At 42.7% G+C, this 1,100,333-nt stretch overlaps 8 protein-coding genes, 6 long non-coding RNA genes, 5 other non-coding genes and 1 pseudogene across 48 annotated transcripts; 13 read left to right on the top strand and 7 right to left on the bottom strand.

Annotated features, from left to right (window-relative positions):
* Positions 1-69,001: 69,001 nt before the first annotated feature.
* Positions 69,002-70,951, top strand: LOC140687569 (uncharacterized). Its single transcript, XR_012061954.1, has 2 exons — positions 69,002-69,319; positions 69,846-70,951. It is a non-coding gene; the product is annotated as an uncharacterized lncRNA (long non-coding RNA).
* A 69,060-nt stretch (positions 70,952-140,011) lies between these two features.
* LOC140687665 (uncharacterized) lies at positions 140,012-141,841 on the bottom strand. The gene is made up of 2 exons (XR_012062085.1): positions 141,669-141,841; positions 140,012-140,849 (listed from the first exon to the last, which is right to left on the bottom strand). It is a non-coding gene; the product is annotated as an uncharacterized lncRNA (long non-coding RNA).
* An 87-nt stretch (positions 141,842-141,928) lies between these two features.
* Positions 141,929-167,873, top strand: LOC140687666 (uncharacterized). Its single transcript, XR_012062086.1, has 3 exons — positions 141,929-141,993; positions 143,068-143,145; positions 167,360-167,873. It is a non-coding gene; the product is annotated as an uncharacterized lncRNA (long non-coding RNA).
* A 3-nt stretch (positions 167,874-167,876) lies between these two features.
* On the bottom strand, positions 167,877-603,193 carry DST (dystonin). 21 transcript variants are annotated; one of them, XM_072944761.1, is made up of 103 exons: positions 603,013-603,193; positions 602,410-602,444; positions 556,740-556,940; positions 520,399-520,606; positions 421,660-421,721; positions 390,003-390,092; positions 387,575-387,652; positions 385,803-385,895; positions 359,729-359,895; positions 341,768-341,880; positions 341,566-341,672; positions 339,005-339,124; positions 336,553-336,648; positions 336,307-336,434; positions 332,803-332,896; positions 332,367-332,521; positions 330,748-331,162; positions 330,383-330,511; positions 330,043-330,120; positions 329,795-329,956; positions 329,600-329,704; positions 326,742-326,837; positions 325,195-325,320; positions 324,207-324,359; positions 323,860-324,014; positions 323,528-323,654; positions 322,855-323,038; positions 321,314-321,471; positions 320,657-320,835; positions 320,111-320,249; positions 318,931-319,124; positions 318,263-318,425; positions 317,491-317,574; positions 316,577-316,684; positions 315,964-316,062; positions 305,532-305,660; positions 303,213-303,301; positions 302,075-302,207; positions 295,540-300,990; positions 295,263-295,412; positions 294,905-295,120; positions 294,578-294,727; positions 293,158-293,391; positions 291,788-291,940; positions 289,559-289,792; positions 288,609-288,875; positions 286,912-287,442; positions 285,759-285,935; positions 280,086-280,209; positions 276,746-276,954; positions 275,800-276,117; positions 275,160-275,326; positions 273,420-273,576; positions 272,371-272,497; positions 270,187-270,249; positions 269,334-269,575; positions 267,952-268,081; positions 264,607-264,806; positions 262,548-263,043; positions 259,836-261,307; positions 247,868-248,029; positions 246,398-246,568; positions 243,439-243,605; positions 240,962-241,121; positions 240,431-240,757; positions 239,565-239,649; positions 238,000-238,241; positions 236,847-237,053; positions 225,665-225,784; positions 225,374-225,481; positions 223,380-223,598; positions 219,191-219,394; positions 217,489-217,723; positions 216,453-216,679; positions 214,409-214,531; positions 214,169-214,270; positions 211,988-212,089; positions 209,586-209,759; positions 209,085-209,240; positions 205,429-205,626; positions 204,951-205,079; positions 201,398-201,568; positions 200,399-200,554; positions 199,988-200,194; positions 197,784-197,903; positions 194,969-195,138; positions 193,272-193,431; positions 189,686-189,880; positions 189,023-189,151; positions 186,287-186,430; positions 185,231-185,419; positions 183,680-183,809; positions 181,680-181,843; positions 180,743-180,905; positions 179,264-179,418; positions 179,024-179,098; positions 178,130-178,147; positions 175,291-175,408; positions 174,081-174,152; positions 172,938-173,128; positions 172,439-172,549; positions 169,350-169,473; positions 167,877-168,282 (listed from the first exon to the last, which is right to left on the bottom strand). In XM_072944761.1, the coding sequence occupies exons 1-103, from the start codon at positions 603,191-603,193 to the stop codon at positions 168,008-168,010; spliced, it is 23,256 nt and encodes a 7,751-aa protein (XP_072800862.1). In that variant the 3' UTR covers positions 167,877-168,007. The 21 variants fall into 21 exon arrangements, with proteins under 21 accessions (XP_072800862.1, XP_072800864.1, XP_072800867.1 ...); XM_072944763.1 differs by having other exon boundaries at positions 293,212-293,391; XM_072944766.1 differs by lacking the exon at positions 172,439-172,549.
* Positions 187,738-187,809, bottom strand: TRNAA-CGC (transfer RNA alanine (anticodon CGC)). The gene has a single exon. It is a non-coding gene; the product is annotated as a tRNA-Ala (tRNA).
* Positions 441,374-444,388, top strand: LOC140687568 (uncharacterized). The gene is made up of 2 exons (XR_012061953.1): positions 441,374-441,466; positions 442,153-444,388. It is a non-coding gene; the product is annotated as an uncharacterized lncRNA (long non-coding RNA).
* On the top strand, positions 518,602-518,674 carry TRNAA-AGC (transfer RNA alanine (anticodon AGC)). The gene has a single exon. It is a non-coding gene; the product is annotated as a tRNA-Ala (tRNA).
* Positions 573,670-573,743, top strand: TRNAT-AGU (transfer RNA threonine (anticodon AGU)). Its single transcript has one exon. It is a non-coding gene; the product is annotated as a tRNA-Thr (tRNA).
* On the top strand, positions 588,369-590,003 carry LOC116284760 (nucleophosmin pseudogene; annotated as a pseudogene).
* Positions 603,194-603,910: 717 nt separating the features above from the next.
* Positions 603,911-658,420, top strand: BEND6 (BEN domain containing 6). Its single transcript, XM_006211520.4, has 7 exons — positions 603,911-604,042; positions 622,583-622,728; positions 628,517-628,694; positions 643,774-643,994; positions 645,699-645,891; positions 647,279-647,415; positions 657,140-658,420. Exons 2-6 carry the CDS (start codon positions 622,609-622,611, stop codon positions 647,404-647,406), a joined length of 840 nt encoding a protein of 279 aa, XP_006211582.2. The 5' UTR covers positions 603,911-604,042; positions 622,583-622,608; the 3' UTR covers positions 647,407-647,415; positions 657,140-658,420.
* TRNAA-GGC (transfer RNA alanine (anticodon GGC)) lies at positions 616,286-616,358 on the top strand. The gene has a single exon. It is a non-coding gene; the product is annotated as a tRNA-Ala (tRNA).
* Positions 658,421-662,921: 4,501 nt separating the features above from the next.
* On the top strand, positions 662,922-672,095 carry LOC116278357 (uncharacterized). The gene is made up of 2 exons (XM_072944759.1): positions 662,922-664,211; positions 671,887-672,095. Exons 1-2 carry the CDS (start codon positions 663,273-663,275, stop codon positions 672,007-672,009), a joined length of 1,062 nt encoding a protein of 353 aa, XP_072800860.1. The 5' UTR covers positions 662,922-663,272; the 3' UTR covers positions 672,010-672,095.
* Positions 672,096-673,062: 967 nt separating this feature from the next.
* On the top strand, positions 673,063-680,302 carry KIAA1586 (KIAA1586 ortholog). Its single transcript, XM_072944758.1, is given in 9 exon segments — positions 673,063-673,250; positions 675,420-675,953; positions 676,245-676,325; positions 677,222-678,338; positions 678,341-678,659; positions 678,661-678,862; positions 678,864-678,965; positions 678,968-679,103; positions 679,106-680,302. Coding segments are annotated over 6 exon segments (2,127 nt in total). The 5' UTR covers positions 673,063-673,250; positions 675,420-675,953; positions 676,245-676,325; positions 677,222-677,236; the 3' UTR covers positions 679,372-680,302.
* A 14,752-nt stretch (positions 680,303-695,054) lies between these two features.
* LOC140687663 (uncharacterized) lies at positions 695,055-695,458 on the bottom strand. Its single transcript, XR_012062084.1, has 2 exons — positions 695,413-695,458; positions 695,055-695,331 (listed from the first exon to the last, which is right to left on the bottom strand). It is a non-coding gene; the product is annotated as an uncharacterized lncRNA (long non-coding RNA).
* Positions 695,459-695,846: 388 nt separating this feature from the next.
* Positions 695,847-768,447, top strand: ZNF451 (zinc finger protein 451). Of its 4 annotated transcripts, XM_072944754.1 has the most exons (16): positions 695,847-695,921; positions 696,341-696,424; positions 703,612-703,692; positions 723,569-723,694; positions 728,002-728,113; positions 730,231-730,381; positions 731,550-731,676; positions 737,723-737,876; positions 738,371-738,518; positions 741,486-743,092; positions 744,899-745,039; positions 748,431-748,561; positions 749,445-749,631; positions 753,132-753,241; positions 756,500-756,568; positions 766,575-768,447. In XM_072944754.1, the coding sequence occupies exons 1-15, from the start codon at positions 695,901-695,903 to the stop codon at positions 756,527-756,529; spliced, it is 3,210 nt and encodes a 1,069-aa protein (XP_072800855.1). In that variant the 5' UTR covers positions 695,847-695,900; the 3' UTR covers positions 756,530-756,568; positions 766,575-768,447. The 4 variants fall into 4 exon arrangements, with proteins under 4 accessions (XP_072800855.1, XP_072800856.1, XP_072800857.1 ...); XM_072944755.1 differs by lacking the exon at positions 753,132-753,241; XM_072944756.1 differs by lacking the exons at positions 753,132-753,241; positions 756,500-756,568.
* A 1,981-nt stretch (positions 768,448-770,428) lies between these two features.
* On the top strand, positions 770,429-782,091 carry BAG2 (BAG cochaperone 2). Of its 2 annotated transcripts, XM_072944752.1 has the most exons (4): positions 770,429-770,760; positions 779,212-779,321; positions 780,752-781,205; positions 781,389-782,091. In XM_072944752.1, the coding sequence occupies exons 1-3, from the start codon at positions 770,648-770,650 to the stop codon at positions 781,162-781,164; spliced, it is 636 nt and encodes a 211-aa protein (XP_072800853.1). In that variant the 5' UTR covers positions 770,429-770,647; the 3' UTR covers positions 781,165-781,205; positions 781,389-782,091. The 2 variants fall into 2 exon arrangements, with proteins under 2 accessions (XP_072800853.1, XP_072800852.1); XM_072944751.1 differs by having other exon boundaries at positions 780,752-782,091.
* Positions 782,092-784,920: 2,829 nt separating this feature from the next.
* Positions 784,921-809,088, bottom strand: RAB23 (RAB23, member RAS oncogene family). Of its 2 annotated transcripts, none has more exons than XM_072944749.1 (7): positions 808,950-809,088; positions 803,770-803,989; positions 802,317-802,402; positions 790,889-791,045; positions 789,397-789,479; positions 788,466-788,558; positions 784,921-787,008 (listed from the first exon to the last, which is right to left on the bottom strand). In XM_072944749.1, exons 2-7 carry the CDS (start codon positions 803,922-803,924, stop codon positions 786,869-786,871), a joined length of 714 nt encoding a protein of 237 aa, XP_072800850.1. In that variant the 5' UTR covers positions 803,925-803,989; positions 808,950-809,088; the 3' UTR covers positions 784,921-786,868. The 2 variants fall into 2 exon arrangements, with proteins under 2 accessions (XP_072800850.1, XP_072800851.1); XM_072944750.1 differs by lacking the exon at positions 808,950-809,088 and adding an exon at positions 808,335-808,427.
* Positions 809,089-870,753: 61,665 nt separating this feature from the next.
* PRIM2 (DNA primase subunit 2) lies at positions 870,754-1,086,129 on the top strand. Of its 2 annotated transcripts, none has more exons than XM_072944748.1 (14): positions 870,754-870,812; positions 871,577-871,738; positions 873,512-873,615; positions 876,275-876,354; positions 877,937-878,057; positions 905,983-906,087; positions 908,313-908,450; positions 992,151-992,218; positions 1,012,328-1,012,400; positions 1,015,189-1,015,374; positions 1,052,583-1,052,709; positions 1,059,448-1,059,530; positions 1,076,657-1,076,725; positions 1,085,534-1,086,129. In XM_072944748.1, exons 2-14 carry the CDS (start codon positions 871,585-871,587, stop codon positions 1,085,753-1,085,755), a joined length of 1,530 nt encoding a protein of 509 aa, XP_072800849.1. In that variant the 5' UTR covers positions 870,754-870,812; positions 871,577-871,584; the 3' UTR covers positions 1,085,756-1,086,129. The 2 variants fall into 2 exon arrangements, with proteins under 2 accessions (XP_072800849.1, XP_072800848.1); XM_072944747.1 differs by having other exon boundaries at positions 870,779-870,870.
* LOC116284765 (U6 spliceosomal RNA) lies at positions 1,016,984-1,017,087 on the bottom strand. The gene has a single exon (XR_004194429.2). It is a non-coding gene; the product is annotated as a U6 spliceosomal RNA (small nuclear RNA).
* On the bottom strand, positions 1,077,873-1,095,798 carry LOC140687662 (uncharacterized). Of its 4 annotated transcripts, XR_012062081.1 has the most exons (5): positions 1,095,631-1,095,798; positions 1,092,600-1,092,724; positions 1,089,654-1,089,845; positions 1,078,540-1,078,647; positions 1,077,873-1,078,396 (listed from the first exon to the last, which is right to left on the bottom strand). It is a non-coding gene; the product is annotated as an uncharacterized lncRNA (long non-coding RNA). The 4 variants fall into 4 exon arrangements; XR_012062080.1 differs by lacking the exon at positions 1,089,654-1,089,845; XR_012062082.1 differs by lacking the exons at positions 1,077,873-1,078,396; positions 1,078,540-1,078,647 and adding an exon at positions 1,088,303-1,088,479.
* Between the last annotated feature and the right edge of the window lie 4,535 nt (positions 1,095,799-1,100,333).

Raw genomic sequence — 1,100,333 nt, 5'->3', positions numbered from 1 at the left:
TTCTGCTTCCCATCCATTAAAATGGACAAAGGGTACCTCCACTTCCGCTCTGTGTACCACCTCCTTCTGTCTCCTTAGGAACCACCTTATTGATGATTCCATCTCCTCTTGTATCTTCAACCTCTTCCTCTTAAAGAGTTTATTTGAACACACTCCAGGCTCTTCCATCCCAACTGGTTACACGCTTGTGCTCTTACCACTCCCTGAAATGCTCCAGTCAAGTTTGCTAATGATCTCTTATGAAGTCACCCCTGGGTTATCTCCAGGGAATTCGTTCCAGGACCCCAGCAGATACCAAAATCCACGGATGCTCAAGTCCCTTATGTAGAATGATGTAGTATGTGCATATAACACACTCATATCTTCCCATATACTTTGAATCATCTATACATTACCTGTAATACTTAATAATAGGCAAATGCTAAGCAAATAGTTGTAAATGCAATGTAAATGCTATATAGATTTGCCAGCACACAGCAAATTCAAGTTTTGCTTTTTGAAACTTTCTGGAATCTTTTTTTCAAATATTTTATGTCCATGGTTAGCTGAATCCAAAGATGCAGAACCCATGGATGCAGAGGGTTAAATGTATCAATGGACCAGGGGTATTTACCAGATTCTGATTCAGGATGCTGATCCTGATTCAGGATGTTGGTCCCGATTCTGGATGCTGGTCCTGATTGAGGATGCTGATCCTGATTCAGGATGTTGGTCCCGATTCTGGATGCTGGTCCTGATTGAGGATGCTGATCCTGATTCAGGATGCTGGTCCTGATTGAGGATGCTGATCCTGATTCAGGATGCTGGTCCTGATTGAGAATGTTGGTCCTGATTGAGGATGTTGGTCCTGATTCAGGATGCTGGTCCTGATTGAGGATGTTGGTCCTGATTCAGAATGCTGATCCTGATTCAGGATGCTGGTACTGATTCAGGGTGCTGGTACTGATTCAGGATGCTGGTGATGGGGCCTCGGGAGGAGTTTGCAGACACTCTCCTTTAGGTTATCCTAGTACATACGGTTTGTTAAGAACTGTTGCAGACTACATATCAGTTCTTTTTTCCTTAATCTCTCATCAGTTCTTTACCTAGTTAGCCCCTGCCCCATCCCTGACATACGTTCTTCCCCTGCCCTTATTGGCTCTGTGCCTACCTACTCCTCTCTGCTGCAGGTCCTTCTCTTCTGCTCACCTCTAGGTGCCCATCCCTCAGCCTTCTCTTCTCCCAGCGAACTCTCCTTGAACCATGTTATCCTTTTGCATGGCTTCACTCTTAACCTGGAAGACATTTTAGGTTCTCAGAGCACGGCCCTCTGACCCCACAAAAATGTTAAAAGGCCTTCATCCAGTCCCATGTCTACCTCTCTAACCCAGGTCTCTTTCTCCAACTTTTGGCCAGTATCCCAACTGCCCACTGGACATCTTCACTTATGTCAATGACAGGCCGTGGGAATAAAATGTGGTCAAAACTGTGTTTATCATCTTTCTGTCCTTCCAAAACAACCTGTTCCCCTCTCTTTCTCAAAGGCACCACCATATGTCCAATTGCTCAAGATCAGATTTTGCCAAAGTCCTCTCTAAAGTAAATCTGACCCTCTCCCAATTAAAAAGCTGACATGGTTCCTACTGCTCTTAAAATCAGGTCTGAACCTCTGAATGGTCTCCAAGACTCTTACCTCTCCACCCTCTAGACTTGCCACTTCCTCCCCATCTCCCCACCCCCTTATCCTCTGAACACCAGCCATATTGAACTTCTGCTGCCTCAAATCCTCCAAGCCCACATTTCTAACCTACAAAAGCTGTGATCTCCTATGTGTTGTTTTACACTTCTGAGTTTGTGGTAACTTGTTACAGAACGAGCAAAAACTAACAGTACAAATTGGACAACCTAAAAGAAATGGACAAGTTTCTATAAACATATAGTCTTCCAAAGCTGAATCAAGAAGAAATAGATAATTTGTATAAACTGATCACTAGAAGTGAAACAGAATCTGTAATTTAAATTTAAAAAGGAAAAAACCTCCCTGCAAACAAAAGCCCAGGACCAGATGGCTTCGATGGGGAATTCTACCAAATATACAAAGAAGAATTTATATCAACCCTTCTTAAACTCTTCCAAAAGACTGAAAAGGAGGGAACACTCCCAAAGTCATTCTATGAAGCCATCATCATCCTGATACCAAAACCCGACAATGACACTACCAATAAAGAAAATTATAGGCCAATGTCTTTACTAAATATAGATGCAAAATTTTTCAACAAAATATTGGCAAATCAAATCCAACCATACAGAAAAAAGGATCATACACCGCAATCAAGTTGGATTCATCCCAGGGTCACAAGGATAGTTCAACACACACAAACCAATCAACGTGCTCCACCACAGCAGCAAGAGAAAGGACAAAAACTACATGATGATCTCAATTGATGCAGAAGAAGCATCTGATAAAATTCAACATCCATTTATGATAAAAACTCTCGCCAAAGTGGGTATAGAGGGACATATCTCAACATAACGAAAGCTATTTATGACAAGCCCACAGCCAACATAGCGCTCAACAGTGAAAAGCTAAAAGACTTCCTGCTAAAATCTGGAACAAGAAAAGGATGCCCACTCTCACCACTTCCATTCAACATGGTATTGGAAGTCCTAGTCACAGCAATCAGATAAGAAAAAGAAATCAGAGATATCCAAACTGGAAGAGAAGAGATAAAATTGTCACTATATGCAGTTGTCTGTATATGATACTATAGACAGAAAACCCTACAATTTCTGCACAAAAACTGTGAGGAATGATAAACAAATTCAGTGAAGTAGCAGAATATCAGATGAACATGCAGAAATCTGTTGCATTTCTTTACACTAACAATGAAATATCAAAAAAGGAAAGTAAAAAAAAATTCCTTTTTAAATTGCATCAAAAAAATTAGAAATAAATCTAATCTAGGAGGTGAAAGACTTATATGCTGAGAACTATAAAACACTGATAAAAGATTATTTATCAATTCAAAGAAGATTATTCAAAGAAATGGAAAGATATCCCATGCTCTTGGATTGGAAGAATTAATATTGTTAAAATAACCATACTATCCAAAGCAATCTACAGATTTAAAGTGATCACTATCAAATCACTTAACGACATTTTTCACAGAACAAAAACAAATTTATATGGAACCACAAAAGACTCAGAATTGCCAAAGCAATCCCAAGGAAAAAGAACGAAGCTGGAGGCATAACCCTCCCAGAGTTCAGACAATACTACAGACTACAGTCATCAAAACTGTGGTATTGGCACAAAAGCAGACATGTGGACCAATGGAACAGAACAAAGAGCCCAGAAATAAACCCACACACCTACGCTCAATTAATCTTCCACAAAGGAGGCAAGAATACCCAATGGAGAAAAGACAGTCTCTTTGGCAAACGGCATTGGGAAAACTGGACAGCTGCATGTAAATCAATGAAGTTCGAACACGCCCTCACATCATACACAAAAATAAACTCAAGATGGCTTAAAGACTTAAACATAAGACAAGACACCATAAATCTCCTAGAAGAAAATACAGACAAAACATTCTCTGGCATAAATCACAGCAGTGTTTTCCTAGGTCCGTGTACCAAGGCAATAGAAATAAAAGCAAAAATAAACAAATGGATCTAATTAAACTTAACAAGCTTTTGCACAGCAAAGGAAACCATAAACAAAACGAAAAGACAACCTAAGGACTGGGGGAAAATATTTGCAAACAGTATGACCAACAAGGGCTTAATTTCCAAAATATACAAATAGCTTATACAACTCAATAACAACAACAAAAAACCCAATCAAAAAATGGGTAGAAGACTTAAATAGACATTTCTCCAATGAAGACATACAGGTGGCCAAGAGGCATGTGAAAAAATAGTCAGTATCAGTAATTATCAAAGAAATTCAAGTCAAAACTATAAGGAGGTGTCGCCTCACACCAGTCAGAATGGCCATCAGTAAAATGTTCACAAACAATAAATGCTGGAGAGGGTGTGGAGAAAAGGGAATCTTCCTACACTGTTGGAGGGAATGTAAATTGGTGCGGCCACTATGGAAAACAGTATGGAGGTTCCTTAGAAAACTAAAAATAGGCTAACCCTATGATCCAAAAGATCATTCAAAAGATGTTTCATTCTGGTTATCCCAGTGAAGAGGGAAGTCAAGATGTGACTGTCCTCTGTGCTGGAGTCATTTACACATGGGCATCTTCCAAAGCAGAAGGAAGATACATTCTTTGTTGGTTAATTAATGATTGAAATGTATCTGAAGTGAAAACATATTCATTACTGGTTTTCTGTTCAGTTACATTTAAAAATTGGAAATAGAATCCTATCTACAAGAATTCTTAAAGTCCCTGAATTCTTTTGTATTTTGCTTTGGTTGGGGAGGTATTTAGGTTTATTCATTGATTTATTCTTAGAGGAGGTACTGGGGATTGAACCCAGGACCATTTGCATGCTAAGCATGCGCTCTATCACTTGAGCTACACCCTCCCCCCAAAAAGTCCCTGAGTTCTTAATTGGTGTGGTTAGCTGGTATAGGTAATAAAGAGTTCACTTTCCATTAACTTTGAAGTTAATATATCAATATACAACAAAATAATTGTTTCAAGTTCCAATGAATGTGTGTGTGAGAGAGAGAGAAATATTTGAAGTTATTTAATATATTTTTCTAAATTCTAACAATCCCAGTTCCTTAATATTTCTTAAAGGTCATATTTTCATTCCCCCGATCATATTCTGGCACACTTCTGAGATTTCTTCCAGTGCTGCATACATCCCTGAGTAGTAATTCAGACGGGAAATTATCAGTGATGACTTGGAGAAGACATCCCACAGTATTCGACTTGCTTTAAAAAAAATCCTATACTACGTGGCTTCACAGTTCATGCCAATCATCCCTAGATGGTTTTTTTTTCTGTCATAATAAGTCATTTATTATCCAACTTGCATTTTTCCCCAGGTAAATGATTCAGCACTCGGTCTCTTTAATTTTAATTCTGTTTAATTCAAAATGCTTTTTTATAAAGGCCACTTTGATCATATTTAAGAGATATTTCGTTATATGTCATATGAAAAACTAGGCTGATGGATGAAATGATGTCTGTGGTCCCTTTTCCAGATCTAAAGTGCTTGAACCTCTGTTTTCTCTGTGGCAACAGTCAGGTCATAGTTACAATCACATTATAACCTGCATTTTTCTTACTTCCCATGTTCTGTAAATCGTAGCTTATTTTTTCAATATGTTTTATTGAGGTTTACACAGCTTACAATGTGTCCATTTCTGGTAATGCCAGCATAATGCCTCAGTAATCACAGCTTATTTTAATGAACTGTCTTCTAGATTCATCACTTTCTTTTTCAGTTCTGGGTATAAAATCTTTCTTTCCTAACCTTCCAGACTGATCATTGCCCTTAAAAGGGAGAGTGTCTGTGTATTTAGTGTTTGTATAATTTTGTCTCCGTCTAGCTGCACAGAGCCCTGCGAAGCTAAATGTACATGCCTTTTTTATTAGATACTATCTCTAGAACTTGCCATCATAAATTAGACCACCTGCCTGCATGACGTCCTGTTGGAAGGAGCAGGGAGACAAATCTCCCCTCACCCTCTGCCAAGGTTTCTCCCTGACTAAAAGCATCCTTGGGAAGCCTCCTGGGGCAGCAAAAGGTGGGGGTGAAAACTTGGCTGGCTTCATGCGGTTTTCAAAGATGCCAAGTTACTCAAAGGGAGCGGTCCCTCTGCTGGGGCAGTCAGCCATCTGCCAGAATTCATGTGCGGGTGAGACGTGGCATCGGCCTCAGCCCTTCCGAAAGCTCAGACTGGATAACGCCTTCAGGGCGGAATTGGGGGAAAGGGCAATGCACCTGCTAAAAACAAGGTTTAAAAAAGGTCCAGCTCCGTCTCTCACCTCAGCTGGTGCCTGGGATTGGGGGGGGTGCCCAGGGGGATCTCCACCCTCTCCCTCCAAACCTGAACTGTGACGATTCCCGGAGATCTGCTTGGCTCAGCCCAAGGGAAGACCCTCACCCAGGGCTCTCGTCTAGTGATGGATGAACCTGCGCAAGGACGGATGTAGGGCGATACTTCCACAGTCTCCCTATGATGTTTCTCTGATTTTTTTCCAAAGGAAAAGTTAAGGAGCTCAAGAGTATTTTTAGTAGAGACTAACCCATTAAATCGTTGCTGAATAAAGGAATGAGGTCTTCTAGGCGACCACCAGACCAAGTCCAGGCTAAAGTGATTACAGGCAACTCAATGGTCTCATAACACTTTTCAGCCCCAGTCACTCTCTCCCTGCTCTTCTTTACAAATCTGGGAATTTAATCCGGGGATGATCTTATAGGGCTTCAGATCCATGTCTCTTTATTCCTGGTGGATACAGGGATGTGCACAGAGGTGGGAAGTACTCATTTCATGAAGAACAGTGTGTTTTCCCTCCAAATTCTCCTAGAATGCATCTTAATCCCTGCACTTTCTTTCTGGATGAAAATCTGTTTTGTGTCCAAAAAAGTTTCTTACTTAAAAGCATAGATCTCCCCTACGAATAGAAAAAAATGAAGAGTTTTTAATTAGTGTCCAATTCGATCTTTGAAAACCTGTCAAGGAAACAGAAACAGGAGGAAGGCACAACTTTCGTGCAGTGTCGAAAGTAAAGCTTGACCAGGAGGAAACTCCAAACGGTATCCTCCGTGCATAGATTAGTTTCATATTAAGGATGGGTAAACTCTAGACTTAAGGTTTTGAAGCCTACATATCTATTCTCGCACAACCAAGTAACATTAAAATGAGGGTGACTAAGACCTTTGCACGGGCACAGATACATCCCTCTCAGCCCCACGTGGGAGTGGAACTGACAACGCCTCCCTGTTCAGAGGGTGAGAATAGTTATCAGCCCAAGGAGAAATGAGCGTGGGCAGGTGCAGGTGGAATCTGTAATGCTGAGTCTAAAATCAATCATGCAAAATCCAAGTATATTCAAGCAGTCAGGCAAAGGAGACCTAACCTCAGGTCTACAACTCTGATGAAGCATTAATTTCCCCTAATATCGAGAGCTATTTCTCCATTAAACACTCCTGTTCACAATGACTGAGGATGCAGCTTGCATGAGGTCTCACGGCAGGAAGCGTTAAAAGCAGTCAGCGCTGCATTGAAGGGAAGGCTAAAAATTACAAAGCATGAGAAACTTACATCCCAGCAAATCCTCACTACTAGCCAAGCTGGACTTGATTAACACTCTGTTTCATTATTAAACTTAGGGGGAGGAGAGTAAGACTTAGTGGCAGAGCGCATGCTTGAGGTCCTGGGTTCAATCCCCAGTACCACCACTAAAAAAATAATAAATAAATAAACCTAATTACCCTCCCACCAAAAAAAAAAATTGTGTAAGTCAGGGTAGTAAAGAGGAAAATCTTTACAACTCTTGTGTATTTCTGTTGGGAGTAAAATTTCATTTGAGCTTTCTGGAAAGATTTGGTATTACGCATTAGGAACCTTAAAATATTCATACCTATGGACATAGTAATTCTGTTTTTAAGGAAAATACCCGATAGAATAATTAGAAAAGTAGGCAAAGATTTATGTGCCAATGTGTCAGTTAAAACATAATTTATAATGGGCAAAAGAATAGGAAACAAACAAAAGCCCCCAGACTGTGAAATGGTTCAACTCGAGGTCAGCAAACATTTGTTATAAAGACCCAAAGAGTAGATACTGTAGGCCTTGCAGACGAGGCTGTCTCTGTCTGCTCTGTCCTTATTGTAGGAAAGTGACACAGAAGCACTAAAGAAGTGGGCATGGCCAGGTCTCAACAAAACTTTACTAATGGACCCTGAATGGTGAATTCATATAATTTTCAAATATCATGATATAGTGTTCTTTTGACTCTTTCAGCAACTTAAAAATCTAAAAACCATTCTTAGCTCAGATATGGGACAAAAAAAGAGGGGGCATGCCAGATTTGCTGACCACTCAATTAAGTTACAGTATCATCATTAAAATGTTACGTTCATCATTTAATATCAGTCAAAACTACATAGTTGAGAAACAAAGAGAGTCAGAGGTAAAGAGACAGGAGGGGAGGGAAGACAATGATAAAAATGCTAAAAGATTTATGGGAGTTTTCTTCTAGATCAAGAGACTGTGGATGATAAGGATGATTTTTCTTTTATTCTTTATTTTTTATATTTTTGGACTTTTCTACAAGAATTGTATGTGATTTTATGATTAAAATGATATTTTAAGGACAACTTTTTTTTGGCTAAAAACATTCATTTTTTCCCCCTCATTCTTTAGACATTACTCAGAGACTTTGGACATTTGGAAATTCTTGACAAAGCTCACACTGTCTTTTAGGAATAACTTTTAAGCAACACCATTTTTTTAAGCAGAAGCTGACAGTTCATTTACTTTCAGGGGCATATACTTTTTAAGTACTTAGATGTTAGCCCCTAAATCAGTCTGTCTCCCTTACTTTTTTTTAATTGAAGTATAGTCAGTTACAATGTGTCAGTTTCTGGTGCACAGCATCATGTCCCAGTCATACATGTACATACATATATTCATTTTCATATTCTTTTTCTTTAAAGGTTATTATAAGATACTAAATATAGTTCCCTGTGCTATTCAGAAGAATTTTTTTAATCTAGTTTTATAAATAGTGGTTATCATTTGCAAATCTCAAAATCCGAAATTTATCCCTTCCCACTCCCTTTCCCCCAGTAACCATAAGATTGTTTACTATGTCTATGAGTCTGTTTCTGTTTTCTAGATGAGTTTCAGTGGCCTCTTTTCTTTTTCTTTTTTTTGGTTCCACATATGAGTGACATCATACGGTACTTTTCTTTCTCTTTCTGGCTTACTTCTTAGAGTGACAACCTCCAAGTCAATCCATGTTGCTGCATATGGCATTATTTTATTCTTTTTTATGGCTGAGTACTATTCCATTGTATAAATATACCACAGCTTCTTTATCTAGTCATCTGTCGATGGACATTTAGGTTGCCTCCATGTCTTGGCTATTGTATATAGTGCTCCTTTGAACATTGGGGTGCATGTATCTTTCTGAATTTGAGTTCCCTCCAGATCATTTCTCTCGCAGCCAGGCACACCCTCCAACCTCTCACCAAGAGCATGCAGCCCTCCCTCCCCCGACCGCACTGTAACACGTCCAAACATCTCCCCTCGCCTGCATCCAGCTCAGCATCTCAGATGCACCCTTCCAGCCTCAGAAGCTGGCCGTTCAAAGCCCCTCCCCTCCCCTCCAGCTCACTTGTTACTACTGACTTCCCATCAGTTCACAAGCAGCCGGTCGCTTCCTGTATCAGTGCTGTGGTGTACACACCAGACAATGTCTCACTCTGTAGGACCTCCAGAAATATCTTCATATTTATTTTCAAAGGAAGTTTGGAATCTTCATATCTTAACTCAGTTGAATAATTAGCTGACAGGCAAATTTCAGGCATCCAAGCTGGTATTTCCCAAGCCTGTTTCACAAACACTTGTCCTATGAGATATTGCCCGGGAGTAAAATATCTGTGTTTAGATCATTTTGAGAGATGCTGTAGACAATATTCCATTTTAGAGACTCACAATTTGTATATGCTAATATGAATTTATATATATATATTATATATAATATATATAGACACATATATTTAGGGTTTCGCAAAGTCCAAAAGTAAAGATACCCATTTAACGTTCAATTCATTGTATCCTAAACTTATTTTCAGCCTCCCTTCCCCCACTCCCTGCCCTCTGCCCTTTGTTTTGTTTTGTTTTTGTTTTATAAGCTTTACTTATTTATTTTTAATGGAGGTACTGGAGATTGAACCCAGGACCTTGTGCATGCAAAGCACGCACTCTACCACTGAGCTATCCCCTCCCCTCTGCCCTTTGCTTTGCTAGGAGCACATAAACACCCAATACGTCCTGGACAAGCCGTGGTCCCCAAGAATACCCTTGGGGGTACCCTGCCCACCCAATAGAAGAGCTGATTGGAGAAGGGGGGTGGGATAATACGCTCTAGCGTCCCTCAAGTCACTCTGTATGGGACTGTGATGGTCTCAGACTCTGACTCAGCCCCATCCTGGCCTGAGGACCACTGCACCCTCCTTCAGCTGTGTGCCATCTGCATTCCTACTCGGACCACTGAGTGCCATCAGCACCCTCCTTCTCCACTTGCTGCTTTTCCTCCCATCAATCTCTGACTCCACGCCACCCACGCTGTCACTCAGATACATTCCCATTACTGAGGATTTAAATTCAAATTTAAAGTACCATGGCTTCCCTTGGCTACTGCCAAACATTAGCATATGTTCTCAGTATTTATGAGCCATACCCAGCTGATATTTTTTAAGAAAATTACATTCCATCTGCAAAAACATATGTATCCAACTGTGGTGAGATTAGATGTCCCCACATTTATTTTTCTAAGACTTGAGCACATCCAATGGACAGTCTTCTCTGAATGCATCTCATTGTTTCTTTTTTGGCAGTATCTTGCAAATATCCAATCACCAGGGACAATTACACAGGAACTTTTAAGTCAATTAATAACTTCTTAGAAAAATATGTACTCTTCCCAAAAGCAAATTTCTACAAAGGACACAGGAGAGAATATTGCTGCTGCTTTGCATGGCTTTTGCAAAACCAATTATTTCAGAAGACAAATATGTGCCAGTGATAACTTGTGCTTAAAGAAATGCATGGTCAGTTCAGCATTTGTTGGTTTCCAAGTCACAAAATGAAATCCCGGATTCGTTCTGGGCATTTTCAGATAAGCCTCTGTATCAAGGAGCAAAAGCATGACATACTTTCTCACATGAACAACTGGATTCTAACCCAGAGTGTAGGCGTGACCCACGTCACCCCGCCACACACACACAGTGTGTTTCAAATTCAGCAGTGAAAAAAGAATCTTGGAATAACCTATAATGAAAAAGAATATGAAAAAGAATATATGTGTATGTACAACTGAATCACTTTGCTGTACACCAGAAACTAACACAACATTGTCAATCAACTACACTTCAATTAAAAACCAAAACCAAAAAAAAGGAAAAAACAGCAAAAAAGAGAGCTCAAATCAATAAGAAGTCTGGTTTAATAGGAGAATATTAGTCAGGAATCTAGACTTAAGCTAACTTATTTTTCATCCTCCCTCTAGAAGCAACTTTAAACTTGACAGAGTGGTCCTTCTGTAACCATGGACTTAACTCACAAGAAAGTCTTAGGTGGAAATAATGAAAGTTTAAGTGTTGTTATATTATTACAGATACTGTGGACTCTCCAGGGAGGATTTTTAAGAAAGAAGAAGCAGAAGATAATTTTCTTCCCAAAGAAGCCCCTTTTTAGAGCACAGTTTTGCTTTAAATAATGAAAGAAAGCCTTCACTGTCTATCTGAAGTCTTCTGGCTTTTGAAATTTCCTTGCCTTATGTTATGGAAAATAAAGAGGTAACTATAACTCCATCACAAATCCAAAGATCGTTCAATGGTCTTTGAAGATGCACATCTCGGACCTCACCTCCTACCTGCTCACTCTGCCCAGGCCACAATGTCACTCACTTGCACAAACCTGAGAGTAAGTGCCCCCTTCCATCTTGTACCAAGGGCGCCTCTCTTGCCTCATCTCAGGCACAGCCCTGATCCAGAAGCTAATGTGGTGACCAGGGAGATTCATCACTGTATCAGTCAGGGTAAGCTGGGTTACGCTGCACTAACAAACCAAGCCCAAAATTCTGGAGGGCTTCACTCCACAAAGGATGCTCTCCTGCTCACACCCCGTCCCTCTGGAACACAAGCTCTCTGATTCCCCGTAGCAGAGGGCAAGTATGGACTTTGCCCTGCCCCCACCCAGAGGGGACACAGGTCATCACCCCCTCACAGTTCATTATCCAGAACCACAAAAGGACAGCGGGGAACTTGAGGGACGGAGGACCAAGGGAGATGAACCTCGCTGTCCTGCTAAATGCATGTATGTAAGTATCCACAACGGAATACAACAGACACAAATTTTCATTATTATTGTATCCAATTCCTCAAACCTAGGTTCTTTCTTATCCCCAGGCTCTCAAACATAATGCTCCTTTCTGCCTGGTATGTATCCCACCCCCTTAACCCTCAGGTCTTGGCTTAGACAGCATTTCTTCCGAGGACCCTTAAATAACCCTCCTGCCCTCACCCTAGACCCACCTCCCCTCAACCTAGACCCTCCTCTTTTCCCACAATAATAGTATATAATATAATATAATACAATAAGAGTGAATTATATAATAATATATTATATATTATGTTAATATATCAATATTTTGATATCAATATTAAATTAATATCAATAAATTGGTATGATATAATAATATAATATATATTATAGTATGTTGATATATCATATCAATATATTAATATAAATGTTGGCTTAATATTAATATTAATGAATGTGTTGATATGATATATTTATATACCAATATATTAATTAATTGGTATATAATATAATGGTAATAAATAATAATTTATCATCTACTTGATGCCAGGTACTTCTCACTCAAATCCTTATAATCAGCCAACACGAGGAAGTGGCATCCTCGCCCAAGCGTCCCTAGAAAACAGCCAAATCGCACGCGCCAGCCCTGTACTCGGAGGACAGTCCCAGGGAAGCGGGAGGGCAAGGACAAGGCAGTGGGGTGCGGAAGAAGGGGACCATACACGAAGGTCTCAGGTACAGAGCTGGCTGCGGCTTTGCGACAAGCTGGGTGCTCTCAGGCACGCAGGAGACACTCAGAGAGGCAGAAGAACACTCTGTCTGAAAAGTCCATCCCATCTCCAGAAGCAGCCTCTCTGCAGGAGCCCAGTTTCTCCATCATGGCCGCAGCCCGGCTCCCTGCCCAAGAGGAGACGTCGCGCCATCACAGGGACGGCTCCAGCTGGAAAGCAAGGCAAAGACGTGGGTCTGGGGCGGTTCAGGTAGCTGTGACTCACTTCCCGTTTTCAGATAGACTCACGAAATATAAAGCTCTGGACGAGATGACACAGCCAGAGAGTAACATAACAGGATGCAAACCAGGAGCGCGGGCCTCGAAGCACGCAGCCCTCAGTCACGACACCCCCACAAGCATGCAAACTCCCCCAAAGCAAGAACCCTTCGTCCCAGCGCCCGTCACAATGAAGAGCCTGACACCACAGGCATTCAGTGAACATTTAGTGAGTACAGGAATGAGGTTTAAGTTTAAATTTCAAGGAAGCCTGAGGAAATCGATGAGAAGGAGAAACTACATTTTACTGGGGCGCTCTGGAAGGTTCCAGAAAGGACACCCGAGCCAAATATTCGGAGGATTTTGAGAAAATCTGACCAAATGGCGTGAAGAATGCAGTGCTACTGCGACGGAGGACAGAGGGCAGTAGTGGGAAACAAGGCTTAAAAAGGACATTGGAATAAAATTGCGGAAGCTTTGCCGCCTTCAAGGTGGACAAGATGCCTAAAGTCGGAGAGAAGTTCAGAACTGTGTGTATTTCCAAAGAAAGTCCGTGTGTGGCGATGTCCGCAGCCATGGAAACCGAGAGCGTGCCCCAGGAGATCGCCACACCGTGGTTCCACTAAGCCGTGTCTTACTCGGTCTTCCAGGAACCCGCCATCGTTTGCTCTGTTCTAGGCAAATGTCCATTTTCCTTCTTGTTGTTCCCCAAGTTTCTGCGGCTTAAGATGAAGCTGTGTTCTTGCTTTCCATCAGGAGAAATGGAAAACAGCTGCTTAACCATTCTCTGTATTATAAGCTTTACACAATTCAGGCAGTTATTTTAACATGTTCCTGACATTTGATCATTAACCTAGCACACAGCATGAGCGATACTCTAAGAAATCTGAGAACAAATGATAACGTTGGCTTTATAAAGAGAATCACATGCACGCACACACGCACACACACAAAGATTTTTAATAATCTATAAAGGATGAAATTGTTTCCTTTATGGGACTACTCCTCCACTTCTAATGTTTTCCTTGTGATACATAAAGTATTGTCTTTGTGATAAATAAATTCTCTCTGGAACTGATTATCACACACGTGGGAAGCAAACCACAGAAATAAATTTTTACTCAGGAGCATGAACATCCCAGAAAGATCCACAAGTCTCATACTGCTTCCATTTGTATTTGCATTTCCATTTGGTTAACGTCCTCTTGCATCCATAGGAGCAACACCTGTAGAATAACCACAAGTCATCCGTCCACCACTCTCTCCTGACCCCGCTCCTTCGCGCGGACTTCAGCATCTTGACCACCTTGGAAGTCACCTCCTGGTTTTCCTTCTACCCTTCTGACTGCTTCTTCATCTCCTTGGAATGCTATTCCTGTCCACCAACCATTAAGTATCAGAACTCCTTAAAGATCAACTCTGGACACTCTCTTTCCGCTCGATACTGTCTCCCTAGAAGATTTTGTTCCCAAGACTCATAAAGGTACGTCTTCTCCAAGATCCCTGTAGTCCGTGTAACTAGCTGCCTGCCTAACATTTCCATCCAACTGCCTGTAGTAGCACGTGGGGCTCCGTGTATCAAAACAGAATTTGTGATAATGAACTCCCAGCTCCTGTTTCTCCATCTCTCATCCCTGGCCCCTTTACTCACTCCACCTCATCCACCAGAATAGTCTACTTACCATGATCATTACTGTGTTCTGAATACTTCTAATCTATCCACGTCTATCCTACGTGGCCACCATTAACCTCGTCCAAGATACTGAAACAGGATGTTGAGAAGGACTTTCTTGCTGCCCAGAGGTCATCAGTGACTCTTGATGAAGGGGTGCCCTCTACACACGGGGGAAGGAAGGTACTCCTCACAATCCAGGGAGGGAGAGCCTATAAAAGATGCAGAGATGGGAGATGCCTCTGAAGGGGAGGCTGGATGTCGGCTTACACAGGGGCCTTGTGGATTTCCCACTGGGCTTATCTGAGCATGAGGAGAAGACAGTTGGAGTAAGATACGGCTCAGACAGGGCCGGCAGTGAAAGACAGTCTACAAGCTACTTGGAGGAATAAAGAGCTTGCCGTTTGCCACGGGTCAAGTGGACGTCACACAATGTTTGATGGGGACCCCAAGCCCAAGACGCTCTGGAGTGGCCTACACTGGGCAGATGCTAAGTGAGGAGTTGGAAGAGGTCATAGAAGGCACACAAGTTCTTCACGAGGAGCCAGAATGTGGTTGCCTTTCACATGTCGGTCATCAGAGGCTGGTCAGTGTCAGTCCAAGAAGAAGGAGCGGGGGGAGGGTGTAGCTCAGTGGTAGAACGTGCACATCGCATGCACGAGGTCCTGGGTTCAAGCCCCAGTACCTCCATTAAAAATAAATAAACGAATAAATAAGTAAGTCTAATTACCTCCCCCAACCGAAAAAAAAAAAGTGCAAGAAGAAGGACGAACCGGCGACTCAAGAGCTTCAGCGGAAGGACGCTGTCCCCTCCCAACCCACCCCCACCCCACCTGCAGGAGGGTCTGGTCCAAGGACAGGCAGCGAGGCTCCCCGCCCACTGCAAGGTGGGTCTAAGGTCTAGTTCAAAAACATTTGTTATATAAATGAGTGCAGGGGTATCACAATTCCAAGTCCCCTTACTTGATGAAGACAGATAACGCCATCTTCATGCCATGGGCAGGAGGCCTATTTCCACCTGCATCATTTATTCCATCTCTTTATGGACTTCGGGCAGGTGCACAGCGTTCTTCTGAACTTTTTCACTCGACTTGCTGATGGCCACATTTTAAGAAACAGTCCCCTCCTAGACGGTCGGACAACATGAAGTAAAATGACTGATGCTACCTGGAGTCTTACACTGCAAAGCCTTTGAAGGAAGAAAATTAAAGCCCATCTGCCAATGAGAAGGAAAATGAAGCGAACACCTACAACTAAAGCTTCATTAAAGACTGGACTTTACAAGAAAGGCTGAAAGAGTATTTCTCTAGGAGTCACAGAAGCCTTTCTCCCAGAGTTTTTCACGGGGCTGTTTTACCCTGGGTCACCGAGAGTCTTTACACGCCTGAGGTCTGACAAAGCAAGCAACACAATTCTGATTCATAGCTTCACTAATGTGGATAATACAAGACATGGTAAACGTCAGAATGGCCATCATCAAACAGTCCACATATGATAAACGCTGGAGAGGGTGTGGAGAAAAGGGAACCCTCCTGCACTGCTGGTGGGAATGCAGTTTGGTGCAGCCACTGTGGAGAACAGTATGGAGATTCCTTAAAAAACTAAAAATAGACTTAACATATGATCCAGCAATCCCACTCTTGGGCATATATCCAGAGGGAACCTTAATGCAAAAATATGCATGCACCCCAATGCTCATAGCAGCACTATTTACAATATCCAAAACACGGAAACAACCTAAATGTCCACCAACAGATGAGTGGATAAAGAAGTTGTGGTATATTTATACAGTGGAATACTACTCAGCCATAAAAAATAATGCCATTTGCAGCAACATGGATGGACCTGAGATTGTCAAAGTGAAGTCAGCCAGAAAGAGAAAGAAAAATGCCATATGCTATCACTCATATGTGGAATCTAAAAAAAAAAAAAAAGACACAAATGAGCTTATATACAAAACAGAAACAGACTCAGACATGGAAAACAAACTCATGGTTACTAGAGGGGAAAGAAGGTGGGAAGGGATAAACTGGGAGTTTGAGATTTGCAAATGCTAACTACTATATATAGACTAGATAAGCAACACATTTCTACTGCACAGCACAGGGAGCTATATTGAATCTCTTGGAGTAACCTATAATGAAAAAGAATCTGAAAAGGAATATATGTCTGTATAAATGTGACTGAAACTTTATGCTGTGCACCAGAAATCGACCCAACACTGTAAACTGACTATACTTTAATTTTTTTAATTAAAAAAAAAAGACATGGTGTATTAGTCAATGCTATCTTAGGTCATGGTTCTCCTTGCCGCCAAAAATCAAAGTGAAAGTAAAATCCCAAACTCCGTAAGAGAGAAGTCAGCTTCCTAAGTGTCATGAGCATCTAATCCGACATTAGAAAATGTCACCTTCTTAGAAAGTGCTGAACATTCTGGGTAAACCCCAACCCATGGACCAAATCTGGGCTGCTGCCTGTGTTTACAAATAAACCTTTATTGGACACAGCCCCCAAGATGGGGTTTACATAGCATCTACAGACGCTTTCCCACGGAAAGAGCACAGCTGAGCAGTGATAACTGACAGACACTGCGTGGCCTGCGAAGCTTGAAAGATTTAGTACCTGGTGTTTAACAGAAAATGTTACTGACTTCTGCTCCAGTGGCAAAGCAAAATCTCGCTATGCCAGAGCGGCTGCTCTCCTTTGAAAGAAAATATACTTGAACCTTTTCTGTAGGGCTCATGTAGATACACACATACATACATGCACATATACATACACACAGAGATGATACACAGTACATACGTAGATCCATGGATGACAGATACACAATACATACTAGGTGGTAGACACATGCACACATACCTACTGCATATGTGCACACAATACATGTATCTGTACACATACGTGTATACATGCATATACACATACATACATAGGTCATACTTGCATATACACATAGACAGATGATTTACAGATGGATGGATGGATGGATATATAGATATACAGGATGGATGGATGGATGGATAGATAGATACACAGCATGGATGGATGGATGGATGGGTGGGTGGATGGATGAATGGATAAGTAGGTAGGTGGATGAATGGATAGGTGGATAGGTAGGTAGGTAGATGGATGGATGGATGGATGCGTGAATGGATAGATAATAGATAGACAGATAGATATACAGGATGGATGGATGGTTGGGTGGATGGATGGATGATAGATAGGTATATAGACAGACAGACAGACAGATAGATAGATATACAGGATGGATGGATGGATGGATGGATGGATGGATGGATGGATGGATGGATGGAAGGATGGATAGATTGATGGATGGATGGACAGGTAAGTGGATGGATGGATACAAACAGATATAGGGAATTTCTACCCACATGTAACATTTTCATTTACAGTATCTAACAGAAATGAATAAAAGACAGCGCTTTACTAGACTCATTTTAAGTATCATCCTTAAAGAATGTATTTGATGGAGGTTACCTACCTCAAACTATGTCCAAGGAAGGGAAATTATTTCACCACCCTCCTCCTGGGTGAAGTTAACTTTAGTAGTTCCCACTGATTCAGTCGTGTCTATCTATTTTCCATAGCACACAGCTAAGGCCTGAAAGTATCTACTTTATTTTAAAATCCCACTAACTTAAACTTGACTTCAGTCTAAGAAACAGATTATGAGTGTCTTCTTCAACTTCTCTTCCAAACAGGGGTTTAGATCAGCAGTCCTGGTTCTCAACTGGGCACACATTCACACACACACAAATCTTTTATCCTTCACATCACCTGAAGTACAAAGGAGTTATGAAAGCTATGCACTGACATTCAAAATAATAATAATCATAATCATAATAGCCAATGCTGACTGAGCGCTGACAATGGGCCAGTGTGGCAAGAGCAGACTGTCTAGGTCTCCATCAAAGCTGCTCTTCCCTCTTGGTAGGGGTACAGCCTGAGTTCTAGCCAACAGACTCATCCTGGTCCAGAGAAAACCCCTCCCTCTTTCCCTTTTCACTGATTTGCTGGAGACGAGCCCAGCAACCCAGGAAACCACTATCGGAGAGGGGAGAACCCCAAGATGGAAGAAACTTGGATCCCCAGTCACATTTGGGAACACAGCCCCCCTGCCCATCGAACTTCCCTGTTTCGGGCTTCAGGTGAGTGAGGAAATGAGCCTCTGTGAGATGCAGCCCGTCATTCACTTGGAGACTTGTTTGTTACAACTGACCAGCACAGTAAGTTATAAAATATGCTCATGCCTGTAGATACTTTCCAACTGTGTAGCAGACTTTTTTAAATGTCCTGAAACTCCTTGATCTTAGAAACCCACGTACCACTTTGTATCACCTTTGGGGTGAGTCATTTCAGACATTAAATGTCCTCGTTAAAACTAGAGAATGCTATGTGCCAGATAAGCACAGGAACTAAAGCAATGCCAATAGTGGTTTGTGGATTCAGACAGGATGTGAAGCCAATAACCATTTGTGAATTCAGATGATAAGATGTGAAGGTGCTGACAAGGCACAGACGTACTTAAAACCTGACAAGGAAATGGTGTTTGTACTAGTTGTACGAAGGCAACAGGGACCCCACTGAAATTATTCTGTTAATTCTCATGTTTTTAAGTCATTCTGGTTGACAGGAAAGGCCTCTGGAGCATCTCTTAATTTGTAGGCACACGAAATAATAATACTGTTCAAAGTGGCAAATTATGTCCTCCAAATCTGGGCTTTATTTCACAACAATTGGGACACTTTGTGTCGCTTAGATTGCAGTTTTCTCTTGCACATTTTCCATTTGGCCAACACAGTATTAAACAAGCGCCAGCAGCTGTCACCTTCCCTCCCCCGTAAGCGTTCTTACCGACCCCATCCTCCCCACGGAGCGTGAAGTCCGCCTCACAGTGCATGTGAATAGGCTACAATAAATGGGGCGACGGTCGGAAAATCCTGAAATAACCGCTAGGGGTCACCCTTCGTGATCCCAAGAAGCATCCCGGCCGACTTGGGCCCAGGGAGACGCCAAAGGGAGCAGGAGCTTTGATGGGAGGAGGGGTGCAAAGGAAGAGAAAGAAGCCCAGTTGCTTTAATTGCAGTATAGTTGAGTTACAATGCTGTGTTAGTTTCCGCTGTGCAGCACAGTGATTCAGTTATACATACATACATACATATTCTTTTTCAGATTCTTTTTTATTATAGGTTATTACACAATACTGAACACAGTTCCCTGTGCTATACTATAGGTCCTTATTGTTTATCTATTTTATATATAGTAGTTTGTATCTGCTAATCCCAAACTCCTAATTTATCCCTCCCCGCTTTCCCCTTGGTAACCATAAGTTTGTTTTCTATGTCTGTGAGTCTCTTTCTGGTTTGTAAATAAGTTCATTCGTGTCTTTTTTTTAGATTCCACATATGATTGACATCACATGATATTTGTCTTTCTCTGTCTGACTTACTTTACTTAATACGATAATCTCTAGGTCCGTCCATGTAATATGTAAATGGCATTATTTCATTCTTTTTTATGTCTGAGTAGTGTTCCATTGTATAAATATACCACCTCTTCTTTATCCAGTCATCTGTCAGTGGATATTTAGGCTGCTTCCATGTCTTGGCCATTGGAAATAGTGCTGCCATGAACATTGAGGTGCATGTATCTTTTTGAATTAGAGTTTTCTGTGGATATATGCTGAAGAATAGGATTTCTGGACCATATGGTAAGTCTATTTTTAGTTTTTTAAGGAATCTCCATACTGTTTTCCATAACAGCTACACCAATGTACATTTCCACCAACAGTGTAGGAGGGTTCCCTTTTCTCCGCACCCTCTCCAGCGTTTATTATTTGTAGACTTCTTAATGATGGCCATTCTGACCAGTTTGAGTGATACCTTGTAGTTTTGATTTGCATTTCTCTTTAGTAAATATTAGTAATTAGCAATGTTGAGCATCCTTTCATGTGCCTGTTGACCATCTGTATGTCTTTTTAGTGAAATGTCTGTTTGGGTCTTTTGTCTACTTTTTGATTGGAAGCCCAGTCTTCTAAGTTCATCCCTCCTTGTCCTCCTTTCAGGGTTTGCTGCCCACGAGGAGCCTATACATTCTGCACCCCACAATCCCCACAATGGGTCAAATTCCTGATCACGGCAGGAGAGGCTCCCCTCTCGCGGCCCCCTTTCCCCTTCCTCCAGATATGCACAGTGTAAAATATACACACTGTGCACGCACACTGCATTGTACACTTTACAAGAACAGTGAAAAGCAGGGCACATTTTACAACAATCCAGATGAAGAAATGAGGCTGGGGGTTGGTGGCACCACTGCTCCAACCTCCACAGACCTCCCTAAACACGCCAAGAGGGAAATGATATCCTCTGATTTCCCGGTCCTTGGAGAGACAGTGCTCGCGCAGGGAAGCAGAGTTGCTCAGCCCCGAGCCAGGAACGAGTGGCAGCAGGATGAGGCTGGAGTGGATTCCGGGGCTTGTTTGCAGCCCTGCTGGCTGCTGACGCCCCAGCCAGGCCCCTGCGGTTCCTGGAATCGCCGACAGCAGCAGCAGGGGCCAGGAGCATCTCTCTTTTGGCAGGAGGCAGCGGCCACTCCCCTCCCATGCAGCCTCGGGAGACCCATTCATTCCCATTGCCAGGTTTGATAACTCCAGGCTTGTGCAGGAAGAGCACTGGAAATATTCATGGGTGACTCAGAAACCTCAGGTGCAAAATAAAAGCTGCGTTCATTTCCTTGCTTAGAAAATCAGATGGAGTTCTCTCTCCTCTCTCTCAGTTCATGCTGGTAGACGAAGCTGTCTGCGAGCAGGCAAGACAGCAAGGGATATTCACAGGAATGACAAGCCGTCCTCTCTTCCCTGCCCACCAGGGCCCAGAGCATGGCGTTCCGCTGTCTGAGCCAGGTGACAGTTCTCCCGCTGTCTCTGAGGCCTCCAGCCGCTTCCATGGACCGAAATTAACGTTTAGCAGCAGTGAAAGGAAACACAACCTGAAAAATCACCCATCCCCTCAGTGGTTCACCTGGGCGCCCCTTCCCTCCTCCCTCCTCTCCCCACCCCCAGCTCCTGTCCATCTCTCTTTGTTATAGACCAACACACACACATACACTCACACACACACACACAGTCACACACATGCACACACTCACATACACAGACACTCACGTACACACTCATATGCATACACACACTCACAAGCATGCACACTCACATACATACACTCACACACATATACAGACACACACATGCATAGACTCACATACACAAAGATACACACATATACACACACGTAGACATTGACACACATGCATACAGACTCACATACACATAGACACTCATACACACTCATATATACACATTCACATACACACATAGACACTCGCATACACACTCATATATATACACACACAATTACACACTCCTACAAACTCACACGTATATACACACATACACACACTCACACTGTAGGTGACATGCAAATGGTTATCACCTTCCACTACACACATTATCTTCCAAATAATCTGTTTACTAACCAGATTTACTAACTAAGCCGTGAGTTCCTTGTCTGTCTTCTATTTACTTAACCACCTTTTCATGGATCACGGAATATTGATTTATTCCGTGTCCAGTACACGCCAAGCACTCAGCCAAGTCATCTGATCTCAACTGGACACACCTTCGCTGTGGGGCTCACTTACAAATACTCTCATTAACATCACAGGGATTGACTAAGCTCTCCAGAGATAAATCGGAATCAGTGGCGCGGGACCAGGTTTTTAGGCTCCGTTCTTCCGTCCAAGTGTCTCCACACTTCTCCAAATTTCTGATGTGATTGTGGATTCTCCAGCACAGTTTAATGCATTGCACTGTAACTGCTCCTTTCAGAGCCTCCAGTTTCTGCCCAGAACTGAACAGGTCACCGGAGATGAAAAGCGGACTGGAGACCATCCCTGCCCTGGAAGGACTCCGCATTCCAGGAGGTAACTATGATATGCTGAATGAAGCCCAGACAAAGGCCACGGGTATCTCGGGAAGGAGGCTACAAACCCTTGCAGATTGCACACTGCGTGAGCAGGCCAGGACTTAATGCATATGAGAGAGGCGGTATTATCTTCATTCTAGAGGGGCAGCAACTGAGGCTCGGAGGGGTGAAATCACTTCCCCCGTCTGTCTGATTCCAATTAAATTTCACTCCGCCGCCCCATATTTCCTCTCCCAGCATCCCCGTGGCTCAGCATCCCTGCCCGCCCCATACTTTCTCTCCCAGCATCCTCATAGCTCAGCATCCTTGCCCTCTGCGTTCCTGGCAACTTTCAGCTGGGAAGACTTCAGATGCAGGACCACTGCCTGGCATGATGGGTCCAACAGCAAGAAAGCAAATGGGAGCCTTTTTTTGTCTTTGAAGATAGCTTCCTTTTCATGGACAATGACAATGGTAAATAACAGTGATAAAGTTACACTTTACGAGGCCATTTCACATTTAATGCCCACTGTGGCAACGCTGTGGGAGGGCACTCGGGAAGTTTTTTTTTTTTTTAATTAGTTTGGTAATGAGAAAAAGCAAGAGAGAAACTCCACCCCCAACCACCACCATTATCCTCATCAGCCCAAACAAGCACTCACATGATCTGAACTTCAAAAATACTTTCAGAATTTTATAAAAATGAAATGTCCAATTCTGCTGATTTCTTCCTCATCACGGACAGTGAATGTTTTACCATTGTGGCACTAAGTTATCCATGTCCTTTTTTTTATACAGATAATTTATTTTGGAGGCGGTAATTAGGTTTCTTTTTCTTTCTTTCCTTTTTCCTTCCTTCCTTCCTTCCTTCCTTCCTTACTGGGGATGGAACCCAGGACCTCGTGCATGCTAGGCATGCTCTCTACCACTGAGCTAAACCCTCCCCTGCCATGTCCTTCTTTATCTCGCTAACTTCCTGCTGCTAACCTGAGGCATCGCCTCCAGGACCTGTGAGTTGAGTGTTGCCTCCAGGTCTCAAGGTGAAAAATTAAGAAATAATAGATTTGTATGATTAAGGAAGAACCCAACTCTTACACTGATTAAACACAGATTCTGTGGGAGGCTAAGTAGAGGTGTGAATCAGATAGTGCCTAGACTTGGGAGATAAAGTCTGTGGGTGAATAACTCCAAGTCCCCAAGGAAAGGTTCAGTGTCATAAAAAAGATGTGGTAAAAATCATCTGGGAATTCCACAAAGAGGAGAAATAGTGAATTCTAAAAACTCTTCAAAAAATCTTCTTCAGTATACTGAATAACTTTGCTGTTGTTTTGAGAGACGACGTGTCCAGAGTGGGTTTTTACAATTGCTATTTCCTAAGTGCTAAGTTTCCATCCTAAATATTTGGGAGGAATTCTAAATACTCTGGTGCTTTCCAATTACACTTCCAGGCACGTCAGATGAGGAGCTGTTGATTGAAGTCATACTTAAAACTCTGGTTTCCCAGATTACAGAAGCACCTCAGAAATGTTGGTTCCATCACAGTGTTGGTTGGTGTTAGAGATAGCAGTGAGGATTTTGTTGGAACTTTGAAGGAAAAAATGGAACATTTTCAGCCGGAAAGGATGCACCAGCTCCTGGTGGGGGATGGTGGTAAATTTTATTTTAAAATAAAATTTCGTTTCCCATAATAAGAGAAAATAATTTTAGAGCAAATAGTCCCAGAAAAAAAAAAAGACTGCAAACAAAAGTACAAAGACTAGAGACATATTTCTATTGTACTGTTATCACGAAATATGTGCAGCTGGACGGAACCCTGAATGCCAGATATATGGTATAAATGGTTCAAAGTGTGTCCGGTACAAGCTTATGATGGGAAAACTCCTCTGTGGTCAGACCAGCAAGCACAGCATGAAGACGTCTTCCAGATGCATGGTGTGTGTGTGTGTGTGTGTGTGTTGGATTAAATAAATCAGCTCCAGACACTTGCTAGCCTCACACAATTCTCAGTATAGAAAGGCTTCATAATAAGTGGTGCTGGGAAAACTGGACAATGACCTGTAAAGGCTGAAATTAGAGCCTTCTCTAACCCCATATACAAAAATAAACTCAAAATGGATTAAAGACTTAAATGTAAGACCAGAGACTATAAAACTCTTAGAGGAAAACACAGTCAGAAAAATCTTGGACATAAATCACAGCAATGTATTTTTTTGAACCAGCTCCTAGAGTAATGGAAATAAAAGCAAAAATAAACAAATGGGATCTAATTAAACTTAAAAGCTTTTGCACAGCTAAGCATACAATCAATAAAACAAAAAGACAACCTACAGAATGGGAGAAAATATTTGCGAATGATGCAACCAGCAAGAGACTCATTTCCAAAATAAACAAACAGCTCATACAGCTTAATATCAAAGAAACAAGCAAACCAATCAAAAAACGGGCAGAAGACCTAAACAGACATCTCTCCAAAGAAGACACCCAGATGGCCAACAAGCACATAAAAAGATTCTCATCACTAGTTGTTAGAGAAATGCAAATCAAAACTATAATGAGATATCATCTCACACCAGTCAGAACAGCCATCATTAAAAAGTCTACAAATGATAAATGTTGGAGAGGCTGTGGAGAAAAAGGAACCCTCCTACACTGTTGGTGGGAATGTAGTTTGGTGCAGCCACTGTGGAAAACAGTATGGAGATTTCTTTAAAAACTATAAATACAGTTACCATATGATCCAGCAATCCCACTCTTGGGCATATATCCAGAGGGAACCTTAATGCAAAAAGACACCTGCACCCCGATGTTCATAGCAGCACTATTTCCAATAGCCAAGACATGGAAGCAACCTAAATGTCCATCAACAGAGGCCTGGACAAAGAAGCTGTGGTATATTTATACAATGGAATACTACTCAGCCATAAAAACTAACACCATTTGCAGCAACATGGATGGACCTGGAGATGGTCATTCTAAGTGAAGTGAGCCAGAAAGAGAAAGAAAAAGCCCATATGATATCACTTATATGTGGAATCTATAAAAAAGGACACAAATGAACTTATCTACAAAACAGAAACAGACTCACAGACATAGAGAACACACTTATGGTTACCAGGGGTTAAAGGGGGTGGGAAGGGATAAATTGGAAATTTTAAAATTGCACCTCTTGGGGAGTGATGGAAATGTGAGCTGTCTTGACTGTGGCAGTGGTTGCACAGGTGTAGACATCTATCAAAATTCATCCAATTGTACATCTGAGATATGTGTAGTTTATTGTACAGGAACCAGACCACAATAAAGGTGTTAAGAAATTATTTTTAAAAAGAGAGAGAGGAAAAAAAAAAAGGCTTCCCGAGAAATATATAGGTTGATTGTTCTCTTTCAGAGAAGGCTGTTGTCTGGACACTAGTAACCTGGATGATAGATTATGTTCCTCCCACAAAAGTGACCATTCCTTCCTCAGTAAGAAGATTTCCTTATCGATTGCAGACCTATTGCAGGGCCACTGAGTTAATGAACTGCAGTTCTTAAAAAAACATTTGTCAATAATCCCCTTCATTACCAAAAAAAAATAAGAATATGCTGTATCCACTTACCAGGCTATTCATATTTTTCCCCCATGCCTATTTTTCCCCACAGCTTTCTCAACAGAATTATCCTTTTTTGCATTACTCTCATTTCAAAAATTTTCACTAGAAATTCACTCATTATGGACATAAGCAAAGTATATTCTAACGTTCTGGAGATATGCTCAAAATTATTGCAAAGTAACTGAGCAATCTGGATGAAAGATTTTCAAAGATAAATATACTTTAACCTAGTCATTTCCCCGTTTACTCATCTATCTTAAGGGAATCGGAGCTTGCATAAAGATTTACGTGCAAGTTTCTCAGGGTGGCATGATTTATTATACAAGTGAAAAAAGTAAAGGAGCATTATTCAACAAAATATTATTTACCCATCTATTGGAATAATAGGTCACTCACAAATATTGAATTCGTTTTTTTAACAAAGATTGAATCACGTGGAGAAATTCTCCTAGTGCAAAGTTAAGAGAGAAAAATAGGGAGAATAAAAAATCCACTGAGAAGCCATCTCGTAAGTTTATTAATAAATATAGGCGTGAACTAGAGCCATGCTTGAAACTGAGACGCTAACCAGACGAGAGAGCTCTGTTACGAATACTTCTCCTTCAGCTCGTCTACATTTCATAGCTATTTATGATGAATGTGTACTATTCGTTCAAAGGAAGACGTGGACCAAAAGCCAGTCATTCATGTCAGTTGGTACCCAGGGACAGAAAGATAGGCATCCTGGTGGGCGATGTGTGAGAACCGCAGAGAAGGAAATAAAGTGCTCTCCAAGAGACATATGAATGAAAACCCTACACAAAGGTGAGTAGCCATCTGCAGGGAGAATCGCATTTGAAACAAACCCAGCGGAAGAGCTTGCTAGAACTCAGCGATGCCAATAAAAGAGATCCAGCCTCAGGAAGCTCAGGAAGGCAGGTCACACACACACACACACACACACCACTCCCCAGCTGGAGCCAGCTTGCCAAATATTTTGATTTTCTCAATCAACAGATACTAAAACTCTAATTCCTAGGATGTGGACCGTTGAAGTTTCTTGGTTGATGTTAAAAAATGACCTTTAGACTTGAAAGCATAGTCTGGAAAATGTGTTATCTTGGGATCTTCTTTTTCCTTCATTGACCTCAGCGGGCTGGATAACAAGACCATGGGAGCCTGTCCCAGAGTGTCCACCGAGGGTGCCGTTCTGCCTCCATCCCCAGTGCAAGGCTTTTTCTCATCTGGACTAGCGCAGCAGCCTCCTGGCGATGGTGTCGGTCCCTCGCCAACCATGAGCCGCACCCACTCCAGCACTGCCACTCCAAGGTACAAATCACATGGTGTCCCTTCCTTACAGCCTCGGCTCCCAGACGGCTGCAGGAGAAAATCCATCTCATTACAATGGCAAGCCAGTGCTTTCGGGAGCTGAATTCCACCCACCTGTCCATCTTCTGCCCAGAAGTTCACCCTCTGGCTAAGATGGGCTCACCTGCACTTTTTCTACTCCAAAACACTCCTCCTTCTCCAAAACAGCAGGTGTGGTTCCCCCCACCTCTTTTCTTTGCCTTCAAACCAAATCAGACTCACTGAGGGTGGTGTCTGGACATCAGTGTTTTGTGTGTTTTTTGTTTTTTGTTTTTGTTTTTTTGATACCCCGATGATTCCAATGTGCAGGCAAATGTTGAGAACCACTGATCTGGTCTCCACCCACTCCATTTATCTCTGTGTCCATCTCCCCAGCCCCTCCCCTCCCAGACAAACAGTCAATCAACAGCAGGGTCTCGGCTATTCATTCATTCATCCAGTGACTATTTATTATGTGTCTTTAATGTGCCAAGCATTTGCATCTTTATATCAGACTTCCCCCTCCTCCTCTTTCCCGCCCACCCAGCACTTAACAGAAAGCCTGGCGGGGAATAAGAACTCAATTAAAACCGTGTTCTGTGTCGCTGAAATCTCCGCGAGGACCCTCCAGCTGTGAATCATGTTCTCAAATAGCTTCTTCTTAAAGAGTTATCAGTAAAATCGCAGACCCTTACCTCTCTTTAACTTTATCCTAAATTTTAATATTTTAGATCCGGAAAGGATCTTACAATCCAGGGTCCTTAGGGTTAGAACTCTGAGTTTGTTCCAAAGACAACACAAGGAATACACAGTTTTGAAAACTTTCATTTCCAAATGGGTTTATTCTTGGTCAGTTTGAGTCTGAACAACCGTTCCTTCAGGGAAGAATATGTATTTTTTTAAACAGGAAGTCGAATCTGCTCATTTCTTTTTGGTGAGGACAGCAAGAAGAAAAAACATAGGCCAAAAAGGGGACTCTGGGAAATGAGTGTGAAGCCTTCTCCGGTACCCACGTGATGCAGAATTTATTTGGGTTTACTGGGGGGGGCCGGGCTAAGTGGCTGTAGAGGGGCAGCCGGATCACAAAGGATCGAAGCGTTGGCATCGGGGCCCTTCTTCGTCCCGGGTGGTCACACCACTGACCACGCAGGCTTGACCTGCCCTGACCTCCGGGCCCAGCTGCTTTTCTTTTTCTCCCGTTTGGCCGCCTTGAGGGTCTGGTCTCTTCCTTGTGCTGTACCGTGCCCTCCTAGCCTGCGGCCGGGAACCTCCCGGTGGTCAGAACCACCACCCCATCCCGGCCACACAGCCTCATCCTCTGGGGGCCTGTCTGCCTCGAGCACAGCTCCATCTTCTGGAGCGATGCCCTCCAGCGAGGCCACCTGAGCCTTGATGCGGGTGACCAGCCATCTCCAGGCCGGTCCCCTGGAGGGTGTGTAGCTTCTGGGCGCGGATAACCAGCCGCACGTCTGCGAAGGAACCGCGACCACTGCGAAGATGGAGGAGAAAGAGCTCACGGGATGTCATATTTAAATAGAAAGGTTCCCCAGCCTCTCCCCTCTGGCAGCCCCCTGGTTTCCATCGTCGAGCAAATCCAAGTGCTCGTCCCACCCCCAACCCTCCTCCAGGACAGCGCTCCCCCGCGCCCTCCTCCCTGCGCCGCCCACCTTCTCAGCATCCAGCAGGCAATCAAGTCCGCAAATCTCCCACACGCGGTGTGCTTACTCTTTCCTTCCTACAACACACACCATTCCCTTTTTGACTCTTCCATGAAAAGGTAACAGGAATGCTGATTCATCATCATCATCATCATCATTATTCTGCCTTTCCCTAATTAAATGTGCATTTCACCAGCTCAGTCTGTTTCAGAAAACAGGAAAATTCAAAAAGCGCCGCAGACTTCAAGTCTCCCTTGATGAATCTTCGTTAACGGGCCAAACAGAAATTGTGCTAGTGTTTATTAGGATTCTAATGAGACTGTGGTATGATTTTACGCAAAGTTTAAACAGGGCAAGTTGCAAACAAGTTAGAGAAGAGGAAGTTCATAAAAGAGGAAGTGAGGGGACGTCAGCTTGATGCCAAGCAGCATGTACGTCCCTGAATACCTGGCACCACTGATGTTCAGTCACTGGTACACGAACATCAAAACATGCACACACTGACACACGCACATGTGCAGACATGTACACACGTGCACACACTCAGCCACACACACACCTGCTCATGCCCTCGTACACACACGCATGTGCACACTGGCACAAGTCCACACACTCACTTCTTACTGCCCATGAGGTTCCATGAGGCTGGTACCATGCCATCTACTCATCTATTCCCATAGCAATCGGCCAGGCTGAGCCCACAGTGAATACTCAGTATATACAAGGTCGCTCAAAATGTTCACACAGTTTTCAACACCGGTATGTCTACCTTATCCAAACCACTGAATGTCTTGTTTTTCCCCAACTGAAATCTGTGGAGAATAACCCCTGCTGATCTCACTGGGTCACAGGGATGCTCAAAGCTGGTGATGTCTGAGGGCATGACGTAAAGGCGTGGGCAAGTGTGAGAAGAGTCCATAACTTCACACGGTTTTAGCCACGACAAGGTGTGAGATGACAAGAACGTTCACAGAGAGACAGAAGGGTCACAAGTTCAGATTCTCTTTTCTAAAAAGAGTAGCCTTTTGCTTCCTTCTTGGCTTTTACTTTGTTGAAAGACAATGATGACTTGACCCCAGGGTTCCATGTTACAGTTTCATACTAATTGTTCTCAGGAAAAGAATAGGCAGAAAGTTGAGAATTACTGCCGACATTCAGGCCTGGGAGTGGATGGACTGGCCACAGGCAGGTTAGTAGAAACCAAAAACCGTGCTCAGCTCGAGACCCAAAGCCATGGGACACATGAAGTTGAACCTGATCTCCAACTACAGGGAAGCCCTTCAAAGCTACTTGCTATGTTTGAAGCAGAATAATTTATCATCAGGCTGTGTTTTTCAAACTCTGACATTGTAACTCTGTCGAGGGTTGAATAATAACCCCCCCAAAATGTCTACATCCTAATATTTAGGACTGTGAATATGTTAGGTTAAAGGTCAAAGAGGAATAAGACTCTGATCAACTGGCTTTGAGACAAGGAGCCCAGTGTGATCACACGGTCCCTAAAAGCAGTGGATGGAGGAGACAGACGGTCAGAGTGACGGGCTGTGAGAGGCACTCAACCCAGCTTTGCAGCTCTGAAGGCGATAGGGGAGCGGCGGAGATGAGCTGAGGAAGGCAGGCAGCCTTCTGAGCTGGAGAAGGCCAGGATGTGGGCTCTCCTTAGAGCCTCCAGGGGGCATGCAGCCAGCAGACACCTTGATTTCAGCCCCATGAGAGTTCTAGCCCACAGAACTAAAAGACAATAAATCTGCATTGTTTTATGCCATGAAAAAGTTTGGCAATTTGTTCCAGGAGAGGCAAGAACCTAATCCAGGCCCCATATACAAATATATTCATGGAGCAAAAGTTCCATGAAATAGCGCTGCATGAATGCTCTCTGATATTTTTCATTCTATTCCAGTTTACTTCATTTTTTATTGACACTTAGTCAGTTACAGTGTATCAATTTCTGGTGTACAGCACAGTGTCCCAGTCATACATACATACATTCATTTGCATATTCTTTTTCATTAAAGGTTATTAGAAGATATTGACTATAGTTCCCTGTGCTGTACAGAAATTTGTTTTTTATGTATTTTTATATACAGTGGCTAACATCTGTAAATCTCAAACTCCCAGATTTATCCTTTCCCACCCCCTTTCCCATACTTCATTAAAAAAGAAAGAAAGAAAGAAAAAGAAAAAAAGAAAGAAGGAAGGAAGGAAGGGAGAAAGGCTGGCCATTTGACTGCATGGCCCACCACGGGTTTCACAGCACTTCTGATTTGGAAAACACCGCCATAAGGGCGTAAGTAAGGACTGCTCTGCGAGGGTGTAAATAGGAAAGGAGAGAAGGTGTTACAGTTTTGGTGACATCATCAAAATGGTTGCTGCAGCCATGCTCATGAGATGGATGAACTTGAAAATGACTTAGTGTTCGCTGCCTTTGAAGACAGGCTGCCTGTTTGCACACATGTTCACTTGCCAGGGGCCAGCAGAGGATAAGGGTCAGTGGGACAGCCGAGAGGACAGCTGAGGGAGCGGACGCCCACCATAGCCACTGGTCTCGGGTGCGGGTTCGGTGTACCCTGCAAGTCAAGCGCTGAGGAGGCCCGGGTCAGCTGTCTGAGAGCCCGTTAGCACTTTCCTGTTGGCCACCTCCCAACAGAAGCCCGTGCTCACAACGATGGGGGCAGTGATGCAGGGCAGTGATATAGGGCAGTGATATAGGGCAGTGATGCAGGACCACGGTGAAGGGCATTATGGGTACTCATTAGCAACCGTGGTCCACCTCCGACACTGGTATCCCAGTGCCTGTGCCCCTGTAAACGATGCAAAATCACTGCTGGGATGGAAATCCTTAGTATTCTTAATGGAATATATCCAGAGATATCATTTTCTAACAGGACAAAAACTCTGACTCTTATTAGCTATGGAAAATTGGCTTGTGATTTATCTTCTGTGACTCTTGGTCCCACTAACTTTACAACAGAGCTAATAGACTTTCCCTCAAAGGATTAGAAATGACCTGTGCAAACTGCCCAGCAAAGCTCCCCCGACATAGTATAGGCCCAGCCAAAGGAAACCATTACTCTTTGGTGTGGACGCACTCATTCTCACTCAAGTGAACCAGTTCCTCAGCCCTTAAGGATATGCGTTGGGCACCAGGCTAGCCGCTACATGTAGGCTCAGCGAAGCCTCAGCTTTCTCTCCACTTTGACCTGTCTTTGTTCTTTTTTTAATTAAAGTATATTTGCTGTACAATATTATATGCTACAGGTGTACAACATGGTGATTCACAATTTTTGAAAATCATACTTCCAAGAGAGTTGGGAACACTGAAAACTGGAATTTGGTGCAAGGAAGGAGTTGCCAGCCGGCAGACGGGTCCCTTCCCCCGCCTCTGGCTTCGCAGGCTCCCTCGAGCGCCTCCTACTGGAAAAGCCGAGTATAGCGCCAGCGAGCAAAGCGCAAAGGCTGTTTGCAGAGTCCAGTCCAGCCTCGCACAGTCAGGCGTGGAGGGACGGGTTTGGAGTTGAGAGCCGACAGCTTAATAACCCGCACATGGTGGTGATTCAGACGCTCATTTCTGCAAGATCCGCAGGGGATTCCCATGCACATCGTAGCAGGAGAGGTCCTGCTTCACAGACCCGCTTCTTGCCTCCGTCCTGACTTCTAGACAAGTTGCCTCAAGTCAGTCCGCAGCTTGGCAGCAAACCCTACTTTAAAACAATCGCAATTCGCTCCCCAACGCCCAAAGAAACAAACCACTGCTTCACGGTGGTTTATCGTCTTGCAGATAAAGAGTGTTTTCAGGGGGAGAAAGAGATGAATGCAGGCTCTGTGTTCTCTTAAAAGCCAAGAATTTCCTTGTCTGTTTCTCCCCGTCCATTTCAAAGTATTACAAACAAAAGCAAATTGCCATCCCTTTGTTTCCTCATCCTTCTCTGAATAACTGAGTAAAATGCTAAAGCTTCGGTTGGGCAGCTCATAGCAGCAAAACAGGGACGGTCAAGGAGACGCTGGGGTCCTCTGACTCGCCAGCGGGGGGCACTGGTGAGTCCGGGAACTCAAATCGCTCTCGCAGGCACCTGGCGAACGTGCCCGTTCGTCCCAAGGGAGAGCAGGTGGGCGAGCACGGGGCTCCGCGTCCACACGGGGCACAGCTGGGGACAGTACCCGGCCAGCAGATGTCCTGCCTGCGAGTGGCCGGACGTCTTGCCGGTGGCATCGCCCTGCGTCCCCAGGGCCGGGGCGGCTTGAGGACGTTCCTGGTGCGCTTCTGCCACCCAGTGGATGTCCTAACTCTCATTGTGAAGTCTAGCGTTCTGAATTCACTGAAGGCTTACGTATAATTGTTCCTGAAAACTGCCAATCCTTCCCATCAGTGTATTAAAACTTCATTTAAAATGGAGTATCAACCCACATCTGGGCTAGCGTAACTCTACATTTATATAAAACATACAATTTTATATGAATGGAAATTTATAGTATACTTTTATGATGAGAACTCATGAAAATATGAAGGAAAACAAAATGACCTTTTTCAAATGCAGGAAGATTCATCTTTAAATTTATAGCTTAAAGATACACTAAGAGAACCCCATTCCATATACATATACCTACGTGTTCAGTTTTTAGTTCCAAACATTAAAAATTCTCTTTCAATTTGAAGTAAAAAAAAAATTAAGTAAGACTTAAAGGTGTCAATGATTTTGATTCAAAGGTTGGCATTTCTGCTATAGGCTTGGGAGAACACATCGATTTTATCAGATTGCCTTTGCTTGTGGATGGGGTGATTTTCCACAAAAATTTTATCAGCCCTAGATTCTGAGAGTCTCAAGTTCTTTAAAACTATACATGACATATGACATTTAGGAATTCTTTTATTTAAGTAAGTTGATGGGTAAATACACTGACAAAAACATATGACATTCTTCAGAGAACAATTTTTAAAAGTGTAACTCACAATAACCACACATTTACTATGAAGGATCTAAAAAACCAGATAGCCTATATTAAAAGGAAAAAAATCCCAGTGTTAAACCATCTTATAAATGTGTTATTAATTTTTGATAGTTAATAAAATATGAGATCATAGATAAAAAGCCTTCTGAAATTCTCATTTCCTTAGGCAATGTTACTAACAACCGTAGAAATCCTGCCCCTACTTAAAAAGGAAAATTATCCGAGAAATCTAAGAATAATTAAGAAAAATTTAAGATTGAGAAGCCACATGAAAGTGGATTATTTGAAGTTTTACGTTTCATTACAATAAGTGAAAGGTACAAGACAATTTCCAAACAGTTGGCTAGTTACACCAAGTGCATTCAGGCATGAGAAACTTTTATGAAAGGGAAAAGGTTTCTACTGTTTTAAGTTTCAACTGAACTTGAACTATAACAGCTGAAAGGCGCTGGCTCCTTTCCGAATTTCTCCTGGGTCACTGCAAAATGCGTGTGGTGAAAACTGCATGTGGTAAATCAAACTCAATTAAAATAAAACCAGAAAATTGATTTGAAATGGCAATTTAGTTGAACCAGAACTGGACCCTGAATTATTTTGTTTCTCTACCAATCATAATCATTTGAAGCACCTACCTTCACTTGACTAAGCTACATAAAGCTATCATTACAATTCTATTTTGACAGTGAATCATTAAAGAGGGCAAGAAGGAATTAAGCAGTGAATCTCTGCTATCTTTGGGAGTTTACAACAATATGTGAGGGCTGAAATTTTGTGCCCTTTCAGTCAAAATTTCACATCAATCAATCAATTCCATGGAACCAGAACTTTAAAGGGTCTAGGGGAAAAATGCATATCAGATATATAGTTTGCAAACATTTTCTCCCATTCCATAAGAAAATAAGAAATATCTTATATATTTTGGATATTAAATGGGGACTTGTTCGATGGGTATAAAGTTTCAGTTCTGCTAGAGGAGTAAGTCCCGGGGATCTGCCATACAACCTAGTGCCTATAATTGTTAAAATCCAGTATAGTTCACTTCAAAATTTAAGAGGGTAGATAGATCTCATGTTACGTGTTCAAGGGGAAAAAAAAAATGGGACACAAGAAAACTGGGAAGTGTTGGACGTGTCTGTTACCTTGACTGTGGTGATGGCATCACAGGTGTTTGCAGTTGTCCAGACTCTGCAACCCGTACACACTAGATATGTGCTGTTGTTTATACATCAATTAGACCTCAGAAAATTTGTTTTAAAACAGAAACAATGCCTAAGATTCAAAAATCCATAATGCACCCCCAGAAGAAAAGTAAGTTTACAATCTTCCTTTTTCAATTTACAGAAAATTGAGTAGAAAGTAGAGAGAGTTTCCATCCACCCCCTCCTCCTCCTACACACACACACACACACACACACACACACACACACACAGTGTCCTCTATTATTAACGTCCTATTTAGTGGGCTACATTTCTTACAACTGATGTATTTCATCCCTCCCCACTTCCCCTCGAATCCCTAGAAACCACTGGTCCTTCTGTCTCCATGGTTTTTCCTTCTCCAGAATGCCATGTACTTGTAATCATAAGGCATTTTTAGACTGGCTTCTTTTACATCACAATATGCATTTCAGGTCCCACTGTGTCTTTGTGGCTTGATAGCTCATTTTATCACTGAGTAATCGTCTACTGTCTAGATGTACCATAGTTTATTTATATACTGACCTACTGAAACTAAAATAATAACAAAAGAATAAAAGAAATAATAAAAGAGTAAAAGAATGCCATTTGCAGCAACATGGATGGACCTAGAGATCGAAATTCTAAGTGAAGTGAGCCAGAAAGAGAAAGAAAAATACCATATGATATCGCTTATATGTGGAATCTAAAAAAGTAAGGGGGGGGCACTATGAACTCATCTACAAAACAGAAACAGACTCACAGACATAGTCAACAATCTTATGGTTACCAGGGAAAGGGGGTGGGAAGGGATAAATTTGGGAGTTTCAGATTTACAAATGTTAGCCACTATATATAAAAATAGTTTTTTTTAAGTTTCTTCTGTATAGCACAGGGAACTATGTTCAATATCTTGTAATGACCTTTAATGGAAAAAATATGAAAATGAATATATGTATGTATCTGCATGACTGGGACACTGCACTGTGCACCAGAAACTGACACATTGTAATTGGCTGTACTTCAATTAAAAACAAAGTTGACAGCCTCTTAACCTTTCATCCTGTGATGAGGTCTACTGTTTATCCCTCAGGGCTGCACACCTCTCCAGACCTGCAGAAGGGCCCCCTGGAAGTCAGTGGAACCCTCGTTAGGAGTCAGACAATCTTGCTCTCACTCTCAAGAGCTGTGTCAGGGTGAGCAAATGTTTTGGTTGTCGTGGTGTTCAGTTTCTATTATGAAAGCAGTATGGATGCTAAAAGAAAAAGATACCTTGCCTGTGGTTGGTTGTCACCACCAAGCAGATAAAGAGATTGGAAGAGGCAGAGTCTAACGGCAAGGGAGTCTACGGCCACAGTTCATGAAAGAGATGGTGGTGACTGGACATCATGTGAGTCCCAGGTTTGAAGAGCTACAAGCAGATTGGAGATAGAGTTATCAGGCAGTATTAGCAGAATGTGAATTTGCCTGAACGAGGTGAGGTCGGGAGGGGCCCAGGGTCTCGAGGCTTTGTCTTGGGCAGTTGCAAACTTGGAGCATCGTCCTCTGAAACAGTGAACATGGGTCAAGGGTAGATTTGACAGTGGGGTGATGGGGGATGGGAGTTGGGAGCAGATCATTTTGTAGGAAACCTACATGTGTGATTAGAAGTTGGATGTATGGTCTGAGGATGTAGGAGAAATGATCTGAACATAGTGATGGGGGAGTGAGGAGGCCCTCCCTGCCCTGGACCCACAGCCCTGAGTCTAGAGCTGGATTCAAGGTAGAACCAAGTTTGAATTAAAGGCTAAGAGGTGGAGGAAGGTCTTCCGGGCAAAGTTGAAGGTGCGGGGAGATTGCTGTCATCAGCTCAGCACAACTATAAACGTACCACCACCTTCTCCAATACCAAAAATAGAGACCAGAAGCAGACTCCTGATCCCCTCTTCTTTCCTCTATTTATATTTGATCTTTTGAAAATATTTGGCAAAGTTTTATTATATGAGTTTATGCAAAATACGGTATTCAGTGGGGAGGGGATAGCTCAGTGGTAGAATGCACACTTAGCATGTATGAGGTCCTGGGTTCAATCCCCAGTACCTCCATTAATAATTTTAAAAATACGATGTTCAACTTTTAAAAAATGCAAACTGAGACCTCTTCTTATAAATTCATCATCTTACAGCTTGAAAGGACCTTAAAACTCACATCACTCCTTGAAACAAACAACTTGCATTCAAAGTCATTTTATTAAAGCCGAGATTTCTATACTATCATGGTTAACAGAATCTCATTATTTTCTTCATTTGTCACTGGGGATACAAGCCCACCTTTTGTAATATTTGGGAGAGTGTCCCCAACCTCAAAGGCAAGAAAGTTAATGTCTTGTCTCTGAACTGGCAGTTTTCAACTGCGTGACCTTTAGAAATTCATGTAATCCGGAAACCTCCGGGTCCAAACATGAAGCTGAATTAGCTCACTTCCTATACTCCATTCAGCTAAAACACATTACCAGTCTGGGAATGGAACAGGTACATGGAAACTTTCTGCTTTGAAACAGTAAAGCAACAGGGAGTTTCAGCTTGATGCATTTCAGAACGCTAGATCTGGGTCTGAAAATCAGAAATTGATTTTCCTTGTTACTCCACATGTTTAATTTGTATTCTTATGAATAAAGTACTACAACTTATCCATCAAATGGATAAATTAGCTCTGGTTGGTAGTTATAGACAAATAGAAAGCCAGCAGAAAGGCAGAGGCAAGTGGAGATGGTATTGACCTCCTCCTCTAGCCCAGCCAGTCCTGATGGTGTGCACTTTGATATATTTCATGTGTTGAGGAAGGTTATTTACAACCATCGTGTACAGATATATAAGAAAAGATAGTATGTTAGTCTCCAAAAGAAACATTTTATATTTTCAAATTTTATCAAACCACATTTGATATAGCTTTATATTTTCTGACCTAACGATCACCTTCAACAATATCTTATTTCTCACTTCTAGTTTTGACTTCACCTAATTATTCCTAAGAGAAATTTTCCCTCAGAATTTTCCCCAATTCTGGGAGCTATGTATCTTCTCAAACTGGATTATATATGTCTTACCTTAACATTATTTAATACGTTCCTAAAATGAAAGTAAGCTTGGTTACTTGGAAAGGAAAGAGCTTGGTTATTCCCTCAGATATTCCCTGGGGTTAAGCGCTCTCCTTTCTTCCCCTAAATAAAAATGCAAATGCATTCTCATATCTTCCCACTTTGTAAGCTACTTTCTAAAATGTGAATTAAAATAATAGGAAACTTAAACAAGGCTGGCCAGCTTAGCCTTTTCCGTATTTAGTTGCTATGTTTCGCCCTTCAGCACAAAAGTCCACAAAAGGTAAAGAAAAGAGAGCAAGTGTCAGCAAGATGATGGAGCAGCCAAAACACGCAGGAAACCAGCATGAATAAGAGGAAATTCGTTAACAAATTTGCCCAAATGTGCTTATCTGTGATTAAATTTATGGATAAAAATGATACAGTTCTGGGATTTGCTTGAAAATAATCAGGGTTGGGGTGGAGGAGGGGACAAGAAGCACAGATTAAAATGACATGGGCTGTGGGACGACCCTGTCTAAAAGGGGTTGCTGGGTATATGAGGTGTGTTATACGATCTTTTCTACTTTTGTCTATGTTTAAATTTTGTGGGTATAATAATTAAGCTGTATAGTAGTTAGAATCTGCATCCCAAACTCCCACTTTATCCCTCCATCCCCCGCTTTTGCAGATCCACACTACTGTACATGAACGAGATAAACAACAAGGTCCCACTGTACAGCACAGGGAGCTATACTCAACACTTGAATGCTTGTAATAGCCTATAATGAAAAAATATATATACACACATATATAAAACTGAATCACTATGCTGTACACCAGAAATCAACACAACAGTGTAAACCAACTATACATCAATTTTAAAAAGGGAAAAGAAACTAAACTGGACATTTTTTATGGATTGTCTTTAAAAAAAAATCTAAGTTGTTCACTCAGATGTAAATGCTTACTAACATAACCATACAGATTTTCATACACCAATTTCCTTTGTCAAATAAGGTATTAGCTTTAAAATGTTCTGGTGATACTGTGGAATGCATTGGGAGACAGAAGCCATTAACTGGCCTTCACCCTCCTTGTTCTTGACTTAATTCCTAGAGAATCAGGCAAACAGCCTGTGGCTTCCATTTCCTCATTAGCCCAAGACTCATATCTAGCCCAAACGAACAGACCAGGGCACAATTATTCAGTCTACATTTGATTGGTGATTGATGAATTCTGTTCTAAAGTCTAGTCTCTGGGCTGGTGGATCAATTGATTGGTGACTATTTCATGAAGTTCTCAAAATTCATTTGCTGCATCAGGACCCCCCCCCCCACCTTGTAATAGAAAAGAACAAATCTGAGATCTGTTCCTTTAGCTCTCACCCTGGGCTCTGTTTCCTGGGCTCAGCCATGCTGGTTCTGCACCTTTTGTAAAAGACTGTTCCTAGAGCCTGAAACAGACAGGAGAGCCCATTCTCAAGGCTCTGATTTTTAAGAGTATTAATACTTTTCCATTCACATGAAGATAAAAAGTTGCAGAATAGAAAATAACATTTGTTTTGCTGGAGGTTTACAGGGACACCATGATCTGACCCACGTAGACAGCTGCAAGAACAAAGGACTTTGACACTAGGAAGTCTGCAACCACCAACGGAACTCCCTCCCCTCTCTGGAAGGTGTGATTGAATTAAGAGGTTTGAGATGAGGCGATTATCTGGATGAGCCAAGTGGGTCCAGTGGATTTAAGTGAAAGAGAGAGGTAGAAACGTCAGAGTCAGAGATTTGAAGACCCTACATTGCTGATTCTGAAGACCGTCGACTGAAAAAAATAATCTACAATGTGAGAATTGCGAGTCAAGTTTTATTTGGGGCAAACTGAGGACTACAGCCAAGGAGACAGCATCTCAGAAAGCTCTGAGGAGCTGCTCAGAAGAGGCAGCGAGGAGGTCCGTATAGATGTGATTTCAGTGAAGGGGGACACATGCAGTCAAGCACGCGTTTTGGCAGAAGTTTGCTGCTAGTCAGGAAGAGCAGGTGTCTCTGTAAATGATTTTAGTGCTTTTCTAGATAAAAGAAGATGCAAGAATTGGGGCTCATAAAATCTCCCGAAAATATCTGACTATCTAAAGGTCTCCTCGGCCAGTTCTCCCAGAGCACCGAGCGCCTCACTCCTGATCTCTGCCCTGAACTCCTTTCAGGGTGTGTCAAAGGTCAGCGACCCCAGTGGCTTCTGACTTCGTCCTTGTAAAGGCAGATGGCAAGTGACAATTTGAAGTTGGCAAGATGGACAAAGTGGCCACAAGCCAAGGAACACAGGTGACCTCCAGAAGACGGAAAAGGCAAGGAAATAGATTCACTCCTGGAGTCCCCGGAAGGCACACAGCCCCTGCCAACACCTTGCTTTTAGCCTCCTGAGACCCATTTTGGATTCCTGATCTCCAGAAGCTCCAGACCTAAGAACCTACGGTCCTAAATGTGTGTTCTTATAAGCCACTGTGTTGGTAGCAACTTGTTTAGCAGCAGTAGGACACATGCAGATAGGAAGGAACAAGATTACTCTGCCAGGAAACATTTCCTGCAGACTAAATGAAAATATGACAGAGTCCCCACTCTGCATCCTTTGGGTCTGTACTGTCCAGGACAGCAGCTGCTGAAGACACGTGGCTGTTCAAATTTAAACTTTAAAAATGAAATTTTTAATTCACTTTCTCAACTACGCTGGCCAAGTGTTCAATGGTCACAAGGGGCTAATGGTGCCCTATTGGACAGGATAGGCAGAGAACATTCCTGTCACTACAGAAAACTCTATTGGGCCACCTGGCTTTAGATTTTTACAAGTGACACGATTTCTGTCATTCTCCTGAGCTGTGACGTGCTTTTGATTTACTCTCTTGGCCGGGGTGGAGGGCAGAGGGATGGGGCAAATACAGAGGTTTCCACTTGACCTTCAGTTGCTTGTTAATCACACTCAGCCTTTCATTACCTTCCTGTCTGCCCATCGGAAGTCACCGGGGAGCCTTTTATAATACGAATGCCCATCCAAATCAACGGAGCTAGAATCTCTAGAAAGGTGTTTGAGTATCAGTATTTTTAATGCTCCCCAGATAACGCCAATACCCACCCGAGACTGAGAATCTCTGTCTTAAAGGCATGTTAATATCTGACAAGGAGGGAGGTTCCCAGAGGAGAAGGAAATTCACCACGTGGGAGCTGGGTCCCAGAGCTATTTAATAGCACTGTTACTGGAGAGTAATGTTATTTAGATGTATGTCTTCTGGTACTGAACAGTCTTTCTTTTTAGTCTTATAAAAGTTACTTGAGGGCCACTTAAAGGTACATAATTGCAGCCAGAATAGGTTATCTGAGTTGGGGAGGGTCTAGCTCAGAGGCAGAGCGCATGCTTAGCATGCACGTGGTCCTGGGTTCAATCCCCCGGGACCTCCATTGAAAAAATAAACAAGAATAGCTTATCTGACTAGTTTAGTAGTCTCATGGCAAAAACCTCACCATATTGTTTTAGAACATTTAAAATCCACCATACAAACATATACTAACATATTAGTATACAGATCAATTTTTTTTTCCCCTTTCACCAGAAATCTGTGTGACCGTTTGGCCCACGGGCACACTTCGGGACTAGACGCTGAAACATGGGTTTTGAACTCGGCACAGATGTGGCAAATGAACAGAGGCTTTACTCCCAAAAGCCAGGACCAATAAACAGCTATGAGTTTCTAAAAGGGATGATGTGGGCTTAGCAATGAAATGCCAATGTCTTTCAAAAGCATCGTTTCCTTGAAAAGAAAACTTCCCAAACTCCTCATGCGAGCCCATCACACCAGTTCCACGGAACACAGTGACCCTTTTCCTGGCCAAGATGAAAGCACGAAGACTGGGAGCGAAAAAGAACAAACCAGAGAACACAACTCTTGGATTCGTGAGTAGGAACGAGTTCCCGGATCTGACTTGTCCCACGAGGACATTTATTTGAAACCATGGGTTCTGGATGTGATGCCAGGAGTGGTCCAGATCCCAGCCCCTTGGCAAGGAGTCCCGTGAGCCCCTGCAGCGCTACCCTGCTAATGTTTATGCCTTCTCTGGTTCCTTGTCAGATAAACACCAAACAGGACGGAGAACACTGAGGATGCTCTGGAGCCCCTTGTAATGGGGGGCAGGGGAAAACTACCATCCATATTTTCATGAGAGTATTGGACCTTGACAAAGTCATTTTCAAATGGACCTGTAGTACAGATGATTACAACAAAGCTTTGTTGTGCTTTACTTAATGTGCTTACAGCTGTATAAATATATACATTGTACAAAGGTGAATATAGACTGTATATATCTCCATCTGTACATCTATGGATATTAATATAATCATACTATATAATTAATAATTATAATCAATATACACAGATCTGTCTGTGTCCATACAGATATGTACATATCTGCGTGTATACACAAGTTTCCCCCTTACCCAAAAGTAGAGCATTTCTAAAACCCTTCGGTAAGTGAAAATGGTATAAAGCGAAGAAGCAACTACCGTTGGAGACATAGAAGGTACAGACATTTCTACCAATTTCTACAGAAAAATTTTTGAGCCTTTCCAAACCCCTCAAATAACCCACCAAGTCATACAAGTCATCCAAAAATAACACACAAGATGTAACATAACACTAACATACAGTAAAAGCAGGAGTGATGGGGTAAATATCCAGGCTGTACGAAGCAGAAATAATGTGTGTGCAGTGTCGTGTCACTCACCAGGATCGGGAAGACAGCCAGCACACTGGGAGGCTGAGCGGTGCTGCTGATGGCGTGTTAGGCTCACTCACTGGAGGGTGGGGTAGCGGGAGGTACAGGAGACCGAAGTGTAGGAGAGAGGGGAAGAGGGCCATCTATTAACATCTCATCGTCGTCTGAACCCATCAGGGCAGGTAGCTCACTAATGTCTACACCGTCTAGGTCGAAGGTGGTTCACTGTCTGCCGTGGCTGGTGTGGCTGGTGTGGACAGCTTGAAACAGGACAGGTCGCTTGACTGCTTACTCCCATGCATTTTTCAATCATACAATTCTTTGTATGCACTGAAAACATCCTCAAACCTCCCTAAACAACATGTCTTTTCAAAATTAAAGTCATACTTTCTGGCCATCCTTAGAGCACTGGCAATCCTAGTGATAATCACACGTGGTGCTTCTTGTCCCGTTCCCTGGACGACTCCACTTGCCGGTTGCTCGCTGTTGCTTCTGGTTTCAGTTTGTATCCTTTCTTTTCGCTTCCGCATCCACTCTTTATTTGTCAGTTCTGGCTCACGGGATGCCAAAACCTCTTCCATCTCATCTCCAACGACTTCTACAAACCCAGCATCCTTAGCCAAAAATCACTGTGGCCATATTTATTGTTGATAGTTCAAAACTCCTTGGGAAAGTTTCCTCCAAAAGGCATTTCTTAAGACCACTAGCCTACCAAGAACACCCTCACCAAGGCTGGTGGTGGCCGATTTTACATGGCAGTCTCTGCAGATCTCTCATAACGATGCTTCAGAGTTGCCCTCTCTCTCGATGGCACTTACAATAAAACTGCATCACAGTTTGCACATAGTAAGACTTCATTGTGGCTGGTAGGTCTTAGCTGCAGCACCAACCTCATGTTCTGCAGTAAGAACACAACAGGAATGTTATCGCCATATCCAGGAATGACAGGCAGATGACCAGCACAGTGTCAACAATCAGAAGACACCTATGATCCAGGTATTTTTCTCGATGGTACTTTTCAGCAATTGGAGTAAGATATCCACTCATGCACAGTTGACCCTTGAGCAACCACAGGGATGGGGCACCCATCCTGCCCAGTGTCAGTGTCAAAAGTAGGAAAATCCAAGTATAACTTTACAGCGCCCTCTCCGTACAGTTCTGCATCCATGGATTCAACCCAATGGATTATGTAGGACTGCAGGACTATTTACTGAAAAAAAAAAAAAACCTCCTTGAAAGTGGGCCCCCACAGTTCAAACCCCTGTTGTTCAAGGGTTACCTGTACTCAGAAACAATCACTTGGATATTCCAACTGCTTGGATGTGAATGAAACACAACAGGAAGCATATTCTTTTTTTTATTGAAGTTGAGTTGATTTACAATGTTGTGTTAGTTTCAGGTATACAGCAAAGTGATTCAATTGTACTTACACATGTTCTTTTTCAGATTCTTTTCCATTATAGGTTATTACAAGATACTGAATACAAAGTTTCCTGTGCTGTACAGTAGGTCCTTGTTGTTTATTTATTTTTATATAGTCATATGTATATGTTAATCCCAAACTCCTAATTTATCCCTCCCTCCCACTCCTTTCCCCTTTGGTAGTCATAGTTTGTTTTCTATGTCTGTTGAGTCTATTTCGAGTTTGTAAATAAGTTCATTTGTATCACTTTTCTTTAATTCCACATATAAGACATTTTATATGATATTTGTCTTTGTCTGACTTTCTTCACTTTATATGATAATCTCTAGGTCCATCCATGTTGCTGCAAATGGCATTATTTCATTATTTTTATTGCTGAGTAATATTCCATTGTGTGTGTGTATGTGTGTGTGTGTGTGTGTGTGTGTGTGCGTGTATACCACAAAAACTTCTTTAGACTGTCATCTGTCAATGGGCACTTAGGTTGCAGGAAGTGCATTACCAAAATCCTTCCCAAAGCCCTCCCGTGCCCTGGGATCTCCTGAACCACACGCCAGTGGAGGTGTGGACAGCCTCACCAGTAGCGCTGATAACAGGGATTAGGGTAAACCTGTCCTTGGATGCCTGTGTCCGGAGCCTGCTTTTCCTCTATCGAAATAAATCCCTTCCTTGGCAATTTTTTCCAATACACTGCAGTTCCATCATCATGATTAAATGCTTATTTATAGGAATAACTATTTTCTGTAATTATTTTCTTCAGTTCTTCCGAGGACTCTGAGCAGCTTCAGTATCAGCTGAAGCACTCTCTCCAGGAACGTTCAAGCCACGAAGCCTCCCTCTCCTCAAACACCGGTCAAATCGCCGTCACTAGCTTTGCCATGCGCATGACACTTCCACCACCACCGTCCAGGGCTTTCCGTTGCAGCTTATTTAAAAGGCTGACTGATTTCTCCTTGAGTATCAGGTAACTTCACAGGACAGCACGCTTTGTATACCCATCAATCCACTCAAGCACAGACTTTCCACTTTCTCCATGACTGGTGTAAGCAGTGTGAATGGCGGACACCGGCAATGTCTTTATTTTGTTTACCATTATCCCAACTCTTAATTATGTCTAGTTTTACACTAAGTGGCACACCTTTAGGAGCTTTCTTAGGTGTTTCTCATGCCTTAGGACATATCTTACTAACAGGTGCACAGAATAAATCGAGATGAAGCGCAGAGGCTCACAGGCAGTTCAAAGCTACAGTGGCAGGATGCTGGGATGCTGAGTGTGGCTCTCCCGGGAAGGAGCTGGGTGGCATTCCTCTCACTGTCCCAGGAGCACACTGCCCCTTTAACGGCTGCTGAAAAGCAAACACTGGACCCTATTTTCGATTTTCACCTTCTTTTCTAAAGCAAAAATCCTCCTCAGATTTCCTCCAGCTGGCAAAAACAGGTACTGATGTAAGACAACGTAAGAGCGAAGTGGTGTAATGAAGGCTTTAAAAAAGTGGGGGAACACCAGAGAGGACAGACAAGCATCCACAAAGTGGTAGGTCCGAGGGCAGAGGAATGTTCAGGATCCTGTGAGCACAGAGGGAGAACACCCAGCCTCATGCAATCTCGGGAAGGCTTCCTGGAGGGGGTGACACCTCAACTGAGTCTTGAAAAAAATGAGTAATTACAGGTATTATTCTTGCTGAGCGAGGGTCATGGCTCAGGGTTTGGAGGAAGAGTGCGTTATGGACAGAGAAAAGCGCATAAAGAACCAACAACAGAAGTTATGTAAACAAGAAACTATAAAAAAAATTTAGCAGCCCTGGAAAATAGCCCTTGCTGTCCAGGTGACTGGAGATGAGGCTGCAAATGAAGGCAGTGACTAAATGATAAGGACCCTATGCCCCCTGTTTTAGAAACTCAGTTTTCTTCTTCGCAACTGGTCGTATTTGCATTATGGAATATTCAGGCCAGCTGTCATAGGAGAGATTTAAGTGGGTCAGTAATGGAAGCAGGGAGATGATGAGAAGGTTCATAAAAGCAAGCGATGAAGAGACTGTGAGCTACAGCAAAGGCGGTAGGAAAGGAGAGAAGGGGCGGAGTCTGCGGTTACTGAGGTGAAACTGATGAATTAGTCAGAAACTGATGATTGATCAGGTAAGGGAGAAAGAGTGGAAGGAAACACTGGAAACTGCTCCCAGCTTTCCTGCTGGGGTAACTGGGAAGTCCTTGCTATTTCTGCGCTGGGGAAGGATGAGTTTGAGGCAGAACACTGGATGAATCAAAATGCCTGAAGTTCAGATGTGTGATTTGTATTGAAGTATCTGTCGGTGATCCAGATAGAACTAGCCAGCACTCAACACACAGATCTGAAGCTCAGGAAGGACTTCAAGACAGACAAGAAAGAAAGAGAAAGAATGTGGGTGGTAGTAAAAACCAAATAACACCAAGTACATGAGATTGCTCCCCCCACAAAAAATAAAAGACAGATACCATGAGGGCACATCAGTGCTACTCAAGGACACGTGGAGGACGCCCTTGAAGGGACGAGGAATGAAGAGTGAGTTAGACAGGAAGAAAGACAGCCACCAGAAACTGGTACCATGGAAACCCAGGGAAGAGGGCTTTTCAAGGACGGATGGTCTACACTGGCAAAAGCATCACAGAAGTCAGTAAAGGAGTGGCCTCCACAGCCATCCACACTAGGAAGACTGGCCGCATGGCACATGTCTTTCATTCTGGTGACTACTAAACCATGCTTAGTGAATCTCATTGCTTCCTTGGGCTCACTCAAGGTGGGGCAGGGGTGGAGGGTGTGGCTTGGAGGCAGTGGGTAAAGAAATTACATAGCCAAAGTCCAGTGCAGGGGGATGAATGACCTCGGGCTTCAGAGTCGCGCAAACCGTGGTTGGGTTAGTCATTCCACCACTTACAAGGATGGTAAGTTACCCTCTAAGCCTTCGTTTCCAAAATTTGTAAAATTAAAATGAAATCATGGTGGCAGGATGTCAACGTGGTTGAGTTCCAGTGAGATCTCTTCCAGGATGGCATATGGTGCCTTCTAGCTGCGTCCTCAGGTGACAGAGATAGGTCAGAAGGTGACAGTCCTACCACAGTAGGACCCCACCCCCATGAACTTAACCTTAATTATCTCCTTTTAGACCTATCTCTAAACACAGTCACACTAGGGGTTCGAGCTTCGACATACACTAGGGGACACAATTCAGCGCATAGCACAGACTCTCAGACTCCTGATGGAAGGGGCAGGCTCCCAGCCAAACCACGCTCGCTCATAATCTACTCACTGATTAAGAAAGATTGTCTTGGGTCAGAAGCGTGGAGACAGGAGTTCTTGTAGACCCTTCCCTTCTTGCCTCTACCCAACTCAGCCTACCTTCTCCTCTCTCCTGCTCTGCCCAGAAAATGCTCTGGAATCAATAAAGAAGATGACGTTTTTAAGCTGTACTATTTTCCTGAAAGAGAAAGAGCATAGAGCCCCCTCTTCCTTAGAACAACTGATGGACACATTTCCCTTTTTGAGATACCACATAGTATCTCCCTGTGTTTTTCTCGGTAACAACAGCCAGCGTCTGGGGCTCTCTTCCCACTGAGTAAATCTGATCGTCTTATGGGGGTTCTGAGAAAGAATGATTCGCTGCCTCGGAGGCAGGGAACTCAAATTCTACACTAAGTTCGACTGTAAATTATCTGTTGCACTTCAACCGAGATATTTAAATCTTGGAGCTTGTTTTTCTCAACTGTAAAATGACTGGGTTGGATCCAGTGGTCTTAAACTTTGCTCCATTCCTTACTCAGATAATTCTAACAACACCAAAAAGCACCGAAGGTTCAAAACACTCAGCTTGCATGGTATCCAATGCAAGACCTTCTGTGCGAGTTTGATGGGCCTCGTTTGTGATTTTCCCAGGGTAAGAAATTGGTAGGTATTGGTATAATGATATGATGGCTCTTGGTGCATTCTCTAAATGAAACAAAAGCAGAGTTTGCTACATAAACTTGGCATTAGGGCAGAAGGCTGCATTTGTGTAGAACGCGACGGCAGTGCCGTTAACTGTGAACTCTAGACTGCACCACTAGAGGGCAGCAGGGTGATACAGATTTTTGGTACTTGGCCTTTTCACCTATCACGGATCACCTGGAGACATGATGGAGCCACTGGGATCTCTGAGCACTAGCCGTATTATGGGGTGTCACTACAGACAAAGACCATTTAACCGAAAAAAAAATCAATGCAGCTGGGACTTATTTAAAGCCAGTATCATAACTGTTGTAGACACACTGACTGCCTATAAACAAGGCAAATGCCTGAATGTACATTAAAAAAAAACCTGACTTTTTCTTTTCCCCAAGATGTCTGATTATTCAATACAGAACAGCCACATTCTGTTCCTTAAGGGCTACTGCTTCACAAAGGGCCCCGAGCTACTCCCTGTTTGTGGAGCCTATGTCCTCCATCTCTGACAGTCCTTCCCACCTCAGGCCACCTTCCTGCCTCTTCTTGGGTCCCACGGGGGCAGATAACTCAGAGACCCGCCAGCCAGCCTGGAGGTAGCTTGATACAGAAGCTCTACACAAACGTAGCCAAGGGTGACTAGTTGCAATAATGAGATGCTCTCATTCTGAAATTTAAACGTAGCATTATGGAGAGAATCAGTCTGTTGATGGCACGAATAGATATGAGAAGGAAATGCAGAGACCTCTGGTTCCTTCTCCTGAGGGGCCACTAGAAAGGCCTATCTTTAGATCTGGGTTGAGTCTTGAATTTTTCCCACCGAGGGGCCATTAGGAAGGCCCAACTTTTTGCACAATATCTCTAACTATCAGAGAAATGCAAATCAAAACTCCAGTGAATTATCACCTCACACTGGTCAGAGTGACCATCATTAAAAAGTCTACAAATGATAAATGCTGGAGAGGGTGTGGAGAAAAGGGAACCCTCTTACACTGTTGGTGGGAATGCAGTTTGGTGCAACCATTATGGAAAACAGTATGGAGATTCCTTAAAAAACTAAAAATAAACTTGCCATATGATCCAGCAATTTCACTCTGGGGCTTATATCCAGAGGAAATTATAATTTGAAAAGATACATGCACCTCAGTGTTCATAGCAGCACTATTTACAATAGCCAAGATGTGGAAGCAACCCAAATGTGCATCGACAGATGACTGGAGAAAGAAGCTGCGGAGTATACATACAATGAAATACCACTCAGAGTTCTTGACAAGCACTGCTGTTCCCAGGTGCGCCAAGTGAATCCCAGCAGTTTCTGTCCCTGATTCTTAGAAACCCCAAATTTACCGTTGTTACCCCTTGTTGGATTCTTTGTGCAATCATGTAGTTGGCTATGCATAAAAGGTTTGACCCTTTGCCTCTGTGTGTATTTAAGCCCAGGTGCCAGGCAGACCCTCATTGTGTTAAAGACAGAGGTGAGTGTCCTTCCAGCTGGACAATCCAGGTGATTCGCTGGCTGCTCACTGGACTGCAGGGGAAGGGCGACTGGGCACTGACTTGGGGCTTGTGTCCCAGTGGCTGAGGACCTCTTGTCCTCATCCTGTTCCCCATCCCTCTCAGCCCATGATCCCTCCTGTCCAGCCCAGGAGCAGGAAAGCTGGCTGCGCAAGTCGGCTTCTGAGAACCTTCATTACGTGATGCTGAGAACTCGGGAAGTTGCCATCTTTGTTTTCTGCCTGGCACTTTTCTCAAAGCACTGGGCCTGAATACTGACTGTTTGGGTTAAAGGAGGAAGTCCTTAAATGGTCATAAACTTAGGGCTCTCTCCTTTAACTTAACCAGTCAGCATCTGGTCGGTAGACTGGGGCAGAGCACCGCTCTAAGAGGGCAGTCTCTCCACCCACTGGCCCTGAGCAGGAGGTGTGACAGGGTCCAGACACCTGGACAGGAAAGCAGCATGGAACAGAAGCCCACCCCGACCCCTGGAGACGGAAGACAAGACAGAACCAGATGTCCCACCATCCGGACGGCGTGGGCTGCACCCCACCCACTTCCAGCACGTTACTACAATACCTCAGACACTCTCCACGACTGAGACATTCTTCCAGCATCACATCTAATGAACATCGGGGGACAAATGACTAAGAACCTTAACACAAAGCAAGAGCTTTGTGTGGGGAAACACACGGTTCTACTTGAATATCAGGTTTGATTAGATACGTTGTCTTTCATTATCAAAGTTCTTCACACATTTTAATTAAGTGCATACATAACAAAAGAAAAGAAAATTAAGCTTTGAAATCCTTTCAATCTTTCTGAAAATAACCAGTGGCAGTCGGTTTGAATAATTGGATTCTTCCATTCATTTCAACTTCTTATATTAAAAATATAATTTATAATTTGCATAGATTAATTCAAACACCTGGGAAATGATTAAAAAATGTACTGCGCTAGAAGCAGCCAGATGTGATTACAAGTCTCCAAGCCAGAGCGCAGGGACAACGGCAGCAACCTGGCCCCAGCGCACCCACTCCCTCCCCCCGCAGAAAACCGCCTTCTTCCTCATCTCATTAGGCGCTCAAATCTCGCCAGAGGAGAGATGCCAAAAGCTAATCTAACTGTAATCGAGCGATCCTGCGTCACAATCGGCACAACACAGCGTCGCATATCAAAATGACAGCCCTGTTTGCCTGGCTGGTTGACCATCTTACCTGGTGATCAGTTGAAACAATTCTTAGAAGTCTTCAAAACAGGTATGAATAGCAAAGAAACTACTTTCAGTTAGAGAGGAAATTCTGAAAAGCCCTTAATAAAACCGCTACTGATTCAGCTCATCAGTTAACAGCACATCTTCACGTCTGCTTGGCTAGATCAGGAGGACGGTCCACTGTGAGACCAGACAGGCACACCTAAGTCTATCCCCCAGATTCCTTCCGCGGGACACCTGGACTCAATAAGAAGGGAATCTGAACACAAAGGAGGAAATCCTTACATCCCAGTTACACGTGTAGGAGGTGGTATGGGGAAACACAGGGTCTTCATTCAGGATGGGTTCTTTCCGAATGATCTTTCCAGTGCGATCAAGTTAACATTCTATCTTGGAGCAGGTTATAGAAAACTCTATTACTCTCATTTAATCCATTTTTGTGAACCTCTCTTAATCTTATGTATTATCTTCAAGGGTTCTCAGAGTCTAAATATATTTTAAAAATCCAACAACTTGGTTTTAAAAAAGCTCTGGGTTTCATAAACATGGGCATACAAGTGAACAGAAATAAACAACCATTATCTCATTTCATTGAAGCAAAGCAGAGTAAACTGTAAGCCTCCTGCCACGTGGTGTAGAATGAATTTCAGCAATAGAACAAAACAGCTCAGCCTAAGGAAAGGAAGAGACCAATGTACTGGATTCGGAAACAAGGAAATGGGCTTTTTCCCCCCAGAAGCCTACACATGATACAGAGGAAGATACAAAACAAGAAAACATATCGGGGGGAGAGGGTATTGCACAGTGGTAGAGCATGTGCTTAGCATGCCTGCGGTCCTGGGTTCAATCCCCAGTACCTCCATTAAAAAAAATTAAAATAAATAAATAAACCTAATTGCCCCACCCCCACTCCAAAAAAAAGAAAAAATATCAGGTAACAGTTCAGCTAGAAACCCAAGGTAGAGGAGGAGACCAAAGCTGGGCAGGGGTTCGGACATCAGTGAGGCACTTAGAAAACTTTGGAGAATGGTACCCACCTTGGAATCGTGGGGGAGAACGTGTGTGAACTCAACAAATCTAACAGACCTGAGCTCAAGCCCTGGCTCCACCAGTTAATAACCAGATGCCCTTGGGGCCGGCTCCTGTCTTAAGACAGTTTCTTCAAAATGTAAATGGAGATGATCAAAGCTCTCACCTCCCGGGACTGGACAGATACCCGCGTGATGTACTTCGCGCAAGGCTGGGGTGCGAAACCGCCTCGGGTTGGGACTCACCCAGCAGCTGCGGCTGAGAAGAGTCATGTGGAAAGGAGGTCAGCTGGTCTGCAGGAGCCAGCTTGCTATCTTCTGGAATAGAAGTAAGACAGAGTCCAAACCCACGACTGTGGGGTCAGGCTGTCCACTGTGGGGTTAGAACCTGGGTCATCTGCTTCCTGTATGAAAAAAAAAAAGGTACATGTGCCCATTTTACAAGAGGCAAAAGAGAGCAGAAGTGACCCAGAAACTCAACCCAGGGCTTGTTAACAGCATAGAAATTTGTCCAACCCACTCTCTGGTTATATTCACATCATGACTCTAATAATTCGTTTTCTGTGACTCATAGTCACATGGTTTCTAAAAAGTGGCTTAAGAATTAGGATGAGTCACCTTTTTGAAGAGCCCTAACTTGATATGGTGTCTTTCGATCCTATTTTGTCTGAATTCAGCAGACGCAATGCTTTCCAGACGTCAGGGCTCCTTCCTCCACCAAAGTCCTGGATATTTTCTCATTAGAGCCTCCATTCTCTGCTCGCTGCTCGGCACAGGCCGCGGGGTTTAATGACTTCTCATCCAGAAAGACAGCCCCCCTGCCTTTCTTAGCACAGACTGGGCTCAAACTTTGCAAAACGTTCCTCTTTATCTTTACAGGTAAAAATTCCTTTTTCTCTCTTACCCCACTCCCCCAATCTCAACATCAAATATGGAAAATAATTCATTGAACAGCTGCAGACACTTGGCATTCTGATTAAAAACGTAGCTCATATTTTGCCTTTGGGAGCAAACATTTTAATATTTGTATTTTAAGGGGTTCACAATTTACCCCCTACCCCCACCAAATTCTTGCATTATTTCTAGATCTTTAATTGCACAAGTCAAAATAAATTGATGATTATGTAAGCCAAGCACAGAAACTTGTCTTCACAGTAACAGCTGCAAATGCTTTTTAAGGTCAACTATTTTTTAAAATATGTGTTCTTTTCAGTTAAAAAGTTTTAAAGTATTTTTAAATCTATCCCAATTCAAATTTGATATGACAGTATGCATACTGAACTGCAGGTTCAATACAGAAGAGATTTTGTATGACCAAAGCCAGTTGATAACTGTGTCTTCATTTGCCATTAGTTTAAAGACATTCCCCTTCACAAGAGTGGACCAGCAGAGTATCGCACTTTTACCCGCTCTAAACAACTGGCAGGTGGCATAATTCATCAACTCTTGCTAATTGTAGAGCTGATTTCTGCACCAGGAAAAAAAAAATCACGTAGAGACTCCACTTGTCACGTTTTCCACAAAATTCTCAGCCCAGGAAATATTGTTGAATGAATGACAAGTCATACTGACGCATTAACATGAGTCACAGAACAACAAAACATCTTTCAATTTGATGACAGCCCTACATTGGCAAACATGTCAAAGGTAGGAACACTTTAGATCCTGTCTAAAAATCATCTTGCAGAATGGATGACAGCTATAAAAAGCTTAGCATTGCTTCCTAAAAAATCTTTTCAAATTCTTGCGAGAAGGGAGTTACTTGGTAAATCTCAGTTCTCTATTACAGTAGGTTTTCCCACCTACTGTTTTCAAAACTACAACTGAAAAGCACGCTCTCAAATGGTAAGGAGGGAGGAAGAGACTAACCTCTGCTAACTGAGCTCACAGCCTGTCTTTGCGGGGACGGAGCTGTTAGACCCTGATCACGTGGCCAGCAGAGTCCACGTCCTCTGCAGAAGCAAAAGTCCTGCCTCGTGGAGACAGTTCTGAAAAAGAAGGGCCAAATAGCCCAGAGCCCAGGTGTTGAGCCAGAGCAAACCTGGATTCAGGTCCCAGCTTGGTCACCTATGAGCCGGGTGACCCAGAGCAAGTGATGGAACCTCCCTCATCTCAGCTTTCCCACCTTTCAAACGACAAAAGCAAGATCTGTTTACAGATTGCTCATAACAGCATCAGTCCAGGCTCAACAATGGTTATGAAGTCACCACCATTATTAAATGACATATATCTCCAGCCGTCTCAATTTTAAGTTTCTTTAACTTTAAGGACTATCTTATTAAGTATTTTGTGTGTGCATCACACACACACACACACACACACACACACACACACACACGGTGACTGTGAGCCCACCTTCGCCGCTTCCCTGGGTCTGTGAGCTTCGCCCCATTTGCGGGGCAGAGGGAGGTGGAGGAAGTCAGGGAATGCCATTCCCGTTAGCAAGTAGCCAAAAGCCAAATCGGTAGAACCACGCTGGACCGTTTGCTATCTCGATTTTTATTTTACTGCCTGAATACTATAGGGCGGCTGATTTTTTTTTCTCTCTTTGCCTCTTTACAGCAGTTTAGTTCAAAGGTGAAAGGAAATGAAAAGGGCTGTTTGTCAGGAAATAATGTCTCTTTGTTCAGCTGAGAACATGCACCCCAGGGCAGCTGCTGATGGAGCCATCTGTCTAACTAGTTTCACGAACTCAAGTCGCGGTGGAGACAACACTGCCACAAACTCAGAGCAGACACAGTCCTCCTCTCTGTGGGTGTGGCACCTGGTCCCCGACTCCTGAGCCTGTGATTCTTAGGACAGCCTGGATCACCGTAATCTCAGCCTGGAGAAGACATGACAGAGACCCACAGAGAACGAATGTAGCCTTCGGCACAAATTTAATTTTCTCCGAGGACAGGACCTTTTTAGAATCTTATTAATGAAGCTTCTCTGTAGATCATTTGACGCTCAAATACAGAAAAATAATTTCATGAAAATAAAAATTACTATCTGCCTTTCAAAAAGTTTTCCATTCAATACAACCTTCTATTATGTCTTAAAATCACTGGGAATCTAGAAGGGTATTTGGTTCACTATATGGTAGCAAACAAGTCAGTTTCCCTTGAATCCATGCCTGTTTTGATCTAAAAATATACCACTGAGGTTTAAAAATACATAATTCATTGATTTAAAACTTAAATATCAAATTTTTAATTATTTGGAAATTATCTGGAATTATTTAGAATTATTCCAAATAAATTTGGAGGTTATTAAGCTGTATTTTTCAGTGTAAGTCAAATTAACTGTGCATTCGGGGGAGGGGGAACGTGGAAAGAAAACCATTTGCAAATGGACACAGAATCCACTGATAGTATTTCTGAAACACTAAGAAAGCATTCGTTAGGAGTAAACATATATTTTATCCAGCTGTGTAAATCATCAAGAAAAGTGAGATTTGATGGCAGTGACCCCGAGAGGTTTAGAACACAAGCCCTGAGCTGGGAAGGGCTGCTTAGAGAATCACCAGTGGGCTGGAGGATTCAGATGGACGATCAAAGATCAGTCAGTTATGGTTGAACTTAGCTGCAAATTGAGTAAGACGTCTTTTCCTCTGTTGGGATTATTTTCTTGGGCTATACTACTGGTGCGGAATTTCTAGCTCAAAGGATTAGGGCTTTTAATACAGGCCACCAAACTGCCCTCCAAAAAAAGTTGCACATTCACTCTCCCTTTAGCTGCACAGTGTAGGAGGATTCCAGTTCCTCTACCACAATGTTCATCATGGGGTTATGTCAGTTTTTTAAAGTTGTGTGTTAATTTACTAGGTAGAGAGTGACATCTCTCAGCTCAATTTTAATCTACGTTGATGTGATTAGTGAAAAAGTTCTAGATGTTTCTTAACCATTTATAGTTTTCCTTTTATAAATCGCCTATGCGTGTCCTTTGCGCATCAATCAACTGGTACATTCTCAGTTCTCTAATTACTTGGTAAAACTCTTTATACCTTAAATATGTTAAGAGCATATGTCTGGACATTCTGGCCAGGATTTTACCAGTTTATCCTGTGCTCTTTAGTTTTCTTTGTGTTGTTTTTTTTTCCTTAATAGGTTTTCTGTATTTTTATTTATTATTGTATTATTTAATTGTCTTATTTTGGCAGTGGGGAGGTAATTAGGTTTATTAATTTTTACAGGAGGTACTAGGTGGGGACTGAACCCAGGACCTACTGCACACTAAGCATGTGCTCTACCACTTGAGCTATACCCTCCCCCCTCAATAGGTTTTAAATTTTCACGTAGTTAAATCTTTTGACATTTTCTTTCTTTTATGGTATTTTTTTGCACTTATGCTTAAGAAGGTCTTCCCACTCTGAAATCAGAAATTGCCATATTTTCCCCAAATTATTTTATGCTTTATTTTTTAATTTTTTGGAACAGTTTTATTGAGGTATAACTGACATACAATAAAATACATGTGTTTAAAGTGAAATTTGATAGGTCTTGACAAATACCTACACCTGTGAAACCATCGCCACATCAAGATAATGACCATACCCACTGCCCCAGCAAAGTTCCCTTGTGCCCCTTCTAACCCTTTATGTTCAGTTACCTTCATCCCCTTGCCTCCCCCGCCCCAGGCATCCTCTGACCTGCTTTCTGTCAACACAGCCTATTCTTCATTTGGTAAGAACTCTATGCAAGTGAACTCATACAAGACGCACACTTTCCTTATCTGGCTTCTTTTCGTTCAGCATGATCATATTGAGATTCATCCATATTGCAGTGCATATCAATAGTTCCTTCATCTATCCAGAGGGAACTCTAATTTGAAAAGATACATATACCCCAGTGTTCACAGCAGCACTATTCACAATAGTCAAGACATGGAAGCAACCCAAATGTCCACCAACAGAGGACTGGATAAAGAAGCTGTGGTATAAACAATGGAATACTACTCAGTGATTAAAAAAAAGAATAAAATCGTGCCATCTGCAGCAACATGGATGGACCTGGAGATCATCATTCTAAGTGAAGTCAGCCAGAAAGAGAAAGAAAAATGCCATATGATATCACTCACGTGTGGAATCTAAAAAAAAAAAAAAAAAGGAAAGAAAGAAAAAGAAAAAAGAGGACATTAATGAACTCATCTACAAAACAGAAACAGACTCACAGACATAGTCAACAATCTTATAGTTACCAGGGGAAAGGGGGTGGGAAGAGATAAATTTGGGAGTTTGAGATTTGCAAATGATAACCACCAGGTACAAAAATAGATAAAAAACCAAATATCTTCTGTATAGCCAAAGCAGATATGCTGTGCGTGTCCAAAAGCCATAAACTAGGTTGCTTCAATCAGTAAAGTTTAAGTGAAATTATGTATAATTTCAGAATGACTTCCCCTTATCTCAGTATGTGTATAGATTTTTCCATCATCTCCCCCTTTTGACTGCAAATCTTTCAACAGAAAGCACTGATGATCAAAATATCCACCCCTCAGTGCTGGGGTGATGCTCCTGCCCCAGGTTCAGATCGTGTTCCTCGTGCTGGGGGGGCTCCTTTATATTTGCCTAGTTAGGTTCGGGGAAAACTCATCAGCTATCATGAACCGGCTCAGAGGTATGTTAATGGGGAAACACATTTTGGGCCATACATTTTATCACTTACACCCAGTTGTTACACAGGCACTGTACATGTGCCTTTAGCAATATACATATAGACAAAGCATTGTTGTACATCCTGAGTAGTTATCCTCTGGGACAACGCCATAAGAGAATTCTCTTTCTATCCTAAACGTTGGGGGCAACAGTGCGGTTGGAAGTAAAACAATAACTTTCAATATTGATAGGGAGACAAACATCTGATGGACAATTCAGTTAGAAATTGTAGATTCAAAGCCAGTAATATTTCAGACAAAACCAAAAAATTATAACCATATTCATCACTTTACTCAGTCCTATGTAATTAATCCTTTTTACTAACAGTTTTACAAAATCAGAGTTTTCATTCAATCTTTTTAGGTATCTCGCCCAGTTCAGCAGTACGATTTAAAAGAAACCTGTACTTGTCGAAAAGTCCTTTTTAAGAATCTTACTGAAGATGAAGCAGTTTTGCAAAGCACTAGCTTCACTGTCCATGAATAACAGAAGACTTACAAAAGGGGAGGGTAAAGATCTGGTTATAATTTTTTTGACAAAGAAGCTTTATCAAGTTGCTGTGACGTACAGCATTTTAAGATAACAACCAGACTAGAACCAGAATTATGACTAGAACAACCAGAATTATGACTGATCGCATCAGACCAGGACATAACTAAATTTCAGAAAACTTACATAATTTCCAGAATGTCTATATTAACATTTATCCGTACCATATAATCTGAGGAGATTTATCACTCATTTGAGAATGCCGTGTAATTTAAACATACCAACCCATCCTAGTGTGAACGAAAAATACTGCAAACCATATCAGTAAACAAAGAAGGCTGAAGCCATCAAGTCATCAGCGGCTGCCTCCACCCCCCAGTGAAGACAAGCCTGCAGCCCGGCCTCTGCAGCCACTCACAGTGGTGCACTCTGAGGGGACTCAGAATAAGAAAGGACGGGACACTGGCCCTAGACAGCTAGGTGCTTGTCAAAGGAATGAATTCAATGGGCCCAAATGTTTGCTCCCTGCCATACATAGAAAAGCACTAAATTCTTTAACTTGAGATGCCTGGTTTTCTTTAGGTAACAAGTAATCTTTAAGTGTTCCAACTACCTGGTCCTTGCTGTAAAGCTCCTGTATATCCTGGCTCCTCCCCCGCCTCTTCAGAGCAGCCCCTCAGAGCAACCTGAGAGGCTGTCATCCCAGCTCAAGTCCTCAGAATTGTCCACTGAATAAAACATAACCCTCAACTTTTAGGCTGCACATTCATTTCAGTCGACACTAGTTAGCTTAATATTGTTCTCTGAGATGTCTCAGGGGTCCTCTGAAGCATCCCAAAATTAGCTGAAGTCAAAAGAGCTTTGATCAGAATTTTGATAGGAAGTTTGTCAACATTGAAAAGTTTTCCACTATCTGTTATCAGAAGCATCTATTATCACAAGCAAGTGAACTTGCTCTCCTAACAGAGAGGAACCAAACCTAGTCCTGCACCAGGATTTTAATAACAAAATCCATTCACCTGCTTTTTGTGTAATCTCATCTTAGTCTGACCGTGCACAAAGCTCCTTTTTAGGCTTCCCTTCCTACAAACTTTTCCCTTAACAAAATGCAATTGCATTCCCCATACTTTTTAAACAAAAACTTATACCCTACTTTTCTGATGTATACTGAAATGTTCCTTTATTATTTTTAGTAACTTTAAGACATTTAAATTAGAACTCTCAACTTTAAAAACCTTAATTTCTAGTGAAAACCAAGAAGTAAGCCATTAGGAATCGTCTTTTACATTAGCATTCTATAGACTGGCAAGCATAAATACCAACAATAATTTCTAAAAACGTGTGCTTTTTATGGAAAATATCTCAATGTGGCACCAGACATATTTCATGTCCTAAACATCTTTAGTTTCTCTGTAAAGGGAAGCCAAATGTTCAGTAAATACTGTTTCAGTATCTTATTTTGTTTGGGGCTGACCCAGCTAGTCAATAAATTTCCATCATTTAACTTAATTTAGCACAACTCTAAAATCTCAAGGTATCAAATATCTGGAAAGGTCATTTTTAAGTAGACATTCCTAAAACAGAATTATTTCCAAAGAATTCACCCAAAAGCTCTTATGTTATTTGCATTTAACTTACTTATAAGAATTTTATCAGATCAAGTTAACTGATTTCTTTTTTCTGTTAAACTCTGCAATGGAAGCATGAACCTACTGCCCTTCACGAAGCCTGGGTACAATGGAAGACATGTCTGTGTTGATTACACCAGCAGCTTAAGCTAGCTTTAATATCAGATGTTAATGCTGAACATTTCCTAGATGACGCAAGCCCAAATTTTGCCACCGAGTTTCTTTCATACTTAGAAGTATTTAATTTGTAAGTGCTTACTTTTAAGTCAATTAAATAGAACTCTTTTCCATGTTAATTTTTATTTCAAGACAGACAGAACCAGAGACCTCAGTTTTTCTGCCTGAGTTCAAGCCTTTTCCCTTGAGAGCCCAGATGGATCATTTATACCTCAAAGGCACGGGAAGAGAACTGCAAATTCCTCTTCAAACGGTTTATACAAAACCCCATCATCTCAGCTATTTTCAGGGATTTATTTTTCCAGTTCCCAAATACCCACTGCAACTTACAGAAATTAACAATAACAGACAATATATGTATCATTCACTCACATTCAGATGCCTCACTTTCAGCAAAACTAGGAAAAGAGAATAGCATTTGGACTCAGGTACCAAGACGCACACACGCACACGCACACGCACACGCACACGCCCAAGATAAACACCAAGCTGCAAAAGCCCCACTTTGATGTGACAGCAGAGCTGTCAGGGCCACTGTTCTCCTGATCTCAGGGAGTCCTGAGGTCACAGCTGTTATAGCAAAAATTTCATTCTCTTTCATTTAAGGGAGCATGGCTGAAGATGCCCCCAGCTTTGCAAAGTACACTCTGGTAGGATTATATATAAGCTGGAACGGAGCTCTGATCATCCAACACTTAATTATTCATGGCCAATGGTATCAAATATCAAGCAAACTACAATTCAAAACGGTCTCAGGGTCACAGTTCCCTGGCCCCAAAAGAGAGACTCCTACCCATTGCCCCGGCAACCCAAAAGGGGGGAGCCCCACCCAGCGCCCCATCAGAGGTGAAGCCGAATCAAAGACCAAAGCTAGAAAGGGAAAATCTCGGCCAAGGCTCTGCCACAGGTGAGGCCAGCACAATAGGGAAGGACACACTGGCGGTGTCACACGCGAGCCTCGTTGCTCAAAGACATCTCAACTGGCAATGCAAGTGCTGATACACACACACACACACCCAAATATGGCCCCACAGACAAAAGATCACACAAGATGTAGCCCCAAAATTCCTCTTCCACTTCCAGACAGAGGCTTCCAGAGTGGCCTGGCTCCCAAAAGAGAACGGACCCAGAGTGGCTCACTTCCCGGAAGGGAAGGAGCCCTGGTGAGCGGGTAGAATTTTCCCATCCTGCACAAGCTCGAGGGCTTAACCCAAAACCAAACACATAAAAACACAAACAATAAATAAGCTACGGTCGCACAGACAATCAGAGGTGATGTCATCTAAGGATTTCACTTCCACTCCCAAATGGGGGCCCCCAAACAGACAGGCCTGCCTCCCGAAAGACAGCAGACCCAGAGTGGCTCACAATGAGCCCAGAGCTGCTCCCTTCCCGGTGGAAATGAGCCGGGATGGAGTGCAGAGAGTTCCTAGCCTGTGTGAGCTGGAGCGACTCACCCCCAGGCGACACCGAGTGTGGACGCAGCTCCGGACGTTTCTGGGCTCCAAAGAGTCTCATGCATAGGGTGGCCAGCGCCTGCCGGGGAGACTCCCTCCCGGTTCCCCGGTGCCAAGTGAGCTCTGGCAGCCGCTGGGACCCAGGGGAGGGGCTGCCCCCGGTCACAGTCCACCCGCCAGGGGCACAGACTCCGGCTCTGGCTCACCAAAATTGTTGCCAAAGGCAGATTCATGTGCCTGAGGCACTGTGAGGCCAAACTGAAACAGGAGTTTGGGGCAGAGAAATGTTTATTGCAGGGCCAAGCAAGGAGGATGGGGTGGCCCGTGCCCAAGAAAACCCCAAACTCCCCGAAGGGTCTCAACAAAGCATATCTAAAGGCCAGGTAAGGGGGGTGGGGAAGGGAGTCCACAGGACACACGATCCGCTGTGCACAGTTCTCTGATTAGTTCACGTGGAGGTTACAGGGCGGTCAACACGATCAACCCCCAGGCACCAGGTCTGGGGGCCACGTGCTCTCCATCACCAAGTAGTTGATTTCTTCCTTGGGTGGTGGTTCTAAGCATCTGAAAAACTCAGGACGTATACATAAGATACTATCCTGTGGGTCCTTCAGAGGGGAGCAGCAGCAGAGGACATGGGGGAGGGGGTCTGTCCTGGGAAGGCCCCCCAGGGTCCTGCTCGGATATATTATTACTTCTAGACCCTGGTGTGGTGGCTTAAAGGAGCCGTACAGAGCGAGACCACCTTCAATTAAATGTAAATTACAATGACGTTAGGTTGTTGCCCATGAAAGGATGGCTGGTTGTGTGGCACTCGCTTATCATTTAGTGAATTACAGAGTCTGTCCCTTTGGTTTTGGTCGGCTCAGTCTTGATTGGCTGGTGTGCCAAGAGTGGGTCACTTCCTTGGCTCCACTAACACTTCACTAGGCTCACCAGTAACTGACTCAGAAGTGAGCCCGTCTGCGGGCCGTAAGAAGGATCATGAGCACGCCACGGGTCGGGTCACTGCCCAGCGCAGTCAGGACTTCCTCTCCCTGCAGGATGTCTCTGCGCTGTGGGAGCCTGGAGATAAACCAGGCCATAACCAGTCTGCGTGTAAAACTGGAGACTGACCCACAACCTGCGGCAGTCTGCCCAGGAAGCCAAGCCCCTTTTCCATAGTAAACAGCCCAGGAAGCCAGCCGGCTCTGGGTCAGAGCTGCAGGGAAAGCCAGACTGCTTTCTCTACGGACAATCCAGGAAGCTAAACAATAATTTCTATAACAACCAGCCACTTGTTTGATAAACGACAGCTTCCAACCTAGGACCAACCAGTGAAAGAAAAAGCTCCGCCCTAAACAATCACGTAGGATGTTCTGCTTCTGGTGAGCCCGCCAGCAGCTTCCCTCGACCCCAGCCTCCAATCAGGGCACACTTGACACTCTTCTTTTCTTCCACCAGGAAGCTTTCCCACTCCTCTGTCTGCCCTTGAGTCTCTGCCAAAACGCAGGTGATGGGGGCTGACTCCCTGCTCTGTCAAGATCAGAATAAATCGCCCTGGCTCTTCCCGTTTGGTTGGTCTTGGTTCATTTCCACAGCCGCATGGGTAAGCCAGGCGAGCTGCCCGCGGGGAGGCATGGATACCTGTTCTGGTTTGTCCCCCAGTCATTGCTCAGGATGCCTCCATTCTGGTTATTAGCGTTATTGTTTTAACTGTGAGAGTTTGGGGGCTGCCTGGCTGTGGATTCCTTTCATTACCTCTCTGATGAGGAGGAGGACAAAGGGGGTGGCACTAACATCTCTGGGACGCTTGCAGTGTGTCTGGTCCTCTGATGACCACTTCAGTCTGGGTTTCCAGTTAAGACTCATTCCCTGCCCTGTAACCTGGGGCCTCTCTCTGTGACTCAGTTTTGCCGTCTGTGAAATGGACATGAGGATAAAGTCTGTGAGGGTAGTATGAGATGACATACGTGTAACCAGGTCACTGCTGTGTCGAATGAAACTCAGTGCAACACAAACAAAATGTTCTTCTACCACATGCTGCGTTTATAGCGTGCCGTATCACCTTCTAACTTCATTTTGGAAAGACCCCACTCATTTGGGATCATGTATACGAACTGAAATTACGAAATCCCATCTAATCCAGACCAATTTAAAATTACAGTCTCTCATTCACTCTAATGCTAATTTCTTCCCCTGAAGTGTCATTAACAGTCACCGGTTCTTTTTTAAATGGTCATTCTTCCTCCCCTGTTCCAAACAGCATATGACTTGAGTTCCACTGTTTGCACCATATGCTAAATAAAGTTATGTGGGACTCTGGTTTGGGAGCTTTGCCTATGCATCCTCACTTGAATGCAGAATTCAGTCTAATTCTAGTTTTTTCAAACAAAAACTTAGAAAAATAAAAACCTTGGCTTCTGCCATATCTTGGGGAAGGAGAGGGGAAGTCAGAAGTAGGCAAACATCAGGAAAATTACAAGTTTGATTCCAGACATGTATGCACGTGATTTGTACTAGAAAAGCTGCTCTAAACATCCTGGATTACTTTTAGTGCATCACTGGGCTCCATCCAGATCGTCTCAGCATTGATTATATTCCTTCACCTCCTCCTGATGTCTATATCATTAATTCCATTCATCGGGAGATGAGACTGAGTCCTGCACCTGGCAGTCCACTGCTCATGGGAGCAAGCAAAGGAATCCTGGGGGAAGCGGGCGGCTGACTCGCCCGTGTGCCCACTGCCTGGACCCTATACTGACAAGACTGCATCACCCTCTAAAACACCCTCATAGGCACTGGAATTTTACCATCCGGCATAGGTATCACCCACTTCCGCTTTCCAGATGGGAATGTGGCTTGGCCAGTGAACACTGTAGCTGGAAAACAGAAATCTAAAATTAACATTGTCATCTCCTTTTCTGCTAAAAGGAGATCGAGACACAGAGACCTTATAAGGGGTGCCTGCAAGTTAATGAGACCAGCCAAACGGGGGTCTGAACCTCTTTTCTTCCATGGACACAGTTTTGCCAACACACCACGCTGAGAGGTCTGCACCCCTGGGGTTACTGTTCTCAGTTCTCAGCACGTGTGGGCCAGGAATCCTGGAGAATGTGTCCAGTGAGACGCCTCCTGGGACCGCAGTCCATTTCTCAGCAGGAAAGAAGCTCTCTGGAAGCTCAGGACTGTGGGACCCACTGCTGACAATTCAGTGAAGTTTTCAATGACTTCAATCCCAGAGCTGGCAATTCAATTGAAGCTTTAAGGTGGAAACTGCTAAAGGAAGGACTCCCTTGCCTGGAGAGGGACAGAGCCTGCAACTGTCTCTCAAGGCAGCCCCAGGAAAGTGGTGCTTGCACTCCTGCAGGCCCACCTGTGAAACATCCCCAAGACTGAGAGCAAGGATTTCCTTTAAAAGGAATCATAATTGGTTGGATAAAGAAGATGTGATACACACACACGCACACACACACACATGCACACACACAGTGGAATGCTACTCAGCCATTAAAAAAGAATGAAATAATACCATTTGCAGCAACATGGATGGACCTAGAGATGATCAGATGAAGTAAAGTAAATCAGACAGAGGAAGACAAATATCAAATAATATTGCTTATATGTGGAATCTTAAAAATGACACAAATGAACTTATTTACAAAACAGAAACAGACTCACAGACAGAAAAAACAAACTTACGGTTACCAAAGGGGAAAGACGGGGGAGGAATAAATTGGGAGTTTGGGATTAGCAGATACAAACTACTATATATAAAATAGATAAACCACAAGGTCCTACTGTACAGCACAGGGAACTATATTCAATATCTTGTGCAAATATACAATGAAAAAGAATATGCAAAAAATATATGTATACGTATAACTGAATCACTCTACTGTACAGCAGAAACTAACACAACATTGTAAATCAACTCTACTTCAGTCAAATAAAATTTTAAAGTCTAAGATCTGATTAAGGCTAAAAATAAAATAAGCATCACGGGGTGGGGGGCGGTGTGCAGGCAGACAGGGCAGGCAGTTTGGTAAGTGGCTAAATTGTCTGTATCTGGTCTACGAGAAGACCCACAATTGTGTGAGCCCTACTCCGCCTGCTGCCTCCAGGAAGGGGTGGTTCACCAGCACCAGCGGTTACCCCCTGCCTTCCTAGTGGTCCTCAACATAACCTCCAGGATCTCAATAAAAATCAATGGCAAGCTTTAAAAAACTGCATTTTTCTTGTCTGTGGGAGCAATAACTGTCAACTTCCTTTGCAATTTAAATGCTGAAACTTAATTCTATCCTCGACCACCACGTGTGGTTCTTGTCCGGGGGAGTGGTGTTTATCCGCTACTGCCCCAGCTCGTACACATTTGCTGGGATGGGGTGGGGGCTGCTGTGGCCTGTCTCGGATGCCTCGCTCTGATGCAGAGCAAAGTCACCTTCACAATGAGAACGGATGGTAAACCAACGGGAAGTTGAGAGACCATCACACCTGACTGTTGATTTCAGCCAGTTTTCATTGTGAAGAGCGACTCCAATTTCAGAGTTCAAATTTGCCTTCAAAGGTCTTTTACATTTCAATTTCATAGCTCAAGTTAGACAAACTCAGTACATTACTCAATATTATAGAGATCAAAAAAAGTATGTTTCCTATAGTCGTTGACATGGAGCAAGTGAACTTGTGATCTTTCTTATGTGCTTCACCAACGACACTTTCCCACAGTGTGCCCGCTCTCATGTAATAGTAATAGTTTCCTACAACTTGTTAGTAAAATGAAAATACAAAACTATTTCCAGAACTAACGTTTCCAACAGAATTACATTTTTTCTGTTTCCTTTCATGACTCTGCTATACAAAGAAGAAAAAGAAATGTTTCATGAGAAACTACACACAAAAAAAATTCTCAAAAGTAAGTTCTTCAGATATTTAAGTACAAAATTAAGTTAATACTCATCTAACTACAAAACAAGCTTTTCTGAACATTAATGATTAACCATGTGTCATCCTGTGTATATTTACATAACAGACTAAGATCCCTATAGTTTGTTTATAATAAGTTGTATATAAGAGATCAATTATTGTGCAAATTCCAAACTTATTCATTAATCTCTCATTTATTTTTTTAAACATCAACCACATGCCAGGTACTGTTCTGACTCTGTGGATACAGCCATGAACAAAAAAAAAAACTTCCCTCAGGAAACTGACTCTACAGGAGGGTATTTTCTACTGTTGTCCTTTGCTTTTTAAATTTCTAGCCCCTTTATTCCAGCCCTAAAGCCCTCTAAAGCTGGCCTTTCGAGGGTCCTCCAGTGGGCTGCTTTGTTACACGGCTCAAGAGGACACGCACACTCAGATGCCAACCATGCCTCTGTCGTTGTACCACCCAGCGGTCCCACAGGTGGAGTCAAACTCAGAATGTCCAACTGTCCTGAAGGAAGTGCATGGAATAGGTTCTATCTAATCCCTGGTCCCAGAGCATGGTGTCTACCTCCGAGCTGGCCCCAGTGATCCTCACTGCATGGTATCCAGGCCCCTGGGTAGTCAGCATTCACACCAAATCAGAGCAGATTTGTGTGACCAACAGAATATGGCAGATGAGATACTGAATGACTTCCAAGGCTGGATCAGAGAAGCACTGCATTTTCTGCCTAGTTTCTTGAACTGCTCACTCTCGTAACCAGGGGCCATGATGTGAGGACACTTAAACAGCCCTGTTGGAGAGGCCCACATGCAGAGGAGCTGAGGCCAGGGCTAATTCTGACAGTGAACACCTTGTAAGTGGAAACTTCAGCCCCAGTCCAGCTTTTGGATGACTGCAGCCCCGCCTGACAGCTAACAAGTCAGAATCGTGCAGCTACGCTGCTCCCAAATTCCCCACTCTCACTGTCTGTGAGAGACAATAAATGATTTATTGCTATGTTAAACCACTCAGTTTCGGGGAGGTTTTCACAGAGGAATGGGTTAACTAAGACACGGAGTTAATATCAGCCAATCTTGCCAGTCTGAGACACTACCATCTCCTCCCATAGAGCCTCTGTTGGAGCATCTTCTTCCCAACATCAGGAAACACTCTATGGTGTTAATAACAAGTTGATAATGATAAACTAATAAATACAAAGTAATGTGTAAAACACTTCTAAGATATTAATAGCATGTGTTTTTTCTGCTACAACATTAGCATTATTAAAGAATCTTTTCAAGTTAACAAACATTAGTTGTTTACCTGTATAAATCACTGGGCTGGACCTTCTATGAGGTGGACAGGGGAACAGAAAAGGGAGCCTCCCTTTAAATATCTTATAAAGTAACAAGGGAGACAAAATGTCATCTGCCTCTGAGTTGGAAGTAGGAAGAGGAAGAAAATTGCAAAGGAACGCAACTGCCCACGACTGATGATGCTGTTGGGTGCGCGGTCTTTTGAAATCCTCGAATAACGGTAATAATACAGACTCGTTTGTCGAGAGCCTGTCACATGCCAAACATTTACATATGATCTAATTCAACTTCAGAGCACCATCAAAGGTTCTGAAAGACCAAGCAGTTTTCCTAAGATCACCGGAAAGGGCTGAACTCCTGTCTCTGTGATGTCAAAGCCAACATTCTTCCCTCCACGGCCCACATTGAAAAGAAACAACTTCCCCGGGACTCAGAACGTCCACGTGCATGATCCCTGCGTCCTCCAGGGCCCTTATGTCACCAATCTTCCCTCGAAAACAGGCCATTAGGATGTGTTGACAGCTTAGTTTTGATTTTAAAGGAGCCAGTGTGCCTTTAGACAAATCAGTTCCAGGAGGAGCGTTCTGGAAGAATGCTGTGGTAACATAATGACATCTAAAAATTTCCGAGGGAGACAGACGTCAGAGGAGGCCCAGGGGCTCTTGGTGAAAACATATTTTCCTGATGGTTCATATCTCAGCCCCCTGTCTTCTATCTGACTGACTGAGTCAACCGCAGGCAGACTCGAGCAACACCTACATTTTTATCTGGCACCATTCACTTTTCAACACTTGGCTTTTTATTTCAACAATTTAGCCCATGTCTTTGGGTGAAAAATGAGTAGGACTGTTTTCCTTATCTACCCCTTACTTCTTTTAGTACTTTTTGAATTACAGTTTATATAGAATAAGACACACAGCTCTTAAGTGGACAGCTCAGTGGTATTTACATGTGATACATCTGTATGTCCACCACGGTGATCAAGACATGGACGAGACAAGATCAAGACATCAACCCAGAAAGCCCCTTGTGCCCTTCCGGTCAGTAACACCACCCCCACCTCAGGGGGCGCTGCTGTTCTGATTGTGTCTCCACCCATTGTTTTGACTGTTCCGCAGATTCATATTCAGGAATTCCGCAATAGCATGAGAAAAGCCATCTAAACCATTATACATTTAAGCCGTTCCAAACACCGTATAGCCACGGATGACACTGGGAAGTTATTAAGATCTTCTTTGCCTGTATCTGACTTCATCATGTTATTTGTATCACCTTAAAAGTTTACACACCACAGCTCAGACAAAAAAGAAACATCCCTTCTTTATTATCTGTAACTGTGCTCAGCTTGCCCTCTGGCCCCAGCTCTCACGGATAGCAGAAGAAAAACACTGAGAAGACAATTAAAACAAACTCAATATATTCTGGCTTAAAATAGCATATGTGGGTCTAAATGGATTTGGGGTGAGTATTAATGCCACTCAAAATTCCAGCACCCAGTGAGGGCTTCTCAGAGTCCTGGCTGGATGGCAGGGAGGTGTTCCCATCCTCAGGGTTGCAAGAGGTTTCAGACAAGAACCATGCTCCAGGTTTTGCTGGTCAGCTGCCGCCTCAGTCTCTGAAGGATGACGGGCTGTGAGGGGTTTCTTTCTGGCCCACTTACTTAGTCACCACCCTGGATATTCCTAAAATACCCCCTGGGCAGCCCCAGGCTCAGCACCATGTTCCCTACGTGGCCCGGAACCGTCCTGTGACTCCCAGAGAAGCTGCGACTATGCCCCGCACCAGGCACCCCCAGCCTTTCTGGGCGGTCCCACTGCCCGCTGCCCACCCCTGCACCAGGGCTCAGCCCTCAGGAGGGAGTCAGAACCCCCTGTCTGACCTCTTGGCCCTGCTACCCTGTGTTTCCCCCTCCTGTGTGAGGGGGCCCCTCCCTAAGTCCCCCAGTCCAGCCTTCAAACCCCGCAGTTTACAGAAGTGTTCTCAACAGGGGCTGCACAGAGCATCACCCGGGAAACATTTCAGGCATCTGACACGATTCCAGCCCAGATTTCTGGTAAAATGAGGATGGAGAGATCCCTCCGTGGCCCGGGAAGGCGAGCTGGGTGGAATTCCAGGGCGGTGAGAGAGGCCAGTGAGCAAGGAGCACTCGCTGGGAGAGAGAAAGTGTTGATTACTGACGGCAGTCAGGAAGGCGGGGAAGACAGTGTGGTCTCCCTCACAGTTCAGCCCGGGCCAGCCGCCCTCCAAACACCCTGGGATTACATAGCAGGAGAATTTCCCTGCTTTGGGAAGACGGGGGGTGGTCTTTGACAACCCTGTCACTTCGCCTCTTGTGGACTTTTCTTGTTTGAACCAGAATTTGCCACCAGTTTTATCCCATCATGGATCTATGAACTTCAGAAAGGCAAAAAGGGACTGGTGTTTTCATTTAATCCACAGAAGATGGAGTCAGGTAGGGGATAAAAATGCAACGTAGACGTCTAGATGGGTTAGGTCAGAAGATCACGATGCTACCAGGAGAGGAAGGGGAAAGAGACTTCCCATTTACAGAGTTCCTTCTGGAGAAAAATGCCCTGCAGCCGAGACAGATCAAAGAATAATTTCCGGAGAAGAGAAATTCAAAAGACGTTCTTTCTAACCCTTGGCTAGGGCACTAAAAAAAAAAAATGAACCTTGAAAAGAATTCACCACATCGATAATTATCAGTTTAGTAAGACAGGAAACTTCCTGTTGACACCTTTATATTAAACAGAATGAAATGAATTGAGGTAAGAGAAGGCAATATAGTTGCTGCAATTTCATGCTTTTTGAAGACCGAGTTTGGTAATCCATGAAGACCCCAGCCCCCCAACACACAGAAAAACTTTAACCACACAGATTGAGGAGTCAAGTCGTCATAAATCAAAGTAACCTCCAGAAAACAAACTCAGCACACAAAGCCATAATTATCTGACATCGCATTCCCACCAAAAAGTGGTTTTTGACCAAAGAAATTGGAGACGCTAAGGACTATCACCAAAGTGGCGAAAGATATTCCTACATGATTAAACTTCTTAAAATCATCAATCGGAAATAAAATAATTGAAAAATGCAGGACACAACTTTTTAACTTTCACCTTTAGGAATGTGGGGCGGGAGAACACAGCGATAATTTAGAGAAGGTGTAAACACACCTGTCTTCTGACTGAACCGTCACAGCTATCTGCTGGGTTTTCTTTTATATCACTGTTCATACTTCTGTTTAGCTTGTGTTTCATGTTGGTGGTTTGTTTTGCTTTGTTTTCATTTTAATCAAGAAACTTTTCGTTGTTAAAAGAAAACAAACCACCCAGAAATCCACTCAGGCTGACACGGACAGTTTTATCACAAGGAAATGGGTGGAACGGAATCCAGGGACAGAAGCGGAGCTGGCCCTGTACGGGGCCGGGGCGCCCCCAGGAACCCGGCGGGATTCTCTCTGCATCTCTCGGAGGCTGACTTGGCCTCTTTCTTCAGATCCCCCTCCACTCTCTTCTCCCTTTCCTTCTGCAGTGTAGATAACACATTGCCCTTGCTAACCAGGATGATGGGGGAAGATGCCCACCTCTTGGACCACCTGTACCATCATCAAGGCTGAGCTGTTCTGACCTCCAGGAGGACGTTAGCTGGCCGCCCAGCAGTCCCCATAGCTTTTTAACACATACTTTTATCCCTCAAAGGGTGTTGCTGCCTCTCACAAAATAGGCATGAAGCAATGTGTACTGAAGGAATAAACAAAAGGCAAGCTGAAATACATTTCAGGGAAATATTACTCAAAGAGAACATTGCTGATTTTTCAGTTTAGTTTGCTTTCTGGCCCTTCCTCAAAGGGCTTTAAGATCTAATAGCTCTCTTGCAGATGACCCAACTAGTAATCTAGAAGCAGAGTGGTACAAACATTGCTGGGCACGTCCCACAATTGTATTCCAAGCTTCCCGGCCAGCTGGGTTTACTTTCTACCAGTTAGTAACCTGGGGCTTGGGACTAGAGGCCAGCACAGGGCCAGGCTGGGGCATGACTGCTGAACCTTCACGCCAAGGACGCCCAGCCAGCCAGCCAGCCAGCCAGGCGAGTTCCCAGTTTCTGTCTTTGACAACAGAGACACTTGCAGAATATAATACTGGCTCACGAATAAATTTTAAACCTTTGGAAATATAATTTTCTGCAGTCAAACTTTCAGTGGTTGTGGTGCTGAAGCCTGTCACCAGAACATTCGAAAGATACTCATTTACTCCCCACCCTGCACCCAGCCTGGTGCCACATGTCAGCCTGGACCGCAGGGGCGTGAAACTTACATTCTAGCCGGGACCACAGATTCTGCAGATGACCAGCTGCCAGATTCCCCGTGGACAGCCTCCTGGGCACTCTTGTGACTTCCGCAGCTCTGCTAAGTCCCCCGTGGGCTCTTACCATATTCCCTGAGGGCCACCGCCAAAGAAAATGGTACAGTTCACACATCTCTTTGTCGTGGGGTGACTGATGCGGAGGGATACAGGGAAAGACACTGTGGAAGGAGAATGGGGGGACACTCACGGTATTTTTTCTCCCCTTTCTCGTGTCTGTTGCAGCCTCTCCTGCGAGCCGGCCCAGTCCCGTGTAAAGGTACATCCACAAGCAGGCGAAACTCTGAGAGAAGCTCACCTTGCTGGACAGTTTAAGTGGGAGCTGGGAGCTGCAATCTGAGGGTGGGATCCCCGCACTCTGAGTACCAGGCGGCACGCCTCCTGGGGTCTGCACGAGCATTTAACACACGCAAAGCAGCAGAGCGGAGAGAGGCCTGGAGAACTGAGCTAGGACGCAAACAGCTCCCTGCCCCAGATAAGCCGGGGGCCGGGGGCGGACCTCAAAGCAAGGCCAAGCCTCCCCAGTCCGCACGGACGGCGGAACCGCCACCAGAAGACGGGGGACCCACTCGCGGTCTGAACCTCCCCGGGCAGATCACCTGCTAAAACCACGCACACGAAATCCACAGTCTGCAGGTGATTTCAGCAGGAGGCAGAGTGCTGTCACCTGATATTTAAAGCATCGGTGCTGGGACTAGGGTGAGGTCAATGAGGCACTTGCTTTGGGTGGAAATTTTAAAGAACGGGGGACCCCAAAACTCATTGAGATAACGAATGGGAAAGCAATTCTTAAACAGTCAACATCGATGTGGGGTAGGGCGGAGGGTATAGCGCGTGCTTAGCATGCACAAGGTCCTGGGTTCAATCCCCAGTACCTCCTCCAAAAAAACCAATAAATAAACCTAATTACCTCCTTCCAACCCTTCCCCCAGTTTTTTTTAATTTAAAAAAAATGCCAAAAATTTCATGAACTTTTAAATAATATTACATATATTTTAAATTTAATATTAAATTAATTTTACTTAAATAAAATTTAAATCAATTTAATTATTAATATTTAAATGAATTTTAAATAAAGCCAAGATCAGGATTTTTTTTTCTTTTGCGTCAGACTCTAAGATGGCTCTGCATCATTTCTGATACTGCGAGGAGACGGTGAGGGAGCCCCAGGGGTAATCTGGATAGCCCATCTCCCAGGGCCCCAAGCAGGGCAGAGCGGAGACCAAAGTAAACCCTGAGAAGCAAGCAGAAGGTGCCCAGTACACATCAGACTCGCAGGCACCAAGCGTCACAAAGACAGGCAGATGCCCGTCTGAAAACGGGGACGTGTAGAGAAGGTTTCTGTGGAGCAGGTAGACGCCCTGGCTCCGTCCCGCAGGAGACCAGAGCTCCCAGGGAATTTGAATTAAGAGGATGGCGCTGAGGAAAGCTAAATGTAGTTGAGGAAGGAAGGATTAAATGAAAATCTGTATCCTGACCGATGGGACACTCTGCCAAGCAAACTGGTGTCGACTGAGGTAAAACGCATAAAAGCTTAAAGTTACGGTTTATTCGTCAGACTTTCTGAGGACTCAGCGCAGCACACAGCCTCTCAGGTCACTCGAAGAGATTGTTCCAAAGTGGCAAGGGAGGGGCCAGGATATGTAAGGTTTTGTAACGAAGACCAGGTAGTGGGAACATCAAAAGATTACTGTTAATTAAAGAAAACCAAATTTATCTCAAGTTAAGGAATTTAGCACTTTTCTATGTAAGGAAGGTGCACAAGCCTGGGCTCACTGAAAGCATCCCTTTGACGTGCACCTGGCTGTCTAGGGCCAGTGTCCTGTTCTTTCCCATCCTGAGTTCCCTCAGGGGGCACCAGTGGGGGTGGCAGCAGAGGCCAGGCTGCCTGCTTGTCTGCATCCTGAGATCCCCCCGCTGACCGTCAGGGGTGGTGACAGCGGCTGATGACTTGCTGGCCGCAGCATCCTTTGTTTACTGATATGGCTGGTAATACTTTTCATTCACACTGGCATCACCTTTCTCTCTGCTCCCTGGCCTAAGAGAGCGAGCGGGCAGGCAGAGCCAACACCAACTCACCCGCATCCTCGCCAGCGACTGGAGGGTTCATCCTTGGAAGGACCAGGAGTCCTAAAGGGAAGACCTGCCGATACTGCCTGTGGTGGTTTCAAATCTGACTATTTGGCGTCATTTCTGGAATTTTTGCCATCAGCTTCTTTGCTGTAAATATCTTTGCTGCAAACACTTTCACTGCATAACTAATTGGCTGTTAAAGCAATTTTGCCATGAAGGATAAAGTAACTGGTTTGACTGGTTTGGTTTCAAGTGGTTGCAATGCGTGAGCCTGTCTCCCAGGTTGTGAGGATGGTGACGGTTTTATTGAGCTGACAGATGATGACAACCTGCCCCAAGATTTGGTTTCTTATTTTGAAACACACTCTCCTGGGAGAGAAAGAGACCCAGGGCCTCGAAGGCTCAGCGTGAATCCACGTTCCCCACAGAACTCCGGAACAGCTGTCGGTGGATCATGTGACAACGTGCCGAGAACACCCAGCAGTGCAGAGGCCTTCACAATGTAATGAAAAGTTTGGTTACAAAGCCGCATCCTAGAGCTTAGAAACTGATGCCTCTCTTAGTGACAGAAGAAATGTAAGCAAAAGAAAGTGTGATGGCAAACAGGGAGACAAATCACAAGCAAAAAAAAAAAAAAATATATATATATATATATATATATACACACACAAATATAACAAATATAACAAAGAATACAGATAAAAATATGTAACAAATATAACAAAGAAAGAATATAAATATAAATATATATAACAAATATAACAAATATAAAATATATGTATATATATATATATATATATACACACACACACATAAAAATACTATGAACAAAAGACTTGGGAGACAATTGCCTAAGCACAGCCCACAAAATAAAATCAGTCATTCGTGCCACGAATCTGCACACATTTCAAATGTACTCAGATATTTTGTATTTCACAATAAAGTCTCTTAGTTTTGTTATTCACTTTTCATGTTTTGTTATATCTTTTCAATAGTCCTTCTTTTTTGTTATTTTTTCTTTTATGGCAAAACTGCCTTACAATCAATTAGGTCTGCAGTGAAAATGCTTCCAAATGGCCGTTCAGTCCTTACATTTAAATACGGATAACCGGAGACACAAATCATCTCGGGAGGCCTGTAACATAAAAGACAAAGACCGAAACAATGAGAAAAAAAAGGAACCTTGAACAGAGACAATGCAGGGAAAGGAAGAAAACCTAAACACAAAGTTGACAGAATCTACCCAAAGGGAGAAGCAAAAATGTTAAACCCCAGAAATGCAAGAGAAGTGAATAAAAATGTAGACATGGGTCCAAGAGACCGAACATCTGATAACAGAATAAAGTATTATTTTGCACAAGAACATGGATGAATTTCACAAACAAAAAGCTGACGAAGAGAAAGCAGGCATAGAAGGGAACTTTTGGTATGATTTCATGTGTACAAAGTCAAAGCAGGTAAGATGAGTCCCCAGGGCTAGAGGTCAGGCGGCGGTCACCTCTGAAGGCATGATGACCCGTGACCAGGGAGGGCCAAGGCCTGCTGGGCGCTGTCTCCTTCTTGACATGAGCCCTGGGCACACAGGCGTGTTCGTCAATTAAAATCTAAGCTGTAGCTTCATCAATTGTGCATTTTTCTGTATATATGTTGTACTTCAATAAAAAATATATTTGGCATTTTTCATAGAACTAGAACAAACAGTTTTTTAATTTGTATGGAAACACAAGACCCCAAATAGCCAAAACAATCTTGAGAAAGACAAATGGAGCTGGAGGAATCACAGTCCCCTGACTTCAGACTAGACAACAGAGCTACAGTAATCAAAACAGAATGGTACTGGCACAAAAGCAGACACATAAATCAGTGGAACAGGACAGAAAACTCAGAAATAAGCCCATGCACTTATGGTCCATTAATCTACCACAAAGGAGGTAAGAATGTACAATGGAGAAAAGACAGTCTCTTCAAGAAGTGGTGGTGGGAAAACTGGACAGTTACATGTAAAAGAATGAAATTAGAACATCTCTAGCACCATATACAAAAATAAACTCAAAATGGATTAAAGACCCAAGGTAAGACTGGATACTCTAAAACTCCTAAAGGAAAACACAAGCAGAATACTCTAATACAAAATTGCAGCAATGTTTTCTTGGATCCGTCTCCTAGAGTAATGGAAACAAAAGCAAAAATAAGCAAATGGGACCTGATTAAACTGAAAAGCTTTTGCTTTTAAGCAAAGGAATCCATAAACAAAATGAAAAGACAACCTTACGGAATGAGAAAATAACTGCAAATGATGCAACTGACAAGGGATTAATTTCCAAAATATACAAACAGCTCATACAGCTTAGTATCAGAGAAGCAAACAACCCAATCAAAAAATGGGCAGAAAACCCACATAAACATGGCTCCAAAGAAGACATACAGATGGCCAACAGGCACGTGAAAAGATGCTCAATGTCGCTAATTATTAGAAAAATGCAAATCAAAACTATAAGGAGGTATCATGTCACACCAGTCAGAATGGGCATCATTAAAAAATTTTACAAATAATAAATGCTGGAGAAGGTATGGAGAAAAAGGAACCCTCCTATACCATTGGTGGGAATGTAGTTTGCTGCAGCTATTAGGGATATAGTATACAGATTCCTTAAAAAGCTGAAAATAGACTTACCATATGATCCAGCAATCCCAATCCTGGGCATATATCTAGAGGTCTAATTAGAAAAGATATATGCACCCCAATGCTCATAGCAGCACTGTTTACAATGGCCAAGACATGGAAGCAAACTAAATGTCCATTAACACATGAATGGATAAGGAAGATGTGGTATATTTATACAAAGGAATACTACTCAGCCATAAAAAAGAATAAAATAATGCCATCTGCAGCAACATGGATGGACCTGGAGATTGTCAAACTAAGTGAAGGAAGTCAGACAGAGAAAGACAAATATCATATGATGTACTTTTATGCAGAATCTAAAAAATTATACAAATGAACTTATTTACAAAACAGAAACAGACTCACTGACATAGAAAACAATCTTATGGTTACCAAAGGGGAAAGATGGGGGGGAATAAATTTGGAGCGTGGGATTACCGTATACACACTCCTATTTATAAAATAGATAAACAAGGACCTACTGTATAGCACAGGGAAATATAGTCAGTATCTTCTAATAACCTGTAATGGAAAAGAATCTGGAAAAGAAAAAATTTAAAAAATATATATATGTGTAACTGAATTACTTTGTTGTACACCTGAAACTAACACAACATTGTAAATCAACTATACTTCAATATTTTTTAAGTATCTAAAAAATCAAGTGAGAAAATCAATCCATGCATTTACATTACGATGTACCACCAATGACAATGGTGTCCATTTTAGAAATCACACAGCTGTCTCTTCTTTTTTTAAAGACTCGGGAACTGACTTGAATAGATTCCCCCTGGCCACAAATGGGACATCTTAATTTGAATATTAAGGATAATAAGAATAATAAATAAAATGGAATAAAACAAACCTAATGGGTTTAAGTCCATGAGAATAAAAAGCAATTCTTATTTCACCACAGGACAGCGATGGGAAAACCAATCCATTCTTTTAAATAAAGGGAACAAATCAGGTCTTTCTTCTGCCGTTTCTTTACAGACTAAAACTCAGCAGGACTTCAGTGTTGATGAAGGGCTTTCTCTTTGTATCCCTCCAGCTAACCAGTTAAGGGGGAAGACAGACCTCTCATACCATCACTTTGCAATCCCTGCTAAATTAGTGGAATGAAACAGAGCAAACGGGCATCACTCACCGCCTCCTGTGGAATGGTCCTGCTGAGCGTCAGACCTGAATCCGGCCAAACCTCTACACCCAGCGGCCAATTTCCAGAAACAGACTGCACAGAGAAGCTCATTAAACAGCACCATGGAGATGCAACCAGCAGAATCCAGACCATGGGAAACTCCAAAGGACAAGTAACCAGTGTTCAGTGAAAAGTTACAAGGGGAAAAAAGAAAGAGAAAGATGGAGGGGAACCTACAGATGTCAAGAGAATTAAGAGACACACCAATCAATTGTAACGGATGAAGCTTATTTGAGTTCTGACGCCAAGAACATTGTAAAAGACAGACGGATGGATGGATAGATGATAGACAGATAGACAGGCAGACAGATAAGCAAATAAATAAGGCAATCAGAAATATGAGCCCTGCCTGGCGATTTGATGATATTAAGGAAATATTGCTTATTTCTGAGTCCTGGTAATGGCACTGTGATTTTTCTAAGCATCTTCCTCCTTCGGAGACACACCAAGTTCCGACACAATTTGCTTGGGTGATCGGTAAAGACGGCGGAGTGGACTGGACGGAGGTACAGGGGTGCAGAAGAAACCACGACCTGATGGTTGTTACCCGGCTGATTGGCCCAGAGGGCAGTCACTCTAATCTTGGTTGTAACTTTCTGTAATCATACAGACCCTTGCTTATCTCACATGTTACAGTCTTGAAGGAAAAGGCCCTGTGGAAGCCCCTACACCTGCAAGCCCTCAAATCTGAGCCCCCCAAATTGTGGAGGAGCAGAGAGGAAGACGCTGCGGGGAAGTGGGGTGGGGGCGCTGCGTGAGCACCCCTCCCCTCCCGGCCCGTAGCCCCAGGCATCACTACCTCAAAAAGCTGTGTCAGAGCCAAAGCTCTGTGAAAATTAACTGCGTAAGGCCAAGTGTAATTAAAATGTCTACAATGTTACTGTTATTTTTTACATTTAGTAAGTGGTTTGTATTTTTTATTTTAATAAGTAGTGCCTTGGCGTTATTAAGTTTCTTTCTCCAAAGTCACATGGATAATTAAACAACAGAGCGATGCAGCTGCACTTTTATTTCTTGATAACGATTTTTCATTTCCCTGCTTCTCACTCCTTCAAGAAACTCGCCCTTTGACGCCGTGTGGCTTCTGGGGAGCAATTATTCACATCATAAGAGCGGTCATGAGATGCAGGTGCGCCAGTCAGAAGTTCCCATGCTCCAAACCACAGGAATCGGTCAATGTTGGGTCCAAGATCCAAGAAAAAAGTCAATCAGAGCTTTTTCAGATACTGACACATGGGACTGGTCTCCTTCACGGCTGAACCGGGAAGACGCACGTCCAGGGCTCCCTGCGGCTGCCTGTCTCAGTACGTGGGGAGTCTCCCAGCGGAAGCTACGCCATGTCTTCATGGTAACATCAGAGGGTGAGCGGCGGGGAGGGTGGTCCGTGTCAAACAATGACTGCCTTATGGAGTAAGAGCGATTTCCTCATAAAAGGTATCCTTTGAGGCCAGATGTTGACAGCTTGCTAACAGCCGACATTCCTCACGCAGCGCCTTGGAGCAGCCTTGGGAAATTTGTTGACACATTCTTGTTTCAAGAGGCTTCCTTAGCCACCGAGTCCTGCCGGGAACCACTTCCTTCTGAAGAGGCTTTTGTGTCTTTGCTGGAGATGATTCAATTTTCTCCATGGAGGAGCCTTGCTGCCTGTTTACAAAAATAATGCCCACAGCCCAGCCTCCAAGATCCTGAAGCGATCATGGCAGCTTCGCTGATTTTCTTTCCAGATACGGTGCAAAAATGTTCTGGAACGCCTCTCTGTTGGCTTTTTGGAAATCACAACCACAACCCAAGGCCACTAATGTTTTATCAGAGCTTTTGCAAATTCTGCAGAATCCTGTGAAACCTTTTTTCTGGGTCCTCTGAATATGTCATTCATAAGAAACACGTTTCTTTGGAAATGGGCACCTGACTGCGGGGAATATGAATTGGCACTATGCCACTTTGCATGTCTTCTGGTCACTTCAAGGCAACCAACCCTCTTATAAAGTCTATTTTCTATACTCTTGAATTTTCCTTCAGGGCTAAAGTTTCATAGAATGATATATATCAGAGAAAACCTACTGACCTCAGAGGGTTATAATAAACAGGAAAGGGTACCACGGTACCAAGGGTACCACAGTGACGTCTGGAAAGGCATGCTTCCCCCACCTCTGAGCGTCCCCAGAGAGGGAAGGCATCTTACAGTCCACAGCATCTTCTGTCACCATCAGGAAGAAGCAGTCACAATCCAGCTGTCATCGCCTGTCCATGCACAAACTTTGCTGTTAACCCTGGTGGCAGGGCTAGCAACTCAGCTTCCAGGCAAAGGGCCACTTCAGAATCATCTGAGGAAGGGGTGTGGGTCCCGGTTACTGTCTGAAAACCTTCTGCTGAGACTTAAGAAAGCACCACACCAATCCTTGCAGAACAGGTATCTGCATCTCGGAGGGAAATCCCAGAAGTCATCAGGAAATGCTGGGTAGAGAAGCGAGAACCTCGACAACTCTGTAAAAAGTGATTCGGCGATGATAAACTGAATGCAAAAAACAAGCAAAACTCTTAGGAACTCCTTAACCAATTGAATTTGCTTGTGTTTTCTTTCTTCTCTACGCACAACGCAGACACACGATAAAATAAACCAACATTTAGCTAAGTCCAAAACAACTCTTTCCACATTTATACAATAAAAACGCTACATGATGAGGCATTTAGTAATACTTTGATTGCACATTTTTTTCTTCCTTGGTGACACAGAAAATGACGGTGTATCTCACATTTGTTTCAGATTTGAGGGGATACAAGTCAGAAGAGGTCACTACCGTGGCTCACACCTTACTGGTTTTCAACAAACTGCGGAAGTTGTTGTCAGGGCTTAACAGTTGTCAAACCTGGCTGAATCAAGAGGCAACATTTGAGGATCATCTGCAAATTCATTGTGTACAAAATCCCCCGAGTCAAGTGTGGGACAGATGATACTGATTTATAACCTCCACATCCTCCATATCAAAGTGTAATTTGACCCACATTCTCCCTTGGCCTCTCTCCCTGGTTACCTTGTCTGTGTGATGGGGAGCGCATCAGCCTCAGGAGGCAGACGGAGCAAGAGAACTAGAAACCAGAACCGCTCAAACCCTCTGGCTTCGCACCCATTACTCAGTCTGGTATGTCGATGAGCTTCTAGTATCTGTGATTTCATCTCACTGGAACTGCAAGGAATTTGGAAGAAAGGACCAACATCTGAGTATGGAAAATTGCCCCCAACACAGCCCCGTGTCAGGAAAGCTACTCAAAGAATACAACATAAAGAGGAAAAGAAAGTATCTAAAATCTCCACATAGTCTGGGAAAACAAGTCACATTTATTAACACTATTTTAAATTGCATAAAAATACCTGTTATGATCAAGTGGATAAACAGAAGGATCGAAATGTATGTCGAACCTTTATTTTATACAAACAGTGAAATGTGGGGTATTTTCCCTTCTGGATGGCAAAAGGCTTCTATTCAGCAGACGTTTACCTAAAGCAAAGCACATTTTATATTCTCAATAGTAAATTTCTACCTACCCTATATTGACTAATTTTTATTAAACCTTTCATAGAATTTAATAAGAACTGACATTGATTATCAATTCCAAAATAGAGCTTTCTGTCAAAAGTTATAGAACATATCAGCTCATTCCACATCAAAATTACTCTGCAGAATTTTCCTGGTATTTTCTGAAAACTGAGCCACATACATGTTGTGGAGATGACTGACCACCAGAGGGCGGCAAAGCACCTCAATACTTGCCCTCCGCTGTCAGTCCGCCAAGTGAGGTCATGGAATCAGGGTGTGTTCCTCTGTTTATTTCTTGTAAGTCTTTCATTATATAACTAATAAAGTTACATTTTTTTTTAAAACCTGAAAGTATGAGGCATTAGAACATTTGTCATGGGTTTTTCTGAACACGCCCTCAAATTTCTCTTGGTGAATAATGTTCTGTTTCTCCTTGGATTGACATGTGAATGGAGGATGGAGGAGAAAGGCAAGCAGCCCTAACCACGCAGCCTGTTAAAAGCAAGGATCCTGTGCAAGACTGAGGCTGCAGTATGTGAGTCTGAGAAGCAAGAGAAAGAAGAATTCCCGGCGCCTCTGGCGTCCCATCCAAGTCCCATGTCAGAGGAAACGAAACTGTTCCTTAAGCTAATTCGTGATCCTCTCCGAGTGTAAAGTCCCTGCAAAGTGACCAACACTAAACCAGCGAGATGTGACGTGCTCGGAACACCCCTGAATAATCATTTTATTTTTATTGCGAATAAACAATTGCATAAATTTAAAAAAAAATGTCTATTGATCATCTTAAAAAGATGAGAGCTGGGGTATCGCAGCCCTGATTTTTTCATAGGATTCCAAGTCATCCCCCTGGAATCAGAGGTACACACACACACACACACACACACACACACACACACACACGGGATGAGAGCGCAGAGGGCAGGGAGGGGAGGGCGCGCCACGCATCCTGCCCGCATCCTCCGGGGTCACGTGGGGAGGCGGCTGGACCACTCTGAGGGTCACAAAGGCTGGATTCAAAACCACAGCGTCAGGGAGAACAGACTCAGAGATGGGCCTGGGATCACTGCAAACCCAGTGAAGGTCGAGAAAAGGCCCTTTTATTAAATTCAAGAAGAAATCCCTGCCACGCAAGTGTTGTGACCCTGGGCACTAACTGAGGTGACCAGGGCAGCAGAGTTCCCCCAAAATAGCAGGAAATGGAACAGGCAATGGGCAGGTGAAAGGGTCTTGGCAAAAAGTCGGCAGCACAGATATAAAAGGCACTGAAAAGATTTAAAATTAAAATGATGTGGGTTGAAGAGAGAAAACACTCCATGGTACCTTTCGGGGGCACCATCCCTCAGAAATGAATGGAAATGTATTTAAATAACAAAAACATATTTTGATAAGCCTCTGGTAGAGAGAATGCTGAAACTGTTCTTGGCAACTTCCACCTTCTTCTTTTCTTGTTGATTTAATTTTTACATCTGAGGATATTGAATTTAAAGGCTAACCAGATGATGGTTACAAGACAGGAAGTCGGGAACCAGTAGTTTTTATTACCTGCTTGTCCTGTGATTGTGTTAGGCGGTTGGATAGAAATGAGCAGGGGGCAGGGGAAGGGGAACAATCCAGCAGATAACAGTAGCCAGGGCTCAGGATAAGGGGCTTCAAAGAGTTTTACTTTCTCTACATGAGGGCCAACAAAGAAGCTGGTTAGAATCGGACGCTGCAGCAGCTCAGCAGAGAGAAGGACCCGACTTAACGGAACCCAGTGCTCATTATAATGAGATTAGCATCGCGGTGTGGCCCTTCCGCAGGTTTTCCCGTGTGCATCCTGGGTGAGAGCACGGGCAAAGGAGACCAGCACGCTCAAACACTCAAGGGACGTGGGCTGTCCCTCAATCACCACAGCGTCCTGCGCCAGGACACAGGACAGGACAATCAAAGGAGCTGCTCCACTTCCTTTCCTCTCTCGGGCTGGCCTGCCTTCAGTTCTCAAAGATGGACTCTACTAACTTTTGCTCTATTAGTCAAATTTTCTGTTTACATCATGCTTTCAGTCTCCCATTTGAATTCCTTCTCTCCGGTAAGACAAAGAACCGAGGCCTTTTTCCCCTCCTCGTGGTGACAGTTGGGACAGGTGGCTTAGCTTCACTGACTCGCTCAGTTTCCTACAGCATGAAAAATAGGGTTAGACTAAACACAGCCTCCCAAAGCAGAGCCCGGGGGCATGTCCGCCTCCTGAGGCTCTAGCGCGGGCTGTGTCTCACACATGAATAACCAGGGCGTTCATTCATCGTGATCTTGTTTGCAGGTTACACAATTATTTGCTTAACTTTACTTTTAATACGGAAAACATGCCTCAATAAGTTCATACTGTACAGCACAGGGAGCTATGTTCAATATCTTGTAGTAACTCCTGGTGAAAAAGAATATGAAAATGAATATATGTATGTTCATGTATGACTGAAGCACTGTGCTGTACGCCAGAAACTGACACAACATTGTAAACTGACTATATATATATATATATATATATATATACACATACCCAAAAACGCCTAAAGTTGGAAATGAGCTAAATGCTCAACGACAGGAAATTCTTTTCCCTTATTACAATACAGTAAGAGACTACCAGGCATTCACTTGAAATGACGCAGCTCATCCAGTGCTCGGGGAACATGCTCAGGTGGGGTTGTTACAGGGAGAAAAGGAAGCTGCCAGACAGGCTGATCACACTTCTGTTTCAAACAAATGGCGACTCTTCGCTGTTGATAATGTTCATCGCTTCTTGACAGGGTTGCTTTCAATGAAGAACTAACCTAAAGCACAAAAATCCAATATTTAACAGCAGTTTCTGACTTCTGGGAGTGATTTTTCTGCCTTGTGTCTGGCTGAGTGTGCTTTGCCACAACATGAACAAAGACCCCTGATACGTTTTTGCAGCCTCTGAGTGTCCCAGCCCTACTGAAGCCGGTGCCAGGAAGCAAAGCTGGGGCCCCAGGTTCATCCACGAGGGCCCTGGGCGCCGTTTCCAAGCAGACGGAACCGTGTCCTTTGGCTCCCTGGCCTTTTGGCCTCCCATGCAGAACAGCCCCCTCCCTGGGCTGCGGGCGGATATGAGTCAGGTCTCCAGGTCACCGCGACACAAAGAGCACTTTCCCCTGGAAACACTGGCCCGCCCCGCCCCCTGACCCGTCCACCACCTCACTCCACATGGAGGCCCCCCTCCCCAGCCCGCCAGGTGGCCAAACACAGAGCAGTGGCAAATTCAGCCAAACTAGAAAGATACAGTCTTGCAAGTGAAAAAAGAAAAAAAGCATCAAATGATGTTAGGGTTTTTTTTTTTTAATTTAATAGATCAGTAATAACACAGGAAGGAAATTCACCTGGACATGAATCATGGTTCTCTCTCTGAAGTGGAACACTTAAGTTCCTTAAATGTTCTTATTTTTGCTTCTCTCTAGTTTCTACACAAAAGATACATGATTTTTTAATTTTAAATAAAATGAGTAAGTTACTTTGCCAAGGTAATGAAACCAATAACTTGGAATTCCACACAAGTAAGACCAAGAGAAGTAACAGATCTCTGAATGGTTTAAAATATTAGGATTTGATCAGAAGCTTCTTGGTGAATTCTTGCATGAGATGTGAACGGTGACACCTGGTAACGTGCAGCCCTGAGCGGAGAGACAAATTGTTTCCCGTAAACTGATGAAAGAATGGGAGACCCTTGATCTTCGGGGACCAGAAGCCTCTTTTTTCTAAGTCAGTGTCTCAGACAGCAGAGGTGTCAGTAACGGGTATCATGTGCTCGCACACTCGGCACCTGCTCTGTGCTCACAGCCGTGCCAGGTAGGTTTCAATACCTTCCTTTTCCTGACCTAGAAACCAAGGCTGCCAGGGGTTAAGGCATCCTGCCGAAGTCACACCGCTGGCAAATGTCAGAGGCGTCAGTACACGTCGTTTGGCTTCAGACTAGGTGGCTTCTGTTGTGTCACAGTCACTGCGGGGGCTCTTCTGAGGTTGCTCACCTGTGACCTTACCAGTTGGTTCTGTTTCGGAAGATTTGCTTCTGGTGGTCAGAAGTGGATCCTAGGAAGACCCAACCCAGGTCTGAGAGGTAGGTACTGGGCAGTACATCTCAGCTTCTACTCACCTGGGACATTTAGGGTGAGATGGTCCTTCCTTGGATTTCAGGATGGTGAGCGTCCCTGATCCCTCTCTCCTAAAATCTGACTGGGACAATCCAAAATGCCCCCAGACGTTTCCAAATGCCCCTGGGGAGAGGGAGTACGCCGCCCCCAGATGAGAACTCCTGCAGGAATCTGAGAACTTCTGATTTAAAGCAATGCCCACATTGCTAATAGGTGACAACTCAGAACAATAATCAGATCCAAGGAAGATAATTACTGGAGCAGGGCAGATAATTTGAACTGGACTGACCTGGACTGACTTGGGGCTTGCAGCACAGAGCATCAGAGCTGATGGCTGATGAAATCAGTACGCGTTCACGGGGTTGGCTGCCAAGATAAATGCATTATGAGCATAATGAGGTGGTATGATTTCATGAGAACGGAGAAAATAAACATCTGAATCTTTGACAAAGAGTGAGTCCCTCTGAGTTGTCCCTCGAGTTGGCAGTGATGCTCTCTTTACTGGCTCAGACCCTTTTTTGGGGTTAAATTCTCTCTAACTGGCCGAGAGAACCATCAAGGCAGTACTAAGGGATCCCGGCAGAAGTAGCAGCATGAGGTGCTGTAAATGAGAAAATCCAGGCAGTGGCCTGTGAGAGAGGAGGCACACGAGAACGAGAGGCCTCGGCAATTCGCCCACCTGCACGGAAACAAGCCATTCCTCTTACCAGCTCGCAATGTCTTTGCCCAGATACCGTCATTACCCAGGGCCATTTTCTCCTGGGTGTTGTTAACAGATGAATGACTTTCCTGGTTGACTAGGAGAGGGGATTGTGGGCCAGACCCTCTGGGGAGAGCCTCCCCCCCTCTATAAATCCACCTTATCTCCGTCTGTAGCCAACCATCTGAATCCCACAGGCAGCTGGTGAAAGGGCTTTGTGCTGCTCGGTCCTCCCATCTCAAGGTCTGCCCGGTTCCCAGACAGCTGAGCTGGGTGCCTCCTGTTTTTCTCTTGGATGGATTTGGGGCTACAATTTGCTTTGCCCTGAGTAAAGATTACATGGCAAAAGCAGCTCTTATCTGATTCTACCCAATTTGCTAGATGTTATCTCTCCTTCAAGAGCACAGGGAAATATATTCAATATTTGCAATAACCTTTAATGAAAAAGAATATGAAAATGAATATCCGTATATGTATATATGCATGATTGGGACATGATGCTGTGCACCAGAAATTGACACATTGTAACTGACTATACTTCAATTTTAAAAAATGCCCAGAAACAAACAAAAAGATTCAGAAATTCAAGCCGTCTGCTCTTTCCTGCCCAAGGCACCGCTGTTCACTATGGTTACTTGGGGGCAGCTTTTCAGGCTTATACAAGAGGGACTATACACGTTTAAAGAAAGTATTTGATTCCATTTTTACCCCTAAGTCACTGCAAACTGAATAGTCTAACAGCCCTGTGGGGTTGTATAAAATCTTTCCCCAAGAGAGGATGCCAGAGTGCTCAGGTCATCTCTCCAGAACCTGGCTCCTAGGTAACATTCCCGGAAATATTTTTCTGAGGCTCTTAAAATAGGTTCAGTTACCTCCTTTAATCTCAGGAATCCTAAACAGTCAAGAGTCATATTTATCAGGAAAAACCAATGACAGCTCACCATCAACCTCTCTGTCCCCCAACGTCTCAAGTCTCTAATAATTTCAAATAGCTATCCACATTTGACCAAAATGACTCTCCAGGAATAAATCATCTTCTCTTCAGTGTTGTTCAGTGTTCTCTATATACAATCCTACGTGACAGATTCCTTCCTGAGTTGAGAGCTAGGACTTTCTTTTTCTCTCCTGATGGATGATCAGGAAGATAATGAAGACTGTGCACCCTCAACTGACTCTTGATTCTCAGGTCAGCACTAAGCTTCATGCTCCAAAGAATGGTTTCATATGAGTCATTTTCTGGTATAAAAGTACTCTGACCCTTTAACTTCCTGGTTCTTGAATCTTTTTGTTTTCTCTTATTTTAGTGGTTTTGCTCTTTTATTGCCTTTATTGGTTGAGATTTCTTTTCCTTTTTCTTTCTTTTTTTGATTGTAGTCAGGTTACAATGTTGTATGATTTCTTGTGTATAGCATAATGTTTCAGTCATACATGTACATACATTTCTTTTCATACTCTTTTTCATTATAGGTTGCAACAAGATATTGAATATAGTTCCCTGTGGTCTACAGTATGAACTTGTTGTTTATCTATTTAATATATAGTAGTTAGTATCTGCAAATCTCAAACTCCTAATTTATCCCTTCCCACCCGCCTTTCCCCTCTGGTAACCGTAAGTTTGTTTTCTATGTCTGTGAGTCTGCTTCTGTTTTGTAAATAAGTTCATTTGTGTCTCTTTTTTAGATTCCACATATAAGTGATATCATATGGTATTTTTCTTTCTCTTTATGGCTTACTTCACTTAGAATGACAATTTCCAAATCCATCCATATTGCTGCAAATGACATTACTTTATTCTTTTTGTGGCTGAATAGTATTCCATTGTATAAATATACCACAACTTCTTTATCCAGTCATCTGTTGATGGACATTTAGGTTGTGTCCATGTCTTGGCTATTGTAAATAGCTGCTATGAACACTGGGGTACATGTATCTTTTCAAATTAGAATTCCTTCCATATATATGTCCAGGAGTGGGATTGCTGGATCATATAGTAACTATATTTTTAATTTTTTAAGAAGTCTCCATACTGTTTTCCATGATGGCTGCATCAATTTACATTCCCACCAACAGCGTAAGAGGGTTCCCTTTTCATCACTCCCTGCTTGAGATGTTTTAACATAAGCTGTCTCCCCTCTGCTATGTCTGTAGGGAGGACATAAATATATATAAATATGGTGTTTAGGATTTTCTAAGATATTCCTAATCTAAAATGTATTCCTGATAGTTGAGTTCACTAATAAGCCAGAAGACCACCCAGGGTCATACGCCCATGAGTCCTAACATGGCAGTGAAAAGCTCTCCCAGTCCTCATTGGTCAAACCACACAGGCGGGAAGAGGGGAGCTGGGTTGCCACTGAGTAGTTCCATTCATCTGAGGATTTGACTCTGAACCTTTACATCATCTGTAACAATCATTTCTTTCCCAGTCTGTTTTCATTTTGCCATAGCCCCCCGTCTCGGGGTAGGAAGACACCTCAGTATATGGGACGGTTTCAAGGTCTCCAGGAAAAATTCCAACCTCTGAAAAAGCAAAAAAAGAAGAAAGAAAGAAAAGAAAATGGGAAGAAGAAATAAAACCTTTCTTACTGGCTTTCATGGAAGTCTAAAATGTCACAATGAGAAATGTATCCCTTGACTTAGGGATCTGTCTCGCTTGAAAATTCCTCAGAAGGATGAATGCAAACATGACTCTAGCCTTGTAGCATTTACTCTTGTGTATTGTTGAGTTTATTGGATCCTTCTTCTGAAATCACAGTTTGATAGAAGAAAAGGGATTTTTTTAAAGGATGAAAGATATGAAAGCTGCAATGGGAGGGAACAAGTAGATGCCAAAGGGCTAAAAGGTGAGACGATCCGACTCAACAGACAAACCACGAGTGCAGCCCCGTCTTCCAAGGCTGAGCCTGTGCAGGCTCGTTCCTCCCGTGACACTTCTCTCTGCAGATCGGGAGGCCCACGGGGCCCGGGCAGGGCAGGCTTTTAGCTTCGAAGGCCAAGTCTTACAACAGGAAACTCTGACGAGTGTCTGGTTGAGATCACGTCGATTCTCAGAGGCCGAGTATCAGGAGTGAGCGCGGACTGCTCTCCTTTGAAAAGAAATATGTTTTGTAAAGTGCAGCAACATCCAAACGTATAACCGAGCAGTGCCAAAAACGCAACTGAACCAGGAGGAGGGCGTCACGTCCAGTTGTATTTCTCTCCTCTTTTGCAGGCAATACATCTTGGGGAGCCCTGCCCCTCAGTCGGGTTGCAAACAAAGGGAGAATTCTTCACTCCTGAGGCCATGTGGCAGGAGCAATTAGGCTGATGGGAGTTGGTCTGAACCCTAGGCCAGCACCTCTCAAGCAGACAAGTGCAGGTTTCTTCCAGATGAGTGTTTCCACAGCACCACGAGTCGAAAATTGTTTCACGGCAAGAAAAAGAGCACAGTGAGTTTAGCAACTGATGGAGCAATGGCTGGTAAGGGGTTCCCTTCCCACTGGGCCAATTTGTGTTTGGCAGGAGAACTGGTCAACCACAGTAGACTAATAGCACTTCCAAGGTTTGGGGTGTTCTTTGTATTACTAAAAATGCACCTGTATACACTCTACTTTAATTTACTTAACAAAAAAATTAAATCTTCTCAAAGACACACCTAGATTAGAAGCTTAGGGGGCAGGGTGTATCTCAGTGGTAGAGTGCATGCTTAGCATGCACGAGGTCCTGGGTTCAATCCCCAGTACCTCCATTAAATAAATGAATAAATACACAAATAAATAAATCTAATTACCTCCCCTCCCTCCAAAAAAAACATGAACAAGAAGAAGTAATAAAATGAAAAACTGAATTCAAAAAAAAGAATAGAAAAGCTTAAAACTTCAAGAATATGTAAGATCTCTGTGATCTTACAAATAAATACAAAATTTAATGGCATATCAGAAACACGTAGTTCAGTAGCTTGCCCTTTTTACTTAAGTCAACATCAAAATATTGAGAACTGATTTAAAATGCCACTATTCTTTGCTTATTCCAACTGTGTGATACATGAAAAACTGCTCTCCAATGCTGATTCTTCAGTCAAAAGCCACCTCCTTCCTTCTTGCTGCAATGACCCCAATTTCGTTTGCTGGTTCATCACCCATGTGACTCAGAGTGTAAACCCTGGTTAGTCTGGACCCACAGTGATCATCTTATTTCCCTTGTTGGTGACTGGTTTAGGAGTGGTCACATGGCCCGGATCTGGCCGTGAGACATGAGGGCAAGTCTTCTGGGGACTCCTGGAAAAAAATCTCCTCCCTCTCAAAAAGCAGAAATAAGAGAAAACAGTCACATTCTTCCACAGGACAATTTTGTGTCTGGAAATGACGCTTTGAGACAGTGATGGGAGATGGCCAACCCCTCCCTGCCCACCGAGACCAGAGCGGAGAGGAAGATTCCGGAGGCGGAAGCCAGTGAACTCGCCTTCTCTGGAACGTCTTCCTCTGAACTTCCTGTTGTAGGAGATAATAAACGTCCTCACTGTGTAAGCCCATTCATCCTGGTCTCTACTACTGGGGAGTGAAATTATTCTTAAAGGTGCATTATAAATCACCATGAACATTCGAGTCCAATTGCTTTAGTTGAAAGACGGCTCAAGGAGACCGAGCATTTTCAGTCTGTGCTCATCTCAACACTCTGATCAGGATCTGCTCAGCAATCTCTGCTTGGACTCAGCAAGGTGGGGGCGGGGCTGGTATTTGCAGAGCATTTATATTTTTGTATTTGAGAAAAGAGGTAACTCTAAAAGTGAAGATAAGTAAGTTATTCTAGAACAACCTCACCCTTTACAGTTATTCCTCATTTCTTGATCTATAACTTAACGATTCCTGGACTAGACACAAATAAAATGTCTCTGCTTCTACCGACTTTAAAGGTATATCCTGCAGGTACACAGATTAATCAAAAAGCGATAAAATGACATTTTTAATAGTGATTTTTAGATGGATGATGAAAGACACATTGATATTACTAGACTCATTTCAGTGGGAAAAACTAAACACTGAATGGTCTGATGTTTCTGTGGTTTGATTTGAAAGGGCTCTCGGTTAAGATGCAGAAGTGGACACGCAGGGCAGTGACCGCTTTGTTTCCTGATTAAAATTCCGGGTGGTCATACTTGGAACCGGGTCCTCACTCCACACTTCCCACTCCCTTGAAAGTTCATTCACACCTCCCTTTGTTTCAGAAGGATCTGCCTTCAGCTGCCAGGGAAAGTTTGTTTATAGTCCTTGGGAACATGAAGTTTTAAGGTCATTTCCTACCATTAATTCCCTGTCAGCAAGTGTCACCTGGGGCAGTTCCTGTCCCTGTTCTCAGCAGTGCTGGGGAAGATGTTCTCAATGGTCTCCAATTTTCAGTCCTCTACTACGGTCTTCATGTAAGTGCTGGTTTACCATTCATTTCACTTAACCGGGACTATTTGGGTAGGAAAATGTCAGCGTGATTCCTCTAGGATAAGTCTTGTACGTTCCTTGCTAAGACCATCACAACACAGTATTTTCTTCCATCTTTCGAAACAAACCAGGTTGACTACAAATTGCTTAGAAGTCAATGCAAATGAGCACTAATTATAAATTCAGAATATATCCTATTAGCTGAACATCAAGAAACAATTGCTTTGGTCATCTTATTAGCTAGGCCCTTTGATTCAATTGAAAGCAGTCAATTAAGTTTAAAAAATTATCTTAATCATTGATGGCTTTGTAAAGAAGGGATAACCAATTAACAGAACGGTTGCCTTCACTTTGATTGGATATTCAAGATCGTAAGGTCAAAGCTTATTGAAATTTTCCAGTAAATACATATTAAATCATAGACAGCCTTAAATATCTGAGCTTGTTTGACATATTTGGTAGAAAAGAAAAAGCTTTTAAAACTCCTGAGTTGATATATTCAGCTATCAGAAGTCATTCTGCTCAGAATATCTCAATAGGGCATAACTGGCCTGTGGAATAGCAAATTGTCAGCTATTGTGTGTTATTTCCACCCCAAGCTGATTTTTTAAAACACGAAAACAGCAGGGAAGACTAGGAGGACTATTTCAGTGAGCGGAGAGACACATTATGTTCCTGAAGAGGAAAATTTTCCAAAGGAAATTTGACAGAATGATTATAAAATGTATCAAGAGAAACTAAACTGGCCTGAAGAGCCAAGCAAGTTTCAAAACCGATAGTTAAAAAGGAGGAAGGACCCTCAGCGATGAAGGCACATTCGTAAGTTATAAGAATTAAATCACTGTGGCCATGGTATCAGAAGAACACAAATCAATTCAAAGCAGGAAAGAACACTTCACAAATGCAAGAACAATTAAAAACCACCCTGCACATCACACAGCAGAAGGATTTCCAGATGTGAGAGGGATTTGAATGTAAAGTGTCTGAAGAAAAGCTGGAAGAAGGTGGGTGAAAAGTACACACTCTTGGGGTCCAGAGGATTTTTGAGGCATAAAAGCAGAAGAAGAGGTAAAGAAAAAAAAAAGGTATGTGATTGCATACCATTGTAAATCTTCCTACCTTAAGAATAAAAACCTTGAACAAAATAAAATGGCAAAAACTGTAAAATACATGCTCGTATGTGTAACAGAGGGAGATCTTTCCAATCAACCAGGATGAAGTCAAGCTCCCCCAACAGACATATTGTCAAAGACATGACTCAATTGTTCACCAAAGAAGAATTACATAAATGGCCATAAATATACAAAAAACAAAAATTGCTCAACCTCAGTGATTTTCAAAGAAACACAAAATAAAACCACCACAGTGGGGAGGGTATAGCTCAAGTGGTAGAGCCCATGTTTAGCATGCACGAGGTTCTGGGTTCAATCCCCAGTACCTTCTTTAAGAATAAATAAGTAAACCTAATTACCTCCTCCCACCAAAAAAATTAAAAAAATTAAACCAACACCACATATATGTACACAAAACCTAATATTCCAAGTGCTTGCATAGCTGATAAGTGTAATCATCTCCAATCATTAAAAGCTGTTTTCTTTGAATTAATAGCCAGGGAAACGTTTATGATACATTCTAGTTGAAAAAGTCTATTACAAAACAGTTTAGCTGAATCACTGTAATTATTCAAGATATGCGCAGAAAAGACTGTAAGGTACACAAATGTTCTCTCCGGGCACTGGAGCGAGGTATACAAGGCACTTTGAAACGTCTTTTCATGTTTTTCTGTATTTGTCTTTTAATTTACTAATCAAAAAAGATGGTCTGGCCTCAGACTCTCTCGCCTGCATCCCTGCTCTCACGCGAGGTCACTTGATGCTTCTGTTCCAGGGTTGCCTGATTCAGACCTGGGTCTGGAATAAAAGCCTTTGCCCCCCAGCTCCTTCCTCGCAGGGCTTAGCTTCCACACCCCTCCCCGAGCCCACACTGTGAGAACTCATCAGAGCCTTCCTGCAAAATGTACGATGCGTCAAATATACGAAAATCAAGCAGTCAGATGCTGAAACACCCGGTTGAAAATAACCTCAGTCCCTCGGAGGAGGGCACCGCACATCACCAACACAGAACTTCCCCCGATGGCCGATGTGATTTCTGCATTTTTCAAATGCTTCTACTTGGACCTTTTCAAAATAAACCGGAGAATCGGCCTTTATGAGCTTATATGGCAAGGTTGCTCCCTGAGATCCCGTCCCAAGGCTAAAGCATAAAATCTAGTTACGAGTTCTTGCCAAAACATGAATCAGTGACAGCATAATATTCTGAACTCTGGTCTTCTTCTTCTTTTTTTTTTTTCCATTCTCTAATATGTCTTCACATCACAGCCCAAACAATCAATCGCTCGTAATTAAACTGAGGGAAGGAGCGGGCCTGGCAGGAAGCTATTTGGCCGGGATCCGGGAGTCCTCATCTTCCACAGAACAATTACATCAGTTCCTCCCATTTCCAGGGAAGGGCCAGTTCTGCAGAGCCAGGGATGGAAATAAGAGGCAGGAGGCAGCTTATTTACATATTTCTAATCAGGTTAATATACAGTGCTTTTATGGGAAGAGGAAATGCCCTAAAGACTTGAAAGGTCCTTTTAAAAACCAGCTTTCTCTTCCTCCAGGATCCATATCCCATGCTGACCACCACCTCTGCTCACCAGTTACATCAGCTGTAAAAAAAAAAAAACAAAAACCACCAAGTTCAAAGGCAAATGTGGGGAACAAGTGTGATATAGCCCAGAGTCTGGACGTTTCCACAGAAGTAAAATGCCCCATGTTTGAAAAGATGAAAAAACACATCATCACGCACTTCTTCAACCTCTGCTATTTACAAAGTAGAGTCACTGCAGATCCGAATGCAGAAAGAGGATTTAGAGTCTAAATGTGTGCACCGAGGTGGGGAAGAAATGAGGGATGTCTTCAGAGCTGTCTGGCTACGGTTCAGCCTCAGGACACAGCATCGCAGCCGTCCTGCTGTTTCCTGAGGACAAACACCCCATCGGCTCACAGGTGCGCTAGGACTCGGGTGCCTGGGGGTCCAGCAAGTGAGGCATGGTCTGTGCCTCTTAGGTTTACCCCATCCTTTCCTCTTCTGCCCGGTCACCACCTCTCAGCAGCCCGAAATTTACCACGGTTCCCCAGGAAAGGACAGTTTGGGTTCAGGGGCTGGTTCACAACCCCCACATATGCTGGAGACGTGCAGAATCTGCTGTCTAGCCTCCCAGGGAGACCCGATGAGGGAGCCCCACCCTCCACAGTGTCTCAGCCATCAGGAGGAGGGGGAGGCCAAGGAGACATGAGGCTTCCCTCCTTTTGGCCCCTAAATTCCTTTACCTCTCACTTGCTTCTCCTGGGCCAAAGTCCCAGGGCCATCAGAGAAGCGAAGACTCCGGCAGGCAAACAGGAAGGGTCTCCCTCATCCCCCATCGCTGTTCCACCAAGCTGGCGTGAGGCCCCTGGTCACCAGGGCATCCCGGTGAAGTAAGGGGGCCCGAGGATGAAAAGGGGACCAGCAACGAGAGACTGGCCCTGGGGACGGGTGCACACCTCCAAGGCACGCATCCCTCCACAGGATAAATCTCTGGGTGCGCCCTACGCCAGAAAACCAGCTCCATGGGGCCCAGCTACGCCCATTCCTGGAAGGATACGACTTGCAGTTGTGTGCTTACAAACAGATCCCTGCACAAATCCACACGTTTCGGAGATGTGTGAACCTCTTGCCCCTGTAACTGGACACAGAGCATAGGGTACTGGAGGGAGCATGTCCCAGCCAACCTAGGAGACTGGCTGAAGGCAGGGCGGGCCCCCTCCTCACCCAGGCCTGTCCACTCGCCAACACATCAGTGTATTCAGAAGGCACTGGCAGAGGGAGCTCAGAGGAAACGTCCCGGTAAAGCAGCGAGAATATGATTGCAACACTAGTAGTGAAAGCAGGACCATATAAGGCAGGAGGCTCTCGTTTACGAGTGACAGATGCTCAACTCAAAAGGGAGTTTGTAACATAGGCCAAAAGAGGAATTTATCAGCTAACAGAAATAGGCCAGCGTTTAAAACAAAAAAAAAAAAAAAGAGCTGAGGCACATCTAGATTCAGAGGCTTCAAAAACATCATCTGGGTTTTGTCTGTCTCTCATATCTTGGCTTTTCTCCCTTCCCTACCTAGGCTTCGTCCTGCAGGCCGCTTGTCCCAGCGAGGAAAGGCGGCTGTTGCCACGGTACCGGGCACTCTGGTTCTGCAGCGTCTGAACTCCTCTGGGTTTGGGGAACATTTCACCTCCTGAGTCTCGGCGGGGCATCTCCCCACTGCAGATGCTAAAGATGTCAGATGCTGCATTTCCCAAAGTCCTTTGCAGTGCAGGCTCAGGCGTGTATCCCGGAGACACCAACCAAACACAGCTGTCCTAAATTTGGAACTAGATGCAGGGGAAAAAAAAAAAGCAAAGAAAGAGCAGGGAACATGGAGGGGCCTTTGGCCCTAGGAGCTCAGGTTCTGGGTGGCGGCAGCAGCCCGGAGGTGGTGTCAGGGGTCCTGTGCTCAGGGCCAGCTCTGCAGGTCCCAGGCCTTCGTGCTCAGCCACGGTGGCAGCGGTGTCCTCACTGGGCGTCTTCAGGAGTTAAGTGGGGGCCATAGTCCCAGCTGTTAAACATAATAACTGATTCTCCTGCCATCTCAGGGACTCCTCTGATACCCAGGAACCTTTATGTAAATTTCTTTTCTGCCTAAATCATCCCGGGTGGCTTTCTCTTGTTTGCAAATAAGAACCTGACTGCAAACAGCTGTCCCAGGGTCACACCGACCCAGCTTAACAACCTCGGATGAAAAGGAACTTCTCTCTTTTAAGTGTGTGTATCAGTCCAGGCAAGGATCTTTGTTGGTCTTTCGAGATCAATATGCTGACCCTCCCCCAATCGTGTCGCTAGAGTAATGACTTTCTGATTGTCCCGGCCTGTGGGAGATGCTCATTTCTATGGCCAAGGTCAGTGCGCCTGTGACAGATGGCCTCACAAGCACCTTGTGGATGGAGGAGGTGACATTTCCCAAGGAAAACAGCTGTCTGTGGCAAATGCTTTCGTTTTACATAGAACTTGCCCTGATTATTCACCAGTCTTTTAAAACTCACAGATAGCAAACGGCAAAGAATTGAGAAAGCAGGTCTTGTCCGCCAGTTCCACCTCTTCAGAAGAACAAAATAGGATGCCTTAAAGTGAAGAAATCAAGAACTGTGGTAAGCAGAAGGGACCTTGTGTGTGGAATTTCTCAAAATAGGCTATGTTATGTTTTCTTGTCTCTGAAGCTCTGGAAGTTTGCGGGAAAGACGTTCGGTCACATCAAGACATTATTAGGAAATCACTGCTTCTGAACGAAGACCCCACTGCCCCCCCACCCACCCATTTCAGGTCACCCTTGAATCTCGTGACGTTCATGGGAAGGTACTCTATGGGAAGATGACTCTACCGGTGGAAGTTGGTCAGGAAACCCATCTTTGCTGCGGGAAATGTGCATCTTCAATCACCACGTGGCGGCATGTGCCCCAGAGAGCAGGGAGCCCACCATGTACCGGGGACAGCTTTGCAGGATGCTAAACTCTTGGGAAGTCCAGGCTAGCCAGAGGCAGAAAGCCAGTTTAGAAGAAAAGTGGGAGAAAGTCCAAAGGGAATAGGACAGAAAGACTATTAAGGAGCGAGAAAAGGAACACGCACTAATGGTATCAACGCTGGCAAAAACCCTAACATAAACAGTGCTGACGGGATGCTGCGTCCCTGAGGAAGGAGTCAGCACTCTCCAGATCCGCTCTCTGTGCTTCTCCACTTCGCTCACGGCCGAGAAGGCTGAGCTACAAGGCTGCACTGATCGGCTTCTGTCCACTTGCTCCCAGTAGGTTCAGCCCATGGGAGGCACCAGAGTTAGAGGGAAACGTAGGAGGAAAGTGAGGTCTGAGATTTTGCTTCTCGCATCCCTCCCCACGAGGTCACAGCTTCCCTCGGGCCGTCTCCTCAGGACTCCCACTCTCTCCAGATCCCACTCACAGCCCCTTCCCCAGGCCCTTCAGGACCAGGGAGGAAGGCACTCTCTGCTGTGCCCTGCTCCATCCCTTGTTGGTTTCCCCAAGCCACTCCGACACTTTGTAAACACCTCCTTCACACAGTGGCTTTTACACCCTTGTTCGTTACAGCGTGTGAACATGATCTTGGGTTCCTTCTGGGACCATGACTGATGCAGTCAGAACATTCTTTGAAAGACTTAGTGACTGATCACTAAGGCTTGGGGTGGGTAGCGGAGCAAATGCATAAATCCAAAGGCAAGAAGAGAACAAGCAGAATGGGAATGAGGATATTAGATGTGTGGTATTAGGTGCAGATGTGTTCCCATATGGCATCTGAGTGGAGATGTCAAAGACCGCACGGGTGGAGGAGTCACCACTGGAGATGAAGTTTAGGAATTGTTCCCATGTAGGTAGTTAATAAACCTTGGAAAGAAGACAGCGTTGTTTAGGAAAACAGAGTGAGAAGAAATGATTATCACTTAAAAAAACTAATGAAAGTCTCAAAGAGCTTAAATCTCAAGTGGACAACTTAGAGAAACCTGTATTTCATTTATCAACGTTTACAGCTGAAATCCCTGTAAATGCTAGGTACCGTTTCTTTGGATCAAGGAAGTGCTTTGTCGGACGCATCTGGTTTACTTATAGGTCAGTGTGCATTTCTATAGGAATCTTCATCACTGCTGCCATCACAGTGACGAAATGTTCCGTAGATAAGCATGACCTCCAGAGGAAAGGATTACACATTCTTAATTAGAAGCAATTTCCTTAGGGAAATGCAGGCATACCTTGGCTTGGAGATATCATGGGTTCAGGTCCAGACCACCTCAACGAAGCAATTATCACTATAAAGCAGGTCACAGGAATTTTTCGCTTTCCCAGTACATATAAAAGTTACGTTTACACTGTAGTCTGTTAAATGTGCAATAGCATTATATCTAAAAATGACATTCAGACATTAACTTAAAAATATTTTATTGCTTAAAAAATGCTAACCATCACCTGAGCCTTCAGTGAGTCATGGTAGTAATACCAAAGGTCACTGATCACAGATCACGGTAACAAATAATAATGACACAGTCTGAAATACTGTGCGAATCACCAAAATGTGACCTAGAGACACAAAGGGAGCACACGCTGTTGGAAATATATCGGTGAGTGACTTGCCTGACAAAGGGTTGCCGTGAACCTTCAATTTATAAAAACAAAAACCAGTTGTCTGTGCACGAGAATAAAGCAAAGCACAATGAAATGCACTATTCCTGAAATCATTAAAAACTAAAAATTGTTTAAAGTCCTAAGTAAATCCAGTTAAATATATACGTCCTTTATGTATTTTTGGTTTTGTTTTGTTTTTGATATATTTTTATGGAAGTATAGTAGGTTTACAATGCTGTGTCAATTTCTGGTATACAGCACAACGCTTCAGTCATCTAGGAACACACATATATTTGTTTTCATATTCTTTTTCACTGTAAGTTACTACAAGATATTGAATATGTTTCCCTGTGCTCTACAGTATGAACTTGTTGTTTATCTATTTTATGTATATTAGTATCTGCAAATCTCAAACTCCCAATTTCCTTTAATCATATTTTTGTTTTCTTGTAGCACGTAGAAAAACTACCTATCCAAGCACCATAGTAAAAGACAAAAGATGAATGAGACAATTAGTAAGCGGCCCTCAGAACAAGATTTGGGGGGAAAAACAGCATAACTAGCAATGTAAATATCCATCAAGAAACGACCAGATGAAGAAACTGTGACATATTCATACGTCATTCTCACAATAAAAAGAAATCAACTGTTGATAGACTCAAAACCAGTGTAAGTCAAACATTCTGCTCAGTGAAAGTGGCCAGAAACAAAAAAGTGTATGATTCTACTTATACAAAATTCTAGAAGCGGCAAACTCATCTGTAGTGAACTAACGGGGGTTTCACTGGTTGCTGGGGTCATGGATCAGACAGAGAAACAAGCAGCAATGACAGCTGGTGAGTTTCCCAAAACATCTGTTTAATGGGCAGAAGGAAGAATGCGGCTGACACGGAGCAGTAGCGGGGGAGGGACCTGGAGGGATGTGGCCCGCGTGGCAGGGGTAGGGGGTTGTAAGAGGAAAGAATTGACTGGTTGATAGTGTGAATCTAAGATCGTGGTTGAAACGCATCCACTGGCTGCAACATTTGAGGGGACGTCGACTACCTCGTCAGAGCAGTTTCTGAAGAGCAGGACCATGGACACCAGTAGCCTGAAACTCCCTCAGTGAGGAAGGGATGGGGGAGGGAGGGGGGATGCAGACATGGGTTTCGGTGTCTTGCATGAGAAAAGAAGATAAAGACACGACAGTAACCAGAAGGGGAGAAGAGGAAGGGGAGAGAATTTTCCTTTATGAGAGAAGCATGAGCATCTTTACACACATAAGGGAATAAACAAGCAGAGAGGGAACAGTTCGACACAGGAGGCCAAGGAGAGGCAGGCTCCAGGAAGGCTGAGTGGGTGGGTAGACAGATTTTTTGGAGAGGGACAACAAGGAGGGACATGGTGTATCTTATGGCCTCAATTTTATCAATAAATTAGGACGTGATGAAATTTGACGTGAGCTGTTGCAACAGGATAGGGGTCTTGGGAGGTTACAGATAAGACAAAACAAGGAGGGGTCACTGGAAACACTCTGGGCTAGTCTCAAAGGGAGATGACGCATGACCTAGGATTTTCATCATCGAAGACCCAGGGGGAGGAGAGTGCGGGTCCACTTCAGGAAGAGAGAATTAAATATAGATAAGATATAGATGAAAATAGGTAATAAATAGATAAGTAGGCTTCAGCAAAATAACATGTACTCATTGTTGCTCCCCACCCTACTCTCCTGCCCAGAAATTTATATTCATACAAGTTAAATCTTTAAGATTAAAGGACGAGGGGATAGGGAGAAGAGGGCTCCAGGACCCCAAGGACCCACAGGGGATCATGTTGTGTATGACCTTGATGAAAATAAACCAGAAGTTAGAAGACTGCTAAGCCTTGTGTGCCATTTAGACTGCAAACACACACACACACACACACACACACACACACACACACACACACATACACATGTGCACACACAGTGATCACAGACTGCACACCTTTTTTTTGGAGGGAGGAGGAGGTAATTAAGTTTGTTTGTTTGTTTGTTTATAGAGGAGGTGCTGGGGATTGAACCCAGGACTTTGCGCACGCTAAGCATGCGCTCTACCACTTGAGCTATACCCTCCCCCTGCACACGTTTTTAATTCAATACAGCTCAGTGAGCTTTCTCATTCTTTTATAAAGCTGAATAATACATCCTGCTTTTAATGTATTATCGTTCCTTGAACCAGAGTTGTTTTTTAAAGAGGATTTGTCTTTTGTCCACTTTTGAGTCATTTTTTTTTATTTTATGAGAGTTGTTGATGGACATTTACATTGTTGTCAGGGCTTTTTCCCTTTATAGACAATGCTGCACTGAATAAGTTTGTACTTATGGCCTTTTGCCTGGATACAAATATATCTGGGAAATGAATTCCTGGAAATGGAATTGGCAGGCGATGGAGCAGGCGATCTCACATTTGATACCATATCATTTTACACTCCCAGGCAAAACATGAGGGTACCTCTCTCCTCACAACCTCCCCAACACGACATTTTAACAAAATTTTCTATCTTCACTAATCAGACAGGTTTAAAAATGGCATCTCAATGTAATTTCAGTTTAATCTGCATTCCTCTTTATGCAAGGATATTGAGCGCCTTTTCATATATTTGGGAGTCACTTTGTGTTTCCTGTTCTGAGATCCGTCTATTCATTTCCTTTGCCCACGTTCCTTTGGGCAGTCGGTCCTTTTCTTACTGGTTTTTATAAACTCTTTATATATACCATAGATGCTTATTATTCAAGAATTCTTTACCTGTGAATTTACCCCCTTGCTAAAATTTATTTGTAATCCTCAAATCAATGCTCCAAGTGCTTTTGTGCTCATTCACAGAGACGCACAGAGGGGTGAAAAATCCAACTCACCCAGTGTGCGTGTTCCTGGCTGAGGTCAAACAAGGCCATATCCTGCCTTCTTGTTTCAGCTCCCATGCTACAAAAAAGTGTCCCTTTCATGGTCGACTTAGTGCCATACTTTTCACATTTTTGGGTGTTTTTTTTTAATTGAAGTATAGTCAGTTAACAAAGTTGTGCCAATTTCTGGTGTCCAGCACAATGTTTCAGTCATGCATGAACACACATATATTCATTTTCATAATCTTTTTCACTGTAAGCTACTACAAGATATCGAATATAGTTCCCTGTGCTACACAGTATAAACCTGTTTATCAGATTTGTGGCGAATTTTGTCTTTTGAAGAAGGCGATGTTCTGTCAAAGTTCAGCAGGTGTTCTGAGTGGATGGGTGGGTCTGTGGGTGTCCCTCTTGGTGTATTCGTGGGAGAGGGTGAGCTAACAGCGTCCTTCTACTCCGCCATCTTGGCCGCTCCCCTCCATTGTTGTGTTTTTATTAATTGATGATTTGGCTATTGAAAATATTCCTTCTATGTGCAGTGCTAAAGTCTGTCTACAGTTCCTAAGAGCAAGAAGGCTGTGAAGTGCCCTGGGGACAAAATCTGTGTGTTTGATATGCTTCATTCAGTCATGAGCTATAGTGCTGGTGGCTATGGATATACTGCATCAGGTGTCCTTAAACAGAAACACACCTAAAACATGTAAGGTTATTTACTGACTGGCTGACAAAAATACCACGACCAAAAGCTCGCAGGAAAAGACCGCTGTATCTCCCCAGGAGCAATGGCTCAGTATTTGATAGCATAGTGTGGCTGTGACTTCACAGAGCACAACTATCTAGAATAATGCAACCATTTGAGAAATTAGCTCTTTATGGCATAAGTTGCAGTAATTGTGTCTAGCTTGTCATTTGTCTTTTCATTTTGCTTATTTTTTGGCAGGGATGTTTTTATGTGGTCAAATTGATGAAGTTATATTTACTACACACTTCCGGCTATTGTGATTTAGTTAGAAGGGGGAAAATGAGTAAACAGAAGAAACATCTGAATCCAGGTATTACCCATTGACTGGTCTGCAGACCTCTGCCCAAGCGGAAATGCGCAGTCTCTCCAAACATTCAAATAAAGCCCACCCGATAGAGAGGTAAAGAGAGATTATATGACTGCTACTTCAAAGAGAAGCAACTGGACTCCCAGGGGTACTATTTCACTTTGTCCTTGAAATATTTATCTGGGAACGGCATGAACTCATGGCCTCAGTTACACACATGAAACAAAGGAAAGCTTTCACTTCCGTTTCTACATCATTTGCAGTAGGAATATTGTTATATTTTTGGTGTTACCTTTACCTTCACCCAACATAAGCTACAAAAGTTGCTTTGGGTAATCATCATCCCACAAAAGAACGAAGAGCTACCTTCTGGCAAAGAGAGAGGTATTTTGTCAATTAACAGCTAAGAGAGTCCATAAGTTGTATTTTAATCAAGTTGCAAGTGGCAAGCTGACTCCAAATTGGGAGTCACGCTTCCAGCACCTCAGCTCCTCAAATCTCAGGTGGTGGCCGCTTTTCAGGCTCCAGTAGCAAGTCCCTTACACAATAGCACCATGCTAACCTTCTCCTGGTCCACAGTCCCCTTTGCCAGTAACTTGACCTCAGCAACAGATATGTATCTGTGACCTACGTGCAAATTATTCCTGATGACAAGGATACAGAACGGTAAAAAGGAGACCAACGAAAAGCATCTGATCTGACCAGCAGTCAAGTTTACCACCACTAGGGCAATAAGCAGACCACACCTGTCAGAGCTGGTGAGCTTTATTATGTATACATGTTGGATTTCCCACATTTGTGCATTTTAATGCCCAGACACTGCATGTGGAATGCCCAAGTCCTCCCTTCTAATTCACCATTGGTTATTCCAAAATACTTGTGTTTCATATGAAACAAAAGCACGGTATTGTCCCCACATTCCCATAATTTTATAGACAAATCTAGTGGATGTACTGCTGTTCTTTAAGAAGACGGGCTTATGAAGAGGCAGGTATCACTGGAGGTAAGGTGGGAGAGTAGGGTCTCAGGTCCCCCCAGCCTCCTTCCCTTTCTGCCAGCAACAGACTGAACTGCGTCCTCCCCGAATTCAGATGTTGAAGCCCTAACACCCAATGTGACTGCATTTGGTGATAGGCTTTTAGGAGGAAATTAAGGCTGAGGTCATAAGGGTGGGGCCCTAATCCGATACAGTTGGTGGCTTCACCCATAAGACGAGGAAGAGCTAGCCTGCTCTCACTCTCTGGCTCTCTCCACTTGTGCAGGGAGGAAAAGCATGTGATTACACATCACAATGGGCCATCTGCAAGCTGGGAGGGAGTGCTCACCAGAACATGACGTGCGGGAGGACATAAATGTCTGCTGTCCAAGCCCCCAGTCTGTGGTGTTTGCTGTGGCAGCGCGAGCTGACTGGGGCACTGCATCTGCTTGACTCAAGGGGCTGGTGCTCCCATGCTGGTTCTGAACACTTTTCCCCACGTGGCCCCCAGCCCCACCTCAATACACCCATGGTCCTAACCATTTAAGCAACTTCCTCCTCCTCTTCTCACTGTTCTTGGAGCCCTGTTCTCTGAGGTAATGGATGATCTGATCAACTACTGCCTGCTACATTGTCACATTTATTTAATGCCCTCCTAACCCAAGTAACTAGAGTCAGAGCAGATCTCTTGATACCTGTCCAAGTTCCTTGCACAGATTTGATAAGGGCCCAACAATCCTGACAACCCTGAGCTTCTCTGGAATCTGGCAAAAGAAGAGGACAAAGAAGCAATGAGCTGGAAGGGTCACCATCCAAGGCAAACTACCGCCTTCATCATCTGGTCCCTACTCCTGGGAACAGCCCAGTTCTCTGGCTTCCTATTTGACAGCGCTTCCACACACACCATTGCCTTCCTCAGTAACTTGAAGATACTAATAATCTTTTAAAAGCTAAAATGTGATCACTTCAGATGCTGAAGCAGATCTTCTCATTTGAGAGTAAAGGGGCCTTTCAGACCATCTCCCCATAGCTTGATGCTTTTATTCCAGTTACCCACATGTAAGTGAGTATGCATCTTGGTCCACAAATTCAAAGATGCAAGAAGTACCCATTTTAAAACTTTTTTTCCCCTGAGATTAAGCAAAATACAATTCCTAGCCCTTTTCCTGTTAATCTGTGGGGGCATTCGTCCCTCCAAAACCCTGCTCAGTTTGCAGTCACACCAGGATCCAAAAGGTCATGGAAGACTTGTGACAGTTTGTCGCGATGCCCTGACGTCCTCACTGGTGAATCCCCTGCCTTAAACAGGCATCTCTTAGATGCTTCTGCACCACGAGTGGGTAGCGCACCTAAGTTACAGCTCACGTGCACCCTGCTTCTCTCCTTTCATCTAAGGAAAAAAAATCTCTCCTCCTCAGACTGTCCTGAAAAGAGCTTAGCAGATTTGTCAAAGCCGAGGCTTTACAAAAACAAAAGCCAGGAAGAGAAATATCTCACTGACAACTTCTGCTTCCGGCCCAATTACAGAAACTTTCTCCAAGCTGAAAGAACATCAAAGGGCTTGGTTACCCTTGAGGAACAACAGAGAAAAGGGAAAATACAGAGAGAAAAAGTAATATTTTCCCATAGTATCCTAATCCACAAAAAAACAGGTCCTGACAAGAAATATCTGACACGATTACCGGCAAGTTCTTTTTCTTTTTATTATTTTTTTAAATTGAAGTATAGTCAATGTGTCAGTTTCTGGAGTACAGCATAATGTCCCAGACATGCATATATATACACATATTCATTTTCATATTCTTTTTCTTCAAAGGTTATCACAAATTATTGAATATAGTTCCTCATAACAGCATCAGCCCAAGAGGAAAACTCACTCCCAGCTCTTAGTAATTCCCTAGAAGCCACTTCATCTCTCTGCACTACATTTTGTCTATTTGTGCCTTCAACACACTTTCATAAGCACTCCTCTCCACAAGAACCTGGGGAGAGTGTGGTGTAGGTCTTGGGGTTTAAAGACATGCCTTGACCTCAAGCTACACAGAATCAGCACAGAGCCGGTTGCCAGGACAGCCACGTGTCCAGGATGCTACAGGAGTGCCAAGGAAGGGAGTACGATGTGACCTGGTGCGAGCAGTGTGCACTGAGTCTCGCACAGTAGATGGCACCCAGGCCAGGATGCTGGAAGGACAGCTCTAAGGGAGCAGCACCAGCAAGAAAAGTGATACATGAGGAGTCATCAGGGACCCAGTCCCAGTGCTGCTCACCTCCACAGTGATGTCTCCTCATGGCAGTAAGGTAACTTGGAATAGCTTAAGGGAACGAAGTTATATGCTAAGATCTGCCTAGCAGCTTAAACATGTTAACAACATGTTAAACAACATTTTATTATCTTGCACGTCTGCAGGTTACAAGTCTGACTCAGATCTCATGGGGCTAAAGTCAAGGTGTTGGCAGAGCTGAGTTCCTTCTGAAATTTCTAGAGGAAAATTCATTTCCTTGCCTTTTCTGGCTTTCTTAGCACATGAGCTCCTTCTTCCTTCTTCAAAGCCAGCAAAGGCAGGTCAAGTCTTTCTCATACTGCATCACCATGACCTTTTCTGTCTCCTTCCCTGGATACAGGAAAATGGGGCATGGGAGGATGGCCATGTCCCAGGTCTTTGGCGAGTCCCTGGGATGCACCACATCAAGTGAGGGTCCTTGGCTTCATGCAGGAAAGAATTCAAGAGCGAATCACAGTAGAGTGAAGGCAGATTTATTCAAGACAGATGCATACTTCATAGACAGAGTGAGGGCCGCCTCAGAAGGCGAGAAAAAGGCCACAAGGTGTGGAGTTGTTGGTTTTTATGGGCTTGGTAATTTCATACACTGACAAGTAGCAGGATTATTCCAACTACTTTGGGGAAGGGGCTGGGATTCCTGGGAACTGGGCCACTACCCACTTTTTGACCCTTTATGGTCAGCCTCGAAACTGTCATGGCATCTGGGAGGTCATTCACCACGCTAATAAATTATAATGAGTGTATAATGAAGCACAAGGGGTAACGGGAGTCAAATCTCCTGCCATCTTGATCCTCAAGGTCTACCGGGAGTGGAAACTCTCACCATCTTGATGCTAATGCCCATGTTCTTCTTTTAATGGTTGTGCCTTGTTCCCTTCCCTCCTATCTCACATCTGCGTAACAAATTTTTAATGAAGTGAAATCCACGTAACATAAAATTACCATTTGAAAGCGTACAACTCACTGACATTTAACAGATTCACAGTGTTGTACAACCACCATTTATATCAAGTTCCAAAATATTTTAATTACCTAAAAAGAAAACTCATTAAGCAGTCACTTCCCCCCTGCCCCAGTTCCTGACAACCACTCATCTTATTTCTGTCTCTACAGATTTACCTGTTCTGAGTACCTCATATAAATGGAATCCTACAATAGGTGACCTTTGGGGTCTGGCTTCTTTCACTGAGCGTGTTTTCCAGGTTCCATGTTGTAGCACCTATCAGTATTGCTTCATGCTTTTTATGGCCGAGCGGTATCCCAGTGTATGGCTAGGCCACACTTTGTCTACGTGTTCACCCTTGGATGAGCATTTAGGTGGTTTCCACTTTTAGCTCATGTGAATTGTGATGCTATGAGCATTTGTCTTCAAGTGTTTGAGTGCCTGTTTTTAGTTCTTCCAAGTAGATTCTCAGGACTGGAATTGCTGGATTATATCAGAACTCTTTTGAAGAAACCACCAACCTATTTTCTCCAGCAACTTCATCATTTTACATTCCTTCCATTAATGCGTGAGGGTTCCAATCTCTCCAAGTCCTTGTCAACACTTCCTGGTTTGGGGGGGGGGGTTGTATTACAGCTAGTCTGCTGCGTGTGAGGTGGTATCTTCTTGTGTTTTTGATTTGTGTTTCCTTAATGATTAATGATGCTTAGCATCTTTTCAAGATTTGCTTTTAAATAACTGAATTTGGAGGTGGTGAAAGATTTTAAAGGAAGTGAAAAGGAAGGTAGGAAAATCAGTTTTACAGATTGACTCTGATGAAGCCATGAACAAACCACGGGAGTGGGGAAAGAGAAGAGGAAACAAACTGGAGAAAAATTTAAAAAGTAAAATTGTCGGAATTTAGGGAACAGTTGATCTGCGTGTTAAAGGGAAGGGAGACGTCAAAGGGCTCCACCCTCCTCATCCATCCCTAACAGGGAAGGGCGGGGCCAGGTGGCCCAGACTCGCCCAGCACTGATGGTCTATCTCAGAGGAACTTGACCTCACAAATATCAAGAAGGCTTATGAGGTGAAATTTACCCAGAGCTCCATAAAATTGACGTTGCACTTACATATTACCTCCTTCTAAGAAAAAACCCTTCTCAGGACAGAGACAGCTGAGACAGGACAACATTTAAGTGGAAACAACTGAACTTAATTATTTAAAAATTGTTAATTTAAGTAATTAATTTAAAGCAATGTAGCCCCTAAATATCAGTCATTGTGTTTTACATAACTTTCCACTAGTCAAGCGCCAGGGATTGGTCACCCGGATTAAGCCTACTGCCCTGTCAAAATGGGAATACGGATTCTAATAGGAATTTTTAAACTCTGCACAATGACAATAAGCCAATGCTCCAATTCCCAATTAAAGACCTAAGAGTTTTATTTTAAAGTGGCATAATTCCCTGATAAGAAAGGCCAAGGTTACATTAGGATTAACCAATTACATAATGTGCAATTTCTTTAATTTGGGTTCTGGTTCTCTCCATTCTTACAGAAAAATGCCAACGTTGTCACTCTTCAAAACTTAATTTAGACTTGCCTTGACTAGAGCCCAAAAAGTTTCAGTAAGAATGATTCTTCCAAGCTCTATGTGAATCACCAGGAAATTGTTCATTCTACAATTCTTCTCTTCACAATTTAGGGATGAATTTGATCCATAAATAAATTTAAGTGATGTAATCTCAACAAAGAAGAGCACCTACTTTGAAAAAAAACAGAAGTGATCATTGTATCATCATCTGCCTTAAAGCTAAATAAAAACCATTTGATGGCGCCACGGTGAACACAGGGTATTAGGCGCTACAACCCACCTGGTCACTATAGAACTGTCTTTTTTGAAAGATTGATGTCTCCTTTGGCTTTACCATCCTGTCACTAACATAGCAAAAGAATGAAAGGATTTTGCCCTCCATAAGCTGTATTAAAACATCTTCCATTTTCTCCAGTGCTTTTCTTCCATTCGTTCGCAACTGCTTGTCATTTCTCTCTTGGCTTAGTCATCTTCAAGGCACACAATTCCATTCAACCATTAAATTGAATTACCATCCAACCAAGCAATTTATATTCCCTCAATCTTATTCCTAATAAGATATAAAATGCACATTTTTCTAGGATTCAATGTGATCAGGAAATCATTTCCACTGAGGGTTCATAGGGAGGCCAGGATAAAAGTTACAGGTTGAACTGCACAGTCTGTAAAGAAAGGAATCAGAGGAAACATCTTCCTGATCTCGCCTCCCCGGCTCATATACCCAAACTACGTTTACCCTAACGGACCCTGCTCTTACTGAGGACTGCCGAGTTCCTGAACCAGTCCTGTAGGGTAGGCAAGCATCGCAACTTCTGACTCTCCCATTATTTCCAATTCTACTTTGCAGGATATTAGGGAATTAGAAAATGTCCTTCTTTGCCCTAGCCACATTTCGTCTTCAAGTCTATTTTGTCTCATTATAGTACAGATACTCTAGCTCTCTTACGGTTGCCGTCTGCATGCAATATCTTTTTCTATCTGTGGTGGAAAATAATAATATAAATGTTTGGTCTTTGTTCCTGGTATCTGGCATAGAGATCCCAAAACCCTTGGCACTCACTGTTTTTTGTGTGCTAATGAAAGGACTCAGGTTGAGGGAGAGTGGTACCTAAATAGCTTCAGGATGGGAGCTGGTTGTTAAAAAACCAACTGTATGATTAGAGGGCTTGAAATTTCAGCCCTAACCCCCAACCTCTGGAACTGGAGATGAAGTTCAGTCACCCATGCCAAGTGATTTAATCAATCGTGCCCACACAAGTGAAATGGGTAAACCCCGTGGGTGATGGGGTCTGGAGAGCTTCTGATTTGGTGAACACATGCATGTGCCAGGAGGGTGGCATACCCTGCCTCCATGAGGACAGAGGCTCTTGTGCTTGGGACACTTCCAGACCCCACTCTATGTACCTCTTCATCTGGCCATTCATTTATATCTTTTATAATAAACTATAATTGTAAGTAGAGCACTTTCTTGAGTTCTAGATTGGTCTACAAATTATTGAAACGAGATGGTGGGGGTGCTGGTCAGTGGAAACTCCAAATTTGCTGTCAGTTGAGCACAAGTGTGGGTTGCCCGGGAACCCCACTTGCAGCTAGGTTTGAAGTGGAAGCAGCTTTTGGGATTAAACCCTTTAACTTGTGGGGAAAAATGCTAACTTCATATAGGTTGTGTCAGAATAGGATTGGATTGTCGGACACCCAGTTGATGTGAGAGGACTGGAGAATTGATGTGAGGGATAGCATGCATTTGGCGTCCAAAAATACACACAGCATCCTTTTATTTCAACCTAGTTGTTGTGTGAGTCTAAAGCATGTCTGTTTTAGATATCAAATAGTTGGACCTTGTTTTCTTATCAGTCTGACAATGACTACCTTCTGACTGGGTTGTTCTATTCCTTCATATTTAACATTATTATTGATATACAGGCATACTTCAGAGATATCACGGGTTCAGTTCTAGACCACCACAATAAAGTGAATGTCACAATTAAGTGAGTCATGAGAATTTTTTGCTTCTCCAGGGCATATTAAAATGTTTATGTTTACACTCTAATGTAGTCTTTTAAGACATAGCATTATGTTAAAAAAATGGACATAATTCAGAAATACCTTACTGCTAAAAACTGCTAACCATCATCCGAGCCTTCATCAAGCCATAATTTTTTTGCTGGTGGAGAGTTTTTCCTTGATGTTGGTGGCTGCTAACTGATCAGGGTTGTGGCTGCCAAGGGTTGGGGTGGCTGTGGCAATTTCGTAAAACAAGACAACAATGAAATTTGCCACATCAGCTGACTCCCTTTCACGATTTCTTTGCAGCATGCAATGCTGTGTGATAGCATTTTACCCACAACAGAAATTCTTTCAATACTGGGAGTCAATCCTCTCAAAGTCTGCTGCTGCTTTATCAGTTACATTTATGTAATACTCTGATCCTGTGCTGTCATTTCAACAATGTTCACAGTATCCCCACTAGGAGCAGTTTCCATCGTAAGAAACCACGTTCTCTGCTCGTCCAGAAGAAGTACCTCCTCGTCGTTCAGGTTGTACCCTGAGATTTCAGCAATTCATTCACATCTTCAGACTCCACTTCTACTGCTGGCTCTCTTGCGATTTCCACCACATCTGCAGTTACTTTGTCCACTAGAGTCTTGAACCCCTCGGTCATCCATGAAGATGGGAGTCGATTTCTTCTAAACTCCTGCTAATGTCTGTTGATATTCTGGCCTCTTCTCATGAATCAAAAATGTTCTTAATGCATCTAAAAGGGTGAATCCTTTCCAGAAGGTTTTCAATTGACTTTGCCCAGATCCATTAGAGGAATCACTGTCTGTGGCAGCTGTATCCTTATGAAATTTCTTTCTTAAACAATGAGACTTGAAAGTCAAAATTACTCTTCAATTCATGGGGCTGCAGAATGAATGTTGCATTAACAGGCATGAAAACAACATGAATCTTATTGTCCATGTCCATCAGAGCTCTTGGGTGACCAGGTACATTGTCAATGAGCAGTAATATTTTGAAAAGAAATTTTTTCTAAGCAGTACACCTGAATAATAGGCTTAAAATAATCAGTAAACCATGTTGTAAACAGATATGCTGTCATCCAGGCTTTGCTGTCCCATGTATAGAGCACAGGCAGAGTGGATAGCCTAATTCTTAAGGGCCGTGGGATTTTCAGATTGGTAAATGAGCACTGGCTTCAATTTCAAGTTGCCAGCTGAGGAGGGGGCCAAGATGGCAGAGTAGTGCATTAACCCCTAACAAGAGAGTCCATCTGTGTTTTGAAGCCAGGGATTGACTTCTCCTCTCTGGCTATGATGGCATCTTCTTCCCATAGAAGGCTGACGCTCTGTTTTTTAGTGGAGCCACCTTCATGAGTGATCTGAGCTACATCTTCTGGACAACTTGCTGCGGCTCCTACATCAGCTCCTGCTGCTCCGCCTTGCACTGTACGTGATGGAGGCAGCTTCTTTCCTTAAACCTCATGAACCAGCCTCTCCTGGCTTCAGACTTTCCTTCTGCAGCTTCCTCACCTCTCTCAGCCTTCACCGAATTGAAGGGAGTTAGGGCCTAGCTCTGGATGGGGCTTTGGCTTAAGAGAATGTTGTGGTTGGTTTGATCCTCTCTCCAGACACTAAATCTTTCTCCATATCAGCAACATGGCTGCTTCACTTTATGATTTATGTGTTCGCTGGAGTAGCACTTTGAATTTCCTTCAAAAACTTTTCCTCTGCCTTCACAACTTGCCTAACTATTTGGCACAAGAGGAGTAGCTTTCTGCCTATCGTGGCTTTTGACGTGCCTTCCTCACTAAGCTTAATCATTGCTTTTAAATCATAGCTTTTCACTTAAAGTGAGAGGTATGCAGCTCTTCCTTCCACTTGCACACTTAGAGGCCGCTGAAGGATTATTAATTGGCCTGGTTTCAATATATTTGTGTCTTGGGGAATATGGAGGCCCAAGGAAAGAGAGAGAGACAGGAAAATGGACTGTCCACGGAGCAGTCAGAACCCACACATTTACTAACTAAGTTCATGGTGTGGTTCTTGGTCCTCAAAACAACTACAACAGTAACATCAAAGATCGCTGATCACAGATCCCATAACAAATAGAATAATAATGAAAAAGCTTGAAATATTGTGAGAATCACCAAAATGTGACAGAGACACAAAGTAAGCAAGTGCTGTTAGAAAAATGGCACCAGTCGACTTGCTCGATGCCAGGTTGCCACAAACCTTCAACTTGTAAAAACCACGTTGAGTGCAATAAACACAGCACAACAAGAGAGGTCATGCCTGTCTCTGGACTTATGTCTCATTTTGCTTTATAGTTTCTGTAAGTCTCTTGTCATTTTTGTTCCTCTGTTTTTCCTTTACTGTTTTTTTGCATTAAGTGGACATTTTCTTGCATATGATTTAAATTACTTTAATGATTTTTAAAAAGATTTTTGTTACTTTGTTAGTGCTTGCTCTAAGATAAATAATATTTTAACTTATTAGAATCCACTTCAGAATTATATTATATTTAAATCTATCTACCTATCTAATCTAGAATCTATATACACTTTCTATAATAAATAGAAGCTTTTCTCCAGTAGAGCTCCACTCTTATTCCCTAACTTTTTGTGTTATTATTATCAGATACATTAAAGCTACATATGTTACAAACCCAAATCATGCAGTGCTATAGTTATTATTTTATATAATATGCCTAACAGATAAAAAGGGGAAAATGTATTCATAGAGTTTTCTATATTCACTGTCTGATTTACCAGTTCTGGTTCTCTTCATTTCTTTCTGTGGGTGGAGGTACCATCTGATTTCATTTTCTTACTCTAAGACAGTTTCCTTTCCTCTTCCCCTACTCCTCTGTGCTGTTATTGCCAAATATATTATACTTCCATATGTTACAGGTCCAGTAATACAATTTCATAGTTACTGTTCTAAGCAATTTTTAAATTAGTTAATAAACAAAACATGTAATTATGCTTTCTTTTATAGCTACCTACATATGCTACAGGTCCAATAATATAATTTCATAGATACTGCTCTATGCAATTTTTAAATTAGTTAATAAACAAAACATATAATTATACTTTCTTTTACAGTTACCTACATAATTACCTTTACCACATACTTCATTTTCCTATGTGAAATCAAATGACTCTCTGGCTTAATTTCATTTCAGCATGAAGAACATCTTTTAGTATTGCTTCTAAGCCAAGCATGCTAGCAGTGAATTATCTCAGTTTTTCTTCACCTGGAAATTCTCTATTTTGCCTCCATTTTTGAAAGATAGTTTCGCTGGACAGAGGATTCTTGGATGACAATCTTTTTTTTTCTTTCATCACATTGAATATATTATCCCACTTTCTACTGGACTCCTCTGTTTCTGGAAAAAAGCCAACTGTTAATTTTATTGGGATTCACTTCCATGTGTTGAGTCATTTTTCTTGCTGCTTTCAAGATTTTCTCTTTCTCTTTGATTATGAGGTGCCTGAGTGTGAGTATTTTTGTGTTTAACCTTTTTGAGGTTCATTGAGCTTTTTAAAGAGTAGGTTAATGTTTTGTTTTTATAGAATCTGGGAAATTTTCACTCATTACTTCTTTGAATATTTTTCTGCCTCTTCTCTGTCCTCTCCTTTTGACACTCCCATTACACATCTTTCGTGCAATTAATGCTGTCCCTCCAACACTTCTCTGAGAATCTGTCCATTTATTTTTTCTTCTGACTCCATAATCTCTGTTAATCTAGATTCAAGTCTGCTGATTTTTTCTCCTGCCAACAAAAATACACTGTTGGATCCCTCTAGTTCCTATCAGAATAGTTCATTTGTTCCTGCCAATTCCTTTTCCTAAGCCCAGCAGTCCCATTCTGCCTTCCAGAGGTGACCTAAGCCTGACCCCCAGGTACATCCCTCCTGGGAGATTTCAGGACCTTGTCTCTACCAGCTTTCTTGGAAGTGTGGTCAGCATCTTTGGATTCAAACTACAACCATCTACTGTCTGTGAGGCAAATGCCATTATTCCCATCTTAAATAAATCAGAAAATTTAAACAAAGAATAGAACAGTAATTTGTCCAGAAAATAAAGGACTGGATCCCAGTTCTTCAGAGTTTTAACCAAGCCAGTTATTAAGTGTGTATAAGAATCAATTAGGAATTTGTTTAAAATCTGCGAACACTACTACAATAGGCAACTAGTTAAGGTTCAAAAGCACTGAGGAGAGAAAAACAGCCTAGCCAGGCAGATCCAGATGCGGAAAATAAAAAGAAGAGAAAACACCCTCATTTTCCAATAGAGAGATTTTCACTACACGAGTGAAAAGAAAGGACTCCAAGCTGGGACTTCGTGACCAGAGAGTTTTTACCCAGTAAGAACCAAGGAAGAACATCATCCTAGTAAGAACACTATCCTGAATATGATGACTTTCCCAACTCCAAGCAACTTTAAAGAAAAGCCTGACAATTAGAACACTTACCCATCATGAGCAGAAATGAGAATTTCACAGCAACCACTTTAGAACACATCTGGAGTCGGACGATTCCCCTAATAATAATAATAATAATAATAATAATAATAATTATTATTATTATTATTATTATTATTATTATTATTATTTTAATGTTACACCCTATCTTATTCCAACAAGGCTTAAGATTATTTCTGGAATTTATTTTGGTACAAACATTTACCAAGTGTCTGTGATGGCAGGTTTTTTAAAATATAAACGAACAGAACAAGGCCCTGCCCCCAGTGACTTAGAAACAGGGAGTTGAACGCATTGGTTCAAACCTGGCCTGTGGAATCAGGCAGCCCTAGGTCCTTTCCATATCAAGGTGAAAACTTGGACTGGTTATTTGACCTCTTCAATCCTCACCTTATCTGTAAAACAGAGAAAACCATATCTTCTACTTTACTGGACTTAAGTTGTGGGAATTAAGTTGTATAATTCTCAAAATGTTAAAGATGTGACTGCCCTCCAAAACTCCACTGAACGTGACCCAAAGAGTTATTTACCTCACAAAGGGTCACAAAACTGATTCAGAGGAGTATGGGAGAGACTGGTACACAGAATAAATGAAAGAAAGTGCTAGAATAAGATTGCTAAATTATTTTCTTAACTGGCTGTATCCTACAGAGTAATATAACTTAATATTATGGGTTATCTTTTCTATGGAAATTATTTGCATCTCTGCCATCCAAAAAAATTATTTGAAACGTATCGATCAGTTACAAGTTGGCATCTAATTCCATCTGGGCCTGAATCAACAGTAAATAGGAAGCAGTTAACCACTGTATGTAAAAATAGATAAAAATCACATTTCTTCTGTAAGCACAGGGAACTATGCTCAATATCTTGTAATAACTTTTAATGAAAAAGAATAGGAAAACGAATATATGTATGTATGTGCATGGCTGGGACATGATGCTGTACACCAGAAACTGACACATTGCAACTGACTATTCTCTAATTTAAAAAAAGAAAGTAAATAGGAAGTCAAACAAGGATGTATTCCTAGAGAATTAGATAATCCTTGGGTGGTCCTGTTACACAATATTCCAGCATGAAAGGACACACAGTCATCATTTTGCCTAATTGCCAAGTCGGGGGTAATTTTTCTTAATACACCTAAAGTGTTTAGCACAGTCTGCTACATACAAAGTCCTGAAAATATGACAGCGTATTTATTATTTCTGTCTTTATAATCCTAGCTCTGCTGCATCCCGGCTGGGTGTACTTCTGCAGTGTTCGCTCTCTGCCTTAGTTTTTTCATCTATAAAACAGGGATAATGGTGTTTTCTCCATCCCGGGGCTGGCATGAGGAGTAAGGAAGCATGAGGTATGCACAGAAACACTGAGTGTCTGGCACATAGTAATCACTAAATACCTAAAAGTGAGTGCTGTCATTCTCCAGGACACTTGATGTCACTCTCCAGCCAACATGTTCACAATATAAGGAAGTGAAAAGGGGGGGATATTGCTGTGATGTGGGGTCGATGGGCACAGCTGGTCAGAGGATGCCCAACGACCTTTTGCAGCTTGAACTTGGACTAAAGAACAGGCTATTTTTAGCTGCGCTGGGAAACCAGCTCACCCTTGCCTTAAACATTATTAAAATGGACCCGTTCCAGAGTCCTGAAGGCAAAGATAAATTTCATACTCTTGTTTGTCTACTTTTTGCCCTCATCCTGACACAGTAATAATATGCAGCACATATTCACAGGTTACTTTGGGATCTGCCCGATGCTTCTAGACCAAACCTACGTCTCTTGTGACCATGGTATCTTTCCTGGGGATGAAAATATGAATTACTTTTACTAAGAGCAGCTTCCTCTACGTTTCACTGCCTTATTTGATGTAGACCGGAAAGCAAATGTCATCACCCACCACATACTCTACACAATCATAGCCCAAACAGCCAGGAAGCTACACTATTTTCAGATTTTCCCTTCTATGTGAGGAGCCTCTGAAATATGCACAGAGAAGACGAATTATCCTCTTCCCAGCAATCTTTTCCCGGGACTGGCACTCTGGGGAACACACTGTAGACCAACGATCAACTTATGCTGGTGTAAATAAGACACTCATCTGAGTGTTGTGGGTTTCTCTTTTCCATGAGTCATTACATGAAGGATTATAAATACCCAGAACCCAGCGTCAGTCCAGCTATTTTCTCAAAGCACACAAATATTGATAAAAGCAAGTTTAGTGGCAGTTCTAGTGGGTACAAGTTACTAGGTGCCCTCCTGGAGTCATGTCTCTCCCTTCCCAGGTGGTGGTTCCTACATTGGATGCAGTTCTATGAAGCCAGAGAGCTCAGCGCACCATGACCATCCGGGAAGATGTGCATTCTAACAAGCACTTTTCAAGAGCACAATGGGCTATAATGCATCACCCTGTCAACAGGTGATTTATGTTAAAAGGTTATCACCACCTTTTCAGTGATTCATCCTTCCCTATTTGTTTATTCATTTGTTGACTGTCTCTGACAATAGAAGCAATATTACCAATTTCAGTATATCATGGAAAAGCACAAGGGAATAGCCAAAAATTCTGCACAACTCCACCACCCAAATATAATCCTGGCAACATGTTTTTGTTCTGTGTGCTTCGAGAGTCTTTCGTGAGAGAAAGAGAAAGAGACAGATCAGACCTCCATACATTTATTTGTTCATATGTTTGCAACCTGCCTGGCAGGTAAGGGTTCATTGCAATTAACTAAGTCTGCATATAAGCCACTTCCAAATTTAGTGGCTTTAAAAACACAGATATTTATTTTGCTCACAAATCTGCAACGTGGGCAGGTCTTGATGGGGACAGTTTGTCTGTGCTTGACTCAGTGGCTGAGGGTGGGGTGGGGGTGGGGCTCTAGCACGGTAGCTTCAGGTGGGTTGGACTTCTTACATGTCAACTTAGGGTTCCCGAAGCTTGTGTACTGCCTGGGGTGGGGGGACACTGTGTCACCTTTGATGACTTAGCTTTGGAAGTACACAGCATCACTTCCACCTCATTCTACTCCTCAAAAACAGGTCACTAGAGCCAGCCCATAATCACGGCCTGAAATCCATCTTTTTAGAGGGAGCGTCAAAGAGTGTCTGACCATGTTTTAAGACCTCAAGGAACTTAGCAACAAAATGAATAGTTGAATAAATAAATAGGGAAGCATGAACCACTTCTGAGAAAGGCTATGAAAATCTTTTAACACTAGTCAATTGTTACTACTGTGTGACATTATAACCCATCTGATTCTTGAAATATATCTATTAAAGAAATGCATACCATGTGTGGCAGTAAACACCTGCTGGCTGAATGAACTCAGCCAGTCATGAGCATTTTCCTATATCAATGAATATTTTTATAGCATAATTTTAAGGGTTGCATTGTAAGTTTATCATAATTTATTTAACTGATTTCCAGTCACGCAATGTTAGATATCTGGACCATTTGCTTTATTGTATAGATTACTCTAGGATTATATTTTTCTGTTTTCTTTCGATAATTACATAAGCATAGAATTTCTGGATGAAAGGGATATATATTTTTAAGGTACTGCAAAAAACGGCCTAGGTTTTTTAACGCTAGACTCCAGTTTTTTACAAAATTTTACAAAATTGAGCAGAAGATAGAGATTTCCCACATGGTCCTACATTATCAACAGTTGGTACATTTGTTGTAATTGATGTACCTACACTGACACATCATAATCACTCAGAGTCTACAGTTTACACCAGGGTTCATCCTTGGGGTTGTACATTCTGTGGGTTTGCACAACTGTGTAATGATACATATATCCATCATTGTAAAATCATACAGAGTATTTTCAGAGTATAGTGACATGTATCCACCATTATAGTAACAGACAGAATAATTTCACTGCCTTAAAATTTCTCTATTCTCTGCCTTTTCTCCATCCCTCCCACCAAACCCTGGCAACCACTGATCTTTCTACTGTCTCCATGGGTCTGTGTTTTCCAGAACGTCATAAAGTTGGAATCAAAAAGTATATAGACTTCTCAGAATGGCTTCTTTCACTTAGCAATATTTATTAACGTTTCCTTCATGTTGTTTCATGGCCTGATAGCTCATTTCTTTCCAGCACTAATTAATATTCCATCAATACCATATGCCTTGTCTGAATGTACCAGTTTATTTATCCATTTACCTAACTGAAGAACATTTTGGTTGCTTTCAGGTTTTGACAATTATGAGTAAAGATGCTTTAACATCTATGTGCAGGTTTTTGTGTGAATATAATTTCTCAGCTCCTTTGGCTGTCTACCAGAGAGCATGATTGCTGGGTCACACGATAAGCCAATGTTTCGTTCTCTGAGAAACTGTCTTCCAAAGTAACTGTATCACTTTGCATTCCCAGCAGTAATGAATAAGAGTTCCCGTTGCTCCATATCCTACCCAGCATTTGGTGCTGTCAGTATTCTGGATTTTGGTCATTCTAGTAGATGTGCTGTTGTCTCTTCTTGTTGTTGCAATATACATTTCTCTAATGATGTAGGATAGGGAGCATTTTTTGATATGCTTATTTTCCATTTGTATATCTTCTTTGGTGAGATCTTTGGCCCATTTTTTAATCAGGTTGTTTTGTTTTTTTAATTGTTGACCTTTAAGAGTTCTTTGTATATTTTGGATAACAGTCCTCTTTCAGATGTGTCTTTTGAAAATATTTTCCCCCAGTCTGTGGCTTGCATTTTCATTCTCTTGACAGTGTCTTTTACAAAACAGAAGTTTTACTTTTAATGAAATCCAGCTTATTGATAATTTATTTTCATGGACCACACCTTTGGTATTGTTTCTAAATAGTTTGTGCCAAATCCAAAGTCATCCAGATTGTCATTGTTATCTTCTACAAGTTTTATAGTTTTGCATCATACATTTAGGTCTGTGGTCCATTTCAAGTTAACTTCGGTGAACGGTGTATCATCTGTGTCTAGATTCATGTGCTGTCCAGTTGTTTCAGCTCCGTTTGCTGAAGAAACTATTTTTCCTCCACTGTATTATTTTTGTTCCTTTGCCAAAAATAATCTGACTATATTTATGTGGGTCTACTTCTGGGCTTTCTGTTCTGTTCCGTTAATCTGTCTGTCTATTCTTTTGCCAATACAATACTGTCTTCATTACTGTAGCTTTACAATACGTTTTGAAGTCAGATAGTGTCAGCCCTCCAACTTTGTTCTTGCCCCTCAATATTGTTTTGGTTATTCTGAGTCTTTTGCCTGTCCATGTAAACTTTAGAGTCAATTTACTGATCTCCACATAACTCGCTGGTATCTTGATTGGGAGTGCACTGAATCTATAAGCCACGCTGGAAAGAACTGACACCTTGACAACATTGAGTTTTCCTACCTGTTAATATGGTATATACCCACTTACTTAGTTCTTCTGATTTCTTTCATCAGAATTTTGTAGCCTTACTCATATAGAGCTTGTACATATTTTGTTAGATTTGTATCTAAGTATTTTATACTTTGGAGTGCTAATGTAAATGGTATTATATTTTAAAATTTCAAATTCCACTTGTTCATTGCTGGTATACAGGGAATCAACTGACTTTTGTGTATTAATTTTGTATCCCACAAACTTGTTATAATCACTTATGAGTTTCAAAAGGTTTTTTGTTAGTTCTTTCAGATTTTCTCCACAATCATGTCATTTGAAAACACACAGTTTTATTTATTTCTTTCTAACCTGAATACATTGTCTCTCCTCCTCTTGTCTTACTGCATTAGCTAGCACTTCCAGTGTGATGCTGAAAGGCAGCAGTAGGAGGAGACATCCTTGCCTTATTCTTGCTCTTAGCGAGAAAGCTTCGAATGTCTCAACTTTATGTACAACATTAGTTGCAGACTTTTTGTCAATATTCTTTATCAAGTTGAGGAAGTTCAAGTTCCTAGTTTACTGAGAGCTTTTTTTTTTAATCATAAACAGGCGTTACATTTTATCATATGCTTTTTCTAAATCTATTGATAAGAGCATGTGATTTTTCCTTCTTTAGTCTGTGAATGTGTTGGATTACATTAATTGATTTTAAACTGTTGAACTAGCCTTGCATACTTGGGATAAATCCCACTTGGGATGTTCATGAAAGATATTGGTCTATAGTTTTCTTGTAATGCCTTTGTCTGCTTTTGATAGAAGGGTGATGCTGCATTAAGAAGCATGCCCTCTGCTTCTATCTTCTGAAAGAAATTGTAGATAATTGGTATAATTTCTTCTTTAGATGTTTGGTGGAATTTACTCCAACTGAGACTGGTTATTTCTGTTTTGGAAGGTTATTAATTATTGATTCAATTTCTTTAATACATATAGGCCTGTTCAGATGGTATATTTCTTTTTTTAAACATTTTTTATTGATTTATAATCATTTTACAACGTTGTGTCAAATTCCAGTGTTCAGCACAATTTTTCAGTCATTCATGGACATATACACACTCATTGTCACATTTTTTTCTCTGTGAGTTATCATAACATTTTGTGTATATTTCCCTGTGCTATACAGTATAATCTTGTTTATCTATTCTACAATTTTGAAATCCCAGTCAGATGGTATATTTCTTCTGTGAGTTTTGGCAGATTGTGTAGTTCAAGGTATTGATCCATTTAGGTTATCAAAATCGTGGGCATAGAGTTGTTCGTGGTTATTTCTTTATTATCCTTTTAACATCCATAGGATCCATAGTAATGTGCAATCTTTCATTACTGATATTGGCAATTTTTGTTGTCTCTTTTTTGGAGGCTTATCAATTTTATTGATCTTTTCAGAGCACCAGCCTTTGGCTTCATTGCTATTATTTGGGGAAAATACTGTTAAGTGTTAGATCATTTACAAACAAGAAAAATAAATTTTATAGTTTATTTTCATTTATTCCTTCTTCGACATTCTTTTTTGTATAGACCTGAGCTGCTAACCTACATCATTTTCTTTCTCTCTAAAGAACTTAACATTTCTTGCAAGGCAAGTCTACTGGCAATAAATTCCCTCAATTTTTGTTTGTCTGAAAAAGTCTTCATTTCTGCTTCACTTTTGAAGGATGACTTCACAGGGTACTGAATTCTAGGTTGGGGAAGGGTATCTCTCAACAATTTAAATATTTCACTCCAGTCTCTTCTTGCTTGCATGGTTTCTGAGGAGATGTCAGATGTCATTCTTATCTCCGCCACTCCATAGGTAAAGTGTTTTTCCCCTCTGGCTTCTTTCAGGATTTTCCCTTAATCTTCACTTTTCTGTAGTTTGAAAATAATATGCCTTATTGTAGGTTTGGGAGGTTTTGGCGGGGTTTGCAGGTTGGTTGGTTTGTTTCTGCATTTACCCTGCTTGGTATTCACTAACCTTCCTGGATCTGTGGTTTAGTGTCTGAGATTAATTTGGGGAAATTCTCAGTCATTACTGTTTCAAATATTATTTCTGCTCCTTTCCCTCTTTTTCTGGCATTTCCATTATGCATATACTATACTTTTTGTTGTTGTTCCACAATTCTTGGATATTCTGCTCTGTTTTATTTTCCAGTCTTTATTCTCTTTGTTGTTTGGTTTGGGCATCCTATCACTATAACCTCAAGCTCTGAGATTCTTTCCTCAACTATGTCCAGTCTATTAAAAGCCCATTAAAGGTACTCTTCATTCTTGTTACAGTGTTATTTAATCTCTATCATTCCTTTATTTTTTCTTATAATTTTCATCTCTCAGCTTACATTGCCCTTTGTTCCTACACACTGTCTACTTTATCCATTAGAGCTCTTAGTATGTTAATCATAGTTCTTTTAAATTCCTAGTGTGATCATCCCAACATCTCTGCCTTATCTGAGGCTGGTTCTGATGCTTCTTCTGTCTCTTTAAATTAATGTCTTTTCATGTGTCTTGTCATTTTTTTCTTGATAGCCTAGCATGATGTACTGGGCGAAAGAAACTGTTGTAAATAGACCTTCAGTGATGTAGTAGTGAGGTATAGCAGAAAGGGACGCATTCTATAATCCTTTAATTAAGTTTCAGTGTTGTGTTTACTTGGATCACGATTCCTGCTGATATCTAATGCATAAGCTGCAGAAAATGTAATTAAAAAATAACAGGATCCATGTCAAAATAATGTCTGTTCTGACATCACTTTTCAAACCAGTCATGCTTCTCAATCTAGCATTATTTTTATTCTTTTCCCTATTAACTTCTTTGCTGTGGACAATTTTTTAAAGTGTGCATAACAATTTCTCTTACTTACCTATGAATGATACTAAATATATAAGATTTTACCCTATGTCTCTCAATTTGCTTCCATTCTTTGGAATGAATTCCTTCCTATTGATCTATTTCTAATTTTGTTTAAAAGTATGGCCTGGTCTTGATATGTACTATAAATGGCTTTTGTTGGAACTGAAAATTTTATTTTCCACCCCGGCTTTCCTCTAGCTCTGCTTTCAATTAAAGTTCAATTTCACTCCACTGTTGGCCATATTATGAGATGTACTATATAAAAATCTAATTTGCATATACCGAAACATTAGAAGCACACCAGAGGCACTTTTTATTTATTTGAATCTAAAATGACTCCCTTAGCCCACATCTGGTAGAATCATGTAATGTTCTTTTTTTTTTTCTTATCCTCTGAAATTCTCCTGTGAGCTGTTAGCATTAGATTAAATCATCCTCAAAGGCTCTGAAAAGAACCTTATCAAAGAGTCAAACCTTTAGCATCATGCTTTGTTTTATTCACACATAAGAAGTCAATATTCACATGAACAATTTAGCTTTACTTATTTCTACAAGCACAATGGCCTATTTATACTTACAAAAGTGAGAAGGACCAGTGATTTCTTGGAATTCTCTCTCGCACACACACACACCCCCCCAAGGTCCTATATATATCCTTCTTTGGTTATGACCCCTATGGTTGCACAGAGCAAACTAATTTAACCAAGTGAAAATTCATGTAACCACAGAGTCCAAGGGCAGATTTTCAGGCGCTGATGGACCAAGGGGTCTGGCAACATTGTTAACATTATCAGGCCTCAGTCTCAATCTTAATCTCTCTCTAGTTCACTCTTGCACAAGCATTTCCCTGCATGGGGTCAGGGTGGCCACCAGGACCTTTGGCCTTACAGCCTGCCAGCCTTGTGACCATAGTGGGAAAGACCGTTTCTCCCTGAAAAGTTCCAACAAAAGTTCTGGATGGTGCTAATCAGGTGCTCATCCTTGAACCAACCCCTGTGGTGAAGGGGTGAACCTTGTCCATGGAACAAGTCAGGCCATGCATGTCTCCTGGCTCCAGGCTCACCCAAACACTTGGATTAAGAGGGGAGGAGGGGTGTTTCCATGGGAAAAAATCAAACTGATTGCCAGAAAATGGCACTGTACTGTGGGAAGTACACAAAATAAATATCTGCTAGAATCCCTAGATAGTTTGGAGAATCAAGCATCCCTCCAAACCAGATCTGACTCTCAGCCCTCTTACTCAACTTCTGTGCTTAAATAGACCACATGATTCAGTCCACTAATCAGGTCAGCGAAAAACCTTTGAAGACTTGCACTGTGTTGAAATATGGTGCCTCCAAGTATCTCTCTTTTCAAAGGGTAGGCTGTCATCACACATACCAACACGGTAGTCTACCATAGTCATCACAGTGATAAGCGGGTCAGCACCAATGAAAAAGAAGGGTTAATCATTCCAGTTCAAGTTAAAGCAACGTATTTATCTCATCCATCTTCCAGTAAGAAAAAAAAATTGTGAAGCCTAAACTCAATAGTACAAAGAGAATCGTAAGCAAGATGACAGCAAAAAGATCTTGGAAGCTGGAAAGCAGATGGACAAGACTTGTGAAAGGTGAAAATGAGGCCAGCAGTGAGTGTAGGATCTAGGAGCAAGTCAAATCAAAGCAGAATGGATGCAAGCTCAGGGCTTGGAGTGGAGTGGCGTGGACGTGGGGATGAGGACAGAAGAATCTGATCAAAGTTAGGTGGAGAAATAGATAGACATCCAGACCTTCTTTCCAATCCAGAGTAGCCTAGGGGCTGGCTTATAGCACACAGATGGAAGACTGGAGGTGTCCTTTCTGGAGGGGTCCCCGAATACAGGGACACTAGGCGGGGCTGAAAAATGTGGTCCTTAGGAGAGGTCTTTACTGAAAGGAGAGTCTCCAGCACCTTTTCTCTCAAGACTTCTAAATTTTATATATATATATATATTTATATATATATATACATACACACACACATAACTTGTTGTCAGAGTCAGTTTACAATGTATCAATTTCTGGTGTACAGCATAATGCTTCAGTCATTTCTTTCACAAATGATAGATGCTGGAGAGGGTGTAGAGAAAAGGGAACCCTCTTACACTGTTAGTGGGAATGTAGTTTGGTGCAGCTTTTATGGAAAACAGTATGTAGATTCCTCAAAGAACTAAAGATAAGACTTATCATTTGATCCAACAATCCCACTCCTGGGCATATATTCAAAATGATACACACACACCCCAATGTTCACAGCAGCACTATTTACAAAAGCCAAGATACCAGAGAAGCAGTCTAAATGTCCATTGACAGATGAATGGATAAAGATGTGGTGTATATATATATACACACAACAGAATATTACTCAGCCACAAAAAAGAATGAAATAATGCCATTTGCAGCAACATGGATAGATCTAGATATGATCATAAAACGTGAAGTTAAGTCAGAGAAAGACAAATACCATATGATATTACTTATATGTGAAATCTAAAAAAAAAATGACACAAATGAACTTATTTACAAAACAGAAAGATGCTCACAGACATAGAAAACAAACTTATGGTTACCAAAGGGGAAGGTGGGGAGGGATATATTAGGAGTTTGGGATAAACAGGTACAAACTACTGTATGTAAAATAGATAAACAACAAGGTCCTGCTGTAGAGCACAGGGAACTACATTCAGTATTTTGTAATAACTATAATGAAAAAGAGTATGAAAAAGAAAATATACATGTATAACTGAACCACTGTGCTGCACACCAGAAACTAACACACTGTAGACTGACTATACTTCAACCACAAAAAAAGTTTTAAAAAGAATTTCTCTACCAAGCAAAACTTGAAATTCCAGAGTTCCACAGACTTCCTGAGGCCCATTTATGGAACCACTGGACACCCACATATCACAAGTTAAGAACTCTTACTTTGGAGGAAATAATAAATACACAGACACATGGAAGAGCTTCTCTGCTCACCCGAGGGGCATTCAAGGAACAGGCTGGGACTGCGGGCACCGGGGGCGCCATGACAGGTCACTCTCCCAACCAGATCTCAAGGAGAGCAAGACTCTGAACCTCTGAAATTATTTCCTGCCCTCACTGGTTCTGAGACCAGAGAGCAGTGCTCCTCTCCTGCACTCAGTAGTTCTCTTCGTTTCCAGGGTGAAGGAGAGCGAACCTCGGAGATCTCACTGCACCCACCCCATGTCCACAGGTTTCCTCCCCACTATCAATGCTGCGTGTAGTCGGAAAGTGTGTGTTTGTGGTTTCATCTTCTGGACCCAATGGCCAGAAAAGGTGAAAGAAACCCAAAAGAGATTTTTTTTTCCCCATTAAAAATGATGACGGCCCCATGGAATTTGGTACATGAATGTTTGCACTTAGCATAGAAAGTCTTCGAAATGCTACGAAGGCAAACCAGAATTGGCCAGGAAAGCATTTTTTCCAGATTTTTCAAGGGGGTCATTTTCAGGGGTCCATTTTAGATTTGCGAGGCATGCTAGAAAAGACACACACAGGAAAAAAAAAACCCACTATATTAAGAAGCATTAGGTTAAGTACTGGTTTAGAGTGGCTTTGAAACAACAAGTTTTCACATTGACTGGCTGTTGAATTAAGAGTTTACACCAATCACTCCTTTTACTGAGCTGTAATCCACAAACAGCCTGACGCCAAATTAAAAAGATGCCAAGTCACATTAGTTATCAAATACAGAAGATTTAAAGTGCTCTTTTTTGCATGCTGACAGGCATCCCTACCTGAGAGCAAGAAATTAAGGAAGATTTTGCCAGATGCTCACACAACAGAAAAGAAACTCCATTTACTTTTCAGCCTTTCTAGAACCGATCAATTGCAAAGCTACCCTGTCTGTCCCAATTTTTTTTTTTTGAAAAACATAAAAAGCTACTTCAGAAAGTACTGATTTTTACCATATTTGGGCCTGTATTCCATTGAATTTCACTAAAGCCTTCTCAGTTTCTTTGCTCTTTCCAACAAAAGCCCTTGTAAACAGGAATATTCCGTGAAATTATTTTCACTATCAAGAAATGGCCCTTCCATGTTTTCCCACATTAAACAGAAACAAAGAATCCCAGAAGAATTAAAAACTAAGAAGAGTAAAATCCGAAAAAGAATATATTGATCGCATGCAATGAATCATAGAGATGTGATAACAGACACCTCAAATCGTTTAGCACAGAAGTGGAGACCCCTCCAACGGCAGTTTAAGGAGCCGCACACCTGTAATCAGCATGACCTCCAGAATGACAGCTCAGAACCCAGCCATGCCGCCTTGTCAGCCCGCCTCGCCAGCCCACGTGCCCTCAGTCAGAGGCAAAGCGGAAGCACACGTTTAATTCTATCAGTCATCTTTTAACTGACCTCCCTCAGTACTCAGAACCTGGTAATTGGCAAGTGGCTGTTTAACAGTATTTTTTTTAAAGTGGGCAATGGCAATTGGAAACATAAATGAAACCTTCCACTAATTCAGAAGAGTCCATTTGCACGATGTCATTAGCATTTTACCACCAAGGCTTCTTCTCTACTTGTTTACTGGTTTGCTAACTGGAAGATGGATCAAGGCTGTCAAACCTTTCAGAGTTAGAACTCACTCCTGGATGGCCTCATCAGGACAGAAACTTACTTCAGCTCTGTAATCCCAGTCTTTTCGTGTCTTGCCTAGAGCCCCCATCCTTCAAATGTTTCAGGCTTCTTGTGGCTTCTGGACCCACACTCATCCACCTAGAAAAAAGTTAAGAACTCTATTTACCTTTCTTCTCTTCCAACAGCCTCCCCTTGATGGTCCTCTAAGGGCATAGCTGAAGTTCTTAGTTGCCCACACCAAACCCCAGTTTTATCTGGATCACCTGCTTCCTCCAAAGAGCCGAAGGCTTCACCAACCTTCCACGGCAGTCCCACCTCCTTGTTACTGATTGGTGTAGAAGTAGTTCTCTGATGCCCTTTTGACCTCTCACTTGCCAAGAGGTCTCCTGGGGGTTACCTGGGAAAGATACACTCTTCCAATACATACAGGAAAAAAGGACCCACAACCCTCTGGGTCATCCTGGAGCTGATACCTCGAATTGTCGTAGCCTCTCATTACCCTCCACAAAGGTAAGGCCAAGAGGGTCACTGAGAAGCAAATCAGAGCTTAACAAACAGCACCTGCAATCTGCCCGCCCTCAGGGCATCTTGTGATGGGAATGGATGAATCCCCGGTTGTTCAAGCCAGCTGGGTCGTGGTGCTCAGCTCCCTTCAGCAGACAGCAGCCGAACATAATCTGAGGGTAAATCTGGGGGACCTTTACCCAGAGGATATTCCTTCTTTGGTCTTTGTTCTTCATTAATATACTCAAAAATTCCACCCCCAGGGTATCATAAGCAGTTAAATAAACCACAGAGGAAAACATCTCTAGGTCAGAACACTCATAAAATTTCCCTTCGTATCATCTGAAATAGACCAGATTTTCAAAAGGAAAAAAAAAATCTCAATATGTATCACTGGGAAAAGCTGGGAAAGTAAGCTGTACTAATTACTAATGATGTAAAGTAGCCCCTCTATGGGGTGAGCTTGCGGGTAATAATATTTCATCTACACTTACATTCAAGTTGGGACTTAAAGGAAAAAAGTGAAAGTGCAATGGGGAGAGCTTAGTGGCAGAGTGTATGCTTAGCATGCACGAGGTCCTGGGTTCGATCCCCAGTCCCTCCATTAAATAAACCTAATTACCTCCCCCCTCAAAAAATAAAAAATACATTAAAAAAAATTTAAAGGAAAAAAGGTGACAACTTAAAAACATAAATAAAAGAGAACTATCCAGAAGTCACAGAATTAAGGATAAAGTAAGGAGGCATACATTTAAAAAGAAAAAACAGCAAATATAACAAAAGGATACAGTCCTCCCCAACCAAGAGCGCTTCATACCGTTCGCTGGGGAGGCTTCATTTCTAAATAAGTCGTATTGGAAAGTCACCAATGGAAAAGGGCAAACAACTGCTTAATGACCAGTTGTAGATCATTAGCATTAAAATCCACAACTCATACTTCTTCAAGTGGGCTCCTGAACATAGTGGGGGACTCTGCAGAGAGCTAGATCCCCCCAGCTTACACGGGCAACAGGCTCTTAAAAGGACGTAAACGTGGAGTCAGAGTGATGCCCAGGTGCCGTGGGCTTCAGCTCGTTGCTGGGATGACACAACCCATCCAGTGAGGAACAGAGGCCCAGCCAGCTCCCTGCCCTCCCCTGGAACATCTGGGTGAGTCCCACGCTGCTTTCTTTCGAACAGACGGAACTGATTCTTTAAATGGAACTGACAGAGTCAAAGAAGGAGTCTAATGTGGTAAGAAGCTGTTCAGAGATTAGCGTTGGCTTTTGGTGGAAAAACAATGATGCCAAATTACAGACACATCTGCCACACACTCAGCAAACCATCAGAGGAAGCCAGACTTTCCTCCCATTTGGCTTCTTGGACCCTTTTCAATTTTCAAATAGAATATACTGTCCTAGTTATTCCCTACGTGCATTTTCTTTCAATAAACCCGGAACAAACTTAGAAGGCCTGACAGTGATTCCTAGAGGAACTCTCTTTATTTTTTTCCAACTACTTACCCAGCAGGGAGTCAGAGTCACACCCTCTATTTCTGTAGTGCTTTACGGCTTTCAAAATTCTTCAAAGGGCGTTCATCTGATAAACAACAAGCTTCAGCTCTTTAACGTCTCTGCGCAGAGCAACGCTGCGAAGCCAGGGCGTACATTCTTGTCTGCTGTCCCGTTCATTCATTCATTCAGTAAACATTGCCTACGATGCTCCAGACACGGTTCTAAACCCTGGGAACACAGCAGTGGGAAAAGAAATAGACAAAACCCCTGACCCCCTGTCACTGACATCTTCATCAACACAACATGACTGTTTTACATATTTCTGGTCAGTTACGGGCCCACGGATAGCAAAGGGCTTAGTTTTCCTCTGTGCTGCATTAAGTATGAAAGGGGGTTTAAATAATTTTTTGAAGGCACAAGACCCCAAAACTGATATATCGAGAAGGATGAGCTCTCAACAGTTTGAGGAAAGTTTATTAATTCATGAAGGAAAAAAAAAATCCAGCTCCTTTGAAGTATTTCTCAAGTAGGAGAGCAGATTTCCCGTTCATCATCAATCTGGCAGAGAACAAGGAACATCCCAGGACTTCTTACAGCCATTCATCACACATAGATTTGCAGCCCAGATTGCATTTGTCTTCACTTGAATACGTACATCAACTCTTAGACATTAGTAAAATCATCTAAATTTTCTAGACTAAACCCACACACCACGCACACGTGCTCACATCTCGGAGAAGCAAAGTGAAGTTTGCTGTCAGCGTTCTGTAAGTTAATAATACGATATGCTTAAAACAGCACCTGGCAAAGAACAAGCATTCAAGAAATGTTACCTAGTATTATTATTTCACTACATTTAAAGATGAGAAAACGGAAGTCCGGAGAGGGAACTTGCCCAAGGTGCAAAGCTGGCAGGTGACTGAAGAGGGACCTGGTCCTTCTGGGGCTACTCCTGTCCAGTCTGTCCTGCACACTGTGGAATCAGGTGGCCATATCATCTTAAGGAACAAGAATGGAGCAGGTAATCCAGCATCCATTAGTCATAAGCCTAACCCCTTGCTCCTTTAGAAAGAGGACAATAGGGTTCTGGAAATATCAGACATAAGATCCTCCTTTTAGGGGAGAAGGGCCAAGGTCACGGTGACCAATGGGTCTGGGGAGGGTGACATTCTCCCCTGGGGAGCCAGGACAAGTCTAAGGGAAACGTTGGAGACAGACCTGCCAGCTTTGTGACTTGCCTGGGGATTTCACTTTTTCTGAACCTCACCAGACAAATGTCCTGGGAATGAGACAAAAACAAGCAGACAAGGAGGAAACATCACAGCTATGAAACTCCTGATGTTTGGGAACCTCTTCACGCCCGGGTACTGGAAACCTGTCTCTGGAAGGTCTGTGGGAATGGGCACAGCTGGTGAGGGGGGAAGAGAAATAAGACGAAGCTTCAGGGGAAAATCTGTCCTTCAGTTCCAATTGGTCATCTAAACATTTGATCTACGTTAGCCCTCTTCTCACCCTTCATATGGCTCCGTACTGCTAAACTTTTGTCAACACTGCTGACCTTGCTCAAGCACCATTCTCCCAGATTCGCTTTAATTACTGAAACACTTACCCAGTGGAATAGAGGCATGGCTAGTTAGCATTTCTAATTTTTTAGACCTACCCTGCTGGAGAATAGAAGGGACCTTGAGGGGGATGCATTTTTTGTTTAAAGGCATCCATCCCTTCCGAGGCTCAGCGATAGGGAGTTCATAGGATCTCCAAGGACACAGACACTGTGCTACAACTGCCCACCATAAAGCCTACTGGGAGAGTGTCTTCCCTGTCTGCAGCTGGCTCTGGGGGTATTAGGAAGAAAGTACTCTAACTCCAGTCTGCTGCTTTTTTGGGGCTATCGGAACCTCTTCACCCTGGAGGGGCTGTCAGAGCCTGGAACCACCTCCTGGAATGGTCCCTGCAGAGTGAGAATCAAAGTTTCATCTGCATGTGTGGTCTGACCATTGTCGCCCTGTACGTTCAGTCTCTCATCTTCACCCTTGGTGGGGGGCTGCTACAGCCCTCCAAACACTGAAGGCTCACCCCTCTCATGCTGCTGCTTGTAAGTGGTTTCGATTTGTCTGAAAGCTGGATACTAGATAAGTTCTGGCTTTAGTTACAAAACCCAAAGGACGCTGGAGAGCCAGGCACGTGTGCCAAGCCACTCTGACCGTGATCATTGAGGACCTGGTTTGCAACTATAATCCTTACAGTTTTAGAAAGGAATGTCACTAAGAGGCCAGAAAGAATCATCTGGTGTCACATGTGGTAGATATATTGGTTAAAAAAAAAGTCTAATGATAAGAGAATTATGAACTCTTTGTGACTTAAAAGATGCAAAATCATCAAGCATCCTTCAGATGACAAAAAGCATATACAAAAGTTTAAGAGATTCTGTTGCCCTCTGTCTGTAAGTACCCCCATGAGCCCAGGGAAGACTTTGGACCCTTGAGAGAACTGTGTCGAAGTGATAATCCTCCGGGGACAGGAGGTGACAGATGTACTGAACCCTCCTTGAGAACTGCTTTTCCTCCAGCAGCACCAAGTCACGGAAAAACGGAGCCGTGTGCCTTGGCAAAACCCCTTGACTCACGCTAGTCCTCAAGTTCAAAACAAGGTTAAGAGTCGCATAGTGCGCACCACCCATTACAGGCTATTTGTGGAAAAGCCTAATGTGTATTTTCCTTAAAGGACGAACATATGTTGAGGAGATGAAGTTGGCCATCTGCTGTTTAAAGGATCCACATCATAAACAAAGCGAGGAAGGGCAAAAGGACAGTTTCACAAACAAGTATTTGACTCAAGGGGAGACGTGCTGAGAGGACAGATGAAAATGATCTACGTGGAGCACTGAGTGAGGTCACGGCGCCCAAGGTGAAAGGAAAGTCCCGCCTGCTCCAGTGATGCGTTCACTTCCCTGCCGACCACAAACCTACCCAGTAAGCCATGAAATTGCATCTGGAGGCAAACTGTGGCCAATTCCAGGAAGATCATTTATCATTTTCAGGACTGGCTTTTAAAAATTAAAAATAGGAGAGACTCCCTGAAAAACTAGATACTTCATGGTGGGACGAGTTTCACTGGAAGAAGAAAGAAGCTGCATTTAACTTGCTAGTTACAGAACTAGAGCTGACGTGAGGATCATCTAAAAGGACCTCCAAATATGTTAGCTGACCCCCTCCCCCGATGTTTGCAGACCCTGGCCTTCTGCACCCAGGGGCTACCCGGTGAGTGCCGTGAGGTGTTTCCGTGCCTTCCAGAAAGAATGACACCCAGTCAGATTACCTCTGCTTCCTGATGGCATCTTCCTTGAACCCGCACCAAAATCCCCCCACCAGCCCAAATCCCATCATAAGTGATTTCTAAACCCCCTTACTGAGATATCCCATCATGCCCCGTGGAGTGAAGCCGCCCTCGCTGGAAAGAACTGGTAAGTGCAAACTTTCTCCCACTGCAGGTGGATTTCTGGCCATCTCTGACCCGAGGGCACTAGCAATGTAGTAACAGAGCAAAGTGCTGGTACCATCTTACAGTTCAAACGGAGGCAGGCCGCTCGCTCGCACTGTGTCCATTCGTATCACCCAAAAACCTAGCTAATATGGGAAGCCCAGCCAAAGTTCTGTTAAGATTTATCCTGAATCATTCTTTAAAACGGTATCAAAAATCTCTACTCAATGTATATTTGTAGCTTGTTTCCCTGTCTCTATATCTAAGGAGGATTCTAGGTCATCCTTCCTCTCCCTGCACACGTTTCAGAGTAGGAGAGATGCTGACGGGTTTGTGGCTCAGCTCTGGGCCTTGGATGGTTCAATCCAGGCAGTGGTGAGAACCACAAAGCAAATGAGACTCATGGGAGGTGAAATCAACCCACGTGATCAAGAGCTGGGCTGGAAAATGGAGGCGGGAAGAGAGTCTGCATCAGTGGGGTTTAGAAGGGCCAATTTTGGAGGTGACTTTGGAGTCAGGAAAGAGAAGACTTTGAAGCAGCTGCAGTTGTGGAGAACTCAGATGTGGATATGACGAGGGAAATACAAGTTTAAAGAAACGTTCCTGTGTTTTTATAAAATACCCCCCCACCCTCTCTCCCGTTTGCTTTCTTAAAACAAAAATCAAAACAACCTGGTCTTTCGGCGATATAGAGAACAAACTAGTGGTTACCAGTGGAGAGAAGGAAGGGGGAGGGGCAAAGAAGGGGGAGAGAGTTAACAGATGCAAACTATTATGTATAAAATAAGCTACAAGGATGTATTACACAACACTGGGAAGCTAGGCAATATTTTATGATAACTATAAACGGAGTACAAAAGTTTGAATCACTAGATTGCACACTTGTAACATACAATACTGCTCAGCACTTCAAGAAAAAAGAAATTACATTGCGTGAAGCGCCCATGGGCGGCTGGACGCGGCGCTCGGGCTCAAGCTCCTGCCTCCCCAGACCACCACGGCTGTCATCCCTCTGTCCTTGTCCAGTCACCTCAGGGGCCCTCCGGACCCCCACCAGTTGTACCGTGGCGATGACTCGAGCGCAGGTAAGAAAGCGACGGAGTTGGGAAGAGGCGTCTTCTCCTGGTACCTTCCCGTGCAGCACGCCGTGATGACGTAGCGAGGGCGGGCTGGGGGCGGGGCGTAGCGCTCCGTGATGACGTATCGCCAGCGTGCTGGGTGGGGCGTAGCGCTCCATGATGACGTGATGCGGGCAGGCTGGAGGCAGGGCGCAGAGCCAGGGGGAAACCGGATGAGGCTAGGGGCGGCCAAAATGGGAGTGGTGAGCATGATAAATGTGTGAAGCCTTTCAGCCATTGCTGACCCACCGAGGGCGCCCAGGGAAAGGTGCTGCTTGCTGTTAGGAGTCGCTAAGCTACGGAGCCGGGCTAGTCCCGGGCCGCTGTGTGGCCACTTAAGCTCTCTGTCTTAGGATGGCCCCCTGACTTGGCGCAGGCACGGTACCCTGAAAGGCTTTGTTAAAAAGAGGAACAGATTCCGCTTTGGGAGGAGCAATTCACCCAGGGCTGCAGGCTGAGCTTGGCAGAGAGAGAGAAGAGATGAGTGAAAGGAAGGCCCACGGACAACCTCATGGTCCCACACTGGCCTTCTGACCTTCTTGATGGCCACCATTCCCGCCCCACCCCTTCCTCCCCTTCCTGTCCTAAACATGTCTTTTGTCCCTTGGAAGAGCATCCCCAATTTACATCAACTGAAACAGAAGGAAAGAAGGAAAGAAAAGAAAGAAAGAAAGAACAAGAGAAAGAAAGGAAGGAAGGAAGGAAAGAAGGGGAAAGGAAAGGAAGGAAAAAGAGAGAGGGAGGGAGGAAGAAAGAAAGACATTACTAAAAATTTTAAAAATAAAAAGCAACTTTCTCTTTTCGGACAGATGGTGGGAAAGATTTCATGTTCTTTTAATTGTTTGCTGTTGGTGGTGTTTTTTTTTTTTAATCCTCCCCTCCCCACCAGTGACTGTGCCACAGGACAGCTCAGCCTTACACAAATTATATTTAAAAGTGGGCTCAATCATAAAAAAAGAATAAAATAATGTCATTTGCAGCAACATGGATGTACCCAGAGATGACTGTACTGAGTGAAGTAAGTCAGACAGAGAAAGACAAATACCGTATTTCTACGTGGAATCTTATAAAAAAAAATGACACAAATGAACTTATCTACAAAAGAGAAACAGACTCACAGACATAGAAAACAAATGTGGTTACCTGCTGGGGAAGGGGGTAGGGGAGGGATAAGTAAGGAGTTCTAAATTTTTCTTTTTCTTTCTGGCTTACTTCACTTAGAAATATGATCTCCAGGCCCACCCATGTTGCTGCAACTGGCATTATTTTATTCTTTTTTATGGCATAGTAGTATTCCATTGTGTATATATACCACATTCTTCTTTATCCAGTCACCTGTCGATGGACATTTAGGTTGTTTCCATGTCTTGGCTGTTGTAAATAGTGCTGCTGTGAACACTGGCATGCATGTAGTTTTTCAAATTAGAGTTCCCTCTGGATATATGCCCATGAGTGGGATTGCTGGATCATAGCGTAAGTCTATTAATAGTTTTTTGAGGAATCTCCATACTGTTTTCTATAGTGGCTGCACAAAACTACATTCCCACCAACAGTGTAGGAGAGTTCCCTTTTCTCCACACCCTCTGCATCATTTGTTTCTGGATATTTTAATGATGGCCATTCTGACTGGTGTGAGGAGATATCTCACTGTGCTTTTGATTTGCATCTCTCTGATAATTAGCGATATTGAGCCACATGAGAGCGGTTTTCCTGCACAACTGGTACTTCACCCTCTTTACTTCCCCGAAGAGGCAGAGTAACAGCAAACACTTAGCACTTACTGGGCATCTGGGAAACGGCTAAGTGCTGTTCATGTATTGAGTTGCTGACTCCTTATACAAACTCCACAAGGTCTGTGTCACAGCATCGAGGGGTCAGGAAACCTGCCTGGGATCACAAAACCCACATGTGGCAGCAGCAGGGTCTGACCTTTGACCCACGCCATCCAGTGCCAGTGCCCCGGCCAGGAGCCCTTGGGCCAGGCTGCCTGCATGTGGCAAGACCTCAGGAAGTGTTTTCCCAGTCAAAGAATGAATGAACACTCAACAAAACGAATGCAAGGCAACCTATTTGGTGTGCAGTTAGCCAACCCAGCCACAGTGGTTGGCTTATCTGACATTCAGTTGCCTCAAATTCACCGCATTGGGAAGAATTTTCAGGCAGTCATCGCTCACTTTTTTCATTCATCCAACATTTTCTGCAGACTGTGCTAGGCTCAGGGCTGGAAACACATGAGTTTGTGCCCTTGAGAGTCCACATCCTTCTGTGAGAGGAGCTTGCAGGTGCTCACCATTTGCATTGGGGGTGGGGAGTGTAGAAATACAAAACTAGCTGAAGTGTTGGCTTTGTCCCTGCTGAGCCATGACTGAGGAGTGGTTCAGTCCAGGGTGAGTCTCCCCTCCCCAGCTGGCACTTCCTGGAGACATTTTTGGTGTCACAACTTGGTGGTGCTGCATCAGGGTGGGTGGGACCAGGAATGCTACCAAACATCCCACGGTGTCCAGGACAGGACAGGCTCCATGGCAACGAGTTATACTGCCCCAAATGTCCACAGTGCCAAGATCAAGAAACCCGGTACCAAGTCCTGGAAACCAGTGATTACAGACAACAAAATGGCATTATAAACATTCAACTTTGGTGGGCAGGGTATAGCTTAGTGGTAGAGCACATGCTCAGCATGCATGAGGTCCTGGGTTCAATCCCTAATACGTCCATTAAAATAAATAAGTAAATAAACCTAATTATTACCTCCCCCCCAAAACAAACATTCAAAAAAACAAGCAAACAATAAATAAAATTTTTAAAAATTCAACTTGCTAAGAGACTAGACCTTAGTTGTTTCCAACACTAGAAGAAATGAGAACCGTATGACGTTATAAAGGTGTTAAGTGATGCTGCAATTGTCATATAAACACATCAGATCAATATGTTGTACACCTTAAACTTTCACAAGGTCGTGTATCAAATATAACTCAATTTTTAAAAACCAAAGATCAACAACAACAACAAAAACTCTCATTTAAGAGGGGGCTTCTCAGACTCCTCAGGGAAAAGGCCTGAGTAACACTGAGGAAAATAAACCGCAGCACAGATAAGGAAATAAACAAAGCAGCCACAGCAAAATAAAATCCAGTTTAACATACACCTTGAATCTGCAGTCTTGGCAAGTTAATCTTATCACTGGGAATTGGGCAAGTGCTGTCCATCGGGCTCTCAGGCTGGAAGGAGGGAGATTCAGTTTCCAGCCACCCCCAGAAGTGCCCTCGGGAAGCTCTGTTAGCTCGCCTGCATGCCACAGGGTGGAGGTTTTAAAAGGAGAAACTGCTTCGTGTGAGGTGGAACAGACTTCTAAACCTGAGGTGGACAGGACACCTGGCTCAGAACACCCATCCTATTTCAGAGGTTAAAGATGGACCCAGAGACCAACCTGCAGACCAGGCCTCTGGAAAAGGGAGACATGGTGACTGACCCTTTCCTGACTGCACAGGACGCCCCCAGCATGGGCTGCTCTTGGGGCTCAAGGTGGAGGTCCTTACCCCCTAAATACTCCCACCCAACCCTCCAGGAGAGGATGCAGTCACTCACACAGGACAAAAGGGGGTAACAGACAGAACAGCATTAGCATCCGTGCATCCAGATCCCAGCTCTATTCAGTATCTTGTAGTGACTCACGGTGGAAAAGTGTATGACAATGAATATATGTGTGTTCATGTATGACTGAAGCACTGTGCTGTGCACCAGAAACAGACACAACACTGTAAACTGACTATACTTCAATAAAAAAAATATATATACAAAGAGATTAATAAACATCTCCCTTCACACCTTTTGCTCTGTTTAGACCTGTCTACATCCCCCTCACAGCTTAAAAACATGAAACCGTTGTCTTTCTTGAGTATTTTCATCTCTGATTGCCCCTACTTGGACCTCTGTTCCTTACAATAATTCTATCCACAACCTCATCACTGCATCTGTCCCTCCCGACGCTAATCGTACAGATACACAGCATTTTCCAAAATGTGAACTTCGGGGGAAACACAGGATTAAACAATTTTCAACAGAAGTGAGATGTTTCATTTTAGCAGGATGCCTCAAAACTTTGGTTATGCATCACATTATGAGTCTCCAAGAGGGAACTCTAAACTTGCAGTATATTTTTCAAAGCTGTTGGAACTTTGGAACTCCCCTTTTCCTGGAGTATCTCCGGGTCCCAGTGGTCTGCAGATCACACGTTTGGAAATGCTACTGAAAGGACTTGATGGAAATGAAATGGCTTCACTGCTAGAGAGGGAGCATCTTGGAGACTGCATCTCCAATAATCTCACGTTGTCCGTTGATGTTGATCTGGAGTTTCAGTATGATACGACACTTAAACTTGAGCATGAAATTATCAGAGTTAAATGTGCCTATTGTACCCGCTTAATTATATTATGATAAAAACATTTTGGCGACATCACAGCTAAAATAACTTCATAGACAGCAAAATCTGAATAGCCTAAATTTCCCAGCGTACCAAGTACCTGACTATATTGAGTCTTCCAGTTAATTTTGGCATAAAAATATTTATACTTTAGGCATAAAAATATTTATACTATGTATAAAATCTTAAAGGTCTACTTAAAACAAGTTTTTATGATTTGAATTATTTATTTATGCAGGATGTTTGTTTTATTCAGTGATAATTATACAGTCCTACAAAAGTGGAGGGTTCTGAGGGTTTGGCTTGACTCTTTTCTGATCCCCAACATATCCTAGAAGCTTTTTTTTTTTTTTAAATCAACAAAAGCTAGTTTTCTGGACATTTGTGTTGCATCTCAGCATTTCTGGCAGGCTAATAATTCCCAGAACACCCGTATCCTATTGCTAATGAACCTGCAACATTGACTGTCTTTAAATAAAGCGACTCTCTGTATCACATAGACCTCCTTTTCTGCCACTCCCCCACCAAAACCCCAGCAGCAGACAATTGGACCAGGCTGGGTAGCTCACCAGAGCTTGGCCAATCAGATTCCTTTTCATCGAAATTTGAAAATGGAAACTCAAAGTTGGAGTTGGTTGGACAATGGTGAGCACCTGCACTAAAGTAATATTTATTTTGGATCAAGGGATGCTGAAGTCACAGGCCAAATGATTCATCTATCAGGACACAGATTCAACCACTACAATAAAGACAAAAATAAGATTGACTTAAACAAGATAAGAGATCATGCTTTTCTCTCCAGGTAATTTATTTTCTCTCTCAGGTAACAATCTGAACAGAAACTGTCCAAACTTGATATCGCAACTCCTCTTTGCCAGGGACCCAGGCTCTTCTGAACTTGTGGCCATCCATCCTCAGGTTCACATCACTGCCATATCCGTGATCAAGGCAGGATGGAGAAAGGAACATGCCCCTTTTCTCTAATCACAAAGTTGCAGACAGGGCTTCCACATCAAACCAGAACTCGGTCATGTGACCACACATGGATATTGGAGAACAAGTAGCGATCTCTGTTTCAGGCTGGGAGAAAGGTGAGAAGGGAGGTGCTCAAAGAGAATCAGGAGCCAGGAATCCACATGCAGTAAGAAGCAGAAATGACACACACAGAGAGACAGATGGAATCAGAGGACCAGGGAGTGGCTGTCTGTGACTTCCCAAGTCCTAGACATCCGTCTGTCCTTACTGAGATGGAAACCAGGTTCTGTGAAATTCTTCTGTAGCCTTTCGACCAGCCCCGTTGTTTCTAGAGCTAGATTGGGTCAGTTTATGTTTGTTGCAACTGAGACCTGCAGATAACATTCGTTGCACTTACTGAGCACTTTGGGTTGAGTCACTAAAGTGAGGCAGGATCTGTGTGACCTGGGAGGAAGCTCAGCTGGAGGCAGGGATTCCATGCCTGGGGACACAGAGAGAAGTGGGTGGGTTGGCCTCACCGGAGTGGTTCAGTGTCTATCACGCACAGGGATGGTAGATTCCGGAGGAGGCAGGAAGGCTGGCAGGTGGAAGGCAGTGAGTAACATCAGTAGAGATCCTGAACACTGATGAGGTCAAGGCACAGAGAAGGGCTGTAAAAGACTGCATGTTCTGTACTCCCCAAATTCACCTGCCGAAACCCTAATCCCAATGTGATGGGAGTAGGAGAGGGAGGCCTTTGGGGTGATTAGGTCTGGAGAGTGGGACCCTCATGAAGGTATTAGTGCCCTTATAAGACACCCAAGAAAGCTTGCTTCTCTGCTTTCCATCAGGGGAAGATACAAGGAGAAGGCAACCATCTATGGATCAGAAGGTGGGCTCTCAGCGAGAACTAAATCTGCTGGCACCTTGATCTTGGACTCCTCAGCCTTCAGAACAATGAGAAATAAAGATCTGTTGTTTAAGCCACTTAGTCTGCTAGTTTGTTTCAGCTGCCTGAGCTGACTAACCTCCCAAAGACATGCAGAGTCTAAACAATCCTTTTCTCCTTTCAGGGAAAGGGAGTTGAAGGGCTCCAGCGAGCACGTAAATTACATCTTGACGAATTACATTTTTTGCTGAGTCATGTTGACCTCCGATTACTGGAAGAGCTCTGGCCGGTTGACTTGTTCGCTAGAGACGTAGCTATCACCACACCTTCTGACCTCATATGGCCCAAGCAGCCCGAATCAGGGCTGCTGTTGGGACTTAAAGCAAAGATGACGTCCACAAAGCAGCCCCTGTGACTGCAGAAGGGAAACCATTGGCAGAAACCAGTAAGTAATCCACACACGCGCTAATTCATATGAAGTAGAAAGCACTGAATGTGCTGAAGTCACAGATTCCAGAGGTGGTACACCTGAAAGCAATCGTGGGCACTGACCTCAGAGCCAGGAATTCTGAAGTCCCCAAGGAGAGGTAAACCGACTTACTTTCAAAGCGCTCCGATTGTCAGTCTTCCTCGGTAGGGTCCGGCCATCCAAGAAGGCTGCGGTCTTGCTCCCATTACATCCGCTGCTTAGCGAGTCCCTGCTTCTCTCACACGACTATCCAATCCTCTTAATTAGAGGACTTAATTAGTAACTGCCTCGTCCCGCCCCCCAGCCGCTGGTTTCCCTGGTAACTGATGAGCCAACCGGACGTCAGTTCCGCCTATAGGTGGACGCCTCCTCCCCAGGTGGTGAAGGCTGCTACCGTGTCCTGCCCTGCGGCTGCCGCACGCGATGGGGTGCCGCTCCAGGATCCTCCTTCAGACACGTAAGATATCCCCATTTATTAAACCACTGACGTCTCTGATGCTCCCTCCTGGCTCTTCCTTCCGCCTCAAGACCGGGCAACTACAACACTTGCGAGCCTGCAGGGTGCAGACCAACATCCCCCCCCCCCCGTGTTATTTCTACCCATTTTCCTGCTAGACTCAAAGTTTCTTGCCTTTGCAGCTATGTGTGTGTCTTTACCGAAGCAAATGCCAGTTGGATGTATTTAGAAATAGGTAATTTTTAGTTGAATTCTAGAATCATAGGCTTCAGGTTCCACAGTTTTTTCCAATAGGCCTTGGACCTAATATTTGACAATGTGTATTCCTGCCTGTAAGAGGGGTTCAAGGCGGGGTAGGAAAGATACTTACTTCTACTCTGTTCCTGAAGTCTCAAGAGATATGAAGGATCAAAAGCGGTGCACTCCTTTTACGCCTGCAATTGGGAGGGGGAGTTGTGATTAGGTCATAGGAGAAGCCTGGGGGCCAAAGATAATTAGCAGAGGATCAGACCTTGGAGAGGCAACTGGGGTAACCCCCAGAGAGAGCCCACGCTAGGATGCTTTCGAGGGATGAGTTAAGGTTTATTAATGCCAGTCATTAATTGATTTATTAATGCCACTCAATAATTAATCATCCCCCAAATTTAGGTGAGTAGTTCTCAACCTGGATCCCACATTGGAATCCTGACGCCTAGGCTACAGTTGGGCCAATTGAGTAAAAGCCTCTGGGGGTGGAACCCAGGTGTTAGTCTTTAAAACTGTCTCCAGCTGATTCCAAAGTGCAGCCGATAATTGAGAACCACTGATGTAGGCAGTTTGGAGAAAGATTGAGAAGATCAGGACATGTTTTTTCAAGCGTTATTAGGTGAATTTCAGAACTCAAGAGTCGGAAGGTGGAAGTATTGATCATCTTCAAGGGATAGTGTCCAGGTCCAGGTGAGACCTAGCAAGCCCCTTGGAGCGGCAGGTAACAAAACATCAAGCAGGGGGCAGGAATGTCTCGGCCGTTTAGGTTGTTTAAACGAAGGAGGTGTTCAGCAGACCCAGAATTTATTGGCTTCCTCTCTCCCTCAGGATGTGCCTATCACATAATTCAGAATATGGAGGATGGAGGGGAATCTGGAGGAATCCTACAGAATGGGAAAAGTTAAGGTAATGAAGACGCCGTGATTCAGAAGGGTCTTTTTTTTTTTTTTAACTGAAGTACAGTTGATTTACAATGTTCTGTTTGTTTCTGGTGCACAGCAAAGTGATTCAGTTACACATAACTTTATATATTCTTTTTCATATTCTGTTTCATTATAGTTTATTATAGGATATGAATCTGTTTTATATATAATAATGTGTATCTGTTAATCCCAAACTCATAATTTATCCCTCCTCCCCTTTCCCCTTTGGTAACCATATGTTTGTTTTCTATGTCTGTGTCTGTTTCTGTTTTGTAGAGAAGTTCACTTGTGTCTTTTTTTTTGTTGATTCCACATGTAAGTGATATCATGTGATATTTGTCTTTCTCGCTCTGATTTGCTTAGTATGATAATTCCGAGGTCCATGCACGTTGCTGCCAATGGCATTGTTTCTTTTTATGGCTGAATAGTAGTCCACTGTACATATATATCAAATTTTCTGTATCCCGTCACCTGGAAATGGACATTTAGGTTGTTTTCGTGTCTTGACTATTATAAATAGTGTTGCTTGGAGCATTGGGGTGCATGTTATCTTTTCAAATTGGAGTTTCCTCTGAATATATGCCCAGGAGAGGAATCCCTGGATTATAAAGTATCTCTATTTTTAGTTTTTTAAGGAATCTCCATACTGTTTTCCATAGTAGCTGCACCAAAGTACATTGCCACCAACAGTGTAGGAGGGTTCCCTTTTCTCCACACTCTCTCCAGCATTTATCATTTGTAGACATTTTAATGAAGGCCATTCTGACTAGTATGAGGTGATACCTCATTGTAGTTTTGATTTGCATTTCTCTAATAATTAGCGATATTGAGCATTTTTTTCATGAGCCTGTAGGCTATCTGTATGTCTTCTTTGGAGAACTGTCAATTTAGGTCTCCTGCACATTTTTTGATTGCGTGGTTTGCTTTTTTTGCTATTGAGACGTATGAGCTGTTTGTATATTTTGGAAATTAAGCTCTTGTCAGTTGCATTGTTTGCAAATATTTTCTCCCATTCTGTAGGTCTTTTCGTTTTGTTTGTGGTTTCCTTTGGTATGCAAAAGCTTAAAAGTTTAATTAGGGCTCATTTTGTTTATTTTTGCGTTTTTTTCTGTTGACTTGGTAGACTTCCCTAAGAAACACTGGTATAGTTTAAGAGTATTTTGTCTATGTTCTCTTCTAGAAAGTTTATGACGTCCTATCCTACATTTAAGTCTTTAAGCCATTATGAGTTGATTTTTGTGTATGGTGTAAGGGAGTGTTCTAGCTCCATTGATTTGCATGTGCTGTCCAGTTTTCCCAACACCACTTGCTAAAGAGACTGTCTTTTCTCTATTATATATTCTTGCCTCCTTTGTTGGTGATTAATTGACCATAAGTCTCTGGGTTCATTTCTGGGCTCTCTGTTCCATTCCATTGGTCCATACGCCTGCTTTTGGGCCAATACCACGCTGTTTTGGTTACTGTAGCTCTGTGGTATTGAAGAGTTTTGCTCTCTGGAATCTGGGAGGGTTATTCCTCCAGCTTCATTTGTTCTTACTGCTTTGGCAATTGTGGGTCTTTTGTGCTTCCATATAAATTTTAGGATTATTTATTCTGGTTCTGTGAAAAATGTCCTGGGTAATTTTATAGGGATTGCATTAAATCTGTGAATTGTTTTGGGTAGTATGGCCATTTTAGCTATCAATTCTTCCAATCCAAGAGCATGGATCTCTTTCCACTTCTTTAAATCATACTCAGTTTCCTTAAGCAATGTTTTATGATTCTCTGTGTGAAAGTCTTTCATCTTCTTGGTCAGGTTTATTCCTGAAGTATCTTATTTTTTATATGATTTTAAAAGGGATTTTTTTTTACTTTCCTTTTCTGATATTTCATTATTAGTGTAAAGAAATGCAACAGATTTCTGTATGTTAATCTTGTATTCTGCTACCTTGCCAAATTCTTTTATCACTTTTAGTAGTTTTTGTGGGGTCTTTAGGGTTTTCTATATATAGTATTATGTCATCTGCATATAATGACCATTTAAACTCTTCCTTTCCAATTTGGATCTCTTGTTCCCTGTCTGAGTGCTGTGGCTAGGACTTCCAATACTATGTTGAATGGAAGTGGTGAAATTGGGCATCCTTGTCTTGTCCCAGATTTGAGGGAGAAGGCTTCCAACTCTTCATCGTTTGAGTGTTATGTTGGCTGTGAGTTTGTCTTAAGTAGCTTTTATTCTGTTGAGATATGCCCCTGTGTACCCACTTTGGTAAGGGTTTTTATCATGAATGGATGTTGAATTTTGTTAAATGCGTTTTCTATATCTACTGGGATGATCATGTGATTTTTGTCATTTGTTGTTGTTGTTGATATGGTATATCATGTTGATTTGCATATAGAGCCATCCTTGTGTCCCTGGGATGACTGCAACTTGATTGTGGTGTATAGTATGATTTTTTTTTATGTGTTATTGGATTCAGTTTGCCAATATTTTGTTGAGAATGTTTGCATCTATGTTCATCAAAGATATTAGCTTGTAATTTTCTTTTTTAGTATTGTCTTTGTCTGGTTTTGGTATCTGGGTGATGGTGGCTTCACAGAATAAGTTTGGAGGTTTTCTCTCCTCTTCAGTCTTTTGAAAGAGTTTGAGAAGGATCCGCATAAGTTCTTTTTTGTGTGTTTGGTAAAATTACCCAGTGAAGTCACCTGGTCCTGGACTTTAGTTTTCAGGGAGGTTTTGTTTTTGTTTTAATTACAGATTCATTTTACTTCTAGTGATCAGTCTGTTGAAATTATCTATTTCTTCTTCAGTTTTGGTGGGCGGTATATTTCTAGAAATGTGCCCATTTCTTCCAGATTGTCGCATTTGTTGGCACGTAATTGTCCACGGTACTCTTTAGGCTTTTCGTATTTCTTCGATATCGGTTGTTATTTCTTTAATTTTATTTCTTATTTCGTCTTTTGGGTCCTCTCTCTTTTCTGCTTGGTGAGCCTGGACAGAGGTTTGTCAATTTTGTTTACTCTCAGGGAACCAGCTCTTGGGTGTTCTTTGAATCTTTTTCTGTTGCTTTTTTAATCTGTATCTTTTAATTTCCTCTCTGATATTTTTTTCCCAACCTACTCCTGACTTTAGGATTTGTTTTTATTTTTCTAATTCTTTTAGGTGGTAGGTTAGGTTGTCTATTTGAGGTTTTTGGGGGGGGTGGTTTGGGGTTTTTTTTGAGGAAGTCTTGTATCACTATGAACTTCCCTCTCAGAACTGTTTTTGCTGCATCCCATAGATTTTGTATGGTTTTGTTTTCATTGTAGTTTGTCTCAAGGTGTTTTTTAAGTTCCCTAGATTTCATTGTGATGCATTGGTTTTTGAGTAGCATGTTGTTTAGTCTCCATGTAATCGGTTTTTTCTCCTTTCACATTCTGTGGTTGATTTCTAGTTTCATGCTGTTGTGGTCAAAAATGTGCTTGAAATAATTTCTGTCCTCTTAAATTTGTTGAGGATTGTTTTGTGTCCTATGTTATATATCCTAGAGAATGTTCCATGTGCACTTGAACAAAAATGTATATTCTGGGTTTTTTTTTTAATGCAATGTCCTGAAAATATCAATTAAGTCTAATTATTCTATTGTGTCATTTAGTATCTCTGTTGCCATATTGATTTTCCATCTGTCCATTGATGAAGAGCAATGTTAAAGTCTTTTATTGTTATTGTATTCCCACCCAGTTCTCCCTTTATGTCTGTTAGTATTTCTTTTATGTATTTAAGTGCTCCTCTATTGGATGCATGTATGTCAACGAGTGTAATATCCTCATTTTGCTCCTTTGATCATTGTATAGTGTCCTCCTTTATCTTTCTTTACAGCCTTTGTTTTACAGTCTGTTTTGTCTAATATGAGTATTGCTACCCCGGCTTTCTTGTCATTTCCATTTGCATGAAAGATCTTTTTCTGTCCTCTAATCTATGTGTGTCCTTCGCCTTAAAGTGGATCTTTTGGAGGCAGCATATTGTAGGCTCTTGTTTTTGTATCTAATCTGCCACTGTTTTTTTTATTGAAGCCTTTAGTCCATTGATATTTATGGTAATTATTAATAGATGTGTATTTATTGCCATTTTAAAGCTTATTTTCCAGTTGACTTTATATTTCTTTGTTGTTACTTTCTTTTTCTTTTGTTTTTCTGTTTGTGATTTGATGATTTTCTTTTGTATTATGCTTGAGTTATCTTCTTTTTGGCTTACTTCAATCTATTATATGTTTTTGACTTGTGGTTAACCTGTTTTTCAAGTAACTTTGCCCCATACTATATCTACTTGCTTTAGACCGGTAGTCACATAGGTTCAAATATATTCTTTAAAAAGATCTACGTTCTTACCCTCTCCTCCACACTTTATGATTTTGATGTCCTTTTTTACATCTTCATGTTTATCCCCTTGCTGTTCATTGTAGTTACTGCTTTCACAAAATTTTTGTGATTTTTTAAAAAAAATTCTATATTGTCTTATTTAAGTGCTTTACTTTCCAGTTGTGATTTTCTCTTCCCTGTAGATTCTTGCTTCTTTTCTATTTAGGGAAGACTATCCAATATTTTTTAGAATCAGTTTTTAGGATGGGATAGACTTTGAGGATAGGTTTTATAGGACAGGATTTTTTATGATAGTTTTAGACCTTTCAGCATTTTTTAGGATAGGTTTGCTGTATTATTTTAGTTTTTGCTTGCCTAAGAAATGGTTTATCTCTTCTATTCTAAATGATACTCTTGCTGGGCAGAGAATCTTAGGTTGCATGTTTTCTCTTTTAGGACTTTGTAGATCCTGCCACTCCCCTCTGACCTGCAACATTTCTGTAGAGAAATTAGCTGATAGCCTTATGGGGGTTCTCTTGTAACTAACTCTTTTTCTCTTGTTTCCTGTAGAATCCTCTCCTTAACTTTTACCATTTTAATTATAATGTCTTGGTATAGACATTGTTTGGGACCCTCTGTGTTTCCTGTGCCTCGATATCTGTTTCCTTTGTTAGGTTTGGGAAGATTTTGGTCATAATTTCTCCAAAAACGTTTTCAGTCCTCTTTTCTCCTTCTCCTTCTAGGATTCCTATTATGTGTCGATTGACTCACTTTATATTGTCCCATAAATCTTGTATATGCCTTTTGTTGTTTGCATTTTTCTTTCTGTCTGCTCTTTTGATTGTGTGATTTCCATCACTCTCTCTTCCAGATCACTTATGCATTCTTCTGCATTATTTACTTTGTTGTTCATTGCCTTTAGTTAGGCTTTTGTCTCAGCAAATGAGTTTTCTAATTTTGTCTCCTCCTTATAGTTTCTACTTCCTTAGTACAGTCATCTGCATTTCTATTGATAACTTTAAACATTTTTTTCTTCAGTATTTTCATTACCTCCTTTTGAACTTGGGGTCTGGTAGACTGCACAGATCTGTTTCATTGTTTGTTCTTTCCTGGGATTTCTCTGTTCTTTTAATTGGAAGTGGTTGCTCTGCTTCCTTATATTTCTCTGACTCCATAAATTTAAGAGAAACAGTTTCTACTGTCTTCTTGGTGACCTGTTTTTATGTGGGAGCATCTGTGTGTAGCCTGCGTGAGTCTAGTATTTTTGTTGTGAGGGCTGTTTTTAGTATGGACGGCTGCCACGTCTTTCCCCTGTGTGTGCTGGGTGTTATCCCCGTGATGGGGGCGTGATTGGTGTTGTGGTGACCAGAGCATGCACTGGATGTTGAGTGGGGCCTCCCCTTTGCTCTGCGATTCTCTCAGCCCTGGCAGGGGCAGGGTCTGCTCCCCAGTTGTTGGAGCAGAAGCCCCCAGATCTGTTTCTGAGGTGCAGTGTGAGGTGTGCAGGGCAGGAGTGCTCCCACTGGGAGAGGAGCCACTGAGCATCCCTCAGTAGAAACTGTCCACTGGGAAGGGCTCTGTGGGTTGCCCATCACCCGCTGTGTGTGCTCTCAAAGTGCACTGCTGTTGACATTGCCCTTGACCCCGCCTCAGCTGTGGGGCTGCAGGCAATCAGACCGGATGTCCCTTGGGCACTGTTCCCACAGACCTGCCGGTGCAGATCTGCTGTAGCTGGGCACCCGGACACACCATGGGGGCTACTGAGTCTGCCGAGACCCCAGCCCCACCCCCATGTGCATGTAGCTGCTAATGTCAGGGCCACCCTAGCCCCGGGAGTGCTAGTCACCTGCTCGGATGTCCCACAGGCACTGAGCTTACAAATCCACTGGTGGTTTAAATCCGCCAATGCTGCCAGGATGCAGTTCAGACTTCAGCCCTGCTTCTGAAGCCATGTGGGCCCTGGGGATGGGCTCTGATTTCAGCCCATCTCTGCATGGGGGCCACCCATGGGGTCTGTGGGCTCCCAGAGCTCTCAGAGGCAGGGCCACACCTGCTGTGAGCACACCAAGAATGAGGCTGTTATGATGTGGGCTGCCTCTCCCTTTGTGCATGCATGAGCAATGGGGCTTCTCTGGTGGACCCGGGCTCCATCCTGCATACTCCTCCAGTTGTGGCTCAGACCACACCCCAGCCCCTTTGTGCTGTCTCTGCACAGCCAGCTCCAATATTATCCTTAAGCATGTTTGCTGAAGCCCAGGTTTCAGCACCCAGCCATGATGCACACCAGCAGGTACACGTCTCTGGCTAGGGATCTTCTGTGCCGGTCTCGCTCTGTTCTGCCTGGCGCAGACTGGCTGCTCTGAGCCTTCTCTGAGCCTCTGAAGCTCCCTGGCTGATCTGCCCGCTGGTGAAGGGGGTTGCCAGGGTAAGGGAAACTTTCCTCTTTCATAGCTTCCTCCTCGGGGCAAAGATCCCATCCTGATTCCTTTTTTTTTTTTCTTCCTTCCATTCTATCTGGATACATGGTAGTCTTTCTTGCAGCTCTAGTTGTATGAGATCTGCCTGCATTCTGTAGAATCAGTTAGAATTCTGTGACAATTATTCCACATGTAGATGTATTTATGATGTATTTGTGGGAGGAGCTAAGCTCTGCATCCTTCTTTTCTGCCATCTTTATCTGTCCCTCCTCAGCAGTGTCTTTACAGCCAGTAAAGTGGGGCAAGAACTAACCTTAGAAGTAGAAGAAGATTGTAAACATTCAGCTGAAAGGAGTAGGGAAATAAAATATTATGGAATATCGCAAAGAAGGGGGCCAAAGTATTTCTGTTGCCACTAAGCTGGTAAGTTATTCAAGGCCTGGAATAGTCAGAAGCTGGGACAAAATGGCCAACAGGTGCATGAAAAGATGCTCAAGATCACTAACCATGAGGGAAATGCAAGTCAAAACTGCAGTGAGATATCACCACACATCCATTAGGATGGCTACTATCAAAAGCAAAACACAAAACAGAAAATAACAAATGTTGGCAGGAACGTGGAGAAATTGTAATCCGAGGGCACTGCAGATGGGAATGAAAAGGTACAGTCACTACAGAAAGGAGTATGGAGTTTTCTTCAAAAACTTAAAAAGAGAACTACCATATGACCCAGCAGTTCTGTGCATTGACTCAAAAGGAACTGAGGATATTTTGGAGAGATGCATACATCTCTGTTTATAGTGGCATAATTCACAGTAGTCAAAAAATGGAAGCAGCCCAAATGCTCATTGATGGATGAATTGATATACAAAACATGGTCTATACATACAGTGGAATATTATTCAGCCCCGAAAAAGAAGGAATTTCTGACACAAGCTACAGTAATGAATAAGCCTGAAGGATGTTATGCTAAGTGAAGCAAGCTAGTCCCCAAAAGTCAAATACTGTGTGATTCCACTTATATGAGGAATCTAGAGTAGGCATACTCATAAAAGCACAGGAGAATGGAGATTGCAAGGGCTTGCGGGAAGGGAGAAATAGGGAATTGTTGGTTAATGAGTACAGAATTTGAGTTTTGCAATATGAAGAGACTTCTGGAGATTGGTTGCCCAACAATGTGATTATAATTAACACTACTGAGCTATATACATAACAGAATTTACCATTTTAACCATTTTTATGTGTATTTTGTCACATTAAATATGTGTGTGTATACATATGTATAAAACCAGATATTTTTATGTAAAAAAGGAAAAGTATAGTACAGTTAATATAAAATTAAATTTTGGAGTTAAGGGGAGTAAAAGTTAGCATAATCTCCTTCATGCATTGGTTTATTTGTGTGTGTGTATATATTTATACATATATACACACACACAAGCAAGCTCAGGTCAAGAACCTTTGGAAGAAGAAATAGGAAACTAGTAAAATGGGATGGAATGCTGCGGAACTGAGACTTCTTGTGTGCATCTTTTTATAGTGTTAACTTTTGAATCATGTAAATACATTTCCCACTAAAAATAAGATGTTAACAAAACTAAGAAACAGCAAAGCTGAGGACAGAGGAGAGCTGGTGGAGCAAAGGCTGGTCCTCCCAGACCCCTTGGGAACCAGGATTGAATGGGCTCTTCAACAGTGGCTCCTCACTAAGTGTCAGCTGAGACAGATGTGAGATTAGAGGGAAACTCTCCTAGGAGATGAGGTGTGAAGGTCTGAGAATTCCAGAGCAGGAGGCAGTGGCTCCTGCAGGGGACCACAGAGGCCCAGCGTCCTGCTGAGGATGGAGGAATTCAGAGGATGGGGGACTGGAAATGTTGCAGATTTGCAAGATGTAAACGTGGAAACAGTAGTCCCAGGAGGGAGTGAAGCTCCTGTCAGCTGGTGGAGCAGGGAACGTGGGACTCAAAGGGGAAAGAGCAAAGAAGTTGCAAATATTGGGCTAGATTCAAAGCAGAAGAATCCTGGAGTGTCTCCGATCCCCCCTGCAAGAGGGATGAGTGTGTGTAGGGGCCCTCTCCCCGCAACATGGAAGTGCGTGTCCCCGCCTGACATCTCCATGGACCAGCTCTCTCCGTGGCCATTCAGGCTGTGAGCTCACCCTGGCTTCCAGCTCAGCTGAACTGCATCCCGATGGGTGTGACGCCCGGAACACCTGCTCTCCCGTGTCGCCCTCCCCTCCGCCCGCAGGCAGTGCCGAGTCACCACCTGGGTCTTTGGCTGGCAGAGCAACAGGGTCCAATGAGGGGAATATTCTTTATCCTGGAAAACTGCTCCAGGGTAGCCCACTTTCTTGTTGGAGACGTTTCCAGAAGCTGCGTTGCTAAGGCACCTGCCCTTAAGGCGCTGACACAGCCCGCTGGGCGGCAGGGTACCAGGTGGGCGGCCGCCGCGTCCGGCCCGCGCTGTGCGCGGTCGGACTCTCGCACGCCTGCCGGACAGCTAAGGAGGAATGAAATGCGCTCTCATAACTCTTACCTTTGAGTAAGTTACCCATTCATACTCCTCTGATGTGAATTGTATTCTCACGTATGTTTAGAACGTGTTATCCTTTATATTACGTTATCCTTATGTAATATGCTGTTATATTTCCCCCAGTCTGTCTTTGACTTGGGGACAATTTTTGATGGACACTTATCCTTTTTCCCTTCATGGCGTTAGGTGTCTTGCTTAGGAAAGCCTTCCCCACTCTAAAAGTCTATTTTTTAATTCTCTCCTGTATTGTCAGACTTCTTCAGTTTCCCTCTGCATAGGGAACATTAGTCTCATTGTAAGGGAAAGTAGGTCTCTACCAGTTAAAATAAGGAAAACATTTCACAAAGTTGGGTATTTTCTTGTTTATTGGGTCCCCAAAGCCACCGTGGCTGTGGCCTCAGGTTCTCCCGGGGGCGCTGTCATTTTCCTCATCGCTGTAACCTCAGAATACATCTCTAGCAACATCCCTTCCACCAAGTATGTGCACAGCTGGATTTTCATGCCCTGGGCAGCCTGCGCTCTGTCCCGACACCCAGCCGGAGGCTGTTTTTGCAGCCTTAACAACAGTCTCCAGTCAACAGATCACACCGCCTGGGAGAACCGAACCCAAAAGGGACCTCAGCTGAACTCTGGTTGTTTGTCAGCTATCAACAGGGAGTGACTTCAGGATTTCACGTGACAAGTCGTTAAAACCATGCGCTGTACGACCTCCTTTAAGGAAGACGCCTCCTTAAGTGCTTTATTCGGAAACATTAAGAAATGTTTCCAAAGCAGTGGATTCATCGACTTCAAAACAGGGCCAACTTTTAACTTCTCTTCTTATGTGATTTAGAGGCCCTGCCAGAATTTACTTCCCCTGATCCCCATCTGTGGGAAGGGTTCTTCCTATGCCGTATTCTTTTAGGAGCAAAACAGAAAAATACAGGGGACAGGCTGCATCTTGGTGGTGAAAATTCCAGAACTGCTGGTAGGAACACCATCCTGTCAATAAACAGGTTCCCAAGCATCTCCCACCAGTTCAAGAAACATTCGTAAGGAGCAAACTGCTGTTCTCTTTTGCACTCTCCACTGTCCCCTGTACCTCCTACGGGCTGGAGAGCTGTTGGGTTGATCCTTCTAAAGGAGCAAGAAACAAAGAAAATGGAAAGAGCATGAAAAGCCACTGTGCCTTTAAGTTATAAACTGTAGTCAGTTGTTTCCCACCCACGCCCCCCCCACCTCCCACTGCCCGCCCACGTGTAGCAGAGCTCTGACTCGGAGGAGGCACCCACGAAGATGATGAAACCCAGACCCTGCGCTCCTCCGTACAATCCCAGCTCTCCTCCCTGACTCTCGGACCCTCAATACCACACCTCCGTGTGATCTTTGTGTTTTTTTTCATCACCAGCACCTGGTGATAAAAACAACCGTTTCCGAATAGGTAGCCAGATTTAGCAGGTAAGATGACAGGATTAAGTTTGAATTCTAGATACACAGTGAATAATATTTAGTATAAGAAATGTCTTATGGAATGTTTGGGACTGACTGATACTAAAATTTTTCACCACTTACTCAGATTTTGCTGGTGTCCTGTATTTTATCTGGTAATTCTACTTCCAAGGCAGCCCCCTTAGGAAAGCTGTGATGGATAAAAAGTCCTTTCTCATGATGAAATAAAGATCTGTCGCCTACTCACTGGTGGTCCTTTAGAATGTTATTGGCCCAGTTAAATAATTTGGCGCAGTTAGAGGGCCATAATTCCACAGCTCTTTTTTTTTTTTTATTGAAGTATAGTTGATTTACAGTATTGTGTTAGTTTCTGGTATACAGCATAGTGATTCAGTTATACATATATATTCCTTTTTTTATTCTTTTTCATTATAGGTTATTACAAGATATTGAAAATAGTTCCCTGTGCTGTACCGTAGGACCTTGTTATGTATCTGTTTTATGTATAGTAGTTTGTATCTGCTATTCCCAAACTCCTAATTTATCCCTCCCACTTCCTTTCCACTTTGGTAACCATCAGTTTGTTTTCTATGTCTGTGAGTCTGTTTCTGTTTGGTAAATAAATTCACTTGTGCCATTTTTTAGATTCCACATTTAAGTGATCTCATATGATACTTGTCTTTCTCTGTCTGAGTTAACTTCACTTAGTGTGATCATCTCCAGGTCCATCCATGTTGCTGCAAATGGCATTATTTCATTCCTTCTTGTGGCTGAGTAGTATTTCATTGTATACATACACCACATCTTCATTATCCATTTATCTGTCAGTGGACAGTTAGGTTGCTTCCATGTCTTGGCTATTGTAAATAATGCTACTATAAACATTGGGGTGCATATGTCTTTTCAGATTAGTTTTCTCTAGCTATATGCCCAGAAGTGGGATTGCTGGATCATAGGGTAAGTCTGTTTTTAATTTTTTTTTAAGGAATCTCCATACTGTTTTTCATAGTGGCTGCACTAAATTACATTCCTACCAGCAGTGTAGGTGGGTTCCCTTTTCTCCAGCATTTATCATTTGTGTACTTTTTAATGATGGTCATTCTGACTGGTGTGAGGTGATACCCCATTGTAGTTTTGTGTTTCTCTGATAATTAGTGATACCAAGCATAACTTTTCATGTGCCTCTTGGCCATCTGTGTGTCTTCACTGGAGAAATGTCTCTTTAGGTCTTCTGCCCATTTTCAGATTGGGTTATTTTTTGTTGTTGCTACTAAGTTGTACAAACTGTTTATATATTCTGGAAATCAAACCCTTGTCAGTCACATCATTTGCAAATATTTTTTCCCATTCCGTACGCTGTCATTTTGTTTTGCTTATGGTTTCCTTTCCTCTTTCAAAAGCTTATAAGTTTAATTGGGTCCCATTTGTTTATTTGTGCTTTTATTTCTGTTGCCTGGGTAGACGCCGTAGGAGAACATTGCTATAATTTATGTCAGAGAATATTTTCCCGATGTTGTCTTCTAGGAGATTTATGATGTTCTATCTTGCATTTAAGTCTTTAAGCCATTTTGAGTTTATTTTTGTGTATGGTGTGAGGGAGTGTTCTAACTTCATTGATTCACACGTGGCTGTCCAGCTTTCCCAACACCACTTTCTAAAGAAACTTGTCTTTACTCCATTGTACATTCTTGCCTCCTTCGTCAAAGAGTAATTGACCATAGGTGTGTGGGTTTATTTCTGGGCTCTCTGTTCTGTTTCATGGATCCATATGTTTGTTTTTGTGCCAATATCGTGCTTTTTGATTACTGTAGCTCTGTAGTATTGCCTGAAGTCTAGGAGGGTTGTGCCTTCATCTTTGCTCTTTTTTTTTCCATATTGCTCTGGCAATTCTGAGTCTTTTGTAATTCCATATAAATTTGGGGATTATTTGTTCTAGTTCTGTGAAAAGTATCCTGGGTAATTTGATGGGGATCACATTAAATCTGTAGATTGCTTTGGGTAATTTGGCCGTTTAAACAATATTAATTCTTCAAATCTAAGAGCATCTTTCTATTTCTGTAAACTGTCTCCAGTTTCCTTTATCAATGTTTGATAGTCGCAATTCCATATTCTGAATAATGTTAACAGAAACCTAGAAAAGACTGTCTTCACAAGGATAAACTACTCAGATTGCTGCTCCCCCTTTCTTGGGGGATGGGGAGGGATATCAGAGAAATGGTTAGAGGATCTTTACCCACTGATTACTCTTAGATACATTCTGTGTCTAGGCATCATGAAGTCAGATTCCTAAATCTGTCGTTTTGAAGTATAAAGAGCCTTCCTGTGATATTCAGAGGTTTTAATAGTTATTTCTCAAATACAGTGAGTGTAACCTTGAGAGTATACGTGAGAGAATTAATGTTAGTTGTTGGAAAATGATTTGTCAGTCCACTTAAAAGCTTAAGAGAATTTTTTCATCAGATTTGTCATAAGTAACCTGTTAACTGTGGTTAACTTGTTATAATTAAAGCTAACTTGTTATCCTTAAAGTAAGCAGTATCCAAGCTGTATCATTTCTTTTGCAAAAAATGAATTTCCTTGGAATAATTAACTTGCAGGCACTTACGTTAAAACATAAGATAAAGTCTTACTCTTCTGTATTCTTGCGTCCATTCCCGATATGGTTCTGAGCTGTACCCTGCCGGAAGTGCCCGGGTGCCCACACCTTACAATGGTGAGGTACCGCAGTGAAGCAGGACTTTCTCCAACTCCTCCATGCTGGGCACTACATTTCTATTAAGGCAGTTCAAGGTCATTTACACGTCTACCATTGAGCAGTCAGTCAACTTACTTTTTTTTCTTATATGCTGTAGATAAAGTTTATCTTATATCCTATCATTGGCTTTCTCATTCCCATTTATAAAACCCAATCTTTGCTTTTACCTGTAGGTTGTCAATCTTGCATGCGCAGATTGCTTTTGCACTCCTCTAAAGCTTCACCTGCCTTTTATTTGTTTTTAAATACTCCATGATATAGACACTCAAAAGCTTTGAGATAGATGATTGAGGATTCTTGGGTTGGATTAAAAACAAAGAGACCCCCCCAAGTGCATGGCGTGTATATATGGGAGTGTGTGGGGAGGGTTCTTACCAGAAATTGTTTGGTCACCACCACTCAGGTCAGTTACCAGACAACGTGGGTGACCAGCTGATCAATCACTCCAGTGCATCTATTTCGCAGGGAGGCCATGACTGGAGGGTAACTGACAAAGATAACGGGTCTTTGCAGTATTCTAGCTCCGTAGAAAAGTAGATAAGATTTACTTTGCATTGTCAAATCTGTGTTCTAGAATGTGTACTAGAATCAGGTGGTGGTTCTTCTTTAGCATTTTTTCACAAACCTGTTGGTAGGTGCACGTGAGAAATGTTGTAGTTCTGGCATTTGCAGCCGTATATCCAGCTTGGGAGCAGTTTTCTCTCTGGCAGTAGGCAGGAAGAAGATGCTTTGCTCCAAAAGCCGTCCTTGATCTTAAGAGACCCAAGCACCACACGTCAAAGAGATAAGAGGCAACCATAAACCAAGATCACTGATTCTTGGCACAGAAAGTGGACTCCTCTGCTCACTTGGAACTATAATTCAGCCTAATCCTAAACAGCGTTTACACATGATCCTCTGAAGCCAAGGATTTCCCTGCAAAGCTGAGCATAGATCAGCTGCGTCGTTTGAATTGACTTCACGATGTTCAAGACCCACATTTCTTGTTGCTTCCCCATTGGCATCTTAAATCCTTCTGCTTTTGTCTTTCTAATATCTCCCCAGGGGTAACTCTTAAGGAAGTAATGTTTGCATAAACTAGGTGAATTCTGTTTTTTAAAATATGCACTTTATGCTACTTTTTTTTGTTGGTGGTGGTGGGGTAAGCAGAATGGGGAATATATTTTCAGGTTTTTTGTAAGTTGCTTAAGCACCCAATACCGATGAATAGGGGTGTGGCCAGGACACAAAAAATAAATCTGAAAAATAATGGCTCACACAGGTAGTGAGGTATCTACCGTGGAACAACCGTAGGCTTTGGTTCTGCCAGAACGGGACTGGTAAACAGGTTCCTCTATGTATTAACTGGTGGCTTTGGACATGTAGTTCTTAGAGCCTGGGCTTCATCAGATTCCTAAGCAGCAGTGTCAGATAACTCTGTTCTCAAAGGGTTGGATGGGAATTGAGAAAACGTGGTTCCTAGTGCAGAGACCTTCAGGAACAGCTGGCTCCAGTCATCCTTTCACTGCAATCAACAGTGTGTCAGGGAAGGGGTGGGAGGGAGTCAAGCTCTCCAAAATGGCTCCAGTACCTTTTGACTTTTCTCTAAAAAGTAATGAAAATTGGAAAACAGCTCTGCCCCTGAAAGCCAATGTATGTATATAGTATGAAAAGTGAGATCTCAATTGTTTTTTTTTCCATGGTGGATGAAGGCACTAAAGTTTATTTTTGTTAAATATAAGTTTTTCAAGGAAATACTATCTTCTTTGTACAATACACTTTGAAAGCCATTATTATTAGTAACAAAAGTCATATAAGCTAACTGAATGACATTTGCATGGTATAACACAGAAAAATACAAGAGTAAAAATTATCTATAATCAAAGAATATCCTATTCTGCTTTTTTATAGGTACATATAGACATGCAGGCACAGGCATTTATTTAAAAAAGAATTACATTGTATTTAGTATTTCATGAACTTCTTTAAAAGTCTTATATCTTTAGTGGGGAGGGTATAGCTCAAGTGGTAGAGCACATGCTTAGCGTGCACGAGGTCCTGGGTTATAAATTAACACGAATTTATAGGCAAGCTGGCTCATGGCTGCTGCAGAAATCCCCAAGTAGTATCATTTCATGATGCATACAATTTCTTGGATGAAATTTGGTTCCAAGTCCATAAAACAGTGCCTGTCAATGAGGTGTTTTCTAGGAAACGTGTTTCTCTGAAGCACTTCCTCTGAATCGGAAAGCGATCTCACCGGCACAAATCCAATGTCAAACTGCGCTGGGACACAGTACGAGGAGGGGGCCCTAGGGGTGTATTTAATCTTAGACCAAATTTACTTCCCCTACTTCACCAGGGTATGAGCCTTTAGAATGCGGGTGCTGCATATGTCGGATCCCTTGGAAGAAAATTTGAATGAGATTAACTCCAACCAGTTAGCTAACTCCTGGGAGTGCCTAGGTCAGCAGAGGAGCATTTAGGTGCCAGTGACCACAGGCACGGGTGCCCAGCCATGAGAACTAGGTGTCCCCAGTGGAGAGAATCGAATGTGTCCATGTGACAGCAGCATGGCGCCTCCAGGGTTACAGGGGGGTGGGGGGGACCTAGAGGAGGAGAACGAGGCAAGACAGCATTTAACCGAGACAGGGTGAGGTGGTTCTCCTTCGTTCCCCATCCATCCTCTCACCGTATTTGGGGAATGCTGCTCATTCGCTGCCCGGGGCCTCTCTGTTGACCCTTTTAAGGAGTCACCCATGCCCATGTGTAGTCCGATCTGTCTTTGTCCTTTCCGTGTTAGACAACGCTCCCGTGACTTGGGGTAGACAATCTTTGCTGGGATGTTTGTGTTGCTTCTTCCCAGTATTTTTTTAAATTGAAGCACAGTTGATTTACAATGTTGTGTTAGTTTCCGCTGTACAGCAAAGTGATTCAGAGATATACACACTTTTGCATTATAGGATATTATAAGATATTGAATATAGTTCCCTGTGCTCTGCAGTAGGACCTTATGTTTATTCTGTATATAGTAGTGTGTATCTGCAAATCCTAGACTCCTAATTTATCCCCCCCTCTCCTTTCCCCCGCTGGTAACTACAGTTTGGTTTCTATGTCTTTGAGTATGTTTCTGTTTTCTAAGTAAGTTTACTTGTGTCATTTTTTAAAAAAGTTCCACATATAAGTGATATCATGTCATATTTGTCTTTTTCTGACAGTATGAGAATCTTTAAGTCCATCCATGTTGTTGCAAATGGCATTGTTTTATTCTTTTTATGGCTGTGTAGTATTCCATTGTGTAAATATACCACAGCTTCTTTATCCAGTCATCTTTTGATGGGCATTTAGGCTGCTTCCATGTCTTGGCTGTTGTAAATAGCGCTGCTGTGAACATTAGGGTGCATGTATATTTTCCAATTAGAGTTTTCTCTGGATATGTGCCCAGGAGGGGGATTGCTACATCATATGATAGTCTTTTTTTTAGTTTTTTAAGGAATCTCCTTACTGTTTTCCATAGTGGCTGCACCAAATTACATTCCTACCATCAGTGTATGTGGATTCCCTTTTCTCCACACAGTCTCTGGCATTTATCATTTGTGGACTTTTTAATGATGGCCGTTCTGAATGGTATGAGGTGGTATCTCATTGTAGTTTTGATTTGTTTCTCTGAAAATTAGCAATGTTGACCCTTTCATGTGCCTGTTGGCCATCTGTATGTCGTCTTTGGAGAAATGTCTATTTAGTTCTGTGTATTTTTTTTATTGGGTTGTTTTTTTTTTGTTATTAGTTATATGAGCTGTTTATATATTATGGAAATTAAGCCCTTGTCACATTGTTTGCAAATATTTCCTCCCATTCTGTAGATTGTCTTTAGGTTGTCTTTTTGTTTTGTTCATGGTTTCCTTTACTGTGCAAAAACTTGCAAGTTTAATTAGGTTCCATTTGTTTATTTTTGCTGTTATTTCTATTGCCTTGGTAGACTGCCCTAGGGGAACATTGCTATGGTTTATGTCAGAGAATGTTTTGTCCATGTTCTCTTCTAGGGGATTTATGATGTCACTCTTTAGTAGAGTTTTGAAGAAACATTCCTCTTCCAATCTAGGTGGTGTTGAACTAGTAATTGAATTTTTGGTGTGTCATATCTCAAACCATAGGATGATGAAAGGGACTTTGAAATGTTTAAAATCAGTATCTTCATTACATAAAGAAGTTAGTGGATTAGAATACAGTTTTTCTGAGTACTATGGTAGGCGGCTGTCAAAGATGGCTCTCGCCAACCCTTCCTCCTGGTAGTCATGGCCTGTGCAACCCCCTGCCCTTAGGTGGGAGCTGGACCTGGTAATTTGCTTCTAAGGGAGAAGATGGCTGCAGTGGTAGGACATCATTTTTGTGCTGAGGTGATGACACACTGTGACTGTCACGTCAGACTCCATCACCCTCTTGGCTTTCCTAGTGTGATGAAGCAAGCCACCATATTGGAGGGGCCCATGTGGCAAGAACAGCTAGCAAGGACTGAGGCCCTTAGTCCCACAACCCATGAGGGCTGGAATCTTGACAACCAACCAACCAACCAACTAGTGAATCTGAAAGTAGACCCTGCCTCAAATGAAGTGTGATGCAGATGACTGTGGCCCCAGCTGGAACTTTGATTGCAGCCTTGCAGTAAGAGATCCTGAAGCTTGGCCTGAATTCCTGTCCACAGAAAATGTGACATTAGTTGTTTGAAATCACCCACGTTGTAGGGCAGTTGTTGTCCAGCAATGGAAGGCAATGTAAGTACCACCCCATTTCCAGTTTTAAAGAGTGAAATAACTACGGATCAATAATTTACAATGTTTTTGGCCTTTTTTAGCTTAAGTGCATACTTGGGGACACTAAAATGAAAGTACAGTATGACATCAAAAATTTAAAACAAAATAATAGTCACCTCAAAATTGATCAGATTTATTCTTAGTGAGTTGATGGGTGATTTAGCTTCCTTTTTGTACTTTTACGTATTTACTGCATTTTCTGCAATTAACAAGTATAGAGTTGTAATAATCAGAAATTGATAACACAGTGTATCAGTGAATGTATAAAATACCCCACTCCCAAAGTGAAGTCAGCGTAAATAAAAGTTCTTCACCGAATTAACTACTTTTCAAACATGGTTTGGCAAAAACCAAAGGATTCTGACATTGGTATATTAAACTGATACTTAAAAGATACAGAATATGAAAACGAACCTATGTATGTATATGCATGACTGGGAAGTTGTGCTATATACCAGGAATTGACACATTGTAACTGACTATACTTCAATTAAAAAAAAATTAAAAGATACAAATTCAGAGGTAGGTAAGAGTGAGTGAAAGAACACATGTATGAAAGTATGAACATGACTTGGACTATATTTGAGTGACAGAATCAGGACGCATGCCTAGGACCACCTTGTAAAGCCCTATAGTGAAACTGACCAAAAATGAAGCAGGAAAACTTGAAAGTACATCATTCCTTATGTGTCTTTATTACACCTTTTTTGGTTAGGTCACATCATATGTCTCCACAGCTGAAATAAATTTTTGGAAACACTGCACCGTCACATACTGAAGAGTTCAAACATTTATCTGCATACATTACTAGTGACCTTAAGCAAAATATAATATATTCCAAAGTCTAATTTGAGGAAGCCGTTCAGGATACCTATGTGGCAGCAGGAGGAATTGGGACCCTTTGGTAGCTAAGTGATGAAGCAACTTTACAGGGGAACTCATTACACATCTTGCAATGGTTGGAAGGAAAAGGGTGTTTAAATATTAGCTGCCTCGAATCAGACCATCTTACTCAGCAAACCAATTTTAGAAGGTCACTGCATTTTTGGAAGCAGATAATTTGATGAGACAATGGAAAACGAATGTAGTTTTGGAAGCCAAGTCATTTCCAGCACTCCAAAGGAAGAGTCTAAAGCTATCTCGAGATGAAGTTTGAGGCTCTGGAAAATGCAGATGTGGTGTGGTTCCTCAGAGGTCATGACCACACTGTCCTCATGAAGTCACCTTCTCAGACAGGAGCACAGAGTTCCTGGGGTAATGGTGAGGTGTACTGGGATGATTACTGGTCTCAGCATGAAAATATTTATTTACTCGGTCATTTTTAGCTATGTGAGCCTGGGCAAATAACAACCTCTCTAGCTTTGTTTAAATTTTTCATAAAATTCACATACTACTTATCTACTGTTTCAATAACTGGTTAGGAACCTCATATAAGACATATATTTGTGTGAAGAGCTTTGTAAACCAAAACTGACTTCAAAAAATCAATCTGGGCATAGTCAAGGGTACCTAAAAAAAAAAAAAAAAAGCAAAAGCTTTCCCAGGAGAAACAATTCCAAATTAATCCATGATCATTGTAACGTTTATGCTTTATATCTGAAGACATTGCTTCAAACTGAGTCTGTTCCCCTGAATTCACTGGTCAACTGTCAAGTAGGTATTTTGTGACTCACTTGTCAACCAGAACATACATCACTGACTGGTGGTTGTTGAAACAAACTTCTCGACACTAGCCATTAAAAATATAAACCATGTATGTTTTTCTACCAAGTTGGCCATTCTTTCAGAAATGTAGTCCTGATGGTAATCCATTTTCAACTCATGCCCACGGTCAGATCTGATAGGTATTTATCAACATACCACATTCCTAAGACTTAAGCCTTCATGAAAAGCCAGATTCCTGCTCTACACACACACACATCCCTCAATCTACTTAAATCTTCGATGCACAACCAATCCCAGCTGAAAGGCAGGCTCTTCACCCTGTCCCCCTCCCTAGTAGGTGACTATGACTGATTTCTCCATGGAGACTACCATAAGCACCATGAAAATTAATACAGACTCGGACCAGCCGAGACTCATTTTTAACGAAATGCTGAGGGCTCCCAAAGTTCACATTCTTGCAACCCTGAGACAATGCCCCGAGTCTGAGTCCTTCTCGGTCATACACCTGCTCCTGTGTGCTCATTATTGGAGCAGAGGAAGTAGGATTCTTGATAGCATCCTTCCATCCTGTGGGAAGATGATGGCCAAGAAGAGGTAGAAGAAAAGTGCAGAACAGTGATCACCAAAACAGGATGACATGGGAAGAAAACAAGCTGTCTGCTTATATTTTTATTTTCACTTCATCTAAGAGGAGGAGGGGGAATCAACCTCCAAGGACGTCCTGCAGACCACAGTGGTGCGCCCTGTGGTGGTACCCACAGCATCCTCTCACGGGCTGCATCCCAGGTCACAGGAGAACAGGGTGGGAAAATCAACAGCTCCCAGCTCCTCACTTGGCTCTGGGCATGTACAGTTGACTGCGCTTTGTCTACGTCATGCTCAACAAATGTATAGATTTTATCTCTTTTTAACAATCTTTATAAAATGTAGCTTCCATGGATCCCTGCAAATAAACTACAGACTTAAGGCAGCACTTAAAATGCAAGGACCAAACAAGAAAACGGAAGAATGACACTTCTAGAACAAGCCCTTCACCAGCCACGTTGTGAGTTAAACCAGGGAGGGTCTCATCAGCTTTGACCAGACTGGTGCCAAAAACTTGTCAAGACTGTTTGAAGTAAGTATATAACCCTTCAGCAATGTTGTTACAGACAAATCTCACTCTAAGATTATATTGAGCCTTGAGAAATTAGTGAAAAACATCCAATAGACACCCATTGGCAGGGTTTGCTCAGAAAACTCTTACTGATGGAAATAGGCCATCAAAGAAGTGTGGAGCCCACTGGCAGAGACGTTAGGGTCTCAGGCTGTGGGAACTAAACTTCCTGGCCCTGGGGCAAAAACAGCTCTACCTTAAGATGAATAATATTCTCAAAGAACGTTTTGTTTTGACCCGAGGATAACTTTTGGAAACTTCTGAATCTCTTTTTATTCTCATCTCCTTTGCACCCTTTCATTTCAAATGATGAGGTACCATAAAAGCGTGGGTAAACAAGTAAAAATTTCTTTGAACACATTTTGCTGTGCACAGGTTCCTCATTCAGCACATTGGCGGTAGAAGCAAGGAAGAAAGACCCTGTATTTTTGTTGTCCTTCATGCTAGCTAGTTAGTCAGCATTTCCGCAGACACCAGAATTATATAAAATCAACCAAAGCTGAACAATTTGGCAGAGTAGGTCAGATATTTTCAATAGTCATACGAACTGTGACTTGCATACACAACTCATCCACGACTCTGTTGACTTCCAAGTGGGTTTTGGTAGCCATCAAGTCAACCCCAAGGGACTCAAGGGAACTTAGTTACTAAAGGAATGAAAGATAAAGTTAGTATCCTTGCCTCCTTTGTGGGCCCCCAGAGGTAAGTTCACAGCCAGCTGGCCGCATCATCGGACACACCCTGCAGCTTGGGCACGTGTGTGTGTATGGTTGGTGACGTCAGAGCACTTTTTGACCAAAACAAGCACATGCATTTCAGAGCTTTTTGTCAAAGTAGTAAGTAACTGGACCTCATTATAATTTCCTTTGTTGCAAATATGTAAAGCAGGTTTTAAAATGATTAAAAAGCATTGTTTACTGTGGTTATCAGGGAAAGCGGGTGGGAAGGGCTAAATTTGGGAGTTTGAGAGATTTACAAATGTTAGTCACTATATAAAAAAATAGATAAAAAACCAGATTTCTTCTGTAGAGCACAGGGAACTATATTCAATATCTTGTTAACAACCTTTAATGAAAAAGAATATATGTATGTATGTGCATGACTGGGACGTGATGCTGTACACCAGAGATTGACACAGTGTAACTGACTATACTTCAGTTTAAAAAAAATTGGAAAGGAAATGACCTTTCCTCAGCCTCCCTTCCTTTCCAGTCTTATAGATCAATCCCCCACGGCCAGCAGGGCACTTCCCAAGCGCCTCCACCCTGATGTGCTGTGAAAGGAACCAGATCTGAGGTTGAGCTGGGCCCCTCTACTTTGCACTCTATTTTTTTCAAAAGAAGGTAACCCATATGTGAGAATGAGTAGTTTTAAATTTTAAGACAAAAAAGTCCATTGCAGGATTCGGCTTCCTTAATGCTGAAGAACCGTTTACTTCATTAGACAAGGAGCCTTTAGACCCAAGTGGCTCTAATGGCTTGGGGGCCTGGGAAAGCAAACCAAAATCAAATTCTGTAAATGCCTCCAGGTGACCAAATGACAGTCACAAGATATTGAATATAGTTCCCTGTGCTATACAGGATGAAATTGCTGTTTATCTATTTTATATATATTAGTATCTGCAAATATCGAACTCCCAATTTATCCCTAACCACCCTCTTCCCCACTAGTCACCATAAGTTTGTTTTCTATGTCTGTCTGTTTCTGTTTTGTAAATAAGTTCATTTGTCTTTTTTTTTTTTTTTTTAGATTCCACATATGAGTGATATCACACGGTATTTTTCTTTCTCTTTCTGGCTTACTTCACTTAGAATGACGATCTCTAGGTCCATCCATGTTGCTGCAAATGGCATTGTTCTATTATTTTTTATGGCTGAGTAGTATTCCATTGTATAAATGCACTACAGCTTCTTTATCCAGTCATCTGTCGATGGACATTTATGTGTTTCCATGTCTTGGCTATTGTAAATAGTTCTGCTGTGAACATTGGGGGTTCATGTATCTTTTTGGATTAAGATTCCTCTGGATATATGCCCAGGAGTGGGGTTGCTGGATCATGTGGTAAGTCTATTTTTAGTCTTTTGAGGAACCTCCATACTGTTTTCCATAATGGCTGCACCAAAATGCGATCCCTAGCTCTTTAATGCGGTGGGGGAGGAGGGTTCAAGCAGGCTGAGCTGAAGTCATTCCCTTCCTTCTAATTATATTTGAGGCCATTTTTATTTTTAAGAAAATTCTATCATTTGATTTTTAAATGTACGCAGGCCAGAATAACATAACTACATTAACAAAACCAGGCACTTGTCACACATCCCCTGGTTTCACCTCATGTTTCTTTAGTGATTTATTAACTTTTCCCCCTGAATATAAGAGGGCCAGGACCCTGTATAGACTTAAGATCACTAATAGTAGCTTGGCCCAAAATATGGGGGGGGCGGATAGAGCTCAGTGGTAGAGCATGCACTTAGCATGCACGAGGTCCTGGGTTCAATCCCCAGTACTGCCTTAAAAAAAAACAAAAAAACAAAAAACTAATAAATAGACCTAATGACCTTCCCCCCAAAATAAAATGTAGAATGACTGATTGATTAATGTTATTTTTATGTTATATATTATATCCCTGTTTCATGTCCCCCAAACTTAGCCTGTCAGTTACTTAAAAGATACTGTACATATAACCTTTACTTAGAACCAACAAACAGAAAGTTCACTTTAAATAATCAGGTATTGCACATGTTCCAGTGAATATGTTTTATTAAATGCATACTAGTATCTTTCTATAGTATGTGAGTATACATAATAAATTAAAATGTATATATTTATTAAATATAGATATAATACCAGAACATGATTATTTCAGATGAGAAATCAAAATAAACCCATTTTTAAGTCTCTTTTGGTCACTCCAAATTGATATTGCTCATAAAAAAATACACTGATTTTTCCCTGGGGCAGGGATGGGGTTGGGGGGGATTAATTCGATCGCAATGTAGTTAGGGGACATGTTTTATTTCATAGCTTTCTGCAAGCAAAATTGCTCCGATACAAAAATGAGTTCAATGATACGGGTGCTACTGTCCACTCAAGCAAAAGAAAACCTCACATTTATATGAGTGCACTTTATCACGATATTCTTACAGGGTAACAGGTCTAATGTCCGGGACGTCTCTGGCCTCGTGTCAAGCAACGGCACAGAAACGTGGCAAAAGTCTTGGAATCGCCTGGCGTTCGCAGGTGCTTAAAGGAACTTCTGTGAGTTCTGTGTCTGTCTGTCAGGACGGTAAGAACTGTGGTGGGTGTGTTTGTCTTTTTGCCCCCCACCTCCCATCTTTCAGTTTACACTTAAGTAAGTCATCTCGGAATATATATACATATACATGTATCCCTGTGGGTGTCTTTGGGCTTTTCAGTTTCCAGAAAAGCAAGAACGTGTCATGAGGTATCCTTAACGTCAGGCACTCGGCTGGAGTGCTGTCGGAGAGGAGGTGGACTTACCTGCAGGTGCGGTGACTGATCCTAGCATGTGCGCCACACGTTCCAGTGCAGAAATGACAGTGCGTGTCGTGAACGTGCTCCCCCCTCGCCCGGGATGCGGCTTTCTCCCCAGAACATCGGACCAAAAATTATACAGATAAAATAAAAAGACCAATACACAAATAAGGCCATCCGCAGAATTTTAAACTCACCTCTTGGCAATATTTCACAATAATTTCTACAGCATATTGTACATCTTTCACACTTTTAAATATTAAACGCTCAAGGAAGGGGCCGCGGTGGAAGCAACTGCACTATCTCTTGGAGGACTTGTCCAGTTTGCCGGCAGCTGGCTTCCTCTGGGGCGTGGGGATTCTGGAAGGCTTGCCCGTGGACGGCCGGGCGCTTGCCCGGGGTGTGGGCCTGTGTGTCGGCGGGGTGGCCTCCACGTCCGAGCACACGGACTGGATTTCCGAAATGTCAAAGTCTGATGCGTCACTGCCTCGGCGGCTGCTGGTCCGGCTGCCGGCCCGACTGCCAGCCCGGCTGCCGGCTTTGCTTCCTGGGCGGCTGGGGGTCCTCTTGGGATCTGAGGAGAGGGCAGAAAAGGGGGTCACCCTTGAGACCGGGATCCACCTGCAGTGGACTCTGGAAGCCCGGTGCCACGCTGAATCTCAACAATTCTGCAGGACTCACAGGAGGCACTCAGGACATCCTCATGGGTTCAAGGAGGCAGTAAGGAGCCTCTACTTAAGTAGACAAAATACACCAACAGCCAGATTTGCAAACAGGGACGCGCGTCTGGGGCTACCCCACTTAGAACGGAACTTTGCTGGCCACACGGACGGATCGTGTAGACTGCTTTCCAGGCTGCCCCTCTGGCCTTCTGAGACCGTCTACACTCTGTCTACGGAGTGTGTACCTCCGTGTATAAGTATACTTTTACAGTTTTTTGAAAACGATTTCCAAAGCTGAGCATGTGTCACTCAGGGAAGTGTGCAGAGCCTGAGGATAAGCAATTCAAAACACAACGGGATTTCAGAGCGAGGACCTGGAACTCTGAAGAAGCTTCTTGCCTGCTGCCCTCAGAACCCTGGGGGGGACGGTTCCCCTCTCTGTGAAGAACTCTCAGAAGCACTGGGGTCCGGGCCAGTGTGGCCGGGTCTTCCAGCCACCTGAGATAGAGCTCAGTGCAATTTCCAAGCAGACAGAAGAGGTCAGACCTTCCAGCCTGAAGGGCTGGGTCCTGCTGGAGTCTTCCTTCTGTTCTGGGGTCACTCTGTCATCATTCTTGTCATCTTTCTTTGGGACTTTCCAAAAGGGATTTCGAGGGGAGGGTGTGGCTCAGTGGTAGAGTGCGTACTTAGCATGCATGAGGGCCTGGGTTCAATCCCCAGTACTTTCATTAAAAATAAACAAAGCAAATAAATAAACTTAATCCCTCCTCCTCCAAAAAAAAAAACCCCCCAAAAAACCCAAAAGGGATTTTTCGAGTCACTGATGCCAATGACTCATGCGGATGGAGGGCCGGGACTACTGATCATTTCAGAGGAACACAGTGGCCTCGATCGGCGACAGCTCCCCCAAGGAGGAAATGGGACCGGAATTTTCAGACCGCACCACACAGCCACTAAGGAAGGAAGACCCCACACTCACCAGCAAACTGGGTCCGCACTCGGGCGGCTGCCGTGGTGATCAGGCCGCTGTCCTCCCCGGAGTGGAAACCCTTCCCTGATAAATATCCCGGAAGTCGAAGCTTGCTTCCTTGGATGGGTGTTCCCTGCATTGAATCAGAGAAACGGCACCTCAGGGTACTGTTCCCGGCCCATGATTCTCCACCAACAGCCCTGCACAGACGGGCGGAGGCCTCCGGCAGACACGCGGGAGGTGGAGGGGAGAAGCCTTGCAGGCAGACGAGACATGGGGTTCCCACTTGCTTTTTTCTCTCCACTAAGTGCTCGCTCTCTCCCTGAATTCAAAGGGGACCTTCTAAAGGGAATGAATTCAGGCTGAAGAGAAAACACAAAAATGGAGATCCTCCCCAGGAAAACAAAACAGACAAACTGTGAGTACATTAGTATCTTTCAGATTGCCGGTGGATATTACACAGAGTTAAGAGCGTACAGCCAGAAAGATGGTGGTGACCGCATGGTACAGAGAGAAAAACTGTGCTGGGCTACCCTGCTGCCTGCAGCGCTTTTAGAGCTAGACAGACATGAACAAAGAAACAGGGGTGTCATCGTTTAAACAAACATAACTGCCCCGCCCCCAAAAGTGGCATTTTATAACTTGGTAGGATGTCCCTTCGTCTCTTGAATCTGTCACCTTCCGGGGTCCTTATACACTAGATACCTAGGCAACATTTAGGGGTGAGTCTTTAAAAAATTCTTACGGGAGTTTGTAGAGAAATGTCTAAAATCCCATCCGTGAAGTTTCATTATGAGGCTAAAATCACTGTACTTTTTCTGGATCACTATTAACATATGGAAAATTCTCCCAAAGTTAAAAAAAATAAACAGATCCCCTGAGAAGTAAAAGGATGTCACATTCTTCGAACTCGCAGTCAGAATTTAGAGGAAATAAATCTATACAAATTATATATGCATTTAAAAAAATAATTTCCTTATTAAATAGTTTTAAATGTTTAATAAAACATATGTAAGACCTTTCGTACACATCGGAGTTGCAATTAATAACATTAACGATGTTCATAATTTGTTTATGTATTTTACACATACATTTAAGTATGGAATTTATATAGAACTTGTATCCGTCTAAGTTTTCAAGATACTCTCACACATCTAACCACAAGTAGTCCTCACACTTACCTAGTCACTTTTTCACAAATGTGAAAAGTGAGGGCCCGTGATGGTGAGTAATTTGCCCGAGATCTGAACGCTCTGACCCAATGGGATCCTTAACTCAGAATCTCAACCATGCAGGAGGGAGTGAGGACCCTCAGTATGAAATACATCACAGGAGGGGGCAGAGTCCATAATCCGAAAGGACCAAAATCATTCTCTTCAGCTGCCTTGATTGCCCTGATTTTTATTGTCACAATAAAATTATACTCTTGTTTTGTCTTACGAGGCTATTTGAAATGAAACCTAGTAGCCAAAATAATACACTTAGCCTTTCATTTGGGGGAGTTTCCACTTGTTAAAAATGTGAACTAACAGGGCAGTGGAGTAGATATTTGAAACAAACATGTCACCCAAGGTTCCGTCAGCCGTTCTCAGTTTTGGCTACAACAGGTCCACAATAAGTGACGGACACCTCAGAGGTAACGTGATGCTAACACCGCCCACTTGAAGGGGTGGGGAGGGGGTGGGGGAGAGTTGAAGAATGGGCTTCTGCCCCCAATTCTACCACCATCAGCAACAGTTCCATCACCCCAGTCTGAGAGATGAGGGCCACGGCATTTTTCTCTGCTGACCTCATGACCGTGTGAGGATTCAGGATGTAAGAGTTCTGAAAAGCATAAAAGGCTTTCTAAAGGTCCTATGTTACTTTGGTAAAGGGGCCTTGGCTTTAATATAAAACACCTCCTCGGTTTAAAATGATGAACTCATCTACAAAATAGAAATAGACCCAAAGACATAGTAAATAATCGTATGGTTACCGGGAAGGGGGTGGGAAGGGGTAAATTTGGGAGTTTGAGATTTACAAATGTTAGCCACTAGATACAAAAGTAGATTTTTTAAAAAAGTTCCTTCTGTATAGCACAGGGAACTATGTTCAAAATCTTGTAATAACCTTTAATAAAAAAATGAATACATATGTATATGCATGACTGGGACACTGTGCTGTACACCAGAAATCGACACATTATATATAATTGACTATACTTAAATGAAAAAAAATCATATTTAGGGATCCCCTCCCAGCCCCAGTCACAGTGATTCTAATCAAATATGTGATTATTTGGTGCCTTTGGCTGTCATTTGACAGACATTTCTTTAAAAGAATGTATGGTTGACTTTCAACTGAATGTAAATAATCTGATACATGACTTAATCCTGGCAAATCTTATATCACCTAAGTATCTCATCCCCACAGATAAGCCATTAAAAAAAACCGAGCACACTGAATGATAATCAGGACCGAATGATAAAGATACACGTACCTTTTGAAAATGACAGATAACTTTCTGTGTCCCTCAGCATCCCCGACCCCTGCACTGATAACTTAAAGATTATGTCTCATTTCTGGGGCAGAAATAAATGAACCAGACATTCAGAAGGACCTTGGCCTTAGTGAACACTCAATACACATTCTTTTCATTTAAGCGATTGTCTTGCAAATGACACGGCCTCCCTCTCTCCCCTCAAGGGGGTTATGTAACATTTCTTGCCCAAATTGTATCTAGAAGCCAAAGCACACCATCACCTTTCAAAGAAACATTGCTTAGGTCTGGGTATAATCTCCTGTACTGCACTCTCCCAGGGCAGAGAAGCAAAATTAAATATGAGGAAGAGGAAAAACAGAAAGGAGGTAAAAAAACAAAGGAGGTACAGGGCCTGCAGGTGTGTCTACGTTAAGCTGACACCAAAGAGCCATAACCTGTTTTCTCTGTTCACCCCTGCCTCTAGTGTCTTCCTGGAAACGCTGGGTCAAGACTAATTTTGGAGAGTCTGTAAGAAGCCCCAGTACCATCAGAAGTACATTTATTAAGAAGCAGTGTTAGTAGGTGATTGCTTCGATTAAAGGAGGCGGTTAGACTGCAAACTGGAGCCTTACGATACCTCTGCAGATGACACGGTAAAGTCTGAGCACTCGGCTGGCTTACAGGGAGGTGACCCTTTGCTGTTGGTCAACCACGGTTTACCGTAATTGCGTGTTAAAGGATGGAGAATCTGTATGGAACAACGGCAAATCAAACAAACGTGAAGGAGAGCAGGTGACAACCAAGGCAGCAGAGAGAGACATTCATGGCCAAGAGTCACATTTCATGGGAAGACTAATAATGCAAAAAAAAAAAAATCAATGGAAAGGTTTGAGGGCAAATTGTATATATGCCAAAATACAAAAATAAAAAATAAATTGAAAAAAATGAAGCTTTAAAAAGAAAAACCAATCTGAAAAGTAACCAAAGCCCCTAAGGAGACAATCCCCAGGTGGGTCTCTCTCTAGACTGTAAATCCTTCCTTTGCCACATTGTGAGGAGGAGCGCATTTGGAGAAAGCGGGTCCCCCAGCTCGAGGATGCTGGGGCCTTCGGGGGCGGCGGGGAGGGCACGCCTACCTTGGGTGTGCTGGTGGCAGGGACCTGCGGGGAGGCCGCCTGGCCGGACACCGACGTCGACCGGCTGGGCGAGGCTCCCCGCGACGAGGGCCGCGATCTCCGGCCGCGGGGTCGGAAGGCCGCCATGCCCTGAGTGGTTCCATCCGCCAGGATGAACTTCTCTCGCAGCTCCACGTTGGTCCTGCCTTTGGCTGCATGGCGTCACCCACAACAAGGCACCCGGACGAGAGAAAAAGAGAAGGGGGAGAGACAGGCGCTCAGCCGCGGGCGGGGGGACCCCCCCACCACCCGGCCGCACAGACCACGGGGCGGGTTCCAAGGACACCCTCTCTGCCATGCCAACTCCCTCAGCGGAACAAAAAAAATCAAATGCATTCCTGGACAATGCATTCCTTTTGGCGACAAGTCAGTCCGGGAGGGAAAAAAAAATAAAGTTGTGTTTATTCTAACACTAGACGCCAGCAAGGATAACCACTATTAAAGAGTCAGCGAGCGTGACGATGAGAAAGAAGCTCATGCTCAGATACTGTTAATGCACCCGCCGCGGATGCCTGCTCGGTTTCGCCACCCTGTCCCCACCCCGAGGGGACAAGCCAGTAAGGCTGGGGCTGTGTCTTTTGCATGTCCTACTGAGGTGCGGGGAAGGCCAGTATTTTACCGATGGGGTTAATTACCATACAATTGCACAGAACGAGAGATGGTTTGTTAATCAGAAGGACCACACGAAAACGTTCAGCTTTGTCACTTATATGGGCGCAGCTATAATTTTTTTTTTTGGATGCCTTAAAAATTCTGGTCTTACAACATGCAATCACAAACACCAGACCCAAGGATCCGTGAGGGGATCGGTGATGCAACGCGCGGACCGACACACGTGCACGCGGAGGACTTGCCCCCGGGACGCGGCGAGCAGCGTGCGAGCGCGGGTTCGTCACCGCACCACCCCTGCACTGGCCACGCTCACTGCAGGGCTGTCAAATTTCCGGACACTGAAATTTGGAAGCACCAGCTCAGTTGGATGTGAGTTAAGCCATACGCGATGGATGAAGCGTGTTATTGTGAAACAAACGATTAAAAGCGAGGATGTAAACGGAGGGGAAGAGAAGAGGTCAGAGGGGAGAGGCCAAGAGAGGGGTCGCCAACCTAGAGTAGGCTGAGTGGTAGTAATTGAAGAGTTTGATTCCGAACGTAACATTTTACTCCCATGATGATGAACTAGAAAAAATGACAGGATACCAGTCACATTCAAGAATACTGTTAGCAAGAGCAGAAACAAAGTGAGCAGCTGACTACGCGAAGGTCGCTTGGCCCGGGCCTTAGCACACAACTCAGAAGAAGAGCCGCATGAGGGGAAGGCAGCACCCAAAGGTCCGGCTCGCGGAGAGAAAGGGACTTGGGAGACTTGGCCACGGTCACGCTAATGTCCCTGAGCAGCCCCGGGGGACACGGCGCCTGCTCACTTGCTTGTTTCACAAATCGGACTGCACTATCTTAGCTGCATCGTTTTCAAAATGTAAAACAAAAGGGAGCCTTTTTCTTTTTGCTCCTTTTGTGGGTGTATCCGTGACTTGGCAGAGAGCAGGGGTGTGTAACCACCCAGGGTGGGTGGCCCTGCCAAGGAGGCTGGCTGGCGGGCTGCCTGGAACTCACTCCAGTATACCTGAGAGCTGTGGTGGTACACATGCATTTAAAATAATTTTTTGTTTTATTTTTATTTTTGGGGGGGAGGTAATTAGGTTTATTTATTTTTTAATGGAGGCACTGGGGATTGAACCTAGGACGTGTGCATGCTAAGCACATGCTTTACCACTGAGCTACACCCTCCCACCTTATACGTGCGTATTTTTAATGCTCTAACTTGTGACTTCAAAATAAGAGTCAAGTTATCACTTTGTTACTACTTTTTAAAAAATTTTAAACACCGCTCTCCTCACCTCCCCCTAATTTCATAAAAACGTTCACTTTTACACTTTTCATTATACGGTCTCTTCAATCCCTGTCACTCAACTGTCTTTCCTTTTAACTTTGCTATTTAATGACACATGAACTTTCCCTGGCTGGTACAACTGCCCCTTTTGAAAACTGCAAGGGCGGGGGCCATCTCATCAAGAAAAAAAATCTGTTCTAGTGTTTCCTGCCTACCAGTCTATTTTTCCAGGATTTTACCAACGAGAGGAACGTGGTTTACATGACTGCCACAAGTTCTCTGGGAACTTCAGGCTGACAGACCCACGTGAAATGACCCTCATTGTAAGGACCAAAACTAGACTCAGTATGTTTTTGACGCTGGGAAAATAATACAAAACGGATCCATTTTCACGGAGGTATTATCTTGACACAAGTATCTCCTTACCCCTGCAAGGATCGTTTTTCACTAAGAACTCATCCAGGGCCATCCATCCACCTCCGACCCGAACCATCACGGTACTTCGCAGGATTCGGACAAGTCGCAGTTGCTGGGAGTCTCCGAACTGTGAAGATGAAGACAGAAGAGCCTCTAATTGTCAAGGGTAATTCTCAACTCAAGCGGGAGGTGCGATCTGCGTAGGCACCCCACTTCTAACTTCTTGCTTAGTTCACAGCGATTAGTAAAATCTCAGGAGAGAGGGGTTTGTGATGATCTGCGTTAGATTGGCTGCATGCTGATTTAGCCCAGAGTTTGAAAAAAGGACGAGGGTTACCACGTGTAATCCTGAAGCTCTCCTCTAAAAATGACCTCCTTTCTCCTGACAGAAATGACATTCGTAAGGCAGTAACCAAAAAAAACGTTTCTAGAAATGACACAGCCTTGAAAAGCAGCACTGGCCCCCTTGCCCAGGGCGTCTAAGGAATGAGATGATGCTACAGGAAATGCAACAAAGTCTGATTCTTCTTCATTAGAACTTCCTCTTACACCTAAAACTGCCACTGAAATCCATGGGAGAGATCTTCAGAAACTCATTCTGGTTTCTCTGAGCACTTCTGACTTAAAGTAGTAAATGAACATGACTAACAGAGATTTCACAGTTAAATAAAACTCCTGCATCACTAATGATCTGGGGGACTAATTTGTTAAAGGCTGGATTAGTGTGCTGTTTTAGTTACTGTAAGATTAGAACGGTCACTGACACATAATTATAACATCTAGAGCTTTCAAATCTAAAAGGCTTTCTCCTAAGCTGTGCGTCCCAAAACTGCCGACACTGAGAAGCACGCCTTTTTCTTATCCTCTCAGTGGATCATCCATCACTCAGACCTGCTACAGGTTCTGCAAGTCTTGAATGAATGTCTTGCCTGCATGTGGTTTCTGATCGTAAGGGTTATTTATTATGAAAGCCCATGAGAAATGATTTTTATACTTTCAAATCATTTCTAATAAGCTTGAGTCCCACTTATAAAAACCACCATGCTGAATTTCCTGGTTGCCAACCCAGTGGATACCAGAGCAGAGAGAGAGTCAATCAGACATAAATAACTTCTTTTTAAGGCAGGTAAGATACAGTGGTGACTATCTGTCTGGTGTCACGATGGAGAAACAGAAAACTAAGTAAAACCAATCTGCTACTTTTCCATAAAGTTAAACGCTGAGTTTCAGGAAGAAGCAAAGAACAAAGCCAACCATCCCAGACCTTGAAACTCAGAAGGACCTGGAAAGCATGTAAAATGCACAGTGGGTCTGCATGTGTTTACGTCAAACCCTTTCATACCGCTACCTCTGAGACAGTCTTTTAAGCCTTCAGACTTAAAGCTTTCCTGCATCTGAATCTGCTCTTGAAATGTACATTGAAATTTAAGAATCAAAATACAGATTTATTTTGTTAGAAAAAAAAATCTGGTGCTGCTAATAAGCAAAGGGAAAGGAGGGGGGTTAAAGAAAATTACCCTTAAGGAACCAGATAATTAGATGATACACTTTGGGTCCAAGATTATGTTCAAAAAAGTTTAGGGAAATAAGTTATCTTCTACACATGATATTTCAAATATCATAAAAGCGAATGATGTTCAGTTTTATTTTGAGGAGGCATTCTCTAGACAATGAACACTGTCTTCAGAATCTTCCTAATTTTCTCAACAGCTAAATCCTGAGACAAAAAACAACAACAACAAAACCCTATGGCTCTTCTTTGTGCTTTCAGTGAATTAAACCTTTTGAGGTATTTCACCCTTTCCATAAACGAAAGATGCTGTTCCAACTACTAACTCAGAAAATAACACGGCTGGAAAAGTAACTTAATGGAAACTAATAGAAGTTTTTCAAAACGTCTACTCAAAATAACTGAAAAATTTTATTTGAAAAACCCAAGTTGTTTGCAGTCAATGAGGATAAGAGATGATTTGAAACTTGAGATGGAAGATGGCCTTAAAAACTGAGTGGGGGGCGTAACATCCAACATGATATGGTCGGGTGCTATGAATAGCATGGTTCTTTCGAAAAGCGTGGTGTTAAAAAAACCAAAAAACAAAAACTCTTCTTGTTTAAACATGGTGGTTTCTCTTGTCTTCAGTTCTAGAATTCTGATCGTGAGGCAGTGCTCCTGCGCAGTTGGTACTGGCTCAAATGGCAGGTCAAAATGGCAGGAAGTTGTGACTGAAATTGCACAGATGTTACAAGAGGTGATGTGGAGCTGGAGCTGACATCACTGAAAACCTCCAGTGTTGAACTTTCTGCTCAGGATGCTAAGCCCTACATCCCCAGTGGGCAGCAGCTGCTTTGGGGAGAACGTATTACTAAAGCCGAGTGTCGTGGAGACGTCCCATGGCTGTGTCCTCCCACGTCACTCTGCCAGATGCTCCCTGTCTCTCCCTGCCTGACCCCACACTGTACATCCTCGATGGTTAAACACCAGCGAGGCTGCCAAGAGACGTGTGGACAATCAAATCTGCATTGCAAGGAGTACTCGCCTGAGATCTACATGAATCGTATTATTAAAAATAGGAACTGAAAATGGCATTTGTCATACTGTTCATTTGTAGCCAAGCTACAATTCATTATCTGGTTTGCTTAAAGGTAATCTCCTCATTTGAGACACAAGGCAGAAAGGAATCCAGGATCAAGGACCCTTAGAGCGTTTACAGAAACACCACGCCAACCAACAAGGTAGTAGCTGGGGGAACAGCACGGGGAAAATTGGCCAGGGCAAGCTTTGATGACCATGAATTAAAGTTAAAAAAAAATCATTGGGAACTTGAGAATACATTCCACTGGTTTATACCTGATTTCCCAGGAAGAACTGATAAAAAAAAAATGAAAAATGGAAGAAAGACACAATTAGTTCAACAGGAAACTTTCTATATGACTCCAGAACACACACACACTCACACTTTGGGCTTCTGGATAAGAATATCCAGTTTAGAGATGTGCAGAGTACCCACTTTTCCCAACTTCAAACCAAATAATCAGAAAACTTGCTACCCAGATTTTTTGGAAATTCTTTGCGTTTCAAATTTAAGTTAAAAATTCAACTAGGCAGATGAACATTGTCTCATGGGGAAATATAAAAGGAAAATGAATAATGTTTCATTTGTAAGTAACATACTGTATGAAGGAAACTCAGCACATTTCCTATCCACCTACTACAAACGAGATGTTCCAAAAAAGAAAAAAGAGAAAGAGGGACAAAGCCACAAGGGTCTTCAAGTAATTGTTTTGAAGGTGACACTGGGCTATGGAGATTTAACTTTTTAAATATTTCTGCAAAAGTGGAAAACACTGCCTCTTTTCACATTTATAGAAATGAGTCAACATTTTAACTTCATTTTCTGGCTTGGAAGAGCTTTGTTATTGAAAATATAAGAACTTACCTCTAATCGCAGTAAAATATATTAAAGTAATAGGAAGGACCCTGAATATACAAGATGTGTCTTCCTGTGAATATTTTCTCCTTAAAAGTAACGTATGTGTCAGAGAGATGTTCTGATGTGCAAAACACAAGCTATCTTTGTATCACTTAAAATGACAAAAGTTGGAATTTCATAGATCATTAAATTCTGATAGAAGGTAAAAATAAAGAATTAGCGTTCCTGGGAAACAATGCAGCTCGAACTGCTGCATACAAATCTCAATTTTTATCCTGTGAAGGAACTGCACGGCTGTTTTGAAAACTTACCCTGTATTTGTTGTCTCCGATCTGTTCCACCTGGAATCGTTTCGCACACTTGCACTTAGCCACCTGCCTCGTCACCTGCCAGACACAAACGGTGGTGTTCCCTTTAACATGACTTTGTGGGAGCCTGAAAACCTCGACATAGCAACTCAACGGGGACACCAAACAACTGCACGAATGGTGCGCGATGTTTGGGCAGGACACGCTGTCACCGTTGAAACGTGGTAGAAAGGGAATCGGTACCTCGTCTTCAATTTTGTCAGCATCCGTGATGGGTTTGTAGGCATCCTTATTCGGGTGAAGGGCGGCTACAAACTCATAGTAGTCGATGTACCCATCGCCGTCGCGGTCAAAGATGTCTGCGACCGCGCTCATCTCCAGACGGCTGGTCGGGAACTCTGACATTTTCCAAACGACAGGAAGCAGTGTCACTGAAGTGTCACTGACACGTACAATTGTAAGATATTCAAAGAATGACGGTAATAATTTGCTATAGGCACCCATCATCGGGGGATCCCCCACATCTATTTAATGAAGACGTCCATCACCTTGTACAGTTCCCTTTCACTCTCTTTTGTGAGTGCTGGTATTTAAATTCTAATCTCTCAGCAAAGTTCAGTTATACAAGACAGTGCTGTCAACCACAGTCGCCATGTTATATGTTAGATCCTCAGACCTTACTCATCTTAGAGCTAAAAGTCTGCACCTTTTTACCAGACTCTCCCTCATTTCCCCACCTCCCAGCCCCTGGCAACCTCTTTTCTTCTTTCTGTGAGTTTGACTTCTTGTTGAGATTCCACATACAAGTGATAACTAACATATTCTCTCAGCAAAGGTCATCCCAGAGCCCCAGTGAAAGGTAAGATACTTACCATAAAATCTGAAAATAGATTTTAAGTTTAGAAAAAGAGAAAGTAGCATTAACTTGTTACTTCTAACCCAAGACATTCTTGATTGTACATTTCAATCCTAGTGTGGTCAGTTACGTTACTAGGATGATCAAATAAATTAAAGTCCTTAAAAACTAAAACCCTGATTTACATCATACAAATACAACCACTATCTATATATATGTGGCCTCAATTTATCTTGAATTACTATGAATTAGGGTGAATCTTACGAAACTGCTCTTTTTCTAGGTAAAGAACTATTTAATGTTAGCAAATTTCATGCGGGTCAACTACCACTTCACTCAGGGACTAGCTATATGAAACTGACTTTAAGAATGGCTTCCAGTAACATCTGCCAGAGAAATCACAGACACACGGCGAAACTGTTACACAAGATGACGACGCAACCTTAAGTATTTTTCTAGCATTCTCATTTCCTACTGGTGACAACACTAGATCAGAATGTGAACTAGAATGAAGACAAAAGAGTCTGACTTGCATTTATTGAGTCTCCATTTTATGTCAGGCAACACCACCTAAGAGTTAAGCGTTATTAGCCTCATGACACCACAGGAGGACACAGCTCCAGAGAAGAGGAGTTTATCTGTGGTTACACAATTAGTAAGCGTGCCTGACTCCAAAGCCGTAAATTTTAACCAAGGTCCACCCCCACCCCGGCCCCTGCTTTTTTTTTTTGGAGGGTGGCGACTTCATCGCCAAGTTTAAAGAGGATGCTGCATTGGTAACACAAGTTTACTGGCTCCACAGTTTTAAACTGGACTCGTTTTCCTAACAGATTACATCAGTCACGGCCACCTCTCTCGGGACTTACTTGAGGAAAGAATTCCGTCAATAAATTCTTGTCGAGTTATTTTCCCATCCTGATCTTTGTCGATCCTCCTGAAAAAGTCCATCACTCGGGACTTCTTGTGATTCATCCATCGCATGTACTTTTTGCGCCAGATATCAAAGTCAAAGTTTGCAAATTCCCTCAGCTGCAAAGGAAAAAAGGCATTTTGGCCGAGTTAGCGTGATGCGCAGATTACATCTCGTACGACACGAGTAAAGTTAGGTTTAATGATCCTCCAGATAACATATGCACCATTCCTTCATTGAGACGTATGATCTTGCAGAGGGGACCTGAAGGTTTTTTTCCTGTAAAGTATTACTTTGTTACTCTCTCTGTTTTTTCTTTACAAAGAGGGAAAACCAAGAAATCTCCTTAAACAGTTAAACTGAAATTTGACGATGCGGAGGTCACGAATGTGTGGCCCAAGGTGACACCAGCACTGGGTCCCTGGGGGGCCGGCCCGGCTCAACATCACCATTTAAGGCCTGGCTCTCTCTGCCCCCAGCCACCCTCAACTCCCCTACTTCTAACAACCTACCAATTCCAGAATCAGAGACCCTACACCTTGGGTCACAAAATATTCACAATGAAAAGATCTGCATCATAAATGATCACAGTTGCCAGGTGATGCTGCCAGCAGACGTACGTCAAGCCAGACTCTCTCCTACGGAGTTAATTTCTGATTATGTTAAAACATATTTGTGTTTCACTTTGATTCCCTCAATCCAGGTCCCACAGATCAGTTTTGTTCCCCCCTACAAAAACATACACCCTTGTTGCATTAACTTCAGAAGCCAGATATGCACAGCAAAGAGTTCGCTCAGATTATCAGAAACGCTGAAACATCAAGAGGTGGGCAGTGCGTTATGGCGGGCGAGGGCAAATGACAACCCGGGGGCAGATATCTGAGTTTCCGAACCTCCTCCAGTCTGTCCAGGGCATCATTAAGCTTCCTCCGCCTCTCCAGGGCCAGCAGCCAGACTTGCTGCCACTTGCTCACCAGGAGGTTGACCCGGGGGTTCTTGGTTTCGATCTGCGTCTGGGACCCAGAGGGATACAGGCTGGAAGCTGGGAAGCGTTTTCCTGTGAAAACAGAGCTTTAGTTATTAGCACGGAAAAGTGTCCATGGTTCCGACACACATGAAGGCGTGACTTTCACTGTTCCTAGTTAAGGCTGCACAGCTTCATTCCTGGGTGTGACAAGCAGAAAGCCCCTAATTTAGATGACGCACGATGTCAGGGTCCAAACGTATTTTTACTTAGCAAGGTTCGCACGCGGCTCAGAGACAGTAGAGAAGAAATGTATTTTGACAGGAGCCTGGAAAGCCTGGAATGCTCTCTCAATAAATTTAGGCTTAAAACGTTTTCTAGCCTAAAATGTGTGCTGTTTTAATGACAAAGATGTACCCCAGGATATTCCTCTCCGCCACCGCCAGGGCGATGCAAGGTCGGTGAGAATCAGTCCCAGCAAATCCAGCTGTGCTTCTTGGAGAACGAGGCTGGGAGGAGGGCAGGTGGGGGCAGGGGGCACCGGGCGTTCGCTGGAGTCGGAGCAAGAAACACTACAAATTCCCCATCAACCATGGAAGTGCACGTTTCAGATTCCAGCCCTCTTCCAAGTCCATTTTCCACCAAAATTGTGTGTTTCTTGTGCACGTTCCCACACCCTAATTAACCGCCTTACTAAAGTTTCCTCCGTCTTTCTGGCTGTTATTCACAAATGTGCGTAACTTCACAGAGCAGTTACCTCAGTGCATTTTCCTCGTCTGACTAAATGATGAGATGTGACCTAGAAAAATAAACTAACTGGCTTGAGGTTATGTAGGAAGTTAGGGTCCACGTGGAGATTTACCCAGAACTCCTAACTCCCAGGGGGCTATGTAAAAATATTAATAGCTAATATTTATTGAGTGTTTAACCATATTCCAGGAAGTATACTAAGGACTTGAGATACATTAGCTCATTTAGTCTTCGCCACAGTCCAATGAGGGTTTATAGTTCTCCTTTATAGATGAGGAAATTAAGGCTCAGGGAGGATTTAGGTGACGTGTCCACGGTTGTGTTTCCCAACGGGTGAGTGGTGGGAACAGCCAAGAGGTCTGTCTCCAGAGTTCGTAACCATGGTTACCTCGCCTCCTGGTGCAATCACGACTATGACAGATCCAGGATGGTTTTTTCACTGAGGCACCATTCAGAAATACACAAAGCGGTGTAAATTGTGCTTGTTTTAAATCTTGTCCAGGCTAGCTAGGATCGCACGGAATGTCATTTCGTGGGGTCGAGGTAGCCCGAGAAGTAAGTAAACAGAGCCTGATTTCATGGGAACACGAGCAGAATCTATTCAGATTTCTTCATCGCTATATATTTATTTATCACTCATGAGCAGTTAGGTCATGACCTTTATCCAGGTCACGGTCATCTCTGTTCCACTCCACTTTAAGGTTATTTCTATCACAGAAGCAAAAGGGGACAGTTTAGAGCGGTTGGTGAGTCCCGATCTTATTACCTGTCTAATTCCTTCCGGCTAATCTGAAAGAGACACCTCGAGCAAACCAAGTTACATATAGAGATCTAGATTTATCTTTTTATTTTTAAATAAGTGGCTATCAAAGTTGAGCCCAGGGATTCTTTCAAGAAAACCTCATAGGGAACTCCTGGAGAATCACCGATTGCTCCAAAATTTAAAACACTAACTCAAAAGAAAAGGAAACTAACTTCCTTCCTTAACCATCTTCATTTTATTTTTATTTATTTATTTATTGGTGGGGGGGCGTTAACTCGGTTTATTTGTGTATTTATTTTTGAATGGAAGTACTGGAGATTGAACCCAGGACCTCGTGCGTGCTAAGCACGCGCTCTACCATGGAGCTCTCCCCTCCCCGTTAACCACCTTCATTTTGGAAACTGGCCATTGCTTACTTCCTGCTCGCCCCTTGTCCAGGACGGGGATGTGGGACTGCAAGGCAGAAGGGTCTGCCGCCCGCCTCTTGTAGGTCTTGGTGACTTTATCCACGTCAGGCTGTTTCCTGGTCATTTCCTCCATGAAGGCCTGAAAGGAAAGACACGGGGTCAGTCAGATGCCGCTACACCAGAGGAAAGCATCTCTAGAAATGCACTAAAAACAAAAGGATAAAAGGACTGCACTGTCATTTCTGAATAAAAGAATAAAACAGCATGTTTCATCTAGAGGGGAAAAAACCTAACCACCATCATACAGCCTGTACTCATTTCTGAAGACTGCAGAAGGTGTCAGGTGGCCAGGAGCATTAACAGAGCGATTTGCTCTAGTCTGAAGACCACTCACAGGGTGCAGCAGTGGGCATACCGCCACCTGTCTGTGCACCAGCCAGGACCGAGCTTCCAGGCTCTCCCCGAAGCACCTCGGAGTGAGCATCTGTCTGCAAAGGGGCGAGTCAGCGGGGGTGTCCCTAGGAGTTTCCCGTGGCACAGCTCACCCACGTGTCTGAAATGTTCATCAAGGCGTTGACAGATGGGGACATCCAGCATCCACTTAAATGTGGATGCACCTCCAGTGTTCCTGTCCATACAGATGCTCTGCCCAGGAGCGTCAATGCCATTCAGGTTAATTAACTTATCTTGCCCTGGATCTCACCTCCCGAGGCTTACTATCACAGTTCACTGGGTACCGGTGTGTCTAGAACACATGGCCGAGGCGGTGGCTTAGGTGACAAGTGATGGGGAAAGGAGGAGGGGGACACAAGTGAGAAGTGAAGTAACACATGGCTGGAACGCCCGTTCCCCTGGAGCATGCTGATCACTCTCACGTATCGGGTGACAGAGAACACAGCCCAGACCCTCCGGGGCCGTCACGGGCACCCATAACTTACGCTTCTATTACAACGCGACAGCAGTGCCGACTGCTGTGCCAACCAAGCTGACGCTTAATGGTTCTCCCTGTAAATGCACAGTAAACAAACTAACAAGCAGACAGGTGAGTCAGGGTGACGCCCATCATTTCAGAGTTGAAAACAGGTAGGACACATAAGAGAAGTCTTTTTTTTTTGGAGCAAGACAATGTGTCCCCTTGGACATGGGATGTGATGTATCTGAACTGCTGACGGTCCTCTCGGGAGATGTTAGCAGCAGAGCACAGAAGATGCAAACAAGGGACAGCAAGCGAGGGAGGGCGAGGTCACCGAGAGAGCAGAAATGAAAGGCGTGGAACCGAGGGGGAAGAGGCAGCGAAAAGCAGGAGGTGGGCTGGGAGCCCCTGAGACCCGGGCCCGACTCCACAGGGGCCAGAAGGGAGGAGCGAGGGCCAGTCACACAGGGACAGGAGACACTGTCGAGACCAGGAGACAGACGAGAGGTTGTTCGGGGCGGTGATGGGACCAGAAACGCAGAGGAAGGAGTGGAGGAGCAGGTCTGCGGCCGGGAAGGGAAGATGCGCAGAGCCGTCTTCTGAGAAGACGGGGTCCGGGGAGCTGGGGGCGGACGATGGCTGCCCACCTGGTGCTCGGCGATGAGGGCCTTCACCTCCTCCATCTCCTGCGGGATGGGCTCCTTGTCCTTCTCACTCAGGGTCGTCTCCGCCCACTGCAGCCAGGCCAGCAGGGCTTCCAGCAGCTCCTGTTTGGCGATGAGCCCGGCCAGCGCGCTGGCCAACCTCTGCTGGTGCTGCTTCGCCCAGGCCAGCACCTGGTGGGGAGACAGAAACTTCTCTGCGTGTCTTCCATCTTAACCGATGTAAAGGACACACAATTGAAATGTCAACTGGGGTCGTCCCTGGCTAGACGCACAATTCCAGTCTTTCTATTTTTTTTTCCCCAAATTGAAGTATAGTTGGTTTACAATGTCGTTAATTCCTGGTGTACATACAGCATAGCGATTCAATTAGACAACACGTATGTAAATATTCCTTTTCAGATTCCTTTTCATTACAAGCCATTACAAGGTACTGAATGCAGTTCCCTGTGCTCTACAGTAGGACCTTGTTGTTTAATTCCCATCAGTGGCACCAAGGACCAGCCTGTGGAGGATACAGGAGCCCCCTGTGATGCTAGGAGGTGGGAGGGGGTCACCCTTGGGAGCTTAGAGATGCCCTTTGCCTTCTAATTTAAGTTCAGATAACACATCCCCTGAAGGATCAAGGATGGTCACTCCATGTAGCAAGGAATGGAAATAAAAATAGCTAAGATCTGAGATACAGGATGAATTCACCTATATGTGCAATTCATTCCATGAGCCTATGCTGCTCTGAGAAACCTACTCAACGGACACGACAGGGAAGTGGGACAGACATTTTGAAAGGGAGCCAAATGCTGGCCTTTTCTTGTTTCAGGGACATAGCTGCAAAACGCCTTTAACTTTTTAAAGCAAAGGGGATTGCAGAGACAGGGGATGCAAACTGGAACAGTCTCGTGAGGAACATTTCCCTCTCCAGGGGCCTCCTGTTACTCCAAGGCCATAAATGCATCGTTAACTGCTCAAGATTCCATGCCCCTCCACCGTGCCCATGACTCTCAAAGCCAGCGCCGCTGGAAAGAGGCCCCAGGACACACTGACCTCCTCGAACCTGGCCCGGATGATGGTCATCCAGTGCTTGATGGTGGTGATGGAGTCCGGGTGGCAGAGGGCCAGGAGAGCGTCCCCCATGCTGGTGGCTTTATTGAGGGCAGCTCGCTTCTCCTCCAGCCTCTTCATGAATTCCTAGAGCAGAAACAAAGGCATGACTCAGCTGTGGGCACGGGCTGCAAACCGAAAGCCGGTGACATCCAACTGGACTGCCAGAGTTCAACCAACACACAAGAGCTTCGATCGGTTTATTCCCAGCTGGAAAGCATCCTCTAAGTGAGGAATTCAGGGAGGAAAAGGGACAAAAATTGCATAAAGTGCCTTCTCACAGGATTTCAAAACACAAAGTGTGGGATAATCTCTCTGTCACGTACCTCCTAGTCTGGCTTTTTGCACAGATGAAACGATTTGTTTACACACACAGCTGCTAGGTGCTCTAGTCCTCAAGATCCCAAGACTGTGTCTTATTCAATTTTGCATAATAAATGCTTTTTAACCGTCTCCTTCTGCATCTTTGCTGTTGCAGGGTCCAGGTTCAGTGCCTCCGCTTACATGACCTACTTTAAAAAATCTTTCCATTCTTCCCAATAGAGGCCCCCGTTAAGTGAAAGGAAAAAAAAACAACTAACAGGGAGATTGGAAACCAGAGGTTGATACCAGCTGTGCTTCGCCAAAGGCCAGCTGACCCCATCGTGCACTGATCACTCCCACACCAGGAGCCTGCATCCCTGCCGGAGCTCTAGGGACTGGGTACCAACTTCCCCCTGCATCCCGGCCTCTTCCAGGATGAGTGCCGCCTCCGTGGTTTGTGCTCGCGTGGGAAAGCGCGCCATTGCTGCAAACTGGATTATTCTGAGACATCTCTAGTCTTGTGACTAAGAAATTAAATATTCTGTTTTCCTTCTACTGGTGAATATGTGAAGGGAGGCAGAGGACATGAAGAAGCACACATGATACTACTGCAAAATGTGATGATTACAAAGAAGCCCTTCCTATAACTGCAGGTAATTTCTACACTATTTAAAAACATTTAGAGATAAGTGGTTGTTAAAACTCCTACCCCCGCTCTGGATACCTGCCCCCTGCTATTTCTGGGGGGTTCCTGGCCCTGCTGGGAGGGTGCTGATACCACAGGTGGGCTCCGTTCTGTAGGGCACACGTGCAACCCTGGGCTTCGAGGGGCCCTTGGAGACCCAAACCCAAATACATTCATGGAACTCAGTGCTGGTGATGGTCAGCCTATGGTAACATAATACAAACCAGATTTTCAAAATACTGAACTGAGTCAAACATTTACATAAATTTGATGCAATTCTCCTACTCTTACAGTCTACCTTCAACTTTTTAAAACCTGTTTCCTCTTAAGTTACTTACTTATTTATTTTCCATTAAAACTAGTGGTCATCTATCATTCATTTTTAGAATCTCTCTTTTTTTTAAATTGGCAGCACTGCGGATTGAACCCAGGACCTCATGCATGCGAGGCATGTGCCCTACCACTGGGCTCTACCCCCACCGCCTAGCTTCAGCTTTAAAAGGAGTACGGATCATTTGGCCCCTCCAGATAACGTTATACAAACTTGCATCCCTTTTATTAATACTCCATTTTATGAATGCTCCATTGCTACAAGTTAGGTAACCCATCGTGGAGAGAGCATGGTGACTTAAAATAAGAAGTCTTGGCAGACGATGTCATCCGTGCCACCCTGGAATTAATGATGCACGTCCAACTTGACCCTGAAAGACGAGGTTATTCAGTGGTGTTAAACAGATCCTTTCAAGCTAGCAGGAAAAGCTGACATCAATACTACACTGAGGATTAGCATTGCAAATTCCTGACTTTGACTCTTTGACTCCCGACTCTTTCCTCTGACTCTTCAAAGGTTTAAAAAAAAATCTGTTAAGAGCTATCTGAGAGGAGGAATACAGCTCAAGTGGTAGAGAGCATGCTTAGCATGCACAAGGTCACAAGGTCCTGGATTCAATTCCCAGCACCTCCTCTAAATAAATAAACCTAATTACCACCCCCCCACCAAAAAAAAAAAAACTGAAAAGAGCTATCTGGACCACTCTCTTTAGGGTTTTGCTAGTTCTGTCTCGTCAGGAAAAATCTTGACCTGAAAACTCAGTGGCCAGATTTTCACTTGGTTAATTGTATCAACTTACATAACGCAACCCCCCCCTTTTTTTTTTACATAACCCATTTTTAATTTATACTTTATACTATGGGTTACATCTCAAAAGAATTTAAAGTGGCTCGACTGAAAACACAATTGAAAGAGGCTTAGAAATAAAATTTGAAGACCAGTTATCAAACTACTTGCTTGTCTTGCTTACAAAGGTAACAATGATTAATTTACAATTTTAATGGTATAATTTTTATAAATGACACACTGCTTTGAAATGCACATACAAGTGCAACAAAATTGACCAGTTTTGGTCAGGAGCCAAATAACCCCCTAGAAAAATCCTAGAGATAGGAAACAGTGACTAATTTTAGAATAACTACCTTCTATAAAGAAAACATAAAAAGACAGCTATACATACTTGTGCACAGGGGCACTGGGACACATCTACGTAAGCAAAGAAGTCCTCAAATGTACAAGATCTTCCACTACTTCTCAGGAAGGAAAATGTCCACTCAGTTGATGTTTGCAATCACAAGCCCACTTTCTCTACTCTGTTTGGATTTCCCAGTTAGTTCTCCCGAGCACTTATGTGACTCACTTTATGCTGATCGATGAGCGTGCGCAGAGCATCCTCATCATCGGGGAGCGCGCCGTGGAAACGAAGGGTCTGCTCTGCTTCCGCCAGCCACTCCAGCAGGGCGTGTACCACTGAGTGAAATTCCTCTGCCTAACGGTTCACACACACCCGCCAAAAGAGATTCCCGAATATGGTTGTTAGTACGGTAGATTCTTCCTCTCAATGAAAAAAAAAAAGGTCTGAAATCCAAATTGGTTAATTATATGCGTCGTTCCCATTAAAGAGACAAGAGATACATGGTGCTGCATTTTACAAATGTCAGAAGACATCCAATATGTCAAAAAGAAAGAAAGCCTACATAGTTACAATGAAGAATAATTCAGCATTTTAAGAATCTGATTTTAGGTGAATGGCTGTGCATCATATATTCAAGCTGAAAAAAAATACTCAAACAGCACTTTCATGAGAAGATTAGAAAACTTCCCTCAGTGAGTTATTTAAATTCATCGTCAGGGAGGCGGGGGAGGCAGCCAGGCAATGATGCTCTAAGAACTTCCTCCTCCATGACCCATGCTGGTTGAGACGGAGGTGGGGGGAGCCCCGTGGTCCTTCAGGAGAGTGGCTCCTGTTGGGATGCAGGCCCCTCCTGAGCACCACCCAGCGGCCGGAACCCCAGGACTTCACCTGGCGCAGAGCTGCTTCTAGCCGAGTCTGCTTGGATACGGAGAGAGCACACACACTCTCCCAGCGCGTGCTCAGCTCCTGCATCTGGACCCGGACCCAGGAGGAGTCGTCCCGGCTGCCCTCCATGAGCTCCCGAGCCGAGCGCTTCAGCGCCTGCACGCTGCTCGTCCGCTTCCCCAGCTCCTTCTGGAAGGCCTAGGAAGACGGTGTTTTACAAAATTAATCTGAAATCAGCCTGAAGAGCAAAACATACCCTTTGAAATACACCTGTGCACATCACATTGCGTACCACTAAGATCTACAGTTGAATGACCCGTTTTCCACAGAACCGTCAGAAAATGAGACAAAGCATGCTTACTCCTGTTAAGAGCACCATCAAGACCAGTCTCGCATCAATCTGCTCGATCTTGTAGCAGTCTCCCGAATGAACTATGTTATGTTTCAGAATGACACGCTGGATTTAAATAATGGTGGTCACCTTTCTTTTGTTTGTTGTGTCTTTTGGTTTAATTTTTAAAAATTTTAAAAACTTAAGTATAATTGATTTAGTGTTGTGTTATTTTCAGGGGTACAGCAGAGTGATTCAGTTATACACACACACATATATATATTCCTTTTCATAGTCTTTTTCATTATAGGCTATTACAAGATATTGAATATAGCTCCCTGTGCTGTACAGTAGGACCTTGCTGTTTATCTATTATTGTATATAGTAGTGTGCATCTGCAAACCCTGAACTCCCAATTTATTCCTCCCTTCCCTTCCCCCCTGGTAATCATAAGTTTGTTTTCTATGTCTGTGAGTCTATTTCTGGTTTGCAGATGAGTTCGTGTCATTTTTTTAGATGCCACATATAAGTGATTTCATATGGTATTTTTCTTTCTCTGTTTGACTTACTTCACTTAGAATGAGCATCTCCAGGTCCACCCATATTGCAGCAAATGGTATCATTTTATTCTTTTTTATGGCTGAGTAGTATTCCTTTTATAAATATACCACAACTTCTTTATCCAGTCATCTGCTAATGGACACTTAGTTTTCTTCCACATCTTGGCTATTGTAAATAGTGCTGCTATGAACATTGGGGTGCATGTATCTTTTCAAATTAGACTTCCCTCTGGATATAAGCCCAGGAGTGGGACTGCTGGATCATATGGTAACTCTATTTTTAGTGTTTTAAGTAATCGCCATACTGTTTTCCCTAATGGCTGCATGGTCGCCCTTCTTTATTTCAGTTCCACACAAAGCTGCATCATTCTTTCTATGATTCTTTATTATGGTGTCTCAATTCTTCCTGAATCACTAGTGTGCCTGCCCTGGGTGTGTGGGCCACCGTGCTGCTTTCTAGCTGTAAACACACCTAAGAGACTGACCAATAACTACGCAGCCCTTAGAGACCCCGGCACCAGGAAAAGAGCAACATTTTCTTCTATAACATGCCTTCATCTTGTCTTTCACAGCACCTTGAGCACTAACCCACGATGTCAAATGTTAGAAGCTTGAATCCTTGTCTGTCACCTCGGAAGGAAAAGCTTTTTATTCTTCTCTCCCACTCAATTTTGATGAGCTTTGGTGTGCCAGGAGTTTAAAAATAGCTTCTTCTGGCCATTTCTGACCCAAGAGTCTATCTAGGCAACCAGATCTTTCACATAACCCAACTTTATAGATAAAATAAAATTAACATATTTTTCTAAGAAATCATCATAAATGAATATGACCAGGCACATTTCGTAGTTCTGGTTATATCTGGGGGTTTCTATTGTGATACTCGGATCATTCACAAAAGTAAGCCTGTCAAAAATAATGAAGTATAAAAAAATAATAATCCAAGAACGGTGTGAGGAATTCTTTGCTGATTTCATTCTGATAGTATTAGGTGTGCCTGCAGACAGATACACAGATACACACACACACACGGACAGAAAGTACAGTGTCTAACTGCTCCATCTGCGACAGGACTAGCCCACCGTTCTGAGCAGACCTGCCAATGTGCTCTGCATACTCTAACTTCTTACTGGGCCATCCAATTGTATTACTAATGCCGAATGATTAATCCGTTTCTGTTGACCTCTCAAGACAAAAAAAAGAAAAACCTGGCACAAGTGCCTAGGGGAGTAAATATTTAGACAGTGAGCTTATAAAAACAGCATTTATGTAAAAAGTAACATTACATTTTCATTACTTATTGAATGAATGCCAGTGGGGGACTAAGTCTGTATTAATCATGCATAAAACATTTGTTCCAATATAGACAAAGCCACATAACTGAAAGTTTTTAAAATTTTTCTAGGCCTGATCAATGCTCTTCATTTATTATTTTTATTTTCTGTTAACGTTCCGACGTCACAAACTGTCTTCTCCTATGGACATGAGATAATGGACCCAGAAAAGGGGAGATAAATGTACAAAAAGACCAACTATTTTAAAAAGAACAGGTAAGATCGAAATAACAGACCCAAGGAAGTATAAAGAGACATCGTAAAACAGATTCTGTGAACTCAGAAATTATAGGGAAGCCATACATGAATTCATGCATTCAGTGCTATCAAGTGTCTGCACAGAAAGCCAACTCTGAAACCCCCTTTCCAGTCAGTACCAGGCCTCAGTTTTCAAGGTTCTTTAAATTGAAACACAGTGTTTGATCATAATTTAGGACCCTACACTCAGCATCAGTGGGACGTCTCAGTATCGCCTTTGATTTGCACACGAGTAGAACACACGTAGCAGGAGATGGCAGGGAAACCAGTTTTCTCGAGGTAATTAATAATCCAATAATGGCACGAACTGCTATCTCATACACGGCTACAGTTCAAGGGGCAAGGTTAACACTGGTTTTGGAAAAAATGAAGCAGCTAATCATGGCCCCCGTGGAGCATGTCACAAATCGGATGTTTAAGTGATGACCTGGTTCCAGGTCATGGGATGAATGATTTTAAATTATATTAATAATTATTTATATGAATAACAAGCGATAATAAAAATTATTTAAATGAATAAAAGATAGTAAAAATTATCTAAACGAGTAAGAAAAGGTAGTAAAACAGACAATGAAATCACTTTCCCAGCTCGGGAAAGGTGTTAGCCAGGGAAATTTAAAACCAAAGCATTTCAGTGATACCAAAGTGATCTCCCTGCCTCACTTTTATTTTTAAATTTTTTATATGTTGAAATTTTAATAACAGAGCGAACATGTTTTTTAACTGAAGTATAATCAGTTACAAGGTGTCAATTTCTGGTGTACAGCACAGTGTCCCAGTCATGCATATACATACATATATTCATTTTCGTATTCTTTTTCATTAAAGGTTATTACAAGATATTGAACAGATATTTACAGTTCCCTGTGCTATACAGAAGAAATTTGTTTTTTATCTTTTTTTAATATAAAGTGGTTAACATTCCTTCCTCACTTTTAAAGCTGGCTCCCAGGTTCTGCTCAAACATACACATATTTCCATATTAAAGACTGTTACATAGTATGGCTTATAGTCTCCACATTTTATAAGGCTAAATTAAGTGGTTACAGCCCCCCTACCCAGTTCAGAACAATCAAACGAGATAAAATTAAATGTCTGGATAACAATACCTTGTGATTGTCGATGAGGTTCATGACTAAGTCGATGTCCCCGTGGACAGGCTGGTCCTCGGCCAGCTGGGGTTCAACCCTGTACAGCCAGTCAATGAGGGCCTGCAGGGCGTCTGTGAATTGTCCAGAAAATAAGAGGGCCTCCTCCAGTTTGTTTTGTCTAGGGGGAAAAAAAAGAGGAAAAAGAAATCAATGTGAGCAATAAAAATGCCACCCTGTACATCAGAACACTTGAAATTCGTCTATGAAGGCTGAGCAGACCTCAAGCAGAAAAGCAGTATTTTCACTGCTGTTTCTCTGCTTTCCTTGGAAAACAACAAAACTTTCCTCAAGTTCCCTTTTCTCTTCCTTAAATACCCAGCATCTGCTCCAGGACAATTCCCTCATCATCACCTCTGGAAATCACGGGCCTTTCGGTTTCTTCATAAAAATTTGCCTGTTCAATTGAAAAATCTATAATTTATGTTTTAAATTATTATAAGGGTGTATATATAGTCCCACAGATTTTCACACATGTATGTATTCGTGTGACATCATCAAGATCGGGATACAGAACAGTCTGTCGCCCCCTGACGCCCCTCAGGCTGGCTCTGATGGTCACAGTCCGCTCCCACCTCTAACACCTGCCACTCGGGGACTTGTTCCTCATCACTGTGATTTTCAGTCTTTCCAAGACTGTCATACAAATTCTCATGAAATCACTTACGGGACATGGTAAAAAAGTACTGGAGAAGATTTTAAAGATTTTAAAAAATGAACACTATTAAAAAAAACAAACAAAAACTGCTTATAAAGCTCCCAAAACAGAGTCTCATATTCTGCTTAATCTTGATACTGATCAAAGTAATCAGAGTAAGGGTCAAGGACAAGTTTGAAAACATTTAAGACAGTTGAACTTTTCTACTACTATTTTACGTTCTTAGTTGCTTAAAAAATTTTTTTTAAAGCTTCAGCTCTTCATAGTTGAAGTGTACTGAGGACAAGGGAGACTGGGGAAAGGTGGGAGGGGTCAGACTGGTGGGACCCTGGCGTATCCCAGTCCACACCCAAGAGTAGGTCCCTAAAGGGTACAGAGCAGGGGCGGGGGTTGGGTGGGGTGGACAACAAGATTCCAGGTATATTTTAAGACGACGGGCCTGGTGGTGATGTGGAAACAGGACTGAGGAGGGCGACAGCAGACCAGGACCCTGGTACCAGTCCAAAGGCAGGCGCTGGACTCGGGTCAGGGATGTCGGAGGCTGGGAGGAGGATGTCCTCTTCGAGTGAGCCAAGCACTTAAAAATGGATTAACAGACACACACTACTGTATATAAAATAGACAAACAACAAGAACCTACTGTAGAGCACGGGGACCTGTATTCAATTTCTTGTAATAACCTACAATGAAAAAGATCTGAAAAGAATATATATATATGTATGCGCATGTGTATGTATCACTGAATCACTCTGCTGCACACCTGAAACTAACACTGTAAATCAACAACACGTTGATAAGAAATAATAACGAACAGCAAAGACTTCTCGGTGTGGCCACCATGTGCATGGGGCATCGAGGATGAGCGGAAGTCCTCCAGCAAAGAAAGGAGAGAGTCTTCAAGGCCCCCACGCCTCCCCGCAAAGCACGGTGACCGTGGTGCTTGACGGGGTCTAGCAACGTGGGCGAGCGAGCAGCCCGCCGGCAGCGATGAGCGCCTCACCTTTCCACCGACTTCCCGCAGACCGTGTCCCACTTGTCCCTGAGCTCACTCAGCATGTCGTCCAGCTTCAGGTTGTCGTCGGCTAGGGAGGTCTTCTCCTTCAGAGAACGCCCGGTCCTGTTGGTGGTGTCGTAGACGGAGTGCTTGGCTCCCAGGGCTTTCTGGAACTCCTGCACATTCAACAAGAGGACAGCGTGCATTGCTACTCGGGACCGACACACAGAGAGCTCAGGGTCAGCGAAGGAGGCGTCCCTGGACACAGAAACGGAGTCCAAAGACGGGGGACATCGGCAGTAATCAAGTCGGGTGGTGCAGTGAGTCCTCTCCCCGGAAACACACCCGGGGAGAGAGGAGCCCCTGAACCTTCCATTGGAAGGATTAACTTTTTCCCGAAGCCCAGTGTCTGTAAGAACACCTCCTATTATTAAAAAAAAGAAAGAGAGAATTTCAAAGCAAAACGTATGCTGAAACTCTTGCAGATATAAACCGCAAACAGTATAAATAGTTAGATAAAATGGAAAATCATTGAAAAACCCAAGAGTTTGGAGAGGAAGCTGAAGCTAATTAATACTCTGAGTCAGGACGGGTCCAGTGTGGCCACAGGATGACCCAATAGTGTATAAATTTACTACACTTATTTTGTATTATCAAACAGATTTGTTGCCACACAATTTGGATTTTCACAAAGATGCTACATGTACTTTATCTGTGAGCCAGGATGGGAGGCAAAGAAAAGCCACATCTCTGGGCTCCTGTGTTTGGACCCGCTCATTCCACGCCCGCCTTGGGAAGGCCACGCCCCTCCTCCCCACACCCACCATGTCCTACCCGGGTCTCCCAAAGTCTCCAGACGACTTGCCACCATCCGACGGCTGCCTGGCTAATATGATATCTATACTCCGCAGTTTCTCCCAGGTTAGGGCACCTTTCACGTGTGGGAGGGGTGAATTACAACCTTTCTGTATAACTCAGTTATATGCTTTTATAAAGCAGGGGTATTAGCTTTGCTGTAGGACCCTTATAACCATCTTATGTTTTGTGGGTCTTTGTAAGGATTTAATAGAAAAAATAAGACAACTGCCATTAAATATATAACCTCAGTGATGAGATGAAAAGAGGCCAACTTAATGGGCAGCTTAAAAACTCATAAAATGACAAGGAAACACTCATACAGTGACTTTCAATCCTGGTATCACGTCAGAATCACCCCAGGCAGTAAAATGCTATGCAAATGTGTAATTTTCCATAATAACCTCGAGGTTACAATCACCTACTACATTTTATTTCCTTAAAAAAAGCTACACACTTAATAATGCATCTTAATAATACTACACAATTTATTTTTCTTGTAGTAGGAGGCAATTATATCTGGGAATTTGGGGGCAATAAACACCATTACAGTATCTCACTATTTCTGTAGTTTGTTTTCTGTAATGATTATTTTTTCACATTACCCTAAACAGAACACTAGCTTTAGAATCACAGTTTTGACCGAGATTTTATTCAGAGTAAATGTTATAGCTGAATACAGGATGGATGAAAACTTTTTCAAGACAAAAAAAGCACCCAAAGGATGAACTGAAAAGACCTCTTTTAAAAACCTGGCTTAATGGACCTTTTATCTTTATCTCAGAGAAATGGTGACTGGCAACAGGTCACACTAGGAAAAAAGATTTCATCAAATAGAGTTCCTCACACGTTTTTATTTCCAGGATTCTCTAACTGAAATAGGCAATAAGCTTCCCTAAGACCACATGACACATCATCTAAGTTCAAGTTCAAATAAGGTGCTCTATTTTGAGAAGGGGGCGGTGCTGATCTCAGCCCTCTGCTCTTGGCGCTGGACGCGGCAGCTCCCGGGCCGAGGAGCCAGCAGACAGGCCACTTGTCAGCCCTCATCCACCCGAGAAAGGCCCTCCCCGTGTCCCCCCTTCCACCTAGGATCACGACCCCCGAGGTCAGTCCTGCCCACCGGCGGAAGCAACCAACCTGTGTGAAGACTGACAGCTAGAATTTTCTGACGGTGATAAACTCACATCACCCAATTTTCCCCCCGCCTTTTAAACATCATCATGTTTCAAGCAGTGATTTCTATGCAGGTGCCAAAAATCGTAAAACGGTCTACAGGAACCCCACATCCTTACCTACTGAGCACTTCACAAATAGAAAGAAAGACAGAAAGACCAAATTCAAAAGAGTTGGGAGAATGGGGGGGATGCTCTTTGAAAGGCAGGTGGTAGGAATTATATAAGGTAGAAAATACGGAAAACAATGTTTCTCTACCTTCTTGTCTACACGGGGAAGGCAGCGTCTTTGAGGGCAGGGATGGAATTTCATACACATACACGATGCCACTAATTTAGGAAGGGGCAAACCAACTTCCCCCACAGAACCGATGAAAGGAATCTCAATAGCAAAATATATACGACTTTTAGTGCAGAATTCTCTTTTGCGTGGCATTTCGTCTGTGAAAGAAATTATAAGACAAGACAGCGGTAAAGAACTGAAACGCCACCGTCTGGCCTCTGCAAATCCTTTGTGCATCTTAGATCGCAGAAGACTTCCGGTTTTAATTTTGTATGTTTCCTTTTAACCATTAACCCAGGAATCAGAATGGAATGATCACCGGAGAGTAAAGATGCCTCTGCCACTTGACCACAGGGCAGGGTAACTGGTTTTAAGTGTCGTATAGGTCCACGCTGGACAGCCTTTCTTCTCTAGCGACGAATGAACACACAATCAGGTCAGAATGTTAATTAGAAGTGACCTTGAGACCCACAATGACACAACGTCCTTTTCTTAATTGCAGACCCACCTTATGCTGTGCGAGTTGGGTTTTGATTTTGTCCGGGTCGTTGGCGATTTCCAGTTCAGAATCCAAAGACTTTTCCGACTCCTCCAGCCACTCCATCAGCTTACTCCACGCTTCGTGGAACTGTAAGAGAAATTCCCATCTTTGTCCAGAAGATGTGCAGGTACCCCCTGAAATGGCGTTCGAAATCTAGTACTTTTTTAAAACAGAAACCATATTAATAGAATTCTTAAAAATGATGAATTCAAAATTTTCCCCCAAGAAAAAGAAGGAGTATTTTCATCAGCAGATCACAACATGTCATGTTCACGCGTGGCCCCTGTGGTCATGCCCACCATGGTCATTTTGTTGTTAACTCATTCAAAAATAGAAATGAACGTAAAAGACATTTAGGGAGCATCAGGCAGAATGACCTGCCCTTTCTTTTGCTTAATAAATAATAAAAACACTCCAAGAATTTTTTTTACTCCACTATTGTCTCCTGACAGATGTGGGTTTTACCTCAACAGTGTTTAATGCCTATGTTAAAAAAGAGTTATGGAAAAAGAAGGGGTAAGGATAAAGTTGTAAATTCATTTTAACAGAAAGAGGCCATCACATCCCTATTTAATGCAAAGCTCATTCAACCTCTTCCCTGCTGCCATCAAATCTTCAAATTAACGTCTGTGCCTTTAACACCATCAGTTTTATATGTTAAGAGCACCCACAATACTTGAGTTCTCACAAAACAGAATTATTCTCTTTTGCATCTATGACCCTGAAATATTCCGGTGCCATACAGATTTGATTTCAGCCGTGGTCGTTTCTCTATTAATCATAAATAGTACGGACTATTCTGGGACACCAAATTGGTTCTAAATTACTTCTTAAAGGGAATGGAAGTGAACAGATACACAACACAAACTTGAGTCATCCAACTGAAGTCTGTTTTATATCAAAGAACATTATTAATGAAATAAGAAGAAAGGCATTTAACAGTCAGCACAGTGGGAGCACAGGAGCACAGGGCTGGAAAGGTCCACGGGAGACCACGTCCCTACAGACTGGCGTCCCCCACGCATCCCCCCCACAACTCTGGTCCGCTCACACGTGACAGCAGGGAGGCCAGAGCAGGCACATAAACTGCCCGAGTCAGAGAACTACGGCCAACGTCTGAGCCAAACGCTGAGATACCAGCATACACAAAGGAAGAAAAGAAACAGCTAGTCATGGTGCCAGGTCGTCCTAGGACACTTAAAAAACCATCAGAGACCGATTCTACTCCAGAGACTCACTGACAACACTGAACACACCATGCCTCCCCCTCAAAGAGGGACATGGGACATGGGACATGTAACCCCATCACAGTGCGAGTGGTCATTTCTCAAGCCCTTAAACTTCTCACGCTGATAGCTTCCAACACTGAAACGCTGGACTCCCACGCCACCCTCCGCGTGGCCCACAGGAGCCTCACTCCCCAGACAATGGAGTCCAACACCAGTGACACACAAATGCAGCTGATCGGCGCAGGAAGAGTCATTATAAAATTCAGCCTCGAAATTATTACACAAAGCTCCTAATGAAAAAAAATCAAAGCTATATGCCAAGCAAGGTGGGTGCACACCCCTCCTCCCTGGAGTACAGAGATGCGAAATTTTACTTTTCCGTGTTTAGAGCAGGCCAGATACAGGAAGGAAGAAAAGCTCCTTATGCGATTCCCTAGGTTAAGGGAAAACAAAGCAGCCCCCAGAGATTCAAACAATTAATTTAAAGGTGGGATGGAGCCGTATCCAAATCATAGAGAAGACATGAAGGTTTGCCCTCGAGTGTGCACATTTGAAGAGGGAAAGAGAACCACCCACTCAGACACAGCAGGCACCTCCTCCAGAAAGCTGTCGGGGGGGGGCGGGTGTGAACGTGAGAAAGGCTGGTTTAGGAACTGCGCCTCTTTCTGGGCCTGAATGGTAACCGTGCATCTGTGAGATCGAGCTATGATCAGTCATTGCAAGACGGGTCCCCAGGGCCTGACGTCACTGCCAGGTCAGAAGGTGATGTCACCATCCAAACTAAGGCCACAGCCCTTTTAGGAAATAAACACCTTGGCCCCATGCCGTGATACTGTCACACGAAGTACAGCCTGCGGTCAAAGTCCTTTAATACCGTGACATGCATTTCAAAAGCTAGAACTGATTTGCTTCCAAGTTCAGGGAACGCTTAGGAAGGTTTACCTGCTTCGCCCTCTTCCGTGCCTCGTCCAGAGACCTTCCTCTCTCCACTAAGCGCTGGACCACTTTCTCCCATCGACTCTGGACGCTGATGAGTAGGTTCTTAATGAGGACGACATCTTGTTTCTGACTGAAGTATTTCAGGTGGGTTCCAGTTTTGTCCAGCTCTATTATCTGCTCACGGTGAGAGTTTACTTCATTGGCAAAGACCTTTTCCAAACAGAAAAAAAAAGGAGGGTGGGGAAGGGTTGTGATCAGAAACAAACAAAAAACGCATCTATCTTGAAAACGCTTCTGGTATCAGAAGCTGAAACTGCTTCAAAGGACGAAAGAAAAGTGTTCAAACCACCACGTTCAGGCTTTTGCCTTAAAGGGTGTGAGATGGGAGCGCGACCCACCTGAGACGGAGCCTACCTTGTGTTCGTCGATCTGAAACAAGACTGTGTCCAAGATAAGACTTGGCCGAGAAGCCACATTGAGGGTCTGCTCCGCCTGGGTGAGCCAGTTGATAAAGTCCTGGAGAGAATTGTGGAACTCCATGGCCAAGGTCAGGGCCTCTTCCAGTTTAATCTGCAAAGACAGACTATTAAGTATTTCATGGTATTTAAGTTTTGTTTTTCTTTTCCTTTTTCCATTTTAAGCGCTCTCTGGCAGGTTTTCTTCCTGTCCCTGCTTTATTCGTGCAGTCCATCTCCCAAACAGTTGTGCAAATACTGGCAAATCAAGTCCCTAGAAGTGGAGTGAGAAGCATCTCACTGCAGCAAAAAAAAAAAAAATTGATAGGCACTCAAGTCGTGGTTTGGGAACAATTAAACCACAGAACAGAATTGCTAAACAGAATCTATAAAAAGAAAACTTGGATTGTGTATGATTCATTCTGTGGGTCAAAACACTATGAACACTATACACCGTAAGCTCAGTGTCAGTGAGGGCCTACAATCTGGTATTTCCAGCTTCTCATTTTTCTTACAGCATTAAACAGTAATATTTTTAACCCCCTCTCACGGATTTTTATAAATGTAAGTGCTTATTAAATATACAATCATTTCACTCTCTCAGTTTCCCTTTCTCCCTCGCTGTTACAGACCATCTGCCTTTTGCCTAGTAAGCTTGATTAGAATTATTTAACCACCAAGTATTCGAGTGGTTCACGGATTTTAAAACACACCTGGTAACACTTGATCTATGCTACACCTTCATCTATGTTTGGATGGATGCCTTCAACTCTGCTCTCCTGGGGTAAGAGAGAATACTCTTCTTCAGCTGACCCCATGAGACGTCCAAACGTACACAAAGACAATATAAACACGAATCATTCAGCGCTCCACGGACAAGTCTACTCAGAGAAAAGGCAGAGCCCACGCAATGAAACAACAAACACGTTCCCTCTACGATATTCATCCAGGCACGTACTTTCCTTTCGTTGAGTTTGGCTTCTACCGATTCCCATTTTTCTCTCAGGTTATTGATGTCCTGGTCAATATTTGTCTCGGCAGATTTGGGGCATCTTGCAAGCATCTGCTGGCCTTTCTGCATCAGGTTCTTGTATGTTTCTTCCTTCACGTGAAAGGCAGCACAGATTTCCTAAACAGAGATATCCCCCCAAAGTTAGACCATTTTTAAGACAGCACAGTCTCCGAGGTCTTTTTCCAGGTCATCAGCCCCAGGCCCTCATCATACACTCATCTCTGTCCAGCACACAGAATAATCCTGACACCCCCGAGCTTTCCACTGCACGGAAGGAACACCTAAACCCGCGGCTGCACCCTGCCTACTGAGAAACCTCAGAGATGGCGCTGTTGGGAGTCCATTCCATGTGCTGAGACTTACAAGTATTTTTAAATGTTATCAAGAAAGGTTTCACTGTGCGGCAAACAATCAGCTCTGTGACCTTGGGCGAGTAACTTTAACTTCCCTGAGCCTCCATTGCCACCTCTGTTAAGATGGGTTCTCAAGTTGCTCCTTGGAATGCAATATGATGACTGCAATTTTTTTTTGGTATAATTTAATTCTGAGCTCAGAAGACATACAGTAGATAGATGATAAAGACCCAGTATAGTGAGACATTTAGGTTGATTGATGACTCACACTGTGGACTCACAGAAGCCAAATTGGTGGTACTATGAATATTAGTCTCATTTTCAATATTTTTAAAGCTTTCAACTAGAATGCAGTGAGTATCTTTCATAGAGAATACAAAAAAAAAAGAAAAAACCTGCTTAAACAAATTCAGAATTTAAGATAAATGAAACCAGTTATAGTCATGTAGAAAAACTGAGAAAAGTTCTATTCCATTGATTGAGTCAAATCGCAGCTCCCACTGAAAAATTATATATGAACATTTTCAATTTTATATTTTTAATATTGAGATGTAACCCATAAAATTCACCATTTTACAGTGTAGCATTCAGTGTTTTTTCAGTATATTCATAAAGATTTGAACCATCACTACTAATTCATTTCTGTTACCTCAAAACTTTGTAATTTCTTAAGCCTTAAAAAAAAACACCCTTTCTAAACATATTTACAATATTCTCTGCCAAAAAGCTTTTAATCAAATCAAAGCCAAGCCTCTAAATATAGCTAAATCTCAGGAAAGTGTAATATTCCATGTTTTCCACTTTCCTTCATTCCTAACACAACCAAATCGAAAACACATTACTAAAACGGTATTGCAAATATCACTATTCTTTAGAGTTCTTTAAATCATGGAATTTCTAAAATCGGGCAAATGACATCATCAAATTCATTTTAAACGTCCCACCCAAACCAAATATGCTCATAACGTACTATTTTTCTAAAATAAAATGTTCTAAAGATAAGCTGTGTGTTCCAACTTTTTACTAACACTCTTCTCAATTAAAGTTTAAAGAAGTATTTGTTATTATTAGAGAATCACCCCAAGCATGTTTGTTCAAGAACTACTCATTAAACCTGTACCTCGTGGACACTGACAGCTAAGAAGTGCTTCCAGGAGACTAAGGAGGCACCTGGAAGACAGCCAGCTTCGATGGAAAAGAAAGACACGTGCTCCCAAGTTTAGTCAATTACTTTTCCAGTGAAACAGATGGGTCCCTCATGGCATCAAAAAAACAATGACAATGAGAAAACCACCTACACAATAATTTTCTAAAACAATGACTAAAGGATCCTAGAAAATTCTACCCTGAATTAATAGGATTTATTTTTTCTAAAACAATGACTAAAGGATTCTATAAAATTCTACCCTGGATTAATAGGATTTATTTTTTCTAAAACAATGACTAAAGGATTCTAGAAAATTCTACCCTGGATTAATAGGATTTTTTTTTCCCCTAAAACAATGACTAAAGGATTCTAGAAAATTCTACCTTGGATTAACAGGATTTATTTTAAGTGCTCATGGCAACTGTGACGTGAGTAAGATGTTAGCTCTGTTGTATTTCTTCACAACACCTACAAGGTGGTCACTTCCTCTCCAAATCACCAAATGCAAAATTATTCCCAGATAAGTGCAGTTTTATTTATTTGGGTTTTTTTAGGGGGGGCAGTGTTGGGACGACAGAAATTAGATTTTTTTAAAAAATTATGTATTTATTTGTAACAGAGGTCCTAGGGATCGAACCCAGGCCCTTGTGCATGCTAAGCACATGCTCTACCACTGAGCTAAACCCTCCCCTCAAGTGCAGTTTTCTTGGTAAGATCTTACAGTAACACCAGACATTACTAAAGGGTACAGACGCTCACGGGCAATGGCCCATTTCTTGCACCAAATCCCTCAGTACTTTTATTTCCTACAATGCTAATCCAGAGCATTTGACTATTAAAAAAAAGTCATCTGATGTGGCGGCAGGATGTAGCTCAGTGGTAGAATGCATGCCTAGCATGAAGAAGGTCCTGGGTTCAGTCCCTAGTACCTCCATTAAAAATAAATCAATCAATAAAGCTAATTACCCCCCACAACAAAAGAGTCATCTGATGCAAATTCACCAGTATAAAAATTAGAATATTTTGCAAAATCTGAAACACGACTGTCTTCTCTTAGAACTCTGCGAGCTGACTGAGAACGGGACATGAACAGGAAATGGATCACAGGTAGTCTGAATGTCACCTGTCAGTCCCTACTGCTCCGAAAGAAAGCCAGTCTCAAGTTTCGCTGCTTTTCTTTCTTATCCTTAAGAGCCGACAGGACACAGAACACAGGTGGGAACAGCCTGCAGGCAGAACACTCCAGATTGGACAGGTAGGCAGAAGCCGCCTCCTGTCCAAACCTGCTGGGCGTGAGACTGACGACGCAGCCCCACCACCACGGAAAGGGGCAGACACATAACTTTAACACAACAAGAACACGTTTTCCAGCCTTCCCGGAAACTAGGGACTATCCGCTTACGGCAATAACCTCTGAAGTCACTTCTGACTCCTTGAGGGGTTTTTCTTCTCACTCAGGTTGTAACAGTTTAGGATTCACCCCAGTGCTCTATTACTATCCGTACAATGTTTTTATGGGGGAAGGTTTGCTTCTGAAACCTGCCTAAACTTCTAAAACCCCTTTTCATTTGCTGACGCACTAAGCTTTAAAATAAAGAATAGGTTCTAAAAACCAAATTTCTTCTGTGTAGCATAGGGAACGATATTCAGTATCTTGTCATAACCTTTAATGAAAAAGAACATGAAAACGAATATATGTATGTATATGCATGACTGGGACATGATGCTGAACACCAGAAATTGACACGTTGTAACTGACTATACTTCAATTAATTTTTTAAAATAAATAAATAAAAACAAAAAAATAAAAATAAAGGATAGGTTCTGACTTTAAGAACGTCATCAATCAACAGCGTGTCTGGCACTGACACACGGAGACGTCTGCCATAAAACTGTGTATCCTTTCAACCTTCTCCCACGATTTATTTCTCACCAGGGCCGACACCAAACGGTCAGTTACTTAATCTGAGGCTAGAGCTGGAGGAAATACTGTACTCACCATGTGGGCATTAAGCTGCTCCCTGGCTGTTTCCGGTAAACCTCCCAGAGGCTTGGAGGCTAAGAGATGCCTCTCCGTGTCCGTCAGCCACTGCTGCAAGTCCTCGATCTCGCCGTGGAACCCTTTGGCCTGGAGTGAGAGAGAGAGGGAGCTTCAAGTGTGGGCCCCAAACACTGTCATTTTCAAGCAGAAAAGGCGGCCAACCCAATCCCCGCCTGCTAAGCCCCTCGGCGCGTTCTCAGCGACGGCAGGGGCTGCTGGACGCCTGCCTTTCAGCCTCAGGAGAGCCAGCGATAAGGCTCTCGGGCTAAGAACAGGCGGGCTCATTGTCATCGGCTCTGTTCTCTACCCCCCTCATTTTCACTCCCCGCTCTGGGGCGTACACAATTAACCAGGGGTCTGTCAGCCTGAACAGGGATGCCATGCCGTCCTGGCCTTGAAGGCTAAGGCAGTTTCCAACTTGATGGCTTTTTTTCACCTGGCGCAAGGCACCATCCAGCTGCTGCTTCCTCTGTTCTGTCTTTTCCAAAACATTTTGCCAGCGCTGATTTAGAACCTCCAGCTTGTTCTGAAGGTTGCTCGCTTCTTCCCCTGCACTTGATTCAATTAAGTCATTTCCTGCTTTATTAACGGCTTCCACTGTGGACTGATGGGCCAATACGTCATTTTGGAGCACCTGAAGATATTAAGATAACACAATGTTTTACCAACGTTTACCAATGTTTACAAACTGTTCACCAATGTCGGTTGGTAACACATTAACATCCCTTCTAACACAATTGTCTTGTTTCCTGGTTATGAAACATTCTGAAACAGAAATATCCTATACATAGAATCTTAATACTAATAAACTTTTTAAATGAGGGGCTTCTTTTCCTTAACTTTACAGCTTTATTGGATATACCTTCAGTCTACCCACATCCCCTCAAATGATTATGTTGAGAACATTGCCAGTTCTTCCCATCAGGAAAGCTTTACAATGGATGACATTAAGGATCTAGAGATTATAATTAAAAGGTTCTAAAAGTATTCACTGGGTTCAAGCTCACTGAATTTTCACGTCATGAGTAAACAATTTGAAAGATACTTATGTCTATATATTCAAATGTAAAATGGATACATTGCCGTGCTTTGTAATCAGCAACTCTAAAAAGGAAACGGATTATCACAGTGTTCTTTTATCATCTCTGGATTTAAGGGTGTCAGAATCAACTGCTAAGTCGGCAGACATCCCAGGCAGCCCTAACACTAGAGGGAAAGGCATTTCACCACACAGCAGGGATGTCCAGGTCCAGCGCCCGGGACTTAGCTGTTGTCTTACTAGAAAGTACGCACATGAAACACCTATGACAGATCCCAGTAAACGACGCCTTCCTATTCTATTACCCAGTGGAAACAGAAGAAGAGATGAATAATGATCCAGCAATCCCATTCCTGAGCATACATCCAGAGGGAACTCTAATTCAAAAAGATACATGCACCCCAATGTTCATAGCAGCAGTATTTACAATAGCCAAGACATGGAAGCAATCTAAGTGTCCACTGACAGATGACTGGATAAAGAAGTTGTGATATATTTATACAGTGGAATACTACTCAGCCATTAAAAAGAATAAAGTAATGCCATTTGCGGCAACATGGATGGACCTGCAGATCGTCAGCCTAAGTGAAGTAAGCCAGAAAGAGAAAGAAAAATACCGTATGATATCAGTCATATGTGGAATCTAAAAAGAGAAAAAAAGAGGAAACTAATGAACTCATCTGCGAAACAGAAACAGACTTGCAGACATAGCCAACAATCTTTTGGTTACCGGGGGAAAGGGAGTGGGAAGGGATAAATTTGGGAGTTTGAGATTTGCAAATGTTAACCACTATATATAAACATAGGTTTAAAAAAAATCAAATTTCTTCTGCATAACACAGGAAACTATATTCAATATCTTATAATAATCTTTAATGAAAAAGAATAGGAAAATGAATACATGTATGTATATGCATGACTGAGACGTGATGCTGTGCACCAGAGACTGACACACTGTAACTGATTATACTTCAATAAAAAAGAAGAAGAGATGAATAACACTTAAATGCAGCAGCACGGGGCTGGAGTGGAAAGTGCGGAGAGCAACCTCAAGGCTGAAATCAGTTTCCTGTACCAAGAAGAACGACACTTCAAAGAACAAACAGAGCTTAGTAATCGCTTCCTTTCAAGAAGACTGTGTTATGCTTTTGCACACCAGAAGAAACCCTCCTCTGACGTGAATAGAAGTCAATGCTGACCCTGCTCTGCACTCCCAGACTTGGGCTGGCAACGGGAAAGAAGAGAAGCATCGCCTGCCGCCCTGTGAAGGATGACATCCCACGTCGGGGACACCCAGACCAGGAGGACTTCAGCCAGGAGTCCGGACCAGCTGCGATCGCTGGTTCTCGGCTACACTCACTCACGTTCCGGGGCACCTGGTGAGGCAGTTTTTCAAAGGCTCTAACATCAACCTGAGTAAGGAGCCATCCTTCTAAAAAGCATGCACTTTGATATGTTAACGGTAGGAACCGCTTTCAAAAGGTAAGAGTTAAAATCCTCGTGGTCAAAACATGAAAGGGTCATTCTGCAACATTCATGCCTCTAAATGGTCGGAGCCCCGCTGCACAAGCCACGGCCTGGGAGCCAGAGAAGAAGGCAGGACAGGGGTGAGAAGGCCCATCCCTTCCTCCGCAGCTGTGCCGGCAGCTCTGGGGCCTTTAATGTTGACTTTGGAAATGGAAGGAGGGGAGGGGGCATTCCTAACTGCTCAAAGACAGACACACAGAAACTAAAGGCCCCTAACTCAACCCCACCAAGATACCCGGACCACCTGCTCATTTCCCACCTCTACCGTATCCTGCACAGCTCCTGTCCCCGATGTATGTGACTTTAAGGACAACTAAGGACAGCTAAGTCGATGAAAATGTAAATGCCGTAAACTCAACAGTGTGAGAATGAAGGTTCTGTTCATGTGCAGAGTCAGTCTGACTGGTCATTACTGCTCTGAGCAAAGGTGTGATACAGACATTGAAGAAAGATAAATGTTAGTGATCCGAAACAAGCCCTAATAGTTAAGCAGACAAGGTTGGGCAAGGACTAGACAGAATGAGGTTAAAAAAAAAGGAAGAAGAATTTAAATTAGGGACCAATTACTGTCGGAAAAGTACGAAAGAAAGAGAACTAAAGAATAGTCAAAAACTGTAGGTCATGCTCTTAAAGTGCAAAAAACCCTTTGTTTTAAAACAAAGAAACAGTAAACAGTAAAATAATCAAATTTTTCTATTTGATAATCGAGGAAAATTTATTTAAGATTAGAATTAGGGACTTAACTTTAAATAAGATTCCCCTATAATGTGAATGTTGAAAATTCTATGAAAGACTGTTGAATGTCAGGATAAACTCTACTGGGCATAACCTTTATTCCTCAAGCCTGGTGACTTCACAGAGGGGGAGTTTTCCACCAAGAATTGTCAACCAAGTGCCCCGAAGATGGCAACAATATATAACTGTTTTGCATGTGTCTCAAGATAAAAATTTTCAACTTATAAGCCTTAAGTCAAGCACAGGACATGTGAAAATTCTTCTAAACCTAGTATTTTTTGAAACTAATTCAGAAAGGAAAGGACTAAGATACAAAAAGCCAATGAAAAGTAAAAGAAAGGAGGAAACAGGATAAACTCCAACACAATAAGAGATGTACAGACAGACAGAAATATGTAAGAGAAGCCAAAAAGCAGGCAGTGATGGAGGGGAGGGTGACCCGAGGAAACACACATCCTGCAGTGGAACTGTGACCTGGTCACCCCACAGCTTTTAAAACTACGCCACCTCAATCCAAGGACAGGTAGAACCAGGGATTTAAACCTCCAGCGTTGGGCATGCAATCCTCATAGAAACTGAGCCAGAAATTTGCCATTCTTGCCTTGACCAAAAAGATAAACACTGATTATAACCTTTTTAAGGAGGCGTGTTTTAGATAGCTCAACCTTCAGTTAGTTGCCAATGTCCAAAGTGAACTAGTGTTAAAATCATAAACGCACACAAAAGGGAGACGGACCAAACACACCCGGTGATGCTGTGAATGCAGGGAGTTTGCAGTAACAGCTACGTACATGATGCTTGGCGAGCTCAATCTCGATGGCCTTGGGGTCTCCCCCGACGGGCTTCTGTTCGCTGAGCAGGCCCTCGGTGTGCGTCAGCCAGGCCAGCAGCTCGTCCAGAGCGTGCTGGAATTGCCCCAGTGCTAGCAGAGCGCCCTCCAGCTTGTGCTGCAGGAAGAGCGACAGGAAGGGAATCAATCGCCACGTTCGAGATCATGGATGACACACGTTTATAAAACAAGAGCAAAAAGTCAATGGCGTCACGCTGCATCAGCCTGTAAGCAAATCCAAGGAAGCTCAATCATCATATCCTTCTACATTTTAAGTCTTAAATGCTTTCGGGTTAAAAAAAAAATGGCAGGAAAAACAGGAAAAGGTCTAATGAAATAAGAGAATCTAGGGGCTTCGGAAGTTGATCTACAGGATCACCCAGTCTTACTTTTTAATAGTTATTTGACATTCATCAATGAAGCTGAAGCATGATGATGCCCTCACAAAGGCCTTGGCAGTTACCTGTCTGTTGATGATCCTCTCGCCCAGACTGTCCCATATCAACTTCAGCTCCATCAGTGGGTCCTGAACAGTGTGCTTGTCACTCTCCTCCGTTACTTTCTTCAGCAGAAGCTCGGCCTGATGGTTCAGCCTCTCCATCTCTATCTGTTGTTGGTAAGCCTCTGACTTAAATTGCTATTTTTTAGAAAAGAGATACACAAGGAAAACTTGTCATACGTCAGGAACTTGTAAACAAACAAAAATTCTAGGGGCTAGGTCTTGATTCTAATTCACACTTCTTAGTGGGGTGGGGTGAAGGGGAATAAAAATCTAACAGAGTTTAGTGATGAAAACATTATAGATGAAAAATGATCAAAGAAATCTTTTATTTTTATGCAACATTTTCACATGGAAAGATGTTTTTCTTTATAATTCTGATATCTCACTTTTGTTCTCTACAATAAAAAAATTAATACATTTTGGGGATTAGCACTATATATAACACTGCTATATATAAAATAGATAAACAACAAGGTCCTACTGGGTAGCATAGGGAGCTACATTCAATAGCTTGTAATAATCTATAATAAAAAAGAATATACATATATATACATATATATATAAATAAAACTGACTCCCTAAGCTGTACACCAGAAACTAACACAACATTGTAAATCAACTACACTCCAATAAAAAATAACAAATTTCAGGGCTTAAGTTATTCTAATGTCTAATTATATACAGCCAGTGAGTTTTTAAATTATAGGAAAGAAGAAAACAAAATATATCTTGACATATATGAAACTCAGAAAAAATAAATCTCAAAGAAACTCAGTATCTCCTGCTCAAAACACACACACATCTTGCACCCATTGAACTTTATGTGTTTTCTGCAGCTATACTGTTGTTTATTAATATCTATTTATCCCTTGCTTCACCCACTGCTGGCTCGGAATAACAATACTCTCTCTCCTGGTGCTCACTGACATATATTTAATCATCTTGGCTTTGCCAACAAACACAGGTTAGCCAATGGTTGCTTGTAATGGGAAACTGTCCTTTCATAAAGTATTCATTTTATTCTGGAATACTAAATTATTAAATAGTGAATAATTAATGGCTAAGCAGTCCCTTAATTTATTCAAGCAAATTAAAATAATTCAAAACTAATAATAAAGATATAGTGAACACTTGCTGTATTCAAGCTGTTCTTAACAAACTTGTAAAGAAAATAATCTTACTCCCAAACAATCTAAGGACACAGAGGTGAGAACGGTTAGGTAACTGCTCCGGATGAAGGAGGATGCCATCTGAGACACCTGGTTTCAGGGCAAGGACCCCAACCAGTCTGCGATATGCAAACCACTGAGATATTTGCAAACCCTTACATAATCTCTCCCCCCAACCTGTAACTCCCCCGCACCTGTAACCATACATAAGGGATATCAAGTGTTTACTTCATAAGCAGCCAGAGTTAAAAAAAAAAACAACAACAACAAAATACAGTCTAATAATTGTAACAGTAAAGTTCTCAAAAAGAAACATCTTTTCCTAACGAGATATTCTACAAGTACACTTAGAGATGAAAATGCTACAATTTTAAAGCCAGAGAGTAATTTTAAGTAGAAATCTAGCAGAGTTCCTTGAAAGGGGTGTGATGTCTCTGAGACTTAAAATCAGGGAGGAAGTAGCTGATCCCACTTTGATAAGCGATTATCAGCACAGAGGAACTCAAAGGAAAAAGTCCAGCCTTTTTCACAGCTGGACATCAGGAACCACAAAAGAAAGAAAAATGACAGAGGAAAGCAGACGGCAAACAAACATTTACAAAACAAACGCTCTGGGAAACACTATTACCCCATCCACCCACGGGACCCTTCTTTTAGCCTGTTAAACGAACTGAATTACTCTGAACATAAGGAAGAAAATGCAAATATCGCTGTATACGCATCAACAACATAATACACTACTGAATAATAAAGTTATAAAAATCCTCACAGTATGATCTACTTAAGTAAAACACACACACACACACACACACACACACACAACCATGCCTCACCCTACCCGCAACCTGAGGGTATCTGAAAGGCTATAAATCACATCTCAAGAGTGGTTGCCTCTGGGTACACAACATTTTGGGTGGCTTTTAAAAAGTCACCTTTTTGCTTCTTTGCATTTTCTGATTTTTCCATAACGAACAGGCGCTAATTTAGTAAGAAAATCTACTAGCATTTTACACCCTTTATTCAATGAGCACTTACACACTGCTCACTACGTGCAGGCACTGCGTGAAACCAGTTTCATAATCAAAATGCGAAACTTCAAGTATGGAGAGTAAATTAAGTTTGCGGAAAGCAGCCGGTGAATCAAGAACTTAAAAACGCAAAGTCTCTGATGAAGTTCTCGGCGCCTCCCCCTACCTTGAGCTCTTCGATCTGCTGCTTGACAGTTTCAAGGTCCGTCCCGATGGGAGACATGGAAGCCAGTTTACCACCTGCAATATCTACCCAGTCGAATATTGCCTGAAACACACAGTAGTTCATGTCAGTATCACAGCACATCCGAAAGGACTGCACCATCTCAAGTGTGATGGAAAATAGAATCATTAAGTCTATAAAGATGCTATCCCACGAGCCTGTTGTACAAATAAAGGCAGCAATATATGGAAAGTTATCTCAAACGTGAGACACGTGAAGCCTCCAATTTTGCACCCAAATTTGCGAAAGAAATTCTATCTTAAATGGAATCTTAGAATATTGAGAACTTTTCAGTCCATTTGAGAAAAACTTTAATCAAGTCATGCCATGAAATAAAATTCTCTACACTCTCTTATGTCTGTCTGAAAGGCAGATTGTGTCAATACAGTGAAAGAAAAAGCCTCAAATCCATGTGTTTATTCAAATAATCAAGAAGTTTATTGTTTGGCACTTGAGGAAACCATTTGTCTCACATAAACCTTTACGCATTATTTAGATTAGCATTAAAATCCTGCACATAGAAAGATTAGGACCATAAGTCTGAATTGCAACAAAATCTCCTATTTTCCTAGTTCTTTTTCAGTGATATAAACATTCTAAAAAAGACTCCACTCACATTCTTTTCCAGGTTGAAGACACAAAATTATTTTGTAATTTAATGAAGTTGCCGGCCCATATAGGAAAGAAAAAAAAAAAAACCTTGGCAAATATCTGGTATTTTCAAGTTATCAGTAATGAACCTCAGTACTTAAGCAACAACTTGGAAAATAAAATGTATTTGACTTTACAATCAAACCTGGAAGACTCTGGAGGGTTTGCAAGCTTTCAACATCCAGCTGCAGCCCTTCAAATGATCACGGTCCTTTGTCCCCACAGGTGATGTAGCTAACCCACCGACCAGCAGGACCTGCGGGAGACCTTGTTTTCTAGTAGTGGGGATGAGACAAACCACAGTGTCCGGCTGTGACCTCCTGAGGGCTAGTGGCCCCTGAGATTTCGGAGGCTGCAGGAGGTGGCAGTGCCATCTTCAACCATGCGACAGACACAGCCCCAGTGACTCGCCAAACATATGTGAAAATCACCATCTGGCCCCACAGACATAGCTGGAACCTGGCTGATTACAGGCCATTGATAACATAACCAATAAATAATCACTTTGCTTAAAAGCAGGAGGGAGGGCAAGGTTATAACAAGGTGTTACCTGTAGTGAATTTTTTTTTAATGTATTTCCAGAGTTCAAAACACTTTGCAGCTGGGCATGAAGCCGGACCCATGATATTTATTTTTACAAATATAGAAATGAAGTAGCCTCATAAAAAGGAAAAGATGTTCTCATCTGAGCTTTAAAAATAATATTCTCTTGGTGTTATGGAAATACTTAGGACTTTTTCCATATGGTGGTTGGATCAACGATTAAACTCCTGCCAGCCGGTTAGGAAATGGGACAACGTTAAGGAAGGTGGGGAAGAAATATCACTGAGTTGGCCTCGCCTGACAGGAGAATTTTTAATATAAAAAGAAAAAAAGAAACTTCAAGACTGGTTAATGAACTGACCGAGAACCCTTAAGGGATGTGGAAAACAACTATTAAAAGGAATTATATATATGGGGAAGAAGAGTACACTTTTTTACACAACACAACGTGACATAATAAAATAGATGTCTATTTGAATTCATGGGGACTGCTGGCTTCAAATCCAATTTCTTTACTTCTGACTTGAGCCCAGCTTGGTGGTATTTTTAGACAGTGTTTACACCTTTCATCTTAATCCACTCAACTTCAGAGCAGAACTCAGACTCAGCTCCACTCCACTGTCTGGTGTCAAGCCGTTTAGGAAAAATACCGGGTGGGTATATTGACTTTCACTTTGAAAAAAAAAAATTAGAATATTGCTTCTCAAAGTAAATCTCACAGAATGTGTGTGTGAAAATGTTCCAAGGTGTGTGTATAAATCTGTACTCATCACAAGGGTCAGAAACAGCTTCTAAAAGGCAAGAGAGGGAATGAAGCAGGTGAGGCAACAGCATCACACCTACAGCTCTGGGGCGACCCCAGCACACGACTCTGTGAGCATCACTTAACGTGACCCCTGCCCCACTCCCGGCGGACACTGCGACCCGTACCTGCAGTCCATCCTGGTACTGAACGGCAGCCTGCATCGCCTCCTCCAGTCTGTCCACCCGGTCTTTCCAAGCTTTATTTAGAGAATCCCACGCTGAATTTAACTACGATATAAATATTACAACTCTTTCAGTGTGCTGTGTTAAGTGTTCAACCACTTCTATTAAATATGCTTTAGAGAACAAAATGCTTAAAAAAAAAAAAAGCCATTCTGACAAGAGTAGAAAGTACGGGAGCTGTACCTCATCTATGCTCTTCTTGACGATGGGTTTGTCGGGCTCCCCACACGCGGCGATGAGTTCAGAACCCAGGTTAACGACCATGTCCAGCTCTTCCTGCAGTCCATCAATCTCCTCTCTTATGACCTGGAATAAGAAATGGCAGCCTTAAAAAGGGAAACCCTCCTACACTTGTTGGTGGGAATGCAAATTGGTGCAGCCACTGTGGAGGACAGTATGGAGGTTCCTTAAAAAACTAAAAATAGACTTATCCTATGGTCCAGCAATCCCACTCCTGGGCATATATCCAGAGAAAATGTAATTCAAAGAGACACATGCACCCTAGTGTTCACAGCAGCACTATTTACAATGGCCAAGACAGGGAAGCACCCCAAATGTCTATCAAGAGATGACTGGATAAAGAAGATGTGGCATGCGCGCGTGCGCACACGCAAATGGAATACTACTCAGCCATAAAAAAGAACAAAGTAATGCCATTTGCAGCAACATCGATGGACCTGGAGATTGTCATTCTAAGTGAAGTCAGCCAGAAAGAGGAAGAAAAATACTATATGAGATCGCTCATATGTGGAATCTAAAAAGAAAGGACACAAATGAACTTATCTACAAAACAGAAACAGACTCACAGACATAGAGAACAAATCCATGGTTACCAGGGGTTAAAGGGGGTGGGAAGGGATAAATTGAGAATTCGAAAATTGCACCTCTTGGGGAGTGATAGAAATGTGAGCTATTTTGATTGTGGTGGTGGTTTCACGGGTGTAGACATCTATCAAAATTCATCAAAGTGTACATCTGAAATGCGTAGTTTACTGTACAGGAACCAGATCACAACAAAGGTGTTAAAAGAAAGAAATGGTAGCCTTAGTTTTGAGCAAAACCACAGTGAAACTAAAAAGATGCCCACAGATATTAATGGTAGTTACTTCTAGGAGGTGCGATTGTAATCAATTTTTATTTTCTTCTTTCTGTTCCTTAACTTTCTGCACTAAATTTTTCACCAAGAAAAAGAGAAGAACTACTTTAAAGAAAAAACTGTCCTTTGAGTAACAAATGTCAACTGTTTACTATAAAGACAATATTTAGGAAATAATTCCACATAACAAATACCAGAGTAAGTTTCTTAAAAAATACTGAAAAGCACGGAGACATTTTGTGTTTGTTTCTCAAACCAATGAGTTTGGCAATTCACTCTTACAACAGATGTAATTATCACATGAGTTCAAAGACTTCATGCAAATTACTGTATCTTCTTAGTAGATTTAGGATAGCCTACCTCTGTATTTTCACTTTTAACCTGGCACAGGTAAACTACCAAAAACAAAACAAAAAAACTACGACAGAAATGCAGTCTTCTCCCTTTGCTTTCATCTTCTTTGTTAAATACATTTATTCGAGATGCACTTATTTACCAAGTATGAACCACGCCCTCGAGCAGGGATTGGAGATGCAGAGAAAATGAGATCTGACTGTCCCACTCAAGGGGCCCTGACAGAGCATGGTGGATCGACCACAAGTCCTACTCTGTATACAGTCCTTCATGTGATGAGAATGTTATGGGGACAAACTCGGCTGAGTACGCAAGAAATAGGGAAAACAATGGCTTTGGAAACACAGGCATCGGCTCGGCTGGGATGTAACAGGCTGGCACCCTGTCTAGGTAGCGTGGACTTTCAGCAGGAGGCAGTGCACACTCCGGAGGGGTGTAAATCAGCAGCAGAGTAAGGGCAGATCTAGAGGTCCGACCGGCACCAAGGTTAGAGGCTGGCGGGGAAAGAGCCTCTGCAGACGGGGGACCACTCGGATTACTGAAGCCATGAAAAGAGATAAGGAGGCCCCGACATGAGGCAGAAGCACCGGGGATGGAGCACATTCTCCCAGTGAAATTCTCCCAGTGGATGTCCTCTGTCTCCACCCACATTGCTATGCATTCCTCTTTCAGAATCAAATACAAATTTTTAATAGATTCAAAATATTTACCAAAGGAACCCAGGGATTCACGATACCACAACCGACTCTTTACCCCTAAATGGGATTTTCTGCATACCTCTGCTGCTTCCTGCTGCTGCTTCACTACTGAGGGATCGATTCCAGGGTCTTCCAGGTCCCGGATGAAATCCTGGGTATCTTTGGTGGTAACCACCAGGGACATGTGATCACACCAGAACTTCTCTGCTAATTCCATCACATCCAAGAGTTTGGCTTCTCTTTCTTCCACCAGTGTGTGTATGTTCTCCCAGATGAGAACCATTTGGTCAAGCTTGTCCTGAACAGCTATGGAGCAAAACAGAATCCAAAAGACACCCCGTAAGCAACAAAGCAGAGCATTTTTGTCTACACAGGAACGGTGGTTCAACTCACCAGGTTTCTAAACCTGGACCAAATCTGAGTTGAGCCCAGTCTACTGGGTATCGCTGGGCACAACGGCCTTTCCAGACAAACGCAGGGTGTCCTGCTCCCCCTGAACCAAGGTTTCCTGACAAAAGATGGTGCTCGGAGAGGCACGTGAGCTCAGAGCAGGGGCACCTGAGTTTACCAAGGCAGGCCTTACTGCTAAGGAGGAGAAACAACCACGCAAGTATGCGCCCTCCCAGTCGAGACTTGAGATGCTGGCTCAGTCCCGGGACACGACAACGTCGGGTACGTATCTTGGGCTTGCTCCCAGCGCACCCTCACCACGAATTTCCACTGACCTCTGCACAGGCTCTCCCTTTGACCCCAGCTCATACCTTTAAGGTCCTGGTTGCCATTTCTGTGGCTATGGAATAGAGCGCCAGTTAGGTCAGTAGGCAGTGATGAGGAAAAAACACCCCTAGGTTTGGCCTTCGGAGCATTACGCTTTAACCAACTGATTTGAAGGGCCCGGAGAACACATGGCTTTTGTATTATGGGACATGATGTATTTAACCAACTGATGTCACCAACACAGGAAGACAGAACAAGGGGCTGGTGCACAGACAGCCCCTCCACCCAAGACACATTGGATCTGCGAAACCCTTTCTAAAACCGGGCGTGTTGATGGTGAACACTGAGAACGGTCGTACGAGTCGAGACCGATGGTTGGCCCATCCTGACCGGCTTACCTTTGGCAGATGTGTCCTTGTCCGTGCCCTGGGACCGCGCGATCATCTCCTCTCCCCTCTGCCTGAGCGTCTCGTACAGGGGCTGCAGCTTCTCCATGTCCACCACCAACACGTTCTTGTTCTCACTGATCTGCTCCCGGATCTTCTCCACCTCCGCCGAGATGGACGGGGGCTGCCTCAGGCGCTCCGCGATGCGCTCCAGACTCTCCAGGGTCTGGTCGATCTTGTCGTGGAACTGGTGGTGACACAGAGCAATCGATCGATCATGGGGCAAAGGACCCGGGGTGCCAAGTGTGGCATTTAAGTGGAAAACATCTATTTTGTGCCACAGTCAAGAACTAAATAAATCTTGGTCCTTTTGTTAACACAGCCCTCCGAAGAGCTACATCCAGCTGGCACGGGAAGACGTTTCTTAAAATCACGACTTACACACACTCGTCTGTGTCACACGGCTCATGGAGGCTGGACTGCTTCTTGCAGATAACTGAGTGTATTCATTAAGAAATGGAATGTGCTAATACATAACTGGGCCACCTGAGAGCAGCATCCTACTTACTGCTTCACCTGATCACAATTCAAATTAAGTTTAAAAATTAGCGTCAGAGATTTGCAGATACTAACTACGATCTATTAAACAGAACAAGTCTCTACTGCATAGCACAGCAAACTCTATTCAATCTCTTGTAGTGACCTATAATGAAAAAGAGTATGAAAACGAACATACATATGCATATGCGTGACTGGCACGTTGTGCTGCACACCAGAAATTGGCATGTTGTGACTGACCACACTTCACCAAAATAAATAAAATAAATAAAAATTAGGTTAAATAATCTCAGTCTCAGTCTATCAAAACTGACTGTTTATTCACATTCACTGATTATTCTGGCCTCCAAAAAAAGTAATGTTATTAAATGTGAAACTCATGGGCAGTTTTGATCAGATTAAAGGGATTTCTTAAGTCACGAGTTTCCTGAACTAACAAATATGTTAAAAAAAAATTAAACAAAACAAAAACCACCCTGATATTGCAATGGAAGTTTGTATTTAACTCATAATCGGATTCATGAAGGAATTTTCAACTCCTGTTTGCAAAGGTACCGCAGACAACAGAGCAAAGTTATAAAACCTCGTTCATTTATCGAGGCCACGCCATCTTCCACACCGAAGGACTCGCCACTCAGGATTACAGACAGTGGACCACTCTAATGCCAGCAACTCCAATGATGAGAATCAAACCTTAACAACAACTGTGTAGATAACTGCAAATCAACTTCTTGAAAGAATTTATTTTCAACCAAGGGAAAAAAAAGTCCAACTTTCTATTTTTTCCCTTCTGACTCAGCCTGCCATTCACAGTATTTCTTCTCATTGCCGTCTTGGGAGTGCTTTATCAGTAATGATAGTGACACTTTCTTTTATCTGTCCCAGTGGCAAACACTGACTTCCACCCCAGATGGACACTTACTTAGATATCTGGACAATGATGACAACTGTATGTTTCTTCAGTCACTGGAAATTATGTTTTATTTATATAGAAGGAGGCTGGGAGATACAAGGACTGGACGCAGGCAAGCATCGCCCCTGGGACAGACACCAGTGCTCAGACTCACCGCAGTGGGACCGTTTTAGCTGACACTGACCCAGGAGAGGCAGGACCCGGCGCCCCACGCTGCACCCCACCCCCAGCGTCGAGCATTACCTGTGTGGATTGGGCCATGGCTTCATCCAGCGCCACTGCCCGCTTCTTGACGTCCTCCTTGATCTGACTGTAGAGGCTGTCAGCCGCCACGTACTTCTCTCGGATGGAAAAGCCCTCCCTCGGGCTCAGTTCCAGCAACTGAGGCCCGGTCTTGTTCATCTTGTCGATGTGAGGCTTGTGTTCTGCGATCAGCTCTCGCAGTTGCTGTAACGAAGCAGACAGCATCTCAGTATCTTCGGGGCGCCCGTCCCCAGGTCAACACCCCGCCCCGGGGCACCCAGCTGGCAAGAAACTCCAAACACACACCCCACCCACCCCGTCCCCAGGCATGTAATGGACAGCTCTTCACCCAGAAGAGTCGCCCTCGACACAAAGATCACACAACAGTCTGGTCGTGTCCAAGTCCTTTCCAGGGCACACGTGAAGATGCTGGGGAGCTGAAATCATGGATCCCAGTCCACTGAGCACTTCCTCCCCAAAGCAGGACGTTTTGATCAGGGTAGGAGCCAAGGGCCACATTACGTAGAAGGATTATGAGCTCCCTGGGTCCCAACCAAAAGACACCAAGCCACAACTCCCGGGGTTCCTTTCCGCACTTTCACGGTAGGCACCGAAAATTATTTAAAAGGATGGAAAGAAGGGATAGGCAGGGAGGGGAAGGAAGGAAAAGGAAAGCAGCTCAGGAGAAGGCAGACACAATGCTGAGAGAAAAAACCACAGATAAAGCTAAGTCAGGCGGATGTAAGTCCATGAGGCACTGTGATTACACGTAAACCAGTTTAAAATGTGCATGTACGTATTACATTACATACGTATGAATCTATTCTATGTACGTATATGATACAGATGATACACATCCATAAACACATAAATAAATCTACTCATATTTATTTTTAAATGTTAATGGCCACAAGAGTAATCAGTCTTTCACACACACAGCTGCACACTGAGCATTACCTGTAAGGTATATTTATGGAAAAATATGTGACGTGAATATTTTGCATAATGTCATCTAATCAAGAAATATACTGATGTTGACAGTAATGAGTGAGTGTGGACTCACCCAAGTGGGGCCCCATTCCTTCCAGGCAGCTGGATCAATCTGGAACCTCCGCATTGCATGGAACCTGGGGCCCCCCACTGCCTGCCTGCCGGGTCCTCTGAGGCCGGCCTCCTTGTGGCAATAGGGTGCCCTCTCTTACCCCACTATTCATGAGGGTCCCTAATCAGCACCTCCTTGTCCTCACAAGAGGGTGTACCTCCAAACTGTTTGCTACCCAGCCCCCAATAAAAGCTTCTCTGAGGGAAATTACATTCGGGGAAGATAGTCTAGAGAAAAGCTATCTTTTCCTGTAAAAATTTCACCTTCTATCAATTATCAAAGAGAACCACCGGGAAGGCCACATACCCGGATTTTTATTAAAAGTGTTCACTCAAATCAGTCCTACGAATTATTCCCAAAGTGGTTAAGAAAATCGGTCCATGACATCATTAACGATCCCCAATGTAACACACTATTTTTGAAGTTTTTCTGAAGGTGGTCTCAAAACTCTTTTGGAAAAGAGCTAAAAATACACAAATTCAACTTTACCAAAAAAAAAAAAAAAACAGGAGGAGGAAGGTGTTATCGACCTACTGTGCTGTGTGTAGCCCCTGGTGGTCCAGCCCGAGTTCCCGTTTCTGTTTTACATCATTAGGTGACACCTTCATGCTGTTCTACAGAACAGAGGTGGCGACGGTAACATCCGCTAATATGCAATCTCGCGGAAAAGAAACATGTCGCCCAAGTTCTGGTTTCCATGTTCTCTAAGGTATGCTTGTAAAAATAAGCTCACACTTTGATCATCAAGGGACTCTCAGTCAAATGAGGGATCTCGGCCAAGCTTCTTGAGCGGCCCAGCGTCTGAGGGGTGTCATCTCTGCAGCACCACCGCGAGCACCTGTGCCGGGAAGCGGTTGGATGCACCTTCCTAAGACCCTTCCACGACAGACAAGAAGAGAGCCAAGGGCCGCCTACTTGGCCACGGGTGTGCATGAAAGGGCCCGAGAGGAGGTGCCTTTGGCCTCACGTGTAACAAAATGATTCCTGGCAAGCATCCCAGAGCCCACTTGTGCCGGAGACGCTCAGGGTGACGTCGAGACATCTCCCATCTGTACCCCAGCTCGTGGGGCCCTTTCATTCCTGGCTAGAACGGCCTCGAAGATGCTCCCCAGCACAGCTGGACAGCAATGTGGTGAAGCTGCAGAAGAAACGCCGTTCTAGAAGGTGGCGAATACTCTGAACAATTTAGTTGGAACAATTTGAAGACTCATCTAACAAAGTTACTCAGGTTCCCTTTGTAAGTAAAATCATACCCTTGTTTTGAGAGTTGAAAGATGAGGCAAAAAAAGATAATTTCTCAATTCTGAAATTTTCCATTCAATAATGGTCCTTCCCGTACTATTTGATGTTAGGCTAGAAAAGAGCTGTTCAAATCCCACCCTGAAGTAGAAGAAACCCATGAAACATTTTATATTAAAAAAATCACTCAGTGGGGCGACATTGGGATTTCTGCCAAAAATAATCTTATACTAAAATTAAATTTAATTCTACATAGTTTATATGCCTTCCTCCCACCGAACAATGCAGACAGAAGGCCGTAAAATTTCCATTTTGCATTCAAGGGTTCTCTAAAGCTCTTCTAAACAAAACAAATACTGAGGGATCATCTCCAACGCCAATACATTAAAAAAGTAAACAAGTTAAGATTAATAAGTATGTAAGATACTTCAAACAATGATGTAATACAGCCCAATTAAGCGTTGCACACACATGCACACAATGATTAGTCTCAGAGTACATCTTGTACAGATCTGGGAGAGCAATGAGGTTCACAAGAGCATAAATAACAGGAATTCCAGATTGTTTTGTTCCCCGACAGTCTCAAATCCTCTCACTCAAGCCCTTGCAAAATTTTAAGCTACATTAACATCTAAGTGACTGCTGGAAGGAGGGCTTCATAATGCCGTCTTGAAAGTTTCAAACATGGTGTATTTGTAGATGTAAGTTACTCGCCAGTTTACTCATGTAAACTTACAGGAGCAGAGAACTTCGAAAGATTTCCATGTACATAAGGTCAAAGAAAAAAAAAAAAGAAGAGGACGGGGAAATAACCTGTCTTTAAACTTCAGCATGTTTTCCTTATACAGAGTTAGATTTCTCAACAACGCTACTCCAGCTACGCTATACTTAAATACCATAGTATACCTAACATTTACTTATGTACTTACTATGGAATACTTACATATTTAATACTATGGTATAGAAATAGACTGTACTTGCTACATCGTACATTTTCTCCAAGCTCAATGGTCTTGTCTGTGTGACGTCCCTTCCGTGTACTTCTACCCCTTGTTCACATTCTAGGCGGCTCCAACCACCGTGTATATAAAATATAAAACTTTATCAACGTGGAAGTTGAAAGCAATTCAACATGATCAATTGGAAAGGACTTTAAATGCATATCTCTCTAACATTTTTCTTGGAGAGGGGAGGTTATTAGGTTTATTTATCTGGTTAGTTATTTCAATGGAGGGACTGGGGATTGAACCCAGGACCTTGTGCATGCTAAGCATGTGCTCTAATCATTGAGCTATCCCCCACCCCCTCCTCTCTAACATTTTAAAATGAGGATTTGGGGCAGGGAAGGTATAGCTCAGTGGTTGAGTGTGTGTGCTTAGCATTCACAAGGTCCTGGGTTCAATTCCCAGTACCTCTATTAAAATAAAGAAATAAGCCTCATTACACCCCCCCCAAAACAAAAATTTTTTTTAAATAAAAAGAGGATTTGTGGTGGAGGATATAGCTCAGTGGGAGAGTGTGTGTTTATTAGCACGCGTGAGGTCCTGGGTTCAACCCCCCGTAACTCCATTAAAAATAAACAAATAAATAAATAAACAAACCTAATTACCTCCCAAAAAATAAAATAAAATGAAGATTTTGTTTTCACACTCAGTTTATACTGAGTCTGCCCACAGGAGTCTTCCCACAGTAAAGCTGGACAGCAGGGAGGCAGGGCGAACGGCGCAGACCCGAAGGCAGCACCGCCCCGCCGTCCCCATCACACGAGGCGTCTGCATTCGGCACACCCCGAGCGTTGTGACTCCCTTTCTGTGGGGTCCCCCGCGCGCCCCGCGGCGCCGAGCTTACCCGGTGTTCCTCCTGCTGCTGCCGCAGGGTTTCGTACTCGAGGGCGGGGGCGGGAAGCTGGGCGATGATGCTCTGCGTGTCCATCAGCCACGGCCAAAGCTCTTCATATGTTTCCCAGAACTGACTCACCAGGGACTGTGCCCGTTCTAACTGCAGGTACCTCTCCGAGTTTACCTGGCAGATGGCATCGTAGTTCTTCAATATCTTGTCCAGTTTTTTCTAGAAGATGAGATGATAAGACGTGGTTAACTGGTCAGGCAGGCCAAGGAAGCGGCTCACGTCCCCGGGGATGCTCTGTCCAGGGCCGCCCACCAGGCAGGTGCGGAGTGAGCACTCGACTGTGCACGTTACATGAAGCAACCAACAGAGGCCATTCAGATTGTAACTGCTGCTATGCATACAAGTTCAAATTAAAGAAAGGCCCTCCATGTTGTTGCATATGGCAGGAATTCCCTCCTTTTTAAGGCTGAAAGCTAAATACTAGTCCACTGTATGCTAATGGGGTGCTCTTACTACAAAGAAAAAAAATTCAGATAAACAACAACAACCTACTGTACAGCACAGGGAACTACATTCAGTATCTCATAATAACACATAATGGAAAAGGATCTGAAAAGAAAAAAATATACATGCACGTACACGTAAAACTGAATCACTTTGCCGTACACCTGAAACTAACACTGTAAGTCAATTACACTTCAGTAAAAAACAAAATTTTAAAAATTTTCATATACACATGGAGAAACTAGGGAAAAGGCAGAAAGTATCTTAATGTTACAACAGGAGGAGCTCAGGCTTGGAGAACAGATGTCAAGTGTTTATGCATAAGACAGGGGGCTCTCCAAACACAGTACGCAAAATTCTCCAGCCGTTCTTCTAGGTGAGAAAGTAAGTCCCATATGAGCCTAGCAACCTTTACGTTACTTTCTGTTAAAACGTGAGGACTGTTTTCCACAACTGAAATTCTAAGAGGAACTGCTGGTCAGCGAAATTAATCACAGATTAGAAGCATTATGCTATAATATGGATTCTAAGTAGGGAATTATGCTATATATGGCTTCCATGGGGTGGTCACAGTAATCTTGGTTGTGGTATGAATTCATTTCGTAACTTAATAGCAGAAGACAAACACCAAAAGTAATCCAACCGACCACACAGAGTAACACCGAAATTACTTCATGATCGCCTGTATTTCTCATGTCAGAATCTTTGCAAAAATAATAAGGAAAGATTAAATTATATACAAGTAAACTGCCATTGTAGAGTATTTGATTTAAAAGAAGTATCCACATACAGTGTACATTCTATCATTTTGCTTATGGTATACCTTAAAAGCAATGCACACGCTTTTAAATATGACCTGAGGCACAGACATCTGTATATGTATTTCTGCCATGAGATATTTTCCTACCAGAAGCATTAATATACATTAATTTCTTTAGGCTGTTCAGATGTCTGAAGATGAAGTGAACTAAACATTTTCATTTGTGGCTGGTTTCCCATCAACCAAAAGGATTATTAAAACTGCATACACTGAAAGCTTCCTTAATAATTCTGCTCATTTTTTTTCCTATATGGATTACTATAACTTTACACAGGATGGATTTCAGCCAGAGAGGACCACATATTTGGGGTTTTGTTTCAGCTCAAGAGGCCCAAGTGTTCCTGAAGCGGAGAAACCACAGTTGACACATATCATAACAATTTACACATGATAATCGTGATAATACAGCTAACATCAATTGAACGCTTAACGGGGGCCAGTTACTCAAGGACTCAACCCTTAAGAGCTTTGCCGTCTATTAAAAAAGATTATCCCCTGGGTGTTTCCCTTAAGGCGTATTCCTTTCACTGTTATCCTATAAGCCTGAAAAACGCTTTATTTAAAACTAATGATTTAGCTGTGGAAACCGCAGCTGTGGATAAAGGAAAAGTGCTTTTCTAGGGGAGTGTGTGCACTGGTCTCACACCCGCCACGGAGACAGGGGTGTTACCTTCATCGACTGTTTTTCCTCTTCGCTGCACGTGCTCATAATTTGGTGTCCAGACTCGACAAGCTCATCGATAACGTCCTTGTGCCGCAAAATCTCCATGGTGAATGCCTGTGTTTACCAAGACAAAGAGTTTTACAGCTAAGATAAAAACAACCAGGCAAAGCGGTTAGAATGACTTAGCAGGTCACACCAGACGTCTCGCAGACGCCATCACGGGAGCAAGCGCGTTGCCAGGACGCGGGGCACACGGACCAATCACGGATGCAACTGGGAGTAAACGTGTGCCTTCACCTTCTGAACCTGCAGCTGAGCAGAGGTCTGGTCTTGCTCAAGCCTGATGTCGCCCAGGGAAGTCAGTTTCTTCTCCGTTTCAGTAATCCAGGATAACTCCGCATCGGCCGCCTGGTCAAACTAAACGAAAAGATAAATAATCCGGTCAGCAAGCTCCTGCAACTGGGGCCAGGAAAACGCCTAGCTACACTTCTTTCAGCTGTCCCTACTGCCCGGGTGGAAACTCCGAGCTCGCCTCTTCGTGACAATCTGAAATAATCCATGATAAGGACTGTAGTTATTTTTTTAAAAAAGGAGAACTTTCTGCAGAGAAATTAAACACAACCTCTTGAAATGGACTGAGACCCTAACAAGGCATTGATGATTTGAGGAGAGCTAACCCTGCTACCTTCTCTTTGGTAGAAGTAATAAGGCTTTCTCCCTAAAGACACAATCCAAATTGAACGGCTGTGAAAATCAATAGCTGGATAACATCTGCCAGTCACTTCACCCTTCACTTTAACCCGTATGATAGCCAGACAGCATTCTGCTAGCAAAGTACACGACTCCCAGCAAAAAGAATGAAATATTCCATTTATTATACTATGTGTGTATATGGAAAATATGTTCCCCTATATGTAGCATATACCCCCAAAGTCTCATGTACAATTTTCTCTACATCTCATTTAATAACAACAGAAGGCATTTTCAAGACCATTCTTAAATATTTTAAGAGATTTTCTTTTCCTGATCATAACAGTAAGGCACAGGGAGAAATTCATAAACTACAGAAAAATACACAGAAGAAAATTAAAACGCGGGAGTTAATACTGTTGGTATTTTAGTGAATCTTCTTCCAGCAGTTGAGACTTATAAAAGTCTGGGATAATACTGGATAAACAGTTTCATATCCTGCTTTTTCATTTATCATGAACACTTCCCATGTCACAGAAATGTGATTTTTTAAAAATAACATCACTGTATTCCAGCATACCTGAATATTTTCATTTAGGCTCCCTGCATTTTTTGCCATTACATAAACAACTCTGGAATGACTATCCTTGTATGTAAATCTCCGTTGGCATCTCTAATTAGTTCCTGAGGGTGGATTCCTAAAGCTGACTTCCAAGTCAAAGAGCACGGAGGTTTTCAGTACCTGCATCAGATAAACCCCAGCGCCTTCCAGTTTTCATAAGTGAGTAAAGTGGGTAAGGGACACCCCAGCACCAACCGTAAACAGTGACTAGAACGCCTCAGTGGGAGGAGTTAAGGGGGAATGGACATTGTGATTGTCAAGTCTGGCACAGCCAGAACCCCTCATTTTTCAAGAGCATCTGAAAATCCAGGCTGGGATGGGCGATAACCAGGTTAGGGGAGTGAAGGGTGAAGGTAAGAAACTAAACTGGAAAATAATTCATAAACAACTTAAATGTCCATCTACAGATGACTGGATAAAGAAGTTGTGGTGTATATATATATATATATATATATATACATACATACATACATACATATATATATATATACACATACACACACACACAATGGAATACTACTCAGCCATAAAAAATAATAAAATAATGTCCTTTGCAGCAGCATGGATGAAACTGGAGATCATCATTCTGAGTGAAGTCAGCCAGAAACAGAAAGAAAAATACCTATGATATCACTTATATGTGGAATCTTTAAAAAGAAATGACACAAATGAAGTTATTTACAAAACAGAAACAGACTCACAGACACAAAAAACAAACTTATGGTTACCAGGGGGGAAGAGGGTGGTGGAGAGAGAGAAATTGGGAGTTGGAGATTTACATATACTAACTAGTATATTTAAAATAGATACACAACAAGTTTCTACTGTACAGCACAGGGAACTATATTCACTATCACATAGTAACCTGCAATGAAAAAGAACGTGTATGCATATGGATGACTGAAACGTGATGCTGCATATCAGAAGTTGACACAACACTGTAAACTGATTATAATTCATACTTTAAAGACATGATGCGACACTCCAGATTCACAGGAAGACAGGGCAGACATACTTCTCCCTGTTCCACACAAGTACACCTCAGAGCCCTGAGCACTATCAGAGCCCTAAGCACTAGACACGCACACACACACACAAGGAGCCTCTAGACAGAGGGAGAAGAGAACGGAGCTGCTACAGATCGAGGAACAGCCCAGGGGCAAATTCCCAGTTCCCTGGGTTTTCTTTTCACCTCCCATGACCTAGACTGGATGCTGGGGAAACTGGCCACCCAGAAGCACCAGGAGGCATGGGCCATGCCCCAGGAAAGCCTAGTCTCTCTGGTCAAAGGAGCAGGAAAGGGCAGCCTGGCAGGACAGAAAACTTTCAGACAATATCCACTCTACTCCAACCACACACCACGGAACGAAGCCCTGCCTCCCCAAGCTCATGCCAACAAAGGCTGATGGGAGCCCTGACACCCACCCTGCCAGGTGAGGTCAGCCAAGGCCAAAGAGGCAACCAGGGGGCCCTGGCTCCCAGGGTGTGTGGAGACCACGTGGGGAGCCTGGACCTCCACTCACCCAGCGTCCAGGGGCAGACCCTGCTCCTCTCCTTGGGAGTGGTAGCATCAGGGAAGGCCAGGCAGTCAGGATTCTCACATCACTCAGTGGTACTGTGGCCCTGCACCACGGTGTCCAGGAGCTAAACCTCCCACTCCCACCAGCAGAAGTGAGGACCCGTTAGGGGTCGTGCGAGGTTGCCCAGGGGACCCGGGCTTCTGCCTCCCCAACACCGGGCAGCATCCCCGTAGCTTCTGCCAGAGCTGGGTCACAGAAAGCCAACTGCAACAGGGAGCTTCATCAAGACCCAAAACTCACAACACCAAGAACCAAGAAGAATGTGAACTGAACAAAGGAGGGATACTAGCAGATGCTTATACCCAGCAGGTGCTCATCCCCAGAAGATGGTCATCCCCGGCAGGTGCTCATCCCCGGCAGGTGCTCATCCCCAGATGCCCGGGATGTGAGGGCTGTCTGACAGCTCTTTAAGCAGCCAGGATGAAACTGCTTCAATGAGCAATGTCCAACACAGCTGAAATGACTGAAAACTTAGAAGTCCACAGGGACAAAACCTGAAGTCTCAGCAAAGACTGAATGGAAACATTGGAACTTGGAAGTCGAACAACTGAAATAAAAGCCCAAGGGACGAGGTCAAAGAAGACAGAGTCAGTGAAGAAAGAGACAGATCAACAGAAGTCGTCCAACCTGGATAACGGAAAACAGACCAACAACAGTAACGGAGCTCAGGGCCTGAGAAATTACAATAAAAGAGCTAACATTCAAGTCACTGCCATCCCAGCAGGAGAAAGTGGCTGTGGCGGAAAAGTACTCAAACCTTCTTGAAATCATAAAATGATAGAAACAGAGACCACATTTGTGGTGGCCAGGAGCTGAGGCGGAGGGAGAGGTGGGGGGGAATGGATGTGGCTACGAAAGGGCAGCCTGAGGCTCCTTGTGATGGAAACGTTCCGTATCCTGGCGGCGGCGGGATCAGCGTCCTGCTTGTGATACGGTACCAGAATCCTGCACGATGCTGCCATTGGGGAAACTGGGACAACGGTCCAACAGGACCTCTGCGTTATTTCTTACAACTGCATGTGAGTCTACGGTTATCATAAAAAACTTAAAAAAAAAAAAAACTCTGTGTGGGTAATTTCTCATCCATAAGTCCTGCTTGCATTTTCTCTTTGAGATACACGCTACCCAGCTGCCCTTCAGACGGGATGTATTGATTCACACTCCCCTAAGCGGTCCTCTCATCAACATGGGGCATAAGTTGTTTTTTAAGTATGTTTGTCGAGCCTATCAGTGGACTTTCCTTAATTATAAGGACATAACCTGCCCCCCAAAGCCTGGCATAAACAATGACAGCACGGATCAAGAGCATGGTTAATAGCTTCAACCTCACGAAATAAAAAAATAACAAATTATAGAAGTGAAAAAGTTCTTAATACTACTACTGAATTATTGTGAAGATTTTTTCCCCTATACATCATGAACCCACCTGTTTTCACCTTTACCAAGTAATGGAGTAAATAAATACTGAAGCTGTTTTCAGGTCAATTTCTTTGGGGCAATAGTTTAGATAGAAAAAAATTCCAGTAATCATCGAAATACGGGCCCAAACCAGAACTATAACAGGGGTTAAAGACATATTTTGGCATTTATCTTTAAAAACAAATCACCTAAGGGCATGAAAGGGAAGACATGGTTCAAGGGACCTTTCCTTCAGCATCTCTGAAAGTGTTACCTGGATAAAATCTGAATATAAACCAACTTCTAACTAAAAGAGAGGCCAAATCAGGCTGCTTTGAGACTCCTCCAAGTGCCACACTGTCACGTCTGCTGCGTGGACACGTGTCCCTTCAAATGCCACGCATCTAAGAGGGTCACAGAAAATCAGAGCTTTAGAGTCATCAGAGTGGGCAACTCTCACGTGAGGACAGTGCTTCGAAAATGACTCTGCACATTTGTGCACTCAAATAGAAAGGTTTATTTTTCCTGTGTTTCCCGTAACCTCCTACACTGGTTTTTGAAGCTGCCTCACGGTTTGCACGTAGTGTAAAACACACGTTTTGCTCGTGAATTCATTACTTTTATTGCTGCAGATGCAAGTCGGAACCATGTGGACTCCAGAAGGAATCCTGTTAAGCCATTTGAAAAATTCTATCTTAATCTGGTTCAACAGTTGTTATGACATGACTTAAGTTTCAAATGGAACTACTCATGAGCAATTTTTGATCACTGGGAATAAGAAAAAAAAATTCATCAACCAGTTCAGCAGCATCAGCTGTGCAAAAAAGAAATCATCCCAGCAGACAAATGTTAAATGTCTTCTCTGCACAGGTCGTGAGCTTTCGGGCTGCACAGGATGAAACTCCAAGGCAAAATTCTATGTGATGCCCTCAAAGAGTACAAAACTGAGAAAAAAAAAACAGTCCAGGCTTCTCCACCTGAGCACAAATGCTGCAAGAAGTTGGAATAAAATTTAACAGCACTGACTTGTTTTTTTCCTTCTACTGGTCCCTGAAAAAAACTCAAAGTGATGCCCCACCCCTCTAATTTGTGTCCAGGCTATTTTTAGTATTTATATGACAGTCCTAGTAAAGAAAGTCAGGCTCTTACTGTTAATATTAGTTTAATACTAAGTCGCCTTTTCTTTAAAAAAAAAAAAAGCCTCCAACAACAACAAAAAAAAAACAAACAGTACAAGGATACCATCCAAGTTGCCAAAACAGAAAGCTGAAACTCAAACATGGTTTCTTTAACCAAGGCAAATATTTGCCTGCTGAAAGAAAACAAGACTTCAAGCGGAAGCTTCCCTTCTGCCTTTGAAATTTTTTTTCATTAAATGAGAAAATATTTATTGCTGAGAAACAAAAGGAACACCCCCCAGGGTCTCCACGAAGCGATTACAGCCGAGCGAGGCATGTTATTCCTGTCTGAGACTCTTCCAAATGGCTTGCTGTGTGTATTTCTAACAGACAATCAAAATGGCTTATTGCACACGCGAGTGACGTGGACAGGAAGCTCACTACACCAAATTTTCCATCTTTTTTGGGGAAGAAGGGGGTAATTAGGTTTATTTATTTATTTGTTTGTTTTTAGAGGAGGTAGTGGGGTTTGAACCCAGAACCTCATGCATGCTAGGCATGCGCTTTACCACGTGAGCTATATCCCCCCCCCCACCCTACACCAAATTTTAATAAGTTTGCTTGCTGCTCATAGAAGTAGCAAAAACCGACTTCCAATGAATGGCAGACAATGTTAGCATCCCTAACTGCATTCAGGGGACGTATTTTAACGGGGGTGGTCAGTGGCATGTTGACTATCAACCCGAGCTACTGAAGTTCCTATTAGAGGTGAACTAGCGTCCCAGAGATTTCCTACAAGCTGGTGAGAGACACTTTAACTGGCTAATCTCTGAATGTTCCTGGAAAATGCTCTGAAACAGTAACAGGCAACATTCAACTGAACATGCTGTTCTAAGTGCTTAAGATGCAGTAACATCTCCTTTGATCCTGACAACAGCTGTATGATGTGGGTATTAGCACTAATTCCATTTACAGCCCAGGAAGCCAAGGCAGAGAGAAGCGAACTGACCCACCAGAGGTTGTCCGAGTTGAAGGAGAATTAATAACACGGCCGCACTTAGGCTAACAGATTGCTTATTCTTACGCTTGCTCTCAAACTGGCCAACTAACCTGAAGGACCAGTTGCTACTCTCAGCTCCAGGACCATTGTTAAAATGAAGCTATTAATTTTACTGTCGCTGCTTTATTCCAGTAATCAAAAGCAGAAATCATCCTTGGTTTCTGAGTCGTTCTCCGAGGAAAAGGTCACAGAATTGCAATCTTACAAAACAGCCTGAATTACCAAGAAGACCATGCCTTGGGTACTTATAAGATAGAGACAGAAAGAGTGGCAACTACTAGCCTCTGGAGACACCACGACACCACTCTGAACCTTATGAGAAGAAAATAATTCTGTTGGTGCTTATCGATGCTTTATTGTTTGAGCTGTGGCTGTATAACCACCCTGCCCCATTCCCAAGGTGGGGTCACAATTTTGAAGGCACTACCCGGCTGTGCGTCCCCTTTGCCCGGCAAAGTAATAAAGCTGTCTCTTTTCTTCTATGCTCTTAAGACCCTGTCTCTGAGTTTCAGTTCAGCTTGTCAGGGATGGGGGCCGACCTTTCAGCAACAAGGGCGTAAACGCTGGGGCTGAGATTCGAACCACGGTGGTCTGAGCCCTGCACTCGTGGTTACCCTGTCACATTGCTTGGGCTTGTCTAGGGTTTGGGCTCAAGAACTCAAAAAGAATCATGTGAGTTCACCAAAACTGGCTCAAATGCCACCACCGTCAAAAAAAAAAAAAAAAAGTGGTAGGTTTTAATTTACTGTTTAAACTTTTCTCCAAATCTCCGACACATCGCTTTTGTACTTCTCTAGAAAGTTTCCCTTGAGTGGAAGCAGAGGTTTAAGTCAGACAGAGTGATAAGCAAACCTTTACCTCAAGGACATCCTTTTACTCCCTTCCCCTGGCGAGGACCTTATCACTTTCTTTTGATTAGCATTTCCTTCCATTTTGTTCCTCACATTATTCATAATGCAGCCTGCATTCTCCCACGCCAACACCTGGACAGGCTGAACAAATCTCCCTTCCTTCTCATTCTTTAAAAGAAATAAACAGGTGCTATTTTTCTCCAAGGCTGATTTGTAATGACCCAATGAGCTGTTTATTTTAATGGCATCATGTGCCTCTATATTGGGGGATGATTATGGTGCAATAAAATAACCCAGGCGACTGGAACAGCCAAAGAGTGCCTGGGATTCCCAGACCCAGTGAGATACAAGCTTGTAGCATCTTCTGATAACTCCACATTTGTTAACTGAACATGAATAACTGCACATTGATAACTGCACGACAAGCTGCTCTGGGTTTAAACAATCCAGTGACCTGAATTCCAGCTGTACGTCTGTACAACATCTTCAAGTAAACACGCCTTTCCCCGTTTCCACGTGGCTCGTTTGGCTCAGTGTGCAATTCGAGAAAAGAAAACCAGCAGAGATGTAAGAGCCTGCGTAGGCATGACACACAAAACTACATCCAGTTTCCAACTCAGATAACGGCATGTCCTGTCAGAGGAGGCAGCTGTTTTGTTTCTTTGTAAAGCACACCATCACTATTTACCAAGCTGCCTCTGTCCACTTTGATCTTTCCCAAAAGTTATGAATGGGCCCGATTTAAAAAAAAAAAAGCAAAACCAGTATCTTTTTCAGGATATCGGTGCCTGCAAATCAGAAGAGCCAGATTTGGGGGCTTTTAACGGGAAGCACTGAATGCACACAGTTCCCACGCACTTGCTCGGGACTGAGGCTGTCCCATTATTTCCCAAATAACAATAAATGTCATTTGGATTTGCATAAGGCTGTTGGCCTTGTGAAATCAAACTTCAGTGACACAGCTTCTCACCACTGTTATTAGAATTACCATGAGAAATGTAAGCATGTCCAATCAGAACTTCCTGGAAAACTGAATTTGCAGGATGGTTATGAAGTACATGTTAATCAGAAGGTTATCTGTATGTTTCCTTTCCTAATCTCTTCCAACCTTAACCTTTTTCCTTGTCTGACATCTTTCATGTCAAGGTTGGGAAGCCAATACCCTCTGGGATGGCGGCCTGACCGTTACCCTGAAGTCCCTCCACACCTGAATTCCAAAACGCAGGTTATCACCTTATAAAGGAGGTAGGTCTGTTCGTAAACAAGCTTAATGTCAAAAGATTCGAACATCTTAAGAGAAATCTGCTTGGAAAGCAGCACATTCGGGGATTTTAAATCTAGTTTCATTTCATCAGGTTATTCAGGGACAAATGATTAAATCTATACATTGGAAAATTCCCCAGTCATGTTCCAGGCACCCATCCTCACCCCATCACTTGTGGCTGGGTAGGTGGGGGGAGGGATCTGGGAGGAGAAGCTGTCAATAAAACAAATAGATGGGCTGTGGTCAGATCACGTCCACGTTTCGGACGGAGAAGAAAAGAACAGCAGGTGATGCGTTTATATAACTTAAAACAAACAGCACAAAGTATGTGGCTGACATCCAAGTCTGAAGTTTTTTTTTTGCATCATTCTTTTTTTTAATATTCTTTTTTTAAAAAATTTTTTGGGGGGAGGTAATTAGGTTTACTTACTTACTTTTTTTGGAGAAGGTACTGGGGATTAAACCCAGGATCTTGGCTATGCTAAGCCATGTGCTCTACGACTTGAGCTACACCCTCCCCCTTCTGCATCATTCTTTTTGTATTTCATGGATGTATGATCATTGGGTAAACAGAAAACAAATGTTGCAGTATCAAACCGTTCTCTGGTCCCACCTAATTCCAAACATCTCTATGGGGCAAGGTTATAAAATAGTTTCAGTGACATATCAGCTCCTTAATAAACTTGAAAATTAGGGGTTTGGAAACTACTCTTTTGAGTGCAAAACTGAATTTCTGCCAAACCAGAAAGACAGGTACCAGTTTGTTCTTAAATTTGCCTAGAGAGTAAGAGATGTTTCATGACCCTTTCAGTGCACAAGCCATGTCTCAAAGTCCTTATGGTTGGAAATACCTTTGTTACATACCTCCATCTTGCTGAAACAATGGCACCTTCCTTAAGATTATTGAGGGAGATTATAAAAAAAAAAAATCACCCCATAGGACTTTCCCTCTCTATCTGATATACAAAGAGGCACTCCAGTGAGGTAGAATGAGATCCAGATTAAGTTCTGGTTGAAATGCCTACGGGGACTGCAGGCAAGTCACCTCATCCCACACCGTCCACGCCCCTCCCAGCCCTAAATGGTGCAGCTCAGCCTTACTGGGAAGGTGTATCTCTTTTTCTTTCCTTCTGGTTTTTTTTTTTTTTTTGTAATTGGTTTAAGTGCTTTTTGTTGGTTTTCTTTATTACTGGGAGGTTACTTCCCTGGGAAGACTTGCAGGCATGTCAAAGGAACGCACATGTAAGTGCAGAATAAATACATACGAACAACCAGAAGATGGTGAGACAGGGATGCCCCTAATGTTAGCTGCATGACCTTCTGGCAGAGAGATGCTTTCCCTAAACCCTCTCCATTCTCTCTCACAAGGACGGCTTGGAGGATACAGACCACAGTGTTCACACTGTCTTTCTTCCATGAGTTTTTCTGTATTCGTTGAGAAAATCCTGAAACTTTCAATAAGGGATGATTTTATTAGGGGAAAAAAACCCCAATTATTGTTATTTTCCTAAAGATGTTTTGGGTTCTAGGAAAACACATACCGACCCAGTGACTTTCATGTTGAAAATATGTGCAAAACCTTGAATAGAACTGGGTGACAGCTTAATGACCTTGGCACAGGGCAGAGCTTTGAGCCTGTCACCTGCCTTCCTTCAAGGGACGAGCCAACCACATTCTGCTTCTCAAGAAAAATCATACTCCCACGAGGATAGGCTCTCTGTCTGGCTATTTAGAGAAGTCTTCAGTGCCAACCTTGCAAGGATGAAATACATTCTGGTGAAAAACATTCAACTATTTTCCAATAGTTGAATGAACTTCATGAATCAACAGGCTTACTTCCCTGTGCTAACGAGGCACTCAAATTCCTCCAGACTTTGAAAACGGAGCCGGGCACACGCAGCCCTCGGGCATCAAGGCCTCCCTGGCAGAGCTGTCTCAGGCAGGCCTTTTGCTGGCGTTATTTCATCTGCTTTTGCGATAAGAGCACACTTTTTTTTTTCCCCGAGAGCACACCACTGAAACGAGGAGCGAGGCATCAAGGCTTCGGAACTAGATAAATCACACTTCTACGGTCAGCTGCGAAAATGAATTTTGGACGCTCCCGCACCATCTGATTTGTGTTCCTTGCTTTTGGCTTGGACGAGTAAGAGCTTAGTCACCTACCTTCCCCAGCCCTGGCCTACAGTTCACGGCAAAACCACACCGACCCCGGCAGAGAAAGCCCGCAATGACAGTCTTATGACTTAACGAATACTCAGAGATTTCCATAAAAGTTAATCAAAACCTGTGTTACAAGCTTGGGTTTCCAGGACCCCACGCATTGCCCACAGTGTCCTGAGAGGGCTGTGGTTCACGGCGGGGGCCTAGGAAACTCTGGAACTCTAAACCCTGTACGAGCTGCAGACGGGTCAGAAAGGATCATTTTTTCCCCCTTCAGTCATCTTCAGAGAAAGTCTCCATTACCAACACCACTGCTTCCTTTTTAGAAAGGACGCAGCCTCTCCTGGCCACATAGGAAGATGCAGAGTTAGTAACTCAAAATACTGATTCACACACAGAGGAGACTTAACCAGGGCGTAAAGTTACCATGAGCTACGTGCACCCGTGCAGATGAAAGGCATTCTGTCTGGAGAGCAGGGGGCGGGGCTGGTCCTCCAGGTGGATGACCTGGTGAGGACGAGGTTCAGGGACCCGGAGGCATCCAGCCATTAGCTCACTACAGATCAGCTTTGCCTGGCACTCGGATGTCCCCGGAACCCCGCTGGATCCCTTTCCAATCCCTCCTCTTTTGTGAAGCGTGACCAACAAGTGGTGACACTACCGATGGCCACCTCTGCCCGGGGGGCGGCTCTGGGAACACGGGGAGAGGCCCTGCCTAGAGGCCCGCCCGCCATACCTGCTGGGATCTCAGGATGGCCGCGTCCATCTCCTCCACCTTCTGCGTGATGGTGTCGCTCACCAGGCGGTAGCGCTCGTTGTCCTCGGCCACCATCTTCTCCAGCCCCTCCCGCGCCCTCCAGGGCACCAGCTCCAGCAGGGCGCTGCTCACTTCGTTAAGCGAGTCCAGCAGGGCTTTGCTGTTCTTGGCTTCCTTCTTCAGCTCCTGGAAACGGGAGGAAGGAAACGTCCACACCCGTGGGCAACGCTGAGGAGTCTGGACAGGCCCTTCCCCTAACTGTGCTCGGGGCTGAAGCCCTTCGCAGGCTGATGCGATGCGCTGGCGTGGTCCCCTACGTCTCAGTCAGCTCTATAAACCTCAGCTGCTTAAAGCTATTTTGCAGAAAAGAAAGTGTTTCCTGAGGTGTTCAAAAGAACCAATCATTTGTCAACACCACAGGAGTTTTATCTTTGAAACGTATGATGAATGTTTAAAAGTTGGGAACCCGAATCAAGCAAGTTCCACATGTACTCATTCTTTGCTCGCTGATAACCTCTCAGTAATCAGATAGCAGAAAAGTAAGACAAAAAGGAAAGTCCAAGCCCAGAGTCAAGTCACCCTCAAGACGAGGACCCACGTCAGCTTTAAATCTCGCCCGCGGAGTCGTTACAGGCTGGGTGAGCCGGACCCCAGCAACTTCCTCCTCCCCCGTGCTCCTCCTTCAGGGATGATGAAAACAGAGGCCGAGACCCCTGAGAAGGATGATCAGCAGGGGGGAAAAGACACTATTGCAGCGTAATTAGAGAAGCCACCTCGTGTTTTCCATCTGTCCTGTAGAGATACTGTTATTCTAACGAAGGTATGCATTCTCTCTGAAACAATGATCATTTTCCTTTTTTTTCCCTCTGTTTTCATCATTCTGTTCCTAGGGTAATAAATTTGACTCCCACCCTAAGAGTCGAGAAACAAATGCAAACATGCCATTTTCATCTTTCGGGGCTCCTTGAAATCCCGAGAGCTGATATGGTGTCCATTTCGGATGGGTCCCCGCCCACCAAGGCATCCCTCAGCACACGAGAAATGACGTGCGATAAATACGGTCTCGTTCCTGTGCAAGGAACGCTCCCTGGAAGGTAGCGAGAGGACCCCCCGTGCACAAAGCAGAGCGTACTTTCTGCCTGGCGTGTGCCTGGCTGGCAGCGTCTCCCGTCAGATCCTGCGTCTCGTAGGACAGCAACTCCACCTCCACCTTGTCCAGCCAGGCGCACACCTCCTCGTGTGTGGTGTGCAGCCGCCGCGCCAGCTGCAGGGCCTGCTCCAGGGTCCCGGCCACCTCCGTGCTCAGTCGGGTGATGTCTCTGTACCTGGCTTTAATGGCCTCCAACTTGTCTTGAATGATTAAAACTTCATCACCTAAAATTTCAAAGGCATGTTACATCTCAGGAAAGGGGCTGGTGGCGTGTATAGCTCAGGCGGAGAGTGCGTGCTCAGCATGCACGAGGTCCTGGGTTCGATCCCCAGCACCTCCATTAAATAAATAAATCTAATTACCCCACCCCAAAAAAAGAACGAAAGGGGAAGAGGGAGTCCTTTAGATGCTGTGATATGCTGATGAGATTTTCGGGGCTGGGGGTGAGGAGACCTTTCTCTAAAGAGGTGCTGACCCCAGAAAAGCCCCTCCCTCAATTTGAATCTTTCCCAGGATTTTGCGGCGAAGGTAAACTGCTCTGAAAATGTAAATATAAAACCAGTAAAGGGCTGCGGTGCCTTCCGTGACATGGGAAGGACCGCCGTGGCATGATGCTTTCCGTGTTCAAGCACAGGGGTTAACCACAGCCTGGGGTCCAAACGCCAACTTTGTGGCTTATTATCTTGCCTGAGACACAGAACCTCTGTGTCCCTGGTGACACATCATTGCGTGAGGAGAAGGAGAGAACCTATTTCATAAGGTTGGGATAAAAATGCAATGAGTTTCTATCTGCAAAGTGTTTAGAACAGTGCCTGGCACATGTGTGCTCATGTGTATAATCTATGTACGTGCGTGTGTGTTCAACATAATAAAGTCATCTGTGCTATTCCATTACGTCTTCTTGTGCCTCCATTTAATTTCAGACACACAGAGGAACTGTGTCCCGGGCTTCAGACTTCAGGGCAAGGCTCTAAATACTAAACCAAACCCTTCCAGTTCATAATGAACTGGTACTCACCCCTTCCAAGTACATACACTGAATTCAATATAGGTCCAGTGAGACTCTCCTATGCCCAGTGGAATGACTTAAACAAGCTAGGGTCTGTTTCCTTAGTGAGTTCAAGCATGGAGAAGGAAGCCTCGGACAGTTACACTGTGCGCCACGGAATGCCGTCTATCTTAAAATTAAAAAACAAAAAACCATCCACAACCTACGTGCTCATTTGAACAATTGCCTCCCGTAAGTGGAAAACTAACTTAACTCCACCGAGGGAGCCTCTGACCACCTCCTGGGCCCCAGTGCTTGGCATTATGAGTAATTCACAAAACTTCTGTTAAGAACTCAGTGAGATCATGAGAAGAAAAAAAAAAAGTGAAATCATATTCCAAAAACCTCCTTGATCGGCCTTCAAAGCATTCTCCAGGATGAAGTCTTGGAGTGGCCCCCGAATTATAAAGTGTTTTTTTTTTTAAACCCCGTCTCTAAAATATTTTGAAAGCAAGGCAAAATGCTCACTGCTCGATGATTTGTCTTAGAGACGTCTCACCTGTTGTCTGTTTAAGTAGTTCTAGACCATTCAGTAACGCCTGATCTACGTTTTGTTTTCTGAGTAGGATGTCCTCTTGCAGAACCTAAAACACAGGTACCATTTTACATGGGAAAAAGAAATTTAAAGACACATTGGCATTACCTGTTAACCCCAGAGAATTTTAATTAGGTTTCATTTGGACCAGACACCTCACATTTTCAAATATCCCTCACTGTTCTCGCATTTACCCCGCCTTTCTCCACCACTGCGCCTCCGTCCTGTGTTCATAATTCACTCCCCTCTTCAGAAAACGTGGCCAGGTGGGAACCTCGGAGGATGGGTTTATTACGTACAGGTCTGTGTATACAATGATGACATGACAAAATGAAAGGTGAAAAATCCACCTACTGGATCAATTCAGTCTCTTCTTAAACGTGGCTTCACTGGGAGTTCGGGGTTTGCAGATACTAACTACTTGTATGTATAAAACAGATAAACAGCAAGGCCCTACTGTAGAGCGCGGGGAACTAAAACCAATACTTTGGAATGGCCTATAATGAAAAAAAGTATGAAAATGTATAGACGTATAACTGAAGCACTATGCTGTACACCAGAAATTAATACAGCATTGTAAATCGACTATACTTCAATAAAAAATTGTTTTAACTCAAAAAATTTAATTAAAAAAAAGCAAAAAGAAATGATGGCTAACATAACCAAAAAATAAAAAAAATAAAAGTAATTGTAAACCCAGGCCAAGTCTTCTTTGGAGTGTGTAGCGAGTCATCTAAGTCATAACGAGGAACATAAAATAATACAGAAATCAGGAGAACTGAGAAAACAAAGATAACTGAAATGAACAAAAACGAAATAAATCAAAATACCCGAAGCTCGGCCTGTTGCGTGCCCAGCCCCACGGGGCCGTAGTCCTGGACCGAGAGCCTGCTCAGCTTGTCGTGTGCTTCGTGCAGCCAATTCATCAGCTCCACTTCATCTTCCCCAAAAATCTTAGCATTGCACAGGGCCTGCTGGAGCAGCTCAGACCTGCAGCGGCTCTTCTCCTGCATCTCAATGTACCACACTTGACACGAGTCTAATTTCTGCTGCACCGAATCTTTATCCTCCCTGGAGCTCAAAACCTTTAAGGACTGGCCGATGCTAACGGCCTGGTGTAAATGTTTACTGTGACTGAGGATGTCATCTTCTAAGGCCTAAATGGAGATGAGAAGAAGAGAAACGAAAAAGAAAAAAAAAAAAGAATGGACAAATAAAAATGGAAACATAAAGCAGAACGAAAGGATGGCTCATGAAGCGGGTCTACGTCTGCAGTGATGCAGACGGGATGCAAACGTATGTCATAAAACCGCAAAGGAAATGGAAAACAGGGTCTGGCTGACACGGGGCGGGAGGCTCACTTTGTGCTGCGTGATCTGTTCCTCCAGCTTGGATGCCTGGGTTCCGATGGGCTCGCAATTTGCCAGCTTCTTCTCCACGGTCGTCAGCCACTCGTTGAGCGGTTCTAAGGTTTCATGAAATTGCTGGGCTACCACTGAGATACCTTCCAACTGACGATTCCTGTAAATGGGCCAAGATGCAGGGCGTTCAGGAATGAGGAACGTGGGAGAGCAGTCAACAGAAACCCCCACTCGGGCCCTTGCAACCCACGCTGAGCAGTTTGTGCACAAAACATCTTGGGTTAGAATGAAAACCTCTCACATCTAAAAGGCACTTTAAAGGGGGAGAGGGTATAGCTCAAATGGTAGAGCACGTGCTTAGCATGCACGAGGCCCTGGGCTCAATCCCCAGGACCTCCACTGAAAAACCAAGTAAATAAATAAACCTACCTACCCCCTGCAAAAAAAAAAAAATCTGTAAAAGATATTTTAAAATAGTTCCACTATTAAATAAAATTAGTTCTCTTATTAACTAAAATTATAGTTGAACAGACCAACCTCCAGTGCCTGAATCTTACGAACATTTTAAGTAACCTGGTTATAATTCTTACAGTGAAACAGTTATAATAATAGTAAAGTTGTAATACCAAGAGCAGTAATGATGATGGTTAAGAATAGGTAATATTTACTGAACAGACGTCCTGTGCTTTATCATGAACTAACTTCAGTCAGAGCCCCAGTCACTGAGTTGGCTGTAATCAAATGGTCAAAATTGGATGCAAACAGCATTCACAGTGGATTATGGGTGGTTCCTCCTTTAAAAAGCACACTGGCAGGTATATTTCCCCAAAGCAATAGTTAATGATCCTTGGGCTAAGACATCATGAAAGAGGAGAAATATGCCCTCAGACTCTTGCTTGTCATGTAGTTTGAAATGCTTTTCGAAAACTCACCGTTCCCTCTGTTAAAAAGGTACCTCGGAAATTGAAACCTACCTCCACTGTCCTCAGTGTTTATCGAGGGCAAGTGATTGTGCCAGCCTGTGTACAGAGGACCTGATTCAGTGCCCAGTCCTAAGACTCACTTCAGCGGGGACCCAGAGTGGCTGTCTTGTCAGCACATTTAATTCTTGGGGAATTACATGATTTGAGAAATGAGCTTTCCATGGGGATGAAGGGAATTATGGAAAAGTGGTACATGCCACTGACAACAATTTCTCTATCATTACATCGCCAACTACATGTGCATATGTTTTAAAATATGCATAAATATGCACATATGTAAAAATATTCAGTTGAAATACACTTGATCTTTCAAAAATGAAAAAAATCACCATACTATTTTTGACTTCTGCATTATCATTTCCTATGATTCTTTTTGCTAAATTCTAATATCCAATCATCTAGAATCAGTGGAAATTACTTTGTGATTAGGTTTAACTTACTATGATTTAAATTGTGAGGGAATCTATTGATCTGTGTGTGAATCATAATATGACCACCATCTTTCCCCAGTTCAATACCGCTGTGAGGAAGGGTTAGGAAAAGGCCAGAGATCGAGACACTCACTCATCTATTTACAAAAAGGACTGAGAGTCCCTCTCACGGCAGCCAGGGCACAAGGCCCTGGGGCTTCACACAGAAGGAATAATCTACTGACACACAAGCAACTTCCATGATAACATGGAACTTCCACCTCCTTAAGAACACCTGAGTCGGTCCTAGAATGGTAAATCCTTCTACTTCGTACTTCAGGATTAGACAAACCCTTCCCTGCACCATTTTAGTTCCAGAGGAGGTAGGAACATCTGGAGAATCTCTTTCTGTTTCACGGCTCTTCTATTTCCAACCCAACCAGCCTACGGAGTGACATTTCGATGCCGCTATGACTTGACACTGGTCAACAAGGTGCCAGGGAAGAAAACGAAGGGATGTAATCAAAGAGCGTGGAGCGCAGATGCCCGGGGAGGGCCATGCTCCCGGCTTCCACCCTTGTAACATCACAGCGCCCTCCACCTGCCTTGTTGCCGAACCGACTCCTGCTCCTCCTGCAAAACAGAGCTCAGCTGTCACCTTCCCGCCCCAGGCTGGCTCTTCTTATGAAAACTTCCACGGTACCCTGGGTGCAGGTTTTGCTTTGAACTACCACATCTGTATCACCCGTCAATGGCTATGCAGCCCTGCCAGCTGTGCCCTGTCTGCGGGCAGAGAGGATCCAGCCAGCTCACCCCATGAGACGCGTGGTAGGCAGGCAGTGACTACCTAATACACAGATGAACGAATGACCCCCCAGGGGAAACACTTAAAGCATTGGCATCTGTCTGGGGACCACAAGACATTTTACCACCAGAGGGATGAGGAGGGAGACACCACAGCCCTAGGTTCACATACATGATAAACACAGGAGAAGAGCAATTCAGAGGGAAGCACTACCCAAAGACAAGAAATCTGGATTAAAGCCACCGCTGCTCTTCCAGAAGACGGGAGGCACTGGGTTACCTTGTTTCGGCCTTACTGAGCAGCGCCTCCCATCTGCTGTCCAGCAGATTCAGTTGTTTCAGGATCTTCACTTTATCCGCGGGTTCTGCTGTGTCGGCAATTTTTTCTCCCTCCCGTTTGATCATCTCCACGGTGGATTTGCGGTCATCCAGCAACCTCTGGAGAAGCTGAGGGCAGAGCATTGAGTTTAAAAAAGAATTAACAAACAGAAAGGAAGCTGAGGAATAACTGTATCAACATGTGGAAGACATATGCTAAGTACTTTGGGTGTGCGACAAAAAGAATTCTGTGTGGGTTCACACACAAAAAGGGTCTGAGAAGTAGGACTGGAAAAAAAAAACTCATTTTGTTTAATGATTCATTACTACTACTGTGTCAGACACTGTGGTGGGGGCTTTTCGTAGTAAATGAAACTAATATCGGGGGAGGGGACAGGTCAGTGGGAGAGCGCGTGCTTAACACGCACAAGGTCCTGGGTTCAATCCGTAGTATCGCCATTAAAAATAATAATAATAATTAAATAAATAAATAAAGCTAATTATGTCTCGTCCCAAAAAATAATTTAAAAAATAAATAAGATTAAAAAAAAATGTAAAAACAGCTTTAAAAATAAAAAATAAAATTAATATCAATAAGGCCACTAAACCATTCATTACTTGTTTTTTAATATACAATAATGGCGTAGAAGGTGCCACGGGGGAGACTCCGCTGCACTGAAAAGTGCAAAATCCCCATTACCGCAATGAAACGGGGATGCCCTAGGCTCCCAACCACTGTCTGTCCAACAGAGACAGAAAAAGCCACCACAAATCTTTGCTGCTTTCAGAACCTCTTCCCACGTTAGCCAATCCATCATAACAGACAGGGAAGCTGAGACTGGGACCAAGTTCACGAGCTACTGAGGCTAAAATGAGAGGCTCCTGGCTCCTTTTACAAGGTTGGACTGGCTCCTAAAGTCCTTTATGAGGGTGGAAACTAACAAGAGCCTTGAAATACCATCTCCAGAATGAAAACAGGGTGAAACGTGGCAGAAATCGCCAAAGCTGGCTAAATAAGATGAATATTTCAGGATTTAGCAGCAGCAGCAAAAAAAAAAAAAAAAAAGAATTCAATTTAATTCTTCACTGCAAGAAGGCTGGAATGGAATGCTTGACACAGGGAGCCAGAAATCGGATTACCTTCCTCCAAAGGAATCAGAACAAGTATTTCAGGGCAAGTGTGCAGGGCACAGGCGCTGTGCTGAGAGTGGCGGGGAAGGCACAGGTGTACAGACCCCTGGGGACCCCGCTGCTTCCCGGACCCTGTCCTGACTGATGCTTACGGACGGACGGGCACGGACAGTCACCGGAAGTGACAAGCTGGAAGGGTGTCCTCTCCTGGTCACTCTGAGACCAAGACCACCCAGCAGTGGGGAGAGGAAAGCGTTCAAAGAGAAGGGGGGATACGCCCTCTCCTGACACAGGTTGGAGTCATTATACAAAGCACGACAGGTGGCTCAGCCAGTAAAAAGAACAATTAAGGAGACTAGTTGGGGTAAACGTTACATCAGAGGCCCTAGCAATGAAGAAGGCAGAGTCAACAAACAGGTTCTGTCGGTTAGTCACAGGTTATCAACTCTGGGAGAATAATGAAAGTTTAAATTAAATCGTGAATGGTCACAGTTATATTACACCACATCATAAAATATTATATCTGTTTATTCTATTCATTAAGTATATTATAAAAATTATAAAATACATCATTATACTTTGTTATAAATTACATAAACTATAAATTATTTTATTACATATCATATACTAGTTTTTTCCAAAAATTACACAAATGCAGTGTGTTTTCTGTTATGTTTCTTTAATCCTCATCGCTAAATCTATTTCCAATAGGTTAATTTTCCCACATTATAAAGACTTGAGAGAATTTTTAGACAGAGTAGCACTGAATGTTAAAACTCAGTTAAGCCTTTTAATCCTTTCCCTTCTTTCCAAAGAGAAACCTTGTCAATGTGCTGTGTGACAGGTGTCCCCCCCGCTTTCTGTCACTTCAAGTCACGGCTGATAAATTAATACCGCAAAGGTCACTAAATGCTTCCTAACTGACCATGAAAGTTGTACGTGTGGCTCCAAGTAGTCACCATCCCTCTGAGGAGTGTCCTTCCAACCTGGTCCTGTGTTTGCGGTGTCAAAAGACACCAGAACCTACTGTCTAGCACAGGGAACTATATTCAGTTTCTTGTAATAATATATAATGGAAAAGACTCTGAAAAGAAAAAATATATGTATGTACGTATGTGTATAACTGAATCACTTTGCTGTACACCTGAAACTAACATTGTAAATCAATTACACTTCAATTTAAAAAAAATTTTTTTTTAAAGACAGCAGAGCACGACTCTCAGCATGTGTGAATTAGCTTTCTGCCTCATTAGTACAAGGCTGAAGCGTAAGAAACTGCCCATACTGAATCCAGAAAAAAGGCAACTTCACATGCAGCAACCAACTGTATGGGGGAACAAGGGTATTTCTGCTCCAAGTCACCTGTTCGGTGAGTGAGGTCTCCCGGGAGTTCTCTAGATTTTAAAACTGCACACACTCCCACTCCACTCAGCACTTCCTGTCGGCCACCCTTACCTGTCACTTCCTAACCCTTATCTCCCTCCTGCTTTGTTTATCACTTGCTAATGTATCTCCACTGACTTGTTTACTCCACTTATTGTCTCTCCCTGTTCCTCCCTTCCCACTAAACCTGAAACTCAATGAGGAACTCTGATCGTTTTTATTCACCCTGTATCTCCAGCCCCTGGAACCATGGCTGACCTGCGGCAGATGGTCAATAAATGTTTGTTGAATGACTAACAGAATAATGCCTAGAGCATTGATAAGCAGTTACCTAGGATATCCTAGTCACATGGTAAATTTTTACTCTCATCAATACTTAACATGGAACCAAACAAAAGCTCCCTTACCTTTTGCTCTTGTATCTGGGCCTTCACCACCTTGAACTCGGCGGACGGGGGCTTCTGATTGGCCACCAGCTCCTCGGTGTCCACCATCCAGCTGAGCAGGGACTCCAGTGCATCCTGGAACCTCCCGCAGTGCAGGAGGGCCTCCTGTAACTGGGCTGCTCGCTGGGCGACCTGCACAGTCATGGGGAGGGGGGTTCAAATGATCTGCTTTGTTCACAAAAATAAGATCCCCCCACCGTCCAGCAATGTCCACACCCATCTTCCCATTTGGTCCCAAATTTTCTTTCCTTTTCCACTTCAAATGTACCCAAAGCACTGACAGTGGGCAGGACAGGGATGGGAAAGAGACAACTTAGCAAGTAAACCGAGGAGATACAGTTACCACCCCAACCACTCAACGCAAAAGGGAGACCTTTGAGGTCTCGGAAATGTCCTTTATGATTAGCAATCAATGTTCAAATATTTTAAGGTTACTGAAACAAACAATGCCTTCTTCATTTTTCTCATTATCCCTGGGATTCATCTGTTACTTCCTACTGACGAGTATCAAGGACAATGACTTTTCAAAAGAGACTTATATTTTTAAAAAACCATTATCGTACAGAGAATCAGAATTACATTTTGCTAGGCCAACTAACTACCAAGTAACCAATTAAATTCTGCAAGCTTCTAGCTCTCGAGTCCCCTCCTGACAATCCAGGGCCTTTGTCTTCCAGTAAACGGAGTCTCTGTCTCCTGCACAGAGATATCCCATACCCCCTCTCAAAAGTCTCTTCTGCTTGGTCTGCAAAAGCCGCCGGCAAGGTATTTTAAGCGGCGTGGACTATATTGCCACCTCACACTGCCGCCCAGTTGTGTCTGGGGACCACTGAGATATGAATCGGACTTTAAAGAAGGATCCCTAAGACATGGGAGCATATTTTCCAGTGTTTTCCGTCATGGTTTAGAAAAAGATGGGAGCCACATCTTACAAGTAAAATGATATTTGGGGTTCACGATCTCTAGGGAGGAGGCAAATCTTTCATCCAGGGCAGACAGGCTCACAGGGGCTGTGACCTGCACCACATGACCTATGATACAGTGCGGAGTGGGTGGCTGACTCTTGAAAATTAGGTTTCACGTTAGAATTGAGATTTCCGAGTTCTTCTGCAAGTCAGCTGACGATGTGGTGACAGGGGGCCCAGGCCTCTGCGTGGCACTGATCTGTGCCCTTCGAGGTGCACGTGCTCCCCCAGCCCAGGGCCGTCACAGCTGCATGGCCGGGTCCCTGCTCTGAGGGGGACCCTGTCCCACCCAGCTCGCTTCCTGCGTTTATGCTGCCTATCGAGTCCCTTGGGCATCAAATGTGGGCCAGCCAGGTCCCAGTGATGTCAAAGAGGGGGTGGTTTTCGGGGAGCTTGGCTACTCTAAGTACAGTCACAACAAACTCGAGAGCCACCAACAGGCAACGAAGGGGGACGCAGGCATCACCTTCTTATTCAGGGTCTTCCACCGCGTACTGGCATCGTCCAGGTCCCGCTCCAGAGCCTGGGTGCTCGCGCCCTTGGCCGCACTCTGAATGAGGCCTTGACCCAGCCAGTTCACATCCTGCTGCTTGACCTGCAAGGGTTCAATCTCTTCTTTCTGGAAGACCTGCAGTCGGAAGAGCAACAGTTACATGAATTGTAGGCCTAACAAGCAGCCCACAGAACAGCTGCTCATCAGGAGATCAAGGCAAGCTCTGCTGCCTACTCACATGTTGCTGCTGCCCTGCGAAGAACTGTAAGAGAGTGAGCTAAATACAAATTCACAGTGTTATCAAAACCACTCAGGAATAGTAAAGGAAGACACTCCAAGTGCATTTAATCAGATTACCTATGAAACCAAGAGAAGAGTACATAAGACTTCTCTCCATCGCTTCATTATCATAGCACTAGGAATTTCCCATCATTCCAGTTTAACTCTAGTAAAAAACGTACAGAAAACGCTAAGGAGCAAAATGATACGATGGGCCCTAACAGGCTCTCGAAGGACGCCTGCTGCTTGCTGGCAAATGACACTCAAATTGGAAGTGGGATCCACTCACAAGATGATGAGGCGAACTGGAGGGGCCAAATATCGGGACAGGAACAGAAAAATGGTGCAGGCGGGCACTGGAATAGTGTGAATCCCTGCACATCCACCCTTCAGGGTCTGTCAAGACGCCAATGGGCGTGGCTTGCAAGCAACACAGAGACCTCCCCTCCTGGACCTGATCACACATCACCAGCACAGCAACTCTGGTCGCTCTCCGGTCACTGCCTGCACGGTCAGTGGTTTTCCAGCAGCCTCCCTAACGACTCTCCATCCCATCCAATTTGCAGGCCCCATTGCCCGTAACTGGCGAAAGACCTAATTAACGTGTTAGAGTAAAACGCAAGTTTCATGAAAGCACAGATTCCTTTTTCCCTTATAGCAAGCCCATGCCCAAGACCCACCACAGTACCAAGCTTGTAATTATTTGCCAAATGATTACCAGTATCGAAAATTTTATTTATACCTTGAGGTGAATGAGGATAAGTCCTCCACAGATAGTACAGGGGAGGCACATCGACTCTTTCACAGATAATACAAACGTTCTTAGCATGGGGCTTGAAGGAGGCCATGAGGGGAATCAGTTAGCTTAACTGAGGAAGGCAAGTTTCAGCTGGATGACAAGGCAAGACAAGGTGTGGGGCACTGAGTCATTACACTCCAGGCCACGATGTAAATACACTGACAGTCCAGGTGAATGAACAGTTAACACAGAATATATGTAAACACGATAAAAGCAGGTATCAAAATGGTACTTGAAGAAAAAAGTTATAGGCACAGTACGGAAACTAATTTTAAAAGACGCAGAGGCAGCAAGAGGTAAACTCCCCAGACTCTGGTCCAAGCCTAGCACACTGGATACGTCCGTGCTACGGAGTGAATGAGGAAAGCAAGGAACAGCAAGCAAATAAGCAATCATCTCTTCTTAAAGTCCTCTCTCAGCAAAAAGCCCCAAAGTCTTCGTCCACAGAAAATCCGTACCATTTCCACACTGGTGAACTGTTTCTATATAACAATCCTAAATATACAAAGTCAATGACAGCTAAACAGGTAAGAATTCCCCAAATCACTGGGGAAAAAAAACATACGTTTTCATTTTTTTTTTAAAAAGGCATTAATTTCCCTATTAAGTCAATAGAAACTTACAGCGAGGTAGCAAACACAGAGTTTGGCACTATGACTGATTCTACAATTTTTCTTTACCACTTTTTAAGTTACTACTTCTCGAACTAACAGCTGTAGACAGGTTTTACTACTTACAGAAAAAGAGGGGAAGGAAGAAAACTGCTACATTTTTAATTCCAGGGACTTGTCTGGTATCTAAGAATTCAGGGGAACGTTTTATTCTCCCTCGCAGCTCATTTTCAGGGCAAAAAGAAAAAAAAAACTAATAAAAATGATCCAGTAAATTGCCTTAACCTCTAGTCTTGGTTTTACAGAAATGAACAGAGGAGTTCTAGATGAGTTAGTGGTCATTTTCTAAACAGCTCCCCGCCCCCCCAATACACTAAGGGTTTAAAAAAAAAAGACATCCACTAATTTATATACTCCTAAGAGTTTAATTACTTTCTACAAATCAACTGCAAAACCCTTCACAGGAAAAAAGGACTTTGCTGAGTTTTGAAACTAGCGTGCCATTTCACGCACACTCACAGAAAAGGGCATCGCTGATAAGAGCGATGATTTCACAGACTGAGAACGGGAGCTTTTCTGGTATTGTCCAAATTCCTTATCTCTCAGTAACAAAATACCTAGGGAGAGAGCCACTCCCCCAAATGGAACCCACAAGCACACAAACACAAGAGAAGCTTAAAATAAAACGCAATTACCTCTGAGGCAAAGTTTACCAGAAGAGCCTAGGAGAAAAGGACCAAATATAGCTGAACTTCAATCTAAGTGGGAAGAAAAAAATTACAGGCTGGACAGACAACCTCTCCTTATGACAAGGCTGCACCCTTTACTTTCTTACCTCACTCACCACTCACAGAAAGTCCGAATCTGTCACGACTGCAGAATAGGGTAAGGGAACGTCTCCCCTCCCACACGCCCAGCCCCCGGGGGAACATTCTCAGCACATTTCCAAAGTCCTCACTCTGCGGGGAGCACTTCTCAGACCACAACAATATAACACTGTGCTTGTACTCTCATGACTAAGCCTGTTCGAGCTTAATAAATCCAATATAACTGCCCTTAAATGGCAGGGTCTTAGACCACAATTTGTGTAAAAGCCCAAGGTTGACAAAGATCCACAGTGGAGGCATTCTAAGTGACGGGGGACAGCCACCATTTCCACCATCAGTAGCGGGACTCTATGAACAGCTGGGAATGATCCTTCTCAAAGACGGTCCCCTAGTTAATCTGTTGTCTTGGTCAACTGAGCAACAGCTACCATCTTGGAGGGTACCAGTCAAGCCCCGCCCCCAATAAAAGACCGGACTGATCATTATTAGAAACACCAGTGACCCCTTTACAACAGAACCACAGACTTTCGGCATCATAGTACCCCATTCTCATTAATTACCTGACCGGAGGGAAAGCCGTTACAGACGGTATCCAATATTCCCACCTGCGCCCTTGTTTTTCTGGGAGCCGCTTTCCTTTTTACCGCTCTGAATTTCGGGGAGCACTCCATATAGATCACCTCCATCTCCTGGTCAGAAAGGGACACCTCCATTTCCTCTTTAGATGCGACGCTGGATTCTTCTGAATCACACTGTGTCAAGAGTGTCAGGTTTTCCACTAAACTTGCACTACCATGATCTCCATCATTTCCCCCCAGATCAGGGTGAGACAGAGCCAAGTCCTCGGGAGACCCTCCCATCAGCTCCCTCCTGTGTGCTGCGATGTGGAATTCCCCCGATCTGTATGTCTTCCCTTCTTCTCCAGGGTTAGAAATACACTTGCTTTCCCCATCTCTTGTGCCAAGAGATGGGTCACACTGAATGGTGCTCTCTCTGAAATCGTGCCTCAGGCAGCAATTTTCAGCCCAGATCCCCCTTGGACCGTGTGCATGTTTTGTTTCCTCTAGTGGGAAAGCCTCCTGTAAGATCAGTTTGAAGTTCTCGTCGGGGTGGGCGCTTCCACACGAAAGCAGGGGCATCTGGTGTTCGCTGACGGAACTGGCAGAAAAAAAGGGTGCCTGTTGCTCCGCTGTGTGAATGTCTTCAGCCGAAGACAGGCTTCTCGTGTGTGACTGGTCTCCGGTTAAAATGCCCTGTTTTTCTTCCCTCTCTGCCGGAGGGCTGCACAACCCGGAGTCCTCCTCCTCCGACGTGAGGGAGTTAGTCCCCCACCTGCACCTGCCCACCTTGGTTACAGCATCTGACACATCAGTAGGTTCCACAAAAGAGCTTTCACTTTTGTTCGCGTAATCCATCAGATTGGCTGGAACAAACATTCGCCAGGACCGTCTGTGCTCTCTCTTTTCCGCGTGGGGTTTGGCTTTGGGTAACCCTGCCGTTCGGACGATATCGCTATTGAGCTTGAGGGCATCAAAGATCATCTTTTCATCTAGCTTGTGGGCTTCACGGCCTCTGAGCTCAAACACGCTGGAGGGAGCCAGGGCACCGTTGGAGCACAGAGAGCTCACGTCCAGTGTTCGGTGACTGTAGGGCAGAGTCCTGTCTGTAAAATGCCTGGAGGACAGGCTCCCTTTGGAACCAGAGTCGATCTGCTCGTTCAGCCTGACCGTGTCATAGATGGAGCGCTGCGGGACGTAACAGTCCTCGATGTTCAGGTCCTCCTCTTCCTCACCCTTCCCCATACATGGGGGATTCTGACGTAAACAGTCCGGCCTGCTCAGTGGCTTCCCCATGACGAAGACAGTCAAAACAAATATTGCAGCTCTCGACACAGACAGCAGGAAATAAGGCAGAGCATCTTGCAGCAAAGCTCGCTTCTGAACAGAACTATCGAGTGTCTTCAGCACCAAGACACATCTCAAATAGCACAGGTTGGAAGCGACGAGCGGCTGAAGGCCAGCATCAGTGCACCAGTCTAAGTGCAACTATCCCTTTACCTGGTTGTTTCAGAGTAAGTCTAAAAAACAAAGTGCCTCAACAACAGAGAACAGAACGCTCCTTCCTCCCCTCCCCCCAGCCTCCCACGTTCCCTTTCACACACTCCGAAACACAGAAAAAAAAAAAAAAAGAAAACAAATAAACACTTAACAGTGGCTCAAACACTCAGGACATTCCATTGTCAGTCTATTTCCCTTTTTATTCTAATTCTGCAGCTGAGATTTCCAGACTAAAATTTCCAAGCAAGCATCCCAGCAGGCTGAACGCGACTTTCAGCAGCGCTCTGGTTAACTGTAATCCACTTAAAGATGGCTTGCAAAACTCCATCTCTTTCTTTTATAAATAAACCAAGGTTCCGAAACTTAAAAGGCAAACGCAGGGACCACGTATTGTTCAGAGGAAGGCACAGAACAAGTCTTCAGAGAAAAAAATAAGTTAAGTCTAACGCTGTAAGAAAGTTAAACTTTTCTTCTCCTTGTTTTGGGAGTAGCTATAAATAATCCTGATTCAAAGGCAGTTTCTCTTCCCATATTAAGCTTCTTCGAGGCTATTCAGAACCACCCGAAGGGGGAAAAAATAGACTTTTTGGACGGCCAAGCCAGTACAATCCAGCAACCGTTTAAAGTAAACAGAAAGCCTGGTGAACTATAAATTCCCCTTTTTAAAAAAAAGCCATTTTCAGGGTCTTATCTGAGCCTCCTTAAGACGACTCATTCCACCTGAGGCAACTGCAGCACAGAAGAGCTCCGGGCTCCCTCTAAGGCACGGGCAGAGCTGGGGAAGCGCGCCGACTCCCGCGTCTGAAGGGGACCGGCTGCGGCCGCAGCGCCGCTCGCATTGCAGCCGGAGCCGGAGGGAGGAGGCGGCGGCGGCGGCGCCGGCGGCCGCAGAGGAGGGCGGCCCGGCGGCCCCGAGCCCCGGCGCTCCGCGCTCCGCGCCGCATCCGCTCCGCGCGCCCCCCGCTCCCGCTCGGCCGCTACGCGCTCCCGCGCCTGGGCTCCGCAGGCATCTCCCCGGACTCCCGGCGCGGCCCGGCCCCCGCCAGCCCCTCAGGGGGAGGGACCCCGGGGCCGCGCCGCTGCGATGCAAACGCCTGCTGGTGACATCAGCGCGAAGCAGCCCCGGTGCTGGAACTGGGGAGAGGGCGGCGCGGGTTCACCGCTCGCCCGGCGCCACCGCCGGCTTCTAACCCGGGAGGGGAGGGGAGGGGAGGGAGGGCTTGGGAGAGATTGGGAGAGGAGGGGAGGGGAGGGGTTGGAGAGGATAGGGGTGGGGTCGGGAGGGGAGGGACGGGCGAGCAGAGGCGGAACCTGACACCCGGAGCCCCGCCGGGGGCCGCGCCCACGTGGATCCTGAACGGGGAGAGGAGCTAACCGGTCCCCATCCTTCTGCGGAAGCCACACTCCCGTGCGCTGAGGTCGCGGGCTCCCAGACGTTTAGTATCTGCGATGCAGAGCGCACAACACTTTGAAGCCGAAAATGTGTCATTTTTGTAAAAGCCCAAGTTCAAGTTCAACTGTTCGCCAAGGTAAACAACCCCTGAGGGCACGGAGCCCTGCGCACCGCGGACACGAATGTTAGTAGTTAGTACTAACCATGCCGTCCTCCTGAGTTTGGTGCAGGACACGGGCGAAGATCAAGGGCAGTTAAGTGACTGCATATTTAATAAACAAAATCACATCCACAGATTTCTATCTACTAAACAAACACTCTTTAAAAGCACCGTTTAAAATAAACTCAGCAAGACAAACTTTAACCTTGTGTGTGGGGGGGAGGAGATTAATAGTTTTATTTAAATAAAATAAAATCTATCCATCCTTTACGAAATAAGCAACACTGTCAGAATAGCAGATAGAGGACAGATTTTTTTTTTCTCAATCTCACAAGATAATCATTTGAACATAAGTAAAACTGTGCTGATCCCAAGTGAAGACAGTTCTAGTAAAAACAACCATTTCCTTTCTCTGGTGATTTTACAGAAAAGATGTGGAAGGGAACTTTTGTACCTTTCATAAGAAAATATTATTCCAAAATGATTTTTATAACCCTAAGAACTGAATCTTTTAAAAATAAAATCCATCTGTAACCAGAACTCTAGAGGTAACACACCCATTCAACAGTTATTAGATGCAACTCAGTACGTGGCCATCATTACGCTGGAAAAATATATACACAGCCATCTGTAAGGAAAAATATAATCAACTACCCGGCAACGTCACAATAGCGATGCCCACTTCTCACAGTCAAGAAGTGAAATATTTCAACAAGCATGTGACCCTGTGGTGTTTGAGCACACAGGCTGTTCCGACGTGTTGATTACAAGACAGAAAAAGGTGCCCACAGTTACCACGTTTGAACAGTGGGTTGGACACGAGGCAAACACTAAAGGTTTGATGACTGACTGTCACTACCTTGCTATGTAAACCTGAAAAGCTACTTATTCCTGGCTCTGTGAATAGTAACATTTCCACAGAATGTGGACAGCTGCCTTTCTCCAAACATTCTGAGAGCCTCACTGAACTTTTCCTAAGAAAGAATGTCTCTGATTCAGCCCACCTTAGACTCCTAACTCTGAATCATGAACATGATTCTGTTCCAGTCTTCCAGCCTTATGTAGAGCTAAGAAGACCGACCTCATGTTGGCGGCGGGCAGCACATTTTTAAAACTGCACAGATAATTCGTGCATAAATTCAACCACTCCTCAGACAGTGCCTACTCTCTGCCAAACAGCCCGGTGAGCACTGGCCAAGTGCAGGTGCACCACCGTCCCTGCACAACTGACAGTGCAGTGGAGGAAAGGGATGGGACAATGGGCGCAGTACGGCCAGGGAGCAGGGAAGGCTGCGGGAGAATGTCCTCCAGTAGATGATGTTTAAGCACACGCCATTTATTTAATAACTGAGTTCCTATTTCATTAAACTGATTTCAACTAACCCTACCAACGATGATCCCAATAATTCTGATTCAAGTTGAAATGTGTCCTGTTAATATTATATTGGTATTTATGACAGCCGCCTCAATATTTCTCTTTGTGACTTGGTATCAGATCCCAAAGATCTATCTGAATAACATAAAAGAACTCATAGTTAGGGCAGAACTGGAGTGGTTTCTCTTTTCTTCCTAAATTTGATTTATAACTGCTCTAATGTTAATAAAAGTAAGATGTATTAAACTGTTTTCAATATTAATCACGATGCCTAGATCTCTCATATTTTCGTGAAAGAAATACACAATGAATATAATGAGCAACGTTTTTCGGACGAGTCGTCAGTAAGCACTATTTCACACATACGGAAATCACAGTGTTAAACTGTTCTCAGAACGTAACTTGACCTACTCGACACAGCCTACGAGCAGCTGGATGTTATCCAGCTACGGTATCTTCTATAGGCAGGTGATTTTGGAAAAGCATACAAATACTAACTGAATTATAAGCAGAATGGTACCCCTTTCTCATTTTAAAGCTCTAAAATGAAATTAAATCTTTCAAAATGAAAAGTTCCTGAAAAATCTTCCCACTAAGTACAATGACCCACTTGACAGAAAAGTTAAAAGGCCAAATTTATCCACTGAAACATGAAGTTTTTGGAGCTGAAAGGCTGGAGATATTAGGAAACTCAAGTGCAGTTAAGTGGGAAATATATGTAGGAGTAAATTATTATCCGTAAAACCTGACAAAAATATCTTCCTAGCCTACCAGATGCTGAAATCCGGCTTAGAAGCCAAGCAAGAGACGTGTGGGGTCTTTGCTGTGAGCACAAAAACCAGGCCTTTGGAGCAACAATTTCTATTACTCCTTCTAAAATAGATATGCCATTAGCAAAGGAAAGCGGAAAGCATCCTATGTTTTTAGTTTTCAAACTGATAAACTTCTTCACAGAAGTGGGTCAAGCGTTTTCAAGGCTATTCAGCAGATAAATATGCAATCGCTATTTATTTCAGGGGAAAATAATTCCTATTTGAACGAAAGCGGGATATTCAGACCCCACAACAAAAGCAAACAAATTCAGACACTTAACAGGTTCACCGTGTGATCTTGCTGGGAATTTGTCTTGATAAACTCCTTTTCTTTCTGTGTTACCATCACAGCCTTTCCCTATCCGAGCTATTATTAAATGAATGATTAGAGACCTAGATAAACGTTTAAAAAAGTCAGATTTGCTTACCAAGAAACCAACGTATAATTGCAAAAACAAAGCGAATCCCTCCCTCTCCGTTCCTGTCTCTCTCACACACAGACAACCGCATCTTGAAGCAACTTTGCAAATACGATCCCAGTGACGGTAAGGCAGCCTAGCTGTTCTGTCTCAGAACTACTCTGAAGGCAGCTTATTCTACATTACAAAAAACCGTTACAAGATTTTATCCACGACATCAGGTTAAACTCAAGCTACCACAGAGAGTCACGTCAAACGCGATTATATTTCAAAGTCTACCATGAAAATAGACCCAGTTCTTCAGCTCTTCTCTGCTTCGTTTTTAGAAATTATTAAATAGCAAAACACGAGTCTTTCACTCGATACAAATTATGCCATTTAGAAAAATGTTTACACCTCCCTAAAATAGGATGTCAAAACTAACGGTCAACAAAAGCTTATAGCCCGACAGAAACGAAATTAAGATGGAACTGAGTTGATCTACGGCTTCGATCAAGAAAGCCACAATCGCTGAGACGAGGAAACGTCCGGTGCTGTGGTGGTGGTCACCGACCTCAGCCCAGCATCCACACGTCTGTTCCCAGGGCGGTTTCACACACAGTCACCTCGTGGTCCCACAGCAGCCAGCTCTCCAGGACACGTTCCTCGGGTGAGCGTTCCTGCTGTTCCGGATTTAAATAAACAACGGCTGGTTGCTCAAAGCCACCCTAATCAGTTGATGGCAAAGACGATCTGAAAATTTCCCAGAGAAAATAGAAGAAGTGCCACAGGAGGAATAAAGTTTGGCCAAGACACTGCCTTACATCCGCCAAAACAGCCAGGCTCTGACGCTCACCTGCTGTGGGACTCTGGGCAAGCCACTTACCCTCCCCAGGGGTCTGCTTCCTCACCGTAAAGTGGGGGTGACATTAACAGGATTACAGGCAGTCTAGGGTCACACTTGACACACAGTCAGCCCACAATTAATGTTAACTGTCGTGACTGTGATTTTTAGACCCTACGCACGCAAGCATACACACACAAAATAAAATTAATGACTGTGCAAGCTGCTATCTTTATTTATCATAATATGCTTGGTTTTTGTTTGTTTGTTTTTACCTATGGCACTGGGATATGCCAAATGCAGGTGACTGTCCACTTGGCAAATCTTTATTTTAGTCACTGGGTCTCCAGATCCCGAAGGTATATCATGATATTCTTTGTTCCTGAATTTCATTAAAATCAATCAACTCCTTCCAAAATAATCAGAAAACAGACAGTCACAGTCTAAAGTGGCTGAAGAGGACACGATCACCTTATTTTTCTTCACAATCAAAGAAAACAGTCACCATAACCATTAACGGTAAGGATGCGTATTTATTAGTATGTTTCAGTTTGCAAAATGCTTCCAAAGCAATGGTGAGGGAACCCTTCCTCCTTCCTAATTTTTTTTAATGGAAGTGCTGGGGATTGAACCCAGGACCCTGTATGTGCTTATCACGGGCTCTACCACTGAGTTACTCCCTCTTGCTTTTGCTTACTTTCCAAAGAATTCCCCACAAGTAGAGCCACATTTTCCACCAGACTCAGACCTGGGGACCCAAAGAGCAGGACCAAAATGATCGCTTTTGCCCATTTCCTTACAAGTAGTGAAGCAGCGGAGAGATACGAAAATCTTTTTTTATCCTACACAAATGCACAGAAAAGCCAGAGAAACGATAGCGTTTCACAAAGGCGCTGAGCGCGCTTAACTTTCATTAGTACAAAGACTGCTTGGTTGCTGTCATTTAAGCCCTCAAGCTTTAGGGCTGCACAGAAAATTCCAGAGACTCACTCCTCAAATCCTTCCCCGTCTTTGAAGCAGCAATTGCCACAGAACTTGACTTTTCTCATAGAGAATTCTCTGATATGAAATCTTTCTTTTGCAAACCAGAAGTGTGAAAGTTTGATAGAGAAATGCAGGAAGTCAGGCCAACGGTGAGGCAGTGTCCCTCTCCGTCAGGAATCAAGACCTACATTCAGAATCCCGGCTTTTGCAGTCCCGAAGGACCTGAGCATCAAAGGCACTTGACAAACAGCAAACAACTGTAATAGGAACCAAGGAGGAGAAGCAGCAGCAGCTACTTTGAAGTTCTTTTGCAAAATTCAGTCACCTAAAAATAAAGTTAATCAGGAGGAACAAAGGAAAACGCTTTGTCAAATACATCAGCACAAAATCTGGAAGTCTGTTTGATTTCTAGTCACCTCTCCTGGGAAACAGTATGGTTTTGCCAATTCTGTTTCTTCCTGATCCTGTTTCATCCTTCAGGTGCTAGTGGGGGGGCTTTTAATGTCACACCAGCCTTTACTGGAGAGTAAAATGTACCTTGTGGCTAGAACAGGACCCCCGGCAACCCCAGGGGTACAGCAAAGGCTTGGCAGGACCGCCCCCCGCCCCGTGCTGGGATGACCCTCTCTCTGCCCCTTAGAGATGTTGAGTTCTGCAGTTTGCACCTGCTACCCTAAGTGAGTCCACACTGCTGAGCCTGGCCCTGGCCCGCCGTCTCCTCCCTCTGCCCCATCACCAGGCATCACTGGGGGCCACCGGGTGTAGACGTCTCTTGGCACCAAGGCGCTCACAGTCCCATCAGAAACATTTTACTCCCAGCCCTCTGGGATGTGAGCCCATGATTTTGGTTTTTGAAAACCTGGATAACAGCAGGGAACTCTGCCCTGCCTTTGAAAATAGGAACTTTGGGAAGAAATTAAATTAATAAGGCTAAGACGACGATTAAAAAAAGAAAAAAAGGGAAAGAGCAGGAAAGGACTAGAATTCACCATTAAAGAAAATGCTGGGAGGCAAACACAAAGAGGACAAGATTTTTATGGGATGAACAAGCCCCCTCCGCAGTCAAGTTCAAAGCACGGCCGTGGTCACTCAGGAGGTCAGCCGCAAGCAACACCAGAAACAGACGCCGGCTTTCTAACCATCCTTCGACCTCCTAACTCATCTCAGGCTTCATTCCACGAGGCCCAGATCCCCGGGAAGCTTGGAGCCACCCCCGTGCCTGGATACCGCCCCCTCCACATACCCTCATCCAAGCTCCAGCACCACTGGAAGGTGCTACCTAACAGGCCACCTCCTTCTGAATCCATCAGTACTTTCCTTTTTTTTTTTTTATTTAACTTAATTTTTTTTTTTTGAAGTATAGTCAGTTACCACCACTCAGGAAAAAAGCAGCACGCCCTACCTTGAACACATCAAGCTGTTGGTTAATCGTCTCCGTTTCCATCCCGACGGGGCCTTGAGACTCCTCATGCTCTTCCGCCTTCTGGAGCAGAGAGGAGAACTCGCCCAGCTTGCTGTAGAATTCCTCCAGACGCACGATGGTCCCTTCCACCTGCTCTCGTCTGGCTTGAGCGCGGTCCAGCAGTTTGTTGCACTGTTTGCTCAGCGCCTCCAGGTCCCGTTTGATTCCCACGAGGTCGGGAGAGGCCTCCTCCGTGGCCAGCAGCATCTTGCAGGCTTTGTTGGCGTTGGCGTTGCTCGCCATGAGCGCTTCCAGCTTCTGCAGGAAGGCCTGGATGGCCTCCTTCTGCCTCTGCAGTGTTTCCGCATCTCTCCCCACCGGGGCCATGCTGTCGAGGTCGTCGTCGAACTCGGCAAACTGAGAGAACATCTCCCGGATGGTGTTCTGGAAATGCCCGATGCCCTGCAGCTTGGTTTCTAAGAACGAGCACCTGTCACCCACCTGCTGGCTGAGCGCACTGTGCTCCTGGGCCAAGGTCTCCACCTGGAGTAACATGTCGGAGGTGCCCTTCGAGTCCGACGCCCCTGCCACGAGGTCCTGGGCGAGCCCTCTAGCCAGATCGACCTGCGGTTTCAAGGTCTGAAGCGCCTTCTGCTGGGTCTGCAATACGGTCAGGGACTTGCTGCTGTAAGCCTGAGGCCCCAGGGCGTCGTGGGCCGCGAGCTGCTCCTTTGCACCCTGAAGCTGCCTTCCAGCCTCTTTGGAAACTTCTTGAAACTCTTTAAACTTCTGGGCCAGGTTCTCCAGGGAGGACTTTTTACTGTGCAGTTGCTCAGTGACCACGTCCACCTTCTGGAGCAGTGACCGTTCCTCCTCTGCAATCAACTCCTGGTCCACGTCGCAGACGCGGAGCAGGCTGCCGGCCGCGCCGTGTAACTGCTCCACCATCCCAAAGTGCTGGTCCATCTCCTTCTGCAGAGACGCCACCTGGGCAAGAGCCTTCTCCATCTCTGCGGGATCCAAGCCAAACTGTATCTCCTCCAGGCAGCTCTGGCATCGGTCTATCCACGGCCGGAGCGTCTGCACATGCTCTTTGTACTTGATGGCTTTTTCCAATGACTCTTTAACCCTGTCTTCTCTCTCTTTCACCTGCTTATTAAATCCATCCCAGTTGGTTTTCATCGTGTTAAGTTGTGACTGTAGGGCGACCTTCTCCGACCCTTGCGTTTTCAGCAACAGATTTTCACCCTCCGCCATGGCTTTCTCGTAAATATGGGACTGGGCGGTCAAAGTTCTCCGGAAGTCTTCCTGATCTTTGACTAATGACTCCAAGACCTCGAGTCGGGCGGAGATGGGGGGAGACTGGCTCTGCTCTTCCTTCTTGGTATCCAGCCACGCCTGGAAATCCTGAGACGTCTGCTGAAACTGATGGGAGCTGGCACAGGCCGACTGAAGGTGCTGGACGTGGTTCTCTAAAAATGAAATCACAGACAGGTTTGTTTCACATCACGTCGTCGAGCTAAGAAGCCCAGAGAAAAGCCACCAGATAAATGCACAGAACAGTCCAAAGGCAGAGGCTGTTCGCACTGACTATGAAGACTACAGGGGAGCCTAAGTTATTGACAAAGGGGGGAAAAGTCACAACGGGAAGGAAGGAAGGAGACCACCCATGCCAGGGCTGGGGCCGCCTCCTCTCCGGGGCAGGGGAGCGACCACTGCTCGAAGCTCAAGGTGAGTGAACAGTCCACCCCTTAGCAAATGGGACTTTTCCACTTGTGAGATTTCTACCCATCACAGAGGCCAATGCAAGGCAGCGCGTGGGAAGGACATGGGTCTGGATCCCAGGGACCTAACCTCCCCAGAGCCGGAGGACCCAGGATGAATGATGAAACATCCAAGCCTCCTCTCCCCTAACGGGAGTTGTCAGCGTTGATCGAAGCTGTCGTGGGAATGAAATGACAGCACATGCCCATAGTTCCGAGCTCAATGCCCTTCACGTAAGTGTTGATCATGATCATCGTCATCGTAAGGGCTTGTGTTTCTTACCCACATGTTGTCAACATGAAAGAGGTAGTCTGAAACGGCTGCTGTGATTCGTAAGCAAACCCAATCAATTAACACAAACAGCGCCTAGTGATACTTTTCAAATACCAAACACAGCAGCCAGTGGGCTCTCCCCTGGCTGGCCCGTCTTGAGCCCAGTAATTCACTGCTGCTTCCGCAGACAAGCTTGGACACAGCGGCCATGGATTGATGGCCACGGGGTGACGGCCATGGGGCAGTGGCCACGAAGTGATGGCCACAGTAAGCGAGAGAAGAAAACGTGCTTGATGCTTCTCTGTCACACGTGTCTCTGGAAAAGCTTCTATGACAGAGCCAGACAAGCTAACCACTGGCAAGAAAACGATGCCCGGCCTTTTTAATAACCGTGCTCATTTCCGCTTCCCATGAAACAAGACTGTCATATAGCATAACCGTTTCCACCTTTAAAAACCAACTTAGGAGATCTGGCATCTTAACAGGCCTCTATTACGTGGACTTTGCCGGCGTTCGGTCCCCCCGCATCCGTGTGGACGCCCCCCCGACGCCATGTGTGCCCGTCTCTGTGGGCAGGTCCCCTGCAGGGGCCCGGATCAGCCCGCAGCTCGGAAACCGGCAGCTCACTGATCCCTACTTCCAGGAAGCACGTGCATTAAGAGCAGACACACAAACCTGCTTTTTGCTCGATATCCTTAAATGACTTTAAGATGCCTTCCAGCTGCCGACTGAGTTCTGCTTTCAAGTACTCCTCTTTAACCAGGGCCGACAGGTCATCGCACAGGGCCTGGGCCACCTGGATCTGCTTCGTTTGCTGCTCTATCTCCTGCTTCAGCTCGCGGGCGGCTTCCAGCTGCTGGTTCATCGCGTCGGGGAGGGGGCCGCCAGCCATGCTGCTGCTCAGTCTGCGATCCAAGTCGCCCAGTCTGTCGGACAGGCTTCTCAGGAGGCCCTGGTACTGCGTGCTTTTAACAATGGCCTGGTCAATCCGGTCACATCTGTCACTCAGTTGTCCTGTGAGGCTGTCCCACTTTTGGGTCACGGCTGCCAGTTGCTCCTTCACGATCCCGTGGAAAGAAGGGTGCTCCCCGGGCCTGCACAGGATGCCCTGACCAGCCGCTGTCAGCTGCTCGTACTGAGGTTTCCTGGTATCAAATTCTTGCAGCAGAATCTAAGGGAAAGAGGTAACGAGGGTGAGTGCACACATGAATGATGGGATAATTAATTACAGAAAACACAGCTGTAAGCTTCCAAACAGACAGGAATGGTAGATATTTATCTAGATTTTGTTTGTTTGTTTGTTTTCCGTTACTGTTTTCCTAGAGTGTATTTCAAAGGCACCGCAATTATCCTAACCTAATCCAAAGAGCAGTGGTGCTTCTAGAGATGACATTCTGCCTAAAATAATATTTAAAAAAAGAGAATAAATATTTTTGCTGCTCTGGGAAACATGAACTCTTACTCATTTTGTTCATTTATGTACGACTTTTCACATACGAATGCTGCTTTGAGACAGGTTCACATCACATGAACACCAAATTTGATTTTTCCAACTTGTATTTTCCTTTTTGTAGGATTTTTTAAAATACTCTATAGCAATTCACACCAAAGGAAATACACAGTACTAACAGCGATTGTTAGGATATAGTAACTCACGTGCATTGATTTACAAAGGTTCTTCTTAAACATAAGATTGATGTTTACAGTCTTTATTGAAAAGATCTAGCTAATGGGAGTGGGGAGGTGTAGCTCAAGTGGTAGAGCACATGTTTAGCATGCATGAGGTCCTGGGTTCCGTCCCCAGTACCCCCCTCTAGAAATAAATGAATAAGACTACTTACCTCCCCCCCAAGTTTTTTTTTTAATTAAAAAAAAAGATTTAGCCAATAAATCACATTGCTCCAAGGGTGCGGGCTCACACTGGCTCTCCTTATGAAACAAACGATCTCCAAGTGCCCTTCTTTTAGTAGAATGTTTTCTCTCTCCCTGGGAGACTACGGACAGTTCTCTCTCCTCAAATGTTTGTTTGTATCTTTTGTTTCCATTCTATTCAGACTTAGAACATACAAGACCAGGACAGCACATGACTCTCAGTTACGAAGACTGATCTGTGTTTTCAGGGAGTACAGACCAGCCTCCTGCTCCAACAGCAACCACTCAGACGTCAAGAAAACTAACTAACCACGCGGGGCTTCTGCGATCACATCTGACTTACGGTTTCTGGATTTTTCTCCCCTTGCGAATTTATCAATTTATAATGAGACAAGTCTAACTAACCGTCCGGGTTTCAAGGTTCCTTTCCTGCCCCCCTAATTCTGTCTCCTCTTCTTAGTCTTCCCGACTCGGGGCTGCAATGCACGAGCTTTGTAAATTTCATTATCTACTACCACAATCAACGTGAATAAAACCTCAAAGGAATAATCTCTAAACAATAAGAAGCATATTAATAGTGTCTCATAAAAATGTCATTACTTACGCAATCACATTAATACTTCAAAGGTCCCCCTTTAACAGGGGCCGCACAAACCACCACATGACGCTAACGATCAGGGCACCCGACCACGGGTGGGCTCAGTGGGCCACTCAGGGACGCTCAGAGCGTTAGTCCTCACGACGAAACCTTATGGGCACGTGAAATATGACAAACACACTCCAAGGCAGGAAGAGAACATCTGGTCCAAGCAAATGCGGCTGTAATGGAAACAGCCATCCTGCGAAGTCAGGCAACACTCACCTGCACCTGCTGCCTTTGTGTGCTCAGCATATTGGGGTCGATGGACAAGGGCCCAAGGACACTGACCATCAGTTCTTTTTCGACGAGCCACTGTTTAAGCTGAGCCTCTACCGTCTGGAATTGGGTTAGATTATTTGAGGATTCTTGCAGTTTCTGTTGTCTGTCAACTGTTAACTGATTGAGCTCTTGCCACTTGGAATCTAAAAGCCAAAGATAAAGGATGAGACGGGTTTGGTTTTTCATGCACCCAACGCAACTACATCTATAAAGACCGTAGGAAAGACAAAAATGAAACATGGTGGTGTCATTCCCTCTTCATAATGCTTCTTTGATCGTGGATTAAGACCTAACTGCATTTATGGATACAGATTTTTTTGGATCTGATGGATGTGTGTCAACTGAGGTGTAAGAAAAAAAAATCTGAATCTGATTTTGGAAGATAGTGCAGATTATGGAATATTCCTGAGAACCTCCTTCCTTCCAGAAGTCCGGCCGAGTCTGTTTACTCCACTGTAACAGACCTGCTAGAAACAACAGCAGATCTTCGATGACGCTCAACCATTCTTTTTGATGCAAACCACACCCTAGCAACCAGCTGCTCCAGTGTTACACCAGGAAATCTCACCAACCCTTTAAACTCAACACTAGGGGGGAAAAAAAGCTCATGATCTTCCTATCAAAGCGGGTGAGTTTTTCCATCTTAGATTTCTTTCTAAGGTTATTCTCAGGCACATTGTGGGACGCAATAATTCAGGACGCTCCTTCGTGCGTCTCCGAACCATCCTCTATCTCCATCACAAAACCTTAAACCCACCCGCCTTCCATCCCCAATACCAGAGTAATTCCGTGTTGGTCCTCACTGCGTTCTGCCCAGACCTGTGGTTCTCAAACTTCAGCTGCGTCAGAGTCACCTGGAGGGAAGACCGCTGACACGCTGGCCCACCCCTAGCGTGACCCACGCAGCAGGTCCGAGGTGAGGCCTGCTGGCTGCATTTCGAACACGTCCCCAGGTGATGCTCTGCTCTTGCTCCCAGGAACACACTTCGGAGAACTGCAGACCCAGACTGCCAGCCTCGCATCCAGTTGCCCTGTGATTAGTGTTCCTCAACTGCAATTTATTTGGTTCTACTATCATTTCCCTAAGAAATCGCTTAAAGATGTCACTTCTGCGCTCAGACCCTTCAGTAATCCATTCCTCTCCACCTGGATGGGGAAATCTGAATTCTTCTGCTTGACGTCCAAAGTCTCCCCATAACTGGCCCTCATCTGCTGGTCCGAGAGGGTCTGTCCAATGGAAGCCTCTAGTCTAGCCCTGCCAATTTCCCCATCCTTGTCCAAACCTGTTCACACAGGCCCTAGCCCCACCAGCTCCAGCCCCCACCCGTCCACCCCCACCTTCTTCACGAGTCCACTGTCCACTGGTTCTCACCCTCTGACAGGACACCCTTCCTGCCCTTCTCCCTGAAGCCAGAGTGACTGATCACTGTCTGAACACACTGGTCACTCAATTAGTCACTCAACAAACAAGTCGCTTGTGGTATGTGATTAGCTCCTTTGACAGAATTTTTTTCACCTAGCATAATATGTGGAAGAGCTGCTTTTAACAGAACCCAATCCCTGAAACCTTACCTAATGGCATCATTCTATATGGCATGTCTTAGTCAAACACAATCTGACAACAAAATAATGCAATTAAAGCCACAGAGCGAGAAGGAGAAATTTCCAAATCTCATCAGGAAGCTTTTTTGAAATATACATTCTTCACTCCCAGCCCTCTTCTAAAACACCTTGAGAGCGTGCTAAGTAATTCTCATATTCCCGGTGAAAGCCCCTGAATTAGAGACCAATTAATTATAATGCAACAGGAGACTCTATCGTTGGATTAAATATGCATCATAACATTAAGATCCCTTAGGAGGGTCCTTATCAAACTGAAACATACTTAGAGATGTCTAAATTTATCATAGCCTAGCTGATTCGAAAGGAAGGACAATATTTAGCTGAATACAATGGAACAATTGAAAGTCAAGTAATTCTTATTACAGTCACTGTAAACACACAGCACTTATGACGTGTCAGGTAACGTTTGAGCTGCACACATATTAACTCACTCAATTCTCCAAATGACACTGTGAAGTTGGGTGGGGGGATGAGCATCACTGTCTGACACTCATTTCCGTATCATTAAAATAATGAAAAGAGGTGACAAGATCATAGGGCTCATGAAGGAAATTCTGCATCTACAAGGAAGAATTTACACCAAGAAGGAATGGAGATGGGAGGAGAACTCTGGATACAGAGTCCAAACCCCAGACGTCCCACGCCAGCTGGAGAAGAGACGGACCACAAGAAGTTGGGGCTGGAGGGGGCCCAGCAGAAACTTCACACAGGAGAAGGGACCCACCTTTTCCAGATGAACAAAAAGAAATATCTACACTAAACTATAATACAGTAGAAAAAATTAGAAGCACAACTCTAGTTTAAAAAAATGCACCCCAATGTTCATAGCAGCACTATTTACAATAGCCAAGACATGGAAGCAACCTAAATGTCCGTCAACAGATGACTGGACAAAGAAGTTGTGATATATTTATACAATGGAATACTACTCGGCCATAAAAAAGAATAAAATAATGCCATTTGCAGCAACACGGAAGGACTTGGAGATGGTCATTCCAAGTGAAGTAAGTCAGACAAAGAAAAATACCATCATTTATATGTAGAATCTTCGGGAAAAAAAGACAAATGAACTTATATATGAAACAGAAACAGACTCATAGACATTGAAAACAAACTTATGGTTATGGCGGGGGAGGGGGTGGGAAGGGATAAATTGGGACTTTGAGATTTGCAGATACTAACATGTAAAACAGATGAACAAGTTCATACTGAATAGCACAGGGAACTATATTCAATATTTTGTAGAAACTTATGGTGAAAAGAATATGAAAATGAATATATATATGTTCATGCATGTCTGAAGCATTGTGCTGTACACCAGAAACTGACACAGCATTGTAAACTGACTAGACGTCAATAAAATATATATATACAAAAATCTAGTTTAAAAGAAACCAACTTTAAGGAAAACATGGTGCTCAAGGCAGAATACCTACCTTCTTCACAAAAATCAATACTGTGCTGAGCAAGAAGAACACACGACAGGCCGAGCCCCAGCACCAGGCAATCTGAAGTGACATTGTGGAACATGCAAAAATAGGTTCTGAGACCTGAAAGCCAATCCCAAAGTAAGGGAGGCAGGTGGACAGATGTTTTCTGATAAGCATGATGACAAAAGAACATTGGAGCCTCTGTGCATGGCTGTGGGTGTCGGTAATAACGTACCTATTTCTGTCAACATCCGCTTCCACTTGGGGGCCTCCGGGGTCTCGGGGTTCTCCTCCAAGAGCTCAGTCAGTTTGTCCTTCAGCTCCTGCACTTTGTTTACATTTTGCTTCAGTTCTGCCTCGAATGACTAACAGAGGAAAAAACAAAAGAAGTAACCACATTAAAGCATGTCAACCTCCAGAGACAAAATCAGTTACAGCAGAGCATCTTTTCTCTCACATGACCCAAAGGGGGAAATAAAACCACTGTTAAAGGCTGAAGTGCACGCAGGACTTGGAGTCAGCAGCTAATTTCTGCGTGCCTTTCTTCTTCTTAACTTGTCTTCAAATATCTGATAAAAGAATCCTGGGGAGCGGGGAAGGGTCTAGCTCAGTGGTAGAGCACGTGCTTAGCATGTGCAAGGTCCTGGGTTCAATCTCTAGTCCCTCCATTAAATAAATAAATAAACCTAATTACCTACCCCCCTTTTAAAAAAGGCTAATTTAGTAATCTGTAGACACTTTTGTGAGTATTGCCACAGTCTAAAACCATTTTCCCAATCCTGACAGTTGTAGAAAGAACGGAATACTACTGAGCCATAAAAAAGAATAAAATAATGCCATTTGCAGCAACATGGATGGACCTGGAGATCGTCATTCTAAGTGAAGTGAGCCAGAAAGAGAAAGAAAAACACCATATGATATCAATTATATGTGGAATCTAAATAAAAAAGACGCAAATGAACCTATTTACAAAACAGAAACAGACTCACAGACACAGAAAACAAACTGATGGTTACCAGTGGGCGAAGTGGGTGGGAAGGGATAAAATGGGAGTTCAAGATTTGCAGATACTAACTACTATATATCAAATAGACAAACAGCAAGTTTCTACTGCATAGCACAGGGAACTATATTCAGTATCTCGCAGTAACCTATAACGAAAAAGAATATGAAAAGGAATCTATGTATGTACGTGTATGACTGAAACATGATGCTGTGCACCAGAAATTGACACCACATTGTAAACTGACTATACTTCAATTAAAAAAAAAAGAAAGGAATACCGTCTATTAAAGAAAGGAAATACACAGACTCCTCTACCTTCCACCGGACAGAAAAGCTGACACCCTCAGCTCTTAAATCAATCTTTTCCAATAGTGCGCTGGTTAAAATCCCGCACTGAAACTGACTTAAAGGTGGCAGAGTCACTCACACCCAACAGTTCACTCATCTTTATAACGTCTGTGAGCAGACACCGGTGACGGTCATCCCCCGTCTCTACAGAAAGGCGCGTTAAACATGGCTGGCCAACTAGCCGCTGAAGGTTATGGAGCCAGAAATCCGAACCAGGTCCCAGGGCTCGGCTCTGCAGGCTAGAAAGGTACCCGCGGGCTCTACCTTGTTCTGCTCCACCTGACTCTTCACGGCTTCGGCATCCGTGGGTGCGGGTGCCTGGTGCCACTTTGCTGCGGTTCTGTTCATCTCGTGCAGCCACTGCATCATCGCGCTCGAGTCTTCCTGCGCCTTCTGCAGTCTGGAGAGCTTGGTACTCAGCTCGGCTATTTTGTCCTTAAGTAAGAGGCCAAGATCTTCGTAGCCATGGCTTATGTCTGTCATGTCCTTTTTAATGGATGTTAATCCTAAACGTAAGAAAAAAAAATCACACGGACACATTTTCAGGGCATTGGGAGGAGAGCTCTAGAAATAGAAATTTGCTTTCTATGATGTTGCCTTCTGTTTTGTCCATATTAAGCCTACTAGGAGAAAGTCAGAGACTTTTTGGAATGAAAATGTGACATCATCTTCCAGTGCTATGTAACGGCAAATCATTTAGGGACACTGCATCATACAGGTGAAGGGAGACAGATACTTCAAATGGAACAAAACACTCAAACAGTGAAATGTTACTTATTAATTCCTCAGGCATCAAATTCAAGAAAAAATAGCCCAAATCATGTTATCCCAAGGGACAAAATATCTCAAGTTAACCAAAAAGAGGAAAACATAACCAAATGCCAAACTGAATGACTAGATCTCACTAATTTCAGATGAACAAAATAGCATGGAATAAATACATTACTGATGGACCACAAGATCATACCAGTATCATTTTAACTCAAGCCTGAAATTTCGATATAACTACTGTTCATCCCACAAAGGATTTCCTCTTGGAAGAAACCAAACCACATTATTTTAATCAATAGGCATTTAATTTAATTTAATTTAATTCAATCAGTAAGTTGCTCTTTACCTTTATTTGCCAAAATTTCCTGAGTATCTGTGGCTGTTGCTTCACCATTTACTATCACTCCACCTGCAAAAATATTAACACTGAAGTCATATAGGTTCCTGCATGTCTACACAATAGCAGGCGGTGTTAAATCAAACCCCATACACAATCCTTTACAACTGTCATTACTAGTTGAAAATGCAAAGTATTGATTCAATTTCAAAATCACAGGAAGGTCTAAAATGTAAAGACCAAGCTATATCCTCTCTTCTATATAAAATTTATTCTTTAATTGATTACCTGATCAACATCAACACGAGTGTTTCGGTAAATTTAGATGATTACTTTGATCATTAAATATTAATTTAGAAGACAATTTTATGATAAAGTTATTTCAACGCTCAAGTAATTTTAGGGGTAAGTTCCTGGTCGCTACATGTGTTGCATGAAACACGAATGCCAGACGCATACACGAACGTTTGTCTTGGAAGGAACTAAAGATTGTTTGCTGCAGTTACACTGTGTGATCATGGGTTTACCAGAGGTGGAGTGATGTGAAAAAACATGAAAGAGAAGTTGAAAGTGAAAAAAAAACAAAAGCCTACAGTGTGTACACACAGGGAGAGGAGGTACAGTGGCTGGGGGCCCCGGGCTCTGGTGCACGACTCGCCTGAACTTAAATCCCAGCCCCACTCATCACTCCCCCGGCGCCGGGACAGGCTCATCACCGCCCCACCAAACTGATCAAGATATTAATACCCATCTCGGGAGACCACGGTGGGAATTAGAGACAGTTACCCTCTTGCCTAACAAACAGGACTGCTCAGTGAGCAGCAGTCATTATTATTTCTCTTTAATTATATACACAGCTGTACACCAGAAACTGATGCACTGCAACTGACTATACTTCAATAAAAAAAATTATATACACATCCAGTACTGGTACCCTTTTCATAATCAGAATATTAAAGAATCAATTAGCCCTTCTCCTGTTGGTACACATTAGTTCCCTACCAAGACTCAAAGACATTTCTGTAAACTGACCACAGAAAAATAGGTCTAAACAAACAAAAACACTGAAATATCTGAATCTTAACCTAAGTTTGGTCCCTTCCAAAAAAAAAAAAAATCGCACACAATGGCATTTTGGATGGAAGTGAAAATATCCTTGTAGAGGCTCAGGATTGGTTCCTACCATGCTTGGGAGTTGTCAGGAGCTGGAAAAAACACGTTTTACTTATTATAAATATAAAGTGGGCACAAAGAATGAATATGAAACATGCTAGAATTCCTTCCCTTTTCTTAAAAAAAGACTTGACATTTCAGGAAATCTGATTAGGAACGAAAGAAGAGACCATCTTCCACATATGCTATGAGGGTGCCCTGAAAAGGGATTAACAGAGCGGAATAAATGGTGGCTTGCGAGGGGTCCACCTGGACCGTCGGTCTCACAATAGGGCCAGCTGGGGGCTGGGCAGAGTAGATCAGCCACAGACGGACGAGCCTCAGAAACTCTCAGAGCAAAGACATGGGATCTGCCTCCTGCCAATTCTTGGGATTATTTTAAACCTAATATAATAATATAAACATGCTTGAAACTTAAAACTCTATCCACAACTTCAATTAATTTTAGAACCATTATCTATACGTGACTCCCCTTCTGGTGAGACGTGTGGTTCAGAGATAAGACTGTGATTCAGACGTGTTGGGGAACACGCGTTAAAACTACTTTCTCTGGGAACCGTGCAAGGAATAAAGAAGATGCAAACAAATTAAGAAAGGTCCACCTGACAGAAAGGAACCTGCTTCCTTCCCTCAATGCCTTCCTCCCCAGGAGCCAAGCCTCATTTCTTTAGCAAATATTTGACACAGAATTTCTGTATCTCCATCAATCAAGGTAAAAAGAGACAAACAGGAATCTGACCTTTCCCCTTCCCCAGTATAATGCTCCTGATTCTTACCCACTAATCTGGCTAACACTTTAAATTGTAGTCTTTAAGAAGACGAAACATAAATGACCTGAAATCTGACCAGCACACATACTTCTCCTGGGCAGCTTTTAGAGTGTTTGTAGATGTCACTTTCCCTTGGGCTCTCTGAGGTCACGTATGCATTCATTTAAAAAAAATAACACACACAACTAAAATCAACGTGGGCGGGCCCAATTCTTACAGGTTTTGCCGTGAATGTCAACAAAGCACATACCTGATTTAACTGCGGCCAGGGCCTTTGCAGGGGTAGTCACAGCACTTATTAGGTTACATAGTGAGGTCCCACTGTGGCTGACTTTCTGGATCTCTGGTGTTTTTAAGCTCCACTTTTCTTGTAATTTCTTGAGATATAAAAACACATTATCTTTCAGTCTTTGTAACAGTTTCCAAGTTACACATTAGAATTCAGTTTCTTAAACATATCTTAAAACAGCGCTGATTGTGGGTCCTGACTGATGCGGGAGTGGATGGAAGAAAAGGGTACCATGCCCATTTGTTCCAACAGCCCAGGTGACTGTTAGCACTGTTGGCAGTGAGGAGCGGGGTGGGGGGGTCCATCCTGCATTCTGCTCCAGCCACAGTGGAAGCCAGGCTCGTCCCAGCAGCCATGAGTTCCAAAGTAACTGTCAACTGAAAGTCTGCAAGACCGTCCCAGGTGACAGCCAAGCTATTAAAAGAAACGGACTAGAAATAATTTTTAAAAAAAGAAAATTCAGAATTCCACTTAATAATGAATTTTAACCATCAAAATTACAACAAATTTTAAAAAACACACAACTCCATCAATTCAGAGTGGAAAGGCTGCCGTAACTGGTGTTAAGTCTTTGTGACTTGAGTCAGATGACAAAAGATTCGTCCGCAATTTTACTAGAGATTCAAATAACTCTCATCTTCAAATCCTGGGTACAGTGTGATACATCCAAGCTGGAATAAAAGGCTCCACTGAAGAGAAGGATCTTTTTTAATACTATGAGAAACAGTATTAAAAAATAACTGAAACTAAGTAGAGATGTGGTAGGGGAAGAAACTTGGATGCCAGAACAATCAGCAATATAACTCTTTAAAAAAAAAAAAAAAGCAAATTAACTGAAACTGTGTGTCCCTCCTCAAAAGGGTCAGTTAAGCCCGTGTCATGATTTCCATCTCCCACCAGAATACACTGATACATACATGAGGATTGAACATATGCAATATCAGATAAAAGGAAATCTCTCATTACTAACACAGGCAAACGAGGAACTGGCATGAGATACAGACACTCACCTTCGTTTCCTCCAAAGATTTCTCTAAATCCTCTGCCCCAAAAGATGGCTGCACCATGGGAACGCTTTCTGTGGTTTCCTTTATCCAGGACTTCAATGATTTAACGAGGACTTGAAAGGTGTTCATCTGCTCTTGACAAGAAGACACAGCTTCTTTTCTAGATCACAAAAATCATTGACGAAGTTAAGCCCCGAAAGGAGATACTGCAAAGGACTGACTACTAGTAAATAAACTATTATTATTCCCCTATTAGCCTTAATAGTACAAAAAAAAATCTCCCCCATGCACACTGCCACCCTCGGATACAGGAGGAAAGCTTTCAACAGGTGGCAGGTGGAGTCAGCTCAGCAGCTCCCTGTCTACTCCTCAGGTAACGTCTGCAGGTAAAACTGCACGTGGGAAATCTATAACCCGTACGTAAAGGCACTCTGTAACACTACAGAAACCCTAAGGCCGCCGTATTAACAGTTTTAACATTATTTAGATTCAGTGAGCTTTGATCTGTCCAATTTACAGGATGCTTAATGCTTCACAGCAGGCACAGAACCAGGAGGGAAACACAGCGCCACCTAGTGGTGTCTACACAACACTACAGGCACTTTAGCGGATGGGTCAACAGGGTGCCTTGGAGAAGACAGGTGTTAAGTCTCCAAGAAGGAGGTGAGAGCTAGCGATGTGGGATCTGAATGGATGCCTCCCCCATGGATACTCAGAAAGCTAGCTCCACGGTGAACTATGCGGATCTCTCTGTACGCTCAGCACCATGGAGGAAGGGCACACGCCCAGCACACGAACCGCTCTGAGGACAGTCAGGCGTGGTACCTGGCGGACACAGGTGGATGACCTGTGGATGGGGCACGACACGTGGATGGCACGTGCGAGTGTGTGGGATGTTGGCACCTGAGAGTCACTGAACTAAGCACTGATGGTGACTCTTCCCCAGGAAAACCAAGGACATCTCTTCCACACAATGTGAGCTAAGCACAATGGAAGCTCTGGCTCTGAGGGTGCAGACAACACCCAGAGATCCAGGCAGAGAATTCTGAAGAAACGAAGAATAGCAGAAAGACAAAGCACAAGTTTCTATCTCTTGGGGCCTTCTTATAAACTTCAGCAAAACCAGATATACATTCTAAAAGCACATGAGGTCAGAAATGTAACAGCTCAGTCACCAGGCTCACGTCCCTGGATAGCTGTTTAGCTCAACTGAGGTTCATTCTCTTGTTTCTTATCTTGTTTGTTCATGGCATCATGTCTTACCTACAACTCTTTCAAAAGTAAACTTTTTTTTTAAATGTTAAAAAAAAAAGAAAACTGTTTTACAAAAAAAAAAAAGCCATCCAGAACTATACTGGAATCTTGCATTGTTTCTCAACTGAGCCCAGAAAACAACGAACCGCAGGCTATATTTCTGCCTTCGCAAATAAAAATGTAATTGCCAAAGGCTTCAGACCACAGTGAGTTTAGATTAGTTTCAGGAAAACAATACGACAGCCACTGTTTTACATAATGTTTTCCATTTTCATGTAAGAAGTATTGAATTCCCTTCCTAAATGTTTTAACAAAAATATACTTCATTTTAACAGCAAACAAATTATCAATATAAAAGCACTTATTAAGTAGCCCTAAGCTTATTCTCAAGTTTCAGAATTGCTTCCAGTATCTACAGAAGTAAACCCCAGTCACTCATGCTCATTAGCGTCAAGCAGAACACAATCCAGTTCCTTCAATGGTGCTTACTTTTCTCTGACAGCGTCCTCCATTTCCTTGAATTTCTTTGACAGATTATTTGTTTTTTCAAAAACCAGAGCCTTATCGCCTGGCAAACCATGCCTGGAGATCTCCTTCAAGAGATTCTGCAAAACTTCTAGATCTTTCTTACGTTCCAGCAACTCAGAAGTTGATTCCTACAAAGCATGTAGATATTTCATTAATGCAGTATGTTGTGAGATCTTTAAATGGCATCACGTGGAGATGTATGTCTGGGACCAGAGCAGTTCTACTCAGAGTTTCACAGAACGATCCTACCTGGGGTCCGTCCTTGAAATATAAACAGGCAGGCTCTTTGAAAAAGAACACTGTAAACTTTACTAAATTTAAAAAAGCTCTCTTAACAATTCTGTCCCTTTGGGGGTTCTGGCACGTGAGGGACGCACATTATCTATGATTTGCAGAAAATGGGAGACGCTCATTTCTAACCAAGCTTTCAAGGAGAAGGTGGGCTTCGAAGTTTTTAAAGGAGGAAAGCAGAGATCTTTATTATTTCATCAGCAATTAAAAAGATGCTTATTAATTATAATTCTGCCAATAAAAGCAAATATGAGCTTGTCTTAGCTGCTAATGTATCCGATCAGCCTTGCGAATCCCACGGAAGACATACCTGCATATACTGGGACAATTCAGTTACGTCCTTCCCCGGCACGTCCGCCTCTGTGAGAGCCTGGGGTTTTGTTTCTAAGAACGTTTGGAGCTTTTCGGAGAGGTTCTCAAACAGCTCTACTTTGGTTTTCAGTTCCTCCATTTTGGCAAGCTTTTCTTTGTGTTTGTGACTTGCTTCTGAGAACCGACGGGACAAGTCCTTCATCCTGGCTTGGAGCGAGGATGCAGTGGACGGGTCTGCGGTCTCCGTGAACGTCTTCACTTTCTCATTCATGGCATTTATGCTGCTCTGCCGACCCGCTATGTCCTGCTCCAGCATCTGCAATGAACCAGACACCCAGCGCGTTTTATACCATAAAGAGGGTTTCAGATACCATCACACCCAGAGTGTTAAAAATTACTCTTTGTAACCACAAAAGCTTGAAGCATCTGAGACTGAGGAAGCTAAGGGTTGGGACTGACCGACAAGGCTGACCTGTCCCCAGAGGAATCCCATCCCCGGTCCCCGCAGGAGAGCGGGGACCAGCTGGCCCGCTGCCTGGGCGAGGCAGAAGGTGGCCGCCACGCAGCGACCCTGGGGATCTCCTGGGGCCCAGGGATTAGCCACGGTCCTGATTTTTAAAAGGCTGGACAACAAGAAGACTGATCTGATTAACGTCTGTGCAGCTGGCAGAAGCCACGTCGAACAAGACAGGAGGCAGTGAGCGGTGACACTGTCTGCGATGAGTGAATGATATTCATGAAAAGTACACGCAGGCCCTCCGGGTGCCTTCATAGAAAATTGCTCCACACGCTCGGCCCTGGCCAAGCACCCCTTTCCATGCTGTTATATTCAGGAAACATCTCTTTACATCTTAAATTTAGCCTAAATTTACCCAAAATTGGAGCTTATTAAGCTGGGGTTTTTTTCCCATCTGAAAGTTTTTTTTTTTTTTTAAGTCACTTACGATGTTTTTACTGATGATGTCCTGCAGAGCGGTGGAGTTCAGAGGCACCTGGCCCTGCTCCCCCAGGGAGCGCTCCACACCCCCCATCCAGTCCAGCATCTCGTCCAGGCCGTCCTGCACACTCAGGGAGCGCGTCAGGGTCATCTGCAGTTTTTCATTTCGTTCACCAACAGACTTGGCCAGGTCATCGTATCTGCCAACAATGTCACCTGGTCCAAAAGGATGGGGGATGTTAACATCGAGTCCTCCCTGCCCTGTTCCTTTCAAAACACGCTAACGGGAATCACAAAATTCCCAGGCTAAAAGTGGAAAAGAAAGAGCGTTTAAATGATATGTGCATCATGCACCATCAGAGCACCACCAACACCTGAAAAAAGAAAGAAAGAAAAGGGGAAGAGGGTATAGCTCAGTGGTAGAGCGTGTGCTTAGCATGCGTGAGGTCCTGGGTTCAACCCCCAGCACCTCCATTAAAGATAAATAAATAAACAAACATAATTATCTCCCCCCCCAAAAAACAAACAGAAAGAATTAAATGAAAATGTGCAAAATCATTAATAAGACAGCTCAAAAAAGTTTAACAGAAAGAAAAGATCCCAGTGGCAAATAAAAAACTACAAATTTTCAACTAATCAATACATATACATGTATCATCTGCATTTGAAAAAAAGATTTTTGGGTGCATGAATATTTGAATTGTCCCACAGAAATGAAAAGTGATCCAAACAGCCCACCTCTAGAATAAATACTGGTTCTAATCTGATATTTCAAATTAGCCACACTTGATAACTATATGGGAAAAAAAAAAGGTGACTATTTCACACACAGCTATTCTCAAGGAACAATACACAGTTATAAAGATTTCTCAAGAATTAACCTTCACATATAAAAATTATCACACACACACACATTTAAGTGTTTGTCATCCTTCACATCCTAAAGCAAAGTACTCAAATGCACAGAGGTTGGCAGAGGCAAATGCAGCACGGATGACAAGGAAAATTCATGTAAAATAAATAAAGTTGTGATTATGCTTCTAAAACAACACAAATAGAATTTATCTGATAAGTTTAAGAGCAAACAAAAGGAAAAAATAAAGTTGACAGGTTAACCTAGCTCTGATGAGATTGAATTTACTTTCAATTCTAAAGACTGAAGATGCTAGAAACAAACAAACAAAAAAATCCCAAAACAAACCAAACCAAACCAAAACAAAAACCTCTTTCTGGCTAGTTTGCATTTATACATCAAACTCTGTATTTTAACATCCTACATTCTACACTGAAAACCAATGAGAAGTTCAAAGAACAATGGTTTTTAATGCATTCACCTCTCTCCCTCTCTCTCTCTAGAAATCAATCTGTTTTTAATCAATTTATCACTTCTTGTCCAAGAATCTGAAAAGGATTTTCATTATTTCTGAATGTTTTTGTCTGCTACACTGTATCATGTTTCAATGGAAGAAAACTTTGACCTGAAAGATCTCTCTAAAAAGGAAAAAGCTTACCTGCTTGTGTTTGGCCCACAGAACACAATCCATATAAACAAATCATACTTCTTTTTGGCGGTTCTAACATTATATCATGAGAAAACAGTTTGACAACTTTTCACTGAAATGGGATTGTTAAGTGTGGGTGACTTAAAGGGACAATCACACTCCTATTGTGAAAACAATGAAGCCCCCCAGAATGCAGATGAGGGAAGAGACAGCGTTTAACAGGCACCAAGATGTGGAGGGCAGACAAGTTGGGGGTCCAAGCAGGAGCCCTGACCCAAAAGCCGCAGAGCAGACAATCTGAACTGCAGGTGCTGATTGGCAGGTGAGCTGTTTCTCAAATGTGTGTCCACAGAGCAAGGCTGGTTATCCCTTGAGCCCTGGTGGGTGAGTTCCCAAGCAAAGTCAGCTATTTCAATAACATTAACGCACATGACACTGCCAGTCAACTATAATGTAATCGAAAAAAATTTTTAATTAACACACTGTGAGTGTTGGCTTATTTTTGGACTTCTTAGTGTTAAAATACTGTCCCAGAGGTAAATTCATAATTTCAGTCATCAAACATTCTTTTAGAAGAAGGTACAAACACAATTGACTATAAGAATGTTATTTTTATCGCTTCTCGGCCTTTTGGCTAAGATCAAGTGAAGAATGTTATTTTTTTCAGTGGTTGCTTTTCTTAGACATCAAATAACCTCTTCTATATCCTAAACATACCTTCTCATCTTCCTAGAAAACTATGCCAGAGAGCATTTTAGTCTTCCAGTAATGCAACATATGGATTTTAAACAAATAAAAGTGACCCTGTGTACAATTAACAATGGGAACAAATGTCAAAACGCCTGTTCAGGTAACAGCATTCCACGTAATATAGTCTTTTTTCCTCCCCCAAGTCCTTGTGTAGCAATGGCTGCCAACACAAGATGTCAAGACTGAGATACAGGGACAAAATGAGATCTTCCACTCATATTTTTATTTCATACGTTTGTTTTTATATTTTTGTGTCTTATAATTATAATGCATATAACATAAGATAATAATATGTATATATAATTTATAAATACATGTGCATCCATGAATATCTCTACACACATGGGTGCATGACCAAAAGACTCTGAATGTAAGAATGGAAAAAAGGTTCCCCTTGTGTGGAAGGGTTTATTTATTTTGGGGGGGAGATAATTGGGTTTATTCACTGAATTATGTTTTTAATAGAGGTACAGGGGATTGAACCCAGGACCTCGTGCATGCTGAGCACACGCCCTACCCCTGAGCTACAACCTTCCCCATGGTGGGGTCTCAGAGGAGCAAAGTTTCACTCTTCTCTTCATCTGAAATTTCCACTCAGATTTTTATGCAAGTTCTCTTGGGGTGAAACATGTTACTTATCTGCTGTGTTAAGTTTTTCATTTCACGCGTAAACATGTGTAATAACCACAAACCACACATTTATATATATAGAAAGCAGCAAAGTCAAAACAAAAAAATATAATAATGAGCAACGTTAACTGGTACCCACCGTGCGCTTAGTTTAAACTAGATACTGTGAATAGATAAAAAAAATACATAAGGATAATATACAACGGCTGTTCTCTCAAGAAATGTACTCCACAGGGAAATAAAGAGTTTTTGCCTCATTTCCTAAATATAAAATTAGCACGTAAGAACCCTGCCCCCCAGACCCTCGTACACCTGCCCCAGAAGACGTGCGTGGCTTCTCCCAGGCCATCCTGCAGTGAAAGGACACGGCAACCCAGACTCCACTAGCGGTGTCTCCGTATCCCTTAAAGACCCCTCCACCCGGAACGTGCCTGTGAGGCCAGAAACGAGGAAGCGGACACTCACCCAGCGTCTTCTGGATGTCGCTCTTGGCCGGCAGAAGAGAGCCCCTGGCGTCTAAGAGCACTTCAGCTGTTTTTTTCAGTTTCTCGACAGCAACCTGCTGACTTGATATCTGTCCCTGCAGAGCCTGGAGGGTGGAAGGCCTCAGTCAGACTCAGGAGGACTGAGAACCAGATTCCCGACATGGAAAACAAGATTCACGGTGAGACAGTGAAACCGGACAGAGCCAACTTGTCCTCGGTGGAAACTTACGCCGGAAGTTGTGGAACAAGGTCAGTGGTACAGTGGCAGCGGGGGGCACTCAAATGCAGCCCTGAAACCCACCCTCCGCGTACGGCCATAGTACTGAGCCTGATTCCCGCTCCTGCGACCTCTCCCCTCGGCCTGGGAGCCCGTCAGGCTTTGTGCAAGAGCCCCCCTCCCACCAGAACACAGGGACAGACACAAAACCAACAAGCAACCGAAGCCCTTCGGGGCCATTTCTGACTCAGGGTAAGGAGGTCATTCAGGGCTTTCATGTCGGTAGGTCCTGACTCAGTGCGGAGTCGTATTTATTTCTGCCAATTCAACAGAAGGTGTAACAAATTCAGAAATGCAGGCAACGTTTTGTGAAAATACAAAAGTCCAAACAGACACCAACAGGCCTCCCTGGGGGTGGCCCTGGCGAGGGGCCAGGAGAAAGCGTGGATTTGGGCAGAAGGGGAAAGAAAGGAAATGTCCCTGCAGGACGCACAGAAGGAAGAAAAACGGACACAGAACACAGAGGAGGCGGGAGGGTCTCCTGCAGGCTGTGTGTGTGTGTGATGAGGAAACAGTTACAGGACTGGAAAGGCCTCAGCGTCGGGCTGAGGGGTTCACGTCTCATCTGTCCACCACGGGGACGTGTTCAAGGCCCTGGGGGAGGGCTGGGCGTGCTCACTGTCCTGGGGGAAGGCGAAATCGGTCACGCTGTGAGGGGCGTAGTAAGTGGGGAAGAAATGAAGCAGAGACACCTGTTCAGGACAATTTCAGCAGCAAAAAAGTGTGGAGGGCCTGCTGAGCCAGGAAAGCAGACCTGGTCTGGGGCTGGGGAAGAGACCCCAGGACTTGATGACTGACTACCTAGCACTGTGGTCGCCTCTAACAACAGGTGGCCTTCAAGTTTAAATGAACTGAAATCAAGTAAACCTAGACCCTCCGTTCCTCGGCTGGACGGGCCACGGCTCCAGTGCTAAGCAGCCAGGTGTGACCCGTGGGTACCACGCTGGATGGAGCAGACTGTAGAACGTGTCCATCACTGCAGAACGTCCTGCCAGGCACCCCCGCTTGAGAAGACAGCAACCAAGGGCGAGAGGCGACCAGAGGGAAGGAGGACCAAAGTTTTTGAGCCTTGGTAATTAGCCCAGTTTGTTTTGTTTTTGTTTGTTTTTTTTAAAAGTAGGAGCGAGTGGAGGAGCGAAGGAGAGTGTATTTAGGGACGATGACTTGAATGTGCTTTCAGGACCCTCACATGGAAAGAGCCAAGCTGGAAGGGGAGGTGACCCAGGACACGGGCGGGAACAGACAGAAAGCACTGAGGTCAAGACCCACGAAGATGCAGGGAGTACACAGACTCACAGAGGATGCTCATGTGTGAGTGACGTGGGGACGAGGGAGAGACGGAACCAATGAGGTTGAGGGGGATGGAAATGGGCCCGGGACGGGTCTGTCCCCGAAGCTTAAAGGAAGAGGGAAGGTGAAAAGGGTTGGCAGAGTCAGCCGCTTCAGAGGGGATCGCGGAACCCTGACCTGCTTAGCGGAGGCCCCTGTGGCTCCATGAAGGTGCAGAGGCCCGGCCAGGATGCCGAGTCTAGCCCTGCATCCCCAACACCTCGGTCCACCCGGGCTGCCTGGCACTTCACCGGGGGTGCGTGAGCCCTCTCTAGCCTCACGTGCTATTTCAGGTTCAAAGTCCCACCTTTCCAACAGCAGATGGGCTCAGCCCTGGTGTGGGACCCCGTTTCCCAGGGCCCTTGAATGTTTCCACGTGGGAGTAAAGCTGACTCCAGCATCTCTTTCCCTTCATCACCACCCAGGTGGAACCTGGGGCTCTTCCCTCCTTCCCACACGCAAAGCAACCAGCGAGCCTGACCATCTCACCCACTTAATATCATCTCCTGTTCCATCAGGCTTGCGTTCTGTGTTTCCGGGTCACTGCAGGATAATCTCCCGCATGAATGGGAACGCACCCTAACCACGCTCTCTGCGCCCGGTCTCTCCCCTGCTGCGGCCCCCAGTGGGTTTTATGGAAGACGCACACCTGACCGTATCGCTTTCACACCTTCCCACTGCTTCCTAACACAGGGGATCCTGCAGCCTGCCATCAGTGGTCCAACAAAATCCATCCCTAATTCTATCTTCAGTCTCCTCTTTCTGCACCTGCCACTCCAGAAACGTGTGTGTGTCCGGAGGCCCAACAAACCATGACAGGACAGGATCCGCGACCTGAATCCCAGAGCCGACAGCTGTGCCAAGAGGCCCGGGACTCCGCCTCAGACTGATCAGTCTGGGGAATTCTCCCACAGGTTGAATTACTGTTAAGTATCAGAAATTCTTCAAGACAACAACGTTCCCCATAACCCACTGCAGTCTGAGCCACACGGACAGCTTACTCGCCTCGCACGGCTATTTAGGAAATGAAATAAACTTAGAGGCCCCTCCCCCAAAATATTTGTTTTTAGAACGCGAGTTCTCCGAGAGCAGAGAGAGGGTTTTAACATCTTCGCGTCTTCACAAAACCTAACAGTGGGCCTAGCATGTAAATGTCTCTGAACAAATAAATTTATGTTAATAAAAACATCCAGTTCCAGAGATGGCCCTACCATCCTAAAACTTAGAAATGGATTACAAAAATGTATCTTCTTCACTTCTTCTCTTCCTAATTATGTTCAAGAGAGCCAAGAGTTTTGAGTTCCTGAACTAATGGTACCAGGTTTTAATTCGGCTACAGTGGTGGTTTATAACATCACTTTGGGGGTGGAGGGTGTAGCTCAGTGGCAGAGTACACATGTTACACGCACAAGGTCCTGGGTTCAATCCCCAGTGCCTCCGCTGAGGAAAAAAAACTGTTCTTTGGAAAACATTAATACCACTTTGGAACAAAACTGCAAATTAAAGTGCTCATCTATTGTTTCGAATGTATTTCAATGAATTAAAACAGGAGAGAAGCATCTGAGGCAGGGAACACTGTAAGGCTGTGACCTGGTCTCCAGCCTGGGCCAGAAAAGGGTCAAGTCTCTAAAGCTGCGGGCACTCGTCCGTCCCCTCCCGGAGGTCGGAGCAAGCCTGGAGCTGTCAGTCAGGGTGACCTGGCCAGTGCCCGGCTCTGAACCCAGGCTTCCAGACGGGGCCCAGGATTCTGCCTTTCTGTGCTTCGCGTGGAATGAAGGCTTCATTTTGTCCACTGGGTTCCCTGGAAGCAGATCTAGCGACTGTCATTACAGCCCAGTGGCATCAGACTGCTGACCACACCACCAACAGTTATTTGAATCATAATGCTGGTGTCCATATGTCATTGGACAAAAATATTTCAAATGAAGCAACTGGGTGCCCCAACTCACATGCATCATACAGCAGGATCTAAGGAGAAGTGAGTGTCATAAATGTAGAAAAGACGGATTGTTCTGTAGTGGTCTTAAGTGTTTATATTATTGTTAAAGGAAAAATGGGACGGTAGAGCTCAGCGGTAGAGAGTGTGCTCAGGATGCACGAGGCCCTGGGTTCAATCCCCAGGACCTCCATTAAAAAATAAATAAAAAATAAAAATAAGCCTAGAATTAATCCATGCCTTTTTTTTTTTCATTAAAAAGCCATAGCATTCATTTTGTTGGGTTTTGGGGTTTTTTTTTTTTTTTGCTTTAGTTACATTAAAATTACTTTTATACAGAGGGCAATCAGTTTTCTAATACAGATCTAACTGAAAATGCATTCTCTCTACTTAATCTACTTTCCTATACTAACAATACCTAACTTCCTAATTCAGTGTAACCTGGACCATCTTAATTATTTCCAGCTCCCTGCTTTTCCTGTTAAAATCGTGGCCTCGATGTCACAACATCTCCTCTGCCCGACAAGCACTGTCCTTGGACAAGTCATCCAGGTGGGGCTGAAAACTTAATCAAGACAAGTCTGTTTCTGAGCTTGTGGGAAAGAGAGAAACAAACAAACAAAAACCCCTCAGGACTGAAAATGCACCCCTGAAGGGAGGAGGCAATCCCGCAGGGGCTACATCACCACCTATGCGGGATGCTGACCCGGCCCCCTAGGACATCGCCCGGGCACCTCGTGTGGGGTCGGGTAAACCAGCCCAGGAAAACGACAGTGCCCTCCAACCCTCACCCAGCCCCCCTCCCTCCTCTCACCCAGTGATCCTCGCCCTTCCTCTGCTTGGCCTCAACCCGCCACATTTCACCCCAGAGTACAACTTAGCTTTCTTCCAGCCGGAACCCACTGGTCTCAGGCAATACCTAATATTAAGCTGAGTCAGTAGGGTACCTGTTTCCCTTGTAAATAGCACAGGAATGATTTTTGACTCTGTAACCAACAGGTGCAACCAAATTCTGAGAAGCAGTAGTTTAACTGGCAATACAGTGTTTACTTTCTCTCTAGGGCAGCAACCAGCTACTGCTACCCACCTGATCAAAGGAAGCTTCCAAAGCCAAAATTATTGGCCAGGTGTAATAAGAATGAAATATGTCAAAATCTTCTCCCCTTACGTTAGGATTTTAAAATAAGCTTGAAATGCAAAGAACATGGCCTCTCTCCAAGGAATTTATTATCTCTGGGGAGATGTTCTTTTTTTTTTTAAGTGTGGGATAGTTGACATATAACGTTATGTTAGTTTCAGGTGTACAACATAATGATTTCACATTAATAGATTTTGCAAAATGATCACCAACAATGTCTTGTTAATATCTGTCACTATACATAGTTGCAAACTTTTTTCTAGAACTTCCAAATGTAAAGATTAAATGTTGGAAAATAAAAGTGAGTTTACTGTAAATTAATTGAAAAAACTACTGAAATTCTAATTTTAAAAAATAAAAATAAGATAAGCTTGACATGTACAAAATGGACTAGACTCTCTCTCGGTGTGGGTGTGGCTGAGATCTGTACAGTTACAACATTCCCACATCGAGTCTGCACTCTCAAAAGGGCAGGTAGAGTCCTGGAGAAGTGGGTTAGGTGATCACTCAAGTCTGTACGTCTGTGAATCGGGGCAGGCAGGGAATTCAACAGGAACTCACGCTGAGTGTGACAGGGGCACCCCCTCCGTCCCCTGTCCATTCGTGAACAGACGTTCATCGAGGACCTAAGAGGCCCAGGTACTGTTCTAGGCCCTGAGGAGACAGCAGTGAACAAGCGATGAACAACATGAATCAGTCTAAAGACCATCAGTGGCCCAGACAGCGCTGGTCTCCGGGAAGGAGGAAGTGGTGGATACAAACCACAACAGCCACGTCCCACAAGCCAAACCACAGAGAAGAACTGATCTCATCGGAAAGAGAAGTGAACCGACGGTGGAGAACCAAGCAGTGTCCGCCCCGCACTCCAGGGAGACGGACACTCTTCCCTTCCCTTGGGGGAATAATCACAGAAGTGGGGAGACAGAAGGTTTCCAGTAGGACGACGGTGGGGTGGGGTGTCTCCTTTGCTTACCTTGGTCTCTTCCAGTTGCCTCTGCAGGTTTTTAGGGTCCACAGCGATGGGCTCAGATAAGTGTTTGCTCGCTGCAGCCTCGCAGGCCTGGAGCCCGGAAAGAAGGCCACACGAAGCGTCTTCATAGTGTTGGTATTTGTCCACCAGATCTTTGAGGTTATTCCCAAGGACGTTGCACTAAACAAGCAAGAGAGATCCGGGTGGGGATTAAAATCCACTGCTTGATGTCGAATACCTGGGAGCCTACGCATTATATGACCTGCAACACACCAGGCTTCAACCAAAGCTAGTGAAAACAGTAGGGCTCAGTATGAAGACACAGCCTCTAACAAATCAAAAAGTCCCCGTAAAAACGAGGAGAGAGCTTAGGTTTATACCAATTCAAACACACACACGTGCACAAGGGCCGAGTCTTCCCCCAAATGTAAGGATTCAGGTACCAATCACCAGAGGCAGCTCATCTTCCAGGGTTCAACCCCACGGGGGCCACACGCCAGGTGTACAGATACGTATCCAGTGCCTCACGGATCACGCCTGCATGCCGCACAAGACTGACTGACCCGAGGAGGGAGAATAAACTAGACCAGAGCGACGCCAAGGCCGAGAGACAACGACGCTCGTCACGCCAGCGGTGCGTACGGGGCGCTCTGTTCAGCTCCCATTGTAAACAGGGAAATGTTTCCTTAGTTTTGGGTTGTTTTAAACAAAACTCCTACTAGCCCACAAGGATAACAGAGGCTGAAAGAGTCTGTTAGCAATTAAGTATTAAAATAATACACCGATCAAATGTATCTGTAAAGCAAAGACGTGGGAACGGGAATTACCGGAGAGGAAGCTTGGGTTCAAACCGCAGCCCAGTCGGCTTAGAGCCAGAGTGCGAACGCCCCCTGGTGGTCACCTTGGGGAAATACAGCGTCTTATACGTAGGGAAGCCTGGAAACCACCCAAAACCAAATACAGAACTGTACGTTGCTACTTTTTAGGCACATCTTTCCGAAGTAGCAGACGCGTAAGACTGAGAGAAGTGGGATGAAAATATCTTATTTTCCCTGCTTCAGCTTTCAAGCTTCTGACTCCAAAACGGAAGGTCAGGGGACAGTGGAAACTGCTGGCACAGACTCGCCATCCCTTTAGCAGCAGAAAATCAAACTACCTTGGTGTAGAGAGCCCGGAAGCGCTCGGTGGCGCGGTCCAGCCTGCCCTGGACCTCTCTTTGGGCGGCAGAGGCGTCCAGGTGGCCCCGCTCGGCCCCGCCGCACGAGCTGGCGGCTTCCAGCACTCTGTTCCCGGAGATGGTGATGTACCGCAGGTCCCCTTTGTGAGAGATGACGTCCTCCGAGAAACTCCGCTGCCTCTGCAGCTTGGCCACCAGGCCCCCGAGGTCGTCGGCGCCCGCCTCCAGGTTCTCCAGCTCCTGCTCCGCCTGCTGCAGCCAGAGCTCGAACTCGCCCGCGTCGCCGGCGAACTTGTCCAGCTCCTCCCACAGCGAGCGGCTCAGGCGCACCCGCGTCTCGGCCGCCGCCAGGGCGGCGTCGTACTGCGTCTGCAGCTCCCGCGCGGTGCTCTGCAGCTTCTCCCGGTCCTCCGGGGGCAGGTGGTGGCCCTGCTTCTCCAGCAAGGCCTGGGCCGCCTGGGTGGCCACGAGGACGGCCTGCTGCTGGGCGGCGATCTCCTCGTGCCGGGCCTGCGGGGGACAGCAGACGGCCGGGTGGTCAGACGGGGCGCAGGGGCGGGGACGGGGGAACCTGCCGCCTCGGGGACCCTCACCCTGAGCCGGTCTGCAAAGCCGACTGAGCCCAGTTTTAAATCCAAACTCCATCCCTTACTGGATGTGCACCCTCCAGCAAGATACCTCACTTCTGGAAGTTATGGTTTCCTCGGGTGTAAAATGATAATAATAATAATCACCACCACCACCATTTCCGCATCAGGACAATGACAGCCTCACTCTACAGAGCGCTGGGGAGGGCGGCGTGAGTCCAGCTGGGAGGAGCTCAGAAGATGCCTGGCCCCCTGTGACTGCTCCATAAACCTTCGCTATTACTATTATTTCTGTGAATTCCTTACAACCGTGCTTCAGGTAGAACACCACATAAGTCAGACCGAGAAAGACGATCATATGGTATCACCTCTATGTGGAATTAAAAAATAAAATTAAAAAAGATACAAATTCTATTTTCACGGGCACAGAAAACAAACTATGGTTACCAAAGGGGACAGGGCAGGGGAGGGATAAATTAGGGGTTGGGGCTTAACGGACTCGCACTTCTAGATACAAAATTAGACAACTTAGGGCCGCGACTGAGTCTATGAGCCCCTCCAGGAGCCGAAACTGGCATATCCCCTCTACTTTAAGTTCTCTTTGCAAACAATAAAGGCTGTTTGCACCATAAAAAATAAAATAAAACAAAACAGATAAGCAACCAGGACCTACTGTCTAGCACAGGGAACTATATTCAATTTCTTGTAATAACCTATAATGGAAAAGAACCTGAAAAGAAAATTTATATGCATGTATATGTATCATTGAATCACTTTGCTGTACACCTGAAACTAACAATGTAAATTAACTACACTTCAATAAAAAAATTAAATACTCAAAAATTAATAAAAAATAAAATAAATTTAAAAAATAGAAGAACGCCACAGCCATGAGTTTATTTCCCATTGTTATTGACTTGCTTAGAACTCTCACAGTAACTTACATCGACATAATGACAGACCTAGAAAAAGGACCTCCCCCTCAATGGTCACTGAGGTCTGAAACGGTAACTCACGGGCTAAGTCCTTCCTGTCTTTACAGACCTGAGAAGAGACTCTAACTCAGGTCATCTGTTTCAAACAACGCACCTTCATCTTCTGGTACTGCTGGTTCAGATTCTCCTCGGTGGTTCCAACTCGCCCGTCAACCTCCATCTCCAACAGGTTACCATTAACTTCATCCTCTTCTCCAATCGCTGACGTGCCATCCTCTTCTCGAAAATGCATCCCGTTCTGTTCCATCACCTGTTTCTGTTCCATGCCTGCCCTTTCAGAGTCTCTGTCAACACTGGACAACCAGTCCAAAAGGTTCTCTATTCTGCTTCTGTTCTCTTCCAGCTGTTTCACAGCTGCAACCTGGGCAGGGAAAGTTCACAGCAGGGACTCCTCAGTGTGGGCCAAGGCTTTCGTTTCAAGACATCCCCAATGCAAGTACTAAGATCTTTTAACATTAAAGTGGGGAACCTGAACACACACATGCTGAAAACTGAACACACTGAAATTAAGCCTTTCAGCCACTGACAGTCACTTTTAAGTTTTCATCATTCTTCAAAACACATTCCAAAACTTTTCATTGCCATCGATGAGACCACATACATTTCACACGGAGAAAGCCTCACAATGCCACGTCAACTTTTTTAAAAAGTTCAACCCCGCCTACAAACTACTATGTACAAAATAAATAAGCTACAAGGATGTATTGTACAGCACAGGGAGGAGGGCCAATATGTTGTAACAGCCATACAGAGTACAACCTTTAAAAATTGTGAATCACTATGCTGTACACCTGAAACATGTAATACTGTACATCGACCCTACCTCAATTTAAGAAAAACATTTTTTTTAAGTTCAACAAAGCCAACTCTTCAAACTCTGTAGTTTGGTCAGTTACATCCATGAAAACCCAGAATTCTAGTCCCTGGTGCTAACAATACCCTTCATAAATCGAGGTGCTATTACATCTATCATTTTTTTCTTTTTAAACACCTGTCATTTTCAATAAAGCCCCAGAACAGGGCATCACATATCTGAATAAGGACCTTTTCTGTTTCTTCCTTGATCGCTGTCTTCACCACTTTCTCCAGCTCTTTTTTCGACTGTTCTGCCTTCAAATTAAGCTGTTCACACTTCATCTTTGCTTCTTTCAGTTTCTGCTCAATCAGAGCCTTGTCTTCTCCTGACAGCCTTTCCCCGCTCTCTTTTAAGAAGTTCTCTGTGTTTTTCACTATTTCCGCCAACGCCTGGGCACTTCCTTGCATGTCTTTCTGTAATTCCTGATAACACGAAAGAAAAAACACACCTTAGTAAAATTACTGCCCATTTCATTCTTCCAGAACTGCACTTTGAAAAGAGGGGGCAAGCAGAGGGGGACCCAGCACATACAGGTTAGAAAAGCATACTGAACACTATGTTAATTTGAGTTGGTTTTTAAAAATCACAATATTTAATATCATTTGAAATCTTTAACAGCATGAAAGAAAGGTGGGAGATTTTCACATCATCAAGTGGATGTGGTCTGTAAAACACTGAAAACAAGAATGTACTGAGTATATAATCCAGGCAAATTCGTACACACCAGATTTTTTTTTTTTACATTACGTGAGTCCATTTATAAAAGCTTTTAAATATAAGGTAATATTATTTATTCTGTTTCTAAACATTTATTTTTAATATATACCTATTGCTCAGGGTAAAAACAAATAGTTTTCTAAGTTATGAACAAAGCTGTTCCTAAGATAGTTTCTATACCAAGATGGTTTCGCCGTCTACACGCCAGAGCTCTATAACATGTAATGTCTGCTGCTCTGCCCTGGCAGGTAAGAAGCTCAAGGTTAAAATCCCTCAACAGTCAGGGCTCCTCTCCGTCTAGATTTCTCAGTCATTTTTTCTTTCCTTGTCCTTTACTTTACACTTTCAGTCCGTATATTGTACTATGTTTGAGCCTTTGTATTATTTTTTCTCCATACTTTTTTAAGCCTCCTCAAGTTTTTCTGGGACGTATCTGAATTGAAAGAGATACTGTCCAGTTTTCCCAGCAGCACACATTGAAGAGACTATCTTTTCCCCACTGTGTATTTTCGCCTCCTTTGTCATAGGTTAATTGGCCTTATTAAGTGTGGGTTTATTTCTGGGCTCTCTATTCTGTTCCATTGTTCTCGGTGTCTGTGTTTTGTGGCAGCACCATACTGTTTTGATTCCTACAGCTTTGTAGGATAGTTTGAAATCCAGGCGCATGATAACTCTAGCTTTGCCGTTCCTAAAGGCTGCATTGGGTACCTGGGTCTTTTGTGGTTCCATACACATTTGAGAATGATTTGCCCTAGTGCTGTGAAAAATGTCATGGGCATTTTGATAGGGATTGCATTGTATCTGTAGATTGCTTTGGGTAGGATGGCCATTTTAACAATATTGATTCTTCCAATCCATTAAAACAACATATAAAATAAATAAGACACAAGGATATATTGTACAGCACAGGGAATACAGCCAACACTTCATAATAACTTTAAATGGAGTATAATCTACACAAATGTTGAATCACTGTGTTGTACACCTGAAATGAATATAATATTGTAAATCAACTATACTTTCACATAAACAAAATGTTTTTAAAGAAAGAGATACTCTTCACTGAGCGACGACTATGTGACAGCGACTGCTGGTCACTTCACACACAATATTTACTTGACTCTGACAATAACAAAGCAATGGGAGTGTAAGTAATGAAGACACTGAGGCTCAGAGAGATGAAGTCGTAAACCCGACAGCCTGCAGAGTCTGGGAGTTGAACCAAGAGCTATCTCATTACAAGGAGATTGTTCTTCCTCCTGACACCAAAAGAAAGATTTCTTTCTCTGTCATGATTGTTTGCTCATGAGATGAGCAAGATGACAAGAATGAGAAGGAGCTGGGAAAGAGGAAGACCCCAAACTCGAGGCTATTTCTCCCGACTTCAGGTGGATGAGTTGGCCTCCAATGGATCCTGATTTTACCTCATCACACAAGGTATTTCCACGATCAAACCTCCTTTATGTCTCCTCTACTCAATATCTCACCCAGAACAGTCCAGAAAACTACCTGGCTGGCTGCAGATGGAAATGTAAGTCTTGGGATGAAGTTTCAAGCTCCGGCCTGGGGGAGGTCTTAGCTGTGGCTTGCCTCAGGAAAGCTAAAATGATGGCTCCCTCCCAATAACCCCCACTGCTCTCCAAATACCCGTCATCGAACTTCCCATCGGCCAGACCCGCTGACGCGAGACTCCGTCCCACCTCTTGCTTGGACTGGTATTTCTTCAACTCGGCCGTGCCGTCTCCGATCACGAAGGCCTCCTGGTGGCCGATCAGGCGGTTCTCGGTTTGGGTGAGGAGATCACATATCCCCTGGAGCTTCTCCTTGTACTCCTGCTGGCGTTCTGCCACCATCTGAAATGGGTGAAACCAAAGCATCGGAAATGTGGCCACCGACTCAACTTCACGCGAACACATCCTGCAAGCTTCCCCTACACGAGCCTCCCTACGTATGCTGTAAACATGATAGCAGTGGGGTGCAGAGCACGCAGGCGACGCGGAAAGTGAGCGTGTGTCTCAGACACGAGGAGGGTGACCGTGTTTGGACGACACTGCTCAACAGAATACCGGCCATGCATAGGTGTCAGAGATGGAGCTTCTGACCGACAGACAGGAAGAGACGTTCCATTTTCTCAAGCTCTGGAAACCTGCGACACACACAATTAATTCTGCAAAAGGATATCAAAACAGAAGTTAGTCGTGATTTGTCTGTTAACCTATTCGATACGTGTAGATAGGTTATCATGCTGGAGACAGAGCCTGTGCTTCTGAAAGTTAAAATAAAATAAAACAGAACAAAACAGGAGCACTGCATGCGAGATCACTATGTAATCACTCTGACTAATTCCATCCCCACCTCTTTGCTCAGCAGTGCCATTAGTCATGGCACTGTAATAAAATTCGTTCAGTCTTTCTAAGAGATTAATTTAGTGATGACCTGCATCTTTCATTTTCCTATTATATATACACTCTTTACGCATTCTCTAGTCACATGTGACGTTTACCAGGAGCTGGGCAAGGTCTCGAGGGTTCTGAATTCTTGCTTTTATCAATGCCCCCAGCACCACGGGGTAAGCACTGTTGCTCCTTCCAAGTGCCCAAAGAGAAAACTGGTTAAGGGACTTGCCCTGGGTCACACAGCGAGGGAGTGGTGAAACTGGGGCGTAACTCAGGCAGCCTGGCCCAGGGCCTAGCCCTAAACCTGCTATGACATCCCACCTCCCAGAGGTAAAAGATATCCTTAAACTTCTCCATCCGTACGTTCATCAATTTATCCCTGGAAGTTTCTCACTGCCTCCAGACTTCCTCCTCCTAGGAAAAAAATCCAAACTCTCCCCTGAAAACAGTAGTTTTAGGGAGTCATGAAAATTAAAATGGACAAATTAAAGCATTACTGTGGGAAATAATACTTGCATACGTGGCAGCATCTCTACCTTATACCCTGTCCATCAATCTCCGTGCCAGAAAACCTTTCCTGTCTTCTCCTACCCGTGAGCCTTGGTGTCTACACCACAGGTTTCACACCGAAGAACTAAAAACAGAGCATTCCAACTCCACAAAGAAAGGCAGACCTTCTGGTCATCGAGAGCTTGTTCGAGCTGTAACTGAGTCTCTAAATGTTCCACCTGGGTAGTTACTGATTCCCGGACGTCAAGAAAGCACTTCTGAGTTGTGTTTAAGAGCCTGAGCAGTTGTTTGCTTTGGGTGGGAGACAGGTCTTGTGCGTGTTCAGAGATGAAAAACTGCACATCAAAGGCAGTGGTCTCCAGCTGCGTTTTGCTGTGTCCAAGGTCTTTCAACACATTCTGCAAACAAAACAGTACGCGTCACCAACGGGGAGCTAAGCCATAATAGAAAGTTTATATTAACTGTAACATTTCTTATAAAGTATGCTTCTTTTATCAGGAACTCAAGCTTCTGCCAACATTTTCTCCATGATTCAATCAACCTATTCATTAGTAATAACTGATAGTGATGAAATTACTTAAATACCGAGACAACTAATACTCTATAAAAATAATCTCTTTCTGAATATTTTAACACTGTCTGGCAGACAGTTCCTTAAAATGTAACTCCGACAAAAGGGAAAGATCTCACTTGTGTACATTTAGCACACTGAAGGGAAATCGCAACATTAAAATACTATTTGCTGACGTTTACAGTATCTGTGTAACTGTGGTGGCACATAAACTAGACTATGGGGAATTGGCAACATAAATTTAACAGGGCAGAATTTTTGACTCGCAGGCCAGGTGTGTAACTGACCTCCACTCATGAATGTGCTGTTCAAATTAAGAACTTGGGAGGGAAGAAAAAAGCATGACAAAAGTGACCACTACTATGATGTGTCTATGTGGCTGACTTGAATTACTATGTCTTTATGCGACTGATACACAAATAAGTACATAAATACAAATCTCAACATTCAGTGGTAGTATGAGTTGCATTAAGGCAGCAGGGACAGCGTCATAAAGCTGTGATGATTTCACGCTGTGTCGCTATGAACAAATATCTCTTAGAAAGAAAGGAAAAGCTGGAAGCCTTTCTGCTAAAATCTGGAACAAGACAAGAATGCCCACTCTCACCACTTCCATTCAACACAGTATTGGAAGTCCTAGCCAAAGCAATCAGACAAGAAAAAAAAAAACAATAAAACAGGATCCAAATTGGAAGAGAAGAGGTAAAATGGCCACTATATGCAGATGACATGATACTATATGGAAATATGAATACGAATTTATGTTTGTATGTGCATGACTGGGACATGGTGCTGTACACCAGAAACTGACACACTGTAATTGACTATACTTCAATAAAAAATAAATAAATAAAATAAGATACTATACAGAGAGAAAGAAAGGAAATCATCCTTTATAGCTTTAGCAAAGTCACAAACATCTTTTCTAAACGTGAACATTTCTAAACATGTTATATTAAATCCACAGGCTTTTTTTTTTTTAACTTACTTGTCTTACTTATTTTGACACTTGCCTTGAGAAACTCCAAACTTTTCTTTATATGTTCAGTGTCCCGAATGCTCACGGTCTCAATACCCTCTACAGACCGGCTCTTCTCTGATATCCAGCTGGAGAATGACTTCAGTTTGTGGAGAAACTCCCCGTGAGAAACTGCTAGTTTAGACTAGAAAATAAAACTGCATGTTCATTTCGGTCTGTCCCCAAACTTCGAATTCCTACAAAACCTGATTATGTCTTAAGGGCTTAACAATTTAAAAATAAAATGCTTCATCCTGTGGCTAAATTTCCAACTTATCGATTTTCTTTCCAAACCCAAGTTGTGACCCCACGGGAGACCTACCGTTTCAGAGTCGATGGCGAGCATGATGTGGTTCATTCTTTCTGAGGACGTGGCCCTGAGGGAGGAGAAGGCTGTCTCTAAACTCTGGAGGCTCATACTCAGTTCCTTCAGAGGTCCCCTGGGGAAGTCACCAGGCAGAGACTTTAAAAAGTCCTCTGCCAACTTCATGTCTTTTCTTAAAATCACAGCCATTGGAGCCAACCCCAATTCAAAGGTCTGCAAAACACACATATCCCAGGATCCATTCAGTGAGCAACACTAAACGTAGCCAACATTCCAAACATAAAAGTGCTCTGCTTAATTTTCCAAATTAACACCAGCCCACTACCCTCCATAACTGGCAGCAGACAATTCTTACCTCTAACTGTTTCAGTTGGTTCTTCAAAGCTTCCAGGCTGCTGTCCGGAGACTCCTGGTTGTCCAAGGGGGGCTTCATATCTTGAAGCAAAGCCAAATACTGGGACATTTTTGACGTGTGCTGTAGACACTGCTGCAGCTCGCTGGCAAACTAAACACAAATTCAGACACTCTAATTCAACAGCCTTTACGTGGAGTTTGAAAGCAAAGAAGACGGATGGGGTTATTCCCAAATATTCCATGCAGCTATTTCATTATAAAAGGTAAAGTCAACTTACTTGTTCCATCGAACTGTCTCCAGAAGCCATTTCTTTTGACCCTGAAACACATTCCAGATGGTCTGGAGATTCAGGGCACGGATCCCCCAGCCTCTTATCTCCCGGCTGTGCTGGTGCACCAACGGGAGGGTTTCCTGGCCCACTTCCTCTCACATTTTGTAAATGAAGGGGGCACTGGTTTCCTCCCTTGCTTGGAAGACCATCAGGTATGTGTGGCTTCTCATCCACCATCTCGGAACCAGTGGGTGATTTTTGATTCACGTCTCCAAACTGTTCTACTCTCTCTGAATATCCATCCACAAGCAGCGTGGAGAAAATACTTTCAAGGTGCAGTGGCAGCCCTGTAGATGTAACACCTCTTTCCTCTGGTTCGCACTCCATCGGAGTCAATTCTTTCATCAGTTCAAACGCTCCTGGCGTTTTCTGGCCACACTGATTTTGCTTAAGCACGCCAAGCAGCAGCTCCGACTTCAGATCTGCGGTCCAGCTGGGATCATCTCTGCTCCCTGTTTTTAGTTCTGGCGAGTTATTCATGGGGGACACGACAGAACAGTCCCTGGTTTCAGAGTCGCCAGGAACATCAGATGCTTCGTTTATCAACTGTGCTCTGCTAACCCTTTTCATTAAGTTATTTATTAAAATTTTAGTATCTGCATGGGCTGAAGGGTCTCCAGCCTCTTGAGGATTCCCATGACCATCTCTCAGTCGATCTTGTAAGATATCCTTCATGTCCTCAACAAACACTGGAGACAGCTCAGGACTCGGAACCTCGTTTTCCTGGGGTCCTAGAGACGAGGCTCGTTCCGTTCTTGGTTGCTGGGCAATTATTTCTTCCTCACTGTTAATTTCTAAAGATGAGCAGCCGGTGCTTAAGGTGTCCCTGGAGTTGCTATTTATTATTCCATTTGCGCGAAGTCCTGATGGCACGGAATCAGCATGCTTCCTGAAGCCTTCCACACTTCCAAGAGGTAAGACTGAAGGCGTGCTTTCATCAATTTCTGGTGTGAACTCGGGAATTCCTGTTCCTCCTTCTGAGACGTTTTCTTTAGTACAAAGATCCTTCCATTGGACCATCTCATTCAGGGGAGAGGCTTCTTGGGCGAGAGCTGCCTTCTCTTTGGCATCCTTAACTCCTAACTGTAAGTGATCCTTTGTGGGAGGGGAAGCTATTGGAAAACAGCCTGGGGCATCTTCATTTGGTTTCCATCCAGCTTCTGCTTTTACATTTCGAGCACAGTGTTTTAAAAAAGCAAACAGATCCAGCTCTTCCTCAGGTCCATCAGTGAATGAATCTTTCTCAATACCTGGAGACCCTTCAGACACCGTGACGTCTGGAGCAATCTCATCGCTGATCCCATGGGAAGCTGCTGACTCAAATATTTCTTCAAGATTCTCAAACTGAACAGGACTTTGACTGACTACTGTTGGCAGATTCTTTGGTTCATCTTCAAGGGCCACTGTCGCTTTTTTGAGGCTTCCTTTCTGATGTTCGCTCTCTGTGAGCTGCGGGTATAGAAACTGACTGCTGACTAAATCAAGGCTCTCTCTTGTGCTTTCCCTGGGCAAAGGTTGGAGATATTTATCATCTTCTACAGGACCTTCTAAAAGCACTTCTCCTTTATCCGTGCCCATTTTACGAATCGAGGCTTCCTCTTCCATCAGGGTACCGGTCTTGTCATCGCTCTCTCTAATCGGATCTCCTCCATTTTCGTGATGACCTCTGCCAGTTACAGAGACTGTGGGTGACAAATGGCCTTCCTCAGCATGGTTTCCTAGGAAACCGGGCTCAGGACAAACGATTTCATCAGAAGATGGGTCAGTCACAAGTGGCACCTTCTCAAAATCTGGACTGCTGCCTTTTACAGACTCCGCAGAGCCTGGCGCTCGAGTCAACTTAACCCCCGTGTTCTTCCGATCACCATCCAGCCCCGAAGCTAAACGTCGGACACCGACGGGGCCAGAGGTGTTTTCCGACTCAGCAGCCTTCACAACAGGCAGCAGTGTATCCTTAAGGACCATCTCATGATTCCACAGATTTTCTTTGCTTTTCCAAACAGCCTCCGTCGTATATTCTGGGACGCTGCTTCTCTCTGTAACTGAGCTACTCTGACGACTCGATTCGAGCCATAAAACATTTACACTTGGCTGTTTTTCCAAAGAACTCTGATTGTGCTTTTTATCCGGGAGAATCATTTCACTGCGACGCTGACTTCCGTGACCGCCTTCCTCCTCGAGTGCCGCGATGACACGCGCCTGGACATCCGTGTGGTCAGCCTGGTCCTGGCACGCGGGCTGTCCATCCTCACCTCCCGCTCCTTCGTCTTCAGTGTCACCACCATCATCGTCATAATCGTCACTGTTTTCCAGATCGTTACTGTCACACAGAGGGTCCCCGTAACCTTCTTCACTCTGCACAGATTCTAAATGATCGGTATCAGATCCAAATTCTTGTCCAGTTACACTCTCCTCTTCTCTCCAGCAGCCAGCGTCCGCAGGTTTTAGTGCCGCTCGGAATCTCCCTTCTCTTCCTACAACGCTGTGGTCGGTCCACGAGTCCAGCTCCGCACCCTCCAGGCTATCTGTGCTGTCCCTTTCTGAGATGGTTTCCATCGCTGGTCCATTCATCTCGGACAGGCCAACTGAATGGAAGTGTCTTCTTTCACCAGAATCTGGTTCTGCTTTCTTGGCACCTATGAGAAAATCCTGCAGGGATCCTAGTGCCCCCTGGGCCCCCATGGAATGTTCACTCCCTTTAGAGACATCGTAAAAAACCTCTCCAGGAGGGGCCGGCCCATCGTCTTCCTCTCCCAGGATGTCACAGTCCTCGGGCTGCAGACCATCCCTGTCATCGCCCTCAAGAAGCAGAGAATCATGGTCATCGTCCTCAAACAAAGGAGTGTCATAGAAGTCATCCTCGCTGTCACTGTCTGTCTCTGTGTCGCTCTGCCGACTGACCAGCAGGGATGTTTCGTAGTCGCCAGCACTGGTGCTGGCCAATTCTCCCAACACCGATGGACCTGTGAGAGCCAGGCTGACGTGATCACCGCCACCCCCCGGGGTCATGGCACAGGGGTCCTCCTCCACCGTGGACTCAGGCCACTTGTCCTGGGAAGCAGCGAGAACTTTTTCACCTTTACCGTAAGTATCCGAACCATACTGATCATCCTGATGCTGCCCGTGAGGATGACTGGAAGCAAGATTTAAAGATTTCTGTACAGCGTGTTCCCCCTGTAAACTGATGTTAATTGCTGCAATGCCCAGAAACTCGTCTTGAAATTTGTCTCCCATTCCTGGATCCAGTAATGTGGTTTGGTCCTTGAACGGCAGTGAAGAGACTTCACACTTATTTCCACTGCTCCCTGTGGCGTGTATATCGTGTAAACTTCTCTGCTCGGTCCTCAGTTTATCGTGACTTAACAGGGCACTTAGGCGGGGGGAGTAGTCAAAGATGGCTGGACCCCTGCTAATGTTATCTTCAGTCTCCGTTTCATTCAAATCACAGATCCTACTAGTTTTTGCCTCCACCATAGGGCTTGTTATCAAATCACCTGCAAAGTTTTGAACGTTTTTAGAATGACCACATTCATATGCATGTTCCTGTGTTTCCATGGGACTTTGATTTTCACCATTTTTAAGTATATTTTCAGAGCCTGGTCTCAGGACACTAACTCCAGCCAGTCGGGGCTGTGTGGGGGCTGATCCTGATCTGGGAACACACACGCTGGAGGAGTTCTGAACTTTAGGATCGGCTGCTATCATACCTGCCGGATTTTCTGACTGGCCAAATTCACTCCTGATAGCGTTGCTTCCCATTTCATGAAATTCTTCATCTATGACATGTTTTCTGTTTTCAGGGATTTCTTGATGCTGGGGTTCTCTGCGAGGACATTTCTCCAAACTACTTGGTGAAGCTGTACCTTCATCCATTTCTTGACCTGAAGCATTATTCAGAAACACACCAGGGTGTCTTAAGACATCAGGACGTTCTTTTCCGGGCATGTCCTCATCAAATTCTGCAGCACAGCCTTCCAGGAGCATCCCGACTGCTTCGTCCAGGTCTCCATCGTACAGCAAGAGCCTCTGCCCGGTGTTGGCGTCCATGTAACTGTTGATCATCAAATAAGACAGGAATAATTTTTTAGTCTGTTCTGAGCTCTGAGTCTCCACTGGCTCCTCTTCCTCAAAGACATCCTCCTCCTGCCTGTAGTCCTGGACCATGGATGGCTGGAATTTACAAAAAGAGAGCCACCGTCTAGCGTTTCTGCAAGCTTCCATGTCTCCCAAGTCTGGCATCTGATCAGGCAATATTATACTTTTCAAAATCGCTGCTGTGCCGTGATCTATAATTCCCAGTTCCGTAGCAACATCCAAATCGAGGACTTGAGAAGTTTCGGGAATATACAGAGCAGCTATCTTCTGCCTGCCGTCCAGGATCTTGTACGCCAGTTCGTTGGTAATCAGCTCCTGCTGCAAGGAAGATGACGTGGGGAAGATTTCTCCAGAGTGAGGCCAGATGAGGCCCACGTAGCCTCGCTGAGCCTCCAGGACCAGGAGAGCGCTGCTGGGCGTTATTAAATCACACTGGACCGCCTCGTCCACCGTCAAACGCTTGGCGGGGCTGGAGCGGATAATCCCACCGGTTTCGACCTGGTAGGTGAGGATGCTGTTGGCCATGTCCCTGTCCATCAGCCCCTCCGCCACTGCCTCTTCCACTGTCAGCCGCTGGCCAGACGTGCTGCCGATCAGACCCCCCGAGAGCAGCTGCGCGCCCAGTAACCTAAACACGGTCTCGCGGTCGATGAGGCCTTCGTGAGCCGCCCTTAAAATGCTCACGCTTCTTCCACCTTTTAACGTGACCCTGCCTCCTTCTTGCGGCCTCACGGGCAGCAGCCGCACCCCGGTGTTTTCCTGCAAAATACTCCTTTGCATCATGGCTCCCAGAGACAGCTTCTCAGCGGTCGAGGGGTCGATGAGATCTTGCCTTGTGTTCTGCCTCTCCAGGACTTTGGAAAACAACGCCGAGGAAACCAAGCGCTGCTGGAAAGCCTTCTGCAGGGTCAGCTGTTCTCCCGTGGCTGGGCTGACCAGGCAGCCCGTGGACAGGAGCATGTCGAGAACTCTGACAGCCGTGGGCTCTGATATCACGCCTTCAGCCAGAGCCTCGAGCACCGGCAGCGTGGAGGACGATGGCACAGCGGAAATGATCTCCTTGGTCTCATTCAGCTCCCGGAGGCGGCTCAGAATTTGCTCATCAATAAGGCCGTGACTTTCAGCATCTTCGAGGCCAAAGCACTTCCTTGATTCTGGTGAGATGAGACCAGAAATCATCAGCTGCGTCTCCAGCAACTGGATTCCTGTGTCATAATCAAGGAGGCCTCTTAAAACTGCCTGGAAGACGGAGAGGACCTCTCCCGTGGTCTGGTCAACGGTGCCCGCGATCACTTTCTCCAGCTGCAAGGAAAACACGAAACTCTCAGTCGGTGACACGAGGGTGGACGGAGCGTCGTGAAACTTCATTTTTTTTTTTAATAAATAACACACATCAACAGAAAATCCTCTACTTACCAGGGCGCAGGCAGTGCTGTGAGTGTTAGGCAGCTCAAATGCACAAGTGATCTATGTCAGTGATCTATTCAACAGCACAGGATGTGATAAAAGCTTTGAAAACGACATGCATCTGTGAATTGAAAACTTAACATCGTGTACATTAACAAGGTTAGTGAGCACACAACGGAGGAGATGGTGAGGGTGAGGGAACAGGACGCACACCTAGAAGGCAAACCATGCTTTCTGCAACTGGATGAGATTAGTCTACCGACGTGAAAGAGAGTTTCAAACCCCATGCTATCGATGTTTACAGCATACCAACTTCTGCACGGATAACTCAAAACTAACGAACCCGAAATATTGGTACATACCCCCAAAATGCGACACATAGTGCGTAAAATATTCCAGGGAGTAGGGAATCGAATATAAAGATAACTTTTTGAATATGGGCTATTGCATTGAATATTGTGACTATGCAATGTCAAGTTTTAAAAGTTTAAGGATAGGCCACATTTTCAGTGATTTCTGTTACAGTTTAAGAAACTGCTGGAGCATCCTTCACTGTCCAGTATGGTCCAGAATGACAAATAAATCTCCTGGTTATCTCTGAAAGTCAGACACATCCCTGACCCTCCAACGTCACCTCTCAAGCTCTCAGACTATTTCATACATCATATTTATACAGTAAAATACCTACAACAGCAGTAGAAGGATGGCTTTTAAAGAGAAGTTAGAAAAATGAATGATTCTTTCTTTTTACCATGCAAGGCAGAGATTAAGATGTCACAGAAACTGATGAGAGCAAGTGTAAGACTGCATTTAACCAACAACACTGAAATCTCCAGATACTTCCTCCCCTCCCCCACCTGCGTTTTTCCCACAAACCCCATTCAAGGTCATTTCTTGGTCACTGACATGTTATTTCTACAATCATGCGATTAAACTAAGAATCTTGAAACAGCTTCACGTTCTAAACAAATAACATTACCTTCTCCTCTACCTTTATGTCTTGTAAGGTTTGTGATTGCTGTAGTTGTTTGAGAGATTCACTAAATACATTAGAACTTTCTTGGAGAGTTTTCACTTGTTTTTCCAGTTCATTTCTTTCTTCATCTGTCATTCTAAAATAATCAGAAAGTATGAAAACAGGAATGCAAGTCTGCAAGTGATAAAAGAAGACATACTGGGCTCAATGATTTTGGTAAAGAATACTTTTCTAAATAAGCACATGGTCATAAAATAAAATCTAGTGTAACCTCACACACAGATGGCTCAGGACACAGAGTGCACACGAAATTGCTGTGTATGAAAACTAAGCCTGGCCCGTACGGCCCTGAAAACATCCTGCCTGAAAAAGGGACTGAAGGAAAGAGTGTGAACTAGTGTCCCAGCGCCTCTCTGGCATATCCAAAGTTCTAAAATGATAATTGACGTTGTCTGACAGGGGGAAGGAACTACTGTCAGTCCCAACGTGGAAACGGGACGGTAAGGGACCACGACTCAAGACGGATCTTGTTAAAGCAGCAGGAGGAACAGAAAGGAAATGTGTGAGGAAATTAACCCGACTTGCTAAGATGTGCTGCAAAATCATTCTAGAGTAAGTCTCAAGACGACAGCCAAAAAAGGATTTCAGAAAAGGGTAGATCCCTTGCCTGCCTGTGGCAGTAGCTGAAATATATGAAATGCCTTGTTGCAAAAAGTAGGACCAAACCAGGAGACATCAAGTTGCCAAAGGTCTCAGCTAAGGACGCGTAGAACATGTCTACATATATTTTCCAAAAGCTAAGTCCCAGAGGAACTTGGCTTGGTGTGTTTACAACTCACTAACCACTGATCCTTAACTCTCTGAGTTAAGCAATCTCTTACCAGCAATCTCTGTTTTCTTATCAGCACTAGATGCGGATAAGAAGTACATTTACAGGGTTTTGGTAAAGACGAGGGGTAACTAAAAGTGACATTAACTAAATTGCTAAATTTATCACCTTAGGTTATTACATTTCGAAGTAAATGTGTGACCAAGTTCCATTTTCAAACTGCCAGTTGAAATTTACCACCTTCTACCTTGCTGAGCGTTTGTAAGACCAGTTCCCTCCTTCGACTAAAAGAGCTAAGGAAAACCAACGTACTTGTCTCCGTGTTTAGCCAGAAATAGCTGCATGGTTTGAAGGGTTTCAGATAATTGTTCCTTCTTGATCGAGATTTCCTCACTGGAAATCTGCAAGGTAAAGACAACACACTCAAACTCTTCCTTCGTAAAGACCTGACAACGGAAATCTTCAAAAATTAATCCAGGGGGAGGAACTATCTCAGTGGTAGAGCGCGTGCTTAGCAGGCACAAGGTCCTGGGTTCAATCCCCAGTCCCTCCATTAAATTAAATTAAATTAAATTAAATTAAATTAAATTAAATTAAATTAAAGAAACAGATAAACAAATCTAATTCCAGGTTTGCATCAAGACCCACATAATGGGTCTATTTTCAAGCCAGTAATGCATCCGTTACTAGTCTGCAGGGCTGGATAAGGAGGACGCTTTATGCAGAATGGATGATTGAGGAAGCTCCTCCCTCTGACCCTAATGCCATCATTTCCACGAGGAAATAATAATACATTATATCTTGCATCTGTCCCAGCCCAGCCACCAGTAAAGACTGTCACAGTCTTCCTAAAGACGTGTGAATAAAAAAAACGGCATCTTCCTCCCCTCCCCTGCCAAGCTCCTGGATGCAATGCTCCTTCTGAAAAAATTACAGTAGACATTATGTATTCATGTCTAGATCTGCAGATCAAGACTAAAATAATTTCTATTACCAAGACGTTCACTTGCCAAAGTCGCCTGTGACAGTCAGAGAAATAAAAAATTGACTTGAAAATTGACTTGTTTGAGGGAAAGCAAACTGTTGTAATAGTCTCCCTTAATTCCTTTCTCAAGATCTAATATCGAAAGTCACTGCCACTCTCTGAAGTGAGCAGAAAGTACGATGGGACAGTGAAAAGGTCCATTTCCCCGGAAGTCTATTTCTCATGGTTACAGATAGTTATGAGGCCATACTGACTTTTTTAAGGCCACATTTATTATTCACATCAAATTACCTGAAATTCCCTTTAACAGAGGGACCACGAAGTGTTATTCAAGATCCGTCATTTATTCCATGATCTGCATGGGAAAGGTACCTGTCTACTTTCATGTCTGCTAAGTCTAAAACTAAAACTGATCTGTGAACTTGTGGAGAATTTAAAACTACAGAATGAGAAATCACGAAGGCTTTATAAACTATGTTCCCCAAAAGAAACTTGTTCTCCCCAGAAATCCTGGTGAAGATTTATGTCCCTGATTTAGCTCTTTTCCTATCTGGCAGAGGGGAAACCAAAAAAAAAAGGTATTTTTAACTAAATATTTGCATAAAATTACTTTGAGGGTTTTGGGTTTAAAAGACCACCGGTAACTACTTGCCAACTTATTTCTTCCACACTATATAAAAAACAGTCCGCTAGACTATGAGCTAAGCTGGCTTTATTTCAACTGAGTCAGAATTCAAGTAAATCCTCGGGTCTATAAGCCTCTCCAAGGGGGAGACCCAGGTAAGGCACAGCCGCCTCACACCACAGGCAAAATGAGACAAGACACGAAGTCTTCTGCTGTTTACTGATGTCCACAGCACCCGCTTCCACTGATGCCCAGTGAGGGATCCTGCAGAACCAGGAGGGGAAGATAATGATCGCATCTGTCATGGCCACGGGTCAGGCAGGAGCAGCCGGGCAAGACAGGAAAAATACAAACACCACTGCACTTGGCAGAAATGGATTTTTTAAAATACAGCGGCAGTTCAGTGTTAGCACTGGTGGCATCAGCACTGCTTAACTTAACCCAGTGCCCTAAGAGCTTCAAGGGGGACGGTCCAAGGGACATTTAGGTCACGGAAAGAACCTAGAATTTCCAGGCGGGGACGGGGGGATGATTGGAGAACAATTCTTATGGAATAGAAAAGATCAGAAGGGCATTGGATCCTCAGAAATGTTAATATCTTGGTTTGTATTTTGTGGTTCTTGAAACATTCTGTTTATATCTGTAAGAATGAAACTGTGTTATCTTTGTGATACAGAAGTGCATGGACATCCTCTGGGCACAAAACAGGACTCTGGTCTTCGGCAAATCTCACCAAGATAACCCAGAAGGAGATCTAACTGTTAGGAAAAGCAGCCCTGCACACTGGTTTACTAAGAGCGAGACTAATATTTACACAGTTCAGGTTTTGGAATCAGAGGCACCGTCTTCTGCCGCATACTGTGACTCCTTGGGCAAGTTCCCTAACCTCTCTGATCCTCATTATAATTGCCTATAAAAATAGGGACAACTAAAGAATTAAAGGGGTTTTTAGGTGGACTGTCGCAACTCAGTAAATTCTCCCCCCCCCATTGTGATTATTAAACCAGGACTTTGGGAATACCTTTTGCTTAAAGAGGGAAGCCTTTCCAGCCTTCTCCCCATCTCTCAATGTCTTGCTGATATTTGATACCCATTTCTGTAATTCTTTGGCTTTTTCAACATGCTCTTTCTTTTCTTCTTCCAGTGACTTCTGTCAGATGTAAGTGATAAAAAAAAAAGATATATCCCAATAAATGACTAAGCTACTGAAGTGACCTCTCCATAGAAATCAAGAATGTAAAAATAGTTTTGCATCACACACAGGTTACCAAGATGCTTTATTCATTCACTTAACCATGTGTATCACATCACACACCAGATGTACTTCCAAAATGTTTATGTAGCAAAGGAAACTGTGACAGTCAGTCTTGAATGATCAGTGGAACCTCCCAGCTGGTCTACCAATATGACACGTTTAAAAACTCAACTTTATTCATGAAGCACTGGGCGATCTCTGAATTGCTGCCTTTGCATTAGCATCACAAGCACAATTGTCTGGACAGAAGAGTATCAGACAATGGCAACCTGAAACAGTGGAGAAAGTCTGCACACGTAGGAAAATTACACAGAACGAAGAAAAATCATCTGCCTTCCTCCAACACAGAACCCAGTCATGATGCTGCTTCCAGTGACAAAGTCGTGACTAGAAATGGGAGACGGTGGGGAACAGGTAATAGGCAAAGAACGTTACATACACACACACACACAGAAACCCCAAACTTTCATTTTTCAAGGCAATCTAAAACAATATAGCCTCACGGATGCTGGAACAAATGGGCACTTTTCCCTTGGATTCCATGGCGCTTTCTGCAGTGCTCTGTCAGCGAGTGCAATGGATCGTTTAATAAATGGGAAGGAACCCTGACATCAGGCAGGATCCGGTCATGAATGGAGGGCTCGGAAGAGCGGATGCTGGAAACCTGCCGGAGTTCCTCAAGCTTATCCCATACTCTAGGTAAAATATTTCTATCTGAGTGTAGGTAAGAGTCAAAAAACAAATCTCAAAGGTAAATGGAATTGGGGCAGTAAGTCTTTGGATATTTTCAGTTTAAAAAGTATTTTCTCTCCTCAGCAGTTAGCTCTTTCCAGCCCTCAAGAAAGCAACTGGTGCTTTGAGTATGTGATACAATTTCTGGACTGTGTGTTCCATCGTGGGAACTGGACCTGTTCCAGGTAATCTACACACGTCCTATCACGAAGCATAGTAGAGGCTGGAGATTCCTGTCATCAGGGGTTCAGACACTTCTAAGAGTTTCAGTCCCGTGTGGAAATCAAAATCGGCTTTTTCTAACGCTTCTTTGTATGTCAACTTTCTTTTCGTCTGCGGACAAAGGATGTTTCTGACGTAGGACTTCTGATCTTTGAGTTTTGTCGCGATGGAGACATCTATCATACCCACTTGGAGAGCCTCCTCTATGGACAAGCGGGTCTGAGCCTGGGGCTCCATCAGCCCCCCTGTCAAGTACTGAAATTCCAAACACCGGACCCCCATGTCCTTACTTATGATGTTTGCATTCACAGCTTCCAACACTGACATCACTTTGTTAGTGACAGGATGACTGATCCCCGCCACCACCAACTCACACTGTCGTAGCTGCTGGGCAAAACCCTCGTCCAGCAGGCCTCTGTGCAGAGCCTCAGCCACGCGGTACCTCTTGCCGGTCAGAGGATCAAGGATGCCCCCGGTGCTGACCTGGGCTTCGAGGCATCGCAGGGCGGTGATCCGATCCACCAGATTCCTGCGGGAGGCCTTCAGGACTGAGATCCTCTCCCCGCTGGACGTCAGCCAATACCCCGCGACGGGACTGTGCACATCTTTCTTGGGAACGAGCCGGCTGAGCAGGAAATCCGCAAGTTCTGTGAGCGTGATGAGGCCCTCCTGGTACTTTCTGACCGAGGCTTTGTCGACAGTTCCCTGCTCTACCGCCTCATCGATGTTGAGCTGCAACCCGGTCTTAGCATCCCTCAGCACGCGAGAAGGATGCCCGTAGGATTCAAAAAAGGTGGCCTCCTTCCACTGATACTGCAGCCCTGACAGCTCAAGATAGGTGCTTTTGTCGACCAGGCTTCTCTGGAAAGCCTCGTACGCGGTCAGTTCTGCTCCCGTCTTGGTGTCTACGACCGAGACCCTGTGCGTTTTCGCCACATTGAGGTTGGAAATGTTCCTCTCCCCAAACGGAAGCAGCAAGCACTGGCAGTCGACGTCGAACACACACATGCGCAGTAATTCCGCGTAATACAGCGCTTGCTTGTTATTGGGATTAGGAAAGACCCTTGTGTGGCTGGACGGCTCGTGTAAAAACTGCAGTATGGCGTTATTCAACAAGCCCTGCTGCAGAGCGACTTCCGGAGGAACGCGAATGCCCCGCGCGGGGTCGACGACGCCCCCGCTGGCGATCTGGGCCTCCAACATATGTTTGCCCCTTTGCCTGTCAAGCATCCTATTTTCCATAGCTTGAAACACTGACAGCATCTTGGAGGAACACGGATACCCCAGGGCTGCCTTCTCTGCCTCAAGGAGCCGAATTCTGAATTCGGGGTCAATCACTCCCTGAAGAATTGCACCTTCAACCGAATAGGTCTGACCTGAAAGGGGATCGATTATGAAACCCGTGGCAGCCTGAGCTTCCAAAAAGGCTAACGCCATCGTCTTGTCTATTACGATTTTCTTGGCTGCTGAAGAAAATGACATCTTTTCTTTTGTGGCTTCGAGGTAAAGCCCTGCAATGGCGGTGGCTTTGGTTAAAAACTTGCTGAGAGTCTTCTGAACCTCTTCGACCGTCTTAAGACCGCGTCGCAGCTGCTCGACTGTCTTCATGTCCAGAAGCTTAGCTTCGACCAACTGCCTGGCAGTCACAGGGTGCCGGAGCCCCTGGAATTGAAACTCATCGTCCCTGACCGAACACGCAAGATCTCCATCTACGTGCTGGAAGGTCTCTGGTTCTGAGCCCTTCTGAAGCTCTCCTCTCTTGAATCCACCCCCTTCAAGCATCCATCCCTCAGCACTGGAGCCGGGGTTCTTCCCTTGCTTTAAGGCTGTGACTTCTGTGTGCAAATCATACTGCTTGCTCTTAGCTATCTGTAACAGGAATTGATAAGGCGTTAAGAGTCATCTGAAGAACGCTACGTCACTTCAACCACTCTTAATCCAAACACGATTCCCAGAGCATCAAAGATGAGACAAGAGGAGAAAATGTTCAAGCTAAAGAGGGTTCAGGAGCAAGTAAATACCTTGGAGAGTCTCAACTTTAAACTTTAGATGACAATGAAGGTATGAAAGTGGTATGTCTTAAGAAGAGATGAAATTTTGCTGACAGACAGAACTTGTTAGAAATTAAACTTAATGTCTTGGTTTTTCTAGCTTTTTTGTGGTCAAATTTTTCAGAATCTCATCCGTAGATACACAACAGTATAGTCCTCCCATCTGGGTTTTTAATCTCAAAGATTTAAGAGTGAAAGAATATAGTTTGGAGTAAAGATTCAAGTAAGTCACTAGAAAATGATAGTATTATTTTTTGTCAGAACTACGAAGAGCCGATCACATGCAACACTGTTAGGAAAAAGAAAATAAAACTTGAATCTAGCAGAGAAAGGAGACAAGAGCGGAAACCTGATGGAGGGGAGCAGACAAGATCTCAGAATCCAGAGTATACCTCCAAGGGCGCCAAAAGCGCCACCAGGTCCACTTCACACTTGTCATCTTGATACCTGGCAGGTGGTCTGGAACCGTACAGAGCCTGATCTCTTAGCTTCTCTATTTCTGACAGTCTTGTAAGAGGGTTCGTCTCATCAAAAGTTATCTGCAATTCGGTGCTTGTTTGAGAAAAGTACTCAGAGTAACACTGCTGGCTTTTCTCTTTCTCAGCTGGAACCCCCGGCAGCCTGACCTGGACCTCCTTCTGCATCTGTTCAGCAACCCTACGCTGCCACCCCTCCTCGGATGGCTGCGGTTCCGGAGCCCAGCTCTGCAGAGGGGCCCTGGCCCCGGGGGGCCCGGCGGGCAGCGCTCCCGAGCCCCGGGAGGAGAGGTCCCCAGGGCGCTGGCACCCCTTCGCGGCCGTCTCGGGATCTGGGGCCTTGAGGGCGCCGTCTTCCGCTGGGCTCTGTTTTTGGATCTCACACTGGAGCAGCACCAGCTGATGCTCGTGCTCCTTCATCTGCTGGTCCATCTTGCGCTTCAGGTTCTCCACCTCCCGCTTCTGGGCGACCAGCTCGCCTTCGAGCTCGCGGCACTTGCGGTCGTGCGGCGCCTGCGCGCGGTACTGCCGGAGCTGCCGCTCAAGCTCGCGGAGGCTCGTTTCGCAGAGCCTGGCGTTCTCCTGCGCCCGGCAGTTTTCCCGCTGAAGGGACACAAAGTCGAGCTTGATGCCCGAGATGTCGTTCTCGGTGATGACTTCGGACTCCATCAGCTTCTCCATCTTCTTCCGAAACTCCTCCGCCGAGCGTTTGAATTTCTCGGATTCCTCCTGAAACAGAACCATCTTCCTGTGGGTCACCTGCTCCTCTATGGTCTTCAGGTGCAGCTCGTCTTGGACCTTCCTCAACCTGTCGTTCAGCTCCTGCACCTGCGCCTGCTGCTGCTGCACCTTCTGCTCCCCGAGGCGCTTCTCCTCCTGGGAGGCACTCAGCTCCGCGTTCAGGTTCCTCACCTCCTTCTCCGTCTTCTGGATAATGATGTTCTGCTGGTCACACTTCTGCTTAAATTCGCTCACCAAATTCTGGCTTTTGGCCAGGTCTTCTTCCAGGGACTTGATTCTCCTCTGGAAATCCTGTTCCGTTCTCGTCTGTTTGTGCAGATGCTCGTTTGTGTGGCGCAGCTGGTCTTTAAAACCGTCCGCCTGAATTTTCAGGGCTTCGCATCTTTGCTGGATGGCCTGTTTCTCTGAAACCACGTTGGCCGATTCGGCCTGAATCCGCTGCATCATTAACCTGGTTTCGTTGTTCTGCCTGGTGAGCTCGTCCACCTTCTGTTTCAGCACGTCTGCGCACTCGTTACTCTTCTCCAGCTCCTCCTGAAGCTTCCGGATTTTCTCGTGATTTTCTTTTTCGGCCTTAATATTTTGAAGCAACTGCGCGTGGCTTTTCTCAAACTGTGCTTTCAGGTGATCTGATTTTCTCCGGCAGGATCCCTCGTCACCCTGAAGAGGAGAGACCTGGGAATTTAATTGCTGGATGCTGCTCTCGGTGACAGCCTGGGTCCGAGTGATCCTGTCCGCCTCTCTCTGCAACTTCCCTTTCTCCTGCTGAAGAGATGCCAACTCTTGCTCATAGTTGTGCTTGAGCCTCCGGAGGTCATCGGCCTCCTGCATGGCCTCCTCGGCCCTCCCCGCGGTCCGGCTCAGCTGCCGGCCCAGCTCTCGGAGCTGCCGCGAGTACCCCTCCTCCGCCTGGTCCTTGGTTTCCAGCTCCCGCTGCAGGCGTCTCAGGGTTTGATTTGTTTCCTCCAGTTTCTCTTGGAGCAGGCGGGCCTTTTCCTCCGAGGACGCTTTCTCCAGCTGCAGGGAGCCGAGTTCATACTGCAGGTCCCGCACGTCCTTCTCCGCCTTCCTGTTGGCGGCCGTCAGCTCCTCCACCTGCTGCTGCAGGTCCCCCGCCTGCGCGGGCGCACAAGCCAGCGAGGAGGCGCTGTCTGCGCACGAATACTGCATCTCGGCTATTCGCCTCCGGGCTTCCGATTCGATCTTCTGCTTTTCTTTCAGCTGTTCCTCCGCCACGTGTCTCTGAAACGTGAGGTCCCGCTCCATCTGCTGGATCAGCTTCAGGAGCTCCTCCTCCTTGTCTCTCTTCCTCCTCAGCTCCTCCGTCAGCTTCTTTTGCTGATGCTCCAGGTCGTGGAGGCTGGAGTCTTTTCTCTTCAGGTGATCTTCCAGGGTCCTCCTGGTGAGGCTGTGCTCCTCCAGCTGGCTCCGGAAGCGCTGCAGGTTCTCCTCCACGGCCGCCCGCCGGGCCTCGGCCTCGGCCGTGAGCCGCCGCACGCGCTCCAGCTCGCGCCGCGCCGCCTCCCTCTCCTCCACGCTGGCCTCCAGCTCGCGCCGGTACCGCTGGGCCTCGCTCTCCGCGCGCATCTTCTGCAGAGTGATGTCCGCCGCGTTCCGCTGCTGCTTCCTCAGCTCGTGCTCCGCCGCCTCCCGGACCCTGGGCAGCTCCTCCTCCACGCGGGACTTCTGCTTCTCCAGGTCGGCCACCATGCTCTCCAGCTCGCGGATCTTGCCCGTGAGCCTGCAGTTCTCCTGCACCGTCGCCTTCTGGCGCTCGAGCAGATCTGAGTACGCCCCGTGCTCAGAAGTCTCCTGACCCCTTTTCATCTACAAGAGACGTTCAGAAGCGTCAAAGCCCTTCGGTTCCAATCCAGCATCTTCAGACAGCCAACGCAAGGCTCCTAAAAGCGCTGCTAAAAACCAGCGAAACCCAAGGCAGAGCAGGCACCACCACCATCACCACCACCACCGTCTTCAGAGAAGCAGCTTCAGAAAGCCAGCTATGGGAGAAGACAAAAAAAAAAAAAAAAAAAAAAAAACAACCTTCCTGGCAGGTTTTTCTAAACCGAGGAGTCTTTTTTTTTTCTTCTTCTTTTTCTGTCTCTTAAGAATAATTTTGTTTTAAAAATTAGCTAGCTCAGGACTTCACAGCAAGAAAGAACCTTATAGCATGAGGAAACTGAGGTCCAAGGAGTTAGATAATTTTGACAAAGGAGGAACCAAAACTCTCACAACCGTATATACATGCTGCATCTTCTTTATCCATTCATCTAGTGATGTGCACTTAGGATGCGTCCATATCTTGACAATTACAAATAATGATGCTGTTAAGAGCAAGGTGTATGTATCTTTTGGAATTAACTCTTACTTTGTAGTTGGCTTTATTCCTTTGTAACTATGCAAGTTTAAAAAGCTAAAGCTCTAAATGTTCTTAGAAAGAATAAACAGTACATATATGTAAATTTTTAAAATATGTACAGTATGTTGTGTATATGTATTTACATGCAACATATTGTATACGTGCAGTCAAACTGTAACAATTCAACCTAATAAAACTGAAAAAACAGAAACCAAAAACCTCTCACAACAGTGCTCTTTCTGCCCTCACACACAGCTTAGTCCTACAAGCTAAGAAGAACATTCAACGTATAGGAACTGAATGACATTAAGACAATTTAGTTTTCAGGGTCTACCCCAATGGAAATTAAAAATGATGTTTTCAACCTTCGGTCTTAGGATTGAAGAAACAAAATACAGAACTTTGGAACAGAGAGCCGAATCAGGAAATGATACTTAACACGAGGAAGGAGGAAAATTATATAAAAATTGGTAGTTTCAACACATTCCTTACTATTTGCCATATTATGACAACTATACTCATCAGAATTGCTAATGCAAAGGCAGCTTTAGTCGCTGGTGGGTTTAGAAAAGATGTGCTTCATATACTCACAGATTTCGTTGTTGCTGTTAATGACATGCCTCCTATGAATCCACCTTAATAAGTACCTTTAGATACTCCATAAACTAAGATATTTGTTAAATACAGATGCTCAGCGATTTAGTGCCAGCTAAGAAAATGTGATCACTCTATCTATTGATTACAGAATCAGACTCAGCTGGGAGGGATCCACTGCAGGGACTACAGAACAATGTACTCAGGGCTACTTTATAATCACTGGTAGTAGTAATTCCTCTTTATTAATACTGTAAGGTTATTAGTGTCATATCATCAACTCACAATCATCATAATTAGAATAATTTAAATCGAAATAGAGAAGTTATTCTAAACAGATTTTTTTTTCATTGCAAAGCGTTGGCAAATCTCAAGAATTTAATTTGTATGATACTCCATTGCATCTTATTTTGCTTCCTCTAATTTCTTGACCCCCAAGAATCTGGATAAGAATTTCAGCTGTTTCCTCTGTTAATATGACTTTGAATGGGAATTTCGTGTAAAAAGAAATCTCATCACAGTCTGCAGTATTCAATGCTCCGTTTTCTTTGTTTTCTTATCAGGGTCACTCTAGAGTGACACCGAAGCATTTTGTCTGCTTGGACATTAAATGTTCAGTGTATTTTGAGTGGATGACTTCTAAAAAGGTTTTCCTCAATTCTTCATCAAATTTCTTTTAAAACTTAGCTGCTGCTAAGACGTTTGAGCCTCTTCATTTTTTTCTTAGTCATGATCTGAGGTTTAAAAGAATGAAAATTCTCTCAGGAAAAAAATGTTTGTTGTTGAAATCTCAGTGTCTGAGTTATTTTACAGACTGTTCATAATCTCACGTTGCCTAGATAACTCTGAAATTTTTTAACAAATACTACAAAAGTTACTAGAAATAATTTAGTCCTGTTGCTGATTTGCTTTATTGTAGATCTCAAACTTATTCACATAAAAGTGGCTTCAGGTTTTATCTAAATGTTCTCCAAGGAGACATGTTCATCTCTAAACTCAGCAATTAACATTTAATAAATTTTGCTGTCCACACAGACTAGAAAAATCTTTTTATCCATCTAATATCCATTACAGATACCCTATTAACATGTCTGTGACTAATTGAGTATTATCTTTGAAATTAACTTGACTAACTTGACTCCCTAATGTTTATTATGGAAAATTCTACTCTCTGGCCAAGATTTCTCACATGAGTCTCCATGGACCCATTTCAAAAACACTACTGTTTGGAGTCTGAAAACTGAGCTATGACTCTTTTATAAGATATTCCATATTAAGATCCTTAAGTAGTGAATTTTTAATAAAGAATTTTTTAAATTTTAAGTGGTAACCGCCTCGGTGTGGTCTTCCATAAACTATGTTCTTTTCACTTTCAAGGCAATATAATTGTTCACATTTCAAAGGATGACAAGCATAATTTGGATGTATTTTAGGCTTTGTGACTATCTCTTTTGGGTCTATCAACTTCTAGTATTCTACCACATCAGATAAACTGAGAAAGTGCCCATATATGTGCAATCAGATATACATTATAAGAAAGCAGAGGTCTTAAATCATTTTATTTTATGTTTAAGTACTAAATAGACAATTTAAAAGATCTGCATACCACTTAAAATGGAGTCACAGCTCTTAAACACTAAAAAATGTAAAAAAGAATTATGGACTTTTTTCCATAGATGAGAGTGTAGGCTAATTATTCGGACACTCAAAATATTCTGGTTCTCCCTTCTAAGCCCAAAGGAAGCTAGTTATAAAGACTTGGCAAGTAGCTATGTTAGTGTTTTAGTGGCAGAAAACTGTTAACTCTGAACAGACAAAAATAGTTTACAAAAGCAGTCACACTTTTAGAAACTGAGAAGTAATATCTATCAGATATTCACTACCATTCTGGTTTTCTCATTATATGAAAGGAGTTACACTAAGTGCAATTGTCTTCAGGATTCCAACCACAGTCTAATCGAAATGGCAAATGCCCCACAGTTTACTGACTGGAGCACTCAGTTTACCATTTTTGTCTGCTCTGAGGTTAGGAATAGAAAGCATATCAAGACATGCATGGACAGCATAATAGCTTCAAAATTAGATAAAATGGACTTTTATGAAAATATATTTCTTAAAGGACTCCTTCTATTTCTGAATATATATATCTATTTTTTTAAATGCATAATCAAAGGTACTGAAGTCCTCCAAATTAAAATGGCATTTAAACAGTCTTTTTTAACATACACCATAATACCTTTTTGGCAAAAATTAAAACAAAAACAAAACAAAAAACCTCATAGTTCTTAAAGAGTATTAACTGTTTTGTATAAACACCTGCTTTTAACTTCATGGCTTTTATGTTTTAAATACTTGAAGATGTAAATTTTAAATGCACAAAACAGGGAGGGAGGGTAGAGCTCTGGTGGTAGAGAACATGCTTGGCATGCACAGGGTCCTGGGTTCAATCCGCCGTACCTCCATTGAATAAATAAATAAATCTAATTACCTCCTCCCAGGAAAAATTTTTTAACATTAAGAAAAGCACATAAGAATATGAATATGAATGTATGAATGTATATGGATGACTGGGACATTGTGCTGTACGCCAGAAACTGACACGTTGTAACTGACTGTACTTCAGTTAAAAAAAATTTTTTTAAAGCACAAAACAAATGTGTTTATGTAGCATTTCTGCAGACATCATAACAGCACTAACTAGACTTCAAAAAAGTATACTTCTCAATTGTGCGATATCTGCAAATTCTGCCAAACTACCAGCATTTCATAATGTACACAGAGCCATTTAAGACATCAGCCCTATTATCTCAGAGTCCTGGAGTGAAAATATATGTTTTTCAATTTGAAAACATCTTAATAACAAACAAAAAATCCTAGGCCTCTATTCTTTTTCACTGTAATTGTATCATTAAATAATCCCTTATATGTCAGCTATCAACCATGTGATGTTATCATGAAATTTTCTTGTTTTCCCAGCCCATTTCGTGGTGCCCGTTCAGGGAGCTGTCCTAGTTAATGGTTACCTCCTCCTCTTCCAGCCTCTTCAACGAGTCACCAGCAAATTTAATATATTGTGTCATAAGGGTGACCAGAGCGGTATACCGGGTCCTCAGGTCCATGAACTGCATGGAAGAAAAAAAATAAAAACATCATCTCCAGTTGCCCTAAACGAGTTGAATGAGCGTTGAGTAATAATTAAAATGCCAGCTAGGCTTTGAGACAGGGAGGGACACAGCCTCCCAGCAGCGACAGCTGGGTAGGAATGAGATGAGTGTTGTGCAGACCACACTGACTGACAATCTTCTCCTAAATTTAATCATGACCTACACTTACTATTCTCTGCCACGAATTAATCTTGAATGCAGATTCTCAAAGCGTTCTTTAGAACCCTTAATAAAATATATTGTTACAGGTAGCGAGCTTTTAAATGGGAAGATGAAATTGGGAAGGAGAGAGGTCAAGGTTGCTTAATATTATGAATGCACTGAACGTCACTGAATTGCATACTTAAGGATGATTAAAATGGTAAATTTCCTGTTACGCATTTTTTATCACAATGCAAATGTACAAATACAAAATTGCTAGAGTGTTGCTGCTCTGTTTTGTGGCCTCCTCCGTCTCCCGTCCTCCCCTCACCTCTTGAATGACGAGATCCGCCGAGCTCTGCATCCTTCGCCGTTTCACGGGAGACTTCTGTTGTGAATCCACCATGGCCCGGTAGGTCATTGTTTGTAATTCGTAGTCCTGTATAAAGGAGTCAGGAAGGTTAGAGGAATTAAAGCGAAGCACTAACACTTCATCTTACCGTGATCAGACGCGGAGAAATGGAGTCTTGTTTCACTGAATAACTTGACATAAAGTTGCAAGACTACATTTTCAAGAATCAGTACAACCTGAGATGCTTCCAAAGTGGTAATAAAAATCAAACATTTAGGGGAGAGGGTATATAGCTCAGCGGTAAGAGTGCGTGCTTAGCACACACAGGGTCCTGGGTTCAATCCATAGTACCTCCACTAAAAAATTAAATTAATTTAAAAATACATGAAAGAAACCTAATCACCACCCCAGAAAACAACAAAAACAAACAAACAAAATCAAACATTTAGGGTGGTCAGGAGAGCTCTGAAATCTCTTTAGAAGCTCATGGAAAAATCCAGGGACAATGAGCTCATTCTGTTTCGCCTCTGAAAGGACCAGGGGTCATCGGGTGACTCACATTTCACAAAGAATTATTAGACAAGTGAAAAGAGGTTCAAGTGAAGATTCTCTGTTTTACTCTTAACCCAGACCAAACGATTTGCAAAGGCTTTAAAAGTGCACTGGAGAAACACATCCCTGAACATTAAATTTGACACAAGGTCGAGGAGGGTATAGTTAAGTGGTAGAGCACGCGCTCTGCATGTAGGAGGTCCTGGGTTCAATCTGGAGTACCTCCACTACATAAATACGTACATAAATAAACAAAACTATTACCCCCCCAAAAAAAACTTTTAAAAAGGTTACTTAAAAAAAATTGAAAAAAACCTGACGCAAGGAACTGGCCTTCTCACCTTGACCGCAGTGGAGTATTGTTCTGCGTATTTCTGGCACTCGTCCATTTTGCTCTGTTTCATTTCTATTTCTGACACCAGCATCTATAAAGGCACAGTTTAGATGAGAAATGACCAGGAATTCTATGCTATCCCACAACTTAACATCTCGGGCACTAAGAAATATCTACATTACATTAAATCACAGCCCTTTGTGCTGAAATGTCATTTGTCTTACGGATAAAGCACAAACTTGCAAGATTAAGCCACTAAGGGACACACCCTCTGGGGCTTCCAAAGCAGAAGTTACTGAACTCCAGGAATTATCCAAAAGTAGACTTGAAACCCTTGACTCTCACCTCTTCCTAATCAAAAGAGAGCTAGGAAGAACCAGCCCCTAGAGATGGAGCAAACACCTCAACGCGTTTAACTCTTTGTCAAAGGTGGCCGTTTAATTTTCGACAGCTATTTTTACTTACTGAGGAGCCCGTAAAACTACTGCGGCCAGGAAAGTACCAGAGAGATGGCCACGCCTACGGTTACATGATTATCAGAGATTTGAGAACTGCCTCAACAGGCTACGTTCTCTTCCTTATGCTTCAAAAATGACTGCCAAGAAATCAAAGTAGGTAATGCCTGTCAGTTTCAGTGCAGGATTTTAATATTAATGGCTTACTTCCTGCCTTCCTCGAAATCGTGGCTGACTTCTCTTTTCATCAAGAGAAAGGAAGGCAAGGGTCACGAGTGACCAGACGCAGACACAACCTCAGGACACGGAACTGTTTTTACGCACCTTCTGTTGATTCAACTGTGTGGCAAGGGTTTTACTATTCTCAGGCTGATTTTCCTGAATCTTTCTCTGAGTCGTTTCCACCTGCTGGATCCAATCATCCAACGGGTGATAGGTGTCTCTGTAGTACTTCAGCGACTTGCCAATGCCTTCTAAGTCCCGTAACCTGAGAGATGAACAGGACGACAGTCACGCTTTCCAACAGGCACCATTAAGGAGGGTGGACGGGGGTGAGACAAAGTCACTGTACCAGGATGCAGTGAGCTATCGGCAGGGCTGGGTGTCAAGAATTCAAGGTCAACAGACTCGCAGACAGTCAACAATCTTGTGGTAACTGGGGAAAGGGGGTGGGAAGGGATAAATCTGGGAGTTTGAGATTTACAAATGTTCGCCACTATACATAAAAGATTAAAAAAAAAGTTTCTTCTGTATAGCACAGGGAACTATGTTCAATGTCTCATAATTTGGGAGTTAAATGTCTTGCTAACATATAAAAAAAGAAATATAATTAGGCAGAGCTCTTACACAATTAACTATATATCTTTATACGGGAATTAACTCTCTGGAATTAATTACAGATGGCAGTAAAGAGCCTACTACGTGCAGACTGTACCTAGAATGCACAGAGAGAGATGAAGTCGGGGCTAAAACTGAACGGAAAGCGTACTAACCGGTTGTCAATCTGAACCTGGACATTCTGCCACCTCTCAACCAGCTGATCCGCTTTCTCCTTGTGCCAGTCAAAGTCAAGGTCACGCTCTTTGTAGGTTTTGAACATCTCATCGCTGATGGTCTTGGCTCTCTGCAGCTCGTCCTCCAGCGCGTGGAAGACCTCTCTCTTTTCATCAACCTCAGATCGCCATTGCTAAGATTGGTGAAAGTCAAAAATGTATCAACCACTCATCGGGTAAACACATTGTTCACCTGAATTTTACAGTCCATATACAGATGGCTGATACAAAATCAGACAATGGAAAGAATGTATTTCACATACACAAATATTACATTAGGTTAAATGTTATAAAATTGCCAATGTTTGACTCTACTTTTTAAAAAGATTTTTTTTTTTTTGGTTTGCTTTACTTTCCAGGGGGAGGTAATTTGGCTTATTTATTTATTTTTAATGGAGGTGCTGGGGGTTGAACCCAGGACCTCATGCGTGCTAAGCATGCGCTCTACCACTGAGCTATACCCTCCCCCTTATTTGACTGTATTTTGATGTAGAAAGAAAAAAATCAATTTTATAAAGTTCGGCTTCATGGAATGTGCAGATCAATCAAATATAATATATTCCATAAGTCAGCTACCTCAGTAAGTCTTTTTCATTGTTTATTTCTTAAATATCTGCTAATCTTGTTTAAAAATGAATGCATGTCTTAAAAATCACTGAGACAACTTTTCATGATTATTTTGCAAGAGCTTTACTCAGTGCTTTACAAACAGAAGAACAGAAACAGACAAGCAGGACTGCCAGTCTTTTCCCCGCTTAGATCCAGTCCTCTGTGTACCTCCTCAATTTCTTAAAACACCTGCCTCTTTCAGCAAGAGAACCTCTTACAAATAATTTACTTTTCAGCATCAACTCCTCTTGCTGCCAACACGAACTGACGGTAAAAACCTACTATGGAAAAGAGTCACACCTGAAATGAGAAGAACTCCCCTAAAGCTAAAAATGACGGCACATTCTGATTCACAGGAAGCCAAGGTATTTATAGGGATACGAGATGGAAAGACCAGCAGTGCACTCAAGTTGAGATGTTTCATGCCTGATGTCAAAGACCCAACTTGAGTGCCAGAGAAATACTTTTTCAGAGGATAATCTGGAAAAACAGCCAGCCATAAGACTCCTACCTTTAAAGTACTTATTAGATTCTCAATATTGTTCTTGTCCGCTATAACTGCTTCCTCTTCACACAGCTTTGTTTCATACAGTTTTACAAGGGCTTCTGCAGCCTGACTGTTTTTTAACACCAGATTCACAGTTTTCAACCTGAAAAAGAGAATGAGACGATTGTCCCTGATGCCCTAGAAGGCAGTCTCGAGGTGCCACTGGGGTGCAGGATCAAGGATGCTCTTTCTCTCATTTGTTACAAGACTAACATCTCGCTCACTGTCTTCTAACGGGCACAGCATGTGCCTCAGCCCATTATTATAGGCAAAATGTGGGAAGATCCCACCTTATGCCCTAACCTCTGAATCTCTTCCCTTCCAACATGAGGAAGCATCATAAAGCCACAGAACTACTTAGTACGTTTGTTATGAAGACAAAAAGTCCTATTCTTAAAAATGAGTATTTTTAGATAAAACAGCATATATATATACACACACACACACATAAAACATGGCAACTGTAGGAAGCCAATTTATACTCTGTATATTGAGACCAGGGGCGCCTACTTCTCTATGTAGGTGGAGGACATGGAGTAAACTTGGGTCATGTTCTGAACGACCACGCTGAGCTCGGACCGCAAGGTGGGAACTGAGGAAGAGGCCGCCGCCTGGCTGAAAAATTCTTCGCACTTATTTGTGATCGTGGCCAGATCGTCCTTCAGTCGCTCTAGTTCTTTCTTCAGTTTCTATAAAACAGGGAACAAACTCAGGTGCTTTGCTGTCACTCCAGACGGAGCCTCTTTCTTCAAACACTTTGAAAATCCACATTTCACGTGATGATCATTGACTTAAAGAGGCACGTATTCTCTACTTTATCAAAGAAAGAAAGCCATGGGATTGGAGTTCGATAGGCAGTCATTTCCCTTATGGCCCCTCCCCCAAATCTAATGGGCGCTTTTGCGTTGATAAATGCACAGGTGATAAACACATAGCGACTTTGTGCAAAGCCTTCACGGCCTCCACGGGTAAGAAAGGACCTGTCCCTGGGCTTCCCGAACGGAATCACAGGCTCCTCCTCCTCAGTCAGCAGCACACACATCGTCAGGGCTCACACAGTGACCCCTGAGCAGAGGGGAGCGCGTGAGAAGTCACAGGCGCTGACAACACAGGGCGTCAGGACGGTGACGTGTGCTGGCTCCGTCCCAGCACGCATCCCAGCCTCACCTCCTGCTCCGCGATTCTGAACACGCTCTCGTGCACGTCGTCCCTCTCCAGGGGGGTGCGGATCTGTCTGATGAGACGGTCCTCACAGGTCTCCAGGCGGAGTCTGATGTTTCGCACTTCCGAGATGTATAGATTGTACACTGATTCCTCTTGCTCCTCTGTGCAAGTAAACGTAATATTTAAAAATCAGCTTGGTCTCTATCTTTTGGATGCTCCTGTTCATGTGTTAATACGGCACTTTGATTACTATGGGGACACAGGAAGTCCAACTAACATTACCAGGTTATCAACAACCCACCCCACAGATGCACACCTTGAAACCAGCAGACATCACAATTTACAAAGAGTTAATAAAATTTCCCTAATGCCGCTTACAGTACCAATGTCTGATTAGTGATGGCTAAGGAAAGTAACGTACTGTTCTGTTTTATGTTCACAAAAACGTGAATTACATTAATAGCAGACTAGTTGTAAAAATTAAATTAAAATCCGTTAAAAGGAAAGGAAAGGATTGCGTTAATGAATAATTTTTAAATAGAGTATTACTAACATAGGGTTTTTTTTTTTTTTTTGGTCTGTAAGCAATATCAGGCATTTGGAATAAAAATTTTTATTTAACAAAAGTTAACCAGACACAATCTCTTCCTTTAACCCCTGTATAAAATCCAGGTTTGATTCTGGGAAATCTCTGCACCTTGCTCTCAATTTTGCTGTGAATCTAAAACTGCTCTAAAAAGAAGTTTTTAAAAAAAGTCCAACTTTGGTATATGGGAAAAATCACTGAACCTTTTCTGAAACTAAAAGGTCACCATTCTAAAATAATGCCATCTACAGCAACATGGGTGGACCTGAGATGGTCATTCTAAGTGAAGGCAGCTGGAAAGGGAAAGAAGAATGCCATATGATATCACTCATTTGTGGAATCTAAAAAAAATGACACAAACGAACTTATCTACAAAACAGAAACAGACTCACAGACATAGACAACAAACTTATGGTTTCCAGGGGATAAAGCAGGTGGGAAGGGATAAATTGGGAATTCAAAAATTGCACCTCTTGGGGAGTGATGGAAATATGAGCTATATCTTGACTGTGGTGGTGGTTTCATGGCTGTATACATCTATCAAAATTCATCAAGTTGTACATCTGAAATACGTGTAGTTTACTGTATAGGAACCATACCACAATAAAGGCGTTAAAAAATAAAACAAATAAAATTAAAATAAAGGTTAAAAAAAAGATCATCATTCTGAACACGACATTTCAAAATAGTGAAAATGTTCAAAAGCAGATTCATCAAGACTTCATAGTTTGTCACACTACCTGAGTGGAATCTTTTGATTAATTCATCATTCGGAAATAAATGAATCCGTTCCTGAATCTCCCTACCTCAGACACGCATTTAACGTCCAAGCAGCGGTGCCTACCTCTCCCAGGCTGAGTGACAAAATATACCTAAGACTGAGTGTCCCACTGAGAGCAGAAAATAGCTTGGACCAAACACCCATGGGGGGAAAAGGGCAGGAACTCCCACGCTTTACCTCTTTCTGCAGATTTCAGAAGTTCCTGATAATACTGCTTACACACAGTGACCTCCTTTTCCAGCTGTGTTATATCTGAGCCAGAAAATATCTGGGACTCCTGGCTGTCTTCCAGGAAGTCTTCAAAGCGCGACTGCAGGTTACTCAGGACTTGCTGGTGTTCACCAGGTAACATTGTCTTTATCTAAAGCAGACCAGTGATCCAAGTAAGTAAGTGATTACGGTACTAAGAGCTAAATTTAAATAGGACAGATCTCCAGTCGGCCTCACGGTAGATGCCAGTTTATAGTAACAGGCATCAACAGAAAACCACTGGAAATTCATTTTTTCCTTTCATTAGCGATTTCAGGTTTCAAAGACAAGGAGAAACAAGGCTATAAAATTTAATCAGTGAAATCAAAGGCTACCCATCTCTCTGTGCCCAAGCACTACCCTGTCTCCCTGGGAAGATGAAAGCCCTGAATGAAAGACATGATCTACAGATCCCTCCGTTCTTAGAAAAGGCCTCGCACACCGCAGGCAGGTAACGGATGTCCGCGGAACGAGGGACTGTCCGTCAGCAGGGATCTGCTGGGCTCCTCCCACTGACGAGCAAACACAAAACCCACTCCTCAGAGCGACCCGGGCCCCACACTGTCGGACAGGTCGGGCTGCTGGGGAGATTCATCCTTACTGAGGCCACGTTGCTGGCTCGGACGCGGTCGATTTCACTGACGAGATAGCGCCAGGACACCACGCTCTTCATGTTGGTGTGAGACTCATGCCACAGGGTCAGGACGTTCTGATACTGTTGCTCAATCCTGAAATACACGGAGGAACGCGCAGATGAAGCCTTTTCCCTCCCTCTGAGAACATGCTGCAGTGCTGTCTTTCTGTTTGTGAAACATCCCAGGTTTACTAGCCCTGGGCCCTTCAGACCCTCTGGGCATGAAAAGGTACGGACTGTCTCTTTCATGCTGACAGCCTCCAGCACGGGGCTGCGCTGGACCCAGTGCACACACACACCTGTTTGCAAAGTCGATCGCGTCCTTGTTGGGCGGAGGGATGGTAAAGCACACGGAGGGGACCATGGCCTCGTTGCCAGTGGGGCTGATCACCTTCCACTTCGCGCGATGGGAGTTGTTCGCCAAGACACACTCATCGTCTTTGAAAATGGTGATCTGGTTTTCAAGAACAGAATAACCCAGTGAAGTCCCTGTTGACCACTTTTCCATACTCAGTCTTGGGGTTGCTTTTATTGTGTGTGTGTTTTTTTTTAATTGGAAATCTTTACCACTGGTGAGCAACATGACCTCATTTTTCAAATATATGAATAATGCCAGCAACTGGTCTGTTTCTTGGAGCTGGAGTACCTCAATCTGTCTGTAGTCACAGATGGCTCTGATGGGAATAGAAGTTTTGAGTGGACAGTCAGGACTCCTTGGCTTTAGTTGGATTATCGCTTTGGCTCTTCCCATCAGGCTGGCTATGGTGCTTTTATACTGCAAAAGCTCTTCTTTCTCCTCCTGGGTGAGAAAAAAAGACGGATTTTAAAAAGTTGAACGTGTGCTCTGTGTTGTCTCAGGAACACACAAACGAGAAAGCACCAAACGAAAAAGCACATAGGCAACTTCATCAGGAAAGTCTTCCCTGACCATCTTGGTCTCAACGATTTCAACCCCTCTCCTCCCCCTCCAAGACCTCTCTCCCCCTGTTATTTATAAGTTTGTTTTCTTTTTTTTCATTTTATTCTTTTTGGGGGCAGGGGGGAATTAGGTTTATTTATTTATGTATTTTTCTTACTTCTTTTGTTTTTTTTTTTTACCTTTTTTTTGTTCTTGTTTTGAGGGAGGAGGTAATTAGGGGTTTTTGTTTCTGTTTTTGTTTTTTTAAAGGTGATACTGGGGACTGAACCCAGAACCTCGTGCATGCTAGGCATGTGCCCTACCTCTGAGCTATGCCCTCCCGCTTCAGGACAGAAACTCTTGTCTGTTTTGTTCCTGTCTCTAGCACCTGAAACAGTGCCTGGGACACAGAAAGTGCTTAACAAGTATTTACAGAATGAATGACTTCACACACACACACACACACACACACACACACGCATGCACGTGCACACACACACACACACAAAATGCTGTTAAAGTATTTTACAATATCCAGGCAATCACATAAAAAGCACTTCTGTTGTACTTGTCACCAGAAAACACTAAAACCGAGTATTTAAATGCTTGGTGGAATGAGGCGGAAATTTCAAGAGGACCCATGAAATGTGAGGCTCTGCACGTGGAAAACATACTAAGACACGAATCTAGTCCCCACTGGACATGACTGTTGAAACACAGGTTTTCGAGTCAGTACCATGGACTCCTGAACGAGGTCCTCCAGCTTGTGGACGCTGCTCGACCTGTCACAGCTGTACTTCCGCTGGATGGCATCTTTTAGGTTCCGCAAGTAGTCAGTCACTTCTTTGGCATCGTTGAAAAACTGCGGAAAGAGGAAAACGGGCCGTTCAAGTGTCTGAAAGGTCAGCAAAGCGCAGAGCTGGCGGGCGGGGCACCAGGTCCCTGTGTGCACCCCTCACGTGCGGGGACAGAATCCACTTACGAGACCACGTGACCAACATATTTCTTTTAACCACATAACTCTTGGACTTGGCTGATGACAAACAACTGCTGACTGCCCGAAGCATGCATCTCTACTACTGTTTTCGCCCTGTATTATTTTTATTCAGAGTTTATACTGCTTTAGTGTCCAGTTGTTAAGTAGGGGTGAAATTTCAAGAATATTTTAAAACTTTTGAAGAATAGGGGAAAAAAGCTCTCTATAGTAAAATAGTTCCTTAACAAGAGAAGCATGTAGAAAAATTAAGATTTTTTTCTAGATTAAATGGCAACAAACTCTCAAAAAAAAAAGTTAAGATTTTCAGACATTTTAAGCAGTTTTTTTCTATAGTACTTCTTTTTATTTTTATTTTTAGAACTGAAGTATAGTCAGTTACAACGTGTCAATTTCTGGTGCCCAGCACAGTGTCCCAGTCATACATATACATACATGTATTCATTTTCTTATTCTTTTTCATTAAAGGTTATTATAAGATATTGAATATAGCCTCTTGTGCTGTACAGAACAAATTTGTTTTGTTAATCTATTTAAGCATTTTTTTAAAGTACTTCCTCCTTAAGTCAGAAAGCAAAAGAAAAATGCCATATGATATCGCTCATATGTGGAATCTAAAAAATAAAGGGGCACAAATGAACTACTTATTATTTGTAACTTAGATAACTGATTTCTTGAATATGTGTGAGCACATCTGACTGCCCTTTATGGTTGGATTACTGCATTCTGTTGATTCTAATTTGGTGGTTGGCTTTGTTCCTTCGATAACTACGTAAGTTTAAAAAGCTAAAGCTCTAAACTGTTCTTTGAAACAATGATCATATGTAAACTAAAAAAACACATGTGCAATATATTGAATATATATATTTACATGCAATATAATGTATATGTGCAAACTGTAATAATTCTACCTAATAAAACTGAAAAAGGGGGAAAAAGAGAAAATACTGCATCTGGTTGAATTTGTTCTGAATCCTGAATTAATCATTATGTGCTGTATGCCAGAAACTGACACAACACTGTAAACTGACTATACTTCAATTTGAAAAAATGAATTTAAAAAAACCTGAAAAAAAAAATAAAATAAAGTAAAATAAAATATTTCCTCCTTCCTAGAATGCATCCATTTATCCTAAAGGACAAATAGCCCTTACATCCTACGAAGAAAAGATTTCGGTTTATTTCCCCTGAACACGGCACGTATGTGTCTTAACAATACGTGACGGCAGTGTGCTGTGACTCAGCCGAAGCTGTGACAGCACCTCCTGACGCGGGGACCGTCTCCGTACCTCGAAGTAGGCGCCGTTGTCCTTTAAGTGCTGCTCCACGCACTGGCAGAGCTGCAGGATCCAGCTCCACTGCGTCTGCATTGCCGCGCGGTAAGCCTTGCAGAGAAAACACAGCCGTGTGACTGTCCAGGGAGGAAGGACGCACAGCCTGCTTCTCCAGAACTAGAGCCTCCTATCTACGGAGACCACGGGGGTCCTTTAACTGAGGAAGACCTGAAAATCAGGGCAGTGCGACATCCCAGTTTCTCAGAGCCAGCCCTCAGCCTGTCAACATCGATGTTTTAACTCAGTCCCGTCAATTTCTTTCCAACCTTAAATGTCTTGGTGATTTTTCTTAAAATAGACGGACGAAGCTAACCTTGACTTTTTCACTGGAAAAAATCTACCTAATACTGGAAACGGAGACAAGCTACCTGGCTTTTCAGAAAACAACCTTCCACTCCTCCCCGCTGCAACAACACTTCACTGTGTGGAATCCTCACACGTGCCTCCTTCCGGCCACTTTCCTTCATCTTTCTTGTCTCCAAATGTTTATATTACTAGGTCACAAAACAGGCCTTCTGACGCAAAAACGCAGTCTGGAGTTTTCTGTCTTTGCTTCCAAAACTAGACTGGAAGCTCTTGGTGGATGTGGGGGTCATTTCATTGTCTGTTTCTACCCAGGGCTGTCTGGGGGCGGGTGGAGAAGGGCATATGCAATCCCACATCAGTGTAATTCTGGAATCCCAATAATTATAATACTCGGGATTTTTGTTTAAAATGTTTGTTACTGTAATTTTTTATTTATTATCAGGTGCACTGTTTCACACGAGCAAAGATACTGTAGAAAAGACGCCTACTTGTTAGGGAAACATGAAACACCCTTTAAGACTTTAAGGTGCAATCCACTGGCTTCCAGAAGAGGGCGCCCTAGATGCGCTCACAACTGTCTTATGTCGGCCTGTCAGTCCTGGAAAAACTCACTCCCACGGAGCTAAGTCCAGGCAGGCTTCCTGGGTGGAATGCACAACGCAGCCCTGGAAACCTGGCCGCGCAGCTTAATCGTATTAACCCGCTCCCTCCAATGAAGCTGCTTTGAGTAAACTGGCTATAAAAGGCGTATCGTGCGCGGTTAGACTATTAGCTGCTTTTTCACATGAAGTATGAGATGGTGTTGACAATTAACTCTGCCCCATTACCCGCAAGACACTGGATGGGCTGAAGGAATCATAACGATGACTAATAAGACTTCATTTTATTCTTCAAGGAACTTTCAGTTAATTAGACTAACACCTCCGCGTACAAGCAATGAGGTTCACTCCACATTTTCCATTCCCACCAGAACCCTCAACCTGCAACACTTCCCAGCAGCTTTCCTCTCTCTAGGGAACATCCCACTTTCAATCTGTCCTCTTACAAATGCACGTCCACACCCCGCATGACTCTGATTTCCTTTCCCTCGTGGCCCTCCTGAGCTTCCACGGCTTCAACATTCCTACACGGCACCTCCTGAGACGCAAAACCACGTATTTATCCAAGAGAAGGTCACCTGTAACATTCCCCAAACTCCCCAGTGAGGCCTAGAAGTTTCCTAATCTGTGTCACAGTGACGTAGTTCAGAGAACAGAGGCCATCAGATTCCTTTCCTCAGCGGCAGGCCACGTTCTAAGCACAGCTTTGCTTTCTTCCCCCCTGACAATAAACCACATGTGTCCATGCTGGGTGCTCCTCACCCCCTTCCACAACCCCCTTTGCATTAAGAAAGTCACTAAACTGAACCAGTGTTGACCTCAGGCCTGACAATTAGCCCCTGACTCCCAGCCACCACCACATGGGCAGCCTCCACCTCTGGGCCTGAAATGTGTGCCTGGTGTTGTTCCCACACGCCTCACAAAATCGGATCATGAACACAATTCCTCAATCAAATCACAGTTAACTGTGGAGCTGGCTCTCTGAAGTCCATAAAACCCCACTCCTGGGCTCTCCGAGTGCCTGGAGCCTACTGACACCCTGAACTCCGACTCCCCACTGCAGGACCCTCCATGTGCCTGCACTTCTGCAAGATGAAAACATCTTCCCCGGATGTGTGTTCACCCTAACAACACTAACCGCCCCAGGAAATGGCTAATCTCACACTACCCTGGGCGGACAGGCCTCACTGCACTGCTGCCCTCATCAGAGTCCTGAATCCCATCACTCAGAGGAGCCCCTGACAAGTCTTGCCTCACTTATGACCCATCAGGTACCTGTGCACGAAGTGACCACGTGGCCCCTACCCCTGTGTTCACAGCCCCTTCCCCCAGTAACAGACCCTCCACGTTCACCTCTTGTCCGTGTGGCCCGCTGTTGCCTGTAGCAGCGTCCCCATTAAACTGCTCCTTGTCCCTTAAACTTCCCCTTGTCTTTGGTAAATTCTTTTACCACCCACAACACTGGTCCACCGCGTCACCCAGCAGTAACGAGCACTTCCTGAGAACACACTGCGGACCAAACCCTGGTCTAAGTCGTGAGAGGACATTATCCTCCCTCCCACTTTAGGTCAGTGGATGGGGCTGAGCCAGGTGACGGCATGGCTGCGACATCACCCAGTCGGGAAGAAGCCAGCGTCAAGTCAAGGCTGCCGAGTCAGCCCTCCGTAGTTACTGCAACACATCCCTCTGGCCACGGGGGCTCACAGAGTGCCTCCAGTGTAAGTGGTGAGTGAGTGACACACTCAGAGCAGGATGACTAAAGGCAAATCAGTACGACTTGTCAGAAACGGTCTTGTTGAGCTGGGTGGTGATAAAGCTGCACGGTTTGCACTTTTCGATTTATCAGCCAATCAAAGGATCTGGAGGGTCATAATCAGATGTCCATGTTTGACCGACTTTCTGACCTACCTCAATGGTCAGTCGGGCGGGGTGATTTTCCACAAGCAGCTGCTCTGCTATCTCCTGGACGGATTTGATGTTTTCTTCTTTTTGATCAAGTTCTCTCATTAATTCCTAATAGAAAGAAAGAAGTAAGAAATGTGTTAAGAAAAAAAAAAGACAAAACCTGTGTCTTTACAGCACAGTGACAGAAGTCACACTTACAGCGTGGTACTCTCTCTTCCTGGCTATGTTGGTGTTTCTCTCGCTCCAGTCGTAAGCAACCTCCTCCTCTTCTTTTTCATTCAACCAAATCAGTTCCTTAGTGGCACGAGTTACAAAATTATAGAGGGTATCCAGGTGCCGTTCCTGATTCCTGGATGTATTCTTTGTAAGGAGAATCATGGTAAGAATCGTGTCTTTGCCACCCAGGGACAGATGATAAGGGAAAAGGAAGGTTGAAAAGAACTCACCAAGAGCTTTGCATACTGACTTTCCAGTCTGTGCAACTTCTCTGCGTAAGTTAGCTTAAGAGGTGCGGTCATCTGGATCTATGTCGTGGGATGAAAAGAGGTTAGGAATTCTGACCTGTAGTCAGTGTATCTATTATCCTGTTACACAGTCTTTATAGGAAGGGCAAAACAAAAATGGAGATGAAGTATATACAGATTTGGAGGGGTGATAATTAGGTCTATTTATTTATTTATTTTAATGGAGGTGCTGGGGATTGAACCCATGACCTCGTGCACGCTAAGTACATGCTCTACCCCTGAGCTATACCCTCCCCCTCATACAAATTTTAAATTCACATACCTCACTGATCTTCGCTTCTTTAAGGCTAGATTCAAATTCTTCAATAGCTCGGTGAACATTTTTATGATTCTCCAAATGGCTTTCAACACTTGGCAAATCTGATCCCCATTCAGTGTGGTCCAGTTGCACCTTTCAACAGAAAGATATCAGGTTAAAAAAAAAAAACTGGTATCAAGACTGAGACTCTCAGGGGGAGGGTATAGCTCAGGGGTAGAGCGCATGCTTAGCATGCACAAGGTTCTGGGTTCAATCCCCAGTACCTCCACTAAAAGTAAATAAATAAACTTAATTACCTCTCCCCCCAAAAAAATTTAAAAAAATAAATAGAAGACTGAGATTCTCAGGCAAAGTAAATATTTTTTTACCTGCATCTCATCGACCCAATTCAAAAGATCCTGAACAAATTTCATGTTTATCTCCTCTTCGGTTAAATTCTGATCCAGCAAAGATGACTTGAGAAGGGGCTTCCTGATCTGCATCAGCTTCAGAGTCTGCAGGGAATTCGCCTCGACTCCTGAACTGAAGCTGGGAACTAGTCCTGGTGGGACGCTGGGTGTGAAGGCGGGAGTGACAGCCGGGGTCAGGCGAGACGTCAGCCCCGAGGACAGGCCCGAGGTCACGCTGGACGGGGTCAGGGAGGGTGTCAGCCCCTGTGTCAAGCTCTGAGTGATGCCTGATATCATGAGCTTCGTCTGCTCGGTGGTCAGCACGCGGCCTTTGCTGTACACTGAGGAACATTCATTCCTTAGGGCCAGAATTTCATCACGCAGTTTTGCAACCCTGAAGAGAAACACACACGGGATGAGCTAGAATACAAGAAGCGTTCTTCACAAAGGTGAACCCTACGGGCAGCCAAGGACTCTAATGAACAGCAGCGTGTCAGTGCTGCTCCACAGCCGGAACAAAGGCCTCGCATTAACGCAGGATCTTGTAACAGGGAGAGGGGCCGGGGAGGAGACCTGGGACCTCTGCACCTTCCACTCAGCTTTTCTGCAAAGCTAAACTGCTCAAATACACAAAGCCTATTTTTTCCTTAATTTGGGGTGGGGGGTAATTAGATCTATCCATTTATTTTGATGGAGGTCCTGGGGATTGAACCCAGGACCTCGTGCATGCTAAGCACACGCTCTACCTCTGAGCTATACCTTCCCCCTACAAAGTCTATTTTAAAATGGCATTTAATCACATTGCTAAAACTTTATATCACGAATTTTCTCACTAAACGTTGTTATTATAAGCACTGTCCATATTATCACATAATCTTCAGAAGTGTAACTGATAATGAACGTGATTACTCCACTATAGTATTATTTTCCTGTTATTTGGCATGTAGGGGTCCAAATTTTTGTTACGATAAAGTAGTTTTGACTTAAAAGCTTTTTTCCCTATATTTTTAGATATCTTCTCTTTTTTCTGCTTTTTAAAGATATTTTCTACATTAAGAATTAATACAGATTTCTAAAAGTGGAATTACTGGGTCAAAGCATCATTTATAATTTTTGCTTTATATAGCTCATATATCTGTAAATTTACATATATTTTATATACATATATATATATGTATATAAAACAACTAGAAAGGTTCCATTCCTACCCTGAAACCTACTTCTCAGAGACACAGATTTTTATACACATACATTTTTTCCAAGATGTTGTTACGAATATTTTCATAAGATAAACAGACAACTGAAAGACTGACTTAAAGGATACTTTCCTTGGATTTTCCCTTCTTCAAAAACCACACATGAATATTTCAACTGTATGTTAGTTACTACAGCAGTAAATAATGCATGTATCATAGAATTTTCCCCAGCACTTATCTTTGAAGAACAAAACCTACTTAACACACCAGCACATAACAGAATTAACGTGACACGCATTTTCAACAAAAAAGAGCCCGAGAAATGTATTTCATGGAAGGGTCACCCTCAGCGTTCTCCTCCCAGGTGCCAGGAAACGGTCACACAGAGGGTGCCGCTCTCACCTCTGCACCAGCTGGTCTGCCTGGTAGTATTTCCCATCGATAAGAATCTGTACATCGATGACATGCTGGCGCAACAGGTTCTCACACTCAAGGACGTAGCCGGCAATTTCTGCTTCGTTCTGAAACTGCACCCCTGATTCTAATCTTTTCGAATCCTGTGTTTTAGAAGAACTCAGTATTAATTCTGTGAAACAAAGTTTCAAAACTAGCCTCAAATATAAAACTCGAAATACTGGGGCAGAAAGCTACCTGGGTGTTCTCTGTTTTCCCTTTTGGTTCAAAAATCCGTTTTCCCTCAAGAGCGCAAAGGGAACATAGTCTTTAACACACTTTAGGTTTCAGGAGACAGACTGACCCAATGTTAGGCAAAGTTTTAGCTCATCTGAAGGCACAGCCACCTCCACCACAACCCCAGCGGCTCCTGAAACTGACTTACAGACTGGAGAGCGTTGCGGGCAAGTATCAGTTTGTCTTCACAGATGATGCTGTCCCTCTGAACTCGGCTGGCAATTTGCTGCAACATTTCCAACCTAAGAGAAGGGGCAGACAGAATAACATAAAGCCTCTCCTTTGAAGTCGCAGTCTTCGCCACCCCTGGAAAAAGCAGCCCACCGGAAGCAAAACACGATCCCACACCAGCGACTCCGTACCTGTGACCATCGACAGATTCATTGCCAAAGCTGATGCAGGAGTTGATCAGCGTCGGACCACAATGAACCGAGAGGAGATTTTCATTTGAATCGAGACTGGTTCGGGTGCTAGTCGTGTTACTGAACACAGAATCGCTGCTATGGTAGCTGTAACTACTGCTGTGCATTTTTACCCCTGAAATGATGCTCCTTCTTTGACCGTGAAAAGTAAACTAGAAAGCAGACGGTCTGCAAAAACTTCTACTTCTAACACTGAAAAGGGGCGGCTGAATGTTACAGCGTTAACGGCTCCTTAAATAGGCTCCAAGATGCATATTCCACACACAGCAAATAAATACGCTGATAGCTATTCAAAAGAGTCTCGCCTCCAGCCCTGTGTTTGCTGGCAGAGGGCTGCCTTTTGTAGCCTGCACGGAAGCCTGGCATGTACGAACAAGGCAGGTTGTTCGGGGCGTCACTGGAAAAGACTTGCCAAATATTTTCACCCAGAGTCATCCGCCTGCAACCGCCTCAAAAACAACTCAGATGTCTCACCGAAGCCCAGCGACCATTAGCAAAGGGGAGTCTGGCAATACCAATTGTCAGCCAGAAGAATCCATCAGAGCCTGACCACAGCCTTCTGGAAAGGACCAGGTCGGTACTGAGCAACAGGGCTAAAGCCTGGGACGGGAAAGCGCCTGCCAACAGATGAGTGTGACAGTAAACCAAGTACAGACACTTCCAGGGTAACCACCAGGTCATTCGTTTATGAGGTTCAATGTCCTGAAAAAGTATCCATTTACCATTTACGTGCTCCCAAGGACGTTATGCGTTACTAAAGTTCCTTCGCATTTTTAAAAGCCAAGCACTAAGCAGAATATCAGTGTGATGCTTGCAAGTTCCATCTGTCTGTGCTTGTTCTGTCTTTCTAGAGGTGATTGCCTGGCGTAAGAACGTTGGCTCTTTCTCTTTTGTCTTTCATGTGGTCCCATGCCACACAGTTATTATTTTGCAATACAGACTTCCTGCCAAAAAACTTGTTGCATCAAGAAAAACGAAGGCTTTATCTAGCCCAGCTCCGAAATATTTTCCTACGCCCAATGCTACAAAGCCAAACTGCTGCTTCTCCACCTGGACGGAGATAACTGTGCTTTTCAGAAAGCAAAGGGGAATCCGAGAGCGCCCTGTCACGTATAGTCAGCGCACAGAAAAGCACAAATTACTAAGAGCAGCGCCTAACGTTTCTTCGGCAGCTGTGACGTGTCAGGAAATTGATGATTTTAGAGACACACTCATAACCCGCAAATGCGGTAGGTAGTATTATGTCCTGTTTACAAGCGACGAGACTGAAGCTTTGAGAGCTTAGTGAACCTGAGATTCCCTGGCTTGCAAACCGAGCTAATAATTCATCCAGGACTGACTGGCTCCTGGACCCTGAACTCAACCACATGATCTTTTATTAACATATATTCAAACCCAGCTGCTACTCTGATGACGGACATCTGCCATGTACCCCCTCTGGCGTATTTGCCCTTATTTCAGAGGATAAGCTGAGTATTCTAACCACCCAGAATCATCTCCATGAAAGGTCCCTCCTGGGTAGTCCAGGCGTGTTCTGGTTCTAGTGATCCAGTTGTGCAGATATAATAATGTACTTTAAGAAGTGCATTAGATTCATCAGTAATTTAATGAAGGCCTCACTACACAGACTTGCTCCTGCATCTTCAATGCATCAGTGCATACTTCTTTCATGTGGAAGTGATGAGGGACCCTCAGGACCCTGAGGGCCCCTGTGTAGCAGGCCCGGTGTTAAGTCTGCCAACACAAGGGATGGCAAAAAAAAGGGGGGGGGTTGTCTTCACGTAATGAAAGCTCACAGCTGTGGAACAGGCAGCCCTTATCCCAGCAATCACAGAAATGAACACAAAATTACAACCGAGATAAGGAACAGCAGCTAGGAAGGAACAACACGTGAACTAGGAAGCTTACAACCAAGACGCCTGGACCAGCCTGGGAGGCCGCGGGAAGTCTCTGGAGGAAACGACGTGGGAGCTGAGATCTGAGAAAGATGAGGAGTCAAGAGAGATGGGGAGGGTGAAACTGACTTCCCTGCCGAAGGAACGCATGGTGCAAAGACCCCTTAATGGGGCAGGGTGGGCCTTGGCACATCAGGGCTACTGAGAGGCAGGCAGCGTGGCTGCCCCGCAGACATGGGAGGTGTGACACCACGGGCCTGAGGGCTACACCTGTCCTGGCCTCCAGGCTGTAAGACCAGGCCCATGGACTCAGGCCACAAGCCCCATTCACCACAAGTCAGGCTGCGACGCACAGACTACGATGGAGACAGATCCGTCCCCCAGACGTCTCCTGAGGGCTACATGGTACCTTCCTGGGCATGTGGGTATAGTGGGAGAGACAGGTTGAGGTCAGTGATGACTTTCTGGAGTAAGTGCATTCGTGGACATGGGATGAGGCGAACGTGAGCCGGCATTTACTAAGTGTTCTCCAGATGCCACCTCACTGCCCTTCAAACAGAGGTCTTGCGGGGAAGGTATAGCTCAGCGGTACAGCACATGCTTAACATGCGTGAGGTCCCGGGTTCAATCCCCAGTGCCTCCGTTAAAGAATAAATACATAAATAAACCTAACCACCCACCCCCAAAAATAAAACAAACAAAAAAACAAATAGAGGTCTCATTGCCCCATGGGAAGAGGGCCACAGCCAAAAATGTATCAAGAAATAAACTAAGTTAACTGCTGGTCTATGTATGAGTGTCCAGACCCAGGCCTTGGAGACTTAAATCAGTTTGAGAACTCCTCACTGGTAATCCTGATTGACTTTAAAACTGTAACCACCCGTTATACACAGATGTGTGAATAGCTGTTGTATGTAACAGTTATACGTGTATATACTATTTATGTAACAGTCACAGATGTATCACTGAATCACTTTGCTGAACACCTGAAACTAACACTGTACATCAACTACACTTCAATAAAAAATAAACAAATAAACAAAACAACCAATCAAAAAAAAGCGGTAGCCACCATACTGAATGAGACTTCATGCGCCAACCGAGCCTAGCAGGCCCTCTCTGACATTCCTCCACTGAGTCAAGTCCTCAAACCCCAAGGAAGAGCTTCTCGATGAGAAAATGAAGCAGCAGAAAGACCAAGGTCACACAGCCAAGCAAGTGGAAAAGGAGATCAATGCTGGTCCCAGGCCAGCCAGTCTCCAGAGCTTAAGTTCTTCCCACGTGAGAAGAGCCCCCTCCCATCGCGACAGCCAGGGCACAAAACACCCCCATCACCTTTCCACCTCGGGACGCAGAGCCTTCTCCCTCTCCAGCATGGCGATGATGAGCTTCCCCCATTCTTTTTCTATGTCGTTTGGGTGATAACCTTGAAGGAGTTTGATGCGTCCAAACTCTATCCAAATCTAGAGAAAAGAAAAAAAAGTTAACATGAAGCAAAGATGTCAGAACTTATGTTTTTTTAAATAAAGAGAGATTATTAATAAAGATGATGTCGACAACACAAAGGAAGCTTCCACTCACCTCCAATAATTTATATAGGCGTTTAATTTTTGATTTTTCTGTCTCCTTTGGTGGAATTTCTGTTTCTTTAAACTGTAAGTACTGATTATAAAGTGCCTGAAATGAAAGGAAAAATAAACAGAGAGACAAACTTCAAAGACTGGTTTTCATCATCACATCATGTGGACACTTCAGATGCTGTCTCCTCTGTCACCTGCATTCGGTGGACACTTGGGACACCGACAATTCCCAGCCAGCTGGTAACCAGATTGTGTGAGGTCTGAGAAGGGTGTGATTATTGCTGTGAGCCCAGATTCAACACGTGACACACAAGGATCTGGATAGTAAAAACCACAGCAGTGTCTCCTGCAGCTCCACTATCAAACTCTTTTCGTCCAAACAAGAAGACTTATCCTTTAAAAGATGCATTTTCGGGGTGAGGGAAGCTGGTAGGAAAGGTATATAGCTCAGGGGTAGAGCACGTGCTTAGCATGCACAAGGTCCTGGGTTCAATCCCCAGTACCTTCATTAAAAAAGAAAATTTTTTTTTGAAGATGCACTTTCCAAATGCTGCACTTCTTTAGCTTTTAGGTTTTAGAAAAATAATCTGATGCAATTCCCATAATAGGGGGTGGGGGACATTCTCCTCTATTTCATGGTCTATCCTTGAAAACAGAATTCTTATCAGATAAATAGGAGTAAAATTTGGTTTTAATGTCCCATTGGCCAAATTAAGCAGCTCCTGTAGTGAATGAAGACACATGCTCTTGGTTGTTGCTACTATCATGTAAGCTGAAACCATATAATTAAATTACTATCTAATTTATAGATATTAACTTGGGAATCTCTTAAATATGTTTATTATATTTATTTAAAAGGACCTTACTGAACTACATTCAATATCTTCTTATAACCTTTAATGGTAAAGAGTATGAAAACAAATATATGTATTATATACATATACATGACTGGGAAATTGTGTTGCACACCAGAGATTGACACATTGTAACTGACTGTGCTTCAATTTTAAAAGAGTACCTTATAAAAATTATGTTGATACAGTGTCACCACATTTAATAATTAGAATGTAGACTAATTATTGCAAACCAATTCATGCTGCTTTAAAACAAGTCCCTGCAAATCTTCAGGCAGATTTCCCCGAAGGATTCCATTCAAAGTTTTGCTGGCTAACAAAATTACTTGGTCTTTCCCCTCGATATATTTTTTTTTCCTGCGTCACGTTCTATTCTAGGCACCAGCAAGGAATCTGTGTGGTCACTCCAACTTCTTTAATTACTTAGAACTCTGCATTAATCAGAAGCCAGCATGAATTTGCCCAAGTGTCTGGACAACAGGAATCCATCTGGAAGTGAGTGGAGCTTGAAATCTGAAAAACTGTTTCAAACTCGGCAACGTTTCAGGATGTCCAGCGGTGGGTAAGCGTGGAATGCCCCTATGTCTAAACACTGTTCTCAGTCTATGCGGTGACAGAGGAGGGAGGAAAGCGCTCCTGCCCAGGGAGCTCCCATCCGCACAGGGAGACGCCACACAAGCAATGCAGAGAACTCAGAGAGCAGCACATCAACACACGCCAAGGAACTGCGTGCCAAGGACACACTCCCCGCGGCAACGGGAACAAAAGCTGTTCCGCAGACGTTCTGAACGGACACATGGACGCAATTAATGACTTTAACAGGGCCCATCCTGGGTGAGGTCTGTTTCTGTCATTCTAGTCCGATCAGGAAAACCAAGTCTACATTCAAGGAATGTAGACCCAATAATTCACATTATCCACGTCTCGAAAGAAAGCACAGTACTTCGCTACGACGAACTACATACAAAACGGGACAACTTATTTTCAGGAAGTTTATATATCTGTACTGTCTTTTAATGTTTCTCTAATGTCTTGGCCTCAGAGAGGTGGACTGAGGTTCTCGGGCAGGAGTACATGTTTACCAAACCATGAGCTCATTGACACTGCGAGTCAGGTCTGTACTTTCGAATTCATGGTGAAATATCATATGCACCTCCTGCCACACAACAGAAGCCTCTGGGGCAGTTTTTTTAACAGGATGCGACCACAGGCACACGCCCAGCCATGGCCGTACTGGGACAGGCTTCCGACCCCCTCCTGCCTGGGCCATCTGCCGGCTCCAGGCAGCTCCCGTGCACCAAAAACAACTTGGCAATGTCACTTCCAGAGACCCTCTCAAATTAAACCTTTAACTCTCAACAACTCAAACTTCAGGGACTATACACATTTCTTTCAGATCTAAGGTAAATAAACAGAATCAGGTTTACTTCTACTTTCTCTGTATAATAGGAATTGAATAAGTTTTTTTAAACGTATCTACTGATCAGTAGCTTGTCAAGGGCAATGCTTGTTGAACTTTGGAAATGAGAGGACCCGTTTGGCATTATTTGCAAGTTTCACCATAAGCCCCTCCCTCTCAACGTCTACAGGGACACAGACCTTGAGTTCTACAGGATTATTAGGAAATGTCCTCTCGGACATCACGGTCACGTGGTGTCGGATCCACTGGACGAGGTAGTTCACCATATTCTGGTACTCAATCCATTTGACTTCCACATCCTGGAACAAGAAAACGGCAGAGAAGATGTGTTATCGTCCGCATCTGCAGACACTAACATTCACAGCACACATGACTGGGTCACAGGTCATTCTGCGGATGGACACGCTTTAAGCCTGACAGGACCAGCTGGATGTTTTCTTACTTTCCACCCAGTTTCAACCCTTTGCACATAAACAGCTTTAAAAGCAGGCTATCCACATCTGACCACGAAGACTGGCTTAATGAGTGCCAGTTCTTATCCAGGCCTCGTGGTGCCCAGAAGCACCGGGCTGAGAAGTCTTCTGAGGCTGCACTGAAATGTAGCAGGAAAAACACTGTGATCAATTTTGGTTTTTTTCCCCCAGGCATTCAATACACGGTGTAAGCCAGGGTAGTTTCCATCTCTGCCAGCCTTTCCCAAGTCCACCTTAAATCTGAGACTCAAAGAGTTATGCAATATGTAGGAAATGAGATGGCGATGAAAGCTACAGGAGATGTGTATGGCGGGGTTATTCAAGTCCTCATTAAGAAAACTTTCTTTTTTAAATGGAGGACTGAAAGATTGTCACTTGTGATATTCAATTAAGTATCTGATGAGTGCATATCCTGTTCAAAGCACTGTGCGAAGTGTTATAATAAGAACACAATACTTGAAGATAATACCTTTGAGCAGAGTTACTGTCTAGATGACGAGGCAAGAGACAGTCATAATATAGACAGTTAAGCAAAAAGAAAAGCAGCATTTAACAAGCGTTGAGGTAACTGAAGCAGTTTGTATATGTGTGGCATTGAAATAAGCACCAAGCAAGCAAAACTGTGCCTCAGAAGGGTCCCTCGAGGCTTCCTGGGAAAGGGGGACCCTGAGCAGTTCTAACATGACCAGTAACTGCTGGTGGGTGCAGGAAGCAGCAGATAAAAGACGGGGGAGGTCCTAAGGGGAGTCAGGACTCTGAAACAGAAACGCCCTGGACACCACAAACGGTTTGTGCTGGGACGTCACCAGTAAGACACAGGTAACTAACACGTGCCGAGCTGTGGATGTCAGGACGGCCCGGCAGATTCCATCCAGCCAGCCGTGTGCAGCCCGGAACGTGTCCAGGCTAACCTGGTGACAATGTGCAGAATTGACGGGAAGAGGAAAACAAATGGAGACAGAACCCTGAATGACAGCTCGCACCCTTGTTCTACGTGAAAGGCTGAGAGTGAGGAACTGGGCGGACGCTGCGAGATCAAGCAAGGATTGGCCGCTAGAACCTTCTGGAGCAACGCTCAGCCCTGAATGACTGGCAGGCACTGGAGGGGAGGAGGAGCGAGGGAGCAAGTCACTCGGGGATCAGCCTTCGGGACAAAGAACAAGAGGAGAGAAGAGAAATATGCCTACGACGACAGCACACAGAGGCAAAACAGGAGACCAGAGAGGGGAGCTCCTAGGTCCTCTAAGTGAAACAGGTTGGAGGAGGGGAGGGTATAGCTCAGTGGTAGAGCGCCTGCTTAGCATGCACAAGGACCTCCTCTAAAAATAAATGAACAAACCTAATTATCCCGCCTGCCCCCCTCCCAAAAGTGGCAATTCAGAATAAAGGAGGTATCTGCAGGAGGCGTGGGGCAGCCAGGGTGAGGGGGGCTCCCCGCCAGACACACGACCCACGACAGCGTGTCCTGTTTTCCTCCAGAAACGCACAGGCACAAAACACATGGCTGCAATGAACTGCACAAACCCTGGGGACCAATAAAGAGCCCAAAGCTACATGTCAGAGACTTTGCCCTGCCACGAAGTAGCTCTGTTCCTTTGTTCAAATCAAATCACCTTCCTCCAAGCCTCACCTTTTAATCAGAAAACAATTATCTCCTGGGATCACCTAAGGTAATAAACCTGAAAGTGACTTCAGAAGTGAGATATTCTACACGTACAGAAGGACACCAAACAGAGCAGCTGCAAAACAGCAGCAAGTGAAACCCTCTTACTGGAGCGGTTATAGCTTTTACTTCTCAAGTGAGGGGGGAGGGTACAGCTCAAGTGGTAGAGCGCATGCTTAGCGCAACACGGTCCTGGGTTGCATCCCCAACACCTCCTCTAAAAATAAAAGATGTAAGTAAACCTAATTCCCAGTACCTCATCTAAAAATAAATAAGTAAACCTAATTACCTCCCCCTAAAAAAATAAATAAAACATATTTTTTAAATAAATAAAATTAGATTTTAAAAAGGAGATAAAATGACATGCAATTCTGAACAGCCTACTATACTGATAACACAAAGACTTTTTTTGCGTTCTACTTCAATTGCAATAGTGGAATGGCGCCCTTCAAATGCACATGGTATCCATTTATTGAAGAGTGTAATAACCCAAATCCTTTAAAAAATACGCGATATTTTAAACCTGTACCAAGCACTATCAGAGAATTCAGTCAACCGGTCTTTTCTGAGTGAACAGCTTCTGGGCGGAAAAATCAGTACTCACATTTGCACCGATGCCTTCTCCGCCCTCAGGGACTTTGGGGAATGCATCATAGAGAGATGACACGTAAGTTATTACTGACTTTTCATCAGGTGAGGAGACGTCAACATCTGAAAGCAGCAACATGAATTATTTCAAAATGCTGACAAATTTCTGCAGATCAGACTTTCAAGCCAGGCTCCCTCTAATCGAGACGGTCACTCACCTTCAGGATCCAGAAGTCTTATGACACCGATTTTTTCGGCCACGTAAAAAGCGTGCTCTAAATTTGCAAGGTTGCTTTGAACAGCAACAGTATTCATGTCTATCAGGTCCGGCCTAGGAAAAAATTCACCGTGTTAATTACATCCCTAGCTTGCTGATTCAATGTGAAATTCATGTGTGTCTATTTACAGAACAACTCCTGCACTGAACACTAACACTACACCTGTGCTGAAATACAGAGATTTTCATCAAACCTCTAACATTGCTCACTTCTCTCAGAAACTTCTGTGGAAGCAACCTGAGTGTCCATGGACAGATGACTGGATAAAGAAGATGTGGTATATTTCTACCATGGAATACTACTCGGCCATAAAAAATAATGAAATCATGCCATTTGCAGGAACATGGATGGACCTGGAGGTTATGATACTAAGTCAGTCAGAGAAAGACAAAATATCATATGATATCATTTATATGTGGAATCTAAAAAAATGACACAAATGAACTTATTTATAAACCAGCAGCAGACTCACAGGTATGGAAAACAAACTTATGGTTACCAAAGGGGAAAAGGGTGGGGGAATAAATTGGGAGTTTGGGATTTGTAGATAAAGACTACTACATACGATAAAAGAGACAAACAACAAGGTCCTACTGTACAGCACAGGGCATCGATACAATATATCAACATATCCCCTGTGCTATATAGGGTGTCTATTACAAGATAGTGAATATATCAGTATTCAGTGAATATATCAACATCTTGGAATAGCCCCATAATGAAATATGTGTGTAATGAATCGCTATGCTGCATACCGGAAACTAACAGAGCATTGTAAATCAACTAAACTTCAGTTTTTAAAAAAAGAGAGACACCCTTTTTGGCCAAAGCAAACGGAACAAGGAAAATAAAACATAATGTATAAACTTTCAGCAAATTCGACAACTTCCTCGTAATCAGAATACATAGGAGTATCTGCCCCATTTAACTGATTTAAGCTCCACTCCTTCAATGGGATTCTTCTAACCCAACTAGCATCTCCTCGGCATTTCTCCCCGGACACAAAGAGCTCACGCCCGCTTCCCGGTCACTCCCACGGCACAGCCCCCACCGCCCTGCAGGCGCCCTTTCCAGACACTGCTGTATTCCACAACCTAACTCATCCTGTGGGCAGAGATCAGGTCCCACCTCCTCTATGGGGCCCTCCCTAACCTCCCCAGCCCTCATTTTTCTCTCTGTTCTCTGAACTCCTTATACTCCTGGGCCTGGGCCCGGGCCCATTAATCTGGCATTTGGAATAATCACATCCTTCTTTGCCCTATAGATTCACTGTGTAATGTGCAGGTACATCTTGTTTCTCCCAACTGGTCAACTTCCAGGACTGCAAGAACCACATGGTATTAGTAAACTTTTGCACCTTACCCCTCTGCTGACATAGAGGGGCATCGACATTGCAGACGCTCAGTAGTACCTACAGATGAGTCGGTAAGCAGGTTGGTTAGTTAGTAAATTGAATCCTACATGAAAGACCAAAGTAAGCACTAGCTTATAGCTTCACAAGCATTGTGTTACACACACACACACACACACACACACACACACATGCACGCAGACACACTGTCATATAGCAGAGACTGCACCTCTTTCTAATTAGTGAGACTTGTATGATCCTCTAAGCCACAGGGCTCACTGGAAGCGGGCTGTGTCTACATAATAGACAAGAAAAGACTTCCCAAATACTCCTTGAACAAACAGGGTCCTTGGAAACTTAACGCAAGGCCAGAAGCCAGTCAGGAAACCGTCCTTTCAAAAAACAAAGCACTGCAAGAATGCAGACGTCCATGTGGAAACAGGAAAGCCTTCAACAAGAGCACTCCAAAAATCTCTGAGTTAAGAACCCGCTTCTCCACTTCCAAAGAAAGGCTCTCTCTACCCTCCCCAGGCATTCTGGCTTTCTCAAAATGGCCATTTGGGGATCTGGAGACAGAGTGGGAGGGCTCAGAGGCAGGGTGGGAGGGAGACATGCAGTTACTCTGAGCACTATTAGCAGGCGCTTTACATGAGAAACTCTTTGGAAATGTATCATTAATCTTAGGAAGGTAAACAGCAATTTGCACTCTGATGTTTATCTGCTGAGAAAGCAGACCTCCAAAGAAATCCACTTCCAGCTTTTAAAGGACTCTGAAGTGCTCAAAATCTTGAAATTTGACCACTATCTACCTACCTACTTCCTAGGAAATTATTAGGAAGTTCCTTAGTGCTTTTCACCTTGCCACCACCTAGATCCCTGAGAAGGAACCCTACGTTGATTAGGGGAACAAGAAACCCACTGACAACAATAGAGGTAAATGACATACCTCTCAAAGAACACTTTTTACTCCGACGGAAGCATCAGAAAGACGCTGCCAACGTCAAGATTACTAAACAGGTGTGTAAAACAGACTCGACCAAAACAGACACCTGAAGTTCAAAAAACTGGTCTCCATAAAGCTCAGACACTCTGAAGGCACAGAAAGCAGCATTTCTGCGTTTGCCAAATCTCCCAACAAGAAGGGGCATGCTGTCCTGCAAGCCTGCCATCAGCGAGAAAAGCAAACACTGAGTCATCCCCGAGAGAATGAATACAGTCATTGAAGAACCCAGTTCCCAACTCGGAGAATGAAACAGAAAAGCTGCCTTCAGGATGACACAGTCGCTTCAGCACAAAGGCGGCTGTGTAATGCCCTGATTTGGGGTAAGTCACCTCTCCTAGCGTCATATTTAACACTTTAAAGGAACTAAGACTTCAGTGGTTTCCCTCCATTCACATGATGCAGTGGACAAAAATGAACAAATAAGCAAGAAGTTTTTTAAGACCACTCTGAAAAAGCCGCAGGCGGAACGTGCTCAGAATCCCACCCCTCCCCCAGGGCCTCCTTTCAGCCCCCACCCTGCCTCTCTGTTTGTCTGAAGGTTCCAGAAGGTGCACGTGCTGTGACCTACCTGCCTTCTAGAAGCTTCCAGAAGCTGCCTTCCTGGGACCACACAACCCTTACGAACAAACTTCAGCTTTCTCCCACCTCCGGGAGATTTTCATTTTCATTCCAAAGTTTTCATTACCCTGTAATTTCTCCTTTTTGTGGAACTTTAACTGGAAATTTGATTCCATCTTGGGTTTGACAAAGCAAAGACCGCTAAGCTGTGGGTAGCCACGTTCCTGAATTACAGACTAGACGGTCGAGCATTCACTCTTCTGATTTCCCTGTTTTCTGAAAACCCTTCAAAATGATATAATGTAACCCTCCGCCACCTAAAATCATATATACTAGTCTTGCATGGGGGAAAAAAAAGCCATTCCAACTCTTACTTGTATAAGGTAATCTTGTCTGAATGACCCAATCTTCTTGGATGGCACGTTCTAAAAACATTTATTTTTGTTTATATCCCACCTCTTCTTCATTAAATGATTAAAAATGGCTTACAAAGAAATAAAAACATGAAGTGATAAGGCAGTTTTTAAATTAGACATATAAAACCAAGATAAGGCCATACGATGAAGCTGAAAGTAAGGCCAAAAAGTGTAAACCACTCATTTACATGCTTGAGCGCCTTTAATTTGTTCCCAAAATGTAGGACAAAAAGGTATCAAATAAAGCAGCTATTGCCACAGTAAAAAATAATTTTGGCTAAAAGTAGTTCTTATGTCTCTTACAATATTCATCTTAAAAGACCATTCTCCCTGGAGTAAGCAGATATAATACACCCCCACAAGCATATACATATATGTTTATATGCATATACATATACACACGGGCGTTTATATACAGGTGTGTATGTGGATATATACACACATATACATACACAGTATGCACACTATATAGATGAATATACATGCTATTCATATGTATCTATATTGATATATGTATATTTTTTCATGTATCTGTAATACAAAGATATCACCACCCACCAACAGCCAAACTAGCAGAATATTAAAACTGTGTAAGAGATTTTTTGCTATCAACACCCCAAAGTAACTCTGCAGTCCTCAGACACTTTGCGAATATATTAGCTCACGTAAGAACTAGACAGGATTCCAAGAGAGAATGTGATTTACACAGAGTCATAAATGGCTGAAGACCAGCACAAGAGACACCCTAAAGCTTCCACATTACATCAAGTCAAACACCAAAGAGCCCAACTGCGAGGGACGTGACACAAAGTCAAAACACCTGGAAAGAAAGCCCTTGGAAATGGACATCGGCACTCACTGGAAGGGACACTGATAAAAGCCAGCTGGGAGAATCCATTAGTGCAGGCAGAAGATTACCAAATCCTAGTCAACAATCTTATGGTTACCAGGGGAAGGGGTGGGAAGGGATAAATTTGGGAGTTTGAAACTTGCAAATGTTAACCACTATATATAAAAATAGATTTAAAAAAAAACAAACTTCTTCTGTAGAGCACAGGGAACTATATTCCATATCTTGTCATAACCTTTAATGAAAAAGAATATGAAAAGGAATATATGTATGTATATGCGTGACTGGGACACTGTGCTGTACACCAGAAACTGACACATTGTAACTGATTATATACTTCAATTAAAAAAAAATTTTTTTAAAGCGCACACGGAACAAGACACGTCACAGCTCCTCCATCACCTAAACACACACACACACGGTTCTGAGGTTTCCTGAGGGCTTTTCTGTGCTGAAAACAATCTGGAAAATAGGCATAGAGTGAAAACAACATACAAACCATAAATGACAGCTTTTCAAATAGCATAAATTACTGCTCCTCCGTTCTGAACCCTCCCTTCTTCAGCTTGTGGTAAAGTTACCAGCTGGATGTCTTATAAAATAATAACAGTAACAAAAACCACAGCGGGGATTACTCTATGTTGATACCTACTGTTGCAGCAGGCAATGCACTGAGGGCTTTAAAAGCATTATCTCACTGAATCCTCTCAACAGCCCTCAGCAGTAGGGTGTGTGATCATCCTGAACTTACAGAGGGAAAAAAATGAAGCTTAAGGCGCTTACATAACTTGAACACAAAGCAGAATCTGACAAGAGGCAGTCCGTACTTGAACCCAGGTCTGTCTCCGTGCAAAGCCCAGGCAATATGCTGCATTATAAACTGAGAACTAATCAAACAGGAACATCCAAGGTGAAGCTGAGAAATCAAGATAAAGCACAGAGGCATTCTGGGGAAAATGATGGTGACAGTTAACGCCCATGAAGAAACACAGGAAAGCGTACGTGTGAACGTGTGTGCGCCCCAGCACGCTCAGAAAAATAAACCCTAAGAAATAAGACGTAGTTCCAGCTTCTCACCAAAACAGTGCTCATCGGCATATACTACACAGACGGCTCCCACACTTGGAATGGGTTTATCCAGACTGAGGAAGGCTCGGTCATCTGATTTTTAACAAGGTTCGCCCCCTCCAGCAGGTGATTCTTATCAGGGAAGTTGGCAACTAAGCCAACTTAGAAATCCTCTTGTCTCTAATAAATCTTTCATTTTCTTTCAAAATTATTAACATTTTGTATTGGAAAAAAACCCCTCAGTAACATAATTCTATATAACAAGACAAACACATATCACAGAAACAAATATGCCTTATGCCCCCAACCAGGAGACAGGGGACCTTTTCACTCTTTTCCAGTGTTGGTTTTTATTGTTTAAATCTAGCGGTAAAGAACATATTTAGGATTGGGGGTGGCGGCAATTCATGCTGGTCTAACTCTAGAATACACTATGAAATGATGGTGTCTGGAAAAGACACTATTTCGGTAACAGATTTTTTTTTAATTAAAATCCAAACCACTTATATAAACTTTGTGATTTGAGATATCTGATCACCTGAAAGGACACTGAGCAACAATTTGTTTCTCAATTGGAAAAAGAAAAAGAAAAAGAAAGTAGAATGGTGGGTGCCAGGGTCTGGGGGGAGGAGGACTGAGGAGTTACTGTTTAATGAGCGCAGAGTTTCAGTTTTGCAAGAGGAAGAGTTCTGGAGACGCATGGTGGTGACAGCTGACAGCACCGTGAATGTACTTAATATTGTGAACTGTCCTCTTAAAAAATGGTTAAGATGGTAAACTTTATGCTCTGCACCATGGTCCCTCAGATTCTGAGGCAGGCTGGCTCCAGGAACCCCCTAGATCCCTGAGTCCGCGGATGCTCAAGTCCCTAACTGTCCTCACGGTACTGGCGTTTCCGTATCAGTGGATTCAACCAGCCCCAGATGGACTGTGTAGTATTTTTGATCGGCTGAATCGCAGATCTGGGACCTACCGATCCCAGAGGGCCGACCGTGTATTTCATGTATATTTTAAAACTTGGACAGACCTGTTAAAGACAATTTTTACATATTTGAGGGGAAAGGTGATACTGTGGTGGAAAAAAAATGAACAGGGCTGTGATTCAGGTGTCCTATGATTCAGTCCAAACTTGCTGTGACTTTGAACACACATCCAGAAACCTGGGTCTCAGTTCCCGTCCACAAAAAATGAAAATCTGAAATTACCAAGAATCATCTAGAATTCCAGTCATCCGGAGGAAGCATCCGGAAATGGGGGGAGGGGAGAGTGGGCAGTTGGGGGGTTGCTGCTGCCATGAGATCTGAAGAACCCACTGACTTGTCCAAGGTCTCAATAGAGGATTCTTGTGAAAGGACGTGTGAAACTTTGTATAAAGAGCCATGTACACAGGGTAATGGTGTGCTATTAAGAAAGACACTAATAGGTACTAATAGTATCCAATAGCTGCTATACTATTGAGAAGTACCCACTGGATACTTCAACTAACATTTTTTTAAATTTTTAATTAAATTTTTGAATTTAAATAAGTTTTTGATTAAATTCAAAAATTTAATTAAAATTTTTCATTAAAATTTAAAATTGAATTAAATTTAAATTTAACTAAAATTTAAAATTAATTTCATTAATTTTAAAACTTATTTAAATTATTTTTAATTAAAAACTTAAGAATTTTTAATTCTTAATGAGAATTTTTTTAAAATTTTTAAAGTACCTATTATGTAAACAATGTAACAAAATGTAATCAGAGAAAGCATAACTTGGTGCTTTAGTATGCTAATTACAGATAATTCTCCCATCAACCAAGGAGCAGTGCATCCATTCGCTCAGTATTTAACAAGCGTCTACCACGTGCAGGGCATTGAGGCGCTAAGCGCAGGCGGCTGCGCAGACAGGGAGCAGGGAACTCAAGGCTCCAAGGGGAGCTGGGAGGAAACCAGGAGAGCACGTGGTGGAAGAGCCCCACGGGGACAGATGAGGCTGGATGGATGGCAGGGAGCCCAGTGATGCTGAATCTCAAGAACTTCTTCCAAGATTTTGAATGTTTTGCCAAGAACTATGGAAAACCACTGAAATGCATGAAGGAGGATTCAGAGGTTAAAGGGTCAGATCCGAGGACAGAAGGAGAAGAAACTTAAAGTGGTGAAAAGTGCCCCGCCAGAGTCCAGGCAGAGCCCAGGATGCCTTGCAGAAAAACAGGGCAGCGGTGGGGAGAGGGGACGGATGGGAGATACCCAGAAGGTCAAATGCACGGAGCTTAGTTTTACAGCACTGGTTCCAGGAACCAGGGCGGAGGAATGGACGAGAGTCCACACAGAGAGGAGAGAAAGGCAAACTGGGGACCTCGAAGAACCACCCCCTGCCCCTATCCACTGTCCTGCAGAAGGGGCCGAGTCTGGAAAGGGCGCTGAGCCACAACCGCCCCAGTACCAGGAGGAAAAGTAGGGCAAAAAAAGAAAAAGAGCATTTCGCCAAGAAAAGACGGTCAGCAGGGCCAAATGCTGAGCAGCAGGATGAAGCCTGGAAAACATGCACTGGATTCATACACATTTACCCTGAAATCACTCGTGACCCTGGCAGAAGTGGTGTGAGCGGATTACGGCAGATGGGAGTGGAGGGAAGAAATGAACACCGAGGGTGTGGACAACTCTTGAGACATTCAGCCTCTGAAGAAAGAAATGATATAAGGCAGGAGATGGGAAAAAGCGTGGTTTTTTTTTTTAATTGTGTGCTGTTTTCAAATGAACTTACTCACAAAACAGAAACAGACTCACAGACATAGAGAACAAACATATGATTACCAGTGGGGAAGGGGGTGGGAAAGGATAAACTGGGAGTTCGAGATTTGCAGATACAAACTACTATATATAAAATAGATAAACACCAAGTTTCTACTGTATAGCCCAGGGAACTACATTCAATAACTTGTAGTAACCTATAAAGAGAAAGAATGTGAAAAAAGTATATGTATGCATATGCATAACTGAAACATGATGCTGTACACCAGAAATTGACACACTGTAACTAACTATAAAAATAAATAAATGGTGTGTTGTTTTATTAATAAAGAGGCTTCAGGGTGCTTACAATCCAATGAGGAAGATCTGCGGAGAGAGAAAAGTTTACTCTAATGAGAAGGGAAGTTTCTGAGGTAGGAGTTGAGATGAGATCTAGGACAGGAGAGGAGGGGGGCCGGCCTCAGACAGGTGGACAGAGGATTCCCGCCGAGCCGGCTACGTGGATGCAGAGGAAGGTGGGTTTGCATCTTTGGTAGCAAAAAGAAAGTCTTCCCACCTGCTGGCTTCAAAACCCTTTGGAAGCAGGAGTTGAGGTCATCAGGGAGGAGGTGAAGGTGGTGTGAGGGAGAGAAGGGGTGGATTAACACGTGGGGAAAGAGGCCGCTGCTCAGAGCCACGTGAGCCGGGAGCCCGCCCTGAAGTCTGACTGTCTCCGCCGTGCGTCACTGCCTAGGGACAGGCACAGACTGAGCAGACACCTGGGCTCATGCTGTTCGGGCTCCGCTGGAAAACTGGTATGTACTCAGCAGCAGGCAGGAAACCGAAAGGGATTTTGTGGGAGTTTAAAAAAAAAGAGAGAGAGAAAAGAAAAAGAAAAAAACCCATTTACTTGGAGATTAGTCTAAGCATAACCTCTGCCCTCCAGAACACAGCTTACCGACTCTGCCACTGACATCTGTGCTCAGAGAGGTCACACAGTAAGAAAATACATTCAATGTGTCTGTGTACTCATCGCTGGGACACTGTGCTGTACACCAGAAATTGACACATTGTAACTGACTATACTTCAATTAAAAAAAAAATACATTCAGATGCCTCGCTTGTCCTTTGAGGTTAAGACAGCTAGCATAACAAATTCCTGAAGATGACTGTTTGGACTAAATCATGTTCAGGCTTAGCATATTCTTACTGTTCTTATTGGTGGAAAAATCATCTCCCCTCGGACCCGCCCCTCAGAGAAAAAAAAAAGATCTGGAATATGATCCTCCCTTTCCCCCTAATAAACCTGAACGTGAAGGAGACCCACCCACGGCTGTGTAACTGGGTGTAGCTATTGCTTTATGCTCATATTTGGGTACATTTTGTTGGAGAAACAAAGCCAAGAGCCCCAAGGTAGCAACAAGCTATGAAGGTAACTTTCCCTTCTCTCCAAACTAGATGCCCGAACTTACTTCAAACATTCTTCTGATTTTTTTTTCTACAAAGGGACTCTCAACCAGCAACAAGGCAGAACGCAAAGGCTGAGAAACACTGTAATTCACAGCAAGCTTTGTTAGCGCTTCAAGATTAGAATCTAATACTGGACATTTTTAAAAACTACCTAAATGAATTGAGACTTTTGCTTCACAAAGAGCAATTAACCCCATAATAGTCTCATGGACTTTAATTAAAGCACAGAGAATGGGACTGATTTTGGTAGAGGAGTAACTTTTTCAGGGCCTACATTTAAGTGAACTTACGAGAGTAAACTGTAAGTAAATCTAGGAGTTAAATACCACCCTCTCCCGCTAAAAAAAAAAAAAGGCGGGGGGGGGGTGTATCAGCTTATTTACTCTGGTAGAAACTATTAAACTACTGCTGTCAGAGAGTAACATGAGACTCTGAGTCTACAAATGAGCCCAAAGAAGAGATGCTGCAAGAAAACAGAGGGACCTATCAAAGAGCAGCAGATGCTGGATTCAGAGTTCAGAGTGCTCACCATCACACCATGGAGCCATATGATCCAGCCATCCCACTCCTGGGCACATATCTGGAGGGAACTGCACCCCAGTGTTCACAGCAGCACTATTTACAATAGCCAAGACATGGAAGCAACCTAAGTGTCCATCGACAGATGACTGGATAAAGAAGTTGTAGTGTATTTATACAACAGAATACTACTCAGCCATAAAAAGGAATAAAATAATGCCGTTTGCAGCAACATGGATGGACCTGGAGATGGTTATTCTAAGTGAAGTTAGCCAGAAAGAGAAAGAAAAATACCACAAGATATCACTTGTATGTGAAATCTAAAAAAAAAGATAAATAAACTTATTTACAAAACAGAAACAGACTTGCAGACATAGAAAACAAATCTATGGTTACTGGGGAGGACGCGGGGGAGGGACACATTGGGAGTTCAAGATTTGCAGATTCTAACTACTATATATAAAACAGATAAACAACAAGTTTCTACTGTAGAGCACAGGGAACTATATTCAATATCTTGTAGTAACCTGTAACGAAAAAGAATATGAAAATGAATCTATGTATATGCATGTCTGGGACATGATGCTGTACACCAGAAATTGACACAACACTGTAAACTGACTATAATTCAATTAAAAAATAAAAGATTAAAAAAATAAAATAAGCAGATATTTCCTCTCAATACTTACATGCTAAACTGCATTCCCCAGTTGCAAGGAAAAATACACAGAAAAATACTAAAAGGAGTCAGCAGATGTGGGCACTAACTCACTCGCTTGGCTACAGATGGATTAAAAGCAGCCATGTGAGTTCTTCAAGATTTTAAAGTGTGAGAATGCTTAGAAGCCACCCATTCATGCTCTCAGAGTTCAACGTTTTAAGTTTATTTACTAAGGGAAATAAGGAGTTTGATTCTGCCTCGCAAATTGAAAAGTTTATGATTTTAAAAACAATTAAGAACCGTCAGGGCCCTGCCTGCGGCCACACACACCTTACCTGGTGTGCACGCCCACACCCTCACATGCGTATACACCCTCATACCTCTGGTTCTGCAGCCTGAGGGCAGACCAGGTTCTGGCAGAAAAGAATCACCAAAGTCTACAGTAATCTTACTTCCTGTGGGAATATTTCAAACCCTACAGGGCCTCCTCCCAGTATTAAACTAGTCCAACCCAGTTTAGCCTGTAAGGTGTGACTGAATCCAAAGTAGGAGGCTGAATCACCACCTCCAGGTCCTATGAAACGAGCTGACTCAGACCACAGCCCTCACTCTCACCTGCCCAATGACAGCATCTTTGAACACTTCCTATAACAAAACATGACGGTCTCAGTAAGTTCTAATTCAGAATGCAAATAATGAACCAAATAGTCACCACTCAGCTCCACACTTGGACAAGTGAAGAACTCCTGAAGTAAGAGAATATTTACATTCCTGCTCCTGAACACAACCTATTCCAAAAATTGTTGAGTCTTGCTTGGGGGATATATTTAAAACATGCTTGTGCAAAGAAATGCCAGGGGCCTTAAAAGGAGATTTAATAAATGAATGAAGGGCAAGCAGAAACTAGTGAGCAGAAAGAATCTCTCTTCAAAATAGCCTCGGCATTTCAGGCCTGACATACTTGATGTCTTGTCGTGTGGCCACCCCAGGCTCGCCCGGCCCCAGGGCACCGCTGCGTGGTTCTCCCTGGCCTGTGGGCATCCATTCGTGTCCCTGCCTGTCAGACGGGCCAGTTTTCCACGCTGAGCGACACTGGGTGCTGCTGTGTTGGAGCTTGGCTTCCATCAGTGTTCCAGGGCAGACAGCTACTTGGAGAGGCTGATAAAGTCAGACCAGCTGGGGACTGAGCTTCAGGCTGGAGATAACTTATTTCCCGCAGAAGAAAAAGGTCCATCTTACTGTAACTCTGAGCACATGTCAGTGACAGCACAGAGCTCTCGGCTGAACCTCGGCTCTAACACCTGCCCCTGAAGCACGTGGACCACCTACCGCCAGGAATTTCTCTCCTTCTATACCTGTCTTACGCTTGGCAGTTTATTAGCCGACTGGTGTCTAGAGGATACTTCTAGAATCCCTTGGCTACTGGGTCTCCGTTAATTCTGCTTGATCCTCTCTTGCTTTTAAGCTCCTTACTCATCAAATGCTCGTGACATCCTTTTGATCTAAGTCCGGCAAATCCAAGTCTTTGTTATTCTTTGGAATGAAAAGCAAGGTGACGGGCAACAGAGGCTTATTTACGAAGATTTCTTAACCGGTGTGGTTTTCAGTGAAAAGGTTTCAATAGGCTTGAAAGAAAATTTAAACACTATAAACCAAACAAGCAGAAATGAGTGCAGATACACGCACTAGTATTTCTCTTATTTGAATCCTTTGCACTGAAAACTGAACATAGCAAATGGACGTTCCTAGGAGGAACTGGGAACAGAATTTTCTAAGTCGGAATTCATATAAAAACAATGCCTTTCTCAGTGACCTATTTAAACAGAACCTACAGAAAGCATCCCCTGTAATCTCTTCCACTAAATCCTATTACTTAATCCTTCTGCCTACCCATTGCCCAACCCAGGCTCTCCATCCTCTGGAGGAAAACATGACGCACTAAAACTACAGAAAAGCTCATTTGTCAATTTCCTCTTACTGCTACTGAGTGTTTGAATGTTCTCTTATCATCCACAATTTCCCTCACTACGTGAAGTTGTTGGCGACGCTGTTTTCAGAAACAGTGGATTCTAAGTCAAACAATTAATGTGGTCCCTTGATAATTTCTTACAAGGGACCAAGATCTTAGTTGGCCGTTATATATGGTACTATTTATTGGATAGGGCAGGGGTCCCTGGAGAAACAGAACCAGGCATGGCTTTCTTGACATAAGAGAAGCCATCTTGGTCCAAGCCATTTGGGGAGCTAAGCCTGGCCACCAAGCTTGCCCTTAAACAGGTCTCACTAATAACGATCTTAAGGGAACAGAAGAATGCAGAAACAGGGACTGTTATCAGGCAAGAGAAGTAACAGCAAAGATAATCCACTATAAAGATCTCCCGTTCTGTTTCAGTGGTAAAGACTGGCCTGAAGCCTCAACCACCAGATCAACTGGAACCTAAGGGAGAATGACGCCGACCTAGAATTTCTGACTTCAATCAACTAACTAAAGCTTGGACCCTGTCGACCGCCCAAGCCCCTTCATGAATATGCACATGCCCTTAGCTTAAAATTTCCCTACTTTTGTTGTTCAGGAGATCTCTGGCCAAGATCCCCAGTGTTCTCCATACTTGCTGCCAGTAATAAATCCTGCGTTCTCCACTCTTTGGCTTGGCTGTGTCTTTTGGCTCGACGCCCACCCAGAGGCGAGCCCAGTTTTCGGGTAACAATTTCTTAAATTCATCAAGCATTTTCATATGTCTTGGCTGAATGCCATTGGTCTCCAAGGACGCACTACCACAACTGCTCTGGGCAACAGTTCCATTATCTGGATATCCACGCTGTCTACGGGGAATTATGCATTTACACAGAAGTTTATGAGGACTTGAGAATCCAGAGTAATCATTTCCATTATGTGAAAAGTATGTGATCTCTACTAGCTACCCTTTTGAGCCTCAGTTTAACAATTTAACAATTTGACAACTTAATAAATTGATAAAATGGAAACAGAGCCATCTATTTTGCAGGACTGTGATATTTAAAAAAAAACAAAAACTGACGCATGGTCAACATCCTGCAACTATTTCTTGGGCACCTGCTACGTGATGGTTTCTTTTTACCTGCACGGAACATTTTTATTGCATAACATCTACAAATTAGTCTCATTATGTAAAATTCTCTTCGTTTTCATTTCCCATGATAGTTCTTTCAAGAAACAGAATTTTAGAAAATTAAGTTTCTGTGGAACTTTTAGAACAACTGCATTGTTAGTAAAGGGCTGCTCACTGGGGTTAGCAAACACTGGCTCTGATTCCAAAAGTCGTATCTGTGTGGGACACTAATAGAAATAGGCTAGACAGTCCAAATTAATGTGCTTGACCAACAGCTTTTGACAGCATTTACATTAACATGGAATCCAAAGGATGTTAGTGTTCTGCCCATTTCAGGCCAATATTCCTAAATCTTTGGATAACATCATGTACATTAGGTACAGACATTATCATGCACCTCTGTATCTGTGGTTTCTGCATCCTCGGATTCAACGAACCATGGATCAGAAATATTTGAAAAAATTCCAGAAAGTTCCAAAAAGCAAAACTAGAACTTGCTGTGTGCTGGCAGCTATTTACACAGCATTTACATTGCATTCGTTGTCAAAAGTAACCTAGAGATGACTTAAAGTACGCAGAGGATGCGTACTGGTTACATGTGGACACTGCGCCATTTCACATAGGGGACTGGAGCATCCTGGCACCTTGTTACCTGCAGGGGTCCAAGGACCAAACCCCATGGATACCAAGGGACAACTACACACAAAAATCTTACTAAATCACTTAGCACAAATTATACTGGCTTATTCTTAAATGACAAATACTATTTTCCTTCTCATCTCCAGAGAAATCTCCCACATTCTATCCAGGGCAGATGAACTGGCCAGACAGAGGCACCACACCCCTCTTTCCATCCACTGCCCCGATCATGAGGTTATTTCTTACGAAGCCCTCATTCCTTAGCATCCTTCTCAAAAAAGTCTCCCATCTGCTCAGACTTGGCGTTTGAGTAGAAACCAACCCCGTGTACCACCTCAGATAATTTTTTAATTTTAATTTCAGAGGTCAAATAAAATTCATACAACTAATAAAACTTTTTATCTAAAAAAAAAAAATACCCCCAAAGCCTAGTTAAGTGGGTATCTTTCCCCAGCAAATCCAAAGACATCGCAAAATTTACGAGAGTCATTATCAAGTAAAAACAACTGTTCAATGAAACACTGCTCTCTAACATGTGACTATTGCTGTCCAATGGCCAGAAATCTGCTTACAAGGATTTCTCAGTCGTTCACAACTTTGCCTCTTTCGTCTTTCGAGTAAACCAAGGCATTCAACCACGAAAACTATGCGGAGTTGAGTGCCATCTGTTTAATTATTGCACACACTAGGAAAAAAGTAGTCAATTGTTTTTTTAAGTAAAAAGGAAGGTCCAAGGACTTTAAAAGAAAACAAAATACAGTTCTACAGATGAAAGGTTTCTTCTAATAAAAGAAACCATAGTAAAAGAAAGAAAGAAAGCAAGAAAAGAAACCACAGTAATATTTTAGGCACAAGACAATTTTACAAAACTTCAGCAAGGAAAAAATCTTTTAAGTATTTAAACCTGCTATTCAGTGTTTTTACACGAATTCTAACAGAGGAAAAGCAAATCACTAGGAAATCAAAGTTCCAAGTTAACGCTAACAACTTCCTAAAATGATCTCTGCCCAAAGAAAAGTTCAAGACAAATAACATTCGCAAGATCCAAATCCTCCCCTAAAGTGACGTGAGCTCTGTGACTAAATTAAACAGGAAATTTTAGGATCTTTGACACAGCAGTGACCCATTTAAGTACTTCGGGGAAAACACACAGCAGGAATATACCAATTTGTACTCTTAATCCTTCCTGAGTATTGAAGAGACAATGCCTAGAGAGCATGGTTTTTAAGAGACAGTGATTTTAGAAGGACAGCCGGCTTCTAAATGTTTTGCTTCTACCTAGAAAACTTCAAAAGAAGAGATAAGGGAACACCTTCAAAATGCATCACGGCACCAGCCCTTCGGTTTAACCATCCAAACACTGTCATTCAAAGGCTAAGAAGGTTTCATCATTCTGGGTATCAAATGTGTCCAGCCTTCCAAGGGCTTGGGTTTTAAAAAGTCACGTGGGGAGAGCAGTGTGACCATCACGATGTCTGTACCAGGAAACCCTCCCAGCAGTGAGTCACTCAAGGGGAGCTGGCACCTTATTCTGGACAAGTGGAGGCGAGTCGGTCCTGGTTTTCCTAATTTTTGTCTTTTTTTTTTTTTGGAAGTATAATCAGTTACAATGTGTCAGTTTCTGGTGTACAGCAGCATGTCCCAGTCATGCATGTACATACATGTATTCATTTTCATATTCTTTTTCATTGAAGGTTATTACAGGATATTGAATATAGTTCCCTGTGTCCTGATTTTTCTTTTTAACTCAGCAGCCTACACCTACTTCTACGGAATGCTGTTCTGTAAAGGAGGCAGATTATTACAGTGTTTACAGGGGGCATGGGTGTGGACACATGGGAGACTCATTATAGGTTTATAGGTGTCAAAGTCTCCAAAATAAAAAAAGAGGGAGAGAAGGGGAGGAGGCAGGGGAGAGAAACAAAAGGAAGAAAGGGAGAGAATAGGGGAGACGGGGTTTCCAGGCAAACAGACTGAATGAGACCTTAGCTCTGCACCTTGGCAAACTTGAGGTTCCCCACTTGCAAAGTGGGTAACAGCAGCTCCTGCTCTAAGGGTCTCTGGGAGACGTGAAGGAGGTAACGCAACAGAAAGCCCTTAACAGAATGCCTCAAATGCAGAAAGTTGTCAAAATATTAACTATTCCAGTTACTATCATTTTTATCATAATCGAATACGTCTCTCGGTACGAGGCCTCTATTTAGGAAGAGATCCAGTTCTTCAACAACATGATACAATTTTTGCAAAACTAAAATAAATCACTGAGATCAAGAAATACATTGTTTCAGCCACTATATATAAAAATAGATTAAAAAACACAAATTTCTTCTGTATAGCATAGAGAACTATATTCAGTATTTTGTAATAACCTTTAATGAAAAGGAATATGAAAACAAATACGTGCATGCATATGCATGACTGGGATACTGTGCTGTACACCAGAAAACTGACACATTGTAACTGACTTACTTGAATGAAAAAAAATTTTTTAAAAAGAAATACATTGTTTCCAGCCAAGGTTTTCTGAGGATTTAGCTTCCTCTAAGGCAACAGGAGCGTGTATTCAGCAGCCAAGTGCTGGGGTTTGAATCCCAAGTCTGCCACTTGCTGGCTGGGTGACTTTAAGCAAGTGTTTACTCTGGTTTCACTTCTGTCTGTAACCAGCCGAGGACAAGATTCCCTTATGGATGCTGTGAGGGTTAAATGAATTAATACATGTAAACTGCTTAGGACAGTAAGTGCTGTGTGAGCGTTAACTGGAGAGCTCATGGTTATCAGTTCTTACTGGGAAACTGTTTGCCACCCCAAACTTGGCCACTGCTAAACCCAGCTACTCACTAGAGTAACTAGGCGAGGGGGCTATGATTTGGAAGCTTGTGAGCTCTGAGTCTGAACTAAATCCTGACCTCACTAACCATCAAAGCTCCCTAGATATAATCTTGGTCCCCTCCTGGTAGAGTATATATGAGTTTACTGTCGGCAAAATCCAAAGACGTACCATAGCTCTGTGTGTCTGATTTTCTAAAACATTTTTGTTTGTTTGTTTTGTTTTGGGGGGGGCGTGTAATTATGTTTATTTATTTATTTTAATGGAGGGACTGGGGATTGAACCCAGGACCTCATGCACGCTACACACGCACTCTATCACCGACCTATACTCTCCCCTTGCAGTGATTTTTTTTAATTGAACGTTTTATTGTGAAATCACTGTAGATTTATAGACAGTTGTAAGGAATAATACAGAGCAATCCTGTGTAGCCCTACCCAGTTCCCCCGAGACAGGAGGGAAGCAGGCAGGGCACAACCATGGAAGGAATGACACAGCCACTGAAGACAGGACACAAACTGGTTAGAGCCAAGTTAGCGGAAGGTCCAACTTCCGCCCAGGGTGGCGGAAGGCTCGACTTCCAGTTGATTTTCTTTTTACTTGTCTGTATTTGTTAATGTTCTGCCTTCCACATGCATTGCTTTTATAATAATAATAGCTTATTTTTAAATTTAGAAATGAAAGAAACACTTCTCATATTTGTCTAAGGAAAAAAAACATAACACCAAGTCCATACCTGTATTTATGAATGATGGCATTAAATAGTTTTCCATCTCTCCAGCAGGTAGTGAAATTCTCACACCGAATGCCCGCATAACCCTCTGTTGCCTGCTGGGTCCACAGTAACAGTCTCTCTTTCGCAGACATGTCCTCCGACTCTCCAGTAACATGGATATCAGATATCTGAACGTAACAGAAAAGGTTAAACCATTAGGAAGGAAGGACGCTAAGGCAGATTAAGAACCTACTACATGCCAAGCACTTTACAAGCACTATTGTACTCCGTCCTTGTTGTAAGCCGAGTATATGTTCCCCGTTTCTCATACAGGGGAAGTGAGTTTCAAAGAGGTTAACAGATTGAAAAGTCAGGTTTAACCCAAGCATCTCAGTTTTTTTTATATCGAAACGTCCCAACGTTGAAGGTTCCACATTCCTCTTTACTAATCAGATCTGTCAAAACAACTTAAGGGAATGTTTTACCACGTTCAAATGGATCAAAGTAGAGCCTACAAAGTGATCCTACGTTACCGCCCGCAGAGCAGAATTGGACCCAACAGGTGTTCTGTGTAAAGGACAAAGAAGGAAAACACATCTCTCCAGTGAACCACATTGCAGAGCTGTTTGGCCTAAAGTCTAATTTTCTCATGAGTCCTCGCTGATCTTATGCAACATGAACCCTCCAGAAAATGACTTCCCTCTATACTTTGTATTCACTAATTTTTTGAAAAGTCTCTTCCATCAAATGATAATAAAACAGGTCACCAGCTCACACGACTTGTGTTTTCTCAAGTAGCCCTTTGACAAGGGTCCTACTTAACCTGGATAATGACATGAAGACCCAGTGACCCTGGCAGGCCCCCACAGCGATTCCCAAACTGGGATTCACACCGACAAACAGCCGTTCCCTCAATCAGCATAGGCTACAAAGCCCTGTCAAGGGCCCGGGGGGCCAGCCAGGGTCAGGAGGAGCAAACAGAGCCAGGAAGCCAGGCGCAGGGAGGGGCCCGTCAACCTGTAGCAGGAAAAAAAAATACCTGAAGTCACGACACTGGTCTCATAGCTTTGAACACGTCACTTCATGTCTGTGAGTCAGCATCCTTATCTACCAATGGAGGAGGTAGGAGGCAGAAGCAGATAACATTTAAGACTCTTTTCAGAGAATATGAAAATGAATCTATGTATGTATATGCATGACTGGGACACTGTGCTGTACACCAGAAACTGACACATTGTAACTGACTATAACTTCAATTTTTTAAAATTGGGGGGAAAAAAGACTCTTTTCAGTCTGAAGTCTGAGAGACTGAGAGACTATAAATATAACATGGAAGGCAGAGGTCCAAACAGGCAGTCAAGCAACTGAAAGTAGAAAACTTCAAAACCCAGACTAAAGAAAGCCTTTACACTGGGCGATGCTGGGCTCAAGCAGGAAGCCCTTTACTCCTACTGCGGCCACAGGAGCCAGAGGCCAGCCAACCCAGGGACCTGTGGCAGAGACGCACAGCAGTTAAGTCCACACCAGACCCACCAGCCCTGACAGCGCCCCCTGCGGGGCGGGGACTCAGGCCCACCAGCCTCTTTCCATCCAGTACTGGGTGGGGCAGCCCTGCCATGGGAGCTCCCCTCCCAGCCACAGCCATAGATGGCCAGGATTTGAAAGTGGAACAGTGTTTCATGCACCTCAATTTTCACAGCAGCACTATTTACAACAGCCAAGACACGGAAACAACCTAAATGTCCATCGACAGATGACTGCATAAATAAGTTGTGGTATTATACACACACACACACACACACACACACACACACACACACACACACACACAATGGACTACTACTCAGCCATAAAAAATAATGAAATGATGCCATTTGCAGCAACATGGATGTCCCTAGAGATTGTCATTCTAAGTCAAGCAGGCCAGAAAGAGAAAGAAAAATTTCATATGGTATCACTTATATGTAGAATCTTAAAAAAGGACACAAATGAACTTATTTACGAAACAGAAATAGAGTCACAGACATAGAGAACACACTTACAGTTACCAGCAGGGAAAGGGGGTGGGAAGGGATAAACTGGGGGTCTGAAATTCGCACCTCTTGGGGAGTGAAGGAAATGTGAGCTATCTTGACTGTGGTGGGGGTCTCGTGGCTGTATACATCTATCAAAGTTCATCCAATTGTACATTTCAAGTATGTATAGTTCACTGTACAGGAACCATACAACAATAAAGATGCTGAAGAAAGAAAAGGAAAGGAAAGGGAAGGGAAGAAAGGAGAAAGAAAAGGAAGGAAGGAAGGAAGGAAGGAAGGAAGGAAGGAAGGAAGGAAGGAAAGAAGGAAGGAAGGAAGGAAGGAAGAAAGAAAAAAGAAAGAAAGAAAGAAAGAAAGAAAGAAAGAAAGAAAGAAAGAAAGAAAGAAAGAAAGAAAGAAAGAAGGAAGGAAGGAAGGAAGGAAGGAAGGAAGGAAGGAAGGAAGGAAGAAAGAAAGAGGAGCGGTGTCTCAAAGCAGTGTCTCTCCTAGGAATCTGTCCTAATCTCCACGGCACAGGAAAGAACTGTGTGTATGAACATGTTATATACAATATACGTGTAAAGGATCTCTCTCTCTCTGTCTCTTTTTTTAACATGGGGGAAGAAAAGAGCTGAAAACCACCCAACTTCCAGCTGATAGTCTAGCCGAGAATCACACTGCCAAGCCTCTCTGGCACATCCCGGGAGTCCAAACCCCCATCTCTCCCACCTCCACGCTCGAGTTAGTCACCTGCCCCAGGACTACACTCTCGCCTGTAAAACTGGGTTGACAACAGTTACCACTGTGTTGTGAAAATTCAACAACACGGACCCAGAGTAATGCCTGGCACATGGTAAGTACACGCTCAATTTGTTGGCCATTTTATTGCTGTGGTGGTCAGTATTCTTTTTGACAAAAGGAGAAGCAAAAACTTGGCTTTATTAGTCTTCTGATTCTCTTAGGAAAAGGAGTGAAAGATAAGGGTTTTAAATTTGCTGCCTCCAGCGAACTGAAATCTTGGCAAGCCAGGTTTCGAGAAACCAGTCAAGGAAACTGCAAATGAAAAGCTGAACCTCTAGGTAAAATTTCACAACAGCTTTGACAGATTATAAAAATCAGTTGCCTCCGGAAACTCTGAGGACGCTGGATGGAGCTATGTGGGTGGTATTTACAGCTAAATAAAGAGGATGATAGCTGGGCAGGGGTGGGGACTGGTTTCTGCAGGGTCAAGAACATTCTACGCTAGTCCAGTCACAAAGGTGGCTCCTATTGACAAAGGAAGCCGGCTCATTTTGACCAAAGGCAAGTTTAATAGGATGCAGTACAGCCCAGCACACCAGGGGAAGGATATTAAGGAAGAAGAGTTTAGAGGTCTGAAGATGGCTACATACCAACCAGGAGAAAATAATATTTTTTTTAGGGGGTGGGTAATTAGGTTTATTTATTTAGTCACTTTTTAATAGATGTAATGGGGATTGAACCCAGGACCTCGTGCACACTAAGCACGCATTCTACCACTGAGCTATACCCTCCCCCTAGAAAAAAATACATTCTTACTAAGTAAGTCCCCAGTAGAGGAATTTCAGAACGTTACTCTCACACACACTACAGGAGACCACTAGGCATGGACACACTATTTTCAAGGCTATCATTTTAAAGTGAGTATTCAAATCTGTTAGGAACCAAACTTCAACATCTCAAAGATGGCTAACACGTTAACTCCTTCAGCTTCTCCTGTGATTTCCAATTACTTATTACCCCCACGTGGAAATCAAGGCATTTTTAGATATACTGTTACCATCAGCCACTATCTATATGAATATGTCAAACTTTTTGTGATACGGTGACACTAAAAATAAATCAAACGCTAAGCACTGTGAGTCTGCAGCTGTCACTCAGGACTCCTACGGTAAAATGTGAGCATTCAGCAAAGTAGCATGAAGCCTCCACCCGTGGCAGGCCAGGTCGGATTCTGGGAGGTAGGCAAGCCTCCTCCCTTCAAATCCTGGAGGCGCACAGAGATCAGAGAAGGTGTCAATTCTGCTGCCCGGGTTTAAATCCCAGCTCCAACAGTTAACGGGATTATGACCCGAGAGCGACTCACACAGTCTCTCCAAAATCCACTTTGCTCATCTGTAAAACTTAAATGATGACGTCATAATGTCTACGTCCACATCTGTAATGGAGTATTACTCAGCCATAAAAAGAGGGAACTACTGACACAGGCAACAACTTGGATAAATCTCCAGGAACTTTTGTTGAGTGAGGAAAGTCAATCTTAGAGGTTATATATGCTTCTATGTATATATCATTCCTGAAATGACAGAATTACAGAAATGGGTAACAGATGGTTGCCAGGGGTTATGGAGAGAATGGGGGTGGGAGGGAGGTCGATCTGGCTACAAAAGGGCACCCTTAGATGACTCTTGGTCATCTTGTGGTGACGGAAGTGGCTTTTATCTTTACTGTATCAATGTCAATACTGTATCCATGTTGTGACATTGTTCCGTGATCTGGAAGGTGTTAGTTACCATTGAGGGGAAATTGGGTAAAGTATAGACAGGTATCTCTGCTTTATTTCTTGGGGTTTTTTTCTTGTTTTTTTTTTCTTTTTTCTTTTTTTTTTTTTTTATGGCGGTACTGGGGATTGAACCTAGGACCTCATGCATGCTAAACATGCACTCTACCACTGAGCTATCCCCTCTCCCCACCGTTTTATTTCTTATAACTGTGTGTAAATCTACAACTATCTCCAAATAATAAACATCTAAATTAAATAAATAAATAATGTCTGCCTGCCCGAGCGGTTCTAAAGACTAGATAAAATAATTCCCAGCAAGGGCGTAGCACAGTGCACAGCAGGCAGAAAATCCCTACAAATATTAGCTTCTTCCACTGCAGTTTCATTAGCAGGATCTGCAGCTTTCAGCCTCCTCCTGACAATCCGTCAGCAAGCATCAAACACAAACAAAATGCTTTCAACCCGAGTTCCTTTCGGAAACTCAAAGCCCTCGTTCCTCTCATCCAGGTCACTGCTGGCTGCCACCCAAGGGCAAGTTCTTCCTGCCACTGAGCCTCTCTGGCCGCATTTCATCCCTGCTTCAGCTCTCCTGACCCAGCTGACCTCCACTCCCAACTTTCCAGAAGGATCTATTCCATGGGAAACAAAGTCTCCTCCCCCTTCAAGACCGTGCGTGCACTGCGTCTACCTTTATAACGAAGCAGGTCTCCCCACTGCATTAACCCAAGCCCCAGACACCACCAGGCCCACAGGCAGGGCAAGAGTTTTCTAACTCCCCCAATAATGCAAAACCAGTCGTTTTCACACCTTTACCCCAGGGGACAAAGACGCGTTTCCACCTGGTAGGCCATCTTGGGGGCCACCTTCTTCACCTTCTCAAAATGATGCCCACATTCCCCAAAGGTCAGACACCAGGCAGAGTGCATGCACCCGGCTCCATCCAGCACCCCATCCTCACCCCACCCTTTGTCTTCTCTCCACTTGGACCGTTGGCGCATCCTGCATCTCATCGCCTGGAACCAGATCAAGCCCAACTCGGGGATTTAACCTCCGACAGCAGGGTCCTGTTCTTCTAGTACGTGCTTTCCCTGCCTCCGCCTAAACCAACGGGCAGGCCCGTCGACAGCTCACGTTCCTCGAGTGGCCCAGCTGTGCCCCAGTCTTTGAGCCTGGCTGTATCTCCACCTCCTCCTCTATCCACTCGGTTCCGCGTAACCCATCACTTGAATACCCTCAGCTCCCTCACACCCTGTCCTGACGCTGCCACCACTCAGCCAAACCGCAACCTGATCACGGCAGCAGTACGCCATCTCCACCCTTGTCCGTGGTAAAAACTGGTGTAGAGAAAGCCGCACCAGCCACGGACCACTGCCTCCGTGAGTCCCAGGTCTGATCCAGCCTGGCGCTCCAACGGCCCCGGCCATCCTTCTCTGTGTCCTGGACGGCTGGGTGTCTGTCCCTCCCAGTCTGTCCGTCAGTGCTTCGGCATTTGCTGAAACTCCTCCCCCACCACCTCTTCTTCCATGTTCAGCATCACTTTCGCGTCTTCTTCTTTACAGAGAGAACATCGCCGGCTTCCCTGCCCTGTTAGCTGTGAACCAGGCTTCCGCTCCTGTGACCCCACCCCCCGCCTCCTGGGGGTCTCGCTATCAGTTCACCCCCTCATCTGGGTCTTTGCTCTCAGTATGTAAAAATGTCCGAGTCTCTTCCACCCTAAAACAAATTAAAATAAATTACTTTCATCAACTCCCTTCCTTCCACACTTCTCACCATCTCTCTCTCTCCTCTGTGAAGCAACTGGAAAAACACAGTCCATAATTTTTCATCTTTATGATCTTTACGCCTCACCCTGTTGAGACTTTGCTCCAATGCCAGACCCTCCACGAAAACGAAGGAGGTGACCAGACAAAAGGGAAGGAGCTCTTGCTCAATGCTCCACTTTCCCAATAAGGAAGGAAATCAGATCGTTTGTGGAACGTAACAGAGGAACAGGTTCAGGAGGAGACCGGGCACTGAACCATGTCGTGGGGGTCAGCTGTCACCTCCCCGTTACAGTCTCACTAACTCAAGGACACTCACAAGTGTCTGCCTGCACCACTGCTAGGCTGGGCCACAGCCATCCTCACGGAGCTTCCAGTCCAGTGACAGAAAGACAACGTGGACAAGGAGTCCAGCGCCTCCAGTTTGAACCTGATCTCGCTGAGGCATGCGTCCCTAGGGGTCACTCCTCCCTGACTCTCCTGCCTTCCTGGCCAGCCCCCCGCTGCCCACCCTTTAATGCTGCTCCTGAGGCTCCGCCCCCAGCCCTCCTTTCTCGCTTTCCCAGGGATAATCGCAGCTCCTGCACTGGCTCTGACCACCCCCCTCACACTGCAGACTCCCAGATCCTGACCTCCCACCCACACCTTCCCCAAAACTCAAGATCTGTAACTTCCAACTCCCTAGCAAATATCTCTGTTGAAATTGTAAAACTAACCACTGACAAAGCACTCAGACGTTGTGCAGAGCACTTCATGGATATGACCTCTTACCATCCTCACAACACGAATCTCATTTTATAAATGTGAGAGAGGCACAGAGTGGCCACACGCTGCGCTTAAGTTCACACCACTACTGACAGGTAAAGGAGAACTTGAACTTGAACCTACAGGCTTCAGGGCGGCTACCCTTAACCACCTTGCAGCATCTCACCATCTCTTCAAGCTGAGTTTCTCTGGCCCCAGCCCATGCTTCCTTCCGTATTCCTAGCCCAGAGAAAGGCCCCACCTTCACCCAGCTGCCCCCAAATCAAAGGTCTGATCTGAAGTCACCCTTGATGCCTCTCCCCTGCCTGCACCTGCATCCAGTGGGTCCCACCACCCCAGGCAGCCACATCTCTCCTCCCTCCCCTTCCACACCCCCTCTAAAAACTCCTCAGGCCCGGCCACACGGCTTCTACCTCCTGTCCCTGCAGAACACCCTCCCCGCTCCCTCTGCCCCTTCACTCCCCCTTCTCCTGGAGGCACCCTCGCTGACTCCACCTCCAGGGTCTGCGTGAGATGTTCCATCATCCCCAGTGCTTGCGGCGCACATACGTCCTGTTACGACAACAGCACAGCCACACATCACTATTACCTGTCGGTGTGTCCCATTCTCCCTCTAAGAGGCGCAAATATATTCAAAAGAACAGGGTCTTAAAGACACCTGCACCCCCATGTTCATAGCAGCACTATTTACAATAGCCAAGACACGGAAACAACTTACATGTCCATCAACAGATGACCGGATAAAGAAGCTGTGATATATATATATATATAAATGGAATGCTACTCAGCCATAAAAATAAACAAATAATGTCATTTGCAGCAACATGGATGGACCTGGAGATGGTCATTCTAAGTGAAGTCAGCCAGAAAAAGAAAGAACAATACCATATGATACCATTTATATATGGAATCTTAAAAAAAAAAAAAAAGCCAAAAGGACTTACTTACAGAAACAGACTCACAGACACAGAAAACAAACTTATGGTTACGGGGGGGGGGGGGGCAGCGGGAAGGGATAAATTGGGAGTTCAAGATTTTCAGATACTAATGTATATAAAACAGATGAACACGTTTGTACTGTACAGCACAGGGAACCATACTCAGTAACCTGTAGTAACTTATGGCAAAAGGGAATATGAAAACGAATGTACGTCTGCTCCTGTACGACTGAAACATTGCGCTGCGCACCAGAAATTGACATACCATTGTAAACTGACTATACTTCAATAGAAATATATTTAAATTTTTTAAAAATTAAAAATTAAAACCTAAACACACAAAAATAAAAGGGTCTTGGTCCTCTTAGTACTAACTGTGCCCACCTCAGCTGGCGCCTGGCACATACTAGATGCTCAGTAAATGCCCAGTGAACCCAGGACTCCATGACTGAGCTGGGCACTCTGGGAACCTGCATTAACTCGCCAGACCATCAGGACATCCCCGTTCCTCCCGCTCTACCATACACGCCAGGGTCCCACACGGGAAGGAGAGGCTTATTACCTGTGCTGGACATGCAGCCCCGGACCAGCAAAACTGCCCCACTCCTAAAGCAGGTGTGTGTCTGCTTCCTATTTACACAATAGAAATGACATAGCTGACCACACTTCTCAAAAATTTATTTTGGCAATGTGTTAAAAGAACAAATATCTAGCATGCCCCCCAAGTCCAAGGAGAGGGTGATGGGAGGAGGTCGACACGCTTGAATTAAGACGCCTCCGTGTCCTAAGTCCAGTGCACACCCATGTCAGTCTCGACAGTATCTTTTAAGACACCATCGCGATGGGTCTAAAGTGACACCTCACCTCAGGAAAGCTTCCTCCCTCCTCCAGAACTGAGTCTCGCTGTCAGAAACCTGAGGTTCGTATGAACTGTCACGTCTTGGTCTGCAACTCAAGAGCTTCCTAGTCTACTGATATTCAAAAAGATTCTTGTGGCTTATTTTAACTTTTCAATTGAACAGGCGACTTCACTGACCTTTTTTCAGTCTTAGCTGCTTTAAATGTGAAATACCAGTTAGCAGTGCATCACAGGCGCTGCTTCAAGTTTACTTTTTTTTTTTTTTGCTTTCAATTTACTTTTATTATCAGATACAACTCATTCCACTCCCATAAGAAGATGGTAATTGGGTTAAAGGAAATTAGCAAACGCCCACACTTGGCATACTCTTTGCTACAGACACAGACAATGCACAGCCCAAATCTTCATTCTGCTTGAGTTGCCAGGGTCTAATGTCCTTTCCTCCCCAAAGAGTAAAACCTAGAACCTAGGGGCCCCGAGAATAAAGAGGCCACCCTTTCTGTTTGTCTTTTCACTCCATGTACGCAAGAACAAAAATTGGAATTCAAAAAAAAGGAGGGGGGAGGGTAGAGCTTGGTGGCAGAGTGTGCGCTGACCAGGCACGAGGTCCTGGGTTCAATCCCCAGCACCTCCATTATAAACAAACAAACAGACCTAATTACACCCCCAAATACACACATAAATAAATAAAAACGGTAATAAATGTACTTTAAAAAACTGGAATAAAAAAAAACCTGAAAACAAAACATTGCTACCAACAGCAAAAGCCCTCACAGCCTCTCCTCCATTCGCCTCTCTGCCCACGGCCCCTCCAGCCTCACGCACAACTCTGCTGCCCCCGCTCCTCGCTCTCGGCCGAGCTGGGACAGCATCCTCTGATGGAAACCCTGAGAACTGGACCTGGAAACTGGAAGAAGAGGGTGCAGGGGCTGCGGGACAGGCTGGCGGTGGGGGCGCGGGGACTGGCTATCGGATTCCAACACAGGAAACTTCAATTCCTGACCCCCGTGCACATCGCCAGACCCAGGCCTGCTCTCGGTGAGTCAAAGACGAGCTAGTTTCACTGGGCAGCCCTGACCGCATGCCTCAGAGAGCCCCCAGGGCCACAGGCTCAACACACCGCTGAAGAACACAGTAAATTCCCGCAAACAAGCAGATCACTGGGCTTCTGCAACCTGGGAGCCAAAGACGCCGGCGCTGGAACTCGAAGCCCAAAAGGATGAGTTGCTCCAAGTCTTCTTAAACGGCCTCATGAGTGCCGAGTTGTCCTGCCAAATACATGCTCACCTGCAAGTGTCCCACAAACCCGGGGGGAAAGTTCCCAACACCAGGGGTGCGTTAGCTGCCCCGAGCCTGTCCCAAAGGGAGAAGAGGCTCTTCTAAGAGCCCCGTTTCCTCCCTTTCCCCACTACCAACCACTGAGCTGAAGAAACCATTATCTTTACTCTGGACCACATCCTCTAGTCTCCAATGTCAACACCAACATCTTTTAAGACACAGTTACATGGGGGAAGGGGGTGGGGGATACAGCTCAAGTGGTAGAGCCCATGCTTAGTATGCACGAGGTCCTGGGTTCAATCCCCGGTGCCTCCAAATATAAATAAATAAGTAAAAATAATTACCTCTGCCTCATAAAACAAACAAAAAAGTAAAAAGAAAAAGTCTTAAAAATCATTTAAAAAAAAAAGACACAGGACAGACCTAGAATAACACGGGGCTCGGGAGAGCTCCCCCCTTCTTCTGGAACGAAGCCTTGATGTCTGGACTAGTGACAGACTCCTGGCTAGTCTCGCCGCACCAAGGCGTGCCCTCCGCTCCCCTCCCGACTCAGCTGCTCCTTACTCCGCAGACACACAACTCCAGTTCAGTCTCAGCTGATGGGTCCAGACTCGAGCCATTCTCTTTCTAGTCCACGATCAAACCACATGGACTTCAAACCACGTGGACAAACCACGCGGACCACACACGCCCTCTCTCCAAGCTCCTTCTCCCCTTGAAACATTCTCTCTCTACTCTGTCCAGCGGGCACAGGCTAGATGCTCAGTAATTATCTGCTGAATCAGGAGCAGGAGGGAGGGAGGGAGAGAGGACGGAAGGAAAGGAAGAAGGAAGGGAGGGAGAGAGGATGGATGGAAGGAAGGAAGGGAAGGAAAGAAGGAAGGGTGGGAGGGAGAGAGGAAGGATGGAAGGGAAGGAGGGATGGAGGGAGAGAGAGAGGACCAGAATCACGTGTCATGTTTTCACTGGTATGAATGAGTTCTAACCTCTCATGTAAACCTTGTCATCTTAGAAAGTCAATCATTTCCAAGAACCTTGCCATCTGATAATCATAGGACACCTGGACCACTGCACAGAAGCGCCCAGCAGAGACTCCTCAGCGAGAGCCCAACATTACCTAAGCTTCGTCGGAATAATTTTTGTAAAACAATTTCATAAACCTGACACAGTACATGAGCCTTGAAATGTCCTTCCAGCGAAAGGAGACAAGCCCACGTGAATCCATCTCAGAGTGCACACTGATTTCATTCACGGCCGACCGCGGGGTGACCCGCTCACTGCTCAGTGAATTACAAATGCCTCACTGCGCCGGGGGGAGCTGAGGCTGCAAACCGGAAAGTCCTCTGAGCAAAGCCAATGCCACCGGACCACTGGGTGACAGCGACACTCTGTTTTTACAGATGTGGTCACAGTTCTGGCATGCAGGGAGTCCACAACGACTGCCAGCTTCCACCGATGAGTCACACGCTCCCTAAGAGGTGACTCACATTTGCATTTTATTTCCTCCTATGCCAGGCAAGCAACGCAACTTTTAAAAAATTTCTAAATAACAGTAACTTATGGAAAAGATTAAAACGTCTCATTAAATTGACTATTTGAATAATCTGTGTGTACGACTGGAAAAAGCAACATCTCTGAAGTGAAGAAAACAAAAGAAATTCAGCTTGGAGAGGCTACAATTCATCAAATTGTAGGGAAAAAAATTTAAGCCTCTCAACTCAGGAGTTCCTATTCCTGAGTCCTCTTTTTTCTGCTACATCTACAGCAACTCCCTACGATAATTTCGGAAGAAATTTTTTTAAACACTTTTATTGTGGTATGATTCCTGTACAATAAACTACACATATTTCAGATGTACAATCTGATGAATCTGGATAGATGTATATACACCCAGGAAAGCACCGCCACAGTCAAGACAGCTAACATTTCCATCACGCCCCAAGTGGTGCAAATTTCGAACTCCCCATTTATCCCTTTCCACTTCTGGGCATATATCTGGAGAAAATTATAATTCAAAAAGACACATGCACCCCAATGTTCACAGCAGCACTATTTACAACAGCCAAGACACGGAAACAACCTAGTGTCCATCAACAGATGACTGGATAAAGAAGTTATGATATATTTATACAATGGAATACTACTTGGCCATTAAAAAGAATAAAATAATGCAATTTGCAGCAACATGGATGGACCTGGAGATCATCATTCTAAGTGAATTAAGCCAGAAAGAGAAAAATACCCTATAATATCACTTTCATGTGGAATCTTAAAAAAAAAAGGACACAAATGAACTTAACTACAAAACAGAAACAGACTCAGAGACATAGAAAACAAACTTATGGTTACCAGAGGGGGAAGGGGGTGGGAAGGGATAAATCAGGAGTTAGAAGAGTTTTATCTCTCAGTGAATCAGCTCATTCTACAGATGCAAATACTGATTTAAGGGACACACAGGATATGGAAGTAGCAGACTATCCAAGATGCTTCCTTGCAGAACACAAAATCCCTACTGTCCCAAGGGTTAGTGTTATCAAAGGAATTTCAATTCCTTCATATATTTTTGTCAAAATAAACAGAAGAGTTTATACTCTAGTTCTGGAGGGTTTTTTTGAGGGGGGTGGAGGTAATTAGGTTTATTTACTGATTTATTTTTAACACCTTTATTGTAGTATAATTTCTATACAGTAAACTACATACATTTCAGATGTACAATTTGGTGAATTTTGATAGCTGTATGTACCTATGCAACCACTACCACAATCAAGATACCTGACATTTCCATCATTATTTTATTTTACAACTTTTATTTATTTTTAATGGAGGGACTGGGGATTGAACCCAGGACCTGGAGGGTAGTGACCTGACCCCACCACCAACCACGCCTCTGTTTCCTCTCATCGAGATGCTGCAAACCAAAGTGGATGTGCGCACAGGGCTCAGGACGGCACCTGCCCCACGGGGAGCGGAGGTACCTGCACTGGGGCGAGGATTCGTGCTTAAACTCTTTGACTCACTCTTCTTGACACTGCAGTCAGGCAAAAAGCAAATCCCATACTGAATCTGTCAAAACAGACAACTATTTCCAAGCCAGGATGTTTGCATCCAAAGACAATCTCGTCAAGGATGTTTTAACTATTTTGGCAGAAACAAATGTAATCAACAGATTTTTAGTGGCTGCTTCCAAGTTTCAAAAACGTGTGAAAATGCTCCACACAATATTTCTTAACTGCAAAGATGGCATGCGGATTTTGAAAATTCTATGCTGTTAAAAAAAATCGCTCCCCTAAAAGCAAAGTTCAATAGAGTTTTAAAAGCAAAAAGTTGATGAAGTTGAAGTGCTAATTTCTAACTTGATGGCTATCTTTGGCAAATGCTCACTTACTTATTCAGATACCAGGGGAAGCTAACATAGGTACAATTATTTCCCTTGTACAGCAAAGGATTTTAAATTTCTGCACATTCTTCCTTTACCTGAAAAGATAGAGTCGTCCGAACGCTGATAGCCAAATTCTACACAACGATTTTACAACTAAAGTTTCACAAACTGTTTACGACATCCAAATGATGACTAAAATTTTTTTAAAAATCAGTAAATGCATTTTCACTAAAAAAAAGATGAAATAGTTCGGAAAGAATGAGTTAATGAGTCAACAGTAAACCAAATGACCTTTGCTCTCAAGATCTGCAGAGCCAAGCTACCCCAGAAAACTAGAAACATTTAATTTTATCCTAGTCCTTGAATTCCAAGTAAGATTCTGTAGCCTGAGTCATAGAAGACTTGATTAAAGAAAAAAATATTGAATAAACATTACAATTCAGTGAGGTTGAATGTTATCATATTATTCTAACATTGTGAGATGGTTCTCAATTATTTTAAGTTTTTATAACATGAAACCCAGTTAATAAAAATATCCAGCCCTTCAACACTCAGGTACTGACAATGGAATTTGTACAATATTTACATTCCTCCCCCACCCTTCCCTCCTTGGCTTCTCTCCTTTACATCCCTGCCCCCTTCACTGCAATTCACCAAAGGATGAAAAGGAACATAAAAGTGGTCAGTTTCAGGAGTTAGCATGGCAACATGACACGGCGGGAAGTTAAAATTACAGCAGACAGTCCCCCTTTATCCACAGTTTGGCTTTCCACAGTTTCGATGACCCACAGTCAACCACAGTCTGAAAACACTGCCATGAAAAATCCCAGAAATAAAGGCTTCTTAAATTTTAAGTTGTGTGCAGCTCTGAGCAGCGTGATGACATCTCACACTGTCCAGCTCCCTCCCCGCCTGGGATGTGAACCGTCCCTCAGTCCAGTGTCTCCGCCCACTAGTCACTCAGTAGCCACCTCGGTTGTGAGACTGTCACAGTACCACAGTGCTTGTGTTCACGGAACCCTTATTTTACTTAATCATGGCCCCGAAGTGCAGGAGTAGTGGCACTGGCTATTCAGATATTCTCCTGCTGTGCCTAATTTATAAATTATCATGGTATGTATGTATGCATAGGAAAAAATATAGTATGTACATATGGGGTTCTGTACTATCTACAGTTTCAGGCGTCCACTGGGGGTCTTGGAACGTATCCCTTACAGATAAGGGGAGACTACAGTATCCATGATCATCATCCCCAAAGCCTAACTTTCAGGCGACTAAGGTTACAGCCATGGTCCCTGTCATTTGTCATGAAAGCACAATGGGATATAAGTGCTGAGTGTTGGTTCAATATGTAACTGGTACAATAATAATGTTTTGTAGAGAAATAAAAGAAGGGAGAGAGGGAGGAAGGGGTGAGAACACTAAACAAAAAGGTGTGCAGTGACACATGCGGCCTTGTAGAAATTTAAAACTGAAAGGGACGTATGTGGGGTGGGGCGGGGGACCACGTCGGTTCAGAGTTCAGCTCTGTGGATAATCCCGGCTGAGACCCAAGCTCTCCCAGGTACGGGCTGGGTGACCTGAGCGGGTCATTTACATCTCCTGAGGCTCTGTTTCCTCCTCTGTCCATGGAGCTAACAACAGAACCGTTTCTGGACAGTTAAGTAACACAACGGCGGGGCATCTGGCACGTGGTAGGACTCCACAAGGACCATTACTATTACTCGTGGTACCATCGTCAGGTCCAGCATCCTCCTTTTCTGGAAAATGAAGCTGAGACCCGGAGAGGTGAAGATGACACCCCAGGCACACAGCTCTCCAGCGGCAAAGCTTGGCAAGAACTCACTTCTCCTGCCCAGGGCCCGTGATCCACACTGCGTGCCAGAAAACCAACGTGGAGAAGAGAATGAGGTGGGAAATGCTAAGCAAGGGCGAAGCTGGTTCTCAGAATTCAGTGTGTTTTCAAGAAACACGTGAGAGGGTGCCTAAAACACATGCAGTGTTCATGCACGTGCCACCAGGAGACATTCTGGTCCAGTTAAACCTGGAGGAGGGTGGTCTCAAAAGGCATCATCTGGAGACAACTCCACTGCAGGGACCCGGGGGTCCGCTCGGAGAAGCACTGTGCCGAGCTGCAGTCTAGACCATCAGAGCCACCTATGCAGCCCCACCCTGATTTGGGATCGTGGGTTGATCCCAACATGCAGGCACCTGTACCTTTTAAATGCTCCTTAGGTGACACTCACATGTGGTCACGTAGGCAACCAACATCCGATAAACAGAGAAGACGACCACCTTTGCTGAGATCAACATAACAAGACTGGGAAGAGGTGGTGTTTGTGCAACTAATGGAAGAAGACAGCTTTGTGGGGAGGGCTTGAGGGCAGAGGCAGGAGACCCTGTCACAAGTCAGATAAAGTGGGGTCCCTGAAGGAGGTGCAGACAATGAGCTCACTGCTCCCCATCCCCAAACGTGGCCACCTCTCCACCTCTGTTGATAACACGCATTCTCCACAGGTGAACACCAGCTCCTAGAAACGTCACCCCTGCTCCAAGGTCGCAGCAACCTCCTTCCGAACTTTGACGGTGGATGAAAGTAGGATGCTGGGCCGTGGTTAAACTCAGCGACTCCCACTGGCTGTGTTGCCTTAAGGTTGCTATTTAACCTGAGCTTCCACTTCTTCATTCCCTAAAAGAGGAGCTATCTATTTGGCATATTTAATACGGTTGTTAGGATGACCGAAAGACACAATGTGTCTGAAAGCGTTTTTTCAGTTCCAAAACAACGGGCATGTCCGAGATATTTCTGTTTTCACTTACACCTCCTTACCCTACTGAAGAGACAACATGCTATGAAACTTATAGTCAGTACATTCAGCCCCAAGGGAGGGACGGATGAGCCACCTCCACAGAATCCCTGAGCCTGGAGGGCTGCTCGAGGTCAGCTTACCATGGCAATGATTAAAGAGGAGATGGCTGTGGTATACATATACAATGGAATACTACTCAGTCATGAAAAAGAACAAACCAATGCCATTTACAGCAACGGGGATGGACCTAGAGATTGTCATTCTAAGTGAAGTCAGCCAGAAAGAGAGTGAAAAATACCATATGATATCACTTACATGTGGAATCTAAAAAAATGACACAAACGAACATATTTACAAAACAGAAACAGACTCACAGACATAGAAAAGAAACTTATGATTACCAGAGGGGGAAAGCGGTGGGAAGGGATAAATTGGGAGTTCAAGATTTGCAGATACTAACTACTATATATAAAACAGATAAACAACAAGGTTCTACTGCATAGCACAGGGAACTAATTTCAATATCTTGTAGTAACCTATAATGAAAAAGAATATGAAAAGGAATATATGTATGTATATGTGTGACTGAAATATGATGCTGTACACCAAAGACTGACACAACATTGTAACGGGCTATACCTCAATTTAAAATAAATAAATAAATTAGCATGGTCTTTCTTGAAGAAAAAAGGCTAAAAACTAAAAATAAAATATTGAATATTGATCTAAACATAACCAACAAATAAATAAATGAGGAGGAGGTGGTCTGGTCACCTAGACTGAGAAGGACAAATACCACAGGAGCAGGGGGGTTCAAGTCAGAAACCCGACCTAAGTCAAAGGTGAAGATACGTTCCAAAAATCGTACACTAATCCACTTGGAGATTAACTCAAAAAACACTGAGCCCCACCCTGCACACAACTGGATGTGATTAAAATGGCTCAGATAGAGAAGATACCGTAAGACACTGAAGGGACAAGATCCTGCAAAGGAATGCTGGCTAACAGGCCATTTGTGGGCTATAACACTGGGGAGGGAACTGCATGCTAGGAATACTAAGGAACTGTATCTAATTCTGCAGTGAAAAACGCAGACTCTCATGCAAGATAAAAAGCGCCGTGCACCGTCCAATGAAAGATAATTAAGCAGAGTCAAGCACCCAAGCCCCTCCAAGGATGGGGAAAAGTCACTAGGAAGAACAACTCAGCTGTTGGTCCCACTCTATTTGCCATAGAATGGTCTGTATCTGGACCACAGGGAAGTGAGACGTTCAGCTCCTCAGATAAAATAAGGACTATCCCGTTCAGCGTCTCCCTGGGCGACGTGAGGCTCCACTAAGTGCCTCTGCATCACGATCCTTGAGCAAATCTGCCGTTGACGACTTACTTTCACGTGCATTTTCCATTGACGTTTCAAAAATCATTAGACACACAAATAAGAAGGGGTAAAATCCTCGGCATGAGGAGAATACAGAGGTGGGGGGCGGAGGGGGGAGGCTTACACGCCACTTAGGAAACAGATTTTAAGAGTTTCCACTAATGAAAACAATTAAGGCTTCCTCGAAGCCAAATTCTGCAGGAAAACAGATGGAAAACCCGTGAGCAAGGCTCGTGGTTACAGATAAACACAGAGCAGCCAAGCGGCTGCCTTTGGCTCTGACCTTCATGCCAGACCTACAGAGGTCCTGGCAGAGAGCAGATGCTTTCTTTTTTAAATGGAACCACTGTATAATGTAAATAGAATGATGACATAACTGTGGCCAGGCGTGGCGGTGTATACAAACGGGAGCCGGCCTCCGGGGACCAGCAACCGTGGCCAAGGGTGATCCCGCAACCTGACTCTAATTGAACCTCATCTGAGCACTGGGCAAAGGAGCCCTGCCAGCGATGACCTTGTCATGAATGCTTCACATCACATCACCCACTTCGGGTGACAGGTAGAGTCAGGATCAGCTTAAAGAAAATGCCACCAACTGCCAACTAGTTAACACGTTGGGGAGGCTGCCTGAGTCACGCACTTCTCCAGCAAGTAAAGAAACATTCACTGACAAGGAAAACCTCAGCGAAGGAATTTGTCTAAAGCTAAATGTCCGTGTTAGGAAGAAAGATCGCCACTTCCTGGCAGTCTGCGTCTGAGTCATACTCAAATAATATGACCCGCTCGCTGCCCAAGGGACTTCTGATTTTAGACAGGGGCCGGGGGAATAACTCACATAGCAAAGGGACAGAGTAGATCTGGGCAGTTTTCATCTGTGTCTGCCGCCCCCAACACGCGCACACACACGCACAGAACTGAGAGCAATTATGTGAGTGTCCCTCTGCATGGAAACTGGTTGAGACCCAGACTCGGGCTGTTCAAGCTTACAGATCAGCAAGTCAGTACTGCCTGATAACGTACTGTCTCCCACTACCTGCGTCATGAAGCTATTGTCTTGGGATTTTTTTCGGGGGGGGGGGTAATAATTAGGTTTGTTTGTTTATTTGTTTATTTAAATGGAGATTCTGGAGATTGAATCCAGGCCCTCATGCCTGCTAAGCATGCGCTCTACCATTAAGTTACATCCTCACCCCAGCTATTATCTTGTCATATTGCTTTTTTTTTATTGAATTATAGTCAGTTTACAATGTTGCGTTAGTTTCTGGTGTACGGCATAGGGATTCAGTTATACATATACATATATATTCCTTTTCTATTCTGCTCCATTATAGGCAATCACAGGGTATTGAATATAGTTCCCTGTGCTGTACAGGAGGTCCTTGCTGTTTACATAACTGCTTTGGGATTAAACTTCTGTCCCCAAAGGCTATTTCCTAGGAAAAGTAAAAAAACATGAACAACGGAAATTCAAAAGATGTGCATTCTCTTAGAGCAGGGTTTTACTAAGTGCTTTGGGATTAAACTTCTGTCCCCAAAGGCTATTTCCTAGGAAAAGTAAAAAAACATGAACAACGGAAATTCAAAAGATGTGCATTCTCTTAGAGCAGGGTTTTACTAAGTCTTCCAACCCTAACAAAAATGTATAGCGTTTGAAATACAGATGCGATTAAAGAATGTGGGTATCACCAAAAAATAAAATCATAACAATCAAACCTGAGGCTACAAAATACACTGCACCCAGAACTCCACAGCTTTCACAGAAAAACAACTTTCACAGAAAAGTAACTTTTACAAAGGACAGACTGCAGAACCTTAGTCAGCCGGGGGCGTCTGGAGGCCTGATTTACACGTTAAACACAGGGTCCCGTTACACTTACCTCATTTCCATCTGTGTCTCTGGAAGCAAAGGACACATCAGTACCGAGGGAGTGACATCTCTTTTGTTCAAACCAGAAACAGTGTGTGGCATGTGGGCAATATCTCCCCGCATTTTGCTTTCCTTGAACCCTGCTATGGTGTTTGGCTGGGGCTTCAGAAAACCCACTTTGTTGGAGGGCTGTCTCTGCACCATGGGGAATGGAACTTAAGCTGGCTGCCTTTCGGGAAGAAAAAACATCAGCTCTTCTCTGGAATGTTATTTCCCTCGTGTTGACATCAGCCAAATGTTTTTTCCTCTCCGCCCGGGACGCAGCGCTGTCTTCTGAGAGCCTCTCCTGGAGGTCACTCACTTTTACTTGTGTTTCACCGTGTGGGGCAGGAGACGTGTTCACAGGGTGGGACCCCCCGCTCGCAGCCCCGGGCAGGAGTAGGACTTCTGTCTTCTCGTGCGGAAGCCCCTCTTCCAGGGGGAGGCGGGGGCTGGCAGACCCCTCCCGCCCCAGCCCCCTGGACGAGGACCGAGGCGCCGCCTGCTCTCTGGATGGCGGGATGCTGACTCCTTTGCCTTCATGTTCCTGGTTGGGATCCACTGACGCCGAGTCCCCTGCAGTTTTCTTGGTCGTGTCTCTTCTGAAGTATCTTCTTCCTCCAGCAGGGTATCTTTCAGGGCTCAAAGGAGTTTTGGCAGGATCTAAAAACTGTTCTTCTTTCTCAGCTCTGACACATCCACAGACATTCCCCATCTGACTTGCAGGAAATCACAGCTCCAGACTCTCACTCATTTCAAAATCCAGGGCATTCTCAGATCTTCTCCATGCAGTCCGAAAAGTCCACTCGGACCTCTGATTCCTCAGACTTCAAGACCATCCTCTTCAGCATGAGGCCATTTTGCTTATGAGAAAGGCACACGCAAGAAACGCCGTGGCATCCTGCCCGGCCGGTCCCTGGGTCTCATTAGACACCGTGGCTTATTTCTGGCCACCAATCCTCTTAGACAAACACGGCTGCTCACTGTCAAATTACACGCTGGGGAGCTTTCAAGGCAGACCCTGAACTTCACTGCATGAAAAAATTCTGACCCTCACTTTAACTTTCAGTTTTCTGAAATGAGGTTACCCTAATGAAGTCTGCACTAACCTTTGGAACTGCTCGTGATTCAACAGATCTGAGCGCAAAGAGAAAGCAAATGCCAGCCAGGAGACGTTTAGCAAAGCGCCTTTCAAACTCAGTCTCAAAGTGCCTTTCCAACTTAGTTTCAAAAAGTCCCTACAATATACTTCTTTTTCTTAAGAAACACAAACTCATTTTGGTACTCGCCTCCCCCTAAAAGGCTCAAAAAACCTCTATAAATTGTATTAAGACTCATTCAAAATCAGCAGTTGGAAAAAAATAACAGGATGATTCAACGGCTGAAGGAAAGATAATGCTAAATGCCTAAAATACTCTATTCAAACTGTTTCTAAAATCAATCTTTTCAAATACTTTGTGATATTTTTCATATGATGTATTTCCAAGCCATTTCTTTTTTATGATCATTAGGATTTTCATATAAACACCTTGATAAATTTTATGACTTAAAGCATGGAACACTTAGCCAAAAGAAACACCTGTGTGTTCTTATGCATGAATTAAGGCAGCTCAACTTTATGTGTAACTTTTATAATTGAACCCTAGTTAAATATTACACAATTTTACTAGGGCCTTGCTGTATAAATAATAAGTCAGTTTGCAAGCTGATTATCGAAGGTGTGCATATTTCTGACACTGAGCCACAGATACAGTAAAAAGGAAATTAGTAGGGCCTGACTGGACTTACACGTAAGCTGAAACCATGTGACTAATAAAAAAATTGATAATTTCTCTAGGTTGTCTTCAGACTGATCAAAGGTGGAACTCATTGTATTTGTTCCAGTAAAAATATTCAATTGAACAGTCAAGTTAGCAATGTTGCTGGTATTTGTCAGTAATAGATCTGTCTGGTAAGGTTTTCCCCTCATCACTTTCAGAGGAAATTAAACAATCTTCATCAGCAAAAACTGAATATCCTAGAAGACAAACTGGCAAAAATAAAGCTTCCAGTTGATTTGATTTTCAATGTCTTCACTGGCAATAGAACATCATTCAAGAGAACTTCACAATAAGGCTGGTATTTGTACAGACACGACAGAGACTCCACCAGGGGTCTGCACGCCCTCCTGGCCCTGCCAGACCCAGGAGCTGTCTGTTCTCAGGCCACTGCACACGGCTGTCTCTCCCAGAAATGGCCCAATTTTTAGCCTCTGTCTGTTAGCCAGCAATCATCTTGCAAAGCCTACTGTAATATCAGTGACAATCTCCTTTATTCTCTAAGAACTTTCTTTTTTTTTTTAATTCAAGTATAGTCAGTTACAATGTGTCCATTTCTGGTGTACAACATCATGTTTCAGTCATATAGATATATTCCTTTTCATATTCTTTTTCATTATATGTTACTACAAGATACTGAATATAGTTCCCTGTGCTACACAGTAGAAACTGGTTGTTTATCTATTTTATATATAGCAGTTAGTATCTGCAAATCTCGAACTCCCAATTTATCCCTTCCCACCCCCTCTCTCCCTTGGTGACCATAAGTTTGTTTTCTGTATCTGTGAGTCTGTTTCTGTTTTGTAATTGAGTTCATTTGTGTCTTTCTTCTCATATCATATGGTATTTTTCGCTCTCTTTCTGGCTGACTTCACTTGGAATGACAATCTCCAGGTCCACTTCTATTGCTGCAAATGGCATGATTTTATTCTTATAGCTGAGTAGTATTCCATCATACACATATACCACAGATTCTTCATCTGGCCACCTGCTCTAAGGCCTTCCTGATCCTACTCAATACCCCTCCTCTACATCCCAATAGATTCATCACCCTAGATTACAGTCAGTTTTACCAACATTTTCCCAAAAGACAGAACAGCATATTTTATTATCTTAGTATCTCTGGACCTAGGATATAGTAGTTAACACATGATTACTAGATTGATAATGCTTACTTCAGACAGCCCAACTAGAAAAGAGATGCAATTTGTGATGCTCATGACAAATATTTTAAAACAAATAAATATACTGGTCTTCTGAAATTACTTCCCTTATTTATGTAAAGCACAGAGGGAAAAAAAAGGCCCAGTCACTTGGAGTGGGGAAGATTACCACTGCTATAAATAACCTTCTATGTCAGCACAACCAGTAAAATTGTTCTAGTCTTCAGTTATCATAGTACTAAAAAAAAGTTATTTCTTTAAATAAAAAGGAGTATTTCTATTTTACCAACACTTGATAGGTTCCACTTTTTAAATATGTATTTTTTTGATGTACAGTCAGTTTACAATATTGTGTCAATTTCTGGTGTACAGCATAATGCTTCAGTCATATGGGAACATACATATATATTCGTTTTCACATTTTTTTTCACCGTAACTTACTACAAGACATTGAATGTGGTTCCCTGCAGTATAAACATGTTGTTGATAGGTTCCATTTTAAATAAGTCTTGGTCTAATTTGTAAATATTGGTGACCATTTCACAGTCATAGTATCTTGTAATTCAGGTCCTAAAATACACTGGCTTCTGTAACACAGGCTACAGGATCACAGAAGAAGCAAAACTCCTCTTGGTCCTCCCAGGGCTGGTCCTCTTTGCTCCTCCAAAGATGCCCGAACCCCAGAGAGCTTTCTTAACATGGAATCTTCTTCTGAATGACCTTTCGCTTTCAACGTCCTCAAACCTAAGGTCTACACAGACCGCCTCTCATGTCCAACCATCTCCTCACGTCGGATCTGCTACTTCCTGGTTTCTGCTCCCAGGAGGTTGGGAGCACCTTCCCCAAGGTCCCCCGTGTTTTCCTTCCAGACAAACCGGCACTCAGCCTTAACTTCCCCGCACTCTCCAGTGGCCCTTCCCACTGCTCACCGTTCTTTCCTACTGGAAATTCTCGCCCCTTGGATTCACCAACACTACGTCTTCTTGTTGCTACAACAAGAACTGAAGTATGGGGGGAGAGGGAGGGGGACATAGCTCAGTGGTAGAGCGCATGCCTAGCACGCTCAAGGTCCCGGGTCCGATCCCTAGTACTTCCATTAAAAATATAAACAAATAAGTAAACAAATAAACAAACCCAGTTACCTCCTTCCCCCGCTTAAAAACAAAACAATTTAGAAGCAAGCATGTTGCTCCGTCTATTGGGCCAAAGTGCATGAAACTGACTAACCTCTAGGCTGATGAATCCATTGCAAGAGAAATAAAACTAGGGGAGAGGAGGGCTGTGGTGGGACCGATCAGGGTCTTAGAGAGAAAGGGAGACCGGCGCTGATACTAGGGGCTTTCTTTGCGAGGTGAATGTTGGCTACTAGGCAGAGGTCCGCCCATGTGCCTTTTCTGTTTCCCCAGATGACTCTCTCTCCTCCTGCACCCCCAATCATGGGCCATCCCCAAACTGCTGTCCTTTGTCCTCTGCTCTTCTCCACATACGCTCCTCCCTGGGGTCCTCTGAAGATACCTTCTCTCTGAGGGATTCAGCCATCACTTGTATTCTGGTAACTTTCAGGTTTATCATCTGCATCCTCGACTTCCCAGCTCTGCTCAAGCAGCATCTCCAACTGCTCAGCAGACAGAAGCCCTGGGTACCAACCCTTCTCCCCAAGCCAACAAACCCACGGAGAAGGTCATCAGTTTCCCCTTCACCATCACCGCTGTCTCCCTCAGGCGTCTGCGGGGCTCGTATCTCCAGGCTAACAGTTCAGACTCTTGTTAATCCCCCCCCTTCATCCTCCATGCCCTGCCCCAAAGCCCTTCCTTTCCTCCTTCAAAACACCACCCCTGGATTCAACTTTTCATCCCACCTGAGTGCTGGACTTCACCCCTCATTTAGAGGGCACCACCCCAGCCTCTCAGCTTCTCCCCCTGACTATGGACTGTTCACTTCGGTGGATTTCACTAGAGTCCACAGCCTGAGTTTCCTAAAACATGATGTTGCAGGCTCGGAGAGCTTCAGTGACCTGCTCCGCACTGTCACGGCCACAGGTGAACAAGCGATCCAACAGTGACGCGCAGCTCCGTCTCCCCACAGTGGTTCTCCCTCTGACGTTCAAAACCCAGATCCCGCCTGTATCCTCGGCTGTCAGCTCCATTCCAACAGGCCTATCGCCTCCCCAAGCAGGGCTCTTACAGTTTCAACCCTCCTAAAAGTTCTGGATGCCTGAGAAAGCGGCTGAGAAACTCCACGTGAAGTCTGCCCTGGGAACCGGTTCTACTTAGTCTGCAGCCAGTTCTGGTGACAAGGTCTGGGGTCTGGCTTGATGCCCAAATCCCTGCCCTGGTCAGTGCTCAGGGCCCCAGGGCCCTTCAGGATGGGGGTCCTCCAGGAATGAGGACCCACCGGCCTTCGGGGTCCTCCTCCAGTTCCTGGTACCGGATCTCCAGACGTCAGAAGCCCGGCTGAGCTGACACTCACCTGTATTGGCTGCCCTGTCGCCTGGCCAGCTGACCCCTGGTTACCTGGTCTCCTGCTACCTCTGACTTCCAGGTCTGGGAACCTGCCAAGACGCTGCTTCCTGCAACTCTCCACACCTGTCAGATTTATCCTGTTCCCTAATGAGCCCCAGGTATATTATTTTCCACCATTCTCCTATAAACCCAGTATCCCAGTCAGATTCTTAAAAAATAAGAAGTAAGTCTTACTCCTTCCAAGAGCTGATTCAAAACACCAGCTCCTTTTGGAAGCTGGCAAGTTCTCTCTTCCTCCTTGCAGGCCCTCCTGCACAGCAGTCAATGAGTCAGACACACTGGGTACGTCCTACGGGCCAGGCCCCATGCGCTGCACACACAATGTCCTGTGGTCAGGCAGGCGGTCAAGGAACTACAGCAAGTTCTAAAATTAGGACTCATCTTGAATCAAATGAAGATGATTTTTTAATGCATCATTTTATAAAAACCAGAAATCAAAACTGGCCCTGGTTTATTAGATAATAATTCATTGCTAATAAATTTCCTTTTTCTCTCCTTAAATCTAGCTTGAGAAAGTGCGCCTCTACACGAAACATGCATAGTTCTAAGTCAGGAAAGTGCTTTACGAGAACTCTACTGCCATCTAGTGTCTGTCAAAACTAGCAGAAAATGGTTGACATAGTTGAGAAACTACAATGAAAACCATTCTAAATAAAAATTGAAATTTTTACGTACCTAAGTCAGGCGATACTGTCCAGTAAGCAAAAGAAAGGTGTCTTCGTGCAATAAAAAAAAAACCTTTTGTCTTTCAACTTTGAGATAACAGGGACTGTCCTAAAAACATTTTAAGCTTTTGGGGTGCCAAGCTCACAAGCAGCGAGTCATTCATTGAAAGGAACAATACAAATACGTTGTTTAAGAAACAAAGCCTGAAATGTATTTTCTTCTGCTGGATGCAAAGTCATAATTCACCCTTCATACAAACCACTTTTCAACAAGCAACGAGAGGCTAAAAGAAATGACAATTCAGAAAAGTGGGCTTACCTGAAAGTGCAAAATTATTGTCCATATTAATCCCAAAGTCAATTTGGGATTTCCGTCTGTTATGTCATCATTTCTAATATTCACTAATTTCACCTGTTTTGTATGTGAAGAAGAGATAAAACAGACTGTTTTTAAAACCAGTACATGACCTATCTTCATCTACATAAAAATGATTCTAAATGGCATAGTAAAAACCCAAATAATTTAAATTCCGGTAATCCTTAAAATACTGTTTCACTCCCTTATCTTCACTCATTTTAGATTGTAAATTACAGAGTAACCACAAAGGAAAAATTGGTATTATTTTGGTCTGTCTTCTACAGCAAGTATTAAATGTACACTCACTTGTCAAAACAAAAATACCACTCAAGTGCGAAGTCCTAAATATTTAAGATTTTAAAATTACAAATAATTGTCTTTTGAAAATAATTTTTATTTTACAATTAAGTAGGAAACTATTCTGAATCATCAAATAATTTTAACTATTTTCTCACACTTCTGTCACAAAAAGTGTAAAAAAAAAATCCTAGTATTATTATTCATTTTGCCTACCATCAATTGTTACCAAGATAAGCCCCTGGATTTTTGGAAGACTGTTCAAAGCTTTAAAAATAATATAACAATTGCACTTAAAGCTCATCAAATGTTAAATTATGCATTCAGGTACATAAATGTAATGATGATATTCACCATTTACTTTCTGGGAAATGAATTAAATCCCATGAATTAAAGACAATGATACCCAACATTTTACTGCCTGGGCAAATCACTGCCAAAAATATTTCAACAAGGAGACATAATTAACCATTAATCCTTCTGGAAACTTGCACGAGAATCAACAAGAGTAAGGCAAATACCAGTAACATTTAAAATATAAGCGCTGTGTATTTGCTACAACGTAATAACTAAAAACACTTTGCTGTTCACAAACAAGCACTAGTAACATTCTGTCTCGTCCTCCTCCTCACCCTCCCTTCTTTCCTTCCTACTCCATTAAAAAGCAGAACTGTTACCACCTCTGGTTTCTGTTTTCAGTAACTCTGAATTCTCCTGAACTTCTCTCCTTTTTTCTACTAACTGAAAATTACCAATCATTTGGCTTGTACCACTATGAGCCACAGTGCTACCAAATCAAGGTCAGGCCTAATACCTTTCATTCAAGGTACAGTTCATCGTACATTGCAATGTATTCATTCTTCTCCGTGATTTCTTCTGAAACCTCAAGCCAGCTGGAGGCTGTTGTCAGAATGGCTCCAATTTTAACCACTTCTAAATTACAGTGGTAGCTACTTATACAAAATAAGTGAGTGCCTCCTCACTACTAAGTATTGAAAATACACACACAAAGTCTCCTTAAAAGCATGAAACTCTCTTTTATAAAAATAAGGTAATTCAATGAACTGCGTATAAAAAATACTGCCTCCCCACCACTAAGAACTGTTCATAGACATTCCTAACATTCCGGTGCTACTAAAATGCCATGAACGTCCTAGGCAAACAGCATTCCAATTCCACAGACAGAAAATCAGCAGCCCTTATTCAGACGGAAATGGGGCCACTTATAATTCCTCTGGGTTGACACTTGCTATTAACTTCCTCTTCTTTGGAACAAATGTTTAAAAAACATTTAAAAATCTCTGTCTCACAAAAGCACAGGCTTAAGGATTATAATTCACAATCTGGTTTAACCTTTTCATTCCCTGGCACAGTTCTGTGCAGACTTATTCAGTCACGTGTGTTTATTTGATTATAATCTTTGAAAAACGTCATACCTGGCGTCGTTTCAAATAGTCAAGTGCAATTTGTACATTCTGTAGTCTGTGAAAGCGCATCCGACCTTTCTCTCTGGGCTAAGAATAGAAAAATGCAGAGTATAAAACACACCATAGTTTCTGATGCCACTGACCATGCTACATGCTATGCATACTTATGCTGTGTATACGTTATATATTATATATAACACAGTATATCACTATATAGATAGACTGTTTGCCCATCTTAATATGCCAAAAGAGCATTTACTCTGTTTAGATAAATCCACTAAATTTTTTAGAGATATTTAAAAATTTTTTTGTATTATCAGAAATTGAACCTAAACTGGGGACGTTTCTGAATAGGTTATATTTAAACAGATGCTAATTTATTCCAAATGTTTTATTTAAATACAGGGAGAAGAGAAAATACCATATTACATACAGACTTTCTATATTCACTATACTATGTTTCTAGCCTACAGTTATTTAGCTATGGAGACACAAAAAGGATTAAACACCATCCCCCATTCTGCCTTCTCAACAAACCAACTATTATCGAGACGGTGTTTTGTAATTATATATGTATGGCATGTTAATGAAAATGAAATAAAGTAGCATGCAGTTAGTATAAAAATCACCAAGAAGGAGAAAGACAGTGGAGTTTTATACTTAGCCATGACAGAGGAAGAGAGAAAAGCAATTAAAGCCATATAATATATTTCCTCTTTATTTCATTTTAGCTTTTTCTACAAAATCAGGGGGACTCTACTGGTTTGACCCTGCTTGGGGATGGGCATGGTTATCTGTGGTCTCAGGAAAACTGACAAACCATCATTCTTTCCCTCGGTGCTGTTTCCCTTAAGAAATGTTACACATTAGTGAAAGGAAAACAGAAGGAAACAGAGCTGAGAAGATGTTTAACAAAAATACAAAGAATGGAGCTGAAATTTACCACATAAGATCTTCCAAAGGGGGGTGGGGGGAGAAAAAAGAAAACTGACAGCTTAGCTACTCAAACATGAATCGTCTGCTGAAGCCAAAGGCAGCCCTCATAAAACAGACGGCAGGAAAAGAATGGGAAAACAAGTTCCACATAACAGAGGAAACAATGGCGATGAATTTCCCCACTGCGTCCATAAAAGCTCAAATTCCAGTGGAATCCGGGCACTGGGGACATAATGACAAAAGCAGTACACCTGTCTCGCGAAGATTGGTTGTGTCAGCCGAATGTCACGTGGATTAAACAGCTCTGGGAGTTCTGGGGAGGGGGCGCTAGCATTTAAAATCTCTCCCCCACCCCCAGCAAAAAAATAAAACGATGCATACTAGATAGGTAAAGGATGTCCATCCACTACCTGCTGCCAATAGGTAGGATTTAAAACATAATCTTAAATGTTAAATAAATGCCCATAAGTTCCTTCCAATAAAGCAAGAGATATGTTTGATGTCTCAATTCCAGCAGTGGAACAGACCGGCGTAAAAATCAGCCGGCTGATTGTAACAGTTCCATCCTCTAGAAAATGTTCGTAAAATTGCTTAGCTAAAAACTATATATAATTCAAGCACATATGTTCAAATATCATGCAGTGCCCAGGTAATCTATAAAAATCAACTTTAAAGAGAAAATATTTCCTTGGTCCAATTTCTTGGCACACACACAAACACATCCACATCACTGTGGGTTTGGGTCCTTTCTATAGTTTTTCACAAAGGAGCCGGAACCCGTGGGTTAATCTCCATCGCGTTAGCGCTCACCGCACAGTAACCGCTAGGTTAGTCGAGTTACGGGGGCGACACCTACCCCCTTATCCTCATCCTCCACATCCTCATGCTGCTCATATTCGCATGCTTCTGTGGCACTCACCAATCGTAAGGTCTTCAAAAAATCTCGCTCCCTTGGCTAATGAATATAACAGACAGAAGATAGGACAGCAGAGACACAAGACAGACCACAAATGAAAAGGAGAGCATGAACAGAACGTAATGAAGGGCAGGTAACCGAGAAGGGGGGGTCATGTTCACAGCAGAACGAGATGGCACCTGTGGAGGGGGTTAGACCGTGTTCTCAGAAAGCCGTGTTTGTTTCCATTTGTGAGTCTTTTAACAGGTGGTTATAGTATGCATCCAACTTCTGCTAAGCCAAAACCAAAACAAACCAAACCAAAAATCCAAAGTTAAAAAATGAAATCAGAACAAAAGGAGTATTTCAATTACAGAACTGATTATATAAGCCAGGTAAGCAAAGTGTCTCAATCTCCCAAATTCACGTCATCTGACGTCTGGAGCAGCTTACGGATCTAAACCAGAACTCTTTTCACAGGCAGAACTCACAGCTCAAAAGACAAATGCTGCAAAAATCTGAACAGTCTGTGCTGAAAACCCACTAGTCGGAGGGCAAAGAGGATGACACATTCTTCAAGATAAACTAAGAACTTTTAAAACTTACCAAGGTGTCTCCTGAAAGAACCTCTAAAAGAGAGATCAAATTGTGTCCGTCCCTTAAGTCTTCGTAGAGGTCGTTCACGTGTTTTCGAACCTACAGAGAGAAAAGCAATTTAAAACGTTTGGTACTAGAACCCAGGATCATTCTTAACACTCAAACAAGAAAGAGGACGAGGAGAAAACATTCTTTGTGGGATCATTCACCCAGTGATTTTAAAAACACTTTCAGGATAAACTGGGAGTTCGAGATTTGCAAATATTTACTTTACATAAAATAGAGAAAAAAGCAAAATTCTTCTGTACAGCACAGAGAACTATATTCAATATCTTATAGTAACCTAGAATGAAAAAGAATATGAAAAGGAATCTATATATATACATGCATGACTGAGACATGATGCTGTACACCAGAAATTGACACATTGTAACTGACTATATACTTCAGTTTTTCTAAAACGTCCAAAAAAAAAACAAAAAACAAAAAAGCTTGTACAGGATTTACATACAGAAACCTACACAACACAGATGAAAAAAAGAGAAAAGATTTAAAGAAAAAAAAATATTTTATTCTCCTACTACTTAAAAAATAAAAATTAAAAACTAAATAAAGTCAATATCAGAGGAGTCATACATAAAGACAAGTAGAATTATTACTTTTTTTTAACACATCAGAATAAATAAAAGCCTGGACAATGACCTGGAGTTACGATTTTTAAAACATAAGCAATGCCTTGGCCTTAATCATGATTCCTTAGACAGTAACCAGCGCCACTGAGCAAGAGGGGTGAGTTTTTACCCCCACGCCCTGCTGGTCTTCCTTCTCTCTGGGCCCCAAGATCCAGGATGCCACAGGTACACACTCCACACCTTAAAAATCCACAGATGCAAGCTGGGCAAATGGTACATGACTTCATACACTATTTTTTAAAAATTCTGTTGCATCTATGATTATTTCAAAATTAAGATTTTTTTTTTACATTCATGTATGTGAGGTTGTAAGAACTCTGTCTAAAGTTCCTCTGCACAACATAAATGTTCTGTGTTGGAGGGTTTTCACAACCACGTTGACAACAGCACAAAGTTAACACTCAACCTGTAATAACAGCCCCTCCCTCCGTTCCACAGGCCTGGTTTAACCTTGCGAGTTTAGAGCTCCAATCACCAAAGATTTCCCCAAAGCTCCGCTCCGCCTGCCACACGGGGACACCTCCTGCGAACACTCAGCCCACCGTGAGGGTTCTGCCAGACAGACAGCTGTCCGAGCAGCCTGGCAGGACGGCCTTCCCCCCATGGGCTGGCCCGTTTCCACCTTCTCCCCTTGGAGTGATTCTGGGCTGCATTACTCTGTGCTGCTCTCAGAAGTGGTCTAGAAAGAGCAGAGACCAGAATCCCACCTGCATCACACGGGCACAGCCCCGAAAGGAAACAGGACCCTGTCGGCGTCCCCCTCCACCCAACCTCTGCCTCTTGGTTATAGAAAAGCTGACGTCTCCAGGCCGCCTTGAGTCACAGAAGAGCAGGCTCAAGCCGTTGACGAGGACAAGCCTGCAGGCCCTGGGGGATGGCGACAACTCTGACCTCCTACTCAACGATGAGCTGAGACCACTCCTCCGTTTCTCTTTAGAACCTTCACGGCTGAACAGAATCTTTGGAGATTTATTTTTTCTTTGTTTTGAGGGGGATGCTGGGTCCACCAGATTGTAGGCATTCTGATTAAAAATAACTTTTTTTTTTATTACCAAGGCTGTTGCCCCCAGGATCATCCCCCAGCCCCTCCCTCGACTAGAAACCAATTACTCTTATCTAAGTCTCAGGAGACAGCTGCTGAGAAGAAGCCAGAGCTGGTTAGAACGGAGGCCAAGATGGCAGAGGATCTGCCGTCCAGGGGACCTTCAGCCTCATTATACGCTCCCTGTAACGTATCAGCTGCTGAACGACGCGCCCACCAGCACCATGACAGGTGACGGTTGCCGTGACAACAGCCGGAAAAGCCCACGCAAGGAGTGACTGGCTCCGTCACACACCAGGAGCAGGAACCTGAAGGTGCAAGCCTCCCATAGAAGCCCACGCGGCCCGACCTGGGCCGGAGCCGTCCCTGCTGCGCATCTGGGCGGACGGCTCCCCGCTGGAGCGCCCCTTCCTCCCTCCAGCGCTTTCCGTCCATTTCCGCGTCTGAGCAACACGCAGCTGTTCACTTCGCCCCTCTGCCTCTGCTGCGTGAAGTCTTTCACGGCAGGCAGCAAGGACCCACACTTCGGTGGGCTTCCTAATTTAGGGGTCCCTCCCTCCGCTAACAGCCCTAGCTGCTTCCTGTCTGCACGGCACACTCGGAAGGTTTGAGTCAAACTTCTCTGCCCTTGCAAAATGTCAAGTAAATAGACAGCACGAAGTCAGTGTCCAAAATATGATCAAAACGCTCTGACTACAAAAGAACCAGCAGGAAAGGGCCTAATAAAAACTGAAAGCAAGTCTTTGATGGTTAAGTCTTCCAATTCTAAAAATACCACTAAACTTTATCATTTTAACTGACTATATTTTCTGCTATCTTTTATGGTCAGGAAATACTTTTTGATTAGTGAAGAAAAAATTCCCTTAAGTGTTTCATATCAAATTCACCAGCTCTTATTACCCTGTGTTTTGGAATAAGTCACAGAACTTTTTAATATTCAATGAATTTAATGTTTAATTATCCATCTACACATCATTAACTATAAATAACACAAGTATTAAACTCAGGCTCAAGACCTCTAAGTAACAGCTAGTGTCAACAGTACCTATAAAATGGCCAGCAAAACAAACTGAGTCAAATTACTTTTAACCAAGTGTCCCCATCTTCACAAATGACATTTTTATTTTGATTTCCTAATTCCCAAGGAAGATCAGCTGATTCTTCAGTGTCATAAGATAAATATGTAAGTAAGTAGAAAGCTTAAAAAATACTTCATTTTTCTAAAAAAAAACCATATCATAACACATTTTAAATAATACTGATTTTGAAAATCCATAAATATCCAAATAAGTTACAAAGAGATTATTCCTCCCATTAAATATTTACTTTCTACTCAGTAAATACCATTAAATGATAACCCCCTCAAGTATTCAATTATATTTCAGAGATGAATCAATTTCCAAGGATGTTTTCAGAAACATGTCTATGATATATATTCATGAGACACATGCATGCAGATAATCAACTTAATGAAATGACTGCTAATACTTAATTTTCTATGTACATATAGACACTGTAAGAATTCACTTAGTCTCATCCCAAGCCATGAGCTTGAATTTATAAGGCCAAGGGCTACTTAAAAACAAGGCAGAAGAGTGTCCACCCATGGACGAATGGATAAAGATGTGGTGTGCACATATATAATGGAATATTACTTGGCCGTTAAAAATGAAATCTTGCCATTTGCAACAACATGGACCTTGAGGGAATTATTCTAAGTGAAAAGAGTCAGAGAAGAATAAATACCATAGGATTTCACTCATCAGTGGAATCTAAAAAACAACAAATGAGCAAACAAAACAACATAGATACTGAGAACAGAATGGTGGTTGCCAGAGGGGAAGGGAGGTGGGGAGTGGGTGGAACAGGTGAAAGGGATCAAAAGGTATAAACTTTCAGTTATAAAATATAAATCATGGGAATATAATGTATAGCATGGTGACTATAGTCAGTAACACTGTAGCACATACTCAGGAACGTAATGTACAGCATGGTCAATGTTGCAGTCAACAACATTGTAGCATGTACTCGAAAGATGCCAAGATAATAAATCCTGAAAGTTAGCTCTGTCTGGTGATGGGTGGTAACTAGACTTTTTGTGCTGATCATCTTGAATGTATGCAAATACCAAATCATCATGTTCGACAACAGAAACCAATATAACATTATCTGTCAATTATACCTTGACTAAAAAAACAAGGCTAGAGAGCTGAGCTCGTGAACTTCACACACATCAGTGCATCTAAATCTCTGTCCTCCTCTGTGTCTCCAGTGTGCCCAGAAAGCAGACTCACTCTAAGAGCCTAAACATGGCCACGAGAGATCACACTGGTAGAAACGTATTATGCAGCTCCCAACCCTCAGCCAGCGGCTTCATCTCTCAAAACAGACGACTTCATTGTACAGATCGGACATCCTCCGCATGCAAGGAGGGACAGTGGAACATGGCACACGATCGGGACTCCTGCCAGAGTCACATTTCAATCCAGATCCACTTCCTTTGTCTTTCTCACTCCAGGATGGTTCATGATGATGGGGTGTGAATCTGAACACTTATTTCACAGGAAAGCAATTTCACGACTCGCTTTGCCAGACTGAACCAAACCATCTGAATCAGGGAAACTTTTCGCAACAAAGTGTCCTCCTCCACCATCATATGTACGCAACAATAAAGATCAAATTTGGCATGTTTACAGAAGAAGATGATTATGCTAAGCAAAACCAAGTTATAAGGAAAAGAGAAAACATGTTTTGGGGGGAAAAGAATTAGGAGTTTAGCCTTGCTTCTGTTCCAGTCCCATGAACTGACACGAGCTGCCCAAACTCTCTGAGCCTCAACTGTCTGCAAAATAAATTTTGAAAATCTGCAAAATAGAAGTTTGAGAACTGAAGGTCTCTAGTTCAAACTACAGAACAAAACGTCTAGGATCTAAAAATAAAATTGTCATTGTTTAAAAAAATCAATGTGTCAACTTTCAAGAAAATATGTAAAAAGGAAAAGCTGCTCTTAAGCTTTGTGGCTTGATTTCTTAAGAATTTTAGGGGAAAAAAGTACAGAAATAGACTAATTTAACTTCTGTAATGCTTAAAAAAGCTGGAGTCATTGGTTATCATGTAATGTGGATTATTTTTTCCTGTCTTAAGTGACTATTCCAAGGGTCCAGAGAAATACCATATACAAAAAAATGCTACACAAATGTAAGATATCATTATTACCATCTCTACCATCCTACATAAAACAAACATCCCCATTACTAACAATAATAAACAGAAATACATCCAAAAGGGATTATTTCTAGGTACCTGACCCCTATCAGTGTTTTATCAATACTGACTTATCTTCCTCACCAAAAAAGAATGGGCTAAAAGAGAATGTTAATTAAAAATTTAAAAAATCAACATTATGGGGAAGGAGTGGTAATGAATGGGTGAGCCGGGTGCAAACAACTGGGGTTCATGAGAAATAGCTGATCATGTGATCAATCTGGGGTGCAAAAAGGGAGGAATTAAACAGTTAAGCTGACACAGAAAAGCCTTTTATTTGGTCCAAAGTCTGAGTCATAGACACTTGGCCTCCACAGATGACTACATGAACTACAGCCAACAGTCTGACTCTTCCGTATTCACTTTTTAATAAAACATTCTTTCTTCTCATTTTGGGTATGCGCTCTCCCTGTGGGGCAAAAAAGCTGTCTGAATAAATAGTGCCAGAGGGCGTGAGAAGCCAAGTGGAAGCACTCTGAGAGACTCTGGGATTAAATTATATAACTTGAATTACATAACAAGGACGAAGCATCATTTTCTGTACCTCATACAATGCTCCCAGAATTTTCCAGGGCTTTTTAGAAGTGTGGACTGCGCTGTACCGGCAGTTCACCCCTAGAGGGCACCGATCTTTTGCTGAAGAAGGGTCTCCTAAGGAAAGGAAAGGAAGTACATGGGGGCGGGCGCTGGGGAGGCAGATTCTAAAGAAGCCCCTGGTGATGATGACACAGGCGATTTTTCCAGTTTTATTTGTGACAGAGAATAGAGCAGATTATGCCAAGTCTGTACTCTCTAAATGGCTTAACTGTTCAAAATACTACCCTAAAATTTTTATTCTGTGTTAACTTGTAACTGTTTGATCTTACATGGGTTAAATCAAATCCAACTTGGAAGATAAGGTCAACTAAATGACACAACAGAACAGTTGGACTTAATTGATATTTTTAGGATATTAGATCCCAAAGAAGCAGAATGCACATTCAAGTGCACGTGGAACATTCTCTAAGGGCAAGACCACGTACTCGGACACAAAAGAAGCCTCCACAAATTTAAGAGGATAGAAAGGATTTCAAGCATCTTTCCTGGCCACAATGGCATGAAACTAGAAATCAACCAACACGGGGGGGGGGGGGGACGTGAAGATGAGGTCATCAATGAGCTGCATATTTAATGTTTAAGGATGCATTTTTCCCTAAAGTCTGCCTCTAGCGGTTGATGTGAATCTAGACAAATTCCACAAAAATGTTACTTCCCATATTTCAACTTACTGCTACAACGTAGCTGAAGTTTAGGTCACTAGATATTTGCCGAGCATCACATGTCAGGGCATCGATGGCTTCAAAGGGTGCAAAGGTGAAGAAGAAGGGTGAGCCACCACTAGAAGCCTGCAGTCTGGGATGACACAAATTGGACGGGAGTCTGAGGTCTAAGAAGTCCTCCCACGAGGGTGGGAGTATTCTGGGTGCAGGGAGGAGGGAGGTGGGGGGAAAGAGCCAGAATCAAGAGACAAGGCGAGGGTGCCTGCACCTGTAGAGCGAGTTCTCAGGAAGGAATGCAGCCATGAAACCAGGAACAAGGATGGGGAGGAAGGAGGGGGGAAGGGGGGCTGGGCGTGGAGGGCGGCTTTTCTTTAAGGAGCCCCGACTTCCCCTGAGCAAAGCGAAGACAGCCACTGAAGGCATCCAAGCACAGTGCGGATGTATATCTCTGACCAATATAAAAGCTTCTGGATTATCATTTTTCTTAATTGAAGTGTAGTTGATTTACAATGTTGGTTTCAGGTGTACAGTAAAGTGATTCAGTTACATGTACATATACACTTTTTTTAGGTTCTTTTCCATTACATATTATTACAAGATATTGAATGTAGCTCCCTCTGCTAGACAGTAGGTCCTTGTTGTTTATCTGTTCTATATACAGTAATGTGTACCTGTCAATCCCAGACTCCTAATTTATCCCTTCCTCCCTCTTCCCCTTTGGTCACCAAAGAAAAATACAGAATGCTTCATGAATCTGTCATCCTTGCACAGAGGCCATGCTAACCTTCTTGAGCAAAACACAGAGACAGCCACCTAAGGTCCAATCTGTCAGCAACGAGGGAGGAAAGGTCCCTTGGCCGGGGGCGGGGCCGGGGAGTCGGGGAAGCAAACAGAGGCCACTGAATCAGTGAACCTGGGGTAAAATGCACGCCCTCCTGCACAGCAGCACAAAGCAAAACCATCAGGCACAGCAAGGACCCACAGCCCTACACCTGAAGGACACAGTCTTCTGGAAACAACCACTATCTTTAGAAAGGCACATAAATAATCAAAGAAGGCTCGTCCCCAGTGAGAGCACCTCAGCACCTTATACGATGGGGTAAAGAGAAGGGAAAAAGCTTCAGGGAAAATGACGAGTTACAGTGCTTTTCAAGGCAATTTTTTTCTTTTTTACTTCAAACAAATACACTCAGGAAAAACAGGGAACCACATTCTCCTGCAAGAGCTCCTCACAAGTCCTACTTCAAAAAATAAATAGAAATAATCTATGAATATGTTACCCTATCAATTATTGATAAGTAAATTGATGCTTTAAGAATGCACAGAAACGCTGAAAAACCATGTATTTGCTTAGGTAGCTGACTTTTCTGAACAGTTGTTTACTACAAACTTATTTCAGTACCATTTCTTCAAGAGCTCTGACAGAATAAAACCACAGCTTAGACTCTTCTAAATTACCATAAATTCATGATCAGAACAGGTAAATATAATGGAGAAATATCCTTATCTGATGTAATAAAAAAAGGTGGTCATGCTTTTTTCCAGGCAATATGTTAGGTCAGCATTAAGGCCACACATAATTCATCTCCTTCACTGGTTTTTAATTATAAAATAAAAATATACATCATACATCTTAAGGTATTAATGAATAAAATAATGAGCAGGCATATATCTGGAGAAAATTCCCAATTCAAAATGATGGGGGGGGGTTGGAATGGAATACTACTCAGCCTTAAAAAGGAATGAAATAATGCCATTTGCAGCAACATGAATGGAGATAGAGATTATCACACTAAATGAAGCAAGTCAGACAGAGAAAGACAAATATCACATAATATCATTGTATGTGGAATCTTAGAAAATGATACAAATGAACTTATTTACAAAACAGAAACAGACCCACAGACAGAAAACAAACTACGGTTACCAAAGGGGAAAGTGGGGAGATATTGGGAGTTTGGGATTAGCAGATACAAACTACTATATACAGAACAGATAAACAACAAGGCCCTACTGTACAGCACAGGGAACCACATTCAACAGCTTGTAATAACATACAGTGGAAAAGCATATGAAAAAGAATACTTGTATGTGTAACTGAATCACTTTGCTGTACACCTGAAACTAACACAGCATCGTAAATAAACTATACTTAATTTTTTTAATTTAATTAAAATTTAATACAAAACAGAAATAGACTTACAGACATAGAATATAAACTTGTGGTTGTCAAGGGGGCAGGGGTGGGAAGAGATAGACTGCGATTTCAAAATGTAGAACAGATAAACAAGATTATACTGTACAGCACAGGGAAATGTATACAAGATCTTATGGTAGCTCACAGAGAAAAAAATGTGACAATGAATATATATATGTTCATGTATAGCTGAAAAATTGTGCTCTACACTGGAATTTGACACAACACTGTAAAATGATTATAAATCAAGAAAAAAATGTTTAAAAACTTTAAAAATAATGAAGAATTTTAAACAACTCGCTGTTGGCCCTAAACATTTCAAATAATCTGTCTACTCATTGGACCTGACTAGTTCTTTGACATAGAAGATCTCTCTTTTAAGCTTTCAGGGTAATGATCTACCATCAATTAAAAAAATGGGGGGAGGGTATAGCTCAAGTGGTAAAGCGCACACTTAACATACACAAGGTCCCGGGTTCAATCCCTAGCACCTCCTCTAAAAATAAATAAATAAACCTAATCACCTCCCGCCACCTAAAAAAAGAAAGAAAGAAAGAAACAAACAAACAAAAAGCTTTCTCTAGCCTTTCAATACAAGGCAGAACTATAGGTCATTAAATAAAATTAAAACATCTGTATCATTGATAAACATTTTAAGATTTGGGGGTATCTGTGTTAAGTTTCACCCAGGCAATTTTTATTATCCTCTTCTATACAGTTTCACCACTGTCATATGAATCATTATAAACAAAGTTTATTTCAATTTTTAGACATTTAAAAGCATGAAGCCCTTTTCTATAACAATTTGCTCAGGATTTGGGTGACTGGTTCTAGTTCACTTTGGTTTGATTTGGGTCTACCTTTTCTGCCATTTCTTCCCTTCTGTCCACAGGAAGACACAAAAATCAATTTCTGCATGTGTCTTGCAGGTTTTTTGGTCACCTGCAGAGCTGTATAGGTCTTGGTGTTGAGCAATTATGAATAATGTAATTGAAAGAGAAAAATAAACTCGGAAGTATGATTGTGCATATTAATGATTTCATATCTGCCCACTGTTTTTTTGAGCTAATTTTCATTAAAGATGTGGTCTAAACAACCCCCACACTACAATGTCAAACAAACTGGTTAACAAAGGCATCAGCATTATGCACTCCACGTAGTCTTTAAAAAGCAACGGCATGTTTTTTTAGTGGAGGTACTGGGGATTGAACCCAGGACCTCATGCATGCTTAGCATGCCTCAAGGAGGGGGTGTTTTGTTTTGCAGTTTTTATTTTTTTTTAATAGAAGTACAGTCAGTTTACCATGTTGTGTCAATTTCCAGTGTACAGAACCATGTTTCAGCCATACATATACATACATATTTCATATTCTTTTTCACTGTAGGTTACAACAAGATATTGAATATAGTTCCCTAAGCTGTACAGTAGAAACTGGCTGTTTAATCTATTTTATATATAGCAGTTAGTATCTGCAAATCCTGAACTCCCAATTTATCCCTTCCCACCCCCTTTCACCAAGAGGGGTAGTATTTTTACGTGCAACTAAATAATGTTTCTGCCTAGGACGGAAACCCATCACTGAGGGGCAAACCCTCCTTTTAAAAGTTTTCCCAGTAACTCCCTTGTTCATTATCCACATAAACCTTTCTCTGAACCACTTACCACTTCAAGAAATCACTGTAAGTGCTACCTACTCTATCAAGAGCAGTTTTCAGTCATCACATAAGAAAAAGAGAAGGAGCCAATCCCTGGCATTTTTATGCTTACCTCTTTCCCATTCACCTTCTCACAATTTGGGCAAAAGGAAGAAAAAAGCTAGGGAACGTGGGGGTACCAATCACTTAACATCTCTAATAAATAAATTTGGGAGTCTGAGATTTGCAAATGCTAACCACTATACATAAAAATAGATTTAAAACATTTCTGCATAGCACAGGGAACTCTATTCAATATCTTGTAATAACCTTTAATGAAAATGAATATGAAAACGAATATATGTATGTACATGCATGACTGGGACATGATACTGTGCACCAGAAGTGACACACTAACTGATTATACGTCAATAAAAAATTTTTAGTTTTTTTAATTTTAAATAATAATAAGCTAGTCAGTGAAACAAAATTTTGATGTGAATAGGTGAATCCAGTGATGTCACAAGACAAATCAGGGCAACTACTCTGAACTATTATAACAGCTACACCATACATGAGTTCTTATGTGCTGAGTCCTAAAATCAGAACTAGACATAAAATGAGCCTGTTTGGGGGGAGGGTATAGCTCAAGTGGTAGAGCGCATGCTTAGCACGTGCAAGGTCCTGGGTTCAATCCCCAGCGCCTCCTCTATAAGTAAATAAATAGATTTAATTACCTCCCCCCACAAAAATAAACAAATGAATACGTTTTCCTTAAAAAAATGAGCCTGTTTGACACAGGGAGCCTGTAACTATAGGATCAAGGTCCTATTCCTTTATTCCCCAACGTTTTAAACAGGTTCCACTGTGCTTTAAAATTCTAGCTTTTACTGGAAAAGCTTTGAAACAGAATTGTGTCTATGTTTCAACAAAAATCACGTGAAATTATGTTTTTCAACTTTACATTAGTTCTATTTAAATTATAGACACGACCAAAGTTCACAACCAGTTCCGAAAAGTACAGCTCCTCAATCAACCCCCACTTAACCACGCCAACAACTCAGTGAGGTTTTCAGATACATTATTAGAACCTGGAGACGCGCTCACGTAAATACATTCGGTTCCTACATAAAAATAAAGGTGGCACCTGGGACACAGCAACCGATCCGTCGTTTGCCCCTTCATGCCAAGTCACCTCATCAGACTGATCTTCCTCTTAACACCTGTCATCAATTTCACAGCAGCTCTAACCACGGCTGCAGATAAGATGCAATCACTGTGGGGGCTGGGGGCAGGGCAGAATTCCAGACTAAGACCTCTGACCACTGAGAAGGCAGCTGGAGGACCCTGAGCAGCTGCTGGGTGGGGAGAGAAGAGACCAGGAGAGGGGGGTGTGAAGGGGCGTGACAAAATTTCCCCACTCAGCAATTCTAATTAAAATGCCAGTATGACACCTGCACACTGAATACCTCTGAGCTGAGTCATCTCCTTGGGGGCTATTGTCAAACACCCTATGGGCTGTCAATTACACAGTTAATTCAACAACCACGTGGACCCCTGTCCCAACTAAGAACTGTCCTCTCTCCTTTCGGCACCATTTAAAGTATCTTTTATGAACATAGCTGTTTATAGCAAAATCTCAGAGCACCCAAAAGAGCACGAAACCAACTGAGTCCTCGAGGAGTAACTTGATCTGCCTCGTGGACGATGACCAGCAGGGACCTGCCGTGTGCTGGACTGGCCACAACACGAGCCAGCTCCGGGGGCAGGGAGGCCAAGCAAGGCGATCATCTGGTCACCCCGACGCTGCCGCTTCCTGGCGTCCCTTTCAGAACGCCGGGCGAGACCTTTCCAAGGCAGAGGAATGACCCAAGTGTTTGCTCCATCTCCCTGTCAGTCTCAAGGACGGGAAAAATGTATGAGGTCTCTCAGGAGCACATTTTGTAGTTCTGAGGGCTTTCGAATACTGGGATATTCTCTGATACTTTATTTGCAAACGAATTCACCCTTCTTTAAACATAAGCCCATCTCCCCGAATCCTTACAAGTAAACAACGGACAACAACTGGTTGCATCCTTTTCATTTAAACCTTTGAAATAACCCAGGATTACGATCAAGACAACTGTCACAGGGAGATGAACCCTGGGACTATTTTTAAAGACACCCCCAGATGCCGCAGTTCCGCTGCCTCTGTTCCATCCCTGCTAATGCTTAAAATCTCTTCCCTGTTGAGACATTTCCTTAAACCCAGATGAAACTCCAAGGCCCCCAAGTACTATGATTTATATTTTCCAAAACAAAACCACTGCAAAACGTATCGAGGAAACGGACATGTTTGGATGAAATCACTAGATACCAGTTGATTCCATTAATTACTTAATGAAAAAAAATTGACAGATGTTACATCATGCTGTTGTTAAACTTAATCTCTGCAACAGAACTGCATCTTCTGTGGGAGGAGTAAAACTTTCAAAGATGCCATCGATTCCTTCAGAGCGATCAGCTCCTACATGACATTCAAGTTTGACAAATTTCCAGATTCCAATCTGCTCAGCAGAGACCGAGCCCTCCCAGGTATTCATGACCAGAATCAGAAGCGATGCCCACGTAGACAACAGCCCAAAACCTAAGTGATTTTCCCTCCAGCCCCTGTTCTGAGCGCCCTCTCTTCTAAACGAGAGCAGGCTCGAGCCAGGTACCACCTAGCAAGTCAGGGGCCGCATTTCCAAAGATGAACCCGGGACACAGCTGTGGGTTTCCCGCAAGACATGTAGGGCCTAAGAGGATTTGAAAAGAGCGTCGGCTGAATGGCTGAGGTCACAACTCTCAAGTCCCCCTTGTCGTATTTCTCTGCGTGCACTCATGGTACTTCTTCTGCCTGAAATGCTGTTCTGTCTCCTCTCCTCTGGCCGCTGAACTTCACTTTTTCTTCAAGGTCAAGCTCTGAGGTCATCCACCCCGCAAAGGCTCCCCTCTTACGCACTCCCATTTCCTTGGTTTATACCAGGACACCAATCATCATTTTCCTTAAAGAATGGTTTTATGTGTGTGACATACATAAACAAAAGCCCCTTAAAAAGAGAGCCATGTCTGAGGTCCTCACTGAAAATGCCTCCTGTTTTGCACAGGACCTCTCATCCAGTAGACATTCAAAGAACTTTTGTTCCATAAATAAAAGATCAGTCATCTGCACTTTGCCTGGGACCTTAGCCATGCCCTCAGTTGTGGGCCCAGTGATGAGGGGAAAAAAGAGACTCAGGAAATAGATTCATGAACTCCTCCATCAAGCCACTTTGCAGCAGGGACGCCGTTTTTGCCCCCAGGGCTCATGAAGCATCTATGAGACTTAATACCTGGCACCATGTCTTATCACACAGTTGAAGCTAAATAAATGCTGCTGCATGACTACGGCACGGGGGAGAAACGTCCCCTTCCACGTGCCAAATCTTCTAAGTATCCCCCTGGCCCACCTTAATTGGTTTGAAATAAATGACTGACAGGATGGTGTTCCGATAAATCAAATTTCAAGACTTAATAAAGAATATTTTTGAAAAGTTTTTGATAAAAATAGGCATATGGATCAATGGAACAGAACAGAGGGTCCAGACGTAGATGCACACATTTATAGATAATTGGTTTAGACCAAAGAACAGAAGCAAGTCAGTGTTGAATCTTTTTAACCCATGACACTGGGAAACTAATTACTACGTGCAAAATGATTCTTTTGAACTTTTTCCTCAAAATGGATCAGAGACCCAAATATAAGAGCTGGAACTATAAAACTGGTAGCTGAAAACATAGGAGTACATCTGTGTGACCGTGGGTTAGGTGAAGATATCTTATACATGACACCAACAGCATCCCTAAGTGATTTTAAAGAAAACCCAATAATAAGGCATAGAACCCAAATAAAAAACAGGCAAAATCTGAAATAGACACCTCACCAAAGAAGATACACAAAACAGACAACAAGCACATGAAGAGACTCAATGTCATTAGTTGTTACAGAAACACAAAGCAAAATCACAAGATAGCCTTTCATACCCACTAGGATAGCTAAAATCAAAAGGACAGACAGTAACAAGTATTAGCAAGGATTCAGAGAAACTGGAACCTCACACATCACACAGCGTGGCAGCATGAAAACAGTGCAACCACTTTGGAAAATAGTTTGGCAGTTTCTTAAACTGGTAACCTAGGTTTGTCAGGTGACCCAACAATTTCATTCCTAGGTGAACATTCAAAATAAATGAAAATGTGCCCATACAAAGACCTGGATGTTCATGTTTACAGCAGCATAGCTCATAGCAGCCAAAAAGTGGAAACAACCCAAATGCCAATCAACCCCTAAATGGGTAAACAAACTGTGATATATGCGTGGAATGGAATACTACTTGGCAGTAAAAAAGGAATAAAGAGACAGGCTACCGCAGAGATGAATCTCAAAAAATCTATGCTAAGTGGGAGAAGCCAGAACCAAAAACACCATATATTATATGATGCTGTTTATGTGAAATCTCCAGATAGGGAAATCTATTGAGAGAGAAAATATATCAGTGGTTTCCTAGGGCTGAGGGGAGTGGGGAGAACACAGCAATTGGACACAGGGTTTCTTTTTATGGAGATGGAAGTGCTTTAAAATTAGACTAGTGATAACTGTATAGTTCTGTGAATTTGCTAAAAATTGTTCAACTTTATACACTTAACACAAGTGAATTTTATGGTCTGTAAAACAGACCTCCAAAAAGCTGCCCTTAAAAATATTTAACTCAAAAATAAAAAAATGTAACTCAAACACTCCCTTTGGGTTACTGAGTGGTAGCGATGTTTACACATGGGGAATGTTTACACTTGTCACAGCAAGAATTAATAATAGCAGAGGGCAGGGTATAGCTCAAGTGGCAGAGTGCATGCTTGGCATGCATGCGGTCCAGGCTTCAATCCCCACTACCTCCTCTAAAAATAAATAAATAAACCGAATTACCTCCCCTCACAAAAAAAAAATTAATAATAATGCCCAGAATACAGGACAGGATGTTCTTCTAACCTGGGAGTACACACAGCTGAAATATGTTTAAAAGGGTAATCTGTATCTATTGAAAAAAGTTCCAAACATAGTCAATTAATACTTAATTAAACAAAAGGACTGATCAGAATACTCATAAAGCAAAAGCCGGCAATGCCAACCACGACTAAACCTTTCAAGTACCCCAAAGAGGAGATGTATGTTAAAAGAGCAAAAAGCAAATGGAACAGTAGGCTTCCGAGACAGCCCGCACTGTCTATGGAGTGTGCATCTCCCTGAATAAATTTGCCTTCGCTCTACTATGACTCCCTCTTAAATTCTTCCCTGTATGAAGACAAGGACCTTCACTTGATGGGATGCATCCCGGGGACTCGCCTGAGACCCGGGACAGGGCCACCCTCTCGCCCCATTTTTCCTGTATCAAGGCCACTCCTGTGAAGGACACGAATTACCCAACTGCCTTACCTTCCAACAGCCAGTTAAGAGTGAGAAAGGCTAAGATTTTACACAATGACATTATCTTGTTCTTTTCTGATAATAAAAGTAATACATGTTCTTTGTAGAAAAACTGGAAAATCGTTTAGACTAATGGAGTTAACCTACAATGCAGGGAAGGAAACAAAAAACCAAAACAAAAAAATCCCAAACAGCTCAGTAACTAGCTTAACAGCTGAACGTGACTAAGGCAGCAGGGAGGTGAAGGGCTGGAGATAATTTAAAGGGAGCTGAGCCACAGAGTAGGGAACTTTTGCCCATGTTCTTGTTGTCCAGCTATGATTACCCGGTAGATTTTCCTTCAACTCATGGTCTAACTCAACAGTCTTAACAATCTCAGATGTAAAAACTCAAAGAGAACATGCTAGAAAAAAAAATATATATATATACTACATAAAAACTGCATAATATAAAAATGAAATAAAGGAAATGGAAGACCTTGATTGACAAGAGAAGTTTGCAGAAAGGGACAAAATAGCTTCTCCACATCTTTAAGAGCTGACATAGATGTTTTACACCATTCTTGGGGGCTGATCCCGAGATAAGCGGGCGTGAGTTACAGTAAGCAAATTCTGGACAATGAAAGAAATAGCTCACTTACAGCTCAAGCAGACCAAAGGTCTAAGTTGGCCATAAATTGGAAAATCAATGACCCGTAAGAAAGGCTGTGAGAAAACATCTCTGTGCTGACAACCAAATTAACTAGCTCCTGTCCAAATACGGGATTCAAATTAACACAAAATTAATTAAATCTGCTTAAAAGCAGTCACTTTTAAAACCCTCCTGCAGGATTTCCCAAAGGGATGTTAATAGATACTCTTTGATAAAAAGAATCCATGACCAAGTGAATTTGTGAAACACTGGATTAAACAGGGTCCTTTACCACAGTGGTTCCGTCTCTCATATGCTAATATGCACCATAAATCTCTTCAATCTGGGTAGGCTGCCTTGCAAACGCTTTTGGCAATGGAAACTTTTCTTCCCCGCCCCCCCCCAAGCATCTCAAAACACTGGTGCTCCTGGGAACCTGAATTGAAAAATGCTGCTCTTCAGCCCCCTGACCCCACAAAAAAAAGTTTTTAGTTGATCTGGTTAAGTCTGGAAAATTTAATTTTAAAACCCAGCAGGAAAAGTCTTCGTCAGAAATTAAATTTACAAGACAAAAGTTTGGAGTTTAACAACTGGGAAGAAACATTACAATTGCTCTGTTCTAGACTCGCAAATATAGAAAACAAACCAGTGGCTGGTGGGGGGAAGGGCAAGACAGGGGTAGGGGATGAAGAGGTACGAACTATTATATACAAAATAAATCAGCTACAAAGATATATTGTACCACATAGGGAATATAGCCAATATTTTACAATAACTACTAGTGGAGTATAAGCTTTAAAAATACCTGAAACTTTCATATTGTACATCAACTATATTTCAATTTTTAAAAATTGCTCTGGTGTATACAATGCTCAGTAAAATCAAAGTGTCTATAAATATAGTTTCTTATGGGATTTTTTGTTTGTTTTGTTTGTTTGTTTTTTTTTTTGGTAGGGGAGGTAATTAGGTTTATTTATTTAATTACTTTTTTAATGGAGCTACTGGCAATTAAACCTGGAACTACTTGAGCTGTATACCCTCCCCTCCTTATGTTTTTTTAAGTTTACGTAAAAATAAAAAATGTTTAAAACCTTTGGGAACAATAACAAATTGTGAAATGTGAAAACAAAAAAAAACATAACACAAACTCATTAACTTGGACAGCATTTCTACCTTTCGAACTTGTCAAGGCCCCTGTGTTCTGTCTTTCTGGTAGAACTGCAACAAATCTAAGAGATGACATTTTTACACTATTCTTCAAGAAGTCAGTAAGGAGCACTGTTTTTTGGAGATTTTAAAGTATCAGGGTTTTGTTTTGTTCTTAAATACTGGAAGGCCGCTAATGCTCTTATAGGAAACCTGAGGGTCAGGTTCTCTGCTCAGGCGGGAGGCGGACATGCTACGTTGTGTCTGTGGCTCTGCCGGGTCCTTGCTCTGTGGTTACTTCATCTAGGCTACACCCGACCAGGGAAGTGATGGTTCACTAATAATCCAGGGGACTGCCAAGCACACACAGCAGCTCACCTCCCACTGTGACACCCACTGGAGAGAAAACAGTGTTAGCCTGGACCTGGGGCAGACTGAAAACACACCCCTTTACTTAGACGTCACTGTTTAACAGGCATCCAACACCGCAATGCAAAACCACCACCACTGCACAGACGGGACATCTCCTCTTGTCAACCTGTAGCCGGTTCTATGACTCACACCCATAAAAATGCAGACAGCAGGCCCACAGCCGCCACTGTTAGGGACGAGAGGAGGAAAACCTGATGATCTTCAAAGTTTCTAAAGAGGGCACCATTCTCTGTTTCACAGATGGGAAAACAAAGGCTTAGAAAGGGTCCAGGTCACAGCTCTGGCGTGTGAGCCACAGTGCTCAGTCCAGGGGCCCCGAGCTCTCAATCATCACACGGTACCACTTCCTGGACCACGAGGAAAGATGCTGAGAAAAGTAGGAACAGCTTAGAAGAACCACCCAGCAGGACAGAGTCCAGGCATGACTTGCTTACGCCCACACTGCCCTCCTACCCCCAACCAATGTTTCTTCTTGAGTCTCTCTGAGATTCCACCAGAGATTTCTTTTCCAGCAGGATAGCGGACTGCTCTGTTACTTATGGACCGTGGTGAATCAGTGCCCATCAGTCTCTGCCATCAGGGCGTCCCCTGACCCGTGCGGAGGCCAGCTGCCCCCCAAGTCCAGGATGGAGCATGGAGAGGCTGGAAATGTGAATGTGAGCAGGACACATGCAGGCGCTGGGCCCCTGGGGACAGAGGGGGGCCTAAGAAATGGATGGAGAAAAGAGTGAGGTTTGAAACCTTAACCTGCGTGGGGACGGGAAGGGCCCGCTCTTTCTCCTCTAAAGCATTATGGTCCACGATCTCCAGACTTCAGTTCCTCACATTGATACAAGAGGATGTGCAGAGACAGCGTCAGGGGGGCCAGCCAGCAAGAGGAGCACAGTTCCCTATTTCAGCCACACAGGGAAATGCAGTTCTCCAAAATGACCGACAGATGTCCCCACTCATATGTGAAGGACTCTACATGTGTGGTATCAAAAAATGATACGGGGAGGGTATAGCTCAGTGGGAGAGCGCATGCGTAGCATGCACAAGGTCCTGGGTTCAATGCCCAGTATCCCCAGTAAAGAAAAAAAAAATCTGATCATGAATCCCATGGGCTCCTTAAACTGTATTTGAAAGCTAACTGTATATTTCCATGATTTTTTTTAAACTCACACACAATAGTACTTGAACACTTTTACTAAGAAATTCTTTAAAACAATATATTTAGAAGTTTCTAATATAAGGCATGTAGGTTGCCAATAAATATGATTTCCCACACCCCCATAATGGACATTCAATTTAAAGGTTGGCACATTCCTGGGCCAATTTTGTTTTCATGACAATGGAATCCAAAAATGTTGGCAGGGAATGAATAAAGTGCATTGTAAGGAAGTAATTAAAATACAACATATTCTTGCCCATGTTATGTTTGTAGATATTTTGATATTTATTTCAGTTATTGATTCTCCCTCACAAATGCATCTCAACACCAAGCATAAATATTAAGCAATGGCACTGCAGAAATGTGCTGTATTTCCTCTACAGCATATGATACACCTCTTGTAGGAAAATCCCAAAGCAAGGTAGAGTTTTTCCTACTTCCACTGATGAAATGTATCTCTCTTTTAATTTAAAATAAACTAGGTAACTAAAAGGGTTGTTCAAAGTGGATATTTTACATGAATGCATCATAAGTGAAAAGATTAACATTAAGCTAGAGTTGTCTGATGTAAATTGAACCTATAAATTTGGAAAGATACATGCACCCCAGTGTTCATAGCAGCATACAGATACAACAGCCAAGACGTGGAAACAGCCTAAATGTCCATCGGCAGAGGACTGGATAAAGAAGCTGTGGTATATTTATACAATGGAATACTACTCAGCCATAAAATAATAAAATAATGCCATTTGCAGCAACATGAATGGACCTATAGGCTATCATACTAAGTGAAGTAAGTCAGAAAGAGAAACGAAAAAAACCCACATGATATCACTTATATGTGGAATCTAAAAAAATGACACGTGAACTTATTGATAAAATAGAAACAGAGTCACAGAGAAAACAAACTTGTGGTTACCAAAGGGGAAGGAGGGTAGGGATAAACTAGGAGTTAGAGATTAGTAGATACTAACTACTATGTATAAAACAGATAAACAACAAGGTCCTACTGTAGAGCACAGGAAATTATATTCAGTATCTTATAATAACCTATAATGGAAAAGAATATGAAGAATTAAACACATATATAACTGAATCACTATGCTGTGTGCCTGAAACTAACACAACCTTGTAAATCAACTATACTTCAACAAAACAACTAAATAAAAAAGGACCTATGATTTAAAAGTTCCTCAGAACATGTCACTCCATAGCAACTATTCCAGTGAAGTGACAAGACTCAGAGAAAGCACCAATAAAAGAGAGACTTGTCTGTACAGCTGTCCTTTCAAGATGACGAGGTGACTGAGCTGACCTGTCCGGTAAATGTAAATAACTACTTCACAGCTAAGAACACACAGCCTCAAAAGTGCCGCATCACTTAAGGGCACAAATGAACCGCTTGTCATCCGTAACTCAGATGGCTGATGTCCTGGACGTGCGTGAGCACATCTGACCGCCCCTTATGGTGGGACCGCCGCATCCTGTGGATTTTCGTCTTGCGGTTGGCTCTTCTCCTTTGACGACTATGTAAGTTTCAAAAGCTAAAGCTCTGATCTGTTCTTAGAAACAATGATCAGCACACGTATGTAAACTAAAAAAAATGTGCAGTACATTGTACATATGTATTTACATGTAATATAATGTGTATGTGCAACTGTAATAACTCTGTCTAATAAAACTGGGGGGGGGGGAATGAATGAAGTGAGACTATCACTTTGAAGAAAACAACTGAAAAAAAAAAAAAAGCCCTATCACTTGACCAAATTTGCGCATCTTTAAACTCAGGCTTAGACTCCACAGTTGTTACCAGTTTTCTACCCTTTGTGATTAGTGAGGGTGGTGTAGCTTTAACATACACATGGACCCTTGCAGATGAAAGAACAGTTAAAATCCTGCGTGAAATTGACCTTATAACCCTGTCAACCACCTCAGTTAAACAAAACTCTTAAATACTTACTAGGAATGTGATATACAACATGACTGATACAATTAACACTGCTACGTGTTATAGGAAACTATAAGTTTCCTATAGGAAACTCATTAAGAGAGTAAATCCTAAGATCCGATCATCAGAAAATTGTTTTCTTTTTATTTAGTATCTCTACGAGATGACGGATGTCCACTAAACCTACTGTGGTCATCATTTCCTGACGTGTGGGAGTCAGATCAATCTGCTGTACACGCCACACTTGTACAGGGCTGTACGCCAGTTACACCTCAGGAAAGCTGGAAGAGGAAAAAAACGGAAATTCTTTCAGCCAATGTCAGCGTCAGAACATGTCAGCTCTGTGAGTCAACGGCCCAGGCCGTCAGGCACTCAGTTCAGCATCTTTAGAAGTCAAGTCTTGCCTTTTTTCACAGCACAGACATTTCTTCTCCCTTCCATTAAGAATCAAATGACTCTATTATGTAGGCAACAGTTTCCAAACTCCTAGGCAAGTCCAGTGTGACCCATCACGGCCTCTGACACCCCGACCACCTTCAGTGTCAAATTCTGCCCCCGCAGGGCACGGCCCCCTCACCCCTCTCTCATTACTGGCTTCTGCCTCCTTTGCTCCTTGGCTCCCTCTAACAGCCCCTTTTAAAGCCAGTTTCTGGGGGCAGGGGGCAGCTCAGTGGTAGAGTGTGTACTTAGCATGCACAAGGTCCTGGGTTCAATCCCCAGTACCTCCATTAAAATGGAAATAAACAAACAAATAAACCTAATAACCTCTCCACCAAAACCAAAATAAAAAGAAAAAGAAGTCTCCAGATTTTTCCTCAGGTTTGCAGCACAGCCAACCCTGACCAGGGCCTGGAAACAGGTTTTTCTATTAGATTCTCTGAAAAGAAATTTCTTAGATAACCTTCAAAGAAACCTAACTCCCCCTACAAGACAGGGCCCGGGGAGGGGAGGGTACAGCTCAAGTGGTAGAGCGCATGCTTAGCAAGCATGAGGTCCTGGGTTCAATCCCCAGCGCCTCCTCTAAAAATAAACAAATAAACCTAATTACCTCCCTCCGTCAAAAACATAAATACAAATAAATTTTTAAAAAAGTAACTTTACCAGAAATAAAAGAACTTTTTTAAAAAGACAGGGCTCGGGGGACACCACCCCAAACTCAGCGCCTTGGCACACTGGATGTTTTCAGCCCAAGGAGCAGGGAACCAGCTTGTGCTGGACATCCAGCCGCCTCCCCCTCCCCTGGAGCAGGTCATGAGACCTTCATGGGACAGATGCCCTCGCTGGACCCGGAGGAAGCAAGCATCGTTATCTCAGAAGGCAGAGGGACAGTGAGAGGAGTCTGAACACACAGGCCTGCCTAAGCTCCCCATTGATTACCCTTGGCTTTTGTCCAGTCACATTTCCCCATGACTCTCCACTCTTCAGCAAATCTAGTGCCAAAAACACTTAGACGCAACCATCTCTTCTGGTCCTCACCTCTTCCTGGATCACATAAAACTTTAATGAAATACGTTTGTAGGCTTTTCTCTCGTTCATCTGTCTTCCGTGATAGAGCCCCGCCAAGAACCCGGACGAATAGCAGGGGAAGGCCTCCTTCCTTCCCTACATGCAGTAAGGCTGCAGAGAACCCCCTTAATGTTGTCCACCTGTTACGAAAGAATTTCCAAGCAAGAAAAATCTAGCTTGAGCCAACACCCTTCTAAATTCTGAACAGATGAAAGGAACAGTAAATAAGCGTGCAGAGCTAATTAGCAACCGTAGACACAGAAATGAATCTCCTTTATTAATTAGTATGAGCGAACTTCATACGACCTACAAGAACTGGGAAAACATGAGAGGGACCGGAAGGATGATGGGAACGTGGTCCTTGCTGAGCCCCCTGTCGACTTGGGGCCTCGGCTTCTATACCTAGAGTGAAACAGGGCTCCTCGGCTTTAAGAGAAGGATGTCATCACAAAGTTCTCTCTCTTCCAGACTGACTTTTAGCTCGCTCCTCACAAAGCAACACTTCCACTTCCCTCTCTAGGGTAGTCAGGAGGTCTATGTGACACCAAAACTGAAACAAAACAAAACAAGCAAACAAAAAATCTGCCCCCCACCACACACACAAAACCCAGAGAAAAATCCTCACCAAAAAAACAAAAACAAAAACAACCTTAAAAAAAAAACCCCACCAAAAAAAAAACAATGAAAACAAAAACAAAACGAAACCAAACAACAAAAAAAATCCCCCCCCCCAAAAAACCTAAAAAAAAATAAGAGTTCTATATTATAACCTAGGAAGAAAAGTTGCATTTGCTTTCAGAATCACTCATCCAGCACCAAATCCCTCAGTGGTCTGAGGGGAACAGTGTATCAGACACTGACATGCACTGTTGAGTGAAACAGACACAGCCCTGTCCTCACGCACGGCGGGACGCGGACACATTTTCTGATGTGAAGCCCTATGTACCATGATTTAGGCTATGTTTACACCACTGATCAAAGTGTTTGGTTTTTCTTCTTTGAAAATGCCTTAGTCAGTGCCCTTCTCCGGCTAAAAGGGCGACCTTCAGGAACGCTGCTAGGCTTTTTCACATATACTTTTATCTATATCTCTAAATTCCTACAAAGTCTATTGATTAGAGAAGAATGCAAATAAAAATTTATGGCCATTTAAAGAGGCCAAACCGTAACGGCAAAGACTTGAAGTAATGCTGGGGGAAATTAGAGCTGGGGAAGCAGCAATGTACCTGTCTTCCCCTGACTTCTCTGTCTTCAACTTCTTGATCTTTCTTTAACCATTTGACTGTCTAGGGTGGCAAGCTGTGCAGTATGATGTAGTTTTCCTGCGGACCCAGAAGGACCGAGGACTGACTCAGCTCTGCCACATCTTCGCCCCTTCAGGCTGGGCAGGTACCTGTCTTCCCTGAGCCTCCTGAACATCACTGGTTATGCAAGGATTCAACCAGACGACCTGCATACTGCATCCACCCAGGATCCGGCCCAGAGCAGGCACTCAAAAAATGGTAGTAATGGTAGCAGAAGGAATGACGAGAATAAGGAAATCAAGAGGAAGAAGAAAGTGTTAATGGAGGTGCTGGGGATTGAACCCAGGACCTCATGCATGCTAAGCACACACTCTACCACTGACCTATACCCACTCCTCAAGAGGAAGAAAAAGTATATTTGACCACAAGAAGGAACTAAAGTTATCTGATGGAATCACTGAGTAAAATTTGGGTGTCCTTAATTCGAAAAGGCGGTTCATCATTTTTATCAATAAACACTAAAATCACTTGTAATTGCTCCAACGACTCTCACAAGGAGAAAGGAAATGGTTTGTCTTCTTGCCATAAATTAACTTGAAGTTCAAAATGTAGTTTACTATTTTAAAAAATATTTTTAAATTGAAGTATAGTCAGTTTACAATGTTGTATCAATTTCCGGTGCACAGCATCATGTCCCAGTCATGCATGTACATACAGATTCCTTCTCATGTTCTTTTCATCATAGGTCACTACAAGATACTGAATATAGCTCCCTGTGCGGTACAGTAGAAACTTGTTTATCTATTTATATATAGTAGTTAGTATCTGCAAATCCCAAACCCTAATTTATCTCTTCCTACCCCATTCTCCCCCTGGTAACCATAAGTTTGTTTTCTATTGGACTTTTTTTTTAATTGATTAGGAATTTATCACAAAGAAATCATTAATTTTCACAATGAGAAGATACTCAGAATTTCTCAGTCCCAAGCTACCGTTCATCTACCTGGAACCACTTCAGACTCTTCTACGTTCTCTCTTACTGTCTTGAAATTGTCAAAATTACCAAATCAACTATTCTTCACATTTAGAAAAACCTGATTTGCTTCTAAGTCCTACACTTTGGGCCTTTACCCGGACATTCCCCAAAACAGCTTTCAACCTTTCCCACACTGGATACACTACCTCTTATACCACAACAGAAATAACTCACACGTCACGTCGTATTTGTAAAGATATTAGACCAAAGTCCAAAGCCAAGCTCAGCCTCCCCCTCTAGCTTTAATCGTTCAATTCCAAATTCACTCTTACGGCTTTAATGCAAGATCTGGAGTCGGGCAGAAGGGGGTGTAATCCTCACTTCCTCCTCAGACAGTTGTCCAACCTACATAATCTCTCTTAGCCTTATCTTCCACACGCATCCTGGGAATTATTACCCACATGACCTGGGGAAATTATAGACCCTCTCTGGGCGTCAGTTTTATCATCTGTAATGCAGGGAATTAAGAATAGTCAGGACCTGCCTATAAGAACTGTTGTGAGAGTTAAATACATTAAGACATGAAAGTGACAGGTCCTGACAGGTGGTTTGCGCTCATATAGTGTCAGCGGTCAACGTTATGATCACGATCAGTGTCAGTACTAACACTGTGAAGTGCCTACCATGCAGCAGAGGGGCAACAGCTACTGCTATTTTCTAAACCTTATCAGCACATTTGTTGGTTAGATCAAATGAGACTGATGGTTCATTATAGTATTTATCACTTCATCTACACCTGGTGCTCTCCTAGTCTGGCCCCAGCTCGGCAGTATCAGCATTTTGGGAGAAACCCAATTTCTGGGAAGTTATTAGAAACGGAACTTTTCAGGCCCGCCCCCAGATCCAGTGAACCAGAAGCCCTTGGGAGGGGCCGGATAATCTTTTTAACCAGCCCTCCATGTGAATCTGATGCAGCTGAAGTTTAAGAACTACTTGTGTAAGTCGAAGGTCTTGAAAAACTATCTGATTTGCAGAACTTCAGAACCAAAACCTGCATTATCCTTGCAGGAAAGGTATCTCTCATTGGCCCTTTGCAAAGTCAATGCTTCAAAAATTCTATCTCACCTGTGTCCAGAGCTGATAAAGGGACTCAAAAAACATGCGATGGGCAAGAGCACAGAGCAAACAGCTTTTTTTCTGGTCCCTAAAAGTCATCACATTGTGTTCTCAGCTTGGGAACTTACATTTCTTTCCAGCCACCAAATCACAAAACAAAGAATAGTGTGAAGGATTCAATGCAGCCAGGAAGTTGCTGGCTTCACAATGTGCATAGGCTATCTATTCCATGAGTAAGTCAAGCCTTCCAAAGACCAGATGGGACAGAGATTAAAATGTAATAGTCAGTTAGGTGTCTCCCGCACAGTAACCAAGCAGGTTAGTAACAGGGTATGGTTCAACACTGGAATCCAGGCCTCTTGGTCTCCAAATGCATTTGCATATCAATAAAATGAAATTTAGACAACATCCTATTACACAGCATGAAGGAATAAATTGACAGTACAGATAACCAGTGCTGAAGAACACATTTCCACTATAAATGGCAGTTACATGGATCCAATGCAAGGAAGACACACTATATGAACTTCTCCAGACTCCAACCTGGTAAAAATTGTTTCTCCCCTTAAATGATTTCTCCTGAATGTGGCTTCTCAGTCATGGCTCAAGTTCTAACTCTGGGTCCATGCAAACAATGAATTAAAAAGAATCTTCTAATCTGTAAAGGGTTCAGGAGAACACTGAGAAGGTACTTAGACCTTGGGCACCATCGGTTACATGATCACCTTACAAAGTTCTAGACAGCAAGACAGAACTGCGCGTGATCAGTCATAACAAAACTAAATAAAAGTAAAACACAAGTTTATACTGTATAGCACAGGGAACTGTATTGTATTATAATATCTTGCAGTAACTTACAATTAAAAAGACCATGAAAACAAATATATGTATGCTCCTATATGACTGAAGTATTCTGCTGTACACCAGAAATTGACACATTGAAACCTGACTATACTTCAATAAAAATATATTTAAAAAAAATTTTTTAAATAGACCATGCTAAGAATTTGTAATTTAATCTTAAGACCAGTAGACAACCATTAAAGGGTTTTTTTTAAATAACATTTTTCATTGATTTATAATCATTTTACAATGTTGTGTCAAATTCCAGTGTTCAGCACAATTTTTCAGTCATACATGGACATATACACACTCAGAGAGCCCAGAAATGAACCCACAAACTTTTGGTCAATTCATCTTCGACAAAGGAGGCAAGAATATACAATGGAATAAAGAGTCTCTTCAGCAAATGGTGTTGGGAAAACTGGACAGCAGCATGTAAAACAATGAAGCTAGAACACTCCCTTACACCTTATACAAAAATCAACTCAAAGTGGATCAAAGACTTAAACATAAGACAAGATACAATAAACCTCCTAGAGGAAAACACAGGCAAAACATTATCTGACATACATTTCAAAAATTTTCTCCTAGAAGAAATAAAAGCAAGAATAAACAAATGGGACCTAATGAAACTTACAAGCTTCTGCATTAAAGGGTTTTAAGTAAAGGAAAATAAAATAAATAAAATAAAAACAAAAATTCAAAATCAAAATAAATAAAACTAAAGAGTGACATAAGATCTTCTAGTCTATAAAGTACCACAGGTAGTACGGACATAAATAAATACTGTAAAATATGGAAGAAGGCCGTAAACTATATTTTAGAACGATTCTCGGGGTAAGGTTTAGCTAACTGAAGTCTGTCACGGGTATTTCCAATAACAACCAGCTCACGTTTTAGTACTATTATTTAAATTACGCTAAAGACTAATCCGTAAGTGTTGCTGACAATAACAGTTCACCTTGAGAACATGACATTCAAGGTAAATAATCCAGTGTATTCAGTGTGTGAGGAGACTTGTCGAGGCAGCAGATGTGGGTGTGTTAACTAGATTTTATTCTTAAATCTATTCTGAAGAGTGATGAATCAAAAGGGAAACGTTCTCTGCCAGAACAATCAGTTTAAGGACAGGCTGAGTCACACAACTGAATAAGCAGACCGCTAAAATTCAAATACGTTTGGAAAAAAGCCACAGATGTCTCCTCACTAACAAAATATACATTTTAATTAAGTAATCTGTTTACTTTCAACTAATGTAATTTTAGCTGATAAATAAAATAAGGCTATATTAATTTTTTTCTGGAGAAAAAGCTCTATTAAAAAATCCAAACCAAGTATTTTAAGGAACAACGTTTACACATATGGGCGTAAGAGTAACTCAAGCAATTATCTAAAAGCGCCACAATGTTTCCTTTTCTCAGTCACACAAACTTTTAAAAATCAACCACACCATATGGAATGGCAGAAAATATTTGCAAACGATGCCAATGACAAGGGCTTAATTTCCAGAATATACAAACAGCTCATACAAGTCAAAGACAAGAAAACAAACAACCCAATCCAAAAATGGGCAGAAGATCTAAGCAAGCAATTCTCCAATGAAGACTTGTAATGGCCAATAGGCATGTGAAAAAAAATGCTCAGTATCATTAGTTATTAGAGAAATGCAAATCAAAACTACAATGAGGTATCACCTCACACCAGTCAGAATAGCCATCATTCAAAAGTCCACAAATGATAAATGCTGGAGAGGGTGTGTAGCAAAGGGAACCCTCCTACACTGCTGCTGGGAATGCAGTTTGCTGCAGCCACTATGGAAAACAGTACGGAGATTCCTCAAAAAACTAAAAATAGACTTACCATATGATCCAGAAATCCTACTCCTGGACATATATCCACAGTGAACTCTAATTCAAAAAGATACATGCACCCCAATGTTCAGAGCAGCACTATTTACAACAGCCAAGACATGGAAGCAACCTAAATGTTCCCTGACAGATGACTGGATAAAGAAGTTGTGGGTATATTTATACAAGGGAATACTACTCAGCTGGAAGGGGGAGCTGCGGCAAGTTTCTCCTTCCGTGAAGTGAAGGAAGCACACCCTCACCTCAGTCAGCCCTCCCAGGGAGCTAAGCCAAGGGCAGAGTCTCCAGAATTTGGTCCCAACACACAGAACTCCAGGGCTGTGGGGGGTGGCCCAGGACACGGGGCAGACATCCCTCGCCCTTTCCTGCTTTGAGCTCCCCCTTTCTTCTCTCTTTCCTCCTCCAGCCCCTCTTCCCTATGGTTTAAGGGGAAGGACTACAGTTAAACTGACAAAACAGACCAAATATGCACAGAATGACCCAAATGTTATCTCAGTGATTTCAGTCCCACTTTTTTCCTCTCCTTCCGCAGCCATCACTCTTTCATTCTGTTGACTCACTTCTCACGGTCACCCTTTCCCTGAACATTCATACAACACGATCTCATTTTATTAAAGGCTCTTCAAATAACAGACTTTTCATTCACGGAAAAGGGACACGGTCAGGCAAGAAAGATATGGGACCTGCTTCCTTCCTGTCCCTGTTTATCCCTGAATATGTTCCCTATTTCAGGTGAAAGATGAGAAAATCAATACAGAGTATCTCTTTCTAATATGAAGATTTTAATCTAAAACGCATATACTTATTTTATAGTTCCTACTGATCGGATGATGACCAAATGGCCACCTACAGCGAAAGTGTCCAGAATTTCTCTTATCATCACTTGGGTGGAACGCAGAGAGGCTCACACGAAGGCCGAACTGCCTCTGATTAATTCACAACACGAGTCTAAACAGCCTGGTGTCCCAGAACGCTTTGGGATGTGTAATTATTTTTCTTCACTTGAGGTTAACGCGGTAACTTCTAGCCATAAAAGTATAGAAGGTTTAAAAACCATGTTCTCCCATGTTTGAGTTTTGTGTCAGAAATTTGAGAGCACAGCTCTAAGGATTACAAGGCAAGGCTGCTTTGAGCTGATTCCACAGCAAAACGGAACAAGAGGTTCCGGAGCGACAGTGAGGCAGCCAAGATGGTCCGTCCGGCTGTCCCCCTCTCTAAAGCAGCTCCTCGTTTAGTGGGAGTAAATTTTAACTTCTGACCTACTTCAAGAAACAAATAAGTTAATTTGATTAAAACCCTAACCAAGTGGACTGGCATCTAACTAATGACCTGTGCATAACGTACTTACTTTCCTAATTCATACTATGTTGCAGCGAAAGGAAGCCTTAAATCTTTGAGATTTGTCTTCTGATCAAAGAAAGAGGTCACATATTCCAGGTAAATCGAGATTTGAAGCCTTGCCGTCTGACTCTGTGGGCTGTGTGTGTGTAACCACTGAGCTCTACCACCTCGGAGGGCTGTCGGAAGTGAGTTCACATGCGTAATGCCGGTTACACACGGTGAGAACACCCCTGCCAGGCACCAGGATGCACCCTAGGGGTGAACAAGGCAGCCTCTGTCCTCAAACAGCTCAACCAGTGTTTTGAATTTTTAGCTAAACGCAGCCTCCTAATGCTCATTCACCCCAATGACAGGCCACTCCTAGGACGAGCGGTCCAGCCCGGCACGCCTGGGTCACAGCAGGTCCTCAGGAAACACCTGTCTTGTGCCAGCTCCCAGGGGAGTCAGCGCCAGCGCCCCGCACCCCCACCCTCACATCAGCGCGTCTCTGCTCCAGCCCGTGGAAGAGTCCCTCTCCCATGATATACGTGGAACACGCAGAGTAAGACCAAAGCCTGGGGGAGAGGGGGACACTGCTGGTCTTCTGCCTTCATTAGAATTCACCATATGCTTCCTCCTAAGAGCCTCGTAAGGCAGACAGTCTCCATCTTTCATCTCCTGCCAACACCCCAGGAGATTCAACCCCCAGAAGTAACAGAAGCTCCTTACGGAAGTGAGTCTCAGATGGCGTGGGGATGGCATGAGCTCCCTGAAGGACATATCAGAATCTGGGAAAAGGATTTTGTCAGACAGTGATGAGAGAGAGGACTAAAACTTCTCTCAGGCAATTCTGATATGCCTTCTGAAAGAAGCATCACTTTTAGAGAAGGTCGTTAGGTGCTATTACATTATTAGCACCATCCCTCTATGCTCCATGCTGGTTTAAAGACGATCTGGAGGACCGCTTAAGAATATAACATTAAAATAATGTTTCTGCGGGAGAAAATGCTTTCCAAGTCCCAAACAACAGACTTAACACAGTACCTTCTCTCCAACTTTAGGACTGTCCACAAAAGGGGGAAAAAAGTGACTAAGAGTTCATTGTAATACACAAAAATAGATTTTTTTAAAAGTTTCTGCTGTATAGCATAGAGAACTATGCTCAATATCTTGTAATAACCTTTGATGAAAAAAAAAGAAAATGAATATTTGGAAAAAAAGCTAATTGTGAAATTCCATGCGCTCTTTAGTTGAGATTTAAAGAACACCTTCGGTTGGATCCAGTAATTCCATGAAATTGTATGCAAATTTTGTACACGTGTGGTTTTTTTTGGAGAGCTTACATCAGCTTCTCAGTGACTGGTGGCACACAAGACTCTTAATTTAAGAACCATTAATTAATTGCTTCACAGAGAAACAAAGACTGAAGCATCACTTTTTGGGTTGTACTAAGTACAGGAAATAAACGGAGTCCAGGCTTCTGTCTCTATAATCCAACCTTATTCCTACCTAACTCTGCTACCCACATAAATCTGATGCCAAAACTTGGTTGGACTCTTCAGAGGAAAAAAAAAACTCTTACTGAGAATTGCAGCTTTTCTGTGACCAAACAAATCAATATTTATATATTCCTTAAACTGCTGAGATTTTTTTTTTTTGAGTCCAATAATGAGAGGTTTTACTAACATCGCAGAATGCCCTGCAATCACCGCGTACCCATCCTCCGGCCCCGCACCATTACCCACAGGCCACACACCAGATAACTACGGATGCCTGAAATGCACGTGAAATACGCTAGGAGTTAACCTCTCCAGTTGATACTGAGAAGCTGCGCTTCAGGGCTATCCAATCAGGAACAGCACGATCCTCTACAGGAGGCAAACCCATCCCCAGATGCGAAAGAAATAGGCACTGACCTTCATGAGATGCTGATTGATCCATTTTGTAAACGTTTTCTTTTGAACTTTGTCCCGTTCATCTGCAAAAAAATTTTAAAAAGATGTAAAATAAGGAAGTGTGAGGAGACTTTCACCGTGACTACGCACACAAACAAAAATACCGTGTTTCAAAGTCCCGCTTAGCGCACGTGAATTCTCTTGTTGAATTCTGTGCCTTAAGGCCACGCATAAGGAAGATCGGACTCTTCCCAGGGTGGCATTGGGCCGCGTCGCTCCACTGAGGGACCGCCGTCTGCACGGTCGGCTGCAGAGCGTCCCTCTCCCACTGCCACCACCACCGGAAGTGTCCTTGAACTTAGCGTCAGTGAACTTCCTGAAGCACCTGACTACATGCCATCCCATCTTCACAACCACAAGAGAGAGAGGGAGGCAGGGTCACTGCCATCCCACAGGAGAGGAACCCAAGACACCTCGAAAGGTGGAAAGACTTAGCCACGATCATCCAGCAAGACACTTAAAGTTGCAATAAGAGGCAGGGCTGAATCCAGGTCCCCTGGCTGGAAGGGGACACTGGGCTAATTACTGACCATGCTGCTTCTCCCCGAGAGTCCCCGTGTTGAACTGTCCGGTAAAAACGAAACGCCCCCAACTAGACCCTTGCCCACAGAGAGTGACACCGTCCTGGTTACTAGGCGGTGCAGAGAGAGGGTGAGAGGAGGCTGATGATTTAAGGAGAAACAGTCCCAGAATTGATCACGTTACTATTTCAAAGTCTGCAACATCTAGAGATGCGTTCGAAGTCACACCCCCTCGGCCCTCCTGCTCCCAGGCGGTGGCTTCCTGTGGTCCTGTGTCCTCCCTGGCTCTCTCTGCATCTGGGAACGGTCCCTCTCCCTCCTCAGTGGTCCTCCTTCCTTCCCCACCACAGTCCCCCATCTCCAGCCCTTCCCTGGGGCCAAACAGCTCTCTCTCTTCATCTCTTTCACCCTCATTCTTCATCCCGGAGCCCCCAGAAACTACTTTAAATGGAACAAAAGTTTCTTTGAAAATGCCTATTTTAATTATTAAAAGTATTTACAATAATTTCAGTATAAACCAAAACACTTAACTATGTCAACTGGGAAAAATACTGGTAAAATGAGACAAAGGTTACTAATATTAATACCAAAAAAACAAATAAAAAAGGAAAAGATGAACATCTTAAAGTATAACTGGGCAACAGCGGCAATGAAAACGTTTAAAAATTTATGAAATGAAATTAGTGAAATTAGTTTTAAAAATGAAAAAAAAATCAAACGCCCTCAGGTATTCAACCTCACTAGCAAATAATATGATAAAATAATACAAATAAGCTTTTCAGCCAAATTGTCAAGATTTTAATGAAAAAAAGGTTCACATAGACAAAGGCATAGGGAACAGATACTCATATTTTGCTAGTGGAAGTGTAATTTGGTTTCAGTCTTCTAGATCTGCACTGTCAATCGTAGCCACTAGTCACATACATGGTTACTTAACTTTAAACCAAAATTAACTAAAACAAAATAACATTGAACAACTCAGTTCCTTGGTTACACTGGTCACAATTCAAGTACGCACGAGCTAACAGTCCAGATACAGAACATCCCCACCATCGCAAAAGTCTCTATTGGACAGCCCTGCTCTAGGACAATTTGCCAATAAATATCAAAAGCCTACAAAATATATATGCCCGTTTCCCAGCAACTCCACTTCTAACATTTATCCTAAAACTATAATTAGGGCTGTGCACAAAACATATCTATGAGGACATAAATCAGAATGTTATTATTTCAAAATGAAAGTTTTGAAGGAAACCATAAAGGTTCCATGATAAGGAAGTGGATACATCAATTTGAGGAAAGCAACCCCATGGTTCGTTCAAATTCGATTCTCTGCAAGGCTACCCAGAGATGGCGTGTTACCAGAGCTGTCTCCCCTTAAAGGACAACATGAAAGGGCAGGGGAGGGACCACGTCACATCGTTTGCATTTCACAAGTATTTCTTCTTCAAAGTCCCCACTGGAAACCCTTTCCACTTCTTATCCTCAGGAAGAACCAAAAGGCACCTAAACAGAGCCGATCATTTGGTACCTACTGCCTGTAACAAATTCCTCAGTGCCCCAAACGTCTCATCTCATTCTTGACTTAACACTGGGTATTAAAAATTGGAGAAGTTGACCCAGAAGATAGAAGCTTGCTACATTGGAATATAAATACTCAGAACTTTGTTCAAACTGTTCAATCTGCCTGAGCCCCAATGTAAAATCTGCAGGCACTTTGCATATAGCTACTCTGCCAAGAACAATTATATCAATCATTGTTAACCAACGTTATTATCCACAAAATATTCATTAATTCCCTCGTTGGCCCTATCGGGGCATGAGTTACACCTCAGTCATCTAGTCTACCCCGTAGTAGGTGCCATGATGCTTTGATGCACTCAACAAACACATGCCCATGATGCGAATTAATTATACTTTCCAAAGGACAATCCAAGTCAGGATAACAAGGCATAATTACTTATATAGATACAATACGTTACTCCATCTCTTAAAGCAATGATGATGTAGTGAATGTCTTTCAGCCTTGCTCTTCCTAAAGAGTTTAGAACGAACCTCAATAACTAATTAGTATGTGAGGCAAGAGCAAAGAAAGAGAAGCAGTCTATTAGTGCCAGCATCCCTTCCTCCCACCCTCATCCCAGCATCTACCCGGTCCTTTGATGAGCCCAGCACCATGGGATGCTGGGACCATCAGGCTGGACAGAAAGAGCAGCTGGTCCTTGCTCCCTGGAGCTCGTCCGTTGGAGAGGGCACCTGACACAAGGCAGTGTGACGGGTAGACAGCCGGGCAGAGGGTGTGCACTCACCAGGCAAGCGACACAAGTGAGAGAAAGACCGCCCCTGCCAGGGGCAGGCGGATGGGGCTCCAGACGATTAGCAAGGCGGAAGCCAGCCCTGTGCAGGCGGTTCCATCACAAAGATGCCCTGAGCTAATAACTTCAGAATGAAAGAGAGCCCTCGCTTGAACCCACGTGTTATGACTCCCCCCAGAGTCGCTTTCATACTCCCAAGAATTACCCCCCCCAACTCCATCTTTCAAATGGAAGTGCCCGAGCACACGCCAAACACAGGCAGATGCTGGGGAACCTGGCCCTCCTGCTGGCTGTGGACTTTGGACCAGTGAGTGCAAACAAGGGGACCTCCGCAGCAAAGTCTAGCACTCCTGCCACATTTTGGCAGCGTTTTTCTAACCAACAGCAAAGAAAACAGGGTGGGGGTGGGGTGGGGGGAGTACTTCCTAGGTAATGTCCGTATTAGTACCATCCAATTAATAACCTGGGACCCTAACATTAAATCATCAAGGAAAACACATCCAAGTGTATTACTAATTAAAAATCCTTATAGTTCAAGAAGAGACAGCTTCCATATCAACTTACAAAACATGAGACGAAGGCATCCCTGTGGCTATCTTCTCAAACTTTATGAATTCATTGAATCACCATGTAATAATATGAGCTCTAACAAGTTTACTCTGTCCCGTTACATTTAACATATCGTGTGTATTACAGAAACTCCTCTTGGTATATAACGGTTAATATATTTGTCTTCTTTTTTTTAAATTGAAGCATAGTCAGTTACAATGCATCAATTTCTGGTGTACAGCATACTGTTTCAGTCAAACATATACATACATGTATTCATTTTCTTTTTTTTTCCATTATAGGTACTGTAAGATATTGAATATAGTTCCCTGTGCTGTTTTCCAAATTAATTTTTTTAAAAAAACTGGTACTGTATTGTAAGGAGCACGAAGAATAGAGCATACATTCTTTAAAACTAATCACTTATTAATTTCTTAGCCACGTAGTAGTATATCGAGAGAGCTGATCTAATCAAATAATGAGATTCACTGAAATAATACAACCATAAAAAGGCTTTTCTGAACCCTGAGGTTTTGCTGTGGTGGTTGTTGCTGGAGGCTCAAAAGCATGCTGAGACTGTTACACGGGTGCTAACTATTTGGCAGGGAAATACTGAGGTAATATCTGGGGCTTACAGATATTAAGCCCCAGATATTATCACAACTAAACCACTGAGTAAGGTACAAACACTAATGCTAACTATGTAACACATGATTCAGAACTTCTAACACTGGTTTCTGGCCGTAACACCTAATCTCCTCTTTTAAACATGATAAACCCAGAAGAGTGCCCTTCAGTTACACCAAGGGAAGTTCTGGAACACTCAGGCTCCCACGACCTACAATAAAGAGAGGAGGTCACATGGACTTTAAGGGCTCAACTTGCTTCCGAAAAGCAACTTACCATCAGGGAATCACTGAAGTCTAGGAGGCTGTGATTCACCACTTTCCATACATATTATTTCAAAGGGGAGTATTCCAGGTGACACTACCAAATTTTCCAATTACAAGTCTCAGAATGGGTCTCTGGTTCATTTCAGTGAGGGATGTCTAACACAGAAATGTATATTTAGGGCAACGTTGCTAAGACAACAGAAAGGAAAAAATCACTCCTGAGATTGTAACCAATTCCATTGGTTTTACAGATGATCCAATTATTTTTCTCAATGAAGTTTTATTACGTTCCTCTACTGGAAAATTATTTCACTTACAGAGTATGTTTTAAATGGAATATACATTTATGATCACCTTATAAAGTATAATGTGGCTGACAGATAAATAAGAAGGTCCTGCTGTAAAGCACAGGGAACTATATTCAACAGCTTGCAATCACCTATAATGAAAAGAAATATGAAAATATATATATGTATGTATAATTGAATCACTACACTGTACACCAGAAACTAACGTTATGTTGTAAATCACCTATATTTCAATAAATTTTTTTTAATTTTTAAAAAAAATTTTAAAAGGAACTTCCTATCAGGGTAGCTATGAAAATAAAAAAAGAAAATACATGAAAAAAAGTATAACGTGGCTAAAAATCCTGTAATGACAGAACACAAAGGATAACAGAATTTGAAAAAAAAATTAAAAAGTACCCAAAAAAAAGCACTGATTATTACAATGGACACTAGTTTTCAATAAAATCCATTCAATGTTAAATCCATTTAGTATCACCCACAAAATGAATATTATTTCAACGCATATCTGATGCCCAAGAAAAGGAGGAATGTTCTGTCCGGGGAGCCTCAGGCGTTGTTCCGGCAGCCTGTCTAGATTTCTGAAAGGTGCCAAACTCCCTCTGTGCAAACCAGCTCAGGGACGGCGACTTCCCTCTCCCGGTTCTGAAACACGAAAGTCAGGGGACAGGTGGCACTACTAACCCATGCAGCACATCAGCCCCACCAGCCTCGCATTCCAGTCGCGGTCGTCTCTCCAGACCTGCCCCATCCTCCGGGGCAAATCTGTCCCGCAGCTCCCTGAACTTTCCATGCAAACTCCGAGGTGTCGGAGTCCCGTTCACTTTCAGTGCAGAAAGGAAAACACAGACTAGACACGCCCACTGACAGGCTGAAAACCAGTCAACTCTCCCTTTTAGACAAACATTAGAGAAGCCAGCCTCCTCCACCTTCCGCTACTGCTAAGAAGAAACTAAGTGATCTGTTTATTTCTCCTTTTAATCTGAAAGCGGTTCAAAGAAGCCCCTTAAAAAGAGGGCTCTGATTTCCTAATTTTTCATTTTTCCAACAAGGCAAACCAACCGGAGGTCAGATTTCAGGGCTGCACTCTCATCACATTCCCCCTCTAGCACCCCAGGCGGGATTCCTGGGGAATAAAAACCACCAACCAGCTCAGCCCGTTTAACTCATCCCTGAAATGTGCGCTATGAGGGTGGCTTTAGGAAGCCCGACTTTACAGGCTTGACACGTCTCCTTCGGGGAGAACGCTGCTATCAAGATGTGTGCCTTCACGTGTATCTCCCTGTGAAGCTCACGACAGCTCTCTGAGCTGGGAGGCACCTCTTTTCTCATTTTGAAGATGCAAAAAACAAAGTTTGGGGAGATGAAGAAACTAGCCTGAGATGCCACTGCCTACGTAGAATCTTAAAATTCGATTCCAAACCTCGCTTTTTTCCCTACACCATCGAATAATAGACAGGAAAAACAAGAAGGCCTCCATTTATGAGAACCTTGCTTCCGAGCATGAAGGAAACAAAACACGTCACGAAAGGAGAATCCTTGTTCTAAGGCAGCACCAGCCCAGCAGCCTCATCACTCCTATGTTTGTCTGAGGCATTAGACAAACAGACTTGCCCGCACAGAAACTGTACAAACAGTAACTCCACAGACATCAAACAAAAAGTGATCACTACTTATATTTGGCAACGTGGCAGCAGCAAACTGGATCAGGTCAAGGGAAAAGACACTGCTCAGTTAGCAGTGGCTTTGGAAAGTGCTTTTTAACATCTAGGTATGACTTCAAACTCAACGCTAGATAGACTGTAAATGACAAAATGATACCAACTTCTGCAGAAGTATAAAGTGTCCTGCACATTCTCTCCGTTTCCAGCTGCCTGTCTGAGAGCCCCCACATCTACTACAGAAGAGACAGAACCTACCTATTTCACTGAAAGAGGATGATTATAATAGCAAACATCTGAGAAGTACGTGCTCTGTGACAGGGCCTCTACTCACCTACATGCAGGTAACGCACAGAGACTGCACGTCATCCTCACACATCCCATAATGAGATGATGCTCACTCACAGGACCAGATGCACAGAGATGTTAAACATTTGCCTAAGGTCACACAGCAGGGGGTGGAGCGAAGGTGCAGTTTGCAAAAGCATACCCAATATTATAATTTCATATCTAGAAAACAAAATGCTAACTTAAAAAAATAAGTTAAACAACAAAAAGGAAAAAGTGAGGCTTGGTGAAATCTTGAGAGGTGAGGATACACAAGAGATGAAATTCACTTTTTGCAGGTCAGTGATTCTCAGGAGTGGAGGAAGGGTCATCAGAGGAGGTTTCCTAGATTTACTAGGAGGTCACATCAGAATTTAGGACCAGGATGAGATTTCTGCAATTATTAAAAAAGGTCAGGTGTGAATTTTAGAGAAGACTGGGAAACACTTGGCAAAAGGCCCTATCTACAAAAAGAAAGAGAGGGAGACTAGAAATCTCTTTCATTACAGGAGCAAAACTGGCTGGAATAAGTCACTGGGATCAGTGAGAAGACCAGCTCCTGAACCTGATGGACAATGTCCAGCTGTGACCCAGGAGCTGGGTGACAGGGGTTCAGACCTGCGGCCATGGCCACCTCTCGCCCCCCTCAGCCCTCCAGGTCCCCTGTTAGCTGCAGCCTCCCCCCATCACTGGGGACCCCACACCTCACCCCCGTACAACAGTCTTGTCCACTTGACAGGATTTTCACCCACAGTGGCCTCGGCTAACATAACCCAGGACTAGAGGTTACAGACACGATGGGTAAGAGATGGGGGTCTCCACTCCCACTCAGGTTGAAAACTTGTACCAAAAACTCCCACAGAAACATCACCACGTTCCCATGAGTACAAAGCTACAACTGACATGCATTTTCTGGTTCATCCGTTGATCTGTGTGTCCTATGTCTGTGGGACCATCGATGTAGAAGAAACTTAACATCTCCAAGCCAAGATACAACCGCCACCACCATACTTTGTTAAAAGCAAGATTCTTTTCAGGAACAGTCCACCAAAATTATGCCATTAATTTATTCATCATAAAAAAAAGTTTGCAAAAGATTCCAGGACCACAGATGAAAGTATACCAACGTTATTTCCCAGTGATTTCTAAGCTTAGTCTCAACTGCCAAGCCCCATATACATTAAGCCTAGAGCTGGTCGCCCAGTGAGTCCTGCTCTGCCTGGCTCTGCCATCACTACTTTTCCCAACAGCAAATCTCTTGCATGGTGCAGAGACACAGTTTCACACTCTGCTGGAGACAGGCTCTCTCATTTCACTCCCAAGGACCAGTTCTTGGCTTAAACAGCATTCTTCCTCTTCTAAGAGAAAGAATAGCAGAAAACGTTCAAGGGCTGTCCTTTTCTTATCACTGGTTTTACCAATTTAAAATTCCCAATGTTAAATAAAGAAGTAAATAAATAAGCTTAATTACCCCCCCAAAAAATGCTTAAAATTTTTTTGGAAAATTATATAAAATTCCCGATGTTGATGATTTGCTTAGGTTTCATTTTCGTTTTTTTATAACTATTATTTGTTAAGATCTGACTCTAAATAAAATGGACTTTATTTTCTGTTGATCAGAGCATAATTAATCTACTGCTTCTGTGCTAAATCCAAGTATGGTTGAAAACCACATTTAAAAGGAAATTACTGGATAAACAGTAAGTTTATACTGTATAGAACAAGGAACTATATTCACTATCTTGTAGTAACTTATAGTTAAAAAGAATATTAAAATGAATATATGTATGTTCCTATATGACTGAAGGATGGTGCTGTACACCAGAAACTGACACAACATTGTAAATTGACTAGACTTCAACAAAAATACATTTAAAAATTTGCAAAGGGAATTCTTGGCATTTCTAAATTCTAATCTTGATAAAGAAGCTCTTCACATGTTCAGAAATCGTTCAACCTTCTGCCAAGGAAATGAAGACCGCTTAAACAGGAGACGGAACAGACAATGCATCTCTGACACATAGTATTATAAACCCTTCCGATTTCTGCTCCCTGGCAGGACATGAGGAAATTATACAATATTAGAAATGAGAATGAGAAGAATTTAAGACAAAGAAACCATTTAGAAGAAAATACAGGAAATTATGTTTTAAAAATAGTCAGGTAGGAAGAAAAGTGTATCAAAACTCGTTACAAAACCCAAAAGAAACTGAACATACAATGGCTGACAGATTTGAGGAAGCTATAAATGAAGTTAAAAACCAATGATGGGCAGGGGAGGGTACAGTGGTAGAGCACGTGCTTAGCATGCACAAGGTCTTGGGTTTGATCCCCAGTGCCTCCATTAAATAAATAAATAAACCTGATTGCTCCCCCCAAAAAACAATGATGGACAAAGAAAATATATGCTACATATATAATACACACCAAGACCATCCAAAATGGAAGGATAAATCCTGTCAGTAAGAAAACAAGACAGCCCCTCCCCAAATGATGCAAGCACACAATTCAAAGAAGGAACGCAAATGACCAATAGAGATTTGGGGGGCTGCTCCCCCAGCTTCCAATCCGGAAAGGCACTGAAAGCAAGGGACTTCCCACTAGCATAAATGTCTAAGAATGACAACAATTAATGCAGAGACAGAATGTCCCAAACAACACTGGTGGATGTGTACAATGGCAAAAAAAAAAATTCTGAGGGCATTCTGGCAGTATTCATTACACATTAAAATGCATACCATTTTCAAGGGACGGTATAGCTCAGTGGTAGAGTGCATGCTTAGCGTGCATGAGGTCCTGGGTTCAATTCCCCAGTATCTCCATTAAAAATAAAAAACACACAAACTTAATTAACTTCCCCCCCAAAAATGCATACCATTTTATGAACCAACAATTCCACTTGGAGGAACTCTAAAGAAATGCTTGCATATATGTGATTCACATAGGAGGACATGTACTATAGCAAAATATCTCAAACCATTTAAATGTCAGTCAACAGGAGTCTGGATGATGAATTATACTTCACTCATCTTACAGAACACTAATAAGGGGAAACTTGCCCAGAGCAACATAAAAAGATTCCAAGATACACAGTTACGGAGATAAAAATGCGAAATGATCAATAGATACAAAAGATGTCCATCAAATGGAGAAAGAGCACTTCTGTCAGAAGAGTAGCTAGAAGGGAGGGGCGGGTGTGGTAACTTCCGATTTCATCCTCTTTCCAGATGGAAGGGTGCAACCTTTCACAGGGAAGATACGTTTGTGCATTACTATTAACAAGGGCTGTGAGGGAAAAAGTGTTTCCAGGGTTTGTATTCATTTCTGTGTTTCACTCTCTGGTAGACTCTGGAGAAGACAGAGACAAAAGACAAAGGCCAGAGCACGGAGCACCCCCATTCAGATGGGAAGACAGAAACACCTCAGGTGGGGGCGACCTGCTCTGAGGCTGGGGTGGCAGAAGGGGGGGGAGGGGAGGGGACAGGAGGGAGAAGGAGAAAGGGGAGGGAGGAGGGGAGAAAGAAGTGGGGGAAGGGGGAGGGAAAGGGGAGGAGCGAGAGGCTGGGGGAGGAGGTGGTCCCAGATAGCTCTCGAAGGATGGCTGCTCAGGCTGGGATCCAAAGTGATGAGGCTTTAGTGAGTCTCTGGGAGGAGAATCAGTAACTGAGAACATACTCCAAAACTGCCCTGCTCGGAGGGTATCCTTTCACTGCCAGGGAACGAAACACAGCGTGGTGTTGCCCTGGTTGTCAGGAATCCAGAAACAAGACAAGCGTGGAGCGTGCTAAATAAGTAGAGGTACAGCTGGTACAGAACAGCAGATCCCGCAAATCCTCCCCGCAGATGCGGTTTTGCGTCTCTCCCGCCCCGCCCCCACCCGGGATCCGGGATCCGGGATCTGGTCACGCGCCCCACGGTCAGTGTGGCGGCTGCGGATCCACACACCGCGCGAGCCCAGCATCCGATCGCCAGTATCCGCGGCCGGAACAACGAGGTCCTATCGGGCTCTGCTCTGCAGAGGAATTTACTGGTACCTGTGCTCACGACTGGCCAAGAATTGAATGTAAAACTTCCCGAATCTTGCTTCTAATCTGCTTTCTCCTCGCTGAGCACCCTAAGGACACGTGAGCATGAAGGTGCCGGTTAGGCTGGGGGACCGTGCGCATCTGTGAGCGGGCCGCGGACGCCGGGCACCGTCGGGACGGAAAGTTTCTGCGATTCCGTCTGCTACACTGACTTCTCTCTCGTCCACGGAAATGACAGGGTGACTCATACGCACAGCATCTGCACTCCTCTGACACGGCCAGGCCAGACAGCGAGTCAGCGGCGGGGATAAAGAGGTGGGAACACCGAAGCCGACGACCCTGACCCACTGGAAAAAAATGTTAGCCTAGGCTCCTTTCCTAAGAAGATTGCCTCCTACCCAGTTTTTATTTAAATGTGGGGGTTTACAGCTCCACTACAGAAGCACCAAGCAGGCCCCCGGGGGGGCTTCAGAAGCCCCACGTCAGGTGACCACTCCAGGTGACCCATCCCATCCCGGAGGGGCTTCACAGCAGCTGCCTCTGTGGCTTCCACCCCCCCACCCCTCACCCCCCACCATTGCACTCCCACCACTGCACCCCCCCACCCCTCACCCCCACCACTGCACTCCCCGCCCCCATCACCACCACCACTGCACCCCCCCACCCGTCACCTCCACCCCCGACACCCTTCCCACGGGTGCTCCCAGGAGCACTGATGAACAAAAGGAGAGGCACACAGATGACTAAGTGTCTGGGGTGCCAGAAGAGGGCTCCCCGAGGCTTACTTCCTCGTGCACACAGATCTTCAAACCTGTCTTAGCCATCTTCCCAACCTGCACTCACCCAGAACAACATAGTAACACAGAGATCAAATGGCTCCGACTGAAGTCAGAGTAGCAAAGAGTTCTCCCCGCTACCCACTACACTAGAGAGTAGCTCCTTGGGCTGGTCATTCCCACCCTCCACTTTCTACAGAACCCTTGCCTTGTCCACTTGCTTTTCTTCCTTGAAAACCAAAGGCCAGTCCTGAAGAAGTGGATCCTCTTCACAGAGATTCTTCCCCCCATTTTTACTCCTTGTACCTTTATCATCTACAATGAGACTAGTGGTCTTCCACTTTGCAATTCCATGACCCCTCCCACCCATATTTATGAGAAAGCAAAATGTCCATCCTAGCCCCTAAAAAAAAGAAAACACACACATATATATATAAGAAAATAGTCAATGCACACTTTCATTAATGATAAATTACATAATGAAAAATAAGGCTCATAAAGACGAGAGATTGGACAAGCGTGTGCCAGTAAAAGCACATGGTCACAAGGAAACTCTAGCTGACTGTGTGAAAAACAGGCACCCCGGGGTGTGCTGATGGGAGACCCCACCAGTATTATCTTTGGAAATTTGACAATAGTGATAAAGCAGCTTTTATTTTTGAATTTTCTCCTATTGAAGTATAGTTAGTTGACAATGTGGTGTCAATTTCTGGTGTACAGCACCATGTTTCAGTCATACATGTACCTACATAGATTCCTTTTTATATTCTATTTCCATTAGTCACAAGATATTGAATATAGGTCCCTGTGCTATACAGTAGAAATTTGTTGTTTATCTATTTTATATATAGTAGTTAGTATCTGCAAATCTCGAACTCCCAGTTTATCCCTTCCCACTCCCTTCTCTGCCCCGTTCCCCGTCACCATAAGTCATATGCATGATATCATATGGTATTTTTCTTTCTCTTTTTGGCTGACTTCACTTAGTATGAGGATCTCCAGGTCCAAGAAACTTTTTAAATGTTCATAACATACATGTGTTCTGACACAGTAACTACAATCCTTGGCATTTATACAGCACTTTCTGTGCCAAGAAGTGTAAAGCTAACCTTACACTTCAAGCATTTTATATACTAGCTTTGCTCCACCTGCACAGTGGAGGACACTGAGGCACTGAAAAGTCATTTGGTTAAGGCCAGAAAGGAATACAGAAAGCAAGAAAAATAAGGTATCTGCTTGCCTCTTGTCCCTGTTTCTCCCTGAATATGTTCAATATTTTGAATGAAGAATATAAGAAAACCCACACAGAAGAAATACTCCTTTCTAATGTTAAGATTTTCTGTCTAAAGTTCATATACTTATTTTATATTTTCTAGTAACTGGACGAGTAGAGAATCTGAGACAAACCAGAGCAGTCGAACTCTTGACCACGGAGCCACGCCACCTCTGGAATAGAGTCCGCGGAAAGTCTAAAGTCCGGACTGTGATGTATGTCAGAAAATACTCATCTCAACGTTAAATAAAATTCTTGCCGGATAATAAATACTAAAAATTTATAAAGGTATTATTCCTGATTACCTAGTAACAGAAAAATGTGACATAGTCTCAAAATCTGAGGATTGAAAAGCGATCAACTCAGTCACGGCATGGCCATAAGAGGACCACACTTTCATGCAGTAGGCACCGCAGCATCTCCATGACAACATCAGTATTTTCTACCTGTTTTCCTTCAAGCATCCTTGTGAGAGTTTTGTTTTGAGAACCCTTCCATCAGCACAATACTTCTTTTTTAAAATGTCCTCAACCTTCTCTTCCTTGCTGCTACTGGCGTCATCTTTTTTTTTAACTTTATTTATGTATTTATTTTACAATATCATATTTTTTAAACTGTAGTACAGTTGATGTACTATATATGTTGCAGGTATACAATATAGTAATGCACAATTTTTAAAGGTTGCACTCCTTTTATAGTTATTATAAAATATTGGCTATATTCCCTATGGTGTACAATACATCCGTGGAGCTGATTTTATACCTAATGGTTTGTAGCGTTTCTCCTCCACCTCCATCTTGCCCCTCCCCCTCCCCTCTCCCCACCAGTTCCTTCTCTACATCTGTGAGTCTGTCTCTTTTCTATTATATTCACTAGTTTGTTATTTTTTTTTTAGATTCCACGTGTCAGTGATATCTTCCAGTATTTGTCTTTCTCTGACTTATTTCATTTAGCATAATGCCCTCCAAATCCATCCATGCTGTGCACCAGAAACTAATACAACATTTTAAATCAAGCAAACAAACAACCCATTTAAAATATGGGCAGAAAAACTGAACAGACATTTTTTCAAAAGAGGAAATGCAGATGGTCCACAACAACACGCAAAGGCGCTCAACATCACTAATATCAGGGAAACGCAGATAAAAATCACCATGAAACCATCTCACACCCATCTGCTGCTGGTGTCATCTTAACCATGTGTGACTGACACTGAAATTCCAGACTCAGACAGACTTTTCCAGAGCTGAGGAGTCTTTCCCAGAAGACAAGCTACTGGGTTCCCCTGCCCCCAGAGACCAGGGCACCAGCATGTGGCTCCCTAGCCAAAAATCAACGGAGCATTCAGCCCCTCTTGCCGGGATGCTGGAAGGAAATGTGTAAACTAAGATTCATTTCATTTATGAAGTACTTTCAAGGTCCCTAAGGCCAGAGGTGTTGGCTCAGGGATCTGCATCAGCTCTAATCTCGTCCTTAAAAAAATGGGGGTGGGGTGGTGACATAGAGAAACGAGGTTAGTTTAAACTACAGACGTCACCTGACACCTAGAGACTAAAACACTCAGAGCAAACCACTAAAAATACACACACTCGGGCTCCACTTTTTTGGTAGGCAAATCTCTGTAATGAACTCAATTCATAAAGGCTTGAACTGCATCTCCTATGAAGCTTAGATTTACATGCACCTAAAGATGGTATGAAACATCCCACTATTTCCAAACCTACTTTTTTTTTTTTTAAATAGGCTAGACTTTTTCAGAAGGTAGCATTCCAAGCATTCAACCGAGCACCTCTTGAGAATCCACAGCAGGGGAGCAGAATTTGCCAACCCCCAAATGTCTCTTTGGCATGTGGATTATTTCCAGATGAAAACAATCAAGGCCCAAAAGACTCAGGAAGAAACTCTGACCTTCCTCCTAAGTGAAGGGTTTAGATAGAGGGCCTGTTCCCAGAACAGCGCTATCTGCACCAGAGCTATCTGCAGAGAATATGGGCTACGTGTGGTCGGACCTGGAGATCAGAGTCCACGCTGTGTTCCACTGTCTCTGCCTGGCCCAGCAAACACTTATCTACTGAACATTCGCTTTTCCATCTTCATGTGAATTGCCTTCCTCCCGTCTGAAGTCCCAAACCACTTCCCGCAACATCCTCTTCTGGTATTTAAGGTGAGGTTTTCAGCAAACTGAAGGCAATTTAGTGTTCCTAGTCTCTCTCCCATCTATTCCTGCTATTAAACTGTTGTCTGTTTCTTCCTGTTAATCTGTCTCGTGTCAATTGAATTCTTTGACCAGCCAGAACCCAGCGTGGTAGAGGAATATTTCTTCCTCCCCAGAACCACACAGGGCCAAGCAAGGGCTAGGCACTGGCCTGAGTCCCACAGCCCACCTCCACCAGCGGGAAAGCTACAATTGTCCACATTGTGTAAGGAATGCTACAACAGAATGATGCAAAAGGCCCTTAGCCTGATTGGATTTTTTTAAACTGAGGTTTAACTAACAAAATAAAATAAACGTGAAATGTTCAATTCAGAGAGTTTTGCGGGGTTTTTTGTTGTTGTTTTTTAGTTTTCCTGCTTGACTTTTGTGGGGTTTTTTTAACTGAAGTATAGTCAGTTACAGTATCTTGTAATAACCTTTAATGAAAAAGAATATGGAAATAAATCTATGTATGTATATCCGTGACTGGGACACTGTGCTGTACACCAGAAACAGACACATTGTAATTCAGTCTTGACAACTGTTTGTATCCTATACCCAGAACCCCAAGCAAGATGTCAAACATCTCCACCCCCCTGTACTCTCTGCAACCCAGTCCCACATCCCTCCCGGGGGCACGTGACTTTTATCACTAGAGTTCCACTTGTTCTAAAATTTCACATAAACAGAATCTATTTGAGTCTAGCTTCTTTCACTCAGCATAACATTTTTTAGATTCATCCATGTCACTCCACGTATCAGCCATTATTCGTTCTGTGTGATTATGGAGAGGTGTTTCACTGTATGGACAGACCAGTTTGCTTATTCATCCACCTACTGGTGGATGTTAGGCACTTTCCAACAGTATAGTAGCAATTTGTGCTACTACGAATAAGGTTGAGATTAATTTGTTGTGATTCATCTCTTTGATTTATATTCATATGTGTTTTTTTTAATTAAAGTATAGGCAATTTACAATGTTGTGTCAATTTCTGGTGTACAGCATCATGTTTCAGTCATACGTAGGTTCCTTTCCATATTCTTTTTTCATTACAGGCTATTACAAGGTATTGAATATAGGTCCCTGTGCTACACAGTAGGACCATGTTGTTTATGCTATATGTAATAGTACCTGCAAATCCCAAACTCCCAATTTATCCCTCCCTGCTCCTTTTCCCCTCTGGTGACCATGTTTGTTTTCTATGCCTGTGAGTCTGTTTCTGTTTTGTAAGTAAGTTCATTTGTATCTTTTTCTTTTTTTTTTTTTTGATTCCACATATAAATAATACCATACAGTATTTTTCTTTCTCTTTCTGGCTTACTTCACTTAGAATGACATTCTCCAGATCCATCTATGTAGCTGCAAATGGCATTATTTTATTGTTTTTATGGCTGAGTAGTATTCCATTGTATAAATATACCACAGCTTCTTTATCCAGTCATCTGTCGATGCACATTTAGGTTGTTTCCTTGTCTTGGCTATTGTATATAGCATTGCCATGAACACTGGGGTGCATGTGTCTTTCTGAATTAGAGATTTTTTTAAATTTTTACCTTACAAAACATATGTGTTTTCAGTGTAGAGGGCAGGAAGGTGAAGAGTGTAAGTTTAGAACAAATAGGTGACCAAAGAAGATATAGATCAGGGAGGAGGCACAATCCTGAAAGAATCAAAGGTCTAACACCAGGCATGGCTAAAGCATGCAGAGAACACAGAAGGACCCCAACGGCTGGGCCAGGACAGACGGCCTGTAAAGACGAGCCCCGTTAAGGAGCTGGGCCTCCGTGAGGAAGGAAGGCATCAAGACAGTGACCAGAACTTCACTTTTCCTTCCAACCTCAGGCAGGTGGTTTGAAAGCACACCTGCTCTGAAGGCAGAAGGACCTGGCCTCATGTCCCCTCTCCTGCTACTAATGCTGTGGGCTGGAGCCAGTTGGTAAAGCTCCCTTAGAGTTTTTTTTCTTCATCTGTGAAATGAAGAAAATAACCACTCATTTCAAAAATTTGTGGAGAGGCTGAATGGAAGCAATGAAAGCCACAGCACTAAGGGAACTCTTAGCATAAAATGGGAGCCCCCTCAGTGCTGCGGGGTGGATTTAACGCACTCACCGCCAACAGGCCCTGGAAGCTAAGTCACAGCATCCTCAGAAGGGCCCTGGCTGGCCCCTGCTCACCCTACACTGCCGCAGAAACTGCGGAGTTACCCCGGGGAACCAGTTTTTGAAGCTATTTTTAAATTGAGTTAACCCATTTTCTCTGGAGAAGATTTTTAGGGAGATGTGAAAAAGGTGAGTGCAAGTGAACAAAATGAGGTCGCAAGAAGACATGAATCGGGGCTACACATTCAACTAGACCTTGTTCCCAGGTCACTGCTACTGTGAAAAACAGAAAGCCTGCTTATCCAGAACAGGACGAGAACATAGCCACTTAAACGCCCGCAAGCTCAAAAACCCAGCCTGCAGCAGAGAACACAGCAATGCTTCTTAAAACAGAACTTTTTCATTATATAAACCAATTCAGAAATCCACTTCTGCTGATAATGAAATCTTCAATTGCAAAAGAAATAAAACTTTTGGTGCCTTTCAGCAATACAGATGGACAATCAAAGTATCAGACAGTGATCTATGCCCTCCAAGTGACCTCTGGTCAAAGTCCTGTCACATTTATGAAGTGAAACTTTTTAAAGGATATTAATTCAACGGAAGAAATATAAAGCTTAGGTTCAGATGCTGACTTTTTAAAAAGTATAAGCAAAATATACCTGCTTTCACAGCAAAAGCAGATTTTTGTCTCATGTCATACAATGTGTTTTCTATTTTTCATTGAGCTTTTTTTGAGGTACAGCTGATGTACGGTATTATGTAAGTTACAGGTGTAATTTATACATAGTGCATAACAGTGATTCACAACTTTTAAAGGCTGTGTTCCATTTATAGTTATTGTAAAATGTTGGCTGTGTTCCCTGCCCTGTAGCATATTTATACATATATATTAATCCGTCACCCCTGTCTTGCCCCGCCCCACTTCCTTCTCCCCTCACTAGTTTGTTCTCTACATCCGCACAACTTTTAAATTCTATTTCCGCAGATGGGGTCTGCGTGACTCATTCTCTTGAGAGTCTGTACTCTTCACTGAGAGATCCAGACTTAATTTAATTTACTTTAGCAGGTCATTCACCACAGGGACTGAAGAGTAAACGTGTTCACCTGACTCTGAACACAGACCATCTTCTTGATCATTTCCTGTGCCTCATGAATATTAATCAGCTAAATATATATGAAATCTGAGATGGCTTAATTACAGTAACTGAGGATATAGCCCTGGAGAAAATCTAAGTGCTCTGTCAACACGGCCACCAAAATCCAAATGTCACATATATTAGATCTGGATTCACACAAACCAATGGTAAAAAAAAAAAGTTTGAGCCATGAATATTTCAGTGTGAAAAGAGAAATGACTTCATGGTGCTAAGATAAATTTCTTAAACCTAAAAATACTTCTCAGTCAAAACTGCATACAGAAAAAAGTATTTCAATTAAGACATGCTTTTTCTTATAAGTCCTGAATGATTTCATCTAGGAACAAGTTATTCAGAGGCTGGAGACTTCAGAATCAGGAAGGAATCAAGAAACAGGATTATAAAGGAAATACGGTCAGATTATCCTTTCAATTTCACAAGTTTATGGTAATCCCAACCAATGCGTATTTTTTTTCAGCTGCAAAGTGTGCCCCTGAACTACAGAAAATACCCAGACATACTGAGTAGAGGGGACATGAGCAGAAGCAGCCCCCAGGTGACCAGACATGAGTGGGGTACCAGCATCAGTGAGGTCACACTGCACCCCAGACTTCGCCAAATGCTTTCAACGGTCATCCCACTTCACATCCACATCTGTTTTATGCTGTAGGTAGTAATTCACATGTAAAGATGAAAAAACTGACACAGCAGCAGATGAGAGTGGTTTATCCAGCATCACCTAGCTGGGAAGCAGGACCTGAACCTGGGTCTCTGTATAACCAAACCTCATCTTCTTGCTAAAACTACCAGCAAATAGACTGACTTAGACAACGCAAAGTTTAAGAACTCTGAAATGTTCGCACCTCTGAAAATCAACTGTAATAAGGTAATATTTTGGAAAGTATTCCTATGTTCTCCTTTGCCTTTGGACATAAAATGTTCATCAGCCTAAAAAAAAAAAAAGAAAGAAAAGAAAAATCATAGAAATGCTACAAAAGGATGGTTTTCAGCTTGCAAACTAGGATCACTTAGCAAGACTACCTAACTTTGCTAGCCATGCTAGTCTCTAGAGAGAGTTTTACAAATTACAAATTTATTCGTTTCCCCTTCCCTGCCTCCTTTTTATCAGGAGTTCAAAGAATTTTCCTCCAGGGTAGAAAAGGTAGCCCTTCCAGGTGATACCAACTAGGTGAAAACGAGTAACAGGTTCCCTGTGGAGGTGGGTGGGCTGGTCCATTAAATGGGGTCGGTGGGTGGGCGTTAGGGGGTCTGCCCACGCCCTTGCTGGGCCGTGAGCAGGGGTCACTGCTTCAGCTTCCAACACCTGACAAGTGGCACTTGGTTTGTGGCCCTTTTGTATCTTACAGTTTCTAAGTGCCCCAACCCCTTCCTCCAAAAACAAGAACAATCTTGAATAAACAATCTAGCTTACCAACTAAAAGAATAAGAAAACGAAGAACAAACAAAATTTAAAGCTAGCAGAAGGAAAGAAATAATGAAGATCAGAGGAAAGAACTATGACTCCCCAACTGCGCACGCGTGCAGGTAGGTTTCGCCCCGAGAGCTTCCTCCGTTTGAGGAGACGTTGGTCCGGGTGCCAGTGCGAGCGCCGGGGAAGGGGCCCCGAGTCCCGGCCCGTCTCCAGCTCTGACAGCACAGCCTCCGGGGGATGAAACAAGCAGGACTGGTGGGGACACGGGAGAGGAAGTCGGGGTGGGGCTTGGACCGACCTCCCCCGTCCAGGCTGCAGGGTGGGAGGAGCAGCTGGAGTGTAGCGGCGACCCCCGCTTCCTCCCTGTCTGGGGCCCCGGGAAGGCGGCCGCCCCCCGCTCTGCGAGGTACAGACCGAGGGGGCGCGGCAGCGAGGGCCGCGTGGGCCGGGGCGCCCGGAGCATCCCAGCCAGCCCTCCCGGGCGCGGGCAGCGCCAGCAGGACCCCGGGCCAAGGCACGGAAACAAAGCGCGCGGCCTGAGCCACGAGATCGGGCCCCACGTTCACTGGTTTCCGGCTTGGGAATCAGTGGTCAACAGACTGCCAGGCGTCAGGCCGGAAGGGGCATCGCCTGGGAGGCAGAGGTACTAAAAAAGCCAGGATCAAGACTGCGGGTGCGAGCACGTAGCCTCCCCAGGGAGGCGAGGTCGCAGAAGCCACCTCTCTCCCCAGACGCGCCCAGGGGAGAGGCAGGAGGGCGGCCACCGGTCAGAACAACACCTTTAACCAGGAGAGACAGCTCAGCAGAGGCTGTCATGTCACCACAGGAGACGCACTTTTTCTCTGCTCATCAGAGGGAGGAACTTATGCAGACAACTCTAAGATGAAAGAAAAAAATTTTTTTTGCATTTCCGGGTTTAATTGTGAATTCCATCTTTCCAGCCAACTCCACAGGCAGAAGAGAGTCCTGGTATTCTCTCAAGAGAGGGACGCAAACCAAAGTTCTGTAGCAACTGCATGTGGTACCGGGAAGAATCTGTCTCACAACCAGGTCCGTCTTGAGCCAGAAATGGCTAAAATATTCATTCAGACTATTTCAATTCTAAAACAAAGCAGGGAAAAAAATCCTTCCAGGGAGGAAAGAAAAAAAAAAAGAAGAAGAAAGTACACTTGCAGAATCTGAAACAATGCAACTTTGGACTAGTGTGACATGGTGACAGGCAGGCCCATTATGAACACACTGGAAACAGGATTGTTCTTTCTCAGGAAAGGCTTTGAGGGGTGAGACTGAAACAGTGACTGTCTGTACCCAGCCATGTGCAGTCGGCCAGTAAACAGCAGATGTCCCTCCAAACCCGAGCGCCTGGAACAATGCCGGAGGAACGGCTGGAGGTCCCGTGTGAACACACATGTACATACACACAGTCTCACTCTGCATTTTCTAACCATTTTCTGTCTGTGTTGCAACGTATCACGCGGACTAGTTCACTGTTCTCAAATTCACTGTTCTCAAATTGACAGTGTGTGGCAGATCCCGCCGGTGACTCTCACCATGTCCCTTAGCGACAGAAACGTGATTTTTGATGGGTCCCCCGGTGGCCTGGAATACAAGCCACACTTCCCCAGCCGCACCTTTAGCAAGCATGGCCCAAAGGCCAAGGGCCAGTCGGTGAAATGAAAGCAGAAGTGTCAACTGCACCTTTTAGGGATTTTCTGTGAAAGACACCTGGTTCCTCTTTAGCCCTTCTTCCTTACTTTCTACCGGTTGGGAAGCTGACCCGATGGATAAGGTGCAAGCAGCCATCCTGGACCTGGACCTCAAGGCAGCTCTGCAAGGCGGCCGCAGGAGGCTGGGCTGGTGATGCTGGTGGAGTCAACCAGTATTTGTACTGTCAGCACTCGGCCACCCGGACTGCCTCCAGCTGGACTTCTACACGGGAGACAAGGGAACCGCATTTCCTTTAAGTCACTGCTACTTTGTTTTAATCTGCAGAATAGGGTGATTATAAGCGGATTCTAATCCTAACCAAATAGTGTTTTCCAGCAAATCTACAGAGAGCAATCTAAAATGGAAAATTTCCTAGAAGATTAACAGACACTGTTTTCCAAAGTGCAAAGTAAAGAATTCAGTATCATCGAGCCAACACAACTCTGTGCCAAAGAAACAGCTCCCCCAATTTTGAGCTGGGTTCCTGATCACTAGGAACAAATACACACTCCCCAGGCTGCGCTGAGTTGGATGTAGCCGTGCTCCGGCTAAGCTCCGGCCCGTGAGATGTGAGCAGAAGTGCCCGTGCTACGTCGGGGGCGTGTCCTTAAAGGGAAAGGCAGTGCCTTCTTCAGTACATCCTCGGTCCAGATGCCTAGTGGCCGAACAGCTAAGAACCATGCGAGGCCAACAGCCAGGAAGGCAAAGTCCAGTGACAGAAGGACCCCGGGCCCTGCTCCAGGCACGGCGGCTAGGTAACAAACCACTCCAAAACTGAGCTCTGAAAAACCACCATCTCATTAGGCTCACGAATCCCGTAGGTCAGAAATTCACACCAGGCGCAGGGGCCATCTTGTCTCTGTTCCATGATGTCTGAGTCTCAGCTCGTCAAACCCAACAGCCGGAATGGCTTGCCGGCTGGAGGCTGGAATCACACAGAGGCGTCTTCACGCTTCTGTCTGGTGGTGGATGCTCGCTATTAGCTGGGACCTCCTCCTGGGCAGAGCTGGGACCTCTCTGGGGCCACCAGCCGGACCACTGACAGGCGGCCTCAACACGTGGCCTGACAGAATGGTGACCTCAGGGTTCTGGAAGCAAGTGTCCCAGGGAACAGGGCAGAAGCTGCACCACTTTCCTGACCTGACTTGGCAAGTCCCCTAGCACCACTGACCCCACAGTCTGCTGGTGACAAGTGTGCCAGGTGCCCCACAGACTGAACAGGGAGACAAAGGCCTATTTCCTTCAATGGGAAAAGCAGCAAAGAAACTGCACACGTGTTATAAAACCACAACCGTCTGTGCCCCTAAGCATCACACCTGCCTGGACGCCCACCTCCGCACTGCCACCTGAGTGGAAATAAAAGCGATCATTTTTAAGCCACTGGTCTTGTGGGACTCTGGAGCAAATTTTTAAGACATTCTTATGCACCCCAACATTTAAAAATAAAGCCTCAAACACAAATAGCAACAATGATTCTCTCTAGAAACTAATTTTATAAATACTAGAATGACTTTGTAGCTGTAATTTATTTCGCATTATCAGCTGTTGGCGTATTTTCTCCATCCAAAAGTATTACGGACTATCAGAAACCCCGAATACAGCGCAATCCTGCTGCTGCTGGGAGGCTGCCAATTCCCTTCCTGGTTTGGTGCACGGAGGGGTTTCTGAGCCCAGACAATAAAGATGCTGACGTAGCCAAGAACCTGCGGCCTGAAACCGAAGAGTTCTGGATGCGAACGTGACTGAATGGTCCTGAAGCCTCTCCTATCAGAGCCGCTCCCTCAAAGACCCTACTCTGGGCCAAGTGGAAGGCTTATTTCCCCCCGCCCCTTGTCATCCACGTAGAACTAAGCAAAGCAAACCCTTAAATCAGTTCACAGTCTGATCACTTAGTACACATCGGATACATCGTTATCCCTTTTTTTTTAAATGAATGGACAATAGGATTTCTACCTCCTCAGGCCCACTCAAAGCAAAGCATGTAAAGTGTTAGAGCAGGCAGAGAGCTAGATACGAGCAGAGAAAGGAGGACTCAGGCCAAATGGCAGGAATTGGACAGAAAGGAGGGGCACCGGCCAAATGCAGGAAACCCTACATCATGTGAGCACCAGGGGCCCCTGGGCAGAGAAGGAAAAGCAGGAACCTCTGGGCTGACGAGCGGTCACACAGTTTGGGGTGACAAGTGGTCTGGAGGTCGACAAAGAAAGGTGGGAAAAGACAGGAATCTCCAGTGTCTGAAAGTAACCTCTTGCTCATTATGCTCTCATTTCAATAAAATTAGCCTTGCAGATCAGAAGTGCCCATCATGCACTGACACTGTGACACTTCCAATCCAGACTAAATTAGGAGAAAACTCCTCCTCCCCTCAGGAAGGTGGAGCTGGGATGAAAATCAGGGAATCTGACCCCAAACCCTTCCCTCCCCAATGAATATTCCGCCCATTCATTTTTACACCCGATGTAACCAACTTGCCAAAGACACTCAGGGCAGCCGCTCACCTGAGCCTGCCCACCTCCCCTTGAGAGTGTGCTCTCCATCCCTTAATAAATCCTCACTTTACTTTCTTACCCTCCCTGTCTCACCTCTGAATTGTTTCTGGGACGGGACAAGAACCTAGTCACTACATGTAACAAAAGGGTCACTGGTTCCTTTACGTCCCCACAAAACAAAAAAGAAAGGAAACTCTGAGAGCATGCTAGGAACCTGGGAGAGTCTGATCATCTCAAACTACATTCAAGACCGCACAAGACTTTGAAATATGTACCGAGAGAATGCTTTAATATCAAAATCTCTGAATGCAGAATTCAGAAAAATACAGGCTTCAGAAACAGTTAAAATCAAGTTCTTCCACTTAACCAGCTACGTGAGCTGAGGGACTCGACTTAACCCTCCCTGAGCCCCAGGTGACACAGGTCTATTCGATGGAGCCAAGTGCTAGGAGATGCCACAGGAAGACAGCCCGACCACTAACTCATAAGATGACAGTGCACCCCCAACCCCTCCACTGTCTCCTTCCCAAATCACAAAAAGTCCATCTCGCATCCCAAACGTTGTATACAACCGTGTTGGGGTTTTAGCAGAGAACAGAGGCAGTATTCACTTAAACAGAAAAGCATGTATCTCCTTGACACAATGGCACAGTAATCAGATCATTTCATGAGATGCTGCAGCTGGATGACAAAAACTATGTCCCTAAGAAAAGGCCAGTAGATCTGCCTCTTCTCTGCTGTCTTTATTCGTCAATCCGAGCCTGGACCAAAAGACCACTGTTGCATCTGCAGACAGACATGGTCCTCAAGGGTTCCGCACGGTGCTTCCTACTGGAGTGGACCAGAGACGGCACGGTGGTCACAGTGGACAAGGTGTCCAGCACTGCTTCTTCCACACGGCTTTGGGTTTCGTCTCCCTCACAGGTTTCTACCTGTGTTTAACAACTAAGATTAAGAGCTGTGTTTGTCTAAAACCAGACTTACCCCATGATCCAGCAATCGCACTCCTGGGCATATATCCAGAGGGAACTTTAATTTGAAAAGATACATGCACCCCAGTGTTCACAGCAGCACTATTTACAATAGCCAAGACATGGACACAACCTAAATGTCCAACGACAGATGACTAGATAAAGAAGATGTGCTATGTTTATATAATAGAATAACTACTTGGCCATAAAGAAGAATGAAATAATGTCATTTGCATTCTATATGGATGGAACCAGAGATTATCATATTAAGTGAAGTAAATCAGAAAGAGAACGAAAAATCCCATATGATATCACTTATGTGTGGAATCTAAAATAAAAGGACATAAATGAACTTATTTATGAAACAGAAACAGACTCACAGACATAGAAAACAAACTTATGGTTACCGAGGGTAAAGGGGGGGAGGATAACTGGGAGTTTGGGATTTGCAGATACTAACTACTATATATAAAACAGATAAACAACAAAGTCCTACTGTACAGCACAGGGAACTATATTCAATACCTTGTAATAGCCTATAATGAAAAGAATATGAAAGGAATATATATATGTATAACTGAATCACTATGCTGTACACCAGAAATTAACACAGCACTGTAACTCAAGTATACTTCAGTTTAAAAAATTTATGTATGTGTGTGTGTGTGTGTGTGTGTGTGTGTGTGTGTGTGTGTATGTTTGCCTTGAGGTTTAGGAACAGTTCATACAAGTAAATGCTTGGTTCTTTCCCTTTATTTCAAGTTTTCAAAATAGTAAGTTGGTTCCCTAGACTCTTCCAGGACTAGATGGCTAAAAGACAGATTGGGGGGGGGGAGTAAGGGGGAAGCTGTATATTCCTAAATTTCTAGGTTTTGATGAGCTATATTTTGAGTTAGAGAAAACACAAGAAAAGTGTAACAAGGAAACAGATGCTCTGTTTTGATCACAGAAAGTTAAGCAGGTGGATACAGTGGTCTGAATGTCTCTTATATTTTAGATTTTTGGTTCTGATATATGTTCTGTAGTTTATAGTTAGTAAATCTCTCTGGTAAATCAGATGCTAATTGCTAAAGGGAAATATGATGAAACCTGAAAAAAAGTTAAAAAAATGTTTTTGCCTTTTAGAAAATAATGTGCTGGCTTTTCCATTCTCCTTTAAGTAATAAGTTTTTAAAAATACTCTGCAAAAAAAAAAATGACCTTGTTTTTCAATCTCATGCATTTTGTGAGAAAATATGGGAAGAATGTAAATAAAGCATTCACACTAGTCATCACGGGAAAAGGAGGACTGCGCAAGAGAGAAACAACTTTAATTGGTCCACCTGTTGCAACAACTGTGTGTTACTTTCATTAATTGAAAGATGATTGACAGCAACAATTTACAAGCGAGACAATTTTCAGAGTCCAAGAATGATGGGCGATTCCTTTGCTCTCAGATGTTGAAAGACTATCTACGCCTTGATAAGCCAGCAATGATGAGACAAAGGAGAATTTGCAGTGCCCCTGGGGGCCCTGCTGATGGACTGATTACTGAAAAGTGAGGGAAGACCACAAAAACACTTCATAAGCCTGGGGAGGGTAAGTGATAAGCTAATAGCTTTTATTTTGCACAAGAGGAGACCCTCAAGGGAAGAACTGACCTTTTCTATCAAAAAGGTTTGCACCAAAATTTAGATCTGCAAAGTTAACCACTATATACAAAAATAAATAAAAAACAAATTTCTTCTGTAGAGCACAAGGAACTATATTCAATACCTTATAACAACCTTTAATGAAAAAGAACATGAAAACGAATATATGTATATATATGCATGACTGGGACATGATCTGTAGACCAGAAATTGACACATTATAACTGACTATAGTTCAGTTAAAAAAAAAAAAGTTTTGCACTGGAGCTTTGAAATGTTTCTGTTGGCTTTCTTAAATGGTATTCCAATGACTTAAATTACTAAATTGTTTGGTATTTAAATATGGGTTTTTTTTTAACACTTTTATTAAGAAATAAAGGAAATTAAGTCTGTTTATCTAAATGGCCCAACCAGAAGGCTATCACCACTGGCTTTGAGTCACTGAAGGAGTCAGGGGAGGAAAAGATGACAATAAGGTGCAGACAGGTTACACTGGCCCACCCCCACCCCCACCCCCACCCACCACGGGCTCGCATCTAGACCCGCCTGAAGATTTTCCTCTCTGTTGTGATAGGGTGAATTCAAAAGGAACCTCACTCTAACAGAAAAATATCAAGAGAATATTAATTCTAAACCTCTAAACATGAACATTTTCAATGAAAATGCACCACATAAATACTCAAATGCAAACATAACCTGCAGAAACAGAATCTAGAGATTCATCCGAAATCGATCTGCTAAGTAAATAAACACCAGTGTAGGAGAAACGATAACTCCCTTTAAAAACAGAAAGAATCAAATAACTGTAATGACTCCAGGATGATTAACGGAATCAAAGGATGGTTCCATACACAGCGAGCATCACTGCAGGTGGCATCTGTCAGTCACGCCCTTCCTGGATGCCTCATCTTCCCATCACAGCAACAGTCTTGTTTTGGTTTTGGGGGTTTTTTTTTGAGGTGGGTGATTAGGTTTATTTATTTATTTATTTATTTATTTATTTTAATGGCAGCACTGGGGATTGAATCCAGGACCTCCTCATGCTAAGCACAGACTCTACCCACGGAGCTATACCCTTCCCCTCTCTGCAACAGTCTTTCTTTGAAAGATCAACCCTTCCAGGGTGCAGGGTTTCTTTGGAAGGATGATAAAAGTATTCTAAAATTGATTACAGTGGTGGTTGCACAATCCAAGCAAGACGGCAGAAAAAGGACTTAATTGATGAGCTTAGTACTAGAGAAACGGCAACTCTGTCTTAATTTCTTACACAGGAAAAATGACACTCTCATTTCCTAACATTCCCTAAATTCAAGTAAAATCCACCCTGATCCATGAAGACGTGCAATCGCTGTATATTACAAATCTACTTACAGATACATTTGCAATTTTTACTTAACTTTTAATTTCGAAATAATTTCAGACTTACAAAAATCGTACAAAGAATTCCCATATACCCCTTCATCCACACGCTCCAAATGTTAAGACCTTCATCCATCATCACATGAGCAAACCACTGAAGTGACTTAAAATGCCTACAGGGATAGATCAGAAGAAGCAAAAAACAGTTATTAAAGAGAAATACTCCATTTCCATAAGTTATAAGCTTTCTTGGAGGCAAGGGGAGATTAAGAAGCCGACGTGAGCCTTCATCGGAAAACACACTCCTTTAATGGCTTCTCCCTGGCTAATCACTAAATGGAAACGCCAACTGCACATGCAGATGGAACGCCGCTGTCAGATGCTGATCAGGAGATGCCCGGGGAGAGGGGACTGCGGTCTAGGGAATTAAAACTCACTGCTGCCCTACAGGCAAGAGGTGGGGGCAAATACAATGCCTGCTCGTGCTCATAATCATCCTGGCACCAGACGTCAGTGTGTCAAATGAACACATGGTACGCTTTAAATTTCCACGATGTTTCATGTCAGTTATGTCTCAAAAAAGCTTAAAAACCATTCCTGCAACTTTTTAAAAAGAGAGATCCTTAAGCTTCACCTTCAAAGATGCATACCGACCTGGGGTGGGGTCCTGGCGTCTCAACCCCAGGTTACAAGGCTGTGACGAAAACAAGCTTGAACTCTCACAGAGGCTTAAACCTCCTTCTGACAACTCGGAAAAAGATGAATCAGGCTTCCACTCACTGAGCCCTCAAATCAAGAAATAAGATCTTAACATCACAATCACTTTTCACCAAATAATCATACACAGAAGCTTGACTTATGAACTGAATAGAGGGGGTGGGAACGTGGCTCGGTTGCTGGAGCACGTGCTGAACATGCGCAAGGTAAATGATTCGTCCCCAGTACCTCTATTTTTAAAAAAGAAAAAAAAAGTGGGGGAGGGTACAGCATGCAGGAGGTCCTAGGTTCAATCCCCAGTACCTCTACTTAAACAAACAAACAAACCTAATTTCCCTGCCCCCCACACACACAAAAAAATTTTTTAAAGCAGGCAGGAAAAAAAAAAAGAAAAAGAAACGAAAATTAACTAAATAGAGCTTTTGCTTTCAGTACTCATTAATGTATTAATGCACCTTACAGCTGAGCATCTAAAACCTCAAAAGGAATTTGTACTAGGTACCCATTCTTCTGCCTGCTCACGGCACAGATGTCAACCTTAAGCATTAGTGAGAATATTTTAAAACACTCACATAACTTGAAAGTTAAAAGCAGCTTTAGAAACCATCCTACGTGGCTTGCTGCCTTCTCCTGACCCCAGCAGAGACTCACACAACAGAAATGGGCTTCAAAAGCAGCTCCTCCAGGGTCCAGCACCAGAGCTGCCATTGCAAACCTTGAATACGGAGACCCCCCCATTCACGTCTAGTACTACACCCCTGAATGCAGTCTGTGCACGTCTGTCTCCATCATGAGCATACTTCTCTGGAGACGGGCATCCTGCCTTAACTCCTTTGTACTCCCCTTTCAGGGTCACCCCCTCAATAAATGTCTGCCTAACAAGACACCATGAAAACAAGAAAGTGATTTTTCTTGATTATTTCATCACATTCATTCAACAAGCACTTATTTTAACACCTAGTCTGTCCTGCACCACGGATAAAACAAATTTATGAGAATAACTAACACCTTGGCAGAAATCACTTCCTCCTTGTCTTTCCTTAGGAGTTTGGCATCTGTGGCCATATGTTGTACCTTCTTTTAATGTATGTATTTTATTGACGTATAGTCAGTTTACACTGTTGTGTCAATTTCTGGTGTGCAGCACAGTGCCTCAGTCATATAGGAACATATATATATTCGTTTTCATATTCTCTTTCGCCATAAGTTACTACAAGATATTGAATATAGTTCCCATGTGTTGTAACTTTCTCCTTACATAGTCCAGACATACTCACATATGCATTAATTCATGCCTCATGGCTCTGATTATTTACCTAATCACGTCAAAGTGCTTCCTCTCTCTGCCTGGATCAAGTCAACAGGTCCTAGGTTTTCCCTATGATCCATGTAAGAGAGAGAGAGAGAGAAAGAGAGAGCAGGCTAAAGGGGTCACCTTGTAAACTACCATTTACTCCAAGAGACACTGGTCTGATCTCACAAGGACCTCTCCTGGTGTATCACTACGTGTGCTGACGATTCGAGAATGTACTCACATTAAATACACAGTTCCCTAAGGTTTGGAAACATTTTGGTTACTCTAATGTGATTGAGCAGAATAAATACACAGATTCACAACAATCCAACCTAACTAGCAGTGGGTACAGTTCAATAAGAAGAAGTCACCCGCTAATCTAACCGTCTGTGCCTGAGTACCCTTCCTGACAGCCAAGGCCTCTCCCACCACACGCACACGCACACGCACACGCAGTCCCAGATGCCTCGGGAAGAGACACAGACACCGCCGTGGCCTGACCCCTCCCACCTGGACAGCAGCCGCTCTCAAAGTCACTGCCCAATGGCCCTGCGCCGCCTAGCGGCCAACCTGAAAAGTGCAAGTAGCCCACCTACAAAGGAGCAAGCATATTTTCCAAGATTATTGTTTCGGTCAAACCACTTTAACAGCAAATAACGTTTGCTCTTCTGCTTGGCCACCTCCTTCGGTCACCGTCACTCTTCTCTAACTTCAGATGCCATCCCGGACTTTGCCTTTCAGGCTCCCTCGGCACCGGAGGCCTGGGGTCCCCGGCTGCAGGATCAGGTCTCTGTGGACAAGCCCAGCTGCCCCACCGCTCACTCACAGCAAGACTTGGGACCGACGGCCCTGTATCCTCTGTCTCTGTAGTCCAGCAGAAAGCATACTGCCTAGTATAGAGAAGTATTCAACTATTTGTGTAAAAAGAAAGAAGACAATTAGGACAGGAGCGAGCAAGGAAGGAGATCAGGAAGGAAGGATGTCAGAAGCAGCAGGCAAAGGAAGATGTAAAAGACACTACATTCAGACTCAGCAAACCTGTGTGTGATCACCGGCCACCGGCTCGCTGCGTGGGCAGGGACAGCTCCCTCCCTGGGCCGGGGCTCCTCATCTGTAGGAATGACAGGGCTGTGGTCCAGGATCCCGGAGACCCCACGACCTGAAGGTCCCAATACCTTATTGTCTCAAATAAATGCGCATCTGCTTTTGCGGGCCACACGGGAAACACCTATTTTCAATGAGATTTTCCAAAGCCCAGCCTCTACCGCCTTTACCACTTAACCTCTCTACTGATGTCATTCCCCACCCAACCCCCAATTCTGTGTTTCAAACATAGTTTTCGTTTCATCACAGATGTGGCCATGGAGGTGCAATAACTCAGGACTTGTGAGTGTTCTCTTCAACGGACCATCCTAGAATTACGGTAAGACGTCAATGCAGGAAGAAGTCAGGCAAGAGCTAGAACCTCCAGCAAAGAGAACGAACCCCACCCCACCACCCGGTAGAAATATCACAGGACACAGAGGCGAGCCAGGCACCATAAAGGGGGTGGGGAGAGAATAGAGGTATGTGCACAAGTCAGATGGGAAACTGGCGGTTTCTGGGTCTCAAGGCAGAGATTAGATAAGCGGCAGCAGAAACCCCCCCTGCTTCGGGAGTGGACGTCCAGCGACGGTGCAGAATGGATTGTGAGACCTGACGGAGATTCTGCGGCGCACCAGACAGACCCGAGTCAAAGAAAGGACTAGTGTCTGGAAGATGCCTCCAAGGGTCTGAGTGAGACTTCAATTTTTGGTCCCTGACAACCAGCAGGAGGAGACTTTCTAGCCGTGGGGCGCCAGCAGCCTCGCGTCCACCTGCCCAAGCAGGAACAAAGGCATCCCTCCCTTCAAAATAACACCAAAACCGAACCTTCTCAAAACACCTCAATAGCATTTCCTCTCCCGACTTACTGGGACAGTTTGGCTTGGGATTCACTCTGTTTTCAGGAACCACGTGCGGGCGGAGAAACTCTGGTCTGGGTCTGGCTCAGCTGAGCATGTGCACCACACATACCACGACCTCACAGCCCCAAAACCCACCGTCTGGGCTCACAGTGGAAGCTGGACCTTGTTTTCAAAGACCACTAACCGAAGCGTGGCCGCACACTGGGCGAACACGGACTGGCCTGAGACTTTAAGTCAAAGGCCACTTACTTAGTATGACTTCTGTGGTAAAGGATGAAAAGCGTTTCCTTGTAACACAAAAGCACGTGGGTATAATGGCCCCCACGTTTCATCACCTGCCTGGATCCTCAGTATCACAGGCATTCGTGGACAATGCACTGTCTCTGATAATATGCATTCTTTCAACACTTAATGAGCACCTACTACATGCCAAGTACCAAGCAGGCTGGACACCGGGATACAAAGGTGGGTAAATCAGATCTGGCTTTGAAATCCTGGCTATCATGTTGTTCAGGAAGACAGCAGATACACAGGCCTTCCTCTGCCATTTCTGCAGTGTCTTTAACGGTCCTGGTCACTCAGAGAAATTCCAGTTCTCTTAACTGAGAAACACAAGTGGAAAACTTGTTTTAAAAATCTAATGGGTCAGTGGTTTTTCTTCTATTTTGACATGACTGGGGCTGTGAAGCTTCTCATGAACAACACAGTCACGAAGACTTATTATTATCACCACAAGCAGCTGCACCTTGTCAGAAATCAATACACTCCCTCAAACATTAGCTTAGTTTGGTTTCGATTTCAACTTCCTCACATGAGGCCCTGAGTTGAAGGGTCAGGTAAGATCAGACACATTGGCACCAGGCATTCCCTATGGGACTCCAGCTCATTCATGCATTCATTTTGACTTTTGAAAATGAATATTTATTGAAAATCTGCTGTTTTATCTGCTGAAGACACAAGAGCCAATGGGACAAAGAGCCCTGCCATTTGGAAGTAAATTCTAGCAGAGAGAGATGATAACGCAACAGCAATAAACCTAGAAATAAGTATGTAGGGTTTTAAAAGTGGTAATGGGGGAGGGTATAGCTCAGTGGTAGAGCACGTGCTTAGCATGTGCAAGGTCCTGGGTTCAATCCCCAGTACTGCCATTAAAGATTTTTAAAAACAAGGAATTACCTCCCCCCTAAATAAAATTTAAAAATAAGTTAGAATTTTAAAAATAAAATATAATTTTTTTAAAGTGATGACAGCTATGAAGAAAATGAGCTGGTTAGGAGAGACTGAGGGTATCTAATTTGAAAAGACACATGCACCCCAGTGTTCACAGAGCACTATTTACAATAGCCAAGACATGGACGCAACCTAAATGTCCATCAAAAGATGACTAGACAAAGAAGTTGTGGTTTATTTATACAATGGAACGCTACTTAGCTGTGAAAAAGAAAAAATAATGCCATTTGCAGCAACATGTATGAACCTGAGATGGTCATTCTAAGTGAAGTCAGCCATATCACTCATACATGGAATCTTAAAAAAAAAAAAAGACACAAATGAACTTATTTACAAAACAGAAACAGACTCACATACTTACGGTGACCAGGGGGGAAAGAAGGTGAGAAGAGATAAACTGGGAGTTCAAGATTTGCAGATACTAACTACCATAGATAAAACAGATCTAAAAAAACAAATTTCTTCTCTATAGCACAGGGAACTATATTCAATATCTTGCAGTAACCTATAATGAAAAAGACTATGAAAAGACTATGTATGTATATGTATGACTGAAACATGATGTTGTACACCAGAAATTGACACAACATTGTAAACTGACTATACTTCAATAAAAATGTTTTAAAAAGAGAGAGAGATTGAGAGTGTAGAGGTTGAAGGGGAGAAGGGGACAAGCTGGAATTTCAAATAAGATGACCAGAAAGTCCTTCCTGGAAGTTGGTGTGGGACTAAGACCTGAAAGAGATGGAGGCGGTAGCCATGCAGGCATCCGGGAGAAAGACATTCCAGGCAGAAGCAACAGCTACTGCTGAGGCCCCAAGACAGGGCATGCTGGTATGTTCCAGCAAGACCAAGGAGGCTGCTGTGTGTAGAAGGAAAAGGCTGACAGGCAGAGTATTCAGCGATGAGGTCCGAGAGGTAACAGGAGAGCTGGAGGACCACGTAAGTCATTTCAGGGAGCTTCCGTTTGCCTCTCCCTGAAATGGGAAGCCACTGGAGGGATTCTGGCAGAGTCACAGATCTGACTTATGTTTTAAAAGACCCCCATTGCTGCTATAATGGAAAAAAATTCTCAACAAAGAATATTTACCAAGTGCTTATTCTTGAGTTATGAAAAAAAATGATTCCAACCCAGAATGGCCAACACAATACTGAAGAATAACAAAGTTGGAAGACTGACACTACTCAACGTCAAGACTGAGGTTAGAAAGCTGCAGTGATGAAGACAGTAAGTACTGGAGAGAAAGCAGACCTGCAGATCAGCAGGACAGAACAGAACCCCCAGAAACAGAACAGCACACATGCAGCTAACTGATCTTCGACAAAGAAGCAAAGGCAGCTCAACAGAGAAAGGACAATCTGTTCAACAAATAACGCTGGAACCGGACACTCACACGCAAAATATGCGAGTCCAGGCACAGATCTGTCACAGAAATTGACTGGAAATGGGTGACAGACCTACACGTAAAACCAGAAAACGGCTGGAAGAAAACATAGAAGAAAATCTAAGTGACCTTGGATTTGGTGATGACTCTTTTTTTAACATGTTTTATTGAGTTAACAACCCAAGAAAGAGAAAACCAGTAAGGTGGCCCTCAGTAAGGTTCAAAACTTCTATTCAGCAGAAGTCACTCTTAAGAGAACAAAAAGACAAAGCCACAGACTGAGAAAATATTCGCAAAACACATTTCTGAACAAGGACCCTTATTCAAAATATACAAAGAACTCTTAAAACTCAACAGTAAGAAAGCAAACAACCCAACTGCAAAGCAGGCGAAAGATCTGAACAGACATCTCCCCAAAGGAGAGACAAATGGAAAAGAAGCACATGCAGAGATGCTCCAAATCGTATGGCATCAGGGAACATGAACCAAAACAACGACGAGATGCCACTACGTACCTGTTAGGGTGGCCAAACTAGAAAACACTGGACAACACCAGATGCTGACAAGTACACGGAGCAACAGAAACGCTCATTCATTTTTTTAAAACATTTTTTTATTGAGTTATAGTCATTTCACAATGTTGTGTCAAATTCATTGTTGACAGAAATGCAAACAGTGCAGCCAATGTGGAAGACAAGTTAGCAGTTTCTTCGAAAGTTAAACAGTCTTACCACACAATCCATTAACCACGCTCACAGCTATTTACTCAGGTGAACTGAAAACAGGTGCACACAACAGTATGGGCACGAATGTTTATAGGAACTTTACTCGTAATTGACAAAAAAATCGAAAGCAATCAAGAAATCCTTCAACAGGTCAATGGTATAAACATCCAGATAATGGAATATTATTCACGAGTGAGGACACACATTTTTTAAATTTTTAAATGCTAAAAAACAAAGAAAAGAAAAATGACCTATCAAGCCACAAGAAGATACAGAGGAACCTTAATAATATATTGCTAAGTGAACAAAGCCAATCTGTAAAGGCTACCTACTGTATGAGGCCAACTACAGAACATTCTAGAAAAGGCAAACCTAAAGAGAAAGAGAAAAAGTGAGTGAGGGGAGGGAGGAAGAGAGGGATAAACAGGGGGACCCCAGAGAAATTTTAGGGCCATCTGGACGATACTGTCACGGTAGGTAAGAGACGTTTCCCATTTGTCAGAACCCACAGGGCTTCACAACACCCTTATGGGAACCACTCATTTTGGTGAACAATAATACATCACTGCTGGTTTATCAGTTACAATCACTGCACCACACAAATACAGAATGTTAACTGAACAACAAGGGACACTGTGGGAGAATGCAGTCTATGGGGACTCTGTATTTTACACTCAACTTTTCTGCCAACGTAAAACTGCTCTAAAAGTCTATTAATTGAAAAAATGATTCCTGCCCTCCAAACACTTAGCCTCACAGCACTTTATTATCCACATCCTGCCCACTTCCAAAACGGGGTTAAGACAACACACAGAAAAAGGGAACGAAAGGTAGAAATAAAACACCAAGCACCATGAGGAAGGAAAGCGATCGCAACTCTTTCAGAGGTTTTAGCTGAAGAGTTACTTTGCCATATCCCTTGGCTGACTTCCCTCCATCAGATGCCACCCGTCCGCCCACCGCCCCACGCATCCACCCTTCACAGCGCCCGCCCCGAGCTTAACTTCACAGGTGTGTGAGGATTCCATCAACGGCTGCCCCACGTGGACCCCTCAAAAGCAGATACAGGAGTTCAGGGATCCGACAGGAGCCAGGAAGCCGGAAATCTAGTAAACTGTGGAACAGAGAAGTTAAATAACAGAACATCCCAGCTGAAAAAGGCACAACCAGGACTTCCACAGCTGGACTGCGACTCCAAGGCCCTGTGGTCTTGCTGCTGTAAAGGATGACATAATATTTGATCTGAATGTTACCTTCAAGCTGTCCAAGGCAGTGAGCGATGCCACCAACATGGCTTAGTGGTCAAGCTGGAAACCAGCCTGATTTAACCAAAAAGGAGATAATGGCTCCTAATTTCAAACCCTGTGAATCAATGAAAACCCAGAGTGTGAGGGGCCCTATTTTATTGCGTACATCTTCCTGGGGCTGGGGCTCCGGTCCACTAGCGATACATCACTCCACCATGCAGGATGTACTCTGCCCTGCAAAGTCATAAGGGCTTAAAAAGATGAGCTAGAATCTTCCCCAGATGAATTTTTGCTGGACCTTTAAAACATGACTTAGAAAAAAAAATCAATTTAATTAAATATTTTAAAAATGTGATTTGGTAAAACCTGCTGCCTTTAACATGTAAACAAGGAAATGACCAGCCAGGAAACTCAGTTATCGAGAAGTAAGGCAGAAGCTGGAGACGCGAGAGCTCTATTGGGAGAGGGAGGGAGGGAGGAATAGATGGAGCACAAGGGATTTTTAGGGCAATGAAGTTATTCTGTGTGATGCTACAGTGGTGGCTACACGTCATTATGCGCTTGTCAAAACCCACAGAATGTACAACGTAAGAGTGAACCCTAATGTAAACTATGGAATTTGGTTGATAATAATGTGTGCATGTTGGTTCATCGATTGATCGATTGTACCAAATAAGCCACACTGATGAGGGATGTCGAGGGTGGGGGAGTATATATGTGTGGGTGGGGAGGGCTTTGTGTAAACTCTGTATTTTCTGCTCAATTCTGCTGCAAACCTGAAACTGCTCTAAAAAAATAAAGTCTATTAAAAACAACAACAAAAAGCATCTCTTCTGGACAACACATACACAGCCTCAGACCTACCGCATCCCAGAATAACTTATCTTTTAAAATGATTCTGACCATGCAATTACCAGGCAATGTCTCAACCACATTCCTGATAGATAAAAGATTCTCTTCAAAAGGGAATAGAATGATAAACATTACTTAAGAAAACCGGGTATCACTTTAGAAGTTCATAACTTCTCTTCCATGGGGCCCCCCAATCGAGACCAATGCTAATCCTCACACTGGCATGTGACTAAAATTGTCTGCAAAGAGCAGATGTTCAAGTGACATTGTGGCCCTGTCTGAAATATAATAGTTAGAGAATGTGGTGTCATTTAAGGAGACACTATAATTTCCTGAATCGAACGTAAAGCGTTAAAACATGTGTGGGACATTCAATTGAAAAAATTCTTATTTCTAACAACACTAAATGTACAAATGAGCATCCAAGAAGTATAAAAGCCCTGGGTCAAAAAAAAAAATGTGACAATGAATATATGTATGTTCATGTATAACTGAAAAATTGTGCTCTACACAAGAATTTGACACAACATTGTAAAATGACTATAACTCAATAAAAAAAAAAAGTTTTTTTAAAAAAAAGCCCCGGGTCAAAAGCACATGTTTTGGTTGTGAGTTATTTATGGGCAAAACTCGGAGACTCCATTTTCCTATCCAGAAATTAGACATATCTGCACACTGTGTGCCAGAAACACATTTACTCTCAACTCTGGGACAAAACCGCATCAAACACTGAAAGTCATTCCCAGTTTCTGGATCACAGGTGCCTTCAGGAATCTGATAGTCTGTGGGCTTCCTTCTAAATGCACACAGCACATGCAAACGAAAACAAAATTTTACCTACAGATGGAGGGAACACGTGACCTTTTAACGTCAGCTTAAAAATTTCTAACCTGGAGGGGAGGGTCTAGCTCAGTGGTAGAGTGTGCGCTTAGCACGCACGAGGTCCTGGGTTCCATTCCCGGCACCCCCATTAAAAACAACAAGTAGTAAATAAATAAACTTAAATTACCTCTCCCACCTCACAAAAGAAAGCAAAAACAGAACACTTCAGCAAAAACCTGGAAGAAAACCCCACTGCAAGATTACATCAGAGTCACAGACAAGTGCCCTGGCCTGTAAGGTAACAGGAAGGAGACTTACACACAAAGGGCTAATAGTCCAATGAGAAAATACCAGCGTTACCAACAAAATGCCTCCGAAAGGCAAAGTATAGTTGGTTTACAACGGCGTGTCAATTTCTGGTGCACAGCAGAGTGATTCAGCTGCACACATATTAATGCCTTTTCGTATTCTTTTTCCTTACAGGCTATTACAAGGCATTGAATACAGTTCCCTGTGCTGTACAGTAGGACCTTGTTGTTTCTCTATTTTATATATGGTAGGTAGAATCTGCAAATTTACGCCTCTACCACCCCCTTTTTAAAACTCCTAATTAGTTTTATTTTAGATTTTTAAGTCTATCAAAAGCAAGCAATGAGAGCCAGGGTCAGTTAGTGGCAAGAACAATTAGAATCACAAGGAATTTTGTTACAGGGTGATCTGAAGCAGCATCACTCCCACGTCCCTCAGGAAAGCGGCTGCCCCAGGGATGTGGTCTGTCAGTCACCATGGTGGCCAGCCCCCCAGGGCCACCCCCCCCAGGAGAAGCCCCGGGACTCCCCATCTTCTGTTGGTCACACCCTTATGCAGTCTCTTCTCACATGTGACCAACTGCATGTGGCCAAGTGGACATGTCACTTGGCAGTTAGGCTGCACAGGACGGAGCCTTTCTCTCGGTACCCACGCCCTACCCTTCTCCTGGGTCTCTGACCCCCTAGAAAGTCAGCTGCCGGGCTCTGGGCATATGAGGCTTCTGGGGACAGCGAGTGGGGTCCGGGAGCCTGGAGGCCGATTCTCTGAGGCCCCTGACGAGCCTGGAGATGTCACCTGATGAGAAACCAGGGGGCCACAAACTCCCAGCTAAGCCCCTCCTAGATTCCCGGTGAAATAGTGAAACTTTACTGCCCAAAGCTTCTAGATTGTTGAGTAATTCATTACACAGAGCGGATAACTGGTGTCATTATCTTTGTCTTTTCTTTTCTTTTCTGAGCCTTCTTGGCCCTTAAAAGTAATTGGTCACCTAGAATTTGACACAACAGTGTAAAATGACTATAACTCAATAAAAAATGTTAAAATAGAAAATAAAAAAGTATCAAGAAATTTTAAAAATTTTTAATTAAAAAAAAATTGGTCACCAGTGAGCTCTTCTTCCACTGTGTGTCCTACATAACCACCCTCCAACACCCACACCTTCTTCACTTCCTCCATCCAGACGTGGGTCCCTTGTATCTTACCATTACAAATGCCACAAAAGCCTACACACCCGTACACAAAGGGGAAAGCCTACACACCTCTGAACCACCGGCCCCCACCCAAATGCACACAGGAGACACGCAGGTGACGTCAATGACCAGGTAAGCTGGGCGGAGTTTAAGGTAACAGGGATGTGGGGGGCCAGGTGATGATCATGATGATCTCAAGGGCGTGTGTTCTGCTTTTGAGTTGCCTTTTGTTGCCTTTTGAGTACGTGGACCCAGCGTTACCAGATGACCTTTTTTTCCCAAGAAGCGCCTACACTCTGTTCAAATAAAACGTCCCAATTTTTTAAATATTGGTTTATAATTTTGCCACAGTACATGGGATAAAAAAATACCTGCAGTCCAGATTTAGCCTGTGAGCCACCAACTTCCACCTGCTACTCTAGATTTTTTTCCCCTTTTCCCCACCTTTCTCCCTTTTTCCCTTTTTAAATATATATTTTTTTTTATTGCAGTCTAGTCAGTTTACAATGTTGCGTCAGTTTCTGGTGTACAGCACAATGCTTCAGCCAGGCACGAACATCCATACATTCATTTTCATATACTCTAGATTAATCTCTCTAGAATTCCTCTGCTCAACAATCTTCAATGGTTGCCCGTGACCCCTTCACCCGGCTTTGACACACCTCTTCAGTATGACCTCAACTTACTTTTCCAGGCTTCCGATCTCATTCTGGAATGTTCTATCACACAGACCTTCTGCCCGACACCCTCCGGAAGAGCCTGTGTTGCCCACTCACGGCGTTCCCGTCCACTGCCGCGTCCACACCCTACACACAGTTCCTGGCTTCAGGGAGCGCGCGGGTTCTGGGGAAAGCGGGGCGCACACAAGCCCCGCGGGGTCCGCGGAAACGGAGCCCCTCCCCGGAGGGCAGGGAGGGCCGCCGGGCAGAGCGGCCGCCAGCGAGCGGGGTGAGAACGAGCCGAGCCGCGGCTGAGCGCAGCGCGCGGCGCCCCCGCCCAGGCCCCGGCCCCCCTCCCCCCCCGCCCCCTCCCCCCCCCGCCCCCTCCCCCCCCCCCCCGCCCCGGGCCGGGCCCCCGGGCGCAGCCCGCTCGGCACCGCCGGCGTCTCAGCGCTCGCGGACCTCCACGCTGCTTTGTTACCTGACCTTCAAGGTCTCCTTCCTGCCTCTAATTGAAACTGCGGTCACCATAATTACGCATAGAACAGATGTCAGTAGATACTTCGCTTATTAACTGAAAACCAGTCCATGACGCTTTATAAGATACGGTTCCAAAATACGAGCACCACTCTTGAAAACAGACGACAAAACACGTCCAGGTCCTGGTTTCTAAAACCAGCCTCCGAAAAAACGGAACCAAGGCTCCTGGGAGAAATGGCTGAGTCCAGGGCTGGGGTAGGAAATACACAAAATGAGCCTAGAACGTTCTGTAACGTCAGAAAAGTAAGGAAGTGGGACGTGTCAAAGGCAGGGAGGACCCTCCTGGTGTCCCACACTGGGGTAATTTTGACAACAAAATAAGTAACATCATGTTGGATTGTAACTCAAAGTATAAAATAAATATTGCTAAGTCCATAGTGATCCAAATAAACGACCAAGTGGATACAAAGATAAAGGGGGGAGAAGACACACATTTCCTTCCCAGAAGAATCCCAAACGATGTACGCAGACCCTCTCCACTCGAGGGCGCGAGGCTCAACTCCCCACCCCTCGAGGATGGGCTGCGCATCCCATCCCAAGGTACCAAGAATAACCTGCGTCCTAAGAACATAAGAACAGAGGATGCAGGGCTGGGGAGGGGAGGGGCCCGGCAAACACAGCCCCAGCCACGCCATCAAGGTGACCGACGCGGGGGGTCATCTTGGGAGTGGGTGCCCTAGCTATGATGTGCTGAGAATGACACTTTATGAACCCTGTCGTCTTTCCTGTAGAAACTCATGAGAAAAACATCAGATAAACCCCAACGGAAAGACGCTACTCCACACCCAACCAGAACTCCTCCAAATGGTCAAGGTCATGAGGAATTAGGAAAATCTCAGAAAATGTCAGAGACTAGACAAGACTAAAGGGACAGGATAACTAAGCGTAATGTGGTCTCCTCCAAAGGATCCTGGAGGAGAAACAGGGTTATTACGGAAAAAGTCATGAAATTCAAATCAAGGATGGAAGCTAGTTGAAGGTGATGGACCTGCATTGGTCCATTAGCTGTGATAAACGTACACACTAACATAAGACGTTAACAACAGAGGAAACTCTCTGTACTCTCTTTGCAGCGTTTCTGTAAACTAAAAACTATTCTAAAATTAAAAGTTCATTTCAAGGGACGCACAGCAATTCCAGGTCAGAGGTTGCCACCAGGTGAGATTGGATACCAGTTCAATGAACTTTTTTTAGCATTATCAGTAACTTTTTTCTTTTACTGAAAAACAAAATCTAGGCAAGAATTTAAAACAAAATGTTAATATTCACTTAAAGTTAGCAATGAGATGCCACTGCATTTTGTTCTAATATCTTTTGGTAATTTAAATTTCTTTTTTCAATTAAGAAATTTCAAAAAGGGAGAAGGAAGTTCATGTTAAATTTTTTAAAAAATTTCAGAGGACTGACGTTATCTGAAATCTTTTTCTGAGCAAAAAAGAGGACTCTGGACTTAAGCTTTATGCTAAAAGTATTTTTTAAAGGCTAAAACACTAATGTAAAATTTTTTTTGGCGCAATGGAACTATTCTTTATTCTGAATGTTGTGGTGATTACACAAACCTATATATGTGGGGAAATTCATAGAAGTGTACACCAAAAAATAAAATTTAATTTATGGATGGAAACTTTCAAGTTTAATTTTTCTTTAATCGAAGTATATAGTCAGTTTACAATGTGTCAATTTCTGGTGTACACTAACCTAAATTTTTTATTTTTTAAATCTTTAAAAATTTTTCTTGCTCACCCACTCTTTATCACATGTAGAGATTTTATTTTGAATAAAACCACAAAAACAAGTTGTCTATTCAAAGATCACAGTCAAATCAAGACCTGGAGGAAGGTTAAATTCCGAGCATACAGGCACCGTGACAGCTAACTCTGAAATGTTGACAATTACAGAAGTGGAAGACCCAAACAAATAGGAGCACGCTCTCAAGGGGCCCTTTACGCTCTACAGATTAATGTACTAGAAACTGAGAACATCGCTCATCTTTGTGCAGAGGTGAACGTGCTACCTTCACTGCTAAGTCTCCTCTCCTCGGCTCTGGCTCCTAACACTTTACTTGAATTAACCCCGGTTTCTCTATGTAAATAATAAACGGCATGTAATTAGAACCAGAAACACAAGGTGTAGGAAAAACAAGGCATCTGTGTCTTAAGGGGATCCAGCAACTAGGGAACGATGCTTCCCATCCAGACTCTGAGCCAGTTCAGAAACGAGATAAAACAGATGAGAAGTGAAGAGAACAAATGTAGACAGATGGACGAGAGGGGAGAAATAAGAAGGCAAACCAAGGACCAAAGTGTCACCTTTACTCCTCATAAGTCCTAAACTGGAGAACATGGCTCACCACAGACAAGGAGATAGTCTCCAAACACTGAGCTCCCCACCCACAGAACAGACTCAGGTCCCAACAGGTGCCCTGGGGGTGGGACAGCCGGTCTCCAGAGCATCGGCAGCAGAGCCGAGCAGACTGAGGACGGAGGGATGGTGAGCACCACGCCTGCCTTCTCACCCCAAACCCACCCGTCAGGCTGAGCCCCCTCGACTCCCCCGAGAGGGGACGGGAGGCAGCAGTGCTAGACTGTGGAACGTCCACACATGAAGCAAAACACTGGGAACTGAGAGGAAGTCTTTCTCTCCAAAGGAATCACAATCACAAGGGAAACAATCACCATTTATGTTGCTGCAGCTTGTCAGGTGTTACAAACAATATTTTAAAATGCAAATGAAAAGTCTAACATTTTAAATATGCACACTCCTTGGCTCGTTATGGTAAGGATGGCCAACTGAGTCCCTGGATGTCAAAGCATGAAGGCTGAGTAGATCTAAGAAGAACTTGGATTCCAAGGGAGTCCTTCCTTCATCCTTGTCTCCTCTAAGCAATATCATGAATTTGGACACAAATAAAAATAAACTGTTTCAGCGGGAATGCAAGGAGGATGACAGACCTGGCGGCCCCCAGGTGCCCAGTCTTCCTCGTTTGTCATTTTGCTCTTAACCTCATTTCCTTACACGTGAAGGACTGTGAGCGGCTCAGGCCTCGTGGGCCCACGTTATCATCCTCTGTCTCGTCGCCATGTTACATTAACCTCTTCCGGGAATTGTCTGCTCGTCCTCCCCAACCACCAGGGCGCCTGCCACACAGGAGTCAAAGCACGTTCCTGTGTGTCTTCAATTTTGGAAAAACAAAACTTGCTCCTGAGCCGTGATCCATTCCCCCTCCAAGACGCAGAGTATGACAAGATGGAATCCTTACAGCTTGCAGGCTCTTTCCATTTCTGTGATCCCTTGCATTCCATACATGTGTGTCTGCTCTCCTAGTGGGTGGGAGATCCGAATTCTCCTGAATTTAACTCTAATCTTGTCTGAGCCTGTTCCAGTGTCTGAGTTTCTGATCAGTTCATAACGAGAGCCGAAGACCTGCTGGTTGACCTCTGTGTTTATCACCAAGCCCCTTGGTTCCGGATTATTCCTTCCCTTAATGTCACGCTCCGAGCATTCCCGTCCTAGGACATTTTTCACCCAAGATGCACCTAAGAATAGCAGAGTGTCCTACTGTCCCAAGCACTGACATCAAAGGTCCATCAGTGACAGGGCAGAAACCACCCGGAATGTGGGCCACGTGCTGCCCTTTTTTGAATTCGTGCGCTAGAGGATCGGAGGGCATGGCTGAGAAAATGGGTTCAGGAGGACTTTATGGACCGATTTTTAGGAATCTTCTGCTTCTTCTGACCTTAGTCCACCGCAGCAGGACATCAGTTCCCTGGAAAAGCAGGCTTGAAGTTATCACTAGGCAGAGAGCCATTTCCCTGAAACTGTGATTTCTTGCGTAGTGAAAACTATACCAGTTTGTAAGCTCTTCTTCATGGAAACATTCAAAGTTTCAAATGAGAAAGTACCACCACAAGTAAGCCAGAAAGAAAAAGAAAAATACCATATGGTATCACTCATATGTAAAATCTAAAAAATTCTTAAACAACACAAATGAACTTATTTACAAAGTAGAAACAGACTCACAGACGTAGAAAACAAACATGGTTACCAGGAGTTCGGAAGGGGGTGGGAAGGGATAAATTGTGAGTTTGAGGTTTGCAGATACTACCAATTATATATAAAATAGATAAACAAGTTCATACTGTAGAGCACAGGGAACTATATTCAGTATCCTGTAGTAACCTTTAATGAAAAAGAATATGAAAAGGAATTTATGTATGTAAATGTATGACTAACATATTATGCTGCACACCAGAAACTTACATAATGTTGTAAACTGACTGTACTTCAATAAAAAAAAAATTTTCTTAAAGATTTAGATAAACATTTAAAAGAATAAAGTACCATCACAGACTTTGACCTAATAACAGTAACATTCACTGCATCACTGAGCTACCATGAGGCACTCTTCCAAGAAATCTACACGCACTCACTCATTCCCCTCACAACAGCTCTGTGAAGTGGTACGATTCCTCCTCCCATTTTGTAAGCGATGGCCCTGAGGCACAAAGATATTCAAACTGTTGGCACATGGATGGTGCAGTGGACCCTGTGTCTGGGCTCACAGAGGGAACCTGCCTAAGGTAAATGTGCCTGGAATGAATAATATTCTATTCACAAAAATTGCATATGTAATTATTATTATCCTCTCTGCTTTCATTTCTGATAGTAACCTGATGCTCAGAGAGACAAAGTAATTTAATCAAGGTCACTTAAATCAAGACTCGACTTGGAAGGTCAGGATCTCTAAAACAAACTAGACTAAATGCTTCACATTCCTAGACACTGCACAAAATGATACAAAATAGCTTAGGTACTTTATGGGCTTAAGCACTTCATTATTTAATACAGGCTGCAATTCTCACCAGAGTCAGCACAGAAAAATATGAAAGACTGTAATAGACACCACAAAAGATAAAATTAGACTTCCATCTCTTCAGAAGGAAACCCAAAGCTTATAGAGAAGCATACTAATTAAACATGGGTATTTTTTGTCTTACTTCGAGATTATTAATGACCAAATAAATGCCAGGCTTCAAAAAAAAAAAAAGAAAGAAAAAGAAGTATGGCTATTAAGAGAGTCTAACATGTAACTGTTTAGTAATTTTCTCTGTACAAGTGAGTAATGTTAATGTGATAAAATGATTATTAGAAAAGGAGAAAAGACAACTTTCATGAAATATACATGCTTAAAAATCAGACTCTGAACAACACTTAAATTTAATTATGATCACAAAGAAAAATGCTATTAAGTTCTTAGTCATCAAATATTTTCAGAAGCAAACGCTTATGAAAAATTAAACTGTATAAGATATACTTCTATTAGTTGGTCCCAACTTTTGAAAAAGGGGCTAGAATAATTTGTATAATCAAGAGAATTCCGGTTATAGTGGCTACAGCACAATGCACAGAGGTTAAGAAACTTGAGTTCTGTCATTTATACATGGAACCTACATTTTTTTTAAGTATAAACAGAATCAAGGTATGTTTCAACATCAAGATATACCTCTACAACAGTATAGTCCAATGAAATAATGGATGGACTGTGTTCTAACCAATTCTCCAATACTGAGCAATTAGAATCACTTCCAACTTTTCACTACTATTATAAACAGAGCTGTAACCAGTACCCTTTTTAAACTTTCATGTATACTGATGTTCCCTTCTAATAAATTCTTAAAAGTGAAATTTCCGTCAACATGAATATGTATGTTGTCCTGCAGAAAGAATCTATCATTTTTAGTCTTAGAAATACTGTCTAAAGTTGTGGTATATTTATACAATGGAATACTACTCAGCCATAAGAAAGAATAGACTAATGCCATTTGCAGCAACATGGATGGACCTGGAGATCGTCATTCTAAGTGAAGTAAGCCAGAAAGAGAAAGAAAAATACCATACGATATCACTCACATGTGGAATCTAAAAAGGAAAAAAGAAAAAAGAGGACACTAATGAACTCACTACAAAAGAAACAGACAGTAAACAGTCTTATGGTTACCAGGGAAAAGGGGTTGAAAGGGATAAATTTGGGAATTTGAGATTTGCAAATGTTAACCACTATATATAAAAATAGATTAAAAAAACAAATTTCTTCTGTATAGCACAGGGAACTATATTCATTATCTTATAATCACCTTTAATGAAAAAGAATATGAAAACAAATATATGTGTATATATATGCATGACCAGGACATGATACTGTACACCAGAAATTGACACACTGTAACTGACTATGCTTCAATTTAAAAAAAAAAGTATCCAGAAATACTGTCTGAAATAGCACAATATAAGTCTGGACTAATTTTTAAATATTTGTACATTATAACCATAAATATATAGATATGTATGTTTGTACGTGACATATGTGTATACATATACACAAATCTCTATTATACAAACAGTATCTTTTAAAATACTGTGCTTTTTTATTGTGGTAAAAAAATGTATAGCATAAAATTTACCATCTTAATCACTTTTAAGTGTACACAGTTCATTAGTGTTAAATATATTCACGTTGCTGTGCAGCGCATCCTCAGAACTTCTTCGTATCACAGAACTGAAATCCTGTAGCCGTCAGACAGCAACTCCCCATTCCCGCCCCAAGCCCCACCCCGCCCACCGTCCCTGGTCACCACCCTTGCGCTCTCTGTTTCTATGCAATTTGACTACGCTCGATACCACAAACAAGAGGGGTCACGTGGGGTCCGTCTTTTTGTGACTGGATTATTTCACCAGCATTGTGTCCCCAAGGTCCCACCATGTTGTAGACGTGCCAGAATTTCCTTCCTTATTAAGACTGAGTATCATTCCAGTGTCTGTACAGCCACCTTCTGTTTATTCAGCCATCGATGGGCACGTGGGTTGCTCCCACCTCTTGGCTACTGTGAACAGTGCTGCTGTATAAAATATCATGCTTATTTACAAAGATCGATGAACACAGTAAAATTTTATGGTAGAAGTCCTTGGCACCAAGAATGCCAATTACGTCATTAAAGAGATAGGAGAATTCCACTTGACGTGGTCTACAACGTCAGCTTACTGTCTAGACCAGAACACGTGCCACTGGTGAGCGCATTCAACACATTTTAGAAAGAAATCACACACGAGGCAGGAAAAATTAACAAGCATCATGTCCCCTGGGTGGGGGCGGAGGGATAAGGAAGCCCAGCCCTTCCACCACTCGGCCCCTGGAGCTCCCACACGGAGCAGGGACTCACTCAGTCACTCGTGGGAACAGGACGTCCTCACCTGCCCTCACGAGGGGTCAGAGCCCTGCCCCTCCCATCCAGTCCCACCCGCTGTCCCCCCTGCACCGGCTGCTCCTGGGGGTTCAGATCACACTCTTAGAGAAGGTCCTCCGGTTACTTTTCCTGCCACACTTTCACTCGCTGACATTGGGCACAGCCATTATTTCTCCAGAGCTGGGCTTTCTGCCTTACCAGGAGGTAAGGTTAAAAAAATGGTTTTAATGGAAAAGAATCTGAAAATATGTGTGTATGTGTGTGTGTGTGTGTGTGTAATATAAATACCCGAATCGCTTTGCAGTCCACCTGAAACTAACATTGTAAATCAACTACACATCATTTAAAAAAATTAAAAATAAACAGAATGAATGAATAAAATAGGTAAAACTTTTTTTAAAAAAAGGGTTCATCTAATCCTCTATGATTTCTCGTTTATAGTTACTATCACTTACAGTCACCATGGTAAGTTAACAGTTATGATGCCCATTTTACGAAAGAGGAAAACTGAGGCTCAGAATGTGTGAGTCATTTACCTGTGTGACAGAGTTTGAATAAACCAAGCCAAGTCTGGAACTTACATCTGTTAAGTTTCAAGCTCATGTTCTCTGCACTACCTTATGCTGCAGTAAACAAAATGTCTTGTTACTTCTAAGTCACTAACACCTATGATAGATAAAAGCCATTATTCTTCTCAAAACATCAAGTTTACACACTTTGGACTTCTCATTTACTTTCCCTCCTCATTCAGAAATCCAGGGAGAACACACGCATTCTTCCTCCTCTGGAGCTCCGTCTGAGAATGCGTCATCGGTAACTAAATACATCTGCTGTGTATTGACTTTCATTTGCTCGGAAAGAGACTCACGTCTGCTGGTTAGCAAGCTGGAAAGCAAACACGTTTACTGCATTATTTTCTAAATTACTCAGGAGCTTAAAACATACCACTAACCACACTTCTGGGTGAAGGCTTCTACAGCTATCGTAAGAAAAATAAAAACCAGTTTGTACCAGTCCACAAAACATGAAAGTGTCCAATGATCACACTGCCCCAACCAAAGAAATCAGCTGGGTGCTTCCGACAGAAGAAATCCCCACTGCCCAGCCCTGGGCCAACACCACCAAAGGTCCTGCCCAACGAAAATGCTACAGATGAGGTGGTACATCGTCAGCCTGATCCATTCCTCCAAGCCTGGGAAGGCTGAAGGTGGGAGGTGAGAAGCCGAGAGACTAGGGATAAAAATGAAACGCCCATCAAGGTCAAGAGAGCAGGAGGCCAGAAGGAGCTGCTCACAAGCTGCCTTAGATCCGGCCACTGTGCACCTCTACACTAAGTCCTGTATCCCTTCTTCCTTTCCAGGAAGGAGCCTGAGGGAGGCTCTGCACCTCGAAACCAGACCAGACCAGTAAGGATACAATGCAGTAATGCAGACACTATTTCGTGTGTACTGCAGTAGAGAGCAGTCAGGTAAACATATGAATGTTCAGGAACCAGGAGGATACAAAGTAAGAAGGTGAAGAAGCCCGTGGTGTCAGGTGCAAATCGTGAGCATCACTATTAAACTTATGTCAGAAAATAGGTATCTGCCTCCTAGCTATTGCCATTAAAGGGACCTAGACGCAGGGGTAACCGGGTAGCAATACGCACACCTAGCAGCCAGATGTGATGTCTGAAAAGCAAATCCCCACTGAAATAAACTAGGACTCCCTGGAGAAGTAACTGACGGCAGATCTGGGGCAGGGAACGCACAAGGCAGAGCCCGAAACACCCTGTGCCAGAAAGCAAAGGAGTGCTTAAAGATTAATAAGAACATGGTGAAAAGACACTGAAGGCAGCCTCGAAGGGCTTCTGCTAGCCCAGCGTGGGATGATTGAAGCATCATACAGAAGAGAAATGGTGATGGATTCTAACACACTGAATAAAAAAGGAACCCATGAGTCACCAGTGATGTTTAAAAAAGAAAAGGGAGGAAGAGAGGAAAGTCTTTCTTTACAGAAGAACGCCAGCTGATCAGTGAGAAAGAAGCAAGCACCATTTCACAGTAACTGGATCAGGCAGGGTTCAGGGCATACTCACCACTGGGTGAAAGGTTCCTGGGGAGCAGCACAGACACAGATCACTCACAGATGACGCATGCATACAAGAGAGGAAAAGTACCCAAAAGGGACTTTTACAGCAGACAGATCTAGCAGACAGCACCTTAACTAGGAGATTGAATTTCACACCACCATCAGTGGGACGTGCGGCATGTGCCTGACATGGTGCAATAAGAAATACACATCATCACCTCTAACGTTTTTCGTTTGGTTGGGTTTTGGTTTTTGTTTTTTGGGGGCGAGGGTAGCGGGGCATGGGGATTAGGTTTATTCATTTATTTATTTCAATGAACGTACTGGGGATTGAACCCAGGACCTCGTGCACGCTCAGTATGTGTTCTGTCCCTGAGCTGTACTCTCCCCACCCCCAACCATTACCTCTAACATTTTTGCCAAAAAATGTTTAACCTAAATCCAATCATGAGGAAATAATAAAAATCCAGACTATGGGACATTCTGTTGGACAACTGGGGAAGAGGGGGGCTTTTTCTAGAATAAATGAGACTAAAGACTTATACCAATCAGATGCAGCATACGATCCTATTTGGATCTTGGAGTCCTGGGAGTCAGGGGAGAGCGGTGGGGGCTGAAGGCTGGGGGAAATCAGGGAGGGATGTGTGTTATGTATGAGATGCTACTATAGACATTTTCTTAGGGATGAAGGCAGTGTGCCGGTTATGTTAGAGAACACCCGTATTCTGCGTACTCAATTATTTAGGGACAAAGTGTCATGATGTGTAAACAATTTTTAATGGTTCAGTAAAAACTAAAGATACAGAGACAGAGCACAAAGGCATCAAAATGTTAATAAATCAGCAAACCTAGGTGAAGGGTGTACACAGTGTTCCTTTAAGTCTTCTTTCAACTTTCCTCTAGATTTTAAGTTTTTCAAAATAAAAGGGGTGGGGAAGATTTGCAGTCAAGATAGCAGGGTAGTAGGACCACGAGCTCGCCTCCTCTCCCAGTTACAGCAAAACCACGACTGACGGCAACATAGCCATCAACAGAAGACTGGAGCCTAGCAAAAAAGATCCTCTTCAACTGGAAACATAAAGAGGGAACCACAGCAGGATGGTAAACAACAAGTTTCTTCTGTACAGCACAGGGAACTATATTCAGTATCTTGTAGTAACTTGTGGTGAAGAAGAATACAAAAACGAATATATGTGTGTTCCTATATGACTGAAGTACCGTGCTGTGCACCAGAAATTGACATAACATGGTAAACTGACTATACTTCAATTAAAAGATAGATGATAGATAGATAGATAGATAGATAGATAGATAGATAGATAGATAGGGTCCAAGAATGAATAAAGAAAATGTGATGTATCCTTATACAGTGGAAGATTATTCTGCCATAGAAAAGAAGGAAATCCTGCCATTTGCAACAACACAGATGAACACTGAGGGCATTATGCTAAGTAAAATAAGTCAGGCAGAGAAAGACACATATTTATGCTACTCCTTTTATGTGTAATCTAGAAAAACCAATCTCACAGAAACAGGGTAGGCTGACGGCTGCCAGAGGTGTGGGAAATGGTGGGGGATCCTGGTCGAAAGGCACACACTTTCAGTCGTAAGATGAGTGAGTTCTGGGGGTCTAATGTGCAGCGTGGCGGCTGTGGTCAACAACACTGTGTCATGTATCTCAAAAGTGCTGAGATACGTAATGGCATCACACAGAGAATGGTGCCTATGTGAGCTGATGGATGTGTTAACTCACCTTAACATGGTCATTATTCTCAATATATACATATATCACATCCTCACCTTGTTCACCTTAAACTTACACAGCGGTACACGTCAATTACCACACCTCTCAGTAAAGATGGGGGAAGCACAGGAGGCCACGATCAGGGCACAAAAAATTAACTCTTGGAAAACAAAAATATAATAAAGAAGAAAACGTCAGTGGCAGGGTTGGAAGATCAAACTGAGGAAATCACTTAGAAACTCAAACAAAAAGGAAAAAGTTGTAGAAAACAAAGGAGAGGAACAGAGGGCCTACAAACAATAGGACAGGAGAACATGAAGGAAGAAAGTCAAAAGCTTCCCAAACTTAAAAAACATAAATTTCCAGATGAATGGGACGATCAAGCACCGAGCACAGTGGGTAGAGAGAGTGTCATGAAATGCCACAGTATTGGAGACCCGGACCCTGAAGGACCCTGAAATGGGTTCTTAACCCCGACGGCATAGCGGAATTACCAGGGAACTTCCCAGAAAAATACCAGTGTTTGGGCTCCACACAAGAGCCATTATTTTGAAATCTCTCATCCTAAGATTTGGTCAAAGTCCCCAGACAATTCTAAAGTGGAGCTAGGGTTGAGAATCTGTCCTAAAATTGTCCAGGAAGAAAAGAAAAGAAAAGAAAAAAAGAAGAAGAAAGAGAGAAAGAAATAGAAGGAAGGAGAATGACTGGGATTTCTTTTTTTTTAATTGAAGTATAGTTGGTTTACAATATTATGTTAGTTTCTGGAGTACAGCATAGTGATTCAGTTACACATACATATATACACACCTTCCTTTCCATCCTCTTTTTCAGAAAAAGAAAGATAAAAACCATATGGTATTACTTATATGTGGAATCTAAAAAAAAAAAAAACCAGACATAAATGAACTGATTTCTGCAACAGAAATAAATTCTGAGATTTCTTAACAGCAATCGTGAAAACCCAAAGACAAGAAACCAGCACTTCCAAAATTCAGAAGAGAAATGTATTTTCAACCTAGAGATCAGCTATCAAGTACAAGCACGTCCGAAAACTTCCAGACCCCTGAGGTCTCAGAGAATTTACCCTCCCTGCACCTTTCCTCTCCCTGCTACCTGAGAATGCAATTCACCAAAGTCCGGCTGCAAAGCAAGAAAGAGGAAGGTGTGGGACTCTGCAAACAGGGATCTAGCCCCGGGGCCAGGAACGGTCCCCCAGGGACGGTGGAGTCCCCCAGGGATAGAACCCAACTGATGAACAGAGAACAGTGTCCAAAAGGATAAAACATCTGATGTATCTGAATGTATTGGAGAGAAAATTTTAACAACTGGAGAATAATCTGGGGATGGACGTGTGATAAGCACACAGAAAACTAAGCAGAGCAGCAAGGCAATGATTAACCGGAGAGAACACAAAAGGTTTTCCGAGGAAGGGAAAGTCACATTCATTCCGTGCCTCAGCTGTGAATAGCACTTACTAAATCATAACACTGTGAACACAGAATACTGACCTGGACGAATGAATGACAGAACCACACTGGGAGGGTGGAGTGTGATGTGTCTGATGGGGCGGGGGTGTGTGTGTAAGATAAATGCTCACCTTCCAGGGAAAGGTTCCAATAGATAACACACAAAACAGAAACTCAAGAAGTCCGCCTGAAAACACATTATGTCATAATGTGATTTAAATGCCAAAGGAAACAGCCAGAAGTCCAAAGTCCTTGTCTCCAGGTGCAAACAGTGGAAGGGCGCTGGGGTGCGGGGTTAAAGAAGGAACTGCCGGTTTCTGTAAACACGCAGTGCAGACCATTCCCTCGTAAACTGTGCGCATGAATGATGTAGGTAGCATTGGGAGTTGGAGACTTGCAGATACCAATATATAAAAAACAGAAAAACAAGTTTCTACTGTGTAGCACAGGGAACTGTATTCAATATCTTGCAGTAACCTCTGGTGAAAAAATATGAAAACAAATACATGTACTTTCATGTACGACTGAAGCATTGTGCTTTGTACGCCAGAAACTGACACGACATTGTAGACTGACTAGACTTCAATAAAAATACATATATTATATATACATTAAAAAAACCTAAATTACAAAAAGAACTCTTTGTGCAGGTAGTTCTTTACTTACCATAACAGGAATTAATAGAAAATATCTGCATTAGTACGGTTTTAAAAATAGCAATATAAACATTTTCTTCAGAGATTTGGAAGCAATCACCAGGAAACCCAAAACACTATTCCAGATGGCTTTCAGGACAGGTAAGGACAAGGTGGTGCTGAAACACTTCATTTTCATTATAAATCCTCTGTACTGCTGGGCTTTCTAATATAGTGCATATAGTATAATGCTTAAATAAAGCAAGTGTTTTAAAAATAACCAAAAAGAAGGGTTGTAATCTGCTTTATTTGCTGACACTGGCTTTAGAGTTGACACAATTCTAGTTCACTTTTCTAGCCAACGTGTAGCTCTCACTGCCCCAGTTGTGGAAAAATGTATGATCATCTCTTTTTCCATCATAACACTGACAGGCATTTAGGTTATTTCCAAAGTTTCTCTATTAAAAGCAACAGCACGGTTTTAAAAAAACTCCTCTCTCTACTTGCACACATGGTATTTTCACCTGCTCAGTTGCCTTCACACTTTCTGTCTTCTGTTGCCCAAAGAATTTTTAACTCCTTACGCTTAAAAAAAAGAAAGGGAGGGAGGGAGGGAGGAAGGAAGGAAGGAAGGAAGAAAGAAAGGGAAGGAAAGAAAGGAAGGAAAGGAAGGAAAGGAAGAAAGGAAGAAAAGAAAGAAAGAAAGAAAAAGAAAGAAAGAAAGAAAGAAAGAAAGAAAGAAAGAAAGAAAGAAAGAAAGAAAGAAAGAAAGAAGAGAGAGGAAGAAAAGAAAGAGGGAAAGAGAAAGAAAGAGAGAAAGAGAGAAAGAGAGAAAGACAGAAAGAAAGACAGAAAGAAAGAAAGAAAGAAAGAAAGAAAGAAAGAAAGAAAGAAAGAAAGAAAAGAAATGAAACTCCAGTCTTTATTTGGATTTCACTAGTTTTTCCATTAATGTCCTCTTTTTGTTCCAGGATCGCATCCAGAGTACAACAGAGCACTCATCCAGCAGCCACATCTTCCCAGGCTCAAGAGTTGTTTTTCACTTATACTGAGAAGAATTTTGTTTAAGCAGTGTCAGCTATTAAACCCAAACAAATCATTTCAACCTCTCTGAGCCCTGGGTCCCTTTGCTGTTAAATAAGCAAATACCATTACTTGAGAATATCTAATAAGATAACGCTATGAAAGGTCCCCATAAACTATATTTTCCCCTCTGGGAGTATGTATTTGGTTAATACGTATTATTCACAAGCTAGACAAGGAATAGAAATACCTTCTTTTGTAAAACTAGAAGAGAATTCAGTATAAAGCCTACTCTTTCTCTGGAACATGCAACTTCATCTTTATAATACCATGCAGAAACCAAAGACTCTTGACATGCTCATAAAGGACTTGTATATAGTGACATTTTTGAGAAACTCTAGGGGAAAAACTTACAAGTCCAAAGAAACAATAATGTGAAACTTACTAAATGTTCTAATCTTAATGATGTATGTCACATAGTAAGTCTTAAGGGAGAAACTAAAGCTGATTTCTAATTTCTTTTGGGGGGGGTGTAATTCAGTTTGTTTGTTTATTCATTTATTTATTTTAATGGATTTTCTGGGGACTGAACCCAGGACCTCAGGCATGTTAAGCACGTGCTCTACCACTGAGCTACACCCTTCTCCCCGCCCTGATTTCTAATTTCTTAGTATCTACTCCTGTTTCTACTTCTTGATTATTTGTTTGTCAATACTTAACTTTTATATTTAAGAAATGGTCAGGAAATGGGTTTGAAAACTGAACATTGTAAGTAGAATGAATTATCACATGAATTAAATGACGTAAGGAGAAATACATTTAAACGTTAGAACAGAAATCTATAAAATATTAGAATGGCATTTTATGGTCACCATGGACAATGAGGGAAATTTTTCTTAACTTTCTGGATTCAAGTAAACTTATCTTAAAACTCTTGGGGAAAATGATTTACATCAATCTTTTAACTTTGGTAACAAGAATAAACACCTGAGTTGCAGAGAACTAAGTACTACATTTAAAATAGATACACAGTAAGTTTCTTCTCTGTAACACAGGAAACTATATTCAGTATCCTGTAGTAACCTATAATGAAAAAGAATATGAAAAGAAATACATGTATGTATACATATGACTGGGACATGATGCTGTGCACCAAAAATTGACACATTGTAACTGACTACACTTCAACTTAAAAAAAAATTTTTTATAAAGAATAAACTCCTTAGCAAACATCACTTTAACAAAGTGTAACATGTAAGATATTAATAACCATTTCTGTTTAGGTTTTTAATATCACTAGTGTTCTGACAAACTCAGAACATCCCAGTAACACTTAATCACTGAGAATTATACCAAATATTGATTCTTTACTGCTAGCGAGACTCTGAGGGCCTCGAGACAAAGATACCTTTGAGGACAAACATGAGTCCATGGGAACACACAAATTTATCTCACACAGCACAGGGCCCTACGTGTAGCACCAAGACCTTTCCCTGCTCCACACACACAACACCCATTGATACCCAGGGGGCCCTGATGCCAGCAAGGGGCACCATGTGGCCTCTCGCAAAGGGAAAAATTGATGTCTGCATTTGAATGGTGTTTGCCCCCTGGCTCCCAGCCAATCCAATACAAACATCACCATTCATGACGTGTGGGATAACTCTTTGTCTTCAGTGAATTCCAGACTTTTGAAAAGGTCAAAATTCAATCTGAAAAGAAGAAAATCATTACATTTAAGAAAGCCTGGAACATAGAGAGACTATCGCACAGTATTGTACAATAATGACAAATGACCCCCAAATCCTCCACTGAGGTTGCCATGGAAACCTACTCAGTAGTGGCTGCCTTTGGGGGTGTCTGTGATCTGATAAGCATTGCACTAAATGCTTTACCTGTATCATCCCACGAAAAATCTTGTGAGTGGATAGGAATCATATTTTGCCAGTGAAGAAACTGAAATTTATAGAGACAGAAACTGGCAGAACCAAGATTATAAAACTCTTGTCATCTTTAAATACTATGGTGTATCTGGGGAGGCTATAGCTCCGTGGTAGAGCGTGTGCTTAGCATGCATAGGGTCCTGGGTTCAATCCCCTGTACCTCCATTAAATAAATAACCCTAATTACCTCTCCCCCCAAAAATAAAATGCAAATACTATGGCATTTCTGCCATTAATTCTAGAACAGGAGCAATGACATTAACTATTCAGAAATATCCTTCCTTGGAAAATACTTTTAAAACTTATGCTACAGTCTTATTCGATACTTTATTTTCCAGAGGCAGTGGCTTTCTTTTTCTTCCCTTCCTTAATCTCTATAACAGTGACACTACCGCTTACATACACCTTCAGTCTCTTAAGTGTTCAGGAGACTGCAAAACATAATAGGGAAGAATTTATAGGATCGTCTTGGATTAAATAATCTGAGGAGAAGCATCATCTATTGAAGTTCACCACGGCTATTTTCTTTTGCATAAAATTATCAAACATCTATCAAACATCTCCCTGTCAGAGGCAGGACTCCCGTCAGTGAGAAAGCTGGGAGGAAATGCTGATACATATCATACCAGGAGACCAAATCGGCCAGCAAGTGGACACCCATCCTAAGCGGGCCAGAGCTCAAGCCCCGATGCGGTGGGGAGACCCAGACCTGCAGACTGCTCCAAGATGCCACCCCCCCCGTTACAGATTTAAGGCAATTCTCTAGAACACAGTGCACAGAAGTTTCTGTGGTTCATGGGTAATCTGGACAGCAAGGGTGCGATTTCTTTGCAGCCCACTTTCCTAAAGTCGGAATCATGGCGCCAGAAACAGAGGTGGTTTTCCCATCAAATACACACAAAGAACAGAGGTCAAGGGCTGTGATCCCATCTCGGTGACTCTCCAAACACCTGACCACACCCAGGCTTCCAAAGTACTACAACTGAGCTGCTTTCTTTACCGCACGAATCTCAACATTTCATTTACATCACAGGCTTCATTCATGAAACCAAACTATCAAGACACAGGCCACACTCGTGTGTGAATGATTAAGTAGCAAAACAGGCCCAGGGCTCTAACTACAATTAGCTTTTACTCTGAGGATTGAACAGTTGATAATCGGACAGACCATCTGTGACTCAGCAATCTGTAGGATTTAGACAATTTCCAATCTGAACAGGTTACTGCAATGATTTTGGAATCCAGTTTTGGGGTAAGGTGTCATTAAATAAGATTTAAAAAATGTAAAAAAAAAATAAGGTAGCTTTAAGGAAGTTATGGCCCTAGATACATTTTGGCACTATGGAAGTTTCTCACTGATACACTAATTTAAAGAGAAGAAAGAAACATGGAATATGTCAATGCTTGCCACAAAAACTTATCAATCTCCCAGAGCTTTTAACTATATCTCAGTCTCTTTTGACAATTAGTTTGCAAAGATAAAATACAGATTTACCTGAAATTCCACTGCAGTCCTTCATTTCTCAAGGACCGTATCACAGAAGAGGCAGTGCCTTAAAGGCCACACAGAAGGAGCTCCATTCAGTACATTTTTGCAGAGGACACGTGCATCACTGTATTAAACCAAATCTGATCCTCCACAGATCTGCTCAGAGCAAGTCTTTTAATTTGGTTATAGTAATAATCTATAGTAATTGGTAATCTCTTACAGATAACATTTTTCCCCCATGACAAATTCATAAACAGCAGGATCAGCAACTTCTGCTACTGTACTTTTGCGTGTGAAAATTGAAATCTGGTTTCTACTCAATGCCCTGTTTTCCCTTTTAAATTTTTCTTTGTGGAACATTTTTCCCAGCAGTATTTTACGTTGTTAACTTTCTTTTAAGGGCCATGGTCTTGAATGAACACCTCTTTTTTGTTATCATGTCTAAGTGACACGGTCTGGATGGTTGGCTTTAAGTCAGCCTTATCTGTCATTTCAAGATGAAGCTGATTTTAACTGATTTTGAATTCACTTAGCAAAAGCATGAAAGTGATATCGATCCCTTTGAATTCTGAATTATTTTCCATCCAATTTCCTTCTGGAGTATAAAATGTGGAGGGTTTTGATTAATAAAGATCATTTCTATATTTTTAACTTAACATTTTAGTTTTAAATCTGTAAATAAATGTATACTTCTTCATAAGTAAGTACTTATTCATTAAAATTGCTCAGATTATTTTCTAAGTCTTTAAAAGCAGTTCCAAATCAAAACTATAAGGTATATCACCTCACACCAATCATAACAGCCATCATGCAAAAGTCCACAAACAATAAATGCTGGAAAGGGTGTGGAGAAAAGGGAGCTCCCATGCTGTTGCTGGGAATAGAGTTTGATGCAGCCATTATGGCAAACAGTATGGAGATTCCTTAAAAAACTAAAAATAAACTTACCCTATGATTCAGCAATCCTACTCCTGGGCATATATTTGGATAAAGCTCTAATTTGAAAAGATACTTGCATCCCAAAGTACACAGCAGCACCATTTACAACAGCCAAGACATTGAATCAACCAACCCATATGTCTGTTGACAGATGACTGGATAAAGATGTGGTAATATATATACACATACACACACACACAGTGGAATACTACTCAGCCATAAAAGAGAATAAAATGCCATTTGCAGCAACATGGATGGACCTGGAGATTATCATTCTAAGTGAAGTCAGCCAGAAAGAGAAAGGCAAATATCATATGATAACACTCTTATGTGGAATCTAAAAAAAAAAAAGACACAAATGAACTTATTTACAAAACAGAAACAGACTCACAAGACACAGAAAACAAACTCATGGTTACCAGACGGGAAAGAGGATGGATAGAAAGGGATAAATTGGGAATTCGGGATTTGCAGATACTAAATACTATATATAAAATAGATAAACAAGTTTATACTGTATAGCACAGGGAATTATATTCAATATCTTGTAGTAAACTTTAATGAAAAAGAACATGAAAAGGAATATATGTATGTATATGCATGACTGAAACATTATGCTGTACACCAAAAACTGACACATTATAAACTTATCATACTTCAATTAAAAGAAACAAATAAATAAATAGTAAAATAAAACCAGTTCCAAATAACTGAGAGAGTTCTTAAGCTAACCTGATCCACAATTCAAAAACCATCGGGCAGTTCCTAAGGACACTGAATTGTCTGAGACTGGAGAAACCAAGGAGCCAAGAGTTCCAATTTCCAACGTGGCTGAATGAATAAATCAAATTAGCTTCCTCATGACTCAGTCAGTTTATGTAGAAACAAGGTAAAACACAGCACCTTTGGAAAATCAGATTCAATACTGGAATATAAAATTTCCATGTTATTTCTAAAAAATGAAACTTAACTTGACATGATCTATTATTTGAAAATACTATCACCATGGAGTCAAAAGACGGTCTCTGAGCCACTACAGGAGTTTTTCCAGCTCCTAAGTAAAAACAAGGACATCCTCATTCTGAGTATGTGTACACCAGGTAGACACAGGACAGGGGTCCCAAATCTGCCCATGAGAGACTCCTTCCACTGCCCTGTGACCCTGGCAGGGAGAGTGCCACCTCTCCCTCACAAGGACGGGGGCAGGTCCTACTTCCCAGACAGCAGGCTTTCTGAACCCATACGACTCAGAGGAACAGCACAACCACAAGCTGATTTAGACATTAACAATTTATTTTCTACAACAGCACTCACATCTTTAAAACACTTTAGAAGAAACATAACTAAAAAATCTCATCCTGTTTTTCCCCACTTTCCCATAAGTGAGGCAAAATTTACAAATGCATATCTTATGTAAACATTTAAAATAGGCTATCCTAAGAAACTGAAATTAATGCACAACTTACAAAACATTCCAATAGAGACCGAAGGAATGGTGAGTGAGGCTGCCCCCAAACTCCACAACTGAACCCCATGAAACAAACTCACAACAGGAGAATTCATCGCAAACACCCAAGACAGAAGAACTCAGGACAAAATCTTCCAAGCAAAAGCTGAGAACAAGATTGGAAAATCGAGAAAAGATTGAAGAAAAGCTGGGGTCTAATCAATGGTATGAGCACAGCCCAAAGATGCCGCGACAGCACCCGCTGGAGAAGTCCAGGGACACAGAGAAGAGCAGGCATCCACAGTGGTCCCCAGCCACGCCAGTGAGCAAGGCAGCCTGAGCAAGTGGGTGCGTAAGGACGGCTGGGGCAGAGCCGGCTGTATCAGGCTGTCCCTCCTGGTGGTAAGGACCAGGATGCTGACGATGACAACAGCTCACTTTTACTGCACACTTAACTCTGCCAGGCACAATGTGAGGCCCTCTACACACATTATTTCCTTTAACCCTTATGTGGGACCAGTGAGGCACTCCCCCCCCATTTTACAGATGGGGAAACCGAGGCTCACAGAAGCTCAAGTCACTTGCCCGAGGTCCCTCACAGAATCACTGCAGAGCCATAATCTGGACCCAGATCAGAGCTCACAAGGTGCGTTCTACGAAGCATTAAAATAATACACCTGTAAAGACTGCTGAGAGAAATTAAAGGAGATCTAAATAAATACTGTGTTCACAGATCAGAGGGCTCAATATTGGTCACATTCAATTTTCCCCAACTGATGTAGAGATTCAATACAATCACAAAGTCGCAGCAAACATTTTTATGGAAATGAATAAGCCAATCAAAAAAAATTATATGGAAATAGAAAGGGAAAGAAACGCCAAAACAATTTTGTAAAAGCACAAAACTGCAGGACTGGCGCTGCCTATTTGCAACACTTAAACCTATAATGGTGCGGTCAAGGAATAAAATTAGACCCATGGTTCAATGGAAAAGAACTGAGCCCAGAAAGACCCAACCATACGGGGTCAATACATCCTTAACAAAGGTGCCAATGTCACTCAGTGGGGAAAAGTAGTCTTTTCAACAAATGGCACTAGAAACACCAGCATACAGCGCCATATACGAAAATGAATTCAAAATGGGCCACATTCCTCAATTTAATAGACAAAATTTTAAAAACTTCTTGAAGAAAATATGGGTGAAAATCTTAATGATCTTGGGTTGGACTTCTTAACTATGGCATCAAAAGACGAACCAGAAAAGCAAACACTGATGAACTGGACCTCATCAAAAGACAAAATTTTGCTCTTCAAAAGGATGTAGGTAGTTGTCACTTCCGTGTACGGCATGCCTCTCCTATAGCTTTTCTGATGGGGGACACACACCGGGGTTCCACTCAGTCCACCTGACAGATGCATCCTTTCACTGTATGCGAGTCAACTGACATCTGCTTTACACATCAGTGTCCTGAGACATCAGTGTCCTGAGGGCTCGTCTCCCTAGAACAAGCCAGTTCCCCTCCACAGGGAGCATTAACAAGACTCGGTGCGTACACCCACAAAACTAAAACCAGACCCCCCAGGCTATGACGACTTCAGCCAGGTAACAGCCCACTGACTCCTCCCACCCCCCCCCCACATCCTAGTAAAATCTCTCTCCTTCCACCTATTTTTTAACTATAACAAACAGTACTTTTGAAAACCTCTACTCTGTTTAAGAAATCAATTGAAATTTCTCACACTGGTTTTTTGTTGTTCAAAGATACAAAAGTCTCCTTTGGTCTGCTGCAATAGTTAACACCTGCTGCCAAATGCTCCAGCAAGCCTGGGAACAGACAGGGCAAGAAAAAAAAAAGAATAGTTTGAAATGAAAACAAAGAAAGCCAAGTCGTGAATCCACAAAATCTGATACCGTGGAGAAAAAAAAAACCTTAAAATACGTTTTCCATACTCATAAAGGAAAAAAGAATGGATAAGAAGGGGGGAAAATGGTCAACCATTTCCCTAATATTTTGTGCTCTTTTCCTAAATTAAAATGAAATATATGCAACTGAGTTCAATCAACATTTTTTAAACAAAGAAAACTAAAGCTACGGCTACTCAGAAGCAGCATGAAATGGCATTTTATTTACTAATTGCTATTCAGGTCAAATATTTAAATGATTTCCCGTAACCAGTAAGAAATATTCTACCGTATTTTCCCTTAGTAAGCTTTAATTGAGAGGTTAAAAAAAAATGAAGCACTGGTATTTTTATAATTAGCAGATGAAGCACAATCTAATAATAGAAGCCGGACAACATTTTCTACCACCTGCTAGTGGTCTGTGTGTATCAGTCAGTGATGAAGATTTCAGTGATTTCTGAATAATGGCTAGTTGGCAAAGGTGTTTCGTGCAGCCCTAATATGATGGCAGACGCTGGACCCTGTGCTGTGGGTACCTTGGTGCTGCTCTGCCCTCCCAATCACCCACCGCCCTCCGAGCTGTCAGTCACTCAGCATCTGGGGGCATCTGGGAGGCGGGACAATGTGAAGACTACCTCTACCCACTGTTGGCTATTCCTCCCAAATCTCCCACCCTCTCTTAGAAGACAGGACTCGCTCTTTTGCCCCCATGATTTGCCGCTTTATGTCTCTCCTTCCATCTCCAGGATACCACCCCACCCCAAATTCCTTCAGTCTCTCCCCTCCAAGTCAGCCGCCCCCATCACAAGCATGCCAGGAATGGGGCTGGCCCCAGGGATCAACCCTGCACCGCCCCTCCCTGAGGGACGCTAGCTTCTGGAGCATTCTAGTCTCTTGGGGTGGAGGGCAGGGTGCTGTCTAAAAAGGGGTGTACAAACCTTTCAGTACTGTAGCACACAACCTTGTTTCCCCATCCAGCCATTTGGGTGGGAGCATAAATGAAATTTTTAAACACTGCCACCTTGTAATTAATTTATGATGCAGTGAAACATGAGAAACCCAACAAATCAGAGCCTCATATACCATGCCTCAGAAAAGAAAAAATGCCAATGATTAAACTACAGATTGACTGTTGGTTGGTATCAGCAAACATTAGCTTAACCTCCCACCTTCCACATGGACAGCTGGTGAAGCCACAGTAAATGCTCCCCTGATGACTTGCCTGTGACAATATAAACCTTCAGTGACGTCTGCCACCTCGAATTACATAAGACCCAGAAAAGAGAGCAATATATTTTAGATAGATTTTCAGTCACAAGAGGATAACTTTTAAAAAAATCTTTCTCCTGGTTCACTCTCACGTAATCAATTCCACGGGCCATTCCGATTTGGCAAACCTTTAGAGATTTTAAATATGACATTTTTATTTATCAATACTACTTCACTCCCTGTAGCACTTAATAGGTGAGATTACAGAAAATGACAGAATGACCACCTGTACTTCCAGTAAACAGCTAGCGAGCACATTTTAGGCATTATTATTAATGTCATATTATTGTACAGCATGGTATCAGCCCCTCCAGACACCATGGTGTGTCACTGGTAATGCGCTGAAATGATAATGTCAGTTACTCAACTGCAATGTTAGTTGACTGTGTCAATTACAGTTGAGTAACTGACATCCTAATTGAAAGGCATATCTTGTTCAACCGTGGGTAAGTTTGTGTATTTTACATTAAAATAATAATAATAATAATAATAATAATAATAATAATTAGTAATACTGTTTTCCTATCTTTTAAGCACCTAATCCTTTGTAAACCCCCTTCTGAACTATGTGATCATTGCAATTAAAGCAGGAAGGGACATCAGGGGCAACCCAGTGCAACCAAGTCACCAGATACACTAAGTACCATCACCACCCCCCAAAAAGTTAAATGATGTGCCCAAGGTCTCGCAGCATTACGCTAACTCCAGATAATTCGTCTTATTTCTCCTGACACACGCCTTCAGTAAACAGAACAAGCGGCAGCCCCCCTCGGGCTGGAAAGCCTCAGGTTTACAAGGGACCCTCCGCAGCCAAGCAGCCCCGCCTCCCCCTGCAGCTGCCAGGGCCGCCGCGGGGGAAGGCGGGGTGGGAGGCCGGTTCCCAGCCCCAAGGAGGCAGGAAACACTGGACCCCTGGGGGTGGGGGCGGAAATCAACAGTCTGGGCGGGCAGGCAGGGGAGGGGTCAGGGAAGAGCCAGCTCTTCTGCTCCTGCTCCAGAAGGAACGGGGCCGGCTGGGCTGAGGAGGAGGGAGGACCTAACGCTGACTTCGCGCCCAGATGCTGACTTCGCCAGGGGGCCCACGGGTGTGCTCTTCCCGGAGAAGCACAGGAGAAGCCAGGGCTTCCCAGCACCGCTGAGGTCCAGAAAGCGCACTGACAACGAAACCTGGAAACAAACCCGTTTGTACACTAGATACCGACTGGTCCTCCTTGAAAATGGAGGGGAGCGGCGAATGCGGTGCAGGAGCTGGTGATGAAACTGTCAATTTCATCCTCCCGTTTGCCAGGTAAACGCAGCGACCTGTCACAGGGCGTCCTCGCCGTCAGCGGGAGCCAGAATCTGACACATCAGTGGCAAGATAAGGAACTCCTTGGTGGGAAAACAACAAATTCTGCCCTTCTTAATGATTATGGTAACGGATACAAGTCAAACAACATATATATTGTGTACATTTTATCTACGTAACAAAATACACGTCTAACAAGATATATAATATATATCTCAGCAGATAATATGGGAGGCCTGTGTTTTAAAGTTACTTAATTTTAAATTAAGCTTTTCTTTCTAATTGTTTATTTGAAACTAAAATTACTCTGAAAATTAAACCCTAATATAATACTAATAATATAAATCAATCATACTTCAACTAAATATAAAATAAAATAATTTTAAAATAAGTAAAATAAACTCAAATATTTTACCTGTTTTAAGTTATTCTAACTAGGATGAGAATTTACTAATAAATCTAAGATAAATTTTTTCATAAATAAGTCCAAAAAAAGAAAATATAAACCAAAATCATAAACTATATTCCACAAAAGGAGAAAATACCCTGTAATAAGGCTGATAAAAAAGGTAAAATTTTTCAAAGGGCAGGACTACACTGCTATCTCTTTGCCAAAACTCACTTTTAATCTTGTAAAACACACTAAATAAAGCTAATGTTTGAAATGTGAGACAGTATCAAAAACTTTAAATTCTTCTGTAAAACACTTAATTGAAACAATTACAATATTTTGAGTATCTTCAAACTTCAGAGTATATTTAAACAAGCCTTGATGCAACCATACTCATTTCATGTGAGCTGTTCACTTACAAAGATATTTTAAATCCTGTTTTAATATAGTTCATCCTTACACAACTTAATACATATTTGCCTGAACGAAGCACAAATACTAAACACATTCCAGCTTTTATCTCCCAACAGCCAACCTTTCTCAAATAATATAAATGAAATCGTCATCTTTCGTTACTCATTTTTAAAAATTACTGAGCCTAAACATGCCTTCTGTATCACTAACTCAAAACAAGCTGATTCCCATAGAGAAAATAAATAAGAACATGAATGTAATCACTGTGAGGGTATCAACAGCCAAACTAAATTATTCATTATTATTTACTATTACATATATCTACAAATATAAGTTTATATAAGGAGAGTGTGCTTTCTATGACTTCATTTTTAAAGTACAAAATTCATGTCTGTGAAAAACTAGCAAAGAAAATGAGCTCTTTTACTTTAAACCTTATTTTTACCATCTCATGAGGCATTTCTATATGAAATCTGAAGCTGTCTCACTAAGTAAACAAGAAGTAGAAAGCTGTCTTTGATCAAAATCCTCCCACAAGTGGAAGGAGAGAGAGAATGACAGAATGCTTCTATTTGGGGATGTCACTGCATTAAGAATTAGCAGAGATGGACCATCCTGGTGACAGAAACAGCACCTGCCACTAACCGTCCTTCGGAGCAGGATTTGACCCCTGAAGTCTGACAGACCGGGGAAGACACATCACTGCAGCAGTCTCCTCCAACCCCCCTACCCGGCAGAGTGCCTCCAACAGCGTTCGTCAAGTGACAGTTCCAACTGTGCTCTCAGAGGAAGCCAGCTTACTGACCACACAGCACAACCATCAAAAGCAAATCCTTCACCTCACACCAGTCACAGTGGCCATCATTAAAATGTCCACAAACGATAAATGCTGGAGAGGGAGCCCTCCTACACTGTTGGTGGGAATGTAGTTTAGTGCAGCCATTATGGAAAACAGTATGGAGATTCCTCAAAAAACTAAAATAGACTTACTTTATGGTCCAGCCATCCCACTCCTGGGAATATATAAGGAGGGAACCCTAATTTTAAAAGTATATGCACCCCAATTTCACAGCAGCACTATTTACAATAGCCAAGACACAGAAACAACTTAAATGTCCATCAACAGATGACTGGATAAAGAAGATGTGGTATATAATATATAAATGGAATACTACTCAGCCATAAAAAATAAAATAATGCCACTTGCAGCAACATGGATGGACCTGGAGATCATCATTCTAAGTGAAGTCAGCCAGTAAGAGAAAGAAAAATACTATAAGATATCACTTGTATGTGGAATCTTTAAAAAAAACGACATAAATGAACTTATGTACGAAACAAAAACAGACTCACAGACATAGACAACAGACTTACTGTTACCAGGGGTGGGGAGGATAGGATAAATTGTGAGTTTGAGATTTACAGACACTAACTATTACGTATAAAACAGATTAACAACAAGGGAACTATATTCAACCTATAACCTGTAATGAAAAAGAACATGAAAACAAATATGTATGTATGTGTATGATAGAAACATTATGCTGTACACCAGAAACTGACACATTGTAAGCTGACCATAATTCAATTTAAAAAAAAAGAAAAGAAAGAAAACCCTGAACAGTGGGAAACAAATTTTTCAGTCCCCAGACATCCGCCAGAACGTAAGAGGACTCCAAAGCTGATTCTTGAGGTGTATTTTGGTCGAGGTAGCTCAGGCTATCTTAAGAAGATTCATTGCTCAATTGGAGTATTACCAAACAAAAATAGTCAGAGGCAAAATACATGCTGAAGTTTCATACAGTTTCATCTGTTTACTGGGACTCTCACCATGTTCCAAAAATGATATGAAGTGACTTACTAAATTACAGCCACATGTTATACATTAGAAGTGGGACCGTGGTAGACACAGTGTTGGCGGGAGACCCAGGAGCTGGAATCACAGCTCTGCCCGTCACTACATCCCCATGTGACCTTGGGTGACGCTGGGCTGGTCCCTCCCCCTCTCCATGTGCCCACTTCCTCATCTGTAAAATGGGGGTGCTGGCAGTTACCTGGTGGGGCTGTCATGCATAATAACTTAACACTTGTAAAGCATCTAGAACAGCACGTGGCAAGTCATAAATTTTACAGAACTGAAGGAAAGGTGGGGAGGGGAGACCCTAGGAACAGAAATTGGGCCGATGCACACAGCCCTCTATAACATGCTATGTATATACGTCTTGTTTTTATTTTATCCACACGGGCCCATCACACCCAGGTGTATAAATTCAAATTTAAAACTGTGGGCACTGATCTCCATTCTATTTTTACAGGACAAGACAGCTGTAGTGTATGATGTCTTTATTGGCCACATTAATTAGGCACTGGCTTCAGAGGACATGAAATTGGCCACAACATTCCAAACAGGAGTATGACTGATTCGGGCAGTTTTTACGGCGGAAGTGCTCTGCTTTTAGAACTGGGTGAAAGGTCTGCTCGTGTGTCCTTTAAAGACGATCCCCACAAAGGGGATGAAAGATCCCGGGAAGCCCGATGCCCAGCATCCCACCTCCCCTAACCCGAGGGCGTGGGGCCACCGCAGAGGCCGAGAGGAGGGCAAATGAGGTCAAGATGGAACAGCCAACCCTGAAAGTAACTTATAAAGTACTGTGAACTCCCAAGGGGGTAGGGTATAGCTCCGCGGGAGGGCGCGTGCTTAGCAGGCACGAGGTCCTGGGTTCAATCTCCAGTACAGCAACGTAAATAAATAAAAATAAACCTAATTGCCCCTTCAAAAAATACTGTAAACTTCCGATTTCCCACTCTTTCTACTTCAAATATTTTAGCCGATGATAACTCAAATAACAGTCTCAATTATATTAAAATAAAAAGCACTGCGAAATCGTTATAGAAAATGTATTCTCATCTGTTAAATATTTGCTAGCATCTAAATAAATACAGACATCCAGGACACACTGGTCATTCCATCTGATTTAGGTATTGGGTAATAAAGTGATGGAGGTTTAAGGCCTCACGCTCCAACTCTGAACAAAACGAGGATTGAGTCATTTATTTCACTTTTCTTTCTTTCTCTGCTTTCCATGAGAACCTATGGTTCTAACAATAGAATGTCTGTACTGGGCATCCCTGAGTTTTGATCACAGAGGTAACTTCAGGGTAGAAAAGGAACCAGTGCCATTCATGTCACCATTCCTCTTTCTCCCTATAACTGCCTGCTGGCTCAGCTCCGGCTTGTAACACTGTTAAATGAATTCAGTTCCGTAACCGGAGGTAAACCCAAAGTCACAGGCCGGAGGGTGTTAACGAACGGATAAAAATTTATGAACCTCAGAAAACTGCTTATCTGACACTTTTTAACTTTCCATAAAGCCAAACCAACTCAAAAAGCAGTGCAGTCCTCCTCCCGGAAACCGTGAGACCCACGTGCCTGCAGCCCCTGGGGCCGCCCCGCTTTACGGGGAGAGGAGGCTGCGTCCACTTTACAGACTCAGGAAAGGGGTCGGGTCGGGAGGGGGTGGTCAGCAGAGCAGCCACGGGCTGTGGCACGTGTGACACCCCTCATCTCTGTCCCTCAAGTATCAACACAGGCCTGCAGGTCAACTGCCTAGCGACAGCCTGCACTGTAATCGCTCCGGTCACTCATTCACAAGCATCCTGACAGTTTATCACAGAGCCTCACCCACAAAATAAACAAGAGCCGAGGAATCCCCCACCTGTGAGGGCTCAGGCAGGTCAGTTAGCAGGAGGCGCTCGACAAGCCTCGAAGTTCCCAGTCTGGTTGGTCTACATCTCCCTTAATCTCACTTTGTTGCGGTGGTGGGTTTTGGCGGGGAGGTGGGGAGGGGTCAGGTTTACTTATTTATTTGCTTATTTTAATGGAGGCACTGGGGATTGAACCCAGGGCCTCCTGCATGCTAAGTGCACCCTCTGCCACTGAGCTCTACCCACTCTCCTCCCTTAGTTCAAACTCCTATTTCCAGAAATACATTCGAAGTAGAAGAAACTGCAATAGACCACTTTTCTGCCTTTTATCTACTCTGCATGGTGTTCTCACCATGTAGAAAGTAGGGCTTGTTAGCAAAGACATTCGTATTTAGTGTTCAAATTCTCTCCTACCGAAGATCTTGTGATTCCAAGGTCACATGGTTCTAAAAACTAAGGAGAAATGCAGTCTGTGAGATGCTGGGCAGAGAACTTAGCCTGCCACCCAATGTCCAGACTCCTGACCCAAGGACACTGGGAGTAGTTTTAAGCCCCTTAAAAAAAAAAATACAGGGAATTAAAGAGATATTGGGGAAAATGAGGGGAAAAAAAGAGAGAGAGGCCTGCAGTGAGGACTCTCACTCTTCACTCTTGCATCTCCCCTTCTAAAGAGAGCGTCCCTTCACCTCACCTGGCCAGTTGGTCACTTTCTTGCGTGAATATGAATTTAAATAGCCCTGAAGGCAACTTCAACCAACTGAGAAAACAATACAGCCTTTCCAAGAGAATCTAGGGGCCATTTGATTTTATTTTCCTTTCCAGATGAAGATGAAAGATGTTCTTTATACCCACAGACTGGACACTTGAAAAGCAATTTGTGAAAATAAGAATTCTGAGGGGACGTGGCGGGAGAGGCTTCATGTTTCTTTTTCAGGAGCCTTACTATTCTAGCACTAAACTCTATGGCAAAATAGCAAATCCTATTTCCTTTGGGATGTTTTCCCCCATTTTAACTCAAAACAGCCAATACTAATTAGCCAAACTAGTCATTCTGTTATTTTTTAATTAAATCATGTTTATGTGTTAAGGAAATCATGATGACTTTTCTAAAGGTTAGTGGACACCATCTCTGGTCTCCATTATGATCAACTAATAAAGGAAAGGCTGTGCTCTCTGGTATTTTACCAGGAAGTTCTAAAGGAAGTCTGTGGCAGGCAGAATACTGGTTCCCCCAAAGATACCCACACCCTATTCTGCAGAACCTGCAAATACGTTACCGTACGTGGAAAAGAGACACCACCAGTGCAATCAAGCTAAGGGCCGTGAGATGGGAGAGGAGCCTGGGTCACCTGGCTGGTCCAGTGTCATCCCAGGGAGGGGCCCCCACGAGAACAAAGCAGGAGGTCAGCGTGAGGGAAGATGCAAAGAACAGCAGTGGTAGGAGTGGCTTGTCAAGGAGCCAAGGGACGAGGGCTGTTTCTAGGGCCCAGAAAAGGCAAGGAAGCGGATTCTCCCCAACGACACCCCGAAGGAACAGTTCTGCTGACACCCAGAGCTCAGCCCCTGAGACCCGCCGTGGATTCCTGACCGCCAAAGCGGCATGGTAACAAATTGCTGGTATTTAAGCCATTGGGTTGGTGGTCCTCTGGTGCAGAGCAGTTCACACTCCTTTTGAAAGCTGAGTCCCAAAAGGACCACACACCCTTGTCTATAACTGCGCCAGACAGAGGCCTTGCCTTTTCTGCACAGTTAGAGCCCGGCAGATTCAGTATTCTTTAAAAATAACAGGGCTAATTTGCCCTGTTCAAGATGGAGGCCATCCCAAGGAGGTAAAAGCGAAGTGCCAAACTGTCATCAGATACAGTCCGTGCGTGTCTTAAAACTGTCGTGACCTTCTGACATGACTCGGCAACTCAAGTCAGTATCAGAAAGGCCCACAGTCGCTCCAGCTGAAACGCAAATACTAACTTTCAAAATAACGGTCCAACACATGACTGTATGTAAAATAGATAAACAACAAGGGCCTGCTGTACAGCACAGGGAACTATATTCAATTTCTTGTAATAACATATAACGGAAAAGAATCTGAAAAGATAATATATACACGTATGTATAATGTATCACTCAATCACTTTGCTGGGCACCTGAAACTAACATTGTAAATCAACAACGCGTCAATATAAAATTTTTAAAAATAATAATGGTCAAGCAACTCAACTGCCTTCCAACTGCTCACTGGACCTAATGCAACACACACGTGAATAACGTGCTCAGGGGAACGACTAAATGCTCCGATTCCTGCCGGAAGGGCAGCAGTGTTTACACAGCACAAAACGAAACCTGCTGGAACTCAGGCTGCTGGGCCGTGCAGACTTCACCGAGCACGGTCACAGTCGGGACCAGGAGGAGGAGGAAGTTCAGTGCATGCATCTGGGTGCTTGGAAGTACAAAGACAACATGGTTGAGTGGAAAAAGCAATAAAGCAGAAATTCAGAGCTCCTGGGCTCTAGTTCTAAGCCCGGTTCTAACTAGTTCTGTGACCTTAGTACCTCTGAGCCTCGTTCTTCTCCGACATAAAAAATTCAGGAGCTAAATTATACAACCTCAGCTCTCTGATTCTGCTCTATTTCGCAGAATAAACGTGCTGTCACTACAAAAAAGAATCTTTCCTCTCTTCCTGCCCGACTATGATAACTTAGTTCTATCAAACTGATTCCAATTTAAATATCACATGAATAGAAATATCACGTTGATATGACAATACAGAGATCGTCTGTGTCACGTCTTCTCCCTCTGGCTGTGCAGCGATGCTCACAGCTCAGGGTCGTACTAACGCGAAGGCAGCACACGAACAAGGATCATGCTTTTCCCTCCCGTACTTTGACTAGCTGAGTCTGGAGCACCCATCAAACAGAACGTAATGAACGTGTGGATGAACTGTGTAGGAAGGACTTTGAGGGTTTTAAGTCTATGCTTCCAAAATCCATCTAATGATGATAAAAGAAAATTTAAGCACAATTGATACGCACATAAGCCTTCTTAAAAGAGAAAAGGAAAATCTCCCACCTCTGGACATGGTGGAGGAACAGGAACTGGTTTTACCCTTCCACTGGACACAACTACTTTTGTCTCAAAAAAGAGAGACAAAATTTATGGAACCATCATTTTCGGACATGTGACAATAGACAGAGCAGACACAGTGATTTCTGAAAAATGGGAGACAATTAAGGTGAGCCCTACCACCCCTAGCTTACTGTCTGGAGCGAGTTTCCAGGCTATGGTGCAGGCATGCGGTGAGGGACTAGGGTGAGCGATGGAGGGCGGTCTCCCCCAGAGGAGGAGAGAGTTAGCGCAATGAGGTCAAGACCATCCATCGGCAATTGCAGCGCAGAGAGCAGGAAAGAGCTGCACGAAGGCCAGCTCTGGAGATCCCCGAAGGGTGGCACTTACCACCAGGAAGGAGCAGGCACAACGCAAAAGGTGCTGCCCCAGCCGTGCAGAAAGCGAGCCATGGGCTCAAGCCCATCTGGTCCTGCCGAACAGAGCTCCAGAAGCAACCCTCACATGCATCAGTGTAGTCTAAGTACCTAACTGTATCACAAACAAGACTCAGAAACCCTAAAAAACACACTGCAAAAATTCAGCACCCAACAAAGTCAAATCAACCACATATGGCATCTATGTAAAAAATTACCAGGCACGCAGTGAAACTGGAAAATGTGACCCATAATGTGGAGAAACAGTAATCAAAGAAACAGACCCAAAAAATGACACAGAAGACAGAAGGGACAGATCAGAATACTAGAACAGCTATTATTAATATACTCCACGTGTCCCAAAAGACAGAAGAAACCAAGAGTATGTTAAGGAGAGACACAGAAGAAGACAGAAAAAACCAAAACTGAACATCTAGACATGAAAAATACACTCGATGGAGTTAACAACAGATTACACGAAAGAAAATATTCTTGAAATTTAAGACAGTAAGTCTACTTGGGTACATTAAGAAACCAAATTCAGAAAGTCTGACAGCCCAAATTCCTCAGTAGAAGTTCACTCATTCAATCATTAAAAAAAAAACAAAATAATTACTAGGCATCTACAATGTGCCAAGTCCCATGATAAGCATTGGAAACATTTAAAAGACTTAAAAAAGATTTTCTGTAGTTTCCCACCTTATCACAAGTATTCAATATTCCCTTCTTTGATGCTTCTATAAACAAACACGCAATCTCTTTTCCTCGGTCTTCCTACTGTATTTCCATATATCGGTTAGCATTAGGGACGGAATTCCTTATAATCCTGGGGTTACGTTCCATTCCAATCCACGGGGGAAAAGTTGTACATTTGGGCTGTCCTATAATTTCTTTACTCCTACTTGTCAGAGAAATGAAACATCATGAAACAAGCTAAGGGACACAGGACGTGCTGGCCTCACCAGGTAAGGATGTTAAGAAAGTCACGCATAGGACAGTTTATTCGTACTGAACGACAGCATCTTAACTGTTCCATAATTCATCGTGCTGCTTCTCCTTTAAAAAAAAAAAAACGCAACACCACTTTTTCACCTTTGTGTATGTCATGGGCACGCAATACATTTTTAGTTAATCTGTTAAATAAATGAGTAAAAAAAAAAAAATGAAGCCAGAGAAAACAAAGACAGCACACTCCTTGGAGACCACAGTTCCATCTGCCTGACCTATTCGAGTCACTGCCTTCTTGCCCCACTGGACTCTGGTTGCAAGTGTCTGCTCAAATCAGCTGCTAAGAATGACAGCTGAGGTCACAATGAACCACCGCGGCCATACAAGACCACACAAACCGTAAGTCTGTAAATTGTTTATGAAAGTGCCAGATGGTCTGTTAAGTCAATGTTACTTAATACTCACAATGTTGCTTACAAATGATACCCATGTCAGAGTCACACAAAGGGAGCTTTTCTCAAACACCAGCACCATTTCATCACATACATGCAAATATTTAATTATCTTCCTCTTTTAAACTTTCTGCTTTATTCGTGGTGGTATTTATATTTATTACAGAAGTAATAGATACTTTTTTTTAAATGTCACATAAAATATACCGAGATTGAAAAAAAATCTTACCTCCTGGAGTTCACCACTATTAACAGTTCAGTTTCTAACCTTCATCTCTCTCCTTATGTTTCAATATAGAATTCTCTTTTTTCCTTGTTTTATAAAAATGCCATCCACATTAGTCCTCTGCCTTTTAATTTTTCTTAAGAACATATCAGGGAAATGTTTCAGGTCAAAAGCTAGACATCTAATTCTTTTTTTTTATTAGTTCCTTTATATTCTGAGGTATCGAAGTATCAAAATTTGTTCAACCACCCCCTCCTGAGAGTAATTCAGGTTGCTTCCAGCATTTTATATTATAAACAATGTCACAGTATGTATCACGAATTCGAGCAGCCACCTCTCTTCCCCAAAGATGGTTAACAAATCACATGTCAGAAGCACAAGTACTATTTCCCATCCCTGCCAGTACCTTTAGAAGACGGTAAAAATTAAAAAAAAGTGTTGCTAACTTTTAAAAATACATGTATTTCTAACTTTTTTCTAAAATCCTTTAAATTTCTCCATAGACTTGCCTCCAGTCAAAAATTTGCCTATGAAAATTTTATTATAGAAATGTGTTTGTAAATTCCAAACAACCAACTTAGAACACATATTCACTTAAAAGTTCTGTTTCAATAAAGATTAGATATTCCAGGCTAATGCAAAGCTGTATTTTTAATTAAAAAAATGGTAAAACAACATGATGGCTATACAATATACGCTGACCTTTTCTAGTCAATATAGAATAATTAAAATATATTATATTGGATCCATAAAAAAAAGTTTAATAAATACATACCACAGGCTTGTTGCTATTGGAAACACAATTTCCAAATCACAACCTTCCAACCACATAGTTACCTGCTGTCACAGGGCAGCTGAGGAGCCTGGACCAGCAAGGAAAGCACACTTGGGGCAGGGAGGATGCGGGGGAGGTAAATGTATGCCCGGAGAAGGACAGATCAGCAACGGAGTCAGGCCCCCATTAGCCTAAAACCTCCATCTCTGTCTTCCCAGAAACAGCAAGAGACAGGCTCCCTCTCCTCCTTCCTGACCCCTCCTTCTGCACAACCCCCTCCCCTCAATGCATCACCACACACACACACCACATGCCCATCTGAGATGTGAGCAAACCCAGACTTTCCATCCCTTCCACTGCTGCCCCCACTCTCTATATGGACCCGAACTGAGGTCATAAAGCATCATCACCAAAAGCAGAAGGGACGTCCTAGATCCCAGCAGATACTCATTAGACAGGCCAGGGGCAAGGGTGAAAGTTGGGAGTGCTCAGTGGTCCAGATCCACCTGCCTAGAGCCTGAATCTTGGAATTACCAAGGAAACAGCCAGGTATCCTCATGATGACGCAAGGCTGCAGCCAAACTGTCACTGAATCTTTCAAGATGGAGGATTTTTTTTTTAATGACTTTATTGCAGTCTGGTTCCTATACAGTAAACTACATGTATTTCAGATATACACTTTGATGAATTTTGATAGATGTATATACCCATGAAACCACCACCACAATCAAGACAGCTCACATTTCCATCACTCCCCAAGAGATGCAATTCTCAAATTCCCAGTTTATCCCTTCCCACCCCCTTTCCCCTCTGGTAACCGTAAGTGTGTTCTCTATGTCTGTGAGTCTGTTTCTGTTTTGTAGATAAGTTCATTTGTGTCCTTATTTTTTTTAGATTCCACATATAAGCGATATCATATGGCCTTTTTCTTTCTCTTTCTGGCTTACTTCACTTAGAATGACCATCTCCAGGTCCATCCATGTTGCTGCAAATGACATTACTGTATTATTTTTAAGGCTGAGTAGTATTCCATTGTATAAATACACTATATCCTCTTTATCCAGTCATCTGCTGATGGACATTTAGGTTACTTCCATGTCTTGGCTATTGTATATAGTGCTGCTGTGAACACTGGGGTGCATGTGTCTTTCTGAATTGTATTTTTCTAGGATGGAGGAATATTTTAACTGCTTATTATAAACCCAATTTATATTATGCCTGATCTATTTCTTAGACCCCAGAACAAGGATGAGCCTGTTGCATGCAATTTATCATCACCAACCTCCTGCCAAAGTCCATCAGCAAACACGACACTGAAAACCAAGCACCCCTCTCATCCTGTGTCTAGAACGACACTGTCACACTACTTCCAGCTCTGCTGCTCCTTCCTTATTTCACTCATTCCTTCTGCGTTCATTCCCTTACTAATTCTCCTGTAAGCCATGGCTTTTTCATTAAGTGACTGAGAGCCAATGAGAACACGACTTCTGCCTACCAGGATAGAAAAGGAGACAGAGCCGGTGGACTCGGAGATCAGGCCACAGTGTAGATCTTGCTTTTTGCTCCACTGACCCCTTCCGTCTCTGGACTTGTTTTCTCAAGCAGAAAAGGAAAGGAGGGGAAATCAACACACTCACCACCATTTCTGTCTTTTCTCTGTATCAACCACCAGCCGTGGTAATACTTGAAAACAAGACAGGCAGGTGGGTGGAGGGGGAACCACGGCTCTGTTAACTGGCAGGGGTGGGGGAGTAAATAATAAAGGAACAGAAAAACAAATGAAACAGCTTACACAACCCCCCAAACTGAAGTCACTTCAAATCCAAAGGCCACAGTCCCTAGTTCCAGGGGGATAGCTTCGCCCAAAGAATGGGCCACTGGGAATTTTCTGTTCACTTTCATTTCTAAAGTGAAGAATTCAAAGTACCACAAAAGCAAGCTTCCATTTAACCAGAGACAGAAGGAGGAAGCTTGGAGGGGATGACATGTGGCTTTCCCTCCAGTGGTACATGGTCTTCATTTAACTAAACACAAAAGAAACACAGCCCCTGATATACAAGAACACACAGTGACTAAGACAGATGACAATTTAAAATCCTCCCGCAAAAGGCCATTTGCACACACTCAAAGGCACCAAGTTCATATATCGCTAATGCACTGGATGAGACTAGAAAAGGTTTTAAATTACCCGGTTTCTTCCAAAGTTCTACTTCAGTCAATGTTACAAAAAAATGTGACAATGAATATATATATGTTCACATATGGCTGAAAAATTGTGCTCTACACTGGAATTTGACACAACATTGTAAAATGATTATAAATCAATAAAAAAAAATTTAAATAGATAGCATACCCTTAATGGCCAAAAAAAAAAAAAGTTACAGATAAGCCTAATTCCCCAAACTGCTGCTTAATTCAGTCCTATTAGCAAATAGCATGGTCTTGAAGACCAGCGCAAGTCATGAAACACAAACGCAATTAGTGATTACAATCTGTATCAAAAGCCCCAAAGGCATTTTAAATCAGGTTTTCAAAAGAAATCAATAATAGTTTCAGAAAAAAATTAAAACGATGAATATGGTGATCATTTCAAATAATACGAGGTGGATGCCAAAAACAAGCAATGGAAAGTGATCAGAATGACGTCAAGGATGACCAGAGAGATCACATCCACAACTCAACAAGAAAAACAAAATACCACTAACGTTCTCATATCCATCACCCTAAGGCCCTGATATACTTGCTGGCACACAAGAAATACTCAGTAAGTCTTTTCCAAATGAATAAACGATGAATTAATTCATTAAGGCAAATACTATAGGGTGATTGGGCAACATCTGCTTTGTATATGAGCCCATCCAATACTAGCGAGTTAGTATCGAGAGCCAGGAGCGGAAACCAGACCTCTAAATTCTTAGCCATTGCTTTCTTTATTGTGGAATTTCTAGAATTCAGAGTGACTAGAATTTTTTAGTTGGAGATACAACTCAAGAATCTACTCAATCATGAATTAGGCAGTAACTGATACAATAGTTAATTGTTAACTGGTTTATCTAATTCATATGATTTTTTTCTTACCTTGAAAACTGAAGTTTGTAATTAGATCAAAAGATACCAATGTAATAATATTAACCAAATCCATAAGGATAGAAAATTATTTAAATGTTGTTATGACTTAATCACCCACTATGTAATAGAATCATTAAAAATATCTTGAAATAATACTTAACAGCATTAGAAAATGCCATGACATATTAAGTGGAAAAAGCAGGATACAGAACTTTACACACATGATCCAAATTTTTAAATGTTATATATTAAGGAGAAAAGAGAAATGGAAAAGGAGCGGAAATATGTCAGAATATTTAGTGTATTTGGACAATGAACAGATTATTTTTTATACATATTTTGTACACTTCTTTATTTTCCAAAAATGTTAGCTAGTTTGGGTCATAGATTTTTCTTTTCATACTCCCTCAAATACTTACATAGTTCCTCCTTTTCCACTGAGTAAAACAGTAATTACATCGTTAATCAATGCGATAGTTTTTCTGTCTGAATGTAAAACCCTACAATTGTTAAAAGCTGCTTCAATTAACAATAGAAATAAAAGACAATGGAGTTTTTCCCTCAAGTCACTAAATCCCCAGTAGCCAGGAAGAGGATTTTTCACTGATGTTTATAGATTAAGGACAGCCCGAAACAATGCTGAACATATTTATCTCCTTCCTAAATACAGACTTCCACGAATAATTCCAGGACATATTACATAGCTGTTTGCTTAAACTGAGGCTATTCAGCTCTCATCACATACATGACTTATAATACCATTAATAATATCTCTGAATTCATATAAAAATGGTCCACGATTGCCTATATAGAGGGCACTGCAGACTGGATGTCAGAACTCCAGTCCGCCACCTGCTCAATGCAATTTTGGGAACCTGGTTATAAAACCAGAGAATTGGTGCTTATGTTACCTGTCTCAGAGAGGAGGCAGGAATGAAATTATATCACGTATGAAAAAATATGACAAATATGTAAGGTGTTATAAACATTATGACCATTGATCTAACTCAGCATTGCCCACACCATGTTAAGGTCATCTCCTTCAGTGGGGAGGGCATAGCTCAGCGGTACAGCACATGCTTAGCATGCACGAGGTCCTGGGTTCAATCCCCAGTGCCTCCATTAAATAAATGAATAAATAAACAAATAAATAAGCCTAATTACCTCCCTCCAAAAGAAAATAAATACTTGAAAAAATAGATTAAAAAAAAAAAAAGATTGTCTCCTTTGATCTTGACCTTTGCTGAGACACACCTAAAAATTTTTTCTCACTACTGAAGCCTCAGATTTGATAATATACTCATGGTATTAGCAGAGTTCTTAAAAATAGAGGATTAAAATGTACCACTTAACACTGCCTACGAACACAATCTGCCTGGTTTATATTAAAGTATTGATTGAAACATTATGATAGTATCCTGCCCGCCATGCAAAGAGTGAAATGCAAGGTCAGACGGCCCAGATGAAACGGTTAGATGCAGAAAACCCTCCACTGACACCACCCACCCTCGCCAACACCACAGAGCCTCCCCTGCCTGGTATCCTGCCTCCCTTCAGATGCCAGCCCCACCTGTGAGACTCCTGGATGCCCAGATTTCTCGTCTTGTGTGGCTCCTGCTTACACTGAGGAGTGCTGGCCCACTGTCCCTGCCCTCACCCATCTCTACTCTCCTAGGGGCTCCAAGTGATCGATTAGCATTTAGAATTCAACCACAGATTTCAAAATAGTGAAGCTCAATTTCTCCGGTTCCAAGTGTTTCATCTCTCCCCAGCCTTTGTACTGAGTAGAAATCATAATGGAGACACAGGGAGGGTGTAAATCACATGGTAATTTGTTCTCCTGAATCATTAGTCAATTTCTGATTCGGAACTATGAGGTTGCGAACAATGTGGCTTGGGTGTTTTCAATGAAATGCTAATTACCAAAGTATTTTATGATGTTTATTTTTATCATTTTAATTCTACTGAAGCACAAATTTAAATTTCCATTTAAAAAAATTTCTATAGAGATTCTTAAATGGGAAAGCATGGAGATTAAGTACATCTGTTTTTCCACAAGAAACATAAAGAACCCTCGCATTCTGCCTTCTGTAATTTAGCATTCTTCAAGCCTTCTTTAGTTTTTCAAAGAAAAGGATAAAGACTAAGTTATCTGTAGGAGCTAAACTGTTATAGCTTCTGAGATTGCTTGAAAGACATATTCAAATACCACCACAAGCACCTTGGTAAACATAAGCCCCTCCCTTAAAAAGATTGTAACATTCACACTATGTGCAAAATCAAGCTCTGAATTTCACCCACTCGGCTTTTTATCTACCAAGTATTTTCGATATTCTCTAGTTTCTGTTATGCAGATAAAGTTACCACAAAGATCACAAAACGAACAGTAGTGTTCCAGCATTCATAAACATTTATGGGCCGTGGCTCTCCTAAAACACGGTAACAGAAAAATCACGTAATCTTGCTCTCCTTCATAAGTCATGGTTTTAAAACTCAAACATGATCACCTACACGGTGCTTAACTCTAAGTGATAAAACTTTGTGTTCTTAGACAATATATATATATATTCAGCATTACACCCCAGCTATAATCAAATCACCATAACAAAAATTTTCAAAAAAATTATATAAACTACTTTCACTGTGGCCCTACTTGTGATTAACATTTGAAAAGAAGTAATTCAATACCCTAAGAGTTTAACTTTCACATGTTTTGCAAGACATGGATTGCTAATTTCAGCCTATCCTTAAAATAGAACAGTTCAACTAATTTTAGACTCAAGTGCTATAAAGCATCTCAGCTGCCAGTTAACTGGACACCTGACCTGCAGCAACAGAACATGCAGATACACCAAAGCAAACTGTCAGATTGCTGAACTCTGAGCGACCATACGCCAACTCTATGAAAGCCACATAATGTATGTATCCAAAACAAAATGATATTGATGAACAATATGCCCACATGAAAGGAAATCATAAGGGCCTTGTTTATTTACGTAACATCTGTAATATGCAATGGTTCAAAAGTGTCAAAAGGCATATATCCAGAAGGAACTCTAATTCGAAAAGATACATGCACCCCAGTGTTCAAAGCAGCACTACTTACCATAGCTAAGACATGGAAGCAACCTAAACATCCATTGACAGATGACTGGATAAAGAAGTTGTGGTATGTTTATACAATGGAATACTACTCAATCATAAAAAAGAAAATAATGCCATTTGCACCAACATGGATGGACCTGGAGATCGTCATGCTAAGTGAAGTAAACCAGAAATAGAATGAGAAATACCATATGATATCACTTATATGTGGAATCTAAAAAAAAAAAAAAAAAAAGAGGACACTAATGAACTCATCTACAAAAGAAGGAGACTTGAAGACATAATAAACAAGCTTATGATTACCCAGGGGAGGAAAGGGAGTGGGAAGGGATAAAGCTGGGAGTCTGAGATTTGCAAATGTTAACCACTATATATAAAAATAGATTAAAAAACAAATTTCTTCTGTATAGCGTAGGGAACTATAGTCAATATCTTGTAATAACCTTTAATGAAAAAGAAAATGAAAACAAATATATGTATATATATGCTTGACTGGGACATGATGCTGTACACCAGAAACTGACACATTGTAACTGACTATACCTCAATATAAAATAAATAAATAAATAAATAAATAAATAAATAAATAAATAAATAAAAGATACAGAAGACTTAAAACTAAACAATAAAAAAAAAAGTGGGCAAAATATGTGAACAGACAACTCACCAAAGGAGACAGAGACGCAAATAAACATATGAAAAGATGCTCCACATCATATGTCACAGGGAAATGCAAATTAAAACTATATACCTATCAGAATGGCTAAAATCCAAAACACTGACAACACCAAATGCTGGTGAGGATGTGGTCAACAGGAACCCTCATTCACTGCCAGTGGAAATGAAAACCAGTACAGCCACTTTGGAAGACAGGGCGTTTAGCGGCTTCTCAAAAGGTAAACACAGTCTTACCTACAATCCAGCAGTCACACTCCCCGGTATTTATTCAAATGAATTGGAAACTTATGTCCACACTAAAAGCTGCACACAAATGTTTAGGGCAGCTTTATTCAAAACTGACAAAAGTTGAAAGCAACCAAGATGTCCTTCCAAAGATGAATGAATAGTGGTACATCCATACAATGGAATATCATTCAGCAATAAAAAGAAACGAGCTAAATAAAAAGCCATTAAGAGACACAGAGGAACCTTCAATGCATATTTCTAAGTGAAAGAAACCAGTCTGAAGAGGCTACATACTGTATGAGTCCAACCACAGGAAGTTCTGGAAAAGATAAAACTATACAGAGACAATAAAAAGATCAGTGGTTGCCAGAGGTGTGGGCATGGGGAAGATGAACAAGTAGAGCACAGGATTTTGGGGCTCTGAAACTATTCTACATGATACTGCAGTGGTGCACACATGACATGCATTTGTCAGCTCCCATTGAACTGCACATATTCAACATAGTATTGGAAGTTGTAGCCACAGCAATCAAACAAGAAAAAGAAATCAAAGGAATCCAAATTGCAAAGGAAGAAGTAAAACTGTCACTGTTTTCAGACAACATGATACTATACACAGAAAATCTTATTAAAGATTCACCAAAAATAACTAGAGCTCATCAATGAATTTAGTCAAGTTGCAGGATACAAAATTAATGTACAGAAATCTATTGCATTTCTTTGTACTAACAATGAACTATCAGAAAGAGAAATTAAGGGGGAAAAAATTCCACTTATGACATCAAAAAGATAAAATACCTAGGAATAAACTTACCTAAAGAGGTCAAAGACTTATACTCAGACACTGTAAGTTGTTGATGAAAGAAACTGAAGATGGCACAAACAGACGGAAAGATACACTGTGTTTATGGAGTGGAAGAATTCATATTGTTAAATGACCACACTACCCAAGGCAATCTACAGATTCAGTGCAATCCCTTATCAAGATACCAATGGCATTTTTCAGAGAACTAGAACAAATAATTTTAAAATTTGTATGGAAACCCAAAAGGCCCTGAATAGCCAAACCAATCCTGAGAAAAAAGAACAGAACTGGAGGAATCAAGCTTCCCACCTTCAGACTCTACTACAAGCTACAGCCATCAAAACACTGTGGTGTTGGCACAAAAACACACACACAGATCAACGGGACAGGAGAGAGAGCCCAGAAAGAAACGCACGATGTTACTAACATAAACTGGATCTTAGTTAATAATACCATGTTGATACTGGTTCATCAATTAAAACAAAGGTACCACATGAATGTTAGATGTCAAAAGGGGAAACTGGGCGGGGGGGTGGGGAGAAGTATACAGGAACTCTGTACTGTCTGCTCAATTTTTCTGTAAAAATAGAACTACTCTAAAAATAGTCTTTAAAAAAAAAAAGGCTACTATCCTAGGAGGAGTTGGAGGACTTGAGTTCCTAGGTCTACCTCACTTGTTGACTGACTATGTAATCTCTACTCTTCAAAATACTTCATATGCCCTATTTCATCCCACTTTTATCAACCCAGAAAGGGAGAGAGTGAGGAAGACCCTCACTGCCGGAAGAATAAAATAAGCCACCAAACATTATTATTTTATGCCCAAAATCAAGGATACAAATTGTCGGGGGAGGGGACAGCTCAGTGGTAGAGTGCGTGCCTACTATGCGTGAGGTCCCGGGTTCAATTCCCAGTACTTCCATCAAAAAAATAAATAAGTAAGTAAACCTAATTACCTCCTCTGGCAAAAAAAGAAAAGAAAGAAAAAAAATATTTAAAAAAAGAAAGAAAGAAAAGAAAAGAATACAAATGGTCACACTAGCACGGCCAGCGTGGAGAACCGTAATACTGAACACTGGGGCGTGTTTTTAATTCACTGGGACAATAGTATCTTTGTATAATGTCTTTAATGCCAGGATTCACTGGGGAACATTTTCACCCACTAGAGAAAAATCAGGACTTTGTCAGTTCCCTTTGACGATTCTTTCCAGGAAATATCTCAGGCATCTATCAAAGGAGCCACATTCACTGGTGACATTTACAAACTTAATTCTTTTCAATATGAAAAAGAATATATATATGTATATGTGTATATAATACATATATATATATATGTAAAACTGAATCACTATGCTGTACAACAGAAACTAACACAACATTGTAAATGGATTAAACTTCAAAAAAAGCTTTATCCTTTTCAAAATTTCCTCAACCTCAATACACACTGGAAACGCTCACATTAAAATTTTATATTCTTTTCATGCATACCCACTCATTAGAATTTACAATCCAGCTGAGATATAACAGTTCAACCTCCAAAGTCTATTTAATATTTGAATTGAAATACACCTCTGTGAATGTTTAAGCTATTAATTTTTATTTCATGTATCCATTTAACACACCTCAGAAAGTTCCAGTATTACTCAAAACATAATAAAAATATGCTCATAAAAACTATTTCTGCAACATTTCCTGGTCAAGGTAACAAAATTCAAAATACACAGTTAATGTCAAATATACACCTGATGTTCAAATGTCACTGCTGCTACTTTTAGCTATATGATTTTAGGAAAGTTAGCTTCTTTATGTCTCTATTTCCATATTGGTAAAACAGCAGTAGATCTGGTTAAGATAAAGAGCTAGGAGATTTAGAAATCAGAGGGGAGGGTATAGCTCAAGTGGTAGAGTGCATGCGTGGCATGCATAAGGTCCTGGGTTCAGTCCCCAGCCCCTCCACCAGAAATAAATAAATGAACCTCATTACCTCCCCCCACCAAAAAAAAATTTTTTTTTCAAAGAAATGATAGGTAACTCATTTGCATCACCAAGGACTGTGCCTGTCACACAAGTAGGTCGGCGTATAAATAGCTATTATTAGTATATAAATAGTATAAATAGCTATTATTTTTACTGTTTTAACTTAAAAACTAAAAGCTTAACACATAAATGCAAGAATGGCTTAGAACTTACAGTCAATGATCCTAACCATGGGCCTTCTCATGTACCGAACAAAACTGCCTCTAGAAATTTGCTGAAGTTTATGTATAAAGAAATAGCAAATAAAAGGGGTTTTTTTAAAGTAAAACCAAGCCAAAAAAATTGCTGAAATATATTAAAAGATTGGTTTTTAATTATTAATACTTACTTTTAAAAAGGATCTGAAACCAGTAATTTTATTTGCTTTCAGAAAACAGATTTACTGCTCTAAGATACCACATTTAAATCATGCTCAGAGGTTTCCCAACAAGAAGACCAGTAAGGTATTTCTTCAGGAGCCTACATTAAATAGAACGTCCCAGTTTTCTAGGTCACACTATCGCTGCATTTCCGAGGTGAAGCAAAACAGCAATGAGTCCATTTCTTTAACAAGAAAGGTCTAACAATGACCAATATTAAGAATTTGTTTCTAATGTTATGTCAAGTATACATCAATTTTAAAAAAGAGAAATTGTTTCAAAAACATATTTTCTACTAAAAATAGAGTTACCATATGATCCAGCCATCCCAATCCTGGGCATATACCCAGAGAAAACTCTAATTCGAAAAGATACATGCACCCCAATGTTCACAGCAGCGCTATTTGCAATAGCCAAGGCTTGGAAGCAACCTAAATGTCCAGGGACAAATGACTGGATAAAGAAGTAACATACAATGGAAGTGAAAGTCAGCCAAAAAAAGAAAGACAAACACCATACGGTATCACTTACATGTGGAATCTAAAAAAAATGACACAAATGAACTTATTTACAAAACAGACACAGATTCACAGACATAGAAAACAAACTTACGGTTACTGCAGGGGAAGGGGGGGCGGATAATTAGGAGTTTCGGATTAGCAGATACAGACTACTGTATGTAAAATAGATAAATAACAAGGTATCATTGTAGAGCACAGGGAACTATTTCAATATCTTGTAATAACCTGTAATAAAAAGGAGCATGAAAAAGGATGTATATGTGTACAACTGAATCACTATGCTGTACACCAGAAACTAACACAACATTGTAAATCAAATATACCTCAATTAAAAATATACGTATTTTCTCATGAACACATAACCACAATTTTTTTTACAAACTAAAAAGAGAACGCTCCACGTTTCCTCGACTACGACTTCAACAGCGAAGTCGCTGCAGCCCCTCCTGTCCCCACACTCAGAGCCAACGGGTCAGCGGTGTCCGTTTGAGGTTTCGCTCGCATCAGCTTCCATTCCAAGCATCCTAACTTTCCAGTGGCCTCCCACCCTGTCTCCCTGCTTCCTGAGTCTCACCGCCCGCTCAGTCCTCCAGCCTGCTACCAGAGTCACCTTCCTAAAGCCTGTATCACGGGCAACATCCTGCTGATGCTCATGAGAGTTCTGGAGAATAAACCCCAGCCCTGGTGCTGGCTGTACCATCACCCGAGGCTCTTTTCGATCTGGTCCAACATCACCCTCTGTATTCACCCATGTCCATCCTCGCATAACCCCCTCCACCCCATTCCACCCCTAAAACCTACTAAAGCCTACTTGCACTTTAGCCAAACTTCCAAAATGGATTCCGTGGTTGTGCTAACGAAGTGGAATAGCCCTTCTCCTGAGGGTTCCCTCCCTGGTACTTCCGCCCTCTCACGGGGTAAAATCTTACTCAACTCTGAGGACAACGCTTTCCCCAACACCCACCCCAGGCAGAACTACTGGCTTCCTCTTCTGTGAGAGAAGAAAGTAAGGTGGGAAACTATAGCAAAGGAAATTGCAGTAAAAGCATACACCAAAAATAAATATATAAATTTTTAAAAAGCCTTATCACTTAAAGAAATGATACGCTATAGCAGACAGTTAGCTGGAATTCCTCTTTGGTAGTAGACAGGTGATCTCTAAGTTAACTAAGAGCTGAGAAATGGACACTGACGACTTTCTTCAAGAGCTACTGTAGAGAGAAGAGTCCCAGATAACAGAACCAACTTGAGTTTCTTTTCAATTAACATGAAATACTAAATACTGTACCAGAAACTAGCATGACGATTGTGAACCAACTATACTTCAATTAAAAAGTAAACAGAAACATTCTAAACTACAAATCTTCTCACTCAATTCACAGGGTTATAGAGTCAGGTAATCTGAATGCATTTTATACATTCTTCTACTCAGTTGCGGTGCTAAAACAGAAAGGAACACATGACAGCCGAGATACTCCATCTTCGTGTCACCTCCCCAGCTTCCCATGTTTCATAATCTCAGTCTCAAGAAGATGCTTTGTGGACCCGCCAGCTCCCCACAGAGCCAGACTCCTGGGCACGCATGACCCCAAGGCAGAAACACAAACACTTTTTTGCCTCCTACAGAATATCATTAAGACAACACATTGTTCTCATCACCTCTCCTTACATGTTGTTGTTAATTACCTGAAATCATCAACAGACCAGAAAAATTAGCATCTCCAAATCGCTCAAATGGAAAGTTTTTAAAAAGCATAAAGCTTTTGCGGAAAGACTCTGACTAAATAAATTTGGAGACATCTGTACAAGGCTAAGTTAGAACAAAAACAAAACAAAAAACTAAAGGAGCATGGGTGTGATGTTTCGTCTTCCAAGTTAAATTCACTAACAGTATCTAATAACTGGTTACATTCGATATGTGTTCCTTATGGTGTAAGGCAATGAACAAACTCTTTGGCCAATTTAAATCTAATTATTTGGCAGAAATAACTTTTCAAATCCACACTGTAACATGAAACACCCAACTATGTCATTTGGAAAATCCCCGTCCATGGAGGGCTCAGACATTTTCTCCAGCTAAAACAAAGTCAAATACATTGTGTCATGGCTGTTACTGAGTCCAGACTTCAGCTTTCCAATCTCAGAACAGACATTGCTGGTTGCAAACGCAATACATATTCTTTCCTTATTCTTTACCAACAGAACTTCAGTTTTGTTCAGGGCACTAAATGAGGCCGGCTAAAATGTCTGTATTTTCCTAGTTTGCTCAGCAGATCGCAGTGGCCCCTTAACAGGTCTGGCTAGTGAAATTCAAGCGAAAAGTGCTAAGTGGGCTTCTGAAAAAGCTCTTTAAAAGGAGGCTGAACCAACTAGTCTGCATCTTTGGTCCTTTGTCCTTGCACCTCTTCTTCTTCCCATCTGGAACTGAGACGCAAAGGCTGGAACAGCAGCAGCCATGCTGAAATGACAGAAAGACCACACGATGCACTACAAGTGGCAGAGAAGAATAGGATAAGACTGGGTCCTGCTGGCAAACAGAAGTATCCGACAGCCCTGCCATCCTACCTGGGGTATCTCAGTCCCCAAGAAAAAGAAAGCATCAACATCTGTTTTCTGCTACAACAGCCAGACACAATCTTGACTAACACGCATTACCAGACTAAGCCTATTTCATTTTCTAAAAGAAAAGAAGAAGCCCAGATTAATACTGTTATAACCAGCTACCATGTAACACTATCATGGCATAGCCCAGTTAAAGGTCACTTATTACACAACTGACTATAAAGCCACACAAGCAGATGAAATCTGAAAGAAAGTTTTTGCAGAATCCTGAAGCCAGCTGAAAACCACCAAGGTCACACTGTGCAAAGGGGAGAAAATTTCTGGAAAACTTTATACACCAGCTTTCAAGTCAACTGGCACCAGAGTTAGTTTACACGATAAAAAGACCGGATTTTTACTATTCACATATCTACACAGGCTGTAAAACTGAACTGAAAATGCAAACTATGGCTGGAATAGCTCTCAGTTCCTTTTGACACCAGGCACAAAAGCAGAATTACATAGCCCTAATGAGAGAAGGGCCTAAAGCAATTATTCAACGTTTGCATGAAAAACAGAAAATGTTCCATTTTTTCTTAATCGAAGAGGGTTTTTTTGGTGAGATATGTGTGTATAATCATAAATAAGTAAGAAATCTGCCAGTCAATTTCCATGGAGAATAATAACCAAACACTTTTTATAGTCATCCGGGGGTAACTGATTAATTTCAGGGTGAATGGAAAAATATTCATTCAGTTAGACCAAAATAATCTTCCTTCTTTTTTAGCGAAGTCTAAAATGTACAGAAGAAAATTTATTGAGTTCACACTAATGATCTCATTTTCACACTTAACATCAATTTTAAAAAGTACCAAAGTGTTGAGGAAATAAAATCGTCTAATGATAAGACTCAAACAGTGGACTTTCATAGATTAAAGTGAAAGCTACTTAATATTAATAATTTAATAATATATAATAATTAATTAGTTTCCTCATCCTGACAGGTGAGACAAGAAGGATGTTCTATATCTTCCATGTTAAGCAACTGAAAATATTTTGTAACTCATGGTAAATACACTGGATAATTCACTATAGATATAAAAGAAAAGCCATTGACATGGGCAATTTCTAGCATAAACAATCATAAAGAAATGTTTTATTTGTAAATAAACGTGTTTATTCACCCTGATTGTGGTATCAGCTGAAATAATGTGACTTTTTTTTTTAATCAGATGCCCTGAACAGCCTGCCTGTGAATATACTTTATAAGAGGACTGGAATATGAATTAGAACACTGCATCCTTCTGTCGCAAATAGCTCTTTCTGTGTTATTCTCATTCAACAAACAGTTGCCTATTTTCACTTAGAAGTAAAGGACGAAAGCACGACACAAGAATAGACCACACCATAAATAATTAGGGTTCACTGGCTCGCCAGAGTTCTTGCCTTTCTACGGAAGGCTAGGTCCAAAGCCCAAGAAAGCTCTCAACTTCTAAACCTCACGTTCATAATCGCCAACATTACAGATTATCGTAATTCCGACATTTCTGACAGACGGGTTCTGAATGTGTTCCAGCTGACTCCACCACTTACACATTCAACAGCTGGGGCATAAGGGTAACTTGGCAACCTGATAATACTCCAGCCAAATGCAAAGTCATTCTGTAACCAAGGAACTCTGTCAGGGATAAAAAGCAAAATAACCTCTCCTCAGTCCAAATAGGAATGTAAAATATTTTGAACAATGCAGGATTTCAGAAAAGGGAACCACCGTACTTTGGGAGGTTCGTGAACTGACACTCCCTATTCAAAGCTTACCATTCTTTTCTGATTACATCAGCCCCACAGCGAGTCACCAGGATAACAGGCACTGCAGTGAAGTCATCGGACTGGACACTGATGGGAAATCATAACCGGCTTCAAAACACATCGGGAAACAATGATTTTTCCAGGTCTCCAGCTTTTCAAGTAATACACTGGCCACTACTCTTACCTTCCTGCCCAAGACCAAATGAAACATACCACAGCTAAAAAGCCAAGCACAAATCCATGACCTCAGCATTTTAAAACCGCAGAGAAAATGAAGGAAACAACCCTAACTTTTTCAGTGAAACCTGGGACTGTATGTTTGGAAAAGCGTACGTTTCAGTGCGATACTGATCATTCAGTTACAATTAAAAAGAGGTGTAGTCAAAATGGCCATGGCCTTCAGATCTTTAGTTTCCTTTTATTTCCAAAGGCAAATAACAAGCTTTTACAAAACGTCCGCTTCCTCAAGACCAGTCAAATCAGCACTTCAGTTATCTCTGTTTGCAAAGTCACCTGAAATCACCCACCTGTCACTGAGCTAAAACTTCACGGGACAAAAATCCATACAGCTAGGATTGTCTTCAAAAGTAAAACACGTATATACTTTAGAACTCTCAGGACTTTCTTCTTTCTGACCTTAAAGAGCACAGTACACGTCTTCCCTAAAGCTTATTAGTATATTAGTATATTGCAATGTTGCTCATTTTTAAAGTTCTGGGACAACTGATTGAGAACTTTATTTTAAAATCGACAGACAGATGTGAATATGAGTGCACTGCATGTGAACACACACACACAGATGCTACAAATGTGCGTTCGCCTAAAATATCATAGCACTTGTTCAGTGGCGATATTACACACCAGAGTCTTAGCACAAAGGAATTCTGATTGTGCTGTTTACAGAATTGTACATGGATTAAAAGAATATCAATAATAAAGCATGTTCTGGAAGAAGATGAACTATATTTGTGGGCAGATGTTGCACTTCTGGAGGATCTGGAATTTAATTATTCAGTACAGAATTCTGTGTTTCTACTTTCTACTAGCAGAAAACATGCATTTTTAACCATATAATCTCCATTCAATTTACAGAAATTGAGTTTCTTAAAACCATAGCAAATATTCAAAAGATGCAAAATCACTGGAATCCAACCTATGAAATAAGTCACTATTCACCATGAACATGTTAAGGCCCCTGGGTGTGGACCCTTCCCAAGCCACAGTAAGGAGACCGTCTGCACACACTGAAAAATAATTTCCAGAGACAAAAAGACTTCAAGATGAGAAGGTGCACTTTGTCTAAGGTTTTATTTAACTATGAAGTCAAAATAAACATAATACTAAGATATCAATATTTATCAGGTTGGCACAGAATTTCCCCAACATAAAGGATAGGTGGAAAAATATCTCAAAACATCCTCCTTCACGTTGAAATTTCCAAGAGACTCACTGACTAAAGTCTTTCATCCATCACACCATCAAATAATATTTATGATGTATAAGAATAGATACACAGTCACAAGTCATAAAGTTTTTTCAAATAATGCCATTTTAAGAAAAATGATTCGATGATGCTCTCAGTGGTGAAACAGTCATTTATTTAAGACCCCAAGAACCCTTCTGAGAGGGTTAACCAATACTCCATACCAAGCAAGGGCAGCAATGCCTTAGTAATCCCACGGAGAATTAACCGTACCCACCCTCCCAGGAAGAATTATGATTATGCGTAGCGCTTAAAAGCTTTTGCAAGGGAGAGAAAATGCAACGTGCTTCTTGGAAATCGAACCCCTCCCCCGCGCTGTATTGCCCATCCTAGGGCGTCTCCGGACCGACGCCCACCCTACCACCCTCCCTGCCTTGGTGCACTGAATCTCATCCAAAAAAGACCTGGTCCATTCTCAAGACTGGCCCAGACACCTGTTTACTTGTGCGCAAGCAGTGGTGGCTCAGGTTAAGCAGAGGCAACGGTCACCCGCTCGCAGGTGCCAAGCCACACCGCCCGAGCACGGGGGAGCACATACCTTTGTACCTTTCCAGGACATCCTCGTAGGCCTGGAGGTACTCCTGCTCCTCCACGTACAGGTAAGCGGCTGGGGAGAGGTACCCCGCCATGCCCAAGTTTATCTAAGCGATGACTGGCCGATTCCCCTCTCCCACTCGTAACCCTGGACAGTATCACAGTCAGCAAGACGCAGCCTTGGGAATGGAAAAGCGGAAGGCAGGCGGGCTGATGGGGCGCGGAGCCAGGGACGCAGAGCCGGGGTCGCGGGGGGCCGCGCACGCCGGAACCGGCCACGGAGACGCCCAGGCCCCCTGGCTGGCCGCGGGTGCCGGGCCGCCCGGCCGCTGGGAGCCACCGTCCCTCTCGGGTTTCAGCAGCGGCCAATCTCGGCGAGCCCAGGGGCGGCGACCAGCAGCGCCACGCCGTGCGGAGGAGCCTGGAGGCCGGCGGGGGCGGGCGGGGGACAGCGGGAGCCGGGATCCTCGGAGGCCAAAGCGGCCGCCAGCCTGGCCCTGCGCTGGGAGCCTGCTCGGGGCCGGGAGGACGCGCGCTCTGCCTCCGCCCGGGATGCTGCGCGGCGCATCTGCGGCATTTCCTGGCCGCCGCGCCGCAGACACTCGTCCGCGCCCCGAAGGGAGGGAGGGAGGGAGGAGAGTGGGCGGAAGGGAGGGGGCGAAGCGGCGGTCAGCGCCCCGGCTGGCTCGGCTCCGACCCGCGTCGCCCGGCCCCTCCCGCAGGCAGCACCGCGGCGCCGGGCCCCCTCCCCGGCCCGCCCACCGGGTCCACCGCGCGGCCAAGCCCGCCCACCCCGGACACTGGCCGGCCGGCCCGGATCCCAGGGACGAGGTTTCTATTTGGGACCCACAACAGGTGTCTGGGAAACAAAGCCGCGGGTCGCCGCCACTGGCGTGCGCAGCCCCCGCTGGGGCTCCACGGAGGAGAGGGAGAAACACTCTTTCAACCCAGCCAGTAGCACGGAAGGACCGGGTCACTGCGGCAGCGCGGAGCGAGGAGGGCCGGGGGTCCGCGCCCTGGGCGCATCTAGGGGCGGGCGGGCAGTGGGGCGGGGGGGCCTCTGCAGGTGGCCCCGCACGGCAGGCCTGACAGCCTGGGGGCGCCTGCGCCTGCGCGCCCCGCAGCCCCGAGACCCGGGGACCAGACGCGGTCCCTCCCTTCCGCCCCCCAGAGCCGGGCGGCGCATCTGCCGCGCGCTCCGGGAAGGCAGCCACAGCCCGGGTCGATTCCCAACACCAGGGCTTACTCTGTCACCTCCCCCTTTATCCCTACCATTACTCACTCCACACTGCCCTGGTATCCACTGAATGTGAGTAAAATGGGTACAGTTCCCTTCACTTTGGCACATCACATACTGAAGTGGTGAGTTTAAGGGTCCCCTGGAGAAACAGACTGGTACTCAGACAAGTTAGCTGTTTATTATTAGAAGAACCATTGTTGGCCTCTGACTTCTGACAACTTCACCTCCGCCCACAGCTTCCTCTCTACTTCTTCCCTTCATAAGTCCTGACCTTTTGTCCTTGGTGATTCTTTTTTCTTTGTCAATGTTGTGAATCAACCACCTTTCATTAACTCTTCGATGGGAATGAGTCCTCTTGAAAATAAAAACTGTATACATGTGAATAAAACTGAAGTTAGAATCAAGAGCTTTACTTCTCTTCAGCAATTGGCCCATTTTGGTTACTCCAGAGGAAGCAAGACCACACCTCTCTTTTCTGTCCTGGCCACTGGTTCATGATCTGAGTCTGACCCCACGTCCCATGCAGCCTTTAGGATCACTGGAGTTTTCATGCAACTTGGCACACATTTCTGTACGCATTAGTTCACGAAGCAACAAACACGCTTCATCCGGGACACTTTCTTGAAATTAAAGGGTTAGCAATCAGGCCCCTAAGGGTCACTCCATACACAGCCCACACGTGTATAAGCACGGATCTCAAAACTGTCTCCCTCACAATGGGTACGGTCACTGAGGGCCAGTCTGAGCCTTCATCAGAAACTGACACCCAGTAGCGCCCAGTTTTATGAGTATAATCACAGCACACTTCAGTGATGTTAACTGTCCATTCAAGGAACCAGTCAAAATGAACAGAAGCAGCACATGGGGCTGTCAGTGCAAACAGCCTTTACTCCATGCGTTTTGGAGTGATGATACTGGATCAGTCTGCTAATAATAACAGTGCATTTTCAGGGAAGCAGCGAAGGCAGGGCACTTAAGAGGTTGGCCTCTGGAGCCAAGACTGCCTGAATTCGCATCCTAGCTCTGCCACTTCCTACGACCTTGGGGAGAGTCCTCCCTCTCAGCAGACCCCGGGGCTGAAAAATGGAGAAGATAACAGTACCTACTTCCTGGGGTTGTTGGGAGCCTAAACAAGGTAACATATTAGGTGCTTCTGAGAACATTTGCCATCACAGTCAACTCTCAGCAACAGAGCATCTTTCATGAGCCAAAGAATCTGCAAAATATTTTGCATGAACTACTTTGTTTAATCACCACAACCACGACCCTTTGATAGAGAAGATGAAGCTGAGAAGTGTTCAGTAAGTTGTCCAAGAAAACAAAACAATTAAAGTCCAAAATCTGACTCAGGCTAAGACCCCTCAATTCTAATTTCAAAGGATTCACATGGGACAAAGACCCAAGTTTTAAAACAGCACTGTCACGATCAAACCATGTACCTTTACAGGCACTTCCAGACTGAAAAACCCAACTTACAATATCCTGTAGATAAAAATAGCAGATCTGTTATATTGTTATGTTAAAGGCATTTATACAATGGGTACCACAAAGCCCTATCCTTACATTTTATCACATCATTCTCACCTTGACCCCGAGAGGCCGGGAGGGCATTTATGAGAGACTCTAATTTTTAAATAAAGACACGAAAATAAATGCAAAAGCGCTTTTAAAACTATAAAGTATCCAATGTGTGAACCCATCATCAGTAAGACTTTCCGAAATGTAAATCTGATGATGTCATTGCACTGCTTAAAAACTGTTCGGTGATTTCCCACCACTGACAGCATAAAGCGTCCAGTCTCCTCAGAATGGCCCGAAAGCATCCTCGCCGTTCCCGCTATCTCCTACATGTCCCCCACTGATGACTTGCAGTTTCCATCTGAGCCCATCTTCCTACTGTGTCCTGGAGCGCCATCCCTCTGAAGTGACCCTCCCTTTCACCCTAACTTCATCAACCGCACCTCAAGTGACGGTCCCCTCAGAGCCTTTCTGGAGCCTCCCTCGCCTCCCCACTCCAGCAAGTTAATCAGACCCTCCTCTGAGTTCTTTTAATACAGGTCCTCACAGCCATCACATCACAAATGATCTCTTTGTAACTGGCTCCCAGCACATCCCTTGTCAGGTTAGACTAGGACTTATTTAAAGGCAGAATTCTGTGCTTGTCTTCATTTTATTCCAGGGGCTCAATAAATATGTATTAAACGTGAGTGACTGACGGAATCCCACAGACCACATGGTCTTTCTGACTCTAGACACTTGCACCTTCAATTCTATTTTTACAACCTCAGCGACAAATAAGAATCTCAAACTTTCAATTGCTTTCTTACTAAGTAACAAACACTACGGACATCCTCACATCGTTTTGGACCCTCACCCCGTCTCTTACTAGGGATGAACTTCACAGGCGGGCTGAGTTTCAGGCAAAGTGTGAACATATCTAATAAAATTAGAAGTTGAAGTCTTCATGGTATGTTTTCCAACTTTCCACAGCATGAAATTCCCTCAGATGCCCTGTTCCCTCACGCTGGGTGACCTGTGGCAAATTTAACACCTAACATATCTGAATTTCATATTTTAGCCATATTATGATTAAACAGATATTTGTAGCCTGGCCCCTGAGTGTACATTCCATGTGTAATTACTGTGTATGGTTTATGCGGCCAATTTGCCAATATTTATTTTAAACAAGGTGAGTAGTACCCTTCCGTACCAGGGCTGCTCGTTCTGTTTGTGGGGTTTTGTTCAGTTCTATTTTTTGAAGAATAAATATGATCTCCAAACTACGAAACTCTTGAGGTCACAAGTGCACCGCTGATTTCATGGCAAACGTTTTACAATAAGGAAGATGTGGCCCCTGCCCTCACGTAGCCTACAGTCAGCCAACACCAGCCCGTTTGTCCACTGCACCCCATCAGAACCCCCCCGTTCCTGCACTCCCTCTCCACCGACAGGGGATTCTGACCCTAGTGCCAGCAGCTTCTCATGAGTCTGTCTAGTAGTTTATATGATCTCATTCCCCCAACAAACACCTCCCCTTCCTTCTCTCAGAGCCCTTCCTTCAGGGGGAGGGTATGGCTCAGTGGTAGAGCGCATGCCTAGCATGCATGAGGTCCTGGGTTCAATCCCCAGTCCCTCCATTCAAATAAACAAATAAATAAATGAACCTAATTACCTGCCCCCCCAAACAATAATTTTAAAAACTAAAAAAAATTTTTAAAAAGAGCCCCTCCTTCACTACCAGAAGCAAAAGCAAAGTCTCCATCCCTCCCACCTCCATCTAAACACTCAGGCCAGGAGAACCTTCTTCTTTCCATTAAAAATGCCAGGAACAGGCATCCTGTCTTGATGGCCCAGGCTTTTTACGAAGCCCAACAACTTCCCATCACCCTGCTTTCACCATCTTCCCTTTCCGCTGAGGCAGATACCTGGTACCTGCACTGTTTCCTCCTCTCCCCTGCAAGGGTATCCTGACAGGGCCAGGAGTAAGGCCTGAGTGACTAAACATTTTCTGGTACTCACCCAGCTCTCGCCTCTCTCCCAGGCCACCCCCTCACTCTCACTTGGCTCCCAGACTGTCTCCATCCCCCCCATCCGGTGCCACCCACCTCTTCAAAGGCCTGGGGTGAGACCAGCCAGCATCTCACAACAGAAGCCAGAAGAAACTCAAGGCTGTTGCCCCAGAAACCCAGACTAGAGACTGGCTGGCTGGGCGCTGTTTGTTTTTCCCGGAATCAGAAAATCCCACGGTGGGGACGCTAGGGGGACTCTCAGCCGCCATGGTGGCTGGGATCTGAGCTAGTCCCCTCCAGCCCCTCAGAAGGAAGACAGGTACCAAGTGTGCATCATGGTGGGAGGCAGAAACTGGGTGGGAAGGGCCCCAGAGTCGAGACTGGGAGAGGGCGGTGGGCGGGGAGTGTGGGGGGGGCCAGATCTGCTGCAAAAACCAACTCCGATAAACACCAGGCCTTTGGCCTTTGGTCTTTGCAAGAGAGTCCCAAAAAACACACCCCAACGTATCCATTACCATGCCTGGGGGAAAACAATCATTGAGGGAGGGAGAGCCACCCCAGAACGCTAGTCGCACGCGCAGATCACAGACACACAAAGCACCCAGGCACCGCAGGCTGGAGGATTGATTTCCACAGGGGCTCAGCTTTCAGCTGGGTAGAACAAGCCATCACTTCTGGGACTTACAGCCAGTGCAAGGGAACACCGGGTAACAACAGAAACACTGGCGCCTTCCATACATTAATTAATCAGGAACGCAGGATGGCTAAACTCTCAAAAGCACCAGAACAGAAGCTGCTACGAACAGGATGCTGACAGAGATATTACATTAAAAAAAAAAAAAACAACCCACCCAGAAACAGCATCTAGGTTGCTAGAACACCCTCTGCAGTCCTGGGTACCAGAACCTGGGGATCTACCCCTACTCTGAATCTGGTCACTCAGTGTTCCTGGGCAAGCGTGGAAACGAAGCTTCCAGCAAACACACTGGGAATCACTGAGTGAATACTTTCAGATTGTCACGATGGCTACATATAGAGGAAACTTCAATGCAGATGCCTGTCAATATCCCCTTACATTTCCAACGTATCCATTCATCCAACCAGAAGACAGGGCCAAACAGCTTAGTCACCAGCAGGCAGCGCAAATCGCTCTTTCGATAAATCGGGACATAGAGTAAACATGGTCCTCCTCCCCTCCACCCACCTTGAGCACAGATCTCTGCCCGGCGCCTCAGCTCTCAGCCAGATACGGCCCCCCTCCCCGGCCCCCCTCCCCCGGGAGCAGATGGGTGAATTTCCGCAAATCTCCCCCTCCCCCGCGCTCCATCCCCTCCCCACCCCAAGGCTCTTACCTGCTATCCTGAGCACTGCCCTCTCCGCGGGGTCCAGCACCGAGCCCCCGTGGATCTTTCTCTTCGATCTCTCATGTTTAGGCAAATTCCAGGGTAAGGTGTCTCCGGGAGCTGGAGATGCAGAGCCGGATTTCTGACTGAAATCATCCTCGTCGGAAAAATCCGCAGAGGAAGACATGGAACAGCGATAGGACGCGTTGCCGGAACTCTACAGAGGACGACACGGAAAGCAGAATCAGCAGCCAGACACTCGCGTCCGCCCGTGCGTTTCAGCAGCCCCGTCCCGGCCCCCACGCCGAGCCCGGCGTCCCGCAGCATCCCCTGCGCGGAGGGGGTCCCCACCCCGGGGCGGACGCCCAGGGCTCACCATCTCCCCTCCGCCGCCGCGCCGACACCAGCCACGACACCGGGGCGGTTCCGATTCATGGACGACTCACACACGAGTGTGTGGCCTGCGGGTCCGGCCACCGGCTCACAAATGACTGGCCCAACAATGAAGCCAGAATCAACAGCCTTCCTGTTCCGAATCTATAGTATCTGGCTCCCCCACCCGGCCGGGACACACATTTTCCATCACTAGACTGCTGGTTAATTCATTAGCGCAACTCACTCCAAGTCTCAAAAACAAAGCACAAATGCAGGATGTCGGGTCCCAATTCCTTTCCGTTCCAATCGCCTCCCCCACCCCGGAGTCTCCCCTCTGACCAGGTCTGAGCCTCTACGTCCTCTTTATTGAATTTTCTTCATGAGAGAAAGCTGGTTCCCCGAGGGGCGCGAGGAGGGAGGAAGGACCGATTGCCAGAAGAGCCTTTTCTTAAGACCCGGAGGACACAAAAGGCAGAATCCGAAGGCAGCGCCAATAAACAAACATCTGAACTCAGTTTGGAGTTCTTGGGATAATTTAAACTTCTAGCAAAGGAACAGCTGCCAGTGATGTAAATGAGAATGATGCAGTGCAGTGACAGGAAACAGCTCCTCTCCGCCCCGGGTCCTTGCACGGTGAACCGAGAAACACGGTGCTCTGACCCTCGTGCTGTGCCCGCGCCCGGTCCTCCCTCCACGGAGCAGCAGGAGCAGCTCTGCAGGGCGTTACCTCACATCAAAGGGCTGTGTCCCCGCAGGGGAAAAGGCACCCAGACGTCGTTCCCTCCTCCTCGGTGGGGTTAAGTTTGTGATGATTTAGGGGGCCGCCGGCTTACCATGGAAACAAGGATGCTGACGGTCTGTGCTGTGGACGGGTTTCTCAGTAGGATCAAGCACCCAAGGGAAGTCGCCACTTTCCCATGGAGAGCTCCGCTGAGGCTCACGCTCAGGATGCAAACTGGAATTCCTGAAACGTACGGGCGGCCTCAGGTCCCTAAGAAGCGAGTGGCAGGCAGGAGCCAGTGCGGGCTGCTCCGATTGGAGCAGAAACCCTGGGCTGTTCACCAGACCAGTGACAACGGCAGCAAAAAACAGGCCGTGTGACAACATCCCAAAAGGCAGGTGGAACAGAGCATAAGTGAACTGGGACCTCATCTCGGTCTATTCAGCCATGTCCCTATGCACTGTCAACACCACCATTTTTTTAACTTCTGATTTTTTATTGAAGTCTAGTCGGTTTATAATGTTGTGTTAATTTCAGGTGTACAGCATAGTGATTCAGTTTTGTATATATATTATACACACACACACACACACACACACACACACACATTCCCTTTCAGATTCTTTTTCATTATAGGCTATTACGAGGCATTGAATATAGCTAGCTCCCTGTGCTATACCGTAGGACCTTGTCATTTATCTATTTTATATAACACCGTCATTTTAAAAGTACACATAACATTTCCTGGAAAATAAAGCATCCAAAATTTCTCTTTAGGTTGATTCCTTCCTCCAAAAGCAGTCTTCCATTTTCTTTTACATGACATGTCATCACTTTGGCTACTCTAATTAATTTATTTAGCTTTTGTGTGTTTTCCTCGTGGCAATAATGTATTCAGCAAATAAATAAGTAAAATTGATTTTCTGTATTCGCTGGAGTCCCCAGAGAGTGGTGAGTGGCAGCAAGTCAGGCTCGGCAGGCTACTTTCAACCTACTTTATTTTCCAGGCTTTGCTGAAAATTCACCTTGAGCTCTCTGGGGTTGTGTTGGCTGGATCAGTGGAAAGGGGGGACATTCTTAAAGACTTTCTCAAGAAGTGATTGGGTTCCCTTGGTTGCCTTCTGTCTTCCTGAAAGTGGCTTCCTACCTACCTGTCCTTACGTAAGGTTATCCTTTATCCGTGAGGTTCAATTTCTTGTAGTTGCCTGCACCCTTTCAGTGAGTATAGTAATTTGATTGTTTACCTCTACAGACAGATGTGGGGAGTAACTGTGAAAGGACTGCTCCTTTCCCAAAACACTGGGGGCTGATTTTTGTAGAGAGAGTAAATGTTTTTAATGGGAGAGTCTCAGCTGATTGAACAGCAAAATGTGATTGATACTATGACATAAGACCCATTTATCACATGTAGCCAGATGGGAACAGGGACTTTCCTGGACCCAAGGGTGTTGGCTGGTGCCGCCTTCTCATCTGGAGGTGTCCTTGGTAAATGGATAAAAGAGAAATGAAACAAGACAACCAGCAACACCTCTTTCAGCAACACAGAGGGAAATACAGACAGACACACAGACAGAGGGAAATCATGCTGATGCACATGTGGTAAAGTCCCTCCCAAGCTACATGACTCAAGTGTTTTCGCACTATTCAGTTTTAATAGCATCATTCAGTTCTTCCCCACAATAACTGTCATCAACATTTCTTACATATAAGGTAAACAATCCACCATTAGGCCCACTGGAACCTTGAAAATTGAGAATGGATTTAAATGACGCTGTTTTGAAGTCCACTGATCCTCTAAAACTATTCTTTATTGATTTGAAATGACTTGCCGATTCACGTCACTACTTTAAAGGTTGTAAGTATGGGTGTGAGAGGACTCAGACATAGAAAACAAACTATGGTTACCAAAGGGGAAAGGGCAGGGAGGGATAAATTAGGGGTTGGGGAGTAACAGATCCACACTACTGTATATAAAAGAGATAAACAACAAAGGCCTACTGTACAGCACAGGGAACTCTATTCAATTTCTTGTAATAACATATAATGGAAAAGAATCTGAAAAGAAAATACATATTAAAAAAGTCAATAAAAAAGTTTTTTAAAGCGTATAAGAGGATAGTTCTCCTTTCTTTTGGAAAGCAACCAGGTTCTCTAACCCGAAGTCCAGAGCCTAAACTTTGATCTGGGGCTTGGAAAGTAAGACAAAGCAGGACAGCCCTTGGGACGAGCAAAAGCTCCAAGTCCCTGTTAAAATAAGTATGTGTCCATCGACAGGAGATTGGTTAAATAAAGGACAATGTATCCATACCAGGGACTACTCTGCAGTAATTAAACAAGAATGTTATTGAGCTACATTTAGCAAAGTTAAGAGTTCACATAGAATGATTCCTTTATGCGGAGGGTACAGCTCGGGGGTAGAGTGTGTGCCTAGCATGCACAAGGTCCTGGGTTCAATCCCCAGTACCTCCATATAAGTCAATAAATAAATAAAAAGCCTAACTACCTCCCAAACAAAAAAAAAAATTTTAAGAGTTTTTAAAAATGTTAATGTGAATTTTTTTTAAAGAATGATTCCTTTAATGTGTGAGGGGGAGGGATAGACAGATAGATGATTTACAGATAAATAGGTAGACAGGTGATCGGTAGTTAACTATTTACCAGCGTGTAAACAGCAGTGATCTCTGGGTGATGACTAATATTATTAATGAATTTAATTTTATTCCTTACAATGTTTTAATCCAAGACAAACAGGACACAAAAAGATGGCTGAAAAGAAAAAGACACTATATCAAGGATCAAAGAAAAAAATCTCAAAGGCTGTGGGAGGAAGTTACTATTTAAGATGGTGTTTTTAACTGTTCGGGGGCTCACAAACACCTCTGAAAAGTTGATGAAATCTGGGGAAACCTCTCTTTGGCACAAAGAACATAAGCAAATACACATAAACTCTGCATATGATTTTATGGGGTTCACTGACCCACTGACCCCAGGTTAAGCTCCTAATTTTCACCATCAACTATCATCACCATGTGGCCTGTGTGTTGAGACCAAGAGAAATAGTTAAGAGTGCAGAGTATTCAGAAGAAAGGTAATTACGCTAGAAAGACAAAGCTGAGCTAGGTCATCATGTTTCTAACATACAGCTTTTTTTTTTAACTATGTAAAGCCCTATTAAGTCTTTTTTTTTTAATTGAAGTATAGTTGGTTACAATGTGTCAATTTCTGCTGTACAGCATCATGTCCCTGTCATGCATATACATACATATATTTGTTTTCACATTCTTTTTCATTAAAGGTTATTTTAAGATATTGAGTATAGTTCCCTGTGCTCTACACTTTATTTATATACATATATATATATATAATATATTATATATATGACTGAGACACCTCTGGACTGACATTAGATCTCTACAACCAAAAAAAAAAACCCACCAGGTTGTGAGAAACCAAAAATCCATGTATTGTGTCTCATTACAACCTAGCCATTAAGGCAGTTTTAACAATTGAATTAGATCACCAAAAGCTTTAACATGATTTTCCGAAACGCCGACCCATTCACATGGTATAAAAACAACTCAAATCTCCTAAAGCCAGGATAATTACATAATGTGATATTTTTAGAAGAGGAACTAAACAATAACTTCGCTAACTGAAACCCCGGTAGGGGAGCTGAGGTAGATACAATGGACCTGCCTCCCCTGGAAACCGGCCAGGCTTAGCACCCTGGTCTGCAGGAAATTACCTCTGCACCCAGCATCCTCTAAGGGCGACAAGAAACAAGTGCAGGGATTAGGGCTTTCAAGTAGCCAGACTTCTAGAATCCCAGAGGCTGGACAGTGGACTTTCACAAACCCACGTGCTTGAGATTCATGAATATTTCTGTAAACATATTTCCAAAAATTTAACCAAAAGAATAAAAAGCATCTGAGGAATCAGTAAGACAAATTCAGGCTGCGAGGCATTCTACAAGATAATTATCCTGGACTTCTCAAAAAAAATAGGAAAAAGGTCAATGTCAGGAAACAGACACACCCCAGAAGCAGGGACTGTTTAAATGGAAAGAGACAAAAGTATAACAACCTTGATGGGAGTCTGTATTTCTTTTTGAGCTCAAAAGTCACGTTAGAGACAACTGCGAGACTCTGAAAGTGGACCACGGATTGCCTTCAAATTTTCTGTACACCTGAATGTTTTCAAAATGAAGAGTTGCGAAGAAACACAAAGTAAGGGCTTTTTTTTTTTTTTAAAGTATTGCTCAGTCCAGGCCTGTTCTCACCAGATCACATCCACCCAACCCACCCCATTCCAAGCACACGGTGACATCACCCATCTAAGTGACCTCTCATCACATTTCCTCATAGACACTTGGAGAAGCATGGAAGCTGGACCGACAACAAGACCTCAGAGCAAGGTGGTCTGCCTGTCTCAGTCCTGAGCACAGTGGATGGAAGCCGAGAAAATTGCCCCTGGGTTAGGCATTCAACACACAATCCAGTGAACACAAAGCTGGTTTCATATCGCATCATTGATTGTATTTTATATAAACTGAAAAATAGACATCAAAATTTCAAATAAGTGTACTACTGTATATAGCACAGGAAACTATATTTAATTTCTTGTAATAACATCTAATGGAAAAGAATCTGAAAAGAATATAAATGTATGTACCTATGTGTATAACTGAATCACTTTGCTGGAAGCCTGAAACTAACATTGTAAATCAACTACACTTTAATAAAAAAATGTTTTAAAAATTCAGAATAAGTGAAGATCCAATTTTATTTAAAATTCCACTGCTTAGGTAAGTACAAAAACTCACTTCTTGCATAGGGTATAAAAATACATGATATGGCCCAAGACTATTCTTCCATACTCATTTTTTATTTTGAAATAAGTGAAAAAGCAAGGGCATGTTATCCGATTTTAGGGATTCCCAGGAAAACCATCCCTCTCACAAATCAAGAGATAACAGAAGAAAACAGTTAAGGAAAATGGGGGGGGGGGTTTAACACCTTGAAGACAAAATGACTTAAGGAAAACTTTGGGGATCATGTGCTTGTTTCTCTTTAAAATTTTTTCAAAGCGAGCTGAATCATTCAATTCAAGCACTCTTTCATCAGATAAGTAATTCTTTTTAAAATTATTTTATTTCTTTTTTAAAATTGAAGTATATAGTCAGTTACAATGTGTCAGTTTCTGGTATATAGCACAATGTCAAATAAATAACTCTTAACCAGCCTCTCAACTGCAAACCACCTTTAAACAGTAAAGGCGGGAGGGGGCCTTTTTGGTGGGGTCTAGACTGGTTCTCAGTCTCTCCTTTGAGGGGAGACTTGCGGGAGCCTTAACTCAAAGAGGATGGGGAATCTGGTGGAGCTGGAGAAGAGAGGTCAGAGGGAGGGGAGGCTGGAAGGTTCCTGGATCTGATCAGGGAGAAGGTTTTGGGCAGAGAGTTGGGGAAGTCAAAGGTTTCTTTCTGGGTGGAAGGCCCAGTTCATCAGCCCCTGAAATGAGAGCACTGTGGTTTAGGACACAAATTCTGCAGGGTAGAAAGATTGTGCACTGGTTAGGGTGTTCCTTGGTGTTCTGTTTCTGGGCCGACAGGGCTCACCAATGGGACACAGGGAGGAGGACCTCACCATCTTTCCCCTCCTGCTGGGTGAGACGCTCTGCAAGGTAAGTATCAAAGGCTCACTTCCCCAGCAGCCTGGCTTCGGATTCTAGGCAGTCTTGGCTCAGCTCCAAGACATTCTGCAAGACTTCCTTCCTTTCAGTTTAACCAGCAAGTTAAATTCACTTACTGAGTGACTGCAGTCAGCGGCCATACGATGCATTTTCACTCATTATCTTATTTAATACTCTGGAACCCAATAAGGAAACATGTTTAGGGAGGGTAAGTCTCTTATACACAGTCGTGCTGTGAGTAGAAGGCAGAGCCTGGATCTCCATCTTGATCCTTTGGGCCCCAAAGCCTGTGTCGTCAAGGGCCCTGGAACGTGGTCCCAGGCACTTGGAGGAACATCCCTCAACGATCTTACCAGGTATTTGGAGTCCCCAAAAGGGTCAGACTAGTTCTGTGTTCAGTTCAGCCCAAAGCATGGAAGGTGACCCGGAGACAGGTATCTTCACAGTAAGGAAAAACCATCCAAAAAGATGCAACTGCTCATAAGAGGAAAGGTCAGCTTTGGGTGGCAGTGGGCTCCTTCCAACTGGGGGGACCAGGCCTTCCCTGAGGGGAACAGTTCTCTCTCAACAACCAAGATTCTCTGGTGCTGTGGGCTCTCACACCTCCATACATCCTCTCCCCCAGTAAATTACAAATGAAAGAAAAACTGTGTTCAGTATCAAAACACCAAAGTTTTTGAAAACTGTAAAAAATCTTTCAAATTTTTTTGCAAGTTCGCCTTAACAAAATCATCTTAAAATTAGAGAAACAGAGGCATCAAGAACCGGTTTGTATTTGGGCATCAGCAAATAGACTTTCCAAACTGAGGAAGGACACTGTAAAGAATGTGCTTAAAAGAAAAGCAAAACAGAGCTCTGAAAGTAGCCCCACAAAACAGAAACATGTTAGGAAGACAATGAAAAACATCTTTACCTAGAGAATGCTTAATCTTCTGTTTCAAATGGATGTTTGTTTATGTCAATCAATTCAAAATATGTCTTCATAACCCACAAGCTTCTGCCTTGGAGGAGCTTAACAGCTAACTGGGAGAGTGAAGGTGGTAAGTCAGCCAACATATAATTAAATATTTTCATCTTGTCTTTACACATTACGCTGAAAAACACGGCTTCTAGTGGAATAATATAAATATATACATAAAAATATGGCTTATCGCACAAAGTCAATTAGGAGAGAGGGCTGGTTCAGGAATAGATTGGAGAATCTGTGGTCCCTTTGGAAGCCAGGATGGAGATGCAGGTGTTCCCTCAACACCTTCCTTCCTCCATCAGCAACATACCCAAACCTGTCCACACTGATAGAGCCACCCTGCGGGTGCGTGACGCTGGCCTGCCCACTTTAAAAACAAATTAATAGCAAACATTTTTTTAAACTTTATTTATTTTATCTCTAGGGGAGAGGGAGGTAATTAGGTTTATTTATTTATTTATTTTTGGAGGAGGGACTGGGGACTGAACCCAGAACCTCCTGCATGCTAAGCATGTGCTCTACCACTTGAACTATACCCTCCCCTCAATGGCAAACATTTCTTAAAAACTGGGCATTTGACATGAAAATGCAGGTGTGCAATGTCGATTCTAGCAGTAGTTTCCCCTTTTTTAGAAAGAACGTAACACTATCCAGGCTGACACAGTCCCTACCTGGCCGCGTTATCCATTTATGACACTTGCCCCTGCAGGCATCTGATTCTGCAACCCTGGCACAAATTAAGGCACGGGTGATGTTGTGCATTCAGAGATGAAGAAATGACAAGAGCAGGGGAATGCAGGGATACTGGTGATAAATAAAAAAAAAGTGGATGGCGGTTTAAACCTAAAGAAGAAGAGAACTGGAGAGGAGGAGACAAAACAAAACAAAAAGAAGAGGGCTCCCTAAAGATCTCAGTTAAATTAGTGTCAAGATGAAATGGGTAGCACCCTGTTCCTACTGACGTCCCAGTGCTGATCAATTCTGCTCCATCCCCCACCAAGAACCGGAAACGGACCCGCTAGAGGGCTCAGGCAGCACTGGCTCATAATCTCTGTGAATCGCGCTGGACCACCTCCCTCACCACTGCTGCTGAGTTGGCAGCTTTTGGTCCTGCCCCTACCCACTGTCAAGCCTGCTCCCCCCAGGTTTCTCCTGTCCTTGTCTAGGTCACAGGGAAGCTGGGATGCCAAGGACTCTAGACAGCCAGGACCTGCTCTGACTTCTGCTGGGGAGAAGACGTGGGCTCTGATCCCTCACGCAGATCTCTCAGGTGTTAGCCCAGGATGTTCTCAGAGACCGAGCCCCAGTCAGCATCTTCGCTGTCTGGTTGTAAGGTTAAAGATTTGCCTGACACAGCAGAGACTGGACGTCAGGTAAACGCTTTATGACCCTGGGAAACTGCTGGGCCTTGCCAGGCTTTGTTTTCTCATCTGAGAAATGGGGAACAGTACATAAGACACAGTGGCAGAATCGGCAGTAAGAATAAGTCGACCTGCTAAGTGCTAAGAGCAACATCCAATGAGTAGAAACTTCAGCATCATGTGATGTGACCTACTCATGCTTGTGTGATCCGGGCGCAGAGGACTAAGTCTATCTGAGCCAATGTGACTGTCACTCCAGGAAATTCAAAACAATAAACAGAGACGCAGACACTGGAAGTTACTGGCACGAGGTCACATGAATAGCCGCTCTCAGGAGGCGAGGTCCATGTCGTCCCCTCATGCTCCCTTCCCAACCTCGGTTTCTGAACCTTCAGTTCTTTGGGATACCCTTGTATCTTTCCAATACATTCCTCTCTTTCTATTCTTTTAAATTCAATTGGGGGTCAGCAGGAGAGTATAGCTCAGTGGTAGGGTACATGCCTAGCATGCAAGAGGTCTTGGGTTCAATCCCCAGTACCTCCATTTAAAGATAAATAAGTAAATAAATCTAATTCTGCCCCCCCCAAAAAAAGAAAAAAAAATGCAATTTTTTTTCCTTTAAATTCATTGTCTCTGTTGTTGGAGATGACAACAACAAAGCACTTAGACAAACACATTATATAAAACAAGCAATTATACTCAATTCTTCCCTGTTGAAACATAAGCAAGGCTATGTCTCTGTACCTTCATTTTCATTGCCTGCCTTCATTAATGAGACTGAGGATGACAGCTTTTACACAGCTATTCTCTCCCTGCACTTACTGCTGCAATTAAGTGGCACAATTACTTTTTCATTTAAAAAAGGTGGTTCTTAGTGCACTGAAGCCAAGTCCCTGTAACGTTAAGTGCCTGAGGGCACTTCCATTGCCATCTCCTGAGGACAACGAAGTTTGTTCCATGTATGTTCAGTGAAAAATAACCCGGTGCCGTAAGCCACAGCTGACTGGGACATGAGGAGGTCCACTGCCTCAGGGCTGGCTTGCTGGAAAACGCTGCCCTCATAATGAGGATGCTTCAGGCTGGAGGGTGGACCCCGTCCAATCACAGCCTTCCCTCTGGGGAATAAGGGCTACGTGCATCCCAAATGCCCTTAACGAAGAGTTGAGTGTCCCTAAGATCTGCTGCCCATCCTGGCCTCCCAACACTTGAGATGCATCCACGTGGTCCAAAGCCCCTGCATCTCCACTGAGGGCCACCCCAGGTTTCCTTTGCTCTTTGAAACAGATCTCTCTTTCAGAAGGTCATGTGGGTCTGTCCCTTTCTCGCTCTATGCCTGGGGGAGGCTAGGCATCCGGGAAGGAAACAAAAACAGCCTGCACGCATCATACCTGACTTTTATCCTCCACGAACCTAAACTTGCCGAGGCTAAGGTTATAGTAAAAGGCAGAGGGCTCTGGGGAAGAAGACTTTCCCCAGCCTGAAAAAGAGGCCCTCGGGCTAGACAGAGCATCTGTGGATCATGGAGGATGCTTCTTGAGAAGACGATCAGAGACAGTGGTGCCTGGTGTCCAGGGGGACAGGCCACATGGTTAACCTCTCAAAAGACCCCTGTTCTGAGAGTGACCCACAGCATCCTCAGGGCCCGTGGAGCAGCCACGGGGGGTGGGGGGGACAGCACAACCTGCAGGCACACATGTTCCCTCCTATCCCGGCACCCTGACCTCGAATAGGACCGCGGAACCTTAACACAACTCTAAGAGCTCCAAGGTGGAGGAAGTGAGCTGCCAGGTGGGCAACCGGGAGTCAGATCCTAAGCTGAGAGGAAAAAAGAGAAAGTGATTTATCTCACAGCAGAGCTTACAGCCTAAGAGTCAAACTTGCTGTGTGCATGCATCCTGACTTTGGATCGGAGGCATGGGAGTGGCCCCCACGACCATCTGCTGAATGCACCCAGGGGCCCAGCAGCGGATCCTGGGGGCGGAGAGACCCAGAGAGGACGTCCTGCCAAGCAGGGTGAGAAGTGCCCTGAGTGTCTGTCTGTCTGTCTCTCACACACACTCACACAACAAGACCACCTCCTCCCACCTCTCCTCCTTGCTCCAGCAGCGTTTTTCATTTTAGGGCTCCTTTGGATGATTCTAGAACCAGAGAAGAGGGAGCGTGCTTGCTGACTGCCACCTCATTCCAAAACGGGCATCAGGTAACTAACAGGGTGGCAGTGAGGGGAGGGGAGAAGGCTGTGGGGACTGACAAGTTCTCTGGTCGGTGCCCCAGACCCGGGGAGAGCGTGGGGTGCTTAGACAGGTAAGGTGGGAGCAGCAGCAGGTGAGGCTGGGGAAGCAGGTGGCGGGTGGAGGTCACGCAGCGCTGGAGCCTGACTTGACAGTGTAGGAGTCGGACTGCCGAGGAAGGGGGGTGGTAAGTGTGCGTCCTGATAGACTGGTGACTGTGACAGCCATGGAGGGACTGGACTGCGGAGTTTAACTCAGACAAGATTAGGTGGCAGTTACTGTGACTGTCCAGCAAATGATGACATTTGAACTGAACCACAGCCATGAAGGATGGAGGGATATTGCAGAAATACTGAGAGACTGGAAAAAGGGCAGGTGAGAGGTAGGCTGAACTGTGGCTGCTGCAGCAGAGGTCAAGGCAGTGACCTGGAAGGAGCAAGAAGGTTGGGAATCAGGCCTTGGTGTTCCCAGTGGGGAGCCAAAGAGGGGCCAGGGAGAAATGAGGGGGTCCCAGACCCATCATACAAGGAGGCACGAGGCAGCCAGCCCTCCAGTGAGCCCCGGAGTGAGTGCATGGTGATTCAGACTGGCTTAAGGAGAAGGCTGGCCACCCTCCAGGAGACCCTCATTTCCCTCCAACTTGGACCCTGGCCCTTGGCACCGCAGGGAGTGACCCAGGAGCTGCCCTGAGGGAAGCTGTGAGGCTCTGTGGACCAAAGCATCCTGCATCTGTCCCTGCCTCCCACGTGGACCAAAGCATCCTACATCTGTCCCCACCTCCCACATGGACCAAAGCATCCTGCATCTGTCCCCGCCTCCCACATGGACCAAAGCATCCTGCCTCTGTCCCCGCCTCCCACATGGACCAAAGCATCCTGCATCCATCCCCGTCTCCCACATGGACTAAAGAATCCTGCATCTGTCCCTGCCTCCTACATGGACCAAAGCATCCGGCATCTGTCCTCCCTCCCTCCTGCACACAAGAACAGGCATGTGCTACCAATCATGCTCACTGCCCTTTCACACAGAGATTGTACCGAAGAAGCTCACAGACAGACATGCCATTTACATATATTTTTTGTGACGTTGTATGAGCCGTGATATTACATGACTTAAAAACCCCTTAAAAACACAATACTCGTATTTTTCTGACTTCCATTGTCTCTAACAAGTAAACATGTCAACTCTCCCCCCATGCTTTAAAAACAAATTCATTCCTTCTTCCACAGAGCCTTCTGCACAGTTCTTATCACTTATAATCCTGTGTCCCTCCACCCCATCACCCTTAGTCATATTGAACACTTAGGATTTGTGTGAATTCCAGTGTCCACTTTCCTCCCCTTCCCAGCTGCACTCCTGACCCCGAAATACTGCTTGAGGGTTTTTTCCTCCTCTCTTCCTCAACTGGTGCTTCCCCAGCCAGTCTGAGAGCTTCTTCCAACAATAACAACACCAAGAATTTTTTTAAATTCCAGAAAAACACATGACAAATCCTATCAGAAACACAAACACAACATGGAATAAATGGGGAGCCCGTGTGGCCCACTATATTTCTTCCTGAACTAGTCCTGTGTCTGTATCCACAGTACAGCTGGACACAGCTGGAAAGTTAGCAGGTGAAGAATCCTGCTATCTTAAAAAATCTATTCAGTGGAAATCATTATTTATTAATATGATGGTTAATTTTATACATCAACTTGGTAAGGTCATGGCACACAGTTTTTGGCAAAACATCAGTCTAGATGTTGCCGTGAAGGTACTTTTTTAAATATGGTTTCAAGTACAGCAACTCCATACTGTGGGTGGGCCTTGTCCAAGCAGTTGAAGGCCTTCAGAGCAAAGACTAAGGTTTTCTGACAAAGAAGAAATAATTCTCAAGAATGCAACACAGAAACCCACCCTGAGGTTCCAGCCTGACGTCCTGCAGAATTCGGACTCAAGACTGCAACATCAGCTCCTATGTGAATTTCCACCTGCTGATCTGTCCTGCAGGTTATGGCTTTGCCAGACCCATGAACACGTGAGATAATTCTTCCAAATAAATCCATATGCGTGTGTCCCACAGGTTCTGTTTCTCTTTACTCACATCCCCCACAATCCAGGGAAGGAGAAAAACCTAGTATAATTCACATTTCATGGGAAGGGAGACCAGGCAGGACTCTCACCAGACTGAGTGAGGGGCCATGGCGTTTCCTCCAGTCCCTTTGTTCAGCACCTCTTCTACCACAAGAACATGATTTATCCTCACTTACCTCATATTCTAAATGCAGTTGATCACACCTAATTCCTTGGCTGTTAGACAGTCTTAAAATCAGACACTGTGTGTAAAACATCTAACACAACACCTGCCCAGCACATGATACACAGTACATTTTTACAGCATTTCATTCTAAGAGAAAATGATAAACTGAAAACCAGGTTAAAAGTATTTACAACAGCAGTGATTATAGGTGGTTATATTACAAAAAGTGTATCATTCTGAGGACTCAAAAAAATGTTTTCACCTCCCTTCACATCTCCTGTACACTGACGCCTAAAATCTCAGCAAAAACAAAATATATTCTTTCAGTTTAAAGCCTTTTATGTCTAAGCCACCTTCTTGCAGACAGAAAATAGTAAGTGCTATCAGTCATTCACACTTTAGTGTGAATAAGGTCATGAGCATAACTGCTGAGGGATATTTTGATAAAAGGAAGAGGTATCACAGAGGCTCCTACAGGTAAAGCAAAATTAACTCTTATTTCCCCTAGGGCCAGTCCTGAGTCTCAGAGACAGAGATTCAAGTAGCCAAATGAGTCTCTGTACTAAAAGAACGACAGCCTGGCCCTAATTGAGAGTACAGCTCAGGAGAATACTGCCTGGGTGGGGCAGAGGCTGTTCATTTAAATGTGATGATCGTCTCCTCAGCTTCCCTAGTGCAGACTTCAGGCTCTCACTCCCACTTCGCAGAGCCACAGAGACAGACAGCCTCATCCTCTCACCTGCCTTCCCAGTTCTCCAGGGAGAACACAGTCTTTCTTGGGATCTAATGGAGTCAGATCTGCTACCAAACCCGGTGCCACAATGTCTGAACTTCTATTAGAGACTCACTCTGCAGGGTTCCTCGCCCTGTGACAGGCTTGTTAACTGCACAGACTTACTGAAGGGTTAATAAAATACATAAAGGCACCCTAAGCTATTAGTAAATTGGACAGTTTCCCCCCAGGTAAGAATGGTGTGGGTCACCTGAAAGCAATCAAAGCCAAGGGGAAAAGGCAGAAGACTGAAAAGGAGCAAGACCGTTCACAACCTTCTAAGTTCTCTGCCGAACTGCCGCGAAGCAGGCGACCCACAGGTCAGGACTTCGGTTCCCAGTTGGGCCACTTACTGATTTCGCGGCCCTGTGGCAAGTCCTAAGTCACAACTTCTTTGAACCCTGGATTTCTCGTCTAAGAATGGGAGTAACACCTACCTCTCAGACTTGTTCTATAAAGGTAATATATCCAAGGGATTGAGGACCAAATCTAGCAAACAGAGGGACACTTTAAATGACAGCTATCATTTTAAAGAGCTGCCCCAAATCTGTCGACTGGGCAGAGAGTTCCTACAATCAGAGCTGCGCAGCCCTGGGCAAACTTCTAAGCCACTGGGAGCTTTTTAGTCCTTTTTTTAATTATTAAAGTATAGTTGATTTACAATGTTGTGTTAGTTTCTAGTGCACAGCATATACTTTCATTTATACACATATATATTCTTCTTCATATTCTTTCTCATTATAGGTTATTACAAAATATTGAATATAGTTCTCTGCGTTATACAGTAGGACCTTGTTGTTTACGTATAGCAGTGTGTACCTGTTAATCCCCAGTTCCTAATTTATCCCTTCGTCTCTTCCCCTTTGGTAACCATAAGTTGGTTTTCTGTCTGTGAGTCTGTTTCTGTTTTGTAGATAAATTCATTTGTGTCCTTTTTTTAGATTCCACATATAAATGATATCACATAATATTTATCTTTCTCTGTCTGACTTATTTCACTTAATATGATAATCTCTAAGTCCACGCATGTTGCTGCAAGGGGCATTATTTAATTCTTGTTTATGGCTAAGTAATATTCTATTGTATGTATACCACATCTTCTTTATCCAATCATCTTGGATAGTGCCACTATGAACACTGGGGTGCATGTATCTTTTTGAATTAGAGTTTTCTCCAAATATATGCCCAGGAGTGAGATTGCTGGATCATATGGTAACTCTATTTTTTAGTTTTTTAAAGAATCTCAATGCTGTTTTCTATAATGGCTGCACCAAATTACATTCTCACCAACAGTGTAGGAGGGTTCCCTTTTCTCTACATCCTCTCCAGCATTTATTGTTTGTGAACTATTTAATAATAATGTCCATTCTGACCGGAGTGAGGTAATACCTCACGGTAGTTTTGATTTGCATGTCTCTGATAATAGCAATGTTGAGCGTCTTTTCATGTGCCTGTTGGCCATCTGGATGTCTTCTTTGGAGATATCTCTATTTAGGTCTTCTGCCCATTTTTGGATTGGGTTGTTTGCTTTTTTATTTTTGAGTTGTGTGAGCTGTTTATATATTCTGGAACTTAAGCCCTTGTCAGTCACATCATTTGCAAATATTTTCTCCTATTCTGTAGGCTGTCTTTTCGTTTTGTTTATGGTTTCTTTTCCTGTGCAAAAGCTTATAAATCTGATTAGGTCCCATTTGCCAATCCTATCTTAATTCATAACTTAATTCAACTGGATTACTAAAAGCATTAGAAGTGATGGACAGAAAGCACGTAGTAGGTATTGAAAGAACGAAAGCCATGCCGTTCTTACTCCAAGTCCATTCTCTCCCTGTCCCTCAGCGGTCTCTCCCCTACAGAGGCTTGGACTGAGTCTTTAAAAGCATCTCGGAGAATGTCATGCCCGCCCCCAAACCCTGCAGTGGCATCCTACTGCACCCCAAACCTGTGCCCTCACGATCTGTCTTTAGACTTTTGCTCAAATGTCACCTTTTTAAAGAAAGTTCTTCCCTGACAACTTTATACTGTAACATCACCCTCCCCCATCACTCCACACCTCCCAACCAGCCGTGAACTTCCCCATAGCTCTGATCACCACCTGACACACTGTATCCATATACGTTCATCTGTGTGTTGTTTGTCTCCCCTGCTGGAAAATACGCTCCGGGAGTCCAGGGGCTTTGTTTTATTCCTGGTTTAGTCACCAGTTCCTAGCCCAGGGACCAACCCAGAGCGTGCGCTCAGTAAATATTTGTGCAATGAAAAAATGAACTGAATGGAATCTGCAAAAGCATTTGTACCGCCTACCACACAGTAAGTGCTCAGTAAACACCGACTGCCTTCAAAAAGTCCCGTCCCTTCTGACTTCTCCTCCTGCTCCCACCAATCAGTGCCTGTTTACTTGCCCTGAAGCTTGTCTTGGTTCAAAGCACAACAGAGTCTCACGACCCACAGCAGACGTTCCTGATCACACAGTGGAAGCGAAACCGTTCTCAGCAAGCTCAGTGGGAGAACTAGAGACTCCGAGGTCAGACGCAGCCCAGAGGGCCGGCAGGGCACCGTGCGCCCCGCCCAGCCTCCCTACTCACCAGCCAGGTGACTGTGGACAGGCCACCGAACCACTCTGAACTCTGGTTTCCTAATCTAGAAAGAGGATCTGCTTGCTAGGGCTGCTGTCAAGACTACGTGAGCTAATTAACACCCCCTGCCCAGCACAGAGCCCGGCTTACACAGGAAGCGCTTCAGAAAAGCCAGCCAAGTGTTATTAGCATGACTCAGCACCAGTAAAGATGCTGTTGACGTGGAAGGTCTGTGTGTCTTTACAACTTTTCTTGTAGGAAAAGAGAACCACTTATTTATGGTTATCTCTGGAGCTACAGAGAGGTAATGATGTTCCAACACAGTTTTTCATTGGATCTTAAGACAGGAAATAACGATAGTCCTTTGCTTATAAAAAGCAGCATTCTCATTTCCAAAGGCATTTCTCACTTCCCTGGTATCCTGAAACGTCCACACCTCAGACCTTCTGGTCCTTCTTGCTCTAATAACAAGATGAATTTGCCTGGAGTCATGGAGATTGCACGTATTCTAGAAACAAACGTAAGACATCTGTGTTGCCTGCTTAACACTCCCATAAATTCCAGAGTCTATTATACAGGTTTTTTTCATGTAAAATGTCTGGGTTTTCTAAACTAATTTAAAACATGGGGGAGTCAGTTCATTTGATAAAACATATAAGTACACATTTTTTAATGTATATAAACTAGAAACTGACATATTATAACTGACTATACTTTAATTTCTTTAAAAAATATAGATATAAAAAATTTGAAATGTTTTAGCTATACTTGGCATATAAACAGAGAAGCAACACAGGACAGAAGAGAGAACGTTCAACCAGGAGGCCCTGTTTCCAGTTGTGAGTCTGAAAGTCACCGGGTACCTGATGTTTGGCCTCTCAGGTCACTTTCTGGGCCTCATTTCCTCCAAGTGACAATTCAGGCTGAATGATTTTTGAGGTCCATCAATTGTCCACAACTTCATTATTTCTAAAGTTTTTTCGTGCACAAGTTCCAGTATCTTTAATATCTTGTCCTCAAACTTACAAAGACCCTATTTATGTAACGTATTTATCCTGAATTAAGTTTAAAAGCTAATGAATTATGAAAAGATACATGCACCCCAGTGTTCACAGCAGCACTATATACAATAGCCAAGACGTGGAAACAACCTAAATGTCCATTAGCAGATGACTGGATAAAGAAGTTGTGGTATATTTATACAATGGAATATTACTCAGTCATAAAGAAGAATAAAATCATGCCATTTGCAGCAACATGGATGGACATGGAGATTGTCGTTCTAAGTGAGGTAAGCCAGAAAGAGAAATATATAATATAATACCACTCACATGTGGAATCTAGAAAAAGAAGAAAGAAGACACCAATGAACTCATCTACAAAACAGAAACAGACCCACAGACATAATAAACTATCTCATGGCTACTTGGGGAAAAGGAGTGGGAAGGGATAAATCTGGGAGTTTGAGATTTGCAGATATTAACTACTATATATAAAAACAGATAAACAAATTTTTTCTGTAAAGCACAGGAAACTATATTCAATATCTTGCAATAACCATTAATGAAAAAGAATATGAAAATGAATATATGTATGTATACACACTACTGGGACATGATGCTGTACACTAGAAATTGACACATTGTAACTGACTGTACATAAGCTAAAAAAAAAACAGAACACTGCAAAAAAAAAAAAAAAGCTAAAATGGAAAATATCCTCTCCTAATCCCATAACTCATCCTCCCCTTTGGAAGTAAGTGCCTTTTGCAATATAACATTTTCAGCAAGTCTTTAATTCTCAAGAACAATAAATAAATAATAAATAAAACAGCTCAGCAACCACAACTGCTGTTTCATAACTTATCTTGATTTTTTTGGTATAAAAATATTACATCAATATTTTCTCCACTTGGGGTTTTATGTTCAGCTCCAAAGTGTAACAAATATTGTGAAATTAGGAAGTGGATTTGGCTCAGCTTGAAATGACAAATCTGTACTGAAATCTGAGATTTGAAAATAAGTGAGTCACGAAAGAACTTCTCAGTAGCCTATGTAAGCATGAGTTCAGCTGCGGGAAATGAAGGTCCTGTGTCATCTGCTGTAAGACTAAGAGATAAGCAGCAATGCCCACCCCCACCCACGTACTGCACAGCCCTAAGGAGAAATGAACCAGAAACGTACTAGATATGTAATACAAAGGGGATAAAAGTCATGTCCGGGCCCCCTGTCTGGGGGCGGGGGTCTACTTGGGCCCAGAAGCACAGCGGGAGCCAGGCTTTCCATGGCTATAGGGATGGAGGCTAGAGCTTTGGGGGACACACAGCTGTGATCTGAGAGACCTATTCTGGGAACCTCCTGAGTCCTACAAAAACAAGACAAGGGCTTCTCAGATATACTGCAGCCTTGACATCCTAATATGCCTTCTCACTACACAATGCCTAAAATTACAGATAAAATAAACATAATGTAGTGTTTACTGCATCAGTGAAGTGGCAGGAAGGTGAGGTAACGCCCCAGAAGCCAGAGAGACAGGAAGTTAAAGCACAAACACAGAGGTGAACCCGCTCATCCCTGTGACCTAAAGCTTCACCTTGATGGTCAAGCACCTGGGCGTGGAAGAGGGGAGAACAAATCTGACTCCACATTAGATCCGTTCCTTTGGTTCTAACCCTGGGCTCTGTTTCCTGTGCTGAGTCAGGCTGGTTCCGCACCTTTTGTAAAAGGATGTTGCCTAGAGCCTGAAAAAGACAGGAGAGCCCACGCTCAAGACTCTGATCTGTAAGGGTGTAACACTTTTCCATCCATATAGAGGTAAAAAGCAGCAGAACAGAAAATAACACTTGTCTTGTTGGAGGTTTACAGCCATAACCTGACCATCTTCCCCAAGTCACAATTCACATATGGCTAGTGAACATATGAAAAGATGTTTTTGGCATCACTAGTGACCAGAGTAAACCAAATCCAACCCACAATAACATATTACATATGTCCAATTGGCAAAAACTTTTACAGTGTAACACAACTCTATTACTAACGGCAAGTTCGTGTGCCCGCCGCACCAGGAGGCCAAACAAACTGGAACATGTAAGTTTGAAGCAGAGCGAGGTTTATTGCAGGGCCAAGTAAGGACAGGGTGGCTCATGCCTAAGAAAACTCTGAACTCCCCAAAGGATTTCAGCAAAGCACATTTAAAGGCCAGGTAAGGGAGGTGGGTCACAGGGTACGTGATCAGCTCGTGCACAATCCTCTGATTGACTGATGTGGAAATAACAGGGCGGTCAACATCATCAACCCCCAGGCGCCAAAAGATTTCGATCATTAAGTAGTTAATTACTTCCCTTTGGTGGTGGTTTTAAGGTCTGAAAAACTCAGGAAATATACATGAGATACTATTATCTGGGTCCTTCAGAGAGGAGCTGCAGCAGAGGATGGGGAGGGTCCTGATCCTGGAAGGCCCCCCAGGGTCCTGCTTGGTTATAACTCTGGGCTGAAAAAAACATGGCTCCTGGTGATTGCTTCTCTGTGGCGGATGCAAGTACTCTGAAGAAAGGTTTGGTGTTACTCCCTAACATTTAACTTCCATGTATAGGCTACGACCTAGCCATTCCGCCAAGAACATACCCAAGAAAAACTCATGCACGTGCAGAATCAGAGACCTGTCCATGAAAACCTGGAGCAGCCCTCAAACGAGTCCAGGTCTGGAAAGCAACACCCATTCACAAGCGAGTCTGAACAAACTATGGGACCTTCACACATGAACACCCTACAGTCACACGCAGTAGTATGGGTGAGTACCAGCAACGTACTCTTTGGTGCAAAAAAGGAAGTTCCAAATAATCAGATAAAGGAGGACCATCTTTTTTTATTAAGCTCAAATGACTAAAACTTTTCACTATAAACTTTTGAGGATGACATAGAGATGCAACAAAATCTGTGAGAAAGGGAAAAGAAGAATGATAAAGGTGTTTGGGAATGATGGTTACCTTGAGTGGGGAGTCAGGCAGCTGGGAGAGGGGGCCCACAGGGTCAGACATAGATAGGTCACTGCCAGGACCCGAGCCTTTGCTGTGATGGCGGGGGGGGGGGAGCTGTGAGTGCTTACTGGGCTAATTCAACAATTAATTAAACCAGGCAGAGCACAAGCCAACGAGCATGGGTCAGATGGGTCAGCCGTCTTACTTTCCTTTTATCCCAGTATCCCAGCTAAACCTCCAGTCAATCATTACTCCTTCGGTGTGGTATTTTACAGCTCAGAAAATCTTGTCAAAATAACCTCTCATTTAAGCCCTGTGACAATCCCATATGGCACACATTGCCACGGTTCTCATTCTGTATCAAAGAAAACTCAGAGCGATGAAGTTACGGTTCCAGTTGAAGTCTAAATATTAAACCTCCAAATTCTCTACTCTTTCCTATGTGAGCCTAAAGAACGCCTGTCCTTATTTTTTTTAATTTTTTGAGGGGGAGGTAATCAGGTTTTTATTTGTATTTATTTATCTTTAATGGAGTGACTGGGGATAGAACCCGGGACCTTGTGCATGCTAGGCACGCACACTTCCGCTGAGCTATACCCTCCCCCAATGCCTGTCCTTTATAGTCCTTCCCACCACCCGCTTCAAATCATGTGATATTTAAGAGATAGGCAAGAAAAAATAAAATGAGTTCTCCAAATCACCAAAGGCAGATGTCCAAACTAAAACCCTAGAGAGAGAAGGTTCTTCGGAAGACCGGATCTGCTTCCTAACCACCCGAAGGAGCTCATCGTCACTGACACCATTTTCAGCTGCACATCAATACCTCTGAACAAACTCTCACAGAGGTTCTAAGTGGACCCCAAGCCAGAGAGGCTGTCAGAGGTTCACAGGGTCCAGTCGCCCTTTCACAGGCTTTCTCCAGGCCACAGCAGACACATGTAATACATTTTTCCACTTAGTGTTTGAAAGGGCTTTATTATTTAAATAAATGTGGTTAAAATAATTTCTTGTAATTTTACACTTCATTTATATACAATTATATAAAAGTTGAATTGCAGCTGCCCAGAAATGATACACTTTGTATCATTTAATTAAAAGATCACTTAAAAAAAAAAGTTGGGGGGTAGGAAGTAATTAGGTTTACTTGTTTATTTATTTATTTTTTAAGGGAGGCACTGGGGATTGAACCCAGGACCTTGTGCATGCTAAGTACGTGCTCTATACCCTGCCCCTGCAAAGGATCACTTTTAAAGTTTAAGTTCCAAACTTCTTATTTTGGAATCAGTAATACACTTAGATCGGCCTTTGAGGAGCTCACACTCCGAGCACTGACTGACTAGCATGTCTAGGGGATACACCCCGACCAGAAGCAAAGACTGCAGAGTATTCGTTTGGGTGGCAGAGGGCTGCCCACCCCCACCACCCAGGACCAGCCCCAGAGGTGCTGGATTCTCACCCTTCACACCCTACCGCCCTTGGCTACTGCCCCAAGTCCAAACCAAGGCACCTGTCCTGTCAAAGATGATCGTCCTCCTGCTACCTGAGCCTCCCCCACCAATGCCCTCCAGGCCAACTTCTTGCAGGTGTCTTGCAGAACCTTCACGTCACTGTCAACAAGCTCCACCCTCCTCAGAGATGGCCTGTCTTACCTTAATCACGTGCTCTATCACAGGTTATTACAAAATACCGGGCAGAATGCCTGTATTGCCAGAAAGCTTAAGTCTTAGCTGAAGCAGAACTTAACTGGGCTGAGCCCGCAGGTAAACCGGATAGTCCTGTTGTATACGGCATACAGTGTTTATTTACATTTCTGTCCCCATGATAAGTAGATTTTCAAAAGCATACCAAGAAAGGTACTTTTAGGTATATAAAATACTATCTACCTTGGCAACTTGCCATGATAGCTCAGCCTGATTTTCCTTTACTTTCTTTTTTGCAATTGAAGTATAGTCATTTTACAATGTTGTGTCAATTTCTGGTGTACAGCATAATATACAGTCATATCATATACATACATATATTCGTTTTCATACTCTTTTTGATTACAGGTTACTACAAGATATTGACAATTCCCTGTGCTACACAGTAAAAACTTGTTGGTTACCTATTTTATATATAGGGCTTTCCTTTTCTCCTTTCCTCCTCACCCTGATTTCTCACCTTACAACTTTCTTACTCCATGATGACTAAGCTGTGTCTATTCAGATAAAAAAAGAGATCAGAGATTTGTTATTTAAGATGTATTGTAATCCCACAATTCCCCAGGGCTGAGGTTTAGAACACAAAGCTCAGTCTCCTTCTAAGGGGGCATCATTCTTCTCATTAAAGTCAGAGTAGGGACAGGACTGCAATGAAGCGATGACTTTGCAAAGACAGTTTGAGTGTGTTTCTAAGGAAGCAGGTCTGTTCTGTTTTTCAACCTACCTGGCTCCACAATTAGTGAAAAAGACATTTTAAAATATCAGCTGATGAAATACTTATACAATGTCTAGTAACACAAAATACTCTCTTACTCAAAGTTATATACACCTAGGGAGATACAAAGAATCAGTGAAAATAACTAAGAACAAAAGGCAAACACTAAGCCACTCCCAGAAGAATCAGACGATGCCTGACACCCTGCTGATTCATCTTCCACTCCGCCTCCATCTTCAGACCCAAAAGCTTATCTTTATTATATTAAAAAAAGAAGCATCCAGGTTTTTAGGAGCAGACCATGGGCCAGACAATTCTAAGACTCTCCAACCACACTCAGTCTTTTTCTCCTGAGGATAGACCATAACCACTCAAAAGGCAGATCAACAATTCGATATTTAATCCAAATGATATTTTTTATTGGTGAAAATCAAAAATGTCTATGATTTCTCAACAGTAGAAGAAATCAAGTCTTGTTCATACTTCAGTAAATGAGAAGCTAATCTTCTGTTTCACAGAGACCAGGGCCAAGGGTGGGGGTGGGGGGACCACCCAACAAAAGGATGGAGAAGTTACCAAGAACGAATCCTAGCTAATGACTTTTCTGATTTCTCTTCTTTAAAACTCCAAAGAGCTGAAGAGCACGTGGAATTCCACTTTAAAATATATGTTCAAGTTAAATGTATAATTTTTGCCCTTCTGAACTCTTGAGACAAAGGTTTATGCTCAATAATGTTTAACCTTCTTGGAACGCAGGAGGAGAAAAGGCTGACAGTGCTATGTCACAGGTGCTTAGAGTCACAGTTCAAGGGACACAGTCACCCTGACAGCTAAGGAACAGGAGCGCATTTACAACACTTACGCTGCCTATTTAAAAAGCAGCTTTTTTTTTTTTTGGCCACAGCAGCAAGTTATACAGATTAATAGCATGAAAGCACACGTCCTGTAAGGACACCATTGCTTCTTAAAGATCCACACTTAGCTATCCAGTTTTAGTGAAGATTAACAGAGTTGGTTTTTGGTTTTTCAGCTTTTTTACATTTGGCAAAGCAGCTGAAAATTATAATCGATTCTCAATTATCCACGCCTACCTCTAACAGGGCTTAGATAGAAATAAAACTCAGGAAGGAAAGAAGGAAGGAAGGAAGGAAGGAAGGAAGGAAGGAAGGAAGGAAGGAAATTCACAGCTAATGATGGTTTCGAGCTGTCTTAAGCTTGTAACGAGCTAGAAATGTATCAGTTATCAGCTTACAGCCTTGTTTCGCAGCAGAGAAGTACCAGTGTGAGCAGCAGAATGAAAGCAATACTCTAGCTCTGGGAAACCACCTCCTGAGCAGAGTCCCATAATGGAATGTGATGTCAATATTAAAGATGAACTCAAATCGATCGGGCACCTCAGCAGCCTGCATTTCAGCCATCATCAAAATTTCATGAGCCCTGTGAGAAGGGACAAAGTGCCATTTGCTGGAATAAAGTAACCCTGGGATGGAAGAACTCCACTTACTAAGGAAAACTGTCAGCCTAGGCATCCTCTGCATTTCAGCAAGACAAAGTCACACTATGTGATGACATGTTGCCTCTGGGTCAGTTTCATTTCAGAAACGCTTCTATTTTCATATCAATAAGTCTACACAGAACAAAGATAGCCATCTCGGGAGAAATCAGCTTTTAGATATTAAAGTGTAAGAATATGCCTATATAACTGCCTCGTCTGTCTTGCAGTATTTGTTTAAATTTTAAAAAAGCACACTTTTAAACTATTCACCAGGACGGTGTTATAAAATGTTTCAAGTAAAAAGCTGACAGATAAGCAAACAGTCCTTTGTTAAGAGGAAAAAAGAAATACACAGCATCAAAAGACAGCGATGAGAATGTTGCCCCCTTCCGTCTTTCTAAAAACCTTCTGATGCTAAATATCTGAAATCGGGCAAAGTTATTAACAGAAATTTAAGCTCACTCTATGGAAAACAAAAGCCAGAAGAGGGATTTGAAGCCGAGTGATGATGATGTAAACTGTAAATAAAGATGCGTTTCTTTTTTTTTTTAAGATGTGTTGTTTTTTATCGTTATGGGAAAACTTGAAGCTTATGCAATAATTCAAAATTGTAAAGGATGACCGTTTACACACACCCATCTTCAGCAGCTACCACCTCCAGGTCGGTGCTGTTTGGACGAGACCCCACCCCCGTTTCCTCGTCCCTCCCTCCCTCACCCCCCACCACACTGGATTATTTTTGAAGCAACCCCTAAGAATCTTATTATCTCATTACTAAATATTGTAGTCCATATCTCTTAAAGATAAGAATGTTCTTAACAAAATCACAAAACCATTACCAATCAAAACATTAATATAAATTTCTTAATACCATCAAATACCCAATCGGTCCCCAGTTTTCTCAAGAATTCTTTTTTACATTTGTTTTATTCATCCAAACAAGCCTGACCCATGATGTTGGTTGGGGGGGGGGGTCTCTTCAATCTTTTTTGACCTACAGATCACCCGCCTGCTTTTTAGTTCTTACAATTTATGTGTTGAAGAAATAGGAGTGTTTGCCCCAAACTTCCCCCAGAGTCTGGATTTTGCTAACTGTATCTTCAGCATCATTTCAAACGTCGCTCCGCCCTCCGTGTCTCCGTGTGCACCTGTCCTTAGCACTTAGATCATGTGTTACTCCCTCTGGTCAGCAGGAGGCACGTGATGTGTGGCTGTCTCTCCTGCGGGTGTCAGCAGTCGCTGCCCATCACTGTCCAGGTCACGGTTCCTTAGGGTTCGCAACATGTGACATCTCATTCCATCATTCCTTCCTCCCTCCGCAACTATCTGCTGACCGTGTAGAGTAAGTCTTCCAGCAAACACACGATGATGCTTGATTCTTTCCCTTTACCATTTTCCAGAACGTGAGTTAGTTCATTTAGCATTCGCCACAGGGCAGTGATGAGGGTGTGCTTGGTTTTTCAATAGCATAAGTCATGGATTTTACACACTGATGTGAGCCAGTCGCTGCGGTAGTTATGCTTCCTGGTGGGGCAGCAGGAGCCTCTCCAAGTTTACTCCTGGTTCTTCCGAGGAGACCATGGTAATCTCTGACGCTTCCTTGTCTTCTCGTGTGACTAGATGTGCCGGGTTTCTTCTACCCTTCTCCTTCCAGACCTGAAATCAGCCATTTCTCCAGGGAGCCTGTGACAGCTGCTGAGTGCCCGGCGCCCCGCCCTCCATCCACCCGTGCACCCCCGAGCTGCTGGAGCGCTGGCCACTTATGCTCACAGCTGCCCCCTGTGCAGAGCACTCCCCTGGGCCACACCGAGCCTCCCCACACTCCCTGCTCGGGAGCCCACAGCCAGTGACTAACGCCGGTGGCAACAAACAGCAGGTTTCCAGTCAAGACGAACTCTGTCCTGCAATTCATGCCCCGGAGCCAACGTGGGACCGGGGAGGGCCAGCCCCCACCCCAAGCCCGCACCCTCGCTCGCTGGCTCTGCCCCCACCCATCCTGCTCATCTTACTCCCCTCCTGACACTCTCCCTCCACAAATCACTTTCACAGCAGCGCCGCTGACCCAGGACCCAAGGCTTAGTTTGTTTCCGTAAGAAATGACAAAGGGAATTATAGCCATTGTCTTGTAATAACCTACAGTGGAGTATAATCTGCAAAAATGCTGAATCACCATGCTGCACACCTGAAACTAACATAATACTGTAAGTCCACATATAAAATAGGGAAACAACAAGGTCCTACTGTACAGCACAGGGAACTATATTCAATTCCTTTGTAATAGCCTATAATGAAAAAGAATATGAAAAGGAATATATATATGTATAACTGAATCACTAAGCTGTATGCTGGAAATTAACACATTGTAAATCAACTATACTTCGATGATAAAAAACACTGTAAGTCAACTATACGTCAATTTAAAAAGCTAATTTTTCTTAAAGAAATGATGTTTGGATACATAACATAGGCATCTCTACTAGACTGGTCACTGTTTCCAGTCCTGTTCAGTGGGCAGAGACAGGAAACACATTTTTTTAAAGAAAAAATTCATTATGAGCTTAAACTGACATTTCCAGTTCAATTTAGGGTTACAGGGATTTAGTTACCTAACTTCTCTGATCTCACACCTCATCTCCTCTCTCTCCCAACTGAAGATCCTGGCTCTGAACAACATCAGTGTATCTATTTGCTAAATAAAGTTAATAAATGGATTATGAAATAATACAATCTTTCGAATTGAAATACAGGTTTAAAGTGTTAAAACGATGATCAATCTTGCTTATTCCAGAATATGTTTTAACTCACATTCCAACGCATTCTACAATAGCCTTTTTTTTTTAAGTACAGTCAGTTATGTGTCAACTGCTGGTGTACAGCACAGTGTCCCAGTTATGCATGTACATACATACGTTCATTTTTATATTTTTTCATTAAAGGTTATTACAAGATATTGAATATAGTTCCCTGTGCTCTACAGAAGAAATCTGTTTTTCCACAATAGCCCCTAAAACTTCAACTAAGACTTCACATTAAGTAGTTTCTCATTTTTAAGGATAATGATACTAACCGTCATTTCACTCGTATGACACAACGTCTTCCCACGTGACATTCAATCACAGTCACGCCCACACTGGCTGTATAATGACATGTCTTCCAATTACTAAATCCGTCTTTTTCTTTGCATTTGCTGCTTGTTATTATCTCTTATTTACCTTGTGCCGTTTTATGTAAAATAAAGTAAATGCGTCTCCTCTGATGTTCTTATCGTTTGAGCCCTTATTCTATGAACGTTTACTGTTGTTCTTCTGCCTGTTTCTCTGCAGTTAATGTTTAAACCCAATTTCTTTTCCATTGCAGTCAAATGCATAAAACATAAAATCTACCGTCTTAACTTTTTTAAAGTATAGTTCAGTAATATACAGCACATTCACCTTGTGGGGCAACCCATCTCCAAACTCTTAATCTCTCAAGACTGAAATGTCAGATTTACCCAGCAACTCCCCGTTCCCTCCTCCCATCAGCCCCTGGTAAGACAGGAGGTGGGGGCAGGGCACCACCTTTAAAAGAACGACATGGCCTTCAAGGATACAACATGCACTGGTTAGAACCAACTAGCCCCAAGATGGCGGGGGATTCAACTTCCAGGAGACTCTGAGCCTCATTAGACGCTCGCTGCAATACACCAGCTGCTAAATGACACACCCACAGGCCCCATGACAGTTCCTAGGCTGACCATGAAAGGCCCAAAAGTGGGTGGTGGCCCAAAAGTGGGTGGTGGCCCAATTCATGGAAATCGTCACCTCTTCCCCCAAAGAGTTGGAATAATCCTCCCACTCATTAGCATATGAAAATATCCAGCCCATAAAAGCTAACCACGCCCACACCCCGAGGCCTCCTGGCCTCCTGAGACAGCCCACACTCTGTCTGTGGAGTGTGTATCTCTCTGAATAAATCTTCCTTCACTCTTGAATTCCTGCCTGCCTGAAACCAAGGACCCTCATTTGGCATGGCGCATCCCAGGGACTCACCCAAGGCCTGGGACACAGCCATCCTCTCACACCTGCATTCTCCTGCAACACTGGTACCCACCATTCTACTTCCTGTCTCTACGATTTTGCTATTCTAGGGACCTCATACACTATCGGTCCTTTTGCGACTGGCTCGTTTCACTTAGCATAATGTCCGCAAGGTCCATCCGTGTAACAGGTGAGTCAGAATTTCCTCCCATTTTAAGGCTGAATGGTATTCCACTGCACGTACACACCACATTGTTTATTTATTTTTCACTGATGCACACTTGGGTTGCTGCTACCTTTTGGCGAGCACAGATAATGCCGCTGTGAACATGGGTGCCCAAATGTCTCTTCAAGACCCTGCTTCCACTCCTCTGGGGTGTATATCCAGAAGTGAGATTGCTAGGCCTTACAGTTTCTGCTTTTGATTTTTTCTTTCTTTTTTTTTTTTTTTTGAGAAACTGCCACACCGTCCTTCCATAGCAGCCACACCATTTTACCTTCCCAGTAACAGTGCACAGAGTATTTAAACCTCCCTTGACCACCCGATTGACTTAGGGATCTGACCGTCGTCCACCACAGTGATGCTCAGCGACACGTGGCAGGGTCAATGCTGACAGGTCAGTGACATTCCCCAGCGTCAGAGCTGCTTCGCTACTTGGCCATTTGATAACGGAGCAGGATGTGCGGAGGCTGCGGCAGGGGCTTGGTAGGAACAGACCAAAGCGGACTTGCCGATACACGGCTCCCAAGGGCGGCCAGTTCAGATCGTGCGGGCTGTGAGCACGCTCAACGATAAACCGCCACTCCTTGGGAATGAGTCAGGATAGAACATGTGGGATCCCTCCAGTCTGCTGGACTCTGCAGCCTTGTTCCTGAAATCTCTCCCCCAGCTCCCCCAACAGACTGCAGGGCCAAGGATGCCCGCCTCCATCCAGACTTACGACCTGGGTCCGCCCCTCACCGAGACTCGGCTTTGTCAGAACGGGTTAACGATATATGCTCCACCCAACGTACAAACTGGCCGTGCAGATTAAATGAGATAATGAGCGTGAACACACTTTTTAAAATATGACACGTTCCTGCCAAGCAGCGGTCTTCCTGAAACATCCCTGTCATCTCCAGGACTGACCTCTCCTCTCCCAAGGCGCAAACTAAATTCTGTTTGGATATGCTCAACAGTTCCATTTCCCTAGTTTGATTTTCTCGAGCCACACTCATCACCTCACAATGAAAAAAAAAAAAAAAGAGAGAGAGAGAAGGGAAAAAACCCCACAACACTGTAAACCGACCATACATCAATCATAATATAAAATATAACTTTATATATATAGATATATAATATGGGGCATTACACTATTAAGAGAATCACATGGATTTTTACAACTCACCAGGATGTGGGGCCAAGTGGTGTCCTTGCAAGTCCAGTGACCCCTATTCCTGGGCTCTCAGAGGTCTGCCTGTGACCTCAACAGATAAAGTACATTCTTTACTGGGCGTGTTTCCCCTAACAAACGAATAGCCCTAGGGAATGCCTAATCTCACAATAGCTCGGCTGCCTTGTGTCTGCCCACCTGATCAGAGTCATAAACCCCACCACCCCTTCCTGGACGACCTTATAAAACACCCCAGTAGCCCGCCCTCGGTGCGCACACAGGCACCTCTCGCCTGCGTGGCCTGCTGTGGTCTATGTCAGGGTAACCTAATAAAGCCCTTTTCTGTTTTCATTCTTTGTCTTTGGTAAGTTCTTTTCCCACCCACGACACCGGCCGACCTCGTCTTGTCCCTGACACAGGAGGGGTCCAGCAGCGACATCTGGGAGAACTGAGAGTTAGATGGAGGAGAAAAGGTCCAGAGAGATGGAATCAGCCCAGAAAAGAAACAGCTCTTTGATTCTCACGTACAATTAACTTGCTACCAATTCAAGCCAGCAAACAAAGGGAGCTCTCATCCCTGAAAGTGCTGGAGGGAAGGGGAACCAGACAAGCTCGAGGTCTCTTAACAGCTCGATTTCTCAAGACTGAGAGGAACACAGAGCAGTGGGGCTGCTTCACCCTCTTCCAAGATGATGCAACAGGAAATCGTCTTCAGTTATAACCCACGAGATCTGGGGCCAAGATCAAGGAGTCATTCCAGGCCAAGACGGCTGTCAAAGAGATTTCCCAGGGAAACTTTGAGTGTGTCCTTTAAAATAAAGACGTTTAGAATACATGTGTGTGTGTGTGTATATATATATATATATATGTGCATGATTGGGACACTGTGCTGTACACCAGAAATTGACACATTGTAACTGATGGTACTTCAATTAATAAATAATTAAATATAAAATAAAATAAAGAGGCTTATCCCCATCTTCCCGGAGCAATCTGAAGATCATTCAGGTGAGAGGCAACGTAATAAACTAGACCATCTTTGAAGGCGCTTTCTTTTTAGCACTTTGATCCACAGTTGTCCATGAAAACTGGGAAAGCATGCGTGGCGATCTAGAAGTTTTCTTTAAGTTTCCTTCTTTCAGAGATTAGAGAATTTAAGGTTTTTAAGACAACGAGTGAGGTTGTGTAGAAGACAAAGATTGGCAACAGGCCCTGCTGCGTCAAAATGCTGACTGGGAAGAGAATCGTCAGCGGGGAGATGTGCCTAATGTCCTCCGAGGATAACGCGTGAATCCCCTCCCTGAGTTCATCTGGTCTCATGAACCGTGTGAGAAACTAAACTCTACCCGCGTGAGCAGTGTTCATTTAACACAGTCCACCCTCCCTGCATGCTCCTGTGCACCAATTATTGTACACCTACTGAGAGCAGATTCATAATAAACGAAACCTTCTGCGAGGTTCTAGAAGGGAGACTTAGCAACGTGTAGCAAAGACCAGTAAGTTGAATGGACATAATTTCATAATAATCCTTTTGAGGCAGCTAGCAAAAGAAATCTGACTCTACTGATTCAACTAACTCTCTAGAAGTCCGAAGAGGAAGAGGAAACAAACATTTCCCCTAGAAGTGTCGTTGTCTTTGCCAATTAATTAAGCCTAAGTAGGGTATGGGCTATAGGTTCAGCCTTCCAGAGGAAGTGACAGGTCCGGAGGTTATGCAAATAAAGCCGCCTGGGGCGAAGCGCTGCAGAAGGAAGGGGAAAGGGAGACCGCTTCACAACCGGAGCAGGAGAGGAACCGAGCAACACCCTACCCCTCGGTCAGCGCCAGCGAGGGCATGTTGGTCAGTCTCCTCGATGCTGCCGCAAGCTCCCAACAGCAAAGCCTGTTAACACTGATTTAAAAATATAAAAACTATGCAATGTTCCAAAATGCCTGCAGCCTCTCCATGACCTCAGCTGCAATCAGAGAAGCAGAAAATTGTCCCAAGACTCAAACACCAAACCCAACAACTGAAGGAAATGGGAGGGTGAGGTCAAGGAAGTGGCTTAGCTGGAGAAAGAGCAAGGCTGGGAAGGGGTCATCAGTGTCCCTTCCTGCAACTCTCTCCCGTTTCTACCTGAGATGCCTTAGATGAATATCCTTAACTGAAAGTCAAGAGCCCTGGACTCTGCCCAAGGCATCAGTGTTTCTTTTTTTTTTTTTCTTTTTTCTTTCTTTCTTTTTTTTTTTTTGGTGTACTCAAGGGTATGTTTTCTGTCACTGAAAACAACAGATGTATTCAGAGTGTGTACTTTATTAAACTGTATTTCCCCCACCCCACCCCCTACCTCTGGCAACCAGCCATCAGCTGTCAGCATCTGTACTTCTGAGGGAGGAGCAGGAAGTTAAAAGGGAACCTCGGTCCCCTTCCCGACCACTCAGCTCTGAAGGACCCCAACCCAGCCCCCAACCCCCTTCTCCGTCAGTATTCACTTCCTGGGTCACCGGACCAGGCTCATGGATTTGATAACATCCACGTACGAACAGCTCCATGATATCCAGAGCCTAGGGAATCTAGCAGATACTTCAGACTTCACATATCCAAACTGGAAGTGTGATTTCCATCTCTCAACCCAAACCCACTTCTGCATTCAGACACCATATGTGGGAGATGCTCTAGACCAGGTGACATGGTCCCCGGAGAAGTCAAGGTCTAGGGGAAGAACGGGAGGAAGGAAGGAATTACTGTCACTGCATGTTCATTCCATGTGTCAGCTCATCCTCACCCCCCAGTGAGGCCGCCACTGTCATCACCACTTCACAGCAGGAAGGCTGAGTCTCAAGGAGCTGAACAGCTGGGCAGAGATGACCACATAAGTTTTGTACTCTCCACGGTCCCCATCTGTCCCCTCTGAACCTGCCCACTCCTGCCCTGCTCTGTCCCCGGGATCCTGATGTCTGTCATGCACATCACCCAGCACCCCACCCCCACAACGGAAAGGACCAGCAGGAGCTGGGAGGGCAGCACAGTGACTCCTACCTCCCAGCCCCCGGGCTCCTTGCCTGACTCCCTGGGTTCTGACCAGGTTGCACTTCTCAGCCCAGCCCCGCTCCTTACCAGGACCCAGTAGGACCACGGCCTTCTGCTGCCCCTGCAGGCCAGCAGTGGTAAGAGGGAGGGACTACTTGAAGGCTGGGGATCAACCTCAGCCCCACCCATACTTCTGGAGATAGTCCTTCTGATAGGAGCAGGACTATTTCTTTATTTTTTAATAGAGGTACTGGGGATTGAACCCAGGACCTTGTGCATGTTAAGCATGCCCTCTGCCACTGGGCTAAACCTTCTCCGCTCTGTCTCTCCAGTTCTTGTTTGTAGGAAATAGGCTTCATTCAGCCTCCTTGAGTCCCCTGAGTTCCAAAGGGCAGATTCAAACAGTTAGTCAGGGAAGGGAGGAACAGCCAAGAAACAATAGCACAGCCTTGGCGCAGGGTCCTGGTTCCTCCTCAAGGAACAGATAGAACAATATCTTTAAGTTCTTCTGCAGGAACTAAGGTCCCCAGCTCCCTCCTGCCTCTCGTTTACAGCTGGGCAGACTCTTCAGAGATGGTTTTTTGAGCGGACATTAGGTCCACCAGCTTGCCAGGATTCTGGTTAAAAGCAACTTTCCTTTTTGTTACTAAGTCTGGTGCCCCCAGGATCATATCCCAGCCCCTCCCTTGACTAGAAACCAATGACCCTTACCCGTCTCAGGAGAAGAAGCCAGAACTGGTCAGAACCAATGGACCCCAAGATGGCGGAGGATCTGCCGTCCAGTGGACCTTGAGCCTCATTATATGCTCACTGTAATGTATTAGGTGCTAAACGACATGCCCACCAGCACCATGACAGGTGATGGTTGCCATGACAACAGCCAGAAAAGCCCAAACAAGGACAGAAAAGAAGGTGATTGGCTCCATCACACCAGCAGGAGGACATGATGGCGGAAGCCTCCCATCAAAGTCCACATGGCCGAGCCAGAGGTGGAGCTGTCCTGGCTGACGGCTCCACCCTCAAGAGCCTTTCTTTCCCTTTCCCCTTCCAAGCAATAAACTGGCTGTTCACTTTGTCTCTCTGCCTCTGCTGCACGAGTTCTTTCACAGCCAGCAGCAAGGGCCCACCCTCTGGTGAGCTTCCTAATAATTTAGCGGTCCCTCCGTCTGCTAACACCTCCATCAGACTCTCAGCGTGCCAACTGCTTCCTGCCAGACACACAAAGCAGCAGTCGCACCCCGGTCCCCCTTACAACCGAGCCTGCTTTCTTCACTGGAGTAACTGGTACCTGTGTTGGAGACGTGTACAAAGCGCGGAGGACCACAGCAAAACGCACCTCACTCTGATAAGAAGGATCGGAAAAGGCTTTTCTGAACCAGTCGCCTGATCATGAGTCAGTCAGTCCCAAGAGGTGAAACAGGCAAACAGGGAGTGAGGAGAGGCGTGAGGACTGTGTCTCATTACCCAGAGCAGTTACGGAGCCCGCTCACGAGACAGTGACGGGGCTTGAGAAGGTTTCTGTGATGATCACTTACTTCTCCATCCTGACCCACTCGGGGAGATGCGAAGAGAGAATCAGCTCAATTCTGAGCAAGAGAACAAATGGCCTGTTCCCTCCCTTCAACAGATCCCCTGTCACTGAAGATAAACCCAACTCATTAGCATAATATACAACCCCTTGAGGATGTGCCCTGCCTGACCCTTGGGTCTCATCTACCAGCTCCCCCTCCTGTTGTCCCTCGAGCCTGCTGCTCCTCCCAAACCCATCATGCCTCTGTGTTTGTGTTCACGATCTCCTCGTCAGAGCTGCCTCCCTCCACGCCCCACCCGATAAACTTCTCTTCCAGACTCATCTCAGGCATCTGCTTCTCTGCGAGTACTCCTGGCCCTGAGACGTTTCCCTAGTGCCTCATGCAGAGCCCAGACAGCACGTCCGCAGCACAGACCGGCACTGTACTCACTCATGGCCAGGTCTGTCCACCCACCCAGCTGTGACGTCCTGGGAGCAGGTTGCCCAGTAAGTGCTTGGGCTCTGGAGGCCGGCTGCCTAGATCCACACCCTAGACTCTGCCCCAACAACTAGGTCTACTTACACAAGTAACATACCCAAGCCTCAGTTTCGTCATCCAGAAAATGGGGATAATTAACAGCATCTATCTCCTAGGGCTGTTAAGGGACTCGTGTAGAATAATCCCTGTTTCATAGTAAGCCCTCTATAATGGTTAGTTATTAATATGTATCTGCACATAACTTTTTTCCTATATAAAAAAGCTGATGTCTGTTGAATGAATAAATGTTCTATTACATTTTGTGCCACATAGATACCACATTCTCCTTGGCCCTTGTTTTATTAAATCATGAAGGGAAGACTCTTGTCTCTAAACAGGTGCTTAGTCCACAACTGGTGAAACAGGACCTTTTCTGTACAGGAATTCAAGCTTCCTGCCATTCCGCTGGCCTGGTCACTGAGACAGACAGTCTCCTGGGCTCCCAGCAATCTCCACACGCACCTGCCACACATCTACCCACAGAAGGGCAGGCTGGCTTTAATAGTTTACAGAGGCGTATTATCACAGCACAGGAGGGACTCACAGGGAAACTTTTTTTCATGCTGAAGCAGCGCAAAATTACTGCAGTCATGAGAGACTGTATAAGATCTAAAATGTGAGTTTCTAAGCCCTACGTCCTTAACTGTCACAGCCCTGGCACAAAGGCCCGGTGGGAGAGCCCCAGCCAAGACAAAAGATCAGGAGGTGAGCAGGGTTGGGGACCAGCTCCCGAGTGAGCCCGGAACGGCCCAGGTAACTTCCTAGGTAAGGCAGCACCTCGGGGCACCAGGCTAAGGACAGTGTGGCCACCTGGGAGCAACATCGAGGCCACACCCTCCCCGCAAGGATTCGTCAGTTTCCAGTCCCCCCCAACCCCGCAGCACCCGCCTCTCCAACGACTGCCCCCGGGGCTTCCTATGAAACCACCGACCTCGCCGGAACTCTCCGGAGGTCACGGCCACTTGTTAGGGACAGTAAGAGGCTAACCTGATTATTTACAGTTAACCTGACGGTGTGTTAAGACGCAGAGAACGACCGCACCGTCTGACAAGCATCTCCCACTCATAAAAGGCAGCGCTCCACTTACGGGCCTCCTGGCGGGGGCGCCTTGAACCGAGTGGTAGAAGTCGGGCTGCACGCGGCTGCTCTTCTTGAGTCTCCGCTTCCGGGCGGCGATCTCCTGCTCGCTCTGGTGGTGCAGCTCCACCGCCGGCTTCGCCTCTTCCAGCCGGGCGGCCGCGGCCGCCGCAGCGCGTCTCCGAAAGTGCCGCGGGCTGGCTCGGAAGCCCTGCGCGGGAAACACAAGCACAGAAGCGCAGGTTGGTCCCGAGCTCCGGAGGTTCCCTGGGACTAGTGTTAGCGCTGCAGGGCGCTCCAAAGGCACCAGCTCGGTGAGCTCATTTATGACTCCAAAGTGAGCTCAACGTGAGCAAGGCTTGTGCGTTCCGTAAAGGGTCCAGAATCATTTTCCATTCAGAGATGCTTTTAATCCAAAATGCCAGTTAAAAAAAAATTTTGGCAGAGAGGGGCAGGTATAGCTCAGTGGTACAGTGCATGTTTAGCATGCATGAGGTCCTGGGTTTAATCCCCAGTACCTCCATTAAATAAATAAATAAATAGATCTAATCCCCCCCCCAAAAAATAAATAAATGAATAATATTTTTTAATTAAAAAAGAAAACACTGGTGGGCACATTGCTTTCCTTATGTGTGTACAAGGCAGACTAAGTGTGAAGAGGGGGGTCTCCAGGTGGGCGTGAAGAGGGTCTGGGGACAGGACTGAGTATTACCCCAGGGAAAGGGCCACTCTGTCTCCCTGGGAGAGGACTCCGCAGGAAGCAAGGCAGAGGAGCAAGGCGTTGTCATAAAACACCTTCAAGTGAAGATCTACAACTGAACAGAGGGAGTGCATGGAGGGGAGGGTGTGGGTGTTGGGGTCAGGCGGGCCTGCGTCCAAATGCTGCCCTGTTCATTACAGCGCCACATTTATTAAACGTTTCTGGACACAGAAAACAAATTTATAGTTACGAGGCGGGCAAGGGAGTGGGAAGGGATAAATTAGGAGTTTAAGACATGCAGATCCTAACTACTATATATAAAATAGATATACAACAAGGTTCTTCTGTACAGCACGGGGAACTATATTCAATATCTTATAGTAACCTATAATGAAAAGGAATCTGAAAAAAATCTATGTATGTGTATGTATGACTGAAGCATTGTGCTGTACACCAGAAACTGACACCACACTGTAAACTGACTATACTTCAATAAAAGAAGCACATAATACATTTAAAATTTTTTTAATTCATGATCTAATTTTTCTAATAGAAATGGATAACACTCCACTCACAGGGTTTTTAGGTTTTAAATAAGGCAACAGACGTAAAATTCTAAAGTACAGTATCTGGCAAATAGCAGGTGCTCAATAAAACGTTGTTTTTCCTTCTCTTTTAAAGTAAGGTGAGTCTAAGTACATACTGGCTAGACAAGAAACAAGTTCAGCTGAGACATACTGTGCACCTGGGTGTATGCAAATAGTTCTGGAAAATGATGTCTGTCCTCGTGTGGCTGACGATTTACTGCAGAACAGACTGGAATGTGCAGTGAAGGAAGCGGGGAAGGGGCGGTGGAGGGCACTCCTTGGGGCAGGAGGAATCAATCCATGAAGCTGAGCTTAGCGGAGCCAGTGGCATTTGAAGTGAGTAGAATTTATGGTCCAGGCAAGGGAAACAACATAAGGCAAGAATGAATAAGTAAATGATGTATGGATGGACAGACGGATGGATGGATGGATGGAATGTTTATGCAGCAATAAGCAATATTATTTGACGATGTGCCACGACTAGAACACAAGCCACACACGAAATCTGGTGAGAATCAGAGGAGACGAGATGTCAAGACTACAAGGAGGGCTTCTCTGAGGTTGTAGGTCTTCTTCTGAATTATAAAAGATGTATAAAGACTAAAGACTGCAGTAAAGGCATAAAGAACAGAGAGCATGAATTTCAGAGGGAGCAACAGGAGGAGGCGAGGCCATGTGGGGACTGAAGATCCACGTGCACAGGAAGGGTCTCGCGGAGGGACTCCGGGGAGGGCCTGCCGTCTGACCAGGGCGCCCTAGACACCAGACTGAGGACATGATGGAGAAAAAGATAGAAGTACGGGGTGACCTTCCAGTCGGAGGAACGCGGGTCTCAACAGAAATCAACAAGGAAGAAATGCAAAACTGAGGTCACACTTTGGGCACTTTCTTCTCTTCCCAAACCCCTCCTCTGTGTGCAGGCTCCGCGGGGGCCTCCCCTGCCCCAAACAGGCCCAGGACACGTCTGGCTCCCACGGAATCCAAGGGCTGCTGCAGCAGCCGTGGTGAAGAGGATGGAGGAGAGGGAGCCCGGCGAGCCCCACACCGGGTTCCAGAGCAGAGTCACGCCGCACAGCTGCTTTTTACACAGCAAGCATTGTTGGTTCATTTTATTTTTTATTTTTATTTAATGGAGGTAATGGGGATCGAACCCAGGACCTCATGCATACTAAGCACGTGCTCTACCATTGGGCCATTCCCTGCCCCCAACTGCTTTTTAAATTTGCAGGTTCCTGGACGCCCCAACACACATACACCTTCCTTAGGAATTAGACTCACTTGGGGCGGGGCCCAGAATCTGCTCTTCCGTCCAGCCCGCCTGGTCACTGTCGCCGCTCCTGAACTGTAGAGGCGCTTAGTCACCACTAGGTGGCACTGATTCCCACAGCCCCCGCTCTCCTAGCTCAGAAGCCGGTGCGCTGGCAGAATTAAGTGTATTAGATCCCATCCTAGCTTCCGTCCTAGTGGAGTGAGCTGAGCATGTTTCTTTGGTAAGAATGCAGATTCTCCTTTGCTTATACTCTTAGGAGTAATATGCAACCGGATTTTGCTTAACTTCTATTATTATCAATAGTCCTTCGTGGCCCACAAATTCTAGAAACACAAAAACTACATAAAACTCAAAGTGATGAAAAAATTAAAACATGTTGGTACATTATGGAGAGCATAACCCAATAAATCAACATCCCTTTATCTACTCGAGGAGAAAGTTTGCCAAGTACGCCCAAGAAGATACTCAAGCATCACTTAATGAAAATCAGAAACCGTTTTAAGCAGTCTTTCCTAAATTTCAGTCATTTTCATTCCACCTTCACATTTTTTTAAGATCTGAGCACATCATCCAGGTCTCTTTGATTTATCTTATATCCAAATACACCTGTACTATTTTAAAATAACTTCTTATAAGCACTATAGTGTAGGACACAGACTGCCATCAGAAAAAATGTGGGTTCATATCCTGCCTCTGTCACCTCCTAGCTGTGTGATCTTAAATAGTTTCTTAACCATTTCGTCAGCTGTAAAACGGAGATTAAAAATTGTACTTAATTGGGGAGAGGGGGTATAGCTCAGTTGGTAAAGCACATACTTTAGCATGCACGAGGTCCTGGATTCAATCTCCAGTACTTCCACTAACAAAAAAAAAAAGCACATAATTTCATAGGGATGTTGAGAAGAATAAATCAATGAATGTATGTAAAGTACTTAGAAGTGTGCCTAGCAGGCAGTGATATGTTAAGAGTTTACTTGTTGAATAAAAGATGTTCTTTTTAAAAATATATATTTTTACTATATTTTTTAATTTTGGGAGGAGGAGTAAATATGTTTTTATTTATTAGTATGGAGGTAGTGGGGATTGAACCCAAGACTTCATGCATGCTAGGCACATGCTATATACCACTGAGCTATACCCTCCCCACCAAAAGGTGTTCTTAAAGACAAAAGTGAGCTATTAATCAGATGTAAAAGGAAAAAGCATCCCACTGCAGGGGTGCCTTGCTGACAGATACCCGAGGTACCAGCCACCCTGATTATCAGGAGAGTTCTTTCCCCTGAAGAGTCCCAGGCACTTGCTGTCCTGTGAGTCAAACTGTCTGGGCTCAGACCCAGCTCTCCCACTCACTAGGTGTGTGATCTTGGCCAAGTTACTCCTCCGGGCCTCACTTTCTTCATCTGCCAAATATAGATAATAACACCTCTCTCACAGAGTCCTGTGGTGTTTAAATGAGACCATCACACTAGCCTGTTAGAACAGTACACAGACGACAGTAGTAGTCAACACACCATCCCCGTTACGATTACGGTTTCACTTCCACGAAGCTGAAGCAGCAATTCACGGGCCGCAGCGCAGAGCCAGGATTACAAACACGGTAAACAGCAAGGAGTCATCACTGAGCTGTCACCTCGCTTTATTTCCCTAAACCACGGCATAGAATTATAGGTTTGTGGTTTATTACACTTGCTTTGTCCTAAGTCCTATAAAAAGTTAAGCCCTGACTTTTAATACAGAAGGCAATTTTCTTTTAAAACAGTAGATGGCGCTCTTACAGGCGTTACTTAAGATTTGATGGTGTCAGTATAAAGTCCGTTTCTCTCTACCCATTTGATCTTGCCAGCAATGCCCTTCAACCTGTGGGTGATGGGCACTTGAGAGTTTCTTGGTAGTGGACTTCTGCCACTTTCAAGCCACCCCGTTTTATCAGCACCTCTAGGTAATAGGTAATAACTTCTCAGCTGCGGGGTGTTGATAACAGGCCAAGTCAGGGTGCTCCACGGCCCCTCTAGACCTCGCCCCTTAATAACCAGGTCCGGTCCCCAGGACGCAACCAACTGCAACCAACCGCTCTGCTTGGATGCTTGGACAATGAATGCCAACCGGGGGCTTTCAAGGACCGAAAACTGCAGCAGGAGTTCATCAGCTGCTGCGCCCAAGACTTTCTGAAGCTTCCAACCACACGTCATCTTTTTTTTATCTTACTACATTTTTTGTGTGTAGGTGGTAGGTAATTAGGTTTACCTATGTATTTTATTTTTAGAGGCAGTACTGGAGGTTGAACCCAGGACCTTGTGTATACTAAGAATGCACCGTACCACTGAGCTATACCCTCCCCCTCAGACATTCAGTCTTGATTGTGATCTTTACCATTTATCTGCACTAAACTCTCTTTTGGTTTAAGTTCAAGTCCAATTCCACTGCCTGTAAACAAAACCCCTGCTGGATACTCTTTCTGTTAGATTTCAAGTGGCTATTTTCCTTGCACATTCAATATTCAGACTTAATCGGGCTGTTTGTGGAGACTGGGGATAAAAAAAAGGGGGGGGATAAGATATTAACAGCAGTGAGTTACTAAGCACTATTTAGGGGCAAAGCCTATGTGTCTACTTCACAGACAGGCAAACTGAGGTTTATCAGGATTACGTAATCTACCTAAGGCGAAAACTGGCCATTAGAAAAACTCAGGTCTCCAAACCAGTGTCCTTTCCACTTAGCTCTTAGGTAAAGAGATTACAAAGTAACGGTGCATTTCAGAGCAAATCTTCTACATATATTCAAAGGCCTGGGCCCCAGGGAAGTGCCCAGGAAAGTATGTTGACTGATTAAAACAATAAATGTTGGGGAAGGTGTAGCTCAGTGGTAGAGTGCTTGCTTAGCATGCACAAGGTCCTGGGTTCAATCCCCAGTACCTCCATTAAAGATAAATTAAATGAATAAAAACCTAATTACCTCCCTCCCAAAAAAATGTAAAAAAAAAAAAAAGAAATGTCTACATTTTCGATAAGTCAGGCAGAAATTGAGAAAGTTAACATTTTCTGGTAAAAATTTTTATTATGTAAGATCAAACTACCACCAAGTTTACTGACAAAGTATCTGAACAAATGGAAACAACGCATGAATCACTGAGCTTTTACATATTTGTGGGTTACGTCTGCCTGAGGAGCTAAGCTTTACAGGGAGACAAGGTACAGACTTCCCATATTCAAGTATTATGAAGCTCAAGAAACTGACGTTTATAAAGCATATAATATCCCGTCTCTGGGATGCACCTTGCCAAGTAACGGTCCTTGGCCTCACGTTGTAAAGAATTCAAGTGCGAGCTATCCTCGAGTAAAAGTAGATTAATTTAGAGAGATACATACTCCAGACAGTGCAGGCTGTCTCAGAAGGCGAGAGAGAGACAGAGAGACAGAGAGAGAGACACAGAGACAGAGAGAGACAGAGAGACAGAGACAGAGAGAGCGAGAGAGCTTGTGTGACCATGAGGTGTGGTGTTGCTAGTTTTTACAGGCTTGGAAGCTTCATATGCTAACATGCAGGAGGATTATTCCAACTACTCTGGGGAAGGGGTGGGGATCCCCAGGACCTGGGCCACCGCCCTCACTCTGACCTTTCACAGGCAGCTTCAGAACTGTCCTGGCGCCTGTGGGTGTGTCGTTCACCAGGATCGGAGTTTATAGTGCGTCTAATGATGCTCAGGGTCCGCTGGAGGGCAAACATCCTGCCACCCTGGGCCTCCAGGTCCACTGGGGGTTGACTCCTCCCCCATCTTGGTGCTGGTGGCTGTGTCATTCCTTCAATAGTTGTGCCCTGCCCGCTTCCCTCCTGCCTTATGATGACAGCAAAAAAAACTACTGTTAATCTTTGCAAAGTCTAAGGAATTCACTTCTGTCAGACAAGGTTTCACAGGTTAGTAATGTAACTGTGTTTCTTTCATATTGTATGATATGGTTACTAGTTCCTGGATCAGAAGCTCTGAGGAGCAGAGAAGACTTGATGTTTCGTCAACTGCAGATGAATTACAACTCAAATGCGGTTCTGTAAATCTCTTCCTGATGCCAATCATCCCCCTCGGGATATATGCCCCTCCCAGGGTCCCTGCTGCCTGGCGGAGTGTGTTTTGCACCACGCATGCTCCCACCGCCTCCTCCCGTCCTGGCTACCGGGTCTTGATACATGGGCAACGTCCCTCCCTTTAGAGTTTGATGGAGAAACAGTAAGAGCTGGGGCCACTTAGCACGGAATTTGAAATCAACAAAACAAAACCAAAAAAAACAAAAACAAAAACCATCCTGTAGACCAGTGCGTCTCAAATTTTACTGTGTACACGCGTAGCCTAGGATGCTTACTAAGATGCAGATGGTGGGGCCTGAGACTCTAAATTCCTTTAACAAGCGTCCAGGGAACCCCAATGTTGCTGGTCTGCAGACCAAACTTTGGGGAACCAGGATGCAGAACCTGGTACAGGCAGAGGGAGAAAACTAACGAAACCACGCACTGAGGAGAGACGATCAGCTGACGGCGAGAGGAGTGGCAGACGCTGGTGGCGGAAATCTGAGTCGAAATTTCACCACTTCCCTGCGCCGAGGAGGCCATACATCCACAACCAACCACAGCTCTAATCTCTGAGGAGCCTGACCCTGTGATGAGTCTTTTTCTTAAATTCTGTCAAATGACACACAGACCCTTACAACACGCCCTAAAATACAGCAGGCCTCTGACTCTGCACCCAGGTGAGCCTGAGACACAAAACACACCCTCCCTGGTGGGGGGGAGGGAGCACACAGGAGATTCTGAGGTTGGAGCTAGCTGCTCCACTTCCTGCAAGGAGATTAAAGAGCTTTTTCATTACAAATGTTAGATTAACCTAAGCAGGTTCATGGGGTCCACTCAGAAAATTAACCAAATTCTCTCTCCCAGCCATCCTTCAAATCCACCAGAAGGAGTTTGTTTTCTCCCAACCCTACAGAAAATTTTGCATAGAACCTGTCGTTTGTTGGTCGTTTTCAGATCATTAAAAAGTCCTCTCGCCACTGACAGTGACAAAAAACAGGGCCATTCTGATGAGGTCATGTCACACCGCCCCCCCCCAAGGCTTCCTCTCCGGCAGGGTTTAAAGTGATTCCAGGCTCTTCCTCCCAAGAGATACACAAGAAATAACGCATCCATCCTTCACCCAAACACACTCTGGGAGGGCAGGCTGTTCCCCATGCAGCCACGGCCACTCGCTCCCCAACCAGAGCAGCCAGTCAGCCACGGTCTCTGGTTCTTTGCAATGATCACATCAACCCGGGCACCTTGAGGACCCCAGTCAAGCTTTCCTAGGAGTCTCCTTAAACTTGTTTCTCTAAGCTTCAGAGGGCTTGGGAGGAGACTCGGTGCACTGCTGAGACATTTCTCAGTCTCAAACACTGAACGAAAAATATGGCCAGCCATATCAGTACACAAAGGATGCTGTGTCCATCAAGTCATCAGCCACTGCTGCCACCCCCCAACAGTGAGTGGGGGGATCTCAGGATGCAGACAAATAGGCTGCCCGGCCTCTGCTGCCACCTTCAGCGGTGCCCCCCGCGGGAACTCAGGATGGGAAAGAACAGGACAGTGGCCCTAGACAGCCAGGTGCACATTAAAGGGATGATCTCAATGAGCCCAGACCTTTGCACCTTCCCATACACAGAAAAATGCCAAATTCCTTAACTTGAACTACCTGGTCTTCTTTAATTAATAGTAACCTTTTGATGTTCCGACTACCTGATCTTTGTTGTAAAAACTCCTATATATCCTGGCCCCTCCCCCACCCCTTCAGAGCAGTTCCTCAGAGCGATCTGAGAAGCTGTCATCCTGGGCTTACATCCTCCGAAATGTCCACCGGATAAAAATAACTCTCAACTTTTAGGTTGTACATTTTATTTCAGTTGACAGCTACCTAATGGGGTAGCCACTCAGCACATGTCACTATTTGCATTTAGATTTTAATTCATTAAAGTTCAACTAAAAATTCAGTTCCTCGGACGTGTGAGCCACAGTCCAAGTGCTCAGTGCCACATGTGGCCGGTGGTTTCTGTATTGGATGATGCCGGTAAAACATTTCCATTAACACAGAAAGTTCTACTGAACAGCACTGCTCTAAGCTTCCAGCGCTGGATTCCCAGCCTTTACCCACAGAGCCTAAAGTGGGTGACGGGTGACTATGAATGTCAGTGCAGGTGAACTGCTGTAGACAGCCACACCACAGTCTCCTATCTCAACACAACAGAAGTCAAGGTCCCGCTTGTGGCACTGTCACCCACGATCACCAAGGGGGACGGCCACTCTGCTCTACGCGGTCATTACGGCAGCCGGCACTTTCCACCTTGTGGCTCGTTAGGTGCCCAGTGTCCCCTCCCCTCTGCGAGTTTGTGGGGAAAGAGCGGGGATCGTGTGTGGATGGTTTCAACGGGCACACAGCACACACTACTTCTCACAGCTCATCCATTCAAACCCGGGTCCATGGCCATCACTGAAGGTCAAGGGAAACAAAAACGCAGTAAGGCCACATGCCCTGGAGAAGAGAAGACAGATACTGGGGGGGCACAGTGGACACTGCTACGGAGCTGGTCCCAAACCAAGTCCACAGCCACCCACCTCCTTTGCGAGCCCTCCTCCGCTCTCTGGCAATGTGATTCTTACCAAGTCCAACTCCAACAAAGACCCAAAGTGTGCACACGTCTTGTTACAGAGCCAAATATAATTTTGGGAAGGGGTCGGTAATTAGGTTTACTGTACTTAGTTGTTTCATTTTAAAGGAGGGACTGGGGCTTGAACCCAGGACCTCGTGCATGCTAATCACACACTCTACCACTGAGCTGTACCCTGCCCCCACTCCCTGAGCCAAGCATAACTTGAGCCCCATCAATATAACACTTTTCCCACATTGTCCAGCTGGTGAGCCACATCCAACGCAAACTCTTTACAGGAGCACCAATAATAGTCATTTCTAGCTATGGAGCATTTCCCAAGTGCCAAATACAGTGCATGCTTTATTTCATGATTTCTGGTAGTATTCCTAGGAAGTAAATATTTTAATGCCATTTTACAGATTTAAAAAAAAAAAAAGACATTTAGAAGTTTGCCTAAGCCTTAGCAGGTATCGGCTCTCGGACTGAAACTCTGGCAACCAGACCTGTCCTCTCCAGCCGGGTCAGCAAACTACAGCCCTCAGGCCAAGTCTGCCCCGCTAACTGTTTTTGCAACGTTTAACTGGAACAAAGCCAGGTCCATTCAAGTTCCTTGCCTGTGGCTACTTCTGTCCTAGAAAGGAGCACAGTTGAGCGGCTGCCTCAGAGCTCACAAGCCCTTTCATCGGTGGCCCATTACAGTAAGATCTTTGTCACCCCCTGCTCTACAAGTATCATGCCGGATACTTGAACATCCCACTTCCATCACAGACTGAAAAGTCATCCTGACTCGGGGTTTGGGTCCGCTGTCTGCGCGGATCATCACATCCGCAGGCAGGGCTGTGAGATACACAGGTCAGTAAGTCTGATTTCCTCCGGTAGCCACCGCCACCCCATCTGTTTGTGGTTTCAAAGGCAGATTAAACAACATGTGTTACACTGTTTCGCCAGACACAGAGACGACACTCTCACAGAGGCACGTGCATTACTGTCTAATAATCACCCTGCCTTTTCCCTGATGATTTTTTAAAAAATATTTGCACTGGAACTGCCGAGCGAAAGATGCGCACAAAATTTATCAACCCGCAGGTTGATACAACAGGTTTCACCCCTCCTCTTCTCTCCCCACCTCCTGCTTTGATTTTTAGAGACAAAGCCACCAGTACCAAGTGACAGTGGATTTTATGGGCAGTGGCCGCCCAGCGTGGTAATAAGGCTTATTAGTCTGTTGCAAATGGCCTGTGCTGTTTTTCCTTAGATGGAATTCATCAGCCTCGTGGTTTTTGTTTTGGGGGGGGGGTGTTTGTATTTTTGATTTGGTTTTGTTTTGTTTGAACCAAAATGAACCATAAAAAAAATATAAACGTGCTTGGCTTTTAAGAGACTTTTAAGTATGGAAAACACATTGCATTGATACTAAAATCAAGATAAAAGTAGGACAGAACCTGGGCGGGGCAGAGCTCAGTGGTAGAGTGCAGGCTTAGCGTACACAGTATCCTGGGTTCTATCCCCAGTACCTCCGGTAAAAAGGTAAAAAAAAAAAAAAAGTAGGGTAGAAATTGCATCTACTTACATAAAACTATGACAAAGACATATTAGTGGATGCTGGAAGGCACGACCCAAAACCCCTACCTTCCTGAGCCAGCTACCAGGACTGCTGGCAGCCCCAGGCTTTTAGCTCATCCCCTTGCCTGAGAGCTCCCTGTGGGCAGAGCATCACGCTGCCTCCCCCAGGGCCCATGCTGGTCAGCAGAAATGCAGGTGGGGGTGGGGGAGTGTGCTTGCCTCTATTAGAAATGACTTATGCATCACAATTCAACTCCTCCTGCTGCCGGATCCTGCATCCCTTGCTCCCTTTACATGCTCCCTCCCCAGAGCACCCTCCCTCTGCACAGAATCTCCATCTCACAGTCTCTTCCCCCCCCCCCCACCCCGCAGCGGACCTGCCACAAACAAGAAGTCTGATTTGTCAAACAGTGCCCTCTACAACCGATGCGCCACAAACAGCCCATGACAGCAAAGAATCAGCCATCAAGAGCTTCCAGGGGATGGCAAATCCACTGGGACAAAAAATGACAGTCACAGCCAAACACTGGGCGGTGCCCACATCAAACACAGAAGCAGCAGGCGTCTGGGAAGAGAGGGGGGCACAGACAGAGTCCTAGAGGGAAGGTGCGGACGGGGACGCCGGGAAGGCTGCCTGTGAAACAGGACAGCATCAGCGTAATCAGAGCTCAGCCAGAGGGCTGGGCACAGACATGCGCAATGACAGGCTCTATAAATAGCAAAGCCGCCAGCAAATCTCAGCCCAGCCTTCATAATTGCAGACCCGGGGGTCTCAGATGATGCTGTGCATGTGAGTGCCGTCTGGCTGCAGACTGAGCCGCCCACTCACACAGTAGCCAGGACCCTGTCTGCAAAATAAAAGAGGCACAGTTTAAAACACCAATACACCAGGGATAACATCCTTTTCAAGATAAGAAGCCAGATAATATAAAATAAGGAAGCATGTTTCATAGAGTGCTTACAACCTCCCAGCTGCTCAGACGCCAAACAGCACGATTACTGCCGTGTTGGCCAGTCACACAGACCAGTCGCAGGAAGGCAGGCAGCACAAAGGGATGTGACTTGAAAAAGGGCTCAGGGAGGGAAAGAGGGGGAGATGGGTGAGGCGGTGCAGCCCCGAGTGTGCAGGAGAAAACGGAGGTGGGGAAGGAAAGATGGAAAACAGGAAAGGGGGGGTGGAATCCAGCATGTGCTAATTTGCAGCAAGTCACAGCAAAGTCCTAACAAGTGGACAAGTGGTCATTGTGTCTTTGCAAGGGGCCTCCTTAGTCTCTTCCAAATCGGTTACAAAATCAGCATCTTTAAGAGACTAACGTCAGTCTATCAGACAGTGCATCAGAGACAGCTCAGGACACAGGAGAGGGCGGTGGGCTACGACCAAGAGGACAAAAGAGAAGACCCAGACCAGACGGAGAAGCAAACTGAACAGCAAACACCTGTGCACAGGAAGAGAGCTGGCTAAATTCATCCTATCAACAGCATCCCCAGCAAGCTAGTCTCGAGGAAGAGCTCAGTCTTAAGGTCCAACTTCATCACAGTAAGATAGTGTCTCTATGAGACATTCTGGAATTGAGGCTGATGGCTATCATGACTCAGGACAACTCGGGCACGAGACAGAGGGGGCCACACCAGTTCCGGCGGCAGGCAGGTGATGGGGAGGCCGGCCAGGCCTGCCGAGGGTCAGGAGCCTGTTCAGCAAGAGCCCATGGGAGACTGCCAAAGCCGTGGGAGACCGCAGCCGGCGTGCAGGGGTGCAGGGCACCGGGTGATTAGTGCAGGCAGAGCGGGACCTGGGTGGCCGTGAGGGGTAAAGGATCCACGGTCCCCGGGGTGTCCTCACCATTGCCCACTTCCCTCCCAGTCTGAGCTCTGGAACTTCCCAGGGTCTAGCAGCTCCTGACGCATCAGTGCCCACCTTCTACTGGTTCTTAAATCTTCTGACCATCATCCCTGCCAACGTATAAAGTTAACAAAAGCTGGTCAGGCTTTGGGGCTGGGGTTCAGGGCAGGATTTCAAGTCCCAAAGGTGAGCCCCAGCACGCACACAGGCACATGGGGTCGTCATTTACCAAGCCCCAGGCCAGGGGTCAGGGTGCAAGCTTGTCAAAGTTCACCATCAAGCCCCAAGCACTTCCCTGGGAAACAAACCTAAGAATTCGAGGGGCAGAAGCTTCCAGCACACGGGGTTATGACTGGAAATGTCTCAGAAGCACGGACAGCCCTACTGGGGACCCACGGAGCAGGAAGGACTGACCATTCCCGCCCACCATCTGAAGGCTGAATCTTTGCCCCCAAGAAACTCACTGAATGTGTACTTGGTCCAAGTTCAAGTCTTGAATGCTTTTCTGGCACTACAGTCCCTTCTCCAAGTCTTACTCTAAAGACATGTTTATCAGCAAGAAGGAAAAAAAAATGTTTTCACAACCTAATACCTTCTGATCATTTCTATTCAGTAAAGAGAGAGAAAAACAAAACCAGCCAGAGACTGAGATGTGAGGCTGGTCCAGGCAGGGGGGCAGCTACAGCCTTACTTCCTATTCATTTCTGCTGCCTTTGACGTATTTATCACAGGCACATCAGCAAAATCTCTGCATGAGAAGTCACCTTGGACCGGTTCTTTTTCCTGAGATGATGACACTGAACAGCATCTACGAGCTTTAAACAGATTTGGTTACCCTCCCCTGCAGGTATCTGGGCAAGCGCTTTGAACTTTTTAACCCAGATCATATGATCCTGTTGACCCTCTCAGCAGACTGATTTAAGTGCTGTTTATTTTGGCGTGGCTTTTTTTTTTTTAACAGCATTTATCACAGTTTGACTCTTTTAAAATGTATCCGTGGCTATGAGGGCAGCAACGAGGTTCTTTTTCCTGGGTACCCTTCATTATTCCCACTTGCACACCTGTTCACAGTTCCCATTCAGTTTGGGGTTTGATTTTTTTTCTTTTTTAAAGACTATTTGTCTAGACATTTCAGGGGAAAAAAATTAGAAACTTAACCCTCCAAAAAGAATACACCATGCTCTTTTTAAAGCATATAAATAAATGTCCCTTGAAACACATTCTTCTAAGAGTAATACCTGGAAAATGAGTCAACAGCACCCTGATTTTTTTTTCTGATGCTTATACAGGTATTTACAGATCAGTAATTTTTAACAAAAATGGATCTTGTTACACATATTGCGCTGCACTTTGCTCTTTTTAACAATAATGTAGATAGCATTTCAGATGCACATTCTTTTTTTTTCATTGAAGTGTAGTCAGTTACAATGTGTCCATTTCTGCTGTACAGCACAATGTCCCAGTCATGCATATACACACGTATTCATTTTCATATTTTTTTCATTAAAGGTTATTACAAGATATTGAACACAGTTCCCTGTGCTGTACAGTAGAAACTTTCTTTTTTTCAATGTGGTTGTTTATTTTAAAACAGAAACATAAAAATTTTTATAAAAACAAGAGGAATATACTCTATACTACATTACAATGAGATGACAGGCATAGTAAAATGCACGCCAATCACTGTAACAAATAAATCCAAAAACACAGTAATTTGAACAAGACAGAAATTCATCTTCCTCGTGACTAGTTTTTGTGGTTGACAGGCGGCTCTGACCCGTGAGGTCATCAAGGACCACAATCCAACTCCATCACTGCTCTGCCTTCCCTGCAGGTACTCCTGGTCCACAGGGTTGAACCTGGCTAACCACCGCCACAATTCCTCTCCAGAGTGGAGGAAAGAAAGGGACTACAGGATCAAGCAGCTCCCTCCTACGGACTTGACCTGGAACGAGCCTACGTCACTTCCGCTTACCTCCAACTGGCCAGGACTTAACAATTCACTGCAGGAGAGGCTGAGAAATGGAGGCTCTAGCTGCTTCACCATATGCCCAGTTACAACAAGGGCATTTATACTACAAAACTAAGGGAAGAATGAATTGTGGGGAAATTTCATCATCATTACTATAAAAATGGGTAAAAGTTTTGCGCCAGAGTTTTATTGATTATCTTTAAAGGCACGTAAAAGTTACCAAGTTATACAGTAAATTCTGCTATTTCATATTATAGAAAGACAAGAATTCCAAAACTGCCTTCAGTGATGATAAGAGGCCACGAGTAGCAGATATTTTCAGGCAAATCAAACAAATAAAGGTGATGTTTCAATATTAAATAAAAAAGTAACTGCTCTTTTAAATTTGTGGTACAGAAAGAGCATTTTGAAAACGGATTTTTGGATATATTTTTATTAACACATGACTTTGTTCCCCTAAAAAAAGTAAGTTTATTATCTAGAAAATTTGTAATTTTACATATTTTAAAACCTGAAAACACAGTTCTTCAACTGTAGAACCACCCGAATGCTTTTCAATGAGTTTTGGCATCTTTTGTTAAAAATATAAAAACCAACTGACCTTGGGAAAAAAATGAAAATTTACTACTAATTTTATTTTTAAATAATTTTGCATAATCAATGGAGGAAACTGAAAAATAAATGTCATAATTAGCCAGGACAGTTACCAGCACATGTTCTCCATTCAAATCTATTTTTTGTTATCTTTTTCAACTACAACAATGGCTAAAACCAAACATTAACATAAATGGAGCTTAAAATAACTGACATTTGAATTACTAAATCACATAGTGTTAAGCAAAGATTTTTTTGTTTGTTTTTGTTTGTTTTTGTGGAGGAGGTAATTAAGTTTATTCATTTTCAGAGAAGGTACCAGGGATTGAGCCCAGGTCCTTGTGCATGCTAAGTATGTGCTCTACCAGTCGAGCCACACCCTCCGCCTCTAAATAACTTCTCATTACAGTAAAAACAAATCAAGGTGGGTTCAATGAGAGGCTCTGTCCTTTCACGATGGGAAGAGGCTGGCCCCACTCACCCCTTTGTGGTGAGAGCACCTCCCACAGAAAAGGGGACATCACACTTCCATGAGCATCGTGGGAGAGTTCTCTGTGTGGCCATTTGAGTTTAAAGAAAAATCCAAAGTACAAATACTTGCTTTAAAAAAAGTTATTTTCCTTAATCCTATGAGGTCAGAGAAGGAGGACCCCGACATTCCGTCTCCTGCCAAACTTTGAATTGGCTGACATATTTGGGTCTGCTTTTTTTTTTTCCAACCAGGATTGAGGATAATTCACTTGGGCACCCTAATGGCTGGCTAATCTAAAAAGCTTTCTTAGCCTAGGAATGTGGGGCCACCGGGTCATAAAAATATCCAGTCCAAATAGCACTGAGTAAGAAGGGTGTGACTTTCTCATCCAGACCCTGCAGAGACCGCAGAGCCAGCAGTCATGAGTCAGAGCTCACCCTGCGCTTCACAGAGGAGGCAGAAAATGAGAAAAGGGGACAAGCACCACCTTCCCAGGATGCCTGATGGGGGGGGGGGGTGCAAAGTCTAGGACAGAGAAATGAGAATAGAGGATGCTTAGGATGTAGACAGACCAAGAAACCACAGAAGAGTTGAGGAATAAAGGCGATCTGAAGGCCTGAGCATGGCCCGGGTGAGCCCTTGAAGGAGCCTTGGTCCACCCCCCTCCGACCCCAAGGCAGTTTGGAGCATCAGCGAAAGCCTAGCCTAGCATTCCAGCACTGCTAGAACTCTCACCGGGGTCCCGTGCACACTGCCTTCAAGGAAAGCAGGCAGCAGCAGTGACGTCCACGCTGCGCGCCCTTGGAGATGCGGAGGGCACCTGGGCTGGAGAAACCACCTGATGGACTCCCTCGGGCTCTGTCCTGCCCCCCCCCCGGCTCCCACTCCCCACCAGAAGACAGCAGCGAGCTCTGGGGGGGGTTGTGGGGGAGGAGAAGGCAGACATTCTGATTTACAGGTAAGAATTAGCCGTCTTGTATCACAGCTGATACAGTGAAAAGGAAAAACACTTCTGAATTAAGGTTGTAACATCAGCAAATACATCCTGTCACCATCGAACAATATTCCTTCCCTTTGGAGTGATGCTGAACTCTTTAACAAGACTACTTTTTATGGTTAATGCAATTCAAGAAGAAGCCGAGGTTAAGCATGCAAGGCTTCTCCAAAACTGTCCCTGCACGATTCAGCCTGACTAAACAGAATTTAATACATCGACAAGGAAGAGAAAACTGGCACGTGAAATTTCTACCCAGAAAGCAGAGAACAAAGAACACACAAGAGGGAGGATGTAGCTCAGTGGTAGAGTGTGTGCTTAGTATGCACGAGGTCCTGGGTTCAATCCCCAGTCTCTCCATTAAAATAAATAAATTCAAAAAAAAAAGCACACACAAATCCCCTGGGATGCACTGTGGGCGGTACCATCAGTGGAGCAGTGAGAGAAGGACAGCGATGCTTACATGGCCCTGAATCCTTTCCGTGGCTACGGTGGGTCCCCAAAATTCTAAGTTCCTCCCTCTGTCATCCAAAGACAGACTGCCAGTTAAAAATTTTCCAGCCACTCAAGACGGGAACACATTCAAGCAAAACATAATCCCGTGTTCTATTTATATTTCTATCTGCAGGTGGAGGCACCGTGGAAAGAGCTTCGATTTCCCGCAAACCCCTCAGCATAATCCTCCGCTTTCAGGTCAACCCATCTCCCATCAGACCTCGTCTCAGCCTCCCTGAGACTCCCTTCCATCCTGCATCTCTCTATCATTTCCGGACGCGGGAAGGCAAAACACAAATTTGCTGATACAAAAGGTGAATGATTGATTATAAAGCTGCCAGAGGATTTTAGATTTTCATGCCCCTGAAAACTGTCTTTCTGACTTATCCTGATATACATCTTCCAAGTAAGCAGATTGAAAACGTGTGTTGCTGGAAAAGCAACTGGTATGTAAACGTATCAAATACAAATTAAATTCCCTCTGAAGGGAAACAGGACGTTTACTCTCGGTTGCAAATGCATTATTTCACACTCCCTCTCGCATCTTAGCATCTGGCATGTGGTATGAAAGCCCCATTCAGGGTCCATTCATCCATTTGCCATTCATCTTTCTTTCAGTCTGCTTTTGCTTGGGTTTCATTTATTCAATAATTCAAACTAAGATTTTCTGAGGCCAGCTATGTGCAGAAGTGTACTAAGCCCTGGCAACAAAAGAGAAGCGGGGCAGGGTACAGCTCAGTGGTAGAGCAAGTGTTTAGCGTGCACAAGGTCCCAGGTTCGATCCCCAGTACCTCCGTTAAAAAATAATAATAAATAAATAAATAGTGGTAAGCAGAACTATTTACAATAGCCAAGACACGAAAACAACCTAAATGTCCCATCGACAGATGTCTAGATAAATAAGTTGTGGTATATTTATACAATGGAATACTACTCAGTCATAAAAAAGAATAAAATCATGCCATTTGCATCAACATGGATGGACCCAGAGATCATCATTCTAAGTGAAGTAAGCAAGAAAGAGAAAGAAAAATACCATATGACCTCATTTATATGTGGAATCTAAAAAAAGAAAGAAGATATAATGAACTCATCTACAAATAGAGACTCACAGACATGGTAAACAATCTTACATTTACGCCGGGGGGAGGGAATGGGAAGGGATTAATTTGAGTTCAAGATTTGCAGATACTAACATTACTTATATAAACTAGATAAACAGCAAGTTCATACTGTATAGCACAGGGAACTATATTCAATGTCTTGCAGTAACCTATAATGAAAAAGATTTTGAGAACAAATATACATGTATGTATATGTATGACTGGGACATGATGCTGTGCACCAGAAATTGATGCACTGTAACTGACTATAATTTTTTTTAAAAGAGAGAAAGAAACATGAGAATCCTACCATTTTTTAAAAGGAGAAATAAATAAATAAACCTGATTACCTCCCTCCTCACAAATAAAGCTTTAAAAAAAAAAAAAAAGGACACAGAACACGGCCTGGGGGCATCCAGTCCAGAGGGAACTCAGGCGTGAAGCAAGGGCTGCCATGAAGGTAACAGGAAGTGTGTTCGGGAGACAGTGCAGGGCAACTGGGGAGGTGGTCAGTTCACGGGGGAGGGAACCACTGCCTGAGAGGCCAGGGTCACGGCTTCAAAAATGAGTCAAGGGCAAGGAGAGGCCTGTTGGTCAGAGAGAGGATGAAAATAAATGATGAGCTAAGAGGTGAGAGCTGAGATGAGAACTCGGCAAGGTGTTATTCCACCTTTTCCTTCACTGACTCTGAGGTAGCGAGGTGATGACCCTGATGGTTTTTTTAAAGAAGACTGGAGACCATCCCCCTCAAGGTTCCCAAGTGGAAATCTTATTAACTGAGTTCACGGGAGGATGCACTCTCCCCAGCCTGGTGCATTCATGCCTCAGCTCAGACAGAGTGTATCTGGAGAATTTAAAGAAGACAGAGGGGACACATCACATAAAATACTAGGACCCAAGACTCAGTCATGACCGCATCCATGATTCCGCTATTAAAATGCAAGCTCATCCATGCAAAGTCACATCTCAAAAACTGTATCAGTTTAGAAGTAAACCTAAGCAGACACTGGCTTCAGGATAGGATGGACAAGAGGAGCAAGTGAGAGAGAGAATTAGAGACATGAGTATAGCAATGATGGGGTTAAAAGGGTACCCGAGACACACTGCCGATTTCATAGCCTGGTTTGGACCAGCCCTGGTACCCACAAAAGCTTTTCTCAACTGGCCCAGCTAATGCAGCATCAAACATCATTTTTTTTTTTTTGCTTAGGTCATTGGACTGATTCATATAATCAAATAGATCTCCCAATATATGATACCAAACGAACACCAATCCCAGAGAGTCTCATAAAGGTATAGCACCAAACTGTAGGAAACAAAATAAAATAAGACAACAGACACTGGGAAAGGTTAATGTTAAGTGCTATTTGAACCATTCTGGAGCTGAGAAAAACATGGGAAAATTCAAATTTGTATAAAGCAAGTAACAGCACTGAAATAAAAACCTGACACAGATTAACCCAAAAAAGAAAACTTCAGACCAATCTCATATGGAACTATTAGTGCAAAATTCCTAGTGAAAATGCCAACAAGTAGAATCAGCAGCCTATCAGAAGAACACACCATGATGAAGTGGAATTTATTCCAGTAATTCAAGAAGAGTCCAGTGTTAGAAAATCCATTATGATATTTCATGGGTCTAAAGAAGGAAAAAACGCACAGTCATACCCACTGGCACAGAACAAGCATTGGGGGAAAAATTTCAAAAGCAATTGATAAAGAACAGTAGGTAAAATAGAAACAGAGGAGTCATCAGGCTGGGAACTGTCAGGAAAGCAGGAAGTGTTCCAACAGAGGGGATTTAATACAGGGAATTGGTGGAACAGATGCTGGAGGCCTGGAACAGAAAAAGAAGGTCACCTAGCGATAATAAATGCAGGAACCCGTTCCCACCCGTAGAGTTAGGGGAGAGGAAGAGATTAGGTCACAAGAACGTGGGAGCTCAGAGGAGAGGCCCCACAAAGCTGGGGCTCAGGGCCGAGACAAGCGCACACTGCTCAGGTGCTGTCAGTCCCCAGGAGAGCAGAGTGGGGATCACACCTCTGGGGAGGGAGGGGGTACCTCGGAGGGGGAGTGGTGAGCAAAAAAGCTACAGTCTGTGGTGAGAGCCTCTCCTGGGGCCCCTCTGACAAGAACGGAAGGGACAGGACATGCTCCTGCCCCCTCCGGCCCGCCAGGCTCCCTGGAGCGCCCCCTAGTGACAGATCCCAGCAGGAGCAGCTGTCAAGCATCTGGGAAATGCAGTCTGCAGAGTCCGGGCTCCACACCCCAGCACAGTATTCCAGGGCAACCAAGGGTAAACGACCAGTCCAGAGGGATGCTTCTGAAGCGTAATAAAATGCATTTATCTCATCCCAAAACCAGCTTACGCTTCACAGAGAAACATCAAAAACATTCTCGGGAAGTCGGAAACAGGAAAAGGATACCTTCTCATCGCTGCTATTTACCACTCGGCTGGAGGTCCTCGTCAATACAAGCGCATGAGTGAAATGAACAAGAAATCTAAACGCTGGAGAGGAGGACGTACAATAATCTCTACTCTCAGATGATATGTGTTGTACACCTGGCAAATCCAAAGAGGCTCCCCTGAGAAGTACCACAAACAATAAAATAATCAAGTAGGTGAGAAGACTACGAGAGTAAGATAATGCAACCAATGGTTTTCATGCACAGAACAGAAGACATCATGGAAAAGAGAGAAATGTAAATCACTTTTAATCACGACCAAAAAGATAAAATGCTAGAAATCATCTGAACCCCAAAATGTGGAAGAACTGCATGCAAAACACTCTTCCACCAAAGGAGAGTTGAACTAATAGACAGACACATCGATTTTTTAGACAGGAAAACTCAAAATGAGAAAGATTCAATTCTCCTTTAACAAAATTCACATTTAACACCGTCTCAAGTAAAAATACTAATTTTTTTCTTAGCATTAGACAATCTGAAAGAAATTTTAAATAATAGCAAAGCAAAGGTGTATTTCAGTAAGAAGAAAACAACACGTTATGAAGCCTCAATAATGAAAACAAACCATTATGGAGGGCCATAGGATAAAACTTATCAAAATGAAAACATACAGACTTTTGACCCATAATTGTTCTGAGTTCACCCCACAGATAACATTTGCACACATGAGAAATGGCTAGGTTTTACATTTAAGCACTGTTTACAATAACAAAAGATCAGACTATTCCCAAACGTCATTAATAGAATGGTTAATTAAATTATAGGTACGAGTTTGTTTTCTATGTCTGCTAGTGAGAACGGGTAAATTGGGAGTTCAAGATTTGCAGATACTTCTGCAGAGCAAAGGAAACCAGAAATAAAACAAGAAGAAAACCTACGGAATGGGAGAAAATTTTTGCAAGTGAAACCGACAAAGGCTTGATCTCCAAAATATATAAGCAGCTTATACAACTCAATAAGAAAAAAATAAACAACCCAATCCAAAAATGGGCAGAAGACCTAAACAAGCAACTCTCCAAGGAAGACATACAAATGATCAAAAAGCACATGAAAAAATGTTCAATATCACTAATTATCAGAGAAATGCAAATCAAAACTACAATGAGGTATCACCTCACACCAGTCAGAATGGCCGTCATTCAAAAATCCAAAAATGACAAATGCTGGAGAGGCTGTGGAGAAAGGGGAACCCTCCTACACTGCTGGTGGGAATGCAGTTTGGTGCAGCCACTATGGAAAACAGTGTGGAGATTCCTCAAAAGACTAGGAATAGACTTACCATATGACCCAGGAATCCCACTCCTGGGCTTGTACCCAGAAGGAAATCTACTTCAGGATGACACCTGCACCCCAATGTTCATAGCAGCACTATTTACAATAGCCAAAACATGGAAACAACCTAAATGCCCATCAACAGGTAACTGGATAAAGAAGATGTGGTATATTTATACAATGGAATACTACTCAGCCATAAAAACCGACAACATAATGCCATTTGCAGCAACATGGATGATCCTAGAGAATGTGATCCTAAGTGAAGTAAGCCAGAAAGAGAAAGAAAAATACCATATGAGATCGCTCATATGTGGAATCTAAAAAACAAAAACAAACAAAAACAAAGCATAAATACAGGACAGAAATAGACTCATGGACAGAGAATACAGACTTGTGGTTACGGGGGGGTAGAGGGTGGGAAGGGATAGACTGGGATTTCAAAATTGTAGAATAGATAAACAAGATTACACTGTATAACACAGGGAAATATACACAAAATGTTATGATAACTCACAGAGAAAAAAAATGTGACAATGAGGGTGTATATGTCCATGAATGACTGAAAAATTGTGCTGAACATGCTGAACACTGGAATTTGACACAACACTGTAAAATGATTATGAATCAATAAAAAATGTAAAAAAAAAGATTTGCAGATACTAGCTACTATATACAACATAGATAAACAAGTTTATACTGTAGCATACAGGGAACTATATTCAATATCTTGTTACAATGAACAAGAATCTGAAAAGGAATCTATATATGTACATGTATGACTGAAACATGATGCTGTACACCAGAGACTGACACATTGTAAACTGACTATACTTCAATTTTAAAAAATAAATTTAAAAAAGAGGAAAAAATAAATTATATAATGCATCTAATGGACTATTATGTAGCTATAAAAAGAAGTAAAATGCTCTCTATACAGAAAGCTCTCCAGGGTGATTAAGTGAATAAAACAAGATGCAAAACAGGGTATACAGTTACTATCCATATAAAAAAAGAGGAAAATAAAATTTAAAATTTTACTTTTGTTTCCTTCTATATAGAAAAATAAATAATGAAAAGATTGACAAGAAGCTGATTATCTAGAAGATTTCCTAAAAAATGAAGAACAAGAAGGGGAGAAAGAATTCTCACTGACACATTTTTATATATTTAAATTTTGAATCATGTGAACATGTTACCCATGCAAAAATGAAAATATAAAAATTACAATAAATGAGCAATAACAGCAAATGCTGCCAAACTAAATCTTTAATCCCTACAGGGAAGAGATACCAGCACACAGAAAGTTCCTCCTGTTACCTTTCCCCACGTCCCCATTACTCAAATCTTATGCGTAGTGTCAGAAAACACACACACACACATGCACAGAGCCAAATAATCCCAAGGGACCCTCTGACTCTACACTCAGGATACAGAAACTCGGGAAAATGCAGGCACCGCCAAAAAAGAGATCAAAGGAAGACAACACTAATTTCAATGAATGACAAATTTCTCGTCGGATCACACACCACTGCAAGATCAAAAAAAATGAGAGTTCCTCAAAGGAAGGGTCAGGTCTTAATTCAACTTGATTTTACTTCAAAGCTTCTGACCAAGGGTCCCCCTCAGTCAGTTGGGTTCCCTTCCCTGATGAGACCCAGCCCTTCAGAGCTAATGGCCCAGAGTAAGCTGCCCTCTGGGCTCTGGTGGTCCCGGGATGTGCAAGGACAACAGCTAAGGAAAGCGGTGATGGTTTGCAGAGCCTCTGGCCTCATCATGTGGGTCCCAGTACCTACCCCAGGGCCAATGCCACCCTGGCCTTGGGATCTAGTTAAGCAGTTGCAGCCAAGGAATTAGTAGATTCCAGCTGCCAGACAGGCTGAAAGCAAGAGTCAGTAACACCTGAGAGCGGCAGCTTGAAGGAGACCCAGGCACCTCTTCCTTACCTTTTACAGGAAGTCCCTTGTCTGTACAGAATACTTCTCTGCACAAAAGAACCATGTGCAGAAGTCGCATAAGAGATTTAGATTTCAGGCCCAGAAACTAAAACATAAGATTAAAAAATCCTTAGTAATAGCTCCCATTCCGCATAAAACCTTCGAGGACAGAATCCCAGAATTCCAGGCAGGTCCCTTGCTTTGTTTTCTTTCTTTTTTTTTTTTCCTTCCGTAATAAAAGACTGCAAGTGGACTTCCACTCTGTGAGCATCCATTTGAGGCTAAGAATGGACGCTTTTGCCTCACAGGCTGATTTTTTATATCTTTGTCCAAAGGACATTCGCTGTATGAGACTTAATCGCCTACCACCAGTATTAGGAGTCATTTTCCCAATGTTCAGTCATTCATTTAAAAAAAAAGATACCAAAAAGCAATAAAATATTCAAATAATTGCACAAATGTGGCTGAACAAAGACAGTAATTTTGCTGAAACCAGTTCCCAGTCAGACAGCTCTCAAAATATTCCTTTGTCAGGACTGAATGACATAATCCGAAATCCTGGCATAAAAACCTGCGTAGAGACAGCATTCATATCCTGTATGAAAGGGAAGGTAATATACTCAGTCAGAGATCTGAACAGACAAGGAACCCCGTATACTGTGGAATGCAAATCTCAGACACTTCCTGCGGCCTCCCTGTCAGTCTTTTATAACCTGAAATGAATTAAGCTGACGTGATTAGCCTCTAACTCCATCCAGCTGCACTCTGCCGTATGGAAAAGGCATTCTGACTGGAGCTGTGGGTAGAAGTTTGGGGAGGAAAGGTAAGGGGGATTGTGGGACCTCAAGGGCACCTAGGGATGGGGCAGGCCTTGGTCAGCCCCCAAGGAAGTGTTCTGGGAGGCCAAAAACCAGCCTGACAGCAGTGGTACCCAGAGGTACCACTAGACACGTGGTATCCTAGCACATGGATGCTACCCATCCCTACAGCAGAGGATGAAGAAGAGGAGGGAAAAACAGCAGAACCGAACTTCAACAACTCTGGGTTTTCCAAATAAGCCCTGGTGACTCCAGTTATTTTCCCCACTTAATCCCATTCATTCATCCATCACATATTTACCAAACATCACAGTGAGTACCCGTCCCAGGCCAAATGCCACCCACGGCTACAGAGACTAGATGAAAATGACACGGTACCTGCCTTGGGAAGACTGGTGAGTAAGTCCCCACCCCTGGTGCCCTCACCCAGTCCCAGAGGGGAGAAGGTCTGGAAGCATGAAGGGAGGATTCTGAGATAAATGGAGGAAAGACGCGACGTTTAATCCTCATTTGGGAGTATGAGGAGGAATTACCATACACACACAAAGGAGTGGCACATTCCAGCACTGGCCACGGTATGGAAACACAGAAGGGGACAGTGACACGGAGCAGCCAGGCCTCGTCTGAGTTTAGGGTACCATGCATTCGGGATGGGTTGGAACTGAGGGTGAGGAAAGGTGCGCTCATCCCGCAGGAAAACAAAGTGGAGGGTCCGATCTGACTCTACCAACACACAGCAAGAGGCAGACAGGAAGCCAGAGGCAAGGAGACCAGAAAACAGACTATTCTGAGAACTGGTTCCTTCCCTGTTCCCAGTTCAGAGATTTTCATCTGTCACTATTACATTGTGGTTTTTCAGGGATTTTTTTTTTTTTTGGAGGAGGGAGGTAATTAGGTTTTTTTTTTTTTTTAATGGAGGTGCTAGGTACACACTCTACCGCTAAGCTATATCCTCCCCCAATGTTACCCTGTATTCCATTAGATGCCACTCCTCTCTCCAGCCATTGCCCTTACCAGGTGACTATACAGTTCATCCCCCAGACAGAGTGAACGGGCACACCAATCAGACAGATGTTAAAAAACGCGCCCAGAAACTCAAATTCTTTCTGGCCAATTCTTTCTGATCAAATCTGTCCATCCCTGGGGGTGGTTAGCACAATGCATATTTTTGATCCAAGAGAAAAATGGCAACTCTTGCTTTTCCGTTCAGTTTCTGGGGTTTCTTTAAGTTACTTTTTGACAGGCTCTGAGTTTATAAATCCCAATATGTTGGCTGTGAATGGCTCAGCTCAGGATGGGGACAGTTTACTAATTTGTTACTCACCAGCCTACCAGTGCATGTTACTGGGGCACCTCAAATGTCTCCATCATCCATATTGCAAATATCACCCATTCTGTGACCAATCTCAGGTTGGCTGCCCCCGGGGCTGGCCTTCCACACTGTCAGTTAACGCGTACTCAAGAAATATACATTCATTTGAATATCAATCTTAAAAACATAATTAGGGAAACTATACCCTCTTAAAACATATATATAACACATTTCAAAGTCAAACATCAGTATCCACTAAAAGCGTTTCCTACCATTTCTTTGAACAATAGAGATAACAAAGAGTTACTGAATGTATCTAGAATGGAATTTTTTTTAGTTGCCTGGATTATGCTCACACAGTCTCCCGATCAGCTGGCGGTATCTCTCCGTTTTCCTAAGCGACACACGCTGCTTCAGCTTTAATTAAAGGGCCCGTTGCCATAGTTTCTCAGAGAACAGCCCGCGGCATGCTTGAGTCCGTTATTTTCTGGAGGTTTCTAGAGAAATTGTAAACCAGCAGTAGCCAGCCCAAATTTCCCAGTTGTACCTCCCACCCAGCACAGCAGATGACTCAGCCAGATAGCTAGGTATTCTGAATCTTTCCAGGGAGTCTAAACAACGAGGAATGTTATTTAAAATTCAGCCTTTGGTTTCTTCTGTTCTGCCACGTCGGTCATGGAACCAGCAGACTGCAACTGAGTCAAAGACAGCAGAGCCACACCAAGGGGGGAATTCAGCGGAACGCACACCCTGCCTGCATCTGTGCAAACACCAGCACATTTTCCTTTCTAATAATAATGGAGAAAATGCACCATATTTGCATGTTATTATCATCATATTGCTTCCTTTTTTCTAAGAACTCAGAAATGCACATTCCAGTATGTTTGCAAAAACAAAAAAAAGCCTCTCCCAGAAAATAGATTAAATCATGGAAATTCCTCCCTTATGGATTTCAAAAATTAAAAAGTGGAGCTCAGAAAACCTTATTTCTTAAAGGGAAAACTTGATTCCAAGCTGGCCTCATAAACTGAGACTTGGATAAGAATTTTGTGGGCCCTAAAAAAACCCAAAAAGACAAAAAAAAAGAAAGAAAGAAACCAACACCTTGATTCCATCAGTATCTCCACCCTGCTTTTTTTTTAAGTTAATTTTAATTTTAATTTTCTTTTGCAGGGGGAGGTAATTGGGTTTATTTATTTTGATGGAGGTACTGGGGATCAAACCCAGGACCTCATGCAGGCTAAGCAGGCACTCTACCACTGAGCTATATACCCTCCCCTCTCCATCCTGCTTTTTGATGGCAATCACCACACTCTCTCTGAGTCCTGAAAAGCCAGCTGAAAGGCTACTCTGAGCTTTCAAGATCAAAGAATGTGAATTAACACTGACCCCTATAAAGCTTAGAAAGGCAAATGCCAGTTCAGCTCCTTTTAAGTGGCCCCACTCTCCTGCGTCTGAGGCTCTGAGCACCAGCTCTGTAGGTCAGAGAACCAGGGCTGGGATTTCAGCCCTGGGAGCCGCTGGACCTCAGGTGGATGGTGATTAAATGAGACAGGACGTCTGTAAGGACAGGAAAGCACTCAGAAAATGGCGGCTATCATCACGCCCCATAACTAGGTCATCTCCAGGACAGGAAGTGGGGCAGGACGAGCTCCCACTATTTTCAGGAGAGCCTCACACCACCCCCTTTACCTGTCACTTTAGGAGTGAATATAACGACTCCATCTCTGATCTTTCCAACGTAAATGTTGCACAAGCCATTTGACTTCCTAATTGCCTGTCACCAAACTTCCTTTCATTCTCTCTTTTCTACATACAATGAAGAGATTCTAGAATGTATCTGAGAGACAGATGGGCCATGCTCCCAACCAGGAACACAGGGAATTTAAAGTCGCCTGGTGGGTGTTCAATCATAGGTATTTACTAAAGATTAAATGCATGGTGAATGACCGGAGGCTCCTTCTGTCGTAGCTACTATGCTTTGTGTCCCTTTATTTTTCAATCTGATAAGCCTATGTGGGTTTTTTTTTAATGTTTTTAAATTTTTTTTTAACTGGAGGCCCTTGGGTTTGAACCCAGGACCCTGTGCAGCTAAGCATGCATGCTACCACTGAGCTATACCCCACCTCCAGGCTTATGTGTTTTAAAAAACACATATTTTTTAAATTTTGTTTTTATTGAAGTGTAGTTGATTTACAATGTTAGTTTCAGGTGTACGGCAAAGCGGTTCAGTTATACATGGACACACGTATTTTTCTTCCAGATTCTGTTCCACTATAGAAAAACCACATTATTTTGTCACGGATTCTAACAACATCCTGTAAAAAGATAGACCGGGTATTGCTATTTCTAGTTTACCAAGAGAGTGAATCTCAGAAATATGAAGTGGCTTACCCAAGGTCAGTGAAGGAACAGGCTTGATCTCAGGTCTCCGATGCCTAAGTCAGGCGCCTCTACACGACCCACCGCTCCGCGTGGTCAGGGAACGGGGCTCCTCCCCCCAGTGCACCTGTCCCGTGGCCCTATCACCGCAGCAGCCAGAAGGGAGGCTGAGAATCATCTCCCTGGGGAGTTTGTGTGTTTCCCCCCTCCATGTATTCCTGAATCCACACTTCTTCAACTGCCAAAACAAGCAAACAAACTCAGAACAGACACAGCAGCCTGAAGGGTTCCTCCGATCTCTGGGCTGCAGGAGAAAGATCTGAGAGGGAGTTTCAAGCTGTAGACTGTGGACTGGGGATGGCTGTGAATTATTATTCCTCCAAGTAGCAAGGGTAATTTACAGAAGGTTCTCTATAACCTCCCACACCTGAGCCACAGTGGGAATTAAAGCTCAACCTCCTCTGCCAGGGCGCTGCCCAGGGCGACCCTAACCAGACAAGGATATCACATCACCTGCCTGCAGGAGTTCCTAACCAGGGTCCACCTCTGCCCTGGGAATTCACAGACGAGCATGCAGAAGGCCCTTGCAGGCACTCGGAAGTCTACACAAAAGTACCTATCTCTGTATCTCCAATTTTTCTAAAGCTGTGACCCACGGCTTTCATCAGAGTCTCAGAACGCCCCTCAGAGCTTAAGATCCCAAGAAAGGACTTCAGAACAGTAGAAATTACTTAGACTTCATTATTATTACTTAATTTTTAAAAATTATAAGTTTCTATGTTTGTACCACTCAAAAAAAAAAAAGCTGGACAGTTTCACTAAATCTTCCCAAATATATTTGGGATTCCTTCGGGATGCTCTACAGCAGCTTTCAAAACAAATTAGTTGGAAATGCTCCCAGGTGCCGGCTGCCTCCTCTCTGCCGCAACGTGGGTCAGGGCAGGAATGTACACACTGGACACCTGTTAATGATCTCCAGAATTGGTCAGTTAGTTACGTGAAACTTGTTAACAGTCTGTTGCTTAATAACTTTTTTTTTTGAAGTACAGTTGATTTACAATGTTGTATTAGTTTCTGGTGTACAGCATAATGATTTAGTCATATATATATATTCTTTTTCATATTCTTTTTCATTATAGGTTATCACAAATTATTGAATAGAGCTCCCTGGGCTGTAAAGGGGAGGGATAAATTGGAAGTTGGGGATTAGTAGCCACAAACTACTATATACAGAATAAACAACAAGCTGTTTAATTACTTCTTGATGCAAGAGTTCTATTCTCTTTGTAAATGACATCAGTAAACATGATGAAATGTTTTGTTTTCTCTAAAATCTACTGGTAGCTCTCAGTCTCAATCTATCTGGTTTTCAAGATAGAGGGAAAGCCAGAAAAATCTGGAGAATGATGAGACTGAACAAAACGAAGAGAAATTGTTTTCAAATGACAAAATATTGAAGTTAGATTCCTAAAAATTCTGTATAATGATCAAAGAGATGAAATCTTCAGTATCGTGTGAGTTATATGTAACCGTACACAACCCTACCAGAATCATCTCACTAGATGGCAAAATGTTATGAGATTTTCCCAAAAGGAAATAAAAGGAGAAAAGCAATGGACTTCAGGTGGAGGGGGACAGACTGATTAAAAACACACTGCGGTTCTGGTTACAGTAAATTAGGACAAGCACATGCCTCCCACTGAGCGCACCTACATACCTGCACAGAGTGCACTGAGCAGATTCCGAGGATTCTGAAAAGAGTCACAAGGGGCTTGAAGTTAAAAAGCTAGAACTCTAAGGACCATCAAACCAGTGATGAATCCCTATGTTTGACCTCCAGTGTCCTCCAGACTGAAGCCCAGAGCTGGGCACGGAGGCTGAAGCAGAGGGAGCCCCAGGAGCACCTCCTTATTCTGTCTTGACGAGTGAGGAAAGGAAATCTTCAGACTCAGAATGCAGGAATCCCTGCTCTTTCTCCTCTGAGTTCTCTTAAGCCCCAGCTCTCAATCAGTCCCACGGGCAGTGACATCAGAAGTCCACAGGAAGTAAAACCCTTAGGAAGGAGATCTTCCTCTCTGGCCCTAAGAAAGTGAACAAACTCCCACTGCTTTATATTCTTGCTCCCTCTTCCTGCCACATGGCCCTGGACGCAAACATATCCCTGAAGTGTGCAACAGAACAGAAGAAACCCCAGCTTTCTGGCTGGATGAACACAAAAGGAACCTGAAAGCACTACCAACCTTACAGAAATTAAAAGGAGTAAAAGAGAATCCTGTTAAGCCAACAAATTAAACAATTTAGAGAAAATGAACAAATTTCTAAAAGGCACGAATTACCAAACTGACTCAAGGAAAAACAGAAAATCTTAATAGGCATATATAAAGTAAAGAATTTGAATACCTTTCTTTTAAATTTTTTAAAAGTTTTTTTGGGGTTGTGGGGAGATAATTAGGTTTATTTATTTATTTATTCATTCATTCATTTACTTATTTTTAATGGAGGTACTGGGGATTGAACCCAGGACCTCATGCATGCTAAGTGTGCACTCTACCACTGAGCTATACCTTCCCTGCTGAATACCTGAATTTTATTTTTATTTATTTATTTATTTATTTTGAATACCTAAATTTTAAATTTAAAACATTCCCAAACACCAGTTTTGAATAGCTTCACTGATGAATGGTATCAAATATTCAAAGAATTAATACCAATAATTCACAAACTCAGAAAATACAGAAAAACTCAAAGTGGACTGTAGTCTACATGTAAGAATCAGAACTGTAAAATCTCTAGAAAAAAAACAACAGAAAATTTTCATGACTTTGGGTGATACAATGTTCTCAGATATGACACCAAAAGAATGATAATAAAGGAAAACAACTGATAAATGTGACTTATTAAAAGTTTAAAATTCTTGCACTTAAAAACATACCATTAAGTAAATGAAAAGACAAACCACACACTGTAAGAAAGCATTTGCAAATCATGTATCTCTTAAAGGACTTGTATTCAGAACATATAAAGAACACTTACAACTCAATGGGAAGACACAGAACCAATCTGAAAATGGGCAAAGACTAGCCCTGGTGTGATTCATCCTGTACCACTGTTCCCTGGAACAGTAATCAAGTACCTCTCTGCCTGCTCTTCCGCCTAAGTGTGTGCCACCATCCATGGAATGCTACCACCACTCAATGGACATGGACATGAGGCCCCCTGGGGCCCCAGAACTAGCTATTTTGTTGTGAACTAAAGGCCAACAAAGATTATCACTTTAAGGTGGATAAAGATGAAAATGAGCAACTATCTTTAAAAATGGTCAGTTTAACCCTCCTACACTGTTGATGGGAATGTAGTCTGATGCAGCCATTATGGAAAACAGTATGGAGATTCCTCAAAAGACTAAAAATAGACTTATTGTATGATCCAGCAATTGCACGCCTGGGCATATATGCGGAGGAAACTTTAATTCGAAAAGATACATGCATCCCAATGTTCATAGTAGCGCTATTTACAATAGCTAAGACATGGAAGCAACCTAAATGTCTATCGACAGATGACTGGATAAAGAAAATGTGGTATATTTATACAAAGGAATACTACTCAGCCATAAAAAAGAATAAAATAATGCCATTTGCAGCAACATGGATGGACTTGGAGATCATCATTCGAACTGAAATCAGCCAGAAAGAAGAAGAAAAATACCATATGACATCACTCATATGTGGAATCTTAGAAAAAAAAGACATTTTTTTAAATTTACAAAAAAGAAACAGACTCACAGACATAGAAAACAAACTTAGGTCACTGGGGGAACAGGGTGGGAAGGGATAAATTGGGAGTTCAAGATTTGCAGATACTAACTAATATATATAAAACAGATAAACAACAAGTTCATACTGTATAGCACAGGGAACTATATTCAGTATCCAATAATAACCTATAATGAAGAAGAATATGAAAACAAATATATGTATGTATATGTATGATTAAACTATTATGCTGTAATAATACCAGAAATTGACACAACATTGTAAACGGACTATACTTCAATTAAGAAAAAAAATGGTCAGTTTAGGGGCTGGTGCAAACAACGAATTGCACACTGTTGAAGCAGAGGCAATGAATTATGAAGGCATCTAAAGTAATACTGGCAACTTTGAAAATATCTTTACAGCTAATGGTTTCCCCTGGAGACTTTGAAAGAACACCACCTACAGCCTTAAAAGTGAATTGTGGTTCAAGGTCTGTGCATATTAGTGGGCAGCACGTAGTAGCTGTGGAGGAAGATATAGAGTAAAAAGATGAAGAGGAGGAGGAGGTGAAACTTCTAAGTGTATCTGGAAAGCAATCTGCCCCTGGAAATGGTAACAAGTTTCCCAGAAAAAAGCAAAACTTGCCGCTGATGAAACAATGATGATGATTTTGATGATAAAGAAGCTAAACAGCTCCAGTAAAGAAATCTATACAAGATACTCAAGCCAAAAATGCACAAAAACCAAACTAGAATGGAAAAGACTCAAAATCATCAGCACCAAAATCAAAAGGTCAAGAATACTAAAAAAAAAATGGGGGGGGGTAAAAACGCTCCTAAAACACAGAAAGGACCTAGTTCTATAGAAGACATTAAAGCAAAAATGCAAGCAAGTATAGAAAAAGATGGTTATCTCCAAGAAGTGGAAACCAAACTCATCAGTTATGTGAAGAATGGCTCCAGATGACTGGCCAGGAGGCTATTCAAGATTTCCTGCAGTGGAGGAAATGTCTTTTAAGAAAATAATTTTAATAGTCTGTTAAAACCTTCCATCTTATTTCATTTCAATAACAGCTGATATCTGGCTGTACTTTTTTTAATTGAAGTACAGTCAATTTCCAGAGGAAACTCTAATTCAAAAAGATACATGCACCCCAATGTTCACAGCAGCACTATACACTGCACAATAATCTCTACTCTCAGATGATATGTGTTGTACACCCGGAAAATCCAAAGGGACTCCACTAAGAAGTACCACAAACTGTAAAATAATTAAGTAGGTGAGACGATTACAAGATTAAGATAATGCAACCAACAGTTTTCATGTACAGAAACTGTGAAATAGAAGATATGATGGAAAAGAAACACCCACTTTAATCACAACCAAAAAGAAAATACTAGAAATTATCTAAACCAAAAAAGAGGACGACAACCCATTACGAAGCCTCAATAATTCAAACAGACCGTTTGGAGGGCCGTAGGATAAAACTTATCAGAATGGAAATATATAGACTTCTGCCAACAGGACTCTATTTCCCCCACTCCCTGTGACTTGCTTTGGCCAAAATAACATGTGAACAGAGGCAGAAGTACCAGCTGAGAGCCTAGACCTCAAGAGGCCTCATGCACTTCCACCCTTGCTGCTTTTGGAACCCGAATCTACCCACATATGAGCCAATCCGGGTTGGCTTCCTGGAATAGGACAGACCATGTCGAGACAAACTTCACTGGTTGAAGCTGACCAGCGATGCACAACTGAGGGCCGGCTGTGATAAGCCAAGACTGACTCAGGTCAGTACAACTGCCCAGCTGAGCACAGCCCGAACTGCCCACCCCCAGAGCTGTGAGCTAAACAGTTCATGCCTGAACTGCTGTTCGTTGTCACAAAGCAGGAGCTAGCTGATACCCCAAAGGGGCAGACATGACTGCTGGATGAATATAATGAACCAAGTGGCGGGGTTCTGTGAAGCTGTCCAGTAAGGACAAACCTCCCTTTAGGCACAAGAATAGAAAAACAGTCAATGAGATTGACTCAGATCTGGTAATTGTCAAAAGTCCCTGCAGCAGAGGAGTTAACTGCACGAGGATAATAGTGGAAGCTTCTCTGTAGAGTTGACTAAGGGGTTTACCAAGCAGAAAGGCACGTGAAATGAAGTCAGAAAGTGCTGCCAGGCTGACACCTAGGAAAGGTTTAGGACAAGAGGTCAAGGTCAAGGGAAGCAAGAAACTCATTAAGAGCTCATGATGAGATGCAGAGACAGGCAGGTGTGTGGTCAAAGAGAGGTCTGTCAGAACTCAAGATCTGGGAGTTAGAGCAGTTAAAAGACATGATGAAATATGCACAGGTCAGATGAGTGGATAATTAGAGAGCTACAGGTAGATATTTGTCCATTTCATCTAAGTTGTCACATTTCTTGGCATAAAGTTATACAGAATATTCTCTTTCCTTTTAATGTCTGTGCGTTCTACAGTTATAACCTCTCTTCCAAGTGTCATGCCAGTGGTGTGTGCTTTTCTTGATCGATCTAGCTTGATGTTCATAAACTTCGTTGGTCTTTTCCAAAAGCAAACTTTGGCTTGGTTAATCTTCTCTATTGTATGTCTTTTCTCTATTTCATCAGTGTCTACTCTTATTTTTATTATTTCCTTCTTTCTACTAATTTTGCATTTACTTTTCCTTTCTTATCCTATAGCTTCGTGGAGTTGAAAATTTGTTAGATTTTAGGCCTTTCTTCTTTTCAATATAAGCACGTAAAGCAATACATTCTCCTCTGAGCACTGTTTTGGCTGCATCTCGTAATTCTGAGATGTTTTCACTTCCATTCAGTTCCAAATATTTTCTACTTTCTCTTATGGCTTCTTTTTTGATGAATTTTTTGGAGTATGTTATTTAATTTCCAAATATTTGAGGTTTTCCTAATGCTATTATTGTTACTGATTCCTAGTTTGACTGTGTTATGATCAGAGAATATACTCTATATGATTTCAGTTCTTTAAAATGTATTGTGAACTGATTTACAGCCTAGAATGTAGTCTGTCACTGTGAATGAGTCATGTGTGTGTGCTGTTCTAGAAATATCAATTAGGTCAAGATAGTTGATAGGGTTATTAAGATCACTTACATCTTTACTGATTTTCTGTATGGATGTTCTATCTGTTGCTGAGAGAAAGACATTAAAACCATCAACTATGATTACAAAATTGTCCATATTTCACTTTAATTATGACAATGTTTACTCCATGCATTTTAAGCCTCTGTATTAGGTACATACACGTTTATGATGACATCTTCCTGAACAGTTAGTCTTTTTACTATTATGGAAAACCCCTCTTTCTCTCTGGTAACACTATCTGCCTTGACATCTATTTTACTTGAGATTAATATAGACACTTCAGTCTTCTGCTTATTGTTTACATCCTTTATGTTTTTCCATCCCTTCTCTATCAATCTATGTCTTTAAGTGCATCTCTTGTAAATAGCATACTATTTACACACTCTGATAATCTCCGTCTCTTAATTGGAGTGTTTAGCCCATTAATGTTTAGTATAATCATCAATATGATTGGATTTAGGTCCACCATCTTATTATCATTTTCAGTCTATCCCCTCTGTTTTTTCCTCTTTTGTTCCTTTGTCCTTTTCTTTGGATCATTAGGGTATTTTTTAGAATTCAATTTGGGTTCATCTATTGTCTTTGCATTGTTTTTGTTCATTTCTCTGAGGATTAAAATATGCATCCTTAACTTTTCATTCTACTTAGAGTTAATATTACCACTTCATATAAAATGTGGAAACCTTGCAATCATATGGGAAGTCCATTTACTCCCCTGTACTTTTCTACACTATAGTTGCCAAACCTTGGTCATACATTACAAAACCCACAACACAACATTATAATTTGTGCTTTAAGCAATTATATATGTTTTAAAGAAATTAAGAGGAATAAAATTGTATTTTATATTTACTTTGGTATTTAGCATTCTGATGCTCTCAATTCAAATTTATCACCACATTTCTTATAACTAAGTGAAAGAAAGACAACCAAAGCACACACATTTAGCCTGCACCTGGCATGAATGCATAAAAATACACACTGAAATTGTCCCGGTCTTTTCTCTTAAGATCATGACAATTAATGCAATACCACTTGGCACCAATTTGATTGTGAACAAAACATAAAATCAGGCACATAATACTGGTGACAAAGTCAATTTGTTACAAGATAATTCAGAATATACTTATGTTAATTTTTCAGATTACATATTGAAATAAAAACATTAAATATTAAAACTTTTGTTCAAAGTTCTCACATCAAAGTATAAAAATCTTTCCAATAATAAATTCAAATGTCGTGAAATATTTTCAGCTCATTTTAAAAAAGTGCCTGAATCTGTGTATTTTTGAAGTAAACACAGGATGCTAACTAAGGCACAACTGTGAGTATGTCTGAAATAAAAAATGAAAAGCATCTGTCTCTTTCCCTTTAAAAGTAAAAGAGGGATACTGGAATATTTGAAAGTCAGAATCCATGAGAACTGAGAGTTAAACTGACTTTAGAAAATGACAAGTATATTCACTTATTCCACAAACATGCACTGAGCATTATTCTGTACCAGACACTGAGCCAAAAACAAGGATTCAGATACTCATAGTCTTGTAGGAGGGACAAACAGAAAACCCAATTATTATGAGGAGGAGAGAGCTAAGAAAGTTTCCTGGAGACGACCTACGAACTGGGTTTGGAAGGAAGAGCAGGAGTCCGCCTTTTATGCCTGAATAATATTTGCTTTAGTTAGGGTTGGGTGGGCAAAGAGAGAAAAGGGAGACGGAGAAGGGAGTTCTTGGTTGGAAGTATCATAGACAACAACAATAATCCTAAAAGGTCTGTTTGGAGAATTACAAGAAGTGAAGACAAATGGCTAGACTAGAATCATCACCAAGGTGTCAGAACAAGGATCTCCCTCATGTCATATTAAGAAGGTGGAACTTCATTACCTGGAAAGAAGAGGAAGTCCACTGGGGGGTTTTAAGTGGATCTAAGGGAAAGCATTTAAGAATTTGAGGGGGTAAATATGGCTTCCCCAACCCTCTCTCCCTGCCCACCTCTATCACAGAAGCCCAGGAAAATAAAAGCTCATAGCCCAGGCTTCCCCTGCAGGGAGGGACGGCCTTGTGACAGTTCCGACCAGGGATGCGTAAGAAGAAATCTAACTGGAAAGGCTTCGGCCAAGATTTTGATTTCCTGATGAACATCCTTCCTTGGCTGGCTCTGCCCTTTCCCTCTCCTTCCTCCCTTGACTTTGGGCACACGGTCTGGAACAGTGCCAGCCATCCTGCAACCATGGGGGAAAGGCCGGGATTATCCCAATTACCCCAGCACTGACACACAAAAGCCTGCAGCATCTCTAGACTTCCTGCCGCCAGGGAATATTAATCCTGGTTATTAATAACCCATTTGGGGGGAAAGGTATAGATCAGTGGTAGACTGCGTGCTCGGCATGCAGGAGGTCCTGAGTTTAATCTGTAACACGTCCACTTAAACAAACAAACAATCCAAATTGCCTCCCTCATCCCCCCTTAAAAAAAAAGCTAAAAAAAAAAGATAACAACCCATCTTTTGTTGGGATCACTTAAATCTGAATGCCTCTCTAATAGAAGTTTTAAGAATTAATTTGTATTTTAGAATGATCCTTATTAAACCAGCATGTATGGATTGGGGGTGGGGAGGCCGAGAGGTGTGCAGGTTGGAGGTGGGAGGCAGACGCGGAGAGACTGAAACAAGTATGGGGTTTCTTTGGGGGATAATGGAAATGTATTAAATTCTGTGATGAGATGTAGAGAAGGAACTAGTGGTTGCCAGTGGAGAGAGGGAAGAGGGAGGGGCAAGATGGAGGTGGAGGATTAAGAGGTACAAACTCTCAGGTATAAAATAAGCTACAAGAATGTATTGTACATACGGGAACACAGCCAATATTTTATAATAACTATAAGTGGAGCATAACCTTTAAAAACTGTGAATTACTATATTGCATACCTGTAACAGGTAATAATGTACATCAACTCTACTTCAATTAAAAAATATGATATTGTAAAATAAATATATAAATTTTTAAAAAATGGTAAAGATGGTAAAAAAACTGGGATCACAGAATTTGACATTTTAACAGATATCTACGATGATAAACATGGAAGATTCAGTTTAAGTTCCAGATTAACTATGAATTAAGCAATTTTTGTTTTACTTGGTTAAAATCCTTCATTTCTTGGTATAGCTTCATACATAGTAACGATCTGAAAATGATCTCCTTTTTTCCAATAAATACTTTAATAAAAATAAATAAATAAATTCTGGGATGGCTGCACGACCTTGCAAACGCACTAAAAATCACCGATTTGTGCACTGTAAATGGGGGAATGTATAGTGTGGCAATCCCACCTCAGTACAGCTGTTTTAATAATTAGGCACAAGGGAATACACTGGGACCATCAATATCTAAGTAGGAAGAGGGTCCGATGCAGGAAAAATGGGAGCTGTGGCCAGAAAACAAGGTGGGGGGTTGCTTCAAGAGGGGATTGGTGGCCAAGAAAGTCCAACACAAGCATAGGTCCATGAAGTTAAAGATGAAAAGGTCTGACGTAGCAATTTGGGACTCACTGCTAAGCCAAAGGTGAGTGGCAGCAGCAGCAGCAGAAGCCAGATGATACTAAATTGAGGAATAAATGAGAAGCGAGGAATAGGAGGTAACAGATAAAGAACCTCTCTGGAAACTTTTCTTGCCAAGAGACGAGCTGGCGGTATGGGGAGGTGTGTGTTGTTTTCAGAAGGGCATGTGATGTTTACGTGTAAGGAAGAGGAGTCAGGAGAGAAGGAACAACAGACGGTAACGGAACAGCCCCCAAGAAACAGGAATGACAAGGAATTCACGGCATAAGCATAAAATATGAGTAGGGAGGACACAGCAGTTTTTCACTGGGCTGGGAGGGAAGTTGAGGACGCCACTTAGCTTGCAGAGGCAAGAAGTTTAAGGTGCTACTACTTGATGGCACTGATGTCCTCTGTGAGTTGGGGAGAGAAGTCACCGGCTGTGGGCAGGGTGGGAGGCCTGAGCGTTTGAGAAGTACATAAACATTTAGAATAATTATTGTGGGCGGGGGATGCTCAAGGAAGAAGTTCAAGAGCAGGGACACATTTCAAACACTTTAAAAAACTGTAATATACGTCGTAGCTGATAAAAAATGACCTTGTACATAATGAATTGCCTGCAAATGTATTATGCTTTGCATTGGGATTTCTCATGACCACAAGGAACACACGAGCAGGTTGTCACAAATCCCTGGACATATGGTGCCTGCAGTCAAATATAACCCAGTGATGCTTGAGCACTGGACCTGAAACACACAACACCCTGAAATCATGCGACTTCCAGCTGACCAGTAAGCCCAAAGCCGGTCGCTGTCCCAGCCTCTGCAGCCAAGGCCACAAATTTTCACTCTTCCTGACAGAGAAAAAAGAGTGATCAGGCTGTTTGGCCGTAGTTGTTAGAAAAGAAATTGAAAGGCAGTTCTTTGCTTCTCTTGAGAAGGCTCACAGCAGGTGCCCTCCTAAGGCATTCAAACAAAATAATATGTCAAAGCCTCTGTCAACTGTCAAGTGGTACATGAAAGTTATTTCTATTACAGCTGGCACCTCCTTATATTTCCAGTTCGATATTCCTTCGTGTGATCTCAAGAACCCTTTCTTCTAATCATACGGGTGTGTTCTGAGCTCTGAAAACAGGAGTGTATGTTCCTAAATTGATATCTATTCTCAAGAGGTTCTGTTGGCCTGGAGGTTTGCTCTCAGCCCCTTTGTGTCTAGCCAGGTACTACTCAACCTGCATGCTACAGCATAAATATCACCTCCTCTTGGAAGGCTTCCCTGATCACAGCAGCTAGGAGCAATCGCATCATCAGAATTATTCCAACCCTTCTGTACATGTGTTACTTGGTATTTATGCTAATTACATCTTTACCTTTACCTGCCTTAAGTTCCTAGAAGGCAGAAACCAAGTTTTCCAAGATGCCTTTTGAGCATGAAACCTGGCCTGCTACTCGAAGGGGCTTCAGAGATCATCTTCACGTTACCAGTGAGAACAGCCAGGCTGAGTCTCAGAGGCTGGGCCAAGGTCACGCACTGAGTTAGTGGCGGAGCTGGAAGCCCAAGCCAGGATTTTGAACTCTTCTTCCTGTATTCATTTCATTAAGCCAGTACTTGCTATTAGCCTGGTTCTATTTTGTAATAGAAATCTTAGAAAGAGTCCTTCTTAAGTCCTAAGGTTAGACAAAGATTCAGACTTCTCTGAAAAAGCTTTTGTTTCAACTTTCATCTAGATTGGACTGAAAAGGCTTAGATGCATGGAAAAAAAAGAAAGTGAGTTTTTCCCTTTCTTCCTTTTCTTTTCTTTTGCTTTCAGCATTCTGTTTTGTTGCCATGTAGCTGGAGTCAGGGTAAATGATCTGGCGGTGGTGACTCTGGTGAACAGGGTGAATTTGTCTTTTTCACAAACATACTGCCTGTACTTGCACAGCACGGCCTCAGAGGCACCCATCACATCTGTGATTCATAGTTGGAAACCGCACAGCAGTTCAGTTACCGGAACAGAAGAAACTAGCAACTATTAAATTTCAGCCCTGACACTGGGAGTGACCTAGAAGCAATTGCCAAGGGCAGGGGCTAGTCCTCAGACCTTCTGTTACACCTACTCTCTAATATCACACCTCGCAAAGAATGAAAAACATAAATGTTTATTTTTAAAATAACTGAGGGAAGGGGGAGGGTATGGCTAAACGGTAGAGTGTATGCTTGGCATGCACAAGGTCCTGGGTTCAATCCCCACTACCTCCATTAAAAAATAATAATAAAAATAAGTAAATAAATCTAATTACCCCCCCAAAAAAAGAACACAAAAAAAATTTTTTTAAATAAAAAAGCTAAAATAACTGAGGGGAACAAAATGAACACTATATCATGTGTAGAGTTCCACTTAAGACTGATTTAGTTAGTATAAACTAATTTAGACTTACAATGTAACTAACTCTAGGCAAAGAATTTATTTACAAAGGTAACCTAATTGTAAAAGACGGCAAAATAATAAACAATTATTTTCTCTAATCCACTAAATTGGGTAATCCTTAATGAAAGATGCAATTTCTGTGAGAAGCTGTAAACTGTGGTTACTTTGCTGAGCATCCCTGGTTTGGTGCAGGGACTCTGGAAGTGTAGTGAGGCCGGGGTAGGGCAGGGCGGCATGGGGGTCTGTGTGGACCACCCTTTCACCCAGGATAACGTGGGTAACACTAGAAAAACCTAAAGGACTTGCCTATTCAGTTTTGTAAGGAATGTCCACTAAAAATTCATTCAACTTCGCTTCTCTCCTTCATGGAGAATTTTGGGCATATGAGTCTCTGGGCTGTGAGGGACACAGTTAACCACCACCAGGCAAACAAACATAGCCAGGGAGCTCCTGTCTCACCGAGTCCTTATCTGGCTATGTGACTCTCTGGGAACTGCTTAACTTAACTCCTTTGGTCCCTTTACCTGAAACAGGAAGTGAAGATATTCACTCAATCCTCACGGACACAAAACACACTCCTCCCTCCCCTCCTGTCCAACAAGGCTTCCCTTATCCCACTGGGCTGGTGAACAGGGATCAAGTACCACTGGTCCCTCCAGGCGTCCTCCAAGGGCAGTCTGTGTAATTGTCTTCAGCCTCCCGCAGCACTCCTGAGGCTCTCTCTTGTAATCTAATGGTACCTCAATTACCCATATTGCTTTCTGAAATTTTCTTAAAACCAGGACTGCCACTGCCTGACTTTACCCCAGGAATCCAGGGTAACAGTTAAGCCTTGTGTAAAGTCACAGCGCCAAACATTATAAAAGGAAAAGCACATTTGTTAGAGACCCACAGACGTGGTTTCTAGACTGTGTCCCACATCAATGTGAAATAACTTCTCTTCATCAGCTGTGTACAAGGGGGTGTGTGTGTGTGTGACACAAGTACTTTATATTCAGACACAAAGCACCTACTTCTCCCTCTCTGGACCTTTTTCTCTGTCTGTGGATTGGGGTTACACTGTTGAGCCTTTGCTGGGTGGATTAATTAATAATTTCACATTCTCATGTGCTATTATTAAAATGCAGAGAACTATTAAGTCCATCAAGATGAGTTTGCCAGTATGTGAAAATTAAAAGGGCTGTTGGTGGTTACGCCTCCCAAACATCACATAAATATTGCTATCATTTATTTCTAGCTCCAGGAGGAAGAAACTTAGATGAAGAAAGGTGTTTATGAAACACTTAGTGAGGAGTAAAAAGCTAGAACCCCTCACACGAGAGACGTGGCTTTTTTTTTCCTGCTGCAGAACTTCCCCAAAGCACCCGGGGTCCTGATGCCACGGATCCGCTCCCCCCACCACCCCCAGCCAGGGAAGTATCTCTTTCACTACCTGGGAAGAAACATCCTGAAATTTCCTGTCCAACTGGACTCCCCCCAGACATCTGGATAGCAGAAGCAATACATTCCACCAAAAAAAAAAAAAAGAACCCAGCCAAGTGCTAACTGAACTTCTTCATGTGTTCCAGGACTTTCCCCAAGCTCCTTCACATTTCAAAATGAGTCAGCAGATCCCAAACCCATTCTCCTCACTTGACCACTAGAAAACTGCTGAAAGTGAATCATCTACTTACTGAGACTGGGATGGAGAATAGAATATTCAATATGACTAGAAGTTGGGAGGAAAATCAAAACATTTTCTTTCATCCTAATTTTTGCAGCAGCTACTGCTAAAAAGCAACAAAAAGACTATCCATTATGCTGCACAAGTACTCATTTTTAATATGCTACAATCCAAAACATTCAGAGGTATTTCTCAAGGAGAAAATTCTGCAGGAAAGGGCATTTTGATGGAAACGAAGAAGAAAAAAAAAATCCGTTTTCCCTAGGGGGAAATGTTTTATTTGCAGTGAACACAAAACAGTGATGATATAGGACATTCTCAGGATTTTCTCTTATGAAATAACATTCTTTGAGCAGCTTAACAAAGGAACTTGGGATAAAGGGGAACATGGGTGGCCTATCAACAAATTAAGCTAATACTGCATTTAATTTTCTGAGAAAAAAAGAATTCTAACCAAATCCATTTTGTTATAATCAGTGATTTACATTTTTTAAGTTTTTAAAAATATTTTATACATAGTTTTTTTTTTAACTCTCTGTTTTAAAGGAGGGACTGGGGATTGAACTCAGGACCTACGTGCATGCTAAGCATGCGCTCAACCACTGAGCTACAACCTTTCCCACCCAGTGATTTCTGTTTCTGATGCAAAGTCTACGGCAATTTTTTTTAAAGTCTAGAAAGGTAAAATAAGAATTGGGATTCAGCAAATGTTGAGTTCTGAGCAATGTCCTGAGAATGTGCATTTTTCTTTTCTACCCAATACTGAGTTGTACTCACCCTGGTATGGGAACTGGCATTCCTCGAGGAATTTATGACAAATATTATTACGAGCCAATGATTCAGCAGGCAGTGGGGATACAGCCCTAAACAAGAGAGATGTGGTCCATGCCCTCAAGGCGCTCACAGCAGAGCAGATGAGGTGAATACAAAGCACACACTGGATGTCAACCTGTCCCAGGAATCTGTGAAATGAGTTTCGACATTAAATAACCACTCCCAGCCTTTCTAACCAAATGCCAGTTCACGACAAGTGCTCAACTCAGAGATAACTAAACAAGGCGTAGTTCTATCTCAGTCCTCTGTTTGGACTTCAGCTGACATGTTTGATGGCTCATCTAAGAACCCATAACAGGATTTTTACTCTGGTTCTGTCATTTACATGTACTGGACTGGTAACCTCTTTTTAAAATCAAAATCCTGAATTGTGATGTTCGCACCCAGACCATTGTTTATTTTTGTCACCTCTAAATGGGTTATTCTATTAAATGAATAGATATTCAAAAAACATTGCTTCATAATAGACTTTATATTGTTTCCCATAAATTTGATTTTCTTTTTTGGGGGGGGGGAGAGTAATTAGGTTTATTTGGGGTTTATTTATTTTTTTTGGAGGTACTGGGGATTGAACCCAGGACTCTGTGCATGCTAAGCATGCGCTCTACCACTGACCTACACCCTCCCCTCTTCCCATAAATTTGAATTAATTAATCTAATAAAGACTTTAAAAGTTGCAAAGAGACCTTCTATTTTACACATTTTTAATTCTATTTTACAATATGTAATTATAGCTATCAAGTACTGAATACCTACTATGAACTAAGTGAAGTTTTTTTTAACATAACTACTTGTCAACCCTGCCCTCCCCTACAGCCCTACTCGGTACTACTGGTCCCATTTTCCAGATGAGAAACTGAGATGCTGAGGAGTTGAGTTTCCCAGCACCACACAGCTAGTTAGTGTAAAGCCAGGATGGAACCTCGGATTGTCTGACTGGTTACGTTACTATCTTCAGGGCCCTACGCTGAGCAGAGTTCTCATCCCCTGGGCCACATACAGAATTATTCGTTGTGCAGCATTATAATGCTGTTAAAATAATGCAGGGAGAGCTTTCAAGCAACCAGGGTCCAAAAATACATCTCGGGTGCAATAACACATCGGATTCACTAGTGAAATGAAATGTGAAATAACTTCTCAGGTAAATGGCGAGTAAATGGAGGGTGTCTCATCTGTGAAGTCTTTGCTAAGATGAGTAAACCACACCAGCCTGGCTACCAGTAACCTCCTGGCTGTGTGAATCTCTCCCGAAAAGAGAGAAAGTCATCTCCCATCAAGTGGGGGCTGTCTTGGAAACTCAGAAACGCTGGGTCAGGGAGAGCTTGTGTTTCTCGTTTTGTTCTATTCTCCAGCCCAAACAGCCCTACAGCAGTTCCGCCCAATCGCGGCAGCCAGGTCACCTGTTCATGGAGGGATGGTCTGCGTTTGGAGAGTAAAGCCAGAAAAGATCACCACCACCGCCACTTGGCAAAAATCATCAGCTGTCCCCAGTAAAACATGGAGGGCTCTCTGGGTGAACAGGAGCCTAAAGTGAAATAAATGCATACGGATCAAATTGCTCTGCACTAACTCTCTAAAAGCTCCTGAGCCTCGTTGGATACGCAACCACAGCCAGCTGACGGCACCCAGAAACCTTCTATCGGTGCCTTACAGATGCCAAAGGACCCTGAGATCCACCCCCGAGGCTAATTTCCTAAGACCTGACCACTTTCAGGGGCTGTCTTTCCCACCTTCTGGTACTGCACAAGAAACCTGCTAAAACCGTTCGCTGGGCACTCATGTTGGGGAGTCGCTTAAAAAGAAACGCGGCCCTTTCGGCTTGAGGGCATCGCCATTCAACGCCCTACTGGTTTCCTAACACGCATATGATTAATATTGTTACTCAGGAAAGAGAACTTCTTCTGACCTTGAGCGTGCGCGCTAAGTAAATTACCTCAGAACGATAGTGGTGAGATCTCAGAACAGCATCTGGGGAGAAAAAAGAAGAACGAGACTTCATTTAACTCCTTGTTCATCACCTGCCGAGTCACCGATGACTCACCTAGGGGACAAGGGTCAGGAAGGGGCGTTCTAGACGCCTCGAAGGCAGTGGGGACACCCTGCCGGGCGGGGTGGTTACTAGGCCAGCGGTCTCTAGGTAATTCCTCCACGAGAAGTTTCAGGGAAAGTTCTAGGGGAGTTGGGGAGCCCCGGATCTCTATGCTTCACTTTCGGACCCCACGCTCCAGCCCTGGGTGGGTGGAGGGAGACTGCCGCAGCCCGGACTCGGCTCCGATCCCCAGCAGGGCTTAAGCAAACTGACTCTAAGCATCTGCGTCCGTTTCTCCCCACCCGGCGCCCTACTCGTCGCGGCTACCCCAACCCCGGAGACGGAGGAGGGGGAGAGGGACGTCAGACACACAAACGCACTCGGCTGGGGGAGCGCGCGGGGATGGGGTCTGGGCGGCAGCGCGGAAAGGAGCCAGCCGCGCTTCCCTCTCCAAATCGGCTTAAAGCTTCCTCCCGGCCCGAGGAAGCCCGTCGCGGCGTGTCTTACCTCGGCTTCTTGAACGACCCGAAAAGACCGATTTCATCGGATGCCTCCCCTTCTGGAGCCTGCGGTGCCAGCAGCAGAAAAAGATGATGGTGGCGATGGTGCCCACCAGAAGCAACAAGAGGAAGAGGGCACATTGTATACTGTAGGGTCTCAGCAAGACGAGGAAAGCGGCGGCGATCATGGTGCGGGCGAGGCGGGGGCGGCTGGCGGCGGGGCTGGAGGGCGGCGGCACAGGCACCCGCGCGGGGCGCACGCGGAGCGGCGGGCACGGGCGAGCGCGGCTCAGCGCGTCATGCCCGGCGCTCGCGGCCCCGCGCCCGGCCCAATAGCTGCGCACCCGCGCCCGCCGCGCTACAGGAGTGATCCCAGGCTGCGGGCAGCGCTGGCCATGACTCAGCAGACGGCGACCCGGCAGGCACTTGGCGGCGGGGAGCCCTCCCCGCCCTCCGCAGGCGCCCCCGCCCCCGTCTGTACGCAGCCCCTGGGCGCAGCCCCGCCAGAGACGCGGCGGGCGGGGAGGGGCAGCGCTGCCGCCGCGGCGGCCACCTGGGCTCCACGCATCGTCCTGCGGCCACCGCCGGCCTCGGCATCCCCGAAGCCGGGAGCACGTGGGGCGGGGCGGGGCCGCGGCGGCCCGCGGCGGGCGGGAGTTGGGCGCCGCGGCGGGGGCTCGGCGGATGACATCACGGCCGGGCTGCGGCAGCGCGGGCGCGCGGACATGGCTGCGGCGGCTCCGGTGGCGGCCGCGGGCTGCGCCCGGGCCTGAGAGCCCAGCGCCCTCCCGCGGGGCAGCCCGCGGGGCCGCGCCGTCCCGGGGGTCACGGGCCGGGCGCCCCTCCGCTCCCGGAAACCCGGGTTGCCGCCTTTCCAGCCTCCCGTGGCCGATTGCTGGGGAGCCCGGCGACAGGGGGCGCCGCGGAGCCGGGGGGAAACTGTGAGGCGCTGGCGGGAGCCTGCAGGCGGTGCTGCCCCCCACCTCCCACCTCCCCGCGCCCCGCCCCGAGGCTGGGGCTCTGGAGGATGCAGCCGGGTGAGCTATTGTTTGCGGGGGGTTCCTCGCACGCCGAAGCCTGAGCCCCGGGCAGGGCCTTTCCTGGGCATCGGGGTCCCCCGGAACGGGAGGCCCGCCCCCTCCAGCCCCTCTGGACCCGGTGCGCTCCCCATTAGAGCACTCGGGTCTGCAGACATGAACTCTCCCACCCCTAACTTGGCGCTGTGTCGCAGCCGAGAAATGGGCACTTTGGATCCTCGTGCATCCCTGCGTTGACCATAAAGCCTTGACTCCTTTCGTGCACTTGAAGGGAGAGGCAATTTCAGATTTAGGGAACTGGCAGATGGAAGAAGTTGGAGGTTGGTCTGTGTGTATTTTGAGGAGCAGTTTTTTAAGAGTGTTAGGAGATAATGATCTATCACATTCAAGACGCACACACTCCCTCTCTTCCCTCCTGCCTCCTCCCCTTTCTTCATAAGCAGCCAAAGGTATCCTGTAGTTGGCGTCCGGGAGGCTTTCCCGGGGTCGCTGGCGCAGTGCGGACGCGGGAGGCGCGGCGGCGGCGCTGCAGTCGCCTCCCTGCGGCCACCAGGACACCTGGCCCGGGCTTGCTGCGGCAGCGGCCTCGGCCGGCCAGTGCTGTGCCCATCCTGTGGCTCCCAAGCCAGTGCTGCCTTTTCCTGTGTGGGGTTGGTTTTTGCTTGTTTTGTTTTCTTTACTCGCATAATGAAACTGCAGTTAGAGCGGCAAGGTGCAAGTGGCATGACTGAATTTGTGGAGTTTCAAATAACCACTAAGGTGGACTCTTACTTTGGAAGACTTAGGAGATTGGAGAAATTGGGTCATAAAAAAGTAATTTGTAAAATTCAGGAGAACAGTTCAAGAATCTGACAATACTTACATTTTGTTACTTGCTTGTAGGATCTCAAAATCAGTGTGGTTTGCTAACAATACAAAATCAAGCGTACAGCTCTGCATAGAGGCTCAACCACTGATGTTCTTAGGGCCTACAACGTATTACCATGTGTAAGCATTAAAGGAAACTCCAAAAGGCGTTGCCTAATGCATTTCTTAAATGCCAGCATCATTAAGATGGGAAACAAGAGATCGAGTTTTCTTACGTGCAACTTGTTTCCTAAAACGAAATAAGCATTCTCTCATTCGGCTGTTCTGATTTGAAGCTGGAAGGGCCTTGCTTGCAGACTCTGTGTACAGTGAGGATGCTGGATCGGGGTGCTGGCTGCACTACAAGTCAGGTGGACTTCGTCAGTCCCTGGCACTCGGGCTGACAGGTAGCACCTCGTCGCGTGTAGGTAGCTCACAGGTTTCATGATACCGCAGCCCACTGCAGTGAGAGCCCACATTCCCATCCGCTGTGGGGTGGTCTTTGAGGAGAGTTCCGGAGTCTGCCTTGCAGGGCACATCAGGACAGGAATTGTATACCGAATTGCCTCACAGTGGTCTGGTGGAGTAATTTAAAGCAACAGCAAAACTGAATTAACCTCCTGCAAACAGTGGGAGAAATAATTAACAGAAAAGTAGGAAGGTCGTCTTTACTTTCTATTTCTCATTGACTAAGATTTGTGAGTGAGCTGAAATGGACTGCAGATCCTTGAAACACTCCATAGGCACAGCATAGTAACTAATTTGCCCCAAACTCTGCATTTATAACAACAAAAAGAAACTAAATAGCAGTGATGGTTTTCTGAGCTATTACTTCAGTACAGTTGTTACCATCCTGAGTCTTGCTGCAGCCATTTGTTAAGTTTCAAGTACACACAAGAACATCATTTATCTCTTTTGGCAGCCAAATGCCGGACTGCCCTGCAGTCGGATTACAGATATTTCTTTTTAGATGCGTTCATTTCTGTTCTTTGCATCAGTTTTCTCAAGGATACTAGTAATAAGCAGACTGAGCCATTGAGAGAATGTGGTATTTAGGTTCCATTGTTATTTTCTGATTTGTTTGTTGCTAATTGATCATTTCCTTCTCCAAGTAATGGCATGTTATTAATTGTTTCTTACCTGTAAGTTTATGTGACGCTAATGCATTGCAGAATTCAATAAATATTAAATCAGCCAATCAGTCCTTTTCAGAAGTTAATTTAACAGAATTCATACCTTTTTCCTTATGGTAGGTTTTCATTAAAAAAGAGTAATTGACATCATCTCCAAGTTATACATTTAAAGTTTGGGGGTCAGGATGGAGGAGGATTGTCCACAGCCAAATCTTTTAGTCCAAGAAGTGAAAATCAAGATGGAAAGGTATATATATTGTTTTGACTTTTTATGATAGTTAGCAGTGTCACCCAAGAGAAGACAAAAGCGTCGGGGAAAACAGTTAAGAGAGTTTGCTATCAGGTATGTAGAAGATGATCCACCAAGCCCTTTTTCCCTTTAGATTCTCAACCAGATTGAGAACACACAGGAGAAACCAGAAGGAAATTAACACACTAACTTTATTCAGGGTAAAGTCAGGCTGAAGAGCATGGCTTGGGCTCAAGTCCAAAATGGCACATCTTGGTCCTTTTCCCTAACTCTGCACACCCTCCCAGTCACCCCTGAAGGACTACAGCCCTTCCCAACACAAGGGCAGGAAGGGCACAAATTCCTAATTGATGGGTTGGGAAGACACATCAGGAAGAAGAGAAATCTCCACCCTAAGCTGTGTTGCGACCAATTCAGGGAGAAGGAGGAATTACAGATGACTCATATTTTGAGCCCCAGTGCAGGAAGTTTTGGAGGAAAAGGTGACCAAGCCACACTGAGTTGCACACCCATTGCAGCAGAGGTGTCAGAGGGCATCCGTGTGAAACTGGACATCCGTGGAAACATGGGTGGAGAGGTCAGAACCAGAGACAGATAGGAGTCACCAGCATAAATTCTAGTTGAAGTCATGGACGTGGACGAAATGACTAAGGAAGAGAAAGCGTGGAAAGAATGGAATCGTAGCTTTGGAGACGACGTCCACTTGTAGACTGAAGAAAGGGGAGCAGTAGCTCGGTGGGAAGTGCCCTGGTTGAGGGTCTTCCTAGAACAGAGGCACAGCCGGGGAAAGGAGGCTGTGGACGGAGGAGACCTCTGGACACCTTCCAGAGAACTGGCTCATCATAGTGGGAGAGGCTGAACCCAGACAGGAATGGGTTGTTGGAGAGAGACCAGGGGGAAAAAAAGAGGCAAGAGGACTGTCTACAGTCTTTGGAGAAATTTGATTCTAGAAGGCATGGGTAGAAATGCAACTGAGTAAAAGCCAACAAATGTCCTTTTGTCAGGATAGGGGTGCACTTGTCCTCACGCACCCGAATCTGGTTCCTTCTGCTCTCAAGCTGCTTTTGACTCTGCAGAGTTAAAACTGACCCTGACTAGTGGTGATGGCTCCCTGCACCTGGGCTCCCTCCACCAACCCTGGCTAGTAGTGCTCAGAATAGAAAAATTTTTAAAGAAAACTAAGGAATATCTTGGAATGTAGCCTAAGTTGTCTGTGAGTGTCTATTACAAACCTGCATGGGTAGGAAATGAGTAGATTACAGACTGATAATCCCACAAAGACAGTACATTGGAATGTTACCCCCTTGAAAACAAAAAGGTTAGCTAAGAATGGCTCTTGCAATGAATTTTTTAATTGAAGTATAGTTGCTTTACAATGTTGTGTTAGTGTCAGGTGTAGAGCAAAGTGATTCAGTTATACACATACATATATATTCTTTTTCAGATTCTTTTCCATTATAGGTTATTACAAGATATTGAATACAGTTCCCTGTGCTGTACAGTAGGTCTTTGTTGGTTATCTATTTTATGTATAGTAGCATGTATATGTTAATCCCAAACTCCTGGTTTATCCATCCCCATCACCCCTTTCCCCTTTGATAACCATGTCTGAGTCTATTTCCAGTTTGTAAATAAGTTCATTTGTATCATTTATTTAAGATACCACATAAAAGTGTTATCACATGATATTTCTCTTTCTCCATCTGACTTACTTCACTTATATGATAATCTCTAGGTCCATCCATGTTGCTGCAAATGGCATTATTTTTATTCTTTTTTATGGCTGAGTAGTATTCCATTGTATAAATATACCACATTTTCTTTATCCAGTCATTTCTCGGTGGACACTTAGGTTGCTTCCAAGCCTTGGCTATTGTTCATAGTGCTGCTGTGAACATTGGGGTGCATGTATCTTTTTCGAGTTAGAGCTTTCTCTGGATATATGTTCAGGAGTGGGATTTCTAGTGACAAATTATTAGAAATAAATCATAGTGATTTTGAAATGGTAAACGACTTGACCCTAGATGAAGCTTTTGACTCTCAAAAATCAATGGCATGTGAAGGAATTGGGAGGAATCGAGGAAACGTGTTGTATGCCTGTTTATTCCCAAATGGTTTTCATGACTGAGACCAGGGCCTGTGCCAACAATGTCTGTGTTCTGGTATTGAAAGGTCAAGGAGCTATGTGGTTTGGGAGAAAGTACCGCATCTGCTGTAATCTTGGGGGCGATTTCCAGAGTCCAGAATCTTGGAGGGCAGGGGCCACCGCATGGATGGATCATTATTATCTTTTTAAATTTTGAGTTTTTGAAGGAAAAACAATTGTTATTTGCAATAGTATCAAATATTATTTTCAGCCACTATATCCCAGGAAAGGATTTATAATTATTTTACCATAATAAAATACTTTTAAAATAACTTAAAGGTATCATTGTAAGAAAAAATATTGCCAACAGGATCATCCCAAATTGTCCTTTTAACATTTTGGAAATTTTAGGGCCTAATTAGGATTTCTTGTCCTACGAGTTGCAAAATCCTTGATAAAGCTGGTGGGGGGGGGGCGATGTTCTTTTTTGTGAGCATTACAGACTTTTTTCAAAAGTCTGCTGAGTTTGAGAGTTTGAAAAACATCAATAGAATTGAATTCATCTACTCTCTAATGCTTTGCAGACAGTTTTTAGAAAGTAGTCATTTATTATCCACAAGCAAATCGAATTCATTTATATAGTTTCCACATTGAGTGTGGGATTAGTCATGCAGCAAAATTCTGAGTCATTTGACCAGAAAATTTACTCATGGTTGTATGAACCGCCAGTGGAAAAGTGGAGAGCTCTTCATAAGTCAAATTACAAAGCTCTCAGAGTTATAAATCACGGGGCCGCCTTGTTCATTATGATTCAGAGAGTGTAAAGTATTTCCATTTCTAAAACGGGCAACTTACGAAGCAAGTTTGAAAGCTGAAGTCATTGCTAAGTTCTTAATTAACTAATGTTTATGAATTAAATCCCAGATTGTCTTAATACAATGACAGTAATATTTAGTAGCTAAATTATCTCCATTTCTTACAATAATGTTTTGTAGGACTTTTGCATTAAATGTTGGGTGGTAATAGATCTGTATGCTAATACATCGCGGTGCGGAGAACCTGAAGGAATGTCCCTAAAAGAGCAGAGGTAGCAAGTGCACCAAGGAGAATGAGAACAGCGATGAGGAAAAGATGTTTCAATGACACACAGTTCCAGAGGGTATTGAAATTATCCCAGTGTCATAATATCCCACGGATCTAGCAACAGAAAGAAAAGCCAGTCTTAAAATGTCTTCGTGGCTCCAAAATACTTTTTAGAGTAAAACAGGGGAATGAGTAGCAAACAGACTAAATGAGAATAAAGTTTCTGTTTCAAAGAAGAAAGCCAAAAACCTAAAGTCTGCTTTTGCTGGCCCTGTCTCTGCTGTGGGAGTTTGTAACCAATTGATGAACAGGATTCTTGGGACCTGAAATTATGCATAAAACTGTGGGTCTCTTTAGGGGGACATGACCCATAGTTTTCACCAGGTTCTTAAGGACAGAAACAGAGAATCATCAGAACCTTACACATGCGCACAGATAACAAGGCTCCTGCAGCATCAAATCATTCTCCCGCTGCATCAGCACCACATCACCTGAGTACCTCCCCTGAGACTGGGAGAAGGGGCTGGAGCACCATCAGTCTAGGATGAGCAGAGGAAGCCCTCAGCTCTAACCCACAGAGGTTCAGGGACATGTCCCCAATACAAGCAGATGCCGCCCACCCTCTGACTAAGTGGAGACAGTGCGCTGTGAGTTTCCTTCCTCTTGCAAGATTGGGAGAGGGACAAATGAGTTCCCTCATTACCTTTCATTGGGATGTCGGTTCTAACTCTGAGAAGGGAGACCGTGTTAACTACCTAGGACCACTCCACAGGCTTCTGTCACGGGAAGAAGGGCTGACTTGATTCCTGGGCTGCCTTCAGGCCAATTAAGTGTCCCAACTTCAATCTAGATGTTTGACTGGATAAGCCCATTTTTGAGCGAAAAACACTGGTCCTAAAATTTAGTCTTGAGCTCACAGTCTGCAAGGATCTCCATAGTCTTAAGGCTTAAAAGAGCGGCAGAAGGACTCCCAGAAACTATTCCTACACATCCTGTGCATGTAGCAGCTTTCCTCCTAAATCTGCTCCAAGCCACAGCTTGTAAGGCTTTTCAACATTCAGCCTTCCCCAGAGATCTGGGAACTGGATCCCGCCAGGATAACTGGGTTCCTGCCTGCGGTATGGAAGACCGCCCATCCATCCCATTATCTCTGATCTTCCACACTTGCCATGCCTTCCTCCAACTCCCCCCGCCACCACTACATTCTCAGGACGCTAGGTCCTAATGTCCCATCACTGCGATCATACTGTCACACCACAAGGCTCATTGTTTTCATCCTGTGACTTCCTCACTCCAAGTCCAGTTTCCAGGGTGTCCTGATCTCTCCATCTGGCTGGTTCTATTTCCTCCAAGTTCCCTTCTGACCCTATATGCTGGGAAGGGTTTAGTGTAAAACATCCACGCAGTCCACACAGAGACTTGCAACCAATGCCATTCCCTGAGGGTCCCAGATCCATCTGGTCTAGCAGGCACTGTTCTTTGCACAATTTTGTTCTGTGGCCGTCTGTAGTGAGGTGGGAACCCACCATGAGAAGATACTGCAGGGCCACAATTAGTGTCCCCCACCTCATGGTCATCTGCTGCATGGTGAGCTGTTGGGAGTCTGGGTCTTGGTGCCTGGATTCAGGGCATTAGCAGCACCCTGTGAGTTGGCTGGTATGACCACTGTTCACCTCTGCCCAACACTCAAGGGCACAGGACAACACGCTCTGGACTTCCTCATTGAGGAATGTAGTGTTGCTTCAACACAGTACCAAGGAATGTTAGAGCAAGAAAATTATTGATAAGGGGGACAGGGGCAAACCAGTTAAGATGATTTATTGAATAAATTATCTGAAATATGACTCAACAGTTAATTATGTTTAGACCTAAACTTTTTTCTTTTTTTAATTTATTTTTGGGAGGGGAGGTCATTAGGTCTATTTATTTATTTATCATTAGTTTATTTTTTATTTTCTAATGGAGGTACTGAGGATTGAACTCAGGACCTCGTGCATGCTAAGCACATGCTCTACCACTTGAGCTATACCTCCCCTCCAAACCTAAACTTTCAAGACTATTAAAGTACAAAATTAATAGAGATATTGGTAAATGGTAAACACCTACTTCATTAGGGTATGATATTAATATAGAGTGCAATGGGGCAGAGAGTTCAAAGAGAAATTAGCTTGTCCTTCCACATTATAATTGGTAAGATAACTCATATTTGAAAGTTGAATCACTCCTGATTTTTATGCAGAGACATTGATTCTTCGCTCAGAATTATTACATTCTGTGAGTTTTTAAAATCGGTCTAAAACTTAATCACGTTCTAGAATACGGTTACTTGGAGCCAAAAGAATAATGATCTCATCTGGCACTCAACTTTCAAGATGAATAGAATGTTCTCCATTAATTAAAAAAATGTTAAGTGGAAGATGATCTTACATGCCTTAACAGTTATCCTAAAACAGAACTTTTAATTGGCTCTGACTCTCCTTTCCGCTTAACTCTGCATCTGTGTTTCTGATAGATGGGGAAAAGGCACATAACTATGGGGAGTTGAGGGGAGGACATGTAATAATAGAAGAAGAGGCGAGGGGAAGACATTCACAAAACCCGGTATTCATTAGAAAAGACTCTGGAGGCCTTAGAAGCGTAGGGCAACTTTCCCAGGGCTCCTCTGAGCTTTGCTGCACTTTGCTGTGCAGACTCTCAGGCGGTTCCAAACGCGGCGGCAGGCTTTCCGTAGACTTGATGGGGACAGGCGACACCGTGGAGACCGTCTTCCTCGGCTCCCAGCCTGTGACGTTCGTGCCCTCCTCTGTCGATGCCCCTCCCTGAACGCATCGAGATGACAGTGAGCCCGTCTCAGCGTCGTACTGCAGATCAGACGGAGCCTGGGTCGCTTAGCACCTGCCTGTCTTGCCGGGTCAGGAGCAGCAGAGAGAGACTCTGGCTCCAGATGAGGAAGCCGGTGTCTTTGTCTGTTCAGGCTGCCTTCACAAAATACCAGAGACGGCGTGGCTGATAAACAACGGGAATCTATTTCACAAGCTCTTGGAGGCCGGGGGTCAGAGATCGGAGTGCCTGCCTGGTCGGGTTCCGGTAAAGGTCGTCTTCCAGGCTGCAGACTGCCGACTTTGCACTGTGTCCTCACGTGGCAGAAGGGGCTAGGGATCTCTCGGAGCCTCTTTTATGGGAGCACTCATCCCGTTCATGAGGGCCTGCCCCACATCATGACCTAATCACCTCCCAAAGGGCCCACGGCCTGACACCATCACCTGCAAGCGTTAGGATTTCAATGTATGGATTTGGGGAGGGACCCATTCGGACCACAACAGCAGGGATTACGGAAACCAGGAGGATCAGTGCTGTAGCTCAGAGCAGTCAGAATGGAAACTTACCAGCTGTCTGCCCAAAGGGAGAGGGGGCCAGGGTCCACTGGGAGCCTCAGTTCCCCCGGTTCCCTCATCTGTAAAGTGTGAATAAGCCTTGTACCCACCCTGGAGAGCGACTGTGAGGATTAAATGAAGCGGCACAGGTTAAATGCGTAGAAATATACCTTACACGTAGTAAGCACTCAGTAATTGTTAGCTGTCTTTTTCTTGTTATTAAGAGAAGGAGATAGGATAGGGAAGATCTGAGGATGTCCAATAGGGCAGGATAGGGAGCTAAACGAATTCCTTTCCCACATCACAGTGACATGCATGACAACGTGTGACATCACAGCTTATTGGTAACACTGGCTTTAGTAAAAGTACATCCACAAACTCTGGCCGGATGAGACTGCTTCCCTTTCCTTTCCCATCATGGGACGTTGAAAGTGGTTCAGGTCTAAAGTCCCTCAGACACAGTTAGGGTTTCTTAGGTTCCTGCGCTGTCTCCAGTCCAGTCCAAGTCACACACAATGGAGTTGGCAGCACGGCTCAGTCCTCCTAACGTGTACTGATCATCTTTTTAATCAGGGTATTTCTGGATACAACTTGGACATTGAAACCATGTTAAATGTCTTTTGGAAATAGAGAGAGAGAGACAAGAGTGAGTTGAAATGCTCGCCAGAGTTATTAGTAAAACCCAGGAATTTCTATCTAGAAGTCAAGAACACTGGGATGAGATCGCTCTGCTCAGTAGAGCGCTGTGGGTACTTACAGGAGAAGGCACCCAGCCATTCAGAGTCACTCAGATCTTGATCTGCCTTCCTCTAGTAAATACATAATTTAATAAAAATAAATAAATATGGACATCTCCCTCCACCAGGTCCCACCTGGCCAGAGGCTGAGCTGAAACTAGTAGCCCATTTCACAGAGAACGTTAAGCCAGCCACTGAATATTTAGAATTACTTTGACAGTATTTTCCTGGGATTTTGGAGCGCAGAGAGGAGGCTTCAGCTTATAATCTGACTTGAGTACTGCAAAGGGACCTATTATGTCTATACATTCCAAAACTGATACATATTAGAAAACAATCGAAAACTTTTAGCTATTATGAAAGTTTATGAAATTATAGGGGGTTTTTTTGTAGTCCTGTACTTGCCTTTCAGGGTTTTTATTTAATTCATAACAGAGAATTTATATTTAAATACAAAAGTGGATGAGATACCTGAATTATATTTTGATTTTCATTTAGTTTCCTTAAATTTGATCATTTTTGTTTTTTAGAATTTCAGAGGTGGCTTTTGCATTTTTGAATCCTGCATTAATTGTATCACTGACATATTAAAAGTAAACTTAAATGCATTTTTTAATTAAAGTCATTTGCTTTCGTTGGCTGCAAGGTTCCCCTTTCTCTATACCTTATTTCTCAGCTATGTTTTTCACAATTTGGATGTTCCTTAGAACATTGTTTTTCAACTATGAGTTATAACATATTAGTGAGTTGTGAAATCAATGTAATGTGCTGTGATCGGCATTGGTTAAAATGAAATAAAATATAGTAGACAGAATAGAAACTCAGAGAATGCATCACATGTGGTAGGGTATGCTCCGTGAAATTTTGTTTTAGGGGTGTGTGTGTGTGTGTGTGTGGGTGTGTGTGTGTGTTTTCTGTATCAAAACATAGTATGTAAAAAAAAAACATAGTATGTATATTTTCCTGTGAGCTACAATCAAAAAAGATTGAAAGCCATTGGCTTATATTATTCATCCAACCACATATCTTGGAGAAAAGGTCTTATTTAATCTCATCCCCTATAACTACTTGGAGAATTATTTACGTAGTTTCTGTTAGCAAAAAAATAAAAATAAAAAATAAAGAGGAGAAGATAACTACATGGTGAATTTTTTTTTTACTAACTATAGAAACTAGCAGTGTTTACTGTATAGCCATATTCACAATATACCTTCTGAATTTGCTAATTGGCAGGTAATATGAACATTGAATCACCTGTTTGTGGAGGTTACAATAGTGGCCTGAAATCTCCTGAAAAGTAGTCATTTTAAAAGAGGTCTGATATGTCCATTCTGGTTGGTCTTGAACGAATTATGTGTTTGTGAAGAAACTGGAGAATTTGCTCTTTAACTAAACCATATCAGCAGGAGAAGATTTTAGTATAGTTAAGGATATTATGCAAACTATGTTTCTGTAAGCAAATTTTTCCCATTTTTTTTTACTGTGGTAAAAACACATAGCATCAAATTTACACCTTAACTCATTTTTAAGTGTATATAGTGCAGGAGCATAAGGCACGGTCACATTGTTGTGCAACCATCACCACCATCTGTCTCCAGAACTCTTCATCTTGCAAAAATGAAACTCTATACCCATTAATCAGTAATTTCCCAGTCCCCTTTCCCCCTCAGCCCTGGGCTTATTTAGTAATATTGTGCATTTAAGTAAGGCACTGGGGAGGAAGATGTTAAAGCAGATGGCCTGCTCTCCGGGAAAAGGAATGAAGAGGAAAGAAAATAAAGCAGGTGATATAGCTTAACTCCTTTTAAATATGGTAACTGAGCCCCTAGGTCAGGGTTGAGCAAGCTGCTCCTTGTCTGCCTGCCTCCTGTTTTTGTACAGCCTGTAAATTAATAGGTTTTACAGTTTTAAACAGTTGAAATAAATCAGTATAAGAATAGCATGTTGACACATTGTGACTGACTATATTTCAATTTTTAAAAAATAGCATATCTTGATATGTGAAAATGACATACAATGCAAGTTTCAGTGTCCACAAATAAAGTTTTATTGGAACACATCCACACTTCTGTGTTTGCAGATTGCCTGTGGCTGCTTTCCTGCTCTAGGGGCAGAGCTGAGTAGTTGTGACGGAGACCACGTGCGGCGGCCTCATCACTCCGCACTGCTGCTCAGTGCGGCACAGATCACAGGCAACTGTAATAAGGCAACACTGTGTTAGCGCCCTGCATATTGTCATACGGTTGTATGAGATTTTATTTTTTATTACCAGTGCCTGCCAAAGCAAGGAAAGAAAGAAAAAGCTAGACCCAGTGCTTTTAAAGCAGAGTGGAGTATGGGTTATTTTGTTATCAAATTAGAAGGCAGCGCATTTTGTGTATTATAGAGTGACACTGTAGCTGTACTAAAAGAACAGGCTATATGTCAACATTACTGAACTCAGCACTCATCACAGTATTTCCAGCTCACAGGACAGCCAGTCCGAAACGCTAGATAATTTAAAATGAAGTATCACAGCAGAATTTTATCACAGAAATTAAAAATGAAAATGATTCTATAACCAAAATGTTTCTGAGTGGTTCATTTGTTAGCCAAACAAGGAAGGACATTTACCTATAGTGAGTTAATTAAATTGTGCTTTATTGCAGTAGCAATATTCACAGGGCTGGGCAACAAGCACCAATTTTTTAAAAACATTTTTGTCCCTATTAAAAGAAACCCTAATTGAGGGTGAGGAGGATATAGCTCAGTGGTAGAGCATGTGCTTGGCATGCACGAGGTCCTGGGTTCAATCCCCAGTACCGCCATTAAAAATAAATAAATAAGTCAATAAATAAATACCTAATCGCCTGCACCACAAAAAATAAGACAAAAAAATTTAATAAAAAAGAAATCCTAGTGGGAATGCAATTTGGTATAGCCACTATGAAAAACAGTATGGAGATTCCTTTAAAAACTAAAAATAGAGTTACCATATGATCCCACAATCCCACCCCTGGGCATATATTTGGAGAAAACTGTCATTTGAAAAGATATATGTGCCCCAATGTTCACAGCAGTACTATTTACAATAGCCAAGACATGGAAACAGCCTAAATGTCCTTCGACAGATGATTGGATAAAGAAGTTGTGAGATATATATATATATCTATATATCTGTATATATATATATCTGTATATATAGATATATATATATATCTCAGCCAGAAAAGAATGAAATAATGCTATCTGCAACAACATGGATGGACCTAGAGATTATCATACTAAGTGAAGTAAGTCAGACAGAGAAAGATGAATATCACATGATATCACTTATATGTGGAATCTGAAAAAATGAGACAAATGAATTTATTTACAGAACAGACTCGCAGACAGAAAACAAACTTATGGTTACCAAAGGGGAAAGGTGTGGAGGATCAATTAGGAGTTTGGGGTTAGTAGATACAGATTACTATATATAAAACACATAAACAACAAGGTCCTTACTGTATAGCACAGGGAACTATATTCAATATCTTGTAATAACCTATAATGAAAAAGAATATGTATGTACAACTCAATTACTATACTGTACACCTGAAACTAACACAACATTGTAAATCAACTATACTCAATTAAAATTTAAAAAACCTATACCCATTAGCAGGCATTCCTTCCTCTGCTCCCAAATTTCTCACCCCTAAGAAACCACTAATCTATTTTCTGTCTCTATAAATTTGACAGTTCTTGACATTTCGTATAAAGGGGACTCACACAACGTGTGGTCTTTTGTGACTGATGTCTTCTACTCAGTGTAACGTTTCCAAGGCTCACTCATGTCATAGCTTGCCTTGGAACCTCATTTCTTATTGCTGCTGAGCCATATTTCACTGTACGGATTTATTACATTCTATTTACCTCTTCGTGAGTTGATAGACATTGGGGTTTTTCCACTTTTTAGGGGTTATGAATAACACTGCTATGAACATTTGTGTACAAGCTTCGTGTGGATGTATGTTTTCATTTCTGTTGGGTATATACTTAAAAGTGGAACTGATATGTCATATGGTGACTCAATATTTAACTTTTGGGGGAACTCCCATATTGTTTTCCAAAATGCCTGCACTATTTTACAATCCTACCAACAAAATGTAAGGGCTTCGATTTCCCCCTTTACCATCACTTTTTGTTTTCTGTCTTTTTTGAGTATAGCCGTCTCAGTGGCCATGAGGAGGCGTCTCGTAGTGTTTGTGAGCATTTCTGTAGCGATTAATGATACTGAGCATCTTTTCATGTGCTTATTGGCTATTCGTATATCGTCTTTGAAGAAGTGTCTGTTTAAATCCTTTGTCCATTTAAAACATTGGGTTGTCTTTTTACCATTGCAAGAGTTCTTTATATATCTTATATACATGTCCCTTATGAGATCTGTTTTCAAATATTTTTTCAGATTGTGTAGGTTGTCTTTTTACTTTCTTGATGGTATTAATGTAATAACAAATTACAAGGCAAAGCAAGTAATTATATGGAAAACTTACACTGAGGAGGTAAAGTCATTTCAGGAACAACCAAGGTGTGACTCATAAGTATGATTTGTGAAAATGTTTTTGTTGTCATATCTGTGAAATCATCGCCTAACCCAAGATCACAGAATTTACCCCGATGTTTTCTTCTAAGAGTTTATGGTTTTAGTTCGTACGTTTAGGTCTATGATCTAAAATTACATTTTGAGTTAATTTGTGTGTCTGTTGTGAGGTGGGATTCCTTTTGCATATGAATATTCACTTGTTCCAGCACCATCTGTTGCAAAGATTCTTCTTTTCCTCATTTAATTGTCTCGGCATTCTTGTCAAAAACTAACTGACCATATATATAAGGATTTAGTTCTGGACTCTTAATTCTGTTCCAGTGATTTACATGTCAATCCTTTTACAGTACCACACTGTCTTAACTTCTGTAGCTTTGTGGTAAGGTTTCAAATAGGGAAGTGTAAGTCTTCCAAGTTTCTTCTTTTTTAAGACTGTGTTGGCCATTTTGAATCTCTTGCATTTCCACATAAGTTTTGAGGCCATCTTGGCAATTTCTGAAAATACCATGTATTATTGAACCAATAACGTCAATGGTGAGCTTCATTCTTGTGGACTTGACCGTTGTCAGTTCCATGAATTTTTTTCAGATGTAGAAGTTGAATATTCTAACTTGCCCTGTCATACAGCATTTCAGTAGCTTAGCAGTGGTAAATCTTGAGGCGAACATTTGAGTTCAGGGGCAAAACTGAAATTTCTGTGAATGAGAACTGCCCTCAGCTACTTCTATGGAACAGTGAATGGCTTTGGAAATTAGCTTTTGCTGCAGACTTGATAATGCTGACAATTAGCTCATTAACAAATTACAAGGCAAAGCAAGTAATTACATGGAAAACTTACAATGAGGAGGTAAAGTCATTTCAATAACAACTAAGGTGTGACTCATAATTAATGTCAAGTGCTTATACACTTCCCCTGCTGTCAGAAGTTAAACAAGAAATGAGATGTTCATCCCCACTCATATCTGCACTGGATATATTTTTCAAGTCCAAATTACATTGCCAGCATTGTCTTTCAGACATCAATGCAAATGCAAAGGAAATTTCCATATTTTGAAATACATTTTTACTATGCGATTGAAGAGTTTCCACTTAACCTTTAATCAGAAGTAATTAATCCACAAGGTAATGGCACACTGAAAGGCAAATATAAAAGAATTTAACAGAAGTCTATAAAAGTCTACTAAGAGATGAATATACTCAGTTAAAGTTATAAACTCATATTGAGAGTTACGGACTTTCTTGATAATGGTTGTATAACATTGTGATTTTGAGAAAGAAAGGAAGGGGGCAGGGCATAACCATTAAAAGAATGAAACAACAATTAACACTAAGATAGCAGAAGATTCAACTCCTGGTAGACCTTGAGGCCCAAGATGGCGGGAGATTTGACTTCCAGTAGACCTTGAGTTTCATTATATGTTCATTGTAATATTAACATGGTGAATGACACACCCACAGGCACCATGACAGTTCTGAGGCTGACCATAAAAGGTCAAAAAGTGGATGATAGCCCAATTCCTGGGAATCCCAGCCCCTTCCCCCAAAGTAGCTGGAATCATCCTCCCAGTTGTTAGCATGTGAAATCACCCAGCCCATAAAAACTAACAACTCCCACACCTCTTGGTCACTCTCTGGCCTTCTGAGATGGCCTACACTCTGTCTATGGAGTGTGCGTCTCTCTGAATAAATCTGTCTTCATTCAACTATGGCTCACTCTTGAATTCTTTCCTGTGCAAAGACAAGTATCCTCACTTGATGAGGCATGTCCCAGGGACTCACCTGGGACATGGCCATCCTCTCGTGCCCCATTTTCCTGTATCAAATATACTAAAAACCACTGGACATACTCTTAAAATGGTTAAAAGGGTAAAGATTTATGTTACGTGAATTTTATCTCAATAAAGAACATAGTAAGTTCGTGGATTAATATCAGTACATGGTAGTCCAGTGTGACTTAATTACAAATACTAAACTTTATCAGTGTGAAAGACATTTTCAAGGATAAAATACGTAAAATCTCATTACAAGTCAGCATTAGCAAGTGAGCATTTGCAATTAATTTTGATGGTAGGGAACTTTTGAACTCCAATTAAACAAGACGTTATTTTTAAAATTCCATTTTCATTAGCAGAGCTGTCTTAGAAAAGGTTGTACTCCATTATTACTAGTACACATTCAGTTTTATGAATAAAATTTCATGAAGATTTATTTTCTCTCTTGCTGATAAGTACCTACATGATACCCTTGATTTGGCCTCTCGGCCTGCAAAGCCTAAAACATTTACTATCTGACCCTTCACAGAAAATGTCTTTGACCTTGCTCTGAGTAAACAGATTCAGATATTCGCTAGGAGGGGAGTTTTTGTCTACGGAAGGTTCATACTTGTATATAGCCCTGATTTAAGACTGCTTATGGCAAACACATCCAGAACCTATGGATTTATAACTCCCTGGAGAAGGTCATGTGAGCTATACAACTCAGAGGTATACAATGGAGATGTGGCGTAACTTAAACACACCCACTGTGCGAGGTGACCCCAAACTTCAGGGAGGCCCTACCTACCATTCTAGACCACAGAGCACCTATGTCATATGAGAAGGAAGAACCTACAAAGCCAGCAGGATGTCCTCGACGTCTCCCCATTCTGCCTGTGCCCTCCCATTGCTGGTATCTTTGAAATTATTAACAGAGCTTAATACTGGGTAAGAGCTCTGATATTTGTGAGTGAGGTGTGACAGTCCAGCACGTGTTAGCTGAAGTACTCTTCAGGTATTTGAAAACCTAAAGTAAGTCTACAAAGAGTCACAACAAACAATTTTGGCAAGGCCATCCCAAATGTTATTTTATGCTTGGAGTAGAGAATAATGAATATCTTTTAAAATAGGTAAAAGAACCATGTATTCTAAAAGAATTACTTGGTGTAATTTGGTAAGGGGCATAGTTACTTTCTGTTCAACAGTTCCTTTAAGCACAGTCTCCTCTGTAGTTTAAGTTAATGATTTGTAATTAAGTATCTTTTTGAGACAGGAGAGAAGGGGGCAAGGCACACTCATTAAAAGAATGACACAGCAATTGGGGAAAACAGGATGAGGCATAAACTGGTTTGAACCAACTTGGCCCAGGATGGCAGAAGGTTCAACTTCCAGTAGACCTTGAGCTTCATTATACACTCATTGTAATACATCAGCTGCTAAATGACACACCGACAGGTGCCATGACAGTTCCAAGGCTGACTGTAAAAGGCTACAAAGCAGGCGCGGGCCCAATTTCTGGAAACCCCCTTCCTTTCCCCAGAACAGTTGGAACAATCCCCCCACTTGTTAGCATATGAAACTACCCAGCCCATTAAAAACTAACCACTACCACCACCACCCTTCTCCGGGACTGCTCTCCCTTCTGAGATGGCCGCGCTCTGTCTATGGAGTGTGCATCTCCCTGACTAAATCCGCTTTCACTCTATTATGGCTCGCTCTTGAATTCTTTCCTGTGCAAGATGAGAACTTACACTCTCCAGTAATACCTTCATGAAAACCAATCAACGTATGCAAGTAATTAGGATGCTAGGACCAAATGTGCTACATCATGCATACACAGCAAGAGCTAGATTTGCTCCTTTTAACCATATTCTACCTAACAACTATCATCTGCTTTACCAGATTTTGAAAAAAATGATTCTGCCTTAAAATTTTTATGAAATGTATTGTTGCCTTTGAGGTTTTGTTTCCTTTTTTTTTTTTTTTGCTTTGTTTTGTGGGGGTAAGTAATCAGGTTTTTCTTTTATTTAATAGAGGTACCAGGGATTGAACCCAGGACCTCATGCATGCTAAGCACGCACTTTACCACTGACCTATACCCTCCCTGCCATTTCCCCTTCTTTATGGCACTATTCTTAAAATTACACCAAAGAAAAATCTTCTATCTCAAAACTTTAGAATTTTCAGAAAAAAAACAAAACAAATGTCTAGGCATTTCTTATTGCTCTCCCTTGGAATGTTTTGATCCTGATGAGATCTGCTATTATTAATGTCTTTTTCCTAAAGATACATAACTTCAGTTCTCAGATAATTTGCATAATTTTGTAATATTCCTACTTTGTTTTTCAGACTCCTCATAACTGATACACAAGAAAAAAACTTAGGAAGATGGAAAAAAATTATACTATTTGATTTTTTAAGTGATAACTGCCTGTATTTCACATCCTGGAAACATCCTTGGGATGGGGATGAGTCCAAAGACTTCTGAATCAAGTGCAAATGTGTCTTAAATTGGTCCATGGGAGAAAGAACAATCAGAATTACAGAGTGAAATAGGTTACCTGAGTGACCGTTGCTATTGTGAAACATAAAGCTGGAAATACATCATATTTCCTTTTGTTTGTTTTTCATTGTAAGGAAAAACATTAACATTTGGACTATGTCCAGAGTAGCACCATCTCATGAGCATTCCCTTTTCCTACAATTTCAGGAAACCTTTGGTAACTAACTGAGAAAATGCAGAAGATCTTGCAAACTGAGGAAATTACCAATACTCAAGCTCTCAGAAAAGGGAAGAGGAAACGGACGGAGACAATGGACTCAGAAAACGCGAACAGTGACGTGGATAAGGGGCAGGTTGGTGTTCTGTGACCATGGCGTCACTTTATCACCTCTCTCCACCACAATTCCACAATTCCTCGTAATTGATTAGTGTTTTCCCCCTCTTCTATTTACTCTTCCCTTTAATTCTTTATTCAACTGGAGGAATAAAGTTCCATATCCTCTTTTTAATGTGGAACAAGTTGAATTAGGAACATACTCAAAAGACATTTTACCTGCTTCTAGTTGAGTGTGGTCAGTTATGCATTGCTCGAACTTTCCTTGATATTCTGGGAAATTAAGATCAGCAGACTGTCAGGAAATATTTTTTCCTCTTGCAAACCACTGGAGACATTGGAACACCTCCTCCAAAAATGTACTGTCTGCTTTTCCTTTTTGATGCCAATTTGTAACCCATTCTCATCACAGGCTTGGCCAGGATCCCTTTCTTATTGGTGTTTTATTCATTTATTCCTTTTTCACCTGAATCCACCACTCCCATTCTCCTCCTACACTTAGGACAAACTATCGATGTGTTTATTCTTTTTTTTTTTTATTGCAGTATAATCAGCTACAATTTGTTGATTTCTGTTGTACAGTATCATGTCCCAGTCATGCATAAACATACATATATTCGTTTTCATATACTTTTTCATTATAGGCTATTACAGGATATTAAATATAGTTCCCCGTGCTATACAGAAGAAATTTTTTGTATCTATTTTTATATACAGTGGTTAACATTTGCAAATCTCAAATTCCCAAAGTTATCCCTGCCCATCCCCTCTCCCCCGAATGTGTTTATTCTTTTATCAATGTGTTTATATCTTTTTCTTTGTGCATCTTTGTACTACATGTAGTGTTTGTGTGCATGTATTTTTGTTTAATTTTTAAAATACATACTCATGGTTTAAAATAATTTTTTAGTCTTTGAGTATGGTTCTATGGACATTCAGAATGGTCCAGCATCTGGCATCCTGTCTGTCACAGGCTGTCCCACAATACAGCCTCCAAGAAAACTAGGCTGTCCCAACCCCCTGGTAATAGATTTGTTTACCTTTATACCAAGAAGCTTAGGAAAGCACCAAAACCCTCATGTGAAATGTGCCCAAGCCAAATTTAAGAAGTTGGTTTGGTGAGACCCAAAGTTTCTAGAGGTTTTCTGAAATGAAACATGTCAGCAGGGCCTGTGGTGGCTCTGTGTCTGCTAAGTGTGTCCGTGACCAGATCACACACGCTTTCCTCACCGAGGAGCTGAAAATCCTCGTGAAAGTGTTGAAGGCACAAGCAGAGTCAGAAAGGTAAATTGAAAATGAAGCTTTTGAGGGTAATAAAAAAACCGAAAGGCTAAAAAATATATATCCATTTATCTGGAGAGAGAGAGTGTGTGTGTGTGTGTGTGTCAGTCTCCCTTAGATCCTGTCCCCAGCCACCCTGTTCCCACCTCCCGCAGGTAAATACATTTACTGCTTTCTTGTTTGTCCTCCCAGCGTTTCTTTGTTCAAATAAAGCAAACATGAATGTAGATACTCTTCTGTCTTTTGCACAAGAAGTAAATTACTAGATATGCTGCTTTGAACTTTGCTTTTTTACTTAATATATTTTGACGATCTTTCCCTTAGCATGTAAAGAACTCTCTCTTTTTTACAAAACCCTGTTATTTCTCTGGGTATATGTATGCTTTTTAAAAAATTTTTAAACGTTTATTTTGTGGGGGGAGGTAATTAGGCTTATTTATTTATGTTATAATGGAGGTACTAGGGATTGAACCCAGGACCTCATGCATGCTAAGCACACGCTCTACCCCTGGGCTGTCCCCTCCCCTCTGCACTGCTCTTTATTTAACCAGTCCCCTAGGACTGATCCGGCTTGTTTCCAATCTTTTTCTTTTTACACGCTGCCCTGTGGCTACAACCATGTGGCTACATCATTTCGTACATCGTTTAGTACATTGGTATTGTAATGTGCAAGTCAGTCTGTTTCTGATTTTTCAGTCAGCACTGCTTTTAACATCTGTCTGTATCACTATCATACATGATCCGTTGTGTCTAACACAGCGTAGCGTATTGGACTTATCCTTTCTTCCAATGAGGAAAACCTAGATTACCTCCAGTATCTCGGTGCTACAAACAATAACAAAATAAATCCCCCCTTACATGTCTTTTTAAGAAAACAGTGTGAGCACGTGTCTGGAATAATCACATAGGAGGGTGAGTACCGGCTTGCATGACAATGAAATTTTTTTCCAGAATGTCTGCATCAGTCTACATGCCCAGCAGCAGGGCATGAGGGTTTCCTCTGTTTGTACTTCCCTGCCAACACTTAGTATTTACATCCATATTTCATATTTTTGGCCATTGATGGAAGAAAATGATTTTTTGTTTATTTTTCCTGGTGCAGGTTTTGCAGGTCCAGTGGTTCCTCCAGGGTAATATAGCCACCTGCCCTTGCAGGCCGGTACTGTGATTTCTTCTGCAATTTGTTTTTCTCGAAAACTGAATAGCGTTCCAAACTATTTATTTCGATTTGGTTTCAGGGCAAGTAACTGCAGCCAGAGATCTCATTTGATCATAAATAAGCCTGAAAACTCTCCTCTCTTATTAGAGCGGCTCAGCCTCTTTCTCTCCAGCTGAGGGTGGTTACTTAATTGCCGGATCAAACAAAAAGCTTGAAGGTAACGCACTGAATGTGATGCTTACCGATGGGGGTGGATTTCAGCGTCTGGTAGAGAGCACTTGAAGAGAAGCTCTTGAAAAAGCCTTGAGGTCACAGTCTCACCTCTCACTATTTAGATGTAGGAGTAATTGGCTTTTTCAAACCTTGAACACTGAACATTCTTGGACTCAGTTTAGACTGCATGCTGCATTCTAAATGCAGGCGGAAGGAGAAAGCCTTCCATTTCTGCGAACCAGCTAGCCCTGACAAGACGTCGCTGACACACACCAACATTCTTTCTTTTTCCAAGCTCGGTAAGCACATGGTCTGCCTTCCAAGGTATTGCAGGTGACAGTGTTAGCAAATATGTCATCACCAGGGTCTAACAAGAGTCTGGGACCTTCCAGCATGTTACACCTTTGCCCACAGCCTGACCTCTTAGTAATTCAAACATATGTCAAGTCTTGAGTATCCTGCTTCTGGGTACCAAAACCTGCATTCGTTAGGATGCGTGTTACAAAGATTGTAACAAAGACCCAAATGTAACAGTGGCTTATAAAGATGGAAGGAAGTTAATTTCCCTTTCACACAACAGCAGGAGCCGTCCTGGGTTGCTATAGCAGCGCCACAATGTTGAGGATCCCTCTTATCTTGTTCATCCATCTTCCCTAACTCCCAGCCTCTATCTCTGGGCCAAGGTGATCCTCCAGCTCCCACCCCCATGCCTTCCTCTCTGCCCATGGGAAAAAGAGACTTCAGGCAGGAGAAGGCAGGCCCATTCCTTCAAAGGTCATGATCCAGCAGTGGTACACACGGTTTCCACTCATATTTGATGGGTGGAAACTTAGTCACACAGCCACGCTGCACTGCCTGGGAGTCTGGGGAATGTAATGTAGCTGGCAGCTACCTGCTCAGATAAAATCCTCGTTACATACTGTAACAAATGGAAGGTCAGATACCTGGAGACAGCTAGCAGTCTCTGCCACTGTCCATTTTCCTACTGAGTTTTTATATACTCTGCGGGATTTCTTGGTCTATCTGGTGGTTTTCCTGTTTTACTCTTACTGATTTGCACGAATACCTCATCTATTGTAGAACTCAGTCTCTTATGGTTTTAGATTTTGTAGGTATCTTCTCCTGATCTATTTTGTCTATTAACTTTGTCTTCCATTGATGCTTACAAGTGGATTCACCTTTGCTTGATTTCATTTCTCTCTTGTAGGAACTTGCTACAAGAACTAGACCATACATTCTCATTTTTTCCCAATTATTCTGCATAGAACTATGATCTCAGTAGGTATCCTTCAGTTTTTTTAAAGAATATTTCTTTTCTTTTTCTTTTTTAAGAATATTTCATTTCTATTTAACCAAATCCATCATTTTTTTCTTTAGGATTTGTGTATCTAGGGCAATTACATTAGCTAGTTGCCCACACAGGACAACAGTAATTTTCATTACCATTATATATATCTGTCACACACATATATGGAATAATGAAATATATACACATACATAGATTTGTGTATGTGTAAAATAAGGATTTAGGTTGAATGTGTTCATTACCAATCATACAAAAATGTATTGTATTTTCTACAACTGATCTCATCTGGTTTTTAATTCTCCACCCCTGCTTGACAAGAAAGAGGGGGGAAAGGCTTAAACTTGTCCACTGACAGTGAATTACAGTTAGTGTTCTGGCATTTAAAAGTCCCTTTGAGCTGTTGGTGTAGTTTCGGTCAAGTCAGGATTTAAGTCTCAGTGGAGACTAGGTTCTCAGCCTCCCCTGCTTCCTGTTTGTTTTTTTTTTCCCCTGGGAAGTGATTCAGCTTTTCAGGAGTGTTACATATCATCCCAGCATCTGGGGAGGGGTGGCTGGTCTTCTGCCCGGGCTGACTTCTCTGCCTGGTTCCTAGGTGTCCAGCGCTGTCAGTCCCTCCAGCATCTCGGGGTTCTGGTGGCACCAGCGGCTGAAGTTCGCCATGCGGGTACCCACCGCCATTGTCTGCAAAGCTCCAGCACTCCGTGGCCTCTCTGTCTACATCCTAAATGACTCCTGTTTCACCAGTTCCCTCAGTACCTACCTATCTCCTGACCGGGACACAGGGAACATTCGGATTCTCTGGCTGCTTTGCACAAGCTCTGGGGAGTCTCCATTTGCCTAGACACTAATTTTGGCCATTTCTGATCTAAAGCCCAGAGAGATGTTGCCCTGATGTTGCGGGACACGGGGCCTCATCAGGGAGTTTATGATGCACTGAGAAGCACGGAGGTGGCCTCTCATTTCTCTGGATGTTTCCATCATCGACCCCGACCCCTGAGATCCACCTCCCTTCCTCCTCAAAGGAGGAGCAAAGACACTGGAACCTGACTTCCTGCCTCTCCAGTTCCATATTCCTCCTAACGCTCAAACCCAGTACTGGCTGTCTCTACCCTTCCTTCAGCAGGAACCTTCTGGATGCCATGCCTTTATCTCTTCCACTCTAAAGTTTATTTTTATACACTTGATAGCCCAGGCTTCTAGGTTTGGATCTTTATAAATTCCATTCTGTGCGCCAATTTTCCAGATTTGGATTTATAGAAATATAAATGCCAGCTTCGTTACTGGAGAAAATTCTTTTCTATTCTTAACACAGCTGGGGTTTTACAACACAAACACACACGTTTGCAGGCTATTGTCCTGATGTCCTTAAAAATATTTTTTAAAGTAAAAGGGGAACCTCAGTGCTTGTTCTGGGTGAATCCTCTCCCTCCTTTGTCTGAGGCAGTGAACCCCAAAGTTGGCCTCATGGCAGAGTCTGGACAGAAAGGCTGTGAATGAAGGTCGGGGGGAGATGGAGGATGGGGGTGGGCTACAGGATCTGAGTGGCGGTCTGGTTGATTTTCCTCGGTTATACTAATTTTTTACTTTGTATTTTTCACTGAAGTTACGTGGAAAGTCAGGATTCTGGTTGCTGTCCCACAGGGGATGTGTGCGTGAACCCTTGACGTCCTCACTTGTTCTGAGCTCCCCTGGGTGTGGGAGCTGAGGCTAGGGCACTCGTGGGCCCAGCTCGGCTCCTGGGAGAGCAGGAACCCGAGGTCTAACGACGTCCCGTCAGCGTACAGAAGGCAGGATAACCACTTTGCGCCGCCTTGATGCTCCCTTTGTCGTGTCTGCCTTGTGTTTCAGAGAGACCCATATTCCGGAAATGCCTTTCTGCCCGGCGAGAGCTCCAGTGAGGATGAACAGCCTCTAGCCGAACTGTCCAAGGAGGAACTGTGCACGAAAGTAAAGAGCCTGAAACAAAAACTAACGAACACCCGGAAAGAAAACAGCCGCCTTCGACAATCTTTGGTCATGCTTCAAGGTAAACTTAGAGAAAACCGACTTTTTTTGAAACTGAATTACCTCCCCTCTGCCAAAATAAAATAATTAAGTAATACAATAATAAGTAAATAAAATATTAAAAAAATCATTAAATTTAAAAAATTGTACAAGACAGGGAGGGTATGGCTCAGTGGTAGAGCATGTGCTTAGCATGCACGAGGTCCAGGGTTCAAGCCCCAGTGCCCCTCCAAAAATAAATAAGCTTAATTACCTACCCCCTGCCAAAATAAAATAATTAAATAATACAATAATAAATAAACAATATATTAAAAAATCATTAGAGAAAATCGACATTTTTGGATGAAAGGAAAAATACATGATGAATGGAAAGTACTGCAAATCAGCCGTCAAGAATTTAAAACTCAGGGTCTTAGATCCCATTTGCTTATATTTGCTTTTATTTTTACTGTACAGCACAGGGAACTATATTCAATATCTTGTAGCAATTTATGGTTAAAAAGAATATGAAAATTAAGATATGTATGTTCCTATATGACTGAAGCATTTTACTGTACACCAGAAATTGACACAATATTGTAAACTGACTATACTTCAATAAAAATTTATTTTAAAAAATCAGTACCTTAGAGAAAGAAAATCAAAAACCACATTTTAAGAAAAGCTGTGATTACATAATTTAATACGGAAGCACTCTATTGAAGCCTCTAGTTTATTGCCTAAAAAATTTTAGGTTATTCCTACAAAATACCAAATGTCATATTCACTTAATAATGTCCAACAAATATTTATTGAGCATTTAATAAAGGCCTGGAGAGAAAAGATCTGTAAGACAGACTATGTCAAGATGTTCACGATGTACTTATCTCGCTCCCGTCTGCTAAGGGAAGCACTAGACAACGGGGCCTGCTGTCATCCCTCATAGAACCACTGGCATTGAAGATTTTATAGATGACATTCTAGGTTTGGGGGTGGGAGGAGTGGTCTGGAAAATAGTCACATTGCACTGAAGACTTATCAAGGAGCAAGAGAGGCCTAAGCAAATTCAAAACCACTTGGCATACTGCCCTTTTTGTTGAATCTTATACTGTGTTTAAGTGTTTACTTTTTGAAAATGACGTTTTCCATTTGTAGTTAAGCATCACGCACTGTTCTGTATAGCTGAATACACGGCAGTTATATCCTCTGTTGGGTAGCATTCTGTGACTAAACAGCAAACGTACAGAGGATTTTGAAAATACATCCCTCTGGCAACTGTGTAAGGAAGTACACAGCGCCTGCCTGCAGGGAAGGACCACTTTTGAAAGGTATCACGGTCATCAGACAACCTGGGTAGCAGCCCAGCCCAGAGCGAGGGCTATGGAAATAAAGAAGACTGTTCCACAAACAGTCTGGGAGGGAGAAATGAGAGGAGACAGGACATTGCGGTGGGCTAGGTTGACAGTAAAGGCCCGTAAGCTTGTCTACGAGTATGTATTAAATCAAAGGCATCACAGGCAGAGGAACAGCTCAAAGGCAGAGCGCATGCTCAGCATGCACAAGGGCCTGGGTTCAATCCCCAGTGCCTCTAATTAACCTAATTACCCGCCCCCACAAAATGAAGGCTTCATAGTTTTAAGTAGAAACAGCCACATGTGAATGGAAATAAGATGTTTATTCCATCAACAAGTCATCCTCTCTTTATTTTTTGAACTTTAAACATTGCCTTTTTATAACTGATGGTTTTTCCTGCCGAGGTTTTTGCAACTTTCAAAGAACAGATCATTCTTATTTTTACATAATCTGTTTCAGAACTCACAGTAAGATGAAGAGCTAGCTGATAAAGTTAGCAGAAATTGCTGGTTAAAGTCTGGATCTTGGAGTCACACACCTTGGGTTGAATCCCAACTCTGCTGACCTGCTTTACAACTGTGCCCTCAGCCTCAACTTCACTTTCCCTGTCTACAAAATGGGTGCAATTTTTCATGTCCTTCTTGCCAAGATGATTAAAGTAGCTAATTGGAAGATATGCTTTACCAGGACCTGGTCAATGACAGGTGGTCAGCAATCATAGTTAATGTTATGGTCTCTGTTTTTATTGGCACCAGAACTTGACCCACAGACCCCCAAAGAGAAAATTAGACCAATTTTTCTCATAAATGTAGAAGAGAAAATTCCAAATGAGAGTGTAGAAAATCAGTTTCAATAGTCTGTGAACTGACACAGCATTGTAAACTGACTATACTTCAACAATAAAAAAAAGAAAAACTGAGGCTGTGGAAAGAATCACTACTACGGCCGGTTTCTCTCTCCCCACACACCGGAATTTCCTTTTCTCCTGTCTCCGCCAGCCTCCCACGCCTCCTTCCAGAGCCTGACTCCCAGCCGATGGCTTGGCCTCACTGAGCAGTTGGAGGATGCGGAGAGACTGTCAGCTCTCCGCAGCCGTGCTTGTATTAATCTCCACTTTCTCCCCTGTCCTCTTGTCCAGACAGAGGCAGTACCTCCATCTGTGCATCAGGTCCCCACCCTCTTTGGCCAAACAGGAGACAGAGCTCTGGGGATTCTCCCCCTTCTCTGCAAGATCACGGTTGCCTTCTCTAATGAGTCATTCCCAGTAGCATCAGGCATAACATTGTTTCTCCCATTAAAAACAACAACAACAAAAAACAAAGAAACATTGCAGGGAGGGTATGGCTGGCATACATGAGGTCTGGGTTCAATCCCCGGTACCTCCATTAATAAATAAATAAATAAACGTAACTATTTCCCCCCACCCCCAAAAACCCCCAACCCTCTTTCAGGTCATTGCTTCTCTGCCTGCTACCCTATTTCTCTCCTTCCCTTTATAGGAAAACTCCTTCAGTGTTGCCTCTACACATTCAATTTTCCCTCTTTTATTGTCTCTGGATCCTACTTCCATTGGTCCTAATCATTCTGCTATGACTTCTCCAACTGCAGCAACAGAAATGTCTGGTCTCCCGGTTCTGGAAGCTAGAATCTCAAAACCAAGGTGTCAGTAGGGCCAGGTGTCCTCTGAAGGCACTGGGGAAGGTCCCCACCTTAGCTTCTGGCTCTTCCCGTCTTCACAGGATGGTCTCTCTATGTGCTTGTCTATATCTGTGTCCAAACTACACCCGTTTTTAATTTAAATTTTTACTTAAATTTTTAAACTTAAATTAATTTTATTTAAATTTTATTTAAAATTTTTTATTGAAGTGTAGTTGCTTTACAATGTTAGTCTCAGGTGTACAGCAAAGCAATTTGGTTACACGTATACATACATATATGTTTTTTCTTTTCAGATTCTTTTCCATTGTATGTAACTAAAGAAATTGAATAGAGTTCCCTGTGCTCTACATAGGTCCTTGTTGTTTATCTATTTTATGTGTAGTAGTGTGCATCTGTTAATCCCAAACTCCTAATTTATCCCTCCCCTGCCCTTTCCCCTTTGGTAACCATAGTCTGTTTTCTATGTCCAGGAGTCTGTTTTTGGTTTATAAACAGAATTTGTATCTTATTTTTTAGATCCCACATATAACTGATGTCATATGATATTTGTGTTTCTCTGTCTGACTCACTTCACTTACTATCATAGTCTCTAGGTAGGTCCATCCATGTTGCTGCAAATGGCATCATTTCATTCTTTCTTATGGCTGAGTAGTATTCCACTATCTATATAGACCATATCTTCTTTATCCATCATCTGTCGATGGACTTTTACAAACTTCCCCCATTTATGAGGACATCAGTCATACTGGATTAGGGCCCACAGTAATGACCTCAGTTTAACTTGATTACATCTGTAAAGACCTATTTCAAATAAGTCACATTCTGAGATACTAGGGGTGGGACTTCAACCTATCTTTTTGAGGGGGACGTAGTTCAACCCATAATATTCCATATTGCTAACCCCAAAGGCCATTTCTCAAGGATTATCTTAAGTGCCCATATCCAGCGCCTGACACGTGTGGCTATCTCTCTTCCCTTGAAAGACTTCTTCGTTTGGCTTCCAGGACACCACATTCACCTGTTTTCTCCTCCACTGCTGCGCTTTCCATCTGGGTCTATTTGTCTGTTTCATTTCATCATCTTACCCTCTAAGTACCTGAGGATGCCCCAGGTGCAGCCCTGGGACTTCTCTCCTTTTTATCTACATTCACTCCATGGGGGATCATATACAATTCTATGGTGCGAAAATCCATCAGTAATTCTGCTTCTCAGATTTATCTCTGGCCTGGACTGCTCCCTGTAACTCCAGGCCCACTGTGCAAGACATGATGGACAGGCATCTCAGACTAACACGCCCCAAACCACGTTTCCGACCTTCTCCTGCACCCACTCCTCTCTGTCTCCCTCGTCTTGGTTAATGCTGACTGCCTTGTTCCAGTTTCCCAAGCCAAAACCCACAGTGTGATCTTCTATTTCTATTCTTTCTTTTACGATCTACATTCACTCCATTGGCAAATCTTACTGGCTTTATCTTCAAAATATTTCTGCAACACAATCCTTTTTACTACTCCCACTGCGGCCACTCTGGTCCCTCACCCAGTTATCATGGCGGCCCCCCAGGTGGGGTCACCCCTCCTGCTGCTGCTCCTGGGCAGCCTGTTCCCCACACAGCAGCAAGAATGATCGGCTCGCCGTAATCAGACCCCTCCAGTGCACGTCTACCGCATGCAGGGAAAATCCAAAGTCCTTTTTACGATCTTTGAGTCCTTAGTGGTCTGGCCACTTCCCTTCCACCTCCCTCTCTCCCCTCGTCCTCCTCTGTGATCCAGCCCCACTGGACCACACGCTTTCCCTTTGAAGACATCAGATGTGATCTTACTTCACTGTCTTTGAACTGGCCAGTCCCTCAGCCTTGGCTCTTCTTCCCCAGACAACCACGTGGTTTGCACCCTAGGTAATATAAGTCTTCGTTCTAAATGCATCTTTCCCCTGACCTCTCCCTCCATCTAAACTTTAAACCTCTCTCCCCTACAGCATTTTTTATCCCCCTTCCCTGCTTCATTTCCTCTCTGGCACTTAAAACTTCATATCCTCCACTCTCTATTTAATATTGTCTGCCCCCCACATGCACATGCACACGAGAATGTACCCTTGGAAACCGAGTAGTAAACTTGGCTATTGGCTGGACTTCGGGGAACGAGAAAGGTGAGGAACCACCAACTCCCACTGCAGGATTCATGCAGGCATTTATTTATTCAGTAAATATAAAGTCCTGCTGTCTGTTGGGCACTGCTCTAAATACCTGGGAAAACCCAGTGAACAAAACAGGCCAAGATCCTGACCCTCACGGGGCTCACATTCCAGTGAGGCAAGACAGTCAAAATCATGAAAAAGGACAACTGAGTAAATCATTTAATATGTTAGCTAGTGGTAAAGGCTATGGAGAAAACAGGAGAGGTAAAGGAGGGTTGGGATTTCAGGGAGGGGGGTGTTTTGCAGTTTTAAACAACATGGTCCCAGCAGGCCTCCTTGTGAAGCTGCAGCTGGGAACGAGGAAGCGGTGAGGAAATTGAAATTTCACGTGTAATCCAAATAAGAAAGGGGTCCGAGAGAAGGGGGCAGGGTGCTTGGTGTTCTTTTGCTCAGTGGTGTTCCTAGTGGCTCTCTGAACGAAGCATCAGGACTGTGTATCTGTTTATAAAGCCTGCTAACTAAGAAAAATGGCAGAATTTACAGGCCATTCTAGACGTTCGGAATGGCAAACCTGTGTGTGCTATACGTGTGTGTGTCAGAAACATCTGACCCATATCTTGTGGACCACAACTGACCAGCCCAGTAAGATGTAAAAGGAGAAAATTGTTGTATCTATTGTACAGGAGGCTATGAAACTGTCATTATTTACAGAGATTGAAGGTATGCCTGGGAAAAGCAATGATCAGCTGGAAACTCAACTCTATTAAGCTAATGAGATTTCAGGAAAGAATGAAAAATCAATTAAGTTTTGCCCAGTTTCATTTAAATGGAGCAGAAAACTGTCAAAGGTTCAGAAATAGCCAAAGTAAAACCAATGAATCACCAAAGTAGTAATCAGTAAAAGTTTATTGTGAATGTATCAAAAAGACAGCTTGCAAACCAGGAGCACTCAAATCAAAACACAGGTTGAGGCTCAGGGGTATATTGTTATAAAGCAGGTTTTTTAAATTTTATTTTATTTTGCTTTCCTTTATTTATTTGATGCAGTGCTGGGGAGTGCACCCAGAGCCTCGTGCATGCTAAGCACACACTCTGCCACCGAGCTATACCCTCCCCAACTACAGCAGCTTTTATATATAGCGAGAAAGCAGTGACTGTTTATCCTTTACAGTGATTGGTTATAACGTTAGAATTTTCTTAAATGATAGGGAGTTGGTCAGCGGTTGCCTCATAGTCAACCCTGGGAAACAGGTAAAGGTTTGCTTCTGATTTCCAGGGGCATAAGCAAGAAATGGCCCAGGTCAGGTTAGTCTCAGAAAACAAGCTAAATTAAGCCTTGTTTATGTGACTAAATTGGTTTTGTCTGCGCGGGGAGTTGTCAAGGCTGGTCTCCCTTTGTTTCTGATTCTAACAAAGCTTAAATTAAATTTGTGTGAATCTCCCTCCTTTGTTGAAATCCCACCAAAAACCAACTTAAAATGCATAAAAGCACAAGAACCAAGAAATCTCAAGAGGAGACCACAGCAGATAAAAGATGCCAATACCGTTTTAGAAGCAGAAAGCAGAGGGATGAGTGGGGACTGGGGAGAAATCTGGAGAGGCCCACTGTCTGTGACTGATGGGGGTGGGGGTGGGCAGAGGTAGAGAAATTAAAAAGAAACAAGCCAAATCACACCACGGGACTACAGGAGGTTTGGAATAAACCCGGAAGAGACTGTGGTAGCGCCAGGCATGGGAAACTGGAGGACTCTATGGGAAACCTACATGGAGACCCTTTTGGACCACAAAGTCACACTCTTCCCCAGAGCACAAGACGGGGGTTTGCTCTCAGGAGAGACTGAACAAGAGCCATGAACTCAGGGACACTGGGCGCAGCTGAGGGAAGTGGTGTGATCATTTGAGGACCTCCTCCAACATGGAACACGGAGATCAAAACAAAGAAAGAGAAAAATAAGGTCTAAGGAAACGGGAACCATGCAGGCAGCAGCAGGGGGCTCCAAGAAGCAAGAAGAGGGTAGTTTAAGAAAGATATATTCCAAGAGAAAGTGGTGGGGACCTAGAAATTCAGTAAAACGAGTGGAAGTTAAAGTTAAGAAAATCTTGTAGATGTTGGAGCAAGGAGACAAAGAAAAGGAAGATAAAAGAGATGAGGAAAAATAGAGAATTAGTCCAGGAGGTCAGACATCCAAAGACATCCTAAAAGAGAGGAGGAAAAAAAGAGGGGGAAGTTATTTTTTAAAAATTAATACAATAAACTTCTAGAACTGAAGGCACAAATTTCTGGATTACAAGATACCACCAAAAGCAAAAAGGCTTGTCCAAGGCATAACCTTGTGAAATTTCAGAACACCATGAAGGGAGCATCCAAGAGCTTTCGGACAGACCGGGCATGTGATGCACGAAGGACGGGGAGCCAGATGGCTCAGGAGTTTTACCAGTGATACTGGGAGCTCCAAGATAACTATGCAATTGATGCCTTTGAAATTTCTCATGAAAGTGATTTGGGGGGGGTTGATAATTAGTGATTGATGCCTTACAATTTTGCACAGAAGTGATTTGGGGGGTAATTAGCTTTATTTATTTGTTTTTAATGGAGGTACTGGGGACTGAAGCCAGGACCTCATGCACGCCAAGCACACACTCTACCACTGAGCTATACCCTCCCCCTGCACAGAAATGATTTAAACCTAGACTTCTCTACCCAGTGAAATGACCAACCAAGTGTGAAGGTAGAATAATAATATTTTCACAGTAACAGATCTCTCAATAATATACTTCCTGCGCTTTCCTCCAAAATGAGAGTGACTCTAGAAGGTAAGTCAGAAAACAGGTGGTGCAGCTCAGGACAGGGACGGGGTGGGGTGCGCCACAGAATGATAGTGAGGAGGCCCCAGGATGGCAGGTCCACAGTGGCCTGGAAGCCGCTGGTCCAGAGGTATGGGGGGCTCCAGCACAGAGATCGCCAAGAACAGCAGGAAACATGATGTCACCTACCAAACATCCTGAAAGGAGATTTTGCACCTCTGGGAGGATATTTAGAGATGTGTAAGTGAGAGAAACAGTTAAAATGATGATAATAAGCCAACTTTTAAAAAATGAGCTAATTTTGACTCTAGGGGGAAAAGTCACGTTTTAAAGGGAATGCACTGGAAATGACATCACTCTAATAATGTAAGCACAATATTGACTGAACGAACAATGGTGTCACCCACCATGTGTTCGCACATGTGGGCACCACATGTGTGTTTCTGTGGGGCTGGGGGAGGGTGCTGAAAGAGGGCTGCCCTGCCATGTTCCATAGTGGAAAGTCAAGAAATAATTATATGAACCTGAAAAAGAAAAGAAGAGTTGTATACGCTTATTATGACTTAAGACTGTGCACATAACTACAGGTAAATGGATTAGAAGTGCTCCCCCTAGGGGTGGGGGGTAGTCCAGGGAGGTGAGCGGTGGGGCAGAGGAGTACGTTTCATTATAAGCCCTATTGAGTGTAAAAAATAATAAATGCCTGTACATAATAGGTGCCCCCAATCTAGTAGCTACCACTTTTTTAAATCAATAATTTCCTTATAGCTCAGAAACTGCCAGTTAAAAAATAAAAGAAATAAAAAAGAATCTACTCATATTCATTACAAACAACTATAAAGTATCTACTAACCACCCTAACAAGAAATGGGTAGGATCTATGAAGAAAAATTAAAACCTCAACGGAGAGATAAACAAACCTGAATAGAGTGACGTCTCATTCACAGATGAGAAGGTGCCAGTTCATCTCCCAACAACTAACAGTCTGAAAGGAATCCCAGTCAGAATGCCGATAATTGTTTGGTTTGGGTTTTGATTTTTGCGGTCATTTGACAATTACTCTTCTAAAGTTAACCGGAAAGAACATTCTGAAAAAGAATTTGAGGACATAGCTGTCAACATGAAATCATACAAGGTTCCAGTAACTAAAAGGGACTTGCTAGCACAAGAGCCAACGGGTCGAGGGAACAGAGCACGTGTCCCCAGACAGAACCCCACATCGGGGGAGAAACTGTCCCAGAGGCTCTGTGGCATGGAGACCAAGAGCATGGCCGGAGAGGGGCCAAACCACCAGGGTGCAAACCCTGGCTCTGCCCCCGCTAGCTGTGTGTCGGAGTGCGAGTTGTTGAACCACTCTGTGCCTCAGTTTTCCCATTTCAAATATGGAAATAATAAAAAGTCCCTCTCCGGGCGACATGTAAGGATTCAGAGCAGAGCCTTGCTTATCATTGTGGTGTTTACCATCACAAGCCCGCAGGGCCAGCTTCATGGCGGTGTGACCGGTGCAGTCACACAGGGCCTGCTCTTACAAAGGCCCTGCTGTCACCATATTAAAACTCTTAAGAAGCTTTGATCAAGGAGTCTTGTGTTTTCATTTTGCAGTGGGCCTGGCAATTTATATAGTGAGTCCAGCAAGTCGTTCAGGACAAGGATGAATTATTCAACCAACGGTGCTGAGGAAATTGAGATCCCCTCACGAGGGAGAGGGGGCAGGTTTAAGTTAGGTCCTCATTTTACACTATGTGGTGCACTAGGAACGTTAACTGCACAGCTTACATCAAAACTCCATGTTCTGAATTTTAATGAGCACTGGTTTAAACCCATGATGAATTTTACATTTAAAAATCAATGATGTATATTTTCTAATACTGTTCACGGAATAGGCCTAGAAACAAGAACCCAATAGCAAGGAACACTCCTACTCCCTGCATGTGGTCTTGTAACACCTCTTCCCAATAAAGGGAGCTCGGTGCCCTGAGAAGTGGCTGATTCCAGAACTTGCACAGGAAATGTGCAAGATGAGCCTCCGTGGAGCCGGGAACAGGAACTGCAGATGGAAATCCTGTCATCCCAGAAAGGAAGTCAGCAAAGACCATGTGGACGTGTCAGTTAGAAGAGGTTCCCACTGGCCAAAGATGGGATGATCTGAGCAGCAGTGAGAATGACCACCGCAGTGGGTGATCATGTGTGTTTAGATGCATGAGTGCATATGGTTGTTCAAAAGAGAAAACCTTCATATCATCTGAAAGAACCAACTCATTATTTTGCAAACTGACAAATACAGACTGAAAAAAATCAAGCATTTATCCTGCCGTTATTAGATGAAATGAACCTCAGGGTAACCAAACAATTCATAAGAGGAAGTTTCTCTTTGTAGAGGAATTCTAGCTAAATGATGAAGAATTGGAGTATCACCATTTTGCAACCCCTTATGACAGTGAATCTAGGCAGTGATCATCAGTGACCACCAATATCACAAAAAAACTAACTGTGCATTAAATGCCCCTGATGGAAGTTAAAACACTGATCAAGCCTTTAGATCTATTACAGCAAACACAGGGGACAGAAGGACATGTTAAATGCCACCTTTAGAATGCAATCAGCAAAATCTAGACTATGGGAAACCTTGCAGGATGAATGACCCTGCTTCTTCAACTAATAAATTGGAAGGAAAAAACTCAGAGAGGGAAAGGAAACCTCTAGGTGATAAAAGAGACAGGAACTCATTGGAATGTATGGACCTTATCTGTACTGATTCAAACTATAAACAACAACAAAAACAACAAGGAGACAGAAAAATCTGAACATTTGCTAGCTTTTAAAACATGATATTCAAGAACAATTGATAAGTATTTCTGGCTGTGACAGTGGTGTTATGGTTATATTTTTTTTTCAATTTCTTACCTTTGGAGATATACATGAACATATTTACAGATAAAATCAAATGATACCTGTGATTTGTTTAAAGTAATATTGAGGGTGGGGAGAAAGTAGAAGGGTATAGGTAAAACAAGACTGGCCATGAGTTGAAACTGGGGCATGGGATATATGGGAGTTTACTATTTTGTGTATATGTTTACATTTTTCCATTAAAAGTTAGAAAACATATGTCCAGGCAGGAAAAAACGTTTACTTGTGAAAAGATGTTTACACTGTATGAAATATATAAGTAAATATTTCACTGATTTGAGTGACTTTCTAAGCATAAAATAAATGAATAACATACTAAGGAAAAGACTGCTACTTTACACAACATTGTAAAATGACTATAACTCAATAAAAAAAGTTAAAAAAAAAGAATAGTTACTAAAGCCACAAAAAAAAGACTGCTACTTTAAAATAAAAACTAAAAATGTGTGCATGCTTTTAAAACATCATAAAATTAAAATAAACACTAAGAAAAAAATACTTGCAACATAGGACAAATAAAAGGCTAAAGTGTTTAAAATATAAGGGAATTAATAATAATAGCTAATACAGTGTGCTTATAATGCACTAGGCACTTGTATAAGCACTTTATAAAACCCATCAGCTATTATAAAATGGAAAAAGTACAAATATTCCTTGGTCTAATAGGTATCTCCTAGAAGAAGTTCAAATAATCAATAAACAAATAAGTATATATTTAACTTCATAATAGTCAAATAGTTGCAATTTAAATTGTACTAAGATTTTAACCCATCAACATAGTGAAGACTGGTATTAATGATTAACACCTCTTGTTGATGGTTCAGGGAAGTGGCTGACTTCTTACCTTGCTAGTGGGCATGTAAGTCGGAAGAATCTTTTTTGGAGAGCCATTGAGCAATATTAACTGAGTCTGGAAAACATTTTTACCTTTGAGCACATTATTATGCTCTCAGGAATTCACAGCATTGACATGATCAGAGATGCATATACAGGCGTGAGTGTTAGGCAGTTCATAAGAGTTTTCTCTGCAATCAAGAAAAATTGGGTGGGGGGTATAGTTCAATGGTAGAGTGCATGCTTAGCATGCAAAAGGTCCTGGGTTCAATCCCCAGTACCTCTATTAAATAAATAAATAAACCTAATTACCTTACCCCCCAAAGACAAATTAAAAATGATTTTTTCAATTATGAAAAAAAGAAAAATTGGAAGCAACCCAAATTCCAAAAAGGAAAAAGGAACATTTAAATAAATTGTAAAACATCAATACCTTAGAATACTAGGGAATTATTCAAGTCATGTTGTCAAGTGGAAAATAACCCATCAACAAGTGAATGGGTACTTTAATTGTGGAGTATCTATGTAATGAAACATTACTCAGCAACAAAAAAGAATAAATAACTGACATACACAGCAGCATGAATGAATCTCAAAACATTATACAGAGCAAAAAAAAGAGTCAGACAAAAAAGGGAGAATATACTGTTTGAATCCATTCATATGGAATTCTAGAACAGGTAAAACATATCTCTAACTAAAAGAAGTCACATTCGTGGTTGCCTCTCAGGTGAGTCCAGGGGTTGATCTGGAAGGAACACGAGGCACCTTTCTGGAAGGATGGAAATGTTCTATTTCTTGATGGGTGTGTGTTAATTGGGTATATCCTTTTGTCAGACTCACTCCCCTTTACCTACTTAACTTCTGCTCAGACTTCATGTAAGCTCTTGCTTTTGATTCTAAATAAATTCGACCTCAAAAGTTATTTTCCAAGATTTAATAAAATAGGTAAGATTTTCAAATTACAGTCTTAATAGAAAAAAAATGCTATGCATATAACACAATCCTAATTATATTTAAAAAATAAATGAAAATGGATAAAGATACAGAGATAGAAATGGCAGGAAGGATGTATTCCACTCAACATGTACACCTTTCATCATTAGAGAAAACAGTGAGTATTCTCCAAACCATGCTTTATGCAGAATTCCCCCCTTTACCTTTATATTCCAGCTTTGGCCTCCTTGCAGTTCCTCAAATACAGAACTTGTTTCCTGTGCCCCTGACAACCTCCTCCTCCTCCACCCTCCAGCTACTTAATTCCCATTGCATCTGGAGTCAGCCAAGCCACAAGGTCAAGGGTGCGTCCTCTAGCCTGCCAAGTCGGCTGAGACTTCTGATACTGACTGCAAGCTTAGCGGTTTCCCAGAACCACCCTCAGAGTCAGTCATCTGCCACAGAGGCTCAATTCCCAGAAACCTATTATACTCGTGGCTCCATTTAGTACAGAGAAAGAATACAAATAAGAAACAGCCAAAGTTGGGAGAGACGCACAGGGCAGTCTGGTCAGTTTCCAAACGTGGCGCTTCTGTCGTCCTTGGGCACGTTACCCTCCTAGTATTTATATGTTACAATATGCATGGAGCATTGTCCATCCAGGAAGCTTACCGAGCTCGGGTGTCCTAAGTTTTTACTGAGGGTTCATTCCATAAGCATGATTGATTGATTGATCAATTGCCGACATGGTTGAATTCAGTCTCAAAGTATTTCTGGCTTCCTGGCTGTGGTCAGCTTCCACTCTAAGACTATTGGGTGTGTTCGTCCCCACCCTGAGAAACTCCTTAGCATGAACATGAATCAGTTGTGTTCTGAGGGGCTCACCATGAATAACAAAGACATTTTTGCTGTCGCCCGGGAAACTCCAGGGTTTACAGGTTACTTCCCAGGAACTGGGTGGGGCAGGGCTAGGGCAGGAGGCCAGACTTCACATTCTTATACACAGCACGGGCATGTAAATAATGCTCCCCACCCCCTCCCAGTTCCAAAACTCTAGGATCATATCTGAATTTGCTCCCAGTCTCATCCCTGGCGCCTAACTGGTAGCAGACGTTGAGAGTCTGTATAACATAGAAGTTGATAGCATGGAATTGGCGGAGTCTGAATTTGAATGCTGGCTCTTCTTTTCACGAACTGAGTTAACCCTGACGGGTTACTTAACCTCTCGTTGCCTAACTGTCCTCATCTGTAAATCGGGGGTAAGGGCAGTAACTATTTTGGAGAGTTGCAATGAGTATTAAATGAACATCAGACATCGGTTAAGTTCACAGAATAGCACCTGGCACAGAGTAAAAGCTAGATAAATGTCTGATATTATTAAGTGCTCAATAAATGATCACTGATTGAACAGCTGTCTGGCATATGAGAGAGGCTTAGCAAATATTAATGGAAAGAATAAAAAATAAGATTTTCTTCTCTAGCAGATTTTCTATTTCTCTATTAACAATGTATTAATTTGAACATGTCCTCAATAGGCCTGATTTTCAGCTCTCAAATCAACTATCATTCTAAAGATTATACAGCTCAATAAAATGTGTAGAAAAGTACAGAAAAGTTTCAGAGTCTTTTTGCCTCTCCAGCAGGCTGTACCCTCAACTGTACAGTGAGGGGCTGAATTACATAGGGTTCAAAGTGTCTCCCAATGCCAACAAAACGTTATTTGTCCTTAGGAAACAAACTAGATATAACAACAGAGAAGATCATTTTACAAGGAGGCATGAAACCTTTGAATGTGTAAGTTTACATTAAAAAAAAAAAAGGAACAAAGAGAACATTCAGTTGATTACCAAAACCCATCTTTAACACGTGGAAACATAGGCCTGAACTGTGGCAATGAATTTTTATTAATTTGATGGCATTTGACTCCCTGGCAAATCATACACTAAGGCCATAGAAATGGTTTATTTTATCTTCTCACTTGACTGGCCTACTCTGCGTATCTGTAAGGTGACATAATAGAATCAGTAATGTCTCCAGCGGGGGAGGGTGTAGCTCAGTGGTAGAGCGCACGAGTAGCATGCACGAGGTCCTGGGTTCAATCCCCAGTCCCTCCATTAAATAAGTAAGTGAATAAACCTAATTACCACCCCCCCAAAAAAGCAAACAAAAACAGTAATGTCACCAAACAAGTGGTGAAACACCGTCAGATAATACCATTCACAACTAGAAAAAGTTCATTTTGGTTACAAAGTCATGCACGTACATTTGAATACAATAACCAAATGTCTGTAAGTTACGATTCAGCAATTACTAACTTATTTAATAATGAAAAGTAAAGATGTCCCAACCACTCCTCTTACCATGCTCATTTCCCCAAGGTAGCGAGTGTTACCAATGGGTTCTCCCTGCTTCTCTGCGTGTACACACAATAAAAATAGATGCCCCTGTTGTGCAAGGTACTTGTAAAATGTTACTTTTTCTTGCCATTGTAGTGTTGCCACAGGCGGTCACCCAGTTTGAAGAGTTGGTGGGGATGGCCGAGGCCCTGCTCAAGGGTGGAGGAACCCTGACCACGGCGGCGTCCACCCTCTGGAGAGCAACAAATAACTCCTCACCAGACTCATTTGCCTCCACGTGCAGCAATTCTAATTCTAATTCCAGTTCACCAATTTCCCTGAAAGCTGAAGAGGAGCATCATGTGGACGAGAAACAGGTCAGCTGGACAACCTGCCCTACCTCCCCCTGGGACACGGTTACACACAAAATTCAGGGGAAAGCCCAAATGATCATGGGTGACTTCAAGTCGATCGCCATGTTCTGACTACATAAAGCCACCTTTGACAATAAATCTAACATCTGTGAAAGAAATTTCCAACTTGGAAAATTAAAGCCAAATTGTGGACAATGATGAAGTTAAGCCAGAAAATTCTTAGGGGGGAGGCTATAGCTCAGTGGTAGAGCACATGCTTAGCATACATGCTTAACATATTGGTTCAGTCCCCAGTACCTCCATTAAAGTAAATAAATAAACCTAATCACCTCCCCACCCTCCAAACGACAAAAAACTAGAAAATTCCTAAACCAGTGGCAGAGGGACAATTACACACAAAGGGTCCTAAAACTACACCAGGGAGACGAGGTGAGTCTCATCCCGTGCCTGCCTGCTGAACACAGTTCTATTCTCCCAGCTTCTCTTAGTCGAGAAACCGAGGCTAAGAAAGAGAAAGAAAAATACCATATGATATCATATGTGGAATCTAAAAAGAAAAAAGAAAAAAGAGGACACTAATGAACTCAGCTACAAAACAGAAACAGGCTCACAGACGTAGTCAATAATCTTATGGTTACCGGGGGAAAGGGGGTGGAAGGGATAAATTTGGGTGTTTGAGATTTGCAAATGTTAACCACTATGTATAAAAACAGATAAAAACAAAAAAATTAATCAAATGATACCAAATGAAAACAGGAAAAAAAGAAACAGTGGCTAGAGGTATAAGTTCTGTTAGAATCAGGTATCAGCCTGGGAAAATATGTCATCATGAGACAGCAGTTAAATCCTCACAATCTAACGTTCAGAATATTTGAATCTTAGTGCAGTGGTTTCCTTCTGCTATGTAACAGATCACTGCACACTCGGTGATTTGCAAGAATGCAAATGTATTACCCCAGCGTTCTGCAGGTCCGAGGTGTGGTGCTGGCAGGCGCACTCCTTTCTGGAGGCTCTGGAGGGAGTCTGTTTCCTGCCCACGGGGGCTGCTGAAGAATTCAGTTTCTCGCGGTAGTAGAGCTGTTTTACGGCCGACTGTAACCTGAACGCCGTTCCCTGGTTCATGGCCCACTTCCAACCGTCTTCCAAGTCAGCCCTGCACGCCGAGTCCCCCTCACTCTTCAGATTTCTCCTCCTTCCTCCGTGTCTTTTTTCTGACCTACTCTTCTGTCTCCCTCTTCTGTATTAAAGGGCTCTTGTGATGCGATTGGGCCCACGTGGATAATCCAGGAATCCAGCATCTCAAAGTTCTTTAATGATATTTACAAAGTTGATTCCCCCCATAAGGTAACATATTCTCACGTCCCAGGGATTACAATGTGGATATTGCCAGCTGGCCATTACTCTGCTGACCACACTTAACAGGAAGTGCTGGGGATGGACCAGGCCTTAAGGCACCAATCCAGGTTACATGACAAGAATTTGTATACATTCTGGAACAAATACGTCATAAATATGGGGCATTCTCTCAAAGATAACATTACCCTCTAATCCTTGAAATGTAAAATATATATTAAAAGCATAACAGATCACCTTAAGGAATGTTGATTTTGTTTCCTGGTATGTATTCCTTCAATTAGTAACTGATTTCTTCAGATATTTTTCCTTTTCTTTCTCAGTTGTTTCAATTATTGCTTTTAATTATTTTAGTTCAAGATTGAGAAATGGCAGATTGCCCGCTGTAACAAGAGCAAGCCTCAGAAGTTCATCAATGATTTAATGCAAGTGCTTTACACAAATGAATACATGGCCACACACAGCCTCACAGGGGCCAAATCCTCTACTTCGAGGGACAAGGCGGTAAAACCAGCTATGAATCAGAATGAAGTTCAAGAGATCATAGGTGATGATACGATTGCACTGCACTGTCAAATGAATTTGAAATTATTTTGCCATTCAGGTTTAAGTTGTTCTTTGATCATCTTTTTTTCCTTCAACTTTCTTTTTCTTTTTTTCTCCCTTTTTTTTTAATTGAAGTATAGTCAGTTTACAATATTGTGTCAATTTCTGGTGTACAGAATAAGATTCCAGTCATACATATGCATACATAGATTCGTTTTCATTCTTTTTCATTATAGGTTATTATAAGATATTGAATATAGTTCCCTGTGCTCTACAGAAAAAACTTGTTGTATATCCGAATTTGTCTTTGAGAGAAAAATCTTAGGATAGCCTAAAACCTCTTATTATATTTGGGGAATTTTGTGGAAAAAACTTTACATTAAAAGTTGTCAGTCAAATAAAAATAAATTTTATACCAGTGAAGAGTTTGGATTCATATAATTAATAGCTTTAGAAAAGTGAATTTTATCAAATCTTCTTGAACAAAATTTTAGTAACAGCTTGTATCTTATTTTCTCTTCCTTATCTTGACTATATATATATTCTTTATTTCTAATTCAGAAGAATAGGTTATGGTTTTCATCCTATTTGTGGTTTTTAAGTTAATCTCCTTAAATAAAATAATCTATATGACCAAGTAATTTTTTTTGCAAATATCCAACAAATTTAGAGAATCACTGAATCCAGACTCTCTATATGTTAATCATATGTCATTTATCAGTTAGAAAAGAGTCAATCACAATCTACCTGTTTCAACTGATGTTGGGAACAGATAAAAATAAATTCCTCGCATTTTGGATCAAGGGCGCTTAGCATTCAGAGCAGTACCAAGGTCAAAGCTGAGTGAAAGACCAGCATGTATGCGCTGAGTTTATGATACAGACCTTTGCTATGCCTTGCTTTGCTTTGAAAAATCTGCCTGTAGATTCTTCTATTTAAATACCTCATGGGTGTTTGGGCTGCTTTTTCAAGATGGAGACAAGTTATAATGTGAATTGCTTGATGCTTTATCTCAGCTCATACCTTAAGATGCAAAGGCCTGATAAAGTGGGGTTTTTTAAATTAATTAATTAATTTTATCAAAGTATAGTTGATGTATATTATATAAATTATAGGTGTACAATACAGTGATTCACAAGTTTGCATGTTTATGCCCCATTTATAGCTATTATAAAATACTTGCTATATAGTCCCCGTGTTGCACAGTAGATCCTCGTGGCCTATTTCATACCTGAGAGTTTGTACCTCTTCTCCTTCCCCCATCTGCTCCCCCCTTCCGACTGGTAACCACCGGTTTGTTCTCTGTATCTGTGAGTCTGCTTCTTCCTTCTGATAAGGTGTTTTTGTGTGTTTGGTTGTTGTTTTTCTTTTGTTTTTTTTTTTTACAGGAGTCACAAAACAGTTATTTCCCAACACAGACGATGTTTCAATTAGGAGAATGATAGGGCAAAAGCTAAACAACTGCACCAAGAAGCCAAATTTAAGCAAAAATCTGAACTCTCAGGATGTTAAGTAGAGCCTTTCGGTAAGTCTTGCAAATCTTCACAATCCTTTCTGTGGGGCAAGAAGATGTAATACCTGTGCTCACGGAACAGCACGGATCTGCACACACACCCCTAGAGAAGACCAGAGGCCTGGGAGGTGCTCACAGGTGTTCCTGGGGGCAGAGGCAGGGGCAGGGAAGGGGGCTGCATGTGGGAAGTGCTGCGTCAGTTACCCAGATTTCCTTTCCCCGAGCCTCTCACGTCTTTTGACACCCTCTAAACATGCCCAAGTGCACCAGAGTCTTAAGAAGGGGAGAGGGTAGGTGGTGTTTTCCAGGTGTGTTTTGCTGAGGAACTTGTCTTCTTCACAGAGCATTTGTTACCTTGTGGGTGTGTTGCCAGTGGTGAGGGTCTTGTCTCGCTGCAGAAAGAATTCAGAGATGGGACGCAGAGGTTAAGGAAGTAAAGTGAGGATTTATTAAGGGATGGAGAGCACCCTCTCAAAGGGAGGTGGGCAGGCTCAGGTGAGCGGCTGCCCTGAGTGTCTTTGGCAAGTGGGTTACAGAGGGTGTGAAATGAATGGGCGGAATATTCACTGGGGAGGGAAGCGTTTGGGGTCATATTCCCGACTTTTATTCCAGCTCCACCTTCCCAAGGGGAGGAGGGGTTTTTGTCGTTATTTAGTCTGGGTCCGAAGTGTCATGGCATCGGTGCATGATGGGCACTTCTAATCTGCAAGGCTAATTTTATTGAAATCAGAGCATAATGAGCAAAAGGTTACATTCGTACACTGGAGATTCCTGCCTTTTCCCACCTTTCCTTGTTGGCCTCCAGGGCCCTTGTCACCCCAAACTGTGTGACCGCTCATCAGCCCATAGGTTCCTGCTTGCCTTTCTCTGCCCAGGGGCCCCTGGTGCTTACGATGTAGGGTTTCCTGCATTTGGCCGGGGCCCTTCCTTTGTGCCCAATTCCTGCCATTTGGCCTGCATCCCCTTTCTCTGCTCATATGTAGCTATCTGCCTGCTCTCACTAGTGAGGGTAGAAAGGAACCTGAAGAGGGACTCACAACAGTTCAGGAGGTGTTTCTCTAGAACAAGGGCGATACAGACCCTGGGGAATCTCTGAAGCACATGACCAGGACTGACTGACAACACTAACAGTGGTTCGACCTGTGTACAAACCATGGGCTGGAAGTCCTCAGGGGTCTCCTCTCCCTCCCCACTCTGCTTCTCCGTGCTTGAAATCCTTAAGTCAGTGGTTACAGTCTATATTGGTTTGAGAGGGATTCTACCAATATGTTTGCATTACACGAAAAGGAAGAATGATTTGTTTTTAGCGAGTTCTGAAGGAAATACACGTTACGGTCAGGGCCTGCCAAGGTGAGACTGGGACGTGGAATTTTGTGTTTGCTTTGGCCACTCAGAGTCCTGGCCCTTTCACTTGTTCTCACCCTCCCTCTCCATCATGTTGATAGAAACTATGTGATAAATATGCACTGTTGTGCTATTAATATTTTATTTGATAAACAGGTATATGATAAACAAGAGGGCAGGTTTTCCTTTCCTTTTCTTTTTTTTTTTAATTGAAGTATATAGTCAGTTACAATGCATCAGTTTCTGGTGCACAGCATCATGTCCCAGTCATGCGTATATATACTTGAATTCGTTTTCATATTCTTTTTCATTAAAAGTTATTACAAGATATTGAATATAGTTCTCTGTGCTGGACAGAAGAAATTTGTTTATCTGTTTTTCTTCCTCCCCTTTTCTTTACTTCCACCTTTGATTTCCATTTTCCTGCTTTCACCTGGCCACTCTGAGGCCATGCCACGTGTCCTTTTCTTCTGACTGGGATGTGGAACTGCGTGTAATGCAGTGACTCCCCACCTCCACCACCCACCCACTGCGACTCCCACCCCCTCCTCCTCGAGGGTCCTTTACCATCTTGCTCTACAATTAAGGCTACCACTGATGAGATGCAACAATACTCTCTCTTCCTTAAAAAAACAGAACACAATAACCTCCCCAAACAAAAAAAATCTACTTATAACAGCTGCAGGGGAATTCTTTCCCTTGGCTCATACATATTCACAGACCAACTTGAAGATCTACAGAAGATAAGGAAATTTGTAGCCTTTTTCTCCCCCAAGGGAATAAAAATTTTGGTTGATTGTGAGTTTCACAGCCTCCCAGTTAGGAGATCATTGCTTAATTGAGACCTTAGAATTTCTGATTTTGACATGAGGACCCAGTTATCCTGGTGTGTAACAGCCAAGCTCCCTGTCTAAAAGCCATGTAACCACACCTTCAGGTCACAGGGCTGTCCTCTGGAGCACATTATGGTATTTCGGAGCTCTGCAAAGCAATTTGATATCCTAACTTCTGCCTTTTTCATCTCTCAGGCTGCCAAGGGTACGCACAAAACTCATCTCTGACAATGGTCAGCAGAGTATTGAAGAAATTATAGCTAAAAGGTTTTTATATCAGTTTTGCTTGTACTTGCCAGTAGTGGTGTTATTAAATCACCTGGCTATGACATTAATTAAAATAGAAAAAAGGAAGAAATCTTTTTTTATCCACATAGTATGTTCTGGCACCTTCCGGGCCTGGCTCGTGCTTGGTTGCCATAATGCTTGGAATAGAAATGCTTAAAATTTGAGTCAGAAGTAGAGATTAACACTAAAATGGAATTTCTTTAAATTAGCAGGTATCTTTCATGTGAAGAATAGTTAAATCCAAATTATTTCAAAAGGACTGAGAAAATACCCTAGGAAAGGCAGGGTCGCATAAAACCAACCTCATTCAGCCATGCCTGCTGCATGGGTCAGATATAGCACCACCTGGTGGAACGCTGCTGTAATTTCTCTTGTTGCTCCTGTTACTAACAGGAGCCTAAAGTGACTGCATTTATTCAGGCGAACCACACTCCCTCCTCACCCCGACCCCAAAAGTATTCCTTGGAAAAATAATTTTCCTTCCACTCCTATAAGCAAGGCAGTAGGTACTGCAGAACACTTCTGCGAATTACAGTACACCCGAGAAAAACCGAGCAACCCCGCCGTGCGTCCTGGTAGGCTATGCCCTCCACCCAGTGCAGAGCTCAAAGCTGCCGCTGGCTTGGATTTGAAACGACAACCGTTTCCCAGCTGAGACTTCTGTCTGTGAGGAGGAGAGCTATATTCCACGCAGCCCCTTTCTTCGCCCGTTCATTCGCACGCCTCCAGCTGCTCTCAAGTGACCTGCAGCTCACGCCTGGCCTTGAGCTTGAGGCTGTCAGTCTCCCTGGCCTCGCTCCATTATTTTGCTTCTTTCTTACAAGAGCTGAAGGAGATTTTATTTCTAAGAATTACAGAATATTAGAATATCACCTCTGTAACACCCCATGAAGGGGTCAAACAGCCTTCTCTTGAAATTTCCGTAACAGCCCCAGTTTACATAATGTCTACCACAGTGTTGCATATGCATGTAACTGAAAGATGATCGAATACAATGGCACTGAAACTAAGTGGGAGGCATTGTGTCCCTGCCCCTGAAATAGGGGATATTTGAAAATGTCTGGAGGTACTCTGGGTTGTCATAACTGGGTGATACTACTGGCCTCTAGTGGACAGGAGCCAGGGATACTGTGACACATCTTACAAGGCATAGGACAGCCCCCACAACAAAGAACTACCCAGTCCAAAAGGTCAGTTCTGGTCGAAAATGACTTTTTGGCCACCAAGATGGCGGGGTAGGAAGACCCAGAGCTCAGAGGGCCCGCCCAGACTACACCTGTTTACAGACCATCCATCAATGCAAGCGACCCGAAGACTAGCAGAAAAGATCTTCTGCAACTAAGGATATACAGAAGGAACCCAAACAAGAAGGGTGGAGATGCGGTACAGTCAAGACCCACATCCCCAGGTGGGTGACTCACAAATGGGAGGATAATCACACTTGTAGAGGTTCTCCCCAAGAAGTGAGGGGTCCAAGACTCATATCGAGCTTCCCAGGCCTGGGGTCCTCCATCAGGAAGACGAGCCCCTATAACGTCTTGCCTTGAAGGCCAGTGGGGCTTGCATTCAGGAGACGCAAGGGGCTGTAGGAAATGGAGACTCCACTTTTGAAGGGCTCGTGCAGAACTGCACACACTCCAGGTCCCAGCTCAGAGGCAATAATCCGAAAGGAGCCTGGGTCAGAACCAGCTGCTGACTTTAAGAGTCTCCAGGAGAGACAGGAGGCAACTTGGACTCCCCCTGTGGACACAGATACTGGAAGCAGACATTTTGAGGAGCTGCTTCTACCACGAGGACACTGGTGCTGGCAAGTCCTCCCTCTTGCCTGTTAGTGTGGAGGCTTACCCGCCTGCCAGCTGGTCACCATCAGTCCTGGGACCCCCTCAGGCTGAGCAGAGACCTGGCCCTGCCCACTAGCAGGCCTGAACCAGCCCTGGGAGCCCCTGGCCCCATAGCTAGCATGCCAGGACCCAGCACTGCACACCAGTGGGCTGCCCCATAGCCAGCTGCCCTAGGACACCCCGGGACACCCCAGGGCTGCAGCCAGCCTCCCCAGGACCCTGCCTCACTCACCAGTGGGCCAGCACCAGCCCAGGGACGCCACGGGCCTGGCAGCCAAGTGGACCAGGGGCCAGCCCCGTGTTGCAGCGTACCCACAGTAGTCAGCCCAGCCACAACAGAAGGGGCCACCCAGCCCACATGGGGCACGCCTACCACATGTAGCCCTGGTGACCAGACGGGAGTGCACTGCTGGGCCCACAGGAGGACTCCTACAAGGAGAAGACTCTCCAAGATTGGGAGATACAACCAACCTAATACATACAAATAACAAAGGGAATTGGGCAAAATGAGGAGACAAAGGAAGGAGCAAGATAAAACCCCAAAAGAACGAAGTGAAGTGCAGATAAGCAATCGACCCCGTAAAGAGTTCATGGTAATCATCATAAAGATGCCAACAAACTGGGAGAAGAGCGGATGAACACATTGACACGTTTAATGAAGGGTTGGAAAATACAAAGAAGAACCAGAGCTGAAGCATACAATAACTGAAATGAAAAATGAAAAGTACACTAGAAGGAATTAACAAGAGATTAGATAATACAGAGGAACAGATAAGTGAACTGGAAGACAGAGAGGTGGAAATTACCCAACCTGAACAGGAAAAAGCAAAAGAATTTTTAAAAATAGGGACAGTTTTAAAGACTTCTAAGACAACATCAAATGTACTAATGTTCACATTTTTGAGGTCCCAGAAGAAGAAGAGAGAGAGAAAGGGGAGAGAACTTACTTGAAGTGATAACAACTGAACATTTTCCTAACCTAGGAAAGGAAACAGACATCCATGTCCCAGTAGCATAGAGAGTCCCAAACAAGATGACCAGGGCACACTATAATTGAAACAATAAAAATTAAAGATAAAGAGAGAATCTTAAAAGCAGCAAGGAAATAAAACCTTGGAAAAAACAGTTGTATACAAGGGAACTTCCGTAAGACTGTCAGCTGACTTTTTAGCAGAAACTTTGCAAGCCAGAAAGGTGTGGCATGATATATTTAGAGTGATGAAAGGAAAAAAACCTAAATCAAACCTAAATACTCCACTTAGCAGGGCTATCATTGAGATCTGAAGTAGAGATGAATTTCCCAAATGAGCAAAATCTAATAGAGTTTAGCGCCACCAAACCATCTTTACAAGCCATATTAAAGGGACTTCTCTAAGTGGAAAAGAAAGACCACAGCTAGAAATATAAAATTACAAAAGGAGAAAATCTCATTGGTAAGGGCAAACATACAGTGAAGGTACCCACTACTTATAAAGTAGGAAGGTTAAAAGACAGAATCATCTGTATCCACAATAAGTAGTTAAGGGATACACAAACACAAAGGATGTCAAAAACATTGGTGGGGAAGAGTAAAAATGCAGTGTTGTTAGAATGCATTTGAACTTAGGAGATTATCAACTTAAAATAATCATGTATGTGTAGGTTGCTATATATAAACCTCATGGTAACTACAAAGCAAAAATTGATAATAGATACACATACAAAAAAAGAGAAAGCAATCCAAACATAGCTCTAAACATAGTCATCAAATCACAAGGGAAGAGGGGGAAGGGTATAGCTCAAGTGGTAGAGCACACGCTCAGCACCCAAGAGGTCAGGGGTTTGATCCCCAGTACCTCATCCAAGCAGAAATCAATGAAGAAACCTAATTACCTCCCCCACATAAATCACAAGGAAAGAGCACAAAAGAAGAGCAAAGAACAGGGGGTAAAAAAAGAACAGTGAAGGAAACTATCAACAAAATGAAAAGGCAGCCTACTGAATGGGAGAGTATACTTGCAAATGACATACACAATAAGAAGTTAATATCCAAAATATACAAAGAACTCTTGCAACTCAACACTAAAAAAAAAAGCAATTAAAAAACAGGTAGAGGAACTGAGTAGACATTTTTCTAAAGAAGACATAAAGATGGCCAACAGGCACATGAAAAGTTGCTCAGCATCACTAGTCATCAGAAATGCAAATCAGAACCACAACGAGATACCACCTCACACTTGTCAGAATGGCTATCACCAAAAGACAGCAAATAACAAGTGTTGGCGAGGATGTAGAGAAAAGGGAACTGTCGTACACGGTTGGTGGGAATGTAAATTGATGCAGCCACTATGCAAAACAATACGAAGATTCCTCAAGTAATTAAAAATAGAACTGCCATACAATCCAGCAATTCAACTTCTGGATATTTTTCAAAAGAAAATAAAAACACTAATTGGAAAGGATATATGCACCCCTATGTTCATTGCACCATTATTCACAACAGCCAGTGTATGGAAGCAACCTAGGTGCCCACTGACAGATGAATAGATAAAGATGTTTAGATAGATAGATAGATAGATATGTAGTTAGATATCCATTAAAAAGAATGAAATCCTGCCATTTGTGACAACATGGATGGACCTAGAGGGTATTGTACTAAGTTAAAGTCAGACAGAAAAAGACAAATATATGTTTTCACATATATGTAGAATCTAAAAAAACAAAACAAACAAATAAACATAAACTAGCAGAGTCATAGATACAGAACAAATATTTGCCAGAAAGGAGGGCTGGTGGGATGAGTGAAATTGATGAGGGAGACTGAGGTATGGCTTTCCACTTACAAAATAAATAAATGATGGGGACGGAACGTACATCGTGGAGAATATAGTCAATAATAATGTAATGTCTTTGTGTGGTGACAGATGGTAATGAGACTTATTGTGGTGATCACTTTGAAGAGTATAGAAGTATTGAATCACTATGTTGTACACCAGGAACTAACATAGTGTGGTAGATCAACTATACTTTAAAAAAAAAACACCCAAACCAAATAAACTCATAGAAAAAGACATGAGATCTGTGCCTGGTGTTACCAGAGGAAGTGGATAGAGGGAAAGAGAACTGGATGAAGGATATTCTAACAGTACAAACTTTCAGCTATAAGATAAATAAGTACTAGGGATCTGATGGACAACATGATAAATAAAATTAACACTGCTGAGTGTTACATATGAAAATTGTTAAAAGAGTAAATCCTAAGAGTTCTCATCACAAGGGAAAAAATTCCTTTTTCTTTTATTTTGTGTTATATGAGATGATGAATGTTCACTAAACTTGTGGCAATCATTTCATGATGTTGTAAGTCAAATTATTATGCTGTACACCTGACAAATGTATATCAATTATATCTCAATAATACTGGAAGAAAAAAATGAATTCCTTCTTTTGGAGATAATGAAACTCAAACTAAAAAGGTTAAGCGAACTGTCAAAGTTACACGATTAGTAACTATTAGAGAGCCAACGCTAGCATGTAGTTCTTTGCATTTCTTATTGCATTAGTCTTGGTTCTCCAGAATTAGTCATGGTTCTCCAGAGAAACAGAACCAATAGGATGTTTATTTAGATTTATTTTAAGGAGTTGGCATAGACTATTTGCAGGGCAGGCTAGCAGGCTGGAGACCCAGGGAAGAGTGGATGTTGCAGTCTGATTCCAAAGACTATCTGGACTTTTAAGGATTCCTCTTCCTTGGAGGACCTCAGTCTTTTTGTTTAAGGCTTTCAACTGATTGGATGAGACCCACCCACATTATGGAGGGTAATCTGCTTTACTGAAAATCTACTGATTTACATGTTAATCTTATCTAAAAATTACCTTCCCAGCAACATCTAGCCTGGCATTCAACCGAACAACTGGGTACCTTAGCCTAGCCAAGTTGAAAAATTAAATGTTCTAGGATCAGAAAGTCTGGTGTTTTATTTTTAGAAAGTCTGATTTTGAAGCCTGCTCCACCTCTTAATAAATGTGTGGCTTCTGAGGAATTCTTGACATCTCTGAACTTTGAGTCAAACAGGGATAATAATACTATCTACCTCAGTGATGGAGCCAGAATTTGTGGGACCTGAAGCGTAATAGAATTGGGAGAACTCTCTTTAAGAAAGAAACACAAAATTATGAAGGCGCCATCAGTAACAACTCTGTAAATTAATTCAGAATAAATAAATCATGAAAACTACATGATATTTAAAAGTTAGCAAATTTCTCAAATATCACATAATATGGGGGAAATTACATATGTTTATTAGTAACTGTAGTACTTTTATCTTTTTTTGAGTTTGCATAACTGTTGACTGCTTCTTCATTTGACAATTTTATAATAGCTTTTTCTATAGAAAGAATAGAAAAATAACTTAGATCATTCTCTAGCATAGTTGGTGGAAAATTGCTTTTTTTTTCTTTTTGACAATTTACAGAGTTTTTTTTCAAATTCTCAACTCTTTACAATGTAATTTTTAGGATTGTTGTCAAATTTGGGGAAAACACTATTGAGTTTCTTTGATATCTGCGTTGTAAGATTTCAGGGCATTTCAGGTTTTCTATGGAGTGCATGCTCTTAAATATTCTTTGAATTGACCACATTCATAGTATTCCTACAAGACACTGCATACTGGAGTGGCCAGCACTAATGTAACTATACACGGAAGAGATTATAAAGCACAAAAATATGTTCCAGTTAATCCAAATCTCAGAAGTGCCCACTGCCACTTCCTGGTTATAATCGGAGGAGAAAATATGACTGGGGAGCAGTTAAAATGGAAAGAGACAGAGGTCTTAACTGAGGATGGCTGAAATATCTAATTTTGGCAAATTTAACAAAAATATATAAACATGTGAAGATAATGCTAAAGCCCTGTTTTTTTGGAAGTTACCTATATTAGTAAGCTTTATTAGCTTCCCAGTAATTCCACCTCTGACCTAACTCATTGGTATGACTTTGGGTTTTGGGGGATTTTGGGGGGAGGTTTTTTGGGTTTTTATTTTTTTGAGTTGTGAAAGAGGTAAGGCAGATTTAGGAAATTGCCTGATATTGGAACAATCAATAAGCGTAACTGAAGAATGACAGTTGACAATTTTTAAGATGATTGATGGATATGTGGGGATTGTTCATTTTGCTTTGTGTGTTTGAGTTTTTAAAAAGTCATTTGAGATAAAAATATACATATATATTAAAGGTTTTAGCTGCTATCTACGCTGGAATTCCTCTGAACAGAGCATAAAAATAATTCCTAAGTCACCTCAATAGGAATAGTTCTTATTAACAATTTGTATTTTTAAGCAAAAGCTTGTTGTTGACACAAAAATAAACAACTCACACTCATGAATAACTCAAATTATAAGTCAACCGTTAAAAATACTCTAAGAGTGCTAACATAAATTTGTTTCTTATAGGTAGTACAAGTACCTGAAACAAAAGCACCTTCAGTTGTCACTCTGACCTTGGACCTTGTGGGTGGCCCTGCAGCCTCCCTGGCAGTGATCACAGAGACAGGTGTGGGGACGGCTGGGGACCCTGGGACATCGCAGGGCTGTCCTGGTGGAGCGCGAGCTCGCTGAAGAAGCTGCATGTGGATTCCTCCCTCAACACCAGTGATGCATCAGACCAGAGAATTTCTAGCAGTCTTATAAGCATGCATTATGGTTTCTTGGAAATAAGCATTTTCCCCTCCCAAAGTGCTTCCCTTTAGTACAGCTAACTTAACAGGATAATCAGAGCTCTGGTCATAGCAACAAAAACTCCAGCCCCTAAGATTCCTCGTTGTCCTAATTCATTACTGTATATTTACTATTACCAATGACTTCCCCTTTTAGTTTTTGGACCTTGAGCATAAGCACATATTTTAGAAAAGTACACAGTGTGATAATCAATGTTCACAAACATGAAAGCGTCAAAATCAGCCTAAAATCTGATAATCATACCTAACCAAGTAATAGTGTTTTAGCAATAAAGTTATAGGATTATTCTCTTATGTAAAAATGTATAAAGTAGCAATCTGGAAAAAAAATGAGAGCTGCAAGACCTTTTTTATTTTAATATGCAACTATTCCACTGCACTCCTGAAAAAGAAATAAGCCCAAGCTTTGTGATTGTGAAAGTAATGCATCAACTTTTTAAGAAGTCTTTTTTTACATTTGTTTACACGCTTCTAACTTTTTATTGCCCGAAGAATATTAAATACACCTGTGTAATTTAAGACATCAGTACCATCTACAAAATCCTATATGAGATACAACGTCCTATTGTTTTTGGTGGGTTATATTGCTACACTGCTTAGTTTTTACTGATTTGTTTTCACAGTATCAGAAGAGAAAATAACTGAAAACAAAATCATATGGGTTTAACAATCTCTCTCTCACGCACACAAATATCATTTTGTAAATGAATGGAAGATAGAACCTTCTTCATCAACAGGCTTCTCCTTCGATGTCAGGTTGTCACGTGTTGACAACTCGGCAACACCAAGCCGAGTTCCTTCAGTGCACAAAGTCATGTACAAACTTAGAAAGGAGGATGCATGTGATGGAGAGTCCGGTACTGTGGACCCAGGAACATTCCATACGTGTTGCTTGATTATAATGTGGTTGAACAAAATAAATATTCTTCAGGAAATAACTTGTGTTAACATTTGCTACTTTTACTTAAATATAAATAAATCCCACTGAAAACATAAAGGCATTTGCTTGTTTCTTATTAATGTACAAAATCCAGGGAGAAAGTCGTCTTCTAGGCTGATGACTTCTTCACTCAAACATTGAGACATTACCATTATCACCAGACTGTCTTTTTTTTGTTTGTTTTTTTCTTAATTGAAGTATAGTTGATTTACAACGTTGCGCTAATTTCTGGTGTACAGCATAGTGATTCTGTTATATATATATATATTCGTTTTCCTATTCTTTTTCATTACAAGCTATTACAAGATATGGAATATGGTTCCCTGTGCTGTACAGTAGGACCTTGTTCCCACATTTTTTCTTATAAAATCACTGATGTTGTACTACAGCCTTTCTTGAATGCCTGTGTTTTAATGACAAGGTTTTTCCGGGTTCAGCTGTCTGCAGCTGGGTCCTGGGTGGTGGGCAGGCCCTCTGTGGGCACAAACACCACTACTGGCTGCAGTGGCTCATCTGAGACAGTGTTTTGTAGCCCTGCTCCCTCGGGTCGCCTGACCGCGCCGAGTCTGGAGGGACTTCTGGCCCTGGCCCTGCATCCCAGGTCCCCCAGCAGCGGCGTCCAGAGGACACAGCCCTGCACCCCCAGGCGCGCCTGCACCTCAGGGAGTGTGTTTTTGCGGGATCTCTCTGAGATCCGCTGCTGGGAGCCCTCCAGGTGCCCCCGTGCCTTTTCTCTCTGCACCCTGACCTCGTGACGAGTGCTGAGGCCGGCTAACCTCACCCTCAGCGCTTAGAGCAACAGCTTCTAGCCTCTGCATTTCTGGAGGAGTTTCTCCTTCTCAGGAAGTGCACTTCGCTGGTACTTTCTGAGACTGGCCACTCAGGAGGCCCCCTTGATGTTCTTCTTGCATTTTTTGCCCAATTTAACGCCTTTTAGCAATTTTTAAAAGTTTTTGGATTCTGCAGATTTCATCTACTGCCTATTTTGCTAAAAATAGCAGGGGACAGGAGGTTTTGTTGTTTCCATTTCTCCTTGCTGCTTTATTTGATTTCTTATACTACGGGAAAGGAAGTAAGACTACTCGCATGTTCTTCCTGGAGACTTAAACCCAGTGCTGCTGGATGGGTCACTGGCTGAAATACAAGACTCCCAGGTAAATCTGAATCAGATGAACAGCAACCAAATTCTGTTTTAGTGTTAAGTATACCCCTTGAAATATTTGGGATATACTTATACTAAATAAATACCCATGCATCTTAAATCTTAATTTACCTGGATGTCCTATATTTTTATGTGTTGAATCTGGCACCCCTCTGCCATCAAGAGTCTAATGTAATTCTGATTCTCATTCTTTTATTCAGAATATGTTTCCCCATCCTCCCCAAGGCTCTTTTGATCTTTTCTTTCCGTGATATCTAGAATTTGATGAAAATATGTTGTATATCCTTTTTCATCCATCATGCTAGGTATGTGATGGATCCTTTCAACTTGGATACTTGTAGCCTTTAATTCTGGGAAACATATATGGTGTATATTTTATATGTATATAGTACTTATTTTATGAAAAATATGTTTATATAATTTTAATTCTGGGAAATACGTTTGGGATATATTATATATACAGTATATATTTACATATAATATATGAAGTACATATAAGTATATGTAATAATTACAAGATACATAATACTATTATATAATACTTGTATTATATTAAATAGCATTATTACATAAACCATCAGTGTCCCAGTTGGTCCTGGTTACAATCATTCCACTGATGATAGTGGAAATGACACATGCCTCTCTGACCCTCCACCCAAATTCTTCCTTGCATTGTTGCCCTTGGGATTTATTAATTTCTCTATATTCCTTTTAGCAGGGAGTCAGGAGAAAAATGAACTATCACTCAGCCTTCTTTTTTGTAAATTTCCTGACTATTTTCATAACAGCCACAAATTTATTCTTCTAGATGAATTTCTAAATCCTTTTGTCAACTTTCCACTCTCAAAAAAAAATCCTGCTCAAATTTTTGTTGTGATTATACTTAAGTAATTTTCTAATTTGTAGAGAATCTGTGTATACAAAATTGATTCTTCATATCTAAAAACAAAGTCAGCATTAAATTATAGTTTTTCCAGTCCTCAGTAATCATTCACATTTTCTCATGTAGATCCCACAGAATTCTTGTCATTGTAATGCCTAGGTGTTGCGTTTTGTTGTTGCTATGTAATTGATCACTGCTATACAGAAAAACTGACGTTTGTGTGTCTTTCTTTTTTAAGCATCTACTTTACTACATCTGTCTTTCTCTATTCTTTCTTTCCTCTTGGTTTTTCCCGGCCAAAAAAATTTATTCAAATAATGATAGTTTTGCATCCACTTTTTAAAATGTTTTTGCTATTTTCTCACCCTTTTTCATTGCATTGCTTACAATTCCCAAAACAATTTTTTTTGGGGGGGGTAGTTTATTTGGTTGATTGGTTTGATTTGCATACATTGTGAAATGATTACTCAGATAGGCTCAGCTGTCATCCGTCTTCTCCTGTAGATACAATAAAAAAAAAAAGAAAGAAAAAAGGAAAAAATTTCTCCTTATGATGAGAACTCTCAGGATTAATACTCTTAACAACTTTCCTATACATCACACAACAGTGTTACCATGTTGTGCATCACATCCTGAGCACTTATTTATCTTATAACTGAAAGCTTGTAGCTTTTGACCACCTTCTTCCAATTCCCTTCCCCAAACCTTGTGCCTCTGGTAGCCACAAATCTAATCTCTTTTTCTATGAGTTTGGTATTTGTTTGTTTTAGTTTCTACATGTAAATAAGATCATACATACATGGGGTATATTTTATATGTATATAAAATATATGTTGTCTTTCTCTGTCTGACTTATATCACTTCACATAATGCTTCCAGTTCCATCCATGTTGTTGCAAACAGTAGGATTTCCTCATTTTTTATGGCTGAATAACATGCCATTGTGTATATCTATCACAGCTCCTTTATCCATTCGTCCACTGATGGACACTTAGGTTGCTTCCACGTCTTGGCTATCATGAATATTCTGCTATAAGCATGGGATGCAGGTATCTTGTCGAGTTAGTGGTTTTGTTTCTTTTGGATATATCTGTTTTCTTTGGATATATTCTTAGCAGTGGAATTGCTGGACCATATGGTAGTTCTATTTTTACTTTTTTGAGGAACTTCCATATTGTTTTACACAGAGGCTGTACCAACTTACATTCCCACCAACAACGTACAAGGGTTCCCTTTTCTCCACATCCATATAGCATTCATCTTTTTTTAATCTAAAAAAATTTTTTTAATTGTAGTCAGTTACAATTTGTCAACTTCTGGTGCACAGCATCATGTCCCAGTCACAGCTTTCATCTTTTTGATGATGGCCATTCTAACAAGGGTGAGGGAATATCTCACTGTGGTTTTGATTTTCATTTCCCTAATGACTTGTGTATTGGGCATCTTTTCATGTATCTGTTGGCTTTTCATACATCTTCTTTGGAGAAATGACTATTCAGGTCCTTTGCCTATTTCAGGTTTTTTTTTTTTTTGAGTTCTTATGAGTTTTATGAGTTCTTTATGTACTCTGTATCTTAACCCTTTAGTAGATACACGGTTTGCAAATATTTTTTCCTATTCTGTTGCCCATCTTTTCACTCTGTTGATGGTAACAATGTTACATAATAGTGGTGGTAGTGGGCATTTCCATTTTATCCCTCACTTGGTTCTGTCAACAGGATAGAGAATGAATGGTATTTATCTCATTTCCCTCAATGGTATTTATCTCATCATAGTTTAGTTTACATTTCTCTATTTATGGATATTTAAGGGAGAATTTGCAAACAGTCTGTTCATCTGATTGCTTGGGAACTTACTTAAAACCTCAAGTTTTTAAAAGCTAGAAAGGATCCCAGCGTCTATTTCCTCCTTTTATAGATGTGGGTTTATCCACGTGGAGTTTATCCACGAGAAGTTAAGGGTCCAGGTATTGTTGTGTTTCAGAATCATAAGGTTACCAGATTCAGGACTTCTAGATAAGTATGGTTGGCCTGTCCAGGAAAACGCAAAGTGAGGGAAGAGAGAATGAGAAATGAGTTCATGGACTCCTTTTAATATCTTAACTCATAAATCACCAACTCAGAGCACAAGTAAAGACTCAGGAAACATTTCCCTGTAGTCACATAAGAAACATTACCGCAAAAGTTAAAAAATAAAAATCTTGCTTTGAACCCTAAGCCAATAAACAACCAACCTCCTCTTTTTCCAACCTTTCTATTCTGGCCAGTTCCTTACTTCACAAAACATCTGCTAAGAGCACAGAATCCAAATACTAATACTCACTTTAAAGTTCTCCCTGACCTTCCCAGACCGGACGCTCCTCCCCAGAACGGGACGCTCCTCCCCAGACTGGGATGCTCCTTCCCAGAAGGGGACGCTCCTTCACAGACCGGGGCGCTCCTTCGCACCCGGGCGCTCATTCCCAGACCGGGACGCTCTTTCTCAGAACGGGACTCTCCTTACCAGACGGGGACGCTCCTTCCCAGTCCGAGTCGCTCCTTCGCAGACCGGACGCTCCTTCCCAGACCGAGTCGCTCCTCCGCAGACGGGGAAGCTCCTTCCCAGACAGGACGCTCCTTCCAAGAACGGGACGCTCCTTCCAAGAACGGGTCGCGCCTTCCCAGACCATACGCTCCTTCTCAGACCGGACGCTCCTTCCCAGTCCAAGTCGCTACTTCCAAGTCCGAGTCGCTCCTTCGAAGACCGGACGCTCCTTCCCAGACCGGGACGCTCCTTCCAAGACCGGACGTCCCTTCCCAGACGGGGACGCTCCTTTCCAGAACGGGTCGCTCCTTCCCAGACCGGACGCTACTTCTCAGAAAGGGATGCTCCTTCTCAGACGGGGACGCTCCTCCCCAGAGCGGGACGCTCCTTCCCAGACGGGGACGCTCCTTCCCAGACCCGACGCTCCTTCACAGACAGGGACGCTCTTTCCGACAACGGGTCGCTCCTTCCCACAAAGGGACGCTCCTTCCCACACCGGGACGCTCCTTTCCAGTACGAGTCGCTCCTTCCCAGAACGGGGCGCTCCTTCCCAGACCGGGACGCACCTTCTCAGAACGGATGCCCCTTCTCAGAAGGGGACGCTCCTTCCCAGACCGGGTCGCTCCTTCACAGAACGGGTCGCGCCTTCCCAGAACGGGACGCTCCTTCCCAGAACGGACGCTCCTTCCCAGAACGGACGCTCTTTCCCAGACATGGTCGCTCTTTCCCAGACGGGACGCTCCTTCCCAGACCGGACGCTCCTCCCCAGAACCGGACCCTCCTTCCCAGACGGGGACGCTCCTTCCCTGACCGGGACGCTCCTACCCAGACCGGGGCGCTCCTTCGCAGACCGGGGCGCTCCTTCCCAGACCGGACGCTCTTTCCCAGACCGGACGGTCTTTCCCAGAACGGGACGCTCCTACCCAGACCGGACGCTCCTCCCCAGACCGGGTCGCTCCTTCTCAGTCCGGGATGCTCCTTCTCAGACGGGGACGCTCCTTCCCAGACCGGACGCTCCTTCCCAGATAGGGACTCTCCTTGGCAGACCGGGACGTTCCTTCCCAGACCCGGACGCTCCCTTGCTTAAGCAGGCTAAGTGCACTGGGTTTGCTGCAGCAGAGACAGCTCTTCGATGGTCTTTTTGGTTAGTTTCAACAATTTGGAGGTCCTGCCTAGACTCTGTTGAGATCCCCTTCTCCACACACAATGTGGTGATAAGGAGCACATCTGAGAATCCTTGGGTCTGCACTCCTTTAAAGCCACTTGCCAAAAATGATGAGGTAAGTTTCACAATGAATCTGAGCTCTGAACTTTGCTGAGCTCTTTGACACAGAGTTTATTTTTCATTCCTGATTTTAAGAATAACATTTTGGATTCTCATTATAGCTACTACCCTTTGCTCTTTGGTTTAAAATGCCCTGTATCTTTGTCTCCTGTTCAGTTTTTCCGTTTGTTTTGTTTTAATTTGTTTTTCTCTAAGAAGTCTACTGGGAGAGGACAGGCATAGATCTGGTGAGCCCACTATTCAAGTTGGCTCTGAAGAACAAGGATAGGAATCCTTTGGATAAACTTGCTCTAGGCCACCTTTCAAAAGCCTGTAAGAATACTCTTTGGTCTTATCTTATGTGTTTCTTGAGAACTGTCTTGATTATTTTCAAATGCCTGCACTGGGACTGTAGGTTTCCATGCCTAGTGTTGACGACAGGTAGCCACCGGTCAGGACGTGGGGACACAGAGGCCATACACAACACTTCATCTTTTTTATTTCTCATCTTTTTCGTTTCTCACAGGCATCTGCACCTATACCAGGTCAATACAGTCCTTATTCATCAGACTATCTTCTCAAATAGCACAATTTCACCAAGAGTAATTGAGAATTATAGTGGTATCTTGGGAGAACGTTGAATTATGACTAAGATTATTCTTTCCAGAGGGGACTTAATGACAAAAAAGTGATAAAATATCTAACCAAGGAAGGTCAACTTTCTTCTGTTGGCATAAGAAAGGTTCAGAGCTTAGTTCTGACTACAAAATTGTTTCCCAAAAGAGTCTGTGGCTAAAGCTAATGAAAAACGTGATAAACAGTATTGCTTCACTCTTGGAAATTCCTGTTCATCTTCTGTGCCTTCCTCTAGCCTATGAAACAGCCTTCCTTCTTTTTACGTCCCACCAACATTCTAATATGCAAAGGTCGTCTCCTTTCCCACCTATACTTGTATTGGTGACTACAAAGTTGCAATTTCCACTTAAAATTATGGAGGGTAGATTTTTAAGCAGGACAAAAGCAGTTCTGAGAGCCATATTTTAAAAATTCCTGATTCTTTAGGAGGAATTAGGTATATTTAAAAGGAATTTTGAATATTCCTAAGTACTCAAAATCTCAGTGTCCCTGATTTAAACCAATCAGTGCATTTATCACATGCCCCTCAGGAAAGAAATGCTTAGTTGCCATAGATGAACTGGAGAAGATCAGAAAATGATCTAAGTATTCTGGAAAACTAATATTCTGGAAGAATATTTTTAAAAAATGCTCAAATAATTAGATTAACGCTTCTTAAGGCTATATTTCAAATCTTCCCATCCAAAAGTGACCAGAAATTGATCCAGTCTTATAACAAAGGCAAGGGGAATCCAGTGGGGACTTAAAGGATCACCTAGTCATAATTCTCAGGTAATATTCTGGAATGGATCCAACTATAGATGTCCCCATATCATGTCCACCTTCTTTATAAATGGATCAAAACGTAAATTTTTAAATTAACCATATAAACAAGAGATTGTATGGTAGATAAGCCCTTGATTAGAGATATAACAAATTTCAGAGTCTTTTGTAAATGTTTTACAGAGGAAAGGAGCTAGATTCAGAATAAAGCACTGGCTTTGCAATAGCTCAATGACAATGAATACACCTAACACCCAGATCTTGATTTCTAAATACCATTTCCCACCTAAAGGAAAAGGGTCCCTTGTCACAATGCCTGCTTCCAGGGCAGGGGCAGAGAAGGTACAAGATGCGCTTGAAACACTTTATGTTAATGCCAGGAAATAAGGAACTGCTCAAAAAACGATGGCCACATGAGCCAGCAAAAGGGACTCCCACTGGCCAGAGCGGGGACAAACTGAGCATCAAAATAAATGATGACTCTGGCAATGTAATAGAATGTCAAGTGAAAATACGGAACGATTGACAGAGTTAGAAAATTCCTAATTGAAACCATCACAGTAAAGATTGATCAGGCAACAATTATCAGAGGGTACTAAGTCAGGAAGCGTAAGTGTCACGAGGAGAGAATATTCACATGTTCTCAACGTATTTCCCCACAGATCGGATCTTGTTCTGGAGGGAAAATACTATAAAGGACATGATTGGGACAACTGACAAAATGAGATATGGACTGTAGATTATAAATTAAAATTCATTATTTTGATAATTGTACTTGGTTATATAAGAGAATAGCCTGTTTCTCAGGAAATACACACTGAAGTATTAAGGAGTAAAAAGGCAGGGTATGTACAACTTACTCTTTTCTTTTTAGGTAAAAGATTATTTTAGTATAATACAAAGAATGTAAATAGAGAAAACACTCCCTAATTGTCCATGAGGCTATGTATGTGCCATAATGGTCAGCAAAGCTGATGTATTACTGGTATGCAACCTATCCTTAAATGGATCAAAAATATGTGTGTGTATATACACATAAATACATATATACACATGTATATACACAGAGAGAGAGACTGGGGTGTGCAGGGAAGGATAATATAGCAAATGTTGCAAAATATTAAAAACATGAAACTCTGAACAGTTTATGGAGTTCTCTGTCTTAGTCTTGTGGTTATTTATTAGCAGGAAATCACAGATCCTTCTGACTTCCCTTTAGGATGTAGAAAGCTGAGAGTACCCGTCTCACCCTTGCAACTACAACAAAGCCACACGATGTCCAAGTGTACACCTACTTACACCACATGAGGTTTTTTCAGGGCCATTAGCGAACTCGAAACCTAAAGACAGGCATCCAAGGACCAATAAGATGTGAGCACTTGCTTACCTGGAGCAGAGGCTGCTGGACAGTCGGAAGGCATCAGCTGGAAGTCTCCACAGATCACTGCAGGTTGAGCAGGGGCTAGAAAGCAAATGTAATACTCCTGAGGTGACAGACACAGGGGCGTTTGTGTCCACGTGCAGACTGTTCTGCACGGACTTCATAAAAGAGACAGGAGGCAGAGTCCTGAGAAGACATCCTTTGCGGGGTGGACAGTGGGGTGGGGCTATTGGGAGGCAAGCGGAAAACAGAGGCAAGAAGCCCCTTCCATGGATCCGGTCCCCATATCCCCTACGGACTAAAGGTCTTCAGCTGCTGGGAAAGGGCAGCAAACTCAGTTACCCTTGGGGCCTTGGTGAAGCCCCACCACAGGTAGAAGGGACAAGGAAAAACCCACGTCCCCTGTAAGGGGAAGAACACAAGTTGGGTCCACACTCACAGCTGGGGACAGGGCAGGATGGCCGAGAAGCCCCCACCTAGAAACGCTAGGACACCATGCCTGATTGAGCTAGAGTCATTTTTTTTCCCTATTTTTCCAGCTTTACTGAGATAGTACTGACATATAACCTATATATGTTAAAGGTGTACAATGTGATGATTTGACAGACGAAATGTTATAGAAACCTGAATCCTGTCAAGAGACCAAGCGACACTCAGATGGTTAGAGAACTCAGGTTTACTGTACCAACAGGCCCAAAGGAGTTAACACTCCAAGCTCTGGAGCCCGTCTGTAGGTTTACACAAGCTTTTATAAGGTTTTAGGTTTCAATTAAGTTCATGTCATATGCAAATGAGGTGTTAGAAATGGACCAATCAGGAGTGAGCTTTTGGGAACCAATGGAATTTTAGGGGTAAGTTTTGTTTTCCTAGAAGCAAGCTGTTTTACAGAAGCGCAAAAGCCAGAAGGCAATGGCCCTATCTGGGAGGTCTTGCTGGTCCCTTTGTGGGTTTTCCTCCTTCAGTACGTACTGCAAAGTGATTACCACAATAAGGTTCATCATTAACGCCTCCATCCCCTCACATCCCCTTTCCTTGTGTGTTGATAACATTTAAGATCTACTCTGTTAACAGCTTCTAAATGTAGAATACGGTACTGTACATTGTAGTCACCACGCTGTCCCAGAGCATGTTCATCCCACACTAGGAGTCGGTGCCTTTGACCAGCATCCCCCTACTTCCCCCACCCTCCTCCAGCCCCTAGCAACCACCATCCACTCTCTGCTTCTATGAGTTTGGCTATTGCAGATCCTGCATGTAAGTGAGAACATACAGTATTTCTCTTTCCCTGTCTGACTTACTTCACTGAGCATAGTGCCCTCAAGGTCCACCCATGCTGTCACAGAAAGGCAGAATTCCCTTCTTTTTTATGGTTGAATAATAATCCATTGAATAAATACACACCACATTTTCTTGGTCGTTTCCATGTCTTGGCTATTGTGAATAACGCAGCAATGAACATAGGGATGTGGGTTTCTGTCTGAGACAGCATTTTCATTTCCTTCGGATATGTACCCAGAAGTGGGATTACTGGATCACTTGGTAGTTCTATTTTTTATTTTTTTGAGGAATTTCCATACTCTTTTTCATAGTGATTGCACCAATCTGCACCCCTAGAAACAGTGCACAGGGGTTCCCTTTTCTGAGACAGGGCCTTAATCAGAACAGAGAAGGCCACCTGTCTTTATCCCATAACCAGGATAACAAGCATCAAATAACAGGCAACGGCAGTCTGCTCCTGGACCGCTGGGCGAGGGGCAGGAACGTGGGGGAGAGACCCTCTCTGAGGCACACCAAAGAGAGAAGACCTAACGGTGAGGTTGGAGCAGACATTCAGATAAATGCTCTAGAAAACGAGCCCCCCCGAAGCACAAGGTAATAGGTAATGCTGGAGGGATTTGAAGACTGTGGTGCTCCAGGGGCAACAGTGACAACAGCAAATCCCACACGTTGCCCACCGCCTGATTAAAGTGACTCAACTCCACACACCAAAGGCCTCCCAGAAGGAAGGAAGTACGCATTTCCAGGCATGAGAACTATTTCCCTGAGATTTCTGCTTTGGGTGAAGATTCACTGTCCCACCTACAACTGAAACACTGTATAAACTGTATCAAACAGCAGCTCTCAAGATACTGCAGGTCAAGCAATGGAGGACAGTGGCCCTTGCAAGGCAGAAAAACCTACAACTGGCCCTGCTTTCTGCTTGGAGAAAGTTTCCAGACCAAGGAGCAGAAAAGGAAACCCAGGAAGAACCTAAAGTGGGGACATGGACCGGGGTCCAGGGAAGCCAAGGTGTCTAGATCACCCAGGGAAGGCCACCAGCAAGGAGAGAGGCACAGAGAAGGGACTCCGGAGACCCTGGAGGACCCTGAGTATTCCGCTGAATCTGATCCGCACATGCCCCGTGAAGAAACAACTCAAGCAAGAACCTACACTGCCCAGATTTCACAGGAGGAGCGTCTGCTGCCTGTGAGGAAGGGCACGTCCTTGGCATCCACCCTGTCCTTCCCTCCTGCCCCATCCTTAGTGTCCGGATAACAGAGGACTCTCAGACCTGCCTCCCTTGGAGACATGTCATTGCTGCTGACCTTTCGTGTCCGGCTTTCTGGACAATTCGTGCCTATTATCACAGAAGTTATCGACACCGAGCTGACAGTGTGACTCTACTGCCACCACCCTCTCCTGTTACACCCTCCTTAGTAAGTCAGTTTAATTATTAAATGCAGCCATCCCCACAACGAGATGATCCTTCACCAGGCAGCCACTGGGTGTGATCGGAATGAAACAAGGGGGAGTTTGTGGGGATCAGTCTTGAAATTTCTGAAAATTCAGGATTTCGTCCTGATCTAGCATTTTTCTCTTCATACGCCTGGCTGAAGAGAGCCTAGGAGATTCAGACTTAATTCTAGTTATGTTCTATGAAAATTTTTTCTATGAAATGGTTTTCTACCTCTTATACCCAACCTTTCTGGACAAAAGTTCTGGATGACAGTAGTTCTGGGATGGTTGGGAAAAAAAGTAAATATATATACATATTTATAGTTAGTGATTTTATATATACGTGTGTGTGTGTGTACACACACACATATATATATACATATATGTATATATATACATATATATATACTAACTGTATATATATACATATATATATATACTAACTGTATATATATACATCTATATATACAGTTAGTGAAATGGGACACACAGATTGGGTGAAAACGGAGGGAGAGCAACCCTGGCATCTAAAGAGATAAACTTTAGATCCTGGAAAGCAAAAGTGGGGGAGGGGAAGGCAATAATGATTTATTTTTATTTTTAAGAACTGCTCTTGGAAGCCTTCTCCTCCTGAAAAACAAAACAGCATAACTCCTTTGCTACTTTCCCCAAACTTACTGCAAAACCCATAAATTAAACTGGCTGACTAAGCCTGCCATTCCTGCCTGCCTATGAGACCAGAGGAGGTGGCCCCAACTCCCCCCTTTTTCAGCCAGAATACCCCATGTGAAATGCAGTGCACACCTCCTGCGGAGTATGACTCACTACTCTGGACAAGCATTCCCTCTGAAACCAAGGACCAAATGAAGTTATTTAGACTGAATTAGGGGGCCCTAGGGCTTATGAGATTTCAAGTAGATTTCAGAGCAAAGAACATTTCCAGGGGTACAGAAAGCTAATTCATAATGATAAAAGAGTCAATTCATCAAGAAGACATTTCTAGATATTTAAGTGCCAAATAACAGAGCTTGAAGACACATGAAGCAAAAGCTGATAAATAGACAAATCCACAAACATAACTGGAGATTTCAAGACACTCTTCTGAGTAATTCCTCAGCATTCCTCTACAAGTCTCAAATTTAGTTGGTACAAATGCACCTGTAGTTTTAGTGCACTTTGTGGAAATGCAAAAAAAAAAATTTTTTTTGCATCTAATACTAGCTATAAATATAAGAAATCACATGTCATGTTCTCATTTAGATGGGCAAAAACAGGCCTCCGACTGAGAAATGAAATATCCGCTGGGCTAAAGTAACACACATTGATGAAGTCAGCTGAAAAATTAACAAGGGACAATATTTCTCCCAAAGAAACACTGCACAAAGTCAAAGCGACTTTGATAACTATTGAATTCTCACTTACTCAACGAGAAACTTTGTTCTCTAAAACCAGAGTAGGAGACTCTTGGTTCTTCGAAAATGTATCAGTAAGAATGAAATATCCCTCTCTTTGCTGATCTCTTTGACATAGAGAACCAGTCTCATATCTCAAACCTGGCGCAGGGGTTTCTGGACACAGCATTTAGTATCTATCTTAACTTTGTAGTTCCCAAAGTTCCCTGAAAATTTCCCACTTGTACAGACGTCATGTTGAGCTCTTTACACACAGCCCTCATTGCCTTTGAACCTGTCAGAACACGATTTCACTTAAATTTCACCTACTCCCACCCTTCCTTAAAATCTCATAACTCTACTCCCTTGTCCTGTGAGGTGTTCCACTGTTCACTGAAGGCCAGGGTCAAATCCTCAAGGTGATTCTGGAAGAGTGGGAAACTAGCTCACAAAATGCCTTCCCTGAGGCTAGAGCTGTTTGCTGATTCTTCCTGCTTTAAAATTCTTGCAACTTACTTTTCTCTTTTCTCTGACAAACACCCATCTTTGCATTACACCCTCCACTTGTAATAGAAAAGAACAAATCTGACTGCATAGTACGTCTGTTCCTTTGGCTTTAACCCCGTGCTCTGTTTCCTAGGCTCAGTCTTGCTAACTCTGCACCTTTTATAAAAGAATGTTGCCTAGAGCCTGAAATAGACAGGACAGCCCAGCCTCAAAGCTCTGACCTTTAAGGGTATAACACTTTCTCATTCATATAAAGATAACAAGTTGCAGAGTAGAAAATAACATTTGTTTTGTTGGAGGTTTTACAGGGGCACCATGACCTGACCCACGTAGAGGGCTGCAAAAACAAAGGATTCAGACACAAAGAAGTCTGCAACAACCAATCAGATCTGCTCCCCCTTTTTAGCAGACAAGGAGCCTGAATTCTGGCTTTGGGAAGATGGTTCTCCAGGACATCAGTCTGCCATCTTCTTGGCCTGCTGACTTTATGAATAAAGTCGCTATTCCTTGCCCCAACACACCCCGTCTCCTGATTTATTCTCTTGCGGTGTCTATCAGCCTGGACTCAGTAACACCCTCCCTGTACATTCTTTACCCAGAATAGCTTATCCTTTAACCCAGAAGCTGTGCCCCAGGAAGGCGGTCAGGGGCGGGTAGCCTCAGAAGAAGGAACAGACCCTACGGAGTTTCTCTGTGAGGCCAGGCAGATGCATCAAGACTGCGAAGAATACAGCACCCCGAAACCCCGTTCGTGGTCCCTTTTTGTTCCGCCCTGCTTGTCTCTCAATCCTCAGGACACCAACCCCAAGACAGACTCACAGCCCCTAAGGCATGAGCCTGCTGTGACTCCCTTTGCCTGGTAGAGCGATAAAGCGGCTCTTTTCTGATTCCCCCCACCAACCCAGTCTCTGGGTCTGAATTCGTGTCTCTGGGTCCAGAGGCCGCGGTGTTTGGGCAACAATTCTGCGGGACGACGGCCCCGTCAGGCCATAGGCGACCCTAGGCTGACAGGGCTGGGAGAAAACGCTTTACAAGGATGTTCTCAATTAACACTTGTTTTCATACATTTCATCTATTCACGATCATCTGTGTGGAAATATTTAGAAGAAAAGCGTCGCAGAAAGGGGTTTTTCCGAAAGGAACCGACAATGCGAGCTCTGGAGGCAGTATCAGAGCAAACCACTAGAAAGCACGTTAACACCATTCACTTATTATCTGGATCACTATTTGACCATAAAAAAGAAAAGAGGGAGAGAGACTGAGGAAGGTCACCCACATTCTACCTCAGAATACGAACCTTCATGAGGGGCGCACACTCCGGAGCTCAATCCTCCCGCGCTCCTCAGCCGGCGGGGCGCTCTCGTGCGGCCCGAACTACAATTCCCAGCGGCCCGCGCGGCAGAGGCGGGAGGTCTGAACTACAGTCCCCAGCGGCCCGCGCGGCGGGAGGCCGGGACTGTGTGAGGGAGGCCGGAGTTCTGTGGGCTGGGTCGCTCCTCCTTGGGAAGCGGTTTGCAGCCCTTTCCGCCAGGGGCGTCTGCAGCTCGGCGCGCACGCCGGGGCGGGTCACTGCAGCACGCCGCGAGCTGGGCGGGCAGGTGGCGGCGGTGGCGCCTGTGCTGTCAGGCAGGCTGTCGGGGAGATGGGCGACCCGGGGCCAGAGGTGAGTGGCGGGCGTTGTGCGGAGCCCGAGGGCGGTACAACCACAGTGGCCGCGACAAAGACTGCGGCCTGCAGTATGAGTGGTACTCTGAGCCACGCTTCCCCGCCTCGCTTAGAGCCATCTGATGCTTGATGTACGCACAGTTCTGGTCTTCTAAGACCGTGTTTTGAAGGGGGGCAAGAGCGTCTTGTATACGATGGCACCCAGGTTAGGGAGAAGGGACGGCTGGTGGTGAGGAAGGAGGCGAAAACCAGAAGGGCTGCAGGAAGTCCAGATCTGAGCACAGGTGTCAACATAACATGAAGGCAGGTAGCCTGAGGACCTACTTCCCTCACCTTTGAGGTCATGGCTCCAAGCACAGTACAGCAGTGATGCTAACAGTGGAGGCCCCGCATCACCGGGAGCGTGGTGTGTCCTTGTGCGGTTATTTCACTCTGGGACAGTGGTTGTCAGGCAATACTAAGTGGAAGCTTGCGGATTCCTGATCCCACTCCAGACCTGTGGAATCAGCATTCGGAGGTGGAGCCTAGGGATCTTCATTTGGGCACAGATGCAGGAGTATATGAATCTCTGGACACATTTTGTAAAGCATTGACTCCAGAAACCCAAGGGGGTGCTCTGATAGGTTTAGGGATAATTTCCACCCAGAACTGTTAAAGTTTTACAAAGGCTCTGCTTAGAGTAGTATCTTAGTAACTCAGCTAGAGATTATTTTTTACTGCAAACTACTCTTCAAGTACTGTAGGTAGTTGAGGTTTGCTCTTAAAGGGGTTTACTCTTTCTTTAGATGGGTGCCTGCTTAATGTTTGTGTGTTTTGTAGTTGCTGTAGGTTTATGGCAACCATGTAAATCACTTGTTTTTAAATCAAAATTCCCTTCATAAACATTGTGGTAACATTGTTTTTGCAGCTGTGGTAGGGTTATATAGAAATTCTTTACAAGATAATTTCCTTGGCATTCCTCCCTATTAATAGTACATATACGGTGCTCTTTTCTTGACACTGGGAACTGTTGCAAGTTTAGAGGTACCAAGAAGGGCTGTGTGCCGACTTTACCCCCCATGTGGTGAGGGCTAAGTGAGTAGTTGTGGAAATTGAAGAACCATGGTATCTATTTTTGTACTGAAAACATTTGGAAAGAGGATTCTGTGGGGCATTAGGAAAAATAATTTCCTAATTATTCTTCCTGACCGTGGTATAAAGACACAATGAATAGGATACAGTGACCTTGATGCAGTTTTGAGCAGCTACAAATGTTTGTGATCTGTGTGCCTCGCTTTGAGAAACAGCAGGAATCTACAAAATTAAGCTTGGAAAAATAAATAGATATAACATTGTGTCATACTCTGAGGATTAAATGCATAATTATATTGTAAATTCTGACTGAGTTAAAATATCAGCTGGTGTCCAGCTGAGGTTTAGAAGTCTTGATTCAAATTTTATTTTAAATATAGAGAATCTTTTGTGTCTTTGCATCCTGAGTGGTGTACATCCAGCTTGACAGAACCTTTTATTTTTAGCCTTGTTTCCAAATAGAGGATTGAAGATTTGACAGCTCCATAAGAAGTGAATTACATGCTCTAAGGGAAATTGCAGTACCAGAAGAATCTAGTCAGGGTATTCCTAGTGCATTTAAATGGTGCCACATACAAAACAATGATAATTTAATTGTTTTTTATATTTTAATATTTTATCTTTTTCTCAATTATTTTTTGGGAAGGGGGAGGTAATTAGGTTTGTTTACTTATTATTTTGTTTGGTTTTTGATTGGGGAGGGTAATTAGGTTTATTTACTCATTTACCCTTGGAGAAAATACTGGGGATTGAACCCAGGACCTTGTGCATGCTAAGCATGCACTCTACCAGTTCAGCTGTACCCTTAACCCTTCTCCCCATTGAACTTTAAACTACATTCACAGACAGAGTTTACTTTCCTCTGCTGGGTTCCTATTACTGGGTTCCACCAGGATATGTTTATTACTACTTTTTTATAGTACCATCCAGAAAAGGTGAAATGCTACTGGGTATATAGTTCTTTCTTTGCTTGAGGCTTCTCAGATTCAAAAAAAATGTTTGTGTTGTTTGTATATGTTTCATCAAGAAGCGTGTGACTATTTGATGTGCTCTGGTTTGGATTTCCTGGTCTTTTCACATAAATCGTATTTTCCAGCCTTCAGTCTGCATTGTGGCCCAGCATCCTCTTCATATGCAGCCATGTTATGCACAAGCCCCAAGCTAAACAGAATGTGCTGAAAGAAAGGAATGATGAAAAGCGGGGCACAGAAGAGCCTTGTCCTTGGTGTAGGTCTTGTTGAAGAGCAGCACGCCAGCGGAGGAGGGCACCTGCTCCCTGCTCTCCCGGACCAGCTCTCTTTAGTGTCACGTGGCCACTTCTCTGGATGAATGTCTTACTAGTCATCCCACGTTTCGCACTCTCCTCATCTTCTTTCAACACAGTTCCAGTGTGGCTCCCATCTCAACGCTACTTGTTGATTCCTTTGCCTTTAGAATAAAATCTAAGTTTTTGACGGGGATATTTAAGACCCGGTCTCTGTTGAAGGCAGTATGTGTAAAAAAATGATTGAGAAGATTCAGGGTTTGATGTAGGTATAAGGATACAGAGGATGAAGCAGAGCTGGCAAAGAACGCCATGATTCTGAGCTTAGATGTCTAAAACATTACTAATAACCATCTCAGTGAAGAGGTACTGTACTTTTTTTTTTTTTTAACATTATCCTGGGCTGTTAACCATTTCCAGAGGCTTTTTTTCCTCTGTGTAGATTTAAACTCCTTTTGGGTTTTGTTGTCATTACATAATCATTTTCTCTGACTCTTTTCTTCTGCTGTTTTGTTTTTGATTTTTCTGTGCCACCTGTAAGGCCTCCTCTTCATAGGAATTCTTGTTAATTCTAACCAAAAAACGCAACTGATTGTAAATGCACATTTAGTTTGCATGATTATTCATGACTTGTAAATTTGCTGTCTTCCTTTTCAGGAAGGACCATCATGACCTGTTCTTGAATACAGTGATCTGGTCTGTGGTGACAGCAAGGAGCCTAATGCCTGTCGTAGTGACGTAAGTATATTATTTTTGCGTCTTCAGTTCTGTCACTAAGTGCAGTGATGTGCTGCAGGTGGCTTGATCTGGCTCGCAAGGATAGACTGTTAAATTTGAACTGATTGTTACACATAGCCACTATTAAAAATTCAAGTATATAAATTTAAAACTAAATAGATGATCATCACACTTAAGGTGGTAAGTGCTCAAAACTCTTCATATCCTAATGTTTACACACTTGAGATTATTTACATCTGTTGTACTGTATGGTAGAAATACTATGTAACAGTGTGGTCCTGAAGGATGATGGAAGTATTTACACCAAGGTAACTGGCAAACTACAAAGCAGGACTTGATTTATTATTTGTTGATTGTCTAAACTGAAGAAAGTGATAGATAAAATGTCAGTGAGGATTAAGCCCAAAAAGGTGATATGTTTCTACTGCTAGACTGTATGCTATATGAAAAATTGAGGAAGTCTTCCTGTAATATTTGAAAACTCATTGATTGAATAAAGATGTTAATGTCATGGATGAATGAGTGGAGTTCTGATGTACATCTTTTTTTGCTTTCCTCTTATTCATTAATGTAAATGAAAAGATCAACCACTCTTAACATTAGAACTGTATTTACTTGTGAATCATAAGAGCAACTTCTTTGTTTAATCAGGTGATAATCAAAAATTCAGCCAGATTGTGACGTTATTATTGGCTATTGATGTTAAAAACTGACAGTGGGTCTTGTAAGAAATAGCAGGTCGAATTGAAGTCATAGGTATAAACTGAAAATCAAGGTAAGTGTTCTAGCTTAAAATTTATTTCTACAATCATATAAAGAACTCTAACAAACATTTTACATTAATTCTAGAAGTAGTATCATAAATTTTACTTACATGTGCGCAATTTTTTTTTCAGATTTTGTTCCCGAAAATGCCAAAACAATAGAGTGATTTTTTGCATTTATCAAATGTGAAGAAGATGAAAACAGACACAGAAAGTAACAATAAGAACAAAAACCATTGTCGATTGTCTGCGTCGGTGGAATCAAATTACAAACATGTTGAACAACCAATCATTGAACAAAAACCTTCGTGTTCATCAAAAGAAGAAATAGATACTCTTGTGCTTCCAGATTGTTGGAATGAAAAACAAGCATCTATGTTCGCAGAGCAGTACAAATGGCTCGGAATAAAAGAAGGTAAATTAGGATGTAGGGATTGTTCCACAGTTCGGCATTTGGGATCAAGGGCAGAAAAGCATGTTCACGTGTCCAAGGAGTGGGCTGCATATTTAGTAACCCCAAATGGCAGTAGTTAGACTACCAGACAAGCTTCTCGGAAAAAAATGAGGGAGCACAATGTTTCTAAAGTCCATGGTTAAATTCAGGATTTGTTAAAGGAATCAGTTAATGACTCAATTTCTAATTTAGTACATAAACAAAGTAATAGAAGTATTGATGCTATTGTAAAGGTTTTCAGTACTGTTTATAGTTTAGTAAATCGTAACAGACCTTTATCTGATATTGAGGGAGCAATAGAATTACAAGAGAAAAATGAAGACGTCAGTTGTTTAAATACACGATACAGTGCAACAAGAATAGCAGAGCATATTGCAAAAGAAATGAAGATAAAGATATTTAAGAATATTATGGAAGAGAATGCCAAAATCTGTATTATAATTGATGAAGTATCTACAGTTCCAAAGAAAATCACCTTAGTGATTTATCCCCAGTGCACAGTCCAGTCAACTCCTGCACTAGTTATATTATTTGTTGCTTTAAAAGAATTGGTGTCAACCACAGCAGAGTGTATTTTCAATACGTTACTGAGTACTTTAAATGATTGTGGCTTCACCAATGAATATCTGAAAGCAAACTTAATTGCATTTTGTTCTGATGGTGCTAATACAACGTTGGGGAGAAAGTCTGGAATAGCTTCAAAGTTGTTAGAAAATTTTCCTGAAGTCGTTGTTTGGAACTGTTTAAACCATCAATTGCATTTGTCATTTGATGATTCAATATCTGAAATAAAACAGTTAATCATTTAAAAATATTTCTTGATAAAATTTATTCCAGTTATCATCAATCTAATAAAAAGCAAAACAAGCTTCTAGAAAATGTAGCTAAAGATCTTGAAACTGAAATTGTTAAAATTGGCCGGGTAATGGGACCAAAATGGGCGGCATGTAGTTTACAAGCTGCAACCGCTGTATGGTGAGCTTATCTTGTGTTATATATGCATTTTTCTCATTCTTATTCTGGTTTGGCAGAGAGATTAGCTAACATTAATTTCTTGCAAGAGCTTGCTTTAATGATTGACATTCTTGAAGAATTTTCAGTCCTTTCAACAGCATTACATTCAGAAAGCACAAAAACTGATCAAATGCACCATGAGAGCCTTGGAAAATTTAAAAATTGGTACTGGAAAGCATGAATCTCAAATTGAAGGTTTGATTAAGTCAGATAAGTTTAAAGATACTCCATTTAATAAAAATAATAAATTTAATGCCCTTGCTAGGAATCCATTACTAGAAAATGTAACTCAACACATGAACTTAACGTCTTTTATCCGACAGAAACCATGATATTTTTAATTATTTTGATTTGCTAGAACCTTCTACGTGGCCTTATGAAGAAATAACCTCACCATGGGTAACTGGTGGAAAAAAAGATTATTTCATCTGTGTGAAATTTTAAAATTTGAAATTGATTTGAATGATTTTTGGGAATTTGTAAATAATAATATAAAGTCAGACAATGTTTCAATTCCTGCAACTGTACAGAAAGCTAAAAAGATAGCATCATTGCAGTCAACACTGCTGAAGCTGAAAGAGGTTTCCATTTAATGAACATAATTTGTACAAGGGTGAGAAATAGTTTAACAATAGATCATGTATCAGATTTAATGACAGTAAATTTGTTGGGAAAAGAGTTAGCCGATTGGGATGCAATTCCCTTTGTAAAATCCTGGTCAAATTGCAACCATAGGGTGGTTACGGATACAAGAGTTCTGCAAAAGTCAGCAAAAGCCTCTGAGAATCAGTTTGCTATATGGAACTTACAATAAAGAGTGTTGCATATGCTTTTATCTTTGGAAATTGTGTGCTACACATCATATATATATATATATTTTTTGAAAGCCAGTTAATTAAACTTTTATTATCAGCATGTTACTGTTGAAAAAGCATTCTCCAGGGCAGGGAGGGTATAGCTCAATTGTAGAGAACGTGCTTGCACGAGGTCCTGGGTGCAAACCCCAGTACCTCCTCTGAAAATAAATAAATAAACTTGATTACCTTCCCCCACCTCCAAAAAAAAAAAAAAAAAGGCATTCGCCAAAGAGATAAAGTTGATTGTTTTTAGGAGCTGTAGTTTTTTAGAAGTTGGCCCTTGTCTGCTAGAGTGGGCCATCATAATACATATTTCAAGGAATCCTGTATAGAACATCCAACAATTTCCACTTTTGCTTTGTTGTACTTTTTGTGAGGCTACTAAAGAGTAACATAACCCAGGTAACTTCTAAGCCCTGGGGGTTATATCAAATAAAAGAGAAATGGAAGAAAAACCGCAAGCATTTTGGCTTTTGTTTCTCACTTCCCTGTCTGTGCTACCTAATACGGTAACAACTAGCAACGTGTGGCTATTTGAAATAAATGCCTTAGAACTAAGAAAGTAGACTTTATTCAATTAATTGCGATTAAATGTAAAAACTAAAGCTGTGTAACATTTTTGTTTAACTCAACTTGAGTTTTTTTAGAAATACATTTAGCTTTATTATCTTGTGTAAGAGATGCTCGTTGTGCAGTGTGCCTGTGTGATGTCTAGTGTTACGCATAAACACTGATTGAGTTGGTGTCAACAGGTAGATTAAGCGTAAATTAATTTTTTCCATGACTCAGTGTAACGTAGTGTGTTTAACGTGAATATTTTATACTGACAACAGGAATTAGTGATTACTTATGTAAATCATAACTGGTAATTAAATTGAAATACTTGTTTTAATTATTTTTTTTTAGTGTAGACATGGATATGGACACATGTTAAAATTTAAATGAAGGCAAACTGAAAAAGTCAAGTAGAGCTGCAGAAGCTAATACTCCAACTGGAACAGTAAACAAAAAGGCCGGAAGAAGATATGTTGCAGATGAATGACAATTGCAGTTTGCTTTGGCAGAGGAAAACAAGCTATTATTTAACAAAAAATAAGAGTGAAGTGGACAAAATTGAGACAGTTCCAGCAAATGTGTAATGAATGAAGTTATCTCTCAAAGGTCAAAAAAGAATTGAAATTTAGTCACTTGAAATCACAATGAAATGTTTTTAAGCAATGTTTCAAAGGATTGACTTAGTTAAGTTTGATCAGATATGAAACAGCTTGGATTCCTACACGAAAAAGAACTCATTTTAGATGGGCAGGTAGCAAAATAAATTATTTCAGTTAGAGAAATTGTCAGAGAAATAGGAGTTAAAGCCTAAAAATGTTTTCTAATTAAAGTACAAAGTCTTTATTTGTCACCAAATTTTGCTTGTAATATACAGGGATTTCTAACAAAATTAAAATTGATTGATTCAAAATCTGAAAAATTACAGGTACTTTAGCTTTAGGTAAGTAATGTAATAGAAGAGATCCTGTCCAAGTAGTATTTGGAGTACATTTTGTCTCATAAGATGTAAAAATTTATGAGTCAATTTCAATTCGTGGCCTGAGAGGTCAAACTTGTATAGCTATATTTTAATCTTTTAAATGTATCGGAAGAGTTTCAGCTAGATAAGAAAAAAATTATTTTCTATCACAATAAATAGCATTCCAGTTCGGTTAGGTCAAAAGTCAGAGATTTCATTGGATTTTTTTTAATAAGCCTGGTATTTTCTCTTATTTCTTCATCCCTCTGTGTGATTGGTGCAGTTTTCTGAAATGGTCCCTGTGACAGGTGTCCTGGGTACAGCCGTTAAGTGCTAAGTGCTGTGAGTCCACATCAGTTTATAGGGTTGCTGAAGAACTAAAGGGCAGTGAGTTTAGTGATCTTGTGTACTCTGCCAGTTGGTTGAATTGTGGAAGAGTCTACAAAACTTACTGTACTGTTGCTAACACCAGTTCAAGATTTTCTTGCAACAACAGAAATGCTAGCCAGATATTAACAGTCAAAGGGAAATGGCAGTTTGCTTAGTCCCCAGTACCACATGGCGTGTGAATGAATGGTGTAAATTTGAAGCTCCAAGGAAGGGAAAATGCCTGCTTGCGCTACCTAGACAAGTACTAGGATTTACTTTGAAACTGAAACTTTAAAAAATAAAAATCAGAATAATTTTACATTTTTCTAATACGAATCAGTGTGCATAGGATTTTAACTGTTTTGACATTGTTATATAAATTTACTATAAAAACCACAAGAAAATTTTGGAAAATGTTTCATTTATTGATAAATTTAGAGTTGCTTTTCAGTTTACTCAGTAACTCTAAATTCAGTCTTAACAAGACTGAGCGTCGACACAAGATTTATTGGATTTACTTAACTTGGACAAAGGTATTTCCAAACTGATGTGCTTTTGCTCTGAAGGCAAATCAATTTAAAAAATGAGTAGGGTTTTTTTTTGGTGTGGATTTAAACAATAAAGGAAATTATTTTCTTTCAGTTGTTGGCAAACTTAACTGTGTTTGGAACAATTTGGATATATGAATCTACTTTTTTCAAATGTAAATTTTATGAAATTTATGTACACATCAAGTACTTGTGATGAAAAAGGCACTGAGATGAATCCAGATAAGCTTTAAGTATAAAACACATGTAGCATGTAAATTGTTCACATTTACAACTATATTGATAACGTGAAGAAATATTATGGGTTAATTGAGTTAAATAAAATATTAAAGTTAATGTCATCTATTTATTTTAACTTTAGAATTACATATAAGGCTTATATCATAGTTCTGATGCCCAGTACTGCTCTGTATGATGTTACTGTCAAATCTGGGTTTCTCTAATCCAGACCTCACTCTTGACTTCAGGATCCATAGTCACCTGCCTTGTCATTTTCACAGGTTGTCCCATAGGTGTCCCAGCCTGCCTATGTCCAAAGCTGAACTTAGTCCCTCACCATGTCTGTTTTGGAGAATGGCACAACTGTCCATCTTGTTTCTCAAACTAGAACCTCAGAAGATATTTGAAACCTTTTCGTCATCTTCTTGCCTTCTCTCTTTCACCTTTTAAGTATCTCTGAATCTATATTTTCCTCATTGTCACCACTGCAGTTATCTTAGTCCAAGCCCTTGTTTTTCTTGCATAGGGTAACATAACATAATAACTTCCCAACAAGTCTCCCTACCGTCACCCTTGCCCCTTCCTAATCCGTACTTCACAGTAACTCAGGACTGGCCATTCCGAAAACCACATTTATTCTTACAACTTTTATTGGTCAAGAAGACATTCAGACTCGTCTCCAGCCATACCACCCTGAACGCACCCCATCTCGTCTGATCTCAGAAGAAGACATTCAAACTCAGATAACAGAAAACCCTGGTTAAATCAGTTAGATGGACTTATCTTGAATGACAGGAAACCTGGAGAAGGCTGCAGGCTTTCCTCGAGTAGCTCGATGGCGTCATTGCTGAGTTATCCGGGATGCTTTGGGCCTTTCCCGGAGGGTTGCAGGATGGCTGGTTTTACACATGCTGGGTTTCAGGCTAGAAGGCAAGGGGAGGAGCAAGCCCTGAATATCAGGTAATCAAAAGCTTCGCGGAAGACTTTTCAAGTAGATTTGCATTTACTGGCCAGAGCTATATCAGCCCGGCCATCCCTCATTGCAACAGAGGCTCAGAGGCTGATCCTTCACCTCTCCTAGCGTCTATAGTAAAGCTAGGCAAGGGAGAGAGGGGACAGGATGGTGGGTTAGCCAGTCTGCGAGGCGTGCCCTGTTTCTCCCCTCCTGAAAGTCCTTCGCTACTTCCCCACTTTCTTCAGGATAGTAAAGTTCAACCTTTCTGGTCCTCTTAATAATAGTTCAGTTTGTTTTGTCTTTCCCCCCTACTAGGTAGTGAGTTTCCTGAAAAGAATCTGTACCTGGTTATTAGCAGTGTCTAGCACATGGTAGAGGCTCAGTAAACGCTTGCTTAGTATTTAAAGTTTACTATATCAGTTCATTTTTATGACTTGTTTACATCTCTAAATATTCCTGTTTTTCAGTGAACTAACGGAAAGAAGATAACTTTTCAGTTTTTAATTTCAGATATGTAGTTGTGCCTTAATTAACATTTCCTGTTTGCTCTGAAGATATATTGAGATACTCTTAAAATGAGTTGGAAATATTTCCTGTTTAAAATTGAAGAGATGTCCATGGTTTGGACAGAATTTTCAAGATTTTTATATTTAGCATTAAAACAATTGCAGTTGATAACGTGGAAAATAACACATTTTATACCCAATTTACTTTATAATTGATACTGGTCTCTGATTCTATTGCTTAAATTTGTATTTCAGTTTACAAACACATTGATGCCGAGTGATATTTATTTGTCATGAGTTAATGAGGAGGGTCAGCAACAGTCTTAATATGTAATTTATGTGTTTATCCACATTAGGGGAAAATGGTGCACTTTGGTAATCTTAAAATTTTAAGAAGTGGTGCAGTTTTGATGGAAAAGCATGAGAAATTATAAATAGGCCAGTATAAAAGACCATTTTTCTTGTTAATTTATTTAAAATAAAGCAAAAGTTATAACTGTTGACTGAAATAAATGTGCAGCGTAAAAGTTGAGAGTTACGGTTTATTTGGCAGGACTCCAGCCAGGATGACAGCCTCTCAGATTGCTCTGAGGGGCTGCTCCGAAGAGCTAGGGGAGGAGCAGGATATACAGGAGCTTTACAACAAAGACCAGGTAGTTGGAACAAAAAAGATTACTTGTTATCTAAAGAAAACCTCAGTTAAAGAATTTAGTGCTTTTCTATGTATGGGAGGAAGCAAACATTTGGGCCCATTGAATTCATCCCTTTGACAAGCACCTAGCTACCTAGGGCCAGTATCCTGTCCTTTCTTATTCTGAGTCCCCTCAGGGGGCACCACTGCGAGTGGCTGCAGAGGCTGGGCTGCAGGCTTGTCTTCACTGGGGGGTGGCGGCAGCCGCTGATGACTTGATGGCTTCAGCCTTCTTTGTTTACTGATATGGTTTGCAGTATTTTTCGTTCACGGAACATTGTTTTGTCATATGTGCTAGACACATGACCACTAGAGCATAAAACAGTGGGGGCCGTGGTATAGGGAAATATATGGTGGCAATGTTTCTATGTGTTCTACATGATGTGGTACAATGTTAACTAAGTAGAAAGATAAGTATGCTGTAATGCTTAGAGCAATTTTTAAAAGAATGCAGAGAGGTATAACTAAAAAATAAAAATAAAATGGACTTTTAAAATATTTTTTAAACAGGAAAAGGTACAGAAGAAGCAAAACAAGACAAACAAAACTATTACAATTATTGATTTAAATATAGCCATAGCAATAATTGCATTAATTACTAATGGTCTAAACACACCAATTAATATGGCAGAGATTACCAAAATGAAAAAATAGCAGGACTCAACAATATCTGTCCACAAGAAACAGAGTTTAGATATAAAATCACAGGTTGAAGGTAAATGGATGGGGAAATGTACTTTGCTCTATTCCTCCTGCTGTGTACAACTAAAACCCCTGAACATTATGTATAAACATAAGAAAATGGAAAGATGGAGAGAAGGCAGACCAGCTAGGGACCTTAGAACTCATAGAATGACAGAGTGGTGAGTTCCCTGAATTTTCTGTTTGCCTCATATATCTCAGGCTTGGAACTGAAGAAGCTGGCAACCTGTAAATGCTAATGGATGCAGACAGAAAAAGCCTGCCCTCTGTGATCAAAGGATCAGGAAAGGGCAGGCTAGCAAGACAGAAAACATTATTTTATACACTAACCTCGCTACTTCAGCCCGATACAACAGAAGACACCGTAGCTTCACCCAAACCACCAGAGGCCAAGTGAGGAGCCTGGACTTCCATCTCTGCCGGCTTCTAATGAGGTACCACTGACCTGCAGCCCACCCCACGGGGGTGGTGTCCGAGGAGGCCTACTGGAGAGTCATGACTTTGACCTTTGCTCAGCATTAAGGAGCCCCATCCCCTTCACGTGCTAACAGAAGCTAACTAGGCAGCCTGGGCTTCCTCACTCCCTGGGAGTAACGAGGCAACAAACAGCATCCCCCTTTTTGCTCCTGAAGTGTGACTGAGGAAACCAAATGAGCAGGAAGTTTATGATCTAGAGTCTCCTAGTATGATAACCAATATGTCTATGTCGGTTTCAATAAACAGTCAGTGTCATTGCTAGAACCAGGAATATCTTGAATAAAAAAAGACAACCAATAGATACCAACCTTGAGTTGACATAGATGTCTGACAGAGATTTCAAAGCAGCTGTCAAGTGCTTCAATAAGCAATTAAGAACATGCTTGAAACAGATGAAAACACAGAATTTTTCAGCACAGAAATAGAAGTCTCAGCAGAGAGCGAGGAACCAAATGGAAATTTTAGTAATGAAAAACACAATAACTCAAATAAAAATCTCAGCGGATTGACTCAACAGAAGAGGAAGGAATCAGTGAACTTGAAGATAAAAACAATCGAAATCGCGCAATCTGAACAACAGAGGAAATAGACTGGGGGGAAAAGAAAGAACCCAGCCAGCCTCAGGGGCCTGGGAGGCTGTAACAGATGATCTAATCTTCATGTGGTGAGAGGGCCAGGAGGGGAGGGCAGAGGGCAGGGCTGAAAAAGTATATGAAGAAACATGGTCTGAAAACTTCCCCCATTGAGCAAAGACAAACCTCAATTCAGGAAGCTGGGTGAATTTTCAACAGGATAAATCCACAGAAATCCAGACCAACATATGTCAGAGTCAAACTTTGGAAAGCTAAAGACAAAAATCTTGAAAGACCTTATATATAGAGGAAAATAATTTGAATGGCAGAAGCGGCCACAAGGAAGTGGCACAAGGTTTTTCAAATACTGAAAGAACTATCAACACAGAGTACTGAATCTGGTGAAAATTTCCTTCAGGGATGAAGGAGAAATCAAAACATTCTCACGTGAAGGAAAACAGAAAATTTGTCGTCAACAGACCAATGCTGAATGAATAGTTAAAGGAAGTTCTGTAAACAAATGATTAAGGGAGGAATCTTGGAACATCATGCAGGAAGAAAACATATTATATATTATATATGTTCATGTATAACTGAAAAATTGTGCTGAACACTGGAATTTGACACAACATTGTAAAATTATTATAAATCAATAAAAAATTTTTAAAAAATGAAGGAAGAAAATACAGTAAATAAAAAATAAGGGTAAGCGTGAAGCAGTATTGTGTTATTTGGAAGTGGACTCAGATTTGTTGTAAATGTATGTTGCAAACACTAGAGAAACCACGTAAATTTTTTAAAAGTGTAGTTGATATATTAAGAGAGGAGATAAAATAGAATATATAAAATGCTCAGTTAAAACCGGAAAAAGCAGGAAAAGCATGAAAAACAAAACACACACACACAAAAGAAAAGAACAAGGTAACACAGAAGTTACAAATCTAGTAAATATACTAATTAAAAGAGACTATTGAGTAGATTTTTTAATTTTTTAATTAAGTTTTTAAACAAGATCCAACTATGTGTTGTCTACAAGAAGTACATAGGTATAAATCTTACAAAATGTGTAAGATGTATATGAGGAAAACTAAAATTCTAATAAAAAAATCAAAGAAGATCTAAGTAAATGGAGGGATATTCTAGGTTCATGGATAGCAAGCCTCAATTAAGGTATCTGTTATTCCAATTTAATTTATAAATTCAATACAATCCTGATCAAAATTCCAGCAAGTTATTTTTTGGGTATCAGCAGACTGAGTCTCAAGTTTATATGGAGAGGCAGAGACTCAGAATAGCCAACACAGTTTTAAAGAAAAAGAACAAAGTTGGAGGCGTGACTCTATCCAACTTCATGACTTATTTTAAAGCAACAGTTTTGTATTGGCAATAGAGTAGACAAATAGATCAACAGAACAGAATGCAGAACCCAGAAACAGACCCACAAACATGTAATTTACTGACCTTTGACACAGGAGCAGAAGCAATTCAATGGGAGAAGGGTAGTCTTTTCAGCAGGTGGTGCTGAAACAAACAAACGTCTACATGCACAAAAAGCCTGTGGTACATTTACAGCATCAAATACTCAGCAATAAAAGGGAACAAACTATTGCTCCTTAAAACAACTTAGATGAATCTCTAGAAAATCATTCTGAGTGAAAAAAGTCAATCTCAGATGATTACATATTGTATGATTCCATTTGCATAACATTCTTGAAGTGACAAAATCCTTAAAATGGAGAGCAGATTAGTGGTTGCCAGGGGTTAAGGAGGTGGTGTGAATGGGAGGGAAGTGAGTGTGACTATAACAGGGCAACGTTAGGGGTCTTGTGGTGGAAATATTGTACATCTTGACTGTATCTCTCAGTATCCTGGTAGTGAAACTGTACTGTAGTTTTGCAGGATTCACCAAGGTGGGTCTGAGAAGATGCATGATTATCCCTGGGTAGTGAACTCCTTACAACCACATGTGATTCTACAATTATCTCAAAAGAAAAATTTATATTAAAAAAAATCCTAACCTAGACATGCTTAATGAGTTAATCAAATACAGCACCGCCCAGTAGTACACTGTTTTGTTTTGTTTTTTTCTTCTCTTAAGTTGGCTAACTCAACAGAAACCTTGGTGTAATTATACTTCTCTACCTCTATGTATTCTTTTTGGTGAGGAGGCAGGCTATTTTCCTAGAGTCCTTATAAGCAAAGCAATGTATACTAAAAGTCATCAGAATTTTACAAATTTTAATGTGTCCAAAAGTCTAGCAACCCTTGTCCCTTGCTCTGTGATAGACTGCACCCTCCACCCAACACTGAGTCCAAAGTAGCTGGCAGTGGTCCAGTGCTGAAGGGGTAACTTAGAGGCGATCTGTTTTTGCACACAGTGACACCGAGGTTTCCAGAGGTTAAGTGAATTGCCAGGCATAACTTTGTAATGTGCTTTTCTATAACACAGCAGTAACAGGAAGTGATTTAGAGTGTCTTCTAACATGGTTGATGGCAATTTGCTTTTTATTTTTGACAGCTTACAGAGGTTTCTTTCAAATTATTAACCGTTTGCTAATAATACAGATTAATTTTTCAACTATTGTCAAATTTGAGGAACCCTCTATTGAGTTTCTTTGAAATCTGAGCTGTAAGACTTCAGTGCATTTTGAATTTTCTACGGAGGGAATGCTCTTAAATATTCTTTAAACTGACCACATTCAGCATACTTCTAGAAGACATCCCAAACCCAGATGGCCAGCCACCACGTAATAATTATACATGGAAGAGGTTGCAGAACACAAAAATAAGTCCCAGTCAGTTCTTAACAAAATCTTAGAAACACCCACCGCCACTTCGTGGTTAGAGCAGAAGGAGAAAGAGCAAACGAGGTGCAGCTGAAGTGGAAAGAGACAGCGCTTTTAACAGATGATGGTTGAAATGTCTCATTTTTCCCAATTTTATAAAAACGTATAAACGTGAAGATATTTCTAGGGCCCCTTATTTGGAAGGTATCCATGCAAGTCAACTATTAACTTCACACTAATTCTACCACTGACCTAGTTCATTGGGTTTACCTGAGTTTTAAATGGGGTAAGGCAGGCTTGGAGATTTTCCAGAAACTTAACAAGCAATCAATCAATGTTACTGGAAGAAAGATGGGATTGTTGAAAATTTTTTAAAGATGGTGGTTATGAATGAGCGTACTGGGGGATTTATTTCACCTCGTGCTTTAAAATTTCTGTAATAAAATTTTTAAAGTCACTTGTGACAAAAATACATTTAAAATATTTTACAGTTTTCTCTGCTGAAATTTCTCTGAATAAATTATACAGTTCTCAATTCACCTCATAAATAATGGTTATTAACAATTTGTATATTTAAGCAAAAAAAATTGTAGTAGATAGAAAAATAACATTCCAGCTATTGAAAGTATTATAAAACAATGCCACAAATTTGCCCTGTTTTTAAAAATTTGGTTTCTTTATGGGTAGTACAGGTACCCGAAACAAAAGCACCTTCAGTTGTCACTCTGACCTTGGACCTTGTGGGTGGCCCTGCAGCCTCCCTGGCAGTGATCACAGAGACAGGTGCGGGGATGGCTGGGGACCCTGGGACATCGCAGGGCTGTTCTGGTGGAGCGCGAGCTCGCTGAAGAAGCTGCGTGTGGATTCCTCCCTCAACACCAGTGATGCATCATACCAGAGAATTTCTAGCAGACGGATAAGCATCAAGTGTGTTTCCATTGGAAATACGCATTTCCCCGTCCCCAAATAAAACAGGTGTCTTTTTTTAAGTTACATTCCTGCCTCAAACCAAATTCCAGAAAAAAGTTAAAAATGGAAAAGATAGTAAAGATAGTTAAAGATAGTAAAGAACTAAAATTGAAGCTGTAAAAGAAAAGTAAACAATGAATATTTTTATGTTCTCTGAAGGGAAAGGACTTTCTAAGTCTACAGTTAGTTCAGCAAAAGTGTCAAAGAAAAATTTACTGACGTCCGAGCTCCTGCCTGTGTGTTCTGTGGCCGTCCTAGGTAGCACTGAGAGGTTCACCCTGTGTGCTCAGCGTTTATTTGTTCCCTGACAGCGTTTTTCTGTGACGGTCTTTCATGCATCTGTCAGTTTGCAGCTCTTTTCTGCACTTTTTTAATGTTATCCTTTTGTTTATTTTTTTAATTGACGTATCATCGATTTACACTGTGTGTTAGTTTCTGGTGTACAGCATAGTGATTCAGTTATACGTGTATATTCTTTTTCGGATTCTTTTTCATTACAGGTTATCACAAGCTGTTGAAGATAAGTCCCTGTGCTCTACAGTAGGACCTTGTTGTTTATCTATTCCATATATTGTAGTTTGTATCTGCAAATCCCAAACTCCTAGCTTATCCCTCCTCCCCCATTCCTCTCTGGTCACTGTAAGTTTGCTTTCCTGATTGCCTGTTTTTTAAAAAGAAGGTTTTTCTGGGTCCAGCTCTCTGTAGCTGGGTCCCGAGTGGTGGGCAGGCCCTCTGCGGGCACAGACACCACTGACTGGCTGCTGTGGCTCGTCTGGGACAGTGTTGTGTAGCCCTGTTCCCTCAGGCCATCTGACCACGCCGAGTCTGGAGGGACTTCTGGCCCTGACCCTGCATCCCAGGTGCAGCAGCAGCGGCGGCGGCGGCGGCGGCGGCGGCAGCAGCGTCCAGAGGACACAGCCCTGCACCCCCAGGCGCGCCTGCTCCTCAGGGAGTGTGTTTTTGCAGGATCTCTCTGAGATCCGCTGCTGGGAGCCCTCCAGGTGCCCCCGTGCCTTTTCTCTCTGCACCCCGACCTCGTGACGAGTGCTGAGGCCGGCTAACCTCACTCTCAGTGCTTAGAGCCACAGCTTCTGGCCTTTGCATTTCTGGAGGAGTTTCTCCTTCTCAGGAGGTGCACTTCGCTGGTACTTTCTGAGACGGGCCACTCAGGAAGCCCCCTGGACATTCTCTTTGCATTTGCTGTTTAATTTTAATTGTGTTTCTTTGGGGTTTGGCAGAGGTTTTTTGGTTTCCTATTGGCTGAGAAAGTGGGGCACTTAAAAAAAATCTGTATTTGTTTAGTTGTTTCTAACTTTTTCTTGTTGTTTTGTCTGCTTTCTTAGGAAGGGAGAAAGATGGCGAGGTCATCAGTGTTTATAGCAGAGTTATGTCCAGTGTTGCTATTGGAAAGCCCAGTGCAACTCCGATTCTCCTTTTATCTAGAACCTGTCTCCTCGCACTCCTTGGGGCTCTTTTAATCTTCTTTTTCTCTGATGTACTAGTGTTGGATGAAAATATGCCTGTTGTTTATCTTTTAAAATTTATTTCAATCAAAATCCCAGCAAGCTTTGTAGATTTAGACAAGATTATTCTAAAATTTATATGGAAAGGCAAAGGAACCAGAGTAGCTAAAACTGTTCTGAAAAAGAAGAATAAAGTGAGGATAGTCAGTCTATTTGATTTAAAGACTTGTTACATAGCTGTAGTAATCAAGATTGTGTGGTATTGGTGGACAGACAGACATAGATTCGTGGAACAGAACAGAAACTGCAGAAATTAGACTCATAAATACTTCCAGCTGTTTTTTGACAGAAGAGTAAATTAAAAAAAAAAAGAGGGAAACTAGGTTTTTCAACAAATACTGCTGGAGCAAGTGGGCATCAATGGTCCAGAAAAATGAACCTCAATCTAAACCTCACACCGTATAGAGAATTAACTCAAAATGAATCATGAACTGAAAGGTAAAACGTGAAACTTAAATCTTTTAGAAAAAAACATAGGATAAATTCTCTGGGCTCTTAAGCTGGCGACAAGGGTTCTTAGCGTTGACACCAAAAGCATGATCCATAAAAGGAAAAACTGATAAACTGGACTTCCTCAAAATTAAAAATTTTGCTCTGTGAAATCCATTGTTGGGAGAACGAAAGACAAGCTACAGACTGAGAAAATATTTACAGACCACATATGTGATGAGGGACTAAATATCTACAATATATAAAGAGCTCTCAAACTCAATAATAAAAAAATTTCAGTTAGAAAATTGGCAAAAGACACGAAGAGACATTTCTCGACACACAGAATATACAGGCGGCAAGCTCATAAAAAGGTGGTCAATATCGTCACTGGCAGGAAAATAAAAGTTAAACCTACAATGTAACATCACTACAGTCTTATCAGAACGGTTAAAATAAAAATAATGGCAAATGTTGGTAAGATTGTGGAGAAAACTTTATCACTCATACATCAATGGTGGGAACGTAAAATGGTACAGCCATAGTCTGGGAAATGGGAGGAAGAGGAGGAATTGGGTGAAGGTGGTCCAAAGGTACAAACTTCCAGTTATAAATAAGTATTAAGGATGTAATTATGTACCACATGGTAAATATAATTCACACTACCATATGTTATATATGAAAGTTGAGAGAGTTAATCCTAAGAGTTCTCATCACAAGGAAATTTTTTCTCTATTTAATTTTGTATCTATATGAGATGATAGATGTTCACTAAGCTCGCTGTGATCATCATCTCATGATGTACGGAAGTCAGATCTTGATGCTCTACACCTTAAACACATACAGGGCTGTACGTCAATTATGTCTCAATGTAACTGGAAAAGTTAACACGCTAAACAGTAAGATCCAAGAATTGACCTCTTGGGCATTCAAGAAATGAAAACTTACGTTCACATTTATTTTAATGGAGTGGGGGATTGAAGCCAGGACCTTGTGCATGCTAAGCATGCGCTCTACCGCTGAGCTATACCCTCCCCTACCCCACAGAACATTTCTTGAAATGATAAAATTAAAGAAATGGAGATCAGATTAGTGGTTGCCAGGGGTTCAGGAGGAGGAGGCGCTGGGAGGTATGACTATAACAGGGCAACAGTGAGAAATCCTTATGAGGACAGAATGTTCAGTGACTGCATCTCTCTCAGCATCCTGGTTGTGGTACTGCACTATAGTTTTTCCAGGTGTTACCACTGGGGGAAACTGGGAAAGGGTATATACAGTGTCTCGTTCTTTCTTGTTTGAAACAGCTTTATTGTGAAATAATTCACACACCAAACAAGCCATTTAAAGTGTAGAATTAAATGTTTTTTAGTATATTCACAGATACGCACAACTATCACCACAGTTAATTTTAGATGATAACATTTTATCCATACACCCCTCTTCCCAGATATAAGCAATCACTAAGCTACATTAATTTCTCTGTAGATGTTTCTATTGTAGATGTTTAATATGAATGGAATCATATAATTCACGGTATTTTTGTGACTACCTTCTTTCACTTAGCGTAATGTTTGAAGGCTCATCTGTCTTGTATCAGCACTTCATTCATTTTATGGATGAGTGATATTCAATTGCACATAAATATATTACATTTTATTTATCCATTCATCAAGTGGTGAATATTTGGTTTGCTTTCACCTATTGGCTACTATGAATAATGCTGCTATAAAACTTCTTGGACATGTTTTTTGTATGAACATATGTTTTCACTTCTCATGGGTGTATATCCAGGAGTGGAATTGCTGGGTCATGTGGTAACTCATGTTTAGTGATTTGAGGAATTGCCACACAACGTTCCAAAGTGGCTGCAAAATTTTACATTCCCCCAGCAGTGTATGAGGGTTACTGTTTCTCCACATCCTTGTCAAGTCTTGTTACCTGACTTTTTGATCTTAGCCATCCTAGTGGGTGTGATGTGGTATCTCATCCTGGTTTTGATTCACACTTACCTAATGACTAATGATGTCAAGTATATTTTTTGTAATAGAGAAGAACAAATCTGACTGCATATTAGATCTGTTCCTTTGGCTTTAACCCCGTGCCCTGTTTTCTAGGCTTAGTTTTGCTAGCTCTGCACTCATGTAAAGATAGTTAAGTTCCAGAATAGAGAATAACATTTGTTTTGTTGGAGGTTTTGCAGAAGCACTGTGACCTGGCCCCACATGGACAGCTGCTGGAACAAAAAATTCCTACACCAACAAGTTTGCAACAATCAACCACACCCCCTCTCCTTTTTTTTGTATTCAAGGAGGCTGTATTCTGATTGGGGGAGGATGGTTCTCCAAGACAGTCTGCCATCCTCTTAGTCTGCCAGCTTTCCGAATAAACTCACTATTCCTGGTCCCAACACCTCATCTCTGGATTTATTGGCCTGTCAGGTGGTGAGCAGAACGAGTCTGGACTCGGTAATAGTACTGCTACCCAGAGAAAGTTACTATTAGTGCTCAGGTAGGTTTCCTATTTCAGGCATGGTTTGCTTGGTGGTTTGATGTGGTTCTGGTCATATCTATATCTATGTGTATATCTTGCATTTAAAAAAATATGCTTTTAGAAATTTTAGCTAAACATTAAATGGAGATAAAAACACTCTATAGTCTTATGTTGATAGAGCATGTGCCAAATTTTAACCATTCCATTCCCAGTCATTAGACTTTTAGATGTTTTACAATTTCTGCTATTACAAATAAATCTGTGGTAAGTTACATTTTGCATGATGCTTTTCCTACAGATTAAATTATGTCCTCAGGATAAATCCTTGCAATGACAAGGTTTGAAGGGTATGAGTTTATTTAGGCTCTTGTTTTCCAAGAGTTTTACCCATTAACTTCTTACCTGCAAAAGATTAAATGTTCCACTGAACTTTCACCAGCACATTAGGAGAATCTTAGATATTGCCTAGATATTTTAAAGTTTCAGAAATACTTACTTTACATATAGCTTTTGAGGAAGACAACAGGCAGGTCTCTCATTCTTAACTTGCCTCTACAGTTCTCAAAATTACCAAGTAGAAAACAGCTGAAGTCATAAGCACTGGTGGAAATACAGGAAATATCCAATATTAAGCAATAATTACTACCAGTATAGATAATAGGTTATTGGATGTTGGGCATGTATGCAGACAAGCAAAAACAGGCAGTTAAGATTTAAAAGAATTTCCCGACTTCTTTCTGAAACCTTTACTGACCATTGATGTGTAAAAAAAAAAGTGGGGTTTTTTGGTAAGGCAGTTAAATAAAAAAAAAATATTTCATAGACTTTCTGAGTATGAACACTGAAAAAGTCAACTATCCTATTTTTACTAAGGTAATAGCTGAGAATATCTGTAAAAAGTACGTTGTATTATCAGGATCAAGGGCTCACCGGTTAAGTTGGCGAGGCCTCGGCATCCTGTCCCACTGGGTCCAGGACTCTCCAGCCTCTCCAGCTTTCTTCGGGTCAACCTGGAGACGAGCGCTGGGCCTCAATTTCCTTCCTCAGGCCTATTAACACATGCTCTGAGCGGAGACCGAAGACGCAGGACAGGTGAGTAATGGAAGGACACCTCGGATATCTGTCCTGATCCTAGAATTCTTTCAGCTAAACATCCACATTTCCAGCCCTAGGAGGAAAATGGAAACTGATGAATTAGTCTCCATCATCTGCCTTAGGGCTAAATGAGAAATTACTGCGCTTCGCTTACACAACGAAACTCAACTCCAAGCTCCCCACCCCATCCTCGTCTCCGCCCTTCACTATGAAAGAGGACCCAACACGCCCACCACGGGCGAGCGGCAGTGACGTCAGCCTCAAGAGGCGCATGCGCTGTGCTTTGGGTCCCTTTCTGCGCTTTTCCACCTACGGGCCGGACGGTCTCGGTGCGGCCGGAACTACAGTTCCCAGCGGCCCGTGCGGGGCGGTCTCGGTGCAGCTGGAACTACAGTTCCCAGGGCCCGCGCGGCGGGGGCGGGAGGCCGGACTGTGTGAGGGAGGCCAGGGCACAGCGGGCCGAGCGGCCCGCTCCTCCTCGGGAAGCGGTTTGCAGCTCTTTCCGCCCGCGGCGTCGGCGGCGTCGGCGGCTCGGCGCGCACGCGGGGGCGGGTCAAGGCGGCGTGCGGCGGGCTGGGCGGGTGGGCAGGTGGCGGCGGCGGCAGCAGCGGCACTGGTGCTGTCAGGCAGGCTGTCGGGGAGATGGGCGACCCGGGGCCGGAGGTGAGTAGCGGGCGTCGTGCGGGGTCCGAGGGCGGTGCTGGGCCGCGCGTCCCAGGCCGGGGGCCTTGGGGCCGGGGGCCTCCGGGCCAGGGCCCCGCAGCAACAATGGCCGCGCCGGCCCGGCCCGGCCCGGCTCTTGGGGGCGGCCGCTCGGCCCTGGCGGGGCGTTCCGAGGCCGGGGTGCCCTTCGGAGGGGCGTGCGCTCCTGGTCGAGGCGCGGGGCTCGAAGGGGTCACTGCAGCCCACGTAGGCGGAGGCGCAGCCCGACTCCATCCAGGTCTGTTCGTTCGCAGGCGGGCCCGAGGGGACCTGTGCTCGTCAGGTCTCCTCGAGAGCTCTCCTTGTCGGTTCCTTTTTGAAAAACCTCTTCCTGCGAGGCGGGGCTCTACAGATAAGCGTGTTTTGGCTTCCTTTTGTAGGTGATAGAGTCTGTCCCTCCTGCTGGGCCTGAGGCATCCGAGTCCACGGCGGATGAAAATGAAGATGACATTCAGTTTGTGAGTGTAAGTAGTGGCGATATTCGGGTTTTCCCGAGTCCCAGACTGTGTGTGGTAAGCCGTTCTGTGATTATACCTCACCTGTTCATTGAATGTCCAGAAGACACGTGTGAACGTCTGATAGGGACTAGATCTCTTGGAGCGTGGCGAAGGATTAGGGAATTTGCCAGAGGGGTCCCTGAGCAACCACAGTGGCCGTGACAAAGACTGTGGCCTGCAGTATGAGTGGTACTCTGAGCCACGCTTCCCCGCTTCACTTAGAGCCATCTGATGCTTGATGCACGCACAGTTCTGGTCTCCTAAGACCGTGTTTTGAAGTGGGGCAAGAGCGTCTTGTATACGATGGCATCCAGGTTAGGGAGAAGGCACGGCTGGTGATGAGGAAGGAGGTCGAAAACCAGAAGGGCTGCAGGAAGCCCAGATCTGAGCACAGGTGTCAACATAACATGAAGGCAGGTAGCCTGAGGACCTACTTCCCTCACCTTTGAGGTCATGGCTCCACAGTACAGCAGTGATGTTCACAGTGGAGGGCCTGCATCACCAGAAGCATGGTGTGTCCTTGAGCGGTTATTTCCTTTGGGACAGTGATTCTCAGGCATTACTAAGTGGAAGCTTGCGGATTCCTGATCCCACTCCAGACCTGTGGAATCAGCATTCGGAGGTGGAGCCTAGGGATCTTCATTTGGGCACAGATGCAGGAGTATATGAATCTCTGGACGCACTTTGTAAAGCATTGGCTCCAGAAACCCTAGTGGATGCTCTGATCGGTTTCGGTACAATTTCCACCTAGACTTGTTGAAGTTTTACAAAGGCCCTGCTTAAAGTGGTATCTTAGTATCTTAGTTAGCTAGAGAATATTCCTACTGTAAACTACTCTGAGTCCTGTAGTTAGCTGAGGTTTGCTGTTCAAGGTGTATAATCTTTAATAGACGGATGTGTATTTGTGTTTGTTGGTTTTTGGACAGTTTTAAAAGACTGGTTATTAAGCAGTGTCCTCTCTGCACCACAGCATGAGCCATTGTGGTGACCCAGTGTTGTGTTGTGTGTTAGTGGGTTTGTTTTGGTGTCTTCACAAGATAATTTCTTGACTTTCTTCACCTTTGCCCATGCTTATGGTACTCTGTCCTTTTCATTTTTAATTTTTAAGATTTTTGGTGGTAGAAAAATTGTATCCTGCTCCCTCCATTACTGTGAATTCAAGTACGTTTGGCTCTTCAGGACAAATATTTCAGATTCTCTCTGAATATTGGTATATTTGTGAATGGAGAATATTTACCTTAATATTTTGTGGGTATCGACGTAAGAGTGACACACTTTATGAACTATGGGCCTTACTTTGAGAATCACAGATGGAATCTACGAAAATAAGATTCAAAAAATTTATGTATTTTTGGTACTCTGGAATGAAGAGTTATAGGGTCACTTGTGAGTAGTAAGCTTGTGTTAGACTGAAGTTTAAGAATATCGTTTTAATTTAAATATTATTTTTAACGTAGAGAATCTTTTTTTCATCAGACATAAAAAATACAGTGTATCCATCTTTGTGTCTTATATTTATCTCTGTTTCCGAATACAGATTCAAAGGTTTGGTAGTTCCAAATGGAGACATGAATTATATGTATTAGATGCAGTTACAATACTACAAGAAAGCTATTGAAAACATTTCTTCTGCCTTTTCAGTGATAACACTTCAGTGACAATAATAGCTTAGTTCTATTTAAAATTCATTAGAGACAGAATCTTCTACTTTTCTCTGTAACCCAATCTTAATCCTTGATTCCTCTGGTTAATGTTTGTTCAGTAAAGTAGTAGATAGTTCTCTGCTTCAGATTTCTTCAGATGCAAAAAGAATATTGTGATATTACTTCTTGAATACTCTGGTGTGGATTTCCTGGTTCGCTTTTAGTCAGATTTTCCCATCTTTAATCCACATGGTGGCTCAGCAGTCTTTCTGTGGTTTGGAAAATGTCACGTTCGAAACTAAACATAGCATGCTGAGGGGAAGGAAGTTCATAGATGTGGAGGTGCAAAAATGAGCCGCTTCATTTAAATTTTATTGAAATATACATACAGAGAACTGCACAGTTCATCAGGGTACTTACTGTTTTATTTTTGCAAAATGATACACATGTGTAAATAGCACTTCAATAAAGAGACAGTGTTACTGGAAAGACTTCATTTGTATGTTTTGCTCTAGTTTTCTGTTTAATTTAGTAATGTGGTCCCTTATTCAGCCCCCATCCTTATTCTCTGCAGTCTTTGCAGCTACAGATATGTTAATTTACCCTCAGAAAATTGTTTTAGCTAAGAGATAATGACATTCTTCCCAGTGCTACTCTAGATAAAAAAGTATAAAAACTGCTGACGCAGCCTGTCATAATCTCACTGTAACAGCACACGAGATTGAGGCTTCAGTCAAGATTGTTGGTACAATGTGGAATCATTGAACATGTGAAAATAGTGAAGGAAATCAAGGTATAGTTTCATAAATTACATGAGATGCACACAGTCAAGTGATAATACTTTTAACTGCATAAGTGGGTCATGGACAAATGAGGGTGTGTATCTTTTGGCTCAGTATCTTGGGGCCAGTTAGCTCAGTAAATAAAAATAATGTTGGCGCTCATAATATGTGTAGTCGTGAGTTAAGTACCTTAGAGCCACAGAGATGAATTGGAAATACATCCTACCCATAAGTGTCAGTATTTCAGTGTGAGAGATGAGATAGCGTGAGAACTCTGTAAATAGTTCTAGCAGATAGTAGAATGTTCTTTTATCAAAAGTACATGGTGCTCTTAAGAAAAAAAATGTGTAGTTTACAGTTGTATGTTACTTTTGCATAGGTAGCATTTAGTGTTTGTGTGCATTTAAAAGGGTATTTTGAGAAGAAATGAGGAAAGTCATCAAAACAGAAAAGCAGAGAGGATTATGTTGAGTTCTGGAGGATACTTTTTTTTTAAGTGGGAGAGGGAAGGATGGGCCAGATAGTATAGACTTTGAATTGTGACTCAATTTGAACTTAAAGCAGGCATTTGGGAATTTTTTGACATTTTTAAATTGGGCAGGACAGCATAAACTCTGTCCTAACTTTGTGAGAAAAAAAACCCCCCATGAATTAGAGTTTTAGATTAGATTTTTGTCTGTGCTCAAATTCATTTTCTTTGTTTTAGACTAGGGTAAACTACTTTTTCTGTAGACCATATTTTAGTGTATTGACATCACTTCCCAATTAGTAGGTAATTGGTGTTTTGGCTTTGACTATCAGAATCAGTTTTCTAATAATGAGAATGAAAGTTTTTTATTTCATTGAAAATATTTTGAAAAACTTAGGATATCAATTCAAGTGTGTTCTAAACTGTTTTGCGGGGGCCTACACTCCTGGCCCTAACTTGTGTGTCCTTGGAGTAGAATCTTTTGATTTTGTTACTGGTGCAGAGCAGTTGAGAATGATCATTGGGTGACGGATGCAGCAGATTTAAATAAGATACTTTGTAATTGGAGGACCACATGCATTTATACTTTTTAAGGATATAAGCAGTCATAAACGTAGTAAGAGATTACGTTTTCTTGATATTTGTATATTACTTTTTGGTGAGAATTAATAACTTACTTTTTGGTCAGTGTTATGAGTTATTCAGAGTTGGGGATAGTAGCAGATAGTCTTTTTTCTCATACTGAAGGAAGAGAAAGTATCTTATCTCAGAAATTAGGAAATAAACATTGGCTTAAAAATAGTACGTATGCTTTGAACTGCCTCAGAATTACAGTGACCATACGACCAATTATGCCATTAGTGAACCAGGAGCACCTCACTTAGTTTTCTCGATTGTTAAATGGTGTAATAGAAAGGTAATTGTGAGGATTAAATGAGATGACATACTGAAAAGTTTAGCACCATGCCTTACGGGACTCAATGACAAGTGTTACTGATGAGGGTAAAATAAATGGAGTACCAGAGTGTTTTGATTCCTTAAGTTCATTATGGTGGAAGTTTGTCCATTATCCACTGTGAAAATTAGCTCAACTGTAGAGTGTTTGTTTATAAGTAATATTTTCCTTTGGGTTATTTAATCTTTTGTTATTTTTCCATTCAGCCTCTCTGCCTTTTTAGGTCTCAAACACATGCTGTCTTCTACCATTCTATACTTATAACTCCATAATTGTTTGTTGAGTGAATGAATAAATACTCTAAGTGACCCCTGCTTTTTCTAATTTATGGATTTCCTATCCTGATCCTTTTTATTCTTCTCTCTTAATTAACGTGAACCGTAAGTTGTCATCGTTCCGCAGTTCAGAAGGGCTACGTGTTGGTGTAATGGTTGCCCCCAGCAGGAAGTTTCTAGTAGTTGTCTCTCGCTTGTTCCCACTCCTGCTTTTTCTGTTTCTGCAGCTACTTGTTAATCTTACCCGTGACCGTTCCTTATGGTGTTTTTTCCTGCCCATTCTACTTTTTGCTTTGTGCTCTCTTATCTTCTTTCATCTCCCTTTCCTCTACCTACTCTCTGTTCATGGGAGCTCTGCTTCAGCCTGTGTATTCCTGGTAACTTGGGGACTTTGTTCGTGTGCTATTTCAGTGGGTATGTAACAAAAGTTCCTAATATATGTTTCTTGGAAAGAGCAAGCTATTATATTTTTATCTCCTCTGCTACCTTCCTGGATTGAATGTATGATCTTGACAATCTTAATACAAGTGGTAGGTTTTAGTCTTAAAGTAGGTGATTCATCTCTGTTGACCATGCATTGGAGAATATCTGTCCCTCTATCCTCTATTTTTCCAGTCTTAAAATTTTTCATTTTTAAGCTCAGGCATTAGTCCTAATTACTTTATTACATGATCCCTGCACAGAAGTTTTGCTCTCTGGTTTTATCTTGGTGGCTAAATCACTGCCTGCAGAGAAGGCACTTTGCTGGTCTGAGAGCGGCTGTGGCCCAGGGGAGAAACAAGCTGTCTTTGAGACTGGACACTCCTTCTCCGGAAGGGGATCTTTAGCTAGAGCTCAGCTTCTGTCCCCTGACCCCAGGGTCTTTTTCTGTTAGTATTTCCACTAAATGTATATCACTATGGCTTGGCAACAGCCATCTTTCCCCATCCTAGGAAATCTTTCCCTCAGCCGTATTCTCCCGCTATGTTCCTTTCTCTTGTTCTCAACGTATTAGAATTTTTTAAAGAATAATTTTTACTTTTGGCTCTTACTGCCTCATTTTCTACTTAATTTTTTAGAGCCTGACTGCTGTGCTCACTACTTTCCTGAAGATTGCCTTCTCAGAGACATTTTAAAATCTCCTTGTTGCTAAATTCAGTGGCAGCTTTTCAATGCTCAGTGCTTTTGGCCACATTTAGCATTGACAGCTTTTCATTAAGGTTTTCTTTTTCTTCAGCTTCTTTGAATTTATGCATTCCTGATTCTTCTTAGATTTCTGATTACCTGTTTAGCCCTTCTTCCTGAATCCTGAAATTCTGTCTTTTCAAGAGCCTCCTTGAATCTCTTCTTTCCCCTCTTTGCTGTCTTCCTTGGCAAGATCACAGTTTGAGTGTAGTTCTGGAGTTAATAGTGTTCTCTGAGGAGAGTTGTCCTCAGCGATGGCTGTGTTTAGGTCTCTTGTGCCTTAGAGAATGGGCCTTAGGAGGTGGTCCAGGGAGCAGCTTTCAAATCTCCATTTCCAGTTGTGTCTGTGGATCCAGATTACAGGCCTGCACGTCCAGCTGGCTGCAGGTTTCTCTGTGTGCCACTGGCACGTCAACCCGTCACGTCCAGAAGAACGTCAGCTTTCTGTTTCTGTGTTCCAAATTTACAGTGATGGCATCAGTATTCCTCAGTCACCCAAGCTTGAAATTTTAGGGACCACTCAGACTCCTTGTTACTGATGGGTATTTTTTACAGCCAGTCATGGTGGGCTTTGTTTCCGTTTTACCTGTGTGCTCTCTTGTACGAGCACCACGCCGACGCTCTTCTCTTTGCCATGACTGCTGCTTCAGTTCTGCGTCCCTGTGTCCCTGGACTGATTAATCACCCTGCTTTCCCTGCTCTCCGCACTTCTCTGTGTGATTCATCGCCTTAAAGGAAGCTCTCATGATATTATTCCCATCTTACTGGTTATTGGTCCCTTTTGCCTATAGAATAAAATCTAGGCTTTCAAGCTTAGCATCCAAGGCCTGGCCTATGGTGGAGTCAGTGTGGACGGAGGGAAAGTTTGGAGAAGAACCAGGTTTGATGTTTGACTCTGTAGGGGTGGGAGATGCAGCCCAGCTGCAATTCAGAGAACTGCACGTGTTTGAGCTTGGATGTCTGAGAGACACCACTGATACCCGTCCCATTTGAAAAGCATTGGCTCGTGGTATCTGTGTCTTTGTATGTAGCGCTATTCCTGTATTAAACATCCTCTTCCCAGGGTGTTGACACAGTCCTAACACCTCACTGGGGCTTAGGCTCTTCCAGGTCCTGTCATGTTGAGTGTTTTCCTCTGCATTTGTTCCCACCTGTAAGGCTGAAGGAGGAATAATAAAATGGCCACATTTAGGCTAATAGATGGCTTATTCTTATGCTTGCCCTGAAAATGTTCAACTGACCTGCCTGATCGGTTGCTACTCACAGTTCCAGGCCCATCGTTAAAACTAAAGCTATTAATCTTACTGTTTCTACTTCAGTCCAGTATCAGAAGCTATAATCATGCTTGGTCTCTGAGTTGATCTCCAGGGAGAAGGTCACAGAACAGTAACCTTACAAAGTAGCCTAAATACCAAGAAGACCGCTCCTTGAGTGCTTATGAGATAAAGAGATCGAAAAGGCGACAACTGGCTTCCTTAGAGCTGGTCGCCTGGAGGCATCATGATGCCTCTCTAAGTCTTTTGATGAGAAAATGATTCTGTTGACTGTTACCGATGCTTTATTGTTTGAGCTATGGCTCTGTAACCACCCACCCCATCCCCAAGGTGGTCTCCAGTTGTGAAGGCACCAGCCTGCTGTGAGTCCCCTTTGCCCGGCACAGTAGTAAAGCTGCCTCTTTCCTTCTAAGCTCCAAGACCTGATCTCTGAGTTACTTGGCTTGTCAGGGACGGGGGTGATCTTTTGGCAGCAAGGCTTCCTCTTCAGAGGAATTCTTGCCAGTCACAACATCAACAGGAAGGATTGTTTTAAGTGCTGGGTTAGTTGAATAACTCTTCGTGATTTGTTAATTCGTCCGTTCTTTCATAGGAAGGACCTTTAAGGCCTGTCCTTGAATACATCGATCTGGTCAGCAGTGATGATGAAGAGCCGAGCACCTCTCGCAGTGATGTAAGTACATTACGTGTGATTTGCATTTCCTCACTTCTGGCATTTAAGCAGCACTCTCGGAAGAGAGTTATCAAGTCAACAATGGCTGTGTTTACACCTGTTGTGCTTTAAAGAATGGCCCATTGCTGTTAGGATGGGCCGGAAGATGTGGTCTCAGGGTCCTTTGCCCTGGAGCTCTCCTACTCCCAGTTTTGTTACTCTACCTTGAGTGAGGATGTGAAAGGGCTAGTGACACAGGAAAGTTCTAAGCCTTGGAGGTATCATCTTGATAAAAGGGAAATAGGATAAAAACTGCAGGCTTTTTGGCTCCTTTCTCCTTTCCTGTCTCTCCTCAGGTGCCCTGCAGAACTGGGTCCTTTTCTCCCAGAACCATGGGGCCACAGAAAATTGGTTTTATCTTGGAAGAAAGCTAATGCGAAGATCTTGTAGGAAATGGAATGCGGGGAAGGGTTATGGGTCATTCGGGCGTCCTTCCTTTTCACCCTCTCCATCCCCACATATTTGGAGTCTTCTTTCTTACCTGTGATTTGTTGGCTGTGGGTTGGACTCTTAAACTAATACTTCCCTCACTCTGAGGTCCAGGGTAGCCGAACCCTTTGTAGCAATCTTGTTTTTCATTTGTCTTGGGCCAGGTTTCTATTAATGGTGGCTCTGCGTACCAGGTGGCCAGAAAACTTCCTGCCCTATGATACAACGATTTGAGACTTGGACTTGAAATAAAAATGCCTAGGTTTTCGTCTCTACTTTACTCCTTATGCATTCTGTGAATTTGGGTAAATTAAGTAGCCTTTTAGCCTCAGTTTCTTTATCACATAAGAATGACACCTACCTCACAGGGTTGTTGTGAGGCTGGAATGAGGTAGCAGGTATATACGTGAGCTCCTTGAAAACTACAAACCATAAAGCAGAACCATGCAACTGAAACGTTTTGTTCTTCAAAAACGAATTTGAAAAGCGAATCAGAGAATTTTTAAAGGGTCTTAAAACTGCAGTGGGGGACTTTTAGAAACTTTTTTCCTCTCGATGGAACTTTTTCCATGTTCTCTGCCCTTATTAAGGTCTCCTTGTTGACTTACACATGCTGAATGAGATTTTTAAAAATACTGTTGTCACCAGTAGTCGCGCTCCCTCTTACCCTAGCAGTGGGGACAAGCCGTAGGCTGGGATGGCACCGCTCAAACTGGGCTCGTTTTGACTCCTTTTTCACAGAGAGCGCCAGTTTAATGCCAGTAGTCGTATCGGGCCTTCGGGGTAGTAAAAACGTGTGGGTTTGACTTCGGCGGTCCCCTTGCTGACTTGTAGTGGATTGCAACTTTTGTTGTTAATTATAATAGTTTAAAAAATTGAGTTCTACTTACTGGACATGCATCTCTGTACTTGAAAGTTAACATATTAAAAGCGTATTTTTTTTCTTCCTTGGTTTTCTTGTTCATGTGGATAACCCAGAGAATGCCTGAGTCTAAGGTGCCATCCTCTGAGAGTCATCGCCCAGAAATGTGCTCTAGCTGCAGTGTTCCTCTTTCCATTGGAGACAGCAGCTCCTCCTCTGGGAGTTGCACCAGCAGTCCACAAAGGATAGTTTCTCAGCCTTCCTCTATTGAGAACCCATTGGAGAACCAGAAAAATGATCCAAATAATTCCGATATTAAGATCTCTGAGACAGAGACACTTAAACCATCACACAATTATCAGACTTTGCCTTCATCTCCACTTCTGGTCCCCCAAGAATCTTTGGCCTCTTCAGAGGTCAAGGAGGATTTACCTGTAGAGTCTTCAGCTTCACAGCACGGACAGGATGCCATCCTCTACCTCCAGACACAGGTGGCTGAGATGTCCCGAGTGATACGGGACCTGCAGTCCAGGAGCTGTTTTAGATTTCATCATTCTAGGCCAAGTGAGAACTCCTCGGTTCCTTGGGATATCTCCACCTCCAAGGAAGAACATTTATCCACAGTGGAAGAAGAAGCTGACTGCAAGTCCCCCTCTGCCGATGACAAAGGGCAGCCAGCTGACCCCAGTCAGTCGAGTTTCACAGGTCTCTTAAAGAGAATGGAGCAGCGAGGAGTTATAAAGAGAGTCACATTGCAGTCTGAAGCGGAACCATGTGAAGGGAAGCCTGATTGTGTGACCTCTAAGAAACGTTTGGTTCCTCCCCTGCATCCTCTTCTGAGAATTGCCACCACTGAGGTTTTCAAAGACCCTGCTGATTGCCATCCTTCTTCTTTCATGGGACACAGGGTATATCCTGTGGCCAAGGATACCTCTCCCTTCCAACCGAATCCACCCGCCGGGGGCCCCATCGTAGAAGCGCTGGCGCACAGCCGAAGAGGGAGCACAGCGTCTCTGCTCGATTCTGCCTCAAAAGAAATGGAGGTCATGGGTTGTAGGTTCTACCACGCCGCTTCCATCGCGGCCCGGGCTGCTAGCTACATGGCCTACATGACGCAGTACCAGCGTAAACTCTGGGAAGACATGGAGGATCTGGTCCACGACCCAGAGTTTGATCGTGGAAAAGCGAGGTGTATAATATCAGACGGTATGGATGCAGGCCTCTGGCAGCTTTGTACTACCAGGGACATCATGGACTCTGTGGTCAGAGTGATGGCGATGGCGATAGACTACAGAAGGCAAGCTTGGCTCCGACTCACGTCGCTCACCAAGAAGACCCAGGAGAAGATCTCACACTTGCCCTTTGATGGTACTTCCCTCTTTGGGCAAGATGTCAATGCTGTTGTTGCTGAAGAAAACAGTATAAAAGAAAATGACTATAAAGACCACAACAAGTACTATAACCAACATCGATACTTTTATAGTCATGACCAGAAAGCACATTATCACAGTAAAGGATACTCGAGAGGGGATTGGTACAAACCCCGAAACCACCCCTATAGATACAGGAAGAAGGGAGACTCTCCAGAACGCCACGGGTACAAGAATTAGTAACCCGCTCCCATTCAGCTGCGTGCCATCCGAGATGCTGCTTGTTTTACTTGCTCCTCCCCACTCACGTGGGTCTGCAGGTGGGGGGCCACCTCGCAGACTGAACATTTGTCTGGAGTTGTCACAGCTGACAGTTGACTTCTGGACTTTTGGAATGAAGTAAATAATAGAGACTCATGCTTTATTGGCCAACTGAGCAGTAGAGACTTTAAGCAGGGTCGGACAAGGGTTTACCTGTGATTTCTAGTCCAGAATAAGTCGAGGGAGGGGACTCAGGAATCTGAGTCCTCTTGTGATTAAGGGAAAATACGACGACTTCTTCCTCAGGAAAATCTTGCTGATAAACTGAGGACTAGCAGATTTGGGACTTGGAAATAACCTGCTACTCGATTTAACACCAGAGGCAAATCCTTCATTTTTAGGTCGTCAGTCCTTCCTTGTTTAGGCTTTGGTTTGTCAGATCTTCACAGAGTGACAAATCTCTTATAATCTCTTTATGTCAGGATAATTAGCTCACTGGGAGTCCATCCTACTCTCAGGCTCTGTGAGACTTCAGAATCTGCCTTGAAGCTATGTGTCAAGAAGTGGAATTCAAGTCAAAAGTTGCCAAATCCAGTTTGCTTCCAGTGGGATGGCTAGATGGTACAAGTCTGCTGTGGACACCGGCTGGAAGAAGACTTTCCTACCTGTGACATCTCTGTAGAAACTTTTACAGAAATTGTCTCAGCAAGACTGAGGCCTGCTATACCAGTCATCCGCCACTCAGAGCTGCGCGTAAGAGAATTCTCTAGTCGTCACTCCTGGACTGTGACCTGGCAAGCTCCGTGTATCAGCAGGCTGTGAGACCCAGTCATGGTGTTCTCTCAGGATAATCCGGGCCTTGAACCAAAATGACCTTGACTGCCTTCTACACTTTTTTGAACTGGACAACTCATCACACTCTAAATACAAAAACGATATGCACATTAGTGCTGTGGAAATTAAGGATGTTACACCATCCAGGCATGCAAATCTGAACTCTTTAAAGAGCAAGAATTCCAAACATGCCTGACAGTCTGGCCTTCTTATTGTAATAAAGAGGGATGCTGTCAATCTCGATGTTACTGAGACATGCTTAAGATTTAGAGGATAACTGTGGGTGTAGGAAAGAGATTGTCTCACACAGTTCTCTTTCTGGATCTCCTTGAACGATTTCTTGAAAGTCTGAAGTCAAGACTTCAGTGACATACTCTGGGTTTATTGGTCCCTTAATCTAGTCAGACTCTTAACCGTGAGAGACGGCTTATCTTTTTGTGTCCAATTCTTTGCATTAATACTTCTCTATCATACTGGAACTGGCAGCAGATACCTCACTTACATGTCCGACAGTATCTTTAATCTCAAGGCAGTGGCTTTATGTATACCAGCCCTTAGATCCTGGTCTTTGCAACGTGACTTCAGAAATGGAGAAAATGTCTGATTTGAGGGGTCTGAGCACATCATCTACTATTATTTGCTTAGCCAAATAGAAAAAAGAATTTATTGACAGAATTTTGTAATTTCTTGGTTTGTCAGACGTCTGCGTTGTTTTCCCATCTGCTTGATCTTGGTATTCTTGAGTTTGCTGTTAGTGGAACAGAACACTGTTTGAGGGTTTGTGTAGTTTTTGTTTCTCGCCACGGGTCTTGCGCAGTGGTGACTGACATTCTCCCGGGTGCCCCATTTGTTTCATAGTTATTGGAAGCTCATTCCCCCTCCTAACCATACTCAGCACCCTTTTTGTCTGCTTGTCTTTCTCACTCTGTTTGTGCTATAGAGGTTGAAGATGCAAATATCCCTACTTGGAAGAAGTTATTTTGTCAGGTAGTTTCAGGGTACTGTATTGATTCTTTTGTCCCATTTGTAGATTAAATTTAAGCTGCAGTCTTGGTAGAGTCTCCTCTTGGCAGATTTGGTCAAGTCATGTCTAGAGTTAACAATTCCCTTTAATTTCTCTATATTTTTCACAGTTTTACTTCTACTTTTTTAGGTCTGTGCTAGTGCTCTGGAAACTGTCTTTCAAATTGAGCTCTCGAAGAGCATTGATGACTATCTGAAAACAAACCAGGGCCTGAAGAATCATAGCAAGGTCTTTGTAGTTCATGATACGTGCGGCACCAGTTCCCGCGGTCTGGTGCGCCCTGGACGTGGCGCTGTAGTTTCTTCTGTGAAAGGACTAGCCGCTGCAGAACTCGCTTGGCACGTTTCTGTAGGGCTGCACACAGGTGTTCCTGGATTACAAGCTTGATGACTTTTGAGGTACCTTTATTTTTAAAAAATCAAGCCAGAATAAATGATGCTTAAAGCCCTGATTCTCTGAAACTGCTTTGGCATTTCCACTTAATGTGCTCCTCCTTTTAAGTTTTTTAGTTTTAATTGTGGTCAAAAAAAGACATAGCATCAAATTTACCATGGTAACCATTAAAGTGTAGAGTTGAGTAGGGTTGGCTACGCTCACATTGTTGGTGGACACCTCCTCCTGTCCTGCATGCTTATAAAGTGGGATTGCCATTTTCTCCTTTGGCGTTACGTTGCTCAGTGATAAAGATAAGTAGCGTTGCTCTCCTGTTCTGATGTGCCCAGGCATCTCCAGAGATTTTTCCTGAAAAAGGGTATTGAGCAATCACTGAACTGGTGGTCAGGTGGCTGGCTTCTCGCTTCTGAACAGGATTTGGTAGTTGCTTGGGGGTGGGTCTAGCGATAGACTGGTCTCCTGACTGTAGGAGAAACAAGACTGGTCTCTTCCCGTTTGTTTTGTATTTTAGAGTCTTTAGCGTACTTGGATGATGATGGTGTTACAAAACTAAGAATGGGGGCTTGGTCTAGAGAAGCAGCCCCAGTAGACACCCGCAGTAGTGTGTGGAACTCAGAATTAGTCAGCTAACACGTTTTCATAACGTGCCTGCCCTGTGCAGGGCCTTTGACAGATTCTCCATCAGGCCAACCTCTGTCAGCTGGGGTACCTCTAGGTTTTCTAGGAGGCCGTGGAATCACCACGAGTTGAACAATTTGGTGTTCTCAAAAGGGATGCATCTAATGATCCTTTTTCTTCAAAGTGTTATTGTTTGACTAGATGTAAAATGTATGTGGAGACAAGATGATTTCTTGTAGTTACCGTGTGTACACGGAAATGCTGTTTCCATTCATTGTTCTATGAAGTGCCTTTTTAAATTTCACACTATTGTTTAAAACTTAACATTGGAATATCTTGCGTACGTTGCTAGTGATATTTATGTGAATTCTGTACCGTGATTTTAAATTTTGTAGTAGTTTATGCATCGTCTGTACAATTGCACTATCTAAATGTACATTCCTTCTGAATGCTAACTTGTTTTCTTTACAGCACTATTGATCCATTTCAGAAGGTTGTAGAGTATGTCCCTCCCCCTTTATTTAAATAACTTCACAGTAGTTCTTTTAGTTGTTAGTGATTGGCTCAGTTTTCTGGGCATTAAGGCAGCTTTGTTTTCTATCTGTAGGTTCTAAGTTTCTGATTGAATCGATTTTCTCACACCTGACCTTGTTCTTAGCCATGGTAACACAACTTATATTTGATAAGTGGGTGTGTTTACTTGGTAAGAAGAGACAAGGACATTAGGAAAAAGCAGTAAATTTGCTGACACTTTATCTTTTTTTTTTTTTTAAGTTTGTATGACAGCTTCCTTATCAGTGTCATGGCATTTGAACTTTTTACTGTGTGGCAGCTTCTTTAGCAGTGTAATTCCATTTACTTAGCCCTCAAAATGGCATTTTGAGGGGAGCATAAGCTCAGGCTGCTTGGGTGCTATGTAGTGTGATGCATCAGTACTACACTGATAGCGTACTGAGTGATACCTGAGCAACATGACTGATACTGTCCTCAAGGGCCTGCTCCATCCAGGATAGCCTCTCAGGTACTGTGAATGAGGAGGTTGGAATAGATGCAATCCAGAATCCCTTCTAGCTGTGAAGTTGGCTACAGAGTTAAATGACATGGAGGAACAGAGTTAAAATGCCAAATTCAGTATTCTTGAGGACATGATTTGTTGACTGGGATTCTGGTGAAGGTGAGAAGTTACGGATTAGATCTTTGTAGAAACAGTTTAAAGATTGCAATAACTGAAAACTTTTTTTTTTTTAATGTGAGGCATATTTTGCCCAGACTTGCACTGTTTAGGTTCCCTTGTCTCCTGAAACTTACCATTCCTTACTTAGTGTTAGCGGCTAGCCCAGTGATTGGTCGTCATAGCTGTGTGCATCTCATGCATGTCCTTCAGTTGGCTGGACCTGTTCTCTGTAGTTTTTTATTAGCGGATACACCAAACAGGTCTTCGTTTTTCACTTTAGAAAATATACAGTTGGAAGTTATCAGTAAACTGATGATGATCATTGTATTGAATGCAAATCTTTTAGTTATTTTCCTGGATATAATGAGTTTTATAAGCCATTAAAATATTCCTTTATGTAATTTCCCTTCCTGAATGAGTGATGAGAATATTGTTTTATTGAACCTTTTTTTCTTGTATTGATTAGTGGGATGATATTTTGGTACTACTTTGTCTTTTCATTTGCTTGATTTTATAGGAATGAAAAACTTCTTTATAGCTGTGTTTGGTACCAGTGAGATATCTTACTACTGAAAGTGATAGTTGCTTCCAGTGGGATGTGTCTGGAAGTGACCACAGTCTAACCGTGTCCTTTTGATGTTACCATATCAGTTACTTCATTCTTTGTGTTGATTGTTTCTTTCCCTTTGTGTGGCACCTCTTTCTCACAGGATGTCTGATCTTCCTAGTCTCTTTGATGTAGACTGTATTTCTTATTCTACCAGTACATACTAGCCAGGATTTTCATGTGGCTTTGTGTGTTTAAATACAATGCCTTCAGCATTATTGTAAGAAATTTTTCTAGTTCTTTCTTAAGAATGTCCTTTTTTTTTTTTTTAAAGTAACCAGTCCAGTCTTTCACACTATTCTTTGGTTATTGAACTTTCATCAGTTAATGCCTTCTTGTTTAATGGTAGTATTATTTTCTCATTTCTGCATAGTCTTTATACAAATGTATTATTACATGTAGTTTCTGGTCAGTTGCATCTTTTCTCTCATAAAAATTTTAAGCCCATCACCATGAATAGTTCAGCTCTGACATATACTAATCAGTTTATCTAGGTCATAAGGGCTTTACTGGTTTTGTTAACGATTTCAAATGGTCTATTGAATTTGCTTATCCCTTGTCAAGAATTCCGTAGGCGTTCTCAGGTGGTCTGTAGTTTCCTTTAGGACTTTGGAGATCTCTCAAGTTGTATTGCGTTTTCTCATGTTCTGAGTAGTATATTCCTTGGTAGAAGTGGAAGTAAATACTTTATATCTGGTAATATTAAAAAAAAAATCTTTGACTTTGAATGCTTCAGGTATTAGGAGTTCTGTTAGTAGTCCCTTTGTAAGACTGCCTTTCAAACGCTGCTTTTTTCCCCATGAGCTGTCCTGGGCTTTCCGTTTTCTTTCATTCCCCGTAAGAGTGGCTCTGTCACAGCATATGGTTCTAAGGGCTGCGGTTAGACGACCTGTCAGGTCCCGCTTTCACCTGTGATGGCTGTGTTTCGCACTGCCTTGATTTCCAGTGTAGTAATGTGCTGGAGTAACGGTCATGTTTGTGGCCCCTTTACTGTACCGCTTTTAATTAGGCGACAGTGACGGGGATGATGGGGGAAAAGCATGTTCCAGGTCACTAAATACAGTGTTAAACTTTCAGTTCCATTTTAAAAACATTCAGTTAGACTAAGCTTCCTGCCATAGGGTGTGCAGCCCACTCCCTTCTGCCGTGGGTAGAATATAGTTAATTTGTAATTAGTCTCGTTTAGATTCTTAGCACAGAGTTGGATGCATGTTGGTCTTTGTTTAATGGCTTATAATTGCTCCTGTTTTATTTCACTTTTGGCAAAAATATACTTTGACAGACTTTGAAAGCTCCACGCTAGTATTGGGTTCAGTAATTGTCATCTTCCTAGCTGGGAAGGGGTAGAGGGGAGAACCTCCCTGGTGGAGCTTCTGGATGCTTGGCCCTGTGCTGGTAGCACGGTGCTCGTGAGGCAGAGATCACCCTAGGTTTGCAGATGAGGAAATGGAACCTGCATGAAGCATCTTGCTCAGGTGGTGGAACCGAGCTTTGAATATACACTCTTCCCCCAAGTCTCAGTTCAGCATTGTACTTGGCTGCCTTCATTTGGCTTTCAAGGCTCCACTCAAGTCTTCACCTCTCTGAGAAGCTAATTTGACAAATTCTGCCTTTTTTTCTTCCCTGGATTTTGTGTTTATGGCTATACTCTCATCCCTTATCACTTGATGTCTCGTATTAACTAATTCCTGGTTATTTCACCTGTCAGGTCAGAGACTCTAACCTTAATTCTTGCATCGAGGTTCTCTGTGCTGGAGTAAGAGGACTCGGATGCGTTGTTCTTGGCTTCTGTTTCAGGTATCCTGACGTGCAGCCTGTTCATTTCCAGCACTGATCATTTCAGTCATGGTTCTCGATGCTTGTTTTTGTTGTTGTACTTTTTTTGTTTGTTATACCCATTTCATTTCACATGTACACTTAAATTTTTTTTAAGCTGGTGTCTTGAGGATATTGGCTTAGTGAAAGGAAGGTGGAATGATGCAAAGCACATGATCAAGATCAGAGACCTTGACCTGATTATTAGCAAGTCAGTTACTCTCCGAGACTCAGTTTCTCTCTAATGAGGTGATGCCTGGAAGTGCTTTGAAAACTTCAAAGCCCAATACAGATTTCCTTTCTTGAGTAGTTAGGCTGTTTCTGCCCACATTTGTAGATTTCTTATTACTATGGAATGGTATTGATATAAATACAGACACTTTAAGATGTATTTAATAGCATGTAATAGTTCATTTCATGTCATCACGTCATGTTCCCCTTGTTTACAATTTTTTAAGGCTGAACTATTCAGCTTCACGTAGTACAAGCCCAACAGTGGATTAAGTCATTGAAAGATGTATTTAAAGTAGTCTCTTAAGTGCAAGCTAGGAAATGCTCATAAGAAATGATAAGAAACAGAAGAATATAGAATGAAGAGCTGAAGTGTGTAGGTATGTGTACACAGTTTTTGATGGATGGTACTTTGTCATTTTGTGTCTCTGTTGGAAACAATCTGTTTATTTGTAAAACATCTTTTTCAGTACCTGCTATGTGCAGGCAGGCACTGAGGAGGGTCTGGGGATACTGGGAGTTAATAAGAGATGGTATATTCTCTTAAGAAGAGAAAGAAATACCAGTAGAATGTAGTTGTCCTGTTTAGAGGAATGCCTGTAATGAGGTTAGAACAAAAGAGGGGCCCATCTAGAGGGTCAGGGAAGCCTTTCTTACCAAGTGCTCGAGCTTGGTTTGGAACATGATTAGAGAAGGGTTAGTTGGACTAGTGGAGAAACAGGAGCCAGGCATCAGGTGAAGGAAGCAATGTGTGCAGAAGCGTGGGGAACGTCGTGTTTGTGGTTTCAGAATCGTAGGGAACGGCCTTTGTGGGCACAGTTGGAGGAGATTAGGTTGAAGAAAGGATAAATTCCCCATGAGAACGTATTGGGTCCTACCTATTCAAAGCGTGCCCAGTTTGCACAGCCATTTCTTGTAAGGTTATAGAAGTAGTCTGTCTAGAAGTTGGCTTGTGCACGATGCACGTCTAGAGCAATTCCTTTTCTTCCTTGAACCGAGCCAGTGGAGGCTCTCAGTCACCGCACCTGTAGCCGCAGGGACAGCTCTGGCAATGGAGAAGAACTGGGGCCCCCGTGGAGAGCAGCTTGGACGACGAGGGTGCTGCTCCTGAAGTGGGAGGGACACCCCGTCATGCGTGGGCAGGTGCACACTGCAGGACCACCTGTGGGCAGTGTGCTCTCAGTGCGGCTGAACATGGCTCATCTCCCTGTGTGCCGGCTGGAAGATAATGTGAGGGTGGACTTGGGGAAGATGAGGGTGTTTCTTTAAAACATTGCTTCATTGGAATTTGGAGGTGTATCGAAGACGGGCCTGTGAACCTTGTGCCAGTGGCATCTCCAGCAGCACCCAGAACGCATTTTGTCAGCTTCCTTTTCGTTCCTTCTCTGCTTTGAGTTTCCTTGCTCTGGTTGCCAGTTTCACCTTCATAATTCATCCTTTTTCTTACTGTACCAGAGGTCGAGCATTGGCACTCAGGGTTAGAAAACTGTTAACACCCCTTTGCTTTGTCACAGCTTCATATTAGGAGATACTTCCGAATTCTCCTAAGTTCCAAGGTTGTTTTTTTGGAGGTGGGGTGGGGTGTGTGTCCTGTATCAAAGGAGAATCAAAGTCATTCTTCCTGGGAGGGAATTTTTACAAATACAGATATTGGCAATTTGCCCAAAAGGCAGTGTAGGAAGAATCTTAACAGTTTTGGTGGTCCTGGCCTCCTTAACTGAGTCATACTTCACAGAATGGGGTGTATTTATATGTCCTTTTTAAATTTGTTCCTGCAAAGCATATGTTCTGTGTACTTTGCATTTGTAAACAATAACCAGTTTGGGGGTGGGAAGGAGATTGCTTTGTACAAAAAGGTTGTTTCCTGGTTCCAAAGCTTTGCTGCTGGAGATGGTAAATAAATATTGTCCTGCTTTGCTGTGTGTATCTCTTCTACTCTGTATTTGATTAGAAAATTCTTGGGGGGAAAATGCTGCTTTTTAAAATATTATTTCGGGTGTGGTTTCAGCTCTGAGTTGGGCCAGGGGGATTCTGGTAAAACAGAACTTACTCTGGGGGCATAAGCCTCACAAGACCAAACAGACCAAGGCCTTGGGGTGGGCGGCCGTAAGCAGGCTCTGAAACTGGAGCTTGTATGAGGTGAGGCAGTTGTTTGAGGAATCCTCATCAGACGAGGTGCATTTGTCAGATGCTGTGCTGACTGGCAGAGTCACTTCATTCCGCTTTCACAGTTGGTTGCCCCACTGAGCTTTCTTTGGACTTGGGATGCCTTACGTAGCCGGTGAAGATGATGGAGGAACCGATCCCCCTCCAGTGGGTGCCCCTCTGACCCGTCAGTGCCAGCTGACCTTCAGGAGAGGGAGGAACAACAAGCCCCTGCCGGGGGTGGCTCTGTCTGATCCCTCGTCCTGGTCTCCTGTTCTCCCCCACCCCGCCCGCCTACAGACTTCATCTTTTATTACTGGCTTTTTCAGTAGCCAAAAAAATGCCTTTGGTTAAAAAAAAAAGCCTTTGGTGAGTCAGATAGGGAACTTGGTTTTGATCGCCTCTGGGTAGTAACTATTCTCACAGGTGCTTCCTCGTAGCTTCTGTCGCCCTGTGTGGTAGATGGAGCAGAGTGATTCCCCTTCACAGGGAAGTTCAGTGACTACAGCCGTATTTCTAATAAAGTAATTCTGTGGAAAAAGCCAAAGTTGATCATTTTGTTCTTTAAGGACTAGAGTGCTTTTTTTGAGATTAATAATTTAAAAATTTAAATCATTTGCTCATCATAAAAAAGCCACAGAGCGGTACAGTGCCACGGCTATTGTAATATATACTAGTATTGTGTTTCTGGAAATTGCTTTATAAAAGCAGATAGACTCTTAATTCTGCATTTCCTTTCATATGATCATGGCAAATATTTCTAGGAAACTATTTAGCCAGTTATGGCAATAAGAAGTAACTTAGAAGCTCAACTTGTGGGCGAGGAGATGAGAGAAGGGTCCCGTGAAGTGAAAGACCTGCTTGTATTTAATATTTGAGAAAATTTATTCATGAGACTTTCATGTTTTACAAAACAGTTCATAGCTAGTTTTCTCAGCATTCAGTACCAAGCCAGTCCTTAACTACAAAGTGGGATTGGCAAGCGTACGGTACTTGGCTTCCTAAACCATAATACATTTCAGAGTTGAGAGTGAATGGTTCAAGAAATAGGCATTTGTAGATGAACTTTAAAAGGAAGTCCACCTGTGAAGTCGGTTCTAAGTATGCATTCATCTGAGACTAGTCAGGTGAACAGAAATTCAGGGTCTGAATTTCTTTTGGAACATAATTAACTTTTGAGTAAATCTGTTAATATTGAGGAATTACCATTGTGATTGGAAAAGCTAAGAATCTTGCTTTATTTATATTGCAAACAGGAAAAGAGGAAGGTCAGGTCAAAGCTGAATAAACTAATATTTTTAAGTCTCAACTTTTAATTTGACTAAATGTACTTTGAATACTTGAAATACATTTTAAAATACGAGTCATACACATGGTTTGGGTTTTTTTTAAAAGCATATATTAGAGAAAAATTAAAGAAAAATACTTATTTATATGTATTAGCTAAGTGCTTCAAAGTTGAAGTGGTGTTTGACATCAGAACTGTAAAAATACTTTTCCAGGAGCCATTAAGCTTCTTGAACTGAAAATGGCTTGCCTTAGTTCTTGATTGATACCTGTTTCTGTTAGATTTGGGAAATAATGCAATCTAATCAATGCATTTCTAGAGAAAAAACCTGGAAGGAAAAAGTTAATATAATTTACTAATAGATTATGTTTCTTTTAGATACAAAATTTACATCTGCTTTTATGAAGGATAGACATTAAACTTATATTTTTATAAGGCATGAAGTAGTGATTTCAACCAAGTCCATTATGTTCTCAGAGGACGGAGGTCAACACTTTATACAGTTTTGTTATTAGTAAGTGAATTTTTATTAACAATTTTATTACATATTTTGATTGTAGATGTTAGAAAATAGAGATTAAAACAGGAAAAAACTCGAGACAAATAACTAGTGTTAACATGTTGATTTATAGCCTTCTAAATTTTACTTAAATATTTTAATTAAAAACGGGATCATTTTCACTTAAAAACAAATATAAATGTTAGGGAAAAAAGACATTGAAATAGATACAGATTATAGCTTCATTGATGAGTGGGATTTTGTGCCATGTCATTAATTCCCGTTTAATGATTTTGCATGCATTTATTTTATAGTTCATGTAACAGATCATAGTTTAATAGCAAAATTAGAAATTTTAGTAGTTTCCAGGAAATCTTGGTTAGCTCATCAGCTTGATTAGTATATGAAAGTATTAATTACTGTGGGAGGTTTTGCCCGAATAGTGGAATTCTCTTTGGCTGTGCTTCCTGCTGACCTTTATGATCAGGATTGGGAGTTCACGGTCAGAACTTGTTTCAAGTTCAGCTGAACTGATTTCAAGTTTGAAGTGGTTATTGGTCTGTAGCAAAAAAAAGAAAAAAAGAAAAATCAGAACAGTGCAACTAGTGTTATGAGACCCCTAAGGGAAATTTTGAAGTATAGCTTAAGTTTGTGTGTTCGTTCATGTGAAATGAAAAGACACAATGCTGACCATTGATATTAGTTCCTTTTAAAAAATGCCCTTACTTGATAAAACAAGGGAATCCTGTATCAGACTTTCCTTCCCCCTACACACACCCCCAATTGTAGAGACCCACTGAATCCCACTATTTTTGATTAGATAGTATAAGAAAGCGCTCTTCCTTTCCTGCCCAAGTTGCGTATTTCTAGACTTGGGATTTTTGCTATAACTGTATGAAGCTCCATTAAAAGATATATATTGTCCTCTAGAATAAAACAGTTCTTTCTTCCTTTCTCTGTATGAGCTTACTTTCTGTGGATATGTGCACTCAGATTTAACCAGTGTCTATAATCTGACTGCCATTTCTAGGACACAACCCAAATTTGCTTTGTACGTGTTTTACCTCAAGATTTAAATAAAAATGTGGAGTATACTTGAAAATACAAGAGTTGCCTATTGTCCAGGGGTGAGCACGGACAGGACTGCAGGAAGAGAGACCTGGCTCCTGAGGTTCTGGAACAGTTTTCCTTCCTGGACCCAGTGTGACCCTCATTCTGTAACCTTCTAACTCCTGCTTACCCATGGGATTTGTATGTTGGACTGTGTCATTGGAATCACATCTCTGGTTCCCATTTAAAGAAACCATCATTTTAGTTAAAACTTTTTTTTTCATAAGGACTGAAACTCGAATCTACTTTTTAACCTTTTCTGGCTTTACAACTTTCTCCTTAATTCTGTTATGACCCCACACAAGTTCCTCAATGGGAGTGGCTGGGCGTGGAAGAAAAACTGATGCAGAGAGTGATCTAAAATACTGGCAAATAGAGACCTCTGTCTCCCTAGAAGTTAATCCAGGGTGATGACAGCAAGTGCTTCAAGAAGGATGACTGAAGATCCCACAGCTGCTAACATTCTAAATGAAACTGAAAGCCCATTGTCCTTGCGTTGAGAGCCAGTCCATTTCTAGCTTGAGAAGTTACACACCTGAAAGGCTGACCTTTCTTAGAAAAGCTCAAGGGCCTGAATCCTTATTCAGACTAGAGGCTTTGGGAGAGATTGGCAAATCCACCCTAGGAAGAGCCCTGGAATTTTGTGATTTCACATTAAATCGCAGTTCAGCACTGTGGCACTAACAGGATGGTGGAAATGCCCAAACCTAAGACTGCCATGGCTCCTTTTCATCTTAGTTCTATGGGAAGCATTTAAGAGATTTTCATCCAGCCTGAAATCAGTTCATTTTCTGACTGTGTTCCTGACAATACCATATAGCTTTTGGCTCTGCAGTAAGTATTTCCCCACTTGTGTTCTGATAAGTTAAAATTTGTTTCTGAACACATTGATTCTTTGAATTACTTGTTAAACTTCCATGCAAAATAAGGCCTCTGACCCAGTGGGTAAAATCCCTAACATGGTGTTTTAATATCAATGATCCCTCTGCCTTTCCAGTGCCAGTGTGTTCTCCCAGAACCACAGAGGAATGTGTCAGTAAGATCTAGAGGCCAAGTCATTTTGGATCACTAACGATAGAAGTCCAGGGGACTTGGCTTTCTGGAGAGAGTGAGTGTTCACAGATAACCTCTTACTCATGCCGGCTTTACCCAGCAACTTTGATCCCCAGACCCAAGGTTGTGATGGGAAAATATTAAATGAATATCACTCTGCCACCGCACTTGCTTTTTCCCCCCTCTTTAAGAAAAAACATTCTTATTGAAAATACTTCAATTTTGTCATTTTTAAATGGCAAAGTTTTCAAAGTCAAAGTTCTTCCTTTCTCTAGTTACCATTTCTTTTCATCTGCTCCCAACAGATTGTCTCCCAGATCTAAGTAATCTACTTTCAATATCAGTAACCAGAGTTCTTTTTTTCTGTTTTTCCTTAGAAGTAAATGGAAACTAACGTCCCCTAGAGGAGGAGGAGAAGGAGCCCAAACACAATTCTAGTTTCTGTTTGTTTTCAGCATCAGGGCTTTTAGGTTTTTTGAGCCCTTCAAAATCTTGAAAGTTAATAAACACATCAGTGGAATTAGTTGGAAATAACATAAATGTGTTGTTGATGTGACTATATAGTTAAATAAAAGATAACAGGCTACTGATAGCTAAATATAAGAAAAAGAATTTTAACAGACAGTAATACAAATGACTTATACTTACTTGACCTTAAAAAGGTAAAATTTTAGGTCTGGAGAATAATTTTAGAATGAAGTTGAAGAGATCCAAACAAAAGTTTAAATGTTAGTTAAAGGGCTGAATAATTTATCTCCCTAGCTATGTGTATAGTTTGAAGGGAGTAAAGTTTTAGGAACATAATTATATGTTGTGGCTAGTGGATTAATAAAAAATTTTCCCTTTGGGTGCATAATCGCTGTATTTCTGACATTTTCATTTAATTTTGTGTCCAGAGTTTATTTATAATTTACACTATAAATTAGAGAATCACTACTTGTACTTTAATGTAAACTTTAAGAGGAATAAATATCCTGTAAAGTCTTCCTATATGAGCACAACTTCGGGAGGCACTCAGAATGGCAGTTTTATTGTGGCCTAGGAAAAGGGAAAATGATGGTGGAACCATCGATTCAAGGTTCCTTCCTGGATTAGGATTACTTTAGTTAATCCAGAACGCCGCCTTCCCCCTGTCTCCAGAATATTCACGTTGTAGTGACAAAACAACGTACTTTATAGGTAAGCCCTGGTCTGTACCTTGTCTATCTCATGTGTCAATATGACCTTGGTTTACCTGGCCTTCCAAGCATGACTTTTGCTAGCATTTAAACTTTAAAAAAAGTCACCTCTGTCAGGAAAACTAACACACTCTAGGCCTGTGTTTAAATGTTATTAATTCGTTAAATAAAAAAAGTTTTTTGAATCTACTCTGAACTTCCTTCTCAGGGTAGTAACTACATTTTAAATAGAGAGATATGGGGAGAAGGAGATAGCTCAGTGGTAGAGTACACGCTTAGCATGCACAAGGTCCTGGGTTCATTCCTCAGCACCTCCATTAAAAAAATAGTAATAATAAATAAATGAACCTAGCTACCCCCACCAAAAAAACCCCCAAAAGAAATAGATATTGATTTTTTATCTTCCCAAAGAGTAAAGAATAAATTTAATTTGCTTTTAAAACAGATGAACTTGCCTATTCTAAAGGATCAGAGCTCAGATAGCTTTTTATGAGTGTCATTTTTAATAAGCTGCATTGCCCTATGACTTGTGAAAGGGCATTTTGAAGTTAGTAGAATGCTACCTCCTACCTGGTGCAGTGGTATAGGCTGGCCAAGTGGTCAGAAAGTTAGTTTGGGACTGCTTGCACCCACAGTGATCCTGCGAGCATCCGTTACTGCAAGGACTTAGCCTTGTGCTAAAAATACCAGTTGGGCCTTGTTACATGTGCTCACTTCAGTGGACCTTCTGTGTACTTGCAAAATCACACCTGCTGCTTGATTTGCAACTCTACCCACTTTAGATGAAATTTGAGTTGTACATATATGACTGATTTGCCCAAAGAGTCATATTTTAGCTACTAACCCAGTCTTCCTAGTTGAAAAACAAATTCAGTAAGGCTTACTTTTTAGAAAAGTTGTAGGTTCTAGACAAAATGGAGAGGAAGAGATTTCCCATATATCTCCTCCCCCTACACTTGTAGAGCTTCCCCCGTTATCAGCTTCCCCCAGCACAGTGATACATGTGTTATAATCAATGAACCTATGGTGACACATTATCACCCAAAGTCCGTAGTTTACATTAGGATTCACTCTTGGTGGTGTACATTCTGTGGGTTTGGACAAATGTGTAATGACATGTAGCCACTTTATAGTATCATACAGAATAGCTTTCCTGCCCTAAAAATGCTCTGTGCTCTGCCAGTTCATCCCTCCCACTTCCCTCACTGCTGGCAACCACTGATCTTTTTTTTTACTGTCACCATAGTTTTGTCTTTTCCAAGATGTCATATAATTAGAATCATACAGAATGTAGCCTTTTCAGATTGACTGACTTCATTTAGTAATAATGTATTTAGGTTTTCCTCCATGTCTTTTCATGGCTTGGTAGCTCATTTCTTTCTTTTTTTTTTTAATGAAGGTACTAGGGATTGAACCCAGGACTTTGTGCATGCTAAGCACATGCTCTACCACTGAGCTGTATACCCCTCTCATTTCTTTTTAGCACTGAGTAATACTCCATCATCTGGATGTACACAGTTTATTTTTCCATTCGCCTGCTAAAGGATATTTTGATTGCTTCCAAGTTTTGGCGATGATGAATAAAGCTGCTGTAAATATCTCCTTACACAGGTTACTTCACCTGTGACTGCTGTTTGCTTTATTTGCATGTTGTTTTTGTTAGGAAGATGATTGTCATCTGCAAAGAAAGAAGGTTTTATTTCTTCTTTGATTGATTTGTGGTTTGATGTCTGACACTGATTTGGGGAAACAGGTATTCTGTTGCTTTGACTCTGTCATCTCTTGGTGTTCCCATTATGTATGTGCTACATCTTTTGTAACTGTTCTTGGATATTCTGTTTTTTTCAGCGTTTTTTCTTTTTTCTTTTTGGTTTTGCAAGTTTTCTGTGGACACATCCTCAGGCACAGTGACTCTTTCCTCAGTGGTGCGCAGTCCGCTAGTGAGCCTTCAAAGGCACCGTTCATTTCTGTTGTAGTGTTTTTGATCTCTGATTACCTCCTGGTTCTTCTTAGGATTTCTGTCTCGTTACACATCTATTCTTGCCTGAGGTCAGCTTTTTCCCTTAGAGGCCTTAGCGTATTAATCATGGTAGTTTTTAATTCCTGGTCTGATGAGTCCTGCATCCCTGCCAGGCTTGCCATTCTGTGCTCGCCCTGACACTTCAGACTGTGTTTTTTCCCATTGGTATCCCTGTGATTTTTTTTCGTTGACAGGTGGACATGATATACCATGTAGAAGGAACTGTGCTTAATGAGCCTTTAGTAATGTCGTGGTCAGGTCTGGAAAAGTGGTAGTGTTCTGTGTGATGTGGTCTCAGTCGTGGAGAGCCTGCACCCTGGACTGGGAGCTTCACCAGCGCGTCTCAGTCCTTCCTCTCAGGGGGGACGGGATGGCTGGAGTGGCCTGAAATTGCCTGTTTGTCTTGAGCCAGTTCGGTTAGGTTCTTGTGAAGTAGTTTCTCGTGAGGACAGGCATTGTTAAGAACAGAATGCTCTGGTGTATTTCAAAATGGTTACGTTTCTTCTCCTCCTGTTCCTTTTAATCAAGAATTTCTCTTATGTAAATACTGTCCAGGCATTGCCGAAAAGCCAGAGCCCAGGGTGTGGGTGCCATGAGACCTTTTGGGGGCTGGACTAATAGCTTGGCAGTACCATATAGGCTCAAGGCAAAGCAGTGCCAGACTTTTCAATATCCAAATGACTATACAGTAAATAATGGTGGTAAATAGTTTATCTAGATTTGAAAACCAGAAATGATGATGGCTGATTGGCTGACCTACAAAATACCACACAGAATATAAAACACGTAAGACAGGTTCTTAGAAATTTGATAATGATAAAAGTAAGTGATTCTTTAGCACCGTAGCTCTTTGGTAAGTGGATATATGCTATCCCAAAGCTAATTTGTTAGCTAAAAGGAGTGAAAATTGTTTTTTCCAATTGTAGGGTAATGTTGCGCATAAAGACCACATCGACCATCAGAAGGACAAAGTTGCTTTAACCCTGGCTCGTCTAGCCCGCCATGTCGAAGTGGAGAAGCAGCAGAAAGAAGAGAAGAACAGAGCATTCAGGGTACTTGGCTGTTTTTAATTGGTCTTTTACCAAATTACAGAATTGTTTATACTAAAGTTAAGGAGAAACTTGTGTAATCAAAAAATGTATAATTGAATCCAAGTTCACCATGAACTCTAGGTCACCGATTTAGTAGCAATTCATGGTAGCTTTTTACATCTGTTCTTAGTTTGTTGGATTCTGGTTATATACGAATAGAGACAAAGGAAAAATAGAATTGAGTGGACTCTATTTTTGGGAATTTAAAGTCATGGGATTTCTTAAGCTGATGAGCAGTTAAGGGTGTCTGGTACTTTATCACAAGTTTACCAGGGCTTTTGTAGGCACAGCCGGTGAAAGACGGTTTTCTGCCGAATGAAGCCGGACCACTTTCGCTCCCACCTGTCTCTTCAGATTATTGAGTCAGGGCTGTAGAAGAGCTGCGGTGTGGACAAGGAAGCCTGATTTAGAATCTTGCCTGATACAAATCTTTTAAAAGCTTGACTTGCTTTACAAGACACCAAATAAAATTATCTTAAAGAACTCCCCTAATACCGGCAAGTGTCCATTAGGAGTAGAATGTCCGCAAGCTAGGTAAAGAAAGCTTCCTCGGGGGGAGCTTAAAAATGGAAATAGAAGTCATGGCACAATTTTACCATGTGTGTTTTTGATTCCTTGTTCCATTGGCTATTATGAAGGAATTTATGTGTTTCTGTAGCCTCTGTTTTAGTGTCTCTAATCTGATATGGAATACATTAATCTTTAAATTCAGAAGTAGGTTTGTTTGGGGACTTTTAACTTTATGTAATACCAATTAAATTAGAGCATAGTATTCTAATCATATGTTTAAAATGCATAATACATTAGTGATTTTTTTTAAAGGGGTTATTTTTTTCCTGGCAGAAGCACTATTCAGTTTTTAAGGAAGATTCTTTTCCAAAACTGTGTGAAGTGTGCTGTTTATGGGTCGTGGGGAAAATCTCTTTGAGAGGGAAGTGCTTTGCAAGCTGTCTTTTTCTGCAGATTTCCTCAGCGATGCTGCTGACTTCTTTTCCCAGGCAGCGTTAACGGCCACATAGGTAATGAAGCTTTAGCAATGAGTTCAGAATCTTACAGTCACTCTGACAGCTAGGGTTTTTTTCAGGGGTGGTCTCGACTGAAAAAGACGCACAGCCTAAAAGTTGAGAGTTATGTTTTATTCGGTGGACTTGAGGACTGCACGCCCAGGAGGCAGCCTCTCGGATAACCCTGAGGGACTGTTCTGCAGAGGTGAGGGAGGAGCCAGGGTATATAGGAGTTTTGCAACAAAAACCAAGTAGTCAGGACAGCAAAAGATTATAGTTATTAAAGAAAGCCAGACATCTCAAGGCTACGTATGGGAAGATGTAAGAGTCTGGGCTCACTGAAGTCACTACTGTGACGTGTGGTACCCTGTTCTTTCTCCTCCTGAGTCCCCTCTGGGTGCAGTGTTGGGGGTGGCTGCAGAGGCCACGGGCTTGGCAGCGCACAGCCTATCTGTCTCCATCCTGCGAGCCCTCTGCGCTCACTGAGGGGGTGGCTGTAGTGGCTGATGGCCTGATGGCCGCAGCATCTTCTGCTTGCTGATGTGACAGGTTAACATTTTTTCACCTGCAGTAGTTCAGATTTTACCCATGTAAGTGTTCATTCATTGTATTAAAGACTTTACCTTAGCACTGAAGAAAGTTTTTTGAAATTAGGAAGTTCTTGTTTAACCTGTCGTAAACAATAAATTCACTATATTTTGTTCTTTTCTAAGGGAGAAACTGACTCACACAGATGCTTTAGCTCATTGCTTGCTGTATTCATGATTTTTTTTTCTTATTTGGTTCTCTTTCTAAACTTGTTTTTTAAAACTAGATGACAGATACCACAATAAAGTTGTTAAAAGATAAAAAAATTACCCCCCCCAAAAAAACTAGATGACAGAAAACAAAAACAAAGCAAACTAGCTAGAAAGGAAGACAGTGAAACTGAAATAAAACTAATTCTTGAAGAATTCTAGTAGGTGTTGACTGTGACTAAAATAGATACAGTGCAAAATGTCTTCCAACTCTCCTAGGCCTTTGTGAATTGTTGGTTTCTCACTATTAAAGTGGATTGTCCACCTTTTCTGATGGAAAGGATTTAAAGAAAAAACAGTCATTAAAGCCTTCATCGGATAAATCACTTTCAGAGGAAGTATGTTGTGCTTGACTGTTTGAGCAGTGACCAGCTTGGCTTACTGGTATTCCAGGAGTTAAGATGACTTGTAAGAAGGGGAGTCACCTCAAAGTCTGTGGAAATAACTGTGTGTAGAGGGGAGTAGTGGCTACTTTGGGGGTAATTTCAGCCAGCAAATGTTTTTCGAGCATTGACTACGTGTAGCCACAGAGTTCCAATTCTAAGAAATGCCAGAGACTTCTTTTAAAAAATTGTATATTTTTAATTACTGGCAGTAGTTTAAAATTAAATAAGCTATTGGCTGGCATGCAGTAATATTTAATCTCAATTATATTTTTCTAATTTAAGGGTTTTTATTGTGATAGATTTTTGTAAAGAACTTTGATAGAGGGTTTAATTTTGTAGATAAGAAAAATGTCTTTATAGTCTACCAGAGGCTTGCTATATTGCTTTCTTTAGAGAAACTCATTTTGTTTCCCATAGCATGTTATTCAGAACACTGATCCTGTAGGATGCACTTTGAGAGAAAAGAAGTATTTGATGACTTATCAAGTTGAGATACTGTGTACTCAAACTGCATGGAAAATCACATGTACATTAGCTTTAAGGCTTTGGAAGTCCTGTGCTGAAGGAACTCTTTAAACTCTGTATTGAAACCAGTGTTTCTGTATTTACTTAACTTTATTACAGAGAATTTTAAAAAATGTATATAATGCATACTACCAGCTTTGAGAATTACTATTCTATGGCCATACTTAGAACAATGTTGTGTAGAAGATTTTTTTCAGGTTCAAGTCTTGACTTTTGCTGTCTCTCTTCTTTCCCCTTCCTGATAGAAGATCCTGTTGTATTGCTGACGAGGCCGTTCAGTATTCTGGCCTCTATCTTGCAAATCCAGCGTTTGTGGCTTTGTGATTTCTTTTTACAAATGTAACAACCTTTCTGAGATACACTATGGTGTACTGCTTAAGTGCATGGATTCTAGAATCAGATTGGAGAACGAACATTTAAATCCTGGCATTATTATTTATCCTGGTGTACTTTATTTGACTGTCCTGTGCCTCAGTTTTACCGTCATAAAATGGGAACAATACTAGGTACCTGTCTCATAGAGTTATTGTGAGAATTAAATCTGAAATGCTTTTAGAGTAGTGCCTGGCACATGGTAAGTGGTTCATAAGTGTCAGTTATTATATACAACATGGTTAGAGAGTATGCAGGTAGATTTATAGATAACATAGCTGGATGGATTTAGAGACTGAAACAGTCTAGAGCATCTGGCTTAGTGCTTGGCACTGGCCCACTGCCTGTTTCTCTAAATAAAGCTTTATTGGAACATAGCCGTGCCCATTTGTTGACATCTTATCTGTGGCTGCTTTCGTGCTGCAGCAGCAGAGTTGAGTAGTTGTGAAAGAGACTATATGGGGTGCAAAGCCTGAGATATTTACTGTCTGGCCCTTTATGGGAAAAGTTTGCCACCCCTTGGTATAGATGGCAGTGGATGCTTTATACTGGCACATGTTGAATGCTAATGCGTGTCTGCTCTTTTTAGTACTATTCACTGAACAAATATTTAATAGGTTCTTGTGTACTTTACACTATAATATGGAAACTTTGAAAAAATGCATGAAAGTTTAAAATTGAAAATAATCATTCATATTTGCGTTCCGTAGGTAGCCGTTGACATTTATCATATTTATTTTCTGCCTTTTTCCTTCACTGCAGATAGGGTTTCATCTTGAAATAATCTTTGTTTATATTTGGCCCCATTTGTTTAATATTGATAACCTGCTTGATATCAAAAGTATATTCCTCCTTCACTGAAAACATTGGTTAGTGTTTCTAATGACTTTCATGAAATGCACATACCAACTGCACCCTGTATGTGCACACAGTACCCTGTTCTTGAAGATTAAGCTGTTTTGAACTTCGTGCAAACATTAGCTGTCACTGGAATCAACCTCTTAGAGCATGAACCTTAGTTTTGACCTACCTCTTTAGATACGATAGGATAGATTTCTAGCAGTGGAGTTACAGGAATAAAGAATTGTCAGTATTTTCTGACTGTTGATGTGACAAAATCATTTTCTTAAGGAAACCAGGTTAGTAATCATAGGTTAATTGATTTTTTTTCTTAATATCTTTAGGAAAAAGTCGATTTTCAGCATGCCCATGGGTTACAAGAATTGGAATTTATTCGAGGACATTCTGATACTGAAGCAGCAAGACTGTGTGTGGACCAGTGGTTAAAAATGCCAGGTATTCTTTAGAGATCAGAGTGGGACACTGAGGTTACCGAGCTTGTCTGAAGCCTTAAGGCATTTTGTCTGTTCTTTTCAGTGGCTAATAAGTATATAAAGTGTTGAAATTTAGTTTCAGTGATACTTAATAGGGAGCCTACTTTACCAATTGTCTTCCTGCTTTGGCAAAAGTGTATTTTGAGTATAAGTAATCCTTGAGCTGATTAGATATTGTTTATTTATTCATTCCTAGGTTTCGTACATGTTATTACATGAAGTAGTTCAAATAGACATAGGAGAGGGTGTGTAACAGGTTATCTGAGGTCAGGAAAGGCTTCTCTAAGGAAATGGAATTTAAGCTAAGATGAAAAGAATTAGCGTTTACTTATTTGTCAGTGCAATCTGTGACAAGCTAGCAAAGCCTTGATTTTGTTGAAGTGTCCACACGGGAGGCCCTTCTGAAGCCCTGGGTAGCTTCTTCATCACTAACTCTTTGCAGACCTGAGATTCCTGGAGGAGTCACTGTGGAGCATTTTCTTCTCACCAGATAATTGGGTAGAATGTTTAAGAATCAGTAGTTCAGTCCCACCGTGGCAGCTCTTCTTGCCTGTCTTGTAGAACACCCCGAGCCCTTAAAGGCTTGGCATAGCCACAGCAACCTCTAGCTGTGGGTTTAGTCCAGCAGGAAGTTTAATTGTTAAAAGTTCTAGAAATATCAATGCATGCAATGCTCAGCTTTGAACCTCAATGTCTTCTTGTTCTGTAGTTTTCTGAGGCTTTGAATAGAATCAAATTGCCACTTTTAAAATAATTCAGTAACTTGTAGAAGTTTTGACACCTGGGTACTTCCTGAAGCTATATTTCCTTCTTACTCTCCCAAGTGTGTTTGTGCCTGGCAGACTCCCACCTTGCCCCATCCTTCCTTTTAAGTACTTTTTCCTCGTTTCTTGTCTGTCTTGCCTGTAGGGTGAGCCACAATACTAGAGGTTGCTCGGTTTATTGATTCTGCCTGAGTTTGGTTGCTCAGCCGTCTTTGATCCCACAGCCCCATAAATCCCACTGTTAGGTTTGATTGATATGTTTACATGTCTGTGTCTTCTACTAGATTGACATGCTCTGTGGGGGCAGAAACCAAAGCTTATTAATCCTTTTTAGTGTCAGTGCCTAAAAAGAAGGCCTAGCACAGAGATGCTCTTGAAGTGTTGGTTGATTATGATACCAGAATGGGCCATAAACATTTGCACACGAACACAGAAGAGAGGCCTAGAACTTGTTTCCAAGTGTAATTGTCATTCAGCTAAACAAAAGAATCATTTGGCATTCCAGGCCTATATTAGAAAAGATACTTCGAAATTCTGATTCTTAGCTGCATCAGAATTCACCTGGAGTTTTAAATACATTCCCTGAGCCTCACCTCCAGAGATAATTCTGGGACATCTGTAGATTTGGGAAGATTCCCAAGAGGGAAAATGGGCTAGAACTGTAATGCTTTATCTGCAAGATCTCTGCTAAGAATTGTTCATCTCACTTTCAAGTCTTGTCTAGAATGGTTGTTGGGCCAGTAATATGTCCCTTCAGGCCTAGTCTCTAGCCTCCAGACTGATTCAGAGTATTTTAATTCATTGTGAATTGAATTCACGAGCATTTGTTTCCATATTTCTCCACTCCTTCCCCCTCCCGGCTACATCGTTTGACAGTGTTTGACATTGAGATCCCAGATCCTCTGTAATATAACTGAGCCTTATAATGTGTTTAAGATAGTTAAAAGAGAAAATAAGAATGAGAAGGAGAGATCTTTGCCAGCTCATAGAAGTGAAAAGAAGGCAGGCCGGGATAGGGGTTCTGCAGAGCAACTGATTTTCTAATATATTTCACCTTTGATGTTTCTTGGCTGTTGAACTTAAGGAAACAGTTGTTTTCCTAAAGATAATGTTCTTGGAGGTGTTAATGGCTTTCCTCGTCCTAAATAGCTATTTACTTGTAAGTACTGTATCTTGTGTAAGGATATAATTACAGTTAGGATTACCTAGTTGATGCTGCACCCTATTTTTCATTGATTTTTCATACTTTTGATTATCAGTCCAAAGGACAAGTATCTGAAATAGAAACTTAAGAATTTGTATTCCAATGATGCAGGACTCAAAGCAGGCACAATTAATTCTGGAACAAAAAGTTCATTCCGAAGAGGAGGCCAAATACGAGTGTCTGGGAAACCAATTTCATGTCCCATAATGCACTGTAACAAGGAATTTGATAATGGGCACCTTCTCTTAGGACATTTGAAAAGGTAAGTGTGGTATTCAGAATAGTGATGCTGAAGGTGAAATGAGTTACGAAATGATTTCGGTGAAATGAAAGCGTGATGCACCCCTGCCGTTGTGATTATAGCTTTATGTCCCAAACTCATCATTTTGTGCTATTATAATTTTTTCTAGTTTACATTTCTTAGGTTTTCTGTAAAGCTTGAAGTCGGATTATTCTAGTGATACTCTGTCCTAATATGTCTCATAAAATTCTGACCAGACTTTTGCCTTAATGTGCATTTGGATCAGTTGTAGAGAAATCTAGCATTTAGCAAATTCCAGGAGACACAAAGTACTTACGGGTATTTGGTCTAGTCTAAGGAAAGCTAACACAGCATTACAAAACAAATGCTAGAGGCAAACCAGATGTAGCAAAATTAATAATAAATATCCTCTTTATGAAATCCTTCATATTAATTTACTGAATTTTTGAGAGGTAGAGCTTGAGAAGGTAAATATCAAGGAAAGGCAGTGTTAAAGGCATTAAACAGACTTCCCTTCAGCCTCCTCTCTGCTAGTTCAGAGGTGGGACCTGAGAGTTTGGGGCTCTAAGCCTTCTCTTTTACAGCTGTCTCAGCCTCTTTATGCCTAACCCTACCCACAGAACCTTCTAGAAGGGCTTCAGCGTTCTGCACATAAATGGGTGGCACACTGTGCTCAAAGTATTTTTTACAAGTCTTTGAGGCAGTTTTAAATGACAGAGATTTGTTAAATGGTTAAAATGACATTAAAAGGATCAATGCCATCTTTGGAGATAGACGTGTACCAGCAGTCTTGATGTGAGATTATTATTCCAGTGGTTCATTTAAAGTTATCTGTGAGTTTTATGGGCGATAAGGCAAGAAGGAAAAGATGACGGCTCTACCATTTTCAAGCTGGGAGTTACCATCTTGGCAAGACTGCGTAAACCCGTTTTATTGGATCTTGAGCACTTTTATGAAAGCTGAAGCTGTTGGTCACTGTTTAAAGACATTACATGGCATATGGGAGCTGCTTTACATTTCTTGAATATAAAGAACATTATTTAATTTTTCAGTAGAAAGTGTGAAGTTCGGAGTGTGTGTGTGTGTGTGTGTGGCTTAACAAGTGAAGCATCGTAGTCCTGCCCCTGGACTGTCAGGTGTTCTGATGTTGCCTCTCTTTGCGGAGCAGGTTTGATCACTCTCCGTGTGATCCAACAATTACGCTACATGGACCCTTCATCAGCTCTTTTGCCTGTGTAGTGTGTTATAAAAGTTTCGTTACTCAGCAGCAATACAGGGAGCACCTTTTTGCTAAGGTAAGCGCATGTCCTTAGGTAAGAGTAGGTGTTCTTTGTCTGGAGAACCCGAGAGTGGGATATAGTTGTTTTCTTACTGCTCTTAAGCTTGCAATCAACAGTGATACACGTAAGGATCAACATTGTGATTGTCTATGGAGAGTAGAAGGATTGGGATCATGCACTTACATGCCCTTACTGTGGGCAGGCAAACTTGATAGCTGAAAGCCAGCCGTCCTAAAATGATCATAAAGACCCTTCCTTTTATGGAGTTGCTCTGTGAAATTAACTGTGAGTTAGTCACATGATGAGAACTGGTACCTTATTCTTACATGCACTGCCGGTCACTGCTAGTGGAAATGTTGGAGTCATGTGGTAAATAACAGTTCCTTTATTAATGCTAGTGTTAAGAAATAGACCTGGTATTTATTTAAAAGGCTGTGTTATGTGACTCTCATTAAGTGTTAAATCTCAAGGACGTGAGACTGATTAATGTTATTAGCAAATTCATGTAATAAATAATTCTGTAATAAGCGTTTGCTATATTTGGTATTAGATACCTTTAGTGACTTATTACAAAAATGTTAATTGTGCAGTATGTTCACTGTGGAAAATTTTAAAATACTAACAAAAAGAAAATAAATCACTCTTAATCTCACTTATAGAGATAACCATTGTTGACATTTTTATGTGTTTCTGCTGTTTCTCCATATATAAATATTTTTTAGGTAGGATAAAGTATCTAAATTGTTTTGTAATTAAGCAGTGTGTTGTAAACATAAGTTTAAATAATTTGTTGGATCATTTTAAATCAGTGAATGGCATTCTACTGTGTGACTATATTATAATTCATTTAATTTTCTATTAGATGTATCATTTAAATTTTTGTATTATTAAAAACAATAACACATTAAACATCCTTGTAGCTAAAAATCTATGAGAAGATCCATGTTTGATGTATTTGCTAGGTAAATGTAAGATTTTGAAATAGTAAAATGCTAACATTCAGGGAGTAATAGGGTTTTTCTTTAAATCATGTTTTCAGAATTTGCTAATACCTAGGCCTAAACTTGAAATGTAACATGGGTGATAACGTGGATCCTGTATAGGTGCCCACAGGAAGTGAAGACTTGTGCTCTCAGGGGTCCCTGACGGAGCTCTGCTCTGGTGCTGGATAGTGTGCTCGGTCGTTAGTGTGGGGAGCCTGTGTCCTGTACGGGGAAATCAGCCATAGTTCTTACACGCAGGGAGCTTGTGCTCGAGAATGAACAAACCTTAATGGTACATCACCAGGTGATACAGAAATTAGAGGATGGGGAGAGGAGCCCTGTGGAGGAGAAGAGGTCCTCAGGGACTGGATCTGGATAGACAGAAACAACAAGTGGTAATTCCAGGAAAGTGTGAGCGAAAGCCCAGGCAGGATAGTGAACGTGGGAGCGGGTAGCATGCAGAGAACACTTAACCCAGCAGGCCTGAGACTTCTGTCCTTAGGCTTGCTTGCAAGGTTGGTGCTTAGCTGGTGTCTGGGAACTTAGATCTTGGCGGGTTCCTGCCATTCTTGATGTGAGTGCCTTGTTGTGCCTGAACTGTTGGAGCAAACAGCATGGTGTACGCTGACCACCTGCTTGCCGGGTGGGAGTCTGGAGCTCTGTACTCATAGGCAGAGGTGACCCAGCCCAGCATGACTGCTGTTCACATGCCTCGTCGCAGTTCATTGCTGGAGGAATTGTGTCCTGTGTGACTCCACGGGGAGAAGACCCTTGGAATCTCACACCTGGTTTCCTGGACTCTGCCCTGTGTGCCTTTTCCTCTTGCTGATTTCGCTTTGTAGCCTCTCCTGTGACAAATCACGGCATTAGTACAGCTGTATGCCAAGTCCCGTGAGTCCTCGCCAGCCCTGGAACCCGGGATGGCCTTGGGGACTCCCAGCACAAGTAGTAACTTGACTATAAAGGCACAAGATTTTACACTTGATATCGGGAAGGTATTGGCACTATCATAGGACAGTGGCATGATGAAAATAATGCTTATATCTTCAGAGCTACAAGGGCTTTAAATTCTAGAACCTAATTTCTGCTCCTTTTTCAGGGACACCAAAGAGATTGGGTGGACTTAGAATGGCACCAGTGTTCAGGGTGGATTCAAAGATGTGGACAAGGAGACCAGTTTAGGCGACTCTGGCAGTAATTTAGCTTTGAGATGAGAAAAGGATTTACTTAGGTAATGACATTTAGAACAAAGACCTTAAAGTGGAGCCAAAAGACATAGAGAAGAAATACATGATAGGGCACTCCATGGCCCTGACGGAGGTTTGGGGGGAGAAGTGGAAAGGGCACAACTACATTCCGCAGTTTTCAGTGTTTGCAGTGGGCCACTCATTTCTGCCTTTTTCAGAACTAGATTCCTCTCAGGGCATGTTTCCCTACTCCATGCCGTAAGCATATTTATCTTTTTTCTTCAATAAATCTGAATAGGTATTTCAAACTTGATTGAATACTCTCATTTGTGTTTTCCCAGATTTCATTAATTTGTGTCCTTTTTTCTGGGAATCACTCACTCTATCCTGTTTTGCCCTCCCTCTTGCCATCTCCCCAGGAAGTAAATGTATGACACTCGGCCTCTGGGAGGCAGCGTGGTAAAGCAGAGCAAAGGCTTTGGCGTCAGACAGACCTGGATTCCACTGTCACTTGTATTAGCTGTGTGTTCTCCCCAAGTTCCTGAACATCTGTGAGCTCAGTTCTCATCCCTGAAGCGGAATTGTTACTCTTCCACACAGATTGTTGAGAGAAAGTGTAATAGGATGTAAAGCACTTAGGGCCTGACATATAGTGATGAAGAAAGGCTCCTTATTGCTTATTCTTTGGAGTGTCTGTCACAGGACTGGCGGGAAGCAGTGCGCTTAGGTTGTAATTCCATATATTAAATCAGCCAGAAGAGGTCGCTAGAAGATCATATACCTAAGAATTCTGTCCCGTGAAGGTGACATTCTTCAAAGAGAGTGAAACTAGGCACAGTCTGCATTGTTTGCCTTGGTGCTCTCCCTTTTTATCTCCAGTTTCTGCGGTCTAGACTAGTGCCACTCAAACTTTAATGTGAGTCACTTGGAATCTTGTTAAAATGCAGGTTCGGACTCGGGATCTGATACGGGGCCTTAGATTCAAGATTTCTAACAAGCTTCTAGGTGATGGCAATGCTTGCTGGTCTTTGGGTCAGACTTTGAGTAGCAAGTGTCAAGTGTTTTCTGACAGTAAAGCTATCCAGCAGGCATGTCACCAGCTCGCTGCCCGCTCTTCCCCGTGTGGGTGCAGATGAGGACTGTGGAGGGCGTGCTGTGAGCCCCGGTGCGCCTCAGCGTCTCACTCTGCTCCGAGGGCCACTCTGCCCTCCAAGGTGACTTTCCCCCTGTCATCCCATCCTCCCCAGCCCTAGGCAATCAGGAAAGTACTTTCTGTCTCTCTGGTTTTCCCTTTTCTGGACATTTCATTTAAATGACTTCTGTGACGAGGTTCTTTGACTTGGCACTGTGTCTTCCGGGCTTCTGTGTGCGCGGCCTGTGTTGGCGCTCACCCCATCACTGCGGTGACACTCCAGCCTGCGGGCGGAGGCCACTTTCTGTGTACCAGTGCATCAGTCGTGCCCACTTTGTGACTATTGTGAATAATGCTGATGTAAACAAAGGTCCAAGTCTTTGTGTAATCATATATTTCCACGTCCCTAACGAGTTAACGTTGGCTCATATGGTTATTGAGTTTAAGTTTTTGAAGAACTGCCAAGTTGTTGTTCAACACAGTGCCCCATTTTACCTTCCCACCAGCAGTGTGTGTGGGTTCCAGTTTCTTCACGTCCTTGCCACTTATTATCTGTCTTTTAAAATAGCCGTCCCAGTGGGTGTCTGTGAAGTGGCATCTTACTGTGGCTCTACTTTTTTATGTATGTGCACAGATTTGTATGGTGTGTGTGTGTGTGTGTGTGTTTTTAATGTAACTGGAAATAAAACAGTAAAAGGGAACTGAGTATGTTAACTTGCCAGACATCCTATATCCCGTTCCTTCCCCCAGTTTGTAGAAGGTATTTACAAATATACTATACTTCTGCAATAGGTATAGCCCAATAAAATTGTATGTAGAATCATACAATTCTCATGTTTTGTTCTCTTGAGCAAACAATTTAAACAAACTTATTTTGAATCCATTTATACAACTCATAACTGAACTAAAGCTTCTTAGAGTTCTTCAAGTAGGGGACACTTGTGGTTAGTAAACTGGTGGTTAGTCCTGCTTTTAGTGCTCTCATTTGAAACCTTCTAATTGGAATGCAAGACGTACTGGGTGTTATTTCTGCATGGCACTCACCACAGTAAGATGGGGTGAGGAGGAGTGGAAGGAGCATACGATTTACCACCAAAGACAGAAAGCGGGGTGTGATGGTAGCTTTGTCTCTCCTGAGCGTGCAGCTTGGAGGGGCGTGGTGATTTTGTTGACTTACCTAAATTTCAGTTTCCTCACTTGTAAGTAGTGAAGATAGTACTTTTTGGGGTTACTGTAAGGATTAAGTGGGCAAGCACATTTGAACCCCAGTGTGGTGTGTGACATGTGCTCGGTATACATGTGAATTTCCTGTCCCCCCTCCTGCTACATCTCATAAGCAGCTACACAAACTATTCTAATATCCCTAATGTCAGTGGTAGTAAAGTTAAGAAGACACAATACAGCTTTTAAGACTATTACTCTAAGTACCATTAACAGGAGGTTAAATTTTTGTTGTACACAAGCGCATGTACATATATGTACCCACATAAATATACACTGAAAACTATTCTAATTTTGGGATGGAGGAGGCTCTTATCCAAGTTTGGAAACCTAGACGCTAGGAAAGGTCTACCTGTTTGTATCAAAATTTTAAAGTGACCATATACAAAATTAATAGACAGATGTTTGATGAAAAATGTTTGAAAAATAGAGGATGAGACAGAGTTAGTTTTGATAACAAAGAATGGGTACAGGTTGACCAGAGGGAAAAAAACAAAAACAGTTGAAACATGAGCCTAAAGGACATGGAGTAAACAATCCACAGAATACGGAATATCTGTAGAACTGCACGGATAAGTGCTCAGACTCACTAGCAGATGAGAAGTGCCCACTAAAGTAGTAGGGAGTTCACAGCACCTGTGAGACTGCAGATGTGAGAGTAAGGTCTGTGACAGCTGTTGTGCCAGGCTCATCCGGTGCCCGGGGATACGTCCACTGGTGGAGCCTTTGTGGAAAGCAATTACACAATGTCTTTTAATATTCAAATAATAATCCTTTTAACCCAATAGGACCACTCCTGATAATGAGAGAAAAGCACCTTTAAATAAGGATATATATTCAACAATATTTACAAAATTTTTGTTTATAGTGGCCAAAACAAAAGAGAGAGAGAGCCTGGAAATGAATAGTTGACTACATCTTAGTAGATCCACACCAGGAAGTAGTTTGTAACCATTAAGAAGAGTAAGCTAGAGCTGTAAGAGTTGATTTTTAGGGATTTCCATTAAGTATTGTGGAATAAAAAAAACTAAGAAGCAGAGGAATCTGTAAGATGACAGTATTTGATAAAACATTGCCAACTCCCCTTGTATGTTTATTTCTGTGTATTTTTGTAAATGGTTAAACATGGAGAAGTTTATGGAAGAATACATATTTGTAAACATAGGTTATATTGTTGAGTACAGTGAACAAAGTAAAACATAAGGGGAAGTGTATGTGATGTGAAAACAATTATGCATTTATATAATATTGCATATGGATGTGTATGTATGAAGAAAAATGTATAGAGAGCAAACGTATGTTTATTGTCACAGAAAGATGGTCATAATTTGTTTTTAAGGAAAAAAATGAAAAATTTCATATATGGGACCTCATTGATGATAAAAATTGTAGTCCACACTCAGGGAAAAAAAGTTTTCATGTTAAAAATTGATACAGAATATTCCAAGTAAATAATAAGTTGGACATTTTGAAAGTTGATGTAAGAAACTGAATATTGACTTTAGTTGTCTATAATACAGCTTTGCCTTATGTTTTAGGAAGCTGCAGATGATGGACATAAAAACAGCCTTCTTCCTCAGATTATTCAGTGTTTTGCGTGTCCAAATTGCTTCCTTCTGTTTAGCAGCAAGGATGAGTGTTTGAAGCATATGTCTGGGAAGAATCATTTCCATCAGAGTTTTAAACTGGGTGGTATGTCAATACTCTCTTCTGAAAACCGTTAAACTGTTTTAATCTTTGCTGGTTTACTGTACTTCGCAGATGATTCTTAAGGTGTTATGCTCACGTTAGTTTGAGAACTGTGAAAGGGAAACATTTTTATCTCAGTTTTTCTTTCTTGAGCAAGAGTCTCAGTCTCTGATCTGTACCTAAGAGTAAGGTCTACTTTGAGGGATGGAGAGAAACTTGGGAAGAAAACATTTGTTCAGGGCAATGGTTTTGTGTATCTGTGGTGTCTGGGAAGTTGGGGTGTTTTTCTGCATCTAAGACTCAGATTCTAGTTTGAGCATGAGTTCCGCATCCACTGCAGTTAACTGAGAGTAGAAAATGACTTCTCTTAGGATTTTTGGCACGTAAATAACTATCTTGTTTTACTTACTACAACTGATGTGGAGAAAGCCAAGGCGGGGGAAGGCTGGGTCACTCTACTCAAACCTTTGCAAGTTATAGTTTATTTTGTCTTTCAGATGACAAGGGGCTGGCACACCCAATATCATTTCCATCTTTTGCAAAGAAACTCTTGATCTCTCTGTGCAAAGACGTCCCATTTCAAGTCAGGTGTGTGGCCTGCCACCAGACGCTGCGTTCCCACATGGAGCTCACGGCCCATTTCAGGTTTGTACTGGTCTAGTCTTGGGCTGTAAGGGAATCCTCCCACCCCATAAGCTCTTCACCAGCAGGCAGAGTCAACAAATCCTTTTCTAGTCCATGTGTCTCTCCTTCTAAAATGAGAATGTATATTTGCCCTGAAAACTAACCAAATTTAGCAAAATGAGAGAAGTGAGAGGTGTGGGAAAGGTGGATATGTTGATATTGCCGTGAACCTTAAGCAGGCTAACAGTTCTCAGTTCTGCACGTTTTCTGAGTGTCGTACCTCGGGGAGGAGAGGGTTAACACACACCCTTGCCTTTCAGTCAGCCAGAGTGGAAAATATCGCAGACATGTTGAAATATTATATATCAGTGAAAGGCCACCTTTGTCAAATAATCAAGTATGGTTTTTTGTCTTTATAATGGAAATTACCAGGAAATACGCAGAAGTAAGGAGAGCGGTATAATGAACCCCCTTGTACCTTTCACTAGGCTTCAGCAGTTACCAACACATGACAGGTGTGTTTCATTTACACTCTCATAAAGTTTCATTTTACTTTGATTTATACTCTCACCTCTCAACAAAATAGAACAGCTATTTTCACAAACACTCAAGTGAAATATGTTCACAAAAAAATGGAGGCAGTGGAGTATAATTCCTCTGTGTATACTCAGTATAATTACTGATGTTACCAGTCCTGGTTCTGACTTACATATCATTAGTTCAAATCCTTGTTCTGCACTGTGTGAAAGTCAACAGGATAATAAGACAAACCTCCATTTACCCATCACCAGCTTCAATAACAATCAGCACTGCGATTCTTGTTTTATTTATATATCTTTATGAGCCTTACCCCCTTAATTATTTTTAAAGTTATTTGTTTTTGAGATACAGTGGTGATTTATTGAAGTGTGCCAATCTTAACCTTGATGATTTTGAAGACTGGAGACATCGGTTAACCCACACTTTTGTCATCCTGTGTTACCTCTCCATGGAAAGTCCCACTGTGTCCCTTCTCAGTCACCTCCCAGTCTCTCACCACGGACGGTCTGTATTCTGACACTTCTTCCCCCTTACCTTGGTGTTACCTCCTCTAGAACTTGATGTAAATGGAATCATGTACAGTGTGCGCTCTCGTGTTTGTCATGGTGTCTGTAGGATTCATCCATATTGTTTAATACATTGTTCCCTTTTATTTGTGAGTAGTATTCCATTGTATGAATATAGCACAATTTGTTTGTTCATGCTCATGTTGCTGGGCATTTGGATTATTTAGTTTTTAGCTACTGTGCAGAAAGCTGCGGTGTGCATTTTGTACAAGTCTTTTTATAGACATGTCTTTCCACTTCTCTTGGATGAATATCTAAGAATGAAATTGCTGAATCAAAGAGTAGGTGTGTATGTAATCTTACAACTAGAAACTACTTTTCCCAGAGTGTCTGTGCCAGCGTATGTTCCCCTCAGCAAGGTGTGAGAGTTCCACTTCCTCCTCATCCTTGCCCAGGTTTGCTGTTGCTAGTCTTTTTCATTTTAGTTATTCTCTTGAGTGTCCCATTGTGGCTTTAATCTGGATTTCCATGATGAACAGTGACGTCAGACACTTCTTCATGTGCTTGTAGGACATTCACTGATCTTTATGAAATGTCTGTTTAAGTCTTTTGCTGATTTTAAGAATTGGATTATTTGTCTTTTTAATAGTGAGATGGGGTTCTTGATATATTCTAGATATAAATCTTTTGTCAAATGTTTGAATATATTCTCTCCCAGTCTCGACTTGCGTATTTATATTGTTAATTATGTTAGAAGCGTTTAATCTCATTAAGTGTAATTGATTGATTGTTCTTTTAGTTTTATAGTTATGCTTTCTCTATGCAGTATGAGAAACCTTTGATTATTCTTACTTCAGGAATATATTTTGTTTCTTCATTTTTAAAAAATTCAGGCTTAAAAAAACTTTTTTAGCTTCTTTATTTATTTCTATAATTGATCTCAAAAATTTTTAATAGATTTTGAAAACAGCCAGCATTTGATTTTACTGGTGCTTCTATGTTGTTTGCCCATTTTTTAGTTTGTTGAGTTCTACTCTTTAAACTTTGAGTTTAATTTGCTTATATTTTTCTAGCTTCTTAGATAAACATGTAAAGTTACAGGTTTCTCTCTAAGCATTGCTTTACCTGCATCCCTCAGATTTTGATAAGTTGTTTTCTTTTTTACTCAGTGAAAATATTTTACCTTTTACCTTTTGGCTTCTTTTTTGACCCATAGATTTATTAGAAATGTGTTGTTTAACTTCTAAAAATTTAGGGATTTAATTTCCTAATATTTAGGGGGGGTTATTATTATTTCTTATTTCCAATTTAATTCCACTATAATTAGAAAGCATACTTTGTATAATTTCCCACTTTTGGTAGCAGATCTGTTCTCTCTGAGGTTTGGTAGCAAAGGGAAGACAGTTGAAGCACAGTTGTTCCATTTTCTTTTCTTCTAGAGAAGTTGACTTATTTTGAGTAAAATTTTGGAATAGTGTGTGGTCTTAATTGAGCCTGGTTCATTAGTATGAAAGCAACCACGGGCATGGCATTTCCTAACATAAAATTAATCTGTTCTTGAAGAATAAGCACCAGGCTGTTGAGACTCTTCCTGTAGTGGTCCTCGGTACTGCTTAATTACCACAGAGAAGTTAATTATTTGCTTGTCTCATAAGGTCCATTTCAGTGCCTTTGGTATTGTTTTTAGTTCTCTAAAGTTTCTCTATTTTTTTTCTTTTTTACTCTTTTAGGTCTAGTTTTATCCTTTGATATGTGGATTGGAAACATACAAACTGTAGGTTATGTTCGGGTATTTGAGTTGATGGAATATTATATAATCTGCATCTTTATTGAAAAACATTTTTAGTGCTTATATATATACATAGTTTATAACTCCTGTAATACAAAGCAGAGATACAGTATTCAGAAAACGCTTACGAGTGTGTTTTTTTGCCCCATTTAGAGTTCGTTGTCGAAATGCTGGTCCTGTAGCTGTGGCTGAGAAGAGCATTGCTCAGGTGGCAGAGAAATTCATACTACGAGGCTATTGTCCACATTGCAACCATGCCTTTGTGGACGAAACCAGCACCCGGAATCACAAGCAGAATTCAGGACACACAGTCCGAGTCATCACCTCGATGGAAGAGTCAGTCCTGCTTTACTGCCACAGCAGCGAAGGGAGCAGACCTCAGTCAGACTTAAACCTGTTGCAAGATCCATCCAAGTTTTCATCACTTAAAAGAACAATGTCAGTTCAAAACTCTAGCTCACAAGATTGCAGCACCATTCCAAAAAAGAAGATGAATTTAGGAGGTAAAAGCCATGAAGGTGTGGTTTCTGTTCAGCGGGCAAAGCCAGCTGTTAAGGCCTGGTTTTGTGAATGCCATCAACGGTTCCCAAGTGAGGATGCAGTAGAAAAGCACGTGTTCTCAGCAAACACCATGTGTTACAAGTGTGTGGTCTGTGGGAAGGTGTGTGAAGATTCAGGAGTTATCCGTTTACATATGAGCCGCATCCATGGAGGGGCACATTTAAATAATTTTCTTTTCTGGTGTCGGACATGCAAAAAGGAGTTAAGGAGAAAAGAGGCGATAATGGCACATGTGACCGAGTTTCATAACGGACACAGGTACTTCTATGAGACTGATGAGGAGGAAGGGGAGACTCTGCCACCGTCCTCCGCAGCGGCGGTGAGCGGTTTGACTGCAGAGAGTCCTTCATCTGTCACCATTGCGGATCACTCCCGGGCAAGCAGCCCCCCAAGGGGTAAGTGGCAGTGCCGGATCTGTGAAGATATGTTCGAGTCCCAGGACGCTGCGAGGCAGCACTGCATGTCTTTGGCAAGTCACCAGTTTCACAGGTACAGCTGTGCCCACTGCAAGAAGACGTTCCACAAGAGGGAGACGCTGTACCGGCACTGCCAGGACGAGCACGACAGCGAGGTGCAGAGCCGCTCTTTCTGCGGGCTCTGCGACCTGACCTTTGACGCGGAGGAAGCTTTTCTGAGTCATTACAAGGAGCGGCACAGCACAGATTATGTGTTTGTGTCGGAGAAAACGGCCGTGTCGATTAAAACCGAGAGCGACTTCCCGGTGGCGGAGACCAGCAGCCTGCTGACCTGCGGCTGCCGGGAGAGCTACATCTGCAAAGTGAACAGGAAGGAGGACTACGGCCGGTGCCTCCAGGCCATGCTGGACAAAGGCCGGCTGTGGTTTCGCTGCGGCCTGTGTTCGGCGACGGCGCAGAACGTGGCCGACCTGAACGTGCACGTGCAGCAGGCGCACGGCGGGGAGCGGGGCGCCGAGGCGGGGGGCCCGTGGTTCACGATCAAGTGCGGCACGTGCACCAAGGCCTTCCAGGACCCGGAGAGCGCGCAGCAGCACTTCCACAGGAAGCACTGCTTCCTCCAGAAGCCCAGCCTGGCGCACTTCGGCTCGGAGAAGGCAAGCCCGTACACGTTTGCCGCCGGTGCCTCCCGTCCAGAGAGAAAACCCAAGCCGGCGGTGAGCCACCCAAAGAATTCAGACCCGGAGCCGGGAGCCGAGAGTGAGCGAGGCGGCCAGAGTGTAGGTACGGCCTCACAGCCCTGCCGCCGTCTGCGCGGGTCCCCCTCCCTTCCCGGGAGGCAGCCGTTGCGCTGTGAAAGCTGACTGGGAGACCCCGCAGGGTGACAGCCAGCCAGTTACTGCCGCGTGGCCTCCCGAGGGGGCTGTGTTCCTGCCGCTTCGTTCAGCCGCTCTCAACTTCAGGGGACAAAATTTATGTTGGCTTCAAATAATAGGGGTTTCAGACAACATTTTCTTTTCTTTTCCAAACGGCACGGGGATTTTGCAAGAGAAGGGAAGCAGACGTCTTTCTCAAAGTCAGACTTGAAAGTTATTCTGCACATCACTGCCATTTAGATTCAGGTCCACTGAAAAGATAAGTCAGGTGAATTCTCTTAGTTTCTGTTTTGGCCTTATTCTGTAAGTATGAGAAAGAGCATTTGGGAACTTGTACCTCTTTGTCAGGGGTTTTTTGGAAGCAAAGCTTTTACTTACAGTTGAAATAACAATTAGAGAAATAGAGCCGTAAGTGGCAGTGGGAAACCAGGGAGAAAGCTGAGATCCGGGTGCCCTTGTGTGTGCCACTCTAGACGCTCCTTCCTCCATATGAGCAGATTAAGGAAGTCCAGAGGAACACTGTTTTTATTTTGCTCATAAGTGTAATTGTTTTCCCTAGAGTATAATTTTAAGTACAACTTTTAGATAGTTATTAACTCATCGTACGTTACATGGTGTAGAGTGGGACATGAGGACATATGAAAGTTTTGGCTAATAAAGCATTTTTATGAACGACTGAATTTTTATAGACCTGCTCTTTAGCATACGCAGAGCTCAGCATTAACTTGAGTCGCAGCATGTTTTATGTAAGAAATTAAATGATATGCTGTGGACCCATTCAGCTCTACTTGAGACAGTGAAGCTGTGTTCACACTGTTTTATGTTCTGTGTTTTTCTTTTGCTCATTAGACGACTTTTGGGAATTTGTGTTGGTCTCTGGTGGGTTGAAGGTCATTTAGTATCTAAAGCTACAACTGCTGAGTATTTTAAGAAGAGGTATAAGGAGGTGGCTGGTTGGAAATGGGAGGAGAGTATGGCAGTGGTATATTTGAGAAGGTCTCTATTAGATGGACAAGGAACTATTTATTTTTAAAACAATTAAAAATTTTAAGATTTGCATTGCTACCTCTAAAAACTGTAAGACCTCGTCCAGGTGGAGAGATGTGAAAGACAGGACAGGAAGGAGAAAGAGAGCTGGAGGACAGCGGCAGGTGAAGGACTGGAGAGCCAAGAAAGATATGTCCGTGTTGGGTGGTGTCCACGTGCCCCCCGGTTACCTGTTATGCATTGCTTGATGGTAGCAGGCTGGCGGGTTGTCTCATTTCTGCTCTTCAGGTGTCTGATCACAGAGCCGGAGGGCCACTAATGAAATCAGTCTAGGTTAGGAAAAACGCACAAGCCTGGTGCAGAGAAAAGTTCTTAGCAAGTAACCTTGAAATTCTATTTTGATGGATGGTGCAAGTTTTTTACGTAGCCTTAAAACTTGGTCTTCTGTATCGTCCAGTACACTAATTTAAAAAAAAAATTCCTTTCAAAAGTGACTTTTAAAGAAAGTCTGAGGATCAATGGCACATATCTGTAGAAAGGATAATCATTTCTGAAATAGTCAAAATATTTTTTATCCTATGTAAATATACTGTGTTATGTACAGGTTTGGGTTTCATGAAATGGTTTAGATAGAAATAAATAACGTGCAAGATTAATACTCAGTTGACAAAGTAAAATGTTTTAGCCAGTTCTTATCACATACATATTCATGTTTGTTTCTACCCAGACGAAGACATTGAGCTTCCAGATTTGGATTACCTGCGGACCATGACGCACATAGTCTTTGTAGACTTCGATAACTGGTCAAACTTTTTTGGTCATCTACCAGGGCATCTGAACCAAGGAACATTTATCTGGGGCTTTCAAGGTATGGTTAACAATGAAAACATTTGAGACAACCTCCCCCTTTATTCCCTCTCCCCTTAGAATATGGTTTGTTTTAAAAGGACTCCTCTTGAACCTTCCTGAACAGAGCATGGGAATATAATTGGAATTTTGTCACGTTGCATTATAGTTACTCTGCTACAGTGTCTTCTCTTTACAGTTCTCTGCAGTAAATGTTGGCTCTATTTGGTGACCCACAGTTTGTGGATTGTTAGATACTGATTGAAAGAGCATTTATTCAGTACCTACAATACACCAGCTGCTGTGCTTGGTCCTAACGCAAGCTTACTAATTATTATAATTTCCCCCCTTTTAAAATAAAAGGAAGTAGGCTGAGAAGTTTATTTTTTCCCAAGTACAAAAATAATAAATAGTAGAGTTAGCTTTTGAACTTGGGCCTTGTGACTACAGGACTAGTGTTATTTTTAACGTAACTGCCTCTTCAGTTCATTCTTACTGTTCGTAAATGTGCATCTTCATATAAATGTCTTTGCAAACCATTGACCAAACCTGGGAGAAAGACAACTTCTTGATTAACAGAAGTTTAGTATAATGAGCATCTGACATGGAGGCATACCTCGGCGATATGCGGGTCCAGACCACTGCAGTAAAGCAAGTCACGTGAAATTTTTGTGTTCCCACTGCATATAAAAATTATGTTTATACTCTATTGTAGTCTGTTGAGTGGGCAACAGTATTATCTCTAAAAAAACAACATCTTAATGAAAAAACACCTTATTGCTAAAAAGTGCTAGCCATCACCCAAGGTTTCAGCTGGTTGTAATCTTTTTGCTGGTGAGGGGTCCTGCCTCCATGTTGTTGGTGGCTGCTGACTGGTCAGGGCGGTGGTTGCTGAGGTTGGGGTGGCTGTGGCAATTTCTTAAAATAAGACAACAATGAAGCTTGCTGAATCAGTTGTTCCTTTCACAAATGAGCTCTCTGTAGCATGCAATGCTGTTTGATAGCATTTTACCCACAGGAGAGCTGCTTCCAAAACTGAGCGTCAATCTACTTAAACTCTGCCACTGCTTTACCAACTACGTATATGTGATTTTCTAAATCTTTTGTTGACATTCAACAGTCTAAACAGCATCTTCACCAGGAGTAGATTCCGTCTCAAGAAGCAACTTTCTTTTCTCATCCATAAGAAGCAGCTCCTCATCCGTTACAGTTTTATCACGAGATTTCAGCATCTCAGTCACATCTTCAGGTTCTATTTCTAATTCTGATCCTCTCAGTTTCCACTACTTTCTCCACTGAAGTCTTAAACTCCTTCAAGTCATTTATGAAGGTTGGAATCAACTTCTTCCAAATTCCTGTTGATGTTGTTTTGACCTCATCCCATCTTCTCAGTCATGAATATCCTTAATGGCATCCAGAATGGTGAAGCCTTTCCAAAGGTTTTCAATCAGAGGAATCACTGTCTATGGCAGCTGTAGCCTTATGAAACGTATTTCTTAACTAAAAAGACTTCAAAGTCAAAAGTACTCCTTGATCTATCAGCTGCAGAATGAATGTTGCATTAGCAGGCATGACAACATGAACCTCACTGCCCATCCGCATCAGAGCTTTTAGGTGATCAGTACATTGTCAATGAGCCATAATATCTTGAAAGGATTCTTTTATTCTGAGCAGTAGATCTCAAAAGTGGGCTTAAAATATTCAATAAACCATGTTATAAACATGTGCTGTCATCCAGGCTTTATTGTTCCATGTATAGAGAACAGAGTCAATTTAGCTTAATTCTTGAGGGCCCTAGGATTTTCAGAATGGTAAATAAACATTGGCTTCAAATTAAAGTCACCAGCTGCATTAGCCCCTAATAACAGAGTCAGCCTGTGCTTTGAAGCTTTGAAGCCAGGAATTACTTCTCCTCTCTAGCTATGAAAGTCCTAGATGGCATCTTCTTTCCATAGAAGGCTGACACTGTTGTTTAGTGGAGCTACCTTCATGAGTGATCTGAGCTAGATCTTCTGGACAACTTGCTGCGGCTCCTCCATCAGCACCTGCTGCTCCGCCTTGCACTGTATGTGGTGGAGGCGGCTTCTTTCCTTAAACCTCATGAACCAGCCTCTGCTGGCTTCAGACTTTCCTTCTGCAGCTTCCTCACCTCTCTCAGCCTTCACCGAATTGAAGGGAGTTAGGGCCTTGCTGTGGGTGGGGCCTTGGTGTAAGGGAATGTGCGGCTGGCTTGATGTATCCAGATGCTAAAACTTTCTCTAATCAGCGGTAAGGTTGTTTCGCTTTCTTATCGTTCATGTGTTCACTGGAGCAGCGCCTGCATTTCCCACACAAGCTTTTCCTTTGTATTTACAACTTGGCTGACTGTTCGGTGCAGGAGGCCTAGCTTTCTGCCTGTCTTCCTCACTAAGCTTAATCATTGCTAGCTTTTGATTTAAAGTGAGAAGAGTCTGACTCTTTCTTTCACTTGAACACTGAGAAGCCATTGTAGGGTTATTAGTTGGCCTAATTTCAATATTTTTGTGTTCCTGGGAATAGGGAGGCCAGAGGGGAGAGACAGAGAGACGGGAGAGGCCAGTCAGCGGAGCAGTCAGAACACACATTTATCGATCAAGTTTGCCATCTTGTGTGGGCACGATTCATGGTGCCCCAAACAATTACAGTTAGTAACATCAAAGATCACTGACCACAGAGCACCATAACACATACAATAATGATGAAAAAGCTTGAAATATTGTGACTGTTACCAAAATATGACACACAGTGAGCAAATGCTGTTGGGAAAATGATGCTAGTAAACTTGCTTGATGCAAGGTTGCCATAAACGTTGAATCTGTAAGAAACACAATGTCTGCAAAGCACAGTAAGGCAAAGCGCAGTGAAACATGGTGTGCCTGTCACGTTTGATAGGAAACAGCGTATAAAGAGGAGGATTAGTTCCTGAGGTGCTCAGTGTAAAAAATATGATAAAAAATAAACATGTTAAAATACAGAGGAGGGTTAGGACTTAAGGTGGAAACGTGCTGACCTGGATGAGGAGGCCAGTACAGCCCTTCGGTAAGTCCTGCTTTCCTGACTGCCCATCGTCGTACCCCCTGAGCAGCCTTGACATGCTTGACTTGAAAACCGCTGAGCCAGCATTCATGCAGAATGATACCGTTCCGGGCATTTTCACGCGCAGCACTTCTGATTCCGTGAGATTTCAGGTTAATGGGCAGACTGGGGAAGTTGGGCGACAGGATGGTGACACCTGGCCTGGAACTGCCTTGTTCTGCTCGAGTCTGGGACTTTTGCCTCTAGAAGCATTTTTTTCTAGTGTTTGTTTTTCCTTAGAGAATTTTCGGTTGTATCTAGTGTTCTGTTCTTTTTCTCCCCTGTTTGACTCTCACTTATGCCTTTTCTAAAAATAATAGGAGGAAACACCAACTGGAAGCCTCCAGTCAACTGTAAGATCTATAATTACCTGAATAGGATCGGCTGCTTCTTCCTCCATCCTCGCTGTAGTAAGAGGAAAGACGCTGCGGACTTTGCCATATGTATGCACGTGAGTCATTGCTTTATTCAGAGGCTAACGTGGCTTTGGGACCGACCCACTGGGATTTTCTCCTGCTTGAATCATAGCACTGTAGGTTCCTTTTCTGTGCTGTATTTTTGTACAAAACCTTTTGTGTCAGGTTCTACTTACGACTCTTGAGGGGGCAGGATCCCAGATCATGTATGCACTGCTTCACCCCAGTTCCCAGCAGACTCCCTGCTGCACGTAGTAGGCCCTCAGCTGCGTGTGGAATAAATGACCCAGAGACTGCGCTGTGCTGCTGCGTGCTAAGGCGTTCGCATTTTAACACCTCTGAGACCTGGGGGCACCCTCACAGTTGGCCCAGGTGGGATTTGCATTTGCTTTTGTCTCTGCCAGCCACCTGAGACCTGGTTTAAGTGAAAGTCTCTGCATAGGGGTCTGTGTGTGACACAGTTAATATGAGTTTACTCTGCAGACCTATTGGCTACTGCTTATGTTTTAAACCACAAGGTGATTCCTTTTTCCGCCCAGCCAGTGCTGAGCCTGAGTCACGCAGATCCCTTTGCTTACTTTTCTCTGCGGCAGGTCTGTTTCTCATTTACCCTTAGATTGCGTGTGTAGCCCTTTCAGTATTCCACCTTTATAGGGGCCTCCTATTAGATTCTGCCTTTTTTTTCTTTCTTTCTTAGTGGCACATAAAATAGCTTATTTTATAATTGGCGGCATTTTATATTTGATTAAATGTGGTATGTTTCGTTTATGCATGAGGTTTCTATATTGTACTTTAGTGGGAGCTAGGGAGCAAACTAAATACACCTTTCTAGCTGTGTGTTCATTCTGACGTAGATGTAACGTGACTGGAAACTCAAATGCTGATTTTGATCAACATGTGCCATTTGTTCCAACTTAGGCTGGCCGTCTAGATGAGCAGCTACCCAAGCAGATTCCTTTCACCATCCTCTCAGGAGATCAAGGCTTTCTGGAGCTAGAGAATCAATTTAAGAAGACTCAGAGGCCAGCACATATACTCAACCCTCACCACTTAGAGGGAGATATGATGTGCGCCTTGTTAAATAGCATATCTGACACCACCAAAGGTACGCAGCCGCAGCCACAGTGCAAGCCGCCCAAGAGGAGGAGGCTCCACTGCTGAGCAAAGCCAATAAACTGCTGTCCCCCCGCCCTGCTGCCTGCTCACTGAACCGCCGCGCGCGCACTGCTGCCGTCTTCTCGTCTTCCCTCACTTCCATTTTCAGTCTGTTAGGAGAAGAATGAATTCATGATTTTCTGGAGCCTTTTTTTAATCTAATGGATAAAATTCATATTCTTGTATATAAAACACACATTTATGGTTTGAAATATGTTAGTACAGTTTTGCAGAGCTCAGAATCCAGATCTTCATTTTGTTCTAAAATTCCAAATTTATCTTCAGTTTTTCAGAAAGCAAAGTGCTTCTACGAGAAACCAGAAAGCAGTAAGCGATAACGTGGCAATACCAAAAAAAAAAAACCCCCAAAAACCCCAAAAAACAAACCCAGTTAAGAGGTTGACAGTGACAAAATGAAGCCCCGAGAGGTCTTTATTCCCTTGAAGAGTTGGGCACCCCCTGGCCTGTTCCTGGGACTTCCGCTCTCTTCTCGGCCTTGCTGAGATGGTTCAGTGAAAGGATGCGCTGATGTCCATTCTCACTAACCAATATTTAAGAAAGGATGTGACTCCAGGCATTCAGATGGGGTTTTCCTTTTTCTTTTTTTTCATAATTTCTGAAATAAATATGGATAGAAGAGAATAAAAGTAATTTTTAAATATCCTAATATTTAAAGCTGTGAATAGGATTTGAAGGTATTGGTGAAGGACCTCAATGGGAAAACTGACTGCTCTTTGGAATTCTTACTATATGCCTTTAAGTTTTTCAGGTCTGCTCTCCTAGCTGTTTTTTTTTTCCCCCACTGTATTCAGAGCCACATTGTGATTGAAGATCCATTCCGAAGAATGTTGCTCTGATCACTCATAATGATGGGTCGGTTCACTTCTGCAGAGTTAGGACTCACTAAGCTACCAGCACTGCTGTGCTCTTTACAGGAAGCATTTTTTTTTTGCATATTTGTTATGCTTTAGTACTGAATTTTACCTTCGTATTCTGTAATTTTTGTTTTCATTCAGTTGCTTTTTCTATCCTTGGCTTTTTCAACCTCTTTTTCTTCCTCACTTTTATATCAAATTAATATCTTGTAAAATATTTAAAATTTTTACCTTTGCCACCAAGGCCAACCCCCTTTTCTTTCTCCTGTGACACTGCTTTGGGGAGCGTGACTTAGGTCATTTAGAACATGAAGCCTGTTACGGGTAATGCCTTTTTCTCAACTTTATTTGGAATGAGAGCTGCCTATGAGTAGGTCTGTGGGTACATTAGGGTTGGAGGTAGGACACAGGTTATTGTTGTAAACTGATCTTTTCTGAATGGCACCTATGTTCTAGGCTTTTTTTTTTTTATTTTAATTCATTCATTTGTAGTCAGTGCTTATTTGAACTTAATGCTTTTTAGGGGCACCTGTGCACTTTATTCTGAGTTTTTGTGAAATGCAGAGATCACGCGGTGCAGAAGGAAGGGCGTGGGCTTTGGTTCGCATGCTAACTCTGCTTCCTAGCTGTGTGGTTTCAGGTGAGTTGCTCAACTGTTTCTGAGCCTCACTTTTCCTGTCTGTAAGGTCAGAAGAGTTAGGTGTTACGTGTAGTGTCTGGCAGGGCGTGGGAAAGCCCTGCAGGTGCTCAGTAAGCAGCTGCTGTTCATCATTATTGTCGTGAAAAGGAAGTATGGTTCCCAGCCACTGTATCTGCCTCTTTAGGTTTTCTTTGCAATTTTTTTTGTTGTGGTAAAATATACATAAGATGTACCATCACAAGCATTCTGAAGTGTACGGTTGTGTGGGTTTAACTACACTTACAGCTGTCACTGCCCTTCATCTTGCAGAAGGGAAACTCCATGCCCGTAAGCAGTAGCTCCCCAATCCCGTCTCCCTCAGCCCCTGGTAACCACCCCTCTGTCTCCTGTCTGTGAATCTGACTACTTACTGTAAGTACTTTGTGTAAGTGAAATCATACAGCCTTTGTCTTTCTATGACTGGCTTATTTCACTGAGCATTATGTCCTCAGATTTCATCCAAGTTTCCTTCCTTCCTCTTTAAGGCTGAATAGTGTTCCATTGGGTGTATAATGCCCCATTTTGCTTATCCATTTACAACTGATGGACACTTGGGCTGTGTCCACACTTTAGCTATTGTGAATAATGCTGCTATGAACAAGGGTATAGAAATATCTCTTTGAGACATTGGGACCCTCATTTCAGTTCTTATGAGTATATACCCAGAAGTAGCATTGCTGGATCATAGGGCAGTTCTATTTTTAATATTTTGAGAAACCTCCATGCTGTTTTCCACTTGGACTGCACCATTTTACATTCCTACCAATAATGCACAAGGGTTCCCGTTTCTCTCCGTCCTTGCCAACGCTTGTTATTTTCTGGTTTTTGTTTTGATAGTAGCCCTCCTAAAGGGTGTGAAGGGGTATCTCATTGTGGTTTTGATTTCCATTTCCTTAATGGTTAGTGATGTTGAGAATCTTTTCATGTGCTGTAGCCACTACATTTTAAAAGTAATGAAAATTAATAAAATTAAGTAGCCAGAGAAGTGTAGTCTTTAAGTCACATATTTTGTTCAGACCTAGATTTAAAGATGATTTTGTAACTCTGTTGTTACGCTGAATCATAATACGTTCAGTTTCATTTTAAGACAAAATTGTTTTCTCTATTGAAGACTGAAAGGCATCAAATTGCCTGGTAATAAACTTTATAATAAAATCAAGGGACAGCAACGCTCTCGGATAACTTTATTCTTTCACCTTTCCTAACAAATGACTTTGTGAATAGTACAATAATGGTTTTTGTTAAATGATATTTAATATGCACTGAGACTGAGGAAAATCAGTGTCCACAAGTGCCGCAGTTCTCGTTGGGCCTGGAGGGTAATTGCGGCTGCCACAAGCACGCCCGGACGACTGCTTCCACCTGGCTTCGCGCAGTGTCCCTGTCTCCAGGTCTGACAACAGTGTGGTTTTAGGGTAGGAGTCGGTGGACCTTTCTGAGAATCTGACAGAAGCTTTCTGTGCCTCTTTCCCCCAGAATGGACATGCATTTACAACATCACATACAATTTCAGGGGGTTTGTAGTTTCAAGGCTCCTAGTTACCAACCACCCAACCCACAAAACTCTCCTCTTTAGGGTGTGACCGAACTTCATACTACAAGTAACATACAGTGAAAAGGTCTCTAATATTTAATCACGATTTTATATAAGCAGTGTGGTGATTTTTCAGGTTTTTAAAATATCCACCAAGCACAGACAAACTATGTAAGTTTGAACCTCTTATTTCTTTCTAACTTTTCAGAAATTGTGCATTGTCCAGGACGTGGTTTATTTATTACTCCTGCGTGAGCAGGAACAATCTGCCGAATAGTGTCATGAGAATCAGTGATCATATGGTATCTTGTATCATATGGTTTCTTTGCCAACTTCTCAGTTAATTGAAGGTTTTTTTTCAGGAGGTAATACCTCAGTAGACAGGGATATTCGGAGGTTGCTGGTTCCGTACATGAATGTCCAGTCCCTTGGCCATAAGGTCTCACATCTCTGCTTGGTAGGGAGGGGACAGGTAAGTCGCTTTACTGCTGGCACTTTTTTTTAGATCTCTGACGTGGTTAGGGCAAATCAGTTACTCTGTAGCAAGCTGAGCCTTTGGACCAAGTTTGGGACTTGAATGTGTCATGGTTTTTGCCCTTGATAAACTCTCTCTCCTGTGCATCAGGGTTCCAGTACCAGTATTTTGATTACAGCTATGATATATGTATAAATCCCTGTAGAGATACATAAAATATTAACCTGTGCTCAACTGACACCCTTGGTCCCCTTACCCTTCGTCTCAATTCTATTTTACACTGTACTCATTTTCCCTTTTTAAAACTTTGTCAAGATACATGGATCTTTTTTGGTGATCTTAATCAGAGGAACCAGGTAGACTTTTTCTTCTTTTAAACCTTTTACATTTTATTCACAAATATATGTTTATTCTAACTCAAGCCTCCTGTTTCAGAGATGCAGCTATCCCTTGTCACTTAAGTGTTATTTTAAAGAAGGAAAAGGGAGCTAACCTTTATTGAAGGCCTACTACGTGCCGGCCACCATTCTAGCTGCGTTTTATACTTGTAGTGCTTGAGGATGTTTAAACACATGTTTAATCCTCTTTGCAGCACTGTGAGGTAGGGTGTGTCAGATGGCTCCTGTCCACAGATGAGGGAGCAGAGGTCCGGAAAGGTTAAAGCAGGCCACCTGTGGCCACACAGCAAGTGGTTCCCCGTCAGTGCTGCCGCGAAGGCTGAGGCTTTCACTGACTCAGATTCCTGACGTTACGATGTAGAGAATCCAGCGTGAGTTATTGGCTCTTACCGTGTCCTTGAAGAATGAAGGTCGTGAGAGGCATTCTGCTACAGACTAACGCCATTGCAGCGTATGAAGTGCCAAATACGAGAGTTTTTTTTTTTTTAAATAACATTTAGGAAGATGGTTTTATATTTTGTTTTTTGTTTGTTTGTGTTCTGTGTTTTTTATCTTCTGTAGAAGATAAAAAGACTTGTCGGTTCTGGTACTTCAAAAAGTAAGCTGGTTATGTGTCAGACATAGCCCAGGAAAGATTATCATTGTAAGTTCCCTGGGATCTTTTGTCTTGTAAGTAAACCGAGAAGCCCGTGTTCTGTTAGAAGTGCAGGCTCAGAGCGCACCTGAGTTAAAGGCGCCACGCCAACCCCATTTTTCATTTACCCCGTGGCCCCGCTCCCCGGCTTACGGTGTGTTGTCCGAAGGAACAGGTGAACTATGCTGCTTGTTTTCACTTCCCTGGCTTACATTTTAGGTTGGTTGGTTTGCTTTTACTCTACAGAGTGCTGGATTATTGCCCCTGCTTAAGCCACGCTGTGATGACTGAACTGCTGGGTTTTTACCGTTCTCCGAGATTTCATTAGTGACCACCGTTGGTTATATGAAATACTCTGTAGGCTCTTAAAGATCTGTTTATATAATAACTCGACCATATCTTGTAGCTTTGTTCAAGAACGTTGATTTATGTAAGATTTTCTTTTTAAAAACACAGTTTTGTGAATTCAGTTGTTGATAGTCCTTCAGAAATGAAACATCTTCCTTCCAATGCTGTGTAAAGTACGACCTTTCCTAGAATAGTAGTTCTTGGGTAATGCAAGGGCGAACTTGAGCATAGGCTGTCGTAAACTAGTGAATTCAAATTGAAAACAGACTGTCCTATGCTTCAGGATAATTTTTGTTGCCTCTGAATGCTCTCTTGGACTGTCTGATTCATGGCCCAGGAACTCTGTTGTATCTGTTTCGTTTGAGTCTTCATTGTGGAATGAATGGTGTGGAGGCGTTAAGGATGGTTGGTATCTGTCAAGTCATACCAATTACACAGGTTTGTAAGGCCATCTTGGAAGTTGAACATTGATGTTCATTCACCCACGCTGTGGAAGTGAGGACGGTTGAAGCAGTGTCATGCTCTGTTGAATAGGCACTATATAAAGTAATTGTTGAACCTAATTCTCAGCGCCTATCTGGCTATTGTTAGCTCAGCCTGTTAATGAGACTACATAGGTTGTTGCTTTGGGTGCCATCCTAAAAATCTATATGATGCAACTAAGTCTGTGCAAGGTGTTGAAAATAGGAAAGAATATTCATGATTTTCTCTGTTCTACAGGTGGGGCCAATTGAGGCAAAGGAAACCTTTAAAATATTTTGCAACCTAGTATCAAGCTAATCTTTTTGCTTCAGACCTGCAGTTGTGCCCTAGGCCTTGTCTGCAGCGATGAGTTGTTCAGGCCGGTTACAACATGCTGCTCTCCCCTGGCCTGGACTTTGAGTGTAATTACAGAACCCCTGGGTATTTTCTCTTTGTTCCTAATGTTTTAAGACTTAATTTGTTGTTCTTCAAACTGTAAACATAATGTTTCTTATTTCCCTAAAACACAACTTGAAAGATTCAAAGTTGTAGGTGTATATAACAGATTGTAGAAAAGCAGTTGTTTTTGTAATAAATTTTTGTGGCAGAAGGAATATAAGGGAAATTCAGCTATTTTTATTTACAATGATAAATCTTTAATTTTTAAACGTATATTTAGTTTTTACATATTTTCACAGAAGCAGATATGTCCATGTGATTGGTGTACAGTTATTTAAACCCTGATTTGGTCACTCTGGTGTATAGCGATTTCAGTGTAGTTAAAGTGATAAGCCCAGTACTAGGTCCCTGATGGTGCCACAAGCATATGTTAAGTGACTTTCGTAATCCGTGTCAGTGATGTCATTAATTTAAAGCCTTTGGTTTCTCATTAGGAAGCATGTAAAGACCTGAGATGTGTCTGTGCCTGGCAGGGACACTGGGAACATAAATCTGTGGTTTCAATAGAGATGAAGGTGTATGATTTTCAAAATATAGGAAAATTTTATCTGTCACCATTTAAAAATTTTTAAGATGATTTCATGCAAATGAAACTTTGGGATTTATTTGCTAGATCCAAATAAACATACTCGCTTTTTAAAATGTATACTTAAAAAAAATACTAGAATGTTATATTTTCTCAACATGCTAAGAACACTTTTTCAAATTTTTTTTGAATGCAGAGCTAAAATTGAATTGCCTATTTCGTTTTTTTTTTCTTGATTAAAGTAATATTTGGTAAGCATCAAAGAAAAAACACAAAACAAACCTATAGGGAACGTGGTGTAATACACATTGTAATTAGTCAGCTTGGGCACAGGAGCAGTCATTGAAAATAATACTGTTTTAGGATACGTAAATTGTGGCATGATAACTTTCAGAAATACATTTGCATTTATTGATTCTGCCTTGCAGAGTGTGACAGTGATGATAACCTGGGTGTAGAAAGCGCTTCAGTGGGAGAAGAATTCAGATCTGCAGAAGGTAACCTAATGGAGCCAGTCCTGTTCCCCTTTGACTGTGATTTCCCCCTCTCACCCTACACCCCCCGTCGCTCCCTCCCACCCCTGAGTTTGAAAAATAGTTGTTCTCTCAACTGAAGGGTAGTTTGCATTTTCTCATGGAAGATGAGCTAGGGGCTAGGACAGGAATCTGCGAGTCCACTGCCTGGGTTGGTAAATAAGGTTTTATCGGAGCCCAGCTGCACACTCTTGCTGTGCTTTTGCTCCAGGGTGAGGGGTTGTGACACGAACAGTATAGATCCCCCCCATCCCACAAGCCAGCCTAAAATAATTATTTTCTGACCCGGGGTAGGAAAAGGTTGCTATCCCCTGGGAGAAGATTTGGGTTTTCCAATTTTTATTTCTTTTGAGTAGTATTAAATTAAAAATATTCAAAGTTATGCAGTGGAACTATGAAAACAAGCACTTATATCTGAATTGTGCATTTTTTATTTTTTAAAAAACTCTGGGGTTTTGTTGTTTTGGGGAAGAGAGGTAATTAAATTTAGTTATTTATGTATTTTTTTAGAGAAGGTACTGGGGATTGAACCCAGGACCTTGTGCATGCTAAGCATGCACTCTATATACCCTTATATCTGAATTTATTAATGAGCTTTTTCTATAAACTAAATTTTTTCCCTCTTCTTAAAGGAGAAGATATTCCCTTCTGTAGGTTAAAGAGAACTTTCTGTATTAACTTCACATCAAGTCATTTACTGGCTGACCACTATTTGGTTGTGTCATGTGTCCTTTTTTTACTTTGGTTTTTTCATAACAGACCGTGCTTTTTAATAACCATGGGGGAAAATGAAACAACAGGTTTTAGAAAGTACTTCAGCTTCACCGAAGAAGTTGAAGCTCTTCTGTCGGCATCTTTAACATTACAGGGTGACACAGGAGTGTTAATACACATTCCAGCGTGGTCTTTGCTGGTGGGGACTTGAGAGGTGTGTCTGCAGGAGCGCGGAGGGAGCTGCCCGCCAGTTGGTTCCAGCGCCGTTCTCTGCGCTGCCCTGTACCGCCGAGCAGCCTGCCTCAGAGTGCACCAGAGCCCGTGCTGTTAGGAGATAGGGGCTTGAGTCTGGCACTGGAACTGATCCATCTATTCAATCAAGTAGAAAACTCTGATCTCTCTCTCATAGTCAGATTCACTGGCTGAGCAAAGTTGGCAGTACATTTACTGCCTAATTGGAAGCAAGTTTTCTGACCAACTTGTTTTCCCAACATGGTCTGGTACAGTGCTTATCATCCACATAATGGTGAGCTAAACAAATGAAAGCACTTTGGTGAGTTTTAAACAAAAACTGCCAGCTAAGTTGTTTATCGAGGCCACTAAAAGGTAAACACCATTGAGCATCTAAGTAGTTCAGATTTTGCAACCTTCATTTGCTACCTATGACTAATGCCTTGGAAAATGCCAGACAAAATTACAGCTTTTAAATAACCACCCTTGGGAATCCTTCACAGTTTTGTGGCTCCTAGCTAACCCAGGAAATCTGAGATGTGTTAACTCAATATATGCCAGAATTTCTAGCATTTTATTATCTGTGTGATATATTTTATGGTTGGGAGATTCTGAGAGTTTCCACATTTTCATCATTCTTTAGTTTGGAAAAAGGATGACCATGAAAGAATTGGAGAAAAGATACTTTAAACTTTTAACTAGTTGCCATATGAAGTAGGGATATAATGCTCTAATTTCAAGAAAAGTCAAAGTGGTGAGATGTGCATGTTTTCTTTCATTTCCTGATGATTTTTGTCCAATGAGTGTGAGAAGCACATAGTGTTCCATTTGTAAGTTAAGGAGTATGGTCTTCTCTGTACTTCTCCTGATACCTTCCTTTCCCCTCCTTTCACCCAACAGGAAGTAGCTCGAATATCATCTCTTACGTTGAACCATACAGAACTGCCACTTCTGCAGACAGTTTTGTATGATCACTGCCTCTTAGATTTTCCATCGTTAGAAAGAGCTAACCACCTCTAGACTCACTCCGTATCATACCGAGCGGATTTAAACATTTTCTGTCCGCATCTCTCATCCCCACTAGATTATGAGTGCCACAAGGGGTGGGATCATGTTTTATTTCTCTTTATTTCAACAACACCTAGCACAATGTTTGGCACTAAATGATTGTTGAGTAAATAAACTTAACAACAAACTTAGAACAGGTTAGAGATATCAGGGCCCATCTCCCTATAACTGAATAAGGGAAATTAAGACAGGTGCCATTTGGCTGGGAGAACATTGGGTGATTTTGTTGACCCTGCACTATGGAAGCAAAATGATGTTCTAAGTCCTGACCTGAGTTTTGAGCAAAACTTCTCAAATCTCTTCTCATCCCTTCCCTTCCCAACACAACACTTTAAAAGTCTGACAAATGGGTGGCAAAAGGCAAGAGGAATTTGCTTGTGGCTTTTTGCCTCGGGGACAGGCAGTTCCTCCCGTCGCCTCCCACCCCAAACCCCCCACCCCCACTCATTCTTTGTTCTCTGTAGACCAGTATCAGATTCTAACTACCCAGGACCGTCATAAAGACCCTGTGTAATCTCAGCTCTGCTGCTTACAGGCTACGGAACGTTGGGCACGTCATTTCACTGTGTGTTAGTTTCTTCATTTTAAAATCAGGAATACTTGTCTACCTACCTTGCTAGAGAAGCCTGGCCCGTGGCAAGCAGTGTATGTATTGGTTGCTGCTGCTGTTACTGTGACTCTAATCATTACCGTTATTCCCTGTTAGCTGCATGTAAAGTCTGCTCTGGAAGTTTACATCCTCATAACAGGTATTCTGACTCCAATCACTGGGAGAGAAAGAAGACAGCATTATGTGTGTCCATCTTTCTGTAAATGTCAGCAATTTGCCTTAGAGCGCCTTCAGTTAATAGCAGTCATCAGTATTAACATCATAACATAAGCAGTAAAACTTCATACTGTAGCCAGTTTAAAAAATAAGAGAGACTAATGTGTTTATTTTTTACTTCAGTTAATGTTATGAAAAATGTAATACTTTCAAAGCGGCTCTTAACGACTTATGAGAGTCAGAATATTCCCATTATTTCACATAAAAACTTAGTTTTTCAAACATGAAGTAATTTGCCTTCAGATTCACAGCCTCAGTATTATCGGAGCATGATTTGTATATAGGTTTTCTAACGCCTGTTACTGGGTTCTTATTTTGTTACATGACCTCTCTTCAAAGAATGAAATTAAGGCAGAGAGAAGGGAGAGTAAGAGAAACACAGACTTAGCCATAAAAAAGGAAACAAGGGTATGTTTGCCGTAAGTGTTCTTTATTCCTTCATACAGCTTTGAGTCACTGTCTGATGTTCTTTCATTTCAACCTGAGGGATTCCCTTTAGCATTTCTTGTACAGCAGGTCTGCTAGTGGCAACCCCTCTTAACTTTTGTTTTTCTGGAAATGTCTTGATTTCTTCTCCATTCTTGCTAGATACAGATTTCTTGCTTTTTTTTTTCTTTCACCACTTTAAATATGTCATCTCACTGCCTTGTGGCCTTCATGATTTTTGATGAAAAATAAGCTATTAATCTCATTGAGAATCTCTTATATTAATGAGTTGCTTCTTTCTTGCTGCTTTTATTGATTTTGACTTTTCACACTTTAACTATAGTGTGTCTCAGTGTGAATCTCTTTGAATTTCCCCTGCTTGGAATTTGTTGAGCTTCTTGAATGTGTGGATTCATATCTTTCATCAAATTTGGGACATTTTTCAGCCATTATTTCTTCAAATATTCTTTCTGCCCTTTTCTTCTCTTTTTGGGACCCCATAGCATGGATCTTAGTCCATTTAATGATATCCCGCAGGTCCCTTAGGCTCTGCTTACTTTTCTTCAGTTTTCTTTCTATTCTTCAAACTGTATAAGTTGTCCTGTCTTCAAGTATGCTGATTCTTTTTTCTTTCCACTTAAATTTGTTAAGCTCCTGTAATGAATTTTTAATTTATTCTGTCTCTTTATTGCTGTTCTCATTTTGTTCATACATTGTTTTTCTGGTTTCCTTTAGTTCTTTGTCCATGGTTTACTCAAGCTCTTAGAACATATTCAAGATAATTGGTTTAAAGTCTTTGTGTAGTAAGTTCAATGTCTAGGTGTCCTCTGGGACAATTTAACTCAATTTTTTTTCCCCTCAGATGGGTCATACTTTCCTGTTTCTTTGTATTATTTGTGCTTTTGTTGTTGTTGAAGATTTGATATGTAAACATTATAATGTAGTACCTCTGGAAATTAGATTCTGTCTCTTGCCCGGAGTTCACTATTCTTGTCCATTTGTTTAGTTACTTTTCCAAACTGTTTTTACAAAAACTGTATTCCTTTTTGTGTCTAGTCATTGGAGTTTTTGTTCTTTGAGCTTGTGTTCAGCTAGTATTTTGACAGAGATTTCCTTGAATACAAGGAGCTAAAAAAACCAAAAAAACAGTCCCTCCCAGGCTTTGCAGATTTGCTCTGTGCTGGGGCCCTTCAGCATTTAGCCAGGCTTGCACTGAGCTTTCAGATCAGCCAGTGGCGAAAGCTTAGTGTTTTCGCAGGTATTTTCTGAGCACGTATCCTGTCCTCATTATGTACCTGGCTGTTGTCCAGTACACATGAGTGCTTTTGAATGCCCTGATTTCCCTTATCAATTACTATAGTAGGAACAGTGAACTTCTGCATCAGTGATTTTAGGTGTATTTTTTTCTCTTTAGTTCTGTCACTTTATATTTTTATATTTTGAAGTTCTGATTTTAGTTGCATATATGTTTCTGATGCATCTTTCTAATGAACTGATCTGTTTATCATTATGATATTATGAAATGTTCTTTATCTCTGCAATACCTTTTATCATGAAATCTTTTTTATCTGATATTAATGTAGCCACTCAAGCTTTCTTATGCTTAAAGTTTACACAGTATATATTTTTCTGTCCTTTTACTTTCAGTCTATTTTTGTCTTTATTTTGAAACTGTGTCTTATACAGACACCATAAAATTCATTCTTACTTTATGATTTACTCTAACAATCTCTACTGTTTAATAATGGATTGTTTAGCCCATTAACATTTAATGTAATTTCTTACGTGGTTGGATTCCTGTCTGCCATTTTGTTTTCTCTTTGTCTCTTCTTTTGCCTCTTAGCTGTCCCTTTCTTGCCTTCTTTTGGATTATTATAATATTTATATTTTCTCCATTATATTTACTATTTATATTTATATTTAATATTATAGTATGTACTGTTTTATCTATTGGCTTTTTTTTAGCCCTTTAATTTTTATGGTTGATCTAAAGGTTACAATATATATTTTTTGCTTTTGTTATAAACTCTAAAAGAAAATGTTATTTTGTGAGTTTTAAAGAAAGAAAAGGAGGAATATATAGTCGTTTATATTTATCCATGTAGTTACCCATTTCCAGTGACTTTCATTCTCTCCAGTAGATTACAGTTTCCATCTGGTATCATTTTCCTTCAGCCTAAAGAACTTCCTTTCTTTTTTATGTAATACAGTTTTGCCAGTGTTGAATATTCTGTTTTCGTTTACGTGAAAATATCTTTACTTTCTCTTTAATTTTGAAGGATATTTTCTCTGGCTTTGGAATTCTGGCTGACTAGTATCTTTTCTCTTCAGCACTGTAAAGATGTTACGCTGTTGTCTTGTGGCCTCCACTGTTTGTCACAAGTAACCGTGAGTTGTGTTGTATTTATCCTGCTTGGAGTTGTCTTGGCTCCTTGCATCTGTAAGTTTATTGATTCCCTCCAGTTATTTTGGCCCACTTTCTGTCTCTCTCCTTTTCTTTTGGAACTCCAATTAAACATTTGTTAGGCAGCTTAAACTTATCCACAGATTTTTTCATTTTCTTCTGGTATCTTTTTTCTCTGTTCTTTATTTTGGGGAATTTCTATTGTTCAATCTTCAAGTTTATTATTGTTCAGCCTTTTACTGCCTCCAATGTTAAGCTGACCTAGTAAAGTTTCCATTTTAAATACTGTATTTCTCAGTTCTAGAATTTCCATTTAGTTTTTAAAAATAGTTTTCATTTCTCTGTTGAGATTTCCCATCCACCAACCTTAAGTCCTTGAAAATATTTATAACTTTTCTAAAATCCTTTTTCTGCTAATTCCAACAGCTTGATTATCTTGGGGGGTTAGTTTCCTTTGACTACTCTTCTTGAATGTGGGTCACATTTCTTGTTTCTTTGCAAGTCAAGTGATTGTTTTTTTTAATGTATACTGGATATTGTGGATGTCTACTACAGATTCTCCGAATTCTGTTAACTTCATATGAGGAACATTGGTCGTTTTTTCCCTTATAGGCAGTTAATTTGCCAGACTCAAACTCCAAACTCTGCCTCCTCCACAGCAGGCATCAGCTAAAATTATTTTCTTCTTTTAGCTTTCCAACTGTTGTTTTTCATTGAGAATCTTGGCTCCTCTCTTGTGTCTGCACAGTTTAGGAGTCAACCAAGGATCTGTAGATTTGGAGGACCCCCTTCTGATACTCTCTCATTTCTGCTGGAATCTCTTCCTTCTCCAGTCCTCTGCCCCTGTGCCGCCCCCCCCCTCCCCCGCCCCCCACGGCTTCTCTTCCCAGCTTCTCTGTAAGACCCAGATTCTGTTTTTAACTCCTTGAGCCACAAAGATCTTGGCTTCCCTGGTGAAGGTCTGCCATCTTGTTTCACAAGGATTTAGGAATGCCCTAAGGCAAAACCCAAAACAAAACCGTAAAACTACAAAATCAACCCTGTGCGATTCACTTCTTTCAGTGATCAACTCCTGTCCTGTTTCTGCTTGATTTTTGTTGCTCTTCAGTGCCTTAGAATAGTTTATAATTGTTATCTGTGGGGGAGTTAATCCGATATAAGCTACTCCACTGTTACTGGAAGTGGAACCATTTAGTTGGTTTTGTTTTTTATCTAGTCTTTTAACTGGCAAGTTTAATTTGTATAAGTTCACTGCAGATATTAATATTTTTGTATTTGTTTCTACTATTTTATTCTTAGCTTCCTCTTTTTGTTTTTTAAGCATGTTGTCCATCTCTATGCGACAATAAGAGGACTCTAGAACACTTCACCTCCGATCCTTTCCCCTACCTTACATGCTGGTATTCTCCAGTATTTTGATTCTCCATGTGTGTGTATGTGTATAGTATAATGACACAAAAATTGTACAGAACACCTTACAAAGCAGGTGACCATCTTTCAGGTTAAAAAAAATAGAGCATTACCAACATACTGATTTCCTAGGGCCACTGTAACTAAGTACTACAAACCAGGTGGCTTAAAACAAGAGAAATTGTCTCACAGTTCTGGAGGTCAGACATCCAAGGTCAAGCTGTTGGTGGGGCCATGGTCCCTCTTCTCGCTTCCTTCTGATTAATGGCAACGTAGACATTCGTCGGCTTCTAGGTGCATCACTCTAATCTCTGCCTCATTCATCATGAGGCCATCTTCTGCCTGTGTGTCTGTGTTTGCATGGCATTTTCTTCCAGTGAGGACACCAGTCATAACTGAATTAGGGCTCATGCTCGCTGCCTCATCTTACTTTGATTACACCTGCAAAGACCCTATTTCCAAATTAGGTCATGTTCTCAGGTACCAGGGGTAAGAAGATATCTTTTAGGGGGACACAGTTCACCCTATAACAACCAGTGCCCTGGAAGCATCCCCCTCGTTCCATTTTCCAGTTACTTCCCTTGCATTCCTTCCCACATCTGGAAACACTAGGTCAGTAGTGCTTGACTTTGAACTTTATCTAGAAGGGCTCATATAGGCCATTCTGTCCAATAGAATTTCCTGTGATGATGAAGATGTGCTATGTCTGCACCAGTATGGTTGCTAATAGTTACACATGGCAATTAAGCACTTGAAATGTGGTTTAACTGAGGAACTGAATCTTAAATTTTATTGAATTTTAATTAATCAAAATATAAATAGCCACATATAGTCAGTGTATCATATTGGACAGCACAGGTATGGTCTGTATTTTGGGTCTGTATGCCTTCAGTCAGCATCATTTTACGATTCATCTGATTCTTAGCACGTGGCTTCGGTTTGTTCATTTCCAGTACCTGTATAATAATTTTACATACGAATCATAATTCATGTATTATTTATGGACACTTGGTTGGCTGTTACAAGTAGTGCTCCTGTGACCATTCTCACACATGTCTGTTGGTGCACAGATGTCCACATTTCGGGGAATGTAAACCGAGGCATGGACTTATTAATGTTGACTTTAGTGGGTAATGCCAAGGCTTGTTTCCAAAGTGGTGGTTCCACTTTCTTTCATTCCAGTGGTGACTGTGTGTACCAGTTGGTCTACATCTTCAGACTAATCATGGAATCATTGGTCTTTTAAATTTTAGCTAGTGATGGGGTATTTCCTTGTAGTTTGAATTCACATGTTTACATGTTTCTGAGGAGTAATGTTTATTGACCATTTTGACATCTTTTGCCAGTGCCTTTCCAGATTTCTTGACAGTTTTCTTTTAGACTGTCTTTTTATTGATTTTTCTGGGTTGAAAATCTTTCAGTTCTTCCTGGGTTCAAGATCCCTGTATTGCAGATACTTCTCTCACTGTGTGTCTTGTCTTTTTTACTCATTTAATGGTGCTTTTGATGGATAAAAGTAATTTTAATCCATTCTAAATCACCATTCTTTTCTATAATGTTTTTTGAGTCCTACTGAATAAGTGTTTATTCCCTTGTATTATCTTCTAGAAGCTTTGTTGCTTATCTTTCACAGTTACATATACAGTAAGTCTGAAATTTATTTTTGTATATTCCACAAAGTAGTGGTAAATTTTTATTGTTTTTCCCATATGACCTTCCAATTGACCCACCACCATTTATTAAAAATACCATCTTTTTCCACCATTCTGCAGTGCCACCTTTGTCATCAGTCAAGTTTTCCTATGTGCATGGGTCTGCTTCTGAGCTGTCTATGCTGTTCTTTTGGTCTATTCGTCTGTTCTTGCACTGGTACCACACTTAATTACTGTATCTTATTATAGTGAGTTTTCATATCTTTCACAAGTCTTGTCACCCTTTTCTTCTTTGCTTAGAGCATCTTGGCTTTTCTTTGCATGTCTTCATCCCTTGGCATTCATCTTAGTGCAACTCACTGACCTACAGTCTAGCTTTAACTTAACACAGTATGTAGTAGTTTGTAATATTTTTAATTGGAGACAACATAACACCAGTGCCCCAGCTCAGAGGAAGGTGCAGCTGCATCTTAGAGGAATTATTGGTACCTGTGAACTAAGTAGGTTCTGGGAGACTGTGGACTGGATGAGATGAGATAAACCTGGGGTGAGAATCTAGTGAAGACCAAGAAAGTGACACCTAACTCCACCCTCTTGGACTTGAGTGTCATTCTCAGGAAATAGAGAAAGACCTGTGAACCGAAGAATGTCTGTCTTGTTCACTCTCGCATTCCTGTGCCTGGTGTACAGTGGACGTTGAACAGATGGCTGCTAAATGTGTGCCTGTGCGTGTATAATGTATGCCCCTCGGAGAACAGTGCAAAGCCATGAGCTCCACTTCTTGCCTTAGATACTAGAAAGCTTAAAACTAAATTTTTAATAGCCTTTGAGGTTTTTGCCATTTCATGGTTTTTTCTTTCTATTTCTAAGTCATATATGCATTACCTCAAGTCTTTTTGGAAATACACAGATTTTTTTTTTCATGTTGAATCTAGTGGTTACCTGTCAGTGATTCCAGAAGTTTGTTGACTTTCTGCGTCCCTCAGTGGAAATAACTTACAAGTTCTTTGGCATATTAAGCTCATATATATCATAATTCAGTTTGAGATTATATCCAGATTCTTATATTTCAAAATACTCAAATTTTATGATGAAGAAACTACCAGGTTACCCTCAGTTTCTCCAACTTGTATTTCCTTTTCTTCCTGAATAGAGAGAGGTAGTTGATGAGACTTGCATAAAGCACATCTTTATTGATTTTCTGCCCTAAATATTAAAATTCTCTGTTTCTTAATGCAGATGTGGAATTAGAAGAAGCGATTAGAAGAAGTCTTGAGGAAATGTAATTAAAGATATTACCACACAGCATCAAGTGGCCTTGAAGAGACTCAGGATAATGAAGTCTTGAGTTTGTTTTCTAAAGGAGACCAGAAATCTGCTGGTGCACATGTATTTGAAAACATGCTTTTTTTGCTTTCATATGTTCAAAATCTGATACTGCTCTGTATTTTTGTGCTATTTTGCAAAAATGTATAGAGGAATAGAATACATGTTAATGCAGATACAGACCATGTGTTCCAATACTGGTATCACTGTTTCCCAGTTAATTTTGAATTCATATATTTAGGTTTAAAGAATTAAAAAAAAAAAAGAAGGAGCAGCAGCTCTTGACTATTGTTTATATGTTTCCCAAATAAAATTGGTTCTTTAATTTTATTTATACTGTACAGATGATTCTAGTTTATTTTCTTAGGAGTGAAAATGAATATAAATAAAGCTGTCATAGTTCACTTTTTCTGTAAATTCAACTTCTGATGTGGCACTAATGTATCATACCTTTGAGAATTTTGTTTATGGTTATTGAAAGGGAGCAATGGAAACTGATCATGGAAACAGATTAAAAATTTTATCAGCTGTGTTCTTTGTGGGTTTCACTCAGATGTATATCCCTGCTTTAATTAGAGCAGCACATGGCTGGAATTAAAAAAAAAAACCCTAATTTCTTTGAAAGTATTAAAAAGAAACTTTTTCCATTCCTTTTCCCTGCTTAGACTTTTATGTGACTTCTATTATCTGCTGTTTAAAGGGAAGGATGTCAAAATATTTGCATAGAATTAAACTTATTTTTAATAATATTAGCCCTTTATATATATATATTTGTGTAAACATAGTATTCTTCAGAAAATAATATTGAAGGTCTACTCAGGAGTAATCTCCCTTAACCCTTTAAATTTTTAATTTCATATGGAAGTATCTTCATTATACTTATTCATTAAGTTGTCAGTTTCCTACAGATGATATTACATATTTAATTTTTAAATGTTGAGACCACATTGTGAATAATAAAAAATATTATATAATTAGAAGACTGAGAAGGGGCTTGTCATACTATCTTTGTGTAGATGCTTCATGTTATTTGACCAGAAATTTTGTGTAGTAATTACTTACCAAACTTAAAATTTTCTGTAAATACAAATTTTTCTTTAAGACAAAAAAAAAATGATAGAACTTTGGTCTTTCTCTGCAACTAGGTAATTTAGTGTGTAAATAGTATTACTCTTTTTTTTATTATATAGTCTTTTCAATCCACATTGGAAACCAATTTGTGTTTTTTATTTCTTAAGATGTTACTTCCTTCCCACCTGCTTGCCTCTATTTTAAAGCAGACATCGTAGTTTGAGATTGTACTCGTCATTTTTCCGACAGGACCATATTGTACTTCTGTTTGTTAAAGTAGTCAAGCAAGGTTTCAGGAGTCACGGAGCAGGACCTTAAGGACACCCGCAGGTGCTTGATCATTAGTGAGGAGTGGAAAGGATCTTCCAGAAGGAGGAGCAGTCAAACAGATGTGGGGAGGAGGAGACAGTGCCACACCAGGCTGCGATGCTTCGGGATGTCCTGTGAAGAAGCTTTTGTGGTGTGTGGTCGAGGGTAGCTTTCCATGGGGCAGGAAAGGGGTATTTCATCATGACCCTTAAAGTAAGGTAATTGGGTTGTTTAATGTTTTAATTAATCATTGTCACTGATTGTATTTTTACTCATTAAGCAATTAAAAATCACTTTAAATTACTTCATAATTTGAACTTAATTTAGACACAAGGAGGAGAGGTGGATAGTACATGGATAAAGTTATGTGGATTATTATCAAGAGTAAATGTTTCTAACATTGACAGTGATGCTTATCTTTTCATTTTTATTCGTTTTTCATTTTACTGTGATCCCTTGTTGGTTTTTTTTTTTTTAAAGTTGTTATTGTGATCCCTTATTTTTATACCTGAATAACAGCTTTCCCCAAAGGGATGATGGCTAGCATAACGTATATTCTAAAAAGGATATATAGATAATGTATTGATAGCATCTGGTCAGTGGTATCACTGATTGTCATAAATAAAAGTTCCTCAATAAAATAAAATTCCTCCTTTTTCTTTTTTTTTGTTTTTGTTTTGTTTTCTTTTGTTTTGATACTTGGCCTCACACCTGCCCAGCCAGCCCTTTGTTCCTGCTGCTTTCTCTCCCAAGACCTGGCTCCGAACCCTGACCTCTCTCGAGTGCAAGACGCAGGGACTTGTCCTGCCCTTGGACAAGAGCACTGGAATCCTCAACAGGTTGGGCCTCAACTTAAACAGCTTGTTTCTCATAATTTTTTCTTTTAAATCACTCATTTATTCATTCACAAAGTATTTATTGAATCCTTACCACATGCCAGCACTTGAGATACACCAGTGAGCAAAACAAAGCCCGCACCCTCTGTGGCGCCCACCCTGGGGGAGGTGGGGTTGGACGAAGCAACGAGGTGGTGCATGAAGACCGACGGGAAAGATGGAGTGGGGCGGGGTGCTGGCTAGCTGTAGTGGGAAGGCTCCTGACAAGGTGAACTTGAGCAGAGACTTGAAGGTAAGGAGTGAGCCAGGCAGGTCTGTATGGGGAGGACTTGTAGGCAGAGGGTGAACAGGTCTGGAAGTGAGCTTGGTGACCCGTGGGGAAGCCAGCCGGCTAGTGCCCGATGAGCTGGAAGAGAATAGGAGGTGCAGTTCTTTTGAGAACTTTTCTAAGGTTGGCTCTCACTCTGAAATGAGCCACCGAGGGTTTCTGAGAATACGTGGTGTGACCTGCCTTTAGAAGGACTGCTGTAGGGTTAGAGCAGAGCCCGGAGGACCAGGTAGGAGGCACTGCAGTAACCGGGGGAGAACGGATGGTGGAGTGAGATTGACGACCGTGCAGGCCGGAGACAAGATGGGTGTGTTCTGAAGGTGGAGCTGATGATATTTACATGTGGGTTCTGGGATACCAGAGGAATAGAGTCCAGGTTAATTCTAAAGTCGCCATAGATTTTCAAAACGCTCGCAAAATGTCTAAGGATCCCAAGTTTGTGTAACATGACAGAACATTTAATGAGGCCAAATCCCCTACGCCAATAGTTTATTAGTGTTTAGACTGAGTTCAGAGGAATTCGGCTCCAGCCTTAAGGGCCTCCTCTCTGCTCAAGTACTTAAATGGCTTTGATCTCAGATGAAAGGCTGTGCTCCAGCTCTGAACTGCTGTTACGCCGGCTTTGGTGCCCTTGCAGCACGAGGCGCGAGGCGACGGCAAGCCGGGCGCCGCGCGCGGGTGTTTGGCGGCCGAGGCTCGGCTCCGGCCCCGCCCCGGGGCGGGCTCCTCGTGTCCGCCTGGCGCCCGCTGCGTCCCGGCACTCCTACCGGGAGACTTAGGGAGACTGGGTGTCAAACGGCCCTAAATAAGAACGATTATTTCACTCAAATTCCAACAAATAATTTATAACAGAAAAAGTCATTAAAAACCCCTTTATTAGAGTAGGTGTAAATAAAGGAAGTCCTGCATCCACTGGACAGGGAACGAGGGGCCGCTTTCTCCTTCCTGCGCTGTTAGCTTCAGTGTGGCGTCCGGCTTTCCTGATTCTCCCGCCGGAAAGAGCCAGTTCCGGCGCCGGTCAGGCGGGTGCGGCCCGCCCGGGAGCCGCCGCACCCCAGAGGGCCCTTTCCGCCCGCGTCGCAGGGCCCGAGCGCTGTCCTCGCGCAGAGCCCTGTGCCCGGAGAGCGGGGCGGCAGCGACAGCCCAGCCGCTGTTAGCGCCCGGGAGGGCGGGGCCCCAGGGGGCCGGGGGCGGGGCCGAGCGGGCCGCGGGGCGGGGGCGGGGGCGGGGGCGGCCTTCCCGGGCTTACCGAGGCCCCGCGCCACGTGAGGCCTCCCCTCCGCGCCAGCCCGGCGCCCGTCCGAGCCGCGGACAGCGAGCGCCGAGCGCTCCCGAGCCCGGTTCGGCCCCGGCGGCGGCGCGTCACAGGGTGGCGCGCGGTGACGGCGACGCCTGCGGCCGCGGGACCGACGGTGACCTCGGGCCGCCCGCGCGGGGCTCAGATGGCTCAGGCGAAGATCAGCGCCAAGGCCAACGAGGGCCGCTTCTGCCGCTCCTCGTCCATGGCCGACCGCTCCAGCCGCCTGCTGGAGAGCCTGGACCAGCTGGAGCTCAGGTGCGCGGGGCGGCCGGGGCGGCCGGGAGCGGAGAGCGGGGAACCGGGAGCGGGGCGCGCGCGGCGGGCGGGGGGCCCGAGGGCCGGGAACCGGGAGCGGAGAGCGCGCGGCGGCGGGCGAGGCGCGGTGAGGCGGCTTCGGCGGAGCAGGTGCGGCGCGTTCGCTCTGGCGGGTCCCCGAGTCCCGGAGCGGCGCGTGAGGTGCAGCGGACCCGCGCTCGGGCGGCCGCGTCCTCTCGGAACCAGACCCCCGCGGTGGGAGCACGAGAATCAGAGAAGGGAAAGTTACGGGGACGGGACTTGAGATTAGCGCTGTGACACTGCGGGTCCACCGAGCTTCTCGAATCTTCTGTGAGCCAGCTGTTTTCAACCCACTCTGTTCCTCTTATGCATTCTTACGACAGGCGGCAGTTTAGTGGTCGCCGCTGTGAATGATCGAGATCTTTACTCCCAAACACTTAAGAGCAAAATAGAAAATAGAGTCCAGGAATCCATGTGATCCCAGGACCAGAGAGGAGTAGGGTCGGTGAGGGCCCCCAACCCCCTGCCGCAACCAGCCCGGTGTCCGGGCGCAGAGGGCTCCTTCCCCACGACTCTGCTCACACCTGCTCTCCAGGGTCCGGTCACTGGCCCGAAAACAGAGAGTCAGAGTTTTCCCTTCTTACCTGATTTTAAGGTTTCATTGAGGGATCAATGTGTGGATTGAAATGAAAACGCACAGGGTGAGAGCAGGGCGTTGGTTATGGGGGTCCGTGCGGATCCGAGTCAGCACAGAGCACAGCCTGGGGGGAAGAGGGGGGCCGGCCGGGCGCGCGTTTGGTAGCAGGTTACCGCTGGTCGGAGGGCAGATGTCTTGGCTAATGGTTTTCGCGCTTAGCTTTGGGAAGATGCAAGAATGTGGCTTCGTTAACAATTTCCTGAAAATCTCTCGGAAGGCCTGTTCTGCCAGTTTTGCCGGAGCACAGGGTGCCTCATTCCCATCCTTCTCCTAAATTCTTTCCAGGACATGTGGTCAATTCCTGTAGAACTGGGTGGCCAGGGACACTCTAGCCGCACGTGTAGTGGTAGGCTTGTATGGAATTACGAAATAATTTGTAAGAAATTTTGGAAAAACTTTTTCCCTTAGTGTAGGGAAACTTTGAGGTACTTCCTGGAAGCGTTTATGCCACTAAAGTTTCTGTGTAAATTGCAGTGCAGGTGTAGTTAAATGACAGTCTCACTGAGGCACCCACAACTCCCTGAAACCGCACAGAATTTTTTCCCATAGTTTTCACCAGGTTCTGGATGAACAAAGGCGTAACACAGAAATTTGAAGAAGCGCTGCATGTATCTCCCTTGATTGATCTATCAAAACAAGAAGAGGTCTTGTTTGCCAAGAAAGTTCATTAATAACCAAATGAGACATTTATTATCATTTGTTAACATTTATTTTTAAATTGTTATTTACTATTACATACTCATTTTTAATTATTAGTATTATGGCAAGAAACAGTGTCTAATCAGAAAATGAGAAATTCTGTGGCACAGTGATTTCATGGGCAGCAACGGGCAGAGAAATGTGAGGCCAAAGCCGGTTTTGGGGTTCAGCTTGGAATGAGACAGATTCAGGAGTGGGATGGATGTGGGAGTGGACAGATGCAAGAAGAGAAATGCAGGGCGTCCTTCCCGTGGTTGGACCTGACGCTTTCAGTCCCCAGAGAAGGGGGAGCAAACCTGGGGCTACTTTCTTTCCTTTCAGATAGCTAACAAGTGACTCAGCATGGTGCCTGGTCTCTAGCAGACACCCTCGACCATTTCAGGGGCCTCTCTGCCTGAGTCAGAAAGAAAGGACTTTTTTCTTAGAGGAACGAGGAGACGTTGCCCCACCTCTCCTCAAGCTGAGTCACTGTCCTCACACTTGAATTAATGCCCCACCCTGGGAGGTATGAACGCAGTCAGGTCCTCAGCTTGAAAAGAAAGCCTCTGGTTTGGAACATGATTATGTTCTGAAGTTTGATGACTGTAAAGTGAATTCTGATTCCTGGGTACAAGTGATAATAACCTGTGCTGACGGGGGAAGACTGACTAATAGGTGTCTAATTGTTCATTTTAAGAACTTTTCTAGTCATTTTAGATTTTTGTGAGCTTTGCTTTTTCCTTAAAAAAAAAAAAAAAGAATGCTGACCGAAGGCTAAGGCAGTGTTTCAGAAGGTAAGAGAACAGAGAAGTTGATGAAACCGCACGGTGGGGGATGCGCGAGAGCACTGTGTCATCAAAGACCGGAATTGTGCCTCGAAGATCAAGTTTAAAAAGGAAACATGAGGTTCATGCCTCACTTTATCGAGTAGATGTGAAACTGTGAACAGAATTATGCTAAATGCTTTATGACTTGGAGTGTGACCTGGAGACATGATGTTTAAACTGCCTTCAGCTGTTGGGCAGGATTCTGTAGCTCGTTGGGGAAACAACACCAGCCTTTCTTTTGTGGCCCCGATTCACCTCCTTTTTCGCTTCCACCTAAAAAGGTGATGCTTTCTGTCCCGGTTTTCCTGACTAGTTCACGTGGTGTCTGAGCTTTCCATTCGTTGGTGGCTCAGAACCCTTCGCTCATGATTGTCGCTGTCTACTTGAGCAGTACTCATAATTTATAACTAACACCCGCTGACAGTTATCCGGGCGATGAGCAGACAAGCAGGTCCCACGCCTTTGTGGAAACTACTATTACCCCCATTCTCCAGCTGGGAAGTTGAGGCTCGAGAAGTTAGATGTGTCCGAGGCCGCACAGCGGGAACCCGGGAAGACTGGCAGTAGAGCCTACTGCTTCATGCCCGAGTTTTGTTAGAGTTAAATATGGCATGTTTCCAAATGCAGGAGTAGAACACGGGTGGATACATGATTCTGCAGAAGGTCAACACGGAACACCCACTCTGTGCCAGGCTGAGTGGCTCCCAGAGGCTCCGGATGGTGATGGAGATGACTGGGATGTGGGGCGTGGAGAAGGCAGAAGGGAAACCATGGGACTGGGAGAGCAGCTGTTCACAGATTTCCCCAAACTGGTCGTGCTGTGGCCCCTTCCCCACCTCGCAGCCAGTGGCAGTGGCTTCTGTGGGGCTGGGGAGTGGAGGATGGGGCAGGGGTGATGTGGATCTTTGAGCTGCAAGTTTCCCGTGTCGTAAAGCTTCTCGGGGTGTGCCGACATCCCAGGAGTCACGAGGCAAGGTGGCATCATAGTTAATATTACATTAGAGCCTATAACTGAAAAGGTCACCTCTCACAGTCGTCATCATCTGAAACTTCCAAAACGCTGTGAGGCAAGGGGAGGACCCGGAGTATCTCCTGCAGAAGTGAGGGCCTTGCAGTCCAGAGGGATGGGGTGGCCGGCCTGAGGCTGGACTGCTAACAAGTAGCTCCTAACACTCAACACTGTCCCGTTTTTACACTGAAGTGCCTCAGGAGTGAATGTAATTTATTTTGGTGATGAGTTAGGATGCCTGTCAGAATCGTAACTTTGCCTAAAATTTAAGTGATCACTCTAGTATTTTGATACAAGAGTATTGAATGAGAGACAAGACTATGACTTTAAGAACCTGTTTTAGAAATTATTTCTTTGAAAGAAGTCCATTTGCCACTTCCCCTCCTTTTTATGAAAGCACAGATTCTTGTTTTTTAGAAGCCTGAGTTTGTGACAGTAAGCATGTGATAAAGAACAGGAAGCCAGTGTTTTCCGGCCCGTCGGCACAGAGCATGGTCCCCCAGTATCCTCGCAGGTTGGTTCAGGGCCCCCTAGGTTACCAGAATCCATGGATGCGCCAATCTTTTATAGAAAACGGCGTAGGAGCAGGCCCTCCGCACCCATGGGTTCTGCACCCGTATTAACGCATAACTTTTTTTCGTTGATGCTGTCAGTCACTGTGTTGAAATCTTTCCTTCACTGAGTGACAAGCACTGTCTCATGATCCCTATTTCATAAATGAGGACATTGAGGTGAAGAGAACTGAAGTCTGTGGTGGCAGTGCTGGTTTGAGCAGCAGGACTGAGGTCCTGGCAGTCCCCACACCCCTACATCGTGTAAGAGGACATGTCGGGTGGCCAGACACTGATGTCACCTCCCAGCACCTTGTCCCTGTGGTCCCCAGACTGCGGGAGGCCAGCCGAAGCAGGGTGCACTTCAGTCCCGTCCTCACGGCAACGCTCTGACCACAGCTTCTCTTGGTTTCAGCCTGCCTAGCCGTGACTTCATGCAGAGAGTTTTCCGGGAGCACAGCCCGGGCCAGCCTGGATGTGAGGAGTTTTCCCGATTTGGGCATGTAGCTCTTCCAGGCTCTGCTGTAAAAACAGAACTGCCCTCTCCGCCAAGAGCAGCATAGTCAAGTGATGTGTTCCAAACGTGAAGGATGCGGTCATGCGACCTGGCGCTCGTCCGCGCAGAGTTCCAGAAGGAACAACAGAACGGCGGGTGGGGGATATTTGAAGGTATAATGGCTAACAGTTTTCTAGAACTAATAGAAGGGGTGTAGACAGAAAGATGCATGTGTGAGTTGAAGTTAAGGATCCCAACAGCAGATAAACAGTACACATACTAGGTAAACGATGTAGAGACGTGGGTTCAGCTCTTTTAAGGAAAAAAAAGAGCCGATGACGTAGTCTGTACCCTAGACGGCCGCAAGCTGACTGTGTGGAGGGGAAGGAGGAGGTTGCTAAGGAAACAGTTCCTGCCAGAAGGATTGGGTTTTGGAAAAGGATCAGCCTGTAGGCAGGGGTCAGGGAAAAAGAATGTTGCAGATGAAAGGACCGTGATGCCAGCCCCCCACCCCCGGAATATTTTCTGAAGAATGACATTTTACTGCTGCTATGAAATGAGACAGGTTTACATAAAATCATATATAAGAAGTTCTATGAAAGATGAAATCTGTTTTTCACAGGGGATATGCCCTGGCGATTTCTAGCCTTGTGGGGAAAAAAATGAGCAGAACTTTGAAGTTCCATCTGATTTCCTGTGTATTTGCTCTCATTTAATGACAGAATATCTTCTGTATAGGACAGATTTATATTTTTTTTCCAGAGTGTCTCCTTTCAAACCACTTTCTTGTTAACAACTCCATGAACATTCTCCTGTGACTAATTATAGTAAATGAAGCCGCCTTCTTTAGAGTAACACTCAATTCTCTTGATCGCCCTACACTAGAATACAAACTCAGGAAAACCGGGAAGTTAACCCCTTCTTTGTCTTCTCATTTCCCAAGCAGATGGTTCTTGTGTGCCATTTCAATGCCAGAGTCGTGGGTAGTGTTTTCAGCACAAACGTGTCGCACTCGGGCCAGCCCGGCCCCTCCTCTGTGTGCCGAGTCTCTCGTGTGAAGCGTGGAGCGCGCCGTGAGCCCGGGGAAGGGCAGCCTGATGTCGAACTGTTACTATTTATACAGTGCGGGTGCTGGCCGTGCGGGCCACCCAAATTGGTTGCGTAAGATTCTCGCTCCTGCCGGCTCTCATAAACACAAAGCCCGGCATATATTTAGTATCTTGATGCACAGAGACCCTGTGACTGTACAGTGGGTCGGTGCTATTTTGGGGGCTAACAGGTGGGTGCCCGCTGGGGAAAAGGCAGATGTGTGGCTGGGGTGAGGGGGGGACATCCTTATATGGAAGGAACACGTGTCAGTTACACGCTGCTGAAGTTGTTCCTCCCGCGGGCTCCGGCCCTCTGTGATCTTGTGCTTCTCAGACCGTCTGAATGCTGGACAGAAGTCTGGCACTATTTATTTTGCAAAAATCAGCAACTTACTTACTTGTGTTGTGATGGGTAATGAGAGAGGGACCTGGAGACAGAGCACTTAAGACCTACAGGATTTTGTTTTCTTTTGCTCTCATGATTCCACAGCCTAATTTGTTTTGTTTGTTTGTTTTCCAAGTGTAGTTCCCTGTGCTATACTGTTGGACCCTGTTGTTTATCTGTTTTCTATACAGTAGTTTGTATCTGCTAATCCCAAACTCCTAATTTATCCCTCCCCACCCTCCTTTCCCCTTTGGTAACCGTAAGTTTGTTTTTTGTCTGTGTGTCTGTTTCTGTTTTGTAAATAGGTTCATTTGCATCTTTTTTTTAAAGATTCCACATATAAGTGGTATCATATGGTATTTGACCTCAGTTAGTCTAATCATCTTTAGGTCCATCCATGTTGCTGCAGATGGCATTATTTCGTTCTTTTTTATGGCTGAATAGTATTCCATTGTGTGTGTGTGTGTGTGTGTGTGTGTGTGTGTGTGTGTGTGTGTGTCAACTTCTTTATCCAGTCATGTGTTGATGGACTTTTAGGTTATTTCCATGTCTTAGCTGTTGTAAATAGTGCTGGTGTGGACACTGGGGAGCGTGTATATAGAACTTCCACGCCTCGTTTTTTAGTGGCTGGGTGTGCTCAGTGTAAGGGCATGTGTGTATAGTTGGGGAGCTGGAGAAAGTGGTGCTATGAAGTTTGATCAGGGCTTTATACCAAAAACTTGCAGAGAGGCATTTCCTTTAAATTCAGGAAAAGACAAAGATGCCCGCTGTCACCATCACTGTCTAATATAGTACAGGACGACTTCAGTCAGCCCTATAGAGAAAGAAAAACAGGAGCTCATAGGGTTGAAGAGGAAGAGGTAAGAACTAATCATTTTTTGCTGATGATATGATCATCAATCTAGAAGAAACAGTAGAGTAAAAAACCATTAAAATTAATAGGTGTACATTAAGGTTGCCAGCTACAACACGAAGCCACAGAAACAGCATTTCTGTAACCATCAATAGCCAACTAGAAAATGTGGTTAAAATGTTATTCACAGTAGAAACAATATCCAAAGTATGGGAAGAGCCTTAAGAGTGCCATTCACACTTCAGAGCTCTAACCAAGAACAGAGCAGGCTCTGAATAAAGGGGGAATGACAGTGCTCTACAGGTGTCAGACGTCCTCCAGTTTTGTGAGAAACCCAAGAAACTGACGCTAGGGTTTAGGGAGGGATGAAAGTCTAAATATTAGCTCAGTTACCTTTAAAGATTAGGCGACTAGTTCTACCAAATATTACAAAGCAGGTGCTATTTTTTTAAAAAGTGGGTGTTGGTGTAAGAACAGTCAAAACACTAACGGGTGGGATAGAGATTTCGGAGGTGGATAACCCACAGACCACTGAGGGAAAGATGGATTGTTGATGGATAATGTTGGGGAAATGGTTCACTGGAGAAAAATGAAGCCCTTACCTAACCACACACAAAGGTGGATTCTAGATGAATGAAGACGTAAGTATGAGAAAGATCAAGTTAGTAGAAGGGGCTGTAGGAAAATCTCCTATGACCTCGGGATGGGAGGACCCGGAAACAGAACTTCCACAGCAGGAGCCATGAGGCAAAACAAAGCCAAGAAAAGATGGACTGGGTCACTTCAGAGTAGGGCTGTCTGCCCAGGGAAGGGCATCTCAGACACAGCCGTCCAGCAGAGGATGGGAGGAGATGGTCGCAGTGTCACCAACAAGGGAGCAATACTTTGAGTGTGCAAATCAGCAAGAGGACAGAAACCCCAGTTTAAAAAAGAAACCAACAGGCAAAGGCTGTAACAGGCTCACAGGACAGAGACGCCCAAAACGAGTAGTGATGAAAGAAATGCAGATTATAGCACTTACGGGACTGGCGGCAAACGGTGAGAAGGTAGGGAAGTGCTGAGTGTCGCAGGGCTATGGGGGCACAGGGTCTCGTGCTGTCCTGGAGGAGCCAGGAGGGAGTCAGCTGGGTGGTCTACAGAGGCATGGCAGGCCCTCCCCAGGATGGATGCTGATGGGGGCCGTGCAGGGGCAGGGACTCGCTGAGCCGGCGTACAGGATGGCAGGGTGTGGGGGGGGGGTGTCTGTCTGCGGGTCCCATGCACCTGCAAGAAGCTGCTACTCACACGTACGCACAGCGAGCCGGGTGGCTCTTCGTAAAGTACGCTGAGCGAGAAAACAAACAGTGAGACAGAAACACGCTGAAAATAGACAAGTACACGGAATTTTTCTCTAAGAACAAATACAGGCAGATAAGCACTGAATAGACTGCTGGGCCTGGGAGCGGGGAGGGAACCGAAGCAAAGGGCACCCAGACTGGAAAGAATAGAAAAAAACAAGGGATAAAGAATTTTTGAGTATCATCGTAATCATCTTTTTTTAAAAGCTGAAGTCTAGTTGACTTAGTGTCAGTTTCTGGCGTATAGCACAGTGACTCTGTTCCACAGACATACACTCCTTTTCATTATAGGCCACACAAGGTAATGAATATAGTTACAGTTCCCCGTGCTCTACAGTAGGCCCCTGTTGTTAGCTATTTTATGTACAGCGGTGTGTATCTGCAAGCCCTGAACTCCTGATTGACCCGCACCAGCCGCCCCCCCGGCCACGAGTTGGACAGGGTGGTGGATGGAGAGGTGAGGACCGCTAATCTCCGTCCAGTCACTGTCTCGTGTCCCCGTGACACAGGGTGGAGGCTCTGCGGGAGGCGGCCACCGCTGTGGAGCAGGAGAAGGAGGTCCTCCTGGAGATGATCCACAGCATCCAGAACAGCCAGGACATGCGGCAGATCAGCGAGGGTGAGCACGGCAGGGGCGGGGCGGGGGGCCGGGGGCGGCCGGCGGCCTCAGGTTTCCACGCCTCACTCCTTCATTCTGGGCTTTAGAAGTGCCTGGACTGGACAAGACATGAAGGCAGAGGACAGGGTGAGAGGCTGGAAGCAGAGAGGACAGAGGAGATGCGCTGAGGTGTCACAGGGAGGGGAGAAATGCAGAGAACAGATTAGGACCCAGCACAGCCATTTCCATGTGGAGAGCGAGCCGGCCTGTGCTGGCCGTGGTCCCCGCTGTGCTCCAGCCCCAGACCGCTCCATCCATGGCGGGTCTGTCTCTTCACCATCCCCACGAAGGAATGGACTGGGAAGGGAGGGACAGGTTGCTGATGTCCCTATGAACAAACAGTGAGATGCTGGCACAGCACCTTTCCCCACCCAGTCCTCCTCCCCCTGGCCAGGACTCAGACCACTGCCTGCCTGAGTCTGTCCGCAGAGGGTAAAGTCAGCGCCTCATTCTGAGATCAGCTTTTCCTCCAGTATCAGGGCTGTTTTCTCAGCCAAAATTGAGGCACTGTACTCTGATACACATGCAGAACGTGCAGATATGCCTCTTTGACGTAAGGATTATCTTGAGCTGATTTTGAGAGACTGCAGACACAGGAGAAGCTCTGAAAACAGAACAGAAGTTACTCCTTTGTCAGGGAAGTTTACATTTATAAAGGAAATTTCCATCTGGAAGGGCATCTCCCTCTTTGTACCAGGGAGAGGATGACGTAAATTACAGGAAACTCATCAGTGGAGAAGCACCCACTACAGCTACATAAAAACCTGACCTCTGTTTACTGTGCCTTCCTGTTGCCTCTTCCCTCCCCAGCATCTCGGGCTGAGGATGGTACTTAAGGTGGAGGTTTGGCCATATCGGGAGTCACTCAGTTTCCCTGGGGATCTCCCTGTATAAGACATGTATACATGTTGCTAAACTTAAGGGTTTTTCCCTGTTAATCTGTCTTTTACTACAGGGGGACTCAGTCAAAAGCTCAGAAAGGTGGAGGGACGGTAATTTTTCCTCGCCTACATGCACAACCTCACGGAGACCCAGGACACCTGCTCTCCTTGTCTGACCAGCACAAAACCACAGTTACACTCACTGTTCACTCTGTTAAGACCCGTCTCCTTCCCAGTTACAAATGCACATCCGCCCAAGTTCTGCAGACTTGACAGCCTGAGAAGTCACCTGGTGTCCTTCACGGAAACACCTTCAGGGAGACAGTCTGCAGCCTGTCAGGCGTCTGATGCCCCGTTAGCCAGTCGCATTGCTGTGGTTTTACTTCTCACCTGTAAGAAATTCACAGGTGCTTCCAGAATAGATTTAACCACAAACGAACGCCTTAGTGTTCTCGACATAGATGAGTTTCTGTCTCACACTGATTGATATTTCACACTCTTCATGTTTAGGAGAAAGAGAGGAATTAAATCTGACTGCAAACCGCTTGATGGGGCGAACCCTGACAGTTGAAGTTTCGGTGGAAACAATACGGAACCCCCAGCAGCAGGAGTCCCTCAAGCACGCCACCAGGATCATCGACGAGGTGGTCAGCAAGTTCCTGGACGACCTGGGGAACGCCAAGAGCCACCTCATGTCGCTGTACAGCGCGTGCTCGTCTGAAGTGCCGCCTGGGCCGGTGGACCAGAAGTTTCAGTCCATAGTCATTGGCTGTGCTCTTGAAGATCAGAAGAAAATTAAGAGACGCCTGGAGACTCTGCTTAGAAACATTGAGAACTCTGACAAGGCCATCAAGCTGCTGGAGCACTCGAAAGGCGCGGGGTCCAAAGCGCTGCAGCAGAACGCTGAGGGCAGGTTCAACTAGTTTCAAGCCTAAGAGCCCTTCTAAACGATGACCTAAAGATGGTAAGATACTGTTTTATGTGATAACTAGTTCTTTCTGTTAGGCGTAACAACGGATTTGGTATTGATAGCTGTTTCTGGCGAGGAAAATATTCCAGTGTTGTTAGTTTTATGAATAACAAAGCTAGAAATATTTTGATTATACCTTTCTAGAAGTTTTTAGATGGGATCCTTGTCTTATACTAGGCTCGAGCACTCATACATGTGCACTTTTACTCTTCTGTGGACGAACACTCCGCTCGCGAGGGGCCAAAGCACCACGGTCCTCTTGGGGGCTTTGTGCGGCGCGAAGGCACGCGCCGGACCAGACACGCTGCGCCGAGGGGAGGCGCTCCCGCACCGCCGCCGGTCGCCAGGCATCTGCGTCACAGCGTTTTGAACCTTCTCAAGATTTATGCATCTCATGATATGAATGTATTTCTTGATATACAGGAAAACGTGATATGAGAGAATTCACCTCTGTACCACTGTCAACAACCGTATCTCCATGTTTCCAAATGCATCATTTCTTCCAATGTTTAATCATTACAGAAAGACAATGTTGTAACTTGCTTTTAGAAAGAAAAATTAAATGCTTTTTATAAAGTCTGCTTTTAATTCTCAGCTGACAGACCTCTGCTCTGCGTAGCTGCATGCTTTGCTGACCCACTACCCTAACCGGTCACTTAGGTTGTTTCCAGTTTGTTGCTTGTTTCTGCCACGTACTTGAGTGCGTGGAGCTTTCCCCTTCTCTCTTGTGTTTTTGATTTTCTTTGTATCAATTCCCAGCAATGGGATTTAATGGGTCAAAGGATACATACATTTTAATGGTATGTTTCCAGTTTTTTGTATAAAAGTTAAATCAATTTATACTTTCCTCAGTAATTAAAGAGTAGCTATTTCACTGAAAGCTTTTCAGCACTGAGCATTTTTTCCTAATACTAGGTTTAAAACACCTTTAGATTGCACTTTGTTCTCTAACAAGGTTGCCAGTGTATTGACTGTTCTTTTATCTGTGACAAATGAAGCAACCAGAACACTTTCATTTGTTCAAAGAAACTAGTGCTGTTGATACACAAAAACTTCCAACTTCCCCAAACACTGCTTCAAAATGAACACATCAAATTCAGTTTTCATTAAAAGGGAGGTATTCTTTCAGTTTTCTTCTTCTTTTGAGTAAAGGTAGATTTACTTAGAGACGCATACGGCACAGAGCGTGGTCTCCTTCAGAAGGCACTTTTCACTCTGGTTTTCACACAGTGGTTTTATGCGTTTACGTCTCTCTTCATAAAAGGCAGTTACAGTCTGAGGACAGTCCTGGTTTTCACCGCCAGCCCGAGGCAGCCTCATCTGAGTCTTTGCGCGTCGCGGGAACAGCCACTGTCGCTCATACCGTGGCCGCCGCCGCCTCTTGACTTGTCAGACTAGTCTGCTCCCATCAGGGTCGCTGTTACAGGTTTTCCTTTGGTGCCATCTTTTTCTTTATAAGCTTTCTGAAAATTCAGCAGGCAATCCAGTTTTCCTCAAGTTCTCAAAGGCTGTCGGCATCCTTTACTTGCCCCCTCCCCTTCCTGGCCCTTCCTCTCTGGGGAGCACCCCCTTCCCGCTCACCCACGTCAGCCCAGGCCTTTCTCTGCCTCCTCTGTACTCACCCCGCTTGGCAGACCCAAGAGCTGCCCCAGGCCCTGGTCTGCAGGGCCCCACCGCCAGCTCATGGGGCCTCACTGTGTCCATTCATTATTTATTTACAAGAATGGAAGTGTAATTTAATTTCAGAGAATGAAACTCCCTAGAGTCACACAAACCTTCATTTCACCTCACCCCACGGAGCATGGGACAGACAGGCTCGCCCCGCACGGGAGCAGGGGGGCGTCAGGCACTCTGGGCGGACAAGGGTCCGGTCCGGCTTAGCGTGCCCTGCCCCGGGGTGAGCAGAACAGGGCACGTGGGGCACAGTTTGCGCAGGCACTGGACAGAGGGTGTCGGAAAAGACTGAACTGTCCTGGCGCTTGGATCCAGGGTGCACCATGAGCACATCTCCAAATGCAGTCCAGACCTCAGGTCTGAAGACAACACCGGCCAGGGCAGGGGGGGGGGCAACACGCAGGCACAGGGTGAGCCAGGGACTGACGGGCGCCGTGCCCGCGGCCGACACAGAAAGCCCCCGTGCAGTCAGCCTGAGCTGCGGCCGCTGTGCCACAGCACGAGGTAAACGCGTCTATTATGGGGGGCGGGGGCGGGAAACAAAGCCTCAAAACGAGACAAGACAGCTCTTCTCTAAAACGATGGTGCTGATAATCAGAAGGGAAACAGCTTCCAAAGCAAAATGGTCTAAATCACAGTGCTACTAAGTTGCATTCAGTATCAATAAAATAAATATGCTAAATATTGGCAGAGTACCTGAAAGATGACATATTTATAAAGAAGTCACTTTATGCCTTTTGCTGTCTGGTCCCACACTGGTGACACAGGTCACAAAATTCTCGTGTTGAGACGCATTCACTTGCTGCTTGCCCGCATTCATCTTTCATGACATTGTTATTGAGGCGTATGTGCTAAACTAAGCTTGAGGGCACACGTGCAACCAACAGCCGCACACACAGCGGCTTCCCACTCAGATGTGCACAAGCAGTACTGAGTGGTAATGAAAATACAGACGGGGCTTCAGTTTTCCTCTAAACCCGAAGTTTCTGTTTTTAGGAGACCCTTTACCAACACCCTACAGATCTTCCGAGAGAGAAGAAAAGGAAACACTGCCTGGTTAAGGTTCTTACAGTCAGTCACCCAGGGGCCTGGGCGCGTCAGGCCCCACTGCGGCTTCAGGCTTTTCCTGTCAGCAAATAGGCTCACTTGTGTGACAGGCTCCCACGATGGGGTGAGAACCTAAGCGAGTACTCGTGCGATTCATGACTGATACTAGGACTGAGTAAATCTGCCTGACCGCGGTGCGGGACAAAGTTTCAGTTCATTTTGTTTTCAGAGAAGCAGACACCCTAATGATGTGGTAATGGGGACACTTCAGCAAGTTACCAGTAGCTACTTCAAAGGTTTTAAAAAGGATGCTGACAGTTAACGACTTCTGACGTTGAAGCAGTTCACCTGAAGTTGCGAGTCAGGTCCTGAGGCCAATGCCCAACTCCACGGTCTTCAGAGAAGGCCCAGCCCCCGGGAGCCGGGGCCCAGGGGCCCAGGCTCCTGCGACAACTGGACAAGCGCGCGACTCAGTCCCTGGTGAGGGGACGGCGCCTCCTTCGGGCTGTCAGTTTTACTTTATTTTGAAGAAGTACAAGAGAGCCAGCAACTTGGGGCAGGTAAGAAGGGAACCGTTCAGCCAGGTTTTATTTAGTTACGTCGCCTGTCTCACATGCTATCACCTCGGTGGGCACACGGAGCGGAGGAGGGACCCGAGGGGGACACGGCCACCGCTCCCCGCCCTCCATCTGTGCGCTGGAGATGAGCCCGGCCCACCGGTGCACAGCGTGCTGGGGTCTCGGACAAGCTTCCTCTCGCGTCTGTGGTTCAGTAGGGACTGACAGTTACAACTTAACGTCAGTTTTGAAGGTTTTAGAAGGAATTAAATGGAGAAGGTATTTGACAGGTCACTTGTGATTGATTTTTCAGGCCTACTTAATTATTTAAAATGACTATGGTTGGGTTTAAAATACAGAGGTGCAAATAAAAAATTCAAATGTGGAACAAAGATCTCTCTTTAGTTGTTAAAAAAAAAAAAGGACAAAACTAAGCACATAAAATTATATTACGAGTATCGGGGGAACTGCAACCATCATCAGAGATTACATTTTTTATATAGAAAAATAACGAACTTCTATATACACACATTGAATTAACGTGAAACAGAACTACAACCTTTTACATAACGGGATTTTTCTGCTACTAAAGACCATCTATCTGCTGCAAAATATATTTTGTGCGAAGATTAAAGACACTGTATTTCCAGAGAGTAGGAAAGGGAAGACGGCCATAAAGGCCCCACCATGAGGAGCCGAGGTTCTCCCCATACCCAGCCCACTGCCAGCAACGGGGGTGGTAACCACTGAGGACAGAAAAACAGACCTTTTTATCACTCTGAAATAGATGGTGCCAGCATGTCACTATTAAGAGGAGCACACATCTCACTCCTGACCCCTCAACGACACGCCCCAGAAAATCCTATTCTGTTCTCAACATGAACTTGGGCAGGGATGAGGGCGGTGCGGACGGAAGACTTAACAAAACAGAGAGAAACATACAAAAGGAATATATAAAACATGCATTCAGCCCAAATGAGGAGTGACTTCACGACACATTTTCTGAGAAGTTATGTTTACATATTTTAAAATCCTGTAAAAACCAGGTATATTGCAAGGGTTTAAAAACAAAGTCAGTGATGAAATGACGGTCAATTTTAACAGAGTTCATGCAATTATCTTAGTGGGAAAGCCACTGTCCCAAGTAACAAAATTTATGCCCCGTCACATGATTACATATTAGAATCATTTCTTAAAAGAAGTTACTTTGCACTTGGTGCTGACAGAGCTCTTGAGAAAGTGCTGTACAAATGGAAGGCTATAGAAATTTTTAAATGATAATTTTAAAATACCGTACAAAAAACGTGTAAACAAAAAGATGCTTTAGTGTTGCAGGGCGTTATAAAATCCGTCATAAGGATTAAGACAACAGATCATTTCTTGTGCATTTTATAAAATTGTTAGCATAATCCTATAAGTTCAAAGTTGCATTGTCAGCAGCAAAAGGTGCTGGGGGCGCGGCCGAACGCACAGGATGGGGAGTCCCCGCGGCCACTGCGTCTCTCCTGAAGGACCCGCCAGGCGTGCGGAAGGCCAGTCCCACCTGGGAGCTGCTCCAGCACTAAGACATTTATCCTCCTGTCATCCACCCTGGCAGAGAGGAAAACTGCTCTTAAAAGACTTTATAAACAGTACAAATTCAGGTAAAGCACTGAAAGTTAGGTATGATTTTTTTGGCACAAAGCACTTTTAAAATCTGAGCTCACTTTGCAAAATATATGTCTGGAATTTCTTATTAAAAATAAAGACAGAATGGTCAATGGTTCTATGAATGAATGAATGAGAGTCTACGTGTCCTTAAACACTACACTCCCCTCCAGCTCACTTCAGTACCAGGCGTCGGCGTGCGCACCCCACATTCTAGCGTCTACGGATATTGCACAAGGGACATCGCCAGAGTACACACGGACGCACTCTGGCAAGATCAGAGGGTTACCTTTCGGTAGCATTTTCTGTAAGTGTTCAGGTCCAATACCATTTCCCGAAAAGCGAGATGACCAATCTCAGAGAAAGAAGGCTCGCTGTCTTTCCTTGGCCCATAATATTAAAATCTGTACCAATGTATTTAGGCATTTCCTTTATGTTTTCCAGCATTTAAAATTCAGCAAAACCTGTTTCTGCTATTTCTTATAGCATTCCTTCAAAAACAGGAGAAGCTTCGTCTAATGTAAAAAAAAATTAAAATGAGTCCACAGGGCAGTAAGTTTTCCACCAAAGATCTTGCTCCATCCTGAAAAGCACTGCGGAACAATTAAGCCCGTCAACTTCCAGAGAGCCACTGAGTGCAAAGTCTGCTGCGAAATCGTGTCACATACCACGACAGCCGGATGTCCGTCTTGCCGCACAATGTAATTCAATCCTCTTTCTCCCTAAGATGTTTTAGGGTATGCTACAGCTGCTAAAAGGATTTCTGTTTTTCTTGGTCCTCTGTTTGTTGGGTCTAAGATTGATGACATCTCCACCATTAAGGGTGCTTGAATTCTGACCCAAGTGACTTCCACCAGATGCGCTAAAGACACCTGCGTAAATGGAGGGAAACACAGAGATCGACACTGATCCACCTCAGGGTACCTACTGTGCCCTGTGCGCCCAGCTTCTTAGTAACTCAGTAGTATTTGCAAGCATTCACACTTTAAGCTTTTGTTTTCATTTCACTTATTCTTAATGGCCAGCACACGTGGTTGGAAGTTCGCAGGGCACAGAAGGCGCGACAGTGAAGTCTCCCTTCCAGCCCACCACTGCCCCGCCGCTGTGTCAGTGCTCCTATGCATCCTCTCAAGAGAGCTGGCGCATCTGAGGGCAGATGTGCTTATGTATTCTCTCTTCCTCCCTTTGCTACCCAACCGGGGACATACTCCACGCGCTGTTCTGCAACTGTTCACTAACAACCTATTTTTGAAATTTGGATCTGAAAATACGATCATTTTAGTAACTTCACTTATTTAACTCCACATCATATAACTTCAAGGACCTGGCAATGCCCTGTAGTGAGGTCTGTTTTAGAGAAGTGAAGGCCGTAGTTTCAGCTGACAGACAGCTGAGAGCCTTCTGGAGAGTCCTCGAGGAACGCGCAGTTCTCTGACAGATGGGAAGGGAGCTCACTGTTGATGGAAGAGCCGCAGAAGCAAAGTGAGGAAGGTGGCCCCGAGGGGCCCAGGAGACGTGGGCCTACTGGGGGAACAGTAAATGGGGTGCACTGTGGGACAGTGGGGCCTGAGGCCACACAGCGAGGTGGACCAAACTGTTTTTACAAGCTAGGAGGAGAGACCCGCATGTGACGGGTTCCCCGGCGAGAATCTACCGCAGGGAGGGCCTTGCTCTGCGTCCTGGAAGGAGATGGGTGGGCCCAGGAGCCCAGATCAGAGAGCAGCTGGTCACGACTGCCCGTCGTTTCTCAGGGCGCTTGAGAACCATGTCTGCCAGGAGGAGCACATGCATTAAGAAGGGGAGAGTAAAGAAAAGGTAAAATAGGTCCAGAAAATGCTATGGGTGTATGTGTGTGTAGTGAGGGATGGGTTGCAGACAGGGGTCCTCAGGAGACCTCGCACAGGACCCTCAGGGCAGAGAGCAGGTGCGCACCTTCCCAGGAGCCGCGGCCACAGTGAGAGGCGGAGAGCTGAGTGATCCTCAGGGAACGCGGAACTCCACCCACACTGGTTAAACACCAGGGGTGGGTGATCAGCAAGGCGGCAGGAGAGGGGAAAGGTGTGGAAACAAGGGTTCAGAAGGACAGGCCTCTACAGAAAGTCCTCCCTGCTGTCAATGCATCGGATGGGCTTCGAAAATTCATCAAGTATCTTTTAACTCAATATACCTTTTAATAAGAGACTTGATACTCCTAAGTTCAATAATCACTGTTCTAACACTTTCCAGTCGAGCACACCGCACTAAAAACAAAAAACGGCAAGCATGACACTAACGAACAGAAAGGAAGTCTCCCAGGTGGACGCGGGGCTAAGACTCCCCAGGTACTTACCAATCTTGTTCCTACTTGAATGCACCGACTCTGGACCCTCAGCTATCTGTTGTTTAAGTTTTTGAAGGTATTTTTCTGCCAAATATTTAAAAACTAGAATGAAAGCAAAAACAAAAACCTTACCAAGTCAGTACAATTTATGCACGTAAAATCTGTTATTTCACATCACTTACTACAATATTTACACTTACTAAACAAATTTAAAATTAAATTACAAGTATATAATCTAGCTGAAAAAATTCAACTTCTGAAACTTACCTGAGTGATACTGAAGTACAGTGATGGTACTAGTAAGTGCCCAGCGGCACTTCATCAGCAAAGAAAGAAAATGCTACTCATTGTCACAGGCTCTTTAGTTCTCAGAACTCGAAAAGTGATTAGTACTCAGCAAAACTAAATGACTCAGCCTTAAAAAGATGTCACCTTCTCTAGGTGAAAAGTACTACTCAGAGGGCACGGGAGCAACCGTCGGGCTGCAGCCTAATAAAATGAGCAGCCATCCTGGAACGAGAAAACGAGCCACCATCTTCCCCTAACCCCACTGTCTTAACCTAGGAAGTGTCACTAACAAGTTAAGGTCACTGGAACTGCCTAGCAGGGCGCCCACTCCTGTGGGTCCCAGGACAATGCAGCGATCTTAGGAGGCACGCATCAGGAGCACGCACGCACGAGCACTCACATATGTCCAGCTGTAATTTTAAAGACAAAAAACAAAACGAGTCTGCCAGGGTTTTGCTGCAGAGTAACAACTATTCAAAGACATCAGTGCATAATTAAGGACTAACCCAAAGCAGCATCCAGCCTTTAAATTTTACTTAATGATCCATGACAAGAAAATTCTATTCTCGTTACCAGTATGATTTCCAAATTAAAAAAAGGCACAAGAAGAGCAGAGCGACTTCCTGTGTCGAGGCTTAAGCAGGCGCTTTACCCTCGCTCACGTGCAGGTCCTCCTTCACCGACGTCCTGTAGAACCTCAGCTTCAGCTTCTTCGCCAGGGCCTCAGCCTCCTCACTGCGCAGCAATTTTAAAAATGCATATAAAGCTACTTTCTAATACATTTATTTTAAAAAGTCACTTTTATTACATCTACTGAATACAGCTTGGGGCGGGGGTCAGACCTGCCAGACCAGTCGAAAGCTACGTTCTTGGGGCTTGAACGGGATTTCCGGTTTTCACTACTCTGGGGGACAAACACCAGCCACCACACTGTAACTGTAAAGACACTTTTCTATAAACTCACTAAACTCCAGCCTTAAAACGGTTAAGTATCATTTTTCTTTATTTAATACTTTAATTTTCTCTCTTCTGCTTTTAGAAACACTTGAATTTAACCCTGCTCTGGAAGTCTTACTGCATTTACTTACTTTACTCTTACTGGCTGTGAAACTACTTTGTTGCTGAAGTCAGTACACTGGTGTGTCTACAAGCGTGGACTCCTAATTTTACTTTCATCGTGACTCCTGCTTCCCTGAAATGGTCCCCCAAATCCTACCACACCCCCCCCAACCACCCTGGAACCACACTGGTCTGTGTGATGAGCACACTCGGAAGTGGTGGGTGTGACTTCCGAGACTCCGTCATAAGAGACAGAGTGGTTTCTGCCTTGGCCTTGGCCGTGGCCTCTCCTGGATCACATGCTGTGATGGGGAGGCCCGCGAGGCTGGGAGCTGAGGCCTCCTGCCCACCGCCACGTGAGGGAGACCTCCCCGCACGTACCCTCCAGCCCCAGCAACGTCTTGACAGCAACCTCGGGAAAAACTCAACCAGAACCATCAGCCAAGCCCTCCCCAATTCCTGACCCACAAAAACTGGGAAATAATAAATGTGCTATTTTAACCCACTAGGTTTTGGGCTGATTTGTTATGCAGCAATAGATGGCTAATACAAGAACATGTTAAAAAAAAAATAAGGTAAAAACCAAGCCAAGATCTTCAAAGCCAGCAAAATGTTAATAATGCAATAAGCAAATACTTATAGACAAATTATCTGGACGCTAAACTCTGTTCACAAATTTGAGCATAATTGTTCTGAACATACAAAACAATATGAATCCAAGCTGCTTACCAGTTTAAACTCATCAACATACTTATCCTAGATATCAGAAGATCTAAGGACGTTTTTCTTAACATTCACCCTGTCTAGATTTGACCTCACGTGAAGACCTGATTTGTGCTGCAGGGACCTAAGGCTGGAATTCTCACAGGGCCTTCAAAATGATTCCTTTAATTCTCCTTACTTATGGTTCAGTATGAACTTTTTTTAACCCAAATCAATCACAGAGACTAGCTCACAGAACTTTTAAGTATAAGGCAGTCTTTTCAGAAACGTTCCTAAATTTTGTTAAGTCTATGCAAAAATTAAAACAGGTTTTAACTATGCAGAACTACCACTGCCCCCTCAAGAGCAGACCCCTTACTTACTTCTTTATACAAGAGTCATCCAGGAGGTCAATCTTGTTTTGCACAAGGACGGTTGGGATGTCTCCAACTTCAGCCACCACCTTCTCTCTCCAGCTGGAGATTGCTTCGAAAGAGTCCCTGTCTGTGGTGGAAAAGACAAGCACGCAAGCCTGGGCTCCTGTGAGGTCACAGAATAGAAATGTTACTTGTGTTAACAAGACAGTCCTCCGTAGGGTGAGGGGAACTTTCATGTATTCAAAACAATCTTTATGTAAATAAATATTGAACTTATCTTTGTAGCCCTGCTTATTTTTTAACATATAAACTCCATTTTCTAATTCAAAGAACCAATTTTTACCAAGAACAGTGACTTTCAAATTTGTACAAGCGTCACAGCTATACTGATTCTTTGTGGAACCACAAAATGCTGATGTTTCATGACATTACAAGGGCCAGAGAGAAGAGAAAGGAGGCATGAATGACCGGCTGCTACCTGCTTCTTCCCGGTAACAGCTGTCTTTGCTTTTTTTTTTTTTTTGGTGGGGGGAGGTAATTAGGTTTATTTATTTATTCTTGGAGGAGGTACTGGGGATTGAACCCAGGACCTCATGCATGCCAAGCATGCATTCTACCACTTGAGCTATACCCTCCCCATTGTCATTTGCTTCTTAGTTTCTTCTAACACTGATTAAAGAAAAATCTATGAGAAAAAAATAATTTTCTCATTCTATTTACTTTTTTAAAAAAATCTGTACTATTTTATTCTCGTAGAGTACCAGTGATGCTAAGGAAGGTACTTTCAGAACCAGTGCCGGGGGCAGGATATAGCTCAGGTGGCAGAGGTGTGCTTGGCATGCTTGAAGTCCTGGGTTCAATCCCCAGTACCTCCTCTAAAGATAATGATAATAATTAAATAAATAAACATAATCACCACGCCCCACCCTGCTCCCTGAAAAAGAACTAGTGCCAACTTGCAGACACAGTAAATAATCTTATAGTCACCCGGGGGAAGAGATAAATTTGGCAGTTTGATGTGCAAATGAAAACCACTACATATAAAAAGATAAAAAGCAAATTTCTTCTGTACAGCACAGGGAACTACATTCAATATCTTGTAATACCTTTAATGAAAAAGAATATGAAAATGAACCTATGTATGGATATGCACGACTGCGACATGCTGCTGTATGCCAGAAACTGACTCTACTTCAGTTAAATAAAAAAGCACCAGTGACAAGAGAAAAATATTTACATTTAACCAAGAGAAAAGAAGTTCAGGTTTTCACCCTGTTCGACTGCATAATACCCATGCTACACTGACTGACGATATTTTAACCATCAACTATCACATTAAGCTGATAATATCTAAGATTAAAAATAAGCAGCAACCTTCTGGGAGAGGGTTTCATAAATGATCAGCAGTTGAATCAGGCAGCGTGGACAGAAGCAGGTGACAAGAGAAACCCGTCCTGGAGGCAAGAGGATTTCTCACTGTTACTCCTGACTTTCAGACCCCTCAGGTCCAAGAGTTTCCTACTAAGAATCCAGACACACACACCAGGGCCACCTAAGACACTCTAGGGCCAGGAAAGCTCCGTTCACCACATGAGGGAATAGGGGAGAAAGCCAAAGAACAACTAATGAAGGAGAAGACCAGCAGTTCCCAATTACTGTAAAAGCAGAGGATTCTGGAAAAGTCCTTCCTGCTTTAGAACAGGATTTAAACCAACACAATAAATTAATTACCCACAGCTCAGCTCAGGGGTGGGGCCCAGGCAGATTAAGAGGCACACTCTGAGACTTTCTCAGAATTTAAGGAGAAATAAAACTGGAGCCATCACACTACAATACTGAAAAGTAAATCCATATTTACTTGAACTCTAATATTGCTTAAACTATAAGCAAAACATTATTTAATCATGCTTTAAGAAACTCTTCTTTACTATAAAACTCTGTCAACCTCAAACCTAGCATTTTATATCCAGTCAACTGCCATTTAAATTTGAGGGTCTAATAGGGTATTTCCAGGTATACAAGGTCTCAGACACAAACCAAAAAACTCTTAGAGAAGCACATTAAAACAACAACAAAAACGAAGCAAGTGGTACCAGAGATACACGTACCAAGAATGATTAACTAAGAAAAGCACACTGCTGTTTAAAAAATCAAGACAGAAAGGATAAAAGAAAAAGTACGTTCATAAAACCCAAAATCATTTAGTGGGGTACTTCGTGGAGAGAGACCAAAGGAACGGGGAAGTGCCCGGGGAAGAGGAGGACTGACCAGGGTCCAGTTAAGCCCTCAAGGGACGGGAACAAGGTGCGCTCGGCCTGCATGGTCCCAGCAGCCCTGGAGGACAGGCCTGTTTCCAGGACCCCACCCTCCGGCAGCTGCTGCAGGGGGTCTACTTTCCTGCCTGGGCTGCCTCTGGTGCTTCAGGAGGGCCCTGATTTAGTGCATCCCTAAGGAGATGCGACGCCTGGTTGGGAGGGGGATGAAAACCTCGGCCTCACTGCGGTCACCGGGAGGCGGTCTCTGGGCTTCCTCACGGAGATGGACCCCAACTGCCCATATTAATAACTGGCTCATGAACACAGCCTATGGGTCCTGGTCTGGGATCACCTCCCAAATAAACCCCGCCCCCGACCATCTGTTGAGGGGAGGGGACACCCAGACAGTGTGTTACATCAAAGGCAATCACTCAAAGAACAAAAAGAATGCGTGACTATTAAACCGCTGGAGAAAAGGAGATTTATAAAACCTGCCCTAAAATGACAGAAGAAAGTCATACAAGAGAATCAGTGGTACACACATCTCTGAGGAAGGGCGGTTCACCTGCTACTCAGTCTTTACGCTGCATACTGCAACCACCTCGTCTTACCAAACCCAAATATACTGCCAAAATGAAAAACAAGCAACAAAACAAACAACTTGGATTACTTTCACAGTCATGATAATTCTGACAAATGCTGGACAACTACTTGTTTTAAATTCCTCTAACTGAATGCTATCCATCCATCCAGATAAAACTGTGATGCATTATAGTTCTTTTATGTTTAGGAAAACCCTAAAAAAAAAACCCCAATGCTTTTCTATTATATTCTAAAATAAGTTAAAAAAAAGACCCTTTTTACAAAACTTTGACTGAGGTATCAATAAAACAGACGACAAATACCAGATTCCAAAATGTGTGCGAATTAAATTTGCGGAATTTATAAAGAAAATGCCTAGAAACCCATTACACAACTCTGAAACTCCCTCAAGCTTTTCATGAATTTTTTCTAAGAACTGAGAAAAAGGAGTAGGACCACGAGCTTGCCTCCCCTCACTACAGCAAAACCACAACTGACTGCTAGACAAGCATTTGGAAAAAAGACTGGGGCCTAGCAAAAAATATCTTTAACTGGACACATAAAGAGGGGACCACAGCAGGACAGCAGGAGAGGCGTGCTCTCTATATAATCGGGCCTCATACCCCCGGGGTGGATGATCTACAAGCTGAAGAATAAAGCCACAGAGGCCCTCCCACAGGAGTGAGAGTTCTGAGCCCCACGTCAGGCTCCCCAGCCTGAGGTTCAGGCAGTGGGGGAAGGAGACCTCAGGACGTCTGGTTTTGAAGGCCAGCGGGACTTAACTCCAGGAGCCCCAAGGGACTGGGGAAACAAAGACACTTGTTCAAGTTAGGAAGAGCACACAGAATCATGTGTGCTGGGTTCAAGGGCAGAGGCAGTGATTTCACAGAACCTGGGTCAGACCTGCCTGCTGATTTTGGAAGGTATTCTGGGGACATAGCAGGTGGCTGCGGCTCACCCAGGGGACATAAAAGCTGGTGGTGGACATTCCAAGAGTGTTCATCTACAAGACCTTTCCTGGAGGCTGACTTCTTACTTGGGTCCTCAGCACCAAGACCCAGCCCCAACCAACAGCCTGTAGGGAAGCCTCAGGCCAAACAGCACACTGGGTGAGAACACAGCCCTACCCACCACTGGTCCAGGACCAAACTCCACCCAGCAGTGGGCAGGCATCACTCCTCCAGCCAGGAAATCTGCATAAGCCTCCAGTTCAGCCTCACCCATCAGGGGGCAGATACCAGCGGTAAGGAAACAACAATCCCATAGCCTATGGAAGGAATCCACAAACACAGGCCAGACTCTACCAGGGACCAGCTGCACCCTGGCCCTTGGGTGACAAGAGAGGAGTGTACTTCTGGGACACACAGGACATCACTCACTGAGGGCCACCTCTCCAGGGTCAAGAAATATAACTGACCTACCTAAAAATACAAATAGAAAGATCAACAATATAAGCATCAGAGGAGTATCTCCCAGGCCAAGGCACAAGATAAAATCCCAGAAAAAGTAAGTGATGAGGAGACAGGCAATCTCTGAGAAAGAGTTTAAAGTTATGATGGTGAATCACGATGTTCAGAGAACAGGGGAGGAGTATAGTTGCAGAGGGTGAGGTTTTTAGCAAAGAGTTAGAAAATATAAAGAACACCCAAACAGCATTGAAGAATACAATCACTGAAATGAAAAGTACACTAGAAGGAACCAAAAATAGAATAAATGAGGCAGAAGAACAGATCAGTGAGCTAGAAGCCAGATTAATGGAAATCAGTACCACAGAAGAGAAAAAAGAAGAAGAAATGAGGACAGTTTAAGAGAACTCTGGGACAACATGAAGTGCACTAGGAAATTAAAGAGGACTTAAAAAAAATGGAAAGATCCCATACTACTGGAACAATCAGTATCGTTAAGATGGCCATACTGCCCAAGGCACTCTACAGATTTAATGCAATCCATATCAAATTACCCAGGACATTTTTCACAGAACTAGAACAAACAATCCTAAAAGTTACATAGAATCACAAAAGACCCAGAACTGCCAAAGCAATATTGAAGAAAAAAGAGCGAAGCTGGAGGAATAACCCTCCCAGACTTCAGAAAATACTATAGAGCTACAATAATCAAAACAGCATGGTACTGGCATAAAAACAGACATGGATCAATGGAACAGAACAGAGAGCCCAGAAATAAACCCATAGACCTATGGTCAATTAACCTTTGACAAAGGATGCAAGAATATACAATGGAGAAAAGACAGTCTCTTCAGCAAGTGGTGTTGGGAAAATGGGATAACAGCATGTAAATCAATGAAGTTGGAACACTCCCTCACTCCATACACAAAAATAAACTCAAAATGGCTTAAAGACTTAAATATAAGACAAGGTATGATGAATCTTAGGAAAAAAACAGGCAAAACATTCTCCGACATAAATCTTAGCAATGTTCTCCTTGGGCAGTCTACCGAAAAAAATAAACAAATGGGACCTAATTAAACTTATAAGCTTTTGCACAGCAAAGGAAACTATAAGCAAAACAAAAAGACAACCTACAGAATGGGAGAAAATATTTGCAAATGATGCAACTGACAAAGGCCTAATTTCCAGAATATATAAACAGCTCATAGAATTTAACAACAACAAAAAACAAACAACCCTATCAAAAAATGGGCAGAAGACCTAAACAAGCAATTCTCCAATGAAGACATACAAATGGCCAATAGGCACATGAAAAAATGCTCAATGTCACTAATTATCAGAGAAATGCAAATCAAAACTACAATGAGGTATCACCTCACAACAGTCAGAATGGTCATCATTTAAAAGTCCATGAACAATAAATGCTGGAAAGGGTGTGTAGAAAAGGGAACCCTCCTACACTGTTGGTGGGAACACAGTTTGGTGCAGCCATTATAGAAAACAGTATGGAGATTCCTCAAAAAACTAAAAACAGACCTACCATATGATCCGGCAATCTCACTTCTGGGTAGACATCTGAAGGGAACTCTAATTCGAAAAGACACATGCACCCCAATGTTCACAGCAGCACTATTTCCAATAGCCAAGACATGGAAACAACCTAAATGTCCATCGACAGATGACTGGATAAAGAAGCTTTGATATATTTATACAATGGAATACTACTCAGCCACAAAAAAGAATAATATAATGCCATTGGCAGCAACATGGATGGATCTAAAGATCATCATTCTAAGTGAAGTCAGCCAGAAAGAGAAAGAAAAATACCATTATGATATCACTTATATGTGGAATCTAAAAGACAAATGAACTTATTTACAAAACAGAAACAGTCTCACAGACATTGAAAATGGACTTATGGTTACCAGAGGGGGAAGGAGGTGGAAAGGGATAAATTGGGAGTTTGAGATTTGCAGATAATAACTACCATATATAAAATAGATGAACACAAATTATACCGTATAGCACAGGGAACTATATTCAATATCTTATAGTAACCTATGATGAAAAATATGAAAACAAAAATAAATAAATAAACCTAATTACCCCCTCCAAAAGAAAACTGCAAACACATGAAGGCTAAACAATATGCCACTAAACCACCAATGGATCACTGAAGATATCAAAGACGAAATAAAAAGATACTTTGAGACAAATGAAAACATAAACACAATGACCCAAAATCTCTGGGATGCAGCCAAAGCTAAGAGGGAAGTTTATAGCAATACAAGTTTACCTCAGGAAACAAGAAAAATCTCAAACAACTTAACCTTACACCTAAAGCAACTAGAGAAAGAAGAACAAACAAAACCCAAAGTTAGCAGAAGGAAAGAAATCATAAAGATTAGAGCAGAAATAAAAGAAATAGAGACTAAAACAATAGAAAAAATCAATGAAACTAAAAGCTGGTTCTCTGAAAAGAGAAACAAAATTGATAAACTTTTAGTCAGATTCATCAAGAAAAAAAGGGAGAATCCCCAAATTAATAAGATCAGAAGTGAAAAAGGAGAAGTCACAACATCCAACACACAGAAATACAAGGGATCATAAGAGGCTACTATGAGCAACTATATGCCAACAAAAAGAACAACACAGAAGAAACAGACAGTTTCTTAGAATAGTACAATTTGCCAAGACTGAATCAGGAAGAAACAGAAAATACGAAGAGACCAATTACCAGTACTGATATTGAATCAGTAATTTAAAAACTCCCAAAAAACCAAAGTCCAGGACCAGATGGTCTCACAGGTGAATTCTACCAAACACATTTAAAGAAGAGTTAACACCTATCCTTCTGAAACTATTCAAAAAGTTGCAGAGGAAGGAACACTTATGAACTCATTATATGAGGCCACCGTCACCCTGATACCAAAACCAGGCAAAGATATCACAAAAAAAAGAAAATTACAGGCCAATATCACTTATGAATACAGATGCAAAAATCCTCAAAATCCTAGCAAATTGACTCCAACAATACATTAAAAGGATCATACACCACGATCAAGTGGGATTTATCCCAGCGATGCAAGGGTTTTTCAAGATCCTCAAATTAATCAGTGATACACCATATTAACAAATTGAAGAATAAAAACCATGTGATCATCTGAATAGATGCAGAAAAAGCTTTTGATAAAATTCAACATCCATTTGATAAAAACTCTCCAGAAGGTGGGCACAGAGGGAACATATCTCAACATAATAAAGGCCATATATGACAAACCCACAGCTAACATCATACTTAATGGTGAAAAGCTGAAAGCATTTCCTCTAAAATCAGGAACAAGACAAGGATACCCACTCTCACCACTTTTATTCAACAGGTTTGGAAGTCCTAGCCACAGCAATCAGAGAACAAAAACAAACAATGGGAATCCACTCCCCTCACAGACCACAAGGACTGACCTGCACAAACCCCGGGCAGGAGAGGTTTAATGCCAAATTACATTTGGAGTGTTGACTGCCGCCCCAGGACTGGCTGTTCGAATGCCAAATTGAGATTATGTTCGTGACTGGAAATCACTGAGCTGGTTGAGGAAAATTGCTTCAGAGTGACCAGAACAGACGGGAGCTGAAGGTACCATCAAGAAAGGACCTCCCCTCCTTCTACTGCCTAATAAAACATAAAGGGGTGGGGAGGCCCACACACAGAAGCTGCACTTTGGGACCTTCATGAGCTGTGCCTGTTCGACGCACCAACCACCTCTTCATTCGACATGGGCCCTACACTGCTCCCAGTCGCTTCGTCCCTGGACCTCCAGCTCTGCGTCGGTACCAGCCATCTTCAGGAGAGTTAATGCTTTCATTTCTCTGCTATTGATATTCTGCTGACATTCAAAGGCAGTTGTGTTTCCTGTTCATATAATTCACAAAGACCTTTATTTTCCTACTGTTCTATCTTCTTTCAGCGCTACCTACCCTGAGAATCGCACCACGGAAAGTTCCCCATCATCACAGACAGCGGTACGCCACCCACAAATGGGTCCTTGCTAATAGTTAACAGACTACCACTTACCCACACGTCAGAAATACAGAGATCTGAATAAATTTGTTGTCAGCGATAGGATCACCAACAGCAAGTATTTATTCCCAATTAATAACATCATTCCCAAAAGGTGACTATATTTTAATGCAATTCAGAAACTACCCACCACAACACATAAGGTGCAGAGGGTGACTGTCCTCCATCACTGGAACAGCTTACAAGACAGTCTGGTCTCTAGGCTGGTTCTGAGAACCAGCAGCACCCAGGTCACCCGGGAGGTCAGAGAAATGCAGAATTTCAGAGCCATGCACAGATCTACTAAATTAAGTCTGCATTTTTAACAAGCTCCCAGAGGATTCATGTGCACATTAAAGTTTAAGAAACACTGCTCTGGAGAATACCAGCAAAGGCCAATCAGAAATGCAAGGCTTTAAAAATACTATTGTAGATATTACTGTGGATTTAAATGCTATCCCTTTCCCTTTTTGACACTCTATATAATCTAAAGCACACAAATTATTCAATGAACCAATCTATCCCAGATTCCAAGCTCAGATAATTTCAAAACAAACCTGAGACCTGCATAGTCTAATTCGGTTGTTCCCTAATTCTTGCATTTTATAATTATAATTATTACTGAAGTATAGATATAATTATAATTTATAAATAGCTTATTTTCCAGAGCTATTTTATTTCTAAAAATTTTGTTTTGTGAAAGTTATTTTGTTAAAAAAAGTCTTCTTCCGCTTATGCGCATAATCTCACATAACAGGCCTCAAGGCTATAAGCTCGCTTCCATACACCACTGGTCAGGAGCATGTTTTCCCACATAACCAAGTCACAGTAAAAAAAAACTATAACAAAAGTCCATTTTATGCTGTATATAACTTTCTGTGCTAAGTGTGGTTCCTACTGCCTAGGGTGGGCTTTCTCAAGAGTTTAAGAGTCATCTGGGATCCGAAAGGCCTCCTAATATGATCTGCGCTCTGTTCTACCCTATTTACAAGGACGTCACCTTTCAACATGTCTCACTATACAATTAAGCCAGCACTCTAAGAATACAATGATAACTTTAAGCAATGGTCTTTATATAATAGGTCTTTTAAATGAACTATAATAACTTTTATAATTTTTATGCATCTTGAGTAATACATTTCTAGGACATAAATCAGTATGTCATAATTTTATAAGAGACACACTAAATCCTTATCTTAATTCATTCTTCCCACCCTTATCTTTTCCTCCTAGCCTTTATTTACATTTAACTACATCATCATCTGATCTGTATCTGCAGATATTACCTGGTTGTCTAGCTGCCATCCAGTTCTCCCCTCTCCCTGAGAACACCTCTCCCCCATTGTACCCTATGGTTTAGGCCAATAACCCTACCCTCCACTCGGGGGAGGCCCCAGTGCACCAAGCCAATTAGGGTAATCACACTCCTCTAACTACTTACTGTAATCTGGTCAAGGGTGGTCTAATCAGATAAAAGCTCAGGACTTTAGATCCACCTTTGTGGGAAGTAACTCTGTGTCCCCAAGGAAGTGAACAAAGCACATGGCTTCCACTGTTGGTGGTGGCGATCTTGCAACCAAGAGGAAGATCAGCAGGAGGAGGAACCCCACGTGGGGAGGATGGCAAGCCCACAGGATCAGGGAGGTTACAGTCAGAACAAACCACGCCTGAAAGCCACTCTGCTCGCACTAGCAAGTCAACAAACAGTGAGTCAGTTTGAAACTGCTTTTCTGCTGTCAGCAACCAAGAGCATCAAGATAGAACCCAAAGGAAAGCACAGAAGCGTGTTCAATGTGCCGCTTCTCAATTCACGTAACATCACACCGTCTGTCCCCTAATTGGTAAGCAAGGGAGAAGAGCTGGCACCTAAGACTCATCTCAGCACCCCATTCTCTGTGCCCCTTTGACACAGTTGGCTAAAAAGGTTACATTTTAAGAAAAGCTTTTAACAGATCTATTTATACATATACGATTGTTTTGAGTTAGAACATTAAGTACAGGAGCATCAAAGCTCTTTGAAGTCTTTTAGTCCAAATGAAACAAAGTGGAAAGAAATTTAAACATCACCCACAGCAAATTAAGACGTAAATACTAATAATTATGGGCTCTCTTTTTAGTTTCTGGCAAAACAAACATATGAAAGAGAAACAGTATGATCTGTGCATGCCTAACAAGTCAAACAAGAAGTATGCAACCGACTGGATGAGCCAAGTTAAAAAAAATTAAGATAGTAATGTTGAACAGTCTTATGGCAAAGATTGGAGAAAGCACTCATACCTCAACTACAGCGGAAAATAAAATATTTTTAGCTACCTGGTCTTCTTTAAATTAGGGACCCAAATAATTTACTGAATTGTACAGTTCTCATGCTTTCTCCATTTTATTTATATTCAAATCAAATCATTTTTCACATTTGACCAGTTTTCTTTTTCTTTAAGTCAAACTTTATTTTGATTTGCCTTTTTTTAAGTCAAACTTTGAGATAACTGTAGACTCAGTTTTGCCTTTTTAAGTTACAGACACAGAAAAACTTAAAAATAACCATATTAGTTGAAAAGGAATACTGCCATATCAAATTGTTAAAAGCTTAAAAAGAAATAAGCCAACTCACTTTTTCCCTCCCCCACACAACCCCCATATATTTCATGCTGAGAATTTAGAGGCAAAGCCAGGTACATAAAAAGAGGAATTTCACCCCAGTTTAGGGTCTCCAGTCCTATCATCGTGGTCTTCCTGATTCTCTCAACTCCCAGAGCCCTGAAAAGGCTCGGTCCCCGCACTTGAACTTGACATAGCCAAATTCTACCCTGTCTGCAGGGGCTTCACTTCTCCTTATGTTAATTTCCGCTCACTTCCCTGGAATCCGAGAAGGCACTCCCCTGGGTCTGCCGTACTAGGTCCGGGAGGGCCCACGTGAGTCCCCTGATGCTAACACAGACAAACGGGCTACAATACAAAGTATATGTTTACCACTCGGCAAGATCTTTAGAAGAATAATGGCATGGGGGATCTAAAAAATGGTTTGGAATTAAACATTCTTTAAGGGCAACCCTTGTGCAGAAGCCAAAAAAGCAAAGGTCTTTGTTCAGCCAAAAGAACATGTTGGAACAGACTACAAATGCCCACGATACCTCGGTAGTAGGCCTTCGTTATGGCATCAAATTCCTCCTGACCCGCCGTATCCCACAGCATCAGCCTGATGTCTTCATCGTTAACTCTGAAATGAGATGAATTAACTTCACATGACAAGGAAGGGTCTTTATTTGTCAAATCTTGAGGCATTAAAACTACATTGTTGGTTTCACCCTGAAAAAAATCTGAGTGCTTTTCAACGCTGATACCTTGACCGACAGTGAGAGTTACAGGTGAGACACTCCCTAAAGCTATAGTTTTACATGATTGGGATTTTCCTGCCGTGTTTCTTCCTTCCATAGCCACAGACAGTGGTGGCTGAGACCAGGATCCCAGGGCTCCACACCTGCGGATTCAACCAACGGCAGACAGAGAATATTTGGGAAAAAAAATTCTAGAAGTTTCCAAAAAGCAAAACTTGAATTTGCCCCATGCCCCATGACTATTCACATAGTATGTATGTATGTATGTACGTATGTATGTATATATATATATATAAAACTGAATTGCTTTGTTGTACACCTGAAACTAACATTGTAAACTGACTACACTTCAATAAAAAATAAGAATTTTTTTAAAATGGGGAAATCACGAACAATGAGGGTCAACTGTATACTTAAAATATTAATTTGGTTCACATAACAAGTACAAAAAATAAACATCATCATGACCTAAAATGAATCCTCTTAAAATATCTAAGAAAGGAAACAATAAAAAAAATTTTTAAAAAGAGAGTAGTAAAATACAGATTGGAAATTCAACAATCTTGAAAGCAATGAACGCAATCTTTGATGCTAATGCCTGGGATAGTTATGTCAGATTTATTTAATGTTATTCATTTCTCTGTAATACATTTTAGTTTGCCTCCTACAATTTAAAATATCCTTAGAAGTTCTCAGGACCAGACGACAAAAAGTATTACTTTGATGTGTTTTAGAATTCAATTGATTTCCTTTTCATAGGAGTACATAATCCTCTCAGATTTGTTTTCTCTTATTTCTTTAAAGTAAAAACAAATTATTAATTCTCTAAGTTCTATATAGTCTTGCCTGGTTTTAAAAGAGAAGAGCCATTCTAAACAAACAGATCCCATAACATAAGAGATGAAAACTATTCTGAGGTAGGTAACTTTCCTTCCAAATAAAATAGTGGACAGAAATCACAGTACAATCAAGCATCAGTGTTTAAGAAGCGCCCAAGGTGCCACCAATAAATATAAAACAGATACAAGACAGAAAAAGAGAAGGGGGAGAGGAGTAGGAAAAAAAGAAGAAAAGATGAGACAGGAAGGGAAGAGATGGGGGAGGAGGGAGGAAGAAGGGTGAAGGTACACAAAGGGATGTGAAAACTACTGCCGCTGGAAAATCAGGTGCAATTATACACGATTCTGATGACACTTTTGGTCACCGCTCACAAATCAAAACTGAGAGGATAAAATGGCCAAGTACATACTGGATTTGTCGCTCCAAAAAATCAACTCCAATGGTTTTCTTGTAGTCTTTTGTAAAAATGCCTTTGCAATACCGCTGAATCATACTTGATTTTCCAACCGCTCCATTCCCTACGACCACCACCTTGATGGCCACTTCCATATCTTCCTCCAACATGCTTGGAATGGAAGAGGTTTCTGTACCAACTTTAATTCCAGATGATCAGATCTTCTCTCTTAAATCTGTGGTTTAAAATGAAATGATTTTTCATGACATAAAAATTATTAAAAAATCAAATAAGCTATGATTGTTTTATCAAGAAGTAATTATATTGCATTGCAAGAATTTATTTCCATGAGGGAGACCCATTCCTCACCCTGTTCAGATAATGTAAAGTCTTTGGAAAGAGGGACAATTTACTTTTGAATCCTTATCAACAGCATAGTGAACCGAGATTACATAGTTCTACCTTTCACAGAGACTACGGGCATCAGAGTCAAGGCCTGATTTGAAGTTGTCATTTACCAGTTCTGTGCTCTTCGTGAAGTTACTGTTTAACCTTTAAGCTTCAGTCTCCTGAGGATACTTACCTCAAAGGACTGCTGATCAATGATACAGATAAAGCACTTAGCACAGTGAAAGTTGAACATTCAAAAAATGGTAGTTTTATATACCATGATAAATCCTCCACAGGTAGTTACCACCAAAATGGCAGCAAATACAAAATCTAAGGAAATGGCTTTTCATCCTCACAGATAATAATTAACATCCCTAGAAAAGCAGCCTCAAGAAGGGTTTTGTATAACACCACACAACCACGTGACACCACTGGGCTCTTGGTTACAGTGCCTTAGTGTCAGGTTGCAAAGAATCCTCTACAATCTTATACCACCCACTTTTTCTTCAGTTTCAGACTAGTTATAGTTACTCATAGAATGAAAGTAATAGAATGTGTACTGTTTGCAACTTAGACTGAAAAGAACAGAAAGCCAATATCTTCATACTTCTTAAAATTACTAGTTCAGTTCCTGCCTACTTAGCTATTATATTCCAACAACCATAACTGAAAATCCATTTATACAACCACTACACAAAACATGCTGAAATGTGAAGAATGTTCCTTTCTTTGTCCCTAATGGAGTCTTAGTAATTGTCCCTAGTACTTCACAAACTTGCATGATTATAAGAATCACCTAGGAGCACTTGTTAAAGAATAGTTTCTAGGTCTCCACTTCAGAAAGAATTAAATGATTACACAGAGAGACACTCAAAAATACTGCAATAAAACAAAATGAAATTCTAAAAATATTAAACTATTAGAATCTAATCAATGTTTATAGAACTGTCCACACAACAGCAGAAGATACTTCAAGCACCCACTGAACATATACCAAGACAGAACACTTTATGCCATTAAAGAAACCTCAAAAAGCTTAAAATAATGGGGCCACCATGAAATCAAACTAGAAATCAGTAACAGAGAGATAACAGGAAAATCTCCAAACATTTGGAAATTAAACACACAGAAGTCTCATCAACCCACGGGCCAAAGAAGAAGCTCAAGAGAAATTTTAAAAATAATTGAATTGAATGAAAATAAAAATACAATATGTCAAAATGTGTGGGACATACCTAATGTACAGCTGAGAGGGAAAATTTACACACTAAATGCTTACCTTAGAACAGAAGAAAAGTCTCAGATCAATAATCTAAGCTCCCACCTCAAGAAGCTAGAAAAAGAGCAAAGGAAACCCAAAGCAAGCAAAAGGATGGAAATAATAAAAAAGCAGAAATCAATGAGATTGAAACAATAGTTTAAAAAAATTGAATTCATAATATAAAAACTCAAAAGGAAACCTACAGGCTCAGGTGATTTCACTGGAGAATTCTACCAAACTTTTCAAGAATGATACACAATCTCTCCCAGAATACAGAAGAGGAAACATTCCTTAACTTTGGAAAACCAGCGTTATCTTGATACAGGCACCATACAAAGACAGTACAGAAAAGAAAACTAGACATACATCTCCTCAGGAACACAGATGCAAAAATCCTCCACAAAATATTAATAAACTGAACCCAGCAATACATAAAAAAATCACATCGCCATATCTACTGATGCAGAGGGACTATTTAACACAATTCAACATCCATTTGTGAGAAAAATTCTCAGCAAACTAGAAACTAAAGAAGGTTTTTTCAACCTGATAAAGGGCATCTATTAAAAAAAAAAAACCTACAGCTAACACCATACTTTTGCTTTTTACCGCTTAGATTGAGACCAAAGTAGGATGTCCACTCTCACTACTCCTACGTATCATACACTAAATCCTAGGCAGGCAACAGGCAACAAAAATACATAAAATACTTACAAATTAGAGAAAAGACTGTCTCTATTCACAGATGACATGACTGTGTAGAAAACTCCAAGGAGTCAAACAATCCTGTGACTAAAAAGTGAATTTAGCAAGGGCACAGGATACAAGAACAACACAGAACACTCCACTGTATTTCTAATATGCCAATAATGTACAATTTGAAACAAAAAAAACTTTAAATGACAATTATAATAACAGTTCCAAAAAAAAAATACTTTCTTGGTATAAATCTAACACAACATGTATAGGATCTGTATGCTGAAAACTACAAAACACTAATGAAACAAAGACCGAAATATATGGAAAGATTCATCATGCACATAGATTGGAAGATTCAGTAAGGTAAAAACAGCAATTATCCTCAAATTGATCTATGGTTTAACAGAACTTCAAAGTACCAGCAGGACATTTTGCAGTTAGAGACAACCCGTTTCTAAACTTCATATGGAAAGGCAAAAGAACTAGCACAGCTAAAACAATTTTGAAAAAGAACAAAATTGGAGGAAATCATACTACCCAATTCTAAGACACTATAAAGTTACATTAATCAAGAATGTGTGATACTGGCATAGAGAAAGATACATAAATCAATGGAACAGAACACAGGGCCTGAAAATAGACCCACACAAATAAAGCCAATTGATTTTTGACAAAGGTGCATAAACTATTAAATGGAGAAAAGACAGGTTTTGTTTGGTGATAGAACAACTGGATATTCATATGCAAAAAAGTTATCTTTCACTTAAACCTCACACCTTGTACAAATAACTCAAAATGGATCTTGGATCTAAATGTAAAACTATTATTTTTTGTAGATGAAAATCTTCTTGATCTGGGATTAGGCAAAGTTCTTAGACATGATCCCAAAATATGTACAAAAGGAAAAATGGATAAATTACATTTCATCAAAATTAAAAACATTTGCTTTGTGAAAGACAGTTAAAACAATGACAGCTATAGACTGCAAGAAAAATATTTGCAAAACATGTCGAACAAATAACTTGTATCGAGAACACACACAGAATCATCAAAACTCAACATAAGAAAGCAAACAATCTAACTTAAAAATAGGCAAAACTCTCGGCCAGATAACCCACCCAAGATTATACATACTAAGTAAGCAGATGAAAAGATACTCAACATCTTCAGCCATTAGTTAAAGACACATTCAGACTGTGAGACATCACTACATGCTTATTAGAACAGCTAAATTTAAAAACAGGACAATACCAAGTGCTAGAGAGAAGGTGGAGCAACCGGAACTCCGACGTTGCTAGTGAGAATGAAAAATGATACAGCCACTCCGGAAATCAGTGTGACAATTTCTTATAACGTTAAAGGTACTTTATATGACCCTATAATCCTACTCTAAGCAACACCCTAGAGAAAGGAAAACTTTTTTAAACACAAAAAAACCTGTATACGAAATGCTCATAGCAGCTATAGTCATAATCACCAAAAGCTGGAAACAATCCCAATGTCCTTCAGTGTGTGGATGTGTAAACAAACTGTGGCATATCCACCCAACGGACTACTACTCAGCATTAAAAAAGAATAAACTGTTGATCCAACAACTGGGAGGAATCTCAAAGGCATTATACTGAGTGAAAGAACGTTAACATGTTGTATGATCCCATTTGTATGACCTTCTGGAAAAGAGCAGTAATTGCCAGCGGTAAGGGGAAGGATATAAAAGCACAGAACAAGTTTTTTGGAGATAGAACGGTTCTGTATTCTGATTGTTATGGTGGTTACATGAATCTAAAATTCACTGAACTGCACACCGCCTAACAAGTCAATTCTACCATATAATGTTAAAAATAAACTTTAGAGAAAAAATAAATGCAATCAGATTTTTAACACAGGCAGCCTGACTCCTGTGATTATCAGCCACGGCTCGAGACCTAAAGAACTATACCAAAATAATTCAGTTCTTAGAAAATAGGCATAATTCCGAGGTCAACCATTTAAAATCCTGACACTAATACATAAGCGCTCTTTTCCCCAAATTTTAATTTTAAAAGATTTTGCCAACCAACAGCAGTCCAATAACTTAGGAAACTATGAGCTAACTCCCCCAGCAAAAGGGTGGGTTTTTCATCACAGACTGTACTTCAATGCAGGTGTGGCGATATTTATGAAAATACTGAAAAACTTCTTAGGTTCAATGAAGTTATCTAGAAGAAGTCAGGCATTCTAGAAAACCTACAGAAGCAAACAGCCCTTTTCAGACTCTACTGCCACTCCACGAGACCGTGAGAGTGAAGTTACTGCTCTCAGGTTCCAGCGCCTGGGAGCTGCCGGCGGCTCCGGGATCCCGGAGTAAAGTGATGCTGCGGCCGCCGGTGTCAAGGAGACCGCGCACTCAGGCTCATTCATATTCCGGCAGAATCCGAGCAAAACTCCGGGAAGGGTGGGGCCGCGGGCGGGGAGGGGGCCCACGGCCGAGGAGGGGTCGGGGAGCCGGGGTGGAGCTTGGGCCCTTTCCCCGCCAACCCTAACCCGGCACCTAACTCCCGGTCCCCGCCGCCCCGCGCTCCTTCCCGCCCAGAGCCCACGCCCCGGGAGCCGGGGGCCCGGGGAGGGGAGGGGGCGCCGGGCAGGCTGCCGCCCACCGCCCGCCGCCCGCCGCCGGAACCCGGCCCCGCGCTGGAGGCGGGCGCGCCGCAGCCGGGCCGGGGGATGGGAGCCCGGCCTGGTGGCCCCCGCTGAGCCCTGCCTAGCCGCCGGGCGGGCGCCTCCCGGGCCGCGGGGACCGGCGGGCCCGCCCCCGGGGCGAGGGCGCCGAGTGCGGCCGGCCGCCCCGCTGCGAGCCGCTACTCACCGGCCGCGCCGCCCGGCGCGACGGCTCCTCCTGGTCGCGGCGCAACCGCTCCTCCTGGTCGCGGCGCAACCGCCGCCGCCGCCCGGCGCGCCAGCTCCCCAGCTCCCCGGCGGGGCCTCCGACCGCCTCGCGCCCTCTTTTCTCGCTCTTTTCCGAACGACTCGGATTTTTTCATCAACTTTGCCGGCAGCCAGGGGTCGGGACGAGCGGCTCGGCAGCAGCCCCGCCGGGGAGGGTCGGGCGCGGGAGACTCGACTCCCCTCAGCGGCAGCCGCGCCGCGCTCGGAGCATGCGCCGGGCTTGCTGTGCGCACGCGCCGCGCCGACCGGCCCCGCCCCGCCCGCTCCGCCCGCTCTGGCTGGGCGGGCGGGGGGCGCGCCGCGTTCCTGGTGGGGCACCTGGGGACCCCTGGTGCGTCCGGAGCCGGCGGGAGAGGACGTGACCGGAGAAGGTCTGCTAAGTTTCGCCTGCACGGTGACCAGAATTCCAGATGCTCAGAGGACGTGCCGGCCTTGGGCGCACACCTAATGTTCCTGACCGCAGGACATCCGAGTGGCGGAGTGAGCAAAACTGTGGAGCAAAGTCGAAAACGCCCTCAGTCCGCACCCGGGGGCTGGACAAAGCGGATGTGTGGGATGGTTAATAATTCAGAGAACCAAACTGAAAACGAAAAGCTCGTCCCCAAAGCAACCTAAACTTTACTGCAGTTGTTTTAATTTTTAAAATAGAATAGAAGGGTAGGGGGTGGGGAGAAAAATACCAAGTGTTGGGAGGATGTGGAGTAACTGAATTCTCCTCTCCTGCTGCAGGAATGAAAACTGCAGCAACTCTTTTAAAAGGCTATTTGGCACTGTATTAAAGAGGCATACCGTATGATCCAGCAGCTCCACATCTTAGTGTACAGCCCAGGGAAATGCGTTACTAGGATATTCACAGCTGCATTTGTTTTAATAACCCCAAAGACCACCAACAATAGAATAAGTTCATAAATTCACAGTGTTCGTATAATGGAGTACTACTCAGCAGTGGGAAGAGTGGTCTGAAACTACAGGGATGGGTGAACAAAGCTCAGCATAAAACGTCAAGACACGAAAGTGCATATAAATAGTCCACTTCTATAAAGGGCAAAAGCAGGAAAAATCTGCTAAAAGTTAGGATAATGGTTCCCTTGGTGGGGTAGTGAATGAGAGGGGGCTTCCAAGGTGCTGGTGAGGCTGTGTCTGTTGATCTTGGTGCTAGTTATACACGTATCCATTCGTGAAAATTCACCAAACAGTACTCTGATGCACATTTTTCTGTATGTGAATTATACTTTATATGCAGTATTTTTTTAATTTTTAAATTTAGAAAAACATTTACTTATATGTTCAATGTAGTTTTGTAAATATAAACATAGTGATTATTTGTAAGAAATTTAATGTCACATAGCCAACTTATCACTAAGATTTGGCTGGTATTGTCTCTCAAACTTGAGTAATGTCCTGACCCCCTTTAAAAGGAAAAGACCCCGGTTAAGAAATAGACAAATGATTTGAATAGACATTTCTCCGAAGAAAATATACAATAATTAACATGAAAAGAGGCTTAATATCACTAATCATTAGGGAAATGCAAATCAAAACCACAATGAGATGCCACTCCACACCCATTAGGATGGCTATTGTAAAACAAACAAACAAAAAGCAGAAAATAAGAAGTGTTGGCAAGGATATTGAGAGATTATAACCCTTATGTGCTGCTTGCTGGTAGGAATGTAAAATGGAGCAGCCACTATGGAAAACAGTCTGGCAGTTCCTAAAAAAAAAAAAAAATTAAAAATAGAATTTGCCATATGATCTAGCAATTCCACTTCTGGGTGGAACTCAAAGAAATTGAAAGCCAGGACTCAAACAGGTATTTGTACAATCATGTCCATTGCAACATTATTCACATTAGCCAAAAATTAGGAGCAACCAAAGTGTCCATCAACAAAATGTCAAACAGACTCACAGACATAGAAAACAAACTCGTGGTTAGCAGGGGGGAAGGAAGTGGGAAGGGTTGAACTGGGAGTTTAAGATTTGCAGATACTAATATATAAAAAATAGATGAACAAGTTTATACTGTATAGCACAGGGAACTATATTCAATATCTTGTAGTAACTTACAGTGAAAGAGAATATGAAAACAAATATATGTATGTTCCTACATGACTGCAGTATTGTGCTGTACACCAGAAATTGGCACATTGTAAACTGACTATACTTCAATAAAAATGTCATGTATACACACAATGGAATATTATTCAGTCTTTAAAAAGGAGGAAATTCTAACACATGCTATACCGTGGATAAACCTTGAAGACATTTTGCCAAGTAAAATAAACCAGTCGTAACAGGACAAATTCTGTATGATTCCATTTATATAAGTTACTAAATTCAGAGACACAGAATAGAATGGTAGATGCCAGAGGCAGAGAGGATGTGAGAACTGGATGTTAGTGTTTAATGGGTACAGTTTCAGTTTTGCAAGATGAAAAAAGTTCCAGGGATGGATCGTAATAGTGGTTGGGCAACAGTGTAAATGGACTTAATGCCCCTGACCTGTCCACAGGAGAATGCTCAAAATGGTAAATTTTATGTTAAGTATATTTTACCACAATTTTTTTAAAGGATAAAGAGAAAACCCTTGTGGGTCTCAGAGAATAAATCTGATTCAAATTTGAGAGTAACTTCTTTTGAGAAAAACTTTTTGAAGGGGACCCTCCCCAAATCATTCTTTTTCTCCCCCACCCACCCTCCACCCCACTTTCTACTTCCAGTGGGATTGTTGGACATTCTCAGTGCAATTAAGTCACCTTTTGTTTGACTCAAGGCTGTAGTCAAGGACACAGCAGAGATTCTTCGGCTCCCTTCAGTGAGATAATGTAAGCCCATGTGAAAAACTGGCCTTGTGCTTAGCAAAAACGGCAATAGAATTAATTTGAAGGGCTCTGAAAGACATATTACCTGCCGTGACCAGAGGCACACAAAATGAGAGTGGCAAAAAATTATTTTAGGGAAAATCTTCTGAAGAGTTGTATTTTTAAGTCATTTTAATGATTGTTTGAATGTAGTACCTTCACCACCCAGCAGAAAAAAAAGCCCATTGTCCTTTGCTAATTGTTTCTCTGTGTCTGACTCAATGAGCAAAATACTTTTCAGGAATCAGAAATTGTAAAGGGGGAGGGTGTAGCTTAGCGGTAGAGTGCATCCCTAGCATGCACAAGGTCCTGGGTTCAGACCCCAGTGCCTCCATTAAGAATAAATAAATAGAAACCAAATTACCTCCTCCTCAAAAGAAGAATTTTTAAAAATTAAGGGAAAAAAAAGAAATTGTAGGTGAGTGAAATGAAAAACATTAAGGAAAGATTAGAACATATTCTTAAGGAAGAAATCCTGGAAAATTTTACTACTTGGACTAGAAGTCTGCAAATACACATGAATACATTCATGGGCTTCATGAGAAGCCTGGTAGAAATGACAGTATTAGCCTAAACAGGAATAATCTAAGTGTACAGAATCAAACATATGATGCTGGAAAAGAAAAAATTTTAATACTTGCTAGTTAGCCATGAGGGGGCTGTTCCATTTCTGGGTCACTCTGGGTCATAGTGTCCTCACCTGAAATAATGGAATAATCTACCTTACAGGGTCATTCATTCACAAAAATATTTGTTTGGCCAGGTACTGTGCTGGGCATCAGGTAGTCAGTGATGGACAAAAGGGGCATGACTTGTGCCCGCTTGGAGCCTATAGTCTGGTAAGGAAGACCACTATTATGTATATATGTAATTGTGCTTGTAATTATATGAGTGGAAGTACCCTGTGGAATGAAAGTGGCTGAAAATGTAAATTGGAGCCAGAGAGGCCTTGCTGACAAAATGGCATTTAATTCTTATCTGAAGTATAAATGAGTCAGCTGGGTAAGGAATAGGCAGACAACGATTTTAAGAAGAGGGATGGGGGAGGGTACAGCTCAGTTGTAAAACGTGTGCATAGCACGCATGAGGTCCTGGGTTCAATCCCCAGTACCTCCATTAAAAAATAAAATAAATAAATAAAAAACCCCAATTACCTCCCACCCCCACCCCCACCCCCAAAATAAAATAGAAGTCTCAACAAGCATGACGGCCCAAGGCAGGAAATAATTAGGTGGGTTTGAGGAATTGAAAGGGAGCACACGTGCAGGAGTGAGGTGCAAAGTGGTATAAAATGAACACCTGAGGGAGGCAGGGGCCACATCATGAAGGCCTGTGTGTCACATAAGCAAGACAGATTATATCTCAAGTCTGCTGGGAACCCTTTGAAAGACTTTTAATGAGAGGATAAGGAGATCCACTTTGGAAGATTCCTCTGGCTGCTAACGAAAGCAGAGAGTGGAGGAAAATGGGAGACCGGTGGAAGGCTGGTCCAGGTGAGAGACGATGGAGGCTTAACGGAGGTGGTAAGAGAGGTGGTACAGAAAAGTGGATGTATTTGTTTTTAACTTTGGATGTAAAATCCCTGGATGTGGCTCTGGATCAGGAACCAGAAGAAATGTCAACAGTGACTCATGAGTTTCTTGAATGGCCCCTGAGATTCCGTTTTTTTCCCCACAATTCTCAGACACCAGCTAGGGGTCAACAGTTCAACACAGTTCTGATACTACCTATCTAAGATGATGTCGGGTTCTGTAGGTCAGGGGATCAGTCCTCTAGAACTTCCCCATCCTTTCCCACGTCAGATGCCAATCCCAAATCAGGCTTATACCTGTGTTTCTAACAGACTGTCTATGGATGGGAGAGTTGCATGACCCTCTCCTTGGGGGCAATTAATTTGCTAAAGTGGCTCACAGAACTCAGAGAAACATTTTACTTACTAGATACTGATTATATTCATTATAAAAGGATGTAACTCAGAACAGCCAGATGGAAAAGACGCACAGGACAAGATCTGGGGAAAGAGGGGAGAGCTCACTGTTCTCTCAGCATCTCCACGTGTTCACCAACCAGAAGCTCTCCAGACTGGTCATTTTTAGGTTTAATGGAGGCGTCATTACATACGGATAATTGACTAAATCCTTGACCATTGGTGACTGAACTCCATCTGCAGCCCCTCTCCCCTCCTGGGAGGTCAGGGCGCAGAACTGAAAGTTCCAACCCTCTGATCCCTGGATTGGTTCCCCTGGCAACCAGCCTCCATCTTTATGTGATTTAGGGATTTTCCAGAAGCCAACTCAGGAACATAACAAAAGCTCTCAACATATAGGAAATTCCAACGGTTTCAGGAGCTCCATTCCAGGAGCTAATGGGAACAAAGACCAAATATATTTTTCTGATTGTAAATCACAATATCACACCACCTTGCTAATAGTGGTCACTACAAACACTAGTTACAACCCTGAACCAGTGTGAGTCAGGAAATAGTCAGTTCATTCTAGATTCCTTTTTGGTTTTGCACAGATTGTTCTAGTCTCACATGGACTAGTCTGGATTTAGGGTGCTTATCAATAAAGGAACTGTTAGAACATAAGAATCTTATTTTCCTTCACTGTCCAGGTCTTTCTCATTTAAACATTTGTTTTGCTGAAATCGTCTTAATGTGATGAGAGATCTGCTCTCTGAAAGGGCTGGATTGTTTGGACAACACTGATTTTTTTTTTAATTGAAGTATAGTCAGTTACAATGTGTCAATTTCTGGTGTACAGCATCTTGTCCTAGTCATGCATATACATATGTTCATTTTCATACTCTTTTTCATTAATGGTTACAAGATATTGAATATAGTTCCTTGTGCTATGCAGAAGAAATTTTTTTTAAATCTATTTTATATATACTAGTTAATATTTGCAAATCTCGAACTCCCAATTTATCCCTTCCCACCCCCTTTTCCCCTGGGTAACCACAAGATTGTTTACTATGTCTGTGAGTCTGTTTCTGTTTTGTAGATGAGTTCATTAGTGTCTTCTTTTTTGAGATTACACATATGAGTGATATCATATAGTATTTTTCTTTCTCTTTCTGGCTGACTTCACTTAGAATTACGATCTCTAGGTCCATCCATGTTGCCACAAATGGCATTATTTTATTCCTTTTTATGGCTGAGTAGTATTCCACTGTATATATACACCACATCTTCCTTATCCAGTCATCTGTTGATGGACATTTAGGTTGCTTCCATGTCTTCGCTATTGGAAATAGTGCTGCTATGAACATTGGGGTGCAGGTGTCTTTTTGACTCAGAGTTCCCTCTGGATATATGTCAGGATTGGGATTGCTGGATAATATGGTAAGTCTATTTTTAGTTTTTTAAGGATCCTCCATACTGTTTTCCATAGTGGGTGCACCAAAGTACATTCCCACCAACAGTATAGGAAGCCTCCCTTTTCTTCACATCCTCTCCAGCATCTATCATTTGGAGTATGTGACATGTTTGAAAAGCATGTTGAGAGACGACGTATTTCTAGAAGAGAGTTCAGGGTAAATGAGTATCAGATACACCAGAAACGAAGCAAATGAGAAAACAAATACCAGGAAAACAAAAATTTAAATATAATCAAACTACGTGGCTCAGCAGTGAGAAACATTTCATCATCACAGCAACATAAATACTATTGATCTAATCAAAAGATGAGCCATAGGAGGAGGGGATCTATAAATGAATATATATGAGGGGGGAGGGGATAGCTCAAGTGAGAGAGCGCCTGCTTAGCATGTGCAAGGTCCTGGGTTCAATCCCCAGTACCTCCTCTAGAAATAAAAGAGCAAATGAATAAACCTAATTACCTTACCCCCACCCCAAAAAATGAATATATGTGGGTGTAGCGGGCAGTTAGTGTGTAAGAGAACCCAATTCTCACCTTCCATAACAGGAAGCTGATAGGTATGCAAAAGTGGGGGAAAAAACACGCAGTTCACCAAGTATAGAAATATAGCTACAGCTATAAATATGGCTATAAATACTTAAAGAAACAGTGAAGAAGATGAAACCACTCCTTTGGAAACAAGGATTGGGAAGGAAGACATGAAACTTGCATTACTGATTTTCACAATAAACTTGGTGGAACGATTTGATTTTTAAAACTATGACTATACAAACTCATAAAGATAAAATCACATTAAAATTTCTTTGTAAACTGTAAAGTGACAAAGACCATCATTATTATTAATAAGGTTATCAATAAACTGTTTCTTCAGTTGGTTTGACACAATATTTATGCCAATTAAGTGAGATCATATACATTAATGTCTAGAACACTGCTTCGCACATAATACATGCTCAATAAGTAAAGATTTCTTTCTTCCAGAATTGTGGATAAAAGTACCTAAAAACTTTTCTCATATCAAAATATATTAAAAGCCTCTATTAAAGCATTAATCACTTCCTGGCAATAAAATGTAATACCCTATTGGGTTGACAAGGATAATGTTTTAAAAAGAAATAATAGAAAAAAGTGAGATGTTTTGATCTTTTTGATCTACCAACAAATATTCCTTGAGAGAATTATTATAATATAAATCAGGTTATTTTTATAAACAATAATTTAATACTGGAAAAAATATTGTTCTGTAGCTACAACATGGAAATCAAATAGCTTACAATTGACTTAAATTGTTTCATGTTTTCCCAAACCAATGACAGTTACCAAATCAAAAGGAAAACATGCTAGTTAATCATAGCATAAGCTCTTTTCCTAATACGGTATGAACAATTTTAAAGTTCTTACTGTATGACATCTTAGGGTGTGTATTTTCTTAACTCTCAGAGGAAGATTAGTAACATATCATGTGCCTATTTTGTTTTTTTTAAACCAAGCTGCTACCCAGACTGTTCAGAGCTTTGAAAAGTCCAGTCTCCTTCCCTTATAATTAAGTGATGATGTAGGCTGACCTGGATTTGTTTGTGAAGTAATCACAGGCGATCTCATAGTCGGTTTGAGTTTTGTGTTTTAGGGATGAATTCTCATGGGAAAGAAGACCTTTCTAGAAATTCTGTTGTAAATGGCTTTTGGGAATTTCAGATACATTCTCAAACAATAGGGTACTAATTATTCCAACACCCATGCTCCCTAATTTGGTATCAACTATCAATCCCTCTCACCAAGGCCAGCCACCTGTAAAATATACATGAGATTCTTAGAAGGTTCCCAATATTGCCGCACTCTCGTCTGCAATCCACAACTCATCATTTCACATTTTCACATTTTCTGAATGTCAAGGTTACATAGCCTCTTAAAATGCAAATGGTGATGGCAGAATGAGGCCTTGACTCAGACTTTAGGCTCATGATCTATTTCTTTCTATGTCTAGCTAATATAACGTGGAACCACAGATACCCAATTGCCTAAGAAGGCCTTTCTCAACCTCCTCCACCCTCCCAACCATATTCTTTTCTTCCACTTGTTTACTGAAGTTGAATTTTACAAATATTTATGTGATTCTTTATTATTCACACCCACTAGACTATAAGTTTCCCAAGAAGAAGCACCTTATCATTTTTGGCTCAGAATTGTAACCCAGTGTAACCAAGGACTATGCCTGGCACATGATAGATGCTCTGAAATGGTTACTGAATGAATCGACAAGAATATATTTTACAGCCAAGACATGGAAACAACCTAAATGTCTGTTGACAGATGACTGGATAAAGAAGCTATGGTACACACACACACACACACACACACATATATATATATAATGGAATACTACTCAGCCATAAAGAAGAATAAAATAATGCCATTTGCAGCAACATGGAAGAAACTGGAGATCGTCATTCTAAGCGAAGTCAGCCAGAAAGAGAAAGAAAAATACCATTTGACATCACTTACATGTGGAATCTAAAAAAGAACACAAAGGAACTTATTTATAAAACAGAAAGAGACTCAGACATAGAGAACAAACTTATGGTTACTGGGAGAGAAACAGGGTGGGAAGGGATAAATTGGGAGTTGAAGATCTGCACATACTAACTACTATATATAAAATAGATAAACAAGTTTCTAGTGTATAGCACAGGGAACTATATTCAATATCTTGTGGTAACTTTTAATGAAACAGAGTGAGAAGAAATCTATGTATGTATGTGTATGACTGAAACATGATGCTGTACACCAGAAATTGACCCAACATTGTAAACTGACTATACTTCTGTAAAAAAAAAATTTTTTTTAATTATGCATATCAAGAGAGTGAGCTCACCTCCTCCCATGGGCACACCCAAATCCCAACTTTTTTTATGACAAAAATAGCAACTCTTAATGATAAAGACCTGAAAACTAGCAGAAAAGACCTTCTACAACGACAGATGTAAACAAGGAGCCCTCAAGGAGATAGGTGGGAGGGGCAGATACACGGAGCAGTCAAGTCCCGCACCCCATGGTGGGCGACCCACAAGCAGGAGGATGATCACAATTGCAGAAGCAAGGTCCTGTGTTCAACCCCCAGTACCTCCATTAAAAAATAAAATAAAATAACAATTAATTTAAAAATACATAAAGAAATCTAGTTACCTCCCCTCTCAAAAAGAAAGAAAGAAAGAAAGAAAAACCTAATTACCCCACCAAGAAAAAAACATAATTACAATTTTCAAATTATTGAGAAAGACTAGGAGTGTTAAGCTAGAAAGAGAAAACATACAAATCTAGTCCTGGTTTTGTGTCAGAAGAGCCTTGTTATTGTAGTGGTGTCTCACTTCCTGTGTCACATCTGTCTCTATTAATCCTTATGTCATGGAACTGAACAGTCTAAAAGTTTTAAATTTCCTTATAAACTTTAATTTTCGCCTTTTCCTATTCTAAAATTTTCCCCAGTAACTCATTTAAATGTTAAGTTGTGTTGCGGAAACCTGTGTTATATGTTCGATAGGCCGTTTATACATGAAAGAGGGAGAAAAGCATGAAAAAAATGATCAAAGCAGACAATCAGGTGATGCAAAGAAACTTTAACCCTTCATGAAGTGGACCATCTCCACCATTCAGAAAACTGCAGAATGCGGAGAGTGGCAGGCGGAAGGATGGAAACTGACAGGAGAAAGAATAAAGAACAAGGAAGAGAAGAAAAGAAAATATCTGATTGTCTGGGTCCCCACGGCCAACTTTGTTTAGAGTGAGAAAACCTAGAGTTGTTTGGCCTTTGGGGACTGGCTGGCTGGATACTCTGGTCACACAGAGTATTTACGGGGATGCAGGAAAGTTACTGAAGTTTGGATCTGCTGACCTGGACCCCCCATAGGAGTGGCTCCATCTTGGGCTTAGAAGTGTATTTCAAATCCAACTGTTCCCAGTCTGTGTTTCAAAGGCATCAGTTCTTTTTGTTCCTGTGTAACTTCTTACCTCTTCAAGTGACAAACAATAGGAAATCACATGATTTCCTTTCTCCCAGAGGCCGACAGAAAATGGCTTGGAAACTAGAGAGAATGCTCACCAACCCTCGCTGGTTTCTGGGTTTCCTAGGATATTAAAAAGATACAGCTGGAGAGAGGCTTCACCTGGGAAGAAAAGGGAACGTTCATTTCCTCTTCTGGTCTAACTCTCACAAACAACTTGCTTTCTCCAATCTCCTCCCATCTGCGTGCTCCTTCCTGTGGGGCTGACATCTCTGGACACGATTTCTAGATCTCCTGCAGCTGGGGTACCCACCGTCTCTTCCACTTTGCTGGAAGACTTAGCTCTTTACCATCACATCCAGGGGTGACGTCAATTGAGCGTGTAAGGTTATTCATCACGTCTCTGTCCTGGATAGACTGTATAATGAATTTTAGGGCTTGTCAGATTTCAAGGCTCGGTTTCATAGCACACAGATTGTTAGGAATTTGAAAAGTGCTTAATAATTATCCATCACCGAGTCAGCTTTGATGGAAGATCAGAAGTGTTATGAAATAAATGCAAAGTGATAATTGCAGCTGATTCAGGGCAAAATTATTTTTGGTATATTTTGAGCACCAGATAAATGTCAAGGAACTCAATGAGAAACAGCAAAAACTGCTGAATAACATAAATTCACGTGCGTAGCTGCTGCAGACAAAACAGAGATCCTCTCTACAATGTCTGTGTGAGAAGAGTTTCACTGGACTATTGTGTCTTAAAATGTAATTTAGGATCCTAAAATTTTCAAGTAGCAATTTGAAGAATCTTGGGGTTTTCTTTGGACATGACCTAGAAACCTCTGGCAGGTAATTTCTGTATGACTCAAAGAATTTCCCCTAGCAAGGGAAGCCACTATTTGAGCTTTTAGAAAAATGAACCATTACTCTGGACGAACTTGTAACCCTAGCTAGTGAGTGAGCATGAGATTATTCCTGAAATCCTTAGAAAACAGTGAGTTGCCGGAAAAATCAAGACACTGAGTCAGTAACACTAGTTAACCTAGCATGTAATTCAATCTATGCTTGGGAATTTTGAATTTAACCAAAAAAAAAAAAAAGAATTGGGTCTATTACAGGTGCCAATCATCAGACTGAGACCAAGTGGGGAATTAAAAATGCACATAAAATCTTGGGTTATGGTATATGTTGCACGGCATAACCAAATGGATCCAAGTGTTGATACACGTGGCTTTGAATTGTAACAGCAGAGTCACTCAGGAAGGAGTGGTACCCGGGCACTTGGCAAATTAACGCTGGAAATGGATGGTGGGAGCAGTAAGAAATTGAGCCAAGCCCTTTGGGTTACCGTCTCCCCAGGGTCAGAAAGACTCCGGATGCCAAGGCATCAGAAACACAGGCTATAAACAGGCATGATTAATAACAATTAGTGATCATGCTTTATCTTTTTTAATCTTCCTCTCAGCTAGATCTCATTTTCTGTTTCTTCCCAATCCCCCAATTCATGCCCTATTACATGGATTCTAGATGTCGGTGTTAGATTTAAATCTGATCTCTCTGTCCATTTTCTCTTTCCCCTTGACTCATCTTTCAGGTCATCTTTAGATTAGATTTCTAAAAAATCTGACTTCCATCAAGAAATCGAAGAGTGCAAAGGAATGTTTAGAGATGATCGAGTCTGACTTACTGTGTTGGTCAAGCTAGGTGAACCACGGCTACAGACAACCCTCAGATTTTGACACAGTGAAGGCTATTTCCTGCAGGGTCACAGTCTAATCAGTTTGGTGGGGGATGCTCGGCTCCACGCAGTCATTTGGTGGCTCAGGTCACTTCCATTTACTGGATCACTCACCTCTAGGTTTTTGACTCCTCTGCTGGACCCATCTCAGATGGCCAGAGAGAATCTGAATGCCTAGCTTAGATTAGATGCTTTCTTTGGTCCAATCAGCTGAGGCCATGGACGGGGCGAGGGGGTTAAGCATTGCAAACATGAGTGCAGGGGCTATTTTTGTGGATTTACACAGAAAGGGGAATGAGGTGAGCAGACACCATCAAACTAGGTGTTACTCAGGCAACCACTTTCCCTTTGTATGATAGATCTCCATAGAGTTGAAGAAAATCACTCAAGCCTCTGCTTCCCTGACAGCTTCCTTCTCTTCTTATCGGAGTAAACACTGTCTGCTTCCTCGAGCCTGCACCATCTGCGTTATTTACACCAGCTCATCCTTCCCCAGATTCCAATTGTAAATTTCCTTCAGACTTCACCTCCTCTAGGGAGAGGTCCTTAATGAACTCCCCTTCTCACTAATTATTCCCTGGTTCTCAATTCTTACATGGCTCGATCCACCCGATCAAGCAGCCCTTCACTTTGCTTGTACAATTGCATAGCATTTATCTTTAGCTTTTGAAATTCCATGACTTACTTTCCACCCTTCACAAAAATTAATTCAAAATGGACCATAAAGCTAAATATAAAATGCAAAAATATCAAACTCCTAGAAGATAACATAGGAGGAAGTCTAGATGACTGCAGATATGGTGGTGCCTTTTTAAATACAACACCAAAGGCACAATCCATGAAAGAAAAAATTGAGGAATTGGACTTCATTGAAATAGAAAATTTCTGCTCTGTGAATGTCAAGACAATTAGTTCAGCCACAGACTGGGAGAAAATGTTGGCAAAAGACATATCTGATATGACTGTAATCCAAAATAGACAACTCAAAACTCAACAATAAGAAAACAAACAACCCAATTTAAAAAATGGGCCAGTAATCTTAACAGACACCTCATCAAAGAAGATATACAGATGGCAAATAAGCCTATAAAAAGATGTTCCACGTCACATGTCATCAGGGAAATACAAATTGAAACAACAATGTGGGAGAGAGTATAGTTAAGTGGTAGAGTGTGTGCTTAGGATGCACAAGGTCCTGGATTCAATCCCCAGTACCTCCGTTAAAATAAATAAATAAACAAACCTAATCGCCCCCCCAAAAAAGATAAAAAATAAAATTAAAACAAAAAACAATAATGAGATACCACTACACAACTATTAGAAGGACCAAAATCTAAGACACTGTCAACACCAAATGCTGGTGAGGATGCAAAGCAGGAAGAACTCTCATATACTGCTGATGGGAGTGCAAAATGGAACAACCAGTTTGGAAGACGATTTGGCAGTTGCTTCCAAAACTAAGCAGCACACTCTTACTGTACGATCCAGGAATTGAATTCCTTGATGTTTGCCCAAAGGAGTTGAAAAATTTGTCCACACAAAAACCCACACACAGATGTTTATAGACACTTTATTCATAATTGCCAAACTTGGAAGCAACCGAGATGTTCTCCAGTAGGTGTCTGGATAAACTGCGGTTCATGCAGACAGTGGAAATACTATCCAGCACTAAAAAGATACGAGCTATCAAGCCATGAAAGGACGTGGAAGAAACTTACATGCACGTTACTAAATACAAGACGCCGATCAGAAAAGGCTGCAGGTTGTATAGTTCCAACTATGGGAAATTCTGGAAAAGGCAAAACTACGGAGACAATAAAAAGACCAGTCAGTTGCAAGGATGGGAGTGGGGAGAAAGGAATAGGCAGTGAAGAAAGAGTTTCCAGGACACTGAAAACATTTTGTATGATATTTTAATGATGGACATATGCCATTTTGCCCAACTTCATAGAGTGTACAATACCAAAAGTTAACCATAAAGCAAACTATGAACTTTGGGTAACTATTTTGTATCAATGTGGATTCATCTTTTGTAAAAAGCACATATCATTCTGGTGAGTGATGTTGATATTGGGGGGAGGCTATGCAGGTAGGGTGAGGTAGGGCATATTAGGAAATTTCTATACCTCTCAATTTTGTTGTAAACCTGAAACTCCTCTAAAAAACAAAGTCTTAAAAAATTCCATGTCTTGCCCCATTGAGGGTGAAGACCGTGTCGTCTTCTCCCTTTGGATACATCACAACCTAGTGCTGACTGTGTTTCTTCCTGAATCAAATTCAAAACCTTAATGGTATCTCCCTCCTCGTGAATATTTCATGTTTATAGAAAGCGATAACTACTCACTTATCACTTGATTCTGTATTGTGCACTGTCTTTTAATTGGCCTAAGGGATGGTGTAGTTTGCTCATGAGAAATGCAAACTCACATTACCATTTATTCAGGTGGATCCTGCCATGTATTTTTAAATGCATTATCATTTAACCATCATAACAAGCCTATGAGCCCACTATTATTATTTCCAGGATCACACAGCTAATAATTATCTAATTCTGGAACCTGAGTCTAAGTCTCTGAGCTCTTGCCTTCACCGCGATGCTCACTAATAAATTGGTAAAGTGACATTTTCACCAGCTGTGTCCTTTCTTGGTCCCGACACTCCTCATGATGGATTCCTCATCCCACCTTCTTGCCTTGTCCACTGTGGGTTGTATTGCTCAGAAAGCAGACTTGTTTTATTTTATTTTTACTTTCAGTTTTTAAATCTCATTTATTTTTTGGAAGGTGCTGGAAAATTTTTTTAAATTTTATTTTGTATTGAAGTGTAGTTGATTTACAATATTAGTTTCAGGTGTGCAACAAAGCAATTCAGTTATACACATAGATACATATGTACTTTTTCTTTTCAGATTCTTTTCCACTATGTATTACTACAAGAGATTTAATATCATTCCCTGTGCTGTACAGTAGGTTCTTGCTATTCATCTATTTTATGTATAGTAATGTGTATATGTTAATCCTCAACTCCTAATTTATCCCTCCCCACCCTTTCCTCTTTGGTAACCACAATTTGTTTTCTATGTCTGTGGATCATTTTTGGTTTGTAAATAAAATTTGTGTCATTTTTTTAGGTTACACATATAAATGATATCAAATGATATTTCTCTTTCTCTGTCTGACTTAGTATGATAATCTCTAAGTCCATCCATATTGCTACAAATGGCAGTTTCTCATTCTTTCTTATGGCCGAGTAGTATTCCATTATATATATATATAAACATATATATATACACACACACACCCTCCAAATCTTCTTTTCCAGTCATCTGTCAATGGACATTTAGGTTGTTTCCTTGTCTTGACTATTGTAAATAGTGCTGCTATGAACATTGGGGTGTATGTGTCTTTTTGAATTAGAGTTTTCTCTGTATATATGCCCAGGAGTGGGATTGCTGGATCATATTTAAGTCTAATTTTAGTATTTTAAGGAAACTCCATACTGTTCTCTATAGTGGCTGCACCAATCTACACCCCCAGCAGCAGTGTAGGAAGGTTCCCTTTTCTCCATACCCTCTCTAGCATTTATCATTCATGGACTTTTGAATGATGGCCATTCTGACTGGTGTGAGGTGCTATACATCCCTGTAGTTTTGATTTGCTTGTCTCTGATAACTAGCGATGTTGAGCATCTTTTCATGTGCCTGCTGGCCATCTGGATGTCTTCTTTGGAGAAATGTCTACTTAGAGATCTATTTCATTGAAGGAAGGAAGTGTACTTGGGGGGACATTGGAAGTAACAGCCAAGATCATCTGGTGGGCTCCCCCAGTGTTTACACCCCTGGGACTCAGGAGTGCAGACAGCACAGCTGCCGCGGAGCCAGGAGGAGGAGGAGACGGTCCGGCTGTGATGGACTTCGCAGGCACTGCTGGCTCTCTAGGTTTCAGGAACCCCTTCTCAGTTTCCTAAGAAAAACAACACGCAAATGATGTGAACAGCTGTTAGGAGTGAAGGAACCCATGTACTTAGAGCCGAAGCCACCTGTGGTTGGGTAGGTTCCACGGGGGAGTCATCTTGGTGGTGGTTTGAGAGGGGTTTGTGTCACAGCCAAGGAGAAGGCTGCGAGGACAAGACACGGTATATAAATTGAAAGTTGACCTGGATTCCGTGAACTGAAGTGCTTCCTAGGTACCACTGGCTTGCTGATACGCTACGGGACTGATTCGGCTCATCTGAGGCTGAGCTGAAAGCTCACTGGTCTGTGTGGCTGTATCTGCTCCACCTGACATCATAGCTGCACAAACCAGCACTGCCCCCTTCAGCACTAGGAGACCAGGAGCCTGTCCTCCTGCTGGTTTCTATGATTGGACTTGGTTAATAGTTACTGGTTATCTGTAGTTATTAACAGCATGATGACGGCTGTTATAACACATTGATATTTGGTTATTCATCCAGATCATCCCTAGTTTCTACCATGAGGGCTGAGCCTGCACAAGGGCTGGGACAGGAAGGAGGAGGGTCAACATTCAGGCTCTTCTTGGAATTCTTGTTGCTCTGCTACCTCCCTCCAGTTCTTGGCTGCAATTGAAATCCCGCTTTCACAGGTGACTACAGAGATGGCCACGATGGTCAAAAGGCGGTGCTGACTCGCCCTTCGGTTCCCTCCATGGCAACTTCTCGACAGTGTCTGTTGAATGCTGGTAAGCATTGCATCACCTGGAGGGCTTGTTCAAACACCAATTTCTGAGCCCTGCCCGGAGTTTCTGACTTTGTAAATCTGGGGAGGAGCTGAGAATGTGCATTTTTAACAAATTTCCAGGTGACACTGATGCTGTGGCTCTGAGAACCATGCTTTGAGAACCACTGTGAGGAATCATGACTCTTTCCCCTGGTGAAAGTGTTCGTCTTCCTTTTCTGCCTCTGACATTATACTATGCATTCTCCAACTTGCGGCTGTTGTCCACCAACATCCTGGTCACCCCACACACACGTTCTGGTGTGGCATTAAGCTTACCATTTTCTCTGCTACTCCAACCCCTGAATTTGTCCTAGGCACTTCGATATCCATGGGACCTTCCAGCATCCTGGGTTTTAGAATGTGTTTACTGGAGGTGGGTGGGTATGTTGCCTCTGTACCCTGCTTACCGAACTGAAATTCGAAGACAGAGTTTTGGATGAAGTAGAAAATGCAGCTTTATTTCTTTGCCACAGTGGGCTAATGTCTCCAAGACTGTCAGCCTGCAGGGGAGGGAAGGCAGGGGGCTTTATAGTAAAAGTTCAAGGGGTAGAGCTAGTTTCTATAGAGATGGCATACAGGATAACAAATTGTTGCAAAGTTGTTCTTGTTTTTGCAGATGCAGTGGTCCCCTTCCGGGTGTGCTGGGTGTGAAGTTCACCTCCAGTTTTGGGACTCTTCCAATATTCTTGTGCCTGGAACAAAGTGTGTTTAGGAAGAGGGTTTGTGGAAGAATGCTGTAGGGAAAAACACGTGCAGTTTAAAGTCAGGTTGATAAATGCTCCTAGCTTTTTAGGCAGCCTGAGGGCTGAGACCTCTAGCTGCAGGCTGAGACCTGCACCTCGAACAATAGGATACAAAGAAACCAAAAGTGGCTAAAAATAGCTGCAGACTTGTACAATTGGGGTTAGTTATATGCAATAAGATGCACAAAACACCCAACTGCTCTTTCTGAGGTGTCAGGGTCAAAATCAGGGCATTGAGCATGATCACTGCACACAGCATCAGGAGGGGGTTGGGAGGACCACCCACGCCTCCCCCCTCTCCAGTCTAACCCTAGTCAGCAAGAGCATGGGAAAAACCCTTTAAGTCATTATACAGTTAAGCAGTTACAAACACCATTACAAATACCAGATGGTCACTGATGACAGTAGGGTCCTGCCCAGTTACAGGTATAGCTCAGTGGAAAAGTGCATGCTTTAGCATGTGTGAGGTCCTGAGTTCAACCCCCAGTACCTCAATTAAAAAATTAATCAAGATAGAATGTATTTACCTCTTCAGTTCAACAGATTTTCACCTCAACTCTTAGATCTCATTTCCATCTCCCACTTGGAGAGTCATATCATGACTCTTGTCATCACTCTGGATTTTTCTACGTGTTACAATATGAATTTGACTTTTCTTCTATGTAACCCTAAGTCCCATATCCACTGCAGTGACACCTTCTCCTGCGCACAAGGAAAGCTTGATCACCTTGATCCCCTTTATTTAATTCATCCATCCCTCGGCTTCTAGCCCTTCTCTATACAGCCTGGAGCCAACGGCTGATCCTTACACTCACTCTGTTAATTTGCAGTCTTATCTTTCCACCACTGTTTCCGGTGACCAGTGCTGGGTCATGCCACAGCCTATTGTCTGTTTCTCAATGTGCTGGAAGAGGTGATTAGATATAAACAAATAACCACCGTATGCAGCAGCGTCCCATGAAAATGAGAGGCTAATACAGAAATTCATGACCTTGAATAGTGGGAAAGACTAGCTCTAACTGGGATGATCAGAGAAAGCTTCAAGACACAAATACAAAACAGACGCTACTAGTCTGTAAGGATTTTTAAGTCTAAGAATGGTTTAATGTATATTCATTTCACCAACAGTACCTAACTCTTTTAAAAAGAGAATTAATGAGTTGTGTCTCCTCTAAATGTGATTCTTTATCTGTTGTGAAGTACAGTGTGAAATAACTTAGGGCTGTTCCAATGAATAAATTTTAAAAGGCAATTTATCACTGTGTGTGTGTGTGTAGATACTCACACACATATATTTATTCTATAAGCATAGAAAAATCTGGGGAGGAAGATAAATATTGTCTTGCTTTATCCATCAGCATGTTGTTTTCATATATAATGAGGTGAATGCCCCCTTTTGCAACTTACAGTCTTGCAGTGAAAATTAAGATATTATTTTGAAGAAGAAGGAAGTCAACTTGTTTTTGGCAAAAGGAGTAGAAATAATAATACTTTTGATGTTTCCTGAGGACCTACCATGTTCGTGGTCCCTTAACTCGTTTGGACCCCGCCATCATCCTGAATTATGCATTATCTCCATTTTGCAAATAGGATTCAGAGAAATTTATTGTGTTTAATCAATTCCAAGATGAAATCTAAAAATATTTTAGATCCTTGAAATCTGAATGAATCTTATAATTGATGGTGTCTTGGATTTGATAAAATATGATGAGATGAACTGAACTCTTAATAAGTTTTACATGTAATTTCTCATTCATGGTTGAATGTGCTTAAATCGTGTAGTTTTCCCCATTCAAATGCATTATCTTTTATAACAAAAGACTTTTTGCTCTTCCAAATTTTTTTTCTCTCTCCCTCTTACACACACACACACACACACACACACACTCACACACACACACTTTCTTCCTTTCTCTCTCTTCTCTCTCACATGTCCTTATATCTCAGGCCAAACTAAAAATATCCCACTCATAAGATGCTCTGCCTTATGTCAAGCCTTCTGTTTATTTCAAGTTTAGCCATGGGGAACTTCATCCAACTCTTACCTTAGTCTCCTTTCTCCTGCGAAATTACTGTTAATCTACTTCTTTCAACTCCATTTTACCCACAACCCTTTAGAATTAGTTGCCTTGACTTTGGGGAAAAAAACTAATCTTTCTTAACTATTTGGATAATTGGACAAATTAATTATGATTGATACAACAAAAGTATTTTGATTTTTTGCAGGGGCAAGTTAGCTGCCCTGGGCCAGAGTTTCTCAAACTGAGCACACCAGCACAATCTTCTTGGAGCATTAGTTTTACTTGGAAGGGAAATAGGACATTGGAAAATGTAGATAAAAATCTTTAAATAAGAAGTATTTTTTTATCTTAAAGCAAATGTGTAAATATCACGGACTGTTAGAGCAGACAGATAGCTAGATACGAGCAGAGAAAGGGGACACAGACCAAATGGCAGGATTTGGGCAGAAAGGAGGGGCACAGGCCAAATGCAGGAAACATACAGAAGCACCAGGGGCCCCTGGGCAGAGAAAGAAAAGCAGGAGTCTTTGGGCTGATAAGGGGCCACACCTTTTGGCCTAGAGACCAAGAAATTAAGGTCAGAAAAGGCAGGAATTTCCAGTGTCTGAATGTAACCTTTTGCTCATTATGCCTTCATTTCAATAAAATTAGCTTTGTAGATCAGAAGTACCCATCATGCACTGACTCCATGACACTTCTGATCCAGACTAAATAAGGACAAAAATCCCTCCTCCCTTTGGGAAGGTGGAGTTGGGATGATAATCAGGAAACATGACCCTAAGCCCTTCCCTCCCCAGTGAATATTCCGCCCATTCATTTTTACATCCTATGTAACTAACTTGCCTAAGAAACTCAGGGCAGCCGCTCCCCTGAGCCTGCCTGCTCTCCCCTTGAAAGTGTGCTATCCATCCTTTAATATTGTCTCTGAATTCTTTCTGGGACGGAACAAGAACCTGGAACATCGGTTGGATCCACCGGCAAGAGGACTAGAACGAAATATCCACATGCATCTTTAAGCTGGCGGTAGACCACTCATGGCAACTCATGGTTGAAACACAGGATTTGGAGCAAGACTTCGCATCTCAGCTCCACCTTTTCTAGCTGTGTGCCTTGGTAAGTTGCTTAACCTCTTTGGGTCTCCGTTTCTCAATCTTCTCATCTATTTGCTAGTATTTTGTTGAGGATTTTTGCATCCATATTCATAAGTGATATTGGCCTGTAATTTTCTTTTTTGGTGATATCTTTGTCTGTGTTTTGGTATTAGGGTGATGGTGGCCTTGTAGAATGAGTTTGGAATGCTTCTTCCTCTGCATTTTTTTGGAATAGTTTCAGGACAGGTGTTAACTTCAATCTTCTCATCTATAAGATAGGAGTCATAGTGTCCTCAGCCTCATTGGGTAGTCAGGAGAATAAATGACAAGGACACATGAAATGGGAGAAGAGTGAGTGCTCACTAGTGTTGGGAATCTTCATTTTTATTTATCCTTCCAGATGCCCCAGGGGCCACCCTTTGGTTTTCCTCTTTTGTTAAGCCGTCTCGGCATAAAAGACCGAGGCTTCTGCAGGATGCTCTCCAGTATGCTGTCCTGGCTTGTCTTCTGTTTGTCTTTCATAATGTTTCAGGAATGCACTGTTTTCTTTTCTTCTCTTGTTTTCGTTCTTTCTTTTTTTCCCCCAAGCACCATTAAAAACAACGAGTAGCTGTTTTAGGAATTTGGGAGGTGAAGGGGAGTGACTCACAGTTTCACTCAGGTTTCAAATGAAATCGTCTCATAATTGGGAAGCGCGTGCTGTGGTGAAAATGCTGGAGGCAGAGTCGTGAAGGATTTCAAACTCTCAACTCCCTTTGGAACCTAAACTTGGACCCACTGGTCATCACATATGAAGTCTGTGATTAGAACTTTCTCTTATAAGACTCAGGCTACGTGTAGTCCCAGCTGGTTACGGCTCATTTGGGAATGGATTTTCTGACGCAAAAGAGGTTTGAAAAAAAGCAGGGTGTTTCTTTATTTGGTGAGCATGATTTCTGCCCTTTGCTTCTCTTTGTCAGCTTTAAAAGGAAGAGAAAAAAAGCAAAGCACGCTGCCAAAAGTTGGCAGTAGAATTTCAGGGAGCAGAATTCCTCCACCAACAGCAGCGTTTGAAGTGGTTGCTCAGAGAGGCCCCCGTGGGCTGATGTGCTGCGAAGTGAAGAAAGCCCCAAAGCCTGGAAGTCCCAGGAAAAGACCTATGTGGGACTAGAGGCACCTGCCCCCGGGGTCATTCTTGCTTCTTTCAGCTGATATTGTCTTTGGCTCAATGGTCCAGGAATCTGAGGGCAGACACTCCAAGTTACTATTGGCATTACCGCACCCAACTTGATCACCTCCTCTACTGGCGGAACTCAAGTAGGTGGAGGGCAGTGGGCAGGATGCGGCAGCCTAAGGGTCTGGAAGGCAGTGGGAACTGGCCCATTCTTTGCCACCCCCCATCACCCACAATATCTTCCAGGCTCCTTATCTTTGCACCTAGAAATAAAAGCAAATGAACATTGACCATAACTTACAGGTGTGAACTAAAAATACTGCAAACCATATCAGTAAAGAAAGAATGCTGAAGCCATCAAGTTGTCAGCAGCTGCTGCCACTCCCCAGTGAAGACAATCCTGCAGCCCGGCCTCTGCCGCCACTCACAATGGTGCACTCTGAGGGGACTCAGAATGAGAAAGGACAGGATGCTGGCCCTAGACAGCTAGGTGCTTGTCAAAGGAATCAATTCAATGAGCCAATATATTTGCTCACTCCCATACATAGAAAAGCGCCAAGTTCTGTAACGTGAGATGTTTGGTTTTCTTCAGTTAACAAGTGATCTTTTAATGTCCCAACTACCTGGTCTTTGTTGTAAAACCCCTGTATATCCTGGCTCCTCCCCTGCCTTTTCGGAGCAGCCCCTCAGAGCGATCTGGGAGGTGTCACCCTGAGCTCAAAGGGGTTCGAGTCCTCAGAAATGTCTGCCAAATAAAACGTAACCCTCAACTTTCAGGCTGAGCATTTACTTCGGTCGACATGGGGTGGAGTGCATTTAAGTTGCCACAGGGAGATGTGTTATGAGGAATCGTCTTACACAACTGTGGAGGCTGAGAAGTCCCATGAGAGGATGGGATCTGCCATCTGCAGGCTGGAGTCCCAGGAAAGCCAGTGGTATGGTTCAGTCCAAGTTCAAAGGCCTGAGAACCAGGGATGCTGATGCTGTAAACCCTGTCTGAGAGCCCGAGGAGACGAGATGTCCCAGCTCATGGAGTGAGGCAGGGAAAAGAAAAGGATGAATTCCTCCTTCCTCTCCCTTTTGTTCTATTCAGGGCCTTAACGGATTGGATGATGTCCACTCCACCTGGGGGTGCAGTTCACTCTACTGAGTCTGCTGATTCAAATGCTAATCTCATCTGGAAACAGCCTCAAAGACACACTGGAAACCCATGTTAATCTGCGCACCCACAGCCAGTCAAGTTAACACAAAGTTTAACCATCGTGAGTACTGGATGTTGGGGCCGATGGGTCAAGTCAGAACCTATGGAACGGACGTGCCATCAAATCGTAACAAACCCCATCACACACGAGCAAGAGCTTTTTTCTGTAGGGACCCTCGGTCATCTTGAGGCTCGCTGGTCTAAGCTGGGCTCGCTGGCTGGCTGGCTCCTCCCCCTCCCCTCCCCTCCCCCTCCCCCTTCTTCCCCTGGGGCTCTATTCCGACTGCCTCTCACCTTCTGTGTGAGACCAGCAGGTTAGCCTGGTCAAGTGTAAGAATGAAGTTGTCCAAAGGCCTACGCTCAGAACCGGCACACTCGCTTCTTCCTTGAGCCGCTGGTCCAGGCAAGTCACGAGGCCAAACTCCACGTCAAGGAGCAGAGAGACATCCTCACCCTCACCGGGTGTCGTGGGAACTATGCTGCCCCTCCTGATCCCCTTCCAGAACCGAGGCTCTGGTTCCCTCAGTTGCTGGGACTATGGCTTGAGATGACGGCTCACAGACAGCCCACTTCCGTCTTCACCACCTACCGGGCACTGCCCTCAGCTGAAGGACACGGCTTTGCTCAAGGGTGTCCCCAAGGCAGCCCACAGGTGCCGACTGGTCAGACATAAGAAGGCAAGGCCCCTTGCGTCAATTCAAAACATCTCCGAACGGCCTTCTCAGCCCCAGAGCCCTCCATGGGATTAGCTGAAGCCTCAGTTGGAACTCAGCCCCTCTTTTCTCTCTGCCTGGTCTCGCTTCCTCACTCTGTTAAAAGTACTGTTCCTAAGAGACTCCTCAACCACCACCACACGCAAACCTCATGGGCACTGTGGGAGAAATTCCAGAGACAGTGGCAAAGGGCACGGGCGGAGCGTGGGAAAGAATCACACCAAGACATGCATCTAACCACGAATCGCAGCTCTGTATTCAGCAGCTAGACTAGACCGCATCCCAGCTTAGAACAGAAGTGATGCCCTGGAGAGAACACTGAACCTCTGTCTGAACGTCCTAACATGGGTTTGAAGTGTGCATTTGAGATGGAACTCGGTTTACAAAGGCAGGTGGTCCTGCCTGAAGAGTCGGGAGCAAATGAAAACTCTGTAAATTCAATTAAATGCCAAATGCATGGTGGGAGTTGGATATTCTAATGTGCAAAGTACAGTGATTTGCTTTGTGGATAATCATTTTAATAACTTACTGATTTTTCCATGTCAGGTTTTCTCTAGCACCATTTATTTAACTTTTCTCAACCCATTCTAGCTTTTTATAATTCCATGGGTGAAATTATAGTGTCTTAGGGGCTTGGTTTCTCAGTGGGTTTCCTTTGCACCAATTTTATGTATGTACATATTTATACTTTTATTGTGGTATGATTCTAGTACAGTAAGCTACACATATTTCAGATGTACAGTTTGATGAATTTTGATACATACATACCTATGAAACCACTACAACAATCAAGACAGTTAATATTAATTCAAAAAGACACATGTACCCCAATGTTCACAACAGCACTATTTACAATAGCCAAGACACAGAAACAACACAAATGCCCATCTACAGATGACTGGATAAAGAAGCTGTGTTATATATCTATACACAATGGAATACTACTCAGCCATAAAAAGAATAAAATAATTCTATTTGCAGCAACATGGATGGACCTGGAGATAGTCATTCTAAGTGAAGTCAGCCAGAAAAAGAGAAAAATACCATATGATATCACTTAGATGTGGAATCATAAAAAAAAGAGAAGAACACAAATGAACTTATCCACAAAACAGAAACAGACTCACAGACATAGAGAACAAACTTATGGTTATCAGGGGGTAAAGGGGGTGGGAAGGGATAAATTGGGAATTTGAAAATTGCACCTCTTGGGGAGTGATGGAAATGTGAGCTATCTTGATTGTGATGTGTAACATGTGTGTATACATTTATTGAAATTCATCAAATTGTACATCTGAAATATGTGTAGTTTACAAGAATCATACCATAATAAAGGTGTTAAAAAAAAAGCTAGCTAACATTTCCATCACTCCCCAAGAGGTCCTTTGCACCAATTTTAATTGCATAGAAACCTTAGTGGATTCAAGGGACTGTGGGGAGAGATATGGGGGCAGGACCGTTGGAAATGGGAGTTATGGATATAATGAATGGAGGAGATGGACATCCCAGGAGAAGAAACTTTTGGCCATGTAGTGTTTCCCCAGTAAACAAGCAGGAACAGAGAAAGGAGATGATTTGCTCTACTCAGGGATGGTATTGATAACACAGCTATAGCAGAAGGACAAGTCAGCAAGAAAACTGAGTTCTAACAGTTTTTTTTTAACTTTTTTTTTTTGACATAGGTACTGGGAATTGAACCCAGGACCTCATGCATGCTAAGCATGTGCTCTACCATTGAGCTATAACCACCCCTAAAAGGTATGTCTTCCTTTTCTTCCTTCTGCCTCCCCTCCCAGACTCCCCTGACAGCTGGTGTCCAGCTGGGCAAGGCTGGTAGGTGGCACCTGCAGACTGGGAGTCAGAGGAGGGAGCAGAGTCTTCTCCACTCTCTCCCTGCTTTGCTGTGGCATCCCTGGCAGGGCAGGGTCCCTCCAGGACCACACATCTGGCTGGCAGCCTCTCCTCCGTGGCTCCGGTTCCCGTGAGGGCTCACTAGGACTGTAAAGACTTCCGCCTGCTCCTGGCCGCTGTATGGTGGTGTCTTTCTTTCTTTTTTTAATTGAAGTATAGTCAGTTACAATGTGTCCATTTCTGGCATCCAGCATCATGTCCCAGTCATGCATACACATTTTCATATTCTTTTCCATTAAAGATTACTACAAGACATTGAATATAGTTCCCTATGCTATACAGAAGAAATTTGTTTTTAAATCTACTTTTATTTACAGTAGTTAATATTTGCAAATCTCAAACTCCCAATTTATCCCCTCCCACCCCCTGTCCCCGGTAACCGTAAGGTTGTTTACCATGTCTGTGAGTCTGTTTCTGTTCTGCGGATGAGTTCATAGCGCCCTGGGTGTCTTCATGTCCCCTGCCGGTTCGCTTCATCCCGCCCACAGCTGTGTCAGAGCATCTTTATTCGTCTCTTCATTTGAACAACCTGGGTTGCCTTCTGTTTCTTGCCAGGACCCCAGCTGGTATCCTGCCCACCTGCGCTCTTTCCCAAATTCCTTGCAAGTGTCATGCTTTCCCCCCTTTAGATCAACAAGTGTGTAACAGCAGACAGAGCAGAGCCTGAGTGACACACAGACATGGTTTGATTTCTGGTTCAGTCACTGAGTGACTGGGGAACAGGATGGGAAAGACATTTATTTAAGCTTCGGAGCCTCAGTTTTCTTGCCTCTAGAGTGGGAATAACGATGGGTTTCAGCTGCTTTAAATGGGAAAATCTGTGCCTCACCAGTGTGTTCCAGGCCTCATCAGCCGATTATCACAAAACAAGATCTCACATTTTTTTCATATTCCAATTTTTAGGGCATGAATCTCCAGCATACTTGACTGCAGGCAATGAACTCCCTTCAGAGTCTTCCCAGCTAGAAGTTTCCTTGTGCGAGGGGAGGGTCTAGCTCAGTTGGAAGAGTGCATGAGGTCCTGGGTTGAGTCCCCAGTACCTCCATTAAAATAATAAACAAGTAAATAAGTAAAAGCTAATTACCTCCCCCTAAACCAAAAAATCATAATTAATTAAAACTGCTGACCTGCCTCTGTGGGCGTGGCGGTGGCCCCTGCCCACTTTTTTGGCCCCAGGTGCCACATGCCCACCTTCGGCTTGCAGGGCAACTGGCTATGGCTTTGCCACAGCTGGAGCTTCTCCAGGGTCACTGGGTCACAGTCTGTGGTGAGGGCGCAGCCCACGCCAAGGGTGCTGGCGCCTGCTGCTCCCGGGACGCCCAGTCCTTAGGTGCCTCCCTGTGGGCCGGGTTCTGCGGGAGGAGGGGAGGGGCCTCCTGGGGCTCTAAGCCATCTCAGCCCCAGAGGCAGAGCCTCTCAGACCTCTAACTGGTTCCTCACCTGTTTCATGGGAAAACAAAACAACTCACTCTGGAGCTCGCTTCCTTCCACCCTCTCTTCCACATGGGCGTCAGGGCCAGGGAACAGATAATGTGCCATCTGCTCCATTTTTCTCCCCTCCCACCCCAGTCCTCTTCTGTCTGTCAAACTGAAGCTTCTATACATATCAGCCATGCTGGGGTGGAGGGGAGGGTCAGCTGGGGAGGTGAGGTCTGGATGCCCTCTGCATAGGAGCTGGAATCCACTCCGGTTACACATGAAGGATTCCTGGTACTATACTTGGCGCATGGTGGGACCTCAAGAAATGGTAGATGCTATGATCATATAAAGAGGAAGTTCCATTTCCTACCATTTAGAAGCTACAAGTTCTTCAAGGTGCAGTTTAGATGTACTTCGAAAACAGTATGGAAATTCCTCAAAAGAATAAAAAGAGACTTACTGTATGATCCAGCAATCCCACTCCTGGGCATATAGCCAGAGGGAACCCTAATTTGAAAACATACATGCACCCCAATGTTCCCAGCAGACTATTTCCAATAGCCAAGACATGGAAGCAACCTAAATGTCCATCGACAGATGACTGGATAAAGAAGCTGTGGTATTTTTATACAATGGGATACTACTCAGCCATAAAAAATAATAAAATAATGCTATTTGCAGCAACTTGGATGGGCCTGGAGATGGTCATACTAAGTGAAGTCAGCCAGAAAGAGAAAAATACCGTATGATATCACTTATATGTGGAATCAAAAAAAAAAAAAGACAAATGAACTTATTTACAAAACAGAAACAGACTCACAGACATAGAAAACAAGCTTATGATTACCAGGTGGAAGGGGGTGGGAAGGGATAAATTGGGAGTTTGAGATTTGCAAATACTAACCTATATTTATATAATAGATAAATAACATGTTTCTACTGTATAGCACAGGGGACTATATTCAACATCTTGTAGTAACTTATAATGAAAAATAGTATGAAAACGAGTATGTGTATATACATGTATGACTGAACTATTGTGCTGTACACCAGAAATTGAAACAACATTGTAAACTGACTATACATCAATTAAAAAAAATCTGTTTGTAGGGGATGGTATAGCTCAGTGGTAGAGTGCCTGCTTAGCATGCACAAGGTCCTGGGTTCAATCCCCAGTACCTCCACTAAGAAATACATAAATGCATATGCTTAATTCCACAGCCACCAAAAAGAATCTACTTAGTACGACAAAGTATTCTCTCCCTGTGTATTAGCTTCCTGGGGCTGTGTTTACAAAGTATCCAAAACTGGGTGACTTAAAACAACAGAAATTTATCTTCACAGTTCTGAGATTTAATTTTTTTTCCTAATTTCTTTTTGTGGGGGAGGTAATTAAGTTTGTTTGTTTTTTTGTTTGTTTATTTAATGGAGGCACTGGGGGATTGAACCCAGGACCTCGTGCAGGCTAAGCACGTGCTCTGCCACTGAGCTACACACCTCCCCCCACCCTATTTTAACTTGATTGTGTTTTCAAAGGCCCTATTTCCAAACCAAGTCATATTCTGGGGTACTAGGGTTTAGGATTTTAACATATATTTTTGGGGGGAACACAATTCAACCCATAAGACCCTTTAATGATCTAAAATCTAGTAGCAAAAGTCTGATTTTTCTTTTGACATCTATCATATTCTAGTTGGTTTTCAAAGAAATTTACCTTTTATTTCTCCCTGCCACACTGAACACTCCCAGGACAGAATCTATGTCTGATTCATGCCTGTGTCTGGCCGTAAGTGATTCATTTCACAGTTACTAAGTGATTTGTCTCCTTTCTTGCCTCGTAACCAATCCATTAGTCTAGAGCTGCCACGTTCCCTGGTACTTGCATTCCTGAGTTCCTTGTGTTTTCAACTCTTTGGTTGATTTCTTTTCTTAAAAGAATACAGATGAGGAGGATGGGTTTGGCCAGCTGAAATAGCTGGGTACAGCCTGCCTCAGGTGGGTAAATATTTCTGTTTCCTGGGAGCAAACAGTGGGCTTCACTCCACCAGGAAACAATCCTGTTTGTCCCCAGTTTATGGTTCTTTCTCCTTCCTGAGCATTTTTAACATCCTGATGATGTCTTTAGTTACCGTTGCTATGGAAATATTTTGCTGTTTCCTGCAGAGCAGGGTGGAGTGGCGCCTGGAGCCTCTTTCTTTTTCGTTTTCATTTTCTTTTCCATTATAGGTTATTACCGGATATTGAATATAGTTCCTTGTGCTAAACAGAAGAAACTTGTTGTTCATCTATTTTATACATAGTAGTTAGTATCTGCAAATCTTAAACTCCCAATTTATCCCTTTCCACCCCCTTTCCCCCTTGGTAACCATAAGTTTGTTCTCTATGTTTGTGAGTCTGTTTCTGTTTTGTAAATAATTCATTTGTCTTTTTTTTTTTTAGATTCCATATGTAAGTGATATCATATGGTGTTTTTCTTTCTCTTTCTGGCTCATTTCACTTAGAATGACTTCTCCAGGTCCATCCATGTTGCTGCAAATGGCGTTATTTTGCTCTTCTTTATGGCTGAGTAGTACTTTGTTGTATAAATATACCACAGCTTCTTTATCCAGTCATCTGTCAGTGGACATTTAGGTTGTTTCCATGTCTTGGCCATTGTAAGTAGTGCTGCTGTGAACATTGGGGTGCATGTATCTTTTCGAATTAGAGTTCCCTCTGGCTATATGGCCAGGAGTGGGGTTACTGGATCATATAGTAAGTCTAGTTTTAGTTTTTTGAGGAACCTCCATACTGTTTTCCACAATGGCTGCACCAGACTGCACTCCCGCCGAAAGTGGTGGAGGCTCCCTGTTCTCCACAGCCTCTCCTGGAGAGTCTTCATTGCAGGTTCATGATGACATCCAAGCCCAGGGCTTCACTGGCTAGTTTTTCTTTTAATTGAAGTATAATCGATTTGCCATGTTGTGTTAGTCTCTGGTGTACAGTATAGTGCTTCAGTTACGCATTTATACATATATTCTTTTTCATTATAGGTCACTACAAGCCATTCATTTGCTAGTTTTCTGGCCTCGTATCTGGTGGTCATGAGAGGAGAGATGTGTCTTTAGTTTAGTCCTCTGATTTTATCACACTTTTTTTTTCATTGGTTCTGAAGTGATCTTCATCTTCTTAAATAATCCACCCATTATTTCGTCGAATGACGGAGCCAGCCTCGTCTTCTTGGCATTGAATACATCGGTAAACAGGTGCGGTGCCCCTGACAGCAGTGCGGTGTGGGACAATCTAAGCTTCTGAAAGCGCTTGAAGTCTTTTCGGGACCTACAGTTTAAGGACTGAGACTGAGTAGTGGCTGGAGGAGAGAAAACTGGGCTCTCTGGAGACCTGGGCTCCGGTCTCTTCTGTGGAATGGCGACAGTAATTGTAACACACGTCCCAGCGGCTTCATAGGGTTGTTATGGTGAAGGTGAGTGCAAACCCTCCAGGGCTGTAAATGCTCACAACTGTCCTTGTGAATAGCAGCTGCTAGAATCACAAGCGTCCTGGCTCTCCCTTTGACCTGGGTGGCCTTGGGGAGCAACTCAGTCTCCCGTGAGGACCCGAGTTGGCCTCTTTACTAAACTGTCTGGGCAAACAGGCCATTTTGCAGCCTTTTGTGTGTTCACTTCATTTCGTCGTCTTCTTTTTTTTTTTACTTTTAAAGAAAAAATATTTAATTATTTAATTTATTTATTGAAGTACAGTCAGTTACAATGTGTCAATTTCTGATGTACGGCACAATGTCCCAGTCATGCATGTACATACATATATTCATTTTCATATTCTTTTTCATTAAAGGTTATTACAAGATATTGAATATAGTTCCCTGTACTATGCAGAAGAAACTTGTTTTTTTAAATATACTTTTATATGTATTGGCTAACATTTGCAAATCTCAGATTCTCCAATTTATCCCTTCCCAACCCCTTTCCCTTCGTAACTATAAGATTGTTGACTATGTGTGCGAGTCTGTTTCTGTTTTGTAGATGAGTCCGTTAGTGTCTTCTTTTTTTCTTTTTTTAGATTCCACATATGAGTGGTATCATATGGTATTTTTCTTTCTCTTTCTGGCTGACTTCAGCTAGGATGATCATCTCTAGGTCTATCATTTCATCTATTCTTTCCTCATCTTTTATATTGGGGAGGGAAGGGATAATGTGACTTTTATTATTAGGTTGAAGAGGAGAAAAATATCTTGACATTTTGGATATCTTTGTCAAAGTTAGCTGTTTAATATAAAGTCTCTGTGATGCATTTGTTGCTCATTTCACATGTTGGAATGTGCCATTATAATTTTGCTCCTCCAAAAAGGGTTTTTTTTTAACGTCTTCTTTGTTTTGGGTGGACACTCAGTGGGTTACCAGAACACATTTAGGCGTTCAGCCTCTGACAATTCTAGGTAAAAGTTCTGAATGCATTTGGTGAGTTGATTTATGGAATGTAGGTTTTTTTTTTTAAATCCACCAATGTATACCAGAGATGCTCCAGAAACTGATGTCATTGCAATTAACTGGAATTCTTTATAAAGAATTTCCTGCCTGACAACTCTAGATATATTTATCATGCTGCTTCTCTTGAAGCACTTTCAATTTGCTCACTTGGAGCAAATTTTGTGTGTTGAATGTGGTCGGTTTCTAGGCACTGACTCATTTTCCAAAGATGCGTTCACTTTTTTTTTTTTCCAATTGACTTTCTCCTGTCAGTATGTCGTCCAGCTCTTCTTTAAAGGACTGTCAACCCATTATTAGCAGGAAACAGGATTTTTGGCTCATTTCTACAAAAGTAGAATGAAGTGAGATAATTTGATTTTTTTTGTATATACATATTTTTATTGAAGTATAGTCAGTTTACAATGTTGTGTCAATTTCTGGTGTACAGCACAATGCTTCAGTCATACATGGACACACATATATTTGTTTTCATATTCTTTTTCTCCATAAGTTACTACAAGATATTGAAAATAGTTCCCTATGATTTTTAAATGATAAGGAAATTAAAAAAAAAGGGAACCTCCTGAAACCTAACTAATTTCCAGGCTTGGAATTATTATTATAAGAAGCTTAAATAAACGGGACACCCGGAAACAAAAAGAAAATCTGCAACTTGCATGGGTTGGAGCAGAATACAGTAAAATTTCCATTTTACTTTAAATATCAAGTAGCTGTAGTGTGAGTCAGTATAAATAAACCACAGAGCCAAGGCTTCATGGAGGATGACAGCTATTTCGTGTGGGCAGACAAGTGTTGCAGCATCTCAACACAAAAACTTGGCTGTATGCCCAGGACTCTTTCTCTGTATTTAGAATTTTGGGGGAGGAGGGTGTAGCTCAGCGGTAGAGCGCATGCTTATCATGCACAGGGTCCTGGGTTCAGTCCCCAGTACCTCCATCAAAAGTAAATAAGTAAACCTAATTACTCCCCCCCCAACAAAAAGATCAAAAGAAGGAGAAGGAGAATAATAATAATAATAATAATAATAATAATAATAATAATAATAATAATAATAATTTTGGTGCAAATTCCATCCATGTATCTAGAAAACAAACCCAGAAGCCTACAAAGTCAAGAATAAACAGCTCATTTTACTATAGTTCCAATGACGTCAGCTCTAAATTTTCAGTTTTACCTAATCAGACAATCACCTTAACAACTTTTGTAGCCTCAGTTGCTTAGGTGACACACCAAAGTGGCCATTTGTTTAAGATAAAGTCCAAAGTTAGCTAAATGTACAATAGATAGTGAAAGTTTGACTCAACTACATGGATAATTCACCCCAAAAATGTTCTTCATGATCTAAGCAGATTTCTCCAATGAAGACATACAGATGGCCAACAGGCACATGAAAAGATGCTCAATATCGCAAATGATCAGAGAAATGCAAATCAAAACTACGATAAGGTATCACCTCACACCAGTCAGAATGTCCAACATTCAAAAGTCCACAAGTGACAAATGCTGGAGAGGCTGTGGAGAAAAGGGAACCCCCCTACACTGCTGGTGGGAATGCAGTTTGGTGCAATAAACTGTGGAAAACAGTATGGACATTCCCCAAAAGACTAGGAATAGACTTACCATATGACCCAGGAATCCCACTCCTGGACATATATCCAGAAGGAACCCTACTTCAAAAAGACACCTGCACCCCAATGCTCACAGCAGCACTATTTACAATAGCCAAGCCATGGAAGGAAACTAAATGTCCATTGACAGATTATTGGATAAAGAGGATCTGTATGTGTACACACACACACACACACACACGCACACACACACACGCACAGACAATGGAATACTATTCAACCACAAAATAAGAAAATAATGCTATTTGCAGCAGCATAGATGGACCTAGAGATATATACTAAGTGAGGTAAGTAAGACAGAGAAAGACAAATATCATGTGATATCACTTATAATGTGGAATCTTAAAAAAGGACACAAATGAACTTATCCACAAAACAGAAACAGACTCAGACATAGAGAACAAACTTATGGTTACCAGAGGGGAAGAAGGGGAGGGATAAATTGGGAGTTCAAGACTTCCAGATACACACTACTATGTATGAAATAGATACATAACAAGGTCCCACTGTACAGCACAGGAAACATATTCAATATCTTGTAATAACCAATAAACAGAATATGAAAAAGAATATGTATCTATATACGTATATATATAAGACTGAATCACTATGCTATACACCACTAACACAACATTGTAAATCAACCATACTGCAATAAAAAATGTTCTTCGTAAACTGTGGAGGAAAGGGGTAATTTGTTGTTGTTTTATTATGGGGTTACCTGCCCCCGTCTTCCTCTTCACTGCAGGTGTATATGTAACCACTATTAGAATAAATAACACTTTGTAGGGTAAAAACAATTTATCCTGCCAAAGCTTCTCCGTTTGCCAGTTCAAAACTTCTCTCTTTGATTTTTGTTTGATGCAGAATTGAAGCCAATCTCTTTAAGTGTCAATGTTTGCATTTGTGGAGCGGGTATAATAACACCTCGAACATAATATAAAACTGTTGCTACAATTAGTGGAGTGACGCCAATCACTTAACACAGGGCCTGGCATATAGTAAATGCTCGATAAATATTAACTATTTGTACTTCTACCATTAAAGATGTGATCTTGGAAGTCATTAAATCTTTTACAGCCTAGTTCTTTAGCTATGAAAAAAGATGTTTTCAGTCTGGAAATGCTTTTAAAATACACTACGTCCACATGCAAAGTGAAGTATAGAATTTGAGCCATTACCCTCATTAATTAATCAAGACAATTTTTTTAAAAGTTTTTTAAAAAAACTTAAGTATGGTCAGTTACAATATGTCAATCTCTGGTGTACAGCATCATATTTCAATCACACATATACATACATAGATTCCTTTTCATATTCTTTTTCATTATAGGTTACTACAAGGTACTGAATACAGTTCCCTGTGCTATACAGAAGAAATCTGATTTCTTATCTATTTTATATATAGTAGTTAACATTTGCGAATCTCGAACTCCCAATTTATCCCTTCCCACCCCCTTAGACCCCTGGTAACCACAGGATTGTTTACTAGAGTCTGCTTCTGTTTTGTAGATAAGTACATCAGTGCAAGACACTTTTTTAGGGAGGGAGGTAATCAGGTTTGTTTGTTTGTTTGTTTGTTTATTATTTTTTAGTGAAGGTACTGGGGATGGAACCCAGGACCTCGTGCGTGCTAGGCACGTGCTCTACCATTGAGCTCTACCCATCCCTCCAAGACACTTCTTTGACCTTAGTGATCGATATATGCTTTGGAGAACAGCTTGATGAATAAAGGTTTACTTTGCTTGCATACTATTTTTATTACCGTATTGCCAGTTTTTTTTTTTTTTGGTACTCAATATTTACTAGGATGTGATAGGAATTTGGGTGCAAATGGCTTTTCTGGGGAGGTGGTCCCCGCACGCATGATCAGGGAGGGATGCCGCCAGGGCAGCCTGGTGAGTAGGTCACTGCAGCAGGCGGGTGGGCTCAGCCCCACAGGGTTCCTCTGAGAGACGGTGTGAAACCTGTGGGTTCTGAGCAGCCTCATCCATCCAGCCCAGCACTGGGCACATCTCATCATGTCCCTGGAGGGTACCACATACAGAAGTTTGGGAAGCACTGCCGTGAAGTATAGTTGAGGGAAATGAAGAGCCCTATCCGGGAGGGTGGAAGATGTGAGTTAAGTGCGGGGGTGGGTGAGAAGGTGTCAGGTCGGAAGTTGGAGGCTTATGGTCTTTGGATACTTGGAAACCTATCTGGGAAAGAGAAATTGAGGTAAAAACAGTGTCAATGGGTGGAAAACGCAGCGAGGTAAATTATAAGTTCCTATCAGAGCCGTCTCCAAGTGAAATGGATCACTCTTGAAGAACGGTGTGTGAGCTCATTTAATTCTATAGCAATCTTGGCCTTTGGCATCTTTACTTTCTCCCTCAACCCCCAATCAAACCATCTTATAGATGAGAAAAGGGACCTTCCAGAGGCTTGTTATTCACCCAAAGTCACCAAGCCAGTAACGCAAGGGCACAGATTAGGACTTGGGTTTGTTTGATGTAGGAGCCCATTCACTTTCCTTCCTTTCAATGAAGCTTGTCCTCTCTCCCACGAGGCGTTCAGGCAGAGACCGGTCGACGACCTGGACATTCGGAGGGGCTCCTCCACCGTGGAAAGGAACCAGATGACTTTCAAGCTTTCTGCCATGAATGAGGCCATGATACGTGAAACAGCTGTCACAAGCCGAGCCCTCAATATTCCTTCCTTTAATTTAGGAATTATTTCTTAAATTGAGAATTTAAGTTCATTAATTTTCATAGACATTGAATATTTTTTAATTACCTTTGATATTTTTGAATTACCTTTGATTTGATCCTAATAAAACTTGTTTGCTGAGTTGTTGAAAGCATTCTTTATTAGCATCTCTTTTTAATTAGACTGAAATATGCTGTGTGAATCAGCTTAGGGAAGCAGAGGGGATTCCAAAGAATCAAGCAAAAAAAGGTTGTAAATTAGTAAAGGCTGCAGGGGTAAGTCCAGATGTAGAAAACACAGAAGGACAGATGACACCGAACCGTGTCCCAGGAAGGAAGTGACAGACACACAGCCTGTTGGGAAGAGAAACGCTGAGCTGCAGGATTTAGGGGCAGAAGCACCATCCTGTTAGTCTACTGGGTGTTGTTTGGCGTTAGAAGGATGACGGCTCTTGTTTCTGGCTTTGCAGTTTAAGTGGGATGGATTTAGAAGAGCCCCACGAACGTTGTTAAAGTGTTGAGGTGGGTGGAAGGCTCTATGAATCACGTAGGTTGTCACTCAGTCCCCAGAAGCAGGGAGAGGAGGCGTCTACAGTCAACTCTGCCTCGGTCTCAAGAAACTGCTTTATTACTGTTTCCTTCCAGGCCCGCTAGGTGGTGCTCAAATTACTGCACAGAATTCCATGACCTCTAGCAGGATACAAAGATGTTAACCCTTAGAACCCAAGGCAGACGGTATTCTTCGATTTGAGCTCATATGAAGATCTCGTATATCGAGAGGACCACCAAGACTTTTAAAATATTGTGTGATATAAAAATATCTATGTACAGAAGTTGAAAAAAATGCTACCTCAGAGTCAAGGTTAGCATTGTTGGCGGAAGTGGATTTCGTTCAATATTTTTTCTATTAAGCTTCTGTTACACTAGGTTCTGGGGCATTTATGAGGATTTCAATTTATGTTTTTTTATCTTTTGGCTACGAACACTGTTAAGAAGTTGTTCTTCCTCATTTGTACATAGTTTTTCAATGTCACCTCCAAAATGGATAAACTACGGATCAATAATTCTACCATATGCAATGATTTGGAGGAAAAAGAGAAAAAGGCAAGCAGAATGAAATACCAATTGTGGAATCAAGAAAATAAGACTAGAGGTAAAAGCAGATAGTGTTACTGTTACCGAGTCCAAAGTTCATGCTGCTTGCCCCTCGGCTGACCGATACATTGAGAGACGAGGTGTTGAGGCAAGGAATAGCGACTTTGTTCAGAAAGTCAGCAGACTGAGAAGATGGTGGACTAGTGTCCAAAGAACCATCTTGCCTGAGTTAGAATTCAGGCTTCTTTTATACGAAAAGGGGACAGAGTGTGGCTTGTTGTTGCAAACTTCTTGGTGCTGGCCAGCCCCCGGAGGGGATGTGGTAATCCTTTATTCTTGCAGCTTTCCACATTGATACGATCATGATGTTCCTGGAATCCTCCAGCAAGACAAATGTTACTCCCTGTTCTGCAACTTTTTATCTCTATGTGAATGAAAACTCTCACACTTTAAAAGGTCAAGCTTGGGTGGCAGAGCCTTGAAAATGGGCTCTCCTGTCTATTTCAGGCTGTAGGCAACATTCCTTTACAAAGGTGCAGAACCAGCATGGCTGAGCACAAAGATTAGCATTAATGGAACAGATCCAATATGGAGTCAGGTTTGTTCTTCTCTGTTACATCACTGCTGGATGGTTTCAGACTACCTGAAGCACAATTGTACAATAATTTTTTTCCCTCTCAAACCCAGCCCTGAATCAATCCAGATACTTGCTTTCTCTAGTCCTACACTTGAACTGCCAGTTTGGTGCCATGAAGATGTCAGAGTTTTGTACAGAGGGCTGGAGTTCTGGAAAGATGGCAGCTTGAATGCGTTCCTCCTCACTGTTGCTGCCAGCCCAGCACAGCGCCCTCTCTGAGCCACTATATATATACACACATACATACATACATATATGTATTTTAAAAAAGGGATAGTGGCAACTGTCAGGAAGAGAAAAGCATGCTGTGAGGTCAGAGCGTGAGCTGGGAAAGTCAGATGAACCAGAAAAGATGAGAAGGCACCCTTTCAAATGGAGCAGATTCACACTCGACATACATTTGTTAACTTATGTGCTCTGCACTGTTCCAGGACACAGCAGAGGACAAAACAGCCAAAAATGTACCCTCATGGGGCCAAGGTGTCGCAGGTCAATTTGTTCTGTGTCCAACCTGCTTGAGTGTGAACGTCCCAGCGAGGCACCCAAAAGGGGAGGGAGATTTGTTCATTTTGCAAATATGTACTGACCATTTCAGAGACTGCCCAGAATTTTGCTGGGTGCTGGGGGTGGGGTAGGGTGGAGCGCATCCTGGCTTTGTAGAGCCCATGATCCATGGGGCAGAGCCACGTATGCACTCACACATTTGCAGCTCAGTGTGTGGGTAGAACACGCAAGGGGCCCTGGGGACCCAGAGGCTGTGGGGCTGTCGGGAGTCAGCTGCTGCCTGGAAATAGAGTTGGTGATCTTGCAGAATCGTGATGGGAACTGAGTCAGCATCAGGTAGTTCATTAGCGTGGGTTTAAGATTCTGCCTGTGGAGCAGATACCTAAGGTTAGCTGACCCTGTGTCTGCTCTCCCAGCACCATTGCCTCAGGACATTTTAATTTTTCTCTCTCTCTCTCTTCCAGTTTATTGGCATGCAGGACTGTATCAATTTAAGATGTATGGCATAATGATCTGACTTACATACATCACGAAATGAGGACCATAATAGGTTCAGTGAACATCCATCACCTCATATAAATATAATATTGAATGAGATGCAGTGAGAATCCGAGATCTGCTCTCCTGACAACTTTCGTATATAACATGCAGCAGTGTTGGTTATATTTATCATGTTGTACTTGACACTTACTTATCTTATAACTGGGAGTTTGTGTCTTTGATTGCCTTCCTCCAATTCCCACTCCCCCTACCCTTTGCCTCTGGTAACCACAAATCTCATCTCTTTTCCTATGAGTTTGTTTGTTTTTGAAGTGCAATTGACTCACAACACCATGTTAGTTCCTGTTACACAACAGTGATTCGGTACTTCCGTACATTACAAAATGATCACTATGATAAGTTACCATCTGTCAACATACAAAATTATGCGTCTTACATAATTATGGACTATATTTCCCACACTGTACATTTCATCCTTTTTGGAAAGGATGACTCATTTATTTTGCAACTGGAAGGTTGAACCTCGTAATCTCCCTCAACGATTTCTCTCCTTTCCTCTGCTCCCTGCTTTCTGGCAACCACCTGTTTGTTCTCTGTATCTATGATTCTGTTTCTATTTAGTTACGTTTGTTCATTTGTTTGGTTTTTAGATTCCACGTATAGGTGAAATCATATGGCATTTGTCTTTCTCTGCTTGGCTTATTTCACTTAGCATAGTACCTGTAGGTCCACCCATCTTGTTGCAAATTGGCAAGATTTCATTATTTTTTATGGCTGAGTAATATCCCATTGTATATATGTGCCACATCTTTATCCATTCATCTATTAATGGGCACTTGGTTGCTTCCATATCTTGGCTGTTGTAAATAATGCTGCAGTGGACATAGGGGTGCATATATATTTTCAAATTAGTGTTTCTGTTTTCTCAAGATAGATAGACTGAAGTGGCATTGCTGGATCATATGGTGGCTCTATTTTTAATTTTTGGAGGAGTCTCCATACTGTTTTCCATAGTGGTGGCACCAATTTACATTCCCACCAACAGTGTACAAGGTGCCTTTTCTCCACATCCTCATCAACACTTGTTATTTCTTGTCTTTTTGATAATAGCCATTGTGACAGGTGTGAGGTGGTATCTCACTGAGATTTAGATTTGCATTTCCCTAATGATTAGTGATGTTGAGCATCTTTTCATGTCTGTTGGCCATCTATATGTCTTCTGTGGGAAAATGTCTATTCAGGTCCTCTGCCCATTTTTTTTTGATGTTGAGTTATGTGTTATCTTTGTATATGCTGGATATTAACTTCTTAAAAGTTAATAAACCAGATATATGGTTTGCAACTATCTTCTCTCATTCAGTAGGCTGCTTTTTTGTTTGTTGATATATTCCTCTACTGTGTAGAAACTTTTTGGTTTGATGTAGTTCGTTTGTTTATTTCTGTTTTTGTTTCCCATGATAGAGGAGACATATCCAAAAAAAATCACTAAGACCAACATCAAAGAACATACTGCCTATGTCTTCTTCTAAGAATTTTATGGTTTCAGGTCTTACATTTAAGTCTTTAATCCATTTTGAGTTTATTTTTGTATATGGTGTAAGAGAGTAGTCTAGTTTGAATCTTTTGCATGTAGCTGTTCAGTTTTTACAACATCATTTATTGAAAAGATTGTTTTTGCCCATTGTATATTCTTGCCTGCTTTGTCATAGATTAATTAACCACAGAAGTGTGGGTTCATTTCTGCGCTCTCTAGTCTGTTCCATTGAGCTGTGTGTCTGTTTTTGTGCCAGTACCATACTGTTTTGATGACTGTAGCTTTGTAGTATGGTTTGAAATCAGGGAACACGATACCTCCACTTTTGTTCTTCTTTCTTATGATTGTATTGGCTATTTGAGGACTTCTGTGTTTCAATACAAATTTTAGAATTATTTGTTCTAGTTCTGTGAAAAATTCCATTTGTATTTTGATAGGGATTGCATTGAATCTGTAGATTGCCTTGGATTGTATGGTCATTTTTATTATTCTCTCAATATTTATTCTCCCAATCAATGAGCACAGTATATCTTTCCATCTGTTTGTGTCATTTTCAATTTCTTTAATCAGTGTCAGTTTTCTGAGTACAGGTCTTTTACCTCCTTAGTTAGATTTATTCCCAGGTATTTTATTCTAATGGATGCAACTGTAAATGGGATTGTTTCCTTTATTTCTCCCTTATAATTCATTGTTAGCATATAGAAATGCAACAGATGTCTGTATATTAATTTTGTATCATGCAACTTTATTGAATTCATTGATGAGTTTTTAGGTAACAAATTTAGGATTTTCTATGTATATATCATACCATCTGCAAACTGTGACAGTTTTTCCACACATTTGTATTATTTTGAATGCAAGCTATTAGTATTGACAGATATTTTATAAAGTCAACTCTTTATATTCTAATTTGTAACTTTAATGTTTTGACAGGAGCCATGTCCTAAAATGTCTCATTAACAAAATCACATAAGTATCCATGACATCCTGAGGGATACAATATAATATTAAATAGGACACAATGTACCTATGTTATTTTTTTCTTTATGTTCTCCAAGGTTTGAAGGGTACTGCAGGGAGAAGCGGAGCTGTAGATAAGGGAGTGTCTTCAGCCAGGAAAGGATCCATGAAGTGGGTGGGAAAGGGTATCAGAATTTAGGGTAGGAAGAGGAGGCCCTCATTGTGAACCAAGAGTCAGACCTGAAGGCCCCTTTTATTGCCAGGTGCGTGCGGGGGACTGTGCTGGGTCCCCAGGCAGGGCCTGATACATGCATTACAGACGGTAACAGACGGTTACAGATGGTAACAGACGGTACAGACGGTTGTGACTGCCTGTCGCGTTTGTTCTGCTGCCCAGAAGGGTTAAATTATCATCTGTGAAACCTAACGCCAACTCACTGAAGCCACAGTACTAGACTTTTAGCTTCCAGAATGGTTTAAAATCTTTCAAGTCCCGTCTCAAGAAGAACTTGACTAGGGAGGTATATCTCAGTGGCAGAGGGCATGCTTAGCATGTACAAGGTCCTGGGTTCAATCCCCAGTACCTCCATCGAGTAAATAAACCTAATTACTTCCCTCTTCCAAAACAGAAAAAAAAAAAAGAAAAGAGGAAGGACTGGAACTTGTAAAGATTTTTATATGGGGGAAACCACATGTTAGGGCTGGAAAATCTTACTGCTTCCTTGACTGGTTTTTTCTCTCTCTGTCTCTCTAACTTCTGGAAACTGCATTCCCTAGGTCTGGGAGGAAAAGTTAATCTCCGCTTCTCTCCTCTGCAATTTCCAGAGAGAGTAGTTGGCTTTTAAGCTGTAGGGAAACAGTTTAGGGAAATACTGGAGAACTTTCTGTCAGCATTTTGAACACGGAAACCTTTTGTGGGTGAGTAACTGCAGTGCCCTTAGGAGAATTTCCAGGAATTTGTGACTGTTGGATTCACCTACCCCAGGCAAGATGCAGTCATCCCCTTTCTGGAGAACTATATGACTAGACAGAGGTAAATTTCTCTTCGCACATAGGGACTTAGGGGAAGATGGGGTGGGCTCAAGGGGAAGTAATGAATATGATGAATGAAATTAGCATCATTCAAAAAAATGTTTGAGGCTGGACTCAGTGCCAGGCCTGTGCTGAGCTCCAAAGTGGACAGTGACACAGAGCTGTGTCCTCAGGGAGCTGGCCGACAAGTGGGTGAGACATTTCCATGTGCAGCTGGAGCTGACTGGGTGTCAGGGAAGGTCTGAGCTGAATCCCGAGGGAGGGGTCCTTGATCAAGGGAAGGCATGGGGAAAGGGCGTTCACACTGCAGACCGTGCTATACACACGAGGTGGGCTGGGGCCTGCGGGTGGCTCAGGATGACCAGCAAGGAAGCAGAAGATGAGCTGAAGAGGGAGGCAGAGCCCAGCTGTCATGAGGTCCCTCATCCTCTGCCCTGAGACAGCCCTCATCTCCTCCAGGGAGATGGCGGGGTGAGGGTGGGGGTGGGGGGAGGTCCTGGGTGAGACGGTGAGCTTTCGCAAGGCTTCATTTCTTTCATATTTATATTTTCTCTTACGAAATTAAAAAATTCTCATTGGAGAAAAGTTGAAAGTGAGCAATGTGGAAAGAGAAATGCAAAATCTTGAATCCGACCACACAGATAACAGTCGCTGTCTGTTTTGGTGTATTTGGTACGTAACTTTGGACATGTCTGTGATCATTTTTTAGATAAAGTGATGTTTTCCCGTTTTCCTTAATATGAATTCCAGGACACATCCTTGCTTTCTATTCTTTTTAGTAATACAATTAAAAATGTGAAATTGTGTTAGAGTCACAGATGATTTCTGAGGGCCGCGCAAGGGTTCTGGCGCGTCCTTCACCCAGCTCTTCCCAACATTAGCATTTTTATTTCAATCCCTCACTCATCTCTCCATCAACATGTATTTACCTCCCTCATATTTCCACTAAGTTTTCTAAAATGACTGATAACTAAACTGGAACACTGGCCTGTAGAACTGTGGATGTTCCCAGCCTGAAACATCATTGTCCTGGGAGTCTCCTGGAGTCACCACACACCCACCTGGAGGAGCGGGAATCGTGGGGAAAGCAGTGAGGGGTGGGGCCGGGCTCCTGGCGGATATGGGACTCCGGACGTGCTGCCTGGCCTGGTAGGAGAGCCATGAACATTGCTTCCAGATGAATTCTCACAAAGATGGTGATGAGTGATCTGCAGCTGTTTCTCCTTAGAGTTGAGAAAAGTAATAAAGCAGAGTGTCTGCATGGTCTCGGGCAGTTTAAGCCCTGAATCTGATCCAGCCTTCACTGGCATTGCTCAAAGCCAATATGAAATGATTTAGGATCTATTCTGAAGTCCTGGGTTAAATCACTTGGTCCTCACACATCATCCAAGGAAAACATCAAGTCCTGGAGGAAATCATCACTCATGATGGAAACAGACTGTCGCTAAGCCTCAGTCCTGGACCTTCTGGTCCTTCCTTTTCACCATCCAGTGTGACGTCTTCCTTTAAAACACCCTGAGCCCTTATTTGTTCTCTTGGGGTCGTTTTCATGTTATGCTATGTGTGTGTCTGTGTATTTATTATATTGTACATTTTTTGAGAGGAAGCTGGAACATTTTTATTTAATTTTTGCATATTGCACAGTGCTCAGCACAGCACCTCGGTATTACGTGCTAAATAAAACTTTCATCATTTAAATTTATTGTCTCTATACCCTCTCTCTTGGAGAAGTCATGGAGTCTCACAGCTTCAATGAAAATGTTTTAGTACGTACATTTAATACATCAATTCTGGGATCTCCAACTGCTTCCTGACTAGTTTTACTTTAATCATCTAATTTCACTGCCAATTGCAAAAGGCTAATATTGAAATAATCCCCTCTTTCAGTTTCTTCCTGGGATGGGCTGAATTGTGTCTCCTTCAGATTCCAATGTTGGAGGCCCAACCCCTAGTACCTCGGAATGTGGCTATATTTGGAGACAGGGTCCTTGAAGGGGTGAATAAAGCAAAATGAGATTCCATAGGTAGGACCTCATCTCCTATGACTGGTGTCCCTGTGAGAAGAGGAGATTAGGACACAGACAAGCACAGACAGAGGAGACGGCGGTTTACAGGCAAGGAGAGAGGCCTCAGAAGAACCAACCCTGCCGACACCTCAGTTTTGGACTTTTTGCCTGCAGAACGGTGAGGGAATACATTTCTTCCTGAGTCCAGCCAGTCTGCGGTATGCTTTGGCGGCTCAAGCAAATGAACGCACATCCTCCAGCTGGTTTCCCAGTGCACCTCCAGTCCTGCGCCCGCCAGCGCACCCTCAGGCACGCACGGCTGGAGGTCTCTTTCCCAGTTCCTCTTATCATCACTAAGCATCGTTTTGCACTTTCTTCCCCTGCACTGGCACTGCTGCTGTCGATCCTCAGTGTTGATTTGATCCTGATTTAATAGCCGTAACACGTTTCTCTTTCTACACGGACCTTGGTCTCCGATTTCTCTCTTATGATATGTGCCTATATGTACTCTGAGTGCAACTCACACTGGATGGCTGATGTTGGACCACATCTGTCGCTGCCTCTCCTGGGAGCGCCCTTTCTTCTCTTCTCCATGGGCTAGTAATTCGTGGATCCGGACATGTAAGGACATGCCTTCTTGCTAACCACGCATCTGACCTCTACTTTTGATGTTGGTGTATGTCCTTGACGCCCTAATCTCAGCCTCCTCGTTTGCCTTTTGTTCTTTTTCACACTAGCTATAATCTAAAGTGTTAAATTACTATTGCATACCCCCGTAACCAAACAGGTGCTTCTCCATGATTAACATAGGGGCATATTAAGAGTTTTGGGTTTCATCTCAGTCTTTGAGAGAGTCCTATAACTCTTTTTTTCAACTTCAACTCTAAAGTGAGGATAACAGTTTAATTTCACTAGAGTATCATGAAGAAAAATACATGAAATATGTTAAAGACGTGTAAGGCCCTAAGACAGCAAGGTTCTGTGTCATCTGTTGCTGTTGGTTCTCTTGAAATTTCCCACACAGCCTTTTATTGCCACTGATGGTGTCTTCCCCAGCGCCTGGGAACCTCTTTGCGAGCCCAGATCGTGCGTCATGAGTGACTCTGCTTAAGGAGATTTGTGGTAGTTTATTTCACAAAGATATAGGGGCGCGGGGCAAACTCCCTCTGCAGGAAGAAACGCTTGAAGATAAAGACAGTTGAAGCCAAAAGTAAAATTCTATTCAGGAGACGATTTCAACTAATGGACATTATACACCCTGTGGGTAAGTGTGTTTTCCTAACACATCCGAATGTCGGATAAGATGAGTCAGCTGCACTTTGCTGCCGAGTTTAGTGTCTGTGGTAACTCCTGGCAGGCACACTTGAAGGCTGTACAGCTCAAAAGCTATTCATCACGGGTTAGGGGTGGAAAGGGACAGACTGGGAGTTCAAAATTTGTAGATACTGACAGGCATATGTAGACTAGATAAAGAAGATTATACTGTATAGCACAGGAAAATATATACAAGATCTTGTGATTGCTCACAGCAGAAAAAAATGTGACAATGAATATATGTATGTTCATGTATAACTGAAAAATTGTGCTGTACATTGGAATTTGACATGACATTGTAAAATGACTATAACTGAATAAAAAATGTAAAAAAAAATGGGTAACAATAAAGGGTATGTCTTATAGTGAAAAAAAAGGCAATTAAAAAAAGCTATTCATCACACTGCTAACATGTGTGTCATTAAAAGTTAAAGATGTCATCTGTATTCTGATTTTAAGTACCTTTTGTGTGTTGTTAATTACCCAAGTAATACTTGTACACATTTTTGTTGTGTCTAGTTTAAACGATTATCAAAATACACAGTGAAATATTAAAGTTTCCCTCCATTACATCTCATTCATCCAATCTCACTTTTCCACCTGTAGGCCAATTTTAACCAAAAACAACCCCAAAATAAAGATTGAGTACAAGTAAGCTATCAATATTAAAATATCCTATAAAGATGACAGATAAGTAATTTTTAACAAATGGTCCAACTTTCAAGAAGGTAATTTGGCAAAAACATCAAAATGCCAACATGCATATTCTTTGACTCAGCAATTTCAGTTCAAAGAAATAGGCCATTATACAAAGATGACTACAGAATGAAAAGAAGAATATTCATTGCAATGTAGTTAGTACTAGTGAAAATCTAGACGTGATTTAATGTAAGGAAATTGGTTAAATATATTATGGTATAGTCATTCAACAAGTAACATAGAGTCATTAAAGATGACGTAGTGCTACATTTATTGATAGGAAGAGAGGTCCACAATATGTAACTAAATGAGCAAAGGCAGACGCAAAGGGCTTTATAAAGTATGATCACATTTATAAATATTTATATGTAAATATACATGTATAAGCCCACATTATACATATATAAATAAACTTTAAGCATTTATGTAAATCCATTAAAAATACATGGAGGCACAGGCGGCCAAGATGGTGGAGTAGGAAGACCCTGAACTCACTTCCTCCCATGGGCACACCAAAATTACAACTACTTACAGAGCAACTATCTATGAAATGACTGAAGACCAGCAGAAAAGACTCTCCACAGTTAAAGACATAAAGAAGGAACCACAATGAGATAGGTAGGAGGGCTGGAGACGTGGTCTAGTTGAGACTGACACCTTCGGGGAGGTGATGTACAAATGGGAGGGCTATCATAGTTGCAGAGTTTCTCCCCAGGGAGCAAGGGGTCTGAGCCCCACGCTGAGCTCCTTAGCCCAGGGGTTCTAATTGGAGGATGAGCTCACAGAACACTTGCTTTGAAAACCAGCGGGGCTTATGTTTGGAGAGCTGGAGGCATGTAAGAAACAGAGACCCTGCTCTCAAAGGGCATGTTCAAAATCTGACACACTTTCCAGTTCCAAAAACTGAAGAGTAAGGAATGCTTTCGAGCTCATTCTAGGACAGCATTACCCTGATACCCAAATCAAAGACACCACAGAAAAATAAAATTACAGGCCAATATCATTGATGAACAAAGATGCAAAAACCCTCAACAAAATGTTACCAAGTGAATTCAACAATATATTAAAAGGATTATACACCATGATCAAGTGGAATTCATCCCAGGGATGCAAGGATGGTTGAACATCTGCAATTCAAACAACACAAAGCACCATATTAAGAAATTGAAGAATAAAAATCACATGATCATCTCAATATATGCAGAAAAATCTTTTTACAAAATTCAACATCCATTTATGATAAAAACTCTCAAAAAAGTAGGTATAGAGGAAACACACCTCAACATAATAAAGGCTATATATGACAGACATACAGCCAGCATGATACTCAATGGTGAAAAGCCAAAAGCATTTCTTCTAAGACCAGGAGCAAGACAAAGATGTAGACTCTTGCCACTTTTATTCAACATGGTACTGGACGTTGTAGCTACAGCAATCAGACAAGAAAGTGAAATAAAAGGAATTCAAATTGGAAAGGAAGAAGTAAAACTGTGACTGTTGGCAGATGACATCATACTGCCCATAGAAAATCTTAAAGATACTCTCAAAAAATGATTAGAACTAATAATTAAATTGAGAAAAGTGGCAGGATACACAATTAATATTCAGAAAATTGTTGCATTTCTATTCACTAACAATGAATTATCAGAAAAAGAAATTAAGAAAACAACCTCCAATATCTTGTAGTAATGTATAATGGAAAAGAATATGAAAAGGAATATATATATATATATTCCTTTTATATATATATATATATATTTGACTGAAACATTATGCTGTACACCAGAAACTGACACATTGTAAACTAATATACTTCAATTAAAAAAAAGAAAACAATCTCAGTTATAATTGTATCAATAAGAATAAAATACCTAGGAATGACTCTAACTAAGAAGATAAAAGACCTGTACTCAGAAAACTATAAGACCCTGATGAAAGAAATTGAAAATGACATAGATATATGGAAAGATACACTGTGTTCATGGATTGGGAGAATTAATAGTGTTAAAGTCACTATACTACTCAAGGCAATCTACAGTTCAGTTCAAGCCCTATCAAAATAACAATGGCACCAATGGCATTTTTCACAGAACTAGAACAAATAATTCTAAAATTTGTATTGAAACACAGAAGACCCTGAGTAGCCAAAGTAATCTTGAGAAAGAAGGACAAAGCCCTGATTTCAAACTACACTACAAAGCTACAGTAATCAAAACAGCATGGTACTGGCACAAAAACAGACACACAGATCAATGGAACAGAATAGAGAGCCCAGAAATGAACCCACACTTACATGGTTAAGTTAACATATGACAAAGGAGGCAAGAATATTACAATGGGGGAAAAGACAGCCTCTTCAATAAATGGTGTTGGGAAAACTGGACAGCTACCTACAAAAGAATCAAACTGGACTACTTTCTCACACCATGTACAACAACAAAAAAAAACCTTAAAATGGATAAAAGACTTAAATGTAAGACCTGAAATCATTAAACTCCTAGAAGAAAACATAGGCAGTTTTCTCTTTCATGTTGGTCTTAGGATTATTTTTTTGGATATGTCACCTCCCTCAAGGGAAACAAAAGCAAAAATAAACAAATGGGACTACCTCAAGCCAAAAAGTTTTTACACAGTGAAGGAATCTATCAACAAAACAAAAAGTGGCCTACTGAATGGGAGAAGATATTTGCAAAGAATATCTGATAAGGAGTTAATATTCAAAACATACTAAGAACCCATCCAACTCAACATCAAAAAAACAAATAACCAGATTTAAAAATGAACAGAGACCTACATAGGCATTTTTCCTAAGAAGACATACAGATGGCCAGAAGGTATGTGAAAGGTTGCTCTTCATCACTAATCATCAGGGAAATGCAAGTCAAAACCACAATGAGATGTCACCTCACACCCATCAGAATGTCTATTATGAAAAAGACAACAAATAACAAATAAAGGATGTGGAGAAAAGAGAACCCTTGTGCACCACTATGGGACTGTAAATTGATGCAGGCACTATGTAAGACAGTATGGAGTTTCTTAAAAAATTTAAACTAGAATTGCCATGTCATCCAGCAATGTCACTTCTGGGTATTTACCCGAAGGAAAAATCTCCACTAATTTGAAAAAATAAATGCACCCCAATATTCATTGCAGCATTATTAACAATAGCTAAGGTATGGAAGGAATCTACGTGTCCATTATAGATGAATGGATAAGGAAGATGTGACACACATATATATATAACGAATATTACTCAGCCATAGCAAATTATATCCTCCCATTTGTGACAACATGGATAGCTCTAAAGGGTATTACGTTAAGTTAGTCAGACAGAGAAAGGCAAATACCATGTGACCTCACTTATGTGTGGAATCTAAGAAACAAAACAGAGTTATATACACAGAGGATAAATAGGTGGTTGCCCGGGGTCGGGGAGGCGAGTGAAATAAGGGAAGCGATTAAGGGGTACAAACCTCTTGTTATATAGCAGATAGTCTCAGGGGTGTAATATACAGCATAAGGAATATGGTCAATAATATTGCAGTAGCTTTGTATAGGGACAGATGGTTACTAGAATTAAGTAGTGATCACTTCATAATGTATGCAAATATCAAATCACTATGTAATATACCTGAAACTAACACAATATTGTGTGTCAACTATAATTCAATCAGAAAATGCATGGGAGTGAAATACAATAATTTAATAGTAGTTATTTCCAGGTGGTAGACTGTTAGGATTTTTTAATTTTGTCATTTTTATAGCAACTTAATTTTTATAATAAAGACATATCACCTTTATAATCAAAAACAGAAGAAACTCTTACTTTTTTTGTTTTAAAAAATTAGTAGAATTCTAGTTTAAACAATTTCCCTTAAGTCGTCTATTCAAGAGTTGTTTGTTTCTTCCCCCAGCTGGTGTGTGGAAATGCTGCCAACATTTCCGGTGCCAATAATTCCCTCTACACATCAAATACATCTCCATTCTGAAGCAAGACTATCTTTTATCAACAAGAAGTGGATTTTGTAAAAATAACAGTTCGGATGGGGAACATCTGATCCAGGGCGTAGAGATTTAGCCAGCAGCATACTGCCATTTTATTTTGGAGTGAATTAGTCTACATTAATTCTAAAGAAAAAGAGCTCTAAATTTCTTTTCTGCCAAAAGAAATACTTGGCATGAGAAAAGGCCAGTTATATATTTGGTTGATAGCATGTCGTGGTTAGAATGATAAATCCTTAGCTTTGTTCTTAATGAACTGACTGATTTTAGGGAAATGAGAAGAAAGTGCTTGGGGTGGGGGATAAAAGAAAACACACATTTTGCAGACACTGACAGAAGGACTATTTCTCTCCTTGCTTTTCTTCTCTTCTGGGTGGCAATTCTTATTTGCCAAAATCCTGGGCTCATCACATGAACAGATCCACAGGCACCTTGACTCCTTATGGTTACCGGGGGAAAGGGGTGGGAAGGGATAAACTGGGGAGTTCCAGATTTGCAAATGTTAACCACTATATATAAAAATAGATTAAAAAACACATTTCTTCTGTATAGCACAGGGAACTATATTCAATATCTTGTAATAACTTTTACAATGAAAAAGAATATGGCTAAGACATAGATACATACATATAAAATGTGTTAGTGATCAAAGTATTATCTTGATCTCTCAAAGTCATAACTACTAAACACATTTTCTTAATATTTTGTAAATCCATTAGGGTTAATGGATGTTCTAAACAACCTTGAGCCATTTAGAAGCCTGCTTTTAAGTAACAACCTTGTTTCCTTGTTTATCTCCCACAAAATAAATATTCCAAAGGCCTGGTACTTCCATCCCTAAGCCAATACGTTCTGGAAATAACTCAGTCATAAAAGCCCATTATCTCTAATTCAAACAAAATAATTACTGGGGCAGAAAGTAACAGTCGATTTTAAAATGTTAAATTGATTTAAAATTTCTAACTTGTTAGAAGTGTTTTAAATGACTGTGGGAAGCATTTATCCTGAGTAGCATTGTAAATCAAAAGGTTTATGGGTAACCTTAATTCTGATTAGATTTCCTCAAACTTGAGTAATGGAAAGAAGCCCTTAAAAGGAAGAAATTATTGGGGCTACCCAGAGTTGATGTACACCATTTTGACATTGTTGTCTTGTTGTGATAGTGTGTAGAGCTTAGATGTGCAGAGCTAAGATGCCCACAAAAACCTCAGTCCCTTTACATGTTAAACACCAACAAAATTGTAAAGTTGATACAATTCTGGTGAACAATATTAACTTAATTTGCTAGATGATATTTTGTTGAAATTAAAGAGCATATGTTGAGGTTAATTCTAGAAAGATCTAGTCACTTGTTTACTTAATGTTTTTCACTTTGAGCACAGTGGACCATCATCTGAATCACTTTCATTACCACAGTTGGTTTTTCATTTCCTTATGTTTTAAGATTGAGTTTGTTTTAACCACCACAGTTGATTGGCGGACCACGTAAGTTAATTGTTCACTGCAATACCGGAGAGAAAAATTTAGGAATGACACCAACTGAAAAATCCTTCATTCTAGGATGACTTCTATATATATGGTGTGTGGACATGATTACTTTTTAAAAAATCCTTTTAAGCTTATCATTAAAAAAATGGAAGGAAAAATGGAACGGGGAAAAAAAAATAGAAATTATAGTTGAATGGAAGAACCCCAGTGATTCAACTGCTTTGAGAAATCCTGGGTTAGATCACATAAAGGGAATTACCATGAAAACTATAATGTGCTCCATAAATGCTTGTACTTTTATTACTAGGAAACAAATAAAGTTGGAAAAGTCTGGAGCTAATATAATATAAAAAAATTGGATTAACTCTACATAGTAGACAGAAAATTCCCACAGTGAAGTTCATTAAATTGAGTTTCCAGGAAAACAGCTGCTCCTTATCCTTCCCTGGAAAGGGGGCAAAACAACCTAATTCTTTCATAAATCTACTCTGGGGAAGCCTGATCTTGGGTCTGGGAGTGGCCTGTGTGGCCTGAGTGTGTGGGCTAGGTGAGGAGGAGGTGGGGTTGCACGTCCCCATGAAAGAGGCTGGAGCATTTGGTTTGGGGTGACCGCATGTGCCTTAGGAAGGCCCCTTTCCTGTCCTTACAATGACCCCGGACATTGCTCCTGGGACACTGAGATCAGTCAGGGTGAGGCAGATTTCTTTTTATTTTTAAATTTCCACTTTCTGAAATGTTAAAACCATTTTCTAGCTGAGAACGCTAAGCTTTCGGACGTGATGAGCTGTTGGCTTGTCAAGTTGGAATTAAATCTTGGCCTCACACCTGGATCGTATTGACACCTACTTCAGTTTCCTAAAACCAAGCCAGCTGAGAGAAAATATTTTGATGGGGAATTTCAATGGGAAAGCCAAAGTCTAGAGTGAAAACACATCTCCTGCGAAGGATTACGTCATAAAGCATTTGAGACCCATCTGGAATCGGGGATAAATTCAGAAGAGTTCAGTTCAGTTCAGCAGACAGCTCTGGAGTCTCTGTTCTGTGCTGGGGACAGGGGCAGGAATGCAGGTGGCTTGGTGTCCAGGAGCTCAAGGGCTACTAACCGGTGTCATATTAAAAATCTAAATATTCAGAGGAGTTTGGGCCCAAAGAACAATGCTGCCAAGATCTAGGTGAATTCATGCAAAATAACCAATTCATTTTAGAAGTTCCCATTAGCAGGCTGCACGGACAGTACATGGACAATGCCATCAGTGACAGAGCATGTAACAAATTGTGTCTGAGGGTCATTCCTTGATTATTTACATTCTTTTCTTATGCCCCCTTCCTTTTAATACCGAAAGATGATTCTAAATTGATGGGTCTAGCTCAGTGACTCCAGTCAGCTTAAATTTAAATAGAGAGGAATAAGGGACATTCTACTGAAATGTTAGGCCCCAAATTGGGTTGTGTGCTGATCTAAAATAGATATTTCTTACAATCTTTGGATGCTCTGAATGATTAGTACTGTAATAAAACACAGTACTAATGAAGAATGTGCTGGCATCAATAATTAGTACTGTCAGTGAAATAAATTCTGCCCAAAATTAATCTGGCATGGAGCAATAGAATGCCTAAAGTTATGGTACATAGGAAGTTATCCATAACTGGTAAGTGGTGCTCGTAAATACCAGTGTTGAAAATACTTTCACACGGCTAATCCGAGGTCAGATTTTTTTTCCGTGCTCTTGACTAGTCTCCTGTTTGTATAAACAGCACCAGGAGTAAACGGCTTTACTAGATACTATGTTCATTGTGAATTCAATCCACACCCATTTCCCCTCCACCCCCAGACTCAGTTACCACACAGATAAACTCAAAGCAGAAGTACTGGGGTAAGCCCCGTATAGTACCTATCCCACGTCTGCTCCTTCCACCCTGGGCTGATTCAGGATTCTGTGCTCTGGTCCAGACTCTGTAGCTCGAGTGAGAGGGTCAGGCTAGTACTCTACCTCCTCACTGCTCCCTGCAGGTGTCTCCAGGTGCTCAGTGCGGGGAGCTCAGGCCATCACCCTCCAGGTCATTGTAGCAAGGGGTGGATTACAGTGCCACGTGGGGGTGAGGATCTGGGCAAGGGTGGTGAGTGTCAGTACAAAGCACCTGTGGATGTGGGCAACTGAGTAGTTCAGAGACAAGGGAGACAGGTGGACAGGAGGAGGGCTTGGGGTGCCAGGCGACTGGTTCCAGGACCTCGGGCAGAAGGCAGGGGACCTCAGATGTGAACATTTGACTGCAGGAAATCCCCACACCTTCTGCTGACTGTCCATGCTCTGAAACCTCAGTCCCTCCTATGGCGTCAGACCTGTCTTGGGTACAACAGGAGAGAAGGAAGAGGACATAAGGGTTTGGAGGGCGGGAAGTGGGGATGAGGTGTGGGGTGGAGGGAGTAGGAAATGGGAGTGAAAACTACACCAAAAATTTCCCAAAGGGATTCTGAGAGGAGGATGACTGATCATGCTCTCCTGTTCCATGTCCCTGCTGGTTATTCCTTTCCTTTTTAAATTTCCACTACACACACACATACTGCTTAAAGAAGAATGTTAAAAGGAAAGTTCATGTACTCGCTGTTGAGCATAAGCACCGGAATACCAGAACCTCCATTCGAAGCGCCACGTGTCCCCAACAGCGTGCCCTCTCCCCTCCCCGCAGAGTTAACCACTGTCTTGAACTTGTGTAAATTTCTCTCTTGCTTTTCTGATCATTTCCCTCTGCAGTATGTATCCCTGAACAATATATTATTTCACTTTTTTTTTAAAGCTTTCATATAAATGCTGACTTGTATCCGTAAGGGTCCAACAAGAGACAGATGGTTCTTTGCAGCAACGTGGATGGATCTGGAGATGATCATACTGAGTGAGGTAATTCAGACAAAGACAAATATCATATGATAGCACTTGTAGGTTATAGGAATCTAAAAAAATGACACAAATAAACTTACTTACAAAATGGAAACAGACTCACAGACACAGAAAACAAACTTGTGGTTACCAAAGCGGGGAGATGGGGAGGGAGGGACAGATTAGGAATTTGGGATTAGCGGATACAAACTACTATATATAAAATACCTAAACAACAAAGACCTACTGTATAGCACAGGGAACTATACTCAATATCTTATAATAACCTATAATGAAAAAGAACATGAAAAAGAATATATATATAACTGAATCACTATGCTGTACACCAGAAACCAATACAACATTGTGAATCAATGATATTTCAATTAAAAAAAAAAAAGAAAGAGGCTGATGGCACACTCAAAACAGGCTAATTCAACAGTGGTTTTTTGCAGACTATTTACAAAGGTGTGGGAGCAGGGAACCATATGGATGGACAGTGCGATCAAGAAGGGCTTCAGTGAAGTCAGCATGTGACTGTGTGGAGAACTGAAAGGAAAAGGGAAGGGAGTCCTTTTGAATTGGGCACCTTGAGGTGAGCAGTGACAGGATGAGGGACACAGGCAGCCCTGAGGGGAGGCAGCTGGGGGTCCTCATTGTCTCACCTTCTTCTCTCCTTCCCACCTCCTGCTGGGGCTCTAGAATTGCCTTTAGAAGTTCTGGAAGTAGACAGCATAGAAGGGCGATTCACATAGGCCAGGAGCAGGGTCAAGAGTGAGTGTGTGTGGTGAGGGGTGGAACTGAAGATATCTGGCACGTAGATGCAGTCTCCTGGGATGTGCTTCTTCAGTTAACACTATGTTTTTGAGACTCATCAGTGTTGATGTGTTTCACTGTAGTTCACTCAGTCTTACTGTTGTTTTGTATATTCCACTGTGTGAATCTGAGACAGGCTGCAGTACTTGCACCTGGACAAATGTCTCCTGGAGCAACAGAACACAAAGAAACTATGAGGGATTAAAATTAACCATGTGCACGCACAATTGGGGCAAATAATGAACATCAAGATACAAAAAGACCAAAAACCCAACTGCCATTTCTGAGGTGCCAGGAGCAAAAGCAGGGGACTGGGCATGATCCCTGCACACAGCCCCACCGAGGGGGTCGGCCGGCGTCCTAAGCCACCCCTCTGGCTCCACCCCTCCCTCACCCCATCTAAGGGACCAGCTCACCCCAAATCGGGGAGCAAGCCTGTTACTTGTTTTTGCTCCCTCTTACCGCAGCATGAGTCCCAGTGAAGCCTCGCCTGAACTTCTCATCTGGCCTCTCATCAATTTCTATTGATTAAGGAGTCCAAGAACCCTGGCCGGTAACAAATGGACTGTAATTTATTTACCATTTTCCTGATGTTGGGTAGTTTCCAGTGTTTTACTGTTTTAATGTTGCTATGAGCATTCTTGTCAGTGGTTTTTGATGTCTATGTACTAAACTGTCTCTAGAGAATGTACTCAGAGTAAAACTACTCTAACTGGGACAAAGAATCCAATTTATTGGATGAGGCCAAATTGTTTCCAAAGTAGTTTCATCAACTCATACTTCTACTGGCAGTATACGAGTTCCTAGTCAACACGGTATTTTTAGATTAAAAAATCTTTGTTCATCTGGTGGGTGTACAATATTCATCTCATTCTGAGTTTAATTTGCATTCCCCCAATTACTAATGTGGTTGAATGCATTTTCATACTTTGATTGGTCATTCATTTCCCATGTTGTGAAACATTCGTTTAGGGTTTTTTTTTTTTTTTGCCCTCTTTTCTATTGTGTGTTTACCTTTCTCTTATTGCTTATATTCTGATAACAACCCCATGTTAATTCTTTCTGACAATTTTTCTCAACTTTCAGATCATTTAAAATATGCATGTTTATGCGCTTTTGAAAGTTAAGTTTTTAATTTTAATGTACTTAACGTTATCAAAACTTTTTTTAATTTGTGCTTTTAAAAAAGAAAGTGTGTTAAAATATATATAGCACAAAATTTACCATTTTAAAGCGCACAATTAAGTATATTCACATTGTCGTGCAGCCATCTTCACTATCCGTCTTCCTGTTTGTGCTTTTAAAAAATGGTTTCTTTAAGAAATTCTTTGCTACATCAAGACTATCTATATATGTGTTCTAAATTCTTAGTTTTGCCATTCACATTTAAGTCATTAAATCATCTGGAATTGATTTTTGATTATAGGGGGAGGTAGGAAATACTTTCCCCCCACAGCCAATGGTTCCAGCACCATTTAGAACTGCCATCTTTTCTCTGTTGATTTGTAGGTGGACCTGTCATATACTAGGCTGCTTCACAGCTGTGGGTCCATTTCTGGGTTCCTTGTACTGTTCCAGGGGTTGGTTTGTCTATTCCTAGACCAATATCCTATTGTCTTAAATACTGTGGAGTTATGATAAGCCTTCCATCTGCCTGAAATGCTCGTCTCCTAAAGATGCACATGACTAAATCCTTTATTTTCTGCTGGTCTCTGCTTCAGGGTTGTGTTCTTAACCAGCCTTTCCTGGCTACCCTTTCTAATATATCAGTACCTCCTCTAAAATCTTAATATCCTCTTCCCCTGTTTATTTCCCAGTCTAGCATTTCTTATTCAATACAGTAATGCATACAGTTCTCTTGTTTATTCTTTCTCTTTCCCACTAGATTATAAGGTTTATGAGGGCAGAGATTTTGGCTGTTTCATCACTCTTGTACCCCAGGCACAGAAGACCTTGTCTGGCACTTAGCAGGCATTTGATTACTATTCCTGGAACAAGTTACGTGATGTTGATATATAGAAGGGCACCCCTCCCTCTTTGTACTTCCCTTTAAGATACGCTTTATCTCTAGTTCTCTTGCTTCTTGATGTTAGACTAATAAAAGCAATTTGAAAGAAAGGGAAAAAGAACAAAGTTTCAGGTTTCCCAGAGGTGGGTAGTGAAATAGAAAAGGGTGGGAGGATCAGGGTGGACAGAGTTGGACTGACACACAGTTTAGCCCTGGCAGCCAAGACGCGTATAAATCGCAGGCTCCAAGCCCACAACCAGAGTCTGGGTAAGAGTGCTTTAGCTTTTATGGGCTGGCTATTCTGCTGAAGATGCCTCCTGTTCCCGTTTTTCACAGAGGGCGGGCAGAGCTGGCAGGACCTACAGTTTATAGTGTCCTCACTGGGTGAGGAAACTTACCAGGCCTTTGGGTTTTAAGGGGACACACCCTGCAAGCGTGGCAATGACCATCTCGGCTGTGCGTGTGACCCACGACCGGCCAGGACTCCTGGAGCTGGAGTCGTCTAAGGGTGAAAGCTCGGTGGGGCAGTCTGCCGGCGGCTGGGTAGCACGGGGGCAGGCCTGGAATTGAGCAGTGATGATTCACGGAAATTCCCTCAGAGAAGGTACTCTGGGCTTTATTCCAGGCCAAACTGGGGAGCCAAGTCATTCTGGAAGGAATGTGTACAACGTTTTCAGATGAGGACTTGAAGTTTTATAGGCTGGAATCATATTTGATTCAAACCATCTGTTGACCATCAAGCTGAACCCATCACTTTTTTCCCTCCATCTCTTACATCAGCTCAGGATAATAAATATTTACTGAGGGCCCATGGAGTGCCACCAGGCACCAGGGTTATAAAGGTGAATGACACAGTGGTCCTTGTTTTTGAGACGGTTATGGTCTTGTGGAAGTAAAAGCTATATGTTTATATGTGTTTCCTCTCCCTGATTGTAAGGTTGGGGGTCTGTAATTTATATATAATTTATATCACAGTTGCCCAGAGCTGGTCAGTCCATTTTTGTTGATGAAATAAACATATGGAGGGCTTCCAGTGATTTATCAAGTATGGCTCTCCAGTTGTACAGCATTGTTGTTCATTCTTGGTATTGTGGTATGTAGATTTCGTATTGCAGTCACCTCTAGATACAGAGAGCCTTCTTCGCTGAGAGGCAGTGGCTAAAGCTGTGACATGAGAAAACAATAAAGATGCTAAAATAGCTGAAACAGAAAAAGGCTATTTTGTACCCCAAGAATTAAAGTAGATGATGAAAAGGCAGTTCTTAATGTGACATGCTCAGTAAGCTCTCGGTAATGTCAAACATGAGCATATTTTTCCAATTCTCTCTGAGATGGTCATAAAATTACATTCACAGCCTCATCTTTTAATTTGGAAGATACCATGGCAGGCACTTCAGGGATCAGAAAAACAGAAAAAAGAGCTTAGAATTTGGTAGTGTTTCTTAACCAGCCATACATGTATTCACAAGCCTTTTGAAAGAGTGAACAAAGTTGGTGGGTGGGTGCATTTTTCTGAGGAGTGCATTCATCAGATCATCCTGTGGCTCTTGTCCCCCAAAGATGAAGACCCTCTGTCATACGTGGGGTGTAGCTAGAGAAAGAATTATGGAGTATGGAAGTATTGAGGGTTTAAACCAGGAGCAACTCGGGTGGTATAAGCAAAGGCCCAATAGGATGGAAGAAGGTAGCAATGACGACTGACCGACCGACCGACCGACCTCGGTATTGAAGGACAGGCAGGATTCCAACAGGAGGGAGGTGGCAGGGCTCCGGAAGTGGGGAGGTCACCAGAAAGACAGACATAGTGTGGGGAGTGCAAGGCCTTCTTTGGGGAAGAGCTGGTAGTTCAATGCATAAGCTAGGGGGTGGGGAATCCATAGGCAATAAAGTCATCACATCTTGGGGCCATGCTGTGGGAAGCTTTCAAGTGTTTGCTGAATGATTAAAATAGAACTTTAAAAATACCGCCAGATGGTTCACTGTCAGTGTCTTAGCTGCCACGAATGTAAACATTTTAATGTTTCCAACAGACTGTTTTAAATTATCCAAAGAAGTGTTTAATATCAATAATTACATAGGGGCATTGACATTTATGTTTAAAGAGGACCAGTTTAAGTTGGGGAGGGTATAGGTCAAGAGGTAGAGTGCATGCTTAGCACGCAGGAGGTCCTAGGTTCAATCCCTAGTACCTCCTCTAAATAAATAAATAAATAAATAAATAAATAATAAACCTAATTACCTCTCCCTAAAAGTTGAAAAAAAAATAAAAAGGTAAAAAGAGGACCAGTGTAAGACCAGACTGAAGATACAGCCAAGAAAAGTAGAAACAAGAATAGTGCAGACATTTTAGGTGTATCTTGCACCTAAAATTTGATCAGGATGAGTAACACATGCGTAGGTTGTATAAAGGGGGTAGGAAAGGGATTGGTGCACATCTGGAGGGGAGGAGTTGCAGGGAGCAGCCTACTTGCAGAGTCAGAGGCACTGCAGAAAACTGTGTGCTCTTTTTACAAATTGGGATCATATGGCATACATAGTTTTATGTATTCTGCTGTTAGCTTTGCAGCATCCTGAATATTTTCCCAGGTCAATATTCTTCAAAAACATGTATTTTGAAAGTCTGTGTAATGTCCCATGATATGAATATATCATCATTTATTGACACCTTTTCCTTGGTTTTCACTCTTATAATAGTGTAGTGATGTTCCTTGAAATCAACAAGATTTTGGACAAATAAACATTTTTGCGTCTACTTCTGGACAGATTCACGTAAGTGAAATTATCTGGTCAAACTGTATAAATTCTTTTAGGGTTCATAATACATGTCTATAGTGCACTCCAGAATTGTAGCACGGCAATCAATTCCTACGTCAGCCCATCATCCTGTGCTTTGCTCAATACTGAGTGTTTTCATTATAAAATCTTTGCCAATTTTGTAGGGGAAATCTTCTTTGCTGCCAATATTTTTTCACACTTTATCATCAGTATTTTGTCTATGAGTTATCTGTTGTTCCTTTTCCATTTGTGTCTTATGATTTTTTTTCCGATTTAGTTTATGTAAGTTCTTGATGGTATTAGCCTTTTGAGATAATATTACGGTCAACCTTTCCCCCATTTTGATGACTGCACATTTTTTTCGTTTTTTTAGATGCACAACTTTATATTTTATAGTCAAATCTTTAGATACTTTCTTTGTAATTTATTATATTTAGATTACTTCCCTAGCCAGAGATCAGATATTCATATAACTGTTCTTATGGTCTGTGCTCCAGGATTTTTCAGGCAGTTCTCATGCTTTCTGGTGTCTTCTGCCCAGGTGATGTTAATTATCTGTCTGATACAAAGAAGGAATTAAGGTGAGGCACTGACGTCATATTAGTGGCATTGGTATAGTGTAGTGGTTAGTAGTGTGGTGTTTGGAGTCAGTCTGGCCCCACCACTTAATATGGGATCTTTGAAGTCAGTTACTTTCCCTGCTGTACAGTTTCCTTATCTGTAAAATAGGTTAATAACAGAACTTTTCTCAACTGGTTTCGGGAATAAAATGATGTGTAAATCACTTAGAACAAGTCCTGGTACAAGGTCAGCGCCAGCCAGTTTGGTCCATGCTGGGTAGGTGCTCTGAATCTTGGTTCTGTTTCAGTACAGTCTGCATGTCTAAAATCTGGAACACTGCAAAGCACTCTTCACCGTCAGTCTTCACTAGAGCGGCCCATGGCCACTTTCGTAAGCCAGACGCGCCTCCTGGAGGCCACAAGAGAAGTTTACCCCTAGTTCTGGAAAACCCTCCAGACCATAGTCGGAGAGCTGGTGTGGCTCCAGTCCGCAGCCCCAGATGCACTTTCCCCCAGCGCTTTCCACCTGCAGGACTGTACTGCCCAGAGCCTGATCTACTTTCTGCAGACTGGGAGCGATTTCTGTATGCACGTATGCGTGCATTCACTCATTCATTTTAGTTCCCTGCAGATACTCTGCGGGGAGTCCACCGCGCACGGGGCGTTGCTGGACATAGACTCTGTCCTCGTCCAAGAGAAGCAGACCACGCATCGTACGCAGATGGGCAGAATAGCCAAGACCTAGCTCCGGGTTGCTCATCTGTAAGATGAGGGCAATACGACCCACCCTACAGGCAGAGCCCCTGGCATAGAGCCGGGCGCAGTAACAGGGCCGGGGGACGCCCGCTCTCCGCCCACCACCCAGACCCGGCGACCCGATGGGTCTCTGTCAGCGCCCGACCACTTCCCGTCGGGCCGCTCCGGCGCGCGCGGACGCTCGCCGCCAGCTTTCCAGTACCCAACTGTCAACCGTCCAAAGTAGGCGACTGCACGCACGGAAGCGCAGCTAGAAACGCACACTCTAGGAGACTCCCTAAACCTGGCGCAGTGATGAAACCCCTTGCGGCGACCAGAGGCGCCCTCCCTTTTTACCGGACTCGCATGAGACCGGAAGCGGAAGCAGCTGGAGCACAAAGCCCGCCCTCCGAGGCCTCGCCCACAGCGGGCGCTGCTTCCGCTTCCGGTCCCGTACGAACTCTCCCGCCAAGCGGTAAACGGGCAGTTTTCGTGTGTGTTTGTGTGTGTTTCCTCGTTCAGTGCGGGTGCAGGTACGGAAACTCCCGCGGGTTTGCGACGCACAGTAATGCCGGCTTTAAGGTTTGCGAGTCCTGTAAAAAGGGAGGGCAGTCTGGGGTGACGGGCGCAGTACCCAGTATTGGTCCAGTATCGGTCCAGTATCGGTTGCTTGTCCGGGCAGAGACGCCGGCGCCGGTGGGCTGACAGACGGCCCCGCCGGGGGAGGGGTCGTCACCGGGAACCTGGATGCCCCTCGGAGGAGTTCCCGGAGGCGGGGCTTGGAAGCCAGTTGTCCGCTTCCCAGGTTCTCAAAGTAGAAAGCGAGTCAGTGGACCCGGTCCGCTAAGTCTCCTGTCTAGCCGGAACCTACCGCGGTTTCGTCCGAACTGAGGATTGCAACCTTTTGGACATCTCATCGTTGCTCCTGAGACTGCGGAGACCTAAGGGCGGTGGCACCTGACATTGATGTTGCTGGAAGTTAGGACCCCTACCTGCTTCTCCCCCAGCTCGCACCTCTCCCCACCCCCGTCACGCAGTTGTTATCAGGTGTATTGTCCCAAATCAGGAAAGTACAGAAGGCATCACTCTGGGTTACTGCTGTTAACATTTTGTGCATGCTCTTCAAACTCAGTTTTTTTTTTCCTGTGGGTGTGGAGTTATTTTTTGCATTTTTTGTCTGTTTTTTGTTTTTAACTCAACTTTCCATCATTTTAACCATTTGATGTGCTTCCTTCCAAGGTAATAAGATGGAGTTTTCAGGAGTAAAGCGGAGGAAACCGAGGCTGGTAGATAACCAGAAGAACGCTTGCTACCCACATAGCCTTCAGTTTTACTTGCAGCCCCCTTCTGAAAACATATCTTTGATAGAGTTTGAAAACTTGGCTATCGATAGAGTTAAATGTGAGTGATTTGAATTTGAATTTATCTGTTTTCGAGAGCCTCACTTTGTACTTTGTGGGGATGAATTAGAATAATTTATTTCCTTAATTTAACAAATATATATTCAGAGTTTTCTATTGAGATTTGGTATTCATTCATTTATTCAATGTACAGTGCCTATTTATTGAATGCCACTGTATTCTAGGTGGCAGGAATTTTGAAATAGAAATAAGAAATAATTCTTATTTCTGTTGAAGCTGTATTCTAGTACATGGAGACAGATGTCCAAAATAATAATTTAGTATTTTGAGTGCTCTAGTAGAGGCAAATAATAATGCTGTAGAGGTGGGGGTGGTTGACCTAGTCTGATTGAGACTTCTCAAGAGAAGTTGAAATGGACCTTGAAGGATGAGTAGAAATTTCTCAAAAGAGAGGAAGTGACGGGTTTTTCCAAGCCTAGATAATGGCCTGTGCAAAGACTTGGAGGCATGAGAGAGACTGTCATTTTTGAGGGGACAGTGACAAGTTCAGGATAGATGGAGAAGTATGGCTAACTGAGGGCATTTTGTGCCATGCTAATGGTGTAATATGGGGGTGTGAGAAGGGTGTGGCAGTTGTACTGTGGGCATTTTTATCTTTTGTGTGTTGGTGGAAGAAAGAAAGAAGTTAGGCGTGACCTGAAACTGCGGAGTTCATGTTCCGGGAGATCCTGGTGGGAAAATCAGAAGGAGAGGTGAGATACTGCTCATCGTTCTTAGAGGAGCAGGGTGAGAACTTTTAGTACAGAGAGCCAGGCTCAGTAGCTGTTTGCTGAATGAAAGAGGGAAGACAAAGGAGAAAGGGTTTGGGGAAGCTTAGCAGCGTCAGATGCTTCACAGAGGTTACGATGATGATTGAAAAGCGCCCCCTTGGGTCTGGCACTTAAGAGGCGAGATAGAGGGGCCTGAACTAAGGCAGTGGCAGTGGCAGCTATAGGAAGGGAGAGATTTAAGGGATACCGAGGAGGGGTAATGAATGGAATTTGATGACCGCTTGGGTGTCAGGAGGGAGGGGGCAAATGGAGGCGGCAGCAGGTCCTGTGTGGTGATCTGGTGGCTAGAAACTGCTGGCAGAGTTGGGGATGGCAGGAAGAGGAGGATACTTAGTTTGATTTGAGTGTGTGTTTATGTTCTAGAGTCATTTTAGAAGTTTTTCCTTCTTGAATTTTAAAAGTGCCTCTCTTTATGTTGATAGGAGAAGAATTCATCTGAGGAAGGGCTGACAAGGGCGCCAGGAGCCTTTGGACAGTGTGTTGCGTGTAGTCAGGATGGCTCATTTGGGTGATGGGAGGGCCCTGTGGCTTCCCTGTTGTGACTTCTTCTCTGCTTCTCCAGGAAAGGAAGGGCTGCCTTTTTTTGATGAGTCTGTGCTTAGTCAGTGAGGCAGACCGCCTCACAGACAGCTCCACGCCAGGGTGCTGGTGTGGACACACTTCTGCATCCCTGGGCAGTGGTGTTCAGCAGAGCAGTGATGGTCCTCCCATCCCTCTCTCTCTTCTGGTTGAGAATCCCTGGTGTGAGGTTATGCTGTGGGATGTGGGTACTTTCTGCACATGGATGGAGATTATCCTCTTATAAACATATAATGTATATAACACGATTGCAGAAAATAGAATTTCCAAATGTCATTTTTTGTAGACAAGTAATTATGGAATTGCTATCCATAGATTTTATTTGTCTTGGATTTAGTTTTTAAAAACTATCTTGCATCTATACCTTTTTTTTCCCTTTTGTCTGTTCTTGACATTTTTCCCAGTGCTGAAGTCAGTGGAGAACCTGGGCGTGAGCCATGTGAAGGGAACCGAGCAGTACCAGAGCAAGCTGGAGGCGGAGCTTCGGAAGCTCAAGTTTTCCTACAGAGTGAGTAAAAGAGGGAAAAAGATGTCCCTCCGGGTTGTGCGTATTCACGTACTGGGTATTGGTTGTGGGAAAAGCCTTGTATTCAGCACAGGACTTAAAAAAAGACTGTGCCTGAAAGCACCCACACTCTGTGAGGCGTGATTGACATGCCGTCAGATGTCTGCAGTGTGGCAGGGCTTCTCCACCTCGGACGCCCGACACTTGGAGTCTGATAACTCCATGGTGAGTTTAGGGTGCTTCTACCCAGTCTGTGGCCCCAGACATCGCCAGCTGTGCCCTGTGCAGTACAGGGTGGTCAGTACTAGGTGGGTGCTCCAGCAACGCCAAGAGCACAGAGAGCCAGCTCAGACTCGGGAGGTTTGGGAGGGCCTCCCAGAGGAAGTGGGGCTGGAACCGAATCTTGGTGAGTGTGATCAGATTTTTATTTTGGGAGGATGGCTGTTTACAGCAGATTGACAGGGTCATGTCTGGCAGGGAAAACCAGTTAGGAGCTTGGAAGTGAAGAGAGTGAATTGAATGGAGGGAAGAGGAGTGATTGAGACATAGTAGGAAGTTAGAATTGAAAGATCTGAGTGCCTGATTGCAGGGAGGAGGGAGACAGAAGAGTTCCGAAGACACCGGGGTTTCTGGTGAGGACAGCTAGCTGGATGGCGATGATGCGTACAGGAGGGGAAGCAAGTCTCATCAGAAGGGAGATGCTGAGTTTAGTTGTGGACGTGACTTTGGGGTGCTTGAGGAGCTGTCTAGAGGACAGCTAAGTATGCACAGGTCTGGCCTTGGGGACATCTGGAGTGGGTGTCTGGATTCAGGAGGAAGGTTGGAATCAGCAGGAACAGGGGAGAGCACCCTCGGAGATATCTGAGCGAGAAGAGAAGGCTATGGGGGTCAGGCTGTGAGGAGTACCAGTATCCAGAGGGGTGGGACTGGGGGAGTCGGGGAAGGTGATCGAGGGGGCGCTGCCTGAGAGGTGGGAGCTCAGCCAGGATGGTAGTGTCTGGGCAGCCAAGGAGGCCTGGAGCTTTGGGGATAACGGTCATGATGTAAGTAACGATACCGTAGGGAGAGCAGCAGCAAACATTCATGTTATTACCACGGCCCCACAGTTCGTTGCAAGTGCATTGCATGCAGTAGCCCGTGTAATCCGGACAGCAGTCTTAGGAGGGGTCAGTGCTGCTGTCATGCCTGTTTCATAGACGAGGCCACTGCATTGTCGCTAGGCTAGGTAGCCTGCCCAAGCTCATAAGGTGGTGAGAGGTGGAGCCAAGATTTGAATCTGGTCATCTTGTCTTCAAGGTGGTGCTCTTAATCACACAATTTTGGAAGCTTGATGTAGATCCTGTAAGACGAATTGTATAGAATCCATTGGATTTATCAACTGGGTGGAACCTTGTGGGTAGAGACAGAGCCAGGGCAGGGTGTCTGGAGGAGAGCGGTGGGTGTGGAATGCATCCTCTTCTAACAGGTTCAGCTGAAAAGATGGGTGGGGGAGGGTAGGAGACAGGTCTGAATATGGAAAAATTTGAGGGAAAGAGAAGATAACACACAGACACACACACACACACACACACACACACACACACGACAGCAGTACTTGAACATGTGTGTCAGCTGAGCAGAAAGATCTAGAAGAGAAAGCGGAGGGGAGCTTGAAGATTCTTGGAGGGATTTGATAAATCACGGTCCTTAGCAGGCAAGAGCAGATGGGTGCAGGCTTTAGGTGTGGAGACTGGCGTTCTGTGGGAGGAAGGAGGGAGATGTGTCCACGGAGGTGGGAGGGAAGGCAGTACAACTTGTGGCTGCAGAAGCTTGGAGCTGAGCGGGTCGGCCTGGTGGCCTTTATTTTCTGTAAGGAGGTGAAGTCCTGTGATGAGAGAGGGGGGAGGGCGGTGCGGCAGGGAGCGTGGTGGGCCAACTAGCGAAGATCGAAACCGCTCTTCTGAGAAGTGGGGAAAGAGATGGTCACGTGTCAGATCCCAGCTGTGCGGCTCCACACGCTGTGACCCTGGGTAAAATGATGTGACTTCCTTGTGCCTCAGGTTCCTCGCCTTTAAAGCAGGGATATAGTGGTGCCCACCTTATAGGGCTTTTAAAGGATTACATGGGCTAATGGATTAAAGATGCTTGTAACAGGGCCTGAGTACATGTTTGCTCTCACAGTGTTGACCTTGAATAAGGACTCCTTGGTGTTGGTAAAGGTCCAGGGGAGGTCAGAGGCTGTGAATTTTTAATCCTCCACATTCGTTTAATTGTGTGTTTTCCCCAGACGTTCTCAGCGTTTTGGGAACAAGACTGCAGACGGTAGCTGTGGACTTATTTAGAATCTAGGTTTTGCCAAATGGTTGAAATGAAAGCAGTTGAGGGTTTGGTGTTGAAGTGGGAGAGGTGAGTACCTGGGTGTAGGCTGGATGGGAAGGAAAGGTAAGAGAGGGGGAGCTGATAGGAAGGAAATAGTGGGGTCCAGTCCCAGGAGGTTTGTCGTTGAGTTCTCAGCTTCACCTGATGGCTTAACCTCAGTGAAGTGATGTTTATTCTGGGAAGCAAATTAGGAAATCTGTGTTATTGAAACTTACTCTACCATTGGTTACTGCTGACTCAGTGTTTCTTTGCTCCTCTTACCATTCTCATGCATTTATTTTGTCCATGTGCCCTTGTTTTTAAGGAAAACCTGGAAGATGAGTATGAACCGCGAAGAAGAGATCACATTTCTCACTTTATTTTGCGCCTAGCTTATTGCCAGTCGTGAGTACACATTTGTCACTCTCTTGGTCAAATCTGGTTACCTTGGGTTATAAACTGTACAGGATGGCTGACCTGTATAGTTTACTGAACATAGGAAGTCTCGGAATAACATCAGAAACCAGTGGTTCATGGACTGAGCTCTGCTGCAGTGAATTTTTTGAAACAACTTGTTTACTAAAAAAATATCAAAAGCATTTCTTACTGCAGAATTTTTCCTGTTGAAACACGAATTTTTTTTTAATAATGTGGAATTAACAGAAATGTTAAACTTTATTTTATCACCCAGATTCTATTTTTATTTACTGGGAATTTTTTTGGTGGGAGGGGTAGTAATTAGGTTTTTATTTATCTCATGGAGGGATCAGGGATTGAACTGGGACCTCGTGCATGCCTAGGCACACTGTACAACTGAGCCGGACCCTCTCCCCCAAACATTAAATTTTTAACTTTATGGGAAAGACTTCATTTGGGATTTAAAATTGGAGGGGATTTCATTAGGAAGAAGGACTTCTGATACTTTTTTTTCTCAGAAAAAAAGTGGTACTATTTATGAGAAATAGTGTATCACATACTTGAATCTTTGCGGGTTTTAGAAGTTGAGATGTGTGGGCTAGTGACTGAGTCAGGGCTTCTCCTTTAGTAGTGGTTTCTTGTCGGTCAACAGTGCCACCCAGAGGAAGAAGGGGTTAGTAGCTTTTTTTTCCCAAACTTTTTTTTTTCCTGTATTAATTTTGACTAATTTACATGCTAATTTTTCTGTTTCTTTTTCTGTTCCTTTTGTTAATAGGTTTATCAAATGGGACTCTTGAATTGTTTACTATCCCAATTTAATAACTGAGAAACTATTAATCAGCTTTGGACCTACAGTTTTTCTTTGTAAAAAAAAGCATATGCACTTTATGCAATTTGTGTAGTAATTGAATTGCTGACCATGTGTTCATTTGGGGAAAGAACCCTAAATTATATTTTATATTCAGCAGCATAATTGTTTTATAACAGCAGTAATAATGCCCATTGCGTATCTGTCTCATAAATTAATATATTGTATGTTGTCTTTTAAATGATTGAGGTATACTAGAGCATTATAAAATTATAGAAATTATAACTAGAAAGCTGTATGCAAAGTTTACTTTGCAAAGCTGACCTGATCATAATCCATTCAGAGATAAATTTCCTTTAAAAATTTGATGTTTATTTGGCATTGGTGAAACCATCTTAGACAGAAGGAATACCCCGTTTTCTAATGCAAATGACTACTTTGCAGTTACACCAAACCCAGTGCACTCTTTTCTCTTAGGTTATTTGATAATAATGCGGCTAGGCTTGAAGTACTCTGTATTTAATTCTTCTAACTTTTGTGTTTATATCACCTTTCTCCCCCATATTCTGCTCATCCCTGGGAGATTGTGGCACATGATGTGTATCCACACTATTTATCATAATAGAGGGTTGTGTGCTTGTAACTTCTGTCTGTTGGCTTCTTGCTCATGTTTGAATATTGCTCTATAGAAATTTCAGAGAACTTTTAAAATAATCATTGGACCTTTCATTTATGCTTGTAATTTTCCTGTCCCCATTTCAGTGAAGATCTTAGGCGCTGGTTCATTCAACAAGAAATGGATCTCCTTCGATTTCGATTCAGTATTTTACCTAAGGACAAAGTTCAGAGTTTCTTAAAGGATAGCCATTTGCAGTTTGAGGCTGTGAGTATATTTTTAGAGTCATTTCCAATTGTTATCACCGTTCGTCCCTCCCTGCTGCCTTAGGTACTGGTATTAGTGTGTGAAGTTTGTTCTCTTTACATTTTTTCCTAAGTACCAGCTTAGAAAAAATAGCTGTTGGCTTTGCACAGCAATGAACCTTTCCTTTTCCATGACCAGAAAGGGGCTCCTTAGTACCAACGCTTCACACTGAGTTGCTTTATTAAATATGTGATTTATGAAAGCTCAAAACAGTTTAATTTATAAAAGTTCACCTTTAATCCAAATCTTCCAGGCCCAAAATTGAAAGCTAATAATGTTCTTAAGAAAACAGAGAAGTGGTAATACTTATTTAGAAGTCAGTTGTCAATAAAATCCCTGAATAGTTTTAAGATACAGTTTTGTAGGCAAATCTGAATGAGTTATGTATAGTAATTATATAAAAAAGAAGAAATGTCTGGCACATATTTAGCAGCGATAATTATTGTGGGTGGAGATATAATTTATGTCTTTCAGGTGGATCTGTGCCGCAATGGGAAGATAGAGAATTCTATTTTGGAAAACTTAGAGCAGTCATGTGGTCGTAGGACTGGTTGAGACTATTTTGGTGTTAGAATGGGTGACCTGAGGTCAAACAAAGTAAAAAAAAGTAGAAGCTGGAGTAGGTGAAAGACATTGTCCTGTTTGAGAAGTGGATGTGCCCACTGGAGCGAGAGTCAGTGTGTGTTACTGAGTTGGGGGAAGGAGTTTGCAGGAGGGAAGTAAATAAACCCTTGGTAGACATTTAGTGTCTATCCTGTGCTAGGAAGGGGCTCTCCACACTTTCTCTTAAGTTCTGAGTGCCCTTTGAGGTTTCTGAATAATGTAGACCTGGGCAGTAGGAAAGTGCCAGTCCCAGAACCTGCTCACCCAAACCCCCGGGCATTTTCCCCTTTGCTCTTAACTCTGGTCCTTAGTGAAGTGCATCATTGCTAGTACCAGTTACAGTTAATTTGCCCTTTCGTATTGAAAATAGTTGATTTATTTTTTGCTGGTGTTGAAATTATGGTATTAGGTCATACAGAAAGTGTTTTTTGAAGATTTACTCTTTGTTCTAGAGTGTGTGAGTATGTCAAGTAGAAATTAAAAAAAATTTTTTTTTAAATTTAAGTACAGTCAGTTTACAATGCTGTGTTCATTTCCAGTGTACAGCACAACACTTCAGTCATACATGAACACACATATATTCGTTTTCATGTTCTTTTTCACCGTGAGCTACTACAAGATACTGAATATAGTTCCCTGTGCTAAACGGTATAAACTTGTTTATCTGTTTTATATATACCAGTCAGTATCTGCAAACTTGACCGTCTAGTTTCTTAAGGTAGAAATTTAAGTTACTGATTTGAGGTAGTTGTCCTTTTTTTTAACAAGTGGTATAGTTGATGTACGATGTTATGTTGGTTTCAGGAGTACTGTATAATGATTAGACGTTTGTGTACATTATGAAATGATCACTGCAATGTCCCATAACCATCTGACCCATACAGAATTATTACAGTATTATTGACTATGTTCCTTATTGACATCTGCATGACTTATTTGTTATAAACTGGATATTTGTAGCTGTTAATCCCCTTTGCCTATTTCACACACATCCTGCCCCCTCCCTGCTGGCAAACACCTGTTCTCTGTGTCTGTGAGTCTGTTTTCATTTTGTTTGTTACTTTTCTCTTTTTAGATTTTGTGTATTAATGAGATCACACTGTGTTAGTTTTTCTCTCTTTGATTTGTTTCACTTAGCATAATACCCTCTATATCCCTCCGTGTTGTTGCAAATGGCAAGATTTCATTTTTTAAATGAGTAATATTCCATTGTGTGTATATATACACACATATATATACACTTACAATATGTATAACACTTACATACCACATCTTTATTCATTCATCTATCAGTGACACTTACGTTACTTCCATGTCTTGGTTAAGGTAAATAATGCTGCAGTAAACATTGGAATGCATTTATCTTTTCAAATTAGTGTTTTTGCTTTCTTCTGGTAAGTATCTGGAAGTGAAATTTCTGGATGATGGAAGTTCTGCTTTTAATTTATTGGGGAACCTTTGTACTGTTTTCCATAGTGGCTGCACCAACTTCCAATCCTATCAGCGGTGCACAGTGGCTCCCTTTTCTGCACATCCTCACCAGCACTTGTTATTGGCTGTCTTTTTAGTGGTAGCCGTTCTGACAAGTGTGAGGTGATATCTCACTATGGGTTTGATTTGCGTTTCCCTGATGAGTGGTGATGCTGAACATCTTTTCATGTGCTTGTTGACCACTGTATGTCTTCTTTGGGAAGACGTCTATTCAGGATCTTTGTTCATTTTTTAATCTGGTGGTTTGTGTTTTTGATATTGAGTTGAATGAGTTCTTTGTACATTTTGGATATTACCCCTCATCAGATATGTTGTTAGCAAATGTCTTCTCCGATTTAGTAAGCTACCTTTTTGTTTTCTAGAGTTTCCTTTGCTGTGCGAAAGCTTTTAAGTTTCATGTCGCATTTGTTTATTTTTGCTTTTGTTTCCCTTGCCTGAGGAGACATACCCAAACACTATTGCTAAGACCAGTGTCAAAGAATCTACTGCCCGTGTTTTCTTCTCAGAGTTTTGTGGATTCAAGTCTTACATTTAAGTCTTTAATCCATTTTGAGTTTATTTTTGTGCGTGGTGTGAGAGGGTGGTCCAGTTTGATTCTTTTACATGTAGCTGTCCAGTTTTCCCAACACCGTTTAGTTAAGAGGCTGTCTTTTCCCCATTATACATTTTTAATTTCTTTGTTTTGGATTAACTGACCACATAAATGTGGGTTTATTTCTGGGCTCTCTATTCTGTTCCATTGATCTATGTATCTACTTTTGTGCCTGTATCAGACTGTTTTGATTACTGTAGGTTTATAGTGTAGCTTGAAATCAGAGAGTGTGATACCTTCAGCTTTGTTCTTTTTTCTTAAGATTGTTTTAGCTATTTCAGGTCTTCTGTGTTTCCATACAAACTTTAGAATTATTTGTTTTAGTGCTGTGAAAAATGCTGTTGGTATTTTGATAGAGAATGCACTGACTGTAGATTGCCTTGGGTACTGTAGTCATTTTAGCGGTATTTTTCCCGTCTGTGAGCATGATGTATCTTTCCATTTGTTTATGCTGTCTTCAGTTTCTTTCATCAATGTCTTACAGTTTTCCAAGTACAGGTCTTTTACCTCCTTGGTTAGATTTACTCCTTGGTATTTTATTCTTCTGGATGCAGTTGTAAATGAGATGGTTTTCTTCATTTTTGCCATTTTAATTATAATCTGTCTTGGTGTGGACCTGTTTGGGTTCATCTTGTTTACAATTCTGTGCTTCCTGGAACTGAACATCTGTTTTCTTTCTTTGGTCAAGGAAATTTTCAGCTATTATTTCTTCAAGTATGTGTTCTGCTCTTGAGTGGAGTTAACTTTGGTACACAATTCAAGGTTGGAAATTTCTCATCAGGATTTTGAAGGTATTACTGTATTACCTTTTAGCTTCCAGAGTTGCTCTTGAAAAGACTGATTCCTGATTCTGTGTGTCTCACTTTGTATAGTTTGGCCCTCCCACCTCCCACTCTGGTTTGTGAAATTTCCTAATGATGTCTGAATGGTTTTTCATTCTTTGGGACGGGAACTTGGTGGGCCCTTTTAATCTGAAGACTTGGGTTCTTCTGTTTAGAATTTTTTTTTTGTTATTGAGTTGATAATTTCCTCCTTTTCGTTTTTTATTACTCTTTCTTTATAATTTCTTGTTTGTTAGAATTTGGACCTCCTGGATTTGTCCTATTCTTTTCTTTTTCTCCCTGACATTTAATCTTTGTCTTTTGTTTTCCTTTCTAGGAAAGTTCTTCAACTGTTTTATAAATTTCTTTTTTTCTCTGCTCTCCTATTATTAATTTCTTTTTATTTGTTTGTTTATTAAAATTTTTAATTTTATCTTTCATTTTTTATGCAATTTTTAAAGATTACTTTCCATTTACAATTAATATAAAATATTGGCTATATTCCCTGTGTTGTACAATACATCCTTGAGCTTGCCTTACACCCAGTAATTTGTGCCTCCCACTCCTCCACCCCAGCCCCACTGGTAACCACTAGTTTGTTCTCTTTTGTTCTCTATATCTGTGAGTCTGCTGCTGCTTTGTTATAGTCACTGGTTTGTTGTATTTTTTAGATTCCACATACAATATGTGTCTTTCTCTGTCTGACTTATTTCACTTAGCATAATGCCCTCCAAGTCCATCCATGTTGCTGCATTCTTTTTTATGAATGAGTAGTATTCTATCACACATATATACCGTATCTTTATCCAGTCATCTGTTGATGGATGCTCAGGTTGCTTCCATATCTTGGCAATTGTAAATAATGCTGCTATGAACATCAAGTGCATGTATCTTTTCAAATTAGTGTTTTTGTATTGTTTAGATATATACCTCGGAGTGGAATTGCTGGATCATGTGGTAGTTCTGTTTTTAGTTTTTTTGAGAAACTTCCATTCTGCTTTCCACAGCGGCTGCAGCAGTTTGCTTCTCCACCAACAGGGAACAAGGGTTTCCTTTCTTCCACATCATCACCAACGTTTGTTATTTGTGTTGTTTTTGATGTCCTGTCTTTAATTTCTAACAGACCTTTCTGGTTCCCCTTTTTACAGCTGTTGTTGTTTCATGAATACATCTTCTCTTTTCTTTTAAAGTTTGCTGATTGTGTTCCTCTGCTTCCTTAGATGTCTGTTCCCCTCTCATTCCTTTGTTTAGTTTATCAGTTGTGGATGGTCTTTCATGTTGAATGTTTTCCTCGAGTATTTAATGGTCCTTGACTATTTGTTTTTGTTTCAGATTGAGCTATTAAGTAGATTGGAAGACTGAGGTTTATGTACACATGCAGATGCATGAGATACTTATTTACTTGATCTGTTTTTACAAAAAAAAGTTGGTTGTTGGATGACCCTTGCAAATTCAGTATTTCAGAGGAAGCCTCCAATCTTCTTTCACAGTGATTTTTGTCTAAATGCTGGTCTTATATCTGAGAGCCAGGAGCCCACTGTTACTATGGTGACTTGATTTTTTTTCCTTCCTTGACTTATATCTTTGATCTTTAATATATGGTGCTTCTAATTCATGATTTTCTCCTGCTCTCTGTGGTCATACTGGCTTTCTTCTTTTCAGTGTCCTTTTCTCTAGCGATTGAGTTACAGGTTCCTCTTTTTTTCTAAATCATTTAATGCACTTTGATCTACCCTCCAGAAACATGTTGACCTTTGTCTTCCACCACTTTGTTTGTCCTTTGTGGTTTACATCTGTTTTAATACTGTTACTGTCATTAAAATTTTATTGTAGGGGTAAAGGAAATGAATACAAATGCTTGGTTTGACATTTTTACCAGGAGCCTCTGTGATCTCCACAATTACAGTTTTAAATTTAGGGGACAAAGTTAAACTTTTAAAATGTGTTTTGTTAACAGTGGTTAGCGGTCCAGGCTGTGGTGTTGTGTCTTTGAGTCTGATTTTCCCCTCCAGCACGTATCCGTGTTGGGAAAACCCTCCTCTGCGGGTCTCTTCTGTCCCTGCACGTCTTGCTGGGTATTTCAAGAGTGCAGGGTTGTGAGGACTCTTTCCCTGGGCCATGCTGGTCTCTGGTTGATTCCTGTGATGTGGGTAATAAAGTTCCTTGTTTCTAACGCAGGGGTCTGTGTCTTCTGCTAGCATCCATTAAACAGTAAGAGGCTAACTTACTGGCTTATGAGTAGCACAAAATTCAGTTCAGACTTGACAGCCAGCTGTGTGATTTTTTGAATCTGTACTGCAGTTTGAAATGGGGCTAATCCCAGTCCCCACTTGACGGATTTTGTGAGGTTTCAGTGAGATAGAGTATACAGAGTGCTTAGTACTGTGCCTGGCATGTGTGTTCTCCAGTGTATTAGGATACAGAGCAGCAAATGTCTGTATGTTGGAGATGTTTGGGGTTAATTAGGTGGATGTGTTTTGCTCCAAATTAAAAAAATCTGTTTTGGGTCTTTTTATTTTAGGAAACAGGAATTTATGGGAAATATATGAATACTTCTAACAAGTGTGCTGGAGTCATGTATGGTTTTTACTACTCATGTAAAAAGCAACATGTATGGTTGCTTCTAGTCTGTTTGCTGTAATTATTACTTTGTCTGTTGATTTATTTGCTTCCTGCTTCATTTTCAAGGTCATTTGAGGTACATCATGATAAAGATACACATTAAAGTAAAATGTAGACTATGGGTAAAATTGGACGATTGACTGAAGGGAATATTAATATCCACATTTGTCCATCCTGGCAGCGAGGGGTTGATACAGTTTCTAAGATGAACAGTAAGTTTGGCTTCTTGTGTGACTGGTTTTTCTAGTTCAGTGATTCTCAGGGGGCAGATAAGATGCGATCCTCCAGGGGTGTTTATCAGAACCTGGGATGGAGGTGTGCAGAGTGTGAAAAACGTTACGATACGCCTTTTCTTTTTGAAATAAACACTGTAGATAAAACTTGATCAGGTGTTTGTAGCTGGTGGGGATTCGTGGCAGACAGAGTGAGAGAGCATTGGAGGAGGCCTGGCAGAGGAGTCATTCCTGTGACAGACTGTAGTCGCTCTCCTGGCGGAGACCTGTCCCCGTCTTCTGGTTCTCTCACAGGCACCTGATCCTGGCAGGTACGACACTGAGTTCAGGTGCTGTTGACTGCGTGCCCCCTGACCCCTGAAGTCCTTCCAGTTTCCAGCCTTTTGCAATTTAGGGACATGCACATTTCCTTCCCCTTGGTTAGACTGTTTGGTTTGCATTTGAAAACTGTTGTGTTAAAACAGGTGTCAGTGATGCTTTTTAGACTCAGGACGAAGCAAGGGTTAGGGAGAGGTTACTAGCATGTGTCTCATAAGCTGGTGCTGAATGCAGGCCAGGCCCTGCTGCCGGAGTTGAGGCAGAAGGAAGCAGCAGTTGTGGAGGGCCGAGGCCATCCTGGTTTCACGTCGCAGCAGCTGGATTGCTGGCCCACGCGTCTTAGAGTCGGCCTGGCTTCAAGGGCCAGTGTGCTGTGTTTGTGTGCGTTTCCCCATCTTCAGCTTCATTAAAGCTGCAGTGACTTTCCTTTGATTTACTTCTGTAAAATAAATGTAGTCTTACATTAGGAGGAGATGCAGTGTTAGAACTAAATTGCGTGATGTTTGCTTTGATGGAAAAATAGGTACGGAAAAAGAGCTAATTAATTCCTTTGTATAGTTTTTTGTTTTACATTTTACTTTTGTTTGGTTTGCCATGGTTGTTGTAATTTTATTGGATAAAAATTTGGAGAAGGTGATAATGGGGCCGGTTACCTGATGTGGGACTCCTGTGTTCTGTTCCTGGCTCCGGCTGTCCTTTGGTACTTTGGCTTTTTTTGGTCTATTTTTGGGTTTCTAGTGGATGGTAGATTCTGAATCTTCACGGCATACAACAGAAAGCCTTACATGAAGTGTTCGAAAAGGAAAAACTGTTGTTTTTCATTCTTGGATGTAGGTGTAAAAAACTTGGATTTTTAAATCTGAAATTTCTATGAAGGATTAGAAATGGGAAGATGTTGCTGTCCATGGGGACCGTTTTGGACCTCTTAATTGCTGCATCGATTGACTTAACTTTGTGTCCCTTTAAAGGTGAGTAGGTGAGGTTAGGCAGATTCTGTTAGTGCTTCCTGAGTGGACCAGGAAGGGAAGGTCAGCTCTGATGGCAGACAGGCCCCCGCGCAAAGGGTCTCTGTGCCGTTGCAGTGCAGGGTCCGACAGCAGCTCATAATTGACCTTGATGTTTTTTGAAAACCTTCTTGGGACAGTCAGATACTTTTTATTTGATTTGAAACACATGGATCTGTCTCACGACAGGCTGCTTTTCATGAGAGGAGTACTGAATGGCGGCGAAGGCGAGCACCCAGCCGATCACCTCTGTGTCGCAGGTGAAGACCCCACTGCACATGAAATAGGACACATGCTGTTCAGTGTCCAGATATGTTCAGGAAGTGGGGGTTTTTGAGAGAAAGCAGGTGTGGTTGGTAGCCTTACTGCCTGGCTCACTGAAAACAACTACGTGTAACTTTGAATGGCTTGTTTTTAATTATCTTAAAATAGTTTTCCTGAACCTGACATTTAAAACTGGTTTCTTATCCGTTGTAGTTTGACACCTGAATTCCTTCTCAATTATTTTATGTCACTGTTGGCTATAAATTCTTTTTGCTGGGCATGAATTAGAGTTTAATATTTCACTGGTTATTGAAACTGTCAGTTACGTGAATTTATTAGGAACTTCGGGATGCTTTTTTCCAGTTAACATTGGAATGTTGATTTTACACTGGCTTCATGGTTCTATGTGTGTAGAATTTTAAAATAGTTTGATGTTTCCTTGTGGATCATTATTTCTTAGATATTTGCAAGTTGGCCTCGAGGCGGTCACAGTTTTCTGATCATTTTGGCCCTTAGGCTGTGGTTTCCATTGTGGTGACCTCGTTTGGGTTCTTGTAGCTCTTTCAGAATGTGCATCCGCCATGCAGTTAGCTCCATTTCTGTTACTTAAAATATGAAAATGCCGTTTGTCTGATATGCATGACTGACTTTATACCTTGCCCTCTGTGATATGTTTACACATTATTATAAGACCATTAATAAGTTGTAAAGTGATTTTAAATGTGGTGCCTGCAAAATGAAGACATGTGTACCTTTAATCTCTCCTTTTGACACAGGATACATTTTAGCCGTCTGATGACATAGCTGAGGCAGGACACACAGGCAGAAGAAGGGAACACACTGAGGAGCACGTGCGTGGCAGCCTGGAAGCCTTCGCAGGGCTCCTGACGAGGCATTGCCTGGGACAGGAGTGGAAATGGGCCTGGAGGAGGGCGGAGCGGGCCGTTAGCCACACTCTTAGCACTCATTGGGAGTTCCAGACCTGAAAGGAACCGAGGGAAAAGATGCATAATCAGACGAAGGGTCACGCTTATCTTCGGAGTGGGGAAGCAAATTGCTTTATGGTCCAAAAGCATGGAGTAGGCACACTGGAGTCGAATTGTCTCAGGGTTCCAAGCACAGTGTTCTCTTTGAGAGCTGACTAAATGTTTGAGTTAATTTTTAGAGAAAATAGTAGTCAGTTCAAAAGATTTGCCTCTGTTCTGTTTCATGAGCACTGGGTAATCTTTAAGATCCATACAGTAGTGTGGACTGCTTATCCTTTCTCGGGGTTAAATAGTAGGTGATATATATATATATGTATGTTATGTATGAAATGAGCTTTTTCTATAAACTGAATTTGAGGGATTCTGCTGGTTAGAAGATTTCACTTTGTTCTCTATTCTATGTAGGAAAATTTGTGATTTAGACAGAGCTCTTTGTATTCCTGTTACAATTGGACCTTTAACTTTTCTCCCGATGATTTAAATGAAGGCATTTAAACAGGGCTTCCTCTCCATAGGCAGACTCCACAGATATGATACCTTTATTCTCACAATGTTTTTTGACATCAAATAATTATGGAAGTCAGCCTTGTATTATTTTATATATATTTGTTGGGTAGCTATAGTATAGTATATGAGGAAAAGTTTCACTGAGTTTCCTAGTTAATTAAGGTCTGACCACTTATGCACATAGTTGTGAAAAATACACCATGGCAGATGGTGTATTTTTAGTGGCAATATTTTAGAAGTTCACAGAATTTAGATTTTCCTTACCAAGCTACAAAACTAGATTCTGTACATTGTAAGACAGTTTAAACCTTAAGATACTATGACTGGCTGTGAAACTTAGGGCTGAATTAACTTTGAAGGCTAAAATTAACATACGCAAAAAATTTTTTAAATTACTTGCTAAAGTCATCTTTTAAAAGATTTTCCTGCAGCTTTTGAACACAGAATCCCTTGTATTCTCATGGTTGATGACTCCATGACTATAATTTTGCCCATGAAAAATGTATGATTGTAAATTAGCTGGAGTTGCCCACATAGAGCTATACCCTGATTGTGTTATACTGTTATGTATATAGGATATATGTTACTGTTTAGATCCTAAGAGAATGAAATTAATTTTACTAAATGCCATCTTTAGTGTTCTGCTATTTTCTGTAGTTAAACATTTACATTGTAAAGTGGTACTCATGTTTTCTGAAGGTGTTCCCCAAAAGAAGCCACTTAGTTTTTTAATGTGTATATTTTTTCATTCCATAATCTTTCTAGCCTTTTCCTATTACCCCGAGGGCCCCTGAAAATTTAATTCTTTTCAGCTGAAGTCGTATCATGGCCTAGTTCAGAGGCTGGGTCAGATTGCCTTACCCTGGTGTTTGGGTGAGAATGAGAACCAGGGCTGTGGGGGGCCAGTGGAGTTGCAGAGGAAAGCATCTGTGTTCCCGGTCATTGGGCGGCGAACTCAGTCACAGAGGCAGGAGGAAGTAGTTGCAGTAATGACCATTGGCCAGTTAGCCCAGGTCCTATCAGTGCAAGCATCCGGCTGCTCCCACCCCACTGAAGCAGCCTGATGGGGCGCTAAATTCTTCAGTTACTGACACCTGCCAACTGTCTGGTTTTCTTTCCCTTATTCTTCTCTGGTTAAAGTATGCTCTCCTAATGTCCGAGTCCCACGCAGCTTTTGGGGAAGACCATCTTCCTGTTGTCTGTATTAGAGCCTGGTAGCCAGTATGTTCCAGCTTCCTTCAGCTGATCCAGGGAGTGAGGCCTCTGTTCGAATGTTGGGAAGACCAGAGGACTGTTTCGGAACTTGCACAGAGTCCTTGCTCCCTAGGGAAGGAATACTTGTGGATGAACTTATTAAGGTTTTGGTCTGCCCAGTGAGCTAAGGAGACACAGGGAGAAAGTTAGTCACTAGTGGCTGACACTGCAGTGTGTTTACCGAGTGCCAGGCACTAAGCTTCCCGGGATTATAGAATTTAATCCTCATAGCAGCTCCACGAGGAAACTGAAGCTCAGAGAGGTTAACTAACCTCCCCAGAGTTGAGGGATAGAGCTGGAACCCCAAAATCAGACCTCTAGATTTTTTTGCAGTGTGCAAATCACAAAGCTTGTTACTCAGTACGTGAGCAGATTTCTTCCCAGCCAGCCCTTAACTGGCCCTGAAATGAAGTGGAGTCGATGCTGACACGGCCCATTGAAGGGACACACACACACAGATTAGAGATTTACATCAAGGTAGGAAATTAAAACACTGATTTAAATTTTACTAAGTGTTTTATTTTAGCTGCCCATTTTTGGCAGAAATAGAAACCAAATACATTAAGTATACCATAAGTAGTTTTCGCAGTGTAACTTGTGTGCTGCCTTTCAGGAAGACGTTGCCTTCCCACAGCCTTGTAGGTGAGGGGCTCGTTACCTGGCCCGAGCCTTTTCCATACCTCTTTTTGCTTGTCTTCTCTGGGCCCTTCTTTTAAACATTTCTTTGATCACATTACATGTTTTAGTTCATGTTCAACCAGAGACTCATGTAATATTCAAAGATGAGTGTAAACCAAAATCCAGGAGTAGATTTTATTCTGAGATAGGGGTAAATTAATTGAACTGGTCAGGACAAGAAAAGTTATGGAGGTCCACTGTTGTCTCGGTTGGGCCTTTTAGGAGGATAGCTTCTTGGTTCAGTCTAGGGGCTCTGGACTCTCGGGGCTATCTTTATTCCACAGTCCTGTATTCTGAACATCTCTCTGGAATTTTGGTGGTTGTGACAGTGAGGGTGGGTGCTGCCGGCGTTCCATGATGGAGACTGGGTGTAGCAGCGCTGGTGATGCACCAGATAGTTCTGGACAGCAGTGACTTTCCTGTGTCCTTGACTTTTTTTAGAAAAAAAATTTTTTCTAATTGAAGTATAGTCAGTTACAATATGTCAATTTCTGGTGTACAGCATCATGTCCCAGTCATGCATATACATACACATATTCACTTTCATATTCTTTTTCTTTAAAAGTTATTACAAGATATTAAATACAGTGAAGAAACTTTTTTAATAATCTGTTTTTATATATAGTGGGTAACATTTGCAAATCTCAAACTTCCAAATTTATCCCTTCATTATTGTCATTAGGTTATGGGGGAGAGCGGAAGTGAGGCTCACAGGATTGGACAGGGCAGGAGGGGATTGATGGAGGGTTATGGGGCCTGGGCTGCCGGGTTATAACCCGGGTGATGAAGGTGACTGCAGGAGCCCACTGAGTGAGGAAGTGGAGAGGCCAGACCCAGTCTGAGACTGCCGGGTAATACTGACACCTCTTCACGCATCTGTTGGTGAACCTGTCTGCTAACCGCGCATGAGAATGAGTATATTAAAGCCTATTAATTAATGAGATGAATTAATTAGCACTAAGACCCTCAGGGTGAAAATAACTCCTGCCACTCGTGATTGTCTCACAGACCAACAGATGTGACGCAGTGGCAGGGAGGTGGACCCGCACATTGTACTAGTTGTGGTCCTGGTCTAGCTATTGTGGGATGGTTGTGAAAGATGGGGCCCTTGAGGGACGTGGCGGGGAGGGTACATGGGACCTCTCTGTATCCTCTTTGCAACTTTTTGTGAGTCTATAATTTTAAAATTAAAAGTTAAACAAGGAAAAAGGATCGTCAAGTGATAGGATGTCAAGACTTATGGTGGAACTCTTTTAGGATTTTGCCAGTTTCTTTTTTAAGGATGAGAATTTGTTGAGTGAATGACTGACCACATGAAGACCTGAGTGAGGGTCTGAACTATAGCCAAGGCTGTGGCAGTGGAAAGAAATGGGCAAGTTCAGTAGTCGATACGGAAGTAGCCTGAAGGTTTGATGACTAATGGAATGTGAATCGAGGATGCCTTCAAGCTTTTTGGTGCATAGAATACAAGAATAGTGTAATGCCAGTGACGTAGGGAAGGTAGAGATAGGGGAACGTGTTTGGGATAGGAAAGTACTTTTGGTTCTGAAGGTATTGCTGGTGAATGCTGGTGGGCCAAGTGAAACAGGCAGTGGACAATTCAAAATGTTCAGCTGTGTTCAAGAAGTCGTGGTTGGACGTATATAATCAAAATACCACATGACAGTAATATTTGAAATGATCAGAAACAAGATTGCTGAGGGAGAGGGTATGAGTGAGAAGACCTGGGAAAATTAATCTCTTAGTGGATTTCTTATGCCCCTGGGTAAGTTACCTAACTTTTCAAAGCCTCGTGTTCTTCTCCACAGAGTAGAGAACATCATGGTATATCCCTCACAGGATTGTTGTGAAACCGAGTGAAGTTATCTGTGTAAACTGCATAATGCTTGGCATGCAGTAAATACTTACGGTCAGCTAATCTTATTATTTATTAAGCACTTCGATTATGTATATAAAACCAAAACTGGGCAATACTTCTAACTTTAAAAGTTGTATTGAATGTTTAAAATTAAGCAAGCGATCTAATTAGCAGAGGCATTTGGTTTTTGAAGCTCTGGTCAGTTGTAATCTTAGAATTAATTTTTGTGATAATTACAGTTGGTCCTTGAACAACACGGTGGGTGGAGACGACGATCTCTGCCCTATTCTCGCAGTCACACATCCACTTAAAGCTTTACAGTCGGCCGAATCTGCAGCTTCCCATCCTCGGACTCAACAGACCATAGATAGTGCAGAACTGTAAAAAAAAATTCCCATATCAGTGGTGCTATGTGGTTTAAACCCGTGTTGTTCAAGTGCCAACTGTATATAATTCACTTTAAAGTTTTTTACAGAACGCTCTGATTTTTCTTGACTATTAATACTGCTGTGATGCAAACTTTAGTACAGCAGTTTCACCTTCCCCTTTCTTCTCTGCTTTCCAATTATATAATTCCTTCATCTTTTGGGACTTAGAAACTCTTGGTTGAATGTATTTTCCTTTGATTAGGTTGAGAAGGGGCTAAATGAGGGATGATGATACTGAAATTGAATCTTGTACTTGCTGGTTTCTGCTGAGGACGCTGGCTGCCTGTGGCATGTTTCTTTTCTCCGTGCAGGACTGTCATGCTCTGGAAGTGTCGTGTGGGGGAGCTGGAGCACTGGGCTTTACCTCCGCAGTCCAGGCAGTGTAGGCGGCAGAGTGCCGAGATGGAGTTCTCGCTGGGCAAGTGTTCATGTTTCTTCCTTCTGCTTCAGTAGTAAATGGTCAGAGGGGTTTATTAAATAGTAAATGAGTAAGACTAAATGTTAGGCACCAAATACCTAGAGTTTGAACTGTTTCCATTTGCACTTTAGTTGTCCTGTTGGTATTTTAAGGGTTAGGAGAAATCAGTATTTTCACCTGGATATATGTCGTATCACTTCAGAGCCCCAGTTGCTCCAAATTAGGCTGTCGATTCCTTGCCTAATTGAGACCCACTATGAAATGCTTAAAAAAAAGCAGCCTTTCTGGATGCAGGCTTGATTTTTTTCCAGTCAGTGAGCTGACTGCTGCTTTCTGAGGGCCTGGAGATGCGGAGCACTGTAAGTTGTATTAAAGATACTTCCACTTGAGCAAGTCCTTCAACAGACAACTTAGGTACTGTTTGGTTGATGGGTGTATGTCAGAGCTGTTGTATGGGTTTTCCAGATACAGGGTGTTCAGAGATTCAGTAGGATCTGTGTACAGATGGACTGGAATTTGGATTTGGAGAGGACAGTCCCTTGTTCATTTTACTCTGTCTTATTTTTTTGTTTCGTTTGTTCTGTGCCCTTGAAAATGGATTAGAATTCGTTTTAGTGTCCCTTTTGAATATAACCTTGGCATGATTTCTTTTTTTCTTTTTATTTACCACTTCCTCTGACATACAGGCATGCGTACACACACGCACATAAATGGAGAGCTACAGTTTGGGCAGAATTTATAGCAGGATAAAGATATGATTTATTTGAAGTTTTTAGTAGGTTGCTGTCTGTAGTCATGGGAAAAGTGCTTTCCAATTTTGCTGCCTCTTTTTTTTTTCTTTTTTTGGCAAGAGAATTGATTCTAGAATAGAGGGGCTGTCTCCAAGACCACATCTTCATCCGAAGCTGGCTTCAGTACATGTTAGAAATGATACATGCTTCCTTCACTGGCCCTTAATCTCTTGCTATTTATTACCTGGCTAATGTTCATCAAATCCCAGAGTTGCTTACTTTTGTTTTGTTAGCTAATGGGGTGTTTTGGGTCAGTGAGGAGAGGAAATGGTTTTTTAAAAAAGTCAGCGTTACTCTTTCTTTTAGACAATGTGGTTGCTGTAGGTGAAAGCAATGGGCTAGCTTGATTTGTTGTGACAGCAGCTTGGCTGCCTTACTGTGTGCTGGTTTCTCTTTGTCTGACAAAGAAAACTGACAGATTGCACACCTTTTTATGAGTGCTTTTCTTTAAAACTGTGTGCTTGAATGCCTAGTGATGTTAACTTTGGCTTCTGCAGTACTGGATGGCTAAAATGTCCCCTCCCTCCCTCTCTCCTCCTTCCTTCCTTCCTTTTTTTTTTTTATTTTTCAGTTTTATTAGGTAGAATCGTTACAGTTTGACTGCACATATACAATATATTGCATGTAAATACGTAAACACAATATACTGCACATATTTAAAAAAATTTACATGTATGTACTGTTCATTGTTTCTAAGAATGTTTAGAGCTTTAGACTTACATAGTTATTAAAGGAATAAAGCCAACCACAAAATAAGAATGAATTCAAAAAGATACATACACCCTGCTATTAACAGCAACATTCTTTATAATTGCCAAGATATGGAAGATCTTAAGAGCACATCAATAGATGAATGGATAAAGAAGATGCAGCATATATATATATATGTAATGGAATACAACTCAGCCATTAGAAAGAAAGATATTTTGCCATTTGCTTTTTTTTCCTTTTCACTTCAAACACCAGAATTTTATAACTGGCATACACATTTCTATTTTATCAAAAACCAACAAAATACCTAGAAATAAACTTAACCAAGGAGGTTACCTATACTCTGAAAACTGTAAAACATTGGTGAAGGAAATTGAAGATGATGCAAAGAAATGGAAAGATGTCTTGTGCTCTTGGACTGGAAGCATCAACACCATCAAAATGGCCGTACTACCCAAAGCCATCCACAGATCCAGTGCAACCCCTGTCAACACTCATGACATTTTTCACAGAACTAGAACAAAGAAAACTTTTTTTTAAAAAATGCTATTTGAATTTAGTTTGGGTAAAATTGACCTCTGGAGGAGTTGATGGAGAAAATTGAAATAAAATATGAATTTTTCTTCTCTTCTGGGCATTGTGTTAATTTGCCTCAAATGACAGAATTAGCCTAAATGTTGTGAAATGCTAGGTTTTAGCTCTTAATTTATGTTTCTTTTAACTATATGTGGTAAAATTATATAATCAATAAAGATGTAAAGAAATATCTAACTGATAAATTCACCGTTTCACCTTCTTAAACCTAAGAAGCATACTTTGCTTAAATTATGCAAAATGCTAATTAGTTTAATTTGCTAATCATCTCAGTTTGATTAGAGGCAGATGCTGATTATCTGTGCAAGTCTAAATGGACCTTTCAAAGATGGCTTTTGTTATTTAAAATCAACTTGTCAAACTAATGAAGACATAAATTTAAGGAGTAACAAATACCAGTAGTAATCCATAGACTTTCCGTGTAACGCAGGGCTGGGTAATCCACAAGCGCTGTGCGCCGAGGACTCGACTTGATATATACAATGTCATTATGAATTTCATTATTCCCAGAGTTGAAGATTTGCACTTTGTTTGGCTTTTTTACTGAGCTCATTAGAGTCTCTGGTCATAACTTTGTTGGTCCTTTGGGTCTCTGATTTTTTTTACTGGCTCTTTTTACCCCCTACTGTGAGTCAGACAGTGCAAGGGGGCCCATGCAGCCCTGCGCATGTGCATTCAAACCAAGTGCAGAAACAGGCCGGTGTTTCAGACGGGTCTGCTACTTCTCACAGTTGATCACATCTTTCCCTTAACAGATCTGAGTGTCGTGGCAGGAAGTAGTCCACAGGTATGGGTCAGCGTTGATGCCTGGAAGCTGGGGGAGCATCTTAGCTCAAAAACTGGGCAATAATTTGAATCCTAGTCTTTGTGTTCTCTTTAGCTTGTCTTTGTCTCAGGAAGAGCAAAGACAGAGGACTATTCATAGACTGGTCAAGTGTCTGTGGCTGATTTAAGGTTAAGATGAGGGAAAGCAGAGTATAAACTGCATTACCCCTAATCTGAGTCAGATGCAAAAGGCTCAGTAACAGAAAATGTCTGGGGTTTTGCATTGGAGACCTAGGGTGTCAGGAAAGGGGGTCTGAGGGTCAGGGTCTGAATCCTGCTTTGACCTGCACTGGATCAAGGGCAGTGTGCTGTTTCGGTGGGGATAATCCGAGGGCGTCTGGCCCGGGGGTGAAAAGCGCAGGATCTGTGCCGGGCCCCCCACCCCCGGAGTGGCATGCGGCGCTGCCACTGACTAGTTTCTCTTTTCCCATTTGGATTCCTTGCCTGCTAATAGAAAATGTAACAGTGCTCCCTCCAGAAGTTTGGGAGGCTTCAATAAGGTAATATATGTAAGGTGCTTAGAATAGTGCCTGGCAGGTGGTAAGCACACAGTGAGTGCTAACTCATATTAATGTTTTTATTTTTAGTTGCCAGTCTAACTTCTGCATGAGATTCACAATAGATGATGTATGTGGAGAATGCTGGGTTCTTTCCCCCAACATCCCTTTGAGTCATTTAAAAATGATGGCTCCAAGTACATGCACACTAACAAAAAATTATAAGAACTTCAGTCATATAAGATAAGCCAATAGAATTTGGAATATTAAGAGTTTTATTACAAGGAATAAGCACAGATTTGAGTCCAAATCTTGCTGTTCTGTGTGTCACATGAGGGGTTAGGGATATGTATGGGTAAGTGTTTGACAAGTGGGTGATCTCCGACCGTGAGCACTTTTTACAGTTTAATTCAGAGGGTAAAAGGAGAAGTTATTTAAAATTCAGTTATTTTCTAGCTCCCAGAAGATGAAAAGCAAGTTACTGTGTAAGAGGATTAAGGGAAATAGAGAGCTATGGGTTTTGCTCCTGCAGGTCCTTTGACCCCTGGAATGTGGTGGGAGTGGCAGGCCACCCGTGTCTGGGTACAGACCCGGAGAACTGGCAGCTTCCACTTCCTGAGTCTGACGCACTTTCTTGGGAGTCCTGCTCGAGATACCCTGTAAGAAGTCAAACTAGAATTGCTAAACTGACTTGCAGGGCAGATCTGTTCTGAAACCAGCATAAACCAGCAGCTGCCAAGCTGAAGAGACTGTGTCTCATGCCTCAGCAGTGCCAGCTGAGCCCAGCGCTGAAACAGTCCCCACCACAGGGCCAGACGTGTGCGAAGCCCCCTTGGACTCTTCAAATTCATCTCTTCACTAGCTCTGTGCCCCCTGTAACCTCATTTAAGGCCACATGGAGCAGATGAATTGCCAGCTATATCCTGTCCTAATTTCTGAGCAATAAAATTGGGAGATAGAATAAAATGATTATTGTTTTAAGCTTTGGGGTCATTTGTACTGCAGTAATAGATAGCTGAAATCGATAGCTAAACTTGAGCTTTTGGTTTCTTGAATTTGAGCTGAAAACAAAACAAAATACCCTCAAACAACCCTTCCGTGATTCGGAAAGACTATGAAATGTAGTGAAAATAATCTGACTCAAAACTATGGTTCATAGTATGAAAAATGAGATTCTGATAATTAGGTGAGTAGAGAGAGAACTCTGAGGGAGAGCAGATTACTCAGAGAGGGCAGAAATGGGAAAGCTGTTGATAAATGGTTTCGCCCTTTTGGAAATTTGATTGCTGAAGCTGCTTGGAAAGAGCTCACTGAGACGTTTACGGCTTTTTAGTTTTGAGGAAGAGTGGCTTGCCACATCCCTGAGACCTGCCAGGAGCCTCAGGGTCCTTTGAGGTCTTCTTAGTTCCAGAGATACCTTTTTATTATACAGTGCTCTTGCCCCGTCAGAGTTTGCCAGAATTTAAAGTAGACCGAATTACTGCGTTCATTTCATATAGACTAGATTGTGTCTAGCCCTTTCTTCTTGCTAACTTCAGTTCAGCTAAGAAATAGTGAACTGGGAGATGTGTTCAGGGCACTGTGAGGTGCGATGGGCTATTTAAGGCACTTTCTTAAGTAGGAAGGGGTATTGATAAATGAGTAAAAGCAATCATCAGTTAGACCCCATGCCATAAGGCTCGTTGACTTTTGTGTGCCTTTTTGAAATGGTTGCAGATTTTTTTTTTTTTATTTTCAGCATTGAATAGCTTTGTATTGGCTCTTAATGTACGGAGTTTGATTGTGGTAGGTAAGGGAGAGAGACTTTAATTTATGTGGCAAATCTGTTGAAGTTATTTCTTATTGAAAGACTGAAAATAAAAATCTATTTATAAGTCCAGGGAAGCAGGACAGTTGAGGCCTAAGAAAACCCCTTTGTGTTGGCAGACACATTTGCTGCTATTATAACACTTTGCTTAAGAAATAGGAGAATCGTGGGTGAAAGGAAACCCATACACAGCTGTTTGCATTTGCTGCTCAGCTTCCTGGATTCCTTAAGCGGTATCACTTTTGGGTCGTAATGATCTTCCTGGAGGCAAGAAACAAAGTGAATGAGATGCAGCATAAACTCCCCTTGTAAATTTCCAAGGCTGCTCTTACTGATTTTTCTATAAAATAGAAGTAATAATTAATCATTTTGCCCTTTTTGGTAGCTTAAAAGTAACAGTAGCAGGGAAAACACAGATAAGGAACCAAGTGGCTGATATTTTGAATAAAAGATCAGTGTTAAGTTCATTGCAGAGAACAATGTATGAATTCAGTGTGTTCACTCTCTTTCTGCAATTTTGAGGCCGCAGAATGAAAATGTCTACGCTGAGATAGGGGAGGATTCAGGCTTTGGAGGGAGATTGTATTATATAATATAATACAGTGTGGATAGGATACGTATTTACAATATTATGAGAATGACGGCTGTTACAGAGAGGCTCACATTAATGTTGTAGGCTCCTCACGGCTGAAATGAGCCCTTTCCTCCTATTTCTGCTGCAGAGGAGTGGAAGGAGGGCTGCGAAGGGGCGGGGCCTGGAGGAGTGGCCTGCCGGTGCAGGCAGTGCTGCTTCCTGTTCTGCCCTGAGGGGGGCGTCCCTGAGAGCTAGAGAGCTAGAGAGCTGGCTGTCCCTGCGGGGTGGTGTCACGGCCTCTTCCTGTATTTGAGTCCACATTGTAAGTGCAGGTGAAGCATTGAACATTTAGGAGTGTAATTAGGGGTGGAACTGTAAGTTGAGATGAGGGTATAAAGGAGGGGAGGACTTGAAGTAGGATGAATGGGTGAGTAGTGTCTGTATGAGGTGATGGGGACACTTGTCTGAGTGTCTGTCAGCATCAGGAGGTGGCTTAGAAGAACCTGAATCTACAACCCCCTTCCTACCAGGATACCCTAAATTAACACAGAGTTTGTAAGAAGTATGCTTGCTAGGCAAATGTGTCCTTTAGATCGATCCCCAAGCTGCCAGAACTCTACTCTGAAAGTCCATGCTACATAGAAATTCTAGAGCCATGCCTGTCCTTTATATGACTTGATAGCCAATGTTTAATACATGCTTTCTGTGTATCCAGCATTAGGTTGTGTGTGCTGGAGGGTTTGCACGAACATGTTTATAGCTTGGGAGAGCAGGAAGAAACTTCAGAAACAGAACAAGGTAAAATATTTGATGGAGTCAGTGAGAGTTACAAAAAAAGTAAAGAGGATATTGCTGTGGGCTGGGTTAATCTAGGAAGGCGTCATTGAGCTAATAGTATTTCAACTGAATCTAAAAGACAAAAAGGCAGAGAGGAGGTGACAGAGATACTCTGATGCTGGAGTATCCTGCCACCCACAGCCTCAGATGTTGGAATAATTTTCTAAAGAACTGAAATTGTTGAATTCGGTCAACAAATAGGACACCTTTTTCAAAGCCATAAAACTGATTTCTAATATTTTCAGTTACAGATACATGTATCTGAGCATCTCTTGGAATAAACATCTCCTTTCCCTTCGTCCAGGCACAAAAAATATGTAGTGTTCTCCTGTCTGCTGTCTGCTTGGATTTGAAATATACAATAGAAATATAATCACACCCAAGTTATTAAAAAGCTGGATTTCCAAAGATTGGATTTCCCATGGCCCATAAGAGAAAATGTAAACAACTCATTTTTTTAACGACCTTATTTTCTCCTACTCTTTTATTTCATTCTCCATTTGCTTGAATACATATGACTTTACCATTGGTAAGTATTGACTCTAAGCAGGTTTCTTCCTTTCCTCTTCAGCTAAGTAGAGCCTTATTTTTGTAATATCCTACTGTTAGCTGCTTATGTTGGAAAGCTTCCATTGTATCCCGTCTTTCATGAAATTGGAGTTTGGCTGCCTCTCTTCCACTGATCTTGAAAATATCCAAAATGCTGCATAGTTAAAAAACTCAGAACTAGGTAAAGTTGAACAATTTTCTACTGGGCTGCATTGTAAAAGTGGGAGGGAAAATGACTTTCTTTTGCTTTTTTTCAAGACATTTGCCAGTTGGAGCCTAAACAGAGATTGAGTTTGGAGGCCTTTAATTGTGCACCAAAAGGTTATTGCAGAAGATAACATAAGGGGGATGTCATAAAGCAGAAAATTTGAAGCTCAGTAATAGAAAGCTGTGTGAAGACGTAGGCATTCTGCCAATTAACTGGGTGCTTGAAATAAATAGTTTGGAATTAAAGAAACAGTTGCAGATTTCATAGACTTGATTAACTTAGTTCACAGGAAAACTGGAGATGGGGAACCCACTTCAGATAACTTTAGTTGCCAGAAACTAACAATACTGTAAATAACTAAACTTCAATTTAAAAAAAAAAAGAGGGGGGATATAAATGAAACAGACACTAAAAAAAAAAAATAGAAAAGATCAATGAAAGTAAAGCTGGTTCTGTGAAAAGATAAATAAAATAGACAAACCATTAGCCAGAATCATCAAGGAGGGAAAAAAAAAAGGACCCAAATAGATAAAATCACAAATGAAAGAGAATTTACAAACAATACCACAGAAGTACAGTCATAAAAGACTACTACAATTATATGCCAACAAATTGGACAACCTAGAAATAATGGATAAGCTCCTAGACATACACAATTTTCCAAAACTGAACCAGAAAGAAATAGAAAATCTGAACAGTAATCAGAAAACACAAGTCCAGGACCAGGTGGCTTCACAGAGGAATTCTACCAGATACTTAAAGAAGAGTTAATACCTGTCCTCAAACTATTCCAAGAAATTGAAGAAATATTTTCAAACATATTCAACAAGTAGCATGTTGTGCAGCCTCCATGTGTTCTTGCTTTTCTAATTTTCTTCTTGTAACTGATTTCAGGTTTCATACTGTTGTTGCTTGCTGGGAATTCAGTCTTCTTTAGTTTATTGAGACCTGCTTTGGGGCCTAGCATGTGATCTATCCTGGAGAATGTTCCATGTGCCCTTGAAAAGAATGTGCATTCTTCTGCTTTTCAATGGAATGTTTTATCTATCTCTCTATCTCTCTCTCTATCTGTCTGTCTATCCTATCTATCTATCTATCTGCCTACCAAGTCCATCTAGCCTAATGTGTTGTTTAAGGTCACTGTTTCCTTATTGATTTTCTGTCTATCCATTAATGTAAGTGGGGTCTTAAAGTCCCCTACTATTACTGTATTACTGTCAGTTTCTCCCTTTATGTTTGTTAGTATTTGCTTTATATATTTACATGCTCCTATGTTGGGTTCATAAGTATTTACAAATAATATATTTTCTTATTGGAGTGACCTGTTTATCGTTATGTAGTGTCCTTTGTCTTTTGTTACGGTCTTTGTTTCAAGAAATCTTTCATCTGATATAAGAAAATTTACCCGAGCTTTCTTTTCATTTTCATGGAATATCTTTTTTCATCTCTTCACTTTCAGCCTGTGTGTCTCTTTAGATCTGAAGTGAGTCTCTTGTAGGGAGTCTATTAGATAGGTCTTACTGTTTTTTATCCATGTAGCCACCTTATATCTTTTTATTTGAGAGGTTAGTTCATTTTAATTTTAAGTATTTTTTTGTTTGTTTGTTTTTGGTAGGGGAGAGATAATTAAATGTTTTATTTATTTATTATTGTTTTATTTAATTATTTTTATTTGGGAAGAGAGGTAAGTAGGTTTATTTATTTTAGTGGCGGTAATGGGGATTGAACCCAGGACCTCTTGCATGCTCTACACTGGAGCTATACCTTACCCTCTAAAGTAACTGTTCATTGGTATATACTTACTGCCATTTTGTTATTGTTTTCTGGTTGTTTTTGTGGTTCTTCTCTGTTCCTTTCTTCTCTTGTTCTCTTCTCTTGTAGTTTAATGATTTTCTTCAGTGTTATGTTTGGATTCCTTTATTTTTTGTGTATCTCTTGTACGGTTTTGGTTTGTCATTACCATGAGGTTCATATATGTTGACCTATACATATATAGAGCTGTTTGTTTTAACTTGATATTTGCTTGAGTTCAAATGCATTCTAAAAGCATTACATTTTTGTTTCCTCCTCATGTTTTATGTCATACTTTACATCTTTTTACTTTGTGTATTTCTTAACTGTGTATTATAATTATGGTTGATTTTATGACTGATTTCTTTCAGTGTTAATACTAGCTTTTTAAGTGGGTAATCCACTGTCTACTATATATTTGCCTTTAGCTGGGAGTATTTTCTCATTTTTAAGTATAGCCTTTTCTTCTTAAAAAACCCTCTAACATTTCTTGTAAGACTGGTTTAAAAAGTGTTAATGAACTCTTAGTTTTTTCTTGTCTGGGAAGCTCTTTCCCTCTCTTTCAGTTCTGAATGGGACCCTTGCTGGGTGGAATATTCTTGGTTGTATGTTTTCCCCTTTCATCACTTTAAATATATCATGCCACTCCCTTCTGACCAGCAGAGTTGCTGCTAAAAAGTCACCTGGTAGCCTTATGGGGGGTTCCTTTGTATGTGGCTCAATGTTTTTGTCTTGCTTGCTTTAAAATTCTCTCTCTTTAAATTTTCCCATTTTAATTACTATCTGTCTTGGTGTGAGCCTCTTCAGGTTCATCTTGTTTGGGACTCCATGCGTCCTGGACCTGGATTATGTTTCTTTCTCCAGTATAGAGAACTTTTCAGCCATTTTGTTTTGGAACTAAGTGTTCTGCCGCTTTCTCTTCTTCCCTTCTGGGACCCTATAATGTGAATGTCAGTGCTCTTGATGTTGTCCCAGAGTTCCTTAAACTGTTCTCATTTTTAAAAATTCTTTTTTCTTTTAGCTGTTCTGATTGGATGAGTTTAACTAGTCTCACTTCCTTGTTGCTTATGTGGCCTTCCGTGTTATCTAATCTTCTGTTTATTCCCTTTAGTGTATTTTTCATTTCAGTTGTTGTATGTTTTAGCTCTGATTTTTTTTTTCATATTTTCAAACTCTTTTCATTGAAAAGTTCTCATTCTGTTCCTCCATTCTTCTCCTGAGTTCTGTGAGCATCTTTGGGACCATTGCTTTGAACTCTTTATCGGGTAAGATACTTATCTCCATTTCATTACGGTTTTTCTCTGGGATTTGATCTTGTTCTTTTGTTTGGAAGAAATCTCTCTGTCTCCTCGTTTTGTTTCACTTCCTGCATTTGTCCTTATGAGTTGGATGGAACAGTTACCGCTCCTGGTTTTGAAGGTGCGGTCTTATGTAGCAGTGTCCTCAGTGTAGGCTGTGTGTGCTACTTGGCTTTGGCTGCCTGGGTGGAGCTGCTGTGTGGCTGGGCTGGGGCTTTTCCAGGACACGCTGGGGCTGCCGACTTGGGTCGGTTGGTGCTGGAGTTGGCGTGGACTTGGGGTTTGCTGGGGTGGCCCCGGCAAGCTGTCTAGAACACCAGGCTCTTTTTAAACCCTGACTCTGTGCTGGGACTCCCAGTGAGTGAATTTGTATGTGAGCCCTTTAAGAGTGGAATTTCAGTTTCCTATAGCCCTCCAGCTGTCCCGCATGTAAACCCTGCTGGTTCTCAAAGCCAGTTAAGTGGACTCACCCACCCAGTGCCAGTCCCCAGGTCTGAGGTGTCCGATATGGGGCTCAAAGCCCTCACTCCTTAGGGAGGACCTCTGAGTCTGTGGTGTCTTCTCCTGCTGCACTGGAGGTGTGGGTCTTAACTGGATGGTGTCTCTGCCCCTCCTGCCCTTCTCAGTGTGCTTTTTCCTTTATATCCTCAATTGCACAAGAGCTGTTCTGCAGATCTTCAGGTCCTTCTCAGAGAGATTGTTCTGTATGTAGGTGTAGTTTTAGCGTATTTGTAGGAGGTGAGCTCAGGCTCTTCCTTCTTCACCGTCTTGATCACATGGGTCAGAAACCTTTCAGTGCATTCCTGGAAAAAGCCCAGGAAAACAAGCTGATCAAAATGTACATCACCAGTAATAGTAATAAATACTTACCATTTATTAAAGGCCTGCTCTATTTAGGCCTGTTCTAGGCAGTTTACATACTTTACTTGATTTAATTGTGACAGAAAGTACATGAAACATATTTTTTTCACTTTACCAATGAAGGAACAACGTGTTAAGAGCTTAATTTGCTTGTTTAAGATTTGAACTTAGGCCTCTGCAATTATAAAAAACTACACACTTTCTGTCCTTGTACTCTGCTCTTATAATTATTCCACTGAATCTGTTCTCACTCCTACATAAGATCCTTTGTTAGAAGCAGGAGGCTGTTTAATCTTATCTTGTTCTTTGAGAGGAAGATTTTTTCCTAGGTATCCAGTAGTTAACCTCATTAGGGGAGCTTGAGAAAATGAAATATGCTCATATTTTTCACGGTAGTGTTTATACTGAAAGGAGAAGAGGATAGCACGATTATTTTAGAAATTTGAAATAAGTCAGTAGAAGTTTATAATAATTAGCAAAGTTTTAGTCAGGCATCTTGCATTTTTCAGCGAGAAGTTTCTTTGGTCTTGTAAGTTATGTTTATTATTAAATGGATAAATGAAGGTTTAGAATGTGTGTGACAAATGGATGAACTTTTTAATTCACCAAGGAAAAACAACATATTTACTGAAAGGCTATAACATAGGAAATGACATTAATTTTAGATAGAATGTGCATTATTCAGAATGCACCTGGTTACTTTGGGTGAACAGTTTAGAAACACATCGAATTCCTTAGAATTTTATTCATTATTTCTACTCTGTGGATCTGAAGAGTGCAGGATTCTTTGCTCACATGTCTGTTCTCACATGAAGGCTGAGAAACCTGTGGTTCTTCCGTCCCTAGTCCTTCAGGGCCCCAGAGAGGAGGGGGTAGTTTATCCACTTTTGGCAGAGTCTCTTTGAAGTTGCTTTCCCAGAGTTAGCAAAAATAAAAGTCTCTTTCTCTCGGACTTGTTTCCCCCTTCCGATCCCCTCCTCAGATCCCCTGTTAGAGTTTTCCATTCATACGGATATCATTACCCTTGTCTTTTATTTCCTTTTGCATCCTAGCATAGTTATTACCTATGCACTTTATGAGTCTTTTTCTTCTGTCTTTTTGCTCACAAAGCGATGTTTTATTATTTGCCGTGTTATAAAATACAGTGTACCTGATGCTGTGTGAAAATGTATCTGCAGGAGTCCTCTGGGGCAGGCTGTGAATGCACGTTCCCCAGAGAGGACCTGAGTTTTCTTCTGCCAGGCGTCTGGGGCGTTTGATGCGGGGACAACCTTAAAACCAGTTCAAGGCTTGCAATTTCCTTGAAGACCCATGGTTTAGAGCAGGAGGCTCTCTTGTTAGATACCCCACTTCAAGTGGGCCTGACTCTGTATATTAATCCTCTGTGCTTTAAAGAAGATGCTTTAAAAATTTTTACCAGTGTATTTTCTTTGATTTCTCTGAGAGCTTGATCTGAATAATGTAGCTTGCTTTACTGAAACATCAAGTTCTACTGCACTTTATTTAACCAAATACCTGTTGTTGGGCATTTAGTTTAAAAAAAAATTATTCCAAATAACTTTGTGATGAAGAGAAATTTTTCCTGTATTTGTTCTGTTATTAAGTTTAATTCTGGAAGTAAAATCGTTAGGGTCTACATGTTTTAAGGGTTTATGAGGTACATTGTCAAAGTGCCCTGCACAAAGAGTGTCCCAACCCCGTGGATTCAAAATCGTTTTAACTTTTGCCATTTTAGTAGGTAGAGAATAATGCTACATTATTATTTTTAATTTCCTTTTATTATTTCCACTTCTGTGAATCTTGGCTGCGGTTTACTTTTGGATTACTAGTTGTTACGTCCTGCTACTTAGGGGGTGTGTTGAGAGTAATCAGATGTCATATGACATAAATGTTTCCCACAGTTTGTCATTTATATTTCATCTTCACGTATAGATCTTTTACTTTTCTGTACAGAAGTTTAAAATTTGTATCTACTCAGCTCTGTCAATCTTACAGGAGATAACAGAGCTATTGTTGTTCCTACAAATAACTAGTGCTTTAGGTTTGGAATTGTTTTATGTGGCTAGAAAGTTCAGAAATAGTTAAACCGCTCTTAACTGCAAATAGAGATTTTAATAAATTAACATAATCCCAAATTGGGATAACGCTCATATTTAGTCTCTGTTACCTTGATTTTTATTGTAACTTCTTTCTTACTATAATACTTTCTGTTTCCCTGCTACTGTTCTTTTGATATGTGCCCTCAGAGATCGTCAGAGTAGAAATTTGAAAGTATATTAAGTTTTCTTCCCTATTTGGGCTTCATTAATGATAGCAATGATTTAGTAATATTAGGGATGACTTGACATATCGGGTTTTAACATTTTTCAAAAAAGTATAGTATCTTCCCTGGAACAGGGAAGTATTTTATTGAAACTGAAGGAAGAGTTTTAATTTTTAAGTGATAAGAAATATGTTTCCTTTTAGATAAGTGATGGAGAGAAGACTCTCCGAGAACAGGATCTCATCGCTTCATCACCCAGCTTAAGCGCTCCATCACCCACTCAGCTGGACTTGGAGTCAGTTTATAAGGTATGTAAACTTTTGAAATACTTCTTAGGTTTTGTTATGTATATCAAATTAGGCTTATCTATGTGTTTAATTAACCCGTTCGTATCGCCTCGTGTCGGCACAGCCTCTCCCTCTCCTGCTCGGGTCACGTTCACCCGACCAGGGAAGCACCACCTTTCTGTGCTGGGCTGTCCTCGCTGACCCCCTTCCAACCCTCACTGCTGGCCAGTCTCTTGAAGCAAGTCCTCCCTTTTGTCCCTGTGCTCGGCTTCTGTGCCCCACGATGGGTGCCCTGGCAAGGGTCCTCTCGTCACCCCCTGGCCGTGACTTCTTGTTCTGTATCCCTGCCTGGCGCGGGAGGCTGTCTGTGCCCGTGTGCCCACGGGCCTGGCACCGGGCCTGGACTGAGTGCCCTCGTGCACAGTCTCATCTGTCTGGGCCCTGCTGCCTGCTTGCTCTCCCGCCGCAAGCCCTGCCTCCCCCACTCAGGTTCCAGCCCCTCTCCCTGGGCCACCTCTGTCTCCCTCTGCCCCTCAGCCCAGACACCTGCTTTGCTTGAACCCACTGGGTGGCTTTGGGACTGAAGAGGTCCAGAACGGGGGGAGGGGGGCTGAAATTCATCTTAAAATTCGATAGCTCCTGCACCACCGATTCCTCTGACAAGAGTGGCTGCTTCTTGGTGGGTGCCAGGAGTCTAGAATCCTGCCTCCACGTTGGCGCTGTTATGACCTCCCTGTGGAAGCACGCAGCCTTCCACATGCAGAGCGAGGCCCTCAGCATTCCTCCTCCCACACCACGCATTGCCCTCACATCAGCCTTTGCTTCTGCTTGGGCATCTCCACCTCCACCGTGACCCCCTCATAAGCTGGAATCATGGAATATTGGAGCCGAAGAACCCAGCCCTCAGGGGCGTGTAGACCATCTCTCCGCCCCTTGCCTGGGTTTATAGACCTGGGGGTTTAGGAGTGTTCGTTGAGGGTCCCGGAATCCCAAGTCTAGTCAGTGAAGAGCGTGGACTAGAACCCACTTTTTCAGACTCTCTCCTTCTCTTGCCTGGATTAGTGCACTAAATCCTGGCACCCCCGTCACGTGTCCTGTGTGAGCTCCTGTCTTGGGCTGGGGCACCCCAGCTGCTCTGCAGAGATGCCTGACTTTCCATGTGTGTCTGTCTTGTTTCCTCAGCTAAGCACCGAACCTCCTCAGGGCAGGGGCTGTGTGCTGGTTGTAGAAATCTGTAAAAGAATCAAACCTTTCTGTAAAAACACATGATCTGATGCCGTGTGGTGTCACTGAGTATGTAGAAGAATCATGGGCATACAGACTTAACTCTTTCCTAAAACTTGGGTGAACAAGCAATTTGAGGATTTTTTTTTAAACCTAATTTTTTACATCATTTTTAAGAAGGAGAAAAACTTGAAGAGTAAGAATGATTTTCACAATTTACTGATACCGTAATCTGCTCATCTCTTAGAGTTTTACGATAGTCATAAGACTTTAAAAATAGCATGAGGTTTTTAGAAAAATATTTCCTGGCAAATATTTATTTTCATAAGAAAACTGGACACTTATTATTTCTATTTCTTAGTGTTGAGATTAGCTTTCCCAATATATTTCTCTAGAGAAAAAGTAGAAACATAGATGAAGGGATTTGGAATTACTTTTACTTATGAGTAATTTTTAGCATTGGACATAGTGTATACTCTTTGGATTCTGCTTGATGAAGAATAAAATGTGGAATATGTCATAAGAAGGGACTGCAGGGTACTCAGAGGGCTTTGAAATCCTGGTGATTATAATTTGTAAACTCATGAGTTAAGAGTAAAAATAAAATTTTCTAACTTGGCTTATTTTTGAAACATCTACTTTGAAACAAGCACATGTTTGGATAGGGGGAGGGTATAACTCAGTGGTAGAGCACTGCTTGGCATGCATGAGGTCCTGGGTTCAGTTGCCAGTCCCTCCACTTACAAAATAAATAAATAAATAAATCTAGTTACTATCCCACCTCTGGCAAAAAAAAAAAAAAAAAAAAAGAAAGAAAAAAACCCCAATCAGTTTGGACTCCCACTCCTCCTAATACTGTTGTTTATTGTTAAGAGTATAAATTGATCTTTGCATTTTTTTTTTTTTTTGATGTGCTGGGACTAAGGACCTTCTCTTAGGACGGATTTTGTTTGGACTTGGCATGAAGACTAGAAGGATGTTGTAATGACTGACTTATTTTCCCTGTTTGACTCTGAATTCAGATCCCTTTTGCGGATGCCCTGGACTTGTTCCGAGGAAGGAAAGTCTATTTGGAAAATGGCTTTGCTTATGTACCACTCAGGGACATTGTGGCGATCATCCTGAATGACTTTAGAACCAAACTGTCCAAGGCTTTGGCGGTAAGTATTTACTTTGTTTCCATGTTTCCATCTTCACTTTATTTCCATGTGTTCACATTTTTCACTTACATACTCTTGATAGTTTTGTTCTCTATCTTCTTAAGAAATAAGTTTACTTAATTTTTATGATGATACTCAGATTGCTCATGATGCTGTACTGTTATTTCTAGAACTTCAATATTTTTGTTACTACCCATTGTTATTTTGCCATTTTTTTCTTTCTCATACTAATACTAATGGTGAGATGATTAATTTTGTGAATAGCCTCTGTGTCTTCAAAGATGTATCTTTTTTTCCTTGAAAATGGATTTCATATATGGTCCTTAACAATTAGTGTGGCCTGCGGTGGATACACCCCCAGATTTCTGTTCTAAATTGGTATTTTGTGTCAGTGGAAGGCAATATAGAACAAAGTCTTTATATTTAAATACTAAAGACAGTTATACGTTAGTGCTACAATAAACAGCCCACTGCTGGGCGAAATCGGAGGCAGCTGAGTTGAATAAATGATATAATCAGTACTTTTAAAGAGATTTGTTAAAAGCAGACACTTAAATGATAGCATCTTAAAAGTATACAAATTTTTCATAGCTGTTGTCTTTTAATCTGAATCTGAGTTTCTTTTATACTTTTGTAGGGGTACTTTTTTGTGTACTTAATGTTTAGTACATAACTTCAAAGTTACGCTCTTTTTAAGCTGTACTGATTACAGTGTACACCAAGTCCAGCCTTTCCTTTTGTGTTAAAACTTGTAATTATTTTCTGGTATAAGTAATTTTTATTACTGACTCCCTGGAGTTACCTACACAGGTATAATTCAGTTGTGTCAACATTTGGGAAGACTTAAATATTAACTGTGGTTTTATTAAATGAGGCAGTTTATGAAAACACCAAGCATAATCGGCGTTCTTCCTCTTCTCTATTTGTGTGTGTGTGTGTGTGTGTGTGTGTGTGTGTTCTATCCTCGGTAACTTAGTGTTTTTGCACAGTTTCCTGACTGTTTAGTAGTAGTTACCACTGTGACTTACCCTGGACTGTGAGGTACGTGCAGGTAAGGTCAGTGTCCCACCACTGAGAGTCTCTGTGGCGGATGCTCACGTCTGCCTGTTGGTTGGCAGTTCCCCTTCTTTTATTAAGACTGGTTTTGTTCACTCCTCTCTCTCGACATTTTGAATAGCACTTCTTCGTGGGAGGCAGGCCTTTACTTTTCAGGACATTGGGCATCTCACCCACCCAATGCCAGTCTTGGTCCCCTGGCCCCAAGACGGCCACACACATCACCGTGCATTTCAGGAAGCTCGTGGTACTGTCTCGAGCTGATACTGGCTGTTTCCTTCTCCTTCCAAATTCTGACTGAAAGTATAAGCAACTGTTTGAGGGGGTTTTTGAGAAGAGTTTTCAGTGGAAGGAGGGTATAGCTCAGTGGTAGAGTGCCTGCTTAGCATGCAGGAGGTCCTGGGTTCAATCCCTATTCCCTCCACCAAGAAACATATACATAAAACAAACAGAATTGCTTCTCCCCTGTCAAAAAAAAAAAAAAAAGAATGAATGAAAAAAGTTTTCCTTGCTGGTAAAAATGATCTGAATTTTTTCCTACTTTTTCTGGGCAGAAGATGGAGTATCTAAATATGCCGAGATTAAAGATATAAAACACTATGATTTTCTAAGTTAGTAATTCACTTTTTTCAACAAATTGCACTGAATCTTTATATTGGTAAAAAATATAGCATATGGATTTTGAATTCCTTTCTCCTATCTGACCTCCTGCTCGTTCTTTCTTGCTTCAACATACAGTTTAAAAATATATATAATAATTTTTTAGAATTTTGAAACAATCAGAAACTTACAGAAAAATTGCAGATAAAAACAGTAACTTTTCCCCTAAACCATTTGAGATTAAGTTCCCAACCTGATACCTCATCACCCCCAATACTTACGTCCTGCAAATAAGGATGTCCTCCCACGTTACCTCAGTTTAGCTGTCAATGAGAAGTTAGTGTCAGTACGTGACAACCACCTAATCCTCAGACCCCGTTCAGGTTTCACTACTTGTTTCAATCATGTCCTTTACTTCAAAGGGACCTAACTCTTAATCACATGTGCTACTTACGTATGTCTTCTTAGTCTCCTTTGGTCTGGACCAGGGTCTTAGTTTCTCCTTGACTTTCGTGACTGTCACTTTTGAAGATTACAGGCTGGTTATTTAAAAAATAAAGTCAAGTTCCCACCTTGAGCAGGAATATCGTAGAGGTGATGCTGTTCTTTGCACTGCATCCTAACAGGTGACACATGGTTTGGATTCATCCCAGTTCCAGTGGGTTTTATCACAGGTTATCCCAATCTGTGGTTGATAGGGTTTTGTTTTCTTTCTCTTGGTTATGACTAATACTGCTGCTTGGAACACTCTAGGACATCTTTGACAGACACATTTCAGTGGGTTACAGGGCTAGGAGTGGAGCTGCAGGGTGTAGGGCACGTCAGTGTTCTGCTTTAGTGGACTGGGACTCTAATGCATTTGTCCTGCTGGCCTGTGGGTTGAGGAGAGTTCTGGCCTCAGTTTCTTTGGGTTGAAAGAAGAGGGACAGTGACTTGCTGCCTCAGGCTGTGCTTGGCTTTCTCCTGGGTCGGTCAGGGCCAAGTCTAGTTGAGAGGTTGTCCTTATCATGCAGGAGAGGGGATGGAGTGTGTCGTCTGGGAAGCTTTCCCGACTCCTGTGCACAGCTGAGGGCTGGGAGGAGGGAAGGGGTTTCTTTCCGGGCTGTGACGATGGAGCCATCTAAGCCTCTTACAGTGGTTTCTTGATTACTGTCCTTCCCGGTGAGGAAGGTTTTGCCCTTGGAGTATGTAATTGAAAACTTTGGAAATATTCTCACAGGATGAGAAGAATTGCCCTAAAGGCTTAGAAAAAGGTATTTTAATTAGCGCTAGAGGGTGAAATAAATGGTGCTGGGGGAAGTCTTAAGTTGATAGAAGAAATTTACCCCAGGTGATATCTGAACGCTTGTTTTTAACCTTGGATCGTGTGATTTTTATTAGGATGTAACAAATCTGGCTTCTGAACATGCTGTAGGGCGAGGTTGGGCATTGTGCTCTCGTTTGATGAGAACCCTTTCCTCACCCTGTTGATCCCTTGAGACTCCGCCTGGCACCACTTCCTCCAGGAAACCTCCCTGAGCCCAGGATCGTGTTGAGTGTCCCTCCTTTGTGCTCGCACAGCGCCCTGCATTCAACCAAACCACAGTGGAGTTATTCCGACTAGTGTTTTTCTCCTCAGCTAAAACGTAAGCTCTTTGAGAGGCAGGGGTTGGTCTTAATTAGCATTTCTGTTTGGTGTAACACAGGGTCAGTGCTCAGCAACAGTTTGTGGAGCTGACAGTTACTATAATAACAATGATGGCTTCCGCTTGTCCACGTGTAGTTTATGCCTTATCTCATTGGCTCCGCACCCCAGGCCTCTGACATAGACAGGATGACAGCGTGCACTGTGCAGACCAGGAAAGAGCCGCTCAGAGAGCCTAAGTGATTGGTCCTGCGTTTTGTTGGCCAGGGTCTGCTGGGGCCATGGCTGGGCCTCGGGCTTTCTGACTGTGCCCCCTCGGGTCTTCTGCTGATAACTGTGCCTTTGCGATGAGTTGTATTATCCGAGGATTTAGATCCTCAAACTCTGAGTATTAGGGTCCAGTTACAGAGCAGGCAAAAAGGGTGAATTTGGAGCCGAGATGTAATCAGTTGATGATCAGTTAGGGAAAAGAGCGAGGGGAAGATACATTTCTTTGCTTTCACATAACAGTTTGAGAAGCTTTAGCCAGTTCTTTCAGTTAATTGTTTTTTTAATAACTTTTTGTTTGCCCACATGTTGTTTTCGGTACTAGGAGCACAATACTTAACAGGAGAGAGGAAATTTCTTCTCTTACAGAGCATATATTCTAGTGGGAGGTAGACAGTGACCAAGGAAGTGGACAGTAACGATATGACAGGGCGGAGCCAGCTGAGCAGGTGTCCAGGGAAGTGCATTCAGGGCAGGAGTCACGATGCCGAGGCCCCGGGGAGGGAAGGGCAGCGTTTTGGCGGAATGAGGAAGGCGGGTGCAGCTGGAGGGGAGTGAGCTTGCTGTGGGCGGTACCCGGGGAGACGGCGGCGGCTGCGCGTGGGACTGGGAGTCGACCAGGGTGGGGAGTTTGATGTGTAGCCTAAAGCGGTGGAAACCCACTGGATGGTTTTGAAAAAGGGATTGATATGACCTGATTAATATTTAATGTAGGTTATTGTGGCTGCTGTTTGAAAACCACTTTGGAAGGATGGAAGTGGAAGGCCATCTCCTGGTTTATCACTTTAATCTAGATGGTGGCTTGCAGTAGGGTGGCTATGGTGGTTATGGTCCAGAGAGGTCCCTGGATTTCAGTTACTTGTTTGAACTGTTGTTCATATGACAGATTGGGTGTGAGAGAAAAACAGGAATCAGGATGGTAATGGTAGTGATGCTTAAACTTAGTGAAAACTTAGTATTTGCCAGGTGCTCTTCTAAATGCTCTGTGTGAGTTAGCGCATTTACTCTCCATAGTAACCTGGTGAGCTGGGTACCACCGTCACTCTCAGAGGTGTATAGTATCTTTGCCCAGGTAGTGATGCCTTTTACTAGGATGTGGAAGACTGTGAGAGATGTCCACAGAAGAAAACCAAGAGTTCTGCTCTGATCACGTTCAGTGGGAGGTGCTGAACTGTCATCCGAGTGGAGATGGCAGGTATGAAGTTGGGCTTACATCTGGGTTTCTGGGGAGGATGAGTGAAGCCATGAGACTGGGGATCACGCAGGAAGTCGTGGGAGGAGGAAGCCCACAGCTGAGCTCGGGTTTCCACACGCCGCACTCTGTGTCACTGGTGGGGCATGCTTGCTTTGTTTCTGAAAAATGGGATAGTTTCTTAAGTTGTAGCTGAATGTCTTTAAGATAGATTCTTTTTCTTACATGGTGTGACTAATTTCACTTTCTGTTTGTGAGATTCATTATTAGAACGTGCTGGTAAAACTTTGAAAAACAGACTTTCAGAAAACATGTATACACTTCTCATTTAGCTGCAGAAGGAAGGACTTTGAGAAGCTCCCTAGCAAACACTGACAGTGAGGAAGCAGCTCTTTCTTGGAATCTCAGAGCAAAGTAAGGATTTTCTTTTTTTTGAAAAGGATATTCTTTTTCACCTTTCTAGGATAGTAGTTGAATCTGTGGCTCACCAAGTATTTGTTGCTTTGGAAAAATATTCTTTGTAGGCTCTTGATCAAGTAATTTGTATTTCTGCAGAGCTTAGAATCCTCTTAAATCTTTTATCCTCTTTTTAAAAGCAATGTTCAGTTTAGTTCCTTAAGCTGTGGTTAAACATAATTAATTTTCTTGAATGGTTACTTACTTCATAACCGTTCTAAGAATCTTCCTTGTCTTACTTGTGTCTGTCTAGTTGATTTCCTTGCGTTTTGGGATTGATTAGTATGTCTTTTCTAATATTACGTCCCAGTTATTTAATGTTATTTTAAAGTGATTAGAACAGAACAGCCAGGGCTGCTGCTAATCCTTCACCTCTGCCTTTGCTCTCAAGCACCAGCCCATCATTCTCCCCGGTGCTGAGCCTGGGAAGCAAAACGTTGCTGTTGAAAGCCATGAAACTAACAGCAAGAAATCACGCATTTTGGGGGAAAAATACGCATCCTCTTTTTACTTTGAGACACGCTTGTTGACTAAGGGTGCTACGCTGAACTTGGTCGTTGCTTTGTTTGTGAGATACTGGTTTGTTGAGCCCTTTATGATGTCGTGTTTGCAACTTGTTGTCTAGTCAACATTTATCAGGTTTGCTACATCGGGCCTGCGTAGTGCGGGGAATGAGAAGTCTATGGGATGGGACCCTGGCCTTCAGGAACCCTCCTGTGTAGTGGGGGGAGCTAAAATGTACGCTAAGGACTCAGTGACTAGGTTGAAAATGGGGAGTGTCCTGAGAGTTGTGTCACCTAAGCTCAGGGAATTTTGAGAAAGTATAGGGCTGACACTGGCTTTAAATGATTTGACTGTAAGGAGATGAACAGTTTGCAGAGAGCGTTAGAGGTAAATGGTTCTGTGCTGGAAAGCTTGGGCTGTGTTTGGGGGATGGTTAGCGGTTTGTTTGCTTGGATTCAGTGCCTGTGAAGAGTAGATCAAATTGGAAGTTTGAGTTTGAGGATGCTAGTGGTTTGCAAACTTTCTGAATGCTCTGCCTTAGTTAAAATCTTACATATCTCTAATATACAGATGTAGACGTTAGAAATGGGGGGTTTTAAATAAGAATTAGGAAAAATAAGAATAGGTGTTTGATTATTTCTTTCCCCACCTCAGTAGGTCATCTTGTATGATTCACTTTGGAAACCCTTTTTATACACTTGCTGGTGTTATCACTGGAGATGTGTTCCAGCAATAGGGACGTGAGGCAGAGCTACTGGGAGAGAAAAGGATTTTGGTATTGGGTGTGTTGACTGGATTAATAGGACATGCTAGTAGATTTGGGTTGGAACTCAGAAGACTGCTTAGGACACAGATTTGGGAGTCACCTACATGGTTGTGAAATTTGAAGCCAAGCCACTGGATGCAAATTCTAAGGAGTAAGAAGAGTAAAGAGAGATGAGGACCGAGTAACCAGACTAGGTATTTTAAGGGTGGGTGTGGGGTCGGGCAGGTGTAGTGAGTTGAATCCTACAAATGAACAAGTCATTTGAGTCTTGGCATCTTTCTCTATATGCATTTTATTTTAGAAAATGAAGCTTTTAGGACCATTCACAGAATAGAATTGAATCAAGTTATTGCTTTAGTGAAATAGTCTAAGTTTTTGATAGAATAGGTTTCATTCACTGAAAAAGTCAGTTTTTTGTAATATATAAATAAAATTGCTTTAAAAATTCCAAATACATTTTGCTATAATTTTTCAGGTGTTCATTTGAATGGGCTAATTCATGTGAAGAGTAATACTTTAGGGTTTTGATTTTTCTTTTTATTTCTCCCTGTGGTGCTTAGTACAGTTTTGCATTTTGTGTTTATGGGAAATTATCGGTGGCAAGAATTTTAATGATTCACTTATTTCAAGTTTCCTTGGCTTTCTAATGGCTAGCAAACGTTAGCAGCACACAGACACGGACTTCTTAGAGCAGGAAAGGATTTCAGAATTGCTGTGGTGACCATTTGTGTATCCTGCCCTGTTTCTTGGCAGTTAGAACCCAAACTGGAGGTCCACAGGTATCAGTGCACATGCTGCTTTGTCCTCTTTCTTTTGCAAGCTCTCAGGAAACCTCACCAGTCAGGCCTCTTCATTGTGCCTGTGAAAGCTGAGCCTCAGAAAGGCCTGATGGCTTAGGGACCCTCAGGCAGCTGTCAGAGGAGGAGCAGGCCCTTCACGGTGGGTCTCCCCTGACTCAGGTCTGCTGGGTACCTGGTAGGAGCTGCAGGTGCGTCTCTTCTCCAGCGTGGCTGAGAGAATGAAGTCAAACGGGGCCGCACTCCAGTATCCGGTTTAAGAGGAGCGAGTGATGATGTGTGCGAAGCGCGGCGCGCAGAGCGATTCTGGAACCTCAATGTGAACGCTGGTCCCAGGGCGGTCGTGGGGAGCGGGGTGCCGCGGTCCTCGCAGGGTTAACGTTGCTGCTCTTTTGACAGTTTTTCTTTGGACTGTGCGAGCTGGGAGTTTTATATTTTGTCTAGAAACTTATGACGCAGCGTAAACCAGGTTGGAAGTCTGGCTCCCTTGAGAATAGCAGCTTCATTTTTCATGGTTGAACTCGCTCTCTGGTTTTTGTGGTCACCTCTGTGTCGTCTGTGCACCCTTCCCCCATTCACAGAAAAATGCCCCCCTTCCCACTCCTTGATAAACACTCCTGTTCCTCAGATCATGCATTATATTTAAGAATTATAATTGCCCCTTTTGGAGCTTCAGCCCAGATTGGCTAGAAAATACTTAGTATTTTTGCACACTTACTTATAGTGTTTTTCCCCCGCTGAGCTGCATTGCTTTCATTGACACCTGAGTGCACCGAAACACACGTTTTTTTTTTAATCCCTGTTACTCACTTGTGATGAGAAAATATCTGCAGATTCGGTTGCTAGGAAACAGCTGAATACTGAAATAGTATTTTGGGGGGAGGGTACTTGTAAATTCAGTTCTTTGACAGTTCTCTTCTCATAGAGGAAAAATTTATTCAGTCACTACAAAGAAAGATGCATCACCTGTTAGTTTTCCAATTTAAAAATTTTGCACAGGAAGAACTAGGAATACAAAAAATGTTCCAGGATTGATTAAGTGTTGAGAGTGTAATTTTTTTAACAATGACTGGACATGGAGAAGTAATGATTATGTGTACATCTTGGAGTTTCAGTTTCCTTAAGTTTTCTGATTCATCATTAATGAGAAAGAATGAGAACAAGACCCCCCCACCCCTCCCAGAGGAATTTAAACCAAAGTAAAATATTGTATTAATTAATCCAACTTTGTCTCATAGAAATAGGATTGGCCAATCCTGTATTAAATAACCTGGGTTTGCTTTTTTCTCATCTGTGACACTTAATAATTGTGTGCCAGAGAAAGAATAAATATTAGAAAGAAGTGTTTGGTTCTATGTAATCAGTTGGCTTTCTTGTGTAACTGACTCTCATTTGTTTTTGTCATAATTATATAATGTTTAGAAAAAGATCTTTATTCAAGGTCAGTACAGTCACTTTTTGTGAGTATTCACTACGTGCCAGGCAAAAACCAGAGGACACAGGCATAGGTAAGCTTTCAGGTGCTCGGAATGGTTGGGGGGGCAGCAGTGGGGCAGGGATGTAAACCACCCTCGTCCACGGTGATGGGTGGAAGAGCAGTGTGTCCTGGGCGCAGAGGCGGCGTAGGAGGACTGCAGGGAAGGCTTCAGGGAGGGGCCAGCTCCCAGCTGAGTTTCGCTGGGCTCTTTCTTAGGTGCAAACAGTCCTTTGACCTTGTCTTTTTTTGGGCGGGTTGGGGAGGGAAGTGAGGGAGGGTTGGGGATGGGGAGTAAGACCAGTATTAGTTGTCTTCATTTTTAAGTTCCCTCTTTGTTTCTTCCTTGTCTGGTGTTTCTCTTCCCAGCCGGCACCATTCAGGCAGGTGAGTCCTGTCCATATGCCAGTTTCTAATTCTGTTTCTCCAAATTTCACTGCTTGTCTGTTTAAAATTGCACACATACATCTGAGGAACTTGTCGGGGGGTGTGGAATCCATCTTCTGATTTACGTGCATTGAGAATCTTTTATCTCAGAAATGGAAATCTTATTAAGGCTTTATGTCTTAATCCAAGTGACAGAGAGAGAACTCTGAACTCAAGTAGGCGGCATATAAACCAGAAACTAAAATTGGAGTGGGGCAGAAAATATTGTCTGCAGTGTTTGAGGCGAGTAATGTGTGAGTTCAAAACAAACAAAAACAAATGAAAATTGCCCCAGTCTGGTTGATACTAGAAATAATCAAGGATTGATAGAATTGAGAATAACTAAATGCACAGGTTTGGTTTTCCTTAAATGTTTAAAAAGGCTAGTGCCTTTTTGTGTTGGAGTAAATGTTTGAGACTTTTGCTGCTTGTATAAATCCCTTTTTATCTTTAATAATTTTATACTTTTGGGGCATGTTTTAAAACATGATATTACGTGAATTTCAGCATTTTCATGCCTACATTTTAAATTAGAAACCTGCCCTAGAGTTATGAGACTTTAATGATATGGAAAGCACTTACGCTCTGGTTTAAAAATATTTACCATTGTCCTTTGAGCAACTATGCTTTTGTTCGTATGTCTTTGTTGAGTTGCAAAGCATTTAGGTGAACAGTGGGGTTATAATCTAGCAAATAGAGATGAAGCGGGAAACAGATGGAGAAGGCAGATTTCTTTCTCACAGATTTGGAAACAGAGTAACAAACAAGATTGGTAACCAGGATATTATTCCATCCAAAATTCCACAGTTATCATATTGACTATTAAAGGCTACAATAATGGAGAGAAGGTGAAATAGTATGCAGTCTTTGAGGAAAAAACAAATGCAGTTTTGGATTTTGTCAGGCTAGCTATAATCCCAAAGAAAGAGAATAATAATTTGCATCTATAGTCTTTTCTTCCACGCAGCTTTAAAGCTTTGTAAGTGCATTTTCATTGATCCTTCGGACTGCTTTTGAGCTTTGTTTGGAACATTAAGAAGGAAATCATCTGTAATTCTTGAGGATGCTTAAAAAACACGTACTGAAAGTCATAGAAATGACTGCTTTACCTTGACGGCTTCAGTGTTTTATGTATTTCTGCTCTCATTTTTTTTTAACACTTTGGTTCAGGAATTTATCGTTTGGGAAACGTTTATCAATTGCACTCTGTGGGTTAGCCCTGAGGCAGTACGAATGCGCGCGCGTACGCACACAGACACACACACAAATACACTTGAAGCTGTTTTCCCCTTCAGTTTCACGTGATGCTGAATCATTCTTTTAGGTCCAGGGCCTCTGAGCTTTACTTATTTTAGCCGGAGAATTGGCCTGCTGGGTTATGGGAGTGGTGGTAGTGGTTAGAAGCAGGCTTCTCACTTTTTACCGGGCACTTACTGATGCCAGACGCTGTTAAATTTGTTACACGCGTTGCTGATTTAGTCATGTCAGTAGTGAATAAGGTGGTTAACTAGCTTGGTTTTTGCAGATCGGGGAACCGAGGCTTTGGGAGGTCGAGCAGCGTACCCAGGATCGCAGTGCTGGTTAGTCGCTGAGCCAGAGTCCGTGGCGATCTGTAGTGATGTTTTCCTGTTTGTGGGAAGCGGCACAATGATTCCTTTTTCCTTTTTGGATCATTGTTGATTAATGTAAATGTATCAGTCAATACCTTTACTGTAGAGCAACGGTAGGACTGGGAATTTTACTAGTTGGGAATATTTCAAGCAAGTAGCTTAAGATTATTTAACTAAAGTGGGAGTGCTTTTCTTACCCATCCTGAGATCGGAGTTTGCTCATCGAACTGCAGTGACTTGACAACGTTGGGGCTTGTCTCTTAATTCCCTTACACCCCCTGAAGTTGATTGCCCCCGCGCTGCAGGGTTCCTGGCCTCTTAGCTTCAGTTACCATGTCTTCATTAGAAAGATCAGCTACTTCTGCTCCTCACTGGGGGGTAGGGGGTGGGGTGGGGATGGCGGGTGCATGCTTTCCCAGAATCGTTATCCCTTATTCCTCCTCCCGAGCAAAATTCTGTCTTTGGCCAGAAGTGTGTCTCATGGATCCTTTGTTTGGGAGCGCAGATATTTTATTTCTTTAGCCACTTTTGGTAGGAGCAGGCGAGGATGTGGGCGATGGAGAGTTTGCCACAAGATTGATAACCTTTGTGTCTAGATGGGATGACATGTACTTAGATTGGAAGAGGATGCTTCTTTTTTTTTTTAAATTGAGGTATTAAAAATTATGGCATAATTGACATATTGGTCTCAAGAGTACAGCAAAGTGATTCAGGATTTGTATATATTGCACAATGAGCGCCACAGTAAGTCCAGTTAACACCCGTCACCGCATACAGCTGTTTATTTAGTTTTTCCTAGGATGAGGACTTCCTTGTTCTCTAGGAAAGAGGGCTTTCTAAGTGTGTGCCTGGCAAGCGTGAGCTGTATTCCACAGGGGATGGTGGACTCGGCGGCAAGAGTACCGCTGATGACTTGAGGGACCGCACCTCGTGCTCAGCTGCGTGGGCTGGTGGTCTTCAGCAAGTTGAAGGGTGGAGAGGGCTTTGCAGGCAGAGGAGCTCGGAATTTATTTTCGAGAGAAACTGGATTGAGGGAGAGAAACTGACAAGCATGTGTTGAGTGCATGTGCCCCTTGTCTGTACTGGGGACTCAGTAATAAAGTGCTAGCCATTCTTTTTTTTTTTTTTTAAAGCAGGTGTTTTTGCATTATTTATTTAGCAGGTGTTTTTTAGCAGGTAGAATTATTGCTCGAATACTAAATCCCAATTGGTTACTCTCTGGAGAGGTGGAGTGAGGGCGGTCACTCTCTGGAGTGATGAAGTGAGGGTGGTCACCCTGTCTGGATACTCTTGGAAATGGATTGTCTCTGATCCTTCCTGCTTTCTTGTTCCAAGTTTCCATGCGTGGCTGTAGAAGGTAGCAAAGGAAGGCAGAAAAACACCCTCTCTGTTATAACTTAGTGTCCTCTGAGTTTACTCACAGAATAAGGGAAGAGTCTACAGATGGTGGAGGACATTGCAACAAATACCATATCATTGTTGTCATTTGCTCTGTTGGGCCCGAGTGCCTGGCTGGTGACAAGGTGGCCTTTGTCTGTATCAGTTACCCTGTTAGTATATCCTCACTTAAAAAGAATAAGTTTCTTTCTTTACAGTTCTTTCATGTTAGATTGCTTCATTGGCTAAGGTCTCTTAATTCATTACTGTTTTAGAGCAGGAACTTTGTAGTGTCTTTGTCTTTTGTTTTTTTTTTTTTGACAAAATATGATATGTTTTATACCAGCTTGATCTTCGGTGTGAAAAGTTCAATAGGTATTCTTAACTGTTCAAACCGTCTCTCCCTGTGTCCTCACCCCCGCTTTCTGTACCCACCCCATGTCTTACATCCCATAGAGTCATCTTTATCCCTTACAAATTGCCTGAGCTTTCAGCTCCACGTTTTCTATCATTGCTTCTCTCATCCCTATTTTTTTTCCAATTTTTAAATTGTGGTAAAATACACGTAACATAAAATTTACTGTCTGAACCGTTTTTAAGTGGGGCGTTTATACCTGGTTCTGAATGTCCTGCGAGCACAACCCCCATGCACTGACCTTGCTGCTGCTTTTTCTATTTCTGGCGCAGAACCCCAGTTGTTGTTTTTAGCTTGATCACAACTTTTCCTCTTTTATTTTTGCGGCCAAATGTAACTTAAGATTCCTTCAGTCCCAAGTTGTAATTTCTCCATGTACTGTTGCTAAAAGTACATAATGCATGAAGGATTTTTCAAAAATCTGTGAGTGGTGTTTGTTAACTGGACTAGCCAACAGTTTGACATTTATTTTTGCCTTCAGTTAAGTTCTCAACTTTTAAGAATACCATATAGTTGAAGCCATTGTTCTATTTACAAAGAAAAATGTCTGTGTTACATAGAATATTGTAAGTATCTTTTTAAAAAAATATGGTGTGGAACTTGAGATTTCATATTACAGTGCCAGTCGGTTCAGTGGCCCTCTTGCATCATTGTTTATTATGTTGCTAGAATACTTCAGCACGTTTTAAACTCAATTCATAATTCAGGTTCTTGGACATGAATCCATTGTCCAGTGTATATAGACACACATACACACACACACACACACACTCCAGTTCTGTTTTTTAAACTTTTTCCCTCATAACTGTGCTAGTTTATCACAGTATTATGGTAAGAAAGATGAACACTTTACAGGAAGATGGATAGACAATGACATGTAGTTTAATTTTGGACTTCAGCTTAGATGATGTCTGTTGCTATATTAATATGTAGGTCTTCATGAAAGAAACATCCACACATTGATTACATCTTACTTTTGGCAGAGAACTGTTGAAGATTTAGGAGAAATTTGAACGCCGTAGTTTAAATTGAAATGCCCTTCTTGCTTCACTGTAAGCTTTGTTGGTAGAAAACTGTTTCTGTCCTTTATATGCATGGTGGACTATTTTCTCTTTCTAGGTCACGTCTGGAAATTGTTAAAACTCTTATCCCAGTCGTGTGTGTGTGTGTGTGTGTGTGTGTGTGTGTGTGTCCCTGTGGGAACAGTGTTAGTGATCTTCTTTGTTCTTATTAGTCTGTTTGCTGTAACTGTGCTTAGCATTTCCCTTTAAGGCCATCCTTGGCGTCTGAGGCATTGAAGCTGACACTTTGTTAGCAAATGCCTTACAATGGGGCCTCCTTTTCAGCAGCTGGGCCCCAATTCACTTAAGAATCCCTCACTCCTGGTTTCACAATCCTGTTCTTTAAAGATCACATATACTTTCCCCATGACTATCAAACAGAAGCCATCAAACAGAATAGAAACTATCTGAAATAAGAGTGTAGGTTTTTTTAATTGTTAAAGATTTGCAGAAGCATATTCTTGGAGAATAAGTAGTAAGATCAGAATTACATGTGCCTACATCGTACCTTAGGTTGGTAATACATGCAGGTTATATTTTCAGTGTGTATGAGCGGTATTTTTTCTTTTTAATGATTGTTTTCCTTTTCTTTTTATGAGATTGGAGCCATGCTTTTTATAAGTATTATGTTTGAATTTTTGAACTGGCATTATTGAGGTATAAATAAGATATGTAAAATTCATCAGTTTTATGCGTACGATTGGATGAGTTTTGACATCTGTGTGTGGCAGTGTAACCATCACCACAATCAAGGTATGTAATATTTCCATCACTCCCCCAAATTCCTGGTCCCTTAAGCATTTAATCCCCTCCTCTTGCACCTGGCCTTGGGCAAACACTCACCTGCTTTCTATCATGAAAATTTTGTTGGTTTAGAATTTCACATAAATTGAATCTTATCAGTATGTATTCTTCTGTGTTTGGCTTCTTTGCTATGCACTATATTTTCAGTATTCATCTATATCACTTCATATATTGGTAGTTCATTCCTTTTTTTTAATTATTATGTAGTATTTCACTGTATAAATATACCACAGTTTGTTTATCCCATCCCCACTGGATGGACATTTGGATTGTTTCTCGTTTTTGGTTGCTATGAATAAAACTACTGTGAACGTTTGGATAAGTATTTATGAGTGGGATTTCTGGGTGTATGGTAGATACGTTTAAGGTGTGTTTAATTTTATGAGAAACTGCCAAACTGTTTATGCAGTGGCTAGAATCTTCTGCATTCCCACCAGTAGTGTATGAGTTCCAGTTACTCTGCAACAAGTTGACATTATCAGGGTTTTAAATTTTCACGATTCTGGTGGGTGTAGGATGACATCTCATTATGCTTTTAATTTCCCTAAAGACTAATGATGTTGAACATCTACTCAGTGCTTATTTGTGATTCATGTATCTCCATTGATAAAGTATCTGTTTGTATCCTTTTCTCCTTGTAAAGACTGTGTTTGTCTTCTTGTTGGGTTTTACGAGTTCTGTATATATTCTGCAGATAAGTTGTTATGTGTATATATGTATATAATTTTCTCTATATAGAATTGTCTGTAGACACAGAAAGAATTATGCATGTATACACATATCCATATGTAAGAGTGTGTGTGTGTGTGTGTGTGTGTGTGTGTGGTTTGTGAATATTTTCTCCCGGTATACACTTCCTTTTTATTGTTTTAAAAATATCTTTTGAAGAGCAAAAGATTTAAGTATTGATGAAATCCATTTTATCAGTTTTTTCTTTCATGATTTATTTTCCATCTAAGAAATATTTGCCTCTCAACTATACTTCAATTAAAAAAAGAAATACTTGCTTAACCCAAGGACAAAAAAAGAATTTCTCCTGTATTTTAGAAATGTTATAGCTTTAGCTCTTATTTAGCTCTGTGATTCATTTTGGGTAGATTTTAAGAAAGGGTGTAAGGTAAAGGTGAATGTTCACTTTTTTCCATATGAATTTTCAGTTGTATCAGCGCCACCATTGGTCTTTTCTAGATTAGATTAGCTACTCTAGTTAGATGGCCTTGGCACCTTGTTAAATCATCTGATCGTGTAAGCATGGGTGTATTTCTGTGCTTCTGTTCCATTGATGCATATGTCTGTCCTTGTAACACTGTTACCCTGTCTTGATTACTGTAGATTTATGATAAGTTGTGAAATCAGGTAGTGTTAAGTGTTTCAACTTTGGTCTTTTTCAGAATTGTTTTGGCCCCTCTAGGTCTTTCTATTTTCATATACATTTTAGAATCAGCTTGTCAGTTTCTACAAAGAAATCTGCCAGAATTTTGATTGAGATTGCACTGAATCTATAGATCAATTTGGAGAGGATTGATATAATGATATTGAGTCTTTTAATCCATAAGCATTGTATGTATCCAATTTATGAATGTTTTTAAAATTTCTCTTTGCAGCATTTTGTAGTTTTCAGTGTAGAGGTTTTTTCACATATTTTAATTTATTTCTTAGTATTTTATGTTTTTGATCCTTTATTAAAGAGCATTATAAATTTTTTTCATTGTCAGCTGTTTTGTTGCTAGTGTATGGAAGTAGGATTGATTTTTTAATATTTGTATCTTGAAATTTTGCTAAAATCTCTTAATTGACCCCTTGGTATGTTCTTTAGGATTTTCTGTATAGATGCCCATGTAGACTATGAATAAAGACAGTTTTACTTCTTTGCTTCCAATCTCTCTGCTTTTTATTTTTTTCTTGCCTATTACACTGGCAATATATGTATCTAACTGAGACCAAGGTTTTGCTCAAAATGTCTACCCTGAGTCTTCCTGTTTTTAAGACTTTTTTTTAGGTTTACAATGAAATTGACAGGAAGGTGCAGAAATTCCCACGTACCCCTTCTCCACACACATGCATAGTCATTATTTTTATTTACCAGAGCGGTACTTTTTTGTTTTAAACTAAGGGTGAACGTACACTGACACATCATAACCCCAGAGCCCACAGTTCACCTTAGTCTTGCCTCACCTGTTGAGTAGTCTTTTATATTTGGGCAGGTTTTCCCCATGTAAGTTTAACCCTGCTGACGCAGGAGTCAGTCTCACCAGTATAGAAGACTGTACTCAAATTTTCCTCCTCTTTATAGCCAGATCAGAGGCGTATGACAGACTGGTTACACTTACTGCCCGCAAGACTTTGATTAGAACTGAGGAGGCAAGATTCCGCGTGGCTTCCACTTTGCTGGTGGGGGTGGCAGGTGGCGGCAGGGGCTCCCCAGTGGCTGCAAGGTGGATTGTGGGGAAGACCGCTTCCGGATGACCCTGTTTTGTGGCAGGATTCGGACATTGTTCCTGGAAGGTTAACTCTAAGCATCTGTCTTCATCTTCCCAACAGTCTTGTGAGGTGCCCAGTGGCCTCTTCAACTCCTTTTCTGTTCATCAGCCAGGGCCAGCGGCTTCTGTGTCCCACCGAGAACCACAGCTGGACTTGGCTGGGAGGTAAGGCAGCGGTGCGGACAGGGCTTTGATACCTGCTGGGCGTCCTCCGAGTCCACCCAGTAACTGGTTGCAGCTGAGCCTGTGGGGGTCCGCCGATCAGTGCCCGCCGCTGAGTAAGAGTGAGGAAGGCTGCGGGTCGACCCCACATCCACCCGGACTCATTTTATATTGTGTTCTGGGGATGAACTGGAGGCGAAATGGAGAATATCTGTGGTGAGTATTGGTTTGTTCCAATGTTGTGTGTATGGAACAATGATTTTAGTTTGGGACGTGTTTAGTTTGAGATTCCAGTAGAAACACTCACTTTTGGGGCTGTCTGGCATCTAACTGGAGACGCAGTTCTGGCATTTAGAAGGGAGATGGGGATAGAAGTGATTTATCCACCTAACAGTGACTTCAAGGCTCTGTCGAAGTTGGGGGAGAGCCGCGTGGAGTGAGGAGAGAGGCGGGGTGAGGGCAGATTTTGGGAATGTGCAGGTCGGGGGAAGAGCCTGGAATGAAGTGTTCTGGAAGGATGGATCAGCGCTTGAAGGGTGTGCTCCTGAGGAGCTGAGGGAAGGTAGGGGAATCCCAGTTGCAGACAAGGCGTAAAGACTGCGAAGAGGCTGTTGGTGTTTCTGGGACTTTGGAGAAGAGCCTTAGAGCAGCCGAGCGAAGGACGGAGGTCAGGCCTGCACCAACAAGAGGTGAAGTGGAGGGTCCCGTCGCATTTTGTTAGACAGATCTGGAGTCTAAATCATAGGTGCTGAGGCCGGAGAAGAACCCCGTAGCCTTTGTCCTTAACAACGTTTTTATCCGGGTAGTTGTTGAGTTCGTCTGAGTAGTTACCCCGATGTATCAAATCCTCTGGTTTTAATGAGGCAGCAGTGCACTGGTGTGGAAAACTTGGGCAAATACTTCGCTTTACGATTTTAGCGTTTGTTAAACCTTCTTATGGAAGCTGTAAACAAATGCTAGAGAATTTAGCTGTGTGTGACATCTGTGTTTTTGTCGTGAGTGTACGGTTTGCTCTTGTAAGTGTCGCAGTGATCACTGTTAACAGTCTGCCCTCGCTCTGCATTTTTGCCGGACTATTCGGTGGTTGCTATTAGCGCTCTTTCCTTTCTTCCTTTTTGTCTTTGGAAACAGAGACCTCATCATTGCTGAGTGAGAAGCTTGCCTGCTGTCATTGGTTACAGCTTCTGTGGCTCCAGATTTTCCTTTTTCTCCTGTACTTTGAAGTGCTGTCTTTTTATATTTTCGTTTTCTCTAGTTTAAAGAGCTGTCTCCTCATGTTTGATATTGTGATGGAATTATCTGCTCAGAATGAAAGTCTATGCTCCTTGAATTCTGGCTTCAAAATAATCATCTAGAATAGATGTAAGATCCTGGAGCAAGATGAAGGGTGCGGAGATGCCAGTCTTCATTTACAGAGGTTTACTATCAACAAGCCTGGAGCTTGGCTTGTACCAGTCTTACAAATGTGTCCTGCGTTGTAATTTAAGCTCTGGTATTTTACCAAACATACAGTTCAACATTTACAGAACCCTGTTTTTTTGCTTTAACTTACGTAGTCAAATAGAAGACATTAAATTCAAAAAGTGTTTCTTAAAATAAAGATTTATTTGTACGTTCTATCATTATTTTTGTGCAGAGTTTTAAAAAATTAATTGCAGTTCACTTTTAATATATGGAAAATGATCTGAATATTATTACGTATCACAAAACTTTTAAGAATTCTTCAGTGCTCACGTTCAGAATCTAAGCCCTTCTATAAATTATTCCTTTATGTAAATGAAAGCTTAAAATATCTTTTAGTTATTGGTTTTTTATATGACATAACCCAGGCAGCATGTGCAGTAAGTGTAATCTCACATGACCCTAGCGATAGATCTATTCCTGTCCGTGTCCCTAGGATGAAGAAAGTGAGGCCCAGTGAAGTTGACTTGCCACTTGGGTGGTGTCTGGTGAACAGTGGCTGTCTTCTAGGGATTTTGAATTCCTAGCCTGATATTTGTTTTGTTTTAATAAACTATTCTAGCAGAGGTGTTTATAAGATAATTCATATAGTCTAAGAAATTAAGTTTTTTTCATGCTTTTGTCAGTAGCTGTATTGAGTATGCTGACTACTGAAATTTAGAATTGTGCAACCAAGCTGCTGTGTATATTAAAAAAACACTTTAAAATCACTTTATTAGAACTCATATGTCAGAATTCAGTGGCAGTAATACATTTACATTTTTTTCTTGAAGAAATTTGTTCCCCGTGTAGTGTATAGCTCGTCTACAAACGACAGTGTTCTATGCTGAACAGGTTTTTTCCTAGGTACAGCAGAACTCCCTTTACACTGTGACCTTTCAGGATAGATTGGCGAAGAGCAGAGAAGGGTTGGAAAAACAGTTTTTTGCAGATGACTCTTTGGGATGCTCCGCTGACTTGAAATTTTAAACAGTGAAGCTAAAGGACCATGTTGAAGCACAAATGTTTCAAAATGATGATTAATGGTGAGCTTGTCTCTTGGAATTCACGTCAGGCACTCTTGTTTCCAGTGTCGGCCCAGAGTCCTTCCTTGTAACACAAATGGATGATTTTTATAACGTGCGCGTACAAGGTTAGTCTAGTAAGGCGGTAATTTAGCAACACAATAAAAGCCTGGTGTCCTTTGTCTCTCCTTTCACTTTGCAGTTGGCTTGTTAGCCTATCAGAAAACTTACTCTCATTTCTTCATTAATCTTATACTGAGGTATTGAGGAATTTTCTGATAATTTTTTTTTTTTGTCTGAGAGGTTCTAGGTTTAGGAACTTTTTTTAAATTGACTTATAGTCAGTTGACAATGTTATGTCAATTTCTGGTGTACAGCACAATTCTGCATACATGACTGGAGCTTGGATATCATACATGAATATACATTTATTCATTTTCATATTCTTTTTCACCATGAGCTACTATAAGATATTGAATATATTTCCCTGTGCTATATGGTATAAACTTGTTATCTGTTTTACATGTACCGATCAGTATCTGCAAATCTTAAACTCTCAGTTTATCCCTTCCTGCCCCCTCCCCTCTGGCAACCACAAGTCTGTATTCTATGTCTGTGAGTCTGTTTCTGTTTTGTATATAAGTTCATTTGTCTCTCTTTTTTTTTTTTTAGATTCCACATATAAGTGATCTCATATGGTATTTTTCTTTCTCTTTCTGGCTTACTTCACTTAGAATGACATTCTCCAGGAACATCCATATTGCTGCAAATAGCGTTATGTTGTTGGTTTATGTCAGTTTATGGCTGAATAGTATTCCTTTGTATAAATATACCACATCTTCTTTATCCCGTCATCTGTTGATGGGCATTTAGGCTGTTTCTATGTCTTGGCTATTGTAAATAGTGCTGCTATGAACATTGGGGTGCAGGTGTCTTTTTGAATTAGGGTTCTTTCTGGATACATGCCCTGGTGTGGGATTGCTGGGTCATACGGTAAGTCTATTTTTAGTCTTTTGAGGAATCTCCATACTGTTTTAGGAATGTATTTTAATAGACTTTTATGTGCTTTTGCATAGTTCATCATTATTCACATAAGCTCGTGTGTAAGCTTCATTTTAGCCCCAGGAGCTGAGGCGTGCCACAGTGACAGTATGTAAACTTCATCAGGATCAGTCAGGTGATGGTTGACACCCCAGGGCAAAATGCGAGACAACACAAACTGTGCAGTAGACGCTGGCGCCCTGAATGGGGTTGAGGAATTCGAACCTTGACGTTTGAAACAGTGTGAGTGCAGTGGGTGAGGCTATGGCTAAGTCAGGAAGCTTGAGGGCAGCAGAGTTGGGTTCTGGTAGAGTGCCAGCAGTGAGCGGGCAGTAGGATCTAAGTTAAAGTTCAGGGCTTAAGACGTGTCACTGTCAGGTCCTTCTGAGATAGTTACGGAGAAGCAGCAAACTACGCTTGGTGTGTGCAAAGCCAGCGGAAGCTTCACGTTGCCTTAATAACCAGTTCAGTGCCGACGGACTAGGGCTGTCTGGTGGCAGTCGCTCCCGGACTAATGCTCACTGCGGGTAAGGTGCAGGTTAGTTCAACTAGTCAGTCGTCCAGGTAGTGCCGGAGCTCAAAGGGTCCGTGTCTGAAGGTGCACTCACGCCTTTGGCTCTGTTTGGAGCTCGTGTGTGTGTGTGTGTGTGTGTGTGTGTGTGTGTATGCGTATGCGTGTGTATGTGTATGCGTGTGTATGTGTGTGTGCATGCCCATGCTGTATGCATGCCTCTGGGTGCACCTGGCGGGGTGTGTGTGTGGATCCCACCTGCAGGGTTTCAGCTTGATTGAAGCTCTGTCAATACTCTTGAAGCTTTGTTCTGAACATTTTCTGACACCTTATTTCTTAAGAGTGGCATTCTTCCTTTTTGATTTTGGGCTGACCAGAAATCTTGGTCTGTGAGGCCAGCTGTGGGTGGATGGGTGCAGAAGTAGAAATGGGTGTGTCTTAACCACCATGGATTGTGAAATTCCAAAACAAAACAAACAAAACACGGATTTAAATTAAACATCAGATACTCCCAGAAAGTAGATTCTTTCTCTGTTTATTTACTCAGGTCAGCTCTCTAGGGTTTAACTAAAAGACCAAGACAAATTCTTGTTTGCCATAACCACATCGTACAGTGCTTGAAGTAGTGTAATTTATTAATGTAAAGATTGTAAATGCTTCTTAAATTTTAAGCATCAAAAGGAGAGATTAAACAAAATTCAGTCTGGCCAAAGAAAAGCAACCAGACTTTAAATATTTAGTTAATTATATGAGAACAGATGTAAAAGATAGGAGTAAGTGCCTGACTCCAGAAGATGACCTGAGAAAGTGCTAAGATAAAGGTTTTTAAACTTGTAATCTGTAACAATGGATCAAGGACAGAGATCTTTGCAATAGCTTCGTTAAAAGACTCCATCAAATTGGGGAAAGTTTTATATTAAGGAAATAAATTACCATTAAATAAAAGAAATGCTTAAATAGTAATTCTGATCTGTAATTTAAGGGGATCTTATTTATGCAGAATAACACATTAGAAAGACTGTCAAATTGGAGAATTCAAATGGGAGAGATTGGAATGTGCATTTCTGACTTAAGTTTTTGCACCTGATACTACAAATACCTTTTTGGATCCGCAAAGTCTTAATGAAAAAGTTACTGTTAATTTTGATGCAGACAATATAATTTGAGACAACTAAAATATACTATTAATTATTAAATAAATGAGTCTCTTTAGATCTTTTATACATATGCAAATAAATTCTATTCAAATAACTAAAACAGCCTTGAATCGTGTTCCCTCAAGTATAAGGTAGAGGAATAATGAATGAATGAATGAATGAATGAACAAACATACATGCACATAAAACATTGTTTTTCTTGGTTAAGTAGGTTACTATAGATTTTACTTAGGAGTAGCTTTGACTTTTCAAGCTTACCTCACATAAAATATGTACTGTGTCTTTTTTTTGGTCTGATTGTGTGTTTAATTATATTTTAATTTCCTTTCTTTTTTGAGCAAATGATTAATATTCATTTGATTTGGATTCTAGACACATTTTTTTCGTGGAAGTATTTTAAGTTGTTCATAGTGTGGTTTAATTTATCATAACATTAGACACTTGAAATGTTACTCAAAGTCTAAAACCTCCTTCAAGCATGTGAAACATTTGGTCAGCATAAAGTTTAATGATCTCTTTAAAGATCAGACAAATAATTCTCAGAAGCTAGAAATCATTAATAATCTGAGTAGCGATGAGGGTCATTTAGGAATACAATTCCACGGTGCTTTGGGAGGCCGAGGACCTGACGAACAGAGAAAGGCAGACACAACAGTGTGTCATTGCTCTCAGAAACAGTGAACCTTTTTATTAATTCACTTTCTCTCCAATGGTCATTTGAAGTGTTTTCAAATGGATGGAAATTCAGAGTGATAGAATCTTGGAGTCAAATTAAACCTTTTTGTGCCCAGAAGGGACCCTGAACCTAGACTTCAGAGTCAGAGACCAGTTTCCTGTTATGAAGGAGACTTAGAACCTACGTCTGCGTGGACAGCTGGCTCAGCGCTTCTTTCGTGCAGGAAACGCAGCTCACACAGGGTGTGAGAAGGTGGATACAGAGGCTCATGTCGTGTTTACTCGTATCTAATTTACATAGAATGGACTTCATACATTTAAAATATTCAGGTTTCTAACTTTTGGCAAAAGTGTACATTCAGGTAACCACATGCCCAGACGCAGTATAGAACCTTTCTGTCTTCCCCGAAAATGCCCTGGTGCCCTTTTAGTCATTCTTTTCAGCTCTCCGCCCCAAGCAACCACTGAGTGATTTTGCATATTATCAATTGATTTTGCTTACTTTTGAGTTTTATGGAAGTGGGGATCATACATTGGTGTCTGGTTTCTTTTGCTCAGCAGGATGCCTGCATGATTCACCATTTGTTGTGTTTCCTTCCTCTGTATTGCTGTGCAATATTCCGTTGTGTGAATATCCCCAAATGGGGAAGAGATTTGGATGTTTTACAAAGGCGTGTCTACTAATGGCCTATGAGTATGTGAAAATGACCCTTTGCATCAACTTGAAAGCAAGCTGACCATAACCGTACGTGGACTTGTTCATGAATGTAGGAGTTTTATCCATAATGTCTCCAGTCTGGAAACAACCAAGATGCCTGCCAACAAGTGCACAGATGAATACATTCTGACACAGATTTGCCTTTGTTTTGTACTTGAGGTGTGTCCTTGGCTAACTTAGAAACGTGTAGAATTTCCGGAAATGTAATACAGAAAGATTGTTGAAAAAAATAGCCAGGCCTTTGTTAAGCCAAAAGCTATGAGAGAATCTTATTTCATTTCATTCCTAACACGTTAAAAACCAGTGGCTCTCCGCGTTGTGTACGTGACCTGGAAGAAGCCAGAGAACCTGACTGAAAATGTGGCCCAGCCACGTTCCTGTCTGACCGTAGTTCCCCTCTCCTGGGTTAGAACCGAGCTGTCCAAGCATGTGCTCACCCTGGCACAAACTGGCTTAAACAGGGAAGTGGTCTGTTGTGATTCCTCTCACATTGCTTCAGTCTCAGATACTGTGTTACAAGCTTTCTTACTTTCCACATTTCATAAGTATTTAATATGATGTAGGAATGGGTGTGTCAAGAAGTATTAGATTGTCTTTTATGTATGTATGTATGTATGTATTTATTTTGGGGGTGGGGAGGTAATTAGCTCTATTAAAAAATTTTTTTTTAGGAGAAGGTACTGGGGATTGAACCCAGGACCTCATGCGTGCTACGCACACACTGTACCACTTGAACTTACCCTCCTCCCAGATGGTCTTTTAAATCAAAAACTTTCCTGGAATTGTATTTTAACTGTATCACTCAATTTTCAGCCTTATTGAATGGTGAAGTTATATCAGTGTTGTCTGTAGTTATAATCTCATTTGGTTTTGTTGATTTATTTATAAATGAAATTAAGCTGCATTATATGAATTCATTAAGGATGATGAATTGAGAGCCCTATTAGGAATACTTTCTCCGATGGTAGAAAATTGTAAGGTCAGAAGTCAGAATTCCTGGATCTTTTACATACGGTTGATGTATTGTAATGCTGCTTTTTCTTGAAATAAGAATACTATAAATTTGAACCTTATTCTTATAAATGAATCTTTGCAGAGTAACTGCAGATTTCAAGCTGTTTCAAATTAATTTAAATTTGTGTGAAAAACTCAGATAGTGATTGTTTCCTCGGGGCTTTCTAGGACTCCTGTGGCTACATCTAGACAGTAGAGATTAAAAACTAACTTTAAAAAGATTGTATTAAGTGTGTGGCTTAATTTTAGACGATTAGAATGAATGTGTGTGTGTATATATATTTTTTTAAATTGAGGATTATTTATGCCCTGATTTTCTTTAAGAAAAATTATACACACAACAAGTGTGTTAAACCTGTCAGTGTCTTACTGCTGAAGTGTAATCAGTTACTCTCCAGTGATTGACTATGAGTCAATACAGAGACTTAGAGTTGTTTACTGTTCCTCTCCACCATTGTTTCTAAAATTAAATCTAGGGAGAATGAAGTTAGGCAACAGAAATTGGTGTGAAATTGCTCTTGAAATCCTGGGCTGTTTATTTCAAGGTATATTATTCAAATCCTAACATAAAGATGTTTTGAAGAAACATAATGAAACCATTGATAATCTTTGCCTAAAACATGGATTTTCAAATATTTTTCGCAAGGACCCCCTGTTCAGGTTTTCCTCAGCCACTTGGCAGCATTCCCAAAACATCGTGGCAGGTCTCAGGTGTTTGCGATGGGCGCACCCTAATATTGTTATAGTTTCTTTTGGGGGTATGTGGAGGGCGGGCAGGTGCTTGGCAGCCGTGCTACTAAAAGCATGGTTCTCCAGAGTCCCTGTGAGCCATGAATATATATTTTTAAACTTTGTATTTAGAAATGAGTTTAGACTCTCATGGAAGTTGCAGAAATAGCACGGGGAGTCCTATTGTACTGCAGAGCTATACTGTAGAGTCCTGGTGCCCTCCCCACAGAGCTTTCCCCGAAGGTAAGACCTTACATAGTGGTAGCACTATGTCAGCTAGGCTGCAGACCTTTTTTCAGATTTCACCAGTTTTTACCTGTACTCTTTGTGTGTGTGTTCTGTGAAATTTTACCACATGCATTGAGACTTGGAACCACCATAGTCAGGATACAGAACATTTCCATCACACCAAAGACACTTCCTCATGCTGCCCCTTTATAGAAACACCTTCCCCCCAACCCTGGTAACCCCTGATCTCTTCTCCATCACTGTAATTTTGTCATATTGAGAATGTATACTAGTGGAACCATGCCATTTTCAGCTTTTTTGTGTCTCCCCAAAATTGATATGTTGAAACTCGAGCACTCAGTACCTTGGCATGTGACTGTATTTGGAAGACAGGGCCTTTAAAGAGGTGATTGAATTAAAATGAGGTTGTTTGGATGGGCCTTGATCCAATCGGACTCTGTCCTTGTAAGAAGAAAAAAAACTGGGGCACACAGAGAGACACCAGGGGTGCACGTGCACAGAGAAGAGACCATGTGAAGACAGTCCTGCCAGCACCTTGACTTTGAACTTTTAGCCGCCAGAACTGTTGAGAAAAATAATTTCTGTTGTTTAAGCCCATCAGTCTGTGGTATTTTGTTATGGCAGCCCAGCCAGCTAATACACACACAGCCTACAGCCTTTTCAGATTGCGTTCTAACTGAACGTAATTCTCCGTCCAGTGTGTACAGCAGTGCTCTCCTGTAATGGCTGAGTGGAATTCCACTGTGCGGACGTCCCACGGCTTGTCTGTGCGTTCACTCGTTCAAGGACACTGGGTTGCTTCTAGTTTTTGGCCCCTCAGAATAGCGCTGCTATGAATATTCATGTCCAGGTTTTTGTGCAGACGTGCTCATTTCTCTAGTGCAAACACCCGGGAATGAGATTGTAGAGTCATGGGTGACTGTATGTTTAACTTCATAAGAAACTACCTAGCAGGTTCCCAGAGTAGCTGAAGCATTTCATGTGCCCACGGGCAACGTGTGAGAGGTCCGGTTGCTCTGCATTCTTACCAGCACGCGATATTGCCAGCATTTTTCATTACAGCCATTCTCCTAGGTACGTGCTGGTCTCTCATCACGGTTTTGACTTGCCTTGCCATGATGGCTAACGACGTTTCAGATCTTTCATTTACTCACTGCCAACCCCGTGTCCTCTTTGGTGAAGTAGTGGTTTCTTTTAGCTCAGATGCGGAGCATTGCAAGCCTAGAGTCAGGGCCAGAAGTTGACCTTGAGGGCGGGGATAAAGATCACTTGACGTTAGGGCGAGTGGGGCACTTCAGGGACTGGTGAGTTATCAGTTTGGTGCTTTGAATTGAGTTCTACAGCGGGGGTCCGTCCTTGGTGGTGTGCTTTGAATGAGAAGTCCTTCTTGCTAGAGACTTAAAACGTGTGCATGTTATTCAGGAAGAATAATGGGTGAGCTAATCCTCCTCCTTTACACGTTTGCTCATAGTGTCATATGGGTTAGTTGGTAGGAAGCTAGTAAAAACTAGAGACCTGGAGACACTGAATTAAAATCTGAGTCTCTAAATAAGTAATGGAAAACAGAAAGCAATTTTATATGAAATGTCAGCTTCTCACACAGTGTTCTCACATCTTGAAAAGCTCCTGTTGAGAGAAGCCAGTTGGACTAAAGGAGTAAATACATACAATTGAATCTCGTAATGTAGGTTTTCAAGATTATTTGGATAATGAATAATTTTAAAGTGTATCCTCTGTTGGCTTCAGGCATTTTCTTTCGAATAAGCGTGTCCTAGTTTTAATGGGACTGATTGCAGAAAACCAAAACAGAAAAGCTTTTGCATGTTTTGAAGATAAATCGTTTCAAATGTAACCACTTTCTCACATAGAATTTCATAACTGTTGTGGATTTTGTAAGGAGGGAAATTTTGGAAATTAGAATGGGTGTGATAAAATACCAAGAATTGTATTCATTATTTTTTGTGAAGCAGGAAGACCAAGATGTATTGACTGAGGAATCTGGAGGCCAGAGATCTGTTCTCTTTGTTCTGTGATGGGAACTGATGCAGCTAAGAGGGGTGACACTTAGTCCCTTCTTAAAAAAATGAACAAAAGAAGACCCGTTTGCCTTGATTGTAGCCAATTAGCAAGTAAAATATTTGTATTAAAAATCTATGAATAGATTTATAATGACATTAAAATAAAAATTTCATTTTTTCCCCTTTACTCTTAAAAGTATGACAGTTAAACATAATTTTGGAAAGAATTTCTATAATTCATAGATGCATGTAACAGTGTTTTCAGTCTTTTCCGTATAAAAAGCCTTATTCTATTACATGGTTTACAGAACGTTAAGCGCTTTTAAAATTGCTGGGGAACCCTGAGGAACTGTGTACTCCTTTGTCATCTGCATGCTAGGCTGTTGAATATTTGTTTATCTGATTTGAAAAACTGAATTTTACTGTGGCTTAGCAATGTTAGAATGCCCAGAGAGTTAGTCCATACACTGCACATAGCTTAAACAGGAAATTTCCAAGAAGTAGTTAGGAATTTTAGTTGACAAAACACGCAATACAACTTTTCCTAAATTCTTCTGGCATTAAGTACCTGCTAAATTAGGAGTTGGCACACTACAGGGCCACATACTGAATAGGTCAGTTGCTTATTTTTTTTTTTATTTTATTTTATTTTTTTTATTGATTTATAATCATTTTACAATGTTGTGTCAAATTCCAGTGTTCAGCACAATTTTTCAGTCATTCATGGACATATACACACTCATTGTCACATTTTTTTCTCTGTGAGTTATCATAACATTTTGTGTATATTTCCCTGTGCTATACAGTGTAATCTTGTTTATCTATTCTACAATTTTGAAATCCCAGTCTATCCCTTCCCACCCTCTACCCCCCTGGTAACCACAAGTCTGTATTCTCTGTCCATGAGTCTATTTCTGTCCTGTATTTATGCTTTGTTTTTGTTTGTTTGTTTGTTTTTGTTTTTTAGATTCCACATATGAGCGATCTCATATGGTAATTTTCTTTCTCTTTCTGGCTTACTTCACTAAGAATGACATTCTCTAGGAGCATCCATGTTGCTGCAAATGGCATTATGTTGTCGGTTTTTAGGCTGAGTAGTATTCCATTGTATAAATATACCACATCTTCTTTATCCAGTCACCTGTTGATGGGCATTTAGGTTGTTTCCATGTTTTGGCTATTGTAAATAGTGCTGCTATGAACATTGGGGTGCAGGTGTCATCCTGAAGTAGATTTCCTTCTGGATACAAGCCCAGGAGTGGGATTCCTGGGTCATATGGTAAGTCTATTCCTAGTCTTTTGAGGAATCTCCACACTGTTTTCCACAGTGGCTGCACCAAACTGCATTCCCACCAGCAGTGTAGGAGGGTTCCCCTTTCTCCACAGCCTCTCCAGCATTTGTCATTTGTGGATTTTTGAATGACAGCCATTCTGACTGGTGTGAGGTGATACCTCATTGTAGTTTTGATTTGCATTTCTCTGATAATTAGTGATATTGAGCATTTTTTCATGTGCTTTTTGATCATTTGTATGTCTTCCTTGGAGAGTTGCTTGTTTAGGTCTTCTGCCCATTTTTGGATTGGGTTGTTTATTTTTTTCTTATTGAGTCGTATGAGCTGCTTATATATTCTGGAGATCAAGCCTTTGTCGGTTTCACTTGCAAAAATGTACTCCCATTCCGTAGGTTTTCTTCTTGTTTTACTTCTGTTTCCTTTGCTGTGCAGAAGCTTGTAAGTTTCATTAGGTCCCATTTGTTTATTCTTGCTTTTATTTATTCTAGGAGAAAATTTTTGAAATGTATGTCAGATAATGTTTTGCCTGTGTTTTCCTCTAGGAGGTTTATTGTATCTTGTCTATGTTTAAGTCTTTGATCCATTTGAGTTGATTTTTGTATATGGTGTAAGGGAGTGTTCTAGCTTCATTGTTTTACATGCTGCTGTCCAGTTTTCCCAACACCATTTGCTGAAGAGACTGTCTTTATTCCATTGTATATTCTTGCCTCCTTTGTCGAAGATGAGTTGACCAAAAGTTTGTGGGTTCATTTCTGGGCTCTCTATTCAGTTCCATTGGTCTGTATGTCTGTTTTGGTACCAATACCATGCTGTTTCGATGACTATAGCTCTGCAGTATTGTCTGAAGTCTGGGAGAGTTATTCCTCCAGCCTCTTTCTTTCTCTTCAGTAATGCTTTAGCAATTCTAGGTCTTTGATGGTTCCTTATAAATTTTATTATGATTTGTTCTAGTTCTGTGAAATATGTCCTGGGTAATTGGATAGGAATTGCATTAAATCTGTAGATTGCCTTGGGCAGTGTGACCATTTTAACAATATTGATTCTTCCAATCCAGGAGCATGGAATATCTTTCCATTTTTTAAAGTCTTCTTTAATTTCCTTCACCAATGGTTTATAGTTTTCTGTGTATAATTCTTTCGCCTCCTTGGTTAGATTTATTCCCAGATATTTTATTACTTTGGGTGCTATTTTAAAGGGGATTGTTTCTTTACTTTCTTCTTCTGTTGATTTATCGTTAGTGTAAAGAAATGCAACTGATTTTTGAACGTTAATTTTGTAACCTGCTACCTTGCTGAATTCGTCAATCAACTCTAGTAGCTTTTGTGTGGACCTTTTAGGGTTTTCTATATATAGTAACATGTCATCAGCATATAGTGACACTTTTACCTCTTCTTTTCCAATTTGGATCCCTTTTATTTCTTTCTCTTGCCTGACTGCTGTGGCTAGGACTTCCAGGACTATGTTGAATAGGAGGGGAGATAGTGGGCATCCTTGTCTTGTCCCAGATTTTAGTGGGAAGCTTTTGAGTTTTTCACCGTTGAGTACTGTGCTGGCTGTAGGTTTGTCATATATAGCTTTTATTATGTTGAGATATGTTCCCTCTATACCCACTTTGGTGAGAGTTTTTATCATAAATGGATGTTGAATTTTATCAAATGCTTTTTCTGCATCGATTGAGATGATCATGTGGTTTTTGTCCTTTCTCTTGTTGATGTGATGTATTACATTGATTGATTTGCGTATGTTGAACCAGCCTTGTGTCCCTGGGATGAACCCCACTTGGTCATGATGTATAATCTTTTTTATGTGTTGTTGGATTCTATTTGCTAAAATTTTGGTGAGGATTTTGGCGTCTGTGTTCATCAGTGATATTGGCCTATAATTCTCTTTTTCTGTAGTGTCTTTGCCTGGTTTTGGTATCAGGGTGATGGTGGCTTCATAGAATGAGTTTGGGAGTATTCCCTCCTTTTCAATCATCTGGAAGAGTTTGAGAAGGACTGGTATGAGTTCTAGTTGCTTATTTTTTGTAAATAAAGTTTTATTGGAACACGGCCATGCCGTTTGTTATGTACGGTCCATGGCTTTGGTGGCAGAATTGAATCGCTGTGGTAGAGACCCTGTGGGTTTCACAGCCTAAAATGTTTGCCGTCAGACTGCTGACCCAGTGCTGCATGACAGCATAAAACAGTAGTATGTAATCTTTGTTTTGTTTTGTTTTAAATTGTGCTGAAAGACTAGAGCTCTTTCCTGGTTAGGAGATCAAGCTGTCCCTTTACGCTGAAGGGAGCAGGGCACATGTGTTGGCAGCGTTTGGGGTCCTTTGGGAGACGATCCATTCTCTCAGTGTGCAGCTGAAATTACCAAGCGAGCTTTACCGTAACCAGCAATTACGTATAACCTTAAACAGCAGCCACAAGTTTTAGTCATTGAGTACATGTGACAGACCAGTGTCCTAAGAAGTTAACCGCTGAATTACACAAGGCACTCAAAGCAGGTGGGTAGAACCATTTATTTTCACATTTTATTTTGCTCTCTCCACAGTTTACAGCAAATTGTCTTGTTCATATTTTATGATGTGAGAATCGGATTTTATTTTATTTTTTCCCTAAAGCCCGTATATGAGCCTATTTTGTGGCATATCTAGAGAGATGTGGGTTCGAATCCAGCTCTCTCCACTTAATAGTTGTGTAGACAGGTAGCTTAACTTCTCTGTGGCCTAGTTTTCTTATCTGTAAAATGGGACCCCAGTAAGACCTACCTCACAGGGCTGTTGGGTTAATCTGTGTGAAGCACGTAGGATTGCGTATTGTAATTGCTTGCTGTGTGTTATGACTGTATAGTTCGCTTTGATGACACTTTATAGAAGGTTCTCCGCACAGGGCGGCAGCCTGTTACTGAAAGCAGTGTGCTTGGAGGAAGGTGAACAAAACTCACAAGACTTTGCTCCGAGCCCTCAGCTCTTCCTGTAGCAGCAGTAACTGTCAAGTGAGGCTGTTCCTGTGAGTTACCAGCATTGAAAACCAACCGAGGACCTACATTTCTCAAGTAACACAAAGGTTATCCATACAGTACAATCAGTTTTAATTATCGAATAACAAATCAATTGAGGCAAATGCTGCTTTTAATCCTTTGATTTAATTTTTGTTTCTGTTGTTGGCTTTCTGCCATTTGAATATTCTCCCCCACAACTTGAGCGTCTGAAAACGTGGTGTGCTTTTTAACATCCAATTCTTGGGTCTCTGCGCTGACCTTCCTGGACCCCAGTCTCTCGGGATGGAGCCCAGGTCTCATGCACACTGAAGTCTGAGAACCAGATCGGGGAACAAAATGATTCGAGATGCTAACTGTTGAGTTCTCTTTTTCAATGTTTTTGTTATGGGCTGCACTGCAGAGGAGAAGGGATTTCTGTCAGTGCCCCAGGCTTTGCGGAGGTTTGCACAGGGACTCGGAGGAAGACGGGGACGGACATGGTGCCTGAATGTGGACCATTCTTCCTCTTTTTTGGGGGGAGGGAGGTAATTAAGTTTGTTTATTTATTTATTTCAAATGGAGGTGCTGGGGACTGAACCCAGGGCCTTGTGCATGCTAGGCAAGAACTCCGCCACTGAACTACACCCTCCCCACTACCCTTCCACCATTATTCCTCCTTCTTGCCGTCCTGGCCCAGGCCTCCCTTCCATCACTGAAATTAGATTACTCCTTCCCTCTTGACCTCCAGCCTAAACGGTGCGTACACCGAGCTAACCCTGTTAGGACATCCTGAGGATGCCAAGGGAACCTTGGAGACTAAGGAGAAAAAGGTGCTTAACAGGAGAGACAAGCACTGTGTACTGTGGGCTTCTGCTTCCGAGAGGGCTGAAGACAGGACTGCAGAAGGCCGGGAGCCGCGGCCCCTTCTTCCCGCAGCCGGTGAGCTGGTGTGCCATGCTTGGATGGACGTCGCCTCCAGGCTCATCTCATGGGCACCGCCTTCTTTATTCACATCGAGGCCGCCCACTTGTCCACTTTGCTTCACCTCCAGACATTGCCCACTGGCAGTCTTCTTTGAAAATTTCCCAATTTAGCTTCAAGAGTCTTACCAAATTCAGTATTTCTTTGTAGATCAGGGGTGGTTGATCCTTAAAGAATCTTAATAAATGCTAGATTTGCTTCTCCTTTACTTTTCTGGGGCATTCCGTTATTACAACACCCACAAAAGGAAATTTCTTCTTTATCAAGCCACCCATATAGGTAGGGAAGTATCATAATATAACAATACTTTATCTCATGTTAGTTTGTTGTGTGATTGTCTGAAGAATTAGGGCACCGCTGAGGAAGGGCAGGGTTGTTCTTTTGACCTGTGACTTCTGGTCCCCGAGGTTGTGGATGGTTGAGGTCCTCAGCCACCAGCGTTGTTGGATGTGCGTCTGCTATGAGTGTCACAGGTATGGCCAGGGACCCTGAGCGCTGGAGGACCTTCCTGTGTCTCCTGGCTCTGGAGAGGCCCGAGTTGAAACTATTCTAACTTATCTTTTAAAGTCTCTTAAGAAAGACAGTTTCACAAGCTGCCATGATAATCTGTTCCAGTGTTTAATTGGCATTATAGATTTTAATACACTTCTGTGCCACTCTCCAGCTGTATTTCTCATGAGGTTTCCCTTAAATAGTTTTTTAATGCTGATTGATTAAACTTGTGGTCCCTTCTGACTCTGCGCTCTTTCCTTGCTCCCATGTTTGTGTGACTGGACGTTGCTCCATAACACTTTTGGGGCATTGATTCTTTTAATCCATCAACGGGCCTTATTATATTTCATGAGTACAGTGACCGATCATTTTTAATGCTGAATTCTCTAGAGCTGCTGATTGATTCTTCTTGTCAGCAGCTGGCAAATTGCATTCAGATTCTATCAAAATTATGCATCCTCTTTTCATTAATAAAATGGGGTGTAAGTTCAGCTGGTGAGTTTCTTCTCCCCGTTCCGCCTTTAGTTCTGACCCGTCTTCCCTTTTCATGTTTCTCTCTCCCTTGGATTCACTCTCTCTCCTCTCACGTGTTAGAATGAGGAGGCTAATATTCGATTTCAGAGCTTTTGCTGAGTTTGCCAACGGTGATATTGACTAGGTTGTAATTTTTAAGAACTGTAGGGACAGCTTTATTTAGGATGAGGAGGATTTGAATGAGTAAAGGTGTGAAAAAACTGCATCATACCTTATAAATCCTTATAAGGCCCCTCAGCCCCTTCCAGAGCACAATGTGATTTGTCAGGTGTCACCCTCCGTGAGCTGCAGGTGCCGTTAATCATGAGAGAGAAAAATGCCTATTCAAATGTTTGATCATTTGTCTTCAGAGAACGTGATTTTCAACCTTTTTAGAGTCACAGAACTTACAAGCAATAATGAGTTGGATTCCCCTTGGCCGTGCTGACCCCTGGGGAGCATTCGGAGTGAAATACAGACGGACTTGCCTTAGATTGGATGCTGCTCACCCAGCCCTTGCTTAGGGCCTTCGACCTGTGCACTGGTCTTGAGTGTGGATGTGCAGAGGACCCGTGTTGAAATACGTTTCTGTGTGGTGCATTCTGTGTAAAGGTTTAACCCTTTTTGGTTGTTGTAATAAACCGGTTTACTTTACTGCTGACCAAGAATTTGAGTGAACGAATAAAAACAGGACATTTTCTTCCTAGATCCTTTTCTTTAATGACATTGCACAAGCGCTGGGAGTCTTGTGGGTGTGTACATAACCTAACAAAAGTTGTTTTGTGCACCGGTTGTGAAATTGGAAGAACATGCTACTACTTTAGAATTCTCAATTTCTTGTTTTTGCAGTTTTTATAGAAAATAATTATGCAGACTAGGCATTTTATTTTTTTCCTTAGGGGTAAGGTTTTAGAATGCTATTATTATTTCCCTGCCTTTGCTTGCTCTTTGTCTTTTCAGTTACTCTGTTTTCAGCTGGTTGGTGCCTCTGTGCTCTTGCTCAAGCTTTGCCTATCACGGGCAGAGTGACAGGGGTGCAAAAAATTTTTGGAGGGGATGGTGAAGACTTAGAATTCATTTTCAATGCAGAGTTTTGAGAGAAAGTGATTGGGATTAAACCTGTTTCTTGGGAGGTGGGTAATTAGGTTTATTTATTTATTTTTAGAGGAGGTGCTGGGCGTTGAACCCAGGACCCTCGTGCAGGCTAGGCATGCACTCTACCACTTGAACAGGTGGATTTTTGACTGGGTTTGGTGGGGAGATCCATACCTCTAACCCCCGTGATGTTCAAGGGTCAACTGTATATTCTTCCCCCAATTCCACTCCCTTTTTAAATGGCATATGTCACTAAAAGAAGTGAAATGTTTTCCTAACAGCATTAAAAAAAATTAGTTTAAGAAAGTATCTTTTCAATTTGGAAATATTAAAAATGTAGTCTTTTGCCTGAATGAATAAATTAAAAACCGGTTAGTTATTTCTGTCAAATACCTGGCTTGCTCTTAAAGACTTTTTCCAAAACCCCAAAGAATCCTGACGGTAGTCTGTCAGTGGCCAGAGTTTTTCCTGTTGAAATGTTCAGGCTCCCAAGCTTTGTTGCTTTGAAACTAAAAGTCCTTCAAAGAGGGGTTACTGTTTGGGACCAGCTTCAGATTCTCTTGAATCGTAGGGGCTGTGTGCAAGGGGATGAGGAGAAGGAGAACTGCTGCTGAAATTGGCGTGGGCAGCGCTTTCCTGGCTCCTGCGACTCCAGTGAGGAGGTGATGGCCTCCGACAGTACCTCCCAGGCCGGGCCTGGAGGCGTAGCTCTTTTTGAGCTTGATGAATACGAGCACATTTGAAAATTATTTCAGAAATCATCCTAATTCTGGCTGGATACTGGTGCATAGAAGTCATATAACCTCGAGCATGAAGGAAAATAGAATACATTTAAATGCTCCGTGAGAGGTTTAGTTGAAAATGATCCGTTTCTGAAACTTGGAGCATTTTGCAGAGTCTAACAGTGTTTGTTTATCCGAGCAGAAATCTGTGCTCTCTCTGGTGCGTAGTTCCTGCCTCTCTAGGTCGATTCCCCCACGTTAGTGAACCTTGAGTCTTGCTTTTGTGCTAATTTTTAAGGAGATGTTGCATTTTAGGATGGAAATCACTTAGTCACTCTTGATTTTTAAGGGAGTTTAGGAGCCATTAACTTGGATTTATTATATTGTTACGATTAGGCTCTTCACTGTTTTAAAAAAAATTCAGTTATAGCCACATTGCCTTTTGATTTGTGTTGAAGGCTTTTTTTGGTCTTTTCAGTGGAGTTGTATGGAAAAAATTACATATTTATTTTAACATTTTTCTTTAATCGAGTCTGAACTAGGCAAACCCTTCTTTTTCTCAGAGCGTTCTCCCTTTCCTGATGAGCAGTCTGAATTATTTTATTGCTTTTATCCTATGTTGAGAGGATTAGGTTGCCATGAGCTTTGAGAACAGATACTTTTTTCTTGTGAAAACTTAAAATCCTGTCACTTTATAAGCTTTATTTAAGATTATGTAAAATATGTTTAAAGCAGATGCCAGAATTTTAGTTTCCATGCATCAAACGTAATAGTTGGATTTTTTTGAAGCTGCTTTTTTTTTTAAGCTTCTTTTTTTTTTTAAGCTAATAACTAGATTATCAATTTAAAATTCAGGCTTATTTAATGTTGAAAACTTCTGAATCATCAGTGTTCATTTAAAATATTTTAAATTACATATATATGCATAAGTGTATAAATGTGTGTGTATATAATTGTCTGTGTTTTCTGGTGACTAGAGTAATATATGTCCCCTTTGGAAATTTCAGAAAATACAGAAAAATGCCAAGAAGAAAATTAGAGTTACTTACAATCCCATCACATTGAAATAACAGCGGTTTACACTCTGATAAAGAGCTTTCCATTACTTTTTCTACTTCACATTGTTTTTTTACCCTTAGGAGAACCTTCTAAGCCAAACTTCCCACCAAGGACCCTGTAAAGAGCATTGATTACTACTTGGTAACAAGAGAGAAATGTAAGAAAAGGAGTAAGAGATTGGTACTTGGTTTGGGATCATATTCCCCTTTAATTCTGTCCTTTGAAAAAGCAGCTGTTTGTAAACAGCTGAGTTATTTTGAAGCATACACATCCACTTCACAATGCCCTGAGTTTTCTCTGGTTGCAGCGTGTCCGGTACCCTGACTAATCCAGGCTTCATGAAATTGCCTATCATTTAGGGAATACCTCTGACTTTTGACTGGCAGCACTTTGAATGATTCCATCAGCTAACAAGATTGTCCCATAACTGTGTTTGTTGACCAAAGTAAATTGCTTTCCGGTAGCCTTATTTGTTTGTTCACTGTGAAGCTCACTCAGTCTAAATCTTTTCCCTATAGAAATTCCTACAGAAAAATCTTAAAGTCAGACCTTTCCCCTTGCCACTTCACAGCAAAAGTCAAATAGTATCTTGGTGCAAAATACATATAGCAGAACAGAAGGGATGCTGGTTTGACATAAACAGCCCCTGAGCTTCTGCTTGAGCCCCTCTGACGTCAGGAAACGCCTGCACGTCTGACCTGGCATCTCCGTGAAAGAGATGGAATTACAGGGGCTGTTTATTGTTTGCTGAAGTCAAGTGCATCTTGCCAGTTAATGAGTCGGTGACATTGTGCTGACTGTAGCTGCAAAGGCCCCGTTGCTCATCAGCCCGAGTATTTACATGGGCTCTCAAATCGCCAGGTGCCCTTTCATTCTCCAGTGTAATTTTTTCTAATTAAAATTTTTTGTTTTATATACAAGATCTTGTGGTAGCTCATGGCGAAAAAGAATGAGACAATGAACATATGTATGTTCATGTATAACTGAAAAATTGTGCTCTACACTGGAAATCGACAACATTGTAAACTGACTGTAACTCAATAAAATAAAATTTTAAAAATTTATTTTATTTTTTAGGTGGGGGGAGGTAATCAGGTTTATTTATTTATTCTTAGAGGAGGTACTGGGGACTGAACCGAGGACCTCATGCATGCTAATACTAAGCATGGGCTCTACCACTTGAGCTATGCCCCACCCCACCTCCTAGGTGATTTAAAGAGAACCCTTGTCTGCTGCTCTGCTGTTGCCCTCTTGGCTATGAGTTGTTCATTCTGCCAGACTTCATGGTCAACACCTTTTTCTTTCTCAGTTTTCTGAGCTTACCAGAAAATTGCAAAAAACTCAGTGGGAGAAAATAAACCAGTACATTTTTCAAAATTACGGGTTTTTTGTTTTTTGTTTTTTTGCTTTTTCACACTGAAAATGATTCCCATAAGGGAAGTAATAACACATTATAGTATGTAAATAGTATAGTATGGTTTTGTTTTTTATCAGCACTTGTTTAAGCAGTTAATTAGGAACAGTGGTTAGGTAAACAGACTTGTAATTCCTTACAGATGTGGTTTCTGGTTTTACAAGTGTTAACGGGTAATTTTCAAAAAGATGAAATCATCACTGTCAGGTAAATATGAAATGAACCTGTGTCAGAGATCTTATTTAAATCATGAAATTAATGAGGAAACCAGCAAGATGTTATGGATGGTTGAAAGAGCATTTGAGAGGTTAGGCGTATTGTCAGTTTAACAAGGAAAGGTTTCTGGGTTAGATAGAAGATTGGTTAATGCCCACCAGAGTCCTTGTGGTTATCTGTTCCACCAGACAGCACTTTCTGCATCTCATGTGGATAAATATCTACAAGTTCACAGACTGCTTCTGTCATTTTGGGACTTTTGTCAAGAGTGAACAGTGAGTTGCACTAGGTATGTCTGCTTGATGTACCTTTTACCTTTTTCTGATATGAAGAAAAGGAAGAAACTGAAAAAGAAGGGACATGATGTTTACTTTTATCAGGAAGAAAACGAAGGCAGAAAGTTTAGGCGAAAAGAAATGGATTAGGTAAGAAATTTTTACTTTGATAATATTTGATGTAAAAAACCAGACTCATCTTAGGTTATAGAAGAAACACCTTCTTTCCTTTTCTCCTGGTCTGCAGTGTCAGTTCTTCTCCAGAAACCAGTGGAGAAGCTTAGCTGTTGCTGACTCATTCATGTTCCAGGGCCTGTGTTTACCCCCCAGCTGAGTAGAATAAACTCTCAGTAGACCCACGATCCAGTTAACATTTGAGGAGTTGGCTCACCGAGTCACTTTGTATTTTGATTCATTTGTCAGACCCAGCTCTGTTATCAGAAATAAAAATTATTTGAAAAAAGTGTAAAAAGTGTCAAAAATTTATTATAATAATACTAAATAAACCTTGTATTAACTCCGTGATATGAAATCTTAGACACTGAGGATGGAGTGGGACTTCAGAGGTCATCGTTTTATGTGGCCGAGGAGACTGAAGCCCAGTGAGGGTAGGTGGCTCGTGGCTAATTCTGGTAAGAACGAGAACGAAAATGCCTGATGTGTGCAAAGTTGTGAAATATAGGACTTAGAAAAATAAAATCCTTTTACTATTTATTTCGTGCTTATTATTTTGCAAGCTCTGTGCGAGATATTTAAATTACAGAAAAGATATTATGCAGTCTGTACTCTTGAAGGGCTTAAGATCTAGCTGAAGAGAGTGAATATTATTAGTTTTCAAGGAATTCATAGCACAAGAAATGACAGACACAGTACTTAATGAGTGATTAACAGAAATAAGTTATTCAGAATTCAGGAGGAAGGAATTCAGAAGGAAGCGGTCAGGGATGAAGGTGCTAAAAAGGTAGAAAGCCACTCAGAGGAGCACGTGGTAGTCTAGAGGGTCGTGATCAGGAAGCACCCCATCTCTTCTCGGGGGGCCGACGTGGTGCAGCGCCTCGCTCACCTTTGTCAGCTCATTTAATCCTGGGGGTATCATTCTGGCTCTGCTGTTGGCCTGATGCTTTTATGTGCTGGTGCTATTAAAGGTTAATTGAATTTTGGTTACTTTATTCATATATTTAAAAACTGTGGGTGACCCAGACAATCCATCAAGGTGCATTTGCTGGTGATGGTGGCTCTGTGGAATCCTGTCTAATCACGTGGTCGGGAATGACTGGTGAACGCATCCTTCCTGAGAGAATCGCGTAGAGTGAGAGCTCTGGTATTACGTGTCTACAGTTAGATTTGTTTCTGTTACGTTTAGGAGGGGCAGAGTTGTAAAACCAGGTAGAAGAGTTCAGAGACCCGTGCTCACTTTACAAGGGTGTTTTGTGCTTCAGTTTGAGCAGCAGTTTTAACATTTTGATTGATGTGTTTATCAACGTTATAAGAAGCAAAAGCTAAAATTAATATTTCACAATTCTAATTGCTTTCGCTTGGCTCCGCTCTGCATGTTATACATTCTGGTTTTTAAATATTTAAAATTTCATCTCTAGGGTGAAGTGGAGGTGAAATAACTTAGAGGGTAGCTTTTTGTCAGTAACTGTCTTCCCTGTCCCCTCTTAAAGCAGGGTGAGGTTCACGTTGTGTCGTCGTAGCGTTAAGAGAAATTATTTGCTACCATGACAGTTTTTCTAAGCGCTAACAACACCTAGAGAGTGAACATTTATGAGGTGCGACTTCATGGTGTGCATTGTGTGGTAGATATAATTGATAATTCTGCCTTCTCCTGTTGAATGTCTAATTTCTAATGGTCATGACATGTCTTTCCTAAATATTATTTTTGGTATGTTTAGGCAGGCCTTAGAAAGATGGTCATTTTTGTGTTTGCCAACATTCTAATCCTGGAAGGGATCCAGGGTAACTCTGAGGTAGCCCTTCATTTTTGTAATTGAAGAAAAGGAGACCCTGTTTGAGGACCAGGGGAAAAAAAATATAAACCCCCCCATGAACATATATACACATCTATAAATGTTTCTATGTCTATCTGTATGTATAATAAAATCCCGAGTTCATAATGATACCTTCAGTCTAACTCAGCATCCAGGGCGTGCGGACATAAGGGGTGGGAAGGCGTCAGCGGTGAAGTAAACCCGGGAAATAGTGATCACGTTGATTTAACTGAAGCAGAGAGTCTGCTAGGAGCACAGATGGAAATAAAGTTGACTAGGATGAGATAGGGTGAGATGTTCTAATAGGAGGCCAAAGAAGCAAGGCCGAGAGACGTTGTAGGTTGAAAGTATGGTATTTTAGGCGACTGTTAAATTAAGCTTCTCAGCAGTAGCTTCTTTACAGGTAGAACTTGTTTCGAATGATTTGTTCCAATTGAGGAAATGTTAGGGAATTAGGGAAACTTTCTACCTTCTTATTAAAATGGCCTATAACTCAAAAATATGTATATACGTTTGATATTTTGATAAAATAGTTTCATACAATAATCGTGGAAGAAAAACAGTTGGAAGGCAGAACCTTCTGCTCTCGGTGTCATCCTAGTAGGCAGCAAAACGGTTCCCAGCTTCCGAGGTTGATTTTGGCAGCAGTTCATCTTGAAGTACTTTTATCACTTGTTTCTTCTGGAAAGTGGAACAACCAAATTGTCATGCGGTTTTCTGAAGTGAATTTGGAATAATTAAGAGTTACTGACTTCAAATGGACAGCAAGCCCTTTTGAAAGCGCACACCTAAGACTACTTACTGAGGCAGTGGTATATGGAAATCTATAGAGAAATCTATCACAGTGTGTTCCTGGCAAGAGATTTGAATCCAAATACTTTTAAATCTAGTAACTTTTATAAGGTGTCTAGATTTTCAAGTCAGCAAGAGTTTCACAATATCGTATAATGACACTAAAACGTCTGTCTGCTTAAATATATGATTTCTTTGAGAGTAAATTCTGTAATAGGATGGGGATTAGATGGCAAGAGGGAGGGAAGTCAAAGGGATGCACTTTTGTCTGAGAGTTAACATTTTTATGTTTTAAACACGATAAGTTTAACATATGTTTTAAACCTGGGATTACGTGAAAAAACAATTGAACCATCTTTAAGTCAAACTGAGGTTTATGTTTTCGTTTTGATCAGTAGGGATTAATTTGGAAAGCAAAGAGTAATGAGCTGATACCATGTGTTAATTTCTGCTGAGGGGTTGACAGCTTAGCTGTAGGAAATGAGTTGGTATCAAAGAATTATGATCAAATAATTTCTCATTAACTTGGCAAGCATTTGCTTTAAACAGTCCTCCAGAACAATTACAATTACTTTATTGTTCTTAAGTTTGGCTTTAAACTGGAGAAACTAAATCTTCTAATTGCCAGGAGAAGAAAATGACAAAATGTGTCAGTTAGGGATATTCAATTATTCTATGTAAATACAAACCCATTTACTTTGAGGAGAACCCATTGCACCTTTTAAAATGGCATCAGTCCACACCTTTCTTACAATTGCTTTCATTGAGCTAATGAACAGATATTTTTATTCTTGAAATACTGCATTTTTATTCTCCTTATTAATGGCCCTCCCTGCATAGGAGTAAATAAATCACTGGGCTGCTAGTAGTTCTAAGTGCTTTTCAAAGAGCATTTAAGTGCCTGTAATCGCTAAGCAAAGGAACACTATAGATTAAATGTGTTATAAACCACGCATGCAAGCAGTGTCTTTTTTTTTATTATTATCTGTAACTTTAATGGAAAGAAAATGTTAATTTAGGGTAATGAAACAGATCTCCAAGTATGATCAGTGAATAGACCATTAGGTTAATTAAAATGAGGATATGTATCACCGCTGTCCTGGAGCTCTCATTGTGGCAGACAGTTCATTTAGTGCTTGAATAGTAAAATTCAGAATGTGTCACTCGCACACTAGATTTACTACACAAAGGAACACTATTGATGACAAGGGTAATTCAGTTTTGTTTCATTTACTTTTACCTGCCACACTACTTGTCATTGTAGAGAGCTTGTCACATAAAGGTGAACATTTGTCCTGCCTTTTAAAAATCAGTTAAGTGGAAATTTTGTTACTCTCCTCTCTGTCTAGCATCCTACCTGAATTAAACACAAAAATGAGATTTCCGTTATAGGCAACGTATAGATTGTAGTATAACTTTCAAAAAGTTAACAACTTTAAATTTATTAATTTGTAAAGATGCAGTTGAAACAATGGCTACAACTTTTTGGTTATTTGTTCTTTTCAGTGTCCGGTGTCCAACCCGGTTGGAAACTAATTTTGTATCGTTATCCACTTGGCCAATTTACTATTTGAATTTACTATGAAGGCTTTTTGATGTGTTTTGCTTCTTCCCTATGATAAGTCTTAGCGTGGTGCCACCTGTAAGGTACCTTTTCAGTAAGTACTTCCTCTTTGATTTTTGAAAGGCTTGGCACGTGTTGAGACAGAAATTAAGTTCAGTATACTCTTGAGCTGCTCAGTTTCCCCCTGATAGGCCTAAGTAGCACATGAATTTCTACTCAGATCTTAGAGCTAGAATTACAGCAGATGGCACAGTAGTCATCCAGTGTGAGCATCACTGGTCGCTTTTTATGTGGGATCTGAAATACGAATGCGGGTGCTGAGTGATTTATAAAGTGAATGCTTTCCCCAGTGATTTATCTGATCAATCGGTCAACCTAGTATTTACTGAATTCTAGGACTGAGTCCCGTATTGGAGTGGGTGCTTTCACGTGCTTAAGGCTTTCTTTGGGAGGTTATACATCATCAGCGTGTGCTTATGAAAGAAGCACCTTCTCTCCTTAGCTTTATAAATAAGGACACTTTCTAGGAAGGTGACATTCTCTCTTGTTTTAGCATCTTGATTCTGGGAAATTCTTTTCTTATTTTTGCCTTGCTTCTCCATTTTCCTGAAATTTACCTAGGTGATATTTAGTAGGAGATAGTTGATGAGTTTATGTAAGTATATGTATTTAATATTTTGATTATTTGTGAATAGTACCTTAACTAAACTTGATACAGGAAAAAACATTTAGTGATTATATTAAGAAGTGAGTCTTTATTCTGTGATTGGGTTCACTGTAGAATTTTTCTGAGTAATTGCCTTAGAGCATCTGACAGGTTTCATTTGGTCCCACTTTTTTCCTTGAAGACTTACAGGGCTTATGATGATTTGTTCATTCTGAGTGGGGCCGGAAAGCTGTCTGAAAAGCTCTGGGGCTTGGAGGCTCTCACCAGCATTCTCAGGAGCCCCGTGGTCTCTCCTGGCATGTCTGCTCCACTGTGAGAATTCTAACTACAGACTGTCTTCATCATCTTCTAGTTTGTCTCTCTTTTTTTGTGTCTCACAGCTTCTGCTTCCTCGTAATTTAGCTTTGGCTTGTCATCAGCGTCTTGGCTTCAGCCTTGGCATTTGTCATCCAGGGCACATCACGCAGTTCTTTTTCTCGGTTTATATTCCTCAAGGAAATAATCTAATTGACGTGTGTATTCTGGCTGATACAGAATAAGCAAATGCATGTTGAGGTGACAGATGATCCACGTGCCTTCTTGTTCGTGCTGTGTGTTGTCGTGGACTGGTGTGGGGCTCCAACCTGCACTGTTGGCGTTCAGGGACCCAGGCCGTGGGCATCGCTAGGAGCACAGTCAGAAACAGAGTGCCCAGGTGTGCACCAGCGCGTCCAGCTTTCACCCAGAGGTGACACACCACCCTGGCTCACATCTCACTGACCACAGCAAGCTCTCCACGGCTTTAGTGGAATGTGGACGTGCAGTCCGTCCAAGGCCCTGGAAGAGAACAGCACTAATGACCATTGCATTTGGCCCCTCCAGCTGCCGGCTGCTCACTCACTTTCCTTGCCACACGGAATACACTCTCTCTTGTCCTGGGAGACAGTCCACGTCCTTGGCTGTGTGGCTTCTCCAGACTGCCGGAGGCTAAGTGTCCTCTCCCCTCCCATGGGAAGGCCTCCATGTGACCTGCTTTGGCTGATGGAGCACATGCAGACATACTAATGCCAACTCGGGGCAGAAGCTTTCAGTGTGGCTTGTGTGATTGGGCTTGAATTCTGTCCAGAGAGGGTAGGAGCCTGTGCTGGCGGGAGAAGAGAGAGAACAACAGATGATCATAGTGTGCGTGTGTTTTAACATAAAAACGAGGTGAAGTATCCAGTTCACAAATAGGCAAGAAAAAGTACATGGCGTCTACACGTTTTGAGCGCTGTAGGATAGGAGACAGGCTGATTTTCAGTCCCAGTGGTAAGGGTAAAACTGAGAAGGACAAAGATGAGTGAAAGCTCAGCTCTGTGGCCAGGATCAGTCAGGAGTGTGGGGTTAATGGAAGAACGAGGTGGAAGAGATGGCACGGGGCTCCCAAGACTCACATGCTCTGGGCACTGTGCCACCCTCCTGTTCCCGCTCTCACATGGCTCACGTGGGGAGGGGCTGGCTGCTCTGTTGGGAGGACACTCAGGCTGCCCTCTGGAAGGGCCACGTGTGGCAGAACTGAGGCCTCCTGGCAGTGGGTAGGAGGCACTGAGGCCTCCTGCGAGTGCAGACGACCCATCTTGGACACAGATCTCCAGCCCAGCCAGCCCCAGTCAAGTCCTAGGGTGAGTGCAGCTCACACCACGGGCTTGACTGCAACAGCGTGGGACCCGGAGCCAGAGCCTCCTGGCCGCAGCACGTCTGGACTCGTGGCCTCAGAAGCTGCGGGACGATCCATTCTAGATACAGCAGGGGATAAGTGATGCTTTGTGATATTTCTGAGTAGATGGAAATACCTTCTCAGTGACACCCAGTGTACCCTTTAAATATACAGTGTGTCCTGGGCAAAATGACTCAGAAAAAAGAGTTGGTACATTATAATTTATGTTTCATTTGTTCTTGGTTAAAAACGATTTTTTTTTAACGTAAAACACTAAAAGGGGTACAGGGATTAAAAGTGTAGCCTATTTTGGAAAAAAAAGGTATTAAGTGTTTTGCTTTATTCTTATCTGAAGTCTTTTTTTTTTTAATTGTTGATAGTTTTTTGTTTCATTTTCTACCCGGGTGATTTTCCAAATATTTCCTGACCTGGTATTTAAAACAGTTTGCATCAGGCTGGATTCTCCAGAATAACAGACCCAATAGAAGATAATATGGGGGGAGGGCAGGGCGGGAGAGAGAGAGAGCTTAAGGAATTGGCTCGCAGGATTGGGGAGGCTCTCAGTCTGAAATGAGTAGTGTGTGTGGGGAGGTGTGGTCAGCTGGCCAGCTGGAAACTCAGGTAAGGACCGAAGCTGTAGTCTTGAGTCTGAAGTATGTCGGCCAGGCCCCCATACTGGAAACTCTGGGCGCATCTCTAGGTTACCATCTCCAGGCAGAATACTTTCTTCTCCAGGAAACTTGTTTCTGCTCTTGGGACCTTCAGCTGACTGAATGAGGCTCACCCGTATTCTCAGGGGGTCATCTTGTCAAAGTCCACCGACTGGAACTGTTGACCACATCTACAAAGTGCCCGCACAGCGATGCCTACATTAGTGTTTGACCAAACAGCTGAGCAGCGTAGCCTCGCCAGGTTGACACGCAGAGTTAGTTACCCTAGAGGTGAGCGGGGCGGGAGGCGGGGTGAGGCGCATCTCTCGTGTTTCTTGCCCCGTGGCAGGGGGCAGCAACGTGTAGACCAGTGGGAACAGCATTTGTTGCGGTCTCCAAACTGGGGGCTCTGTTTCTCAGATTTACATTTAAAGAAAAGGTATATTTTCAATGTCTATGAGTCTGTTTCTGATTTGTATTTATGTTTTTTTGTTTTGTTTTGTTTTTTGTTTTTAGATTCCACACATGAGCGATCTCATATGGCATTTTTCTTTCTCTTTCTGGCTTACTTCACTTAGAATGACATTCTCCTGGAACATCCATGTTGCTGCAAATGATGTTACGTTGTTGGTTTTTATGGCTGAGTAGTATTCCATTGTATGAATATACCCCATCTTCTTTATCCAGTCATGTGTTGATGGACATTTAGGCTGTTTCCATGTCTTGGCTATTGTAAATAGTGCTGCTGTGAACATTGGGGTGCAGGTGTCATCCTGAAGTAGGGTTCCTTCTGGATATATGCCCAGGAGCAGGATTCCTGGGTCACACGGTAAGTCTATTCCTAGTCTTTTGAGGAATCTCCATACTGTTTTCCACAGTGGCTGCAGCAAACTGCATTCCCACCAGCAGTATAGGAAGGTTCCCTTTTCTCCACAGCTTCTCCAGCATTTGTCTTTTGTGGACTTTTGAATGATGGCCATTCTGACTGGTGTTAGTTGATACCTCATCGTAGTAGTTTTGATTTTCATTTCTCTGATAATTAGTGATATTGAGCATTTTTTCATGTGCCTTTTGATCATTTGTATGTCTTCCTTGGAGAATTGCTTGTTTAGGACTTCTGCCCATTTTTGGATTGGGGTGTTTTATTTTTTTCTAATTAAGTCGTATGAGCTGCTTTTATACTTTGGAAATCAAGCCTTTGTTGGTTTCATTTGCAAAAATTTTCTCCCATTCTGTAGGTTGTTGTTTTGTTTTACTTAGGGTTTCCTTTGCTGTGCAGCAGCTTGTGGTTGCCAAGGGGGCGAGGGTGGAAAGGGACAGATTGGGATTTCAAAATGTAGAATAGATAAACAAAATTATACTGTATAGCACAGGAAAATATATACAAGATCTTACAGTAGCTCACAGAGAAAAAAATGTGACAATGAATATATATATATATATGTTCATGTATAACTGAAAAATTGTGCTCTTCACTGGAATTTGACACAACATTGTAAAATGATTATAACTCAATTAAAAAATGTTAAAAAAAACTAAAAAAAAAAAAGAGAAGGTACATTTTGTTCAGAATTAGAGCTAAAAGGAGCTTGTTAGATATCAGAGGGTGGATGGGTCTAGAAAAAGCTTTTCTGCTGCTGGTCACCTGCCACCCCTGGAGAAGTCAGGGGCGTGTTATGCTTGCTGGAGTGCTTACTTTAGTGATGGTTTACTCTGGGCCCTTGCTGAGCCTTCACAGGTGTTCAGAAATGGGCCCAAGCTCGGTACGCCTCCCCCGTGAGCATCCAGCAGTCTCTGCGGTTTCTCAGACGACTGTACTTGTGAAAACCACCCGGAGGACACTCTTTTGTAATGTTGAAGTTCTGTCTTCTTTAGCAGATTAAATATTATATCTACCGGACTTTAAACCTCTGTCATTTTAAAGAGTGCCTTTTAAGAGTCTGCTGATTCCAGTCTTTTGATAGGCTTGGCTTATGGCTGTCAGCTTGGTTTTGCTTTTTTTTTTTTTAATGCTTTGAACTTTAAGGTTGTCTTCTAGGTATAACCTTTGAGATCTCTCTGTGAGTTTATTGCAGAAGTAGCATTATTAATTTTTATAAGATTGCTTCTAAGCTGTGTTTTCCTTGCTCTTGGATTTTTTCCCAATGAAGAATGCAGAAGGTCTCCTTAACCAGGTTTTATTGGGGGTAAGATCAGCTTTATGAAGCCTGACGACTTCTTATTCTGAGTTTTACCCGAGCAATGTTCCAACTCAGCCGAGTGGCTCTCTCGTCAGCGCCTTTATTGATTAATGACACGGGTAAGAAGAATGTCCCTCGTTGCTGCAGGATTAGAATCAAGGAAGCTGGGAGTCCCTCATCTGACGACAGGTGAAAGTCACTATTTAAGGATGACATGATCCATGAAAGAAAGAGAGGGAGAAGTCAGGGTTAGTTAAGCAACGTGGAGGGAGAACGGAGAAGGCTCCGGTAGGGATGGGGTTTTTGAAAATAACTTGTGGGAGGGGGAGGGGGAGCCGTCTGGGCTGCCTGCTAACGGGGCACAAAACCCTTGGGACGTATGTGGCTCTGCTGCCTTAGGGGAAGGCTGAACTTTGCTGTGGACCATCTGCTTGTGCGGCTGTCGGAGAGGTGGCCCGCTTCCTGCCCCTGGCCCCACGGCCTGCCTGGCTTGCCCCGTCTCTCTCAGGTGGATAACCTTGTAGTTCAGGACTTCCGAGGGCACCGCAGTGAGTGCTAAATCATCTTCGCTCTGGCAGCTTCTGGCAGCAGACGCTTCTGGCAGACAGACGTGCACGTTCATTCTCAGTGTGCCTGTGTGGGCCGCTTCTTGACCCGATAGTGAAGTCAGGGTAAGCCAGCTTTTAGAAGGGGAGGAATGCTGGAAATCAAGAGGGCTGTTGAGGTTCTCTTCCGCTAATCGTGATCACCTTTGGTTAATTTTTTTTTAACTTTAGGTTAATTTTGAGGGTATATGCCTTTACTAAGGTAACAGAGAGTTCGTGCAAAAAGAATTTGTATATACAAGAGTTGGCGTGTCTTAGACACAGTCAGTGCCGCTTTTCTCTCCTCATGGCACTGAAGTAGCCGTTCTGGAATAGCACGCACGTAAAATGATGGCAAGTGAAATCAATCTCCATAGACCAGTACCTGGAAAATAAGAAAAGCTACCTGAGGAATTAAAGCGTTACGGAATGAAAACGTCTGCCATGAAAGACAAGCTGTAGTGCAGGGTTGGAGAGCGTGGGCTCTGGCCCAGACCGCCTGGGTTCAGATCCCTGTTTCGTGTCGCTTTCTGCGGTGGTGGCCGGAATAGCAGGAGAGTTGTAAGCAGCGGTGTTAGTAAGAGGTGCCTGACTGAAGGCCTGCTCGCTGCACGTTGGTTGGTCCTGCTGGTGGCGGTAAAGGCGATGCTCCCATTCTCCTTGCCCGAGTAAGTCAAGACAGATGCCGAAGCTGGATCTCTTAGAAGCTGAGGCTGCCGTAACAGATCCAGAGATGGGGAGGCTTGGACAGCAAACATGAGGTTTCTCACAGACTTGTAGGCTGGGACGTCCAGAATGGAAGTGTGGGCCAGCTTGGTTCCCGAGGAGGCCCCTTCCCTGGCTTGCGGTCAGGCGGGGAGATGGATGTACTCTCTTCTTAGACAGCCTGTGTCATATATTAGATTCCACATGTAAGTGAGAATCATATGATGTCTTTCTCTGACTTGCTTCACTTAGTATGATAATCTCTAGGTCCATCCATGTTGCTGCAAATGGCATTATTTCATTCTTTTTTATGACTAATACTTCATTTTACATATATGTATATATACACGTATGTATTTCTATATCTATATCCCACAACTTCTTTATCCAGTCATCTCTCAATGGACGTTTAGGTTGCTTCCATGTCTTGGCTGTCATAAATAGTAAAAACACGTATCTTATTAGCAGGTAATTTTTCCTGCTGGAGTTGACAGGTTGGAGTCTGTTGCTTACAACCTTGTACTCTGATGGATGACACAACACACGTCTGTTGAGTGATGACTATGGGTGGAGTCTAGTAGAATCGGCTTTCTTTTTAGGGGGTATTTATAGAACCATTTCCTCCTTCATGGCTGGGGCCAAAGCACACATTACTTTTACTGAAATGCTGAACTCACTGGCTCCCATTTCTTTCGGATTTACGGCTTGGTTCAAGACCTCAGGTTGGACTCCCGGCCTGTGGCAGTGTTTGATCACGAACTACAGCCGAGCCTCCCTGGGGTGGGGGGGTTCTGAGGGAGGCTTCTTGTGTGGGGACATCTGGGGTGCAGGGTCCCCACCCATGTGCATCACTGGTCGTGGGTGTCCCGCTCTTCCTTTCCCTGCAGCACCCCCTGCTCGGGAGCACGGTCAGCCCCACCCCTGCTCGGGAGCATGTGCAGCTCCCACCCCTGCTCGGGAGCATGTGCAGCTCCCACCCCTGCTCGGGAGCACAGCGCAGCCCCACCCCTGCTCGGGAGCATGTGCAGCTCCCACTCCTGCTCGGGAGCACAGCGCAGTGCCTCCTGCTCGGGAGCATGGTCAGCCCCACCCCTGCTCCAGAGCATGCTGCCTCCAGCTGGTTAGTGCTCAGTCCCAGGGAGCCTACACTTTCACATGGGGAAATGTCACCCAGGGTGGACGGTGGGTGTTTTCACAGCAGGCAGACTCACCACCCTCTGTCTGAAAACACTCCTGAATCACATTCGTGGTTTTTGTCACCGTCACAATGAGCACGGAGAGTGACACTGAAACCTGGGAAAACTTACCTCCTGATACTGACTGTTAATGTGAAAAACTTGAAAAAGCTCACATCACCGTGACCTGCGATGATGTGAATTCTCTCATCAGAGCATCCAGAGCAGTCAAATATTTGAGTTACTGACTTTTGGAGAACCGAGCTGTTTTATATGCAAGATATGAAAATAGAGTTTTCGTCCTTGATTCAGAATAAGCACCAAGAGCCAGGGTCCTCTGCCGGAGACTGGAGTTTCTGTGGAGTATTTTAAACAAATATTAACAGAGGGGATACTCGGTTTTAAGTGCGTTTACAGCTGTGTGTTTAAAACGTATTAATTTGTATTTACATATTCTGTTTTGATCGTAGTATTAACCTGTTAATGAACATATACTGTTACTAGGACCCTAGCAAAGTGTCTTAAATCTGACAATGACTCCAGCTGCACAGGATTATAAACTCCCCTGCCCACATTTGAACATACATACTTCTTTCTGTACACTCTTCTAAATTTGCTCTTCTGTAAAATTATCCATCAGGAACTTTATCTGTCGATTTCTGGTACATTAGATGCTAGAAATTCAGTAGGTTGAGTCACCCTGACCTGGTAGGGAAGGCATTTCCTTTTAACTTAAGCTCACCCTTCAGAAACATAGGTTATCTGTTGGACAAATAGTGTTCAGAAAATTCTACTTCCTAAAACAATAATGTGGGTGGATTTTAATTTGAACATTCTGGCATTTTCTCAGAAGTGCTTTGCATTTTCCCTTAATCTTTTCAGTCTTACAAATATCTGAAAGCACTTTTATTCCCTCCCTCTGGATAACCCTCTTGTCCCGGCTGCCTCCTCTTGTCTGTGGTGCTGTGTTCTGCAGCTGGCTCCTCGTTTAAATCCCATCACCAATTAGTTGGCTTGGGTTTTTAGTGCGCTAATTGCTTCAAGTAAGATATGAGGGAAAATTTCTTTTTTTCTGGGTTTTTTTTTTGGCAGAGGGTAGTGTTCAGGTGATTTCTGACAAAGCTTAAGCCTGGAGCATCGCTGCTTTGGTAGAGTGATGTGTAGAGGGTAAATGTGAATCACTGTATTTCAGAATGACTTTGGAAACCTGAGATCGCAGAATTCCGCTTTGATCTTTAAATGCCAGTGAGAATTTGTGCTGGAAAAGGTATTTATTCAATAACTGCATGTAGCCTACTGGCTAGTGGCTATTAATTGTAGTTTGGTGGGATTAAATTACCTTGTTCCCTCAAAGTCTTACAGATTTCAGTCACAGTGAGCTTTAGTTATAATCTGTTGTTTTGTGCTTTCATTTTTATGGTTCAAATAGCGCCTGGGTTCTGGATTTTCATGAAGACCTGGTATCTTCCGGGGTCAGCCACAGAGATGAGTAAAACCATGTACTTAATTCTGCGTGATCAGAATCTAATTCTCTCTGCTCAGTTTTTGTGAAAGTATTGATGGGAAATTATAATTGTGTTGGTCCCATGTGACACAGATTTATAGTGTGAGATAATAGCTTTTTCTCCCCCCCTTTAAAATCCAGAGTCTAGTTTTTCTAGTCCCTTGGAATTTTAGATCTTGCCTTTCTCCAGGGAGCACCTGCTTTGGATGGTGAAATGAGGTGTGAGCACATGGTAGGGACACCAGGACACTAAACGAATGGTAGAGGAGAGGCTGAGGCAGGAGGGGGAGCTGAGCCTCGGGTGGGGGAGTCACAGGCTGGGGGACAGAAAGGTGGGTGGGGCTGGAAGAGGTCGCCTGGAGACAGGGAGGAGGAGGCTGGAGAGAGAATCTAACAAGAAGTCAGCGGTGAAAAAAAGAATGGAGGTAGAATGTGTTCAGGGTAAGGCAGAAACAGTATGAAAGAGCGGTTAAAGGAGAGTGGGAGGTATGGAATAGGGAAGTGAGAAAGGCAGGTTGGAGGGATGGGGAGGGAGGAAGAGACTGATACCCTGTCTAGAGGTCTGCTGAAGTGGGTGGTGGTCCCTGCCAACGGCTGTGCTTCTCTGCGTGGAAGGTGGGACCTCAGCAGTGCAGGGCGGGTCAGTGGTGTGGTTAGTGCCTCACGGCTCCTAAAGGAGCCCGGAGAAACAGTGACAGGCGTCCTTCCATGTTTGCAAGGGCTTGTAAGGTTAAACTGAACTAGGTGAGTCACCAAGTCACCTTTTTTGCCTTGGAAGAAACTAAGCGTAACACTTCAGTAAGAGACTTGCTTTGTGTGATGATGTTTATTCCATACATGAAAACTTGAATTTCCCATATTTCATCCAAGATATGAGAGAAAGGAAAACTTAAGGCAAACCGTTGAAAAGATGTAAGTTATAATAAAGCAGCTTTTGGTAGCGTTTAGGACAAGAGCACTTGTTCCAGGACGCTCTGTTTTTCTGGAGGACCTGTGAACAAGACCCGTCTTAAGCTGGAGTTATTCTGGAGTCAGTTACCAGTTAGATGGCATTGTTGGATGGGATAGGATAGATGGATGGATGGATGGATGGATGGAAGGAAAGGAAAGACCTTAAGAAGGTGTCTCTGGGGTTGTAAGCAGGAATTTTACCCAGTAGGGCGGACAGGGGCCTCAGAAGAGTCCCTGTGTGTTAAAGCCGAGTTCTTCCCTGGGCTGGCCCTCCCTGCCGAGTGGGGGTCGAGTGTGGAGCAGATACTGCCTGCTGGCCTCCAGTGGGTTCCTACCAGGGTACTCTGCTCTGCTCGTTATGTGCTAAAAATGGTGCCTTTCAAGTCCATGATGTGAATTTTTATGTTGGGGCAGTTTTACCTAATGTATCATTGTACTGGGGGAATAGAGGAATTTAATCAGCATGAAATCTTAGAATGTTCAAGTCTCAGGATAGCTAACTCAATATATAATAAGCAAATGTGAAAATCTGTCTTCACTGTTCTATTAGATTAAATATGAAAAGTCAGAGTCGAAGGAAAATTATTTTGCTTAGAACAAAAGCATACTTTTAAACGTTTGCTTTGGAGAGCAGGAAGCAATTGTGTTGTAAGTGTGTGTAATTATCTGCATTCTTTTCCAACATCTTTGGGATCAAATTGGTTTTCTCCAAGAAAGGCAATTATATGCGGGAGGCCACTTTTTTGTTGAATTACTGTGTGTTGCACGCAGCGCATCCCACAAACCTGCAATCACAGATGCGCCGCTATGACTTATAATACCCGCTAATTACAGCTTTGTATTAAAGGCTTTTGGTTTTCTGCTTCAGTAAACCTAAATTCTCCTTTTGAAGAATTGCTTTACATTAGGTCTTAGACCAAATAGTGAATCCTGTCTTTCGGAATCTCATCAGAGGTACTTGGTGCAGGAAGGACTTCTTGGTTGGCTTTATATGTGTGGCACCCAAGCTGGCTGGCTTCTTAGGGTGATTAAATAGAAGTGCTGGCCTGGTGGTGAGGGGGCCGCCGCCGTGCGGTGCAGAGGGGAAACCACAGAGCCCTCATCAGGTGTGTTTATCCTCTGGTGTTCCCCAGCCTTGAGCCCCTGTGCGGCACCAGGCGCGGTCCTCGCAGCCGGCTCGTGGTCCTGGCCCCACCCGTGCTTTACACAGCCCTCCAGCCCCACCCAGAGCAGCCGGTCCTGGGTGTGCTCGAGGGCTTCTTGTTGAGTCTGATGTGTAGCCAAGACTGAAGACACACGTCTGTTCAGTCCAGTTTGGTGGCTTTTCACTTGAAACGTTATTCTTTCTTTCTTTTGTTTCGACTTCGTATTTCCACATTCCTCCTAGAAGCAGAAAATATGACCAAGCGAAACAGACAAACAAAATCAGGTTGCGTTCCTTCCCCTTGGGCTTCTGTGATGGTCTAGTTCTAGTCAGGGACAAACACTTCCCTGGTGACTCCCTTAATGTTCGTAACTTCACCATTTTTTTTTTTCCATACGAAGAATATCTAACCCAAGGTTTCTTTGCTAAACTCATTTGTTTTTTAACCCTGTCGGGGACCTGCTTCTCAGTGAGACTTTACCAGTTTTTTCCTCTGAATATTTAAGATTACATTTTGACCTGGAAAAGTTTTAAAAATAAGGATTTGCAATCTTTTCCATTACATCTTTCTTGCTAATTACTCATTAAAGTCAATTTTGTTTAGGTGTCACACCCCTGAGGAATTGATAAGTGTTATCCATCCTTTTTACAAGGAGAGGAGGCAGAGTTAAGTACCAGTTCATCTTGAATTTAAAAATGAAGTTAGTGTTTGTCACCTGCTAAAGCTGCTGGGCCATCTTTTGTTTGAATCTAACTGAATCTAATCTAGTTGCAGCAGGTGGTCCAAGGCGCTGTCAGAAGTTCTGCAGGGGGAGTATTAGTAACGGTAGTAACAGTGCTGGGAGCAGCTACAGTTATGGGACCTTCCGGTGTGGAGCCGTGCTGAGGGCCCCACGCGCTGGCCGGTGGGAGCCGCGCACTAACCTTCTGAGGTGGATGTACTGTCGCTGTCCCAAGTTCATGGGCGAGAACAAAGGGAGGGCCGGTGGAGGAGCCGGTTGGAGACTCCCCCCTCACGCCTGTGCTCTCCCCGCCTGCGTTTCCCTGCGCACACCCCTTTCCTTCCAGGGGAGCTGCTCGCCCTCTCCTCCCTTCCGGGGCGTCAGGCAGCCCCCTGCTCGGGCACCCTTTCTGTCCCGGGAGAGGAGGCAGGCTCCCGGCTCGGCGGAGGGAGGGCTCCCAGAGGCCTGGGAGAGCCAACGTGCAGTGTGGTTACCGCCATCGTCGTCGTCGTCTTTTTTTTTTTTTGCTGACACTTTTATTAAGATACAATTCATATCCTACACAGTCCACCTATTTGAAGAGCACAGTTGATCGGTTTTTCATATGTCCATAAAGTTGTGTCTCCACCACCTCAGTCCGGAGCATTCCATCACTGCAGCCGGCCGTCCCCTGCGCTCCAGGTTGGCCTCTCTTGGGAACTTCATGTCAGTGGACCTCATCGTGCAGGATGTGGCCTTTGGGGACTGGCTTCTCTCCCTCATAATGTTTTCGGGTTCACTTGTGCGGCACGCGTCCGTGTGTCTGTCCCTTTAGTTACCTGGTTGTACTCCATCGCGTGTGAGTGGGTGAGCTGCTGTGGGGGAGCAGACAGCTGGCTGTGCTGGCGTCTCCATCCCCCTCCTCTGACCCCCAGCCTTGCTCCAACTGTGGCAGCTGTGGCCCCGCTTCTGGTCACATCCAGACCGGCGCTGGCACAACTCGCAGGTGGAGGGGGGCCTGCCCCTCTGCACCTTTACTGCATCCACAGAGTGCTCAGTGTGAGTGTGTGGGGGAATGGTAGGGGATCTTTGCGTGATGTTTATGGTACGTGTATGTAAGCACGTGGAAGACCCAGCCTGGACATCTGACCTGGGCTGCTAGCAGGTCCCCGGCTCCGAGGCCCCACTTCTCCCTGAGGTGACTTTGGAGCCCACATACCAGCCGTATGCAATAAGTTCATCCCCTCCCCAAGGGAGTTTAAATGTTCAAGTATGAGTCTAAGGTTTTGAAAGCCTTTGAAGTAAAACTAGTAAGTATTCAAATATTAGAATCTTGAAGGTCATGGGGTCATAATGGATCAGAAAACTTAAGAGTACTTGTTGGTACCAAGTTATACAGGAAAGTCCAGAAATGGTAATTTAGGTAATGGTAATACATTCAGCCACCAAAATGGCACAGTGATAATATCCTATTTAATTCTGCCAGAATTCCAGCTAAAGGCAGGTTTAATGGATGAGAGACCTCATGGCTTCTGCGTGTTCTGATAAGCTTTGCATAGATACCAGCCGTAGCCCTTGAGTGAACTGCAGATCCACAAGAGCAGGTCTCTTTACGGTACTCTGAAACGCATTCATCTGCTTCAGTTAGATTTTATAGCTAGCATGTCTTCCTTTCCTGTTTGTTAATGTTTTTAATATTATACCTTATAAAACTATTCACAATTTCACTGTCATTGTATTACATTGTATCTGTAGTGTAACATCATTGGCTGTGAAAGATGAACGTTCAGCTGTGTACTTACCTTGTTCTTTGCTAAAAATCCTGCAGGTCCTCTTGATTCATCAATTTAAATATCATACAGTTTAAATAATATGATTATGTGACTTAAAACTTTATAATAAACTGTAAGAAACCGGGAAAAGATTTTAGTTACTAATTTGGTGAATGAGTTGGCTTTTAAGTATTTTGTGAAATTTAATACCTACTTTTTGAAGATGGTAATGTTAGCTGCTACTTACAAATAGTACTGCATGGTTACAGTTTGAAGCCCGCATATTTGTTTAAAAGCAGTATAAAGCTGTCTTCAGAATTAATAGCATCAAATATCAAAAGTGTTCTTTAAAACTTGAAATCCATAGAAAATAGCCTTTCTTCCACTCTTCAAAGGGAACCAAAATGCCTTCCAATTTGTATAGCATTTTGTTTAAAGTGAGTGTTTTTAAAACTCTGTTCGCATGCAGCTTTTCACATTCACACATCTCTAAGCTGTGTACTGCCACTGCTAACAGCAGCAATGATAGTAATGGATATTGAGTTAAGTAGTAAATGACTGTCAAGTTTTTAAGAGTAGAATAATGGACAGGAAGCTACAGTAGTGGCAGTGAGTGGTGATAACGGATTTGAAAGTCAGCATAAAACAAGTAGTGTGTGTATGTGAATATAAGTAGTATTTTTTCCAGTGAGAATCACATACCCCACTTAAGTTGTAAGCTGTTTACTTCCTGGAAAGCTCAGTATTCCTCGCTCACAGCCGCAGTGGTCATCGTGCCAGTGGTAATTCAGAACCATGTGCTGCTCTAAAATGTAAATAGTAATCAATATTAAAATAACAGAATGGCTGGCGCTGGTTGTTTACTGTGCGCCAGATGACGCGCGGATATTTCCCAGATATTTCCCACCCACAACCCCGTGAGGTGTAGGGCTTTCCCGCTTTACAGATGAAGAAACTGAGGCACAGAGAGGTTAAGCAACGTGCCAAAGGTCACTTGAATTTGACCATTATCTGAGTTCATGACTCCTGTCATGTTGCTTTGTTTAGTCATTTTCTATTAGATTCCTTTTCTTGCAGGATGAAACGCTGTACGTTTGTTGTCACAGGTTGATCAAGTAGGAGGTATGGCACCTCTTCTGAGTATATTTCCTGATACACACAAAAACACGTATGAGATAGAGATGAACGTAACTCTACTAACATTATTTAATTTTGCCTTTGTAAGAATCTTTTCTTAGCTGGAAATTTGAAGTGAACTTTAGCTGGGGGTGGGGGTGACTAGAATTTGTGTCTACCTTGGAGGCAGACAGACCTGAGTTTGAAGCGTTAAGTAACGCTGGTCTCCCAGCTGCTCCCTTGGGCAGGCTCTGAGCATCTCCAGCCTGAGCTCCTCAGCTGTGAAGCGGTTGCCATTATTCCGTGGTTCTGTTACTGACTGTCCTAGAGACTGAAGAGGATTGATTCAACTGTATTCTAGGTTAAACGTTTAGTATAGTCATTCCATATAAATTTTAGCAGCTGGTCTGAAAATGGAAAGAAAGCCTGTGAATTAAGAATAGATCATCCTTTCCATAATGTATACAAATGGCAAATCACGATACTGTGTAACCGGAGCTAACACAGTGTTGTAGGTCAGTTATACCACAAGGAAACAAGTAAACAAACAAATGAACTCATAGGAAAAAAGATCAGATTTGTGGCTACCAGATGAAGGGAGTGGGGAGAGAGGGAATTGGATGAAGGTGGTCCAAAGGTGCAAAGTTCCAGTCATAAGATTAACACGTACTAGGGACGTAATAAGGCACCACATGAGAAATATAATTAACGCTGCTGTATGTTATATCTGATAGTGGTTAAGGAAGTAAGTCCTGAGAGTTCTCATAACAAGAAAAATGTATTTTTTATTTTATTTTCTATTTATATGCGATGATGGATATTTACTAAACTGATTGTGGTCATCATTGCATGATGTATGTAAGCCACATCATTATGTTATGCATCTTAAACTGATCCAGTGCTGTTTGCCAGTTCTCTCTCAATAACACTAGAAGGAAAGGAAAAGAATATAACATGTGAACTGATTTATGGGAATGTTAGTTGATAACTCTGAGCAGTAAGCAGTTGTCTTTCTAATACAGTGACACATTCCAAATTGCTTTATTGACCATAGTTACTTGGTTACTGTGTTAGTGAACTACACTAAAAGATGCATCAAAACTTAAAATAATTCTTTCAAGAACAGGAATAGGAAAACTTACATATCAGTTGCTTTTCTTCATACCCTTTTCATGATCCGTCTTGTTTCTCAGCTCTTAACTTGAGTAGAGAGAGAACTAATGATTTTTCCCATCTGAGAAGGAGATAATTTGTAGCCTTGGGAGATTTCTAAAAGATAGACTTTTAAGCGTAATCTAAAATGCTCTTATAGCTGTCTTGCGAGGGAAGAAAGCCTTTTCTTTCTCCGTCCCTCACAGCTGGATATACTGTCCCATATATACGTGGTCTTTAGAGAACAGTCAGACGCACCAGAGAACTTACAATGGTGCTGTGATGGCTAAGGGAATAGTGGATCAAGACCTGACAACATATCTAAGGGTGTGTGTGTGTGTGTGTGTGTGTGTATGTATGTAAGATTTGCAGAACACTTTGCCTGTTGAAACTCCAGCCAATGTGTGTTGTCTACCATCTGCAAGGTCACCAGCCAGATGCTGGGCAAGATAAAAAGATGAGTAATCCAGCCACGAATACAGAGAACCACAGGGTCTGACGAGGAGCTGAAACAAACAACCACACTGTCAGGCAGGACGTGGCCATTTCCATCGGAGAATAAGTCCTCCTGCCACTCAGCGGGAGGAGGGGCAGCATCTGGAAGCAGAAAAGCTGTTAGGGAAGAGGAGACAGTTTGACATGCACCTTCAGGGAGGACGAGTAGGATGTCCTCAGCTGGGGATGGAAGGGAGAGGGCAGTCAGGCAGATGATCGAGGTGGGGAGAACCCTGTGAGAGTCGGAGTCACAAATGCGTGGCTTGTGTTTTAAGGTTTAGCAGATGTTGGCTGGGAAGCAGAGAGGGTGAGGAGCAGGGGATGGTGAGAGGACCGTGTGGTTGGAGTTCGTTTGTGCTTAATTCACTAGGCAATGGAAAACCATCTGGGACATTTAAAATTTAGATTTTTCTTTTTTCTGAGATTTTTAACTGTGTAGTTTGAAATAATTGTCGATTTGCAAGATGTTGCCCCCCCCACCCCCAAGAAATGTAGAGGCAGGTCCCGTGTGTCCTTCACTCAGTTTCCCCCAGTGAAAGCATCCCGCACCCAGGATACAGCACAGCACTGAAACTAGGACACTACATGGTGCTGTGCACAGAACCATTCAGAATTCGCTGGTTTTACCTGCACGTGTGTGTGCGTGTGTGCATGTGCATGTGCATGTGTGGGTTTTATGTAATTTTATCACATGTATAGATCCATGTAAGTATCACCCCAGGCTTCCCATTGTAGCTACACCGACTCTTTTTTCCTTCACTCCATCGTTCACTTCCTGAAGTTTGGTATGTTAGGAATGTTATATAGAGTCATGGAATATGTGTTTAAACAAAAAAACCCTTTTATTTTTAAATAATCATAGATTGATAGGAAGTCCAAATACAGTACAGGGAGGTCCCTCCCATGTACCCTTCACTTGGTTTGCCCCAGGGGTTGCATCTTACATACCTGTATCTTAGTGTCAACCCCAGGAGGTCGGCCTTGGTGCAGTGTGTGTGTTGTTCCCGGGGTGGCCACTGTGAGCAGAGGACGGCAGGGGTATCTGTGGACGTGGACAGTAAAGACAATGGAGAGGCAAAGGACAAAGGAGATTTGGGTATTGGTGTTTGGTGATGAAAGGTTGGGGTACTGTCGATAAAAAGTGATTGTTCAGAATTTTCTTTTTAATTTAGGAAAATGATAAATTTGGTTTCATCACGATCATTTTGAGAGCACCTGGGTTATTTGGGTGGAGGTGTTCAGAAGGACGTTGTAAATCTGGGTCTGTAGCTTAAAAAGGTTAGGGCTAGAATTATTTGAAGATCAAATGTAGAACGATAATACTTCACCTTTTGCTTGGAGATGGGCAGTGGTAAGCAGAAGAGATTCATGAACCTAGGAGGGACCAGTGTGATAGACATTGGTGGTCCTCAGGGTCACCTCCCATAGCAGATGGGAGAAGATAAGGCTGGAAGAACGGTGTTGAGGACAGTCCACTGTACGTGCAGACGCCTGACCCGAGGGGACTGAGGTGTAACTGTAAGCAGTAATTTTGGGGATTTTTTTTTTAAACCCAGAAGAAGTAAGCATGCTTATGTAAAGAGGAGAGAGGTGCCTGTAGGATCATGAATGACTTAAATCGATGCATGTGAGAGCAGACCATCTCAAAGCTGCAGAGCAAAGGTACCTAGTAGGAAGAAGCAAGAGGAGACGGCGTGTTAGGGCAGCATCAAGAGACAGGAGAGAGAATTGTCTTTGCCGAGGAAATGAACTGTATCCTCTGTGGACCCAGGAGGCAAGGAAGCAGAGGATGTGCCAAATACAGAGATTGTGCAGGAAGGGGACTGAGGACCAACGTCAGACGGCCTCCGTGATCCTCTTGGGAAAGTAGATTGTTTTCTAGGAGACATTTTGGATGATTCCAGATTATTTATTTTGTAAAGAGTGGCTTTGATTAAAGCCTCAGGACATGAACACAATACAATCTTTCATTAAAATGTTTGAGCAGCAGCAGCAGCAGCAAAAAGAAATGCCAGCAGCATAAACACTGTATGCTTATAATCCTGTCGTGGGCTTGTTTTAAAAGGGACACACAGATGTCCAAAAAGAAGTTGTATTAAAAAAAATTATGGTGAACATGAAAACACACTGATCACCTATGATCCATAGCTTAAAGAAACCCCACCCCAACCCAAATTTATGACTGTCAGATGAACGGGAAGCTAGGGTTTTCTAGTGATGCAGCGCAGAGGAAAGGCAGTAGCACTACTGACTGTTAGTTTGGTGCAGATTACGAGATTCTGTGGGCTGAGAAAGCAATCATAGGGCCAGCCTTGGGGAAGAGATGGGGCAGTGGGGCGACCCCATTGCTGTGGTCCATGTGGGATGCGAGTGGGAGAGGCGGTGCCTGTTGGCGCTAAGGCATCGTCAGTCACTGAGACGTGGTGTTTCGTCCAGCAGAAGTACCTTTGTTGTGAAGGGAGATATTTCTTTTCTTTGAAATGTAAGGTTACATAACTTGCAATGAAATGTGAACCAGTATTGGGCTAAACAAAGGTGCAGGAAGACAATTGTGATGTAGAAGTAGTTAAAAAAAAAGTAAATAAATGAAGTGGCCCGAGTTTGATGCTTAAGTGATTAAGATGTTAAGCAGTTCTGGCAGCGTTAAAATAGTATCAGGCTTTGCCTCATTCATGGATTTAACAGTACCTTATGCTCTTTCAAATATTTGATCCTATAATTGCTGGTTACTATTAATAATTAACATTTATTTGCTTCATTCTGCGTGTTCGCAGATGGTATTGTGACCTTGCTTGAACTTTATAGATCTACAAGCTTTAGAACTTGGGAAATTAAAACCATGTTTTGCACTCGGTTGATTGTACAAAAGCTTTTTATACCAGATTCAAAAACCTGGTGCGTTACAGCATTGGCGCAGGTGTGCAGACGTAAGTGATCGGTGGGGCTGGTCGTAGGGAGTATTCCGCCGTTCGCTGTCGTAGTTGCTCTGTTGCCGTCTGGACTGAGAAGGCGTGGATATGCCTATCACCCGGGAGCAGTTGGGAATGAGGAGACACTCACGTGGCTTCTTATCACACTCAGGATAACAAATCCCGCCTCCTCGCCGTGATCCGAAAGCAGGGCACGGTTCCTGCGTGTCTGCTCAGCTTCATCTTGTGGGACCCCCGTCTCCTGACTGTTCTGCAGCCGCTCCATCCCGTCCCAGGACCGTCCTTCCTGGTCTTCCTTCCCTGGGGACCACTCCTTCTCCAGCTTTCTGGGTCCACACCTGGACTTCAGGCCCTTAGCATTTGTTTTTCCCTCATCCTGGAATGTTTCCCCCGCAGATACTGAGATGGTTTGGGTCCTCAGTGTGTTCAGGTCTTTCTCTTCAGATGTCATGTTCTCAGCGGGAACTCCCCTGCTTACAGCAGCCAGGCCCTCCCAGCCTTCCTCACCGCCCGTCCCCGTGCCTTGTTGTTTTCACTGCTGCACCTAATCGTCCTGATGTTAGACTTTATATTCGCTTACCGTCTCCACTACTAGGGGGCAGGGACTTTGCCTGTTCATGTTTCTCTCCTTAGCATCCAGAACAGTGACTGAAGGGGGAGACATTCAGATGAAGACTGGTGAGTGGATGGATGCTTGCTCAATTAAATTGTAAAGACGAGTCACTGGGGAGCCGGTGTTCTGGAGATACTGAAATAGTGGCTTAGCTGTGTGGGGCGATTAGGCGAGGGATCGGCGTCCACAGTGGAGGTCCAGGTTCTGTGATGTCACGTAGCCAGGAGATGAGTTTCACATCCTTCTGGCCACCCTGGTTAGTCCAGGGTATCTTTACAAACACAACGCCTGGCTGTGCTTGCACGTCCTCCGTTGCCCTGTTTGCTGTAGCTCTGCCTTAGATTCTGTGAGCTGCTCCAGCCTCGACTCCTTTAAACAATCACTAGTTTCCTCCTCTGCTGGTTAGAGTGTGGGGGTCTGTTCCTTGCCTCTAAGGGTTCTGCCTGCTGTAGGTGGACAGAGACAGGTTGTGTAAATTAGCTCAGTGTTTGATGTTTGTAACTGTTAACATTAGACCTGAGTGGGTATTGCTCTGTGGAAAGGGCTGATAAGTAAAATGCTGCATTTTCTTGCTCTTTGAGTTTTAGGTCTCCAAGCAGAGTGGAAGATAAGAAAAAAAATTATGTCTGTATTTCAGGAACTCTTAGGTTATAGGAAATAGGAATGTCTGTTGTGGTCCACACGTTACCAATGGCTAGAGAATTGTCCATTTATTCGTTTATTCAGGAGATGTTGAATGAGTGCTTACCGTGTATAGGACATTTTCCCTATATACAAGGGCCAATTAATTCACGTGACAGTCATTTATTGAGTGAAGACTTGATATGGCGTTTATGGGGCAGGGATGAACACTTCACGGCCTCTGCCCTCAAGGAGCCTGGAGTTCAGGAGAGAGAGAGTGATGGGCACACATACGTGTGGGAGCAAAGGAGGGGTCGTCAACGGTAAGGCTAAGGGACAGACAGATTGGCTTTCTGGAAGGCTGGAGCAGGTGACACACGTGACCACCTGCAGAGGAGCGGTCCCACCCTATGGAGAGAGCACAGGCGTGACAGCACCTGCCACCAGGAGCAGCCGTCCCAGGATGTGGCGTGCAGCTGTCAGAGTCACCAAAGAAGGCACAGCTGACATGGACAAGGGATGAAACAGCTCTCACCCACCTAGAGAGGAGGCAGGCCCAGATCAGCTTCAGCACTAAATGTTGGTCCCCCCGCCAGCGGGCCTGGCAGGGAAGTGGTCGATTTGCGCCCCTGTGTCCTGCAGGTGGAGGGCCTGTCCTCTCCCTGCCCGCGACAGTGGCGGTAGTGGGGTTAGCCAGACGCCACAGGACACACAGACTCGAGCAGATCAAAAAAGTGCATGACAAACCCAGAATGGGGAGAGATTCCCAGACAGGGCAATGGGCATGGCAGGCTGCGAGGGCTGGTCCTGGTAAGGAGATGGTCCCGGCCCAGGGCGTGGCCTCCCGCAGCTGCACAGCGGGGGGCGCCCCTCCCAGACATCTCATGGGCAGGAGTGGTGTTGGAGAGTTTGACTCTATTTTAAGAATTATTCTTAATTGTTGGCATTAGTCTGACAATTGGATTAGAGGTTTGTTTATAATTTTAAGTGTGTGTGTCATGCTTTGAAAGAGTCAGATTATTTATCCTCAGTGTCATCAGTTAATCCTTACAGATTGTCCCGATTTCTGACATTTGACCAGTTTCCTACACTGTGGCGCAGGGAGCTTCTTCCTCTGCTAAGTTGTCTGATGTTCTGGCGGGATGGAGAGGTCACGTGGGCTGTGGGCTCCTTTTCCCAAAACCAGCTGTGGAGAAACTTCAGAGGTAAGAGGAAAGCATGGATCTGAGGAAATACAGCAACTGTGGAAAACTTGGGGGCTGACGGAGGCTCTTGTGTGTTGGTGTGCGTGTTTAGTCCAGGGTGTAGGGCAGCCTGAGAACCCGGGAGAAGATGCACTGTTTTCCGATTTTTCCTTTTAAGTTGTGTTTTTGACCTTTCTCCAGTTGCCTTGAAGTGACGCTTGCTGCTGGTCTGCTGCAGAAATTGGTGGTGCAGGGTCCTGTCAGGGCAGCACAGGGGCCGGATGGGGTGAGGAGCTGAGAAAACAGGTACCAGCCAGCCAGCGACCCCAGGGCACTTGCTCCTCCTGGGACTTGTGGATTATGCCGAATGGAGGCTGCTGCCGCTTTTAAGAGGTCGAAGGCTGACCCCGTCCAGTAAACAGAAAGGGTCAAGGTGGTAATCTGGTGCCTGTGGCTCATCCCCCTCCTACCCCCGCCCCCTGCTGCCTCCTCAAAGTCACAGGGAGAGATAATACTACTAGGACTTGAGTTTGGGTCGTTTTCACACGTTTTCAGAGCTATTAGCTCATATCCTTCGGTGAAATGACCTTATAGGCCAAAATAATTAGACTCATAAAGAGTATAGTGTAGCTACGATTGAAAACATAAAAGGATAAACTGAATGCCTCATGAAGCAGCATCATTAGAACAGAGGGATTAATAATGTAAAACAAACATAATCAACATACTCAGTGACCACGGAGGATGCTTAATAGCGTTTAGAAGGAACACAAAGTCATAAAAAGAACAAAGTGGAAATATTAGATATGACAAGTTTAGTAGTTGAAGTAAAGAATTTAATAAATCAGGTAAACAGGATGGATACAAGTGAAAAGTGATTTTTTTGAACTTGAGGATCATGTTGAGGAATTCTGAAGGCAGAGGAAAAGCAGAGAGAGAAAATATCGAATAAGCTAAGAAGTACGGAGGAGAGAGGCAATGGGGCCAATGTTCAAATAATAGGATTCCAGAGGGGAGGAAAGAGACTGACAGAGAGAAGAATATTTAAAGATGTAATGATGGTAAATTATTCATAATTAAGAAAGAATAAAGACTTCAGATTGAAGAGACGAATAGAATACCAAGGAGCAAAGATAAAAACTCATATCTCAGCAGATGAGTGAAATTTAAGAACATCATAGCCATTCCCATCTAAAGGCCTTGGACCAACATGGCGAAGAGAAAAAGACCCTGAGCTCACCTCCTGTCAGGAGTGGACCAGAGTCATAACTATCTCCGGAGCAGCCAACCATGGAAAAAACTGGAACCTGTCAGAAAAGATCTTCTACAGCTAAAGACATGAAGGAACCACAAGGAGACAATAGGAGGGGCGGACACATGATATAATTAAATCCCATACACCCCGGGTGGGTGACCCACACGCTGGAGAATAATTACATTGCAGAGGCCCTCCCATAGAAGTGAGGGTTCTGAGCCCCACGCCATGCTCCCAGCCCGGGGGTCTGGCACCGAGAAGACGAGGTCCCAGAGCATTTGGCTTTGAAGGCCAGTGGGGCTTAATTGCAGGAGCCCCAAAGGACTGGGGGAAATAGGGACTTCACTCTTAAAGGGAGCACACAAAATCTCACTCGTACCAGAACACAGGGCAAAAGAAGTAATTTGATAGAAACGTGGGCCAGACCTACCTGCTGGTCTTGGAGAGTCTCCTGGAGAGGTGGGGGACAACTGCGGCTCATCCTGGTGACAGTCACCAGTGGAAGACATATTGGGGAGCATTCAGCTATGTGAACACTGCTGCTGTGGTGGCTGCCATCTTGGCTCATTGGCTCCAAGACCTGGCTTTGCCCAACAGCCTGTGGGCAACAGTGCCAAGACACATGAGGCCAAACACCTATCTGGGTGAGGACACAGCCCAACCCTTCAGCAGACAGGCTGCCCCAAAATAAAGAGCCCATGGCCACCTCTAGACGCAGCCCAGCCCACCAGAGGACCAACACCCAGCTCTGTGCACCAGTGGGCAGGCCCCAGCCCCTCCCACTGGAAACCAGACCGAGCCTCCAGACCAGCCTCATCTACCAGAGGCAGACACCGGAAGCAGGAAAACTGCCATTCTGCAGCACAGACCAGACCCTACCCTGGGACCAACTGGGCCTGGCCCAGCCCACGAGCAGACCAACGCAGCCTTCAGGACAACCCAGGGCCTCAGGAAGTGACCCCCACCTCCTCCAATGATCTAAAACAAACTCTGGGGTCCCTAGGCCCTGCAGCCAGACTCCAGGAACCAGATCTGCCTGCCAGGATTCCGGCACTAACCGCAGGATCTGGCTTACCTGCTAGTGAGTGGGCAACAGCCCCAGGGTCTTCAAGACCCTGACTTTACCCACCAGGGAGCCAGCACTAGCCTGGGCGCCCCTAGGATTCTGCAACCAGCCACCTTGTGACCAGGTCCTGCTAAACAGCAGCCAGCAGCATCCACACAAGGCAGTGCCTGGCAACCAACCAGACTAGGGGCGTACCATTCCTCCCAGACCACCCCCACAGTCAGCCCACCAGAACAGACAGACCCACGCAGCCCTCTTGAGGTGAACCCCTAGAGCGTATAGCCTGGGTGACAAAAGGGGCGTGCACTGCTAGGACCCACAGGACATCTCGAGACCCACAGAGGGCTACTTCTCTGAGGTTGGGAAACATAACTACCCTATATCACATGCATAGAAATACAAATAACAGCTTACACAAAATGAGGCAGCAGAGGAATGCGTTTCAAATGAGTAAGATAAAACTCCCCAAGAACTAAGTGAAATGGAACTAGTCCATCTACTCGAGAGAGAGTTCACAGTAATGATTACAAAGATGATCAAAGAACTTGGGAGGGGAAAGGATACACAGAGCGAGAGGTTAGAATTTTTTAACAAAGAAAATATAAAGAACAACCAAACAGATGTAGAATACAATAATTGAAATGAAAAATACACTGGAAAGAATCAATAGTAGATCAGTGAGCTGGGAGACAGAGTAGTGGAAGTCACTGCCACTGCACAAAGAATGAAAAGAAATGCGGACAGTCTGAGAGTACTCTGGGACAACATTAAGTGCACTAATATTCGCATTATAGAGGTGGCGGAGAAGAGAGAGAAAAGGACCTGAGGAAATATTTGAAGAGGTGATAGGTGAAAACTTCCCTAATCTGGGAAAGGAAACAGTCACCCAAGTCCAGGAAGCACAGAGTGCCTCATACAAGAGTAACCTGAAGAGGAATATGCCAAGACACACGATAATCAAAATGACAAAAATTAAATATAAAGAGAATGCTAACAGCAGCAAGGGAGAAGCAACAAGTAACACACAAAGGAACTCTCATAAGACCATTAGCTGATTTTTCAGCAAGAACTCTGCAGCCCAGGAGGGAGTGGCATGATATATGTAAAGTGATGAAAGGGAAAAACCTGCAACCAAGACTGCTCTACCCAGTGAGGCTCTTACTCAGATTTGATGGAGAAATCAAAAGCTTTACAGACAAGCAAAAACTAAAAGAATTCAGCACTACCAAACCAGCTTTACAGTGAATGTTAAAGGAACTTCCCTGGGTGGAAAAGGAAAGGCCACAACTAGAAACAAGAAAATTACGAAATGAAAAAGCTCAGCAGTAAAGATAAACATACTGTAAAGGTAGGAAAACATCCACACATAAAGCTAGTAGGGAGATTAAAAGACGAAAGTAGTAGAATCATCTGGTTCCACCATAAACAGTTAAGGGCTACACAGAACAACTGGATGTAAAATATGAGATCAAAAACAGTAATCATGAGGGGAGGAGACCACACATACACAATTTTTAAAATGCCGTTGAAATCAAGAGATCAGCAACTTAAAACAATCATGTATGTATAGACTGCCGTACAGAAACCTCAAGGCAAACCAAAAGTCTGTAATAGATGGACACACAAAAGAGCAAAAGGAATCCAAACATAACATTAAAGATAGTCACCAAATTACAAGAGAAGAGAACAAAAGAAGAAAGGAGGAAAAGGACCTACAAAAGCAAATCCAAAACAGTTAACGAAATGGCAGTATGAACATACATATTGATAACTACTCTAAGTGTAAACGAACTAAATGCTCCAACCAGGAGACACAGACTTGGCTGAATGGATACAAAAACAAGACCCGTGTATGCGCTGTCTATAAGAGACCCACCTCAGAGCTAGTGACACACACAGATTGAAACTGAGGGGATGGAAAGAGATACTCCATGCAAATGGAAATCAAAAGAAAGCTGGAGTAACAATTCTTGTATCAGAGAAAATAGACTTTCAAATAAAGAATCTGTTAGAAGAGACAAAGAAGGACACTACATAATGATTGAGGGATCGATCCAAGATACAACAATTGTAAATATATATGCACCCAACATAGGAGCACCTCAATCTATGAGGCAAATATTAACAGACGTAACAGGAGAAACTGACAATGACACAGTAATAGTAGAGGACTTTAACACCCTGCTTACATTGATGGACAGATCTGAGAATGACTGACTGATTTTGCAGCTTTATTTCTAAGGTCCAGATAGTTCTCTCTGGGTGTTTAACCGGCAGTTCAAACTTAACATGATGCAACTGAACCCTGACCTTTCCTTCCTGCTTTGCTGTGCCCCGTCCTCGTGAATGGCATCTCTCTCTCTCCTGCACACGGGCCGGCACGTCTTTCTTTGACTCCCAGCTAGAATATTGGAAAGTCAAGTTTGCCGTTGCAAACAGGTGTCCAGTTCCCTGAAGTCCTTTGTTGCCTGTGCTTTTACAGTGGGTCTTTAATGAAAAAAGTTTGCTGAGTACTTTTACGTAATGTTAGTCACTTAAAAAAAACTTTAAACTCAGTGGAGAGTTAAGACAAATATATGTGTTTTTCATTAGTTGATTTTTAAATTTTATCAGCTGTGTGGTGGTTCGTGTGTCAGCACTGCTGAAGCATCTTGTTGGCGGGAGTGATTTCAGTTCATGCTGCCAGTCATTTGCACTTGAGTGAAATGAGCAAACTGAGGGGGAATGTGAATTAGGCACAAATAGCAGAATAGAACCAAATCCGGCTTTGCATTTGGCGAGCTGTGCTTTGGCCGGGGGGGTGGGTCTTGTGGCTGCGCATTGTATTGGAGAAAGTGAACTAGAACTAAGAAACGTAAGATGCAAATCTCTCCTTCACCCCAGTTTGAAAACTGTTGATTCTTTCATTGCAGGAAAATGCATTTTTACTTAAGGATTGGCTGCTTCAAAATAGTGCTGCTCTAGGCCCTTCTGTGTGTGGTGAGGTCTTTTGGGACCGCCATTGCCTATGGGTTTTTGTTCCTTTTCCCTTTTCCTGAGATACGTAGTAAAACATGCAGATGTCAGATATAAAGGATGGCCGTTGCTCAGACTTGTCCTTTGCTTGTCTGGTTATCCATCAGACACTTGCAGCCTGATTGTGCCAGAAAGTATGAAATAATGTCTTTGGAAGGCTATTGGTCAAATGTATGTCAAGGTCTTTTTAAAGTCTCAGCTAGCTCTTCAGATATCAAAGGATGTTTTACAAATGTGATATGCTAAAATGATTACTCTTAGGAAATGTATCTTTAAACATGCTTACTTTATCCCTGTCTTAATTTCGTTTCTTGGTGCTTTGAGGCAGATTAAGGGGCCCTGTGTCACAGTATGTCACAGCGATCTGGAATCCATGCCCTAGGCAGCTTGCAGGAAGGTATTAGCAAGGGTCCATTCTGTCACTCAAGTGGCAGCTCGTAATTTTGGGGCTGTCAGAACCATAGGCAGTTGTTATAATAGCCACATTATTTATTTTTTTTTAGAAAACTTCCAGCTAAGCAAGCAGGTTGGGATTCTTTCAGTTTTCAGACAAGCATCCCTTCTTTACCACAGAGTCTAGTTATTGTCTCCAGCTTTACAGAACAAGGTCATAACCGGGGGAAAAACAAGGAATAAGAAAATTTTTACCTTTCTTAGGAAAATGGAATTTTATTTGCAACTTTCATTTACTGGTGATCCTAAATTAATTACGACCTGCTTTATAGTTTTATATTAATAAGTGAAATTCAGGGGTTTGGTTTGGTGTTTTTAAGGGGATTGCATGCTATTTGAAACTTCTCTGAGTTTAGAAATGAGAAGACATCAGGGACCCAGGTTGCTGCCTGCGATAATTCCTAATTTGGGGGTGCAAAAAAGGAAGAAAGGAAAGGGGATTTGGGAAACTCTGCTGTGTTGGTTGAAATACTTCAAAATACATCTATTTCATTTTCCGTCATACTTCTTCATTTGTATTAAATGAGTTTTGTCTCCAAATTTATGATGAATTAAAGCTTGTTTGAAAATCATCTTCTCTGATGTTGGAGCGTTGAGCTGAAGAGTCCAGTTGGCATTGTTTAAGTGTCCTTACCACAAAAAGCGATTATACTTCTGTTTCCTTTCATAATGGATGGTGGTTATTGATTTTTACATCCTAGTGATGGAAAATATTTTTTTCTGTTCTGATTTGTTTTAAATATAGTAATCAGAAATTTTGCAGTTAATCACAAGGCTCTAGTTGTTGTAGGCAAAACATGTCTCTGTGGGCATAACTGAAAGCTGGTCAAATATTTTAAGAAGCTCCTTGCAGAAGGGCTTATATATAGAACTTCTTAAGTAGTGGAACACAATTATATAATAGTCTTTTTTTTGGTATATATCTACATATTTTATTGAAGTATAGTCAGTTTACAATGTTGTATCAATTTCTGGTGTCATGTGTGAACATACATATATTCATTTTCATATTCTTTTTCACCATAAGTTACTACAAGATGTTGAATATAGTTTCCTGTGCTATACAGTATAAACTTGTTTTTCACCTATTTTATATATAGTAGTTAGTGTCTGCAAATCTCCAACTCCCAATTTATCCCTTCCCACCCTCTTTCCCTCTGATAGCCATAAGTTTGTTTTCTATGTCTGTGAGTCTGTTTCTATGTCTATGAATCTGTGAGTCTTTTAGAGTCCTCATATAAGTGATGTCATATGGTATTTTCTTTCTCTTTCTGGCTTTCTTTACTTAAAATAGATGATAATCTCCAGGCCCATCCATGTTGCTGCAAATGACATTATTTTATTAGTTTTTATGGCTGAGTAGTATTCCGTTGTATAAAGATACCACATCTTTATCCAGTCATTTGTTGATGGACATTTAGGTTGTTTCCATGGCTTGGCTATTGTAAATAGTGCTGCTATGAACATTGGGGTGCAGGTGTCTTTTTGAATTAAGTTTCTCTCCGGATATATGCCCGGAAGTGGGATTGCTGGGTCATATGGTAAGTCTATTCCTAGTCTTTTGAGGAATCTCCACACTGTTTTCCATAATGGCTTCACGAAACTACATTCTCATCAGCAGTGTAGGAGGGTTCCCTGTTCTCCACAGCCCCTCCAGTATTTATCATTTGTGGACTTTTGAATGATGGCCATTCTGACTGGTGTGAGGTGATACCTCACTGCAGTTTTGATTTGCATTTCTCTGGTAATTAGTGATATGAGCATTTTTTCATGTGCCTATTGGCCACTTGTATGTCTTCCTTGGAGAATTGCTTGTTTAGGTCTTCTGCCCATTTTTGGATTGGATTGTTTGTTTTTTTCTTATTAAGTTGTATGAGCTGCTTATATATTCTGGAAATTATGTCCTTCTTGTCTTACTTATTTTTAAAGGAAAACCATTTCATTTCTGTCATGAATGGAGCAGATAGCTTAAATTTCACCTAAATTGAGTGACTCCAAAAATAGTGCAAAATGTGATTATTTCAGGTTAGAGGAAAAAGCTGCAAGTGAGGTACAGAGGTCCGTGGGGCTGTTTTACACTCAACTGCAAACATTTGCTGCAGCTACAAGAGCAGGGTCTCTGCAGGAAGAAGCGAGGGAGCCCGGAGCCGGCAGGGAGGCTGAGTCACAAGGCAGGGCTGAAGTACTCAGTGACTGAGTGCTCTCTGCGGCATCTGGAAACACAAACGCGAGAGGGTGTTGTTAGCCATCTGGGGCTGCCACCCCAGAATAAGACGTTTGGATCAGTGGTTTGACGTTCGGCTGTGGAGGAAAATGGGGTTGTTTTTGATCACCTCAGGTCCTCCGAGTCTTCAGGTGCCTCCCCAAGGACCGTGTTCCGTCACCCAGTGCAGCACTGTCACTGCGGCTCCAGTCACAGTCCTTGTCCACCCCTTCGCTCAGTCTTGCCGGCTCTGTCTCCACTTGCGTGCGTCCGTGAAAGACCAGATCAAGGGGAAAAGAGTCCTTGTATAAAGATAAAAGTACCTATGTATTGCGTATCTCTTCACTTTGGTAGTTAAATATAACTGTGGATCCTTTGACATTAATTTCAGATTATTTAATAAATAAATTTGAGCCTGTAAGTGCAGGACAGGTTGTTTAATTTGGTGATTACTACATTAGAAGTGGCACACCATTTGGTAATATTTAGGAAAGAGGTAAGATCACCAATTTAACAGGCAGCTTATGTCTGACATTTATAACAGGAAGTAGACTCAGTGGGAAGTTAAAGAATGGTGGACTCGACTATTTAAAGAAGATAAAGCACATGGCCTGGGAAGGCCACTCTTCTGTCTGGGCAGACTTAAGCATTTTCTAGAAGCCCATAGACACATCTGGCAGCTCCAGTGTGTAGAGTAGAATTTATGTGCATATGTAGGAAGCTTTATGAGAAGCTTCCACATAATAAGGTTCTATTGAAGGGTCATGCTTACAACAAGCAGTAAAGGAATAGTTTTATTCTGTAAAACCCAGAGAAGTACATTTCTTACATTAAATAAGAAATTGACCAGTGTAAATTTAGGTAAAGATGGTAGAGGTGCTTTGGGAGACAAAAATGGTGAACAAAATACGATAATAATGAAGGAGAAACGTTAGAACTTCAGTTATGGCCTCATAAGTTTACGAAATGAATGAGAAACCTAGGAATTTAAATGATGTTTAGAGTCTTTGCATATAAAGATATGTGGCTGAAACAGATGTCAGTCTGGCTCTCTGTGATTGTGATAGGTGTATGAAATGACACGGGACGTGGCCAGTGAAATGTAGCAGGAGCCAGTGTCACCTCAGCCAGCCCCCCAGTCCCAGATGTACCACCGGAGATGCTTCCGGGGGGCTGTAAGGGGTGGAAGTGCCGGCATGTGTTTTCCTAAAGCTGCAAGATGGCCAGATACACGGAACTTGATGTACCAGGGAATACGCAAAGTGTACATAGCAGAACAGTGGTATAATAGTGTTTTACTTAATGGTAAAATAATTAGACATTATTTTTATAGTAAACCCAAGAAGGACATGTTCTAGAATCGAAATGCAAGTTTTGGCTACATGTTTAAGATAAGTACACGAGACTAAAAGTTTAGGGCATAAAGGTCACCTGTTCACTGGTGCCTTGGGCTGAAGGCTGTGAAACCCCGGGGTTCCTTGTGGGTAATCTCACTTTTAGAGTATATTGTGCAGACTGGAGTCTGTGTAGAACTCCTAGTGGGACCTTCTGCGTGTAGTAAAACCATGAGGAACGCTGGCTGTGTCCCTGCCACTCTCATTCCTGCTCCTCCAGAGCAGTCCTTTAAGAGGACAGGGGAGGGTACAGCTCAAGTGGTAGAGCGCATACTTAGCATGCACAAGGTCCTGGGTTCAATCACCAGCGCCTCCTCTAAAAATAAATAAATAAACCTAATTACCTACCCCCCCCAAAAACCAAACAAGCAAAACTAAGGGGACAAACAAAAAGGTGACAATTCAGTCTCTTGGGTGCCAATGGGAAAAACAATACATGTTGAATTACACTTGCCAGATCTCTGTTTCGCTGGTGAGAAGTCTCACTGTGAAACTCTTTTCTGTAGTAACTTGAAAATTGGGTTCTCAAATTATCAGATATTCTAGAAGTAAAATGATTTTATGGGTGTTTTACTTGAAGGGAGAAAATTCAGCGATCCGTGTACATTTATCACCACGTGTCTCTGAACACCTTTTTTTCTTGCTCGAGCAATTGTGTTCCATGTTTAAGTGATGTAGAATCAGGAAGATGCTTAGGTTAGCCTTTGCATAACAAGCTGCTTTTCACACCATAGGTTTCATGATCAAAATTCAGCACTGGGATGTCTGCTTGCACTATTCCCGGGTTTACTCTCATTTCTTTGTATCATCCAGACCCCTGAACTGAAAATATCTGGTTAACGCTGCACTGTTTAATATTCTTTGGAAATTAAACTACTTGGGCATGTTTAGAGCTCAGATGGAATCTATGCATTTTGCTTGCCAAGGTGGTTGGTTGGTTTTTAGAGCCTCTGTATTGAAAGTCGTGTTTGTGGCCAGCTGATAGAGAAATTTCCATGTGCTGAAGCATCGTACCTATGAAACCTCTTCTGGGGTGAAGTTCAAGTGAGATGAAGATGATGTGTATGAACCCAAGGAAAACCAGGAAGGACTGTGGGCATCCGAGCTCGAGGCCATGGACTGGGGATGAGCACCTCAGCTGGCCCAGGGGTGCAGGAACCCCGGGGACAAGTTGGGTTCCAGGACCTGGGGGAATATAATGTGGATTCTCACAGCCTGGGGTTGCAACTGGGATTCGTTGCTATGATGAGAAAATGTATTCAAAAAGACTCAGGATTTTCCGTTGTTAAAGTCAATGAAGTTAAAAGCGCAGCTGCCTGTAAAAAAGTTCATTTTACTTGACATCTGCTTTGGTCTCAGGAATAAGGAGATAGTTCTGTTGAACAACCTGTTCTCTCTAGAGATGTATCTTTTTGTTACTATGAGGTCTCTGTTTAAATTGTTGCCTTTCGGTTTCACAGATGATTTTCTCAACCTATGAATTGCGTGTCTCTTAGAATACACCCACCAGCACAGTCCATGTGTCTTCAGTTCTGTAGAAAAGGGTTGCTGGGTGTTGAGTTGCCATTCCTGGGGAGACATGAAGTGCAAGTAGGAGCCGTCTCAGCTCTTATGTGAAGTGTGGAGAATGTAAAGACATTTTTGAAAAGCGTTCTCCACTTGTTTTTCATTAAAAAAAAAAAAACCCAAAACACCTATTCGAAATGTGGCATCTGTACAAAAGCCTACACACAGATGTTTGCAGCAGCTTTATTCATAATTGCCAAAAACTTGGAAGCAACCAAGATGCCCCTCACGTGGTGAGCAGAAAAATAAAGCATGGTCCATCCAGATGACGGAGTTCTAAAAGGAAACGAGCTATTGAGCCACAGAAAGACACTGAGCCAAAGAAGTCAATCTGAAAAGGCTACATACTGTGCGATTCCAACTACATGACATTCTGGAAAAGGCAAAACTATGGAGACAGTGAAAAGATACTGGTTACCAGGAATTAGAGGGGAGGAAAGGTTGACTGAGTGGAGCTCAGAGGGGTTTTAGGGCAGTGAGACTATTCTGTATGACACTGCAGTGGTGGGTAAGTGTCATTAAATGTTTGTCTAAACCCACAGAATTAATGTACAGTAGCAAAAGTGAATCCTGTGAAACCTTACTGTAAACTCTGGACGGTGGTGATAATGATGTGTCAGTGGAGGTTCGTCAGTTGTAATAAATGTACCACTTTCATGGGGGTAACAGGGCAGGCTATGCATGTGTGGGGCAGGGGGTGTATGGGAAATCTTGTACCTTCCTCTCAATTTTGCTGTGAACGTAAAACTACACACACAAAAAAATTCTTTGCAAAAACAAAACAAAACAAAACAAAACAAAAACAAAAAACCCAAGCCTGAACAAAAACTACCTGCCTTTGGTATTTTGGTTATTTGTGAATCACGGGATGCCGCCACCCTCACACTTAGTCTGCTTCTCCGTGTAGAACAAGATTGTATGGAAAAAAGGTCTACCGTGTGCTAATAACCTAGCTTGGATTTCTTTTAAGGTACAGCTTGGATATTACTGCACATTGTCGTTCCTCTGGAGTTTGTAAGGAAGCTGGGGTGAGTGGTAGAGGGTCAAACCACCAGAGAACAAAATTGAGCAGTATTTTCCAAGTGAGCATTGTTTTCCTGTCATTTTTATGTGTTTTAATTTAGCCAGTGTTGGGTGAGTAGTTCAGAGAGAAGGGATTTATTATTTTAAAGCAAAGCCACCCTCTTGCTCTTCATTTTCAACTGATTGTCACCTTTGTTTTCCAGATGTCTGTTGAGTCTTGAAAAACCGTGTTCCGTGCTCACTTACAGAGTTTAACTCCTTGTCTTTGCTCATTCCCTCCCTTCGTGCCCATCCTCTGAAGAAGGAAACCGTGAACGTTTTCTTCTTTCCCTAGGCCCTTTTCTGAAATTATCTTTGGGAGTGACTGACCGGCAGCAGTCTGCTCTGGGATTTGCAGAGCAACAGTCAGCCTCACAGCTGGCGGCCGAGCGCTTTCCCCCCGGGAACATGCGTTTTAGAGGTGTTCCCTGTGTGCAACGGAAGAGTTAAATGCAGGTTAAATCTCTCTTCCTCATCCTTCTCTTGTCTCTGTCTCTGTCTCTCTCACAAATCTGTAATTGCATAAAATCATTACTGTAGGATGTCTATTCTCTCGCTCCCCCTGGGGGAGCACAGACCTGGCGGGTGTCTCTGATTTCCCGTCCAAATCCAGAGCGGACGTTGTCATCAGTCCTCTCTCCAGGGTGGGCCTTGAACACATGCTCTGACAAACCACTGCCAGTGCGTGGCAAGCGGACATCGCTGCTTTACGCATGATCCCTAGGACCCCCCAGCTGGTCCATGGCTTCCCTGCTGCTTACCTACTGATAACGCCTGAATCTAAACCTTCATTTAGCTCCATACCCTCTCCCAGGCTTGAGATCCAGGTATCTTCAGTTCCGTCTTGGTTATTCAAAAGCACCTCAAAGTCAGCATGCCTGGAACTAGTCATTTTCTTTCCTCTCCCCAGCCTCCTCTTCCTGTCACCACTGTATTGCAGTTACTGAAACAGTCTACCCACCCGGATGTCCTCTGTAGCTTCTTCTGTTTTAGGCATGAAGTTATGTAGAGGGTACCGCCTTCTTATTTCCCACTTCACGTCTTCCTTTCTGTTGCTGCTGCCTTGTTCTGCCCCTTGGATCCCTGGGTCACCCTCCTCCGAGCCACTCCTCTCACTGTCGAAAATCCATCAGCCCCCCTCAACTCCTCCCCTGAACTACTTCAGACACAAATATACACGAGGTAATATCACATACGCCCATGTACTCACCTCCAGGATCTTGATTCTAAAAATTATTTCCTCCATGCCAGTCTAGTTTAAATGGGACGTCTGAGAATTTGTTTTCCATGTTTGTCTTCCTCTTTTTTTTTTTGAATTGAAGTATAGTCGGTTACAGTGTGTCAGTTTCTGCTGTACAGCATCATGTCCCAGTCATGCACATGCACGCATAGGTTCGTTTTCATATTCTTTTTCATTAAAGGTTACTACAAGATACTGCATATACTTTCCTGTGCTATACAGAAGAAGTTTGTTTTTTAATCTATTTTTATATAGTTAAGTTAAAAGTTTATAAAAGGTTAACCTTTACAGTGTTTGCCTTACTCTTGAAAAGATGTAAGAACTCAGCCTGCTCTTTCACCAGGCTTTCCCATCCTGGAGGAGATTCATCTTCTAATTGCTGTTTGGATTTCACTGTTTTTGCAACTATACGTCCTTATAGAGTAGGAGTGTTTTGAGATAAATATTTTGGACTCCTTTTCAAAATAACTTACCTACCAGAAACTGCAACCCATAGTATAGGGAGTAAGCAAAAATGTCTCGAAAGGTATTTACCATAGTGCTTTAATTTCAGCGTCATTACGTAAACGACACAGGATGTTTCTCTACATCTCAGTGAGTCTTGTTGGAGTGGAGTCACGTTTATACAGTGTCTGTTCCTTGTCAGTAAAGTTTTTTTTTTAATAAACTTTTAAAATTATTATTTTTATTTGTTTATTTTGGGGGGGTGATGATTAGGTTCATTTATTTTTTTAATGGAGCTACTGGAGATTGAACCCAGGACCCCGTGCATGCTAAGCACACACTCTACCACTGAGCTATATATACCCTCCCCCTCAGGGAAAATTTTTTTGGTGAGTGTTCACTGTAAAGACTTTGAACTTTGATGTATGTTTTAAATTTTTAGTGATATTGGAAAAATATTTAGTCGATATTTCTGCTTTATTTGTAGCTATTAGTTAATGAAAAAAAAAACCCCACAAAAAACCCCCCAAAAGACATAGAGTAGAAGGAGGGAACTATGACATGATTGCTTTTGGGCAGTGCCTGGTAGAGTGCATCGGCTGCTTGAGTTTTGCTCCGTGAGTTTTGGGCTACTTGTTTCCTTTAACTAGGGACCACAGTTTCCACTGTGTTGAGGGGTGGGGCATTTGCCCCCCTTTAAAGGGAGGACTTGAGATACTCAATTCAGTTAGAAGTGGAAAGATGCATGTTTCCTCGTTGATAGGTCATAGTTACGTATGTAAACTTGAGGGATGCAAGACCAAAAGGGCCAGTGTCTTAGGCAGACTCTTCTAAACCCATGCTGCTATTGGAAGTATTGAGAGAGGGGAAGCTTTCATTCACTCTGCAGTATTTATTGAGTGCCTGCTGCATGCCCTACCACATGCTGTTCTAAGCAGTAGGGGGAAGGTGGTGGGCATGGCAGAAAAAGTTCCTGCCCTGATGGAACTTACATTTTCATGGGGAGAGAAAGGCAGAACACAAGTGAGCGAACCAGTTACTTAATATGACTTTAGAAAGTGATGAATGTTGAGAGATACCTGTGGGGAGGGGCTGCTCTGCCAGGGGTGGTTAGGGAAGGCCTCAGGCTGGGGGTTACATTTGAGCCAAATAACAAACGGTATAAAGGAACCTTCAGTGCAAAATTTGGGAATTTTCACGCCTGAGCTGAGCCTCTAGGTGGCTCACACGCGCAGTGTGGGGCGGCAGGGCAGGTGTGCTGTCCCGGGTCCTGACCTCAGCGGCTCACGCGGGCTCTTGGGATGCCAGCACCCAGTGCTTGGGCCTGGAGGCTGCTTTCCTTCGGGCAGAGTGGCAAGTTGGACCAGACACCTCCAGACTTGCTGTCATCTCTCTTATGCCTGCATCTATGTGGTGTTTATTGTCATTAAAAGGAGAACTACTAGTCGGCAAAGTGCAGTATTAATTTTTGTACCCAAATATGTGGCAAAATGCAAGATTTACTCAATGACAGCAATCTTTGAAATGAGATTTATTCAAGAATCAGTGGTCTGTAATACTTGCCTAAAAATGGCACAAACCTCACATTAGTTAATTCAGTGTGTAGGTATATTCTTAATAATGAAAAGAGATCTTAACAGGTCACCTTTGGCGGGAGGGAGGTATAGCTCAGTGGTAAAAGTGTGTGCTTAGCATGCACGAGGTCCTGGGTTCAATCCCCACTGCCTCTGTTAAAAATAAATAATTATGTTTTTATTTATTTTCTTTTATTTATCACCCCCCCACAAAAAGAGGGTACCTCTCAACAATGAGAAGTAAGGTGCGTGCCAGGCCAGCTTTTATAATGGTTTCCATGAAGCAGCCCTAACTCAGACACCCCACTTAAGGCTTTGCAGATGTGACATATGATAAATCTTCTTTCTCTTTCATATTTGTTGATTTATGTGTCAAGGACAGTGTTGTAATTTCTAGCAAAACAAACAACTATGACATATGTGGAAATCAAAGTCTATTTAAACTAGACAAACACTCATTTCAGGTTGTAGAGGAAAGTCTTTAATGCCGAACATTTGTTATGATTGTATATTGCTTTCTTGGAAGACTGACAGTTGTGACTTATTAGTTTTGATTTAATTCAGTTTTACTCAAAGCAGAAATCTGAAAAGCTTTAACGATGAAATGTAGCTGTACATATGCTTTTGTTTTCGTCAGTTAATGGAATTATGCAATTGCGAGTTTTTAGATTTATTGCACATTCAGTAAATATTTATTAAACATCTGTTATGTTGGGACTGTTAGGGAATGCAGTGCCCCTCCTATTCCGGTGGATGTAGTACTAGCTCCCTGGGCTCAGAGAAAATTCCAGAAGAAATGATGGAGCCAGCAGTCCCTAAAGTGAAGTTTGCATTCTGTCAGCAAAAGGTCAGCAGATGGCTTTGGCACTTTGCAGAGCTTTGAAGTGGCTCGGTTGCCTCATCCCCTTTGCTGTGAAGAGACGTGTGCTCTTTTTGAAAATGCTATTTGTTTTACAAGTTGAAAGCAGAACCTTTGGAAAACTCCAAATCTTCCTCGAAATAATTATACTCAGAACCTTGACCGTTGTTTTAGTAATTATTCTTCTCAGTTACTCAAACTTGAAAAGAAGTCGTCGGGGTGGGGAGGGGTGGGGACAGAATCAAATCGTTGAGTGTAGGTGTTCCGGGAACTGAAGCCCTGATCTGCTCCTGTGTGTCTGGTGGGGTTGGCCCAGCTGCCTCCTCAGTTATCCTGTGCCAGGTTCCAGCACCCTGGTCCAAGAGAAGGGTTTTTTTTTTTTAAATTGAAGTATAGTCAGTTACAATGTCAATTTCTGGTGTACAGCATCATGTTTAGTCACACATATACATACATATATTCATTTTCATCTTCTTTTTTATTGTAGGTTACTACAAGATATTGAATGTAGTTCCCTGTGCTATCCAGAAAAAATTTTAAATCTGTTTTTATATATAATGATTAACATTGCAAATCTTCAAACTCCTAAGTTTATCCCTTCCCACCCCCTTTCACCTCGTAACCATAAGATTGTTTACTATGTTTGTGAGTCTGTTTTGTTTTGTAGATGAGTTCATTAGTGTCCTCTTTTTTCTTCCTTCCTCCCTTCCTTCCTTCCTACCTTCCTTCCTGCCTTCCCTCCCTCCCTCCTTTCTTTCTTTTCTTTCTTCTTTTTCTTTCTTTCCACATATGAGTGATCTCATATGGTATTTTTCTTTCCAAGAGGAGGATTTTGAGAAGCTGTCAGATGAAAGGGTTGGTGGGATAACGTTAGCCTGAGGGAATCTTAAGTGGCTTTAACTAGGGGAGTGGGTAAGTTTTATCCTTAAAATCTCACTCTGGTCTTGGTGTAGAGAATAATTAGGGGAGAGGCAGGAATGGAGGTGGACAGGACAGTGACCAGAGATGCTGTGTTTGCAGTTCAGGACGAAGGGAACGAGGGCTGGGTTTGAGAAGGGGGTGTAGTTGAGGATTTCCTGTGTGGGATGAAGAGACGATGAGAAATATTTTGCTGTCACCGAGGTGTTTTTGTTGGCTTGCTTTCATTTAGAAAACATGGGTTGATGACAAATCACGCCGTACAGATTGACAGACGCAGCAGAAAAAGCCTAGTTTGTCTGCTCCATCTGTTTTCAGAAAATTGACTTTTGAAATATCTAGATAAGTGATTTTAATCTTTTTAGAGCATAGCTTTGGTTCTGAGCTATGAAATCTGTTGAACAATGAAAATGACATTTTGTAAGGGGATTTGAATTAGCAGATATGGGGTTTATTAAAGTAATTTGTTTGCAAAACCTTGATGACATTTTATATGTCATGAAATACTAAACTTAACGTTTCTTAGGGATACTGAGAATCTTTTGAGCTAAATTTGCAGCAGACTGTCTCACTTTATTGTACTTTAAGTTAATAACTGTTCATATGTTTTGACTCACAAAATTGAGAATGTTTCTCCATTATTATTAGATATGATTGAATAAAAATGACAATATTTGGCATTTTGGTCCACGTTTTTTCATAAATATTATTTTTATTAGATGCTTTAAAAGTGATAGCTTGGCACAACATTGTAAATGACTAACTCAATAAAAAAGTGATAGCTTTATTTGCATGATGTTGAAACTTAGGTTTGATGAGTTAATTGATGAATTACTTTTAATTGACAGGATAATTTAAGAGACAGGATACCCTATACAAAAGCAAAGGATATCCTTCGGTTTGCTTTTTGTCATGAGAAGTTTCTCTTTTGTGAATTGTCAGATGATTTACTGGTAGAATGTAAGAACTATGTATTTGACACAATCGACACTAGAAGAAATCTATCGTTAACTTTTGGCGTTTTATTTAGGTTACTTCAAGCTGTCTAATTACTTGGAATGAATGTTTTTAATTTCTTTGGTTCAAATTCTTACAGTGTAAGAGAGCTTTCTCGGGAAAAGAGAAATACAGAGCTACATGGACGTATAATTGATATTATTGCAGTAAAGCGTATCAGAGGCTGGCATTTCTCCGATACACTGTCAACCTGACGCACAGTATTTAGGAATAAGGCCCTGGTCTTACATTTAGTTTCCTAGACTAGCTGGGGGTCGTATTTGAATATTAAATACTTTGAGTTGCCTTGGTGTGTTTATAAGATATTCTTGGTTTCTTATGGTAACTTGGTTGTCAAAATTGTGTGTATATGTGTGTGTGTATGCGTGTGTGTGTGTGTGTGTGTGTGTGTATACACTTATGCCAGTTTCACAGTAACTTCATGATAAATGAAAGTCTCTCTCCCCAGTTTCTTCGTCACCCCTGGATTCAGTGCTACAGGATTGGTTGCTATAAACTTAGAAGTTTTTCCATCTTTATTTGCAAAGATAATTATTTTCGTGACTGGAAGCTTTTTCATGAGCTCACGTGAATACTCCCCCCTTATTTCTTTGTTTTGCCTCCTTTTCCCTCTAAACTTAGTGACGTGCTCTACAAACCTTGTCTTAGATTAAAAAAAAAAACAAAACAGCATCCTTCCATTTCAGGCACGCCCTCTCCTCCTGCTCGCCCACCCCCATTTTATGTAGTATTCACACGTGCTCAGGATTTGACCTTGGCTGTTCTTCCTAACCCCCCCTCTCTGCTTTCAGTTAACAGCCAGGTCCTTGCCTGCTGTGCAGTCGGATGAGAGACTCCAGCCGCTGCTCAACCACCTCAGGTAAAACCAAGGCTCAGCCCCGTCGTGCTGGTAAACCCCCCTGCATTAAAGTGGGTCAGGTAGACTGATGTGCTTATTAAAACTCCTCCGATTTCTAAAAACTTTACAGAGTTTTTCTTTGCTTTAATTCTGTCATTTCAGTTTGAGTTCTTAGTACGATACGCTTGTTACTCTTGACTTTATGGTACTACAGAAAGCTCTTTCAATTCAATAAAAGTGTGTAGCGCTGGTTGATAAGCTGAAGTTAAAATGAGGAGCAACGACTGAACACAGAAAGATCTCGAAGGAATGACCTATTACTTAACCACGAGGCTAAGGCCAGCTTTGGGAACCTGCACATATTTTATTGGCGGTAGTAGAAATAAGTTATATTTGTTTTCTAAATACAAAAATAATATATCCTTATTATTTAAAAAAGCAAACTTAGAAAATACAGGAAAGGGAGATGGAAAACCTTTCATCCTACTCAGAAATACTTCTTTCCTCTGCGCTGTTCTAAAACTCAGTGTTGAAATTATACTTTTACATAGTTGGCTATTTGTTATTTCAAAATAAACTTTATAAGACTTCTGTTATTAAAATCTGTCTAAAAATATAATTTTTAGTGACTACATGGTATTATCTTATAAGATGTTTTCTTAATATGATATTTTCTTATATGACTATCCTGTGGTGCATTTATCTCCCTTTGGGGAGCATCTAGACCATTTCTTATTCTTTTCACTAGTGTGAAAAATGCTGTATTTTTTATCATTTCCTTAGCAGAGGTTTTCAGAAATGGAATCACTTTGTCAAAGCATATGAACCATTTTAAAAGATTTAAATATATTTCTTTTCCAAAAACGTTACTCTACTCATACTTTCATATTGTACAAGATCCCCCATGTTACTGTACCCCGAACAAGACGGGGCAGCCAGAACATTGCTGATTTAATAGGTTTATCATAGAGATATTGTTGGTGCCACGTACACTGCACTGATTATTATTAAGAATGTTTTGAAAACACCTTATTATCCGTTCTGATTTTGGGATGGGATTAGCTATCTGTATTGTTGTCCATTTACTGACAGCATCTCTTGATTTTATTTGATCGTGTATACTTTAGACATAAAGGATAGTAACTCTTGGTTGTATTTGATAGATTTTTCTTTCCTGAAAGGTTTTTGATAATGCTGCATCATCCAGCATACCTCCATTTTCAAGTTTTATGTAGCCAAGCACCATAACTGTTTTCCTTTATGGTTTCTTTTTATTCTTTTAAAACTCTGAATACTGCTTCTCATTTGGAAGTCAGGGTAGACCTGAATCTCTCACATCCTCTAGTGGCCTTTGTTCCCCGCCTCCCTGCTCCCTCTTCTCCTTCTCCTCTCTTGTACCCCTCCTTTCCTTCCCAGAGGGGTATTCCCCCCCAACCCCTCCTGTCCTTGTTTTGTTGGGTAGGAGGCGGGGTCCAGATTAACACTTCCAGAGGGACTGAGTTAACATAAATACTCAACCTACTTGTTGAATTTCTGAGAGCTTCGTATTCATGAGTCCTATCCCTGATCTGAGACTCTCTCTCCAGCAGCCTCTTACCTGTGCCCGACTTGCCCTCTCTGAAATTTCTCACTCCCTGCTGGAGCGATTCTCTTATTCCTCAGTTGAAAACCACTCTGCCTTCCCCAGCTTCACCCGGGCTCAAGGGAGAAGCCCGTAGCCTGGCACGTGAGGTCCTTCTGGCGGGACGGAGGCTGGCCTGCCTGCGCCCTGGCGGTGGGTGCCTGGACGTTCTCCCGGCCAGGGCGCCCTGTGCCTCTGCCCTTGCCGGTGCCTCCCTCCTGCCTGGCCTGCTCCTCTCCCCGCCTCCACTTCTGTCACTTGACCGAATGTGGCTTGTTCTTCAGAACTGAGTCTGCTGCCTCCTCTGATCCGCCTTCCCTGACCGCTTAGTTCTCTGCGGCCCCTACCCGTCTCAGCCTCCTGTTTTGTGCATGTGCTCCTGTAACACCACGTGGGCCCCCCCCCCCATAATACAGAGCCGGTGATACTGCCCTCGCTGGTTTCCTTAATTCTGCTTGAGAGCTTACAGAGTCACCTTCATGAGAGGTATGCATTATGCGTTTTGCTGAGTGAAGTGGTGTTTTATACCCATGATATTTTGTTGGGTTTTTTTTCCTGCATGAAGTTTCTATAATTTATAAATCGTATCATGACAGTTCTTTTCCCTATAAAACCACTGATTCACAAGACGTGAACCTAAAGGGCTGACCCTCACCCCTAGTCCACGCTTGGTTCTGGGTGATAGTGATGGATTCTCCTTCCTCCACCTCCACAGTGTGGTAATTGTCAACTAGAATTTAGATGAACTACCGACACGTTTTTGAGTCCTTGGAGCTTGCACAAACTGTGCACTCGCTCAGGGCTTTCACTCTCTGTGCAGGTCACTCGTGGCTGGTTGCTAGGCAACCAGGGATAGACGCCACATGTGATATGCACCAACTGATGTTGCTTTTTTTGTTGTTGTTATTAAACCAAATGGTTTCTCATTTTATTACCGTGTCAAAGACATCTGTATACAGGGTGGCAGGTGATGTTTGACACTTCCCATTGTATGAAGTAACCTTGTGGAAGCCTTTCAGGCGTATTGAATTGCTTCTTTTGGCTGTCTAAATGTAACGTGTTTCTTTTGCCTTCCTTTTGCTTAGGCCCCAGTAGAAGAGAATAACACTCTTTGGTTTGAAAGAGTCAAATGATAATCTTGTTAGGGAGAAATAATCATCACTGATTTGCAGAAACTGTATAGTGTAAATCTTACCTAGAGGGGCCAGACAATAGGAGGCTGAAACCGAAATCATGACTAGTTCTGATTTTGTTTAATGCCTCTAATGGTCGAAGAGGAATGACGAATGACGAATGACATTTTAATTAAATTTGTCAATAAAGCTAATTTAGGGGAGGGCACCCAGACCTGTAAGAACTGACGGAGCAATACAGAGAAATCCCCAAGTCATTTTTACAGGACTGAGGCATTCAGAAAGAATCGGTGTGACACTTTGCCAACCTAAGAATTTAGGATATTGCTTAACAGTATATAGCATTTGGAGGACGTAGAAGTGATGTGTCCAGGTTTTCTTAGTTGAACCTAGTTCTATAGTTAGAAGTTAAATTAACCGCAGGAAAACATTTCATCACAGTTTCTTACAGGAATGCAAGCTTATTTCTCATCATTAGTAGCATCCATCCACTCATCAGTAACTGAGTGCCTTTTATGTGCTTGGAATAAAAAAAAGACACAATTTCTGTTCTCAAGGAATTTACAGTTTTGATTTCATTTGAGAGATAGGCACTTAAACACGTTACAACATTGGTAAACCTTTTGAATGGAATTAAACTCAAAGTATATAATTTTATTAATCAAACCGTGTCCCCCACTGAGTTACTTGCCTTAAGTAATGGGGCCGTGACTTGGTTGTTTTGGATTTCCTGCTCCTTAGCACAGAGGTGGCTCCTGGTGACTACTCAGATTGGACCGACCTTTAATCTCACTTGGGGCACGACATTGTCATTAACCGGGAAGGAGAATGCAGAAAGACAAGGGGGTTAGGGAGTGAATATAGCTACTGAGATTGCAGCACGGTGGTTTCAGGTATTTTAAAGTTGAGATGCCCATGGAGCACGTGGAGGGAGTGTTTAGTAAGTGGCTGCATATAGACCTGCAGTTTAAGACTGAGGTTTATATTAGAGATGTTTGCCGGTCACCACTACTTAGGTGGTGGTGAAAATCAGGGGAATGATTGATATCCCTCAGGGAGAGAATGTGGAGTGGTGAGAAAAGGGGAAATGGCCCTGAAGAGAACCCATAGCACGTCGGGGTGTGTGTGCCTGTGATGGGCAGTGATGGAGGGAGAAGATGAGTTGAAAGAGAAACCAGTAAAAGAACCAGGGGAGGACCTTGAATGAAGCAGGAACACAGCAAGGGATCGTGGGGTCAGACATGCTGAGGCAGAGAGTTCACAAAGGAAGGGTGGACACTGTTCACTGCCGTGGGACAGTCGGGTCAGAACTGCTTAATGTCAGCTGGGTTAGGCACACGGGGGCCACTGGTGGCCTAGCCTGCACCTTGCCGTGGTACAGGTTCACGTCTGGTTCCTGAGAGGAGTCGAGGAGGAAGTGAGACACAGTGTGTGTAGGCTGCTGTGGGGGGAGCCGGGAGGGAGCCGGGGCTGTACCCATGCGCTGCACGTTTGAAGTGAGTGTGTTATTTTCCCCACACAACTGGAAAGTTGTGCATGTTTATAGGTTAGGGAGGAATGAGGTCGTGGGAATGTGAGGAAGTAATTGAAGGGGCAGGTATTTACATAGGAGGAGATGAGACCGAGAAACCAAACTGGCGAGTGTACGAATTGCTTTCCCACCTGGCTTTTGAAAGTTCATACTCAGAACAACCCAGTGAGGACGGCAGATGGTCATTTATCATTCTTCCTATTTTAAAATTTTGGGATGGGACCTCAGGAAGTTCCCATTAAATTCCAAAATGCCAGAGGGAGTTTGTGTAAATCATAATTCCTGCTCTCCTCAAACTGCACATCGTTAGGTATGTCATCCAACGGGTTCACGTCTCAGTGTGACGCTGCTGTCATCCTCACATGTCCCTGTGTTTTCTAGGGTGAATTATATAGTGGACTCATTTCCTAACCGGGAGATGTATGGAGGTCTTGGGGTATGTTGCTATGGGTGTAGAAGGTTATTGTAAATACGTATCTTTGCTACCAGGATGGTGGTTCCTGTAGGGTAATATTTACAGAGATGTATTGGACTACAGCAGGTGTTCATGTTAAAGATGGTTCTTCTTGTTGATTGTGTATCCCTTACAAATGTCAGGAGTAAAGAGGCGAGACCAGAGAGGAAAACTTGCAGCCTGCTTCCTACATGTGATGGCTTTAGTTGTGTGAATACGATTTTTTGTCCTTAAAAATAGTGCCTTTCCCCACAGTGTGTGTCTTCCTCTTTGACCTCTCCATCTCAAGATATGAATATTGTTCCCATTTAATGTTTTGCTTTTAATTAAGGAATAATTTCAGGAACATGTGTTTGTTACACTGTTTTCCTCATTTTATTAGCATATTTCAGCACAACAGTAAAATAGAGATCAAAGATGAGACAAGCCAGCAGAGGGAAGTGTTACCTACAGTGAACACTTGGACTGTGTCACATAGATGAACTTGTAATGCACTCCGAGTTTTTTAAACAGATGTTTACATTGGCCTTTATTTGAAAATCATTGGGAATAATGAAAGCATCTTCCATCAGTTAGTGCTCTTACCAGCGATTACTTTGTGATTTTTCCCCCTCTAATGCAGTTCATTTGGTTGACATGTTCATGTTTTTGTTTATTCCTCTAAAGAACATACTGTCACTGATTTTATATCAGAAAGGCGGGCTCTGTAAGAAAGCTTTTCCCAGTATCCATGGTGGACAGTTCTCAGTGTTTTCTTTTTGAACTAGCTCTCTCTTTGAAATCAGAAAATCCATGGGCATTCAGGTGGCCCCTGCTGGCAGTCAGCGCTTTCTCATCGCCTGTTTGCAGGCTGTGGTGTGGCCCTGAGCTGCGCTTACTTCCTTTCCTACACGCAGTGCGTAAGCTTTTAGCTCAGTGGTTATTGTGAAGATGCTCCAGGTGCCCTGTAAGCTGTTAATGCACTAGAACTAATGTATTCTTTTCCATTATGTAATGTCTTTGGCTTATTATTGTTCACATCTGTATTGAGATTGTTTATGCCTTTTTAGAGATGTGCTTGTCAAGAGTCAGCATTTTATTAAAATCAGCCCGTGGTGTTAAGGGCGCGATAAAGGACACTCTGTGTACAAAGGAGCTGGCTGATGTGGGCCTTAAGACAGGACGCTTCTGTACTGCTGGGGAAGGAAGACCAGTTTATACACACACGTAGCCCCCCACCCCCCGCGGCTCTGCTGGAATGGTTGCTGCAGCTTAATCGAGTGAAGACAGAGGAGGTATCTTTGTGTGGATTATGTTACAAGTTTGATGTCATTTTAGTGTTTTTTTGATAAAATTTATAGTCACATTATGTAAAATTTGGAAAAATAGAAGAAACGAATCCTGCCTCAAGACTATAACCACTGCTAGGCTTTTGTTGTAATCTCTCTGCATATTTTCATGTAATTGTAACTTAAATGGTAGACTTTTAAAACTTTCCTTTTCACTTAATCTGAAATTGCATTCCATGGTTCTAATTTTAAGTGACTCTATAGTGTTCAGTTGAGGATAGGCATGTCTATTTTGACTTACCATTCCCATTTTATTGGGTATTTAAGCTTTTTTGGTTGAATAAACCTGTGACGTGGAATTACAGTGTTAGCAGCTTCTGTTCGGCCAGGTGACGTGAAGTGGGGAGAGGAGCTGCTGTAATGGCGTCCTTAAGAAGGGATTGTAGCACAGGAGGAGGTAAGAGCGCAGAGCAGCAGCAGACTGGGTGGTGTGCAGCTTTGAAGATACAGGAGCATCCGTTACCCTGGTGGGAAAGCGCGGAGTCCTTAACACGAGAATCAGTGACTTGGAGGAGATGGAGCTCAGGAGCCTGAATTTTAAACCCTCTTAGTGCATCTAGCAATTTTTGTTGTAGCTCTAACAAAGTGCCACCGATTTAATGGATTAAAACAGCACTCCTTTATTATCCTACCGCTCGATGGGTTAGAAATCTGACATGGGTCTCACTGAGCCCAAATCAGGTTGACAGCAGGGCTGTGGTTCTTACTGGACACTCCGGGGAGAGTCTCCTTCTAAGCTTGTTCAGGTTGCTGGCCAGATTTAGTTCCTCGCAGTGGTGGGTCTGAGGTCCCCATTTCCCTGCTGGTTGTCAGCCAGGGGCCCGTCTCTGTCCCTGGAGGCGGCCCACTTGCCCCTGTGCTTTCCGTGAGCCCCCGGGCCTCTCTCTGTTCTTTGCGTGTGGGTCCCGTCTCAGAGCCCCCGGCGGTGCCTCAGGCCCTTCTGCTTCAAACCGAGCTTCTCCTGCTGCCTCTCTGCCTCCGCCTGAGAAAGCTCTTGGCTTTTACAGGCTCATGTGGTTAGACTGGCCCATGTGGACAACAGGCTCACCTCCCCACCTCGAGGTCCTTAACCTTAATTGCATCTGCACCGTCCTTTTTGCCGCATAACCTGTTTATGGGTTCTAGGGATTAGGGTGTGAGCATCTTTGGAGGCCATCGATCTGCCTGTTACCGTGAGGGTCTTCTCTCGAGGGGTTGAAAACAACTTTTTACATCACTTTTCATCGGATTTACAACAAAACCATCACTCTTAGTTTGAGCAGAATACTAACTTTCCCTGGGTTTTTGTAGTTCGGGTAATCCACTTTGCTAGCTTCACATGTTTTAAAGTTGAAAAAGGGGTTAACGGTGACTTTTACAGAAATATAAGGAAGTACTGATTTTCTTTTTAGCGATACAGAAAGGAGGTAGGAAAGTCTTTGCTGTCTCTTGGACTGGCTTGAGCCAGGGTGAACAGGTACCTCCGTGCCTTTGCAAATAGTGGGCTTTGTAACGAGGTGGTTTGAGTGGCTGTGACTTGTGGAGGGGCTCCGCTGTGAGAGCTGTTTGGTAAATGCATGGCCACAGACCTTTTTAGCATCCTAAGAGTTTGTTTTATTTCTTGTTAATTAAACACACATTACGGGAACCCCTAGTCGGTGCCAGACGTGGTGTTAGGTTCAGAGGTACGTGTTTATTTCTGCTCTTACAGGACTCAGTGTTGATTAGGACGGGGAGTCTTAGCTGATGTGACCGCAGCAAGTTATGATGGCCGTTAGCTCAGCAGAGGGTCGAGACTCCGTGGGCACACAGCAGTGTGTGTCACAGTGTTCTTGCGGCTTGTCCCCAACTAGAAGTTTCAGATTTCTGTTCGCCCTCTGACTCCAGGGTGTCTTAGGGATTTCTGGAATGTGGATGCTATCAGTCTTCCTGAAGAGCAAAGTTTGTGACTTTTACGTTTTGCAAGTAGTTTTATTGTTTGTGGTTATTAAATTTCCTACTCTCTACTCATTGGGTTTCTTTAGAACGCTGATTGTCCTCTGGTTAAGTAATAAAGAAAGTTAGTTATTTTACACTGTGTTTGGCATAAAGTGCTAACAAAGTACAGAACGGTGACGATGCTTCGGGAAGTAACTTTCTTAAGAAGCCAGAGAAAGCCTTGTAGTTAGTGTGATACGTTAGCAGCTAAGAAGTCTTTTGTTTGGTCCTGGGCAGTAGCATTTTCTGTGTTGTTGAAAACATTTCTGTACCTGTGCTGTTCAACTCTGTAGCCGGTAGCTACTTAGGGCTGTCGAATGCTTAAATACGGCTAGTGGGGTTGAAGAATTCAGGTGTGTGTTTGTTTCTTAATGGAGGTACTGCGAATTGAACCCAGGACCTTGTGCAAGCTAAGCACGCCCTCTACCACAGAGCTGTACCCTCCCCTAAGGAATTCAGTTTTTACTTTTATTTTAATTAATTTAAATTTAAATAGCCTTTGTAGCTGATGGTTACCAGATTGGACAGCACACTTCTTTGTCGTGTTTGAAATGCATTTAGATAATCATATATTTTGTAAAGCGTAATAATGGTTTGAGATTCATGGATTCTGGAGCTCCAAATCTGAGGTGGCCGTGGAAGTTGTTATGAGGGCTTGTGGCCATGCAGGGTTGTGAGGCCCCTGAGCCATGACAGCCCCACTCTTCCTTGTGTGGCTGTCGCCTCCCTGTCCCTGAGCCGTCCACCTATGCAGGTGTTGCAGGAAATCCATGGAAGGGGGCACGTGGCATTGCCCAGAGGACACGCTGGGGTTCCTATCCTGGGTCTCTCTGGGCCAACTGGTGCCACATGTGGCATGTGGTAATCTTGTGAGTCTAAATATTTACTTATCCTAGGAAGACTCCCTGACATCACAGACACAGTTCGCCTTCGCTCATTCAGAGGAAGAACAGAACGACGTTTGGTAGACTGGGCCGAGAAAAGACTGCCGAGACTCACCGGAGGGGCAGTGCCCCCTGTAATTTATAACCACTGTTTACAAAGTAGCTCCACGAAAAGATAATACACGGTGCATAAAAAGCCCGCTTGTAATTGAGCGGCCGCGGTGCTTGATGTCGGTCATGCCCACGTCTGCGGGAGGCCACCGGGTGGGTCCCCCCAGGCTGGCTCCAGGTTGCCCAGCTTCCGCCCCACCCCACCCCACCCCCCGGGCTCTGTGATGCTGCCTTCTCTGCGGTGCTCACAGCGGCGCCACTGGCTGCAGCGATCGCTCTTGTACGCTCACTTACTGGCTTGATGTTGGATTGTCTGCAGCGTAAGCTCCGTGGGGACGAGGAATTCGCCCTCTTGTTGGCGACTCTTTCTCCATTACTGTGACAATGGCTGGACCTCAGGGACAGTCCCGAGTGAGTGAACGAATGGGAGAAAACACTCTTGGGTTTTAGAACTTTACCTTTCAGTGAGATTCTTCCTAAGTTACTAAATGTTGAGACTGAATGAGATGGTAGTTTGGATGAAGCCTTGGTGGATTTTCTGTCACTTTCAAGAAAAAACTCTGGTAGAGAAATGCTCTTTGCCTTCGCAGAAGTTCAGCACTGGTTTTGTCTTTTGTCTGGGGGCTTGGGGCTCTCTCTCCTGGAATCGGGAACTAACTGAGGAGGATGGAGGGTACTTCCTGTATCTCAGTGTGACCTCAGGAGGACCCCCTTTTTTTCCTACCCAGTGACCTATTCAAACATTGAAAACATGTATTTAAAAACAAAATGAAACTACAGCTATTACGAACCTTGCTGTTTAGGTCTATGAACGAAAGCCTTAAGCACGGTCCACCATCATTAATGGCGGTAAAGGAGTGTCTAGGAGAGTTATGTAATGTGACCTCTGGGCTGTGACTTGGAGTCATAGTCCTTGCTAGTGGTCCCTTCGTCTCCTTTTCCCCCCAAACCCCCAAACGCTGTGTCCCCGGTTCTCTACTGTTACTAGGGAACAAATGTACGAGAGTAGTCGTAGAGTGCCGTAAACTTGCGATAGCCCATCTCAGAAGCATCCCACTCTGTAAACTGCTCGTGGGGCGGAGAAGACATCCATTCTTGTTCCGTAGTAACTGCTGGGTGTCAGAACTTTATTTCACACCCACCCTACCCTCAGTTTTTCCTAGTCCACCTTTCTTTATTGTTATCGTTTGACCATCCGGGATCAGAACCAAATCAAAACAGCCTGTACTTAGGGGGTCATTATATTACCAGAATATACTAACAATGTAAAGGAATATAACAAGTGTACTCATGAAAACAGAGGCATTTGTTGGGGTCTTTGAGTGTGTATGGTGGAAATACCGATGTCGCGCTGTAGAGTGAGTATCTTATTGGAATGCATGTGTGTATTGCACTTTTTAAATCAGTTTTATTGAGGTGTAATTTACATACAATGAAATGCAGTCATTTTCAGGGTGCATGTCCTTGACTTTTGAGAATTGCAAGGTACAGATATTTTTGATAGAAAAATGAGATGCAACTTTCAAGTCCCTTGCAGCTCACTGGGTTGTTGCAGCTTAGAAATTGAAATAAGTAGTAAAATACGTACCACGTGGGAAAAGATGAGGCCAATGTAAACAAAGAAGAGTAGTGGTCGTGCCATTTGTAGTTCTTACCTGACTCGGAAACCCATGTAATCCTGATTTTTTTATCGGTATCTGAGCCTCTTGGGATCATACAGTTTCTCTCAGTTGTAGAGAAATATAGATCATCATACTGCATGTTGTCCGGTGGTAGTTTTTTGGCGAGAATTTTTCTTACGCAAAATTGAGTAAACTTCATGCTCGTGGAAAAATAATTTACAACAGAATTTTATTGATTGTGTTCTCATTTGGAATAACAGCAGGGCAGATCACCTAGGCCAGCGCAAGTTGGATCCCATTTCCTGAGGAGTTAGCTATGAGAAGAAACTCATTTCAATTTCAGTGGTGACAGCTGTTGAGTGAATTTTCCTGTGATACCCTTCACAGCAGGAAATGATATGTTGTAACTTGGGCTCCCTTGACTTCCTGCACACCCAGCAAGTCCAGACGGCAGGAAGTGTGCTTTCTAAATGTCGGAATAGCCTAGCTTACGGGGACGGAGCATTTCTTTGTAACGTCTGAAGTGGGTTTAAAATTGTGATTGCAAAATTGGTTATATGGATGAGACACAAAACTATTGTTTCCTTTTTTGCAATTTGTTTTTCCATTTGTGCTGTGATTATACCTGACTCTACGTTGTATTGGAACTTGGTCTACTTTTATAGACTGATGAGGGAAATTACAGTCATTTTGAAAGCTGTATTTGCTTACTTTTAAATTTAAGCAAATAAATATGTTTTCTTGATGCAGAGATCAGCTTTGATTGCCTGCGATGCTTTCTTCACTGCTTTTTTATTTTATGCCAGTTTTTGAAATATGGTTAAGTATAGCTGCCAGATAGAAAGGAGAAGCTCGTATTAACCTCTTTCAAGAGTCCTGGGAAATACTGCTAGAGAAAGGAAATGTGTTTTCTATGTTTCTGTTTTATGAACCTCAGAATCTGTCTGTTGGGGGAATGGAAGGCATTGAGATACTCCCAGAGGCTGGGAGGTGGATTCTGTCCAGTCTGGCCCAGGGTCCTGCTGTCATCTGCACTCATGTCCCACCCAGCACGGCTTCTGACAAAGGACAGAAGAATGGACCTTGTAACTCAGTGCTGAGGTGGGCATGCATCCCCAAAGACTTCCAAAAGTCACAGCTTTATCCATCCCCACTTCCAAAAAAAGATTCAAGTTACCTCCAAGCTAATCAGAATTCAAGACTGCTTCCCGAAGACTTTAAATGGCAAACTGCGGCTCAGGGTTAGAGCCTTGACTCCCAAGTACAGTGCTGAGAAAACAAGCCTACTTGCAGTAGGCTTGGGGCCCTTGCTCTTGGCCCCAATGCAGCGTGTTTTCCGCTCATGACCAGCAGAGACTGATTCTAGTGTGGTAAACAAGAGTCAGGGGAGGGCAGGTGGCTTTTCTACAGGCATCCCTGGCCCTCAGGAGAGCCGTCGGATGGCCTCACACCCCTGTCCTCACCCATATGGTGAGTGACCTGTGAGAACCCAAATAGGGGCCACAGGTTTACTTTTCAGTTACTTCAGTGCAATTCATTTTACTAATATCTTATTTCATTCACCCCAAATATTTCAACATATAACCAATATGAAAATTTATTAATGAAATGTTTTACATTATTTTTTCATACTAAGTCTTTGAACTCCAGTGCCTGCTCTATACTTTGTGGACATCTCAACTCTGACAAAGCTTCGTTTCCAGGGCTCAGAAGTCATGGCTGGCTAGTGGCTGCTGTGTGGGATAGAGCAGCTCCACAAAGTGGGGCTCCGTTGAAATCTGCAGGGTTTGAGGCTGTTTGCAGCGTGCAAACTTCCTAAGAGTATAAAGCTTCCAGATCATAAGGTTATTCAAAGACGTCTAAATTCTACTTCAAGATTCAGTATTTTATGTGATAGTATAAAGAAGATAGGAAAGAAATACAATCCCCCCCCCCTGAAATTCAAGGGGAGAAGCTAGTACACGTTAAGAGTAGAGAGAAACAACCACCAACACGTTCAAGTGTAATAAACTGAGGCTTAGATGGTGATGATGACAATTCGAGTGCGAAATACTGTGGTGGACGCCTACTGGCATCTCCTTCGATTCTCACAGCAGCCCTTTAAGAGGGGTGCGTTCATGATCCCTTTTAGGGTCCCTGTGTACCAGGGAGGAAACTGAAAGTAATGAAGAGGTTTTCGCCAAGTTACATGGACAGTGAGTGGAAGCAGACCCATGACCAGTGGATCCTGAAGCCAGTGCTCTGGGTCACTCTGTTCTGCTTGCTCCTTTCTGCTGTTCTGCCTCCGTGATTGCTTTTGGCCATTTGGACTTGGAAAAATGATGCAAATATGGAGGAATGGCAGCCATTTCCTAACATGTTGCAACTATTCCACTACTTCCTGTTCACCTCCCTCAATTTTCATCACTGATGGGGACAGGAGAAAATGATTGGAGAGATAATCACCCCTGAAGGGGTTTTGCCCCCCATTTTGTCCGCTGTGCCCTGTGGCGTGGGTGTCCCCATACTGGAGCTGGTGAAGCCACTCGAGTGGAGGTTTGATGGTCTGCTCTCTGCTGAGCTCGGTGCCACAGCATGGAAAGACTTCCTCCTCCTTACCCAGCTCATCTGGTCGTGAGACCCACAAGTCCACTTTTGTAGAATTCCTTCTTTTTGTTTTCAGCTCTTCTTTGGCAGCTCTCAAAAACAATTCCCCAATTTTTTTAAACACCTTTTTTTTTTGTGGTATGATTCCTGTGAAGTAAACTGTACATATTTCAGATGTACACTTTGATGAATTTTGATAGATGTACACACCCATGAACCCACCACCACAATCAAGATAGCTCACATTTCCATCACTCTCCAAGAGGTGTAATTTTTGAAAGCCCAATTTATCCCTTCCCACCCCCTCTACCCCCGGTAACCATAAGTTTGTTCTCTGTCTATAAGTCTGTTTTAGATAAGTTCATTTGTGTCCTTTTTTCTAGATTCCACATATGGGTAATACGATATGACATTTTTCTTTCTCTTTCTGGCTGACTTCACTTAGAACAACAATCTCCAGTTCCATCCATGTTGCTGCAAATGGCATTATTTTATTCTTTTTTATGGCTGAGTAGTATTCCATTGTGTATGTGTGTGTATGTGTACATCTTCTTTATCCAGTCATCTGTTGATGGACACTTGGGTTGTTTCCATGTCTTGGCTATTGTAAATAGTGCTGCTGTGAACATGAGGGTGCATGTATCTTTTTGAATTATATTTTTATCTGAATATATACCCAGGAGTGGGATTACTGGATCATACAGTAAGTCTACTTTCAGTTTTTTAAGGACCCTCCATACTGTCCTTCATAGTGGCTGCACCAGTTTATATCCCCACCAACAGTGTAGAAGGTTTCAAAAACAATTCCCTGTTGAGACCTCAGTGTTTGCATTGATATTGGTGGTGCATCGAATGGGACTTAAATGTCTCTTGTTTCTACGAAGACCTTTCACGGTCTGCCTTTCACAGATGAGATGTGCGCAGACATCTCTGTTTCTGATTTACCTTTTTACATATCCACTGTGTTTGCATTCTGTAAGTTAGACGTCTGTGTGGTAAGCTGGTTCCATGAGGGTGTGATTAATCGTACCTTCCTGTCTCACTTATCCCCAGCCCTCCTCCTACCCCACCGTGGATTGGTGTCATTGGATTGAAAGTAGAATCATATCAAATTTAGTTACACAGACACGTGTTACAGATATTTCAAAAGTCTCTTCTCCTTTCAGCTTTTAATTTGTTGAAACTGTTAGCTTTACAGTGTTCTATTTACTGTGACTTTTAGCTGTGTTGGAAAAGTAACTGTGCTTACCTCTTACTGTTTAATGAGCGCAATAATGTGGGAGGAAAAAGTTCCTCAGATGTGACTGAGTTTTAATTAAGTTGCAGGCAGGCCTAGTAAACAAATACTACAGTGAGAAAATGCTTGTTATATTTTGTGTACCATTAGTTCTCCTACGGTAGCCTGGATGACTTAGGACCACCGGCTCAAAAGAAAACAAAGGAACCAAGGGCACACACACCCAAGTACCTCTGTGTCAGCAAAGGGTTTGTGACACACAGCTGCAAGCTTCAGTCTTCTTAGAAAATACCGTTATGCACGAGTTCAGGTTTTTAAAGGTTTTAAACTTGACAGAGCCTCACATTTTTATTAAAATGGTGATTCAGCGCTATGTTATTGCAGACGGAGATAGGATTTGTTTTTATTTTCATGGTTTCATGGACCTGCATTGCAGGACCTACATACCCAATTTTAGCTCTTTTTTTCCCCTTTGCCTCTGTTTGACTTTTTGGCCACCTAACCCAACCTCCTCCTCTAGAAACCGTGAGATTTCCTTGGCTTTGCTTATCTCTTTCTGTCTGTCCATCTGACATGTGCGAGCCCTCTGGATCCTGAGGAAAACAGCTGTTTTATTATCCCCAAAGTCACCTCCTTCTCACACTTGTATTTTTAAACCCCTCCAATAACCTCAGTAAACTCAAATCACATGCTCCTGTGAACCTGGTCAAAACTTAAGGATGTTTTAATGCATATAAAATTACTCAGGTACAGTTGATGAAGACATTGGAATAGCCGGGCCTGTGACTTCTCTGTGGTCATTGCATCCCGCTCCTAAGCCTCCAGACGCAGCCCTTCCTTGACTGTGACCTCCCGCACTTCCCCTTCCCCTCCCTGTCCCTCATCCTCCCTGACCAGTGTCTTCCTGTCTTTCAGCCTTTTTGCTGGTCCCGTTGGCGTGGAAGGCTTGTCTCCTCAGCCTCAACTTCTAGTGACACCCAGGGCCCTGTGCCTTGTCCCCGCACGCTCCCTCTTCGTGACATCTCGGGGCTGCCTGCGGCTCTGTCTTCCCCTTCTTGGGCCGGGCGTGCTCCCTGTGGCCTGGCCGTGTCACCCAACTCTAGTCCTGCCATGGGGGCCAGATCCGGGCCCCGCCCCGTGGTGTGATTCTTCCTTGGTCCCCGAGATGCTTAATGAGTGCACGCAGAGGGGTTGAGGAGCCCCACTCTTGAAAGCTTTCTTCTTTTTAGGGTGATTAGAAAAGGACAACCACTGGGATTTAGGAAAGGTCTGTTATAGAGAGTCTGACAGTCTAATGGCATTTAAAAAAATAAAGTTTTGGGAGGGTGGGAATAGCTCAGTGGTAGACAGAGCACATGCTTAGCATGCACAAGGTCATGGGTTCAATCCCTGGTACCTCCATTATTAAAAAAAATCAGAACCTTTATAAAAAATTTTTTTTCCCTCGGTTTTGTGCATTTGTATAGTCCTGTTTGGGGAGTGAAGGTGTTTATTTTGCTTTTTGGGGGAGGGGGATTAGGTTTATTGATTGATTGATTGATTGAAGTCTGAGGATTGAACCCGACCTTGTGCATGCTCAGCCTGCGCTCTATCGCTGAGCTAGTCCCACCCCTTCTTCCGCTCTTCCAATGCGACGTAGTTGTTTCATTTTGCAAGCACACACTATATCCCTTCACAGCTCAGTATCTTCAGACAGTCTTGTGTTATGACTGAATACGCGTTGAAGCACATCTGTCGTTTTCCCTGCTTTTCTGGCTTTTTGGTGACTTGAGGAAATGATAGCATTTTACCGTTAGTGCCTTTCACCTGCTACTCTGGCAAATAAAGGATGGGTTATACAGACAGTATGTGAGTAAATCACTGCACTTGCTCTTCCCCGACCACCCAGGTTCACGGGGAGCAATTGACGCTGAGTTGGACTTGCCTTTTTTCTTTTCCACTTGTGGCAAATTAGTGGCTAAACGGAGAATTAGAGAAATTAAATCTGCACTTTTCAGGATTCTCTGATTAATCAAAAATTCCTTTTTATTGTTGGCAAATTTCGTGGCCCATTGAAATGTTCTTTGGGTTGCTGTACTGAAAAAAAACATGGCATTTGTGTTACATCTCAATTTCTTCTTTCATGGAAGTTTAGAAGCGGGAAAGCTTTTATGCCCACTAAATCCCCCTTGTCAAAATGTACATCAGCGACAGTGAGTGTTTCTCCAAATAAAGCTGTGATTATTTAAATAATAATCACATGCTGAGCTTGTGTGTGTGTAACCAATTAGAAACGGTTTTTGCTGTTAAGAATTAATTTTTCTAGGGAGGGAGGTTATAGCTCAAGTGGTAGAGTGCATGCTTAGCATGCATGAGGTCCTGGGTTCAATCGTCTGTGCCTCCATTTAAGAAAAAAGTTAATTAATTAATTAAACTTAATTACCTCTTCCTTGACCCCCCAAAATTACTTTTTCTATGTTTCCCCAATACAGTGATTAAGAATGTTCGTTCATAACATCGATCTATTTTTTTAATTGTAAAAACAAGACTGTTTCGGCAGTTCACCGTGTCTTTTTGCTCATCGGTGTAGCCGCTGCGCTCACTTGGAAGCGGTCTGATAGCAGCGAACACCAGATCTGAGTGTGGTAGAGTGTGCCCCACCCCCTGTCCAGGGCGCCGCCATCAAGCTCCTCTGCTAACATCCCTTGGTGCTTCCAAAGGCCAGAGGTCCAGTTTCACGAGCTAATGTGAATTGTTCCGAAGGGTTTCATTCTCTGATGGCAACACTATTTGTTTCTTTCTCCGTCTGCTGCGGGCTTCTACAAAAACTTCTCTTGCCTGGAATATCGCAGTATCTTTCCAACTGATTTCCCGTTGTTCCTTTCCCAAGCATAATCCTGATGGTGTGAACTCTTGCCCCAAATCTTTTTGCGGTTCTTTACTGCCCATAGACCATCGGATACAGTGCTTCTCATGGTTTGCCTTTCTTGTGTCTGAAAATTCTCCCCCCACGTTGGCTTCATCTACCCCTAACTAGCTCAAATATGCATTAAATAGCTGGGCTGTACGTCAGCCAAGACGTAAGTTAGCCCTTCTGGTCATGGGTGACAGGCGGAGGAATCGCATTCCCAGTTCTCATGCCCGAGCGCTTCATTTCCATCACCTTTCCTCCCGGGGGTTCCGCGCTTGCCCTGACTGGGCTGGCTGGTAGCCATCTTCCTTCTAATAATATTTTTAGAAGTATGGTGTCTGTAGTTACCTTACATCCTCCCTGTAGTTATTTATACCCAGTAAATTCTTTATTAATCATTGCTACTCTTCTATTTTTTACTTTTTTTCTTGGAATTTAGCCCTTTTACACATTACTGGAGGAGGGCATTGCTTGTTTGTTTGCTTTTGAGGGGAAGTAATTCAGTTTATGTATTTATTTTTATGGGAGGATTGAACCCAGGACCTCGTGCATGCTAGGTACGCGCTCTACCACTGAACTGCACCCTCCCTCTCTGTTGCATGTTCTGTCAGAGCCTTGAGGAGCAACCGTTTATACCGCTGCTCAGGCAAACATGTGTCCTCTTTCTGTATCTTCTCTTTGTACTGAGTCCACTGCAGCTATCTGGGCTGAGAAACCTATATGCTCAGTAACACTAGAATCATGTTTGTACATCATTTTACCATTTATAGAGAGGACTTCTGTGTTTGTTAATCTTGTCGAGTTGGAAGATGGTGATCAACTTCTGGCCGAAGAGGCCTAAGCTTGTAGGGGCCAGCGCCTCCCAGCTGGGAGAGGACTCCATGCTGCCGCCCTTCCCTCCCTGGCCCTCCCCTCCCCCGCCCCCTACACTTACTGGTCAAGACTGCAGTCGCTTTGTGTCCTGGAATGTGCTTTGCTGGTTTTAATTACCACTTTGAATATATTATTTCCTTTGATTTCCCCAGCGTGTCTGCCAGTCAGGCAGGCCTGGCATCACTAGTGCCATTTTACAAATGAGAATAGTGCAAGCTGCCACCGTTTGCCAAACTAACGATTTAAAAGACAGAAGTAAGAGCAGGCCTTCAGACTCCTCCCTATGCTGTTTTCATCGCCCCATGTGTAAGAGATCCCGGCAGCTAAACAGTCGTCTGGTTGTGTCCGACATTAAAATGTAAGATATTAAAGCTAAGCGGCAGCTGTTGGTTTAACTTGGCGTCAGCTCTGTGCCACGGCACTGCTGTGATAAAAGGAGCGGGCAGAGCCCGGGGAGACGCTGCCCCAGGTCTGTGCCCAGAGCAAGAAGTAACAGCAGCGTGAGAAGCCGTGCCTGGGCCGGGTCGTCCGTGTCTCTGGCATTCCACTCATCCTGCTCCCAGTGACTCTGAGGCCCTCTTAGCCCGTGGAGGGCGGGCTACAGAGAGGGAAATCTACGCTTGTGACAGCCCCCTGGCCAGCGGCTGCAGCGTCCCAAGGTAGGCCGTGGTTCCGCTTCATAATCCAGGAACCCATTGTTCAGTCAGTGACTTTGACTGGAAACAACAGCCTTTCTACAGAGCATCTTGAGAGCATGTGTTTTTCAGCATAAAGAATCTATACTTAACATACCTAGCAGACAGCAAGTGGAGCATCTGGAATTCTGTGCACCTGTAGTGGTACCTTATTTCAGAGCTCCCCTCTCGCCATGGCGTCTGCGTGAACCAGGATGTGGTCGTGGCCTTCTGTGTGCCGGTGCGCCTCCCCTTGTCTGATCCGTGTCGGTACTGATGGAGTTGGATGTGGGTGTGGAGTTGTGTCAAGGGGATGAAAATGTGCCCAGGTGGATGTATGCCGTGTTTTAGTTCTCATTTCTAAAGAATTTAGCAGGAAGTATATCCTCGAGGGGAGAATGGCAGGGGATGGTGAACAAACAGCAAGCTGGGAGTCAGGAAGTTTGAGTCCAGTGAGATTGTAACGTTTGAAAACAAGGCACACAGTGGTGAATGGTGAGAGGGGAGAGGCTGAGTTTTTGGAGACCAGAATGAATGGGTTGCCTTCCTGTTTGAAAAATTATCAAGTACTTGCCATTAATGTATCAAGAAAGAACAGTACGATTGCACTGCTCACCTGCTCTCTGATCTAACAGCTTCCTCATTTCTCAGATGTAAAATAAACATGCTCTCTGGGGTTGCCGTGAGGGTGTAATGAGAGGAAATAGATACGGACTCTTTGCACATGTAAAGGGCTGTTCCGATGTCACTTGTTTTAATGAATAGTGATTACTGTATGTCAGGTCCTTTGACAAAAAATATTTCGATCCAGACGTCCTGACAGCAGGCGCTGTCATCTCTGTCTGACAGGCAGGGAGCCTGGGGTACAGAGAGCGAGGTGACCTACTCAAGGACCTACTGAGCGGTGGCCCCGGACGTCAGCTCCAGGCTGGTCTCAGCTCGGCCACCGTGCTGTTGATAAGGGGTCAGTGGAAGAGGCTGGACCTTCAGCAGTGGTTTGCATTGTGCGTCCACTGGAACTGGGGTCCAGGAGGCCCAGATGAGCGCTGTGTTTCTGTGTCATCAATACCGTATAAAATCCCTTTCAAACACCTGGCTGTGTTTCTCCTAAGGTTTGTATATAAAGTGTTCTCTCATTGTGGCTTTATATCAGAATGAAACGTTTCCTTTGAAGTGATCAAACTATGTTTTACAGATCCTCTTTTAATATTTTGTTCTTTTTATTTTCAGTCATTCCTACACTGGTCAAGATTACAGCACCCAGGGGAACGCCGGGAAGATTTCTTTAGACCAGATCGATTCGGTAAGCACCTCATCCTTTTAAACTTAGACCTCTGTCGATGGCGTCAGCACAGATTTTCTTCAACCAAAGATTATTTTGGGTGGGGAGATGGGAGAGAACATCATTCCATTGCTTGCCGTTCATTTTTAAAGGAAATCCGGTGTGCTACACGTAGGATTTTTTTTTTAATCATAGAAAAACCAAACAGTCTGAAAATTATTTGTAGTCTGGTAAAGACAGAACTTAATTATTTTTTCAAAGGGGGATTCTTTTTAGTAATGATAGCTAAATAGTAGCTGTGTGTTTGTATTTAAATAGTATATACATTTAGAAAAGGAAGAATGGGAAATACTGGGGCTATCAGCTTGCCAGGGCTGCCATAACACAGTAACCGCAGGCTGGGGGCCGTAAGCGACAGAAACTTCCTTTGTCACAGTTCCGGAGGCGAGAGTCCCACGATCCGAGGCCTCTCTCCTTGGCGTCTAGGCGGCCGCCGCCTCCTCCCCGCACCATGTCCTCTGGGGCCTTTCCTCCTGCTCCCACCTCCCTGGGTCTCCTCCTCTGCTCAAGGGTGCCCGGCTCACTGGACCAGGGCCGCAGCCCCGTGGCCTCACGCGGCCTTCATTTCCTCCTTTCAGGTCAGGCCCCACCTCTGAGCACAGTCACGTTCTGAGGTCGTGGGGTTGGGACTTGGGCACGGAAGCTTGGGGAGGATTCGATTCATTCCATAACACTAGGTGCAGGCTCCCCGCCTCGGGCTGCTGCTCCATCAGTGGGCGGCGCATTTCAGCATCACTCCATGGTTCCATAGCAGAAAGAAAGAGCGGCACACTTGACTCTGCTTCTGATTTGTAGAATTTCCCTTCGGTACGTTGTAGAATTTCTGCTTTACTCATCAGAGGGGAACTAAATAAGCCATTAATAATCTTTGTTTAGACATTTACCAAATTATTTACAATAGATTACAAATACACTGAGATTAAAAAAAATACACTGAGACTTTAATGTTTGGAAGCAAGACATAACAGTGGTGAGTGAGGAGAGACCATGAGTCTTTGGAGACCAGAATGAATAGGTCGCCTTCCTATCTGAATAATTATCATCAAGTGCTTACTGTTAATGTATCTAGAAATACCTGTAGGATTGCCCACCTTGTACACTTGGTTTGAAATTTGTTCCCAAGAATATCCCACCCTTTACTTTTTTCAAATGGTTGTTTCAGCACTTCCTCCCCTCCGTATCATTCGTGTTTATGTTACCTTATGAATGGTTGGAGGTTGATTCTGTTCCTAGTCTTCCCAGGGTGTTTTCCCATTCACAAGCAAATGGGAATTCGGCTGGATACTGTGGGGAAACATAGAAGAATAATCACTAATTCACTTGGTGAATGTATATTGAGCCCAGCAAGTACATACCAGCCACTGTGCTGTGAATGTGGAGGTGAAAAAAACTGAAAATGCCCCTACCTTTGTGAGCCTTACCTGAGGGAGGCTGAAAAGATAGTGAATAGTAAATGAGCAACCTAATTATAAAGCATGTCAGGTGCGGTGGTGACATCTCCACTCTGCCTGGGACTTTGGGCCACATGACAGAGATATGTCTGTATCTGGACGTCTTCCAAATAGTGTCCCTACTGCATCATCCTCACGACAGCCTGTCATTAGCACACCCTTCAGCACCCTCAGTTTATTCTCCAAATGTTCCCTCTAGATTTTTCTTCTAACTGAAATCTGGCTCCTTCAGGGATACTGTCTCCTCTGTGGCCCCTTCAAGCAGTGGCCGCTTCCCCCCCACACCCCGTGTAGTTATGGGGTGAATGTATTCATTGGTCCACATCACCACTTCCAAACCATCTCTCTGCCTTCCGCTGCTGTGCCAGCTCCTGTGAGCCCTGGTGGTCACATCCTACCACCTGGTAGGTCTCCGTGGTGCTGGCACTGCCCACCCTGTCTCAGGTCGGGGCCTCTGCGCGGACACGACTCCTGATGTTGTCCCTGGGCCCGGCAACGTCCCTAGGGATAACTGTGGAATGTGACTCAGCAGTACAAAAGGAGCGAGCTGTTGATACCTGCAGCAACCTTGATGAATTTTGTGGGACTGATGCTGAGTAAAAAAGCCAATGTCAAAACATCACACACTGTGTGATTTTATTTATATAACACTCTTGAAATGACAGAATTATAGAGATGGAGACAGATTAGTGGTTGCCAAGGGTTAGGGGATGGTGGGAGGTGGCGTGCAGGGTTCAGAAGATTGAGGTTATAAAAGGGAAACACGAGGGGTTCTTGTGATGGTGGATGCATGAAACATTACATACCCAGAAATGGGCACATGAGCAGCTGAGAAAATCTAGGACTAGAGGATTGTGTCAACATCAGTGTCTTGGTTGTGATAATATACTATGGTTGTGCAAGATGTTACCTTTGGGGGAAACTCAGTACATGACATCTCTCTGTATTACTTCTTACAACTGCACAGAAATCTATAAGTTATCTTGAAAGAAGAAGTTTAATTAAAAAATTAAAAAAAAAGAAATAGGTGAAATGCATTTTAATTATGTATTTTATTTAGCCTAATATATCTATCTAAGTGATAATATCTAAAATGCTATCATTTCAACCTGTAATCTCTATAAAAATATTAAATAGTTCATCTTTAATCACAGAGAGACGATCATACTTGCTTATGGTTTTTGTTTTTACTCCAATTAGACTGAATTTACAATTTGCAAATTAAATTGACTTTGCAACAGACTGTGTGGGGGACCTGATAAATCTCCACCTAACAAAGCACTCTTTTTTTCTTGTAGCTTTCTACCAAATCCTTCCCGCCTTGCATGCGCCAGCTGCACAAAGCCCTGCGGGAGAATCACCACCTTCGTCACGGGGGCCGCATGCAGTACGGCCTCTTCCTGAAGGGCATCGGCTTGACCTTGGAACAGGCTTTGCAGTTCTGGAAGCAAGAATTTGTCAGAGGAAAGATGGATCCGGACAAGGTAATTATGAAAAATCAGAGCAGTAGCTTAAATTGTAATTTGGTCTGAAAACTAAAAGGTTTGTTTCTGGAATACGCCCCTGAAATGTCGTTGAAGGTTCTAAAAGGTTTTCACTGGGGCAAAAAGAAGCTCACATATGAAGCTAATAGCTGCCACACAAACGATTGGAAGGCTAACTTAATTCGTAGGGCAAGATTGAAGCAGTAGCGTAAGATACAAAGTAAAGCTTGAACGAAGTCTTCTCCTCCCGTAGTCGTTATAGCGGAATTGCTGTCTGCGTTATATTTCTGTAGGAATGTGTGTGTGTGTCTGCCTTCCTGTCTGTCTGTCTGGCTCCCTGTATTTCTGTCTATATATAATATGTATACACATGTATCCATACACGCACATATAATGTTATTTTCAGGACTAGGAAATACTGGGAACAAATGAAGTGAAGACAATTCAGGATGCATTCTGTTGTGTCATGGAGAACCTTTCACAGAGAGTTTTTAGACAGACATTTATCACTGTAAACCTGAGAGCTGTTTCTCGATCTGTTCGTCGTACTCAGATTCCCACTCCTGTTCCTTGTCTCTCTTTAAGAGTACTAGCTGATCACCTTTTATTTTGGAAATAAGGATCTCTTGTCCCTTCTATGCCATGGCACTGTGGTATGAAGTCAGTTTTTTATTGTCTATTTCTTGGTTTGCTTCTTTCCTGGGAGAGATGAATGATAGGACAGAGGATATTTACCGAGTGATGTTTATAATGACACTTTGTTATGTCTTGTATCAGTTTGCTAGGGCTGTGTAACAAAGTACACGGACTGGTTATCTAAACAGCAGGACTGTGTTCCCCAGCTGTGGAGGCGGAAGTGCAGGTCCAGCTGTGGGCAGATTCAGTGTCCCCCCAGCCTCTTTCCTTCTGGGCTGTGTCCTCATGTGGCCTTTTCTCTATGTCCACTTCTCTGGTGTTTTTTCCTCTTCTTAGAAGGACACCAGTCCTGCCCACTGTTACGACCTCATTTAACTTTAAGTACCTCTCTAAAGGGCCCAATACATAGAGTTAGGGCCTCAAGATATGAATTTTAGGATGCAGTTCAGTCCATAACACAACTCTAGCTTTATACTTTTTAAAAAATAGTTCAGCCTCTTTTATTTATAATATATTATAAAAAGGCTTACAGATTTTTACGGATTTGTTTTAAAACCTGTCTTCATTGATAATTAAGCTCTGTCCTCTGGGCATTGACTGCCTGATCAGTGACTGTCTCTTTCTCCCAAGTCCCTTTGCTTGGTCTGTTGCAGGCTTTTATTTAGTTGTCTTTTTTTTTTTTTAATATTTTGAATACTTTTCTGTCTAAGTTTATGCTTGATGTTGGAAGGGAACTTGTCTGTATTATAAAATTATCTAAAACTGTATGTGTTCATTTTTGTCACTGTCTTCCAGAGTATAAATATTACAGTAGCATGTCCCTAGATACCTTTTATTAAGGAGAAGCAATTTTTTATTACAGTCTACAAATTCTTGTGTTCTCTGATAGCCATTTTTTAAAAGTTTGTATAGTCAGTTACAGTGTGTCAGTTTCTGGTGCACAGCGTCATGTTTCAGTCATCCATGTACATACAGAAGTATGGAGCGCTTCATGAGTTTGCGTGTCACCATTGCACAGGGGCCATGCTAATCTCTGTATTGTCTCAGCTTTAGTATCTGTGCTGCCGAAGCGAGGGCTCTGGTAGTCGTTCTGGACTGGTAGTAATGTGACTGTGGAAGCAGCTGAAGTTTCTGATGCACATGTTGAGTTGTTTTTTATTAGGAATTCGATGTACTAAGTCCCTCTGTTTTGTGAAAAGTAGTCATCTGTCTACAGAGTGCTTCTTCAGGGCTGTTAGTTTGGATTGGTTATTTTTCTTTTCTTTCAAAACTATTTTCAGACTAGCATACAGACTCCAGGAGATGGTATTAATGATACATAGAGGTACCGCCTTATATGGCTCCTGGTTACTTGTTCACAGATTATGCTCTTACAACTTTTGGCACTTAACCATATTTATTGTTTGATTATGTATTTATTTATTACCTGTCACCTACAATTAGAATAAAACTATAGAGAAGCAGATAGCCTATCTTTCTTGTTCACTGCTGTGTGTGCAGGCACCTGGAACATAAACTCATAGTAGGAACTTAATAAATGTTTATTGAATGAGCTAGATCATAAGTCCCCATAAGTACACAGAAAACTAGAAAATTTGGTCAACTTTTCCCAAATTCCTTCATGAATCAGAGCACGGTACTATACAATTATTTGTTAACGTGCTGTCATTCTATTTATAGTGAACTTGAAGCTGAATTAAACCAAGAATTTTAGTATAGCCTGAAATTTGCAGAAGTTGTTGATTTCATAATTTGAAGGGGTTTCTCATCATTGACTTGCCCGGGGGCCCATGACGTAAAAGGCGGTCCTAGTAGAGGACAGGGCTTCTAGTGTGCTGTCTTATGCGTGGTCCGCTGGTCAGAAATTGCAGGTCTTGTTTCCCCTGCTGTATTAGGAATAGAATATACCCTGTATTGATCTACCCTCATTGAACTTTGTGCACATCATCTATATCACTGTTAACCAGCTTATAGTATTTTTGTTGGCACGTGTGTCTTAAGAGTGACTTTTGAGCTACTTGAATGCAGGGACTAGGATTTTTCCGCTGTGGGTCCTGGGGGCTTAGCACCAGACCTGGCAGCGACTAGGTGTTTGCTGGGTATGTGGTGACTCCTGCCAAAGTTTAAACAGTGGCTTTCAGTATGAGAAAATAAATTCTTTTTTTCCCTCCTTTTTAGATAGAAGTACATTTTTGACAAACTGTAAAATATTAGTAGTTATTTTAGCAGCTAGCCAGATCTGTTGTCTTTCATGTATTTTTCTAAATCAGAATATAGGTTGGAAGAATATACAAACATGTAAGAAATGGTAACCAATTATCATCATTATCATTTAGTGAAATACAGTATATACTTAGTTACTAATATTTAAATAATATATTAGTCAAGTTATGATTCTTATTAAAAGTGCAGAGAAGTATGGGCACGTGTGTGTGTGTGTGTGTGTGTACACGTCCGTGCATATTCCATCAGTCAACACACTGCCCTGACTAGAGTTACTGCAATAAAAGCCCAGCCCTTATTTATGAGAACTTCACAGTCTCCTGGGAAAAAACAGGTGACTAGAAATACACAAAGCCAGTATGAGGTGGTCGTGGATTCTGGCAGAGCAGAGGAGGGGCTGACAGGAGTAGCTGCGGGGTGTGTCCCTGAGTGAGGAGGTCCCACTTGGCAGGTGAACTTAGGGAGTTTGCTGGGGAGACAAGGGGATTCCACGTGGAGGGGGGCGGCGTTTTGCAGGGACCTCAGATGAGAGAGTGTGGCCCATCTTGGAGCTGGCGGGAATCTGTGTAATTACGTGATTACCAAAGGCAGACGGATTAGATGAGTGGGCCAGCAGGAAGTGGTCTTTCTGAACAGATGACTGCCAGCCAGGGTCAGCGGTGGAGGCTCGTTGATAACTTCAGAGATACATAATTTCATAACTCTGAACATTTACTAGGATTGTATAGTGAATCTGGGATGTTACGGGAGTTAACTGACAGAAAGAAAGTAGTATGAACAAGGTTTCCACTTACTCCATTTAAAATAGTTCAAATGAACTCAGCATGTTTAAATACAGATTTTTAATTATATGGACCAACATTGGGTTTTTAAAAGCATTTTTTAACCAAATAGATTAAAATCTGTTAAAATAATAGGGTGAATTGAGAGATAGAAGTAACTCGAAAACAGTTTACACAACAGGATGAAAAGGAGAGGTTTGGTGGGTGCCGTGGCGTCAGGAAGTTGTTAGAGGGTTGTGTTAGAGGAGGTGTGCTGACCGTCAGTCTGGGATCAGGACTCGTAGGAAGTGAGACCGTAGATTAGCAGAGAGAAGGGATGACAGCACAGGGACAGGGAGCCAGGCGAAGGCAGGCAGAGCACGCCCACGTGTGATTTTATCCTCTTTCCGTGACTTCTTGTTGCACACTCACCACGTCTGTATTTTTGTCAGCTGGTGTGGGGGTTGTGATCATCGGTGATTGTCATTTTTAAGTCTCTGCTTTCAGACTTCTCTGTGGACTTGACCTCGTCACTATATTTAAATACCAATTTTATTTGGATACACATTGTGCTAGAGGGTAAGGGATTTTAGTATTAAAATGTCAACCATTTCTGGAGAACGTTCTGTTGTTATGAACGATCTTGTAGCAGACTAATTGCTTTAGGGTATACCTTACTCCCAAAATACTAGTTTCATAATAGAGGCTTTTTATTCCTAGACTTAATTGTATCAAGTATAAATATTTATGATATATTAAAAATGTAACAGTAAAGTTTTATCGGTTAACTTTTGTCAGTGAGGGTTGGGGACATTTGAAAATTGCACTTAAGTGTCGGATAGGATTCTTTGGATTTGTTACTGATTCTATAAGAGGAATTCAAAGCTTTGAATGTCTAATTTCCTGAATAATTCTGAGATTTCTGAAATAAATGCATCTTTGCTTTATGCAAACAAAATATATTTAATTAATCATAGTGCAATTTTATGCACGCTTTTCTTAGTTGAAGTTATTTACATGCTGGTCTACCCGAGAAAAAGCCTCACCCTGTGTGCAAGAGATAAAATTAATCAAACCTCTATGGAAAGCAAGAAAAAACTTACCACTAAAGTATTCTTTCACTTGGAACTTGGATATTTAATCACTTCAGCCATGAGCTTTGTTAAGAATTAAATTGGACCAGATAATTCTTCTAATAAATTCAAAGCAATGTGTCCTGTTAATCAGAGTGCTTGTAGCATTGTTGTCCTGAATTTGTTTTGACCTGGCCCTATTGGACGTGAAACACGCCACAGATCAAGTCCGTGTCGTGTAGTTGGACTTCATGTCCCTGGTGAGAATGTACCTGAGGTCTGCTACGTGCTCATATAATTGGGTCAAGCGGCATTTAGCGCTGTGCAAAAAGTGTTTATCTTTTGTCCCAGAATCCAGCCAGCTAGGACCTGCATCAGTAGAAATTGGCTGCCTGAGGATTGCATATTTGGCTGGCGGGCTGTGCATATACGAAGCACATTTATCACTGGGGCTTTCTTTTTAAGACCAGCTGTTCTCCCAGGACCCAGACCAGCCATGTCAGCTTCAGCACGACCTGGGAATTTGTCAGAAATGCTGACTCTCTGAATCAGGCTCCAGAGGCGGGTGGTTTCACAAGCCTTCCAAGCGAAGGTGAAACTGACTTCCGCTGAAGACTGAGAGCCCATCTTTGAGTTACTGCCCTGACAGAAATCAGCGTGGTTTTGGGGGTATCAAAATAACCACTGAGCATCTTCAGCTGTTTGTTCTGTCCACTTCTGTTGGTGATTTGAGTATGCTGTTGTCCTTTATCCATAACCCCCCCCCCCCACACACACATTTGAATCCCCGCAGCATGTCAGGTACTGGCCCATAGTAAATGGATACGTACAGCAGAGTCCCTCTGCCGATGCACTGCTGAAGACTCCCTGTGCTCCCGGACGTCAATCCCAGGTACCCTCGAGGAAGCGAGGCTGGGCCGGGGGTTCTCCAAGTTAGCTGCCTTCAACTCTGAGTAGCTTCCTCCATTTCTTCTAGAGTGCCTTACAAATATCATTTCCTATGTGCTTAGTGACATGAAAAAGGTTGGAAAGAACTAATACAGAGTACAGACTTCGAGTCAGACTGAGTTCCCCTGTGTGCAGGCCGTGGCAGAGCGCCTGCTCCGTGTGCTCACAGAGGAGGAGCGCCTTCCCGGCGTGTGCAGAGGAGTTTATGCGTGATCAATGCGAAGGTGGGAAAGCTGTGGAACGATTACAGTTTGACCATCTCCCGCCCGCCTAGCACATGCTGGACACTGTAGTTCATCCTTTACATGGACCATCTTGTGAAATCCTTAAAACAGTCCTGGGAGACAGGTGTTATTTATTATTTACGTCTTGTTTACTGCTGAGAGAAGCTGTGTTAGACCATAAATTTGTAATCGGCTAGGTCAGCACTGTTCTCTTGCTTCCTCCAGCAATCCTTGTGGCCTTAGAACAGAAGTGGAGAGGACATAAGGTAAAATTTATCCAGGTTTAGGAACTGGCCAAGCAGATGTGCTGTTATTCAGTTCTTTCTATTCCATTTACTCTCACAACAACCCTGTGAGATAGATACCCTCCGTTTGTAGAGTTTCTTGACTTCTACGGGCAGCAGGGGTAGTTCCTGATCAGACCTGAGTCAGAACCCAGATGTGTTTTGTTCCAGACCGTGTGCTGTCCCTGGTGCTCCCAAGGGGAGAACAGACAGGCACGCTGTTTAGAAGATGGGCGTGTGTGACCGGCCAGATACACCCAGGTGGGAACAGTTTAGAGTGGAGGTTTTCGGTTCTGTGTTCCATCACCAGGGCTTCCATCACATTGTCATTAAAAAGGGGACAGCAGTAATGCTGACTAAAACTTTGCAAAGAAATAAGAATATACATGAAATGCTATGTAATTTGTGAAGTGCTAAACCAATGGTAGTTAATACATTTTAAAACATTGATAAATGAGTTAGTCTATAATCATTTGCATGTTTTCTCGGTATATTTATAAACCTGTTAACTTATAGATACAAACCTTAATTAGTTTAATTGGTTACATTTTTGGCTTTTCTTTCGAAGAAAACTTGGTTTTGCCTGAATGTTCACATTAGCTGTATCCTAGGAAAGTAACTGAATGTAGCAAAAGTAGTTTCTTGTAAAAGAAGTCTAATTTTCGTCCCTGTTGTTCTTGAGTTGCAGTTTTAAAAGGTAGCCTTAGCTGTTACCATGTCTCTAAATGACTTTTTTAGTTTTATGCTATGACGTTTCTGTTACATTCTCTCTTTTAAGTACTTCAACGTGCAACAAAGGTGTGAAGAGTCCCCCTCGTCTCTCCGTGCCTTGCGTCGCATTTGGGAGACAAAGTCTAGGGAGTACAGTGAAGGATTAGTATTTAAACCCAGGCTTGAGCAGGATGCACTTGCTTCATGAATCGTCAGGGGGCTAGCTGGTCAGATTCTCAGTTCAGTTATGTATTGTGTTAAGTCGATCGTCAGAATAAAACAGGTGACGTCAGCCCTCCCTTCCAACACGATTCTGGTAAAAGTAGCTTTAGTAATAATTGCTTTTCAAGCCTCAAATTATGAAAATGAGGCAAAAGGTAGAAGACTTCCACTTGAATCGTTCATTTAGAACTGTTGTCTTATCCGCGACACCTTATGGATTACGCTGCATTAAACTGACATTGTACCCAGCATTTTACAAGGCAGGCTGAATTTTTGTTGTTAGTCCGTGCAGTGCTCTCAGGAGAGAGTGACGATAAGGAGGTCCGAGGTGAAGGTTCCAGGGTATACCCTGGTAGTACGTTTCTCCAGATAAGTTGGGTGTATAAGCTCCAGGATGGGTCAGACTTCTGACGCAAGGGGATGTTCCCTCTGGAAGATTTATTAAACTGAAGAATCTCGAGGGGTCACAAGTGGTTTTCTTCCATGACCCACTGTGTCTTTATCACTCATCATGTTCTTGTAAATCTGTCTTGATTAATTTTTTCTTGTTTTTGCTTAAAAAAAAATTACTTGGCACCGTCTTTCCAGTTACTTTACTTCTTTGTCAAGTGGGTTTTCATTTTATTAAAAAAAATAACCAAATAGCTATTTCGCACCTGTCCACGTGCATTTCTCTTTATAGTAAGAGACTGTAAGTTCCCACAGCTGTGGGGACCCAGAGAGTGGCTGTGTTTTAATAGTGCAATTGTGGGCTGCTCAGTCAGGAGAGGCGGAATCCTAACCAGATAAGGAACCGGAGGGATGTTTACTCAAGGGGGGGGGGTCTCCACGATTAATGTTTTGGACCGGCAAGAATGCCAGCTTTCAAGAGGGAGCAAGGCTTTTAAGTGAGGATACAGGTTCAGAGGAAAATGAGGCGTCACTGTTCGGGTGAAAAGGTGGTGAGGGCCACGTTGATGCAGACCCTGAGGTAGATTGCTTTTGACTTGGGAGCCTTAGAAGAGTCTTGTCCTTTTCCTTGGTGCTCTCCAGATCTGCCCAAGCCACCTGTCTTTGCCTCAGTGGCTGTGTAAGACTGTGTTTTATTTATCCATTTTACAAGTGTTCATAGAGCATCTGCTGTATCCCAGAACCTCTTCTAGATGCTAGAGGCACAGCAGTGAGCAGACAGACAGAAGTGCCAGCCCCTCTGGAGTTCATATTCTGGTGGGGGAGATACAGTAAACAAGTATATATTAGTCGGTGATAAATGCTAAGGAGAAAATTTTGCAGGGAAAAGTTAGGGAGTGTAGTTTTGACTAGGGTAGTCGGGGAAGGTGACCGACAGGTGACATTTTGCCCATGACTTGCATTTTGCATGAGAGTTCTGGGTTTGGCATTGTTGGCAACCGAGAACTCTCAGGCAGAACTGGTGAGATTTATCACGTCTTAGTGGGTACAGAGGAGCAAACGTCAGTCCTCGCCATTTCAGGATGAGGAAAACTGGACGCAAGGAAAGCTGTCCAGGTTTACCCACAAGTTGCAGACACTGGATCTTCGAGCCCTTGGCTGCGGTGACAGGGCTCTCTGTAAGTTGAGCTGCGGTGTAACCAGATCCTGCCAAAAGTCGGGGGCTGAGGGAGGGCCAGGCAGAGACAGCAGAGCACAGGAGAGTCAGGCAGGAAGCAGGGCTGGGTGGCCAGGCAGACACCCAGCCCACGCCAGGCCCACGGCACTTCGGGTTTCAGCCAGGGAGGCCGTGCCGGACCCTTTGTTTTGGGGGGTGATGGTTTAAAGGAGGTACCGGGCTTTGGGGTCACTCTATGACTGACTGGGGTGGACTCTCTTGCCCTCAGACCTCTGATCCATTCAGCCTAGAGGGATGAGCACAGCAAGGCTCAGCCACCCCTCCACACGAGGGTCCTGTGATTTAGTCAAGGTCCTAAGTGAGAGGGAGAAAAGTGATGTTCCTACCAAATTTCCTAAATCTCAAAAGAATTCCTGCCTTTCCCCCCTCACTGGAAAGATACCCAAAAGAGAAATGCTTGATGCCTACAGGATGGGCTATGGGTCTTGGGCTAAATTAATCCTTTAGCTACAGTATCCTTTATTTTTCCTTCACATCTTTGCAGCTAAAGAGGCCCTTTATATCAACTTTCTGTTCCTCTTTCTTCTTTGCTTCGGCCCCTTATACTTTCTCCACTCTGCAGGTAGGTCCCTGGGGTGCCACCCTCACCGTGCAGTGGGAAACAAAGCACTGGTCAGAAAGAGTGAATGTTAGGAAGTAATACAATACAGCATCGTCATTAGCTGGTGGTGGCGAACAGTGTTGTCCAGTTGATGCATGTGTCAAGGTAAAGTCAGAATGGTGAAGACTGACTTTTCTCTGGAAACTTGGAGATTAAAGACATGCTTAGGGGTATAAATATGATAATTTAGATATGACCGTACTTTTAAACCCACTTGAAGATGAATTTTGCTTTCCACTTTGATGTTTTTAAATTTTATCATAGATGTGATGTTTCTTTATCAACAGAGGGAAAGAATGCATGTGGATTAATTCTCTTAGATGCAAGTTTTATCACAGTTATACTTCTATCTCTACTTTCGGTTTTAAATCATTAAAAAATTCCTCTTGAAAAACTATATTTAAAAAAATATAAATCTAGGACATGGTCATTTTATCAGTATATTGGAATATATTATTTGCTACCAAAAATGATTTCATTCAAGGTAATTCAAGAGATCATAAGGTATTTTTCCTGTTTTCTTACTTTTCCAGGAAGTGTCGCATTCTTTATTCTTTGGAGGTGGGCGTGGTTTCTTTCTTCCTAGTGCTGTGGGGGCTTCGGTGGGCCCTTGCTTCCCGCTTCCTGCTGTGGCTGGTGTTAGCTCACCAGCAAAGCCGTGGCTCTCCCACTTGCTTGGGGGGTCTGGGTCTCCCCATCCTTCAGTGACACTGTGACAGCAGAAACACTTAGCTTGATTCTTGGAATTTCAAGGATGTCCTAACACTTAAGGCTACTTCTGGTCCCCTCTTCCTGCTTCTGTTTCCCTTTCCCAGTGTTGCCTTGGCCGCACAGAAGTTCAGGCAGATGCTTCTGCAGTTTCCAAGTTCTTACTGCAAAGAACCAGAGCCAAGAGGATTCCCGAAAAGTACCTGACATAAGGCGTTCTCCATCTCTTACTGTTTTTTCTCAATTTATGGGCCTTCTGAAATAGCACCAAAAAAAATCTGTCTTAATAATGGGCTCTTTCTGATAAGTCAACATTTAAACATTACTTTAGCACAATTTTATGGTCTTTGTTGTCTGCTACAGTTTTATGTGTTTTAATTATTAACGTATTGATTGTACCTTGAGGCCTTTCACACAAAGGACGCAATTTGAATAATGCTGTGGTAATGCCATTTAATCCCTGTTTACAGCCATATTATGTTTCATTTCAGCCAGTAACAATAACTTCTTTTAGTGGAGCCCATGACACATACGGTTTACTTATAAATGTTGTTTTCAAGGCTGTATTTTTGTTACATTTAGATGTTCACATTCAAGGTCATTCCTAGAACTTGATGTGATTTTTTTAAAGATAATTTTAGTCCATCTCTAGGTTGGATAAATTGATTGCCTGGAGAAAAGGGGGAGGCTGTACTCTTTGATGGGAGAGGTAATTCTGAAGGATCTGCGGGCAGCCGGCTAGAATTAATTTCAGTACTACTGAGGAGGAATTAGATTTGGTTTGAGCCACTGTTGGTCGGAGCCAGAGAAGCCTTCCTGTCTATCTAATAAGGCCCAGCCTCCGCCCCCTCCCCCCCTCCCCCGCCATGTTGGTTTTCTCCTAAGTGTCTGAGCCAGCAGTGACCATGCCCCTCAGCACCCCTTTTAAGCATGCCAACCAGATTTTAAGTGTCTAAGTAGCAGGGACTCTACCTTACAGCGTTTATCCTCTCCCTGCCCTCATTGCAGGGACAGAAAGCTGTGTGCCCAGTCTTTCCATGATATGTATTCATTGGTTAAAAATGGTGCTCGTGTGTCAAGCTGTTCATTTCCCTCAGTAAGAGTTGCAGGCTGTGCTACTTCCCACCCCCTTCGTATTTGAACTTGTCTGTAGTAATGAAGACATAGGTTTCACGTAAAGGTACAGCTGATCAGGAGCGTGTGGTCGCTGTGTTAGGGAAGCCCTCCCGTGGGTAACTTGCCCTCCTAACCTCTGCTTATCCTTAGACAAGCGGGCCCTGAGTGCCAGACTGAATGGCGTGTACTGTTTTCTCTTCATGCAGATAAACCCAACGCGAAAAGAGAACATTTCCTTTACTGTCTGTAAGGTTTATCAGCAGTGAGGGGGGAAAACAGCTACCAATAAGGGATATGACATTGGAGGTTGTTGACAGAGGCATATGAAGTAAAAAAAAAAAAAAAGTTACTTCTTTTCTTAGGAACATGTTTAGTGCTTTAAATGGCTCTTAGAAAAGAGGACGGATGTGGCGTAAACCCGCTGTCCCCTGCATGGATCAGCTGTTTGGAGGAATTTGTTAAAGTGAGGGTTGCTACTAGCATTTGCTGAGTCCTGCAGTGTGCCTGGCACTTTATGTAAATGTTCTTATTTAGTCGTCAGGAATTCACATGAGAGTGGGCATTGTGATTATCTGAATCTTTCAAAGAGGCACCCTGAAGCTCGGGGAATTTCCTAGTGAGTGGAAGGTCCAGGGTTCACGGGACCCTCCTGTCTCCCAGATAGGCCATTCCGCCGACACTCAGGATGCTCTGATGGAGTTGTCCTCTTCATTTAGAAAGATGAAGAATACGAGAAGGTACGAGAGGGAAAACCTAGACTTTGGAGTCAGACCAGAGCTCGGACCCCATCTGCTGATGATTAGTTGTGTGACCTGGAAAAGTGAGCATCTCCCAGCTTCGGTTTTCTCATCCCTCAAATAAGGATCATGATGGAATTATGCTTTACGATACTCTTAGCCTACTGCTTATTAGCCCAGTGTCTAGTGTATAGATGATGATCAATAAAACACCCCCCTTTAGTCCTCATTTAATGTTAGGCACACAGTGATAAGTACAGTGTGAGTGCAGAGTCACGAGAGAGACATTACATCCCCCAGGCGCTCGGAGAGGGCTTCATGGGAAATGGGTATTTGAATTGAACCTTCAACGGCGTGGGATTTGAGCATGTGGAGTTGGGGCTTGCATTTCGCGGTCCATGTAGGATTTGTGTAAAGGCTGTTGCTGACACAGTGGAGGACCTTTCCTACCACGGTCTGGCTGCAGACTCGGCTTCATTTCTCAAGTGGATCAGTCTGATGCCGAACCTTTGTAAAAGCTGACTGAGTGCATGGTGTTGTTCAGTCTCAGTGAAAGTATTCTTGCTGGACCCTGAGAAGTTACAGGCCAGTTTCATTGCTGTGTGGTGATCTATTAAGATCAGGGAGAGAGATTAGAAGATCTGAGCGAGGGGTTCCTTGATATATGACTTCGGATTCTCCTGTAGAATGTCAGATGTCCAAAGAATGTTGGTGGTGAGCGCTGAGATGAGATCTTTTCAGAGCTCAATGATTCTAATGAGTGCCGAAATGCTAACTTTTAGGTAGTCACTTAAAATCTACCTTTTAGGCCTTGAGGTGATCCACGGATGATTGAGATCAGTGCCTCTCAGATTCTTCGTGTTTGTCATACAGGTTCGGATACTTGACTTAGGGGGGCACGCGGAGAGGATTTGGGTTGACCGTGGAAGTTGTCGTGGCAGAGAGCACTTGGGTCTCCCATCAGCCTCTGTCGTCATCTCAGTAGAGCTGTTACCGCCTGACTCCATGAGTCACCTCTTGTAGGGAATCAGCCTCCTTCCTCGGCCTTGCCCGTGCCTCTGCTTTCGGCAATTTGTGCCTTTCCCAGAATCGTATCCGAAGTGGGAGGGTACAGCTCAGAGGTAGAGCACCATGCCTAGCATGCACGAGGTCCTGGGTTCCATCCCCAGTCCCTCCATTCAATAAATAAATAAACCTAATTACCTGCCCCATCAAAAAAAAATTGTATCCAAGGAGCTACTCAGCACACGGCCCCATCTGGTTGATGTCACAGTAACCATCTTTCTTCGGTTGCAGCAAAGACGAATTTACCCTTTGATCAGAATTTGAAGGACTGGTTCGGAAGAGTTCGTGGGGTACTTGAAGGGCTCGATCACTGTAGATAGTCAGCGTCTCCGTGGCGGTGTTCTTCTTTTTCAGTAGTTCTGTGCCCTGGGACACAGCATAGTCTTTTTCTTTCTTTCTTTTTTTAAAATCTATACTGACTCCCTAGATGAACCCATCCTTTTTGAAGGCTTCTAGTGTATCTCTCCAGGCTGTCCTTCACCGTGAAGTCCATGTGCCTCCTTATGATGTAGATTCTAGATCATACAAATGCAATAATATTTGAAGCAAAGTCTCCAGAAGTGAGCTCCTGGTCCACCAGCCTGCCCCAAACCGACTCCAGCCCTTGCCACCTCAGGTGACTGTGGTTCTATTCTCCCAGTTGCTCAGATCAGAAACCTCGTTGACCCTTGTTTTCTCTCGTGCCTAAGCTCTCAGCGAGTCCTTTTGGCTCAACCTTGAAAGTGTCCCGTCTCACCGTCCCGGCTGCCGCAGCGCTGGTCCACACCCTCACCACCACTCATTTGGGTTATTGCAGTGGCTTCCCAATTGCTTTTCCAGCTCTTATCTCGGAAGATTTGATCAGTGTCAATAGAGTAGGGGGAAGAAGGGCCGCTGTTCAGGCCAGTATTTTCTCTAAAAGCAATTTAAAATTCCTTCAAGCCCTTAGAAGGATTTCTATTAGTGCCCCATAGAGTTTCATGCCCCAGATTTTGAGAGTGATTTTCCCCCCTGTGAGTTATTGACCGTAATATAAGAGCTTCTCAGTATGGCCCCTGTGCGTGCCTGACTTTGACTTGAACAGCATCTCGGTTGGCCGTTGCCCTGTATACGTTAAATATATGACTAATCTTAAAATAATGAGAATATTATGAAGTGTGCTCACTACCAGAAATACACTGAACATGCTCTCATCTCCTGTTTAATGAGTTAAGATGAACTTCAGGATTTGGACCTGCTGCAGGCTGAGCGTTACAGACATCACTTGTCATCACATAGTAAAGACAGTGTGGGTTAGGAGGGGCGTCCAGTTGAGTTAGTGCCAGAGAAAGCAGCCTTTTCTCTGTGATATTAAACATAGTTTATTGAATCTTTCTGGTTACTTTTTTCCCTGGGAAGTTGGGGCATAAGGTCATCTACGGTATTACGGTAGTATATTTTGTTGTGGACGCGCTAACAGTGATGGGTGACTGGTGGATTTTGTGTATCACCTAAAAAAGGAAAGTTCACTAGTTGAATCGTGCAGGTATTTGTTCGACTTGTATATGTCTTCACTTTGTAATTTTATATTTATTTCCCAGCCGTGTAGACCTGAGGCCCTTTCTGGTTTAGTGGCAGAGTGAAAGACACTAATGAGAATGTCTTTGGGACATAATTATGTAGATTTAAAGGAGTGATGTCGTTTTAATTATGCCCCTTAGCTAGTGCACTTGCATGTTAAACCCATTCCCGTCTCAGTGTATTTCCCTCTGAAACTTTGCTTTTCTCAGGCCTTAAATTACTAATCAGCTCATGGGTGTACCCGAAGGTTATGTAAGCTAAGTTGAAGACTGCCAAAGAATGTGTTTAAACTATTAATCCAAAATACACAGAAGTTGACAGTTAGAAAAAGTGGCCCGTGGGCTTATAGTGCTCTTTGCTGATTCACAAGGAGAAATTCCAGCATCTTATGTGACTGTCAGTTTCCTCTTCCTTCCCTCCCTAAGTGAACAGACCCCTTCGGTTGTAATGTGTCAAAACAGGTAATATATCGTTTCCCTTGGGTTGTTTTATTAAACCCAGTGAACTTGAAGTCAAATAATAATAATAATAATAATAATAATAATAATAATAAAATAATAATTTATTATTATTTTTCTGTAAGTTTTTATTATAATTATGTTTTACACCTTGGCTTTTTTGGCTTGTTTGCTTTCATTATAAACTTCTAGATTTAGCAGGAAAATAACTGCCTTAAAGCTATGAAATGACTTATTCACTCATGGAACAGAAGTGTGAGGCTAGCTAAGCCCTACTTTGTGAGCAGTTTTGTTTTTATTTGTCAGGAGCTAATACAGGGAAAGTCCTTGGTAAATTTTCAGGAGAAAGGCTCCCCAAAAATCTTTCAAGGCTAAATTTCCTTTCAAAGAGATGGTGAAAATATAGAATTCAGCATAGGGGTAAGTAAACTTGTTTACAGGGAGCGATGGTAGATATTTTTGGCTTTGTGGCGCATGTGTTTCCATTACACTTACTCTGATGTTGCGTGTAGCCTGCAAACACCCACAGACAACAGCTAAACCAATGGGTGCGACGATGTTATTACGACAAAAACAGGTGATTGTCTGGATGTGACCTGTGGTCCTGGCATAGTCTGCCGACGCTGAAGTTGGAACATGGATTCTTTAATTTTTTTTTCTTTATTAATTTTCCAAACTCACATTCATCAGATACCTGATGGGTGTTTTAGCTACTTTGCATACTTTTAATCAATGATCATCACAGGGGCTTCTGAAACAGGTGGAGGAAATACTTCTTAAAAATTTCACATTATGAAAAACTTCAAACATGTACAAATGCAAATCTGCACTCGCCAGGGTGCAGCCAACAAACCTGGGACCTGGCCGTAGAGAGGAGGCTGTGACCAGAGCTGGAGGGGGTCAGGCCCGGGGTAAAAGCTCTGCTCCCGCCTGACCAGGGAAACCAGCCGGTTTGGGGTCTCCACCTTTGCCTCTAAGTCCCGAGGGGACTTTCCCTGCAGTGTTGCTAATTAAAGAGAAAAATTTTAAGCACATAGTTTCTTGATGTGTCTGAAAATAAAACATATCAATTTTTAGTATTTCCATATTTGTCTTATTTATCCCTTTTCATTCTTTGTATTTTAGCTGGAGTATTTTAAGGCAAGTTCTAGACAGTGTCATGTGATACCTATACTTCAGTTTGTATCTCGAGAATATATGGACATTTCTCTCACATAATTGTAGCACCATTATCTTACCACTTGGCAAAAGTAACAGTAATTTTTTTGGATAACATCTAATATCTAGGGCACGTTCAAATTTGCCTAAAAATACGTCTTTTTCACATCTGATTTATTTGAACCAGGATCTACACATGTTACACTCGGCTGTTGTCTCATTAATCTCTTCTAGTGATCCATCGTTTACCTCCCCTTTTCTTTCTTTTTTCTTTCCTTTTTCTTTTTGCTTGTTTTATCAGTCTATAGCTTTTTGAAGAAATGAACCAGTTATTCTATAGAATGTTTCACATTCTGGATTTATTTGTTTGCTTCCTGTGGCATCATTTAATTTGTTACCATTTTTCCTGTAAATTGAAGTTAGTTGTAAAGACTTTGGTAAATTTTAGGTTCAACCTTTGTGGCAAGAATCCTTCGTAAGTGGTACTTTGTTTTGAATCTTGTGTCCCGTTAGGAGGCGTATCGGTAGCCTGAACCTTCTATTGTAAAGTTCCTGTGACTTCCCATCTAGTGGTTTTATCCGTTGACTGTCTATTGATTTCCCAGATTAGCTGTCTTACTTTCACTTCTACATTTATGAGCTGGAATTCTTCTGTGAAAAACGTTCCCTCTCTGTCTTGGGTATTTGCTTTATCACGAAGGCAGTATTTTTGAATCACAATTTATAGTTTGGGATCAAATCTCAAAAAAGTTGAATGAATTGCCTAAAGTCACAAACCTACTAATGTGCATAGCTCAGAATTAGACCGAAGACCACTTCTAGTTATCTCGGATGCACCGCTAATGGGAGCCAGTGGGCCTACAGCGTAACAAGTTCTTCTTGCTTCAGAAGTTCTAGAGTGAGATTTAGGGCGACTTAGGGTAATTCCTCTTTCCTCTCTTTGTTTCCCCGCCCCCTAAATAAATTTAGGAAAGAGTCAGTCTTTTTACCTGATAATCTACAGAGGTAGTTTCCCAGAGCGGTTGAGTGCTTGGAAATCAGATTGCTTGGATTCATATTTCTGCTGTAGATCTGTCCACTTAGCAGCTGTAACCTGATTTTTGGCAGATTTCTTAAACTTTCCACAGTCTAATTTCCTTGTTTGTAAAATGAGGATCCTAATAGTGTCCGCCTTAAAGGACTGTTGTAGTGATTAAACGAAGTTGATGCAAGGAAAGGGCTGAGAACCGTGCCTTGCATATAATCAACACTCAGTAGCTGTCAGTTAGCTTTTTAGAGACAAAGCTGTCCCACACTTGCATTTTGAATTCTACCAGCCACCCAAACCAGATATTCAAAAACTGTAGTAACTGTTAGGAAAACAGTATTATCTTGTGCTGTTGATGCTTAAAAGCGATGGTAGGTCAGAATTGAGGTGGTCTCAATTATTTTGCAGACCTAAGAAATATCAACCTGAAAAATAGAAACTCTGGCTGCTGCATGTCTAGAGCAGTTGGAACTGCAGAGAAACATTGTTTTAAATTCTTACTTGCGTTAGTAGGATTATTTAGTGAATTTGTGGATAGTGGTTGAAGAGATGTATGTTATCTGAATGGCGTGCATTTTAGATATTTTATGTTTGAATTTCTTAATGTAAAGAATATTTCTTTCTGGAGTCTGAAAGCTTTTCTCTGAGCACAGTAGGAAAAGCTGTCACTTGTCATATTTTCAACAGGATGGAAAAAGCAAAATGTACACCCCCTGCTTCCATTACCTCCTTTCTACTTGTTGGAGTTGTGGATAGCCTCACTGTGTTTAAGTTGTGTTTATAATCATATCTTAGTTGTTTGGGGAGGAATTTTAAAGACTAATTTTAGAAGATCCTTTTAGCAGAGTATTTTAAATCATTTTCTAAGGCAATGGAAATCACTCTGTTTTTCAAGATGTACTGCAGTGAAATCTGCTTATAACTTTATCATTGTGCATTATTTTCTTGTGATTGGCGTTTTTATGACTGGGCTGAAAGTATGTGCATGCATTTGTTTTGATCATAGACTACTCCTGTTTGTTCTTAGCCATTTCTTCTGTGATTTGTTGCACAATATTATGAAAGGTTTTTCACTGTTCATTTCTTGAGTTGTCAGGTGTCTTTTGAGCCATATTGAAAAGGGACAGCTAGACTATAAGGATGTGCTCTACCTCATTCAGAGTTTCTCGGAGTACTTGAAAGTGCTTCCTGTTTGGCCACGGAGTGCAGATGGGTGCCGGGGTCCAGTTTTCTAGATGTCTGTGTAGAGATGTTTGTCCGTGACCAGTATGGTGGTTTGTTATGATGTGACAGAAATGCAGTGAGTAACTTGGTTTCATTCCTATAAAGATCCAACTGTTTTTATCGGTCTTTCCCTCATTATTTACGTGAGCTCACATCACTCAGCCTGAAGTGGGAAGAGATAGCACGCCCAGAGCTGCAGGCCTGCAGGCCTGGGTTCATATTCTGTGAAAGAAAACGCTGTTTATCCCTGAAGCCAGCTTTTCAGGACTGTCTGTTTACTTCCTGCCCCAGGATGTCTATATTTGCGAATGAAATACCATTATGGAAAGTTCTGATTGAGTAGAATACAGTGGGGAGCAGCATTCATAGCTTTTTAATTTTAACAGTTTTGATTTTCAAATAAAGGAAAATATATATAAAGTTCTATTCTTGCGAAGACACTAGGGAAATAATAGTAAAGATGGTGAGCAAGTGTGTGAGCCAACGTGCAGATCAGAGAGCTCTCAGTCCTCCTGGGGCTGCGCCAGCCTCGTGTCTCTGGTGCTGACACCCCTCTCGTCCACCCCCGGCCAGGCCTGGGCGCCGGGAGGGGCGCTGGGCTGAAGGCTGAAGGTCGCACAGCCAGCCCTTGCCTCCGCCTGGGGAGCTCTGCACCTCTGTTTTTCTCTTCTACAAAATGAAGGACAACAATACCTGCTGTTTGGTGAGGATCAAAGGTTAAGTAAGCATCTTGCAGCGGAAACTCTGAAGTACAGGTGCGTGGGGTGGGAGTCGGGGTGAGCTGCACCAGGTGTGGGCGAGTGCGGTGATGGCTCGTTGGGTCGATGTAGGTTGGCTTGGGCCGTCTCACCATCTTGCTCAAGAGAGACACCTTCCCCAAGGCTGGTCTCGTGTGCGGGGTCTGTGACCCCTAGCTTGCGTCGGCTCTGGTGAGGAGCAGCGAAGGTGCCTGCCAGGTGCCCCGCGCACGGCCGGCACCCGCAGGTGCTCTGAGCAGAGTGGTTAAATACTCATTTTGTGCACGTCAGTCTGAAGGTGACGGAACCCTTTTGGTAGAAAGAGGATGTTGTAAATATTAACTAACACGTGGCACTGGGGGAGAGTGTCAGCTTCTAATCACTTTGTTTTTTAAGTGAATAACATTAATGAAAAATCAGTGCTGCCAAACTAAGTGAACACTATTGACTTTTCTTGCAACCAAAACATTGACGATGAAACTAAGCAAGGAAGTTCGAAGGTTAGGTGTCACTTATACTGAAAGTCTTTCCTTTCTCCCTGAATGATACCATCTGCTGTGTTCATTACTCAGACTTCTTCAAGAAAATAGAATTTGAACGTAAGGTTGTAGAAGTAAAAGTATAATTGAATGAGAGAAACTTGTATGTTCAAGTTCAGTTTCTGCTTTGAGCTGTAAGGTGAATTCACAGACCTCCAGCTTTCCTGTGGTTCTCGCTCTGCGGTGGACTCCGTTACGTTTTAATTCTCTTTTGTGTGGATTTGTAGTACAAGCCAAATGCCTTTCTTTGATCCCTTATCAGTATTGTGGAGAGGGAGATGATTTCTTACCATTTCTGTTGTGATCACTTAATTAACAAACGTCTTTAACTTCCTCTTAGGACCCGTGAACTTGAGCACATTTCCCCACTCGCTGTCAGCAATCTTGTCCATCACAGTTCCCTGCATTCTCGGCTTTCTCCCGGGACCTGTAGACAGCCTTGTTTTTCTAGCAGTGAGATAATTTTTCAGATTGTGAGTGTTCTAAAATACTTGGGTCGATTCCTTCCTGGGGATTTGCATGAAAAGGTATGAAGCGGCTTTCCAGGATGGCCTACATAAACAGCAAAGATTGCCTCAGCCTTTTGCCTATAAAACTGCAGTTTAGTTAGGAGGGAAATAAACCATGGCGTTTAACATATTTTCAGTAATTGGCTTAATTGCATGGTTGGAATTAAAGCATTGGAATTGTTGTTCAAAAGATAAAAATCCCTGTCCTACATGGAAAGTCAGAGCTCGGTGCGCCACTGTGATGCTTCATACGCTGTGATTCACAGCAGCCACTTAATCCTCTCAAACGTCACATCACAGGGTAGTTTGGGAGAATGTTGTGAAAATGTTGTGGGTATTTCTGCTAGCAAAACTGATTTGCCTTTTCATTTACATAAAGCAGGTCTAATCTTACAACTAAAAAATACCTTTTGGTGTAGTTATTACTACATATATATGTATGAACAGTATGATTTAGAAAAAAATAATTGACTATGACATCTGCTTTTCAATCTGGCGAAATAGGAGGAATAATCTAATACCTTGAAAACATTGTTACATGCCACTTAATTTTTTTGCTTTTGTTTTTAATTGAAGTCTAGTTGATGTACAATATTATTTAACTTACAGGTGTTTTTGTACATCATGATTCATAATTTTTATATTCATTTATAGTTATCATCAACCATTGCCTATATTCCCCGCGTTGTGTAACAAATAGACCCTTGCAGCCCGTTTCATGCCTAATTGTTTGTACCTCTTAACCCCCTCCCCCCTCCTCTACTGGTGGCCACTGCTTTGTTCTCTGCATCTGTGAGTCTGTTTCTTTTTTGTTGTATTTACTAGTTTGCTTTATTTTTCAGATTCCACAAATAAGTTATATCATATGTGCTGGTTAAATTTTGTATTCCAGGTTTGAAACACATTTAATTTGATTAAAAAAAAAAAACACTTTCAAAGCAAGTGCTCTTGAGTTAGTCAGACCTGAATTCAGATTTGAGTTCCACCACGGACCAGCTGTGCAGGCTTCGTGAAGCAAGCTGCTTTATTTCTCTAAACCTCAGTCCCCTTATCTGTAAAATGGGACTGAAGCCTTTATCTTAGCGTTGTTAGGACTTAAGCAAAATAAAATATGTGGGGAAAAAAAAGTACCTAGACTGGAGTGAGTGCTCAATAAAAGATAGCTCTTACTATGGTTAGAAAATAACTTTTCTTTGCCAGGAAGTAAAGCACAAATGTTGGAATATGAATTCAAGATTATTGTTTGATTTGAGTTTTGGAATCACTGTTTCACGAGCGATGAGAAGATATAGTTCACTCTACATCTTTAGTGAGAGACTTCGAGGGTGTGTAATGTTTCTTTACCTTCAGGTTATAAAACTGAAGAGTATTTTTAATCAAAACTACTATCAAGCTGGCATCGTTCCTGTGATTATTTTGCCCCCAAGATATTTACATTGGTAATTTACACAGAGAACTTTTATCGGAAAAGAAAATCTCTTTGATTTCCATAATGATAAAGCAGTAAAGAATGCTGGTCTAGTTCTCGTGTATTGAGGTATCAAAAACCCAGATCAAAGACACATGAAAAGCATTTTCTTTTCTTCTTCTTCTTCTTTCTTTTTTTTACCTGTTAGTCATTTCCCTTTAGAACACCTGTCTTTCTGTCAGAAGATTTTGCATAAACTTTGACTGTTATTGCATTATTGAGTTTTAAGGTGGCAAGATTGGAAGTGACATATCTTTTTTTTTTTTTAATTGAAGTATAGTCAGTTACAGTGTGTCAGTTTCTGGTGCACAGCATCATGTCCCAGGCATGCATATACATACATATATTCGTTTTCATATTTCTTCTTTAAATTATTATCGAAGCGATAGTTCCTCCATATCAATTAGGTGATAAATAAGAGTTATGGATCCTCCCCAGCCCCATGATCTCCCTACCCTGACTATTATTAGACAGAGCAAACAGCAGTGAATACATTCTTTTCTTAAGTGAGAAACACAATGAAAGTCAGCTCACAAAACCAAAACTTGTTTGTGAGATATCTGGCAAGTTTGGCAAATCCCACTTGTGATTAACTGGGGTCGCAGTTCCTAAAGGCCTACAATCGTAACCCTGCCTCCTTAGGGGAGGGCGACAGTGGGTCAGGCAGGTCACCTCTGTTGAGTCACAGAGCCCTCTGGAGTTCACGAGTCACCTGTGTGCTTAGCCTCCAGCCACCGCAGCCCCTCCCTCTGGCCCCTCCTGCCTGTGTGACTTTCCTGGCTCACCCTGTATCTGCTGACACCTCTCTGGATGTGTCTTATCATGGATGCATATGCATCTCTAACTAGAATTTTTAAAACCCAGATTTTCTTTTGCCTTTTGTTTCCTGCCTTCTTCCTCCAGTGTCCAGTATAGGACGCTCCAGTCTATTTCTTTAAGGAAAAAAGTTTAATTAATGAACAGGATGCTGTCAGTGTGGAATAGCAAAACGCAGAGAAAAGACAGATTAAAGCTGCTCTTTACTTCTCTCTGTTCAATCCCCAGTTGGATGGAATGGTGCTGAGCAGCAGCCAAAGCTGTGGCAGTGGAAATTACTTGTTTCAATATTGAATGAAGGCTCAGCTGAGAGAGACGAGTTTTAGGGCTGTTTATTTCCCTTCGTGGAATTAAGGTGACTTCCCTTTGCACAGTGTGTCTCCTCGATTTAGGAGCCAAACAGCCTGTGCCTGTTGGTCAGATCCGCTTAATTCTGCAGCCTTGGCGGACGTGATGTTTTCATAACAGAAGGGAAAGGTAGGCAGCAATCCTCAGAGCCTTTAAGGAATTCAGATTTGACCATTTGTTGCCCATTTATATGCGATTTTGTGTGCATACCTATGGAATTTAATTTGTAACTTTTGAAGGCCCTCACTCTTGTGGATAGTGGGTGACAAGTGGAGAGATGGAAAGAAGCAGAAGCCCCTGCCATCACAATTCACTATCTGCGTTGGATTTGATGCAGCTAAGGAAGGGAAACCTAAACCATGCGATGGGGTATGTGTGTAGCCCAGCACAGACCAGCATGTGTTGTGAAACATGAGCCATTTAGACTTAGAAGACAAAGCACATGCTGTTTTCCACCGTGGCTGATCCAAACTGCATTCCCACCAGCAGTGTAGGAGGGTTCCCTTTTCTCCACAGCCTCTCCAGCATTTGTCACTTGTGGACTTTTGAATGATGGACGTTCTGACTGGTGTGAGGTGATACCTCATTGTAGTTTTGATTTGCATTTCTCTGATAATTAGTGATACTGAGCATTTTTCATGTGCCTATTGATCATTTGTATTTCTTCCTTGGAGAATTGCTTGTTTAGGTCTTCCATCCATTTTTGGATTGGGTTGTTTGTTTTTTTCTTATTAAGTTGTGTGAGCTGCTTATATATTCTGGAGATCAAGCCTTTAAAAGACTAGGAATAGATTTACCATATGACCCAATAATCCTGCTCCTGGGCATATATCCAGACCCTACTTCAAAAAGGCACCTGCACCCTAATGTTCATAGCAGCACTAGTTACAATAGCCAAGACATGGAAACAGCCTAAATGTCCATCGACAGATGACTGGATAAAGAAGATGTGGTATATTTATACAATGGAATACTACTCAGCCATAAAAAACGACCACATAGCGCCATTTGCAGCAACATGGATGTTCCTGGAGAATGTCATTCTAAGTGAAGTAAGCCAGAAAGAGAAAGAAAAATACCATATGAGATTGCTCATACCATGAGATGGAAATCTTAAAAAAAAGAAAGGAAGGAAGGAAGAAAGAAAAAGATAAATGAACATAAATGCAAAACAGAAACAGACTCACAGACGTAGAATATAAACTTGTGGTTACTGAGGGGGAGGGGGATGAGAAGGGACAGACTGAGAGTTTGAAATTTTACTGACAGGCATATGTAGAATAGATAAACAAGACTATATTGTATAGCACAGAGAAATGTATATAAGACCTTGTGGTAGCTCACAGTGAAAAAGAATGTGACAGTGAACATATGTATGTTCATGTATAACTGAAAAACTGTACTCTACACTGGAAATTGACACAACATTGTAAACTGACTATAACTTGAAAAAAAACCATATTCTTCTGCATTGATATCACTCATCTGATGTTGCAGCTGCTTGGTGAAAGCGTTCTCATTATCAGCTATTTAAATTTCAGAAGTGATACTGTGCTTTTATTTCTTTAGAAACAAATTAAGTGCACCAACCTGATTTGGGGATTATTAGCATTCAGCAAATCACTCCTTAGAGCCATGCATCAAAATATTATTATTCCTGTAATTTTACATGTGTTAACCCTCCTCATTACTGTTCTGCTCATTTGCGTGCTGCATATATAGAACCCTAGGAGCAGTTTTCGGATTTTAAAGAAAATTGATCTGCGTAGTACGTGGCTAGCAGACTTGGGATCCTAACAGTTGTCACATCAGAGCACCAGGCTTCGATGTTCACAGCTGTCTACAGCTTAATTTTTTGGTTATTACTCTTGTTATTTAAATCATCAAGTCTGAATTAATGTTTGCTAAGAGTTCTTAGTTCAGGGATCGCTTTTCTTTATAAAGCAGAAATGGAAATAATTTCTAGTAAATGTTGAATTTATGACACGAGAAACTGAGAAAGATAGCTATGCAAGAAATTTTTTTATAGCAGTATGGTAATTTAAGGCATTATTTGTATACATATTTTAAAGATCATAAATGGATGTGAGTGTGTGTGAGTGTGTGTGTGTGTGTGCGCATGTGTGTGTGTGTATTTCAGGAGGAAAATGTTTCACATGATAACCTACGTAGGTAACTATCCAGGCAAAAGCAATGCAGTTTTTTTTTCCCTCAAAGTTTCTAAATGTGACATAGCATAGAAAAAAAGTTACGAGAGGAAGATCCCTTAATAATTAATTGCCTGAGGGACGTGCCTTTCTATCCACATGTTTAATATTTCTGTATGGTTGGTGACAGAGACAGGTTGTAATGAATTGAACAGAAAAGTGAACATGGCCACTTCGATTTTATTTCTGTACTCTTGCTGTGGTTTTGGAGAATTAATCCTCCTGTTAGTTCTTTTACTATAAAATAGTGATTATGGTACTGAGAAAAGTATTGCAAATTATTCAAAGCCAACTGCTTATAGAACTTACAAGTGGCTGTCTTTGAACTTTCTAGTAATTACTTATAGGAAATACCAGGGCAAGGTAATTAGTGGTATCAATAAATGTTTACTCAGGGCCTCTAAGGCACCGGGCAGGAGCAGGGAGCCCAAGATCCTAGAGGTCTGCAGGTCAGCAGGGACAGCCTCGGCTCCCCCACCATGCTGTCTGCCACCCTTTTTCTAGAAAGATGGCGATTTTCCTAGCTCACGCCCAGAAAAGAGACTGAAGTGAAAAGTCATTCATTTGATAAGTATTAGATGGAACAATACGGCCAGAGGATCGTGAAGGTGTGACCTCGCCCGATGGCTCTCTCCCTCTCCATCTGTGTCCATCAAGATAGCAGAGCCAGTCAGTGACAGTCAGTTGTCTAGCCCCAGACGGTGATTTTTATCTGTTGAGTTTTAATGTGTGCCCAGTCATGACAGTGGAGCCTGGGAGACCACTGAATACCACTGGGATGCACTTGCCCTTCCTGCTGCTTGGGGACAGGCGGTTCTGGGTCTGGCGCTACACAGGGCGGGCAGCCGAGACGTGTTGGGTCCGGCGAGTGCGCCCAGGAGAGGGGGCCACAGCCAGACCGCGGTTTCAGACGTGCTGCCGGGGAAGTCCTTACTCGGGGTCCGTCAGGGAATACAGTGAGTTAAGTGCTTCTATGTACTTCAGTAATACAGTGGAAATACATGAACTGGTAATCACCAAGTGGCTTGAAAATTCACTCTTGATAGGTGAGAATTGTATGTAAAATATAGATACAGTAGTTTTCGTATTCACAGTTTGACATAAGCTGCCTGCCTTCTGGTTTGGCTTTTGTCTTCCTTGATTAAGGTACTGTGGGCTTCACAATCTTATTTTGAACAAAGCTCAAAACATTCTGTTTTGGAATGTGGCAAGCTCTCCGAGTTCACCTCGGCTCAGCAGGCCGGGGCCTCCCAGCTGCCCTGCGGACGGGACCGCGCGTGCTGCGAGGCCTCACTCACACGTGCATCTCCAAGTTCCGTTCCCACGAGTGGATGTGTGAGATTGCTGGGCTATTTAAAGCGTCTTCTAACACTTGAAAATATGTGCTTTAAGAAGTTGATGGAATTGGGGAAAAAAAGATGCAATTTCCTGTTTTGTCTTGGCCTTTTCTGTTAGCACGTCCCTGGTGAGTAGTTCATTGGAAAGAACAGCACGGCAAAATAAATTCAGTTTCTTAATGAGAGAGCACATCAGAGTTAGAAGCAAACAGATAACCTGAAGCCATGCAGTAAGTTTACACAGCCTTCCCTTGGCGGGGCCATCTTCCTGCATTGCTGAAAACACAATCCATCAATAATTCAGTGGAGTTACATTTGGTTATAAGAAGGCAGCCAGTTGGGTTTGAGACTTTCATTCCGATCCTTTGTCATAATTCACAGGATGGAGTAACCTATCATTACCGTGGCTCCTGTCACATGTCAGTAAAGGGCCAAGAGGGACGTATTTCTCGTCCGCGGTGAACGTTTTATCATTTCTCTGACACTTCCCTTGACTTTGATGTGCTGCTGCTTTGTCTTAAATAACACCTGTATGTTGCCTGCGTACGTTAACAGTACAATGTGACCAGGGTAAAACCCACTAAAATAAACATGAAAATTCACTTGAGTTTTCTAAGCTAGAGACCTTTTAATTGTTTAAGAAAACGCCTGTGCCTGTTAGAGGTGAATGACCCTCCTTTCTGGTACTTGGGGCTGGGAGGCGTACGGTTCTGTAGGGTGATCTGTAGGGTTCTGCGAGGTTTGCTAGACGTTACAGTAAATTCAAAGGGCTTTACTTATTAGTAACACGGTCGAAACCCTTTTTTGTTTCCCTAATACCACATACTTTAAGGAAATTGAAAATTAACGCTAAGTTCTAAGAAGAGCTTCAGCTGTTGTCGACACTTAAAATTTTTTCTCTAGTTTCCGAAGAGGTCACTGTGCTTCCTGGGGGGATAAATGCATTTTCGTGTGTTTATCATAAAGTGAGAGAAAGAACACGGACGTTGAGCAAGGGATAAAGTGGCATCAGTCCCGACACAATATTGTACTGTGTGCGTTTGAACGTTCCACTTAATCGTTCCAGGCCTCGACTTTCCAGGCTGTAAGATAGAGATAACCACACCAATTCTGCAGGGTTGTTGTGAGAATCAAATGCGACAGCCTGTTTTCACCTAGTCCATTGCCTGGTATATAGACTTTTTATTTTGAAAAAATGTTAGACTTAACAGAAGAATTGCAAAAATGGTACCAGGAGTTCCCTGTGGCACTCAGCCTCCCCCGATAATAACTACACAGGTATCAAAATCAGCACATTAATGCTGGTGCAGTACCATTGATGGAGACTTGATCCAGATGTCACCGGTTTCTCACGGTTGTCCCTCTGCTGTTCGAGGTTCCACCCAGCGTTGCATCTGGGACAGTTTCTGTCTTTCCTTGTCTTTCATGACCTTAGTACTTTTGAGAGGAACTGGTCAGCTTTTCATAGATTGTCTCTCACTTTGGGTTTATTCACTGCTTTCTCAGGATTAGATGGAGGTTGTCTGTTTTTCGCAGGAACACCCTCCTGACCGCATCATGTCAAGGGGTGTGTGATGCCCACGTAACTTACCACTGGTGGTGTCAGCCGTGACCGCTGGGTTCAGGTGCTGTCCGCGGGGCCTCTCCCCTGCGGGGTTCCCCTTTTCCCCTCAGAGTGTCTTGGGGGAGGCATTTTAGACTGTGCACGTATCCTGTGCCCCCACTGATTTTAGCATCCCTGGTGGACTTTGCCTGCAACTATTATTTTATGATGCTCTGATGGTTATTTTCTTTTTCTCTGTCCTCCATTTATCAGTTTCAATTCTTCTTTAAGGAAAAGCTGTCCCTTCTTCCCCTGTTTACTTATTTATTCAGTAATTTGTAACACTGTGTGCCCATGGCTACTCGATGAATTATACATTTCATCCTGTGGGTTATAATTCAGTGCTGTTGCTGTTGGTTTTATTGCTCAAGTGGTCCAGCTCTGGCCATTGAGAGCCCCCTCAGGCCGGTTCCCAGGCCCTCGCCAGGCCCGCATCCTCTTTCTGAGCACATCCTCTCTAGCACCACGGGATGCTCCGGGCACCTGTTGTGTTTTTCCCTGCCTTGGTCCTGGAATCACCCAGTTCCCCAAAAGGCCTTGTAAACTCCCTTGAAAAATAAATTAGCCATCTGTCACTCAAAATACATTATTTTAACTCTTGATGTAATATTTTGCATATTTCTCTTTTGGTCTCCGGATGCAGTCTTAGGGAATTGAGTCTCGCCCAGTGGGAATGACTGCTTCCCAGCCTCTAGAAGAGAAAGAGAACACCTGCCTGCAACAGGCACCTATGTCTCCTTTTTGTCCCCGAAATTGTCAGGGAACAGTCTGGCTAGTCACTGGAAATTAAAACTTGATCGCGTGCCCTTTGTTCTTTCAGGGCTCGACGCATTCTGTCATTCATTGCTACCTTTTAAAGTCTAGTGTGATGTTTCCTTTCAGTCATCTGTTGTGTAGCCACACTTAGATGACTAGAAAATGACGTACTGTCTACTAAGTGAAATATCTAGCTCTGTTATTATGACTCTGGGAAAATCAAGTTCTCCTTTTAGCCGTTACTTTGTAAAGTTCTTTTGGAGCTGATTTTATAATTATGATGGAAGTGAGAGTGTACTAGAGATCTTGTCTGTTTTGTATAGTCTGGCTCATTTTGGACATTGATAGGAAAATGTGTATTTTAATATGCTGTGAGTCACCACTAGAGGGGGCTCCTGGGTAGCCAGTTACCCACTAGCTGTTTATTCCGGATTTCCTGAGGCAGAAGGATTGACAGCAAAGGTGGAGAGAGGAAGGCCAGCAAGTGGGATCAAAAAGAAAACTGGAGTGGCCATGTTAATATTGTACAAAATGGAGTGCAAGAAAAAAAGAACTTAACAGGAAAAACAGTTAAATTGTATATGTTGATAAACTACACCTTTTATCTGCCAGGAATATATGACAATTCTGGACCTTTGTGAACTCAGAAAGATATCACAGAACTATTATTAATATATATGTAAATGTTTAAGGGTTTATTATGAGAAATACTTAGCTAGTTCCTAACATTTTTAAGATTCGGAAGTTATATTTTTCCAATAATCCTGGTAACTCTTCGAAACCTTAGATTTATTGCACATTTTATACACACACACACACACACACACACACACACACACACTAGATTATGAGTAGTTTTTTTTGTTTTGTTTTGTTTTTTGGCAGGGGCAGGTAATCAGGTTTATTTATTTTTCAGAGGAGGCACTGGGGATTGAACCCAGGCCCTCGTGCATGCTAAGCACGTGCTCTACCACTGAGCTATACCCTCCCCCCAAGTGAATAGTATCTTGAGACATCTTTTTAATGGTAAAGCTAGAGCTTTAAAATTCCATAACAGAAGTTCAGTTCTAGGAAATATGAGTATTGTGGATGAAAGTACTCAGATGAGGTAATCTAGAAAAGCAGAGTATAAAAAAAATTGGCCAAAACCAAATGTAGGAAGTGAGTGAACAGGATGAAATGAATCTAGCAGAAGTTGAATAAATGTACATTTATTGCTACTTCAAAAAGTTGGTAAGAATCAGCACTCTGCCTGGGGAGATGAAGGAGCCCTGCCCTGGGGGGTGCAGCCCCGCGTCAGCTCGCGCCCTGCGTGCCGGCCCAGGTGGTATTTGCGGCCTTTTCTCTGTGCCTGGGGTGGAAAGCCCAGTGCAGCCCCAGCTGCAGGGCCCGACGGCAGGCCGCCTCCTCTGCTTCTCAGGGTGTCAGGCCTGGCCTTTAGCTACAGTGAGATGGAGATAAACGGGCCGCCTTTGAAGGGTTACTAAGTTTAGTCTTTTGGGCTCTGAGTCCGTGATTCAGGAAGTGCTTTTGTTTCAGTGAAGGAAGGGTTGCCTGTGGTTCCTGCCTTTGAACTTGGGATCTGAACACGTCTCCCGTCACTGCTGTGTCAGCGGCGTGCATAGCAGTGAGCAGTGCAGGCTTTCTGGAGCCAGCGTTCCGGGCGGGATGCTGAGATTCCATCCCGAGCCTGTCCCTTCTGAGTGCCGGGCACGCCGGCTGAACAGAGGGCCAAGTGACCCACCGCACAGCTCCCCCCGCCTGGCCGGTGTCTTCTTGGGGTTGGCTTGTGGAGGCCTCTGTTTAAATCGTGTGAGGCTCACCCTGGCTCCAGCTCCGAAATTCTGACTGATCTGGAAGGTACACTTGCTCAAGCTCCTGACCCAGTTGCCAGGGAGGGGCGCCCCCTCTCCTCTGCCCCTAGGCTTGCCCTCCAGTTCCCCGACATGCCCCAGCTAGGGTGTCAGAGGGGGAGGCCTGTCAAGAGTGCCCGGTAATTTGAAAACAGATGAAACACTATTTAGTGTTTTTTCATTTCTGATGTTTAACTTCAAATTTACCATTGTTAGTGGTTCTAAAATTCTGGCGAATTAGGAAGTAAATGAATGCTCCTTGAGTGTCTTGGTGGAGTTACCATTTCTTTGAGAGCAGACAGTTTTCCCCGCTATTCAGGACATCTTTTTTCACCCGGACTCAGTGTGACTGTCAGATGTCGCTGTGCAGTTGAGTGACAGTGGGGAAGCAGCCTGCAGGAGAATGTCTGCTGTGGATAACTGACATCTCCTGCATTTTTTTTTCATTCCCTCCACTTATAATTTTGTAGTAGTTTCCTGAAGGTAGAAGACTAAGAATTTTAACTCTGTCTCTTTTCCACCAAGTAATCCAAATAACTATTCACTTGCCCTCTTGAAACCTTAGTTTGCACGGTTATGACATAGGGGCACCTAACTTCCATACCTTAAAAGTAGTGAAGAGTCTAAGAAGAACCACTGTGTCACTGCTGGGGACCTGTGGAAAGGAAGCCTTTATTACTGAAACGTCACCAAGCATTGCTTTGGTTTCTATTGCTAATAACAGGGCACAGTTGTCCTAAATTGCCCATTAGGAATTTAGAAATGATGTTCTTTATTTCATAGCTGCAGATAGAACAATGGAGACAGCCCTGGGGCACAGAAGACCCTCAAGTCTTGTTTTCTGAGTCTGTTTGGGGGCAGTCCCTATAGCAGAGCATGAGGAAGATGAACCCAGTAGCACCGCGCCTCCCGCATCCTCGGGGGACTCGGGCAGGGTTCTGACAGAGCCACCGCTGATCTTTCTTTTTTGCTCTCTTGGCTTCCCTGAAAGTGGTCTACTTGATCAACTACCTTATAAAACTACATGGGATCATTTTATCTTATACTTCTTTCTGTGGATTTCTAGCATTTCACTGTTTTTCCATTTTCTAACAAAGCGGTGACTCAGAATTTTCGCTTGACCCCGCCTCAAGGGGGAATTCGAAGGAAGGAAGCTCTGCCTGTCCTGGGGTCTAGAACTGAAAATGTTCTCCATGGCTTTAGGGAAAGGGATCAGGCTGTGAAGATGGAGAATTCAGGTCCTGCTTTCCCAGATGAAACCATAGGCGAGGAATGGAACCTCCAGGGAGACTGGCCAAAGACAGACTAAAACGAACGGAGGTTCACTGACTCCTTCGTCACCTGTACACCCGGGACGCCCAGGGATGAGTAAGCAAAGGGGTGGTTTCAGTTTGGGCTCAGATGCTAAATAAAGGAAAAGGAGTCTGGGGCTCCTGGGCCTGGGGAGGCAAGTGTGGGAAGCTGACAAGGAAAAGCATAGTAAACATGGGTTATTTAGGGAGGTTCGTCAAGAAGATTAAAGCCCGCCTTCTCCGTTTCGTAAGAGTTGTTGAGAGTCCTCCTTTTTCAGGAGGGAGACATCTTGGAAAACTTGTAGGCTGTTTTTAGAGTTTTTCCTACAACAGTTTCTCAGTGGCCTTTAACTCAAAATAACCCATCTGCCCAGAAGGCTCACTTTGGTGCGGTGTGCCCTGGTCCCCCCAGACTCTTCTGGTGGGTGATCCACACTCTTTCAAGTGAACTCCCAGGAGTTACTCAGAGATATACTTGAATAAAAAGTGGAACTTACTTTTAAAATTTCACCTTTCAAACACGGCACAAACTAGTGTATGCAAGTTTTATACAAATACTTGTAGCAAATAATCATAATATATACTTAGCATTTTACAGTTTACAAAGTGCTTTTGCACAAGAGTGAAGGACAGGGCTCATGATTACAGTATGAAAAAGGGAAAAAAGAGACCGAGGTAATTTGTAATTGTCTAACGCTCCTCCGGTCAGTGGCAGGGCTAGAACCAAAGCCTGAGTTCTGTCTCTAACACCTTTGCCGCCTCACCACCTGCTGAGTTCTCACCAATGAGAAGTGAACAAACTTACAGAGCAGAAGAAATATTTAGCACACCCTAGGAGGTAGTTTACTGAATTAAAGTAACAGCAACAGTACCTTCCAGCTGTGTTACAGACATCAGCTTGCTTAGCCGATTTAAGTCCCTCTAAGAGTTAGAGGGAGTAACTAGACTTCAGGTTTTTCTGATGAGGAAGTTGGAGGCAAAATGCAGAAGTAATTTAAGGAATATTAAACAACGCGCCGGGGCTGACCCACTAGTTAATAGTGCTGGCTACAAACCGTCACCCGCCATCTGCTCCTACAACAAGGAAGTCGCAGTGCCGGAGGGTCCCCTTTCTCCACACTCTCTCCAGCGTTTATTACTTGTAGACCTTTTGATGATGGCCATTCTGGCTGGTGTGAGGTGATACCTCCTTGTAGTTCTGATTTGCACGTCTCTGCTAATCAGTGATGCTGAGCATCTTTTCATGTGTTTGTTGGCCATCTGGATGGCTTCTTTGGGGAAATGTCTATTTAGGTCTTCTGGCCATTTTTGGATTGGGTTATTTGCTTTTTTGGTATTGGTAACTCTGAAGTATATTCGATTCAAAGCTTATTCTGTGCTAGATGCTGTGCCCAGTGCTTTGTGAAGATGAGCTCTTGGCTTACCCCCACACCAACCCCACGTGTTAGGCATCACTCCTTTGTATGTGCTGTATAAGGGAACTGATATATAGAGAGGTTGAGTCACCTGTCCAAGGTCACACAGCCAGCATGTGGTAGCGACAAGATTGAAACTCAGGTATCTGACTTAAAGCCCTTGTCTTAACTATTAGCCTTGGTCTCTAGGCTCCTTCAGTGTGTTATTTGCTTAGAATATGTGTGATATTTCAGTGACCTCACTGAGTTAAACTGTGGTTAAAGTTAAGAGTTAAAGTATTTGGAATCTGTAGGTGACTGATGGCAAAATTCATTTTACAGATCGTAGTTAGTTGAGTAGTTTAGAAAGTAAGCATTTTAAAAGGGGGCTACTGTGTATTCAGTGCCTATACCATGCCTTCTGGTTGTCAGCATTGTTAAGTAAAACTTTAGGGAAGTTGCACAAGAAGGGACAGTCTAAAGCTGGAGGACAGTCGGCAAGAATGGGTGTCGGCAGAGGTCGTGGGGTGATTGCACGGCCTCTCCCAGTCCGGGTCCCTTTACCTGTGCGGGCCTGCTGCTGAGCTGTGAGTTCCTGTGGGCATTTATGATGACGAAACTTCCTGGATTCCGGGCATTGAAGGAGGTCCCCTGGACTTGGCAGATCCTCCCTCTGGGTGTTTTTAAATGTGTAAGTTAGGGTTCTGGATCCGTGTGAGTAGGAAACAGCTCACCAAAAAGGGATAGAAAACGTCTTTGTCAAAACCTGTCATATCTTTACCCTGTTCTCTGCCCCTGTGTGTGTGGCTGTTTGGCTGGTGTAGGTCAAGGAGAGTTTCCTTTTTGGAATTCAGTCTCTGAAGGGTACCTGGTGGTCACCGTCCTCACACTGCCATGTAAGCTGAGCCTGACTGATGACTGGTGGTGTTTGTTGTTTTGACAGTAGGACTGATGTTTGGTCTTGGGGCCCTTCGTGGCAGGAAAGACTTTCTTCTGGGGAAGACCAGGCACTGCTCTTGGCAGTTAGAGGCTTACAGCATGGTCTCTGAGTCCATGTACTCGTGATTTCTGAGTAGATTAGGTATAAACACTTCTCAGCATGTGACAGGATGAGATCCCTAGGCCATGGGTGGGACTAGGATGGAAGGCAGGGGCATCAGAGAGACTCTGAATGAGACGGAGCAGGGGCACAGTGAAGCTGTGCTGCCGCATCGTTTATCTTGAGTTCCAGGGAAACATTATGGCCCAGCAAAGAATTTGCTGGTGTCTTTGGCAGTAAAACGGATTGCAGTGCCACAGCTGGGCTGTCAGGACCAACTTGGGAGGGTGCCAGCTTGCACTCCTCCACCTTCAGACCATTTCCCATCCCCGGGTGGAGTGGGATGGAGGCTCCACGATGGAAGAGTGTGTTTTCCATTTGGTTCTCGCCACCTCTTCCCACGTGAACACTTAGAGGTGTTCCTCTGAGTGGTGGATGGGGGCGCCTAAATGTTCTCTAAAAGACATCACCCAGTCAAGGTACCTCTGCACGGTATTTCAAGACTTTGTCAGTCTGAAAACTAGAGAAGATAACCTGTATGATAAATACGTGAGTAGTCTGAGAGCTTGGTGAGGTCCAAAGTTTAGACATACGTAGACACGGGTGGTGAATACATTGGAAAAGAAAGCAAGGAGAAAGATGCAAATTTTAGCTTTTCTTCCTTTAGCGAGAGTAGCTTTCCATGACCTTAACAGAATGACTGATCAGAAGGCTCTTTCAGTATTTTCTGATGAACACACAGAAACCTTGTATCTAATTCAATTCAATTCATACCTAAAAGTTTGCACAAAGAGATTGATTATGGTTACTGTAACAAACAGAAGCTGTTTATAAAAGCTGTTTGCTGAACTTTTAACATTCTTGTTTTCACCAATGAAATTTAATGATATTTGGAAATCTGGGTGGGGGGGAGTTTTCTTTTGTTGAAATTCCATTTGTTTTCCTGATTGTAGAGGTAGTTAAGAAACCATAAGCTACTGATTACTGAAAATTCCAGCAGTCTTTTTTTTTTAGTAGAAATTCTGAAATGTATGTGGCAATAAATGCAAAGACATAGAATAGCCAAAGTCATATTGAAAAAGAACACAGCAGGAGGACTTAACATTATCTGAATTTGAGACTTAACGCTAAAGATTTTATAACCAAGACAGTGAGGCATTGGCAAAACGGGAGACAGACCTAGAGAGCAGTGGTCTAACCCAGCATCCGAAAGTAGACCACTCGTGCATGGTCAAACTTAACAAGGGTGCCAAAGCGATTTATTTAATAAGGAAAGGAAAATACCTTCAATAAATGGTGTTGGAAAAAGTGTTACACAGTTCACGTTGGGTGAAGGGTACTGGAATATGCCATCCCAGAATACCCCACTTTGTTGACTGGAAAAAAAAAGTACACAACATGAGAATCGTGATTTAAGTTTTATCTGGGGCAAAATGAGGACTATAGCTCGGGAGACAGCCTCTCAGACAGCTCTGAGGAACTGCTCCGAAGAGGTGGGGACGTCAGTATTGATGTGATTTTGGTGACGGGGACACGTGCAGTCAAGCACACCTTTTGACCGAAGGCTGCAGCCAGTCAGGAGGAGCAGGTGTCTCCATGATTTCTGTACTTCTCTAGTTGGGAGAAGATGCGAGAACTGGGGCTCGTAAAATCTTCTCTTGAAAATATCTGACCATCTGAAGGCCTCTTCGGCCAGTTTTCCCAGAGCACAGAGCACCTCACTCCTGATCTCCACCCTGAACTCCTTTCGGGGTGTGTCGAAGGTCAGCGACTGCAGTGGCTTGTGACCTTATCCTTGTAGAGACAGATGGCGAGTGACAATATGCGCTTGGCAGGAAGAGGATTATTTTGAACTAAAGACGACAGAGAACCAGCAGATGCAGGAAAAGCTCTCTACCTCCCCTAACTGCCTTAAAATACAGTGTAAATGCCCCGTTTTATAAAGGAAATTTACATTTGTGATGATATCTCCATTCCAGGAAGAAGGCTACTCCAGGTGAGTCTTATCCCCCAAGACTCTCATCCGTGGGACAAGACAGCCCTATTTACCATGTATTTCCCCCTCACCTTCTCATAACTTGCCTCCCCAATTCGAGATTCCCAAGCCACTTTTCCTTTAACTCAGCCTAAGACGGTCCATAAGCCTCCTTGAATCTTACCTCTTTGTTAGACTGCCATGCGTGTGCTTAGGTACACATGCAATTAAGCTGTTTTTTCCTTGTTAATCTCTTTTATTTTTCTGTGCATTTCACTCAGTGTAAGTTATAGCCATGAATGTAAAAATCGTACCCAAATAACCCACAGAATTTTTGCATTTCTTATTCTGATCCTCTGTCCTGCTTTCCTTAAAGTATCAGACAGCTTAGACCCACCAGACCGGGCCTTTCCGTAAGTGTGAGTTCCTTTATTCCCCCTCACCCTACCTAGTTTAAATTCTGCCGTCATCTTGCTTTACGGACATGGAGTCAGGAATGCCAGGTAGGAGGCAGTCACAGTAGCTCATTTGTTCCTCAGGCGTTTGCTGACTACTTGCTGTGTACGGTGAACGTGCAGAGGAAGGCCTTGCTTGCGTTGAGAGGCTGTGCAGGAATGGAACAGGCCAGATGGGGGATCTCAGGGAAGACCCGGATGAGGGATGGACAAAATGATTTACATCCAGCGTAATCTTTGGAATCGAACCAGGAAATGGGCAAATCGATTATTCTTCTCAGGAAAGGATTATCCTCATCTTTAAACACATAAACTTAAATTTTAGCTCTCTTCATCTGAGAAATTTGTTTCCTTCAAGTTTTGCACCTTTAAAAAAGTTATTTGTGTAAAGGACCCAAGTGTCGTACATGATATAAATGTACACCTGCCCACAAATGCTGAGTATATTTTAGAAAATATCCCTTTGTACCTTTGATCCCAGCTGGTGGGACCATGCTGGCTCACCTTGCCTTTTCTTCTTTCTTTTCCCTCCAATCAGTTTGATAAAGGCTACTCTTACAACATCCGTCACAGCTTCGGGAAGGAAGGCAAGAGGACAGACTATACACCTTACAGCTGCATGAAGATTATCCTGACCAACCCCCCAGGCCAGGGGGACTACCACGGTAAGCGCCTCCGCTGGGAGTGTCGTGAGGTCTAGAAACCAGAGCTCTGTGGGAACCGCTGCAGCGGTGGAATGGTCTTTGCGTTCCCGACAGGAGTGGGTTAGTAGCTTCTGTCCATCATCAGGGTCAAGCCAGAGCCCCATTAGCTTCTAGCAACTTGTCTTGTTACTAAGCTGGGTTGGGCGAGAGGAAGTGGTTCGGCTGGGCTGCACTTGGCTGGACCCGTCTCTTAGTCCTCTGCTCCCCCTTCACCACTGTTCTCTTCCGCTGTTCTGCAGGTGTCTTAGAAGGCTGATGTGAGTTCTTCAAAGCTTTTGATGATTAAGTGCCTCGAATTTTAGGCTAGTAGATTCCTCAATTTTCAAAAACTACGGAGGAAAAGATTTTTATTCTCATTACTGTTATCTGACTAACAAAGATGAAGTGACGGATTTAACAAGTCATGGTGTCAAACATCTACCAATTTACTTAAGTCATAGGTTAAAAAATCTATTTTCTGTAGATTTCTAAGTTTAAAAGCTTTTTTCTAAGATAGTTCTCTGAGCATACCTTGAAAAGCTCCCCATCTGTCTGGTACACCAGAGAATGGCTTAATAGTCAACATCAGTAAATTTTCTGTATTACCAAAGCTCACTGTCAGGTATATCAGTGTTTTTTTTGTTTGTTTGTTTTAGCATCTTGAAACTCTTTTTCAGACGATCACACACTTTCAGGCTCCTAAAGATCAGATAATCCCAAGTGGAATTTTATGCTTTGTGTGTCCAGGGCATTCGTGCTTAATACAGAAGGGTGGCCAGGGCTGGAGCACACGGTGCATGGTTCTCACCACTCCTTTAGACATGCAGACTCCTAGGCTCCACCCTCAGGTGGATAAAATCAGGTGGACTTGCAAGTTCTCTGGATGATTTTTATGGCCTCTAAATTTTGTAAACAACTGACAGATACTTGTGTTGAGAAAGCCTGTCGCCACTTAATCTAGTTGATTTTTATTAGCTTAAAGGCAGGATTTTGCATTTCTTATTCCTGGTGTTGTGTCTTATTTATTCCAGTCTATTCTGTTTGTTTTATTTTGTTTTCAATTTAAACTCCATCCATTAGAAAATAACATACAGCTGCCTCCTGAACATGACAGCTTTGAACTGTGTAAGTCTGTCTTACACGTGGGTGTTTTCCCCAGGGAATAGGTGCAGGACTGAGTGATCCCAGGCTGGCGGAACCTGAGGATGCGGGATTAGGATATGAGGCCCATGCCCGAGGTTCCCCATCCTCAGGTTTGGCGTCTCCTGCAGGTCCTGACCCAGCCCCTGCAGACGCCGAGGGCAGCGGTACTTAGCAAACACGCAGTGAGCTCCTGCTATTTATCGGACATGCAGATCTATCCTTTTTTAAAATGAATAAGCTTTACCTTTTTGAGCAGTGTTAGGTCCGCAGCAGTGCTGAGCCCAAGCCTAGAGCCCCCACGCACCCCCTGCCCCAGACTTGCACAGCCTTCCCCGGCCTTCCCCACTGTAGGCGCCACCTGCAGCGGTGCCCTCTCCACGTCGCAGGGAGGGACGCACCGCTGGCCGCGGTCGGGTCGTAGACTCCAGTTCTGCCCTTGATTGGTGGTGCTCGTGAGTTCACCTGTATCGTTGCTGGTCCTCGGCCTGCTGGGTCCCCAGCTCTGAGGAGGCTGTGGAAGGCTCCAGCAGAGAGTTCAGCAAGGCTCCTTGACGCTCTGCCAGGTTTGCTGCGTGTGCTTTGGTGCTCTGCTGCCTTGTGCAGACGCAGCACTGGTGGTGATCCTCTTGGGGTATTCACCCTTGCGTCACTGTGTGACACCCTCTTTTTATCTTGGATAAACTTCCATGTTCTGAAGTCGGCTCTGTCCGAAACTAATGTAGCTGCTCCCACTTCTTTGATTTGTGTTTCTCTGTCTCTTTACTGTCAATCCATATGTCTCTGTATTTTAAGTGGCTCTCTCGTATACAACATAGAGCTGGGTCCGGTCCTTCGATCCACTCTGACAATCTTTATTTTTAATAGGTGTTTTTAACTGGTGACCACTGACATTTCAAGAGTCATGGATATAGTTGGGTTAACATATTTGTGGCTGTTTTCTATTTGTTGCCCATATTCTTTGTTCTATTTTTTGTCTTCCACACTTTTTCTTTTAATTGTGGTTTTTAATTGAGTATTTTTTGATTCCATTTTTTTCTCCTTTCTTAGCATATCCATTAGGATTCTTTTTGTCACTTTTTAAAAATTGGTTTTACTTTTTAAAGAGACTAGTCCAAGTCTTTTTTCAAATTGCCGCATTAGGTACTGTGAGTACCTTAAAATAGCGAATATTTCTAATTCCCTTGTATCATTCTGTCATTCATTTCAGTTACATATGAGAATACGTAAACACACAGATGTGTATGTAAACATACATAATAGAATACATTGTTCCCATTATCTTGAACAGACTTATTTGTTAGATCAATTAGGAATGAGAAAAATAGAAGTTTTTATATTACTTTTCCTTATCATTCTCTGACATTGAGATTTTCTTTAGGTAAATCTGAGGTTCTGGTTCATATCATTTTACTTCTCTTTGAAGAACTTTTAACATGTCCTGCCCTGCAGGTCTGGCAACAGACTACCTCAGTTTTTGTTTGTCTGAGAAAGTCCTGATTTCTGGTTTTTTGAAGGAGAACTTTGCAGGGTACGGATTTCTAGGTTTGTGCGATTTTTTTTTCAGCCCACTGTCTTCTTACTTGCATGATTTTTGAGGATAAGTTAGATGTAATTGTTTTCTTTGCTCCTCCGTAGGTAAGATGTCTTCCTCTCTGGCTTCTTTCAAGACTTCTTTACTTTTGATCTTCTGACGTATGCATATGTATGCCTAGCTGTCCTGCTGGGTGTTCTGTGCGCCTCCTGGATCTGCAGTTTGGTGTCTGACATTAATCAGGGGGAGAGTCGTTGTCATTACTGCCTCTCCTTCTCTCTCTGTCTCCTCCTTCTCATATTCTTGTTCTCATATCTAACACCACAGTTGTGCACAGCTCTTGAATATTCTGTTCTTGTTTTTCTTCAGTGGTTTTTCTTTCTGTTTTCTCGATTTTGGAAGTTTCTGCTGACGTATCTTCAAGCTCAGGGTTTCTTTCCTCAGCTGTGCCTGTAATAAGCCCATCAAAGGCGTCCTCCATTTCCGTTACAGAGTGTGATGCCTGGCATCTCTTTTTGATTCTTTCTTAGAATTCCCAGTCCTCTTAGGTCGCCCATCTGTTCTTGCACGTTGCTTTTTCCAGTAGAGCCCTCAGCATGTTGATCATAGTTAATTTAAATTCCGTCTGAAAGTTCCAACAGCCCTGCCATGTCTGGCTCTAGTTCAGATACTCGTTCAGTCTCTTCACACTGTATTTTTTTCCTTTTCATATGCTTTGTAATTTTTTTTTAAAGGAAGACGTGATATCCAGGGTGTGAAGAACGCCAGGAAACAGGCCGTCAGGAGTGCGATGGGAAGTGTGGGGGGGTGTTCGCTAGTCCTGTGATAGGTCTCGGTTTTCCAGTGAGTCCGTAGCTGTGGGCTGTGACCTCAACAGTGATTCTCAGTCTCCCCCCGTTGGGTGGGACAGGATGGCTGGAGGAGGCCGTGGCTGGGTGTTTCCCTTCCCCGGGCAGGTTAGGCTCTGATAAAAGCCCAGCTGTTTAGATCGTGGTAAAATAGTTCCTCCTTTGGGCAGCGTGGCTGAGAACAGACAGCTGTAGAGTATTCAAAAATGGTAACTTCTCGTATCCCCAGGCCAGAAGCAAGAGGGGCTTTCTGTGTCACTAACTGTGAGCGCCTGGTAGAGCTCCTGGAGGTTAAGCTTACAAAGTCTGGGGCCCCTGCTATGACTGGGCCTCCCTCACGGGCATGACCATGATGAGACTAGAAATTTATCAATTACAAGTTAGGTTTTTCCTGCCCCAGCACTGATCCCATGGAGATTGCTGCGCCAGGATGTCATGATTCTCTGTATCTGCTTCTCTCTCAGGTTTGGGGGATAGTGGTTTGCTCTGTGACCCCATTTCTCTGACAGAGTCTGAGAAAAGTTGTTGATTTTTCAGCCTGTTGAGCTATTTTCTTGTCAGGATGGAACGACAGCCTCTAAGCTCTTTATGTACCAGGGACTGGAAACCAGAAGCCTCTATCCTTTTGGGTTCATGTAATTTGCAAAACCTACGTAATCCCAGAGGTTGACGTTGTTTCATTAACCAGCAATGCCTGGAGTAACCAGTCCTGAGTCCTTGTGGGTGTATCTGTATTCCAGGCTGTGGTCATCCTTCTCGTCCACAAGCGCATGCTGGGAGGTTCTGTTACACGCTCGGTGGAATCAGTGTTAGCTCTGTCTGTGTTCACTTCGCTTTCAGTTACCTTGTGAGTTCAACCCTCCCCAGGTTCAAAGATCATGCTCTTTGACGTGGAGGACAGAAACCAAGTAGGAGTTGTTTTCTCCTTCTGTGAGCACAGCTTTGAAAGCTTTTTTGTCATCTTTGGTTTTTTTGTCAGTCTTCAGTTTCTTCTTGGCTTTGCCCTTTCTGACCCTTTTCACACAGGTATAGGCATTAGTTCAGATGTAATTTGGCCAATTCAATTAGTCTGTCTCTTTTCTGGTGTCCTTTAATCATTCTGGGCTTCACCAAGCCTCATTTCTTTCTCATTGGGATCCTTTGCGATTCCCTTGTCAGGCTTTTTTTAGCATCAAAATGTTAGCTAGCATGTGTTCAGTGCTTAATGTGTGCCGGGAGCGGATAAGAGCTTCTCTTCCATTCTCACGGGGCTGTGTGAGCGATTATCCCACATTTCCCCCAGAGGATGAGGCTGAGTCAACAGCCAGGCACAGACTCTGCCCCAGGTCTCCCCGTACTCAGTGGGGAGCTGGATCCAGGCGCAGGCGGTACAGCTCCCGGCTCCCAGCTATGCGCTACACGGCTTCTCGCCACGTTTCCTCGCACTGCAAAGTAGTACAGTTTTCATCTTAATAAACTGTGCTCTGTGACTTTTGTGACTTTTGTAATTTGTAGGAATCCAGTGTTATCATGGGTGGTTTTATTCATCGTTAAGACTTCAGGAAACACGTTTATTTAGCAACTAGGCTCTTTTCTATTATTTTTTCTGCAAACGATTTTCCATTTTTTAAAAAATTGAAGTGTAGTCAATCACAATGTGTCAATTTCCGGTGTGCAGCACAATGTCCTAGTCTTGCATATACATACATATATTCATTTTCTTATTTTTCCATTAAAGGTTATTACAAGATATTGAGCGTAGTTCCCTGTGCTGTACAAAAGAAACTTTTTAAAAAAATCTATTTTTATATATAGTGGCTAACATTTGTAAACTGACTATAACTCAATAAAGAAAAAGCTAAAAAAAAAAGAGAAAAAGAATTTGGAGTACTCTGAACTCTGTTTTTCATTTTCCAGTAATTTCTCTTGCCCATTCATAGCAAAACAGACAAATCACATGTCTATGTGAATCATCATAAAGTCAGTTTAGTATAAGTCTAACTATGTATGAAATGAAAAACTACAAGGATATATTGTATGGAAAAGGGAATATAACCAGTATTTTATACTAACTATAAATGGAATATAACCTTTAAAAATTGTAAGTCACAATGTTATACACCTGAAACTTATACAATATTGTAAATCTACTCTACCTCAATAAAAAAATTAGTAAAATTAAAAAAAAATTTATAAATATCAAACTTCCAAATTTATCCCCTCCCGCCCCCTTTCCCCAGTAACCATAAGATTGTGTACTATGTCTGCGAGTCTGTTTCTGTTTTGTAGATGAGTTCATAGTGTCTCTCTCTTTTTTTTTAGATTCTACATATGAATGATACCATATTGATTTTCCATTGATTTAATTAAACTGCACAATTGTTTCTAATTAACTTACAGGGCCATCATTTTATGACTAAAAAAATGATCAGACTTCCTGTATTGAATTTTAAAATAAGTATTTTTGACTTATTGCAGTTTCTTCTTAAAATATCTAGAATTTTCTAGATTTTGGCCTAATATAGTTTTTACATTTCAATTCTTCTGTGTTCTTGTTTATGCAAATATTTTTAGTAGTCCATCTTTCCTTCTCTCATGAAATAATACAGAGATGACATGCACCGGCTATGAGTTGTTTTTCTATGAAAGCGTTTCTTGTTTGTTCATCTCATTCCCATCCGTGATTCCTCTAACTTTACATGGATTCTGCTCTGTGGGAAATAGGCATAAAGTTAACATCTGAAAGTGAAGTGATGTGAGATTTTTATATTTCTTAGAGTTTGCACGTTTTTCTTTCTGTTTTCTTCCTTCTCTCGTATGCCTTTCTGTGGTTTTGTTTTTTTAAGCTAGAAAACAGTGTGAGATTATATAAATAAAGTTTTCAGAGAACCCGTTCCGTAGCCACTCCGTGATTATCTCTGCTTGGTAGCAAGCAGCGTGATTAAAACTGGTTCCTCCTCGCGGTCAAGGGCACCTCAGCCTGAGAACGTGCTGGCCCTTTATGGAGCTCTTGAACCTGTGTTCCCCGACAGCCGTGCAGCCAAGTCGTCATTTAGGTAAAACAAGAGAGGAAAGCGGTTGCACCCACGGGCAACTGACTTTTTTTTTTTTATTAGTAAGCTGTTAGACGGTGCAGGGGAGCCGAGGCAGCCTCTCGGGGGTGGTACTGCGCCAAGTCCTGTGAAATAACCTCGTGTGCGCCTTGTTTTCCGTCGTCAGGGTGCCCGTTCCGTCACAGCGACCCGGAGCTGCTGAGGCAGAAGCTGGAGTCGTACAGAGTCTCTCCTGCGGGGATGGACCAGGTAGGCCAGCCCGCCCTGCCCGCGGGCCCCCGGTGGCCGCGGCCGCCCTCCGTTCCGCTTGCTGGTCTCTGCGCGGCACCGGCCGCTCCTTGTCGGGCCTCCCTCCAGGCAGCCTATCTTCCCGGTGAATTAAGCTAACGCTTTGGCTTTTGGAAAATTCTACTTCTGCTTGCTAGGCTGCATTTTTATTTTTCTTAGTAATAAGGGAAGCAGAAAACCTTTAAAAAATTTTTTTCTCTCTCTCTCAATTTGTTTTATTATCTCAATTGAGGACATGTAACAATAAATTTTTGGAGGACTGCATTGAACCTTATCAGTGAAGCTGAAAGGTAATGACATCGTGTTTCCTTTTGGAAAGTCGCGTTCTGTGCCACGTGCGGGTTAATAAGGGAGGCAGCGCCGCGTGTGTCGCTCAGGGTCCCAGCATCGCCCATGGCTCTGTCAGATCTGCACTCTGACGCTAGTTCATTCGGTCCAGCAGTTTATCAGGATGCTTTGTCTTGTAAACAACTTGGATAAAAAAAAGAAATGCTCGAATGTAAAACCACATATTTAAGAGCCTATCTTTTTATAAATAAAAAGCACATGACCTCGCAAAGATGCCATCTCCAGTGTGCTCTGCGAATTGGCTTGGATGTTGAAGGGGTTTAAGAGGACCTTTTACTTCCTTAGCTTAAGAATATCTGTTTTAGAGCCAGAACAGCTAAGTCGGTATGTTTCCTTATTTTTTTCTTAAAGAAAATAATTACTCTAGGAAACTCTGCTGCTTCTACTGTATCCAGAGTTTAGACTGCGTTTAGTTAACTCAGTTCATATCTTATGGTTGTTCGGTCCTCTGGGTAAGGCAGTGTCAAGGTGCTGTTTGCAGAGGCAGAGAAAGATCAGGCATATACCCAACTCCTACAGAACCAGAGTCTGGAGGGAAACATGCCAAGGAAGTGTCATGAGAGAGGACATACAGAATGTGCTGGTTCTTCAGAAGGTGGGGGTGGTAGTCAGATGGGAAGGCCAAAGAGCACTTTCTGGAAGAGACGCTTTTTGAATTAGTGTGAGTCAAGGGTGGAAAGGTTATTAGGAAGAGAGAAAGCATGAATAAAATGCTGCGAGTGCATAGGATTATTAGATTTCAAGTTTAAGATATTGGTGGCACCAGTACATAAACATGAGTAGGCGGCTTAAAAGAAGTTGTTGGTTTGAGAGATTGAGTTTAGAGCTGGGACATTTAAATGGCACACAGAATGAGGATTTGTAGTGCACTAGTGACGTTACAACTGGAAATTTAATATTCTTTCGGTTTAGGATTGTAGATCTGTTAGTTTAGAAGGAACGGGAGAGGGTGCAGCTCAGTGGTAGAGCACGTGCTTAGCGTACATGAGGTCCTGGGTTCAATCCCCATTACCTCCTCCAAGAATAAATAAATAAATAAATAAACCTAATAGCTTCCCCCTACCAAAAAAAAAAAAAAAGGAACATTAGAAAGCTCTTCACTTTTATGGAGTTGTAGGATGTTACCTGCCCACGGGTGCACAGCTATCAAGTCAGTGGAACCAGAGACTAAAGCCAGGCCTTCTGGCTGGATTTTTCTCTCAAGTCCAGTCTCTGTAAGTGCTATCTTGAGTTTTCTGTGGGGAGCACCTACCGGGGAGGCAGGGCAGGGAGTCAAAGCCACAACTCAAAACACAGTCTTGGCTCATCCTCCCCTTTTTCAGGCAGTAGAAGGAAGTGGAATCCATGCAGACTGGACAGGAGAGGGAGGAGGTCCATTAGGAAACTGGAGTGTTAGCAAAACTGAAGAGAGAATTTTGAGAAGAGGGTGTGGTCCACAGGGTCCCCGTCGCAGAGAGGCTGGAGATCAGGACTGAGAAGTGGTGGTGAGTGGGCTGTGGGGTTTCTCCGCTTCCACCTGGTGAGAGGAGTCAGCATAGTGCTGGCAGCCAGAGCACAGTCACCGTCACTTACCAGGCGAACGAAGAAAAGACAGTGGATTGGGTTTGCAGACACCGAGCACGTTTCAAAAACCGTGCTGGTGAAGGGGTGGCAGCGATACTCGCTTAAGCCTGTGGGGTGGTTTATTTGTGTGTTTTAGGCTAGAGGAGGCCTCGGACTGTTTGTAGGAAGAGAAGAGAAGAACCCATCAGTGAGGGTGGGCTTCATAAAGATATAAAAGAAGATAATCCGTCTCTAACCAAGCAGAATTAAGATCCCTTTCCATTACAACACGACTGTACAGATAAGTGAACACCCATCTCATATAGATAAGAAATTTTAAAAATCGAATGGTAGTGACATTTGTACATTCTTAGCTTTTGAGTCCATTGCATTTCTCCACTTACTACGCTCAGCCCACAAGTAGATCCCTCACTTAACGGGAGCTTGATGGTAATTTCCACATCATCCTTTGGCCTTGCGTTGTAACCTTTCGTCTGAGGTGGACACAGATGTATAGTGCACGTGGGCAAGCTGGAAGGAATGTTTTGCTTTCATTTAATGTCTTTATTGAGTGGATCTCAGTAGAGTGAAGCAGCTGGGGGACTATGTTCTAAAGGGCAGAAAGTTGATGAATGAAAAGTCCATGTAAAGCAGTTTGATAAATGCTTGTTTGCAGGTTGGCATAAGTGCAAAGTAGATCTTAAAAACTCCATGCACGTGTTAAATGTTGAAAGAAAGTCAAGAAAAATATCGTTTAAATGCATGTAAGGTAAAACTCAGTGGAGCTACTTGAAATATTTCAGAGAAAAACCACTTGAAAAAGATACTTTCAACATTAAGAAATCCTTAGATTCTAATAAGCAGAATTTTGATGATCAAAAGAGCGATCATTGTGACTTAACTGGCATTACCTACTTTTTTTTAAAAAAATGCATATTTATAGGATCACATTTCATCATTCTTTTTTGAATGAGCTTGTTTTCCAACTTAGGAAGACCGGAACTGAACAACAGAATAAAGCCAGAGAGAATGGGCAGCCCTGCGTTCATTCCTCATCCCTCCCCCAAAAGAGACAAACATGGAGATCAGGTCACCAGCAAGACACCAAAATCCTGGATGTCTGTACCCCAACAACATAGCTTAAAATACATGAAGTAGAAACAGAGAGGATGAGACGCACCCACAGTCACACTGGAGACGTCAGCAGTTTCTCTCCTCTTTGAGTAATTGCTGGAACAAGGAGACGGAGAATCAGTAGGGACTGAGAAGACTTGGGCAACACTGTCAACCATTTTGACCTATGACGTCTATAAAACTTACTGCCCAACAACAGGGGGATACACATTTATCTTTCATGTTTACATGAAACATTAACCCAGGTAGATCATATCTACTCTGCCTGTGCTCTATACACGGAACAGTCAATATATATATATAGGGGTCCAACCTCATGCTGCTTCACATGGATAGCCAGTTGTCCCAGCACCATTTACTGAAAAGACCATCGTAATGAATGGTTTGACACCCTTGTCACAACTTAGTTGGACGGAGGCATATGGGTTTATTTCTGGACTCTTGATTCTACCATGTTGGGTCAATATGTCTATCTTTTTGCCAATATGACACTTTTTGGATTACTTTAGCATTGGAGTAGGTTTTGAAATCAGAAAGCTTGACTTCTCCGACTTTGTTCTCCTTTTTCAATATCGTTTTGGCCATTTGGAGTCCCTTCCAATTTCCATATGACCTTGAGGATTGACTTTTCCACCTGCAGAAAAAGCCATGGGAACTTTCATAGGAATTGCATTGGGTAGTGTTGCTTTGGGTGGTGCTGATAATCTGCACAGTATGATCGTTCAATCTGTGAACAAGGGATTCCTTTCTGTTTGTTTAGGTCTTTAATTCAACAGCATTTTGCAGTTTTCAGCATACATGTCTTTCACCTCCTGAGATAAATTTACTCTTAGGTATTTTATTTTTTTGAATGCTGTTGTAAATGGAACATTTTCCTCATTTCCTTTTCTGATTGCTAGTTTTAGAACTGCCGGTGATTTCTGTTTTGTTCTTGTATCCAGCAACTGTGGTGAGTCCGTTTTTAGTTTTAATAGTTTTTTAAATGGATTCATTAGGATTTGTGTGCTTGTCAGACCCTCATCATCACGCCCATCATCTGGGAGTAGGTGTAGTTTTGCCTTTTTGTTTCTGTTTGGATGCATTTCTGTCTTGCCTGATTGCTCTGACTAGGACTTCCCTACATTGTGGAACAGCAGTGGTGAAAGCAGGCGTCCTCGTCTTGCTCCTGATCTCAGGGGGAAGACTTTCAGTCTTTCACCATGAGTATGGTGTTGGCTATGGGTTGTTTGTAAATGCCCTGTTGTGTTAAGGAAGTTTCCTTCTATTCTGTGTGTGCGTTTAGTCATGAAAGTGTGTTGGATGTTTTCAGATGTTTTTCAGCTGAAATGATCCTGTGGCTTTTGTCCTTCATTCTATTAACGTGGTGTATTACATTGATTCATATTCATATGTTGACCACCCTGGCATCACTGGGATAAATCCCACTTGGTCATGGTTTGTGATACTTTTAATGTGCTGCTGGATTTGGTTTGCCAGGATTTTGGTGAGAATCTTTTCCACCCTATATTCATAAAGGATATTGGTCTGTAATTTTCTTTGTTTGGCTTTGCTGACCTCACAGAATGAGTTAGGAAATGTTGACTCTTTTTTTTCGAAGAGTTTGAGAAGCATTCGCACTAATTCTTCAAGTGTTTGGTAGCCGTCTATCCTGGGCTCTTCCTTGTTGGGAGGTTTTAAATGCTCACTCATTCTCTTTGCCTGTAACAGGTTTGTTCAGATTTTCTATGTCTTCTCTTTTTTTATGTCTTCTTTTTTCTATGTCAGTTTTGGTAATTTACATGTTTTTAGGGATTTGTCCATTTCATCGAGGTTGTTGGTGTGAAGTTGCTCACAGTATTCCCTTTATAATCCCTTTCATTTCAGTGAAGCCCTTCGTAATGTCTCTACTTCCATTTCTGATTTTAGACATTTGAGTCTTCTCTCATTGTTTTTCTTGGTTAATCTTTACCAGTTTTGTTGATTCTTTCAAAAAATCAACTTAAAAATTTTTTTTTCTCTATTGTATTTCCCTTCTCTATTTTGTTTATCTCGACTCTGATCTTTATTTCCTTTGGCTTTGGGTTTAGTTTGCTCTCCTTTTTCTAGTTACTAAAGTATAAAGTGAGGTTATTGATGAGAGATCTTTTTCTTTTTTACTGTAGTATTTACGACTAGAAATGTCCCCATGAGCACTGCTTACTCTATATTCTATAAGGTTTGGTGTCTTTTATTTTTGTTTTCGCTTGTCTCAGAGTATTTCCCAATTTCCATTTTGGTTTTCTTCTCCTTGACCCATTGGTTGTTTATGAATGAGTTGTTTAATTGTTACATATTTTTTAATTTTCCAATTTTCTTTTTGTAATTTCTTATTTTATACCATTGGGGTCAGAGAAGATTTCTTCTAGAATTTCAGTGTTTTTAAATGTATTAAGACTTACTTTGTCACCTAGCTAACGTCCATCCTGGAGAATGTTCCCTGTGCACTGGAGAAGAATGCGTATTTGTCTGTTTAGTTGGCTGTAGTGTTGTTCCTTGTAGCTTGTCTGTCTAGTTGTTCTGCCTGTTTACTGAAGTGGGGAATACAGTTTCCAGCTGTGACTATAGAACTGTTACCACCTTCAGCTCTTTCAGTTTTTGCTTCCTACATTCTGGGTCTCTGTTTTTCAGCGTGTTTGTGTTTATAATTTTTACATCTTTCCCGCGTTGACCCTTTTATCAGTGCATAGTGTCCTTTTTTGTCTCTTGCAACATTTTTTGACTTAAGACCTATATGGCCTGATGTTAGTACAGCCATCCCAGCTCTCTTTCGGTTACTGTTTTCATGGAACATCTTTCCATTCTTTCACTTTCAACCTGTTTTTGTCTTTGGGTCTAAAGTGAGTCTTTTGCAGAAAGCAGAGAGTTTTGTTATGTAACTTTGTCCATTTTTTCCACTCTCTGAGATGGGAGAGTTTAATCTATTTACACTTAAAATAATTACTGATAAAAAAGGATTTGCCTTTTTTCCCCTGTATGTCTTATATCTTTTTTGTCCCTCAATTCCTCCATTCCTGCCTTCTTTTGCAATTGACATTTTTGCAGTGTACTTTTTGATTCTCTTCATTTCATTTTCTGTGTGTGTGTGTATATATATATATATATATATATATATATATATATATTGTTTTCTTAATGATTAACCTGGGGATTGCAGTTAACCTCTTAAACTTACGATGATTAATATGAACCTAACCTCTGTAAGATACAAAAACCCTGCTTCTGTATAGTTCTTTCCCTCCCTCTTTGTGTTGTTGTCACAGATTACAGCTTTATACATTGTGTGCCCATTAACATCACTTTATAATTATTGTTTTATGCATTTGTCTTTTAAATCTTATTGGAAGAAAAAGAGGACTTACATATCAAAAATGCAATAATGCTAGCTATTATATATCCCTGTGTAGTTACGTGTACCAGTGTTCTTTATTTTCATGTGGCTTTGAGTACCTGTGACCTTTCACCTCTGCCTGAAAGACTCTCTCTAGCATTTCTTGTAGGGCAGATCTACTAGCAACCAGCTCCCTTCAGCTCTTGTTTATCTGGGAATATGGTAATTTCTCCTTCATTATTGAAGGATGGTTTTGTCAGACATACAAATCTTGGTTGACAGTTTTGCTCTGTGAGTGGAATATGTTACCCCACTGCTCTGCGGCCTCCGTGGGTTCTGCTGAGAGGTCAGCTGGCACTCCTGCTCTCGTGTGTGTGATGAGCAGTTCCTCTTGCTCCTGCCAGAATTCTCTTTTGTCTTTGTCTCTCCGTGGTTTTTTTTATAATGTGTTTCTGTGTGGTTCTGTTCGTGTTGGTCCTTCTAGGAGTTTGTTGAGCTACTTGGAAGCGTAGGTGTACATCTTGTATCAACTGTGAGAGATGTCCAGCCATTTTTTCTTCAGCTATTCTCTGTACCCCTTTCTGTCTCTATTCCTTCTCAGTGTCCCACGTGCAGTTGTTGGTGTACCAGATGGTGTCCCACGTGTCTCTTTGGCTCTATTCATGTTTCTTCATCCTTTATTCTTTCTACTCTTCAGACTGGATCTCAACAGTCCTACTTCCAAGTTTGCTGATCCTTTTTTCTGTCTGCTGAAATTGGCTGTCTTTTTTTTATCTTAGTTACAAGTTTCAGCTCCAGAATTTCTCTCTGGTTCTTTTTTTTTTTTATAGTCTTATTCTCTTTATTGCTATTTTCTGTTTGTTAAGACAGCATTCTTCCAGTTTCCTTTAGCTTTTGGTCTGTAATTTCGTTTAGCTTTTTGAGGATATTTAAGAAAACTGATTTAAAGTCTTTGTCTGGTAAGTCCAGGGCCTGTGCTTCTCTGGGGACAGTTTGTATTAATTTCTTCTGTAAATGGACCCTACTTTCTTGTTTCTTTCCATGCTTTGTGATAATTTCTAGAAAACTGGACATTTCAAATACAACAAGTTGCCAGTTCTGGAAGTCTGACTCTCTCTGTATGCCTGGTCTGCACCGTCCAGTGCAGAAGCCACCAGCTACATGTAGTGACTGTTTAGCACATGAAGTGTGGGTGGTCCGCACTGAGATGTGTTGAAATCAGTGGTGTATTGGTTAACAAGCACTCTGGGGAAAAAAGCCCTGATTTATGTCATTTGCTGATATCTGTTATGTAAGTGCTCCTACTGTGACTGGTGTCAAACTACCAGTGTGACATTATAGACCCTGCCTTGGGAAGAGATGTGCACAGTCAACTCTCACAAGCTGGTTGGAGTCAGCTCCAGCACACTGCCTGCTTTAAGTGTAAAACATGCCAGTTTGAAAAGAATTAGTATGAAAATGCATTGTAAAAGGTCTTAATGATGACATTTTTATATTGATTACACATAGAAGTGGTAATAAACAATATTTAAATAAGATGGATTGTTAAGATTAATGTCATGTTTCTTTTTACCTTTTTAATTATAACTGTAGAAATTTTTAAATTACAGATGTTACTCATTGTAATTCCATTGGAGTGTATTGCTCTAAAAGGTTGAGACTATTGAGTGTTCGAGTTAATAGGTTCTATTTCCATATCATATTTTAATATTTGCTTCTAGCATCCAGTTGTATTTGACCTGTTACAGCGAATATTTGCTTTTATATATTTACCCATAAATGAGTATGAATAAGGGTACTCATTTTTCAAGTTTTTTGGTTGAAATGATGCATTATTTACAAAGGTATTTCTGTACTAATATTGTTTAAACTGTCTTTTTTATTTCTCATTTTAGTGTTTTTTTTTAAAGAGAGGAAGAAAACATGTTTAAGAGTTTTTCTCAGCATAACCATTAATGATCACTTTAAAATCAAATCTAATTGGTGCTTCCAAGAAAATTAATTGTGATATTAAAACCTTGAAATATGGAAAAATGTACGCTCACTATACTTTCGAGAGTTTGGTTAATCTCTCTTTTTCGCAGTCCTGAAATTCTCAAGAAGTTAGTGACCATATTAAATCTAAAACTGGCGAATGCCTTTTAATGAAGAAATCTTTCAAAATGGACAGTTTAAAAGACTTAAAAGTAACACTGTGTCAAGACGATTTTATGGCAACGATAAATCTCAATGACTCCTTACTCAGTGTTCATATAAATCTGAACTCCCCAGAACACCCGTGGTTTTTAGGTAAGGAGTGCTCATCATAGGTGTTGGTATCAGCCTGTCCATTACTTTGTGAACAGTCACTGCTTTCAAGAGCAGCTTTTCTGACCATTCCACCTCCACGAGCATCTCTTCTGATTTAGGGGAATTGCTGCACTCAGCTTTGCTTTCTCCGTGTGTAGTTGAAAATGTGTACATTGTTCTTGGTAAATCTTAGAAGTGCATTAAGGAAAAGATGGGAAGTCGAGTATTAGAATTGGTGTCAGGAGGATGTGGTTCTATTTTTGGCTTTATCATAAAAATCACTGAACATCTAACTCGATCTAACATCATTTAATAGGCTGAAGATAAGTGGTCATTCAGAGATTATTTAATATTGTTCAAGGTGGTTCAGAGAAGAATCACTTTGAAAGTCAAATAACGGATGTCATTTGTTAGCCAAAGCGATTCAAGTTTGCTTTCATTAAAGTTGCATTAAAGTGGAAAACATAGTCTTTAGTAAAAGAAATACTCTGTTTACAGTTAAGTGTCTTTCTATAATTATTTTATTATTTATTCATTACCTGAGAAATGGCTGGTATCTATAGAGGAATTTCCTTCAGTAACATACGGTACTGTCACTTATGATACTATAAAATCCAGCCTGCTAACCTCAGGATATAAAACATTCTCCTACTACCTTAGTTCTTTTTCATGATCAGTTTTATAGAATATTCTCCCAGAGACCGCCCTGCCCCCGTTTTTGGAGAAGGATACTCAAAGTATCCAGAAAATTAAGTAGTTAATCTTTTTTTCATAAAGCTAGTGTTTCATATTCTTAGTCTGCTTCGCATTAAGGCATTTCAGACTTCTTGGAAGTGGTTAGCATCAATTTACAATGTATTTCTTGTTAGACAAAGTTTCTGTTTCTAAATATATATAAAAAATCTATTAGTATGTAAAGCTATGTATCTGTTTATATGTAAACATATAAATATATGTATTTATTTCTCTCTTGATTCTCTATTCCTTGGAAAAAACCTTTAAATGACAGATTTTAAGTTTAGTTTATTGAAGTTCAAGTTTCTGTTTCAATAGTGTGCCTGATATGATGCATCTCTTTATAAGTAAGATCTTTGAAAATAATTATTAAACTAGAATAAATCTTTTTCATCATTTCCATAAAGATCATAGGACATAGTGATTTTGAAGTGGTTTGCTTTTATATTAGGCAAAAAAAAAAAAACAAAACCAAAAACAGGACACTGGAAGCAGTTATAATCAATGAGTACCCGTGGGGAGAGGTCTGGCCATATCCTTCTATCTCTCCAGGTGGATGGAAGTAAGGAAAGACGTTTATTTTATGGCTCGGTAAACATTTCCTGAGCACTGTACATGCTACTGAATTTCCAGTGTGTTCAAATCTGGGAACAGAAAAATGACTATGAAACTGTGTTAGAGCTCTTAGTCTGGCAGAGTTCAAAGGCGTAATTAACCATAATACAGTGTAATTAACCATAATACAGCGTGGTAAGTGTCTAAAAATTCCTTCTGAGTGCTAGTTGTAGTCAGAGGGGAAGAATCTGCTGAGGAGAGGGAGGTGTGACTCCAGGGAGCTCTTCACGTGGGATGTGACATTTGAGCTGGGTTGGAAAGTGGGGTAGGAGTCCCCATCGCAGGGACGTCGGGCTCATCAGGAAGAGGAATGGCTCCACCCAAGATCAGTACATCATAGTCGAGTGAGGACTGTCTTCCAGTTACTGTGACCCTAGAGACAAACTAAAGTGTCAAGACCTGCACAGAATGAGATTCGGAGAAGGTGGCAGGGATGAGCCTGTTTGGATAAGGTGGTGGTGGTGTGTTTTGTGGAACCCTGGTCCTGGGAGGGCCCTGCAGACAGATTCTGCAGACAAACTAGTTGAGAAACACCACCCAGATAAGTCCTGCCCTAAAGAAGCGTAGGGAATTCTGGACTAAACCCAGTTAAATAATGCATCAGACAGGAGAACCCTCTGAGTCATCACTCAGGTTTTGTGAGCTAAAATTCCAAAGACCCCTGCTGTGGGAGACGCTGAACTAGAGAGTGAGGACCCCAGTGGCCAGGTGGGGTGGGAGGAGGTCCCGAGAGAGATACTGTGGCCTGATGGTCATGGCCTTTGGAACCAGCCGGGGTTAGACTTGGACTTGAGAAAAGTTACAAGGGTGGCAATTTGGAAGTTGTCTTAAGTGAGGAAGGGATAAATCAAGAGACTTTGCAATAAAAGGAGAGTGATGAGGACCTGAGCAATGGACAAGGAAAAAAAACGGTTTTAAAGACTTTCAGAGGTAGAATCAATTCAATCGGATAACTGTGTTTATAGACAATGAAGAGTGAGTCAGAAACATCCTTGGCATATAATGTTTAAACAAATGCAAGTACATCTTCAAGACGGGGAACTTGCCCTGACCCACCAGTAGGTGAAGGTCACAGCAGGGTGGTCAGGAGGCAGCCGCTAAGCTCTGCTGAGTGTGGGAGAAACAGGAACAAAGTAATAAGATCAAAAGTGTTCCAGACTTGGGGGGAGGTATAGCTCAAGTGGTAGAGTGTGTGCTTAGCATGCACGAGGTCCTGGGTTCAATCCCCAGTGCCTCCATCAGAGGAAAAAAAAATTTAAATAAGTAAACCCAATTACCTCCCCACCCCTGCAAAAAAAAAAAAAGAAAAAAAAAAGGAAGTGAAAGTGTTCCAGACTTCATCTCCACTGCATCTTCTCTCCCCTTTGAAATGAAGGCGGGGCTAGAAATGGAGCTGAAAAATACCAGCAGATGTCTACCCTTGAGAGGTTGAGCTTCCTGAAGAAGAAATAAGCTTGTTGTTCCTCTGAAATAAAACCAAACATGACCTTGAGTTAGAGCCGCGTGTCTGGTTGGCGAGTGCAGCAGCCCTAGCTGTGCGGGCTCTGCTCGCCGCGGCCAAGGTCGGGCAGGTGGCTGTGTTCCACTGCCAGGCAGTCATCTGGGCCTCACCGGCAGGCAGCAAAACAAAGGCAGATGACAGGGAGCATGAGCACTGGGGAGGGAGAGGGAAGTGTGGCTCGAAGTTATAAAATGTTGCCTGTATTTCTATCTTACGTAGGTGTATATGTGTATCCGTATAAATACAGCGTTGCTCATCAGTGCTGTGTATCACATACATTTGTCAGCTGGCTCTGATCAGTCATCAGTGAAACGGGAAAAATATGGCCTTATTTGCTCCCTTTGCAGCGCCCCCCCCACCCCATGTAAGGATATCGTGGTTAGCCACTTGATTAGGATTCAAACAAAACAGTAATTTGCCATAAGGGTGAAATAGTAGATGAAGTGTAAAGAAGGTTTTCACCCAGCTCAGCAAACATGAATCTGGTGAATGTTTTCTGGTAAAGATGACAAGCTGCATTGCTTTAAAAAAAAAAATCGGATGTTCTTCTTGGTGGACTTTGATCAGCTGATAAGTAGTTTAAAATTTAGAGAGAAAGAAGTTAAAGACTATAGGTTAAGAAAATATAGGTGTTTGATATCACTCCTCTGCTTGATTTTCTTAGCCCCTTGGCTATAGATGTATTACATTAGAACGATAAATGGATTGTTACGCTTGACATTCTGTACTTCTGTCCGGAAATATTGGCATTAAAAACCAAACTCAGATTGCCACTTGAGCAATATTCTTAGATCATCATAGGAATTTTCACTTTAAATAGTAAGCTTGTGTTTTCAAATAAGCCTTTATTTGCTGCGACGTTCAAGTTGTTTGTCTTTCTCTAAAGCAGAATTAGGATGCTTGTAGCCATGCACCAGAACTGGCAGTTGAGTTGGTTTCCCCCTGAAGGAACTGTTCTTTAGGCATTGATGCTGCGTCTAGGAGGAAGCAGTAGTGTGCTCTGGTTCTTCCAGAACAGGACGTGGACACTGGAGGACGGGGTTCGGGCTGGTGACGCGCAGTGGCGAGCTGTGGGCGCACGCTGACCGTCACAGGCCGTGGGCTGCATCTCACTGACCACACTTCTCTGGGTTCCCGGTTTCCTCCCACCTGGCTCTTTGCTCTTCCTACTTATCTTCTCTTGTCTCCTTACATCCCTCCCAGCTCTGTGTAGGCTGTGTTTCCAGCCCTCATTCTGGCCAGTCCTGCCCCCAAGCCCCCCGCTGGGGAACCGGCCCCCCTCAAAGCTCGACTCTGAATGCACACTGTCCAGAAACCACTGTTGCCTGACCACACCTTAACCCTGGCTTCTCCACAGAATTGTTTTTCTTTGAAAAAAATTTTGATATCATATTTGCCATATGACTAACACACACAAAATATATAAATATAAACAAGCACGTTATGAACTAACTGGCTAGACTCCCCCCACTCCTAAAAGCATATTAAAAAAAAAAAACAGGTTAGGTAGGTGAGTTCAGAATTAACACACTGCAAAATCCACATCCAGTATCTCTTCATTCTTGAGAAAACATAAAAGAAGAATTTCTGTTTCAAAGACAAGTGCACTGCTTCTGCTGGAACGTGATCTCTCTCTCAGTCAAGTTCACAATGTCTAAGTCAGGCATATCTGTCCACAGCCCAGGGACGTGGACTCCTCTATTAAAACTTAGTTCTTTAAAAAAGGTTACCTGATTGATGCCTACACAAAAAATTTAAAATCTAAGGGAGACCAACTATTCCCAAGACCCTGACTTTCAGGGAGGACGGCTGGGGCAGTCATCACGGGCACCTGCGTTTCAGCCCTCACTGGAGAACCATCCCCGTGCAGCCTTACAGTCAGCGGTCATCCTTCTCAGCGCCCCGGCATTTTAGCATCTTCCTCAGACCTCAGTTCTCCTTTCTTTTCCTTTGATTTTTAGCTTTGTGTTTCCCAATGGGAATCATCCTGCCCATCAGCAAATTGCACCAGCAGCATCCTCAATGGAGACAGACCTGCAGGATGTCTTAGTACAGTGTTTGCCAGGGATGTTTAGATCAAAACATTCAAGAAGGCACAGAGATGGTGTCCAGTTGTGCCCTACAGACAAACAGTAGGGCAGGAGAGTCACTTGTGAAAATTGTGACGTCTGCAGAGAGCAGGGCACCTGCGCCTTGAGGTGACCCCCTCGTGTGTTCCGCACGAAGAACGTCTGTTAGTCATATCGCTTAGTGACTAGTAAGTGGTTCTTGTGGTATTTTGCATATATTTTATATGATGATTCATATATATTGGCATTTTACTGAGTTTCACAATTAGTTTTATTTAGGAAATCAGTAGGGGCGGGGGTAAGAGGGGTGAGTGGTAGGTGATGCTTTACTCCAGAGCGCCGGGGAGCAGGCTCTGGTTGAGTACGTTCACGTACAACAGGTGTTTTTCAAGAACAGTTCATGGCCATTAGGTGGGAAATGCTTCTGTCTCAAGTCTGCCCACTTCTCACCAGCAGGCCTTTCAGCTCCTGGTCCAGGCCTCCCTCCTCTGTTCCCTGGGGCCTGGGGATGGGCTCACGCTTCCCACCCCACCCCTGGTCTGCTGCCAGCACCGCAGACAGAGTGTCCGGCTGAAGATGACAGTCACCCCGTCACAGAACACGGCAGGGCCGCCCCGCCCACTCGGAGAGAAGCCACGCTTCCATGAGACCCTTCTCTTTTCTTTTTGTCTTTTCCTGTATCTCTGTAATGTCGATCATAAGGTGAAATTAAAGTATATATTTTTATTAGTTGTTGGATTTTTTAAAAAGTAATGTTTCACATTTTTTTAACTTACTTTGAAATGTGTCTGTTTTTTAAGGAGAAAATCTCTCTCTTAAGGACAAGATCATTGAGTCACATATGAGCTTTCAATTTTTGATCCTTTCCACAGTTCAGTGGTCCTCTCTCGACAGACCCCCTCCCCCCCGCCATTTTAAGAGAATGTGTGTCTTCATCTCTGAAGGGACCCCGTGTCCTCAGAGCAGTCCCACTGCACCGCCTCCCCTGCTGGCTCGCTCCCTGTCTCCCTGCTCCTTTAGCTGCTGCTCGGGGCCTTCCCGCTTCTCCTTAGGCCCGAGTTTCTCTCTCTCGCTGAATAGCTTTTCCAGACAGTGAAAAACACCTTATTGCCTTTTCCCCCCATTATGCCTTTACGTATGTGCTGTGTGACATGATTGGTAAACCTGCTTATGGATAGATGGGCAAATGATTTATTTATGGATTTGCAAGGAAGCTTCAACTAAAAATTCTTTCCAGAAAGATGAAGTTAAAAGTCAGAGGAAAAGTAAGTGATTTTCGGTAAGAGCCTCATCTGTGGAGTGGAGTGGGGATTGTTGTGTGATGCACCTAAATTTAATTTTTTAATGGAATCTAAAATTTCAAGATATATCAGCTTTTCTCACATTCTGTGGCTTATATGTCAATTTTCCATAATTTAAAAAATATGTGTATGTCACCCAATTAGGTATTTTTATTAATACCTTTCCTGTAAGTGTTTCTTTATAGCATGTTTCCCAAATATATATGTATATTATGTTGTATGTATATAAAATACATATTTACTTTGCAAGGAAGATACTTAAATATATCATATATATAAACAAGAAATTTATATACATAGAATAAGATGTTAGATTTATTTTGTTTTTACATAAAGGGAATTTATTATATATCACACAGTTGAGATATTTGCTTTTCTGTGAATTTATTTTCTCTTCAGGTAGTTTATGGCATCATTTAAATTTAAGTTTATTATTTACAAAGCAAACAGACTCAGACAGAAAACAAACTATGGTCACTAAAGGGGAAGTGGGGGGATAAAAAATTAGGAGTTTGGGATTTAAGAGATACACACTACTGTATATAAAACAGATAAACAACAAAGACCTACTGTGTAGTACAGGGGATATATTCAATACCTTGTAATATATTCGATATATATTCAATACCTTGTAATAACCTGTAATGAAAAAGAATATACATATGTATATGTATAATTGAATCAGCATGCTGTGCACCAAAAACTGATACAACATTGTAAATCAAATATATTTCAATTAAAAAAATAGATTAACTACACAAATAAATTTATGTTTGAAGTCTTTGCATCTCCAGAATTGTCATTCACAGATTTCATATATTGGTATCATTGCTGTTTGCCAGTAAGTAATTGCAAGTTCATCTCAACACCGATTGAATTATCTGTGTGTAAAAACATTGGCGAATATGAGCTCCGAATGCTAGAATTACTTGAAAAGCTTTGTGTCTTCCTTCATTTTAAACATTTATAGTCATTCATTTAAAATTGGTTTATTTCTCATTTTTGCTCTAATAATTCAAGAAAAGTGGACGGGCCAAGTAGGCAGACAGGCGGGATCCTGGGTGCTGTGAATGGCTGGCAGCTTCATCGGTCTTTCATGTGTAGGATTAAAAAAAAGTGACCTGAAATTTAGAAATATAATCTAGAAGACAATCAGAAAGTTCTTGTTAAGCATAACCTTGCCATGTTACATGGCACCGGTTCCTCAGTGCCGCGCTGTGGCTTGCGTGTGCGTCTGTCAGATGGCGCGAGCTGTATCCAGCAGTGAGGGTGGCGGGGGTTCATGTACATTTCTTCTTGTCGTAGGAAGGTTGGTCTTTTGAAACGGGCTAGAAATGAACATTTCTCCAGAATTACATTTTCCTTCATTTGAGGCTCTCTCTTCATGCCAGCATTTTACTTCGTTTTATAAATAGGCCAAATACACATTTTATTTATTTGTCAAGAGAGGTGATGAAACCTTACAAATTTCAACTGGATTTGCACTCTGCTGATAAGAACAGGAGTCTGCAGCGCTCTGAAGAGATTACACGGAGTAGAAATGAAAAGCAAATTGTATTTACGAAAGATAGGATGGTGTTCCTAACAGGGCTTCAGAATAGACCATTCACTCTCATATTCTGCTGAGCTTAACTAGAAATAACTGGCAAAGAAAGGACAAATCTGATTGGAGGCAGAAGCGTCCCCTCTCCACAGATTCTCATCTGGAGGGTTTACTCTGAGTCGCCCTGATGGGCGCACAGCTGTATTTTATGCTCTATCTGTATAAACTACTAACGTGGAAAATAAAAATCTAAATAGTATCCTTGATTGCTTCACACGCCAACCATTTAGATTACGAGATTTATATCTACAATTTTGGAAGAGACGTTGCAGTGTGATACCCTGACAGTAACTGTCAAAGTCATAATACTGGGATCTGTTCTCATCTTGTTGTCAAGGTCAGGTTATTGAAATTCACAGTTGGTGGGTCAGAAACATCTCTTACTATCTCTTGTCATCTGTGGTTTAATGCTGACCTAAACAGCTCCTGTATAATGTCAAAATTATCACAGCGTCCAGACTGCAGCGGCACCACACGCTCCATGATTTAATGCGTTTCTTGGCTGGAATGAAGATTATGAGGAGACCAGCAACCAGGAGCTACGGTGGTTTTGAAGAACCTTAATTTCTAACTTTTCTTTCTCTTTTTTTCCCCTTCATTGTAGATTTTGGATTTAGTGAAAGGGACACATTACCAGGTAGCCTGTCAGAAGTACTTCGAGATGACACATAATGTAAGTACCTTTTTGAGCTTTGTCACCCAATTCTTCGTCTTTTGTTACACTGTGTTTCTTTTCACTTAGGGTTTTCAGCTGCAGCATTAGAAACCACTCCAGCTGCTTTGAGTAGAAAGGGATTTATTACACGGGATTCGGTAGCTTAGAAAATGGATAGAAGGGCTAGGGAATTAGGCATGGAGGCTGCAGAACCAGGAATATTGTAACTGGGAGGCGCCCTGTCCTTACTGTCCTGCAGCTGCACCCAGCACCCCACTTCCAGGGGTGAGGCCGGGGGCAGCAGCCTCTTTCCGTAAAGGGCCAGATCCTGAAAGTCTTAGCTCTGTGGTCCACGTGGCCTCTGTCATAGCTGCAGTTGCCGCACCCAGCCAGCCCCAGACAGTACGAAAGCAGCGGGCGTGCTTGTGCCCCCATATCCCTTTATTTACAAAAGAAATTCTGCACCAGGCTGGACCCACAGGCCTTAGGTAGCCCATCCCCAGAGTAGGACCTGAACACTGCTGCCGCTGTCCAGCAGAACCAACGGCTCTTGCCACCTTCCATGCAGAACATCTGGCGCTCTTACTTGTGCCTGCCACCTCCTGATCCCCTAATCTCTCTGCCAAGTCCCGTGGTCGTGTTTACCTGCACGGCGGAACCTGGGTACCCTGGCGGACTCCTAGTGGCAGGGGGGTCAGGGAGATGAGTCTGGTTGTTATCTTTTCAGCCTCCTTAGCACAAAAGGCCTGCCAGCAGGTTCTGAGAGATGTAAGCATAGGTCACAAACTCAAAGGCCTGCAGGGGTCAGGCACATAACCCAAAAAAGTAAAGCTGGCTGACATGAACATCGGACAAAACTCATGCTATTAGAGGCATTCACACTGACAAGTTTTAGGACCCTGGGCAGGGCATCAGGACACATCTGCAGGGGGCTTTAGCCCACAGACTCCCAGTTTGCAACCACTGATCTGGACCATGGCTTGCTTACCTAGGACAGATGTCCAGGAATGAACTCAGAGGTCCATGCACCTCTCGAAACATTTTTCCTGTAAGTACACATGTGCCTTTTCTGGAGTCTGGTATTAGTCAGGCTTCAAAGGGATCCGTGACCCTCCCAAAACAGGTGTTTCATTTATTGAACTCATTGTCAACTACCATGCTGTGCTAAGTTAGTCATTTTTATGTTTACTGGTTTTCATGAAATGATATTTCTTTTTTAAAAAAAATTTTTTTTGTAGACGGTGTTTTTCAGGAGGAGGTAATTAGATGTATTTATCTCCAGAGACGGTACTGGGGATTGCACCCCAGACCTCAGGCATGCTAAGCATGCGCTCTACCACTGAGCTGTATACCCTCCCCACTTCTGTTGTGGTTATATAATTGTGGAATTTCATACTTGGTATTTCATAGAAAAAATATATCCTAGAACATCACTGATCGTAATGGGAGTAATTATGGTAACATCAGCCAGATCTACAGAACCCATAACGCGTTCCAGGCACAGGAGTCGGTGCTCCAGCCGCGCTGGCCCTTTGGGTCCGCACTGCAGCACCGCGGCTCAGACAGGCGGGCACGGCCCGCTCCTGCGCATGTGGCGCGGAGCCTGGATCTGGACCGGGCCGCCAGGGAGCTCGTCTGAAGCTTGTGAATTGAACCGTGACTGCCCCTCTGTAGGACCTGGGACTGTGTCTGTAAAAACAAATGTGGACTCATTAGCACTTCCCTTCTAGACTCATGATCCAACCTTTATAGTTTACTTAAAAACAAAACAAAACAAAACAAAACAAAACAAAACAAAACAAAAACCAGGCTTAGCATTCTGCCTGACTTGCCCTGGGTCCCCCAGATGGCAGTGGGAGATGGAGCCGGACCCTTGTCTGCTGGGGCCGTGGGTCTAGTCCTCTTCCTGTTACATCTAACTGTTGAAAACAGCCTTCTTTCTGAAAAACATAAAAATGGTATTTTTTTTACAAAATGTAAAGGACTAACCCTCAGTAAAGCAGCAAACAGATTCTCATCAGTTTTATCAGAATAGGCGTCTGCCCAGATGACCCATGTCTGTTTGGTATTTTCAGCTCCAGCTTTGCACTCCTCTTTCCCTTGTCGGCTGTGTCCCTTGATTTGCTTGCTCAGCTTGAAAGTTTTAATTTAATATATGTTTTTAATTGTCTGCTGTCCCTTTTAATTAAGAATACTAAGCCTCAACTTTCACAAATTGAGGCTTAGTATTCAACCTCTTTCTTTTAAAATTAGAAAAATTAAAAAAAATTTTAACTCCCCCCTTTTAAAATAAGATACAAAAATTAGATGTAAATACTGAATTTGTGACATAATCACTAGCAAGTAAGAAGTGTTTTTTCTCGAATTTGTTTTGTGGCATCTCTCCCATTGCTCATTCCTACATGAATATTACTAGTATTGTCAATTTTTAAAACTTGCCTTAGATTTAAAGAAGATATTAAACAGACATGCATCCAAATCGTCCCACATACAGAAGCAGTCCACCTTAAACCACATATAAATTGATGGAATAAAAAGGCTGTTTGCATTCACTGGAAGACACACTATAGATTTGTCATTGTGAATCTCTCTTCGTGTATTATTTTTCTGATTTAATTTAAAAGCAGAATCTATTTTTATTGTCAGGTTGCTGCCATCCCGCCTGCCACCCCCGCCCCCCCAAAAAAAACAATAAAAAAACCCCTGTGTTTATTTTCTTGAGGCCTCTGTGATCAAACTCACTTTAATGAGAGCTTTGAAAATGAACCAGTTAGCTGATAGCATTTACAGCAGCGCAATGATAGTTCCATATGGCTTTTTCGGTAATGCCAGCTGCCTCATTATAAGCTGTCATTGCAAAACCTCTTGATTAAAACCCAAACATCCCATAGGTAAAACAATATTGCTTCAGTCTCTCAAAATCCACATTTTGAGTGGCAGAAATAGGAGACCTACGCTTGTGTGAAGGTCACTGTGTGCAAAACGTGTTGATTCCAAGCAAATATTTGGGAGAGATTCACTTAATAAGTGTCAAAAGCTGGCCTGCTTGAAATCTGTTCTCTTCAATGTTTTTAGGGAGCAGTGTTTTATATTGTAATTTTTGTTGTTGTTTTGGCATACTCCATGTGTAAATGAAAACACTAGGCCTTGTGTGGATTAATCTCTGGATTTTAATTGAAAATAGCTGCTTCAGAAATAGACCTCTTTAGGCACTGCGTCATTCTGGTACTTATTTTCCAAATAGCTGAGTGTAATTTTCTTCCGCTATAGGAATCTCTACAAAAATCTTGTTAAAATCTATCACACATTTTCCTACAGTCTTAAACAGGATATACCAACCACAGTTAAGCTTTTTTATAACCACTCAGGATCATTATGGATGTCAGTTACAGCGCTGGGCTGGAAGCCACCAGCATCTCTCACTTGGACCAGGGCGGGAGCTGCCTGACTCACTTCCCAGTGTCTACGGCTCATTCCAGTTCTTTCTCCTCCACGCAGCTGCTGGGAGGATCTTGAAAACAGAGAAATCTGGTCATCTCAGTCACCTGCTTTTTTTTTAAACACCTTTTTTGTGGTATGACTCCTGTACAGTAAACTACACATATTTCAGGTGTTCACTGGATGAATTGTGATAGAGGTATACGCCCATGAAACCACCACCACAATCAAGACAGCTCACATTTCCATCACTCCCCAAGAGGTGCAATTTTCGAATTCCCAGTTTATCCCTTCCCACCCCCTTCCCCCTCTGGTAACTGTAAGTTTGTTTTCTATGTGAGTTTGTTTCTGTTTTGTAGATAATTTCCTCTGTGTTCTCCAGATGTCCTTGAGGTCCCCTCCTCCCAGAGCCACCCCGGGCTGGGGAGCCTGACGTGGGGCCCAGAACTCTCGCTCCTGTGGGAGGGCCTCTGCGATGTAATTTTTCTTCAGCGTGTGGGTTGCCCACCAGCGGGTATGAGGCCTGATTATATCTCGAACACGCCCCTCCTGCCGTCCTGTTGTGGTTCCCTCTTTGTATGTCCAGTTGAAGATCTTCCTTGTAGGTTCCAGTCTTATTTTTCTCAATGGTTGTTTAGCAGTCAGTTGTGGTTTTGTTGTGGGTGTGAGAGATCTGAGCCCGTGGTCCTACTACTCCGCCATCCTGACCGGAAATCCCAAAAGACATATTGTCTCAGTAACCTGCTTTTAAAAAAATCATAAAAGGCATTCCCATCACTCTTAAGATGAAATCCAAAGTTTATAGTGTAGACTAGGAAGGCCTCCAACCCACCTCTTCCTTCTAGACTCCAGATCTGCTGGCCTTGCTGTAGAGGCCTGACCGTACTTTGGAACTTCCAAGGGAATGTGACCAAATGCAGGTGCATCACAGAATTCCCTTCTTCCAGTAGTTAACAAAATGTACAAAACATTAGAGAAAAAAAATCATCAACTGCGAAGGAACACATCACCAATAGCAATTAATGAAGGAAAAAAAGCAAGGAAAGAAACAGAAGATTCACTGCAGATAAAATTGTGAAAATTCTCATTTAATATCTCCAAATCCAGAATGAAGCAAACTGTGTTCCTTTTTTTTTTTTTTTTAATGAGTAAAGGAAACAGCTGCCTGACTCTTAAGCAGAAATAAGTGAAATGGGGTATTTGGATGTGGACAAATCTCTTTCTCTATTCTTTTTACTAATTTGATTTTAAAGTAAATCTATTTTCATTCTATTTGGTTTATGCTTCTCCCCTTCCTCCCTTAAAGTCCCCAGTTTTACTTTCCTGAGCAAGATGAAAGGAAACTGAATGACAATAGACCCTTCCTGCCAAAAATGAAAGTGAAAGAAAGAAAACATTGAAAAGACAAAGGCCCCACCTAGAAGAAATACAATCCAGGAAACAGAGGGAAACGTCATAATTTCATCACACTATCAGGCCTCTTAACAGATGTTCGGTAAAATGAGCTTATTTAACAAAATGAGTTAAGAAAGGGCGATTGTAGGCCTGAGAGAGAAAGTTGGGAAACGTAACATCACATGGAACCATGGCCCAGGCCCTCAGTTCAAGACTGTCAGCGCTGTTTTAGTTGGTGAATAAAAATATTAATTAAAACAGGAATTTATAAAAAAAAATGTATTCTTTAAACATTCCATTTTAAAGTTAAGGAAAACACTGAAATGTCATATATTTGCTCATCTTTTGATCTAAAGGCAAGGCCTTTTATTTGAATATAGTTTTTGGATTGGAATTTGATTTCATCTTTTTCACAAACCATACACATAATACACCATCCCCAATTTCCAGTTTGGGTTTCTTTCAAGTGGAAAAGGAACTTAATGATAATACAAAGCAATATGGTTTTTCTCCGTAGCTTTTTGGGAATTCAAGGTTTTTTTTTAAGTAACTTGCTTTTTTTGAATCTTTCCAAAAGCATTTAATTTAGATTTCATGGAACCAACAACTCTTTCTTTTTGGTTTTCCTCATAGTAACCCTATGACAGCCAGCATTATCATCTCCATTTCATCAGTGAGAAAACTGAGGCTTATTATAGAGCTGACTGTATTTTATTTGATCCACACTGAAGTCTAATCATTCAGTTTAATCCAGAGAGTTATATTCTGTGAGAACAGATATACTGAAAATTTTAACAACTTGAAGCAAGGAATAGAAAATACCCAATGTGTAATTAATATTCGCACAAGGTGCTAGGTTTTCTTTGCAAGAAATGACACCACTAAGTTCTCACAATCATTATAGTCAAGTTAAGCTCTAGAAGTAATATTCATAATGATTATAAGTTTACTTGACTGGGCGTAAAACCTCTTAAAATCATATATATGTATAACTGAATCACTGTGCTGTACACTTGAAACACAACATTGTAAATCAACCGTACTTCACTTCAGAAAAGAAGCATTTCAGAGTAACTAAGTGGTCCAGTCAAAAGGCCCGAATTCTAATTCAGACAGAACTGGTTACTAGTTCTGTGACTTTGCATCAACTGTGTAATGTCTTTGGGCCCCAGTTTCCTAGTCTGAACATAGAGGAGATTCAATTTAGAGGAGTCCCTAGGTCTTTCCTATCTCTGATATTCTCTGTTTATAAAAAAAAAAAAGGTAAAATAAAGCCCTCTGATTGAAATGTGCTAGACAAAAAATTTACTTTTCATGGAACCCTTTGTAAAATGCGAACTTCATATTGGATCTCCCAGTTCTTAATGAATTAGGTAAAAAACCCAATATAATAATAGATGAAAAATATATAATAATATATGAATGTAATAAAGAAGTTCACAAATGACTCCAGTATTAATAAAAATTATATCAAACATTTTGAAATTAAGCAGCAAAGTAGTAGGTAAAAATTTGTTCTTAACTTAAATCAGCCTTACTCAATCACTTTGCTGTACACTGAGCATTATAAAATTACTGGTCCAACACGTATCAACCACTGACCAAGAGAATCAGAAACTCCAGAACATGTAGAGTCGGTGTTACCAGAAAGGACCTTGTTTCTGTTTATTGGCCCACCTGTGAGGAAGGTTCATTCTGCACCACGATAGCAGCTTCTAACCCGTTGCACACCCATTTTACTCCACCTTAAGATTATCCATAGCTTTCATCCCCTCACCTCCCTCTTAAGAAATTTTAATGACTCCCTGATGCCAGCAAAATTAGGCCCAGGCTACTTAGCTGGCTTTTCAAGGCTCTCCCAGGTCTGGTTCCAGCCTGTCTTTCCCACCTCACTTCCGGTGCCCATCAGGCCAGGCCCTTCGCACTGCCAGCCCTCTTTGTCTCCACCTCCTTCTCGAACGTGGGGAGTAATAATCCTTCTCCCGTGATCCTTGCCACTTCTCTCTTTTTGTTTTTAGCTTTTGAATTCTTTCTTTTTTTGACTTTTTTTTTTTTTTTACAATTTCACATTTTATTTTTTATTTAGGGGGTGGTAATTAGGTTTTTATTTACTTATTTTAGTGGAGGTACTGGGGACCTTGTGCATGCTAAGCACACACTCTACCACTGAGCTGTACCCTCCCCCCTTCACCCTTGATGGAGGTTTTTAAGTACCTGACTTACTAGGCTAGAGGTTTCTTTAGAGTTAGTCTCAGTCCAGTGCATTTGTATGCTGGAAAATTACTGCCTCGTAACATGGCCTCGTACATAGCGAGTCTTCAGTTAATATGTGAAAGTACAGGACTGGTACACACTGGTTATTTCTGGCCTCAACTCACCAAATATTTATTAGATTCTCTGTACAAGTCGCTTCAGGACAGAGAGCGAGACATAAAAGCAGATGACCAAAACAAGTGTAATGGTGTCTCAGTTTAGTAAAAATATGAAGTGAAAATGCTCCCTAACCAAAAACCCACAGTAACTAACTGAAGCGAAATGGTAATGGTCTGGTGGTCGACTCCAGCTGCAGAGTCAGCGAGGACAGGGGTTTGAGTCCGGCTGAGCAGAAGCGAGTCACGCAGGAGGCGCACAGTATCAAACTCCCTTGTAAGTGTTACCTTGCTCCTGGGTCGCGCCCCAGTAGAAAACATAACTAATGAACTCATCTACAGAACAGAAACAGACTCCCAGACGTAGTCAACAATCTTATGGTTACGGGGGAAAGGGAGTGAGAAAGGGATAAATTTGGGAGTTTGAAATTTGCAAATGTTAACCACTATATATAAAATTAGATAAAAAACAAATTTCTTCTGTATAGCACAGAGAACTGTATTCAATATCCTGTAATAACCTTTAATGAAAACGAATATATGTATGTGTGTGCATGACTGGGACGTTGTGCTGTACATCAGAAACTGGCACATTGTAACTGACTGTACTTCAGTTAAAAAAAAAAAAGAGTAGTGGGTTCCGTGTTTTAAGGAATGAATAGAAGGTGAAGTTGCTGCCCTTGGTACAAGCACGCAGCAGCAGAGTCCTGGTTGGACTCCGCCAACTCTTGTCCCAGCTCCAGCCCTGCCGGTGTGTGGTGGTGGGCAAGTCGCTGAACCTCTTTCATTCTCAGATGCCTCAGCCGAAAAGCTGGGGAGATAACTGCTAACCTGCCTCCAGAAGGCCCTCCTGGGAGTTAACTGAGTGTGTGCATGTGCGTGAATGAGTGTGTGTGTTTGTGCCACTTGGAATAACACAAGCCTGGCACACAGCAGGCACTAAATAAGTGCTTGCTCCTATTAAGGAATATATTTTTCTTCACCATTAGTACATCTTTAGAACCGAAATGTAGAAAAAGGAGTTCTTGCTGAATCTTCAAATACAAAAAGTATTAGTACTTTAAAGGCTCATTGAGTATTAAAGGCAGAGTAATGCATAATTTGAAATGATAGTCAGATTTTAATTTAAAGTTTAGTGATAGTATTTGAAAAAAGAAATAGCATAAAACCCGGACCCTGGTCATGTTTGCGTTAAGCCACAATGAAAATTACAAAAAGAAAAAGACAGTATATAAAAAGTAAGACCAGAAAAGCCCAAGATTGGAATGAAGAAATCTCATTCAATGAGGCTGCTTTTTCAGAGTTTGCATTAAGCTCCATGGGATTAAATATGGCAGACTTATAAACAGGCTGTAAAATACGGGTGGCATCGAGGAGCAGTGTCAGAGCGGCGTCTGTTTTTTTATCCTTTCCCCGTGATCCTGGAATGTTTAAAGATCCAACCCCTCTCCCCCTTTTTCCTTTTTTTTTTTCTTTAAAGAAATGGTTATTGACTGACTGCACGCCAGGCAGTTTGCTTGGAGCTGCCTTTGAGCCGTCTGAGCTGTTGAGGGGGCTTCGAATGGGGAAGTGGTTCCTGGCCCTATATAGTATTAACTCGATGCGCATTTGCTCCCCCGGGCAGGTGGACGATTGTGGCTTTTCCTTGAGTCATCCAAATCAGTTCTTTTTTGAGAGCCAACGGATTCTCAGTGGTGGTAAAGACCTCAAGAAGGAATCCAGCCAGCCAGACACTCCCCAGGCCAAGCAGGGTGTCCAGAAAACCAAGGACGCGTCGTCCGCTCTGGCCTCGCTGAACTCCTCTCTGGAGGTGGACGTGGAGGAGCTTGAGGAACTACTTCAGTGAACGATGCTTGGGCCGTGGGCTTTTATTTCCTGCTTTTGTGATTTTGCCTTTTTCTGTCTCCCTTCTCCCTCCCCCCTGACCCCAGCTTAATCCCCTCAAGTGTGCCCGCATTTCTCAGGAGAGCAGGCCTGCAGGTGAAAACAAGGACCTCCTCCCTGTTTTGCTTTGGCAAAAGAGAAGAATTTGTTTTGAAATTCAGCACTTGACGGTGTCAGTTCAGTCCTGTTTTAGGAGCTAACAGCTTTCTATGGTGACAGCTGGTTACAGTCCCCTAGAAACAGTACCCCTGGGCACAGCTTTTAACCCTCATCACTGTCATTTTGACCCAGTCCTTCTCTGGACTATCTTTGTTAATAAAATAATGAAATGTTTAATGACTGTGTCTTTGTAAATGGCAGGAGTCACGTCGTAACACGCTAGGCGTCACCTCAGGGTTTAAAGTGATATTTTGGAATATCCAACACACTTGCCAAATCACCAGTGAAGGTTTTGAACTGCTTTTCTCTTTTTTCTTTTTTCTCTCGGGTTTGTTGGTTGTGGCTATCCCACATCAGCCAGGAGAACTTTTGCCCCTTTGACTGGTAGCAGCTCTCCTGAAATGAGTTGTGACTTGAGAATCAGAGAAACCGAGGGTGGACAGTCAGTTATACGACGTGCGGTGATGGCCTCACCCGCTGTCATCTGCGTCCGCTCTGGGGAGGACACTCTGACGTGTTTTTTCATCCCCCCCTCCGGCGTCCCTGCCTTCTTGCTTCTGGGGTTGCTGTGAATTGCCAAGTTGGTTTGGTAAATTTGTTAACTTCATTTTTAAATATTTTTAAATTTTTAATTTATTTTTATTTTATTTTTTAAATTAAAAAATTTTTTTTCCATTAACTTCAGTAACATGTTCTGATGTTTATGGTCAGGCCTCTTTTCAGCGCTGGCAGTGGGGGTTGGTGAACGCTGTGGATGGTTTCGGATGCACTCGGTGAGCGCCTCCCTGACACGCACGTGTGCGCTGTGGGACTTGGGGAGGCCCTGGTCTGACATATTTCCTCCCCGTGGTCTTTGCTCGAGGGTTCGGGCCCTTAGCAGGGAGACCCAGGTTGAAACATACCCCTGCCTCACCAATGTCCTTGGTTTACGTAAAAACATGTTTCTATTTCAGTCCTCTTTTCCTGGGCCAGAGGGCACTTCCCCTGTACCCTCCTGAATCACACCAGATACCGACTACACTGAAAAGAGGGCACGGCATTCGGAAACTGGACTGTTAGAAGGCGCGCCTTCCACGTCCTGTGGGTGCAGCCCTGTGGGAGGGGTTTCAACAGGATCGGATCATCAGAACCTAAAAATCTCAGCCGCTCGACTTTCTCTTTGAGGCTGCTGAGCAAAGATTTCTTGGAATATTTAGTAACGTACAATTAAATGAGATACTCTCTGAACCGTTACTTATCTTGGAGAATTATTATTACCTCGTTGAGAAAAACAGCTTTATTCCACCACTCGTGACCTCCAGCAGTCTGTCCCTTCTGACACTATCCACTATTCCTTTTGTCATTCAGTTCCCAGCAGGAGTTGGATGGCTGCCGACCGCTTCATCCATGAACTGCAAACCCCCCCCCCCTTTTTTTAATGTTAAGAACAAGTGTTAGTGTGGCCCTTTTAACCACAGGATGAAGTAAGCGACAGAAAGCCAGGCACAGATGAGTCAGTCTCTGCTGTATTAAAAGAAGGCAAACTGACTGCAGTGGTTCAGTGAGAAATCTTAGGATGAGATACTTCATGTCCTGCATCATTTGCATGACTTTTAATTTTGTTTTTTAATTTTTAAAAACTTAAATTTTTTTTTTAATTTTTGAAGGGAAGGTAATTAGGTTTATTTATTTATTTTATTTATTTTTGGGAGGAAGGCAAATGAGGCTTATTTATTTATCAATTTCATTTATTGTTTAATGGAGGTCCTGGGGATTGAACCCAGGACCTTGTGTATGCTAAGCACGTCCCCTACCACTGAGCTGTATACATACCCTCCGCCTTGCACAACTAGCTTTTCCCACCGCCTCCTGTTCCCCCTGAGGCCGGTGCCCACTGGCAGACAGATCAGAGCCATCCACAGCACAGCTCATGTGTCTCAGTTGACTATCTTATCCTGGCGGCCTCAAGAATTTGAATGTTTTATGGGAGTCTAGTCGAACTCCAAAATCACACTTGTTTACATGTTAGCTGTATTACCAGTGCAGTTTCTTTGCCATAAGGCTTCCTCCCCTGTTGCGCATTATCCAGAGGAATGTAAATATTTTGTGAAGTGTGTACATCAGAAGATGGGGGTAGAGGTTTATAGAAGATCGACATGAATGCCTTTCTGGTGCCTTTTCGGAGTTGGAAAAAGCAATTTATTTTTCACGCTTCACAGGTCTTGACAATTTTGATTTGTTTTCTCTGAAAGACCTGTTGGAATTGGATGATGTAGGAAAAACCCCGAAAGAAAAAAAAAAAAAGCCAACAGCCTCTTTTCAAAAGAAGATGAGCCTTTCAGATCTTTTAACTTCTGGTCTTTTATTACCTCTTCAAGGAGGAGAAGCTGTATGATGATCAGACAGGAGAAGAGACAGCAGAAGCCAGAGACCAGGCTGGAAATTTGCCACTGGAGGAAGTACCAGCCTTGTTCGTGGAGGTTCTGTGCCGTTTCTTTCATCCTGTTTCTCCGTAATGTTGCTCACTCCGCCCAGACAGTATGAAACTCTTAATTGCAATGTGCACAGAAGAGAAGATTTTAAGTAAACTTTTTTAGGACTGCTTATAAAATTATAGTCATGACAGTGAATCGTTCTAGACTTTGAATGAAAGGGAACAAAATCAAGCCACGTGAATTGCTTTATTGTGAATTAAAGATCTTTACTTCCCATAGAATTTTAAGCTGAGGAATTTATTCTCTCACTCAAAGCATCCGGACCGTTTTGCTTGTTACCCTTTGCTGCCTCGCTGATGCTCAGGGTCTTTGCAAACCAACTCCTGTAATTCTCTGCAAAGAAGAAAACTTCTGGGATTTAAGCTGGAAAGGCGAAATGAGACAACTCTGAAATTCTGGTTCGCGGAGAGCCTGTTTGCAAATTTAATCAAGGTCTTCCAAGAGGTGTCAGCTTGACATGAAATTTAAGTGCCTATTAAAGTGAGAGCTGACAGCAGCTCCGCACAGGATGCTCAGCCTGAGGACATCTTTACGGCTGGAAGGGAAAGAAAGTTAAGAAGCCTCAAACCACCGTGCTAATTAGATCCATTTGTTACCTTCTTTTCTAACGCTGGCAAAGGAGGGGGAGAGAAGGTTGGCGGGGAGGTGGGGGGCTGAAGTCGGGAAGGGGCCCGGTGCCCCCTGTAGAAATTGGGCAGACGACGCAGCGGCCGTTCCCTCTGACAAACGGCCCTGCCTTGTGTCTCTTTCAACGCACAGACGGAGCCACCGTGTCTGAAAGCTGCGTTTGAAACAGGTGTGCCTGTGGGTTGTCAGGCCCTGGGGAAGCTGCACAGCCTTACCTGGGGGTGGGCTTCCCAGATATGTGAGTCAGGGTTGCTCACGAGGGTCTCTTGACTTACACCCAGGTAATCACTTATTTACCCAAAGCATCTGGCCTTCTTTTCAATACTGACTTCCTCTTGGACAGGTAGCTGTTGGCCTCGTCTAAGGCTTTTCACCACAATTGGCATCGTGGGCAATTAGCTTTGTGACTCTATGGAAGTCTTGTTGCCTGGAGGATAGTACCTTCCCGCTTCTTCTCCCCTTCCTGCCAAAAGTATCCTGTTTCCTGTTTCTGGATTTGCTTTCTACCCCATAAGTGATTTTTGTCCATTGCTTCATAACATTTTATTTTCTCTCAGAATTATCACTGTAGAACCTTAAAGCTAAAGAATCCATCTGTACCTCGAGCTTCTGTATTTCCCCTGAGCCTCCAGTTGCCGGCCTGTTTCTGGACGTGGATGACAAGGTAGGGAAGCAGCACTGCTAATAAATGCGTGATGGGGTCTCCAGTTCCGCCTCGTGTGTCTAGGTCCTCATGCACCATCACGGAACCATGAAGCTCTTTAAAGGGTTTGGGGTTTTTGAATTTTAGCACTGAAAGCATGGAGGGGAAATAAATTCAGCAAATAATGCGTTTAGTTTAAGAATCTGTATAATAAAACTAAGCTTCTCTTGCAAAATTTTCCTGATCCCACACCGTTGTTTTTTTTTTTTAATTTTAGCTTCCGCTTGGGTCATAGAGGAGACCAAAATCTTCATTAATGATGAAAAAGATCACAGTGCTATGTGCTTCTCTTTTCAATATATGTTTAAATTTTTACTATTTTTGATGAGAGGAGGTAATTAGGTTTATTTACTTATTTATTTAACAGGGGCTCTGGGGATTGAACCCAAGACCTTGTGCGTGCTAGGCATGCGCTCTGCCACTGAGCAATACCCTCCCCACCACGTGCCTCATTCATCTTCCTTTTCAGTGTAGAAAATCTGACTTAATCCTCCTCCACCACCCTTAGCGCTTGGTTCTCTATGTAGTTCTAGCCTATCCTCTTCTCACTCGTGAATCTCCTGAGATCTCAGCCATCTCTACGCAGATGACCCCCAAATCTGCATCTCCAGCTGAGATCCCCCTCTGAGCCCAGACCCATCCATCCAGCCGCCGCCGCTGGGGCCTCTCCGTGCGGATGTCCCACAAGCACGTCTGACGAGTCCCCACCGAGCCTGTTCTTTCCCCCCGGGAGTTTGTCGCTGTAGAAGTTCTGACGTTCACCTTGACTGTTCTCTTACTTTCTGCGCACGTCCAAGTCCAGTTGATTCTGTTTTAATACCATCATATCTGAACCAGTGGATTTCAAGTGGGGGCCGTGGTGCCCGTGGAAGACATTTGATAATGTCTGGAGACATTTCTGGTTGTCACGGCTGGAGGGAGCCTGCTGCTGCATCTAGTGAGACAGGCCCCTCCCTACGCATGGGACAGACAGCCCCCGAAGCACGGGACAGCCAGCCCGCAACTCATGGGACGGCCCCACACCCACCCCGACACAGGGCACAGATTCCACAAGCAAATGTCTGGCTCAGGACATCACTGGTGCCGAGTCGGGGAGCCTCAGCAGACCCTGTCCCGTCTCCTGCCCCGCACGGCAGGGCACCCCGTTCCCTCCTCGCGGGTGTCATCACCGCAATGATCTTACTCCCCTGGTCACCACTTCCCGCATCCTTTGAAATGTAACCCGCGTACTTTTCCTCTAAAGTGTTTATCTCCTTAGTCATGGCTCCCCCTTCCCGTCCCGGAGGCCCTGGTGGCGGGACCCCGCCCTCCGGTGGCCTCTGCAGCATCCTCTCATCCCGCCCCGCCTGGCGGCGCCGCGCGCATGCGCCCTGCTGACTCCTCCCGGGTCCTGCGCGCTTCCTGCCGGGGACACCGCCCACTCCCGGCCCTGCAGACCCGCTTCCCCGCCCGGGTGAGGTCAGGTGCGCGCCGTGCAGCCTGCGCTGGTGACCCCAGCGTGGATCCGCGGCCTCTGCTAGGCCGGCGAACGGATTCCTGCCGCAGGCTCACTGCGGTTTATAACCATCCATTTACTTAACTCCGCTTCACTGGACGGTAAGGTCCTTGCGGGCCGGAACTGTATCACTTCCGTATTTAAACCCCTAATTTTTTTTAATGTCATTAAGTATTTTTCATACAAGGTACCACTGTAGGTAAGCATCAGAGGACACGCTGTTTTCGCATGTGCAAAACCGAACAGAAGCATTTTAGCGTGCCGCCCGATGGGACGGAGAAAGCCGGTGAGCATCCCCGGAGGCCAAGACTAGGAGCTAACCCGGGGGGCGCCCGTGGCGAGGGGTGTATGAGCCACTCAGCAGTCCGCAGAGGCTTCTACCCGTCGCTCGGGCAGCCTCGGGCCATTCTGAACTGCAGGTGTCGCGACGTTACAACAGGCAAGCAAGAGACAAGTCCCATTCTGAAGGGAGACGGGTTTGGAGCCTGGCTTGGCAGAGTTTAAGAGCTGATACGGGGGGAGGGTATAGCTCAGTGGTCGGGAGCATGCGTAGTGTGCCGTTTTAACAGCTTCAGATCGAGTTTCCCTCGCCACCTAAGTTGGCAATCAGCATAATTGAGTTTCTGAGCTGGGTAGTTGTAGTGCTGTCTGTAGAACACAACTGCTGTTGAACTCCTTTGCCGGGTTCTCACCAGTTGCCCTGCAGAAACCTCCCATGAGCTGGGTCACCAACCACCTGATGATGTTGGCACTGGGACTCTGGCCCATGTCACTTCCTGCCCCATTTCTGGTTTTCAAAGGGGCAGAGGGTCCGGGACCAGCCTCCGTGGTTGAGTAGCCCAGATTACCACCCCAGATGGACCGGCTCTTGTCCATTGTCTTTGGCGAGTTTACTAACCCTCCTGCTTCAATTTCCTCCGCTGTAAGTTTGGGATAGTCATATCACCTGCCTGCGTTTCAGGGTCAGTGTGAGATCAAATGAGATAACTTCTAGTGACATGCTTCGCAAGTGGTCCGACATGTGGTGAACATTAAACACGTGTCAGCTGTTCTTATATGGGGGTCCTGTTCAGTTTTATTTGAAGAATGTGTTTACCCAAAATAAAATTTGGCAGCTACAATATTAGAATATTTTTGGTATTAAAGGGGAATTCTAATTTTGCTCTACAGAATAAAAATTCCATATTTATTCCTTAGTTCTTCAGACAGAATCAAACCACAGACTCCCAACATTATAAGAAGTTTATACTACCAGGATAAGCTATGGCTTTTCAAACTCTGGTTTCTTTGGGATCATAGAATTATCTAGAAAAAGTAGAACCAGAAAATCACGAAAGGTTTTATATGCCTTGTGTTGTCTGTTGGCTTCTCAAAGCAGAGTTAACAAACCACCTTGAGCCTTGGTTGGAGGACTGCACCTTAATGCCTTTGTCTCAGCCACGGAATCGTCCCGGCCATCTCCATCCAGACACCCTTCCCGAAGCATTAAAGGAATGAGAAAGAAGCTTTGGGTTTTTCTCTTTTGATATCCTGTCTGGGCCCCAGGGTTATGATGACATATGTCCCCCAACAGTACCATTAAGAAGCCGGAAGCTTTGGGGTGCACCCAACTTCTTGGTACTAATCACACCACTTAAATTTGTGCACAACTTAATAACTGGATGTGTACAACAAAATAAAATCAGCGCCAGAGTCACAGCTTCCCTCTAGACTCAACTTGCAGGTGCAAAAAGCACCAAGGTGACAGGGGGTCCATCCTGCCTCCGTGTGGCCCTGCCCTCACGTTAGGAAAAACAGCCTGTCTGTGAAGGTGTTGTTCGTTATTTAGAAGGACAAGCAGATTCCTGACACTTAGGCTGGGGGAATACAGCCACCCCAAGTCTGGGATCTAGTAAATGTTTTCCTCTCGTGGGTCCTGTGGTCTCTGTTGCAACTACTCCACTGCAAAAGCCACTGGAGGCAACATAGGAACAAACAGTTGTTGCTGGACTTGCCTGAAGCCTGCTCCAGGCTGTAGCTCCAGGACCAGTGAGCAGGCCAAACTCACAGGAGGCCCGGGTTAGGGCGCTTCTGTCTGCTGTCTGCACTGTGCTTGGGGTGGTAGCCGGCCAAAATTTGTCACTTAGATGGTTTTAGTCCCAAGGAACCCAGGACACCCCAAGGGCATCCCTGGATGACAGCCAAAAACCTGGACCCCTAAAGGGAAAAACCAGGTCACCAAAGGCATGGACAGCCTTCCCTCCCAGAGATGCCAGAGCTCTGGAGAAGGCAGGGGGAGCGCAAAATTAGCCCTGCCCTCTGATTGGAAGAATTCATATTGTTAAGATGTTTGTACTACCCAAAGCAACGTCCAGAGTCAATGTTATCCCTATAAAATCCCAAGGCATTTTTCACAGAAACAGGACATTGTTAACATTTGTATGGAGCCACCAAAGTCCCCAAACAGTCAAAGCAACCTTGATGAAGAATAAAGCTGAAGGCATTGTGTTGCTTGATTTCAAATCATATTACAAAGCTATCCTACTCAAACGGGTGTGGCGTTGGCAGAAAAACACACACACAGATCGATGGAACAGAACAGGGAGTCCAGAAATAAACCCACACAATTAACTTAAGACAAGGAAGCCAAGAACAGTGAGGAAAGGACAGTCCTTTTAATAAATGGTGGTAGGAAAACTGGAAGGCCACATGCAAAAGAATGAAACTGGACAACTAACATGATACGCAAAAACTGTCTCAGAACGGAGTAAAGACTTGAATGGAAGTCCTGAAACCACAGCACTCCTAGAAGCAAACATCAGTGGTAAGACCTTTGACATTGGTCTTGGCAGTGATTTTTAGATTTCACAGCAAAAAACAAAGGCAACAAAAAAAAAAAATTTAAGACATGGGATGACATTAAACCAAAGAGCTTCTGTACAGCAAAGAAAACTATCCACAGAAGTGGAAAGGCAGCCTACTGAATGAGAGAAAGCAGTTGCAAATCATATATCTGATAAGGGGTTAATATTCAATATATATAAAGAACTCATACAACTCAACAGCAAAAAAAAAAAAAAAGGAGATCTGATTAAAAAAAATGGGCAGAGGTTCTGAACAGACATTTTTCTAAAGAAGACACACGGATGGCCAACAGGCACATGGAAAGTTGCTCAGCATCACTGCTCGTCAGAGAAATGCCAATCAGGACCACAGTGAGCGGTCGCCTCGCACCTGTCAGAACGGTTAACGTCCGAAGACAAGCCGACCGAGAAGCGGTCCTTCAAGGGCTCCACGCACAGACTCACCCACCTCAGGGCCCAGCACAGAGGCGGCCTGGGACAAGCTCCCACACCCTCTGTGAAAGAGGCTTACCTGCTCATCTCAAAGCGTCAGCCCGAGGGGCAGGCCCCTGATTTCACGCACACCTAGGAACCCACAGAAACGCTCTTCAGGGACAGCCTGCTGGCCTCTCCTGGGAGGGGGCTTGGGCGCTCACCTCACGCCCTGAGCTCTGCGGCTGCTGCCCCGGGACCCCCCACATCCTCTGGGTCTGGTGGTCAGCGGGGCTTCCACTCAGGGCTCCCCAGGCCTGTAACGGGGAAAGTTTCCCAACTGGCCACCAGCCCAGGGTACAGTCTCTGTGTGAAAGGCCTGTCCTGTGTCTGGGGCCCTGGTTTCTGCAGCTGCTGCCCAGGGGACAACCATCCATCACCTCCTCCCGTGGCCAGTGGAGCCGGCATCCATGGGTCCCCTGGGATGGTGACAAACAGGCCATTCTCAGGCACAGTGCAGACAGGCCACACTGGCCACAGGCCACTGGTGCTACTGAACACACACTGGGCTTCTAAAATCCCTGCTCCTTAAGTTACAGGGCAGGAGATGGACTCCCGAGTGGACCTCCCAGCTGTCAGAGGCACTGACCGCTTTAAACGCTGGGCCGTGTGGCCGCCGCTCTCCTCCCACACCCTGGGCTTGCCGCCCCGCTGCCTGTGATTCTTGTCAGGGACAGCCTGGCACCTTTGTCTTAGGGGACAATATTATTTACACTTCCCCTGTCAGTTCTGAGTTCCCCTACGTATTTTTTTTTTAAAACTCTAATCCTATATTTATTCCTATTTTTATTTTTTTGGTGTGTGTGTCGGGGGGGGGTAACTAGGTTTATTTTTTTATTTAAGTGGAGGTAATGGGGCTTGAACCCAGGACCTCGTGCGTGCTAAGCACAAGCTTCACCATTGGGCTCTACCCTCCCCGGCCCCTTCCTTACAGATTTAAAACATCAGCAATCTTGCCTTGGCCACCTGAGCCGGGACGGATGGGTGGTGAGCTACGATCGCCGGCCACAGATAGTCCCGGCTCTTTGGAGGAACCCACCAAGAGGCCACTGGACCTTCCCTTACCTGCTTGATATGCAAATTCCTGCTGAAATTCCAAAGTGTAGGAGGTCCTGGGTTCCATCCCCAGTGCCTCCACCCATCCACCCCGAAATCAATCAATCAATCAATGCATCAATCACCCAGACCCACCCAGGGAGCAGTGTGGGTCCACAGGGTGGAAGGAGGCCATCAGCTTGGTTGGCACCGGCAACAGTGGACAATGACACTGTGGTGATAGGCTCCGCCCACTTGGCCCCACCCCGCTTGGGGGCGGCCACCAGGGAGCTGCTGACTCCTGGGTCGTCAGTGGCGGGGGGGGGGGGGGTGTGGTGAGAATCTATGAAATGCAGGTGCTTTTCTCTGTGCCTTTGTGGCCTCTGGGTCAGGGGGCTTCTCCTCCACCCCAGAGAGGCGGCTCTAGGAAGATGTTGGAATCGCACAGCACACCCTGGGGGTGCGGGGGGAGGCGCGGGTTGCAAGTCAGTCCGAGGGAGGCTGCACCTACAGCGCCACCAGGCTGGGTGACTGCAGCCCTCAATCTTAAACGGGACAAATGACACAAGTGCTAAAGGCCGCCAGCCCTGCCCGAGCAGTGCCTGACACCCCAGGCTCCGGGCATGGGCCAGGACGCCCTCATTCAGCCCTAATGGATGGAGAGCCTTATGCAGTTCAGACCCACCTCTGGTAACACAGGACCAAAGCACAGATTAGCCTGTGAGGGTTGTGTGACTGCATCTTCTTTAAACCAAGGCTACACACGTGCCTCCAGCCTTTGCTGTTTATGGATGGGGACCTCACACCTCTACCACTGAGCTACACCTTCCCCGCCTTACCTATGTCTTTAACCAAATATCCACCTTAACCCTGCCCAAAGGCTTTGACTTGTTTCTTGGCTGGACCCCAGAAAACAGGAGGGATGGTTACAGACAGGACTTTAGAATATCGTTTGTCTTCTGGTGTTGCTGATCGGCATTTTGTTTTTGCTCAGATGTTTCATGCACTGGGTGACAAAACCTTGCCAGTAGTTTAAAAAATCTCCACCATCCAGACAGTGCACGTGATTTTTCCTAAACACTAAAGACTAGTCATCTTGGGGTCAGTGGTGATGAGAAAATAGCAATTCCGAGTGGCCGCCTAGGCGTTTGCCGTGTAAAAGCCCAGCTCACACCTGGAGTCTGGACATTGAGATAAGAACCTGCGCTTAGAATTCCTGCCACAATTTCCTGTTTTGCTTTTCCTGAGGCACATTTGAAAATAACCACTTAGAACTGAGCTCACAAAAATTCAGTGACTGCTGCCCCAACCGCATTATAAAGGGGTTATACCCTGTTCGCTGAATCTTGCTTGCTCGTGACCTGGAATGGAGGACCCCCCGTCCCCCAGCTCGGGATCTGGAGGTAATACACCTTGTGAATTCTTTCCTTGGCATGAGTGTCTTGGCATTGCACCTTCAATCAAAATGGTGCTGGGATCTTCACATCCCCAAAGTGGGGGCTGGGATGCAGAGGGGGCTCTCTGCTGCCCCCTGTGGGTGGCTTGTACCTCCTCAGTCAGCAGGTCAAATCTGCATAATTTTAACTTGGTACACTGGCCACCGGTCTCCCAACACAATCCAAGCACTGACTCCCAAAAAACTCTATGCATGCTCTTATTCATTGCAGCATTCTTCACAATGGCCAAGACATGGAAGCAACCTGTGTCCATTGATGAATGAATGGAGATATATACACACACACACACACATATAACATGTTATATTATAGGCGTAGTTCTATATATAACTACTCAAGACAATTAGTAAAAATGTGAGGAAATGCCTGCTAATTCAAATGTGGAAACAGCAATGGAAAACTCCAAGGAATATGAAGACTTAAAGAAACATGTCATGACCAAAAGACAATGATAATCCTCTAGTAACCAAATTCAGTGACATGGAATTTAGTGATCTAGCTGATGAAGAGTTCAAAGTAGTGATTTTGATGAAATTCAGTGAGCTACAAGAAAACACAGAGAGACAATTCAACAACATCATGAAAACAATACATGAACCAAATGAAAAGATTAACAAAGAGATAGAAATCATTAAAAAAAAAAAACAACAGATATTCTGGAGCTAAATAATTCAATGAATGAAATGAAAAATGCAGTAGAGAGCATTTATAGCAGAATACAACAAATGAAAGAATCAGTGAGCTGAAGTTAGGTACTTGGAAATAACTCAAAGGAGAACAGACAAACAAAAAAGGAATGAGAAAAAGCAAAGAAAGCTTACATGATCTATAGGGAACCATCAAATATGCAAATATTAGAATAATAAATGATGGAGAAGGTGTGGAGAAAAGGGAACCCTCCTACACTGTTAATTGGAATGTAGTTTGGTGTTTTCCCATTAGGGAAAACAGTATGGAGTTTCCTCAAAAGACTGAAAATAGACTTACCATATGATCGAGCAATCCCACTCCTGGAATTCTCATTTGAAAAGGTACATGTACCCCAATGTTCATAGCAGCACCTTATACAATAGTCAAGACATGCAAGCAACCAAAATGTCCATCAACAGATGACTGGATAAGGAAGATGTGCTATATTTATACAATGGAATACCACTCAGTGATAAAAAAGAATAAAATCATGCCATTTGCAGCAACATGGATGGATCTAAAGATCATCATTCTAAGTGAAGTCAGCCAGAAAGAGAAAGAAAAACACCATATGATACCACTTATATGTGGAATCTAAAAAAAGAAAAAAAGAAGACACTAATGAACTCATCTACAAAACAGAAACAGATTCATAGACATAGTAAACAACCTTATAGTTACCGGGGAAAGGGGGTGGGGAGGGATAGAGTTGGGAGTTTGAGATTTGCAAATATTAACTACCATACATAAAAATAGATAAAAACAAATTTCTTCTGTATAGCACAGGCAACTATATTCAATATTTTGTAATAACTTTTAATGAAAAAGAACATGAAAATGAATATATGTGTGTGTGTATATTATATATATATATATGTATGTATGACTGGGACATGATGCTGCACACCAGGAACTGACACATTGTAACTGACTATATTTCAATAAAAGAGTAGATGAACTAGAAAAAGTATACAAATCACCACAATGTACACTTTAAATATCTTATAATTTTGTTTATCAATTATACCTCAATGAAGTAGAAAAAAAAATAATAAAATATGAGAGAAACCAGGGCAGGGCAAGGCTAGGTCTTTGTGACAATTGGCTTTTTTTGTTTTATTTATCCTTAACAATAAATAACAAGATATGACTCCTAAAATATAATTTTGGGATACTTCTTTCAGTAAGTTGGAGAGTATTTTATCCATAGATTAGGGGTACAGGGATCTGATGGTGGGCAAAACACTTTTTTCAAATTGAAGTACAGTCAGTTATAATGTGTCAATTTCTGGTGTACAGCACAATGTCCCGGTCATGCACATACATGCATATACTCGCAAAACACATTCTAAAAGTGCTTAGGAAGCCAGATTAAGAAAGCAGGATATATAAAGATGATTATATAACCATAACACTACTAGCCGGCATTTACTGGGTGAACCAAAATTCTTGGATCCATTCAGTTCTGTTCTCCCTCTCACATCCTACACTCAATCACTCTGTAAATCCTGTGTCTATGTGTATATATATCACCAAAACATTCCCATAATGTGACCATTTCCCACCACCCCTACTGTCCCCACCCTGTTCGAAGGTCTTATCAATTCTAACCTGAATTATTGCAATGACCTTTAACTGCTATAAATTAAATTGTTATTCCTAAATTTGTTGAACATTTAGTTACAGTTTGAGGAAAGACTATTTTTTAAACTTGCTTATGAACAGCAAGTTGAGTAAAATTAACAGCTGTTTTTCTAAGCTTTTGCATGGTGAAGGGGAAAGCTATTGGGGGCAGAGATAAGGAGAGGCAGACGATGGTCAGCCAGGTGAAGCCTTGCTGCGTGTTTTTGTAAATAAAGTTTTATTGGTACACACCATGCCCACTCAGTGCATAGTGTATATATGGCTGTCCACCCTGCAATGGCCGACTCGAGCCGTGCAAACAGAGACCACGTTATCTGCAAGGCTTAAAATATTTACCATTTGAAATAAAACCACACCAAACTCATAGAAAAAGAGATCAGACATGTGGCTACCAGAGGCAAGGGGTGCAGGGACGAGGTATTGGGAGAAAGTGGTCCAAAGGCACAAACTTCCGGTTATGAGAATAAATAGCCCTTAGGATGTAATGTACAACATGATGACACAGTCACCCCTGCGTTAACGATGTGGCAAATAGGCACGTTGTTAAGAGAGTAAAAGCGACGGGCTCTCATCACAAGGACAGGTTTTCTTCGTCTGTTGTTTTTTGATGTCTATATGAAATGACGGGTGTTAACTCAACCTACCGTGGTCACCCTAAGAAGCATCATGAGAGCAACATAATCCTTCTTCCCAAACCAGCCTCCAGCCCTGGTGGTCTTCACTTCCCCTTCAGAGTCTCCTTGGCTGGTAAGAGCCCTCGGAGGTAAGGCACGGATGAGACTCTCCACCCGCATGAGCTCCCTGGTGCCCGACCTTGTCCTCTGAGCTCATCCACAGTCCCCGGCGCTCGTCCACTCACTCAGCAGAGTGACCCAGAATCATTTGCGTTTTGCGTCGACAGACGGGTCATTAACATAAAGCCACTGTGTGACTTTCCGGAGG

This window comes from Vicugna pacos, chromosome 20 (genome assembly GCF_048564905.1).
Source record: "Vicugna pacos chromosome 20, VicPac4, whole genome shotgun sequence".
Lineage (NCBI taxonomy): Eukaryota > Metazoa > Chordata > Mammalia > Artiodactyla > Camelidae > Vicugna > Vicugna pacos.
This window is presented reverse-complemented; position numbering and strand designations above follow the sequence as displayed.

Excerpts from the sequence above, each read along its gene's own strand:
- DST (XM_072944761.1), bottom strand. The coding sequence starts at position 603,193 with ATGATCGCCGCCGCTTTCCTCGTCTTGCTGAGACCCTACAGTATACAA. Across the intron at positions 602,445-603,012 it reads GGGTCGTTCAAGAAGCCGAG|ATGCTGTTCTGAGATCTCAC; the intron begins GTAAGACACGCC and ends TTTTCTCCCCAG. Across the intron at positions 336,435-336,552 it reads GCCTATATAAATTATTGGAG|ATTTGGATAGAGTTTGGACG; the intron begins GTGAGTGGAAGC and ends TCTTTTCTCTAG.
- BEND6 (XM_006211520.4), top strand. The coding sequence starts at position 622,609 with ATGCAGAAGATCTTGCAAACTGAGGAAATTACCAATACTCAAGCTCTC. Across the intron at positions 622,729-628,516 it reads GTGACGTGGATAAGGGGCAG|AGAGACCCATATTCCGGAAA; the intron begins GTTGGTGTTCTG and ends CTTGTGTTTCAG. Across the intron at positions 645,892-647,278 it reads TGAAGTTCAAGAGATCATAG|GAGTCACAAAACAGTTATTT; the intron begins GTGATGATACGA and ends TTTTTTTTACAG.
- LOC116278357 (XM_072944759.1), top strand. The coding sequence starts at position 663,273 with ATGCTCCTTCTCAGACGGGGACGCTCCTCCCCAGAGCGGGACGCTCCT. Across the intron at positions 664,212-671,886 it reads CACTTGCCAAAAATGATGAG|GTTTTACAGGGGCACCATGA; the intron begins GTAAGTTTCACA and ends GTTTTGTTGGAG.
- ZNF451 (XM_072944754.1), top strand. The coding sequence starts at position 695,901 with ATGGGCGACCCGGGGCCGGAG. Across the intron at positions 696,425-703,611 it reads ATGACATTCAGTTTGTGAGT|GAAGGACCTTTAAGGCCTGT; the intron begins GTAAGTAGTGGC and ends GTTCTTTCATAG. Across the intron at positions 753,242-756,499 it reads GCTTGGTAGGGAGGGGACAG|AGTGTGACAGTGATGATAAC; the intron begins GTAAGTCGCTTT and ends TCTGCCTTGCAG.
- BAG2 (XM_072944752.1), top strand. The coding sequence starts at position 770,648 with ATGGCTCAGGCGAAGATCAGCGCCAAGGCCAACGAGGGCCGCTTCTGC. Across the intron at positions 770,761-779,211 it reads CTGGACCAGCTGGAGCTCAG|GGTGGAGGCTCTGCGGGAGG; the intron begins GTGCGCGGGGCG and ends CCCGTGACACAG. Across the intron at positions 779,322-780,751 it reads CATGCGGCAGATCAGCGAGG|GAGAAAGAGAGGAATTAAAT; the intron begins GTGAGCACGGCA and ends CTTCATGTTTAG.
- RAB23 (XM_072944749.1), bottom strand. The coding sequence starts at position 803,924 with ATGTTGGAGGAAGATATGGAAGTGGCCATCAAGGTGGTGGTCGTAGGG. Across the intron at positions 802,403-803,769 it reads TTTTTGGAGCGACAAATCCA|AGTTAACGATGAAGACATCA; the intron begins GTATGTACTTGG and ends ATCTCATTTCAG. Across the intron at positions 789,480-790,888 it reads GATGACTCTTGTATAAAGAA|TGAGGAGGCTGAGGCCCTGG; the intron begins GTAAGTAAGGGG and ends ATTGCTGCGCAG.
- PRIM2 (XM_072944748.1), top strand. The coding sequence starts at position 871,585 with ATGGAGTTTTCAGGAGTAAAGCGGAGGAAACCGAGGCTGGTAGATAAC. Across the intron at positions 1,052,710-1,059,447 it reads AGGCCAGGGGGACTACCACG|GGTGCCCGTTCCGTCACAGC; the intron begins GTAAGCGCCTCC and ends TTCCGTCGTCAG. Across the intron at positions 1,076,726-1,085,533 it reads ACTTCGAGATGACACATAAT|GTGGACGATTGTGGCTTTTC; the intron begins GTAAGTACCTTT and ends TCCCCCGGGCAG.